This window comes from Anabrus simplex, chromosome 2, assembly GCF_040414725.1.
Source record: "Anabrus simplex isolate iqAnaSimp1 chromosome 2, ASM4041472v1, whole genome shotgun sequence".
Classification (NCBI taxonomy): Eukaryota; Metazoa; Arthropoda; class Insecta; order Orthoptera; family Tettigoniidae; genus Anabrus; species Anabrus simplex.
In genome coordinates, this window is record NC_090266.1 from 327,894,989 (window position 1) to 328,754,404 (window position 859,416).

Genomic DNA, 859,416 nt, shown 5'->3' on the forward strand with positions numbered 1-859,416 from the left:
ATAATGGGGATTCAGATGAATTATGGTATATTTAAATATACTATGCCATAAACACTCACACAGCTTCTTAAAGAATTATTTTCTTCTGTACAGTTTTCCAAACAACTAAGAATTCCTTAACTGTGAAGACCACAGGCCCATACTAAATTCAGAGTTCTGTGCAAAGCCATAAAGTAACTTGGCAACAGCAAAAATGTTTCTTTATTGATTCAAATTTAAAAATCCATTTAAACAATTTATAATAGATGAGGGATGGGGCAGGAGGGGGGGAGGGAGGGTTTAAAAGATCATGGTGCTTCTCTAATGCACATATCGTTCACTCCTCACTCACGACACTCACTAACCACATTGATCATTAATTCATTAGATAGCCAGTAGGTCACTAGTATATGGAGAGCGTTGCTTAATGAGCAACTGTGACAGTCTCTAGCTGCAATCCACTTGTTTCATTTGCATTTTAAATACTATCTAGTAGTAAGAAACATTACCATGGGACATCTGTAGTAGGTGTTGGGATGCTAAAATCGGCATTCAAAGTTTATCCTAATTACTGGTGAATGTGTTGTCCTTTGACCCACACACAACTTAATATCTAGTTGACAGAGTTACGAGTTCAAAACAGCAGCACAAATAAAACTGTACTTGAATCTGTACGAGATGGTTCCTTCATCGCTGCGCGGCCATGCTTTATCAATCCAAACAGAAGAATTTAAACTGAAAAGTAATCTGGTGAACTCCTCTTCTAGATTGCCAATTTGCTTTAAATCACAATTGCAAACTTATGTTCTTATATATAAAATAAATTGAGTGTGTGAATAAATAACATGTTCTATTTTTCTGGTTCATTTTCTACAAACAGTGTCAAATGGAAATACAGCTCTGGTCCCCTGTACGTGCAGAAAATACATTTGCCTTTTCAGAAAAACATGGCTTTAGCAAGGCATACATAATGGTTCAAATATCAACTATATCAATAACATATTTTTTAATGTCCTATGTTGTAATCAACATGTATGGTACCAGCCAGGGACAAGACTTGAGCAGCCACAAAGTGAGTTACTGAGAGACTGCTGTATGATATTCCTCTGCAATGTCTCACACTCTGTATTGAATATCACAATGTCTCTCTAAAGCAGGTAGTACACTACATGAGTGAATCATGCATATAGCTCAAAGTGTGTATTACATATTAACTGGGAATGCTCTTGTATAAAATTCCTCCCTAAAAGTGAGTCATATCCAAGAATGACCACCATCATCTGATGGAATGGAAATTTTGTAGTTAAAACTCTTATAAAAACATATCTCACAATAAAGACTGATCAAATTTGAATAAATGATCTTTGTACAGTTTCACTAAGGAACATCAAATCAAGGGAAATTAATGGCAAGCATTGCATCAAAAAAGGAATAAAAGCTAGCCTTTACCTTGTAACGCATGGAATATCCATATTTTTTAATATGTAGATAATACCATCACAGCCCTATAGTATTTGTTTCTGATACCAGCTTTCTGTAGTATTTTGAGATAGTTTTGTGAAGTATTGCTCCTAGTTGTGTTCCCTACATCTCTTAAATTAAATTTAGGGAAATTAATGGCAAGCACTGCATCAAGAAACAAATGAAAGCTGGCCCTTACATTGTAAGGCAAGGAATATCCATATTTTTGAATATTTATATAATACCATCACAGCCCTATGGTATTTGTTTCTGATACCAGCTTTCTGTAGTATTTTGAGATAGTTTTGTGAAGTATTGCTCCTAGTTGTGTTCCCTACATCTCTTAAATTAAATTTAGGGAAATTAATGGCAAGCACTGCATCAAGAAACAAATGAAAGCTGGCCCTTACCTTGTAAGACAAGGAATATCCATATTTTTTAATATCTAGATAATACCTGTGGTATTTGTTTCCGAAACCAGCTTTCTGTAGTATTTTGAGATAGTTTTGTGAAGTATGGCTCCTAGTTGTGTTCCCTACATCTTTACCTCACATTTCACCAACTAACTGCAGTGTTTCAACTATTTTCTTTTACTTAGAAACAAAAACTTCTGGAGTTGAAAATGATCTTCTGCCTATGCAGTGTAGTAATTTCCAACATGATCTGAAGTTGGAGGTTGTTTTATTAAGCTAAGAATAGATAATTTTATAAATTAACAGTGATTGGTACAAAATGATGTGAAATAATTGGGAGTCATTTAAGTAAAAGCTTATCAACAACAGATTGATATAACATCATTAATTCATTATATATTAATATCATTCATGAAGATTAACAGTAGACACTTCATTCCTTTAATACTATTTCCTTGTCAGCTTGCATTTGGGAGATAGTGGGTTCGAACCCCACTCCTGGCAGTGCTGAAGATCCTTCTTGGTCATTTTTCAGAAATGTAAGGTTATTCATTTCTTACTTTGAACTTTTGATATTATTAGAGATGTTTTAAATTTGCAACACTGCAGCATTTCAGAGACTCTCATTACAGTTGTCCCAAAATAGGATCTAAAGTATCTCTTGGAAAGGCAAGCAAGAGTTGAAGTTAAATTGATAGCATAGGTAATATGAGACACAATGTGAGCTTTAATTCAAATAACTTACAACAATGCTAATTTTAGGCTTTGGATTCTTTCTTTTGGACAAGTTGAACAAAAAATGTTTTCTTTTCAATATTTGATACAAAGAAAAGTATATCAGGCTACAGAATAGAAGAAATTAAAAGTTAACTTAGAATTAAGCTAATTGAAATGTCATTTGTTTATTTTCTCAATGCAAAATCTATTGGAGATGCATTATTTTATATGAATATTATGGAAATATTTACTTTATACTGTTAAAACAAAGATATTCCTTCCTAAGAAAATGATCCTTTGTAGGCTACAGCAGGCTATGTTAAATTTTTCTGTAGGGGCACATGGTCACGATACCAGATCAATGACGCCTTTGTATCAATGACGCCTTTGTATGTGCCTTACGCCTGTGTACAGTAAAAGACTACTGATGAAGTTTGTACACACACTTACCTATTCTGTATAGTGTATTGACTTATATCAATGAAAATTACTTTCTAAACGTTCCGAGTAACTTAGCCCTGATTACAATTCTTATTCACAATATCACCCATATAGGCTGTATTTATCAGTACACATATTTGAATATAAAGCTTACTTGCATGATTCCCTTTTAGTCAGTGAAGTTGTTACCATACTCAGTTTTTGCTTCGGCAGTGAATTAATTTGGGGGGAGGAGGGGGAGCGGGAAAGAAAACTGGGAAGATTTTTATTAAACAGCAATACAGAAAATTACCAGCTATTTTAGAGCAGGAATGAAAATTACCAGTCCCTCTAAACTCACATTGAGTTCAAGGTCTTTTTTTGACTAATTTATTGTTAGTGAATTGAACATTTGTTATTCGATTAAGGCAGAGACTGTCACTGCTGAATCATCCTGCAGTTGTCTTCATATTTGTAAGTGAAAGAAGAAAACTCTCGCGAAAGAGATTTGTTGTATAATATTTATTGTTCTCTTGTTCTATTCTACTCAAAGTTGAATTGAATTCAACAGTTGCATGTTATTTTTACCAAGATATAAAAATTTTAAATATTCGTTCTGTATATATCTGTTTTGATGTGTAATTCATTTTCCTTGTACATAAACTCAATATGTTTACTGATTCATGTAATGAAACATGTACATATTCAATTATATCCATTGTTCTTTTTTTGTCAAAGTTTTAATTAGGTTTTATTTAAATCATTGATATTTTGAGTGTGTGTACATATGTATGAATTTCCTATTACAAAGATTTGTTACAATTCAATTCACATGTATGGCTGTTCTCGAGTGTCTGAGTCTGAATGAAACCTAAGGAACATTCTATATTTTTAATGCTGAATTTCATGAATTCTTATGTTTTCTGTAAGTATTATGAGTATTGCATAATATATGTTTTAGGAATGAGTAAGCACTCGGCATACATTGTCTGATTACCTGTGATTCAATCATATAAATATAATGTTTCTAGTGAAGAGGCAAGTGTGCTGTAATGGAGTCATTAAGTAGTTATGTTATTCCACATAGATTTAAAGGGTGGTGTATGCATTAGAAGAACAAAACTAGGCAATTAGGATAGTGCATTATATTAATACAATTTCAGTTTTATTATTGTTACTGAAGTTAACATTTATCTGGAGTAATTTATTGTTATAATCTGTCAAGAGTTAGACTTGATATGATAAGTATATTTGAGGTATAACGGTTATTGTGGATAGAATAAGGCCAAGATCAATTTAATTTGTATATGATTCCTGGAGCTGTAACAATCACATTTCATGTAAATTTAAAAGAGTTATGGCAGGTCAATCCTTATTTCATTATTAGTGATATCCAATAACTTGAACACTGGTTGTTAAATATATTAATTATATTATTAGGGGGAATAACAAATTGATTACTTAACACAGTCTGGCTTCTTATGACATATTAAAGCAATGACCCCAAAATTTAGAAATGTTTTGAACAGAAATTTTAAAATCTGTTATCATCTGATGTATAATACTGTGTTAACATGTCACAATATTTTATTTCTGGGTAGTATTCAGACAATAATTGACATTAGATGCTCCAGATTAATTTCACATTTTTGTCTTCGGTTTGTTCCATTATTTTCCAAATTAAGAAATAGAACCTCGCAATTCTGTTACTTGAAGAGTACTAAACATCACATTTAGCTCCCTAATTCCTAGCTTGAATGACTGTGATCTGATCTGAAGATAATCTTCAGTGCATATAGAATAGTGATGATTTTCACTTTCATGAGAAAGAGTGCTCAGTTATGTATTTGAAATTGCAAGCCGATAAAAAATGTTACTAACGTGAATCGGATTTGTGAACTGTTTATTTGTTTCTAATTCACAAGCTTGATGCACTTTAAGTCCAGTTATATTTTACTATACTGGCAAAATATAAAGTTCTGTAATGCCTCAATACCTCTTTCAGAAAATATGGTATAACTTGATTGATTGTTACATAAAAACATGACTCTATGGCATAGGAGTCCCTGAATGAAGAAATAGAATGAGTTAGTTGATTGAAGTATGTATTAAAGTAAACTAAATCCTGTTCAAGATTTAACTCGTATTACCGAAGTTCATATTCACTCCACAGTTGTTCATATACTTGAGGAGTATCTGTTAGTATTGTAACAGTTGTACTTACTCCTTCAGAAGTCTTTATAAGTGAAGTTCTTGAAAAATGGCTGAAATATGAAAAAAATGTTCATTTAAAAGAAGTAATATGTGCATCGCTTGTAGCATACCCATGTAGGGCTACATAGGTATTTGGAACTATTCCTCACATCCAGAACATTTGATCCCTTTACACTAGTATAATTTTTTCATGCGAATGATTTTGACTATTAATGATGCCTTCAGTGAATTTGCTCACATTTTATTGCAATTTTAGCTCCATGTCTCACTGTATTTTCTACCAGAGACATTCTCAGATTATCATGACTTTCAATCTGTATTGCATCCTTTCCTATCACCTAGACATAGCAGGTCTAAACAACGAATCTTAACCATTTTTCCATTTTTCAAATTTTATATGCATGAATATTTTTAATCCAATATCGAGTGGAATATTTCAATAACATTGCTGCCATTGACACAGACATGTATATTTGTATTTGGAAAGAAAGGCACAGTTGAAACCTATAGGATGTCATTGAATTGGGTTATATAATAATATTAAAAACACTAATAATTCACGCTTCAGTAGTGAATCGCTTAAAATATCTGCTCTACTCACAAGTAACAGTTACCAATCACATTGCTATCCTCACATGAGTTTCCAATAGACTACAGTATTCTCTTGCAGGCCTCGAAATTACAAATTCCTGGACTTGATAATTAGACTCACATTGGCAATAAAACATGTTACAAAATGTGCTCTAAAATAAATATCAGAAGATAGACTTGGTTAAAATATACATATAATATTCTGGTATTGATTTTTACATTATAGATAAAGATCACTAATTATATAATATTATTCTACAAGGGGCCGTAAATTCAAAATTCCATCTGTGGCTTAATTGAAAATTCATTAAGGCTCAATTTCAGTTCGTTATTCTTAATTTTGTCTTATTAATACTATTTTCCTGCTTCAAAGTAAGAACTTCTTTCATGATCTTGGATCGTAGCTATTACCATTACTCTTCTCTCTCTCTCTCTCTCTCTCTCTCTCTCTCTCTCTCTTTCTCTCTCTCTTATTGATATCTTGGGCTAAATCATTAGAGCAATCCATGCTTTTCATCACTGAGGATGGTAATACACAAATGTTAACTCCCTCAAATACAAAAAAGCAATAATCTTATACACTCCTGATCACAAATAATTCTCCCATCCATTGAAGGGTACTGGTCATGATATTTAGAGGCAAATCTACAAGATTATCAGTGTACACATAGGTGGATTTTGATTACTTTGATTAATGAATCCTTTATGAACATGACCATTTTATTAAACTTTCAGTTCTGGCATAATTGTCTCAATTTACATATTGGATAACTGCACCTACTCAAAGTTGAATTGAATTCAACAGTTACATGCATTTTCATGAAATTATAAAACACTGTTGAAAATGTTATGTTTTGATTACATCATAGGCCACTGACTCAAATCCCCAAAGATAAGTACCAGTATTGTAGATAGTAATTCTGTATGCATTTCCAGTGTTCAGAATGTTGGCAGGAGCTTCACAACAGATAAAGTGAATATTTCACACTTGTAGTACCTATCTCATTTATGACATGTTTTATTTCTTGTTGTGTATTTTTCCAAATATCATATCGTTCAAATGGCATACGCTTGAAAATGAGAAATTTCTTCTGAAATATTTACCTGTGTCAGGGAAAGTATCAAACAGTAACATATACATTATGACAAATATATTTATATTTCATCTAATTGAGGAACACTCTAGTGATAGGCACTGAATCAAATGACATGATATTCATTCCTCAAAGATATATTTATCAAAAGAATTGGGTTTATACTCATGCATTACCTCATTATTACTTTTTCTAATGGTTAAAATATAATTTCCTGGCATGTGCCAGTTTTGTAAAAGGCACAGATATATTGTTATGATAAAGACATAAAGTCCAGTAGACCAATATTTCTAAGCATTTTTCTTCTTTTAATCTACTGATCTGTACTTCACTTTGTACACAAGGCCATAAATCTCACATCGCATTCTCTGAACCAATTCTTTGCACTCAAATAATTTGAAGTGTTGACTGTAGTGGAGTTACTCAATGCAAGTTATATCATTGCAGTATTTGGTCTATACGGGTACCAATAATTTGAACTTTGTTAGTTGTTTATGATGAGAAAATTGCACATGCTGTGTGATGTTGCATTGTTGACTGCCTTCATGTATACTTCAACAAATAAAAAATAAACACAGTATCATGAATGTAAGGATATTAGTGAAGAAATTTCTTTTACTGAAGTAGAACACATGAACAATGGTGGAAATAATTGAAATATCTCAGCTCTTCACAACCAAACAAAGATTTCTTGTGTGTGATTGAATACATACTCCTTAATCTTGATGATACCAGTTTGCATGTGTGTAGGCATGAATGTATGTATGTGTATATAAATGTATGATTCTAGGAGTGTGAGGATTATGATGGTATTTAATAGTGATAAGTGATTACAAAATGAAAGGAATCTTTTTAGGAATCAATGATCATAAACTAATCGAATTTCGAATTTATTGGGATGGCCCAAATCAGAATAGTAGTGTTATTACTGTAAATAAATTTATAAGAATTATGTGATGTATTAAAGAAATGGTCTTGATTTCATTTTTATGATGGTGCTTGCATTACTTAAAGAAATGAAATTTTATAGAAAAATTGTAACTGAAGCACAATTGCATCTAGTGTAATAGGAACTGCAATTATAATTCTAGTATTATTTTAATGAGCTCTTAAAGACTATTGTTTGAGCTTAGCATTGATAAGACAAGAGAGAATGTGGTTAATGTTATACATTCAACTATATCTGAAATCATGATCCATTTTAACAGTCCCTCTCTACAAATTTTAAGAAAATATTTAGGGAATATAGCATTTTCAGTGGGATTATTATGGTATACAAAATTAATAAATTGGTCTGCCATGATCAAAGTGACCAAAATTACTTGGCCATTTCTGGTATAAAGCTTGACAGAACCTACTTATTTTCAAAATTACTTCCAATTTGAAAAGAAGATTTACAAGGGTTATAAGAATGAAAAACTTAGGCATCTAAAAATAATGGCATGCTCCAATGCCTCTCGGCAAGTACTGTGTATGAGCAATGTTTTTTCATATGTATATTGAATTGAAAATGCACATTTTGCATAAGCATGTCTATTTTGCATATGCTTAATATTGCATACGGCTACTTGCATAGTTAAGAAATTTCCAGTAGAACAAGTTATAATTAATTTTCAAATTTAATTTTTTCTCTGTATCCATATATCACATTAGCAATATTGCAGGTCAATATGTTAATGAATATATGTTACAGTTCCCCAACCATAGTAGTTTGTCCTCATGTTGGTACATCACGTTTACATTTTTAAAGATGATGAAATATGTTTACGTCCCTCTTATATATATAGTATTTAAAGTGAGTTTCTCTTTCATGTGACTCTAGAAAGGTCGTCTCTTAAAAGTTTGCTGCACCACCATACTTGAGAAATAAAACTCCAATTGTGTCCTACCAAAATGCTTTTGACTAAATAGAATTGAAAGAAACTGTAGATAAGTAGCTTCTTAGTTAATTATTATAAAATGCATACCAATTTCAAAGGGCAACAACTTTCTTCATAAACTACACGATGCATTATGAAAATAGCATATTAATTGCATGTATGAAGTTTATAAATATATAGAGAAAGAGCACAATAGTTAATAGCAAGCTGACAAATGAGGTCATGTCAAGACTCACCGAATAGATGATATATAGCTTTTGGGACTGATTGAAATAATGTTTCACAAAATGATAGTGAATGAGCTGTTTGTACTGATATCATATGACCTATAATGAAACTTCAATATAATATTCATGCAAATAATGTTCATTCTAATATACATTTCCACTTAACTGAATATAAATTTATGCTATAATTAGTATCAGTAGAGATCCCTTCCTATATTTCATTCAAGCTCTAACTGGAGATTCCCATTCTGAATTGATATTTCTCTGAGAAGAGAAAATAATAGTAGAAATATTTTTATGTAAAATCAGTAGTACATATATTTGAATTCCCTTCAGTCCTGTTTAACTTCATTTATCCATTCATGTCATCCCTTATAAGATTTTTTAGGGTGATATAAAAATTGAAACCTGTAGTACATTAAATGGAAAAGTAAAGCAATGTGACGACAGGTATTAAAATGGATTTGTTAGAGAAATTATTTTGCTATGAATTTCTCAAAAGAAAGACTTAAAATTAAAATTATTTTTAAGAAATGTGTAATTTATAAGTGAAGAAGCATTTGAAATTCCAAAATGTTATATGGAAGTTTCAGTATACATCATTTCCGTAGGGAATAAAATATGAGTGTTGGTATATTGAGTAAAATAATAATAAATGAGTATTTCATACTTTTTGCTATGTATACAGTGATATTATATTATCCAAGTAAGGTGTGACATGTAAATATTCAATTTTTTTCACCTTGAGGAATATTTTGCACTGTTTCAATCATGGGATTTATTTTTGTTTACATGATGATGTTTTGTGCTTTTTGCAATTGCTATCATTAAAAATATTGACTATATATAATTCATTGTATTGAATAACATCTCTACCTTCCTTCATATAATCATCATCATCATTTACAATGTCTTCATTGGTTTTCCTGAAGGTCAGATGAAAAGTTACACACCACAGAATGCATGCTTTTACAAAATATCAAAGTTGTAAAAGGAAACACAGAAGAGGTTTACAAATTATAGGATAATTGAAAATTCAGCCTTTCTGCAATTCAACCACTGTTAGAGAAAAGGCCACTGTCAGCTCCGATTTGAAAAATGTTCATCTTTATATAATGCCGTAATGCTTTTCAACTTAATTGCCTCTATCTAAATTAGAATCACAAGCTATAAAGTCATAAGCATTAGAGTCTGAGTTGGTTGCATCGAAGATGAAAATGCTATCTTCCTAAGGACTCAAAGTCAAATCTTCTGTTCTCTGGATGGGTTCAAGAACTATTTACACTAGGATGGTGCTCTTCAATATCACATCACACTACCAGCAGAAATTTCTTTTTAGTTGTACCCATCATCACAATAACCAAAACCAATCAATGTGGCTGATGATGTCACCATACTGACCATGTGACCAAGAACGATTGAAGGCAAAGGCCAACCAGGCCATTGCCTATTACGCCGTGCTTTTAAGAGCTTTGCACTCATAATGATTCCGGGTGAAGAAATGTGAAGATTCTTTTAGGTTTCATTAAAATATTCTTCAGTGTAGTTATAATTATTATCCTACCTGTCTGAGGTGCATGTTGTGAAAGAAGCTGCAATCATGACTGTATTGTTACTTGAAGTAGCAACACTGTTTAAAAGTTATGCTAATTGGCTATCGTTGCCTGATTGTACAGTCTGAGCGCTGGGCAGCTGGAGACAAAGCAGATAGCACTAGAGCATGAGTTGGTTGAATCGAAGATTAAAATGCAATCATCCTAAGGACTCAAACTCAAATCTTCTGTTCTCTGGATGGGTTCATGCAGTAATACTGCAATTGAGTCTGGTTAATGATAAGTATACCTGTTCTGTGCTATGCAGTGTAGCGCAGTGCAGTGTATAACTTGCTATAACCATGGAGTTACAGCAATTCTTCTCACATTGAACAGGTAAATTATATTTTTCTTATAAACTTGTTGCTATTTGGGTACTTGAAATACTGTAATACACAATTGTGGTAATTTAAATTTATTATGCTTTGAAGTATACAATGTAGGCAATGTATATTCCAAGCCACAACAGGAAATCAAAAAATTATACTGTTTCTCATTCTAGCAATGAGAGGGCATGAATGAAATTTTAGCTGTATGTATGCTGATCATTACAAGAAAGAAAAAAACCAGTGTAGAAATGAAGAAAGCATATTTAAAAAATTATGATATTTTGTATCACAATATGATGGACAATTCTTTTCAATAGCAGAAACAGAACCATTGTCTAGATAAACAAACTACAAAAGAACTCCCATACTAGATTATCAGATTGAAGATATCCACCAGCAAGGTAGTGCACAAACTGTAAAGAGGGAATGCACAAGACTGATAATAACCAAAAATGATCTAAGTGTAGCTGTGGGATTTATATTGAAAAACATTCAAATTCAACATCTACTTACCTCATGGATTCAGTTTTGTGGTTTAATGCAATAGAAAATTTACATGCTTACTTCTGAAAATAGGCTGGAATGAGACCTAAATAAACTCAATTTTTAAAGTTCTGCTAACAGGTGTGAAGATAGAAGATACTGGTATTTAACTTGTTTATACTGAGGTGTATAGTTGCTTTTTACTGGAAAACTATGGAAATGCAATACACCCACTGAAACCACTCAACAGTGTTCTTCAAACTTATAGGAGAACTGTAATTCAGCTCTGGAGGGAAGTTTTCCAGCCAAACTGATATACGAAGGCATGTCAGAAAATAACCGGAATGATTTTTTTGCGTTTCAATAATCCCGTGCTCTAGTTTGCAGGTGGTAGTACTGGAAAGGTCTGACCTTGAATGATATAGTGCGAAGCACATCACTTACCTCAGGCTTTTCAGTTGCAGGGGAACAGCTGAGGAAGGAGGCTGTGTTCGCTGTACCCAGTGCGCTTCAATTAGATTTTTTTGTTTTCCTGGACAAACCTCCAACACAAACAGTGGAAATGTTGCAGCAAGCTTACAGAGAGGAAGCCATGGAAAAGACATAAGTTTTTGACTGGCACAAATGGTTTAAAGATGGTAAAACTGAACTTGAGGATGTTCCACACCCCAGAAGACCCTCAACTTCGAAAACCAACGCAATGTGAATACAATTGATGTTGCGGGAAGACTGCCGTTAATCATTGAACAGATTGCTGGAATGATAAACATCTCCTATGGATCAGCCAAAGGCATTATAAGTAGTGTTCTAGGGCATAGAAAAGTTTCAGCAAAGTGGGTGCCACATGTGATGAATGATGAACAGAAGGCTCACCATGTGATGGCATGTCAAGAGTGGAAAGGGAGACTTCGGTGGGAACCAGATTTTCTGGACAGGGTTATAACATGTGATGAGTCCTAGTTCCATCATTATGACCCAGAGAAAAAACAGCAAAGTGCCCAATGGAAATATCCTTCCAGTCCAAGACCCTAAAAGGCCAAAGTTCATGCGAGTGCAGGGTAAGTTATGCACCTTGTCTTTTTTGATAAGAAGGGTCTTGTGTACGATTATGTAGTGAGAAAAGAATGTACTATTATCACTGATTACTATTGTGAAGTGTTAAAGGGGCCTTTGAAGGGAAAAATAGCAGAAAATGGACCAAACTTCGCTCAAACGGGATGGAACTTGCACCAGAACAAGGTACCTGCGGATCGGGCAATCAAGACACAAAAGACAATAACTGAATTGGGCATTGAGGTGATGATACATCCACCTTATTCAGTGGACCTAGCACCATGTGAATTCTACCTATTTCCTGCAGTAAAAAAGGGTCATCATTTTCAAAGTGATAAGAAGTAAACAATGCAATTTCGGGTATACTCAACGGACTATCAAGAAAGGGCTTCGGGGAGTATTTTGAACAGTGGACTGAATGCTGGAACCATTGCATTATGTCTGAGGGAGAATACTTTGAAGGTCTGTAAGTGAATTTGAATAAAGTTGGTATTTTGCTGTAAAAAAATCATTCAGGTTATTTTTGACACCCCCTTGTATATTTTTTAGCTATGCAGTTAGCATAAACAAAAATGTGTCATCACCTCATAAATTGATGAGACACATTAGAAAATCTGCTATTGGAGAAATGTTTTCAAATGTAGATATTAGTCCACAGTTGTATCTAATGCTGCCAGTCATAAATATATGTTCCTTTTCTGTTCTGAAGCAGATAAAATGTAGGTTGTAGTCTAACATACGACAATAGATACACAATGACTTGTTTCCGCTTGTTGCCATTTCTTGATGGATGCAATACTTTTGCATCTGTCTCTTGGCACAGGCCAGAGCAAAATGTAACTTCCACCGAAGTCCCAGTCTCATCCATGGCTGTGACAATATGGAAGCTGCTGGGGTATGAGTGGTGCCGAGTAATGGCATTCAAAGCACTACTTGTGTGTCTGATTGTTATGAAAAGCATTGCTCGTAGGATCAGTTGTATTGCAATAGCACTGCCTGACCCATTGAGGAAAGCAATGGCAAACTACCTCTCACCTATAACCACATAACCTTTGGTGGTGCTGTTTGAGGATCCAACCAGCCTCTGGGCTGATGAGCTAACAGACATGACTTGTTCATTTTAAGCATTCAGTAGCTAAACCATGGAAAAATGCTATGCATATTAAATTACAAATCTTAGTAATGTGTTTTTCAATCCGTTTTTTCAATTTCAGTCATCATTGATCTGCATTTAGGGCTGTCGGCCAGGTGGAAGATTCCCTATCAGTTGTTTACCTAGTCCTTTTTTAAGCTCTTTCAAAGAACTTGGGAATTTATCGAACATTTCCCATGGTAAATTATTCCAATCCATAATCCTCTTCCTATAAATGAATATTTCCCCCAATTTGTCCTCTTGAATTCCAACATTATCTTCATACGGTGATCTTTCCTACCTTTAAAGTCTCCACTCAAGCTTATTCACCTACTAATGTTCCTATCTACTGTATCATTGCTTCTAATGCACTATTATTCCTTACTTGCAAATGTCAAGTTTCAATAAAATATTAGCCAATAAAATGTACAAGATAATAGAGCAAACTAAATTATTTGGTACTTAGGGGCCCCATTCTGATGACTGGCCTAGTGCCCCACTGTGTCTTAACTCAATTGTCCATGTGGCACTCCAACATATGCAGGTCATCTGTCTTGGCAGCAGTCATCTTGGTAGGACGAGGTCCTTGATGGAGTGTCGCAGGTTATTGTTTTCTCTTTTTGGACCAAAAATATTGTATTAAACTTCTCTGAGGCTGAAAACTGAACTTTTTTCATTTAAATGAAAAACTTACACTTAACTACTGTTCTGTCTGTTTAAGCATACCATTGACATCAGCTGGATAGCTCTCCGGACCACAAGTATTGCATCTTCTTTTCATATCAATACACAAAAAAACACCTTGCCCACTCTTCTTCACTCACTCAGTGAATGCACTGAGCTTTTAAACTGTGCAGTCTAATAGTCCTGTTTGTCTCCATAGTGCCACTTTTAGGTTTACAGAACTTATTTCCACCTGGGCTAATAGATATAGCAAACTCAAGCAGCCCGGTGTTTTGGAGTCTAAATTGTTTTAATGTGTATCTGTTTGGGTATGTTTATTTGTATAAACTGGGACCAAATTTGAGCAGAAAACAACACCAGCTTTGGGAAAATACCTTACCGGGAGTTAATATGTGGGGTAACATGTAAATTCAAGGATAACCAATGATAGATTAGAACCTACCACTATCCCAAGTTCATGTACTAACCAGTACTAGGTAGTTACTGCAGTTGGTGCAAGAAGACTTCATGTTCAGTATACTCATTACACCACCTAGCTACCTCCAAGGAGTAGAGAACTTCATCAGCAAGGTATTCACTATACTGTCAAGCTACCTTTGTACTTCATGTTCAAGGTAGTCACCACACTGGCTAGTTACCATTATAGTTCCAGAGGACTTCATGGCAAGGTACTCACCAGGCCGGCTAGGTGCCATCACGATTCAGAAGGACTTCAAGAGGAAGATACTTGCCACACTGACTAGCTACCATTATGGTCCAGGAGGACTTCATGAGCAAGATACCACACTGGCTAGCTACCCTGGTTGATGTAGGGAGACTTCTGTCCAAGACACTCAACACACTAGCTAGCTATCCTGGTTGATGTAGGTAGCCTCCGTGCCCAAGGGAGTCACCACACCATTGTAGAACAGTGGTGGCTTGTGGTGAATTATGTTACCTGCACTGTGACACTCAGTCCAATGCAGTAAGTGTAACAGACAAATCTAAATTCGTATTGCAAACAGGAAATGCCAGTCGAGTTAATGGGCATCCATACTCCAACCCTGCGGAAATACTTAATGTGGCCTTCTCTCTCCCTGTCCTATCAATCTTGAAGTTCCTGAAAATTTACAGAAAATATACAACTCAATTTATAAGACTTCCTGGTTTTGAGTTACTTTGACAATATAAACAACTGACTTATACAAATGAAACAATGGTTAAAAAGTTATACATATTAAAGCACCCCCTTACTGATATTGAAAATAATTTTGATCCAGTATTGATACACTCATATTTACAGAACTTCCAAGACCTGTATATAACTTTTGGAGCTGGCTTTCTTAATAGAGGAGCAAATCATCATCTGATGATATTAACATTCCTATTTTCATTTCCATGACTACCTAACGTCAGAGAATTCACACTTATCTGTACAATTGTGGAGAAACATGTTCATGATTACTCGTAGAATATTCATTCAGGTATGAATGTAACTTGTATGGCTTGTTTCATCTTGCCAGCTGTTTTACAAAGAGTGAAAGACTACCCACTAAAAGCTTTGTCAAAAGATTGTTAGTTTAAACACTTGAAATACGGTAATTCTTTGCCACAGTAGAATCCAATAGTAAGATGCCAACCCAGAGCAATGATATTTCAATACAAATCGTTGAGCCTGGTCTAAAAGCTTTTCTTTTCTTTCACATCCTGCAAGACAAGGTCATCCCAAAGAGGATGATTGTCCAGGAGAGGAGAAGCACTTGGAAACTGACACATGAAATTACAATCTGTAATGTCTAATGTACACAAATAGGCCAGCTATACTGCAAGCTGAGCAGATCATACAATTACAGTGTTCTAGTAGTGCTGTGACAAAACCTAATGGGAATTCTAAAATACAACTTCCCCAATAAGTGAGTAAATATGTTCCGATGCTTTCATCGTAGTGTGCTGTCATTCACAGATCCAAGCAAGATATCCAGCTCACCAGTAATTGAATGGCTCAGTAACGACACATAATATGAAGGATGGGATTACTCATTGCTTTATATAATATCTTTCATTGTGGTGGCTCTGCAGATTATACAGTATTATGTAGCTGTGTCTGGTGTAAGAACACTTGCAAGTTACTCATCATATTGGCAAGTTACTCTGGTTGTTGCAGCAGAATCTGAAATGAGTGCTTGGTAGAGAGTAAAAGCAAAAGACATAGCATCATACTGGTATGTGTAAGACTCTTGCTTGAAAATTTTCAAATAAATGTTTTAAAAACGTATCAGAGAAAATATTCAAAGGAAATTCAAAAAAGAAACTGTAAAGATAGGTGTACACACCGTGGGTTCCATAAATGACCACTGACAAAAATTATAATTAAAGTGAATGAAAAAGAGAGAAGAAGTAAATGATAAAGATAATTAAAATGAAAGGACAAATAGAAGAGACTAGCAGTTTTAGTATTGTTGTATGTAGTAGATGCAGTTGTGACACAATTTAATATTGTATTCTGCTTTCTTGCCTGTTTACTGTACATTGATCTCTTCCACTCCTTTCATCTTTCTCATAGGCATTGACCATAATATCAGGCTTGCCAGTCATCCATTGGTTCTCCTTTACTAGATACAGTAGTTAATTTGATTCATCATCACCATCATCATCTCCAGTTTCCAGCTGTTGGCTGGGTCTGCTTAGTTAATTTGATTACAGTTCTGAATCTTGAGTTCTAACAAAGTTCTTGTAATTATTGTGGGTGATAGCCCAAAAGTGAAACAAATTCCTGCAAGTAGAATAACTGAAAGAAAATATCAGCAGAGAAAGTGAAATAATTTCAGGAAATAAAAACAAGCAAGCTGGCAGCTTTATGGGGTTGTTGATATCAGGATCATACCCATGGGACCTTTAGTTTTACATAGAATCTGAATCACAAGGATGTGCCTTCTCATTAAAAATCTGATGTTCGTTGGCCGGGATTTGGTGAGAAGACAACGACAATGTCACTCAGTTATCATACCCTGTTCAGAAGGTAATTAATGCATGTGAATGCAAATCTTATAAAAATATGCCAGAAATATGTAGGTGCAGGAGGTCATTGCCAGCATTTCCTGTGAAATGGTAAGTGCTTATTTTTATTTTAACCTACTTGAAAAAAGTCCTTCAATTTTTGTGCCAAAATGAAATGAAACTTTTTTCCAAATTTATATTTGAATGCTAAGTTATCAGGAAAACATGAAATGAAAATTATTTAACAGTGGATTTACAAAGAAATGTTAAAATAATGGTTTAATATTATTTAATTTACAAAAATTTGTTTTCAATGCAACATTTTTTATAATGAATTTTTGGGCTTCCAAAGGGCTTATAAGTCCCTGGTATGACCCCAACTGGAATATGATTCCAGTTCATGGGACCCTCACCAGGATTACATGATTCAAGAGCTGGAAAAAATCCAAAGAGAAGCAGCTTGATATCAATCAATCTATCAATACTGATCTGCATTCAGGGCAGTCGCCCAGGTGGCAGATTCCCTATCTGTTGCTTTCCTAGCCTTTTCCTAAATGATTTCAAAGAAATTGGAAATTTATTGAACGTCTCCCTTGGTAAGTTATTCCAATCCCTAACTCCCCTTCCTATAAATGAATATTTGCTCCAGTTTGTCCTCTTGAATTCCAACTTAATCTTCATATTGTGATCTTTCCTACTTTTATAAACGCCACTCAAACTTATTCATCTACTAATGTCATTCCACGCCATCTCTCCGCTGACAGCTCGGAACATACCACTTACAAGTTATAAATCTCATTTTACAACCGTATTAGATTTCAGAGTAATAAAATATTATATTTAAAAAACCACCTTTCCAATACACAAAATCCTTATATTTAGGATGAAAACATTTAATTACAAATTGGACATGTTTCCCTCAATCTTAGTTAGCATCATCAGCCATAGATATCATAAATCATTGCTGGGTCAGGGCCCTGATCCTGGTGTATATCACAAAAGAATGTCTAATATACATTGATAAAAATATATGAATTTAACACTTTAAAAATAATCAATAAGATTACATGTGCCTATTAAAACAAAAATTGATCATTGAAATTGCTTAAAATGTAAAATGGAATGGATGACTTAAAATGTTAAAACAGTATGTAGTGATTAGGTGTTCTTAAAAATCGTTGTCCATTATATCTACGTTCGATTGCATTAGACTGTTTATGATAAAAACAGTTTTTCATATCAGGGTGAGCTCTTATTATAAACTATGATGCTGTTTTTTAAGAATAATCATGATGAGGAATGCTGAAATCATATATGATGGTTGAAACACAACGCGAGGAATCCCATAAAGGCTATTCAGACGAAGTTTTATCATCAGTGAACTTCGTTTTTCAACCATCATATGTGATTTCAGCATTCCTCATCATGATTATTCTTAAAAAACAGCATCATACTTTATAATACGAGCTCACCCTGATATGAAAAACTGTTTTTATCATAAACAGTCTAATGCAAACGAGCGTAGATATAATGGACAACGATTTTTAAGAACATCTAATCACTACATACTGTTTTAACATTTTAAGTCATCCATTCCATTTTACATTTTAAGCAATTTCAATGATCAATTTTTGTTTTAATAGACACATATAATCTTATGGATTATTTTTAAAGTGTTAAATTCATATATTTTTATCAATGTATATTAGACATTATTTTGTGATATACACCAGGATCAGGGCCCTGACCCACCAATGATTTATGTTATCTATGACTGATGATGCTCACTAAGATTGAGCGAAACATGTCCAATTTGTAATTAAATGTTTTCATCCTAAATATAAGGATTTTGTGTATTGGAAAGATGTTTTTTTAAATATAATAATTTATTACTCTGAAATTCAATACGGTTGTAAAATGAGATTTATAACTTGTAATGTTACAGCCAACCAGGCAAACTCGAAGAATAGATTTCTTAATCTCAAGGTGAAGGTCAATAAAATATCTAGGGACATTACATTTCTAAAAGAATGTTTAAAGAATAATCTAATTCCAAAATTCTTAAGAAGCTCACAAAGGATAAATAATTTTTCTTCCAGTTTGCTGAATACTCAGAAGAAAGTAAATGACATTTGGTAGAAAAACGAAATCAAATTACACTATAAGAAAAAGGCATTTTTGAATGTACAGCTTTATAATGTGCATTTAGAGATTTCTTCGAGCATGCCTCCATTAGAATGGGACTCCTATTCTAAATTCGTTAATGAGAAAGTATCAGCTGCAATGAGCAATAAGCAATTAGTTTTGGAGAAAAAACTAAAATTTCTCAAGGATTCGCAAATAAAATCCGTCAACTCTCACAGAATGAATAATTCACATACGCCCCAGTTAAACAACATTCCCTCCACTGTCAATCTATCTAATACCACACTCTCTAGCAGTGAAATGGACCTCTTGAATAAAGGCATGAAATTCAACTGGCCCAACCCCAATAAATCTGACGACGTCATTACCATTATTGCCGAGACTGAATCTAATATTTTAAAACTCCCGATCGAATATCGAAATGACGTGAAATACGAAGTAAAGAAGAACCTCCCCTCTTTAGTTAAAGAATTGAATTCCAAGTCAATATCAAACTTTAACAAACAGATAACCGGACTTAAGTGTAAAATCAATAACAACAATATCATAGTCGCAAAAGCGGACAAAGGTCCCACAACGGTACTAATGAATAAAGAAGAATACATTAGCAAAACCGAAGATTTCTTTTCCGCTGAAACCTATAATATAGTGGAAAAAGACCCAACATTAAAAATCCAACGAGACCTTAAGAACCTGTTAAAGAAATCTTCTTTTCTTTTACAAGAGTACGAACAACAAAAACTTACCATAATGAACCCTAAGTTACCCACAGCCAGAGCTTTACCAAAAATACATAAACAAGGAATTCCAATGCTCCCCATTATAAATTGTAGAAATAGTCCCACATATAACGTTTCAAAATGTTTGCATCGTTTCCTGTACAAGCATTATAAATTCAATAATAAAGCCTACATAAAGAATTCTGTCGATTTCTGCAACAAATTGTCCACATTCAAGCTAACAGATAATCACGTTATGGTATATTACGATATCACTAACATGTATTCGAACATACCCGTATTTGACACAATTAACATTGTAAAATCTAACCTTATGAAACATAACAATCTAAGCAGATACGAAATAGACGATTTTATTAATTAATGGAAATTTGTACTTAACAATAACTATTTCACATTCAATAATAAAATATATCATCAAAAAGGATTAGCAATGGGCGACCCAATTTCCGGCATTCTTGCCAATATCTTTATGGATGATATGGAAACCAAATTAATAATTAATAAAATTCACGGCGTAAATCTCTGGCTGAGATTTGTGGATGATACGTTCGTAATCATAGATAAACAATTGAATAATAGCGACTACGTACTCAGACTTCTTAACAACCTTAACCCTAGTAGCCTATTCAGTTTACTAAAGAGGACGAGATCAACAACTCCTTAAACTTTTTAGATTTAACTTTGACTAGAGATAAAGATAAGTTCACTTACCAAATTTACAGGAAACCATCTGCCGCTCCTATAACAATAAAAAGCGAATCCTTGCACCCTCACTCCCATAAGCAAGCTACATTTTACAGCTTGATTCACAGGGCCATGAACATTCCTCTTTCTAAAGCTAATCGAGAAAAAGAACTACGTTTCATCAAAGAACTAGCCATGGCGAATGGTTTTAAACCTGATATGATAACCAGAATCATAGGTAAAATTAGATTAAAGAGTTCAAATGCACTAGTTCCCGAAAAAAACAAAAAAACAAATTTCGCCATTTTTACTTTCACCAATGTCACAATGTCACAATTCCCAATGTCACTAAACCATTAAATAAGCACAATATTAACATTGCATACCGAACCCGTAACACCAACCGTAATATCTTTTTCAATTCCAACTCCGTCAATACAATTTACGACAAATTCTCAAACTCGGGAATATATAGACTCAAATGCACACAGTGCAATTTTTCTTATATAGGGCAAACTGGCCGCAGTTTTAGAATAAGGTATTTAGAACATTATAATGCCCTGAAACACAAAAAGCATTCCGCCATGAGTATTCATATGAGGGACACAGGACACAATTTCAGTACTATCGATCAAGATATGTAAATACTCAAATACGTAAATAAAAGCAATGGCCGGGTATGAAAATGCTTACATTTTTTGGACCAATACTTTAATAAAAATAGTAATTTAAATGATGTCTCGGACATTAACAGCCCCATAATTGAGCAAATCCTCAAAACTAATTGCTAAATTCGGAATTTTAGTGCTAATAATTTCATGAAGATTTTCCATTATAAACATGCTTTCAATCCTCCCGTAGTAACAGCAGCAACAGTAGCCACACCCACAACGCCCCCTACCACTGCATGGTCCCCATTGGCCGATAACTCGCGTAATGTCCCGCCTCCCTTCCCCTCACCGCTACCTTACCCGCCTCCACGACCGCATTCGTACAACACACGCAGCAGTAAGTCAGTTACCATCAAACCTCAGTAAGCAACCAAGGGACCAATTCACACAGGGGTAAGCGTTTTCAGTTATCATCTCCTTACAGTCATACATTCTTTAAATTTCCAATAGCTGACACACATATTATTCCCCCATTTTTCTTCTTTTACAGGACACACCCGATTTAAATTTCACCTACTAGATCAGTAATTCTCCGTTAGGAGACCAATGTCAACACATTACTGCACAAAATAATGTCTGAAACACAACGCGAGGAATCCCATAAAGGCTATTTAGACGACGTTTTATCATCAGTGAACTTCGTTTTTCAACCATTATATGTGATTTCAGCATTCCTCATCATGATTATTCTTAAAAAACAGCATCGTACTTTATAATAAGAGCTCACCCTGATATGTAAAACTGTTTTTATCATAAACAGTCTAATGCAATCGAGCGTAGATATAATGGACAACGATTTTTAAGAACATCTAATCACTACATACTGTTTTAACATTTTAAGTCATCCATTCCATTTTACATTTTAAGCAATTTCAATGATCGATTTTTGTTTTAATAGACACATATAATCTTATTGATTACTTTTAAAGTGTTAAATTCATCTATTTTTATCAATGTATATTAGACATTATTTTGTGATATACACCAGGATCAGGGCCCTGACCCACCAATGATTTATGTTATCTATGGCTGATGATGCTCAATAAGATTGAGCGAAACATGTCCAATTTGTAATTAAATGTTTTCATCCTAAATATAAGGATTTTGTGTATTGGAAAGGTGGTTTTTTAAATATAATCATTTATTACATACCACTTAGTCGAGCAACTCTTCTTCTTTCTCTCAATTCTTCCCAACCCAAACTTTGCAACATTTTTGTAACGCTACTCTTTTGTCGGAGATCACACAGAACAAATCGAGCTGCTTTTCTTTGGATTTTTTCCAGTTCTTGAATCAGGTAATCATGGTTAGGGTCCCATACACTGGAACCATACTCTAGTTGGGGTCTTACAAGAGACTTATATGCCCTCTCCTTTACATCCTTACTACAACCCCTAAACACCCTCACAACCATGTGCAGAGATCTGTACCCTTTATTTACAATCCCATTTATGTGATTACCCCAATGAAGATCTTTCCTTATATTAACACCTAGATACTTACAATGATCCCCAAAAGGAACTTTCACCCCATCAACGCAGTAATTCAAACTGAGAGGACTTTTCCTATTTGTGAAACTCACAACCTGACATTTAACCCCGTTTATCAACATATCATTGCCTGCTGTCCATCTCACAACATTTTTGAGGTCACGTTGCAGTTGCTCACAATCTTGTAACTTATTTATCACTATATAGAGAATAACATCATCCGCAAAAAGCCTTACCTCCGATTCCACTCCTTTACTCGTATCATTTATATATATAAGAAAATATAAAGGTCCGATAATACTGCCTTGAGGAATTTCCCTCTTAATTATTACAGCGTCAGATAAAGCTTCACCTACTCTAATTCTCTGAGATCTATTTTCTAGAAATATAGCAACTTTGTCTAGTTCAATTGCACTCATTTTTTCCAGTAGTCTCCCATGATCCACCCTATCAAATGCTTTAGACAGGTCAATCGCAATACAGTCCATTTGACCTCCAGAATCCAAGATATCTGCTATATCTTGCTTGAATCCTACAAGTTGAGCTTCAGTGGAATAACCTTTCCTAAAACCGAATTGCCTTCTATCGAACCAGTTATTAATTTCACAAACATGTCTAATATAATCAGAAAGAATGCCTTCCCAAAGCTTACATACAATGCATGTCAAACTTACTGGCCTGTAATTTTCAGCTTTATGTCTATCACCCTTTCCTTTATACACAGGGGCTACAATAGCAACTCTCCATTCATCTGGTATAGCTCCTCCGACCAAACAATAATGAAATAAGTACTTCAGATATGGTACTATATCCCAACCCATTGTCTTTTATATATCCCCAGAAATCTGATCAATTCCAGCCGCTTTTCTAGTTTTCAACTTTTGTATCTTATTGTAAATGTCATTGTTATCATATGTAAATTTTATTACTTCTTTGGCCTTAGTATCCTCCTCTATCTCGACATTATCCTTGTAACCAACAATCTTTACATACTGCTGACTGAATACTTCTGCCTTTTGAAGATCCTCACATACACACTCCCCTTGTTCATTAATTATTCGTGGAATGTCCTTCTTGGAACCTGTTTCTGCCTTAAAATACCTATACATACCCTTCCATTTTTCACTAAAATTTGTATGACTGCCAATTATGCTTGCCATTATGTTATCCTTACCTGCCTTCTTTGCTAGATTCAATTTTCTAGTAAGTTCCTTCAATTTCTCCTTACTTCCACAGCCATTTCTAACTCTATTTCTTTCCAGTCTGCACCTCCTTCTTAGTCTCTTTATTTCTCTATTATAATAAGGTGGGTCTTTACCATTCCTTACCACCCTTAAAGGTACAAACCTGTTTTCGCATTCCTCAACAATTTCTTTAAACCCATCCCAGAGTCTGTTTACATTTTTATTTACCAATTTCCACCGATCATAGTTACTTTTTAGAAACTGCCTCATGCCTGCTTTATCAGCCATATGGTACTGCCTAATAGTCCAACTTTTAAGACCTTCCTTTCTATCACATTTATTTTTAACTACCACAAAAGCAGCTTCATGAACACTAATACCATCTATTACTTCAGTTTCCCTATAGAGCTACAGTTAAAATTAAGAAACAATGTTAGGTTTATGGTCCTCCTAATCAATACACATCACTTTACAAGTGATTCAGGAATCTATAAACTTAAGTGCGATCAATGTTTTGTCACATACGTGGGGCAAACAGGTAGGAGTTTTCAAACTAGGTATCTCAAACACGTGAATGCCAACAGGCACAAGAAGTATTCTGCAATGAATGTTCATATGGGAGATACTGGTAACCAATATACTGACATGAACAGAGACCTGACCATTTTAAAAAAGTCAGCGAAGTGAACCTGATGACCAATTACAAAAATAATAACACAAACAGAAATTTGAATGATGTACAAGAGAAAAAACTGTTATATGAACAGATACCATCACTTTTACCATCACGAAAAATTAATCATTTGAAGTCACCTCCTCTAAAACAAACATCCCACCCTCCCGCTCCAACTACAGGCCAAGTTATTTCCCATTCCCCCACTAATAGCACTGTTCCCCCTAACCCCCAACCCCGTAGCCAAGTTCCACTGGACGAAAGAAAACATAATTATAACACGCGCAAGTAGCGTGGCGAGAAGCAAGTCAGAGCGAGGCTCAGTCATGAACCAGCTATAGGGAGTTTCACCAAATTTGATGGAAATCTTTTATATCACGCATTCCTGACAGAATCTCTTTTCCTAAATTTCCAAGGGTTTTAAACACATTAATTTTTATATCTGTTTCTTTCCAGACTTTGTCTCTATAAGAAAGGAATATTCATAAGGTTTAAGCCATGAATGTGGTGGTCATGCAGCACTGATCTTTGCCACATGACAGGCTGTCTCAAAAGGCTTCAGATTTCTTTTACCAGAATAGCTTAATTTTGAAAGAACTTTCCGTACGAGTTAAAGTTTTTAAATGTTCCGATGTGGATTTGGTCCCAATCCTATTCCAAGGCCAGAATTTCAATCTCCCTCAGTCAACACACTGAAACTACCAGATATCAACACTGCTTCTTACATTTTCAAGTAAGGTCGTTCAAATTTAACATTGAAAAAAATATTGTTTAAAATACCAAAATAGCTGGTCCATTATTGGTCATTATAAATTTTCCAGCTAACTCATTTCTGGTTGCCATCATTTCACCCCAGTGTGCTAAGTTGGGCTCATCAGTTGATAAATAGCACACCTGCCAAGACGCATGGCTAGTGCGTAATATTTATCCTGAATGAGTAAATTTATAAATATTTCAGTTTCCCTGTGGGAATTAACATCTATATCATCGAAAGGTTGTTTGCTAGAAGTGATAAACTCCTTTATTAAGTAATGTGTATATTTTGTCTTCATTGTTTTCTCAACAGTTCATAAAGGACATAGATTCTTCCGTTTTAAATTACTAGACAGCAACAATGAACAGTGTATTGCATTAGAGACATTATGGCTGGCATGTCATATTTCAAGTTATATTTCAAATTTTAACATTGAAGATAACAAAATTTTTTGCAGGAAGTCAGGACAATTTTGTGTACATAATGTGTATATTTTGTCTTTAGTGTATTCTCAAATAGTTCTTCCATATTTTCCAATTTCGGAACAATGAGTTTTGTAATCTACAATGTGATTTTATGGCTGAAGAAGTCTCAAATAGAGATGAAACATGTCCTAAAATATGTTTAATATGTTTTTATATCAAATAGTTTTCACATGTAAAGTGATGTGTATTGATTGGGTGGATCATAAACCTAACATTGTTTCTTAATAATGAGTGGTATGTTCTGAGCTGTCAGTGGAGAGATGGCGTGGAATGACATTAGTAGACGAATAAGCTTAAGTTGTATCTTTAAAAGTAGGAAAGATCACAGTATGAAGATAAAGTTTATGGGAAGATGAGTTAGGGATTGGAATAATTTACCAAGTGACATGTTCAATAAAATTCCAGTTTCTTTGCAATCAATTAAGAAAAGGCTAGGAAAACAACAGATAGAGAATCTGTCACTTGGTCGATTGCCCTAAATGCAGATCAGTAATGATTGATTGATTGATTGATTGATTGATTGATTGATTGATTGATTGATTGATTATCATTTCTCAGCCATGATTCAACTCATTACAATATCTGGTAAGTATATATAGGCATATCTATTAAACTACCTGATTCTATTCCTTTCTTTACAATACTTCTACAGTTCAACACTGACATTTTTATGTCATCCGTACTTGACTTTCAGATCCCTGTACCCTTATCAACTTCTGTCTTTCATAAATGCAGTTATTCTTTCACTTTCTTCCTTTTCAACACACTCTGTCAATAATCGTATCCTTTCCTCTTCAGCAGGATTCATATTGAGACATACATGCACACGAAACTAAAAGAATCTAGTAAAACACACCCGGGCGCGTACTGGTCACAATGACCGAGCCACAAGTTACACTAGCGGGCGCACCGGTGTAAAAGACCGCAAACTGTCTCGACCATCTACCTCGCTGTCTACAGGGCGACTGAGGAGGGGCCACCCTATCAGGTGGCTAGATGATCCCTTGGGGGAGATAGTCTGGAGGAGGGGGCCCATAGCTGACCTTCAGACGGATTCCTTGTCCAAAACTTTTAGAGGTCGGTCGTTTAGACCGCTACGCGCCCGATTGAGGGTTAAATATTTAGTATAATGGAATTTATTGTTTTGTAAAATATTTTGGAATTAATTAATGTAAGACATGGGGGGAAAACCTAGGTAAGTTATATTGTTATTTTTTTGTTTTGCTAGGGGCTTTACGTCGCACCGACACAGATAGGTCTTATGGCGACGATGGGATAGGAAAGGCCTAGGAGTTGGAAGGAAGCGGCCGTGGCCTTAATTACGGTACAGCCCCAGCATTTGCCTGGTGTGAAAATGGGAAACCACGGAAAACCATCTTCAGGGCTGCCGACAGTGGGATTCGAACCTACTATCTCCCGGATGCAAGCTCACAGCCGCACGCCTCTACGCGCACGGCCAACTCGCCCGGTAAGTTATATTGTAAAGTGGTTGGTGATGTTGCTGAGTGCTCCGCCGTTCAGCGCTTACACCTGCCTGCACTCTTCCTTCCCCTGAGAGACCCACATCGTCCTTCCAGTCTCCTCCCGCATCCCGCACACTTGCTAACTCGAGGGACCTACTGAGGGCTCTGCCCAACGAGCTAGAATAACATAGAGGGGCTGTATACCTGACATTAGCGCTCCCTGCTTGAAGCAAGTTGATAAGGGGCAGCCATGTTAACGGTTGTCAAAACAAAGCGAATTGGCGCGAGAGCATATGTTGAGGTGACAGGGATATCGTGCATGCCAATTTAATTCCCTAAGTTTTAAGAAGGAAAAGATAGATTCTCGCTTTCAAGAATGCCAGCCATAAGCTCAGCGTATAGTTGTACTAATCGGAGTAATAAAACCAAGGATATATCGTACTTTAAAGTAAGTATTACTGAATTATAGCCGAGATTCCTTTTTGTAATTTCTGTTTGTAATTAAATCCATTTTATTGTTTACTTAGCGAAAGTACGGATAGCCACGGTAATTATTTGTCGAATTTTGTTTCAGATTTCGTTCAAAGAACAGGGAATTAACGGAACAATGCGTTGTGAGGGCGAAAAGAGATAAATGGTATCCCACTCAATTCAGTTACTTATGCTCTGTACATTTCCAGCCCTATTTAATTTTCATTCACATTTACAAATAAAGGAAATGGAACACTCACCACCAAGAAAACATAACCACAAAAAATCACTTATTTCGTTCAAACGTACACCAAGTATGATAAATACAGCATTTTAGAGCTATTTTTGAAATGTATACAGCCTTTATTGTAGATGTCTGTTGCCTTGGTTTTTAAAACTAAGCCACACTTCATAATGGACAACTTTCATGCTAGTAATCCCAGTATGATATGATAATGGGAGAAACATGATATCCCCCCTATATTATAATAAATGATTACACTAAACGATTATTGTGGTAAAGTATTCATGGGCCGCCTCTGTGGTGCACTGGTTAGCGTGAGCAGCTGCCACCCCTGGAAGCCCGTGTTCGATTCTCAGCTCCGCCACGAAATTTTAAAAGAGGCACGAGGGCTGTAACGGAATTCTATCAGCCTGGGGAGGTCAACTGAGTAGAAGTAGGTTCGACTCCCACCTCAGCCATCCTCGAAGTGATTTTCCGTGGTTTCCCACTTCTCCTCCAGGCAAATGCCGGAATGGTACCTAACTTAAGGCCACGGCCGCTTCCTTTCCCCCCCCCCCACAAGGCCCCTGTTCAGCATAGCAGGTGCAGCCCTCCTTCGCAGTTGTATCCCCCGACCCAATGTCTCACGCTCCAGAACACTGTCCTTGAGGTGGTAGAGGTGGGATCCGTCGCTGAGTCCGTGGGAAAAACCAACCCGGGAGTGTAAACAGATTAAGAAAGGAACACAGTACTCATGAGGATCCAATAATTTTAAAAATATTAACAGAATGAGGTTGTAACCTATTATAGGTCCCTATGATTTTAAGGTTTCCTGTCATTAATATTTATGTCCATCGTTTTTATTCTAATTTACGCTTAACCACAACCGCCAAGCAGGGTAACGCTCTTGTTCCGATTTCGAGGCCTATTCGTATGTCACTGTGCGATGATTTCGAACTACCCTACAATCAACTGATCGTAATATTGGCCTCGTGCTGCAATATGATGAATTGGCGGTATTCGCTTTCATGCTTCAAGCTTTCGGCAACTGAATTTAGTTCTCCCCCAGCGATTCTAAAATGCGCATTTTCTACACTTTTCGTCATTTAAAGGCCATGCTCCCTTGCTTGTGTGACAACAGGAAACATGGCGGACGTTCGTTCTATTAGGTTCACCCAGGCAGCGCTTCCGCCTCTCTATGTTATTCTAGCTCGTTGGCTCTGCCGGACAGACTATACACCCTCCTGCACTCTTCCTTCCCCCGGCAAGCCAACATCGTCCTTCCAGGCTACTCCCGCACCCCGCACACTTGCTAAGTCTGGGGACTTACTCAGGGCTCCCCTGCCACAGTCCGAGAGCCTCAAGACTAAAGAGAAAACATCATGCTTGCTGGACAGCCGCCACGGTCTGAAAGCCTTTGTCATTTCCTTGAAAATAGAAAAGAAATATGTTTACAGCCGAAATAATAAAGATAAGATTGTATAACTGAATAGCACACCGCGTAAGCTCGACTTCGCTACATTTGTCCATCTCTTTATGTAATCAATTATAGAGTAAAACAACGTTAAATGGTTTTGAAAAGGCGGCGGGGCGGCACCGTGGTGTAGGGGTAGCGTGCCTGCCTCTTACCCGGAGGTCCCGGGTTCGATTCCCGGCCAGGTCAGGGACTTTTACCTTCACCTGCGGGCTGGCTCGAGGTCCACTCAGCCTACGTGATTAGAATTGAGGAGCTATCTGACGGTGAGATAGTGGCCCCGGTCTAGAAAGCCAAGAATAACGGCCGAGAGGATTCGTCGTGCTGACCACACGGCACCTCGTAATCTGTAGGCCTTCGGGCTGAGCAGCGGTCACTTGGTAGGCCAAGGCTCTTCAAGGGCTGTAGTGCCATGAGGTTTGGTTTTGGTTTTGATTTGGCTGGCGGCAGACAAAAGCCCTTCATGCACGAACCACCACTGAAAAATGAGGAACCGTTCCCGGACAAGATCGCTGAGAATCTCGTCACGCTCATCACATGATCTTCTGGTATCTGCTACTTCTGTGCATGATCCCAGAAGGTAGGTTAATTATCTTCAAAGCGTACTCTAGTATGAAGATAGCCAGAATAGTCGTGATATATTGCGTCCGTCTTCGTGGTCCAGCTTTCCGCCCAGTTCTGGAATCTGTTCCTAGTGATGATATTAATTGAAGACTGGTTTCTGTGGAGGGATAACTACGGCGTTAATTTAAGACTGGCTTCTGAGGGGAATGAAGGAGTCAAATGCCTATAGATATGACCGTTCCATTCCTCACCGTGATGTTAATTAGTTACATACAGTGACTCACATAATTATTCGGACACGTTAGTAATTATAGTCTTTGCTACACACTGGCCCTATATTTCAGAGAAAATATCGTACACGCAAACTAGTTTCTGACAGAACCCAGTTTGACAGATTCAACACGACGTTCAAATGTGTACTTTTAGAAAACAGAAGAGAACCAGCGACCACGGAACCTCAGAACGCAGTTAACGTGCTTCAACAAAATTATTCGGACAAAAGTCAGTTGCCGTGCAGAGGTCGTATGTAAAAGAGCCACGGACAGTGTGAACGTAAACATTCAGTGTGTTAGAGAGCTGTGTACAACGTAGGTGAAAATGGGCCGCAGAGGAAGAGAGAGCACAATCGAACAGCGGCAGCACCGAGCTCGATAGCTGCAGTCGCTTAAGTGCGGGCAGTATCCAGTAATCGGGAGATAGTGGGTTCGAGCCCCACTGTCGGCAGCCCTGAAGATGGTTTTCCGTGGTTTCCCATTTTCACACCAGGCAAATGCCGGGGCTGTACCTTAATTAAGGCCACGGCCGCTTCCTTCCACTTCCTAGGCCTTTCCTATCCCATCGTCGCCAAAGACCTATCTGTGTCGGTGCGACGTAAAACAAATAGCAAAAAAAAAAAAAAAGCAGCGGCAGCTAGTAGTTTTTCACCATGCTAAAGGTAAAAGTTGTCGTAAAATTGCTGAAATGTTACAAATGAAGAAAAGTACAGTCTCTGATATTATCACAAGATTCCGGGAGGAAGATAGGATTGACATCTATCGCATACGGGACGTCCAAGAACTTTTTTCTGTGAGGGAAGAGTGTTATATCATCAGAAAAATGAAAAAGGCACCCAAGTTAAGTACTCCAAAACTCGCTACGGAGATTGCCGCAGATACCAGAAAGAAAGTTCATCCCTAAACAATACGGAGAGTGCTCAGAAGAGGTAACTTTCACGGCCATATTGCAAGAAGGAAGCCCTTCATTAATCAAGTAAATCGAAGAAAGAGAATGCTGATTGCGAAAGAGCATGTTAAAGAAGACAATGAGTGGTGGAATGACGTTATAGTTGCTGATGAGAGTAAATTTAACATATTTCAATCTGATGGGAGGATAACAGTTTGGCGGCGTCCTAATACTGAGCTTCAAGAGAAATATCTGAAAGCAACTGTGAAGCATGGTGGTGGACATGTAATGGTGTGGGGGTTTATGTCGGCGAATGGAGTTGGTGAATTGGTTTTTATTTAGGGTAAAATGGACCACTTTCAATACCTTAAAATACTGAGGGACAATATGAAAAAGAGTGCCGAAAAGATGGGGATTGGTGAACATATTAAGTTTTATCAAGATAACGACCCAAAGCATATGGCCTGGAATGTAAGGATGTGGTTATTGTTTAATTGCGCAAAGGTGCTTCATCCTCCCCCTCAATCACCAGACTTGAATGGGATTGAGAATCTTTGGGACAAACTGGATAAAGAAATAAGGAAAACAACAATCACATCTAGAGAATAACTGAAAAATTGACTTGGAGAAGATTGGCAGAAGATATCTCCCGATTACATCCGGAAATTAGTGGAGAGCATGCCAAGTCGACTCAGGGAAGTAATTATAATGAAAGGAAAGCCCACCAGAAACTGAACCTTTAGGACCATAAGTAAAACGACAAGTGTCCGAATAATTTTGTGCAATATTGGTTTTGATTTTGATTTTGTTTTTAATGATTGTATTTTCATTGAACGTGTTCATTAGAATAATGATGGATGTTTAGTTTTATATTCCATACAGAAACTTGTATCTAATTTATATGAGTGCTTTATTATTACTGAAACCACTAATACAAAGGAAACTATAATAAATCATCTCTGTCCGAATAATTATGCGAGTCACTGTATATATTAATCAAAAAACAAAAACCAATTCCCATACCGCAACAGCCTCGGAAGGCCATGGCCTACCAAGCGACCGCTGCTCAGCCCGAAGGCCTGCAGATTATAAGGTGTCGTGTGGTCATCATCAAGAATCCTCTCGGCCGTTTCTTGGCTACCTAGATCGAGGACACCATCCCACCGTCAGATAGGTCCTCAATTATAAATGAGGCCAGGAATCGAACCCGGGGCCTTCGGGTAAGAGGCAGGCACGTTACACCTACACCGTGGTACTGGCCATATATGCATCATGTCTATATATTTATTATCAAACTGTCCCAAATATAAAGGGTAGTTGTCCACATAAAGAAACATGAACATCAAGTATGTCCACTTATTCGGCTGGTCCCAAAAGCAACACATCGCACTCGACAGCCACGCACCTTTGATCCATTTATCTTCTTTGGTTTCTTTTACCAAACAGTATCAAAACGTTCCATTTAGGATGCAAAATAAAGAGGTCTTGGCCGTCTGACCTTGTTATCTCGTTGTCTTGCTTCACGACGTATTGCGTGTAGCTCAGAGTTCTTCCTGCAGACCTATGAGTAGGGTCCCATCAGTGGTAAGTACTTACTAGAATTATTATCAGTAAGTAAGCAGTAGAATTAATACGTTTCGGACGCTGGAGTATTCAGCAATATATTCCTCGGTATTCTCCCATCACTTACTTACAGAAAATAGTGACCCATCGAGTCATACACGCATTTTTGAAACTTCCAGTTCATTTAATAACTGACCGGGCTCCATAGCTGCAGTCGCTTAAGTGCGGCCAGTATCCAGTATTCGGGAGAGAGTAGGTTCGAACCCCACTGTCGGTAGCCCTGAAAATGACTTTCCGTAGTTTCCCATTTTCACACCAGGAAAATGCTGGGGCTGTACCTTAATTAAGGCCACGGCCGCTTCCTTCCCACTCCTAGCCCTTTGCTGTCCCATCGTCGCCATAAGACCTATCTGTGTCGGTGCGACGTAAAGCAACTAGCAAAAAAAAAAAATAATAATAATAATAAATTTATAACTGAAGGGGATAGTTCATAAGGGCTAAAGGGCACAATCTTCATTTTTAACAATCCATCATATTTACATTCTGTTTTCACCTATTGAGCCTCCAAAGTGGTGTAATAGATTCGCAAGATATCGAGACCCTGTAATGATAAAAGCGACTGAAAATTTAGTGGAAGCCATTTATACAACTATTGTTATAGATTAATTAATTTAAAAATATTCTACTGCGGTAGCAATTTCTACTAATTTATTACACCTATTTGTTTTAAAAGATCACAACATTATTTAACCTGTAAATTTGCAAAATACTCATTTAAAACGTGACCTCTTTGGTGGGAATCGAACCCCCTCTACTCAGTTGACCTCCCGAGGCATAGTGGACCCCGTTCCAGCCCTCGTACCACTTTTCAAATTTCGTGGTAGAGCCGGGGTGACAGCTAATCACACTAACCACTACACCACAGAGGTGGATTTACGTTTCATTACCCTAATTTTTTTTCAGGATGACCCAACATACACAATCCCATTGAACCATGAATGACCACACTTACTCATTAGCATAGATCCAATCACATTCACGATAACTGATTCAATCGCGGACTCCTCTTCAGTCGAGCTACTCACTGGACACTACAAGCACTGTGTCGCCAGCACAGCACACTGACGAGGGGATCCCGCCAAGTGTAACAACCCGATTTGCCAGAAACTTCGCTCAGGGAAAGAGGGCTCGAACACACGCCCGCAAACATTCGTCTGTTTCCACCGTGCTTTACGTGCCTCTTAGCACGTAGTAAACTCAACAAACACGTTAGCGCAGACGCAACCTAATACTTTGCGCCCTGTGTTCAAATCCCGATTATTTTTTTATTTATGTTTTGTTTGTTTTATTTATTTACACGAATGTTTTGTGCAATGTATTTTGAAATCGTCATTTTCCGTCTATTAATATTCTGTCTGGTAAATTAATTTTAAGTGGCGGTCTGGTGTGGTGTGGTGGTTATTGTGCTACGAAATTTGAAAAGTAGTACGAAGGCTGGAACGGGGTCCAATCACCCTCGGGAGGGGGGTTCGATTCCCACCTCAGCCATCTTCGAAGTGGTTTTCCGTGGTTTCCCACTTCTCTTCCAGGCAAATGCCAGGATGATACGTACCTTAAGGCCACGGCCGCTTCCTTCCCTCTTCCTTGTTTGTCCTTTCCAATCTTCCTTGTCTGTCTCTTCCAAACTTCCCATCCCCCAACAAGGCGCTTGTTCAGCATAGCAGGTGAGGCAACCTGGGCGATTTACTGTTCTTCCTTCTTAGTTGTATTCCCCGAGCCAAAGTCACACGCTCCAGGACATTGCCTTTAAGGCGGTAGAGGTGGGAACTCTCGCTGAGTCCAAGGGAAAAACCAACCCTGGAGAATAAATGGATTAAGAAAGAAAGAAAGAAAGAAAGAAAGAAAGAAAGAAAGAAAGAAATAATAATAATAATAATCATCATCATCATCATCTGTTTACCCTCCAGGTTCGGTTTTTCCCTCGGACTCAGCGAGGGATACCACCTCTACCGCCTCAAGGGCAGTGTCCTGGAGCTTCAGACTCTTGGTCGGAGGATACAACTGGGGAGAATGACCAGTACCTCGCCCAGGCGGCCTCACCTGCTATGCTGAATAGGGGCCTTGCGGGGGATGGGGAAGATTGGAAGGGATAGACAAGGAAGAGGGAAGGAGGCGGTCATGGCCTTAAGTTAGGTACCATCCCGGCATTTTCCTGGAAGAGAAGTGGGAAACCACGGAAAACCACTTCCAGGATGGCTGAGGAGGGAATCGAACCCACCTCTACTCAGCTGACCTCCCGAGGCTGAGTGGACCCTGTTCCAGCCCTCGTACCACTTTTCAAATTTCGTGGCAGAGCCGGGAATCGAACCCGGACCTCCGGGGGTGGCAGCTAATCACGCTAACCACTACATCACAGAGGGGGACTATGATCGAATTAACAAATAAAAATTACGATTACCATGTAATTGTAACTGCCATTAACAAATATGTCCCTATATTTGTATTTGTGGCATGTTCAATTACAATTACAGAATTGAAAAAGTAACTGTACGAAAGTCCGCCTCTGTGGTTTAGTGGTTAGTGTGATAAGCTGCCACACCCAGACGCCCGGGTTCGATTCCCACCTCTGCGACGAAATTCGGAAAGTGGTACGAGAACTGGAATAACGGGGTCCACTCAGCCTCGTGAGGTCAATTGAGTAAAGGGGGGTTCGATTCCATCCTCAGCCATCCGCGAAGCGGTTTTCCGTGGTTTCCCACTTCTCCTCCGGGCAAATGCCGGGATGGTACCTAACTTACGGCCACAGCTGCTTCCTTCCCTCTTCCTTGTCTATCCCTTCCAATCTTCCCGTCCCACACAAGGCCCCTGTTCAGCATAACAAGAGAGGCCGCCTGGGCGATTTACTGGCCCTACTCCCCAGTTGTATCCCCCGACCCAGAGTCTCACACTCCAGGACACTGCCCTTGAGGCTGTAGAGGTAGGATCCCTCGCTGAGACCTTGGGAAAAGCCAACCCTGGAGGGTAAACAGATTAAGAAAGAAGAAGAACTGGCCAAAAAATTACGGTTATGTAATTGTGACCGTAATTGTGTATGCCAATTACAGTTACTTACTGGTAATGTTCTGAACACAACACAATAAAGAAACAAATGACAATTTACTTATTAAGGTCACAAATGCACTCGTTTTACGATACGGTGTACGTCCCACCGACACAGGTAGGTTTTATGGCGTCGATGGGATAGGAAAGGGCTCGGAGTGGAAAGGAAGTGGCCGTACCTTAATTAAGGTATATTCCCAGCATTTGTCTGGTGTTAAAATGGGAAACCACTGAATACCATCTACACGGCCGCCGACAGTGACGTTTGAACCCACTATCTCTCGGATGCAAGCTCACAGCTGCGCGCCCCTAACCATACGGCCAGCTTACCCGGAAAATGCACCTGTAACCGTTTACACATACAGTGTATACACGCTTATTTTTGAGTGTCTATCATATACAGGTATATTCTTGTATGTCCATAACTCTTGCCAGCTTGCTCGTCATTTTAGTTTGATCCTCCGAGTCGTGTTTCATAGTTCACATTTGCTTTTAAAATTATGCGTTTCAAGAACATATCATCGGAAAGGCGGTTTGCTTTTGGCCAGTTAGTAATTGTACAGTAGTACTTGAGAACAGTCTTTCGACTGAAGAGGACGAAAGGAGTGGATTACTGTGTTGTAGAAAAACTTGCTTGATTTCTGGGTTGTTTGTTAACAGTGGGCCGGCCCCGTGGTGTAGGGATAGCGTGCCTGCCTTTTACCCGGAGGCCCAGGGTTCGATTGCCGGCCAGGTCAGGGATTTTTGCCTGGATCTGAGGGCTGGTTCGAGGTCCAATCAGCCTAAGTGATTAGAATTGAGGAGCTATCTGATGGTGAGATAGCGGCCCCGGTCTAGAAAGTGAAGAATAACGGCCGAGAGGATCCGTCATGCTGACCACACGACACCTCGTAATCTGCAGGCCTTTTGGCTAAGCAGCGGTCACTTGGTAGTCCAATGACCTTCAGTGCTCTAGTGCCATGGGGTTAGGATATTTTAACAATGCCAAAGTGTGCTATTACGAGTTCAGACTTTGTTCCGGGTTGACTGTATTGAAGTTCACTGTCAGTCCGTCTCTGTAGTGTAGACTAGTGGTTAGTGTGATTAGCTGCCACCCCCGGAGGCCCGGGTTCGATTCTGCCACGAAATTTGAAGAGTGGTACGAGGGCTGGAACGGGGTCCACTCAGCTTCGAAAGGTCAACTGAGTAGAGGTGGATTCGATTCCCACCTCAACCATCCTGGAAGTTGTTTTCCGTGGTTTCCCACTTCTCCTCCAGGCAAATGCCGGGATGGTACCTAACATAAGGCCACGGCCGCATCTTTCCCTCTTCCTTGTCCATCCCATCCAATCTTCCCATCCCCCCGCAAGGCTCCTGTTCAGCATAGGAAGTGAGGCCGTCTGGGCGAGGTACTGGTCATCCTCCCGAGTTGTATCCCCCGACCCAGATTCTGAAGCTCAAGGACACTGCCCTCGAGGCGGTAGAGGTGGGACCCCTCGCTGAGTTCGAGGGAAAAACCGACCCTGGAGGGTAAAATGATAAAGAAGAAGGAGAGACAATATAGAATAAATTATAACTCACATTGTTTCAGCTGTTCGAACGTGTTTCTTCGTTAGGTTTATTAGAAACACTGTCACTTGTATTTGCTTCAGGAATGACTTACTTAGACACTGCAGTTAGAAATAGCCGTTTGAGCTTTACATATCGTAGTTGCGCCTGCGGAAACCGCTATGAGATAATATTTTTGGAGAGATACTAACCCGCAGCACATATATATGATATCGGAATTACACCGACAAAAATCGGGGATGCTCTTCGTGTTTTATAAGGAACGATGGCGCAATCGAATTGGTGGAGAAAACTTTTCTTTTCGAGAAAATACCTAAGGATATTTTGTTACATCCGGATGCGCGATTTAAATTGACGAACTCACCGTATTTGCTGTGGTGTATGGTTAGCGTGACAAGCTGTCATCAGGGCTGACCCGGCTCTGCCACGAAATCTGAAAAGTGGTACGAGGACTGGAGAGGGATCTACTAAGCCTCGGTGGGTCAACTGAGTAGAGAGGGGTTCAATTCCCACCTCAGCCATCCTCGAAGGGATTATCCATGGTTTTCCAATTCCCCTTGAGGCAAATGCCGGGATGGTATCTAACTTAAGGCCACAGCCGCTTCCTTCCCTCTTCCTTGTCTATCCCTTTCAATCCCCCGGCAAGGCCCCTGTTCTGCATAGCAGGTGATGCCGCCTGACTGAGGTAATGATCCTCCTCCCCAGTTTAATCCTCGATTAGAGGGAAATGTGAGCTTGCAGCAGAACGTGGTAAAGAACAGAGGAGTCCGCGTGGCAGGACGTTCAACCCTGCACTTCTAGCGCGCCTGTGGACTGGGAGTCGACAGGCTCAAGTGGATGCCCATTGGGCAGCCGAGCTGCAGCAATAATCCGACCTACGAGTTCTTCGTTTCGGTCAGAAAGACGTATTACACCATAAGCCTTCGGCACAGTCCCTCCGTTTCTTCTTTTTGCCAAGGCAATTTCTATACACTTTCTTCCAGGTTGCTGTTGAAGGAAGATCAATCAATCAATCAATCAATCAATCAATCAATCAATCAATCAATCAATCAATACTGATCTGCATTTAGGGCAGTCGCCCACGTGGCAGATTCCCTATCTGTTGCTTTCCTAGCCTTTTCCTAAATGATTTCAAAGAAACTGGAAATTTATTGAACATCTCCCTTGGTAAGTTATTCCAATCCCTAACTCCCCTTCCTATAAATGAATATTTGCCCCAGTTTGTCCTCTTGAATTCCAACTTTATCTTCATATTGTGATCTTTCCTACTTTTATAAACGCCATTCAAACTTATTCGTCTACTAATGTCATTCCACGCCACCTCCCCGCTGACAGCTCGGAACATACCACTTAGTCGAGCAGCTCTTCTTCTCTCTCTCAGTTCTTCCCAACCCAAACATTGCAATATTTTTGTAACGCTACTCTTTTGTCGGAAATCACCCAGAACAAATCGAGCTGCTTTTCTTTGGATTTTTTCCAGTTCTTGAATCAGGTAATCCTGGTGAGGGTCCCATACACTGGAACCATACTCTAGTTGGGGTATTACCAGAGACTTATATGCACTCTCCTTTACATCCTTACTACAACCCCTAAACACCCTCATAACCATGTGCAGAGATCTGTACCCTTTATTTACAATCCCATTTATGTGATTACCCCAATGAAGATCTTTCCTTATATTAACACCTAGATACTTACAATGATCCCCAAAAGGAACTTTCACCCCATCAACGCAGTAATTAAAACTGAGAGGACTTTTCCTATTTGTGAAACTCACAACCTGACTTTTAACCCCGTTTATCAACATATCATTGCCTGCTGTCCATCTCACAACATTTTCGAGGTCACGCTGCAGTTGCTCACAATCTTGTAACTTATTTATCACTCTATAGAGAATAACATCATCCGCAAAAAGCCTTACCTCCGATTCCACTCCTTTACTCATATCATTTATATATATAAGAAAACATAAAGGTCCGATAATACTGCCTTGAGGAATTCCCCTCTTAATTATTACAGGGTCAGATAAAGCTTCACCTAGTCGAATTCTCTGAGATCTATTTTCTAGAAATATAGCAACCCACTCAGTCACTCTTTTGTCTAATCCAATTGCACTCATTTTTGCCAGTAGTCTACCATGATCCACCCAATCAAATGCTTTAGACAGGTCAATCGCGATACAGTCCACATGGATATCGACTATCTTTTCTATGAAGTAAAGATTCTACGTTCTTTTTAATTGTATTAAATAGTTTAATATAAATCTATAGAATACAAAATGTAATAAACATTATGTCTTTCCAGGAACATCGTTATGCAGAATTTTGTGACCAAGAATTTCCCCCGGAAAAGGATATGGCTTTGCGTTAGACTGAAACACGTAAGTAAAACAAAATTAAGTTTATACTCCAACTCCACAGTTATTTAGATTTTTCTGCATAATCTTAATTCAGGAGAGTACTTTAAAACACTCTATACTTCATGTCTTCGTGAATGGCATTGAATCTAGGTTTATGCAACTTAAATTAAATAAAACACACTACGTAATCTAGTGCTTTGCCAAGTGCTCCATTTAACCTACACTGGCTGAAAAAAATATCCAAACACCATGAAATAAGCAATGTAGAATACGGGAATTTCGGCAATATATTTGTCGATGTAACATATTTAATTGATAAAAGGTACAAGACTGCAGGATAATATCCACGCGAGAAAAGCCATCGCAAATATGCCATGCTGGTTCATTAATAACCGGTGTAATCGCCTGACTGTTGAACGCAGGCAAGCAAACGTGCATGCATTGTGTCGTACAGGTGCCGGATGTCAGCTTGTGGGACGGAGTTCCATGCCTACGGAGACGAGGCGTTTTCATTCCCCGCCCGAAGGGCAGGGTGGGCCTCTCTTAGGGTGACACCCTCTCTCAGGCCGGGAGATTTGAAGAAAAGAGTGAGGTGTGGTGGAGGAGAAAGATGGGAAAAAGTAAGTAACGAATTCATGAAGGAGGAATGGTGGGGTACGGGTGTGTGGGTTGAGGAGTTGTAGGGCTGCGGCGATGTGACATAGTGACGTTGTAAGGAGTCTGCAGAGATCTGTATGTGGAGGTGGGTGGAAGAAGGAACGTGTTCGGGTAAGGGGTGGACGTACGTAGTGACGAGTTATATAGGGAGGATGAGCTAGCCGGGTGCGATGACGTGTAGCGGCGGATGGATGTCTGGGCAATGGTTGAGGAGGGAAGCGAGATGGTTCCACTTTATGATGGCGTCGGTAGATGTGAGCTCCACTGGAGATTAGGCGATTGACTGCGTCTTCTGTCGGTAGATAGAGGCGTACTAATGAGGTCGCCCCAGAGGAGATCATAATGCGGAACGATCGCCGTGCTGGGACGCCTGTTGCGTGAAGTTCATGTAGGACTTCTGGTTCAGTGATGGTGGTGGCAACTAAACATTGCGGGTTGAGATGGTGGTGACGATGTTGGCGGTGCGGTGGCTGCTGTAGTTGAGGCAGGTGCATCGTTGATTTGCTGGTGATGGAAGTAGCGGAGTGGGGTACGTAGAAGCCTAGAGCGTTCAGGGGTGGGTTGAATGGGAAGGGATTTGAATTTGAATTTATTGATCATGATTTACATGCCACTGAGGCTGAAAAGCCCCTTTATGTAGCATCTTCTTATAATACAATACAGGTTTATGAACACAGTAACTAAATTTTTATAATATTAAAGTATTAAACTAAACATGAAACTTAAAAAAATGAAAATACAGATACCAAATCCAGTAAGGTTAAGACATACATTATATAATAAGTAAGAAAGTAAATCATAAAGCCCTTCTGTTATTTTGGACTACATGGATTTAAAGAATATAAAGCTAAAGCAGAGAAACAATTTTCTTCGAAATATACATATTTCAGATTGTTCGACACAAGAATGCCTGATCTCAGCCTCTTGCGTACTCCTCCAGAAAGATAGATGTTAAGAACTGCTTTAGTTGTGTACAGTTAGTGTTATTTGCGAAACGGTGAAGATTAAAGACGTTAAAGATACGTGATGCAGTGCAAACAAAGGATTTGTTAAATTTAGTGGTACGATGAAGGGGAATTTGAAGGGTAGATGTTGTAAACCTATTATCCCTGTTATGTACCGACTCCATAGTTTTAAATGCATTATAAAGGTAGGATGGTGTCTTCAGTTTGAGAATTTTCTGCTACTGGTGAAGGATGGGAGTAAGTTGAAGTTATAGTAGAAATGTATCGAAGGGTGAAGGCGGAGGTCGTTTTAGTCGTGGTGGTGGTGGTAGTGGTAGCGGACATAATGGTAGGAGCGAAGTGTAGTCTGGGATGGCAAACTTGCAGTGCGGAGTTCGGCCGCTTGTTTGGTTGAGTTCGGCAGGGAGCTGAGGTAGAGTTGACCAGCAACCCGGCCGAGCAAAAACAGAAGGAAATGCTGTGGAGTTCAGCGACGTCCAGTAGCAGAGAGGTCGATAAAAGACATTCCATGCCTATTGCACTTTGTCGGTCAATACAGAGACGGTTAATGCCGGTTGTGGATGGCGCTGCAGATGTCGTCCACTGATATCCCGTACGTGCTCGATTAGGGACGGATCGGTTATCGAGCAGGCCAAGCAACATATCGACAGTCTGTAGAGCACGTTGGGTTACAACAGTGGCATGGAGGCGTGCATTACTCTATTGGAAAACACCCCCGGGAGTGCTGTTCATGGATGGCAGCCCAACAGGTCGAATCACCAGACGGACGTACACATCTGCAGACAGGGTGCGTGGGATATCAACGAGAGTGTTCCTGCTGCCATAGGAAATTGCTCCTCAGACCAAAACTCTCGGTGTAGGTCCAGTGTGTCGATGCCGCAGACAGGTGGAATGCAGGCGCTCACCTGGCCTCCTTCTAAACAACCCACGGCCATCCCTGGCACCAAGGCAGAGCCGGATTTCATCGGAAAACACAATGGACCTCCACTCAATCCTACAATGAGCTCTCGCTTGACACCACTGAAGTCGTTTGGAGTAATTGGAATGAACGCCGCAGGACGTCTGGCTCGCAGCTGTCCTTCAAGTAACCGATTTCGAACAGTTCGTTGCGTCTCTGTGGTGCCAACTGCCGCTTGAATTTCTGCTGCAGACGCAGCCCACTGCTCCACAGCCATACGCCATACGCCATGCGCGGTCCTCCCTCTCGGCGGTACCACGGGGACGTTCGGAGCCTGGTCTTCCTTCGAGCGAACCTTCTCGTGACCACTGCTGCTAGCTCGCATACACAGTGGAGACATTCCTGCCAAGTCGTTCTGCAATAGCACGGAAGGAAAATCCGCCTTCACGTAGCCCTAGTACACGGCCTCGTACAACCGCAGTGACCTGTTGATACTGGCCTCTTCGTCGTCGTAAAGGCATTCTTGTTCCACTAACAGTCACTCCGTCCAATCTCTCAGGTAACTAACTCTCGCACGGTACAGCCCGTATTTAAAGCAAACCTGATGTGCAACGTCATGGGGCAGCTACCAGGGCCACGCTAATGCGATCTGCGTGAAATTTGAATCAATGCAATCTTTCAAATGTATAAGCACGCCTAACAACGTTCGTTAATCCAGCACGAGCCCTTCTTCGTGTTCGGATGGTTTTTCCGCCAGTGTATTTACTGACTCTAAATCCTTTAAAGTTATTTGTGTCACCTATCTACGTATTGAATTAGATAAGTGGAATGCCATTAAAACATTATTATATTTAGGAAAACTAGTTTAATAACCACGAAGCCTCTGCTTTGCTACGTAAAATACGGAGACTATTTTTCATTGTTATGTGTAAATAATGCCTTGGCTACACAGGCACCTACTTATGAGCTGTAAGGATATAACCCTTTTCAAGGCCGTACCCAGAGTGTTAGTTATGGGTGTTCAACGTTCAACCCATCCCCCCGCCCCCGAAATAAAAAAGTGACTTGACAAATTCAAACAGCATATACGGGTTTTCAAAAATTCAAGCCATTAAAACAAAAGTATTATGAAATCAAGAATTTGGAAAACAATTGAATTTAACTTATAAAACTGAGCCGTCTTTAAATGCTTTACTATGAATGTACTGTAGTTAACAAATTTACTGAAAAAATTAATACATTTTAGGTAGATTATATTTGCTTCCTTTTCATATTTTTAACACGTTTTGCACCATCATTCCATTATTTTACACCGCAGACCAAGTTATTCTTGTCTAAAATGTTTTGTGTGGGGCTTATTTTTTAGAATCGTACAAATACAGTAAACGAAAAACAAAGTATATTGTCTTAATACCTATACATCTGGCACATTCGTGATTAGTTCATGTTGATCATGTATCACATGTACTTAAATGATTCTTCTACTTTCCTGGCCATTTTCCCAGTTATCTTGGATCGGCACTAATGTGGATTAAGCCCTGTTTTTAGGATGTCAGATGCCCTTCCTGAAACCAAAAATATGAGAGAAGGATTTATTCACTATTGCGCGTTTCTGTACTGGTCAGAAATATGATATTTTGTGTATAGAGGAAAGAGACAATCAATCAATCAATCAATCAATCAATCAATCAATCAATCAATCAATCAATCAATCAATCAATCAATCAATCAATCAATCAATCAATCAATCAATCAATCAATCAGTCAATACTGATCTGCATTTAGGGCAGTCGTCCAGGTGGCAGATTCCCTATCTGTTGTTTTCATAGCCTTTTCTTAAATGATTTCAATGACATTGGAAATTTATTGAACATCTCCCTTGGTAAGTTATTCTAATCCCTAACTCCCCTTCCTACAAATGAATATTTGCCCCAATTTGTCCTCTTGAATTCCAACATTATCTTCACATTGTGATCTTTCCTACTTTTAAAGACGCCACTCAAACTTATTCGTCTACTAATATCATTCAACGCCATTTCTCTGCTGACAGCTCAGAACATACCACTTAGTCGAGCAGCTCGTCTTCTTTCTCCCAGTTCTTCCCAGCCCAAACTTCGCAACATTTTTGTAACGCTACTCTTTTGTCGGAAATCAACAAGAACAAATCGAGCTGCTTTTCTTTGGATTTTTTCCAGTTCTTGAATCAAGTAATCCTGGTGAGGGTCCCATACACTGGAACCATACTCCAGTTGGGCTCTTACTAGAAACTTATATTCCCTCTCCTTTACATCCTTACTACAACCCCCAAACACCCTCATAATCATGTGCAGAGATCTGTATCCTTTATTTACAATCCCATTTATGTGATTACCCCAATGAAGATCTTTCCTTATATTAAGACCTAAGTACTTACAATGATCCCCAAAAGGAACTTTCACCCCATCAACACAGTAATTAAAAGTGAGAGGACTTTTCCTATTTGTGAAACTCACAACCTGACTTTTAACCCCGTTTATCATCATGCCATTGCCTACTGTCCATCTCAGAACATTATCGAGGTCATTTTGCAGTTGCTCACAATCTTGTAACTTATCTACTACCTCTGATTCCACTCCTTTACTTATATCATTTATATATATAAGAAAATATGAAAGTCCAATAATACTGCCTTGAAGAATTCCCCTCTTAAGTATTACAGGGTCAGCCCATTCAGTCACTCTTTTGTCCAGTCCAATTGCACTCATTTTTGCCGGTAGTCTCCCATGATCCACCTTATTGATTGATTGATGATTAAACTTTTCAACATTTTTTATTTAATAATAATGATAATAGTGCATGCCATCTGCATAGTCTTGGTAGTGGCCTAATGAGGATAAAATAATGGCAAAAGTGTCATAAACACCCATTCCCCAACCCAGGGTAATTAACAGTATGAGGGGGTTGATTTGCAAAATTAAACCGCTGCCATCGGACCAAAGGCAAGCATTCTATACATTTAGCCCAAAGCCGGTGTCCGAGCTAGAAGAATTAACCAAACGTGGTTAATATCCTTGGCCCGTCCTTGAAATTAACCGGGACCCTATATCAATACGCTGACAGTGCATTCTGTTAGCCGGATTCCCAAATATACTGAAGAGACTGAAATACACATTCTTATTGTAACAGGAAATGCCCGTACTTTATGCTTGAAGAGCATGAGATGATACGCTGGGCGTGTACGGCACATTAAATTGGAGTAGTACAGAGAGTGAGAGGATTTGCTTTGAATGAAGTTCTAATTTTTTTAACTGTTTAGTTCATTGTGAAAAATCAAGTTCATATCATCTCAGTACAGTAGATGATGGATTGGGAATGACCTTTCTCCGTCATGTGGCTGGCGATGTCCCGCGCAGTTCTGCTACTGCTCTCGTCCTCACCATGGATCAGCACTCGGCACCATGGAACCACGTCCACTCCAACGAGGGAAGCTCTAGAAGTTCTTGAAGTTCTAGAAATTCTTGAAGTTCTTGAAGATCTTGGAGGTCTGGGTGTTCGGTTTGCCAAGATCACTCACTCCGAAGGATAGCCCGAACACACGCATTTAAGCCCTTGTACATATTGGACATATTAGTCTGAGGTGTAATTTCTGAATTCACTTTAATCATTTCCATGAAAGGATAAGAAAATAAATGCAAAGATGTCGTATCGAATGTCACTGAAATAGACACAAATGTTTATGGCAAATAAACTGGTCACTTGAGAAAATAAAGAAATTAACTTTCATGCCGCCGAATGTCAATGGAATCGAACCCGCATTCTTTTTAACGTACGTGATACTTGGCACAAATTTTGATATTGTTCACAAATAGTTCAGTTAAGCTTTTAACGTTCGAAGAATATAACAATTATTTGTGGAGTTCTGCTGCTTTATGATTGCTTTGCATGTATTTACAAAGTTTACTTAGCCCTGTGATGGCGCTATGAATGGCAATTACTTCACTTTCGTAGAAGAAGTTAAACACTTTACATGTGAAATTAGTTCCGTTGACACTCACTGTTATAATATGACAAGAATTAGCACTATTAGACTATTAATGCAGGAGTGAAATTATTCCCGTTCACTCACACTGTCCTGTTTATGTTCAAACATGAATAATAACACTGGTAAGGCTTTATAATATTTGGCAGTGAAAATTAGTTTCGTTCACTAATGGTCCTGAGTTCATCTAAAGATACCGTAAAATTACAAGCTTATTCACACGCGGAGTTTTGATGTTTTCCTAACATTCAGATTTCACTTCAAAAATACAAGTCCTAATGTACTGTTCAATGTTCTAAGTTCGTTATCTGCAGAAATATTTCAATCACTCGGAGATATTTACTACCGGAGAAAATACAAGTACTAATGCACTGTTCGAGATTCTAAGTTCGCAAGACTGTTGAAATGTTTCAATCACTTCGTATAGTTGGCTGTAGATTCCGATTCCTTACTGTCACATCGCGGCACGAACTTCCTTCAGCCAACCGCCCTGGTTCGACTGTGGGACAAAACTGTGTCGTGTTGAATTATCGCTCCTCTTTTATACCAAAGTCGCGGAGATTGCAGCTGTTTCATTTTTTCAATATCTTCCTAAATCCGAAGTGGATTTTAACGAAACTTCGTAGTATTGGAGATATTAAAATGATGTATACGGGGATGTTATTATTATATTCGTATAGTAATTGCTATACGAGTTATTAATGATAGAATGTTTGGAAGGTTCTATGGATGATGCAACTTAGCCTTGGCGAGCCGGAGCTGGCTCCTACGTCACTCGCAACATGCTTGCTGTCGCCAGCTACTCTGTTGGCGCGCGGCGCGTATTTTAAGTTTGAAATACTTAAACTCTAATGCTGGACCAGCGTTCCTGGTACATAATGTTTATAGCAAAGAATTCAAATAACGGATTTATTTTTCTTAATAAAATATTCTGTTTTCAGTCTCAAATTTTTCAGTGTCCTACTAGATTTCTTCCAGAATAGTTGTCGCCTATTCAAGCTTGCAAATAAAAATTAATTACTTTTAAACTGTTCCTGGCGGTCACTAAACAAATTCATCACTTTCAATTTTCATTAGAACAATTGCATTTTGTAAAACTCTAGCATGTGTCAGCCTATTAACGAAAGGTCAATCCCTGACTCGGAAGCAGGAAGATAAATGATCGCAAAGGAAATATCTAGCCTGAATAAAACCGAGCAGATTTAGTACAGAAACAGAGCTACAGAAATTGGAAGAAAAACCCAACAGATGTGGGACACCTTTTTCCTAGCATAGTTTTCTTTCTTGTTCCCCCCGCCACCTCCCCAAGTAAATAAATAGAGAAATGGTGCGAAGTTATTTTAAATTCGTATACAGACACCACAAGTCTTACCATCGTATCGTTCTGACTGCCATTTAACTTGTTGATTGTTATTAGTTAGAGTTTGATCGTGATCTTGCGAGTTCTTTATTCTAACATTGTAACACACCCGCAATTTTTATGGTAACATATTATAAACTACTGTATATAAATTACTATAATAAACGTTATTATCATTTTATTATTTGCGTTAATTGTTATAATTTATTGGAGTGTGAAGATTGACTGATTTTCAACTGATTTTATGCGATATGCAAATAGATGTAATGAAATATTTAAATTTGCTGCATACTAATATTTATACATTGTGTACACGATTGATGAAATATTAACCTTTTCTTGACTAACTGTCTTCTATACCAACATAATGTATAATCTTTCCCATTTAAAAAAGTACGTATCAGTGAATGTATTTATTCAAAAATCACACAGCTAATTTGAACAAAATATTGCTTACAACATTATGTCAAAAGATAACATTTCATACTCACGAAAAAAAATTCTCATCTTCACATTTTCTGAAATGAAATGGCGTATGGCTTTTAGTGCCGGGAGTGTCCGAGGACAAGTTCGGCTCGCCAGATGCAGGTCTTCCAATTTGACTCCCATAGGCGACCTACGCGTCGTGATAAGGATGAAATGATGATGAAGACGACACATACACCCAGCCCCCGTGTCAGCGAAATTAACCAATTATGGTTAAAATTCCAGACCCTGCCGGGAATCGAACCCGGGACCCCTGTGACCAAAGGCCAGCACGCTAACCATTTAGACATGGAGCCGGACACATTTTCTGAAAAAAATTCGTTACAGAAAGACTTGAAGAATGGAGCTAAAATTATAATATATATTTTGGCTTCAGGTAACCTTGTAAATTCAAAATATTTTAACAGTGGTAAAAAATACATTGTATGCAGTGTTTTTAAAAATTCGTCCACCTCTGTGGTTAGTGTGATTAGCTGCCACCCCCGGAGGCTCCCCGACCAAATGTTTCACGCTCTAGGACACTGCCCTTGATGTGGTAGAGGTGGGATCCCTCGCTGTGTACGAGGGAAATAGCAATCCCGGACGGTATATTGATTAAACAAGAAAGAAAGAAAGAAAGAAAGAAAGAAAGAAAGAAAGAAAGAAAGAGAAAAGTTAGAAAGAGCGGCGGGATGATTAAAACTAAATCGCAAGGTGCTGGTGAACCACCCGATATGCTGTAGATACTTCACCATATCATAGTAGCTTATTTTTCTGTATTTATCATTCAATGTAATGAGTGTATACTTGTTTAGGTATTTATATAGTTATAAATATTTATCGATTGATTTACATATGGAAGAAGAATTAATGAGTCATGATTACATTTTATGAAGGAATATTACTCTTTGTTTAACAATAGCTAATATTAAATATATCACAGGCAAAAATACTTTGTACGTAGAGAATAGTAGAATACTTGGTTTTGATTCTTTGAAACAATGATGTAATAACTTTGTAGTAATCCCCACTCCTTTCCTGCCTGGCCGGTCATGCAGTAGTAAGCAGTACAAGCAGTGAAAATGAACATACTTGATCCTCATACCACTGCTGGCACCCAACGTGCTCTACAGAATGTCGACCAGTTGCCTTGGCCTGCGAGATCACCACAGCTTTCACCCATCGAGCACGTATGGGACATTATGGGATGACAAATCCAGCGTCATCCGTTACCAGTATTAGCCGTTTCTAATTTAACTGATCAAGTGGAACAGGCGTGGAACTCCATCCTACAAAATTATACGTTTGCATGCTTGTATTCAAAATCGTGGTGACTACAGCGGTTATTAGTGTACCAGCACGTCACATGTCTTTTCGCGCATTCTGGAACCTGTAAACTGGAAACATTAATTATACGTAAATAAATATGTTAACTAGACAATTGCTTAGCCTAGATTATATAACTGTAAAATAATGTCTTCTTGGTGTCGGGATTTAATTTTCCGTCAGTGTAATATTGGGCAACCAGCCTCTATTAACACTAATAAGAGAGAATGTGGAAGATGCCCGACCTTCGAAGAATGAAGGCATCGACAAAAGAAAGAGAGGAGAAGTAAGTGGAAGCAATGTCAGACTCAGCTAGGGAACCGTGGTTGCCAACCCACACTCCCAAATTGAGAGCCCCCAGTCCCACTTTAGTCACCTTTAACGGCAGGTGGAGAATGCCTTGGGTGTATTCTACCACGCCCATCCACAGGGTTTCTAATTGCTCCCATAGCTTTTGTTTTTGGAAGCCTGCCCGAACATATCCCACCCCCACCCTCCTCATCGAAGAAAATCCTGGGCACGGCCTTGACCTTTCCATCTGAAAACTTCAATGAGTAAGTTTTTCCATTATCAGACACAAAAGAAAGATAAGGATAAAACATTTTACTTGGATCGTAACAAATTGTTTGGGAATGATTAACAAATAAGGACAAAAATTATACTGATGACGATTTTAACATAATTGGAGCAATTCATACGAAAACGATTCAGTGAGCTGTCTTATTTAATCTGTTTTTAGCAGGTCGTTTTTCAACATTACATACATGTGTGGAACGTTCTAAGATCAAGCATCTGGCCGTGTGGTTAGGGTCACGTAGCTGTGAGCTTGCATTTAGGATATAGTGGGTTCGAACCCTACTGTCGGCAGCTCTGAAGATGGTTTTCCGTGGTTTCCCATTTTCACACCGCACAAATGATGGGGCTGTACTTTAATTAAGGCCACGGCCGCTACCTTCTCACACCTAGCCCTTTCCTATCCCATCGTCGCCATAAGACCTAACTGTGTCGGTGCAACGTAAAGCAAATTGTAAAAGGAACATTCTAAAACATATATTTTCCCTGGAGGAGCACAGATACATATCATACTTTCTACAGTGACTTTTGGTTCTACTTTTCCATCGACAAATTTTAGCTTTGACAGCTGCTAGCAACAGAAGCAATAGAAGTACACTCTGTGTCACCCACACAATCGTTGCAATTCGGGTTGACATGACATTAATATTTTATTTAGATAGATAATATTTATTTTCCTCCAGATCTACAGTACATGACCTTAGTGATCTATAACGGAGAACAATAACAATGTCTAACCTTATCAGGATATGATCAATCAACTTGCATTTGCTGAAAATAAACAAACCAGCAGACAAACCAAAATAAATTTCTATGAAATCATCGACAGACACTGTCAAAAAGGCCTACGGTCATCTCCTTTTCGGAGATCCGTTATCCGTGGGAGTACGACAACTGTGTGAACACGAAACAAAATGGCATACATGGCATAAAATAAGGTAAAATAAAATAAAATACACAGCAGAACGGCACAGGGCGCTTGGCCATCCATATGGAAGGATAAATCCTCCCATTCCTTTCCTGACTGACGCAGCACAGCAAGTCATTACACAATCCACTCCTACATGTCAACACGCGAACCATTACAACTTGTTGAGCCAGACCAACGTTGAAACATCCGCTGAGTCAGTGTCCTCTATTTCTCTCATGTATCTTCCTAGTACATTGTTCTACTTCCATTACTCATTATGACATCATTATCTAAGTACTTACCATTTAAATATTTGCAGGCTAAATCCACTAATACAATCTAATATTACACTCTTTACCAACCGTTGTAATCACCATCACTCTTAATCATACTGAAACTTATATTCTAATTGTAAACAAACGTATCACGCCAAACTCCACATTAACATATACTCCACTACTTTCATTTCCGTCTCATAACAAGCCAAACTCTATCAAGCCAATACCTCTACATAATTTCCATCCATAAACCATCACGCACAAATCTCTCCTCTCATCTTATACCACCACTTACAATTCAATACAATTCAATTATGAAACCTGACCACCTTGCGTTATCATCTACCAACTTAACTTAAGTAGGAACACACTCTATTAAAATAACCATTCCTCAATTCACAATTCAGTCCACTCACCTTCCAACTTAATCCTTCTCTCCTTCGTCAGACCAGACTCCACGTATCTACCACGTATAAACATCTTGCCATTCAAACACATACAACCATAATCACATATTGATTTCAACCTTTCTATTCACTCACTATATACCACCAATTCAACCTCTTATTCAACATCTTTCTGACCATCGTTTTCTCCTCATAAACACGTATTACTTCCTCCCACCACTCCAATTACATCCACCCACTACTTTCTACAACATACATTAAATTATTTAACCATCTTTGGCCACACTCACTCTTAGCAACAATCATTCAAAATACCGACACATGCCACCAAATCACTCTCTTATACCAATAACAACCCCACTCCGTCACCTTCGAACTTATTCTTGATTAACAAACACTTCCACTTATAATTCAAATCTACTTAAGTAAAGTCAGACCTCAAAATCATACTTAATCATTAAATTCACTATACATTTCCAAAAACCATTAACAAGCATACTCCACCACCTACCAATTTCTACATACTCTTTACAAACCAGACCATCTTTCATAATTTACAATCACTCCAAATATCACTCCAGATAACACCCGGCCAACTCCACTCTCCTTGCAGCTTAATCCTTAAATCTGCTTAGCTATAATCACACATAACAAAATCACACTTAATAACTAAATTCATTATACAATTTAAATCCAATTCACTCTACATATCTTATCCTCACAGTCACTACAACTTACTCCTTCTTAACCAACCGAACCATCTTACCTTATATTACCACAAAATCTTCGTCCTCTATTCCCTTACTTATTTACTTACTTACTTACTTACTTACTTACTTACTTACTTACTTACTTACTTACTTACTTACTTACTTACTTACTTACTTACTACCTTTACTTGACTTTTTATTTCTTGTTACTATGCCCTCATCATTCTTTTTCATTCCCCACAGATCCCTTAAGCTCCTGTTCCTCCCTTTTTTCATAAACAGTTCTATTCTCTCCCTGTCAGACCTTTCCTTTTCACTCTGCCTAACCATTTCTTCACTGTGTTCACCTCTCTGCCTTTCCTCTTCCCTGGCTATGTTCATAGCTGCTTCTCTGAACATTTGTATTCTCACACTGTTGTCCTCTGCTCTTTCCTTATCACTATGCACGACCACTCTTTCACTATGTTCTTCTCCCTGCATTTCCTCACTCGACTTCCTGTTTTCCATTGCTCTTTCCTTGTCACCATGTCCGTCTTCTCCGACCTTGCTTTCTAAAACTTGCTTTTCATCCACGCTCTTCTCCATCACTTCTTCTTGCTTCAAATTCTCTTCTAATTCTCGCAATTTCGTCACTGTCGAAAATCTGGTCCATTGGCCATTGGTTACCACTAATTCCTGACCCCTAATGTGAGCTCTTAATCCTTGAAGTCTGGCCTTACTAAATGTTTCTTAAGGGTTTTTACATTCTACATCCCTTCTATTCCCATATCCCTCTTAATCGAAATTTTTGTACTCTGTAGATTACCCGTGTTTCTTATCACTATTTCCGCCATCAGGAAGGATAACAACTTCACTTTTATTGGCCTGTTACCCTGTGCTTTACCCATCCTTTCCATATCGTCTATGTCCACTTCACTGAAATTAATTTTCATTCCGTTTTGGATGACTTTCACAACTTTGTAAATTGTCATCACTTTGTCCTCTCTTTTTTCTTCCGGCACACCATATATAAATAAGCATTTCTTCCTGCCTTTCTGGATGTTGTCTTCTATTTCTGCCTTCAGCTTCATCACCTCTTCTTAAATATTCCTTATTTTCTCTTTGAGTGATACAATTTCTCTCTCGTTGTTTCCCAGTTTGGTCGTTATTTCGTCTGTTTTTTCCCTGTATCGATTGCCTCATATTTTCAAACTCTTTCACTTGTTCCTGAATCATATTTGTTATCTGTTCAAATTGGCATACTTCTTTCACAACCTCCTTTACTGCCCTCCTTATGACCTCCACATCTTCCCAGCTCATGTTGACACTGGGAGACGGATCCGGATTTACTTGCACGCCCCCTATAACTAGCAGTACCATAATCACGGCTACCGCCAATATCATCTCACCCTTCATACTTATTTCCACTTTGTCTCCTTCTCTTTTGGCTGTGCCATTCTTCCTTCTCCCCTGTCATCTTCCAATAACTACCCGACACTGCTCCACACCGATCATGTTCCTCTTCACTCTTGTCTTCTCCCTTTCACTTACTGCTCACACTCCACTCCCGCTCTACCGGCACACTCGACTCAGCACTTCTGCACACTAGGCTAGACTTGTGACATTAATATGACTCATTAGTGGGCCAGATTTTTTAAACTAACCCACGCGACCGTGTGGATCAGGTGAGAAAGGGATAAGGGTCACAGTTCCACCTCAGTTCAGACGACAACCAATCTGGCGAAGTGTCAGGCGTAAGAAATAGCAGGCTCAATACGGAAGCAGTTGGCGCTGTACTGTCGGATGCATGTCGATTCCTTGCTAGTATATCTAGGAAAGTGGCCCAGTGAACAAACTAGGTCTCAAGGATGCTGTACAGAAGAAACGAGTGTTCTCCTGTATGGAGAATCATACGTTTGATACATATTTGGATCGCCAGTATGAGGTAGAGACTCTCATTGCACCGATCAGTAATTTGTTGAAATGAAGTAGGAGGGTAATGATGGGAAACGTAGTGTCATTTCAGGCAAATTTTCTTCAGACAAGATACTGGTGATTGTTGTTTATAAGCCAAAACCACGCAACTATTACTACCGTACCCTAGTGTATGGGTTGCTACACACTGTCTCCTTCTACGTGGTGGAATGACAAGTTTTGTGTTCGCTAGTTTCTAGAATTTTACGTTTATCACTTTCCTTGGTTATAAAGGAATGATATTGGGGAGTTCACTATAAAATCCACATTAAGTTGGGAAACAGGCTACCTCCAACTAGCCTATGAACTATAGCGGAACATGAGTGATCAAACCAATATCTAGAAACAAAATATCATGTTCAGAAGTGAGGTGTTCTGTATTCAGTTTGGGTTTAGGGTCATTGGTTATCACTTCTGTGTGACACATTGCAATCTTGTGCTATCGATATACCTCTCACAGTTTAATAAATAAACATTAGATTAACTTCTGATGATTACCGTTTCTTAGGCAGCTAATGTCTAGGTCATCGGCCCAAATGTTAGATGGAATATTATATGAACGTGCGTTCCAGATAGGTAAGCTTGTTCAAGTTCTGTTCGCGATAGTCACAATTCACAGATTCGGAACGTGGATGAGGGGCTTATAACAGTAAAGTAGGCTAAACTTTGAGGACACGTTTCTTACATGTAGTAAATAGCCGGGCTGAGTGGCCTTCTGTCCCCAACATGGCAGGTTCGATCCTGGCTCAGTTCGGTGGTATTTGAAGGTGCTCAAATACGTCAGTCTCATGTCGGTTGATTTAATGGCACGTAAAAGAACTCCTGCGGGACAAAATTCCGGCTCCTCTGCATCTCCGAAAACCGTAGAGGAGTAGTTAGTGAGACGTAAAGCAAATAACATTCTTATAAATATTACACGTAGAAGAAGGAAATATGGTATATGGTCAAGGATCCATGTTAGAACTCATTTTCTACAACTCTACATAGCACATTAATAATGGGAAACACAGGAAGAGAACGTACCGGCGTACCACATGAAACTTTTTCTTAGCGGGATGAACGGCTCAGACGGTTGAGGCGCTGGCCTTCTGTTCCCAACATGGCAGGTTCGAACCTGGCTCGGTCCGGTGGTATTTGAAGATGCTCAAATACGTCAGCGTCGTTCCGGTAGATTTACTGGCACGTAAAAGAACTCCCGCGGAACTAAATTCTGACACCTCGTCATCTCCGAAAACCGCAAAAATGTACTTAGTGAGACGTAGAGCCAATAACATTCTTATTTTGAATCTCTTCCTTATATGAACCGTTGAAAATAGCCTCCGTTAGCACAGATACATGCGTGCGGAATACTCCAGGGATACAAGAGGGCGACAAGAATTCAACGCAACGGTGGGTTCATGCATTTGGAACATTTCATGTAAAATGGAGTTTTATGTGATATGATGGTACGTTCTCTAATGTGCTATGTACTGTAGGGATGTGGAAAATGAGTTCCAACATGAAGAAAAGCGTTTCAGGACCCTTGTCCATAAAACATATTTTCTTTTTAAAGTTTGGCGTACCTTAGTGTCACATCCTGTATCTAAGGCAGGTCTTCGCTAGCAGATTCACTGAAGATGGCACAATCCACGGCATTATCTCGAAATTGCGTTAGTTATGACAATGGCTCTGTAGCTTATCTGATATGGGATAGGATGCCTGCAATCCCTGTATTTGCATCACATACTGAAGACAATGACCATGTAGTCGTGGTGATAATTACTCGTATTGTTTCAAGAGGAAGTATAACTTAATACAACTGTGTGAAAGAGACCGTATACCATATCCTCCTAATCGCAGCCTCAATCAAGTGAGTAGATATGCGCTAGTATTGATATCACATCTATGTAAGGATAATTGTGTCCGGCTCCATGAATAAATGGTTAACGTGCTGGCCTTTGAACGCAGGAGTCCCGGGTTCGATTCCCGGCAGATTCGGGAATTTTAACCGTTATTGATTAATTTCGCTGGCACGGGGGCTGGGTGTATGTGTCGTCTTCATCATCATTTCATCCTCATCATGAAGCGCAGGTTGCCTATGGGAGTCAAATCAAAAGACCTGCACCTGGCGAGCGGAACATGTCCTCGGACACTCCCGGCGCTAAAAGCCATACGCCGTTTCATTTCATTTTCATTTCAAGGATAATTATAATTTTGTCTGTATACTTACCCGAGCGAGTTGGTCAAGCGGTTTGCGTCATGTAGTTGTGAGCTTGCATTCGGGTGATGGTGGGTCGAACCTCACTGTCGGCAGTCCTGAATATGGTTTTCCGTGGTTTCCCATCTTCACAGTAGGCAAATTGCTGCCTTATACTTCGCTTAAACTCGGGCTAGGTATACAGAAGTCGAATGTAGATTCAGTTCAACATTTTTGTCTGTCTGCTTTTTACGAAATTACGGGTAAACGGCTAAACGGAGTTTCTAGACAGTCGATATTTAAGTTCAATTATGGCCGAGTTGTGCACTAGGCTGTTTGATTAGTAGAGCTGGAATGTTTATGTAGTATCAAGTGGTATGATATGTAACAAAAATCACCAAAACATTAGTGTAATATGTAGAATGGGTAAAATACGTATGTGATATCACATATTACCAATCTCTCGGTTGTAACACACAAAACATGCTTTATATGAAATTTTGTAGCACAGTGAACACTAATGTATTATTTAATGTTCTCCGGAAGTCATATCATATCAGTATATCAGACAGGTACGCAATACAAACTTAGTTCTTAATTACAACTTTCATAGAGATTAAACATTACATTTTGTGGCACAGAAAACACACTGAAAGACGTTTCTCACTCAGGATGTTCTTATATGCAGAGAAAGGTCCTTCAACGCCACATGATGTAACTGGGGCAGGTTTTAGGGGAGGAAGTTATTTACAAAACTTTTTTCAATTTACTCAATATGCTTGCAGCATTTTCCCCATGCGCAGCGTTTAGTTTTCCAATAGCATCCTCTATTACAGCAATAGAATCTTTGCAGTGGCAGTCGTGATGTTTCTAGACGTTTGATGCTTTCTGATAGCCAGCTGAAGTTGCCACTGATGGAAGCAATTGAGGAGACCGCTTTGAAGTCACTGAAGGCAGTTTGTGATTCTCAAATAGATACAGCACTTTCAGGATCAAAAGTATCTACACCAGTCTTTATAGCATCCAGATGCTCGTTATAGAAGTTAACTGCTTCTGTCCATGTTTCCCCCTCGTTAACACTGGTTCCGGGGGCAGTGCTGTCTGTGGCAACTGCTGTTTATAAGATAGCACTCGTTGTGGGACTTTTAGAAAAAATGTTGCTGACATTAATCTATTCACTTGTGGAAACTTAGCTCTAATATCTTCAGCAACTCGTTGCAGTCCACGAGCCAAGCACGTAAAATGGAACACATTGGGATAAATCACTTTCAGAGCAGTTGCAGATTTAAGCATATAAGCTGCAGCATCAAAAGACACCACCAATACATTTTCGTCTCGCATCTCAGTCGTCCATAGGGCTCACAAATCTTCAATAGTTGAGTGATTTGTATAGTCTAGCTCAGGGCCTCTCAGGGTGCATGCGCGTGGTGCATGCACTGTGCACGGTGCAAAAGACGACTTCGCTTGGTTGACCAGAGTGCAGACCCCCCACTCCTCTCTCCCTACACCTGTCTCCCCGTTCGGCCTGTCTCCGCGTTCCTCACCTTCACTGCTGTTTCTCCCCCACTGCGAAATGTTTACGTGTGGTGAGCGGAAACGCACAGTTGTATGGGACAAGGTTACCAGTGTTATTAACAAAATTAAAAAAGTGAATTATAAATACACATACATGTTTGAGAGGAATGTAAACATAATTTTAAAAAAATGCAGAACCCGTAACCAAAATGAAAATGCTACAGTACTGGAACAAAACTCATTTGTGGATATAGAATGCTCTTCTTCAAGCTGTTTCAACTTCCTTAATTCTTTCTCTCTGACGTCTCCTATAATTTCACAATAATTTTCCGAATGTAGTCTGTTGTAGTGTCTTTCAATAGATGATTTTCTTACGCACGTAATTATCGTCCCACAGATTAAGCATTTGGCGTTATCGTCACGACAAACAAACAAAAAAAAATACGAAAGTTCCCAGTTCGATTGAAATGGACTTTCGGAAGTCTTTGCTTTCTTCGAAACAGGTTGCTCCATTATTATGTTGTTGTCGTGCGCTTGTCTATTTCACTGATAAACACGTCGTCTACCACCAAACGCTTCGTCGCTCTCAGCACACTACACCATCCGAGTCAAGCCGAGTTGAGGCGAAGCGTACCGATGCACAGTGCACAGAGCCTATGCACCTCGCTCTGCACGCGTGAGAGTTTGGAGGTTTGAGAGGCCCTGGTCTAGCTCATTACAGTAGATCAAACATGACTATGAGGCGCTGTCAGGCTCTAGCTTCCCCACCACAAGATTTGCAATAAATTTACCCTTAGCATTCGTTGTTTCATCAACAGCAACACATCTGAAATCATTTCCTACATACTGTCTTATTGCTTCATTTTAGCAGACTTGAAGATAATTCTTGCGTGATTTTGATTGGTGAGGAACATGTTGCCTGCAGTATTTTTCCAGAAAAGATATTAATTCAGGTACTTCAAGATTATACCATAGAATATTGGCTGCAATCTTCGTACTGCGTAAGTCTTTTTAAAAAGTGTTACTTGAAGCTGAAGGCTTTATCTTTGTTAAAATATTTGTTTCTTCTCTAGACCTGATTGTTGTCCTTTCTTTCTATGCTGTTTTCTTGTATGCTGTTCAAGCTGGGATTTCATGGAACATCCCATGTGTTTGTTGCATGCTTGATGAAACACTACTTTGCCATCAGTTGTAAAGAACTCGTCAAATGCAATCCATGATTTTAACTTTGAAGCCAGCGAGGACGTAACTGGTGCCATATTTACTCTAGAGAAAACTGATGTTCATGAGCTATGTTCTTCAATTGTTTAAAATAAAATAAACCCTAGTTGAGACATTTCAAAAGAATAAAGCTTTAAGAATAGATTCGGAAATTCGGAAATTCCTAGTTGAAAAAGGGGTCACAGAAACGTGTTTACAGAAATATTTCTGTAATTTTTAATATGCAAGTGGCTAGTTAATAATAATGTTATTTGCTTTACGTACCACTAACTACTTTTACGGCTTTGCGGAGACGCCGAGGTGCCGGAATTTAGTCCCGATAGAGTTCTTTTACGTGCCGGTAAATCTGCCAACGCGAGGCTGATGTATTTGAGCACTTTCAAATATCACCGGACTGAGCCAGGATCGAACCTGCCAAGTTGGGGTGAGAAGGCCACTCAGCCCGGCAAGAGGCCAGGGATGAACGATCTAAAGACCGGTCATATTGCATAGTGTTTCCGGTAGCTATTTGGAACCTTCGGAAAAACCGATTTCATACGTGTCTTTACTTGCACTTGCCATTCTTTCAAATGCCCGTCACACATAATTCTTAATTCCCCACTGATGTGACAACTGATAACAGCCCCACATTAAGTGTGATATTTCAAGACAGCAATTGATATAACATGAAAAAACTAAAACGCTAACATACGTAATTGTATGTGATATCATTAGGAATATGTAGAATACAAACAAATATAAAAAATATATAAAATGAAATTCAGTTATAATAACTCTAACATAGTGATTTACCGGGCAAGTTGGCCGTGCGGTTAGGGTCGCGCAGCTGTGAGCTTGCATCCGGGAGACAGTGGGTTTGAACCCCACTGTCGGCAACCTGAAGATGCTTTTCCGTGGTATCCCATTTTCACACCAGTCAAATGCTGGGGCTGTACCTTAATCAAAGCCACGGTCGTTTCCTTCCTACTCTTAGGCCTTCCCCGTCACATCGTCTCCGTAAGACCTATCTGTGTCAGTGCGACGTAAAACAAATTTAAAAAACATAGTGATTTGTGAATATATAGCTTTTCCCTGCATCTAAACTGCAAGAATAAAATATGTAATTGCAAAGAAATCTCAGCTCTACTGATTAGTTACTTAAAAAGTGGCGTGGTAACATAAGGAGACCAAAATAAGAAATTCCAAATTTCTCCCTTCATCAAAGAAATGTACATCATAAAAGTTATGCAAAATATAATTTCCGATCTCAAATATTTGATACATTTCTACCGTACAAGGGTACATTAGTGATTATTAAACTTTACACATTACACAACTTCCAGTTATATCCGGAAATATTAGCTCTATATGAATTGTATAAATTACAAAACAATATAGATAATAATAACATACATACATACATACATACATACATACATACATACATACATATATTATCATTATAGACTGTTATGCCTTTCAGCGTTCAGTCTGCAAGCCTCTGTGAATTTACTAAACGTCGCCACAATCCTCGATTTGCAACTAGTGTTGTGGCCTCATTTAGTTCTATACCTCTTATCCTTAAATCGTTAGAAACCGAGTCTAACGATCGTCGTCTTGGTCTACCTCTACTTCTCTTACCCTCCATAGCAGAGTCCATTATTCTCCTAGGTAACCTATCCTCCTCCATTCGCCTCACATGACCCCACCACCGAAGCCGGTTTATGCGTACAGCTTCATCCATCGAGTTCATTCCTAAATTACCCTTTATCTCCTCATTCCGAGTACCATCCTGCATTGTTCCCACCCGTTTGTACCAGCAATCATTCTTGCTACTTTCATGTCTGTTACTTCTAACTTATGAATAAGATATCCTGAGTCCACCCAGCTTTCGCTCCCGTAAAGCAAAGTTGGTCTGAAAACAGCCCGATGTAACGATAGTTTCGTCTGGGAGCTGACTTCCTTCTTACAGAATACTGTTGATCGCAACTGCGAGCTCACTGCATTAGCTTTACTACACCTTGATTCAATCTCACTTACTATATTACCATCCTGGGAGAACACACAACCTAAATACTTGAAATTATCGACCTGTTCTAGCTTTGTATCACCAATCTGACATTCAATTCTGTTGAATTTCTTACATACTGACATCAATTTAGTCTTCGAGAGGCTAATTTTCATACCATACTCATTGCACCTATTTTCAAGTTCCAAGATATTAGACTGCAGGCTTTCGGCACAATCTGCCATTAAGACCAAGTCGTCAGCATTGGCCAAACTGCTTACTACATTTCCACCTGCCATTTTATACCTTTCAGCAGATGATCCATGTAAACTACGAACAGCAAAGGTGAAAGATTACAGCCTTGTCTAACCCCTGTAAGTACCCTGAACCAAGAACTCATTCTACCATCAATTCGCACAGAAGCCCAATTGTCAACATAAATACCTTTGATTGATTTTAATAATCTACCTTTAATTCCATAGTCCCCCAGTATAGCGAACATCTTCTCCCTCGGTACCCTGTCGTATGCTTTCTCTAGATCTACGAAACATAAACACAACTGCCTATTCCTCTCGTAGCATTTTTCAGTTACGTGGCGCATACTGAAAATCTGATCCTGACAGCCTCTCTGTGGTCTGAAACCACACTGGGTTTCATACAACTTCCTCTCAACGACTGATCGCACCCTCCCTTCCAAGATGCCAGTGAATACTTTGCCTGGTATCAATGAGATACCTCGATAGTTGTTGCAATCCTTCCTGTTCCCTTGCTTATAGATAGGTGCAATTACTGCTTTTGTCCAATCTGAAGGTACCTTACCAACAATCCATGCTAATTTTACTACTCTATGAAGCCATTTCATCCCTGCCTTCCCACTATACTTCACCATTTCAGGTCTAATTTCATCTATTCCTGCTGCTTTATGACAATAGAGTTTATTGACCATCCTTTCCACTTCCTCTAGCATAATTTCACCAACATTATTTTCCTCCTCCTCATGAGCTTGGCTGTTCGCAACAGCACCAGGATGATTTCCTTTTACATTGAAAAGATGTTCAAAATATTCCCTCCACCTCTCCAGTGAATCCCTGGGATCTATTATGAGTTCACCTGAATTACTCAAAACACTGTTCATATCCGTTTTCCCTCCCTTCCTAAGATTCTTTATTACTGTCCAGAAAGGTTTCCCTGCTGCTTGACCTAGCCTTTCCAGGTTGTTACCAAAATCTTCCCATGACTTCTTTTTGGATTCAACAACTATTTGTTTCGCTCTGTTTCTTTCATCTACGTACAAATCCCTGTCTGCCTCGGCCCTTGTTTGGAACCATTTCTGATAAGCCTTCTTTTTACGTTTACAAGCTGCTCTCACTTCATCATTCCACCAAGATGTTAGCCTTTTCCCATCTTTACACACAGTTGTTCCTAGGCATTCCCTTGTTGTTTTAACTATAGCATCCCTGTATGCCACCCATTCACTTTCTATATCCTGAACCTGCTTACTGTCTACTGTTCGAAACTTCTCACTAATCATATCCATGTACTTCTGTCTAATTTCCTCGTCCTGGAGATTTTCTACCCTTATTCGTTTGCAGACAGATTTCACTTTCTCTACCCTAGGCCTAGAGATACTTAGTTCACTACAGATCAGATAGTGGTCTGTATCATCGAAAAATCCGCGGAAAACTCGTACATTCCTAACAGATTTCCTGAATTCGAAGTCTGTTAAGATATAGTCTATTATGGATCTGGTACCCCTAGCCTCCCATGTGTAGCGGTGAATAGCCTTATGCTTGAAGAATGTATTCGTAACAGCTAAACCCATACTAGCACAGAAGTCTAGCAAACGCTTCCCATTCCCATTAGCTTCCATACCTTCCCCACATTTACCAATCACCCTTTCGTATCCTTCAGTTCTATTCCCAACTCTCGCATTGAAATCGCCCATTGGCACTATTCTATCCTTGCTGTTGACCCTGACCACGATGTCACTCAATGCTTCATAAAACTTGTCAACTTCATCCTCATCTGCACCCTCACATGGTGAATACACGGACACAATTCTAGTCCTAATTCCTGTAACTGACAAATCTACCCACATCATTCACTCATTTACGTGCCTAACAGAAACTATGTTGCGTGCAATGGTATTCCTGATAAAGAGCCCTACCCCAGACTCTGCCCTTACCTTTCTAACACCCGTCAAGTACACTTTATAATCTCCTATCTCTTCCTCGTTATCTCCCCTTACCCGAATATCACTTACTCCTAGCACATCCAAATGCATCCTCTTTGCTGACTCAGCCAGTTCTACTTTCTTTCTTCCATAAGCCCCATTAATATTGATAGCTCCCCATCGAATTCCATTTCGTTCGCCAAGTTGTTTCCAAGGAGTCCCTCGCTTGTCAAATGGGAGTGGGACTCCGATACTCCCATAGGTCCGAGGCTTGCTTAAAGTGTTCTGAGCTCGGTAAATTCATGAAACAGGATGCTACCCTACTTGCACATAGTCCAAGTGAGGATCTCTCCTCTAACGGGTTATGGACCACCGGTGAATTGTATAGTCCTAGCCGCCTGAACACAAGGAGGGCCACGACTCAGAATAAGTCCGAGGTGCCCACTCCCATTCCATAGCAACTGGTATCCCGACTCTTAGGGCCACTTACTAGGCCACTCAGCCGTTGCCCATGGTTCACGAGCAAGGACGTGACTACAGTAATCCACAAACATGAACCATAATAATAATAATAATAATAATAATAATAATAATAATAATAATAATAATAATAATAATAATAATAATGTTATTTGTTTTATGTCCCACTAACTACTTTTACGGTCTTCGGAGACGCCGAGGTGCCGGAATTTAGTCCCGCAGGAGTTCTTTTACGTGCCAGTAAATCTACCGACACGAGGCTGTCGTATTTGAGCACCTTCAAATACCACTGGACTGAGCCAGGATCGAACCTGCCAAGTTGGGGTTAGAAGGCCAGCGCCTTAACCGTCTGAGTCACTCAGCCCGGTAAAAAAAAATAGAATGTCCAATTTTGCAGCCTTTATATCCGATTTTTTTTTGCCGTATGGGTTATAATAATGGAGATATTTACGAGTTTAGATTTTTATTGCTATGTCCATCGACGATGAGTATCCCTCACGCCGAAATAGTATTCAGTCGTGTTGGTAACGATATAAGTGACGATAGTAATTGTGATTGTTTCATGAGCTGTGAAGTCGTGTGGTCAGTACCCTCTACTGATCAGGGGGATAATGAAGACGATTATCGAAATGAGAAAAAACACGCGAATGAGTGATCACCCGAAGAATGAGAGAAAGACGAATCATGAATGTGGGGGAGAAGGTTGAAAAGCTAGGTCTCGAATGCTCTAACATCGCCCAAGCCAGAAGAAAACAAAATATGATAGCCTGTAATGTCCTAAGCTCCGACGAGTACATGCATACATGAGAGCACGGATCTTATGACTAAAATATTCCGTCACGGACTCAGTTCAGTGGTTGTACAGTATTTTATTACTCTCCAGTTGGGCTGAGTGGCTCAGACGGTTGAGGCGCTTGTCTTCTGACCGCGACTGGGCAGGTTCGATTCTTGCTCAGTCCGGTGGTATTTGAAAGTGCTCAAATACGTTAGCTTCGTGTTGGTAGATATACTGGCACGTAAAAGAACTCCTGCGGGACTAAATTCCAGCACCTCGGCGTCTCCAAAACCTGTAAAACTAGTTAGTGAGACGTAAAGTCAATAAAAGTATTATTATTTTTTCTATTATTAATATGTTATTATTATTATTATTATTAATATTATTATTCATCATCATCATCATCTGTTTACCCTCCAGGTTCGGGTTTTCCCTCGGACTTAGCGAGGGATCCCACCTCTACCGCCTCAAGGGCAGTGTTCTGGAGTTTCAGACCCTTGGTCGGGGGATACAACTGGGGAGTATGACCAGTACCTCGCCCAGGCGGCCTCACCTGCTATGCTGAACAGGGGCCTTGTGGAGGGATGGGAAGATTGGAAGGGATAGGCAAGGAAGAGGGAAGGAAGCGGCCGTGGCCTTAAGTTAGGTACCATCCCGGCATTCGCCTGGAGGAGAAGTGGGAAACCACGGAAAACCACTTCCAGGATGGCTGAGGTGGGAATCGAACCCACCTCTACTCAGTTGACCTCCCGAGGCTGAGTGGACCCCGGTCCAGCCCCCGTACCACTTTTCAAATTTCGTGGCAGAGCCGGGAATCGAACCCGGGCCTCTGGGGGTGGCAGCTAATCACGCTAACCACTACACCACAGAGGCGGACACAACACAATATCTATGAGATCTTCCAAATTATCAGGTTCTGAATAAGTTACTCTGGTTTTGAGTAATTTGAAGGTACTGTGTGTACAGTGCAGCATATTCTGTAGTTATTTCAAATACCGGACTGTTGTTATTTTGGGGTATGAATGCTAAAAATTGTGCGTAAGGACGCAGAAATGTTAAATCCGGCAGTGGATCATCAAGAACAGTAAAATTGTGACTCATTCTCGTATGCTCTACGTGTTGCTTTCACATCTGCCTAAGCGTCCGACTCGTTGGCTGAACGGTCAGCGTACTGCCCTTCGGTTCAGAGGGCCCCGGTTCCATTCCCGGCAGGGTCGGGAATTTTAACCTTAATTGGTTAATTTCGCTGGCACGGGGCTGGGTGTATGTGTCTTCTTCTTCATCATCATTTCATCTTCATCACGACGCGCAGGTCGCCTACGGGAGCCAAATCAAAAGACCTGCACCTGGCGAGCCGAACTTGTCCTCGGACACTCCCGGCACTAAAAGCCATACGCCATTTCACTTTTCCTTAATGGACAGTTATCACTCCAATTTAGAAGATGCGCTGTTGTAGAGTTTGAGGTTATGATCAGTTATTTGCTATATTTAGGTGATTTCTTTGCCTTACTGTAACTTTGATCATAAATTTTATTATCTGAATACTGTATTCTTGATAGACAATACAAACAATCTACATTGACCTTCAGAGTTTATCGTAGCCATTCTCTGATAATAATGGAGCCATCTGGAAATAAGAATGCGTTGATAAATGAACGGCTATTGCTTCACTTCCCCATTTCTGATTACTTCATCGAATTAAATAATGAAAATGCTGGTAAAAAGCCACAGAATCGACATAAATTATTCATTGTGGAATAGTTTATTTTTCAACCAGTTTATATCCACCGACAAAAGTAATGTTCTCTTGAGTCTAATTTTGTAAGGATGTCAATGAAGTTCTTTGGAGATATCAGTTTCTTTCTATTACAGCAAAGCAAAGCCAATTCGTCATCATACAGGCTGTGAAGGCCCTGGGAGGAGTGGAAGATAAAGGTTTCCACTCTCCGTAACCTTGGCACTTGGTGGGGGAGAGTGGTCAGCTGCGATGGTCCCCAGGAATTAACCTGGCCATGTGCACTTCCAGAAGTGGATATCTCGTTTCTTAAATTTTTCGGATCCTTGAAGGAGAACCGAGCCCGTATCCTTCCGGGTGAACCGAGCACGCTTTTACCGCCTCAGCCAGGCAGCTCCTCTCCTTTCTGTTAATTTAAATATTTGTTGGCCTTAACTCTACATATAGACATGTGGGAGTATTAATATTTTGTTCGTCATGCACTTTTTGTGAACTTATGTTGTAAACCTCTTTCTTTTAGTAAGTTTTGTCTTTGGTAGCCCGCCTCTCACTCTCTAAGCGAGATTTCTTCACCATGCTAATAGCTATTTATAATTCATTTAGCTGATAAATGTCTTTATCTGAAAACTTTCCTCCATACAAAATCAGTCTACTTTATTTACCTCAGTGCTTTGTTTATTCCACAAATGTTCCTTTCGCTGTAATTACTACATGAACTGTTTCGAATAAATGCTTAGAGTTATGGAGTGATGTTTTCAGTCTCATGTATTCATTGATATATTCAATTCTATGTGGTTGTTCAATATTTCTCCAGAATTCTGTACGCGGCAAAGTGATCGGCATTCGCCGAGAGGATCAGTCAGTATGGGAAAGACGAGCTCCCCTGGCACCGACCAACGTACGACGGCTTACCCGCGCGGGGGTGAAAGTGCTCGTGCAGCCGTCCAACCGCAGAGCGTATCCAATGCAGGTAAAGTATTAGACAAAAAATGAAAAGTTAGGTAAGTAGAGTATAAATGTGAAGACTGTTAGTGATAATTGCCCACTGTTGGTGGCCCTGAAGATGGTTTTCCGTGGTTTCCCATTTTCACACCAGGCAAATGCTGGGGCTGTACGTTAATTGAGGCCAAGGCCTCTTCCTCCCCACTCCTAGCCCTTTCCTCTCCCGTCGTCGCCATAAGACCTATCTGTGTCGGTGCGACGTAAAGCAACTTGCAAAAAAGTGATAATTGCAAAACTTTGTATGTGGAAAACAAATGAACTCAGAGAAAGGGCCGATGACCTACATGGTGGGCCCCTTTAAATAACGATTATCATCGAAGCCAGAGAAACTCAAAAGAGGTTGCTGGTCAGTTTTATCACATTTTTGGACTAAAATTGTTCCCATTTGTGATTTAAACATGGAAACAAATGGTTTTAGAACTGTAGTACATGGAATGTCTTTGAATTATGGCACCTCATGTACTGAAGTATGCTCCCTTTGTGGCCTTTTACTTCTTTGAAAGTGGTTTTACGTTGCATTATCCGAGACAGTTTTTCTTTTATATAGGACGGGGCTAAGGCTTTGAAGGAAGTGACTGTGATCTTATTTAAGGTACCGCTACTCGGCAGTCAACTCACTCAGTGCTGGTGGTAGGAGTAGTAATGGAAGAAATATATGCATATCTATGTATATAAAATAACATGTCCTGACTGACTGACTGACTGACTGACTGACTGACTGACTGACTGACTGACTGACTGACTGACTGACTGACTGACTGACTGACTGACTGACTGATTTTCATCATCGCCGAGCGAAGGCTACTGAACAGAAGAATTGAAATTTTGGGGATACACTTATATTACAGTGTAGGTGCTCACTAAGATAGGAATTTTTTATATACTGTTGCTAAAGGGGTGAAAAGGTGGGTGAGTTGTTTAAATGAGTATGTCTACATCTCAAAAAGTGGACAGTTTAGATACATACAAATTGGTATTTGGAATCTCCCTTAAAAATAAAGGAACGTGTATTTTTTTCTGAGAATCCTCTTAAGGGGGTTTAAAAGAGGTGAAAAACGGGTTCAATTATTTTTATGAGGATACTTATACATCAAAAACTGAAGATATTACAGACATGAATATTGGTATATTTAATCTGCTTTAAAAATAAAGAAACAAGTATCCTTTTGTTTTCGGAAAATCCACTCAAGGGAAGTAAAAGGATTGAAAAAGGAGGTGAATTTTTAAAATGAGTAAATATACAGTATATCTAAAAACGCCTGAAGATGTTACTGACGTGAAAGTTGGTATTTAGAATCTCCTTCAAAAATAAAAAAGTAAACTCGTGTCCTCATCCCGAGGTGGTGCAGCTCTTATCTGGCACACCCCTATGGACGTGAGCTGCATGTACCATTTTAACCACATACCAGCCCTCCTGCCAATCTTAAATTTCTGGCAGTACCTGGAATCGAACCCGGGCCCCCGAGAACGGCAGCTAATAACATTAACCGTTACGCTACGGAGGTGGACTCCTTCACAAATAAAGAAACATGTGTGTTTTTGTTTTCGGGAAAACCCCTTAAGGGGCTTAAGGAGGGGAGGTGTGAAATAGATTAAATTATGTTTAATGAGGATACTTACATCTCAAAAACTGAAGACGTTACATACATAAAAATTGGTATTCGCAATCTCCCTTAAAAGTAAAGAAACATATTATTTTGTTCTCTGAAAATCCACTCTGGGGGAAGGGAGGGTTTGAGAGAAGTGAAGAGGGAATTGAATTCATTATATGAGGATACTTATATCTCTAAAACTGAAGACGTTACAGACATGAAAATTGGTATATATCTATACTAGCAAGATACCCGTGCTTCGCTTCGGTTTGAAATTGAAGATTTTTACTTTTTCATTTTGGAGAATCTACTGTCGACTGAGCCCGTAAAATACAGCCTCAGTTTCGTACGTCAAATTGTTTTGGGGGGAATGATTTTTAATTTTCTTATCTAATACGCATTTGAACCCTGTACAGAAGAATTGTAATGTTTTAAACCCTATCTTATTTAACATCTAGGATGCAAAAGCGATCAGCCTGTGAAATTTGGATGTACGTCGCACAGTAACGGAGGAATGAATGTTTTTTTAGGTGTTGAATGTTTTAAAAATATTTCTTAACATATAGGTCGTAGAATACCACTCTTCATGTAAGATTTTAGGATCGTGCCCGAAACGGTTTCGGAAGAAAGGATATAGTGTTTTCTGAGAGTCAACCACCATCTAAATAGTGAGAGATATTTTGAAGTATTTGATATCTTACATCTAGGACATAAACGAATAACCTTCTCGTCAAATTGCAAATTTGTACGTCTGACGGTTTTGGGGGAATGAATCATTTTGTTTGCAGAGATAACCCCATTTAACACATTAGGGGTGGGATGTTTAAAAATATTTCATAATACATACTGAACCTTCTACCCTTCAAGCCTTTGAAATGTGGCACCGGCATAAGACTATCACAGGGTCGCTGACTGGGTACTACCCACAGAGACATCTTCAAATGATACAAACTAACCTTAAATTACTAAGCAAGAAGGATAAGACAGAAGAAACATTTTAAATAAGAAGATCTGAATGAGAACCTTTTTGTAAACACAGATTTATTATACGAAATGCTAACCTTTGGCAAAGTAACGCTCCTATACAAATTAACAACAACAACAAAATTCGGACCATGTATTGATACATCACTCACTATATCATTTGGTTCATTTGAATTCTGTTCAATTTACATAATTTTTTTTATGAGGCACTCCTCACGCCATCATCTGTTAGGAATTCACCAACCTAAATTACCAAATTAATATTTCTAATTTGTCAACTCTGACTCTGAGATATCAACAACCTGATTCATGAATTCAAAATCTCCTCCAAACACATCACTTAATTTTATTCCTATTACATCTCATTTTCATTTTGCCAACATTACTTTACTCCACTACTTCCATTTTTATAAATCAATTCGGTTTCCATCATATCTAGTTAACACCACATTTCAAAAATAATAATAATAAAATATTAATGGAATTGACCATCATTACATCCATTAGTTCGTCAGAGTGACCTACGAAATCCAAAATATAAGACCAAAAAAACTACATCCATTTACTCCTGAATCAATTAATCTGTATTCACTTTCCATACTTCCAAATTATTCAGATATTAAGTTATGAACCTTGTAATTATAATTCTTAAATCATTTACTTTATTACAATATTCCATCATGAAATTATGAAGCTGTATGGAATCATTAAATCCAACATTCGTTGTATAATTCGTCAACTCCTCGTTTTATTAAATTAAATTTATTAAATTAATATTATTCATTAAATTTGAGGTTATCACATCATTAAAGTCGTTACCTCTGAAATCGTTAAAAATTATTCAATTATATTTGTAAAATCCAATAATTACTAAATCCACAGATTTGTTAAAATCATATAATTATTTGTTTTCAATAAATTATGAAATCATTCCTAATATTATTTAAGTCCGAAATCTATCTAACTCATTCTTTCCTATAACATCCTCCACTCCTATATATGCAAATAATACGGAACGTGACCGAATCGATAGTAACCCCTGACACGAATAAATTAACTTACTACTCTGATTCATTATTAAACAAAAATATCTCGCACATACATAATCAGCTGTTTCCGTAGTACGTAAAATATACTCTAACTCTGTAACAAAGAGCCTATACTAATATTATAAACCACAAACTTATTCTACACGGACTCTATGACAATAGGACAGAACCACATTGTCGCAATAGATCAACCATAAGTGAATTGAATTCACACATCGACAAGAAATTATGCAACTGCAAACCAGAATTTGCCTTGCCCAACACATGGTAAAACATATAATACAATGAAGCAAATACAACATCAGTCAAATAAATAATCACAGGGAAAAATCATGATAATTGACCTGGCCGGGCATCAAACTCCGACCCTCAGCTCCTCATCATTACAGTGACCTATCATTCTCTACATCACAATGAACTGTCTCGAAGTACATTTATCATTTTAATCTCAATGTGCTGTCCTAAATTCCTCAAGCCGAACTATATTATGAATGACATTAATTCTTTTATTTTAAGACCCTAACAACGCTGTCTGGACTCCTCTAATACACATATCCAGCCGGCACGGGCGACTGTCTTATCTCGTGAGCCTCTCATATGTTTATTTTACCAACACGGCCATCTACTTCTCAACACCAAGTTAATATCTCTCTCACTCTCCACTTTAATGAACTCATATGTTTTCTCAAATCATCTTTCGTATTACTGCTTCTCTGAGCGAACAATAACCACCATTTATAAGCATTCAACACTTTCAATACACATCATTTGCTCCATTTATCACGTGTTTAATTCCACATTCCTCGCAACTTCCAACATATTAAGAAACACGTATATCGCTTGGCCGGTACTGATTCCCATATTACTGCACCTCATTGGTTCGTTCCCTGCTACTGGCATTTGTGTCTTAAAGGTTCTACTTCGAAACTAGACTCACTAAATCTCGGATAAACTCTATATGAAGACTATCTATTCCCTACAGCACATTCCGTCTACTAGTTAAAACACATGTTACTTACTGATGAAATAAGCTCTAAAATTTCACTGTAATGTGCATGGATAGCCAAGGTTCGTATCTTCTCGGTCAATGAAATTTCTCTCGATGATCTTGATATCATGCAACATGCTATACTGATCTATTTAATTCCCATGACTACAAAATTATACTGATTGCCTCCTATATCACTTCAAATATTCACACACACGCTGATATCTTTATCAGAGGATCGCGCACTAAAGAAAAACCATATTTCACACACGTATTTTATCACCATAGAAGATCATATTTATACACCTATTATCTTATTATTTAAGATCATATTCAACACACGCCTATTATTTTATTATTTAAGAAGATCATATTCAACACACGCCTATTATTTACATATTCACTCCCCAGGCATCAGTATGAAAATTACGCCCTATAACTCTAACTATCCTGGCTACAGTGAAAATAAAAAAATAAAATGAACATCATGCATGAAATTATTTATAGGCATAAGCCAGTTATAGTGAATCAGGGGTACTTATCGAATTCGGCGATGTCCCATACTCAGCTCCACGGCCTCATGGTTTCAGGTCGGCCCTATGATGAGAATTAGACCATCATGTTGGCGGCCTTAGCATGCGAACCAATGCCTTTCTCGATACCTACGTTCTTCATTCTTGCAGGTTTTAATGTTTCACACGGCTTCACATATTATCACACTAAAATGCACAAACACATGTATAAATAACTTATAATAACACATTAAACACTTGTTTACACCAATATTATATACTTTGTCTCTGCTATTTTTGCGATTTTCACCACGCGGTACTGCGAAGCGTCTGTATATCAATATCGTTCCGGTCTTTCCTGCTTTATCAAAGTTAATATCATAACATTGTCTTCCCAAATTCTACAAGATTTCTCACCATTATCTAGTAAAAATGAAATCTATCGGATCCCGTTATATCCTATCGACAGATATAGTTATCAGACTGAGAAATGCTCAAGATCGTTAGTCTGCATCGGACACCATGCGCCTTTCGTCCGGTCCATTCAAAATCACGCAGCAGAGTGAGTTCTTCTAAGCTAGAGATGGGCGGTATTTAACATAACAGTTAAGATAACAGTGTTCCAGGCTGGTAACATGTTACCAGAATAACATGTTACTCAGTTAACCCTGTTATATTTGTAACAGGTAGCTGTTCTTCCTCAACCCTTCATTATTTCATTAGTCATTCCGTCATTCTACATTACTTGATAATTACTGAAGTTATTTTAGTTCATTACAACTTAGCATGGTTCTTGATTGAATCCCGTGAACTTGGAACACTGTTCCACCGTAACAAGTTTTCTGCTGAGGTAAAAACCGAAGCGCGCGTCCTAATACGTTTCGTTGTTATTCTATGGAACATTGTTCCATTGCAATGAGAGTTCTGTTCAGGTAACAGTCTGAGCTCTGTGGAACACTGTTCCATTGCAATGAATGTTCTCTCGAGGTAACAGCCTAAGCTCTATGGAACACTGTTCCATCGCAATGAATGTTCTGTCAAGGCAACAGCCTAAGCTCTGTGCAACACTGTTCCACCACAACCGAGTATTACGTCCAGGTAACAGCCACAGTATTATAATTTCTGAAGCGTATCATTATTCTGTAAAGTCGTAACGTTTAAAAAGAACTCGGCTGAGGTTTATTATGAATAAAAGGTCGAACACTGGTTAGCGTACATAAAGGCATATTTCTCAGTGAGTGGCAATGTCAATATGATATACGTGATCAAGGCTGTTTTAAGTCTGCCGGGCTGAGTGGCTCAGACAATTGAGGTGCTAACTTGGCAGGTTCGATCCTGGCAGTCCGGTGGTATTTGAAGGTGCTCAAATACGTCAGCCTTGTGTCGACAGATTTACTGGCAGGTAACAGAACTCCTGCGGGACTAAATTCCGGCACCATGGCGTCTCCAAAAACCGTGAAATTAGTTAGTGGGGCATAAAGCTAATAACATTATTGTATTTAAGTCTACAGTCACTTGTTTCAAAATTCCCAATCTAAATCTGGGAGCCCATTCAAACTCAGCCTCTTCAATTTCTACTGGTACTCACAATGTAACGATGACTCTGCATCAGTTAGGGCCTGCTATTCCGTCAGTTTTTAATGGAAATGTTGGAACAGTCATTGGCATTATACCCACCGCATTCACAGGCGAAACCCCCAGTCATCTCAATCACCACCAAAACCTGTCACAGGGAAACAGACATCCGTTATTTTTAAAACATTCATCCTAATAAATTTGTTCCTAAAATGGGTGGTCTTGTTCCAGTGTGTGATATTTTGTATTGCATTCTTCTTGATTTACTGATCGCCAAATGTGATCTTAAAGTATGATTGTCAATTGAAGAATTTGATTACGCATATTGTGCGGTTTGTTAATTGTTTCAACTTATTTTTGTGTGCTATTTCGAGACCTGATTTTCACAATAAAAGGCATTTATAACCATTTCTAATCTATGCCATATTCACTTTATGTTCACTGATTTTACGTGTGATTATTGCTTTTTTAAACAGGCTTTATGTTGCACCGACGCAGATAAGTATTTTGGCGAAGATCAGAGAGGAAAGGGCTAGGAGTGGGAAGGAATTGGCCATGGCCTTAAATAAGGTACAGGCCAAGCATTTGCCTGGCGTGAAAATGGGAAACCACGGAAAGCCATATTCAGGGCTGCTGATCGACTATCCAGTATCCACTACCCACTATCTCCCGGATGCAAGCTCAAAGCCACGCGCACGCCTAACCGCACGGCCAACTCTCCCGGTGGTCTAGTGAAAAGGGCGAGCCCAGTGTACAAATAAAATGCTTCCTAGATTCAGTTTTGTCCTATTTCTGTATCATATATTTTTATCGGCAGCAATCAATCGAAACCGTCATGTCGCGGCTATCAGTGGAGGCGTTTCCAGGCATTTTAACACCCAATTCATACAGCTGTTGGTTTAGTATACTATGCTACACGTGGCTGTGTGGTCAGAGACTGCCCCTTCCACTGACAGCGCTGTATCACTCACCCATCAAGATATCTGGCGCCTACTAATAACAACTTCGTTAAGTAACATTATGCTTTGCTAGTTTTGGAACATGTTATTTCTATAACTTGTTTCTGGAACATGTTATCTCAGTGAAACTGGAATGTTGGAACATGTTATTGGAAAATAACAGTTTAGCCCACCTCTATTCTAAGCGGCACGCGGCTTCTCCCTGCACAGTAGCTTCCGGGTACGGAGTTCGGGGAACCCCATCATTAGTGGTGCAATATCCTGTCATGTATGACTGCATTTATTGGTTACGATAGATCATTAGGAATATGTCGCCTTTAATTCTCGTCCACGGGAGAGCTTAAATTTGATTCCACACTGTCCCTCGGTAGATTTAGTTAATTTTGGAGGGCATTCAGACGGGCGTCCATATTTAATTTTCCCCCATCACTTCGAACTTGCTGTGCTCCTATTCGCTACTCAGAAATGCTGCCAACTTATAATCTGAGTACCTCGATCACACACCTCTCTCACGATAGCGTGGAATATTCCATTACTTCCATATTACGTCATCAAATGACCCTGACACGTGGATCTTAGCTCCAAGCTTGGGCAAGCGAAATTGCACCATATATCCGGCCTCTAATGTAACTGTAATCCATTTCCCTGTACCTTTCTATAATTAACAATATTCTAAGACAATGATATGGACCATTTGGGTTCAATACCTACGATTTAAAATGTATACCACTATTTGGAATCTTGTCTTCTTACGTTAAGTGGTTTCCGAGGAAGGAATGAATATATCTGGTTTCGGATCTTAACCCACATTTAACTCTCTGAGGGGTTAAATTTGTTTTAAGCTTTCTGTTATTTAACGCCTAGGATACGGTTTGAAATTTTAACTTCGTAATTCAAACGGTTTCATAGAAGTAAATATTTTTGTCACCATTCCTCATTCCCCGGTCAAAACTCCTTAGGGGAGTATTGTTTGAAGACCACTTCTTATTTAAAATCTGAGACATAGAATTTAGTGTTATAGAGCGTAGCACCGATCTCTGATAAAAATCGACATGAACCTGTCTTTACTATTTAGGCGTATTATATGTATTATGCTTGTGGAAAGTGATCAGTAATTTGAGAGGTTTAAATCTTCAAATATGAGATAATCAACGTCCGCAAGTATTCGTAGGTACCACTAATGGTATACAGTCTCAAAACTGTGTTACTTCAGTAGTGTATCAAGTTCAAGATTAATTCAGTTAAACCCCTGAGTTTTACAAATCATATTTTCTGTAAATAAAGAAAAGGATTCGGAAATTCGGTTGAGTACCTTGGCTATTGTGGAGTCTTAGTTCTACAACTCCAACAACTTATACATAATTGCAATCCTTATACGTGAACTATTTTGAATTATATGATATTTGACAGCTACAACATCCAAAGTTATTGTAAAATTTCAAATTCATACGTCAAACGGTTTGGAGAGTGAATAATTTTGTCATAAGTCGTCACTATCCAGCCGAAACGACTTAGAGGTGGATTGTTTTAAGACCTCTCCTTTTTTAAAATCTAAAATATATAGGAGCGAGAAACATGTGAAATTTTAACCTCGTATGAGAGACGGTCTATGCGAAATGAATATCATGTCACCAGATATCCCCCCAGTCAAAACCCCTTAAGGGTGTGTTGGTTTAAGACCACTTCTTAGTTAAAATGTACTGCACATAGGAGCAATCATCTTGTGAAGTTTCAACCTCGTATGTCAAACAGTTTCAGAGAAATAAATATGTCCATTTTCATAGCGGGCAAATGCTGAGGATGTACATTAATTAAGGCCATCCTGTACCATCGTCCCTGTGTTGGTGCCATGTAAAGCCAATTGCAAAAAAAAAAGGAAATGTATTGTTACACTCTGCATATCATACATTTTTACCTTGCGATGAATAATAACGGAGATATACTTGATTATTCAATTTTTCACAAACATCCAAGTAAATTCGCAAATAATAGTTCTATCAAATAACAGAAGTTGTGGAAAATGTAATTTCCTACCTTTGAAATCTCATCAATTTTTACCATTAGAGCTATGTTAACAAATTTAGATTTGTATTGCGAAGTCCAGGAACGGCGAGTATCGCTGACCTCGAAATATTGTCCAGTAGTCCTCACGGTAGCGACTTATGAGGCGATGATTGTGGTTACTGCTAAGGTCTCATAAGCACTAATAATACGGAAGAAAGCAAAACTTCACCAAGGAAGGTCGATAGGAAAGATGACAGGCGAAAGCAGAAGCCGAGGCAAGCCTTTCTGCGTCCTACACTACACTGACTGAATCCTGTTAAATCAGGTGTACTTCATCCCTCCTGCTGCCTCTCGTCACTGCTGTAATTGTACAGAAACTAATCCGCCAACAATGGGTACTACAGCCAGTAAGGCTTGTAATGAAGGGAATTTTACTCGCCTAATCATGTGGAGCTTTGAAGTTGCGTGAATTGACTGGCAGCAACTTCACATACAAACTTCAAAAAAAAAAAAAAAAAAAATGTGCATTGAAGAACACTTGGAGATATGCAGTAATTCAATATCTACATTTAGAACTCAGGAAATGTGTGTTTTATTCTGAATCAAAAACCGTCAGATATTTCTTCCCGACGCTAGAGAGCGTGTATCAAAACTCAACGGCAAAATTTCATGAACAGATTCCTCATATACAGAGCAGAAAGATGTATGTGACAACTTGGGTAGGAAGTGCATAATTGCAGAGTTATCTAACCATCGCTTGGCCACTACGCTCTCCTGGACTTGTACCTTTAGTGACACGTTACTGTAAGTCTGTCATGTATTCGTGCTCTTGATGATTAACCAATTCAGTCAATCAATCAATACTGATCTGCATTTAGGGCAGTCGCCCAGGTGGCAGATTCCCTATCTGTTGCTTTCCTAGCCTTTTCCTAAATGATTTCAAAGAAATTGGAAATTTATTGAACATCTCCCTTGGTAAGTTATTCCAATCCCTAACTCCCCTTCCTATAAATGAATATTTGCCCCAGTTTGTCCTCTTGAATTCCAACTTTATCTTCGTGCATCATGGCAGCCTGTCAGACAGTACGCATTAAATCAGACATTTTTAATCGTATTCGGCACTCAGTGCAAAGACGTCCCGAGGCCTGTGTTCAAGCAGGAAGAGGTCACTTTGAAAATTTCATCAGATACGTGAATACAGTGTTCCAGCTGTGTTACAGACGTATTCAGCATAACAGTGCAACAATGTTGAAAGTATCGGATTGCATTAACGTCACGAAAGTTTGGATAATTCTGTAATTATGCATTTCCGGATCCGTGATATCATGCCCCACCTCCCCCTACCCTATATGAGGAATCCATTCCTGGAGTTTTTCCGTTCAGTTCTGATGCAACCTATATATCAGAGTCAAAATGTATTTAATTTTCATCTTCTCCATGGCGGGTGTTCGAAACACATAATACCTAGTAGAATAATAGTACCTCACACTACCCAGTACGGGACCACTACCTCAGTCTTCCATGTAGAGTGCTAGTGCCACATACTATCTAGTAGAATACCGCTACTACACGCTACCACGTCGAATATCAAACAAATACGCTCCTATGAACCATCGTTTAATGGATCAGGTAACTTACGAATTAATGACCATCAAAGTAGCCTAGTACTGAAGCAGGGCGGAAAGGACATACAGGATGCTGAACAATCTCCAGAGACGATACATCGCAGGGCAAGAGAAACAAAAAGTATTCTGACGAAAGTCGTGATCTTATTGAGTCAAGGGCCCGCAGTAGCTGTTCTTGTATCCACGTTCTAGATTTGAGTAGTGATGATTTTACCACAGCTAGTGGTTTAACGTCGCACTAACACATTTAACGTTCTCGGCGACGCAAGGATGGGAAAGGGCTACGAATGGGAAGGAAGCGACTGTGGCCTAGCTCCAGCATTTCCCTGGTGTGAAAACGGGAAACCACGGAAAACCATCTTCAGGGCTGCCGATAGTGGGGTTCGAACCCACTCTCTCCCGAATCAGCTGAATGAATAACAGATATGAATGAATACTGATTTCAATTACCTCCAAGAAAGTAATGTTTTGATCCCATGGGTAAGATATAGGACTCCTTTGTTTCATGTCATATCTTAAATTACTTAGTTCGGCTCCATGGGTAAATGGCCAGCGTGCTGGGCTTTGGTCATAGGGGTCCCGGGTTCGATTCTCGGCACGGTCGGGAATTATAACCATCATTGGTTAATTTCCCTGGCACGGAGGCTATATGTATGTGTTGTCTTCATCATCATTTCATCCTCATCACGACGCGCAGGTCGCCTACGGGTGCCAAATCAAAAGATCTGCACCTGGTGAGTCGAACCCATCCTGGGATCTCTCGGCACTAAAAGCCATACGCCATTTCATTTCATTTTAATTACTGAGAAGAAAATTAACTTCATCTATTTCATTTATAGGCATATTTGTCTGCTGGAGCAGTTGTCCAAGAAGACTTGTCGGAAGCGTCTGTGATATTTGGAGTAAAGCAGGTTCCGGTCGATCAGCTTCTACCAAACAAAACTTACTGTTTATTTTCTCACACCATAAAGGCTCAAGAAGCAAACATGCCACTCTTAGATGCTATTCTAGAAAAGGTGAGTACAATTAATCTCCTAAATAGAATTGAGCCGAAAATGATGGACAAGAAAAAATTGTTAGCGTAAATTGCATAATATTGTATTTTGGTAAAATTTTCTTCTCCTGTTAATTTAATATTTAGTGCTTGACAATAATGTATTTTAGTGTACCATTTGCCACCGAGGTAGACACCTCATTTGCAAATAAAGAGATTTTGATTTGATTTGATTTGATTTGATTTGATTTGATTTGATTTGATTTGATTTGATTTGATTTGATTTGATTTGATTTTTATTTGATTTTTATTTGATTTGATTTGATTTGATTTGATTTGATTTGATTTGATTTGATTTGATTTGATTTGATTTGATTTGATTTGATTTGATTTGATTTGATTTGATTTGATTTGATTTGATTTGATTTGATTTGATTTGATTTGATTTGATTTGAAGAGCTCAACTGTGTTCGCAGAAATGATCCTACAGATTTAGTAAGTACGTAGTCAAAGAGTGCTAGTGAAATCCAAACAACTCGTGATAGCTTGTACTGCTTCCAGGTAGTGGCTTTTTCTTAGCTTGACATAAATCATGTGTTAGTCGTTTAAGTGAACTGGCCATCACTTCCGTTTAGAAAGAAGTCCCGAGTGTTTTCACCATTTTCGGCTCTTCTCCCCAATATTACCTATAATTTCTAATACATTTCAGTAGACAATTATTCTAAACATTTTCTAGGTCACAAGACATACTATTGTTATTATTCACGTATGTTGTAGAACATCCGTCTGATCGATTACGAGAAACTGATGGACGAATCTGGACAACGGGTGGTGGCATTTGGGAAGTACGCTGGAGTTGCAGGAATGGTCAACATTCTTCATGGCCTTGGACTGAGACTGTTGGCACTTGGGCATCATACACCCTTCATGGTAACTTTTATGTAATATCTTGATCGTCACATAACACAGCATTACTGGCAGCTCTTGGAGGCGCCCAACTCTAGTCAGTGTGAAATGTATAGCACATGTAGATTTAGCCCATTTTTAAGGCAAGGTGCCCTTCTTCCCTTTTTCTTTTTTTAAAATTTGCTTTACGTCACGCCGACACAGATAGGTCTTACGGCGACGAGGGATAGGAAAGGGCTCGTAATGGCAGGGAAGCGACCGTAGCCTTAATTAAGGCACAGCCCCGCATTTGCCTGGTGTGAAAATGGAAAACCACGGAAAACTATCTACAGAGCTGCCGACAGTGGGGTTCGAATGCAAGCTGATAGATGTCCTTCCTGACGCCAACCCTAGTGAAGGGATGAGTATGTTTGATGCATTCTTTTAGCTAATGTTTACTAACGTATACAAAAGAAAGGCATGAAAGTAGATCTACGGCTTTGAGGGAGAATCGCACTTGTAAACAATATCCTCCAATATTAATCGTAGAATACCCTGTTTTAAAGACTACTTTTGACGTCGTGTTCAAAAGTACAAGAACATAATATCTCAGGAATAATCAAAATTAAACAGAATTATTCTGAATATATTCTAGGTCACATCATTATTTATGTCCGACTTGTTGACTGAATGGTCAGCGTACTGGCCTTCGGTTCAGAGGGTCCCGCGTTCGAATCCCGCCCGGGTCGGGGATTTTAACCTTCATTTTCTAATTCCAATGACCCGCGGGCTGGGTGTTTGTGCTGTCCCCAACATCCCTGCAACTCACACACCACACTATCCTCCACCACAACAAGACGCAGTTACCTGCACATGACAGATGCCGCCCACCCTCATCGGAGGGTCTGCCTTACAAGGGCGGCACTCAGCTAGAAATAGCCACACGAAATTAATTAATCATTATTTATGCATGTTCTAGAACATCAGTATGACCGATGGAATCGTCAAACCGTCTCCATCGCGTCCGCACGCCGTAAGGTGCTTAGATTACGGCCACACTTGCATGTTTTCCCGCAGCGGGACAGGGGGAAATCCCGCGCTAAAAATGCGCAGCACTGTGTGTAGACGCTGGGAAACTGGTAGCGAGAACATTGCATTGGCGTAAAGGAGCACATTACACTGGCGTAGGGGTGTGGCATCACAGTCCACTGTATGACTACAGGTTGCACTAGACGTTTATTTTCACGTTATAATGGAAGCGATTTTTGTTCAGTTTCGAATTAGTTGATTCATAACTAAGGAGTGTCTGCTCAAAAGGTGCTATTTCCAATTCAATTCTTTTTCCGTCCACATACATTGCAGTAGTTGATAGCTATCGAATGTCATGAGGAGTCCAGATCAGAAAGATGTAATTCTTCATCATGGGTACGTTTCCTTGCGTTTTCCCTCAACTGTATTAGGGTAGAAATAGTGCCTTTTGAACAGACATTCTTCAACTGTGAGGTTCTTCAGCCTATCGAAACCGATTCAGTATAATACACTCACTGACAGAGCAGGTTACGTGAACGCTACTGATCCACGAAATATCACTGTAATATTTGTCACATATGAAAGGTAATCATTGATTTACTCAAATAAAGTCTAAAATCCCAGGTAGATTAAGAAATAATGGAAATATTTAATTTTACAGAATACATACTTTACTGCCTTACAGCAATATACAATTTTTTCTGCGTCGCAGGGCTTCCGTGTTTTGTTTGTGTGTAACACAACACTTTCGTGTGTCATGTCTTTGCTCACGGTAATGCTTTGGTGTCGTGTCACTTCAACTGTCAATTGTCTAATAGTGCTGTTCCTTTAATAAAGTAATATATCTATTGGTCCAAGGATCATGCTATTTTCCGGTTGCTTCGGCACGAGATTTAGGTCTTGTAATTTCCTTATTACATGGTGATTTTCGTCGTCAAAAAAAGCGATAACATCCTTAGTGTTGTTCAGCTCCATTTTGCTTTTTGAACTGTCCGCGCTAGACAAATGCACAAAGATAATAAGAATTCACAGACATGGCACTCCCATTCATCGGTGCCAGCCCTGGACCTCAAGAAACAAACAAAAGACGGCGCGAGCAGCGGAATGCAACATGATGGACTCCTGTTTACAGCTCATAAGTACGTATTCATATTTCTTGCTAGTAACGACGGTATTTCTTAATCTACCTGGGATTCGAGACTTTCTTTGAGTAAATCAATGATTATCTTTCACATGTGACAAATATTACAGTGATATTTCGTGGATCAGTAGCGTTCATATAACCGACAGAGCAAATGCAACACCAAGAAGGAGTGGTTCGAAAGGGATGAAAGTTGGGGAAAAAACAGAGACGGCACGGACGAATAATTGATGTTTATTTCAAACCGATATGCAGGTTACACAATGCGCACGGCATCGACTCAGTAGGATGTAGGACCACCGCGAGCGGCGATGCACGCAGAAACACGTCGAGGTACAGAGTCAATAAGAGTGCGGATGGTGTCCTGAGGGATGGTTCTCCATTCTCTGTCAACCACTTGCCACAGTTGGTCGTCCGTACGAGGCTGGGGCAGAGTTTGCAAACGGCGTCCAATGAGATCCCACACGTGTTCGATTGGTGAGAGATCCGGAGAGTACGCTGGCCACGGAAGCATCTGTACACCTCGTAGAGCCTGTTGGGAGATGCGAGCAGTGTGTGGGCGGGCATTATCCTGCTGAAACAGAGCATTGGGCAGCCCCTGAAGGTACGGGAGTGCCACCGGCCGCAGCACATGCTGCACGTAGCGGTGGGCATTTAACGTGCCTTGAATACGCACTAGAGGTGACGTGGAATCATACGCAATAGCGCCCCAAACCATGATGCCGCGTTGTCTAGCGGTAGGGCGCTCCACAGTTACTGCCGGATTTGACCTTTCTCCACGCCGACGCCACACTCGTCTGCGGTGACTATCACTGACAGAACAGAAGCGTGACTCATCGGAGAACACGACGTTCCGCCATTCCCTCATCCAAGTCGCTCTAGCCCGGCACCATGCCAAGCGTGCACGTCTATGCTGTGGAGTCAATGGTAGTCTTCTAAGCGGACGCCGGGAGTGCAGGCCTCCTTCAACCAATCGACGGGAAATTGTTCTGGTCGATATTGTAACAGCCAGGGTGTCTTGCACATGCTGAAGAATGGCGGTTGACGTGGCGTGCGGGGCTGCCACCGCTTGGCGGCGGATGCGCCGATCCTCGCGTGCTGACGTCACTCGCGCTGCGCCTGGACCCCTCGCACGTGCCACATGTCCCTGCGCCAACCGTCTTCGCCACAGGCGCTGCACCGTGGACACATCCCTATGGGTATCGGCTGCGATTTGACGAAGCGACCAACCTGCCCTTCTCAGCCCGATCACCATACCCCTCGTAAAGTCGTCTGTCTGCTGGAAATGCCTCCGTTGACGGCGGCCTGGCATTCTTAGCTATACACGTGTCCTGTGGCACACAACAACACGTTCTACAATGACTGTCGGCTGAGAAATCACGGTACGAAGTGGGCCATTCGCCAACGCCGTGTCCCATTTATCGTTCGCTACGTGCGCAGCACAGCGGCGCATTTCACATCATGAGCATACCTCAGTGACGTCAGTCTACCCTGCAATTGGCATAAAGTTCTGACCACTCCTTCTTGGTGTTGCATTTGCTCTGTCAGTCAGTGTATAAATTTCGAAAATACTTGATAAAGAAAAACACTTATTAACAGATTATACCTGAAGAAGTAGCTATGAATTAAAACAGAACGACCTTTCGTTCTTTAATAAACATCATCAGATTCTATCAATGCACATTTTAAATTTTTAAATGTATTTTGAATTGGTGAATATTATTAAGAACTGTAAAAAAATGTTTAAAATCTGATTATACCCTTTTAATATTTGAAACTTAGAACTTATCTTAATGAGGTGCTCCAGCACTGCTCCCTCTCTCTTTACTAGTCCTGCAAAGAGTGCAGGGTGGCGAAATGTTCTGTTATTGGCGTGAGGCCAGCTGACTGGTTTGTCGATAATTTTCCGTTACGTCATGCTCCGATGACGTCATATGTTTATATGGAAATGTACTTGTATTATTATCAACATTACCCTATTCTTTTTCTACCGCTTTTCCCCACACCTGTGGATTTGGCCCTGTTTTATGGTCAGATGCCCTTCCTGACGCCAACCCTAATGGAGGGATGTTATCACTATAGCGTATTTCTGTGGTGGTTGGTAGTGTAGTGTGTTGTCTGAATATGAAGAGGAAAGTGTTTGGACAAACACAAATACCCAGTCCCCAGACCAGAAAAATTAATCAAAGGCGATGAAAATCCCCGACCAGCCCGGGAATCGAATCCCGAAGACCTCTGAACTGAAGGCCTCAACGCCGAACATTCAGCCATGGAGTCGGATATTATTATTATTATTATTATTATTGCTATTATTATTATTATTATTATTATTATTATTATTATTATTATTATTATTATATCAAGAACGAAACGTCACTCTGTTTTTAATTAATAGTATGCTTCTCGAATATAATTTAGGTACTTTCTAAATTGATGTCGTACCGAATAAGATTCTACAGTCTGAAGAACCTAACAGTTATACGTAGTACAGTCATTAAGTTCTGAGACTTGACGCCTGGAGGACAGGCACCCACACGATCCTGTGTGTTGCACACGATACCGCATTACACGGCGTACAGTTACACAGAACCACATCCACCCTCAAAATAGTCACCGTTGGCCTCTTATGCACCTATACAAAAAGTAATTCATGTGCATTATATATAATTTCCCTTTTGCCAAGTTTTTCCTTACGTATTGAGTATAACAACCACACGACACCTCGTAATCTACAGGCCTTCGGGCTGAGCAGCGGTCGCTTTGTAGGCCAAGGCCCTTCAAGGGCTGTAGTGCCATGGGGTTTGGTTTGGTTTATTGAGTATAATATCTGGTTTAAAATGCGTGGAAATTTTATATGCGACTGCGGATTGATAGGGAAGTTAACAAATTTAAAAGGTAAGTAATATATTTTCTTGTATAAGATCAAACTGATAGTATTATTATTACAGATAACAATTTCATTTATTGTAGTGGTAGAACAATAGACTGGAAAACAACGCTTGAAAGGGAAACCTTCGATGAGCGTATGCGTTGTTATTGCCAGCGTACTGGTGGTGGCTGTTCTAGCGAGCCAAGCCTGAACATATCTACGGAACGTGTAGTGATGGATAACTCGTGTTCCAGCGCGATCGAGCCGACCCGATACGCGCTGAGGTTCGAGCCTGTTCGAAGCAAGCTCGAGCAATCACGTGACCGAAGGCGGAGTCTGACACGGACTACGGTGCGAACTAGAGCTGGGGACGGAGCGGAGCAGTTGTTGTGACGTCATCACCCGGTAGTACCGAGTGAACTACCGAGTAAATGTCCTGACGCGGGACGTTTAAACACGTTATAGGTATGCACTGCGAAGGTATTGCATCCCTCTATTAATACCCTTCTCTCACAACGTAACAACTGTAAATAACTGCATATATATTCACTATAATTGTTATATACGTAACTGCTAGGGAGTAGGAGGTAGTATGTGGAATAAATGTTAGTTACTCGTATAGTTAACTCATTCGAATAGTGAAACAAAGTATGGCGCATACCTACCGAAAGGGTTTGTATACACGGGGATTGGAAGTTAACAGAAATGTAATGTATTAACCATTATTTCGTAAGTTCATGTGATACGGTACACTGTTAATGAGAAGAATAACCTGAATATAAAGAATATTATCAGAATATAATGAAAACACTGACATAATTTCATCTACAGGATGACAAAAGTAATTACGTAAATGAACGTTGACTGGAATGTCCTTCTTTGCAAATGTGATTACAAAACATATCTGACAACATACTACTACACGTCCCAATGCCAAACAGCTATCAGTAGAATGCTTCTATAAATACAGTTATTATATTATATTATATTATATTATATTATATTATATTATATTATATTATATTATATTATATTATATTATATTATATTATATTATATTATATTATATTATATTATATTATATTATATTTGATGTGCCACCACCCGTCGCGTATGTGCGGCGACAAAATTTGCATTTTGCGTGTTTCCTATTGTCAGTGATGTCAAAAAACTGCCAGGCATCCGACGGTTTTCGTGGCCATTGTGGAACAACTTTCTGTAAACATTTCTTTAAATTCCTTTAAATGTTCTAAAAATATAACTACTATCTACGTATATGTTTAAATATCACACTAACACCACAAATATAATCTAACAGACTTTACATTATCTACAAAACATAACAAGCGTAGGAAATATATACGTACATTCGAAACAACACAGATTGAATACAGGTACTTTCGTACGTGTGTTGTGCGCTACACTGTACTCAGGTCCTCCGCGAGTACTCGCAGTTGTAAGCGGAGGGGATCGGTGGTGCGCTCCACCGCTACAACCGGATTACTCATCGGTATTACTCGCTCCGTCCCCACCTCTAGTGCGAACGTGCACATAAGCAAAGAGCATATGAAGTGAAGTCAAGATGGTCACGTACGGACCTCACACCCATCTGGCTAACGCTGGGCTTCTGGCAAACACCAGGCTCCTTGTGATTAACATCACTCTCGGAGTACCTCCTACTCCTCCTCTTCGTCGTCGTGACCTAAGTCACCACGTTCAGCCGGCAGTTATCACTGCTATTCTTCTCCCTCTAATTGGTGATCTACATCACCTTGCGGCAGTCGAACGACTTACCCATCAATACCGACTGAGAGCACGCCATCCGCGACGGAGGGTAGGAGGTAACACGCACGCTGACACACGCCGAGAGTAAGTAGACATTTTAGTTAACCTTTTACTGGTATTTTGTTACACTGTTGTTTTTATCTGTATTTTTTCCAAATAGATAGGTTGCGGAGCGCACAAAAGGAGAAGTATTCGTTTCGATGACTGTGCGGGCAATGGCCTCATATACTAGGTGCGTGTGAGATGTATCTTTACTACTACTACTGCTAAATTGTTTTCATTTGGTTTAATTCAAAGGAAGTGACAGTAACTTCACGTTCAACAACAATATTAAGTTTAGTTCTTCCACTATGCGACTAGAAATGAAACTAAACTGGCTGCTGGCGTCAAGAGGTTGGCGTTTCACTTTACTGAAGCCTGTTGGTCCCATTACTCGAACACGGGCTGTCTGCAAGTGTTATTTCTAAAGACTTTTGATTCTCCATACCGTAACCCAAGTTTCAGAGATATCAAACACAAGACACATACGTAAGGCGACAACAATGCACATAAACTATAAATTAAACTTAAGATTAAGCCCAGAAATTCATAGTATCATAAGGCTAAATTAAAGCAACCAGAACGGACTTAAAATGCGTTTCCAGCTCTACTCCGTCTGATTTCTCCTCAGAGGAGATATCCTAATCGAGCACGCCTCTGCTACCATTTGTGCCACAGCTTCCTGACCCCTGAATTACCCCTAGACATATTAGTAATCCATACAACATCGACATTAACACGTTCGTAGGGAATAATTCGAGGCGCGGGATCTTCGATTAGGAAAGGCTGAAATACCGCCCCAAGCTGGAAACAACCCCTTGTAATTGGTGAACAAGGGGCAAGACTACGACTACTAGCAATAAAAGAAAAATAACTTAGAACTAGGGTTTATTAATAAAATTCAAATGAAACATTAAGACATAAAACAGAACTCATAAGTGAAGTCTAAAGAAGGGTAAAGATAGTAAACATGGACGTACCTTGCATTAATAAACATCTCTGAAGCATGGCGTGAGCTCACGACTAACTCCCATTTGAATACATTTGAAAATGCTCAGCGCCTGTCAAGCACACCTTCATTATATCATTTGCAGTGTAATTACCGTATTCACATCTTAATAAGGTCGCCCGTTTACGATAAAATGCCATTGATTCACGACACTGCTTTACTACACCATCTACAATCAACAATATGAATAGCTCTCACAACAATCCGCCCATCACGGAGAACAAAGGACAGATAAGAAGAATGGAGATATCGGCGCGAGGCTAAAACCAGCCTCCAGAATGATAAACCCAAAGAATACTACAGGCACGCCCAATGCATAAATACGCAGCCAACATGGCGGCTACTTGAGCGAGTATCAGCCACGGATAAAAATAAATTAACAGGTCTGTCCAGAGAACAAAAAGGGCACACATACAAACAAACAAACAATAAAGGCAGGTCGACCAACATACCACCTTGTTAACTCTTCCACTCACCAACACATACGCATCCAGCATTCGCACGCACACATGAGGGTATCGGGGAATAAAAGGCGAACGGCCGTTCAAATAACACAGTCAAATGCAAATTTTAAATTGTCCCACACGGTCATCACCAACAGGCAGTGGCGGCTCGTTTGGGAGGCGCTAAGGCGCGCGCCCCCCACGGGGTTCCATTAAATTCGGGAATTTTAATCTTAAATGTTAACAAGGGAAATATTTTATATTTTACTATAAGATTCTAATCAAGGGCGCGAGTTGTACTGTACTACGGCCCGATACGCTGCTGGCCCTGCGCAGGAGGGCGCTTTCTCATAGCGGACCAAATACTCCGAGTCTCGCTTGACTGGCCTTGAGGGAGCCAATCAGAGCCAGAGTGGAGATGTGCTGTTCTAGCGGAGATTCCGGCGCGTTTCTGCCGCGGCCTGTCGTTGTAACCAACCTACCCGAAACATTGGTGATTTTATTTCTATTTAACAGGGGTCAGTTTGTGCCATTTCTCTCCTAAAAATAGGAACTACTTTACTCAGGCACTTACGTGAGTTAAATGTGTCGGTATATGTTTAAAATAGCCTTGTAATTTTTAGGACTATTAACTAACGAAACGAGTAAGGAGCGTAACTAGTCTCCTCGCACTTGACTCATGTTGGCCATACTCACTGGAGAGCGCGATGTTTAGCTTTGTGTTGATGAATGATCTCGTGAAGTGACTGTGAAAAGGAAGGTTGTGATATATATGTAGGCGTAGTGTTTGCACTTCGTACGGTATGATTACCGTCGAACATATTAAAGAACTAACGTTTTCTTCTCTTTCTATCGAGTAGAAAGTCGAACTGAAGGAGTGTGGTAGACTTCTTGTTGAAAAAATCGGAGACCAAGAAAAATGACACTGAAAATAGGGCTTTCCACAGACAAATTAATTCTCGTGACTATATAACAAACCGACCTCGATAGCTGCAGTCGCTTAAGTGCGGCCAGTATCCAGTATTCGGGAGATAGTAGGTTCGAACCCCACTGTCGGCAGCCCTGAAAATGGTCTTCCGTGGTTTCCCATTTTCACACCAGGCAGGTAATTAACAGGCAGATAATAATAATGATAATAATAATAATAATAATAATCAAAACAATTGCATATGCATTGCGCCGTATAGTGTTCGAAGTGTGTATCTTGATATAACATGGTTTGAAGAACTTGAGATATTTGTGGAATTATGAAAGTAAGGCGCGCCCCCCACTGCTGATTTCCACGAGCCGCCACTGCCAACAGGTCTCACATATTTCTAGTATCAGCGTGCATCGTGCAATTATATTATTAGGTCGGGGTGAACCATCGTTTTATTCACATCCATCAACATGGCGCGTCTCGTGCGACCTGGATGTAGTTCCTTGGTCGAGACGAGAGGCATATATATATTTAGGGATTACGAAGTATGGAAGCATGCAGTGCACGAAAAGTAGCCACACAGAGACCCTTTGGCCGTCATCACAAGATCACAGCCACACCCACACGAAACATATCATACGACGGAGCGGAAAAGATGCATGCCAATCAACCGTCACAGTTGGGAATGAATCATCACCAAAAACAAATATTAGAAAAAGTACCTACATACCTGCAGTTATCAATAGTTAAAATAAGAAAAGATAAGCGTAAATAATCCAATCTTGAAGACGTTAAATGAATACGTATGACACAAAAACGCCACCTCAACCATCGTGGCTTGCATTGTAGTTATCTGCCACATACGCACAGAGAAGATGAGCTTCAAAGAGAAAAAGATCACCGCTCTCGTAAAACGAACGACCTCGCAGTTTAAATACAGAAGGTGCTGCTCTCTACTGGACATTACTAGACATGCATAAGTAAATATGGGAAAATGAGGATGATAGAAGCCATTAGCATAAAAGTGTCAAATAAATGAACATGCTACAAGCATGGTTCAGAGTACGTTTGAGGTTATTAAGTTGTTTGGTTACGTCGTCATGGTTTGGTTAAACTGTTATTGGCAGATATGAGCTACTTCGAGTTATAACAATAAAATAATGTAATTAAGCTGCCGTTAAACACTAACACAATGATTCTAATATCGGCAAGTAAAGTCGTAAAATACTCGTAAGTTACATACGTATACGTAAATACTGCGTTTCTTTTCACACGTCCGATGTAGCTTAAAGGCTTTTTAGTCTGCCAAACACACAATTTCAATGTGGTAATATATAACACTAACACATACCTATAAAAATACACAGTGTTTAAAAGAAGAATGACGTGTCACAATGTCACACTAACAACAGTTAATGTATTTCTGTATTACTTCCAGCATATAGGTCCTGCTCACAACTACCGCAGCTCCTCGATGGCGCGGCAAGCAATCCGGGATGCTGGCTATGAGATAGCACTTGGCATGATGCCGCAGTCCATCGGTCCTCTCACATTCGTTTTCACTGGAAGTGGAAATGTTTCACAAGGTGGTCAAGAAGTTTTCCAGGAACTCCCTCACGAATACGTACCACCAGAAATGTTGCAGAAGGTCGCTGAACACGGAGGTAAGAACACAGAATATTCTCTTTGTCATTATTATTAAAGTATGGGTTCCAGATACCGTATAAAACGCACTCAATATATTCCAAAAGATTATTATCTTATCTCTGTAAACAGGCCATATGTCCAATTAAATGTCCAGGCACTGTATCATTAGTACTTAAAGTTCACTTTAAAGTTACCGTAGTTGTGCTCTGGGTCTTCGTAGCAAGTTACCATTCGAAGGTTAATTAGACATCTTTCAGTCATTCTTCAAATTATTTCTCCAACAGGTGGCCTAGAGAATAAGTTATTGAATACTTATAATTCCATTGATGAATAGCGAAGAAATTATCTTCCGGTCTTCTGACTTTCGGGACGAGCAGAGCCCTTGAGAATGGCGGACGTAGTTCCAGTGAAACGTAAGGAGGTATCAGCCCAATTCTACACCGCCTACAAGCCCGGAAAATAATCGCTTATTTATTAGTCGTGACGCCATTCGTGAAAGCCTAAGCTGTTATAATTCCATGCTTTTCACGACCTCACCCATCCTCTTAATACTCAACTACAGAGTGTGATACCGAAGGCAAGAGATCTTCGGTAATCGAGCGACTTGGTAATTAATTAATGGCGTATGGCCTCCGGAGAGGCCTGGTGCAGATATATTTTGATTTGACTCCCGTAGGCGACCTGCGCGTCGTGATGAGAATGAAATGATGATGAAGACGGCATATATACCCAGTCCCCGTGTCAGGGGAATTAACCAATTATGGTTAAAATTCCCGACCCTGCCGGGAATTGAAACTGGGACCCCTGTCGCCAAAGGCCAGCACGCTAACCGTTTAACCATGGGAGTGACTTGGTGACGCGGTGTGTGGTTCGTATAGCATTCGGGAGATGCTGAGTTCGAAATCTATCACCGGTAGTCATGAATGCGGCTTTCTGTGGCTTGGCATGCCGGAGTTGTATTTTAAGGCACGACCACTACCTTCCCACTCCTAGGCTTTTTCAGTCCAGCGTCGCTAAAATCCTGTTTTCTTGTTACACTAAACAGCTACTAAAATTTAATCTATAAAGTATCTGCTTATATTAAGAGATACTACGTCAGGCTCCGTGGATAACTAGTTAGCATGCTGGCCTTAACTTCAAGCGGTCCCAGGTTTGATTCTCGACCTTTCATTGATTAATTCCTCTGGCTCGAGAACTGGGTGTTTGTGGCATCTTCATCATTAGATTTCATCCTAGATGGCGCTCCATCATTGCAAACGTGCAGGACGTCGAAGGGCGCCAACTCGAAAGTCCTGCTCGAGGGCCCTCCGAAGGCCAAACACCATGAGTATACCTAGTATGTTACACGGAAATAACGTATAACCGTTAAATATATCGGTATTCTGTTTTCATATTCGTAAATGATACCCTGGGGCTTGTAAAATAATGTGCTACTTATTCTCATGGGGTGATTAATAACCGAGATGTTGATACTAACTCAATATTTTTAAATAGAACGGCACGAATACATACATCTGGCCTAAAATTGAACTGCGTATAAGTTCAAATGCATAAGTATTTTTAAAATCGGAGAGTTACCTTTTGAGATATTAATAAAAACCGCATTTGGGCTTTTGCGTACCGCATCAGACAGCGAGCGGTCGGCCAAGGACGTACTAGCACGCAAGCTGTTTCCTGGCATTGATTCCAACCAGAGAACGGGTACCAGCCATGTGCTGTAAACTATCGTACACATAATGTGATGTACCGTAACATACCCTGGGTGTGCAACCACTGACAAATACAACGGGGATGGGAGATTAACTTTTTTTTTGCTTTGTTTTGTTTTGAAATCCATGTGTAATAGGTTGCGTTCAGTTTGGCGTCTTTCCCCACAGATGGGATAGGGAAGTATTTGAAAAGGACGTCGGCCGTACCAATCCGGCATTTACGGTGTTAAGCATGGGAAACCATGAAAATCACTTTCATGAGTTCGCCTGTGATACACACTTTGCAAATCCATCACATGTTTACAATATGCTTCCATGCCTGGTATCCGTTCTGTGTCTGGAATCACACCCAGGAAACTGCTTGCGTGTCAATATGTCCTTGCCCGACTGCACGCTGTCTGATGCGACATGGAGAACCGCGCATGCTATTCTTATTGATATCTCAAGAAGTAACTATCCGATTTTGAAAATACTTACATGTATGAACTTGTATTCCATTGAAATTTTAGGCCAGGTCTACGAATGTGTGCCGTTCCATTAAAAATATGGAGTTAGTATCAATATCTCGGTTATTAATCACCCCATGAGAATACATAGCACATTATTTTACAAGCCCCTGGGTATCATTTACGAATACGAAAACAGAAAACCGATATCTTTAATGGTTCAGACGTTATATCCGGGTAACATATTTGGTGAATCACCCGGTATATTAGATACTACGAACGTACTAAAGGGATAACGATAAGTTTACAGAAGATTGAGCGAAGAAGACGACATTTACTTTTAAACACGAGGCACAGGATTACATTTTCATTAACCTAAAAGCCTAAAGGAATGGTTATTGAGAGTTACGAGAAACTTTCTTTTACGCATAACGTAAGTCTGTGGTAACATTGTACTCTAAAGTAACCGTAAGTGCGATAAGAGGCCGGCTTCATATTTATTGACTTTGTTCCCTGAATGGTTTTCCTCCTGTTTCCCGTTAACATTTGGCCTACTTGAATCAATCAATCAATCAATCAATCAATGATCTGCATTTAGGCTGTCGCCCAGGTGGCACATTCCCTATCGTTTATTTAACTGGCCATTTGTTAAATGTTTCCAAAGAAGTGGGAATTTTATGAAACATTTCCTTCGATAAATTATTCCAATCCCTAATTCTTCGTGCTATAAATGGATATTTGCCCCAGTTTGTCCTCTTGAATTCCAATTCGTTTACTAAGGCCATTCCAAGTCATCTTTCCACTCACAGCTCGCAACATACCGCTTAGTCAAGCAGCTCGTCTCCTTACTCTGAAGTCTTCCCAGCCCAAAGCTTGCAATATTTTCGTAACACTACTCCTTTGTCAGAAATCACACAGAACATTTCGTTCTGCTTTCCAGTTGATTTTTTCTCGTTCTCGCAGCAAGTAATCCTGGTGCGGGTTCAATGCACTGAAACCATATTCTAATTGGGGTCTTACCAGAGACTTATTCCCTCTGTCCTTTACATCCTTACTACAACCCCTAGGCATACTCATAATCATGTGAAGATCTTTTACTTACAACACCGTTTTAATGTGATGACCCCTGTGATGATCATTCCTTATATCAATACCTAGGTACTTACAGTGATCCCTATGAGGTACTTACACCCCCATTAACACAGTACTGGTAATTAAAAATGAGAGGATTTTTCCTCTTGGTGAAACTTACAACCCGACTTTTCATCCCGTATACCATCATTCAAAATGTATAATGAATGCTGCTTTCCTGTAAGTTACTTCAAAGGTCTCAGTTAATAGGAAACCGAAGGTTCTGATATAAATAGATAAGTTGTAGTTCACATTATATTTCTTATTTCAGCTACTACGAAAATATATGGATGCGAGGTGCGGCGGCGTCATCACTTGGAAAGGAAAGAAGACGGAGGATTTGATTCTGAAGAATACAACCAATATCCATCAAGATACATCTCCACATTTAGTAAAAAGGTGAGATAACCATGGAACGTTAAGCCACTCCAACGCCATGGTCTAGGCATTAGTATAGTAACTTTCCATCCGATTGATATGGGTTCGATTCTAAGCTTTGGTGGGAAGTCTAGTTTGGGGGGTACAATCAACCTCAGAGGCAACTGAGAAGGAAGAATAGATTGAAATCTCACACTGGACCACCCTAGAAGTGGTTTGCGATTTTTTCCATTTTGACTCCAATCCCTCCTCTATCACGCATAAAACTCGTCGGGAGTATTGGCCTGACAAGACGACTGCTGCCAGTCTGTAGGTATTGGAGTTCCATTTGGTCATCTTCAGTCGTATTGCTTGATGGACAGTACCTCAGTTCAGCTCTCACCTGAGTGAAACTTCTCTTAGCCCACAGACCAGGATTAAAATCCTTGGACGAGTCGAGAATCGAACCTGGGGACTCTGGGCAATAAGCAGACACGCTACCCCTACACCTGTCTGTTAGGTCATCAACCCAGAGGCTGGTTGGATCCTCAAACAGCACCACCAATGGTTATGCGGTTATAAGGAAACCGCAAAACCCAATGAGAGCACCAAAATGAGGCGTACTAGGCAAGATGAGGAGTGAGGTAGTTTGCCATTGTTTTCCCCACTGGGCCAGAAAGTGCTACTGCAGTATGACTAACCCTATGAGCAACACCTTGCATAACACTCAAATGCACTAGTTGTGCCCCGGATGTCATTACTTAGCACCACCCATACCCCAGCAGCTTTCATATAGACACAGCCATGGATGAGACTGGGACTTCGGTGGAAGCTACATTTTACTCTGGCCTGTGCCAACCCCTACACCACACAGTTCATTTACAAACAGTGGCGGCTGTTCGCTGTCAGACTGGGAGGGCTGCAAACTTGGTGTTGCAGCTACATACATCGGCTGAGGCTTCGTAACAGTATACCGTAAGCACCTGCAAAAATCTCTATGAGAAATAATTCAGCTTGAAACTTAGGCCGGTAAGGCTCTGTCATCTAAGTCAAATCAATTAAATCAATCACTACTGATCTGCATTTAGGGCAGTCGCCCAGGAGGCAGATTCCCTATCTCTTGTTTTCCTAGCCTTTTCTTAAATGATTGTAAAGAAATTGGAAATTTATTGAATATCTCCCTTGGTAAGTTCCCTAACTCCTCTTCCTATAAACGAATATTTGCCCCAATATTTCCTCTTGAATTCCAACTTTATCTTCATCTTTATCTTCAAATTGTGATCTTTCCTACTTTTAAAGACACCACTCAAACTTATTCGTCTACTGATGTCATTCCACGCCATCTCTCCACTGACAGTTTGGAACATATTGTGCAAAATATTCAAACCGTTCTCGTTCTTGATGCTATATGTGCTGCGGGTCAGTATTTCTCCGAAAGTATTATCACATAGTGGTTTTTACAGGCGCAACGACGATATCTTGGTATTGTACGAGACGGTTTGTGCATGTTCTCAGTAGTGTAGCATCGTAAACATCTGCGTGCAGCTCTCCCAGCCGCATTTGGACCGGCTGCCGCTGTTAACAAACATCTGGCAACATAACCGAACTGACGTCTTAACATACGGCAACATGTCCAGTTCTTTAACATCCCCGAAGCCAAAGACATGGAGTTATTCCTTTAAGTAAGACAAGTAACTTAGTTTGTTCTTTCAGAGACCAATGTTAATCTGTTAATTTGTTTCTCTCCAGATTGCCCCTTACGCTTCAGTGATTGTAAACGGTATTTACTGGGCTGTGGAATCTCCGAAACTTCTCACAATCCCGGATGCTAAGTATTTGTTGCGACCTGCACATACACCATGGCTCCCTTCCTCCGAGGGTGCGCCAGCCCTACCTCATCGAATGTTGGCTATCTGTGACATAAGCGCAGACCCTGGGGGCTCAATTGAGTTCATGAATGAGTGTACAACAATAGATACTCCATTCTGCTTGTATGACGCTGACAGAAACAAAGACACTAAAAGGTAAGGTGACATTCTAAATTTCTAGGTTTCTACACTTTTCTTAAGACATAGGCTTATGTTGGATTGTTCTGAATATTTTTGATAACTCTATATTTGGTTCTTTGAAAACGTAATAAAACCCATGAAAATTCGAATTAATTAACACACGCTGTGTGTTATTATTATTATTATTATTATTATTATTATTATTATTATTATTATTATTATTATTATTATTATTATTATTATTATTATTATTATTATTATTATTATTATTATTATTATTTGAAAAACCCATGTTTATTTGTATTCTGGTTGGGTTCATCCCCAGGAAATTCGGATCATTTTACTTCTAACGGTACGGAGGATCTAACTCTTAAAATGTCTTACCTCTACGATACTATCTCACCTTATTTCTCCTCTAATATACGGAGTGTATAATCGAAATGCCTGTCATTACCAGAGCGAAGGTAAGATGTAATATAACACCCCCCTGACTAGCAAATCAGCAAGCCTAATCCAAGTTGGACCTTTATTTCCTTCATACGATGAGTCAATCTTCTCTATAGCTGTTATGCCGAGGTTATGAAAAGTGGAGCTGGGCTGAGTGGCTCAGGTGGTTGAGTGCTGGCCTTGTGTACGTATATTTACTGGCACGTAAAAGAACTCCGGCGTGACAAAATTCCAACAACTCGCAGTTTCAGAAAACCGTGAAAGTAATTAGTCGAACATAAAAACTAAATATTATTATTAACGTCCGCCTCTGTGGTGTAGTGGTTAGCATGATTAGATGCCACCCCCCGAGGCCCGGGGTCGTTTCCCGGCTCTGCCACAGAATTTGAAAAGTAGTGCGAGGGTTGGAATGGGGTCCACTCAGCCTCGGGAGGTCAACTGAGTAGAGGGGGGTTCGATTCCCACCTCAGCCATCCTGGAAGTGGTTTTTCATAGTTTCCAACTTTGCCTCCAAGCAAATGCCGGGATGGCACCTAACTCAAGGCCATGGCCGCTTCCTTTCTTCTTCCTTGTTTATCCCTTCCAATCTTCCGATCCCCACAAGTTCTCTGTTCAGCATTGCAGGCGCAACCGCCTGGGCAAGGTACTGGTCCTCCTCCTAAGTTGTATCCTCCGACCCAAAGTCTCACGCTCCACGACACTGCCTTTGAGGTGGTAGAGGTGGGAATCCCTCGCTGAGTCCAAGGGAAAACCAACCTTGGAGCATAAACATATTAGGAAAGAAATAAGAAGAAGAAGAAGAAGAATTATATAATTATATTATTATTATTGTTATTATAATTATATTATTATTATTATTATTATTATTATTATTATTATTATTATTATTATTATTATTATTATTATTATTATTATTATTATTATTATTATACCTTCCACTCCATGAGCTTTAATGGCCTGTATGGAGATGACTGCTTTTTTGTAACTTTCGCTTTTATGTTATATAAAAAGAAGAGGAGGAGTGGTCACAGCCGTGTAGAACCACTTCTGAAGTGTATGCAAGTGAATGCTGTTAGTAAAACTACATTTGTACGATGGTTTGCGAAATTCGAATCCGGAGATTTCAGTTTAGGAAACAAAGACATAAGTCACTCTGGAAGATCTTCAACACTGAATGAATATCCCATATAGGTATACAGTGAGGACTGTCCAAAATTTACAATTTGCAAGTTAGCAGATAGTCCGACGGTAAACAAAAGTTGTCATTCATTAGAAAGTTCATTAGAAGAGCTTCTTCTGATATTTCTTCCTCACACAGTCTGTCAAAATAAAATGCATTGTTGAGTTTTCCATGCTTGAATTCAGTTAATATTCCATCGTCACCATAAGACCTATCTGTGTCGGTGCGACGTAAAGCAGAATGAAAAAAAAAAAAAACCAAACCAAACATGTTGCCGTGTTGTTTTGGGCTGGAAACGTTTAAACAAATGTGGTATGCTAATTGCTGAAATCCATTCTACATAGAAAATTGTCATTAAATAAGTACGAAAAGATTAAGACCTGCTGTACTTCGTGAAATATTGAGGGTTCTTTTTTGCTAGTGGTTCAACAGTGCACTAACACAACGAAGGTTTTCAACAACGCAAGGATTGGAAAGGGCTAGGATTGGAAAGGCAGCGGCCGTGGCCTTAATTAAGCTACAGCCCCAGTATTTACCTGGTGTGCAAATAGGAAACCACAGAAAACCATCTTCATGGCTGCCAACAGTAGGGTTCGAACTCACTCTGTCCCGAATGCAAGTTCACAGCTGCGCGATCCTAACCACATGACCAATTCGCTCGGTATGTTTTGTGGTGAAGAGTGTCCAGGTGAGGAACTGCACCAATCAAACGTATCAGATAATAATAGCCACGGTATATGAATAGGGTTATTCCTCTAGTTTCATTGGCTCATTCCTAGAAAATGTTTTTTTCACTCAGTCACTACTGATCTGCATTTAAGGCAGTCGCACAGGTGGCAGATTCCCTATCTGCTGTCTTCCTAACATTTTCTTGAATGATTTCAAAGAAAGTGGAAATTTATTGAACATCTCCCTTGGTAAGTTATTCCAATCCCTGTCTCTCCTTCCTATAAACGAATGTTTGCCCCAATTTGTCCTCTTGAATTCCAGCTTTATCTTCATATTGCGATATTTCCTACTTTTAAAGACACCACTCAAACTTATTCCTGGTGAGGGTCCCGTACACTGGAACCATACTCTAGTTGGGCTCTTACCAGAAACTTATATGCCCACTCCTTTAAATCCTTAATGCCTCTGTGGATCAGTGGTAGAGTGTCGACCTCCGGATCCCAAGATAGCGGGTTCAAACCCGGAAGAGGTAGTCGGATTTTTGAAGTGCGGAAAAAAGTCCATTCGACACTCCATGTCGTACGATGTCGGCATGTAAAAGATCTCTGGTGACACATTTGGTGTTTACCCGACAAAATTCATTAAATCTCAGCCATAGACGCCCAAGAGAGTTTCGATTTACTCGGTCTGCCATCTAGTGGGCCTAGAGTAAAACGGAACGTCAAAATTGACGAGCAGACAGCCAGGTGGGGTCAAATTGAAATGTCTGCACACGGTAGCTGAGGCCATACGATTATTATTATTATTATTATTATTATTATTATTATTATTATTATTATTATTATTATTATTATTATTATTTAGATCCTTACTTTTCTTTCTTTCTTAATCTGTTTACCCTCCAAGGTAGTCGCATAGGTGGCAGATTCCCTATCTGCTCTCTTCCTAGCATTTTCTTGAATGATTTCAAAGAAAGTGGGTATTTATTGAACATCTTCCTTGGTAAGTTATTCCAATCTCTGACACCCCGTCAACCCAGTAATTAAAACTGAGAGGACTTTTCCTATTTGTGAAACTCACAACCTGACTTTTTACCCCATCTATCACCATACCATTGTCCGCCTCTGTAGCGTAACGGTTAGCAATATTAGCTGCCGTCCTCGGTGACCCGGGGTGGATTCCCGCTACTGCCACAAATTTAAGGATGGCGGGAGGGCTGGTATGTGGTTGATATGGTATATGCAGCTCACCTCCATTGGGGGTGTTCCTGAAAAGAGCTGCACCACCTCGGGATGAGGACATGAGTTTACTATTTTAACATACCATTGCCTACTGTCCATCTCACAATATTATCGAGGTCATTTTGCACTTGACCACAAACTTTTAACATATTTATTACTGTATACAGAATAACGTGATCCGCAAAGTGCCATCTCTCTGATTCGACTTCTTTACTCATATCAATTATATATATTGTACCCATCCCGGGCATATCAGGGCAACAATTACAAAGTTCGGCTTCACATACAAATATATAAATGGAATTCCTGGACGAGAACCTTCGGAAATCACTTCCCGAGGCTCAAAGTCCCATCCTCCCTACTTTCACTGCGTCAACGGTTAAAGCTCAGAAGCATACGGGTAATGGAATGTTCGTAAAAGAAAAATGGGTACTACATTCAATATAAGGAAAGTAGGGTCCTCTACAATGTACGAGGAATACATTAATATTATTAAATGAGAAGAGTTTTGTTCCCAATATTTACTAAACATTTCATTAAACTGATTAAACCACACGATAAATACTCCCGCGGGACTAAATTCCGGCACCTCGGCGTCTCCGAAGACCAAAAAGTAGTTAGTGGGACGTAAAACAAATAACATTATTTTATTATTTGACCACATCAGTTATATATTATACTGAACACATACATGTATCCTGGGTTTACCTCACCCTGTTATATTCAAAGCGAATCAACACAACGTTGGTATCCTACCCATCACCCTAAACACTTGAGAGCAACGGAAATACATAAATACACAGAGAAATATTAAACACATAGCAAACAATACATCTTGAAGATATGGCCTAGTCAAGCCATATGGTATCAGGTTAAATCCATCGTTCTGACGCGGGTCAAACCCACGTTCTCCAGCTTCCAAGGTACAAAATCTGAAACTCCTATCAGCAGAAGAGCAGAAGAAGAGATGCCAGGTGAATAAAGTTTCCCAGCCAAGAAGATGAATAAGTAACATGCCACTCATCTTGGCGTTATCTTTGTGGATCCAAAGTACGGTAACTATTCACCAGTGTTGGACTTCTTCTGTTATCTTAATCGACGATCAGGTTTTTGTTTTTATACTATAATGGGGAGTTTTTCTAGATACCACAAGGTAGTCAAATAAAGTTCTTGTATAATGGAAGTTATGGTAACTTCACATTGTGACCTACAAAATAGAACATACGGTAAGTGTTGAGCACCAGGAACATAAACTTCCGAATAAATATTACCTACACTCTAAAATAAAATTAAATACGTCACGATCTCTTGTCACAATTCCTACGGTAGGTCTTACATCCATCCCGCACTTTTAAGGAGAAGTAAACTGGTTACTAAACAAATAAAGACGCTGAAAACATCTGATTTTCATAAATGAAATTAACTGAAGTACAATATCCACTGAATAAGTTGAGCTAATATACCACGAGGGTACTTGGCTTCATAATAACGTTTACAAAATATTTATAGTAAATTAAATAGTTATATTAATGCAGTCCCCTCATTCCCGCACTAACAGGAAATCTCCCTTTGAATTCACGAAGAGTTCCAATTGAAGTGTAGACTGATTCATAGTTTGACTGTGGTTCACTTTCCACTTCACGATTTTGTTGCGTTCTCTAGAAGACGATGAATGATACGTTCTGTATGTGAACCACTTGAAAATGTTTGAAATTGTGTCCTTTAATACTAACATGTGATAAATTAAAATAAACTAAAAACTGAATACTTCCACGTACTTCAAATAAGCACAGAACTGATCGTTCCCTCTACAGAAAATCTGGGTGACCCACTTGTTAAGATTTTTTTCTAAATCCTGATTTAAACTAAGTTGCAGGATTGTGTCCAGTCAAGTAACTATCTCGAAGTTCTTCAGTATGCCCTCGCGTGGCATCTTAACTATGTGATTTGGGTCGAGCGTAATCATTGCAGTCTGGATCGATTACAACCACTACTACACGTTTTCTATCTTGAGAGAGGCACCACACAAGTTCCAAACACAAGCCCATGCCATTTTAATAGAATCCATTTCTTCGGAAGGGAGAATATTTGCACGTTTCAATTTCACTCGTTATTTCTAACGCTAGTATGCTTTTAAAACGAGAGTTTACATTTATCCTTTTTTGTGCTGGTCTTTTGCTACATAACAGGTTACTGAACACCATTATCTCACATTTTTTTTGTTATTGGTTTTACGTCGCACCGACACAGATAGGTCTTATGGCGACGATGGGACAGGAAAGGGCTAGGAATGGGAAGGAAGTGGCCGTGGCCTTAATTGAGGCATTGCCTGGTGTGAAAATGGGAAACCACGGAAAACAATCTTCAGGGCTGCCGACAGTGGGATTCGAGCCCACTACCTCCCGGATGCAAGCTCACAGCCGCGTGCTACTAACCGCACGGCCAACTCGGCCGGGTTTTGTTTCCTTATGCACACTCTGGCGTTAATTATTAAGAATGTAAGCCAATGGTTGTTGGGGTTATAATATCATAACTAATATTGGCGGGCAAGAAAATGCATCTACTTGAAGAGTTTTGATGCTGTCATTCATTTATTAGGTGGAAGTTTTTTTTTTTCAATTTGCTTTACGTCGCACCAACACAGATATGTCTTATGGCGACGATTGGATAGGAAAGGCCTAGGAATTGGAAGGAAGCGGCCGTGGCCTTAATTAAGGTACAGCCCCGGCATTTGCCTGGTGTGTAAATGGGAAACTACGGAAAACCATCTTCAGGGCTGCCGACAGTGGGGCTCGAACCCACTATCTCCCGATTACTGGATACTGGCCGCACTTAAGCGACTGCAGCTATCGAGCTCGGTAGGTGGAAGTTTGCTGTACTTCGTATTTGAATATTATTATTTCATTTTTAAACATGGCATATAATAAAGTAAATTCAAATTAATTACATTTTTAAAAAAAAACATGTTTGAGATGGTAGCCAATAAGAGCACTTTTAAAACCGAGATCCAAATTCTAGCCAATGAGAGCAAGAAGGGACGTTGGTAAGTCTGTCTACTGGGCGGAGAAATCTCGCTGTAGGAAAGTCATAGTTCCACAGTCAGCACCTACAGACAGCGTTAGTGTTGCTCTATCTGAAAGCTTTGAAAATCAAAGGGAACATACACAGAATGGACAGCGTCTCTTTCGCCTACGTGCTTCGTGTAACTGACGCCAGCCCTAGCATTGCCGAAGCGAGGTGAAAATAAGTAAAGCGGGGAATACAATAATGTCACGAATATGGAAATAATTAATGTTCTAAAAATATATTGAATTAAGTAGACAATATTTCGTTCACAAAATGTTAAGGATACACGCTGTTTACACTGTCTCCCCTGACGCTTCGCCCCTGATCTCTCCGTGATTGATAGACAGTAAATTGTGATGACACGGTGCCTTGGTAACACGATCTCTGAAATGGCGCGGCTTGTGGGCTGCTCTCGTGCCGCTGTTTTGAGCACGTAACGAAAATGGTGCAATGTTGCATTGTTCAGTCGCGTGCCAACGGCGGCTCATTGATGCCAAAGGCCAGTGGAGGCTTTCGTGCACGGTTCGGAGAGATCATGGGGCACAGTTCGAAAAAATTGCCAACAGGTACACACATGCACAGGAATGGTGTCCCGATATAAACAAAGCATGGCCTCCCCCACCTCCTCGCTTAACGCAATGCTGCAGTTAGACAGCCCGCTACAAGACTGTTGTGACAAAAATCGGCACAGTGGTGGGTGTATAGCAATACACACACTATGCCTTCAGCACTACCTGTTCACTCCCTTCCCCTCCTTTACGGCACTGGAGCAGCCTTCAACACTACCCCTTCACTCCCTTCCTTCCTCTTCAGTACTGGAGAGGGGCAGTGTTGATTGTTTATGTCGGGACACCATTTCTGTGCATGTGTGTACAAGGGTGGTGACCAGGCCAATATTTCCCAGAACGCGGCTCATCGAACACTGTTGCACATGGGACTGCGGAGTGGATGACTCAGTTGCACAATTCATCGCAGCCACTGGCTGTGTGTAGAACGGCGTTACTAACATCACTTTCACATCGTCAAAGTCAATGATGAGAATGAGAGAGGTCAATGAAAGTGACAAATTTGTTCTAGCCCGTAACAGAAAAAACAGTGCACTGTAAAACACAATTTCTCACCAGAAATGTATCTAATAGTTACTTTGACAAAGTATGAGCTATGGTATGGAGATGATCAATCCACCGTGCCAGGGCTCCCTCCCTCTTCCCCCTCTTTATCCATCATACCAATCACGACTGAGTGCATACCGACAAAAAAAAACCGCCGTGTGAAACATTTCAGCTTAGTACTATGACCGGGTAGGTTCTGTTATCTAAGATTCAATACTGTACGATTATATCAAGGAATTCTTGCTCTCTCTAGGACATACAGCATGTGCTGCAGGTCAGTATGTCTCCGACAACCTCATCACTCAGCGACTGAGCAGACAGTTAAAAGTGTCACACCCTCGATCTTTCAGTATTTATGAGCGGTTAGCTAATAATAATCAAGTTCCTATATTCCAATAATTGCAATTAAAGTCCCTGGCGTAGTTTTTGACAGAAGTATTTTTGAGAAATTATTGTAAACAACCTCATATTTTTCAGCATTTAAGGACACTTTTTTCTCCGTCCCACGGAGTAGGGAAAATAATAGTAATCCATCATCTGTAATAATCGCATAACCACATTTCAGTTGAGAATTGTAGTGAAGATACGGTGTATTAGATAGTATCTTGCCTGTTATATTCGTGTGTTTATTTGTGTACGGTAACCCTTTCGATACTTTAGCATTTAACCAAACGGCAGGTTTCATTTCTATTACAGCATAGTAGGATAAAGTAGTACTAATATTAATATGTCTACGCGTTAAACTTTGTTGGTAATCCTTGAGTAGTTCTTGCGAATTTTCATGTTTAGGCCTAATTGGAATTTTCACTTCTATTTGTGTTTAGTTTATTTTTGTTATTTGCTTTACGTCGCACCGACACAGATAGGTCTTATGGTGACGATAAGATAGGAAAAGCCTAGGAGTGGGAAGGAAGTGGCCGTGGCCTTAATTCAGATGCAGCCCCAGCATTTGCCTGGTGTGAAAATGGGAAACCATGGAAAACCATCTTGAGAGCTGCCGACAGTGGGGTTCGAACCCACTATCTTCCGGATGCAAGCTCACAGCTGCACGACCCTAACCGCACGGTCAACTCGCCCGGTATATTTGTGCTTAGTAATAACCTATTGTAATTAGGATACGTCTGAATGTAGTTTAAAATTATTGCAGTGTATTGTAGTTATTTATTAGAAATTAGAGTGTTTATTCTATTATTTTTAGTAGTCTTGCGAATTTCAAACTTTAATTCTAATTTCCATTTCTGTCTGTGCTTAGCAATAACCTGTTGTAATTAGAATACATCTGATGGTGGTTTAAAATTGTTGTAGTGCATTGTAGTATCTGATCGTAGTCTGAGCGTAGTTTAAAATTATTGTAGTGTATTATAGTATCTTTTTAGAAATTAGTGTGTTTATTCTATTACTGTGAAATATTTGTGTAGTATAGTATCTGTCGTATCTTTGGTATCTGTAGTAACTCTCTTACTAGAATTCTGTTGTAGTAATTAGGGTAGACGTAACTGCAGTTTAAAATTGTGTAATTATCGTGTATTTTTTTACTGTTTTCAGTAATTAACAGCAATTTTCACCCTGTTAGTGTGTTGTAGGGAAAAAGCGTATAACTAAGTAGTATATTAGTGTAGTAGTAAAAGCAAAGCAAATTCACCTCCATACAGGCCATGAAGACCCTTGGAGGAGGGGAAGGTAAAGGCTTCCACCACTGTTAACCTTGGCACGAGATTGGGTAGAGTGGTTAGCTGTGCGCCCGGCCGCCTTTGCCCCCAGGAATTAATCTGGTACTCATTTTTTGTGTAGGCTGAGTGAACCTCAGGGCCATATGCACCTCCGGAAATGGAAATCTAGTTTCTTAAATTTTACGCCTTCCTGGTGGGAATTCGAACCCACGTCCTTCCGGGCGAATCGAGAACACCTGTACCGCTTCGGCCAGGCAGTCCCTATTAGTGTCGTAGTAGGATATATTAATTACCTTATTGTTGTGTGATCTTTGTGAACTATCCTAGACAATATTTCTTTCCTTCCATTTTTATTTTGCACAGAATAAGTTATCTTATTTTCCCTTTTCTTTTCACTATTCAGTAAAGAATGGCTAAGGAGTGCAAGTGTAGGAACTGTGGGTGTGGCCAGGCATTAAGGAGTACGAGGGAGGAGTTGGAGAGTTTGAGGGAGATAATTAGGATTCTCTCAGAGAACAGGAAGGAATGTAGGCCTCCCTCAAACAATGTACAGGATACAATAGGTGTAAATGGGGGATGGGAAGCATAGGGGGGATTTGCAGAAGACAGGTGGTCTAATCTTTTAAGGGGAAGGAGATTGCAGGCTAAGGGCACCATTCAGGATCAGAATTCAGGACAGGTGTCTGTGAGAAATCGTTACTAGTCACTGCAGGTAGAACAACTGACGAAAGATGAGAAACAGGGAACTTTTGCTGAGAAGTGTGGAAGTACGAGGAAGGGGAAAGGTAGAAAAGGGAAATGTGGAGTACTGGATAGGAAAAGACTGGTGGAACAGAGTCATGGGATGGAGAAAAGGGAGGAAGGCAGTAGCTTCTGCAGCTGCCAGGAAAGAGAAGGCTGACCAGGAGGGGAGGGCATCAAATGAGGTGGGTAGGTTTGAGGGTATCTCATGGAGGATTCCATTGTTAGACATGTGGGGAATGTGTGTGGAGGAAAGGGAACCAGGGTAGAGTGTCATCCGGGAATTAATTTAAGGCAGATGTTGAGGGAAAGTAGTAGAGAAGGACGGAAAGGAGAAGGTGGTAGTATTTCACGTTGGTACTAACAACGTAAGACAAGCAGGTGTAAGTACCAACATAGTTGGTGATGTGTGGGATCTGGTAAATGCAGAACGGGTGTAGTTTAAGGAAGTGGAGGTTGTTATCAGTGGAATACTGTGTAGGAGGGATACTGACTGGAAGGTGATTGGGGATTTAAATGAGACTACGGAGTAGGTATGTGGGAAATTAGGAGTGAGATTTCTAGATCCTAATGGGTGAGTAGGAGATAGGGATCTGAGCTCAGATGAACTTCACTTAAACAGCAGCGGTACATATAAGTTAGAAAATTTGTTTATAAGGGATATAGGGAGGTATATTCAGGGAAACATGGTGGCCTAGGGAGCGGTGATAAGGGAACAAGGAACTGTAAGTCAAGTAGTGATGACATAAACATGTTAGTGATCAACTGTAGAACTAATTTAAAGAAAGGAATAGAATTATGTAATTTAATAGATATATACTTACCAGATATTGTAATAGGAGTTGAATCATGGCTGAGAAATTATATAAAGATTGCAGAAATTTTCTCAAGGAACTGGAGTTTGTATCGTAGAGACAGGATAGGAATGGTAGGAGGGGGAGTATTCATTCTGGTGAAGGAAGAATTTGTAAACTACGAAAAAATTTAAGATGACAAACATGAATTTCTAGGTGTAAGGCTCATCTCTAAAGATAATAGGCAACTTGAGGTCTTTGGAGTGTACAGACCGTGAAAGGGTAGCGCTGACGCTGATTCAGAATTATTTGATAAGATAATCATCTATGTGGGAAACGATAAAGAAAGGAACGTGTTTGTAGCAGAATATCTCAGTTTACTAAATATCAGTTGGGAAGGTAATGCGAACGACAGGAAGCTAGTTCTTTTGCTAGTTGCTTTACATCGCACCGACACAGATAGGTCTTATGGCGACAATGGAAGAAGAAAGGCCTAGGAATGGGAAGGAAGCGGCCGTGGCCTTAATTAAGGTACAGCCCCAGAATTTGCCTGGTGTGAAAATGGAAAACCACGGAAAACAATCTTCAGGGCTGCCGGCAGTGGGGTTCGAATCCACTATCTCTCAGATGCGAGCTCACAGCTGCGTGCTCCTAACCGCACGGCCAACTCGCCTGGTACGACAGGAAGCATGACCAACAAATGGCAAATTATTTAATATGAGAAGGGCATCTGATTCAGAAAGTGATGGGACCAACTAGAGGGAAGAATATGCTTGATGTGGCACTGGTCGTGAGGAACCATCTACATGCGACGTATCCTGATAAATGGACAGGGAATGCAGGACCTATCCCCTGGCCCGTCAGATCGCCCGATCTTACGCCCCTGGATTTTTTGGTGGGAGCATGTAAAACAAGTGGTGTATGCGCAAGAGCCGAGCAGTCATGTTCATCTTAAACAGTTCATCACCGAGGCATGTCAATTCGTTACACTGGAGATGTTGCAACGTGACAGACGGTCCTTACAACATCGCGGGCAGCTGAGTATGGACCACGGAGATCGCCAGTTCGAGCAGGTGCTGCTTCAAAAGATATAGGTGCCTGAAATCCTGTCACACTTTTCCTAGTCTCTTCCAGCCCTGCTCCATACCATATGCCACCATAATAATGGCCCTTTTCAAGGCCAAATAAACAAATCCGTCTGTGGAAGCTATCAAGTATGCAACCTTGTCATATCCCAGTGAACTGGTTGCGTTATTGCGTAAGGCTTTTAGTGTCGGGAGTGTCCGAGGAAAAGTTCGGCTTGCCAGATGCAGGTCTTTTGATTTGACTCCCGTAGGCGACCTGCGCGTCGTGAACTGGTTGTGTTTAAAATGTTACTTGCATGGGATACGAAACTTCGAGCAAGGTGCCCTGCCAAATGTGATATTGCGAGGCTTGAGATGCAGCGCTCAGTTTCCAGCCTATAAGATACAATACCTGTTCCTGGTCTGTGTGTGCACCTCCAGTTGCGCTCGTTTTATGGGTTCGTTCGGGGTACTCACAATGAATTAACAGTGGCGCTCATGATTACTGCTGGTTTTTAGCCTATAGTCACTCATCTCGTTATATCAGCACGGTTTAGGGAGAGGGACTGATCTATTTCAGACTAAATCCCAAGGGGCTGGCGAGCCACCCGTATAAGAATTACTTTATGTAAGGATAACTCTAGTTTGCATCATTTTGCATAATTTCATGTAATGAAATTGTAAATATAAATAGTGAGGCAGCCGTCCACCTCTCCCTCAAGAATTTTCATTGTAAAAAAAACTGTACAAAACGTAATTCATATAGGGACTTATATCAAATAGACTACTTTCTCCCTTGCCCAGTTTTCCTTGCGTTTTGAGTACATTATCTGGCTTAAAATACTTGTAATTAGTGTATACGGCTGCCCCGAATTAGAAAAAAAAGAAATTAAAAACGTCGGGCTGAGTGGCTCAGACGGTTAAGACAACGGCTTTCTGTGCCCTATGTGACAGATTCGATCCTGACTCAGTCCGATGGTATCTGAAGGTGCATATATACGTCATCGCCGTGTCAGTAGATTTACCGGCACGTAATGTACTCCCATGGAACAAATTTTCGGCACCTCGGCGTCTGTGAAAACCGTAAAAGTAATTAGTAGGACGTAAAAACAATAACATTATTCATTAAAATTTAAAACGTAAGTAATATATGTTCTAGTATAAGATGGAACTGTCAACATTATTATTTCAGATAACAATAATTTATGGTAGTGGTAGAACAATAGATTGGAAAACAAACATTGAAAGGAAAACCTTCCGCCAGCGTGCTGGACTTGGCTGCTTGTGGGCTGTCCTAGAGAGCAAAGCCTGCATTTGCCTGTACTAGCACACTGCCTTGCAGACTATACCTGATAAACCTGTTCCAATCTGCCACCCCTTTAGCGAAGAACTGCCCTGTGGGTTGCATGCTAGAATAAAAATCAGCGCCTGCAGAACTGTGTCCACCACGAGATCTCACGTCTTTTGACGGAGATTACGGAATCTAATCTCCACGCAGTCAGTCGGAAGTTTAGGAAATTTCGACATTCTAGTGACTCTGAAAATGGTTTCCTGTGGCTTCCCATTTTCACTTCCATGCGAATGCGGGGACACCTCCTATTCATAGGCCACAACCAATTTCTTCCACCTCCTTATCAAATTTAATTACAATCATTCATTTCATCTTCATTACTTCATTAGTTACGTAAAACATGCCTTACCTTTCATCTCACCATATCTCCGAACCCAAGATGCGGGACTAAATGGTAGATATACATATGTGAAGTGAATGCTTTACTTTATAAACACAGATTTATAAATATAAAGGTACACTTTTCTCAAGTTCCCAAACATAGTTCTACATCAAAGTGTGAAAGCCAATGAGTAGCTCCATCGGTCACACTGTTCATGTCTTACATCTGGCCTCTGAACTCACAGAGAGGACATTCAAAGCCAGTATGAACCAATACCGGTTTTTCTTCTCGGCAGTCACTCCGAGATGAGTCCCTCCATTTCCACTTGAAGAGAGTCGTACCACATCTGGCCTGTGCATTCCTCACTCCACTGCCGTCTGGGTGGATTGAATCCAGCCAGCCGCTTACAATGTGATGGTGGGGTAGCAGGGATTGTTATTGCCACTGTCGTGAAAGGACAATAGCGCGGTCTACTGCAAGGGACATAACTATGTACTTTATTCACCAACAGATCATCACTGCCGACAGCACGGTCTAGGAATAGAGAGCCAATCTCTTACCAGAGGGCCCCGGGTTCGATTCACGTTCAGGTCAGATACTTTTGCTGGTATCTGAGGGCTGGTTCGAGGTCCACTCAGCCTACGAGTGAGGGTGAGATAGCGGCCGCGAGGACTCTTAGCTCTGAGCAGAGGTCACTTCGTAATCTGCAAGCCTTCGGAGTGATCAGCGGCCCCTTACTACTACTACTAAAATATTTTCATTCCTCCCCTGAAGGGGGAAGCGGGCCTCTTAGACGGTGAATGAAGATATGCGGAGAAGGTGAGAGAGTTGGCGGCCGTGGCCTATACTACGAACTGTCCCGGGATTCGCCTTAGTGCAGGAGAATGGAAAACCACCAAAAACCATTCTCAGGACAGTCGACGTTGGGGACCAGCCCCTCTCCGTCTCCCGAATGCAGAGGCGTAGAGCCACGGGAGAGCCGTGACCACCCCTCCTCTGCTCGCTTGGTCGGTCGGTGTGCAGAGCCGTTGTACCAGCCGAAGCCCGCTCTGCAACCGCCGATTGCGGCCGCTTGATAGGCGAAATGATGTAGCGGAACGAGGTTTATTTTCTTCATACAGGTCATTACAGTAGTCACTATACGTAGGGTTCATACTTTCGTAATCAGGCATAGATAATACACAGCAATGCCCGGTGCAACAATATGCTTCCCCGTCAGGCCAGGTGCGCTACGTGCCCATTTCCCCTGCGAGAGTGACTCAACCTCCTTCTGGTGTAGCCTACTGCTCAAACTAACATTCGAGCTAGAGCCAAGACCTGAGTCTGGAACCGGAGTCAGCAGTTCGCGACCTGGCGAGTTGGTCGTGCATTTAGGGGCGCGCAGCTGTCGACTTGCATCCGGGTGTTAGTGGGTTTGAACCCCACTATCGGCAGCCCTGAAGATAGTGTTCCGTGGTTTTCAATTTTACACCAGGCAAATGCTGGGGGCTGTACCTTAATTAAGGCCACGGCCATTTCCTTCCCACTCCTAGGCCTTCCGAACCCATCGTCGCCATAAGACCTATCAATGTCGGTGCGATGTAGAGCAAAACTGTAAAAAAAAAAAAAAAATGCAGTTAGCGATGCTAACTACTAGAACATTTTAACCAACCAGTATCGTATCGTGAGCTTTGAAAATGCGACGAATGGTTTACCAGCCCAGTTGGTTACAAAGTCTCGATCTGAAATCACATTCCTTATTATTACAATCTCTCCAAAAAAACAAGGTAATTGAGTACATTTTAACCGAGCGAGTTGCCCGTGCGATTAGGGGCGCGCAGCTGTGAGCTTGCATTCGGGAGATAGTGTGTTCGAACCTCACTGTCGGCAGCCCTGAAGATGGTTTTCCGTGGTTTCCTATTTTCACACCATGCAGCTGTACCTTAATTAAGGCCACGGCCGCTTCCTTCCCACTCCTAGGCCTTCCGATCCCATCGTCGCTTTAAGACCTATCTGTGTCAGTGCAACGAAGTACATTTTAATCCATTGCGTTAATGGCTTACCTCAATGATTCCTCAGTACAAGGTTTTCTGCTTTTTGTTGTATGTTTCATGTTTGCTTTACCAGCAAATATCAAACACAGCACCATTTCCTTACAATACTTCGTCTCTCTCCCCATCATCAGACTTCCAAAAATATTTTTCCAAATGAAGTGAATTTCCTATACATTGTGACATATGTAGTTAGCTATCTCTTTATTAACTTTTGATAAGCAGTCGTCTTACATTTTAACCAGGAGAATAATCGATCAATCAATCAATCAATCAATCAATCAATCAATCAATCAATCAATCAATCAATACTGATCTGCATTTAGGGCAGTCGCCCAGGTGGCAGATTCCCTATCTGTTGCTTTCCTAGCCTTTTCCTAAATGATTTCAAAGAAATTGGAAATTTATTGAACATCTCCCTTGGTAAGTTATTCCAGTCCCTAACTCCCCTTCCTATAAATGAATATTTGCCCCAGTTTGTCCTCTTGAATTCCAACATTAATCGCAATGCATTGACTATATCAAGGCAATATTTGTAAGAAATATTTTCTCAGTACCATGAAAATTCTTCCTTAGACTGCAGTTGACTGATAAATGCATGCCACCCAGGTGACACTAACTAAAGACTTCAACATTTGTTTTATTTCCTGTAAACTACTCTGATATTTTTCACCAATTTGAAGATATTAAGGAGCATGTTCATTTAGGGGTGCGTATTTAGTTTCAAGGGCCCGGGTGTTCTGGTGTGTTCAATAGACAACATGCCGACTCAACTTCCAAGAGAATCAACAGACTTCTTCGGAGATCTGTTATATCCGTACGTGTTTGATATTCTACAGTCGGATGCCACCCTGCCGATGAATCAGCACTCATTTACTCCTGCTGTCAATGGGGTAAGTGTACTTTCAACTTATTCAATTGTTTATTGTAGATTCTTCAGGTAGTCATAATAGTTGGAATATTCGTTGTGACAGTTATCCCATTGTGCACCTTTCCCAACTGCAATTTTTGTTTGTTGATTTTTTCCTTAAAAATACATTTTGGTATGGGTACAGGATGTGGAAAAGAGAAAAAGTACTAAAAGAATTATTCGACGGTCTGAGTGACTCAGAGTGTTAAGGCGCTGGCTTTCTGAGCCCAACATGGCAGGTTCAATCCTGGGTCAGTCCCGTGGTATTTGAAGGTGCTCAAATACGTCAGCCCCGTGTCGATATATTTATCGGCACGTAAAAGAACTTCCACGGGACACTATTCCGGCATACCGAGGTCTCCGAATACCGTAAAAAGCCAATAACATTATTATTGCTGATATTATTATTATTATTATTATTATTATGATTATTATTATTATTATTATTCCTTCTACACGTATTCTGAACAGATAGCAGCACAATGATGCTGGTTATATGTCTTCACATTAGTTGACACAAAAGTGTGATGAAAGTAAAACATTTTAAATAGCTCGTAACTATATTTTGGGAATCGAACACCAAATGATGACAAAAATTATACTGCGGATAATTTTTAATGTAATTCGAGCGGTTTATATGGAAAAAGATTCGGTCCGACATTTCACTTAATCTGTTTCTGTCACTTCTCGATATTACACACGTGTGTAGCGACTCGTTAACGTGCCGGATTTTGTTAAATAACCCAAGTGGGAAAGGGAAATATAATTTATTCTATAATTTTTGACACATTGTTGGTATATTTTATCAACATTCAGAGTTCTCACAGATCTTTCCTAACACAGATCAATATTGTCCACCGCAGTACATCGATATTTATATATTTCGTAAAAACCAACAAAGGGTTATTCCTGCACTGTTGAACTTTAAATTGTGTTGTTTTAGGATGGTTTCTTTTTTTCTAGTGTGTTGTTTCGATATGCCTTATGAATCTGTGATACATAAGTTGGTGTTAGTTATGTTGACTTACGTCAAACGATGGTACAGTAGTGTGTGAGGTATCACGGTGTATTTAATTTTCTTCACACATTACTGTTCCTTAAGCATGTATAAATGTCAGGTTTACGATTTGTATGATTAGGGGGAGAGATTTATTAAAGAAATAAATCATCCGTCCTCCAATGAGGGTGACCATTTGGATCCGGAATACATTTTCAATTTCAATGGTTTAAAAATATCAAAAGATGAACATTTAAACGTTAATGCTGTTATCTTCTTTTTTTCCACGGTTAGTGGGGGAGGAATGTAACTCACGTTCTCAGGTATAGGTGGAAATGAATGATTTGCAGCGAGTCCCTCAGTATCTGTATTACTATTTTTTCTAACTCGCAGAATGGAACTTTCAAATTTTGTAGGAAGTTCGATGTCTGACTAGGGAGGGTGCCTCTTGCTCCGAAAAGCAGGCCTGTGACAATCCACCGATCAATAGGTATTTTATACTTAGATGAAAGGTAGGGCAAGCACGGAACATAAATAGCTTGCTTTTCTAGGTCCACATCCCGAGCCTGATTAAGGTCTCTTTCAAAGCGAATGGTGGGATCTAAGACCATCGCTTTCATGTCCTCTCTGTTGATGGCTACGATGTCCGCCCTCCGATTAGAGTCATCAGTAGAGATGCAGTGAACCTCCTCGTGCACCTCCCATCCACGCTGTCTCAAGCCTCGAGCAATCGACGTTCTTACACGATGGTGGCGATGGTTGCGCATTAGCTCAGTACTCTGGCAGAATCCCAACACATGTCCAAGGGTTTCTGTCTCGTTGCAGCCATTTTGGCGGCAACGGGTTGTGTTGAATGACCTACCAGGAACCGACCTGACTGCGGTGAGGTTGCATGTCATCTTCACTGCGTTTATGTATTCAGAAGAGGACAGAGGTGATTTACGAGTCATCCAGGAGTTTGCTTTCGGGCAGTCTGAATATAACACTACTCCTTTTCCTTTATGTGGTAGCTGGCACCACGACTGAAAGGATCGATTTCTCATAATTTCACGTAGTTTTCTTCCGTCAGTCTTTGAAGGAAGACTTTCTTTTTTTATGTCAAGTCTGTGGAGTGCCATATCTTGTTCTTCAGGTAACTTCCTTACGTATGGTAGATGTACGTCCTGAACATGGAGTAAGCGATTACATGTACGGACATGACATCTTTCTTCTTATTGTTGTTTATAGGCGTAGGCATGTATTTGCATTTAGTCTGTTGTAAACATCAAGCTCAGGTAATATCTATGAGGGCCGTCACGAAGAATGTGATACTATGGGACGGGGACAGATCTTTTGAACTGTGACGGGGGAACTGGGAATTGCAGTACAATTGGTTATCATTGTAAATATGTACAGTATATTGGCAAATTTCGTAACGAAGTGGGTTGTTAAATATTACAAGAGAACATGGTAAATACAACTGTTCTACTTTAACGTCTATGGATGCTTTACCCAAAACCTCGATGTGATGCTTAGATGTTCATAGCTAAACATATCTCAACATGAAAATAAAGGCGTCAATTTACCGTATGCTTCCCAAAAGTGTTTGGCTCTGGAAATGAGTTGTCCGGAATTAAGGAATGTGGTGGTGATGGTGACTGTTGCATTACGGGACATATTGTCATTCCCAATCGAGAAGTGTTTTTGTTGGAAACTACCACAGTGCGTTCGTGAAGAACAAGAGCTAGGAATGTAACACAGACATAGTGCGGCGACACATCCCAAAAGAGCAATGTCCTCATGTATATTGCAACCTATAAGTGCGGTATGCTATTGTACAAACTTGCCCGGGGAAGATTGCAAGTCGCATTTACGTTAGTTCAGTTCACGTGAATGAAGATTATGATGAAAACAGATCTCTCTCGTTCTTATTCAACCTCACATTTCTGTTGACATGGTTAGGCGTCTCTCCGGAGAACGAGCTCAAGGAACTGACGCACATGGAGCACCGTACAAGCAGGAACTGCCGGAGCAAGAAAGTGACATATAATATACAGGGTGACCAGAAACAGCACGGACCGGGTATATGAGCGTTAGGGGGGTTAGTCATGCTGACAAATAACTGGAAATAATTTATTTGATATCTCACACCGTTGCTGAAGTTAGCCAATCAGATCGCTTGGCGGGCGAATTCGCACGGTCTTTGCGCGGCAGTGTTGCTAAACCTGCACGTGACTGAAGAACGGCTTGTGAGCCATGCAGAGAAATCAGCATCAAACACAACGTTGCTTTCAGCCAGTGTTTTTTTTTTTTTTTTTTTTTTGCTATTTTGCTTAACGTCGCACCGACACAGATATGTCTTATGGCAACGATGGGATAGGAAAGTTCTAGGAAGTGGAAGGAAGCGGCCGTGGCCTTAATTAAGGTACAACCCCGGCATTTGCCTGATGTGAAAATGGGAAACCACGGAAAACCATCTTTAGGGCTGCCGACAGTAGGGCTCGAACCCACTGTCTCCCGATTACTGGATACTGGCCGCACTTATGCGACTGCAGTTATCGAGCTCGGTTCAGGCACTGTCACCATAGCGTAAGTCCAACGCGTTGGCTGAACGGTCAGCGTACTGGCCTGCGGTTCAGAGGGTCCCGGGTTCGATTCCCGGCCGGGTCGGAGATTTTAACCTTAATTGGTTAATTCCAATGGCACGGGGGCTGGGTGTATGTGTTGTCGTCAACATCATTTCATCCTCATCACTACGCGCAGGTCACCTACGGGAGTCAAATAGAAAGCCCTGCACCTGGCGAGCCGAACCCGTCCTGTGATATCCCGGCAATAAAAAGCCATACGACATTTCATTACCATAGCGTACTTGCTTTGACGCGATCTTCTCAGCTCGGAGATATGTATTCAAACCGCTCCTCTGGCGAAGTTATATTCTTCGACTGTTGCTATCATGCCGGTCTTAATCCACGTACCGGTACAGGTTTAGTAACACCGCCTTGCAAAGCCCATTTCAGTTCTCCCTGAAGTGATCTGACTGGCTAAATTCAGCAGCTGATTTAATGACAACGGTACGAGGTATCGGGTAGAAAGTTCGAGATACAACGAGATGGAACAATGGCAGATAGGAAGTAGCGTCATGCCGTGACGTCAGACACAGCGACAAGTTGAGAGCGCAAGCCACATGGATACATCCGGTCGCGGCTCCATGGCTAAATGGTTAGCGTGCTGGCCTTTGGTCACAGGGGTCCCGGGTTCGATTCCCGGCAGGGTCAGGAATTTTAACCTTAATTGGTTAATTTCGCTGGCATGAGGGCTGGGTGTATGTGTCGTCTTCATCATCATTTCATCCTCATCACGACGCGCAGGTCGCCTACGGGTGTCAAATCAAAAGACCTGCATCTGGCGAGCCGAACATGTCCTTGGACACTCCCGGCACTAAAAGCCATACGCAATTCCATACATCCGGTCGCGAATGTGACCGGAGCTGAAAATCAGAGCTTTTTCTTTTGAAACCAAAGAAATATCATACGTCAGTACATACAGGCAGGGGTTACTAGTATCAGTGGTGATTGTGGTGTTGACAGCTGTGATGTGGTACAGTAGAACTCCAACAGTATGACAAATAACATAGTAATGATTTAAGTAAACTGTGTCCAAGGAGGGAAAGCTATGTTTTCGACTTTTGTGTGAATCATTGGAGATCAATAAACGAAACTAAGCAGGTTATCAGACTTAATACACTTTAACGACGATCTTCTCTCAAGAACTCAGCATTGTAAGTAAATGCATCTCCGGGTGTACTTTATGTCCTTACACTTCGTCGAAAGGTCGACGAGGTACGAACTACTTGAAATAAAAGAAGATAATTTTATTGACTCATATTTATCAAAATTCAAAATAAAAATGAGAGAGAAATCATAACACTTAATGAAGTTAAGTTACGCGAAGGCACAGAAAAATAATCAGTGTATGAATCCTCAGAAAAGAATTATCCTAATACATTGATTTCTGAGGTTACCTTGTATTACCACTACTGTTAAAAGGAAACCGAGCTCGATAGGTGCAGTCGCTTAAGTGCGGCCAGTATCCAGTAATCGGGAGATAGTGGGTTCGAGCCCCACTGTCGGCAGTCCTGAAGATGGTTATCCGTGGTTTCCCATTTTCACACCAGGCAAATGCCGGGGCTGTACCTTAATTAAGGCCACGGCCGCTTCCTTCTAATTCCTAGGCCTTTCCTATCCCATCGTCGCCATAAGACCTATCTGTGTCGGTGCGACGTAAAGAAAATAACAACAAAAATAATTAAAAGGAAGGAACCTGAAAATTAAAATTTGATTTCGAGTTAGGCTGTAGGTTAAGTTGTTTGCGCGTAGAAGTTTGGTTTCTCGGAATCGATCTCCAAATTTTCTTTCAATATAAAGTGGTCCACTGATTAAGTTACTACCCAGGTTATCAGACAAGCACCGAAGTGATCCTTACTTGAGGCGGCACAATCTCCAATTTAACTTGGACGGATCGTTAACTACAAGCCAACATTTGATAACGTCGAATGTGCTCTCATCATTGAAGAACAACGCTCCGAAATTCAGTTTAAAATAACTGGAGAACAAAATGCTGATTGCATCACTTGAGTACAACCGACACCATGACCATGTCAAACTAAAACTGCTTAAAATAAGCATAAGAAAATCCATGTTCCAAATGAACACGTAAATGATACAGAAACAGTAAACTACTCTTTATTTACGTTTAAATTACTGAATATAATAATTAACTTTCAGGTTGGTGGCGCGAATAATTAACCAAAAGTGTGCTTGAATATCCACTCAGTTTATTTTTTAATTGCTGTACGTCGCACCGACACAGATAGGTCTTATGACGACGATGGGAATAGGAAAGGGCTTGGAGTGGGTAGGAAGCGGTCGTAGCCGTGAAAGTGGAAAATCACGGAAAACCATCTTCAGGGCTGCCGACTGTGGAGTTCGAACCCACTATCTCCCAAATGCAAGCTCACAGCTGCGCGACCCTAAGCGTACTGCCAACTTGCTCGGTTTATTATTTTTTTAAATAATAATGAAACAAGCGCGTGGTTCATTTGTTTAACAAAATACAATTGTTAACTCCTTGGTCTGAAAAGAAAAGCATTCATATTTGTTGATTTATTGCCATAACGGTCCGTCAAACATAATTCAATATTACCTGAAATAATCACAGGTGGACTTCTACCAAAATAATCAGCTTCACTGTTGGTGAGTCCAACCGCATTCAGAAACATACAACATGCGAAACAACGGATATTTGCAATCCTAACCAGCAATAAACATTAAGTACGAAATCGTCAAGACTGACTATAACCAGCAGTTAAACATCACATGAAATACGACGAGCAGTCAAATAACCATATATATTTGTGGTCATAGCTATTCACTGTTGGCTGGGGTTTCGTGTGTTAGATACTGTATATTTACATCTAGCCAGATTATGCAACACTAAATCGGAATGCGTATCCCAGGTGAATCGGTTAATCACAACTAGCGTGTCCTATATGTATGGATGTTTGTATGTATGTATGTATGTATGTATGTATGTATGTATGTATGTATGAATGTATGTATGTATGTATGTATGAACGTTGAGTGCTCAGCCCAGAGGCTGGTTTGGAACTCAACAGATCCACCATCAGCCGTCATAAGTGGTCCAGGAGTCAGTGAAGAGGCATACTAGGGAATTGAGAGTTTCCCGTTGCTTTCCTCCATGAGCCAGAAGTTGCTATTACATCTCAGCCTGCCAAGCCCATTGAAATGCCTGCACCAACCGACCGTATGAGTGACATTTTCACACCATTCATAGAATGGACTGGCTGCATATGGAGTGGCATTACTAGCATCACTCATACCTCGGGTTACTTTCACGTTATCAAAGCCAAGGATGAGACTGAGACAGGACAATGAAAGTAACAAATTTGTTCTAGCCCACACCAGAAGACATAGTGCACTGTAAACACTAGGTCTTGCCAGCAAATGTATACATAGCATTTATTGCAATCCAGTTTTGTACATGCATTTGATTTTCGTTCATAGATTTCTTTTTAAAAAATCTATTACTGTATTAAATTACACTTAAACCGAATAGTGCTTATTGCCTCTACTAATAATTATTACATTTTCGCGTTCGCCTTAGATGTTAAACAATATCATACTCGTATATTCTTGGACAAGTAGGTATCCTACATTTCATTCATAAAGTTAGATCTAGTTTAGCTTTTTGTAACTTTATTTTGTAACATGTTCTTTAAAATATACAATACAATTGCTGTTCTTCCCCGTGCAATCCACTCTGTTTAATAATTTTACAAACGTATGAACTTATTTCGACTTCGATTTTATAATCGTTATCCAGATAATTAACCCTAGTGAACAAGTCTCCCTACATGCTCTCAATAGACCAGCCTCTTGCATTGATTCCCCACATAATAAACAACGATTTTCGTCATGTTTCTCTCAACCACCACACCATACTCCTTGTTTCTCTGTTCGGAAGCTTTTTTCTTTATTGACAAATTTAGGATAATTTCGCATTATTTTAATAATGTTTTCCTGGTCTTACTTTCTGCCATGACCATCTGCTTCTCTTTCATTTTTGCTCGTCTAATTTGTTCATTCCACTTACTGTTAGATGCTAGTATAATTTTTAAATATTTTATTGACTACTTCTAATTCCATACCATCCAACCAGCACTTTCTTTTAATTTAATTTATTTCCCTTCTTACACACCATGACTTTTGTTTTATTAATGTTAATTTTTAAACTCCATTTTTTGCAATATTCAGCATTTCTTATGATGCTGCTTTGCATACCAGTTGATGTTAGAAAGAGCAGAAAGATGTCTGCGAAAACCAGATCAGGAATTAAAACAATCTTTCCTTCCATTAAGTATTCACTGTTTGTATGTATGTATGTATGTATGTATGTATGTATGTATGTATGAACGTTGAGTGCTCAGCCCAGAGGCTGGTTTGGAACTCAACAGATCCACCATCAGCCGTCATAAGTGGTCCAGGAGTCAGAGTCAGGAGTCAGGTGTTCAAATACGTCAGTCTCGTATAGGTAGATTTACAGACACATACAGAGAACTCCTGCGGGACAAAATTTCGGCACTTAGGTGTCTCCAAAAACCGAAAAGGTAGTTAGTGTGAAGTAAAAAAAATAACATGATTAAGTCGTCCTTTACATTAATCGTGCATTTTACCTCTGAATACAGTTCTTCTACGTCATTCATCATTTACAACACTGCATTAGGCGCGTCGTAAAAGTTGCATCAGTGCTAGCGTTGTATATGAGAGTACATAAATTCAATCCATCTACACAACCTCTATATAAATTGTGGAAGATAGAAACCAACATAAAATGCAATTTAAGGTTTATTTACAACATACAGTATATATTGAAATATTGAGAACGGACACTGGCATAGTTGAAGCTATGAAACTAATTATCTGATCGTTCTTTTCACTGTCTTCAGGTTCCTGAGAGCGTAATGTTACCGATTAGTCAAACAACTCAATGAACACAATACAGTTTTACGAATCATCTTCATCTTCATTTCCGGTTTCAAAAGATCTCAAACTGCAAGCACTAGGACAAACAATAACGAGCTATTCCCAGCAAATCAAACGCACTAGAGATAAACATGAATACTTAACAAATTTACTCGCGTCGTATCTGCGATACAAAACTGGCAGCATCTTGTGATGACATTTGTATTGCATAAAGGCCCCAATACTACTGGATGTCACCACTTCCGATACAGGAAGCTAGGAGGGGAGATGGGCTTCTAGCCTCAAGCAAGCTCAAGTTACAGCAAATAATCACCACCGTGTATCTCTCAGATAGCACTCGACTAATGCAGTGTTAACGACCGCATCGACCGCCCTTCTGGTGACAGAATCAAAAGCTTTCTGTAGATCTATAGCTGCAACATAATTTACCACCCGTTCTCTTTAGGTATTTGTCCATTAACGTTTTAATTACAAATACATTGTCTGATGTTCTCATTCCTTTCTTGAAACTGGACCGGTACACTGAGAGTATAGAGTAATCCTTCGCCCATTTTTTGAGTATTCTTGCTAATATCTCAGTATAAATTTTACTAAGTGTATCCAACAGAGGAAGGCCCCTACAATTATTTGTATTGAATATCTCTCCCTTCCTTTTGTGTACGGGACATATTAGTCCTTTCTTGGAGTTTTACCACCATCAACAATTTTGTTGAATATTCTTGTTATTGCTCCGAGCATACGATTATTTTCCCCCTTTCCTTTGTCTATAACTCTAGTACTTCATCCGTAGTTATTGGACCATTTAATGCGAGCAGAGTGTTCTCCATCTGTCTAATTATATCAGTGTCATTTTTATTATCTTCCCATTTATGGCGACCCCCTAGTAATCCCTTAAAATACTTTCTCCACTCCCCGTTGCTTATGTTTGCTTCCTTACTACACCATTTCCTTCACAAATTTTGTTTATTCTGTTCCATACATTCTTGGTTTCATTATCTTTACAACATCCATTTAATAATTGCACATCCTTGGCTTGGCAATTCTTTCTACCTTTGCTCACTAAATTTTTTTACTCTTTCATAATTCTACAACATTATATCCGTAACTCCTGGGATCCTTCACTTCTGTATGCTTTAAGTGCCTTTGTCACTGCAGATTTCTTTTTCTTACATGCATCTTTATACCAAAAGTTTTGTTTATTTTCCTTTCTTTTTCCTACAGCAATTTTGCTGCCGGCTATTGTTACAGATTTTTCAACCACTCGTATTGTTTCATTATTCTCTATCATATTGTCAATACCTAACTTCAAGATTTCAGGAATCCCCCCTCCCTCTGTAATAATCCCTAAATTCATCTGTATGTCCCTCTCTCCATTATACCTTACAAACTGTTTCTGTAAATTCATCTCTATATCCCTTTCTCCATTCATACCTTACCAACTGTTTCTGTAAATTAGTAATCTGTTGTTTATCCTTTGATTTTATTTCATTTCTTTGTAACGGAATAACGACTGGGAAATGATGAGATGCTGTCCAGTTCTTTACCCTTAACCTATGTCGTTAATGTAGTTCCCCTACTGGTAGCCATGTTTCAACCATTCCCGTAATTTCATTTTCAAACATTAATTTCCTTGTCTCATCATTTCTCAGCTTACTCAAAAACTTATGCGCCTGACTAGTTATTTACTCGTCTGAATATCTGCTATACTCACAGTGCGACTACGAGTAATTCGTGGTTTTTCTCTAACTGTAAAACTGCTTCCACTTTGAGAGCTAATTATTTCCTCTTCCATACCTCTGTCTTCCTTCGTACTCCTCACCCCTTTTTTTAGCCCAAATGTCTTTGAAATGGAAACTTAACATTGTTCTCTTTTCACTGTGACGTCCTCCCTAATGAAAACGTCGCCCTCATTGCGAACATCTGGTCAATGGTGTAGAAGTTCCGAAGTCTTTGGCGAGCATTCTCTCCTTCGATTTCCACTTTTCTTGTCGATAATTGCTAAGTCAGCGCTATGTTGTTCGCCTGCTGTGACACTTAACTCTCGCTTCTGCTTCTCCTTCCGTTTTCAGTCACTGTTTCCAGCACACCGGCTGCCACGGGATTAATAATCCCTCATCACCACAACCTTGCTGCCAGCTTTAACAAGCCTTCTGATGACCATGCGTATTAAGAAAATGATTATAATTAATTCCGAACTTTGACATAATTTAACCAAGTACCGTATCACATTCAGACATTTATTTCAGAATCCACATCTTCGTTATTGCGCTTTAACACTTTATAAAAAATGTAGACATAAAACTTATCACTCCACTCCACTAAACTGTCGTAAGACAATCGTCCCTTTCTGCGCTTGAAAACACGTTGAGTGTCGCAGAGACAGTGTGCGTGATCCGAAATTAACGACGATGGCTTTATTCTGGTCCCATATTTTACAGAAACTCCGGCTCCCACCAAATCTTGTGAAATCTTGCGATGCTAACCCAGCACTTTTTTGCTGCAAGGTTTTACAGTTGGAATTATCTTCACTTGGTCCCAAAAATTCGTACCATCACTCTGATACTAATGACCTAATTTTCACTACACTACTAATGGGTGAAATTCTCAAAGCGTCATAGGCACGTATTTAATCCTAAATTCTTAAACTCTTAAGGGGAAGCGCCTCTCTCACTGACCGCTGCAACCACCTGTTCGACGATCGACTCTGAATTAAACTTTTCACAGGTCTTCTTCTAAGACAATATTTTCTCATGAAAAATGTTGCATAACACCAGCATGCTATATTTCTAAATAGGGCATTAAACATGCCTCAGTTACGGCAAATTTCCTGAAAGAATTCCAGAACGTAGCGAAAAAATGACTTCCCATTGGTCGTGTCGAACCGTTCGAACTCACAGAATAATATCGTGGAGCAATCATCCATCCAAGGAGATCAGAAAAATCATGCTTTCTCTCCCGCACAGAACGGTAAACAGAAGCTACCCGGAAAAGTATCGATCGATTGCTGTCTTGTCGCGGAAAAAAACATGCAGAAAGGCTGTTGCGTCCACAGACTTTAGATATGGGTTCAGTGTGTATGAATCATGTAGCATTTTTTTCAGACAAACCAGTTAGTGAGAGAATATCGTATATTCTTAAATTTAAGCAAGCAAGTTACAGGCAGCATTCATGAAAGTATGTATGTATTTTGTACAACCCTTAAACCCGTTTTCTGATGCGGGGTCGGGGTCGAGGTAAAATGAAATGAAATGGCGTATGGCTTTTAGTGCCGGGAGTGTCCGGGGACAAGTTCAGCTCGCCAGATGCAGGTCTTTCGATTTGACACCCGTTAGGCGACCTGCTCGTCGTGATGAGGATGAAATGATGATGAAGACGACACACGCACCCAGCCCCCAGGCCAGCGGAATTGACCAATTATGGTTGAAATCCTCGACCTTGCCGGGAATCGAACTCGGGATCCCTGTGACCAAAGGCCAGCACGCTAACCATTGAGCCATGCAGCCGGACGGGGATGAGGCGAGGTGAAATGAAATTATATGACATGTTTGTACGGCTGGATATCTTTCCTGACGCCAACGTCAATTGAGGAGTTATGAAAATTAACTCTATTAAATGCTGAATAAAATGTTGGATGAACTGTTTACGTAGAACGAAGACTAGTCTGTTTATCAAAATTACTACTCTTTCAAATGAGCCATGTACCTTAGAATACCAAATCAGAAATGGGATATGAGTAAAACACATCCAAAGCGAGTAAATCATTGCAAGAATATTTATTTATCTTAGATCCTGTGCTTGCGTTAGTTTCCCAAGAAAATGTACCATTTTGCGTCCATCACTACAGTTAAATGTTATAGATAAACCAGTTTTCGAGAGAATATCGTCTATTCTCAAATTTAAGCAAGCAAGCAAGTAAGAAGGTTACAGACAACACTCATGAAATATCAAATAAATTGGAAACAGGGGAGACTGAGATCTCCTTTCTGCCCTAATGCTTCGAAGATTTCCGTCGACACAAGGATGAGAATGTGCTAGGATTGAGAGTGTAGCGGCCGTATTCTTAATTCAGTTACAGCCTCAGGATTTTCATGGGAAATAACGGAAAAAATCCTCAGGTCTACGGACGGTGGGATTCGAACCCACCATCTCCCGAACGCAAGCTCATAGTTACACGACCCCAACCGCACGGTGTACTTTCAAGAGGTTACTATGAAAGAATGTGCTGAAATAGATTGTTGTTGACTGCCACGATTCTCCTGCAACCTATGGCGTCTTGTAGAGGCAACATTTGGAGATTGGAGAGTGTTTAGGGCACTCCATAATGAACGTAATAGAATGAGGGAAAGCAACGGAATTTAAACAAGCAAATATGAATATTGCAGATTAAAATCAGGAAACATGATAGAATTTGAAAATGAGGGGTATTGAAATTTAAATTAAAGCCTTCTGTGTCCTTTCCGTCCAGTTCCAGAACTTTCAAAGCAATGCGTAGTACTTTTTTGTTTCCTAATACCATAGCATCTTTTGATACTTGTATTTTTATAGATCATAAGAACTAATTGCTTCTTTATTTACGACATCTTTCCAGATGTAAACATTCAACATTTGTTAACTCTCTTGGTTTATATTTTCTCTCTCAGGCAATAATCGCAAGCAATGGGAAACTGACTCCAAATTTCGAGTACATACAGGAGTTGAGAGCCTTAAACACGTGAGTCATTCACTTTTGATAATACTACTGGTCTGTAATTTGTAACTATGGTTTACTTGTTAGTTTTGTGTTAGCTGTAAAATAAAAGTATCGATAACGGTCTATGTAATCTAATTTTAAGTAGTTTCTCTTCAATGTACTTAAAGTTGGGTATCATGTGTTTTATGTTATGATAGAAGACTATCTGATACTTTATACTCTTCTGGCGTAAAGTATGCTTTTTGTCCTTACGTGGTACTGGGTCTTAAGAGACGATATGGCTAGTGTCCATAGGCATTTGCTGTTCGTAACTCGTAACTGTAAAATTAATGCTATAAGTGGGGAGATCTAGTTTTGTTCTAAACGATTTAAATAACTTATTGCATATTTTGTATTCTCACTGTATTCTCATTGTGTTGAAAATGAAAACCTACAACCTGTTTTGCAGTCAATGACCGGGTCAGGGATGGGATGAATGAAGCCTCCAACTTGCTGCGAGGATAGGAATTGTGTCGCACTCCTCTGGGGCAACGATTAATGACTGACAGATGAAATGAAATGATAGTGGAGAGTGTTGCTGGAATGAAAGATGACAGGGAAAACCGGAGTACCCGGAGGAAAACCTGTCCCGCCTCCGCTTTATCCAGCACAAATCTCAAATGGAGTGACCTGGATTTGAACCACGATATCCAGCGGTGAGAGGCCGACGCGCTGCCGCCTGTGCCACGGAGACTTCTTCGCATTAAGTTAACAGTCATATTTATACTTTGGATCCATTAATAACTGGCGTATAATAATTGAAACACAAATATTTTCCCACTGATAAGGGCAACTAAAGCAGAAAAACCACCATGACGTACGACTAATTAGTAGTAGTAGTGTTGGTGGTGGTGGTGGTGGTGGTGGTGGTGGTGGTATCCTACGGCAAACACGGAAAAATAGAAATGACACATTTTGCTTTGACAGGAAGAACCGATGATAAACTCGGCTGGATAATTCATGCTCTGTTTGCTATATACATACCGCTTAACAGAAACGTTTTGTGGTTTGCTGATAATGCCTGTCGTCAGAATATATAATTTGATCTGTGGTCACCATAACTGATCATGCATACCTCTAGTATCCTGCAATGTGGATACCATGTATAGTTTGCTGGGTTTCTGGACCATGCGTGAACACTGATAGGCAGACTGTGGTCCATAAGATATTATTTGTTCTCGAGGAAATTTTTCCAATCCTGGAGTGCAGCTTTAGTCAGCTGCCAGATGTTAATTCGATGACTTTTTCTGTTTGAAATGTGCTCCCAAGTTGTATCCAGGTATATTAAATGCAGTGTATATCCGTATGGTACGTGAGCTACGCCACAGTCTGCATGCTGTGTTTGACAATTTTGGTTCGACTAGATTATCATCCACTGGATCAAAGCCCTCCTCACTCAGTGTCAGCAAAATTTGCAACCATAAATAGGATAATACTTTACTTCAGTATTGTCTTAGATGGGAATCGGAGATGTGCATAAACCAAACCTCAAAATTTTACCCCAAAATTGTACAGAATCCCCTTGTTGCTGATGCTGCTCCAGGCTGGGGGACTCGTTCCGCCCATCACAGTATGTACTCCTAACCAAATTTTTGTTGTAGTTTTTCAAATTTATACAGACCTCTTCAGGATAGAGAATATGACCTCAATGATCTTGGAGTCATTCCCAGTGATCTGCTAACCTCCCATGTGTGCTGCCCTTTTAAGTAGTTTGTATGGAGACTTCATTACTGACATCTTCGAAATCTGTGTTCAATATTCACAAGATTCATGTCAGTTGATTTACTGTTACTTTGAAAAATTCTACCTAAGGCTTAATAGGGGCTGTCTAGCCAAGGCGGTAAAGGCATGCTCGGTTCAACCGGAAGGATTTGGGTTTGATTCCCCTTAAGGAAGTCGAGAGTTCAAGAAAAAGAAATTTCCACTTTTGGAGCAGCACATAGCCATGAGATTCACTCAACCTACTCCAAAAATGCGTAGCAGGTTTATTCGCGAGGGCAAACGCCGCCAGACATAGAGCTACCCACTCTACCACGCATAGTGCCGAAGTTACTGACAGTGGAAGCCATTACCTTCCACTCCTCCAAGGGTTTTAGTTTATTGTATGGAGATGGCTCTGGCTTTGCTTTATTTCCAGGGCATAATTCCGGCACAATGGCTTCTCCGAAGAGCATAAGTAGCTAAATGGTAGAGTGATGAATGGCACAACATATGTAGAGGTCTAACTTTGTCTAAAGAACTACATTCAGAATTTCTCGAACGCCAATACCGGTATTTAAATTCAGAAATAGGTGAATTGTACATTATTTGATTTGCATATAGTTCTGTAGCAATAAGGTCACTGGACAACAAATTAGTCACCCTAGTGCACACGCACAAATGGATTATTAAGTCTGTGTACATGGCGCAGTGAACGAGGCCCGTGCTCAACCGCACGCACACTGCCTCTACATGAGCATAAGGCAGTAGCGATCAGTGAGACCTTGATGTTCCAGGTGGACAGAGTACGACAACATGGGTGTGATAGAGTGGCAAAAGTGGGCAGTCGTGTTTGGCCGTGCCCATGGCCATACGGAGCGTGAAGTTGCTGGATTTGTTGGTGTTTCGCAGCGGACTGTTCTACGTGTCTATAAGCAGTTATGTACTACACGTGGCCACAAAACATGACGTCATAATGGTGGTCGAAAAAGACCCTGACTGAGAATGACCGGAGACGCGTTTCAGGGCTTGTGAAGCAAAATAGCTCCTCAACTCGACGGGAATTGCTGCAGTCAGTGAATGAAGGTCCATCCCAACCTGTTAATGAGAGAACATTGCGACGAGAACTGCTTGCAATGACACCTCGCAAGAGGCCATTGCTCAGACAGGCACATGAAGCTACGCGTCTTCAATGGGCTAGAAATCATCGAACGTGGACAATAGCGGGCTGGCGGAACGTAATGTGGCCTGACGAGTCACGTTTCTGTCTGTATTCCGACGACGCACGTTGTCGAGTGCACCGAAGGCCAAATGAAGCATTTCATCCTGGATGTGTACAAGGTGAGGTTCAAGCCGGAGATGGGTTTGTGATATTTAGGGGGTGTCTTTTTTTATAATAGATTGAGCCCGTTCACTGAGGTGAGCCAGCCTGTTTATTTAAACATTCTGGAAAGTCAGGTGTTGCCTTTCAGTCAACATCAGCTTGATGAGTATACTATTGAAATCCCGATTTTTCAAGACGACAACAGCGAAGTTCATCGTGATGGATGCATAAGTGACCTGTTTTATGAACACTCCCCCACCCTATTACATCTCGACTGGCCTGCAATATCACCTGACTTGAACCCCATTGAAAATCTGTGGAACATGATGGAACAGCGGGTAAAAGTCCATCATCAGCATCCCCAAAATTTGCTGGAATTGCGCGATCAAATCGTCAGCGAGTGGCTTAACCTGGATGCGACGTACCTACACATTCTTGGGGACTCACTTCCTAACCGAATCCAGGCGGTTATGAAGTCCAGAAGGGGAGTTACACGGTATTAAATGATCGTTGTAATTATTTTTCCAGGGGTGACTAATTTTTTTCAGTTAGGCCTACCTTACTTAGGGGCCGAAATATGAAATGCCAAGTTTCTCCTTTACTATTTTATCCGTATTGGAAAACTGTAGTTTCGTAAGATATAATTTCCGATAATTTATGTTTGATGCGGTTTTACCGTACAAGGCATAATAACGGAGGTACGCAGTGATGTTTATTAACAAAACGTTACCGGACTGAATATGGTTAGTTGAGATGTTCTCTGACACATTTGGTGGAACTCGCTTTCCCTACATGGCATTACTACAGAAAGGATTTTATAGACATATTTTTTTTGAAATTCTACAATTAACTCATCAAAGACAGGTACAACAGCTCCACGTGAATAAATATAGACTAACTGTTGTTTGTCAGAGTCATTGTTACCATCAGACTAAAGAGCGTGAAACTGGACGCTTCGAATTTCATTATTCATTTCATAAATCCCTTTTCGCCTCCGTGTTCTGTGGGCAGATCGTAACTCCCCCGCCTCCTTCTCCATACCACATGACTACACTGCGCTATCAGTAGTCCCGTGGTTCTAATGTCTTGGGAACAGTTGACTGGTTATAGAAATTAAGTTCTGTAGAAAAATCGCTCTTTTCATCCCCACGAATCTGCAGAAGATCAGATCGTCTTCTCTTACCAGATTTTTAAGTTGTTTTATCATGACTGAATGGTACTAATTGTTTTCAGCCGCAGCCGACATAAAACTGGACATGACATGGAAATTCAGTCCAAACGGGTCGTTGTGCTTGGCGCTGGATACGTGTGTGCTCCAGTCGTGGAATACCTCCACAGAGAGAAGTCTATTCAAGTTACAGTTGGTAAGAATCCACTTTTGAAACTATTAGTAGCTTAATTGGAATTACTTGTACAACATAAGGTCTCCTGCTCTTTTAACCTTTTACCTCAAGAACTTCCGGCGACTCTCCCACTCCTGGTATTACTACAGTATTTCAGAAGGTACATTATGATGATATACTACACAGAAATAATTTATACACCGATGATCAAGTGAATTAGAGGTACCTGGTTGGCAGTGTTTAGGACCACCTGGGCGGCGATGCAGATTGGCATGGTCGCGACAGGACACTTGACGCGTTAGGAATCCATCGTGATCCACGAACACTTCACAGTCCCCCATAACGCACGGAGATTTGTCGGGACAAAATCCTTCCCGACGGCATGCCAGATGTAATCAACAGGATTGCGGTCGTTTGATTTTGAGGGTTAGGCAAGCATTTGCATGCATATGGATTGTTAATCGAAGCAATCGGCCACAATTCGGGTGCAGCGTGTTAATAATCTTGCTGTAGATGTAAGACTCCCCCAGGGTGCTGCAGGCGAAAAACATGGGCAGAGTGCACGAACATATAACCATCACCAGCCTGAACTGTACTTTGCTGGCAAGGGAGATCCATTGCCATATGTTCTTAGTGACATACTCGACATTGCCATCGGTGTGTACCAACTGGTACCTCTATTTAACTGTCCAGGTGATGTTTTATCTTGCTTTGAGAGTTCAATGGCCATGTTCCTTAGCCCGTGTCAGTCTTTATGCCTTATGACGCGCCGTGAGGAGAGGTTCACTAGTGAGACGGTGGCTTCTGTACCGCATTGCGTGGAGACTGTTCTGGATGGTACGGCTGTTCACATCTCGTTGTTATCCAGCAGTGAATTCGCGGGGAATCTGTATCTGTGTGACCCGTCTATCTCACCATCCAAGCTAGCCGACGGTGACCCCTATCACAACACGTTGTACACTACGGCAGTTGAACCTGGTAGAGTAGTTCGTGGTGAGAAGCCGGACAGACAGGTTATAACATAACTCAACTTCGCTATAGCTAGTGACACTTGCCAGTGCGGCAGTGAAACCATCTTCGGACATAAACAATTAATTAGTGAATTAATCACTGTTTATAGTTGAATACAGTAAATTGTGGGCACGTTTAGTATCAGTTAGTTAATAATATACAATGGCTGACCCCCTAGATACGGGGCAGTACATAAAATTGGCATTAGAGACATGTTATATGAAAGACTCGCTACCTCAATTAGACTCAGTGAACTATACTCTTCCGAACGGAACATCGCAACTTCAACCAGCACCTGCAAGTTATGGTCACCAACAGTTAACATGCTATTCTCAACAGCAACACCAACATAAACATCAAACACAGCAGCAGTAGAAGCACCAGCATCACGGATTTCTGAAAACAGGCACTAACACCCCCTCACTACAAGAGAGACTCACATCTGAAGGAAACAACGTTTAATTTTCTCCCCACCACGAAAATGTCCGACTCGTTGGCTGAACCCTACCTTATATGCGGCGACCTCAACGCACACAGCACCACCTGGGGTGGTGCCTCCACCGACCGATAGGGTTGCAATATTTTAGAGACAGTCGACACTTACAATCTATTCACATTGAATGACGGCTCACCAACACTGGTTCTGTCCTTATAGCACCGTCCATCGGCAGTTGATATAACAATGTTTTTTCCGTCATTGCCAAAATCACTCACTGGAATGCACTAAAAGTCCCACTTGGTTCAAATCACTATCCAATACTTATAAACATTGATATTTCTCCTACGAGTAACCCCTCACCACATCCATCAAGCAAGAGGAATACCAATGGTGCAGACTGGACACGTTTCACGGATAGAATACTTGATAAAACACACTGTTTCCGGACCAAGACATCTGCAGTGGACGATTATATTACCTTTGTAGAGATGATGGAACGTGCTACTCATATATATATGTCCCCCTGAGAAAACCTCCGGGTCAGAAGAAGAACACTCCAACAGTATGGTGGAACGCTGATTCTTCCCGAGCCATTGCTTCCGTCGGAAGGCATCCGGGAATTCCGAACACACCCTACCCGAAAACATACCTACATTATCAGCAGATTTCTGCTCGTACTGAGCGATTTCTCAAGAAAACTAAGAAACGGAGTTGGCAAAAATACTGCTCCACATTGAATAAGGAAACACCAGTAAGAGATGTATGGCATCGCATACGACATTTGTGCAACAGAAATTATAGTACTCGGGATTTATCACCTGATACCTCTCGGTTAGAAGATTTTGCTGATTGAATTACGCCACCATCACCTAGTTATCCATCTCGTACATTTCATGAAGAGCAATCTGAACACTTTCTCCGTTCGCCATTTACAATCATCGAGCTTAGAGTGGCCATTAAGAATTCCGCTCATACAGCACCGGGCATAGATGAGATCCGATACGGCATGTTACGACACCTTCCTGACGAAACATTGCAGATTTTTCTCAGGTTTGTGAATGAACTTTGGTTTCAAAAATGCATACCTGGGTAACGGAAGACACAAATTGTAGTACCAATCCTCAAGCCAGAAAAAGAACCAGGAGATCCAGAAGGATATCGAGCTATTGCCCTTTCTTCCTGCATTGGAAAAACAGTGGAAAGATTGATTAAAATCGCTTAGAACTGCAGCTAGAATCACAATCTCTGCTACCTTCTACTCAAAATGGATTCCGCAAGGGTCGTGGCACGTATGATAAGCATGCCATACTAACCACAGCGATTCATACAGCTTTTCTAAATAAACGCTACTCGATAGGTGCAGTCGCTTAAGCGCGGCCAGTATCCAGTAATCGGGAGATGGTGGGTTCGAACCCCACTGTCGGCAGCCCTGAAGATGGTTTTCCGTGATTTGCCATTTTCACACCAGGCAAATGCTGGGGCTGTACATTAATTAAGGCCACGGCCGCTTCCAACCCATTCCTAGGCCTATCGTATCCCATCGTCGCCATAAGACCTATCTGTGTCGGTGCGACGTAAAACAAATAGCAAAAAAACGCAATCTTTCTGCTCTCTTTTTAGACATATCAGCTGCATATGATAATGTACGAATACCAATACTAATGGAGAAAGTGACTGATCTTAGATTGTTTTCAACCTTTGTGTCGGGTATATATAAAATTACACATGTTATTTGGCTTTATTTTCGCCATAACCACAGACTTCTCGAAGCACAATGATCGACCCAAGGACTCCCTCAAAGTGCAGCACTTAGACCCCTACTATATACCATTTATACCCGAGATTTGGAAAATAATCCACATCCTAGGATTGGCATTCTTCAGTATGCTGACCATATATACACTTTTACTTCAGCTACGAAAATGCCTGCTGACAAGTGTCGTCTTTCAGACGCTATGCAGCATAAAAATCAGTGGCTACACGGGTTAGGCCTCTCTGCAAGTAAATCTTCGGCAGTAATACTCACAAGAAGAAGAATTCAACACCAATTTACAACTTCACGCTGGGATGACACATCATCTTGGTGTAACCACAAACCAAATTTCTCAGACTGGTTTATGATTCCCGACTCACGTCGACTGCTCATACGCAACACATTATTCCAAAATTGGAACAAGGGATCAATATCCTACGCGCATTAACTCGAACTTGGTGGGGAGCACATCCATCTATACTATTACTAATATATCACACGTTAATTCGCTCGAAGCTGGAATATGGAAGCATGTTTTATATCAGTGGCAATAAACGTCTACTAAATAAATTTCAGTGCATTCGCATTTGCCTTGGAGCTATGAAAACAACGCCAACTAATTCTCTTCCATTAGAAACCGCAGAAAAGCCCTTGTATATCTGTGCGCAGTTTCTTTCGGATAAGTTCATATTAAAGCAAACTAACACTAAAAATTCAACAATTCTAACATCCCTTCGAAGGTTAAAACACTTAGCAGACGATCAAGATCGGCTTTCTGTGAATCAAAGATATCTCCTGCTGCAAAGTGTCACGTATATATACTCACAACTGACCCAACACTGTAAAAAGAGTACAGCAAATATATATGATATTCCATTTGAACACTGCATATGCCCTATGGAAGTGAATAGATCACTAACATATCTACAAAAAGATCACCGATTAGCGCAGTTATGTCAAGATGATTTGTCTCTACGGTATCCTCCGTCTGTTAAGATTTAAATACCAATAAGAGGCGTAGGGTGTGCATTCTATTGTCCTGGACAACATGAAGCTCAAGGTTTTCGTTTGCCAGAACATATTTCTATCCATGCAGCAGAAGCTATTTTCGTTATAGAAGCCCTCAAATATGCTAGACGTAACTACCGTAAAAGTTTCACTATCCTTACCGATTCACTGAGCGTCCTTTCCACACTATCTACACCGCTTATCCTCCAGAAATCCATTATCTACCACATCAGTATTATTAAAAACACAATCATATGAACTCCAAAGACGCGGTTCCAGAGTAAACTTCGTATGGGTCCCAGCCCACATCGGGATACCACATAATGAATACGTAGATGCCTTAGAGAAGGAAGCATGTGTCAGTGGGCAGGTCATGAATACTACCAGCAACTTCATGGATTATACAGTGATTATATACAAAAGAGCCTATAGTCAGTGGACAAAGAATTGAGAGGAAACAAAGAGCCACAAAGGTAAACATTACTCAATGATCGAACAGAATCCTCCGCGACGTCGTTGGTTCGCACAATGGAACACTCAACGACGATTCATCTCGACAATCACTCGAATACGATTCAGTCACGGAAGTTTTAGAAGTCACCTTTATCTCATCAACGTAGTGGACACACCAAACTGTTCATGTGATGGCTAGTCGATTCAGGACCTAAACCATCTCTTTTTTGAATAAGTTCATTAACACCAACAGCAAAATGTTTTGCATACATCTCTGATTCACGCTATGCAACAGTTACCAACCTGTGTTAGTACACTACTGGCGACTAAAGATAAAAAATGTATACTGTTATTAGAAACTATGTAGCAGAAACTTGCCTACAAATTTGACTGACTATATATGGTTATTTATGTGATTACAATGCGGTGATGTGCAATATATATGTCTTTTATATATATATTGAACCTTTGAACTTATCGTTCCAACGTTGGTCGTCTGCCTCAGCTGCTTCGGTAGAACAATATCGTACTCTCCGATCTTAGGGTCGTTATTTTTTTGCTAGGGGCTTTACGTCGCACCGACACAGATAGGTCTTATGGCGACGATAGGGTCGTTATGAGTTATTTTCTGTCACTTCATCGACCAAACGATAGGGTTCAGAGGAAAGCGTAACTACTTCAAATGAGGAGCAAAAATGTGATTACTAAAATATTTTAGGGGCCGATGACCTTCGATGTTAGGCCCCTTAAAACAACAAGCATCATCATCATCATCATCATCACTAAAATATTTATCCAATGTAAATCACGATAATTTATTTATAAAATGGGCAAGAAAGTCGATTAAATTTGTCATAACATTTTATAACGCAGTCACGATGCATAACGTGAATGGTAAATATATTTTAAATGTTTATAATTGTCTTCCAAAGAATGAACACGTAGTGTAAAATTTGTGGACAGCAAAAACCAGAAAAAGAAGAGAAAACCTGAAGATCGGGCATCATTGATCCAAACGATAACTGAGAGTTAACCCACACGATCCGTGGAAAATCTGATCTTCAACAAGTAGCATTCCAGATTTACCTTTAATTAAGGTTATCCACCAGTCGACTATCCTATCGGATATTGGAACATCCCCCGAAAGGATCCTTAGTCGAACCAAATCAACTATCAGTTGCTTTGGATAGGTTGCGAAATATTACGTGAAAGCATGGTGTTCATTACAAGTTAACAGCAATTGTCACAATCAAAAATAAAATTCCACCATGTATTGTCATCTCATGACAGCCTAAGTTACAGAGGAATCCCGATGCTGAAACATGCATCACCCCAAAGATATGTTAAGAAGGAACCAACAACACTTGATCCGATGGGATCTTACGTTACGCCATTCTGAAGGAACAAAACTGCGAAATGCAGGAAAACATTAATTCATTATGCATTGAGAAGAAACGCCAAACATTGAAGTTAAAGAAAAGTAATTAATCATTTGAAAATGTTCGTACTAAACCAACTTTCAGGTTATGAAACTGTTATGTCGTTAAATTCGTTAAAATACAAGTCCACAATATAAAACAAACAACAGGAAATCTTTCCAGTTTTCTATAACTACGACTACAATTACAAATCTATCTGCCTACACTCACCATGTAAAAAATGAAATGGCGTATGGAGTTTTGTGCCCGGAGTGCCCGAGGATTCGGCTCACCAGGTTCAGATATTTCCATTTGACGCCAGGGCGACCTGCGTGTCGTGATGAGGATGAAATGATGGTGAAGACAACACATACACCCAGCCCCCGTGCCAGCGAAATTAGCCAATGGGGGTAAAATACCCCACCCTGCCGGGAATCGAACCCGGGACCCCTGTCACCAAAGGCCAGCAGGCTAATCACTTAGCCATACGTGTCCCATTAAACCAAACTACGAGTGACCAGTAGATCAACGTCTCACATAAATAATGTGAATAACGAAAAAGAAAAGAAAATATATTAATCAGCTGACGAATCGAAACCGCATTCGTAGTGTAAATCCTACAAAAATCAACGAAGTTTAAATACACGGCACTATCATAATATACCGGACACCCGAACAATAAATCTTAAAGTCAAGAAAAATTAAATAGACAACGAAAGTTCATCGAACTTGTACTCACGCGGCTAAGCAATAGTGATCTATCTCTATTAGCCAGGTTTCCACGTGGGACAACCCGTACATTCATGCCGGTACTGATGCAACGCTATTATGGGAGCTCCTTCCGTCTAGTAAGAAATATGCCCAAAACATGGCCTAAATAGTACCTAATAATATCTTTCACATTCGTATCCACTACTGCAAACACTAACATAGTTCAATTCGATTCGCAAAAGTTACCTAACTTACGACTTGGCTATGTACAGACGACGCTCTAATCCTGTCGTTGAGCCGATGTTACAGTGTGTACTCATCCTTAACTTATATAATACACGCGGCATCCTAAATCTATCGTTGAGCCAACGTTATGGCATTTACACATCATTTATAATGCCAAGCGAAATCGAAACTTTAACACACTGTCCTGATATTTAAATCTGATCTTCATTGAAACTCTAACGCATGAAGTGAAATTCAATACAAAAATGAACACGAACCTGGAAATATGTCTGTCTCTATTTCGTACAAGAAAGCGTGAAATCAAAGTTAAACATGTTCGAATAGTTTAATCTGTTACTCGTTACAATTAAACACATGCGGTGAAGTTCGCTAAATAAAAATAAACTCAACTCTCGTTTGATGCTACGTAATATCACTGAAAACAATAATGACTACCATCACGATATTCACGGCAAAGCTCGAGTGTGAGGCTCCAACTGGCCTACCATGTCAACACTCCATATATGAATCATCGCTAACTGTCCAGTGAAGAAACTTCTCATCAACCTAAGCAGGTTAAACTATCATTCTAATAAAATTCATTTTTCACACCCACAATGTTTCCAGTCAGCGATATTTTCGTCTCGTAAAGATACTGAATAGAATTCAATTTACTATAATTAAGTATTTTCTTGACCGTGTGTCAGAATACGTTTTGTTTGTGAGGTCGGCTATCACAAAATGCACTTCGCTGGTATCAAATAGAACCGTCACCTAGACTTAACTGCCGTTACCTACGGTCTTACGTAAAATAGTAACCATGGGAGAACATTAACTTGTACTTAAAATAGGCGTTACAACGCGTTCACTTGGATTTGACAACCCTTACATTATTCAATCGGATTGCTAAAGGACATCGTTCCTCTTATACAGCTTGTCTCAGAAATATTACACCTCAACCTAAACACCATGTCACAATAATTCCTCTCTGTCGAAATACAGAGACTCTTACTCTTGGCTTCCCGCTTATTCTACATCACTCATAAAATACAGGCTTACTCTGCCTTTAATAACATTGTAACTGTTCCCTCTCGTCATAATACTTGGAGAGATGAAAGTTATTATCTTGGGACACATGCATATTAAATAAACTATTTGTGGCCCGCAAATTGCCACGCAAATAGAAACAATTAACATTCCATGGTTCCCCATTTCTCTATGTAATGTTTGGGCGCCATGTTACAGTTTTAAGCAAAACTGTAAACCAAAATTTATATTTACTAGCATAGAGACTTATACTTAAATCACAGGGGTAGGATTTTAAATAATTAACCATTAAGTATCGCTTAAGAAAGAAAATTAACGCAATATAAAATACAAATGAATTTATTATACAAAGAAAATGAGATGAATCGGAAAAGTTTCCTTAAAGCGTGGAGGAATTTATAATTTACTGAATTTACTATTGCTTGCTTTATCTAATTGAAGCTCACCAATTGCAGCTTTCGTTGAAGTCATCTGGTTTCCGTGGTTACTCGTTCTCTTCTTCTCGATGTAGACTTTGCTCCATGGACATCCTTCCTTCCTTCTCTGATATGGTACGGGCTATCTGGACTAGCACTCCCTGCTTGCCTAGTCTTTAAATTAGACATTGGCCCTATACTTGTAAAAATTGATCAGCGTTGATCGTATGAGGAGAAAATTCAGAGATATGAATTTTTCCATATTAGTAGAAACCTCAATCCAACTTAGCTATACTATTTATACGGTACAGACTTGTACCAAAATTCCATGGACTTGAACTAAACATAGTTCTTCGTCCAGAATATTTACTGAAAATAACACAAGCCGTAAGCTTGTTTCGTCTCACGCAGATCCGATAACATTACCGCACCTAAGTACTGTATTGAAGCGATAATACATTGTACAAAAATAACTATGTCGCGGAGCGACCACACACTGTTTCAAAAATCAAATCACGTCGTTCAAAGTAGATGTTCACAGTAGAAGTAGTAGTGATGGAGTACACGTAGTTAGGTTGTAAGGTCGTAAGGTCGTACGGTCCCGTTCTCGTGTTGAGAATCAGTATATATCCGGGCTCACCCCCACTCTTGGTAACAGTTCAATCTCAAAACTCATATACAACGAAGTATCTGATTCGATAGATCGAAGCATCAACTCCCCTTCCCTTCTTCCTCGACAAGTCCAGAAGGCGTGGCGATGATATAGCTGACCAGCTTGCAAGCCTCGCGCACGGGTCACTGTTTACTAGCCTTGGTCATAAAATAAACCCATGACTCACGCAAAATCCCAAGCTTCAAGAATAACCCTCCGTATACACAAACATGAGATGAAATGAAAACAACTATGTCTCAACATATTGACCGTATTTACAACATAATGATTTCTTATCCTACATAATATAATAATTTAAATAATAAAACGATGTTATCATATATACAATATGATTCGAAAAAGCCTTGATTACAAATGATTGACGTTGAATAAATATGTTATTACAAATAATTGCCGATGGCGGATAAACTTGATATCAAATGATATCGCGTAAAATAATATTATATTAAATTAGTAGGGCTGGAGAAGCCTGGACGGTTACAACATCTTGCTAGTTATTCTCATAATATTTCATTTCCATTACAAACCATTTTCTTCTTGCTTGAAACTTTTCTAAATACAAGTGATCCCATGAGCAAACAACTTTATAATGCTCTCATAATTAACTTCTCGAATTTTTTTCCGGACCTCAGGAGCAAAATAGCATACCGTGATTTTCTGTATCACAAATACACGATGTTACAAAATTTAAGTTTCCCAGAAATGCCAACTTTATCATACTTCACTTGATTTCGATATAACCGCAAATCTCACTTACCTAACTGCTGAACGGATAATTATCATCATCTCTAATTTTATCCTGACGTGAATATCATTATTTTTTGATACATCGTTATTTGACTTTATCACACTCATAACGGTTATTTTATCGTTATCATTATTGTAATTTTTACCGGCCCAAACATTATTTCATAGATTTTCATTGCGATATTAAACTTCACTTTTATTTTATAAAAGAATTTCAAACACAGTTTAAAGTCTCGCGTGCTGACATAAGTAACAGACAATTCGCCTCCACACTGGAATAATGACAAGACACATCATCGTCGTCGCAACTCTTAAATTTACACACGCCACATATACAACGAGATGTTATGATTAATTAATTAATTAATTTAAGGGGACAAGCATTTACATTTCTAACTACAAAACATGATATTTAAATTAGACAGAACTGTAAGTGCGCCGTTGGCGTGGCGTTATTTTGGCTTCATCTTACGCCAGCCACCTCGGGACTTAGCCCCTCATAATTGCAGGGCACATTCTTCGCTTAAATACTACCTTATAAATACACTGATTCTGCAACACACATTGATTTTCTGAAAGTTAATAATAAATTTTATTCTGTACACATATACAACAGTTAAACCAACCCGCCTGGTGTCGAGAATTCAACTAACACAGTTTGCGGAAATCTCCCAACTCCTTCCCCTTCGCGTGTTTCACAGGTGTGACTGACCGTGCGACATAAGCTTATCTCTATGAATGTGCCGTCTCCATACGCGGAAGTTCAGATATCCTACAATTATTTAACTTACGATTTTCTTCCCCGACCGGGATGGATATCGTGAATACAATGTTTCAATATCTAATTTGTCTCCGTACACCATTTAGCACTTGGTAATATATTCATCCCTCATGCCTACTGGCTATACAGATTCTACAAGTCTATTTCGCACTCTTTAATTCCTCTTGTTAATATTGCTCGACGTAGGTTAATCCGCTCGGACAACTGAATGATGACTGACGCTCTTGGTTGAGGAGGGGGTATTTATGCCTTCTCTAGGAAAGCTCTGCTTGGCATTATGTACTGTTGTGCAATCATTACATTTGATGTCCACTGGACCGATTTCTTCGAGAATCCCCTCAGAGATTCCACCTAATTTTCAGTCACGATGGTGTCGTTTGCTGATTCTTCCCGTTTCTTCAACGGGCATAATTAATTAATTTCGTGCACGAGTGTTCCCGCGCATTTTGACAGTATGCCCTTGCCACGTGTGTTCCTTTCGACCAGTATGGATGCCAACTTCTCTCCGGGCTTAATTAAATACATTTCCGCCCTGTGGACTTTAGCTTCATCAGATATTTCCCAAATTCTTAATTACTTATTTCTTTGTTAATGACCGTGCCGAAATCTCTCGCTATGAGGGTTATTATCTAGAATTTAATTATTAATTAATTACCCGAGGTCTTCCGAAATGTTCCGACCTCGTCCGATGTTTGGTGGCTCGCCTCCCCCTGTGAGTTGTCACGCCACGGAACGCGAGATGAGCTTGCAATAAAAATATGGATGCATTGCATCTTGTAGTTGACATTTCAGCAAGGTAGAATTATGGGATCAATATATATATATTTATATATTCCAAAATGTGACAATGACTTGCAATGAATTGTGAAGTTCAAACCAGCATGTTGTAATATCCAGATGGCTGTTTGGTATGATACTGATGAATAAAAAATTTAAAAAACCTGGTGGAGGTTTTTCCCGAATCCAGGCACTCGTGGTGTCCTCTTGACACGGAGGCCAGAACTCGGAAGAAGGAATGGCTCTACTTCTAGAGCCGACAATCTGGCCGCCATCGAGCATGCTGAGATTTTGTGTCTTACCCATTCTACGCTTAACTAGTAGTCGGACGGCCAGTGCGAGGTTGAAGACATCAGAGTTATGTGCCACGCTGCACTATTATATTCGCCGGGCGAATACAGCGCCAGTTCGTCAAAACGGTAACTATCTCTAATTTAATTCCTCATCCTAATTATGTGCTTAAGTCTTCAGAAATATGTATTATTTTTGTGCTTAAAAATTGAAAATATATGATTAAGTTTCCGAAATATATTCCTAAATTTTTACTATAATTATATTCCCCAGTTACTCGAAAATATAGTAAAAACTTCCAGCTGTGGAATAACCCACTCGCCTGACGAGTTGGGCATGTAATTAGGGGCGCGCAGCTGTGAGCTTGCATTCTGGAGATACGCCCGAAAATTACAAAGTAACTTATTTTTCTCGAAAAGAAAAAAATTTCTCCGCCAATCCGATCGTTCTTAACATAAGACGTCGAGTATTTACAGTGCACCGTGTTTGCTGGTATGGGCTAGAACAATTTTGTTACTTTCATTGATCTGTCAGAGTCTTATCCTTGGCTTTGACAATATGAAAGTGACCGAGGTATGAGCGATGCTAGTAATGTCATTCCTTATGCAGCCAGTTCCTGCTGTAAATGGTGTAAAAATGTTGCTTATAGGGTTGGTTGGTGCGTGCATTTCAGTGGGCTTGGCAGACCGATATGTAATAGCAACTTCTGGCTCGGTGAGGAAAGCAACGGGAAACTACACCACTCATAATTTCCCTTGTACGCCTCTTCAGTGATGCCTAGGCCATCTATGGCAATTAATGGTGGTGCTGTTGAGGATCCAATCAGCTTTCGGGCTGAGGACTGTACAAAAAATAGTTAAGTTATGATACACCCTGTATAAAGACGCTGGTACGATCAAACAGGGGATACGCTTGTTCAGTTCACCGGGAAGGATGTAGGTTCAATTCGCCAGCAGAAAGTCGAAACATTTAAGAATCGAGGTTTCTACTTGTGGACATGAACATGGCCCTGAAGTTCACTCAGCTTACACCAAAATGTATAGCAGTTTAATTCCTGGAGAGCAAAGGTATCCAAGAATATGGCTAACTACAGTACTCTGTCCACTTAGTGCCGAGCCGTTAACCTTCCGCTCCTCCAAGGGCCTTCGCCTTCTGTATGGAGATGCATTTTCTTTGCTATCGCTGCCAAACAGTCCATTAATGCTTAGATATTTTGTTCGATTCATTTCCGCTTAGAGGCAACAGTCGAATGGAAATATCAATTGTTTTATTCAATTTCACCTAGTGGAAGTAGATGCAAACAATGACAGTCATTTGTTTATTCTGTAGGAGTATATGGTTGATGAAGAAACTATAATTTTCTCATTTTTGTTTCAGCCTCTGCTCTGAAAGACGAGGCTGATGCTGTAGCAAATCAGTACTCGAGTGTAACGCCTGTATTACTGGATGTCTTGGAGCGACCTGATACCTTACAAGAACTAGTTTCTTCAGCTGATGTGGTCGTCTCCCTGCTGCCTCATAGCCTACACCACATCGTTGCCGAATGCTGCATAGACAGAGGAGTGAACATGGTCACAGCGTCGTACTGCACCCCTCGTATGCGCGAACTGAGTCAGAGGTGAGTGTTAGACATTGGTCGGTAAACAATGGGAACTGTACTCCATTATAAATGCATTAATATTTTAATACTAAAATAGCTGGGCTGAGCAGCTTAGGTGGTAGAGCGTTAACCTTCCGAGCCTAAATTCTTTGATTATTGTACTTATTTTATTATTGTTTGCATGAAGGAGCTATACCAAATGAATGGAGAGTTGCTATAGTAGCCCACCTGTATAAAGGAAAGGGTGATACACATAAAGCTGAAAATTAATGGCCAGTGACTTTGGACATACTTTGCTTGTAAGCTTTGGGAAAACATTCTTTCTGGTTATATTAGGCACGTTTGTGAAATTAATAACTGAATCGCTAAAAGGCAGTTCGGGTTTAGAAAAAATTATTCGACTGAAGCTCAACTTGTAGCATTCCAGAAATATATAGCAGATATCTTGGAATCAAGAAATCAAATGGACTGTATCGTGATTGACCTATCTAATGCATTCGCTAGGGTAGATCGTGGAAGACTACTGGCAAAAATGAGTGCAACTGGACTAGATAAATGAGTGACTGTATGGGTGGCTATATTTCTAGAAAACAGAACTCAGAGAAATAGAGTAGATGATGCTCTATCTCATCCTGTTATTATTAAGAGGGGAATTCCTCAAGGCATATTATTGGACCTTTATGTTAATGATATGAGAAAAGAACTGGAATCATAGATAAGGCTTTTTCAGAAGACCTATCTTGTATAGAATATATATATATAATAAGAGCTTTGTTTGTACATTGCTCAGAATTTTAAAAATGATGGTATTTATGTATCGGTCGTGTCCATAGTAGCAAGGAGATGCCTTTTTTAATTTTCCGTAATGTCTGTCTGTCTGTCTGTCTGTCTGTCTGTCTGTCTGTCTGTCTGTCTGTCTGTCTGTCTGTCTGTCTGTCTGTCTGTCTGTCTGTCTGTCTGTCTGTACACGCATCACGAGAAAACGGCTGAAGAGAATTTAATGAAAATCGGTATGCAAAGTCGGGAAATAAGTTGCTACAATCTAGGTTATAAATAATCATATTCACGCTGAAAGAAATGGTAGTTTAGGGGAAGGCCTAAATTTAAAATCTCAACTTTTTATGTTATTAGTGGTCCTATCTTAATGAAAATCAGTATGCAAAGTCAGGAAATAAGTCGCTATAATCTACGCCATAAATAAATTTCTTCATGCTGAGTGGAATGGTAGTTTAGGAGAAGGCCTAAAATTTAACTCAAATATTTGTGTTATTAGTGGTCCTATCTACAAATACTACATTACTAAAGTTATGTAGTACTAAATTTCCGGTCATTTATCTCTTATATATTTTTACCGTACGGCTATGATAACGGAGATATTCATGAATTTGGATTTTTTGCTAAGTCCATATCAGCGCCAAGTCACGAGAAAATGGGTAAACAGAATTTAATGAAAATCGTTATGTAAAGTCGGTGAATAAGGAACTACAGTCTACGCTATAAATAATTTCGTAAGACGCCCTAATATCACAGAGTCGAAAGAAAACTAAATGTGAAGACCTACAATACAGAAAGCTCATAACATTGAACAACAATAACATTACATTGACCATTGTTTGTTGTGATGTGCTTTGTGTCTTCTGTTGCCAGTCATGTCAGATATATGGGATTACTGCTGTATACCAAGTATCTTTTTAAAATGTGCTTTACGTCGCACCGACACAGTTATTATGGCGACGATGGGATAGGAAAAGGCTAGGAGTAGAAAGGAAGCGGCCCTGGCGTTAATTACGGTACAGCCCCAGCATTTGCCTGGTGTGAAAATGGGAGACCACGGTAAACCATCTTCAGGGCTGTCGACAGTGGTTTTCGAACCCACTACCTCCCGGATGCAAACTCACAACTACGTGCCCCTAACTGTACGGCCATCTCGCCTGGTCGTACCGAGCATAACAGCCTGCCTGAATATTGGCGGGAAGTAGCTGGCGAGTTAGATTACTTTCTTCTTAACCATGCCATTCCTCTGGTTCATAAATTTCCTGATACTACTGGTACGTAACAAACTGGTTCGTCATAGCATTCGAGCTATTCAATCCCTACTTTGAGGCACTGATTGGAATGAGCAGTGTGTATATTTAACGGAACAGTGATAGAGGAGTGTTCACGGCTCTCTGCGGCTTGGTCATTACAGCACTGGAACTTTGGACTGTTAGATCGGCATCGTAGTACTGTTCGTTAAAAGTGAGAAAATGTGCGGTTTTTCATTTGAGCGAGTACTTTATATGATAACATTGCGTTCAATCCCTACATTCCTACTGACGTATTTGTAATGGCCTATGTTAATTGTATTTAGGAAAATGACAAAGACAGTCTTTGTGAGAATCCCGTAGCGAAGCACGGGTACATCAGCATCCAGGGTTAAGAAAAGACTACAGGTCTTATGGGCTTTTACTTCTATTGGTGTTACCCACTTTAGTTCTAAATATATATAATAATTATAATGAATTCCTATCAAAATTTATAATTTTTCTTATGAAACAAACATTGGTTGTGCCATACAATTCTGAAGAAGCCGTAAAATCAATTTGATATCTTTGAGTTTATCGTTTTAAATATTATATATGCAGTTCATTACTCGGAATAGCCGGCCATGCTTGACGTATCGCGCGCCACATTTCAGCGTGTAGTGCGTATTGTGTACAGTAGTCAACACGTGTAATAACTCAGCTTAACTACTGCGAATCATCATTGGTGAGGTCAGCGCGGCATGTTTCTCATTTTGCGTGTGTCACTCATTACAGTAATTGCCTATGTAAGGGAGATATTCGGCAGATTGAGATTGAAGTGATCGTCCTTCAGGGTGCATAGTGCATAGTGTTTCGTTATAGGCCCTAAATATATTGTGTTTCGATTTTGGTGTATTGCATTGCTTTTGGTTGTGTATGTCGTGTATTGTTTGTGTCTGTTTAGTATTTTATATAATCAATCAGCCAGTAATATTTTTTTAAGTTATGGCTGAACATGTGAAAAAGAGAAGTGGTGAAGTTCTCAGGAGAAAGGAGCGGCAAATGGTGCTTAATACATTTTCATATTTGAAAATAAAGCATCCAGGACAAAGTGTAAGCTGGCTAGTAGATAAAACCGCAAAGGCTTTAGGAATTTCGAGGTCTTCCGTCTTCAAAATAAGGAAGGAAGCCAGCGAAGGACCACTCCAGAGTCCCAGCAAGAAGCGGCAAAGGAAAAAGTTAATTCGCAGTAATTCCAGACTCATTAAATACGACGATTTTGTCAGAAGCGGAATACGGCGCACTGTTCACGAATTCTATTTTAGAAATGAACCGCCAACTCTGAACACAATCCTCACTTCCGTAAACATTAACCCCGAACTACCGAAGGGAAATGAACTTCGTGTACGAGAGAAGGGGAAGTAGAGCAATGTTAATATAAATGGAAGATATTGTGTCTTGGCGTCATAAGAACCTCCGACAAATTAAGAAGTACAGAGAAGAAGGCCGGAACATTGTTTATACAGACGAAAGTTGGGCTAACACTGGAATAACTGTTGCAAAGAGTGGAAAGATAAAACAATTACAACGCCAAGACAAGCTTTTCTTGCAGGGCTTTCAATTGGGTTGAGAAGTCCTACCGCTCGTGGGCCGCGATTTGCTATCGTTAACGCAGATAACGAAAACGGGTTCGTGCCTAACGCTGAATATATCTTTTTGTGTAAAAAAAAATACTGCCGACGCACACGATGAGATGGACGGAGTGTGTTACGAAATATACATTTTAGAAAAGCTCTTGCCAAACTTGCTTCCAAATTCTGTTATTGTTATTGATAATGCTTCTTATCACAGCAGAAAGAAGGGGCCTATACCGACAAGAAGCTGGAAAAATGCGCTATGCAAGAATGGATGAGGGAACATTATATTCAGTACGAAGATGAAATGTTGAAAAAAGACTTAATGGACATTATTGCTTTGGAAAAGGGAAAATACGATAAATATAAGATAGATGAATTTGCTTTAGAAAGAGGACACACAGTACTTCAGCTGCCCCCATACCACTGCGAACTCGTATGGGCTCAGGTGAAACATTATGTGAGCTTACATAATACGGACTTCAAAGTGAAAGAAATGCAAAAATTAATTGAGGAAGGTTTAGCGTGTGTCACACCTGATAACTGGAGGAATTATGTGAATCACGTTAAGAAAACTGAAGACGATATGTGGAAGGCTGATGAAATTCAGGACGACATCGAACCCATTATCGTCCACCTCGGTGACTCGTCAGACGAAGATTCCTCAAGCAGTATGTACTATCTGCGCACGTTTTAGCGATAGATTTGTGTACGGGTTTGAGGAGTAAGGAGGGAGCACTTCCGGTTCCATTAGCACTGCCAACTGAATGGAAATGAAATCTGAATTGAATCGATGATATGATCGATCGATATGAATTTTCTGAACCTTTGTTATTTTAAGCCAACAACTGTCACACACACACATTATATAACATTTCTCGATGCGAATCTTATTCTTAGAGCGAATTCCATAGTTTGGCTTTGCTGTGTAAATAACAACAGTACTAGTACGTAAAGTGTACGCCAGATGTCGCACAGCGATTCATAGTTTGTGTTTCAAAGATTGCCAGTACGAATCTCGAAGATTGCCGAGGTCGACCGCTTCAGCAGTAGGGTGTAAATCTATCGCTAAAAAGTGCGCAGATAGTAAATGGAAGAGATGAACATTCCACCTCTGCCTTGAAATCTGTACATTGCTGACAAGGTAAGAACAGTAGATGGATTTATTTTTAAATTATATTTTTATTTTACTGTATTTTTCTATCTGTGCTTGTGTGTTTTCGCGTTCTCATACGAATAGGTCATTCGGCATTCTGTGTTGTATGTTGCAGAAGAATATTTAAGTTATCGTATTTTGTGATAAAGACGAAGCCTTTGCGTCTGTTGTCAGTTACGAGTAAATTTATCTGAAATGAGCTGTGGGATACATCACCAAGATAGAGATATCTCGCCGCCATCAATCCTCAACGGAGCTTCCTGTGTTGTAACCACACAGTATTTGCCTTGCCTTAACAGTGAAATGATTCTGGGGGCTAATAAACACAGCACTGCCCTCCCTTGAAGCAAAACAACGATCATGAAACTTTCTCAGATAAAGAAACAAGACAATCATTTCCGGTTCTGGGCACGCATGTTATTATTAATGTTACCGGCATTATTATTTAGTCTGGCCGAGGCGGTAAAGGCGTGCTCGGCTCGCCCGGAAGGACGTGGGTTCGAATCCCCGTCAGGAAGTCATAAACATTTAAGACACGAGATTTCCACTTCCGCAGGTGCACATGGCGTTGAGGTTCACTTAGCGTATACCAAAATTGAGTACCAGGTTAATTCCTGGGGACAAAGGCGGCCGGGCGTAGAGCTAACCACTCCATCCCATCAGGTGCCGAGGTTGCAGATAGTGGAAGCCTTTACCTTCGACCCCTCCAAGGGTTATCACGACCTGTACGGAGATGACTTTGCTTCTTTTATTATTTAGTTCGCATCCCTACATGTTCAAACTCTTAGGCTACTCTATTTCGAATGATACAGTCAGTGGGTTGATATCCTGTAATTTCATTAACAGAGATAATGGAGATTGAGATAATAGGGCATTTATATTATTATTATTATTATTATTATTATTATTATTATTATTATTATTATTATTATTATTATTATTATTATTATTATTATATCTACTACACAGTCTTGAAACAGCTGAATCAAGCGATGTATAATTTTATGTCATCTCTGTACATCACAAGCAGTGACCGAGCCGCGGTGAGTGAGCGAATATGGCAACAGTGGAAGACAGCAAGCCCATAAGGCCTGTAGTCTTTTCTTAACTGCGGATGCTCTTATAGTAATAAATAAGTTACCAGATTGTAAGCAACTGCAAATGTTGTAAGATGGACAGCAAACTACGGTATGATGATAAATGGGATTAAAAGTCAGGTTGTGAGTTTCACAAACAGGAAACGTCCTCTTAGTTTTAATTACAGCGTTGATGGAGTGAAAGTTCCTTATGGGGATGACTGTAAGTACTTACGTGTTAATATAAGGAAAGACCTTTATTGGGGTAATCACATAAATGGGAATGTAAATAAGGGCACATATCTCTGCATATGGTTTTGAGGGTATTTAGGGGTTGTAGTAAGGATGTAAGGAGAGGGCATATAAGTCTCTGGTAAAACCCCTAACAAGAGTATGGTTCTAGTGTACCAGGCGAGTTGGTCGTGCGGTTAGAGGCGCGCGTCTGTTAGCTCGCATCCGGGAGATAGTGGGTTCGAATCCCACTGTCGGCAGCCCTGAAGATGGTTTTCCGTGGTTTCCCATTTTCACACCAGGCAAATGCTGGGGCTGTACCTTAATTAAGGCCACGGCCGCTTCCTTCTAACTCCTAGACCTTTCCTATCCCATCGTCGCCATAAGACCTGTCTGTGTTGGTGCGACGCAAAACGACTAGCAAAAAGGTTCTAGTGTATGGGATTACCTGATTCTACAACTAGAAAATATCCAAACAAAATCACCTCGATTTTTCTGGGTGTTTTCCGACAAAAGAGTAGCGTTAAAAAAATGGTGCAAAGTTAGGCTGAGAAGACTTGAGAGAAAGGAGACGAGCTGCTCCACTAAGTGGTATGTTCCGAGCTGTCAGTGGAGAGATGGCGTGGAATTACACTAGTACGAGTAGAAGAATAATTTTAAGTGGTGTTTTTAAAAGTAGGAAAGATCACAATATGAAGATAAACTTGGAATGCATGAGGTAAAATTGGGGCGAATATTCGTTTATAGGAAGGGGAGTTAGGGATTGGCATAATTTACTAACGGAGATGTTCAATACATTTCCAAATTCTTTGCAATCATTTAAGAATCCTGGGATATCCCGGCACTAAAAGCCATACGACATTTCATTTTTTCATTTAAGAAAAGACTAGGAAAACAACACATAGGGAATCTGCCACCTGGACGACTGTCCTAAATGCAGATCAGTGGTTATTGATTGATTGATTGATTGATTGATTGATTGATTGATTGATTGATTGATTGATTGATTGATTGATTGATTGATTGATTGATTGATTGATTGATTGATTGATTGATTGATCCTGGCTCAGTCCGTTGGTATTTGAAGTTGCTCACATGTGTCAACCTCGTATCGGTAGATTAATGGACACGTAAAAGAACTGCTGCTGGACAAAATTTCAGCACATCGGCGTAGAGCATAGGATAGATCATGGGAGACTACTGGCAAAAATGAGTGCAATTTACTAGACAAGAGAGTGACTGAATGGGTTGCTATATTTCTAGAAACTAGTTTTAAACTTTTAAAAATGTAACTTAGTGGAAAGTAAAACCAATAACATTATTATTAAAATATAACGTTGGCATTCTTTGAGAGGATCACAAGAAAAGGCAAAATGCAGTATAATGAAAAGGTTATATGTCAGAAGTTTATTTGTTTCTTTTGTGTTGTTGCGGGTTATCATGGTCCTTAAAACGAAAATAAATTGCCACAGAGAGAGGTAGCGTGTTTCACTTTCAACTAAACTTATTAAACTACTGAAATGAAATGTCGTATGGCTTTTAGTGCTGGGATATCCCAGGACGGGTTCGGCTCGCCAGGTGCAGGTCTTTCTATTTGACTCCCGTAGGCGACCTGTGCGTCGTGATGAGGATGAAATGATGATGAAGACAACACATACACCCAGCCCCCGTGCCATTGGAATTAACCAGTTAAGGTTAAGATCCCCGACCCGGCCGGGAATCGAACCCGAGGCCCTCTAAACCGAAGGCCAGTACGCTGACCGTTCAGCCAACGAGTCGGACATTGAACTACTATTTACAGTTTATTTAGAATTGCGTTAGAGTTTTTCACGCGACGAAGTTTTACTCAAGGTCATGACACACACGAGCACCAGTGCGTCGAATGTTTATTCTCCACAAGGCTTCTCACAGCGCAGTGCTCTTCCAGAACACTTCGTGACTACCAAGTTTCGTTGAACTCCGCGTAACCGACTGGCCGACTCAATCCCGATGAATGACTCGGTACGGACTGGCGTCCATCTGTTTACCTTCACTCGTAATTGACTCACACAAGACTGAGTCGCTCGAGACGGACTGGTGTGTGCCAGTTGTGCTGCCTATAAAGATCAGTATAACACTCCAGCAACTCTCACTTCTAGATCATTCCAGGCACCTGGTCCCTGCCAATCATATTCCAGGTTCTTCGACTAGCCTTTACCCGCGGTCTCGACAATTCGCTGGCGCCAGTGTTCCGCTCGCCGTAAATCACGTCCTAGCTGTCTGTAACAGCGCCGTAATTAAATCACCTTCATTAGTGCCAGCCGCCCCACATTCGACCTTGATTGTCACGGAATTAGTGGTGGGGACGGAGTAGGTCGGATCGAAGCATGCTCTATGACGTCATACTCGGTCAATCCGAGCAATAGAACCGAGTACAAATTTGTAACTGTGTAGCTAAAAGTGTATGTTAATTATCGGCGCTAGAGTGAACGTTAAGAAATAAAACTATTACATATTAGTACTGAATATGGAAACAAGTATTCCATAAATAATATGATAGTAATTATTAAAATTAAAACTCATCATTTGAAACAAATCTATATATATAAAATAAGAGTTTTGTCTGTACATTGCTCAGAATTTGAAAAGAATGTTATTTTTGTATCGGTCATGTTCACAGTAACAAGAAAATGCATTTTTTACATTTCCGTAATTTCTGTCTGTCTGTCTGTCTGTCTGTCTGTCTGTATGTATGTACACGCATCACGAGAAAACGGCTGAAGAGAATTTAATGAAAATCGGAATGTAAAGTCGGGTGCTGAACCGCTACAATCTAGGCTATAAATTATTTTAATCACGCTGAGTGAAATGGTAGTTTAGGGGAAGCCTGAAATTTCATTCTCAAATATTGATGTTCTTAGTGGTCGTGTCTGAATGAAAATCGGTAGACAAACATGTGAAATAAGTCTCTACAATATAGGCTATACACGCTGAGAAAAATGGTAGTTTAGGGGAAGGCCTAAAATTTAATTGTCAAATATTTATTGTATTATTGGTCGTATCTTCACGAAAATTGGTGTGCGAAGTCGGGGAATAGGTCGCTATAATCTAGGCTATCAATAATGTTATTCACATTGAGTGAAATGGTAGTTTAGGGGAAGGCCTGAAATGTAATCTATATATAAAATAAGAGTTTGACTGTACATTGCTCAGAATTTGAAAAGAATGGTGTTTCTGTATCGTTCATGTTCACAGTAACAAGAAAATGCATTTTTTACTTTTCCGTAATTTCTGTCTGTCTGTCTGTCTGTCTGTCTGTCTGTCTGTCTGTCTGTCTTTCTGTCTGTCTGTCTGTACACGCATCACGAGAAAACGGCCGAAGAGAATTTAATGAAAATCGGAATGTACAGTCGGGTGTTAAACCGCTACTATCTACGCTATAAATTATTTTAATCGCGCTGAGCGAAATAGTAGTTTAGGGAAGGCCTGAAATTTAATTCTCAAATATTTATGTTATTAGTGGTCGTGTCTTAATGAAAATCGGTAGACAAAGATGGGAAAAAGTCGCCACAATATAGGCTATACACGCTGAGAATAATGGTAGTTTAGGGGAAGGCCAAAAATTTAATTGTCAAATATTTATTGTATTAGTGGTTGTATCTTCACACGAAAATTAGTATGCAAAGTCGGGGAATAGGTCTCTATAATCTAGGCTATCAATTATGTTATTCACACTGAGTGAAATGGTAGTTTAGGGGAAGCATGAAATGTAATCTATATACAGAGTGAAGCGAAATTCGCGCACTCGGGCGTCGCAGTGCGACTCCCTACATGCCAGCAATAACAAATGTCTTTCACAAAAGTTCGTCCTGCGAGTATATCAGGCAGAGAAAGGACGTTGAATAGTGGCAATCTGGCAACACTGTAACCACATGTACTGTAAGTACCTCTGTCAACAACATGTATTCGCGCTGAGCAGTGGGTGCATTGGATAGGTTTTTTGGGTTGGCATGCAGGTGGTAGAGGGTTCGATCCTGGGTAGAGGCGCAATTTTTCGTTTACTAATTTCCATCGGACATTACATAATGTAATACAGTAAGACGCCGTACCTTAGGTCTCATGTATCCTACATTTACAACATTTTGTAACGCTGAACACAACAAATACCTTGCTAGGCCTACTGGTAACGTAAGCCCTTACGAAATACAATGGACTTGAACGAGGCAAGAATAACAGTTGCTACTAATCTATGAGATCATTGGAGGAGGGTAGAAAGAAAACAGGTTTCGCATTTAGTATATGAATTCGTGCGAATAAATTCACGCCCACGACGTGGAAAGGACGTCTTTCAAAGCTGACCAAGGGAAACGATTGTTCGTCCATTTGTAGGATCGTAGTATGTAAGTGCAAAGGGTTTCTAGAGGACCCGCTGCAATGGCTGTTGACGATTAAGTTGCCAGATACCATACCACCTGGACTACATTTATGAAATAAAAATAATACGCTTCAACCCAGGATCGACCCCTCGACCTCCTGAATGCTAACCCAAAACTGTTACCACTGCACCAACTGTACAGCACAAAGAATACGTGCTGACAGAGGTAGTTACCCTACATGTGGTTACAGTGTTGCCAGATTGCCACTCTTCAACGCCCTTTTTCTGCCGGATATACTCGAAGGACGAACTTTTGTGAGAGACATTTTTTTATTGCTGGCATGTGAGCAGTCGCGCTGCGACGCCTGAGTGCGCGAATTTCGCTTCACCATGTATATAAAATAAGAGTTTTGTCTGTACATTGCTTATAATTTGAAAATAATGGTATTTCTGTATCGGTCATGTTCACAGTAGCAAGAAAATGCATTTTTTACTTTTCCGTAATTTCTGTCTGTCTGTCTGTCTGTACACGCATCACGAGAAAACGGCTGAAGAGAATTTAATGAAAATCGGAATGTAAAGTCGGGTGATTAACCGCTACAATCTAGGTTATAAATTATTTTGATCACGCTGAGTGAAATGATAGTTCAGGGGAAGGCCTGAAATTTAATTCTCAAATATTTATGTTATTAGTGGTCGTGCCTTAATGAAAATCAGTAGACAAACATTGGAATTAAGTCGCTACAAAATAGGCTATACACGCTGAGAAAAATGGTAGTTTAGGGGAAGGCCTAAAATTTAATTGTCAAACATTTATTGTATTAGTGGTCGTATCTTCTCGAAAATTGGTATGCAAAGTCTGGGAATAGGTCACTATAATCTAGGCTATCAATAATGTAATTCACACTGAGTGAAATGGTAGTTTAGGGGAATGCCTGAAATGTAATCTATATATAAAATAAGTGTTTTGCTGTACATTGCTCAGAATTTGAAATGAATGGTATTTCTGTATCTGTCATGTCTACAGTAACAAGGAAATGCATTTTTTTACTTTCCCGTAATTTCTGTCTGTCCGTCTATATGTATGTATGTACACGCATCAAGAGGAAACGGCTGAAGAGAATTTAATGAAAATCGTCATGTAATGTCGGGTGATGATCCACTACAATCTAGGCTATAAATTATTTTATTCACGCTGAGTGAAATGGTAGTTTAGGGGAAGGCCTGAAATGTAATTCTCAAATAAGTTATTTATGTCATTTGTGATCGTATAGATAAATCTATATATATCAATCTCACAGCTGTGCGCCCCTAACCACACGGCCAACTCGCCTGGTCGTACCGACTGAAACAGCCTGCCTGTATATTGGCGGGAAGTAGCATGCCATTCCTCTGGTTCATACATTTTCTGATATATCTGGTTCGTAACACATTGGTTCATCATAGTATTCGAGCTATTCAATCCCTACTCGGAGGCACTGATTGGAATGAGTAGTGGGCATGTTTAACGGAATAATGAAAGAGGAGTGTTCACGGCAGTCTGCGACCTGGTTATTCCAGCTCTGGAACTTCGGACTCTTAGATCGGCACCGTAGTACTGTTCGTTGAAAGTGAGAAAGTTTGCGGTGTTTCATTTGATCGAGTATTTTATATGATAACATTGCTTTCAATCGCTACATTCCTACTGACGTTTTTGTAATGACCTATGTTGGATTAAGTTAGGAAAACCACCAAGTCAGTCTTTCTGAGAATCCCGTAGCGAAGCACGGGTACATCAGCTAGTCTAACCTCATATAAAGTCAAACACTTCACTGATAGTTAAGAGGTTGTGACTTCCCCTCTCGGAGAACAATCATCGAACGAGAAATGCAACCATTCAAGCTAAGGGCGCCAATCTTTAAGTTGAGGACTTAAAGATAAAAATTTATAATCAAGCTTGGACGGACTCTTATCACAGGGGTGGGGTGATAGTGCACTAATCAATAAGCAGGAGAATTAGAAATCAAAAGGCTAATTAAGGCAGATTGATTAAAGTGAACTAGAAAAATACTATTTATTATATTGAATATAAATGACGACGGTTTAACGAGAACTGAATTTAAAATAGAAAATGAATTTAACAAAAATTGAATGACTCTACTTCGCGAAAACTTGCAATATCTTTAACTCGCTTGCTCACCATGTAGTCTTGTTCTGCTGGTCCTTGGAAAGCTTCCATCCTTGTAGCTGGAACATCACCGGTCGTCTTTGAGATCTCTTCATCTGCAGCTAAGTACCATTCCTACCTTGCAAATTGCACCTCCCACTAATTGGAAGATGACTTCAAAACTAACACTCCCTATTATGCTCTATCCCATATATTGGAGATAAGCCCTAAGTCATAGTTAGAAGATCCACCTTGGGTTTTATGGAGAGGATACTCAATTAAGAATCCTTCCAACTTTACTGAAAATGTGCTCTGAAGTTTCATTTCTATCTAGATTAATACTACCTATTGACCAGTGGCGGTGGGCCCTTAGGGGCACAGGGGCACGTGCCCTGTCAAGTTTTTGCACTCAGAATTTCAGGAAATAATTTATAATTTAGTTGGGCTACAGCCGAACAACAGAATTATTTCTACAAATATTATCACGACAAAATGTTATATTCTTAACTGGATTACGGATTTTGGTAGGTATTCAAAACAACCATGTCTTTAAGCAAGGAAGAGAGGATACCTTTTGTACTCGTATTTAAAGAGACAAGCTGTTGCTGTCAGTGCGACAATAATGACTGCAGGAGTCTTGCGAAGCGAGTGGCAGGCGAAATGTGCAGCTCTGGGCACTAGACCGTCTTGTGCCCAAACGACGCGCCTGCGCATTAGAACACAGTATTTGAAGATGGTGAAAGTCCATGACAGCTGTGGGCTTGTGTGGGTGAGCGGGCGACGGGGAGTACTTCTAGTTGGGCACTCAGATCCTTGAGGCCTTCTGCAGCGCATGCGCATAGAGCAAATAACAGATCACGAGAAATATCCGCGCTTTACAAACATCAGTGTAGCCAATTCACCAATTCTGTAACTACAGTAAATCCAATAATATTTTAGTCTTGTTTATTTAAAAATGCGTTCATATCGCTCATGCAGGGATTTAGTTGCTTTCAGATGTTTTCATTATTAAAATAAGTTATCTTAAATGAGGTTACCGTGTTTCTAATAGGCCATTTAGCAGCTGCCAACCTTATTCGGGTATCAAGTTTTGGAGAATTTTGTACTCTCTTTCCGGAAAAAATTCCGCGTCAACCGTAAACAAGTACCCGAAAGTGAACAAAGCCAGGCTCAGGACCGAACTTGAAGTGTTATATTCCAGGGTAGACGGTGCTGCGGCGCTTTTGCAACTTTTCCTGCGCAACAATATGCAAGACACTTTCAATGAATGCGTTAGGTTACTGAGCATCATTGTTACAAACCCGATGTCGACAGTGGAAAGTAAAAAGTTTTTCTCTACTCTCAATCGAATAAAGACCTTCTTGAGGAATACGATGAGCCAAGACAGACTAACGGCCCTGGCGATGCTTTCAATTGAAAGTAAAATGGTAGCCTACGTTCGATTCTCGACTTCAACCAGCGAGTTATCGAAATATTTGCTCAAGCAAAGGATCGAAGAATAAGACTTCATCTAAAAATGAGAAGGTTAGTATATTCATTATTACTTGACTTGTAGGGGAACAGGTTATAAACGAAATGTGGATCAGCTTATCCCCTGCCATTTAGCTCAGTGAAATAACACTTGACCGGAAATGGAGAGGTCACGGGTTCGTTTCCTTTGACCCCACCTTTCACTGTCTTTTTCCTTGGTGTTAATATCTAACTGGCACCAACTGTAAACAGAATAAGCTGATTTACAAGTCAGTTGTTAGTGTATTTATTCACATGCGCATTATTGTTATATTTTGCAACCGATACCTTAAATATCTACTTGACTGTCCATATTATTTTATAAGTTGTGCCCCGCCGGATAATTTGGCCACGGGCCGCCACTGCTATTGACTTAGACTGGTTCAAACCGGTCTTGTAGCCGAGCTGTACGTACTTCCTGATGAGAGTGGCTATACACCCCTCATTCAGAATTTCTAAGTACCACGTCGTGGTAAATGAAGTAATTAATGTAGAATACGAATGCAGAATCAAACGAAGAATCCGAAGAATCAAGTAGAAGAATCAAGTAGAAGATCAAGTAGAAGATTGTAGAAATTCAATAAGAATCACGTAGAAGATGAAGCCAAGAGCTCCAACACGCCCTTTTATAACCTTCTCTGGCGCTAATTACAGGTCGCTACACGTGGTCCAATCAGATGACACGTCTCTCCCCACTCCAGATATTAGAGTTGACGGGTCTTAACCCTGATATCAACTGTTCTTCTATTAGTCCTTTCACTCAGTATCCATGGCAACATGACGCTCCTTTGAAAATATAGGCGGTGATCAGTTTGAATAATTCTGGTCGAAATACGGTAGCTTACGTTAGAACGCTTGAACACGTGCTCGCTTTTCCCAGAACTTGGTGTCTAAATTTGTCCTTCCTTCTTCCTCGGTGATGTGGCAAGATAGAGGAAATCTACTGCAAGTTAATTTTAAACGAATGTCTCAAGAATCTAAGTGAATATTAGGATATTCAGCCCTCGTTTACAAGTCGTAGTTACAAAGTAATGAAATGATAGTGAGCAAATGATTAAACATGAATTATAATACAATTACATACCAAAATAAATATCATGACGTTAAATTCCTGAATGAATTACACATAATAAAATTAACATAATTACACTGTAACGTCTGGAACGTTACATACGCCCCCATGAGTTCTTAACAAATATCACATGAGTTGAGAACTCACACACTTACTCCCACATTGACTTGAAATACCTCTATTACCTGCCCATAACGAGCGACATTATTTTCATACAATTAATTATATCTCACTGTTTCCATATCTCTCTTAGACTGCTTACCATTGCGAATGTCTGTTATTTCAGTTCATCTTGAGGTTTAGATACTAAATTATGCCCAACACAAGCAACTTTCCATTTTTGTAAAAAACAAGATTATCCTAGAGAATATAACATAATATATATACAATTCAGATTACAGACTCTGCCGAGTGTCTATTTGTCCTTTTACTCCCCATCTCTCCGACATTCTTTGCTAGATAGCAGTAACACGTTCTCTTCCAATCTTTTACATTAGAACCATGGAAAACAAATGATACAAACAATTTACACTTTTATCACTCTTTCGAATGTTTCAACCTTATCTTGAAGCAGGATGCAATACACTTCACACGAATACACACGTGATTTAAGCTCACGGTAAAATTATTGCAAGTTAGAAATGCACATACGGGAAAATTAATTATTTGCCGTCGTCAGCTTTAATTAGCCTTCTGTAACATCTCAGAAAACAAATATATAAAATTTCATGGCCTCACATACGGAAAACAGATGATCTATCGTCAATGAACGAGCGTAAATCTACCGCCACACAAACACCTCCCTTGTTTACAAACACAACTAGGAAATACCACCACAATTGAGACGTAAACTCATTCCGCTCGTAGTCTGACATAACAAGTAGCAACTTCCCCGAGTTACTGACCTATATCTCACAATCCGGTTCAGCCACCTCACACGACAGGTATCTCCGTAAACTACTAATGTTATATGAACCATTCATTACGCTCTCGCCATCCGCTAACTTGTTAGCACAGGGTCCTAGTTTTCTATGTACTTTATAAGGGCCTTGATATAAAAGAAAAAATTTCTTTGTTACCTTATCCTCACTATTTGACAACATTGGAACTCTCACCAAAACCATATCACCTACCTCAAAGTTATCCAGTACCTTACGTTTCTGCTGCCTTTTACGTTTATCTCCAGATTTAATCAGGTTCTCCCGTGCCAGTCGGACGTAAAATTCAGCATTACGAGGTGGTTCCTCAGGCAAACCTAACACTCTCACTACGCTCTCGCATTCAATACACAAACGTATTGATCCATCAGACTTAGGCACGACAATTAGGGGATTAACATATTGACTGTTTGATAATTCAATCACATCGTCTGCTAACATAGCTTGAATTTGATCCTCTACGGCTTTGGCATATTTGTGTGGTATCGGATACCGCGGTCCGCTGAATGGAGTCTTATCCAGCACAGAAAAAGAATGTTCATACAGATGGGTAACACCAGGTTTCTCGGAGAAAATCTCCACGTGTTCACATAACACTTCATATAACTTGTCCTTCTGGATTTCATTCAACTGATTTCTACTTACGGCTTCTTTCAAGCCACATATTTTATCCTCATTAATCCACAACTGGCACAACTTCAGGCCCTCACTAGCCTCTTCATTTACTTTAGAAACCTCTCTCATTCTCCACACTGTACTAACTTCCGTTTTCCTCTGAATTTCCTCCTCAAACTTGACCTTGATATCCTCATTATTCCACCTCAAATTTAGCACTAGATCATTGTAATTTAACTGAGCCAATTTTAACGTTAACCAGTCAGATCCCAAGATAAGATCAAATATTAAATGCGGAATTACCAAACATATCTGAACGCTAATAGAATTATTAATGCAGATCGGGACAGCTACTTGTTTACAAATTTGCTTAGACCTCTTTCCAACAGCCGTAATGATGAAAGTAGACTTAACAGGCATTTCCTCCAACTGAATACCCTGTTTCACTAATGACTCATACCACTGAGAACTAATACATGATATTTGGCTACCAGAATCAATCAAAACTTTAACCCACGCCCCCCAGACTTTCAATTTAACAACGGGATTGACTACTTTATTACTTGAATCTCCATTATTCTGCTCGGGTTCATACAACAAATCGTCTCTAACATCTAGGTCATATGGTAACACTTTCATGGCAAGACACTTCGCTACCTTCGTACTAGGCTGGAATTCTGACCTAACATTACAGCCTCTAGTTAGTTTAAAGGTTCCCTTTGTGTATTGACGTTGGACTCATTAGTACATTGCTCTGGCCTCCGTTGGGAATTTCCTGTCCTATATTCAGGTGCTCCGCTCCTGCTGTTCTGCTGAGGTCTGAACTGATTGCGAGCTTCGTGATTCTGTATTCTACCGTTATGTCTCATTCCGTTGTGATGACTAAAGTTCTGAATATTCTCCGTTCTACTCCTAAGGTTACCTAACGCATCAAAACTGCCTAGTAGGTTCTCCATCTCCTGAATAGTTCCAACTTTTTGCATGCAGGCCGCTTCTCTCACCCTGTCCGGAAAATGTCTCAAAAGTAGTCTTACTACATCAGACCCCTCGGTTATACCATCTAAGTTCTGACAAATCATGACATGTGCCAGGAAGTACTCGGTCATAGTAACTCATTCATGCTGTTTGTACCTCCCAAATACCACCCTTTCTCTCTCCCGAGCTTGTATCGCTTCATTCCAGAATTTCTCTCTAAACTTATTTCTGAATTCTTTCAGGTTCGTCATCGTCTGCCTATATACCATGAACCAAGACCGAGTTTCTCCTACAAAAGCATGGTCAATATTTTCCATAACGTCTTCCCAGTCCATAGACCCTTCCTCTAGACGCTTTTCAAATCGTTTTTCTATCATCTTAAGGAAATCTAGCGGGTTCGTTTGTTTCCCATTAAATTTAGGTAGTTCAATTTCCCTAATGTAGCTATTTCCTAGACATTGCCTTCCCGTGAAAACCTGTTTATCCTTTGCCACCTGTTTTAACTTATTTTCTGCTTTCTCCATCCGGCATTCTACATCTCTGTCTCTCCTATCAGTTTCTCTCTCCAAATTAACCTGCTTCTCTTTCAATGTCCTAATTTCAATCTTATTCTCTTCAGCTATCGCAAACCTTTCTTCACTTGCCCGGGTCTCATCTTCTATTCTAAGCTTTACCGTGTCAATCTCTTGTTGGACGTGGTCTTTGAATATCCGTATTTCCCCTCTTTGAGTCTCAACTCTCTTATCAATACTAGTGACCTGCCTCATTACTTCCTCCCTAGTAGAGTTGTTTTCCTTCCCCATTAATTCCAGGAATTCACTTCTCTGCTCCGCAAACTTTTCTTCTACCTCTTTCCCTTGCCGTACATATTCATTTTTCTGGTCCTCTAATCGCTTATTAAAATGTTCATTTTTTACCACCAGATCGCGTAACTGCCTACTGTGTTCGTCCATTCTCCGATTCGCTTCCTCCTAATTTTCCCTCATCTCCCTGCTTAATTCAGCTTTAGTTTGTTCTAACTGTTCTTTCAGTTCAGATTTAGTTTGTTCTAATTCACCTTTAAGCTCAGATTAAGTTTGTTCTACATCTGTTTTAATTTGTTCCAATTCACTTTTTATTTCAGTTTTACTGTCCTCTATCTTACTTAACATTAACTGCATCATTCCCATTAACTGATCATTATTATTACTTTCATTGTTAGTGTTTACTTCCGCTTCGCCCCCCATCCTACTATCATCTGACTCCATACTGACTTCTTTCTGCTTGCCTTCACTCTCCATACTACTTACACTTCTATCTTCAATTTCCTCTACTAGACTACACAACTCTTCCTCTGAACTCAATACATTATTGCCTTTTATCGCCCGTCCACTGCGCAACATCCTCTCCTCTTTCGTCTGATCAGCCATGACCCTTCCCACAATCAAACACTCCTAATGCAACGTGGATATCCAAATTTTGCCCATAATACGAATTCCGATATCGTTACTGTCATTAACTGCTCCGTACTTAATGATTTTCTCGCCCCACGTTGGGCGCCATTTATGTGACTTCCCCTCTCGGAGAACAATCATCGAACGAGAAATGCAACCATTCAAGCTAAGGGCGCCAATCTTTAAGTTGAGGACTTAAAGATAAAAATTTATAATCAAGCTTGGACGGACTCTTATCACAGGGGTGGGGTGATAGTGCACTAATCAATAAGCAGGAGAATTAGAAATCAAAAGGCTAATTAAGGCAGATTGATTAAAGTGAACTAGAAAAATACTATTTATTATATTGAATATAAATGACGACGGTTTAACGAGAACTGAATTTAAAATAGAAAATGAATTTAACAAAAATTGAATGACTCTACTTCGCGAAAACTTGCAATATCTTTAACTCGCTTGCTCACCATGTAGTCTTGTTCTGCTGGTCCTTGGAAAGCTTCCATCCTTGTAGCTGGAACATCACCGGTCGTCTTTGAGATCTCTTCATCTGCAGCTAAGTACCATTCCTACCTTGCAAATTGCACCTCCCACTAATTGGAAGATGACTTCAAAACTAACACTCCCTATTATGCTCTATCCCATATATTGGAGATAAGCCCTAAGTCATAGTTAGAAGATCCACCTTGGGTTTTATGGAGAGGATACTCAATTAAGAATCCTTCCAACTTTACTGAAAATGTGCTCTGAAGTTTCATTTCTATCTAGATTAATACTACCTATTGACTTAGACTGGTTCAAACCGGTCTTGTAGCCGAGCTGTACGTACTTCCTGATGAGAGTGGCTATACACCCCTCATTCAGAATTTCTAAGTACCACGTCGTGGTAAATGAAGTAATTAATGTAGAATACGAATGCAGAATCAAACGAAGAATCCGAAGAATCAAGTAGAAGAATCAAGTAGAAGATCAAGTAGAAGATTGTAGAAACTCAATAAGAATCACGTAGAAGATGAAGCCAAGAGCTCCAACACGCCCTTTTATAACCTTCTCTGGCGCTAATTACAGGTCGCTACACGTGGTCCAATCAGATGACACGTCTCTCCCCACTCCAGATATTAGAGTTGACGGGTCTTAACCCTGATATCAACTGTTCTTCTATTAGTCCTTTCACTCAGTATCCATGGCAACATGACGCTCCTTTGAAAATATAGGCGGTGATCAGTTTGAATAATTCTGGTCGAAATACGGTAGCTTACGTTAGAACGCTTGAACACGTGCTCGCTTTTCCCAGAACTTGGTGTCTAAATTTGTCCTTCCTTCTTCCTCGGTGATGTGGCAAGATAGAGGAAATCTACTGCAAGTTAATTTTAAACGAATGTCGCAAGAATCTAAGTGAATATTAGGATATTCAGCCCTCGTTTACAAGTCGTAGTTACAAAGTAATGAAATGATAGTGAGCAAATGATTAAACATGAATTATAATACAATTACATACCAAAATAAATATCATGACGTTAAATTCCTGAATGAATTACACATAATAAAATTAACATAATTACACTGTAACGTCTGGAACGTTACAAGGTGAAGAAGTAAATAAGTGATACAAGCGAATTTATATAACATGTATTATCGGAACGAAGAACACAAAATAACTCAGTTCTCTGTATTTAGGTATATAATAACATAGGTACCATAATCAGACGCAATGCCTGGTGTACAGATACAGTTACTGCGATACGTTACATGCAACAGGTCTTAAACAGGATTAATTTCTGTGGAGAAATATCAAGGTTTCACCTCGTCTTGCAGAAAAGAATGACTTTCAGCCTGAAATAATTTGTCTGACAGAATAAAGCCTTTCCTTCGCTGACGCAGATGTAGCAAGTAGGCTAATGTAGAAGAGAGCAAGTTCATTGAAGGGCTTTAAATGATTCCTGGACTAATCGTGAACCTAACCCGCGCACCTGGGAGCGAATTTATTTCTAGAATGCCTCATTATGATCACATTATCTGATCGCACCGTCAAAATTTGCTTTATTTCTGCCACCTTTAGTACAATGTACTCTCGGAGGCTATTTAGCTCCTTCCAACTTTAAAAACAGTGTTAATATACTGGGACCATCTTCTTGCGACTTTGTCGCTCACTGCTTCAGAATACTTCTAAACTCATTCTCCTCGTGTTAGTGTACTTTTTCATCCTTTTCAGCAACTCAAATCCAGCTACTTTACAGTGTGGTCTAGAGACGTAGCATCCCTTGTTAATGAGCGGTTTTTGTAAGAGAGTAGCCTCTTGGAAATGTCGTCCCAAATGAGCCTTGGGGACATCAAACGCACTTCGATGTGCAACTTCTCCCAGGCCTGAAGACATTCGGCCGATTACTAACTAAATGGCTTGGGAGGAAATCACATACCTATTCATAACCAGAACAAGTCATACTCCTCAAGGAGTTCAGTCTTTCTTGGCATACTGCTCTCTGAGTACATGGAACACTTTTGGAAACCTGAGCACTGTAGCGTTCGTGTCTTCCTTCTCTGAGTAATGGAAGAATATACTGCATCTTGCCCTTGTTATTTAAATAGAACACTTGAGAGAACTGGAAGATGGGAACTAATCGGGAGATAGACAGTACACCCCAAAACAACGCAAACATTTCCCGAAGAACTTTTGCCCTACGGTCAATCATTTACGAGCTCAGCCTCTTTTAGTCATTAGCTATGATGCGGGGGATAGTTCTTATTTAGGATTAAGTCTGGAGCCCGACTTGCCATTATGGGCATTGCAGTACTTTACCAGCATATAGAATAAGGTTGACATCGAGTAGACCTACGTGAAATGCCTGGAGTGGCGGGCGTGTTCAGACGTGCATTCAGGTGCATGGTGGACATTTCGAGCACTTCTTGTATTAGAAAGCAGTATCCCTGCTGGTACACCATCACTATGGCTACTCGAAATGGGATGTGCCAGGTACGGCTATTACCAATACTTCCCGTACAAAGTTGGGAAGTCTAATTCGTAAACGGTCGACCGTAGGGCATACGTTGATAGGGACTCTTTCTGTTGTTTTGTGCTGTACATTCCAACCCCCAATTACTGCCCTCAAGTTTGGGAACACCCAGTATATAAAATGTCATGGGGATTTACGTCCATTTCCATGTCACTGCACAGTAATTTTACACATTAAATAGCCGACTTCAGTAGTATTATTTGTTACTGCGCGGATGACATAAGTTCACACCATCCACATAAAACTTGAACTCCTTCGAAGGGGTAAACCGTTCATGTTGATCAGAATGCATCTTGAATCACCGTGCTATGAACATATGACCGTTCAGTACGGTGCTGCTTTCTTCGTTCGATTCTTCTCATCGTTCAGGTTAAAGGCTTGCTTCGAATATTGTGTGAACACTTACGATGACCACCTGTCTCCTGCAGATCATCTTCGTATTCATAGGAGATATTTTTGTACCATCCATTGTCCTTCTGTGGGCAAGTATTTAATAATGCACATATGAAACAGACGTTGTGTTGTGATTTCAACAGTATCAAATATGTTGTGCTTTCTAGACCTCAAAGTGGGACAGATTCCTGTTAGACTGAAAATACTGTATTTGAAAGTCAGTATTAGTTTCTAACGCAGGAATTCCTACTCTTGTTAAAGACTTTAATTCAGATATACTGATTTAGGCGACAAATTTGCTTTTTCAGAGCGGTGGATGCCAATGTCACAATCGTCAACGAAGTCGGGCTAGATCCAGGAATTGATCATTTGTTGGCGATGGAATGCATTGATGAGGTGCACCAGGGAGGAGGCAAAGTGGAATCGTTCGTTTCATACTGTGGAGGTATGATATTATTATTATTATTATTATTATTAGTAGTAGTAGTAGTAGACCCTAGTAGTAGTAGTACTTGTCAGTGCATTTATGTCCAATTTCTTGCTCGGAACAGGACTTTTTCAGCATTTAAGGACACTTTTATTCTCCGTCCCGCGTAGTAGGGAAAATAACAGTAATCCACCAAAACCAAACCCCATGGCACTACAGCCCTTGAAGGGCCTTGGCCTACCAAGCGGCCGCTGCTCAGCCCAAAGGCCTGCAGATTACGAGGTGTCGTGTGGTCAGCACGAAGAATCCTCTCGGCCGTTATTCTTGACTTTCTAGATCGGGGCCGCTATCTCACGGTCAGATAGCTCCTCAATTCTAATCACGTAGGCTGAGTGGACCCTTGAACCAGCCCTCAGGTCCAGGTAGAAATCCCTGACCTGCCCGGAAATCGAACCCGGGGCCTCCGAGTGAGAGGCATGCACGCTGCCTCTACACCACGGGGCCGGCACATAGTAATCCACCAGGGGTAAAAATTCATATAACCGAATTTCAGCTGAGAATTGTAGTGTAGATTCGGTATATTTAGGTAGTACAGTATCTTGCCTGCTATATTCGTGTGTATCTTTCGTGTGTATCTATTAGAGCATAGTACTAATAATAATCTGTCTGAGCATTTAGCTTTGTTGGAAATCTTTGAGTACAGTACTTCTTGCAAATTTCAAACTTGCAATTTTCATTTCTGTTTGTGCTTAGTAGAGACATACAGTACCGGTATTGTAATTAGGATACGTCTGAAAGTAGTTTTAAATTATTGTAGTGTACTGAACAGTAGTATACGAGTAATATATTATTAGAATTTAGCGTGCTTATTTTATTGTTGTAAAATATTTGTGTAGTATAGTAGAGCTATCCGTAGAAACACTCTTACTAAAATTCTGTTGTTGTAATTAGGATATGCTTAATTGCAGTTAAGAATTGTGTAATTCTTGTGTATTCCTTTCGGTATTCAGTAATTAACATGCAGTTTTTATCCTGTTATGGTGTTGTAGGATGAAAATAGAGTACTACTAAGTAGCCTAGTAAAGTAGTGTAGTCGTATATTAATTACCTTATTGTCGTGTGATATTTGAGTACTATCCCAGACAATATATACCTCCGTTCAATTGTTTTGCACATGCGTTATTTTATTTTAGTTTTAATTTCATTTGTTTCCGTAAAGAATGGCTAAGGAGTGCAAGTGTAGAAATTGTGGGTATGGCGAGGCATTGAGGGGTATGAGGAGGAGTTGGAGAGTTTGAGGGAGATAATTAGGATTCTCATAGAAGACAGGAAGGAAGATAGGCATCCCTCAAAAAATGTACAGGTTACAGTAGGTGTACAAGAGGGAGAGGAAGGAAAGGGGGTAGTTGTAGAAGACAGGTGGTCTAATGTTCTAAGGGGTAGGAGATTGCAGGCTAAGGGCTCTATTCAGGATCAGAATTCAGGACAGGTGTCTGTGAAAAATCGGTACGAGTCACTCCAGGTAGAACAACAGAGGGAAGATAAGGGACAGGGAACTGTTGCTGAGATGTGTGTAAGTAGGAGGAAGGGAAAAGGTAGGAAAGACAAATGCAGAGTAGAGGATAGGAAAATACAGGTGAAACAGGGTCATGGGAAGGAGAAAAGAGAGGAGGAAGTAGCTTCTGCAGCTATCAGGAAAGATAGGGCTGACCAGGAGGGGAGGGGATCAAATGAGGTGGGTAGGGTTGAGGCAATGGTCATGGGGGATTCCATCGTTAGACATGTGGGGAAAGTGTGTGGAGGAAAGGGATCCAGGGTAGAGTGTTATCCAGGAATTAGGTTGAGGCAGATATTGAGGAAAGTAGAAGAGAAAGAAGGGGGAAGGAAAAGGTGGTAGTGTTTCACGTTGGTACCAACAACGTAAGGCAAGCTGATAAAAGTACCAACATAGTTGGAGATGTGTGGGATCTGGTAAATGCAGCACGGGTGAAGTTTAAGAAAGCGGAGATTGTTATTAGTGGAATACTGTGTAGGAGGGATACTGACTGGAGGGTGATAGTTGATTTAAATGAGACTATGGAGTGGGTATGTGGGAAACTGGGAGTGAAATATCTAGATCCTAATGCGTGTGTAGGAGATAGGGATCTGCGCTCAGATGGCCTTCACTTAAACCGCAGTGGTACGTATAAGTTAGGAAATTTGTTTGTAAGGGTAATAGGAAGGTACATTCAGGGAAACGAGGTGGCCTAGTGAGCGGTGATAGGGAACAGGGAACTGGAAATCAAGTAGGGATGACATAAAAATGTTGGTGTTGAACTGTAGAAGTATTGTAAAGAAAGGAATTAAATTAAGTAATTTAATAGATATATATTTATCAGGTATTGTAAGAGGAGTTGAATCATGGCTGAGAAAATATAATGGATGCAGAAATTTTCTCACGGAACTGGAGTGAATATCGTAAAGATAGGATGGGAATGGTGGGAGGGGGAATATTCATTCTGGTGAAAGAAGAATTTGTAAGCTACGAAAAAGTTAAAGTTGACAAACATGAAATTCTGGGTGTAAGGCTCATTTCTAAAGATAATAGGCAACTTGATATCTTTGGAGTGCACTGGCAGGAGGGCCGCCCACCCAAATGTTTTCTGAAACTAGAGCGAGGATCAACCGTTCTTTTACGTACGGTACAAACAACTGAAATTTTACGCCGAAATGTTAAATTAACGTTGCGACAAAGAATCTACTAGCAAGGCTCAATAGTGTCATACATAATTCTCCATATTTGTGCTGCTTGAATGAAAGGAAAACACTTAGGATTTTAATGCGTGGGGACATTTCCCTGTAGAGGCCTCAGTATTGGGAATGTAACCGTGTGTTGACAAATGTCAAGACATGAGGAAAGGGGCAATTAGCAATGGATTACTCAGTACGGGGCCAGAACGTGATCACCGAGATAACGGGGGCCACGGCCATAAATAGTTGCAAGCTTACATCGTGTCAGCTTTTGCAGATCGGTTCCCGGAAACAACAATGTCCTAGGGATCCTCGGTTTGTGCCGTGGTTGAGAGATGTGCTGTGTTTAAGTTGCAGCGTTGGAAAGACTGTGACAGGATTGTGAGCTGCACTTATTTCCTCATTTTGTGCCATATAAGCAACTTTTTTTGGAGAGGGACCGTTTTGTCTCTGAGAAGCCAGAACTATGTGCATCCATGGTAAGTTATGAAAAAGTTTTTTTTAAATTCTAACAGTAGCAAGACAATCGCGGATGCGTGCCTAAGTTCGATAGGTAGGCCTATATATTTTGTCAAATGCCCGGGAACGGATTGGAACCTCAAATGGCACCATCAAAAGTGCGGGTAAGTATTTTGTGATTGGCGGGCGTGATAACTCAGTTCCAATGCTTCTATCTTCTCATCAGGACGGCCCAGGCTTGAATCGCAGTCGATAGGCCCTACATGAAACATTTTCTAAATGGGAAGTCACGTTCTATTGATACGGATTAAAACACTAGATCCCATCCCTTACCTTTCTTTATACTTTTGAGCCATAATCGCGTCATTTATTGTGGTGTATTTTGAGTATCCAACCATTCTTTGGCTTACCTTGTACCTTAAATGGTGAGCGGATGCAGTGGCGTACCCAAAAATAATTTCAGTGGCGGGGGGTGTAAGTCCAGGCCAGTAGCATGGATACAACTTTTCCTTGGAAGGGGTTGTGAACAGATTTTTTTAATTTTATTTAGAATTTGCTTTACGTCACACTGTAGGTCTTATGGCGGCGATGGGAAAGGAAAGGGCTAAGAGTGGAAAGGAAGCGGCCATGGCCTTAGTTAAGGTACAGCCCCAGCATTTGCCTGATGTGAAAATGGGAAATCACGGAAAACCATCTTTAGGGCTGCCGACAGTGGGGTTTGAACCCACTATCTCGCGGATGCAAGCACAGAGCTGTGAGCCCCTAATCGCACGGCCAACTCGCCCGGTGGATATGAAAAGAAAGCCAGTCCTACCGAGTGCGGTGACGGATCTTCAGTAGATATTGATGGTTTTGATTGTTACCATGTACAATCGTAGCTTCTGTACTCTTAACACAAACCGGCTGCATTACTGAAACTGTTCTTAAATGGGTAACATCGTTCTTCGTTTGTGAGGAAGTAGAATCTTCATTTAATTGGTCTTATAAAAAGGAGCCACTTTGGTACATCACCCCGTGAAGGTGACTACCTTCCAGGTCGTAGGTATTTCGATTACGGGAGACTCAAGGCCAACTCTAATGCACCCGAAAACAAGACTGTATCTTCCCCATCCCATGCCTTTCTTAACTCTGTCAGTGCCGGGAATCGAGTGCAGGATGCCTTAAGTCAAATTCTAAAATAAGGAGACCTAAAAGCAACCAGCCGGCCCCGCGGTGTAGGGGTAGCGTGCCTGCCTCTTACCGGAGGCCCCGGGTTCGATTCCCGGGCAGGTCAGGGATTTTTACCTGGATCTGAAGGTTGGTTCGAGGAACACGCAGCCCACGTGTTTGTAATTGGGGAGCTAACTGACGGTGAGATGGCGGCCCCGGTCTAGAAAGCCAAGAATTACTGCGGAGAGGATTCGTCGTGCTGACCACACGGCACCTCGTAGTCTGCAGGCCTCCGGGCTGAACAGCGGTCGCTTGCTAGACGATGGCCCTTCAGGGCTGTTACGACATGGAGTTTGGTTTGAAAAAGTGAACAGAGAAGGAAGCGACAGCCCGTCAAGGAATTTTAGCTTCCAGCTAGTTCTTCTGTCCGGCCTCGTGCATTTAGGACAGTTGGAAAACGTACGCCTTAATAAATGCTCCTTATAAAACCTTTGTAAAAATACTAACTGCATCTATTTATAACAATACCGTAATCACAAACGCCTCCTTTTCATGTGGCTCAGTTGCTTGAGTCTCTGTCCTTCTGAGTCCGAGTTTGCAGGTTCAAATCCCGGCTTGGATCGGTGGCCCCTAAAACGGCGTTGAAATGGCAACAGCTTCACGTCGTTGGTTTCTGGCACGTTAATAAAAATTACGGATACGAATATTAGCGTCATAAAACTGTAACTTCATACTACGGTACTATATTCTGTATCGCAGGCTTGCGAGGGAAAGTAATTAACAATTTGCTTTACGTCGCACCGACACAGATAGGTCTTATGGCGACTGTGGGATAGGAAAGGCCTAGGAGTGGGAAGGAAGCGGTCGTGGCCTTAATAATTGAGGTACAGCCCCAGCATTTTCTTGGCGTGAAAATGGGAAACCACGGGAAACCATTTTCATTTCTGCCGACAGTGGGGTTCGAATCCACTATCTCCCGGATGCAAGCTCACAGCTGTGTGGCCCTAACTGCCAGGGAAACTAATAGGACAAGTTAAACCCTACCTAGCATATGCTGAGACGTGTATTTTTCTTTACAAACTAACAAAATACGTATCTATACCCATACGCTTTGCATTCTATATTTATTTATTTATTTATTTATTTATTTATTTATTTATTTATTTATTTATTTATTTATTTATTTATTTATTTATTTATGTATTTATTTATTTATTTATTTATTAGTGCCTTCTGTACAATGGCGAAGTTAGGGCTCCAGGCCCCCTCGTACACTTAACCACATACTAATCAGAATCTTAAATAAAATACTGAGATACTTAAAATAGTTAAAACTACATGAATTATTAGAATTGAAAATGAGTTTAAATAAATTACTAACTAAATTAATATTAAAAGTAATTAATATTAAAAACTGTTAAAAATGACTAATCCTCAGGCACGCACACATTCATGCTTCAACAATTCTCTCAGCTGTCCTCAGCAGGTAGTCTTGGCAGGTGACCTGAAATCGTGATTTTTAAAAAAGCTGGTTACTCTGACCTGAGCTGGCGGGGTATTCCATAATCTGGCGACAGTCACCACAAATGATCTATTAATTTTATTTGTGCGGTGCAGTGGAATAGAAGGAATGAATCTATAACGTGTATTTAAGTTGTGAAATGATGATAAAAAGATGAATTTAGATGAAATATGCAGTGGCTGACTTTCAGCTACCACTCTAAACATAATCGTTAAAGTGTGTAGCTGCCGACGTTTATCAGACATCAGCCATGAGGCAGCCTGGTAGTATGGGGTGATATGAACTTCGTACCCGATATTGTAAATAAATCGCAGGCGGGAATTCAGTGCTCGTTGAAGTTTAGGTGTTTATTCTATCGTCATGTCAACTAAGACAACGTCACAATAATCAAGAATAGGGAGAATGAGTGTCTGTAATAGTTTGGCCTGTAGCTCAAATGGAAATACATCCCTCTGCCGTTTAAGAGGGTAAAGAACTCCAAAAATCTTTTTACGTATTTATTTCGTGTAATCAGACCAATCAACTGTTTCATTCATCATTACGCCGAGATTTGTAACCGTTTTACTGTAGGGAATAATGTTACCATTAAGTAGGATAGGCGGGATTGCGACATTGTTTGAGCAGCTCAGTAATTTTCGTGATCCAATTATGATTGCCTGAGATTTTTTGCATTTTGGTGTAAGAGAGTTTCGTTGTGTATATACACTGAGTCGTCGGAGGTATTGTTAATATCTTGTCTTGCAGTGTGGATATATTTGAAGATCGTCAGCATAAAGGTGGTGTGTGTTATTTCCTGTCACAGATGGTATGTCATTGACATAAATACAGAAAATTAGGGGCCCTGGAATACTGCCCTGTGGGGCAACACTAAGTTTCATTTTCCATTTAGAGGCTTTGTCGTTTACTGTTACAAGCTGTTGACGGTTACTCAAATAAGAACCAAAAACCTTAAGCGCAGCCAGGTCGAAATTTAGCAGTTCCATTTTCTTTATCATAGTCGGAATTACTATAGTGTCAAAGGTGCTACTGAAGTCAAGAAGGATAAGTATAGTGAGCAGTCGTTTGTACATAGCGTTTCTAATGTCTTCAGTATCCTTCAAAAGTGCTGTCGCGGTACTGTGACCCTTCTTAAATACAGTTTGCAAAGGATCCAAAAGAGCATTTTTGGTTAGGTTTTCCAGAACTTCCTCGTATACTAAACGTTCAAGGGCTTCAGAAAGCGCAGGAAGTATGGACATAGGACGATAGTCAGAGGGTGATTGTGGGTCTAAACTCTTAGGTACCGGTATAATATTGGTTGTTTTCCAGACAGAAGGGATGGTTCCGTTTAGTAAACAGTAGTTCAGTATGTGCGTCAGTAGTATAGGCAGGACAACACACATAATGTTATGTATAAAAGTAATAGGAATATCATCTACACCTGTACTCTTTGATTTAATGGAATACAAAGCCTTTTTAACCTGAATGGTGGATTGGCTGGAGGGGAGGGCGGTGAGTCGGTGCAGCTAACTGGGGTAGATTGAATATTTATTCTACTAAAGTAATCGTTCAGTTCGTCAAGTGGAATGTCAGGAGTTGTCTGTCTCCGTTGATGTTTTCCTATTCCCAGAGCTCTAAGTTGGGCCCATGCGCGATTAAAATTTAATTTGTTAGCTAAATTCCGGAAATATATAATTTTTTAAATTTCTGATTAACTGCTTTGTGCGATTTCTTAAGATGCGGTAAGATTCGAAGTCTGTCATATCTAGGGTTTGTTTATAATGTCGAAATAACGAGTCACGGTGGGCCATCATTCTCTTGGCTTCATCATCTAGCCATGGACAAGGGCGAGAAACCTATATTCGACGTGTGTGTGTCCTATTTCTTTGCCGCATTATTTGTATAAAATGCCACTTCTTTATTGCTTATCACATGGCCATTATTATATTAACATTACCGTATTTATTCTAAACTAGAATATTGCATCTTTACTCAAACTGTTTATTCTTGCATTCATTTCACTTGTACTCGGAATATATGAAATGCTGCTGTTATGTTGGAATGGAAACAGAGGTACGCGGGGGGGGGGGGGTTGTCGTCGAGTCCAGACACCCCAGGAGTTTCATAATAATAATAATAATAATGTTATTTGTTTTACGTACCACTAACCACTCTTTTACGGTTTTCGGAGACGCCGAGGTGCCGGAATTTAGTCCCGCAGGAGTTCTTTTACGTGCCAGTAAATCTACCGACACGAGGCTGACATATTTGAGCACCTTCAAATACCACCGGACTGAGCCAGGATCGAAGCTGCCGAGTTGGGGTCAGAAGGCCAGGGTCCTCAACCGTCTGAGCCACTCAGCCGGGCCCAGGAGTTTTAACGAATGCACTTTTATGAAGCATTTTATATATAATGTATATTAATATTAGCTTCCGGAGTCCGTCTCATTGGCTGAATGATCAGTGTTGAGGCCTTCGGTTCAGAGGGTCCCGGGGTCGATTCCCGGCCCGGTCGGGGATTTTAATAGCGTCTGACGAATTCTTCTGGCTCGATGACTTGGTGTTTGTCCCAACACTTTCCTCTTCATATACAGACAACATACTACACTACCAACCACCAAGGAAAGACACAACAGTGATTACATCCACCCATATAGGGTTGGCGTCGGGAAGGACATCCGGCCGTAAAACATGGCCATATCCACATGTGGGGCACAGTTCGCACCCGCGACCCCACAGGTGTGGGAAAAGCGGGGAAGAAGAAGAAGATTACTATTAGCTTCCGGAATCCGCACGAATCCGCCACTCTTACTGGATCCAAGAACACTCATTTCCTTTTTAGGTATTCTACACCACCTAAACTCTGGAAGTTTGGACACCTATCAAAATAAAATTCTGAATGAATGAAGATTTCTGGGGATATACTAAAGACAATGTTTTGGGATATAGTACCATATCTGAAGTACTTATCTGATTATTGTTTGGTTGAAGGAGCTATACCAAATGAATGGAGAGTTGCTATAGTAGCCCCTGTGTATAAAGGAAAGGATGATAGACACAAAGCTGAAAATTACCAGTAAGTTTGACATGAGTTGCATGTAAGCTTAGGGAAGGCATTCTTTCTGATTATATTAGAAATGTTTGCAAAACTAATAACTGGTTCGATAGAAGGCAGTTAGGTTTTAGGAAAGGTTATTCCACTGAAGCCCAACTTGTAGGATTCCAGATATCTTGGATTCAGGAGGTCAAATGGACTGTATCGCGATTCACCTGTCTAAAGCATTCGATAGCGTGGATCATGGGAGACTACTGGCAAAAATGAGTGCAATTGGACTAGACAAAAGAGTGACTGAATGGGTGACTATATTTCTAGAAAATAGATCTCAGAGAATTAGAGTAAGCAAAGCTTTATCTGACCATGTAATAATTAAGAGGGGAATTCATCAAGGCAGTATTATTGGACCTTTATGTTTTTTATATATATATAAATGATACGAGTAAAGAAGTGGAATCAGAGGCAAGGCTTTTTGCGGATGATGTTATTCTGTATAGAGTAATAAATAAGTTATAAGACTGTGAGCAACTGCAACGTGACCTCGATAATGTTGTGAGATGGACAGTAGGCAATGTTATGTTGATGAACGGGGTTAAAAGTCAGGTTGTGAGTTTTACAAATAGGAAAAGTCCTCTCAGTTTTAATTACTGCGTTGATGGGGTGAAAGTTCCTTTTGAGGATAATTGTAAGTATCTAGGTGTTAATATAAGGAAGGATCTTCATTGGGATAATCACATAAATGGGATTGTGAATAAAGGGTACAGATCTCTGCACATGGTTATGACGGTGTTTAGGGGTTGTAGTAAGGATGTAAAGGAGAGGGCTTATAAGTCTTTGGTAAGACCCCAACTAGAGTACGGTTGCAGTGTATGGGACCCTCATCAGGATTACCTGATTCATGAACTGGAAAAAATCCAAAGAATTGCAGCTCGATTTGTTCTGAGTGATTTCCGACAAAAGAGTAGCGTTACAAAAATGTTGCAAATTTTGGCCTGGGAAGAATTGGGAGAAAGAAGACGAGCTGCTCGACTAAGTGGTATGTTCCGGGCTGTCAGCGGAGAGATGGCGTGAAATGACATTAGTAGACAAATAAGTATGGGTGGTATCTTTAAAAGTAGGAAAGATCACAACATGGAGATAAAGTTGGAATTGAAGAGGACAAATTGGGGCAAATATTCATTAATAGGAAGGGGAGTTAGGGATTGGAATAACTTACCAAGGGAGAAGTTCAATAAATTTCCAATTTATTTGAAATCATTTAAGAAAATACTAGGAAAACAACGGATAGGGAATCTGCCACTTGGGCGACTGCCCTAAATGCAGATCAGTGTTGATTGATCGGTTACTATTTGCCAATGGTAAAGCCATAAGTGTGGCATAGTTTTCGACAAAAAAGTATCTGATGTGCAAATTTGGTCATTGTGATGTAGTTCTGTATTCCCCAACATTGTAGTTTTCATATTTCTGCATATACCGGATGTATCAAAATTAAATATTCGAACTTCTAAGGATGATAGAAGAGACCGAATCAAATATTTTTTGGCAAACTTTGTTAAGCATGCTAAGAGGCAGGAATGCAATTTCTGTGCTATGACAAAACAGAGCGAGAGAGATAATGAGACTCCGAGGAAGAGCACGTCGCTCAGCTGCGTACTCTCTACAGCACATGTCTGGGGTCTCCGCACGTTTATGATGGGCAATGGTACGTCATTACAGAGCGTGTATTGAAGTAGGAGGACGCACTTTTCAACAGTTTTTGTGAAAGATTACAATTAAATTGACATGTAATAGTTGTATTCTCAACCACTCAAAATGTATTCAACTAGTGATTTCAAGCCTTTGGTTATTTAATTTTAAAAAATCTTTTTTTTTTTTGGTAGTTGCTTTACGTCGCACCGACACAAATAGGTCTTCTGTCGACCATGGGATAGGAAAGGCCTAGGAGTTGGAAGGAAGCGGCCGTGGCCTTAATTAAGGTACAGCCCCAGCATTTGCCTGGTGTGAAAATGGGAAACCACGGAAAACCATCTTCAGGGCTGCCGAGAGTGGGATTCGAACCCACTATCTCCCGGATGCAAGCTCACAGCCGCGCGCCTGTAACCGCACGGCCAACTCGCCCGGTTTAAAAAAATCTTTTTTCACTCTTCTATCACCCCTAGTACCTACTGTATGTTGCTACATTCTGTATAATGTAGTAGGTTCCTAATACAAATGAATTATTATTATTATTATTATTATTATTATTATTATTATTATTATTATTGTCGTAGCCTCCGTGGCTCAGACGGCAGCGCACCGGCCTCTCACCGCTGGGTTCCGTGGTTCATATCCCGGTCACTCCATGTGAGATTTGTGCTGGACAAAGCGGAGGCAGGACAGGTTTTTCTCCGGGTACTCCGATTTTCCCTGTCATAGTTCATTCCAGCAACATTCTCCAATATCATTTCATTTCATCTGTCATTCATTAATCATTGCCCCAGAGGAGTGCGACAGGCTTCGGCGCCGGCACAATTCCTATCCTCGCCGCTAGATGGGGGCTTCATTCATTCCATTTCTGACCCGGTCGAATGACTGGATACATGCTGTGGATTTTCATTATTATTATTATTATTATTATTATTATTATTATTATTATTATTATTATTATTATTATTATTATTATTATTATTCAAAATACACCTTGGAAAACTGGCTACTTGGTACAAATCATTACTATGACGTAATATCACACGCAGATGAGCACAGATGCAACTCTTGTTGTTATAAGTAGTCCATGTACTGGTTACATGCACCGCTCTATTTTACCGTATCAAATGTTAAATTTTTAGCTCTGCATAGCTACAATATTGTATCCTGAGGTGTTAGCATTCTTATTTCTCACACTTCACTCCTCAACTAGTCCGACTCTCTGGCTGAATGGTCAGCGTATTGGCCTTCGGTTCAGAGGTTCCCGGGTTCAATTCCCGGTCGGGTCGGGGATTTTAACCTTCTTTGGTTAATTCCATTGATTCGGGGGCTGGGTGTTTGTGCTGTCCCCAACACCACACATAACACTATCCTCCACTACAATAACACGCAGTTACCTACACATGGCAGATGCCGCCCACCCTCATCGGAGGGTCTGCCTTACAACGGCTGCACCCGGCTAGAAATAGCCACGCGAAATTAAAACTGCTCAACTTAACTGAATAAAGAAGTCTCGAATGTCTCAAGAAGGATCTCGCCAGTTTATCTCTTATTTTGGCCAAACATTTCAAAATATTATTCTTTAACCACTTTAATTAAATACTTTTACATATGTGAACTGATCCAAATTTTTTATCTTTAACATTCTTATCACTGCATTTTCAACGCTTCTACTTTCTTCTGCACAAATCACCGACCATATTATTATTATCATTATTATTATTATTATTATTATTATTATTATTATTATTATTATTATTATTATTTACTTATTTATTTACCAAAAATCAATCAGATTTCATGGATGGTCTAGTGAGAAAGGGCAAGCCCCATGTATATTAGCTGCCTTACAGTCCCACTAAGCTAATATTTACAATAATTACATTATTCACATACACTGCTGTGCAAAACCTAAGGACGAAAGTAACTTTCGCATGTCGTGTCTCTGCCAAGTAACCATAGCTCGATGAAACTTGAACCATACGCAGGAAGAACTGCTACAGTACGGTAGGGTAGGCAACTGAGAGGAATATGCGATGAGAGGAACAGAAATGACACTTTTATACATAGACAGTAAATTGCATGTAAGTCACTGCGACTCATGATGGTCTTCTGGGAGATCACAAAAGAAGGGACATGGTACTTAAGAGGGTGTGTAGTCACCACGGACAGCGGTGCATGCTCCGCAAAGTGTTCCCATGCTAGCCACAAGATTGGTAAGGAGTTCTTGTGGTAGGACGTTCCATCCCTCCACCAGCGCGGTTGACAACTCCTCGATGGTCGTTAGTGCATGTGGACGTGCTGCAATACGTCTGCCCAACATGTCCCACACGTACTCGATGGGATTTAAGGCCGGAGAATGTGGCAGGCCAGTCCATTCGCCGAATATACTCTCATTCCAAGAGCTCCTCCACATGCGCTGTTCGATGCGGTCGTGCATTATAATCCATAAAAATGAAGTCAGGGCCGAATGCACCCCTGAACAGACGCACATGGGAAAGGAGTACGCTATCACAATAACGTTGACCGGTGAATGTACCCCGTTCAAAAATTTGGAGGTCGGTACGCTCATGCAACCGTATGCCTCCCCACACCATAAAACTTGGACCACGAAAATGATCATGTTCGAGATGTTCCTGGGTGCATTACGTGTTCCCACCTCTCGCCAGTTGAGGGTACGTCCAGAATCACTACTCAGACTGAATCTGCTCTCATCTGAGAAGAGCATGCGACTCCACTCCTCGTCGGTCCAGATCTGATGCTCTTGGTACCACCGCATGCGGTGCCACCGATGTGCGGGTGTCAACGCTACACAACGTAACGGTCGTCGGGCAAACAGACCACCCCCATGCAGTCGCTGTGCCACTGTGGAGCAAGAGATTTGGTGCCTTGCAGTCCTGTTAAATGCGGTTGCAATTGCATCCGCTGTTTGACGTGAGTCTCTTCTTGCCAGTTGCAAAATGTAGCGGTCATCTGCTGTTGTAGTTGACGGTGGTCCATGCACGTGAAACAATGCTGTGAGCAATACCAAACTCTGGGGCTACACTCGTCATACTTCGTCCTTCTTCCATTTTCCCCATGATTCTTTCCCGTGTGAAGTCATCCAAATGTTGTGTCCGGGCCATGTTGTAATGAATAACACCACCACCGTGCACCGTACAAAGCTTGGTGATTGACTCATACTGTCTTGTCCCGTTCCTTCAGCTGTTCTCCTCCGTAGTGTAACGGTGAGTGTTACTAGCTGCCGTCCTCGGGGGCCCGGGTTCGATTCCCGGTACTGCCGGAAATTTAAGAATGGCAGGAGGCTTGGTATGTGGTTGAAATGGCACATGCAGCTCACCTCCAATGGGGGTGTGCCTGAAGAGAGCTGCACCACCTCAGGAAGAGGGCACGAGTTTACTTTAACTGCCTGGTTTTGTGGGGCCAGACCCATTTGGCGCTATAGTCCCGCTGACCTCACGCCAAGTTACTATGCACGTGTGGGAGACCTCTGGCACTTTCATCCATTTCCACCGAGTAGTTGATATGTTATGTTCCTTTATCTATCTCATCCTTAAGTTACAACACTTCCACTCCCTTCCACTCCCGTTCATGCATTACTGCTATACATTGCAATGCTCTTCACAAAACTCCTCTAGAAAGAATAGACTCTACTAAAATCCATATCAGTGTTTGAAGCGAGCTAATTTCACTTCCCCAGTAAAGCTTTCCTTACTCTTGCTACTGTATGTTTTATGGTAGTCCCTCTTCTTTTGTAACTGGTTATTTTACTCCTCAAGTAGGTAAATATCTAAAGTCTAACACTTTCTGCACTAATTGATGTCATTCATCTACATTCCATTCCTTTTTTAAAAAATTTGCTAATTTGTTTTCATCTTCTACTCCTTCCCTTGTTGTTGGATGGTATGTATCATAGAAACTCTGCCACGAAATTTGAAACATAGTACGAGAACTGGAACGGGGCCCACTCAACCTAGGGAGGCCAAATGAGTAGAGGGTATTCGATTCCGACCTCATCCATCCTCGAAGTGGTTTTCCATGGTTTTCCAATTCTCCTCCAAGCAAATGCCGGAATAATACCTAATCTGAGGCCACGGACGCTTCCTTCCCTTCCTATCCCTTCCAATCTCCCCCCCCCACCAAAAGGCTCTGTTCAGCATAGCAGCTGAGGCCAACTGGGCAGGGTACTGGTCGTTCTTTCCAGTTGTATCCCCGACCCAAAGTCTCACGCTCCAGGACACTGCCCTTGAGGCAGTAGATGTGGGATGCCTCGCTGAGTCCGAGGGAAAAATCAACTCTGGAGGGTAAAAGGATTAAGAAAGGAAGAAATAAAGAAAAAAGAGTACAACGGAGGGAGCTTTTTGCCAAAGAGCTGAAATTTCAACATCCTTCGCTCTCTACAGTGATTCTCTCGCAGACGGTGGCGCCGCTGCTACCTCTAGTGTAGACTATTCTTTACTAACTCTGTGGTTTTTACTCGCTACCTGCGTTTTGGAGGGAGACAGCGGAGTTACAGTCACATACACCAAGGTAAATATATTTCCTAACCGTTGAGGTACAAATGTGTACTCCATGTTGTTGTTTTTTTTTTCGTTTGCTTGGGATTCAAATGTTTAATTTCGGTACGGTATTTCCTTTAAAGGGCACTAGGCCTCAGGATGATAATAAGACCCTAGTTGAGCCAATAACAACAAGACAGAAAAATCTTAGAGGGTCGATGACCTAGATGTTAGCCTCCTTAAAAGAACAATCATCATCATCACCATCATCATATTTATCATCAGAAAACCTTAAGGGAGACAGTCACTACTGAGGAGTAACTCAGAAATCGCAATAGCGCTACCGACTTTCTTGTTCTTTTACCTGAAAAATGAAGTATCACACATTTTATACCGAAACCTATCTTGAAATTCCAGGTGAGTGACAGAAGCGATGTACCATAAGAAGGCCATATCAAAATAATAGCAACCTGTTTAAACTGCAAGGTCCCAAAATCTAGGGCCTAACCATCCAGTGAAATTACAAGCAAATGGCACTCCAACTTATTGGACTGGACAGCCCTGTCTGCGTGGGGAATGACCGGGAGGAAGGATGTGAGCTAGCTGTGTTGACATAAAGATTAGCTGCTCCTTGACATTCGATTTACTTTTAGCGAAATGATTAATACCGATTGTGAGGGTAGTTTGGAAATAGACTGAACAAAGACAATGGATTCCACTGATTGTGGGCGGGAGGTTAATATCGTTGAGTTTGTGTTATTTCCGCGAAAGAGGTTTTCCTTCCAAGGGAAATATAATAACGAAAGAGAAGGACCGAGTGAGATGAGCGCGTGGGACGCTGTGAGCTTGCATTATGGAGTTGGTGTGTTCGAATGCCACCATCGGCAGCCCCGAAGATGGCTTTCCGTGATTACCTATTTTCACCCCAGGCAAATGCTGGGGCTGTACCTTAATTAAGGCCACGGCCACTGCCTTTCCATCCTAGACTTATTCCATCCTTCCGTCGCCAAAATCTTCGATGTGTTAATGCGACGTTGAACTGCTAGCAAAAAAAGGAGGGGGGGGGGGTTATAAGGAAATCGGCTAATAGGTGATAGAACTGATTTAATAAAATTATACCTAGCGAGGGGCTGCGCGGTTTGGATCACGTAGCTGGCACCATCAATACAGGAGATAGCGGGTTCGAACCCCACTGTCGGCAGCCCTGAAGATGGTTTTCCGTGGTTTCCCACTTTCACACCACATACATGCTGGGACTGTACCTTAATTAAGGCAACGGCCGCTTCCTTTCCACTCCTACCCCTTTCCTATCTCATCGTCGCCACAAGACCCATCTGTGTCGGTGCAACGTAAAGCAAATTGTAAAAAAATAAGAAGAAGAATATAATTATACTAGTGTTGACCGAGCTCGATAGCTGCAGTCGCTTAAGTGCGGCCAGTATCCAGTATTCGGGAAATAGTGGGTTCGAACCCCACTGTCGGCAGCCCTGAAGATGATTTCCCGTGATTTCCTATTTTCACACCAGGCAAATGTTGGGGCTGTACCTTAATTACGGCCACGGCCACTTCCTTCCCACTCCTGTCCCATCGTCCCCATAAGACCTATCTGTGTCCGTGCGACGTAAAGCAACTTGCAAAAACAATACAAGTGTTGACTGAACTGAGGAGGCAGTTCTCGGGGCATAGGCTTATGAAGAAGACAATGAAGATGAGTCCAGTGACACCCTACACAAAGCCAATGCTGCGACTCCTGGCGCTGTGCGGTTTCGAATGCGAGTGTCAAACGATAGCTGGAATGCCCAGAATCCAGCGACACAAGTCAGCCACCCTTCAAATTCCCTAGATATATTTATGTTGCAAGTCGGTGAAAAAAATGAAATGGCGTAAGGCTTTTAGTGCCGGGAGTGTCCAAGGACAAGTTCGGCTCGCCAGATGCAGGTCTTTCGATTTGACTCCAGTAGGCGACCTGCGCGTCGTGATGAGGATGAAATGATGATGAAGACGACACATACACTCAGCCCCCGTGTCAGCGAAATTAAGCAATTATGGTTAAAATTCCCGACCCTGCCGGGAAACGAACCCGGGACCCCTGTGGCCAAAGGCCAGTGCGCTAACCATTTAGGCATGGAGCCGGACGCAAGTCGGTGAAAAGTACTAATATGAACGTCAATAATGCATTCAAGAAGAAAGCTGCCAATTTCCGATTGAATGAAAGGGGGCAAAAAGTGACGTTCGTTTTAACATGTCCGCAGAAGTTTTCACATGGTGACAGGTTTCTGTTACGACGCTCAATCTCCTAGAAGACGTGTCCAACACGCGGCCCACGCGCTGCAAGTGATCGTCGACAACTTTGTATGTGTCCTGTACCCGAATTTTTGAATTAAATGTTATTTTAATAAAGCAAATCGTATTGAAATAGAACGAAACTACAACACTGATACGTGTTAATATTAATTTCATTCCATTACATCTGTTTTCCATCATCATCATTATCATCATCTGTTTACCCTCCAGGTTCGGTTTTTCCCTCGGACTGAGCGAGGGATCCCACCTCAAGGGCAGTGTCCTGGAGCTTCAGACTCTTGGTCGGGGGATACAACTGGGGAGTATGACGAGTACCTTGCCCAGGCGGCCTCACCTGCTATGCTGGACAGGGGCCTTGTGGAGGAATGGGAAGATTGGAAGGGATAGGCAAGGAAGAGGGAAGGAAGCGGCCGTGGCCTTAAGTTAGGTACCATCCCGGCATTCGCCTGGAGGAAAAGTGGGAAACCACGGAAAACCACTTCCAGGATGGCTGAGGTGGGAATCGAACGCACCTCTACTCAGTTGACCTCCCGAGGCTGAGTGGACCCCGTTCCAGCCCTCGTACCACTTTTCAAATTTCGTGGCAGAGCCGGGAATCGAACCCGGGCCTCCGGGGGTGGCAGCTAATCACGCTAACCACTACACCACTGAGGCGGACTCTGTTTTCCATCTCAGGAAAAACGTCCAGATGTTTCGAGAGTTTATGTTATTACCGTATTTTATTCGTATATTATTATTCACTGGTTTCCAGCAAAACAACAAACCGCTCACAGCACTTTGAAGTCTCCGTCCAGTGTTGAAAGCCGGTACTCGGGACCATTGAAAGTGTCGTATTACTGTTTCATATTTTAGTAAAAGCATAATAATGTAGCTCCGAGCTCTCACATTCTCAGTTTTTAACAAGTCAGTGTTTAAGTAGCAGTGTTGGTGAGAAAAGTAGTTTCATTGCTTATTAAATCTGTGCTCATAGTGTCTGCTCATTTCAATTATTATTATTATTACAGTACAGGCCATAAGTACTTTGACATTCATATTTTCGACCATATATAGAGTAAATGATACCCATGGTGCAAAACAAACAGAAGACTTTACCTGCTTGTGTCCTTGTAGAGAGTTCTGTGTTCTTTATCTTTCGAACCTAGCAGATAATTGGGGACAACAGTTTATGGGGAGACCGTAAATATTTTGACTTATGATATTTTACTTATAATAATGATTTACTTACGTCTGATTTCAAATTATTTCTTTCGCCCAAACAGACATTACAATGGCGAAAAGGAAAGAGTATTTATTAGATCTTAGGCAAACAGTGATTGCGGTTTTCAAGAGAGGCAATAGCCAAGCAAGAGTTACAAGAGACTTTGGCCTTTCTAGACAAATTGTAAATGTTTGGAACAGAGTCTACAACAACCGCGGAACAATTTTAAATAAGTGTAGATCTGGTCGCCGTAGAAGTGTAACCCTGCTGTAGAGAGACTCATTAGTAGGCAATGTGTTGTTGATCCTCGTACGACGGCAGTAGCTGTACGGAATAATTTAGAAGACAATTATAAAATCGAACTTGTCTTAGCTACTATCACACGGTACCTCAAACACCAAGGTTTAATGGGCCGGCGACCAAGCAAGGAGACCTTGATTTCAGCAAAGAAGAGTAAAGTCGGATTTGCCTTCACTAAGAAAAATGGTGCCTGGACGAACAATGATTTGAGTCAAGTACTGCGGAGCGATGAGAGTAAATTCAATATGTCCACCTCGGATGGAATCTCTTCTGTTAGACGTCCAGTTAACATACCCCATGATATACGATACCAAAAACCCACAGTAACACATGGTGGTCATGTAATGGCTTGGGGCTGCTTTGCTGGAACTGGGGATGGACCACTGGTAAAAACTGAAGGCACCATGGGTCAATTCGTACAGTCTATGGCAGGATAATTGAGCAACATATGGTACCGTATGCTAAACAAAACATGCCTCGTTGGTGGTTGTATCAGTATGACAATGATCCGTAACATACCTCCAAGTTTGTCAATACATCTCTCAGCAAGAAAGGAGTCAGGGTTATTGATTGGCCAATTCAAAGCCCTGATCTAAACCCAATTGAACATCTATGGGAGGAACACAAAAGGCGTATTGAACACAAAACATACACAAACAAGGAAGCATATTTTGAAGCTTTAAATGAAGAATGGTCCAAAATTCCTGATTCATGCCTTGAGAAATTCGTGGACTCAATACGAACTCAATGTGCAGCAGTTGTACAAGCAAATGGCTACCCAACTAAATACTAAATGGCACGAAGTACCCACATATTAACTTTTGGAAAGTTTTTCCCCTTTAGTTATATGTATCAAAATATTTATGGTCTCCATGTATTACTATAGTGTAGTTACTTGTGTTATACGTCCGACTCGTTGGCTGAATGATCAGCGTACTGACCTTCGGCTCAGAGGGTCCCGGGTTCGATTCCCGGCCGGGTAGGGAATTTTAATCGCTTCTGATTAATTCTTCTGGTTCGGGGACTGGGGAGTTGTGTCCATCCCAACACTCCTCTTCACATTCACACAACACAACACAACACAGTACATTACCAACCACCACATTGACACGCAATAGTGATTACATCCCTCCATGGGCCGATGACCTTCGACGTTAGGCCCCTTAAAACAACAAGCAAGCAACATCCCTCCAGATAGGGTTGACGTCAGGAAGGGTATCCGGCCGTAAAACAGGGCCAAATCCACATGTGCTACGCAATTCACACTCGCGACCCCACAGGCGTGGGAAAAAGCTGTAGAAAAAGAAGAAGAAGATGATTGTGTTATTAATTTACGGTTGTATGAATGTGATGGTTTGGTTGGGTGTAGAAATGTTCAAATTATTTGTATTGTACAAGTGCACGCATTATAATAATACAGCGAGACCAGAGAAATTTTATCGCTTGTCAAAATGCTTATAGCCGATACTGTAGTCATGAGAGGCGATTAAGGCTTCAATACCTAGTAGAAAAAAAGAGAAAAGTTTCGGATGAAGGCAGATCATTTCGTGTCAGGTGGACAGATCAGTACTTTTTCACCAATATTACACTCATGTTCATAAAAAACAGAACACCTTGAAAGACTAGAGATAGGAAGTTCATATTCACAGGACATGTTCATAAGTCTGTTCTGCAGAAACGATTAGCATTTCAGTTACCTAGGTTCAGCATGTGTCCTGTCACCTAGTAGGCACTGTGTCCTCCATGGGCACTGATAATTTGTTCCATGCGTGATGGCATCGACGCGTATAAGGCGCGAATGGCGTCCTGGGATATATCCATCCATGCTGCATTCACATGGTTCCACAGTTCATCTTTGGTGGTCGGCATTGGGTCACAGCGCCGCACCCACCGTTTCACCATATCCCACATATTTTCGATTGGTGACAAGTCCGGTGATCGGGCGGGCCAGGGCAACAGTCAAACATCCTGGGACAACAAGAAGGCACGTGTTCGTGCAGCAACATGTGGTCGCGCATTGTCCTGCTGAAATATGGCGTCTGGGGGTGTCGTGCAGAAAGGGTATGGCTACGGGTCGCAGGATGTCATTCACGTAGGTCAAACTGGTCACAATGCCCTGGATACGCACCAACTGTAATTAGTGGCTTTACCCAATGGCACCCCACACCGTAAGGCCTTGAGTTGGCGCTGTATGTCTTGTGCGAATGCAGTCAATCTGATGCCCCTCCCACTATCTGTGTCGAATGAAAATGTGGCCATCATTTTCAAACAAACAGAACCTGGATTCGTCCGAAAGCACTATCTGCTGCCATTCCTGTCCCCAGTGACGTCATACCATACACCATTGCAGTCTAGCATGTTTATGCAGATTAGTCAAAGGTAGGCGGGGAAGTGGACGACGCGCCCGTAACCCAGACCGTAATAAACGGCGACGGACTGCCACACCTGATAGTGTACAATATGTTACACTGTTCCACTGTTGCGCCAGAGCCGAGGAAGACGCAGATCTGCCCTGCAATGCCATTCGGATGAGGTGTCGATCTTCTCGGGGGTTGGTGGTGCTACCAGACCCATCTCGTCGTGCTCTACGGCCTTCTGTGAACCATTATGTACACACCCGTTGCACTGCCGACACACTTCGTCCCACACGAGCATCAATTTCCCGGATGCATGCATCTCGTTCTCTCATGCCAATAATGCGCCCTCTTTCAAACTCACCCATTTGACGGTACGGTTCTCGCAAATGTCTGTGAGGCATCCTGCACGTCTGTTCAAGTCACACTGATCCATTAACTTCGCTTTATAGCGCCAACGAGAGCCACAGGCACATTTTACCAGTCGGTGGTGGTGCGCCGGGATATCGATATGGACCTTGAACCTGATGGTCGACATAGTTCAAATGCTAATCATTTCTTCAGAACATTCTAATGATCATGTCCTGTGAATATAAACTTCCTATCTCTAGTGTTTCAAAGTGTTCTGGTTTTTGTTAACATGAGTGTAAAAACAAATCAGTGTGTTATACCAGGTGGCCCAACGGCGCCATACTTTCTACTTATAAAGTGTACTGCATGCACTAGTGGTGAATGAGATATCTAATAACTGACTTTCACAGGAGTACTACTGGCTGCAGGAAGGTTACGCCAGAATGCGAAGAGGTAACGACCGGACGCCCGCTCGTTGCATCTTCCTCAGCGCTACCCGTCTAATGCGCCTCCTTGCGTTAGTAAGGCTCGTTTCCCTACGCATAGCAGTAGGATGTTGTTTGGTACAGCAGCACCATAGTTGCTGTCAACAAATCGACAATGGCTGGTGTGTTCAACAACGACGAATACACAAACATAATTTTAATCGGATATGATCGGAATACAGCCAAAGCTCGCAGACAGTATGCGCAGGGGTTTCCAAGTAGCCGCCATCCTTCTATATACATATTTCGCCGAACAGAGTCGCAATTAATATTTAATGGATTTTTCAAGGCACGTACCACATACTATACAAACAACTCCTTGGCAGAATCGAATATCTGTACGTGTATAAATTAATGAGTTATTATACTGAACTTTCTGCATCTTTTGCTTACTTACAAATGCACCCTGCTACAGAATGTGTGTAGTAAAATGACTGCTATTTTTTCCACATTCGAAATATAGCACGTTGTAACTCTCTTTTGTAAATTAGCGATCAGACATCCTACTCATCATTAGTGCATGCGGGGCATTTTGAAGTAGAAAGTACTGAGCAGGAGGGACATTTGCTATAATGAACCTGTTTCACTTTTTAAAGGATACAATCGTAAGCGACGTTACGACTCCAAACATACTTCTTCATATGATAAATCTTAGGGTCAGTTTCGTGAAGACAAAGTAACTGGACTTAAATATATGTTCTCGGGACAACAATTGTGTTTTAAGAAAATGTCCACTCAATCTGAGTCGCTTGTTAAGCCGAGCTAGGTAGTAGCGGAAATTATTGTCAAGAAATCAAATTCATTTTCAGACGGCGAGTTTGTTAAAGAACGCCTCGAATGTGTTGCTTAAAAAATATGCCCTGACATGAAACTGCAGTTCTCTAAATTAAGCATATCGCGACAGACTGAAGCTCAACGTACAGATAAGTTAGCTACTAGTGTAGAGAGCACTTTAAAATGTTTAACCAAAATGTCGAATGATAATCACTGGCACTCGATGACAGTTGCGATGCTAACGATACTGCCCAGTTAGAAATCTTTGTAGGGGAACCAAAGAATTAGCTGCTAAAAGCCATTGAATTAGTGGGGGTGGGGTGGGGGTGGGGGTGTAACTAATATTTCGAACGGCTCGAACTGTGAAATTCACCAATCTTTCAGGTATAACAATTGATGATACTACTGCATTATTAGGAAGGTGAGAAGGCTTAGTTAAATTTCTCCAAGTCGAAGTAGTTAATGCGGAAAGTACTGTAATACAATATCACTGTTTACTACACCTAGAAACTCGTTGTGCCAAATCACTAAATTCACATGTCTTAAAAGTTGTCGTTAAAAAGTTGTGGATTTTATTGTTCACAAGGTCTGCGACACAGGTGATTTCAGGATTTCTTGAAGGGTCTCGATTCAGAAGTGTAACACATTGATTTTTATGTTTAAGTCAGGTGGCCCAGGGCCCAGGCGAGGTAAAAAATTGTGGATGGAAAGGGAAAACGTCTTATCGAATTAAATGATCCATCGTGGATACACGATTTTTCCTTCCTGGTTGATATTACAACACATTCGAACTAACTAAATTTACGTTTCACAGGTAAAGATCAGATGCTCACTTCTATGTTTGATCACGTAAAGCTCTTCGAAACAAAATTACGATTTTGGGAGTTGCAACTGAAAGCAAACAACTTCGCGCATTTTGCCTGAAAAAGTATTATGTCAAAAAACGTAGGAATTTTGTCAAAATTATGTAATGAATTCAACAACAGTAGATTTCAAGACTTCCAATATAATCTTATTAGTTTCAATCTGTTTTCTTCTCCGTTCTCCGTAAGTATGGAAGAGATCCATAAGAATTTTCAGTGCTCATCAGATTTTAATATATTTTTAAAAGTAACCCTTTATTATAATTATGTCACAAATATGACCCCAGGTAAAAATATCCTGGTATTTATAGACTATGCAGTTCGACTCTCATCACGTTTTGGCAACACATGTAATATATGTGAACAAGTGTTCTCCAGAATGAATCATGTGAAGTGTGTAAAGAGATCGCGCGAATCACCGACAGCCCTCTGGAAAGTTATCTTCGAATATTGCTTCCTACATATACCTCTGGAGCCTTGTTCGTGAGGAGTAGTGCCAATTCTCGAGTTGAAAGGTAAAACTTAAATGCACACACCTAGAAAATTTATTGTTAGGGCAGCATAATTATATTAACTGTTTTGCGCCATCTTATAAGAATACACATAATATTAAATAGATTTAATTTTTTCAGTTTTGTTTAGTTTATGACCATTAATTATATTACAATCATATAATGTAAAAATCCAATACTAACTTAATGTACGCAATATAATGTTAAATTTACATTAAACCCACAATAACATTAGTGGCTCCTTGTTAAAAGAATGTTGGATGCCCCCGAGGTAGAATATAAACATTTAATTTATGAATAACTGGATTGTCGCTTTTAGAACGCTGGAAGTGCGAAACGAAGAGTGAGCGATGAAGATTTGTGATTGAGCCTGGGCAATTTCACGAGAACCCAATGCAGAAAATACATATTTGCTTTACGTCGCACCGACACAGAGAGGTCTTATGGCGACGATGGTATAGGATAGGCCTAGGAATGGGGAGGAAGCGGCCGGTGGCTTTCACTAAGGTACTGCCTCAACATTTGCCTGGTGTGAAAATGGGAAAACCATCTTCAGGGCTGCCGACAGTGGGGTTCAAGCCAACTATCCCCCGGATGCAAGCTCACAGCTGCGTGCCCCTAACCGCGCGGCAATACATATTTCTGTGCATCATATGCTTGAATCCGTTGATTCAAGAAAAAACACAAAACCAAGACCAGAGAATTACGTAATTTGTATCCCGCTTCCATACTCACAATGAAGAAGAAAACGATTAATCTGCAGAGGAATGTCTTGAAGTCTGAAAAGTGAAACAACACAGACCAAAGTAGATTTGACCACGAAATGCGATCAAAATGGACAAAATGGGGAAAACACAGTTAATAATCAGTTAATAATAATAATAATAATAATAATAATAATAATAATAATAATAATAATAATAATAATAATAATAATAATAATAATGATAGGTTTACATCCCACTAACTACTTTTACGGATTTTGGAGACCCCAATCAGTTAGTGCACTGACACATTCGTACGATATAATGCCCACAGTCAGCATGGACAACTATTTATTGTGTTTCAGGAACTGACAGGAACGTTTGGTCCAATGTTCTCTAAAATATTATTTAAAGTTGAAACGTTATTGTTATTGCCACCAAATCAGAAAAAAATGTTTTTCTAACAACTGTCTGCACATTAAAACAGCATGCTCCCCACCACAAATTATACAAATTATAGCCTACGTTTTTCGCCTTACAATTCTTTACCACATGTCCCGACTTCAGACACATATAACAGCACCCCTTTTCCCTTAACAGTTTCTGTTTACTTTCCATCCTTGCGTTGATTTGATGTTAATAACCCCATAGCTGTAGGAATGTTGTCGTCTCAATCCTTCCCCTTGTGCCTCAGTTTTTCTTTTGTCCCTTCACACTTTAAGTCAAACCCAGATGTAGCAAGGTTTATTCTCTGTTCACGCTCCACCTCCGACTTCAGGAATTTCATTAACCCCTCCAGACGGTCTTTCGCATTTGTAGCAGAGGTAAATGGAATACTGCGTTGCCAAATTATTAACAAGCCTTCGGGGAGGCATGATTCAACAAGGGGAAATAACATAGACGCACACTTGTCCTTGTGACACCAAGTGATTCTAGTGATCTCAACTGTGTTTACAACTAATCATAAAGTTGAGGCAATGTAATTCTGGATTTGGATTGCAAGGTCTTGTGTAAAACTAACCTCAACAGCTCACGTACATAAACTTCCACAAGAATATCTTCTTGCCCAAAACGAGATTTTAAGCTTTCAAATGCTTTGTTGTAATTTATTCGTGTTGGGGGGGAAGCTCTCAGCTACCTGCCTAGCACGTGATCCTTTTACTGTTGCCTGTATTAAATACTGAAATTTATCCTCCAGAGCTATTTCAGGATCTTCATCTATTTTTGAGGTCTGACTCCAGAATGGTAACGACTCCTTTAAATCCCCTTCAAAAGTGCGCAATTCTAACTTCGGCCACTTGAATTTCTTTGTTTGTTGGTTGCTAGACCTACTACCAACACTACCCGCTTCATATTCGGTTTGTTGAAACTGTATTCCCGAAATGCGCAATTTAAGGTCCAGATACTTTTCCTGATACTCATCAGCCCCTTCTATTTCCTTTCCAATATCAGCCTCGTCATCATATAATAACAAATGAAGCACTTTCGAATCCAGTTCGTTCAAAATCGCTATCTTACCTTCTAATAAGGTGAATAATGATTGAAGTTCCCTAATATTAACATTTTCCTCTTCACTCAAATCATTAACCTGTTTAATAATTTTCCTAAACGAGGTCCTTGTCGCTCTCCTTTGCTTCAGTATTTTATCGAGGCTTTCGCGCTCCATATTCCACGTGGGTACGATGATTCTTCCTTCTTTTTCCTGTCGCGGTTGTCACTAAAAGTTCTGTAATACCATTACACGGAGGAACATATTTTAAGGAAGTCTTACAATTGGTCTGCACTGAATTTAGTGTTAAAACACTTCTTTTACAGCTTACATCACTTCATACCTTCGCTTCATGCTTTACAAAAACTTGGCAGCAATTACTACATTCAATTGGTTTATTTCTTAAGTGTCCAGCAGATGGAACTGTCGGCAAGGCAAATGGCCGACAGTGTCGGCAGCGAAGTATGACATAACACCCCTAGTTCGTATGGCATAGCATGTTACTCAGAGTATAACCTCAACCATAACTTCTCGCCACAAAGTAACTTTACCTTGAAATGAATGATTGACGCATTGAAACTAAGCTGTTAGTATGAAAAATAATACAACCCTTCAAAAGCAAGACAGCAGAGTGCAACATACGCAAGATATGGGTATTACGTCACTATCCATGTATGTACCATATGAAAATAAAAATAACAGAATTAAATGCACTGAGACAAAAAATATATAGGAATACATTAATAAAACAATTCAGCTTCCGGCCCCTGAGGTGTGCTCAAACAGGAAATACAGGATTTCTGGAGGACTGGTGAAGATATACACTGACTGACAGTGACAATGCAACACCAAGGAGGAGTGGTTCGAAAGGGATGAAAGTTGGGGAAGAAACAGAGACGGCACGGATGAATAATTGATGTTTATTTCAAACCGATATGCAGGTTACACAATGCGCACGGCATCGACTCAGTAGGATGTAGGACCACCGCGAGCGGCGATGCACGCAGAAACACGTCGAGGTACAGAGTCAATAAGAGTGCGGATGGTGTCCTGAGGGATGGTTCTCCATTCTCTGTCAACCATTTGCCACAGTTGGTCGTCCGTACGAGGCTGGGGCAGAGTTTGCAAACGGCGTCCAATGAGATCCCACACGTGTTCGATTGGTGAGAGATCCGGAGAGTACGCTGGCCACGGAAGCATCTGTACACCTCGTAGAGCCTGTTGGGAGATGCGAGCAGTGTGTGGGCGGGCATTATCCTGCTGAAACAGAGCATTGGGCAGCCCCTGAAGGTACGGGAGTGCCACCGGCCGCAGCACATGCTGCACGTAGCGGTGGGCATTTAACGTGCCTTGAATACGCACTAGAGGTGACGTGGAATTATACGCAATAGCGCCCCAAACCATGATGCCGCGTTGTCTAGCGGTAGGGCGCTCCACAGTTACTGCCGGATTTGACCTTTCTCCACGCCGACGCCACACTCGTCTGCGGTGACTATCACTGACAGAACAGAAGCGTGACTCATCGGAGAACACGACGTTCCGCCATTCCCTCATCCAAGTCGCTCTAGCCCGGCACCATGCCAGGCGTGCACGTCTATGCTGTGGAGTCAATGGTAGTCTTCTGAGCGGACGCCGGGAGTGCAGGCCTCCTTCAACCAATCGACGGGAAATTGTTCTGGTCGATATTGGAACAGCCAGGGTGTCTTGCACATGCTGAAGAATGGCGGTTGACGTGGCGTGCGGGGCTGCCACCGCTTGGCGGCGGATGCGCCGATCCTCGCGTGCTGACGTCACTCGGGCTGCGCCTGGACCCCTCGCACGTGCCACATGTCCCTGCGCCAACCATCTTCGCCACAGGCGCTGCACCGTGGACACATCCCTATGGGTATCGGCTGCGATTTGACGAAGCGACCAACCTGCCCTTCTCAGCCCGATCACCATACCCCTCGTAAAGTCGTCTGTCTGCTGGAAATGCCTCCGTTGACGGCGGCCTGGCATTCTTAGCTATACACGTGTCCTGTGGCACATGACAACACGTTCTACAATGACTGTCGGCTGAGAAATCACGGTACGAAGTGGGCCATTCGCCAACGCCGTGTCCCATTTATCGTTCGCTACGTGCGCAGCACAGCGGCGCATTTCACATCATGAGCATACCTCAGTGACGTCAGTCTACCCTGCAATTGGCATAAAGTTCTGACCACTCCTTCTTGGTGTTGCATTTGCTCTGTCAGTCAGTGTAATTCTAATAAACAAGCACAAGGAATAATGATATTCAGCACAGGCACATGTGCACTTGGAATTCAAACAAAACAAATAGCATCATGGAGACTATCGCTTAAAATCGATATGAGTGAGATCGAACATTTGGTAAAGTCGGATTCAATTTCTAGCAATATTATCTCCACAATACTTGACGTTATATGACTAATTATTTATCAGAAGGGCCCACTGACTCAGGTTAGACTTTGAAATACTTCATCTTGAGTCAACATCCTCCAATTATTCAAATCCCTCATTTCATGCCTACTTGCATGCCATCTACAGAACCTGCTTACAACTATCTACAACTATCTTCACGCTGTGAATGACCTAGAGCGCAATCTAAAAATGTTACTGGATACCACACGTCATAACGATCCTTCCTAAGTAAGGCCGGCCATACACGTTGCGGCGTACCGGAGAGGTTTACCTGTACAGTTGACCTGCGCAGGTAAACCGGAGCGTCAGTGGCACCTACGTTCAATGAACCTGCACAGGTGGCCAGACCTGTACAGGCGAGCCAGGAAGAATCGAAAAACAATTCCGTTACCTGTGCAGTTGAACATAACTGCACGTCTGTGTGATTCACCCAAGACCTGCACAAGTTTCAGCTCAGTTGAAGCAGGACAAGCGCAGGAAGAGGGTCTTGCGTTCTGTTTATTTGTTTTTACAAAACCACTCGGTTTGTTTTGTTTTGTAATTTCTTTTTGTTTACCGGTGATTTTTTTGTTTTGTTTTGATAGAATACTATACGAAACGTGTCAAACCATAAGCGAATTCAAGTTTTAGAGGAGTTTATCGAGTTGTACAAATCTGAACCTTGTCTGTGGCGTGTGAAGAGCAAGGAGTGTCATAATCGTGCACTGAGAGATGCCGCTTATACAAAATTATTGACAAAGTTGAAGGAATCTGAGACTGAAGCTGTTAAGGATACAGTTATTAAGAAGATTAATAATCTGAGGAGCAATTTTCGCAAAGAGGAGAAAAAATTCGAGGCGTCAAAGAAGTCTGGAGCAGGAACAGACGACTTGTACAAGCGAATTTTAGATATCAAAAGTTTTACTATGCATTCATGCTTTATTTATAGATTTATAATACTACAGATAATCCTATGATAAATAAATACGAGTAATTTTAATGTCATATTTCACTGTACATATATAGGTACCTGAAGAAAATCTTTTCGCAGAACTTTGTATATGCAATCACACGTCTCTGGAATTATGTGACCAAGAGATTGCGGTGATATTAGAGTTGAATAGTTGAGGCATTCGTATGGTCGCCCTGTAGCAAGGAATCTTAAGGTAGCTGTTAGCCTTTCGTGCGGAGAAATCGCAGTTCTCATAACTGTATCGCTCTTTTGGATTGAAGGCGGCAGCAATGAAAGCAATTTTTGGTACACTGGTTCACTCACCCTCAAGTAATTACGGTAGTCTTCTTCTTCTACACTCATTTTTTAAAATAAATTAACGTGAGTGTAGCGATTTCTTCTCAACAACCAGTCTTTATACCATGAGTTACGGGGTTTCCTTTGCTTTTATAAATTAGTTGCTAACAATAAACCAACCACTGCGATCGCGTCATCATCTCGTCGTGTCGATGCCGCAAGGTCACCTAATGGGTGTATGAGGTCGTCGCCTGTACAGGTTTACTGCGCAGGTCAACTCTACAGGTAAACCTCTCCGGTACGCCGCAACGTGTATGGCTGGCCTAAGTCATAACAGAACAATTATCGGATTAGAGGCATTTGTCATCTTTCAGAAGCTGTTTCGCAATCGCGCTGCCTAGAATAGCACAGGTCGAGTAGCAGTAACAGATATAACCTTACCACATTAGAGGCCACGACTACCCACCGAGGACCTCTCAATTTATCGGCGTGCTATATCCCTCCAGGCGTCGCGTTCGACCACGCTGCTCTGGACCGTATTACCGATAGGGCTGTGCCGACTGTCCTATTGTCCTATTTTTACGCTAAAAACCTCCGCTGGAATAACCGCACAACCACAACTAGAGGGAAATAGTTTGCCCGCCACTGTGACAGGAATAACCTCACTACACACGACTCTCACAATCCGAACGTGAGGCCGGACACACTGGACGTTGAAATTTCTGGCAGGCTAAACAAATACCTAGAACTTCGAACCCAAGACCTCTTCGACTCCGACTATATGCCCGTCCTTATGACAGTAGACTCCTCCCCTGATTTCACCCCTACCCACAACCCATCTACAACCGCAAAATCAATTGGACCTCTTCCCGAACCACACTTTCCTCTGAAATTAATGGCAATCCCAGTGTAAAAAGCCCGTTCGAGATTGATAGCCTAGCGGAGCAGATTTCATCTGCTATCGTTAGAGCTGCAGAATCTTCCGCCGTGGGACCGGACGTTATCCAACGTAGGTACGTCCATAGTGCACCGCTTCCCGCTTCTCGCTTTGTCGCGTAAACCGCGCCAGTTGCAAGCAGCGAGGTGAACCCGCACGATTCTAGCTGGTGGTGGTTATAGTGCACCGCTCGCGGAAGGCCGGAAGCATCTGTCAGTAGGCAAGATAGAGGTGTCACGCGAGGATCTAATGAGTATGTTGTTGACAACAGATAATATTTATCATACAATTAAACAAGAAAGAATTACACACGTCCACGAAATGAACATTTTTTTGCTAGTGGCTTCACATTACACCGACACAAATAGGTCTTATTGCGACGATAGGATAGGAAAGGCCTAGGAGTTGGAAGGAAGCGGCCGTGGCCTTAATTAAGGCACAGTCCCAGCATCTGCCTGATGTGAAAATGGGAAACCATGGAAAACCATCCTCAGGGCTGCCAACAGTGGGATTCGAACACACTATCTCCCGAATGCAAGCTCACAGCCGCGCGCCCCCTAACCGCACGGCCAGCTCGCCCGGTACGAAGTGAACAGAACTCGCCTTAAAGTAGGGGAATACCATACTTTGTTACCTCAACTGAAAGCTCACCCCGAGAAATTTTACGAGTATTTCCGAATGGATGAACAGACTACATCTTGAACAAAATCGAATACCGGATAAGAAAAGGATGGTGTAACTTTCATCGACAGACAATTCTTCCAGAAGAACGTATTATGGTAATTTTGAGGAAAGTAGTTTTGAATTATTAGTTTTGATGGTTTTATTTATACAAAAGAGAAAATGAGATGGTGTGGTAATTTTGAACAGGATTTTATAACAATAGTTGGGCTATAAACATTTAATTACCGAGCTCGGTAGCTGCAGTCGCTTAAATGCGGCCAGTATCCAGTATTCGGGAGATAGTGGGTTCGAACCCCACTGTCGGCAGCCCTGAAGATGGTTTTCCGTAGTTTCCCATTTTCACACCAGGCAAATGCTGGGCTGTACCTTAATTAAGGCCACGGCCGCTTCCTTCCTACTCCTAGACCTTTCCTGTCCCATCGTCACCATAAGACCTATCTGTGCCGGTGCGACGTAAATCGTCTTATAAAACAAAAAACATTTAATTTCACCGATAAATTAATGGTGGAAGCGTTAAAAGTACACTTTTTCAAAACTAATTTTATTAGAGAATGAATACGAAGTAGGCCTAAATATGAATGAAAATGTTTAGCATTACACTTTTTAACGTAACACAAATTCACCTAACAGTTTCGTTTGACGCAGTGCGCAATGTCTCAAATGCATCACCATGAAGTGCGGTCTAAACGGTCTGTTCATTTGAGTATGAAGTACCACCATGACTGGAATTAGGGCTGGGAATGTGTGGAATATCCTGGGAATTTGGGTAAACGAACTCGTCAACTAATTGCTGAACTCTATTTCTGAGGCGCAGTTTCAAATGTTGCGGTATTTTGCTTACATAAGCCAAAAGGCTTCGAAAGAACAATGCATCATCATTTGTCGTCACATCGGTCACATCTGCGTTCTTGTATGACGCGTTCCAACAAAGAAGCCTTTTTTTTCCTCAATCAGTATCATGTTCTGGTTATACTTTGAACTTGGTTCGTCTCGCTTCCTTTTTCTTGGGAAGCCTATGGTTTCATCCGGCTGTGTTTCCTGAGCTGTGTGATGTTTTTCCACTTCCTGAAGACCCTCCGTAAGGTCAATTCCACACCCAGCAGCAGTGTGAGCAACCATTTCAGAATGCTCATTTTCCTGATGAGCTGGAGTTTTACTGTTTTTCAAGTTGCTCGATGTAGTTCTTGGGTTGACGATGACCACTAAAAACATCAGTGATTTGGAATATGGCCATTTGGATTCTGGATGACCGCCAGCATCATCTGAACGACAGGGAGGGAACTTTCCCATTTCTATGGCGAATTGGTCTCTCAGATACTTCCATTTTTTTCGCAGAACCCCATCTGAGAAAACAAACAGAATTATTAGTTTATCGATTGATTATTTACTTAGTTTTATACTTTTAATAACTCGCTGATCATCTGAAGTCCCGTTCAAAACTATTCCACCATTAGGAAAAATCTGAAAACACATTACTGGGAAATGCAGTAATGTTTAGTAACTACTAATGTAGTTGTTAGATATAATAATGACGACTTAATTTGTGTTGATAATAATAATAATAATAATAATAATAATAATAATAATAACTTAATAATAAAAAGTACTGTCTATATCTCACTTACCGTCTTCAACACCCATTTCAGCAGCTATTTCCTTCCATGCTTCGTCAACAACGTTGGCATGGCCTTGCAACCATTTGTCCCAAATTACACTTCTCATAAATACTTTGGGGATTAAAATGTCTTTATCCGCTTCCATTTTACTGTATAAACGCAAGAGTGAGAACAACGCGCGCAGTCGGAAGATAAACAGCAGACTGGCCGGGCGTGTTGGACGGTAAGCGGTTCAAGCGGGGAAAAGAAATAATATTTATTTCCTGTTAAAGCGGGTAGAAGTGGTTTGAGCTGGTTAAGGGTACGGTCATAGTGCACCGCTTCCCGCTTCCTGCTTTATCGCGGCGGGCAACGGGAAAGAAAAGATAGTGAAAACTGATTGGGGCGGCCATAGTGCACCCGCCTACCTGCGTTAACCAGCTCAAACCGCTTCTACCCGCTTTAACAGGAAATAATTTTTATTTCTTTTCCCCGCTTGAACAGCTTTACCGCCCAACACGCCCGGTCAGTCTGCTGTTTATCTTCCGACTGCGCACGTTGTTCTCACTCTTGCTTTTATAAAATAGAAGCTGATAAAGACATTTTAATCCCCAAAGTATTTATGAGAAGTGTAATTTGGGACAAAAGGTTGCAAGCCCATGCCAACGTTGTTGACAAAGCATGGAAGGGAAGAGCTGCTGAAATGGGTGTTGAAGACGGTACGTGAGAAATAGACAGTACTTTTATTATTATTATTATTATTATTATTATTATTATTATTATTATTATTATTATTATTATTATTATTATTAACAAAAATTAAATCGTCATTATTATATCAAACAACTACATTAGTAGTCACTAAACATTACTGCATTTCCCAGTAATGTGTTTTCAGATATTTCCTAATAGTTGAATAGTTTTGAACGGGACTTCAGATGATCAGCGAGTTATTAACAGTGTAAAACTAAGTAAATAATCAATCGATAAACTAATAATTCTGTTTGTTTTCTCAGATGGGCTTCTGCGGAAAAAGTGGAAGTATCTGAGAGAACAATTCGCCATAGAAATGGGAAAGTTCCCTCTCTGTCGTTCAGGTGATGCTGGCGGTCATCCAGAATCCAAATGGCCATATTCTAAATCACTGACTTTTTTAGTGGGCACCAAGAACTACATCGAGCAACTTAAAAAACAATAAAACTCCAGCTCATCAGGAAAATGAGCATTCTGAAATGGTTGCTCACTCTGCAGCTGGGTGTGGAGAGTATTCAGGAAATAAAAAAACCGCACAGCTCAGGAAACACAGCAGGATGAAACCATAGGCTTGTCAAGAAAAAGGAAGCGAGACGAACTAAGTTAAAAGTATAACCAGAAAATGATACTGATTGAGAAAAAAAGACTTCTTTGTTGGAACGCGTCATACAAGAACGCAGATGTGACCGATGTGACGACAATGATGATGCATTGTTCTTTCGAAGTGTTTTGGCTTATGTAAGCAAAATACCGCACCATTAGAAACTGCAACTCAGAAATAGAGTTCAGCAATTAGTTGACGAGTTCGGTTATCCGAATTTCCAGGATATTCCAGACATTCCCAGCCCTAATTCCAGTCATGGTGGTACTTCATACTCAAATGAACAGACCGTTCAGACCGCACTTCATGGTGATGCATTTGAGACATTGTGCAACTGTTAGGTGAATTTGTGTTACGTTAAAAAGTGTAATGCTAAACATTTTCATTAATATTTACTTCGTATTCATTCTCTAATAAAATTAGTTTTGAAAAAGTGTATTTTTAACGCTTCCGCCATTAATTTATCGTTGAAATTAAATGTTTTTTGTTTTATAAGACGATTTACGTCGCACCGACACAGATAGGTCTTATGGCGACAATGGGACAGGAAAGGTCTAGGAGTGGGAAGGAAGCGGCCGTGGCCTTAATTAAGCTACAGCTCCAGCATTTGCCTGATGTAAAAAGGGGTAACCACGGAAAACCATCTTCAGGGCTGCCGACAGTGGGGTTCGAACCCACTATCTCCCGAATACTGGACACTGGTCGCACTTAAGCAACTGCAGCTATCGAGCTCGGTAATTAAATGTTTATAGCCCAACTATTGTTATAAAATCCTGTTCAAAATTACCACATCATCTCATTTTCCCTTTTGTATAAATAAAACAATCAAAACTAATAATTCAAAACTACTTTCCTCAAAGTTACCGTAAGACGTTCTTCTGGAAGAATTTTCTGTTGGTGAAAGTTACACCATCCTTTTCTTATCCGGTATTCGATTTTGTTCAAGATGTAGTCTGTTCATCCATTCGGAAATATTCGTAAAATTTCTCGGGGTGAGCTTTCAGTTGAGGTAACAAAGTACGTTATTCCCCTACTTCAAGGCGAGTTCTGCTCATTTCGTACCGCGCGAGTTGGCCGTGCGGTTAGGGGCGCGCGGCTGTGAGCTTGCATCCTTAATTAAGGCTACGGCCGCTTCCTTCCAACTCCTAGGCCTTTCCTATCCCATCGTCGCCATAAGACCTATTTGTGTCGGTGTAACGTAAAGCCACTAGCAAAAAAATGTTCATTTCGTGGACGTTTTTAATTCTTTCTTGTTTAATTTTATGATAAATAATATCTGTTGTCAACAACATGCACATTAGATCCTCGCGTGACACCTCTATCTTGCCTACTGACAGATGCTTCCGGCCTTCCGCGAGCGGTGCACTATAACCACCACCAGCTAGAATCGCGCGGGTTCACCTCGCTGCTTGCAACTGGCGCGGTTTACGCGACAAAGCGAGAAGCGGGAAGCGGTGCACTATGGACGTACTTCTGAAATCATAACACAGATAAAAATTAAGAACTGAGTTCATAGGCTGTGGCGTGGAACCAGGGACCCGTACTTAAGGCGTAAGTGGAACAGGTGCAAGCGAAACCTTCAAATTATGATCAGAAATTACAGGCAAGCTGCCTGGCGGTCAAGGTTAGCGGGCCTGAGCGTGGCTGATAACTCCCTCCACAGGCTGGCTCGGAAATTTCCTAACAATAGGACTGGCATACCCACCCTCCACGGTAGGAATGGAATGGTATTTTCAGACAAAGAACAGGCCCACGTCCTGGCGGAAACATTCGAGAGTGCGTGTACCCCCAACGACGAGCCTCGCGACGAAGTATTCGTAGAAATCGTCGAAGACGAACTCGACGAGACTGACGAGACTAACCCCCCCCCCCTGACTTTAGATTTATTACGCCGTCCGAACTGTTTGCCGCTATTAAGAGACTCAAGAATAGGAAATCGACTGGCCTTGACAGCGTGTCAGCGGCCTTTCTCAAAAACCTTCCGAGAAAGGCCTTGACATACCCGACTAAACTTTTTAATGCAATTTTCCGGTTTGGCCACTTCCCGGCTTGCTGGAAAATTGTTAATGTAATCATGATCCCCAAACCCTTAAAAGACAAAACTTCTCCCCCCCCCCCCCCCCCAGAACTTCCGCCCGATATCCCTTCTTAGTATCATTTCCAAGCTTTTTGAGACCCTATTCCTTACCAGACTTAATGTAATTATGATGACCACAACTTAATGAAAGACGAACTGTTCGGATTTAGGCGAGGTCATTCCACCTGCCACCAATTGATCCGCCTCACTGAGGCAATTACTAAGAACTACAATGACCGTAGATACGCAGGAGACTGTTTACTGGATATTGCGCGTGCGTTCGATAAGGTTGGTCACCAAGGACTGATTTTTAAATTAAGGACCTTAGGTTTGCCCACCTACGTACTACAGTTACTGACGAGCTACCTAGCTGACAGAACATTTCAGGTGCATTGTGGCACCGCTCTGTCGGACCCGCGACCTATAGAGGCTGGGGTACCAAAGGGCGGTGTGATCTCGCCGACAATTTTCAACCTCTTTATGTCAGACATGCCAAAACCGACGCATGCGCAATTACATTTATACGCGGATGACACGGCGATATCCTCTGTCTCATGGCAGGTACCTAAGTTGAAAGACAACCTCTAGGACGCGCTCTCCACTCTCGAGCCCTGGCTGGAGAAGTGGAGAGTTAAAATTAATGCTGACAAGAGTAGCGCCACTCTATTCACTAAACGCCCCCCCCCCCTGCCCACAACCCTGAGCTCCTGATGTTTTCCGGCCAACCAATCAGGTGGACTAAGGAAACTAAATATCTAGGTGTCACCTTAGACCAGAGCCTCTCAGGGTGCGTCTGGTGCATGCACTGTGCACGGTGCAAGAGACGACTTCGCTTGGTTGACCAGACTGCAGACCCCCACGCCTCGGTTTGGAGCAATAGCGCTGTGTCTCTCTTTCCCCCAAGGTAGTTAGAGTAAGAGGTAGGGATCACGCGCAGGTCTCCCCACCACGCTTGGCCGCCGATGACGTCAACATGAACCCTCATCGCCTTGTCTTCTGTATGAGGTAGGCTAATACACAGCTGTAAGCTATTCTGTTTTAGCCACAAGTTAGAGATAAGAGAACTTCATTGATATTTTAACATCACCTCATAAAAGGCATTGCACTTCACTATTACAGTAGAGTAATTATAGGAGATCAAATACAGTGTGAATCCAGCAGCGTTTCTGAAGTATTTCGATCTGTATAAAAGGTTGTAACAATGCTAAGACTGTGATCGCAGTGGAATGGCCTTTCCATATGTTCATGTTCTCAACATCTATGATAACAATAACAAGAGGCTCTAATTGTTACAGACTCGAATATTAAAGCTTGATGCTTGATGACTGCAAGAAATATGTCCGTTGTTCCAAGCAATATTGGGAAACTATATACACTGTCAACAACACAAACAGCAAACGTTAGGAAACTGTCCACAAAACAAACAGTACAATAAATGTTCTCCTCCAGGTGCCAGGAACTGACAAATTCCACGTTAACATTAGATAGATCATATAAATTAATGAGCCTGTATATTGACATTGTTAGCACTGGTTTCATATACAACATAACAAATTGCCTTTCATAAAAAAACAGGTATGTTATAAACAAAGAATAATGCTGATATTAAAAAAAGAATATCAAACACACTTATCCATAGCATCAGTGGAATTTCTTTGCTTTTGTTCTTTCTTTATCAGTATTGTATTAACTGAAACCCGGTCTCTTGAATGTCTTATTTTTTGTTTAAAGCGTCCATTCGAATAAAAGAACGGCTTCTCACAATGCAACTTGCAAGCTCATAAATTTCGGGGAATTTCTTCTTCAGGATATCCGTAAGGTTTGTGATGATGTTAGAACCCTCATTCAGTTCTTTCCCGTGGTAAAATTGAAACTACCGAGCTCGATAGCTGCAGTCGTTTAAGTGCGGCCAATATCCAGTATTCGGGAGATAGTGGGTTCGAATCCCACTGTCGGCAGCCCTGAAGATGGTTTTCCGTGGTTTACCATTTTCACACCAAGCAAATGCTGGGGCTGTACCTTAATTAAGGTCACGGACGCTTCCTTCCCACTCCTAGCCCTCTCCTGTCCCATCGTCGCCATAAGACCTATCTGTGACGGTGCGACGTAAAGCAACTTGGCTAAAAAAAAAAAGGAACTCTTTTTGAAATCTAATTTCCACCCCTTGTAGTCTGACCTGTTTTCTCTCTGTAATTTTATTGCTTTCTATATCGAGGTTCTTCTTCTTTACCCTAACAGCTACACGATCCTTGGTTTCGCGACTGTCCTCGAGCTGTTTTACTTGCTCTTCAAGGGCTTTAACGAACCCTAGCTCATCCTCCAGTAAAGAATAGGATGTTGTGGGCTAAACGCTGGCCTTGGCACACGATATCCGAGTTTTGATCGAGTTCATCAGTAGCATGTAACATAATTGGGCGTAATGTTTCATAATCTTCCGGAGAACAGATGGAATTTCTTATCGCCTCGGAAGCATTGAGGCTGAGAAGCAATGATCTCACCTTTCGCGTCACAGCTGTCGGAAGAGGATGGTCATAAAGCCTTCCGAACCCTCGAAGCTGAGAAAGATAGCTTTCGATAATGACTTGATTACTTCTGTCACCATTTATTTAGGCCAGTGGCTTTAGGGAATACGTGAAAGTGTATGTTTCGTTCCTTCGCATGCCTGCTATGATTTATGCAACCTGCAATGGCATGACAAAGCATACTGAAAAGTGTACATTTATTACTGCTTTTTACGTTTTATCACATAAAATAACACACACGGTTTCTTATAGACCACAGATGTAACTATCGTGTATTATTAGCACCTAGCTTCTGCGTGTACAGCGATTCTTATTCGAACTACCTCTACCTCATTCAGAGCAGATTCAACGCGAGGGTCCTGCGTGACGTCACAACTCTGCTTTGCTACTGCGCACCTCTCTCGTGATCCCTACCTTGTATTCTACGTACCTTGTCTTTCCCCATGCCTGTCTCTCTCGCTCCCCCTGCCTCCCTCTTCCCCACTTGCTCCGTAGCGCTCCAAATCCGAGCTGAGTTGAGCTGACTTGAGCCGAGCTTAGCCGAGTAGCCCAGAGACGAAGCGTTGGTCCGAGCCAAGCCGAGCCGAGCCGAGCGGGACCTGCACTGTGCACAGGAACTCTGCACCGCTGTTTGCACGCGTGAGATTTTGGGCGTTTTAGAGGCCCTGCCCTAGACAGAGGATTAACGTACGGCGATCATATTTCTAGCATTACTGCGCAGGCAAATGTACGCCTCTTTAAATTATTCCCGATGATTAGAGCCGACAATGGGCTAACCATATCAAACCGACTCCTGCTCTACAAATCAACTATACGACCGATACTCGAGTATATCAGCCCTATTTGGGGCTCTGCAGCCAAGTCGCACCTGTTAAAAGTGCAGTGCATACAGAACCGTGCGCTGCGCCGTTTGACGGGTGCACGATGGTACGAAACCAATGACGACCTGCATGAACAGTACCAGGTCCCCACCATTCATAGCAGGATACGTAGTAGGCCTACAGCTGTGAAGTTTTACGACGCGCTCACTGAGAGTAAAAATCCGCTGATCAGAAACATAGGAAACTATGATACCGTAGGTCTTCAGTACAGAAGGCCTAAGGAACTGATACTCTAACCCCATCCCACTAAGGAGTGCAGACCACATTCTGGTTAGCGCGATTCAAATTTCACAGTTCCACAAACTACCAAACAGAAATGCAGTACTAGATAGAAATATTTTGAAAAAGCACTCAAGGCCCAAATTGGATCGACGGGCTAAAATTCCTCAATGGTCTCGTGATTCACGGCACAGCTGAGAATTGTGGCTGCAGTAACAGATAACTGTTACGAGGAGAATAACATAGTGGTATTGTTTTCTTTTCCTTGATAACCCACAACACACATTCAATTTTATTTCACTTTGTTGAGTGGCTCAGACGGTTGAGGTGCTGGCCCTCTGATCCCAGTTTGGCAGGTTCGATCCTGGGTCAGTCCGGTGGTACTTGAAGGTGCTCAAATACGTCAGCCTCGTGTAGGTAGATTTACTGGCACGTAAAATAACTCGCCCTCTACTCAGGTGATCTCCCGAAGCCGAGTGTCCCCCATTCCAGCCCCCGTACCACTTTTGAAATTTCGTGGCAGAGCCGGGAATTGAACCCAGGCCTCCGGAAGTTGCAGCTGATCGCTAATTTTACTTGTCATGAAATAGAAGTTCAGTGTAAAACTGGGCATTAAACCTTTAATATAGCACTATGAATCTTCATTATCATGTTACTGAATTGTAACACTTCAAACTATCGAAATGTCAATGGTCAGACTTTAGAAAATTTATATTCTCTTCACCCCCTCACTCACTAGTGTGTGTGTGTGTGTGTGTGTGTGTGTGGAGGGGAAGGGTGTAATTGCACACGAGTGAGAGACATCGAGTACGTTTACATGGAGATTGAGATCGATTTGAGTACACTTACCGTATTGAATACGATCCCCGTTTACATGTAGTAGACTATTTGAGGGTATCGTATTGAATCCGCCAGGCAACATTGACGTATACGAACGATGCAGAATTGTAGTAAAATCGATATCCCCTCTTAGAATTTAAAAACGCCAAATACAGTAGATCGATAACTTTCAGTTTTGAAAGTATGTGTGGTATTTCAAATGTAATTGGTGCAATAGATGGAACGCACATTCCAATTTTACCCCCAATAGAAGGTTATCGTAATCTTGTTAATCGCAAGGGCTGGCCGTCTTATAATATGATTGCAGTTGCTGATCATTTATACAGGTAAATATATTTACTGGCTTATTATATTTATTATTTCGACAGAACATTGATGATGATGATTTCATCAGAACAAACATGGAGTGTGTGCGCAGTCGTTTTCAATACGATCTCAGTACGATCGGCGTTTACATGGAACTCAATTCGAACCGAGTACGATACGATCCCAGAATTTACCGTATCGACCTTGAGACTCAATCCGAACTGAGTCCCCGTTTACATGGCGTTTCCAATACGGGAAGTGTACTCGGATCGATCTGAACCCTGCATGTAAACGTACTGATCGTCACCGATCTCCTCAAGATGGCCGCTGTTCGAATTTAAGCCAGTATTCAAGCATAGTGCCCTGTGATTCGAATTCCCCGTGAATCTCGAAGTCCTCTGACTATAACCACGATTTCAACGGACAGGTAAAACTATCCTACTTTACAATTGGCTTTACGTTGCACCTACACAGGTGGGTCTTAAGGCGACGATGGGACAGGAAAGGGCTAGGAGTGGGAAGGAAATGACCATGTTATTTGCCTTGTGTGAAAATGGGAAACCACGGAAAACCATCTTCAGGTCTGCCGACAATTAAAATTGCAAATTTACATTTCATTCGAGGATTTCCTTGCCGATGCGGTAAAACGTCCTCAGTTCTCCACAAAGGACGTGGGCTTGACTCCTAGTCAGGAAGTCCAAAATCTTAGAAACGAGACTTCCACTTTTACAGAGACTCTTGGCCCTGTAGGTCATTCCGCCTACACCAGGACTGAGTACCTGGTTAATCCCAGGGGTGCGGGTAAAGAAGGCCGGGCACTGAGCTAATCACTCCATCCCACTTATTGGGGAGGTTACAGCTAGCTGTGGCCTTTACCTTCGATTCCTCCAAGGGCCTCCATGGCCTGTACGAAGATGACTTTGCTTTCTACTTTCAAATCAAAGACTGTCTGAGGATGGATTTTGTCTTCATTACTACATCATCTGTAATTGGAGTAGTATTAACACTGTTTTTGATTAACAAATCAAATCCCAGTTATCGATGAGAAACGTTCACAAAGTGTCCATCATATGGGAAGTTCAGGTCTAAACAGTTTGTAATGTACTAATATTTACTGTTCATAGCGGCAATTACACTGACGGAAAAACAATACCAACACCACGAAGGAGTTGTGTTAGTTAAACGAAATTCGGGAGGCATGTTTGCACATCTCAAAGATGACGCCTATTGAAATTTGCGCGCTAGTCGACTAAGAGTGGTGTTCGTAGCGCCACCGTGATTTTGTAAAGCAAATTTGCTTTAAATACACACGGTACACTTCGTGAAAGTTACGGTAGTAATCGTCCGGTGTTGGCGTTGTGAGGTAGGTGTGAGTTAAACATGAATTCAAGGAGACCAAGAAGGCAGCATCAGCAGCTTACTGAGGTTGAACGATGCCGTGTAGTAGGGCTATGAGAAGATGGATGTCCTTTCCGTGATATTGCAGAAAGGCTTGGCAGGTATGTATCCACAGTACGTCGGTGTTGGCAACAATGGTCAGGGGAAGGCACTATCTCAAGGAGATCGAAGTCCGGCCGCACACGAGCCACTACGGAGAGAGAGGAGCGCCGTATTCGCTGCATGGCTGTGGTGGATCGTGCTGAATCGTCGACAGCCATTAGAGCTTCAGTTGGCACAAGAGTGAAACAGTGAACTGTAACAAATCGATTACTTGAGGAACAGCACCCAATCAGACGCCATGTAGCTTTCATGCACCTAACTCCGAATCACTGCCATCTGCGACTTCCGTGGTGTCAAGCTAGAGCTCATCGGAAGGTGGAGTGGAGACCTGTTATGCTCTTAGATGAAAGCCGTTTCTGTCTTGGTGCCAGTGATGGCCGAAGTTCAGTAAGAAGGAGGCCTGGTGGGCGCTTGTAACCAATCAATCCGAGGCGTCGATACATTGGACCTACACTAGAAGTTATGTTCTGAGGAGCGATTTCCTTTGATTGCAGCAGCACTCTCGTTATCTCAAGAACCTTCGCAGTGGGTTTGTACGTCAGACTGGTTATTTAACCAGTTGTGCCGCCGTTCATTCGCAGCATGCATGGGGCTATTTTCCTAAAGGATGACGCTCGTCCTCATACCGCTGCTGTCACGCAATGTGCTGTACAGAGTTATGACCAGTTTCCATGGCCTGTGAGGTCAGCAGACCTTTCGCCCATTGAGCACTCACACGACATTATGGGACGACAGCGTCATCCAATACCAACATTAACCCTTGCTTATTTGATTGACCAAGTGCAACAGGCGTTGAACTCCATCCCACAAAATGACATGTGGCACCTGTATGACAGCAATCATGCACGTTTACATGCTTGCATTGAAAATCGTTGCGACTACAGCGGTTATTGATGTACCATATTGTCACATGTCTTCTCGCGCTTACGTGAACCTGTGACCTGGAAACTTTAATTAAATAAGTGTGTTAACTAGACAATTGCTAAGCCAAAATTGCATTCCTCTAAACTAATCCCTTCTGTGTGTGTGGATTCTATTTTCCGCCAGTGTTTATGTTTGTGAGTCTTGATAAGGAAATGCTGAATGCATAAATGAACACGACAATAAGAGCACTGGATGAATTATCAAATTATGGAATTGAGAGTTGAGTAACTCTTCAAGAAATTATTGACAAGATCATCAAGGACATCACATTCAACTGCGGAAGTATCGCTGTCTTCCACGTGTGCTTAGCCATGTTAGTGAATATTGGAGCGCTAATCTGACTATGGATAAGAACTTGAAGATTGATGGTAGTATTATGGCCTTGGAGGTGGTGTCCAGTACTCATCACGAACATGCTTGACAAAGTTTCTCCGTTGAAAGAAAAGTATTCGTCTAAGGTTTGAACTAAGGAATATCCATTGATGTAATACTAGTTATCTCTATGTATTTATCTGAATTGCAAACAGATTTTGATGAATGGGTAAAAATGGATCAAGAATCTTTTTTTTTTTTTTTTTTGCTAGTTGCTTTACGTCGCACCGACACAGATAGGTCTTATGGCGACTATGGGATAGGAAAGGCCTAGGAGTGGGAAGGAAGCGGCCGTGGCCTTAATTAAGGTACGGCCCCAGCATTTGCCTGGTGTGAAAATGGGAAACCACGGAAAACCATTTTCAGGGCTGCCGATAGTGGGGTTCGAACCTACTATCTCCCGAATACTGGATACTGGCCGCACTTAAGCGACTGCAGCTATCGAGCTCGGTGGATCAAGAATCAGACAGCTTTTCGTTTCAATATTGAGGGAAGGTTCGTATCCAGTTTGCTAGATACTGAGCACACAATAGTGACTGTACGTTCAGGTTCTGTTGCACAAGTGTACCAACTGCACCGTAAATATAAATTATTGTGCTCGTCCCGGTATGGTGCAGCTCTCTTCAGGCACATATCTCTTGGGGGTAATATGCACGTACATTTTCAATTACATACCAGCCATCCTGCCAATCTTAAATTTCTGAAAGTACAGGGAATCGAACACGGGCTTACGAGGACGGCAGCTAATACACTATGGCGATGGACACGGACTGCACCACTTTGATCACGTAACTCTTAAGTTAATAAGAGATCGTTGACACAGGTTGTGGAGTTTTTACACTAGTTCGAAGTACCTCTAGCATGATAATCACCAATATATAAACCCATTCAGATCCTACAGCTTTACAGCCCTGATTGGCCTACCAAGCGATGCTGCTCAGTCTGAAAATATGTACTTTGTGAGGTAACGTGTGGTCAGCGCAATGAATTCTCTGGGTCATTATTCTTGGCTTTCTAGACCGGAGCCGCTATCTTACCGTCAGATAGTTCCTCACTTTTCTCAGGTATGCTGTGAAGACCTCAAACCAGCCCTCATATCCAGGTAAAAATTCCTGACCTGGCCGAGAATCTGACTCGGGACCTCCGAGTAAGGGGCAGGGTTGATTCCCCTAGACCGCACAGCAGGCATATTCACGTTATGGGCAGCTGATATTAGTACAACGGACATTCTTTAGACTACAACTAAATTTTTCATCGTATTGAATATTATCTTTAGGGCTGCAAGAAGTACAGTTTCACCTGGAACAATGCGGTTTTTTTCTCATATTGTTTTGCGTGAGGTGCACTGATTAAGTCGTACGCTGAATGTTCCGTTTTTTTTTCAGAAAACAGTCGTTGTCTAGTAGTGCGCTTTTTTTATCACAGTGTGCAAAATATTCTGTATTCTTTGCTTTCGACCAAAGATCACACTTCACTGCCGGTTCCAATCACATCCGTTGAGAGTACCGTCTCTGGCAGCGTCCTAACGTGCACCTCATTTTAATTGTTGTTTGGATTGCTTTGTGAGTAGACTTGAGTAACAAGTTTCATAGTATGTGGTGTAAGTGGCGTCTGCGATGACCTCATGATAAAACATACGTTTCTAAATAAACGAAAATAAAGAATATGTTTAATAATGGCGATAAAAAAGAAGAATGAAAGAGACAGAAATTGTGTAGATTTAACAAAAAATGAATTGGTTGTGACTTTCAGTTAGGTGTGTTGTTATTTGGGTCATCTATCCATAGACTGGTTTGACGCAACTCTCGATGCTACCATATCATGTGCTAACCTTTCCATTTCATGACGAGAATTGTAAGAACTACTTAAACGGAATCCAAATGAGAAGTAAATAAAGTAAACTCGTGTCCTCATTCCGAGGTGGTGCAGCTCTTTTCAGTTGCAACCCCCAATGGAGGTGAGCTGCATGTACCATTTTAACCACATACGAACCCTCCTGCCTTTCTTACATTTCTGGCTGTGCCGAGAATCAAACCCGAGCCAAACACGACGGCAGCAATTAGTGCTAAACGTTACGCCATGAAGGTGGTCAAATGAGAAGTGAAATGTAAATTTATACTGGAAATCTGGCAGCCCTATTACATTAACCCTTCTAGGACCAGTTGACGATATATCACCAACGCCCACCCTTGCGAAGAAAAATCCGACTCTCTATTTCACCGATGTAATAAACCTAAAGTGTGCTATAAAACTGTCCTCTTCATTATAACAATAACCATTTGTTTTTCGTTTTTGGTTTTCTTCTTGCGAAGAAAAATGTGAGATTTTTCTAAACATTTTGGCAGAAAATCATTTCGATATCTTTGTTACAAACCACGTAATGGATTGATGAAAGAAAAACGTAAAAATACAGCTGGTCTTTTTAGACACACTCTTCTTAAACAAGTTCGGTCCTCTAGCACATTCTTTGTTAGATTAGTTATCTGTCTACAGAGAGACCTAATTGCCACTAGAAGTTAAGATAAGTGTTTATTGTACTATTAAGTCCTCCTCGATATGAGAAAAGGCGGGAAGAGTGGAAACATTTCAACAGGCTGTTTTTGTTGCAGGCCTTCCCGCCCCGGAGTACTCAGACAATGCTCTGCGTTACAAATTTAGCTGGAGTCCCAGAGCCGTCCTTCTCAACACTCTGAGTTCCGCACGATATGTATCTGATGGTCAGGTAGAGTATATTAATATAGCACGATATGTATCTGATGGTCAGGTAGAGTATATTAATATAGCACGATATGTATCTGATGGTCAGGTAGAGTATATTAATATAGCACGATATGTATCTGATGGTCAGGTAGAGTATATTAATATAGCACGATATGTATCTGATGGTCAGGTAGAGTATATATATTTTTTTTTTGCTAGGGGCTTTACGTCGCGCCGACACAGATAGGTCTTATGGCGACTATGGGATAGGAAAGGCCTAGGAGTTGGAAGGAAGCGGCCGTGGCCTTAATTAAGGTACAGCCCCAGCATTTGCCTGGTATGAAAATGGGAAACCACGGAAAACCATTTTCAGGGCTGCCGATAGTGGGATTCGAACCTACTATCTCCCGGATGCAAGCTCACAGCCGCGCGCCTCTACACGCACGGCCAACTCGCCCGGTAGTAGAGTATATTAATATAGCACGATATGTATCTGATGGTCAGGTAGAGTATATTAATATAGCACGATATGTATCTGATGGTCAGGTAGAATATATTAATATAGCACGATATGTATCTGATGGTCAGGTAGAGTATATTAATATAGCACGATATGTATCTGATGGTCAGGTAGAGTATATTAATATAGATAAGGTAGCAGGATTCAAGTAATATGCAGCCATTTTAAAATAAAATAGATTTAGAATTTGGAAATTTGGTCTGGGAATGGAAAATACACTATTCAAAGAACTGAAGTCGAAATGCTTGTTCTGAAATCTGGTTTCGTAAGTGAGGTTTTCCCCTCAGATTTTCCACATTCTCTCTATAAAAATTACCGGGCGAGTTGGCCATGCGGTTAACGTTGAGCAGCTGTGAGCTTGCATCCGGGGGATAATGGGTTCGAACCCCACTATCGATAACCCTGAAGATGGTTTTCCGTGGTTTCCCACTTTCACACCAGGCAAATGGTGAGGCTGTACCTTAATTAAGGCCACGGCCGCTTCCTTCCCACTCCTAGACCTTTCCTGTCCCATCGTCGCCATAAGACCTACCTGTGTTGGTGCGACGTAAATCAAATTGTTGTATAGGAAAATGTTGTGGCCTAATAATTCCTTCATTTCAAGTTCCAAATGAAATAGCACGAAAGTTCAATGACATATTCAGTTGCGATTGGCCTTGAATCCCAGCTAATGCATCACGGACCGTTTAAAAAACAAGAAGGTCAGGTCCCTGTGGTTCGCATTCCATGTAAAACAGTGGGTCTCGAGGCTTATGATCACAAGATTAACAGCTGCGTGAAACTCCATGCTTCCTCAAACCCAGATTATTAAAGTTCTTCATGTAAGTATAGATTGTATATTGGGTAAGTAGAGTCCCTTAGATACACAAGTGTGTAGAACTGGTGATAATAGATATCCCATACCCTTCTATTATTTTAAAACAACAAACTAATTTTTCTTATCTGAACTTAATTATGCCCGAAATCTATATTTACTTTTACCGCTAAGTATGGCGGCCTACCAACGTCATCAAAATATCCCCTCCTTTAACATGACCCATGCCAATCTAAGTAACATTGACCTTGTGACCGCAAATTGGCAGATTCGAATCACTCACACCGGTGGTATTTGAAAGTGCTGAAATATTTGAGCCTGATGTCGGTAGACTCACCGACATGTTAAGAACTCATTCGAGAAAAAATTCGGCACCTCGGCGCCTCCAAAAACAGAAAACTGTAGTTAGGAGGACGTAAAAACCAATATCATTATAATATGAACCATACAAGCAGCATATGTTTTGTGCAACAAGTTATAATTTCCTCTTACTTTCCACGGTAATCTTCGAATGTTTTTATAAATTTACCAAACTAGATTTCTTATAAGTACTACTATGGGTTCTAGATCTTATTGGCATATTCAAAATATTATGTACGAGAAGTAAAGGTCAACCAGACGAATTATGCAAAGAAATTTGAAGTTAACAGTTTTCATTATTCACTGTTTATTTCTTTGAAAAATAACCCTAATCCCATCGATTCGTCTTATATTTATTTTATGTTATTTCATTTATCTTATTTTATATTTTTCATTATGCACTAGTTTACCATACTAAGTTTACATTTTTTAAAACCGATTTTTCATCTTCAGTTTCAAGGTACCAAGTCTGACATGTTGTAGAGCTTGCAATTTTCCTCTAACTTATAAAGATGTTTTCAAACCATGGGCACTCACGAGAATATCGATGTCAGTGCAGCTAAGAGGACAAACATTTCAATTTAATTTCTTCACTTTGTTTACTTTTCATTTTGTTTTGTTTTCTTTTTAATTCATTTTACAATTTACATTAATTAAATTAAATATAAATGTATTGTGAGGTGTATTGATTTCTTTTTTTGTACAATCTAATTCGGTAGTTGTGTCTTACAAATACCAAATACCGAATATTGTGCGCTCGTTTTATTCGTGATCCTATTTAGTAGGCCTACACTTGTATAGTTTCACCACTTCCAAGTTCCTACGTGAACTTATTTAAAATGGTCCTCTTTTCCTTTAATACTTCCGGCTCATAATGTAGGCTATATTTTAACTTCCACAACAAGAAATAATGTTCGATATATATGTGTCATGGGAGGTTAAAGGCTGGTATGAGATGCTGACAGTGATGATGAACCAGTACCGGCCAGTAACCGACGGCGTTCATCCGTAAATACTTCCTGTAGTGTACCAAGGGGACAGACACTGCCCACACGTCTGTTAAGCAGGTCGCTGTGGTGTCTTGTCTAGTATTGTGTGAATAGCGGCCAAATGCAATGGCGCGTCAACTGGACGTTCACTCCAAATATGAGGTGCGTGCGACAATCCGATTCCTATGGGCCAAAAGGAAGAATTGCACGGACATTTATCGTGAAATTAGTGCTGTGTATGGGGAGCTGGCCATTTCCCGGCAAGGTATCGTAAAGTGGTGTCAGCAATTCAAAGCCGGACGCACGGATATCACGGAGAACCATAGCGAAGGCAGGCCCACAACGCCCAGGACCCGTGCACAGGTCAACAGTGTGAATGCGATCATTAGACAGAACAGGCGCATTAAACTGAGAGAAATCGCGACGCAGCTGAACATGTCGTATGGCAGTGTGTTCGCCATTGTTCACGAGGACCTTGGATATCGTAAGCTGTGTCAAAGATGGGTTCCACGTCTTCACACCGATGAGCACAAGGGACAACGTTTCCAATCCTCCCTGGCATTTATGCAACGCTATGCTGCAGACGGCAACGGGTTTCTGCGGCGAATCGTCACAGGCGACGAAACGTGGGTCCATCACTTCACCCCCAAAAGGAAGCCAACATCAATGGAATGGGTGCACCCCTCATCACCACAACGAAAGAAGGCCAAGGTTCAACCTTCAGCCGGTGTGGTTATAGCGACAGTGTTCCTTGACATGGAGGGTTTGCTTCACGTGGAATTCATGCCGAAAGGAACGACGATCAACGCGGCGTCGTATTGTCAAACGTTGCACCGGTTGCGTAAAGCGATTAAAGAGAAGTGCCGGGGGAAATTGAGCGCTGGTGTGATTTTGTTGCACGATAACACAACACCTCACAAGGCCCGCCAAACGAGAGAACTGCTGCAGCGTTTCAAGTGGGAGGTCTGGCAACATCCACCCTACAGTCCCGACCTAGCGCCATGTGACTGTCATCTGTTCGGTAAGCTCAAAACGGAGCTCGGTGGTCGACGTTTCCAGACCGATGAGGAGGTGAAAGCCGCTGTCTCCGAGTGGTTGCAGAACGCTGGAGGAAATTTCTATGCGTCCGGCATCGACAAGTTGGCTGCGCGTTCGCAGAAATATTTCGAGTCTCTTGGAAACTATGTGGAAAAGTGACGTTACAGTGTATGTCATTATAGTCGTGTTGCTGTTGTATAGGTGGTATAATAAATGGCCATAACTGGGAAGTGCAACTTATTTTTTGATCTGCCCGCGCATTTATGGGCCAATTGCTATGCCTTAGACTTCAACTTCGGTCAAAAGAATATTTAATGCTGGATTTAATCGAAAAAGACTTTCATTTTAAGTAATTTCGAACGAATAACTTCAAACGTGTTACTTATTGCATTTCAGAAGCAATTAAAGGAAACGCTACAGTAGAAAACGTTCTCCCTTAATAAGGACGAAAAATGGCGTGCTGCACGTTTCGAAAGGCTGATTCTACAATGAGTCCAGATTTTTGGGGTATATAAATTTTATCTGATACCTTCCGCAGCAGGAACAGTATTCTCCGTCTTCCTAATACACTATATTCTGACCGCAAAACTGCATGAAATACTAAAACAGTTCAAGAACAACAGACATAAACCTTTAGGTTAGTTTTAAGACCGGTTGTGTTCTGTAGGGTAAGGTGTGGGGCGGAAGTTTGGGGGTTGGATGAAAAGAGAGTGGAATTAAGACAAATTATTAGTAATTTTCGTAAGTCGGTGATGGGGCTCCCTCAGCGCACAGCGAATGCGGGGGTTGAATTAAGGTGTGCGGAAGATACGGAAGTAGAGTGTGCGAAAGGAGTAGTTAAATATTGGATGATTTTGAAAGGGGAAGAAAGCGGGATGGTGTTGCAAGCCGCGTACAAGCAACAATTGAAGAGCATGTATAAGGGATGCTGGCTAGAAGAAATTAAAGGATACTTGGAGAAGATAGGCTTGGGGAACATTTGGGCGGAGGTTTGGACGAAGACAGAAGCCAGAGGGCTGAGGGTGCTTTCCAGGAGGATTAGAGATAGGCAAAGGCAGAAATTATTAGAAGAAAGTAAGGCTAAGAAGTTCCCTCTAAGAGCTTCTCACCATAGCTGTTTATGGTTTTATCCTCACATCTTCTACTTTTCAACATTTGCCTCCCTTCTTCCCTGCTATATACTGGGCTCTGTTCCCCTATTATCGCGTTCTAATCTCCTAATAGCAACATGTCTTCTTCTTCTTCTGCAAACTTCTCTCTTATCACACTAATATCCACCAATAGCTCTTCAAAAAGATGCTTATTTGTATATAAGGAACTTCTAGGATGGCAATATACGAAAGCTACACTTATATTCTTCATCTTCCCTCTACCCACCCCCATATTAAATCTCATCCAGATTGCTTCTTGTATGTCTGTCTCAATATCCTCTGATAATTCACTAATTTCTTCCTTGATTAGAACTACAATTCCTCTTGGTGGGCGACCCTTATTCATCTCCTTTCTTCTCTATTTATATTTAATCACAAACCCGTCCCATGATATCTCTTTCCCTATTTCGAGCCACGTCTCCAAAAGTGCCACAACATCAAAACTTTCTACTACTTCCTTAGCCTTTTTATTTCCTATTTTGCTTAATAGCCCTTCAGTGTTCACACATCCTATTTTCTAATATAGTTATAACTTATCCTCCCTTCCAAATTTCCTCTCCTATTCTTACTCCTTGTTACTCTTGCCCCCTCACTCTCTGTTTCCATTTCTCTTTTTTTAGCATTCTTTGTCGTTCTCTGCCCTCAGTATCCTCCAGACCCTTGCACACTCTACGCCACAAGTCTTCCTCTGTTCATAACACCTTTACCTTTCTGTTGATCACTCTTTTCAACTCCTTTCTTGTCCTCTAACAACTGCACTCTGCTCCCAACGGTTCTTGCGGCTCTCCCTCACTCACCACTTCACTGCTCAGCACTTCTGTATCCATACTGCATTGTTCGCTTCCACCTGAGTTGGTCTCCACACTTTCCTCCACTCCATCCCCAGTTGTTTCTGCTTCCTTCCTTCCATCTTGTACTGCCATCACTCCCACCTCGGTACTGACGTGTTCGTCCATTTCTTTCAGTTTCGACACTGAGTGCTCTCTAACCCATCTTCCATTCGTCACCACTAGTCTTTGTCCTCTTATGCGGGCTTTTAGCCCTTGCTATCTCGCTCTCCAAAGATGCCTGTTCAAAATATTCGTATTTTCACCCCCTTCTTTTCCCATGTCTCTTTACACCCATAATATCTGACCCTGTAAATTGTTGCCGTTTCTTAACACAACTTCTGCCATTATGGTAGAGAAAAACTTTACCCTAATTCGTCTCCGTCCTTCAGCATTGCCCACTCTTTCCAAATCGTCTATGTTAGTTCACCGAAATTTATCTTCATCTTATTCTGAATGACATCTACAACCTTATAGACTATGTCAACCTTGCCTTCCTTCTCACCTTCTTCCACACCATATATAAATATATCTTTCTTCATTCTCTCCTGACTGTGCCCTTCTGCTTCCTTCTTCATCTTCTAGATGTTTTACCATCCCTCTTAATAACTCTATTTCTTTCTCATTGTTGCACGTTCTGTTATTCAATTCTTCTGTCTTTGTTTCTATCCATTTCTTCATATTATCTCTCTCCTTTCTCTGCTCTTCCATCGTGTTCTTTATTTCTAGCACCTTATCCCAAAGACAATTTTCTTGTATAACTTCCCTCACTCACACCTTAAGTGCTGCCAAATCTTCCAAGCTGAATTTGCCACTGGTATTTGGGCCTGGGTTTAAAACCAGACCCCCAATAACCTGTAACACAGCTAACACTATTGCTACCAGCACCGCTTCACCCATTTTTACCACCTCTTCTCTTTTTACCACTCCATTCTTGAACTCCTTCCTCTGCTTCCACTGCCACCTCCCAATCGCGGCCCGATACTGGTCAATACCGACCATGTTCACGGCACGCACTGCACAACGCGACCACGCTCCTCGCTTGCTCAAGCTAGACTGCTGAACAAAAATCATCACGTGATGAGACCAATATAAACATCCACAAACAACATCTACAAGCTATGCACCACAACTGTACCAAGTTCTTATGCATGATATCTTACGGATAAGACGACTGTCCATCTTAACACCAATAAAATCATCACCGTGGAAACTAATTTTCTCTGGTTATTACTGTAAGTGAAACAAACCCAGTCACCTCACTACACTCTGTTAATCAAAAAACATCACCACGTAAAGAAATATTCTGTGGACTAGATGCAAGACAAAAGCCATGTTCAATCAATAAAAAACCCAACAACAAAGCGCTGAACACTTGGCCTATAATTTCCTCTAGCTATAGTCAGTTCTGTGCCCAACAACACATATCTCCAGATTACCTACCAAACACTACCCACAGTGTGCATTTACTCGGAGAGGAATAATCCAGAGTCTTACTTAAAAAAGAACACTATGCAGCATCTTCCACCAACTGCTCACCGGGAACGTGAATTAGCGAGTAATGCACACGTCATTACTCCGTAATGGTACAGTAATTCACCCGTAGAGAACTCGTACAGCAAAGATTTCGTAGTGGTAATCGTCATCAACAGCAACTGCAATGGTCATGAACAGAAGTAGTAAACACCTCGTTGCATAATCTTCACTGCTAGGCCATGTGCACAGACTATTACCCAGACAGAAATGTATACAAAATACATATAATGTTGCACATATGCAATATTCCCTAACTACACATTCTTCTTACAATATTATGTTCTTAGATCTTAATTTAACAAACTCATATGATATCCACTACCGGTACTTTATATTACAATTTATTTTACAAAACTTTCGTAACCTAAAATCGGAGATCGTACTCTTGTACAGTTACAAACTAACCGTAATACAGATACATCGAGTTTTATGTTTTAGGGGCCCCTCTGAAGCACCCTAATCCCCATAATTTTTGAACAACTTATAGCTAAAATCCCACTTGCCCTTATCCTAATCTCAAATGCCATGTTTTGTGAAAATTCCTCGACCAGTTTTTCCGTGATGCTGTGACAGACGGACAAAAATTAAACTAAACTCGACACGGGCTAATATTTGTCCCGTCCAGTATAAAAAGTATCAGGTTAATATTAAAAAAGTACGGACAGAACGACGATTTGATATATATATAAAGTAGCTTGTCCTGACTGACTGACTGACTGACTGACTGACTGATTCATCATCGCCGAGCCAAAACTACTGGACATAAAGAAATGAAATTTTGGGGATATATTCATATTAAGATGTAGGTGCTCGCTAAGAGAGGATTTTTGGATATTCCGTCGCTAAGGGGGTGAAAAGGGGGTGAAATTTTAAAATGAGTGTGTCTATATCTCAAAACTTTAAAAGTTTACAGATGTGAAAATTGGTATTTAGAATCTTCCTTAAAAATAAGGAAACACGTATTTTTTTGTTTTCAGAAAATACCAATAGGAGGGGTGAAAAAGGGTGAAAAAGTGGTTGAATGCATTTAATCAGGATACCGGTACTTATATCTCAGAAACTGAAGATATTACAGACCTCAAAATTGGTACTTTTGATCTCTTTCAAAAATAAAGAAACACATTTTTTTTGTTTTTGGAAAATCCAATTAATGTGAGGGTGAAAAGGGGGTGAATTTTTAAAATGAGTGCATCTATATCTCAAAAGTTTTAAAGTTTAGAGATGTAAAAATTGGTATTTAGAATCTTCATTAATCATAAAGGAACACGTATTTTTTGTTTTCGGAAAATCCCAATAAGAGGGGAGAAAAGGGGTGAAAAATGGGTAGAATGCCTTTAAAGAGAATACTTATATCTTAGAAACTGAAGATATTACAGACCTGAAAATTGGTGTTTGGGATCTCCTTTAAAAATAAAGAAACGCGTATTTTTTTGTTTTTAGAAAATCCAATTAATGGTGGGGGTATAAGGGGGATGATTTTTTAATATGAGTGTATCTATACCTCAAAACTTTTAAAGTTTATAGATGTAAACATTGGTATTTTGAATGTCCTTTAAAAATAAAGAAACACGTATTTTTTGTTTTTGGAAAATCCAATTAATCGGAGGGTGAAAAGGGGGTGAATTTTTAAAATGAGTGTATCTATATCTCCAAACTTTTAAAGTTTGCAGATGTAAAAATTGTTATTTAGAATCTTCATTAAAAATAAAGAAACACGTATTTTTTGTTTTCGGAAATTCGCAATAGGAGGAGTGAAAAGGGGTGAAAAAGCGGTTGAATGCCTTTAATGAGGCTACTTATATCTCAGAAACTGAAGATATTACAGACCTGAAAATTGGTATTTGGGATCTCTTTTAAAAATAAAGAAACACGTATTTTTGGTTTTGGAAAATCCAATTAATGGGGGGTGAAAAGGGGGTTACTTTTAAAATGAGTGTATCTATATCTCAAAACTTTATAGTTTATAGATGTAAAAATTGGTATTTAGAATCTCCTTTAAAAATAAAGAAACACGTATTCTTTTGTTTTCGGAAAATCCCAATAGGAAGGGTGTAAAAGGGTGAGTAATGGGTTGAATGCCTTTAATGAGGCTACTTATATTTCAGAACCTGAAGATATTACAGACCTGAAAATTTGTATTTGGGATCTACTTTAAAAGTAAAGAAGCATGTATTTTTTCGTTTTTGGAAAATCCAAATATTGGCGGGTGAAAAGGGGGGTGAATTTTTTAAAATGAGTGTGTCTACATCCTAAAACTTTAAAATTTACAAATGTAAAATTGGTACTTAGAATCTTCTCTAAAAATAAAGGAACACGTATTTTTTTTTTTGTTTCCTTAAATCCCAATAGGAGGGGTTTAAAAGGGTGAAAAATGGGTGAATGCCTTTAATAAGGATACATATATCTCAGAAACGAAAGATATTACAGAACTGAAAATTTGTATATGGGATCTCCTTTAAAAATAAAGAAACACGTATTTTTTAGTTTTTGGAAAATCCAATTAATGGCGGTTAAACAGGAGTGACAAAATGGGGTGAATTTTTTGAAAGACTATATCTACAGAATATCTTGGAAACGTAAAATGTTACAGACGTAAAAAGTGGGTGTTTGGAATCTCCTGTAAATGTAAAGAAACATAGGTGTTTTGCTTTGGGAAACTCCACTTAAGGGGAACTCAAAAGGGGTGAAATTTTAAAATGAGAATTTTTACAGTATATCTCAAGAAACTTAACATGTTACAGAAGTGAAAAATGGTATTTTTTTATCTCTATTAAACATAAAGAAAGGTGTATTTTTAGTTTTCGGAAATACCACTTGGGTGGAGCGGGGGGGGGGGGGTAAAAGTGACTGAAAATGGTGTTGAATTCTTTTAATTAGGCTACTGATATCTCAAATATGAAGATGTTACAGACGTGAAATTTGATATTTGGAATCTGCTTTAAAAGTAAAGAAACACTTATTGTCGAAAAATCCAATGAAGGGGGGGGGGGGGTGAAAGAATTGGAAAATTAATTGAAATTCACTTGGGGAGGAGGGGAGTAGTATGAAATGAAGTGCAAAAAGTAAATTATTTTTATGGGGATACTTATATCTCAAAGCTGAAGGTAATAGACGTGAACATTGGTGTTTGGAATCTCCCTTAAACATAAAGAAACAAGCCTTCTTTTAATTTTTCTTGGGGTGGGGGAGGTGGCGGTAAATAAACTTAACGGCGGTGGGGTGTAGAAGGAGGTGAGACCAATTGATTTTACTGCTATTAATGTACTTATAAGGATCCTCCGTTGCTCAGGCGCAAGCGTGCCGGCCTCTCACAGCTGGGTTCCGTGGTTCAAATCCCGTTCACTCCATGTGTCATTTGTGCTGGACAAAACGGAGGCGGGACAGGTTTTTCTCCGAATACTCCGGTTTTCCCTGTCATCAGCCATTCCAGCAACACATAATAATAATAATAATAATAATAATAATAATAATAATAATGTTCCGGACCATCGTCAAATGTGCGGACCACGCTGGAAACTGCTCCTGGACGGGTAATGACTAAGAATGCAGCCCGGCCGCGGGTTCAGTGCCGCCAAGGCACCCAATATGACACCACGCTGGATCTCCTAAAGGATTTTATCCATATTAAAAATGATTATAGGAAAAGATGGCACAGATTTACGGACCCAGCTGACCGGGAGGAATACCTGAGCCTAACACGGGAAGTACGAAATCGATTGCTGAAAAGGAAGATTGAAAAATGGGAGGAAACGTGCCGTAAAATAATAGAAAACGAGTCAGATCGGGAATTATGGTGGATTCTCGCAGAAATCGAGTCAGATCGCGAATTTCGGAGGATTATATATCTAAAACAATAAGCATTCAATTATAAATTTCAGTATAATACCGTAGCGAAGCACGGGTATCTTGCTAGTATATATATATATATACAGAATACAAGTAAATTATGTCTAATAGCATATTGTTTTCGCTGTGGAAGGTACATTAATATTGCTCCCCATTTGGAGCTCATGACAGAAGATAGTTATTCAAAAAGTGTAGGGTACTTTATGTTATTACTAGATGCTTCAAGAAACTTAGGAAACAGTTTAAATTGCAGGAGAAATTGGCAGTTAATGAGTTAAGTAAACGGAGTATATGCGTTACTTATGTATTTTCACAATAAGTCATTAATGAGAGGTATTGTGTATATAAAGCTATTCAACGTATCAATTTTTTCTCACATTGTCGACAGTATGAGGAGTTACCAATCTCACTTCCTGCTCTACTTCTTCCTACGAGGGATACTGTTCATTTTCATATAGTAATCTAAGTTCGTACTAATTTGTTCATAGCAATGCTTGAAGTCGCCCGAAAGAGACAGAATTCATATTCATAACATTGACACACCAGAATGTTGTATTTTGAGAACTTAAATTCACCATACTCTTAAAGGAATGAATCGCCACGCATAATCCCACACCAAGCACGCAACGTAACATTGGTAATTAGTGATATACTAATACTAATTTCATGATAGGGAACTTCTAGCAATATTATAGCTTTATCTTACCAGGCGCTAGTTGTAAGAGTGAATACTGTGAAAGAAGACATAATGTCCCGGAACTTGGAACATAACTGACCTTTTCCGAAATATAGTATAGTTGCAAACACACATGTCGCGAGCACCGATTCGCAACACGTCCTTCCGTGGGAAATTATGGGGCGAGCGCATCGAACGAGATTCGATACGTGACCTCCCAGTCAGAAATCCCTAATAATCATGAGTGGTTTAAGCGTAATATATATAAAGGGAAGATACAGCAAAAACAGTGGAAATGAATGATTAAGTGTAATAGAATATCAGTGCAGTGAATAAGTGCAGAATTACAATTATAATTAAAAGCATTTCTTAAAGCTAGTCTCAACTTGGAACATTTCAGTGAGCTGAGAATGAGGCAAACTTGTGCAATCAGAATATTGGTCAGAGAAGCAAGTAAACAGACTAGAAGGTCATTGTTAGAAGCTTTTAGTGGGTGGGCCAGGAAAAACAAACCTGTTGTTAGTCACGTAGCAAGGTGCCCTGTAAAAATAAGAACGCATGCTGTGGTGCAATAATTATTTGCAGATGGATTCTCGTGAAGGTCACCAGTTACATGCAGTAGCGTAGCCAGGATTTCAGTTTGGGGGGGGGGCATTCATCCAGAATTTTATTTTGATAGGTGTCGAAACTTCCATAGTTTAGGTGGTGTAGAATACCGAAAAAGGAAATGAGTGTCCTTGGATCCAAGTAAGAGTGGTGGATTCGTGCGGATTCCGGAAGCTAATAGTAATTTCCTTCTTCTTCTTCTTCCCCACTTATCCACATCTGTGGGGTCGCGGGGTGCGAAATGTGTCGCACGTGTGGATTTGGCCCTGTTTTACTTCCGGATGTCCTTCCCGACGCCAACCCTATATAGAGGGATGTAATCAGTGTTGTATGTTTATTTGGTGGTTGGTAATGTAGTATGTTGTCTGAATATGAATATGTTAGGACAAACACCCAGTCCCAAGCCAGAAGAATTATTCAGACGCGATTGAAATCCCAGACCCAGCCGGGAATCGAACCCGGAACCGTCTGAACCGAAGGCCTCAACACTGATCATTCAGCCAATGAGTCGGACTCCGGAAGCTAATATTAATTCACATTATATATAAAATGCTCAATAAAAGAACTTTCGTTAAAACTCCTGGGGTGTCTGGACTCCTTGGACGACAACCCCCCGGTACCCCGGCTACCTCTGTTACTCCCATCCCAACATAACTGCAGCATTTCATATATTCCGCGTAGAAGTGAAATGAATGCAAGAATAAACACTTTGAGTAAGGATGCAATACTCTGGTTTAGAACAAATACGGTAATGTAATAATAATAATGGTCATGTGAGAAGCAATAAAGAAGTGACATTTTATACAAATAATGCGGCAAAGATACACACACAAACACACACGCGCGCTCTTGCGAATACAGGTTTCTCGTCCTTCTTGTCCATGGCTAGATGATGAAGGCAAGAGAATGATGGCCCACCGTGATTCGTTATTTCGACATTATAAACAAACCCGAGATGACACAGACTTCGAATCTAACCGCATCTTAAGAAATCGCACAAAGCAGTTAATCAGAAATTTAAAAAATGCATATATTTTCGGATTTTAGCTAACAACTCAAATTCTAATCGCGCATGGGACCAACTTAGAGCTCTGGGAATAGGAAAACATCAACAGAGACAGAAAACTCCTGATATTCCACTTGACGAACTGAACGATTACTTTAGTAGAATAAATATTCAACCTACCCAAATTAACTGCACCGACTCACCGCCCTCCCCTCCAGCCAATCCGCCATTCACATTTCACAGTGTCACAGAAAATCAGGTGAAAAGGCTTTGTACTCGATTAAATCAAAGACTACAGGTGTATATGATATTCCTATTACTTTTATACATAACATTATGGGTGCTATCTCGCCTATACTGACGCACATACTGAACTACTGTTTACTAAGCGGAACTTTCCCTACTGTATGGAAAACAGTCAATATTATATCGGTACCTGAGAGTTTAGACCCACAATCACCCTCTGACTATCATCCTATGTCCGTACTCCCTGCGCTTTCTAAAGACTTGGAACGTTTAGTATACGAGGAAGTTCTGGAATACCTAAATAAAAATGCTCTTTTGGACCCTTTGCAATCTGGATTTGAGAAGGGTCACAGTACCGCGACAGCACTTATGAAGGTTACCGAAGACATTAGAAACGCTATGGACAAACGACTGCTCGCTATACGTATCCTTCTTGACTTCAGTAGCGCCTTTGACACTGTACTAATTCCGACTATGATACAGAAAATGTAACTGCTAAATTTCGACCTGGCTGCGCTTACGGTTTTTAGTTCTTATTTGAGTAACCGTCAACAGCGTGTAACAGTAAACGACAAGGCCTCTAAATGGAAAATGAAACTTAGTGTTGCCCCACAGGGCAGTATTCTACGGCCCCTAAGTTTCTGTATTTATATCAATGACATACCATCTGTGACAGGAAATAACACACATGACCTCTGTGCTGACGATCTTTAAATAGGCTATATCGACACTGCAAGACAAGATATTAACAGGGACCTCCGACGACTCAGTGTACATGCACAACGAAGCTCTCTTATACTAAACTGCAAAAAAAAAAAAAAAACTCAGACAATTATAATTGGATCACGAAAATTACTGAGCTTCTCAAACAATGTCGCAATCCCGCCTATCCTACTGAATGGTAACATTATTCCCTACAGTAAAACGGTTAAAAATCCCGGCGTAATGATGAATGTAACAGTTGATTGGTCTGATCAAACGAAAGAAATACGTAAAAAGATTTTTGGAATACTTCACCCTCTTAAACGACAGAGGAATGTATTTCCATTTGAGCTACATGCCAAACTAATACAGACACTCATTCTCCCTATTCTTGATTATTGTGACGTTGTTTTAGTTGACATGACGAGAGAAGAAACACTTAAACTTCAACGAGCACTGAATTCCTGCCTGCGATTTATTTACAATATCGGGTACGATGTTCATATCACCCCATACTATCAGGCTGTCTCATGGCTGATGTCTGATAAACGTCGGCAGCTACACACTTTAACGATGGTGATCCGAGTGGTAGCTGAATGTCAGCCAATGTATATTTCTACTAAATTCATCTTTTTATCATCATTTCACAACATTAATAAACGTTCTAGATCCATTCTTTCTATTCCACTGCACCGCACAAATAAAATTATTAGATCATTTGTGGTGACTGTCACCAGATTATGGAATTCCCTGCCATTTCAGGTCAGAGAAACTAGCTTTTTTAAATCACGATTTAAAGTCACCTGCCGCGACTACCTGCTGAGGACAGCTGACTGAATGGTTGAAGTATGAATGTGTGCGTTCCTGTGGTTTAGCCATGTTTAAGAGTTTTTAATATTAATTAGTTCTAATATTAATTTAGTAAATAATTTATTTAAATTTATTTTAAATTCTATTAATTTAAGTAGTTTTAACTATTTTAAGAATCTCAGTATTTTATTTAAGATTTTGATTAGCATGTGGTTAAGTGTACGAGAGGGCCTGGAGCCCTAACTTCGCCACTGTACTGAAGGCACTAATAAACAGACAAATAAATAAATAAATAAATAAATAAATAAATAAATAAATAAATAAATAAATAAATAAATAAATAAATAAATAAATAATGTAAAGCGTATGGGTATAGATATTTTGTTAGTTGGTAAAGAAAAATACACGTTACAACAAATGCTATGTAGGGTTTACCTTGTCCTGTTAGTTTCCAACGCGGCTAGGGCCACGCAGCTGTGAGCTTGCATCCGGGAGATAGTGGATTCGAACCCCACTGTCGGCGGCCCTGAAAATGTTTTCCCGTGGTTTCCCATTTTCACACCAAGTAAATGCTGGGGCCGTACCTTAATTAAGGCCACGGCCGCTTCCTTCCCACTCCTAGGCATTTCCTATCCCGACGTCGCCATAAGACCTATCTGTGTCGGTGTGACGTAAAGTAAATTGTTAATTACTTTTCCACGCAAGTCTGGGATACAGAATATAGTAGTATGAAGTTAGAGTTTCGTGACGCTAATATTCGTATCTATAATTTTTATTAACGTGCCAGAAATCAACGACACTGAGCTGTTGCCATTTCAACACCGTTTTAAGGGTTCGATCCAATCCGGGATTTGAACCTGCGAACTCAGACTCAGAAGGACAGCGACTCAACCAACTGAGCCACATGAAAAGGAGGCGTTTGTGATTATTGTTATAAATAGATGCAGCTAGTATTTTTACAAAGGTTTAATGAGGAGCATTTATTAAGGCGTACGTTTTCTTACTGTCCAAAACGCACGAGGCCGGACAGAAGAACTAGCTGGAAGCTAAGGAGCCTTGCAGGGGTGTCGCTCCCTTCTCTGTTCACTTTTCCAAATTAAACTCCATGACATAACAGCCCCGAAGCGCCATCGCCTACCAAGCGACGGCTGTTCAGCCCGGAGGCCTGCAGATTACGAGGTGTCGTGTGATCAGCACGACGAATCCTCTCCGCTGTTATTCCTGGCTTTCTAGACCGGGGCCGTCATCTCACCGTCAGATAGCTCCTTAATTATAAACACGTGGGCTGAGTGTACCTCGAACCAGCCCCCAGATCCAGGTAAAAGTCCCTGACCTGGCCGGGAATAGAACCCGGGGCCTCCGGTAAGAGGCAGGCACGCTACCCGTACACTGTGGAGCTGGCTGGTACTTTTAGGTCTCCTTATTTTTGAATGTGACTTAAGACATCCTGCATTCGATTCCCGGCACTGACAGAGTTAAGAAAGGCATGGAATGGGGAGGATACAGCCTTGTTTTTGGGTGCAGTAGAGTTTCCCTTGAGTCTCTCGTAATCGAAATATATACGGCCTGGAAGGTAGTCACCTTCACGGGGTGTAGTACCAAAGTGGTTCCTTTTTTTTAAGAAGACAAAAAATGATTCTACTTCCTCACAAACGAAGAACGATATTATCAATTTTACGAACAGTTTCAATAATGCAGCCGGTTTATGTTAAGAGTACAAAAGCTCTGATTGTACATGGTAACAATCAAAACCAACAATATCTACTGAAGATCCGTCACTGCACTCGGTAGGAATGGCTTTCTTTTCATATTCACCGGGCGAGTTGGCCGTGCAGTTAGGGGCGCACAGCTGTGTGCTTGCATCCGCGAGATAGTGGGTTCAAACACCTCTGTCGGCAGCCCTAAATATGGTTTTCAGTGGTTTCCCATTTTCACACCAGGCAAATGCTGGGGCTGTGCCTTAATTAAGGCCACGGTCGCTTCTTCCCACTCTCAGCCCTTTCCTTTCCCATCGTCGCCATTGAAGACCTACTGTGCGACGTAAAGCAAATTCTAAATAAAAAATAAAAAATCTTTTCACAAGTCCTTCCAAGGAAAAGTTGTATCCACACTACTGGCCTAGACTTACACCCCACCCACTGAAATTATTTTGTGGGTACGCCACTGCATCCACTCATCATTTAAGGTACAAGATAAACCCGAAGAATGGTTGAATGCTCAAAATACACCACCATAAATGATGCGATTATGGCTCAAAAGTATAAAGAAAGGTAAGGGACGGGATCTAGTGTTTTAAGTAGAATCCGTATCAATAGAACGTGACTTCCCATTTTAAAAATGTTTCATGTATCGACTGCGATTCAAGCCTGGGCCGTCCTGATGATAAGATAGAAGCATTGGAACTGAGTTATCACGCCCGCCAATTACAAAGTATTTACCCGCACTTTTGATGGTGCCATTTGAGGTTCCAATCAGTCCCCGGGCATTTGACAAAATATATAGGCCTACCTATCGAACTTAGGCACGCATCCGCGATTGTCTTGGCACTGTAAGAATTAAAAAAACAAACTTTTTCATAACTTACCGAGGATGCACATAGTGTTGGCTTTTTAGTGACAAAACGGTCCCTCTTCAAAAAATGTTACTTATATGGCACAAAATGAGGAACTAACGTGCAGATCACAATCCTGTCACAGTCTTCCCAACGCTGCAACTCAAACACAGCACATCTCTCAACCACGGTGCAACCCGAGGATGCCTAGGATATTGTTGTTTCCTGGAACAGATCTGCAAAAGCTGACACGATGTTGTAAGCTTGCAGCTGTTTCTGGACGTGGCCCACGCTATCCCGGTGGTCACGTTCCGGCCCCCTACTGAGTAATCCCCTGCTAATTGGCCCTTTCTTCATGTCTTGACATTTGTCAATACACGGTTTCAATCCCAATACTGGGGCCTCTACAGGGAAATATCCTCGCGCATCACAATCCTAAGTGTCTTTCTTTCATTCAAGCAGTACAAATATGGAGAATTATGTATGTCCCTATTGAGCCCTACTAATAGATTCTTGTCGCTACGTTAATTTAACATTTTGGCGTACGTTTTTAAGTTGTTCGTACCGTACGTAAAACAAAGGCTAATCCTCGCTCTAGTTTCAGGAAATATTTTGGGGGGGGCCCGGCCCCCCTGGGCCCCCCCCCCCTGGCTACGCCAGTGGTTACATGTACATCCATGAGACGGGTGGGACCACACTTGAAGTAACCAATAGGAAGTTAACAGATCAGTGATGTGAGGGAACATAGTAGTAGGGGATGAGTTGTTCCAGAAGCTCAGAGAAGTGATACAGGGGAGTGACAAGGGAGCCTCTTGGTCATTCTGTCATTCTTGGCCATTCTGTGTGATTCTGTGGTCATTCTGTTAGTCGTAATTCTGGTGTCATTCAGGCAGTTAACATTAACATTAGAACATTAGAAAGGAACATTCTCTTGGGAAGGGACGGACACTAGATCACTTGGCAGAGAACAGACTCTGTAGAATAAAGTCAGTGAAGGTAGAAGTATATGGAGTCAGTCATATCAGGCAGTAGTTGAGCCTGCCATCAGTCAGTGAAGACAGCAGTATAAGAAGTTATTTAAATTAGGCAGCAATTAAGACTGTCAAGCAGTAGAACTGGTTAGCAGTGTCCCACAGGGCAAAGTACAGAGACAGTACATAGAGAACACACTGAGTGTTCGAAGGAGACTGTAGCTTCAGTTAGCATTCAGTGTTTGAGTCCTGAAGCCGTCAAGGAAGATTCAGAGGAACACCACAACAAGGATTCAAGAGAGAAGCAAGAAGAAAGAAGCTTCAAAACCCGAGATAAGTATCAACTAGTTAAGAGACTTTAAAGACTGAAGGGAATTTATAAATGTTGTATAGTTTGTTTAAATAAATTAGAGTAAGAATTTAATGGTGTCAGAAAGTGTTTTATATCAAGGTCAATCTGATACTCGAACCCAAGTCCTCAGCCTGTCCTGTTCATAGAATACGACACACACTGCCTGACCCAAAAGTTAAACACCTAGAAGGAGTAGTCCAGTATTATCCTATTTCGGTATACACGAATACCATTGATGTGTGAGTAAATGATAAGGCTTCGGCCACAGTGCAGGCGGCGAGCGGAGCGTTGCGTTCTGTGGCGGCAAAGATGAGACTCAAACCTGCGTTAGCAAATGCATGTGGCCATAGTGCCAGCGGCGCGTCATTTTGGAGGGGAAGTTGGCTCAAGGACAACGCTGCCTGCCGCCAGCCGCTCACTCCTGTTTGAGATTTCAGCTGCGCCGCCCGCAATGACTGTTCGTGAGTTAACAGGAGAGGAGATGTAAGTGCTAATTTCTGAAGTTCAAACCTGAACTTTCCTATGGAACGACTGAGAGAAGAACGTCGAAAACCTAATAGTGAGAAGGGAAGCCCGGAAAGAGATTGGAACGATCTTAAAAATACCAGATAAATACAGTTAAAAATCAATCACGGTTATGGACATAAACATTATTGTCTTTAATGCATCATATTATTATTATTATTATTATTATTATTATTATTATTATTATTATACGCCCTATTTTTATTGTTTAATTAATATCATTATCCTTTGTAATATATTGGCGATATGAAAACTTGTGTTCGTCATTACATCTGACTTTTATGAGTCTCTGGAAGTTGGTGACTTGCTTCTCCAGTCGCGCCTTAAGTTTTAGAAAAAAGTCAAAAGTTTGAATGGACATAAAGTATATTTGAAAAATCTTAGCAGGAAATCAATTCAGTTCTCCATATAAATTGTGAAACTCCCCATGCATTTCACGTTATTTATTTACTGGATGATTACGAAATTCTCTCCTAGTCCTGCGTCGAATTCTTCAGTTTAGATAAAAAAAATCTAAAACCAGAAATAAACGAGAAACCTTTGAAACTGCCATTATCTAATCACTGTGTGCAGGGGAGACACCGCGCCGCTTACTGACTCTCGCTAGATGTCCACACAGGCGCTCTCTCCTCCCCACTCTTCAACTTTTTGATAGTGGCAACGCTCCGCTCGCCGCCTGCACTGTGGCCGAAGCCTAAGACTTACAAGGATCTGGAATGTGTAGAACGCCCACCATAGTGCATTCGTGATGGCACCGTCCTGTTGTTGATAAGTTATTGCCAGTCAACTGCTGTGAGTCAGACAGTTAACCAAGACGTGCAGAGAGGACTACGTACAGTACAAAGCACCCATGATGCCTCGCAGACGTGTTAGACAGCCTATCCACCAATTTACAACATTTGACAGAGGCCGCATTATGGGACTGCATGAGGCTGGTTGGTCATATTGTACAATTGCCAGGCATGTGGGCCATTCAGATGTCACAGTGGCCCGATGTTGGACTGAATGGGTGCATGAGGGCACTCAATCACGTCGCGCAGGTTCGGGTCGACCAAGAAACACCCCACTGAGGGTGGGCCGTCGTATCGTGCGCCAAGCATTGCGAGATCCCATAACTTCGGCACCCACCATACGCGAACGTGTACTGGAGACATCCTGAGTTCCCGCACAGTGTCTCGAAGACTCGCATCCGCCGGATTGTGGTCCTACTGCCCCATGCGTCGGTTGCTGTTAACACCAGAACTCCAACGTCTGCGTTTGGAGTGGTGCATTGCCCGGGAGGCATGGACAGAGGGCGAATGGCGTCGCATCATGTTCAGTGATGAGTCCTACTTCTCCATAACCTCCGATGACCAACGTGTACGGGTTTGGTGGCGTCGAGGGAAGAGGGTAGGTCCTGCCCATATTGTGGAAAGACACACAGGAGTAATACCTGCCATCATGGTGTGAGGTGCCATAGGATATGCGTTCTGCTCACCTCTAATAGTGCTTCGGCAGACTTTGAAGGCACGGCGATATGTCACAGATATTCTGCGTCCGCACGTCCTATCCCTTATGGAACAGTACCCTAGGACAGTGTTCCAACAAGATAATGCACGTCCGCACACACAGCGAGTGTGTCTATGGACTGCCTAGATCATGCTGAGGTCCTCCCGTGGCCAGCAAGATCCCCGGACCTCTCCGTCATTGAACACGTGTGAGATGACATTGGAAGGGGACTCCGTCCCAGTACTAACCTGCAGGATCTGGAGGGACAGCTGCAACAAATGTGGACGAACTTGCCTCAGGAGAGTATCCAAAGCCTGTTTGACACCATTCCGAACAGCATAAGGGCATGCACTGCGGCCAGGAGCAGGGGGTGTTGCGACACCCTACTGACCTGGTGTCAACATTCCACCTGTAACCGCCAGGGGCCTTGTCTCATTCACAGATATTGTAATCAGCAATAAAGAACATGGTCTTTCAGCACCTGTAGTTTCACTGATGATGATGATGCTTGTTGTTTAAAGGGGCCTAACATCGAGGTCATCAGCCCATATGTAGTTTCATTCAATTTCAACCATTCCTTCTGGGTGCTTAACTTCTTTTTGTCAGGCACTGTAGTTAGTAAGTGCCTAAATTACATGGAGAAACATGTGATTGTGCATTTTGAAGTTTTCTAAAATGGATCTATGTATAGCTTTCTGGATGTCATTTCTTTCAAAAACGAACATTCCAAATTTGGTGATGGTGTCCTTCGTACGTGATAAATGACGACTACTGAGCACTTGGTTATTACCATTTTCCACCTTCTTTCGAGCCACCTTAAGATGTCATTATTTTAATATGGTAATAAAACGACAATACGCTTTTGGCGCTAATGTTTTGATGATATATTATTACGTTCCTATCTGTTTCTGTCTCTCTCTCGAAAGATACTTTTTTATGCCCAATATTATTTCGCATGGTAAAAGATGATGTGAAGATAATTATTACGTAATCTCACGAGTAGCACTACTGTCAGGCATTTGTGGGTGCTATCAGTACTCAGCCCGTGAAAGCTGCAACACGAACTTAAGCAGTTACATGAAATATTGATGTCCCTGTTGGAAATAATAATTTGAAACAAGAGAATTATTCCAAAATATGCAAACGTGTCCGTCATAAAATATTTTGCTAATCTTAAAATCAAATGTCCATAAATGAGATTAAATAAGAAATATTGTTGAGAAATTATCCTTCTTTCACAGGAAAATAAAGTGGTATCTGTTGCAACAACGAGTGTTTTAAGAATTCAATGAATATTCTATACATATGACTGGAACATTATTTACAGATTGTTGAAATCGCTGAAGGTGGAGAACTGATGTCTGAGGTCAATAGGCTGAACTTCCTTCCTGGATTTTCACTCGAGGGATTTCCAAACAGAGACTCTAGTATTTATGCCCGACTGTATGGAATCACTGAAGCTCGCACTATCCTACGAGGAACTCTGAGATTCCAAGGTGAGTGGGGATCGTTCTTGTCATTAAACAGTTTACTTTGGCTTTGAATGTGTTTCACTTAAGAACATTAAGTTTGAATGTGGTAATGAAACTAAGTAGCAATCTGGGACGTATTGTATGCTAGGGAGCTAAGAGCGAAAGGATAGAGCTCTGGCAACGATCTACTTCCGTAATCAATCAATCAATCAATCAATCAATCAATCAATCAATCAATAATGTGCATTTACGGCTCCAGTCCAGGTGGCAGATTCTCTATCAATTGTTTACCTATTCTTTGCTTGAACGATTTTCGAAGAAATTGGAAATGTATCGAACATTTCTCTTCATCAAATCAAATCAAAAATCTCTTTATTTGCAAATGAGGTGTCTTCCTCGGTGGCAGATGGTACACTAAAATACATTATTGTCAAGCACTAAATATTAAATTAACATAAAGAAAATTTTCCTATAATACAATATTATACAATTTACGCTAACAATGTTTTCTATTAAACACACAGTTTGCTTAAAGTGTTCATCCTTAATAAATGTACACTGACTGACAGAGCAAATGCAACACCAAGAAGGAGTGGTTCGAAAGGGATGAAAGTTGGGAAAAAAACAGAGACGGCACGGACGAATAATTGATGTTTAATTCAAACCGATATGCAGGTTACACAATGCGCACGGCATCGACTCAGTAGGATGTAGGGCCACCGCGAGCGGCGATGCACGCAGAAATACGTCGAGGTACAGAGTCAATAAGAGTGCGGATGGTGTCCTGAGGGATGGTTCTCCATTCTCTGTCAACCATTTGCCACAGTTGGTCGTCCGTACGAGGCTGGGGCAGAGTTTGCAAACGGCGTCCAATGAGATCCCACACGTGTTCGATTGGTGAGAGATCCGGAGAGTACGCTGGCCACGGAAGCATCTGTACACTTCGTAGAGCCTGTTGGGAGATGCGAGCAGTGTGTGGGCGAGCATTATCCTGCTGAAACAGAGCATTGGGCAGCCCCTGAAGGTACGGGAGTGCCACCGGCCGCAGCACATGCTGCACGTAGCGGTGGGTATTTAACGTGCCTTGAATACGCACTAGAGGTGACGTGGAATCATACGCAATAGCGCCCCAAACCATGATGCCGCGTTGTCTAGCGGTAGGGCGCTCCACAGTTACTGCCGGGTTTGACCTTTCTCCACGCAAACGCCACACTCGTCTGCGGTGACTATCACTGACAGAACAGAAGCGTGACTCATCGGAGAACACGACGTTCCGCCATTCCCTCATCCAAGTCGCTCTAGCCCGGCACCATGCCAGGCGTGCACATCTATGCTGTGGAGTCAATGGTAGTCTTCTGAGCGGACGCCGGGAGTGCAGGCCTCCTTCAACCAATCGACGGGAAATTGTTCTGGTCGATATTGGAACAGCCAGGGTGTCTTGCACATGCTGAAGAATGGCGGTTGACGTGGCGTGCGGGGCTGCCACCGCTTGGCGGCGGATGCGCCGATCCTCGCGTGCTGACGTCACTCGGGCTGCGCCTGGACCTCTCGCACGTGCCACATGTCCCTGCGCCAACCATCTTCGCCACAGGCGCTGCACCGTGGACACATCCCTATGGGTATCGGCTGCGATTTGACGAAGCGACCAACCTGCCCTTCTCAGCCCGATCACCATACCCCTCGTAAAGTCGTCTGTCTGCTGGAAATGCCTCCGTTGACGGCGGCCTGGCATTCTTAGCTATACACGTGTCCTGTGGCACACGACAACACGTTCTACAATGACTGTCGGCTGAGAAATCACGGTACGAAGTGGGCCATTCGCCAACGCCGTGTCCCATTTATCGTTCGCTACGTGCGCAGCACAGCGGCGCATTTCACATCATGAGCATACCTCAGTGACGTCAGTCTACCCTGCAATTGGCATAAAGTTCTGACCACTCCTTCTTGGTGTTGCATTTGCTTTGTCAGTCAGTGTATATTGTTTACAAAATTCTACTTATAATATCTCCAGTACTACTTACAAATATAGTCAACTGATATACAGTATGTGGAATTACTTCAAATGATACTAGGCCTATACAACTGGTATAAGATTAAAATTTACATTGCATTTATTTACTTATTATTATTATTTTTACCCATTCTGTAACCTCAGTAGCATAACGACCTGCTGCGTCTTAACCAGAGCCCCTTTTGCCACCACTTTTCAGAGTTCCTGAATGGCCTTCGCAGCTACTGTAGCGGTTCCAGGGCCCTCGAAGTCCCCACTGTACTTCACCCCTACAGGCAGTCCCCTACTTTGGCTGTCCAAACTCCTTAGAGCAGGGGATGGAATTAATTTATTCACACACATTTTTATTTACATTAACTGCACTGGTCGAATGCCCTCTAACATTTCATTTATTTTCTCTGTTCCTGTTTATTCTCTTCTTGAATATCTGTACAGATTTTGGAAAAGGATCAAACACTACCCCTGGTAAACTGTTCCACTCCTTCACACCCTTCCCAATGAATGAAAATTCACCCCAATCGCTTCTGCTAAAATTCCTTCTAATTTTATATTTGTGGTCAGTCCTGCCGATATAATTATTTTCCAACTGAAGCCTCTCATGGATATCTCCCCATGCTTCTTCTCCTGTAAAGACTCTATATAATCCTATAAGTCTAGTTTTCTCCCTTCTCTTACTTAAAGTTTCCCACCCAAGATCCTTTAACATTTTTGATACACTACTCTTTCTCCTGAAATCCCTTTTTACAAATCTTGCTGCTTTCCTCTGTACACTATCTATTTCTTTTATTAGGTACTCTTGGTGAGGATCCCAAACACTGTTTGTATATTCCAATAATGGACGAACCATACTTAAGTAACTTTTCTCTTTTAATTCTTTGTTGCATCCTTTAAGTAGCCTCATTATGACATGTAACGATCTGTATGATTTCCCAACAATGTCATCCACATGACCCTTCCAGTGCAAATTACTTTCAAATCTCACACCTAAGTATTTGCACTTGCCATCTTTTGGGATAGCTACCCCATTCAAAGTATGTTCAAATTCACTTTTAAAGCTCCTGTTTGTAAATGTTGTAACAGTTGATTTGCCTCCATTAACCTTCATAAATAATTCCATTCCCTAATTCTTTTTCCTATAAATGAATATTTGTCCCAATTTGACTCCGTTGTTATTATTGTTCCTTAATGTAATTAATAGTTAAATTATGAGTACATATGACTTGTTTTAGGTTGCAATAGACGGAATGTTCCTTCCTCAACTGCTGGAGTTCCGTAGTTGTGGGTTGAGAGCATTAATTCGTTCATTCATTCTTTCATTGATTCAATAACGAATGCTCTTTCCCCAGTTGGTGTTTATCCATGAATGGGAGAGGGGAAAGTTTTATTCGTGCATACAATAATTTACTCCATTAACTCATTCATGCATTAATTCATGCATAATGAAATGTACTCTCAACAGCTACTGTGGTTCCGTAGCTGTAGGCTGAGAACATTCATTAATGAATGCTCTCTCCCCGGTTGGTGGTTATCCCTGATCGGGGGAGAAGAGTTTTCATTCACTCATGATTTGAGACGTCCTGACCAGCGCAGCGCACACTGCCCCAGTGAATGTTGTCATGGTGTGGAGTGCCATTTCCTACGAATCCCACTCCCCACTGGTGATGATTAATGGCGTGGTGATACGTCCAGAAAATTGTGCAACCATGTGTTCTTCCCGCCCTGGTTTTTTTCGATAGTGATTTAACGTCGAACTAAAACATCGAAGGTTTTCGGTGACACAAGGATGGGAAACGGCTAGGATGGGGAAAGAAGCGGCCGTGACCTAGCTCCAGCATTTGCCTTGTGTGAAACTAGGAAACCGCCAAGAAGCATCTTCAGGGCTGCCGACGGTGGGATTTGAACCTGCCATCTCCCGAAAGCAAGCCCACAGCTACGTGGCCCTAACCGCGTGGTCTTCTCCTTCTGCTGCAGATCGACAAACGCGTTTTCTAGCAGGATAATACCCGACCTCAGACAGCACGCATAGCTCTGGCCTTGCCCTCGTGATGTCAACATGCTACCTTGGCCATCATGGTCTCTAGACCTCTAGCCAATTGAAATCGATGGGAACCAGACTGGACGGAAACATCGGGAAGCGGCAACTACGGCAGATTTGGAGTGCCAGTTGCACCAGCTGTGGCAGGCTGAATGCCCGACCGTATCGGCGCTTGTATCCGTGCTGTGGGTATTCTAAGACAGGACAAAGTGCATACTGCAATAAATGCTTGGTGAGGTGAAATATTACCATGTACTACCATGTCCTGTGCCTGTATTCATGTGCCCTGCGACGGTTCCTTCATAGTGCGCAACTGTTTTTGAAAATAGGTGTAATAAGAGGTGCTCTCGTGTTTCGGGGTCGCCAAAGCTGTTTTTCGTCCTGTAGGCCTGGATTATAGTCGTAACTTAGACTGGCTTGAGGAGCTGCGATGGGTTGTAGGCCTACTTAGCATTAGGAATACAGGTGAGACAGTCTATTGACATCCATTCTGGGAGTGGATTTTCTTGGTCGTTCACTTCAGCTCCTGGTGAATTCCGAGATTGTACCAGGCATATAGACCATGGATATTTCTTTCTCAATTCTAACCCCAGTAATCAACACATACATACGCAAATACAGGCACCAACATCACAAAGGAACCAGTAAGTAAGAACAATTTTTTTTTTTTTTAATATATTTGCTTTACGTCGCGCCGACACAGATAGGTCTTATGGCGACAATGGGACAGGAAGGGGCTAGGAGTGGGAAGGAAACGGCCGTGGCCTTAATTAAGATACAGCCCCAGCATTTGCCTGGTGTGAAAATGGGAAACCACGGAAAATCATTTTCAGGGCTGCCGACAGTGGGGTTCGAACCTACTATCTCCCGAATGCTGGATACTGGCCGCAATTAAGCGACTGCAGCTATCGAGCTCGGTGAGAACAAATATTTACCAGATAGATGAGTCATCTTTCACGAAGTAATTACAATTATAAAGACAACCATGATCAACAGAAAAAGGCTTTAACCTCATACATACATACATACATGTATAATGCCAAATCGAAGGTTCATCGTTTTAATTTTCCGATCTCCTCTGCACTATCGTTGAATAAGTGATTTTCTATTCACATGACAGAGCATTCAATACCAGCTGTTATTTTTATATTTGAGGGGATTAAATTAAACATCTCCGGTTGTTGCCTTCCAGGACCTTTAAGAGCTCTTTTGGGATACAATGCCGATACTCCTGCATCTTTTAAAACTTTATAGTCATTGAAGAGAAGCTTAACATAAATATAACGCCCTTGATCATTTTGTTTTCACGTGGTGAGTTGATCATATGACAGCCGTTCGGAAAATAGCAAAGAAAATTTTCCAAACAGGTCAGGTCTGTTACCAGCAGACCTTAAAATTGACTAGGGAAGGATATTTCCAATACCACTTTTCACTAACAATGACTTCGAGGTGACTCAATTGGAAATACAACTGCGGAATATAAACTGGCGGCCTCACCAGTTATAAACTGTTGGGATCTTATAAGGGAATCTTCCGAAATAAGTAATCGAGTTGTCATGGAATTCACATCATATCTGTCTATATACGAAATGTTAGCTGATGACCGAAAAAATGAACCCTGACTACTGTTAGAAGTAGGAGAACCGTGAGCATTGTTCATATTTAGTTAAGGAGGAACGATTGTTTAGAAGTATACTGCAGGAAAAACATGCAACATCCTCAAGGACTGTGTTCAGTGACACCAGGGTATAATATGTGCATACTGAGGGGCTGTTGTGTTAGTGATTCATTTATTACGAACATCGGCGATCAGATTGCGCTCAGGAGGCCTGTCCATGCGCACTCTGTTTTGACTCTGCAAGCAGTAACTGTAGCGAGATTAGAGATGAAGAGTGTTTGCAACATTAATTCAAGGGTGCAACAATACCTAGCCGACGAGTACGAGCTCCTGTTGAACAACTGCAGCCGTTTGAACGGGGTCGCATTATGGGCCTGCGGGAAGCTGGATGGACGTAACGACGGATTACTGCACGTGTTGGGCACAATGTGACTCTTTCAATTGGAAATACAACTGAGGAAGATAATCTGGCGGCCTCACCAGTTACAAATTGTTGGGATCTTATAAGGGTATCTTCTGAAATAAATAATCGAGTTGCCATGGAATTCTCATCACATCTGTCTATATACGAAATGTTAGCTGATGACCTTATGAAGAACCCTGACTAACACAACAACCCCTCAGTATACACATATTATACCCACGTACCACTGAACACAGTCCTTGAGGATGTTGCATGCCTTTTTCCGGCAGTGTACTTCTAAATAATCGTTCCTCCTTAACAAAATATAAACAATGCTCACGGTACTCCAACTGCTTTCAGCAGTGGTCTGTGGAACATTCCCACACCCGTAGACCAGGCTCCGAACGTCCACCTAGTACAGACGCATGCCAAGATCGACGCATTATGCGAGCAGCGGTGGCCCACCGCACATCATCCAGGAATGAAATCCGGTCACATGTTGCACCTGCTTAGTCACAAAGGACCATTGGGAACCATCTGCTTGCTGCAGGATTACGACCACGGATGCTTCTGGCCGGGCTACCACTGACACCACGACACCGCCAACCATGGCTGCCCTGGTGTCATGAAAGCTTCGACTGGAGAGGGGATCGGCGCTATAATGTCTTCAGTGACGAGAGTAGGTTCTGTCTGTATGTTACTGATGGACATACACGTGTTCGGCGTAGACCTGGTGAGCGGCCTATTCCAGAGTGTATTCGCTCACGACACCCAGGTTCCACCCCAGATTTCATGGTGTAGCGGGACCATCAGTTACAATTCGCGGTCATAGTTTGTGTTTATGCAGGGTAACGTAATCAGTGCCCGCTAAACTGCACAGGTTGTTATCCCCGTGCTACTGCCATTTCTTCGACAGGAAGGTGACATGCTTTTTCACCAGGCCATTGTACGTCCACATACAGCTGCTGCGACGCAAGGCGCTCTACGTGGTGTACAACAACTGCCCTGGCCAGCAAGATTTCTTGGATTTCTCGTCAATTGAACACGTATTGGACATGACGAAGCGGGAACTTCCGCATTCTCCAGAGCCTTCAAGAACCATTGCCGAATTGCATCTAAAGGTGCAAGGTGCTTGGGACAAACTATCGCAGGATGCCATTCAGCACCTTTATGATCGTTTGCATGCACGCGTTGCCACCAGACGGGGGTACAGTATGTAATGATGCGACTGTTTGGGCACCCTCTACTGTGAAATGTGCGTTTCATTGGGTCTGAAATTGTAATCATGGGTAACGGTTGAGTGCCCTAGTAAGTGGTCCTGAGAGTTGGGTTACCAGTTGCTACGGAATGGGAGTGAGCATCTCGCACATATTCTGAGTCAGTGGCCCTCCTTGTGCTCAGGCGGATAGAACTGTACAATCCATCGGTGGACTCTAACCCGTTAGAAGAGAGATCCTCACCTGGATTATGTGAAAGTAGGGTAGCATCCTGCTTCACGAATTTATCTAACTCAGGACATTTTAAGCAAGCCTCGGACCTAAGGGAGTAACAGATTCCCACTCCAATTTGACAGGCGAGGGACTCCTTGGAAACAACTTGGCGAACGAAATGGAATTCGATGGCGAGCTATCAGTATCAATGCGACTTATGGAAGAAAGAAAGTAGAACTGGCTGAGTCAGCAAAGTGGATATATCTGAATGTTCTAGGAGTAAATTATATTCGTGTAAGGGGAGATAATGAGGAAGAGATAGGAGATTATAACTTGACGGGTGTTAGGAAGGGAAGGGCAGAGTGTGTGTTGGGGCTTTTCGTCAGGAATAATATTGCACGCAACACAGTTTCTGTTAAGCACGTAAATGAGAGAATGATGTGAGTAGATTTAGCAGTTGGAAGAATTAGGACGAGAATTGTCTCAGCATATTCACCATGTGAGGGTGCGGATGAGGATGAAGTTGACAAGTTTTATGAAGCATTGAGTGACATCGTAGTCAGCGTCAACAACAAGGATGGGATAGTGCTTATGGGCAATTTCAATGCGAGAATTGGAAATAGAACTGAAGGATACGAAAGGGTGATTGGTAAATGTGGGGAAGATATGGAAGCTAATAAGAACGGGAAGCGTTTGCTGGACTTCTGTGCTGGTATGGGTTTAGCAGTTACGAATACATTCTTCAAGCATAATGCTATTCACCGCCACACATGGGAGGGTAGGGGTAGCAGATCCATAGTAGATTATATCGTCGCTTCACCGGTAAAACGTTGTATCCCACAATACTCTTCCTATCCATTATTCTCCTTAAGACTGGTCACGCCTCCCGGCCACATATGGATACGTACTCCATCAGAACAATGTCCGTTGTGTTCGTTTTCCGATGTCGATGATTAACGAAAATGAACCTTGCATGCATTGTACACTAGGAGTGCGTAAATACGTAATGCAAACGTACATTCCTACAGTACGGTACTGTAAGGTTCATTTTCCTTTACACATGGGCATAGGAACATGAACACAACAAAATTTGTTCTGATGGACTGCATATCCATACGTGGCTGGGAGGCGTGACCAGTCTTAAGGATAATAATTGATAGGAAGAGCTTTGTGGAATACAACCTTTTACCGGTCGAGCGACGAGATCTTAACCGACTTCGAAATCAGGAAGTCTGTTAGGAATGTACGGGGTTAGACAAAGCTGTAATCTTTCACCTTTCTTGTTCGTAGTTTACATGGATCATCTGATGAAAGGTATAAAGTGGCAGGGGGGGATTCAGTAAGGTGAAAATGTAGTAAGCAGTCTGGCCTATGCTGACGATTTTGTCTTAATGGCAGATTGTGCCGAAAGCCTGCAGTCTAATATCTTGGAACTTGAAAATAGGTGCAATGACCATGGTATGAAAATTAACCTTTCGAAGACTAAATTGATGGCAGTATGTAAGAAATCCAAGAAAACTGAATGTCAGATTGGTGATACAAAGACGGAATAGGTAGATAATTTCAAGTATTTAGGATGTGTGTTCTCCCAGAATGGTAATATATTAAGTGAGATTGAATCAATGTGCAGTAAAGCTAATGCAGTGAGTTAGCAGTTGCAATCACCAGTATTCTGTAAGAAGGAAGTCAGCTCCCGGGCGAGACTATTAGTACGTTCAGATGGGGATTGAGATCGATTTGAGTACACTTACCGTATTGAATACGATCCCCGTTTACATGTAGTATTTGAGTATCGTACTGAATCCGCCACGCAACATCGACGTATACAGACGATGCAGAATTGTAGTAAAATCGATATCACCTCTTAGAATTTAAAAACGCCAAATGAAGTAGAAGCCCAGGAGATAACTTTCAGTTTTGAAATTACGTGTGGTATTCCAAATGTAATTGGGGCAATAGATGGAACGCACATTCCAATTTTACCCCCAACAGAAGATTATCGTGATTTTCTTAATCGCCAGGGCTGGCCGTCTTATAATATGATTGCAGTTGCTAATCATTTATACAGGTAAATATATTTACTGACTTATTATATTTGTTATTTCGACAGAACATTAATGATGATGAATTTGTCAGAACAAACATGGAGTGTGTGCGCAGTCATTTTCAATACGATCTCAGTACGATCCGCGTTTACATGGAACTCAATTCGAACCGAGTACGATACGATCCCAGATTTTACCGTATCGACCTTGAGACTCAATCCGAACTCAGTCCCCGATTACATGGCGTTTTTAATACGGGAAGTGTACTCAAATCGATCTGAATCCTGCATGTAAACGTACTATATCTTTACATCGGTCTGTTTTCAGACCAACTTAGCTTTACGGGAGTGAAAGCTGGGTGGACTCAGGATATCTTATTCATAAGTTAGAAGTAACAGACATGAAAGTTGTGAGAGTGATTGCTGGTACAAACAGGTGGGAGCAATGGTAGGTGGGTACTCCGAGTGAGGAGACAGAGGCTAAATTAGGATTGAACTCGATGGATGAAGCTGTACACATAAACCGGCTTTTTTGGTGGGGTCATGTGAGGCAAATGAAGGAGGATAGGCTACCTAGGAAAATAATGGACTCTGTAATAATAATAAAGCCGGCCCCTCGGTGTAGGGGTAGCGTGCCTGCCTCTTACCCGGAGGCCCTGGGTTCGATTCCCGGACAGGTCAGGGATTGTTACCTGGACCTGAGGGCTGGTTCGAGGTCCAATCAGCCTACGTGATTAGAATTGAGGAGCTATCTGACGGTGAGACAGCGGACCTAGTCTAGAAAGCCTAGAATAGCGTCCGAGAGGATTCGTCGAGCTGACCACATGACACCTCGTAATCTGCAGGCTTTCGAGCTGAGCAGCGGTCGCTTGGTAGGCCAAGGCCCTTCAAGGGTTGTCGTGCCATGGAGTTTGGGGTAATAATATTAATGTTATTTGCTTTACGTCTCACTAACTACTTTTACGGTTTTCGGAGACGCCGAGGTGCTGAAATTTAGTCCCGCAGGAGTTCTTATACGTGCCAGTAAGCCTACCGATACAAGGCTGACGTATTTGAGCACCTTCAAGTACCACCGGACTGAGCCAGGATCGAACCCGCCAAGTTGGGGTCAGAAGGCTAGCGCCTCAACCGTTCGAGCCATTCCGCCCGGCAATGGACTCTGTTATGGAGGGTAAGAGAAGTAGAGGGAGACCAAGACGACGATGGTTAGACTCAATTTCTCACTATTTAAAGATAAGTGGTATAGAACTAAATGTGGCCACAGCACTAGTTGCAAATGGAGGATTGTGGCGACGTTTAGTAAATTAACAGAGGCTTGCAGACTGAACGCTGAAAGTCATACCGGTCTATCATGGTGATGTATGTTTGTATGTATGTATGCATGTATGTACACTCCTGCAATGATGAATTACCTGTCACATCGCTTGTGAATAAATTGACCTTGTCCTTGAGGATGCTGCACTTTTATTCCGGCTGTGTATACATATTGTATGTGATTAGGGCATATTAATTAGCAAATTACGGCATGCAAGAACCACATATAAATGTATGAAATACAGTTACGACTAGACTTGTTGATCAAATAGCGATGGAAGTAGAAAGTTTGCTCATAACGCACGCAAATTGAGAGAACTGACATTATCTAGTATCTAGGTGTCAATATAAGGAAAGATCTTCATTGGGGTAATCACATAAATGGGATTGTAAATAAAGGGTACAGATCTCTGTACATGGTTATGAATGTGTTTAGGGGTTGTAGTAAGGATTTAAAGGAGAGGGCATATAAGTCTCTGGTAAGACCCCAAGTAGAGTATCGTTCCAGTGTATGGGACCATCACCAGGATTACTTGATTCAAGAACTGGAAAAAATCCGAAGAAAAGCCTCAATTTGTTCTGGGCGATTTTCGACAAAAGAGTAGCGTTACAAAAATGTTGCAAAGTTTGGGCTGGAAAGAATTGGGAGAAAGGAGACGAGCTGCTCGACTAAGTGGTGTGTTCCGAGCTGTCAGTGGAGAGATGGCGTGGGAGGACATTAGTGGACGAATAAGTTTGAGTGGCGTCTTTAAAAGTAGGAAAGGTCACAATCTATCTTCTATATACACTGACTGACAGAACAAATGCAACACCAAGAAGGAGTGGTTCGAAAGGGATGAAAGTTGGGGAAAAAACAGAGACGGCACGGACGAATAATTGATGTTTATTTCAAACCGATATGCAGGTTACACAATGCGCACGGCATCGACTCAGTAGGATGTAGGACCACCGCGAGCGGCGATGCACGCAGAAACACGTCGAGGTACAGAATCAATAAGAGTGCGGATGGTGTCCTGAGGGATGGTTCTCCATTCTCTGTCAACCATTTGCCACAGTTGGTCGTCCGTACGAGGCTGGGGCAGAGTTTGCAAACGGCGTCCAATGAGATCCCACACGTGTTCGATTGGTGAGAGATCCTGAGAGTACGCTGGCCACGGAAGCATCTCTACACCTCGTAGAGCCTGTTGGGAGATGCGAGCAGTGTGTGGGCGAGCATTATCCTGCTGAAACAGAGCATTGGGCAGCCCCTGAAGGTACGGGAGTGCCACCGGCCGCAGCACATGCTGCACGTAGCGGTGGGCATTTAACGTGCCTTGATTACGCACTAGAGGTGACGTGAAATCATACGCAATAGCGCCCCAAACCATGATGCCGCGTTGTCTAGCGGTAGGGCGCTCCACAGTTACTGCCGGATTTGACCTTTCTCCACGCCGACGCCACACTCGTCTGCGGTGACTATCACTGACAGAACAGAAACGTGACTCATCGGAGAACACGACGTTCCGCCATTCCCTCATCCAAGTCGCTCTAGCCCGGCACCATGCCAGGCGTGCACGTCTATGCTGTGGAGTCAATGGTAGTCTTCTGAGTGGACGCCGGGAGTGCAGGCCTCCTTCAACCAATCGACAGGAAATTGTTCTGGTCGATATTGGAACAGCCAGGGTGTCTTGCACATGCTGAAGAATGGCGGTTGACGTGGCGTGCGGGGCTGCCACCGCTTGGCGGCGGATGCGCCGATCCTCGCGTGCTGACGTCACTCGGGCTGCGCCTGGACCCCTCGCACGTGCCACATGTCCCTGCGCCAACCATCTTCGCCACAGGCGCTGCACCGTGGACACATCCCTATGGGTATCGGCTGCGATTTGACGAAGCGACCAACCTGCCCTTCTCAGCCCGATCACCATACCCCTCGTAAAGTCATCTGTCTGCTGGAAATACCTCCGTTGACGGCGGCCTGGCATTCTTAGCTATACACGTGTCCTGTGGCACACGACAATACGTTCTACAATGACTGTCGGCTGAGAAATCACGGTACGAAGTGGGCCATTCGCCAACGCCGTGTCCCATTTATCGTTCGCTACGTGCGCAGCACAGCGGCGCATTTCACATCATGAGCATACCTCAGTGACGTCAGTCTACCCTGCAATTGGCATAAAGTTCTGACCACTCCTTCTTGGTGTTGCATTTGCTCTGTCAGTCAGTGTATATATAAAATAAGAGTTTTGTCTGTACATTGCTCAGAATTTGAAAATACTGTATTCTGTATTCTCTATCTGTATCGGTCGTGTCCACAGTAACAAGGAAATGCACTTTTTACTTTTCCGTAAATTCTGTCTGTCTGTCTGTCTGTCTGTCTGTCTGTCTGTCTGTCTGTCTGTCTGTCTGTCTGTCTGTCTGTCTGTCTGTCTGTCTGTCTGTCTGTCTGTACACGCATCACTAGAAAACGGCTAAAGAGAATGTAATGAAAATCGGTATGCAAAATCGGAGAATAAGTCGCTACAATCTAAGCCATAAATAATTTTATCCACGCTGATAGAAATGGTAGTTACCGAGCTCGATAGCTGCAGTCGCTTAAGTGCGGCCAGTATCCAGTACTAGGGAGATAGTAGGTTCGAACCTCACTCTCGGCAGCCCTGAAGATGGTTTTCCGTGGTTTCCCATTTTAACACCAGGCAAATGCTGGGGCGTACCTTAAGTAAGGCCACGGCCGCTTCCTTCCCACTCCTAGCCCTGCCCTGTCCCATCGTCGCCATAAGACCTATCTGTGTCGGTGCGACGTAAAGCAACTAGCAAAAAAAAAAAAAAAAAAAAAAAGAAATGGTTGTTTAGGGGAAGGCCTAATATTTAATTTTCAAATATTTATGTTATATTAGTGGTCCTATCTGAATAAAACTTGGTACGCAAAGTCGGGAAATAAGTCGCTACGATCTAGGATATAAATACTTTTATTCACGCCGTGTAAAATGGTAGTATAGGAGAAGGCCTATAAATTAATTCTTAAATATTTACGTCATTAGTAGTCCTATCTCATTGAAAACTGGTATACAAAGTCAGAGAATGAGTCGCTGCAATCTAGCCTATAAATCATTTTATTCACGCTGAATGAAATGGTAGTTTAGGGGAAGGCCTAAAACTGTTTTCTCAAATATTTATATTATTAGTGGTCGTATCGATGAATACTACATAACCAAAGTTATATAAAATTACATTTCCGACCATTTATCTCTTATACGTTTTAATCGTACCGGCTATGATAACACAGATATTCATGAATTTGTATTTTTGTTGCTAAGTCCATATCGACGCTAATTCCATACAGCCACGAGAAAATGGGTCAACAGAATTTTATGAAAATCGGTATATAGAGTCGGGGAATAAGAAACTACAGTCTAAGCTATAAAAAAATTTATTCACCCTGGATGAAATTGCAGTTTATGGGAAGAGCCTAAAATTTAATTTTTAAATACCTGTCCTATCGAAAAGTAATGCATAACGAATGTTACAGAGAATACAATTTCCGATCATTTATGTTTTCTTAAATTTTACCGTACCGACAATGATGAGTGGTATTTTAGAGTCGGAAGAAAACTAAATGTGAAGGCCTACAATATCGAAAGCGCATAACATTGATCAACAATAAAATTACATTGACCTTTGTTTGTTGTGATGTTATTTGTCTCTTATGCTGCCTCTCAACTCCGATAGATGGAATTACTGCTGCGTACCGGGTATAATAGCCTGACTGAATATTGGCGGGAAATAACCGGGGAATATTTTCTTCTTTAGCATGCCATTCCTCTGGTTCATACATTTTCTGATACAGGTGGTACGTAACACACTGGTTCTTCATATCTGAAGCGCTGTTTTGAATGAGCAGTGTGCATACTTAAGGCAGAGGCTGACTTAGTAGTAGTAGTAGTAGTAGTAGTAGTAGTAGTAGTATGGCCTGGTCTAGAATAACAATTTAGGCCTGTTCCAAATAATAGCACCACAATTCACTAAATAACTCAAAATTAATTCCTGAAAAGAGCCGTTTCTTAAGAAAAGCGTCTTCCTCTTCACTTTTATTAATTTCTACATTCATTTTATTCCAAATTAGTAGTGAAGAGGGGGTTTCCCTTCGGCTTGGAGGAAAAATTTGCCTCCAAGTCAGATAGATTTTTCCGCCGCCAGTGTAGTGAATTGATATATTCTGACTCATCGGGTACTCCTAGGAAACAAATTAGTAAAAGGGCATAGTTTTTGCACTATTCGACTCCCTCCCCCACCCCCGCCGCCGTAAAAAGACGAAGAATGTTCACGAATCACGGCTGTCTGCGGCTTGGTCATTCCAGCTCTGGAGCTTTGGACTGTTAGATCGGCAGTGTAGTCCTGTTCGTTAAAAGTGAGAAAATGTGTGGTGTTTCATTTGATCGAGTATTCCATATGAAAGCACTGCTTTTAATCGCGCCATTTCTACTGACGTCATTGTAATGTATGTTCATTCCAGTTGGGAAAACCACTAAGGCAATCTTTCTGAGGATGTAAAAAGGCAGGTGGAGAGTGAGTGTCTACCATTATAATGAAAACTCACCAACTTGATTGTGACTGTTGGTATGCAAGCGGGTCTACCATTACAGTGAAAATTGCCTAACTCCGTCTTCATATGAGGAAATATGTTTCGTGACTTCCCCGTCGTGTTTCTAGGGTAACGTTAAGAGCTATGCAATTTAACACAATCTTGCTCACGTGTACACTAGAATTCCGTAGCGAAACACGGGTACATCAGCTAGTATGAAGATAAAGTTGGAATTTAAGAGGACAAATTGGGGCAAATATTCATTTATAGGAAAGGGAGTTAGGGATTGGAACAACTTACCAAGGGAGATATTCAATAAATGTCCAATTTCTTTGAAATCATTTAAGAAAAGGCTATGAAAACAACAGATAGGGAATCTGCCACCTGGGCGACTGCCCTAAATGCAGATTGATTGATTGATTGATTGATTGATTGATTGATAGATTGATTGATTGATTGATTGATTGATTGATTGATTGATTGATTGATTGATTGATTGATTGATTGATTGATTGATTGATTGATTGATTGATTGATTGATTGATTGATTGATATTACATTGATTCTCTATTGATATCTATCCCTCAAATTCACTTCCTGATACAGGATCGGGCATGATATGAAATTAAATTGTACGGCATATTTTTACGGCCGGATGTACTTCCTGTTACCAACCCCAGCTGAGGAGCTAATAAAAATGAAATGAATGATGATGAATGACATTGGGTAAGGAAGTGGAAGGAACCAGCTGGGGGCTATGAATAGGTACTGTTCCAGCATTTGCCTGGAAGTGAACATGGGAAAACACAGAAAACCATTCCCAGGACAGCCGACTGTGGGGTTCGAAACTATTCGTCTCCCGAATTCAGAGCTTGGCTCCATAGACGTAGCGCGTTAATACGCGCAGCCACTCCGATCGGAACATTTAATCTCTTGATAGTGTGTGGAATATTCAGAATCTAAACAATATAACACAGGAGTTTAAAACTACGTGAATGAAGTTCTAAATTTCTAGATATGAGAGAAATATGTTTAATAAAGTTAGTGAAGCAAGAATTATTGAGTTCAGTCAATCACAACGGATTTCCATTTAGGGCTATCTCCCAGATGGCAGATTCCCTATCAGTTGGTTACTTAGTAATTCCTTAAATGGTAACCAGGAAGTTGCAAATTTATCGAATTATTAGTGAATTATTCCAATCTATAATTCCTCCTCCTCTAAACGGATATTTGCTTCATCTTGTCCTCTTGAATTCCAATTTTGTCTTCATATTATGATTTTTCCTACTTTTAAGGACCCCGTTCGAGCTTATTCATTTACTGATGTCATTCCACGCTACCTCTCCTATAATAGCTCGGAATTTACCATTTAGTCGAGCAGCTCGTCTTCTCACTCCCAAGTCCTATCAACCCAAAATTTGCAACATTTTCGTAACTATATTCTTTTGTCGGAAATCACCGGGAAAAAATCTTGCTGCTTTACTTTGGATATTTTTTTTTCAGTTCTTGAATCAAGTAATTCCACTGAGGGTCCTTTATACCGGAGGCACACTTTAATTGGGGTCTTACCAGTGACTTATACGCCCTCTCAATTACAGCCGTACTGCAACCTCTAAATACACGCATAATCCTGTGAAGAGTTCTGTGACTTTCATCTACATCCTCGTTAATGGGAATTAGTCCACAGAGAACCTTTCCTTATACACACCATCAACACAGTAATTAAAACTGGCGAAACTTACAAGCTGACTTTTCACGCCGTTGTCCGCTGTCCATCTCACAACTTCGATGAGGTCTTTTTCCCAGTCGCTCACAATTCTTCAACTTATTTATCACTGAACATCAAGTTAAAACATGCAAGACGACGTCAACATGTAACTAACTGCTTCGGCACATCATGATTACAAATTGAAATTTTCTTTTCTGTCCCCTTCAGACAGGTTATCGTCTTCGATTCCGCACGTGAGGGTGAATATACCTGTGACTGTAACCTGCCGCTGTTTGGTGATGGACGGAGGAACTGTAGTACAGCCAGATGATGCATGCTTCTGTTCGAAATGTAGCGTGTATACCGAGTTTAAGGAATGTTCTGCAGCCGTACGACGTTGTAGGAAAGAACTCTCACTGTGTAAACGTCCGACTCGTTGGCTCAATGTTGAGCGTACTGGCCTTCGGTTCAGATGGTCTCAGGTTCGATTCCCGGCCGGGTCGAGAATTGTAACCTTCATTGGTTAATTCCAATGGCCCGGGCTGGGTGTTTGTGCTGTCCCCAACATCCCTGCAACTCACACACCACACATAACACTATCCTCCACCACAATAACACGCAGTTACCTACACATGGCAGGTGCCGCCCACCCTCATCAGAAGGTGTGCCTTACAAGGGTTGCACTCGGCTAGAAATAGCCACACGAAAAAAAAACGTGTAAACTTTAGAGGTAACTGAAGCAACGATTTTACTCAAGGACGACAGGAAACCTAAGCTCTGAAACAAGGTAAAATAGCACTCATGAATTCAATTCAAAATTGGCATTTGAAACTAATCTAAATGCTATTTTAGTATTAGTGAAGCAGTGCTTCATTTGGCTCGGCCACTGGTATATTTTGTCGTAATTCGGAAAATGCTGAAAGAATTTTCCGGTCAGATGTCCTATCGAGGAACATTCCCGAATTGCGAGAGAAGATACAATTATTCTTTGTGTCCTCGCGGTAATTTGTGTTCATGAACGTGTTCGATCCTGGCTCAGTCAGGTGGTATTTGAAGATGCTGAAATATGTCAGCCTCGTGTCTGTAGATTTACTGGCACTTGAAATAACTTCTGCGAGGCTAAATTCTGGCAACACGGCGTCTCCAAACACCGTAAAAGTAGTTAGTGGAAGTAAAGCCATAACATTATTTTTGACTTTAATGCTTAAGCAATACATCTTTAAACGTGCAAGTATTAAAATTTGATGCAATATAGATATTTTTTACATTATTTTTCACCAGTTCTATAAAAAATTAATCCATATTTCCACATTTTGACATTTATTAGGCCATATGTATGTACATTTTTAGCCATTCCTAACACATATAACACATAATTCGAAGCTTGTGTCTTGTATTTCTATGAAATGTGGGAAGAAAGCTCTACTCTATGTATAGTAATTTAGGGATATCTCGACACGCTAAGCAAAAACCTGTAATTTTGATCATGCCTTATTTGTAAAATATTTCAATTATTTCCCAGGTGATTTTGTACACAGTTAGTTTACATTTTCTATCATTTATGGCAAGAAGTAACATTTCATAACATGTTTAATTATCAAATAAATAAAGGATTCAATAATGTCCACTTCTCCCGCACTTAGGGAGAACCTGACACTAGGTAGGACCTCCGAATAGTTACACAACTATTGTACACAATGAGTACATATAAACTGCTCATCGTTTCCATTTTCCACACACATCTCGTGGACCATTTCCTGCATTCCCCACTACATTGGACCCATGCCTCATTACGGTTGTCGTCACATACTGCGCAGTAATTCTCAGAGCAAAGAAGACTTCTTGAGAAACTAGCTTCCCCGTTGCGCACGCCGAGTTCTCGTTGTTGTCCTTCGATTTGAAGGATTCTTTTCATTTTCGCGTTTCCTATTCTTTAAATTTTCCCGATAATCCTGTGAAGTCACCGTGGCGGATGGAAGGGGGGGGGGAGCGGAAGCAACACATCACTATTCATAAAGCTGATGCCTTATCAAGCACATCCGGATCTTTGCAGTGCCTTGAGTGTCCGTCGATTATAAACCGAATACTGCCCCGAGGTTTGTAACGGTTTAGGTGATCAGGGAATAATGAAAATACCTCAGTGGTCATATTTTCTGATTCGGACATTTCAACAACTGATCTACTGGGCATTCCTTTTGAGTGTATCTTTGCCTTACCCCTTTCATTATAACAAAAGGTGGGATAGCATATCCAATAGTATTACTACACACCATTACTGTTACCGTAGATCCCTTTTCTACCGTGCTGCTGCGAAACACGTTTTTCTTTCCTTTTTCAATGATAATCTTCCCTGCTTTAAATATGAGCTGAACACCAGTTTCATTGGCATTGACAATATTACCAGACTCTTGGAAAACCCAGTCATATCCAACCATTGCCTTTTGTTTTTAAAATATGCTTCTTAACACCATTCCTCTGAGTGAACCTAAATGCCAGTTCTCTTAAGTCAGTCACTATTCGCCCAAACCCCTTAGAATCGAGATGAAAAATATGGTTGACTAAATGGTCTTACATAGCTTTGTCAATTGTTGCTCCTTTTTCCAGTTTTCTATTGATAGATGTACCAGATAGTATTCTGGATCTGAGTGTATTCCTTGGAATACTGAAATACTTCGCAGCTGTTGCTAAAGTAGTTCCATTTTCTTTCACGTCCTTAATAGCAGCAGCCATATCTTCTGCATTCCATCGTCCAAGCAGACCTTTGTACACATATTTCCGTGGCATCCTCCACCTGTAACCATTTTGATGCAAACCTATTAATGCGAAACTTTTACTTTATCATCAGTCTCCAACCTTCGTTATTTGAGTTTAACTTAACACTACAAACATTATTATAAAAATATCACATTGCAAAAATATTATAAATATCCTAATACACTACATTGTCATCATTTATTACTCCTACTAAACTGTAGTATTAACGCACCATTCTGTCCCCAAAAATGTATCCCGGTTTAGAGATTCAGGGAGATCTCGACAGTGTCGAGCTTGCCGTGTCTAGATCTCCCCGAGTTTCATTGGTAGGCAAGAGGTCGCAACACTTACCAAGCTGAAGGTTTGGCGATTTGGGAATGATATGACCACTTCTCCGAAACTTGTTTTGTGCGCCTAACCTAAAACATTATCTTAAAATTATCGCATATCTACCTATTTCGTTACACAATCTACACATCATACTATGGCAAGTTACTTTTTAATCAAATTTCACTTACTTACTCACCTTCAACTATTCATATGCCTTGTATTTATAGTGATAATCTTCAGCTAACAGGATGACCATGAGCACAAAACCATACGGCTCCAGTAAATGTAGTTGCAAGTTTGACCTGTGCAGTACTGTGGTTGCCAGAGGCGCTAAGCTTAAAAGTCTCGAGTTCTCCCTCATGTCGGGATCTCCCGAAGTTACCTTATGTGTTTCTCTTTCTAGCTAGTTTTGGCCTTGTCACTCAACAAACTGTGACCCATATCCAAAAGGTTAAACTTACGAGATGGTAATTGATCATTTACACACATTTCAGTGAAATCTGTCTGGTTTAACCGAAGTACTTCCCTTGTAAGTGTATGTTAGGCAAAAGGTAATTGATTATGACTTTTTCAAAATTATTACTACATTATTGAATGTAAATATAGAGAAAGAAAATGTAATGCTATAGTTTTCACAATAATGATGGTATGCAACAGCGCAATGAGAACACTGACTTGTCTAATCTATTTGAACGAGTCGGCCAAAGAACATTCGAAGAACAGACCAGAAAGTAATTTCAGCGAAAGACATTGCTAGTGATTTAACGCCGCACTAATTAAGAAGAACGTATATTCTTGAGCTCAGTTAATAACATAATTTTTAAAATGATGTACCAATCAACACGTTTGCAAAAATATAATGAACTGTCTTGATTTGTCGCGATTTACTCAGTCGTAAATAGGTCCGGAACAGCGCAGTAGCTTTCGGTTCAGAGGCTGTAGGTTCTATTCCATGCTGAGCTGGAGATGTTAACCACGTCTGGTTAATTCCTCTGGCTTGGTGGTTGGGTGTATGTGTTCGTTTTCATACACATCTACCTTTACATTCAACACATCGAGCTGCTAACGAAATACGCTATAATGCATTCCTCCACACAGTTTTGGCGTCAGAAAAGTCATCCGGCTGGAAAAATAGGCTTAATTTACCTACAGTACCACCCAAATAGGAGATGAAAGACTATGAAGAAGAAGTGGCAGTCGTAAACACCTGATAAATTAACTCTGAAAGTGCTAATAAAGTGGGTTGCCATACTAAAAAGATTTCCTCAAGCATTCAGGTAAAATTCCCACGTCTTGGACCGTAATAGTCTTTCCATTCCTCAACCGACCGTACAAAAATGTGAGACTCCGAAATTAAAGTGTGTGTGACCAAACATTCTGGCAATACATTCATACACCCATTTTACACCAGGTAAATGATGCATGACGTCAGTATGGCCCTAAGAAACTAATGTAGAAATTGTCTCTCTAGGATTTTCGGATACGATAAAAGGTATGCTGAGATTAGGACTGATCGACCCTGATCCTCACCCAATTCTGCATCCCCGAGGTCCCGAGATAACTTGGGTAAGTAACTGTCAAACATGGAGCATGCTTACGTTCGTCTTGAACAAAGTAGTATATATGAGCGCTCTCCTCCTTTCTCTATGTGTGTTCTTAAAAGAACATCATCAGATCCTACAAAATCACACTCAAATATTCAAAAAAGTATAAACATTTGTATTTATTTCTGTTTAGATGGTACTCAGTTGTATACATTTGGGCATGTGCTCTTTTGTCACTATTTACGCTTAGTAGGAGATGGTAAGGAGTGATGGGCAAGGGAGAGAAGGACATGCCCGTAAGAGGACGGGGTAGGACGGGCCTACCCCAAATATGTAAAAGAAGGGAGACATGTGAGAGGCGGGATATGGGAGGAAAGCGGCTCCAACTTCACGTGGCTGGCCGCAATGGAATGGTGAGAGAACCGCACTGTCATCTGGTAAGGTTGTTGGGGTCTTCTTTAGGGCCCTACGGATAGGGCCGGTCGTGTCATCATCGGGAGAGCAGGTTTTCTTCTCAACAGGGGTGATAACACGGCCGGACAGTAGCAGTAGATTGTCATTAATATTATTTCTTGCTTCTATTTTATTATCTCTTATTTTTCATTTTATTTTGTTTCTTAATATTAAGTGGAGACGATGGACGTGGCATGTAAGGACTGAGGATGACTGTTATGGTGACCCTCCCATGGGAGTGTCACGTTTCCGGGGTATCCATTGGACCTCATGGCATGCCCAAGGAATCCTGTATTTCTCTTATTTTCTTTTGTTGTTAGTTGTCATGCATGGAAAGGGGCCTTATGAACATGTATCGGGGATAATCGCCTGTTATGTTCAATAAATACTAATACTAACACTAACTATTTCTGTTTAGAAAGGGAAGAATATTTATTTTTGTTGAAATACTTATGAACTTGAGAATCTAGGAACTCATCTTAATGAAGCCATGTTTTCTTTCCACTCCAACATAGAAATATATCACTCAAAATTAGTTTCGACAAACTGAAGAACCTAACAGTTATAAATTAACTCTGAGTTGAAACTGAAAAGAAATGACTTCATAAATCACAAATTATTCAGCCAGACAGAGTGGAGAGAAATCAGGTCTTGATTAAAGTTAAGTTCCATATTTTCAAGTTCATAAGTATTTAAAGAGAAATAAACATACACGTTTATGCTTTCCTAAACATAAATAAACAGAAATGTTTATGCTTTTCCGAATATTTTAGTGGTATTTGGTATAATCTCATGATGTACTTTTAAGAACGAATTCTATCATTCTATTTTAATTAAGATGTTTCTTTTTCAAATATAATACTGTTACCATATGTTTTCTTTTTCAGGTAGTTTATAAATTTAATACTCAAAATGAGTTTCGGCGGGCTGAAGAACCTAACAGTTATAAATTTACTTAATCGTAGCTGGAAAGAGATGGCTTCATATATTACAAATAATAATAATAATACCATTAAGCTTACATATCGAATATGCTCACCTACTCATCAACGTACTGGGAAAAGTAGTATCCTATTGCTCTCGGTGGGAATTTTCCTAAGGAATCATTAGTAAACAATCAGGAAGACGATTATTACTTAAGTACTGTACATGAGAAAAAAATTCCCATCAAACCCAGATTTTGAGAACTCATTATGTGACACGAAGGAGCAATTAGCCTCTGTTGTATTGTAATTATGTATATCTTAAGGGTGCGTTGAATTTAATTACTACCGAGCTCGATAGTTGCAGTCGCTTAAGTGCGGCCAGTATCCAGTAATCGGGAGATAGTGGATTCGAGCCCCACTGTCGGCAGCCCTGAAGATGGTTTTCCATGGTTTCCCATTTTCACACCAGGCAAATGCCGGGGCTGTACCCTAATTAAGGCCACGGCCGCTTCCTTCCAATTCCTCGGCCTTTCCTATCCCATCGTCGCCGTAAGACATATCTGTGTCGGGGAGACGTAAAGCAAATAGCAAAAAACGAATTTCACTACTTGTCGCCATAAAACCTTTCTGTGTCGGTGCGACATAAAGCCAATTGTAAGAAATAAAAAATCAAAGAATTTAATTACTCCATTTCCAGTGGAATGCAAATGTTTTGCTTCTGCAATATTAATATACGCAGTGGAGGATCTAAGAGTAATTCCAAAAACAAGCTCAAGGAACCTACTAGACAGCTTAACAGCTCTATTTTTATTTGTTTCAAGTTAATGTAGTAAATCTTCCCCTCAGTTACACCGGATGGTGTTCATAGCATGACTATGTATTGTACCCTTTGAGTCCTCTTCTCTGGTAATAGTCAACGATGTCTTAGGTTCTGAGTTCCACCTCGGCGCTGCTCGAATACTTACCGTTCCCTTCTCTTACCTCAAGGTCGCAGACCATCCGTTGATTCATCTTCTTTAGAGTACATAAGATATCCTATTCTACATGCTAAGCATCTCAAATAATGAAATCCAGACTGATTTGAATTAATTCATTTATTAATATAAAAGAAACGAAATGAATTTAAATTGAGAAAAATGAAATATCAAGACCAGTAGCGTGCGGTGAACATAGGCCTATTCGTTACCCCAGCAGCAAAAATGCTTTTAAATATAAGCAATCGTAGCCCACTACACTCTCTAAAGTCAACATTACCATTTTATGAACTCACTTGATAACTAAATGGAAATATAACAAGCAAACAGGCCAAACAATAAATAAATAAATAAATAAATAAATAAATAAATAAATAAATAAATAAATAAATAAATAAATAAATAAATAAATAAATAAATAAATAAATAAATAAATAAATAAATAAATAAATAAATAAATAAATAAATAAATATATTTTAGGTATTAAAGAACTTTTGAAATTATAACTCACGTGAATGATTGGAGGTGAACTCTTCTGCGTATTTGCCCAGTAGCTGGTACTCTGCAGTCGAGAAGGGGGGTTCAAATCCAGTCGTGATTTGTAATGTGAAAGAGAGTTTGGTGCACCTTGAAGGATTCCTCCGAGATGATATTTTGCCATTCTGCCAACCGTTTTGGCCACTAAAGTAGTGAGCAGTAAATAACGAGATTATTAATTTCATGTTGCTTAGTGACAGAGTGGTCTGTCCTGAACATGTCAACAACGTTGATATCATTTAAAGGTGAACTCCATTCTTCCCTCCTGCGTAGCAACGTAGCGAACAGTTCTTCCAAAAATGAATCTTTCTGGCGAACGTCTTCCAGTAATGCTGCTTCAATGGAAAACAGTGCCAATCTTGAAAGTCTTTTTTCTCCCGTTCTGTTCTTTGAGTAGGTTTTTATTCTTTTCAAAACTGAGAAGGTCCTTTCCACCGACGCAGTACACACTGGAATGGTACAAATGTTCGCAATTAACTTAGAAAGTTGTGGGAAACAACAAATTAATGATCGTTCTGAAAAGAGGCTCATTAATTCAAATGGACTCTTTTTATTAAACTTCTCGCTACTGTAGAACACCGTTAATTCGTTTCTCAACCTAAGTTCATCGAAATGGGCAGGGTATGAATTTAGAACATATAAATTATACACAGGAGAGTTTTCCACCTATTCAATACTAAGTTGTAAATATAAATAACATTGTAAATATAAATAACACTGTAAATACAACTTAGTATTGAATAGGTGGAAAACTCTCCTGTGTATAATTTATATGTTATCTCAGTTCAATACGGACCAACAACACGAAGTTCATAACCCTTGATGAATTTAGAAGACTAGAAATTTCAGCTTGAGGGATATTTTTCTGATAAATTTCATACTTTGCTTTCTCCGCAGAGATTAGCCCGAAGAATTTCAATTTCTCATAATCCTAAAAACGCACTTCGAGGTGACTGTCAACATTATCAAATATTTCACAGTAAATTTGTTTGTAATTAGGACTGTTCCTTTTTGTTGGCTCACCTATTTCTTGTGCTGTTTCTGCATAGATGGACTCAAATTCGCCCCTTAACCAACAAATGGGCTTCCGAATGGTGGTAGAGCAACCGACGCGAAATCGGGAGGTTGTTGGTTCGGATCCCACTGGTGTCCGGCTGGCCATTTTTGTTCTGTACTTAACATCTCTTCAACACGTACTACATGTACGTAACACGACCTAATACGTTGAAAGTGTGGTTCGATTACAATGCGGTCGTAAAAATTCAATATTCAGAATACCGATATCCTTAATGGTTTAGACGTTATTTCCGTGTAACATCTTAGGTGAATAACCCTGTATGTTGAACCTGTTATCCTTCCAAAAATTAGGGGAATTTCCTTCTCACAATCTGTTACTTGGAACATCACTCCTTTAACATTTTCTGCCTCATGAAATCCCCTCTATCGGAGTAGAATTTTCACTATTTTCGTTTATTGTGGCTCCACTCTGTTTGTAACCAACTTTCTAGTACAATGCGGAATCCAAATACTGGCAAACAGAGTCGCCACGAAAGAAAACAGCACCAAAATTACCATTAATGAATCAGATATAGGAATTTTTGTGAAACACATTTTTTGTAGACATCGTAGTTTGCAAATACTTCCAATATTCGGCACCTTCTAAGAGACTCCAAAAGTCAGGAAGGTAGCAAGCACGGCTAGGTAGATAGATTAAAAAACATTTTCACAAAAGTTATAGTTATCCTCTTTTGAAAGATCTCTTCTCAAATATATTATAATTTATGCAATTTGATCTCTCCTAACAGCGCCAAGTAATCTGCAGCTTTCTTGGAATAACAGACTCCACAATCTTCTATGAAAATCTGAAGAGTAAATTGAGAGATCGCATCGGTGGAAATGGAAATGAAAGGGTGGATGCTCTGGAATCACTGGGACTCTTAAAGGAAGATCCTGTTCTCAAGCTTAATACCCCACTGGACACCCTCAGTCACTTTCTGTCAAAGAAACTTGCTTTAGGTATGAGACATATACTGCAGATCATATTTAAATTAGACAAAAAATTTATTGTAGATGTGATCAAACTGACATTGGTGAAAAATGAAATAAGTGTATATTCGGTCAAGGTAATCAGTATGCACCTAGTAATTTATCAGAGGATAAACGGATATACTAATGCTAGCTATGAAAAGTTATGCGATGTTTATGTTGTTATATTTGTCATATCAGTGGCTATGGATTGAAGGAAAATTATTACCATCTGAACGCCTTCATGATATTAAGATTACTTAAAAATGTATTCATCTATTCCTCGTCATCTTTATAGGCAATTCCCAGTTATCGAATGCATTAATTTTTGACATTATATAAATGATCCCAGGATATATAACTTAAACATAAATAGTCTATTCTTTCTACATTCTATTTATCACGGTTCTACGTATTTTCACTGGAAAACTGTGATCATGCTGATCATTCATTATTCAGAACAAATTAGCCCTTCTTGATAACAGATAACATGTACAAAATACGTTCTCGCTAATATCTTCGATTCATTTCCTTTTTCTAGAGAGAACAGAACGTGATCTTGTCATTCTGAGGCATGACGTGGGTATTTTGTGGCCAGATGGACGCCGAGAAAAGCGAGGAATCAATCTTGTGATGTATGGAGACCCAGGAGGTCACTCTGCAATGTCTCAAGCAGTGGGCTTTCCAACAGCCATCGCTACAAAAATGATCCTTGATGGTATGACTCATCAAATGTATTCCACATTTCTATTAAATAGCCATGTTATTTTGTGTACCATTTTACTCATACACCCATTTTCTTCCAGGTGAAATACAACAGAAAGGAATGGTCTTGCCCTTCACGCCAGATATATATCGCCCAATGCTCTCACGGCTGAGAGCAGAAGGATTAAAAGCAGTCGAGAGTTCTACATTTCTATAAAAGAAATCTGAATATGCACCATTCAATAATGGAAACGAATAACTGCTAACCAGCAAGTCACTAGTTTAGCTAGTTATATAAGCAAGATTAACTAAACCTGAAACATTTTTTATGTTAATCATATTGTTTAAGGTGTCATAATTCATTATATTTACTGTAAATATTACTGTTAAAATGTGATGCCATTTCTACTCTTTATATATTATATTTAAAATATTTCTACATATTACTCTCCACTTCAATAACTACCATCTTGTGATCCATTTTTAACTTCATATACCATCATTTTCTTTATCTCAGTTAGCGTCAGAGGCCTTCACTGGTTGAATTATTACATAACTGATATTACGTTGCACAACTGAAATTACTACAAAATTGGGAGTTTTGTGAGAAATGCGCCACTAGTATTTTGCATTGTATGAAGGAAGACAGTATCTCGCTTTATAAGAGAACCTGTAATGTGAGAAATCCCAACTCGAAGCAATAAATCACATGTGAGTACAGTGAAACGGTCGACTAACGTGTAAAACATTAAAAGGCACTCAGATATTCCCAGCTATACAGTTTTCAACAATTTAAGGCCTTTCATAACGGATTAACGGTAGTTGTTAATTGCCGATTCTGAAGAACTATAACATATTTTGATATAGTGTGTACCTGCCATTACTAGGATACAACATTTTTTTTCGTTCATCTCCTCACAGATACTACATGATGAAAACTAGCTTTGTTGAGAGTTATAGTATATACCAGCATCTACAAAGCAAATGCTGCATCTATGCATATGAGATGTTATGCTCCGCAGTATACAGAGTGGTTAAAATATATGGTCGTCTAATTATCTCTTGACCGGATGGTCGCAGGAACTGGACCGACTGATAAGCCTTCACCAACGGCTATCCGCACTTCACAGGAGACGGTGGTAGCAACACTGAAACTACGGTCTAAAGAGTTCTAGTACCTATGTGCCCACTCACATCGGGCAAAGGAGATCATGGAACTACTTGCTTTCGCTTTTCTACACATTCCTTGACACGTTTTAATTATAATTAATTAATAATTATTTGAGAGAGTTAAATGATCTGTTATTGGATGCTATCATTCAGTTTGTCCAAAGTGTGCGGATTTTTCTTGTAAACTATAAAGTATATATAGCCCATAGATATATAAATCACATGGGGATAAACTGAGAGACCGTGTGGATCATATGTTGTTGCTCTGTCATTAAACACTTGGCAAAATGCCTGTCATGTAGTAGTTTCAGTTTTGTTTTAGGGGTAAATACATAAAGGCAAACATTCCCTTAAAATCACTGGGTGAATGAATGAATGAATGAATTAATTAATTAATCCCAGTCACGGATGATCACCAACTGGGAGAGAGTATGCATTTATCATAATTATAATTAATACACGCAGTTTTTTACAATATACAATATAAATGGTAACCCAATAAAGAAATATATTGTAAAATTATTTCAATATACACTATTTCCCGTAAATACTACTTGGACATATCTTTAATTAATAATTATATAAACTTAGCATTTGAGGTACCGTACTTCCTAGACCTTAACTACGTCATAGAATCTAGGATACCTCCACATCTTAATATTTACTAATAGCTAGGAAAACATGAATCTTCTCCATTTTCATACTCTTTTAATTTCTTTTCCCACATTTCCCTCATAATATTACGTAGTATTTTTGTTCTCCCTGGTGTTTTCCATGCTCTGTTTAATAACTTACGAATAGTGTAAATTTCACATTCATTTTCAATTTTACCTGTCTCCTTACCATCTATCTATTTCCCTCTGATCTTTCTTCTTTCCTTACAGTCCACGCCGATTTCTTCAAGTATCTTATTGAATATTTTCACCATGCTTCCAGGGATAACGTTATTTTTACCTTCTTCCTTCCGAAATTCATTATTGATACCTGAAATCGCTCCTGCTTTCCCTTTTCACCCTTTCTCTATTGAACCTTTTCTTTACTAACTGAATTATCCTCTTCTAATTAGGCAGGGTGCACTCAAATATCCTCGAAATCTCAGGTTTCCAACTAGCCTCCCCATCTAACAGCCGTCTGAAACGTTTTGTCAAATCACTATGACTTATATTCGCTTGTGTTGGACCTTTTATTTGTTAATAGATTTGGTATGTTATGCAGATTTGGTATGCTGTATTCCACCCTTCCTAACTGTCTTTTCTTTTAGAACCTCTGTATATATTTTCAGTTTGCTTTTTCTGCCATGAGTATTTGGACTTTCATTAATAGTTCCCTATTCTCGTTTTGTTTCCTACAGAATGCAATTCTCGTTTCAAGACAACCTATCATCCTGTATGATTTTAATGCTTTCGTTACTTCCGCCCGTTTATTTCTGCATTCTTCATTGTACCACACAGTATTTCTTAGCAGCCGTGCCCCTGTTCTCGTATCTTCTGCCCTGCTATCAATACATAATTTTTTATGAGCTGTATATCGTGGCATCTATTTCGTTATTTTCAAATGTGTTTTCAATACCTGTCTTCATAATTTCAAAACTTCTCCCTTTAAAATAATCCTCAAATTCTTTGTCGAATTCTTCCCTCTACCTATATCTGCGCACTGATTTGTTTTTAATATTTCCTTGATAACAAGTCACGCTATGCTCTTCCATACTTGTCAGATAAATAATTAGTGGTAAGTGGTGAGATACTGACCAGCTTTTAAATGTTATCATTTTGACTAGTGGTAATACCTCCCTTAAATATAATACTAGGTATGTAACACTTCCTCCGTTTCTCTTGTACACGCCAACTAGACCCATTTTATTTCCTGGGCACCACCCATTCAAAATAAACCATTCTTCTCTATCAATAGTTCTAGTAATGTATTACCGTATTCGTCATAGAATTTCGGTAAGCCGGGCTGAGTGGTTCAGACGGTTAAGGTGCTGGCCTTCTAACCCCAACTTGGCAGGTTCGATCCTGGCTCAGTGCGGTAGTATTTGAAGGTGCTCAAATACGACAGCCTCGTGTCGGTAGATTTACTGGCACGTAAAAGAACTCCTGCGGGACTAAATTCCGGCACCTCAGCGTCTCCGAAGACCGTAAAAGTAGTTAGTGGGACGTAAAGCAAATAGCGTTATTATTATAATTTTTAATTGCGGTAACGGAAGACAACGAGGAAGAGATTATACAGTTTACTAGACGGGTGTAAGGAAAGAAGGGCAGAGTGAGGTATAAGGCTATTCACCGCTGCACATGGGAGGGTTCAGGTACCAGGTCCGTAATAGACTATATCTTAACCATGGGCAACGGCTGAGTGGCCTAGCAAGTGGTCCTGAAAGTCGGGATATCAGTTTGCCAAGGAATGGGAGTGAGCATATCGGACATATTCTAAGTCATGGCTCTCCTTGTGCTTAGGCGGCTAGGACTAACTCGTCAGGGGAGAGGTCCTCACTTGGACTCAGAACATTTTCAGTAAGCTTCGGACCTATGGGAGTAATGGAGTCCCACTCCCATTTGACAGGCGAGGCACTCCTTGGAAACGAAATGGAATTCAATAAGGAGGAATATTAATGGGGCGTATGGCAGAAAGAAAGTAGAACTGGCGGCGTCAGCAAAAAGGATGAATCTGGATGTGCTAGGATTAAATGATATTCGGAGGAGATTATAAAGTGTATTTGACGGGTTTTAAAAAGATAAGGACAGAGTGTGGCGTAGGGCTGTTCATCAGGAATACTATTGCAAGTTTCTGTTAGGCACATAAATGAGTGAATGATGTGGGAAGATTTGGCATTTGGAGGAATTAAATCGAGAATTGTTTCAGTGTATTCATCATGTGAGAGTGCAGGTGAGGATGAAGTTGACAAGTTTTATGAAGCATTGAGTGACATCGTAGTCAGAATCAACAAATGGATGGTGCTAATGGGCGATTACAATGCGAAATTTGGAAATAGAACTGAAGGATACGAGGGGGAGTTTGGAAAATGTGGGGAAGATATGGAAGCTAATAAGAGTGAGAAGCGTTTGCTGGACTTCTCTGCTAGTATGGGTTTAGCAGTTACGAATAGATTCTTCAAGCATAAGGCTATTCACCTCTACACATGGGAGGGTAAGGGTACCAGATTCATAATAGATTATATCTTAACCGACTTCGAATTCAGGAAATCTGTTAGGAATGTACGGGCTTTTCGGTGATTTTTCGATGATACAGACCACTATTTGATCTGTAGTGAACTAAGTATCTCTAGGTCTAGGGTAGAGAAGGTGAAAATCTGTCTCCAAACGAATAAGGAAGGAATATCTTCAGGACGAGGAAATACATGGATATGGTTAGTGAGAAGTTCCAAACAGTGGACAGTAAGCAGGTTCAGGATATAAAAAGAGAATGGGTGGCATACAAGGATACCGTAGTGTAAACAGCAAGGGAATGTCTAGGAACAACTGTGTGTAAAGATGAGGAAAAAGCGAACATCTTGGTGGAATGATGAAGTGAGAGTAGCTTGTAAACGTAAAAGGAAGGCTTATCAGAAACGATTCCAAACAAGGGCTGATGCGGACAGGGATTTGTACGTAGATGAAAGAAAGAGAGCGAAACAAATAGTTGTTGAATCAAAAAAGAAGTTGTGGGAAGATTTTGGTAATAACCTGGAAAGGCTAGGTCAAATAGCAAGGGAAACGTTCTGGACAGTTTGGTTAACTCATTAATTAAAAAATGAAACTGAATTAAAATATTCATGAAATAAAATACTCAATCGTCGGACTTAGTCACTTAGTACTTACCTGATTACTTACACATACAATTGTCGATGGGCGCCAGCTACAAATAAACATAACGATAATAGAATGAGAATCTTGAATATCTCTAGAGTGTGAGGTAATAAGCTTACTTTGACACCATAACATATAGGTTCTGGGAAAAGGACTTTGTCGTTTGGTTTCCCAATTAAAATTTGAGGTTATCTGATCTACCATTGAAATAAAACAATCGACTAATTCTGTTTGATACTAAAGAAAATATATTCTCTAAATTTACAATTTAAATGGCGAGGTTTGCTGCGATAATATAGATGATAATATAAAATTCTGAAATTACAACTGAAAGAAACTCTAGGCATTAAATTTGAAATCCTCTTGACCGGACATTTAAAAGTTGTACAAGAAATAAATCCCTCACTGTTTCACTTGACTGTACCTTGAACACTTTGAGTGTTATTACGACGTATTCCTTTAAATTGGTATCAGCTGTAGGTATCTCAAACCTAATTTGGTGATGTATCCTTTTAGTTTCACAAACGAGATATAGCATGGCTTGAAATTATATTCACACTTCACAATCAACTTTAAAACTAATTCACTGATAACTATTAGTCTGCATTACGACTACTCAGCATTCGTTTGTCACCGAACTGACACAAGAACTCGACCGAACAGATACAAGAAACACACTCCGAACATTTAATCCATTTGCTCACTGACGACTACATATCCATGTCACTGTACTATCTTCAACTGACTGACTGACCAACTGTGTCCTCACACTCCAAATGACTATCCATCGACAAAGGTTTCATCCAATTGACTGTTCACCATCCGTCTCACTACCGACTCACTGAGAGTCCACTTCCATCTGACTACAAAACTCCATGGCAAAGCTCTCCTACCAACTCTCTCCCCGCTATAGGACACTGCAGCTTATATAGACATTAGTTGTCACACGGTATAACGGCCATGCCATAGGTAAAACAGCCATAATGTCACTCCCACCCAGCTCTCAAGTGTTACAGACTGTGATGAAATAGCCTCAGGCAAAGTAGGAACTCCCTAAATTATCTCATGCTGCTAAATGCATACAATGGCAGAACGATGACTCGACAGTTACTGTAGCAGTATTGCACCATATGTTGCAATGTTTTAAAAGTAGTTTCACAAATAATATATCCATATCCGATATTAGGCAGCAAGTCTCACTCTACATTATTTCAATGCTAACATACACACACACATATAACATAACAAATTAAATACAATGAAGCAAGCGATAATTAATTAATACATAGCGAAATCAGATAATAGAATTGAATCAAATAATAATAATAATAATAATAATAATAATAATAATACAGACCCAATAATAAGAACACAGATAAAATAATAATACAAATAAAGTAATATTAATAATAATACAGATGAATGCTTGTAAGGGGATTTGAACCGTTACAACAGTAACAAAGAATCTTAAAAAGGGAGGGAAAATGAAAATGAACAGTGATTTGGGTCATTCAGGTGAACTCATAACAGATTCCAGGGAATCACTGGACAGGTGGAGGGAATATTTTGAAAATCCTCTCACCGTAAAAGGAAATATTCCTGGTGCTGTCGCGAACAACCGACCTCATGGTGAGGAAGGAAATGACGTTGGTGAAATTACGCTTGTGGAAGTGGAAAAGGTGGTAAATAAATTCCACTGTCATAAAGCAACAGGAATAGATGAAATTAGACTTGAAATGATGAAATATAGTGGAAAGGCAGGGGTGACATGGATTCATAAAGTAATAAGTTTAACATGGAGTGTTGGTATGGTACCTTCAGATTGGACAAAAGCAGTAATTGCACCTATCCATAATCTAGAGAACAGGAATGATTGCAACAACTACCGACGTATCACATTGATCACTATACCAGTCAAATTATTCACTGGCATCTTGGAAGGGAGGATGCGATCAGTGGTTGAGAGGAAGTTGGATGAAAACCAGAATGGTTTCAGACCACAGAGGGGCTGTTACGATCAGATTTTCAGTACGCGCCAGGTAATAGAAAAATGCTACACAAGGAATAGACAGTTTTATTTATATTTCGCAGATCTAAAGAAAGCATATGACAGGGTACTGAGGGAAAAGATGTTCGCAATACTGGGGGATTGTATGATTAAGTGTAGATTATTAAAATCAATCAAAGTCATTTATGTTGTCAGTTGGGCTGCAGTGAGAATTGATGGCAGAATGAGGTCTTGGTTCAGGGTACTTACAGGGGTTAGACAAGGCCATAATATTTCATCTTTGGTGTTCGTAGTTCACATGGATCATCTGCTGAAAGGTATAAAGTGGCAGGGAGGGATCCAGTGAGGTGGAAATGTAGTAAGCAGTCTGGCCTACGCTGACGACTTGGTCTTAGTGGCAGATTGTGCCGAAAGCCTGCAGTCTAATATCTTGGAACTTGAAAATAGGTGCAATGAGTATGGATTGAAAATTAGCCTTTCGAAGACTAAATTGATCTCAGTAGGTAAGAAATTCAAGAGAACTGAATGTCAGTTTGGTGATACAAAGTTGGAACAGGTTGATAATTTCAAGTATTTAGGATGGGTGTTCCCCCATGATTGTAATATAGTGAGATTGAATCAAGCTAATGCAGTGAGCTCGCAGTTGCAATCAACAGTATTCTATGAGAATGAAGTCAGCTCCCGGACGAAACTATCTTTACATCGGTCTGTTTACAGACCAACTTTGCTTTACAGGAGCGAAAGCTGTGTGAAATGAAAATATCTTATTCATGAAAGACATGAAAGTAGCGAGAATGATTGCTGGTAAAAATAGGTGGGAACAATGACAGGAGGGTACTCGGAATGAGGAGATAATGGCTATGTTAGGAATGAATTCTATGGTTGAAGCTGTACGCATAAACTGGCTTCGGTGGTGAGGTCATGTGAGGCGAATTGAAGAGGATAGGTTATCTAGGAGAATAATGGACTCTGTTATGTAGGGTAAGAGAAATAGAGAGTGGCAAAGACGACGATGGTTAGACTCCGTTTCTAACCGTTTAAAAATAAGAGGTATAGAACTAAATAAGGCCACAGCACTAGTTGCAAATAGAGGATTGTGGCAACGTTTAGAAAATTCAATGAAGCTTGCAGACTGAATGCTGAAAGGCATAACGGTCCATAATGATGATGTATGTATGTCAGTTTGGTAGTCTTAATTCTTGTTATCGTTGCTTTCTCTACTTCTAAGACACTGCCTTCTGGTGAACTAATGATTTCTTTGTCCATAGTGTCTTTATGAGACTTACCCATTTTGGACCCTAACTCCTTTAAAGTTAAACTTTTGACTGGCCACTGTTTCTCTCCTCCTGTCTTCTGACCCTCTGCCTGACCGCGGACGTGGCTCGAACTATCAGTAAGCTAGTCCGATGACCACAACTTCTGCAGGTGCAGCTGCCTATTCACTTCCTTTCACCGACCTTGCAGTGCACTGTACCCCTCTACAATCTGTATTTTCACAAGTTGCTGCACAAGCACTATCATTACTCGTAGCAACCTTGCCCACCCCTTCATCTCTCGAACGCACCACACTTTGCTGTTGCTGCTGCTTCTCATTTATTTCCTTTAGATTCACTGGTGCCCCAGCTACTACTACTACTAAAATGTTTTCATTTCTCCCCTGAAGGAGGGAGGCAGGCCTCTTACACGGTGGCGCCGTCTCTCAGTCCATGTCCAAGCTCGCCGCCAATTACTGTCACCAACCATCAAGCGCTGTCCTCTTATGCACGCCTTGAGTCTTGAATTCCTTGCTCTTCCTAAAGGTAAACCCAGAATTCTCTGCCCCGTGACGGTATCATTCTCCATATTCACTTTCACCCCTATATTTCCCCCTTTAAATTCCTAGCGTTCCTTAATACTTTATTTGCTATCAAAGCCGGTAATTGGTCTCTTTCTCTTCATTTTCCCCTCCCCGCGCACGTCATCTAGGTCTGCTTACTGCAGTTTACCTTCATTCGGTTTTTGCGCAGCGTCCAACACTTTATTCACTGTATCGTTTAAATTTTCGTTTTCTCAGGTACATCGTAGATAAAAATAGTTTTCCTCCTGGCTTCCTGATTGACCTTAATTTCTGGCCGATTTACATGTTTTATCTCCTCCTCAAAACCCATTTATTTGGCTTTCTGTATTTCTAATTCACCAGTATTCTGCACAACCTTCTCTATTGTTATGCTCAATTACTGATTTACACACTCTTTTATCTCCTTCAATTCGTTATACCGTTCCCGAATAAGGTCTCTAGTTTGTTTCAAGTGACAAGCATCTATGAATATTTCTTTAATCTCCTGGATCCCTTCCCAGCCAATTGATCCCGCTGGTCGGGTATCAGGATCCATCTCGACACTTCCTATTACAAGTAGTACTGCCACAACTGCTCCAGCTGTCAGAGATCCCTGCAAGCCGTGTTGTTGCCAGTTACTCTTCGCACATTCCGCATTTCACACGACCGTGCCATCGACCAGTGGTTCCCCGATACTGTTGAACACGAAATCCCATACTCCTCGCTCAGCACTCACACATAGTACAGCCTCTGGTTTCGCTAGCTCGATTACAACTGATTGGGTGTATGAGCGCTTGCAGAGTCCTGCTGAAGAAACGTGAAAATGTGTTCTCTCTCCGATTACAAAGGCCTGGTGTAATAGAATAGTAACTGTACGTGTACGGCATGCCTGTAGAGTTTCATGTGTTCCAATTTTGAACATTTTGCTTGTTATTGTTGGCTCTCATAACGTTCATCATCCACTGATAATATCCTTTGAGATATGTGCAACAGTTCCAATAACTTGACCATTACATACATATAATTATGGTTTGTCGAACAGAAATATTGTTTTGTGTGTTGAAATTCACTTGCGACAGATTTACTTCAACACCCACACTTACTTTTGCAAGTCGATAAGTTCGATGCAAGATGTAGATACATGATTTTATTTCTTGCGTAAATAAATTAGACAAATCTCGCAAACATTTAAGAAATGTAATAACCCTCTTCATGGGTTGCTATTTGCTAAATGATTCGAACTATAGTGGGGTGAAATAACAACAAAAGTACTGAATGGCCTTGTCGGAGAATTAATGTACATGTTGTACGTGACGTGACATGACGGAACGATGGAGCTTCCATTTTGTTAACAGTGGTCAATTGAATATTTCTTTAAACAAACACCAGGTTATGAATGGTTACAATATCTATATCCAATGGACAAACCTGCATTTAATGAGGATTAAGGTGAATGCAGTGACTTTACAACGCTTGGTACACGAAAGTAGTTTCAATTCAAAGGAGAAAATATACACAAATATTTACTGTGGGTAAGTAAACTTTTACTACACTGAACTGCCTTCATCAGAAATAGAACATAACGCAAAGGATTTTTATTTTCGAATCTAGTAAATTTGAAATAAAATCGTTTTCAAACTCTCATTATTCATGTACCGGTACTGTATTCCATTTCTTCCATTAATCGACACCATTGATTCTTAGGTACACGGACGAGAAAATAAATGCTATAAACTTAAAAAAACATTGTTAGTTCAGTTCTTATTACAAGAAGTAGTGCACATCGTGATTCACTTTCCTCGGCTACCACCCATCACGTGATGTTGAACTATTCTCACCGATAACCTATCGGCCCCTTATTTCCTGTCAGTGACACCTGATTTGGTACTCTCAGTGTACAACAATCAATCAATCAATCAATCAATCAATCAATCAATCAATCAATCAATCAATCAATCAATCAATCAATCAATCAATCAATCAATCAATCAATCAATCAATCAATAATCTGCATTAGGTCTGTCACCCAGGTTGCAGCTTTCCTATCAATTGTTTAACTGGCCCTTTCTTAAATATTTTCAAAGAACGTGGAAATTTATCAAAGATCGCCCTTCGTAATTTATTCCAATCCCTTACTCCTCGTCCTACAAATTAATATCTGCCCCAATTTGTCCTCTTGAATTCCAACTTTAATTCCATATTATTATCTTTCCTGCTTTTAAAGCTCCGCTCAAGCTTATTCGTCTACTAATGTCATTCCAAGCCATCTCTCCACTGACAGCTGGGAATATAACACTTAGTCGAGCATCTCGTCTCCTTACTCCCAAGTCTTCCCATCCCAACGTTTCCAACATTTTCGTAACGTTACTCCTGTGTCGGAAATCACCCAGAACAAATCGTGCTGGTTTACTTAGGATCGTTCCATTTCTCGTATTCTGGTGTGAGGTCCATACACTAGGACCATACTCTATATGTGGTATTACCAGAACACGCCCTCTCTTTGATATCCTTATTACAACCCCTAAATACCTTCACAGCTATGTGAAGAGATCTTGAACCTTTAGTTACCACCTGGTTTATGTGATTACCCCAATAAAGATCATTCCTTATATTAACACCCAGGTACTTACAGTGATCCCCATGACGTATTGTCACCCCATTCACAGAACAATTAAAAGTGAGAGGACTATTCGTAATATTACAGACATACTTTAAGAGGACATTTTTCGTTACACTGTTTAATTTAGCTCAATGAAACCAAATGATCGTAGAAAATTTTTATAGGCTACCTGTACAATGTTGGTAGAAACAATTTCTATTATTGTTCAGTTTTACCTTCCGTGATCATTCTAATAAAAATGTCGTTAAGAAGTTCCGAAAAATGCTGACGGATGGCGGTGAACGCCATGCATTGCGGGCTATGGCTCTACGTGACTCTATCGATGATCAAAGCTGCAGAGGTCCTCCTGTAGTTATATTTACTGGCTGTTCGGTTTTGCTGCATACTTCAGTAGCCTATTTGTAATAGATACATGGGAAGCAAACTTTCTACTGTATTTAGTTTCTTAGGTTTAATATGGCCTCTATTGTGCAGAGCTGCCACGAAACGTGGTCCAATCAGCCTCGGGAGGTCATCTGAGTAGAGGTGTTCAATTCTCGCCTCAGCCATCCTCGAAGTGGTTTTCTAGGTTTATCACTGCTCATCCAGGCAAATGCCGGAATGGCACTTAACTGAAGGCCATGGTCGCTTCCCTCCCTCTTCCTTACCTATCCTTTCAAATCTGCCTGTGGCCCACAAGGCCTCTGTTCAGCATAGCAAGTGAGGCTGCCTGGGCGAGGTATTGGTCTCCCTCCCTAGTTGTATCAGCAACCAAATGTCTCACGCTACGGGTGGTAGAGGTGGGATCCATTGCTATGTCCGGAGATAAAACACCCTAGGATGTAAACGGATTTCTTAAGGTTTATTATGTGACAGTTTACACTAATGTTTATTTACAATATTTTAAGTCAAAATTTTATCCTTATGTACGGACTTTTCAGACTTGACTAACACTATTAATTTTACTTGTAAATAAATAGCTATTTAATAATTGTTAGATAACTTTGAAGTCACTCTGTCAAATATACAAGAAATTTCACGAACTGATTCTGCCAGCGGTAGACAAGCTAATGCTCTGTTAAAAAGCATTGAGGATTTCAACTTTTTATTTGATTTGCTTTTACTCAGAGGAATTCTAACGAAATGTGTCCCATTATGAAAGGCCCTACAGCTGCTGCTGCTGGTGGTTTTTATTGATTTAAGAGGAAGTACAGCTCAGCAATCATCTTCTATGAAAGATCCTAGAGTCCAGCAGTGTAGGTACTGTACGAAGTTGTAAAATCAGTGAAGAACAAGACACTTGAAGTTTTACGATATTTTAAATGTGAATAATTTTTATTCAATAGTTTTCAGTCACTGAACGGACGTAGCAGAGTTGCCAAGAAAAGGCAACAATCCGGCGAAAATTGGCCGGGGGAGTAAAGCTCAATTTGAGACAGTCCAACAGTACTACAAAGCCACAATGTTGTTTTCTGTTATTGACATACTTGAGCAATAGAGAGAGGGAGAGAGAGAGAGAGACAAGGCTTCAAAAAATTGAGTTATCTAACAATTATTAAATAACTATTTATTTACAAGTAAAATAACCATTTAAGCCCATTTCTAAATGGAAGCGAAGTAGGAGGAGTAGACGTGGTCAGTGTAAAATATGTTAGTACGGTTTACACCTTGGACAAGAAACTTTTTCTGTACTATGAGCTGCAGTGTTTTCTAAAGTACTAAATGGAAGAATAAACAAAACAAATATATCCAAAAAGAGCCGCCTTTTTTCTAAAGGAGTATTTGAAAACTGTATTCTCTCTCGCTTTGAAATTTTTCCATATGTGCTTTTCAGACCCAATGAATTCAGAAACCTGTGAGGGGGAATTTTTCATGTTTCCCGGTGATTAAAAACATACTGCCGGAACACGATCGCCCAAGAGAGGTTATCCTCCTAGGACTTTTAGCTACCAAAGTAGTACTGATGTTGCCATTTCAAAAGTATTTAATGACTTTAATTCAAATCGAAAGGGAAGACTTCATTTTGTTTAAAAATACGATGTGAACAGATTAATTAAAATTAAGAAAAAGTGTTTTGGTCCATATTGTCTGTTTGATTTTTACTTTTACGGATAAAAACAAGTAACAAATATATTTGAATTAGGCCAACTTTTTAATTCTGTGTGAATGTTCTTCACTTTTTAGAGGTTTGGTTATTAAATTAAAGTGATTAACATAAAATATTAGCAATAATTATGTGGTCTCAAATTGTTCTCAAAAGGGATCCCCGCCACCCCGACCCGAATAAAAATTTCAAATTACACCCATGTGGATGGCCACATTGTGCAGAATCTATTCAAGATCGACATATTGTTAGTGCAGTAGTGGCAAACAGCACGGCCTCCACAGAACATGTCAGAACCATCCTGACATTAGAAGCGTCAATATAGACCACTGGAAATAATTTTTATCCTTTAAATCAAAATTACTCCTGTCAGACTTCCACTTACACCAAAACACCTTGCGTACATCTCCAGGGGTACCACATGGGAGAAGTGTATGGGGAACAGAACGGTACAACGTTGTGATTTGTGAAGAGATCAATTATTCTCTTCATGCTACAGATGTCGTATTGGTATGCCACATCGAACTGGGAAATGGCATTGTCTAGAATGTAGTCATCCACTGCGCAGAGGTGTAATCTGTCGAGAGAACGATTCTGGTGCTGCAAGTTAAAGATCTTGCGCACCTTATGTGTCTATGGATGGAAAACCGACTTGCATTAGGTAAATACAAAGTATTTTTCAACTTCCTCTACAATCATTTCTGCAATAGGAAGGCAACATACCAATCTTGCGAGGTTGTTTCAACCCCCATCCTTCTGATGAAACTCAACATACTCTGCAAGATGTTGAACGCCCCTGGTCGGTATGATTTCCGGATCTCTATACCACTTAACATGTATAAGACAACGCATGATGCATTCTCTTAGAACCTAGAATGTCTTGAAGAAATTAGTCAAGAGTTATACAGAGGACGATGACCTAGATAAAAGACCTATTAAAACAATAATAATGATCATCAACAACTACAAATTCACATGTTCCAAAATCATGCCACAATCACAGTTATCTGCTGTGAAAAGAGCAAATATTTATGTCCATGAAGGCTAATAGGATATTAATATGGTATCCGATGAACCCTACTCTATACTTCAAAACCTGTGAGTGTATTGAACGGTATGTGAAGCTTAATTACTGAATCTCGCCTGTATTACCTTGAATAAAGTGAACCCGGCACTCAAGTGATGTGGTGTTTTCGTGTTATCCTCCGTAATATACACTGGTAGAAAATTAAATCCGTACACCAAGAAGACATTAGTTTAGATAAATGCAATTTAGGCTTACGAAGCAATTTATTTATTTGATTAACGTTTCCAATTCACAGGTTCAAGTATGCGCGAGAACACATATGACATGCTGATACCGGTACATTAATAACTGCTGTAGTCACCACGATTTTTAATGCAAGCATCCAAACGTGCACGCATTGTGTCGTGTAGGGGCTGTGTGTCATTTTGTGGGATGGATTTCACACCCGTTGCACGTAGTCAGTCCAATAAATAACGGTTAATGCTGGTATTGGATGATGCTGGATTTGTCGTCCCGTAACGTCCTATACATCCTCAATGGGCGTAAAGTCTGGTGGTCTCACAGGTCAAGACAACTGGTCGACACTCTATAGAGCATGTTGGGTGACAGAAGCGGTTTGAGGGCGGGAGTATGAATGGCACCACAACCTGTTGGGTCACCAGTCTGAAGTATAAATCCACTGTCATGGTTCTTGGGATAACAATAATAGTGCTCCAGCTGACAAAGGAAATCACAGCCCAGATCATAACTGCTGGTGTAGGTCCAGTATGTAGAGGCCGCAGACAGCTTGGTTCCATGCGCTCAACAGGATTCCTTCTTACCAACGTACAGCCATTACTCTCACCAAGACAGAAACGGCTTTCACCTGAGAACACAACTGATCTCCACTCCGCCCTCCAATGAGCTCTAGCTTGACACAACGAAAGTCGGATATGGCAGTGATTCAGAGAAAGTGGAAAGACCCGAAGAGGGCATCTGGCTCGGAGCTGTTACAGTTCGCTGTATCATTCCGCGTGCTAAATGAAGCTATAATGGCAGCTGGAGATGCAGTACGGTCCACTCCAGCCATACGGCGAATATAGCGCTCTTTCCTCTCCATAGTGAACCGTGTGTGGTCGCATCTTGGTCTTCTTGAGACAGTGCCTTCCCGTGATCATTGCTGCCAACACCGACTGATGCACTGCCGATAGATCCCTGCCAAGTCTTTCTGCAATATTGCGGAAACTGCTCATACTGCCTTCTTCGTCTCCTTAAAGGTTCGTTTTACTCACACCTACCTCAAGACATCAACACCGGACGATGACTAATGCTCACCAAATATAGAGCGCGTATTTATAATAAACTTGCTTCGCAAGGTCATAGTGGCGCTACTAACACCACTTTTCGTCAATTAGCGTGCAAATTTGAATAGGCGGAAAATTTCAGATGCGCAAACACTTCTCCCGATTTTCGTTCAACTAGCACAACTCGTCCTTGCTGTTGGCATTTCATTTTATTGTTTTTTGTTTTACAAGTTGCGTTTTTTTAAAAATTGTCTTTACGTCGCACCGACACAGATAGGTCTTATAGCGACGATGGGAGAGGAAAAGCCTAGGAACGGGAAGGAAGCGGCCGTGGCCTTAATAAAAGTACAGCCCCAGCATTTGCCTGGTGTGCAAATGGGAAACCACGGAAAGCCATCTTCAGGTCTGCCGACAGTGGGGCTCGAACCCACTATCTCCCGGATGCAAGCTCACAGCTCCGCACTCCTAACCTCACGATCAACTCGCCCGGTACAAGTTGCTTTATGTCGCGTGGACACAGAGATGTCTTATGGCGATGATCGGATAGGAAAGGGCTAGGAGTGTGAAGGAAGCAGCCGTGGCCTTAATTAAGGTACAGCCCCAGCATTTGCCTGTTGTGAAAATTGGAAACCGCAGAAAACCATTTTCAGGGCTGCCGACAGTGGGGTTCGAACCAACTATCTCCCTAATACTGGGCGCTGGCAGCACTTAAGCGACTGCAACTATCGAGCTCGGTAAGGGATTTCATTTCCAACCAGCGTATTTAATATTCATTAGTATTTGAAAACAGCTGCAATTTCTGGATTCAGATTATTGTCGGTCCACTTTACTCACTATATGGATGCATTCGTTTTATAACCAACTCTGAAAAAAGTGCTACACTTTCAATGGTTCTAACATCTACTTCATAAACGCTCTCAGCACAATGACAAAGAAACGAGCTGTAGTTATGTATACATTCACCAGTATATATGGGTATGAAACCACGAGACTCAGACTTCATTATAACAAATGCAAAAGGAACTTGTGGTACCCCATCTTGACTGGTATTCAATTTTTATTATTTTTTTTATTTGATTGATAAATAGGGTTCCAGAGAGCAAGAGCTCTGTCAAGAGGAACAATGCATAGATAATCACAACAATGGCGGATTAACGCATAAGGTCTAAAAGTGAAAGAGTAATAATATTGGTTTTACATATACTTTAAGTATCACAATTTACCTAATGGATAGGATTATATTACGTGGATTATCATCAGAGTAACAATACAGGAGGAACAACTTTTTGACTTTTAAGATTTGGAAATGAAAATATCAGAGAAATAACTGTTACACATTTATAGTGCCTAACAGGTACTTCTTAAGCTTATTACGAAATGGCACAGTTTTAGAGATGATTGCTATGTTGTCAGGAATGCTGTTATATTCAGATATTAGTAAGTGTTGCACTCCCTTAGTGCCAAACCTTGTTGTATAATTTTGATGAACATGTAATTTATTTTTTTGCCTTGTCTTATATGAATGGATGTCAGTGACTTTAGGAAATTCAGAGTTGGTGAACATTTTGTTATGCAAGACTTTATGAATAAGAAGTGATGCGTTTAATGAGATTAATTTCTTAAGAGGTAATATATTTGTTTCAGAGTACATTTTATTTCGAGAATATAGTTGATGAAATCCATACATAAATCTAATAACCCTGTTTTGTAAGACCTCCAAAGTATTTAAGTTATTTTGGGTTGCTTTGCCCCAAATGAAACACAAGTAAGAAAGTCGAGATTGTATCATTGTGAAATAAATTAGACGAAGAGTGTCAATTGTTAGTAGGTTCTTAATCTGGCCAATGATACTAACCAAGACAGAGATTTTATTTTTTACGTTTAATATATGAGGTGTCCAGGAGAGGGCACTATCAATTATTAGTCCAAGATATTTAACTTCTTTAACCCATTTCAACTTCGTAGTGCCAAATCATATATTTGTAGTTGCATTTAGGTCATTTTGTGATTTATCGAACATCATACAGACAGTTTTTGAGTAATTGGCTGTTAGAAAATTTTTTCTCAGCCATTCATCTAAGATATAACAGTCATGCTGGATATCTGCAACTATTTCATCTTCAGAATTTGATGAATAGAACAGTGAAGTATCATCTGCCAACAGTGATATTTTACCCGTAAAAGAACACAGGGCTATGTCATTAATATATATAAGAAACAAAATTGGACCCAATATGGAACCTTGTGGTACACCAAAGCAGATCTTTTGTAGCTCACTTTTATTCATGCCAATCTGAACATATTGTTGTCGATTTGATAAGAAATCCTTAAACCAGAGCAGCGAGGGACCTCTCACACCTGCCTTTTCCAGTTTGTATATCATAAGTTCATGGCTAACAGTATCAAAAGCCTTTTTTTAAATCAATAAACAGCCCAGCAGTCTTGTAACCTTTATCAATATAATTTTGAAGCTCAGTTATAATGTCCATTAAGGCAGGATTCACCCCAGCCTTTTCTCTGAAGCCATATTGAAATCTGGAAAAATAATTGCATTTTTCGAGGTAACTAATAAGCCTAACTTTGACAACAGTTTCTAAGATTTTAGATAATTCAGGTGGTATTGAGATGGGTCGGTAGTTTCCAGGGTCGGATCTATCATTCTGTTTGTGTATAGGAACCACTTCATTAAAACGTGACTGATGGCTCTGTGTAACATTCTCTCCGGTAGAATAGATAATAATAGACGATAATACAAAAATACATCTTAACCCTAGAACCACAACGTGGAGTCGTGGGGGACCCGCCTGACAACTAAACTGATTCTGCCCATGCGCCTCTATGATCAAGGAAGCTATGCTTCCAGTACCTTCAGTGCTTGACACGTTCTTGAAACGAGTGGTTGCATTATTTTCTCCCGCTATTTATATTCAAAGTTATAGGCTCATGGGTCACATATGACCCCACGTTGTGAGTTGTGTAAAGTATTCGTCTGTGGTGAACTGTTTGTAGTGGAGTGTTTCATTGGTAAAGTTATCAAACAATGGCACTGTACAAAGACTTTTTTTGCTATTTGTTTTACGTCGCACCGACACATATAGGTGTTATGACAACGATGGGACAGGAAAGGCCTAGGAATGGGAAGGAAGCGGCCGTGGCCTTAATTAAGGTTCAGCCCCAGCATTTGCCTGGTGTGAAAATGGGAAATCACGGAAAACCATCTGCAGAGCTGCCGACAGTGGGGTTCGAACTCACTATCTTCCGGAAAAAGCTCACAGCTGCGCGCTCCTAACCGCACGGCCAACTCGCCCAGTGGTATAAAGACTGGTAAAAGACGGAAAATGATCAAACGCTCAGATTTCCTGAAAAATCTTGCCCTAGGACTATATGAAGAGCATATGAAGACTAGAATGGTAAACAAGAGGCTTCCAAGGCAACTCAGAAATGACATTCACAAAGTACTTGGTTATGAGGAGGAGCACAGTGACGTTAGTGCGCCAATTGGGTGACGACCTGGACGATGTGCTTTCTGTCCTGGAACCAGGGACAGAAAAGGTGTAGCAACTTGCTGTTCCTGCTCTAAAAGCCTATGTGCAGAACTTAGGAATAATGTCTGTGAATAATGCAAGCCGTAAGATAGTGATTACTCACCGTGGAAAATGTCGAACATCAAAACCAAGGAAAGGAACACACTTTTGATAACAAAGATACGTACATCATATTGTGTGGTAATAAAGTTAATTACTTTCTTATCTGATCTTAACTTGCAGAAATATAAGTGATTTGTTTATTTTAAGATAAATATTGCGAAGATAGAAACAATAAGACACTAAATATTCACGTAGACAAGTGCTTAATATTCAGACCAACAAAAAAAGGCACTTTTAATCAAATTGTTCTGTAAACAATATTACTTGACATTTTGGTAAATTTCTTTATGTTTTGAACTTTATATACTCAAATGTAAGTAATTTCCTTATTTCAAGTAGAATACATGTTATTCAATGCCTAAATAATCTGTTCAAATATAGGGTCGTGGATGACCCCACGTTGTGATTCTAGTTCCAAGAAATGAACGTTGTGGTACTAGGGTTAAATGGTTTTGGGAGATTCGCAAATGTGAATAAATTTATACTAGAAAAATCGTAGTATTCCAGAGTTTTTAATAGTTACCTTAAAATGGGGCACCCTGACTTAATTCTACAAGGTTACAATTTCTTATTTTAAATTCAAATTAAGTATGAAACTCAAAACAAAAAAAGCAAGGAGAAAGGCACAATTCGTCCCTTGTGAGCGGTTATAAGGGTACAGGGATCTGGATGTCAAGTGGGGATGACATAGAAATGCTAGCTTTGAACTAGAGAATTTTTGTAAAGAAATGGATATAAGTAAGTGATTTAATAGATAGATAGACTTATCAGATATTGTAATTGGATTTGAGTCATGGCTGAGAAATGTATTTATTTATTTATTTATTTATTTATTTATTTATTTATTTATTTATTTATTTATTTATTTATTTATTTATTTATTTATTTACAAAGCACAACGTAAAGCTACACAGAGCGCATTTCACTTGTACTGTACACAGACTAATTAACAAATGTAAACTTCCATAACAAAATATAACAAGCATCAGAAAAGATAACAAGATCAGGTACACAGCCTACTAATAACAACTATCCAAATGGAAAACCATGACAATGACCACGTTCATAGCCAAGTCGTCGTGGGTCAATGATATAACGGATGCAAAGATTTTCCCACTGAACTGAAGTATTTATCGTAGAGACAGGAGAGGAACTGTAGTAGGGGAATATTCATTCTGGTGAAAGAAGTATTTGTAAGCTACGAAAAAGTTAAAGATGACAAACATGAAATTCTAAGCGAAAGGCTCATCTCTAAAGATAATAGGCGACTTCGTGTTTTTGGATGCACAGACCTGGAAAGGGTAGCACAGACGCTGATTCTGAATTATTTGATAAAGCATCAGCTATGTGGGAAAGGATACGGAAAGGAACGTGATTGCAGTAGGTGAACTCAATTTACCAAGTGTCATTTGAGAAGGTAATGAGAACGACCGGAAGTATGACCAACAAAAGGCAAATAAGTTAATCTGGGAAGGGCAAGTGGATCAGAAAGTGATGGAACCAAGTAGAGGGAAAAATGTCCTGAACGTGGTGCTGGTAAAACCAGACGAGCTCTATAGAGAAACCGGAGTAATAGATGGTATTAGTGATCATGAAGCTGTTTTATAGTAGTTAAAAGTAAATATCATACCATACGGCTGTTAAGACAAGCATGAGGAAGTTTAAAAATAATTATTATCATCGGTGGGAAACGGTAAATAAAAATGCAAACAACCTGTGGGATGGGTTTAAAGCAATTGGTGAGGAATGTGGAAAGAGGTATGTACCTTTAAAGGACTGGTATAGACACGCTATATTATAACAGAGAAGTAACGAGACTAAGGGGGAGGTGCATTTTGGAAAAAATAGAGTTAGAAATGGTTCTGGAAGTAAGGAGAATAATTGAAGGAACTTACTAGGAAATTGAATCTAGCAAAGAAGTCTGCTAATGATAACATGATGGCGAGCATAATCGGCAGTCATACAAGTTTGAGTAAAAAATGCAATGGTGTGTATACGTAGTTTAATGCAGAAACATGTTCCAAGAAGGACATTCCAAGAATCTTTAATGAACAAGGGGAGAGTGTATGCGAGGATCTACTGAAGGCAGAAGTATTCAGTCAGCAGTATATCAAGATTGTTGGTTATAACGACAATGTCCTGATGGAGGAGATGACTTATGCTAACGAAGTATTGAAATTTACCTACTATAAAAAAGATACAATAACATACAAAATTTGAAAACTAGAAAAGAAGATGGAATTGCTGAGATTTCTGGGGATATGCTAAAGGCAATGAATTTGGATATAGTACCATATCTGAAGTATTTATATGATTACTCTTTGCATGAAGGTGCTATACCAAATGAATGGCGAGATGGTGTAGTAGCCCTTCTATATAAAGGAAAGGTTGATAGACATACAACCGAAAATTACAGGCCAGTCAGTTTGAAATGTGTTGCATGTAAGCTTTGGGAAAGCATTCTTTCTGATTATATTAGACATGTTCGTGAAATAAATAACTAGTTCGATAAAAGGCAGTTCAGGTTTAGAAAAGGTTATTCCACCGAAGCTTAGCTTGTAGGATTTCAGCAAGATATAGCATATATCTTGGATTCAGGAGATCAAATGGACTGTACGGCGATTGACCTATCTAGGGCATTTGATAGGCTGGACCATGCTAGATTATTGGCAAAAATGAGTGCAAATGGACTAGACAAAAGAGTGGGTGAGTGTTTGGATATATTTCTAAAATAGAATTCATATTACTAGAGTAGCTGAAACTTTATCTGATCTTGTAATCATTAAGAGGGAAATTCGTCAAGGCAGTATAATTGGACCTTCATGTTTTCTAATATATATAAATGATAGGAATAAAGCACTGGAATCAGAGATAAAGCTTTCTGCGGATGATTTTATACTGTATAGAGTAAAAAAAATAAATTACAAGATTGTGAGCAACTGCAAAAAAGACCTCGACAATGTTGTGAGATGTATGGAAGTCAAAACAATTAATTAACAATTTGCTTTATGTCGCAGTGACACAGATGGGTCATATGGCGCAGGTCTTATGGGGCAGGAAATGGCTAGGAGTAGGAAGGAAGCGTCAGTGGCCTTAATTAATGTACAGCCCCAGCATTTGTCTGGTGTGAAAATGGTAAACCACGGAAAACCATCTTCAGGATTGCCAACAGTGGGGTTCGAACTCACTATATCTCGGATACAAGCTCACAGTTGCGCGTCCTTAACCGCACGGCTAACTCGCCCGGTAATATAGCAGTCCATGGTATGATGATAAACAGTTCAAAACTCAGGATGTGTGTTTCACTAACAGGAAAATCGTCTCAGTTTTTAATTACTGAGTTGATGGAGTGAAAGTTTTTATGGGGATCGCTGTAAGTACCTATGTTTTAATATAAGGAAAGATCTTGATTGGGGTAATCGCATAATCTGCATATAGTTATGAGGGTATTTAGAGGTTGTAGTAAGGATGCAAAGGAGAGATATAAGACTCTGGCAAGACCCCAACTAAGATTACAGTGTATGGGACTCTCACCAAGATTACTTGATTTCAGAAGCGGAGAAAAATTTAAGAAAAGCAGCTCGATTTATTCTGGGTGATTTCCGACAAAATAGAAGCGTTACAAGAATGTTGCGAAGTTTGAGCTGGGAAGACTTGAGAGAAAGTAGACGAGCTGCTCGACTAACTTGCATGTTCCGAGCTGTCAGTGGAGGGATGACGTGGAATGACTTTAGAAGACGAATAAGTTTGAGTGGTATTTTTAAAAGTTGGAAACATTATAATATGAAGAAAAATTTGGAATTCAGGAGGACAAATTGTGGCAAATATTCGTTTATACGAAAATGAATTAGGTATTGGAATATAATTTACTAAAAGAGATGTTCAATAAATTTCCAAATTCTTTGCAGTTATATAAGAAAAGCCTAGGAAGACAAGAGATAGGGAATCTTCCACTACGGCGAATGTCCTAAATGCAGATTATTGGCGATTGATTGATTGATTGATTGATTGATTGATTGATTGATTGATTGATTGATTGATTGATTGATTGATTGATTGATTGATTGATTGATTGATTGATTGATTGATTGATTGATTGATTGAAAGGCAAACTTTGGTAGTAGGCATTTTGTAAGACCCTCTACTAGTTCGTTCTCTTACGATATAAACCCGGCCGTCTGTCCCAGAATGAGTTTCTTCAATTATTCTACAAGGGCACATCATTGGCGGGATGTTATCCTCCATCTGGATCACAAACCAGAAGATTGGGCTTATTGAGGGGCCTCTTGGATCGCTATTGAAGCTGGCCCGAGTAGTCTGGCGTTCACCGTTCCCAGATTAGTTGACGACACCGCTGTAACTGTTGCCATCTTGACAGGCGTGATAATGGACCTAAGAGATAATCTGTTTTGCGAATGAAATCAAAGTCTCTACATTTAAGAAGTGACCAGGGTTAAGGAATACATACTCATCAGGACTGTTGGATTTGGGAATAATGTGCCTCGAGTTCATATATCCCCAATTTGAGTGAGCAGTGTAATCATCTCTTAAAGGGGTAGAAGAGTACAACAAGTCATCTTTCTCTGGTGGCTCTTCATGGACTCGATGCCGGCTTCCCATAGCACGCCGAAGTGAGAGGAGTGAGAAGGAATGCGGTTCCACTCGATTCCTTCCTGCGTCGTGAAATCTGATATAGCAAATATGCGATCCTTGGAAAAGTGATGGCGTGACATTTCACTTACTTTCTTCTTCGCCCGAGTGAAGTACCGGTATGTTCCATTATCGCTGTAGATGTGATTGCAGCGACCATGTCTCGATAGGAATGTACTTAAATTAGCAATGAAGGCCTTGGTAGTTAGGTCACTCACGTGCACAATTTGAACTGTTTCGGTCGATATATATACAAACAAAGCAACATCACACTTTTCTGTATTTCACTGCGGGGGTACTGTATTTTATTTGCAAACGCCCTGCATAGTTTACACCACAGTGACATAACGGCTGGCTAGGTGTGATTCGAGGTACTTGTAACTGTCCCCTGAGCTGAAAAGTAGTCTTCGCCATTCTCTTAAAGCATGTGATGCATTTGCTTGTCGCCTGTCTATTAACTGACCGACCATTAGGAATCCAAAATCGTTGAAACAGTGAGCAAAACGAAGTTAGCACCGAGCATGCAACAACCGTACATTTTCTTTCCAGATAAGCAGTTTGGTTACGTGATGCTTAGCTGGTATTATCGGGGGTGTTTCTTGTCAAATAGTACACCAGTTTTCTTCAACCTAAAGCCCACCCTCATCAGATTGTCCAGATCCAGGAATGGATTTAACGCGAGTTTACTTTCCATGCTGCAAGGCTTGTACCTCCTGAGCATGAAGTGTATGCTGTATAATATGTACGATAACTGTTAAGACTTTCACAGTTCGAGAGTAGTCAGCGATCCATTCCGCTTTGATGCTGATACCTGCCTAACATTGTGATGAAATATGAGAACATAAACAATGACTCGATTCAGTCTTGACCAAGTAGAAATCGTGAGAGTTTATACATCTCCGCATGTGTAGCAATAAAGCATATTTCATTCGTCGTCACTCCGGAAATTCACAACGTGTTGTTTTGAAGATGTTGTGGTTTCCGTGGTTTGTCAAGTGACCCAACATATCTCCAAGCTTTCCCAGTGGTTAGTCGCTGGATCTCCGAAATCCTACTGCCCAAAATGGGTTTTTTCAAAGATGAAGAACGTGCAGCAATCCAAGCCAGAACGATGGTGGAATCTGTACAGTAATATCGCAGGCTGATTTGGAGATTGAGTGCCCTGTAAATCTTGTCCAACAATTGACTTAAAAGGAGAGCATCATTCAACTCAAGTCTTGGGAGTGATATTTGCCTGAAAGGAGCAACCTTCTATTTGGCAGACAGCACTGAGCTGTTTCCACTCAAGCCTGTGGAATGAAGATAAACACAGCCATAGGGTCTTTCTGAGTATCAGAGTATCCGCGCAGTTCTACGCTGGCACTCACACAATCTGCTGCTATGCTCCGTGATATACGAATTTTGGTCAGTTCAGGGAGTTGCTTGTGCATCTTCGTCCATCGTGCCTGAAGTTCTTGAGGAATGGCTCATCAAAATTTAAGCGTAGTTGCCAAAGGCCTTGGATGAATGATTTACAGCACACAATCACCTGCCCTATGAGCCCTAATTGATCGTAGATGGAGACTACACTAGCCAGCGCCATCTTTTTTGTACATAATTAAGATGACGGGATTGATGGAGCTCTATTTCCAGTCCTTAGTAATGACGTGATATTATACAGTTGGATGGCGCTGTCAGCACTGTCTGTACCTATCAGTAGGTCGTCTACGCAGAAGTCTTGCTTAACAACTTCAGGTACCGAAAGACATTTGTGTAGACCGTTAAGTGCCACCTGAAGTAATGCTGCGTTTACACTATACTAGTTGATGAGGCAATTTTCAGAAGACAGTTTACTGGCTAACACCTTATTGACTATGTGTGAACATTCATTCCATTTGCTCAGGCAATCGGTTGTCTGTAGGAGTAGACTGAGGACAAACATCTGAGCCCAGCTACGCCTCCCGCCACTCGGAACGGCATACATTTTGTACCAGTTAGCTTGTGTCAACATAGAGGAGCAGCCGCCTGCGAGGTATAGATAATTTAAATAATTTAATATTTAAATTATTTGTAAGCTGTTCGCGTAATTATGGCTTCTAAGTGGGTGACGATACTAACGTAAAATCCGTTGACCTTTATAGGAAACGATGATGTCTGTGGAATCAGTACAATGACCTGGACAAAGACAAAATGATCGTCAAGTGCCACTTTCTGAGATTACCGTTAAAATTAATATTCACCTATTCGGTTTGACTGAGCTCAAAGCTTTGCATGACTCAGTAATGAATTCCTGGCACATATCAATACAAAATAAATTTTATTATCAGAGACACAGCGCACCCAACGATTTCTCGTTATCTACTGCCGTGGCAATAGCTTCCTCGTGTGAGCGGGTTCTCGTTCAACCGGACCGGCCAGTGACTGTCCCACAATAATTAGAGGAAAATTGTCGCCAACAATTGTCTCATCAACTGGGATCGTGTAAACGTGGCATAAGCATCGAGTAGCTCAGTATGGAGCTGTTGCAGTGTCATAGGTTACAGTGATCAAAGGATAAATTTTTAAATGTTGATTAGGAAAAAAGTGACACGCTATCATTTGGATATCTCTGACAGACTCGTTCTTTTATCAATGCACGTTTGTTATTGTTTTCCATATTGGCCCAGTCATCATGGAAATAAAGACGGGGAAAACCAGAGTGTACTCACCGGCTATCCAGGATTGTCGCAGATCTGCTTCGACACTGTTTATCTCTCCACCACGATCTATGATTTTCATCTCGGAAATCTAGAAGTCAAGTAGATATGACATTAAAATGTTAGTGTTGAACTGTAGAAGTATTGTAAAGAAAGGAATAGAATTAAGTAATTTAATAGATATATATGCTTACCAGATATTGTAATAGGAGTTGAATCATGGTTGAGAAATGATATAATGGTTGCAGAAATTTTCTCACGGTACTGGAGTGTGTATCATAGATATAAGATAAGAATGGTGGGAGGGGAGTATTCATTCTGGTGAAGAAAGACTTTTTAAGCTACGAAAAAGTTAAGGATGACAAACATGAAATTCCAGGTGAAAGGCTCATTCCTAAAGACAACAGGCAACTTGATGTCTTAGGAGTGTACAGAAAGGGAAAGGGCAGCGCTGACGCTGATGCAGAATTATTTGATAAGATAACACCGACCTGCGAAGATTTTCTGGCAAAAGTAATTGCATGTAATATACGTTACATTTAGTGTTCTTATGTAAAAATAATAATACCAGTCGTTTCGTATCACGTACAGATTTGTCACAAGTCCGTCTCATATTTATTCTAATGGAGCTTCGTTGTTGTAAATGAGGTTTGGATTAGTTGTATGGAATGTAGGTATGGACGTGTTTGAGAGAAAATATTGTATGTGCTCTGTTTTGGAGGGGAGTAATTAATCATACAGGAAGACCGGATGAACAATTAGAACAGTTGCAGTTCGCGCATGTGCAATGTCAGAGAAGGTCAAAACGCCAAGATCGCGTTTCTCGGTAATCTGAGAGGATAATCTGGGTGTGTCTCGCCTTTGTCTACAAGTTACAACGTGCACTTGAAGTCGATTGAATGAATAAGTGAGCTAGTTTGTGTTAAAACGGCAAGTGGCAGTGATGTTTGGAGGCGAAAATGTATGAACAATCCCAACTCTTTCTCTTATATATATGGCCAGTATACAATTAAAGGCCAGAAGCGAAATATTACGCCATTTACAAAAAGCCTGTACTTCGCATAATTTAACATGAAATTAGGCGATCAAGACAAGAATTTCGCATCCCATATTGTGTGTAAAACGTGTGCAGGAAACCTGCGGCAATGGTACAATGGGTTGTTGCCGTCAATGCCAGTAGAAGGGCAAAGTATGTTCTAAAACGATGGGTGCTGAGTCAGCATTTTCCCACGAGGTCATTGAACACTAGTTGAGTAGGAAGGCTATGTAGATACGCGAATGAGGTCATTGACCCCTAGTTGAGGAGTAAGGCGATGTAGGTTCTAGACCATTGAACGCGGAATAACGTCATAACCTTGCGTACGAGATCAAGCCCAACTTCACAGACTCCATTGGTCGGGAAATGATCTGGGTGGCTTTTGACCCCTAGGTGAGGTTATGGCGTACGAGGGGTGTGCTAACCTCGCGGACACCTTTGGAGGAGCCGAATCGATTGGGCGCCCATGGAGGAGCCACAAATCGGTTAGGTGACCTGCAGACGAGGTTAAGACGTCATTATGACGTGTTAACCTAACCTTGCGTACGAACGCCAACGTAACCTCACACGGGATATTTATCGGCACACCTTGGAGGAGTCCAATCGGTTAGGTGACTGGTGATTGAGGTTACGACGCCATGATGACGTGTTAACCTAACCTCTCTACCAGGAACGCCAACCTAACCTCAGACACGCTATTTACTGGCCCAACTGGTGAGGTGACTTTTAGGGGTGATTAAAACGTATGTTAACTTAACCTTGGGCACGGACGGTAACCTAATCTCACACACACACGGGCCCTTTGCCCGTCTCCCCTTGCAGGAGTGACGGAGCTGTGAGGTAGTAAGTGCGGGCGATTTAAAATGCATGCTTATTTTTACATAACCGATCGCGCAGGCCTTTTCCTGACAGAGGTGTGACGCCACAGCTTGGGTGATTTGAAATGCGGGCTGCTGGCTAAGGGTGCTTGACGTTATAAATCTAACGTGTCCCTATTTTCTACGGTGTCGGGTTTGTGGTGAGATGAATCTGTCAAGATCGATTTTATAACCGGATGCCCTTCATGACGTCAACCTCATCAAGGCAGGTAATAAAATGAAATAAATGACATGATATATGATAGTATGAAGGGAGAGGGTAAATCCCGGTTATGGCACATAGCCTTCTCCTGTCGAATAGCATCGAGAGGTCTGCTCAACGCTTTACGTCTCTATCCGACGGGCAAATAACCATCAACACTCCTCCTCCTCCAGTTCCTCCTCCTATTAAAATGTATCTCTACTTAGTTTAGCACCTGTGCCAGATTGACTCCGTTCAGGCCTTGTACCACTTTTCAAATTTCGTAACAGAGCTGCGAAGCAAACACATTGTGCATACTTTATATGCAGTGATCACGTCGACATGGTTATGCATGTTTAGACTTGTTTGTTATTAAGGTCACACTCTAGTATACTCAAGCCTTTATATACATGCTGTAAGTGAGAATATTGTATTTAGAAGAAACTGTGATAGAGAGTAGGGAGCTTTAATCCATCATGGCAAGAACATTAAAGTTGATGTATAAGGATTTAAATTGAACGGCAACAAATTTGTGTTCAAAGAGGTGGCTGTGTAGGATTGCACTGTGTTGTGGGTGCAAAACCTCGTCAGTTTAGTATTTAGCCAATCTATTCCTTACTGTTAACAAGGAGATGAAGACAAAAAGCAGACACAATGGATAGACAAGAAAGTAGGTCTGCCATGGGGTGGAAAAAGATTACCTTATCGCTTTCTGGCTATGATCATGGACGCTCATTTGTCAAGAGCAGATCTTGTTTCTTAAAGGGTTGTGAAAAGAATGAAGGTTGCGTGAATATCTACCTTCAGCATGTGAAATTACCGACATGAAAGAAATAGAATATCCATCATTTAAAACGCTTCTCAAGGAGCATAGTAGAGGAAAAATTGAACTGTTTCCGAGCCATGCGTGCATGCTTTTTGATTGGTTGTGTCGCAGTGCATGCCGGAAGGTGAACAACATATGTGAATTGCAGTGTCGAAATGACAACAATGTAAAAGAAACATTTGTAGAGAAAAGACATCATGTCATTTCTATCTGATACTAAGTCTAACGTACTTGAAAAGGCAAAGTTTTATGCTTGCATAAAGAAACTAAATACTTTTACTGAAGAAGAGTTGAATGCATTACGAAAGGCATTTTTGCTCATGGTAGCTGCGAATGCATTAAAGAATATTTGGGATATGGTGCCTCTTGAGTGGTCTCAAGATCCTGTTTTTTCAGAGCTTCAAACGTGTAGCTTACATCATGAACAAGTGAGTTTAGCTAAGAGACCTTCAGCGAGAATGCCGTACATATCAACTCATTAAAATGTATCCCGGACCTAAAACGAACGAGTAGTCTTCGCTTGTAAACACTTATCATGGCTGCGACAAGCTGTCTCAGAAAAAGGCGAAAGCTTGCTGGGAGAAAGGTGAGGAAGCATGCTAGGCATGGACTCATCAATAATGTGACTGATCTTCTTCCTTTTGAGTTTCACTTTCCTAGTTACCAGTACTGTGGTCCTGGAACTTGAAATGACGTCCGCTTGGAATGTGGTGATCCTGCTATTGATACGTTAGATGCTGCCTGCAAAGAGCACGACATTGCTTATCGTCAAAATAAACCTGAACTAAGGCGTGTAGCTGTTGAAAATCTGTATCGTTAAGCTATGCAGCGTGTGACGTCACCTAATGCTTCAGTTGCTGGGTAGATAGCAGCACTTGTCGTTGCCGGTGCAATGAAAGGAAAACTGTTATTGGGTGGTGGCATTAAAAAGCGAAGACGATAGAAATAATTTATGTAAGAAAGGGCAGAACCGATTTACTTGAAGAAAGAAAAATGTATGTATTGTACCGGGAACACTGGTACGGAAGTAAGTCCCCGCATTTCGAACTCAAACTTTGGGTTGCGCGCCGACTCAACAGCATGCGACAGCCAGGTACAGCAAGCAGCTCGTGTGTATGACGTGGAGAGGGTGACGTCACAGCCTGCCTCCTCGTGCCGGAAAGACTATGTCAGCGTGGAACATTCGAAATGTTCTTCATTTAATAACTTTCTCTCAGTAATGTTTGGATTAAATCATCGAGTAGCCACATATTTTACCTTCATTTCTACAAAGTTTGGTAGAAATCCATCGAGAGCCAACGGAGTTATCAAACAAAATGTAATGACAGATGTTTGCTCGATTTGAGTATAAATGGAGGGCCATTTCCCTAGGCAAATCAGTTGGTGTATGTCCGTAAGCGGGCGGGAGTGCGTGTCTTCAGTACCACAGTCGAACCCCGTCCTTCGGCTCGTGGGGACCGCGACGTTACGCCGAATGATATCCTTTTCGCCAAGTTGTAGACTTTAACTCTGCAGTATCGAGTTCTAACTTGTAAACATTTCTTTAACTCGTAAGTGATAGTCTCATTACATTAAGTTCAGACTTTAATTCTGCAACATTGAGTGTGGAATCAAATTTTTTCTACGATTCGTGAGTGATAGAATTTTGCTGTAATTCGCCATATATTTCCAAGTGACTTATTATTTGAACAAGAGTTTCAAACTTGCATTTATTTCCAAGTACTCCTAACTTAAGGTTAACGAATTGACTCGAACAGTAATAGATTTTGAACTGTGTTTTACCTGGCCGAGTGATTGAAATACGGTACTTTCGAGAAATTTTAGGCTTTCAAACTTAGAATTTCGCAGACTTTGACAAGTGATTGGTTACTGATTTAACTTCAATTCGTGACTACGTCACCGGACTTAAAAATTCGTGTGCTTTTCAAAATATCTTGTAAATATTCCCTTAAACATTGAACTGTGCGTTTATGACAGACAATGAACTACGTATTTGAACTGTGGCTTTGTGGTAGACATTGGACTGTGTACTTAAACTGTGCATTTATGACAGACAGTGAACTACGTATTTGAACTGTGCATTTGTGGTAGACATTGTACTGTGTATTTAAACTGTGCATTTATGATAGAAAGCGAACTGTGTATTTAGATTGTGCATTTATGATAAGCAGTGGACTGTGCATTTGAACTGTGCGCTTACGATAGAGAGTGTACCTTTCGTATGATCGAACTACGGACTGTTGATGAACAGAACCCATTCCAATTCATTTCAAGCTAACAGTTATGAGCCAGATTGGTTTTACGAATGAAAGGTTTTCATTTTTCCAAGTGATTAAGTTTGAATATCACAGAAACTTAAAATATTTCGTGTGTAATATTTGTTCCAAGTGTCACATTTTCCAAACTTATTTAGTCAACTTTATTGACATTCGACGACACCAAATTAGAAGTGATTCTTTAGTTTATGAGTTCGATTCCATTAACATTCAGCACTGTTGATTTATCTCCAAAGTGTTAAAATCGTACGCCATGTCTCATAGAACTCAGTTCAAGTGATTAACGAGAAAACACGGGATAGATTTTAGTGAACATTCTACCGTGTGATGATTCTTCAGTTATGCATTTTATGTGTTTAAAACCTTAGTTGAACCCATTACTAAACCTCATTTTCGTCTGTGCAGAATCTGCCTTCCGTGTTAGCACGTCCCAGGTTTAAGTGTGTACAGTCATGAGTCACTTTTCCTGCTACCATGTCTCGACGCCCATGCCCCTACGCCGTCTAGACCTTCCAGACGTCGTATAGATATTCGAGAACCTCTAGAATTTCCATAGTGAGAGGAATCGTTGTTCCATGGTGCAGAAAGGAGTCTGATGGTAGTATGAGGAGAGAAGCAGGATTTCGAGTACATCACCAGCCCAGGACGAGGAAAGAACGTTTACTAGTGTATCTGCTATACTGAGGTGATAGAATTTTGAACTTTGTTAATAAACTCAAAATTTCAATGATCTTAAGACTCATTTCAAGAAAACCTCTCTCCATCTGTAAGCACTCCATTCTGAAACCGTACACGCCCTGCGTCTTGTCTTATGCTCGCCACAAAGTACGACATTTACTATTACAACATACTAAAATAAATACGATTTGTGAAACATAATGCAGGTGTTGTTTGATTTTTAATATTAATCCTACCCTACACCATGTCCAAAATAAACTAGTAGTAATAATGTTGACTTGCAAGTTTAAACTTGTCGTATGCAGTAGAAGACAGGAGGGGTAGAGGTTCAAGAATAAAAAACTCAAGTTTTAAAGTACATCCACTTTATTAATCCATGAATTGAAGTTGTTAATAAAACCCAGCCATTTGACATACGGTTTATTTCCACAATGACTAATAACACTTTCGATCAAATAGTGAACAGGGTATTTTGTTTCTGCAGTTCTTCGATGTAGAATCCTCCTTCAATATGCTGTCCTGTAGGATCAGGAAGTAAATACGTAACTGGATTAGTAAGCTTACACCCCTGATTTTAAAATGTCTGTGCGCCAGTCAGGAATGTATCCTTTTCAATGATACACTTGTGCTTGCTGATGCGAACGAAATCACCTTTCTTAAAGCGATGGCGCTGAGGATCAGCCATTTTGATTACAAGATGAATAGCATCTAAGCGTGGTGTATTCTTAGTAACAAGATGTGGCTTTGTGCTGACAGTGCGATGAGGTGCATCGTTGTAGGTAGGCACGAGTCTAGGTAACAGTTCAATCCAACGATAAGAACCTTGAGCTGTAAATTCTCGCCACATCATTGTCTTGAGTGTACACTTGCCTTGCGATTGCTGTACATAGAGTAGTGATTAATGTCAAATAACTTGAGGTAAGAAAAAATCATTGTTGTAAAACTCTTTACCTTGATCGTTTTGAAGAAGCCTTGGGCAGCGTTTCCATTGTTCAACAATATGTTCAAATGCGTCTTTAGCTTGAGCTGCTGTCTTAGAACGCACAGGCTGTGCAAAAGCAAAATTATAGTACACACCGATGACAGTATTTAGATACTTATATCACTTATTGCTAGAGGCATATAGAATCATTTCTACAAAGTCTACTTGCCAGAGATCACCTTTTCCGCGTGTAATAACGCGTCTACTATAGTAGGTGTGACGAGCTGGTTTATGTAACTCGTGTGCGATGCTTATCTTTACGGGTGATGTCTTATCTTGACGAGCCATTACTGAATAATACTCGCATGACGTAATTCTCTCTCTATTTCTAGAATTTCTGATTCGTGACCTGTGCGACAGCACCTTGCGAAGCTCTTAGAAGTTGTAATAGTTCTACGAGTAAGTTAGCGTTATTCCAGTATCTTACGTCTACATACGGCAACAAAGGTTTGTAGATAATATTAAGACCACGTGAAGTCGGTTGATGTGACGGAAACAACTTACAAATAAAATCCCGATACTTGCGACTCTTATTTGTATTTACAGCTTCTGTCCACTTGTAATTACGTCGTGTTGAGTCAGTATCAGAAAGCATTGCTTTATTTTTTAAGACCATCTTGTGAAATTATATCCTTGTCAGGTATACATGAGAAAAGTAGTTCTAAGAGACCTTTTGTAGTATTGAAGGTAACACCCTTTATGATGAGACTGTTGCCATTAATCTTAACATTTGCATTACCTATCCAGAAACAGTCATCTTTATAGCGAATACCGTAGGTTGTGTCAGTTTGTCCTGTAAAGAGTTTTTCTATATAAGGAGCAAAGAGAGATCCATAGGTATTATGAATAAAAGTCTTAAACAGATTACGATACTCTTGTGTGATCATAACCTCAGCCAAAGAAGGTAGATCTTATATTGATGTAGTAGGTGTTTCAGCAATAACATCTGTAGTTAAAAACTTAACTCGCTTAGATGGTGAAGTATCGTTAAATTCTTCTTCCTCATCCTCTTCTTTATCCCTATCCTGCTTCTCCCCTTTTTTGTTCTTGCTTCTTTTTATCATGAATCAATCAATCAATCAATCACTACTGATCTGCATTTAGGGCAGTCGCCCAGGTGGCAGATGAGATATTTGCATAGAAACAGAACTTGTAGTAGACTTGGGCAATGAAGTAGAATTAAAAATTTCTTTCAGTGGTGTACCTAGTAGCCTTTTCAAAAATAAATCAGTGTCTGCTAGAATACGTTTAAGCTCTTTAAATTTTCGTCAAATATTCCTTCAAGCACGGATTATATATTGTGTAATCTCTTTGCTGGATGTTGTTATGATGGCGGTTTTTTTATCAAGTGGAGTCTGTAACTCCGCGTTGATGCGCATAAAATGATCAAAACCCATGCGATGCCGTCCAAAATGAACATCACTTTCTTTATCGATAACTAAAAAGCCGTAATGATGTGATGACCAGCACGTAGCACACATAAGTTTAAAGTCATTGAATGTCATATCTGTGTTAACATGATCATCATACACATGTCGCATGTTGCGCTCATCTTGCCAAAAAAGCAAAATAATATTTGTGTTGTCGCATATCAACCGCTTATTCACACGAGAATAGGTTTGACATAAATAGATGCAATCTACATATTTATGTCGTCCCATACTAAAGTACGACCTAATAACGTTTTGCTGTTTTGTAGCAACATCGACAAAGATCATAAGAGAATTGGGAAGCACATCATCCGGTACTTGCTCATGAGCATTGAACTGAAAATATTTCAAACCATCTTTAACCAGATCGTGCATTACAATTTGTAGAATAGTAAATAGTGGTTGATAGAGTGACTTTGAGAAAACGTAAATATTCTCGAAGCGTATACCATTTAAAGAGTCAATGAGTGTAAGTAAAAGGTTTGTCTTCCCGCATCCCGATGGGCCAGTCACTGGCGTAGCCAAGATGGGACCCAGGGGGGCCGGGTCCCCTCCAAAATATTTCCTGAAACTAGAGCGAGGATCAACCGTTGTTTTAGGTACGGTACGAACAACTTTAAAACTTACGCCGAATTATTAAATTAACGTAGCGACAAAGAATCTACTAGCAAGGCTCAATAGGGCCATACATAATTCTCCATATTTGTACTGCTTGAATGAAAGGAAAACACTTAGGATTGTGATGCGCGTGGATATTTCCCTGTAGAGGCCTCAGTATTGGGAATGTAACCATGTGTTGACAAATGTCAAGACATGAGGAAAAGGACAATTAGCAAGGGATTACTCAGTAGGGGGCCGGAACGTGGCCACTGAGATAACGGGGGTCACGACCAGAAACAGTTGCAAGCTTACAACATCGTGTCAGCATTTGCACACCGGTTCCAGGAAACAACAATGTCCTAGGTATCCTCAGGTTGTACCATGGTTAAGAGGTTTAAGTTGCAGCGTTGGAAAGACTGTGACAGGATTGTGAGCTGCACGTTTGTTCCTCATTTTGTGCCATTTAAGTACCTTTTTTGAAGAGGGACCGTTTTGTCACTGTGAAGCCACATCTATGTACATCCTCGGTAAGTTATGAAAATGTATATTTTTTAATTCTAACAGGAGCAAGACAATCGCGGATGCGTGCCTAAGTTCGTTAGGTGGGGCTATATATTTTGTCAAATGCCCGGGGACTGATTGGAACCTCAAATGGCACCAACAAAAGTGCGAGTAACTATTTTGTAATTGGCGGGCGTGATAACTCAGTTCCAAGTGTCCTATCTTCTCATCAGGACGACCCAGGCTTGAATCGCAGTCGGTAGTGAAATATTTTTAAAATGGGAAGTCACGTCCTATTGGTACGGATTCTACTTAAAACACTAGGTCCCGTCCCTTACCTTTCTTGAGTACTTTTGAGCCATTACCGCATCATTCATGGTGGTGTATTTTGAGTATCCAACCATTCTTCGGGCTTACATTTTACTTTAAATGGTGAGTGGATGCAGTGGCGTACCCACAAAATAATTTCAGTCCATGCCAGTAGCATGGATACAAATTTTCCTTAGAAGGGGTTGTGAAAAGTTTTATTTTGATTTTGCTTTACGTCGCACCGTTGTTCTTATGGCGACGATGGGAAAGGAAAGAGCTAAGAGTGGGAAGGAAGAGGCCCGGTGTGAAAATGGGAATCCACAGAAAACCATCTTTACGGCTGCCGACAGCGGGGTTTGAACCCACTATTTCCCGGTTGCAAGCACACAGCTGCGCACCCCTAACCGCACGGCCAACTTGCCTTTTGCGCATGCGTGCCTAATTTTTCCGATGTGCTGTTGAAACAACGGCCAAGAAATCATTTCACAGCGATTTGTTCGACCGCAGAGAGGCAGAACTGGTCACACTTGCACTTCGACCGAAATGAGAATGTGGCACCCTCTTGACTCAGCGGTAGTATTTAAGAGGGGATCGCTCAAAGCAAATGGAAAAACAAAATACTCTAGAGGAAGCCATCGGCTGTTCCCGCCAGGTCCTTTAATATTCCAAACTTGCCCATTCCACAGCCACATATGTAAATCGAAGAACTATACAATTTGTACTTTTTACGTTGTCAAAGTAAGGGCATGATATAGGGATTTCCTTTAATTACAAAATGTCTAGTTTATAAATTTCATTATAATAACATAACACGTGATTTTACATTACGATGTTGCTGGTTTTATCTAAATGATTTTGGTAACATTGGGAACTATTTTTGCGCGCTCACACCAAATGTTTGAGTTTGTGAATGTTTTGTCATTGCAGGTGTTATTGTGTGCTTAATTAGTTTTGCATGAGGAATGTGTATATGTGCCGGCCCCGTAGAGTAGGGGTAGCGTGCCCTGCCTCTTACCGCAGGCCCCGGGTTCGATTCCCGGCCAGGTCAGGGATTTTTACCTGGACCTGAGGGTGTTTCGGGGTCCACTCAGCCTACGTGATTAGATTTGAGGAGCTAACCGACGGTGAGATAGCGGCCCCGGTCTAGACAGCCAAGAATATCGGCCGAGAGGATTCGTCGTGCTGACCAAACGACACCTCGTAATCTGCAAGACTTCGGGCTGAGCAGCTGTCACTTGGTAGGGCAAGGCACTTCAAGGGCTGTAGTGCCATGGGGTAAAGTAATCGTTCAGTTTCTGATTAACTGCTTTGTACGATTTCTTAAGATGCGGTAAGAATCGAAGTCTGTGTCATCTAGGGTTTGTTTATCATGTCGAAATAACGAGTCGCGGTGGGCCATGGGCAAGAAGGGCGAGAATCCTGTATTCGACGTGTTTCTTTGCCGCATTATTTGTATAAAATTCCCCTCTCTTATTGATTATCCCATGACCATTATTTTATTAACATTACCGTGTTTATTCTAAACCAGAATATTGAATCTTTACTCAAAATGTTTATTATAGCATTCATTTAACTTGTTCTCTGAATATATGAAATGCTGCAGTTATGTTGGGATGGGAGTAACAGAGGTAACCGGGGGGGAGGGGCGAGGATGTTGTCCTGCAAGGAGTCCAGACACCCCAGGAGTTTTAACGAATGTACTTTTATTAAGCATTTTATATATAATGTATATTACTAATAGCTTCCGGAGTTCGACTCACTGACTGAATGATCAGTGTTGAGGACTTCAGTTCAGAGGGTCTCGGGTTTCGATTCACGGCCGGGTCGGGGATTTTAATCGCGTCTGATTAATTCTTCTGACTCGGGGACTGAGTGATTGTCCCAACACTTTCCTCTTCATATTCAGACAACATACTACGCTGCCAAGCACCAAAGAAACACACAAAAGTGATTACATCCCTCCATATAGGGTTGGCGTCGGAAAAGGCATCCGGCTGTAAAACAGGGCCAAATCCACATGCGCGGCACAGTTCGCACCCGCGGCCCCGCATATGTGGGAAAAGCGGGGAAGAAGTAGCGGAAGAATATTACTATAGCTTCCGGTATCGGCACGAATCCACCACTCTTACTTGGATCCAAGGACACTCATTTCCTTTTAAGGTATTCAACACTACCTAAACTGATTACATCACAGCTCCGTCATTTCTCCAAGGGGAGACGGGCAAAGAGCCCATGTGTGTGAGGTTAGGTTAGCGTTCGTACGCAAGGTTAGATTAACACGTTATAATGACGTCTTAACCTCACCTGCCGGTCACCTAACCAATTTGTGGCTCATCCATGGGCGTCCGATCGATTCGGCTCCTCCAAAGTGGTCCGTGACCTTTCCGGCTCAGCTCCTCCAAGGGAGCCCGTCCGATTCGGCTACTCCAAAGTGGGCCGTGAGGTTAACATTGCCCTTGTGCGTAAGCGTATGACGTCAAAATCTCACCTAGTGGTTAAACACACTCCAGGTTTACCAGTGAGGTTAGCTTTGCTCTCGTACGTATGAGTATGACGTCATAACCTCACCTAGGGTTCAGAAGCAGCCCAGATTATTCCCTGACCCATTAGGCCCCTCCAATAGAGTCTGTGAGGTTGCGCTTGCTCACGCACACAATATTATGACGTTATTCCGCGTTCAATGGTCTAAAATCTAGATAGCCTTACTACGCAACCAGGGGTCAATGACCTTGTTCTCGTATGTACATAGCCTTGCTACTCAACTAGGGGTCAATGACCTCGTGGAAAAGTGCTGACTCAGCACCCATTCTTTTAAAACATACTTTGCCCTTCTACTAATGCAATTCGGAATCCCAATGGCTTGGCGTCAACAAAGAAATCATTTTGACGAATGTTATTTTTGTGTATTCAAAACGTCCGAGTTCAATACGAAAAACAAAAAAGCACATTGTGTACCCCTGCCTTCTTTCTGTCATAACCCACATAATACATGGACCCTATATTCCTGTAACAGAACCACCAATACAGTTACCAGAGAGAGTGTCTTCGTCATCTTCAAGTGCGGAGGATGGTGATGATGATACCTTTGTACCGGATGTTGAGGATAGAACTCCACGTCTTTATAATCAGTGCGACTTAAATGATTTGGTGCGTGACCTAGGCCTCACTAAAGAAAAGAGTGAACTTTTAGGATCAAGATTAAGAGAGAGAAATGGTTTGCTTCCTGGTACATATTCATATTGTTACAGAAATCAGGAGGAAGAATTCCAGCAGTTTTTTTGTTCACGAAGACGAACTTGTGTTTTGCTGTGATATCCCTGGCTTGATTCGTCGTCTTGGAACTATTTACCAAGCAAAGGACTGGCGTCTATTTATTGATATCAGTACAAGAAGTCTCAAAGGTGTTCTTCTGCGCAATTGAAATAAACTTGCTTCAGTGCCAGTCGCCTATTCAACATCTCTTCGTGAAAACTATCACAATTTATCTATGGTGTTGCAGAAACTGAACTACAACGAACACAAATGGTTACTGTGCTGTGATTTAAAAGTGTGCGTTATCATATTACGGCAGCAAGGAGGATATACAAAGTTTCCTTTTTTCTGTGTTAGTGGAACTCTCGGGACAGGGATCGTCACTGGTTAGTGTCTGAGTGGCCTGAAAGGAAACTGTTTGTGTCTGGATAAAAGACATTGTAAATCGTCCATTAATTGATCCTCAAAGTGTGTTATTGCCCCCTTTACATATTAAATTGGGAATTATGAAGCAGTACGTGAAGAGTATGGATAGAGGCAGTCCCTGCTTGCGGTACCTCTGTCAGAAAGTTCCAGGATTGCCGGATGCCAAAATTAAGGAAGGTATTTTTGACCGCCCCCAAATTCGGAAGCTTATGATGGATCCGACATTCAGTAAGAAAATGAACGAAACACAGCTTCAGGCATGGGATCATTCAAGGATGTTAGTAACAAATTCCTGGATGATATTAAAGATGTCAATTACCAACAGATTTTGGAAACCATGCTGTGCAACTTCCAAATTGGGTTGCGCATGAGCTTAAAATTACATTTCCTGCACAGCCATCTGGATTACTTTCCTGCAAATTTAGGAGCATTCAGCGAGGAACATGGCGAGCGGTTCCATCAGGATCTAAAGAAATGGAACGAAGGTTTCAGGGGCGATGGAACGTTCTTCTTTCACCAGAAGGAATACTCCCCCTCCTACCATTCCTATCTTATCTCTACGATACACACTCCAGTTCCGTGAGAAAATTTCTGCATCCATTATATCATTTCTCAGCCATGATTCAACTCTTAGTAGTCAGAGGTACGACGTGTAGCAGGAGACAGTTTTATAGGTTGGCTGGAAACATGAAATATTATGGAGGGAGGATATGATAAGAGATTCTCATACATATAAACTATAATAAGTTGACAAAATAATATTTTGGAGATTTTATGTTGATTGAGGTTAGATATGGAGTTATAAACCCGTCAAAGCCCAATGTCCCCTACACACCTAATATTAATATTAATAACATTTCCTGCTCATCAGGCTGCTTGAACTTTTCTGCCTGTTGAAAGTATTTAAAGAAAAGTCTTATAATTTGAAATGGACCAGTTTTGAACTCGTAGTCTGCACTGATCAGTCAGCTCTCGCTCAGATAAAAGAGGAAACGGACTGGATTGAAGTGGTGAAGCAACCGCAAGTTATTGTGGCATGAAAAGCGTGTGATAAAAGGTAATTTGATTTTGCATTTTATGCATGTATATTGCTTAAAGGTTTAATAATGAAAGTGATACATTCTTAAGCATAATATTATAATTTCAGCATATGTTATTGCCATGAAAATGCTTGGTGTCCCCTGTAGGTGACATTGGTCACATCAAGTAGGCCTTTTTGTCCAGTTTCAATTATGAATAGTATCTGATATTCACTTCATGTTTTTTCTCTCTCTTCAATCTGATACTGGATGAGCTACTACAAATGTTGATTGTCGAAGGAACCGCAGGAACCGGTATCTAATAGGGCATATAGTATGCGCGATCCACAATAAATCTTAGCCCAGGCTGTAGATGAGGGTAGACCCAAATCCTTTTATTAACACCTAAATCTGGCGCCAACGACGGGCCATCACGATGGCGTGGATTTAGTTTCCCTGCTGAGAGTTGCACCGAGGACACACGTGCTGAGTGCCCTAGTTTCCCGCAATTCCAGCACTTTCTAGCAGCAGTGTCGCTTAGCATGGTCGTGTTAGAAGATTGGACGGCATTAATGCAGCACTGCCAAAGGGGCGAGATGGAGAAGGGGTTGCACCAAAAGAGACCGATTTCACGGGCGCACGGCAGGCAACGTCGGGAAACGAACAATCAGATGAAGTAGGAGGCGGACGGTACAACTTATTCTGACTGACTGTCGACTCGAATTCGCGAAATAAATTAATATCACCAACGCATCCAACCTGAGATCTTTTTATATACAATTTATAATCAGGGGCTAGGTTTCTGTAAAACTGGTCGAAAATGTCAGATTCCGGCACCTTGACACACAAACGGTTGAACAAGGTCAAAATACCGGTGGCGTAGCCATCAATCCCTTCCCCTACTCCCTGGGTTCTTCTAAAAAATTCTTGTTTAAGACAGTAGTCCATGTCGGACAACACAAAACGCTGTTTGATACGAATAGCAAAGTCGTCCCAGGATCGAATGTTAGCTTTGATTAGCCTGAACCATTTCAACGCTGGCCCTTCTAGCATCCCAGGGATGACAGGAATGAATAGGTGAAGGGATAGGGGGCTGCATTCGGCGATATCTTCCACGTTTTCAAAGAATTCAATGACACTGGAGCTACAGTATTTCCTTCCCCAGAAAAAATTAATGTCCATTTCCTTACGATATCAAAAACAGGGTTAATGTTTGGGGTACGGTCACTAGCGGGTCTAGAATTGGGGGCAATGGGGTCCACACAGTTTTCAGAAGGGCAAAATTCCTACAGGCAATAGCATTCCTACCGTCAGGGCATTTACCACTATCGCTACCAAATACGAGCGACACATTAACATCATCAAGACCTCCTCTTTTCATTTTCGAGGTTGGAGATTTCCCCGGTAAAAACTTCGCTTTCGTTACTCATGTCTAAAGCTTTCTGACTTTCCATATTCAAGACAAAATTTCAACGGCAGCAACACGACACACATGCAAATGGTCAAAAAAATACACATAAATCACCAATAACACTGAGGATTAAACATAGAACATAATGGTTTCACCAAACTAAATCGAGGGACAATCAGGACATACTTAATATACCCAAAATAAGTCATCATTTCCAGTCCTACCTCGTCCGACCCTTTTTTGGAGGAGATAACCTAGTCGAACCTCGCATCTGCTACTATTTGAACCACACCCCCTCCCTTACCAAACGCTAACCTAACACAAACGAATGTATCGGGAGATCTCAGGCGTAAATCGCGACTAGGAAAGGCCAAAGTACACAGCCATGAACTGGAAAAGACCCTCATTACCAATGAAGAATGCTAAGAGACTCTTACTACAAGGAAAAAATTCAAGTAAACTTAAATGAGGTTTTATTGATATCGTAAAATAAAAACAAAAGTAAGGAATAAAAGCAATCAATCAAAGATACGTAGAAAAGGTTCATACATGAGTAGATTTTGTTCAGTCGATGCCGTAGCATTATTGCGTGAGCATGGCATTATCACACTCCAGGTAAAATTAAACTTACGACGAGCTCACTCACTTAAATTGAGTTTCATAATTCAATATGCCACTTCCAATATATGAGACACATGTCAATTAGGTCGTTCTTTCCACGAGTTCAATAAAATCTTTTACATACTCATTTCAACTCCATCATCTCATCAACAATCAACAATGCCCGTCCATGCCTCACGGAGAAAAAAGAAACCCAGAGAAGGAAAGATAAAATATATAAGATATCACTATGGCACAAACAGAAACATCTCTGGACCAAAGAAACGATGTCAGTAACCCGAAAGAGAAACACAGGCATGCACATAGCCTAAATAGAAAAAGAACATGGGGCCTGGGTAAGCGAGCGTCCAGAATAGGTGCGAAGGCAGACTAAACAGCACCGTACGAAAAGCAAACATGAGACACAAAAAACAAGAATTAAAATGGAAATTTAACCGACCGATACGTCATCCTTTCACTCCCCTCTCTTACCAACATACGTCCACGCCATTCAGACAAAGCCGGTATCGGTAACCAATATGAGCACCAGTTCCAGTTAAATAACGAACTAATTTTCATGTAGTATGACTCCCATGTCAATAAACAAGGTCTCGTTAACACCAGACGTAGCGTACACAGCTCAAATGAATCAGCTGCGGGATCAGAGAAATTCCGTTCTCATGCACAAACCTATCAGTGTTTGTGCCTCGTGCGAAGCGAGTGGAAGCTCGCAGCGACACGAATGGCAAACAGTTATTTGATGGCCAAATGCAGAGCACATAAACGAAGTAATATGAGACCCAATTATCACAACAACATAATTCCAATAACCACAACCAAACACGCAGCCCATTCATGCTGTGGAGCGAAAGGACGCGTAGGAATCAGCTATGAATACTAGTGCAGATATCACAAAAGGACAGTAGAACCAATAATATTATGAAATAATTTCCATACCTGTAATATTAACCATCAAGGTAAGAAGAAGGATGGCAGTATAGGCTAAGTTTGAATCTAATAAATACCCATCTATAGCTCAGAAAAGCCATTCCGTTCTGCGTAGGGTCCATTTTATATCCCTCTCTCTAAACCACAACAAACATTCGAGTCAAAGAGATAAAATTACAATCTTACCGGAGAGAATGATCCTCCGTGTTCGCAACTGAGGGTGCTGCCCTCTCTAGGACAATCTTGGAAATAGTTAAGTCAATTAATGATAAGTCGGAACAGGCCATTAGCAATAACAGAAAGGTAACTTTTATGAAACTGCCATTCAAACATGTCTCAGCCTATATTGTGGAGTAGTCTGTACCTTAGGCCTTAATTGGTAAAAAGAGAAAGAAAATATGCACACAATATTGCTAAATTACGTGCACATCAACTGAGCTCCAATATTGTAATTGCGGTTAGAAAGCTTAGTACTGTCCATTGTGTAGAGTTCTTTGTAATTCGTACAACTTCACGCCGAGTTTATGTTGTGCGTCATTTTGCAATATTCCGGAACAAGTATAACGTAGGTTATATACATACAGGTTTTCGGATGATATGTGGCGTTCTCGGGGAGTAGCAGATGCAGCTTGCAGTTGCCGGGTGCGGTCTGAAAGCGGTGAGTGTCACCGACGATCGTTAGGTTTGTGGCGACGGTTCCTGTCGATTGTCCTGTTGGTTTCATACTCCGAAAACTTGTGGTAGTCAAGATGTAGTAAACAGTCAAATGCCTCTTTGAAACAATGTATGGTAACATACCGTAATCTGTTGCGAAGCACGTGGTCGAAGATAGGTTATGGTATGCACGTGTGCTCTATACACGGAGTTACCGTTTATATAGTCTTGGTTGTAGGTGGATCCACATCGTTACCATAAATAAATCAGTCCTCGTGGATAACGGACTTTTTTACACATAGTCAACACATACAATTTCAGTACACTTAGCGTATAAAATACATTGGTTACACCAAACAAGTCACAAAAAGACCTGATGCTCAAACACACTCGACACAGCCGATTGACACTCGTTCCAGAGGCTATACAAGCTGATGCAATGTTGCACCGTGCACGAGGGTGCGTTCTGTATGTGGGGTGAATTAATTCCTTCGGATGCTACCACAAACTGTTAATAATGCACGTGTAACATTTGAAATTAACACGGGGTCTATGTATAACAGAATTTCTAAAAAAAATTATTTAACATATTTTTCAGGATCAGGTACCAATTAACGATTGTAGAAACGTATTGGCAGACTATATTGTTCATATTATTAAGCCGACAGGGAAAATAACGTCTGGTGTAAGAGACAATTTTGTTTATGCTATGGCATTTTTAATTGTTGAGATTAAAGGTCTCCGGCTCATTGGTAGGTTATGGTATCAACTGTCCAATCATAGTTTATCTAGTAATAATGTACTTATGGACCAAACAAAAAAAGTTTTGATAAAATATATTGTCTGGATTCTTCTTTTTATGGTACCATATCCTCATTGGATGTCGGCTGCCATCAGCGCAATCTGGTTCTTGTCCTCAGCAACTCAAAAAGAATAAAGGTACAACAATGGCCTCCTGTTTTCCTTCCAGTGCTTCAGAAAATACCCTTTCAGAGTAAATATTTATGAGGAGCGGAGATAGAAAACAGCTTTGCCTCACTCCTTGCTTCATTTCAATAGTACAGGTGTTTGTGCTATCAACAAAGCGGCTTGGACAGGACGGTTGCGATCGCAGCGACATCCTGGGGTGAATTTTTTTGTCTTCTGCTTTGTAATGGTGGAAAGGGGCGTGTCTTTGATCAGCTGTTTCTAGTTGTGTACTTATAAAACTCACTGTGATAAAGACGTGTAATCACATACTTCCTTATTTTATACACCAAAATTGTTCTTAATTATGTACGGTAATCAAATTTTATAAAAATCGTGTTCGGAAAACTTGATTGTACAAATCATATTGTTTATATCTTCTTTTCAATTACTGCACATATATTGTGTGAGGGGAGGAAATTAGGATAAATGGGATATAACTAATGCCACTTTCCTTTTACCAGTAGAGTATTTATTAACAATCATTGAAATCGGCATACTGTGCAGAAAAACATCAATGTAGGCTACATATACAGTACCGGTATTTAATAACATTCATTAAAATAACAACACTGTACAGAAACATGTCCATCTGAGCTAGATGTACAGTATTTCATAATGCAACTCATTGAAATAAATAAATAAATAAATAAATAAATAAATAAATAAATAAATAAATAAATAAATAAATAAATAAATAAATAAATAAATAAATAAATAAATAAATAAATAAATAAATAAATAAATAAATAAATAAATAAATGCTGTGTGGCCTCCAGAGGGGCCTGGTGCAGGTCTTTCTGAAGACGGCACACACACCAGATCCCGAACCATCGGAATTAACCAATGAAGGTTCAAGTCCCCAACCCGGCCGGGAATCGAACCCGGGACTCACTGTTTCAAACGCCAGCACGCTAACTATTAAACCACAGAGCCGTATCTGACCGCCCTTGGTCAACTCTTGTTCATTTCCAACCCGGACTTTATTGCACCATTTCCTGTCTTTCGATCCGACTAACTCAGCGGGGTTGGTAAAGCGTCCGGTGATGTCCGAAAATGGGCGAAACGAAATTATAACTGAGCTTATACTGTGAGTATATTGACAGGATAAATGGAGGCATATCTTGAAATGAGAAAATGAACTCTCCTTCTTTCTCTCAATTCTGTCCAGCCCAAACTTTGCAACATTTTTGTAACGCTACTCTCTTGTCGGAAATCACTCAGAAAAAATTGAGCTGCTTTTGTTTGGTTTTTTCCAGTTCTTGAATCAGGTAATCCTGGGAGGGTCCCATACACTGGAACCATACTCTAGTTGGGGTCTTACCAGAGACCTATATGCCCTCTCCTTTACATCCTTACTACAACCCCTAAACACCCTCATAACCATGTGCAGAGATCTGTACCCTTTATTTACAATCCCATTTATGTGATTAACCCAATGAAGATATTTCCTTATATTAACACCTAGATACTTACAATGATCCCCAAAAGGAACTTTCACCCCATCAACACAGTAATTAAAACAGAGAGGACTTTTCCTATTTGTGAAACTCACAACCTGACTTTTAACCCCGTTTATCAACATACCATTGCCTGCTGTCCGTCTCACAACACTATCGAGGTCACGTTGCAGTTGCTCACAATCTTGTAACTCATTTATTACTCTATACACAATAACATCATCTGCAAAAAGCCTTACCTCTGATTCCACTTCTTTACTCATATTATTTATATATAAGAAAACATAAAAGGTCCATTAATACTGCCCTGAAGAATTCCCCTCTTAATTATTACAGGGTCAGGTAATGCTTTGCCTACTCTAATTCTGTGAGATCTATTTTCTAGAAATATAGCAACCCATTCAGTCACTCTTTTGTCTAGTCTTATTGCACTCATTTTTGCCAGTAGTCTCCCATGATCCACCCTATCAAATGCTTTAGAGAAGTCAATCGCGATACAGACCATTTGACATCCAGAATCCAAGATATCTGCTATATCTTGCTGGAATCCTACAAGTTGAGCTTCAGTGGAATAACCTTTCCTAAAACCGAATTGCCTTCTATCGAACCAGTTATTAATTTCACAAACATGTCTAATATAATCAGAAAGAATGCCTTCCCAAAGCTTACATACAATGCATGTCAAACTTACTGGCCTGTAATTTTCAGCTTTATGTCTATCACCCTTTCCTTTATACACAGGGGCTACTATAGCAACTCTCCATTCATCTAGTATAGCTCCTCCGACCAAGCAATAATCAAATAAGTACTTCAGATATGGTACTGTATCTCAACCCATTGTCTTTATTATATCCCCAGAAATCTTATCAATTCCAGCCGCTTTTCTAGTTTTCAACTTTTGTATCTTATTGTAAATGTCATTGTTATCATATGCAAATTTTAATAATTCTTTAGCTTTAGTCTCTTCCTCTATCTGGACATTATCCTTGTAACCAACAATCTTAACATACTGCTGACTGTATACTTCTGCCTTTTGAAGGTCCTCACCTACACACTCCCCTTGTTCTTTAATTATTCCTGGAATGTCCTTCTTGGAACCTGTTTCTGCCTTAAAATACCTATACATACCCTTCCATTTTTCACTAAAATTTGTATGACTGCCAATTATACTTGCCATCATGTTATCCTTAGCTGCCTTCTTTGCTAGATTCAATTTTCTAGTAAGTTCCTTCAATTTCTCCCTACTTCCACAGCCATTTCTAACTCTATTTCTTTCCAGTCTGCACCTCCTTCTTAGTCTCTTTATTTCTCTACCCCCCTTAAAGGTACAAACCTGTTTTCACGTTCCTCAACAATTTCTTTAAACCCATCCCAGAGTCTGTTTACATTTTTATTTACCGTTTTCCACCGATCACTGTTACTTTTTAGAGACTCCCTCATGCCTGCTTTATCAGCTATATGGTACTGCCGTATAGTCCTACTTTTAAGACCTTCCTTTCTATCACATTTATTTTTAATACGACAAAGACAGCTTCACGGTCACTAATACCATCTATTACTTCTGTTTCTCTATAGAGCTCATCTGGTTTTATCAGCACTACATCCAGGGTATTTTTCCCTCTGGTTGGTTCCATCACTTTCTGAATCAGCTGTCCTTCCCATATTAACTTATTCGCCATTTGTTGGTTGTGCTTCCTCTCGTTCACATTTCCTTCCCAATTGACATCTGGTAAATTCAGATCTCCCGCTACAATCACATTTCTTTCCCTGTCGTTTCCTGCATAGCTGATTATCTCATCAAATAATTCCGAATCCATGTCAGTGCTACCCTTTCCCGTTCTGTTCACTACAAATATATCAAGTTGCCTATTATCTTTAGAAATGAGCCTTACACCTAGAATTTCATGTGTCTCATCTTTAACTATTTCGTAGCTTACAAATTCTTCTTTCACCAGAATGAATACTCCCCTCCCACAATTCCTATCCTATCTCTACGATACACACTCCAGTTCCGTGAAAAAATTTCTGCATCCATTATATCATTTCTCAGCCTTGATTCAACTCCTATTACAATATCTGGTGTATATATATCTATTAGATTACTCAATTCTATTCCTTTCTTTACAATACTTCTACAGTTCAACACTAACAATTTTATGTTATCCTACTTGATTTCCAGTTCCCTGTTCTCTTATCACCGCTCCCTAGGCCACCCCGTTTCCTTGAATGTACCTCACTATTACCCTTCCAAACAAATTTCCCAACTTATACGTACCACTGCGGTTTAAGTGAAGGCCATCTGTGCGCAGATCCCTATCTCCTACCCACCCATTAGGATCTAGAAATTTCACTCCCAGTTTCCCACACACCCACTCCATAGTCTCATTTCAATCCCCAATCACCCTCCAGTCAGTGTCCCTCCTACACAGTATTCCTTTAATAACAATCTCCGCTTTCTTAAACTTCACCCGTGCTGCATTTACCAGATCCCACACATCTGCAACTATGTTGGTACTTATATCAGCTTGCCTTACATTGTTGGTACCAACGGGAAACACTACCATCTTCTCCTTCCCCTCCTCCCTCTCTTCTACTTTCGTCAAGATCTGCCTCACTGTACTTTCTGGATAACATTCCACCCCGGTTCCCTTTCCTCCACACACGTTCCCCACGTGTCTAACGATGGAATCCCTCATGACCAGAGCCTCAACCCAACCTACTTCATTTGATCCCCTCCCCTCCTGGTCAGCCCTATCTTTCCTGATAGCTGCAGAAGCGACCTCCTCCTCTCTTTTCACCTGCCCATGACCCTGTTCCACCTGTCTTTTCCTATCCTCTACTCTACATATCCCTCTCCTACCTTTTCCCTTCCTCCAACTTCCACACATCTCAGCAACAGTTAACCGTCCCTCATCTTCCCTTTTTTGTTCTACCTGGAGTGACTCGTACCGATTTCGCACAGACACCTGTCCTGAATTCTGATCCTGAATAGAGCCCTTAGCCTGCAATCTCCTTCCCTTTAGAACATTAGACCACCTGTCTTTTACAACTCCCCCCTTTCCTTCCCCTCCCTCTTGTACACCTACTGTAACCTGTACATTGTTTGAGGGAGTCCTATCTTCCTTCCTGTCTACTATGAGAATCCTAATTATCTCCCTCAAACTGTCCAACTCCTCCCTATACCCCTCAATGCCTCGCCACACCCACAGTTCGTACACTCGTGCTCCTTAGCCATTCTTTACGGAAAAAATGAAAATAACAATAAAATAACTTATTTGCAAAAAATAAATGAACGGTGGGATACATTGTTTAGGATAGTACTCAAAGATCACACAACAATAAGTTAATTAATATACGACTACACTAAAACACTACTCTATTTTTTTATCCTACAACCCCTAACAGGATCAAAACTGTTGTTAATATTACTGAATATCTAAAGGAATACACAAGAACTACACAATTTCAAACTGCAATTAAGCCTATCGTAATTACAACAACAGAATGTTAGTAAGAGTTTCTACCGATATCGCTACTACATCTCCCTTGGTAAGTTATTCCAATCCCTAACTCCCCTTTCTATAAATGAATATTTGCCCCAGTTTGTCCTCTTGAATTCCAACTTTATCTTCATATTGTGATCTTTCCTACTTTTATAGACGCCATTCAAACCTATTCGTCTACTAATGTCATTCCACGCCATCTCTCCGCTGACAGCTCGGAACATACCACTTAGTCGAGCAGCTCTTCTTCTTTCTCTCAGTTCTTCCCAACCCAAACATTGCAACATTTTTGTAACGCTACTCTTTTGTCGGAAATCACCCAGAACAAATCGAGCTGCTTTTCTTTGGATTTTTTTCCAGTTCTTGAATCAGGTAATCCTGGTGAGGGTCCCATACACTGGAACCATACTCTAGTTGGGGTCTTACCAGAGACTTATATGCACTCTCCTTTACATCCTTACTACAACCCCTAAACACCCTCATAACCATGTGCAGAGATCGGTACCCTTTATTTACAATCCCATTTATGTGATTACCCCAATGAAGATATTTCCTTATATTAACACCTAGATACTTACAATGATCCCCAAAAGGAACTTTCACCCCATCAACGCAGTAATTAAAACAGAGAGGACTTTTCCTATTTGTGAAACTCACAACCTGACTTTTAGCCCCGTTTATCAACATACCATTGCCTGCTGTCCATCTCACAATATTTTCGAGGTCACGTTGCAGTTGCTCACAATCTTGTAACTTATTTATCACTCTACAGAGAATAACATCATCCGCAAAAAGCCTTACCTCCGATTCCACTCCTTTACTCATATCATTTATATATATAAGAAAACATAAAGGTCCGATAACACTGCCCTGAGGAACTCCCCTCTCAACTATTACAGGGTCAGATAAAGCTTCACCTACTCTAACTCTCTAAGATCTATTTTCTAGAAATATAGCAACCCATTCAGTCACTCTTTTTGTCTAGTCTTATTGCACTCATTTTTGCCAGTAGTCTCCCATGATCCACCCTATCAAATGCTTTAGACATGTCAATCGCGATACAGTCCATTTGACCTCCAGAATCCAAGATATCTGCTATACCTTGCTGGAATCCTAGAAGTTGAGGTTCAGTGGAATAACCTTTCCTAAAACCGAATTGCCTTCTATCGAACCAGTTATTAATTTCACAAACATGTCTAATATAATCAGAAAGAATGCCTTCCCAAAGCTTACATACAATGCATGTCAAACTTACTGGCCTGTAATTTTCAGCTTTATGTCTATCACCCTTTCCTTTATACACAGGGGCTACTATAGCAACTCTCCATTCATCTGGTATAGCTCCTTCGGCCAAACAATAATCAAATAAGTACTTCAGATATGGTACTATATCCCAACCCATTGTCTTTAGTATATCCCCAGAAATCTGATCAATTCTAGCCGCTTTTCTAGTTTTCAACTTTTGTATCTTATTGTAAATGTCATTGTTATCATACGTAAATTTTATAAATCAATAGTAGCCAAATCCATACTGTTAGTTAGTTGAGTGCTACTGAGAGCATTAGTAGACGTTAAATCAGGTTTTTTAGGGTTAGAATTAACTGTCTTTTCTTTCCGCTTCACCACAAGTTTAGGTGGACGTAGTGTCCCACCACCTCCACTTTCAGCATCCATTGCCTAAAACTCGTCACACACGCCGACTGTCACACAAACAACCACCGATGCACGACCGACACACGTACACGCCAAGACCAGGAACAGTCCAGAAAACTCGAAGTCCTTCAAAAGTACGAGCGTGATACGAGGACATGCGATGTTTTCCCTTTCAGAATGTGTTTTATTACAGTGTGAGGTCAAAGAACATCAGCAAACTGTTAGTGATATTATCCTAACCAAGTTCCTAAGACCTCTATTAACTGATATTGCGTTGGCAAGAACACAAAAAGTACTGTACCACTCCAAGCCTTCGTCCAGGAAAATCTTTAAATTGTGCATGAAGAGGCCAACAGCGACTTTATACAGGTAATATTGCCGGTATATAATATTACTGATGTAATTTACGAGCTTCAGTGAACATATGACCATACTGCATAGTGTTTTGAAGACTGTCGTCATTATAATAAGTTTGGAACATTGTGCGTCTATGCCTGCCATCTAGGGGAGAAATCTTGTCGCTGCCAAGTCGGAAAAAGCTTCGCATAAAGCTGGTAGTATAGAAGATCGAGACGGCGGTGAGTGCTAGTGAGTGGATAGGTATGTCAGTGGATTACGTTACTCTGTGATTTTGATAGCACTCTGTAAATTCTATGAGTTTGAGGCCGTCTGTTTGGTTGCCCTGTATGTTTTGATGTCGGAGGTGTATCAGTCTGATTTGAACGTCGTTTATGAAATAGTTGTTTCTTATGGGTTAGAACTTTTACACAGTTGAGTGTCAGAATAGTCGTACTTCTGTTTAGTTGGTAGACCTAATGACGTTAAAATGAGTGAAGAAAATAAAGGTAAGTTCCTTGCATATTTGCACAATGGTTATGCTGTTATCTCGTGAGATAGCGTCTACGGTAGTATTACGAGTATTTTGTGTATACTTGATTTTGTACGTTCACCCGGTAACTGTTTCGTGTCATATTTTATTTTATCGTTATAGTTCTCCTCGTTGATTTCTTTTTGCGAAGTTGCCTGCCATTTTTGTAATTAGGCTGTTGAAGGACCTTAAAAGTTCCCGTCTATGGATTTGAACCAACTCGAAGATGTGATGAACCCCATAATTAATGTCATGTCGTGATATTTGAAAATTTACTCCACTGTATCGCAGAGTAGGAAATGGTAATATATCGGAGGGTACCTGCGTGAATATTTGTATCAAGTGGTTGAGTATATCGAGAACTGGCGAATGTTCTCAAGCCGTCCACCGATCTTGTCTCCAATTATTTATTATTATTATTATTATTATTATTGTTACATTCTTATAGTTTTAATATTCTCCACACCCTTATTTCCTATTGCGAGTATAACTCATTTTAGTTCTGAAAGTGCGATGTGAGCAGCAACCTTTTTCCTGGTAAGTTCGCTGGTACCGGTGATTCATATATTGAATTTGGTGCGTACTATTGTGGGTTAAAGACACGTTTTGTTTAGAAATTACATTTTGTAATGAACATGATCTAATAGTTTGAACTGAAGGTATTTTCAGGCGGAGGTCAATGCGACGTAAAAATATAAGAAACTGTTTCAAGATAATATTTGTGAACGTTACACTATTATTGAAAAACAGGTTGTTTAGTATCCTTTATACACTTGTTTTGAGATGGGACAAGATGCTGAAAAATAGGACAATTCCATCCCAAATGGAACGTCTGGTCATCCTTACTAAAGGGCAAGAATGTTTATTATAATATTTAACTCTTTTGGAGTCAGTTGGCATGTGTATTGGCTTTGTTATGGAGTCACAGTTGCATACTAGTCTAATAACATTAGAAGGAAGTTCAAATGATGCAAATGTTAAGTGAAATTGCTTTTAGAGGTGAGGTGTTCCATTACGGTAGGCAGGGCCTCACCAGCTCACCCTGAGGAGTACTTTTACTTTAACTTAATTAAATGTAGCATGCGCCATTGTCCATTAGTTGAGCAGCTACTATAATCGACATTGGCTGATATATAATTAGAAATGACATCATTCCCAGAGATCAACAAAAGTACATTGTTACCAACCTGTGCAGAATAAAAACATAAGTAATTTGTTTTTACAGGGTAAATAAATACGAAATTGTAAATGTTTGTAATACAGCCTCTGCACAAAGCCATATCAATAACCATCAGAACTAATGAAAAAAACAGTTGACAGGCATTCGGCAGGTACTTCATACATGAAATGCATTGCGGTCTCTGTCTCTGCAAGAAGTAAACAAACGATGGTCGTACTGCGCCTAGAAGCCTGCGCTACAAGTGGTGACTCCTGGTACTAATAGCAAAACTGTGCCTATATCTTCATTAATTCCATGCGTCTGCTGATTCTTCCAGCTTCTGGACATGATGGCTGTAACCCAGCCACCTGTCTTATGTTGCCACCTTGATACCTTCTTCGGGTAACTCTTAAAGGCACTTCAAACACAAGGTCACCGAGATTGTAAGCATCATGGAATGTAGGCCTACTGTTTCACTTAAGCCTGTACAAGTTCTATTAGACTGAGGTTACAGTTATGTTACTGTTAGCCTAAGTACAGTGTTGTCGTGACCAGCTAGAAGTTGAAACAGTTTAAAATAATTTTTCTGCTAGTTCCCGTCTGTTAATCAAGTCCCATTGCTGTACTCTTTGCATTTTACCGTCACATGGTGGCCGTTGTTGTGGCCAAGATATCTTGTCTCCTTTCACCGAACACTTTGTTGGCACCTTGCCAAATTGTATGCTGTGGTATGACATTATCTAGCACCACTACTGAGTTGGCAGGCATATGTGCCTGGAGGCTCTCTCATATCCACTTCTCAAAATTTGCGTGGTTCATTTGGCCATTGTAGTCTCAGCTTGTTAGTCTTGTAGATTAATTCAGAACCATGCAGGAAGCTGATCATAATTGAACATGGACCATTATTAGCCTGTTACCTGCATTTTCATCAGGAGTTACCCCTGTCATATTTTACTTCGCCAGCATTTCTTGTCTGTCAGGTTGCTAACAACCCAGCCGTCATCGAGCTAAAATATATGTTTGACTTCATTACGGTATATTCCTATTGTCTGCAGATAGTACGCCTCCAGTTAACTATGATCGGCCTTTCAATGAATATTGTTGGCCTACTGGACATACGTTTCCACCATCTAAGAATTCCATCTTGAGTAAGAGTCTCTGTAATGAATGCAGACCTCATGGAAAGTCTATTTTTTCTTCAAGAACAGGCAACAATTTGGGACATGCCAGCACTTCATTTTGCACCACATACAACTAGTGCACCATTCAACGTACTATGACCATATCAAGTTAATTTATATTGACATTCCTTTCTCATCAATCAATCAATCTCTTGCTGCAGATCGTTGCTTTCCACATGTTAAGGTGATGGCGATTCCATATTCTCTTTCCTTTGCCTAAAGCCTTATTCTTTTAATGCTGGCTGTTCCCACTCCTGCGTACATCGCCGATCTTTCTGTAGCTTTGGCTATAGAACACACCAGCTGATTGATAGCAGCTTCTTCATCACACACATTTATTATGGAGACTATAATACCCTTCACCTTGCTATGGGTAGTTTTTACCACATCTGTGATCATTTGTCGTAATCGACAAAGTGCACGAAAAAGTTCTTACAGTAATTCAATTATTAGCAATAATCTTCAGCGGTGGGAACAATGACAGAATTTGCTGGCACAGCTATGACGACATACTTACAGGACCTCCTGGATAGGAGGGGTTTTGGGTGGGGAGAACTTAAAACATACTGAAGAACTTTCAACTTGTATTTCCTCTCCCGTCACTTTCTTTCAGCCCCCGCCTGTACTTCACCGGCATCCACTTGACCTATTTTATATGTAGTTATTCCACTTATATATTCGCATAGTAATCTAATTTTACTTACCTGTTATAAATTCCTGGTGACAGGCCTTCTTGAACCAGCATAGTCCATAGTCCGTAGTCCATCAGCTTATCCACTCAGCTAACATGTTACTTGATAATTTGAGGTGTAAACAATGTATATATAGATACATATAATACATTACCAGTAATAGAGATGGCATTGCAATGTAATTAATATTTACCCCAAAAGATGACACCGTCGCCAACTTATCTTTTACGAGGAACAAAAATACATCAAAATCAAATCACGAGTTTCATTACCAGCAGTGTGATTATTATTTAAAAAGGGAGTACAACTAGACGAAAACAAAGCAGTCGTGTGTCCAGCTATGTTATAGTCTTGATTGCTATCTTAAGAGGAAGTAGGCCTACAACTAGACGATAACAATCGAGTTGTGTGTCCAGCTCTGTCATAGTCGTGATTGTTTTAAGAGGAAGAGAAACAGTCGAGTCGTGTGTCCAGCTCTGTGATAGTCGTGATGATTGTTTTAAGATGAAATACAACTAGCCAAAACAATTAAAACTCCTGTTCAGTGCTGCATCCATACTAGTAATTATTATTTTAAGAGGGAGTACATCTACACACACACAGTCCACTCCTGTGTCAACTTATGGTGAGTAACCATAAATTCATACCCTGTATCAGTGATTGCATTATACTCCTATGTATAGTGTTGCTTTCCCATTCGTGATGTCATCATAAAAAGTGTACTTCCAACAACAGTCGCTCAATTAGCAATGCTGTCGAACCTAACCTAACATGTCACTACCAGTGGTTTTCGGTGAATCACAACCTAACCTGTCACTATCAGTAGTTTTTGGTGGTTCACAACCTAACCTGTCACTAGCAGTGGTTTTCGGTGGATCGCAACCTAACCTTTCACTATCAGTGGTTTGCGGTGGATCGCAACCTAACCTGTCACTATCAGTGGTTTTCGGTGGATCACAACTTAACCTGTCGCTATCAGTGGTTTTCTGTGGATCACTCCATTAAATTAGTAATGCTGTTGCACCGAACCAAACCTAACCTAACATGTCACTACCAGTGGTTTTCCGTGGATCACAACCTAACCTGTCACTATTAGTGGTTTTCGGTGGATCACAAACTAACCTGACACCATCAGTGGTTTTCGGTGGATCACCCTGCTAAATTAGTAATGCTGTCGCACCTAACCTAACGTGTCACTACCAGTGGGTTTCTGTGGATCACAACCTAACCTGTCACTATCAGGGGTTTTCGGTGGATCGCAACCTAACCTGTCACTGTCAGGGGTTTTCAGTGGATCACAACCTAACCTGTCACTATCAGTGGTTTTCGGACCGGGCGAGTTGGCCGTGCGGTTAGGAGCACACAGCTGTGAGCTCGCATCTGGGAGATAGTGGGTTCGAACCCCACTGTCGGCAGCCCTGAAGTTGGTTTTCCGTGGTTTCCCATTTTCACACCAGGCAAATGCTGGGGCTGTACCTTAATTAAGGCCACAGCCACTTCCTTCCCATTCCTAGGCCTTTCCTGTCCCACCTACCTGTGTCGATGCGACGTAAAGCAACTAGCAAATAAGTGGTTTTCGGTGAATCACAATTGCTTTCGTAAGGGATGATAGAGGCTGTTGGCCGCTTCGCGGCCCTAACCTGGGGGCTTACACCCCCAGACCCACTTTTGCTTCTCTCCAGACCAATGGTTTTGCCACTAGCCGGACCTAACCAAACCAGATCAGTGCTTTTCCTACTTGCCGGACATACTTTATATTTGTAAAGTTTTCGTGAAATCAAGTCAGCCCCATTATATAGCGCCGTTAATATTTATTTCACTATCCAACTAGTTGAGTTTTAACCCAATCTAGTGCCAATCTAGTGGCTGTGAATTGTGTTACTCTGTCCCAAACAGCTAAATATACCAGACCATTAAATCATACATTTAGCAGCTGCTGCGCGTTCCTTCGAATTATCCGCCATGTTTGCAAACATCAATTCGCTAAACATGTCATACTTGACGTCATATAGGCGCACGGGCAACAGCCGTGGAGCCCGTGCCGGCGGATCCTGGACTTATACCCAGCGGTGGTTAAATGGTATTTTATTTTACGATACTATGCACATGTGGTTGCTTACTGACACAATACTGATTTCACACAGAACATTGAAATAAAATGGTGTACATAACACGGATTGCAGTATTTAGCAAACACTGAGCTTATACCACTCGGTGTTTTTGTCAATTGAGATAGCCAATAGCAGGTTGACCGAGCTCGATAGCTGTAGTCGCTTAAGTGCGGCCAGTATCCAGTAATCGGGAGATAGTGGGTTTGATCCCCACTGTCGGCAGCCCTGAAGATGGTTTTCCGTGGTTTCCTATTTTCACACCAGGCAAATGCTGGGGCTGTACGTTAATTAAGGCCACGGCGCTTCCTTCCTATTCCTAGGTCTTTCCCATCCTATCGTCGCCATAAGACCTATCTGTGTTGGTGCAACATGAAGCAAATAGCAATAGCAGGTTGACTGCCCACTTGCAGCTCCTCAACACTTTCCATTTTCCCCAATATGACACTGCACTTTCAGGGATCATCTCCTCAGCTCAGTACAGTAGATGGATTCTTCTACATTCATTTTCTGTCAGTCCCCAATGAACATGGTTCTGCTTCCATGCTTTATCAGAGGGGCAAGCTTCATTACTCACTGAAGGGATATCTTGACAGATCTTCAAACACATTCCATCCCCCCCTTCCTCCCACTGCACGTTTAGGGATCATCTCTTAGTTTTGTACAGTAGACTCTCTCATCAAACTCATTTCTTCAAGCCCTGCATCCATTTGCTGTTGGTCCCTAACAAGCATGGTTCTGCTTCCCAGCTTCATCAGGAGGGTAAGCTTCAACACTCATTGAGGGTACATCTTGACAAATCTCCAGTCTGGATGTGGGAAATGTAAGAATAGAAGAAAGGCAGATAAAGGGAAGGGGCATAAAGAACAAAGTAAAGACACTCTTTTACTACCGGTCTTCATGTATATTTTACCTCATCTACTCTTTTCCAACAATTGTAAAGATACAAACTGGCACAGGAACAGCTTTCCTGAAATCTGCATAATCGGGCTCTGTAGCTTAATAATATCAGCGCGTTGAAGGCGGTTAATGAACAGTGCTGTGGCCCATCTGTATATTCCAGGATCATGACCAATTTCTACTGATGGTTGTTGCGGTCAGGTGTTATTGGCATCAAGTTAACTTAAAATGAATGTAAATAACACAAAGCACATTCAAGGTGGCGATTATTGTTTAAAGAGGAGGTTCAACTGGGCAACCGTCCTCTATTAATGTTAATCAGAGAGAGAAAATGGAAGGGATCCGGCACTTTGAAAAATGATGTTGGCCAAAGAAAGGGAAGGACCATGAAGGGTGTGAAAATGAGACTCCCTAGGCCTCGGATGCCCTGATACTGTCGGTGTTTGAATAGAACAAGAGTTGACCTGAGGAGGTCGGATAGGATAAATGAAAGTTAGGAGCCCGGCACAAATGGAAGCAATGCTAAGACTCAGCTACTGGTCTCATGGTCGCCAATTCACATTACCAAATTAAGAATCACTGGGGCCCCCGTTAGTCGCCTCTTACATTAGGCTGGGGATACCGTGGGTATTATTCTACCACCCTCGCCCACAGGGGTTGCACATTCAAGGGTCCTCTCTCATGTTCAACTCAAAATGAACTAAAATACAAACTTGAACGTCATGAAAAAACCTGAACACAGCTTTTACTTCGTTGATGTGTGTGTATTATTGGTCATTTATTAGTGGTGATAGAATTGTTGTGAATAAAGAGAGCATCAACATTGTTTGGGTGCAGAAGAGACCACCTTGCATGGAAAATGAAGCCTGCTGAACTGAAATTTCTTAGTGAAGTTGAACTTGATGCTTGCATACATAGTACTTTCTTGAGGATCTGGTGAAGTTTCAGATCGCTTTGTCCATTTTCCTCCAATAGGATGTTATATATTTTTCTATTGCACAGTTTTGGTTTAAATATCTTCTCAGCCTTCAACGTCATCCTGCGAAGCAGAATTCATTCATTACTTTGGCAGATTATATGGCATATTCGTGGAGTTTGATGATCGGGGAAGATTGGTATGTTTGTCATTTATACACGCCTTGTTCAGACCATTCAGTACCGGTACACAGAATGAACGTCTTCCCCATAACTGTCAACTACAGGCTTGAATATCGACCAAGTACGACTTTTGATGTTCAGATCTAGTTCAGAAGTCTTGTATTGTCCGGTCTCTAGTTTTTTTCCTTTACTTAACGTTACCTTACCAAGGTTCCTTTTCTTTTGAAGCCACAGTCCGCATTCATTCCTGAAAACAGGATAGACGGGGACGTCAAATAGAAAACCAGAGCAAACACGATCGTCTTCACTCGACCGTAATGCTATGCACTCCCTTGACACACAGTACAGCAGTCGGCCCATAGCGCTACCATTTTGCTGTCCTTGACTCACCGCATACATACGACATAGCTCTGCCCAGCCCGACCCATGCGATGAGGTCACAGGCTTCTTACGTTCAAGCCTTTAAAGCCCATTGCGGTCTATTGCCGAAGCAGCTCAAGGGCTGGGCCACTGTGCAGGACTCTGGGTGTTCTAGCTTCTTGTCCGCACCTAGGTCCGTTTCCAGTACTGGCAAGTAATTTAGCCAAGCCAGGAATTCTGGAATAGTGTTGACAATAAAGAGGCTATTGAAATTCACATCACAAAAAATGGCCAGTCAAACCAACCTCAACGATCACACATTGAAAAAAATATTCACTCCACTTTGCCCTACTAAATTAATTCCTGAGTACATTTTTGCTTAATGAATGTTTCATGAATCCCACAGGAGGAAATCTCAGACTTAAATGTCTGGATTGTGGGTTAGGATATTCTTATTAGTAGTAAATTATCTGAATTTATGCTGCATCTTTGCCAATAGTGATGTATTTAGTAGGTTATTAGTTATCACTAAAAATAATGTCTTACAAGTTACATTAATTCAATTCTGTACTTTATTTCAGCAAAATCATTAACATAAGTTTAATGTGTTTTGCACATGAGTACATTATAGACAAAGAATCAACACTTTGAATGAATTCAATCTTGGATGAACAGAGTTAGCAGCCACAACATTTTCCTTGCTCCCCACTTTCCCTCACTAAAATGGGGAACAAGGTATAAATATATATATTTTCTCATTTTGTATTAGCGTTTGATGCATCCCACAGGAGGAAATCTCTGACTTAAATGTCAGTTAATGTGGGTTAAGATATTCTTATCTGTAGTAAATTCTCTGAATTGGCACAGCATCTTCGCCAATCGAGATGTTTTTAGTAGGTTATTATTTATCACCAAAAATAAGGTCTTGCATGTTACATTTCATTTATAACTCAATTTATAGTTCAATTCCATACTTTATTTGATCAAAATCGTTAACGTGCATTTACTGCCTAATACACAGAACAAGGTAAGTACCTGCTGGAAAATTTCCATAATTTATTAAAGTAGCAGTAGAGGACTAATGCATTCATTGTTAGTAGGCCCTACATATTTTTTAATAACCATCAATTCATAATCATTGACTGGTTTATGCAATGTAAACAATATTGTACATATATGCACATAGATTAAAGTGATTTGGTAGAACCTGTGGATGTTCTTTTAGAACGAAGCATGTCCTTTGTTAATACATATTGTGTATTTTTTTATAGGTACATTATAGTGTTACATATTATGTTTGAACTTGTGTGTTTGACAGACTGAAAAGCTTTTAAGTTACATTTAACTAAGTCGATACTGGAAAGTATGGCTGTCTTCTTAACAAAAAGAACTTACGTAATTGGCATAATAGTTCTCTATTAATCCCTAGAACAGCCCGTGGTGCCTTTTTATGGTGCCTTTCACAATTAATTTCAATATTAAATTTTAATTAATATTTGAATTTTTTTTTTTTTTTTTTTTGATTTGAATAAAGATTCTTACTTTTCATTGTAAAAGCGCCATCCTCAAGCTCAGGAAATTTGTTACTTCCTTGCCTCCAAATCTAAAGAGCTTTGAGTTTATAAAGCCATAAATCTGATCTAGGCCTGACTGGTGCCCACAGTTGTGAAAGAATGGAACAAAGGCTCAGAATGAGAACCACTTGACATGTCTGTAGTTGCGACAAGATAAAATCCTAATAATAATGTAAGAAATTTATTTAAAATTCAACCTATTCAATACAGTGGAAGATGTTAATGTGTTAGCTAAACATCATTAAAATAGTTGAGACATGTTTCGCCCCTTTTATGGGGCATCGTCAGTCATATCAATACCTCAAAGTTCTACCAGACATCTGGTTGGAAAATTGTAAAACTTGTTGCATGAGTGAATACATTAAAAAACTTTACAATATCTTACTAATAACAAAATATCAAATTGATTAAAAATATGTTGCACTGGTGAACATGCTTGTGAATTTTCACTTAAACAATGGCTGTCATATAGGTTGACTTACGACGAAAAGCAACGTGTTTCACATGAGCTGGTCAAAAACCATACACAAACTTTCCACATCTTGATGCTAATTCCATTAGACCGCATCATGAATGTAATATTAAGATCAAATTTAAGTGAAATTAGCAAAAATTTGGAATGCTTTTCCACATCATTTCACATGTAAAATACATGCACATTATTTGTATTTGTATTGTATTCTGCATTCATTCTCAATATTTGTATATAAATTTTTAACTGCCTTCGAACTTCGGCATCGCATAAGATTTTAGACTATCACTATTGTCATTTATTACACATATGACGGCCATTTTCAGTGAGCATGCAATGCCAAATTTCACATTAATTGTGTGAGTAAATAGAATTTTATATATTTGTTAATTCTAGATTTTTAATCATAATTTGTCTTTGTACCGTTAACAGTAGTGTTGAAGTAGTGCAATCGTAACCTGGTGCCTGCATACCGTTAGTTGTCTCGTTATTGTGTCCGAGTACAAATGAACGTTGGACAGTCCTGCCCCAGAATATCAAATAGGTGCACAGGAAATGTCATGAGTAGACCTCAGATATTAGGCAAAAACCCATTTTGTTCCTTAGGAAATAACTTAAAAGGAAGTTTTATTTACATGTTTCGTGTATTTATAAGGTTAGAAACAGTGGTCCTATAGTACCTAAAAATGCTTAAAATTGGCATTACAACCTATTTTTGCCTATATTCCTATAATTGTTATATTTTATCCCTAAATTGATTAGAAGCGCTTTTAATTTAGTCGGGGAAACTTAAATATTTGCCGACTCGTTTTCAGTATCTTGAATAGTACTTTTTTGAAATTCTTTTCAGACAAAATCTGAAAGTGTAAACCAATTACCACTCCCTGGAAGTCCTTAAGAACCTCCCGCTGTGAATACTTCCTTTATCCCTTACTCTGTGTGTCACGATTTGGGGGACAGTGTCCATTGACCTGCTGGAAACTAAACTCTTCATTCCATTCTGTGAAAAACTTTCAGTGTGTGCATTATGCCGAAAGTGGCAGCTTCCAAGACATCTGTAATTAAACAGTGGTTGCAGTAGTTTCCCTATTTCACGTCGGATGGAAAAATTATATTCTGCGACATTTGCAGAAAGAGGTAAGTGAATTTGTTTTATATTTCACTCTGAAGTACGCACGTTGGTGCGAGAGTTGTGCATAATATGTAGGAGTTCTATCTCTCTGATGCATTATGTTTTATACATTTTATACATCAATTCAGCGTACATGCAGTAAACGAAGTATAACAGTAAATATGAATTGAGGATTGTAGCGCATCCTGATCCCTGGATTTTTTGTTTATAGAATCATTAAAAACTGGCCATGTTTGTGTGGTACTGTAAGGTCTATTCATTTTGGAGAAAGGCAAATTTTCAAGCATGTTTTAGAAGAGGAATAATAGTACAAACGTATTGAAGAATGAAAATATGTTGCCTTCAGGAACCTAAAAATACTAGGTGGAAATTTTAAGAAAATTAGATAGGCACTTTTATCAATTGTAGGAAGTGTATGACAGATTATACACATTGTTAATACAGTATATACAGGAAACCTGCCTTAACGGACACCTCTCACCAGCGAACACATACGGACACCCTTTTTACTGACACGGACACACCCTAGCCACGAGAAACTCCAATTAAACCTCTCCTAATGGATACTTTCTTTTTCAAAAAACACTGTATTTGTGACCTGTTAGAAAAGCATAGGGAGAAGGGCGAAGACTTAACACTAGTGTTTTTGGATCTTTAAAAAGCATTTGATAGTGTTCCAAGGAAGACTGTATGGGAATGTTTAAGAAAGAAAAATGTACCCAAAGGTCTTATCCAGAAAGTTAAAATGCTTTATGAAGACTGCTGCAGTTGCGTACAGATAGGAAACGGTAATTCTGATTGGTTCCAAACCACTAAAGGAGTGCACCCTTACTTTTTATCACTGTCATGGATGAAGTCATGAAAGAAATTAAGCAGAAGAACAATATGGACATCAATGCATTTGCAGATGATGTAGTAATTTGTTTTAAGAATATGGACATTACGAAGTTTGGCATTGAATGGAAAGCTAATAGGAAAGCATGGATGACCAGAGAAATGACAACAGAGTGGCTAAGACAATTGGACAGAAAAATGATACGCCAGGAGCGAAAAGTGTTATTATTCCTCGACAATGCAGCATCGCATCCGGATACAATTAAGGTGCAAAATGTGAAGATAGTCTTTTTCCCACCAAATGTAACATCAGTTTCTCAGCTGCTTGACCAAGGAGTGATCCAGAACTTCAAGGTTATGTACAGACAGTTAGTGATGAAGCACATAGTATCAGAACTTAACGGGAATGAAGTAACCTTTCAGACACTGACAAAGGGACTGAATGTTCTCCAAGCAATTTCGTGGATAACCAATGCATGGAAAAACGTTACAGCCTCAACAATTCGTAACTGCTTTCTGAAAGCTGGGTTTCCCGTTATTGGTGGACATCCCGAAATAGAATCGGATACCCTTCCCGACAGCATGGAAACCACACAACAGTTGATTAATGCAGCAGGTTACAGTGTACAAGTGGACACCTATATTGAAATTGATTCAGATATTCCAACAGAGTGTGAGAGTGGAGACACGAAAACGATTCTTCAGTCAATCCAAGGGAAGAAGGACAAAAATGAAGATTCTGACAAAAATGAAGATTCTGACAAAAGCGGGAGTGAAGGTTATGCTAATGACGACTTTGAAGAAAATACGGAAATTAATGTGCTGCCAATAACCTTGTACAGTGAGGCTCTCGGCTTTGTCAAGCGACTGAAAGAATTCTATCATAAATAAGACTACGAGAAAGGTGTAAATTTGACCCAGGATTTAATTGCACGTAGTGAAAACATCATTGCTAAATCAAAATGGACAAAACAAACGAACATTAAGGATTTTTTCAAGTGCTACTGTTTTACTGTAGTGTGCTAGAGATTGCTACATCTACATACTGATTTAAAGTTTCAAAAACTCATATGTTCTTCTTAATTTTAACATGGTGAACGTTAATAGTGTACAGTGTGCTCAATAGAGGTTTCTATAGAAGTGTTTTTGTCTCTTTAATTCAGTACATCGCAGCTGCATCAGCCCATCTACAGCTTTCTCATGTGAGTCCAGTGTTGTATATTGTACAATACTGTATACAGTAGGCTTATACAATTGAAGGTACATTTGCGAGAATTGTTAACACATACTATACATGGATTATTGTGTTCCAACTTATGTTAAATGATACCGGTTTCATAACCTCTCTCGGGCGGACACCTATTCATAACGGACATTTTTTTCCGTCCCGAAGGTGTCCGTTATAGAGAGGTTTTACTGTACATCAATGATTCTTTTTTTTATAAGCGTATTGTAAATGTAGGGAGGAAAAAACACTGAATTCAGTCATGCGTGGGCATCAGTACCAGTAGTAACAAAAATCTTGCCCAACATAATGTAGCCGAACATAACAAAACAGGAAAAGAAATTAATTAAATTCACCTCTACTGTGTTCGGCTCCTTGGTTGAAATGTCAGCATAGTCTCCTTCGGTTCAGAGGGCCTCGGGTTCGATTCCCGGGTGGATCGGAGATTTAGACCTTACATGGTTATTTCCCCTGGCTCGGGGACTGTGCATTTGTACTGTCCAAAGCATTCCTGAAAGTCACACACAATACTATCGTCCACTACAAAAGCACTCAGTTTCTTGTACACGGCAGATGCCGCCCAGTCTCGTTGCATGGTCTGTCTTACAAAGGCTGGACCAGGATAGGAATAGTCACATGGAATTATTACCTCTACTGCGTCACTTAAATGTCCAGGGTGCATGTCTATTGGAGGGATCGGGAAGCGCTACAAGGCCCTATGAATTTGAATAGTCGCCTGTGCATATTTTCATCTGGCCTATATACTTGCGCAGTTTACACAATATTTGTGATTATTTATAGCTGTCATTGTTTCTACGTGTCCAGTGAAAGGCGATCGCATCTTAGTCAACATGTCCAGGGGATTAAACATCAGGAAAATCTGCATTGAAAATCAAATCCTAAACAAGGATTATTAACAACGGAATTGCTAAATAAGGGAAGCAAAGGGGGCCGATGACCTTCAGTGTTAGGCCCCTTAAAACAAGCATCATCATCATCAGGGAAGCAAAGGCAAATTCCATGTGGACTTATGTAGAGCTCTTGCACCGGCAAATATTCCTTTAACTCACTTAAAAATCCTTCCTTCAAAAGTTTTTTACAGAAATATTGTCATGGGAACATTCCAACCAAATCATCTTTAAGGAAAAACTACCTGGACACTCTTTATGAAGACACAGTCAGGTGGATGAGGGAAGATATAGGAGACCCCTTACATCTGGATCTCTGTCAATGAGACTACTGACACTGTAGGTCTTTGTATTTCCCACTTGATAGTTGGAAAATTAGATCCCGACACACCGTGTTCGTCATATTTGATCTTCAGCAGACAGTTAACTAAAACCAATCAGGAGACAGTTGCTCAGTTTGTAAATAAAGGTCTCCAGGTGCTTTTCCCCAATAACATGGACAAAAATATGGTGCTTCTTATATTTACTGATGCAGCCGCTTACATGATTGCTGATGTTAAGTTGCTGAAAGTATTTTACCCAGCTTCGATTCGCGTCTCTTGTCTTGCTCGTGCTATGAATCGCGTGGCTAAGCAGATGTGTGTCGAATTTCGAGTCAACAAGATGATCTCCTATACTAAGAACATTTTTGTAAAGGCTCCCTCACGAATTCAGTTGTTCTGCAATGAATTACCTGATCTTCCACTGCCACCAGAACCCATCCTGATGCGCTGGGGGACTTAGCTTCAAGCCATTGTGTACTACAGCGAACATTTTGATGCAATCAGAAGTTTTGCTCTCGTCTTAAATGAAGATGCCATGTGCATTACTTCGGCTAGAAATGTTCTAAAGGATGTAACCATTTCTCAAGAAATTGCCTACATCAAGTCCCATTATACTTTTTTGGTCCCTGTTATTTCTGCACTTCAGTCTTCTGGAAAACCTGTTTACGAACAATTGGATTTGTTAGAAGAGGTGAGAGAAAAAATTAGCTTAGCTCCAGGCCCAGCTGGGGATAGAATTCTGGACAAGCTTAATAAATTACTACGGAAGAACCCAGGACTGTCAACGCTTCGTGCTGTGGCTGATGTTTTGATTGGCAGAACTAACGTTGAATGTGACATCTCCCCACGACTTGTACCAAAATTCAAATATAGCCCTGTAACCTCTGTTGACGTTGAGCGTATTTTCTCACCCTACTAAACACAAGCGGTTTAGTTGTACAACAGAAAATCTAGAAATAGTGCTAGTGATTTATTGTGCATCAAATTATGGGCAGTAACGTGCTTGTAATTCAATGTTTTAATTATTTAGAGATAGAAACTAAAAAATGTGGTGAACCATCGTGTATGTGAAATATTGTATTAACATGTTATTGCCTTATTACTTGTATGCATTTAGAGTTATCAGTTTAGACAAATAAAAATGTTACTTTAATTTATAAGTGCTTATTAAAATACGTAAAATTGAAGCTGCCTAAAACATATTTTTAGAACCTATTTTTTACATATTTGAGAGCCTATTTTAAGCACCAGAAATACAAATTTTAGTGCCTAAAATCCGAGGTCTAGTCATGAGATGTTAACAGTAATGGAATTTTATACGAATGTAGTACATTCCTATGTGCTCTTATCTAAACATTATTTAGGTCTCGTTGCCTATAACAGTCGCAGATTTAATTTAAAAATGGGGGTTACTTTGAAGATTATTGCACATATCTTGTACTTGTAATAAATAATAATGTTGTTGGTTTTAGGTCCCACTAACTACTTTTACGCTTTTCAGAATCTTGTCATTTTAACAACACATTTCATAGTATGACCAATCACAAGGATGTATTAATTAGCCAGTAGCATACATTCTTATTGTGACCCATTACAATCACTTATGAATATAAATTAGCGAATAACTTGCAAGCTTATTATGGCCAGTCACAGTAAATGAATAGGCAACTCATAGAAATTCTTGTTTCTTCATTCATAAGCAAATAATTGACCACAAGTGAAGTATTGCTGCTGGGGCTGTACCTTAATGAAGACGACGGTCGCTTCTTTTCCCAATCCTAGCCTTTTCTTATCCTATCGCCGTCATACAGCCTATCTGGGTTGGTACGATGGGAAGCAAAATTGTAACAAAGAAAGAAATTTGCTATGTGTATGCTGAGTAGTCTGACTAAAATGCTTTGGTAGTCATCAAATATCTATTGTCTACGTTCGTACAGAATCCTGTCTAACTCATTCATGGAGAGCATCAAATTGTATTCATTGTGCAGTAGTTATTATTCCCTGTGCTCATATTTTAATATCTGTATTCCTTGTTACAGATGAAGTGAATATCCTTGCTGAAATTCTGGACAATTCTCCAGATGTCTTTGAATACTTGGCTAAGGAGGATGATGAACATATGGGTGAGTTGAGAAACAAATACTGTTCTCCAGTGGAATGAATATGTGAAGAAATGGCAAATCTGTAATGGTTGCAGTTCAAATTGTGTGCTACTTGCTGTCTCCAAAATGCAATGCCCATAATCAGTAACATTTTACAATCATAACCGAAGTGGTTTAATGTACTAAATCCTTGAGACATTTTGCTTTTAGTCTCTACATGCTGTTTTATTTTTATATTCTAAATATATTACTGTTTACACAATTAAAAATAGGAAAGAATTTCCACCAATCAATACTTGTTTATTGCTTATATTAAGCTACAGGACCGGTTTCGACCCCATATACAAGGTCATCTTCAGCTGAACCATGAATACATATTTATATGATGAAGCTTTGATTAAATTGCATTGTCAAAGGAGTGTCATATGATGATGTGCATTTAGTCACATACAAATGGGGCATGTCTTAACGTAAATTGGCATATATGTCAGTATGTAAAATATTGCAACTGTATGTCTAAAATATTATGTTGAAGTCCTAAAATTAGTGTATAAAACATATCTTCACTTAAACTAACTTATATATATATATGTACAGGATAAAATACAATATATAAAAAAATTTCGTGCACATGAACATTCGTATCTTGCTTGTTGGTCAATTCATCAACTCTCGTATTTAAGTCCCATTTACAGTTGTACACTCAGCTGCTGTTCTTGGAGTTTAAAAGATATGGTTGTAAAATTGCATGAGTAAAAGATTTAGTCTTCATCTATATATATAAAGTAGCTTGTCCTGACTGACTGACTGACTGACTGACTGACTGATTCATCATCGCCGAGCCAAAACTACTGGACATAAAGAAATGAAATTTTGGAGATATATTCATATTAAGATGTAGGTGCTCGCTAAGAGAGGATCTTTGGATATTCCGTTGCTAAGGGGGTGAAAAGGGGGGGTGAAATTTTAAAATGAGTGTGTCTATATCTCAAAACTTTAAAAGTTTACAGATGTGAAAATTGGTATTTAGAATCTTCTTTAAAAATAACGAAACACGTATTTTTTTGTTTTGAGACAATCCCAATAGGAGGGGCACAAAAGGGTGAAAAATGGGTTGAATGCCTTTAATCGGGATACCGGAACATATATCTCAGAAACTGAAGATATTACAGACATGAAAATTGGTACTTTTGATCTCTTTTAAAAATAAAGAAACACGTATTTTTTTGTTTGGGGGAAATCCAATTAATGGGAGGGTGAAAAGGGGGTGAATTTTTAAAATGGGTGCATCTATATCTCAAAACTCTTAAAGTGTACAGATGTAAAAATTGGTACTTAGAATCTTCATTAAAAGCAAAGAAACACGTATTTTTTTGTTTTCGGAAAATCCCAATAGGAGGGGTAAAAAGGGGTGAAAACGTGGTTGAATGACTTTCATGAGCATACTTATATCTCAGAAACTGAAGATATTACAGACCTGAAAATTGGTGTTTAGGATCTCCTTTAAAAATAAAGAAATACATATTTTTTGTTTTTGGAAAATCCAATTAATGGGGGGTGTGAAAAGGGGGTGAATTTTTAAAATGAGTCTATCTATATCTCAAAACTTTTAAAGTTTAAAGATGTAAAAATTGGCATTTAGAATCTCCTTTAAAAATAAAGAAACACGTATTTTTTTGTTTTCGGAAAATCCCAATTAGAAGGGTGGAAAAGGGTGAAAAAGCGGTTGAATGCCTTTAATGAGGCTACTTATATTTCAGAACCTGAAGATATTACAGACCTGAAAATTGGTATTTGGGATTTACTTTAAAAATAAAGAAACAGGTATTTTTTTGATTTTGGAAAATCCAAATAATGGAGGGTGAAAAGGGGGGTGAATTTTTAAAATGAGTGTGTCTACATCTTAAAACTTTAAAAGTTTACAGATGTAAAAAAATGGTATTTAGAATCTTCTTTAAAAATACAAGAACACGTATTTTTTGCTTTCTTTAAATCCCAATAGGAGGGGTGTAAATGGGTGAATAATGGGATGAATGCCTTTAATGAGGATACATATATCTCAGAAACTGAAAATATTACGGAACTGAAAATTTGTATATGGGAGCTCCTTTAAAAATAAGGAAACACGTATTTTTTTGTTTTTGGAAAATCCAATTAATGGGGGTTAAACAGGAGTGACAAACTGGGGTGAATTTTTTGAAAGACTATATCTACAGAATATCTGAGAAACGTAAAATGTTATAGACGTAAAAAGTGGGTATTTGGAATCTCCTGTAAATGTAAAGAAAGATAGGTGATTTGTTTTCGGAAACTCCACGTAAGGGGAAATAAAAAGGGGTGAAATTTTAAAAAGCGAATTTCTACAGTATATCTCAAAAACTTAACATGTTACAGAAGTGAAAAATGGTATTTTTATCTCTATTAAAAATAATGAAACGTGTATTTTTAGCTTTCGGAAATACCACTTGGGTGGAAGGGGGGGGTAAAAGTGACTGAAAATGGTGTTGAATTCTTTTAATTAGGCTACTGGTATCTCAAAAATGAAGATATTACAGACGTGAAATCTGCTTTGGAATCTGCTTTAAAAGTAAAGAAACACGTATTCTCGGAAAATCCAATGAAGGGGGGAGGGGGGGTGAAAGAATTGAAAAATTAATTGAATTAATTGTATGTGAATACATACATCTAATAGAAACTAAAGTTGTTACGGACGTGAAAATTGGTATTTGAATCTCCTTAAACAAAGAAAAACGCGTTTGGGGGGCGGGAGTGAAAAGGAGTTGAATTCCTTTCATGAAGACACATAAATCAAAAACTGAAGAAGTTAGAGTCGTGATAATTACTATTTAGAAGATCCTTTACTATTAAGGAAACAAGTATATTTTGCCGGAAAATTCACTTACGGGGTGGGGGGGAGGGGAGTGTGAAAGTAAGTGAAAATAAAGTGAATTATTTTTATGGGGATACTTATATCTCAAAACTGAATGTAACAGATGTGAACATTGGTGTTTGGAATATCTTTTAAACATAAAGAAACACGTCTTCTATTTTTTGGGGCGGGGGTGTAAATAAACCTTACGGCGGTGGGGTGTAAAAGGAGGTGAGATCAATTGATTTTACTGTTCATAATGTACTTAAGGAGCCTCCGTTGCTCAGGCGGCAGCGCGCCGGCCTCTCGCAGCTGGGTTCCGTGGTTCAAATCCCGGTCACTCCATGTGACATTCGTGCTGGACAAAACGGAGGCGGGACAGGTTTTTCTCCGGATACTTCGATTTTCTCTCTCATCATTCATTCCAGCAACACTGTCCAATATTTCATTTCATTTGTCATTCAACGATCATTGCCCCAGAGGTGTGCTTCGGCAGCCGGCACAATTCCTATTGTCGCTGCTAGATGGGGCTTTATTCATTCCATTCCTGACCCTGTCGAATGACTGGAAACAGGCTATATAGTTTCGATGTACTTATTCTGATCATAAACCGATCATTTTTAATCTTTCCTGGGCTGGTTTTCAACAGCCATCTTTTCCTTCGGAGAACGTTCTTAGATTACAGTAGATCCTCCTGGCATGTAAATAAAAATTTAAACACATTTGAAATAAACGATAGGAATGAGATGGACCGTCAAATTGTTCACCTCTATAATAAGGTCAACAATGCACGGAAGTATGTCATTGGTATCGCCAGAAATCCCGCACACTTGCCTACGCGCGACGATGGTGCTGGTCACATTGTAACAATGACACTGGCAGCAGATGTAATTTACCGCCAAGTAGCGATCTTGCAGCTTGCTGTGGGGTTCAGAACATCTTTTAATAATAATAATAATAATAATAATAATGTTCTGGACCGTTGTCAAATGTGCGGACCCCCCTGGAAAATGGTCCTGGACGGGTAATGACTAAGAATGCAGTTCGGCCGCGGGTTCAGTACCGCCAAGGCACCTAAGACGACACCACGGCGGATCTCCTGAAGGATTTGATCCATATTAAAAACGCTTATAGGAAAAGATGGCAAAGATTTAGGGACCCAACTGACGGGGCGGAATATCTGGACCTAGCCCGGGAAGTACGAAATCGATTGCTGGAAAGAAAGATTGAAAAATGTGAGGAAACATACCGTAATCTATTAGAAAACGAGTCAGATCGCGAATTTTGGCGGTGTAAAAGGGTGAATAATGGGTTGAATGCCTTTAATGAGGCTACTTATATTTCAGAACCTGAAGATATTACAGACCTGAAAATTGGTATTTGGCATCCACTTTAAAAGTAAAGAAACACACGTATTTTTTCGTTTTTGGAAAATTCAAATATTGGGGGGTGAAAAAGGGGTGTGAATTTTTTTAAATGAGTGTATCTACATCTTAAAACTTTAAAATTTACAGATGTAAAAATTGGTAGTTAGAATCTCCTCTAAAAATAAAGGAACACGTAAATTTTTGTTTCCTGTAAATCCCAATAGGAGGGGTGTAAAAGGGTAAAAAATGGGTTGAATGCCTTTAATGAGGATACTTATATTTCAGAACCTGAAGATATTACAGAACTGAAAATTTGTAGATGGGACCTCCTTTAAAAATAAAGAAACATGTATTTTTTAGTTTTTGGAAAATCCAATTAATGGCGGTTAAACAGGAGCGACAAATTGGGGTGAATTTTTTGGAAGGCTATATCTACAGAATATCTTGGAAACGTAAAATGTTACAGACGTAAAAAGTGGGTGTTTGGAATCTCCTGTAAATGTAAAGAAACATAGGTGATTTGTTTTTGGAAACTCCACTTAAGGGGAACCCAAAAGGGGTGAAATTTTAAAATGAGAATTTTTACAGTATATCTAAAAAAACTTAACATGTTACAGAAGTGAAAAATGGTATTTTTTATCTCTATTAAACATAACGAATCGTGTATTTTTAGTTTTCGGAAATACCACTTGGGTGGTGGGGGGTGGGTAAAAGTGACTGAAAATGATGTTGAATTCTTTTAATTAGGCTACTGATATCTCAAAAATGAAGATGTTACAGACGTGAAATTTGATATTTGCAATCTGCATTAAAAGTAAAGAAAGACGTATTCTCGGTAAATCCAATGAAGGGGGAGGGGTGAAGGAATTGAAAATTTAATTGACTTAATTGTATGAGAATGCATACATCTAATAAAAACTAAAGTTGTTACAGACGTGAAAATTCGTATTTAGATCTCCTTTAAAAACAAAGAAAAACGCGTTTTGGTGGGGAAACCATCTTGGAGGGTAGGAGTGTAAAGGAGTTGAATTCCTTTCATGGGGACACATAAATCAAAAGAAGTTAGAGTCGTGATAATTGGTATTTAGAAGATCTTTTACTATTAAAGAAACAAGTATTTTTTGCGGGAAAATTCACTTAGTAGTGTGAAATGAAGTGAAAAAAGTAAATTATTTTTATGGGGATACTTATATCTCCAAACTGAAGGCAATAGACGTGAACATTGGTGTTTGGAATCTCCTTTAAACCTAACGAATCAAGCCTTCTTTTAATTTTTTTTGGAGGGGGGGCGGGGATGGCGGTAAATAAATTTAACGGCGGTGGGGTGTAGAAGGAGGTGAGACCAATTGATTTTACTGTTCTTAATGTAATTATAAGTATCCTCCGTTGCTCAGGCGGCAGCGCGCCGGCCTCTCACAGCTGGGTTCCGTGGTTCAAATCCCCGTCACTCCATGTGACATTCGTGCTGGAAAAAACGGAGGCGGGACAGGTTTTTCTCCCGATACTCCGGTTTTCCCTGTCATCAGCCATTCCAGCAACACATAATAGTAATAACAGTAATAATAATAATGTTCCGGACCGTCGTCAAATGTGCGGACCGCGCTGGAAACGGCTCCTGGATGGGTAATGACTAAGAATGCAGTCCGGCCGCGGGTTCAGTGCCGCCAAAGCACCCAAGATTACACCAAGCCGGATCTCCTGAAGGATTTTATACATATTAAAATGATTATAGGAAAAGATGGCAAAGATTTACGGACCCAACTGACCGGGAGGAATACCTTAGCCTAGCCCGGGAAGTACGAAATCGATTGCTGGAAAGGAAGGTTGAAAAATGGGAGGAAACGTGCCGGAATCTAATAGAAAACGAGTCAGATCGGGAATTTTGGTGGATTCTCGCAGAAAACGAGTCAGATCGCGAATTTCGGCGGATTATATATCTAAAACAATAAGCATTCAATTATAAATTTCAGTATAATACCGTAGCGAAGCACGGGTATCTTGCTAGTATGGGATAAAACACTTTCCAATTACAAAAAAAAGAAAAAGTTGCCAGATGTATGGATAAAATTCGGCTAAAATATGTTCAGCTCTGCTATGTATGTAGTAATGTATTAAGAAGAACACGAAGTAGTACACTACAAGCTCGCACGTCAAATGCAACTCGGCTACACCAACAATAATAAACATAACACCATTGCACAGCTACAAATGGGAAAGGAGCCATTACTTTGAACCCAATTTTACGGACTCCACAGGACAACAAGATTTGATTCTAACATAAGGCAACATACATAGCAGAGCTGAACATATTTTAGCCGAATTTTATCCATACATCTGGCAACTTTTTTTTTTTTTTTTAATTGGAAAGTGTTTTATCCCACATGAAGACTAAATCTTTTACTCATGCAATTTTACAACCATATCTTTTAAACTCCAAGAACAGCAGCTGAGTGTACAACTGTAAATGGGACTTAAATACGAGAGTTGATGAATTGACCAACAAGCAAGATACGAATGTTCATGTGCACGAAATGTTTTTTATATATTGTATTTTATCCTGTACGTATATATATGTTAAAGTGAAGATATGTTTTATACACTAATTTTAGGACCTCAACATAATATTTTAGACATACAGTTGCAATATTGTACATACTGACATATATGCCACTTCACGTTAAGACATGCCCCATTTGTATGTGACTAAATGCACATCATCATATGACATTCCTTTGACAATGCAATTTAATCAAAGCTTCATCTTATAAATATGTATTCATGGTTCAGCTGAAGATGACCTTGTATATGGGGTCGAAACCGGTCCTGTAGCTTAATATAAGCAATAAACGAGTATTGATTGGTGGAAATTCTTTCCTATTTTTAATTGTGTAATTCGTCAATACGGAAATGAAGATTATAGATTACGATATTACTGTTTATCGCAGTTCTCTGGGAGAATTGGCAGTACAGTACATACGAGATGATGAAGCCATTGGTGTCAATGCAAACGTTAATCTTACACATAATGCATCGGACATGTTATGCCATGGTTCTTTATATCTTAAAGCAGTTCATAATTGGTATTGAGAATCTGGTCGTGGTGGAATATAACCCCACAGCCCTGATTTAAGAGTTTTGTGCTGTTCCACTTTTACCAGTATATTGCCAAAGTGGTCGCACTTGAGTAAATCTGTTGTCTGAGTAACTGACTGTGTTTTCAGCAATAAATTACCATCGCACATTTTTCTTTTTTTTAAAAAAATTTTTCCAGCCCTCCTTGCATGTTTATATCTAGGGCTGGGATGTTTAAGACCTAAAAATAGCCCAAATAATCAAGCAAATGTGACCTCAAAAGTAACGAAATATGACTAAATATGACCTGAAAATGATTAATCAATATATGGGCATTTTAAAATAAATTATAAATCGGAACGGTAATTCCTCTGATACATATTTGTTAACTAAATTCTTTATTCTTACTTTAATATTAGTTTTCTGAATATACATGTGCAGCAATTATTCAGTCTGTTATCCTTGATTCACTTATCAAACTTTTGTGAACTAAGTTTGCTAAGATTATCAGATCACACAACATTGTAAAAGTCCATGTTTGCACCCTGCATTGGTGGTTTGAAATAGGGCCGATGACCTTCGATGTTAGGCCCCTTAAAACAACAAGCATCATCATCAACTGGTTTGAAATACGAGAAAACTAGAAATCAATCTATTTAAAAAATATATTTTGGAACGTTTAAGCTCAGATTTCATTAACATTATTCAAATGCATTAAAGTTTAAACTGAGCACCAAGAAATGAATTAAATGGATGTCTTTCAGTACATTATGGTAGGGCGTCAGAGCCTATAATACAAACTCGCGTACCTTTTTCATTCTTCTCTGCGGATGGAATTGAAATGTATGACGAGATTCATCTTCAAAGCATCAGGTGCGAAAGACCTCCGATTATCACTTAACACATTCATGTAAGAGGAGGAGCTAATTTCTACATCACAAGACGTTATTGCTGCATATTTAATTAATTAATGTTAAATCACTGCTGTCGAGTATGCACTCGTCTTGAAGTGTACTGGTACCTTTTCCTCAAAGAACATCATTTATCTTGCACACACACGGTGAAACCAGTCATTTCGATTAAGCACATTTTGAAGTTTCCGTTTTACACTGTCACCAACTATTCCACGTGATTGTTGTACTGAAAGTTCAACACTTCTCACAATGTCAATACTTGCATGAATTTCGAAGCCAGCAGATTCTAAACGAGTAATTGCACTCGATATAATTCCTAAGTTTGACTTAATATATGCCAAACTATCTGACAAACTGTTGGAAAACAATTCCTGGGCAATCTTGATAGAAGAGGCATTATCTTTGTTGAAGCCGTTAACAATGTTTTTGATAGTGGAGTAGTTTACGCAATGATACGCAGCAGCATCGAGCCACGTCCCCCACCCAGTAAGAACTGGCTGTGGGGGGGAATGGCATCGAAGGAGCTACCTCCTTGAAAGTCGCAACCCGCAGTGGTGCTTTCAAAAAAATTTTTTTAGACGTTAGATATTAATTTATCGACTTCAGGAAAATGTCCACGAATTTCTTCTGCCACCCTATGCAGAGCAAGGCAAGTGACGTGAATCATTCTTGGATAAAACAGCTTGAGGCCTTCAGCAGCTTTCACCCTGTACGGAGCAGCATCGGTAACAAAGAGAAGGTTTTCCCACTTAATTTTGTCCTTCCACAAAATTTTTAGTGCATTATCAAAAAGAATTGCAATCGTTGAATGATTTGCTCTCTCTAAAACTTCCGAGGTTTGTAGAAAAATATCCCCTGGGCGATCAGCACGGAGTGTTCCAATAATTACATTCTATATATATCTCCCTGCAGTGTCCGTCGTCTCATCAATAGATATCCAAATCTTATGTCTGCTACACTGTGTCGTATTCGATTTAGAGTATCTTCATAGCAACCCGATAAATAGGTTTTTCGCAGTTTTGATTCTGTAGGAACAGATTTTTAAATGTATTTCTCCAGAAAATTCTTGAAATGGGTATTGTTCACCTTGTTTAGAGGAATGTTTGCAGACGCCATCATCTCACAAAGTTCCTTTGAAAAATCCGAACATCTGTCTATCGCTGAAGATGTAACAGCCTTATCGAATATCAATTGCTGCCTCTTCTTATCGACATGTTGTCGTTTGACATTGTTGCTGTGTTTCGCCGTGTTACAATGTTGTTGCACATTAAAACGTTTTTCAGCCACGACTTTCACTTCACACAACTTGCAAAATAGAACTAAACCGTCTGTACAGAAATATTCTTCTCCGAATTCCTTAACAAATCTTTGTAACTTAACACTAGAAGAAGACTTTTCCTTAGGCATACTGGAATGTGTGCTGGGATACGATTTACTGTAAACTGATGCTTGTGTAAGTGAAAGGATATTGAGGTTCTAATTTCTGAACAAAGACAAGTGAGCGATTACCAGAAGTAATTAGCTCACTACTGGGACGGGATTTACCGGATTATTTCTGTCTCTACCTGGGAGACCGGGTTGCCGAGTACAGCGGGTTGGTTATTCGAGTATTCGACTTGTCAACAGCGTGATACCGAGAAACAGTTTTGTAAACACTAGTTCGCATTTGATAAGTTAAAGATGATTTCGCACACCTACAGCTGTCGTCAAACCGCCGAAATATGGTGTTTCTACTAAAATATCTCAAAATATGACCTTATGGCAAAAAAAAAGCCAAAGTATGCATTTATATCACAAATTAAAATCACTTGTGACGATAATCACCTGATTTGCATCAAAATCCAATCAGACAAGAAAATAGAGACAAATAAAAAAATATGACTTTTCCTAAACATCCGAGCCCTACTTATATCCTATATGCATCCTACACGGAATGGATTTCACCAGCTTAAAGTCACTCCATGGATTCTTGTAGTAACCAGGAACCAGGAACTTGAGGAAGAAAGTATTCATCCTTTTAGTTACCTCCCATACCAGGCAGCAGTTACCTGTGGATGTATTCTCACCCTCCGACCCACATCGGGTTTAGTTAACAAATCTCTAGTGTGTGAAAAAGGAGATGTCAATTTTTTTTACAAAAACGGGATTGTGTGAGATTCTGCATAACTTTGTTCTGTTTGTCGGTATAAGGGTTTAAATGATTAGTTGCGTGTCCGTCCAGGAAGATATGACTTATCCCCTTATGCAATCTGTGGAAATGAATACTGTGATTGAAAAACGACTTACCATAAGTCCATTTGTCCCGTTACACTCTCCTATCTCAAGAGTATTTTGTGATTGAATATAGACGCATCTCAACTTTGTTTTCATAGTAGCTGGTTCATTTCTATCCCCTTAATCCATTTGAGGGAAGAGGGAAATGTCATAAAAATATCATGGGGTGCGCGGATTGAATTGCATTATTCGCGTTTAAAGGATATGGTTCAGGTAGCCATTTTCCATACATGTACGAGGTTGGTCGAGCTGGATATCGGTTTCACAGTAACCAATACGTAAGAAGTAGCGCTACTGGCTAGGTAGGAACGCTACAATCAACGAATGAATGTTATGGTTTCACATCTCTAGCTTTAGTACTGCAGTTCGTTTATTCACGTCTCATGACGTGTTCGTTGTTTATCTTTCATTCGTGAAGCAACGTGCGTATTAGTGTGCCAGTTAACTCTTTCGTCAATATGGTTCAGAAGAAGCGAAAGCAGTTGTCTTTAAAAGAAAAATGTGAAATACTTCAGGATGTGGAGAAAGGAGGAATAGCGAAGAAGTATGGCATCAGCCCTTCAACACTACTTTTCTATAAGAGAAAAGTATGATAGAGCAGAATATTGATGCTCATGCCCTTGGCCCACAACGAAAGAAGATGAGGACAACAGACAGTGAGGATGTGGACAAAGCAGTTTATACGTGGTTTGTCGAAATGCTGACCAGAAACATTCTTGTCGATGGCACACTGTTGTGCGAGTGTGCACGATCCTTTGATGTTCCCTTGGATTTCTGGAATTCATGGAGAGTACTGGTTGGCTTGATAGGTTCCGGCATTTCCCGCAAGGTTGTAAATGGTGAAGCAAACAGTGTCGCAAAGAAAGTTGCACCTTCATGGCAGTACTAGTCCCTAAAGTTATACAGTGCCTCATAAACTGTAATTGAACTCTTCCAGAATTTGCTCCATACTACATTTGGATACGTATTTGATTCTGGACTACTTCTCATACAGTGTTCTCTAACACTTGTCTTATTAACGTTCTTGATCCATGACTTCTTCATGATTGACATGCAGTACTGATCCTTAAAAGTATACAGTGCCTTAAAAGCTGCAACTGATAAATACGTATTTGATTTTAGACTTTTTCCATAACATTGTGTTACAGTTCTTCATCAACTGCATCTGACACTATCATCTAAGCTTCATATTTTTACCTGTGCATCTTATTTGTGATTGACTATATTTCAATGCACAGTACTCCCTAAAGATTTTAGTGCTTCAATAACAGCCACCTACAGAATTTTTTATACTTAGCAATTTATTTATCTGTGCATTGTTTTACACTTATTTGTGATCGGCTGACGATGACCAAAAGTCGCATACATATCCTATATCATACCTGGCAACTCTCCCGATTTAGGCGGGGGACCCCCAATTTTCGACAGTTTCTTCCACCTCCCGATTATTCTATTATTTTTTCCGATTTTGGCTTATTTGTTTGGTGTATTTCAAACATTTGCTTGCAAATCCTGCTATTTCAGCTATGTACGCCAGTGGCCAGAAGTCCTTCGCTCATTGTCCGCTTTGAAATGAAATATCGACCTTTATTAAGAAATGCACGCGAATGTGCAATGTTTATTGAAACCTGTGTATCGCGGCGCGTATATCGATTGTCAATCTCTCGTTCCCGCGTACTTTGTTCATGTTCATTCACATTCGCTAGATTTGGAGTCTTTTTTTAGTAATTTAGTGACAGAATTCCAAAGACAGTGATTGGTGACTTCTTAAAAAAGATTTTAGGAGCCATTTGGAGACAGTTCTGGCGAATTTTAATTTATTGCATAATCACGCGGGCACATGATGCAGTATATTAATCTATGCATTTTCTAGGTAATGGCATCTAAGTGCATGCATGATTGATTCACACGTGTGGAGCATGAGCTCATACTAGTTTTGGAAGGCTTATCAAAGGCCGATCATCTCATTCACATACTTCCTGTGAGGGAATTGAGATGTGTAATTTGTAGCCTTGTATCCTCGCATAGCAATATTTGGATTTTGAGATAATAAGTGTGATAAACCATAGTGCTCCTGTATTGGGCAAGACATTTAGAATAAACAGTTTTGACCAATTTTATCTCCTGATTTTTCCTTATTTCCATATCAAAATCTCCTGATTTTTTGTTTTGTAAAGTTGGCTTCCTACCGGTACCAATTTTAATTAGATAGGAATGTAAACTTACATTTCTTATTTTGATAGTATTGAATGGTTGAACCATTTTATACTTTATTTTAACTTGTTAGTCAACATGATAATACAAATTACATGTTTCATGGTACATAACCTCTGATTTTGATTCACTCCTCTCATTTGAGGTTAAACAGTGGTCTCGACAGTGTTTAAACGTGGCCGGTTGAACATCGGTTTTAGACAGTGTCTAAGTGATACATAACGTCTCTGCAATGCGGCAGCCGCACTTAGGCACTGTTTAACCATAGACATCGTCTAAACACCATTTCTGCAATCGGCCCTAATTGGTCCTTTCAACAACGAAGTCAACAGAGCCTTTTAAGCCTAGTAAATATTTTGCTATTGCAGTATAACAGAATCCAGGCTGACGTTTTATGCTCACAGGCTGAAGATTATATTGCAAGTATCACTCTCCAGACACGTACCTACATAACACCTAAATAATATTTAACCCGTATACTGGGGAGTGCAACTTAAGTCGCTCGAGGAAATAACCAGCCAGGTGGGGAGAGCGACTTCAGTCGTACGCTGCTGTTTTATTTTTCTCCTCGACTCTCAGCCTAGCCGGAGTTATGAAATTCAGTCCTCGTTATCTGCATGCCCCTATCATCAAGTGGTATTTTTAGTAAGTACTTCTGCTTAACAGAAACAGAGCACAGAGAGCTGTATATAATTCAACATAATTCGTTTCCGTGCAAAAGTGCGCTATGTGTTTGCTCGCGCGCGAACTAGGCTAATCAGCTGCGTTCTTGCTTACTCAAATGCTTTAGTGTTTTATGAGACTGGGAACTGTATGGTATATCAGTGTGAAAAGGCGTACTGTAATTACGGGGAGGAGTGATTTGAACTTAGAGATGCGTTGCACTTCTGATGTTTCATGTGAGTACTTTACAGTCATAATTATGTATTCTAAACGACATCGAGTTGAAGAATTACGTGATTACAGCTTGCGTTCATTGTACATGAAATGTTGGAGTTTAGCGACAAGGACGATGACTTCAGTGACTTCCATTCAGATAGTGAAGATGATTCGTTCTCTGGAGGAGGCGGCACAGGACAGCATTCTGGTGCTATCACAGCGAATGGTTGCGGGTTCGAAAGTGACACCTCGGGTGAAGACATTGACGATGGAGTGATACAGGCAAATTCAAACTGCAGTGATATGTCAGGACCTATTACGTGGGTAGAAGATGGACATAAAAGGAGTAGATTTCCAGCAAAATTCATTCCTGGGGTAAAAGGACAGTTCTTGGATGTAAAGAATCCAGAGGGTGTTTACGAACTGTTTGTGGACGATGCTACCTGTCAATATATTGCTGAACAAACTAATATTTATGCTCAAGAGAAAATTCGTGGGAAAACACTGGTGCACAAAATGAAATCGAGGAGTAGGGAAAAGACTGGATTCCTACAAATAAGGATGAAATAAAACTTTTTTTTTTTTTTTACTCTTGCTTCTTCAAGGGATTATCCACAAACCTACAATGGGGCATTATTTTTCTCGTAACAAGTTACTGGCCATGCCCATATTTTACAAGATCATGACAGGAAAGATGTTTTTCCTTCTCTTGAAATTTCTCCATTTTTCTGACAATGAGGCATACGATGGGCAGATGTCTCCTAAACTATACAAGGTGAAGCCAGTCTTCGATCACTTTGTGAAAATGTTTCAACAGGCTTATATCCTGGATGACCAGCTATCCATAGACGAGAACCTTCTTCTGTGGAAAGGTCGCCTTGGTTGGAAGGTATACATTCCAAAGAAAAGGTCCTGGTTCGGAGTGGAATCTTACAAAATTTGCGAAGCAAAAACGGGCTATGTGTGGAATATTTTGTGGTACACTGGAAAATCAACAGAACTCAACAGTGAAGTCCATGGCATTGATCTATCGCAGTCTTCCAAGCCTACGAGAATTGTGTGTATTCTGGCAAGTAATCTACTGAAACAAGGATACCTGGTAGGAATGGACAACTATTATAGCAGCCCTGAATATAAGACCTGCTAAATGACCTCGATACTGACACAGTGGGTACAGTAAGAACCAACTGGAAAATTTTTCCTAAGGAACTTATGACTAAAAAGCTGAAGAAAGGAGAGGTAACAGCTGCATATCGAAAGAAACTCATGGTTCTAAAATGGAAGGGCAAGAGAGATGTTTGCATGCTCACTGGTATCCACGATGCTGAAATGCGAACTGTCCCTATCAGAGGAAAGGATGAAACCAAAGAGAAACCTGTAGTATGCATTGACTAGAATGATTCTATGGGGGGTTGATTTTTCCGATCAGTACCTCATTACTTACTCCATAGCAAGGAAGTGAATGAAGAAATATTACCAGAAAATTTTCCGGCATCTTCTGGGCCTCGTGGTATTCAATTCATTCATCATTTTCCGACAACATGGAGGAAAATTCAATCACCTGCAGTTCAGAATTCACCTCATCGATAAAATCCTCGAAAAGTACACTGGTTCAACCGTTGCTGAAGCAATGCATGTACTTTCAGTTAGACCACTTCCCGCTGCTCTCACAGAAAGATTCAGCGGTAGGCATTTTCCTGATGTGAATCCACCATCACGAAAAAGGCAGCATGATGTGAAGAGGTGTATGCTGTGTCTGGCGAAAAGAGAGACACGTGAAACAATCTACAGGTGCAGCAACTGCGATGTCGCTCTCTGTGCAGCTCCGTGTTTCTGTGCTTATCACATGCAAGATGTGTAAAAACAGTGCGTGAGATGTAAACTGTGTGAATAGTATAAATGATATTAGTGAAATCAGTCCTGATGTGTAAATTCATTGCCATAACGAAGTAATTATTGTGAGAAGACGATTAGAACCAGGCTACCATTGTAAGTACTTACTCTCAACTTATTACTGCGATTGCAAACCCTGCATGAAATGTATTTTTCTCAACTGCGGTATTTATTTCAGAAACTGTAGATTAGTTAATGATAAAGTGTATTTGCAGTGTATACGTTCTTAATTTTCCTGAAATTAATATGAAAATATAGATATTCCGAAAATTAATTTATATTTGTAATATACAGAAGTTAGTACGAGACTTAGGTAGTTTTTTCTCCAAAACTAAAACACCCACAAATATTAACAAATAGGCAAAAGAATCACTTTATCAGAATTAGGATATACGTAGCATTTTATTATCAAGTATTTCAAAACCTGGAAGATTTCTTGAATTTTTTGCCAATTGCTTTACGTCGCACTGATACAGATAGGTCTTATGGCGACGATGGGACAGGGAAGGGCTAGGATGGGGAAGGAAGCGGCCGTGGCCTTAATTAAGGTACAGCCCCAGCATTTGCCTGGTGTGAAAATGGGAAACCACGGAAAACCATTTTCAGGGCTGCCGACAGTGGGGTTCGAACCTACTATCTCCCGAATACTGGATACTGGCCGCACTTAAGCGACTGCAGCTATCGAGCTTGGTTTTCTTGAATTTATTTGATTATTTTTCGATTTACGAAAATTCGTCCTCACCAGAACAGAGTTACAATATCGCGCGCTCCCCAGTTAACGGGTTAACTCTTAGAATACCAGAGAGCGCAAAAGCGTTCCTCAGAGAGCGAGCGAAAATTAATGGGAACGCAATAGTGCCCCTTACGCAAGCATTTTTATATTTGCTTGTAGTTCTCAGTTTTTGGACAGATAGCAGCACAATACAGGTGATCTAGACTTTTCGGAACCTGAAGTTTCTAAATCTAACACAACTATCCCGCCAATTGCTTTATTTACGGAGATATGATTTTTTCAAGCGACCTATATTCTGTACACCGTAGAAGTTTGTGAGTGGGAAAATGGCCTCTGACGCGTGCTGTGTGTTCCAGAACGATGACGATTTAGCTTAATATATTAAGAGTCTGTGCTGATGACGACTATATGTAGTCTGATGAAGATGTAGCTATATCAGGGTCATGTAATAATGATGATGATGTTATTTCAGAGACAGGAAGTGAGTGTAGCGATGACATTCCACAGTACAATAAACCTCGTGGATTCTCATTAGTGAAAGTGACAGTGATGCTGATTCGGAAAGTGACGGAAATGAAGACAGTGTAGGCCATGGTGCAGGCTGTAATGACAACAATGTCTGTATGCATAATGCAGAGCCTGTGCAGTATTTGACCTGTTCTTCACTGTATATTTTTTGAATTTAATTGTGAAGGAAACGAACAGGTACGCAAATCAGATCCTCTCTTCTCTAAAGCCACTGTCGCCCCATTCAACAGCTTGACAATGGAGACCTGTTACTGTCACAGAAATAAAAGCCTTTGTGGCAGTATTATTGGAAATGGATATTACAAGAAGGCCAACTGTACTTTCATACTGGTCGACTAATTCAAGGCAGAGTCCTTGGTACGGTAGCATGTTTTCCTGCAATAGATTTCAGTTAATTCTGAAATTTTTCCTCCTTATTGACAATAGTATCATCTTTCTACCTGGCCACCGTAAATATGATCCATGTGCAAGATTTCAGCCAATAGCTGACCATGCCAATAGACTGTTCTGGTTTCACTACACACCTCATCAGCAATTAAGTGTAGGGGAATCGTTAGTGGGCACGAAATGCCATTCATCTGTGATGCAGTACCTCTCAAATAAGAAGCATCATAGGTGGGGCATTAAGTTTTGGATGATTTGTGACATCAATTACTGCCTGGGGTTTTATTGCTACAGGGGCGAAGAGTGATGTAGACGAAGAGAAAATTAAGAAGTTTGGCTTGGGACATGTAGTAGTTCATTCATTACTGACTATGGGATACTGTTTGAAGAAAGGCTATCATGTTTTCACTAACAATTTTTTTTACCAGCATTCCTTTGGCCAAGTTCCTATTTGAAAATGGTACTTACCTAACAGGCACTCTGACACAACAAAAAAGATATTTCGCAGGGGCTGAAAGGAAAATTTGGTGTAAGACGAGAGAAGTATTTTCGGAGTAATGAGATTCTTGTTGCTGGGTACCGGGAAAAAAATCACAGAAAAATCCATTGCTGCTTTTGGCTACATCCTGCACAGCACACACTAAAACAACAGTCAAGAGGTGTCGAGGACAGCAGGTTGAAGTAAGAAATCCAGCTGTAGTCCTCGAATATAACAATTCAATGGGTGGAGTTGGCGCACCTCACATGATGCTGTACACATACTTTGGCGAGCGCCGAACACTAAAATATTGGAAGAAGGTGGTATTTTGTATCTTTGTGCGAATGGTGCTGAATTCGTTTTTGATTTATAAACAGAATACTTCTAGTGAAGTTATAATGCGGCTCAAGTTCACTTCCCCCATAATAGAATCTATAGAAAAGGAATGGATCCAGGAGAATAACCTAATAAACAATGCCTTACCCAAGCTAAATCCACCTGGAGAAGGTGAACTTTTGGTGAAATTAAATGGCAGGTTATTGAACAGATGCGTTGTGTGCAGCAAAAAAGATGGAGGGCCATTAAAAAGATCACGGAACTGCCTGTTCCAAGTGTATGAAGGGTCTTCATGGCATCTGCGTAGGATATCACAAGTTTTAAAAGTGAACCAGCATGAAATATGTACCGTAAAATGGGGTGAATAGAAACAATTTTAACTTCTGAAATTGTCTGGACAAAGCTTTACGAAAGATACATGAATTATTTTTGTGGCAATATATGGGTGTAGGTCAAATTATTAACTGGTCAAATTATCCTGGTCTTAGCAGTTGCCATTCACAAAATATTTTTATAAAACATGTCTGTTTCTATTCGCCCGCCAGTGGGGTGAATGGCAACAGGCATACATATTACCATAATGTTGCTATTGTACCTTCATTTGAGGGATTGGAAACAGTCTATATCTGATATTAATGCTATAAGTGGGGCAGAATAATAACATGAACATCCTTTCTCAAATTTTGTGTGTATTTGTCAATAAATTGAGTACAAAATGAGTAACTTAGGTCAAATTGAATAAAAGTTTACAATATTCAGATATATTTCTAAAATTTACACATTTACAGTGCCAAATGGTATTTTTGTGGATAAAATGCCTACTAAAACATATATGCCTGTCTTGTATAAAGAGCTAAATTTGAAAACAAATGAAGTCCCGGCTAGGCATATTGTCTCTGAACTTCTTTACGATCTTCCCACGAGAATTAAGATATTGTTTTACAATAATCCTCGCATCATATGGGTCCATTGGGTAATCCCACTCAGCACATACACTTTATCTTCAAGCAATTCTTCTTCTTCTGCCTTTAATACTGTATGTCCACCTTTTTTCTTTATGGTACCCTTTCAAGTCAAATGATGGGTACAATACAGAATAGTTTATTTTATGTTTCTTGCTTGCGTCCCTATAGCTGAGGCCATTGTTTGTGATATCATCCACTGTTGCCTGGATTGCTTCTTCGACTGTGTTTGTGATAGCACTTGCTCCTAGGATCGTGTTCATAAGTTCGGGGCTTGATGAAACTCTTTGTTTCTATTCACCCCGCAAATCGACAATTTGTGCTGAAAAATAAATTGAGGTTAGGTATACAAACACATGTAAAAATATAATAATGCCATATTTATGATATTGTTTATTAAACATCAGACTAAGTATTTCATAAAATAAGATTAGCCTATGCCAACATTTTACCTGCTGTCTGAGTGAAGTTTTCCCGCGCCAATTTCCTCGTGATTTGGCTCCACGTTACTTGACAAAGGCTTCCACAAAACAGTGTGGATACACCTTTGAAACATGAATTTCTCTCCAGTATATGTTCTTTCACAAATATATCCAACAAATTTTAAATTGTAACAATTACAGTATTATTTACAGTAAATTACTAAACTTTCCTGGTTTTTGTTTCTATTCACCCCGCTGTTTCTATTCACCCCGTTTTACGGTACATTTGTATAGTGAAATAAAATATTTTTTAAATTAGTAACTTTAGTGCCTAGGATATTGAAATTTTGCAAATAGTGAACCAAGAGCATGTATTTGCAGACAGTAATATTTTTCAGTGCATAATTTTAATTTTGATTTGTGTTTCTTTATCTCAATTTTGACTTTTCAATTTTCATTTTGATAATTATTAAACTAATAATTTTTTATATTTTATAGCATTAATATAGCATAGCTTGTGAATTTAACAACATCTGAAGCAACTCCCTTTCTATGATAAGTAAAAATTTTGAAGGCAAATCTTCAATAATAATCAAGTTTTTACGGAAACATTGCAATTTCTTAAAAATAAGCCTGGTATTCTCGTGTAGACCCCCTATAAGCGACTGGTACTAAAAGGGTTAAATATCATATTTTAGTATGTAATGGATCAGGATGGACAAATACCTGCAGCAAAAATTGGTTCAGAATTCCAGTAAATCTCAATTGTCAGTTTCTAGAATATAGAGAATTTCAGAGGTGAGTTCGAACTTTTTGACGCTAGTGTAGGCACATGTAGTTATCCCTCCCTGGACGTTTTGACTTATGATCATTTTTGTGATCATACAAAAAAGTTGAAGTTATATTGTGATGATATCGCCATAGCTACCCCGTATTGCACCCATATCCCTTGATAGAGCTGGCATAATTGATAATCCAATGTAGTTGATATAAGAATTGGCCAGTACAAAGCAATTTCTCTCTTAGTTTGTCAGAGCAGAACTTGACAGCCCACACAGTAAGGAAGCTAAGCCGGTGAAGTTCTTAAAGGGGATGGTATATTTTGACCGTAAAATAATTGTTGTAAAGTGTGCACTCACCGGAAACAACAAACCCTATATGGGAAGGTTTTTCATGCCGCACTGAAAGGCTTCCAGTCACTTCGAAAAGCCGTGAAGTAGAAAGAGATAGAATGTGAATCAGAAAAAAAGATAGCGACAACCCAACCTCCCTCAAGTGAGAATGGTTTCATCTAGACAAAAATGGCACAGCCACTCAGAGTATTCCAGTTTTAAACACCACAAACCCCCTCCAAGAAATATTTAGTTCAGCCCTGATATTTGAAGATAATTGCATGTAAATTTGAGTGCTATGGGCAGTAATAATTTCTCTTAATTGTGAACTTTTTTCAAGTAACTAAGCCTAGTGATTATTAAGTGTGTTATCGGATGTGAGGTATAGGCATGATGACATTACTGCACACAATTTTATAAACTGAGGACACCAGAAAAGACAGTGCTAAGGTTTATATTATAGAAACGGGCAGTTCTGCATAGCCCCTACCTAGCCGGCATAGGGAAAGTTCTCCCGAGACTTTAAAACTAGATCCAAAAACAATGCCACACACACTCGACACAGTTCATTCATGGTACACGGTGTATTCAGTCCGCTCAGGAAGTGCGTGCCGATTTTTGTTATGTCTGGTCGACAAATGTCAATGCGAAGCAACTGGACCCGTATGGAATTTAAGCATGTGAACCAAGTGTGAACTTATAAAGTATTAATTATCACTTTCGTTGTTGGATACCGACAAGAACTGATTAAATTAAGTGATGAATGTTAGATACACACAAAACTGTCCCAAGCACGTTTATAATTTGTGGGTAAATATGAGAGCCTGTCTAGGAATATCATGTAGCTAACAAGTGTAGACTGCGTGAGCCTGTGCAGGTTGTAGTAAGGAGGAGGCAAATACAAATATTACACATAACAAGTTGTCAGTGTCTTGTGCAGCTCAGGAGAACAGGTAGAAACCCTACCTCAAGCTCATTAGCCAGTACGACTAGTTGGAAAGGAAAAAGGACAGTCAACCGGGTTATTTACAAACATTAGAACTGACCATGGGGTAATGACGGTGGCCAGGGCCTATATTTAAAAGGGGGTTGCATTCCTTTCTTGTAACTGACAGGCTGAGATGCTCACGTAATTTAGGGAGAGTTTCACTTCAGCCCCGCGGAAGACATCAGGGCAGTGGATGAAACAAGTTTGTGTTAGTAAGTTAAAAACTAAGTCGTAATATCAAGAGCTATTGTAATATGGCAGATGCTGAAAATAACTCGTGTGCTCCAAATGTATCGTATTGTGCCTAAAATGGATTACGCGCATATGTCATCAAGTGTTGACACCTTCAATAATGTAAGTAGAATACGAAGTGTTGCTTTAATTTCGTAAATATTGTACAATTTAATTATGTCTTCCGTAACATAATGATGTAATAAGGTCGATACCGTGTCTTGAGAAGTGCAGCTAAGATCACCTTGATAATAATAATCCCACTTCACGTATAATAAATTTACCGTGATAAAATAATTGGAATTTTCTAAAGTATATGAGAATAATGTCATAAAATGTTGATGTAGCACAAAGACGCAATTGTCGATGTACTGATGGGTTGCAAGAATAACAGTGAGGTCTAAATAAGTGATAAAAAGATGAGCACTAATTAAGATTGTTCCGAGAGATAAATGATAATTTCCCTACAAGAGGAGAATAATTTTTTTCTCTGTACCAGTGAAGAATACTGGATAATGGAGATCAAGAGGAATGAACTATGTATATTGCTTCTTGATTGGAAAACTGATAATTTAGAGGATTCTAGGAGGAAATAATAAATCAGTGAAGTACACGAAATAAAAGGAAGACTAATAAGAAATCTACAAATGATAATGTTGAAATTTAGGAACAGTAACATAGGATCATGATGAAATAATAGTACTGTGTTAAATACTCAGATAAATGATGAAAGGACTGTCGTAATTGTTCGTCATGAAGTAAATAATTAGCATATTTAGAAATTTAAATGTGATTAATGTTACCAGGCAAAGCTATTATATGTCTAATTATGCTCATATGTTTGAACTGTGTGGGAAAATTTAATACTGACAATTTCAGAATGTTTGATGATGTTAATATTTTGTTTTGTGAGTGGAACTGACATTTATGATATTTTATGTGCAACGATGGAAACACAGATACGAGTGATAACAAATTGTTATGGTGACCAGAAAAGGAAATCTGAGTCATGGTCAGCAGTTTTGTTTCAGTGAGAGAAAATTAATAGTCACTGCAACAGGGAAGCCGCATTTGTAAAAATGTTAGAGGCTGTCAATAAGACGGTTATCCTATCATAATATTTTATGGTGTGTCAGATACGTGGAGATATTTTATTTGTGAATAGACAGGATAGAATAGGATGTCATTTTATTTCAGGAGTGTAATTGTCATAGAGATAGGATCGATGGTGCTTAGCTGACACTTCGCTTGTTATCTTTTTTAATCAAGGTGGGAGAATCGTCCACATTTCATTTTATTTTCATGACTGGAGGACAAATTGGTTATCTTTTAAAAGCAACATTTCTGTTATAGTATGATGGCAAGGCACATGCAACTAAATTAATCGCTGAACAGGCCTGTGTAGAATTGTAAATAGCAGTGTTAGGTCATAAGTGTATAGTTTACCAGTTGTTTTAGGTAATAAAGGAGCAAAACTGAAAAATCACAGATCCATAGGATTGACATGGAATGTTACAGCGAAACATGTACAGTAATAATCTGTAACATGTCGGGAAGGTCTGTTCAGGCGGTCGATATAAAGAATAGTAGACATAATTGACCTCCAATGATCCATGTGTATCACTGTGCTCATATTCATTTATTTGAACCTTAAGCTGCAAGTGTAAACTTGTGTAATTTTTCTTGTGGACCAAATTATTGATGACCAATGATAAGGCCATTCATGGCCAGGTAAAATGTCATAAATAATGAGCAGTGGCTTCCCCATCCAATGTGTGTTTGAAGGTTAGATGTGTTTTATTTGGGAGCAGTTTTACTTTATGATTCTTTCATTTTTATTTGCAACAGTTATTAAGTATCTTTCAGGATAAAATAATGAACTGCTCAGTGTATAACAAATCCATTCGTAAGCTCACTTAACAATGCAGAGTTTAGATTAATTTAGTTATTGATTGATTATAAAAATGTGAATTATTTACTTATCACAATTAATGATAAATGAATTCGAACTTGGTATAGGAATCATTTGAGACATTTGCTCTTATAGTTTAGTGTGAATTTGTGTTTGGGAATTATTGGAATAAAATTTGATTTTGACTTTTATTCATTGAATTATTCTCCATTGCTTCAGTTTTAATTATTTCTGTTTTTATTCAATAAATTAATTCTTTTATACTAGTCTGGCCAACCTTATTTCGATTAGTTGGAGTGTAGAGTAGTTACCCATGTACCCTTGAAACAAGAAGACAACAAACTGATCGTGCCTGGGAAGAGAGTCTCCAGGCGGTAAGTATTGTAGGTTGCCGAGGCAGGACCCATCACCAGTCATAGCTAGCAGTTGCAACATACATCCCTCCTACATAATACAGGAAGACCATAAAACAACACTCTAGCAGGTTTAAGACCAGTGTTTAGGTAGGGACGTATTTCAGTCTTTTGTTGCATACGACCCTCTGTAAATTATCGGAACATCATGATAAGAGTGGTGGTGAACCATATTGGGTTTGTGACCAATGATTATAGGACCTTTTTTCCTTACTTTGTTGTGCACTGCCGTCTTTGTAAATACTGGAACCGTTTCCAAGGACACTGTATACATATTAGGATAATATTTCTGAAGACTTGTTTGGAGCACGGTACTAGATAATAATGGCTGCAGAATAAGAGGAGAAGTCTTTGAAAAGTAGAGTTGCATAAGAATGTTGAAGGTGAGATTAGCAGATCAGGTCATCAAATGATACCAAATCAAGTTTGTGAGAGGACGACAACAGGCAAAATTTGAGCACAAAAAGTAAGACACTGATAGGACACATCGAGGCACCCAGGACCATTCAGTTAGATTTTGGGTGAAGTTTAGCGGGTAGTAATAGTAGAGATAGACAAAGGAATGAACATTACAAACAGCTGAAAGTAGATAAAAAATGAAACGGTTACCAAGAGGTGAAGAGTTCAGCACAGGATTGGGCAGAATAAAGGCCTCTACACACGACCCAATCTCCTGGGCCCAATCTGCAGGGTAGTTGGCACAATAAATCGGGTACTGATCTCCACACGGCACAATCTGCTGGGCCCGATCTGCAGTACGCTGGCTTGCTCTGGCCTGGTAACACGCGTGATCATGGCTCCTTCATTTTCTAAATTTCAAAAATTGCATTGACTTTGTCATTGAAGTCGATACGAACGAGAAAATATTGGGCTAAAAAGTGGTTATTACAGAGCAAGGAATTGTCATACAAATATTATGAAAGAACTAGAACCATTCAATTCCAGAAACTTTCTACAAATGGATATCGACACTTTCAATGAACTGCTCTACCTGGTGGCGCTTTTAATAAAGAAACAAGACACTGTAATGAGGGAAAGTGTGAGTGTTCAAGAGCGATTAATCGTGACTTAAGATTTTTAGCTACCGGAGCGAGTTACAGTTTTGCTATTTAGTGCCGCTGTGTCCCACAGCTTTTGTCTAAAATCATTCCAGAAACATGTTGGGCTATTTACAATAGTCTGAATGGACGCATAACGGTAATTGATTAAAATATATATTTCTTTAATGTAAGAGTATTTATTTCTGAAATTATGAGTAGAAAATATGAGAAAAACTAACCTAAAATTATAATCTAAATTCAGCTAAACTATATTATTGTCTATTGTCTTTTCCTTGAGTTCATACACTATCTTAGCTAGAACTGGTGACTGACAGTGTAAGGATTGACTGGTAGTACACATTTTGTTGGGGTGCAGGTGATGTAGTAGGACCTGAAAATGATTCCTCTGACATAGGAGAAGATGACATGAGATATGGAGATGGAAGTGAATGTGTGGGCGTATTAGAACAATTAGACAAATTTCTGGACGTTAAGGAGATGGAGGAATCTTTAGATAATTTTCCTAATGTAGCATAGAATATTGCGTCCAAAATTAAATTTCTGTGCTATGGCTCGCTGTCTTTTATCAAGGTTTTTCAGCTGGAACCCTTTAGATTTCCCTGTACCTTCCCACTCTTCTTCTGTAACATTCATTAATTTATTTGCCGTCTCACACAATTTCTCTTGTTGTTTAAGCAAACTGGTCCGCCTTTTCTTAGTTGGTGGAGGCTGCGGTGTGCATGATGTTGATGGTTGCGTGACTCCTGAAAAAAAAAATCAACATTATTGTTTATTTCATATGCCTGCAACAGAAGCTGAGCTTTAGGCAACAGCAAGGAAATTTGAAAAGAGGTGGAATTTTAGTCACTGCATTGGTGCTATAGATGGGAAGCACGTAGCAATAAGAGAAACCAACCGGGAGTGCCTCATCATACTATAATTACAAATATTTTTTCAGTACAGTCTTATTTGCAGTTGTAAAAGCTAACTATGAATTTATGTACGTTCATACTGGAACAAACGGGAGTGTGTCAGATGGAGCTATTTTACAACGTACAAAATTGTATAACAAATTAATTACAGACGAACTAAACTTGCTACAACCGTGCTGTCAGCCAGCCACTGATATTTCTGCACTGTGTGTTCCTTTAGGAGACAGTGCATTTGCAATAAACAAGAACCTCATGAAACCATATATATTTAAAAATATCTCTCATGAGAAAAGAATATTTAATTATAGACTATCACATGTAGGACGAGTCGTCGAAAATGTTTTTGGCATATTAGCAGCACGGTTTTGAGTTTTTCGACGAACTATGTGTGCATTTTGATAATGTTGATCCTATAGTGTTGGCTTGCTGTGCGTTACATAATTTTTTGAGGAACAAATCATCTACGTACATAATAGATACTTGTGTCAATTATGAAGACATTGGTAATTTAACTTTTCGGCAAGGTGACTGGCGTCAAATAGATGATTTAGTACAGCTTGAACAATTAACTGTAAGGCAACGAAACGAAGAAGGAAATAATGTATGAAATATTTTTACTAATTATTGCAACGGACAGGGAAGAGTGGCATTACAGGAGAATATGATGCAAGTGGTACCATAATAATTTAAGTTAAATCTTCACTAAATAATGCCTTTGGTTTTTTGTATTGTTACTCACCTCATCCAAGCTGTCCAAAGCGTCTATACCCTTACGGCTCTGTTCATTCTTTTTTTCGAGGAAAGTTAATGAGTCATATTACCAGAGTGTAGCTACATAAATGTCATCAGTACCAGCACCAGTTTTCTGTGAAGTATTGACTTGAAATTACGAACAGTATACAGAAGTTAGAAAGCCCTTAGTCACAAGTAAATACTGTACTTTAATTATACACCTATTAATGAAAACGAATAATCACCATGATTTTAATTTATGATAGTTATGAATAATTTTACCGTATTATTAGTATGGACAATTACAATATCATCACCCATATGTATGCACCTACATAAATTAACACTATGCCTTTGCTGGCAAGATGTGTTTACAGTGCACTATGTCTTTTGGTATGGGCTATATCAAATTTGTTACTTTCATTGACCTGTCTCAGTCTCATCCTTGACTTTGACAATATGAAAGTGACTGAGGTACGAGTATTGCTAGTAATACCATTCTTTATTCAGCCAGTCCCTGTTATGAATGGTGTGAAAATATCGCTCATAGGGTCAGTTGGTGCATGCATTTCAGTGGACTTGGCAGACTGACATGTAATAGCAACGGCTGGCTTGGTGAGGAAAGCAACGGGAAACTACCTTACTCATTTCCCTAGTACGCTTCTTCAGTGATGCCTGGGCTATTTATGACAGCTGTTGGCGGAGCTGCAGAGGATCAAACTAGCCTTTGGGCTGAATACCCAACATACAAATTAACACTGTTTAACATGGAACAATAAAAATTTGGTTTTGACAACTTACCTTTTTCAATTCCCTTTTGTATGACGTTCACATATTTTTCCATTTTCCTTTTTAAAATAGAGGTGGTTGCGTCCTCGTCCACCAGTTTATACTTATCTAATAAAATATTTAATGCATATCTCTATTGAGATAATTAGAACTTGAAATATCCCATAGACAGGGCATATCTCTATATAGTTCCAAAATCTCCTTCCAAACCTCTTTCTCCTTTTCCAACATCATCGATTGTAATGAACTACTAATCTAATTGAATCTGCTCACTGCACTCTAAAATACGTAACACATCATCGATTTATTTAGTATTAAAAACTTCATTTTTTGTCCGTATTGACTCAAGATTTTACAATGCTTAGTAAAGCTAAAGGTTCCACCTATTCAATACGTTATCGTAATGGTCTATTTAGAACATCACATATTTATTTAACTTATCCCAAAGATGTATTTTATGATAAGTTAAATAAATATGTGATGTTCTAAATAGACCATTACGATAACGTATCATCGATTGTAATGAACTACTGCCGGGCTGAGTGGCTCAGACGGTTGAGGCACTGGCCTTCTGACCCCAGCTTGGCAGGTTCGATCCTGGCTCAGTCCTGTGGTATTTGAAGGTGTTCAAATACGTCAGCCTCGTATCGATAGATTTACTGGCACGAGGAAGAACTCCTGCCGGACAAAATTTCGGCAGCTCGGCGTCTCCGAAAACCGTAAAAGTAGTTGGTGGGACGTAAAGCAAATAACATTATTATTGTTATTATTAATGAACTAATCTAACTGAATCTGCTCACTGCACTCTAAAACACGTAACACGTGCTAGGTGGCAACGAGGCAACTGATAGCTTATTGGCCAACTTCTGGAGTGTAAGTTGGGAGATTGTGTGGTCACCCCGACCAACCACCCGACAAGACTTTTGTCGGCCTATCTGGTCCCAACAAACCTACACACCACCCAATCTGCAGGGACCCTGCAAATCGGGCCCAGCAGATTGGGTCGTGTGTAGCGGCCTTAACCATCACTACTAACATTCAACGTGGTTTGAGAGCCATACTTTGGTACTCTGCATTTAATTTAGGTGAAATATTGATGAGTTAAATAAATTATTTAAGGAATTCCTATAAATTTAAAGTAAGCATAGAACTACATGTAATATACAAAGTTTATTCCACCTACTCAATACTGTACAGTAATTGCAATGTTTATAAATACATTACAATATTATGAAGGTACTACTTTCAACCCTGTATGGGTCATCATCAGCCTAACTAAGATACACTTATAAATTTGCCGAAGTCCTAAGCCAGAATTACATTGTGGAAATAAGATTTAAAAGAATGAACTGTGTATGTGATGCGATAATGTACATATAAGATGGTGGAATGATGAACTGTTATAGATAAAATAATGTTGTACTGATCAACGACAAATTTTTTAGGATTTACGTCAATTACAATTAGACTGTGAGAATAGTTATCATACAATTATTACAATAATGAATAAAATATGCCCTTATTAGTGTATACTCTAAAATTGCACGTTAAAAAACGTAATATGCCGGTTGAATGCAAAGTCCAGATGCTTCTATCGAGTTCTAGAATTCAGAGTGTATCTTCAGGTGGAGAATTGAAAGCTGAACATTGGCGCAGAGAGTATCTGTCTTGCTTGAGGTCCAATATTTCTGATACAGAAGTTAAATGTAGATAAAGCCATGCGATATTCTTATAAAATAATGAATTCTTGCTGTAGTGTGAGGAATATTCCAAATCCAAGTTGGAACCAATAGAATCTTGGATTGGGAATTGCCTTAGTTGCACTCCTCCGGTCAGTTTGTTACATTGCACGTAATCACAGACCTTTCTGATACCAGAAGCCACGACAGGAGGCATCACCAGCCTTCTACAAGGTGAGGTATTCAGCCGCTACGGTTACCTACGGTGCATTCTGTCAGACAACAGGAGTCTGTTCATGTCAAGAAAGTGGCAGCAAATGATGACAGAGTGGGGTGTGGAGCACTGGACCACCCCATCTACAATCCAAGGGCCAATCCGTCAGAAGCAGGAGCTAAAAAGGATGCTACGGGTCCACCTAATAGACAAAGAACATCGACTGTGGGACCGTCGGATACCGCAGTCACTCTTTGCCCTGCGACGGCACATCTACTGTGTCACTGGCTATTCCCCAACAGAGGTGATCCTTGGTTGACAGCTATACGGCACCAGGGTTTGCGAGATTCGTCCACCATCCACTTCTGGTCAGGAAGATGCAGCTGTTTCCCTAGAGTGGCAGCAGCAGCAGGATATCACGGAGAAGCAAGCTTTGGTCGAGAAGAGATCCCTTACCCAGGTCAAAGCTCAAGATGTCAAAGAGACCCAGATCGTCCTACCAGGCCAACAAGTACTGCAATGTAACCACCCAGTCAGTAATAAGATTGGAGGGTTTCACGCAGGTCCCACACCTAAGTGGGTTGGTCCCGTCGAGGTGGATAAGCAGCTGGGCCGTGGGGTCTACTTATTAAAGACCAACCCTCCTGTCAAGTTCCATGCATTGGAGTTGCGGCGTGTCACCCAACCTATGCGCATACAGAGTAAGCCTGGTACTGCCACAGGTCCATCTGGAGGACAGGCAAATAATGACACAACACAATCTAGTCATAAGGAGAATGCGTCGACTATCATCGAGGAAGCGGCTGGCAGCGAGGCAACCCCGACACGGTACAACCCGGTCAAGAGGAGGGGAGTACATCCAGCAACGTCGAGGAAGAGAGAAGATACAATCTAAGCCCAAGGCAAAGTTGATGAGTGTGATAGACTGTGGAAATTGTTTAAATTTATAGGGGGGATATTGACGCAAGTATAATAGACTGATATAACTTGAAAACAATATTCTTTAACCCATGGGTACATAATGACATTATCGAGCTCGAGAGGAGTTATTGGTTAGCTGGAGTTGTTTTTGTGGACACGTGTTGTGTTCAGGCCGACATGTTAATGTAAGCAGTCAGTAGTCAACTGTTTCAAGGTTGCAATCTCCATGTGCTTCGTGATAGGCAATTGTTAAAAATGGTTTGTTGATGTGTGTGGTTTGTTTGTGACAGCAGTTGGTTAGGTTATGCGTGATTAATGTGTAAATAATTGTAAATAAAAATTGCTGTGCGCAAGTTGACAGCATTTTGTGTGCATATTTGTCACTCTTCTACTGTGTTATGAAAAAGTGCAGCAGTTTACAGTCTGCAAAGGACACTTGAATGTCCTGTGGTGCTTCCAAATTTTGGGATTGCAGACATCGCAGGAGGAGGACTGTCGTCCCAAAAGGACAATATCTGGTTAGCGTAGTGCAGACCCTTCATATAGTAATCGCTGCGTAAGGAAATACCCCAGAAAGTAAATACCGCCGCCCGATGCTCATCTTTTCTCTTTTTTGTAATGGCTGATCACTGCTGCCAACCTACCTGGTTACATATTAAAATCACCAGACATAACCATAAAAACTAACCTCAATGTAAACACCGATAATGAATGTGTCCCTACCCTAGTAAATGCTAAAAGTTAAGATGAAATAAATCAAGATATTCATAATTAAGTTGGTTTCCACGCTCAATGAGGAATTAAGGAAATAAACACACTTTCTCACTCAAATTAATGTTACATGTATCTGTCTTTATTTTGATATACAGTAGGCATACTAACCATATTCTTGAAAAGAGGGGCGTGTTAAACGATACAATTTATTTAATAAATCTTTGCAGTGTGATTTTCGAAAGTTCCAGACATCCAATGACTTCCCTTTCTTTTGCGCGAACATTTCCTTCTCTCTTCAATACCGGTAACCAGTAAGGAGAGAGATTACTGGGCATATTTTCAGCCTGCAGGCTGGTTATATCTTCAAGCTTACCAGGAAACATATAGGAATACTAATGTGCCAAGCTCCGTGAACGGAAATTAGGTCAGCTTTCAAGTTCACTGCGGATTTGAAAATAATAATGTAATAAGTTCTACTGCCAAAAAATTTCGTCCCGCAAGAGTTATTTCATGTACCGGTAAATCTAGACATGACACTGGCGTATTTGAGCACTTTCAAATACCGCCGGACTCGAACCCACCATATAAGAACACTAATGTGCCAAGCTACGTGAACGGAAATTAGGTCAGCTTTCAAGCTCACTGCAGAATTGAATATTACTTCTACTACCTACTTCTATCGTTTTCATATACGCCGAGGTGCCAGTATTTCGTCCCGCAAGAGTTCTTTATGTACCGGTAAATCTAGACATGAGGCTGGCGTATTTGAGCACTTTCAAATACCGCCTAACTCGAATCCGCCAACCTGAGCTAGTCATACATTCTCTCCTTCACTTGCTTAAATTAATTTTTAAAAATCCTGCCTTTATTCTGATGTACGCGTTACTATAACTGCATTCTTAAAGGAAGGGGGGTCGTCGCCATAAGACCTATCTGTGTCGGAGCGACGTAAAGCAACTAGCAAAAAAAAAAAAGGAAGGGGGGAGGGAATATAGATTGTATAATTCATTGCGATTTCTGCAAGTTCAAGGACTTACCACATAAGACATATCTGTCCTTCCTTTTAATAATAATGCTAACAGCTTTACATCCCACTAAGTACTTTTACGGCATTTGACATTTGAAAAATATTTTCAGCTTACAAGTTGGTGTATCTCAAGCTTACAACATTACAGAAACCAATGTACAGGAGCACTATGAGTCAAACAACATTACCAGATTTTTACATATACATTGCCTTAAATCACATGAAGACAGGTTGTGAGGCAAGAATGGGATAGGAAAGAGGGCTAAGATTTCAAACGTTTAAAATGTACATAAGCGTACAGACACAGCACTAGCCTGAAATGAAAATGACGGGCGAAAAAAAAACTTCAGACCTGCCGAGTGTGGGGTTCAAATCCATCACCATCTCCTGATACCAAGCTCACAGCAATGTGATCAAACTGCACAGCCAGTTCACTCAGTTTCCTATGACGCGTAATAGGCCTACCACATGGGCGACCCACTTACCTGTATATGGATCTTCAGTTCTTCAATTATACATGTATGCAAAAACATTATGCACCTTAGTAAAAGGTACTTCCCTAGTTGGTTCTCTGATTGGTGCACGTATAACAAATATGTTTGGGAAGAAATACTTTTATTTTATATTTATTTATATCATAAAGAAGTAATGTTGTCATAGCAAAAAGAATATGCAACGAAAAAATGAATCCAAAGAGATAAACATTATTTACTGTATTAAATATTAGTTTATTTACATGTTAAGCGATATGTAGCAGTAATAATAATAACAACAAACATGTGCAATATGGAAAAAGGAAATAAATACAAGTAAATAAAAATATAATTTACAACATTTAGAGCCACTGGTCACTGAATTACAAAGCAGGGGTATGAATAAACAAACATAATAAACATGAATACTAATATTTAAGAAGCAAAAAGCAAAGTCATCTCCGTACAAACCATGAAAGCCATTGGAAGGGTGGAAGGTGAAGGCTTCCACTATCCATAACGTTGGCACTTGGTGGAGTGGAGTGGTTAGCTCTATGCATGCCGCCCTTGCCCCCCCAATAGTTAACCTGGTACTCGTTTCTCATACGCAAAACATTCCTTCCAAATTACGTTAAACCCCTGTCACTCATTATTATTATTATTAAATTGCAAATGCGAAATATCCCGGTGGCAACGGTCACTTACAGTAATGTAATAATAAAGTAAAGTTTTTTAATTACCCAACAACAACAAACAAAAAAACAAACAAACAAGCAAAGAACAAGAGTACAAGAAGCAGATATATGGAAGGAAAATATTACAAGCATTACTGCTAGTTTAATATTCTAAATCGAGCAACATCATATACAAATTCTCACACAACTTAAGTATTTATAGTGCTTAACAATATGGCTTACAATATTATAGGTTGACCTTACTACTAGCTTACCATTATAAGTGATAATAAAGCGAAGTTAAACCGTAATTACCCTACAACAACATTACAACAAGGAAGAAATACTAGTAATTTAACTTTCTAAATCCAGTGTCATTATATACATATTCGCACACAAGTATTTCCAGTACTTAACACTACAAATTACAATACTACAGACTGAACTTGCTACTAGCTTAACACTACAAGTGATGATAAAGTTAAAACCTACTACCCAACAACTACAACAACTCAAGTATCGGTACAAAAAGGAATTCCATAAAAAATATTACAAGAAATACTACTAGTCGTTTTAAATCCAGCATCATGTACAGTTTCACACACCCAACAACTCAAGTATCGGTACAAAAAGGAATTCCATAAAAAATATTACAAGAAATACTACTAGTCGTTTTAAATCCAGCATCATGTACAGTTTCACACACAATTTAATTATTTCCAATACTTGACACTATGGCTTACAAAATTATACATTGAGCTTACTACTAGCTTAACGTTACAAGTGATAAAAAATAAAGTTAAAAACATTGTTAATTAACCATGAACAACAACAATTACAAAAAACATGAGTACAGCAAGCAATTTCCTGGAAAGAGAATACCACAAGTAAAAACCTCCCAGTTCCACAAACGAATCCAAGCAGAAAATCACAAATTCAGTGCCCATAATTTACAACTTTTACTTTTCACTTTACACAAACACTAATGGTCTTCTTAAATGACTTGATACCAGAAGGGAATCTATCAAAGACTGCTGCAGGTAATTTATTCCAATCCCTTACGATCCTTTTGACGAAGGAAAACTTGCCCACATCCGTATGCTGGTTTTTATGCTTATGATAATTTCTCGATAAGTATGAGGGAGGTTCCAAATTATTCCTAATACAACTCCAAGCAGCCCTTTCCGTATAGCTCTTATAAAGACCACACAGGCGAGCTCTAGTTCTTCTAGATTCAAGACTTTCCCAATTAATGGTATTCCTCCTATTCCCAGTTACGAAACGCATCGCTCTTCTTTGAACTTTCTCTAGGGAATTTATTAAACCCATCCTGTACGCATCCCACCATGCAGATTCATATTCGAGAATGGGCCTTACGAAGCATTTATAAGGTTTATTTAAACCTACTAGGGTGGTGAACACATAAATAAGAATTCCAATGAAAGTATTTTCCTTCTGGACCTTCATGTCAGACAGATTTTTTTAATGATATAGATGTTGATTCCCATAGGGAATCTGAAATATTTGTCTGAATGAGTAAATTTATAATACCAATATAAATGGTCCGTTATTGGACATTATAAATTTTCCAGCTAACTCATTCTTGGTTGCCAGCGTTTCGCCCTCGTGTGCTAGGGTGGGCTCATCAGTTGGTACCTAGCACACCTACCCTATGGGAATCAACAGCTATATCATTTGATGGCCAAGCAGGCATCAATTTTTGATAATGAGACAGTCTCTTAGTGCATTGGCACTGCCGGTGGCTCCAGTTGGCCTACGCGGTGACCTCCACGGTATGCACTAGCCAGCGTATTGGTAGGTGTGCTAGGTACCAACTGATGAGCCCACCCTAGCACACGAGGGCGATACGCTGGCAACCAAGAATGAGTTAGCTGGAAAATTTATAATGTCCAATAACGGACCATTTATATTGGTATTATAGATTTTTTTTAAACAAATTTTTTTCACTATAATATGATTTATCTATAGAGCGAAACCGCTATGCAGTGTGCGTCTCATAGCTATCGAGATGGAATTGGTAATGTACTATGTATCTGTAGAGCCTATATACAAGACTTTTTACAATTACCTCTAAAGTGACATTTCAGCTGTGTGACAACGCTAAAAAGACTATGGACTTTGAGATTGGCATTCCTGAGGAGGGTTTTCTGCACTTTCCCATTTTCACACATTGATTCAAGAGTCTGTATTGGCTTGTGACAAAACCACAGTATTCTTCCGAAAACCACTGATAGGGACAGGTTTGGTTGTGATCCACCGAAAATAAATTATAATGACCGGTTAGGTTGTGATCCACCGAAAACCACTGATTGTCACAGGGTTAGGTTAGGTTCGACAGGAATTGTACTCGAGCGACTGTTGTCATTGAAAGCACTGCCGTGACGACTGAAGGCAATAAACATAAAACTGAATCCATTGATCTACAAAGTTTTCATTCAGTAGATACGCTAGGAACTGGCGAACCAACACCGTACCGGTACATACAAAGTTTACAGGAATCAACAAAACAGGATATTAATTCGTGGTACTCACTGTTCTTTAAAGAGAAGAAATATCCAGTCAATAATAGCTGCAGTGAACGTGGTTTTTCACTATTATTGTCCGGCCCCATGGCTAAATGGTTAGCGTGCTGGCCTTTGGTCACAGGATGCGGGTTTGATTCCCGACAGGGTCACAAATTTGAACCACCGTTGATTAATATCTCTGGCACGGGGGCTGGGTGTATGTCGTCTTCATCAACATTTCACTATTATTGTGTAAAATAGAAACTTACTAGTTTTGACAAGTACAGTATGTTCAACAGCGACTCATGAATGATGACGGGGAGGATGTCCAACCTCACTAATCTATGTTGACGATGTATTTCATGGTAAAGACAGCTGCCTCTGTGGATCAGTGGTAGAGTGACGGCCTCCGGATCCCAAGATAGCGGGTTCAAACCCGGCAGAGGTAGTCGGATTTTTGAAGGGCGGAAAAAAGTCCATTCGATACTCCATGCCGTACGATATCGGCATGTAAAAGATCTCTGGCGACACATTTGGTGTTTACCTGACAAAATTAATTAAATCTCAGCCAGAGACGCCCAAGAGAGTTTCGGTATACTCGGTCTGCCATCTAGTGGGCCTAGAATAAAACGGAACGTCAAAATTGACGAGCAGACAGCCAGATGGTGTCAACTTGAAATTTCTACACACGGTAACTGAGGCCATACGATTATTATTATTATTATTATTATTATTATTATGGTAAAGACGAATTACTTTGCAATGCTATCTGTCTTAATGGTAATGTACTATGTACCTGTACTAATGTTGGCTACTGAGTGCATGATTCGAAGCAGTGTATCGATTCATTCAAGTGTCGGAGTGAATCGATTCACAGGAACGGCAAGCTCACGGCACACAAATCGTGCACAATCACGGCTCAGTGAGCCACATGACACACACGGCTCCTTATCGGCACAATGGACACTGGCGGGGAGCCGAGCTTCCGTTGCAGCGAGACACAGTGAATCATGGCACACTGAAAGAATCGTACGTAGTCACGGATCAGTGAGACACAGCACACACACGGCTCATTATCGGTACACTGGACATTGGCGGGGAGCCAAACTTCCTCTGAAGCAATACATACAGAGTCATGGTACACTGGAAAAATCATATGCTACAATGGACTCTCGAGCTCAGCTCATTTGAAAATAATACCCACTCGCATTCACTGTCCTCTTCTTACAGGGAGTTTTAAATAATAGATGGATTTATTTGCAGTGTTAAAAAGATAGTCAGAACATAATTCCAAAGTACCTAGCTTGTAAGTAGGTAGGCAATTAGGTTATTCTAATTACCGTATTAGTTTAATCAATCAGTATTTTTATAACTAGTTGACGTTCGACAATTACTTAAACTCAGCTCTCTAGCCTCCACGCCTGTCTGAATGGCTCAGACGGATGAGGCGCTGGCCTTCTGAACCCAACTTGGCAGGGCCGAGCTCAGTGCGATGGCATTTGAAGGTGTTCAGCCTCGTGTCAGTAGATTTACTGGCACATAAAAGAGCTCCTGCAGGACTAAATTCCAGCACGTCGACATCTCAAAAAAACCATAAAAGTTGTTAGTGGGACATAAAGCCAATAACATTATTATTTAGCCTACCCTATGACTATGAGTTATGCTCATGACCACTCGAAATTGTCTGTTTGTATGTCGCATCATTGCACAATGCTTCAATAATCTAATCACCAGGTTACCGGTATACGTGGACAGTGAGTATGTAAGTAGACTGATGCAATAGCTTAAATAAATGATGTTTAATCAGAAAACCAGTGGGCTACTGTCCATCTCGCGTAGCCTATACAAAATACGACGATTTAGAAAAAGCCTCTGCTGATAGAAAAAGACATTTTCAAAGATGACCCAGTTAGTTGGCCGACTCGACAATCTTCTTCTCAGTGTGTTTCACTTCATTTCTCCACATCTCTGCTGTCACCTGTAGGATATATTGAAGTATCACAACCTGACAAGTATATTATAAACTCCACTTGCCTATATCCAATAAATAACATTTCCACTTGGCCTACCTGATCAAGAGATTCTTTCCACACAGCTGTAGCTCTGGCCAATCCATGACCAGGTCTTGAAGCCACTGTTTTGTTATAATACTGTTTTGCCACAGACCATGCAAATTCGATGGCATTGAAAAATGAGTGGTATGGAGGAAATCGTAGGACACTATGGCCTTCACTGTGCAGCATCTCGTCAACAATGTACCTGGTTTTAAAGACACAGAGAAATATTGTTATGCATACATGAAAGTCAACAACATGAATGTAAACAACATTATCTAAACTTATGTTTAGGTGCTTCTGTACCTCTTTAAGTGACTTCGATTCATATTACACAACCTTTGCAGCTCATCTTTTGTAGCATAATCTTGATTTCTCTTCAAGTTTGTAGCATCAAATCAGCACCTGTAAGAATTTTAAGTTTTAGTATGAAGTTATTTCTTCTAAAAAAAAGTTATTCCCTAAAAATATGAGATCACCCCTCTTCAGGGATAGGCCTATTAATTGATAAAAAATGTGATTTCTGTTGAATGATACAAAAAGATGTCTGATTTTAAGTGAAACCAACTACTGTGTAGCAAAGTCACCTGATGATGAAGTCAATGAATTACTACTTACACTACTTTATCCTAACATCTCTCATGAATGTATTTCCATTAGTAGGCCTATATCTGGATTAGAAGTCCACGATCACTTGCATTAAAGATATAAGTATAAACACCCATTTCAATACCTTAGAACAAATGTAATTGCTGCGAACACTGAACCTATATCAGGCAGTAAGAAATAAGAAGCTTGGAAGGTGTTCAACAGTCAGGTATCAAGCACCGATTCAGGTGGAGATTGTCGAATGCAGAATAAACATAATAAATAAGCCTGCAATACAAGTAATTTACTGATACAAATATCCAGTAATATTATATGAAAATACACTGGGGAAGTTTTGATTGAAGTACCTCTCTAAGGTTATTCATTGGCCTAAAGTGAATACCTGCAAGTCTTTTTAATAACCAAGAGATCCCTTGACAGTAGAGAAGTCAAAATCAAAAACCACGTACAGAACCCAATGAGCGGTAAGTTATAATGCCACTACCGATCTCGTGCCAGTCAATGTCAATCAATCGGGCACCACTGATCTGCACTTAGATCAGTCGCCCAGGTGGAAGATGTAGTTTCAGGGATAGGCCTAGTCTTTTCTTCAATAATTGCAAAGAATTTGGAAATTTATTGAAATCTCCCTTGGTAAATTACTCCAATCCCTAACTCCCTTCTTAAAAAAAAAAAACAAAAAACAAATATTTGCCCCACTTTTCATCCTCATCTTTATAATTGTACTGTGATCTTACCTACTTTTAAAATACCACTGAAACGTATTCGTCTACCAATGTCATTCCACACCACCTCTCCACCGACAGCTCGGAACACACCACTTAGTCCAGCCACTCGTCTCCTTTCACCCAAGTCTTCCCAGCCCAAACTCGACAAAATTTTTGTAACGCTACTCTTTTGTCAGAAATCACCCACAACAAATCGTGCTTCTTTCTTTTGAACTTTTCCAGTTCTCAAATCAAGTAATCCTAGTGAGGGTCTCATACACAGGAACTGTACTCAAGTTGGGGTTTTATCAGAGACTTACGTGCCCTCCCCCTTTACATCCGTACTACAAACCCTAAATACCCTCATAACTATGAAAAGAGAGATCACCTCACTATAATAAAATGAAGTAAAAAGTAAGAACATACCAGGTACAAAGCCATCTTTCTTTCCAGCATGAACAATAACCAGTCTTCCTCCCTCAGACACAGGTCGACGAATTACTCCTTGAACATCATGTCCAGATTTGTGTGGTTTATTCCAGGAGTATGTGGGCGACCCTGAAAGAGAAATGCACATTTGAAACCAAAGACACCTGATGAAGATAAATTATTCTAAGATTTTTAAATATAATATATAACATATATATTCACCACTACCCTGTAAGAATACACACACAGAAATATATTACATACACATACACCGTACGTCAACAGGAATACACAAAGGTTAAGTCTACAAACCGTATCGAAGTCGACACAAGACATGGTATAGGCCTACATGATTAGGTTAGGTTAGGTTCAGAATGAAATACTGCTCCATTTTAACTGATTGTCATTATGTCAGAAACTTATCATAGAAACAAGATAAAAACGGACACTTACCCCAGTTAATAATGAAACTCTTGCCATTAGCTTCGTATCACTGCGACTGATACCTTCTTCGTCGTAGTTCGTGTTTCAATTGCTCGTAGCAATGTATAAGCATTTCTTGACCTGATGTTTGTAAAGGACGTAACCTTGCTTTCCTTTTCGGAGGAGTTCTTGCAGATTTTTCTTCCTTCTTAGACATCCCAATCGAATTCTGTTCGTATAAGTATGGGACGAAATAGGAACGTAATTAATAAAATGTTGTGCTCATCATTTCACACAAACTATGTTATTAAATGCATTATCCGAACATGCCACAATTCTGCTTACCTGGTATTAGCCAAATAGATTTACAATCCCACAGAAAAAGAAAATATTCTTTAAATATTCTCGCAAATGTATCATTAGTGACTTTAATACCAATGCGGTGGCAACACGCAATTCACGCTAGAACAGTGATTGAACGTTGCCAACGTGCCAGATTAACGGTAAATGTAAGACGACGTATCGGCAAGTAGGGTCCCTAAACTGTATGGTTACCGACACTGAAAAAGACCCAACAGCAACAAAAGTTACTATAAATCAATACTTTAATATTACAGGGGAGAAATGGTAAGGTTGCACCCTTAGGGTACGTCCTTACACGGGGACAACTATAGAGGTGGTTATCCTGTTTGTCACTAGATGGTTTGCAGGGAAACGGGTGGAACTTGATGGTACAGAACTTGACTACACCTACATAAATGGTGTTTATGGCCAGACTAGGTAATTAAGCGCTTATCTTCCATTGTCTCCAGGTCTTGGCTTTGTGTACAGCTGCTTTTAGTTGTGTATGAACTAAGTATTAGATAGGAATAGTTTATGATCAGTGCAGCATTTTACCACCCTGTTTCCTCTTTTATTCCCTTGTATTGTTAATGTTTTTGTTTTTATATCCTACTACTTTTTTATGGATTTTGGAGATGCTGACGTGACAGAATATTTGTCCTACAGTAGTCCTGTTACACACCAGTAAATCCTACAGACATGAGGTTGACATATTTGAACCCCTTTAAATACCATTGAACCCACCAACTTGAGCTTAGATGGCCAGCACTCTACCATCTGAGCTACTCAACATGACTCATTCCTTTGTCCTGTGCCCCTGTACATATTCTCCTGCTATATTTTTTCTTCTTTCTTTAGTTCAGTCCTTATGAGTTCCGACTTGTCATTTGAGCGCTGCTTCTTGGCAGAGGCTAAGTGAATTAATAAACAGCCAATCATAGGCAGCCGATTGCTCTGACAGAGCGCGTTAGACTCTAGTTTTGGTAATCAGTGTTGTCTATTTGTTTTCTGTAACCATGTGCTATCAGCTGTGTATTGTGTTGTACTCAATTTCTTCCACGGTCTTTGTCGGTTCACTCGGTCATTCTTGGCAAACACCACACTGGCGGCTAGAAATAATGAGTTAAGCGGTTGAAGGAGCATGATATTTTGGATCGTGATAACATAAGGAAGGGGGGATAGATAGATAGATAAGAAATGGGTGAGCCCTGACTTCGCAGGGCTCCACACGTAGGTCTGTGAAGACCCTTTTTGTCCCTTAAATGGGTTTGCCTAGTCCAGCCCTAGTGCTCCTATAAAGGATACCAGTGTCCGGATGTTGGCATTCCTAATGTCTTCCAGACTCTCAAAATGTGAGCCAAGATATCTATGTCTAGTGCTTGCAAGAGTCTGGCACTGACACAACACATGTGCAGAGGTCTCTTCCTCCATACCGCGTCTTCTATACATCTGATCCTGACTGATTTTCATGATGTGCAGGTGTCTCTGTAAGGTATTGTTGCCTGTCAACAGTCCAACTACCATTCGCGTTCTGGTCCTATTCAAATTTATCAGGACCTTTTTATAACTTTGGCTAGGCCCTTTGATAAGTTCACGTGCCTGCCTTGCTATGGTTAACCTCTTCCAAATGTCTAAGTGAGACTGGTTTGTCCACTGGGATATTAACAGTTTCACACTTCGGAGTGTCGTATGAAAGGACCTTTTGAGCCTTGTTTCGCTAGTTTGTCAGCTTCTTCATTTCCACTGATTCCTGTATACCCAGGGACCCATAATAGGGTAAGTGGGCTAAGTTCACACAGTTGATCTAACATCCTTTGGCACTCCCATACCATTTTCGATGTTCTAACTGCGCATAGTGCTTTTAACGCTGCCTGGCTATCACTGCAAATGGTGATGCATCTTCTATGTCCAGGCATGTTCCATACATATACAGCACAGGCCGGTATTGCATATACTTCGGCCTGGTAAACAGTGGCATATTTACCCATGGGAAGGGAGAGCCTTGTCTTGGGCCCCCAGACCCCGGCGCCTGTGCCCGTCTGTCCGCGAGCCATCTGTGTACCATGTACAGCCCTCAGACCTAAGACGGGCCCCAGCATCTGCGGCCCACTCCTCCCTTGTGGATATCACCACTGTTAACTTATAATTCAGATTAAAACTAGGCTTCATCAGGTCCCTGATCATCATTGTCATAGGGCAGGTCTGTCGAAGGCTTGTAAGAATAGAAGCATGACCTCTATTTGGATTCTTGAAGCACCATCATCCGAGTGACCAGACACGGTAAGCACTCATTCCCGCTATTTCCTTAACCCATTCGCCTCACATTTAAATACTATAGGTGTTCACTAAGAAATCACATTTAATAAATACCACTCTACGGCCGTAGTCATCACACTATTATTTAGAAAATCATACAAAACCAACCAGTAAATATTCCTTTCTGAAAATTTGCATGCATGATAACGAAGTAATAAACTTACCAATGCCACTATTTTAGTACGTCTGCTGGGTGTGGTACACCTCAAAACATTCTTCTAAGTGAAGAGCTACGCCACACTTTTTGCACTGCCAGCAACTTTTGCTTCTTTTACCCCTGCTGTAGCACACAACACACCTTCTTGTGACTTTTGATTTCTTCTCTGTAGGGGGAATACGCATGGGAAAGTGAGCCCATGATTTAATCTGGTTGGGGTGGTGCTCGCTGAAGGTCGACCTCGAAAAGAGTATTCCGGTAACTGAACAGTCTCTAGTAGCTGCTGTGCAATGCTAGTTTGGAAGTCCGTGTAGCTCGTCTTTCTGCTAGCAGCGATCTTGTGATACACAGTAAAGGAATTGAAAATGCACGTATCTAGGAGGTAAAAGAATATTTTCCTATACCCTTTCGCTGTGCGTCGCATGACAGGAAACAGAGCTGTAACCTGATCCTGAAGGCCACGAACCTACTACGATGGCGTAGCAGGGGGAGAGGTGATACTCCCACGTGGCGCGTCCCAGGTGGCGGATAGGGGGGTCCTAACCGGCTTGCCGGCGGACTTGAGGGAAATAAAATACCTCTCGCGGACCAAACACACTACCCCCTGCGGGTGGGGGACACACATGCAGAGTACACCCGCGGTATCCCCTGCCTGTCGTAAGAGGCGACAAAAAGGGGCGATCTTGGCGCGGACATGGATTGCGGTTTGGTATAATGTGATGGACCTCCTGTGGATGGGAGAGGCTGAATACATCCATAGGTAATCCCTGCCTGTCGTAGAAGGCGACTTAAAGGGTCATGTGGCCATGGTCCCCTCTTTATTTTTTATTATTTTTCCGAGGGTCAGATGTAGACCATTCAAAATTTGATGTGCGTGCTGCCCGGCGATGGAGCTCCTATGTGTGCGACTACGCTCGAAAGCCCGTGCCAGCAACCACCCAGGACGCGGCGGGTGGGAGTGTCATGTACCCGGGCAGTGGTATCCGCCTGACAACGCAGGTCCCCGCACAGCCGAATGCCAGAAGGACATATTATTATTAATTATTTTTATTTATTTTTATTTATTTTTCCTATTGTTAGTGCTCTGTACACGCTATGGGGTACATGCTATTGCGTGTGACTGGAGGAAGGGAGTCTTAGTGCTCATTGCCTCAGTCATCCTGCATTAGGCATCGTTCAACATCGGACCCCGGGCAATACCTGCTACGACCAGGTGGGTATTGCCTTGGCTGCTTGGTTCGGCTACAGAGACCCCTGATCGGAGTGGGTGGCATTCGGGGAGGATGATTTCGGGCATGGCGTCGAAACAACTTCGGCCTGCCACCTCGGGTAGTTCGCTACCCAAGTCTTTAACTTTTGATTCTCTAAGGGGGGCAACCCCTTGGGAACACGCGCAGCGACTTAGTCTGGGTTCCAGCTTCCCTAGGTTCCTGGTTGCTACCAGGACCGATGGGCAAGACTTCAAGCTGGTGAAATCGATTCTGTTTAGTCGCCACATTGAAGGTGTCTACGGTGAACTGGAGGACCTGAAAAAAATGCGCAATGGTGGTTTGCTTTTAAAGACGAGCACTGCGCTCCAAGCAGATCGTTTGCTTAAGTGCGACCACTTTGGCAACATCCCCGTCAAAGTGGAAGAGCACAAAACCTTGAATCTGGTTCGTGGAGTGATTTTCCACCGTGATCTCGTCCTGAACACTGACGATGAATTGATGGAAGACATGAAGCACCGCGGCGTGACCCACGTCCGGCGTATCACACGCAAAGTCAACGGTGAAGACGTTGCCACGGGTGCGTTTATAGTCTCCTTCAAATTGTCAGTGTTGCCAGAGAAAGTCAAGGTGACAACCTATCGTTGCGATGTGAGGCCGTACATCCCGCCTCCTATGCGGTGCTATCAATGCCAGAGATTCAGATACATGGTATCTCGTTGTTCGAATCAGTCAGTGTGTGGTACATGTGGGAAAGTAGCTCACGGCGCGGAGGAATGCACACCTCCGTACAAGTGCACTAACTGCTCTGGTGTTCATTCTCCTCGGGATCGGACCTGTCCGACCTATCTGAGTGAGAAGAAGATCCAGGAGATCAAGACCCTGGATGGTCTTTCCTACCAGGAAGCGCGCCGTAAGTTTAATTCCCTGAATGCACCGGCCAAGACACTAGACTTCAGCTTGATAGCTCAGTCCCTGCCAGGTTCCTCATTTTCATCTGCAACACCTGTCCAGAAGTTCGCTGCGCCCAAGGCGGCGGTTGCTCCTGCGAGCAACGCCGCAAAGAGAACAAGCTCGAAGGCTGGTCCATCCCTGCCTTCGACCACCAATTTGCCTGTGCCGGCTATTGGTGGAAAAGAATCTAATTCCCTCCATGGGAACTTAGAATTTCCATTAAGAAACCTACGCCGGCACAGAAGGGGAAGAAGACAACGTCTCCTTCCCCTACAAGGTCGGCGAAAGCCGCACCTGAGCCGGCGGAGGCGGCATCGTCGACCAGGGCTGGGAAATCCCCTCCCAGCCCGTCTAAACAAGAATCGACGGCGGGGAAGAAGAGCGCCCTTAATAGGCGCTCTTCCAAATCTCCTACAAATGGGTTGTCACGCCCTCCACCTGGAGGGCCTGATTCTGCGTCAGCAGGTCTTCCTTCGGGGAAACCTGCGCGCTCCCCTCGTGGGCAGAAACCCCGCACCCGGACTACGTCGAAGAAGTTGAAGGCCTGCATCACCTCGTCTGATGACGAGGAGCTGCACATGGAGCACGAATCTCCATCTTCGGATGGGGATGTGAGTGTAGGTTAGGTTAGGTAGCATTCCGTTGCTCCTATCCTAATCCTCAGAAGTCCACACTTACAATATGGCACTGTTACAATGGAATTGTAACGGTTATGATAGGCATCTTGCTGAGTTGCGCCAGCTCATTAGCGAGTATTCGGCGAGTATAGTCTGTATTCAGGAAACAAACTTCCGACCAGATCATCATACGGTATTGCGAAATTTTCGACTATACTCGACAGAACGACATTATGCTCACCAGGCGTCCGGTGGCGTTGGCATTTTTGTCCGTTCTGATACCTACAGCGAGGAGGTTTCACTAAGGACCCCGCTGGAGGCTGTAGCTGTTCGCGTTCCGCTGCCTGTCATAACAACAGTGTGTAATGTCTATTTTCCGCCAGGGCTACCTCTTAATATTAATGATGTCACTGATCTTCTAGATCAGCTTCCACCTCCCTTCCTCTTGTTGGGAGATTTTAACGCCCATCACCCCATATGGGGCTCTGAGACGCCTTGCCCCCCGGGGAAGAGAGCTGGAAACATTGGTAACAGACCTGGATTTATGTATTTTGAACACAGGGGAACCAACACACTTCAGTGTACGTTACGGCACATATTCTCGCATAGACGTAAGTCTATGCAGCCGAACGTTGGTTCCGCTGTTTCGGTGGAACACACACGACGATCTTTGTGACAGTGACCATTTTCCCATCATTCTTACTTTGATGAACCAAAAATCCGTCGAGGCTCCCCCTCGATGGATTCTTAAACATGCTGATTGGCCAAAGTACACATCACTAGCTGTCTTTAACGATGATATCAGGCGGACCGTCGGTGAGGAAATAACTTATGTCACCCGAGTTATTCTTGCTGCTGCTGAGGAGTCCATTCCGTTCTTCTCGGGGACTCCTCGCCGAAAACTCGTTCCTTGGTGGAACGAGGAAATAGCAGCAGCTATCAAAGAATGCCGTCGTGCTCATAAACGTTACCGTAGACAGCCTACTACGGCCAACTTGGTAACATTTAAGAAATTCCGCGCTAAGGCGCGGGTTCTTATTCGCCAAAGTAAGAAGGCTTCATGGGAGAGATATGTGTCGTCTATGACGTCACACACTCCATCATCTCATGTGTGGACTAAACTTCGGCGTCTTTCGGGTATTCATGGATCATCTTCGGTACCGGGAATTTCCATTGCAGGCAATATCGTCACTGAACCACTCTCGATTGCTAACCATCTTGCTCGCCATTTCGCGGACGTGTCTGGCTCCGGGAATTACCATCGTGACTTCCTACTTCTGAAGCGGGAGGCAGAACGTCGTCATCTCAGTTTTGCCACTCAGGCTTCAGAGGACTATAACGTGCCCTTTACGGAGTGGGAACTCCGTAGCGCATTAGCGCTTTGCAAGGACACGTCTCCTGGACCAGACAATATCCATAACCAGATGTTGAAACACCTTAGTGAGGACAGTCTTCTCTATCTCCTTCGTGTGTTCAACCGAATCTGGATGGAGGGTGACTATCCGTCTCAGTGGCGAGAGGGCATCGTCATTCCTGTCCTCAAGCCTGACAAAGATCCTAAATATGCAGGGAGTTATAGACCTATTTGTCTTACCAGCTGCCTGTGTAAGCTGTTTGAGAGGATGGTAAATCGCCGCCTTGTGTGGTGTCTGGAGAAACAAGGACTCTTGTCCGAGTACCAGTGTGGTTTCCGAGCCGCTCGATCCACCACTGACCACTTGGTACGCCTGGAGAGTTCTATCCAGGATGCGTTTCTCCGCAAACAGCATTTGGTAGCTGTTTTCTTTGACTTAGAAAAGGCCTACGACACCACATGGCGATATGATATCCTTTCAGTCCTGCATCAATGGAAATTCCGAGGTAGCTTGCCGGTTTTCATTTCGAATTTTTTGTCCCTCCGTCTATTCCGTGTCCGAGTAGGGAGGACATATTCGCAATACCACGTTCAAGAAAATGGAGTCCCACAGGGATCGGTTCTTAGTGTCACTCTGTTCGCGATTGCCATAAACGGTATTGTTGCTGCTGCTGGTCCAGCAGTAATACCGTCGCTATATGTGGACGATTTTGCTCTTCACTATAGCTCGCACAGTATGGCAGTCGCAGAGCGACAATTACAGCAAGCTATCCGGAAGGTGGAGCAGTGGACCTTTGAACATGGTTTTCGGTTTTCTATTGCAAAGACCTCCGTTGTCCACTTTTGCCGTCAACGTACTCTACATCCAAATCCTGAACTTTATCTAGGAAATGTCGCTCTTCCCGTGGTTGACACTTACCGATTTCTTGGGCTCCTTTTCGACAGTAAATTATCGTGGGAGCCACACATGCGGGAGCTAAAAGTGCAATGCACCAAGAGGCTAAATCTCTTGAAATTCCTTAGCAGCACTAATTGGGGAGCTGACCGTGCGGTGCTCCTACGATTCTACAGGGCACACGTTTTATCTAGGTTAGACTACGGCAGTGCAGCATCTGGCTCCGCAAGACCAAGCGTTCTTGCGAAGCTGAACAGCATCCACCACGCCGGGGTTAGGTTGGCGACGGGAGCTTTTCGTACAAGCCCCATCGCTAGCCTGCTCGCTGAGTCTGGTGTGCCGCCTTTACACCTGAGGCGCCAGCAAATGCTTCTTTCGTATGCTGCTCATTTGCGACAAATGCCACTTCATCCCAGCTATCCTTGCGTATTCAACAATGGCAACCATTTTCTGTACGCTGCTCGTCCTCGAGCTACGCGGCCGGTTGGAATACGCTTGGAGAGCAGTTACAGGTTGTTTAACGTACCTTCGGTTCCATGCCTTGTCAGACAACCGAGTGGGGCACCTCCGTGGGTAGTTCGACGTCCTGAAATAATCCTGGACCTACACACTGGCCCGAAGGAAAACACGGACCCTTCGATTTATCGGAGGCTCTTCATGTCCGTTGTTGGCCGCTATCCAGGTTCAGTCGTCGTCTACACGGATGGTTCAAGGACAGATACGAAGGTGGGCTGTGCGTTCGTTGTCGACAATGATCGTTTTCTTTTTGCTCTCCCGGAAACCTGTAGTGTGTACACATGCTTACGGAGTGTACGGACCTGGTTGATTTTCGCCGTAGTCTTAACCTCCTGGATACCATCTCCCTTATCCTGCGTGATGACGTGCAGTCAGCAGACCTCGTCATCCGCTTTATGAGGGATAGTGGTCTGTTTTATCGTATGTAATGATGTCCTTTGTGCTTGTATCTTTGTGTCAATTACGCTCTCATCCTATTGACTTCATTTTAGTTTGTGTTGCGTATTTTAATGTGTTCTTTTCACGTCTAATGTAAAGTATGTATATATATCTGTACTAGCAGGCAATGCCTTATTCCATTATCTCCTGTAATTTTTCTTATTTTATTCCAAAATAAGGCATTGCGAATTAGATCCACTGATTGTTTTAATTTCATGCTCATTTTTCATCGCATTTTTTAAAACTCTAATCAGTGGCTCCGTTTTAAATTTTAACTATCATATGTCATTTCGTCCATCTCGTTCCATTAGGGGCCGATGACCTTCGATGTTAGGCCCCTTTAAACAACAAGCATCATCATCATCATGATCCTGAAGGTCAACAGCACCCATACCCCTTCTGGTATTCAAGGCCACACTTGGGCTTTATCACTTCTTCCCTCGGGGTTTGTCCTCTCTTTTGTCTGAGTTTGCCTGTCCCTGTCATGTCAGCTGATTTGTTATCTTTCCACTTCACACACAACATACTGTTGGCAGCCCACGTCTCATACTCTCCACGTTTTAGTTTCGTCTTACTGATATCGCGAGGCATGTCTTTTCGGTTCTGTCGAACAGTTCCAATTACATTCATCTGCTTGTCATGTAGCCTTTTGAATAAATCTGGGGAAGAATACCAGTTATCTAAAAACAATGTATGTCCTCGGCCTAACAAGGGTTCACACATGTTGAGAACAACGTTTGTACTTGCTGGCAGACTTGGATCCGTTCCATCATCACCTACATCAGTTTTGAAAGACAGACAGTAGCCAGAACTTGATTCACAAATTTTGTAAATTTTTATTCCAAACCTAGAACGTTTAGACCTATTACACTGGACATATGAAAGGCGGCCTCTGAATTTCATTAGACTTTCATCTAGAGCAATGTCTTGTGAAGGTAAATATAATTCTGAAAATTTGCAGCAGAAATGTTGTATTATAGGCCTAATCTTTCTTAGTTTGTCACTGCTATCGACTTGTTCATCGTCAACAAAATGTAAAAATCGTGAAATTATACTAAATCCTCCCCTGCTCATGTTTTCATGAAAAATAGGAGTGTTTATACACCTGTTTTTACTCCAGTATAACTGTATTCTTGACTCGCACTTGTGACATTAGTATAACTAACGCAATATATGCCCTAATTTCGTCGGGTGTAGTCTCAAACCATTTGTCATCGTCTTTCAACTTTTTTCTGTCAGGATTGCTCAACTGTTTCGCTGCAACAGATAGTGGCTGTGTATCAAACTTTTTCAATAAGTTTTCACAAACCCCACTGTATTCACTTAACTTATGTACAACAGGTTTATTGTCACTTTTTGTCCAGTTCCAGTCAGTCAAGTTGGTCTGTGCCGAGGTACGAGCTCGTTTCAAAAGACTCGGCACACCGTCGTTATTTGCATCACTTTCCGTGTCATCAGAACTATTATACACATCGCTAGTACTCGAACTAAGGACTTCAGGGTCTATTTCGTCGTCACAAACATCACTGCCTTCAGTATCACTCTCTAAGACACTATTAGCTTCCGTATTCCTTCTTCATCAACACCAGCACATCTGCTTGACGCCATGATGGCATCTGACAAGAGCGAATTTATATTGAAAAAGATTCTCTTATCTCATGTTCCGGAAGTGTGTGAGAACCCGGTGAAAGGGAAAAAAACCGAAGCCACATATGTAAACTTCAGCTCAGAATGCATACAAGTGGTGTCTATGGGTTAGTGACTGAACTACATGGATTGATGTACAGCTGTGCATCGCCGTGAGCAGAGCTCGTCATTTGATTCATATGCCACGAATAATTATGATGAGCTAGGGTCGTCAAATGATGCGATTGGGTTAACATATAAATGTATGGGGGGAAGACATAGGATGGCCTCCATTGCACATAATGGTGTAGTATCCAGTGCCCCTGTCATTCCTAAACACGCAAGTCTTTGGACACTGTTTAACTTGGTGGTCGCATTTTTACTCTCCGAACCTGGCCCCCAGACTAAAGATGCAAAGGTGATTGTGGGCCGCATAATAGAAATATAGAGCCACTGGACAACCCTAGGTCCTAGGCCCCAAGTCTTTCAGACGGCCCTGCGACAGGCCCACATAATCTTGCGAGCCTTATCCGCCTTATCCACCTTATGGTCTATATATTTCTTCCAACTCAGTCTTGCTTCAAGGATTACCCCTAGGTACTTAACTGAGGTTGTCTTAACTAATTTTTTCCCAAATAGGAAAGGCTTTGACAGTCCATCTAGCCTCTTCCTCCTGGTAAATGCCACGAGCTCCGTCTTGTCGGGATTAACCGACAAGTCCGTGTCATGGCACCATCTTTCCACCCTACGTAGGGAGCTCTGTACGAGCTCTGAAACCGTACTGGGGAAATTTCCTACCGCCACCAGGTTAATGTCATCTGCATAGCCTTGGGCATAAATTCCTCCAACATTTGACCTGGTAAGTAGTTCATCCACTACCACACACCATAATGTTGGTGATAATACTCCTCCCTGTGGACACCCCCTGTCTATATTAGCTCTCAACATTACTGCGTTGAGGGTAAACAGAACTTGACGGTCCTGCAGTGAGGCTATAATCCATTTAGTGAGCATCCTGCTCACTCCTCTTCTCTCTAGACTAAGTTCTATGGAGCCCAAAGATGTGTTGTTAAAGGCCCCTTCTATATCTAGGAATACCACCATAGCAAGTTGTTGCTGATCCAATGCGCTCTCCAGCTTAGACACAAGCTGGTATAGTGCCGTCTCTTAATACTTTCTCCCTGATATGTCTATCCACCAGTCTTTCCAAAGTCTTAAAAAGAAAAGACGTAAGACTAATGTGTCTATAATCCTTAGGTCTAGTATATTAAGACCTTCCGGGTTTAGGTATATACACTACCTTCGCCTGACGCCACAAGGAGTACACGTACCCCATAGTGAGACAGGCTCTAAAAATTCTGACCAGGTATGGTATAAGGACCGCACCTGCTTCTTGAAGAAGTGTTGGGAAGATCCTATCCATTCCTGGGCTTTTATAAGGGGCAAAAGATTCTAATGCCCACTTCACCCTTCTTGGGGTAACAATCTCTGCGGCTTCCTTCCAACCACTTCTATCGGGTCTGAACGATCCGCTCGATTCTACTTCACTATTCGTGACTACTGAACCTGGAAAGTGGGCATCGAGCAATAAGCTCAGGGTCGCCCCCTCTGTGGATGTATATCCACCCGAAGGTGATTCCAATGAGCCCAGCCTTGCCCTTCCATCCAAGGTTAGAATTTTATGAAGCCTTGGTGCTTCATGTTTACTCTTAATGGAGTCACAAAACTGTCTCCAAGATTTCTTAGAAGCCTTTTTGACTTCTGACTTGTACTTTCTTTGTGATTCTTTGTAAGAATCTAGACTTTCTTGATCTTTAAGTTCCCTGTATTTATTCCAGAGCCTTCGTGTGTTTCTCCTCAGGTGTTCAAGATAACTGTTCCACTTGAAGCTTCCTGTTATTCTTTTTGCCTTAACAACTGGGCAGTTTAATTCATAAGAGGTAACTAGTGTCTGTGTGAGAAAGCTCACACTGAGCTCCAGCTCCTCCTTGTTCTTGATTATATTTGAGGGTCCTCCTTTCAGTCCCCTCCTCAAGTTCTCCCTAAAAGACGTCCAATTGGTTCGTCTAGGATTTCTGTAAGATGGGATCTCGAAGGAGCCCGCTATATGAAATACAATGTGTGTATGATCTGACAAGGAAGGCTCCAAAGAAACTTTCCAGTCTTTAAATTCCTGTATGATTCCCATGGAACCCAGGGTAAGATCTATTATCCTATTATTGATGAAGGTAGGGGTATCACCTATGTTCATGATCTCAAGATCAGTTCTACATAGAAATTCTATGAAATTCTCTCCCCTTCGGTTTGTGTATTTACTTCCCCAAATTGCTGTGATGAGCATTGGTGTCACATCCTGTTATGAGGTTAAGTCCTTGCTTCCTACAGTATATCACCAGTCTCTTGAACTCCTCCGGCAGGGGTAGAGATTCAGAGTCTCCTGGGAAATATGCAGAACAGACAACCAGGTCTCTTGGCTGTCTGCCCTCTTCGTATCTCACTAGGACTGCTACAAGTTCTCTAGTAATGAAGCCCGGTATAGTCCAAGCGTTATGATCCTTAACTAGTATATATGCTCTAGGCTTCTCCTCTGTTACTCCACTGAATAGAGTGAAGCCTGCACATTTTAGTCCCATGATATGCCCCTGTCTAAGCCAGGGTTTTTGTATCAGGGTGACCTACCTTTCTGGATACTTCTTATAAGTACCCTAGAGGCTGCTATACAATGTTGTATGTTTGCTTGTATGAAAGTAATCATTCCTTACCTTCATGCAATGCTTAACCTTATACAGTCTCCAGAACATGCAGCTCCATCTCCCGTGATGATTCTTGAGACTTGGCTGGCCCCGGCTCCTGTCCAGGCTCCCGCTCTTCGCCCCTGCTAGTCTCAGTGTTGTCTGTGGTGGGGTTGGTCCTCTGCTTGTCACGTTTGCCCTCCACCAGGGTGAAGGTAGCAACATGCAACCCACAGAAGATCTTCCCCACCACTTTTTCCACATCTCTGGGGTCCATGCTGACCGCAAGGCGGACACCTCTCTTCTTCTCCTTGTGGCCGTAGATTTTCCAGCTGTTGGGTTTAGGCCATGGTTCTGGCGTGCCATTCTTCCCAAAAGGATGTTGTTGTCCTTTGATTGTCCTGGTATCCAGACCATGACTCTTTATAGGAAAAGAGTTTATCCATGCCCACAATTGTGAGCCTGGCTCCTTCCAGCGGTTGCACATCTGTAACATGACTAGAAAGCCATGCTACAGTTTCGTCATTCTCTGCGATAATAATGGCTGCACCTCTCGACAGATAGCAGTCCAGGAACTGAGGCTTAATGGGCCCCTGCTCCGAAAGCTCATCTATCAGATTGGTGATAGCCTCCTCCACAGACTCCACCTTTTTTTTCAGTTAGCTGCTGGTCAGGTTATCCTACATGCACTATGGCCATCCTGATCCCAGCTTTAGCTATCCTGGCATACTCCACCTTGGGTCTTTTGTGGGCTTGCCGATCTTCTTCTGGGGTTGCCCCCGACAGTAGTCTTTTTCCCACTGGCGTCTTGGTGGGTGGAGTCCTCTGTGCCTTAGAAGCAGAGCCCTTTTCAGGGTCCTGCCTCTTGTGCCCATTGGATCCCCCCGCAGTCGTCGCTGTCTTGGCAGTAGAAAGCCTCTCAGTTCCAGGAGTTAGGCCCTCTTTGGCCTGCTCCCGGGCCTTTAAAGCCGTCTTGTACCTCCTCTTTGCAGCGCTGGAGGGCTGTTTCTTCTTCTTCTGGACTAGATTGTCCACTTGTAGAGTGAGCTCTCTTACTATCCGAGGGTATCTCCGAATAGTCCCCATTTGTTGTTGTCGAGCTGGTGTTTCTCTCGGAGGCCCCAGAGGAGCTTTCCGTTTTTTGGGTGGCTACGGTACTCGTGTAGGTCCCACGAGTAGCTAGGGAGATATAATGGTACCCAATAGGGCTCCATTCGGCATCGCAAGAAAGGAGCTACTAGTCCCCCTCACCACGCTGAGGATCATCAATTGAAGAGGGTAACCGAGGTTAATCCCCTAGAATTGTAGAAGCACACACGGGGGGGTAGGAAGGGGAACTTGTGCACCTTTTAAAACAAAAAAACCCTAGTACCCAGTTTACATGGTGGATGAAATAGCCAGGAGAGTGAAACCTCAACAGACGACAACAATGTTCATAGCGACTCAGAAATTAGTGCTGTAGTCCCTTTGTAGGATTTTTCCGTTCGTTAGAAGAAATTCAATCTATCAGCAACTCAAGCTCTTCTAAATGATGAGTAGAAATTTCTTTTCATTTTCTCGCGTTTTATCTTTTCGAGCATTTACCTTTTTTTAAAAGTCTTATAGCCTTATCCTAAAAATGTTGTGTGTTATTGTTCATCTTATGCAAGTTATGCGTTTTGCTACAAATAATAATTGATTCTGGACTTAATCGAGTGTACATATTTCCGTTAGTGTTGTATTTTGGGAATCAGCTGATTGTACTCGTAACAATTTGGCACCAATGTCTGACTTCCTGTTAACGTTCAAGTCGATACTCATAGAAACAGAACTATACTTTCCCGTTTCCCATCACAGTTAGGCCGATCCTTTTTTATGCTGTATTAAATCTTCTAATATTTTATGTATTTTGATTTCTTGTGGGTTACTGTAGTCACGTCCTAGTTCGTGAACCATGGGCAGTGGCTGAGTGGCCTAGTAAGTGGTCCTGAGAGTCGGGATACCAGTTGCTATGGAATGGGAGTGGGCATCTCGGACATATTCCGAGTCGTGGCCCTCCTTGTGCTCAGGCGGCTAGGACTATACAATTCACCGGTGGTCCATAACCCGTTAGAGGAGAGATCCTCACTTGGACTATGAGCAAGTAGGGCAGCATCCTGCTTCATGAATTTACCGAGCTCAGAACATTTTAAGCAAGCCTCGGACCTATGGGAGTAACGGAGTCCCACTCCCATTTGACAGGCGAGGGACTCCTTGGAAACAACTTGGCGAACGAAATGGAATTCGATGGGGAGCTATCAATATTAATGGGGCTTATGGAAGAAAGAAGGTAGAACAGGCTGAGTCGGCAAAGAGGATGCATCTGGATGTGCTAGGAGTAAATAATATTCGGGTAAGGGGAGATAATGAGGAAGAGATAGGAGATTATAAAGTGTACTTGACGGGTGTTAGGAAGGGAAGGGCAGAGTCTGGGGTAGGGCTCTTTATCAGGAATACCATTGCACGCAACATAGATTCTGTTAGGCACGTAAATGAGCGAATGATGTGGGTAGATTTGTCAGTGGGAGGAATTAGTACAAGAATTGTGTCCGTGTATTCACCATGTGAGGGTGCAGATGAGGATGAAGTTGACAAGTTTTATGAAGCATTAAGTGACATCATGGTCAGGGTCAACAGCAAGGATAGAATAGTGCTAATAGGAGATTTCAATGCGAGAGTTGGGAATAGAACTGAAGGATACGAAAGGGTGATTGGTAAATGTGGGGAAGATATGGAAGCTAATGGGAATGGGAAGCGTTTGCTGGACTTGTGTGCTAGTATGGGTTTATCTGTTACAAATACATTCTTCAAGCATAAGGCTATTCACCGCTACACATGGGAGGCTAGGGGTACCAGATCCATAATAGACTATATCTTACCAGACTTTGAATTCAGGAAATCTGTTAGGAATGTACGAGTTTTTCGCGGATATTTCGATGATACAGACCACTATCTGATCTGTAGTGAACTAAGTATCTCTAGGCCTAGGGTAGAGAAAGTGAAATCTGTCTGCAAACGAATAAGGGTAGAAAATGTCCAGGACGAGGAAATTAGAAGTACATGGATATGATTAGTGAGAAGTTTTGAACAGTAGACAGTAAGCAGGTTCAGGATATAGAAAGTGAATGGCTGGCATACAGGGATGCTGTAGTAGAAACAGCAAGGGAATGCCTAGGAACAACTGTGTGTAAAGATGGGAAAAGGCGAACGTCTTGGTGGAATGATGAAGTGAAAGCAGCCTGTAAACGTAAAAAGAAGGCTTATCAGAAATGGCTCCAAACAAGGGTCGAGGCAGACAGGGATTGGTACGTAGATGAAAGAAACAGCGCGAAACAAATAGTTGTTGAATCCAAAAAGAAGTCATGGGAAGATTTTGGTAACAACCTGGAAAGGCTAGGTCAAGCAGCAGGGAAACCTTTCTGGACAGTAATAAATAATTAGGAAGGGAGGGAAAAAGGAAATGAACAGTGTTTTGAGTAATTCAGGTGAACTAATAATAGATCCCAGGGAATCACTGGAGAGGTGGAGGGAATATTTTGAACATCTTCTCAATGTAAAAGGAAATCATCATCGTGGTGTTTGCAAACAGCCAAGCTCATGGGGAGGAGGAAAATGATGGTGGTGAAATTATGCTTGAGGAAGTGGAAAGGATAGTAAATAAACTCCATTGTCATAAGGCAGCAGGAATAGATGAAATTAGACCTGAAATGGTGAAGTATAGTGGGAAGGCAGGGATGAAATGGCTTCATAGAGTAGTAAAATTAGCGTGGAGTGTTGGTAAGGTACCTTCAGATTGGACAAAAGCAGTAATTGCACCTATCTATAAGCAAGGGAACAGGAAATATTGCAACAACTATCGAGGTATCTCATTGATTAGTATACCAGGCAAAGTATTCACTGGCATCTTGGAAGGGAGGGTGCGATCAGTCGTTGAGAGGAATTTGGATGAAAACCAGTGTGGTTTCAGACCACAGAGAGGCTGTCAGGATCAGATTTTCAGTATGCGCCAGGTAATTGAAAAATGCTACGAGAGGAATACGCAGTTGTGTTTGTTTCGTAGATCTAGAGAAAGCATATGACAGGGTACCGAAGGAAAAGATGTTCGCCATACTGGGGGACTATGGAATTAAAGGTAGATTATTTAAATCAATCAAAGGCATTTATGTTGACAATTGGGCTTCAGTGAGAATTGATGGTAGAATGAGTTCTTGGTTCAGGGTACTTACAGGAGTTAGACAAGGCTGTAATCTTTCACCTTTCCTGTTCGAAGTTTACATGGATCATCTACTGAAAGGTATAATGGCAGGGAGGGATTCAGTTAGGTGGAAATGTAGTAAGCAGTTTGGCCTATGCTGACGACTTGGTCTTAATGGCAGACTGTGCCGAAAGCCTGCAGTCTAATATCTTGGAACTTGAAAATAGGTGCAATGAGTATGGTATAAAAATTAGCCTCTCGAAGACTAAATTGATGTCAGTAGGTAAGAAATTCAATAGAATTGAATGTCAGATTGGTGATACAAAGCTAGAACAGGTCGATAATTTCAAGTATTTAGGTTGTGTGTTCTCCCAGGGTGGTAATATAGTAAGTGAGATTGAATCAAGGTGTAGTAAAGCTAATGCAGTGAGCTCTCAGTTGCGATCAGCAATATTCTGTAAGAAGGAAGTCAGCTCCCAGACGAAACTATCTTTACAGCGGTCTGTTTTCAGACCAACTTTGCTTTACGGGAGCGAAAGCTGGGTGGACTCAGGATATCTTATTCATAAGTTAGAAGTAGCAGACATGAAAGTAGCAAGAATAATTGTTGGTACAAACAGGTGGGAACAATGGCAGGAGGGTACTCAGAATGAGGAGATAAAGGCTATTTTAGGAATGAACTCGATGGATGAAGCTGTACGCATAAACCGGCTTCAGTGGTGGGGTCATGTGAGGTGAATGGAGGAGGATAAGGGTACCTAGGAGAATAATGGACTGTGTTATGGAGGGTATGAGAAGTAGAGGGAGACCAAGACGACGATGGTTAGACTCTGTTTCTAACGATTTAAAGATAAGAGGTATAGAATTAAATGAGGCCGCAACACTAGTTGCAAATCGAGGATTGTGGCGACGTTTAGTAAACTCTCAGAGGCTTGCAGACTGAACGCTGAAAGGCATAAGTCTATAATGGTAATGTATGTATGATTTCTTTATCTGCTGAATTGAGATTCATGTAGACTTGTAAGGTGTGTTGGACAATGGCTTGGCATCTAATTTGAATATGACAGTCATTTTTTTTGCTACTTGCTTAACGTCGCACCGACACAGATAGGTCTTATGCCGACGATGGGACAGGGAAGGGCTAGGAGTGGGAAGGAAGCGTCTATGGCCTTAATTAAGGTACAGCCCCAGCATTTGCCTGGTGTGAAAATGGGAAACCACGGAAAACCATTTTCAGGGCTGCCGACAGTGGGGTTCGAACCTACTATCTCCCGATTACTGGATACTGGCCGCACTTACGCGACTGCAGCTATCGAGCTCGGTGACAGTCATTTCATTATGCTGCTTGCTCTGATTTTATATTATGAAATCAACTTCTATCTTTCCCCCTACCTTTTTTTTATGTTAAAAAAAAAATTAATTCTGTAGTTGGGTTCCCTGGTATCCTGGTCTTCTTGCCATTATTCCACACTTATACTACCTACATCTAAATTTGTCTGTCCGTTTCTCTTGTGAGATTTCTGCTTCGCTCACCAAAAGTCATTTTTGATTTTACTGATGGTTGCTCTCCCCTTCCCTTTTCTTATAGTTCCCACCTGGTGACTGCAAAACTTGGAGTGTCTGTGTTCGTGGCTTTCATCATGTTGGAGAAGCCTCTGCAGAATTCAAAAGCTTGGCATGTTGAAGTTTCAGTGGGATTCATTTATTGAGCACTTCAATGTGGTTAATCGTCAGCCGCTACTCATTTCCGAGAATGTTTTTCTCCTATAATTCTTCTGAATATCTGTTGACTCTGTGGAAATGTCGCTGATGACTGATCACGCCAATCTTCGCATGAAACATGCGGTCACACAGGACGCATCTAAACGTGGGTTGAGGATGCGGTTGTATCTGACGTTTCTGCCTTTCATGGGTTTCAATTTCTTGTCTGCGACGTGCCTGCTCAAACAGTTAGACACCTTCTGCAGTAGCTTTGCGCCAAAGAGCACTGTTTCGTGCAGTTGTTGCCCAGGTGTTAGCATTTATATTGGTGCTATTTATAGTCTCCTTAAGTTGATCTTTATAACGTTGGAAGGAGCACCTTGAAGCCTTTTTCCATGTTTAGGCATACTGCTATCATTCATACGCTTGGTGTGATCAACCCATCTAAGCCAATGAGTGAAGATAAAGGCTGTTATCCTGTTCATATTGCATTGTCAGGAACTGCCACGTTGCTTCTGTAGTCATCCCATTTGATGTTTATGATGGATCTAAGTTTCTGCTGATGGAAGCGTTCCAGTTTCTTTACGTCACAACGATAAAGTATCCAGGTTTCACATCCATATGGGTAATGTTAAGACTACAGCTCAGTACACCATTGGTTTGGTATATATTTTGAGATCCTTATTGAAAAAAAATGTCGTGGAAGAGGCAGCCATAAGCTGCATGAGAGAGAGTATTCTATTTACCACATCCTGTTCTGAGTTGCAGCGTTTAGTTAGAATACTACCAAGGTAGATGAATTGGTCTACTTGTTCAAGAGGTGTTCCTGCTATGGTGACATTCAGTTCAGGGACAGTACCACCTGGTGCCAGCTGCGCAAGTACTTTAGTCTTACGGGTGTTGATAGTCAGAACAAATTGTTCATAAGTTTCCTTAAAACAGTTGATGGATGTTTGAAGCTCCATTATGCAAGTATTATGAGTCAGTCTCTGAGAACGGAACCTGGATTAGATGTGATTAATATATTGGAGAAGTCAAAAGTGTGTATGGGCCTTGTATTGTAGATGTTGTGAAAGAAAGTGTGTTTCAGTAGCTAGAATGCCACTCAAGAATCTCCACTGATTAGTAGCAAACCTATCAGGCGGTAACTCAGAAATGATGAATTTAAGTAGTGGTTCACTCTACCTAAAAAGGGCAAAAGGCACAATATCATCTAACTTAAAGAATGGTGTGCTGAAATATCTGAACTTTCAGCATCTGAATCAACTGAAAGTATGGCAGATGTAGCTTCAATACAAAGTTTTTCAGCAGGAGTCGGAGAGACAATTACTCCAGGCATGTGTTTTGTGGGATTGAATCATTGAGACATGTCCATGGTCACTGCCCGTTCGACTCATTAATCAGACATTATCGCCATGAGCATCGAGGCACTCAACCCACCGATACCCCGTGTGGTAAAACCCTGTGTCCTGCTGCGGGAAGTCTGTAACCGCCTGTTGCACATCCTTGTCTGACTGGAAGCACCGACCCTTCAAGCTGTCAAAGCTGATGTCGAGATCCATTGCTAGTGCACTAATTGTTATGCGCCGGTCCGTCCTAATCGCCTCATCCACCGCCCGCTTGTTGTTTTCCGTAATGGATGAGGCTGGCCTTCCAGATCGACTGGCATTTTGTGTCGAAACGCGACCCACATGGAACTTGGTGCACCATTCTACAAAGATTCTCAAATGTATGTCCACCAATGCTTGTCCTTTGGCAGCCAAGAACAGAATAACAGAATGTTGGTCCTGTTTGGATGCATTTGGTCATGATGTTGCCATTTTTCACATGGCCGTATTTAACGCATGCACCTTGGCATGACACGACTGCCGCACTAATCACTTTGCCTACATATCCGTGCTTATATACCTGCATCGGAGTCTAGCTATGTTGCATGTCCACTTCAGCAATGCCGTCAAACAAACTTTTTGATCATGCTGTATATTTAACTGTGCTGTGTCTTATGGCAAGCCAGTTGAGGGTCAGTTACTGTAATAATTATACATGGTGGCCCACTTAAACCTTTCCCTGCAGATATATCTGGAACAACAAAAGATATTGAAAAATGGCTTTCACAGGCATGAAGGCAGGGAAGGGGTTAATTAAAGTAAATACTATGAGCCAGTCAAAAACGTAGGAAAATAGTATTTTCAACATCACCTTACAGTTTTTAAATGGACAACCTGTATTATTTTGTGTGCAATCGTTAACATGAAAAATCACATGCGTAATTGCGTTTGTTTCATCACAATAGGTCAATTACATCCCGAGATATTGCAATGTGAAGTTGACGCTTGAGATAAACGAAACGCTCAGCAGTTGCACATCCCGAGAGTCAAGCGCGAAACTCACGGTCCTCTTACTCACGATATGATTGCCGTACTACGATGCAACAGGCACTGTACTTAATGCTATTTGCATTGTTATCAAGAGGGATGAAAATGAGGCAAGGGTTTCCTGCCTCAGCAAAAGGATATGTAAATAACGGTTTCTCTCTTGCGTGTTTTATTTACCTACACAGTACATTGCAGTACTCTGTACTGTACTACTTCAGAATGTACATATAATTCGTACAGCAAAGTTACGAAATTCTCTTATTTTCATCCCTCTTGAAAGCAGTGCAAATAACATTAAGTATAGCGCCTATCGCATTGTAGTACGGCCATCATATCGCGAGTAAGAGGACCGTAAGATTCGTGCTGGAATCTCGGGATGTGTAACTGCTGCGCGTTTAGTTTATCTCAAGCGTTAAATTCACGTTGCAATATCTCGGGATGTAATTGACCTATTGGGGTGAAACAAATGCCATTACTTATGTGATTTTTTCTTATTAACAATTGCTTTCGAAATAATACAGGGTGTCCATTTAAAAAAACGTAAGTTGATGTTGAAAGTACTATTTTGCTACGTTTTAGACTGGCTCATAGTATTTACTTTAATTAGCCCCTTCCCTGCCTTCATGCCCGTGAAAGTTATTTTTCAATATCTCTTGTTATTCCAGATATATCTGCGGTGAAACATTTAAGTGGGCCACCCTGTGTATGTATATAGGGACTAATTTAATGTTTATACTTTTTCTTTTAAGGTGGTAAATCTGAACCAGAGAAATCGGGGAACCCAGAAAAATCCGTCGGAGTTGGTGCTAAGAAAGGAAGGGTGACAAAGCGGTCGAAGAAATCAGGTGCCAAAGGGGTAAGAACTACAACTTATAACTTAATGTTTTCTTTAATTTAATTTTACTCAGCATTACAAATAGCATGGCTTTTTTTAAAAACATTTTGTTTGCATTGAATCAAAGAAAGCAGTAAATATTTTTAGGTAAGATTCTCCCCACGCTATTGAGATCTCAGTAAAAGTAAATTTATTGGAGAAAGTATGTAATTGGGGTTCTCTACATGGGAATTTCACTGTATGTACTTCATTGCCTATTTGTTTTACTGCTTTATAGATCTTGATTATTAAGTTTTTGGGCAGAAATTATTTCTAACAAGATTCTCCAGTCAGCTTATGGTGCTGCTAGAACTCATACTCTATACAGCGACAGGCATCTTTGTTAGAAAATCTATAACTGCTTGCCCTTTTTTTCCCTAGTGAGCAAAGAGATTGGGAGGAAGTGAGACAGAGTGAAAATGTTTAGGGTGGAAAACTTGCCAGAGATATATTCAATTAGGCTGCATGATCCTCGAGAAACATTTGGTTTGTTCACCATTGTCTTCATACATCAAGGAAAAATTTCAGGTGAAATCAGTCACGACTTACGGGTATAGAATGAGTTCAAGATTCTGAGATCAGTAGCTTCTATGGATGTGTGTGGCTTCGGCTATACAGTAGAACCTCGATTATACGTTCCCGGAAACTACGTTTTCCTGTATTATTCGTTCAAATTACGTGGTCCCCCCGAGCATTCCAATTAAATCACGCTGTAAAAATCCCACTTTATCCGTTCCTCGAAGAAATGGAAAAAGCTGTATTCATATATCAGGAATCAAAAAGGAAAAGGAATCCAAATTCCTACAATGGTGGGAGAAGGGGGTGAACACTATTTAACAGATACTGAGAAAGCAAACCTATTTAGTAGGGAATTTAGAGATTCAGTAGATGATTGTCAAGAGTTGGAAACCGAAACAGAAGATAGAGAGGGAGAGACAGAGGGAAACAAGAAGCTTCTCATTCACAAATGAAGATATTTTCAGAGAAATCCAAGTGCTTCAGCAAGGAAAAGCAGCAGGAAGTGATCAAATTACTGGGGAGATATTAAAGACAATGGGGTGGTACATAGTGCCTTATTTAAAATTTCTCTTTGACTATGTCATAAATAATAGTGTAATACCAAAGGAATGGAAGGTATCAATAATAATACCAATTTATAAAGGAAAGGGTGATAAAAGGAAACCAGAGAACTACAGACCAATCAGCCTGACCGGTATAGTTTGTAAAATACTGGAGAGTTTAATATCAAAGTACATCAGAGGGATATGTGATGATAAAAATTGGTTCATGAGGAGCCAGTATGAATTTAGAAAGAAATTTTCTTGTGAGGCACATCTGGTGGGATTTCAGCAGGACACATCAGATCAGTTGGATTCAGGAGGTCAGTTAGATTGCATAGCCATAGATCTTTCCAAAGCCTTTGATAGAATGGAACATGGAATATTATTAAAGAAATTGGAGGGAATAGGATTGGACGTAAGGGTTACACGTTGGATAAAAACATTTCTAAATTCAAGGGTTCAGAAAGTCAAAGTAGGAAATAATGTATCTCAGGAAGAGAAAGTTTGGAAGGGAATTGCACAGGGTAGTATAATCGGTCCGTTACTTTTCTTAATATACGCAAATGATTTAGGGAACAATATAACATCAAAAATAAGATTGTATGCAGATGACATAATTGTTTATAGGGAAATAAACAACATTGAGGATTGTTCAGAATTACAAAGGGACCTTGAAAGTATCCATAATGGGAGCTTTTACAAACAGGAGCTTTAAAACTGAATTTGATTATTCTTTGGATGAGGTTGTTATCCCAAAAGATGGCAAGTGCAAATACTTAGGTGTGAGATTTGAAAGTAATTTGCACTGGAAGGGTCATGTTGATGACATTGTTGGGAAAGCATACAGATTGTTACATGTCATAATGAGGCTACTTAAAGGATGCAACAAAGAATTAAAAGAAAAAAGTTACTTGAGTATGGTTCGTCCATTATTGGAATATGCAAACAGTGTTTGGGACCCTCACCAAGAATACCTAATAAAAGAAATAGATAGTGTACAGAGGAAAGCAGCAAGATTTGTAACAGGGGAGTTCAGGAGAAAAAGTAGTGTATCAGAAATGTTAAAGGAACTTGGGTGGGAAACTTTAAGTAAGAGAAGGGAGAAAACTAGACTTATAGGATTATATAGAGCCTATACAAGAGAAGAAGCCTGGGGAGATATCCGTGAGAGGCTTCAGTTGGAAAATAATTATATCGGCAGGACTGACCACAAATATAAAATTAGAAGGAATTTTAGCAGAAGCGATTGGGGTACATTTTCATTCATTGGGAAGGGTGTGAAGGAGTGGAACAGTTTACCAGGGGTAGTGTTTGATCCTTTTCCAAAATCTGTACAGATATTCAAGAAGAGAATAAACAGCAACAGAGAAAATAAATGAAGTGTTAGAGGGCATTCGACCAGTGCAGGTTATTGTAAATTAAAAAAAAAAGTCTTAAAAAATTAATTCCATCCCCTGGTCTAAGGAGTTTGGACAGCCAAAGTAGGGGACTGCCTGTAGGGGTGAAGTACAGTCGGGACTTCGAGGGCCCTGGGACCGCTACGGTAGCTGTGAAGGTCCTTCAGGGACTCTGAAAAGTGGTGGCAAAAGGGGCTCTGGTTAAGATGCAGCAGGTCGTTATGCTACTTAGGTTCCAGAACGGGTAAAAAAAAAAAAAAAAGTAAATAAGTAAATAAATGCAATGTAAATATTAATCTTATACCAGTTGTATAGTACCATTGAAGTAATTCCACATACTGTATATCAGTTGACTATATTTGTAAGTAGTACAGGAGATATTATAAGTAGAATTTTGTAAACGATATAAATTTATTAAGGATGAGCTGTGTGTTTAATAGAAAACATTGTTAGTGTAAATTGTAAATTATTGTATTATAGGAAAATTTTCTTGTTAATTTAATATTTAGTGCTTGAAAATAATGTATTTTAGTGTACCATTTGCCACCGAGGTAGACACCTCATTTGCAAATAGAGATTTTGATTTGATTTGAAATGTTTTCCCGGATCAACTCTCCAGAAATTTCAGTCCTATCAATGCAAAATCCTCGATCACACGTTTTTCAAGAAACTGTATCTCACAAAGGGACGGCTACGGCATACTTACGGATCATGATGTTAACGTTCCATCATTGTGGTAATTTGAGGAAGTAGCCTACTGTACTGGAAAAGCGATCTGCGGTGAACTTGCATTAATGACCATCTTAGCATTGCATTCGGATGGTATTGTTTAAAGAATCCTCGGAAATTATAAAGCAGAATGTGTCCACAAAAATTGGAAGGAGAGAGCGCATTTCGGCAGCTGAACTAGAAGTCGGAACGAATTTCTTCAAATATTCGTACTTGCAAAACGTCTATATTATGTCCAGGGTTAGATGATTAATTTTTTACTTGTTTTGAGTGTATCGCCGAACAGACTTTCGGCACTTCCCTCAGGGCACTGTATAGTCGCTGGGCTTTCAGGCAGGAATCAAAACTACTCCTTCTTAAGCAACACAAATTTATTAGTACAATATTATCGTATACGATTGTTTAGTTTACAAAAGGAGTATATTTATTACACCACCTATTCAGTCCAATTAATACCACGTTATGTAGTTAAATAAACCTAGAAATTCTAAATTTTATGGGGGCATGTTTCGCCCTTCTTTTGTTGGGCATCATCAGCCTTATTAATTTTATCTTAAAACAAACATTGTTTAGAGGACATTGACATTTATAATTTGTAAAAATTGAACTGTGATTTCTTATGGTATTAACACTAAGGAATAGTAGTTATAAAATATGATGTTGGGACGTGACATATACAACACATGTTAAAATCATTGTAAACAAATTTAAAATCTTGTCCAAAAGAAACTTTGTCATATAAAATTCTAAAGACGGCACATCTCTGGTACTCAAGTGGATCCTCTTCGTAAGGAAATTCAGCATATATTAGCATAAAAACAGAATAAAATTACATAGGAAAACTTGCCAAAATTAATGGTTATAAGATTGAAATGGTAAACCGCTTACTTCACAAGATTAAAAACAAGTTATCCACAAATCTTACACCAGACAAACCTAAAAGAACTGAGTATGCCACTTTCACATACAGTAACCCAGTTGTCCACCAAATTGCTAACACTTTCAACAAATATAATATGAACATAGCCTTTATAACAACCAACACAACACAAAATGTATTTTTCAATTGTAATAAAATCAATAATAATAACAATAAATGTTCAGGCTCAGGGGTCTATGGGTTAATATCTTCCCAGTGTGGAATTTCGTATGTTGGACAGACTGGACGAAGCATCTTTATAAGATACGTGGAACACTTCAATGCGGAAAAGCACAATAAATATTCGGCAATGAGCACGCACATGAAGGAAACTGGTCACCGTTTTGCTTCAATAGAAAAGGATCTCTCAGTAATCAGGAATACAAACAAAGGTAAACTTCTAAATGAATTAGAGAATATATATATTTTTCTGGACAGAACGTTTAATAAAGATTGAAACTTTAACGTTGATATGGAAGTCAAGAGTCCCTTATATACGTTAACGCCTAAGCTATTCAAACAGTGAATCCAAATCAGAACAGAGTCCCACAAATATTTAAATCCTTTGAATCAAAAACTCCCCTTATCACACCGAATACTAAGCCTCCACTTGCCGCTCCAAACAATCCCCCCCCTTCCGTATTAACATTGACATGTAATGCTCCGCTTCCCCTCAGCATTCCCTTCCTCTTCTATTCAATCGATACAACACGAGGAGTAGGAACTCCAGACAGACCAACGCTGCTAACACAGTAAGATAGACATAATTACGGCGAATGAGTAAGTACCCGCTTTACATAATACATAATTCTTGGACATTAACATACGATTTAAACACACACACGTCAGACTCTTCTTTTTGTTCCTTTACAGTATAACCACATTCTTTTCCTCGGTGTTCTACATTCTAGAAGGACTACATTTCATGTGACAATCAAACATACCTGTCAAATACTTGGATATACTCGTCTCAAAAGCGGCTTCAACCAGCACATCGTCTTTTTGCATTGTTTATATCACGATAATTTTTTGGATCAGTGAACTTAATGAAGATAATTTTATAACATTCACCTTTTCTCATGGCCAATACTTTTTAGCGCTGGAACGCAAAAAAATAAACCAAATTCACCCTCAATATTTCAACCATTCTAGTCTGTTGAAAACCTGTGTTGACAACTGCCCCTAGCAAGTATATGCTGAATTTTCTTACGAAGAGGATTCACTTCAGTACAAGATTTTAAATTTGTTTACAATTTGTTTAACATGTGTTGTATATGTCATGTCCCAACATCATATTTTATAACTACTATTCCTTAGTGTTAATACCATAAGAAATCACAGTTCAATTTTTACAAATTATAAGTGTCAATGTCCTAAACAATGTTTGTTTTAAGATTATATTAATAAGGCTGATGATGACCATGTCCCCATAAAATTTAGAATTTCTATGTTTTTTTAACCACATAATGTGGTATTAATTGTATTGAACAGGTGGTGTAATAAATATACTCCTTTTATAAACTAAGTGAGATCGCTGTTTTCAATACGGAACAAAAATGGGTGTGATGGTTTGTAGTACGATTATGTTATCGAGACCAGAACAGATGTTGCACCTTACATATATAAAGCCAAGGGAGGTTTTGGGATTGCATATGGCTGTTTTGGTCCTAATATTAGACTGGGAATTTCACACGTTTGTGTTAGAATGTTACAAAAACTGCTGTCGCTTTATTTGTGCACGTTGTATTTAAGAACTTTGTATCATTTCACATTCGTACAGACTTATGCAGCGAGCGCGCTTTCCAGCTGAGCTCAAGGTTGCGAATAACCGTAATTTCGGAAGTGTTCACGATATTTTTTCTCTTTCCAATTTGATTGTGATTAGTGACGGGCAGAGTTGACTATAATGCATTCCAGAACTTGAGAATTGATACTTACATTCGAAACCATATTCTCGAGTTCAACATAACCTTTAAAAGTCGATGTAGGCCTAATTTACGCGGTACAAGATTTCCATAAACTGACTACGAACTGTATACCAGTGACTAAATTACAATGAAAGATTAAAAAAATTAAAAAATGGTTTCGCCATCATGTTGGGCGCTTTTGTATCTAATGTGCTTTATTTTATTAGATAACAGAATTAAAGACTACTTGTTGTCGATTGTTGTTTGGCTTGGCGTTACGGCTATTAGATTTTTCGAAGTTTGTCTGATCAAAGTTGCTGAACTGAAGGAGGGTTTCAGAGGAAACTGACGAAGTTTCCCTGGTAAAACTGAATGTTGAGATTTTTTTAGTCGCGTACCGGTAATTAATGTTTGAAGCCGGCCCTGAGGTCTAACTTGCTTGCCTCTCACCCGGAGGGCCCGGGTTCAATTCCCAGCCAGGTCAGGCATTTTTACCTGGATATGAGGCCTGGTTCCAGGTTCACTCATTCTACGATTACCTTTAACCTTTAATTGAGGAGCTATTTAATGTTGAGATGGTGACCCCGGTCTAGAGAGCCAGGAATAACGGCTGAGAGGATTCGTCACACTGACCATGCGTCACCTCGTAATCTACAGGCCTTCGGACTGAGCAGCAGTCGCTTGGTAGGCCGAAGGCCCATTGGGGCTGTAGTTTGGTTTGGTTTAGGGGTGTTTGTAAGATTTTAAGTATACATATTTAATTTTTGTGATGTTTAGCCAAATTGTTGATGGATCATCCGTACCCCAATTCTCCGTTTTCCCGTGTTGTATGTTTTTTTTTCCATGGTCCCTCCAAAAACGGAGAATCGAGGTTCCACTGTATTAATTTATTGAATCAAAGTACTTATAAGATGAGATTCAGGTGGGTAGATATCTTGAAGCATTAAGCGAGAGTGGGTGACAGCCAAGTGACATTGTCTCTTAACTTCTTGCCAAGGTGGCTACAGTTTGAATGCTCAATGCATGTGTACTTTTTTAACTGAAATATTGCATCCCTGTGGTTTAGAATCTACAAAAAACAAGAGAGATTGAGGCTATGGTCAAATAACTTGCTTGTTTTACAGTTCTTTCATTTCAATGATAACGGTTCCCTACCATGAAATGACAAAATTGGTCCAAAAAGAGAACAAGAGAACCATACATTAGTGCAAAGACTGTAACAACATGCTGTGTCCACTACCATATATTGTGAAATACCACACAAAAAACATTATTAATCATGAAGATTGTTTAATTTTGTGATTTTTCACTTTTTTTCACTTATGACATGGACAGTTTCTTAAATATAATGCATTATGTTCCTCTACAGTAATTTATAATGGGTGTATGTCAATGTTTCGAAAACTCTACTCTCAAAGGGTGAAATGATTTTCTCATTACCCTGGAAAAGTAATCAGCAATTGAAATAAATGATACTTTGTAATATAGAAATGCTTCATTAAACAGTCATTTTCACATTACTCATATAAATTTTAAAGGATGTGACAGAAACACATTTTGTGGTAGAATGTTGCTGTCAGAGCTGGTTGTGTGTATAGGGAGCTTGCACGGCAGGTCCTAGCACCTCCAGTGGAAGAAATCGCAAGTTCTTGGTGATCTAGTCTTGAGAGGTCAGTCCTGGTGGTTGTAACTCTGGGAATGAAATTAGGTATTGTAGTAGTAGTAGTGGTGGTGGTGGTGGTGGTGGTGGTAGTAGTAGTAGTAGTACGAGGACGAATCAAAAAGTTACACTTCCAACTTATGGCCATTTATGAAACCACCTACACATAGGCAGCACGGCTATGACCACATACAATGTAAGTTCACTTTTTCACAGTCCCCAAGAGACTGTAAACATTTCTCGGAATTCAATTCCAGATGCATAGAAATCGCCTCCAGCGCTATGTAACCACCTGCAGACAGGTGCTTTCCGGGCGAGTTGGCCGTGCGCGTAGAGGCGCGCGGCTGTGAGCTTGCATCCGGGAGATAGTAGGTTCGAATCCCACTATCGGCAGCCCTGAAAATGGTTTTCCGTGGTTTCCCATTTTCACACCAGGCAAATGCTGGGGCTGTACCTTAATTAAGGCCGCGGCCGCTTCCTTCCAACTCCTAGGCCTTTCCCATCCCATCGTCGCCATAAGACCTATCTGTGTCGGTGCGACGTAAAGCCCCTAGCAAAAAAAAACAGGTGCTTTCACCTCCTCATCGTTTCGGAATAGTCGTCCACCGAGATCCTTTTTCAGCTTACCGAACACATTATAATCGCATGGCGCCAAGTCTGTACTATATGGAGGATTTTGCCATACCTTCCACGTGAATCGCTGCAGCAGTTCGGACGTTTGGCAGGCGTACGAGGTGTTGTATTATCGTGCAACAGAATCACGCCGGCGCTCAATTTTCCCTGCCGTTTTTCCTTACAAAGCCAGTTCAATGTTTGACAATACAAAGCTGAGTTGATTGTCGTGCCTTTCGGCATGAATTCCATTTGCACCACACCCTCCATATCAAAGAACACTGTCTCCATTACCTTTCCTACTGCAGGTTGAACCTTGGCTTCCTTTCGTGGTGGTGACGTTGTGTGCACCCATTCCAACGACGTTCTCTTCATTTCGGGCGGTGAAGTTGTGGACCCATGTTTCATCCCATGTGATGATTCGCCACCGAAATTCGTTGCCCTCCACAGAATACCGTTGCAAAAATGCCAGTGATGTTTGGAAACATTCTCCCTTGTGAACATCGGTGAGCAGACGTAGGACCCATCTTTGATACAGTTTACGAAATCCAAGGTGCTGCTGAACAATGGAGAACTCATTGCCATACGAAATGTTCAGTGTGCAACAGTACGGTGCATTGTGGGCCTGCCTTTGCGATATTCCTCCGTGAGATCTGTGCGTCCGGCATCAAATTGCTTACATCACTTTACAATACCTTGGTGAGAAATTGCACATTCACCATATACAGCAGTTATTTCACGATGTTCATGCAATTGAGCCTTTTACCCATAGAAATATGATCATTGCACGCATCTCGATTTTGGAGTGAACATCCAGTTGACACGCCATTGTGCCTAGCCCACTCTGCTCTCACGACATGACAGGATATCACAGCAACTTACGTATTGGACGTGTCAGCAGTTACTGTAGCTTGCTCCGCATTGGCCACAGTCACTACACACAGCATGCTCTTACGGCAAGCTAGTGTAACTTTTTGATTCGCCCTCGTAGTAGTAGTAATGTATAAATCTGCCTAAATTAAATTGAAACTGTTGTGCAGGGAACTGCCACAACACACAAAGAACATGCATGGGAAAGGAATTACATTTTATAGATTTCCTGATTGTCCTTGGGAATCTGACAGACTCGGGAAGTGGATTTTAGCTGTGGGAAGAATAAAGTATAGTAGTCTATTTAATTTGCGATGTATATTATTTATTATTGCCAAATCATTATCAGACACCTCTCAAATCACACATTTCAAAGGCACAAGGTATGCAGAGTCAGGAACACGATCATTTAAGTGTGTTTTGTAATAGTACATCTCATTTAAAATATTCATTGCATCATTTTTGTGTATCTATTTAAATTCACTTCCTTCCATGTGCACGTTTATTGACTTCGTAGAAGATTTACAGTAATAAAATAAATAGTAACTAGCTGAAACCCGTCAAGACATGACTGTCAATGTGGTAAATATTTATTGAAGGATTTCCTTATATACAACGTTCCTCATACTTTATATTTTTGTAGTTTTCTTTACGTCATACTGACACATAAGTCTTATGGTGATGATGGAATAGAAAATGGCTGGAAGGGGAAGGAAGTGACCATGGCATTAATTAAGGTACAGCCCCAGTATTTTCCTTGTGCAAAAATGGGGCACTACAAAAAACCATCTTCCGGACTGCCGACAGTGGGGTTCGAACCCACTATGTCCTGAATGTAAGCTGATAGCTACGTGACCCAAACCAAGCAGCCTCTTGCTTGATGCATACCTTGTACCTTCGGCATTGTTGCAACTTTAAAATATTGCTTTCTTGACATTGCAACGTTTAACTGACCATGGCTGAAAACTGGCGGAGGTAATCAGAGACCTTCATGTCCCTTGAGGTTTATTGATCGTGATACAAAATGCCAAGTGAATTGGTAATTGATGCCTCTTTAAAGAAAATTGAAGTGTTTTATTGGATATTGTTCAGTCAATTTTAGGGATCAGAGCTCTGTGTCCAGCTTTATCTTCACTTACGATTTCCAATTCTCAATTTTTCTACATACTTCTTAGAATTAGGCCTAATCTGGTTTTGTCTATGAGCCGTTAGGTAACTTTCAGATTTTGAAGGAACATAACTATGGCTCCAATTTCGAGAAGAGGAATATGTGGAGGCAGACTTATTAATTCCAAGGAATTCAAGAATTACATAAGATTGAAGTAGCTGGCTTTCATCTTCAGTATTAATTTGTTGACGCTAGTGAATGGTTTTCAATTGCCGGGTAGTCTATAAGCCCAATGACTTTCAAATTAATTAAGAATGGAAACTTTCGAGAGAAAAAAAATATCTGATTGGAATAGTAACAACAAGTTCATTTATTAATTTGACCACCTAACCAATACAATAAGTCTTGTCTTTGTTGATTTACATTGACATGTTAACTAAAATGGTACATGTTTCGCCTTGTATATAGGCATCATCAGCCATTGCCTTAACCTTGAAATAAAATCAGGCACCTGATTTGCATATAAATAAGATAAAACTAATTTTTAAAAAGCCCTTGGAGAGACTTTATCTAAAATTAACATATAGTAAAAGACTTGTACAATGTTGGTTTTAAAGGTATTGCAATGAGTGAGGAGTTTACAATTGGTGAAATATTTGCAATATTGACATTAGAAGGCTACTATTATAATTAAAGTGAATAAAGCAAAAGTCTTTTAAAAACAAGTGGTAAGATTGCTGTAAAATTATGTTGACCGACCAGCGGTTACAATTAGACAAAGACGAAAATGATGCTTAAAATCGTATTATTCAAAAAATAATGTTGAATAAAATAATGTCGAAGGATAGTCAAGTGACCTGTAATTATTTGTTTACATGAGATAAAAGTCGACCAGCATTTTAACAAAGATAAGAACTTAAACCATATTATTGATAAAAGAAAGCCCCTTGTAGGAACAGATTTTGTTTCTATTACAAGAATCAATTCCCCTCACCAATATATTCTTAAAAAGTTTCAGCCTCAAATCAATAAGCACTCCCACGTCCTCTACAACTAATACACTCCCCTCCCTTCCCGTCACCGCCAGTACCTCTAATTCATATGCAACCACTAGACCCATAGCCACACCCACTCTAATATCGCTCCCTCCAACAGCATCTCACCGTTACAATGCGCGCAGCAATACACTTTCCTCTTTCTCTCCCACCAATGGCAGCTCCCCTCTAAGTACTACAAACAAGCCCATAGTCACGCTTTTACAAACAGATCCCCCTCCAACACAAACCTACAGCTATAACACTCGTAGTAAGAAGTCAACAGTCATCAATAACTTTTAGCTCAAACGTAACAAGTTACCATTGTCAAATGGTAAGTGTACACGATTTCCACCTAAACATTTTATTACAATTTTTTCACACAATTAACACCATGCTTCTGGTTTCCTTTTACAGATTCAACTGTCACATAGCCTTTTGACTAGAATGTCAATAAACCCATATTCTTAACGTTTTAGCATCGCATCAAATTGAGAGGGTCCATCGAGGTCCAATTTAAACATTGTTCATCAACCTTCAACTATAACTTCGTATTTTTTCATCAAAGTGAACCACTACTTCACCCTATGCCATTGACTTTTATCTCATGTAAATAATTACAGGTCACTTGACTATCCTTCGACATTATTTTATTCAACATTATTTTTTGAATAATACGATTTTAATAGTCATTTTTGTCTTTGTCTAATTGTAACCGCTGGTCGGTCAACATAATTTTATAGCAATCTTACCACTTGTTTTTAACAGACTGTTGCTTTGTTCATTTTAATTATAATAGTAGCCTTCTAATGTCAATATTGCAAATACTTTCACCAATTGTAAACTCCTCACTCATTGCAATACCTTTAAAACCAACATTGTACAAGTCTTTTACTATATGTTAATTTTAGTTCAAGTCTCACCAAGGGCTTTTAAAAAATTAGTTTTATCTTATTTATATGTAAATCAGGTGCCTGATTTTATTTCAAGGTTAAGGCAATGGCTGATGATGCCTGTATACAAGGCGAAACATGTACCATTTTAGTTCACATGTCAGTGGAAATCAACAAAGACAAGACTTACTTGTATTGATTAGGTGGTCAAATTAATAAATTAACTTATTGTTATTATTCCAATCAAATATCATCAATATGGATCTAAAATGATATTTATCACATGTAATAAAAAAAATCTTTCGCAGAAGTGAACGTTTTGCTATAAATTTCAATTACGATATCACGTGCTAAAATTCTGGGTAGTTATTTCAGTAACATTTTATTCATCACCTTCTACAGAGCGGCAGTAACCGTTACGGATTTCTTGCAGAAAAACTCAGGGAATTCAATTTTTTTTTGTGGTTTGGCCACGTATTTTATGTAAGTGGCATATTTTGAAAAAGGTTCAAAGAGGACATTATTTAATACAATTGGTAATAAGCATGTGGCGGAACGGACAAAACCTTTATGAAATCTCTCCCAAGAACAATAATAGCCTCACCAGAAGGAAAGGAAAGTCGTTACCTATGTTATATTTTAGAACATGATTCACACATATTAATGACTATCATTGGGGCTTTATCCCATATTGAGCCATGTTAATCGAATATCACCAGCTGCTTTGAATTTTAATTTTAAAACAGACACCGAATTCTCATTGCAATTTAGAGGAATTTTGAATGTAATAAGCACCGTTCAACAACTGTGCAACAAAACAGCCTCTATTCCTATCCACTAAGTGCAGTAGTAGAGCTGACCAGTAAGACTCTGACTGCGCATGGTGCCTACTCTGCTTCGACCTCCCATATCGTGCCTGTTGTTCAGCGCTCTCACGGTTCAAGTGAGGTTAAAGTACTGGTAAGGGGCACTAGCCAAACAGAATGCTACATTTTTCTTTAATAATTAAAAAATATACAGCAAGACATTTTATGCTTTTAAGGACTTTGCAAATCTACAGGCTGAGAGCTTTCGTTAGAATGCTTTATGAAGTCAATCAGTTCAGCCGTTTTCTCAAAATTGATGTAACAAAAATCAGCCTAATGTTTTAAATATCTAGATAGTAATTTTTGTTTTATTTTGTTTTACTTTACAATTTTACCCCCTGTGGGTGGGGGACGCAGATTAATAATACACCTACGGTATCCCCTGCCTGTCATAAGAGGTGACTAAAAGTGGCCCAAGAGACTCTCAATTTTGGAGTGTGGATTGGCGACCACGGGGCTCTTAGCTGAGTCTTGGCATTGCTTCCACTTACTTATGCCAGGCTCCTCACTTTCGTCTATCCTGTTCGACCTCCCTTGGTCAACTCTTGTTCTTTTCCCACCCCGGCGGTATTGGAGCATTCGAGGCCTAGGGAGACTTTAATTTTCTTGCCCTTCATGGCCCTTGCCTTTCTTTGTCCGTTAATTCATTTTTCGAAGTGACGGATCCCTTCTTTCTTCTTTTTTCTCTCTCTACCCTCTGTGGGTGGGGGATGCAGACAAAAATACACCCATGGTATCCCCTGCCTGTCATGAGAGGCAACTAAAAGGGGCGACCAAGGGATGATTGTCTTAGAACCATGAAACTACTTTTGATTAGTACCATCACGCGGGGAACACCATGGCTCGCCTTTACTTGTGAGTAGTACCACTATATTAGGTACGAAATAGGTTTGTGATTAGTAGCAGCAGAGAATGGTTCCCCTGTGGGTTTCCAGTACCCGTGAGTCGTACCCATGTGAGCAACGACATGTAGCGTAAATTGTAGTGGGTCTGGGTGTTGCCTGTGAGTTGTACCACTATATGAGCGACACAGTGGGTCTGCATTGCCTGTGATTAGTACCCACTGTGTGAGGAACACCACAGGAATACCGGCGCCCGTGACTAGTACACCTGGGTGAGGAACCTCATCAGTTTGCGTTGGCTGTGAGTGGCGCCATTGTGTGAGAAACACCATAGGTCTGCGTTACCTTACGACGTACAATATTTGTGAGTAGTGCCATAATGTTTGGAACACCGTGAGTTTACGCTACCTTTGATTAGTACCGCAACTTGAGAAATACCATGGTTCTCCTTTACTAGCGATAAGTGCCATTATGCGGGATTGTTGACATAGATATTGACCCATCTAGACAATCATCATCCATTCAGGATTGGGCTTTGGAAGCAGTCCCTTGGTCAGTGATATTGGTTTTGGGAATGTGAGGCATTGCGCATCTTATCCACTGATTGTTTTAAATGCATATTCATCAATTCATTCCTCATCACGTTTTGATTTCTGGTCAGTGGATGAATTTTGTGCTTTTAAATTGTAATTACATTTCGTCTCATTTCGTACCATAGGGGCCGCTGACCTAGATATTAGGCCCCTCTAAACAACAATCATCATCATCATCATCATTTTACACTTTGCAATACAGTATGTCACACTAGCACAGATAGGTCTTATGGCGATGATGGAATAGGATAGGCCTAGGAGTGGGAGGAAGTGGCCATGGCCTTAATTAAGGTACAGCCTCAGCATTTGCCAGGTGTGAAAATGGGAAACCATGGAAAACCATCTTCAGGACTGCTGACACTGGGGTTTGAACCCACTATCTCCCGAATGCATGCTGATAGCTGCGTGACCCAAACCAGGCAGCCCCTTGCTCGGTGCATACCTTGTGTCAATGATTCTATCGTAGGTAATATTAATGAAGCTGCTGTCAAGAATTTGCAGATGGAATTTAAGTGACTTACACTGCCTGCTTGATATGCACCCGATGGCTGCTTATACTCGCTGCTCATTCCATACTCAGACATGTAACACAACTTGCACAGAATCCGCCGCTAGATGGCAGCACCATACAGCCCTACTTATCGCAGAAATACAGGTAGATAAGCATATAAATGAAGTTGAAACTCTGAAAATAAAGTAGAAGGAAAGAGTTTTACTTATAGTGCTCTGGAGATTTGTAGCTTCAGGACATCTCGAGAAGGAGGTTTCAACATTAGAAAACTTGGAAACTTCATCTGTATTATAATTCCCTACATTACTAAGCGAAGGTTTCATAATTTTGGGCATCACAGTTTGTGTTGAAAGTTCCTGGTGATTACGGTTACCGTTTCATTAGATTGCTTTACAAAGTCGATCAGTTCAGCCGTTTTCTCAAAATCTGTTGTAGAGCTGAAGAGTTCTTGCAGTTCGGTAGAGCAACCTCAAATTCATATAGCCCCATAATTAGGCCAGTAAATCATGGCTGGGGATACCGCAGGTGTATCCGAGTAACTGATAAAGTTCATCAATAGGGATGCATTAACTGAAGTGTGAACATTATTCAAGCACGTACTGCATTCAGTTTCTTCTAGGATTACACACACCAAATACCGTATTTACTCGCGTATTAGAGCCCTTTTTTCCCACGTTTACAGACAAAAATAGTAAAGGGGGTCCAATATGCGATAACCTCAAAATTTTGTGCAGTGAACACATGACTTCTAGGCTATAAAGAGCTATAAATTGTACGTGTAAACATTTTATACTATTATTTAACAAACTTAGAATGTATTTAAGTTATACTGGCTATTTTCGTCAGAAGGCAGTATTTCTAAACGTAAAAGGACAATAAAGAGTGAACACGACTTTTAGGCTTACGGTACATATAAAAGTCTATTTTAGTTACTCGTATCACATCATTCGTTACATCTCATTAATTCCTCTGGTAAGGCTGACGTCAGGAAGGGCATACGGCCGTAAAAACTCACTACGAAAATTCGTCTCATTTCATACTCGACCCCGTAGAAAAAAGGGATAAGGGTATCGTGTTATCATCTAATTAAATATTGATACAAAAGAACTTAATGGCCAGTAATTTGTCTCTGTCAGTTCAGCAGTAGGCCTACCGCACAGTAAACCTGATCACTGCTTTCATTTGAATATTATCGCCTTGCACCGTCAACACCCTACCCTGATACCTGCGTGTTGGCATTTCAAGTGACGTCCTCTTCACTGCCATCTCGTCAGTCGCGTCAGCTATGCTTCACTCTTTTCTAGCCATGCACTGCAATTGAAAGCATACGAGGTCCCGTCCTTTTGAACCTTTTAAAAATACTTTTGTTCCCGACTAAACCGTGTGAGTCTATTCCCAAATGGTTTCTGGAGATGATATGTGATATTCCCAATTGGTGTATATGTAGCAGAAGCCACTCCTGAATAAAGCCATGCTGTAGACGGCATGCCAAACCATCAGCTGATAACTAGCGTATGTTACAAGTTGTACTTCCGAATGTAATACACAGTAACTGGAAACATTCTTTTGGTAACTGCACTGTTGAAACGCAGACCCTTATTTTTAAGTACATTTCATGCTTGTTCTCTACATTTATCACATCAGTATTTACGTAAACAGCTGACCATGAGATAAGACAGACTGCATTGTTCAGGTTAGGTATATTATCGCCTTGAGAATGCCAAAAGTTCCTCGACTGAAAGAGTAAAATAAAGGAACAGGAAAATATACTGCATTTATGGATATCTACAGGTGTGGCAGTAATGCGTTTTATTATCATAATGTTTAATTTTATACGTTTGTTCTCTCTTTTTTTTATTAATGCATACCGGTACCCTAGTATGTTTTGTTTGGCGTCTCCGAAAATCTTTTAAAATAGGCCTACATGGGGACATAAAATTATTATTATTATTTGTTAAGTACCGGTACGTTGGCGAGTAAACCAATCTTTTTCATTGGATAGCTTTTATCACATTTCAAACTTGCTTCTCTCCAAATATAGGTATACTTAAATTGACCCGAGTTAAGAGATATTAAACGACCACTTTGTTAATGGTCTCGCCTGGTGTATAAATAGCAATAACCATGAATATTTCTCAACTAAAGTAAACTTGTTTCCTCATCCCGAGGTGATACAGCTCTTTTTAGACACATCCCCAGTCGAGGGGAGTTTCATGTACCGCTTTTACCGCTTATCAACCTTCCTGCCATTCGTAAATGTCTGGCAGTATGGTACCGGGAATCGAAGTCAGACTCCTGAGAACAGCAACTAATTATGCTAACCATTACGCTGGCGGATTATTATTAACTACAAAACACAGACATATAGCATGACAGATGCATGCCTGCAGTGTGCAGGTCGGACACGAAGCTAGGCCTGTTCTCCTACAGTATTTGTGCAACGTCATCAGAGCTGCAGTAGACCTACGCTATGGAGGAAGACATTTCTTAACTGCGAAACACAGATGTAGGTGCCGCATGGATTCAGCGCGTTTTCATTGTGTAGGGCGAATGTACGAAACTATTTACAGATTTGTGCGATGTCATCAGAGCTGCAATAAGACTTGTACCCACTTTGAAGCGGAATCATTGTTCTTCTCTGACTAATTACGTTGGGGGGTCTTGTATGCGAGATTAATATTTTCATTTTCTGTGTCTTGAAAAGCCAGGTGGGGTCTAATACACTAATAAATACGGTAACCACACACTATTGCATGTGAAGCTGTTACCTAAGTGGCACACACTGATTCAGGGGGCTCACGAACATCTTCCAGCAACATCAAATACCACTGATCCTGTTTAGGTAAATCTGGAAGAAGATATTGCGGCAGAAAATTGTGAATTTTGCTTGTGGATAACACTAGCACCATCGGTGGACATTAAAATACTGGATTTCAGAATTATCTTTCACGGAATTATAATCAGCCCGTGAGTCAATCATGTCACTGCTCCTTCTTCCATTCTTATAGCCCTAAACATGGTTTCAAATGGATCTCCTGAAAGGCCTGTGTCAGCACATAAAAAAATTCATTGTGTAGAAGATGAACATTGAAAGAGGAAGTAGATAATCTTCTTCCACTGCTTTTCCCACACTTGTGGGGTCGCAAGTGCCAACTGTGTCTTTCATATGTAGATTTATTACTGTTTTACGGCCGAATGTCTTTCCTAATGCCAACCCTATGTGGAGGGATGTAATTACTATTGCGTGTTTCTGTGGTGTTGTGTTTTGTCTGTATTTGAAGAGAAGAGTCTTGAGACAGACACAAACACCCAGTCTCCGAGCCAGGAGAATTAAAGAGATATGATTAAAATCCCAACCCAGGCGGTAACCAAACCCACGACCCTCTGAACCAAAGGCTTCAACGCCGACCATTTAGGCAAGGAGTTGGACAGTGATAAGAATAGCTTGATGTGTTTCCTTGGCAAGTCTTTTTTTTTAATTGGTAGCTTTGGGCCCTCCTTGTATCTCTTCAACATATTGGCAGAAACTGTTGCATGGAGTTGCTTGGATGAACCACATACGACTTAATTCTGTCACCAATTTTTTTTAACATGGGAGTATTTGTTCTATGTTTGTTTGTCACAAGATGAATAACATAGAATGCAGCCTTCGAAACCTGCTGAACCAGGAGGAAAATTCATTTCCTTGTAATGCCTTCACCATGAAGTAGGCAGGTGGAATTGTAAATTTCTTCGTCAGTCCACGAATTACAAAGCACAGCAGTTTGTTGGTGAAATGAGGGTTTATTCCAGTTTCTTCTTTATAGACTCCCTCTGCTTCGACAAGTCCATAGAAACTCTCTTCTTTATTACAGAGCAGCCGCTCTTTAACTGCCATTTTGTCGCAAATAAGAGAGCAACGCTTCTTCAGATTATTCAAATTATTGGCTTTTGCTTGCAATCTTTCCTTTATTAGCGGTGAAATACGTGCTCAACACTTCATTGCTCCTGGATACCTACCTAATGTACTACGTGATGGTGAATCTATTAATTTTGATCACCGCCCATACTCTTAACCTTTCGGAGAAGCAATTTGCCAACAAATACAGTGCCGTATAGTACACCATTTACACTGAAAAGAAGTACAGTACTAGCCTATTTTCTGCTATTTCATTCCAACTGACTGGGGCTGTTTGGTGCTGCCACCTACCGAGGATATTTGAAAACGCAGTGTTTCATTTAGTGCCATGTTAAAATGTTGTATTGAGCAGTCAGTATAAGCAGCCATTGGATGCAGATCGAGCAGGCAGTGGTGATTTGATAAGTATTACGAATATTCAGAGGTGTAGACCAAAAACAGGTGAAGGCCAGAACTGTGCTTGTGCATGTCACTATAAGGTTAAGCTGGGTGATTTTGAAACAACTATTTCCAAGAATTTTTTTTGTTCATTTCACGGAATCGGCAAAGCTACAGTCAAACAAGTAGTGAAATGTTTGGAGGAAAAAGTCCTTTTCCAAAATATCATTGGGGAAAACATGAAGATAGGCCAACAAATATCTCTCAGTGTGTTTTTGACACAATTCATGAACATTAAAAGAGTTTCCTGAGTTAAAAAATCACATTACATTATTGCTAAAAATGTTGTTCGCTAGCTGTCGTCTGATTTAAATGTAAATTTTAAATAAATGCATTGGTTGTATTTACACAAATATAAGTCTGACATGTTTGCACAACTGGAAAAGGGTTAAAATATGTCCCACTTATCGTACTACTTTTATCAGCATTTTATGACACGATACTCTTTTTGTACAGCAAGATCAGATCATGCCAGCAATGCAGTCAGCTAGAAAATCTATTTATAATAGACTGAAATAAAGTATAAAACTTTTGTACATTTCATTAGAAGAGAACATTCTTATAAGGATTTGAGTTCAAAATTAAAAGAAGCTAAAGAAAACTAAAGTGGAAGTTTGATCATTTAATTTTAAACAAAACATACCATCACGTTTGATCATTTAATTTTAAACAAAACATACCATCACCTGCTATACCAAGTGCTGATGTCTTGTATAGAAGACAGCTTTGGAGATATAACTTTACAAAATGCTCTGAAACAAGAAAAATCATTCTGCTACATTTTTTATGAATGTTGTTGCTTTGGCAGCCCATTGCTATTGTCTTCAAATTTTGACAGTAGTATCTAAAAAGGTAAATTAACACTAGGAGGTGTTTCATGGACACAAACTTCACCCATACAAGTTCTTCAGGCACGGACTTACCCCTTCAAATCACCTAATACTGGAGAGCGACACTCACTCACATCGGCATCAAGTGACATCACAACATCAAACAAGATCCAGGGTACAGGGTCTCATTGGCAGACTACTCTGAATCTCCCAAATTTCAAAGTCCTGCCAGTTGAGTAAATTTTGTTTTTTTGCTTCCTTTGATGGCAAATTTGTTATAAGACCTTGATGAATGGCTTTTGTACAGTGTGCTTGGATAAAACCTTCAGAAGAAATGAATGTTCAACAGGGTCAAAAGCTATTGTATAGTAGATGAAAGTTACAAAGAGTTCTTTACTGTGTACCTGATATTACTTAATGACTTGATTAATAATATAGTAGTGGTCAGTTGAGGTAAACCAAAATTCTGCCTGCTAAGGTGGCTACTACCGGGCGAGTTGGCCGTGCGGTTAGAGGCACGCGGCTGTTAGCTTGCATCTGGGAGATAGTGGGTTCGAATCCCACTGTCGGCAGCCCTGAGAAGTTTTTCTGTGGTTTCCCATTTTCACACCAGGCAAATGCTGGGGCTGAACCTTAATTAAGGCCAGAGCCGCTTCCTTCCAACCCCTAGGTCTTTCCTGTCCCATCGTCGCCATAAGATTAAAGAAAAGGTGGCCACTATGCCCAGGGTACGTAATTCTTCTCAACAAAGCCTTAATAAAATATTTATAAATGCAAGATATAGAACTAATTGATCAGTTTATTTGATCCTTTGGGTCTTTCTTTAGGAGGAAAACTGAATCGAGTCTTCAGATATTTTACAGGACTCGAGAATTTCATAGAATAATTTTGTTACTGGATCAGAATACACAGTTCAAAAAAATTAGAACATGTTTTTGTACGTATGCCATGCTCCACAGAACAATACCTCACACTCAGGTGTATTACCAACCAAATCTTTATTCTTCACTGTTGAAGTATACAAAAGAACATCGATGGATTCGCATTCATTTTCAGAACACAAATGGAAATGTCCAGGATGCCCACAAACACTTCTGTCAAGCCTATCCCACACATGCTCTATGGGATTAAGGTCGGGACTCACTACTGGCCATTCCATCTCTTGAATGTCCAGTTCTCGCAAGACAGCTTTGGTGATGTGTGCTACATGAGCCCTTGCATTGTTGTGCATAAGTACGAATTCAGGGCTAGCACTGTATGCAGCAACCAACATATGCTGTAGCAGTATCTGCTCGATGTACCTCGCAGCGGTAAGATTACCACGGACGACAACAAGATCCATACGGCCATCAATACTGATGCCACAGCACACCATCGCGGAACCTTGTCTGAATCGGTTGCCTTCCTGGACCATGTTTGGCATGTACTGCTCACCATGGCGTCTCCATACATGTTGACGTCCATCATGCTGCGTCAGGGGAAATCTGGACTCGTCTGTGAACAACACAGGTCTCCATTTGCAAAGTTGCCAGTTGACGTGGGTACGGGCAAACAGAAGGTGAGCTGCGCAATGTTGCTGCGTTAAGCAGGCACTCAAACAGGACGTCTGGGTTGTAAGGACACTTCTCTTAACCTTTTCCTTACTGTCTGGTCAGGCACCGTGACTCCAGTGTCCCTCCTGAGGTCTTGTTGCAGTTCTCTGGCAGTCGCTGAACAACGCAGCAACGCACAGATGGTCAGATATCGGTCATCCTCTGGGGTTGTCATGCGTCCACAACCTTCTCCAACCCTCCATGTGAACTGGCCTGTCTCATTGCAGTGATTCCACAAGCGGTGAATGAAGGAGAGACATTGAGATCCACAGCAACACGACGAAAAGTCCATCCTGCCTGGATCAAAGTCGCAGCCCTTGCGACTTGAACCTCATTAAGATCAAAAATCTAGAATCTTTATTTGCCATAGACCATATACAATGAAATAAGCTTCCGTCAACTGATATTAATCTAGTACTTAATATTACTAAGGCTAAATGAACATACACTTTTTATTAAAACTTAGTATTAACATTATGCATTTCTAAGAATTCAGAGGTATTATAAAATGGATTTTCAATTAACCAATCATACATTTTTCTTTTAAAATTACTTAAAGGAGTGGACCGTGCAGAATGTGGTAATTTATTAAATAATCTTAAACAACTGATTTTATGTGAGTGAGCAGTTTTTGACAGCCTGTGAATTGCCCCGAGTATCATGAAGGTGAATGTTTTCCCTAGTACTGAATTCATTTATGTTGTTTTTAACATATGTCAAAGATATCTAAATATACAAATTTATAACCGTCAGTATTTTAAGCTTAATGAAGAGAGGTCGACAACGGTCAATTATACCAGCCCTACACATTGTTCGGACAACCTTTTTCTGTATTAGAAGAATATTATTTACATAAGAAGAATGCCCCCATAATAACAGTCGATAAGTAATGTGTGACTGGAAGAGACCAAAAAATGCCATCCTTAGGTAGTCACTGCTAACTAAATCGCTCAATTTCCATATCAAATAGGCCACTGTTGATATTTTTTACAAACATGATCAATGTGTGTTTCCCTGTTCAATTTGGCATCTATATGAAAACTCAAAAGTTTGACTGACTGACTTTCAATATCTTTGGATAATCCTAGTGTGAGAAATTGAGTTTATCCTCATTGCACAACAGCCTATTGTATGAAAACCAATGCATTGCAGTTGCAAGAACTTCTTGTGTCATCTAATGCAAACCTGAGATACTCTGGTGTTTTGTAATTAACGTAGTATCATCCGCATACAATATAAGAGCATGACATTTTACAGTTTGCTGTAAATCACTGACTGCCAGAATGAATAAAAATGGACCTAGGACAGAGCCCTGTGGCACACCAGTTGTAACTTTCTTCAAAGTGGAGTACCTATTTTTAATTGAGACAAACTGATATCTGTTATTTAAGTATGACTTACGTTCAGTGAGGGATACTAGACACCATACATCTCATGCTTTGAAAGTAAGATTTCATGATTAATACAATCAAAAGCTTTACTTAGATCACTTAACACCAAAGAGATCGCCTGCTTGTTTTCAGAAGCTGTTAATATCTGATTAACAATTTCAAGAACAGCAGTAGTAGTACATTTACCTTGCCGATACCCAAACTGACAGTCGGATAGGAGATTGTAAGTTTCAAAATAATTGCTAAGTTGATTGTACAAAAGTGATTCAAATATTTTAGAAATTATTGGAACAATTGAGACTGCACGATAGTTCTGAAGAAATTCTTTGTCCCCACTTTTAAATACTGGAATAACTTTAGAAATTTTAAGTAGATCAGGAAAAACTCCAAACTCTAAACACTTGTTAAAAATAAAAGCTAGAGGTTCAGAAATCAGATGTATTATTCTTTTGATGATGTAATTATATAACCAATAACAATCCATGCTCTTAAGAGTTTGATAATTTTAAGCTAACTTTAATTACTTCATCAGATGTGATTTCAACCCAATGGAAAGTGTTTCGGCAGGGGGGTTGATTGTGAAGAAAGTCACTTGCAGCTGTACCTGTTGCCTTAATTTGATCTATTTCTTTTACAGAGTTCAAGAAATAATTTTTCTTACAGATCAAGAAATGTCTTGTTTGAGTAGAGATGTTTTCTTGTACTATAACATCCCATGCCGCCATGCATTTGTTGGGTGCATTCTCAATATATTTTTCACAAGCTAAAGTTTTGGCATGGATAAGTTTTCTTTCATATAACTTTTCACAATTAGGATAAGCTTTGTACACGCCATTCTACTCGGTTCCTCCTTGACAAAAGTTTTTATAAATTCTATACAGCAAAAGCATTCTTTCTCTGTACTGCGTCAATTCCTCAGTATATCAGTTCAACTTTTTGCTTTTTAAGTTTACCATTGACTAATTTTTACCAGTGGTGAACATAAATGCCACAATTCAACCAATTTATCTAAAAAGTTTCCAAATACAGTTTCAATATCATTTTCTCCCATTTGAAATTCAAATACAAAGCCCCAGTTAATTTGTTTCAGATTTTCAATAAATATGTTAATATAATCATCACCCTGACTTTTTACCCACATTAGAACAGGTTCGTCATTGTAAATTATGTCAGGCTGGTTAACATATAATGATATAAGTCATGATCTGCAAAACCCCCACCAACAAGTCTAAGTTTATACAAATCTCTTGAAAAATTTACAGTAGTATTATCCAAGCATGCATTATTACATGTAGGTAGCTTGTTTATGCAAGTTAAATTTAGAGTTCTTAGTAAATTCAGAAAATTTCTAGAAATTGGCCCATCTGAGTATGCCATCCCTATGTTAAAATCCCCCACAAACCGCAACTTTGGCCTTAAACTTCAACATTTTTTCCTTTACTAATTCAAAATTCTTAGGAAATACATAAGCATCGGCATTTGGAGATATATACACACTACCAATTATCAAATTCTGATCAACCAGCTTCACACAACTAAGTTCTCCCTCTAATTCCACACAATATTGACTTAAATCAATTTTTACAAATTTAAAACACACTCTAACTAAGGCCGCTATTAGCCGTGGGCGTCTAGTGGCGCAACTAGTTGCTCTGGCGAGTCACGGACCATTGGATCAAATGGAGCCTATTAGCCGCGGGCGACTAGTGGCGCAACTGAGCAACTAGTTGCCGGCCCTCATCTGAGCCGGCAACTGCTCTGGCGACTTTTAGTTGCTCAACTGCGTGACGGGGCATTGCAGTAAATGTAGCCTATTAGCCGTGGGCGACTAGTGGCGCAACTAGTCGCCGGATGTACCTCTCCGCGCATACGGAAACGTCACTCAAGTTCGTGTTCTCACACCAGCTTGACGTAATGCGGACGATGGAACGCAATTGAATCAGCGATCCACCTAACCATTATCTTTTTCTTCATTAATTTGTTTGGTCTCATGCTGTGGCAGAGTGAATATTTTACTTATTGTGAGAGTTTATTTATTGAACATGGAGACATCAAATAAACTACAACAGCAAATGAAGGAGATGGCAAAATAATTTGAAATAAATAATGAAGGCCCTTTTTGACTTACAATGAAAACCGGTTACTTGGGATCCCAGAACTGAAGCTTAGGCCTACACTGACAAAATAAAAACACTGAATTCTTGGAACAGCATTTTAAAGAACTTTAGGTGAGTATTATATATTTTTTTGCTAGTGGCTTTACGTCGCACCGACACAGATAGGTCTTATGGGGACGAGGGGATAGGAAAGGGTCAAGAGTTGGAAGGAAGCGGCCGTGGCCTTTTAAGGTATAGTCCCAGAATTTGCCTGGTGTGAAAATGGGAAACCACGGAAAACCATCTACAGGGCTGCAGACTGTGGGATTCGAACCCACTATCTCCCGGATGCAAGCTCACAGCTGCGCGCTCCTAACCGCACAGCAAACTCGCCCGGTGTGTGAGTATTATAAAACGTTTACTACTCTTATATGGAAATGCAGTACGTAATGCCCATATAATTTCTATAATCGTTTACATTTACAAGTACCATTGATCCATTATATGTCTCTATTAGTGAATTACAGCTCAACTGGGAAACACTTGTTTAGTCCTATGTCGTTTCCCGTTATTTCTTCTTTTATGTGGCCAAGCAGTTCGCAAAATGACGACTTTGACATCCGCAGGTAATTGAAAAATTTACTAACATCCTTATTTAGATCGTCAAACAATGTATAATATAATCCTCTAGTCAGCCGAAAAACAAATATAGGATGTTTCCGCACTTTCCTAACCCTTCGGTTTTTCCATTATAATAGAAGAGCAAGAAGAAGAAGTTCTTCGTAGGACGCCATTCTCTCAACTGACTACTCCCCGGTATGAACCGAGCCAGTATTCACAAGTTGCGCCACTGATCGCCCGGTACTTAAATCCACTAGTCGCCCACGGCTAATAGCGGCCTAAGATTCCAACTGCCCCGTTTTTCTTTTTACTCCTACAAAACATATCTGCAACAATATATCCATGGGGCACAAAATATTCTACTTGATTTTCAGACAGCCAATGCTCTGATACACAATTCACATAATTTTCTTGGTTTGGCAAAAGTGTTCTAACAACTTATTTCTAATGCACTGGATATTCTCTTGCAATAAATTGATAGATTTACCCTTCCTGTCCTTCTTTTGGATGCCATTTACCTCTCGGCAACTACTTTTTGTGCCGTGCAGTTAGGAGCGTGCAGCTGTGAGCTCGCATCCAGGAGATAGTGGGTTCGAATCCCACTGTTGGCAGCCCTGAAGGTGGTTTTCCGTGGTTTCCCATTTTCTCACCAGGCAAATGCTGGGGCTGTACCATAATTAAGGCTACGGCCGCTTCCTTCCCATTCCTAGGCCTTTCCTGTCCCATCGTTGCCATAAGATCTATCTGTGTCAGTGCGACGTTAAGCAGAATAGAACAAAAAAAACCCTACTTTTTGTATCACTCATTCTTGGTGGAGATTTCTGACCTGATGTTTCATGTACTGGTATTTTATGATTAGGAGAATAACATACCTGAGTTTGGCTACTTAATCAACTATCTTTGATAATGGTTTGATTTGGTGACCGATTTGATTCGGTCACAAATGCTAGTTTTGGTTTACATGGCCTCTTAAAATTCATAACATTTTCTAGTTGACTGAGCCAGCTTGAAGAACAGCTGGCTCTTTCTACTAGTTTTTCTGGTGGGTATTATAACATAAGCGAGTTGCATTTTTCAAAGTACATATCTTATGATTAATAAAATCGTGAACAATATTAGCAATATTTCGTTTACCTGAACTGTTAGATGGAGTCCATGTTTTGTATAACAATATCTCTCGAAACTGCTGCATTCAATAACCTGAGTATTCCGAAAATGTTTACAAATTTTAACAATATCTGTATTGACTTGTCCAGTTCAATGTTCACACACGAGTCTCTACTCAAGTCATGCCTGTGGGGCACGTTGACTACAAAGACGTTAGTGTGAGTCATCTTCCCTAGTGTGTATTTAAGTTGTGACCTTACATTCTTGGCGCCATCGTGAGCTACGTCGTTCGTCCCACCGATAAGCACTGCATCGCCGCTCCCGAAGTTCCTAGTTGCTTCTTCTACGATTTCCAGGACATTGCTGATAGAAGCTCCTGGATGTATTTCTGCCCTTGCTGCTATATTCTCATCGTTGATCACTCCTGCGATTCCCCTTCCTTAGCTATCACCAAACACTGCTACCTTTGCTGATTTAGGCCTAGCCGGGCCTTGATTCTGAAATCTAGGCCTTATTTTTAACCTCAGCACAGCAACGGCAACGGTTCGCGATGATTTGGTTTCACGCACGCGATCACTTTCTTCCAGAATTAAATTATTTAGGGCAGGAAACCTATTTCTGATGTTTATTACACCACGTGCTCGAGTTTGTTACTGGTACCGGTATACCACTCGAAGAATGGTCAGTCCCGAATTCTAGAGATCGCAGTCTTTCTTTTAATTTTCGATTTTCTACTTTAAGAGCCTCATTGTCCTTTTGTAGAACGTTTATAATTTCTAATGCACTTTTGTATTCCACATCGTTCATTTTCGGTGCTTCGTCAACGCCGTCACCAACTACAACATTCCGAACATACTGCTCACATCCAGTCAACATATCCATTAGTTTTTACGTCTCTAGGGCAATTTCCGCACTTATAATGCCACCGGCGATCACATGAATCACACAACATTCTATTTTTCACTAATCTTCGACATTTTCCACACTTTTCATCACATTTTAAGATTCATTTACTCGGAGGATAAAACACTACATCGTCACTACCGGGTGCCATTTTGGAAAACATGTCTCGTGGGATGTACTTGTTGACGTACAACGTGCTCAAATGACCGCAGTAGTCTGTGTACATCACAATGACATACAAACGCACTGCTATTCACTTTGTTTTGAGGGGTCACCTGACAGTTTAATTAATGGCTACCCCTACAGATGGAGTATCACTTCGATTTGACATACCCTGAGTAGCTAAGGTCTCAAGGTATACTGTACGATCATTGGATCCCCATCTACCAAATTAATGTTCACGTACCAGACGTTACAAAACATGTTCCCCTAATTTTTTTGAACTGTGTAGTTCAGTAGATATTTATCAGAAGTAACTCATCTGAGATCCACTCTCTCCAGTGTTAGTTCATTCTGTTCACTTCTACTGATGAAATTATCTAAAGTAGTATAGTTAACTTGATTAGTGTAGAGATTTTGACAGAAGCATAAATCAGGTTATAGTACAAACAGCAGAAAAATGGCAAAATTAATGATTTTCATATCATTCGTGATTAAATTCCATCATAGATGTAATAATCCGTGTAAATATTTCTAGGGGGAAATTAGAAAGGTCACTATCAGAATGACAATGGAAAATCAACGTTTTTTCAAACTAGAATCTGAAATGTGATTCATAGCAGTATAACAATTTATGTCAAAAGTGAAATGAATAGCCTAAAATGAATATACAGGAGGAAGAGTAGTGTACAGTTGATGATAATGTAGGCCTACCTATCTGGTGACTGGAGAATCATAATTACAGATCAGAGGAAATTGAGGTTAAAAACAGCAATGAAATTTGAACAGATCACCTGTCACAAACATAAGACTGCTTCAACAGGAGAGGTAATGCTGAAATACTTCTGAAAAACTCACTCAACAGTAAAAGGTGATTCAAAGCTTGATAAAAGGGTTTGAAAGTCCTCAATTCATTTACTGTGCAAGGGACTCATTGACTTGTATATGTGGAAACACTCAGAAAAATTCTTTATGAGCAAATAAAAAGACTGTATGGTTACAAGAAGTAACCTGAAGTTTCTAGGAAAATACCTAGACACATTTTTAAATAATCATGACATTTTATGAATTAAAAAAAAAGTACTTTACCAAAATCACTTTAAAACAAGTTATTATTTCACTGTTTATTAACTCACTGCAAAGGTACTAAGAAATCATTAAAATCTGCTTCATTATCTTCTGCATCCAAAGTAACTCTAGCATTAAATGTGTTGTAAAGTCATGCAGTGTGGAGGTATGTTGGCTACCTTTTTTCTTTTCTTTTTGTTACAAGTTCACTAACGTCTTTCAGCTTGGTTGTCCTTGATCCTAAAGTTGGGCTGATGACCTAGCGGTTAGGCCCCTTTAAACAATCATCATCAATCCTATAATCTGTTGATACAACTTTTTGTCTGCTTCAGGGAATGGCCTTTTTTCCTCCCAAGAATAAGAGATTCTTAACAGTGATGCTCATGGATATCCACAAGCTAATTTACTACAGTTGTAATCAGTATGTCCATATTTTCATATTACGAAGTTAGCAACGTTACTGATTTTACACCTCACTAACTACTTTTACTGTGTTTGGAGATCCAGAGGTGCTGGAATTTTATTCTGCAGGAGTTCTTTAATGTGCTAGTAAATGTACCGACATGGGGCTAATGTATTTGAACACCTTCAAATACCATCGAACTAAGCTCAGAACGACAGTGCTCTACTGCCAGAGTTACTCAGACTGGCTAATATTCCAAATTTAACACCCTTGGAAACTTGTCATTTACTCTTTTTTGAAGGCCCGATACTTTGGCCTGACTGATCTCTGGCTTCATCAATCGTAGCATACACTTCAGCAGTGGACATGAAATGTAGAATAAAAGGTGTAGAGTAATCCAAAACATTACTGTAATTACAACAAACTTTTTAGAGGTACTTTTAATCATTCCCTGATTATCTTTAGGTACATACAACCTTTCCCTCTTTCTTCTTTCCTGTTCATTATAACCAAATGTTTGGTCACAATGAAGGTAACTATGTCCAGGTTCTGGGTTTGATGAATGATTTTACCAAGTCTTTATAATCCTTTGGCAAGTGTGTTAAAGTAATGAATTAATGCATAGTTTTCATTTTGTGCCAAATAGATGTTTGAGAGTATGTACAAGGTTTTCACACCTCCAGTTATTTCATTTTGTACAAAATGATTATCCATACTTATAACCTCATTTTGCCCCTTCTGCAGGCCCGTTGTAATCTTCCCGAACTGTAAGTTATGGTCAGATTTTCTCTCTCTCCTTTCTTAAGGACTATTATTGTACCTGTGGGGATCACTACACTTACTGACTTGCCAGCTACAGTGAACACAACATTAAATAGAACTGCATTTTTATTCTGCACGGAAATTTATATTTTTTCTACAATACTGTCCATAGATAGCATTACACAGAAAGGCACTTGAAGTATTTGTTTACCATCTTTTTCCTAAGCGTCAGCCATCTTTTTAATTATGCTGCCATGGAAATCATAAAGAAGATGGGCAGTCTACATGTTTTCACCGGCGTTGCTTAGTGTGGTGAGGTCCAGCTGCTCCCCTCTAGGTTCCTGTTTTGGAGGGATGACGTGTTTTCGCCACACCAGCCCCCCATGGAGTCAAGGTAGTCATGGGTGAAAGTAGTCCGGGAATCTAACTCTTTGGCCGCAGTGAGTTGTAGGTGCCAGGTCGCGGGATAGTGGAGCACTTTTAGGTGCCGGTGATGCTGCGGCTGTGTCATTGTGGAGAGTATTCTCTGGGCTGATGTGATGATCCTGAGTGGTATTTTGTCCAGGTAAGGGTGTGTTATCAGCCATGAGGAAAGCAGGTTTTATCCGATCAATGCTGACGCAAACAGGCTTGCCTCTTATCTGCACAGCCAGTGTCCTATCATTTCGATCTAACGCTTGATGTTGGCCAGTGTATGACGGATGTAGGGCGCTGCGGATCATGTCATCACATAGGTAGACATGAGTACAAGTGTTCAGGTACCTGAAGATGGTGGAGTATTGATCACGTCGTGATGCTGGCAAAGGACGCAGTCGACTCATTTGTTGGCGGAGTCTGGCTACGAAGTTTGAAATGTCGTCGAGGCGGTTGTCTGTCGTGGCACAGAGCATTTCTACTGGAAGTCGAATTGGTTCTCCGTAGTCTAGATCTGCTGAGAAAGTGCCAAGATGTTCTTTATGCGCACTTCGGATACCAAGTAAGACAATTGGTACGGCTTACAGCCAAGACTTATCAGGATGGCACATGATGGCTGCCTTGAGTTGACGGTGGAAATGCTCTACCATGCCATTGGCGCAAGGATGCCAGCTGGTTGTTCGGGAGCGTGAGTTTCCGGTGAGAATCCCCAGGTTTCGGAACAACTGAGATTCGAACTATCTGCCTTGGTTGGTCATGATACAGTGTGGTGATCCAAAGTGAGAGATCCAGCGTGCTACAAAAGCTTCAGTGACGTTTTCGGCTGTGATGCGTTCCAGTGGCCAGACTTAGACCGTAAAGAGAGTCAAAAACTATCTGCGAAAAGGTGCAGTGATAAATGGTCTGGGTCGACGCGTTGAAGTGTCACAGAACAAAGTTATGGTGGTTCCTGGTATCTGGACTTGCTGCAATCGAACTGCTGATTTGCGGTTCAACAGATCTAGGAGTTCTGCATCCCCTTCCTGTGATCGTGTCAAAGGGCAAAAGTGCAAGGTGCTACTGGCAGTTCCGTTGTCGTGAGGCAGTGCATCTGTATCTACGTTGGAGGAGCCTTCAGTGTTCTGAATGTCTGCTGTGAACTGAGCAATGAACGATAACTGGTTCCGCTCCACGGGTGGAAGTTTGTCGTGACGTTGCTGGAAGGCGTAAGTCGGGCTTGTGGCCTTTATAGATTTTAAATTGCTGGGCTTCCAAAATGTATCTGAAGTGCTGTACTGCATCATAAACTGCATGCAACTCCCGATAGTAGGCTGGCCATTCGGTTTGCTTCGGAGATAGTATCCTAGGGAAGAAGGCTAGAGGCAGCCAGGCATCGTCCACGTATTGCTGAAGGCTAGCTCCAATAGCGTTGTTGAGCTTGAGCGAGGCTTTTTTTACAGGTGGCAAAGATGAATTCCATTTCTGGTGTCCAGGGTACCAGTTGAGAGCCACGTAAACGGGATACAGCTGCGTGGAGTGGAGCCTGGTACTGCAATGCCGAGGGATGAAACCGGCGATGGAAATTGATCATTCCCAGGAAACGTCTGAGATCACGTGCAGTTTTTGAGAGAGGAAAATTCTGCAGAGCTGTGATGCGTTCCGCAAAATTTTACTTGAAAAAGACCTGTTAGAGGATTGATATCAGAATTACAGACAGTTGAATAAAGCAATGCCAGGTAGAAAGATTTCAAAATCTTAAGTCAAACTCTTCAATAATTACACTTCAGTATCAATGAATTCTAAGGATTTAATTTAATCTTATAGTGCATAGTTGAAGCTATTCATAGAAATTATCAATAAGGTTGATTTAGGCTCAATTTGTGTTCGCTAACTTGCAAATAAGGCACAGCTAAGTTTCTGTAGAATTCTAAGCTGACGAGATGACCGAGTGAAAAATAAGATGGCTTTCATATTAAGTCTTCATGCATTCTTTTGTTCTTAGGCGTCGTAGTAAGTAGGTGCTTTAAGGGAATAAATTGAAATTATTAGCACATTTTTATTAAATAGGTGTGCAATCTTGATCTTAAGAAGCAAAATATACCAATTCAGTCCCGAAATTTTCAGTGTTAAATCTACTACTATACCTATTTACCTTTCTCCCTTTATTTGTTACTTTGCTGTGTTTCTTCGTATACTTCATTGACGTATATGGGCTTGGAACTGAAATTACACTTCAAGTCGTGCACATTACTTGTCAGATCACACTTCTTATTGGCTGAAATTTTCCTTTGTTTTCATGCATGATAAAAAATGAATTAGGTACATGGTCTGACAGCAATGCACTAAGTTCCTAAAATGACCCAATGAAGTAACTTTTTTTTTTCCCCGTCAAGAAATGGTTTGTTCTGTTTATTAACTACACTCGTCTAAAAGATCTTGCATTCCAAGAAGTCATTCCATTCTCATTCTGCCTCTCTGTGTCCTTAATAAATTGCATTTAGTACTATCAAGGGTATTTTATGAATCTATTTTCAGCCAAGCAGCCTCCGTGGCTCAGGCGGTAGCGCGCCGACCACTCACCAATGGGTTCCGTGCTTCAAATCCCAGTCACTCCATGTGAGATTTGTGCTGGACAAAGCGGAGGCAGGGCAGGCTTTTCTCCGGGTACTCCGGTTTTTCCTTGTCATGTCTTTCCAGCAACACACTCTAATACCATTTCATCTGCCATTCATTAACCACTGCCCCAGAGGAGTGAGACATGCTTCAGTAGCCGGCACAATTCCTATCCACGCTGCTAGATGGGGGCTTCATTCATTTCATTCCTGGCCCGGACAAATGACTGGAAACAGGCTGTGAATTTTCATTTTCAGCCAGTGGATGTGGGAAAATTGAAGAGCTACTGTAATCATAGGTCTGAGGTTGGAATCGCTGTCTGAATGCAGACATCCTGTGTGGTAGTGACATTGTTGTCATTCCTATTTTTATTGAGCACTACTGTTAGTCTTTCATTCTTTCTGCCATGACTTTGCAATCATAAATATATTCCTTGCACACAAATTGTGTAATCTCTTTTCCTCAGCACTGATGATTTTTGAAAACCTTTAATTTAAATGGGTTCATGATCTTGTCAAGTGTCATGTCTCCCATTTTGTATTCAAGCAATCATGACTGATACATTTGTTTTAACAATATCAGAGTTGTGATCTTGTAACAGTATTGAATAAATCTTCAATCTGGAAAACTAATCTGAATTTGAGAGTCTCTACTCTAACATACTTTGAAAAAAATGATTGCGTGAATGCTAACGGAGGGCCATCCTTCATTTATCTCATACAATAAATATATACTGATCCATTATTTGTGTGGGTTAAAATTTCAAGTTTGCTTCATTACAAAGACAATTTTGTAATTGTAGAGAAAGAGTAAGAAGCCCAAGTCAAGCTCTAAGAGTGTAGTGTCCAAATTGAAGAAGGTCAAAGCTACAATGCAGACATCTGGCAAGGAGAGTAACAACTCTAGCCAACAGGTAATTACTTGTATATTTCTCATCGTTCTCTCTGCCTGCTGCAATGCTAGTATAGCTTTTGTTGAAGTATGTGACCTTGAAATTAAGCCCCTTCATGCAAAATGCCTAAAAGTTAGTACCTTTTTTAATACAAGCTTTAATAAACCTTCTTTTGCCATTAATTTTTGACATACATACATACATACATACATACATACATACATTACCATTATAGACTGCTATGCCTTTCAGCGTTCAGTCTGCAAGCCTCTGTGAATTTACTAAACGTCGCCACAATCCTCGATTTGCAGCTAGTGTTGTGGCCTCGTTTAGTTCTATACCTATTATCTTTAAATCGTTAGAAACAGAGTCTAACAATCGTCGTCTTGGTCTACCTCTACTTCTCTTACCCTCCGTAGCAGAGTCCATTATTCTCCTAGGTAACCTATCCTCCTCCATTCACCTCACATGACCCCACCACCGAAGCAGGTTTATGCGTACAGCTTCATCCATTGAATTCATTCCTAAATTAGCCTTTATCTCCTCATTCCAAGTGCCCTCCTACCATTGTTCCCACCTGTTTGTACCACCAATCATTCTTGCTACTTTTATGTCTGTTACTTCTAATTTATGAATTTGATATCCTGAGTCCACCCAGCTTTCGCTCCTGTAAAGCAAAGTTGGTCTTAAAACAGACCGATGTAAAGATAGTTTCGTCTGGGAGCTGACTTCCTTCTTACAGAATACTGTTGATCGCAACTGCGAGCTCACTGCATTAGCTTTACGACACCTTTATTCAATCTCACTTACCATATTACCATCCTGGGAGAACACACAACCTAAATACTTGAAATTATCGTCCTGTTCTAGCTTTGTATCACCAATCTGACATTCAGTTCTCTTGAATTTCTTACCTACTGACATCAATTTAGTCTTCGAGAGGCTAATTTTCATACCATACTCATTGCACCTATTTTCAAGTTCCAAGATATTAGACTGCAGGCTTTCGGCACAGTCTGCCATTAAGACCAAGTCGTCAGCATAGGCCAGACTGCTTACTACATTTCCACCTAGCTGAATCCCTCCCTGCCATTTTATACCTTTCAGCAGATGATCCATGTAAACTACGAACAGCAAAGGTGAAAGATTACAGCCTTGTCTAACCCCTCAAAGTACCCTGAACCAAGAACTCATTCTACCATCAATTCTCACTGAAGCCCAATTGTCAACAAAAATGCCTTTGATTGATTTTAATAATCTACCTTTAATTCCATAGTCCCCCAGTATGGCAAACATCTTTTCCCTCGGTACCCTATCATATGCTTTCTCTAGATCAACGAAACAAAAACACAACTGCCTATTCCTCTCATAGCATTTTTCAATTACCTGGCGCATACTGAAAATCTGATCCTGACAGCCTCTCTGTGGTCTGAAACCACACTGGTTTTCATCCAACTTCCTCTCAACGACTGATCGCACCCTCCCTTCCAAAAAGCCAGTGAATACTTTGCCTGGTATACTTCTTCTTTTTATTTTTTTTTCCTACTTGCTTTACGTCGCACCGACACAGATGGGTCTTATGGCGACGATGGAACAGGAAAGGCCTAGGAGTGGGGGAAGGAAGCGGCTGTGGCCTTAATTAAGGTACAGCCCCAGCATTTGCCTGGTGTGAAAATGGGAAACCACGGAAAACCATTTTCAGGGCTGCCGACAGTGGGGTTCGAACCTACTATCTCCCGAATACTGGATACTGGCCTGGTATACTAATCAATGAGATACCTCGATAGTTGTTGCAATCCTTCCTGTTTCCTTGCTTATAGATAGGTGTAATTACTGCTTTTGTTCAATCTGAAGGTACCTTACCAACACTCCATGCTAATTTTACTACTCTATGAAGCCATTTCATCCCTGCCTTCCCACTATACTTCACCATTTCAGGTCTAATTTCATCTATTCCTGCTGCCTTATGACAATGGAGTTTATTTACCATCCTTTCCACTTCCTCAAGCATAGTTTCACAAACACCATTTTCCTCCTCCCCATGAGATTGGCTGTTCACAACACCACCAGGGTGATTTCCTTTATCATTGAGATGATGTTCAAAATATTCCCTCCACCTCTCCAGTGATTCTCTAGGATCTATTATGAGTTCACCTGAATTACTCAAAACACTGTTCATTTCTTTTTCCCTCCCTTCCTAAGATTCTTTATTACTGTCCAGAAAGGTTTCCCTGCTCCTTGACCTAGCCTTTCCAGGTTATTACCAAAATCTTCCCATGACTTCTTTTTGGATTCAACAACTATTTATTTCGCTCTATTTCTTTCATCTATGTACAAATCCCTGTCTGCCTCTGCCCTTGTTTGGAGCCATTTCTGATAAGTCTTCCTTTTACGTGTACAAGCTGCTCTCACTTCATCATTCCACCATGATGTTCGCCTTTTCCCATCTTTACACACAGTTGTTCCTAGGCATTCCCTTGCTGTTTCTACTACAGCATCCCTGTATGCCACCCATTGACTTTCTATATCCTGAACCTGCTTACTGTCCACTGTTTGAAACTTCTCACTAATCATATCCATGTACTTCTGTCTAATTTCCTTGTCCTGGAGATTTTCTACCCTTATTCATTTGCAGACAGATTTCACTTTCTCTACCATAGGCCTAGAGATACTTAGTTCACTACAGATCAGTTAGTGGTCTGTGTCATCGAAAAATGCGCGGAAAACTCGTACATTCCTAACAGACTTCCTGAATTCGAAGTCTGTTAAGATATAGTCTATTATGGATCTGGAACCCCTAGCCTCCCATGTGTAGCGGTGAATAGCCTTATGCTTGAAGAATGTATTTGTAACAGATAAACCCATACTAGCACACAAGTCCAGCAAACGCTTCCCATTCCCATTAGCTTCCATATCTTCCCCACATTTACCAATCACCCTTTCGTATCCTTCAATTCTATTCCCAACTCTCGCATTGAAATCGCCCATTAGCACTATTCTATCCTTGCTGTTGACCCTGACCACGATGTCACTCAATGCTTCATAAAACTTGTCGACTTCATCCTCATCTGCACCCTCACATGATGAATATACAGACACAATTCTAGTCCTTATTCCTCCAACTGACAAATCTACCCACATCTTTCGCTCATTTACGTGCCTAACAGAAACTATGTTGCGTGCAGTGGAATTCCTGATAAAGAGCCCTGACAGTCTGAATTTATCTTCCTGCAGTTTCTTTTAAAATCAGGAGTATTAATTATACTAATTACAGTATATGCATATGAATACATATATCTTGGGCGAAACTATCTTTACATCAGTCTGTTTTCAGAGCTATTTTGCTGTGCGTGTGTCAGAGTTGGATGAACTGAGGTTACCTTATGCACAACTTCGAGGTAACAGACATGTAAATAGTGATAATGACTGCAGGTACATACAGATGGGAATAATGGCAGGGGATACTCGGAATGAGGAGATAAAGGCTAAGTTAGGAACAAACTCAGTGATTGAAGCTGTACGTGTAAACTGGCTTCAGTGGTGGGTCATGTGAAGTGAACGGAGGAGGAAATGTTACGTAGGGGAATAATGGACTTGGTCATTGATGGTAAGAGAAGTAGAGGGAGACCACATTGATGAAGGTTAGACTCTGTTTTTAATGTTTTAGTGATAAGAGGTGTGGCCGCATAGCTAGCTGCATGCACAGAATTGTGGAGGCCCTTGGTCTCAGACGCTTGCGGACTGAACGCCAAAAGGCATAACAGTTTATAATGAAGATGTAGTTACATAATGAGCTTTACAATGTTTACATTAATGAAAGCCTATCATTCAAGTAAACAATAAGAGAGTTCTAAAAAATTGGGGAATTACTCCAGCTCTTCATGTACTTTGTTTTTGAAATCAGTAGAATAGGATTTAAGGAATCTTAAATATAAGGAAGATTTTGGTCATGGAATGACTTGGAGTCTCCTGCTGTACAGTGATGCTCATTGACCATGAAAATGTTATTAGAAAATGTTATTTGTTCAATTTAAGTTGGTGTGTCTTGAGGAATTCTTTCCCCACATTGTTTGTAAATGTGCAGTATTGAACGAAGTGCTAAAATTCTTATTACTTGCCCTTGTACTATGTATGAAAATGGGTGGCATTGCTCCAGGCTTGCCATGATTATCATAACACTGCTAGGCCAGTGGGGGGCTCATTCAGTTACAGGTTTCTATGGAATTCAGATGTTAGGCCCCTTTAAACGACAAGTGTCATCATCATCGATATGGTGTTTACCTGCTTTATGTTTCTCAGTTTGCTTGAATATTGTCTGCTTAGTCTTATGTAGAGAGAATGTCAAGATGCAGTCAGCATTATCTTAGGGGTTGGAAGAATGTTCCATATCCTTACTTCATTCCAGCTACGATTGCTGAGAAGAATTGATTGCCAACTTTCCGATCCTTGCCTGTCCTATATTTGGCTTCTCTGCTTGTTTTGGTATGTATGTCATGAAGTCCCCATTTCCTTTCAGTAGACTTCCCATTTCCTGTAGTTTTCAGGTTTTTCATCAACCTAGTTAATTATCTGTAGTGTTTCCTTGCCTTTCATACTGTGGTTTTGTAACTGGTAGGTTGAAACTAAAACTGAGAAGTAAGATCTGTTTAATCAATCACTTATGCTACTTCTTATATGTTTTATAATGTTGTTCATCTTGTTAGGAAGCATGGATATGTTTTATTTCGTTTAGTTTCAAATATATTTTGACAGCCATTTGATTGTCCCTTTCCTGACTAGGAGATACCTTCTAGTGGTTGCACGCAATGACTACAAATCTAACAGTATTTTTTTTTCTTTTTTTTCCTCTTGCTTACTATTTTCATATTGCAATATAAAAGGGCTTTTGCTCCCACGCTGGTCTCTGGTATGTGATTATTTCTCAGTGAAAACTGTGGAATGTTGCTGGAAACTTGATAATTTTCTTTCAAATGGCAAGACAAAGTAATTTTTGTAGTGATGCTTGGACTGCATGTATAGTAATTAGGCACAGTTATTATTTTACATTGTTTGATGAAGATCTTAGTATAAAATGTACGTTTGTCCCTTCAATGCAGTTTTGAGAAGTGGCCTATCTGGGGTTTTTAGTTTGTGGTATACTGTAAACATTATAGTCACTTCAGTTTATTATGCAGAAGCTGTATGGTCAGTAGAGGTAATTTAAGGTACTTGCTAAGTATAAGGGTCTGTCAAATGAATACCGAACACCAGCCATAACACACATTATATGCAAAAGGTGGCAACACTGTTGTTATGTATTGATATTATCATCGCTGTGATAGGAGAACTGCATCGTGAAAATTCACTGGTGCACACAGTTGTGGGGTTATATCTTTGTTTGTGCGCGGACTGCTCTAGTTTGTTCGTCCAGCTGTAGAAATGTACGTAAACAAAGAAGAGCAAAGAAGTGTGGTTCGTTTACTGGTGGTTGAGGATGCTGGGGTACAAGAAACTCACCAGCGCATGTCTGCTGTGTATGGTGAACACTGCATGTCTATGGCGAGTGTGCATGAATGGCATAGAAGATTCAGAGAAGAGCGCACATCACTGCAAGACGATGCTCGCCCAGGACAGGCCCATCAAGCCATTGCTCCTGATATGATAGGGCAGATTGATGGCCTTATCCGGGAAAACTGAATTATGTAGGAGGAAATTAATGTTCAGATTGGTATTAGCTATAGCTCCGTGCATGCCATTATCCAAAGTTCACTTGCATTTCCGAAAAATGTGCGTGCATGGGGTTCCACATCAACAGACGGAGGGACAAAAGATTGACAGAATGGCGTCATGTCTGAGTCATCTGCAGTAGTACCACGGGAGAGAGTATGAGTTTCTGTCCCATATCGTCACAGGGAACGGAACGTGGTGCCACCATTTCGAAGGTTAGGTTCAGCGATTTGGTTGGGAAACACTTCATTAATCTCTGTACAGCCCAGATTTTTCAACTTGTGTTTTTCACATTTTTTTTTTGACCTGAAGAAAGACATTTGTGGACGTCGGTTGCATTCGGACGAGAAAGTGCACGAGTAGGTGCAGTTGTGGATCTGACAGCGACCTACCTTTTCTTACAAAACTGGAACTTATCATTTTGTCTCGCAGTGGGATAAATATATTAACACTTCAGGTAATTACTTTTGAATAAAACCATTCAGTGGTCACGTTGTAGCGGGTGTTTGGTTTTCATTTGACTGCCCCTTATATATTATGGATAAACATTTGTCACCAGGCCAGTATACCACACACAGAAGAATAATTGTCATGTATAGAAAGATAGGAACATTGAAAGGAACACATAATAGGGAAAACACCATGAGAGGTCAGTGTGGAAAGAGGGGAGAAAGTGGAAAGAAAACAAAAATAGACTAGGACAATATGTTTTCAAATAGATTGACTCTCTCCTCATCAATCCCAGCTCCTCCACATCCACTTCATATCTCCCAATGAGCTCATGTTCATTAGGAGGGCAGTCTTCAACAGTCATTGAGGGGCCATCTTGACTGAACTTCACTCTTAGTGTGTGGAAAGTGGGGATGGATTGCAAATGGAGTCATGAAGAGTTGAGGCTGCTGTCTCTGGAACTGACACACTCGACTTCACTGATGCATTGACACAATTATCGACTGTTTCTGGAACTGCTTGCATTTGTAGTTTTGCGTCCTCTTGATAACCCCCTGATCATTTAAGGTAATACAAATACCAGGACAAGGAGAACATTATTAGCCAGCAAACATTAAATATTGTTCAAGTTATCGTTATTGTTAATGTAGGATTATGACAAAGATGGAGATTCGGCGGTAAACTTCTAAATCACCAATATGAACTTCAGTGACATAAAGCAAATTACAGTAAATACTTTACCAGTCTTCCTTCATTAGGGAACGAAAATATGAAATTCCGAAGACTGGAAAGAAAGTTACATTTAATTTAAAAGCAAGAAAAACCTACATTGTAATTGAAGAAAAAAAGTGGGCTGCAAAGCAGTTGCATACTAATGGGGAATGTAGAAATCTTCCATAGCTTCACACGCAGTTGTTTCACATAAAATTTCTGCCATTAACCTTGTTTACAGACACCACATGATGCCAGAACCCCCACCTCTTTATCTAACTTCGGAATATTAAAAATAAAATAATAGGATGTAGATAGGTGGCCCAACATCTCATCGACTAGTAATTGCTTTGAACCCAGGAAAGCACTAGAAAATAATGTCATACATCTAGTCCTCAAAGGAAAAACTTCTAGGATTTCACATAGTTCTCAGTTCTTATAGTTGGAGACAAATCATAACGACCTCGACTCACACCACTATTTTCCAGCGGGAGCTCGGCGTCTATTAGCGACTTATAAGATTTACTACCTCTACTGCAGCCAGAGTTGCCAAATCGGCTACTGCACTCTACGCGAAGAAAGGGTAAATACTACAGAGAGTGAGGAAGAAAGTGGTTTGGCAGCCTCTCCAAAACAAACAAGGGTCACTTACAACTATTTAACTCAGCAGGGTGCAGGGTGTGATTGACTACTGGCTTCCAGCTCGTTTCTAGGAACTGAGGCCGTCATGTTTTGTCCCCAACTATATTAAGGATGGATGCACAATAGTCGAAGGGCACTATATTGAATTGATGGAGACGCCTTGCTCACAGTACAGTAGTAATAATAATAATAATAATAATAATAATAATAATAATAATAATAATAATCATATTATAACAATACTTTTAAACACCACAGGCCATCGGGGTGAGCAGTGGTCAACGCTGTCACACCATGTTTCTTTTTGCATAGTAATAATAATATAATCTGACCGAATAATCTTAAAAAATTGCCAATGTGAATTTTAACTACATAAAACAACCAGCGAGTGCATAGAGTAGGATTAAGACACATTTTTTACCAATTATTGTTTATATTATTCTGCCAGGCTGAGTGGCTCAGACGGTTAAGGCGCTGGCCTTCTAACCCCAACTTGGCAGGTTCAATCCTGGCTCAGTCCGGTGGTATTTGAAGGTGCTCAAATACGACAGCCTCGTGTCAGTAGATTTACTGGCACGTAAAAGAACTCCTGTGGGACTAAATTCCTGCACCTCGGCGTCTCCGAAGACCGTAAAAGTAGTTAGTGGGACGTAAAGCAAGTAACATTATTATTATTATTATTATTATTATTATTATTATTAATATTATTCTGACAGAATAATATTAAATAGTTGCCAATTTGGACTTAAATTACATATTTATGACAAACATATAACCAATTCTGTAGAATGTGTCTCAAGGTGACAACAGCATTTGCTGCAAAAGTTAATACTCTACATATAATACACAGTCTGCACCTGTGACCCCAACAGCATGTGGAAAAAAGCAGTGGAGAAAGAAGCTGGTGTCATTCATAGCCTGGCCGTGCTTTACTGTCCCATGTGGAGCAAGCACGAATTATAATTCGGGTGTCATTTGTATGGCTCATTCATGTAACTTTATTTATAGGATGAAATTCATGGTTTAAGTCAGTAATGTTATTGGTTTTATGTTTCTCTAACGTCTTATGCTATTTGGAGGTGCCAGAGTTTTGTCCAGCGGGAGTTCTTTTTCGTACCGGTGTATCTTCCGATGCGGGGCTGACGTATTTGAGCACCTTCGCATACCGCTGCACTGAACCAGGATCAAACCTGCCAGCTTGGGCTTAGAATGCTACTGCTTTAACCGCCTGAGCCACCTTACATTTTCTTATCTATATTACATGAGCCACTCAGCCCGGCGCGGTTTAATTTATTGGACACTGTATAGCTACCATCATGTATGTGAGTTAACACTGGTGGGTTTGGTTAAAGCTTCATTTGCTACGTTTATTTTAATGGTTTTATCTATGTTGGAATTTTGTTTATTTTTCATGGCCTTACCCGTGTTAGATTTGTTTTTATCTTCCATGGTTTTAGCCAGGGTCTGTTATGTCAGTATTTTCTGGCTTAACATTCTGTATTTAAACTATTATCGTTATGCTCGTAATCTTCGTTAACGATAATTCATTCTATAACACTCAAAATCCTACAGGGAAATGAGTATAAACATGCATAGTATTATTTGTGTTATTGCTTCGCCATGCGCGTGGCTGTGCAAATATCGTCAGGTTAGCTACGATTTACAAGGCTTCTCGGTGTTCAAAGTTGATGGGAGCCAACACTCAGTTCCATGCTTTAGTCATGCGCATCCCTGGTGGGAAGTGTAGGGTAAGAAGAAAGAAAGGTAACACACTGAAAAATGGAGCAGACAAAAAGATAGGGTGAATACAGGTGGTAAAAGACTAGGAACACAGAGCAAACACAAGAGGAGAAATACAATCCAATGGGTCAATAATATTTAACCCTTAATCGGGCGCGTAGCGGTCAGGGAATCCATCTGAAGGTCAGCTATGCCCCCCTCCTCCAGACTATCCCCCCAAGGGATCATCTAGCCACCTGATAGGGTGGTCCCTTCTCAGACACCCTGTAAACAGGAAGGTAGATGTTCCAGTCAGTCTGCGGTCTTTTACACCGTTGCGCCCGCTAGTTTAACTTGTGTCTTTGTCATTGTGACCAGTACGCGCCTGGCTGTGTTTTACTAGATTCGTTAGTTTCGTGTGTGTATACATCCCAACATGGATCCTGCCGAAGAGAAAAGGATCCGATCATTGATAGAGAGTGTTGAAAAGGAAGAAAGTGAAAGAATAACTGAATTTGTGAAAGACAGAGACAAAGCAGTAGGATGCCTATTGGAAGAAGTTGATGAGGCAGCAGAAGATACTTCCAGACAGCAGCCACAAAGTGATGATGGCGAAACTTACAATCTTCAGGTTACTGACCATGATACAAATAGTGAGCTATCTGGTGATGATGGAAGCGGTGCTGGTGTTTCCGAAGTGAATTTGACAATCAAGGACGGTAAGACAGAATGGCGTGCGCACCCAACATTCGCAAGGACTGTTCGTGGGCCAGGTCATAATATTGTAACACGCCTTACAGGGCCTAAAGGTTTAGCCAGTAATGTTAAAACTCCAATTGAAACTTTGGAGCTATTTTTTCCAGACGATATTGTACAAAACATTGTCGACTATACCAATATTTGGTTAAAACAATGACAATAATACTTCAGTGTGTTCACATAAAGAAAATAGTGCAAAATTGAACTTGAATATGAACTCAAATATACAGAAAATATTGTATAATTCTCTCATATACATGTTTTTCACAAAGGTGGTTGTTAGGCTGTAAAATTAGAAGCTTTTATCATTTGAAGTACAAATATTTCTGAAAAAACGGTGTTTTAATTTATGATTACTTATGCCAGAAATATTACAGTGACAATGGATGAAGGGGAGGATAAAAATATATCTAGTTCAAACAGCTTCCATTTTATAAACCAGAAAAAATAAATAGAATGGAAAGTTATTTTTCAAAGCTTTCAAAATTTATTTGTAAATCAACTCAATTTTCAACAAGTTTTTATTTTTCTAATGCGGTCATTGAGTACGTAAAAATGTTTTAAATATTATCTAAATAAAAGTAAACTTACTTGCAACAGTATTAAACTTCAACATTTTTATTAGATTCCAAGGCTGTACAATAATTTATGAAAATAATCGCTGCGGTCTAAAAGACCGCGCCCGCCCGGGAGTGTTTGTCGGAAGAGCGCGCCCGATTGAGGGTTAAAATAATGGGAAAAGTTTTATTTCATGAAATAATAGCCCATAGTAGGCCTACGCACAAAGTAGGAGCTTTCTTTTGCAATTGATGAGATTTTGATCAATTGTTATTTCATTCTCCAAATTAGTCTTTTTTAACTTTTCAACTGTAACAACCGTTACTATGGAATGCCTGTCATAGAATGGTACAAACAAGTGCAAATCAAGTCATATATAGAAAAATAAGAAAAGAGAAAGTAACACGTAATATTGAGAAAACTCTCCAGCAATAACAGGTTAGTGTGGGAGGGGGGGAAAACAGAATGAAAACACCTTTTTTTTTTTTTTTTTTTTTTTTTTCAAATCTGTTTTTAGTCACACCGACACAGATAGGTCTTATGGTGGCGATGGGATGAGGGAGGCCTAGGAGTGGAAAGGAAGTGGCCGTGGCCTTAATTAAGGTACAGTCCCAGCATTTGCCTGGTGTGAAAATGGGAAACCACAGGAACCCATCTTCAGGGCTGCCGACAGTGGGGTTCGAACCCACTATCTCCTGGATGCAAGCTCACAGCTGCGCGCCCCTAACTGCACGGCCAACTCACCTGGTAATGAAAACACAAAAGGACAAGTACAATCTTTGTACACTTCATACTTCATTAAGTGACATACTGTTCTCCAAATAAGTGTTGTGGTCGGGTGGTAATGACAATTTCTTGAAAGAGTTGCTATCATTCTGTTAATATTTAAGGAATGAATATTACAGTTAATGTTGGCATTATAGTATCTTGTTTTACCTCAAAACTAGGCTAAGGGAATACATGTATCATTCATAGCTTACCTGTCAGAGCTCAAGGTGTGTTTATTAGATTTGTATGCGCAAGTAAAAGTTTGACTTCCACTAAATGTCTCGCCATTGCAAGTGTGCTGTTATGTCTGATTACTACATATTGTATCTGACAAAATTTTGGATTTAGCGGCAGCTTCTTGAAAACTTTCTAGTTTTTAATGAGCGATATTGCACTACCCGTGATAAGTAAAATACTTTGAGCATATGTTGAAACATGCATGTTACATATTGTGGAAATCATGTACATATTTGTTTTTGTTCCACTAAAAGGTGATTTTTGCCTCACATGCGATGTCCCAGGTGGAGAATGTCCTCATTGGTGCTGCCTTTTTTTTTCAGCAATAACAGTAACTCTCAATCTCTGTATGGTTTACCCTTTTTACTATTACTGGATTTAGTTAAGCAGAAATCTTGTTGGCAGTTTTCTCTCAGCACATCACATGAAACAAGCAGATACCAAATTTTTATTCTTTACAAATTGAACTGTCTCTGTAAGGTAAGGATCTTGCCTATTCGTTATATCCATGTATCAGTGGAAGAGATTTTTACCCTTGTCAATTCTGTGTACAGCACCTCTTTTTACTTTGTTGCATGTTTGTTCTAAAATTTCTTAAGAAACTAAAATTGAGATAAGTTACAAAATTCATAATCCATTTCATCAATACAAAATTATTTAATATTAAATACATTAGCTAGCATGTGTCAATTTGGGAGAATTATTACGCGCCCATTGCTATCATAAAATGGCGATTACATACTGTGACGTACACTTCCGTCGTGGTGCATGGAATATTTATAAGTTCATTATCGCGGGTGGCTGGTTCCAGCCTACCTGATTGATGTCAGATGATACCTGAAGGTATTTTCTCGGTGTAAATAGTAAATCTGAGCTAAAATACGGAAAATAAAAAGCACCTCGGTTTGCCGCTCGTTGTAAACAATCATGGCGGCATCCAAGCACGGCATGGATGAGGTTATTATTACATGTTATAAACTTCATTTTAGGTCCGTATTGAAAAATTTAACAGTTCAACAATGATAAAGGTGTTTTAATTTATTCCACCTATTCAATACTTATATTATCACGTATAGTTGTTACATAATTAAATTCTTAGTTACATGGGACATGTTTCGCCCTCAATTAAGGGCATCTTCAGCCTAAATACAATAATCAAAAATACAACTAAATTAAAAGTGGACGTTAAATACAATCATCAAAAATACAACTAAAATAAAAAGTGGAAGTTAAAAGTTTAGTTTGTTCTTAAAATTCAGAACAATAAAATTGTGAAAAATGATAAAATAAAAAGATGCTAATGGAAAACTGTCTTATGATTAAACTATAATCTTGTCAGAGACTAAAACTTCTATTAAAATTCAAATTAAAACACCAATGTCAATAACCGACTATGATCAAGGGTCAACACAAAGAGAATGAACATGTGTACTTGAAAGTGTATTTGTGGTTTGATTGATTGTTCTCTTCTGTGCTCTTTGGCCAGTGAAAGATATTCCACACATTCAATGATTTATCCCTTTGGCCCATGTCCCATGTAACTAAGAATTTAATTATGTAACAACTATACGTGATAATATAAGTATTGAATAGGTGGAATAAATTAAAACACCTTTATCATTGTTGAACTGTTAAATTTTTCAATACGGACCTAAAATGAAGTTTATAACATGTAATAATAACCTCATCCATGCCGTGCTTGGATGAGGTTATTCGTAACTGGCTTGAAAATAGTGATGTTGAAAGTGGAAATGATTCTGTGGAGAGTGAAAATACTACTTCAGCTGATAGTGATGAAAGTGATTCCGATTTCAGCTCCGAGATGATAGTGCCAATTGAAACTACGTGACAAAACCAAAATGCAACAAGAGCGGGTTAGAAATCTAGTAAAATGATACTTGGAATTATGATCTTGTTGACAATAAGCCTGTTTCTGTAACATTCAAATCAGGGAAATAATGTGAAAGAAATGGACGTAGGGAATGAATTTCTAACCCCACAGTTCTGGAATCACATTACTAAGGAAACCAATGCCTATGCTCTATATTTCTTGCTAATTTATCTGCTTCCCTTGAAACCAGTAGTACTTATGAACAAAAACATTGGTTTCCTGTTACTATGGACAAGCTAAAAGCTCACTTTGCTCTGTGTATTCTTATGTATGTGATTAGTCAAATTTATGTAAAAGTGACAAAAAAATAAATGGTATGTAAGGGAATATTTCCTATCACAAGTAATAGTAGGCCAAAGGGTTAAATCATTGAATGTGTGGAATATCTTTCACTGGCCAAAGAGCACAGAAGAGAACAATCAATCAAACCACAAATACACTTTCAAGTACACATGTTCATTCTCTTTGTGTTGACCCTTGATCATAGTCGGTTATTGACATTGGTGTTGAGTAGTAGTACTGTTTTAAAATTTGGTAGCAATTTATTTTATTGTCTGGTAGTCATGGGTAGAAGCAAAGTGACGATCAAACAGCATGCCGAGAGTCACATATCGGGACATTTTTATGTAAGTGATACACATAAGCCTATATTGATACGCCGACTTTGCAATCAAAGACTTGAAGAAGAAAATGTTTTGCAGTCCTTCCTTTGCCTCGGCAACACTGCTGTGCATTTGGGCCTCCACGAACATTGTCGATGCAGAGCTTTTTAGTAAGTTCAACATAATTGTAACTGATAGGCGGTCTCGAATGAAGGTGGACCCTGTTTAAAACAATTGGCATGTTGTATGTCAATCATCATTGAAATTCCTCTTGTAGGTGTTGTACTGTGAAAAAATACGTTCAGAATAGTATTTTCCACTTTGACATTGTGTTTGTAAATTTGTAAATAGGCATATTCATGTGTGTGCGTTAATACTTCTTGCAGTCTTATGTTGATGTTTGTCTTATTTTCCATAGTGAATTCAAAACTGCATGACGAGCAATGTGTGATTAAACAGTATGATTTTACTCCCAACTGTTGTGTGTGCAATTTAGCAAATTATGCCTATTTTTAACAATTTGCTACAAAAAGCTAAATTTGAGAAGTTTAGATGCGACAAAATGCTAAATTTGGAAATCAAAATGCTAAATCTGAGTTTTAAATGCTATAAGTCATGAACTCTACTCATAAGTGGTTTTTTCTCTCTCTTTTTTTTTTCAGTGGTCAGTTTCCAAAACTGCTATACTTCTGATTTTAGTTTTGACTTAATACTGTAGTTACCTTTATAATTTTCCCACTTTTATAACCTTTAAAAAGGGGGAGGAAAAATGATGCAAATTCAGATTTTAATATAATGTAAAAATGCAAATCTAGATCTTCCTAAAGTAGTTACTTATTTTAAAATATTCACTGAAATTAGTTCAAATAACTATGATACACAAAACATAAATTAATAGTAGTAACAGACGGAAGTGGGCCAGCGTGTCGCTGCATGCTGCTCGCTTACCACATAAGCAGACCCATTTAAAAGTAGGAGCCTGATGAGGGAAATGGAAAATTGATACAGTCAAATAAATGCATATTGGGGTTTGCATACCATCAACAGATTTTAAATTTTGAAGATGTCTACTTACCTTATCACTCGTCGCCTTCATGAGAAGTTGCCTGCAATGATTCATCACTGTCTCATTCCTCCCCCAGATGGAGTTGTCTTCCATGCCATCCATCTTGTTCGCAATTCCAGTTTTCTTGAAACTGTTGCCAATGATCTTCTGTGAAATGAGCCGCCATACCCACACAATCCATTCACTGATCAATTAAAGACGAGGCCTCTTCATTTTTCCAGGTGACGTCAGCAGATGAGATTCTGCATCCATCCATTCTGCGTAAATCAACAGCACACTGTCATTAAATGGCGTCAAGTGGCTGCAGAATTGATATGCCGCCACCTTCGATATTTCTTGTCATTTGTTAGCAAGATTGCCATGGAAGCTATCCAAAACCAGGAGAGACTTACTAAAATTTAACCAATGACCTGGACGTCTCCTCCATGCAACTTTGCTTTTATTCTCCCCTAAGTCTTTCATTAGGGCGAATGCTATACATCCTTTCCCTTGAGCATCAACATGCAGCCTGGGCAGCAACTCCCATTTTGGAATGGTTTTCCTGTTAAATATAACATATGGAGGGAGTTTCCACTTGGCTGTAGTAACGGCTACCATAACTGTGCTGCAAAGTTTCTCTGCACCTGCTGTTCCCATTATGACCCTGAATGAACCTTTCTCATTGGGTATGATGTTTCTCAGCACATCAAAGAGAATTTGCATTTTGTTAGCACCATTTTTTATGACATATCCACGTAGTTCCACAGTTTTTGTGTTATTGTCAGTCTTCCTCCACGTCCCTCTCCATTAATCTACTCGGCCACCTTTTGCTTACTCTATACTATAAGATTCCTGTATTTTTCTTTGCAGTCTCCTTCGGCTTTCACTGTAGCATTTCATATGAAACTGAATAGCTGTTGTTTTTATAGCGTTACATATTTTTAACTGTTCTTTATTATTTTCTGGATACTGGCATTATTTTGTCCCCGAGATAAGGTTGTCTCATGACACACTGCAACTGTTTTTTTTAATACCCTGGTAGCATATAGTACATGTGATGGCTGTACACAAAAATCACGTGCATTATCACAATTGCTGCTATTTTCTGCGAATGTGATCTTTGTTACTTTAAAGTGTGCGCTGTAACTCCAGTTTTTCTTACCCATTGCCAACCAGTATTTGCTTACATTCCTAGAAATAATTAACACAGAGACCAGTGTTTGTTAATAAACAAATTGTGTGTCACCCACGTGGTTACTACAAGCATACTTGTGATGCTCATGCGTAGCTTGCGAAGTGGTCCTGTTTCTGCAGTGTTATCACTTGTAGTTTCAGTTGCCGTGAGCAAGATGACCAGCAGTTGAAACAGTGGATGTTTTCATGACTACACACTTTGCAAAATAAATAGTTCATGACTGCACATTTTGCAAAATAAATAGTAAACATATTGATGATGGAAAACTTTAAGATAATCACAATGAGAAAATTATGCAAATTTGTATTTTTCTCTTAATTTCCATTTCTTTTCTTAAGAAAGGCCTTCCGTGCTTGTGCTAGCCTGCTTTTTATGTCCTCCTTACTTCTACCATCGTTAGTTATTTTCCTACCCAAGTACTGATATTCATCCTCATCCACTTCCTTCAAGACTTCATTTCCTAATCTAATATTTCCTGCATCACCTGACTTTGTACGACTGCACTCCATTACTTTTGTGTTGGACTTACTTTCATCTTGTACTCCTCACTCAAGACTCCATCCATACAATTCAGCAACTTCTCCAGATCTTCTGCAGTCTCAGATAAAATAAAACAGTATCATTGGCAAATCTCAGGGTTTTGATTTCCTCTCCTTGGATTGTGATTCTTTTTCCAAATTTTTCTTTCATTTCCTTTACTGCCTGTTCTATATAAACATTGAAAACGAGGGGGGGACAAACTGCAGCCTTGCCTCACCCCTTTCTGGATTGCTACTTCTTTTTCATAGCCCTCGATTCTTATCACTGCAAACTGATTCTTGTATGGATTGTAGAAAATTCTTCTTTCTCGGTACGTGATCCCGATCACCTTCAGAATGTCAAATAGCTTGGTCCAATCAACATTATCAAATGCCTTTTCTAGATCTATGAACGCCACGTATGTGGGCTTGCCCTTCTTAATTCGATCCTCTAAGACAAGACGTACTGTCAGGATTGTTTCATGTGTTCCTACATTTGTTCTGAGGCCAAATTGATCTTCTCCCATAACAAACACCAATTTTGCTGTCTCTGGTTGTGTAGTGATGATAATTATGAAAAAGATCGAACACGATATATTGTTCAATGCTTTAGTGACTTCCACGAAGAACTGTAGTAGAACAGGGAATGGACAAGTTTTTAAGGAGACAAGCTGCCAGAGAAGGTATGCAGCAATTCTGGTCTGCAGAAAAAAAAAAGGGAAAAAAGGAGCCATGAAAAACATGTCTGTCCTTGACTGCAATCGGATTTCACAAAAAAGAAATATTTAACAGGAGGGCAAACACAATTTTGTGTACTTTGTTTCCTGTAAATTATCATTTCTATTATTATGATTCCTTTCAGTTTTTAATAAGTTTTGTTTTGTAGATGGAAATAGTTAAATCACATCTCGAACATATACTGCTTTTTAAACAGATATGTTTTTGTATTGTAGGTTTTATATTTATATTTAGTGTTTGACAGACTTTAAGCTTTAGAGTTACATTACTTCCAGAAAAGTACAAGTTGCTTAGCGTGGTTTCCAATGAACATGAACTAATTAAAATATATATGTAATAAAGAATAAACAAGGAATTACAAGTAATTACTTGAGAGAGATTTATGTTAAGTGTGAAAATGAAGTTCATAACAAGATATTTTATTGATCATACAACTTTTGAATTATTGTTACATAGATGATAAGATAAAATATGTAAAAAGTGCATTGATGTTTTTGGTGGAAAGAAAGGCATATAAAGGCATGGGTCAATGGATTAAGTGTGAATCTCCAAGCATTGACTTCAAAAGAGTTGCTTCCTCTTTGTCGTTCCCTCAGATTTGCCTCTGAACAAACCTGTGCTATGTCAGTAGTTCTGGTGATCTGGAGTGAGCACCGACTCATGCACTCCATTTCATTAAGTTGAGAATTGCCCATTGTAACTAGCAGTACTGGTATCCTGAATCCAGTCCTTGATTGCAGTATGATTTTGTGAGAAAGAAATATTGAACAGGAAGGGAGACACAATTTTATTACTTTGTTTCTTGTAATTAAATGATCATTTCTGTTATAATTATGATTTCTCTCATTAAAAAGAATTATTTTGTGGTTTAGTTGGAAATAGTTAAATCACATCTCGAACATATAGTAACGGGGCCCATGGGAGTAATATACATATATTATGTATAATAGTGCTAAGGGAAAATCTAAGAATAGTTTCCCTCAAGTAGTAAGATTTATGCAATGAAGTAACTATCAAATTAAGAATGGAGGCCGTGGTCTTAGAAATCTCCAACAATCATTGCTGAGTAACAAGATATTGGGCAAAGGAAAGGATGCTACATAACCTGGAAAGTTAAAGAAAAATGTAAGGAGGAATAAGGGACATGATAAGTGAAAATAGATCAGAAACCAATATAAAATTTAGAAATATATATATATATATATATATATATATATATATTGAAATAATAAATCAAACCTCTGACAATTTACATGAAAGGAGGACTATACAAATATAAAATTTTCCCAACCACTTACACGGATTACAAATTCATTATATAAAAAAAGAGATAAGATATCCAAGAGAAAGAAAGGAAAAAGAGAAAATGCCGCAGGAAAGGAAAGGGACAAACAAGGAAAGGATGAATACTGCAATAAAAAGAGAAACCCAGAACGACAAGAAAGGGAAGATGTTCAGTTAGCAAATTCAAGTATACCAGCTGAAAAATTATCTGAGCAAAATGCAAATACTATATGCAGGTCACCACTTCCGTTATCACACAGATTAACACTAGGTAACGTAGTTCTACAGCCGAATAATCACAATGTAGTTCCATTAAACCAGTTTCACAATATCCCGAAGCACTGAACGAATAGAAGTGTGTGTACAGTAGAAGTCGCACAGTTGCCAATACACCACACACACACTTCAAAAGAAAGTTGTTACGAAGGTCGTCAGTGAAAAGTTTTAAATACAAAAGGGGCAAGTGAAATTTCGGCCTGGAGATGCCATGCTCCCAGTTTAATTTTGCAGGGAAAGTCTGTCCCAATGCAATTAAAAATATTTACTGTAAAGAAATCAGTTTGTCATACCTCATCATGAAGCAAATTGAACTGCCCGCAAATGAAGACTTCTGGGCACATGTAATTAAGAACGAAGTTGACGTAGGATGTTGCTCCCTCCACACAGGCCTAAGTCCATCTCAATATTTCCAGAGGAGGCCAGGTATTTATAGTGTGGAGTAGAATGAGAAATATATCTGGAAGATTCCAGAGATTAGTGAAGCATGCGCGAATAAACCAGGCGGTCACGTGACGTCAGCCGGCAAAAAGGAAGTTAGTTTATCGAAGATGGTGAAGATGAATAGAGTAGAGTTCATGCAAAGTATGAAGTATGCAAGTTCACAGAAGTATGCAAGTTCCAGTTGGAGAAAAAATGCAGTTTATATGATGATGAGGGTAAGTCCATACTAATCGTAGAAAAGAGGTTATGTGCGTGGCGAATTTCATAACAGTAGTTGCCGATGAAGTGAAGAGTCCGTTACAGTACCTATAGTTCCTTGAAATAATTTAGTTCTTTAACTTTAAATCCATTTTTCTTTCCTTTTCTTGTCTGTACCGAGCTCGATAGCTGCAGTCGCTTAAGTGCGGCCAGTATCCAGTATTCGGGAGATAGTAGGTTCGAACCCCACTGTCGGCAGCCCTGAAAATGGTTTTCCGTGGTTTCCCATTTTTACACCAGGCAAATGCTGGGACTGTACCTTAATTAAGGCCACGGCCGCTTCCTTCCCACTCCTAGCCCTTCTCTGTCCCATCGTCGCCATAAGACCTATCTGTGTCGGTGCGACGTAAAGCAACTAGCAAAAAAAAAAAAAAAAAAAAAAAAAATTTTCTTGTCTGTAAATTATTGTGTTGAATAAGATAGTCCTAGACATCTTCCAGTGTTTCTTTAAACTTAATACCTTCAGAACTTCATTTCCGGTTATTTATTAAATTTTTACAGTCTGTTCTTCAATATTTAGTCCATTGCATATGTATGATATTTTTTCTAATATCAGTTTTTCTCCGTATTGTGAAGTCACTCCTACAGATCACCATAACATGCATTTTTTTGTGATGCGGTACAGGATCTTTCTTGAATTGTACAGTAGTAGCGGACTACATTGAATGATGTTTGAGAGTACTTGAGAGTGCTTGTTGTACAGTTGAGATAGGAAATTAATCGTTTTTTATTGTATATAAAATCTTACATTTTTCTGATTAATATCAAATCAGCCAGTCACCACTGATCTGCATTTACAAATGCTGTTGTGTGTACCCGTTATTTTGGAGACAACTGTGCAATTGTCCATTTTTCTTCAAATATGCCTTAGCACATTTGTGGTGATGTTTAAAAAGACAGCTTTATAAGCCCCTCAGATCCAGAATAGGTGCAGTTATACGAGGAACTCTGCAAAAATAGAAATGCACGTTTCTAAGTGTGGTGAGCGAGGTGTCCAAGACAGGTACAGTATAATAATCAGTCTTGCATCCAGTCCAATGCTGCAGTAAGTGCTGGATTTGAAATCTCTGACCTCTTCATAAAAAGCGGTGGAGTGACTTTGGTGGCAATATGAAATCATCCCTCTCCTCATTCAGGTGTGGTAGTAGCCATTCCAGATGAATAAATTCTATTTGTATCCTATTTGTCACCTTGGGAAAGAAACATGTATACACTTTCAGTGTGGAAACAACACTGCATACATTCATTTGAAGAGAGTCATGCTCATATTCAACATAAAATGGTGATTTTCTTTTACACAAGGATATTATGACCGTTTCCACTTTGAAAGATTACAGTAAATCATCGTTTTAACGTAATTTGTCACGGGAAAAGTGTACTTCCATTTGTTGAAGTATGATTTTAAAATGTTATTGGGTGTTAAAATTTGGTACAGTCTTTGGCAATAAGGCTTCCTTCTTTGCTGCTTTCATAACATTTGCCAAATTATGTGATTTGTGATATGCTCGCTTTCCTGCTGCCTATTAATCAGTTTGCGTGGGTTATGTCAGAAAAATTTCTGTGACTTGGTACCTTCGCTTCTAACATACATAAAAGCAGTCGCCATCAGTCTGCATTTAGGGTTGTCGCCCAAGTGGCAGATTCGCTGTCACTACTTTAACTAGTCTTTTCTTTAATGATTTCAAAGAAGTTGGAAATTTATTGAACTTCTCCATTGGTAAATTTTTCCAATCCCTAATTCCTCCAATTCCTCTTTATACAAACACATACTTGCCCCAATTTGTCCTCTGGAATTCCACCTTTATCTTCATATGAGCTCTCCTACCTTGGAAAACTCCACTCAAGCTTATTTGTCCACTAAGGTCATTCCAAGTCATCTCTCCATTGACAGCTCAAAACACACTGCTTTGCCCGAAGTTTATGAAATTTTTGTAAGACTATTCTTCTGCCAGAAATTATAAATTGAGCTGTTTCCTTTGGATCATTCCAGTTCTATAATTAAGTAATCCTGTTGCGGGTCCCATACACTGAAACCATACTCCGTGGTCTTACCAGTGACTAATACACCCTTTCTTTTACATCCATACTACAACCTCTAAATACCCCCATAACCATATGATAAGATCTGCAACCTTTATTTACAACTTCATTATTGTGATTACTCCAGTGAAGATCTTTCCTTATATTAACACCTAGCTACTTTCACCCCATGAACACAGTAATTAAAACTGAGAGGATTTTTGCACTGGGTGAAACTTGCAACATGACTTTTCAACCCGTTTACCATCATTCCATTGTCTGCTGTCTCACAATATTGTTGAGGTCTTTTTATTAACTACTTCCTACTGTACACAAGCACTTTTCCCCACAAATCCTGCGTGCTTTTTGTGGAATCGTCAGAGGGCTAGTCATTTCTGATTTCATGCAAAAGTGGTACTAGACAGTGGTAGTGGACTAATTTAATGATGCGAGGTATTTTAAGGCAGAAACAGGTTCCAAGAAGGACATTCCAGGAATAATTAATGAACAAGGGGAGTGTGTATGTGAGGATCTCCAAAAGGCAGAAGTATTCAGTCAGCAGTATGTAAAGATTGTTGGTTACAAGGATAATGTCGAGATAGAGGAAGAGACTAAGGCCAAAGAAGTAATACAATTTACATATGATAACAATGACATTTACAATAAGATACAAAAGCTGAAAACTAGAAAAGCGGCTGGAATTGATCAGATTTCTGGGGATATACTAAAGACAATGGGTTGGAATGTAGTACCATATCTGAAGTACTTATTTGATTATTGTTTGGTCGAAGGAGCTATACCAGATGAATGGAGAGTTGCTATAGTAGCCCCTGTGTATAAAGGAAAGGGTGATAGACATAAAGCTGAAAATTACAGGCCAGTAAGTTTGACATGCATTGTATGTAAGCTTTGGGAAGGCATTCTTTCTGATTATATTAGACATGTTTGTGAAATTAATAACTGGTTCGATAGAAGGCAATTCGGTTTTAGGAAAGGTTATTCCACTGAAGCTCAACTTGTAGGATTCCAGCAAGATATAGCAGATATCTTGGATTCTGGAGGTCAAATGGACTGTATCGCGATTGACATGTCTAAAGCATTTGATAGGGTGGATCATGGGAGACTACTGGCAAAAATGAGTGCAATTGGACTAGACAAAAGAGTGACTGAATGGGTTGCTATATTTCTAGAAAATAGATCTCAGAGAGTTAGAGTAGGTGAAGCTTTGTCTGACCCTGTAATAGTTGAGAGGGGAGTTCCTCAGGGCGGTGTTATCGGACCTTTATGTTTTCTTATATATATAAATGATATGAGTAAAGGAGTGGAATCGGAGGTAAGGCTTTTTGCGGATGATGTTATTCTCTATAGAGTGATAAATAAGTTACAAGATTGTGAGCAACTGCAACGTGACCTCGAAAATGTTGTGAGATGGACAGCAGGCAATGGTATGTTGATAAACGGGGCTAAAAGTCAGGTTGTGAGTTTCACAAATAGGAAAAGTTCTCTCAGTTTTAATTACTGCGTTGATGGGGTGAAAGTTCCTTTTGGGGATCATTGTAAGTATCTAGGTGTTAATATAAGGAAGGATCTTCACTGGGGTAATCACATAAATGGGATTGTAAATAAAGGGTACCGATCTCTACACATGGTTATGAGGGTGTTTAGGGGTTGTAGTAAGGATGTAAAGGAGAGTGCATATAAGTCTCTGGTAAGACCCCAACTAGAGTATGGTTCGAGTGTATGGGACCCTCACCAGGATTACCTGATTCAAGAACTGGAAAAAATCCAAAGAAAAGCAGCTCGATTTGTTCTGGGTGATTTCCGACAAAAGAGTAGCGTCACAAAAATGTTGCAATGTTTGGGTTGGGAAGAATTGAGAGAAAGAAGAAGAGCTGCTCGACTAAGTGGTATGTTCCGAGCTGTCAGCGGACAGATGGCGTGGAATGACATTAGTAGACGAATAGGTTTGAATGGCATTTATAAAAGTAGGAAAGATCACGATATAAAGATAAAGTTGGAATTCAAGAGGACAAACTGGGGCAAATATTCATTTATAGGAAGGGGAGTTAGGGATTGGAATAACTTACCAAGGGAGATGTTCAATAAATTTCCAATTTCTTTGAAATCATTTCGGAAAAGGCTAGGAAAGCAACAGATAGGGAATCTGCCACCTGGGCGACTGCCCTAAATGCAGATCAGTATTGATTGATTGATTGATTGATTGATTGATTGATTGATTGAAATGCCTTCTCCATACTGCTAACTGCCATGTTGCCAAAACTGAATTCATTTTTCGTATCTTGTGACGTTCCAGCATTTAAAAGTATGTTTGGTCAATATTTCTCTCTGCTTGTACACACATGCACAGAAATAGTGTCCTGACATAAACAATCAACATTGCCCCACTCCAGTACTGAAAAGTAGGGGAGAGAAGGGATAGTGTTGAAAGCCACTTTAGTGTCAAAAAGGAGGGGAAGGGAGTGAACGGGTGGTGCTGAAGGCACAGCGTGTGTATTGCTATACATCCACCACTGTGCCCATTTCAGTCACAGTAGTCTTGTAGCGGACTGTCTTCCTGCAGGTTGGGAGGTGGGGAGGGGGTGCATACTTTGTTTATATCGGGACACCATTTCTGTGCATGCATGTACAATGTTGATGACTCTTTTCGGTGACCCACTTTGCTGCTTGTGTGTATGTTTAAATGTTTGTAAAGTCATTTTTTAAAATGTCATCTAAACCTAGGTAGTTTGTTTTCACAGCAACATTTTATTTACCTCAGAACTTTGAATTTCTTCTTGCATTCCCGTTCATCCTATATAATCCTCAGAAGTTAAAACATGCATGATGCTGGAGAGTGATGCATGATTTGTTCCTCATCTTATTTCCAGGCTTATTCATGATTACTTAAAAACCCTTTATTTGTTCATAAGAAGTATGTTTATTTTTCAGGTTTCCCATAGCAAACCATCAAAACTGGATAAGAAATGTCCTCCCAAATCAACTGCAAAAGAAGTTTCAAAGAATGGCTATGATGACAACACAAATGGTATGTTATTCTTTAGTTTCTGTGATCTTTGTGTTGTGTAATAAAATATTTTGAGCTATTATTTTAACATTTGCATGAGTGGTTAAAATATTCAGTTTAATGAATAACCCACTTGTAGACTGTTGTGCAGTAGATTTCCTCATATCCGGCATTCAAATATCCGGCAATTCTGAAACCATGGCACATTAGCTTGAAAAGTAAAAAAGGAGCTCTTGGGAATTACGAGAAACTCTGGTGCTTATTAAATTAACAGGGCTTTATTATTTCTGCCTTGTCAATACAAATACGATATAAATAAATATACATTGGTTTTTTACATGTTTCAAGAATAATATCTGTTCTCTTCATCAGCAGTCATTAATGATTTCCAAAATCCCTAAGAGAAGACTTAATGTTATAACACATCATAATTTACATTTAAAAAGTCCATATTAAAAAAAATTAATTAAAAATTGCAAGCAGTGGAACTCTGTTATGGTCAAAAACATGCATCTTATTCTTAAAAGAAAAGAGAACTGTTCATGTTCTCTTTCATTAAAATCTTGTTTATCAAAGCTGTTAACAATTGACATACCATCCATGGTATTATGAAATGTTTTTAAACATAATTAGAGTTAGTTTCTGAAGTGTCAGATTTAAACCATTATTAATATACCGGGTGGTACAGCTGCCCCTATTCACGCAGTTTTATGCAACCCGCAGATTATAGTCGAACCTAAAAATATTGACGTTGACTACTCACTACAATGTCTGATCTTACAACGCTTTCCATAATTCGTTTCTTCGTGTCAAGCAAATCAGCATTAATGATAAAATACCGATGATGGTAAAGAATCGTGAAAATTATGTGTCGCAGAAACGTCCTGTACAGAGAAGATTATTGGTGAATGACTAGAAGTAGCAGCAACACAACAGTGCTAAACAGCAACCCGTGATAGCCGAGCTTGCTAAAAGTTAGAGGAGAGTACCGGTGTTCGTTAGTAGGCGGTTCGAGTCCTGTGTACGACGAATATTTTTATTGCGTTGTTGATGTTGGCGAGAGTCGTGTTGTTGACGACAAATCTAAATCATGATCAGTTCTCATATTGCAGGTACTCAGCTATGTTTGTTTTTTTAAGGAGCTGTTAAAAGAGCTATTTGCAATAAAGTGAGATTGTACCGACAGCGGTGCGATGGGCTTATGCATGGCCATTCGATTAATGAAGCAAATGTTCAAAATGACCACCTGCTTCGTTAATGCACATCTGAGCACGGTGGAGGAGAGACATTCTTGCTTGCTGCGACATATGTGGTGGAATCTGCCTGCAGGCTTCCGTGATGAGCCGCCGTAAATGATTCGGGCTCTCAGGCTCCTGCTCATAGACTCTTTCCTTTAAATAACCCCAGAGGAAAAAGTAGAGTGGAGTAAGGTCAGGTGATCTAGCCGGCCATGTGACCGGACCCCCTCATCCAATCCATCGTCCAGGATATGTCCTATGCAAGTGGTTCCGTACTGCCAACGACCAGTGTGGGGGAACTCCATCCTGCTGGAACCACATCCGTAACGGTGTCATAAGGGGCACATCCTCCAATAAGAGTGGGAGGTACTCACGAAGAAACTCTAGATAGCGTCGTCCCGTGAGGTTTCCTTCGCAGAAATATGGTCCAATTATCTTGTCACCTAGTATCCCGCACCACACGTTGACGCCCCATTGTACCTGAAATTGAGCTCCCCTGATCCAGTGAGGATTTTCAACGCTCCAGTAATGGAAGTTGTGACGATTAACAGTTCCGTTTTTGTGAAATCTGGATTCATCACTAAAGAGAATGTCCATTCAGAAATTCGCATCAGCTTCAACTCTTTGTAATATCCATTGCGAAAATTCTATCCGTTTTGGAAAGTCATCTCCGTGAAGTTCCTGGTGCAGCTGTTGATGGAAAGGGTGGAATTTATGGCGGTGCAATATTCGCAGTACAGATACATGACTGATGTTCAGTTCATTTCCTATGGCCCGTGAGCTTGTGTGCGGGTTGTATGCAATTGCATTTTGAACAGCTTCGTCGTTATTTCCAGACGTCACTGGAGCATCCCGAACGGGGGGTAATGTATGAAATGACCCTGTTGCACGCAACCATCTTTCAACACGTCGAAATGTATCTGCAGTTGGCAGCCTTCGTCCAGGAAATCATTCTTAATACAAGCGTCTGGCTTCCCGTGCATTTTGCCTTGCTTCTCCATAAAGTAGTACCATATTCGCATAATCATCCCGTGAATACATAATGTTTGCATTCGTGCTAACCGTACAGTACGTGCTCACACGTTGCTGGTAGGATTACGATATGCTGTTTCATGTGCCCTACGTATGAAGTGTAGACCGCTGCTAGTTGGTCTTCGAGTCAAACGTGCGCAGTTGCTTGGTTGAATGGGTGGGTCAGAATGTTGACAACACGTGCACTGCGCTTCATTCCCTGTAGTCGTTTGCCATATGGAAGTCTCGTGTTATTATTTCTTTCGTATGTATGCTTTCTTTGTAAAGGTGGCAAATTACTTTTGAGACTTAAGAACGTTAAATATTTATTTCGAATGACCTTACAAGTATAATATAAAAATAAAATTGAAAAGCTCGTAACTAGATTCGAACTCTAAATGCCTGCTAACATATCGTATGCTCGCTGTGATTGGTGCCATGTAGCCACTGCAGGCGACAAAGAATTGGTCTCGTAGCTCTGTACTGATGGAATTACCTACGCTATCGCTTCGATACTGATTGTTGATGTTAAAAGTTCTGAACTCGAATGTGCAAACACCACAGTGAAATAAAGAATTGCGTCTCTCTTACGCCCAGATAGTTGCAACCATTTTCTACGCGTTACTTGGTTGAATGAGTCCAGCGTTATGTTTCAGGTGGTATTCACAATCGGTGCGTATGTGGCGATATTTATGATACCTGTTTATTATAACTTCCGTAGAAGAATATCGGAGACTTCAAAAAGGTCTTCGTAAACGATGCCTAGGCGAATACGAAATGACATTAAAAAATGCATGACTCAAGAATGGTTGGAACCCTTCCTGCTTCAATTAACCTATCGAGGTACTTCTTCCATACGTAATTCCGCGCAGCTATTTGCAACGTACAAGCGCCATCCTTGTAACTCTGTATTCACGAGGAGAGCGGAAGTTCCCGCTTTGACAAGTTACTGATGAGTTACAGCCTTTTGGTCCCATTTTATGCCCTTTTTGATCGCTCTAACGGTAGTAATTACATGGCGTAAGCTATCACATCTGCTGTACGGCATTTGCGTGCCACAGATTATAAACTACAGTGCAAAACACGTTTCTATCAATTTCGATGTGATGAGACTGTACAAAATGGTGGTGCGTTGACATGTCTGTAATTGGTCTTACCCTATCATGTTTTCTATGATACCACGACCGCCCTTTCTATCAAAAGAAAATGGCCTCTTGGACCAATCAGGTGCGCAATTCTCTACCGACAGCTATAGGCGTGTTTATGGTTTGTACAGTATAGTAACATTTTGTAAAAATTAGTAGAGTATTGAACACCGCTCTACATAAAATGGTACAGTGTTTTTGAGATGGACCTTACTTACTGCCTCTTGTACCATTTTTCCATTGTGCGGAGAAGTCTACATCGGGTTAACTGCACATAACATTGCTGTAAGGTGTTGCGCAAGATGGGACTAAGAGGCATTTACGTCCTAGCTGGTTGCATATATTCGGGAAAAAATAGGGGCAGCTGTACCACCCGGTATATTTCTTTAATCCACAAAGGTAAAAATTGCCTATATTTTGTGTATGACAATGCTGAGCCCTTCTCATTAGAGTATGGTAAAGTATGTTATATGAATTTTCTGTGCTCTAGCCCTCAAGTCAGTCTTTGTAAATCTGTAATGAAAACCCATAACTGTTACATTACTATTTATGGACAAAAGTAATTTTAAGCCTGTGTGGGCACAGACTTTGATTAATGACATTTTTGTTCAGCTGTGTGCCTACTGTTCATCTTGCGGGCTGTACAGACACTGAATGATGCACTGCCCGTCCAAACCGCTGTAGCTTAAACATGAAACAGATTGGCGCGGAAGGGAGGTGTTACTTTGACCTGTGTTAGTGCTCAACACTAAGGATTTACTATTCTTTTATCTTCTTTATTTTTCATTCTGTCCTTTTTTATTCTCATTATATCAAGCTGCTAATTTAAATAATGGTTTCACCTCTGAAAGGTTTTCATTGAGATTAACCTTTCAAGTGCTGAGTTACCACATGACTGTTTGGTACCTCAGTGCTGAGTTTTTCCATTCGCATGTAAAAAAATTTGTAGAAGCCTCAAATTTTAACTTATCAGTGGGAGGATTAGCTTAAAATGTTTATAAATGTTCGTTGTTTATGAATCTAAATGCAAATGGAAAATCCTACACTTATGTTCAATATTATTTTGAGAGAAAACAAAATTACACTTATGTGCCCATGCGTGCATTACCTTTATACAAAGTAAAGAGCCAAAATAATATTATTTCCTAAAATCTGTAGGCAAGTAATACATGTAACTCCTTAGAAGTATATAAGTTGATATTTTAAAATACTTTCCAAACCTGGATTGTGGTGATAGTTAAATGTTTTCTACTGGTTGTTTGTAATGCAGATTTGTTCAACTGTCTGCACCAACTCCACTGGTATAAAAGTTTTAAAAAAATCAATGATTTTCGGGTTGTCATTAAACACTACTTGGCCCTCAGACCTGTCAGTTACCTGAAACTCTGGTGAAGAAAAGTAATCCATCCGCCACAAAATTAGTGATGAAATAGCTTTTGTACTCAATGTGTTATTTCTTCTTTCGCTTAGGAGGCTCTGTTTCTCTCTCACATACAATATTTTCGGCACTCTCTGTATCACTGTCACTTTCAAAATCACTTAACAATTCCTTAAAATGATAATCTCCATCACTTTCCGCTGTGGTTAATAACTGAAAGATTCTGTGATCCAAAATAACATCACTGCAAGAGCAAATAAATTGTTGTTCCGCCATGTTTATTTACATCACAGATGAACTCTACAGACGTCTACAAAAAGCTCTGTAAGTTACTTCCCGAAGCAGTAATCTCTGATCAGTTAGTTCTACATAATGCCCAACAGATGGTACTGTAGAACATGTCAGAGTTCAAATTCGCACTCGAAAATGAACCGGGAAACTAAAAAAAAAAAATTAAAATTCTCGCGCACCGTCTATAGACGGGGCGTAGCACTGGTGGACCGGCTGCGTCAGCCCGTCTATAGGCGGGCGTAGCACTCATCGGGTTAAATTCACTGTTGTTCCTTTATGCCAAATAAATTTCTAAACTCTCACGAATATTCATGAATCTACCTTTTTGGGTCAAATTTACAATATAAGTGTCATATCATGCTCTAAATCTATGACGGTTGTCTTTCATGTGTTCACCCATTGCTGAATACATTCTATGTTTAACTGTGTTGACATGTTCTTTGTACTGGACCACAATCCTCCGTGACTGTTTAATATATTGCTATTTACGTGTTTGGCATGTCAGTTTATATATTACCAGTTGGCTCTGTTTAGTGTTTCACTATATGCTATTTGAATTATGTGGGTCCTGTATGCAGTCTCAATCCGGTTTTACATTTTAAAAAAAAACTATTGATATGACTGCTTATTTCTAAAGGTTGAAACATCGTATATCTTTTTCTCTTTTCAGTCGTCGGTTACAGTTTTTCCTGGTTTATTTTTAATTTTATTGCTCTATTAACAACATTTTTGCAGAATCCATTTTTGCAAGCGATTTGATAGATTATGCTTATTTCTCTATTATATGTTTCCTTGAGGTTCTCGTCCACAATGCAGTTAAAATGGCATGCACCTTTGATTTACACAAGAAAAGTTGCGTGGCTTCGTGTAAACAGTCTTGGAATGCAAATTGTTGCACGTGGCACTTGATTCTAGCACAACTTCCTAGTTTCGTGGAATGTCAAAAGTGGCATCATGTAAAAAGCGGGCGAAAGGAAGTTGCGCCAACTGAAAGTGGCGTGATACATTAAGATCATTTTTGTGGCGCAACTTGCTCACGTGGTCATCTGCTGTGGCATTCGAGAAGTTATACTCTGAAATTTATAAATAAATTAAGGCAAGTACGTTCTTGTATATACTGAGAGAGAGAGAGAGAGAGAGAGAGAGGGGGGGGGGGTGCGTGGTTTGGGTCGTGTAGTGATCCTCACTGTTGGCAGGCCTTGAAGGTGGTTTTTTGTTGTTTACCGTTCACACCAGGCAAATTCTGGGGCAGTACCTTAATGAACACCATGGTTGATTCCTTCCCACTCCTAGCCCTTTCCTGTCTCATTGTCACCACATACGTGCCAACCCTTCCGATTTACCTGATTTATTTTTACTTCCGATTTTTGACTGATATAACCTCTAGTACGGTCAGTACTCTTTCCCTAGGATAAAGGATAAATTCTTATGTGCTTGTGTAATTTACGAAACTTCATTTTCATGCGTATTTAGTTGATACTTTATTTCGTTAGTGTTTTGTCCGTCGCCTTCGTGTATCTTATTTCCCGCTCACCACAGCAGTGTGTGCGCTTGATACAGCTGGGGATTCGGAGCGGCGATTGTCCTGCAAGCAAGAGGCTAGCGCGCGCTAACTACTCAGTTAATCGGGACGAAAGAATGAGTTTGTTATTGTGTTGTTTGCGTGCTGTTAACATCGTTTCTGTGCGTAGTTTCGTTGGAGTTGTAGGCCACGTGTTTCTTCTTGCATTTCTATTCTTTCCCCCTCTGTCAAAGTTGTATGTTAATAATGTATGTGACATATTGAATTGTTTTGTAGGTGGTAGTTTCGCGTATTTAAGTGCATAATTTTAATGAGTTGAATGTTTTTAAGGGGGTTGTGTCAGTGACAGTTTCTGGCATTTTCTTTTCTTAAGGCCAAAAAATATGACAAATGCTATCTCCAGGTGTTCAGAGATACCTATAAATTTCCGTTCATTTTACCGTCTGATAAAGGAAACTACCGTATTTTCTCGCGTAATTAACGCCCTTGCATAATTTACGCATCCCCGTATTTTGGGGTCCAAAGTGGAGAAAGATAATGTTCACGTATTTGATGCACCCACAACTTCGAACATCCATCACTCAGCTCTGGATGCTTTTTGAAATAAAGATGTCAACTACTCAAGTAGCAGGCCTCCTATTGCAAAAGCGGCCATTCCAAACACAGGGCAACGTGCTGTTATTAGCTTTCAGGAAATCCCACTGCACTAGTTTTACGAGTGTTTTGGGTATGGGACATTCTGTGATCTCAAAATTGTCAGTCCACAGTATTGGAGTAATACTGCATCATACAGACTCGCGGTGATCAGTTACGCCAAGACATATGGGAATAGAGCAGCGGGCAGCAAGTATTCAGTGTCCCTCCTTCGATGCCCAGCCCTTCTCGTGTTGGACAGTTGGAAAGAATATTTTCTAGTGTCGGTACTTCAAACCCACGTGTCTAACTTACCGTACCTGATGTACCCTATTTGACTTTTCAGAAAAATCTCATGCCAGAATTTTACACCAAATGACGATAACCGCAAATGAGTTGAACCAGTTGTGTTTATATTATATTTGATGTATCTTTTAAATGTAAATGAATTGTACATAATTTGTAAATATTTGAATTCCTTGAATAATTTTTCGCAACCAAAGTTTTCGCCTATATTTTTTGTAAAAAAAAGTGCATTAATTACGTGAGAAAATACGGTATTATGCAATTTGTTGTGTGTATCGGTGTGACATAAATATTATTCGTATGTGTCATAAATGTGAGTGATTAGGTACATTTTCTTATATTTTTGTTTTCTTAGTTGAAGATTTTAAATTTAATGGCCAGTTCGCATTTTAACTGTAGATATGTATGCCTTTTATCCTGTCCTTTTTTCACGTAGACTCTGGTGAAATATATGTGATGAAATCCAAGAATTAAAAATCTTATTTTTGGTTTCTAAAAGTTGGCAGGTATGTCACCATAAGACCTATCTCTGTTGATGTGAAGTAAAGCAAAATTGTAAAATATGTACAGTAGAGCCTCGATTATCCGACCTAAACGGGACCCAGAGTATGTCGGATCAGCAAAAATGTCGGATAATACAGAATTACTTTGAAAATTAACTAAAACAAACAGGAAGGCCATAATGTATTACTAAAACAATAACATGTTTTACAGCACTCTGTTTATTGAATTATCAATTCAATTGTACAGTGCATGCAGTATTGAACGAAAATATTCCAAATATCTTACGAAAAGAAACTTGCCAACAATCATGGATGAAAGGAGTTTCCGCCGATATTTCCTCTTCAGTTTTTCCATCACACCTTGGTCCACTGGCTGGCATAATGACGTCACGTTAGGAGGGAGGAAAATTAATTTGATGTCACCACTTCTAAGTTGCTGTTCATTTGGGTGTGACGGAGCGTTGTCTAGTTGAAGAAGAGGTTTTCTAGGGAGATTGTTTGAAGCTAGAAATTTTTCTACATCTGGAACAAACTGTGTAACAAAACAGTCTTTAAAGATGTCAGCAGACATCCAGGCAGCCTTCTGATTCGTATAATGGACTGGAAGAGCATTAACAGAAATATTTTTAAATGCCCTAGGCTTCTTTGCTTTACCAATCATAAGCAATTTTCCTTTTAAGTACCCAGTAACATTACTACAGGCAAGAACAGTAAATCTTTCCTTACTACGCTTGTAACCAGGTGCAGACGTCTCGGCTTGGGCTGCGAGAGATTTTGATGGCAGCCCAGTCTCATCACAGTTAAAATTCTGACAACCGGTTAATCCTTCAGCAAGTATTATTACTTGACATTACTTTTTAAAATTTCACAACCTCATCGGATTTAGCTGACAGTTTTTCTCCACAGATATTAAGCTGCCTAATGCCGTACCGTTTTCTCCACCGATGAAGCCACCCTGCACTGGCAGTAACTTTAGGGCCCCCTTCATTAAACTCTTTCTGGAAATACACCGCCTTTTCTTGCAGAATGGGGCCAGATATTGGCAGGCCCTTTAGTCTCCACCAAAAGTTCAAAATTAAGTCTACCAGTGTCGGATAACACGGAATGTCGGATAAGCGAAGGTCGGTTGAGCGAGACTCTACTGTACCTGTATATTATTTCTCGTTAATGAAATATAACATTCATCAACATAGATACACATCATACTATTATAATTGCATAATTTATGTAACGTCATTTATAGGTTACAGTATCTCAGAACATGAAATGGACATGGTAGGTGAGGAGAAAGATGATTGATTTAGTTGGACCACAAGAATGTTTATGGAAGGTTGAAGCAGCAGACTATACAAATAAAAAAATTAGGAGTGCTTTCATCGAAATCGGATAAGTGTTCAACATGTCATCGCCATTATAAAATTACAGGTCAGATGTAAGGCTTTTCAGGGGTTTGCTCTATCAACCAGCGTTTTGTCTTAGGTCTGACACTAGACTCATCAGACTTGCAGTTATTAGACTGTGCCTCTTATAATGGGCTTCTGATAAGTTCGCCTGCATACACCCTAGCGTCAGTGGGTAGGGTCTGACACATCCCACTCTGATGAGTCTAGTGTCAGACCTAAGACGAAACACTGGTTGATAGAGCAAACGCCTGAAAAGCCTTGCATCTGATCTGTTTTTGACATGCTCTATTGGTGAAAAATATCTAATTCCCTCCATGGGAACTTAGAATTTTCCATTATAAAATTAAATGAGCCACTGATTACACCTCTTTAGAACCACAAGAAATAAATTTCATAATTAATCCGTTTTGTCAGTCTCAACAAGATAGAAAATCTTAATAATTGAGCAACTCGACCTTTACAATACTGTACAATGTTATTCCTTTCTATGCTTATTAGGAGCCATACTTTTTTGTAATAGCGATACACACACATTTTCTTCATATCCTCTTTCTTGCCCATATATGACCTAGGTACTTAATAGTACCGTATTTTACAAAAATGAACTCGCGAAATATCGTGAAATTGATTTATTGCGCAAATAATCGTGCCATACACCCCACTTGATATGAAAAATGCAAAATAGTATCGGAAAAGCTCTCCAATAAACGTTCAAATGCTTCTGAGGACGTGACTATTGTAGTTTCCTTCTCATTTGCTTGATAGTGCTATGTATTCTCTACACAAATGCACACAAAGAAATGCGCACTGTGTATCGGAAATGTGTATTCAGTTCGACGATCTCTAAGGCAATCGATAAAAATCTACAGTATGTTATCGATTACAGAAAATGGTGTCGTGGTCGTAAGAAGACCGGTCGTAGATACACAGTGCGCATTATACTCTGTTGCAGTGAGAGTTCGCTGCTTATGAACCTTTATGGGCAAATGTCGCATTTATAAAAATGCTGAAAATTAAAGTCACATCAGTTTTTTTTCCGAGGGATGAGGAATGAAACACGTGCGATAAACACTGTAGGGAATCGGAAACACAATGAACATAATCCTAAGCAGCAAATAACAATCGGCGGTACTCGACACATCGCAAAGTAGTTGAAGAGTGATAGACAGCAATTTGTAATAGACACATTCATTCATTCATTCATTCATTCATGCAAGCTAACATTCCTCTTGAGAAATTGGATAGTCTTGGCATGAGGAAGCGGATGTATAGGCCTATAAAAGGAAAGATAAATAATACTGTCTTTATTGTGAAATATGACTGTATTAGTAGGCCTATTGAAAATAAATCGCCTGGTTGAGTAGTAATGATGTTACTATTTTTACGTCTCTCCCTCTACTTTTACGGTTTTCGGAGACGCTGAGATGCCGTAATGTTGTCCCGCAGTAGTTCTTTTACGTGCCAGTAAAACAAGTGACATAGGGCTGACGTACTTGAGCACCTTTAAATATCACCGGACTGAGCCGGGATCGAATCTGCCAACTTGGGCTCAGGAAGCTAGTGCCTTAACCATCTGAGCTACTCATCCCAGACCAGGGAGTACCAGCGTATCCATGAACATCTTCCAGGGCTATATGGCCTTGAGAAACGTAGTGAAAGCACGTCTGGTTGAGGAGAAGAAAGACAAAATAGTTACCGATGTTTCAGTAGGTTGAGACAAGTGATTCAACGTATAAAAAACAGTGTAGGCAACGTATAAATTCATATTACAGGCCAGATCACCGAACTTCATTTCGAGGGATCAGTGATTTATACATTTATTTCTATAACAATTTGTATATTTGGTTTTTCTAAGATCTAATAATGAGGATACATTATAAGAGTTCACTTTAAAACATAAGTAGTGTGGTGTAAACTCTGGTGCAACATTTCTTTGGACGCACATGTTCTTGAGTTGCGCAATAAGAAAAAAAAAAAGCAGACTTGTGTATGTGTGTAAATGGTGCATGCAATTTTTCTTGTGCAACACAAAAGGGGCATGCAAGTTTTGGTGCATCCTTTAAATAAAGGAATTTTCATGGCCCTATTAATCAGACTAAAACATTTTCTTTTGTTGACCTGGATGGTTTGAAGTTTTTCTAATTATTGTGTCCATTTGAGTAGATTTTCTGTATATACGCTATTGGAAATGGTTATTACATCTCATGACTGTTAAATCCAAATAATTTGAAGTTTTATCTAGTGTGTTACCTGTTTCAGTAGTTCGTCAGGTTTTATTTCCTGTACATTGATGATCAGTGATCACAAATATATCATCGATGTTTCTACCCATTGTAACCGGAAAGGCATGCTATCTATATTGGAAATATGTTACAGTCGAAGAAACTTCAGTATGCTGAGAGAGAAATTGGTAAATGATTGGATATTGACAGCTCTGCTACATCTTACTTTCCTCAGTCAGTTGCCACTGATCAACATTTTGGGCTTTCGTCCATGTGGCAGCTCAAAAATGCGTTCTAATACATGACATAACACATGAAAGTTCTCGATGATGGTCAATGATCATCCCCGTAAATCGAGCTGGGAAGAGGAGAAAGTGGAAGAATACATCTGTCAGCTGACGGCAAGAGTATCATGGAAAGAAGCAGAAGCAGGACCTACAGTATTTATTTGTTGGCTTACGATTTATAATACAGTTATGCTGTATTCAAAGCATATCTAAAACATCTGAGGGAGGCATGCATGCAGGTAGATAGACAAAGAAGTTCAAACCTTCGCTGACTGTGCCACAGTCTGGATGCTCATAATTAGAGTGAAAGAACATTGCTGTACCACCCTATTTTCTTGCAAGACTTTTAATGATGTTACTGGGTATGTTGGCTGTTCTGCAGAGTAGGTTTTCTGTATATTTGATACTGGAAATGGTAATTACATCTCATGACTGTTAAATCCAAATAATTTGAAGTTTTATCTAGCTTGTTTACCTGCTCCAGTAGTTCGTCAGGTTTTATTTCCTGTTCAATCACAAATATATTATTGATGTATCTATCCATTGCACCCGGAAAGGCATGCTATATCCAAAATAATCAGTGTGTTACAATCGTAGAAACTTAAGTCTGCTGAGAGAGAAATTGGCAGATGATTGGATAATGACAGCTCTGCTGCTGTCTTACTCTCTTCAGTCAATTTCTTCACCTAATTTGTTCCATAAGATTGGTGGTAAATAGCTTCTGGTAACTTGTATCCAGGGATGATTCCTCTCGAATGTAGCTGGGATTGATCAGAGGCACGAGTTTCCTGAATGCACATCACATCAACATAAGTTTGCAATGCCAGCTTGGAAATGTAGTCACTTTTAGATCTACTGATTACTGATTTGGATGCTAATCTGATAGAACTTTAAATGCAGACCTGGATGTTGTGTGCAAATACTTCAAAATGTGGTGCTTGAAACTGAGCCCTAGTAAAACTGAAGCTTGCTTCTTCCATCTAAATAACCGGCAAGCAGATATCACCTTGAATGTGGCACTTAATATAAGTCTTCTCCCTCACAATACTAACCTGAGAAACCGGGGAGTTACTCTCAACTGAACGCTATTGTACAGGAAACATCTTCCCAACCTAGTAGTCAAATTAAGGAGACGCAGTACCATCCTCCACAAACTTGCTGGCTCCACATGGGAAGCTTGTGCATATACTTTGCGTACTTCAGCTGTGGTGTTGGTGCATTCCACAGCCGAGTACTGTTCTACAGTTTGGGTAAACGGCCCTCGTGAAACCATGCCTGTTATTCGTGCCACAATAAAATCTACTCCTCATTTCTGGTTGCCTGTGCTCAGCAAAATAGAACCACCTAGAATTAGAAGACTGAATAACTTGGTTAGAGAATACATGATGTTATTGGCCAATCCTGATCTCCCCATCTATGAAGATGTGAACATCAGATTCAGATGCCTCAAATCAAGATCTCCTCCTATTCAAACAGCACATGAACTTGTTAGGAGGAATTACAATCCAAAAACTGATAGGCAACTTGGCAGCAAGTGTGGCAGACATTATTCCGCAAGACATGGGAAACCCTGAACAGAGTCCGTATTAACCATGGGAGATGCAAAACAACGATGTTTGAGTGGGGTAAGAGATCTTCCCCAGCCTGACTGTAGTACAGTTAAGCAGACTGTTAACCATATTGTCACTGAATGTGTCGGCAGGTCATTTGTTGGATCAACACAGGACTTCGAGATGGCTTCTACTGAGGCCATACAATGGCTAGAAAATTTAGATCTAAATCTTTGAACACCCTTTTGCTTGCATGATTGTTTCAGCTTTTATAATGTGTATATTTTGTACTTAAAATGTATACATGTATGTTAGTGCTTAGTGTTTATGTATGTTGTTTTGTGTACTGTACCATACGCTGGCAGTAATAATAATAATAATAATAATAATAATAATAATAATAATAATAAACCTAATTTGAATATACTGTAATCCTTGGATGCATACAGGAAGAATTTTAAAAGATGTTTTACAACGTGCGTTCCATACGTAATGCGACCAATTTTTTTCTGACGCAACTGTATACCGCAGCGTGTTCTAACCTGCTGGGCTAGGTGGAGGGGGGTGTTAGCTTCAAACGCTCTTTGTCTCATTTGGCAGCGAGCTGCCGGAGAGTCAGGACGTGCGTTTCCGTCAAGCCCGTTTTGAGTTCATGTAACACGGCACAATGGATCGTTCTGTAGAGCAACGGTACGCTATCAAATTTTTCGTTAAACTTGGGAAGTCCGCCACCGAAACGTTTCCATTACTTCAGCAGGCCTTTTGGGACTGATTGCTTGCCCAAATCACAAGTTTTCCGATAGCACAAGTCGTTCATGAAGGGCCGAGAGGAGATCACAGACGAACCTCGCAGTGGACGGCCATCAACCTCACGAGTCGACGAAAATGTGATGCGTGTGCGCGATTGTTTGAACTCTGACAGACGGCTGAGCCTTCAGTTGATAGTACAAACTCTAAACATGGCAAAAACAACCGTTTTCCGCATTGTGACTGAAAAGGAGGGTCTCGCGCTGCCGGAGGGACATCAAGGACACGTGGAAAGTTCATCATGACAACGCACCTAGTCACAGCGCCTTCATTGTCAACGACTTCCTGGCCAGGACCAACACCCCATTGGTTCCCCAGCCTCCCTACAGTCCTGACCTGGGTCCCGCTGACTTTTTTTGGTTTCCTCGGTTAAAAGGAGTCGTGAAAGGAAAACATTGGGACACGATTGAAAGAATCCAGGCGCATGTTACATCGGCTCTAAAGAACATTCCGGAAAAGGCCTTTCAGGCATGGAAACACCGCCTCCAGAAGTGTATCGATGCAAGAGGGTGCTATTGTGAAGATTTTTGATTATTTGTACGAATATATTCAATAAATGATTTTTTATGAATTTGGTCGCATTATTTATGGAACACACCTTGTAGATATGTCTGTGTGTTTAATTTTTGCTGTAATTGTCTTTGTACTGTGTTAAATTATGCTTTTTGGGGAACACCATAAGAATCTATTTTTATCTTTTTAGATCCAAGCTGAAGTGTTTTATAAGATGCTTTAAATGTATCTCTGTACAGTGTTCTCTTCAGAAATTTTAGTCAGCCATGTGGCAGGAATGAGTAGCCGTTAAAAAAAAATGTATGTGATAAAATTTCAGTTCATTCCCCTCAGGACATTAACAGTATTATCAGACAGGTAATCATTAACTGCAAAATTGAACTATTTTAGTGTTATCACGAAAAAGACATAAGAGTATTTTGAATTTCTAGTGTTCTGCTCGTTTATAACCGTGTAACACCGGGGCTTACCACTCGGTTCCTGTGGTGTGCCATAAGTGTTTGTGACGTCCTGCGGAATCGATTGCTCGCAGGTAATTCCACGCTAATCCAGGCACCGCTTGCCCACAACAGTACGTGATAGTTAAGCTAAACATTTATACTCAGATGTAATTAATGCAATTATGCTGACAATAATAAAGATTTACCATTCAAATAAACAGTTTTACAGTATTTATATTTTAATTTGCAGCACCCAATGATTCAAATATGTATTAATATTATATAACTGGCACATATCTAGATTACGTTAGCCAGGCAGTCTGTAAAAACGGCAGGGCGGTGCACCCATTAAAAAGTTCCTCGGGAGAACACTGTGTGTTACATATTTTCGATTTTAATGTCTTTTTACTGTTTTAATTTTAACTTGTATCTTTGATGTTAGCTGAAGATGGTCCATACAAGGATCAGCACATGTCCTAATTTTTTAAATTGACCATTATTATAACTGAATAGTTATACAGGCATACATCATCTTCCCCAGCTAGAAAGTCTGGGAGAGCCTGATGCCCAGGGTCATTGGCAAGGAACTAGTAACAATAGAAAAAACAATGTATGATAACTGTTTCAGATGTGTGAAGGCAACGGTGGGTAGAACAGAATGGTTTGGAATAGACAATAGGCTAAAACAAGGGAGTGTGTTGTCGCCTTTACTGTTCATAATGGTGATGGATGACGGCGTAAAGGCAGCAAGGGAAGATTATAGAGGGGAAAGAATGAATGTAATGATGTTGACAGGTGATGTGATCTGGGGAGATGATGAGGCAGAGCTGAATTTACTGAATATAAGGATTGAAAAATGGGCACTGAAGATTAATGTGGAAAACGGTAAGACAGTGGTGATGAGTAGAGGAAGTAAAGAACAAAATGGTGCTATCCGAATTGGAAACAAGGAACTGGAAATAGTAGAACACTTGAAATATACTTGGGAAGTGAACTGACAGAAAATGGAAGACTGGATATAGAAATTAGTAGGATATAACTGGGGAGTGCCTTTTTACCACCAGATATGGAGATTTATATGGAATAAAAGTGTACCAATGAAGACTAAAGTAGTACACTTGTTCTTTGCATTGATTCGTTCGATAATAACATTTACCGTCCTGTATAAAAAATTGTTTGTTCTTTACCACGAATTACAAAGCATAGATTGTGTTGTAATTACGGGAAAGAAATGTGAATTATGTTCGTCGCTTAATTTGCTTCATATTTATTGCCACGTATTGTGAAGCTGAGGATATGTGGTTGTGGAGTAATGTGAATTGTGTTCGTTGCTTATTTTGTCTCATGATAGTAGTTTATCTGCAATAATGGGTAAATCGACAAAAAGGAACATTATCATTGTTTAGGAAAACCTATTCTTTGACTTTCTCATGTATACCGAAATTGAGAAATGTAAAAAATTTGTTTTGTACTGTATGCTCTTGTGATATTAACCCAGTGACGGGTACAGCCGTCAAGAGTTCTACATTCATTAACATGCAGTGACGGGTACAACCGTCCCAGTGTACTCAAGTCAGAAATACGTCTGACTACCGATTTCTTTTGATTGTGATGTTGTACTTTAGAATTACATTCCTAGATAGTTCTAGCGTGTTTACATGCCAATGTTATTATCCGAAGGCTATGTTGTCAATGTTTATTTTGCTTCTAGAATTCATCATCTTGTTCATGAAATGAATGCTACCACGGAGCAATATGTCGTGTAAACATCGCGAGGAGGAAGAGGAAAGAATTTTGCAATTTCTGCTTGACAGTGGTGATGAAGATATCACAGAATTATCCCATAGTAGTTTTAGCAGTGATAGTGCGTCTGAGAATTGTGACTTTGCTCAGTGAAAGTGATAGTGAGGATGAAGATAACTTCGTACATAACCTCACCGCATCGAACAATTGAAAATGGAGTTTGACCAGTAACATTCCGAAAGGGAATGCGTGTGCAGGTGTTCAGCAGCTAAGTACTGTAGTCAGGAGGCTCTGGGTGATAATGCTACAGAATATGACGTGAGTCAGTTCCTTACTGACACTTCTTTGGGGGGGGGATTTGCAAGGAAACGAATGCATATGCAAACAAAATTCTGGAAGATGTCACCCTTCCTGATTCGCCACTATAGGGGGCCCATCTCAAAGTAACACACGAATGAGACTACAGGGTAGGCACTGGGGTCATTTTCCTGAAACGATTGCTCTTACAGCAAGTAAATCAACCACATCAAGGAGATGTAAAGTCTGTTTTGAGCGTGGAATCCGGAAGGAGTCTTGCTTCGAGTGCAACAAGTGCAAAGTTGCCCTCCACGTAGATGGATGGTTCAAGGTGTACCATACCTTAAAAGACTTCAGTTAATTGTAGTAAGTTTAACCCAAAATGTTGTTAGTTTGATGCAGTATGCTATTATAACCATTTTAGCATCCATAACATAAAATGTAGAAAAATAATCGCATTCCAAGGTACATTCCTCAAGGAAAATATATGCATGGCAATGGGTTAACATAGCACAAGGGGGCAAAAACGACCTGACTAATCATGTAAAGTGTGTTAAACATCTTGGTAACTTGAAATCTAAGGAAGAAAATCAGAAAATAAACAGTTTTTTGCCAAAGCTGGAGATAATGTTTACCATCTAATAAAGGCCTAGTGTTTGTTTTGTTGTTTTATCAAGCTCGATAGCTGCAGTCGCTTAAGTGCAGCCAGTATCCAGTAATCAGGAGATAGTGGGTTCGAGCCCCACTGTCGGCAGCCCTGAAGATGGTTTTCCGTGGTTTCCCATTTTCACACCAGGCAAATGCCGGGGCTGTACCTTAATTAAGGCCACGGCCACTTCCTTCCACTTCCTAGGCCTTTCCTATCCCATCGTCGCCATAAGACATACCTGTGTCGGTGCGACGTGAAGCAAATAGCACAAAAAAAAAGTGTTTACTTCTCTTTTAGTGGAACACAACATTCCATTGAGTGCAGCTGATCATGCAGGAGCTTTGTTCGGAAAGGTGTTTCCTATGTCAGAAATCACAAAAGTATGGTTGTGGTCGCACAAAAACAATGTATGCCCTAAACACACTGGCGCGAACTGCAACACATGGCATTTTTACTTGTATACAGAATAGTCCATTTTCATTATCGACAGATGGAAGCAATGGTACCGATTCCAAGTTGTATCCCATAGTGGTTACTTTTTATGATGCTGTGTGAGAAAGTATTATAATTACTGTTTTATCAGTACCAGCATTGATAGGGTATTTAACAGGGCGCAACAAAGGAAAGCTACTATTTTCGCAGTTGTAATTAAATAAAGTGTCAATTAAAAACTGTCTGGCATTTTGTTCTGACAATGCACCTGTTATGATTGGTCAAAAAAATGGAGTTCTAGTAGTTTTGAAAGAAGCTTACCAGGATATATTTGGTATTGGTTGCAGCTGCCATTTAATTAGCTGCTGAAAAAGCTGCTGCAGTTTTACCAGTTATATTGATGAGATTCTTGTTGATATTTTCTATTACTTGCAGAACAGTGCCAAAAGAAAAGAACATCTTCAGAAATTTCAAAGTATGCATGGAAAAGAAATGAAGTTGTTGAAGCATGTGCGCACAAGATGGTTATCCCTAGGCAGGTGTTTAGACAGATTGTTAGATCGGTGGGATCCACTTCTTTAATTCTTTAAAGATTAGGTGGTAGTGTGTGCTCCAAATATTCCTGCCAATTTATCTTCTTTTTTTTTTACTATTCCCAAAGGACACAGTAGATCTGATGACACCGGGCGAGTTGGCTGTGCGGTTAGGAGCGTGCAGCTGTGAACTTGCATCCGTGAGACAGTGGGTTCGAATCCCACTGTCGGCAGCCCGGAAGATGGTTTTCCGTGGTTTCCCATTTTCACACCAGGCTAATGCTGGGGCTGTACCTTAATTAAGGCCATGGCCGCTTCCTTCCCATTCCTAGGCCTTTCCTATCCCATCGTCGCCATAAAGACCTATCTGTGTCGGTGCGACGTAAAGCAAAATAGCAAAAATAGATCTGATGACACTGGACGAGTTGGCCGTGCGGTCAGGGGCACGCGGCTGTGAGCTTTCATCCAGGAGATAGTGGGTTCGAATCTCACTGCCGGCAGCCCTGAAGATGGTTTTCCGTGGTTTCCCATTTTCACACCAGGCAAATGCTGGGGCTGTACCTTAATTAAGGCTATGGCCGCTTCCTTCCAACTCCTAGGTCTTTCCTATCCCATCGTCGCCATAAGACCTATCTGTGTCGGTGCGACGTAAAGCCGCTAGCAAAAAAAAGATGGTTTTCCATGGTTTCCAATTTTCACACCAGGCAAATACTGGGGCTGTATCTTAATTAAGGCCACGGCCGTTTCCTTCCAACTCATAGGCCTTTCCTATCCCATCGTCGCCATAAAACCTATCTGCGTCAGTGACATAAAGCCACTAGCAAAAAATAATTTGATGACAAACAAATGAAGAGTGTGTGTGATTATCCCTCCTTTTCCTCCTCCTCTTCTGCCAAAAGAATGGCATGTTCTTTCAAACGTGACTCACCTGTTGTCAGAAACGTGAAACCCGCTACATCTCGTGAATAAAAGCTGTTTGTTTTTTTCCTCCAACCTTAACAGGGCATTTTGTACTTTTTTTTGCATGTGACTATCCCATCATTTGATAAGATGAATGCTGTCCTTCAGAGTGCTTCCCCAAATATCCATGTACTATTTGAATTAATGATGGATCTTTTGAAACAGTTGCTCACCAAGTTTGTCAAGCCAAGTGTAGTTAACACGTTCACAGCCGCTCGGATATCGGCAACCCTTACCGTGGTACCGTAATACTTTTTTTTTTTGTTTAAAGGAGTTCGTTTCTGTGTCCTTATGCATTTTAGATTATTATTTTAATTATTTCAATATTATTTATGTGCATACGAGCCATGACGCACACGCTGCGTCAGCGGCACTACCGATGAGCTTTTTGCCTTCGGTGCCATTTGACGCAAAGTTTTGTTCTATTGTAGAACTTCTTTACAACAGAAAAGTAAGTTTTTGAACATTTCACACAAAAATACTGTGCAGTAGAATCTTATTGCTGTGTGAACAATGTATACTTACATAACTTACATTACTGCATAAGCTGTACAATGTAACTAGTCAATACAGTGTGCTACAACAAACACAGGGAGACATGCCATTGTTTGTGGTCAATTATTTCTGCCTCTTGTGGAATTCCACGAAACATTTCTCAAGGTACAAGCCTGGCTGTCCTGGACACTCGCTGCAGTAGAACATGCTGTCCCTGCGCATCCCCTCTTCGTAACACTGTTTGCACAGTTTCCTCAGTCTACGTCCATTCTCCTTAGCCGCACATTTACTGACAAAATGAGTCCCTGTAGGCGGTGTGAGAGATTTTCGGAGCCTACGAAACGGTGGCCTGTAGTCAGCTGGTAATAACTCTTCAATTATCGCCAGTCGAAAGTCTTAGTGATACCTTCTTTACAGAGAACTTGTTATACAGCATGTAGGAGTTGTGTAATATCATTTCAACCACATGAATTCCTAGTTTTCGATACCACTTCGTTGTTTTTCTTGTGAAAGGATAGTAGGAAATCATTTGGTCGTGGCGATCTGTGCCTGACATATGTCTATTATACTCCACTATTGCTTTAGGCTTCAGTTTTTTGGCCCCTCTCTTGTTGCTGACCTCCACCATGTCAAGCTCATATTCTGTGGAAATAAATTGTACCTCGCGCTTATCCCGGCACTTTCCCACGGCTGTGCCGTTAGCATAAGAGCAGACAATTTTGCCAACTTTTAGTTTGCTCTCAACTACGCTGGCTGGTGTTTCCTTCCTGCCATCACTGAGTGTACTTGTAGAATGTGTCCCATTACTGAGAAGAGCAGCAGATAAAGAATAGCTATTATAGAAATTGTCCATATAGAGTGCATGTCCTAAATTTAGCTGGCCTTGCATATGATGGAGCACTGCATTTGCCGCATGGCCTTTCCCATCTAAGTCGTCTGTTATCCCTGTGTAGACAGTAAAATTTATAACCATTCCATCCAGCTCCGTGAGCGTATAGAGCTTGATGCCATATTTATGTCTTATCTATTATGTATGACGAAGCATCAGCCTACCACGCCACATCATGGATTCGTCCATACAGGTTCATAAACCTCTTTCATTTTATCGTTGAACTACTTGATCATTGGTCGTAATTTATTCAAATGGTCTGTTGGTTTTGGATCTCCCTCAGCTGGGTTTCTTGCAAAATGGGAGCACTTCAGTAGAAGTAGAAATCTATTTCTATTCTTGTAGTTCCTAAAACGTGGAATGTTGAATAACCTGTGCGTTTTCCAGTGATCCCTAATAAGAGACACTTGCGCAACACCCATGTGAAACATAAGTCCTAAAAATACATGGAACTCGTCCACAGTGACATAGTACCAGTCTGTAATCCTTGACTTTTCAGTGACATTTTCTCACAAAAATAACTCTTCTGCAAATGCGTTACATTCATTGACAGTGTTATTCAGCAAGTTGTCGTCTGCAAGCAACAAAAATAATCAATAGGTTTTGCGTCACTTGGCAGTGGAACCTTCATTCCCGGCCAACCAATAAAGTTTATTTGTTTTATTGGGGACGAATCTGAACTCCAAGAAATAACCCCTGAAATATTGCCCATGTTATTTGGCGGGAGGTTTGGAGACAAGATATTACTTACGTCTTCCTCATCTTCTGTAATGTGAGAATTGGGAGTACACGCTCGACACACACATCCGTGATTAAAATTCTCACTCAGGCGGTTACAGTCACTTTTCACACTGTCATCATTGTCGTCACTAATTATGTGCAGCAACTGTCATTAGCGTTCAGGAGAGCTTCCAGACTATCATAATTAATTGCAAATCGCCTGTTTATCCCACTAAGACGGGGTTTCTTCCGGTGAGAAAGTTCTGAAACTTCACTGCTCTCTCTATACAGAAATGCATGCCGACTTGTAATGGCTACAGAGATTGTAACTAACAATTGATCTGATGCCCGGATGGCGCATATGTTTAATAAAACCTTAACAATGCACGGATAATAGGTCTGTTTGTTTACATACATATTGGCAGAAATACGAGCTTTAATATTTAGCGCAGACTGTGACGCACGTGTCGTCATCCGCACTGAGTGAAAGTGGAGTCATGACACGTGTCATCGGCCGTGAACATGTTAAATGGTCTGCATTGCTTGATGTCCAGTATCACCCAATTTTAGAACAAACATGCAACAAGGTAAAAGAGGTGCTGTACACAGAATTGACAAGGGTAAAAATCTCTTCCACTGATACATGGATATAACGAATAGGCAAGATCCTTACCTTACAGAGACAGCTCAATTTGTAAAGAATAAAAATTTGGTATCTGCTTGTTTCATGTGATGTGTGCTGAGAGAAAACTGCCAACAAGATTTCTGTTTAACTAAATCCAGTAATAGTAAAAAGGGTAAATCATACAGAGATTGAGAGTTGCTGTTATTGCTATTGCTGCAAAAAAACAAAAAAAAAAAACATGGCAGCACCAATGAGGAAATTCTGCACCTTGGACATCGCATGTGTGGCAAAAATCACCTTTTAGTGGAACAAAAACAAATAAATATGTACATAATTTCCAATATATTTAACATGCATTTGTAGTACATGGAAATCCGGGCTCTAGTTATCACTAAGAGGGTGTATAGATAGGATTTTGCTGCAGTGGGACCCTTCAGTTGCTTTATTCAGGAGCTAAATTTTGAGTAAGGATTCTGAGATGGGAACTTTGAAGACTTACATAATTCCTAAGCTCAGTCTAACAAGAGAACATCGGCAATGGGTAAGTCGCCGATCGCGATGAAACTTGGAAAACACATTAAGGTACACGTAAAAATGATGTCGGCATCAATTTTGGGTGCCAATATTCATTAAGGCGTTGACCATGGGGCCTAAAAGTTGCGACTTCGAATTCCGCGCGATCAGCAATGAATACCTGCTGGCCAATGCTAAGCTCGCACACTGCGTATCTGGAGACACGCCTCTGCACCTCCTCCCCCCCCCCCCCCCCCCCGCTCCAATTGGTTCGCCACCGCACGTTCCCCTTCTCCCCGCGCTTGCTGGCTGCTTAGCTATTCAACGGGACAGACTGCTTCTTTTCGTACTGTAATAATATTGAAATCCTTTAAATTACGTTCCGTTTCACACACAATGATAATAAATAACCTACACTAATATACCCATATTTTATTCAAATGTTATATTTTCATTCCTGCTAATTCCGGTGAGTTGTCACATTCGTGGGTACAACTCCGAGTTAAGTACCACGGAAACGTGGGATGGGGTACCACGTCCTACCTATGCTTAAATTATTATTTACTTCTAAAACGCCTTAAAGCTGTCGATAGTGTCCTTTAGAGTGGACATACATATGGAATTAATTAAATTAAATCACCCACCACTAAATAAATCTCCCACCTGTAAACAACGTTAAATACCTTTTCATATAAAGAGATTACGTGCCTGAGTAGAGGATCTCGATGAATGTAATGAGATTCGGTACCTCGGGATATCAAAACCTGGTTATAGGTCCAGATCTTCTTTTTATGACCCCTTCCCCCCACCCATTTTGTGTACGCTACCAGTTGTGTCATAACGAAACGACATCGCGGACGACGACGACAACAACAACAATTATAAACTCCGAGTTTGAAACTACTGGTATTTTCCGTATTGCATACTCTGGTATAAGGAATAAGCCTATAGGTAGAATGTTTTTATTTGTGCTTGTACTGAACGATTTATTTATGTTTTGCAGTGACAGGCACAACACATTTCAACTGCAGCAATGGTTGTCGAATATAAAGTAATTTAATGCATAGGCAACTTCGATATGAGTATGACATGGAATGTAGTAAAGTTTGACGTAATAAGAAAAGCCTTGAAACATAAAGATGATGTGCATTTATATATGCAATAGAAATACAGTAATCACAGGCAGACCTGTAGTCTTACTGTACCGGTACTTTTGCGTTATAGCTGATGAAGGTCTATGTATTCAACAAGTACCGATATTAAAGTATCACACTATAGTCTTCTGGGTATAATGGCAGTTACATACGCAAAAAGTTAAATGGATATTGTACGAACTAGTACAACAAAAAAACAATTACAAGGCAACACAATAAACGACTCTGTAAGAATTACATCGGGCAAACTCCCCGTCAGTAACTGATAGTAAACAAAAACAATCTTTGGTCTATTCAAAGCATTAAAAAATAGTGAAAAGAAAACAGAAACAAATCACAATTAACAACAGGCACCGTACATTTTTTTGCTTGTTACCTCTACTACAGTGGTAACACAAAACAAGGCACAAACAGAGTAAAAGGGGAAGGTAAGAGTAAACTTCACTATATAAGAAATCACTACACACTCGGAAAAACAGTAGCTGGCATTACGCGGATCTCCAACAAAACATGTAGGTAAATATCAGTAGGGCCAACTAGTGAACAACAAACCGGGAAGATGAAAAGGCTGGGAACCTACCAAAGGCATGGACATGGCTTAGATAGCGGCTTCCGAAATAAATCGCCGTGATCCTTGGATTTGAAAAATATTATTTACAAAATAATTTTATAAATACATTACAAATACAATTCCAAGTTACGAGCTATAAGTTCAGTGATATACATAGCTTATTTTGTAGCAGTGTAAATTCAAGTTTCAAATCAACTATACATTTAGTTACCAATGCAGTTCTACAATGCAATTTACAGTGATGTGAAAAGGGTTATCCAAAATCTAACGTACCTAAAGTGATACAGAACTACTGGAGGCAAACCGCAAGGGAAATATTAAACTACAATTTACATATTTTAGTGAAACAAGAAATGGAATGCCTCGGAAACGAACAGGTAAGCCCAGCTGAAAAACTAAGGCGTCATAAGTAACTAATTTGGTGAATCTAGGCGAGGTTAGGGCAGACTCCTGTATGAAAAGCAAATCGGAACATAACGGAAATTTTAGCAGGAACGGAATTCAAGAGTGCTTACCCGAGGAGAGTGCCATCCCGGAAACCAGGAGACGTCAACCAGATAGGCTGCTCGCAGACAGATAGACCAAGACCGACAGAATTCAGGATGATATAGATGTTGATTCCCACAGGGAATCTGAAATATTTGTCCTGAATGAGTAAATTTATAATACCAATATAAATGGTCCGTTATTGGACATTATAAATTTTCCAGCTAACTCATTCTTGGTTGCCAGCGTTTCGCCCTCGTGTGCTAGGGTGGGCTCATCAGTTGGTACCTAGCACACCTACCAATACGCTGGCTAGTGCATACCGTGGAGGCCACTGCGTAGGCTAACTGGAGCCACCGGCAGTGCCAATGCACTAAGAGACTTTGTCTCATCAGCAAAAATTGATGCCTGCTTGGCCATCAGATGATATAGATGTTGATTCCCACAGGGAATCTGAAATATTTGGCACTGCCGGTGGCTCCAGTTAGCCTACGCAGTGGCCTCCACGGTATGCACTAGCCAGCGTATTGGTAGGTGTGCTAGGTACCAACTGATGAGCCCACCCTAGCACACGAGGGCGAAACGCTGGCAACCAAGAATGAGTTAGCTGGAAAATTTATAATGTCCAATAACGGACCATTTATATTGGTATTATAAATTTACTCATTCAGGACAAATATTTCAGATTCCCTGTGGGAATCAACATCTATATCATCTGATGGCCAAGCAGGCATCAATTTTTGCTGATGAGACAAAGTCTCTTAGTGCATTGGCACTGCCGGTGGCTCCAGTTAGCCTACGCAGTGGCCTCCATGGTATGCACTAGCCAGCGTATTGGTAGGTGTGCTAGGTACCAACTGATGAGCCCACCCTAGCACACGAGGGCGAAACGCTGGCAACCAAGAATGAGTTAGCTGGAAAATTTATAATGTCCAATAACGGACCATTTATATTGGTATTAAGAATTCAGGATACCGAAATTAATTCGAACACTGCCTCGCTCACTATATATAGGAATTTCCGGCCTTGGAGGCAGCCAATCGGCGTTCACGAGTTCCCTATCGCCACCTAGACTCACCAATCACAACCTTACTTTCGATCGCGAACTTTGACTATCATTCTAGAATACGCCTGATCGCGAATGTCGTATTTCCAGAACGGTCAGAAATATTTTCTAGAATACACTACAAACAACGTAACACACCCTGTACAAAAGTTATGAAACTTTCTGGATCTTTCCAGGAACTATAGCACAGAATTCTACTATTTACAAATGCCTATGTTACAATATTATACAGTACAGGTTAGGTCATTAAAAATAAAACATCATATCGTATTTTACAAATAAGGTCTTAAAAAAAAACACTTTCCACTTGCACTACATAGTTCACTTGTGCCATTGCTAATTGCTTTACGTCGCACAGACACAGATAGGTCTTATGGCGACTATGGGATAGGAAAGGCCTAGGAGTTGGAAGGAAGCGGCCGTGGCCTTAATTAAGGTACAACCCCAGCATTTGCCTGGTGTGAAAATGGGAAACCACGGAAAACCATCTTCACGGCTGCCGACAATGGGATTCGAACCCACTCTCCCCCGGATACAAGCTCACAGCCGCGCGCCTCTAACCGCAAGGCCAACTCTCCCGGTGCAAATGTTTTCATAAACATTTCAGAAAACGTAAACTGACTAATACAACGTGGAAATTACAAAGGAGAGATATGAGGAAGGCTGATGGAGTACGCAAAGTGTAGCACCGGTTCTCTTCGACAGCTAAGCGGCCGGCAAGTGCAGGGAGAAGGGGAACGTGCGGTGGCGAACCAATTGGAGCGGGGAGGGGAGGAGGTGCAGAGGCATGTCTCCAGATACGCAGTGTGGCAGCTTAGCATTGGCCAGCAGGTATTCATCACTGGTCGCGCGGAATTTGAAATGTTGCAACTTTTAGGCCCCGTAGTTAACGCCCTAATGAATGTTGGCACCCAAAATTGATGCCGACATCATTTTTACGTGTACCTCAATGTGTTTTCCAAGTTTCATCGCGATCGGTGATTTACCCATTGCCGATGTTTCCTTGTAAGTGCGGATGTATCTTATCTGAAAAGGTGACGCATTGTTATAACATTTCACCACACTCCTCAGTTAAAAGGAAAACCCAGGCATCAGTTTCTTCCCAAAAGAAATGAAACTACTGATGACACTAAGGGCCATGCTTTGTCACATGAAGGAAGACTGTTCACGTTCCTTCATCAAATTTGCATAATTCTTTTTTCTTTTTTCTCTCAAGTTTTGTGGATATCTTTGAGAATCCAAACGTAGCTCTTCAGTCAAGTATGCCGCACATCCACATATTGAAGTAGATTTTGAAGGAACTATTGAGAATGTGGTGGAAAGATTTGTGGAGCCACATGTTATGAAAAGCTCCTCCTCTCCCCTTGATGTAATTATCATACTCCAGCAAATCGAAAGGATGATTGTGATCTGATGATAGGGTGAACACTTTGAAGTCTGAGGAGAAGTGCATATTCTTTAAGTTTGTTAATGAAGGGTTTCTCTTCATCATACGACTACATGGTACACAAATTTCTGTTGAGATGTTTTAATTAATGCAGAAGTTGCAAATATTTCTGCTATAAACAAGGTATCATTTTCCAGCATTAATTTTTCATTGACAATTTTAGGAACATTGTGACTAGTGAAACGGAACGTTTAGATTAAAAAACTGATATTCTGCACTCCCAGTTCTGTAACTTTCAGCTCAAAGAAACAGACCACGGGGCGAGTTGGCCATGCGCGCAGAGGCGCGCGGCTGTGAGCTTGCATCCGGGAGATAGTAGGTTCGAATCTCACTATCGGCAGCCCTGAAAATGGTTTCCCGTGATTTCCCATTTTCACATCAGGCAAATGCTGGGGCTGTACCTTAATTAAGGTCACGGCCGCTTCCTTCCAACTCCTAGGCCTTTCCTATCCCATCGTCGCCGTAAGACCTATTTGTGTCGGCGCGGCGTAAAGCCCCTGGCAAAAAAAAACCCAGACCTGGCAAAAAGAAGAATTGATGTTCAGTGGGCATTGGCAGGTCAGACTCTGTAAGGTATTGCTTGCTATTTTATCAATTCCACATAGCAATGCAGAATGTGAAAGGATTTTTAGCAGAATCACAAAGACAAAAACACAGTTCACATCCTTGCTGTCTGAAGAAACTTTGGAGAAGCGTTTAACCTTAAAATCAGTTAAGCAAGGTGCAAGTGCTTTGAGCAAAAATTCAGTTCTGATTTTCTGAAGGGGGCTAAGTCGGCTACTGGCGTGTTGAACAACAATTAGTCGTAATGTGTTCAGCATGTTGAAGGATGAGAAGTCACATATACCTGAAGTTCAGGTATGTCCCGTATTTAGTATTCACGTATGAAAAAAATGAAATATATATATGTAGGCCAAATAGAGTTGTTTATGTATTGAATTATAATGAATTAGTACATGTTCTGCCATCAGTGATGTGATAATACGTCGTGATTCGCCACCAAATTTCTCCTGATTTTTTACTTTGAATGTTGGCATGTCTATCAGCCGTTAGGCGAGCATTGAACTCTAAGGAATGTACTGCATTACCACATTTTGTTGAGTGAAGCTACAAACTTTGATTCTACAACCGAATTCAGATTTAAATATTCAAGTCATATTATTTGTATGAACTCGTGGACTATTTATAGGTTTGCATGTTTATTTTCGTAATCACATGTGTTATTTATAGGTCTGTATCTTTATTACAAGATGTGTAGATGTGCCAGACATCTGCTGGAGTTCATAATTTGTAGCAGGCCATGTAGATTGTACAGTTTGAACACAAATTTTTACTACTGTTGACATTGCTTGCAACTTACCTAAAAAGGAATAAGAAACTCCTGATATAAAAATATAATACCTGAAATATTGACTTAATAAGTCAGTAGGTAGAGGAATGTTTCACAATCACTGTAGTTTCAATTTCATAAAAAATGTTTTCCAAATAATGTTCAGAGTGAAGTCGCAAGTTATATTGGACAATGTGCTAGTGCCAGCTATAGATTTAAATGGCCAACGGTGAGTGGGTTAAGGACCCTGATCATCTGCTACAATGCGTTAAAACATGCATAGAGATTTATTTTAATTGCAACTTTGATCATGTAAGATGTTACTAAATGTTACATGTTTGTAATAATGCAACGGATGGTCCTTTTGAAACTGGCATTTATAGGTTACCTGAAAGAGAAAAAAAAGATCTGCCAAACAGTTAATCCATAATACAAAAGTGACTGAAGTATGAGCGATGCTAGTAATGCCATTTCTTATGCAGGCAGTCCCTGCTATGAGTGGTGTGAAAATGTTGCTCATAGGATTGCTTGGTGCATGAATTTTAGTGAGCTTGGCAGACTGATATGTAATAGCAAATTCTGGCTCAGTGAGGAGAGCAGCAGGGAACTATATCACTCCTTTTTTCCTTAGCATGCCTTTTCAGTGGTGCCTGGGCCATCTGTGACAGCTAATGGTGGATCTGTTGAGGATCCAACTAGCCTTTGGGTTGAGGGCTGTACATACATACATACATACATACATACATACATACATACCTCTGCATTATGTACATTGAACAAAATGGCATAGGGTCACTCCATACTTATGGGGCAGTTCAGTTGGAACCAAAGCATTATCATTCCTATAATTTTTAAACATAAACATCACCTCTTTTCTTGCATTTCCTTGCAGTTTTGACAGGGTAATATGTTATTAATATATCTTATACGTAGACTGCATATAATCAAAGGAGCAATTGTTCAACCAGTCTGGCCAATTTCTTTACATTCTTTGTATGATACAGTGTATCAGAAGAACGGTGCAACTGAACTCACCGTTACATGAAAATCAGTTTGCATATAGACCTGGCAGATCCACTGAAGTAGCACTTCACCAGTTGGTTTGTACTCTAGAGGAAAGCCTAGAATATAAAGAAATTGCACTGGCAGAATTTCTAGATATAGAAGGAGCCTTCAGCTATACAACCTATAACTCCATGGTCAAAGCATTGGAAAGAGCAAGATGAGTAAAACGGTCATCAAATGGATTAAATGCATGTTAGTCGGAAGGAAGATAAAAGCAACCCTGTTTGAGGAAACGCTGACGATTAGGGCCACCCGAGGCTGTGTTCAGGGAGTTCTTTTGCCTCTGCTGTGGAACCTCGTGGTGAACAAAATCATAGCTATGCTCAACGAACAGGGTTTCTGTACACAAGGATGCGCAGATGACCTAGTGATTGTGGTACGAGGTAAGGTGATGAGTGTTACCCAGGACCTCATGCAAAGTTCACTCAACCTTGTGTGGAGAACTGATGTCGGGAAGAACAACTATCAGTCAACCCGAACAAGATTGCATGTACATACCTGCCAACTTTTCCGATTTAGGCGGGAGACACCCGATTTCCAACAGTTTTTCTCGCCTCCCGATTTTCCTATTATTTTCCCCGATTTTTAGCTTATTGTTTTGTGAACTTCGAACATTTGTTTTCAAATCCCGTCATTTCAGCTTTGTATGCAAGTGGCGGGAGTCCTTCGCCCATTGGCCACTTTCAAATGAAATATCGACATTTATTAATTCTAGAAATGCACGGGAATGTGCGATGATTATTGAAACCTGTATATCGCCATGCATGTATCGATTGTCAATCTCTCCTTCTCGCGTGCTATGTTCGTGTTCGTTCACATCAGTCTAGTCAATTCTAAAGATTAGCAGCTAGATTTGGAGTCTTTTTTAGTAACTTAGTGACAGAATTTCAAAGATAGCGACTAGTGACTTTTCTAGAGATTTTAGGAGCCATTTGGAGACAATTTGTGGCGAGTTTAAATTTATTACTTGATAAAATTAACATTGTGCTCGCATAATCGTGTCAGCACGTGATGCAGTGTATTAATCTATGCATTTGCTAAGTAATGGCATCTAAGTGCATGGCTGATTCACACGTGTGGAGCATGAGTTCATACTATTTTCGGAAGGCTTATCAGAGAGCGATCATCTCACTTACATACTTCCTATGAGGGGAATAGAGATGTGTAATTTGTAATGTGTAGGAAATCCATTGAAGCAGAGGAATCAGCTGAACACATACTTTTCGAATGTGAGGTGCTGGGTAGAATCAGACTCTCCACTCTAGGACTACAAGGTGAACAGAGAGCAAAAATCCAAGAAGACCCAATAAGAACAACCTGCAACTTTGTGAAGAGAGCAGGTATATCTAGGTGGGAATGAAGGAAAAACATGGTAGCAAAAGATCTTAGGGGTCGACACTAATTAGGAACTAATATCTAGAGGCCCCTTGAAGAAAAAAAGATGATGCAGTGTTATGTTCCATTGTTTTGACACTTCCCTCAGTATTTGACCATGACCTTCAGTGAATCTTTTGCATGCCACCTTCAGTATTTTTAACAACTACATGCACTTACTGTGGCACTTGCACTGGATTATATGTTGCTGGTGATGGCAATGTAACACCATCACCATTAACTCAGCTTTCAAGTATTTGGTGCTCAACCAGTCATTTATTTACTTGCCTTGAATGTAGCATTTCACACTATCATAAAGTGCTTATATACACATTACTGACTCAATTCATTTATCAGCAGTTTAAATAAAAATTCGAAACCAAAAGAAATAAACTAAACTAGATGTAAATAAATTAACAAAGAAAAGAAGTTGAAACAATGAAAAGGCATCCTCACAGGAGACTGAAGGACTCTTCACTACTTGAGATGAAGAAAATGAAAAAAAATAAATCTTGCGTACAAGACCCCCCCCCCAACGTAATTTGCCTTACTGCAGCTCTGATTGTATCACAAATTTGTGAATAGTTTCATCCGTACGACCCACGCAATGGAAACGCGTTGAAGTCATGTGGTACACCTGTGTTTTGTAGTTAAGAAACGTCCTCCGTAGCGTAGGTCTACTGCAGCTTTGATGACGTTGCACAGATAGATTAAAAGTTTCGTGTCTGACCTGCGCATTGCAAGCATGCATCAGTCGTGGTATATGTCTCTGTTTTGTAATTATGAATGTCTGCTAGCGTAATGGTAACACAATTAGCTGCCGTTCTCGGGAGCCTGAGTTCGATTCCCGATACCGTACTGCCAGAGATTTACAAATGGCATGAAGGTTGATATGTGGTAAAAATGGTAGGCCTACATGTAACTCCCCTCCACTCGGGGCCTGTCTAAAAAAGAGCTGCACCACCTCGAGATGAGGTAATGAGTTTACTTTAGTTGAGAAATATTCACAGTTGTTATTCATATAGCAGGTGAGATCATTAACAAGGTGATTGGTTAATATCTCGTAACTTGGGCCAATATAGATGTTTTTGGAGGAGAAGTAAGTTTATAACGTTATAAAAACAATCCAATCATAACGATTGTTTTACTCGCCAACATACCTAACAAATAATATTGTTTTTACGTCCCCACTTTTAACGATTTTCGGAGACTCCAAACAAAACATGGGGGGTACCCAAAAAAATCGAATTTTTTAAAAGCTATATCTTTTCAAATTTTTTACAAAACAACCTTATTCCCTCAAAATACTCTCCATCACAACTAATACATTTGTCCCAGTGATGCTTCCACTGTTTGAAACATTTTTTGTAGTCATATTTAGAAATGGCTGACAGCTCCTCTCTAGTTTTTTTCTTGACCTCTTCAATGTTGTCAAATCGGTGTTCTTTCATGCCTCTTTTCATGCGTGGAAATAAGAAAAAGTCGCACGGATCCAGGACAGGCCAGTAAGGTGCGTGGGGCAGTGGAACCATGCCATCTTTAGCCAGAAACTGTCTAACAGAGATGGCTGTGTGTGCAGGCGCGTTGTCGTGGTGGAAGAACCAGCCTTTTGTCTGCCACAGATAGTCTTTTTTGACGAGCACTGTGGCGCAATCTTCTTGAAACTTCCAAATAAAAGATTTGATTGACGGTCTGACCTGGGGGAACAAACTCTGAATGAACTACGCCCTTGGCATCAAAAAAGCAAATCAGCATCGTTTTGGTGTTTGTTTTGACTTGACAACATTTTTTTGGACGGGGTGACAATGATGTCATCCATTGGCTTGATTGTTGTTTTGTTTCTGGGTTGTAACCATAGCACCATGACTCATCACCAGTAATGGCCTTTGACATAAAATCTGGATCAGTTTCGAGCTGCTGTTTCAAAATACGACATGTTTCAACTCCACATTCTTCTTGATCGTCAGTCAGAACCCGAGGAACGAACTTGGCAGCATTCCTTTTCATTCCCAATTCTTCCGTTAACATTCACTTAACCGAACTGCAAGATAACCCACTAATCTGTCAGTTGATCAATTGTCTGTCTACAGTCTGTGAGCACAAGCTCTCGAATTTTTCCAACATTTTCGTCGATTTGGGCAGTTGATGGACGTCCAGAACGTGGTTTGCCATCAGTCATCATGTCGCCATTTTTAAACCGAGGAAACCACTCATACACTTGAGTTTTCCCCATAGCGTCATCTTTGTAAGCTGTTTTCAATATTAAAACAGTTTTAGCAGTATTTTTACAGAGTAGAATACAAAATTTCACAGCTGCACATTGTTCACTTAAACTTTCCATCATAAAAAAGGAAACAAGAACAATACAGCGCTAGCAAAAACAATCGCTGCAGATGAACCGAACAAGCCAGGTCGACAACACAGGCAGCACTGAACTGGCAATGAGTTGTGCTATACCTGCGTAGCGACAGAAATGCATACTGCACAAGCTTTGCCCATGGCAATGTTATTCCGGTTATTTTTGGGTACCCCTTTGTACTATGCGTTAATAAAAGATTGAGACAATGATCGCATGAAATTAAACATTGATAGCAAAATACCGCCACACCTGCAGATATCCATAAGTGTGGAAAACTTTCTTGTTATCTATTTTTATTCTTTATATCGTAGAACTTTGACACTATCCAGTCACTTGATAGCATACTTAACCTAAACAATACGTTCTCTCTTATCTCATTTACAGCTGTTTAGGTAAATCCTGATGTGATAAATGTAGAGAAGAAGCATGAAATATACTTATAAATAAGGGTCTGGCCATCAACATCCGCAGTTATCCAAATAATGCTTCCAGTCGCTATGTATTACATTCGGAAGTACAACTCGTAACATATGCTAGTTGTTAGCTGGTGGTTTGGTACGCTTTCTGCAGCACGGCTTTATTTGGTATGAGTGGCTTCTGCTACACCAACTGGAAATATCAGAGACCGTCTCCAGAAAACATTTTGGGAATAGGTTCTCACTGTTTGGACTCTATAGTCGGGAACAAAACTATTTCTAAAAGGTTCCAATGGACGGGACCTCGAATGTTCTTGATTGCAGTGCATGGCTGACACAGGGCCAACTATAATACCAGTACCTACTTGTAATTGTAGTTGTCTTGGCTGATGAGATGGCAGTGAAGATGTCATTTGGAATGACACGCCAGTAGCTGGGAAGTAGGCGGCATAAAACTTTGATTCAAATGAAAACAGTGATCAGGTTTTACTCGGGTGTACTGTGTAGTGCCACATCGGCGACTATCCTAAATGCAGATCAGTATTGATTGATTGATTGATTGATTGATTGATTGATTGATTGATTGATTGATTGATTGATTGATTGATTGATACTGCTCAACTGATGGAGACAAATGATGGGCCATAAAGTTATTATGTATCAATATTGCATGATAATACGATATCCATGTCCCTTTTCTCTACGGGGTCGAGTATGAAGCGAGACGAATCTTCGTAGAGTGTTTCGACGACCGTATGCCCTTCCTGACGTCAACCTCCATCGGAGGAATTAATGAAATGTAACAAATGACGTGATATGAGTAACTAAAACTGACTATATTTACTTTATATGTAGGCCTAAACGTCGTGTTCAACATTTATTGTCTTTTACATTTAGAAATACTGCCTTCCAATGAAAATAGCCAGTATAACTCAAAGTTTGTTAAAGAATAGTGTAGAATGTTTACATGCACATTTTATAGCTCTTTATAGCCTAGAAGTCATGTGTTCAATGCAAAATTTTTGAGGTTATCACATATTGGACCCCTGTTTACTATTTCTGGCTGTAAAAGTGTGTGTGTGTTGGGGGGGGAGGGCATTTAATATGCAGGTAAATACGGTATTTTAAAAATACCTCAGTTTTCCTTTGACTAGTTCAATCCAGTAATAGTTAACTCGTGGACTTTGTTTCTAACTTTACTTGTGGTTTTTTTTTTTTTCTAGTTCAGACTGAATTAGTCGATCAGAAGACTGTTAGAAATGGTTCACCTACCAAATGTTCCACAAAAGAAAACAGTACAATGAAAAGTTCATGTTCTCGAGAAGTAGATAAATTGGATGATCAAGGTAAGTCATTTCTCATCTCCATTTTTAGTAGGTAGCTTGTGTGAATTTTTAAAAATGTATTGCCAAAAGACACCTTGTTGAAATATGAACTTGCAATCTTCAGATCAGTCAAAACAAATTGTAGATTTGTGAAGATCTTAAATGACAGCCAAAATTTGATTTGCTTGCTTGGTTGGTGTCCAGAACTGTTCATAAGCTTTGGATAGAACATGTCCTTGACCTGATAGGGGTTGCTTGGAAACTTAACATGAAACATAAGATCATTTGCCAATCATCCGATTATTAACCCTTTCCACTCGTTTGTCGACCTGAGGTCGTTATAGGTCATGTGTCGACACTGAGTCAACGCAATGTTTTGCCGCTCGTTGCTAGGTTACCTGGCATGCCAGGGCTTTTGTACTTCGTTTGGTAAGTGCTGGTCCCTTCCGGAAACCGAAAGAAACCAAATGAGGTGCCTAGTATCAAACATGGACAAAAGCCATTGTGATAATTTTTCAGTAGAGCCACATTTTCGTTTCTCTATGTTAAACCCCTGTTATATGTGTGAAACTTTTTTTGTGTCATATTTCCAGCCCTATGAACAAGAAAATCATGGTTGACACTTAGGAATTTCAGTCTAAGTCACTGTAAAACACGTTCAAATATGACAATGTCCATTTCTGAAACCGAGATTGGCTTTTGTCCATTTTTGATACAAACATCCATGTAATTGTCCACTTTTGAAACGAACTATCCCAATATTTGGAAAAAAGTTGCAGTATGATACGGAAGTAAACTTCCATTTTAAAAGAAATATAATTAAAATATGAAAGAAATAAGGCTATTCTTATACTTTGTTGACATTTTTAACATTCATTTCAGTTCTTGCTTCACTGTATTTCTGGGCAAATAACCTCTGGTTCATCACAAGGGTCTTCAAAACAATCACATTCATAAATAATCAATAACAGTTTGTTCATTTTCACTACAAATGTTCTTATTGATGACTTCAATATACCACTTAAGAGAGGCATTCATTTCAAGTCTTTACCGAAGTGCTTTCCTAGTAATATGTCAACATCTTTAAGTTTCTGTGGGTTTACATTTATGCCAATATCAAAAGTAAAGGATTCATTAACATTAGACTAACCTGTTATGCTTTCGTGATCTTATGCTTAATGCCTGTTTCCAAATAGTCCAAATAGTAGCCTAGCTCACCTTTAACTACAACATTGCCTCTTTTCGTGCTCCTGAGTATAATTCTTTTACACTGTGAAATTTTGAAATGAAGTTGACTAGCAGATTTCAGATAAATCTGTGCTTGTTCTTTCCAATTCAGTGGTTCCAAGGTTTGTCCAATCACTTTCACTGTGCCGTACATTTTGAACACCTCAAGATATTCATCAGGACTTACTATGGTCGTCATCTTATTAAGGTCTTTCTCAATGAGTCCAAAAATCCTATCTGGAGGCAAATATGAGTGTGCAGTAACTGGAAATACCCGTTTTAATTTGTCAACAGAGGATGGTGCATACGTTGTAAGCCACTTTGCACACATCGCCAAGATATTACTGTTCTTATTTTGGCCGGCGCAGCCATCAGCAATCAACTTGACTGAAGTGAAGCCTTGTAAATCATTAGATCGTGACTCATTGACAACAGCTGATGCTATTTCGTTTGATGATTTCTTTCCCTCATTCTCCAGCCACGTATAAACAAACACATTATCAGGGCGCAGTTTTCTTTGAGATGTGCCTATTACAACAGACAGATTGTAACAGTAGAGTTGCCTGGAATAATAAGCCAACTGATCACTTAATTTTGGCAAAACGAGGTTCTTTTGACAATCATAGGTCATTAAAAAACAATCCTCCTCTTTTTTCCTTAAGATGTCGATAAAAATTCTCTGGTCGCCATGACAGTTTGATGTCACTTGTAGCAATATGATTGGCTGAAACGTTCATGTCAGTTTTTGATACAAACTACGTCTGGAGGTGTCTGATTATGAAAGAAACTGCATATTTCTATGTTAAAAATTGGGTACAAATATTTGTTTATGAAAGACATGGACCACTAATTCAGAAAGAGCATTAAAAATGCTATAAGGATCAATCCTCAACTCAATTTTGATATAGGTGGCGCATGTCCATGTTTGATATTAGGCACCTCAAATAGGTTTTAGTTTCTCTTTGCTTAACAAAATTGTTCCATTTTGTTGACACTGGAAAGCAGTAGCGGTGAAGCAGCATGGCAGCGCACAGTCTGACCAAATCTAAGATTCTTCAGTCTATTTGGGCTGATTTTGATGATGACCATGAAAGTAATGAAAATTTTGAATCTGGTGATGAAAGTGATATATCCGCAAGTGATTCAAGTGACAATATTGATATCAGCATCACAAGAAATCATGGAGGAGGCTATAATATTATGACTCGTCCTGGTCCCAGTCATATAGTGCTGACTTCAAACATACCTTGGAGATCGTGGAGAACGGGTGATGCAGGATTACCCAAATTTCCTTAACACGTTAGTCACTGGATTCATAGGTTGTGGCATTAGACCTAAAATACGAAGGCCATCCGGAAAGTGGTACCCGTTTGCGCAATAAAGACACAGGAGTAAATATTAACAAATATACACATTTTTATTGGAAAGAGTATACTTTACACTACTTCTCCACATAATCTCCAAGCAAATTTAGGCATTTGTCATAACGTGGGGCGAGTTTTTGCATTCCAGTGTCATAGTCCTCCGCCGCCAGCGTATTGAGATACGTAGTCACGGCTCGTTTAAGTTCTTCATCGCTGTCAAATCTTTTTCCTGCCAGAAAGTCTTTAAGCTTCATAAAGAGATGAAAATCCGAAGGGGCCATGTGTGGGCTATACGGGGGATGGTCGAAGGTTTCCCACATGAATTGCTGCAAAAGTTGTTGTGTTATCACAGTTGCATGAGGCCTTGCATTGTCATGAAGGAGAATGACACCTGTAGACAATAGACCTTGCCGTCGATTTTGTATTGCCCGCCGTAATTTCTTTAATGTTTCACAATACACATTAGCATTAATTGTGTCTCCACAGGCCATAAAATCAACGAGCAGTACACCTCGGCGATCCCAGAAAACAGTTGCCATGAGTTTCCTGGTGGACAGAACTGTCTTGAATTTTTTTTGGTTTGGTTGATGAATGAGCATGATGCCACTCCGTTGACTGTCGTTTACTCTCAGGTGATGCATTACAAACCCATGTTTCGTCCCCAGTAATGATGCGAGTCAGGAAAGAGTCTCCTTCATCGGAATAACTTCCCAGAAACGTCAGTGCTGCAGCCATACACTTGGTTTTGTGCTCCTCTAAGCGTGCGAGGGACCCACCTTGCACAGATTTTTGAATAATGCAGATGGTCTTTGACAATTTCATGAACAATTGTTCGAGACACATTGGGAAAAATGTTCAGAGTTCATCAGTTGTGACACGCCGATCGTTCCTCGCGCATTCGTCTACTGCACTCAGCAGTTGGTCTGTAATGACAGATGGTGTCCCGGAACGCTCCTCGTCTTTTGTATTCCCCCTCCCTAGGTTGAAGTTGTGACACCAGCGCCGAACAGACGACTCGTCCATCACACTGTCTCCATACACCTCCGTTAATTGGAGATGAATATCACAAGGTCGAACGTTTCGTGCATTAAGAAATTTAATCACAGCCCTCACTTCACAACCGGCGGGGTTCTCAATTTGTTTAAACATTTTAAATGATCACAGACACAACACAGGCAATGCTAGTGTCACGCAACCTTGCACAGAGCAGGCAGACAAGCCACTGACGCGGTCTGACCTTGCCCAGCGGCTACCTGAGTCGTCAGCGCTTCATGCGACGCTAACGGGTACTACATTCCGGATGGCCCTAGTAGAATTAGAGTACTGGCAGCTATTTTTTAGTGATCAGTTGTTAACCTCTATTGTCCATGAGACAAACAAATTTGCTGAAATGAAAATACAGCAAAATACTCCACTAGAGAAGAGATCGATCTGGTTTTCTTGGAAAGCTGTGACTTTAGAAGAGCTGAAGGCATTTTTTGGTGTAATTATCAACATGGGAAGGAACAGTAAGCCAGAAATACAGGATTAATTTAGTGAAGACTGGTTGGATAAGCAGATGTTCTACAAAGATGTGTTTTCTAGAGAGAGATTTCTACACATATTCTAGAATCACCATCTTTCTTCCTGTGATACTGATAAGGCAGGCCCACAGTCTATAGGTTCAAAGGTCAGAAATATAGTGTTGTATCTGGACATGAAATTCAGGGAACACTTCATTCCAGGAAAGAACCTGAGCCTTGATGAAAGCATAGTAGGCTTCAAGGGTCGCGTTGTGTTCAAGAGTGTTAAAATAAGCAGAAACCAATAAAGTGGGGACTCCGTATTTATGTACTATCAGACCTGAATACTGGTGACGTATGTGCGATTGAACCATCTTATGGTTCAATAACCACACAATTACTTGTTAGGCCTGATTTACCCTTCACTTGCAGGATAGTTATTCATTTGGCTACAAAAGGTTTGCGAGCCACCTACTAAACTGGGTTTCATGTCTTTATGGACCAGTTCTATTCTAGTTACGACCTTGTAGCTGAGCTACTGAAACTAAAGGTCCATATTACAGGCACTGTAAGGGTAAATAGGAGAGGTCTACAATTACGAGCGAGAAAAGCCGCAACAAAGAGAATGAAACAACATGGACATTATTGCACTCCGAACAGATAACACTTCATGCTTGGTTTGAAAGGATTATTGCTATGCTCTCCAGTTTCTATGACAGTTCCACTCAGCCTGTGCAAAGAATAAGACGTCAAGTTGCCGAGGAAATTTTAGAGAAACCTACAGCTGTATGTGCTTATAATCAATACATGGGGGGTGTTGATCTTTCTAACCACTATGCTAGCTCATACCTATTCACATGTAAGTCAGTGAAGTGTGGAGAAAAATGTTCTTCTGGCTTATGGAGATCACAATAGTGAATGCCTTCGTACTCTTCAAAGAAGGTAACAATGGAATGACCCATCTGAAGTACAGGAAAAGCTTGTAGGAACTGTACGGAATACACAGAACAGGAAAAAGGGGAAGACCTTCCTCAATAGATGAAGAAGTGAGGCTGAATGGCAAGCTGCACCTGCTGTATCCCCATCCCAAAGGCAAAACTAAGAATTGCAAGGTTTGCAGTGACAGGAAAGTTGTTGGAGGGAGGCAAGAGGCAGTCCAATTCTGCAAAACCTGTGAAAAGCAACCAGGGCTCCATCCAGACATTTGCTTTGAATGCTTCCACACACTCAAGGCATACTGTTAAGTGGAAAAACATTATTTTGTGTCACACAAATACCATGCATTCATTACTTTTGTAGTTCCTTCCTGTACAGATTGTTATAACCAGTACTTAATACCAGGCTTTAAAATATGAAGAATGCTGACAGAAATAAAAAAGAGTTGGAGAAATCAGGACTTACAAATAATTTGAGTGGAAAGGGTTAGCAAAAAAAAATTTGAAATATTCTTACATAATTCTAGTTTTTGAGCCTCTGTGGCTCAGGCAGCAGCGCGTTGGCCTCTCACCGCTGGATACCGTGGTTCAAATCCTGGTCACTCCATGTGAAATTTGTGCTGGACAAAGCGGAGGCAGGACAGGTTTTTCTCCGGGTACTCCGGTTTTCCCTGTCATCTTTAATTCCAGCAACACTCTCCATTCTCATTTCATAGCATCTACGAGTCATTAATAAATCACTTTAGGAGTGGTGGCCCTATAGTACTAATATCCTATATATGATTCATTTATTACATCCCTGACCCAGTCAATGACTGGAAAACAGGTTGTAGGTTTTCAATTACAGTTTTCATAAAGTGTGGAATACTCATTGAAATGATTATATAGCTATGAAATTACAGTTTTACTGTGGGTCTTAATCATACCAAACAGTGAGTGAGTGTTGTCTGGAGAAATTCTTGTGGTACAGGAAGAAAAGGTTAAAATTTGACTTGCAGACTGTTTTGTGATTAGTAGGATCTCAATTGTATTAAAGCTGCACCCAGGATAGAGTTTGTGTTTCGGAGAAGGTAGGATGGTGCTGGTGAGATACCCACTACTAGCATAAGAAAATATTATAATACACAATTCAGCTTAATTTATTTTGCTCCTGCAAATGTTTTACAGCAATAATTAATTGGTACCAGTCCAGATAGGAGAATTAGTAGGATAAAATTCTGATCATTCCTACGTGCAAATTATTTTGCCAATTGTCCCTTTGTTTGGCTCAGGAAGCTAACTGCTTTCCGAATACCACAGTAATACGGCAAATCTTCATAGACCACTCGCCATTGTCCTTCCTGGTATCTAAAAAATAAAAAGCAAAGAAAGCAACGGATTCTTGATATTGATTTTGGATTTAAATAAAAAATATTGCTGATATTTCATTTTATATTATGATTGAAATATATATTTCTGTGTGCATTGTGTGTATTTATGTGTATATAATATTTGTGTGCGCATATGTCACACAAAAATAGAGAAAGGAAAAGCAGTTAATGTTCAAAATCAAGCCTCCAACTGAGCTGATGCAAAGGCTAGAATGAAGTAAATGTATAATGTGACACTCATGTTTGCCCTCGCTGATATAAAGCGAGATGTTTGAATGTGTTTATTGATGTTTGTTTTCCCATTTTTATGTGTTGTACCTTATCCTTGCCTTCATAAGGCATTCTTCCTGTTCTGTGTTCATATTTGTTGCTTAGTCATACTGCCTTTACTTGGCTTGGGATTTTATGTACTTACACCAACTCCTGTGTTACATGCTATTGATTTGGCATTGTCCTGCATTTAACATGAAGTTGTTCAGTTGCTGGAAATTATTCTGTTGTATTGGTGTATTTCCTCTACTTTTGATTGTATGAAATTCAGGTTAGCAATAACTCCATATATAGCATGTGAGATTTTAAGATCATTTTAGATTAAAATAAACGGGCTATAAGAAGCTGTTAGTTTTTAATACTTTCCGGTTTGAATTGGCAGTCAATAAACCATACCAAGTTTAGTTTTGTTTTTCAGATTAGATTATCTCCGTCAAATTTCCAAGAGAAATGTGCTGTCACCTATGCATAAAATGGGGTTATCATTTTCTCAGTTAAATTGAAATCACATCAGTTTCAACAAGACATAATCATTTAAATGAATGAGATGTCAGGAGTGGTTGTAGGTTATGCATTTATTCTTTCATTTTGAGATATATTTTAACTTAGATGGTTATTACATCGTGAAAATTTTAAACTGTTCTGTTCTTCAGTTTGCATTGACTTGACTCGAGCAATAGTGTATTTTGACAGTACCCTTTGATAACAACCAATCCCAGAGTAACTCATGTTTTTATCAAGCAAACTTACATAAGACTGTCATGCCTTCCAACGTTCAGTCTGCAAGCCTCTGTGAATTTACTAACTGCTGCCACAATCCTCTATTTGTAAATAGTTCTCTGGCCTCGTTTAGTTCTATACCTCTTATCCTTAAATCATTAGAAACTGAGTCTAACCATCATCATCTTGGTCTCCCTCTACTTCTTACCCTCCATAACATAGTCCATTATTCTTCTACGTAACCTGTCTTCCTTCATTCGCCTCACACGACCCCACCACCAAAGCTGGTTTATGCATACAGCTTTATCCACAGAGTCCATTCCTAATTTAGCCTTTATCTCCTCATTCAGAGTATCCTCCTGCCATTGTTCCCACCTGCTTGTACCAGCAACCCTTCCCTACTTTCATGTCTCTTCTAACTTATGAATAAGATATCCTGAGTCCACCCAGCTTTCACTCCTGTAAAGCAAAGTTGGTCTGAAAACAGACTGATGTAGAGATAGTTACGTCCAGGAGCTGACTATCTTCTTTCAGAATACTGTTGAATGCAACTGCGAGCTTGCTGCATTAGCCTTACTGCACCTTGATTCAATCTTTCTTACTGTACTACCATCCTGGGAGAACACACATCATAAATACTTCAAATTATCTACCTGTTCCAGCTTTGAATCCCCAGTCAGGGATTCATTTCTCTTGGATTTCTTACTAAATGCGAAATGCTAACTTTTTCATACTCTATTCTTTGCACCTATTATAAAGTTCCAAGACACTAGATTGCAGGCTTTTGCCATTAAGACAAAGTCGTTAGCATAGTCCAAACTGCTTACTACCTTTTTACTTAACTGAACACATCCCTGCCATTTAATACCTTTCAGTAGATGATCCATGTAAAGTATGAACAACAAAGGTGACAGATGGTAGCCTTGTCTAAGCGCTGTAAATACCTTGAACCAAGAACTCTTTCTACCATCAGTCTCACTGCAGCCAAATTGTCCATATAAATGCCTTTGATTGATTTTAATTATCTAGCCTTAATCCCACAGATCTCTAATAGGGCAAACTTATTTTCCCCTCTGTACTCTCTCTGTCATGTACATTCTCTAGAACTATGAAACATTTCCTTCATTCAAAGTCGGTTAAGATATAGTCTATTATGGATCTGGTGCCCCTACTGTCCCATGTCCACTGGTGAATATAGTTATGCTTGAAGAATTTATTCGTAATTTATTCATTATTTATTCATACTAGCAGGGAAGTTCAGCAAATTCTTCCCGTTCCTATTGGCTTTCATATTTTATTCACATTTATCAATAACCGGTACCCTTTCATATCTTTCAGTTCTATTTCCAACCCTTGCTTTGAAATCGCCCATTAGCATTATCCTATCCTTGCTGTTGACCCTAACTATGATGTCACACAGTGCGTCATAAAACTTGTCAATTTCATCCTCGTCTGCACCCTCACATGGTGAATACACTGAGTCAGTTCTTGTCCTAATTCCTCCGAATGCCAAATCTACGTACATCATTTGCTAGTTTACGTGCCTAACGGAAGCTGTGTTGTGTGCAACAGTATTCCTGATGAACAATTCTACCCTGCACTTTGCCCTTGCCTTTTTAACACCCGTCAAGTACACTGTTTATTGTCCTATCTGTTCCTAGTTATGTCCCATTACCTGAATATCATTAACGACTAACACATCTAGATGCAGCCTCTTCGCTGATTCAGCCAGCTCCACTTTCTTTCTTTCTTTCTTTCTTTCTTTCTTTCTTTCTTTCTTCCTTCCTTCCTTTCTTCCATAATCCCTCATAATATTGATAGCTCCCCATCAAATTCCATGTTGTTCGCCAAGTTGTTCCAAGGAGTACCTCATCTGTCAAATGGGAGTGGAACAGTGTTACTCCCTTAGGTGCGAAGCTTGCTTAAAACTTTCTGAATGTGCTCGATGAAAAATCTGTGAAGCAGGATGCTACCCTTACTTACACATTGTCCAAGTGAGGCTCCATTCTCTAACGGGTTAGGGACCACTGGTGGATTGTATAGTCCTAGCCGCCTGAGGACAAGGAGGGCCATGGCTCGGAATATGTCCAAGATAATAGTTACAAATTCTTGTTTTTATATCCACCTCATTCAATACATAAAAATGTTCATTGCCCCTAAAAGGACATCTACCACAATACAAACATTAAATGGGACATGTTTCGCTCGTTTTGTCGAGCATCTTCAGCCATTTTGTACAATGAACATGAAATTGGTCTTGCGCAGTATGTCCGAGATACCCACTCCCATTCCATAACAACTGGTATCCCAGCTCTCAGGACCACATACTGGGCCACTCAGGCGTTGCCTATGGTTCACAAACTATGATGTTACTGCAGTAGGCCACACTATTAACCATACTGGTAAATTTTTGATAACATCTCGAGTCATCAAATTCAGATTTCATAGGCACTCGCAGATCAGTAATATGTTACATATTTTGTTTCAATTATTACTGTTGAAGCAGCTATTTTTGACGGGATATAGGAGTGCAGATGCTATAGAGTTTCTCTGAAGAAAGCTGAAAGCTCTTTCTGTAGAGATTCTGTGAGATATTTTTGTTGTGTGGGGCAGTTAAATTTTCTGTGGTGTACAGTTCATTGTTGTAGGCTTTGTCTAGACAGAAATAATATCCAGACAGTCCATTCGTCTTTAAACTGATCAGTAAAGTGTGGAAGCCATGAGGAAAGTTCTGAGCATGTGCTGGTCACTTGTATGTATGTAGGGTATTCAGCCCGAAGGCTGGTTTGATCCTCTGCAGCTCCGCCAACAGCTGTCATAAATAGCCTAGGGATCACTGAAGAGGCGTGCTAGGGAAATGAGTAGTGAGTAGTTTCCCGTTGCTTTCCTCACCGAGCCAGCCACTGCTATTACATATCAGTCTGCCAAGCCCACTGAAATGCATGCACCAACCGACCCTATGAGCGATATCTTCACACCATTCATAACAGGGACTGGCTGCATAAGCAATGGTATTACTAGCATCACTCATACCTCAGTCACTTTCATATTGTCAAAGCCAAGGATGGGACTGAGACAGGTCAATGAAAGTAACAAATTTGATATAGCCCATACCATAAGACATAGTGCACTGTAAACACTACATCTCGCCAGCAAAGGCATGCTGGTCACTCATCTTGCAAAATGCCTTCAGTCTGCTTAAACAGAGGTAGTTGAGAGAGGTTTGTGTGACTTGTGAGTTCTGTTCCCTAAATGTCTAAAATAAAATATTGTAAAGTATTAAGTCATTGAAGTCTGTTTTGTTAGTCGTGTTTCATTGTGGCATGTGATTAATTTAAATGAAGTACAAATTTATTTTTGTTCCTTGCTGCTCTTACTGGAAGATGCAGTTTAAAGGGGATCATTATTAAAGTGAGGTAAGATTCAAGCTTTATATATGTAACACTAAACAAGTACCGGAAAATATAGACCAGGGATTCCATTGCTATCACATGTGCGCTATCAGATTGAATATGCTCACAAAGTATGGGAAGCACACTGGTAGCATTAACAAATATTAAATGTAGTGCTGTTTTCTTTGAGGCCAGGAAAGAGACATGCAGCCATTGACATTCCTTTTCCCTTTGATCTTCTTAGTTTCCCATATGATGAGATGGACTCCGTATGATATGAATAAAGAATAACAACACGTTGAAACAATGCCATGAAGAAGAATATCATCTGGGGGTATTCTGTCTAACTTGTCAATGGAATTAGGGAACAGTATTAGACCCCTCACCCCCACCCCTGGCTTTTCAAAGCGAAAAAATGAAAAAACAACTCGCATACAGGACCCCCTCCCACAACGTAATTTGTCAGAGTCAACGACGACTCTGCTTCGAAGCGGGTACAAGCCTTACTGCAGCTCTGATGACATCGCACAAATTTGTGAATAGATTCGTCTGTACAATCCACGCAATGAAAAAAACTCGTCAGTCATGCGGTATATCTGTGTTTCGTATTTAAGAAATGTCCGCCTCTGTAGCGTAGGCCTACTGCAGCTCTGCTGGCATCGCAGAAATAGGTGAATAGTTTCGTGTCCGACCCGCGCACTGCAAGCACGCATCATTCATGAATGCGTGTCTGTGTTTTGTAGTTAAGAATGTCCGCCAGCGTAATGGTTAGCACAGTTAGCTGCCGTTCTCGAGAGCCTGAGTTTGATTTCTGATACTGTATTGCCAGAGATTTACGAATGGCAGGAGATTGATATGCGGTAAAAATGTTACATGCAACTACCTTACACTGGAGGCCTGTCTAAATAGAGCTGCACCACCGCGGGATGAGGAAACTAGTTTACTTCAGTTAAGAAATATTCATGGTTGTTGCTATTAATATAGCAGGCGAGATCATTAACATAGTGATCGTTCAATATCTCGTAACTCAGGCCAAGACAGGTTTCTTTGGTTAGAAGTAGGTTTAAAACTTGATAAAAACAATCCAATCATAACATGTTTTATTCGCCAATGTACCTCTCAAAAAATAATCATAATAATTTATGTCCCCACTTAACGATTTTTGGAGACGCCAAACAAAACATACTAGGAGTTAATAAAAAAATGGATACAACAATCGTACGAAATTAAACATTATCATAATAAAATGCATTACTGCCACACCTGAAGATATCCATAAATGCGGTAAACTTTCCTGTCATTTATTTTTAATCTTCCCGTCGTGGAACTTCTGGCGCTATACGGGCACTTGATAACATACATAACCTAAACAATCTGATCTCTCTCATATCATTTACAGCTGTTAAGGTAAATCCTGATGTGATAAATTTGAAAAACAAGCATGAAATATACTTAAAAATAAGAGTTTGGCTTTCAATGGCTACAGTTATGCAAAGAACGCTTCCAGTCACTATGTATTACATTCGGAAGTACAACTCGTAACATACTCTAGTTATCAGTTGGTGGTTTGGGATGCTTTCTGCAGCACGTCTTTATTAGGAAAGAGTGGCTTCTGCTACGTAGACGCAAACTCTCCAGAAACCATTAGGAAATAGATTCTCACTGTTTGGAATCTATAGTCAGGAACAAAACTATTTGTAAAAGTTCCAAAAATACGGGCCTTCAAATTCTCTTGATGCATGGCTGACGAGATTGTAGTGAAGATGACGTCATTCGGAATGACGACATGCCAGTAACAGGGAAGTTGGCGACACAAGACGATAATTAAAATGAAAGCAGTGATTAGATTTACTCGGTTTACTGTGCAGTAGGCCTACTGCTCAGCTGACAGACAAAATTGACTGCCCATTAAGTTATTTTCCATCAGTGTTGGATAATGTGATAATATGATACGCTTATCCCTTTTCTCTACAGGGTCGAGTATGAAGCGAGACGAATTTTCGTAGCGATTTTTTTTCAATCGTATGGCCTTTCTGACATCAACCTAATCAGAAGAATTAATGAGATTAAATGAATATGGTGATATTATGAGTAACTAAAACTATTTACTTTATATGTAGGGCTAAAAGTTGTGTTCACCATTTCTTGTTTTTTTACATTTAGAAATACTGCCTTACAACGAAAATAGGCAGTATAACTGAAATACATTCATAAGTTTGAAAAGTAGTGTGGAATGTTTTCATGTATAATGTATAGCTCCTTATAGCCTAGAAGCCATGTGTTGACTGCACAAAATTTGAGGTTATCCCATGTACTGGGTCCCACCCCCTTACTTTTTTGGCTGTAAAAGTGGAAAAAGAGGGTCTAATACTTGAGTAAATGTGGTATTTGATACTTGATAACAAAAGTAACAAACAGATTTCATGTAGGCCCAATGACAAAATTTATATCAATATAGAGGGTGGTTGGAAACAATGTAAACTGGGTATATGAACGTTAGACGGTTGGTCATATTCGTAAATATTTTGAAAAAATAATTAAATATCTCTCACCGTTGTAGTTTTATTAGCTGCTGAAGTTAACCAATCATAGTTTTGCGGGCGAATTCGAATGAGCTTTGTGAGTCAGTGTTGCTAAATCTGCATGTGGCTTAAGACTGGGTTGAGAGCCATTCTGAGAAATGAGCATCAGACATGAACACACAGTGTGTTTCAGCTGGTGCCACCATAGCATAATTACTATGACGTGATCTAATACCTCTCCTGGCAAAGTTTTCTTTTTTCGTTTGGTGCTCTCAAGCTAGTCTCCAGCCACGTACAGGTTTAGCAACACCGCCTCGCAAACCCATTTGAATCTGCCATTTGTATTCCTTCATATATCGAACGGTCTGTGTTATATATCGATCAGTGAGGTCTTATTTATCGAACATGATTTTTATATATCGAATGGCAAGGTTTTAAATACCGAACAGAAATATTTATTATAAATCACTTTACTTTAGGCATTACATGATTGTAATCGCATGAGCAAAATAGAATGATTCTTAAATATAAATCACAAAAGTAGAGGAGGCAATGTTAATACACATTAAAATATCCTGAGAAACACACAAAAAACAGTTTCTTATCTCTACCGTTCCACAGAGAGCAGAGCATGTCTTTAGTCTTCCTTATTTCTTTCTCTTCAATTCTTCCCGGTACTCCTTTGAAGATATCATGTATGTTTTCCTTTATCTAAACTGATGAGGTTTTTGTGATACTTGAGGAACTTTGAGAAAATCTTTGAAAGAATCTTCGCTTTTACTTGGTGGGTGAGCAAGGAAGTTCTGAAGCCATTTCATGCTCATTCAATATTTTCGGCTTGTGAACTTTTACTCCACTTTTCAAAATGACGGCACCAGGAATATCTTTCTTGGGAGAAGGTACGTACACCTCTTAAACGTTCATCATTCCACATGAAATCATCTCTTCCCTGCTCACCATCATCTTCTGATGAACTGCCTATCAGTGTTTCATTCTGATTAGTCGATATTATTTCACGTGTTGCATTGTACCGAGTTGTAACATTTTTCCAATAAGCATACAAATCTGTTTCACCATCATTCGTTTTTCTCCATCACGTCTTAGTTTGTCATTGAACTTATCGAGAATGCGAGGAGGCAAGAATTCTTCCAGGTCATCAAGCACAAACTTTAACTTCTGGTTGGAAGTGGAAAGGGATGATGGGCTGCCTTAGTCTCTCTCTTGCTGTTGCCTTCCCAGTGGGGATTTCAAATTATCCGCAACACATTTTGTGTAATCCACAGCGTTGGGAACTAGTGGATAGAGACCAAACTTACAAAAGGCACTTTTCACAATATCTGGCCTAACAGCATCATCCCAAACTTTTTTTGACATGGGTGCAAAATTTACCTTGGTTACTGATGCACCGAGAGTTTGTATTTTCTCATCTTGAAGAGCATTTTCCCATGCTCTCTTTAGAGGTGCAAATACCCCCACATCTGCGGGTTGCAGAAGGTGGGTGGCGTAAGGGTAAAGGCAGTACAATATTATTGCATGATCATGACAATATTCATTGACTTGAAGGGATAAGTGACTCCTGTGTCCATCAAGAAAAAAAAGAACAGAAAGTGTAATTTTCTCTACCTCTAACCATGACCTAAAGTGTTAAAGGTAGTTCAGAAATGTTGGGGCCTTCATCCAGCCACTTTCAGTTTTCTCGTAGATCCAGGGCTTAGGTACACTATCTTCGATAAGTTGCTGAAGTCTTATGTTGTAGACGATCATTGTTGGGGCACAACGCCCATCGACAGAGAAATTTCCGAGCACTGTTATGCCTTCGTTCTCTTTAGAGGTTACCGTAATTTGAAGCTGTTCCCCTCTGATCCAAGGTACTTTCCTGAAACCTTATGGAACAGAAAATTTGTCTCGTCTGCATTGAAGATCCTGCTTGGGTCTTCCATAATTGATCTTACATCCTCAGATTCAAGGTAGCACGACTCCAGCAAACCAACCACGTATTCTCTCTTCCGAGACAGCAGTCCTGCCCTTGCTAATGGTTTCAGCCTTCTTCTGAGACAGGGAAGGATGCCTTCCCATAAAACATTTGAACCAGGTTTTACCAGGTCTTCCATACTTAAACGGTGTGCTCCTCCCTGATGACTGCACAGTTTGCTGAACAGTGTCAAGTAAATTCTTTTTCTTCAGTGGAAATCCTCTCTTAGCCATGTTGATTACCCATTCACTAATCCCCTCTTCTTCTCGTGGACTCAGGAACGGCTTCTGCCCAAGGGTAGTCTGAATTTTCTGACGTCCAGATAGTTTGTCGTTTAACGTTGTTAAAAGGACCTGGTATGTTTTAGATGCCTGCCTTTGCGACATCAGACCGGACTTAACCTGTTGAACAGCTTCAGTCAAGGCAGATAATGAATACCGACACCGTTTTATTTTTTCAGCAGGTTTAACTTTGGGTTTTGGGACAATTCCCCGGTTGGGCATCTTAATTTTGACCATAGTCAAGCTCTGAGCACTAAGTTAAGAAAATAAGCAAGAACTGCAAGAACAATTATTTTCGGCTTTGTAGTTTTAAATGGCTAAAATGTAATAAAATTGTTGGTTTTTTCTTCCAAAGAGTGCGAGGTAACTTCCCCCACACACACCCTCTTGTCGACGCCACTTTATTTGCCGACGACGAGAAACCTTGGATAGTGACAGGATTGTTAAATAAAATGATTAGAACAACGTACAGCATCAGACAGACACAAGACATCGTAAAGGAAATCTAACATTACCCGATGAGGTTCAAATTCAGACCCTCTCAAGTTACTGATACAGACGCCTCAGCAGTCACGACCACAGAAATCCGGACTTCGGCACCAAATAAAACAATACCACAAATTAAAATCATAAACAGCCCATTAATTTTCAGTAGTGTTCGATATTAAAGGTTGTTTTTGTATTAAATGCACCTCGTTTATCGAACGTCTTTTCGATATTATAAAATGGGAGTCAAATATCGAACAGTATTTTGCTTTAGAAATAAATATGAAGATAGGTGAAAGCTCACAATACAAGAAATTAATAAACATGTATGTATGTTAATACAACCTATTATTTAAAGGATACCTTCCAAAGACACTATTTTACCGGCAAAAACAGGTAATCACAGGGGCACTGCACCTTAGTAACAGTACAACAATCTGATCAAAATCCCGCCAGCTCCAAAGTTCTGAGACTTTCCCGCGCTCGCCAACACGGTAACGATTTCGACCTATCGATTGACATAAAGCTAAGTTTAGAAGAGTGAATTTAGAAATCTTAGATGTTATGTAAACTTTTCGATATCCTTATTTTGCAACGAGATGTGTGAACTGTTCGATATTTAAAGGGCGTTTGATATGTAGTGCCATTACCCTATCTTAGAAGCTCTGCGGTACGCTCTGTCCAATGAACGACACTTCTTGCTGTATACATAATCATTTAGTTCGCTACAATCTATTGATGCATGTTTCCCGTAGCACCCTCTGGTGCAGGGGATCCAGGACTTGCTGGATGTAGCAGAAAGCGAGTTAGCCAGTAGGGCTGTCAAGCAGATGGTTGCATTGCCCCTGTTGCCTCACAGGGTTCCAGCCTGTAATATTCGTTCTCAGTTGAGACATTTGGTAATGTCCAATTGGGAGTTGGAGTGGAAAGCCACCCCTCTTACAAATGAGCTGAGAACAATCTGAGAACAATCAAAGGAACTACAAAGGCGTGGGAGAAATCCCTTCGGGTTTCTCAGAGACAAGCACTGGTATTAAGTAGTCTTCGGATCGGCCATGGACGCACTCCTAGCTCGATAGCTGCAGTTGCTTAAGTGCGGTCAGTATCCCGGTATTTGGGAGATAGTGGGTTCAAACCCCACTGTTGGCAGTCCTGAAGATGGTTTTCCGTGGTTTCCCATTTTTACACCAGGCAAATGCTGGGGCTGTACCTTAAGACTACAACCACTTCCTTCCCACTCCTAGTCCTTCCTGTCCCATTGTCGCCATAAGACCTACCTGTGTCGGTGCGACATAAAGCAACTTGCAAAAAAAAAAGTTATTCAGTTCAGGAGCCCTGTGATTTGTACTTGCGGTGGTCATTTGAACGGAGTACACATCCTTACGGCGTGCATGGGCCTGGCCGATCAATGCCGTGGAGTAAAACTTCCGAGTACCATCTCCCTAATTCTGCAAGATAAACACTCAGCAAACATCATCCATTTTATGAGGGATAGTGGCCTGTTTTATCGTTTTGAACGTGATGTTTCTATTTGTCTTTTATTTTGTTAAAATTATTTAATTCTGTTAACTCTGTTTTTATCCATCATTGTATACTTTTAATGGAAACTTTACTTTGAATAAAATTTACTTTTTCGTTTCAAAGGCAATGCCTTATTCCATTTTAATTCATTTTAGTTTATTTTTAAATTATTTTATAACAAAATAAGATGTTGGGAATTAGATCCTGATTATTTTAAATTCATAATCACAATATTTTTAATTCTAGATTGTGCGTAAATTGTAAATTTTAATTATTATTACATTTAATTCCATCTCATACCATTAGGGGCCGATGACCTAGATTAGGCCCCTATAAACAACAATCCTGGAGGCCCGGGCTCGATTCCTGGCTCTGCCATGAAATTTGAAAAGTGGTAGGAGGACTGGGATGGGGGGGGGGGTGTGTCCACTCAGCCTAGGGAGGTCAACTGAGTAGGGGGGGATTGGATTCCCACCTCAGCCATCCTAGAAGTGGTTTTCCGTGGTTTCCCGCTTCTCCATGTAAATGCCAGGATGGTACCTAACTGAAGGCCATGGGCCATGGTCACTTCCTTCCCTTTCCTATTCAATTGTCACCATAAGACCTATCTGTCAGTGCGATGTAAAAAAAAAAAAAGAAAACTTAAGAAATCGTCAAGAATACTAGGTTGTAAAAGGCTTTTTGGTCTCTTCCATTTATTCTGATAGTAAGTTAAACAGAAGACTCAAACTTGACACGCTGGAATTCTGTGTGTATCCGACAGTATTCTATAAAAGACAAATGTGGTCACCAACAATCGGACAAATGATTGCGCTGCAAGTATGTCGAAGGAAGAAGGAGCACAAGGTATTACGAATAACAAGAAGAGATAGAATTTCCAATGAGCTACTGTCACAAATATCAGCAGCAACAGAAATAATAGAAAGAATTATGAGACAGAAATGGAACTGGGGAGGTCATATCGCAAGGATACAAGACGACAGATGGACATACAAGCCACCATGTGGGACACATGCTTTGGGGAAAAGTCACAGAGGCAGACCAAGATGAAGGTGGGCAGACTTCTACATATCACAAGCAGTCTGCAGAGGTACAGAATGACAAGAAACATAAGTACATGGAATGAAGTCTTCTTCAGAATGAATTAAAATATTAACAGACAACATTATGTGATCAGTTTAGTGAGGTCAGGTACATCCTGCTACCGTATGCGACAGACGGTACTACCTGCGCCTGTCTGGCCAAGGGTTGGGCGGCTGTTACCAAACCTGACAAACTGAGAGAGAACTAATGGCTATGGGTAGAAGAGTTCACCCTTAGGGGGCTTGTTGAAGCCATTGTGTAGGGAATAGCACATAAATTCAACTGGAAGCTGCTGCCTTGAGATGTGGCAGGGGACTGCTAAAGGCTAATGGAGATAACCCTAACAGAAAATTTCCTCTAACGTTGGGCCTAGCAAGTCAGTTGGAGAGTAACTGCAATCGCTTTCAACACTTATACGAGCCTCGGATGCAAACAAAGAACTCGGAGTAGACAACAGCACCTGCAGACCCATGCCAGGTATAATGGCTTACAGCCTGATGACATGCGAAGCTTTGTGATTGTGCAAGAACTGTGGAAAAGACAACACACTTGAATAGGAACAATCAATGTACTGAGTATGACTGGGAAATGTGAAGAGTTAGTAGACATCATGGTAGAAGGAAAATATCAATCCTAGGGCTGAGTGAAACCAAATGGAAAGGTAAAGGAAAAAAAGAGTTGAGGAAAAACTACACCCGCTACTGGAATGGTAACAACAGAGAGTTGAGAAATGGATTAGGATTGATATTGTCTAAAGAGTTAGATGGTATTACAGAGATTTAGTACATCAATGAGAGGATAATAAAGGCAGCAGTTCACTTTGGGAAAGAGAAGCTGACACTGGTGCAAGTGTACGCCCCTCAGACTGGTTGCATCAAGACGAAAGGAACAAGTTTCTCGAAGACCTAAAAGAGACCATCGGTGAAGAGAGGGTAATCATCATCGGGGACCTCAACGCACAGCTCGGGACAGACAGGAATGGCCATGAGAAGGTGATGGGACCACATGCCTGTGGGAAAAGAATTCAGAAGGGGAACATCTCCTAGACTTCTGCATAAGAAACTGTTTGGTAGTAAAAAACGGTTGGTTCAACAAAAGAGTCAGTCCCAAGATTACCTGTTACAGCTGGGATGGAAAGAGCAAGATGGTCATTGACTATGTCATTACAGATAAAGAAAGAAGTAGACTTGTGACTGATGTCAAGGTGATTGCAAGTGAGAACCTCAATAGCGACCACCTATTATTATTAGCAGATCTGAAAGACATTAATGTACCAAAGATAACAACCAGGAAATTACCTAAGATTAAGGTGTGGGAACTACAATAGATTAGAAAAAGAGCAGACTATCAGGACTGTATAAGATGACAACTGCCTACAGAAGAAGTGGAGAGTGGTGAGGTATAGTGGGCAAGATTTAAAAACACCTTGATAAAAGAAGCAATAGAGCTTTGCGGGAAGACAAGTGCAAGAATAAGGAAAAAAGAAACACTCTGGTGGAATGAAATAGTAAGATCCTCAAAAAAGGGAAGGAACATAGCACAAAAAGAACGAGATAGAGAAATCCAAGCCAGAACTGGTAAGTGACGAGGGGAAGATCAGAGACCTCGAGCAAGTTTACCAGGACAAGAAATTGAGAGTTAAGAGTAGTGGAAGAGGAGAAGATAAAGTGCTGGGAGAAATTTACTCAAAAACTTAAGGAAGACAGCAGAGGCAATATGAAATTATTGTTCAGAGTGATCAAAAACAAAAGGAATTCAGTTGAAACCATCAATGCAATTGAGGATCCTAATGGAAACCTGGCCAGGAAAGAAGAGGACATCAGAGAAGTTCTGAGGAATCATTTTGATCACTTATTAAACAGGACAGAAGCAGATCAGAGAACAAAAGAACCAGCTGTAGATCTGTTCATCGTTTGCCTTGACATTGAGAAGGCATATGACAGCATTGTCAGGGAGAAGATATGGGAATGCCTGAGAAAAAGGAATGTGCCAGAGGGATTGGTGAGGAAAGTTCAGATGCTGTATGAGAACTGTATTAGCTGTCTGCGATTGGGTGACATACATTCATCCTGGTTCAAGACCGAAAGTCGAGTCCAGCAAGGCAGTGCATTATCCCTATTGCTGTTTATCACCACCATGGATGACATAATGAAGTACATCAAGGAAACCTCTGGTGAACTAAATGCAATGGCCTTCGCTGATGATGTCATGATCTGGGGAGAAACTGTGAGGAAGAAATAAAGTCGAAACTCAATGAATGGAAGGTTAAGTTCCAGGAATCAATCTCAAGATAAGCAAACTCAAAACAGTAGTGATGGCAATAAACGGAGAGGGATGACCAGCAAACATCATGCTAGGAAACCATTCACTAGAAAGTATGAAAAGCTTTACTTACCTCGGCAGTGTAATATCTCGAGATACACTAGCCACAAAGGAGGTAGCAAATAGAGTGCAGAAGTGCTCTCACTCTTACCAGCAAGTATGAACACTCTTCTGGGATCCCAGAGTACCAACAAAATCAAAGCTGGTGATGTTCATTTAGTACTTCATACCAATCTTAACCTATGGTATTGAAACATGCACCCTCACTAAGAAAGACGTATCAAGGTTGCAGGCATCTGAGATGAAGTTCCTTAGGTCCACAATTCAAAAAACCAAACTGGACAAGTTAAGGAATGATGTGGCTAGGAAGGAAGCTAGGATTGTTACATTATTGTTGGATCGGGTCAGCATGTCCAGACTGAGGTGATTTGGACTTGTAATGAGGATTGAGCCAACAAGGACAGCATATGTTAACTTGGAGAGACATGTGGTGGGAAGACCAGGAACCCACTGGATGGATATTTTGAAGTTGGACATCGCAGATCGGGGAAGGACACTGGAGGACGCCATTAACAGCAGAATGTATCTCAATAAGACAGAATGGAAGAGGCTCACCAACAGTACCTGGGAAACTGGAACTGTAAAATGATGATGATAGTGTGATCAAACAAAATTCAGAAAGAAGAGCCTTAAAGTGTAATAGAATTAACGTTTAACATTGTTAGTTAATTAGTGAAATTAGGCATGTATATAGATAATATTTATTATTTACAAGCAGTACAATCACATCAGGTCTTCCAATGGGTTCACCGGCCTCGGGGATCCTAACTGATATATAGATCATTTACAGTATTCTTACATCATTGGAAAAATCAGTGGTATAAAATTCTGGATGTATTATGTTGATACCTTCTTTATCCTAGATCTACACACAACTAACAGTGAAGCAGTACTCGAAGAACTTAATAATATTGATGAAATGAAAATCCACAGCCTATTTCCAGTCATTCGACCGGGTCAGGGATGGAATGAAGCCCCCATCTAAGGGTGAGGGTAGGCATTGTGCCAGCTGCCAAAGCCTGTTGCTCTCCTCTGGGGCAATCATTAATGAATGAAAGATGAAATGGAATAATATTCGAGAGTGTTGCTGGAATGAAATATGACAGGGAAAACCGTTGTATCCTGAGAAAAACCTGTCCCGCCTCTGCTTTGTCCAGCACAAATCTCACACGGAGTGACCGGGATTTGAGCCACGGAGGCTCCCACTTAATAATATTGATCTACATGTAAAATTTACCAAAATTAGAAAATAATTCCCTTAATTTTCTCGATATAAGCCTTACACATAGCTACAACAATACATTATCCTTCAATATATACAGGAAACCAACCCACACAATAAATACTATCCAACAAACTTCTTTACAGCCAGGTGCTCATAAAAAAGCAGCGTATATCAGCATGATAGATAGTGCAATAAAAATGGCATTATCTCGGAATGACTTAAGAATGAAATAAATACCATCTACACCATAGCAGAAAATAATGGATTGAACGAAGCCTTTATATATAGAATCATCAACAAACATAAGAACAAACCTAAAACTACACTAACAAAGGATTCCACACTAAAGGAGAACTTATGAATACCTGCCGGCAAAAACGTTGTAACCCTCAAAATGCAAATTTCTTAGGAGAGAAGAAAAACAAACAAGCTAATTGTTTGTGAATGCTTATTCTGCCATCGACAATTAGTTTAAATGAGTTCACTAGTTGTTAATGCATAATCATTTTGACAATGTGCAACTTTAAAATCAAGATATAAGAGACGGTCATTGGACGTCCGTGCAAAAAGGTTGTAACTCTAACGGAAGTAGCATATCTTTGGGGGTTACAACGTTTATACTACTGAAAATATTTATAGCTTTTAATATCATTTATTGCTTTTATTCTGTATAAAAATACTGAAACAGAAACCACACGTCTAATTTGCATTACCCATTGTTAGAGCTTCCCATTGTTTAACAGAATTTACTGAACATCAGCAATATTGTTGCGAGAATGTTTTGCAATGATGAATAAATATTACATTGTCACTTCACTTCGTCTTTAGGTTTTCATAAAAACCTTGATACTTTTCAGGAATGTATCGACACACATCTAGCAGATTAGCTTTCTTTTCCACAGATACAGGCAATGGGTCTTTATACAGTCTGGGTAGTCTGTGAAAAAAATGAAATGGCGTATGGCTTTTAATGCCGGGAGTGTCCGAGGACAAGTTTGGCTCGCCAGATGCAGGTCTTTTGATTTGACACCCATAGGCGACCTGCGCGTCGTGGCGATGAAATGATGACGACGACACATACACCCACCCCCCGTGTCAGCGAAATTAACCAATTATGGTTGAAATTCCTTACCCCGCCGGGAATCGAACCCAGGACTCCTGTGGCCAAAGGCCAGCACACTAACAATTAGCCATGGAACCGGACTGGGTAGTCTATCCAAGCTTATTATAACAGGCGGAACTGAGGTGTTGGTTTTTACCTCTAGAAAGTAACGCTAAGTTTGCGTAGTACCAAGGTTGTAGGTAGTTACGGCTCTTGCGACATTGAAGTACTGTTGGAGAGTGTGAGGATATCTTCATCCAAACGTAGTCCGTTATTTTGCAATTTGGATCTTTGCAGATTTGTTTTTCAATAGCGCTCGGATCAATGAAATCGTCTTGCTGCATGTAGCAAACCAAAAACAAGTTGCTTGATCTTACAGTTGCTATTACCTGAACCCATTCAAACGGTTCATACACAAGGTGCTTCTTCTTGTTTCTCTCGAATACTGCAAAATCTCGATCACAAGGCAGAAAGCTGTGGTCTGTGATTATAAATTTTTGCTCCACAGATGTGAAGTACTTCGAGTTCAGCGGATACCAATACAAAACAATAGTTTTCCAGTTATTATTCTGCCGTGTACATCGATCTGACAACACCACTCAAGTTCCTTCTTCACTCGATTTTAGTACTGAAAATTCAGAGGTTATATACTTCATTAGGCAAGAGGTTATTTATGCTGATCCATGTCTGGCTACATTTTCAGGCCATAGACACATCCATACCTTGTTGTCTCCAACATTATGTATTGCTTGATTGTAAGTTGACGTTGATAGAATACTGCAGAATGGTTAAGGGTAGGACAGTACAGTACGTGCTGGAGGTCTGTGCATATGACAATGTAGGTTTTGTTCGTTGTAGCCTTTTCAGCATCCTTCTGCAGCATTTAATAAGCTGGTGCAGTTTACTCTCTTCTTCTATTTTCTTTCTTTCGGTTTCATTTTCACCGTTAAGTCTGAAGGAACTGTCTATCACAATACCCACACGAGTCTGAATGTGGTACTCCAAAGCGTAAATTATATTCTCCCCTGAAAATATCTCTGTACGCTCTTTCACTGCATTGTACTGTAGGATTCTCTTCTTTAAAGAGTTTGTAAAGCTTAGTAACATTCAAATTGGAACTCAGGCAGAGCTTTTCATTCTTATGACTCGCATAGTGGCTTTCTTGTCTTGGTAGCTTCTCAATGTTTTTTCTTACCAAATGTTTCACATTGTTCTGAAGTTTGTTTGGACGATTCTTATGCGTACCTCTTTTGTCTTTAAAGGGAATGCCACATTTTATCTTCTCTTGGAACATTTGCAGACGTCTAGCAGTAATTCTATATATCATGCATAAGGTTTTTTGGCATACCTGAATTTGTTCTGCATTTTTTTCTTAAAAAGTACTTAAATGTGCAGTGCCTGCGCGAAATGGCCTCATTGGTCTCCCTGCGTTTGATATCTGCAATTTCGTCGCCATAAGACCTATCTGAGTCAGTGCGACGTGAAGCAACTAGCAAAAAAAAAAAAAAATGTGCAGTTTCAATGCATGACGAAGCTAAATGTCGTGTTTGTGCATTGTAGTCTAAATTGTAGAATTCTTCAAACAGCATTCTGTTGTCCTCCAAACTCAGTGTTGTACGTTGGTATTTACATATACAGCTAGCCATCTGTAAAGAGAGCAAGACATATTTATATGCATATACGGTATATATAATACATATAATACATTATACATCTATATAATACAGTCGATAATAAAAGCTCTGATTATGCATTAAAGTATAAGACTTATGAATCTCCCATTAAACACGTTGACTTTCTTCCATTGGCTTACAACGTTTTTGCACCCACCTGTTCAGCAGGGATTTTCCCAGGCACTGATTTGTTATTGTGAGCCAAGTATGATTGTCCCGAATTCCGCTTGTATTTCTTTTCATTCCTCTTCCATTTACCATATTTAATTTTGTGTTTTCGTCCCCTATTGATATCGTTGCACACACTAGGACTTCGTGACACGACGTTCCTCCTCCATTGATACATTTCTGCACCCGCACGACCCGTGACAGAATTTAAACAAAAGAAAATAGGTGGTTAACGTACATGTTTGCCAACATAACTTCCTACATGCCTCACCCTGACTGTATACATTGATTATGCACGGAAACCCAGCATTCTAGAAAAGTGAGTGTTATGTTTTTGCCGGCAGGTATTCATACATCAAATCACCAATGTTTTTAAAATACTAAGGTGAAAATAGCCTACACTACCACCCCACACCAATTCCAGATTAATTTTCAATTCCCATACCTCCAATAACAATAATAAATACACTAATTCAGATGTTTACAAATTGGAATGCTATTCATGTGATTCTTCCTATGTGGGACAAATGGGCCAAAGTTTTATAATAAAATATATGGAACATCATAATGCACCAAAACATAATCACTTTTCAGCTATGAGTGAACACCACAAAGATTCCAATCATGAATATATGACAATCGATCAAAGTCTGAAGATTCTACAATATGGACAGAAAGGCCCCTTACTTGATATTTTAGACAACATTTACATCAGTACTGACCAATACAGGAACCCGTCTACCAACGTAAACAAAATTAACTACAGAAAGAACATACTACTTGAAACCTTCACCCCATTCATATGTAAACAACTCCGTAATAAGAATAAGCCCTGCCTCCAACATACTAAAAGACAATACTAACTCCCCTCTCTTCCCCAACATGCTCCGCTCCTCCCCTCAACACCGCTCCCCCAGTAATCACACCAGTGTCACTTCGCTAGTTGGAAACACGTCCAATGAGAGCAAGACTTCCAGACAAACAAGGGCAGCAAAGAAACAAGTAAGTCATACATCTATAATTAATTATCTGGTTTATGGACCTCACATACTTATCCAATGCATACATTTATTTATTTCTTTCTTTCCATTACAGACCATATGAAAGTCAAAAAGACAAACAGGTTATGGCTTCGCTCATTCGAGTCAACAAACTAGTACAATATTGATATTCTGTCACAATATTATGCCCTATTCCTACCAGCACATGTAGTCAACATGCCAACCGTTCACATTTTGAAGATGAACATTCCATGTTTATATTAGACACTAAGATGTTTTAGAATTCATAGACAAGAGGCCCGATAACCTCACTACATTTATATGTTTCAACAACTACATCAACCACGACAACATAAAAGTAGTCTGTTTTAGAAACTTGTATTGCATTTAATTATGGTATTTTAAGTGTGTACAAATTTAGCAATATGTCTTTGTAATTTTATTAATAACCCACTAAAGATGGCTCAAAATGAGCTGAAACATATTAGGGTAAATTAATTAATTCGTAATAGATGGTAATATGTATTGAATAGGAGAATTGTTATTAAAGTAATTTTTTTTTTTGTAAGAGTTTAGGTGTCAGTATGGAGTGAAATTCGTAACCTGTAATAATAAGTGATTGTGGGGTAGTCCCTCTCCATGTTTCTAAGGTTTTTGGGTTCACGCTAATAAATCTATACGCTAAATAATGCTTGTTCATAAATCTCTCAATCCAATCATTGAAAGGTTGAGAATCCCACCTACTATTGTTAAATGAACTGCATAAGCTTGAACCCTGGTTCCATCAAGCAGGATATTAGATGCACTGGCTTATTTAATCACCTCAATGTGCTTTCCAGCTCGGGAAACTGACCCAGCAGAGTATCCACATGCTTCATGTAAGGATTGCGGTCCACTTCTTAAACAAATGTCAGTTTCACGATTGTTCATTTGTCAAATTTCCTTTTTGTCTATACAGTAAATAAAAATGCTCTTTGTAAACTTTGTTACTAAGACACTGAATGAACTAAACGAACACAACACATGCCAACTGAAACTATTGCAAGTGCCTCTCTGTTATGCATGATAATGCAGGAGACAGCGCGATAGAAAGTGAAGGCACCGGGCGAGTTTGCCGTGCGATTAGAGGCACGCGGCTGTGAGCTTGCATCCAGGAAATAGTGGGTTCGAATCCTACTGTCGGCAGCCCTGAGGTTGGTTTTCCGTGGTTTCCCATTTTCTCATCAGGCAAATGCTGGGGCTGTACCTTAAGGCCACGGCTGTTTCCTTCTAACGCCTAGGCCTCTCCCATGCCATTGTCGCCATAAGACCTATCTGTGTGGGTTCGACGCAAAGCCAGTCAAAAAAAAAAAGAAAAAAAAAGAAAGTGAAGACAATACTATCACTTCTCAGTCAAAGACAGAGCCTGGGCTGTCAAAAAATATGGAAGAATTTTACACAATACATAGGACTATTATATTAAAATGGTCAAAATCTGGGACCTGTATTAAAAATATAGTCTTAAGGGGAACAGTGTGAAAAACATATATTTTTAAGAACAAAAATGTGAAAAACGTGTACAGATGTCAGCCGTTGGCTGTGCACTTTGCATTGGAAGCGCAGCGGTGGGAGAGGGGTGATCGGTGCGGGGACTGTGTCGAATGCGTGCCTTTCTGATAACATTGACATGCGTGTCAGTAAGTCCCTGGACACAGGCCAGTGCCGCTTAGCTTGGCAAATGTTTTACACTGAAGTATTATACAGGAGGAATGGGATGGGGAAGTGCACAGCTGGCTGCTGCTTACTGTAAATGGAACTGGTGTGTATATGGTGTCCGACATAATATAAATAACTTTTTTCTTCAGTGTTCAAATAATAACAATAATAATAATAATAATAATAATAATAATAATAATAATAATAATAATAATAATAATAATAATAATAATAATTGTAGAACATATTGCTAGGAAACACATTATGTTGGTTAGAGTGAAGAGAGGCTGGATTTTCCTTTGCCACTTTGGTTTCTGCAATAGAATTACTTGCTAGAACTATGGATCTCATAATGTACTTTTTGTCCCTTAGAACCTTGTGGCAAAATAGCACACACAATAACGTTGAAAAATGAATTTTAAGTGTTACACCATTTTACTTGTGCCATTGTCTTGCTTATTCCTTTTGTCGCTCCTAATTGAATTCACAAGAGAAAAAAAAACCACTTTCAGCCAAAACAGTCCTGGGGAGACAGAACAAATTCAACTACAGTCAGAAAAAGCTTACATGCATACATTGTTGTAAGCAACTGTTCTGAAAATGTGTACCCTCCTATCTTAAGATTGTCAAATTATCATTCCCAGCTGAGAAAATTTTGACATACAGCCATTCATACAACAGACGTGCACAAATGATTGGTCATTATTTAACGTCCTGCTACATGAAGCAAAAATGAAAAGGCATTGGTTTTCAATTTTGGTGAAATTCAGGGCATTTTTATGTCTTGCCAGAACAGATTACTGTAATTTAGTACTGCCCCAGAAAATCCAGGATGTATAGCAACCCTAACTGTACAAAGTGCAAATACTAAATTTTGAACTTTTATCATCGATCATGTGAAAAATAAATCCTGGGACCTGTATTAAAAATATAGTCTTAAGAGGAACAGTGTGAAAAACAATATATTTTTAAGAACAAAGGCAGAACAAATTCAACTACAGTAAAAAAAAAAGACATGCCTACATTGTTTTAAGCAACTGTTCTAAAAATTTGTACCCTCGTATCCTAAGACTGTGGCATATAGCTATAAAAATAGTGCTAAAAAATTTGATAATCTTAACCCATTAGTGCTTCTTGGCAACTTAAGTTGACAGTTGTTATTTCATTGCCATCGTGATAGGAAAAATTTGGTAGCATAGTATTTTATCGTAACATAACAGTGGGGCCCTTACTACCTCAGTTCGAAACTTGGTTGTTGATCCAGTACACATTGTGTCCTCGGTGAGCAATTACGCAATACTTGCCAGCAATTGCAGGAACTAAAGTGTGCAAGTTATTTTCGTACACATGGTTTGTACTAAACGTATTGTTATTTGTGTATTTAGAAGTCCATGGACCGGGCGAGTTGGCCGTGCGCGTAGAGGCGCGCGGCTGTGAGCTTGTATCCGGGAGATAGTAGGTTCGAATCCCACTATCGGCAGCCCTGAAGATGGTTTTCCGTGGTTTCCCATTTTCACACCAGGCAAATGCTGGGGCTGTACCTTAATTAAGGCCACGGCCGCTTCCTTCCAACTCCTAGCCGTTTCCTATCCCATCGTCGCCATAAGACCTATCTGTGTCGGTGCGACGTAAAGCCCCTAGAAAAAAAAAAAAAAAAAAAAAAAGAAGTCCATGGAAGTGAACTAATTGATAATGTAATATAGTTATGGAATATTTTGTTGTACAAAAGCACTTCTAGATGGTTGCAAATTAAGTTACCATGGAGCACGTTGAATATCAAAATCCATAAGCTGAGGGTGATGAGGATTCTGATAAATCAGGTACTGAAACTGTCACTAATAGTAGTGGCTGATGCCCAAGATATTTAAGAGTAAGTTAATTAAGGAAATATCAGTTATGTGTATAGTAATATGGTAAAGAAGTGTTCATTCATATGTTGAGAAGTGGGCAATTCTGTATCTAAGAGTAGGTGTTGTTACAATGTGACTCACCAGATTAATTTAACTATGTGTAATAGAGTTGGGCTAGGCATGACACCTTCTTTTTTATGCTTAAAAGATGGCCTGAGTTCTTCATTCCACCAAGAAGTTAAATTTTTTCCAGCTTTACACACAGTTATTCCTAAGTGTTCCTTTGCTGTTTGTACTGCACCACCTGTGCATACCAGTTTTTCGTTTTCTATGTCCTGAACATGCTCACTGTGCATGCTTTCAAAACTTTCCCTAATCTTACTCATATATTTCTAATTTCATTATCCTGGAGATTTTCTACAATAACCATCTGAAGATAAACTTCATATTTCTTTAGCTTAGCTCTTGATACTTAGTTCACTGCAGATCAGATAGTGGACTGTATCATTGAAGAATCTCCAGAATATCTTGACTTACCTAATAGATACTGTGAATTCAGAGGGTCTGTTATGATACAGTCTATTATGCATCTGGTGCAGCTACCCTTGAATATGTATTGTTGAATAGCCTTACAGTTAAAAAGTGAATTTACAACTTGTAATCCTCTACTGGCATATAAGTAAAAAAAAAAAAAAAAAATCTCCCATTTCTATTAGCTTCTATATCTTCCACACATTTACAAATCACTTTCTCATATCCTTCAGTTCTCTTTCCAATTCTCGCAAGGAAATTGCCCGTTAACACTATGGCATCCTTGCTGTTGACACTCACTTGGTGCTTCATAAAACTTGTCTGCTTCATCCTCATTTGCTCCCTCGTATAGTGTATACCCTAAGATGATTCTTCCCCTAATTCTTGCAAACACTAAATTTATCCACGTCATTTGTTCATGCATGTGCCTAACAGAAACTTCATTGCTTTTAAGTTTTTCCGACGAACAGCCCATCTCCACGCTTTGCCCTTCCCCCTTTTACACCAGAACACCTTATAACCTACCTCTCCCTCACCACCTCACCGTACTTCAGCGTTATTAAAATGTAACACATCCAGATGCATCCTCTTTGCTGAATCTGCTAGCTCTTCCTTCTTTTACTTCCCTCCTTCCTTCCTTCCTTCCTTCCCTCCTTCCTTCCTTCCTTCCTTCCTTCCTTCCTTCCTCCCCCCTTAAGGACCCATTAATATTGATAGCGTCCCATCTGTTTATTTACGTTCGCAAAGTTGTTTCCAAGGCGTCCCTGATCTGTTAAATGGAGGCCGTACTGCTTTATTCCTGTAGGTCCGATGTTTCCTTTAAACATTCTGAGAGTGCTTGGTAGTAATTTCTCTGAAGTGGCTTGCTAGCCTTACTTGCACCTAGTCCCAGTAAGAATTTCTGCTTTTAACAATTTAGGGACCACTGGTGAATTGGACAGTCCTAGCTGCCTTAGCACAAGGAGCTCGGAATATGACTGAGATGTCCACTTCTCTTCCTTTACAAATGGTATCCTGACTTTCAGGACCACATACCAGGCCATTCAGCCATTGTCCATCATTAATGAACTAGGGCGTGATACCGGGAACCCACAGTAGTTTTTTTTCTTTCTTTCTCTTATTTAAGAATACAGTATGATATCCTTGCGACTCCGTCACTAGCTTCTCACAAAGGCGACTGTGGTTCAATTACCAGTCAGTGCAAGTTGGATTTAAAAAATGAAAAGTCACATCCTTTGGTTAGGATACCATGTAAAACTGGAGGTCCTTTAGCTGTGATGATATGAACCATCATGTAAAATTACAAGCTTGCTTGATTTTAATTATATATATCTGTTAGGTCATCAGCCCAGAGGCTGGTTGGATCCTCAAATAGCACCACCAAAGGTTATGCAGTTATAAGGAAACCCCAAAAACCAATGGCAGCACAAAAATGAGGCGTACTAGGCAAGATGAGGAGTGAGGTAGTTTGCCATTGCTTTCCTCACTAGGTCAGAAAGTACTATTGCAGCACGACTGACCCTCTGAGCAGCACCTTTCATAACACTCAGATGCACTAGTCATGCTCTGAATGTCATTACTCAGCACTACCCATACCCCAGCAACTTCCATATTGTCACAGCCATGGATGTTGACTGGGACTTCGGTGGAAGCTTCACTTTACTCTTGCCTGTGCCAAGAGATGGATGCAAAAGTACTGTATCCATCAAGAAATGACAGCAGATATATATATATAATCACACCTTGGGAAGAAGAGGGCCATAAATGCAAAAATGATACTTCTGATAAAATTGCAACGAATGAAAAACATATAAAATACAGCAAATATATATCAAAATATATTAAACTGAATTTACTAGACCTTTTTCAATCTTACATTGCAATTATCTCAAAGTATCATTTTGCACCTGTGGTCCTCTTCTTTCCAAGGTGCGATATTTCATGCTCTCTCAGACTAGTTCAGTTAGCGAGGCTGATTGGCAGATGGTTTTCTGAGCCCAAATTGGGAGGTTTGATCCTGGCTCCGTCCAGTGGTATTTGAAGGTGCTCAAATACATCAGCCTCATGTCGTTGGATTTACCGGCAAGTTAAAAACTCCCATGGGGCAAAATTCCGGCACCTCTGTGTCTCCGAAATCTGTAAAAGTGGTTGGTGGGATGAAAAAGTATTATAATTATTATTATTATTATTATTATTATTATTATTATTATTATTATTATTATTATTATTATTATTATTTCATTTAAAGAATGACAGACAGATGTAGCAACCAAACTTTTGAAATCAATTTCATTAGTTGTATATTCACTTTTTATCAGGCAAAGTTTGTTCCTGTAAAATCTGCCTTCTTTCATTGTAAAGCTATTTAAATTCAGCAGTCCCGAAAGGCCGCCTCTGTAGTGTATTGTTTAGTGTGATTAGCTGCCATCCCCTGAGGCCTGGGTTTGATTCCTGGCTCTGCCACGAAATTTGAAAAGTGGTATGTGGGCTGGAATGGGATCCACTCGGCCTCGGATGGTCAGATGAGTAGACGGGGTTTCGATTCCCACCTCAGCCATTCTCGATGGTTTCCATGGTTTCCCCCACTCCTCTAGGCAAATGCTGGGATGGTACCTAACTAGGGATATGGCCAATTCCTCTCCTCTTCCTTGCCTATCTCTTCCAATCTTCCCATTAAGGCAGTAGGGATGGAATCCCTTGCTGAGTCTGAGGTGGGGGGAAAACCAACCCTCAACGGTGAATGTACTAAGAAAGAAAGAAAGAAAGAAAGAAAGAACCAAACGGTTAAATGAAATCTAATAAATTGAGTTATGAAGGTGGAAATTGTGCTGTTTAATACTTTGTAACATCTTTTGGGTTTATGTGATTGTCTCCAGAAATGAACTATTCATGAGCTTTAATTGGGAGATAGTCCCTTCTTAGTTAGGTCCAGTTCTCAAGACTATGAAAACAATGGTGAAAGAAATATCTTTTATGGCAAAAGATCTACAGAGGTCGACGCCACGAACAAGTATTTTAAGGGAAAAAAAAATCCTTTGGTCAGTATTTTATTATTTGTATAATGGTTAAAATACAGTAAAACCTCATTAAGACGGTTCTGCAGGGGACAACAAAAATGAACGTGTTAAGCGAGAAAACATACTACTGAATACAGTGGAACCTTAGATTGCGAACATAATTCGTTCCGGCAACATGCTTGTAATCCAAAGCACTCGTATATCAAAGCAAGTTTCCCCATAAGAAACAATTGAAACGCGGATGATTCGTCCAGAACAAAAAATATTTATTCGCATACCATTTCTAAAACAAAATATACCGTAACGTAAAAAAAATTAAAGTGCACTTTACCTTACCATAGAATCATTGTGGGTGTGAGGGTGACGAGAGATGACATGCGAAGAGTTACTGTGTAGCACGAATTTCACGAACGGAATCACTGCTATCTGTTGGCTCACTGGAATTTTTCTTTTCGTGCAACTTGTAGGAGGAACCTGTCCAATGGCTGTTGCTTTTGCATTGTCATTGAACTGATTCATCACTCGCACTGCTACAGCCTTATTCGGGCGGTGTTTCTCTACAAAATTTTGCACCGTAACCCACATTTTGTACTTCACCTTAATCTCAGTTGAAGTGAGAGATTCCATTGACTTTTCCTCCTCCCTTTCCCCGGACGATATCTCCTCCATAAACTACTCCTGTTGTTCGCGATGCAGGTCCATCAGTTCGTTGGTGGTCAGTTCCTGGCTATGTTCTTCCACCAGCTCTTGAATGTCCACGTCTTTCACCTCCAGCCCCATAGTCTTCCCTAAGGACACAATTTCATCAACAATCGGCGGCTCTTTGTCACCAACAATCCCCTCAAAGTCACGTCCAAGAACACAGACAGGCCACAGCTTTCCCCAAGCGGAAGTGAGAGTTCTGTTGGTGACTCCATTCCTGGCTTTATCGATCTTCAGGCAGTTCACGATGGGGAAATTATTTCTCCCAAACTCATGGAGAGTAAGGTTTCTTCCTTCGGTCACTTCAAAGCATCGCTGAAATAGTGCTTTGGTGTATAGCTTCTTGAAGTTTGAAATGACTTGCTGATCCATAGGCTCGAATAGTTTTGAGAGGAAGGAACTTACCCTTAACGAACTTGAATTCCTCCAGTAAGTCTGCCTCAAGACCTGGAGGATGAGCAGGAGCATTGTCAATAACCAGCAAGACTTCGAGCGGCAGATTATTTTCTGAAAGGTATTTCTTCACTACGGGACCAAAGACCACATTCATCCATTTAACAAAGGCACAGGAGAGGGGAAAAAGTAGGCACACTTGATGCTCTTATTGTGGAACCTCACTAGCTTATCAAGTTACAATTTATTTAAAATGTTTGCTCGTCTTGCAAAACGCTCGTAGACCAAGTTACTCGCATTTCGAGGTTTCACTGTATATGAATAAAAACTATCCAACAGGGATATGGAAACATCAGATACGATTTTTTCCGACATGAAGGCATTTTACGTAGTGTATCCGCGGGTACAGTGAAGACTATATCTACCGTTTCTCAAGATGAGAGGAAAGGATTAAAAGGTGTGAAGAACACGAGTGAACAATTATGAAAACCTCTTCTGCTGGGGTTTATAAAGGAACAAGTGCATTGAACGATGTGAAAAACACCAAACAACAAATATGAAAACATATGTGCAGGGCCAGTAAAAACATCGAAGTATTATTGCAGATCACACACTTTCTAAAACAAATGTCAATAGAAACTGTTTATTTCGGAGCAGTATGTTATAAAACATCATTTTCTGGTCACACTCTGAGACAATTAACTGGAGGCTATATTCGGCCATGTGCGACTGCACCAGAACGGAATATCTTTGGCCACCATTTTGAAAAATTTTGACCAAGTCAAATCAATATGCTTACAATATTGTGATTTTTTTTATTCCACCTTTTCAATACAATTGGTTTTATGTTAGAAAATCATAATGCTACAACACTATGTTATAGGGCCATGTTTCGCTTGATTTCAAGCATCCTCAGCCTATGTAATAATCATCTCAAGGTTAAGACCTGTCATGTTTTATTAATTATGTGCTTAATTATAATTCTAAAATTAAGTAATAAAATACATAAACATAGGAATTTGTGAACACATTAATAGTTTAACAATATGAATGACTACACTAAAATTGGAATATCCGTTAATTCTAAAGACATTGACGTCCAATACACAGTATCTTCAAAATGTTGAAAATTCGGCTAAAATTGTTTTTCCAAAGTTCTAGTTTATTAAAAACAATTGTAATTTGACTTCCATATTAAAATTTGAGTCGTAATTTTTGTTAAAACTTATTGGTGTCTGAAGATTAAAATCTTCTTCAGGTATTAATTTTGAGGCTTGCTACTGTAATTTATTAGTTTTGAACAGTAAAATGCTGAGTTAGTTTCATCGAACTAGTCTTGTTTTATAATACCAATATAAATGGTCCGTTATTGGACATTATAAATTTTCCAGCTAGCTCATTCTTGGTTGCCAGTGTTTCGCCCTCGTGTGCTAGGGTGGGCTCATCAGTTGGTACCTAGCACACCTACCAATACGCTGGCTAGTGCATACCGTGGAGGCCACTGCGTAGGCTAACTGGAGCCACCGGCAGTGCCAATGCACTAAGAGACTTTGTCTCATCACTAAAAATTGATGCCTGCTTGGCCATCAGATGATATAGATGTTGATTCCCATAGGGAATCTGAAATATTTGTCCTGAATGAGCAAATTTATAATACCAATATAAATGGTCCGTTATTGGAATTATAAATTTTCCAGCTAGTTCATTCTTGGTTGCCAGCGTTTCGCCCTCGTGTGCTAGGGTGGGCTCATCAGTTGGTACCTAGCACACCTACCAATACGCTGGCTAGTGCATACCGTGGAGGCCACTGCGTAGGCTAACTGGAGCCACCGGCAGTGCCAATGCACTAAGAGACTTTGTCTCATCACTAAAAATTGATGCCTGCTTGGCCATCAGATGATATAGATGTTGATTCCCATAGGGAATCTGAAATATTTGTCCTGAATGAGCAAATTTATAATACCAATATAAATGGTCCGTTATTGGACATTATAAATTTTCCAGCTAGCTCATTCTTGGTTGCCAGCGTTTCGCCCTCGTGTGCTAGGGTGGGCTCATCAGTTGGTACCTAGCACACCTACCAATACGCTGGCTAGTGCATACCGTGGAGGCCACTGCGTAGGCTAACTGGAGCCACCGGCAGTGCCAATGCACTAAGAGACTTTGTCTCATCACTAAAAATTGATGCTTGCTTGGCCATCAGATGATATAGATGTTGATTCCCATAGGGAATCTGAAATATTTGTCCTGAATGAGCAAATTTATAATACCAATATAATGGTCCGTTATTGGACATTATAAATTTTCCAGCTAGCTCATTCTTGGTTGCCAGCGTTTCGCCCTCGTGTGCTAGGGTGGGCTCATCAGTTGGTACCTAGCACACCTACCAATACGCTGGCTAGTGCATACCGTGGAGGCCACTGCGTAGGCTAACTGGAGCCACCGGCAGTGCCAATGCACTAAGAGACTTCGTCTCATCACTAAAAATTGATGCCTGCTTGGCCATCAGATTATATAGATGTTGATTCCCATAGGGAATCTGAAATATTTGTCCTGAATGAGCAAATTTATAATACCAATATAAATGGTCCGTTATTGGACATTATGAATTTTCCAGCTAACTCATTCTTGGTTGCCAGCGTTTCGCTCTCGTGTGCTAGGGTGGGCTCATCAGTTGGTACCTAGCACACCTACCAATACGCTGGCTAGTGCATACCGTGGAGGCCACTGCGTAGGCTAACTGGAGCCACCGGCAGTGCCAATGCACTACGAGACTTTGTCTCATCACTAAAAATTGATGCTGGCTTGGCCATCAGATGATATAGATGTTGATTCCCATAGGGAATCTGAAATATTTGTCCTGAATGAGCAAATTTATAATACCAATATAAATGGTCCGTTATTGGACATTATAAATTTTCCAGCTAGCTCATTCTTGGTTGCCAGCGTTTCGCCCTCGTGTGCTAGGGTGGGCTCATCAGTTGGTACCTAGCACACCTACCAATACGCTGGCTAGTGCATACCGTGGAGGCCACTGCGTAGGCTAACTGGAGCCACCGGCAGTGAGACAAAGTCTCTTAGTGCATTGGCACTGCCGGTGGCTCCAGTTAGCCTACGCAGTGGCCTCCACGGTATGCACTAGCCAGCGTATTGGTAGGTGTGCTAGGTACCAACTGATGAGCCCACCCTAGCACACGAGGGCGAAACGCTGGCAACCAAGAATGAGCTAGCTGGAAAATTTATAATGTCCAATAACGGACCATTTATATTGGTATTATAAATTTGCTCATTCAGGACAAATATTTCAGATTCCCTATGGGAATCAACATCTATATCATAGTCTTGTTTTGACGATCAGATTTTCCTTTGGTAGTAGTTTTTATTTACGAGGTTTCAGTCAAAAGGGACGTCAATCCAAAATCTTGAGGTGTTTGTTTCTTTCGCAATATTTGAATGATGGTGCATCCCTTTGACTGTTACTACAAAACCTCGTGGTATTTGTTACATTACGGTGACTGTTATGTGTTATCTGTTCTACTAGAACCAAATTTTCAGGACTAGGGAGAAAGTGATCCTACTAAGCTGTAACAGCAAAAGTTCGTGACGCAATAAGTGAGGTATTTTTATGTAGATTTAATATGATGAAAATCGGGACTTCGAATTTACGACGTGCTAAGCGGGAAAATGTATTAATGAGGAATGCACTAACGAGGTTTCACTGTAATAAGTTATCTTACTTCTTAATCCTTGGCATATATTTTGCAGTTTTCAGCCTTCACTAACCTAGAGCAAGTTGTCTTTGATTGATACATGTGGAGTGAGACTCTTTATGTGGAGCAGATGCTTTACCTTGAGGTAGAAGTCAGTTCTGTGAAATGGGAACAAAATCAGATCAGGGCAGATTTCATTAATGCATTTATGAATTCCTTATGTCGGAAAACAATATGGAATGTCTGATAACTAGAGCCCGGATTATATGTAATTACATATTCTGTTCCCATATATGCAGCTACTAGAAAAGCTAAAATGTCGGTGAATCACACTAAAAGGACCATTATTCCTGGGCTTTGGAGTTACATATTTTTACATATTTCGAGGCATAATAAATATTTTTTTAAATATTACATATTTTAAATATTTTGAACAATATAGCGCATTTGAAAGAAAACAATTCTTTTTTCAATAATTTCACATTGATTTAAGTTTTTTAGTTATAGACTTAAAAATAGTTCAAAAAGCCTGTACGGCTCTAACATCTAAAAATAATTGAATAATTTAAAGTAAGGTATTCTGTCAAATAAGCGCATCCCTTTAGTTATGTTGATGATGCAAGTCTTGGGTGTGTCTAGCTGTCTATCAATCTTCCCTTGTACAAACTTCGTCACATTCTTTTCTCAGATTTAGTGAGTCTTCCTTTGTGATCCCTTCGCCAGTCCTCAGTTTAAATGCTCAGTTTAAATGTCATATGTCAAGAGCTTTCTTTCTTTCTTTCTTACTTTGTTTCTTTCTTTTTCTTTCTTCTCTGGTTATTGCCCAGCTTCACTTCCATAAAGGGCTACACTCCATACAAAAGTCTTCAGAAACATTTTTGTAAGAAGCATATTTGTGTTTGAGATCAAATTTATTCTCTCTTAATAATGACCTTCCTTGCTTGAGCAAGTCTACAATAAAATATTTCTTTGTCGGGCAATTTGAAATACACGCCAGTGACTTCATGTGAAGTCAAAAGGCCTTTTTCTATATATAAGAACATCTTAACAGACAGAAGACATTCGATGACCACAGAAAATTTGGAAAACTATTTAGTTATTAATTGTGCTCGCAGATAAAAATTAGAGTTTGCATAACATCTGCACTTTTAACTTCTCTTGGTTTTGTTCCCTTCTCTGTATACAAGAATACATCAAATGAAGCTTAAATATTAACTTACATATTTTGTATTTATTACATATTTTGTCAATTTTAGCTACATATTTATGTACATATTTCTCATTTTTATATTACATATAATCCGAGCTCTACTGATAACATATGCAGAATAATTTTGACATTGTAATTGTTCATTTTGTTAGTGATTAAATTGATACAACTTAACACTGTCTGTGCTTAACTGTTAAGTGCATTGTTCTACATTAGGTTTTTCATATGTTACAGAAGGGAAAGCAGCTATCAATTCAGAAGACCTGCATCTTCAAATCAATGAGGAAAATGCAATGAGTGATGATTTGAAAGAAGTTGATGAACCACAGGAGTATGACACACGAAGTGAAGCTACTTCTTCTTCGTCAGAAAGTGAAACTAGTATAAATAGTATGAGTGGCTCCTCTTCAGAATCAGAAGAACCAGGTTAGTCTTGTTTTCTTTTCTTCCCCTGAGAGGTTCCTGGGAGCTAATTAATATTTTGGGAGAGCCTCTGATCTCTTTGTTGGAAGCCCCAGGCTTCAGTGTGGGATAGCAGATGTCAAAACTTCCGTCTGATTCCGATATTGGCCAAGCTCTCTCTGGGGAATGGTTGAACCTCTCACTCCACCCATGCTTGAGTCATACAAAGGTTGGTGCCCTCCATCCTATTGTCTGTTATTCCACCTAGAGATATGTCACTGATAGTAATGATTAGAGATGGGATTAGAAACTATCCATGTAAGCGCGAAGTATTTTTGGTTTTAAAACGTGAAGAAAATATGCAAATACAGTTTGATAAGAAAATTTGCTTGCAACAATGTCTTTCCTTTCAAGAATGACAGTTTGACCATTTGACATCTAAAAGCTGATATCATTGCTATTGTATTGTTTAGTGGTCAACATTTTTATTAAGTTACTGTATATTGACATTTGTTAGAGGTGTAGTCGACGATTCGACCAGAGTATTGCTCAAGGTAATTACTGAATGGTCTGTTGTCCCCCTTAAGGAATCGTTTGTTGATCGTCTTACTCTGCGGATATAATCTTCATTATGATTGAAGCTATCCCTTGTACAAACTGTGTGTATCATTCAGGCTAGCATCCTGACCCAAATAATAAAAGCAGTAAAACAATATAAATCAGGCCTAGTACATTTACATTTGAATGTATATGTTGTCTCTTGCTTCAAGACTGTGTACACACGTTTTAAAATAAGCAATGTTGAGTTAGCACTGGTACTCATTTATCTTGCTCGTATTTTCTCCTGGTTTTTTAGCCTGAAGGAAGAGAGAGAGAGAGAAAAAAAGGATGTTGACTTGTGATAGCTTAGTGATATTGTTCCTATCTTCTTATCAGGACAGCTGCAGTTCAAATCCTAGTCAGTCCACGAACCTACTACGCTGGAGTAGCAGGGGGACAGGTGATACTCCCAGGTGGCGGATAGGGGGTTCCTGAGTGGCTTGCCGGCGGACTTGAGGGAAATAAAATACCTCTCGCAGACCAAACACACTACCCCCTGCAGGTGGGGGACGCACATGCAGAATACACCCGCGGTATCCCCTGCCTGTCGTATGAGTTGACTAAAAGGGGCGACCTAGGCGCGGATATGAAATGCGGTTTGGTATAATACGTTTGACCTGTGGATGGGAGGGGTTGAATACATTCACAGGTAATCCCTGCCTGTCGTAGAAGGCGACTTAAAGGGTCATGTGGCCATGGTCCCCTCTTTATTTTTATTATTTTTCCGAGGGTCAGATGTAAACCATTTTAAAATTTTGATGTGCGTGCTGCCTGGAGATGGGCCTCTTACGTGTGCGTTTGTGCCCAAAAGCCCGCAGTTGCCCACCCAGGAATATTGCGGGCGGGAGCGCCATGTACCTTGGCAGTAGTTACCGCCTGACAACACGGATCCCCGCATGGCCGAATGCCAGAAGGACATATTATTATTATTTTTTTTCTCTATATTTAGTGCTCTGTACACGCTATGGGATACATGCTATTGCGGGTGACCGGAGGAAGGGATTCCTAGTGCTCATTGCCTCAGTCATCCCGTATTAGGCATCGTCCAACATTGGACCCCGGGCCGTACCTGCTATGATCAGGTGGGTATTGCCTTGGCTGCTTGGTTCGGCTACAGAGACCCCTGATCGGAGTGGGTGGCATTCGGGGAGGAGGTTTTCGGGCATGGCTTCCAAACAAAGTCGCCCCTCTCAAGGTGGTCCCCCACCGAAGTTTTTAACTTTTGCTTCCCTAGGTTTCGGGTCGCTACCAGAAACGATGGGCATGATTGTAAGTTGGTAAAGTCGATCTTTTTTAGTAGACACATTGAAGGCATCTACGGCGAACTTGAGGACCTCGAGAAAATGTGCAACGGTAGTTTGTTTATGAAGACTCGTACAGCACTGCAAGCTGATCAGTTGCTTAAGTGCGACCACTTTGGCGAAATCTCCGTCAAAGTGGAGGAGCATAAGTCCTTGAATCTCGTTCGCGGAGTCTTCTTTCACCGCGACCTTATTTTGAACACTGACGACGAGTTGATGGAAGACATGAAGAACCGTAGCGTGACACATGTCCGGCGCATTACGCGCAAGGTCAACGGTGAAGACGTTGCCACTGGTGCCTTCATTGTCTCTTTCGAGTTGTCAGTATTACCAGAGAAAATCAAGGTAACAACTTATCGTTGCGATGTGAGGCTGTACATCCCACCTCCTATGCGATGCTATCAATGCCAGCGATTTGGACATATGGTATCTCGCTGTTCGAATCAGTCTGTATGTGGTACATGTGGACGAGTAGCTCACGGCGTGGAGGAATGCACAACTCCGTACAAATGCACTAACTGCTCCGGTTTTCATTCTCCTCGGGATTGGGACTGTCCGACATATCTGAGTGAGAAGAAGATCCAGGAGATCAAGACCCTGGATGGTCTTTCCTACCCCGAAGCGCGCCGTAAGTTTAATTCTACGAATACACCTGCCCGTACACTCGACTATAGCATGATAGCTCTGAGTCTTCCGGGGTTCGTCATTTACAACATCATCACCTGTGCTGATCGCTGCGCCGAAGGCGACTGTTGCTGCTCCCAGCAACGTCGCAAAGAGTAAAAGCTCGAAGGGGGGGACCACCCTACCTTCGACCAACCAGAAGTCTGTGCCGGCTGGCAGTTTCCAGAAAAGAAGAAGGCGGCGAAGAAGAGCGTCCTTGCTGAGTGCTCTCGCACTTCCCCTGCGAAGGAGAAGTCATGCCCCCCATCTGGGGGCTATGAGTCTGCACCAGGAGGTACTCCTGCTCCCAAACCTGCGCGCTCTCCTCGTACGGGACCTGCTCGCCCCCGAAAAGCGTCTAAGTTCTGGGCGGCATCCCCGCCGTCTGTTGATGACGGGATGGATGTCGCGCTAGAGGTTGATAGTGTTTGGGCTTGCGAGTATTTTGTCGCTCATAACCTAACACTCCTTTTATAGTCCACACTATGGCACTGTGACAGTGGAATTGTAACGGATATGACAGGCATCTTGCTGAGTTACATCAGCTCATTAGTGAGTACGCAGCAAGTATAGTCTGTATTCAGCAGACCAACTTCAGACCTGGTCATCATACGGTCTTGAGAAATTTCAGACTATACTTGACAGAACGATATTATGCCCACCGGGCGTCTGGTGGTGTGGGCATTTTTGTCCGTTCTGATACTCATAGTGAAGAGGTTCCTCTAAGGACCCCACTGGAAGCAATTGCGGTGCAGGTACCTCTGCCTGTCATAGCAACAGTGTGTAATGTTTATTTTCCACCAGGCCAGCCTCTTAACATAAATGATGTCACTGATGTGTAGATCAGCTTCTACCTTCCTTCCTCTGGGGCTCTGAGATGCCTTGCCCCCGGGGAAGAGAGCTGGAAACATTAGTAACAGAGCTGGATTTATGTATTTTGAACACAGGGGAACCAACTCACTTTAGTGTATGTTACGGCACATATTCTCGCATAGACTTACGTCTGGTCCAGGAGACGTGTCCTTGGAAAGGGCCAAGGCGCTGCGGAGTTCCCGCTCCGTAAAAGGCACGTTGTAGTCCTCAGAAACTTGAGTGGCAAAACTAAAAGTTATTACGTTCTGCCTCCCGCTTCAGAGCGAGGAAATCACGATGGTAATTCCCGGAGCCAGATACATCCGCGAAAAGACTAGCTAGATAGTTAGCAGTTGAGTGTGTGTCAGTGATAATATTGCCTACAATGGAGATTCCCGGTACAGAAGATGATCCTACAGCTATAACACTCGTAGTAAGAAGCCGACAGTTGACAAAAATGTTCAGTTAATAACGTAACAAATTACCCTCACCATCGTCTAATGGTAAGTGTACACAATTTCCACTTAAACATTTCATTACGATTTTTTCACTCAATTAACACCACGTTTCTGGTTTCATTTTACAGATTCAACTGTCACACTTCCGTTTCGACTAGAATGTCAATCAGCCCACATTCTTAACAACATTGTAGCATCGCATCAATTGAGATGGTCCATAAAGGTCCAATGTAAACATCGTTTCTTCAACCTTCAACTACAACTTCGTATTTTTTGATCAAAGTGAACCACATCACCATATGCCATTGGTTTTTGACTCTTATCTCTTGTAAACAAATAATTGCTGTTCACTTGACCATCTTTCATCATTATTTTATTCTACATTATTTTTTATTAAATACGATTTTTATCGTCATTTTCGTTGTAACTACTGGTCGGCCAACTTAATTTTTAGCAATCCTATCACTTGTTCATAACAGACTCTTGCTTTGTTCTATTTTAATTATAATAGAAGCCTTCTAATGTCAATATTACTACTACTTTCACCAATTGTATATTTCCTCACTCATTGTAATATCTTTAAAACCAACTTCATTACAAGTCTTTTACCATATGTTAATTTTAGCTCAAGTCTCTCCAAGGTTTTTAAAAAATTTGTTTTATTTCATGTATATGTAAATCAGGTGCCTGATTCTATTTTAAGGTTAAGATAATGGCTGATGATGCCTAAATACAAGGCGAAACATGTACCATTTTAGTTAACATGCCAAAGTAAATCAACTAAGACAAGACTTATTTTATTGGTTAGGTGGTGAAATTAATAAACCAAAATAAAACAGAATAATATACTAATAACAAAAGCTGACAAAGGCAACACTATGGTCATTATGGATAAGAATGAATACATAACAAAGACTAAAGAATGTTTCCAAGACAACACTTTTTCAATTAAATGCCGAGATCCAACCAATAACATACAGAGGAACTTAAAGATCTACTCAAGAATACACACTTTCTTCTCACCAAAACGGAATCTGCCAAACTTATAACAATGAACCCCCAATTACCATCCGCAAAAGACTACCCTAAAATTCACAAAGATAATGTACCCATGAGACCGATTATAAACTATAGAGCCAGTCCAACCTATAAACTATCACAATTCAATCAAAATTTTTTGAAAATTCATTATTCATTTTTAGCAAACAAAACAAAATAGGTATTTGCAACAGAACCAAAGAACTAAAGATCGAACAACACCATACCCTTGCTTCATTTGACATAACAAACATGTACCCTAACATTCCTGTTAAACAAACAATCAAAATAATATAATCTAATTTTTAAAAAACACAGCAACTTGAGCACTTTAGAAATAGATGAATTCATGAATCTACTTGAATTTGCCATAAACAATAACTACTTCAGATTTCATGATACCATACATCAGCAGCAAGCCCTACCTATGGGTTTTCCCGCCTCCGGAATATTAGCAGAAATATATATATATAGACTACCTAGAACACACGTCAATCAATAAAATACGTAGGTGGTTTGAAAAGTTCTCGGAATGTACTAGAATTAAGTATCTTACCTCGGTGGAACTGCTTTTATTTTTCAACATAGTCTCCCTGTAGACTAATGCATTTGGTACAGCGATGTTCCAATGCCTTGATCCCATCTCGAAAATGAGATTCCTCCAGGCCTGCAAAGTACCTTTCCAATTCGGCTGTCAGTTCTTCCCTTGTAGAAAATCTCCGTCCACCGAGGAAAATTTTCAGCTTGGGGAATAGATGAAAGTCTGATGGTGCCAAATCGGGTGAATAAGGTGGATGTGGCAACAATTCGTACCCCATTTCATGAAGTTTAGCCATGGCAATAACACTTGTGTGCGGCAGAGCGTTGTCCTGATGAAAGATGACCTTTTTCCTTGCCAAACCAGGCCTTGTTTCGCATATCTTTTCCTCTAGTTGGTCTAGGAGGTTTGCATAGTATTGCCCCGTAATTGTTTGGCTAGTAGGAAGGTAATCTATCAGCGGAATGCCTTTTGCATCCCAGAAAACTGAGGCCATGACCTTTCCGGCCGAACGCACTGCCTTTGCTTTCTTTGGTGGTGGTGAATCACCATGTTTCCACTGCTTTGACTGCTGTTTTGTCTCTGGGGTATGGTAGTGCACCCAAATTTCATCTGTAGTGCCAAACCGGCGCAAGAAATCTTGTTGGTTGCACTGAAAACAGGCCAGACTTTGTTCGGACATTTCCAATCTGGTGCGTTTATTGTCCAATGTCAAGAGCCTCGGCACCCATCTTGCGGATAATTTTTTCATACCCAATTCTTAGGTTAAAATATAATATACCCGCTCAGAAGACATCCCTACAGCTTCAGCAATCTCCTGCATTTTCAGCTGATGATCCTCCATGACCATTTTATGCACTTTTGCGATAAATTCTGGGGTTGTAACACTTTTTGGCCATCCACTACGCGGATCATCATCATCATCCAAGCTCTCCCGACCAATTTTAAACTCGCTGGTCCACTTGGCAACAGTTGAAAATGAAGGAGCAGAGTCCCCCAGTGTGTTCTGAAAGTCGGCATGAATTTCCTTTGCTTTCATACCTTTCTTTACAAAGTATTTAATCACTGCTCAAATCTCAGTTTTTTCCATTGTCACAAATCACTACGCGGGAACAACAACAAAGAGTCATCACTACCACACTCCTGCAGCTAGAGCATTGACACGCCACGTGTTCACTCACAAAGGATGTGTGGTTATTGCGCGGGAACCTCGTTGCTCTAGCACCGACATCTAGCGGTGATTCCGAGAACTTTTCAGACCGTCCTCGTAGATAATATATATTTTTGGTGCAGATTTGTTGACGACATCTTTGTAATTATAGATAATAGATCCACTGATGCAGATACTATACTGCACAAACTTAACACTTTAGACCCCCAAATTAAATTTACTAAAGAAACCGAAAATAACCGTACCTTAAATTACTTAGACTTGACAATAACCAGACACAACAACCACTTATCTTACAAGATCTACAGGAAACCCACACACACCTTAAATACCATAAAAAGTGACTCTATTCATCCTAACACACACAAAACAGCAGCCTATTATAGCATGATATATAGAGTTATTAATATCCCAATGACAATAGATCAAAATAATGAATTTAAATTAATCCACGACATAGCCAAACATAATGGATATAGCAAAGAAATGGTCAACAAAATCATTCACAAAATAAAATCCCAACCTAAAACCAAATTAACTAAAACAGCCAAACCCAAAAAAGATTATGCCCTATATTCACCTTCAACAACACCCATATATATATATATATATATATATATATATATATATATATACCATAACTAATATTTTCAAGAAGCACAACCTGAAAATAGCATTCAAAACCACACACACCAGCACCAACACTATACACAACACGAAAACAGTCAACAATAACAATAAATATAACCAATCAGGTGCTTACCGTATCAAATGTAACAACTGTGACACAAGTTATATTGGACGTACAGGCAGAAACTTCACCACCCGTTACAATGAACATATAAATGCAGTAAAACACAACTGTTTTTCATCAATAGGCAAACATATAGAAGAATCTAAGCATAGTTTCACAGACATCAATAAAGATATGACAATATTAAACATAAACTCTAAGCGCCCCCTGCTCAACATAACCGAAGATTTCTATATTTCTCTGGACCAATACGCTAATTCCAATCTTAACATTAACGACATTACAGAGAAAACCATCATCATCTCTGATAAAGCCATTCCTGCATTAAAAAATGACTATCTCAAAATAGAACACCCTAATAAATCGACGAATCACAAGCCTAACCCCACCCCTACCTCTACAATAGCCACTCCTCCACCTATATCCCTCTCCACAGCTAACATAAGCCCCAGACACACTCGTAGTAAAACACAGAAAGTCTCCAAACACATCAGTACACGACCTCCACAACAACAGTACTAAGTACAGTAAAACAGGGTAACTTCGGCCACTTTCTCGTATATTTCTTAAATTAAAATGTGAAATATTCCCTCTAATTTTCTGAAAAATATAGTATAAGTTCTGCCATGTTTGTTCTCCATTTCTAAATATGAACATAATTCTAATTGTTATTCAGTAATGAATTATGATTATCGAAAGAGTGCCCGGAGTTACCCCATGTTTTGGGGTAACTTCGGCCGCCATAAAAATATCTCTTTAAACGAAGTTTTCTTCGATGTAGTGTTACTTCGGCCACTGTGAATGTTTTTTAAAAGCCTGCAAAAAGCCCAGTATCAACAATCGCAAACAAATTAAAATGATTTGTGGTGAAACAGAAGTATAGTGATCAAATTCACATTTTTCACAAAGAAGAAACTATTTTATTTAGCCTAAGCGTACAAGCATTGTAAGATATTACAAATTACGTGTTGCATTGCGTAATTATTCGTAATGGTACAAAAGATAATAAATAAAAAGACCGGGCGAGTTGGCCGTGCGCGTAGAGGCGCGCGGCTGTGAGCTTGCATCCGGGAGATAGTAGGTTCGAATCCCACTATCGGCAGCCCTGAAGATGGTTTTCCGTGGTTTCCCATTTTCACACCAGGCAAATGCTGGGGCTGTACCTTAATTAAGGCCACGGCCGCTTCCTTCCAACTCCTAGGCCTTTCCTATCCCATCGTCGCCATAAGACCTATCTGTGTCGGTGCGACGTAAAGCCCCTAGCAAGAAGAAAGAATAAATAAAAAGTGCGAAAATCATAAAGACCAATAGTATGGAGGGAAAAGGAGATCGAAAAAGAAGCAATCTTGTAGACTGTTCTCATAATACACTGTCTTCTAAATTAGAAAATATCTGGGCCGTCAATCAAGTTCTTAATTGCGCCTCGTCCATGTCAACTGATTTCCGTCTATTTATCATTGAAAATAGGAACCGTCTTTCTCCTCCCTTTCGGGATAAACTTCCCCATTTATTGTTATTGTGGCTTTATTAATCTCTTCTAAAGCATTCTTGAAGTAAACAGGCTCGTAATTACTATACCCGCGGCCGCGTAATGTTTTCCTGTACGTTCTTGGCATGGCCGAAGTTACCCCGGAAGTGGACAACTTTCATCACAAAACTATTCCCTGAAGAACCTATTTGAATAAAATGCATCAAATTAGGTTGATCAGTTACCAGACGTACTTGCATTTTGACCCCATAAACCACTGGAACGGACAATCGAATGCTGGGGCTAGAGAACAGTTTGTTTTCTGCTGTTACCAGGCAAGACAATAGTTGGGGGTGCGAAAAAAATGGATTGACTAAAAAATGAGACCGTCAATGTTCTTTGGACTGCCGAGTTTTGATGGAGCATTCTATTGTACGTGCATTTCAGTTGTTGCAAATGGTTTATCTTTTTCAGTTTAGGAGGCAGGAGACAATAAGTATTGATATTCGTCAGTGGCCGAAGTTACCCTGTATGGCCGAAGTTACCCCACTTTACGGTACTCTTTCATTTCCATACATATACCGGGCATTCCTTCATACGCACACTATACTTATATTGGCTTATCTCTACAGATAACAACCACAACACGAACATAGACGAGAGAGGTGTCTCCACCAACAGCTCCTAATTAAAATTTAAACTCAAGTCTTACAGTTTATCATAAAAAACTTACTGAAGTACTCAAAAAAATTTTTCATGACAAGGTTTCTTACCACATATCAATATGACACATATCAGCCATAGAACAATCTTGAAGATTGCCTCATATAACTAAAATCAGCATGATACAGAAGCACAGGAACCACAAGGAAGATTGAAGAATGAAATCCACGCAACACAAACTCAAATTTTAATAAGGGTTTTAACATATGTATACCATATTTTAGTGTGTTTAACTTTTAAGTGTTTTATACTGTGGCCTATGTATTTTAATATGTTTAATGTACTCATGTCTAATGTACACTCAATAGGTTTTAGTTTAATGTAACCTTTACCACCACATTTGATCATAGTTATTTTAACTTCACACTACTGCAATATATTTTATTTCCATACCCATTAGACATCCGGATGATCTAACAGAACAACATCTTTGTGATTTTGTCTAATGGCTGTAATGTTATAATTATATTTTAGCCAAAACCAGTACTAATGCAAATCCATTTACAATAAATAAGTATTGATCAGTGGAACACATTTCTTATCTATATGTTGAATCCAATCAATACGGAAAATAAAATTTATAAATAATTATACCAATGTGGTTTTCGAGCCACTCGCTCGACCATTGACGCCTTGGTACGCCTGGAGAGCTCTATCCAGGATGCGTTTCTCCACAAACAGCATTTGGTAGCTGTTTTCTTTGACTTGGAGAAGGCCTACGACACCACATGGCGATATGGTATCCTTTCAGTCCTGCATCAATGGAGTTTCCGAGCTAACTTGCTGGTATTCATTGCGAATTTTTTGTCTCTCCCTCTATTCTGTGTCCGAGTAGAGAGGACATATTCTCAATACCACGTTCAAGAAAGAGTCCCACAGGGATCGGTCCTTAGTGTCATGCTGTTTGCGATTGCCATAAACGGTATTGTTGCTTCTGCTGGTATAGCAGTCATACCGTCGCTGTATGTGGACGACTTTGCGATGTACTATAGCTCGCGTAATATGGCAGTTGCAGAGCGACAATTACAGCAAGCTATTAGGGGAGTGGATCAGTGGACCTTCGAACATGGCTTTCGTTTTTCCTCCACAAAGATCTGTGTTGTCCACTTTTGTCGCCAACATTCTCTTCAGCCTCCTCCTGAACTTTATTTAGGAAATGTAGCTATTCCTGTAGTTGACACCGATTTCTTGGGCTCCTTTTCGATAACAAATTATCGTGGGAGCCACATGTGCGGCAGTTAAAAGTGCAATGCACTAAGAAGCTGAATATCATGAAGTTTCTTAGCAGCACTTCTTGGGGGACTGACCGCACGGTGCTCCTACAATTCTATAGGGCACATATTTTATCTCGGCTAGACTACGGCAGTGCAGCATATGGCTCAGCAAGACCAAGCGTCCTTGCGATGCTGAACAGCATCCACCATGGCGGGGTTAGGTTGCCGACGGGAGCTTTTCGTACAAGCCCCATTGCCAGCCTGCTCGCTGAGACTGGTGTGCCGCCGTTACACCTGAGGCGCCAGCAACTCCTACTTACGTATGCTGAAAATTTGCGACAGATGCCACTTCATCCAAGCTATTCTTGTGTGTTCAACAATGGCAACCATTTGCTGTACGCTGCTTGTCCTCGAGCGACGCGGCCGGTTGGGATACACTTGGATAGCAGTTACGAATTGTTTGACGTACCTTCGGTTCCTTGCCTTGTCAGACAACCAAGTGGGGTACCTCTGTGGGTAGTATCACGACATGAAATAATCCTGGATTTGCACACTGGCCCGAAAGGAAACACGGACCCTTCGATTTATCGGAGGCTCTTCCTATCCTTTGTTGGCCGCTATCCAGTTTCAGTCGTTGTCTACACGGATGGTTCAAGCACAGAAACGAAGGCTGTGCATTCGTTGTTGACAATGAGAGGTTTCTTTTTGCTCTCCCGGAAACCTGTAGTATGTACACAGCAGAGCTCTATGCTATCTGTGAAGCTCTGCAGTACGCACTATCCTATGGACGTCGACACTTTCTTCTGTGTACTGACTCTCCTTGAGCTCGCTACAGTTTATTGATACTTGTTTCCCTCAACACCCTCTGGTGCAGCGGGTCCAGGACCTGCTTGCCAGGTGTTCGGATGCCAGCACCAGAATCACTTTTATGTGGCTCCCAAGCCACATGGGTGTAGAGGGAAATGTATTAGCAGATAAGGCTGCCAAGGAGGCAGTTACACTGCCCCCGTTGCCTTTCAAGGTTCCAGCAAGTGATATTTGCTCTCAGCTGAGACATCTGGTTATGTCCCATTGGGAGATGGAGTGGCAGGCCACTCCTCTTGCAAATAAGCTGAGAGCGATAAAAGGTGCAACGAAGGTATGGAGGACTTCCCTTCGGGCTTCGTGGAGGGAAACTGTGGTATTATGTCGTCTTCGGATCGGCCACGGTATCCTGACTCACTCCCATCTATTGAAAGGAGAACCCCCTCCGGTGTGTACCTGCGGCAATCATCTTACCGTGGTACACATCCTTATGGAGCGTGTGGACCTGGTCGATCTTCTCCGTAGTCTTAACCTCCCGAGTACAATCTCCCTTATCCTGCGTGATGACCAGTGGTCAGCAGACCTCGTCATCCGCTTTATGAGGGATATTGGTCTGTTTTATTGTGTGTAATGATGTTTTTTGTACTAGTGTATTTGTGTCAATTGTGCTTTTATCCTGTTGATTTCATTTCAGTTTGTGTTGCGCATTTTAATATGTCATTTTAACGTCTAACATAAATTATATATATATATATATACACACATTTGTACTACCAGGCAATGCCTTATTCCTTTGTCTCCTATATTTTCTCTTATTTTATTAGAAAATAAGGCATTGCGAATTAGATCCACTGATTTTTTAAATCTCATACTCATTTTTCTTCATCACAATTTTTTTTAACTCTAGTCAGTGGATACGTTTTAAAATTTTAACTTCATATCTCATGTCGTCCATCTCGTTCCATTAGGGGCCGCTGACCTTCAATGTTAGGGCCCTTAAAACAACAAGCATTATCAGCATCATCATCAATCCTAGTCAGTGTTAATAAGATTCATGAAATGGAAGTTACATCCATGAGGTTTGGGTTCTGCATTTTACTGTTGGTCCTATGACTTAAAATCGCAAAATTTATAATAGTGTAAAACGACAAACATGGTGTCTTTGTTATTATATTGAGTAATCAAAAGAAGACCTTTTTTTTACTTTTTTATTTTGCTGTATGGACTTTAGGTTGCCTAATATTTTGAGAAGTTTAATGTAACCTATCAACATTGTTTATGATGCACTTTTTATCTGTATGCAAATTAAATTTTATTGCAACAAACAAAATTATCTGTAGCTTATTCATAGCGTCACACTTTCGAACTAGTGTTATCATCTCAGGGAATCTTAAGATATTCAGCACCAGCTTCTCAGGAGGGTATTTTAAATGCCTTGACCAGCCATTTTCATACCTCTCCTGCCTTGTGTAAAATACTTTATAAAATATAGTATTGCTCCTAAACTATAATGGTTGGAAATATGAAATTTTTCATATACCTCTTGTAGACTTCGTGGATGTGATAGCTAGTAGCGGTACAGACTGCCATCACTAAAGTGATGCAGTGAAGAAAGTGTGAAAATATAAGAATTTATAAAACTGGTTCTTCAGTTCATACATTTTTATGTCAGGCATTCCAACTATTTCTGTTACGAACATTAATCCTAGAAACTTCGTCTAATCTGGGACACCATTTGTGTTCCAGGTTTGCATTACTGGACTTTTGTAAAAGGCTTGTGGCACAACACTTACCACTTCACTTGTATACGGGTCTGTCCTTTTTTTTTTCTCTCTCTCTAATTCCATTTAATTTTCTACCTCAACATTTAGAAATGAACTTAGTGTAGATGGTGGAGTAGTTTGAAATTAACTAGGATGATGTGTATCTGATGTTTCACTGTGTTCTACTGGCCTATCTGTTTTGGGAATCAGCATTTTACTGTCACTGTTACTGTGGTGTGAATCCAATTCAGGAATGCTTCGTTACAAGGATCATTGTACAGTGTAGCTAATATTTCTATGTCTGGTAGAAACCGTGTTCTATAAGCCATGTTTATGAACTTGCAACACTGCACATGTTAAGCTTGGTGGGCACTGGAATCTCCCTCGAGTACATGCCCTTGATGCACTTAATATTGCCGAGATGTTCATTCAAAAAACTTATAAAACGCAGACCTGCACAACTTGAACATGATTTCTAGTAAACGAAGTGTTTGGTCAATTTCCATCGGTGAGTAGTAACTGTAACTACTGTATTTCCTCGTGCATTAGACTCACTCTGGCTTCTAGAGACAAAGATAATGAGGAAAAAAAAAAAAAAGATTGCATATAACATCCCCCAACTTAATTCCTCAGAGAAGGATTCCGCTTTGAAGTGGGTACAGGCTGTACTGCTGCTCCGATGACATCACAAAAATTTGTGAATAGTTTCATCCGGTCAACCCGCGCAATGAAAACCCGCATCAAAGTCATGCGGTACGTCTATGTTTTGTAGTTAAGAAATGTCTACCTCCGTAGCATTCTGCATCTCCAATGACTTCGCTCAAATAGGTGAACAGTCTCATATTTTTATTCTTTTTCGTTGAAGTTCTGGCACTATCCAGGCATTTAACAATATACCTAACCGAAACAATGCGGTCTGTCTCGTCTCAAGTACAGCTGTGATAAATGTAGAGAACAAGCGTGAAATGTACTTGAAAATAAAGGTCTGGCTTTCAAGGACTAAGTGGGAAGGCTGAAGGAAACACAATAGAGGAAGAATGGACAGTCGGGAAGAATGAGGTCTCTAGGGCTGCTGAAGAAATGCTGGGAAGAAAGGAAAGATCAACTAAGAATCACTGGATAACTCGGGATATACTGGACCTGATAGATGAACGACGAGAGTACAAGAATGCAAAAAATGAATAGGGCAGAAAAGAATACAGGCGATTAAAGAATGAGGTGGATAGAAAGTGCAGGACAGCTAAGGATGAATGGCTGGAAGAGAAGTGCAAGGATGTTGAAGGTTGTATGGTCGTAGGAAAGGTAGATGCTGCATACAGGAAAAGCGCAGATGGGAAACCACTTCTAGGGAAAGAAGACAAAGCAGAAAGATGGCAGGAACGTGTCCAACAGTTGTATCAAGGTAATGACGTAGATGATGTGGCTCTGGAACAAGAAGAGGCTGTTGATGCTGATGAAATGGAAGACCCAATTTTGAGGCCAGAATTCAACAGAGCATAGGGACCTAAATAGGAACAAGGTACCTGGAATTAATAACATTCCCTCTGAATTACTGACTGCTTTGGGAGAAACCAACATTCCAAGTAATAAATCTCATTGTAGACCGTATTGGACATCAGATTATGGACATTAAAATAAGAATAATAGTTTACACCACCTTTCCAATACTTATCTTTCCTTATATTTAGGATATAAACATTACAACAGGCGTTGTACGATGGGACGTGTTTCGCCGAACTGTCGTAAGCATCATCAACCGAAATAAATCTTAGCCTAAAGTTAGGTCAAGGCCCCAAACCTAGTGTCCTTTAAATATATGGTACCCTAAGAATCAACATTCACATTTAGAAAATCAAATAGGCTTAAAAATAGTGTGAATAAAACATAGAATATTCATCATGGCTAAGAGAAAAACACACAATCATGTTGAACAGATGTTAAAAACAAAAAGTACAGTACCTCTGTTCAACATGATTGTGTGTTTTTCTCTTAGCCATGATGAACATTCTGTGTTTTTTTCACACTATTTTTAAGCCTATTTGATTTTCTCAATGTGCCTTCCAGCATTCAGTCTGCAAACCTCTGTGAATTTACTAAATGTTGCCACAATCCTCTATTTGCAACTAGTGCTGTGGCCTCATTTAGTTCTATACCTCTTATCTCTAAATTGTTAGTAACTGAGTCTAATCATTGTTGTCTTGGTCTCCCTCTACTTCTCTTACCCTCCATAGAGTCCATTATTCTCCTAGGTACCTATCCTCCTCCGTTCGCCTCATATGACCCCACAACCGAAGCCGGTTTATGCATACAGCTTCATCCATAGAGTTTATTCGTAACTTAGCCTTTATCTCCTCATTCCGAGTACTCTCCTGCCATTCTCCCCACCTGTTTGTACCAGCAATCATTCTCGCTACTTTCATATCTCTTACTTCTAACATATGAATAAGATATCCCGGGTCAACCCAGCTTTCACTCCCGCAAAGCAAAGTTGGTCTGAAAACAGGCTGATATATAGTTTCGTCCGGGAGCTGACTTCCTTCTTACAGATTACTGTTGATCGCAACTGCGAGCTCGCTGCATTAGCTTTACTACACCTTGATTCAATCTCACAATGTTACCATCCTGGGAGAGCACACAACTTAAATACATGGAAGTATCTACCTGTTTCAGCTTTGTATTGCCAATCTGACATTCATTTCTGTTGAATTTCTTACCTACTGACATCAATTTAGTCTTTGAAAGGCTAGTTTTCATACCATACTCATTGCACCTACTTTCAAGTTCCAAGATATTAGACTGCAGGCCTTCGGTCCAATCTGCTGTTAAGACCAAGTCGTCAGCATAGGCCAGACTGCTTACTGCATTTCCACCTAACTGAATCCTTCCCTGCCACTTTATACCTTTCCCCAGATGATCCATGTAAACTACCAGCAACCTTGCCTAACCCCTGTAAATACCCTGAACCAGGAACTCTTTCTACCATCAATTCTCACTGAAGCCAAATTGTCAACATAAATGCCTCTGATTGATTTTAATAATCTACCTTTAATTCCATAGTCCCCCAATATGGCGAAGATCTTTTCCCTTGGTACCCCGTCATATGCTTTCTCTAGATCTACTAAACATAAGCACAGCTATCTATTTCTCTCGTAGCATTTTTCACTTACCTGGCGCATACTGAAAATCTGCAAGCCTTTGTGAATTTACTAAACGTTTCCACAATCCTCTATTTGCACACTGGTTTTCATCCAACTTCCTCTCAACCACTGATCGCACCCTCCCTTGCATGATGCCAGTGAATACTTTGCTGGGTATACTAATCAATGAGATACCTCGATAGTTGTTTCAATCCTTCCTGTTCCCTTGCTTATAGATAGGTGCAATTACTTCTTTTGTTCAGTCTGAAGGTACCTTACCAAGACTCCATGCTAATGTTACTACTGTATGAAGCCATTTCATCCCTGCCTTCCCACTATACTTCACCATTTCAGGTTTAATTTCATCTATTCCTGCTTCTTTATGACAGTGGTGTTTATTTACCATCATTTCCACTTCCTCAAGCGTAATTTCACCAACATCATTTTCCTCCTCCCCATGAGCTTGGCTGTTCGCAACACCACCAGGAATATTTCCTTTTACGTTGACAAAATGTTCAAAATATTCCCTCCACCTCTCCAGTGATTCCCTGGGATCTGTTATGAGTTCACCTGAATTACGCAAAACACTGTTCATTTCCTTTTTCCCCTCCCTTCCTAAGATTCTTTCTTACTGTCCAGAATGGTTTCCCTGCTGCTTGACCTAGCCTTTGCAAGTTATTACCAGAATCTTGCCATGACTTCTTTTTGGATTCAACAACTATTAGTGTCGCTCCCTTTCTTTCATCTACGTAAAATTCCCTGTCTGCATTGGCCCTTGTTTGGAGCCATTTCTGATAAGCCTTCTTTTTACGTTTACAAGCTGCTCTCACTTCATCATTCCACCAAGATGTTCGCTTTTTGCCATCTTTACGCACAGTTGTTCCTAGGCATTCCCTTGCTGTTTCTACTACAGCATCCCTGTATGCCACCCATTCTCTTTCCATATTCTGAACCTGTTTACTGTCTACTGTTTGAAACTTCCCACTAATTATATCCATGTTCTTCTAATTTCCTCATCTAGGAGATTTTTTTACCCTTATTTGTTTGCAGACAGATTTCACTTTCTCTATCCTAGGCCTAGAGGTACTTAGTTCAAGTTCACTACAGATCAGATAGCGGTCTGTATCATCGAAAACTCCCTGGAAAACTCATACATTCCTAACAGACTTCCTGGATTTGAAGTCGGTTAAGATATAGTCCATTATGGATCTCGTACCCCTAGCCTCCCATGTGTAGCGCTTCCCATTCCATATCCTTCCCACATTTACCAATCACCCTTTCGTATCCATCAGTTCTATTTCCAAATCTTGCATTTAAATCGCCCATTATCACTATCCTATCTTGACTACTATGTCACTCAATGCTTCATAAAACTTGTTAACTTTATCCACATCTACACCCTCACATGGTGAATACACTTTTTTCTTTCTTTTTTTTTTCTCTCTTTTTTTTCTATGGGCTTTACATCGCACCGACACAGATAGGTCTTATGGCGACGATGGGATAGGAAAGGCCCAGGAGTTGGAAGGAAGCGGCCGTGGCCTTAATTAAGGTAGAGCCCCAGCATTTGCCTGGTGTGAAAATGGGAAACCACAGAAAAACCATTTTCAGGGCTGCCGATAGTGGGATTCGAACCTACTATCTCCCGGATGCAAGCTCACAGCCGCGCGCCTCTACGCGCACGGCCAACTCGCCCGGTAGGTGGTGAATACACTGAGACAATTCTCATCCTAATTCCTCCAACTGCCAAATCTGGACATCATTCGCTCATTTACGTGCCTAACAGAAACTATGTTGCGTGCAGTGGAATTCTTGATAAAGAGCCCTACCCCTTACTCTGCCCTTCCCTTTCTAACACCCGTCAAGTACACTTTATAATCTCCTGTCTCTTCGTTGTTATCACCCTTCACCCAAATATCACTTACTCCTAGGACATCCAGATGCATCCTCTTTGCTGACTCAGCTAGTTCTACTTTCTTTCTTCCATAAGCCGCATTAATATTGATAGCTCCCCATCGAATTCCATTTAGTTTGCCAAGTTGTTTCCAAGGAGTCCCTCGCCTGTCAATTGGGAGCGGGTCTCTGGTACTCCCATAGGTCCGAGGCTTGCTTAAAATGTTCTGACCGGGCGAGTTGGCCGTGCGCGTAGAGGCGCGCGGCTGTGAGCTTGCATCCGGGAGATAGTAGGTTCGAATCCCACTATCGGCAGCCCTGAAAATGGTTTTCCGTGGTTTCCCATTTTCACACCAGGCAAATGCTGGGGCTGTACCTTAATTAAGGCCACGGCCGCTTCCTTCCAACTCCTTGTTCTTTCCTATCCCATCGTCGCCATAAGACCTATCTGTGTCGGTGCGACGTAAAGCCCCTAGCAAAAAAAAAAAAAAAAAATGTTCTGAGCTCGGGAGTCCTAACTTCGCCACTATTAAAGACAGATAAATAAATAAATAAATAAATAAATAAATAAATAAATAAATAAATATAGTCCTAGCCGTCTGAGCATAAAGAGGGCGATGACATAGAATATGTCGGGAGATGCCCACTCCCATTCCATAGCAACTGGTATCGCGACTCTCAGTAACACTTACTACGCCACTCAGCCGTTGCCCATGGTTCACGAAGTAGGGCGTGACTACAGTAACCCACACCATGAACCATCTAAGTCAAATGATGTGTGAAATATCAGATTAGGAAATGGATTCTTAACGGAAGTAGATGAATATTGTTACTTGGTTAGTTCAATAACTAATGATGGCAGATTAAGGAAGACATAAAATGCAGATTAGCACAAGCAAGGAAGACCTTTCTTAAGGAAAGAAATTTGCTCACTTCAAACAAATTAGACTTAGATGTTTCTGAATACTTTCACCTGGAACATGGTATTGTACAGAAGCGAAACGTGGATAATAACTAGCTCAGAAAGAAAGAGAAGCTTTCGAAATAAGGTGTTACAGAAGAATGTTGAAGGTGAGGGTGGTAGATCAAATCACAAATGAAGAGATACTAAATCAATTTGGCAAAATTTGACCAGGAGGAAAGAGAGAAAAGACATACGTTAACACAGCCAGGACTTGTTCAGTTAGTTTTTGAGGGAAGTATACATGGTAAGAATGGTAAGGGTGGAAATGGAATGAATATGACAAACAGTTTAGAATAATGTGGTATGTACCATGTGGGCAAAATGAAACTGGCCCAAAAAAATATTTATAAGACTGACGTGGTGGAATCAACCCATGTTAATGAAGAGGAGAATTGCCCATCATAGGAAATGCTGGAAACTGTAATTTTGATGCACCACTAGATCACTGTCACATCTGGTGTGTGCGCATCTACCGCATTCTCTGTCCTGAGTATGTCGCTGTTGTATTACATGTGAGTGAGTGAGAGGAGCAGACGTGTTCGTTGACCAGTTGAATTCAACACAAAGTGATGCTAACGATAAAACAATCACGTGTTTGTTGCCGAGTGTTATCCGAAGGATGATTTGTAGGAAAGCTGTGCGGAACTGTTTGTGCAACGGTTTGGGACTGGACGTGTTTTGGCAAAACCTCTAGCAAAGCCTGCAATGCAAAATGCAGTGGCAAAATGGTGTGAAACGGGCTCTTTAGCGAATAAAAACCATTACTATCCAAAAAGATTTTGAACACCAGAAAGCCTGGAATGAAGTCAGACGAAATCTCAACGCCATTTATCTCTGCAAGTGGGATTTAAGAAATTGTATCAGAAAAGGCCTGCATCCTTACAAATTTACTGTTGTGCATGCGTTAAAGCATCCGGACAAACCTTTGCATGTTGAGTTCTGCTGGTGGTTTCTGAGTGAAGTGGAGTCAGGACTTCTGGATCCTCAGTTTCTCATTTCTTCAGACTAGGCCATTTCCAGCATCTTCTGTGATATTTATTAATGAGGGTCAATCATACTGTAAATATTTTCCTGGCCAGTTTTATTTTGCCCACCCTGCAGTAGTTGCATACAAATGAAAAGTTAGTATAGGAGAGGGTAGCATGGAGGGGCCACATCAAACCAAATGTACCAATCATTTTTACAGTTTTTATTTGTTAATTCTCAATAGTTGGAAGTTATTTCAGTATTTGGAGGGTTAAAAATCTACACACCACCACCTCTATTCATAAATGTACTGGAAATATATTATAATGATTTTAAGTGTTATTTCTTCACTAATAGGGCATTAGAATTTCCATGGGTCTCGGACTGATTACTTGACAATCAAAACATGCAACTCCTCTTCCAGGGTGTTTTATGTCTTATTTTAGTTTCTTGTCGGTTATGTAAATAGTCATCATTATTAATCTTGTTTAGCTTTTAACAACCATACATTTTAAAATTGATCACCCACTCATAATTAATTTGAAATTTGTTACATGTTAATTGACTGAAAAACAGGAAATGTGCGGTAAGGGGTCGCAGCTCTGAACTTGCATCTGGGAGATAGTGGGCTCGAACCCCATTGTTTGAAGATGGTTTTCTGTGGTTTCCTATTTTTACCCCAGGCAAATGCTGGGGCTGTACCTTAAGTAAGGCCACGACCACTTCCTTCCCAGTCCTAGGCCTTTCCTCTACCATTGTTGCTATAAGACCTACTATAGTCAGTGCAACGTAAAGCAAGTTGTTAAAAAAAAAAAAGAAACAGAAAAAGAAACGAATTGACTGAAAACCTAAATTATTTTATTAATTCTGACTAGACAGCAGCAAAAGTTCTGGTTTCCAAATGAACCTTCTCACTCTCACCCATTTTAGGATTGATTTCCATTGCTTTCCACTCATTACCCTTTTTTCAATGGTTTTTGGAGGCGCCAAGGTGCCACAGTGTTGTCCCGCGGGAGTTTTTTTATTTGCCAGTAAATCTACCAACACAATGCTGATGTATTTGACCAGCTTCAGATACCACCGCACTGAAATAAGATTGAACCTGTCAGGATGTGCTAAGAAGGCCAGCGCTCGACCATCTGAGCTCCTCAGCCCGCCACATGAAGTACTGGGATCTGATAATGTCTCTCATCTGAAGGACCACCAGTCCATGACACCCATTCCATTTATGAGTTATGGAACCTCTTTGCTATCTATTCTTTGGTGCTCCTTTCCTATCACATACTCTTGGGAGCAAACACCGATGAGTCCTTGGGCATAGCAACTGTTTACGTAGCAACTTCACAGAGAGGGGTGAGATTAGAGTCCCTTTATATTGCAAATTACCGTATTTTTGAGACCATAAGACGCTGCGGATAATAAGATACTCCCCGAGGTTCTGAAGAAAATTTAAGGAAAAATATAATTTCACTGTATTTTCAAACAAAATTTTACAGAAATAATTAATTTGTATATAAACACACATTATCAGTAGGTAGTGCAGTAGGCCTACTGTCACTTTTACAAATCACCTGTACTTACAGTGATTTGATTCTCACTCCCATTCTTCACTCATAACACTGTTTTCCACAATTTTATTTTCATTTTCTGAATCTTCAAACGGTATATCGTCTTCAGTACCATTACTTACCGCATTTCTTAAATGACATGATGACGATATCCTCTTTCACGGACTCCCATTATGTCTTCAGCCATTCAAAGACTAGTCTACATGATGGTCTCTTCATTCATCCTGCTGGCGTTAGATCGTGATGAGGTCCATCCATCCATTTTGTCCATACTTCATGCACAGAAACCTTGAATGGTTTGTTTATTGAGACATCCAGTGGCTGCAACAGTCTTGTGAGGCCCCCTGATATGTCTGCAGATTGAGTGTTCAAGTCCTTCATTCTCCGCTTTGGTGTATCCGTTGTGTGGGATTTGAACTGGTCGAACACAAGAAGGGATATCTCTTTCAGGAAACCATCGGGACATTTAGCCCACACCATTCCATTTTCGTCCATCCATCCCTTCTCTTGAGTATAAACCTTGTGAAATTTTATCTCTGGGTACAGTTTTTCTCTTAAAAATTATCTTTGGAGCCAGTTTTGTACCATCTGCACAGCACGACAACGTTGTTGTTGTTTGAGTCATCCGCCCATAGACTGGTTTGATGCAGCCCTCCATGCCACCCTATCCTGTGCTAACCTTTTCATTTCTACGTAACTATTGCATCCTACATCTGCTCAACATGACAGTGTAATGTGAATTTTCAAGGCCAGCTGTTTACATTGTGATGGTCTTAGCTCCTGTTCTGTCAACAGGTCTGTTTGATGGAACATCAAAGTTTGGAGGTAATTCGTCCATATTACCAACTTCACTGAATTCGAACAAAGTTCATTTTCTGCATCGATTACAAATTTGTTAAGTTCCACCATTTTGGATTCACATTCTCCTGGCATCTTTTGCAAAATCCTAGTGCGAGTGCACATTGATAGTCCGTCTCTTCATAAACTGGTAAAACCAAGCTGGTGTTCCTGCACAATCCACAATGTTGTGTGCGTCTGCTCGTCTCCTCGGTTCACAGAAGATCATTTTGGTGGATACAGATGTGGTTTATTACCCATTCCTTCATTTCTGACTTGAGGCCATTTTTCTGCATGCATGCTAAAAGTGTGTTCATTTTTCCTGGATTTAACCTGTGATTTTCTTATTTTTGCCATTCACATACCATTTTCTCAATTGGTGGAGATCCAAATTGTCCCTTTGCTGTCCTATTACCATGTAATTTTGTGTATTCCACAACCTCTTCTCTGCAACCGACATTGTGTACGGTAAATTGTCAAATCCGGAACTTGCCACTACTGGAACTTGCTACTGATTAGAATGAAAGATTTTCTTTCTACCCTTCCTGGAAGGTTATCTATAGTGGTAGTCAAGGTTGCAGCTTTGTGTGTGTGCCTGGTACGATAAGGAGGTGGGTGGGGAATGGGTTGCGAGCAGTCTTGTGAGGAATTCCCGACAACTCTCATTCTTGTCAAATGAAGGCATACCATGGCTGCTGTTTCTTAACTGCAGTAATAAAAGGGGTCAACTGTTAACAGTATTGTAAGGAATTTTTTGAGCGTTGATGTAGCAAATCACGTATACTCCGTGTCTAAATGTGATAGACCTTTGGACCATAAGAGGCATATTTTAGGCTGAATTTTTTCTAACAAAAAGTGTGTCTGATGATCCTAAAAATGCGGTATTTCTTTATTTACCCCCTTAACGTATTTGAGAATTAGCAGATGTGAAATAAACAGTGTTTAAATTTCTCTTAAGGGTCTTGGGTACTTGAGGTCAGATTATTTTGTGCATTAGTCATTTAATCTCTAACAATACATTCTCAGTGGGGTTGAAATTGTGCATGGAATTAGGTCTGCCAAAAATAACAACATTGGTCGCTCTGCGCCCCTGTACTATCGCTGAATTGTTTATGGAAAATTGATCCTGCTGTAAAAGTATAATTTCTTCAGAATACCCTTGTTGAGGAATCGTACTGTATCAACTATATTGTGCCTTATCTAGTCGATGCTGTATCTTGTGAGGCCTTCCTTTTCGATGGAAAGGCATCGAAATACAGTAACAAACTGTACGAGAAAACCCTTCCAATATTCTTGGATTCAGAAGAGGCACCTGACCATCATTCACCAAGGGAAATATAATCAGGGAGTGTACCATTTACTGTACTCGGTTACAAACTGTATTTTTCTCTGCACGGTTACAAACTGTATTTTTCTCTACAAATATGAATTGCATCAGTTGAAATAAAGCAAGGAGTGCAGCAGGATTGTGTTCTACCTCCACTTCTCTTCAGTATTTGCTCTGAAAAGGTATTGTCTGAAGCACTGGAAGGAAAACAGGAGGGCATTGTTGTTAATGGGATCACAAACAGTCTGTGATATGGAGACGATACTGTTGTGCTTGCAACAAGTGGTGAAGATCTGCAGACATCTAAACTGTGTGATCGAACACAGTGCTGCAATAGGTCTGCGTTTAAAACACACAAAAAGTCAAAAGTAATGCTCATGAGCAAACATTTCATTCAACCTGTTAACTTGACAGTGAAATGAAATGGCGTATGGCTTTTAGTGCCGGGAGTGTCCGAAGACATGTTCGGCTCGCCAGGTGCAGGTCTTTCGAGTTGACACCCGTAGGCGACCTGTGCGTCATGATGAGGATGAAATGATGATGAAGACAACACATACACCCAGTCCCCGTGCCATTGGAATTAACCAATTAAGGTTAAAATCCCCGATCCGGCCGGGAATCGAACCCGGGACCCTCTGAACCAAAGGCCAGTACGCTGACCGTTCAGCCGACGAGTCGGACAACTTGACAGTAACTGGCACATCACTGGAGCAAATCCAACATGTTGACTACCAGCTCCACAGTGGGTGATTTAAACCTCCATCCCAGCCTTTTTAAATCCCCTCATTCCTATAGTGCACTATTTTACATTAAATGATTCTGTACGAAAACTGGTCGTTGAGACTTTCGAGAATCAGCCTAAATTTGTATAGCCTATAAAAATTTCCCTCATGATGATTGCTGTCGTTAAATTGCTAGAATGACAATATGTTTTTGAACCGGGTTCGTGCCATGGTTTTTGGAAAAATCGGGGAGCCGAAATTAATGTCCTCTTTCCAGTACATTTTCAGATCTGGTTTTTGAATTATTCCGGTTACAAACATTAGTCCTTAAAACTTTTTCATCTCATTTACGTTGAGCAGTTTCCATGTTTGAAAAATAGAATAGGCCTATTCATGAATGAACGCGGTGTTGCACTAATGACTTCTTCCGCGTGAAGTTTTGTCTGATGGCATACTTATTCAAGGAAATCGTCATTCACAAATAAATTGACGAAACACATCATTTTGTTGCTATATACAATGTCAACATTTAATCCTACCCGGCCAGTGAACTTGATTGCAGGCGGGCAATAAGATGGATATGTATCGGTTATTTGAATGTGCTGAATTTCACTTTGCCCAGAGTCTGGTATATCATCGGAATTGCTTTCGCTGTCACTGAAATCAGGGATGAGTTCATCACCAGAATCATCGTTCAGTAGTATGTCTTCAATTTCCTCACTTCGTATACCGTGTTTGTAACTCATCATATTATTGCAACACAGTAACTCGCTTCATACACACCCTCACAAGAATACCATTACAGGTCCTGTTTACTCAAAGAAAAAAAAAAAAAGAAAGAAAGCATAGGAATGTACCCCCTGTTCAGGTAGTCAGGGTGAGGGACTGTTCATTTATATGTAGAGCCTTGCACGGATGTGGATATCCGCGGATTTATCCACTGATATCCGCTGAGTTAGTGTCTTGGCGGATGCAAACTGTATGGCAGTGCGGTAATTTCTAAATAATGAAGTTTATTGATTTTCACTCAGATATGCTCTTATTTTTGCTTGTGGTTAGCAGCCCTTGACATTGGTTTGGGAGAATGGGGATACATAAGGAGCCTTCACACCATAAAGCCATAAATCTGACCGAAGCCTAACTGGCTTCTGCCCACAGTTAATGGAAAGAAGGAACAAAGGTCAATATGTCGGTAGTTGTCGGAAGAGGAAATCCTTCATAAACCTGTGGCTGTAGCGGGTCTGGTGCCAGGTACGAGGCCTATTGTATTATATTAACAGATCTACCTATTTCAATACCTTGGGTGTATGTAATGTATTGTAGTTAAATTTTTACAATATCCGCGGATAGCCATTCACGGATGTGGGTGCGGATAAAGGAAGTGGGGGTGTGGATAATATTTTGTATATCCGCGCAGGGCTCTGTATATGCTGTCCATTGTTTTAAACACGAAGTACAACTTCATATGAATTTAACGCTATATCCAAAACAACGTTTACATCACACGACCTTTAACGCTTTAACTCGGATACGGTCCCACACATAGGCTGCTCTTAAACTCCTTAAAGGCATCTACAGGAGTGAATGTGTTAAGTATCTTCGTAGCATACTTGATCACAGCTGGAACAATGCTGTTGAAATTCAATTCTGGATTGAACAGACATGGTCTGCATTCAAGAGAATGAGAAAACTTCTCTGTAACAGGGTCTTTAAGATCAATCTCTGCCTCCGTTTACTTTGGTGTTAGGTATTTTCTGTCTTAAATTTATGGTGCTGAGACTTGGACCCTAACAGAGAACACCACCAAAAAACTTTTATCCTTTGAGAGGTGGTGCTCAATAACCCTTTTCAGAAGATCATGGGTTGGTAGAATATGTAATACCAAAGTATTCCAGTGCCTGAACAAAGAGGTAGGTCATTTAGGGGTTGTAGTAAGGATGTAAAGGGGAAGGCATATAAGTCTGTGGTAAGACCCCCAACTGGAGTATGGTTCCAGTGTATCCGACCCTTGCCAGGAATACTTGATTCAAGAACTGGAAAAAAATCCAAAGAAAAGCAGCTCAATTTGTTGTGGGTGATTTCCGACAAAAGAGTCGCGTTACAAAAATGTTGCAAAGTTTGGGCTGGGAAGACTTGGGAGAAAGGAGACAAGCTGCTCAACTAAGTGGTATGTTATAGTTGTTGATTGCCTTAGGAAACCTGAAATATTTGTACCCAATGAGTAAATTTATAATACCAATATAAATGGTCCGTTATTGGACATTATGGGTCGATGACTAGTTTTAAGCCTTAGACAACGTCTACCTAAACGACGTCTAAAACGAGCATGGTCTTCCATTGCATAAACAATGTTCAGTCGACGTTTAACTAGACATCACTCCATGTTTCAATATTGGTTCGAAAATAAAGATAGAAGTATCTTTCATGCAACTCTTTGCATGTCACAACCAATGAAATTCGTCTGTGCGCGCGCCGAACGCCAGTCACCTGTACAGTCGTCCTACACATTACTCAAATATGGTTAAGCGTGAGAATGACTTGCCCACAGATAAGAGTATCACTTTCGGCGGAAATTAAATCTCATACTATTATCGACACTAAAGTGACACGCCACCGTACGGGGAAGTGTAGCTTTGATTATAATGTTGTTGCAGTGAGTGTAATCTAGTCATAAATACGGTAGCTTGGACGAAGAGAGGATGAAGCAATAGTATTGTGTAACCGAGTGTGTTGTACGGGACGTATAGATGTAACTTGCATTCTGGAGATCGTAGGCTCGAAACGCATTATCGGCAGCCCTGGAGATCGTTTTCCGTATTTCCCTATTTTTACACCAGGCAAATACTACGGCTGTTATTATGAACACGGCTCTCCTTCCCCAGTCGTCTTTAAACAATAATCACCACCACTTGCCTTTTCCTATCTGATAGTTGCCGAGAACTTATATGATTATATACAAACCCATACAACCTACTTTTTAGTTTTCATTATTATGTGTGTTTACTTTCAGTAAATATAAGTGAGTCCCTCCCGGTTGATGTATGTGACAGCCCTCTGACGATCGGGACACGTAATTCTGATATGTATGTAGTCCAAGTGACCTATAATTCCATGGAAATTACCCCATGTATATAATAAAATATATCGGTTGCCAAGATTTGTATTCAATTTGAAAATTACTGGACTGTCCCGTTGTCATTCTCAAGAAACAAGTCTCTCGTAAAGCGAAACCTTATTTTAAGATCTATCTCCCCGTATTTGTCAAAGGAATTGCTACGATTTAGCAGCGGGCGACCCACAGAGAGGCCGTCGGACTAACCTTTCTTCCCGGAATCGTCTCAACATAATACAAATTATATGTTTCATGGTACATAACCTCTGATTGTGATTCAGTCCTCTCATTTGAGGTTAAACAGTGGTCTCGGTAGTGTTTAACATGACCGGTTGAACATCGGTTTTAGACAGTGTGTAAGTGATAAATAACGTCTCTGCAATGCGGCAGCCATACTTAGGCATTGTTTAACCGTAGACATCGTCTAAATACCGTTTCTGCAATCGGCCCTATAAATTTTTCAGCTAAATGAGCCCAACTTAGCACACTGGGGTGAAACGCTGGCAACCGGGAATGAGTTAGCTGGAAAATTTCTAGTGTCCAATAATGTACCATTTATATTGGTATTAAGTGGTATGTTCCAAGCTGTCATTGGACAGATGGCGTGGAATGACATTAGTAGATGAATAAGTTTGAGTAAAAGTAGGAAAGATCACAATATGAAGATAAAGTTGGAATTCAAGAGAGGACAAATTGGGGCAAATATTCATTTGTGGGAAGGGGAGTTAGGGATTGGAATAACTTACCAAGGACCGAGCTCTATAGCTGCAGTCGCTTAAGTGCAGCTAGTATCCAGTATTCAGGAGATAGTGGGTTCGAACCCCACTGTCGGCAGCCTTGAAGATGGTTTTCCGTGGTTTCCCATTTTCACACCAGGCAAATGCTGGGGCTGCACCTTAATTAAGGCCACGGACGCTTCCTTCCCACTCCTAGCCTTTTCCTATCCCATTGTCATCATAAGACCTGTGTGTGTTGGTGCGACATAAAGCAAAAAAAAAATCCCTTACCAAGGAGATGTTCGATGTTCAGTAAATATTTCCAATTTCTTTGCAATCATTTAAGAAAAGGCTAGGAAAACAACAGATAGGGAATCTTGCCACATGGGCAACTGTCCTAAATGCATATCAGTAGTGATTGATTGTCGTGCAAATCATTAAAAGGAAGAAACTAGAGTACTATTGCCATATCATTCAAAATTATATAGACTCCTCCAGCTTATCTTACAAGGTAAAATTGAAGGAAGGAGGAGGAGGGGAAGAAGAAAAATATCTTGGCTATGGTATCTATGAGAATGTTATGGGATCAGTACCCCCATTCTTTTCCGATTTGCTGAGAGCAAGAACCAGATCACCCTGATGACAGCTGACATCCAGTGAGGATATGGTGGTAGTCAACGTTTATCATATAACTTCTTCTGAGTGCTGCACTCTTCATCATACCTTACCATCCTGAAGATGTCATTGAACTGTGTGACTGAAATTACAAACTACCATAATGTATCACAACTACACTGGGCTTTGAATGAGGTTTTTTCATGATTAATTCACCAGCTCATTATATTAGGCTGATGTTAATGCATGCCAAAGACCCGTTCCTAAATGCCTACTGGTTTCTTCAGTTTCACAATAGTATCGAGTTCACCATTGAACAGCATGCTCAAGAATGGCATATCATGACCCTGCCTCATAAGCTGTCTTATCGCCCTTCTTCCATAAGAACAGTAATGTGGCCACACATAGCTTGATATTATGAGGCTAGGCACGAGAATAAGTTGTGGAGACACCCTGTGTTGCAGAGTCTGACTTTGAACTATGTTTTGGCTACAGACAAAACTATGCAGTTTCCACTGTTTCTCAGATACACTAAAATAACCTATGTGATATGTAAACCACAGGCAAATAACTGCCCCACGGCACTACAGCCCTTGAAGGGCCTTGGCCTACCAAGCGACCGCTGCTCAGCCCGAAGGCCTACAGATTACGAGGTGTTGTGTGGTCAGCACGACGAATCCTCTCGGCCGTTATTCTTGGCTTTCTAGACCGGGGCCGCTATCTCACCGTCGGATAGCTCCTCGATTCTAATCATGTAGGCTGAGTGGACCTTGAACCAGCCCTCAGGTCCAGGTAAAAATCCCTGACCTGGCCGGGAATCGAACCCCAGGGCCTCCGGGTAAGAGGCAGGCACGCTACCCCTACACCATGGGACAGGCAAATAAAGAAATCATAATAAAATACATCGTGGGGGAGGGACTGAAGATTAAGACATGTTAAAAACTAAAATTCAACAATTATTGGACCCAAACTTCATCTTTTTGATTAATAACCTCACAATATTAAGTGTGTATGCAGCTTGGTGCTTCCCTCTGTGTTCTTTCACTTTGGCAACTGATAATTTTTGTATGAAATTGTAACACGCTGTAGTTATGGACATCAGATTTATTCTTTGTTATGGAATGTTCTGCCTGCTGTCATTTCTTGATGGATACAGTACTTTTGCATCTATCTGCCCCAGGCAGAGCAAAATGTAGCTTCCACCAAAGTCCCAGTCTCATCCATGGCTGTGACAAAATGGAAGCTGCTGGGGAATGGGTGGTGCAGAGTAATGACATTCAGAGCACAGCCAATGTGTCAGAGTATTATGTTCGGTGTTGCTCATAGGTATTAAATAACACTTGTAAGTTTTATTATTCATCCACCTATTATGAATTTTATCACATGTAATAGTTGCTCATAGGGTCGGCCATGCTGCAAGAGCACTGTTTGACCCAGCGAGGAAAGCAATGGCAAACTACCTCACTCATCTTGCCTACTACGCCTTATTTTGGTGCTGCCATTCGTTTTTATGTATGGTTTTCCTATAACTGCACAGCCTTTGGTGGTGCTATTTGAGGATCCAACCAGTCTGTGCTGATGACCTGACAGAGAGATATGGAATGTAAAAAAAGTCATCTGTACTTAACATTGAAATATATTTACTCTTCTGGTCATGGGCAGGTATGGTTGAGTAACTAAAATGTTGCTACAATGATTTCATATAAGTACTCTGCAGGATTTTTTTAAAACTTGGCAGTTTTTGTAGAGCTTCAATTTTCTTAGTCTGAAGCATTTCCATCCTGCCTGCCTGCAGTTTTTCTTTCTTGAATTTTAAGAATTGTAACACATTATTGTGATATGGTGAGGTTTATACAAACACTGGCAGAGCACAAAACACATTAGCATTTCTCTTTTAAAACTAAGCTTAGTTCCTCTAAATACCTGCTCATATGTTACAGATCGTGATTCAAAATCAATTGTGGTATTGTCTTTACCAATCTTGTTCATGCCCTGTGGTCGTGCACCTTTTAATAATCTGTTCTATATAATATTCCAACTTCGAAATGGACATTTGCACTACACTGTCTTTTCTACTGACTTTCACTACTACATCACTGAGTGCCAGGGGTAGAACTTAATGTCTTCCTCATCTACTCCTCTGCATGCATAAACATCCTTGCTCAAATGTCTGCATATGCCAAGCTCATTCATTGATGAGCTGTGGTTGTCTGGATGAAAAAATTCTCCAATATGCCAGCCTCTGGGCTGATGACCTGACAGACAGACATAGTGTTAAAGAGGTCATCTGTAATTAACATTGAAATATGTTTACTCTTCTGGTCGTGGGCAGGTATGGTTGGGTAACTAAAATGCTGCTACAATGATTTCATATTAGTACTCTACAGGATTTTTTTTTTAACTTGGCAGTTTGGTAGCTTATTTTTGTAAGCTTTATTGAATACCACTTCAAAGCTTTGTCTCTTGAAGAGTCAACCGAGGTCAAGAGACAAGTCACTGCCATAGGTCTGAGGTTTAACGAAAGCTGTGTTAAGTTTCATCAATATGAAGCAGTTTACTAGCCTTTTTACACAGTCTACTTGTGATTTTGACTGACAATTTGGGTATAAGTTTCACATTGCTTTTCACGATTACTGCTTTTCTTAGCCGCAGAATCACTAGGTAATCCAGCCATTATCTTTGTAACAATATAGTATATGACTTGCCTTCTTTCTTCCCAAGTCTAGTATTCAACCTTTAGAAATGTAATCATTCTTTTATCTGTAACTTGGCAGACTTTACATGTGACTTCGGTATTTTTCAGTAATAGTTATGCGCCACAGCAGTGCACTGTGTGTAGCAAACGTGGGCACAGCGGAGAAAGGGACAGACACTGCCCACACGTCTGTTACGCAGGTCGCTGTGGTGTCTCGGTCTAGTATTGTGTGAATAGCGGCCAAATGCAATGGCTCGTCAACTGGACGTTCACTCCAAATATGAGTTGCGTGCGACAATCCGATTCCTGTGGGCCAAAAGGAAGAATTGCACGGACATTTGTGAAATTAGTGCTGTGTCTGGGGAGCAGGCCATTTCCCGGCAATGTATCGTAAAGTGGTGTCAGCAATTCGAAGCCGGATGCACGGATATCACGGACAACCATCGCGAAGGCAGGCCTGCAACGTCCAGGACCCGTGCATAGGTCAACAGTGTGAATGCAATCATTAGACAGAACCGGTGCATTAAACTGAGAGAAATCGCGATGCAGCTGAACATGTCGTATGGCAGTGTGTTCGCCATTGTTCACCAAGACCTTGGATATCGTAAGCTGTGTCAAAGATGGGTCCCACATCTTCTCACCGATGAGCACAAGGGACAACGTTTCCAATCCTCCCTGGCATTTATGCAACGCTATGCCGCAGACGGCAACGGGTTTCTGCGGTGAATCGTCGCAGGCGACGAAACGTGGGTCCACCACTTCATCCCCGAAACGTGGGTCCACCACTTCACCCCCGAAACGAAGCGAACATCAATGGAATGGGTGCACTCCTCATCACCACAACGAAAGAGGGCCGAGGTTCAACCTTCAGCCGGTAAGGTTATGGCGACAGTGTTCTTTGACATGGAGGGTTTGCTGCACGTGGAATTCATACCGAAAGGAACGATGATCAACGCGGCGTCGTATTGTCAAACATTGCACCAGTTGTGTAAAGCGATTAAAGAGAAGCGCCGGGGGAAATTGAGCGCCGGTGTGATTTTGTTGCACGATAACACAACACCTCACAAGGCCCACCAAACGAGAGAACTGCTGCAGCGGTTCAATTGGGAGGTCTGGCAACATCCACCCTAAAGTCCCGACCTAGCGCCATGTGACTTTCGTCTGTTCAGTAAGCTCAAAACGGAGCTCGGTGGTCGACGTTTCCAGACCGATGAGGAGGTGAACGCTGCTGTCTCAGAGTGGTTTCAGAATGCTGGAGGAAATTTCTGTGCATCCAGCATCGACATGTTGGTTGTGCGTTCGCAGAAATGATTGGAGTCTCTTGGAAACTATGTGGAAAAGTGACGTTACAGTGTATGTCGTTGCAGTTGTGTTGCTGTTGTATAGGTGGTGTAATAAATGTCAATAACTGGGAAGTGCAACTTATTTTCTGATCTGCCCTCGTAATTTGATGACATCGTTTAATTAGGTTATCCGTTTCATTTCTTCCAAAATATTTGTGATTAATGTCCAAAGGTGTCTCTATCCCCTAATTGAAAATGACAGTAGTGATTAGTAAGGTTTATATTTTATAGTGGTCATCATCATCATCATCGATTCTCCACTCCAGCAGGCCAGGTGTGTTGAAAGCAATCCCTCTTTTCCTCTTCTGCTGACACGGTCAAGGATTTTTCTGTCTGGGTGAACTCTCTGAGCCTTTAGTAGTCTTCTACTTCATCTACTAGGCAGCAGATTGAGTACTGTAATGCCTCATCTATCAGCTGCACTGTTCTAATGGTCTCCTTCTCTTCTGAGGCGGCCATTAAGGACTTCAACATAACCCTGGCATGGCGCTCATACAAGGTGCTATCAGTAGGCCCAGCTGAACCAAGGTTTTTGAAAGAGGTATCACTCTTATCACTCGCCCTTTGCTGTGGCTTGTGACAAGGCAAGCCTGGCTTCCCGTAAGGCCCAGATTGGTTGGTGGTTTGCTGTGTTTGTACAGAATATTATTCAAATGCATTTCTTGTTTGCTGGACTGAGTGGTTCAGATGGTAAAAGCACTAGTCTTCTAAGCACAACTTGGTTGGTTCAATCCCGGCTTAGTCTGGTGGTAGTTGAAGGTACTCAAGTAGACCGACCTCATGTCCTGCGGGACAAAATTCTTGCACCTGACATCTCCGGAAACCATAAAGGTAGAGTTAGTCTAACATAACACTGCTAACATTATTATTAATTAGTTTCTTCCATAAAACTGCTGACAGAACACACTATGGTGAGAAAATTATCTTTCTACATAAACTTCTTTATATTTTTAGTGGTGATGAAATGAAGTACTATATCCTTGTAGCCGTCCATGTGACAGTCAGCTGTAAAATTTAAATTGTAAGAAGATGTAGTGTTCTAAAATAAAATGTGATCTCTAGTGTATTTTATTTCCTCCTATTGAAAGCTCACCAGAGAATCAGCAAAGAAATGTAGGTTCGGTCGTAAGCAACTTCTGTGTCAGCCTATGCAGAATGTGGCTCTCTTGCTTGATAACAATGGGCAGTGTGCTTGCTCTCTCCCATGCAACCTTGCTAGTAATTGCAGCATTTCACAGCTCACCATAATGATCATCACCGAGCTCGATAGCTGCAGTCCCTTACGTGTGGCTAGTATCCAGCATTCGGGAGATAGTAGGTTCGAACCCCTCTGTCGGCAGCCCTGAAGATGGTTTTCCATGGTTTCCCATTTTCACACCAGGCAAATGCTGGGGGCTGTACCTTAATTAAGGCCATGGCTGCTTCCTTCCCAGTCCTAGCCCTTTCCTGTCCCATCGTCGCCATAAGACATATCTGTGTCGGTGCGACGAAAAGCAAATAGCATAATGATCATCATGCACTAAGGTATCCTGAACTGACAGGCGTACAAAACTGAAATCCTATTAGTAAAACTCCTCCAACTTTTGGGTTAGTACAATGCATCTGTTTTGTGAAGCATATCAGTAAACACAGTACATTCTGTGCGTGTCAAAGCTCACCACACTGCAGAATAATGAATGAAGTGATATACCCACGTAACATCATCACTCACCGCTCCGCAGCATAGAAACAAGGACAGCACTTTACTAACTTTATCCATGCATGGCATGAGATAACAATTAAAATTAAGAAAATAAGCTCGTACCTTATGAAAGGAGATGTTGGAAATGTTCTCCTGCATCCACACATTTCTGGCATCGTCTTAGGAAACTCGGATTCACACGCCTAAGTTCGTTTTCCATAATTGAGGCTCCTTCTCTCCGTATATGTTTATTTATTTATTTATTTATGCCGTTTTTACAGTGGTGAAGTTAGGGCTCAAGGCCCTCTCTCCCACTTATATTCAATTTTAACATTTTCGTATCCCGCCATGCTGAGCTCTTCGAAACCCTGCATTCTTGTCTGTCATCTTAGGGTTTTTGTAGACATATGTTCTAATCTTTTTGCGATTTCATTTACTGTTTCCTCGTTAAGTAAGGCATACACATTTTTTAACACTTCGCTTCTTATCAAGTAAACAAGTTCCTCTCAATTTTTTTTTGAATTTTTTTTTTGAATTTACCGAGCTCAGAACATTCTAAGCAAGCCTCGGACCTATGGGAGTAACGGAGTCCCACTCCCATTTGACAGGCGAGGGACTCCTTGGAAACAACTTGGCGAACGGAATGGAATTCGATGGGGAGCTATCAATATTAATGGGACTTATGGAAGAAAGGAAGTAGAACTAGCTGAATCAGCAAAGAGGATGCATCTGGATGTGCTAGGAGTAAGTGATATTCGGGTAAGGGGAGATAACGAGGAAGAGATAGATTATAAAGTGTACTTAACGGGTGTTAGAAAGGGAAGGGCAGAGTCTGGGGTAGGGCTCTTTATCAGGAATACCATTGCACACAACAAAGTTTCCGTTAGGCACATAAATGAGCGAATGATGTGGGTAGATTTGTCAGTTGGAGGAATTAGGAATAGAATTGTGTCCGTGTATTCACCACGTGAGGTGCAGATGAGGATGAAGTTGACAAGTTTTATGAAGCATTGAGTGACATCGTGGTCAGGATCAATAGCAAGGATAGAATAGTGCTAATGGGCGATTTCAATGCAAGAGTTGGGAATAGAACTGAAGGATATGAAAGGGTGATTGGTAAATGTGGGGAAGATATGGAAGCTAATGGGAATGGGAAGCATTTGCTGGACTTCCGTGCTAGTATGGGTTTAGCTGTTACGAATACATTCTTCAAGCATAAGGCTATTCACTGCTACACGTGGGAGGCTAGGGGTACCAGATCCATAATGGACTATATATTAACAGACTTCGAATTCAGGAAATCTGTTAGGAATGTACGAGTTTTCCGGGGATTTTTTGATGATACAGACCACTATCTGATCTGTAGTGAACTAAGTATCTCTAGGCCTAGGGTAGAGAAAGTGAAATCTGTCTGCAAACGAATAAGGGTGGAAAATCTCCAGGATGAGGAAATTAGAAGTACATGGATATGATTAGGGAGAAGTTTCGAACTGTAGACAGTAAGCAGGTTCAGGATATAGGAAGTGAATGGGTGGCATACAGGGATGCTGTAGTAGAAACAGCAAGGGAATGCCTAGGAACAACTGTGTGTAAAGATGGGAAAAGGCTAACATCTTGGTGGAATGATGAAGTGAGAGCAGCTTGTAAACGTAAAAAGAAGGCTTATCAGAAATGCCTCCAAACAAGGGCTGAGGCAGACAGATGTAGATGTAGATGAAAGAAACAGACCGAAACAAATAGTTGTAGAATCCAAAAAGTAGTCATGGGAAGATTTTGGTAACAACCTGGAAAGGGTAGGTCAGGCAGCAGGGAAACCTTTTTGGACAGTAATAAAGAATCTTAGGAAGGGAGGGAAAAAGGAAATGAACAGTGTTTTGAGTAATTCAGGTGAACTCATAATAGATCCCAGGGAATCACTGGACATGTGGAGGGAATATTTTGAACATCTTCTCAGTGTAAAAAGAAATCATCCTGGTGGTGTTGTGAACAGCCAAGGTCATGGGAAGGAGGAAAATGATGTTGGTGAAATTATGCTTGAGGAAGTGGAAAGGATGGTAAATAAACTCCATTGTCATAAGGCAGCAGGAATAGATGAGATTAGACCTGAAATGGTGAAGTATAGTGGGAAGGCAGGGATGAAATGGCTTCATAGAGTAGTAGCAAAATTAGCATGGAGTGTTGGTAAGGTACCTTCAGATTGGGCAAAGGCAGTAATTGCACCTATCCATAAGCAAGGAAACAGGAAATATTGCAACAGCTATCGAGGTATCTCGTTGATTAGTATACCAGGCAAAGCAATCACTGGCATCTTGGAAGGGAGGGTGCGATCAGTGGTTGAGAGGAAGTTGGATGAAAACCAGTGTGGTTTCAGACCACAGAGAAACTGTCGGGATCAGATTTTCAGTATGCGCCAGGTAATTGAAAAATGCAACGAGAGGAATAGGCAGTTGTGTTTATGTTTCGTAGATCTAGAGAAAGCATATGACAGGGTACTGAGGGAAGAGATGTTCACCATACTGGGGGACTATGGAATTAAAGGTAGATTATTAAAAGCAATCAAAGGCATTTATGTTCACAACTGGGCTTCAGTGAGAATTGATGGTAGAATGAGTTCTTGGTTCAGGGTACTTACAGGGGTTAGACAAGGCTGTAATCTTTCACCTTTGCTGTTTGTAGTTTACATGGATCATCTGCTGAAAGGTATAAAATGGCAGGGAGGGATTCAGTTAGGTGGAAATGTAGTAAGCAGTCTGGCCTATGCTGACGACTTGGTCTTAATGGCAGATTGTGCCGAAAGCCTGCAGTCTAATATCTTGGAACTTGAAAATATGTGCAATGAGTATGGTATGAAAATTAGCTTCTTGAAGACTAAATTGATGTCAGTAGTTAAGAAGTTCAACAGAATTGAATGTCAGATTGGTGATACAAAGCTAGAACAGGTCGATAATTTCAAGTATTAAGGTTGTGTGTTCTCCCCGGATGGTAATATAGTGAGATTGAATCAAGGTGTCGTAAAGCGAATGCAGTGAGCTCGTAGTTGTGATCAACAGTATTCTGCAAGAAGGAAGTCAGCTCCTAGACAAAACTATCTTTACATCGGTCTGTTTTCAGACCAACTTTGCTTTACGGGAGGGAAAGCTGGGTGGACTCAGGATATCTTATTCATAAGTTAGAAGTAACAGACATGAAAGTAGCAAGAATGATTGCTGGTACAAACAGGTGGGAACAATGGCTGGAAGGTACTCGGAATGAGGAGATGAAGGCTAATTTAGGAATGAACTCGATGGATGAAGCTGTACGCACAAACCGGCTTCGGTGGTGGGTCATGTGAGGCGAATGGAGGAGGATAGGTTACCTAGTAGAATAATGGACTCTGTTATGGAGGGTAAGAGAAGTAGAGGTAGACCAAGACGACGATGGTTAGACTCAGTTTCTAATGATTTAAAGATAAGAGGTATAGAACTAAATGAGGCCACAACACTAGTTGCAAATCGAGGGTTGTGGCGACGTTTAGTAAATTCACAGAGGCTTGCAGACTGAACGCTGAAATACATAAGTCTATAATGATAATATATGCATTTTTTTTTTTTAAGTTGCTTTACGTCGCACCTACACAGATAGGTCTTATGGTGACGATGGGATTAGAAAGGGCTAGAAATGGGAAGGTTGCGGCCGTGGCCTTATTTAAGGTACAGCCCCCAGCATTTGCCTGGTGTGGAAATGGGAAACCACGGAAAACCATATTCAGGGCTGCCGACAGTGGGGTTCGAGCCCACTATCTCCCGAATACCGGATGCTGGCCGCAAAAGCGACCAGCTATTGAGCTCCATCTGAATTTATTTTGAGTTTCCGCACGGTCTCTTTATGTGGAGGGCGTACACCTGGAAATTGTGTTACAAATCCCCTAACAACTTTCCTGCAAGACTCTGTTTTCACATAATTATCGTACATAAGTACCCTTTTCTCTACCGTGTACACATGTGGATGCATTATGAGAATTATACCCCGAAGTAACACTTTAGAGCTCGTGAAAATTTGGAGCGACAGATCAACACTTAATACATCTTCTAACCATGGATCTGAACTGTGAAATGCGAGCATTCCCGTGCTGTCGCTGCACTGTATAAAGGGAAGTGTTGAGTCAACGGGACGCAGATAAGCTGGGCGCGCCTGCCAGCCAACCGGTGAGAGAAACTCACTGTGTATACGGGGCCTAAAAAAACTTTTTAAAATTCAGCCTTTCCTGGAAATTATACATGAAAGACTGCCTTCATTTCCAATGAAAATATTTCTTGCTTATTTTGCAAATATGCCTGAAATAAATAGGTTCCAAATGTGAGACATCCAAATTATATATATTTGCAAATATTGCAGTTGGATATGGACAATCTGAATTGCTGTTATTGAATATATGTTAATATTATGTTGTTGGCTTTACGTCACACTAACTACTTTTACGGTTTTTGGATATCACGTATATTATTGAAGAAAAAAAACATTGATCATGATCTTGGGAAGTACAGTCGTCCTAAAATTTATTTTTCATTATGTTATGTATATTTAACATGATGAACTTTTTAATGTGATGGTGTCTAAACCTCTGTTGAGCTTCAATTTAAATACCGCCTGGGAAGTGAGCAGCTTAGGATTAAATTACTGGCTTGGGTTAATATGGGCAAAGATTAGTAGCAAAAATGTGCTTTCTGCTGAAACCTCAAAAGTTAAGATAAACCCTCATGTTGTATTGAAATTATATTTCCTTGTACTTAACAAGTGACTGTGTAGTTTTAATCACATGCCTATCAGCTTCCATTTAGGAGGTAGTGGGTTTGATCCCCACTGTCAGCAGCCCTGAAGATGGTTTTCCATGGTTTCCCATTTTCACACCAGGCAGATGCTGAGGCTATACCTTAAGGCCACGGTCACTTCCTTCCCACCCCTAGTCTTTTCCTATCCCATTGTTGCCGTAAGACCTGTCTGTATCGGTGCAACAAAAAGCAGATTGTAAAAAAATAAAAATTGTTGTGTTACCGAAGTTCCTCTCTTAGGAGTTAAATATATGATTGTTCAGATGTCTCCTGAGGTAGAATGTACTGGTTTGCATGGGAATGACTCAGACCACTGTTATTGTGATGAACGATATGTTTTCATGCTGTTCAGAGCATTAGAGGTCAAGAGTATTTCTTGTCAGAAGTTTTAGCTGAAGAAAAGAATGTCATTTAAAAGCTTTTCAGTCTGTCAAACTTACTGTGTTAAACAAGGAATAATAGTGTGTATTTTTATTCCTTGTTTAATAGCATTTTTTTAACAGATATATAATAGTGTAATATTTATATTGAAGTTGTGTGTTCGACAGACAAGCTTTTAAGTTACATTTAATTGAGTTGACACAGGAACAAATGAAGAAAAGAAAGCAGCAGTTCATCAGATCTTCAAAATGTAATAAGTGAGCAAGTCTTGTGTTGATATTATCACTGCTACTCATGTCATGACCTTTGAAACCTGTTTAAGACCAAGATTTTTTATTCATACAGTGTTGTATGGCAGATTTTCCTACGTTTATGTTTTTATGACATTTTCTTCCATGGGTGACATAAGAGATGGAAGATCCCTCACCTGTAAAGAAGTTATGAAAATCATCTGGTTGATTTTCGAGAGGAGTTGAGGAGTTTCTGAACTTAACTGTTCTGGATAATGAGTGAAAAAACCTACTGTCTCAATGAAAGATACATTCATGTGGTTTGTCTGTCTTCCTTAGTAAAACTGAGGTGAATTTCACCCATACCTGTACAGTCCTGAAATTGAACCGAATTTCATCTTGGCAGGACTGGTTGCTTTGGAGAAACAAAACAACTTTGATTTTAATGGAGTAAATAGTATTTTGGTTATGCATAGTGTAATGGTTCAAATCCCGTTACAAGATCATATCTGTATTATTATTATTATTATTATTATTATTATTATTATTATTATTATTATTATTATTATTATTTTATTCAATTCTGTAATCTAATTTTGCTATGTAGTCATTGATTATCGCTTGCGTGATTGTAATTAATTTGTTATGTATATATGTGAGTGTGTAGATTAACATTAAAGACATGTAAAGTGAGGCTTGCTACCTAATATCATATATGGATATGCTTTGTGAAACCTTTTGACATTTCAACACATGGTGCAATACTGCTACCATAACTGTCGAGTCATCGCTCTGTCGTATGCATTTACGAGGGTGATTCAATAAGTCGCAAACATGTATGTGCCTTATACCATTTGAAGTTACGCGCGCAAGTTTTGCCAGCAGATGGCAGCATATGTATGCTTGTCGTATGACATCTCGCAGGCACTTGGTCAGTCAGAGGCTGTTAGTGCACGATGGCACATATGTTGCATGACTGTACACGAGAAGAACAGCTTGCAGTTGTGCATTTTTTGTGGGCCAAAGGACTGTTCACAGAAGAAGTGCATCGCGAAATGCATCCTGTCTATGGGGAAAAATGTTTCTCACGGAAAGCTGTGTTCAATTGGATCCAGAAGTTTAACCATGGAAGGAAAAGCATCAGAGATGGGGAGCGCTTGGAACATCCACTGTACAGTCCTGATTTAGCCCCCAGTGATTTTCGGCTGTTTGGGCCCCTTAAAAATCATTTGGGTGGCCGTCATTTTGATACAGATGATGCCGTAATCTGAGGTTACACGTTGACTGCGACAGCAACCAAACGACTTCTTTACCGCTGGCTTTCAAGGACTTGTAAAGAGATGGGACATGTTCCTGAATATACAGGGCGAATATGTGGAAAAGTGAAATAAATGTCAGAAAGTTACTTTGATTATTTTTGCCTCAATTCAGTTTTGTGACTTATTTATTGACTCACCCTCATAGATATGACATCATATTTAGGAAACACCTAGAGTTCTTTAGGCTATTTCACCATAGTATGGGTGGGCATGACATCATTGCTATTTTTGGAGATTGCGTAGGTGTGTCAGCTGATGGCTATATATACTAGGATCAGTGTCTTATTGAGTCAGTCAAATGGATGCAGCCTTGGTTGGTAGTCAGTCATTTGGAGAGAGAGGCCACAGATGGTCAGTGAAGGAGATGAATGGACTTGTCGTGAAGTCAATTGGAAGGAGACTAACAAGGAGCAGTGATATGGATACGTAATCGTCAGTGACCAAATGGATTATATGTTCGGAGTGTGTTACGTATATCTGTTCGGTTGATTTCTTGTGTCAGTTCGATGCCAGCCGAATATTGAATCGTCGGCATTCAGACTAACAGTTACCGGCCAAGTTGGCTGTGCGGTTAGGAGCGCGCAGCCGTGAGCTCGCATCCGGGAGATAGTTGGTTCGATCCCCACTGTCGGCAGCCCTGAAGATGTTTTTCTGTGGTTTCACCATTTTCACACCAGGCAAATGGTGCTGTACCTTAATTAAGGCCACGGACGCTTCCTTCCCATTCCTAGGCCTTTCCTGTCCCATCGTCGCTATAAGACCTATCTGTGTCAGTGCGAGGTAAAGCAACTAGGAAAAAAAAACAAAACAAAAAAACACTAACAGTTATCAGTGAATTTCTTGTAAAGTTGAATGTCAAGTGTGAATCTAATTTCAAGCCATGCTATATCTCGTCCGTGAAACGAAAAGGATGCATCACCAAATTAGACTTGATATACCTACAGCAGACACCAACTCAAAGGAATACATTGTAATTACACTCAAAGTGTTGGAGGTACAGTCAAGTGAACAGTGAGGGATAAATATCTTGTATCACTTTTATATGTCCAGTCAAGAGGAATTCAAATTTAATGCCTAGTTTCTTGCAGTTGTTATGTCATAATTTTGTATTCTCATCCGTTTTATCGCAGCAAGTCTTGCCATTTTTAGACATAATTTAAATATATTTTGTTCAATATCAAATTAATTTATGGTTTTATTTCAATGGTAGAATTAGATAAACTCAAATTTAATGGGAAACAAAACGACAATTTCCTTCTCCTAGAACCTAATTTCATCCGTTCCTCTACAGTCCTGAAATTGAACCAAATTTTATCTTGGCAGGACTGGTTGCTTTGGAGAAACAAAACAACTTTGATTTTTTTTAATGGAGTAAAGAGTATTTTGGTTATGGATGGTAAAAGTCCAATCTCAGTTATTTACTTTGATGACTGTTAAAATCTAACTATGAGAGTGAATTGAGTTGCTGCATTATAATATTTTAAAAATAACAATGCTTTGATTGCAGTTATTTTGAATCCATTTGTTGCCTTGAGACTTCATTATTATTATTATTATTATTATTATTATTATTATTATTATTATTATTATTATTATTATTATTGTTGTTCTGGGCATTTCCCCATTTTGTTGGGGTCAGCACTTGATGTAAATTTAGCCCAGTTTTATGGCTGGATGCTGTTCCTGACGCCATCCCTATGTTTCTCTGGTGGTTGGGTGTGTGGTGTGTTATGTAGAGCTAAAGGGAAGTGTATTAAGACAAACACAAACATCCATTCCCTGAGCCAGAGGAATTAGCCACACAGAGTTAAAATCCTCGGCCCAATCAGAAATCAAATCTGAGATTCCGAGCCAATGAGATGGCCATTCAGCCAAAGAATGGGACGTGTTCCTCTCACTGCATTGAAAATCTACAAGCAACTTGCATTCTACTACCGCTATTTATTAAATAAGTTTGTTTATTAGGATGCTGTACTGAAATATGACCGCAGTTTTTATTGTACTACTTTTTATTTTCTGTTGCTGATGTTAAATGAAACAGCAGCATTACTACATGATATAGATTGTGTTGCTGGAGGCTGACATTCAAAAGATGGTGGGTTTGAACCTCGCCATTGGTAGGCATGAAGACAGATTTCTCCTTTTACACCAGGCAAATAACAGAGCTGTATAATAATTAAGACTACTGCAGCTGATTTCCTAACTCACTCCTACTCTATCAACACTGAAAATCTACCTTGCAAGTGCAACATTTAACAGGTAGCATAAAAGGAAAGAAGTTTGAAAGTAAGACTACTTGTCAACATATCTGTGTTGCCACTGCTAATAATGTTAATTTCACTGCCTCTGCTATAATGCTTGTGAGGATGTTGTTAGCGAGTTCTAGGACTCGATATGTGAGGTTTTATTTTTCCGTTCCTTAACAACCCATCATAAATGCAAAAGGAAGGGAAATAATGTCTGTGTGACCAGCTCCACTAGGGGAAATAAAAGTGTATTTGGTGTTTGTTCAGCTATTCCAATTTCTTCCTCGCATACTGTGCTAATTGCTTTTATAGATTCAAATTTTTTGTGGACACAAGGCTTCTGCGTTATTTTGAATATTTAAAACTAGGAAGTTTTGATGTAGAAGGTTTTGAAATGAGAGGTCCCTGTATATTGAGAATTAGAACTGTATTTTCAAAAATCTCTTCTAGTTATCGATAATCACTGAGCATTTATTTTTTTTGTTCTCTTGTTTACATGTGGATGCTTGTAGATTTGGATGTCAGTCAAAACTCCTGTTTAACTGTCCAGTTTCTTGATTGCTTCCCTTCTAAATGTTCTGTTGTATGTATAAATGCATCTGTATGTTTTCTACTTTACATTTTTTTAATTGTATAATGAAAATGAGGACAGAATTTTAAAGTTCTTTAGTACTTATGCATTTATAATCTATTGCTCTTCATTATTGTCATGATTGTGTTGGGAAAGAAATTCTGCAATACTGCATGGAAGCCAAAGTTGTTCAGTTCATTTACAGGACATAGTGCCTTTCAGTAACCAACCTGTGTGTATTCCCATTACTGAACTTATTCCTGGTGAATGCTGGAATAGTACTTGATTTCACACACAGTACGTGTTTCTCACATGTAGTAAGATTGTAATATAAACACCACAGTAAATAATTGGCTATAGATTGTTCATGCTAAGTTCTCAGCACTTGTTACTTATAAACAGATGTGGAATCCTGTTCATAGCAGTACTTTAATTGGTCATATATGTTTTCTCTCTTGGCTTCTTCAGTCTTCTTGTGATTGAATGTTTCTAGAGTTCGTTGCTTCTGTCCTTCAGGCTTGCTGATAAAACAAACATTTTCTAAAAACCTCATATTAAAACTGCCCTTAAAAAGTATAACTTAAGGCATCATTAAAAAGGAAAATTTAGCACTGCAATGTCCAGTTATACAATCAAAGAGAAAACCATTTCTGCTAAGGGTACTGCATCAGTATCATTGTGTTAGTTCTAGGTTTATTAGTAATGGTATGTATCTGTCTTAAACTTTTAAATTGCAGTGCAACCTTGATACTCCATTTTTGGAGGGACCAAAAAAAAAAAAAAAAACCACCACAAAGTACAATGCAGTAAAACTGAAAATTCGGGAAGGAATTAAAACCATTAAAAAATTGGTTAAACACCACAATAATACATATACTGTAACTATAATCTTACCCAAACTCCTAAATAAATTACAGTAATTAAAAATATCGATGCTATAAATTAAGTTTTTCCGTGGAAACTTCATCACTTTCCCGTGAAAATTTCTTTCAGGCCACAAGCTTGAGTGGAGCTTTTAAAAGTAGGAAAGATCATAATATGAGGAGAAAGTTGGAATTCAAGAGGATAAATTGGGATAAATATTTATTTATAGGATGCTGAGATTAGTAAGAGGATTCAAGCTGGAAGTTTTTTCTATCATAGTGTAAGAACTTGTTAAGGGACAAAGATGTGCCAATGGAAGCAAAGGAAACCATGCACAAGATGTATTACATACCCATAACAACTTACGGAGCAGAAACTTGGACAATGACAAAGAAGGATGAGAGTCTAATACAGGCAGCCAAAATGAAGTTCTTGAGGAGTATGATACAGAAGAGTAGAAGAGACAAAATAGGGAATGAGAAAATCCGGGAAGAAATTGGAGTGGAAAAAATGAATGATAGAATAGAGAAGAGCCGACTAAGATGATTTGGGCACACAAAGCGAATGAGTGATGAAAGAATGTCAAAAAAGGTGATGGAAATGCAAATCCAAGGAAGGAGAGGCCTAGGACGACCGCGATTGAGATGGAAGGATACAATCCAACGCAGTATTATAGAAAGAAATCTGGACTGGGACACAGTGTTGGAGGAGTGGTGGAAAGACCCAAGAAAGTGGAGAGGAACCATATTTGCCCCTACCCGGCTATAGCTGGATAAAGGGAAATGATAATGATGATTAATTTATAGGACAAGGAGTAAGGGATTGGAATAATTTATCAAGGGAAATGTTCGATAAATTTCCCAGTTCTTTGAAAACATTTAAGGAAAGGACAGGTAGACAATTTTTGGGGATCTGCCACCTGGGTAACAGTCCTAAATGCAGATTGATTGATTGATTGATTGATTGATTGATTGATTGATTCAGACTTTGATCAGCCAAGTTAATTGGAAAATATGCTAAATAATGCCAAGTTGAGCAACAATCAATCGCAAGTAGTTTTTTAGTTCTCTTCTCTACAGTAATTAAACCACAGCAATCGAGAATGAAACAATACTGGGAGGGGAAGAAAAGACGAACCAGTAAACAGTTGTGTCCGTGGTCTGAAGTGGCCAAAATTGGATGATAATAATAATAATAATAATAATAATAATAATAATAATAATAATAATAATAATAATAATAATAATGATGAAGAAGAAGAAAGCACATCCTGTACAAAAGTGCACAGTATGATAGCGAAATCTCCCCCTTTTCTTGTATTTTTTTATCATCCCTTGTTATTTGGTCACCATTATATGTAGTAAGTTTTTGTATGGTAAGTCTTGTACTGCATAAATTTTCATTGGGCCTACTTGAATTTAAAGGTTATGTTGTACTTTCCGTTGCAAGTACCATTCTCAAAAGTTCTCGATTGCATTATATTTCATTCTACCCATTACTAATCACAAGCCGCAAAATTATTTTTTGAATTCTAAAAACTCAAAAAATTTCAGTTTATGACCTTGAGCTCAACTGCAAAGCACATTGAGATGCTCACTGCACAAGCCTGTAGGCTAGAGGTAGGAAATTGTACAAACTTTGTAAATGTTAGGATATTTGGGCCAATACGTAATATCCCAAGATGACCTGTGGCGGCTTTAAGTATCTAAGGTGCAGAATCTGTTCAGATCACAAAAACAGTCATATAAAATGCCTGATGTGGCAGAACATTGAATGTATCATTAAGAACTGTAGCAACTGTGCAAGTTTCACCTTAGGTAACATGTCAAAGTGTGTAAAACTGCTGAGAAACTACATTTTCTATTCCTGTTTGAAAGCCCAGTAAGTAGTTCCCTCGGAAAAGTGCCAAAAACCTGCTCAGTGATACCATCGCTTATAATCTATCAAAAATAAACATCTAACCCTGGGCATTCACATTTTATACAAATGTGAATATTTGACGTAACTTGTTTGGTCTTCAAGCACAGCTGTCAAAATGTGCTCTGTCTCCTTAAAAAAAACTTCTGCGACCACTCTGCTTAATGCTTCCATGATTTCATTAAACTATACCAGGCAGATGCGTTGATGATCCTATAAGCAAGTTCACTACCGATCACTTTTCCAGTACTTGCTCTAGTTACCGCAATGATGGGACATTAACACGAAGATCCATAGGCGTGATGTTGTAGTCCTTTCTTTGTTGTTATTTGGTCCCTGGTATATGTAGCAAGTATGTTTTTGTAAGTCTTGTACTGCATAAATTACCAATAGGCCTACTTAACTTTCAAAGGTTATGTTATTGTACTTGAGAATATTGTAAGAGTGCAAGTATGGATTCTCAAACATTCTGAAATGCATTATATTTGATTCTGCCCATCTTACAAAATGCTTGATCGATGATTTAGCATTGATGGGTTAGAAATTTCTGCACGGTTGATGTGGGAAATAGTTTCTTCGAGGAACCGGAACCGTGTAATTTGAACAAATAATCCAGCAAATCTTTTCTGGAAATGGATAATTGATGTTCCACTGTCCCTATATGAATTAGCACAGCTTAAGGCATGCTCCATTTTGCAATTGGTGGTAATTATGCAAGCTATAAAGCATCGCATCCAGTTTTCTAATTACGACATAGCGTAGACCATTTCAACCAACTGTCCTACGTTCACATATTTTCCTGCAAGAATGAGGGGTGAGATTGCAGAGTGGCATTGTTAGTTGCTTCCTACCAAGACTATTGTGGTTTGGATTTAACGTAAATGTTGGTATCACAATATCAACCATCACGTGTAAATCCTAGTTACCTAGCTAGCTTGTTTTACAAGAATATGGCAGCCTTCCACTCTACAGTAATGTTAAGAGGAGGATTCAGTACTAAAAAAGTAGTAAAATTAGAAACCATAGAACAGCTCCTGAAAATACTCTGCTTATCTGGAGGGGTGTAATGTTGAAAATACACATTTTTACTTCAAAATTGCCTATATTTTTTAACATTTAAACTGCATTATTAATACTTCAAATACTTTCTTAGATTAATCTTTTCTACACAGTTCTAGGTAAAGCATTTGTTGAATTGTGTGCTCAAAATGTACTAAAGTGCATGATAAGATTAAGATTACAATGGCCTTTAATACAAATTATTCATGTGCTTTGAGTGTTTATAGCAGAATATGTAATTTAGGAGCAGAATTTGATATTCCCATCCCACCGTCACCATGCGACCTATCTGTGTCTGTGTACTGTAAAACAAATTGTGAATTTGATATTTCTTCATAATGGGAGTCTTGCTGTTACAGAGATAATTAAAAAGATTTTTGTTCATACATAGTACTGTGCAAATTAATTGGAACAGAACAATGACATACACAATTTTTTGTTGTTGCAGTTATTCACCTAATACATAATGTATTTACTCGAATATTAGCCACATCCCTAATTATTGACTGGAATATTTGTGTAAATTATTGTGCCGATTAAGAGCCACACATCCACTTCAGGGGCTTGCCACAGAATGTGTGTCTGCAGTAACAAATGAAAATGGCCACTGCCGTGCACAGTGTGAATTTGATCATCATGTATCTTGTAAGTAAGTATTTGTCATGGGAAAAGTTAAGTTACACAGCTTATTTCAAGCTAAAAGTTGTGAAATTTGTAGAACAGAGCAGTGAACCAAGAGGTTTCTGTTCACAAAAAGCAAGCGAGTAATTGGAGAGAGCGACAAGTGGAATTCAAAAACATTGGTTCCTTCAGGCTTGCATTTTATGTCCCAAAAAGGGCAAGTTCCCAGGTGTTGAGGAAGCATTACTGGAAAGAGTGAGAGAGATTCAGAACAACTGTTGCAGTGTTTCCCTCAAAATGTTACAACTAAAAGCACAGGGAAATTCCATGATCTCACAATATTCCAGGAAACTTATTCGAGGCAAGTCGCGGTTAGGAAACTCAGTTTATGCAGTGTAATAACCTGTCATTACATTGGAAAACTTCTTTGTACCAAAAATTGCCTAATGACGGCACCGATAAAGTTAGTTTCACAAGCATTCTTATTATCTCCTTTTGCAGATCAGCTATCCTGACCAGGCCTCTGTATTTTGACATGCCAAGGGACACTACTGTTTCTGAGAAGGGAATAACAAGTGTTCTAATTAAAACTGCCAGCAGTGAAAAATGGCATTGTACAGTGAATTTGGCCATTACTGCTGATGGTCATAAACTTTCTCCGTGCGGTATATTTAAACACAAGACATTACCGAAGAATGTCACAGTCCCAAGATGCTTCCATGTACGTGCTCTAGCAAAAGATTGGATGGATGAGAAAATGATGTGCAACTGGAACCTTCCATGCGCCAGTGAAAACCGGCGGTAAGCTGAAGCATCTGTCAATCCAGCTGCTCTGTTGATATAGCATTCAGGCTTGGGTAGCATATCAGAAGTGATAGTCTCCATGAACTTCATGAGAATTGGGGTTTCCTATGCACTTAACAATGCAAATGATGCTATATGGACTGATAGAAACGGAAATGATTTAGAAAGTGACATTGACATAGACAAAAGTGAAACTATTCACTCTGCTAGCGATTGTGTGTAAACATTCATAAGCAGTGTTTTTCTTTTTAAATTAACATGGTACTGTATGATTATGTGGGGAGGAGGGTGAGTCCATGTTTTTAAAATGTAAACAATCTAGGCCCCTGCAAGTGACATGCCTACAGGGTTGATATATTACAAAGAGAATATATACTAATTAATAGCCTCCTTGTTCAGTTTCTATCTTTGTGTTTCATGAGATTGTAAATAAGTGAACCATCTTTCAAGTGTGTCAGGTAAAATATTTAGTAAGATAAGTTTGATAAGACATGCAATGTTACTCATTTCATTCAGTATGCAATTACCATTTTAAATTTAAGTATTGATTACTTTTGTTCTTTATCGATAGAGCCATAGTAGTAATATGTGTTGATCGTAAATGCGTGGCACACTGCCAGATCAGTACAGGGATGCAATTAAGCTCATAGAGGCCTTCATGACAAGGTGCAGCGAAGTGAAGGGTGAATTTGCAGACCAGGCACATACAAACCAGCTGATGCAGAAGCACAGCATGTACATCTCTTAGAAGTTCCTCAGGCTGATAACAAATATGATGTCACATTTGTAGTTTAGAAAAAGAAATCTATGATCATAATTAATTACACTCTCCTTTTGTCATGATGATATACAAGTAAGCTGATCAAAATACTTCTTCCTTTGGGTATGATCTCCAAGTAACGTTTTAAGTTTTAACTACTATCTTGGCATATAGTGCAGTTATTGTTTCAAAGGCACATGGTACCCTATTTCAAATAATTGGACTGATCACATACACGCTAGATAGAATATTTAAAAATTGCAGTTAATATATCTGCAGCATGTGATGTAAAAAGCAACAGCATCACCATGTGCTCCCAGTCTGACATCATACATAATGATTCACCATTAATTCCATCACGTCTTCAGTGAAGTTATATTGAAATCACTGCTTGATTAACCGTTTTCGTGCAATATTTACCACACTTAATTTCGCAGCCAATGTACCATCCTCGGCCCCTGATATGTTATACTAGTTAAAAGGTGTACTGGCACAGTATCTCTTTCGTATTATGTAAATACCTCTCTGATAATGGTTTCAGCGGCTTGTGTCTAGGTCTTCTAAAAATTTTGTTGGAAGATTTTTTGCATATGTTGGGACCATAAAATTTGCATAAACAGTGCAGCCAATATGCACATAAATGCAGTACCTTTAATCTTTGCTGATAGCTAATACATCCTCCTTTTTGTTTTATAAGTTGCTTTACAAATTTGGCATAGATTTCGCAAGTATTGAGCGCATATTTTTAAGTTCATCATCATGAAATCACACTGTATCTAGAAACTTTTTATCATGCGTATGTTTGTGGAACAGTGAAGTTTTGAGTCTCCTTTTGCAGATGGCCCACATGCTTCCTATTGTATTAATGTCAGGGGAGTTCTCTGGCCACTCTAAGACACAGATATTGTTCTCACTGAGGAATTTCTCCACCTTCTCTGAAGTATGGCAAGGAGCAAAATCTTGCTGAAAAAATTCTGCTAACATCTGGAAACCTCTTCTGCAAATCACCAACTCCTCTCCTTTGCAGTATTTGGGTGTACTGGTCAGATATCATCCCATCGGGTGGTACTAAAGGTCCCAATCCTTCATGGATGAAACATCCCAAAAACATATTCGCAGTGTGTTATATGGTCTGCTGCAAATGTACTGAAGTTGTTTGCTCATTCTTCACTTGGTGCACATATTGAACCGTCTGCTCCTGCGCTTCATGGTAACTCTCATAAAAGAACTTTCTTCGAGTATTCCATTGTCCAATCCTGGTGATTTTGTGGCTACAAAATGTGTTTTTTAGCACATCTCCCCTGTTAGAAGATGTTTCTTAACTGGTTTGGCTGCCAGAAGTCTATTATGAATGTTAGCCAAGTCCACAGCAGTGAGCCTAAGATGAAAACTTTCGTCAGTTGGTGTCATTTTCATTTTCCTCCCAAAGTTTCCTCTTTTCATCAATGAAAATGAACCAGTCTGCTGAATAATTCTATGAGGATTGGGGCATAAGTCATGGCTACTACTTTTTTCCCCGCACATTTTCACGGTGCTACCATGCAAATGTCATATGTCCTGGAAAGCATGACGCTCATAGTATACAGACACAGCATGAGACGGCAGTGTGCTGGACAGGTGCTGTGCACAGAGCAATGGGACTGCACTAGAGCATCATGCTCCATACAGGTTGGATCTGATGAGGCAAGAACAACGTGCGTACATCAAACTGGTCATTCGCTGAGTTTGCACTGTCAAAGAATCTAATAGAGAGATTGTGGAAGCTGTGGGGTAAAATGCCCTTCCGTACTGAACCGTTGCTAAATGGGCAGCAGCATTTCAGCACAGACGTGAAACAAGCACTAATGTGCAACGGTCCGGAAGACCTGTTAGTATATGGACTAATGTGTCGCGTACAGTAATTACCCAGTACATTGATGTGGACAGAAGATGGACACTACATGAGTTACAAGCCGAAACTGGCATTGAAAAATGAACCATCCACAGAATTTTACAGGAAAATTTTCATTTGCATAAAAATGCATCATGGTGGGTGCCACATACACTCGCTGACATGTAAAAGTGCACACGGTGTGCCATATGCTCTGACTACTAGGTACACTACTGGCATGAAGGCAAGAAAACGCTGGAGAGAAGTGTGACCATGGAAGAGTTTTGTGCCAGGGCATAGGAAGCAGAGCTCAAATGCCAGTCTGCAGAATGACTGCAAGCAGGATCACTATGAAGACAAAATTTTTGGCAAAATTCTTGTCCTATGAAGCTGATGGTTGCTGTGACTTACATCAAAAGCATGATTGCTAGTCGCTCATTCGAAATGGCTCAACGGGGATAGCAGTGTACTACAGAACCTTCCTGCAGAGACAGTTATGTCTTGCCATAAGGGACAAACATCCAGATCTTCTCAACATCATCCTTCTCTGTGATGCCGGACTGTATGCAGCAGAGGCTGTATGGAGGCAACTTCAGCGTTGGGGGTGGGAGAAACTGGAACTCCCACCGTACTCACCAGGTCTGTCTCCATGTGATTTTCACCTCATCCCCATGTGAAAGAACCACTGCTTGGTAGACTGTTAGGGACACGAGAGAACATTGCATTCACACATGGTGAGCTGACTGGTATCTGACACCTCCCACATCATTGCCAATGCATTGTGGACAGTACAGGGACTGCTTTGAGGGTTTACCATACAGGTTATTGTACTCTTTGAGAATAGACATTACATACGACATGGATTTCATGGCTGACAGTTTCCTCACTTTATATCCTGCGCTTGGTAAACTTACTCGGCATTATTCATACATTCCAGAGCACCTTATTTATGCTCCTTATATTTCCATTTGTCTGGTTGATCTGACATTAGTGCAAAAAAAGGTTACGATGAGTTATGCCCCAACTCATATTGATAGTGCCTACCTCAACACCTAGTTTAGTAGCTAACTCTCTTTGTTTTATGGAAGAATTCTGAGATAATGCTACAATCACACTACACTTCCTGGCATTTTTATCCATTGGAAATGTAGGTATTACTAATTGCACTAGCAAACCTCAAAATTCCAAAAGTGACGATCAAGTTAAATGCACTCTTAACCTAAAACAATTATCACATAATTACCAATGAATAACAGTGCAAAAATTCCATAGAGTGTGCAGGATCTAAGAATAAGCCATGTGTAGCACACTGTTCCAACCACCGGAGAAATTACGAGAGAAAATCCTGTTCCGATTAATTTGCGTGGTACTATAGTTTCATAAAACACAACTGCAGGGAGGATTCATGACGAAAATACGTAACTTGTATATTTGCATGAACTTCAGTACTGGTGATTAGAGTAACTAAAATAAAATGTGTTTTCTGCATTTAGAAGATGATGTAATAACTTGGAGCAGTGTAGTGATGTTTTAGGATTCTGTACCTAATATTCCAAGGAAATTTGAACAAGTTTTGATTATTATATAAGAGTCGTAATGATTACTGTGAAACCTTGATAATTCGAAGTGATTGGGACCAAAAAAATTGGACTTCGAATTATGTAACTTCGAATTAAACAAATTTCTGTGTCACAAAAAAAAAAAAAAAAAAAAAAAAAAAATTTGTAAGTTAATGTTGTATTCGCGAGTCGAACTCGGCTACCTCCGATCCTCAAGACGAATATAGCAGAAATTATAAGAAAATAATTCTCATCTTTTGTCTAGAATACAACAAGAATGAAAGGAAGTAGCAAAAATTGGGTATAAGGTACAGAGACTTACTTAATAATGAACACGTCCAGGGTTCATCAGTCTTCAAATTTCTGTACTTAAGTAGAATGGCCTGCTCTTATTGAATATTTAGAACACTCCTATCCATTATTTTGATTACTTTTTGGGTCACTTTTACTTGCGCGTAGTACCACAATGTTAGCAACAGTGTGTGCTCAGGATGCATTTTACAGTACCTGTGATTCGTACCACTATATGAGCGACACCATGGTTCTGCCTTGCCTATGATTAGTACCCTCTATGTGAGGAACACCATGGGATAGTGCGAGCTCCTATGGTTAGTCCACTTATGTGAAGAACACCTTAGGTTTGCGTTGCCTGTAAATAGCGACAAAATGTGCGAAACACCATAGGTCTGTGTTACATGTGCGCATTATGTTACCTGTGAGTAGTACCATAATGTGTGGAGTACCGCAAGTCTACGCAACACGACAAATACCATGGTTCTACTTTCCTAGCAATCAGTACCATTATGAGGCTCCGATGACCTGGATTTTGGACCCGTTTAGACTACAAGCATCATCGATTCAGTATTGTGCTTTAGAAGCAGTCCGTTGGTCAGTAATACTATTGTTTAACTCTAGTTTCTGGGAATGTGGGGCATTGCGGGTCGGATCTATTGATTGTTTTAACTTCATATCCATCCATTCATTCTTTGTCCTTGCACTTTGAATTCTGGTCAATGGAGGATTATGGATTTTTAATTGTCCTTGCATTTCATCTCATTTCGTGCCATTAGGGGCCGATGACCTCGATGTTAGGCCCATTTAAACAACAAACATCATCGGTATGTAGTTGAAATGATACATGCAGCTCACCTCCATTGGGGGTGTGCCTAAAAAGAGCTGCACCACCTCGGGATGAGGACACGAGCTTACTGTAACTGAACAACGAAAATCTTGTCAATCACCTGCTATCGGAAGAAAGGATCTGCGATTGTAGCAAATTCCTTTAGACAGTTGGAAACAAGTCACAGGCAATGTCTACAATCATGAAAATAATACAGTAATAAAATGGAGACGCAGCAAGAACTTTCAAATTGACGAGTTATGCACGGTTTACAGGCAAGAAATTGGGTTAAATGCGCCACCAAATCGTTTCTGGTCTGTGGTGCTGTATATCCGATATTTACGAAGAAAAATAAACCCTGCAGTTATATATGATATGAAGTTCTCGCATAACTATTGCTCCTCGACTTTGCCTCCGTTGATCAATCTTCTTAACTTTAATCGCCTGTTGTTCAATCTTTTCTCGATTGTTTTAAGAACGTCGAAAGTGTTGAGAGCGGTATTCCGTATGTTTTGGCTATTTCATGGTCAGATTTTTTCTTCTCATCATCTTCCTTGATGATCCGCAATTTCTCTGGTATCATCTTGCTGGCGGGACCTAGTGTTTACAGTGCACTATGTCTTCTGGTATGAGCTAGAGCAATTTTGTTACTTTCATTGACCTGTCTCAGCTTTATCCTTTGCTTTGACAAAATGAAAGTGACTGAGGTATGAGTGATGCTAGTAATGCCATTCCATCTGCAGCCAGTCCCTGCTATGAATGGTGTGAAAATATTGCTCAAAGGGTCTGTTGGTGCATGCATTTCAGTGGGCTTGTCAGACTGATATGTAATCACTCAATCAATACTGATCTGCATTTAGGGCAGTCGCCCAGGTGGCACATTCCCTATCTGTTGTTTTCCTAGCCTTTTCCTAAATGATTTCAAAGAAATTGGAAATTTATTGAACGTCTCCCTTGGTAAGTTATTCCAATCCCTAACTCCCCTTCCTATAAATGAATATTTGCCCCATGTGTCCTCTTGAATTCCAACTTTATCTTCATATTGTGATCTTTCCTACTTTTATAAACGCCACTCAAACTTATTTGTCTACTAATGTCATTCCACGCCTTCTCTCCGCTGACAGCTGGGAACATACCACTTAGTCGAGCAGCTCTTCTTCTTTCCCTCAATTCCTCCCAACCCAAACTTTGCAACAGTTTTGTAATGCTACTCTTTTGTCGGAAATCACCCAGAACAAATAGCAACTTCTGGCTCGGTGAGGAAAGCAACGGGAAACTACCTCACACCTCATTTCCCTAGTGCGCCTCTTCAGTGAAGCCTAGGCCATCTATGACAGCTGATGGCGGAGCTGTTGAGGATCCAACCAGCCCCCGGGCTGAGGACTAAACATACATATCATCTTAGAAGATTGCAACTTCTTTTTTGCTATTATAACAAATTTAGACTCTACAAAACTTGAAGAAAGAAAAACAACTTAGTGACCGTACCGTGCGTATGCTTCACGACAATAATAAGGCTCGTTGACAATGCGATAAAAAAGGTAACAAAGAAGCAGCAATATAAGCTTTAATTCCTGAAAAGCTGAAGTATAGTAGACCTACTATTCTGGTGCGTACGTGGCAATGAAGGATACGAGACAGTCTCTCGTTGTCGTTAATTGTTGTCTACAATGACTTTATTTCTTAGCTGCTCTGCAGCAACCTGATTGCAGTACTGACTTATATATTTACATAATTTAGGGACCTGATTAGGACTTCAAATTCCATATTAACGGTATTTTGAATTAACCAATCAAAATAACACACGAAGGCCTATAGAGTAGAACCCCGTTTATCCGAAATCAAGGAGGCGGAGCCACTTCGGTTGACGCGTGTTTTCAGATGACACATGGTAAATATTTTTGGAAGTTAAATGTCGAAATAAAAATGCATAAACTTTGTTAAGCTAAGGTGCATACTGTATATTAACATTAAAATGTTTACATAATGTCGCTCATTGATTTTCTTTTGAATTTTTTTGGTGCAGCGCTGTCGTGCAGCTATGTCGCGCTACCGTTTAATCAACAATACATCAGCTGGTGTAGGTTCATCGCTTTGTTCAACAAGCAATCTGAAATAACCAAACATTTTTTACTGAACTAAATACTGTATACAGTAATTTTATTACAGTACTGTAATTAAAGCGTGGGGTACTGTATTTTAATAAAAATTCAAAATCAGTCGTACCTCCAATGCATTAAGTCCATCGTTCAATTAATGTAACTCGATTCTCAAAACTGCTATTGTCAAGATCGGAGTTGTCTGCATAATCTTCGTGGCAAATAATAATAATAATAATAATAATAATAATAATAATAATAATAATAATAATAATAATAATAATTGCTGCTTGTTCAAGAAAAAATATATCATGGAACAAACTAGAGGGTAAGGAACTGTTTTGTTTTATGTTACACGTGCATTCTGGCATGTCATAATATAAAAATACGGTTCGCCTAGTAGCTCTCAGCACATATAGCGAGGGAATTAATAATATCGACGGCTAAGAACGAGAGGGTATAAACAAAATATTAACATACAATTTTGTGTGAACATTTCGGTTAAGCCGGGTTTTGGTTAAGCGAGTTCTACTGTATTTGAATTCGGGGAATGACATTTACTTCGAAATATGCGTATTTCAAATTAAGCGACTTCAAATTAAAGAGTTTACTGTACTTGATTAGATTTTTAAAAGCTTTTAAGAAGTTATTCTAATATAATGTTTATAGCATAACTTTATTTTTTTAACACAGCCTCAGTATAGTAGATCAGTTTTATTGTAATATGGAGGAAATCCTAGAGAAAATGATATTATAAATTGTAAATTCTTAAGAATTGAAAAGCTGTAAAATTTTATCCTTGTTTTTATTGTTGAGCATTGTCGTAAAGTGCTTTTTTCCTGCCATTCCAGTTGTAATCAGAATGTCAGGGAAACATGTCTCGGCACTTGCTTCCCCTTTGTGTTATATGATGTCCATGTAATCTGAAAGTTGCATGCAAGTTTGGCTTCTCAGTTTTGAAAATAGTATTATTTCTGTATACTAACTGCAGTAAGAAAATTTAACCTCTTTTGCCTACAGTCGGAGAACCAGTTCCGAAAGTAAGGGGTGTGAAGAGAAAAATGAAGCCGCATAGAGAACGTAGGAGCCCAATCCACAGTAAGTAAACCTCATTTCATTCTCTGCTTTGCAGTGATGAGTTAATCAAAGAATATGGCAATTAAATGTACAGTGCATTGATAATCAAGTTCATTTTCATTCTACAGGACAGGTAGCTTGCTCACTGAAGGTTGAGATTGATCATCAATATTTGTATATTTGCAATGTTCATAATATTTCCCATGCTAGACTGCATTCAATAAATTACTGTGGCTGTAAAGTATAAAATTTTGTTTGTATAGTGAAATTAATGATTGTGATGTTCTAACTCCTAAATGAAACCAGAAGAACGACCTTATTACTGTATTGTCCTGAATGTAAGACAATGCTTTCTCCTTAAAATTTCAATTTGAAAACCATACACATTTTATATGCACAGCCTGAAATGACTATCTGTGAGCCTCTTTGTATGGTGTGGTACAGTAATGCTCCTGGTTTTTTTTTAGATCATGAACTTCTGTAGGACAAATTCTGGTATTGCAGCATTAGCTTACTTAAATAGCTTCCAGGGGTTCCAACGTTACTCATTATCTGTACTTTTCATGCATACCCCCCACCATGATGCTATTATGGTTGAAGGGAAAAGGGCTGCGGAAGAGCTAAATTATTGCGGCAAAATAAACCGTAAAGAGAAAAATGTTGGTTTTCTATCTATATCGCTTGCCAAATAAGCTAACGATATAGTCCCTTCCCTCTAGTATTCAAACTAGCATAGGACAAGTGGATTTGGGATAGTATTAGAGACTCTGGTGGCAAAACCTAAAACTTCTTAGTCATTGTAACTTTTTCTTTCTTTTTTACCTTTATGCTCTGGCTTTCTTATTTTACATGCTGAACTTTGCCTTCTTTCTTCATTATATGTTCTTCAAATCTGTTATTTAGCTTAGTTATCTTCGATTTTACAATAGAATAGTACATGTCTTTTATATAAGTATTATCTTGTAATTTATGTGGTTAAGTGTAAGAGAGGGCCATGAGTGTTAACATTGCCACTGCTAAAGTCAGATAAATAAGTAAACTATTAGCGAATTTACATTTCCTGTTTAGCATTCATGGCTGTGATTTCAAGCATTTTAATTTCAATTGATTGGTTTCATAAAGTGAAGCATGTTGGTTTTCATATTGCATCCATTAGCGAAAAAACAGCTGTGTTACAAAAATATTGAGACAGTTTCACAAATGAATGGTAATTTTTTGTTGTTTCATGTGTTAAAGAAAACCACATGTTCTGCAGGGTGTGCTCATGATTTTTCAGTAGCTCATGGTGGCCAAGATAATTGTAGAACACAATTGATTCAAGGAAGCCTCAAACATATGCAGCCTGTTGCGTGGAAAGGGACCCAAAGTAGGATTTTGCACTTTTGAGATTTTTGTGGTTCTGAAATTGGCATAAGATACTAACTATTTAAAAAGAGATTTATGCTTTCAGGTGCAAAACTTTAGAAGATATTAAAAACATTTAAGCTCTGCAGACCTTTTCAGCATTTTGCCCCACTTTAGCATTGGGCTCATCAATTGGATTGCTACACCTTTCCAAGGCACCGGCGGTTAGCGCGGCGTTTAGAACCACTACAAGCCTTCTGTGTAGGACATTGCAGTAACGGTGCATTAGGGGAATTGTGTGCCTCCACTTGTATAAATGCCTGCCTCTGGCCTTTATATCAAAAGTTAAGTTCCGAGAAAAAAACGTAATTTCATTTCATTGATTGCAAATGTTAACATTTAATTATTGACTGTTTCTATTAAGAAAACTGTATTTTGAGAAAAATACCATTACAGCTTTCACTAATTTTCTAACCAATTGTACAAAGTTTTCATGACATTGAGTGGTGAAGACTGGAACTGCTGCGAACTTAGTTTGTTAAGAAGACCCATAGGTAGCACAAGAAGTCAAAACTTAGAAATAAAATTTTTATACCCCAGGTACTTTTGTTCAGTGCTGCTGTAAAATTTCCATTGCCGACATTAGGTCCTTTTCCACACAGTGGGTCACATGTGGTGAACTGAAATCAGAATACAAGTCTCTTTCATCATTCCTTGTTAATAATTGGAAAACAAAAGTCAAAAATGCTGACCTGTTGTTTACATGATTTCTATTAAAGCACAATATGCCATTATCTGCTTCTACTGTGCAGGAAGTTTATTTAGAGCAATGTTTCCTGACTCCAACGTAGCACAGAAATATTGTTATACAAGAACTTCTATCTTTGTTCAATGTATTGCAGGTGAGATGAAGAAAGAAATAGTTGATGTTTTGGTAAATATGCCATTTTCCTAGGCAACTGATGGTAGTACTGATGCAAATTCATTAAAACTTTCTCTGCCGGGCTGAGTGGTTCAGATGGTTGAGGCGCTGGTCTTCGGACCCCAACTTGGCAGGTTCGATCCTAGCTTAGTCTGGTGGTATTTGAAGGTGCTCAAATACATCAGCCTCGTGCCGGTAGATTTGCTGGCACGTAAAAACTCCTGCGTGACTAAATTCTGGCACATCGGCGTCTCCGGAAACCATAGTAGTAGATAGTGGGACTAAATCCAACAATCTTCTTCTTCAATGCACTCTCAAATAAATATCCAATTTTCTTTAATCATTGCTAGAGGGTAATGACAATACAGGAGAGAGAATTTTCTCTGTTTTTGATAAATCATTCTCTTCCATGGGTGTACCTTGGAAAAATTGCACCTGTTTTTCTTCTGTCAGTGCCTATATAATGTTTAGTGCAATAAAAGGTGTTCCGAGTGACTTGGCCATGTGGTTAGGGTTGGGAGATAGCGGGTTTGACACCGAGAGCCCTGACAATAGTTTTTGGTAGTTTTCCATTTTCACACCATGCAAATACTGGGGCTGTACCTTATTTACAGCCATGGTTGCTACCTTCTCAGTCCCCACAGTTTCCCATTCTTCCGTCACCAAAAACATCTGACGTGTTACTGCGACGTTAAACAAGTAGCAAAATAAAAGGTGTTCTCAAATTTGTGAAGAAGACACATTCATCTGTCAATATTTTGGGTTGTCCATATTATCTTAAACACAATGCTGCTCAAAAAGCAGCTCTGCAGTTGTCGGTAAATGTAAAAAACTTGGCTTTAATTATTTTATTATCTTGAGAAAAAAGTTGTTATAGACAAACTATATCAAAACAGCACGTATGGCACAGAGGCTCACAAAATTTGAAAGTTTGTTGGTATCCATTTGCTTTCTCTTCTTGAATCAGTTGATAGAATTCTTGAATGTTGGGAAGCTTTGGCACTTTCATTTTAGAGGGATCCCCAACAGAAAAATGATACTTCTGAGCAGTTTAAAACCGTTAAGGCTGACGTACTGTATCCGCACACAAAGTTGTATTGCTGTATCCTTCAGGGTACGCTTCCTGTTTTAACTCTGTTAATTTTTTCTGCAACAAGATACTCTGTTGGTCAGATTTGTTAAGCCAGCTTCTCTTCGGTCCAATTCTACTTTGCCTTCCAGTCTCAGATTCACAGAAAATACCAGGAAGCTGATAGGACTTGGTAATTACAATAGAAGTCCGCTGTAACGAGTATGGCATATAGCGAGAACTCCGTTGTAACAGCATATTTTTAATGTCCCTTAAAATTCCTACATTAAACTGTGTATTATCCTTTGGTTACAGCGAGAACCCTATGCATCCGTTACTACGAGCGATTGAACGTGAATTATTATTTCCATAGTCGATATTTATGGACTACAGCGACTAGTATGAATGCAAACTATCACTTTCGGTGTAGTTTTTTCACTATGTGCACTAGCGACCTCTTTTGCCGACATTTGAACTCGAACGGAATGTTAGAGTCGATTAGTAATACTCGTTGGCTGTTGTTTTGTAAACACAAATCGAAAATGAAAGAGAACATGTTCCCGTAATAGATGCGTAAATAACCGGGCCGACAGTAATTAGAAATAAAGGTTGAAGTAAACAATTGATTAATTTAATGTTGTGTACTGAAATTAAGTAAGAATGTGTTACATCTCCAAATATGGCAGGTTGGGCTGAGTGGCTCAGACTGTCGAGGCACTGGCCTTCTAACCTCAACCTGGCAAGTTGGATCCTGGCTTAGTCCGGTGGTATTTGTAGGTGCTAAAAAACGTCAGCCTCGTGTCGGTAGATTTACTGGCACGTGAAAGAACTCCTGCGGGAATAACTTCTGGCCCATCAGCATCTCTGGAAACCGCAAAAGCAGTTATTGGGACGTAAAGTTAATAACATTATTTTGAAAAATATGGCGCAGAAAGGATGACCGATTTTCGAGGTTATTTTATGATGTAGATGTTGATTCCCATAGGGAACCTAAAATATTTGTCCTGAATGAGTAAATTTATAATACCAATATAATGGTCCGTTATTGGACATTATAAATTTTCCAGCTAACTCATTCTTGGTTGCCTGCGTTTCGCCCTCATGTGGTAAGTTAGGCTTGTCAGTTTGGGACTTGGCACACCACCCAAGATGCAAGGCTAGTGCATACCGTGGAGGCCACTGCATAGGCTGTTTGAAGCCACCAGCAGTGCCAATGCACTATGAGAGCTATGTCTCATTTCCCAAAATAGATGCCTGCCTGGCCATCAAATGATGTAGATGTTGATTCCCATCGGGAAGGAGGTTATTTTATTCAGGAAAACCTCGTTTGGACGTTTCTGCAGGGGACAAGGAAGGATAATGAGTTGAGCAAGAAAACATACTATTGAATACACGAATCGGAACTATCCAACAGAGGAAACTTTTTTTTTCCGACGTGAGTACATTTTACGTCGTGTACGTAGGGCCTACGGGTAGAGTGAAAGAAATGGGCTATCTACTGTTTCTAATGATGCGAGTATTAAAAGGCGTGAGAAGAACAAGAGAACATATACAAAAAGCTTTTCCACTGGGGCGTATTAAATAATAATGGTGTGTAAGGTGTGTAAAACATCAGACAACAAATTGCACTGGGGTCCATGAAAGTATGAGCACATTATTTGCATATCACACACTTTCTAAAACAAATGTCAGCTGAAGTCGTATATTTTGGACCACAAGGTTATTGAACATTATTTTCCGGTCACACTCTTCGACCATGAATTATTTGGTGGTTAAACTTGGCCATATGCGAGAGGATTACTTTGAGTGTCACCTCGAATGTGACAACACTTCGATTGACTCCGGAATATTTTACCTGGGAGGAAGCCATCATCAGTACATCATTCATACAGAGAGAGCTGCATGTCCTCGGGAGTTAGTTACGGCTGTAGTTTCCCATTGCTTTCAGCCGTGTAGCAGTATCAACACAGCTAAGCCATGTTGAGTATTATTACAAGGCCGTATCAGTCAATCATCTAGACTGCCGCCCTTGCAACTACCAGCAGAGGCAAAATAACTCCTCCCTGAGCACAGCCTCTGGTGGCCCTAACCGTCAGCGTTTCTTCAAACAGGGTTTTTATAAACAAGGATACGCAGATGACATAGTGATTGTGGTACGAGGTAAGGTGATGAGTGTTATCCAGGACTGCTTTTATCTTCCTTCGTCTAACATGGATTTAATCCACGACTTTTGCGTCCAGGTTACATTCTCAGTCTTTTCATTTTCTATAACAGTTTCAGTTTCGTTATACAGTTAATTAATTTTAACGTTTCTTCGTATGTGTGTATTTCAGTCCTAATTCTGTTTTTGACCTGGACTTCCACATGATAGCTTAATAAGAGTCTGATATTGGATTCTAGTAATAAAATTTCAGAAGGAATAGAGCTAAACAAACGAAAACACCAGGGAACAGGTACACCACCGTGCTAAATTTCACTATATTTTCAGTAACCTTATTACCAACCCAATAAAAATGTTACATCTTCCGCGTTACAATACCGTCGTTAAAATCCGTTGGTAGTACGCAAGAAAATATTTAACTTCTAGTTTGCAAAACTGCAGCCTACGTATCTGGCTGTTTATCTGACAGTCGTAGTACAGGCCCTAAGTGATCTTTGCATGAGGTATAAATAGTGCTTTAGTTTCAGACCATGATTTCGGCATGTACCCTAAAGAGGACTAGCTCTGAAAAGTCTGTCAGGGCATTGACGAGTATCTCCCGTGCTTCCTGTAGGAGTATCGGAAGTATCTGATCTGGCCCTTGAGCCTTTATAGGATGAAATGTGCCTATTGCCCATTTTACATGGTTATGTTTTATTATTCTGTTGGGGGACAGTTCCAGTCTGCTCTTCGAGCTCCGGTCTCTGTTCCTACCGTTTCTTCTGTCATTTCCTCAGCCCCAGGAAAGTGACGCGCCATTAGTATCTCCAGCGTGTCGTCGTGTCGTCCCCCCCCCCCCCCCCCCGAATAAATGACCCATCTGGTTTCTCCAGTGTCCCCACTTGATTTATATGGGTTGCTTTCAGAACTTCAGAACCTTCTGGAGCCTTGCTGTTCAGTGTTTTATTCCACTTTCTTACAGAACAGTCTCCAAGATTTTCTTTTTTTCTTTCCGTATCTCTAGGTTATACTCTGTGAGTTTCCTATGATATACGTCCCACATACCATTTCTAGATGATATTCTATACAACATCCTAATCTCTTTTTTCATTTTGGCTAGTTTGTTGTTCCACCACCTTACTTTTTTGGTGTTTTTCTTTTCTTTGAGAGGAGAGTTGTCATGGAATGAGCCTATAATGGCCTCTTCTAATAGTTCCACTGCCTCATCCAATTTTTTCTGTCCTCTCACATTAGTTGGAATTTTTTGTACAGCCTTCCCTAGAACTTCTCTGTAGTTAGTTCTTGTTAGGTCTCTGTACATCTCAATCCCATATAGTCTCACATCTATTGCAAATTGGATGTGCTAGTGGTCTGCCAGTGATGGTTCCTCCAGCACCTTCCAGCCTTTAATAAAGTTTGCAATATTCGTAGTGCTTAGTGTAATGTCTATTACCTCCCTACGATTTTTATTTATAAATGTAGACTTGTTTCCTAGGTTTAGTATCGTCAGCTCAGTTCCAATAATAAACTCTAGTAAAGATTCACCTCTTGCATTGCAGTTCGTGCTGCCCCATGTCGTATGGTGTGAATTTGCATCTGCTCCAAGGACTAGGTGTATGCCTTTCCTCTTTGCATTGCAAATTAGGTTCTCAACTTCTTCTGATGCGTCCAGATTAGTTGAGTCATATGGGAGGTATGCAGAGCCTATGTTTATTTCTCTGGGTCCCTCCCAATTTCCAAATTTAATCTTGGCCACGGTTAAGTCCCGTGAACAGTGTTCCTACAACATGACATTTTGGTTTCCTGTTCACAAGAAGACATGTTCTGGGTATTTCCGATGTATCATACAACAGCTTACCTCCAGATTTCGCCAGTCCTGCTACTCTGCCCTTGACTACCCAAGGCTCTTGAATAATGGCCACGTCAATAGCCCCGGACTTGAACTTCCTGGCGAAATTGGCCACAGCTGCTTTTTTAATGCTGAAGATTGGCCTGAAGGACATTCAGCACCATCTTTATCAACATTGGGTTTCATTTCTCCCTTGATGACCTGAAACTTGATCTGCCAAAGTCAAGGAGGTGGGAACTTGATGACTTTGGTCGTATTCAGCACCTTTTTTGCGTCTCCCCCACTAGGGTCTCAACTTTCCATGGGTTACAATTTGATGCTGTCTGTTCCAGCCAACTTTTCATTTCTGGATTTGCACAGATCAGTACCATAGCTCCACTTTCCAGCCTTGATGACTCAAGGAAGCCTGACAGCGGCTTCATTTGTGCTGTCAGAGCAGATGACAATTGTCACGTCTTCCTCCTTGAGTTTTCCATCTGGAAAGGTCTTAGGTATTATTGTGACCTTAACTGAGGATAGTCTTTCCAAAAAGGACATGACTTTCTTCCTTCTGTTTCTTGGAGGGTGGATTTCCAGCCAAACTTGATGACGTGCTTTCCTCCAACCTTGGCCTTTTGGATGTAGTCTTTGGCATAGCGTCTCGCCGATCCTTATTTCTTGGCTTTTTCTCCACCCAAGTCCCAGCTGCTATCTTGGCTTCTTTCCTCGCCTTCTTCTTTTCCTTGTAGTAGGCACTTGTGCGAGGTGGTCTATCTATATGCATCCTATTTATTTTCGACGCCGATATCTTCAGGTCTTTTTCAGTGAAATCTCCTGTTTCCTTTTGTCCAGAAGTCTGCTTTCCTGTTGCTTCTTCTGTGTCTTCTTTAGATTTGGATTCAGCCTGCCCTACTGGAACTTCTGTCTCCATATTCTCCTCTTGGGACTGCCGCTGGACCTGCTCTTCTGGAGGTTCCTTAGCTTCCCTTGGTATTTGTTTAGGTGGTTCATTTGGAATGTCCAGGGTTCCATATGACGTAGGGTTTTTGCACCTTCTAGGGTCCTGAGCGGTGTTCTCACCATCCATGATGAGGTATTCCGCCAGACATTGTCCTCCCGTAACTCAGGCTCTCCGTAGCAGGCCCACACCCCTCGGCCGTCCATCCAGCAGTCCGCCCCTGGCCCGAACCCGACCAGGTTTGTTCCACCTTAAATAGACCTACTGATACGGTTCCCACTTGGCATTCCCATGGCTGAGTTCACAGCCATGGGTTCCTCCTAGGTTGGGTTTGTCCCGTCCCCAACCCGTGGCTCGTTCAGGCTACGTAGGGCAAAGTGATGTGTTGGTTCCAGCTCACTGCAGTGAGCTTTCACCTCAATCACCAGCACCCACTTCACCTGAACCACCGTATCACCCATGCGGAGGTAACATGGAAGCGTCTCTAGCATGTGTGGGCGAAGTTTCCACTTCCACTATTAACAATCACACTGCCTCAGGACATTTTCTGGCAATACCTGATTTTGGTCCACGAGAGGGTATTTTATTTCCCTCAGACACTCCAGACAAGTCCGGAGGGATCCCCTATCCGCCACCTGGGACATGCTCAATAGGGGAACAGGCAAGAAAACCCACACTGGTGGTTTATGCTTACAGCTCCATCAGTCGAGTTCATTCCTAATTTCGCCTTAATTTCCTCAATATGAGTACCCTCCTGCCATTGTTCCCACCTGGTTCTACCAGCGATTATTCTTGCTACTTTCAAATCTGTCACTTCTAACTTACGAATAACACATCCTGATTCCACCCAGCTTTCACTCCTGTAAAGTTTGTCTGAAAACAGACTGGTGTAAAGATAGTTTCGTCCGGGTGTGGACATCTTTCTTGCAGAATACTGTTAATGGCAACTGCCAGCTCACTGCATTAGCTCTACCGAAGCTCGATTCAATCTCACTTACAATACTCCCATCGTGGTAGAATACACATCCTAAATAATTGAAATAGCCAGGCTGAGTGGTTCAGATGGTTGAGGTGCTCGCCTTCTGACCCCAACTTGGCAGGTTCATTTCTGGCTCAGTCTGGTGGTACTTGAAGGTGCTCCAATTTGTCAACCGTGTGTCGGTAGGTTTACTGGCAAGTAAAAGAACTCCTGCGAAACAAAATTCCGGTACCTTAGCATCTCCAAAACCCGTCAAAATAGTTAGTGGGACATGCAATCAATCACGTTGTCATTTATTATTAATACTTGAAACTGTCTATTTGTTCCAGCTTTGTATTCCCGATTTGTCATTTACTTCTCTTGGGTTTGTTCCCTACAGGCATCACTTTTCTCTAGGAAAGGCTAATTTTCATATCGTACTCATTGAACCTACTACATTTTCATGTGCTATTAGCACAATCTGCTATTAAGACTGTCATTCGCATACGCCAAACTGGTTACTACATTTCAACCTAATAAAATCTCTTGCTGCCACATCATACCTTTCAGCAGATGATCCATGTAAATTTTGAATGACAAAAGTGAAAGATTACATTCTTGCCTAACATGTGAGGACCTTGAACCACAAACTCATTCTACCATCAATTCTCACTGCAGCCCAATTGTCAACATAAATGCTTTTGATTTCTTTTAATATTCTACCCTTAGTTCCATAATCCCACAGTACATCCAACATCTTTTCCCTCAGTACTCTTGTCATGCCTTCTCCAGATCTACGAAACAAACATAAGTGTCTATTCACTGAGCAAGTGGCTTATTCACTGAGCAAGTGGCTGTATGGTTCAGTCACGTAGCTATCAGCCTGCATTCGGGAGATAGTAGGTTCAGACACCACTGTCAGCAACCCTGAAGATGGTAATCTGTAGTTTCCCATTTTCACTCCAGGCAAATCCTTGGGCTGTACCTTCATTGAGCCCACAGCCACTTCCTTCCCACTCCTGGCCCTGGTCTCGATAACATACCAGTAATCGTATACCGGTACGATAATATTAAAATACTAGATTTGTGTTAAGAAGGAGCCGTTTCAGTTCCTAAGATAGGTCTTACGGCGACGATCGGATAGGAAAGGCCTAGGAGTGGGAAGGAATCTACTGTGGCCTTAATTGAGGTACAGCCCAAGCATTTGCCTGGCATGAAAATGGGAAACCACGCAAAACCATCTTCAGGACTGCTGACGGTGGGGTTCGAACCCACTATCTGTCGAATACTGGATACTGGCCGCACTTTAGCGACAGCAGCTATCAAGCTCGGTCAGTTCCTGCCTGAAAGCCCAGTGACTATACAGTGTCATGAGGGAAGTTCGAAAACCTGTTCGGCGATACAATCGAGAAAAGTATAAATATAAACATCTATAACCCTGGACATAACATGGACGTTTTACTAGTACGAACATTTGAAGAAACTCGTTCCGTCTTCAAGTAGAGCCATCGACATGCGCTCTGTCTCCTTCCAGTTGTTGTGGCCACTCTCTGCGTTGCCACAAAATGTGACTGATAATCTTCGGTACCGCATCGCTTCCTCGCTATGTGCACTATCAAGACCGACCCCAATCCTCAGACAGTAATATCAAAACAACATGGCGGCCGAAGTAGCCGGATTGTTGGGATTGGCTAACGCAAAAATATCACGTAAATTGGTGGTAATTTAATGTGACAAATGTAATTTCATAGGGAAAATCACTTGCTTTTACGTATGGAAATGCTTCGCCAACAAGTACGCACCACATATAATAGACTAGAATCACATATATTCTACTAGAGAAGAGAAGAAGCTGATTATTTAGAAATTTAATTTAGTCAAATATCGTTTTCTCTTAAATTTCACTTCGCTGGATAGAGGAAAATGCATAATAATACTGCTAAAATGATATAACATTTTGAATGTTTCAAAATAAATTAAGCCGCGAAATTTCTCGCTTCATTCGCTCTCGTGAGAACTAGGCAACATAATTTGCTGCCTTACTCTTGAAGTGGTGGACAATTTCTTACGTTCAGCACCCAGTGAAAGGGAAGTACACCCGAAATAATAATGTTATTGGAGTACGTCCCACTAACTACTTTTTTACGGCTTTCGGAGACACGGAATTGCCAGAATTTATTCCTACAGTAGTAAATCTACCAACACGAGGGTGACGTATTTGAGCACCTTCAAATACCACCGGACTGAGTCAGGATCGAACCTGCCAACTTGGGGTCAGAAGGCTAGCTCCTCAATCGTCTGAGCCACTCAGCCCAAGTACACCCAAAATTATCGTTAACCCAGTAAACGGCTCTGGTAATTCTAACATAATATTGACATATGGCATAGCAGCAATTCACACAATGATGGTAGCCTTAGTAATGAAATATTCAAACACTTAAAGATATAACAGGTTTCTACCCATTAAAGAACATACATACATACATACATACATTATCATTATAGACTGTTATGCCTTTCGGCGTTCAGTCTGCAATCCTGTGTGAATTTACTAAACATTGCCACAATCCTCTATTTGCAACTAGTGCTGTGGCCTCATTTAGTTCTATACCTCTTATCTTTAAATCTTTAGAAACTGAGTCTAACCATTTTCGTCTTGGTCTACCTCTACTTCTCTTACCCTCCATGACAAAGTCCATTATTCTTCTAGGTAATCTGTCCTCCTCCATTCGCCTCAAATGACCCCACCACCGAAGCAGGTTTATGCGTACAGTTTCGTCCATCGAGTTCATTCCTAAATTAGCTTTTATCTCCTCATTCTGAGTACCCTCCTGCCATTGTTCTCACCTGTTTATACCAGCAATCATTCTTGCTACTTTCATGTCTGTTACTTCTAATTTGTGAATAAGATATCCTGAGTCCACCGTGCTTTCACTCCCGTAAAGCAAAGTTGGTCTGAAAACAGACCGATGTAAAGATAGTTTCATCTGGGAGCTGACTTCCTTCGTACAGAATACTGTCGATCGCAACTGCGAGCTCACTGCATTAGCTTTACTACACCTTGATTCAATCTCACTTAGTGTATTACCATCCTGGGAGAACACACATCCTAAATACTTGAAATTATCGACCTGTTCTAGGTTCGTATCACCAATCTGACATTCAGTTATGTTGAATTTCTTACCTACTGACATCAATTTAGTCTTTGAAAGGCTAATTTTCATACCATACTCAGTGCACCTATTTTCATGTTCCAAGATATTAGACTGCAGGCGTTCGGCACAATCTGCCATTAAGACCAAGTTGTCAGCTTAGGTCAGACTGCTGACTACATTTCCACCTAACTGAATCCCTCCCTGTCATTTTATACCTTTCAGCAGATGATCCATGTAAACTACAAACAGCAAAGGTGAAAGATTACAGCATTGTCTTATCCCTGTAAGTACCCTGAACCAAGAACTCATTCTACCATCAATTCTCACTGAAGCCAAATTGTCAACATAAATGCCTTTGATTGTTTTTAATAATCTACCTTTAATTCCATAGTCCCCCAGTATGGCGAACATCTTTTCCCTCAGTACCCTGTCTTATGCTTTCTCTTGATCAACGAAACAAAAACATAACTGCCTATTCCTCGCGTAGCATTTTTCAATTACCTGGTGCATACTGAAAATCTGATCCTGACAGCCTCTCTGTGTTCTGAAACCACACTGGTTTTCATCCAACTTCCTCTCAACCACTGATCGCACCTTCCAATCCAAGATGCCAGTGAATACTAATACCTAGGCCTAGAGATACTTAAGTTGATACAGATCAGATAGTGGTCTGTATCATCAAAAAATCCCCGGAGAACTCGTACATTCCTAACAGATTTCCTGAATTCTAAGTCGGTTAAGATATAATCTATTATGGATCTGGTACCCCTAGCCTCCCATGTGTATCGGTGAATAGCCTTATGCTTGAAGAATGTATTCGTAACTGCTAAACCCATACTAGCACAGAAGTCCAGCAAACGCTTCCCATTCCCATTAGCTTCCATATCTTCCCCACATTTACCAATCTCCCCTTCGTATTTTTCAGTTCTCTTTCCAACTCTCGTATTGAAATCGCCCATTAGGACTATTCTATCCGTGCTGTTGACCCTGACCACCCATGAGTGGAAAATCTCTGCTGACTCTAAATGTTGATATTTAACCACATGGACGAGTTTCAGTTCGGTGTAGTCTGCTTGATAACGGATAACCACAGCATGAATTGGAAGGTGTTGGTAGTGTTAAATCCTGCGTTACAAACCCAGCTAATCCCTCCAAGTCTGTATTTCTTCTGTGTGACAGTATACAGATTGCTCCATCTGTTACACTTATAAGTTTTGCTATACTCCAAGTTCTCGTCAAACATTTCTGCAGGCAAGCACAGATTATTGTAAAATACACTTGCATCTAAATCACTCGACACCGTAAAGCACATGGACACTGACTGAATATCACACTATCAATTATATTCTACCTACATTATGTTTTTTGAGGAACACGAATAGGTTCACCGTTTCGAATTAGAGAAAAGTCCTCCCTAAGCTCAGACTTATTCTCAAAATGATGTATGCACACTACAGTTTTGTCATCGACTTCAAAATAATCACGATGAATATTCCTAACCCATGTCTCTCTTAATGTAGAAAAATTAAGAATTGTTGTATGAGAGGCATTGCTATAGTTAGTCTTAACCTGGTTCACAACATGATGAGAACAAACACATTCTCACATACTGCATATAATTGCAGATTCTAAGTGTCCATAGACTCATATAAATATACTCGCACACTTATATTCTACAAATAAACTAACATCTATCGTCAAATTTCATAAAATTACACAGACTACATACGATAACAAGAAACCAAAACAAACCCACATTTCCAACATGTCCGACTACTCGATTCACCATCTTCGAACGATCGAGTGTAGCATTAAGGTCTGAGGATTGGAGTATGTACAATTGCAAGCTCTCTCGTCGACATTCGAAGGCGGTGTCAGATTCGATTAGTAATACCAGTCAATTGCTGTTCTTTAAAAAGAAAATTCAAAATGAGAGGGTTGCACGTTTTCCTAATAAATGCATAAATAATGTGGCCGATAGTAATAGTTAACTCGTTAGAAATAAAGGCTGAAGTAAATGATTGCTTAACTTAATGTTATATACTGTAATTAAGTAAAAATGTGACACACCTCGAGATATGGCAGAGTACATCGCTGATTTTAGAGGATGTTTATATTTTGTCGTGTCTAGTTAAATTCAGGAAAGGCTGTTCGCATGTAAATTTGTAGCGAGGAGGTTATCATTTCTCTACGTGAACTTGAATTACGTTTTCATGATACATATACAGTTAGGTTAACTGATGCTGTTCGAAGAAGAAAATTTAAACGTTTGCCACAGAGGCCTCTGGAGTGCTGCTACAATTTTTTCAGAATTAAATTAAACATACACTTTTATATAGTATCGGATTTCAAAAAATAGAACAAACGAGTAAGCCGTAGTGTGGATATGATCCGTGAGAACACAAGTTTTGAACAAACTGCTTGCCGTTTCATACCAATTTTAATGTGTATGAGGTTTCTCCTGATTTTTACGAAAAATCGGATATAACGACAATCCGCTATAGCAAGTACATTTTTTGCCGTTCCAAATTTTTGCTATAACGGACTGTACCTGGAATAATTCGATAAATATTTTTCTTTCTTCGCTGCCTATGGCATATCACACTTCAAAACTTATGTATGGTTATAAACAGTTTCCCATAGGCTTTTGAACCTGTTCGATTGGTCGCTGCTGTTTCCAATAGCCGCTTCTGTTGTCTGAAATAAGGTTTTCGGGTAACTTCTCTCTGTTTTAACTGATTTCATTGAGGTGCTGTTCCTAGGTTGCACTTCTTGCTACAGTTTTCTTTCTCATACGTGGTGTTTGTATTGCTGTGATATTTGAGATTTTTCTGTTTAAAGCAAAATTTTTATTGATACAATGTGAAAGAATAATCCTATAATTTAGTACTATTACAATTATGCATTTTGTCACTAATCTGTTATGGTTTCTTCCTCGATGCTATTACATGCTGTATGAAATGGTCATTTAAACTAAGCATGAATTTGAAACAGTGATAAGAACAAAGTTACAAGTTGTATTGCCAGTGCATTCCAACTCCAATTTGGCAGGTTTGATGCCAGCTCAGTCTGATGGTATTTGAAGGTACGAAGATATGTCGTCCTCATGTCGATTGATTTACCAGCGTGTGAAAACTCCTGCACGACAAAATTCCAGCACCTTGGTATCTTCCAAAAACCACAAATCTAGTTACCATTAGTTACATCATTAATTTCATGGAATTTAAGCTACAATAATAGTCTATTGCATCTTGATAATGTCTGGCAAATCAAAATCAAAATCTTATCTGCAAAATGTATGTTAACATATACACAGCTTATTAGAGCGCGTGCGCACTGTGCACATACGCATATTTAAACACAAGCAATTTTAACGAGTTATGAATAGCCACACTACTAATTACCAGTCTATTTACAACAAATTCCTGTACCTTATGGCGTAGCAAGGGTCCAGCCCGTTCCTTTACCTGGGACGTTAATCTTTTCTTTCACTTTCCCACAAGTCCAGTTACCTCCTGCAGCTACTCTGCGTAGACAGCTGTATTTGAACACTGGCTATACAACACACGATGACTGTTCATTGGTTCGACTCCAGTTATGGTCCACTTCTTCACATAGTCCCATGCAGTGAACAACTAAACAGCCCAACAGTATTCAACAGCAGGATGATACTCACAACAGCAAACAATAACAGATCCATTTATCCTCGCACTCACGATAGATAGATAGATAGATAGATAGATAGATAGATAGATAGATAGATAGATAGATAGATACAGAATGGGTGAACCCTGCCTTCGCAGGGCTCCACACGTAGGTCTGTGAAGACCCTTTGTGTCCCTTAAATGGGTTTGCCTAGTCCAGCCCTAGTGCTCCTATAAAGGATACCAGTGTCCGGATGTTGGCATTCCTGATGTCTTCCAGGCTCACGAAATGTGAGCCAAGGTATCGATGTCTAGTGCTTGCAAGAGCCTCGCACTGACATAACACATGCGCGGAGGTCTCCTCCTCCCTACCGCCTCTTCTACACATCGGATCCTGACTGATTTTCATGATGTGTAGGTGTCTCTGTAAGGTATTGTGGCCTGTCAACAGTCCAACTACCATTCGCATTCTGGTCCTATTCAAATTTATCAGGACCTTTTTATAACTTTGGCTAGGCCCTTTAATAAGTTCACGTGCCTGCCTTGCTATAGTTAACCTCTTCCAAATGTTTAAGTGAGACTGGTTTGTCCACTGGGATATTACCAGTTTCACGCTTCGGAGTGACACTCCCAGGAAGGACTCTGGTCCTATGAACGGACCTTTTGAGCTTTGTTTCGCTAGTTTGTCAGCTTCTTCATTTCCACTGATACCTGTGTGCCCAGGGACCCATAATAGGGTAACTGAGCTAAGTTCACACAGCTGATCTAACATCCTTTGGCATTCCCATACCATTTTTGATGTTGTTTTAACTGCACATAGTGCTTTTAATGCTGCCTGGCTATCGCTGCAAATGGTGATGCATCTTCTGTGTCCAGGCATGTTCCATATATATACAGCACAGGCCAGTATTGCGTATACTTCGGCCTGGAAAACAGTAGCGTATTTACCCATAGGTAGGGAGAGCCTTGTCTTAGGCCCCCAGACCCCAGCGCCTGTGCCCGTCTCTGTCCGCGAGCCATCTGTGTACCATGTACAGCCCCCAGACCTAAGACCGTCCCCAGCACCCGCGGCCCACTCCTCCCTTGTGGGTATCACCACTGTGAACTTATAATTCAAATTAAAACTAGGCTTCATCATCGTCGTAGGGCAGGTCTGGTGAAGCCTTGTAAGAATTAGAGGCATGACCTCTATTCGGATTCTTGAAGGACCATCCTCCGAGTGACCAGAGGCGGTAGGCACTCATTCCCGCTATTTCCTTAACATATAAATGTAAGGGGGGAAGACCTAGGATGGCCTCCATTGCACATAATGGTGTAGTATCCAGTGCCCCTGTTATTCCTAGACACGCAAGTCTTTGGACACTGTTTAACTTGGTGGTAACAGTTTTACTCTCCGAACCTGGCCACCAGACTAAAGATGCGTAGGTGATCGTGAGCCGTACAATAGAAATATAGAGCCACTGGACCACCTTAGGTCCTAGGCCCCTAGTCTTTCAGACGGCCCTCCGACAGGCCCACATAATATTGCGAGCCTTATCCACCTTATGGTCTATATGTTTCTTCCAACTCCGTCTTGCCTTAAGGATTACCCCTAGGTACTTAACTGAGGTTGTCTTAACTAATTTTTTCCCAAATAGGAAAGGCTCCGACAGTCCGTCTAGCCTCCTCCTGCTGGTAAATACCACGAGCTCCGTCTCGTCGGGATTAACTGACAAGTCCGTGTCGTGGCACCATCTTTCCACCCTACATAGGGAGCTCTGTACGAGCTGTGAAACCGTACTGGGGAAATTTCCCATCGCCATCAGGCTAATGTCATCTGCATAGCCTTGGGCGTAAATTCCTCCAACATTTAACCTGGTAAGTAGTTCATCCACTACCAGACACCATAATGTTGGTGATAATACTCCGCCCTGTGGACAACCCCTGTCTATATTAGCTCTCAACATTACTGCGTTGAGGGTAAACAGAACTTGACGGCCCTGCAGTGAGGCCATAATCCATTTTATGAGCATCCTCTTCTCTCTAGACTAAGTTCTATGGAGTCCAAAGGTGTGTAGTTAAAGGCCCCTTCTATATCTAGGAATACAACCATTGCAAGTTATTGCTGATCCAAGGCACTCTCCAGCCTAGAAACTAGTTGGTGTAGTGCCGTCTCAACCGACTTCCCTGGTTGAAATGCATGTTGATGAGGATGCAGGGGTCAGTCTCTTAATACTTTCTCCCTGATATGTCTATCCACCAGTCTTTCCAAGGTCTTAAGAAGAAAAGATGTTAGACTGATGGGTCTATAATCCTTAGGTCTAGTATGTGAAGACCTTCCGGGTGTGGGTATATACACTACCTTCGCCTGACGCCGCAAGGAGTACACGTACCCCATAGTGAGACAGGCTCTAAAAATTCTGACCAGGTATGGTATAAGGACCCCACCCGCTTCCTGAAGAAGCGCCAGGAAGATCCCATCCATTCCTGGGCTTTTGTAGGGGGCAGAACATTCTAATGCCCACTTCACCCTTGTTGGGGTAACAATCTCTGCGGCTTCCTTTCAGCCACTTCTATCAGGTCTGAAGGATCCACTCGATTCTACTTCACTATTCGTGACTGCTGAACCTGGAAAGTGGGCATCAAGCAGTAAGTTCAGGGTCTCCCTCTCTGTGGATGTATATCCACCCGAAGGTGACTCCAGTGAGCCCAGCCTTGCCCTTCCATCCAAGGTTAGAATTTTATGAAGCCTTACCGCTTCGTGTTGACTTTCAGTGGAGTCACAAAACTGTCTCCAAGATTTCCTAGAAGCCTTTTTGACTTCTGACTTGTACCTTCTTTGTGATTCTTTATAAGAATCTAGGCTTTCTTGATCCTGAAGTTCCCAGTATTTACAGTAGAACCTCGATAATTCGAAATCGGTTAATTCAAAATCCCGCCTAATTCGAAGAAGCTCTCGTTCCCGGAAACATGAGATACAGTTTTCCATGTTATTTCAATACGGAAATACGGATAATTCGTAATTCGAAGTACAATGTCGGCCCCATTACCGAAATTCAGACTTTTAATTCGAAACTGCCTTTACATTTTAAAACAATAGTATGTTACAGTGTTACAGAGTAATTTCAACTCGGTATTTTTCCGTTCCGCGTCATAATAGAACGCGCGTTCCGGAACGTGGAGGGGTAGCTTTCCGCACTTACACTCACTTCGGTGGGTCTACAGTGCGCTTCATGATTGCTAAGTTGAATGAAATCGGAATTCTTTTGTATTCAACCTTTTAAGGAACGCCGTAATATCACGCAACAGGCAGTGTGCGGGAAACTAGAATCCGCGAACACTGGCGATGCCGACAGTACACGAAAAACGTAGCTCATATAATAAATTCGTAGGCACCGAACAATATTGTCATTGCCGGTGAAACTGCATTGCTTTATTTTAATTCGAGCCCAAACGGTCTTGTGGTTTTAAAGGAGAAATTGTCAGCCGGGAAATCGTACAAGGGTGAGGGATGGGGGTCATAGTAGTGCGTTGCAATGCACATGGAAGCGAGATACTTTATCCCCTCGTCATAGGAAAGTTCGATAAGCTACAATGTTTTAAGGGCGTCGGGCACTTTCCATGCCAGTAGGCCTACAAAGCATCTAAAAATGCAAACAGTACAGAAATCCAATAAATAATGCATTTGCACAGGGGAACCGGCATAATTTATCCTCGTCTTTGAATTGTGCGAATTTTTTCTTTCGTTGCGTGAGGTTATGTTTGTCAGTGATTTATCCAAGTGCATTATTTGAACATTGTAAATGCACCTTGTTGGATACATTTCGGAAATAGCTTTTTCCATGGCATTTGAAAGGTTTGAACTGTGAATCGAGGTGATTGCATGTATTAATGGGTCTTAATACTTTGTGACGCGGCAAGTGTTTACATTTCTGAAGTACGAGAGAAGTGCCATGGCAGGAAATCGTACAAGGACAGAGTCATAGGAAAGTTCGATTTTAAGGGCATCGGGTACTTTCTGTGTAAATACAAGGCATCTAAAATGCATACAGTATAGAAATCCAATTAATAAAGCACTTGCACATGGGAGCCAGCATAGATATCTCCTCGTCTTTGAATCGTGCTTTTTTTTTCTTTCTTTAGCTGTGTGAGGTTATGTTTACCAGTGAGATATCCGAGTGCATTATTTGAATACTGTAAATGCACCTTCTTGGATACATTTCGGAAATAGTTCTTTTTTCATGGCATTTGAAAGGTATAAACTGTGAATCAAGGTTAACTGCATGCAGTAACGGGCCTTATAATATTTTGTAACACGGCAAGGGTTGGTACTTCTCAATTGCGAATTGGCGGTTAATTCGAAATCACGTAATTCGAAGTCCGATTTTTGAGTCCCAACGACTTCGAATTAACGAGGTTTTACTGTATTCCAGAGCCTTCATGTGTTTCTCCTCAGGTGTTCAAGATAACTATTCCACTTGAAGCTTCCTGTTACTCTTTTTGCCTTAACGACTGGGCAGTTTAATTCATAAGAGGTAACTAGTGTCTGTGTGAGAAAGCTCACACTGAGCTCCAGCTCCTCTTTTTTCTTAATTATATTTGGGGGTCCTCCTTTCAGTCCCCTCCTCACGTCCTCCCTGAAAGACATCCAATTGGTTCGTCTAGGGTTTCTATAAGGTGGGATCTTGAAGGAGCCCTCTATATGAAACACAATATGTCTATGGTCTGACAAGGAAGGCTCCAAAGAAACTTTCCAGTCTTTAAATTCCTGTATGATTCCCATGGAACCCAGGGTAAGATCTATGATCCCCTCACTCCTGTTATTGATGAAGGTAGAGGTATCACCTATGTTCATGATCTCAAGATCAGTTGTACATAGAAATTCTATGAAATGCTCTCCCCTTTGGTTTGTGTGTTTACTTCCCCAAATGCTGTGATGAGCATTGGCGTTACATCCTACTATGAGGTTTAGTCCTTGTTTCCTACAGTATATCACCAGTCTCTTGAACTCCTCCGGCGGGGGTGGAGGTTCCGAATCTCCTGGGAAATATGCAGAACAGACAACCAGGTCTCTTGGCTGTCCACCCTCTTCATATCTCGCTAGAACTGCTACAAGGTCTCTATTAATGAAGCCTGGTATAGCCCAAGTGTTATGATCCTTAACTAGTATACATGCTGTAGGCTTTTCCTCTGCTACTTCACTGAATAGAGTGAAGCCTGCACATTTTAGTCCCATGATATGCCCCTGTCTAAGCCAGGGTTCTTGTATCAGGGTGACCGAAAACATGCCTTTCTGGATACTTCTGATAAGTACCTAGAGGCCGCTATACAATGTTATATGTTTGCCTGTATGAAAGTAATCATTCCTTACTTTCATGCAATACGTTACCTTATGCGGTCTCCGGAACGTGCAGCTCCGTCTCCCGCGATGAATCTTGAGGCTTGGCTGGCCCTGGTTCCTGTCCGGGCTCCCGCTCTTCGCCCCTGCTGGTCTCAGTGTTGTCTGTGGTGGGGTTGGTCCTCTGCTTGTCGCGCTTGCCCTCCACCAAGGTGAAGGTCCATGCTGACCACAAGTCGGACACCTCTCTTCTCCTCCTTGCGGTTGTAGACCCTCCAGCTGTTGGGATTTAAGCCATGGTTCTGGCGTGCCATTCTTCCCAAAAGGAAGTTATTGTCCTTTGGTTATCCTGGTATCCAGACCATGACTCTCTTATAGGAAAGGAGTTTATCCATGCCCACAATTGTGAGCCTGGCTCCTTCCCATGGTTGTATACCTGTAACAAGACTAGAAAGCCATGCTACAGTCTCATCATTCTCTGCGATAATGACAGACGCACCTCTCGACAGATAGCCGTCCAGGAACTGAGGCTTAATGGGGCCCCTGCTCCGGAAGCTCGTCTGTCAGATTGGTGATAGCCTCCGCCACAGATTCCACCTGTTTCTTGGTTAGCTGCTGGTCAGGATATCCTACAGGTACTATGGCCATCCTGATCCCAGCTTTAGCTATCCTAGCATACTCCACCTTGGGTTTTTTGTGAGTCTGCCGATCTTCTTCTGGGGTTGCACCCGACAGAAATAGTTTCCCCACTAGCATCTTGGTGGGTGGAGTCTCTGTGCCCTAGAAGCAGAGCCCTTTTCAGGGTCCCGCCTCTTGTGCCCATTGAATATCCCCGCAGTCGTCGCTGTCGTGGCAGTAGAAGGCCTCTCAGCTCCAGGAGTTAGGCCCTCTTTGGCCTGTTCCCGGGCCTTTAAAGCCTTCTTATACCTCCTCTTCTCAGCGCTGGAGCACTGTTTCTTCTTTTTCTTCTGGATTAGTAGATTGCTCACCTCTAGAGTAAGCTCTCTTACTGTCGAGGTCGTGCTGTCCGAGGGTATCTCCGAAGAGTCCCCATCGGTTGTTGCTGAACTGGTGTTCCTCTCGGAGGCCCCAGAAGAGCTTTCCGGTTTATGGGTAGCTACGGTACTCATTTAGGTCCCACGAGTAGCTAGGGAAATATATGTCCGCCCAGGCAGAGCCCCGCATACCCGGGTAAGGCTACTTACTTCGAGAGGGCGCCAAGTATCTCGAAGGCTCCGTTCAGGACACATCTCCCATGTGCCATGCACCCCATCGGCACGGGTCGCGTTACACCTTAGGGTTGGGTGGCGCTTTATTTTCCTCCCCCTTGTATACCGAATGGTTACCCAGTAGGGATCCATTCGGCATCGCAAGAAAGGAGCTACTAGTCCCCCTCACCACTCAGAGGATCTTCAATTGAAGAGGGTAACCAAGGTTAACCCCTACAATTGTAGAAGCACACACGAGGGGGACTCGCAATAGCGCATTTCCTCGCTGGCTCATGGTAATCCTCAGTACACAAAGTTACACGAACACACAGTACAGTCTTTCATTCTGTCGCCTGCACCTACACACTGGTCTCTCCGACACCACAACAACCAGATCAAAAATTGGATGTATGGCTTTTCAGGCGTTTGCTCTATTAACCAGAATTTCGTCTTAGGTCTGACACTAGACTCGTCAGAGTGGGATGTGTCAGACCCTACCCACTGATGCTGGGGTGTATGCAGGTGAACTTATCAGAAGCCTCTTATGTGGCACAGTCTGATAACTGCATACGGGAGATAAAACTCCACAATGGAATTAATGCCCGCCTAGCAATTCCAAATGGTAATACTAAATTCCCATGAAGGGAATTAGATATTTTTCCACCAATAGAGCATATCAAAAATCAGATCAAAAATTGGATGTATGGCTTTTCAGGCGTTTGCTCTATTAACGGCCACGACTAGGCTCCCTTTTTATAGCTCGCGTGGTATGATCCAGGAATTGGACGATGTCACTACAGGCAGAACATTCCCGTTGAATCTCCAAGGAACTCGCAGGTAAGCAGGCTGCCGAGAACAATACACGGAAAGGCTGACCCCACCCCACAAGTCGGCTGGGAGATTCCAGGTCGTCTGTCGCCAGCCCCTTCCTGGAAGTACCGAAAGGGGCTACCACGGGGCTGGCATGTAACAGTAATATAGAGGAGTTAAGAAAGGAATGAAGCCCATGAAATGGGACTGCTTTCAAAATTTTTAACACACTTCAGGAGGGAGATAATTTATATATACATTTCTTTGACATAAATATTGCAAATTCTTTGTTTTCTTTGTGTACTTGAGTACTAATTGCGCTGTTTTATATTTATAGGTCATAGTTCAAAACGTTCTAAGTCAGGCCGGAAGGTAAAGTCTTATGGTAAGTACTGATTTTTCAACAATCAATCATCAGTTTGCATTTAGGGTTGGCACTCAGGTGGTAGATTCCCTATATTTTGTTTACCTGGTCTTTTCTTATATATTTTCTAAGAGTATGGAAATTAATTGAACATTTCCTTTGGTAAAGTATTCTGTTCCCTAATTTATCTTCCTATGAATGAATATTTACCCCAATTTGTCCCCTTGAATTCCAACATTATATTCATGTTATGATCCTTCCGACCTTTAAAAGCTCCACTCAAGCTTATTCTTCTGCTAATGTCATTGCATGCCATCTCTCCATTGACAGCTCAGAGAACATAATGCTTAGCCGAGCAGCTTATCTCCTTACTTCCAAGTCTTCTCAGCCCAAAGTTTACAAAATTTTTGTAACACTATTTCTTTATCAGAAACCGCTGGTTCAAAGCATTTCTATCGTAATTAGCATGTTTCAGATTTTACGTTAAAGCAAATTTGAAGTTTGTATATGCCAGAAATCACCGTGGAGTCTTAAGGTTGTCAGCGTTCTGGGCAATACCAACAGCCGTAAGTCTCCATGGTGATATCTGGCATAGATGGAAACTATTAATTTAAGAAGGAAGCCATATTTTCCAATATTTATTATTATTATTATTATTATTATTATTATTATTATTATTATTATTATTATTATTATTATTATTATTATTATTATTATTATTATTATTATTAACAAATACATTGCAAATGGGTAATATCCCAGTGGCAGTGGTCACCTACAGTAGTGTAATAATAAAGTAAACATAATTACACAACAACAAACAAACAAACAAACAACAAGAGTACAACAAGCAATTCCATGGAAAGAAAATATTACAAGAAATACTACTACTTTAACATTCTAAATCCAGCATCATCATATAAAATTTCATACACTACTTAAGTATTTCCAGTGCTTAACACTACGGCTTACAGTACTATAGATTGAGCTTACTACTAGCTTAACATTACAAGTGATGATAAAGTTAAAAACATAGGTAATTACCCAACAACAACAACAACAGCAACAATAACTACGACATAAGTACAACAAGCAATTCCCTAGAAAGAGAATACCACAAGAAAAACTACTAGTTTCACATTCTAAACAAAGTAGAAAATCACAAATTCACTTTTCGTAATTTACAACTTTTACTTTTCACTTTATACTAGCACTGAATGACTTGAATGACTTGATACAGAAAGGGAATCTATCAAAGACTGCTGCAGGTAATATATTCCAATCCCTTATACAGTGAAACCTCGATTCTCCGTTTTTGGCGGGGCCGCGGAGGAAAAAACGTACATAGGAAAACGGAAAATCCAGGAATGATTGAACCATCAACGGTTTGGCTGAACATCACAAAATTGAATTATGTATACAGTACTCATAATCCTACAAACACCGCTAAACCAAACTAAACTATAGCCCCAACGGGCCTTCCGCTTACCAAGCGACCGCCCTTGGTCCGAAGGCCTGCAGATTACGAGGTGACGCATGATCAATGTGACGAATCCTCTTGGCCGTCACTCCTATCGCTCAAGAGCGGGGTCGCCATCTTACAGTTAAATAGCTCTTCAATTAAAGGTAATCGTTGAATGAGTGAACCTGGAAAGAGCCCTCATATCCAGGTAAAAATGCCTGACCTGGCCGGTAATCGAACCCGGGCCCTCCGGGTGAGAGGCAGGCAAGTTAGACCGCAGGGCCAACTTCAAACATTAATTACCGGTACGCGACTTAAAAAAATCTCGAAACTTTACATTAATTTTTACCGGGGAAACTTCATCAGTTTCCTCTGAAAACTTCTTTCAGTTCAGCAACTATGATCAGCCAAACTCTTTGAAAAATCTAATACCCGTAATGCCAAGTCAAACAACAATTGACCAAAAGTAGTTTTTAATTCCCTAATCTAATGAAATAAAGCACATTAGATACAAAAGCGCCCGACATGATGGCGAAATCCTTTTTGTTTTCTTCATCTTCCATTGTAATTTGGTCACCAGTGTACCGTACTGTTCGTAGTCAGTTTATGGAAATCTTGTACCGCTTAAATTAGGTCCACGTCGACTTTTAAAGGTTATGTTAGACTCGATAATATGGTTTTGAATGTAAGTATCGATCCTCAAGTTCTCAAATGCATTATATTCAATTCTGCCCGTCAGTAACTACAATCAAATTGGAATGAGAAAAAATATCATTAACACATCCGAAATTACGATTGTTCGCGACCTTGAGCCGGAAAGCATGCTCGCTGTAGAAGTATATACGAGTGCAAAATTGTACAAAGTTTTTAAATGTAACATGCGCAAATAAAACGCCTGCGGTTTTTATAACATTTTAACACAAAAACGTGAAACTCCCAGTCTTATATTAGGACGAAAACAGTAATAGGCAATCCCAAAACCTCCCATGGCATTATGTATGTAAGTTACAACATGTGTTTTGGTCTCGATAACATAATCGTATACGATAATATTTAAATACTAAATTTGTGTTACTTAAGAAGGAGCAATTTCGATTCCTGTCTGAAAGCCCAGTGACTATTCAGTGCCCTGAGGGAAATGCCGGAAACCTGTTCGGTGATACACTCGAAAAAAGTAAAAAAATAAACATCTAACCCTGGACATAAGGTTTTGGAGGTACGAACATTGATGAAACTTGTTCAGCTGTCAAAATGCGCTCTGTCTCCTTCCTATTCTTGTGGACACTCTCTGCTTTAGGATTTCCAAGGATTCTCTAAGCAATACCACCCGAATGCGATGCTAAGACGGTCCCTTATCCAAGTTCACTGCCGATCGCTCTTCCAGTACAGTACTTTCTCAAATTAACGCAATGACTGGACGTTAACATCAAGATCTGTAAGTATACCGTAGCCGTCCTTTCGTGAGATACAGTTTATTGAAAAACGCATGATCGAGGATTTAGCATTGATGGGACTAAAATTTCTGGACGGTTGATCCGGGAAATTATTTCTTCGAGGAACGGATAATGCAGGATTTTTACAACGTGATTTAATTAGGATTCTCCCGGGACCAGGTAATTTGAACGAATGATATGGGAAAACGTAGTCTCTGGGAATGTATAATCGAGGTTCACCTGTAGTCCTGTTTATGAAGGAAAACTTGCCCGTGTCCATATGCTGGTTTCTGGCCCTAATTTTATGCTTATGATCACTTTTCGATAAGTATGAGGTAGGTTCCAACATTTTCCTAAGACTATTCCAGGCAGCCCTTCCTGTTTAGTCTAAATACCACACAGGCAAGCTCTAGTTCTTCTAGATTCAAGACTTTCCCAATTACTAGTATTCTTCCTATTCCCAGTTACAAAACGCATTTATTTAAAAAAAAAAATCATGCAGATCCCAGTACGCAGATCCGTATTCGAGAATCGATCTTGCAAAGCATTTATTAGCTTTTGGCATCAGAATTAGCTTTCTTGAGATTCTGCATAATAAGATGTAACAATCTCCAGGATTTCTTAACTACACTTTCCACTTGTTCTGACCAATTGAAGCCTTTTCTAATAGTAACACCTAAGTACTTACAACTATCAACTTCAACAACACTTTCCCTCCAATTTGTCAACTTAACGTAACTTTAAGGTTTTTCAGTCAGTGAAATACACTGATTAACTTATAACACACCTAACATACCTGTAAGAAAAAATACACACTATTAAACAAAGAATGACATGTTTTCTTCTACAAGTTCATCTTCAGATTCTATCAAAGCGCTTCAAATCATGTGTATGTGTTTACAATATTGTTTTCGTTGCATAAACTTGTCAGTGATTGAGAGTTGGTGATATTATGAACAAGTAACAACAAATTATGATTGTAGTAGTACTGTATTAAAAAGTCTCCTTATTAACTTATAGAAATGTTTTTGTACTTACAGTGTCTAAGCAGTTATGGAGTATTCTGTTGCTTCCAAACACTGCTTCCGTAGTGGAATGGAAAGTTTGTGTCGGCATTGTACTCAGTTCTGCAGAGAGGGCAAGGGACGAAGGGGATTGTTGTTGATCCTGCCTTATCTCCATTGGAGAGGGTTGCTTCTTCATGTTATGATATATTTTATGAATTAGGGAGTAAATGAAATTTAATTGTTTTGTTTATATAAAGCATACCGGGCGAGTTGGCCGTGTGCGTAGAGGTGCGCGGCTGTGAGCTTGCATCCGGGAAATAGTAGGTTCGAATCCCACTATCGGCAGCCCTGAAAATGGTTTTCCGTGGTTTCCCATTTTCACACCAGGCAAATGCTGGGGCTGTACCTTAATTAAGGCCACGGCCGCTTCCTTCCAACTCCTAGGCCTTTCCTATCCCATCATCGCCATAAGACCTATCTGTGTCGGTGCGATGTAAAGCCCCTAACAAAAAAAATTATATAAATCATGGAATTGAATTAGAAAGTATTTTGTAAGATGTTAGGTTTAGTGATAAATAATATCCAAAAAGACCGTCTCAAGTGGGGAAAGACATGTAAATTCAAAGAATTTACTATAGGTAAGAATATCCCAACAAACATTCCAGATATTTAATGGCTGGTTTCCGGTACACCACAGTTACCTGTGCGTTACCTAAATGTGCTTGTAACTTTTACTGTGCTGGTAACTTTAATGAGTTTCCGGAAACTTAAATCCAGATTCATAAGCCCTGGCAATAAACAGTACAGATTTTGTCGTGTATAGAATCCTTGTTCTCCAATAGATGTCTCTACATAAATATTTTTAGTGGGTTTTTTTTGGGTAGGGTGGGGTAATATCTAGTTACTTTTACTAGGAGAAGTTTTCTGTAATTAAAATTGGTTGGCAAATCTACAATGTCATCTCAATCGTAATGCTGTTATATGTAGTCAATAAATGATAGCTATTTGGTGTGGCACAATACAGTAATGTCATATATTCTAAACACGCAAAAAGTTCAGTCCTTTCGAGAGGAACTTGTCAATAGGCCATGTTCTTCAAAGAAAAGAAGTGATTGAGAATATGAAGAAAAAGAAGAAAAAAAAAAGTCTTGGGAGGACTTCAATGCATCCAGCCAAACAGGAGGATAGACTCCAAAACAGTTAAAAGAACTGTATTTCGTTACGAAAACGAAAGCAAAAAAGCACAATAACAAAGACAAGGATAAGCACTGATGTATACTTTAACTGATAATGTGCAGAATTCGGAACATAACTGGTGACGAGGTCTCTGAGACCTCAATAAGAAACATTTGACATTTTATACAAGTACTATCATTATTTTATTGGATTCATCATGTAATAATCACTTGCAATATGAATTTTTGTAGGATCTAATAATGCAAAAATTAAATATATTTTGCCGTCTTTTTCACTGATAGTACGTAGACATCCTCTTATATTTCACCTTGATTGTTGTCATCACTAAAAATTTTCAAATTTACCAAACAGATCACTTTTCACTGATCCAGAGCAAAACAAGTGCATTAAAATATAATCATATAAATGAAAACATGCAGCAAACTTTGGAACCTACCATTCTGGCACTGAAGTTCTGTACTGATGATGTGACGCTCATTCGTCCTCGATGCAACTGGTGCAAATTTTTTTAGTAGATTACAAACTGACAACTCACACTTAAAACACACATATGTTTTTCTCTTCAACGTTGCTGGATATGTACAGCAAGATTCCAATTTCTCCAGTTTTTCTTCCATATCTCAGCACCACAATAATAATAATAATAATAATAATAATAATCATCGTATGGCCTCAGCACAGTCTTGTGTGCAAAATGTTGCTTATTCCTGCTCGTATTTCACTGGGAACTTGCTCATTTATCATTTTCTTTCATATGTACATACCTGCCATTTTCCTGATTTAGGCGGGAGACTCCCGCTTTTCGACATTTTTTCCCGCCTCCCGATTTTTCTATTATTTCTCCAGATTTTAGCTTTTTTTTTTGGTGAACTTCAAACATATGCTCTAAAATCCCACCGTGTTAAGCGAGAAAACGTACTACTGAATATACGAATAAAAACTCCAACAGGGATATGGAAAAACTAGATGCAATTTTTTCCGACATGAGGGCATTTGACATTGTGTATCTGTGGATATAGTGAAAACTATATCTAACATTTCTAAAGATGAGGGGGAAGTATTAAAAGGTATGAAAAACATAAGAGAACAAATGTGAAAACCTTTTCTGCTGGGACTAAAAAAATAACAAGTGCACTCAAAGGTGTGAAAGAACCGAACAACAAATATGAAAACATATGCATGGGGGCCACTAAAAATATCCAAGTATTATTGCAGATTACACTCCTTCTAAAACAAATGTTAGTAGAAGTCTTTTATTTCGAGCAGCGGGTTACTAAACTCTATTTTCTGGTCACACTCTTATCCAATGAATTGGAGGTTACACTCAACCATATGTGACCGGGAGGAATCAGGAGGAATGACTTTGACCACCATTTTGAAACACTTCGACGAAGTTGAATGATGGAGTCGAAACTCAAAAGTGCTAGTTCAAAATTCGCAACCTCTGGGTGCTTAAAGATGCGGATGGCAATCCACTTTCTGAAAGATTGTAATTTTGACTTCATTATAGTTGGGTCCGCGAGAGTTGGAGTCTGACGTTTAGAGTCACCGGCGAGAAAAATTTGACTCAAATTTCTGTAGAACACTTTTTCGCCCTGTCAGTACTTTACATATTTTATTATACTTAATTACCGTACATGTTTCAAGAGCTAACTACTTTCTTCTTCAGCGGTGCCAAAAGATCAATTAATCTTTGGACTTGGTACATTGGTACAAATATACTTGTCAACAGAACAATTATATATAAATCTTGAAATTGTTAAAATATTTCTTTGTGTTTCATCTTTTACTTACTTAGAGATCGGGCCAGCTAAGAAGATGTCTGGGAGCGCATGCGCACTTTGGACTATCCCGCGTAGCGCATCCCCTCCTAACAGAGCTCCCGCTACAAGGACAGTTCAGTGCATAAGCTTACACTCAGCTGTCGCGCGCTGCTTTCTAATTTCTTGTTGTGTAGAAACTGTGGTTACTGGTGGTGTACGTTAGGCCTATCTGTGACAGTATGGAAGGCGTTAAAAGCAGCCTGCATTGTAAGGTGCCAAAGAGTCAGACTCGTGCAGCAATCTTGAACGTTACAGACTTTATGGAAATGGAGGTATGGAAGAAAAGTTCGTGATAGGTTGTAAGAAAGTGCAGGAAAGAGTAGCAGCAGCTGTTGGAGTGTCAGAAAGTTCTGAGGCACGAATTAAGAGCGAGAAACGAAAAGCGAAAGAATTAGGAAAACCTATGGATAGTCTGAAACACCAATCAAAAACGGAATGCGCACAAAAAATATTACTGCACTGGAACACTTTGACGAAGATGCTGTACGTCGTATTCTTAACAATTTTTATTTAGATGAAAAATGTTTACCTACAGTTTCAAAAATTCGTGCAAAGTTAGATAAAGACTTAAAGTTCAAAGGATCCAATACTAGTGTCAAGCGAATCCTTCGATCATTAGAATATCATTGGAATATAACTAACAGTAACAAGCGCGTACTTACGGAAAAATGACATAAAATACAAAAGATTTGTTTATTTAAAAAATGCCCAGTATCGGGCGGAGGATAGGCCTATAGTGTATATGGATGAAACCTATATGCATACGTCCCAATATCCAGCAAAGACTGGTCTGATAATTCAATATCCGGTTCATCAGCGCCCATGTCAAAAGGAAAAAGGCTTATAGTTGTACATGTTTGCGGGGAAATGGGTTTCATCGAGAACTGTCTGCTAATCTGGAAGTCTGGCAGCAAGTGTGGCGACTATCACGATGACATGAATAGTGAAACTTTTTTTTTAAGTGGGTGAAAGATATGCTTATTCCTAATCTTCCGCCTCGCAGTGTTCTCATGATTGACAACGTGTCATATCACAAGAAAGAAGTAGATCTTGCTCCAAACTCCAGCTCGGGTAATAAAGTGACGATCTCCTGGCTAGTGAATAGGTACATTCCACACCGTGAGGCAATGTACAAACACGAGCTTTATGAGCTTATCAAATTGCACAAGCCGGCACACACAACCTACGTCCTAGATGAATTCGTGGAACAGTATGGACACTCGGTCCTTCGACTGCCCCCATAAAAAATGTGGGCAAAAGTGAAGAACTGGGTAGCTTCTCACTACGTCACCTTCACTATTGATGACGTAGAGAAAGTCGCTAAACAGAAATTCGCGTCAATATCCGCCGAAGACTGGAAGTGTAAATGTGAACGCACAAAGTAGGTGGAGAAAGACTTTATGAGGGATGAGGAACCTCTTGAAGATGTTATGGAGTCCTTTGCAATCCAGCTGGGAGCCGACGACACGTCATCTGGTGAGGACGACAGAAGTTATGACGGAGGACTCAGTGGAATTGAAGAGCTGTAGTGGACATTATAAAATTAGTATATGCTCATTTTGTGAATATAGTGTCATGATTTTATTATTTATTATTTCAAGTGCCATTTAAATTATCTTTGTATACATACATTGTTGCCTTTTACTCAGCATATGTAGACCCTTTATGGTGTTTCGTTTTATGAATTATATTTTGTTTCTGTACCTGAGAACAATTATATAATTATGTGTGTCATATCGTTAAGTCACAATTCTTATTTTACAAGCGAGCAACAAAATATTGGCATTAAGGATTTAGGGACAAACGATCGTATAGTCTTAACACTGCTTTCTCGCCTTATACCAAAAGTAATTATTATTATTATTATTATTATTATTATTATTATTACTACTATTATTATTATTATTATTATTTCGTTTCACCCTCTGTGGGGTATGTTGAATCAGTTCTTTCTCTGTGTGTTGTTCTTTTCTTAGTGCCCAGTATTTCATAAATCTTTCTGATCTTCGTTTCCTTTCGTCTTCCGTGATAATAGATTTGGCTTTTAATGTAGATTTGTTTTGGAACCTTATATTTCCTCTTTAGATATTACTTTAGCTGTTCGACCGAATAGTTAATTTTATGTAAATTTTAATTCTGCCAGGTCCTTTTCAGTTTATTTTTTGCTAGTTGCTTTACGTCGCACCGACGCAGATAGGTCTTACGGTGACGATGGGACAGGAAAGGGCTAGGAGTTGGAAGGAAGCGGCCGTGGCCCCAGCCATTTGCCTGGTGTGAAAATGGGAAACCACGGAAAACCATTTTCAGGGTTGCCAGCAGTGGGGTTCGAACCTACTATCTCCCGAATACTGGATACTGGCCGCACTTAAGCGACTGCAGCTATCGAGCTCTGTTCTGTTTATTTAAAACAGTTAAGTTTTGTTTTGGGTTACGGAAGAAGTCAACGATTTGTTTGGTTAATCTATTAGATTTCATTCTGAGGAGGAGATGACCGTAAAAAATTATCCTCCTCCTTCGCATCGTATCTGAGAGTGTTTCAATTTTCTTGTAGTGTGTTGATGTATATTATATTATTATTAGTATTATTATTATTATTATTATTATTATTATTATTATTATTATTAATACTATTATTATCGAGTTATTTTACATGACGTGGCTCAGGTTATGAAGCCTGGTGTTATAGCAAACCATATTCAACACTGTACATCTACAGCATTGTAAAGTTAATTTTACATCAAATTATAATTTAAAATAAGGACTACGCAAATTGGTACTGTAATAAGAGGTTAAATTATGTTCTAACTCTTTAAATCTATCATCTGTAACACTTTTAAATAAATTAATTTTGGCCAGGTATGTCTGTAATTTACAGCTAGAAGGTAATTCCGCTAACTGAAAATCTGCCGAGTGTTACATGTCAGTTATAACAAATATTTTGGGTCAACTGTACGTTGCCACAACACTGAGCGAGAACGGGAAGTCAGCGTTCTCGCTCCCACGGCTCTGCTTTCTCACTCGCACACTTCCCCTCACCGGGTGTCTTCCTAGCTGGCCCGATCTCTACTATGTCATTTATTACAGAGTTTAAATTAGAAATTTTCAAATCATAAATAAATAAAATCTATTAAATTAGACACTGTATGCTAATTTTTTTAAAAAAATCCAAAATGCTCTTGGAACTTCCGTCCTTATTTTCATCTAAAAAAGAAATAAAATGTTTCTTTGTGTCTAAATTTACCTTTACTCATTTAGTAAAACACTTTAAAATAGAATAATTTTCAATTCGTGAAGTAAATAACACCTATTAAGTCGGTCACTATGTTGAACTTATATTTTCTGCTCTCTTCTTCGAAATTTCTCCTTTCCTTAAGTCCTGAAAACTCCATCACCTTTTTTATTCAAATAATTGTCACTTAACTTACTGCTATATTTCTGAGACTTTCATAAATTGGAATTTCATCCACTTAATTCCGTCCGACCATGCTAGTCATTTTAACTATCCAATTCCTTTAAAATAAACAGCCAACAAACCAACAAACCAACTTTAGAGACATTTTTGTGATAAAGACAACAACTCAGATGACCGGGGAATTTTATTCTACTTACCTGTACTTCAGTTTCAAATTTATCCACAAATTAAAGTGACATAACACTCTTATGCCTTTCAGCATTCAGTCTGCAAGCCTCTGTGAATGTACTAAACATCGCAACAATCCTCTATTCGCAACTAGTGCTGTGACCTCATTTAGTTCTATATCTCTTATCTTTAAATAGTTAGAAACTGAGTCTAACCATTGTCGTCTTGGTCTACCTCTACTTCTCTTACTCTCCATAACAGAGTCCCTTATTTTCCTAGGTAATCTATCCTCCTCAATTCGCCTCACATGACCCCACCACCGAAGCCGGTTTATGCGTACAGCTTCATCCATCGAGTTCATTCCTAAATTAGCCTTTACCTCCTCATTCCGAGTACCCTCCTGCCATTGTTCCCACCTGTTTGTACCAGCAATCATTCTTGCTTCTTTCATATCTGTTACTTCTAACTTATGAAAAAGATATCCTGATTCCACCCAGCTTTCGCTCCCGTAAAGCAAAGTTGGTCCGAAAACAGATCGATGTAAAGATAGTTTCATCTGGGAGCTGACTTCCTTCTTACAGAATACTGTCGATCGCAACTGCGAGCTCACTGCATTAGCTTTACTACACCTTGATTCAATCTCACTTAGTGTATTACCATCCTGGGAGAACACACAACCTAAATACTTGAAATTATCGACCTGTTCTAGGTTCGTATCACCAATCTGACATTCAGTTCTGTTGAATTTCTTACCTACTGACATCAATTTAGTCTTTGAAAGGCTAATTTTCATACCATACTCATTGCACATATTTTCAAGTTCCAAGATATTAGACTGCAGACTTTCGGCACAATCTGCCATTAAGACCAAGTCGTCAGCATAGGCCAGACTGCTTACTACATTTCCACCTAATTAAATCCCTCCCTGCCATTTTATACCTTTCAGCAGATGATCCATGTAAACTACGAACACCAAAGGTGAAAGATAACAGCCTTGTCTAACCCCTGTAAGTACCCTGAACCAAGAACTCATTCTGCCATCAATTCTCACTGAAGCCCAATTGTCAAAATAAATGCCTTTGATTGATTTTAATAATCTACCTTTAATTCCATAGACCCCCAGTATGCGAACATCTTTTTCCTTGGTACCCTCTCATATGCTTTCTCTAGATCTACGAAACATGAAGACAACTGCCTATTCCTCCCGCAGCATTTTTCAGTTACTTGGTGCATACTGAAAATCTGATCCTGACAGACTCTCTGTGGTCTGAAACCACACTGCTTTACATCAGACTTCCTCCCAACGACTGATCGCACCTTCCCTTCCAAGATGCCAGTGAATACTTTGCCTGGTATACTAATCAACGAGATACCTCGATAGTTGTTGCAATCCTTCCTGTTCCGTGCAATTACTGCTTTTGTCCAATCTGAAGAAACCTTACCAACACTCCATGCTAATCTTACTACTCTGTGAAGCCATTTCATCCCTGTTTTCCCACTATACTTTACCATTTCAGGTCTAATTTCATCTCTTCCTGCTGCTTTATGACAATGGAGTTTATTTACCATCCTTTTCACTTCCTCAAGCGTAATTTCACCATCATTTTCCTCCTCCCCATGAGCTTAGCTGTTCGCAACACCACCACGAAGATCACCTTTTACGTTGAGAAGATATTTTAAATATTCCCTCCACCTCTCCAGTGATACCCTGGGATCTATTATGAGTTCACCTGAATTACTCAAAACACTGTTCATTTCCTTTTACCCTCCCTTCCTAAGATATTACTGTCCAGAAAGGTTTTGCGGCTGCTTGACCTAGCCTTTTCAGGTTATTACCAATATCTTTCCAGGACTTCTTTTTGGATTCAACAACTATTTATTTCGCTCTGTTTCACCTACGTACAAATCTCTGTCTGCCTCAGCCCTTGTTTGGAGCCATTTCTGATAAGCCTTCTTTTTACGTTTACAAGCTGCTCTCACTTCATCATTCCACCAAGATGTTCGCCTTTTCCCATCTTTATACACAGTTGTTCCCAGGCATTCCCTTGCTGTTTCTACTACAGCATCCCCGTATGCCACCCATACTGTTTCTATATCCTGAACCTCCTTACTGTCTATTGTTCGAAAATTCTTACTAATTAACTCAATGAACTTTGCCTAATTTCCTCGTCCTGGAGATCTTCTACCCTTATTCGTTTGTAGACAGATTTCACTTTCTCAACCCTAGGCCTAGAGATACTTAGTTCACTACAGATCAGGTAGTGGTCTGTATCATCGAAAAATCCCCAGAAAACTCGTACATTCCTAACAGATTTCCTGAATTTGAATTCGGTTAAGCTATAGTCTATTTTGGATCTGTACCCCTATTCTCCCATGTATAGCGGTGAATAGCTTTATGCTTGAAGAATGTATTTGTAACTGCTAAACCCATACCAGCACAGAAGTCCAGCAAACGCTTCCCATTCCCATTAGCTTCCATATCTTCCCCACATTTACCACAGCACCATGTCACTCAATGCTTCGTAAAACTTGTCAACTTCATCATCATCTGCACCCTCACACGGTGAATACACTGTGATAATTCTCGTCCTAAAGCTGCGTTTACACTAGCGGAACTCCCTCGTGAAAGTCGCTCGGGTGAAACTTACTCGCTTCGAGTGAAATTTCGCACTACCCAAAACAGAGCGCAATTCAGAGCGAAAAATAGCGCGAGTGGGGCGAGCCACCTTCGACAAGCATGAACGCTTCTCTTCTTGTATTGCAGCCAACATGGAAACTTGTTTTGTCCCTCCAGCCGCTGCAGCTGCGTTTTCCATCATATCAGTGTCATTTTTGATCAAGAAATGGACGGAGAAAAATCGGCGCCCTCGACGATGGTGGAGCAAACAATTATTCCTTGGAAGAAGCCAATATGGAAACGGCCGTATGAGAGAAATGGTACAGGAACCCATTGATGATACAATTAAGAACTTCATCCGCATGAGTACCCAAGATTTTGAACAACTCATTTCACTGATCAGTCAAAAAGTTGAAAAACAAAACACATTTAGAGAAGCAGTAACAGTGAGTGAAAAAAGGTTGGCTGTCACACTGTGTTTCTTAGCAACTGGTGATTCGTACACAAGTTTGCAGTATTTATTTAAAACATCGAAGTACACAATATCAAAAATCGTCCCAAAAGTTCGTGATGCGTTGATTGAAACACTTCAGGATTATATGAAGGTAAGGATAATAATTAATCGCATTTAAAACAGTAAATCAACTCGGTATTATATATGTATTTAAAAAAAAGTCAAATGAACAAATAGTCGGAATGCTAATAATTAAAAATCGCACAATATTAATTCAATTTAGAAATACATTTAGTAACCAAACCGCACCCATTTAAAAAATAACGTTTGATATATCTGTTAATTGTTGTGGATCAATATAAAAATGGGGAAAATTTAAAATAAAGATACAATTTGAAGAAAAAATAAATCAAAAACAAAGTAAAATTAGTCACAAGCGCAATAGCCCATCTAAATATGACGAATCCAAATGTTCAGGGCTTGTGCCTTCTGAATGTGGTGTTGTCTGCCCACTAGTGGAAGTTCTTCACAATGACCCAAGAATGCTTCAAAATAGGTACCGGTAGGTAAAAAAAGTAATGGAATGGCACAATTTTGCATTATTAACCAATAGTAATATCTTACCTGATCCAGTGACTCTGCTCTTATTTTCTTTCGATCTTTCACTTCGATATGATCCGAGTAGCGCTTTCATCGTCGCTTTCACTGTAGAGATAGGAAATTTTAGTTGAGAACTAATTTCCTTCCACACATCTTCTCTTTTATTACGATTGAAATAGTTTTTGTTTTTCGGATTCCACATAAAATCTCTATTTTTGTACAGCTCGTTGAGCTGCAAGCACTGTTCTTGATTCATCCCTTGCGCAACTACGGGGACCACGTTTACACTGAGAGAAATTCGATGAGCGAAACCCTTTGATGCGCGGTCAAAAACCGACTGATCTCTGGCTCGCAGCGAGGGCCCTCACTCCGCAATTACTCAGGGGTGAGGGAGCGTCTACACTAGGCACAATTCCCTCGTGAAATTATTTTGCGAGGAAATTGCGCTTAGTGTAAACGCAGCTTTATTCTTCCAACTGACAAATCTACCCACATCATTCGCTCATTTACGTGCCTAACAGAACCTACAGTATGTTGCGTGCAATGGTATTCCTGATAAACAGCCCTACCCCATACTCTGCCCTTCCCCTTCTAACACCTGTCAAGTACACTTTATAATCTCCTATCTCTTCCTCGTTATCCCTTACCCGCATCTCACTTACTCCTAGCACATCCAGGTGCATCCTCTTAGCTGACTCGACCAGTTCTACTTTCTTTCTTCTATAAGCCCCATTAATATTGATAGCTCCCAATCGAATTCCATTTCGTTCGCCAAGTTGTTTCCAAGGAGTCTCTCGCCTGTCAAATGGCAGTGGGACTCCGTTACTCCCATAGGTCCGAGGCTTGCTTAAAATGTTCTGAGCTCGGTAAATTCATGAAACAGGATGCTACCCTATTTGCACATAGTCCAAGTGAGGATCTCTCCTCTAACTGGTTACGGACCACCGATGGATTGTATACTCCTAGCTGCCTGAGCACAAGGAGGGCCATGACTCGGAATATGCCCGAGATGCCCGGTCCCATTCCATAGCAACTGGTATCCCGACTCTCAGGACCACTTACTCGGCCACTCAGCTGTTGCCCATGGTTCACGAACTAGGACATGACTACAGTAACCCACACCATGAACAGTTATTGGAATAAATAAGGTAATGGAATTACAGATTAGAAATTTAAATATGTTTTTCAGTACTGGAGAAAAGGAGAAATTTTCAAGAAGAGAGCAGAAAATATTTTAAGTTGAACATAGTGACTAACTTAATATGTGTTATTTATTTATTTTACAAATTGAAAATTATTCTATTTTAAAGTGATATACTAAATGACAAAGTAAAGGTAAATTTAGACACCAAGGCACATTTTATTTCTTTTTTAGATGTATATAAGGACGTAAGTTCCAAGAGCAGAGCAGATTTTTAGAAAAAATGATCATATAGTGACTAATTTAAAAGATTTTATTCATTTATGATTTGAAAATTTCTAATGTCTGTAATAAATGACATACTAAGTAAAAGTTAAACACAAAGAAATATTTTAACAATTGTTCTGTTCACAAGTATATTTGTACCAATGTACCAAGTCCAAAGATTAATTGATGGTTTGGCACTGCTGGAGAAGAGAGTAGTTAGCTCTCGAAACGTACGGTAACTAAGTATAGTAAAATATGTGAAGTATTGACAAGGCGGAAAGTGTTCTATAGAAATTTGAATATAAGTCAGTATGGACAGGATTAACCAACAAGGTGAAAATAATCAAAAATTGGACTAATGCTGGTCGAAAATGGTGTGTTGCTATGGCAACAATAACAGAATTTTGACATTTAAGAAAGCTATCGCCACATGGGTTGGCTTGCTCTCGGTTGTTTTTGTGATATTATTTTGAGTGGTGTTGTGTTAGCTGTGTTAGTTGTTGCTGGTTTATGTAATTATTTACTTGTTTGTTTCCTGGATATTATTTTTGTTGTTTGTTTATTTTTTGGTAAGTTAATCAGTGGCTAGTTGTAGAGTTCTATTCTCTATGTAATATGTGCGTTTTTTGAGATATAGTCATTATGACATCTCATATTTATCGGCAATGACGTGTTCTGTCTTAAATGCTGGAATTATTACCACGAGCTTAGGAACGGGTCAAAGTTTATTGAATTGCATTATTGCTACATATTTGGTTAAATATTCAGCCTTTATGAAAGAGTGATTTGCCGCAGGTAGAGGTAACTATGACTACGCGGCGTAATTTGCAGTACGGTATTGCTTTTGCCTCTCAGATGTCAGTCTCCAACTCTTGTGAGCCCAACTACAGAAAGGAATTTTTCACAACTTTTTTTCCATATCGATAACTAGGCTATCAGAAGACAAATATGCACCACGCTAGTCAGTTTCACATGATTATGTTCCTAATCCAGATACAGGTTACTGTATCACACGACAAAACTTCACTGTACCACTCAACACAAAATAAATTTGTAACTTCTGAATGGATTGCGAAATACGAACACAAAGAGGCTCACTTTTTCCGTAATCACACAACTATGGCAACGGCTCTTACCTGAGTTGTAAATCACGTTTCTTTCACAAGGACTGACAACTTCAGAACGAGCTTGATAGCTGTAGTGGCTTATGTATGGCCAGTATCCAGTATTCGGGAGATAGTGGGTTTGAACCCCACTATCGGCAGCCCTGAAGATGGTTTTCCGTGGTTTCCCATTTTCACACCAGGCATGGCAAGGCCATGGCCGCTTCCTTCCCACTCCTTGCCCTTTCTTATCCTATCGTCGCCATAAGAACTATCTGTGCCTGTGCGACATAAAAAAAAAAAAAAAAAAAAAAACACTTTCCCAGCTAGATTCTCCTTCTTATTGTTAACATCAGAAAACACCACTAGACAATTATAGGAAGATTTTAGTTACAAACCACTTAATTCGGATAAGAATTGCCACCAAAATGTATTAATAGGAAAAGAGCAGATGTAGGTAGAAGAAGCAATTAGGAACTTCGGGAGCGGCGAAGCAGTGCTTATCATCGGTGGGACAAATGACGTGGCTCACGACGACGCCAAGAATGTAAGATCACAACTTAAACATACACTAGGGAAGCTGACCCACACTAATGCCTTTGTAGTGAACGTGCCCCACAGGCATGATTTGAGTAGAGACTCGTGTGTGAACATTGAAGTGGACAAGGTCAATACAGATATTGTTAAAATTTTTAAACATTTTCGGAATACTCAGGTTATTGAATGCAGCAGTTTTGAGAGATACTGTTATACAAAACATGGCCTCCATCTAAACAATTCAGGTAAACGAAAGATAGCAAATATTGTTCTAGATTTTATTAATCTTAATATATGTACTGTAAAACAGGCAACTCCCTTCAGTTATAATACTGACCAGGAAAACTAGTAGAAAGAGCCAGCTGTACTTCAAGCTGGCTCAGTCAACTAGAAAATGAAACTCAGGAAAGTAAGGAATTTCAAGTTACCCAATTGCAGCAGTCAAGTTTTAGGGAGGAAGGGGGTCTGAGATTGCTCTTTTTAAACTGTCAGAGTGTAGTAAATAAACAATTAAAATTTGGTACATTGATGGAATCTTATGAGACTGATGTGGTGATAGGAGTAGAATCATGGTTGAGAGAAGGGGTGGGTAATAGAGAAGTATTTCCAGAAGGGTACAGAGTCTATCGTAGGGACCGAGGAGATAAAAAGCGAGGGGGGTTGTTTATTCTGGTGAAGGAAACTTATTGTTCACATGAATGGTTTACCGATGAAAGGGATGAAATATTAGGGATAAAATTAGTTTGTGATAATATGAAGGAGGTGGGAATTATAGGAACATACAAGCCTGGAAGAGAGGAAAGAGACATGGAAATATTTGAGAAAATAATAGATTATACTCATAAAAACAATAATAATGATATGGTAATAATTGGGGGAGATCTAAATTTGCCTGCAGTTGAATGGAATGGAGCTGCAAGTGAAGCCCATGAACAGAAACTGGCAAATAAGTTAATTTGGGAGGGAGGATTTACACAAGTAGTACAAGAACCGACTCGTCTCAATAACTTACTAGATGTATTCTTGTTTAAACCATGGGAAATTGTTGATAAAACTGAGGTAATTGAAGGAATAGGAGACCATAAGGCTGTAATAATGGATGTAGGACTCGTACCAAAAAGGCTTAATAAGAGGGTTACACAAGACAAGAAATTGTACAGAAAAACTAAAGTTGATGAATTTGGGACTTACGTTAAATCACAATTCAGTTGTTGGATAAGTGAAGGGAGTAATGTGGATACACTTTGGGCTAAATTTAAAGGAATCATTTGGGAAGGAGAGAAGAGATTTGTACCTGTTAAGAAGGATAAAATGACCTCAGACCCTGTTTATTATACAAGGGAAATAAGAAAATTAAAAAGAAAATGTAGAATAGTAATCAGGAAAATCAAAGAAGGTAGGGGCAGTAGAGAAACTAGAAAACAGCTAATGAGGAAACTGAATAGAGTGAAAAAGGAAGCAAAAGAGAATTATATGAATGGCATACTTCAAGAGGGTAATGACCACAAAGGGAAATGGAAAAAGCTGTAATAATATATATCAGGAATCAAAAAGGAAAAGGAATTCAAATTCCTACAATGGTGGGAGAAGGGGGTGAACACTATTTAACAGATACTGAAAAAGCAAACCTATTTAGTAGGGAATTCAGAGATTCAGTAGATGATTGTCAGGAGTTGGAAACCGAAACAGAAGATAGAGAGGGAGAGACACAGGGGGAAACAAGAAGCTTCTCATTCACAAATGAAGATATTTTCAGAGAAATCCAACTGCTTCAGCAAGGAAACGCAGCAGGAAGTGATCAGATTACTGGGGAGGTATTAAAGACAATGGGGTGGTACATAGTGCCTTATTTAAAATTTCTCTATGTCATAAATAATAGTGTAATACCAAAGGAATGGAAGGAATCTATAATAATACCAATTTATAAAGGAAAGGGTAATAAAAGGAAACCAGAGAACTACAGACCAATCAGCTTGACCAGTATAGTTTGTAAAATACTGGAGTGTTTAATATCAAAGTACATCAGAGGGATATGTGATGATAAAAATTGGTTCATGAGGAGCCAGTATGGATTTAGAAAGAAATTTTCTTGTGAGGCACAACTGGTGGGATTTCAGCAGGACATATCAGATCAATTGGATTCAGGAGGTCGGTTAGACTGCGTAGCCATAGATCTTTCCAAAGCCTTTGATAGAGTGGAACATGGAATATTATTAAAGAAATTCGAGGGAATCGGATTGGACGTAAGGGTTACACGTTGGATAAAAACATTTCTAAATTCAAGGGTTCTGAAAGTCAAAGTAGGAAATAATGTATCGCAGGAAGAGAAAGTTTGGAAGGGAATTGCACAGGGTAGTATAATCGGTCCGTTACTTTTCTTAATATACACAAATAATTTAGGGAACAATATAACATCAAAAATAAGATTGTATGCAGATGACATAATTGTTTATAGGGAAATAAATAACATTGAGGATTGTTCAGAATTACAAAGGGACCTTGAAAGTATCCAACAATGCGTTGAAAAAAATAATATGAAGGTTAATGGAGGCAAATCAACTGTTACAACTTTTACAAACAGGAGCTTTAAAACTGAATTTAAATATACTTCGGATGACGTAGTTATCCCCAAAACCGAGCTCGATAGCTGCAGTCGCTTAAATGCGGCCAGTATCCAGTATTGCAAGCTGTCCACTTCATGGCCGTATCGATGAGTAGGGGACTGCCTGTAGGGGTGAAGTACAGTGGGGACTTCGAGGGCCCTGGGACCGCTACAGTAGCTGTGAAGGCCCTTCAGGAACTCTGAAAATTGGTGGCAAAAGGGGCTCTGGTTAAGACGCAGCAGGTCGTTATGCTACGTAGGTTCCAGAATGTATTTTAAAAAAAAAAAGTAAATAAATGCAATGTAAAGTTTAATCTTATACCAGTTGTATAGTATCATTTGAAGTAATTCCACATACTGTATATCAGTTGACTATATTTGTAAGTAGTACAGGAGATATTATAAGTTGAATTTTGTAAATAATATAAATTTATTAAGGATGAGCTGTGTGTTTAATAGAAAAAATTGTTAACGTAAATTGTGTAATATTGTATTGTAGGAGGATTTTCTTCTGTTAATTTAATATTTAGTGCTTGACAATAATGTATTTTAGTGTACCATTTGCCACCGAGGTAGACACCTCATTTGCAAATAGAGATTTTGATTTGATTTGAAATGAAATGAAATGAAATTAAAAGGTTAGTACAGGATATCCTGGCATGGAGAACTGCATCAAACCATTCTATGGACTAATGACTACAACAACAACAACAACAACAACAACAACAGGACAAAGACGTTAACATAATTTCGTTAAAACTTTAAAAAAAATTTCCACGATATTTTAAAACTTTTCCATTGTCTTTTTTGGGTATAAATTATCTTTATGGCTGAAAAGTGGTTGTATAGTAAATGTATTGACAAGGTGGGAAATAAATTACATTGAATATGATTCGATAGCAGGTTGCTGTCTTGTTTTTCAGTGACTGATGTACACATGAATTCTAATATATTACAATTCTGTATTATTTCTCATTTTTGTCAGTGTGACATAAAGCAAATTGTAAAAATATATATTGCCCCCTATTTCTCGGGTAGGCTCAGCCGGTGAACGAGAGTCCCAGAGGTGGACCATTCGTTAACTGGCGTCGCTTATTTTCAGGGGCAGTTAATAGGACAAGGACTGACGACAATGGAAAAAACAAACAATTTTAAAATAAGGTTTGACATTCAAATAGCACTCCTTTAAACAAAAACTAAACACAATTTTACAAACAAAATCTTGCGTAGTTTTGCATTGCTTCTCATAAGACTGTTTTATAAAATTCTGACTCTCTGGTCTTTCCACATCGAGGCCTGAATTACACTGAAATGTAAATAAAAAACCAAATTAGCCTTCATCTGGCTTGAGGAAAAGATATAAATTGCTGAAGGTGAACCCCATCTTAACTTCTTTGAACCATGAAGTTAACAGAAATTGGCTATCGTGATAGCACGTTCACAACTTAAGAAAAATTGAAATTTTATCTTAATTAAATTTTTTAAAATGATAATAGCGGTCAGGTCAGAACCACATTTCAATAAATAACGAGGGAAATATTTCTAACTACTGCATTCATTCCTCATTCACACATATGATACGCACATTTTATTTATACTATTTACAGACGAATCCTAGAATTTAATTTTAGATTCTGATTTTTATCATAATACCCTAAGAATGGAATAGACAGATGACAGTATCTGGTAAATCATTACGTTCGATAATCAGTGACACATGGTTGAATATTGGCAATCACTTTTAAAGAAAATAGCAGGGGTACTACAATGTCGATCAAATAGAAATTCAGCAGTTTGATGCCCAGAAGAACGGGTCAACATTTATCACACACATCAGTAAGGTTAAACGTCAATGTCATTGGACACGTTGTCAATTGAGTCACGATAAATTATTATTATCCCTAAATCTCATAAATATAACTTAACACATGCTCAAAATTTGCAGAACGCATAGTAACCCAAGACACATGCATCTCCAAAATAATCCACAAATTTATCTTACAGGATCACCATATTCTAGGCTCATAATTCATTAACAAGAGCACACATTAAATATCTCACAAGAACAGTGAATATTATTTATCACTTATGACTGTTAATCTTTTGTTTAACCTGGCCTTGAAATTTAGTGGTGATTTTTAGTTCTACCATAAATCTGAATTTAACTCGATGACACTATCCTGCATAAATCCACAGAAATGCATAAGATGAAATGCACACTGAAATTTATCATATCAGACACAACTGCAAATTCTGTCCCACACGACTTCCTAAATCTAGAGTTATTTCAGTTAAATTATGTTTTATCCGAGAGGTTCATTACGTTTAAATATTAAGTTTAAGCATTGCATGGAAATTAGAAATAATCTTGGAAGACATTCTAGAACAAACTACACTAATAGAATCCAAATAACATTCACACGTAATATACCAACACTACCATGACACCAGAAGAATAAAGTATGAAAATATTGCTAAGTTGCACTGATCTAATAGAAATATTAATGCAAATGAAGAGGTTCCTACTACTACTACTACTACTACTACTACTACTACTACTACTACTACATAGATGAACAGTAATAATATTACAAAAGTGTACTTAAATTTGCTATGAGACTCAATCTCTTCCCAGGTGGTTGAATCTGCTCACGTGTTGCGGGTCTTCTGGGTCGCTTTCTCCGTCATGTTAGAATGTGCCTACATTTAACACTGCATGATGACAGCAAAGTCTATTTCCATAGGTGAATTATTTACTCCTCTTGAAGATAGGCGAAGCATCCTTGTGTAGATGATTTTCCTGAATTGTAGAGGTCCTCTTCTTTCTTGAGTTTCAATGCAGGTTGAAACTAACGCAAACAGCTTTAGAAATTTATCAAGTACAACCACGTTGAATAAATATCTTGACGAAGATACTTAAGCTGAAGCTCACGAAAATCTGCAGCAATACAGAATAAGAGTTAGAGATGGGCTTATTCATTTCGTTCCCAAATTTATATGTCTTCAGCTGTGGCAGTTTCCTAACACATAATTGGTTGTCATGATCTGTGATAGGCTGTAATCCTTCTAAAAATTACTGGGCTCCAAGCGAGCTTCGACATGCACAGCGTACAGCCGGAAGCAACTTTGAAAGTTTCCTGGTTGGTCACGTGACTAGCACGCGTTATCGATCGCCAGGCTGAAATAATCAATAGCCTGCACTCGCCCCAAAACCGGTAAAACCACTTTCCTGACCGAGAACACAGCTATTTAATAAGTAAAACTTTACACTGCACTCGTAATGAAAAAATGTTATTAGCCATTAAGAACACATAATAAAATGCTTATTATGATCCAAATTTGAAGGGGACAATATATAATGCTGGTAGATCACCGTAGATTTCATTGTGGAGTAGGGGACCTGGTATCCATCAAACAACTGTCTAAAAATGTTGAGGTTACTCATGATACTGCATCATGCCTAAAGCTGTAGCATGGGTTAAATTTCCTCAAACTGATTCAAAATTTGATGTTGCAAAGCAAGAGCGGCAGAAAAAAGTATAAATTTTCAGCAGAAGTAGCTACTTTTATCTTCACTCAATGTTAAACCTACATAATAGGGTGGTGAGTACATAAATAAGAAAGCCAATGAAAGTATTCTCCTTCTGGATCTTCATTGTCACCTGGAATGCTGGACAGATGTTATGTTAATATAATAGAGTTTGAGGTATGTTCCACCATTCAACACATTGTAAAGTATTAGAAATTTATTAAGTGAACACCAGTTTCGACTCCCTTGGAGTCATCATCTGTTCTTGTAGATAATTAAATCAATGGGAATCTGATAATAATCATCATGGAGATTGCCTACATACATCTCCAAAGGTTGACAAAAAATCATGACAAAATTATACACACAGTGGCAATTGCCTAAATACTTATCAGTAGGTTGTCCTAAAACATGAATATTTGGTAACTATGGTTTGTATAGCATCAATAGACATACGTAGCTCAAGTTTATGTAACTAATGAAACATTTCATTATAAATGTGTTTTATGGAAAGTAAACAGCAAATTACATCAAGACAAAAATAACCGTAGTCTGCCTAACACGTTATTGAAGCAGTTATTCCTATGCAAGCAACGTCTTCAAAATCAGAGGAAACTGGATTAGCTTAAAGTAGTTTTACCTCATATTCTCTGTCTTTCATTCTCCATTGTTTTGTAAATATGCCATATGCCTTAAAACGAAAGTCGCGTTGCTGATCAAGCAATGTCACTATTTTACATCTATGTAAACAGCAAGTAACAATAAATTTGAACACATTATTTTTCACAGCAGTTTTATCCATGCACCGCAACTGCCACTAGTTGATTCTTTCTCCATTTCATTGTCGGTTGATGCTCTGCAAGCTTAGTGATATGCTGCTGCATTATCTTTCACAACGACAGAAGGTCCTATATTTTATAATGCTCCAATTAATTGTGTTTCCACCCACATCTGAAATTTTTAACTAAATAATAATAATAATAATAATAATGATTTTTGTGTGGCTATTTCAAGCTGGGTGTAGCCCTTCTAAGGCAGACCCTCCAATGAGGGTGGGCGGCATCTGCCACGTGTATGTAATTGCGTGTTATTGTGGTAGAGGATAGTGTTGTGTGTGGTGTGTGAGTTGCAGGGTTGTTGGTGACAGCACAAACACCCAGTCCCTGAGCCACTGGAATTAACGAATAAAAGTTAAAATCCCCGACCCAGCAGGGAATCAAACGCGGGACAGTCTGAACTGAAGGCCAGTATGCTGACCATTCAGCCAACAAGTCAGACTTTAACTACTTATAGAACCATGTTAGTCCTCATTTCTCCTCAAATTTGTTGAAAATATTAAATCAGCACCTGCAAGAACTTGAATTTCAACATGAAGCTATTTAATAATCGCAAATAAAAAGATTGGAACTTTCCACTTAATCAGTACATTTATTCCGTATAAGGTACTTAAAACATTCTAATATGACAGTACCGGTTCCGACCCTATTTGTGGGTCACCTTCAGCTGCTGTAGAACCTATCGTCTTAATAATAACATACAATACTAAAACATTACGTATTTTAATTTTGAATAACTAATACTAAATTACAATGATGTGTTGTGATAAAATATGCTTAAGAGTAGTTTTGAAAGTCTAAAATGTTCACCAGTTCATTATGATACTGTTGTTCACACATATGCTTATTTATTCAAACTAGTGTTGCAATGTTGACACACTTATTTTAATTTTAAAACATCCTAATGTTTGAGTTAATAAAACATTACTTATACTAATTGCGAATGACTAATGCTAAAATACAATGATGTGTTGTGATAATAAAATGTGCTTGAAAGAGTAGCTTTGAAAGTCTAGGATGTTCACCAGCTCTTTAAGACACTTCTTGATGTTCACACACATACTCGTTCATTCAATCCATTATTATAATGGTGACATACTTATTTTAGATTAAAAATATAGTTATATGGTACTGTATTTTATGAAATCCGCATCAGTAGGAGATTTGGTAATGAATATTCATTGTTAAAAGCACGCAACTCGCGCCTATCTTATCGCACAAGAGTATCAACATACATCATTATTCATTACCAACATAGTTGGGGATGTGTGGGATCTGGTAAATGCAGCACGGGTAAAGTTTACGGAAGCGGTTATTGTTATCAGTGGAATACTGTGTAGGAGGGGTACTGACTGGAAGGTGATTGGGAATTTAAATGAGACGATGGAGTGGGTATGTGGGGAAACTCGGAGTGCGATTTCTAAATCCTAATGGGTGCGTAGGAGATAGGGATCTGTGCTCAGATGGCCTTCACTTAAACCTCGGTGGTACGTATAAGTTACGAAATTTGTTTAGCAGGTTTATAGGAAGGTACATTGAGGCAAACAGAAAGGAATAGAATGAAGTAATTTAATAGATACGTACTAACCAGATATTGTAATAGGAGTTGAATCATGGCTGAGAATGATATACTGGATGCAGAAATTTTCTCATGCAACTGGAGTGTGTATCATAGAGATAGGAATGATAGGAGGAGCATTATTTATTCCAGTGAAAGAATTTGTAAGCTATGAAAAAATTAAAGATGACATACATGAAATTCTAGGTGTAAGGCTCATTTCTAAAGATAATAGGCAACTTGATGTCTTTGGAGTGTACAGACCGGGAAAGGGTAGCGCTGACACTGGTTCAGAATTATTTGATAATGTAATCAGCAATATGGGAAGTGATATGGAAACTAATGTTATTGTAGCGGAAGATCTCAATTTACGAAATGTCAATTGGGAACGTAATTCGAATGAAAGAAGGCATGACCAATAAATGGCAAGAAAGTTAATGTGGGAAGGACAGCTCATTCAGAAAGTGATGGAACCAACAATAGGGAAGAATATTCAGACTTGGTGCTGGTAAAACCAGAAGAGCTCCACAGAAAAATCAAAGTAATAGATGATATTAGTGATCATGAAGCTATTTTTGTCTTGGTTAAAAATAAATGTGATGGAAAGGAAGGTCCTAGAAGTTGGACTATTAGGCAGTACCATATGGCTGATAAAACAGGTATAAGGGAGTTTTTATAAAAAGTGATTATGATCGGTGGAAAACTGAAAATAAATATGTAAACATACTCTGGGATGGGTTTAAAGCAATTGTTGAGGAATGTGAAAACAGGTTTGTACCTTTATAGGTGGTAAGGAATGGTAAAGAGACTAAGGAGGAGGTGCAGATTGGAAAGAGAGTTAGAAGGATAAATTGAAGGAACTTACAGGGAAATTGAATCTAGCAAAGAAGTTGATTAAGGATAAATAATGATAGCAAGCATAACTGAACCATGTTATGCATAAAGGAACAAAGTGCCATCATGGTGGAACTGAGATATTGAAGCTCCAAGTTAACCTTTGATATTTAATTCTTGTTACACTGTAGACCATTTAATTTAAGGGACACTGGGACTGAGTTTTAGGCATATTTTATCAAATATTTCAATTTTTCGATTTTCACATAATGCTCTACCCCTGACCATTGTGGATAAATTCGCGATAAAATTTTCCACGTTCCGCCATTTTTAAAGGCACAGCGGGACATTTAAGTGCCTGCTGCACAGCCATTTAAACGCTCCTTCCTCTTCGATTCTCACCGAACATTATCCTGCACACACATTTATGCATTTTTCATCACATAATTTTGAAATGTGGTGTATGGCACCAACACAGTACTGAAGGAGTGTGTAAACCACACTGCTAAGAGAAGGGGAAAAGGTTTGAGACAGATGCTACAAACTTGGAAAGTGAAGGGTGTGCAGTTAGGTGGCCGTTCAGTTGGTCTTACTAATGCTACAATTACCAAGCTTACCTGCTATTATAGGAGTTATATTGTACAAATCACACTTAATGTTGCAAACATGAAAAATGCTATCTCTGCCACACTCTGCTATTACATATCCACCAACAGTAAGCCCCAAGATAAGAAATGCCCCCAAGGCTTAGATGATTGGTGCTTCTATAACAAAAGCATAGCAGAAGGTGTGGTACTTCAGAGTCATGATAAAATGTCGGTGGAACTTCCTGAGCCAATAGTGTGTAAGATTATGCCTGTGTATCAGAGGCTGGCCTCTGATGAAGTACTATCCCGATGTGTCCGTAGTGCCACGCAGAATCAGAACGAAAGTCTACATTCTAGCATCTGGAGAAAGTGTCCAAAGGAAATTTTGTATCAAGAAAGAGACTTGAAATTGGTGTATGCAGTGCTGTGGCAGAGTTCAATAAGGGGTGCAGTGCAACAATAGACTTGAAGTTGGATATCAAAAGAACTTCAGTGTCTCATGTGACAGAAAAATCAGTCCTTAGGCTGCTGATCACAGAAAGTATGAAATACAGCGATCGTCCTCTGAGAAGAAAAAATCAACTCGACGAAAGGCGAAGGTCACAAAAATGAAGAGACTGAAAAACGGAAGACGGAGAGTATGACTTATGCTGCAGGATGGTTCTAATGAGTAAGTCAACTGACAATCTTAAAAAAATATGCATGACTTTAGAAAAATGCTATTTTCTCAGTTTCACATTTTCAGATGTATAAAATGTCATACACATTACAGATATGATGCTATTACCTTGAAAATTCACATGAATGTTCCTTAGTACATTATCCATAAATGTGTGCATTACTTTTATGATGGAAAATCTGGTTTGCCTGTAAAAAAATTTCAAAACTTAAATTTTCAATAATTTTACAAAAAATAAACTTCAACAGGGGAAAAAGTCGTATCTCCATTAGTAAATAGTACAATCTCAAAAATGATGCACAGTTTCATTTATATAAGAATAAGGTACTAGATCATTACTTAAAAAATGTGCTATCTGGATCGCTTTGATACGCTTAACATTTAGAATATTTTAATAATTTGCATATAAATATTGGAAAATAATATCTATGAAACTAGTAAAGCTACACTGATCAAATTTAGTACAGATATTCATAATAGTACATTCCTTGATCCAAACGAATATTAAGGTTTTATCTTAATTTTTACAGGAATTAGAAATTTCAGTCCCAGTGTCCCTTAATGTTATCACATACAGTGGGATATATTTTACTTTATTAAAAATCATTTTTGAACATGGGATTACTGTTTACTTTAATACACCCAAAATTGGTGCTGGGATCCTTTATACATTATGGATTATTTGCTGTACCGAATATGTTAAATGGAACCTGGCAATTGATTCCATTATGCATTTTTACTTATACAGTATAGCTGATATTTAAGAGGCTGATACCGTATTAATATTGTATTTGTTATATGAACATCATACATACTTACAGAAAAATACAAATACAAAATCAACTTCTTCTTATAAATTAACAACGGAAGATACACAGTTCATTTATTTTCAGCTTCCACTTCTGAGACAGTACTAGCATTAAATCCCCCTATGCCATCAACTACATTTTCATTGCTAAAGAAATTCCTGTAAGAGGGTTTTGTGTCACTTGTAATTAAATGCATGATGGATTTTATATCCTTCATTTTGGGCTGTGATAAGTTTATTTTGGGGCCACAGAAAAGGTGGCTCCATTGCGAAAGGTGCAGTAGATATTCCTCCAGGAGTGTTGTTTCTCTGACCGTCAAAACTGTTCTTTACAAAAATATAATAACGTGAGGCTTCTTTGTGCACTTCACCTTCACAGAAGTGTAGGCAGTTGACTCTTTGATAGCTGGTATCTTCATATTCATAATACCTTAACTGGAAGAAAAAAAGTCTTCAGATTGCATTTGTGAATGGGTTCTGCCAACTACAAGTTCTCGTAACATTAATGTAACCTTTTTCCACATAGTCTTTGTTGAGTCTTTAAGGCACCTTCTACATCTCCAAATTCAGAATCATTAGCAAGAATAAACACCCTGCTATAAAAAATTGAAGGGCAATTTTTTCAAGGAGGTATGGATGTCTAAAATGTGCTTTTTGTCTGACTGACAAGCAGTCTTCAGGTCCTATTTAAGCTTCACCCTTGCATTTTCTGCTGTTTCCAGGTGTAAATTGTCACATCAGACCTTCCTTTAGACTGAGTAATTCTACCATTGTTATCGTAACTACAGTACTTGTATCACCAATTTGAAGCATTTCACTAACATGTTACATATTCAGATAAGCTGCCAGTTCCTTGAATAGCCTAGGAAAGATACCAACGCAGGTTAACTTGTTATAACTTCAATTTTTGTATTGGACATCTTAATGAACATCATGCTTTGCACTAACCTGTTGATTTTAATAATAATAATAGTTATTTGCTTTACGTCCCACTAACTACTTTTACTGTTTTCGGAGACGCCGAAGTGCCAGAATTTAGTCCCGCAGGAGTTCTTTTACATGCCAGTTAATCTACTGATACCAGGCTGTCGAATTTGAGCACCTTCAAATACCACCGGACTGAGCCAGGATCGAACCTGCCAAGTTCGGGTCAGAAGGCCAGTGCCTCAACTGTCTGAGCCACTCAGCCCGGCCCTGTTGATTTTGTGTTACCTCCTTGCTTGTTTTGACCAATTTCTTATTTCATTAACTATTATAAGTTTAGCCCAATTTTAAAAACTATAGCTTATTGCAGAATAATTACAATGTAATTAATATCTTGTAAAAACCATAATAAAACATCTGGCACAATGCACTTGGTTCCTTTATGCAGAATACCCAAGCACATATTTTACCCCACCATAAAGATTCCTTGGCACTTGGTTCCGTTATGCGTTTCCCCGAATGTGCAATACAAAACTAGCAGTTTTTCAATCTTAGAGTTTAAAATGACTATTCCATGCCCAAAGAGCATATTTGCAACATATGTAGTTCAACTTTTTTTCTACAAGATGGTGCTAATAATTTTAGCAAAATTGGCACTTCCAGTAGTTCATTTATGTATAACATGGTGCAATTGGCATTCATACAAATTTTAGTGAAAAATGGAAGGGTATGTATAGGTACTTTAAGACAGAAGGTTCCAAGAAGGACATTCCAGGAATCATTAATGAACAAGGGGAGTGTGTATGTGAGGATCTTCAAAAGGCAGAAGTATTCAATCAGCAGTATGTAAAGCAATACAAGGATAATGTCCAGATAGAGGAGGTGACCAATACTTAAATAAGCATTAAAATTTACCTATGATAACGACATTTACAATAAGATACAAAAGTTGAAAACTAGAAAAGCAGCTGGAATTGAAAAGATTTCAGGTGATATACCAAAGACAATAGGTTAGGATATAGTACAAGTAAGTAAGTAAGTAAGTAAACTCGTGTCCTCATCCTGAGGTGGTGCAGCTCTTTTCAGGCACACCCCCAATGGAGATGAGCTGCATGTACCTTTTCAACCACATACCAGCCCTCCTGCCATTCTGAAATTTCAGGCAGTACCGGGAATCGAACTTGGGCCCCCAAAGGCGGCAGTTAATAATGCTATTACGCTACGGAGGCGGACAGGATACAGTGCCATACCTGAAGTACTTATTTGATTATAGTTTGCATGAAGGAGCTATATCAAGTGAATGGAGTGTTGTTATAGTAGCCCCTGTGTGTAAAGAAAAGGGTGATAGACATAAAGCTGAAAATTACAGGTCAGTCAGTTTGATGTGCATGGCATGTAAGCTTTGGGAAAGCATTCTTTCTGATTATATTAGACATGTTTGCAAAATTAATACGGTAACTATTTTGATAGAAGGCAGTTTAGGTTTAGGAAAGGTTACTCCACTGAAGCTCAACTTGTAGGATTCCAGCAAAATATAGCAGATATCTTGGATTCAGGATGTCAAATGGACTTTATCGCGATTGACCTATTTAAGGCATTTGATAGGGTGGATCATGGGAGACTACTCGCAGAAATGAGTGCAGTTGGACTAGACAAGAGTGACTGAATGGGTGGATATATTTCTAGAAAATAGATCTCAGAATAAGAATAGGTGAAGCTTTATCTGACCCTGTAATAATTAAGAGGGGAATTCTTCAAGGCAGTATTGTTGGACCTTTATGTTTATATATATGATACAAATAAAGAAGGGGAATCAGATGATGTTATTCTGTATAGACTAATGAATAAGTTACAGTATTTTGAGCAACTGCAAAATGACTTCGATAATATTGTGAGATGGACAGTAGGCAATGGTATGATGATAAACGGGGTTGAAAGTCAGGTTGTGAGTTTCACAAATAGGAAAAGTCCACTCAATTTTAATTACTGCATTGATGCGGTGAAAGTTCCTTGTGAGAATCATTGGAGTAATGACATAAATGGGATTGTAAATAAAGGGTACAGATCTCTGCATGTGGTTATGAGGGTGTTTAGGGGTTTGTAGTAAGGATGTAAAGGAGAGGGCGTACAAGTCCCTGGTAAGACCCTGAATAGAGTATGGTTCCAGTGTATGGGACCCTTACCAGGATTACTTGATTCAAGATCTGAAAAAAATCCAAAGAAAAGCAGCTAGATTTTTTCTGGGTGATTTCCGACAAAAGAGTAGCATTGCAAATATGTTGCAAAGTTTGGGCTGGGTAGACTTGGGAGAAAGGAGACGAGCTTTTCAACTAAAGTGGTATGCTCCAAGCTTTCAGTAGAGGTGGCGTGGAATGACATTAGTATACTAATAAGTTTGGGTGCTGTCTTTAAAAGTAGGAAAGATCTCAATATGAAGATAAAGTTGGACTTCAAGAGGACAAATTGGGGCAAATATTTGTTTATAGGAAGGGGAGTTAGGGATTGGAATAACTTACCAATGGAGTTGTTCAATAAATTTCCAATTTCTTTGAAATCATTTAAGATAAAGCTAGGAAGACAACAGGTAGGGAATCTGCCACCTGGCAACTGCCCTAAATGCGGATCACTAGTGATTGATTTTTTGTTTCCGTACCCTCCCCTAAAATTTGTCATTTATGTACTTCAGTTAATATATCCATATCGAAGACCATGATCACTTGTATTAATGAGACAATTGTAAACTCTTATTTCAGTACCTTAAAACAAAATATACTTCCTACAAACCACTGTGCAAAGGATTCCTTACTAAAACATTATACAACCTTAAGGAAGTGAACTGATATCAGGTACTAAGAAAGTAATTGTATGACAGGCAGCAATCATACACTGACTCAGTTTGAGATTGTTAAATACAGCACAAATCCTTTAAATGGGCCTACAAGTAATTTACTGCTGTCAATATCCACTAATATTACATAAAAATACACTGGAGAAGCTTTAAGTACCTCTCTAAAGTTAATCTTTGGCCTAAAGTGAATACTTACAGGTCTTTGGAGTGACTGAGACCTGTTAACAGTGGAGAAGGCATAGTGAAGAACCACTGATAGAACCCAGTAAAACGCTAAGTTCTAATGACACTTCCTATAACGTGCCAGTCAATTTCAGCTCAGAATAAGAAAATGAAGTTAAATAAAGTAAAATCATACCAGTTACAAAGCCATCTTTCATTCTAGCATGAACAATGACTAATCTTCCTCACTCAGGAATTTGTCGACAAATTACTCCTTGAACATTATGTCCAGATGCCTGTGGTTTATTCCAGGAGTATGTGCGGGGCGCTGAAAGAGAAATGTACATTTGAAACCAAAGGCACCTAATGAAGCTAAATTGTTCTGACTTTCATATAAAATCTCATAACATATAACTTACATGCATTCACCATTCATAGAAATCAGTCTCGTCCACGAAAATGACAGGTTTGGGTTCTCTCTGTCCTTATTTTTCATGTATTCCCTTTGAGACAGGATCTCTTAAAACAAATGTCATAATTTTTTCTAACATATGCGAAGGGATACCGTTTACTCCATACAAATCCCATCATCATCATTTAATAGTTCAAGTTTTGCGGGTACTGTTGGTAAGCCTCTTCCATTCTGTCTTATTGAGATACATTCTGTTGTTAATAACATCCTTCAGTGTCGTTCCCCGATCTGCAATGTCCATCTTTACGATGTCCATCCAGTGGTTTGTTCTTCTTCCCACCATCCGTTTTCCTGCCACATGTCTCCCCAAGTAAACATAAGCTGTCCTTGTTGGCTCTATCCTTATTACAGGCCCAAACCAGCTCAATCTGGACACAACCCGATCTAACAATGTCTCAACCACAGCTTCCTTTCTAACCTTGTCATTCCTTAACTTGTCCAGTTTGGTTTTGTGAATTGTGGACCTAAGGAACATCATCTTGGATGCCTGTAACCTTGATGAGTTCTTAGTGAGGGTGCAGGTTTCGAAACCATAGGTTAAGATAGGTATGAAGTACTGATTGAATACCACCAGCTTTGATTTTTTTTCTGTATTTTGGGATCCCTGAGGCGTGTTCATAACTGGTAAATGTGTGAGCTCTTCTGCACTCTATTTGCCACCTCCTTTGTGGCATGTAAAGTTTTGGTGGTATGTAAAGTTTTTTTACATTTTCTAGTGGATGGTTTCCTAGCCTGGTGTTTGCTGGTCTTCCCTCTCTGTTTATTGCCTCCACTACTGTTTTGGGCTAGCTTATCTCAAGGTTGAATTCCTGGAACTAAACCTTCCATTCATTGAGTCTCAACTGTATTTGTTCCTCAGTTTCTTTCCAGATCATAATGTCATCGGCAAAAGCCATTTCATTTAGTTCACCAGAGGTTTTCTTGATGTTCTTCATTATGCCATCCATGATCGTGTTAAAGAACAATAGGGATACGGCACTGCCTTTCTGGACTCCACTTTTGGTCAGGAACCAAGATTTGTCAGTCACCCAATCACACACAGCTGGTACATTGCTTATACAGCATCTGAACTTTCCTCACCAGTCCCTCTGGCACATTTCTTTCTCTCAGGCATTCCCATATCTTCTCTCTTGCAATGCTGCCATATGCCTTCTCAGTATGAAGGAAAACCATAAACAGTTCTTTGCCTTTTTCCCAACATTTCACCGTTAACATACGGACACTCAAAATTAGGTCTGTTGTGGACTTCTTAGGCCTGAAGCCATACTGTTCGTCTTCGAACTCTGGCTCCAAGATTACTCGCAATCTGCATTCTAACATTTTCTCAAGAATCTTAAGCCCATGAGAAAGGTGTGTTACATCCTGGTACTTGGAGCATTTTTGGCAATTTCCAATTTTTTTTTTGCTAGTTGCTTTACGTCGCACAGACACAGATAGGTCTTATGGCGACGATGGGACAGGAAACTGCTAGGAGTGGGAAGGAAGCGGCCGTGGCCTTAATTAAGGTACAGCCCCAGCATTTGCCTGGTGTGAAAATGGAAAACCATAAAAAACAATTTTCAGGGCTGCCGACAGTGGGGTTCGAACCTACTATCTCCCGAATACTGGATGCTGGCCGCACTTAAGCGACTGCAGCTATCGAGCTCGGTATTTCCATTCTTAAATGGGGATAATGACATCCTCACTCCAATCAGTAGGTATCTTGTCGCCTTTCCAAACTGTATTGAGCACCCGGTATAGCCAATGTAAACCCTGGGCTCCTGCTGCATTAATCATGTGTCTTCTGATTTCATTAATTCCTGGAGATGTGTTTTGCATCTTCTTAAGGACTGCTTCTGTTTTTGCCCAGGTAATGGGAGGTTACTCTGTGTAGGTTTCAACAGCTGGTTTGTTTGTTCTCTGATTTGATTCTGTGCTTTCAGTAGGTGATCAAAATGATTCCTCAGAACCTCTCTGATGTCCTCTTCTTTTCTGGTCAGGTTTCTGTTGGGATCCTTAATTGCTTTGATGGTTTCAACATAATTCCCTTTGGTTTTTTGATCATTCTGAAGAATAGTTCCATTTTGCGTCTGCTGTCTTCCTCCAGTTTTTTAGAAAATTTCTCCCAGCACCTTATCTTCTCTTCTACTACTCTTTGAACTAGGAGTTTCTTGTCCTGGTAAACTTGCTTGAGGTCTCTGAACTTCCCCTTGCCCCTTACCTGTTCTGGCTTGCATTTCTCTCTATCTCATCCTTTTTATACTATGTTCCTTTCCTTTATTGAGAATCATACTTTTTCATTCCACCTGGGTGTGCTTTTTTTTTTTTTTCTCCACCTTACTCTTGCACTTGTCTCTCTGCAAACCTCTGTTTCTTCTTTTATCAAGGTGTTTTTAAATATTGTCCACTGTATCTCACCACTCTCCACTTCTTCTGTTGGCAGTTGTCCTCTTACATGTTCCTGATAGTCGTTTCTCTTTACAATCTATTGTAGTTCCCTAACCTTAATCTTAGGTAATTTCCTGGTTGTTAACTTTGGTACATTAATATCTTTCAGATCTGCTACTAATAACCGGTTCAGTCTGGGGGTATTTGAAGGGGCTCAGGTACATCAGCCTCATGTCGGTAGACTTACTAGCATGAAAAAGGGACTCTTGCGGGACTAAATCCTGCCACCTCGGCATCTCCAAAAACCATTAAAAAAGCATAGTGGGACGTAAAATCAAATAACATTATTCAATCAATCGATCAATACTGATCTGCATTTAGGGCAGTCGCCCAGGTGGCGGATTCCCTATCTGTTGTTTTCCTAGCCTTTTCTTAAATGATTCCAAAGAAATTGGAAATTTATTAAATATCTCCCATGGTAAGTTATTCCAATCCCTAACTCCCCTTCCTATAAATTAATATTTGCCCCAATTTGTCCTCTTGAATTCCAACTTTATCTTCATGTTGTGATCTTTCCTACTTTCAAAGACGCCACTCAAACTTATTCGTCTACTAATGTCCTTCCACGCCATCTCTCTGCTGACAGCTCGGACTGACACATCCCACTCTGACGAGTCTAGTGTCAGACCAAAGACGAAACACTGGTTAATAGAGCAAACGCCGGAAAAACCCTACATCTAATTTTTGATCCGATTTTTTATATGCTCTATTGGTGGATATATATATCTAGTTCCCTCTATGGGAACTTAGAATTTCCGCATACCACTTAGTCGAGCAGCTTGTCTTCTTTCTCCCAATTCTTCCCAGCCCAAACTTTGCAACATTTTTGCAACACTACTCTTTTGTCGGAAATCACCCAGAACAAATCGAGCTGTTTTTCTTTGGATTTATTCCAGTTCTTGAATTGTTGTTGTTGTTATTATTATTATTATTATTGTACCGGGCGGTACACCTCTACGCCGCAATTTTAAATTTTCCGCCAATAAAGTACTTTTCTACCGGAGAAACTCTGAACTTTAACAACTGAATTAATTCAACAGTTCCTCAGGAGATGCCACTGTGTGTATTTCGATTTGTTTTTGTTCTTTTGGTGGATCAAGAAGTGTGGACATTCTCTCATAGATGTCACTGCCTAGCAAAAAACTAGGATCATGCACCCTGATGCCAAGGAATGAACTTTCTCCAAGAAATTTTGTATTCAAAAGTTTTTGTCTTTACTAAATTTTGTTCTTTCATTTGTGGGTTGGCAATATTAAGCTTTCTTTCCGCCAATTTTGAATTTAGCCAATCAGTAATTGCTGTAATTAATTTTCCTCCTATCATAGCTTTCTTCTTCGAATTTCCATGTGTAACTCTTCGCTACCCAATAAAGTTGAATGGGTGTCTCTTTATTATTCATGAAAGGTCTCGAATCTTCCACGAGGGTTTAAAACTGCTGATTTTCTCGGCCCTTCGCCACTCGAACAACATCTAGCTCTGTGTGTGAATATGTAGCAGGGGGTGGGAAGCGCCCTTTCTTCTGGCAGCAGTTCTTCAACTAGGTAATGGCCGTTTAACATCTTTATTTCTTGCAAGCTCAGCGGTTTATCTCTCGGGGCAGGTCCGAAAACTTTAATGTGTAAACTATCCTTTGAAACATCTAAATCTTTCCGATCTTTTCATATAACTTTAACTGTAAATAGGGGATAGAGAGTGCCTTACCCTCTCGAGCTCTCCTTCATCTTGAATTTGAGGTGACTACGTTTTTGTAACCGTTCTTCTATTCCTTCTTAATGTGCTAAATTTATTCTGTGTTCGTGTCACCTCCATAGTATGGGAATAGCCCCCGCTTATCGGCCTAGTGCCACTTAGGTTTTAACAAGCTTCATGTAGGAGTGCAAGGTTACGCCTCCACTCATCTTGGTATTGTGGGGCCATTTAATTAATCTGTTCTTTTCCACGAAGGCCCAGTGAATTGGGTACGAGATACTCCTGTTTATATTTGTAAGTTGTGCAGCTCTTTTCTCTTATGGTAAACGTGCCTCAGAGAGGCTTGAGATTTAAAGGTGGGAGCAAACGCTCCATTGTATTGAGGGAATTTCTGCCCTTCGGTAAGATGTCGATGGTGAGCTGAGTGCTCAGGAATTGTAAAAATTAGGACTTTGTGGCCCTGATTGTCAAAGTCTATCTAAATCTTGGCTTTCTTGATCTTGTACCTGATTTAACTTGTTGTTATTTGTTGTTTGTTCACAGTCTGTATCAATCTGTTAAGTTTGGCTGTTCTGAAAATATAACCTTTATTTAAATTTTAATTCATCTTTCGAACTTGTAGTTAGACCCATTCCAGCCCGCACCTTCTTTTCACCTCTGCTGATCCACCAAAACCTCGGAACAATTATTATTATTATGATTATTATTATTATTATTATTATTATTATTATTATTATTATTATTATTATTATTATGTGACCTTGCCACGGTGGGGAGGCTTGCGTGTATCAATCAATAAATCAATCAATCAATCAATCAATACTGATCTGCATTTAGGGCAGTCGCCCAGGTGGCAGATTCCCTATCTGTTGCTTTCCTAGCCTTTTCCGAAATGATTTCAAAGAAATTGGAAATTTATTGAACATCTCCCTTGGTAAGTTATTCCAATCCCTAACTCCCCTTCCTATAAATGAATATTTGCCCCAGTTTGTCCTCTTGAATTCCAACTTTATCTTCATATTGTGATCTTTCCTACTTTTATAAACGCCATTCAAACTTATTCGTCTACTAATGTCATTCCACGCCATCTCTCCGCTGACAGCTCGGAACATACCACTTAGTCGAGCAGCTCTTCTTCTTTCTCTCAATTCTTCCCAACCCAAGCATTGCAACATTTTTGTAACGCTACTCTTTTGTCGGAAATCACTCAGAACAAATCGAGCTGCCTTTCTTTGGATTTTTTCCAGTTCTTGAATCGGGTAATCCTGGTGAGGGTCCCATACACTGGAACCATACTCTAGTTGGGGTCTTACCAGAGACTTATATGCCCTTTCCTTTACATCCTTACTACAACCCCTAAACACCCTCATAACCATGTGCAGAGATCGGTACCCTTTATTTACAATCCCATTTATGTGATTACCCCAATGAAGATCTTTCCCTGTATTAACACCTAGATACTTACAATGATCCCCAAAAGGAACTTTCACCCCATCAACGCAGTAATTAAAACTGAGAGGACTTTTCCTATTTGTGAAATTCACAACCTGACTTTTAACCCCGTTTATCAACATACCATTGCCTGCTGTCCATCTCACAACATTTTCGAGGTCACGTTGCAGTTGCTCACAATCTTGTAACTTATTTATCACTCTGTAGAGAATAACATCATCCGCAAAAAGCCTTACCTCCGATTCCACTCCTTTACTCATATCATTTATATATATAAGAAAACATAAAGGTCCGATAACACTGCCCTGAGGAACTCCCCTCTCAACTATTACAGCGTCAGACAAAACTTCACCTACTCCAACTCTCTGAGATCTATTTTCTAGAAATATAGCAACCCATTCAGTCACTCTTTTGTCTAGTCCAATTGCACTCATTTTTGCCAGTAGTCTCCCATGATCCACCCTATCAAATGCTTTAGACAGGTCAATCGCGATACAGTCCATTTGACCTCCAGAATCCAAGATATCTGCTATATCTTGCTGGAATCCTACAAGTTGAGCTTCAGTGGAATAATCTTTCCTAAAACCGAATTGCCTTTTATCGAACCAGTTATTAATTTCACAAACATGTCTAATATAATCAGAAAGAATGCCTTCCCAAAGCTTACATACAATGCATGTCAAACTTACTGGCCTGTAATTTTCAGCTTTATGTCTATCACCCTTTCCTTTATACACAGGGGCTACAATAGCAACTCTCCATTCATCTGGTATAGCTCCTCCGACCAAACAATAATCAAATAAGTACTTCAGATATGGTACTATATCCCAACCCATTGTCTTTAGTATATCCCCAGACATCTGATCAATTCCAGCCGCTTTTCTAGTTTTCAACTTTTGTATCTTATTGTAAATGTCATTGTTATCATATGTAAATTTTATTACTTCTTTGGCCTTAGTCTCCTCCTCTATCTCGACATTATCCTTGAAACCAACAATCTTTACATACTGCTGACTGAATACTTCTGCCTTTTGAAGATCTTCACATACACACTCCCCTTGTTCATTAATTATTCCTGGAATGTCCTTCTTGGAACCTGTTTCTGCCTTAAAATACCTATACGTACCCTTCCATTTTTCACTAAAATTTGTATGACTGCCAATTATGCTTGCCATCAAGTTATCCTTAGCTGCCTTCTTTGCTAGATTCAATTTTCTAGTAAGTTCCTTCAATTTCTCCTTACTTCCACAGCCATTTCTAACTATTTCTTTCCAGTCTGCACCTCCTTCTTAGTCTCTTTATTTCTCTATTATAATAAGGTGGGTCCTTACCATTCCTTACCACCCTTAAAGGTACAAACCTGTTTTCGCATTCCTCAACAATTTCTTTAAACCCATCCCAGAGTCTGTTTACATTTGTATTTACCGTTTTCCACCGATCGTAGTTACTTTTTAGAAACTGCCTCATGCCTGCTTTATCAGCCATATGGTACTGCCTAATAGTCCTACTTTTAAGACCTTCCTTTCTATCACATTTATTTTTAACTACGACAAAAACAGCTTCATGATCACTAATACCATCTATTACTTCAGTTTCCCTATAGAGCTCATCTGGTTTTATCAGCACCACATCCAGGATATTTTCCCCTCTGGTTGGTTCCATCACTTTCTGAATCAGCTGTCCTTCCCATATTAACTTATTTGCCATTTGTTGGTCATGCTTCCTGTCGTTTGCATTTCCTTCCCAATTTACATCTGGCAAATTCAGATCTCCCGCTACAATCACACTTCTTTCCATGTCGTTTCCCACATAGCTGACTATCCTATCAAATAATTCCGAATCCGCGTCAGTGCTACCCTTTCCCGTTCTGTACACTCCAAATATATCAAGTTGTCTATTATCTTTAGAAATGTCCCAATGATGCAGATAGCCGAGCTGCAGGTGCAACCATATCGGATGGGTATCTGTTGAGAGACCAGACTAACGAATGGTTCATCGAAAGGGGGAGTAGCAGCCTTTCGGTAGTTGCAAGGGCGGCAGTCTACATGATTGACTGATACAGCCTTGTAATAATACTCAACATGGCTTAGCTGTGTTGATACTGCTACACGGCTGAAAGCAACGGCAAACTACAGTCGTAACTAACTCCCAAGGACATGCAGCTCTCTCTGTATGAATGATGTACTGATGATGGCTTCCTCCCGGGTATAATATTCCGGAGGTAAACTAGTCCCCCATTCGGATCTCCGGGTGGGGATTACACGAGAGGGGGTGATCATCAGGCAGATGGATACTGACATTCTGCGAGTCGGAGCGTGGAATGGTACAAGTTTGAATCGTTGTGGTGGGTTAGAGAATCTGAAAAGGTAGATGGATAGGCTGAAGTTAGATGTAGTTGGTATAAGTGAAGTACGTTGGCAGGAAGAACAAGATTTTTGGTCAGGCAACTACCGAATTATCAACACAAAATCAAGCAGGGGGAATGCAGGAGTTGGTTTAATAATGGATAAGAAAATAGGGCAGCGGGTAAGCTACTACAACCAGCATTTTGAAAGAATTATTGTCGTCAAGATAGACACCAAACCAATGCCCACCACAATAGTGCAGGTCTATATGCCTACTAGTTCAGCGGATGATGAAGAAATCAAAAGAATATACGAGGAGATAGAAGATTTAATACAATATGTAAAAGGTGACGAGAATCTAATTGTGATGGGAGACTGGAATGCAGTGGTAGACCAAGGAAGAGATGGTAGTACAGTAGAAGAATTTGGATTGGGACAAAGGAACAAAAGAGGAAGTCGGCTGGTTGAATCCTACACTGATTATAATTTAGTCCTTGCCAATACTTGGTTCAAACACCACAAACGACGGCTGTATACGTGGACGAGACCTGGAGACACTGGAAGGTATCAAATAGACTTCATTATGATTAGGCAGAGATTCAGAAACCAGGTGTTGGATTGCAAAACTTTCCCAGAAGCAGGCATGGATTCTGACCACAACTAGTTGGGCATGAAATGCCATCTGAAGTTGAAGAAATTGAAGAAAGGAAAGAATGCAAAAAGATGTGATCTAGACAAGTTGAAAGAAAAGAGTGTGAGGGATTGTTTCAAGGAACATGTTGCACTAGGACTAAATGAAAAGGCTGAAGGAAACACTATAGAGGAAGAGTGGAGAGTCATGAAAAATGAAGTCAGTAGGGCTGCTGAAGAAATGTTAGGAAGGAAGAAAATATCAACTAAGAATCAGTGGATAACTCAGGAGATACTAGACCTGATTGATAAACGACGAAAATACAAGAATGCTAGAAATGAAGAGGGCAGAAAAGAATACAGGCGATTAAAGAATGAAGTGGATAGAAAGTGCAAGGTAGCTAAGGAAGAATGGCTGAAGAAGTGCAAGGATGTCGAAGGCTGTATGGTCCTGGGAAAGGTAGATGCTGCATACAGGAAAATCAAGGAAACCTTTGGAGAAAGGAAATCTAGGTGCATGAATATAAAAAGCTCAGATGGAAAGCCACTTCTAGGGAAAGAAGACAAAGCAGAAAGATGGCAGGAGCATATCGAACAGTTGTATCAAGGTAAAGATGTAGATAATTCGGTTCTGGAACATGAAGAGGCTGTTGATGCTGATGAAATAGGAGACCCAATTTTGAGGTCAGAGTTTGACAGAGCTGTGAGTGACCTCAATAGGAAGAAGGCACCTGGAATTGATGACATTCCCTCTGAATTACTGAATGCCTTAGGAGAAACCAGCATGGCAAGGTTATTTCATTTAGTGTGCAAGATGTATGAGACAGAAGTCCCATCCAATTTTCGGAAGAATGTTGTTATACCTATTCCCAAGAAAGCCGGTGCTGACAGGTGTGAAAACTACTGCACCATTAGTTTAGTATCTCATGCCTGCAAAATTTTAACACGTATTATTTACAGAAGAATGGAATAACAAGTTGAAGCTGAGTTTTGAGAAGATCAGTTTGGCTTCAGAAGAAATGTAGGAACACGTGAAGCAATACTGACTTTACGTCTGATCTTAGAGGATCGAATCAAGGACAAGCCCACGTACATGGCATTCGTAGATTTAGAAAAGGCATTTGATAATGTTGATTGGACCAAGCTATTTATGATTCTGAAGATGATAGGGATCAGATACCAAGAACGAAGAATTATCTACAGTCTGTATAAAAATCAGTCTGCAGTGATAAGAATCGAGGGCTTTGAAGAAGCAGCAATCCAGAAAGGAGTGAGGCAAGGCTGCAGTTTGTCCCCTCTCCTTTTCAATGTTTACATAGAACAGGCAGTAAAGGAAATCAAAGAGAAATTTGGAAAGGGAATCACAGTCCAAGGAGAGGAAATCAAAACCTTGAGATTTGCCGATGATATTGTTATTTTATATGAGACTGCAGAAGATCTTGAGAAGTTGCTGAATGGTATGGATGAAGTCTTGGGTAAGGAGTACAAGATGAAAATAAATAAGTCCAAAACAAAAGTAATGGAGTGCAGTCGAACGAAGGCAGGTGATGTAGGAAATATTAGATTAGGAAATGAAGTCTTAAAGGAAGTAGATGAAGATTGTTACTTGGGTAGTAAAATAACTTAACGATGGCAGAAGTAAGGAGGACATAAAATGCAGACTAGCACAAGCAAGGAAGAGCTTCCTTAAGAAAAGAAAATTGCTCACTTCAAACATTGATATCGGAATTATAAAGATGTTTTTGAAGACTTTCCTGTGGAGCGTGGCATTGTATGGAAGTGAAACATGGACGATAACTAGCTCAGAAAGAAAGAGAATAGAAGCTTTTGAAATGTGATGTTACAGAAGAATGCTGAAGGTGAGATGGATAGATCGAATCACTAATGAAGAGATACTGAATCGAATTGGTGAGAGGAGATAGATTTGGCTAAATTTGATGAGAAGAAGAGATAGAATGATAGGACACATCTTAAGACACCCAGGACTTGTTCAGTTGGTTTTTGAAGGAAGTGTAGCTGGTAAGAATGGTTGGGGTAGACCAAGGTATGAATATGACAAGCAGATTAGAGCAGATGTAGAATGCAATAGTTACGTAGAAATGAAAAGGTTAGCACAGGATATGGTGGCATGGACAGCTGCATCAAACCAGTCTATGGACTGATGACTCAAACAACTATTATTATTATTATTATTATTATTTACTAATAGCCGGTGGTCACTATTGAGATTCTCACTTGGAATCACCTTGAAATCATTCACAAGTCTATTTTTATCTGTAATGACATAGTCAGTGACAGTCTTACTCTCTCCATCCCAGCTGTTACGGGTAATCTTGTGACTGACTCTCTTGTTGAACCAACTGTTTTTTACCACCAAACAGTTTCTTATGCAGAAGTCTAGGAAATCTTTCCCTTCTGAACTCCTTCTCCCATGGCCACGTAGTCCCATCACCTTCTCATAGCCATTCCTGTCTGTTCCGAGCTGTGCGTTGGAAGTCCCTAATAACGATTGCCCTTTCTTCACTGATGGCCTCTTCTTGGTCTTGGGGGATCGTTTCCTTTTCATCTTGACTGCAACCCATCTTAGAGGCATACATTTGCACCAGTGTCAGCTTCTCTTTCCATAGGTGAACTTTTGCCTTTTTAATTCTCTCAGTGATGTACTGGATCTCTGTCATACAATCTAACTCTTTTGTCAAAATCAATCCTACTCCATTCCTCATCTCCCTGTCGTTACCAGTCCAGTAAGGGGTATAGATCTTCCTCAACTCTTTCTTCCCTTTACATTTCCATTTAGTTTCACTCAGTCCTTGGATTGATATTTTCCTTCTCTCTATGATGTCCGCTAACTCTTCACATTTTCCAGCCAAGCTCAGTACACTGATTGTTCCTATTCGAGTGCGTCTTCTCCGGGGTTGTTGCACAGTCGCAAAGCCTGGGCTATCATCAGGCTGTAAGCCCTCGTACCTCGCGTGGGTCTGCAGGTACTGTTGTCTACTCAGAGTTCTTTGTTTGCATCCGAGGCTCGTATAAGTGTTGAAAGCGATTGCAATTACTCTCCACCTGACTTGCTAGACCTAACGTTAGGGAAGATTTTCTGTTAGGATTATCTCCCTTAGCCTTTAGCAGTCCCCTGCCACATCTACAAGGCAGCAGCTTCCTGTTTAATTTGTCATTTCTTATACAAAGTCTTCAACAAGCCCTGTAAGGGTGAACTCCTCTGCCCATAGCCATTGGTTCTCCCTTAGTTTATCAGGTTTGTTAATGGCTGCCTAACCCTCTGCCAGATAGTCGCAGGTAGTACTCTCTACTGTCGCATACAGTAGCAGGATTTACCTGACCTGACCTTCCCATGTCCTTCAAAATTTTTTGTAATGGCGTTTCTGATCCTTTGTACAAGTACATTAATTTGCATTCGTGTGATCCAAAACCTTTCTTATTACCGGGCGAGTTGGCCGTGCGCGTAGAGGCGCGCGGCTGTGAGCTTGCATCCGGGAGATAGTAGGTTCGAATCCCACTATCGGCAGCCCTGAAGATGGTTTTCCGTGGTTTCCCATTTTCACACCAGGCAAATGCTGGGGCTGTACCTTAATTAAGGCCACGGCCGCTTCCTTCCAACTCCTAGGCCTTTCCTATCCCATCGTCGCCATAAGACCTATCTGTGTCGGTGCGACGTGAAGCCCCTAGCAAAAAAAAAAAAAACTTTCTTACAGTTATAACTTCTCTTCTGGGGAGAAAGGTCACTGTTATAAGAGGATCAAAAGAGCTGCATATCGATATATGTACAAAACATTTCTGGGGGGGGGGGTGTGTTATCTCACCTGTGTGCCATTTTCCATAAGTAATGTTACAGTACATTCCTTGTAAGGTTACCTTTATGTAGGTTATCGTAAATAAACCTTGCTAGCACTTCTTTAGAAAAACTGTCGAAAAAGTCACGGAATGCTCACATTTCCAGTGTTTACTTGGTGTAAATAAATAAACTCCCTTCTTGAAATTTGCTATTACTTGCCAGACTGAGGAGAAACCATGCTGTAATAATACATACAAGCAAATATATTACGTACACACGTCATAATTCAATAGGAATATACAAAGGCTATGTCTGCAAACCGTATCAAATTGGAGACAAAATTTCCTTCCTTTTCAACTATTTTTATTATGTCAGAAACTTATCATAGAAACAAGTTTATTTTAAACTCTTACCCCTGTTAATATTGCAACTCTTATCGTAAGTTCCAAATTACCACGAGTGATATTCTCTTCGTTACCTTCGCTTTTCAATACTTTGTGGCAATTTATGAAAGCCTTCTGAATTGCTCTTTGCTTTGCTAGAGGAGGTAATATTGGTCTCTGTTCTGGAGAAGTTCTTGCAGATTTTTCTTGGTTCTTAGACATCATAATTGAATTCTATACATAAGAATTGGGCTAAATAAGAATGTATTAAAAATGCTGTGTTCGTCATTTCACAATAACCACGTTATTAAATGCATTATTCAAGTATGCCAGAATTCTACTTACCTAGTATTATCCTAATAGACTTACAGTCCTACAGGAAAAGGAAATATTCTTTACTGATATTTGCAAAAGTAACAGTATTGATTTTCACAACACGGCAGTGGCAGTACATATAAATAATCTTGCGAGTCACGAAAAAAAAAAATACTGCATAGTGCCAACGTGTGATGAATGGTAACTTTAAGATGTCATATTGGCAAGTAACGTCTCTTAACTGTATGGCTAGCGACACTGAATCAATCCCAGCAGTTAGAAAATAACTATAAATCACTACATTCAGTATTAATGGGGTGAAAGAGTAAGGTTGTTCCTATAGTGTTTTCACATGCATGCTGAGCTTAAGCTTGAACTTGGCTTAATTGCGTTAAGTTTCCCACATGCTTGTATCTTCCTCCTCTGTGTACACGCAAGTGAAAATAGCATTATTGATTTCATGCTTAAGCTACCCTTGTTCCATATCCACTTGTACCAAATGGTAGAAACTGTACTGGGCGAGTTGGCCATTCAGTTAGGGTCGCGCAACTGTGAGCTTGCATCCGGGAGATAGTGGGGTCGAATCCCACTGTCGGCAGCCCTGGTTTCCCATTTTCACCCCAGGCTGTACCTTAATTAAGGCCACGGCCGGTTCCTTCCTATTCCTAATCCTTTCCTAGCCCATCGTTGCCATAAGACCTATCTTTGTCAGTGTGACGTAAAGCAAATAGTAAAAAGAAAAGTAGAAACTGTTCTTGCTCTTTCATATATGCTTTCAAAGATGGAGAAAAATTGCATGCTATTTCAGTATTGTGCACCAGTCATTGTACAAAAATACTGAATATTGCTGAATTAATAGTAAATTGTAGGTTTAAGCATGTTTTGAAAAACACCGCCAGGCTTGTAATTTTTGTATGTTTGAGTTCTAGACTCTGTGTTCAACCTACAAGTTTATGTGAATAGGTGATATGCTGCTCCTTTATTAGCAAATAGCTCTAAGCTATCTTCCTCTTACATGTCATATGATATCTTCATTTGCAGAACCTTGGTTTATGTTTGAGCACTCAAGTGGACTTCATTGTGCTATTCATTCTTATGCTGATTGCATGTTTTCTGGGAATGTGGGTTGAGTCACAGGGAAGGAGTGTAATCATTCATTTGGGTGTCATGCCACCTCCCCACCAATGTCTTAATATGATTGAATCCAATGAGTGCATTAATTGAGAGTGCAAATGATTATACTAGATCCTGTGTTTTGAACATAAGTCAAATATATCTGGTCAACAGTGATTGGGCCTTGCTGGAATTTTTACTTGATTGTTACACCTCTTGAATGTGGGGAAAATTCTCAGTTTGAATTAAAGTTCTTTTCCACTCAAAGTGATTTCATAATTTACTGTGTAGAAAAGCTAATATTTTCTGGGTATTGAAGAGATAAGAAAAACGCGGAGTGGGTAGAAAGTATAAAGTCTTGGAAATTTTTCCCTTGACTTGTCATACGTTTAGGATAAATGACAAAATACCTAAAGTAATATCATGAAATTTTCCAGGAGAAAACAAGTCTTGAAATAAATTGGATATTTTTGATAATTTGGATAAAGCATTTTTGGAGCAATGTAATTTTTCAAATTTTTCATGCACAGTGTCGCAGTTCTAATGAAGATTTTTTAAGGCAAATTAAAAACAAAATGAAAATCTCTGTTTAGGTTGTAATTGATGCACAATAATTATCCAGCAGTTGGGTTATTCCATTACATACTGATATTTCACTGTGATTGAGCCCCAAAAGTAGGTTGCAGTGCATGCTGGAGAATGGGATACATGAGTAAATATTGTGTATTGTTTGGTTCATTCATTCATTTATATGGACTAATGCCCTTCTCTTTGCACTCTTGCCAAAGATCCTTAAGTCTTTCGCTTCTCCTTTCTCTTTCTTCTGCCGAGATGTTCCTTGGCTTGGCTAGTGGCTTTTTGGTTGCATCCCTCTCCCCTGCAACCTTTTTCTTAAATGTTGTTCTGTCTTGTATCTCTTCCTCCTTGACACCCATTTCTGCTAGGTCTTTGTGCACTTGTGTAAGCCACCCAGGCTGTTTTTTCCACTTTTCTTGTAGGAGTGTTTTGTTGGCCGACCTCTCTTGATTCATCCTTTTAATGTGTAGTCTTGTCAAACTGAAACTTTAAACCATATTTTACATTTGTAGCTCACTAAACTGTTTGTGCCAATATTGTTCATTTTCAGTTAAGTCTCATTTTTATTTATTGTACTGTTTTTCAGATTATATGACGAAGTTGAACTACTTGTTTCGTGATGCCCGCTTCTTTGTGATCAAGAGTAATAATGCAGAGAACGTAACATTGTCTAAGGCAAAAGGTGTATGGTCTACTCCTCCACAAAATGAAGCAAAGTTAAATCAAGCCTTCAGAGAATCTAGGAATGTTCTTCTGGTCTACTCTGTTAAAGAAAGTGGAAAATTTGCAGGTAATCATAAATCTTGGAATGATTCCCCCAGTGACGTAATTCAATATTACAATTTATTTATGTTAATGGCATACTCTTACCACTTCCTCATGGCTTTCATAGAAGTGATGGCTACAAGTAGAAAGTAATTAACATAGTTGATTAGTAGGCTATGTTTGAAGTACTTTTTTATGAAATTATTTCTGAATTGCTTACTAGACGTATTTTTAATTGTGGAAAGTTATATATAGCTTTATTATATGACTAATAAGCTTCAACTCGGCTCATTACAAATTCTAGAACATACAGAAATTGTTACTGTCTGTTTATACACTAGTTATATCTTTCTTCCTTTGGTGTGTCCGGTCTTGCGACGTAGTTTTATCATACATTTTCTATATAGTCCTTAATGCTTGAATTGTAAGTTGATCTATAAATATAAATTTTGATCACTCATGTAGCTCCCATAATTTAGTAGCTCCTAGGGTGTACTATTGTTAATAGACCTTCTTCCCAATGTGGAGCACCCCCTGTGGGTTGGGGACACAGATGATGTTTACACCCACGGTATCCCCTGCCTGTCGTAAGAGGCAACTAAAAGGGGCCCCAGGGGCTCTCGGCTTGGAAGCATGGGTTGGCGACCATGGGGCCCTTAGCTGAGTCCTGGCATTGCTTCCACTTACTTGTGCCAGGCTCCTCACTGTCATCTATCCTGTCCGACCTCCCTTGGTCAACTCTTGTTCTTTTCTGACCCCGATGATATTAGAGCATTCGAGGTCTAGGGAGTCTTTCATTTTCACGCCCTTCGTGGCCCTCATCTTTCTTTGTCCGTTGCTTCATTTTTCGAAGTGATGGATCCCTACTTCTTTCGTCCTTTTTCTCTTTGTCTTCTCCCTCTGGGCGGGGGACGCAGGCGAAGAATTCACCCACGGTATCCTCTGCCTGTCGTAAGATACGACTAAAAGGGGCGACCAAGGGATGATCAAATTAGAACCATGAAACTACTTGTGATTAGTACCACCACGCGGGGACCACCATGGGTCGCTTTTACTTGCGCATAGTACCACTATGTTGGGTACCAAATAGGTTTGTGATTAGTAGCAAACGAGGGCTCAACGACTTTTACATTACCTGTGATTAGTAGCACTATATGAGCGACACCATGGGATGAAGGAACCCATGGTGCTGGCTGCCTATGATTAGTACCCACTACATGAGGAACACCACGGGGGATAGTACGAGTCCCTGTGGTTAGTACACTTAGGTGATGAACAGCATAGGTTTGCGTTGCCTGTCAAGGGCGCCGCAATGTGCGAAACACATTAGGTCTGTAATTTCATTGCCTGTGAGTAGTACCATTATGTGTGGAATACCCGTTAGTTACACTACTTTTGATTAGTACCGCAACGTGACAAATACCATGGTTCTATTTTTCTGGCGATAAGTACCATTACGAGGGGCCAAAGACTTGGATTTTCGACTCCTTTCGAATATAAGCATCATTGTTTCAGTATAGTGCTGCAGAGGCAGTCCCTTGTTCAGTTATACTATTGTTCTACGCCAGCTTCTGTGCATGTGAGGCACTGTGGGTCAGTTCCACTCATCGTTTTAAATTAATATCTATCCATTCATTCTTCGTCCTCACGTTTTAAATTGTGGTCATTGGAAGATTTTGGGTTTTTAATTTGTTGTTTCATTTCGTCTCATTTCGTATCATTAGGGGCCGATGACCTAGATGTTAGGCCCCTTTTAACAACAAGCATCAATCAGTCAATCAATGTGGAGCAGTAAGTAAGTAAATTCTGTATATTCTAGAGATCTAATGATTATAAATTTTAGTTAAAAATTACTTGTAGGTTGCAAAATATTTTTTGCTAATTTTCCTCTTTTCCTCTTGTAAGACTATTTTATATTTGCACATTTTGATAGCATCATTTTACTTCTGGTGCTGTTTTAGGTTAGGTGGGTAATGGATCTTGTGTTACAAGTATGTATGCATGGAAAATTACTTGTGAGGTGCAAAATATTTTTTGCTAATTTTCCTTGCATTAGAATATTGTAGGTTTCCACATTTTTGCCATTAATACAGTAACAGGGTTCCCACAGACTTGGAAAGTTAGGGCAAGTCAGGGAAATCGGTAAGTGGAAGTCAGAGGAGACTTAAAAATTGGGTAGATAGTCAGGCATATTAATAAAAAATGATCAAAAATCAGAGAAAATGTATGTACCAGTATATTTCACAAATGAAGATGTAAAGTTGAATGTTACTGTTTGTATGTGGAAAACAGAAAAGAAGTTCAGAAACTGAAAATCTAATGATGCTCAAGGTACCTTATTTTCTCACATAATTAATGCACTTTCTTGACGAAAAGTGCAGGCAGTATATTTGAGTGCGTAAATTATCCTCACATAATTTAAAATTGTATCAAATATACTATATACCACATCGGTTCAGCTCATTTGCAGTTATCGTCGTTCGGCAAATACTTCAAACATACATTATGTATGTATTTTGTATGTTTTAAGATTACCTAACATTATTTGTAAAAAATTGTATACTTTTAAAAAAATTATATACCGGGCGAGTTGGCCGTGCGTGTAGAGGCACGCGGCTGTGAGCTTGCATCCGGGAGATAGTAGGTTCGAATCCCACTATCGGCAGCCCTGAAAATGGTTTTCCGTGGTTTCCCATTTTCACACGAGGCAAATGCTGGGGCTGTACCATAATTAAGGCCACGGCCGCTTCCTTCCAACTCCTAGGCCTTTCCTATCCCATCGTCACCATAAGACCTATCTGTGTCGGTGCGACGTGAAGCCCCTAGCAAAAAAAAAAAATTGTATAGAGTCATAAGCGTTCATTGCAACACACTTCCTCATTATATTATTAGGATTAAAAATTAAAAAATACTAATATTGCCAATTAACTTTAAATGAAATATTGTTCTCACATTTAGTGTGAAATTTGTTGCTGAATCTTAGTAGGCATGTCATTTATGTTAGGTTCATAACTTCCTGTTTACCAATTCGATAGCTGCAGTCACTTAAGTGCGGCCAGTACCCAGTATTCGGGAGATAGTAGGTTCGAACCCCACTGTCGGTAGCCCTGAAAATGGTTTTCCGTGGTTTCCCCTTTTCACACCAGGCAAATGCTGGGGCTGTACCTTAACTAAGGCCATGGCCGCTTCCTTCCCACTCCTAGCCCTTCCTTGTCCCATCGTCGCCATAAAACCTATCTGTGTCGGTGCAACGTGAAGCAACTAGCAACAAAAAAACAAAAACAAAAAATCTTCTTTTAAATAACACACACCATGCTCTTAGGTCTGAACCAAGACGGTTTCTAACAGTTGACTTCACAAAGTTCATTGTAGAAAATAGCTGCTCGCAGGCGTATGATGACCCAAACAAATTAAGTAGCGCTATAGAAAGTTTCTTCATGGCCGAAAACTTTTGTGAGAGGTGTTCCACTGTTCAAGTATCAAGTTCTCTGGCTTCTGGAGAGAGTATTCACCATCAACAGCACACTCGATTTTCTTCATTGCTCATCAAGTTGTACGAATTTGTTCACCCATGTACTGCTTTGTTGAAATACAATCAACTTCAATTTTGAATGGTCCATAAGTTATATCATTGGTCAAATATATGACCTTAATATCACTCACTTGTGCACTATGTGGTTTTGAAATAAAGTGCTAAGTTTTCTCCAGATCTCAAAATTGGGAAAATCTGTTGGAAAAGATTTGTTTTGAATTCTGTAGGGCGCCCTCATACTTCTCGCAAATGGACTACTTCTTGTGTCTTCAAAAGTTAATTGATCTGTGCAATTTGACAACAATTCAAGTTTCACTTTAAGCGAAATTTTTGACAACAGGGTAATTAGTAAACCATTGTGGCCCACAAGATCCCCAGTTCTTACGGCTTGTGATTTTTATTTATGGGGATAATTGAAAAATAAGTTTTATGCAACAAATCCTCACACTCTAGATGAACTCAAAATATCACGAGAGAAATTGATGCTATCTCGGTAGTTGAGCTAATGCGTATGAATGACAATTTCGTTGGATGAAGCCAGAAATGTGTAGATGCTGGTGGAGGACATTTTCAGCATCTTCGGTGACAAGGTGAGAAATTATTTTACTTTGATTATGCATTATTATGTGTGCGTGTTTTTTACGTGTGATTCATGTGGGCACTCTGCCGGCCCCAAGCTCGGCGAGTTACCCTGCGCTCGCCCATCTGTCCGCTGTGCCACACCACGCAGGCTGTCCTGCTTCGAGTGAAAGACCCTGTACTATTATTGTGTTAAAGTTCGTAATTTAGACATAATGGAATCACTAAAACTTTATAAAACAACTGAAAATAAAAATTATAAACAAAGAATCCTTTAATTATATTTTCTTGCTTAATATTGCAAGGACACTCGAAACAAACTCAACTCATTTCTGCATTTGTATTGAGCCCTGACAGCAATCTCTGTGACCATTTTGCACAATTTCAATTCTGTATCTCAGTGTTGGGTTTCGCCGCGGCAAAGCAAAGCAGTCGGAGATCAATGAAGCCTCCACTCTAGGGACGTGCAAGTCCGACGAGTCGGGTCACAGGTTTGTATAGTGGACTGTTATCAGTGTATTTTAAACGTAGAAAGTAATCATCATTTTCTGCCCAAAATTACGTGAATATTCCACAACAAAATGCTAAGAGATCTAGGATATTGGCATATTCATCAAGATACATTGACCATCATTTCATTTTATCCTAAATTAAATAACTATCCTAGTATTCCTATGCTACATCAAATGAGAACTCTGTGAAATGTTTCATTTATGGAAGGATTTTCCGTTTAATGACTTCAAATAACTTCGAATGTCAGTTACATAATGAGCAAATTATTAGCAACACAAACGGATATAGAAAGGGAAAAAAAATAACTGTTACGTTAAAATTGAAATAAACACCTAACTTCATGCTCTTGTTACAAAGAAATTATAACATCGTCAATCAAGAGAAAATTGAAAACAAAAGAGACAAAGTGTCCCACTGCTGAAGGCTTACAGTGAAAGATCTATTATCCATCACGCATTTCAAAATAAATAACTGGGAATTATTGAATCGTCCATTTCAGAATGCTGTTCCTACTCAAATATCTCATAATATTCCGTCATTCTAATTTAAATCATCGCATTATTTATCGGTAAACTGTCTACCTAGCAACTTGAAAACACCGTTATTCTAACTTCATAAATCATCATAAATGCAAGAGAAATGTTTGAAAGACAGGATCGTAACATAATATGTCATCCACCAAAATCATGCATTTAAAAGACAGACTCGATCCTCTCGAACATTCATCGAAGACTGCACCTAGATAAAGGACATCAATAGACATTGCAACATCTACAATAACCTTCTCTAACTACGTTGATTCTGCGCCTCCGGATTCCACTGCGAAGTTTGGTCTGAAATAACTACATCAGCACTAGGCATCAACTCAAATGATATACAAAATATCCAACTAGCAAAGAAATGATTTACTTACCATAGGAGATCATATTCCCTTTGCGACATGACCGAATATCTATATGTTATCGTTTATTTTGTGAAGATCCTAAACATCCCTTTAATACCGTGTGCTCTGGTCAATCTTGTATTTAAATAGGATAAATGTGACGACCATCTATAAGTGTTCGTGAGTGCAAAATCCTACAACACTATTCTTAAATACGGCCTCGTGCCTAAATAAATCATTCATCACAACAACATCAAAATTCACGCATGACCAACACAATTCCTAACGCCAATGCCATCATCAGGACCTTCATATTACATCATCATAAAATACGCACTCCTAATGACACGTCTATAACCATCCACATTTCATTATCCACATACATATTTTCAAAGATCCTACCGTATCAAACACCTTATCACGTCGCACAAATCGTCATGCACAGCGAATTCACAATAGCTAGGAATAATCTATTCAGGCAATTACGTCAAAGACTACTAAATATGTTGCCGCATTAACACCATATCACCACAATAATATCACACTTCCATTATTAAACACCGTATTTCTGCACAAGCACATAATATTTGAAGACCATAGAATCACACGTCGCAAATACAGAGCTCCTCCGAGGTATTTTGAGCCACGAGTTAAGTTAACATTCATCACAATAACATCATTACGGTACCAATATCATCGATGCCGAAAAATCATTCCGTAAAACCTTGCTAGAAGACATTAAAAGAAAACTCACACGACCTATCGCATATTACCACAACATAGATTGACTCACTGCACTAGACGCAACGAACATAAGTAATACAACGCAATGATTATCAAATAACGGTCGCCTTCAAGTTGAAATTATACATGTTAAATCGACATTAAAATGAATACTACTCTACATCTAAAATAAGCAACTACATGGCGGAATATATAGATGATATTCAAGTACTCATCCTGGGTTGTTGCTCCACGACGGTGTCACCTTCCGTGTTCAGCTCTCAATTATAAATATTATCCATTAGTGTCCATCACATTCCTGGCCAGATCCTTCGAGGTCCCTCTATTTTAGTTGTTCATGTTAATACGTGCAGTCATCTCATGTATAACCAATAACTGACGGTTCCATGTTACCTGAAACTCAGAGATATCAATTAGGACAGGGTCATACACCTTGATACAATTTTTACAGTTCAATTGACACACTTGCCTTCGTGTTTTTCAATAACAAGATATCTTGTTTTACAATATAATATGTGTTTATAATATGCCGATATCACGCTAATATATCTCTTCAACACAATCTTTCTCCCACGAATTTTTCGCTTCCGATCCTTCTAAGATACAGATTGAGAGTCAACTTCCTCAGAGACAAAAACAATTCTACAACAACATAATAATCGCAGACGGTTTGCTTTTAGAATTCTTCTCTGCTTCCAGCTCCCATATGTTCTTGACAATTGGAAACATTTGACACATAATGCGTAATGATCTCGTATAAATCAGCTGCACTAGCAAAGGAACTTATTTAATAATTGCCGCCTCGTATTTAGGTTAGTAATCGACAGTTTCATTTCTTCATCTCAATCGTCGAATCGTGCGAGACTAGATGTACAAGGTATGGCCCTCTCATATAAACTTATTTTTCACACATTTCATGGCCCTCAGTAACATTCTGTCATTGATATACTCTGCCGTTTCATACGCCTTTCAGTAACTATACTTGAGGAATGTGGTCATTTAATCCTGCCCTATCTTCCACAATGTTTAATTGTCTACCAATATTTCCAAGGCACCACGGGGTTTAGAGCTTGTTATCAATCCGCCGATATCTTCAATTCACCGATGCCGTTCACATAATTAGACAAGTCAACTGAACTCAAATTCACCTGGAGATGTGATAACCGAACATAAGATTTCATTGACATTATTTCTCAACATAAACTTCCAATGTGTTCACCAATCTCATCCTGACATACATTGGAAGGTTATAGTATGTATGCTGTTCCTTGAAACTGGTAGATATACCGTATAATCTCGAGTACCACCCGCACTGCTTTTTTCAAAAATATTGCTTCCAAAACTGGGTGCGGGTCTTATTTAAAATTTTGGGAAATTTATCTTTCCGAATGCGCGCAAATCGGGCATCACCGCCGGTGCGGCTTGGCAACAATGCTCTCTCCGCTCTCAGTATACGCTACTTCCATGCTTGGCGTCAGTCTCACGCACATTCTCGAGAGTATCAGCGTGAATTCCACAAAGCGTTTGCAATCTTTTACTGTGAGTGAGAAACTGAAAGTAGTTTGGGAAGCCGAAATTATTGGAAATCGTGCCACCGGCAGGAAATACGATATTGACGAGTCGTGTATTCGCGATTGGAGAAAGAAGAAAAATGTGCCATTAACATGTAGTGGTGATCGTAGAGCTTTCTGTGGACTAAGTGTACAGTTTCCAGAAATTGAAAAAAAAAAAATTATAAATTTGTGACAGAAAGGTGGGGATTGGGATATGGTGTGTCAGCTGAAATGTCGGCTAAAGGCATTAGAGATCGCAAAGGAACTTTCAACAGAAGTGTTTAAGGCAAGCCGAGGATGGGTTTGTAATTTTTATAAAAGAAATGGGTTGAGCGTATGAAGGCATACCTCAATTTCACAGCGTCTTGCTGGTGCCTACGATGAGAAGTTATTGTCGTTTCAGCGCCACATACGGTAATTTGGTTGCGGAAGGAAAATGCATATTTGCTTTCCCAAATTGGCAATACAGATCAGACGCCAGTCTACTTTGAAATGCCATGGATAGGACTGTGAATGTTAAGGGTGCGAAAAGTGTTACCATTAGAACAGGTGGTAATGAAAAACAACGGTGTACGGTAATGTTGTGTATTCTTGCCGACAGAAGCTAATTGCTGCCGTACATTGTTCTCAAGCAAAAGATGCTTCCTAAAAATCTACCTGCTGATGTTATCGTCAGATCTCAGAACTCCGGCTGGATGGACAGTTCACTTGTGGAAGACTGGGTAAAGTGTGTCTGTCAACGTTGCCCTTTTGCATTATTGGGACAACAGAGCTTGCTTGTTCTTGACAGTTACCGCGGCCATGACAGACGCTGTGAAGAAACATATCAAAGATGGGAAAACCGACCTAGCAGTCATTCCGGGCGGGATTATGTTTATGCTACAGCCGCTGGATATCTGCGTGAACAGTCCATTTAAAGCAGCCTTGAAATAGCTCTATACAGAATGGATGGCAGCTGATAATCACACACTGATGCCAACTGGTCGCATTCAGCCCCCGGAAGTTCAGCTGCTGTGTTTGTGGATTTTGACGGCATGGAATCGTATTCCTGGAGACCTCATACGGAAGAGCTTCAGGAAATGTAGCATTTGTAATGCTATGGATGGCAGTGATGTCGACATTTTGAGGGAAGGTGATGGTGATGAAAGTTCCGAAGTTGGTAATGATGATGATGATGATGATGATGATGATGATGAATGAACTCGTTGGATATCGTTCTGGAAATGTTTGTTTACTTGTATTTGTGTGTTCTAATCATTTGATGTGTGTTATTAAAGATTGTAAATAATTTTGACTTCACATTTTTTTTTTTAAATTCGCCATACATTGTTCTCAAGCGAAAGACTCTTCCTAAAAATCTACCCGCTGGTGTTATCCTCAGATCTCAGAACTCGGGCTGGATGGACAGTTCACCTGTGGAAGAGTGCGTGAAGTGTGTCTGGCAACGTTGCCCTGGTGCATTATTGGGACAAAAGAGCTTGCTTGTTCTCGATGGTTACCGCGGGCACACAACAGACGCTGTGAAGAAATACATCAAGGATGGATTCAGGGCACTTGTAGCAGAAACAAAAAATGAAATGCATAACTGTGTGAAACTTCATTGTAATGTTCGAAGTGAGCCAATTTCTTTTCTTAACAAAGGCATTTCTTACTTCTTCTAGTCTGTATTGTAAGTCGTCCTTTCTAATGTCTGCCATCATTATTTTACTACCCAAGTAACAATATTCGTCTACTTCCTTCAAGACTTCATTTCCTAATCTAATATTTCCTGCATCACCTGACATAAAGTCTCTATTATTGTAATCATCATCGTGAGAGTAATTAATAGCTTTTTTTTTTTTAATACTTCGGTATGATTCTCCTGATGCGTTTCTGGTTTATCGTGGTTTCTGCAATTCTTTCCAATATTCTTAGTATTCTTGTAAATAAGCAGATCACTGTTCTCTCTTGAAATTCATCGCAAAATTTGAAGTGCGTAGTCTCTATCCCTTTACTTCAATGTTACATTTGGTGCACTTTGCGACAATTTTGTCTCTACTATTTTAAATAATTCACCTTTCATTTCATATACTACTATTGGGGTATTTACAGTACATACAGATTCTGTGATACCGGATACTGATCAAGTTTGGCCACCACTCAATCGAAAAGTACTACAATCGGTTGCACAATACTAATGTTGTCCATCTTCAGTACAGTGTAATGCAGACTTGGATTCCACATCCCTCAGTACCTAAGCAGTTATTTCAGGTATATTGTCTTGTTATATGTATTTTTTTAAACGATGAACTTTGCCAGTTTCAATGGTTTTTTATATTACTTTCAAAAAAAAAAAAACTGACATGATACAGAAAATCTGAACACAGGATTCAGGGCACTTGTAGCAGAAACAAAAAATGAAATGCATAACTGTATAATTGTAATAGTGGTGTCTTAATCGGTGGCGGGTGGTATTCAAGATTATACGGTAAGTCTTAATTGTGTATTCATTTAGTGTGACATATACCCAGCACAGTAAATAAATAGTGTTCAGAAAATATGTGTTCATTTGTTTATTTAAAACTGGAATTAAAAAAAAAATAGTGAAGCAAAAAATTAAAGCTGATGTATTTAATGGACCAGAGATACGCGACCTAATGAGACATCCAAATTTTCAGCCATCAGTGAATGAAACAGAAAAATCTGCATGGCATTCATTCAAAAGCTTGACAGAAAACTTCCTAGATAGCAGGAAAACTGAAAATTACAAGGAAATTGCTGAGGAAATTTTAGCTAACTTAAAATCTTGACGTATCGTGAGTGTGAACCTTCATTTTCTACACAACCATCTTAGTGCAATGAGCAAGGAGTAGGGTGCAAGATTTCATCAAGATATTAAAACAAGATACCAGGGCAAGTGGAATGAAGCAATGTTCGATGCTTAAAGAGGAGTACATATCGAAGTCACAGCAGGGGATCAAAAAGGTGCAACATTCTGACCAGCAAATTGAACATTTCAGTGGCTGCAAGTACTTCTTTATAAATATAATTCATTGTTTTATAGTTGATTTTATACACTAATTTTATATTACGGTTTTAAAACACGTTTAAAAAATTAATGTACCTAATTAGACATTATTGAAATTATTGCTCAGATTTTGAAGTTTTTTAATTCTTATTTTTAAAATGAAAAATGGGGCACGGTAGAGAAAATCTGAATACAGACTTGGATTCTACATCCCTCAATACCTAAGCAGTTATTTCAGGTATATTATCTTGTTATATGTATATTTTTAAATGATGAACTTTGCCTGTTTTGATGGGTTTTTTTATTACTTTCAAAATTTCAAAAAAGTAAAAACTGACATGATAACAGAAAATCTGAACACTGATATGGATTCGGGGCACTTGTAGCAGAAACAAAAAATGAAATGCATAACTGTGTAATTATAGTAATGGTGTTGAGTCATCAGTCGAGACACTGGTTTCATGCAGCCTTCCATACCACACTATCATGTGCTAATCTTTTCATACCGGGCGAGTTGGTTGTGCACGTAGAGGCGCGCGGCTGTGAGCTTGCATCCGGGAGATCATGGGTTCGATCCCACTGTCGGCAGCGCTGAAGATGGTTTTCCGTGGTTTCCCATTTTCACACCAGGCAAATGCTGGGGCTGTACCTTAATTGAGGACACGGCCGCTTCCTTCCAACTCCTAGGTCTTTCCTATCCCATCGTCACCATAAGACCTATCTGTGTCGGTGCGGCATAAAGCCCCTAGCAATAAAAAAAAAAAATCTTTTCATTTCTGTATAACTACTACATCCTACAGCTGCTTTAATCTGCCGGTCATATTCATACCTCAGTCTATTCATACCATTCTTAACCCCTACACTTGCCTTAAAATCCAACTGAACAAGTCCAGGTTGTGTAAAGATGTGTCTCTTCTTCTCATTAAATTTAGCCAAATCATTCTCTCACTAATTCGATTATCTCTTCATTCGTGATTCCATCTACCCATCTCACTTCCAGCGTTCTTCTGTAACAAAACATTTCAAAACCTTCTGTTCTCTCTCTTACTGAGCTAGTTATCGTCCATGATTCACTTCAATACAGTGCCATGCTCCAGAAGAAAGTCTTCAAGAACATCTTTCTAATATCCATATTAATATTCAAAGTGAGCAAATTTCTTTTTTTAACAAAGGCCTTTCTTACTCCTAGTCTGCATTGTAAGTCGTCCTTTCTAATTTCTGCCATCATTATTTTACTACCCAAGTAACAATATTAATCTACTTCCTTTAAGACTTCATTTCCTAATCTAATATTTCCTGCATCACCTGACATAAAGTCTTTATTATTGTAATCATCATCGTGAGAGTAATAGCTTTTTTTTAATACTTCGGCATGATTCTCCTGATGTGTTTCTGGTTTATTGTGGTTTCTGCAATTCTTTCCAATATTCTTAGTATTCTTGTAAATAAGCAGGTCACTGTTCTCTCTTGAAATTCATCACCAAATTTGTAGTGCGTCTTCTCTATCTCTTTACTTCAATGTTACATTTGGTGCACTTTGCGACAATTTTGTCTCTACTATTTTAAATAATCACCTTTCATTTAATATACTACTATTGGGGTATTTACAGTACATACAGATTCTGTGATACCAGATATTGATCTAGTTTGGCCACCACTCAATCGAAAAGTACTACAATCGGTTGCACAATACTAATGTTGTCCGTCTTCAGTATGGTACCTCATCTATGTCCACTGTGTGTGTTCCTATTGTCAAAAATGATCCCTAAACTATAATCTTAATCACATAATATCACTATTGAAATCTAGGCTAAAAATATTAAGTTTATTTCCCGATCAGCATCCCTCCTGCTAAATACATATACAGTAAAACCTCGTTAATTCGAAGTCGTTGGGACTTAAAAATTGGACTTCGAATTACGTGATTTCGAATTAACCGCCAATTCGCAATTCAAAAGTACCAACCCTTGCCGCGTTACGAAATATTCTAAGGCCCGTTACTGCGTGCAGTTAACCTTGATTCACAGTTTATACCTTTCAAATGCCATGAGAAAAGAAATATTTCCAAAATTTATCCAAAAATGTGCATTTACAGTATTCAAATAATGCACTTGCATATCTCACTGGCAAATATAACCTCACGCAATGAAAGAAAGAAAAAAAAAAGCACGATTCAAAGACGAGGAGAAATCTATGCTGGCTCCCATGTGCAAGTTCATTGGAGTACTATACTGTATGCATTTTAGATGCCTTGTATTTACACAGAAAGTACCCGATGCCCTTAAAATCAAACTTTCCTATGACTCTATCCTTGTACAATTTCCCGCCATGGCACTTCTCTCGTACTTCAGAAATGTAAACACTTGCCGCATCACAAAGTATTCTAAGACCCATTAATACATGCAATCACCTCGATCCACAGTTTAAACCTTTCCAATGCCATGGAAAAACTATTTCCGAAATGTATCCAACAAGGTGCATTTACAATATTCAAATAATGCACTTGGATAAATCACTGACAAACATAATCTCACCCAACGAAAGAAAGAAAAAATCACACAATTCAAAGACGAGGATAAATTATGCTGGTTCCCCTGTGCAAATGCATTATTTTTTGGATATCTGTACTGTTTGCATTTTTAGATGCTTTGTACTGGGATGGAAAGTGCCAGACGCGCTTAAAACATTGTAGCTTATCGAACTTTTCTATGACGAGGGGATAAAGTTTTACGATTCCTCGGCTGGCACTTTCTCCTTTAAAACCATAAGACCGTTTGGGCTCACATTAAAATAAAGCAATGCAGTGTCATCGGCAATGACAGTATTGTTCGGTGCCTACGAATTTATTATATGAGCCACGCTTTTTCGTCAACTGTCGGCATTGCCAGTGCTCGCGCATTCTGTTTTCCCGCACACTGCCTGTTGCGTGATATTACGGCGTTCCTTAAAAGGTTGAATACAAAAGAATTCCGATTTCATTCAACTTGGCAATCATGAAGCGCACTGTAGACCCACCGAAGTGAGTGTAAGTGCGGAAAGCTACCCCTCCACGTTCCGGTACACGCGTTCTATTATGACGCGGATAAATTTCGAGTTGAAATTACTCTGTAGCATACTATTGTTTTAAAATGTGAAGGCTGTTTCGAATTGAAAGTCTGAATCTCGGTAATGGGGCCGACAATGTACTTCGAATTACGAATTATCCGTATTAATTAAACAATTTAAATAACTTGCAAAACTGTATCTCATGTTTCCGGGAACGAGAGCTTCTTCGAATTACGTGGGATTTTGAATTGACCGATTTCGAATTATCGAGGTTCTACCGAAATAGCTTAAATTTCATTAAGTATAATTGGAATCCCACTATTCATCCATTCTACATGCTGACTAGGGAGGGTCAGAGCAGACTAATTTTTGTTTCAGGACATTAGCTAAGTCTCTTGGAAAGTTTTTAACCATGTGGATTTTGCATTGCTGAGGAAGAAAGGTGTGACTGTTGCCAGGTGTTCTCTTATGTGTCCCTGTAGCTGTTGCAGAGGGGAGAACAAGATTACCTATTTCATTTGTGGGTACTGTTAACGACTAGTTGTAGCAATGTTTTAGCTGCTGCAGTGAGAGTGAAAGTGTAGCTTTACATCATTGTATTTGCTTTTCTCCAATGTTATTACACCTAACATATTTTGCCTATTGCTTGGGAGGTGCATTAACCCTTGGTAACTCAACCTACCATTCCACCTGCCAGAACCTGTGCACGGTCTTTTTGTCCCCACAGATTTTATGAGCGATATTAATACTAAAATTATTGTTCAAGCATACTATAAACTGAAATATTGGACCATGGATTTTATTATACAAATGCATGTCTAGCCAGTTATAAGAGTACCCTACTTCACATATCAAAAAGAAATATTCGGCTCATTAGTTTATGAAGAATGTTCAGCAATCAGAACTACTTGTTAAGAATATCATTTATTAGGGAATACAAATCTAGTTGAAATTGAGTTTTAGGAAGATAAAATGAAAACATAAGTAAAATATTATGGAATGGAAACCCATTCAGGACATGCCCAAATACACTAGTCATTAGTTCTCTTCATCCAATTCAGAAAAGTCTTGATAGAAGCTTGTTCTGGGAAGATAATACTCAAAATATGACAAATACAATAAGGAATGAAAACTATTTTGCAACATATCTGAACTCGCCAAGGCAGTAGTATTTAGTCATCATTATCCTTCTTTACCATTTCAATATATTCTACTGTGCATTGGATACATGATGGTGGTGTCTGTTCTTGGCAGATGAAACATGAACATGAAGCGCGCCTAGTTTTCATTTTACAATTCTTTTTTATGTCACAAAAAGCACAGTGTGCAGTGTTTATTTGGCTTATAGATAGCTGACATCGGTTTTCTTCAAGACCCAAAATGCTGCCCATATGGACCTCTATATAAGAAGCATTACATTCCACTGATACACGATGAACCCTGTAGTCCCTGCGCAACATCATTGAGAGCTCATTAAATTAGTTCTGGCGAGTTAGGCCCCTTCAATTTTGTTTGTCTCTAAAAATAATGAAACTGTTGATTGCTCCAATGTTCAAAAGCATTTAGAACAATGTAAGGTGCAGTGATTACTGGTTCTAGAAACAGAGTATTCAGATCTCATCTTGTCAGCAACGTCGATATCCCATTTTTAAGTTTATAAAAAGTAAGCACTTCTGGTTTGTAGGCTTCTCTTGAATCTGGGTTGGTCTTATCTTCATGCACAGTATGAAGGAGAAGTACATTTCTGTTCTTCTTAAGAACATATTTGAGAAGTATTTGTTCCCCTCGGTATGCAAACAGGCTATTATTTTCTTTGAGACTTGGTTTGAACAAAGACTAGGGGAATCTGAGGTTTATTTTTCTTCATTGCCCCGACCATTGTAAGTTTGTGATTTATTGAGTACGGATTCGGTTAGTGGTACTGAGGTATACCAATTGTCCACAGTAATATTGCGACCGGATCCAGAAACTGGCTGAACTAGCTGCTCAACTTTGCTTTTGCCACTCTTATCAAACTAATAAGGCTCTTCAGGTTGTTTACGTATGTATACTTCCATCTTATAAGTGTAAAATGTTCTGGCATCTACCAAGGAAAATAATTTGATACTGTAGTTTTCTGGCTTATTTGCATTGTATTGTGAGATATTCACTAAGTGAATAATAATTCATGCATCTTGATACAAAGTCCTCAAAAATCTTCCTGTTCTGTGTTAGCTTATCAACTTTAATGTTATCACTTTTATCATTTATGTTATCAAATCTGAGTGCACATAAGTTAAACTGAAATCTTGTTCTGGACATAGCAAGGTGAAAAGCTCCAACACCACTCCCAACTGTGTAGCCCACAGGTCCCTCAGGTTCAGATGTCTCAATTTGTGTACACGTACCAAATACAGGAGACCTGTCACAGCCTCTATTTCTACAATGGTTGTGCTAGCAGCATCATGTGGTTGGTCATAATTAGGCCGCTTTTCTTCGATCCATAAATTGGTGTAGGTTACAATTTCCTCGAGTACCTTGTTAGGGAAATACAGCTGCCAGGCTTCTAAAGAAGACTGGACATGGTTTGCCTCTCTTATAGCAACTGATAAATGAGATGGTTTTACTACATTCCATTTTCTTGTACTATCTGCTTTATATATTACCTGATCATCCCACCTTGTTTTTATTGTCCTTAGTACCAATCAGATATGATGCTGGATTAGACGCTGTGGAGGGAATGGCTGTTTCATGTTCAGATTCACCAATACTCCTCGGTTTCTGTATTATGTGCACTTTCATTCACTGAATCATTCCCTGATGGATGCTAATCATCAGAAGTTTGGGTATCATCAAATGGCATACAATCAGAATCGTTGTCGTCAAACAAAGAGCATCTCGCAGTAGTCTGTTCCCATTGAAAAGCACGGTTCACCAATTCTTCTTTTTTCTACACTCCATAGAAGTTGATCAGTTCTTTCTTGTTCTTTAGGATCCATGTCTTCTATAAGGGGGTAGGGCTGAGTGGCTGAGACAGTTGAGGTGCTGGCCTTCTGACTTCAACTTGGCAGGTTCGATCCTGTCTCAGCCCGGTGATATTTGAAGGTGCTCAAATACGTCAGCCTCGTGTTGGTAGATTTATTGGCATGTAAAAACTCCTTCGGGACTAAATTCTGGCACCTCGGCATCTCTGAAAACCATAAGTAGTAGTTAGTATGATGTAAAAACAATAACATTAATATCATAAGTAATAAAATTTCATTATGGTCCATATTGACGATTGATAACTATCGAAAGGGGTATAGGAAGGTCCACCTATTCAATTCCAGTTAGATTGATGTTATTATCTTTATAAAAAAATAATATTGCAACTAGTTTTGACCCTATTATATTCGGTCTTCAGCCATAATAAAAAAATGGAAAAAAATGAACATGCACATACAATCACCAATAAAATATTACAGTTGGTATGTCTTGAACTTGTTGACATAACATATTTAGAAACACATTATGTGTCTTAATTAAGTTGATGTTCTTTTCACATGCATCCAGAATTTAATGAGATAACTTGACCTCATTCAAAACTAGTCTTAATATAAAACAGTATAGAAGAATGTAAACACTGCAAATCAAAAATGGAGTTAAAATAATGCATGGGGCCAATTACCTAGATGTTAGGCACCTTCAAACATCAAACATCGTCACCAAAATAATGCATTAAAAAAGTGTATTCTCATATTGTGTAATTATTACGATGTCCTTTGAAATGTTTTCTAAGTCCTGAATTTATCTTGGTGTTGGATAGTTAACATGTATGTAGTGGACGTATTTGATCCACGTACCATCCCACCTTGTTTTATTGTCATTATTATTATTATTATTATTATTATTATTATTATTATTATTATTATTATTATTATTATTATTATTTCTGGACAGTCATTCACTTCACACCAAATTTTCTGATGGATCACTTCATCTGATCAGAAGTCCACTTATTCATGTTGTGAGTTGGCCCCTTGAGTGCTACAGAAAATTGTTAGCTTGTATACTTCATTAAGGCACAACTTGTGGATCAAATATGTCCACCACGTACAGTACATTTTACCTAACACAAGGATAAATTCAAGACTTAAAAAAAGAAAACATTTCGAAGGATATCATGATAATTACACAGTATCGGAATAAACGGTTTTTAATGTGTTATTTTGACTCCATTTTTAATTATGTAGTATGAAATGTCGTATGGCTTCTGGTGCCGGGATATCCCAGGACGGGTTCGGCTCGCCAGGTGCAGTTCTTTCTATTTGACTCCCGTAGGCGACCTGCGCATCGTGATGAGGATGAAATTATGATGAAGACAACATGTACACCCAGCCCCCGTGCCGTAGGAATTAACCAGTTATGGTTAAAATCCCCGACCCGGCCGGGAATCGAACCCCGGACCCTCTGAACCGAAGGCCAGTACGCTGACCGTTCAGCCAACGAGTGATTACATTCTTCTATACAGTTTTATGTCAAGACTAGCTTCCAATGAAGTCAAGTTATCCCATTAAATTCTGGATGCATATGTAAAATATAAACTAAATTAAGACTCCTGTGTTTCTAAACATGTGATGTCAATAAGTTCAAGACATGCCAACTGTACTATTTTATTAGCGATTGTATTTGCATTTTAATTTTTTTTCTAATTTTTTTATTATGTCTGAAGATGACCCAATGTAATAGGTCAAAACTAGTTCCAATATTCAATAAAGAAAATATCAATCTAATTGGTATTGAATAGGTGGACCTTCCTATACCCCTTTTGATGATAATATTATTATTATTATTATTATTATTATTATTATTATTATTATTATTATTATTATTATTATTATTATTATATAAGAATAAATAACAATCTGCAGAAGTAAACATTCAGACTCATGTGCACACAGCACAAACAATATAACAAAGCAAAACACATTTACTGGCGCACGGAAGAAAAGAGTGCAACTTTTGTAAAGTTCAGTTTTCCTCGTCAAGACAACAGTGGACAGTAAATTTAAATTAAATGTTGCTGCACAAGTGTTGCCAACAGTCCAACAAAAGATAAAAGGAGCAAGAGCATGCCCAGATTTCAACTTGTTTGGTCAATCACTACTGATATGCATTTAGGCCAGTCGCCCAGGTGGTAGATTCCCTATCTGTGTTGTTTTCTTAAATGATTTCAAAGAAAATCAGAATTTATTGTACATCCCCCTTGGTAAGTTATGCCAATCCCTAATTCCTCTTTCTATGAACGAATATTTGCCCCAATTTGTCCTCTTTAATTCCTATTTTGTGATCTTTTCTACTTTTAAAGACACCACTCAAACTTATTTGTCTGCTAATGTCATTGCATGCCATCTCTCCACTGACAGCTCGGAACATACCGCTTAATACCAATATCAATGGTTCGTTATTGGACATTATAAATTTTCCAGCTAACTCATTTCTGGTTGCCAGCATTTCACCCTCGTGTGCTAGGTTGGGCTCAACATCCACAACATACCGCTTAGTCGAGCAGCTCATCTTCCCAGCCCAAACTTTGCAACATTTAAGTAACACTACTCTTTTGTTGGAAATCGCCCAGAACAAATCGAGCTGCTTTTCCTTGGATTTTTTCTAGTTCTTGAATCAAGTAATCGTGGTGAGGGTCCCATACCCTGAAACCATACTCTATTTGGGGTTTTACCAGAGATTTGTATGCCCTCTCCTTTACATCCCCTAAACACTCTAATAACCATGTGCAGAGATTTGTACCCTTTATTTACAATCCCATTTATGTGATTACCCCAATGAAGATCTTTCCTTAAATTAACACCTAGGTACTTGCAGTGATCACTATCAGGAACTTTCACCCCATCAGCGCAGTAATTAAGATTGGGAGGACTTTTTCTATTTGTGAAACTCGCAAACAACCTGACTTTTAACCCATTCATCATCATACCATTGCCTGCTATCCATCTCATAACATTGAGACCGAGCTCGATAGCTGCGGTCGCTTAAGTGCGGCCAGTATCCAGTATTCGGGAGATAGTGGGTTCGAACCCCACTGTCGGCAGCCTTGAAGATGGTTTTCCGTGGTTTCCCATTTTTACACCAGGCAAATGCTGGGGCTGTGCCCTAATTAAGGCCACGGGTGCTTCCTTCCCATTCCTTGCCCTTTCCTATCCCATCGTCACCATAAGACCTATCTGTGTCCAAGCGACGTAAAGCAACTTGCAAAAACAAAAAAAAAAAACATTATCGAGGTCAGTTTCCAGTTGCTCACAATGTTGTAACTTATTTATTACTGTATACAGAATAACATCATTGATAGAAAGCCTCACCTCTGATTCCACTTCTTTACTCATATCATTTATATATATAAGAAAACATCATCATCAATGTCCCACTCCAGTCGCCTGGGTATGGTTATAACATAACGAATAGAAGAGAAAGTGTGAGCTCTCTTAAGTTGTTCTCTGTTGGCTAGTATAGGGACTGTGATGAATCATCCGCTAGGGGCAGCACCGTTGCTATGTGAGGGTTGATATCTGTAGTTGTAATATGGCTATGTTCGGTAGTGTTGTTCTGTGAAGACAAAAACTTAATTGTCGTGCATTATTATTAAGTGAAAGTGAAGAGCGTGTAATTTGGTGATGGTATTCTTTTATTTAGTGTAAATATAGTGCTGAGTTTATAAAATTTACAAAAATACCAACGAGGAAAAATGCCTACTTGCTTCATTCCAGGATGTAAGTATGGCTACAAAACTACAAAAGATAAACACTTCTTTAAACCACCTAAAAATGAAGCAGAATTTTCAAAATGGGAAAAGGCGATTCCCAGAAAGGACAAAAAGCTTTCAGATAAGTGTTATGTATGCGATTCACATTTTTCTGATGAATTTGTTAAATCAGATTCATTTGTAATACAAGGCGAACCGGTAGAAATTCCAAGAGATAGATTGAAATTGAAAACTAGCGCTGTCTCTCATATATTCCCCAATTTGCCACAATATCTCACGAAACAATTAAACAAACGAAAATCACCCCATAAAAGACAGCCTCCGAAGACGGAGGAAGGTTCAAGAAACAAATCACACAGGCCTCACCGTGAATTGAATTTCGATGCTTTTTCTGAGAGTGCTAAAAGAAATGAAACAGATTCATGCACAGCTAGAAAGACAATAAGTTCACTTAGAAACAAACTGAAGAGACAGGGGCGTAATGTAATGACTATCTGTAATACATTGAAAATAGCTAATGCTAAGATTTTGTTGCTATTGTCTTGGAGGATTTAATAGTACGCAATGTATCCAAGATCACAAAATGTCATAAATGTGTCAGCCTGCTTCACGGAAAGCCTACAGAAGAAATACTTGCTGCAGCCCTCACATTTATTAGGGACTATAGCAATAAATACAGCACTGACAGCACTTTCCTCAACCATCCTTCAAGAGCAGTTTATAATGTGTTCGTGCAAATTGAAAGTGTAGTGGAACAAAAACTCTCCTGTGAACATAGTGTATGGGGTGATATATTTTACGAGTGTTTGGACAGTTTGCACAGTATCCCTATTAATTCGAAAGTATTAGGATGCTGCGATGACCATGTTGCGGACATTATCCCTAAACTTATGAAAAATCGATTTTATTTTGTAACCAAACAGGTGATAAAGGAACTTAAATCTTCTAAGACCACAAAGTCTACCCGGAAGCTATCTAAGCTATCTGACAACTGACTTCTGGAATGGCAAGCAAATACATAGCATTTTGCATTCAATAATTGTCGTTTATTCGTATGCTCACTTGAAGCTCAATACTGCTGGGAGAGCGGCCTAGCGGAGGAACCGATGAACTAGAGGAGTGATCACACTTCTTCCTTCTACTCGCTATGGTTATAAGAAAACATATAGGTCCAGTAATACTACCTTGAGGAATTCCCCTCTTAATTATTATAAGGTTAGATAAAGCTTCACCTACTCTAATTCTCTGAGATCTATTTACTAGAAATATAGCAATCCATTCAGTCACTCTTTTGTCTGGTCCAGTTACACTAATTTTTGCCAGTAGCCTCCCATGATCCATTTGACCTCCTGAATCCAAGATATCTGCTATATCTTGCTGGAATCCTACAAGTTGAGCATTAGTGGAATAACCTTTCCTAAACCTGAACTGCCTTCTATTGAACCAGTTATTAATTTTGCAAACATGTCTAATATAATCTGTCATGATCTGGAAATCAGGACAGGTTAGGGACTTGGAAGTGTATAATCAGATTAGCAAAGATAAATTCACTTATACTCTAAGACCCTTGAATATACACAAATGTATACAGTTACATGTACATTTCTGACACAATTTAACTCTTAAATCTCTCTTCAAACTTCAGATCTTTCTGTAATCTTTCATATCTTTATATTATACTAGAATATATATGTTCGCTGGATGAATACTTAACTACAGGATGTAGTTGATCTCCCTGCAGTGGAGGTCTTCTTTCTTCTGTGCTAGTGTCCCTGGAACCTGTTACTTTGGCGGCGAGGATGTACTTCCCCAATTAAGAATAATAGCTGGTTTATAGTGATTAGATTCCAACACCCAATTGACTACTGGTGTGGAAAACCCTGTGACTGTCCAGTGACGAGTCACACTTAGTCTGATAGCCTAATATTACTCTGACTTGCTAATGCTGTAGCTAATACACTTGCGGCTCTGTCAAACTCTACCAGCACCTATAATAGGTCTCACTGACCGTCATACTATCATTTCGCGTCTGGACAGGGCCTTCGGCCGACGCACAGAAGGAGTTGAGAGTCAAAAAGCCTCGTTGTTTATGAGATGTCAGTTTATATATCTTCTCCTATTTCTTTCCAGAACAATCCACTGAGCAACAGAACACCACCACTGGACCTCGTACACGTCACAGTATCAACTGTTCTTTGATTGGTTCCTTCGCATGGGACCTCCCTGTCACATTGCAGTTACACATGATATTCTAGAAAAGTTTGGAAGCTCTCCCTGTGTGTCTTGCACGTAACATCGTACATTGATTATTGCGCACTCACACAATTATCTGTCTTTCGTAAGATTGAGTCGCCATCTAAACTTGCTTACAAGTTTCAACTCAACATCAAATGTCCTGATTCTTTCTTTAAAATATTCTCTCATCCCTATTATTATTATTATTATTGTTATTATTTGATGAATTGTACAGACTCTCCTGTAATTTCCCTTTGTATTTACATGTGTCCATATACCTACTACTCCTATCACAGGCTTTTTATACCCTGGAGGTCGCGGATTACAATCCCGTTTGAGTCCGTTCGCACACTCCTTGAGGCGCGTCGCGAACCCCATTCATGACAAATCAGAAAGAATGCTTTCCCAAAGCTTGCATGCAATGCATGTCAAACTGATTGGCCTGTAATTTTCAGCTTTATGTCTGTCAGCCCTTCCTTTATACACAGGCGCTACTATATTAACTCTCCTTTCATTTGGTATAGCCTCTTCATGCAAACAATAATCAAATAAGTACTTCAAATATGGTACTAAATTCCAACCCATTGTCTAGTATATCCCCAGAAATCTTATCAATTCCAGAAGATTTTCTAGTTTTCAACTTTTGTATCTTATTGTAAATGGCATTGTTATCATAGGTAAATTTTAATACTTCTTTAGCATTAGTCACCTCCTCTATCTGGACATTATCCTTGTAACCAACAATCTTTACATAACTGCTGACTGAATACTTCTGCCTTTTGAAGATCTTCGCATACACATTCCCCTTCTTCATTAATGATCCCCGGAATGTCCTTCTTAGAACTTGTTTCTGCCTTTAAGTACTTATATATACCCTTCGATTTTTCACCAAAAATTTGTATGACTGCAATTATGCTTGCCATCATGTTATCCTTAGCTGACTTCTTTGCTAGATTCAATTTTGTTCCTTCAATTTCTCCTTACTTCCACAGTCATTTCTAACTCTATTTCTTTCCAATCTGCACCTCCTCCTTAATCTCCTTACTTCTCTGTTATAATGTAGTGGGTCTTTACCATTCCTTACCACCTTTTAAAGGTACGAACCTGTTTTCACATTCATCAACAATTGTTTTAAACTCATCCCACAGTCTACTTTTTTATTTACCATTTTCCACTGATCATAGTTTTTAAAAACTCTCTCATGCCTGCTTTATCAGTCATGTGGTATTGCCTAATGGTCTTACTTTTAAGACCTTCCTTTCTATCACATTTATTTTTAACTACGACAATAACAGCTTTGTGATCACTAATACCATCTGTTACTTCAGTTTCTGTATAGAGCTCTTCTGATTTTACCAGCACCACATCCAGAATATTCGTCCCTCTAGTTGGTTCCATCACTCTGAATCAGCTGTCCTCCTCATATTAACTTATTTGCCATTTGTTGGTCGTTCTTCCTGTCATTCGCATTTCCTTCCTAATTGACATTTTGTAAATTGAGATCGCCCGCTACAGTCACATTCCTTTCCATGTCATTTCCCACATGGCTGATTATAGTATCAAATAATTTGGAATCCACGTCAACGCTACCCTTTCCTGGTCTGTACACTCCAAATACATCAAGTTGCCTATTATCTTTAGAGATGAGCCTTACACCTAGAATTTCATCTTTGTCATCTTTAACTTTTTCCTAGCTCACAAATTCTTCTTTCACCAGAATAAATACTCCCCCTCCTATCATTCCTATCCTATCTCTACGATACACACTCGAGTTGTGTGAGAAAATTTCTGCATCAATTATATCATTTCTCAGCCATGATTCAACTCCTGTTACAATAACTGGTAAGCATATTTCTATTAAATTACTTAATTCTATTCCTTTCTTTACAATACTTCTACAGGTCAACACTAACATTTCTATGTCATCTCTACTTGACTTCCAGATCCCTGTACCCTTATACTCTTATCACTGCTTCCGAGACCACCCTGTTTTCCTGAATGCACCTCCCTGTAACCCTTCTAAACAAATTTCCTAACTTATAAGTATCCCTGTGGTTTATGTGAAGGCCATCTGAGCGCAGATCCCTATCTCCTACCCACCCATTAGGATCTAGAAATCTCACTTGCTCCCAGTTTCCCACAAGTTGCAAGTTCTGGAGAAAAAAGTAAATCTGCAGTCGAAAAGACCACACAGCGAGTCCTTGAACAGAAGGGCATATCTGAGAAAATTGGAGCCATTCTCCCTTGATTAAATGTGCATACCATGAGAAATGTATAAACATCGATTCTCTTCTGACATGCTGGCTTTGTGTGTTGTGTAGTGGATAATCCTTCTGAAATAATCTCTTTTTGTAATACAATTCTTTGTTCCTTTTGTGTTCCTTGCATTTCCATGTTAACTTTGATGACCTCTCCTGGTATTGTAGTCCATAGCAGCTAACTGCTTTTGGTGAGTATAATTTTATTTCTCCCATCAAATGTACAACCTGTGTATCTAATTGTGGCGGTAACAAATAGGGGACCTTCCCTTGTGAGTAAATTTTAAAGACTTATAGCAAGTTTCAGATTGCTTTGAAAAAAATGACCAAAGCTGTGAAAAGAATAATATACTGTGACTGCTGCTATTAAAAGGAAAAGCAGAGGATTGTCCCAGTGTGCTACCTTTTCTGAGCTATTTTCATTGAAATGTGAATTCTTCCATCTGTTTCCTATCCTTAATATAAACTAGTGATTTTTATGTTCTGAATTAACTGAACAATGCCTTACAGGTTTTGCAAGACTGGAATGTGAGTCTCGAAGAGATGTTCCTCCAATATCCTGGGTGTTGCCTCCTGGTCTGTCAGCAAATGCTCTGGGAGGAGTTTTCAAAGTGGACTGGGTCTGCAGGTTAGTATAAACATAAATTCTGCCATTTGCAAATTGTTTCATCATTCTTGTAGAGTTTACTGAAATGTAAAATCAGAATAAAATTCCAGGTATGAATATCAGTGTGCATAATGCTGTGCTGATGTAGGCTTTCATTGTCAGCTAAGCAATCTTTAGAGCACACTTTTGTGTTGTTAGGTCATATTCAAGTTTTAATGTTTACTGACATTTCTCCAGCAAGTGTGACTGGCATCTTTGGATAAGTGATCCAGTTTTTCTGAGTGGATGATTGGTTGTAGATTCATTGAGCGAGTTTAGTGAGAAAATCCTAGAATAGACGAGAATTGCGGTGTTGGCTGGAACTTTCTGGTATTCAGTCATTGTTTTACTCAGAGGTTGGTCAGTAGTGTTTCTGTTGCTGCCCTGTTGTTGTCTCAGGCTTGCCTTGTGTTCTCATATGGGGGGGGGGGGGGATCGTCAAATGATCTTCGATAGTGTGACAGTAGCGCTTATGCCCACGAATATTGTGGAGAACTAATTGCCAAATATTCGTGAAGTAAAGTTCCTCCCTCTCCATTTTTGTTGAAATTAGCTACGTGTCTGTGAATTTGAATGACTCCCTTATATAGTCTGTCTCAAAGGCTCATCGTCCTGACCAGTACCTCAATACAAGGGTGAGTGAATAAATAAGTTGCAAACGTGTGTGTCTTATACCATCTGAAATTACGCACCCAGGTTTTGCCAGCAGATGGCAGAATATGTATGCTTGTCGTACGACATCTTGTAGGCAGTGCAAGCTGTCCACTTCATGACCGTATCGATGAGTACAATCAGCAAATTAATTTAAAAACCACCTAATCGACACTTTATTTTTTGCCATAGGAAAAATTAAAAATACATTAGCACACACAGAACATGTTTCGGCTTCAGCTGTATATAAATAGCTTAGATGAAAACATTTGGATAGTAAGCACATTAAACCTTAAAACTATGTCCCATGGGATCCTAAAAATTACTGCTCTAGGTGCTCTAAATGAAAGGACTTTTTTATTCATGCCACCTAGTGTTATTACAAAAAGGTGTATCACCATAGCCGCTTTTAAATATTTTAAATATGCATATTTGTAAATAAGTTTTTAAACACAATTGTAGACGTGAATCGTAATTTAAGCATCATTCACACATATTACCTCACCCCCCCTCCTTTCATTTAGAGCACCTAGAGCAATAGTTTTTATGATCCCATGGGACATAGTTTTGAGGTTTAATGTGCTTAATATCCAAGTGTTTTCATCTAAGCTATTTATATACAGCTGAAGATGACCACTAAGTGGTCGAAACATGTTCTGCGTATGCTCATGTATTTTTAACTTTGCGAAAGGCAAAGAATAAAGTATCGATTAGGTGGTTTTTAAATTAATTTGTTGAGCTTGCAGGCACTCAGTCAGTCAGAGGCTGTTAGTGCCCAATGGCACATGTGTTGCACGACTGTACACGAGAAGAACAGCGTACAGTTGTGCCTTTTTTGTGGGCCAAAGGACTGTCCACAGAAGAAGTGCATCGCGAAATGCATCCCGTCTTGTGAAAACTGTTACTCACGAAAGCTGTGTTCAGTTACGTAGGTGGATCAAAAGGTTAGTTGCACTAACGCGCCGCAGCAGCGTGCTGTGTATCGCAAACGTGGGCACAGTGGAGAAAGGGACAGACACTGCCCACACATCTGTTAGGCAGGTCGCTGTGGTGTCTCGTCTAGTATTGTGTGAATAGTGGCCAAATGCATTCGCACGTCATCTGGACGTTCTCTCCAAATATGAGGTGCGTGCGATAATGCGATTCGTATGGGCCAAAAGGAAGAATTGCACGGACATTCATCGTGAAATTAGTGCTGTGTATGGGGGGCGGGCCATTTCCCGGCAAGGTATCGTCAAGTGGTGTCAGCAATTCAAAGCCGGATGCACGGATATCACGGACAACCATTGCAAAAGCAAGCCCGCAACGTCCAGGACCCGTGCAAGTGTGAATGCGATCATTAGACAGAACCGGCGCATTAAACTGAGAGAAATCGTGACGCAGCTGAACACGTCGTATGGCAGTGTGTTCGCCATTGTTCATGAGGACCTTGGATATCATAATCTGTGTCAAACATGGGTCCCACGTCTTCTCATCGATGAGCACAAGGGCATTTCTAATCCTCCCTGGGATTTTTGCAACGCTATGCCGCAGGCGGCAACGGGTTTCTGCGGCGAATCGTCACAGGCGACGAAACGTGGCTCCACCACTTCACCCCCAAAATGAAGCAAACGTCAATGGAATGGGTGCACCCCTCATCACCACAACAAAAGAAGGCCAAGGTTCAACCTTCAGCCGGTGTGGTTATAGCGACAGTGTTCCTTGACATGGAGGGTTTGCTTCACGTGGAATTCATGCCGAAAGGAACGACGATCAACGCGGCATCGTATTGTCAAACGTTGCACCGGTTGCGGAAAGTGATTAAAGAGAAGCGCCGGGGCAAATTGAGCGCCGGTGTGATTTTGTTGCATGATAACTCAACGCCTCGCAAGGCCCGCCAAACGAGAGAACTGCTGCAGCGTTTCAAGTGGGAGGTCTGGCAACATCCACCCTACAGTCCCGACCTAGCGCCATATGACTTTTATCTGTTCGGTAAGCTCAAAACAGAGCTCGGTGGTCAACGTTTCCAGACCGATGAGGAGGTGAAGGCCGCTGCCTCCGAGTGGTTGCAGAACGCTGGAGGAAATTTCTATGCATCCGTCTTCGACAAGTTGGTTGTGAGTTCGCAGAAATGTTTGGAGTCTCTTGGAAACTATGTGGAAAAGTGACGTTACAGTGTATGTCGTTATAGTAGTGTTGCTGTTGTATAGGTGGTGTAATAAGTGGCTATAACTGGGAAGTGCAACTTATTTTCTGATCTGTCCTCGTAGATCCAGAAGTTTAACCATGGAAGGAAAGGCATCAGGGATGGGGAGCATCCTGGTCATCCTGTGGAGGTGTCAACTGCAACCACATTGCAGCGTTTGGATCAACTCATCCGTAATGACCGGTGTGTGACAATTGATTTTCACCTGTTTGGGCCCCTAAAAATCACTTGGGTGGCTGTCATTTTGATACAGATGATGCTGTAATCCATGAGGTTACATGTTGGCTGCAACAGCAACCAAAGGACTTCTTTGCTGCTGGCTTTCAAGGACTTGTAAAGAGATGGGATAAGTGCCTGAATGTACAGGGTGAATATGTGGAAAAGTGAAATAAATGCCAGAAAGTTACTTTGATTATTTTTGCCTCAATTCAGTTTTGCGACTTATTTATTGACTCACCCTCGAATCTTTACTGTAGTATGTCGTTTGTATTCCAAAATCAGCAGTAGCTGAAGATAGACAGGGTATTCTTTTAGGTTTATGCCATTTAACTCAAGACAAAATCTAGGGAAACTTGACATGTCATAGGGACTTTGCTTTGCTCCCTTTGAAGTGAACAACTGTTCTAATAAAGAAAAATCTTATCTATTATTGTGGTCCATGAAAACACCAATTTAAACAGACAATACAGTTTCAGATATTAAGGTACTGTCCCGGATGTTAAATTGTCATGCCAGAGTAATTAGGGAAGCCATAGGAATACACAAATACCCAGTTCATTTCAACAGGGAAGGAGAGGAAACCTTTAGTATTTGGCATTCAGCCCTCCACAACACTCCTTGGTTTCAGCCGACCATGCCTTCCTACCAACAGACCCAAGAAAGCATTAGCCCAGGGCCGGGCTAATAGCACGAGTGTGAGTAATAATGAAAATAAGCTTAACCTCTTCAGTGGCGCGCCCAATATATTCTTGGATGGCACGCACTTGCCTATAACATGACCGCTTGAGAAATTCTCATTTAGCTGCAGTGTTCATTTGGGGGTCGCCCAGTTTTCTATTTGGTATTTTAATCTCTTCATAAAATGCTTTCAGGTGCTCTTAACAGATGGCAGAAGGGTTTCCAGCTGCATTTATGATGTCCTTGGCCTAAAATGTGCTTAATCTTCTCTCTTTTACATGCAATCCCTTAAAAGCTGACAAGATAAACAGGAATGGGGAGCGCAAAACGGAAGATATATTTGAAGACAAAATATGGGACTACATCGGAGATGAGTCTCTGATATTAGTTTCTAATAGTAGTGATAATGATTTGATTGATTCTTTGGATGATGACCTTGTTGGTATTTCTAGTGAACGTGAAAAAAGAAAAAAATTACGTTGGAAACAGCGGTGATGGTAGGCAATGTATACATACATACATTCATGTGGAAAAAAATATAAACCTGGAATTACTGCATGTTCTAATATTGCAGTTAAGGGATGTGCTGTTGTAAGGGTTGTATTATTATCAGAGGTGAGTGCAGTTGACTGTCCTGAACTATTTCTAATGGATGGTGCAGAAGTAAGTGCATTGAAAAACTTGTAAATAAATCTCCACATACAAGGGCATGATTTTGAAAAGAACCCAACTCTTGCAATATTCAGCAATTTATTGAATTAGTTTTGTTGAAAAGAAAAAATTCAAAAGCCAGAGATAAAATGTGTTGGTTACAAGACAGTATTCTCAAACCACCAACAAAACACCAAATGAAAGGTGTAGATAGGGGCTATTATAAAAATTGTAAATGCATTGTAATGTAAGTTTTTAATAACCATTGAAGATTGTATGAACCTGTTAGCATTATTTCCTCTTAATAACTGCCACTAATTCTTTGCTTCCTACAAATGTATAATCCTTGATGAAACCTCATCTTTCTGGCACAAGAACTCCATGAGAACACACCAGTAAAGGGGATCATAACATTAATGTATACTAAAATACAGCAGCACGATTATTTATTTACTGTATTTTAGTCAATGGAAATATGGAAGGTCTTGTGAGAGGAGATAAACTTAACTTCCTAAGAATGCATGTACCATTCCTCATGTTTAATTGGTGCATTTTTACCATATTAGAATTCAGTTTATCATATTTACTTTTTATCTATTCTTACGCTCTTATGGTAATTATGGTACCATGCTCTCATAATTATCTGGATATTCAGGCACATTTCACTTCTCTCTCTCTCTCTTTATTTATTTATTTATTTATTTATTTATTTATTTATTTATTTATTTTTTTTTTTTTTTTTTTGCATAATAACTTTTGTTTCTTGAAGAGTTTTTTTTTTTTTTTCCCAGAAGCCATAAGAGCATGTTGTTGTAAGAGATCCCTTGGGTATAACGGCTTTGTTTCACAGCCCATTGTCCAATTTTTCAGTGCTTTTTTCCCCTCCCCCATGTCCTTTTTGTGCTGTATACTTTCTCACCAATTTCCTCTCCTGTCACGTGTGAGTTCTCTTCCATATCAAGGTTTGTGAGCTTGTCCCCTGTGACTTGTAATTATACAGGTCGACATATGTTCTGGGGTTTGGAAAGCAAGTGGTGTTCTTTACTAATTTGGCACCCCTGAACATGAAAATATCATTTTTTTTTTTTCCATCACCCTCAGTTTGTCTGCACAGCTGTACTGCGTGCTATTTACTGTTGGCTGCAAAATCTATATTATGTAATGTAATTTATGTAAATGTGCTAAAATTGCTTGTTTGTAAGATGGTGAAGTTGAGGAGGAGAATGACCTTCAAAGCTGACATTCCATTACTGCTGCAGAAATCAACAGTTGAGTGAGTATGAGAGCTAGAACAAGATGCTTACACACATTGTTATGAGCAGTGTTATTTCATCAAGGCTGTGTTCAAAATGTCAGGAAGGCAGTGTGCGAATATCCAGGATATGTTCTGTTATGTATGTGGAACTTGCTTGACAAGTACAAGACGCCGATACACAACAGAATTTGTTTGAAAAGCATGTTTTGCTTAGTTTGGTATCAAGCTTGGAGAACAGTATCAGTTATTTGTTCCACGCATTGTGTGTTATACATTCGTCGAGCAGTCAAGAAAATGGATTGAAGGTAAATTTAAATATTGAACTTCACTATTCCTATGGTATTGCGTGAACAGAAGAATCACATTGACGATTGTTACCTCTGTATGACGAAAGTAGCAGGATACAACAAAAGAAACATGAACATAATCTTGCATCCGAACTTGGCTTCAGCGGTTAGACCTGTCCATCATTATCCAGGGCTGCTGATCCCCTCTCCACCAACATCAATGAATACATTTGGAATTCTCTGAACCAGAGGTAAGTCATGGAATTAGTGAATCTGACTATTCTGAGTGTGGTATCGACATTAACCCAAAACCTCTTACTCAAGCAGAACTTAATAATTTGGTGAAAGTCTTGGGACTCTAAAAAGACGCAGCACAACTTCTGTGATCATGTCTCAGTGATACAAATAATTTACTATGTTACATCATACCCATTGTACAGAAATCGTGATAAAGACTTAAGAGACTCCTTGTAGGTGGGGACACAGACGAAGAATACGCCCGCGGTATCCCCTGCCCGCCGTAAGAGATGACTAGAAGGGGTTACACCCCCTGTGAGTGGGGAATGCAGATGAAGAATACATCCACGGTATTCCCTGCCTGTCATAAAAGGTGACCAAGGGATGATGGACTTACAGCCATGAGCTACTCGAGATCAGTAACATTACGTTAGTAACACCATGGGTTGATGTTACTTGTGATTATTACCACCCTGTGAGGAACACCATAGGTCTACGTTACCCAGGAGCAATACTATTATGTCCGGAACTCTACGGATCTGGGCATTGCCTGTGATTACTACCATCGTGTGCATTCCACCGTGCCGGGGAGTGGGTGCTTGGCTGCATAGATGGGTGTTTTGTGGGAATAGGTACTAAGTGCTGTGCTTGAATGAGTTGGTTCCATTGTGTTTAGAATGGGTCTGTGTTTCCTGTTAGTAGCAGCACTATATGTGGAACACCATGGGTCTATGTTGCCTGTGATTAGTACCACTAATTGAAGAACACCCCGGGTTTGTGCATTGCCCGTGATTAGTACCATTATATGTGAAACACCGTGGGTCTGTGTTTCCTGTGAATTGTGCTATTATATGTGACATCCCATAGGTCTGCATTACCTGTGATTAGTACCGCTATAGGAGGAACACCATAGTTTTGCTTTACCAGTTTTTAGTACCATAATGAGGGGCCAGTGACCTGGACTTTGGACCTATTTATACAACAAGCATCATCTCAGAAAATAAGGGTTTGTTTTGGATTGTTTTGGATTCACAATCATTTTTTCATCATCATTTGTTTAAGATTCTAGTCATTGGATACATTTTGAAGTTTTAATTATCGTTTCATTTTGTGACACCTCGTATCCTTAGCGGCTGATGACCTAGCTGTTCGGCCCCTTTAAACAACAAACATCATCCACAGACTGAAAGGAATTTTTTGTTGAAGAGGGTTTTATGGTGTTGTGCAAAGATATCACCGGATTAGTGACGAAAATGGCAGCTCAAAAGTATTGACTGTAAGCAGTGGATGTTATTTATAGATTCTTGAAAGTGAAGTTTGAAAGCAGTATTACTACATATTGGAAATGAGCTAGCATCAATTCCAATTGCATATTCAATGCACTTATGAGACGTACAGTACCATGAAACTATGTCTTCAAAATGAGAAGTATGAGGAACTTTAAAGTGATTGGCATCCTTCTTGGCCAGCAAACAGTGTACACCAAGATGCCTTGCTATATATGTGTGATTGGGACAGAGCATTGGAGTAGGAGAGAGTGGCTTAATAGGGAAACCTGATTGCAGGATCAAAAAAAATTGTGAATGAGCCATTTGGTTAATCCAGATCACATTTTATTGCCTCCACTGCACATCAAATTTTAACTGATGAAGCAGTATGTGGAAGCATTGGACTGTTTCCAGTACCTGTGTAGCCAATTCCCAAATCTATTAGATGCAGAGTTGAAAGAAGGACTATTTTTTGGATCTGATATATGTAAGTTGATGTCTGATGAGCACTTTGAAAGTACAATGACTGAAATAGAACAGCAAGCTTGGAGAAGTTTAAACAATGTTGTACATAGTTTTCTTGGCCAGAATAAGCAAAGAAATAGTGAAAGATATGCTACAGTCATTTAAACAGTTAGGATGCAACGTCTCCCTAAAACTACATTTTCTAATGTCACATTTAGACAATTTTCAGGACATTTTGGCTGACGCAACAGAGGAACATGGTGAACGGTTCCATCGGGAACTCGAACCTCTGGAACATCGTTATCAACGTCACTGGTGATTAAACACGATGTCTGACTACTGCTGGTGTATCTCGCATGAAGAAGTGACACAACAAGCGTTCATTCAAAGGCAAACATAAACGGAAGTAATACCTCCACCCTGTAAGTGTCCAAATCACCATATTTGTCTCACGTTTAAAAAAAAACATTTTATTGTTCCATTTCACCTCCACCTTCCTGCAATTGCTTTCCGATTTCATTGGGTACAAATTTCATTGATGATGCAAAAACCTGACGTGCTGTAGAGAAGCAGACTTCAGATTCGTGATAAGCACAATTGATTTTGTCAGAAACTTATTTTCATGCAAACCCCAGACAAAATGTCAAAATTTGTCGACCTGTGTACAACTGTTTGTTCATAATTTTTGGGTGCCTTTTGTGAATTTCTGAAAGCTGATACCACTAATAGAATGTTACTATTCTGCATTGTTTCCTTTATTTTCTCTGAATTGAGGGTGATTTTTCAGGAAGGAATTGGCCTTTTCCAAGACACAGCATCTTTACAACCCATGGAATGAAGGCAAACCAGTCAAAATCGGAAGAGATGGACAGGTAATATGTGAAAGATTTCGGTCAAATATTTTCTTGGATGGTGTTTTGTAACAAGAATGAGTACTCGGGCGTGTCTTCAAACCTAAAGTCGACGGCAATCCTACAAGCAATTTGACGTTTAAAAAATTGAAACTCATGACCCGTTAACTCTTTCGCTCCGGCATAGTGAGTATGGTAGCGTGACCTTTTGGACGTGAGCAGTGGGTGGTTCTCCGAGCCCGCTGTACGGGATACTTGTCTCGCTCTGCTCTCCCGTCTGCTGTCGGCTTGCAACATGAGGAGACGACAGGCAGATCTTAAAGAATTTTATTTTATTTTTAATGCATATTCGGTCAAATGCTTAGGATTATATTTTTAGCACTTTTCATTCAGGCAAAGCTTCCCATCCTCCGTTTAGATCCGTGGCGTTGGACACAGCACTGGCGGAGTTAAAAGCTTGTTTTGTTTCTTATTGCATATTTTATCTTTAGTTCCCTTTATTTCAATTTTATTAATTACATATTATATTTTTAGATAAATTTTAACTTTAAATAACTTTATTTTTACCTAATTACAATTTTTTTACCTACATTAATTTGCATACATCAATTAACATTTTTTTTAGAAATTATGGCAGAGTTAAATTGTGTTATTTTTTTATTATAAATGTTATCTTCAGTTACCTGTATTTCAGTTTTATTAATTACATATTATAATTTTACATAAACATTAATTTCAGATTACAAATTGCATAAGTAAACAAATGTTTTTAAAAGTTATTCTGCGTGTGATCTTCATCCTCACTATCTTCATCTTCAGTAGAATTAAGCCGACCTTTCATATGACGAAGTTGTAACTGGAGTAGAAAACGTGCCTGAAGTAGAAGGCATGATTGAAATTGTTTGTCACCAGAATCGGATGATAAATCACTATCATATTCTTCAAAGTTACTACAGAGTATGAGGGCAAGAGCTTCTTCCGCAGGCCTTCGGCAATATCAAAGCGATTGAAAGCTAAGTCGAGAAGCACAAGCACTTCAGCACAGGGGAGCGACCAGGTGCAAAGTATGTTGCATACCGGACATGTTGCTTTCGTCTTCAAACTGGTTACTCCTATTATCTGGTGATCATAGCTGTTAATATAAACTCCCAAGACAGTCACGAGAGAGACCTCCAAGGCCGAACTTCCCGAGCAGTCTATTGTAGTGAAACGAAAAACAGCCAAAAGACACGCGACTTCTACAGCAGTCGACCGGCTATGAGGCACGGCTCCAGCAGTCTACCAGATAGGCGACACAGCTCCCTCTCAGCTGCTACAGCTGTCAAGTGGAGTAAAAATGTTAAGCGCCTACCAAAATGACTGCTGCCCTGCCAGATGGCTAGGGTACCACATGGTGAGTGTGATGACATCCTTAGCCATATTGCTTAGCTTTCATGACCATGTTTGTTGCTTCTCAAATCATAGAGCTCATTAGTTTGCACGAGGCTGAATGATCTGTTTCATCCTTCGTTATGGAATTTACTATCATCATAATCATCAAACAGAGTCATTACTCTGGGTGGAAGGAAACTTCCATGAAAGACAAGGCAATACTGAGGATAAAGATAAGTGGTAGTCTTCAGGTTTTTTTGCTGTGTTCTTTATAGAGAATTAGTGAGTCTGATAAACAATGACTTGGTTGGTAGTTTCTCATCGAGCCAGTCATAGTGTGTCCCAGTCAATGCAAATGATATTTTCAAAATGTCTCCCTGGTTCAGATTCCACATAAAACTCTACATTAGTAAGTTTTATTTTATGCTCTTGCCCACATACAGTAAAGCCTCGATGCATCACTTTTCAAGGGGGAGCAGGGAAAATGATGAAGGATACAGGAAAGCTATAAATGCAGGTAACATAAAAAATAGGGGGAAAGAAAGCAAAATAATAAGATATGGGTACTGTATTTGGAAATTTTTCTTTATGTAAATGTAATAATAATAATAATAATATTAATAATAATAATATTGTGTGTCCTCTGGAGAAGCCTGGTGCAAGTCTTTCAAGTTGACGCGTGATAGGCGACCAGCGCATCTATGAAATTGAGGCCCTAACTATGATGAATTCTAATGTTGAGACGGCGCGCGCACACACAGAGGCCCCAAACCTTCTGAGTTAACCAAGGAAGGTAAAAATCCCCAGCCTGATCAGGGCCCCTTGGGCAAGTAAGAGCTAACATTGCTTTAAATTGAAAAAAGAAAATGTTTGTGTGTTTTTTCTTACAAACAATCGATCAATGCAAGAAGATAGCAGCAGAAGGCAACTTTTTTTATGATCGATGCAGTAAAAGATAGTTCGAGGAACGATAGGTGCGAGGAAATTTAACATCTGTTTATATGGAACATTTTTGGGACCGAATAAATTGAACAATGAATATGGGAAAATGACAGTTCCAGGAACGATGTATGGAGGTTCTACTGTAGACAAGATTTTATCATGATACCCTGTGAAGTACATAGTTTTGATTCAGTACTTCATATCTGTGATATTTAGGAAAATATACAGAATAATTTTTTTAATTTCAAAAAGCATTCTAAAGTTTTTGTTTTTCTGTTTCTGTGTATTTATTGCCTGTAATGTATTGCACCCTTGTCGCGTGACAAGGGTCCTAAAATTTTTATTTTTGCTATTTAATTTTGTCTCCCCAATTTATTACAATCTTGAAGCCACTCACAAGGGAAAGCTGCATACCGGGGAATCACCAATCTTACGTCAATTTTGCACGCGTTAAATGAGCCAAGAATAACTCAATGGTCAAAATACTTCTTTCGGAAATTAACTTGTGCAACCTACAGAAAGCATTAAATTTCATATGTTTGAATTAGCGCACTCAACTACGCAGGTTGCTACTCCACATACAACCCACAACTCTCACTGTCCAACAGCTGATTTGAGGCCATGCTGACATACACTTACAGTAGTTGTATGGGACAAGTAGTTGTTTGTATAATGGTAATCAATATAGGCAAAGTTATGTTTGTATTGTAAGAAAAATATAGAACATGTGATCTTAAGCCCTTATCCTTGCTTCATTAAGTGAGGTTGGTGTAGAACCGATATGTGCTTACTACATTTTTGCCACAAGCCATCATTGTTGCAAAAACCTATAAGGAGTAACTTGCTTTCGTGTGGAACGTCCCTTGTTATACTGATTAACCTTTATTTTCCCTATAACATTCTTATTCTATTGCCTTTATTGACCCACAATCAGTGCAAGAATTAAATTATTTCTCTTAATGCTGCTACATCATCTTCACGATGTGCTTCGCAATTATTAATGGAATAGAAAAGATCAGTGGCGCATTCCCTCGGCAAGTCAAGCCAACACACAATGCTTTCTGTATGTCGCATGAATTAATTTCCGAAAGAAATGTTTTGGCTGTTGTGTTATTCTTGGCTCATTTAACATGTGTGCAAAATTTACATAAGATCCGGGATTCGAGCCAGGCTGAGTGACTCAGATGGTTGAGGCGCTGACCCCAACTTGGCAGGTTCGATCCTGGCTCAGTCCGGTGGTATTTGAAGGTGCTCAAATACGTCGGGCTCATGTCGGTAGATTTACTGGCACTTAAAATAACTCACGACGTGCCAGCTTTCCCGATTTATGCGGGGGACTCCCGATATTTCACCGTTCCGCCCGATCGCCAGGACTGATCCCCGATTTTCAGAGTAATTTTCGTATTATTTTAAACTCCCGCACATTTCCTCGTTCTCTCAATATATGGCTGAGTATGGCTGGTTGATAGTAGTTCTGATAATCGCAACCAGATGGTAGTACGGGGCCCAGTGGCCAACTATGTGCTCCTCTTTGGTCTATAATACAGTCAAATATGCAAATAGCTTAATAATAGGAAGTGGAAGTCGCAAACGAGTAACCTAACCTCAGAAGTAGCACGCCTTAGACGTCTACCTGGGGCAGGACCTGCATCAGTGCTCGTGTTACGACACGTAGTGGTGCTTGTAGGTCTTAATATTTGTTTTGGCCAAAATGTCAAAAAATAAATATGATGCAGTGTTTCAAAGCGCTTATAGGGAAGAGTTTCCGTGTTTCAGTGAATCCAGGAAGGGACCAACGTTCACATTCTGTACTATATGTAGGTGTGATTTTCCACTTGTGCATGGCTGGAAGTGCGATGTTCTCAAACGTGTGGAAACGAAAAAACATAAAGAGAGTGTCCAGTATGTAGAAAGAAACCAGAAACTGAACTTTTCATATAAAAACTAAGAGGTAAATCCTGTGACGAATGCCGAGGCTTTATTTGCGTCATTTACCACAGAACATAACCTTCCTGTAAATTGTGCCGACCACGCAGGGCCTTTGTTTTGCAAAATATATCCTGATTCGGGAATCACTAAACGGTATGGGTGTGCTAGAACGAAAACAGTGGCTATCATTACAGAAATGCGTATGGAAGAAAGGGCGAAAATTGTATCACATTTGCAGGTGATTCTGTTGTTACTGATGGTAGCAATAAAGGCGGCTTGAAAATACAATGGTTATAGAATTATCTAAGATGCAATATTTTGTCTGTATGAAGTATTTTAATTGCTACTATTGTACCTGTATTTACAACATTAACACAAATTTATTCCAGATGGATGACTACACATTCACTGCTTCCTACAAAAATAGTCCAGAATCGATCTCTGTTTACACTTCTTACTTCGTATGACCTCTGTTTTTCATGCTCATGAAGGTTATGAAAATTATTTTAACCCCCCTCCACAGATGACAGATACCTGCATAAAACATCCACTGCTGCACTTGCATCAGAACTGGTAGGCATCACTTCACTGTCTTCCTCTGCTTCATCACTGTCACTGGTGGGAGACTCGGCTGCTGTTTGCTCAGCAACCAACTCCTCCACACTTCTTTCCTCTGCAGTGATCACAGAATCATCTACCCGAAGAAAATCTTCAGTAGCGCAGTCTGACTGAAACATTCTCCATACATCAGGTAGCAGGCCTTCTTCTTCTACTTCTTCGTCTTCTTCTTCTGGCAGCTGAGATTCGGCATGATTCTTGAAAAATCCTGCTTTCAAGAAACAATTTGAGACGGTTCACGGCCTTCCAAGACTTTGCAATGAAGTGAAGCGCATCCAGGATTGAAACTTTAAATGATGGATCCTTTCCAGCATCCATAAGGAATAAAATTCGCTGCACAAGGTTCTTTCTATAAAGTGACTTAAAGGAGTTAATATCCCCTAAATCCATAGGTGGGCCGATGACCTGCGATGTTAGGCCCCTTAAAACAACAAGCATAATCATAATCATCATCATCATCAAATCCATAGGTTGTAGCTTGCTTGTGCAGTTAGCAGGCAGAAATTCTAACTGCACATTCCTCAAATTAACATCCACGGGATGTGCAGGACAATGGTCGATGAAAAGAAGGATCTTCTTATTTTGCGCACCGATTTTTGAATCCAGAGCAATTAATTGCTGTTGGAAAAGATCTGAGGTCATCCAAGCTTTATGGTTGGCATCATAGGCAGTAGGTAATGATCGCACATTCTTGAAGCAATGAGGCTTTGTAAATTTCCCTATCATATAGGGGTGGAACTTCTCAGAGCCATCAGCATTGGCTCCCAACATCACTGTGAGCCTCATCTTGCTGTGTTTCCCACCATGGCATTTATCTCCTAGAATGCCTAAGTCTTGCTGGGCAACACACTGCAAAAGAGTCCAGTTTCATCTAGGTTAAAAATGTTCCTGGGTTCGTAATCCTTGGTCAGCTCCTGCAATCGTCTATCGATCCATTCTTCCACAGTTTCATCACTAACTGCATGAGATTCCCCACAAACAGTTTTATAGGTTAGGTTATACCTTTTCCTAAATAGGTCGATCCAGCCATTGGACGTGCTGAAATTTTCAATGCCAAGAATGTTTGCCACTTTAAGCGCCTTTTCCCTAAAGAGCACACCATCAATTGGAATGTCTGCGGCTCTTGAAGTTTCAAACCAACTTTTTACAATTTTTTCCATTTTCTCGTATTTGCAGTATGACTCATACTTTCTTTTCTTGGAGTTTGGTCTGCATTCTGAAGCACTTGATGTAATGCTTCCTCTGTTTTTTCACAGTTGTATTCAGTGTGGATGCAGGAAGCTGCAATTCGCATGCCAATGAAACACGTGTTCCGCGGTACGAATCAACCTTTTCTAATACTCGAACCTTCTCATCCGTAGTGAAAGTTTTTCTTTCCTTCTTTTTTCCATTATTAGCAGGAAAACAGTGAAGCAATAACAAAGAAGGATTAACAAATACACACGACGGGAAATGAAGATCGCGGCAATTCACTCGGACCACTCGACTCGCATAACTAGAACAAAAAAAAAGTAACAAAAACACAGTAAATGTGATGAGTCAGCAACAGTAACTTTAACAACTCCAACAACAAATGCAAGTGTAAAACAATAACCGTGAAATAACGAACTCGGGCAAGACAAACACTGAATCACTTGATCACGTCTCCTTCTTGTGGCATATACTGTACTTCGCAATAGAGCAGACATCTGATTTCTTCTTCTCCTCCTCCTCCTCCTCCTTTGCGGTTTTGTTCAGTCAACTCGTCGGATTTCTTCTTCTTCTTCTTCTTCTTCGTCTTCTTCTTCTTGAAAGATTAATGGGCATTTTATCATTGTCGGATTTGAAGATAATGTTTAGGACGTTTTGAAAAATACCTGATATCAAAGAATGCGCTGCGTTGGTTATATGGAAGTTCAATACTGAGAGTTATTATAGACCATGGTTGTTTGATTTGGTCATCATGCCATGGTTACTCAAAGCATTTTAGGTTAGTTACGACGCCATTTTACCTCAAATTTTAATACATTGTGAGCATAGGAAATCTCAGGGGTCCAACAAAAAATGTTGTAAAAGACGGGAAAACGTAAAAGCCGGGAACATAAATGCGGGGTAATACTGTATATCCTGTTGTAATTTTTTTAAAGCCTAAACTCAGTGAAATTCAGAGTTGTCTACTCTGTGCCTAATTTAGAAGGGGATGCTACTGGAGCTAACTTTGCCTATCTTTTGCTCTCAACTTTTCAGGAATTATGCATTCCATTAAAAAACTGCCTACCGAGCTCGATAGCTGCAGTCGCTTAAGTGCGGCCAGTATCCAGTATTCGGGAGATAGTAGGTTCGAACCCCACTGTCGGCAGCCCTGAAAATGGTTTTCCGTGGTTTCCCATTTTCACACCAGGCAAATGCTGGGGCTGTACCTTAATTAAGGCCACGGCCGCTTCCTTCCCACTCCTAGCCCTTCCCTGTCCCATCGTCGCCATAAGACCTATCTGTGTCGGTGCGACGTAAAGCAACTAGCAAAAAAAAAAAAAAAACTGCCTAGCTCTTGGTGCTGATAATGCTTCAGTAATGGTAGGATTAAAGAATGGTGTGGCAGGATGTTTGAAGCGGGAAAATTGTAACATTGTCATCGTAGGCTGCTTTTGTCATCTACTTAGCCTTGCTGCAGGGAAGGGTGCGGTGTGCTTGCCTGTGGCGGAACTAACATCAGACCTTAATGCTGGGCAGAGTACAAGTATGTCTGAACATACAGTGCATTGAACACTCTAAGGATGAAACTCTGCAGCCGATGACCCATGCATGTGCCAATGTTAACACCACATCGGCAACTACAACTGAAATGGGCACGTGACCATCGTCACTAGACATTGGCACAGTAGCAGAGTGTTGCATGGTCTGATAAATCCTGATACCTTCTTCATCATGTCAATGCGAGGGTGCGAATCCGTCTTCTTCCAGGGAAACAGCTCCTTGACTCCTATACTGCGGTACGGAGACGAGCTGGCGGCAGCTCAATTATGCTTTGGTGGACATTCACATGGGCATCCATGGGTCCAGTGGAGCTTTTGCAATGCACCATGGCGGCTGAGAAGTATCATACACTGGTTGCAGACTACATACACCCCTTCATAACGATCATGTATCCCAACGGCAGTGACATTTTTCAGCAAGATATTGCGCCATATCACAAGGCCAGAGTGTGGTGGAATTATTCAAGGAACACGGTGGCGAGTTGCAATTGATGTGTTGGCCCTCAACTCTCCATATCTTAACCTGGGATGTGATAGAAAGTGGTGTCAGAGCTCATCGCTCCCCTCTGCAGAATTTACGGGAATTAGGTGACTTGTGTGTGCTGATGTGGTGCCAACTCTGTACAGCGTCCTACCAAGGCCTCCTTGCTTCCATGTCGAGATGAGTCACCGCTGTTATCCGTGCCAAAGGTGGACATACTGGCTACAAGGTAGGTTGTCATAATGTTCTGGCTGATCAGTATATATAAGATGTAACGATATAGCACCCATCCTACAAATAGGATATGTTACACTTCACCTATAAGGAGGCCATATATTTCCTTTTTCAATTAAGAGCATAATAGGAATAACTCAGAATAACACCCATCTGAAGAAATAATTATGTTGTCGTAAAGGATAGTTACATGAGTTGAAATGTAATACGCCACTAATAAAAGCCAAGATTAGGAGCCATGACACTAAATCAGTCTGGGGCTGATGACCTAGATGTTAGGCTCCTTTAAATAACAAGCATCATCATAAACTAAATCAGTCCAGTAAAGCCAACTATGTAGATAAAAATTCAGTTCATGAACTCCATAGTTCACAGAATAAAGAGAAATACCAATACAGTTGTTCTGTTATTGGACATCATAAATTTTCCAGCTAACTTATTCCTGGTTGCCAGTGTTTTGCCCCAGTGTGCTAATTTGGGCTCATCAGTTGGTAAATAGCACACCTCCCAAGGCGCATGGCTAGTGCATACCGTCGAGGCCACTGCGTAGACTACTTCGAGCCTAAATTTACTCATTCGGGTTCCCTATGGGAATCAACGTCTATAGCACACTAAAGTGAAACATACTGAAATTTCATATATTCTTTGAAAGAATTGACCACTCGCTAAATCGAGCACAATACGTACCTATTAAAAAAAAAAATTTTTTTTAAACAATCCAAGATGAAGAGCAGAAGAAAAACAGAGGAAGGAAGATGACATTTGAATATTGCATGGATCAGGCTCAGAACATATGTTTCTCCAGTGTACAGTGGAACCAAAACCTCACCATAGTGAAGCCACATAGCTAAAATCTAAAATACTTTGAAGGTCCAGCTGCACAAGATTAATATAAAATTGAGAGAAGTCTCCCCTACCTGATAGTAATCCATTCAACACCCGTTGTCATGGTGTGAATGGCAGGCATCGCCAACAGTCTTGGGCAAGAAATATATGCCCTCTCTTGAACGAGCACCGTATCATGGACACAGGACAGAAAGAGTTCCGAGAATTTATACCCTTTTCCAAAGGGAAATGTGATCTATTGGTAGGGGCAAGAGGAGAGAGAGAACATTCCAGAATGAAATAGATGGTGGTGATGCATTAGCGTACATTACAGGAAGTAAGCAAGTACAGGAATTTGGGCTGATTGGAAGTTGTAAATTAGGAACATGGTGGTGGAAGATAAGAATAACATTACAAAACTCATCACAGAAACAAGTTTAACGTAATGTTGCAACTCTTGTTATCATTGATGTATCACTGTGGTATATGTCTGTGTTTGTTATGTCTTCCTTTTTCAGTTTCTCATAGGTAATCAGCCTTCTGAAAAGAGCTTTGTAAAAATGATGACGTAGGTTCCCTTTTTGGAGAAGTTCGTGCAGATTTTCCTTGCTTCTTAAACATCATAATTAAATTCTACGTAGGAAGTGGACAAAATAAGACCATTATTAATGAATTCGTACATTCATCCTGTAACACCAACTACGTTATTAAATGCATTATTCAAACATGCCACAGTTCTACTTACTGTAACTGTTATTATCCAAATATTATCCTGTATCACAGCATTTAGAATTTAATTATATGGATCTGTGCTTCAGTTGTGTCCCCAATTGTAAGGTTAGTTCTTGTCGTATGTGTAAGAGGAAACACCATGCTGTTAATGGTGAAGTTAAGGAAGGTCAAACACAACTGCATTGCGATTCTGCAAATGAAATTGTTGGCCATCAGAATTGAGAACTGGAAGTTATTGCTCGTTTAAGAACCAAGGAAATGTTTGTGTATTGTTGGCAACAGCCATTATGTTCTTTATTCAAGAGGCATAATGCATATGGCATGATGTCTTCTTGATTCATGTAGCAAGTCCAATTATATTATCGAACGATCGGTTCAGAGGTTGAATTTAAGAACAAGAAATCTCATCCTCGTTGAAGGAATAAGCGGAATTAACTCTCTTGGTGCCAGGCGGTAGTGCAAGCATCCGTCCTTTAAATTGCCAGAGCCGATGCTGGTCGGCCTCTAACAATCCAGTCGGAAGTTGCCAGAGCCGATTACATCGGCCAGCTTAAAATTCTGTGATATACATAATTTTTAGGCAACCTATAGTGACGCACATACTTTTGTTACAACCTGTAGTAAAGGGGCTACACGTTATTGTGTGCCTGGCCTTGCTTTGGCAGTTCTAAGAGGGTGTTATACCTTTCACAAGAGTCGTTTCCTGTGTTTACAAATACCGCTAACCGGTCAGTAAGAGATTGCTCCTTGCAGTGAGTGGATTTGTGACAGGAAAATGGCATGTTGTTCATGTGATATTTTTCCACCAGGTATTGATGACAATAAATCATTGCAGTATTTGGAACAGTGCGAAGTTAACGCGGATGATTTATCGGATAGCGATAGGGAATTTAGTTCAGGGAGCAGCGACGAAATTATACTGGACACGTCCGCGGAATTACCGCAGCTAAAGAAGAGACGTTTAATTGTGTGTAACAGCACTACTCTGAATATAGTGGTAGATGAAACTAGTGATAACAAATATGATAATGTCTCTGGAGAACATTTTGTGGAAATTTGTCCCAATGAACCCGACAACATTCCTCAACCTCCTGTCTCCTTCAAGGCAGTTCTTGGACCTAAACATGTCCTATAGTCTGATTCTCCGCCCATATCATACTTCAATTTACTTTTCACTTACTCTCTGCTAAACCTTATAGTCACATATAGGCCTAGTCCTCCATCATTACCTAAATGCCGGTCTCCGCGGGCCAAGTGTAGCGTGCCTGCCTCTCACCCGGAGGTCATGGGTTCAATTCCCGCCCAGGTCAAGAATTTTCGCCTGGTCCTGAGGGTTGGTTCGAGGTTCACTCAATCTAAGTGACCCTAAGTGATTGCAATTGAGGAGATATCTGAGGGTGAGAGGGCGACCCCGGTCTGGAAAACCAAGAATAATTACTGAGAGGATCCGTCCACTGACCATGATTCACCTCGTAAACTGCAGGTACCGAACTGAGCAGCGGTCGCTTCGTAGGTCAAAGCAAATCACGGCTTTAGTGCCATACCTTTCTTAATTTCGTAAATTCTGTTGTATTGTAAAATTATTTTTCTAATATATACTACAACCGAGAACGAGGAACATTTTTTCTGAAAACAAAAAACTGTAATATCAGATACGGTACTATTTTTTACTTATTTAATAATTCAGAATTATTTTAATACTGTGTTGTCTGCACGTAGAAAATTTGTTGTCAGTATTTGCCAAACATCGATACATACACGCGAATTTTATCGGTGAGTAAAATTACCTTGTTTTTACTAGTGACGTATGTTTGAATTTTTATTTTTTACGTTTTTATTTTTCTCGTTAAAATTAGTTATTCTATAGAATTGTATTTAGAAATACATTATACATAATTACGTATATTCTTTTGTATCGTAAATTATTTTTTTCAAAGTAGATATTGAGAGAGAAAGTGCGAAAATATTCTACTCTTCCTAAAAATAAACGTTATCGAAAACTATAAATCAACAATAAAACGTCTTTGACTTTTTATATCTCTCCAGACCAGTTTCTCATTCTACGTGGTCGATATGTAGAAAATTTCATGCCGGTATTTGCTATACACCGGCAGATATACGCGAATTTTAAAATACATGTATTTCCACAGTAAACAGTAGTAGAGTGGAGGTGGAGCTCTGGTCTCTTCCAGCTGATGGGGCGCGGCCGACCAGATCGGCTCTTGGCTCCAAGAGGGTTAACCATCATTCAAAGTACTGCATGACGTCAATTAAGTCAGGGATATCTAAGTTTGATGCTGATATTCATTGTTTGATATTAAGTAAAACAACCAATTGTTTGCCTGCAAAGGAAATAGATGCATCAGAAATCTTCCTGAGGGCATTTAGCTGGCTGACATTGATTTTTATATTCCAGGAAATGTTAATATCTTTTTAGGGACACAAGTGTTCTATGAAATCGTGAAGAATGATCATAGGTCCAGGCAGTTCTACAGGAAACACATTTGCATTACATCGCTGGTAGATATCAGTCATTCCCTTCACATTTGCATGAATCGTCTCAAATGTTCTTCCTGCATAATGAAGGTGAACTTGATTGTCAGTTAACAAGATTCTGGGAGCTGGAGTATATACCCAATGATGATATGAGCATGACATTTGTGAGAGGCTTTTCCAGGAAACCACGTAATGCAGATGGACGATTTGTTGTCAGTCTTCCCTTTAACCCTCAAATGGTTAAACAATGATGCATCGCCCTTTTTGTACACGTCGTTGTGATCGACGATACATCAACTGTTTTGCAGCCGTTCATTAGACACGCTCTCATTATGCGTAGTAACACACAAATGTGCTCTATGTAGTATCATTTTAAACAGCAGATTACAGTGTCTCTTTTTACTCTAGTTGCTAGACTGTAGACTGCCATTTAAATGAACTACGCAGTCTTAAAATTCAGTCATTAGGCTCGCTACCTTAACTGCGCAGTACAATATGGTGCCTTGCCGCATCACGATGTCGTTCTGTTGTACGCTCTGTTTTTATAAGTGTTTTGCGGAAATGGCGAGTAATTTAGGTTCAAGTCCCAAGTAATTTACTGATATGAGTGATAATGACAGTGACATTGACAAACTTCCTGGAAACGTTTATGCATAATCTGTGGACCAACAAAAAAAGGGGAAGAACCTGGTATTTGTGTCCTGGTTGTAACTGTGCAGTTCACAAGGGGTGTCACCACAATTTACAGCACTTTTCGAGGCCTGAAAGGAGAGGAAGAAAAAGGAGAGATCAATCTGGTTCTGGTAGCTCCTCAGAGTGACTTTGCAAAGGCGTTCTAGTGCTTGTGTATATATGTATATATATCTTTATTTGTGTATATAACATCTAAAGTGTTCGTATTTTTTTGAAGTGCAAAAATTTGTGAACAACATTGTGATTTGACTTTCTCGGGTAAGTCGAGTATTTTAGTGTCTGGTATGGGCGCAAACATTTTGATATCATTTTGGAAATTTTTTTTTTTTTGGAAACCCAGGATGGCTGTAAAGATATAATGAAAGGTACAAAACAAAAATTTATTTATTTCAATAGCCTATGACATTATGATTTAATAAAATGTATTACACTGCATGGTTTCCTTTTAAAACCTATTTTTAAGAAATTTTACTGGAATTATACAAAAATCCTGAAAATCGTGTGACTGTAACAGTCGTTTAAATAGACCATTTGAGGGTTAAACAGGATCTGAGTAACCTAGCAGAGTCATTCCAGGTTGCACCCAGTCGCTTTTATTGAGAAGCATTCGGCAGGGCAATCAGTTCTTGCTGAAGCACATATGGAATTTGACAGAGTATGTATTTTCCCTGACGTGCTTCCTGTGCCAAGGGCTCTTACCTGTTCTAGAAGTCTCATTCCATTCACATGGGATGACAAATTTTCACAGTTGGGAAAAAGTTATTTTACTAAGTGTTTATATCGAAAATTCGTCACATGATGTATTTTTATATAGGTTTAAATACGATGGGAATTAGGACTTTAGTGAGAAAACATTTTAATGGAGGATTGCACTAATGAGGTTTCACTGTTTATCAATACCACAATTTTGAAAGCTGGTTTCTTTCAGGAAGCCATACTAAGGAAATAACTGGTGGCAGAAACAGAAAGGAGAATATAATGTCATTAAGTCTTCAAATTGGTTGTTCGAAAGAATTTCTTACCAAGAGGGATGGTCTCTAAATATGAGGTGTGGCAGCGGGTTCATGCGCGTATCGATGCCAACGGAGGGCATTTTCAACATTACATGTAAGAAAGAGTTCCCTGTGATATGCTGGTACTTTCTGTTCCTGTGTGTTTCCCATGATTAATGTACTATGTAGAGTTGTAGAAAATGATTTCTAATATGGAAATAAAGAGTGTCTGGACCCATGTTGATATATAACATTTTCTATGTGCGAGAAATGTTCTGAAAGTTTGGCCGTACCTTATTGTTACTCCCTTTATACCCTACAGATGCTAAATATATATGGGATTGCTTATCAGACTAATCCATGCATAGAGGTAAATTTTCAAACACTTTTGTTAACAACTTGAGAAGTGGATAATTTTAAACTGTCAGAAGACTAATTTGATGAGTAGTGAAATGAACTTCTTTGTTTTGCAGGAGATTGAACCACGAGTTGCTGAGGAACTGTGCAGACTTTTTCCCATGGATGAGGGCATCGATATGACACCCATCTTGCGTAAATCGAAGGAAGCAGCAAGAATACTGAGACCCCGCTCTCATGGCTCTCACAGTCGCCCACTCCACAGATCATTTGGTGGCCCTGGGCGTGGCCACAGCCACAATACTGGGAGGTACACAGGACTCTGTAGTAGTTGTTTGGGACTGAGCGACACAGAGGTTCTGCCTCTGTTCACTCTTGGACAGTTAATGAGTGACGCAGTGATGGTGCTAATGAAATACGTCCGTCTAGTCTGAATTTAGCTTTTACGTCCATTATCTGGCCTCTTTTTGGTCATGGTCTACACGTTTCCTAGTTTTGGAAAGCAAGAGAAGTGAGAAGATGACCAGTGTTCGGTGTCTTTTCCTCCTCCTTTTCGGAACTCTCCCCCATAAAGACCTCTCTTTTATCTCTTCTCGTTAGAACTTCACAGAGGTGCTTCAGTTTTGGGGCCGGGATTTTCTGGGGTCAGTGAGTGCAAAATCCTAAAGTGAGTGGCCCCTCTTGTTCTTATTCTTTGTCCACCCTTTAAAATACAGCAGAACTGGAAATTAATATTTTCTTCTTCTTAAAAATGGATTGTTTCCTTATAACTTCTCTGCCACTCACTAAGGGTTCGTTCCATAAATTGAGGAGAAGTGTTACACGAATGTACCACAGTGAACCGTCTACTGAATTGGAAGATTCTATTTTATCTGTGTTTTCCCAGAACTGGTTTTGTTAATGGTGGCCTCACAACTGGTACGTTACTAGCATTACTATTTGTTAATGCTTACGTTGACCTTCTCTCTGCCAGCTGTAAGATTAAGTGGATACATTTTAGCATGAAGCCTCTTTGTACATGGTTTCCATACTGAGGTCATTGTAGATTTACAGTAAAACCTTCTTAAGAAGTTCTCAAGAAATTTTGGGATTATAATTTCTCTTTTAAGTTCTTGAATTTGTCATTTCATATGCTCAGTGCTTTGAGAGTGCATTAAATTCAAGTGTTCAGTCATATAGAGTATCACTGTAAAAGAAGCCTGGTTTCAGTGCATGGTGTAAATCTTGATATTAAAGTTAATGGTATGTAATCACTTTGTCAAGGATTTGTGGATGGTCCAGATCAGATGCATACATTTGAGGGTAATGTTGGAAGTTAAAGCTAAGGGTATTTGGAAATCAAAGATTTGTGAGCGAGATTACAAAATCAAAAACTGGATAGCAAATGGTAGGAGAAATCATTTATTTGATACAAGGATGCAAACCAGGTTTCTGTAGCTTTGGTTTACTATTTTGTGTACTTGTTGCTGAGGATTTTCCAGTTGGTTTCATTGTCACTTTCATGTACTTTAAATGTGGACAATTTCGTAATATACTATGGTAAGTCATCATTAAGATGCTGGTCATGCCTGAGCATAAGTTAGAAAAGGAAGAAAAATCTTAATTTTTTATCAGTCTGGTAAGGTAAAACATAGAAGATGAGTGACCTACATAGGCAGGAATAAAAATGCTATTAGACAAACACATAGACATCAGTCTTTATTATTGACTGTTACGCATTTGCATGTTGATCTGCAGTGTCCTGTGAATAAATTTGAGCCTCCATAATCCTGTGTTTGCAGCTAGCATTGTGATCTCATCTGCTTCCATACGTGTTGCCGTGAAATTATTTAAAAAATTTGTCTCTTGGGTCTTCCTCTACTTATCCATTCATCTCACATGACACAATTAGAGGTTGCTACCGTGCGAGTGGCTGCACGGTTTGGGTCATGTAGTTGTCGGCTTGCATTTGGGAAATAGTGGGTTCGAACCCCACTGTCTACAGCCCTGAAGATGGTTTTCTGGGGATTCCCATTATAACACGAGGCAGACGCTGGGGCTGTACCGTAATGATGGCCACGCTCAGTTCCTTCCCGCTCCTAGTCTTTTCGTGTCTCATTGTTGCCACAAGACCTATCTGTGTCTGTGATACCTAAAGTGGGCCGATGACCTGCGATGTTAGGCCCCTTAAAACAACAAGCGATACCTAAAGTAAAATTACAAATTCAAAGGTAGGTAAACGGACAGCTTTAACCACTGTGTCCATACCCGTGACAAGTTTTTAGGGCTCGTGGACCATGGTCCAATTGAGTTTGAAGCTCACAGTGTTTTACTGCATCGCATAAGGTAAACGGAATCCATCTATCTTTCACTCTCATACAGTAGTCAGTCTGAATACCTTCCTTCCTACAAAATACTATTCATAACAACTGGGAGCTTAACTGCATCATGATTCTGTTTCACTATTCTGCCATCCGATGAGAATACATATTTGTAATCCTTAAAATGTTCCACCTACTCATACCTTGAAATTACCACCTAGCATTCAATCTACTCAATTTTTTCCCAGTCAGCATTACTTTATTTTTGCAGATACTGCTTTTTAAATATTATACTGAATTTCTTTTCCTGTTTGGGCCGAGATTGTTGGCCGTGTGGTTGGGGTCACATAATTGTAAGCTTGCATTCGGGAGATGGTGGGTTCAAATCCCACCGTCGGCAGCCTTAAAGACGGCTTCCCGTGGTTTGCCCATTTTCAAACCAGGCAAATGCTGGGGCTGTACCTTAAGGCAATGGCCAATACTTTCCCGATCTTAACCCTTTCCCATTCTTGCGTCGCCGAAAACATTTGTTGCATTAGTGTGATGTTAAACCACGGTTAAAAATAGTTCCTGTCCGGCTCCTTGGCTAAATGGTCAGCATATTAGCCTTGGGTTCATAGGGCCCCGGATGTGATTCCCGCCAGGGTCGGGGATTTTAACAATGTTCGGTTAATTCCTCTAACTCAGCGACTGGGTCTTTAATGATTGTCTTAATACACATCATTATTCACGTACAACACATCACACTACCATCCACCAGATAAACTTGTATTAGTGAATACAACTCTCCACATGCCGATAGGGTTGACATCAGGAAAAGCATCTGGCTGTAAAACTGGGCTTAATCCAAATAATTGCTGACCCCAAATAACTGGGGGAAAAGACCAGGCAAAAGGAGTATTGCATTTATTTTCTTATTCCACAATATTCAGTTGCAAACTTTTCATCCAACTGAACCCATCTTGACAGTTTCTTTCAGTCATTGAACAGTATAGACTAGGAACAACAAAGATGAAACTACCTGTAACTACTTTGCACTAAAAGTTAATGGAATAATGAATTCAGTCTTTTCATCAATATAAGTTCTTTTGATTGCTTTTAATACGTGTGCTTGATCTCTCAATCTTGCTTATTCTAGGTGTGCAGAACATACCATATTTAATTGCCTATAATAACCACACACCTGGAACACCCCCCTTAGTTTTAGACCGTTATTAGGTGAAGAATTTAATCTGGAATGAAAAAAATTGAATTTTTAAAATTGCAAGGTATCTTTCAAGCGACCAGGCAGCAATTGCAACATTTCACTTAACGATAAAGCCCACGCTTCTACGCCACCTGTGCATTGGCTTTAGACTTTGCTACTCTCCCCACCCTGTATTTCTCAATGCCCTTGCAGCTTCCAAGCTCCGTGTCTCATGCTGCCATGTGTAGTTTGTAATCTGGAAACATCCAGTACACAAGCAGGAGTGAAAGTGAACAAGAGAACAAGTTTTATGGCATCCTCCAAGTTGAATGTATTAGAATATGCTGTAGAAAATGGAGTGAAAGAGTGCAGCCATGAATAGTTATTGGCATAACCACGGACACAAATTTTAGGGAGCAAAGAATACATCTAATTTCTTCCGCTGTGTGAAGAAAGGGAAATATGGAAATGTGGACATAAAAGTTCTGGATTGGGTTAGAGAAGCAAGAGAGAAAAACAGAGCTGTAAATTGCACATTGTGGTCTAATTATAAATCAAGATCACCTGTTCTGATCCTGTTGGATTTCTGTGTGTAGGGCTACATTAAATATAAAGTGTTCCTTCCTCCTCTTCCTGGAAGTTTAAATGAACTGCAAGTTTGGATAAAACAAGCAGCAAGCAACCATTGACCATGATTAATGATGATTCATAAGACTTCAGACAAAATTAGATAGAGATTTAGATACGTATATACTCTCGTATTAGACCCGTCCTGGCTTTTTGGGACAAAGAAAATAAAAAAAATGAATCTCGCACACAAGACTCCTCAATGTAATTCGTCAGAGAAGAACAGCGATTCCGCTTCGTAGCGGGTACAAACCTTACTGCAGCTCCAGTGACGTCACACAAATTTGTGACTAGTTTTGTCCGTACAACCTGCGCAATGAAAACACACATCAGTGTTATGTGGTGCAAATGTGTTTCGTACTTTTAAAATGTCGCCTCTGTAGCGTAGGCCTACTGCAGCTCTGATGATGGCGTACAAATAGGTGAATAGTTTCGTGTCCAACCTACGCATTAAAGCATGCATAAGTCATGCTATATGTCTGTTTTTTTTAGTTAAGAATGTCCGCCAGCATAATGGTTAGCACAGTTAGCTGCTGTTCTCAGGGGCCTGAGTTTGATTCCCGGTACCGTATTGCCAGAGATTTATGAATGGCAGCATACCTGCCAGCTTTCCCGATTTAGGTGGGAGATTCCAGATTTTCGACGGTTTTTCCCGTCTCCCGATTTTAGCTTATTTTAGTGATCTTTAAACATTTGTTTTCAAATCCCATCATTTCAGCTTTGTACGCAAGTGGCTGAAAGTCCTTTGCTCATTGGCCTCTTTGAAATGAAAAATATCGACGTTTATTAATACGAGAAATGCGCACGAATGTCCGATGTTTGTTGAAACCTGTGTATCGCGACGCGTATATCGACTGTCAATCTCTCGTTCTCGCGTGCTATGTTCCTGTTCGTTCGCATCAATCTAGTCGATTCTAGAGACTAGTTGCTGGATTTGGAGTCTGTTTTAGTAATTTAGTGACAGAATTTCAAAGAAAGCAACTAATGATTTTAGGAGAAAATTCTGGCGAGTTTTAATTTATTACTTGATAAAAGTAATATTGCGCTTCTCATAATCTTGCGGGCGCGAGATGCAGTATATTAATCTATGCATTTTCTAAGTAATGGCATCTAAGCGCATGACTGATTCACACGTCTGGAGCATGAGTTCATATTATTTTCGGTAGGCTTATCAGAGACCGATTATCTCGCTCACATACTTCCTGTGAGCCTCACATAAAAAGTCGTGTTTTGAGACAATAAGTGTTATAATATACGGTACCATAGGACTCCTGTATTGCACAAGATATGTAGAATAAGCAGTTTTGAGCAATTGTATCTCCTGATTCCCCCGATTTTTCCTGATTTTCATGTCTAAATCTCCTGATTTTTGGTTTTGTAAAGTTGGCAGGTATGTGGCAGGAAAGTTGACATGCGGTAAAAATAGTTCATGCAGCTCCCCTCCATTGGGGGCTGTACCACCTCTGGATGAGGAAACTAGTTTACTTTAGTTAAGAAATATTCACAGTTGTTGCTATTAATATAGCAGGCGAGATCATTAATGAAGTGATCGTTTAATATCTTGTAAGTCAGTCCAATATAGGCTATGTAATCTTTGGAGAGAAGTAGGTTTAAAACGTGATAAAAACAATCCAATCATTACGATTCTTTTACTCTCTAACGTACCTAAATAATAATAATAATAATAATAATAATAATGGCATTGATTTTACGTCCCCACTGACTGCTTTTATGATTTTCGGAGACGTCAAACAGAACATACTATGCATTAATAAAAAAAATATATGGAGGCAACGAACTTGCAAAATTAAATGTTATGATAATAAAACGCATTACCGCCACACCTGTACATATCCAAAAATGCGAGGAGCTTTCCTGCTATTTATTTTTATTCTTCCCATCGTGGAACTTCGACACTAGCCGGGCACTTAGTAGGATACGTAACGTAAACAATGCGGTCTCTCTTATCTCAATTACAGCTCTTTAGTTAAATCCTGATGTGATAAATGTAGAGAACAAGCTTGAAATGTACTTGGTAATAAAGGTCTGGCTTTAAATAGCCACAGTTATCCAAAGAATGCTTCCAGTCAATATGTATTACATTCGGAAGTACAACTCGTAACATACGCTAGTTATCAGCTGGTGGGTTGTCACGCTTTTTACAGCACGGCTTTATTCAGAAGGATTGGTTTCTGCTACACATACACCAACTGGGAATAACAAGACTATCTCCAGAAACAATTTGCGAATAGATTCTCACTGTTTGGACTCTTAAGTTGCATAAATATGGGACCTCGAATACTTAAGATGAAGATGAAGTTATTTGGAATGACGACACGCCGGTAGCAGGGAAGTTGGCAGCACACGACGGCGATAATTCAAACGAAAGCAATGATCATGTTTACTACTGTGGTAGACGTACTGCTTAACTGACAGACACAAATGACTACCATCACCGTTTTTTTGTATTAATATTGCATAATACAATACCCTTATCCCTTTTCTCTACAAGGTCGAGTATGAAGTGAGATGAACCTTTGTAGCAAGTTTTTATGACCGCATGCTCTTCCTGGCATCAACCTCATCAGAGGAGTTAATGAGATGAAATGAATGACGTAAGTGTAAAAAAAATGACTATATTTACTTCATATGTAGACCTAAAAGTCATTGTGTTCACCATTTCTTTTTAAATTTAGAAATACTGCCTCCAAAAAAATAGCCGGTAAAACTGAAATGCATTTGTAAGTTTGTTAAAGAATAATGTCGAATGTTAACATGTATAATTTATAGTTCTTTCTAGCCTAGAAGTCATGTGTTCACTGCAGAAAGTTCCAGGTTATCCCATATTGGATATTTCTTGGCTGTAGATATGTTGGTTGGGGGGGGTTCTAATACACAAGTAAATACAGTATATGTTCCATTACAAAAGGAAGCCATATTGGACATCTGTAATACTTGTATACGAAACTTGAAATTTTACTGTTTCTTTTGCTTTTATTCAGTTAAATCCGATTCATACTTCCTTCACAATTCAAATTCCTTTTTGTATAAGTAATTTAGGGCTACCCCGTATGGAGTGTACAGACCGGGAAAGGGTAGCACTGACACGGATTCAGAATTATTTGATAAGATAATCAGCTATGTAGGAAACGACATGGAAAGAAATGTGATTGTAGCGGGAGATCTGAATTTACCAGATGTCAATTGGAAAGGAAATGCGAACGACAGGAAGTATGACCAACAAATGGCAAATACGTTAATATGGGAATGAGAGCTGATTCAGAAAGTGATGGAACCAACCCGAGGAAAGAATATCCTGGATGTGGTGCTGATAAAACCAGATGAGCTCTATAGGGAAATTGAAGTAATAGATGGTATTAGCGATCATGAAGCTGTTTTTGTCGTAGTTAAAAATAAATGTGATAGGAAGGAAGGTCTTAAAAGTAGGACTATTAGGCAGTACCATATGGCTGATAAAGCAGGCATGAGGCAGTTTCTAAAAAGTAACTATGATCGGTGGAAAACGGTAAATAAAAATGTAAACAGACTCTGGGATGGGATTAAAGAAATTGTTGAGGAATGCGAAAACAGGTTTGTACCTTTAAGGTTGGTAAGGAATGGTAAAGACCCACCTTATTATAATAGAGAAATAAAGAGACTAAGAAGGAGGTGCAGACTGGAAAGAAATAGTTAGAAATGGCTGTGGAAGTAAGGAGAAATTGAAGGAACTTACTAGAAAATTGAATCTAGCAAAGAAGGCAGCTAAGGATAACATGATGACAAGCATATTTGGCAGTCATACAAATTTTAGTGAAAAATGGAAGGGTATGTATAGGTATTTTAAGGCAGAAACAGGTTCCAAGAAGGACATTCCAGGAATAATTAATGAACAAGGGGAGTGTGTATGCGAGTATCTTCAAAAGGCAGAAGTATTCAGTCAGCAGTATGTAAAGATTGTTGGTTACAAGGATAATGTCGAGATAGAGGAGGAGACTAAGGCTAAAGAAGTATTAAAATTTACATATGATAACAATGACATCTACAATAAGATACAAAAGTTGAAAACTAGAAACGCGGCTGGAATTGATATGATTTCTGGGGATGTAATAAAGACAATGGGTTGGGACATAGTACCATATCTGAAGTACTTATTTGATTGTTTGCTCGGAAGAGCTATACCAGATGAATGGAGAGTTGCTATAGTAGCCCCTGTGTATAAAGGAAAGGCTGATAGACATAAAGCTGAAAATTACAGGCCAGTAAGTTTGACATGCATTGTATGTAATCTTTAGGAAGGCATTCTTTCTGATTATATTAGACATGTTTGTGAAATTAATAACTAGTTCGATAGAAGCCAGTTCGGTTTTAGGAAAGGTTATTCCACCGAAGCTCAACTTGTAGGATTCCAGCAAGATATAGCAGATATCCTGGATTAAGGAGGTCAAATGGACTGTATCGCGATTGACCTGTCTAAAGCATTTGATAGGGTGGATGATGGGAGACTATTGGCAAAAATGAGTGCAATTGGACTAGACAAAAGAGTGACTGAATGGGTTGCTATATTTCTAGAAAATAGATCCCAGAGAATTAGAGTAGGTGAAGCTTTATTTGACGCTGTAATAATTAAGAGGTGAATTCCTCAAGGCAGTATTATCGGACCTTTATATTTTCTTATATATATATAAATGATATGAGTAAAAGAGTGGAATCAGAGGTAAGGCTTTTTGCAGATGATATTATCTATAGAGTAATAAATAAGTTACAAGATTGTGAGCAACTGCAAAGTGACCTCGAAAATATTGTGAGATGGACAGCAGGCAATGGTATGTTGATAAACGGGGTTAAAAGTCATGTTGTGAGTTTCACAAATAGGAAAAGTCCTCTCAGTTTTAATTACTGCATTGATGGGGGGAAAGTTCCTTTTGGGAATCATTGTAATTATCTAGGTGTTAATATTAGGAAAGACCTTCATTGGGGTAATCACATAAATGGGATTGTAAATAAAGGATACAGATCTCTGCGCATGTATGAGGGCATTTAGGGGTTGTAGTAAGGATGTGAAGGAGAGGGCATATAAGTCTCTGGTAAGACCCCAACTAGAGTATGGTTCCAGTGTATGGGACCCTCACCAGGATTACCTGATTCGAGAACTGGAAAAAATCCAATGAAAAGCAGCTTGATTTGTTCTGGGTGATTTCCGACAAAAGAGTAGCGTTACAAAAATGTTGCAAAGTTTGGGCTGGGAAGAATTGAGAGAAAGAAGGAGAGCTGCTCGAATAAGTGGTATTTTCCGAGCTGTCAGCGGAGAGATGGCGTGGAATGACATTGGTAGACGAATAAGTTTGAGTGGCGTTTATAAAAGTAGGAAAGATCACAATGTGAAGATAAAGTTGGAATTCAAGAGGACAAACTGGGGCAAATATTCATTTATAGGAAGGGGAGTTAGGGATTGGAATAACTTACCAAGGGAGATGTTCAATAAGTTTCCAATTTCTTTGAAATCATTTAGGAAAAGGCTAGGAAAACAACAGATAGGGAATCTGCCACCTGGGCAACTTGATTGATTGATTGATTGATTGATTGATTGATTGATTGATTGATTGATTGATTGAACTGTCCATTCCTTTCTTTACAATATTACTACAGTAGTATAGGAAAAGTCCTCTCAGTTTTAATTACTGTGTTGATGGGGTGAAAGTTCCTTTTGGGGATCATTGTAAGTACCTAAGTGTTAATATAAGGAAAGATCATTGGGGTAATCACATAAATGGGATTGTAAATAAAGGGTACATATCTCTGCACATAATTATGAGGTTAGTTAGGGGTTGTAGTAAGGATTTAAAGGCGAGGGCATATAAGTCTCTGAGAGATGTGAAGTTCCCGTGCCAATCTGGCAATCCTCTTCCATCCTTTTCGATCCTGAGCCCACTCTTCCCAGTTATCAGTTTGGAGGGTCCGGCATACCTTGTTGATCTTCCAGGTGCTTTGTGGTCCCTCTGAAGGTCTTTTCCCTTTAAGACATCATTTGTATAGATCTACTGGTGCTCTGTTATCCTGCATCCTCAGTACATGTCCAGCCCAGTGCAGTCTGTTGGATTCTATAGCACCCATTGTGGTGTGTTGTTGAGAGAGGGTGTAAATCTCATAATTAGATTTTTCCTGCCAGCTTTGGGAGATAGGATCGAACTATGAGCCAAATATTTTTTTCTATAAACTTTATTCTCCAAGATTTGCAACTGCTGCTGCTCTTTCTTAGTTATACTCCATGTCTCGGAACCATACAGAAGTACTGTTCGAATTATTGTATTGTAGGTAATCATTTTTGCATTCTTTGTTAAAAACTTGGAACTTAATATAGGGCTCAGAGTAAAATGCCTTATTTGCACCCCTAATTTTAGCTTCGTGTTCCTGTTGCCTTCAATCTTCATCATCGATTGATTCAGGAACTGAAAAAAACAAAACAAAGAAAAGCAGCTCAATTTGTTCTGGGTGATTTCTGACAAAAGAGTAGTGTTACAAAAATGCTACAAGGTTTGGGCTAGGAAGGCTAGGGAGACACGAGAAAAGCTGCTCGACTAAGTGGTATGTGATATAGATGTAGATTCCCATAGGGAATCTGATGGCCAGGCAGGCATCAGTTTTTGGTAATGAGTAGGGCCCGGATTCATATGCACTAAAACTCCAAAAATACGCATGCACATATGCACTAAAAACGTTTTAAGAAGTGTGTTAAATTAAGCTAATGTTTCTTCAAGACTATTTTATTTTTAAGTTGTTGTTTTAAATCCACGTTAGTTTATTAGTGAGCAAACCGGTTTACATATGTTTTCATCAATTTAAGTTTTAAGACTCGCAAGTCTCGGACTTGTAGAAAATATGAACTTTGAAACAGTATAATTGTAACACAGTTTTAGGTTGTTAATATGGTTTTAAATTGTGTTCAATTTGACGTAGGTAAACTTATGTGATTGCCAATTTTTCCAAGAACCTATATCAGCTTATGACGCAAAAAGGGCGTCGAAACTAGTTCTGATTGAAATATATGTTGTAATTTCATCTAAACAACAGTTTTTACGTATTGAATAAGGTGGATCCAACTTATAATAAAAGTTGTAATCTTGGTTCAATATGGACAAACAATGAAATTTATTAATTTAACTGTAGGTTCTGTTGTCGAACAGAATTAATTTATATGCTGAAAATGATCGTTTTACTTCGAATGATGTACCTGGGCATTACTTGTATGCTGGCACTGACTGCTTATAACATTCTTCTGTAAATGACCAGATAGAATGTAATAGCTGTTGAGTAAAGGGCCATTATCCGCCTGTGACAGTGAAAGCGCTTTCCCTGATCAGGGAAGGCTTCTCATGTTGCCAAGGGTTGCACAAAATAAATGGAGTTCATTAGATTTTTCATTTCGTTCATAAATCTTAGATAATTGATCACACATAAGAGAGAAATATATCTGTGTTATGCAATAACGTTCAGAATATGCATTTGCATATGCATTTTTTTTTAAATCCGGGCCCTAGTAATGAGACAAAGTCTCTCATTGTGCATTGGCACTGCCGGTGGTTCCATGTAGCCTGCGCAGTGACCTTTCTGGTACACATTAGCCATGCGTCTTGGTGGGTGTGCTATTTACCAACTGATGAGCCCAACTTAGCACACTGGGGTGAAACGCAGGCAACCAGGAATGAGTTAGCAGGAAAATTTATAATGTCCATTAATGGACCATTTACCGTATAATCTTGAGTACCACCCGCACTGTTGTTTTCTAAAATATCGCTTCCAAAATTGGGTGCGGGTCTTATTTATAATTTTGAGAAATTTATCTTTCCGAACGAGCGTAAATCGGGCATCACCGCCAGCGCGGCTTGGCAACAATGCACTTTCCGCTCTCAGGGTACGCTACTTCCGCGCTTTGCGTCAGTCTCACGCACGTTCTCGAGGTATCAACATGAATTCCTCAAAGAGTTTGCAATCTTTTGCTGCGAGTGAGAAACTGAAAGTAGTAAGGGAAGCCGAAATTACTGGAAATCGTGCCACCAGTAGGAAATACAGTACGATATTGACAAGTCATGTATTCGCAATTGTAGAAAGAAAAAAAATGTGCTATTAACATGTACTGGTGATCGTAGAGCTTTTTATGGACTGAGTGTACAGTTTCCAGAAATTGAAAAAACTTTATAAATATGTGACAGAAAGGCAGGAATTGGGATATGGTGTGTCAGCTGAAATATGTCAGCTAAGGGCATTATAGATTGCAAAGGAACTTTCAATGGAAGGGTTGAACGCAAGCCGAGTATGGGTTTGTAATTTTTATAAAAGAAATGGGTTGAGCATACGAAGGCGTACCTAAATTTCACAGAGTATTCCTGGTGCCTGTGATGAGAACTTATTGTCGTTTCAGCATCACGTGGTAATTCGTTTGTGGAAGGAAAATGCATATTTTCTTTCCCAAATTGGCAATGCAGATCAGGTGTCAGTCTACTTTGAAATGCCAGTGGATAGGACTGTGAATGTTAAGGGTGCGGAATGTGTTACCCTTAGAACAGGTGGTAATGAAAAACAATGGTGTACGGTAATATTGTGTATTCTCGCCGACGGAACCAAATTGCCGGCGTACATTGTTCTCAAGCGAAAGACGCTTCCTAAAAGTCTACCCACTGGTGTTATCGTCAGATCTCAGTACTCCAGCTGGATGGACAGTTCACTTATGGAAGTCTGGGTGAAGTGTGTCTGGCAACGTCGCCCTGGTGCATTATTGGGACAAAAGAGCTTGCTTTTTCTCGATGGTTACCGCGGCCACACAACAGGCACTGTGAAGAAACATATCAAGGATGGGAAAACCGACCTAGCAGTCATTCCGGGCGGGATGACGTCTCTGCTACAGCCGCTGGATGTGTGCGTAAACCGTCCATTTAAAGCAGCCTTGAAATAGCTCTACACAGAATGGATGGCGGCTGATAATCACACACTGACGCCAACTGGTCGCATTCAGCACCCGGAAGTTCAGCTGCTGTGTTCGTGGATTTTGGCGGCATGGAATTGTATCCCTGGAGACCGCATACGGAAGAGCTTCAGGAAATGTAGCATTTCTAATGCTGTGGATGGCAGCGATGACGACATTTTGAGGGAAGGTGATGGTGATGAAAGTTCTGAAGTTGGTACTAATGATGATGATGAATGAACTCATTGGATATCGTTCTGGAAATGTTTGTTTACTTTTATTTGTATTTTCTAATCATTTGATGTGTGTTCGTAAAGATTGTAAATAATTTTGACTTCACTTTTTTTTTTTAAATTTTGTTCTTTCAAAATAAGGGTGCGGGTCTTTTTCAGTGGTGGGTGGTATTCGAGATTATATGGTATATTGGTATTATATATGGTAAGTTCCGAGATGTTGGTGCAGAGATGGCATGGAATGACATTAGAAGACGAATAAGTTTGAGTGGTGTCATTAACAGTAGGAAAGATCACAATATAAAGTTGGAATTCAAGAGGATAAATTGGGGCAAATATTCATTTATAGGAAGGGGAGTTAGGGATTGGAATAACCAAACGAGATGTTCAATAAATTTCCAATTTCTTTGCTATCATTTATGAAAAGGCTAGGAAAACAATAGATAGGGAATCTGCCATCTGGGTGACTGGCCTAAATGCAGGTCAGTAATTATTGATATAGATTGACTCTGTCATCCTCATTTGACTTCTAGTTCCTTCTCTCCTTTTCCTCAAACATGATTTCAGTACACTGATATTCATTGAGATGAATGAGGATGTTTAAATAGATTCAGTCTGAAATAACATATGTTCTGTTTGTCTCTTGTATGTCTTAACTTCTTTGGCTTGTGTTTTGTATTTATTTTTGGTTTTATAATATCTATTCTGCCTTCATTTTTAAATTTTTTTTAAAAAGAGATATTCAAATCCTGAGTCTTCTGGATTTCTAATCATCATCATCATCATCATCATCATCAATGTACCACTCCAGTCGCCCGGGTGTGGTTTAGATTTCTAGTCATTTCTTTTATTATTTGGCGTAATTTTCCCCTTGTCTCTTTCATCATGAAAATTTTATTATTTCTTCCCTTCGTTTAAAGGACTGATGTGTTCTCATGTGAGGTGGTTTATCCTTTTGAAGGCCTGTTCCTGGTTAATTGTTGTGAATGTTTTGACTTTAGAGTTTGTTGTGCAATGAAACTGATTAAATCCTTTGGCAGCAAGGACTAAACAGCAAATGTATTTTAATAAAGCTATAACATATGCATCCTTTCGCTAGAATATTCCCTATTTTTATTATACAGTTTCTTTCACATTAGGTAGTAATATAATTATTGTTGTAGGCTAACTGGGCTTTCTTCATTCTATTTAAGAACTTAACTGTCAAGGATGGATGAATGGATTGATTGATTGATTGATTGATAGATAATAATTTGGAGACGTACGGTAATGTAGTGAAGGGAGTTCTATAAGTGGATAGGCTAATACGATGTACATTTCATGATGAAACTTTGAAAATAAACATAGAGAATCAACTAATGCCTGAGAACCCTTCAAGCCAGCAGACTGATGAAAGTATTGAAACATAAAAAAGTCAACAAATTCATTTCAGTTATTTATGAATTATGTGAATTTAATGCTCCAGCATTTGTTTAATTCACTAGGTTCTAAATTATTCTGAAGCAAGTGTCACCAATGTTTAGGACTAAATTTTTGAACAAATGTGTGCAAATATCTTCTTGGAAGTTAATGTGATACTTGAAATTCTTAGATTGAAGGGAGTAGTGTTAGCTTGTGGTATCTCGCCCATTTTGATATATTTCCTTGAAAAGAGTATTGTCTTAAGTTGGTTTTACAGTATAAGCTGTTTTTTGATTGAAGGTTTCATTTTCCTTGATGTGGTTGTGAAGCCTGAGGAACTATTATTGTTGTTCCTCCTCAAGAGTTTGCCAAACAGAGTGAAACAATATTTTGTGTCTGGTTTTTGAAGTGTTCAATGCCAGCATTACTGGTAAGTATTAACCAAACATATTTTAGAAATGTTCAATTTGTTTCCTTTCTAATATCAATTTCATGTGCAGGATTAATTGTTTCAATCAGCTTTAGAGTTTTACGGAGTAAAACTGCCTGGCACTCTGCAACATATTTTGTGTGTGGCGGGTTTTTTCTCTTCTTATTTCTTTCAGTTCTGTGATATTATTATTTATATTATTCATATTAATAGGAATAGTGCAGTAAACTTCCTCAAGAAGTATGTGTAAAAGCAATCTGGACATACATTGTGCTATTTTTAGTTATTGAACAATATACAGGTTTATTGATGACCTTTGATATGTTTTCAATAGCATTTCTAATTAATACTGGATGTATACCATGTAGCCCATATACAGTAAAACCTCGTTAAGGCATTTCTGCAGGGGACAACAAAAATGAACGTATTAAGCGTGAAAACATACTACTGAATATACAAATAAAAACTATCCAACAGGGATATGGAAACGCTAGATACGATTTTCTCTGGCATGAAGGCATTTTAAGTGGTGTGTCTGCGGGTACAGTGAAAACTGTGTCTACCATTTCTCAAGATGAGAGGAAAGGATTAAAAGGTGTGAAAAACTTGATAGAACAAATATGAAAACCTATTCTGCTGGGGCTTATAAAATAACAAGTGCACTGAACAGTGTGAAAAACACCAAACAGGAAATATGAAAACATATGCGCAGGGCCAGTAAAAACATCGAAGTATTATTGCAGATCACACTCTTTCTAAAACAAATGTTAGTAGAAACCTTTTATTTTGGAGCAGTGGGTTATAAAACATTATTTTCTAGTCACACTCTTAGTCAGTGAATTGGAGGTTATATTCGGCCATGTGCTACTGCGACAGAACGGAATGACTTTGGCCGCTATTTGGAAAACTTCGACCAAGTCGAATCGATTGAGTCAAAACTCGAAGGTGCAATTTCAACATTCCCGACCTCTGCACGCTTGAAGATGCGGATGCCAGTCCACTTTCTGAAAGATTTTAATGTTGTCTTCATTAGATGGAATTTCACTTCTTCCATATCTATACCTAGGCTATCACAAGACAAGTATGCACCATGCTAGTCAATTTCACATGATTAAGTTCCTAAGCCAGGTACAGGCTACAGTATCATGCAAAAGAAACTTCACTGTACCACTCAACACAAAATAAATTTCTAACTTCTGAATGGAATACAAGCACAAATTAGGCTCACTTTTTCCGTAATCACGCAACTGTGGTGACGGCTCTTACCCGAGTTGTAAATCACGTTTCTTTCACAAGGGATGACAAATAACATTTTCAGGGCTAGGAGAAATGTGATCGTACTCGTAAGTGGTAATAGCGAAAATTCGAGACGTGGTATGTATGTTTATAATGTTCCTAGTCCTGACATAGGCTACCATATCACGGACAAACATTTGCTACACTTCACTGTATCGTAATCTATGAGCTTCATATACGTATTGATAATTTACACAAATACACTTCACTGTACCACTCATCAAAAAATAAATTTCTGAATCTGAATGGAATGCGAAATAAAAGCACAAATAGACTGTGTTATTCAGCAATCTTGCTGCTAACCGGCAAGCAAAACTGAACTTGCCTGAGGCTAAAGGCTTGCTCTCTGAACATGCAACTGTGGCGACAGATCTTACCCGAGTATGAAATCGCGTTTGTTTCACAAGGGATGACAAATTTTCAGGGCTAGGAAAAATGTGTTCGTACTAAGCGGCAATGTATAGATAAGAAATGTGTTTTTCCACCATTCAATACACAATTTATTTTAATATATTAAGCTAGTACCGGTTTCGGCCCTTTAACGGCCATCATCAGCTAGTACATGTTTTGTTTAGCCATTAGACAATACACAAGTTGTTATATTAGGCATCCGGATGTCTAATGGGGGATGGAAATGTATATAATAACATATAATTAAAATATCAGTGGTTAGGGTAAAAAGTTACAAATAGAGTATGAGTATGTAAAACATATTAAAAAACACACAGGCCACAATATACAACATTTAAAAAAGTTTCAACACATTAAAATGGTGCGTATGGGTAGACACTTGTTAAAATCTTCAGATCATGATGATGGCCGTTAAAGGGCCGAAACCGGTACTAGCTTAATATATTAAAATAAATTGTGTATTGAATGGTGGAAAAACACATTTCTTATCTATACTTTGAGTCTGTCAATACGGAAAATGAAATTTATAAATAATAATACTAAGCGGCAATAGCGAAAATTCATGACGTGATAGATATTTTTATATAGATATAGTATGATAAGAATTGGGATTTTGAATTTACGACATGATAAGCGGGAAAATGTGTTAATGAGGAACGTACTAACGAGGCTTCACTGTATTTCCTGTTATAACAGTAGTGGATTTTCAGCGGTTGCAATGTCGAGTCTTGTAGTACAAAGGTGCAAATTTCTTCACTTCATGCTGAACTCTTGTTGGTCCCCAAATGAAGTGTATATAGTCGGTTTCTAGTTTCTCTGAGATTCAGCATTTTAGACACAATGTAAAAGAATAAGTTTGTAAACAAATTCCTGTAAACTGGATTTTATTTCCAAATGAAAATAAGCATAAAATGAAAGTTGTAGGGACGAAACTACCAGTGTCTTCTTTTGTTACTTTTGGTAATTCAAAATCTTTATATTCAACATAAGTATTTTAGTAGTAGCTTTGTGTAGATCCCCAAGTAATAAAACTAGGCTTTACTATCATTGTTGAAGGATTTTAAAGATGAAATGTACTTCTATACTTCTAAATTCCTCCAATATTCCTTCTTACATACACGCATACATCTTCATTGTAGAATGTTAATGCCTTTCTGTGTTCAGTCTGCAAGCCTCTGTGATTTAACTATGCACATCCTCAATCCTATGTTTGCTACTAGCTCTGTGGCCTCATTTAATTCCACATCTCTTTCATCTTTTACCCTTTATGGGATAGGGGTTTATAGAGCAGCCCCCTACCGTAAGTGACAAATATTGGTTTGTCCACCAGTCCCTTGTGTCTAGTTCTATGCATCCCGCCGCTTCTACTACAAATCGGTCCCTCTTCCTAAACCGGGGTAATATATCGAGATGCATACCTGCCAAGTATTCCGGTTTTTCCGTAAAATGTACGGATTTTGAGTGTGTTTTATAGTTGTACGGATGAACAATGTTATTGTACGGATTTTGAATATCTGTGCTTGTTTTCGCTTTCTGCAGTCAAATCGGATTTGTTTGCCTTTCGATAGTAGCTGGTAATGTGAGATGCAGTGTTTGAAATTTGACCGGTAAATGTATCGATAATCACATCGATTATCACCGTGCTTTTGTCACCTGTTCAACCTCAGCTGCTACTTCATTCACTGAGATGTTCCCAGACAAGTAGCAGGCTGTGATTTTGAAGAAAAGAAATCAGTGAAAAGTAGCAGGCTGTGAATTTATATATAACAACTTAAGTAACTGCGTGGTGCTTCATAGCAGCTGAAAGGCTTTGTTGTGTGTGGGTGTGAGTAACATTGGCGGTAGTTCTGAAACTCGTGGAATTGTGTGACAAATTTGTAAGCGATGTAGTATTTTTAGTGGTGTTTGTAATGAGTTCAGCTAAGAAACTATATTATCAATCTTTTAGGGAGGCATATTCTGCTGAATTTCCTTGTTTTGTACGATCACAGAAAGGTGAAACATTCACATTCTGACCATATGCTCGTGTGATGTAAACGTTTCTCACGGAGGAAGAACAGAAGTAGTAAATCACATTAAATCTGTTAAACACTTCTCGAATACAAAATTTAAGGATTGCAGTCAGAAAATTAATTTGTTTCTTTATCTCTTCTGGAGCCAACCTTGATATAGTAAGAGCAGAATGCTTGTTCACTTCGTTTTTAATTGAACATAATATCCCGTTAGCTGCTGCCAATTATGCTGGTGCTCTGTTTAGGAAAATGTTTCCAGGTTCTGGAAATGCAAAAAAAAAAAAAAAAAAAAAAAAAATGGACGTGGTCGTACAAAAGCCACACGCATTTTGAAAGAAATGGCTACAGATTCAAGAAGTGAACTAGTTGGTTACATGCAACGTGAACCATTTTCTTTAGCTACGGATGGGAGCAATAATAGTAATGCTAAGCTTTACCCTATTGTCGTCACCTGTTTTGTGGCAGAGCAGGAAAAGGTAGTTAGCTCAGTATAGTCTCTCCCAGCCTTGGTGGGTGATTGAACGTGAGGTAATATTAGTAATTTGGTAATATCACAGTTAGAGTGCTACAAAATACCAATTCAATGCTCTAGTCATGATTGGAAAGGAGAATTGAGTTGCTGCTGTTTTAAGGGAAGCACAGTCATCTGTCTTTGTAGTGGGTTGCTCATGCCATTTGATTAACTTGGCTGTTGAGAAAGGTGCAAGCAGTTTGCCTATTCAAGTTGATGAACTATTAGTCGACATCTTCTATTATTTGGAAGACAGTTGCAAGAGGAAGGAGTGGCTTAAGACATTCCAAGAGCTTCACAAAAAGGAAACGAAGAAAATACTGAAACATGTTTGCACAAGATGGCTATTGTTAGGATGGTGTCTGCAGAGGCTGTTAGAGCAATGGGATCCACTACTTCGTTTCTTTACAGATGAGGTGCTTGTTAATGCTCAGTGAGCATCAACTACTAGCTTATCATTTACGATCTCAAAAGCCGAGCCTGGTAGTTCCAAAAACCATGAAAAGAGGAAAGCTACTGGCTCGTAAGAATTGGTCGCTTCCAAAAGATTTGCATGTATCTCAAAATCTGACATTCCTGTGCTAAAGAATAAGAACTTTATTCGAAATTGTAAAGCTCTATTTTATGGTTCTGTCATCAGGCTTAAATAAAGCATACTGTGCCTTCCTGTATGCTGTCATTCCTTTATTTGAGAATCTCAATTATACACTTCAGAGTGCTTCCCCTCACATTCATAAACTACTAGAACTAATGATGAACCTGTTAAAGCAGCTGCTTTCCAGATTTTTAAAACTAAAAGTGTCAAAATTTCCCTTTTATTAGAAGTTCTATACCATTCTGTTGAGAATCAGAGAGACAATGAATTTGGTGAAGAAAATGATAGAGATAAATGGGCTCGCTTGATGAACATTCGTGGTGCTGTGTTGTTCCTAAGTATGATAGGATATCCAGGCTAGTGCTTTCCGTTCTGACTCTACCGCACAGCAATGCTGAGTGTGAACGTGTGTTCACTAACCCCACCCCATGGCACTACAGCTCTGAAGGGCCTTGGCCTACCAAGCAACCGCTGCTCAACCCGAAGGCCTGCAGATTACGAGGTGTCGTGCGGTAAGCACGACAAATCCTCTCGGCCGTTATTCTTACCCTTCTAGACCGGGGCCGCTATCTCGCCATCAGATAGCTCCTCAATTCTAATCACATAGGCTGAGTAAAGCTGAGATCCACATAAAATCCCTGACCTGGCCGGGAATCGAACCCGGGGCCTCATCCCGAGATGGTGCAGCTTTTTACAGGTACACCCCCATTGGAGGTGAGCTGCATGTACTATTTCAACCACATATCAGCCCTCCTGCCATTCTTAAATTTCTGTCAGTACCGGGAATCGAACCCGGGCCCCCGAGGACGGCAGCTAATAACACTAACCGGTACTCTATGGAGGCAGACGAGCGTGTGTTCAGTGTAGTGAAAAAGGAACCAAAATCAGTTTAGGTCCTCAATGTCAAATAAAATTCTGGATTCTATTTCTGTTTTGAAAACCAGAAATACTGGTCCATGTTACTCCAGTAGTTTTCCTCCAGAATGTCTGAAGAAAGCAAAGAAAACAACTCATCCCCATCTGTCCGCTCCAACCTGTGATGGATAATAGCCTGCATACTGTGAACTTGACAGAATTTTATAAATAAGTGTAGTTTAATTTTGTCGGTGACATTCATATTGTGACCCGCAAGTTTAAAGTGCAAAAAAACACTGTGTACTGTGTGAACTGTTCCCAGTGTTAGGTGAAAACAGATGAGCACTCGTCAAGATGTAACTTTGAGTAAGTATTTAATTTCAGGGGTGATAATAATATGTGTTTGACTTATATTAGTATTATTTGTAATCTTACCCCTTGCCGTCCTTTTCACTATGTCTCAATACCTGCGACGCATGTATGTGTTGTTAAAATTTTTCTGCTTTAGGATCTTCTGGATTTCTCGCTTTGAAAGTTGGCAGGTATGGAAATGTCTGGTTATGGGCTAGAAGACAGCAGGAATCGTGAGCACCACTATTAATTCATCATCGATACCTATGCAAAGAACACGTACCTTACAACGGGAGGTGTACACACAGATCAGGAGCAGGTCTTGCATAGCTTGGGAACTGCATGCTGAATGTCACGCCTTGCAGTAGCTCACATGGCAAGGGCGCGGTGGGAGATGTTATAGTGGACAGTGCTCGAAGGTTCTAATCCATGCAGGGTTTTTGTTTTCCTTTTTTTACTGTCAGTTGCCTGGAATGTGGTAAGGTTACATACTTGATAGCATCCACATATTGATTTGTTTTTCACCCTTGTAAAGGGCCATATGTATCGTGGCCAAGGGCGTGGAGCTGGGTTGGATGGAGATGAGGAGGTGATCATTTGTGGTTGGGACACAGGAAATCAGTTAGCTACATCATACATGTTCCAAGCTTCATAGATCACAGGTAGGGCAAAGCGTGTTCCCATTGGAACGATGACAGTTTACGTTGCTGCAAGAACGCCTTTCGTTCGAGGCAAGTCGCACCACAACACAAAGCTTTTTCACTGTGTCGTGGTATATTCCAGTGACAAGTACGTGGATATGTTACGTGTCTATGGAGAAGCTAAACAGAATGCATACCAGGCACAACGCCTGTATCAACAATGCTATCTGGATAGACGGCGACCACCAGGCATGACTTTTCAGAGTGTGGAAAGATGTCTGCAGGCTACTGCATCCCTGAGAAGGGTACGGCTTTTTAAAGATCATCCCGCAACATCTGTTCTCAATGAAGAGGTTATGTTGGATGCTATCCTGCATAACCCTCACACTAGCATATAGGCAATGCACAGGAGACGAACATCAGCCGGGTGTCTGTTGTGCGGATATTGCATACTCAGCTGTTTCACTCACACCATCTACACTTGAACCAAGAGCTCCATGGTCATCATTTCTAAGCCCAGGTGGCATTTCGTCAATGGACACTACAGCATTTGGACTCCCTGCTGTATTTACTAATCAATCGCAGTTCAACAACAATGGAACCATTAATCGCAATAATATGCATTACTGGAGTGTGTATAATCCCTATGGGTACAAACGACCAGCAGTCTTTTAGGTATAGTGGGGTGTGAACATACAGTTTGATATCGTGGGTGATCGCCTCATTGGTCCCGATTTATTTCTAAACCCTCTTAGTATGAGAACTCTGCAGTCTCTCCAAATATGAATTACCACCATTCTTGGAATGTGTACCACTCCTTGACCACTGCAGGATGTGGTTTCAACATGACGGAGCTCCACCACACGTGTGGTGGTCATCCAGACCCACCTTCTTGAAACATATCCTGATAAATGGTTAGGCTGGGGAGGACCTGTCCCCTGGCCCACAAACTCGCCTGATCGTATGTCCCTGAATTTTTTTGTATCGGGCAATGTAAAAACAACCATTGTATGCACAGGAGTCGGCCAACCCTGGAAACCTTTGATAATCGCCGAGACGTGTCGATCCGTTATGCCAGAGATGTTGCAACGTGCCAAATTGTCCTTATAATATAGAGTGCAGCTTTGTATCGATTGCGGAGGTCGTCAGCTTGAGCAGCTGCAGCCTCAAACAACGTAGGTAACAGAAATCGTGTTGCATGTTTCGTAGCCTCTTCCAAACCAGCTTCATACCATATGCCACTATTCCTATAGCCCTTTTTGTGACCAAATAAACAAGTCGATATGTGGAAGCTATTAAGTACGCATCCTTGCCACATCCCAGGCAACTGGCTGTTTAAAAAAAAGAAAATGCATGTGCTTTGAACCCTCGAGCACTGTTCATTTTCAGAACTACAACAGTGCCTCCGCCAAGTGAGCTATTGTGAGGCTTGATATGCAGCGGGTAGTTCCCAGTCTGTGTGTACACCTCCTGTTTTAAGGTACATATTCTTCGTATCTATGCTCTTTTTACTGGTTCATTCAGGGTACTCGTAATGAATTAATAGTGGCACTCATGATTTCTGCTGTTTTCAAGCCCATTTCCACACATCTTGTTATATTCTCCTGGCTTAGTGGGAGGTACGGATGTATTTGAGAATTGTAGTAAGCACGGCGGGTTGAGTAAAAGTAGATTGGTATATGCTTTATAGTCGAGCTGCGTGCTGTCCGGCCCTGACAAATTGTGATGTAAAGAAAAGAGAGAGGAGAGAACAGTATTGCCTTCCTGGGCCTATTTGAAACTGTAGAGACTACCTTAAAAACACTAGTATGAATTACATTATGCCTCATGATTTTAACAACCTTAGCCAAGCATTACACGTCTTTATCCGGAACCCGTCTACTCCCACGCGAGCGATAAACATGTTTATCCGGAATTTTGAGTTACGCGGTTTTGCGACCGTATGTTTTCTCTTAGGGTTGAAATATTAGCCGATAGACGCCAGGAGCGTATAGACAGGGCCTTTATTTAGGCTAAACACAGAGATTTGGAACTTTTAAAAAGAAGGTGTTTGTTCTGAAGCGCGGTTTCCATGCTGGTGTACTTTATACAAGTTTGTGGACATTGTGGAAGTTCGTGTTTTGCCTTTTCTAGACGTTATGTCGTGGAAATATATTCAAAACGAGATTTGAAATAGAGTCCCAATTATTAAATGGTGATGATGAATACCCGGAAATGAATGATAATGAGTGGGAAAGCGACGAAAGTGAAATCGTTGCAAGTGATTGCGAAAATAACCTAACTGACAGAGCAGACACAGACGAAAATAGGGTTCTGTGACCTGTGTTACCTGTAAGGCCCGAAAAGTAAGAAAAGAGACTATTTATTATTGTAAAATTTTCACAGCAAAGCCATTCTTACACCCTGATAGATGCTTTGAAATGTATGACACAAGTGAAAGTTTCTAAACTGTCATGTGTATAAAATTGTATCATAAATACTAGTTAGATTGTCATTGTACATGTTTATTAGTGAATTTGCCAGTTCAATATTTATAACAGTAGTCGCAATAAATTATGAAGTAGGATAGAAAGTGAATTACAGCTCAGTTGTTTAGTGATCTGTATCGAGACTACTTTGTGTTGTGCCCTGTGCCATTTTTGCACTATAACCAGCAGTGAAAGATTTATTTTTTCAAGATTATATGGATACCTACAAGCTGACCTCCTGAAATCAGGTATGAATGACTTAATAAACCTTAGAGTACTTACATATTTTCATTTTCATGTGTGTTGAGAATAAAAAATATTTTTACAAAATATTATTACGCACGCATAAGCAAAAAACTTATCCGCTTGGCGAGGGTTAATATTAAATCACTGAAACAAACACCCGTTGTCGATTTGATATTGTTTTAATAAAGTTATTTTACTGCCAAAAACTAGTTTTGCTAGGGGCAGAAGAATTGTCACTGTTTGCAGGTTCTGGTGTGACTGGCGCGCCAGATGTAACATTTAACAGCAAGCACCAATCACCGTTCATGTCACCAAGGATCCTGTCTACTGTTGGTACAGTAAAGCCACTAGTTTGAAAAGAAACACTTGGCCTTAGTTGCTGTCTGGCCTATATGAAGTGTACAAAGGCGTGCCCAAAAATAACCGGAATACCATTGCCGTGGGTGAAGCTTTTGTCTTGCACATTTCTGCTGCTAGGCATGTATAGTGCAACTCATTGGCAGTTCGGTGCCGCCTGTGTTGTCGACCTGGCTTGTTCTGTTCATCTACAGTGATTATTTTTGCTAATTCATTTTGTTCCTGTTTCATTTTTTTATGATGGCAGGTTTAAGTGAACAATGTGTAGCTGTGAAATTTTGTTTTCTACTTAGTAAAAGTGCTGCTGAAACTGTTTTAATGTTGAAAACAGCTTACAAAGATGACGTTATGCAAAAAACTCAAGTGTACGAGTCGTTTGCTCAGTTTAACAATGGCGACATGTCGATTGATGACAAACCTCGTTCTAGACGTCCATCAACTGCCCAAATCGACGAAAATGTTGGAAAAAAAATTGAGAGCTTGGTGCTCACAGACCACCAACAGACAATTGATCAACTGTCAGAGATTAGTGGGTTATCTTTGAGCTCGGTTCAGTGAATTTTAATGGAAGATTTGGGAATGAAAAGGGTTGCTGACAGGTTTGTTCCTGAGGTTCTGACTGAGAATCAAAATGAACGTAGAGTTGAAACAAGATATAGATGTTGATTCCCATAGGGAACATGAAATATTTGTCCTGAATGAGTAAATTTATAATACCAATATAATGGTCCGTTATTGGACATTATAAATTTTCCAGCTAACTCATTTTTGGTTGCCTGCGTTTTGCCCCCCATGTGCTAAGTTGGGCTCATCAGTAGGTACTTAGCACACCCACCAAGGCACATGGTTAGTACATAGTGTGGAGGCCACTGCATAGGCTACTTGCAGCCACCAGCGGTGCCAATGCACTATGAGAGACTTCGTCTCATTTCCAAAAATTGATGCCTGCCTGGCCATCAGATGAGTTAGCCGGAAAAAAGAGTTGAAACATGTCGTGTTTTGAAACAACAGCTTGAAACTAATCCAGATTTTCTGTCAAAGGTCCTATGGTTATGACCCAGAAACAAAGCAACAATCAAACCAGTGGAGGAAGTCATTGTCACCCCGTCCAAAATAATTTCATTAAGTCAAACATCAAAACAAAGCTGATTTGCTTTTTTGATGCCAAGGCCGTAGTTCATTCAGAGTTTGTTCCCCCAGGTCAGACCATTAATCAAACCTCTTATTTGGAAGTTTTAAGAAGATTGCGCAACAGTGTTCGTCCAAAAAAAATCCCGATTTGTGGCAGACAGGAGACTAGTTCGCCTGACCTGGCTTCGTGCGACTTTTTCTTATTTACGATATAGATGTTAATTCCCTTAGGGAACCTGAAATATTTGTCCCGAATAGTAAATTTATAATACCAATATATAAGGTCCATTATTGGACATTATAAATTTTCCAGCTAACTCATTCCTGGCTGCCAGCATTTCGCCCTCCGTGTGCTATAGTTGGGCTCATCAGTTGATATTTAGCACACCCACCAAGACGCATGGCTAGTGCATACCGTGGAGGCCACTCTGTAGGCTACTTGGAGCCACCAGCAGTGCCAATGCACTATGAGAGACATTGTCTCCTTACCAAAAATTGGTGCCTGCTTGGCCATCAGATGATATAGATGTTGATTCCCGTTGGGAACCTGAAATATTTGTCCCAAATGAGTAAATTGATAATACCAATATATATGGTCCATTATTGGACATAAATTTTCCAGCTAACTCATTCCCAGCTGCCAGCGTTTTGCCCCTGTGTGCTAAGTTGGGCTCATCAGTTGGTACTTAGCACACCCACCAAGATGCATGGTTAGTGCATGCCGTGATGGCCACTGGTTAGGCTACTTGGAGCCACCAGCATTGCCAATGCACTATGAGAGACTTCTCATTGCCAAAAATTGATTTTCTTCACGCATGAAAGGGCACCAATTTGACAACATTGAAGAGGTCGTTAAAAAAAATGAGGAAGGAGCTGTCAGTCATTTCTAAAGATGACTACAAAAAAATGTATCGAATAGTGGAAGCACCGGAGGGACAAATGTATTAGTTGAAATGGAAAGTATTTTGAAGGGGATAAGGTTGTTTTGTAAACAATTTGAAAATATATAGCTTTTAAAAAATAATTCCTTTTTTTTTTTTTTGTATCCCCTTGTATGTAATAATGGTGTGTGTGAGCCATTTTCTTGTTGTGCCAAGGCTAGTGACTCATCAGAAATGATTAAAGAAAAAGCAGTTGTTACATGAGGCAAAGCCACGATTTTATATACCTACTACGTATATATTTGGAGAAATAGCGCAATAACGGTGGGCCACTTCTTGCTGTTACAGAAGTGGTGGATCAATTTCGTGACTCTTTAGAAGTAGGTAAGATGACTGTTAAAAGTGTAGCAAAAGAAAAGTGTCCACTGGATCTTAATACATTTTCTGAAGTGCAGCATACTTCTGTAAAACATACACCAAGGCATTACCTTTGCTTTCATTGGAAGAAATTTTCAGGGAGGAAAGATGTGATGGATAGAAGTGAAATTGTAGCTTGGTGAGGTACATTTTTGAGGGAAATTCTGAAGAGAAATCCTGATAGAGTGGTGTAGTTAGATGAAACGTGGGTAAATGTTGGACTTTCTAAAATGGTGACCTGGACAGTTGAAACTGCTGCAGGGACTTTCAAAGCACCTATGGGGAATGGAAGTGGGCTTATTTTGCTTCATGCAGGTGGCATTAATGGATTTGTTCCAGGAGCTATGGTTCCTTTCAGAACACTCATGATTATCGCAAAGAAGTGAATGGAATTACTTTCACACTGTTGATTAAAAAGACCTTGCTACCAAACATAAGTCTTAATTCTGTAATTGCCGGGCTGAGTGGCTCAGACAGTTGAGGTGCTGGCCTTCTGGTCGCAACTTGGAAGGTTCGATCCTGGCTCAGTCCGGGAGTATTTGAAGGTGCTCACATGTGTCAGTCTCGTGGCAGTAGATTTACTGGCATGTAAAATAACTCCTGCGGGACTAAATACTGGCACTTTGGCGTCTCCAAAAGCTGTAAAAAAGTAGTTAGTGCGATGTAAAGTAAATAATATTATTCATGAATTCCGGGTTTGTTATGAACTATGTTCCCTACCGCTCTGTACAACTAAACATAGTACTGACAATGGAAGACGAAAATGATAATCTTCAGTAGTTGGTACGAAATAATGTACCTGGGATATCCACAGATATTACAAAGGCGGAGCTGCTACAAAAAGTAAATCTCCATACGCCTAGATTTTTCACCCCCATTGCTACAACTCGCAGTCCTAGGGTAACTAGGCTTCCTCCTTGCCACTGCCACTTGAATTCAATCGAGCTAATTTGGGCGCAAGTGAAAGGATATGTTCCCGAAAATAACAAATCTTTCCATCTCACTGATGTTGAAAGTATACTGGTGATAATAGCGATGACAAAGGTACCAATATTTATGAGGAGTGTAGCGTGTTCCTTTTGGATTAGTTAATGTGAGTACATAATTTGTTTCAATTTATTGAAATATTTTGTTATTTTGGTGCTACTATTCTGTGAGCATTTTAAAGTTTTTTTTTTTTTTTTGTACCAGCAATGGTTTTATTACCACAGTGATACTGTTCTTGGGGTTTAAGCTTTATTCTGATTTATTTTAATTATGGTGATACTATATACTGAATTCAGGATTTAATATTATTTTATTATTACATTTGTACTACTATTTTGTTATTACGGTTATTCTGTTCTCCGACTGCTTAATTTTTACTGGAATGGTTTGTTATATATATGCTATTCATGAAATGTGGTTAATTTTGACAGGAATGTTTTGTTGTTATATTAACACTATTCTCAGAGTGCGATTCATTTTTATTGTAAAAATGTTAATATTATGGTTACACTATTCATTGTTTTCAATGTATTAAAGGTAATTAGCATGTATTACGGTGCGCATTTTCATCGCATTAACACAGAATCTGATCTCCGTATGCGTGAAATAATTTAAGAGTTCAGATTTGTTTGATGATATAGATGTTGATTCACATAGAGAACCTGAAATATTTGTCCCGAATGAGTAAATTTATATTGCACGATTCAAAATTGGAAACACTGCCTGAGAAAAGTAATGGCGGTCAGCGAGCGATTTTGCTGTATAGTTAATGTGAGATGACCGTTACAGGCATATTAGAATGTATTGGGATGGGTTGTGGTCGTATACACAGTCACCCCTGCATGATATATTTGATAGTGGTGTTTTAGTACAAAGGTGGCTCTCACAAGTATCACCATCCACTACAGAGTTGATCTTTGTAAAATCTACAATAGTACTGTATTTACTCCATCAGCTGCCATCGCATATTAGGTGTACCCCTACCTTTTTTATTTATTTGAATATTTGCATACATTTTTGCACCAATTAAAAGAGCCACACATTCAGTTTGTGGGCTTGTTGAAAGAATGTATGTGTGCTGTAACAAACGGAAACTCAACCATGTGGGGCTTATTCTCATCATCATCATTTCCCTTTATCCAGCTGTAGCCGGGTAGGGGCAAATATGGTTCCTCTCCACTTTCTTCGGTCTTTCCACCACTCCTCCTCCAACACTGTGTCCCAGTCCAGGTTTCTTTCTATAATGCTGCGTTGGATGGTATCCTTCCATCTCAATCGTGGTCGTCCACGGCCTCTCCTTCCTTGGATTTGCACTTCCATCACCTTTTTTGGCATTCTTTCGTCGCTCATTCGCTTTATGTGCCCAAACCATCTTAGTCGGCTCTTCTCTATTCTATCATTCATTTTTTCCACTCCAATTTCTTCCCGGATTTTCTCATTCCTTATTTTGTCTCTTCTACTCTTCTGTATCATACTCCTCAAGAATTTCATTTCGGCTGCCTGTATTCGACTCTCATCCTTCTTTGTCATTGTCCAAGTTTCTGCTCCGTAAGTTGTTATGGGTACGTAATACATCTTGTACATAGTATCCTTTGCTTCCATTGGCACATCTTTGTCCCATAACATGTTTCTTACACTATGACAGAAACAACTTCCAGCGTGAATCCTTTTACTAATCTCAGCATCCAGTCGAGCATTCTCCATTAATTCACTCCCCAGGTATTTAAACGTTTCCACTACTTCCAGGGGCTTGTCTGCAAGTCTAATCAGACCTTTCCCTTCTTTCTCCCCTCTAGTCATAACAAGAGTTTTACTCTTTTCTACACTTATTTTCAATCCACATTCTTCGATCTTCCCATTCACCACATTCAACTGTTCTTGAACCTTCCTGTCGTCTTTTCCCCAAATCACAATATCATCTGCAAATAACATCATGTTCATTTCTCTCCCTCCATATGCTGCTTTTGCTGTTCTCATGATGTCATCCATTACTATTGTAAACAGGATTGGTGATAGAACACTTCCCTGTCTCAGCCCACTAGTTATTTTGAACCAACTTGTCCTGCCAACTTGTGTTTGCACACAACTACAACATTCCTTATACAATGCCATGATCATTTTTATTAACCCCTGTCCAATTCCTTTTTGCACCAGACTGTCCCAAACTTTCGTCCTAGGGACACTGTCATATGCCTTTTCAGTATCAATGAATGTCATCACCATATCATTCCCATACTCCCAATGCTTTTCCATTAGTTGTCTCATAATGAAAATTGGCTCTATTGTTGACCTTCCACTTCTGAAACCAAACTGATTTTCGTGTATCTGATTCTCAACCTTATTCTACTTTCCAGTATCCTTTTCATTATCTTAGCAACATGGGATATTAGAGTAATTCCCCTGTAGTTCTTCAAAACTTTCTTATCACCTTTCTTGAAAATTGGGATGATTATTCGGGGCTTATTCTATGTATATAAAATAAGAGTTTTGTCTGTACATTGCTTAGAATTTGAAAAAAATGGTATTTTTGTATCGGTCATGTCCACAATAACAAGGAAATGCACTTTTTACTTTTCCGTAATTTCTGTCTCTGTCCGTCTATGTATGTATGTATGTATGTATGTATGTATGTATGTACCTGCATCACTAGAAAACGGCTAAAGAGAATTTAATGAAAATCAGTATGCAGAGTCGGGGAATAAGTCGCTACAATCTAGGCCATAAATAATTTTATTCACGCTGAGTAAAATGGTAGTTTAGGGGAACGCATAAAATTTAATTTTCTAATATTTATGTTATTAGTGGTCATATTTTAATAAAAATTGGTATAAAAAGTCAGGGAATAGGTCGCTTTAATCTAGGCTATAAATAATTTTATTTACGCTGAGTGAAATGGTAGTTTAGTGGAAAGCCTAACATTTAATTCTCTAATATTCATATTACTAGTGGTCATATGGATAAATACTACATAACCATAGTTATATAGAATTAAGTTTCCGACCATTTATGTCTTATTCTTTTTTACCATGCCAGCTGTGATACACAGATATTCATGAATTAGCATTAGCAATAAAGTCCATATCAGCGCCGAGCTACGAGAAAATGTGTTAACAGAATTTAATGAAAATCGGACTATAGAGTCGGGGAATAAGAAACTACAGTCTAAGTTATAAACAATTTTATTCACCCTGGATGAAATTGTAGTTTAGGGGAAGGCACCTAAAATGTAATTTTTAAATACCCATGTTATTGGTCCTATCGAAAAATACTACAAAAGTAATAGAGAATTCAATTTCCGATCATTTATGCTTTATTCAGTCTTAACGAACCGACTATGATAAGAGTGGTATTTTAGAGTCGGAAGAAAACTAAATGTGAAGGCCTACAATATCGAAAGCGCATAACATTGATCAACAATAACATTACATTGACCATTGTTTGTTGTGATGTTCTTTGTCTCTTATGCTGCCTCTCAACTCGGATAGATGGGATTATTGCTTTGTACCAAGTATAATAGCCTGACTGAATTTTGGCGGGAAATAGAACACTTTCTTCTTTAGCATTCCTCTGGTTCATACATTTCCTGATACTGCTGGTACGTAACATAATGGTTCTGCATAGTATTCCAGCTATTCAATTCCTACTCTGACACGCTGTTTTGAATGAGCAGTGGGCATACTTAAGGCAGAGGCTCACTTAGTAGTAGTAGTAGTAGTAGTAGTAGTATGGCTTGGCCTAGAATAACAATTTACGTCTATTCCAAATATAGCACCACAATTCATTAAATTACTCAAAATTCAACCCAAAAAAAAAAAAAAAAGCTGTTTCTTAAGAAAAGCTTCTTCCTCTTCACTTTTATTAAATTCTACATTCATTTTATTCCAAATTAGCAGTGAGGAGGGGGGTTTCTCCTCTGGCTTGGAGGAAAAATTTGCCTCCACATCAGATAGATTTTTTCCACCACCAGTGTAGTGAATTGATATTTTTCGACTCATCGGGTACTCCTACGAAACAGATTAATAAAAGGGCATAGTTTTTACCCTTGGGAGTCGCTACTATCGGCCACCCCACCAAAAAGGGACGAAGAGAGTTCACAGCTCACGGCAGTCTGCGGCTTGGTCATTCCTGCTCTGGAAGTTTGGACTGTTAGATCGGCAGCTTAGTCCTGTTCGTTAACAGTGAGAAAATGTGTGGTTTTTCATTTGATTATTTCATATGAAAGTATTGCTTCTGATCGTGCCATTCCGCTGACGTCAATGTAATGTGTGTTCATTTCAGTTGGGAAAACCATTAAGTCCTTCTGAGGATGTAAAAAGGCAGGGAGAGAGTGAGTGTCTTATCATTATAATGAAAGCTCCCCAACCTGTGTGACTGATGGTATGCAAGCGGGTCTACCATTACAGTGAAAATTCCCTTCAGATGAGAAAAGATGTTTGGTGACTTCCCCGTATCGTTTCTAGGGTAACGTTAAGAGCTGTGCAATTTCATACAATCTTACAACGTGTACACTACCCAACCTAGAATTCTGTATACAAGGTAGAATTCCGTAGCGAAGCATGGGTACATCAGCTAGTAGTAAATATGTTTCATGGGGAATGCTAAGTTACACAGCTTAATTCAAGCTAAGAGTGTTGAAATTCATACGGTAGAAAATGATAACAGATCATCAGGTAATGAGTTTTCTGTTCACAGAAACCAAGTGAGAAATTGGAAAAAGCACCGAGAGGCATTTCATGGCCCAAAACAAGGCAAGTTCCCGGGTGTTCAGGAAGCATTACTGGAATGAGTGAGAGCGATGTGGAACAGCAGTTGCAGTGTTTCTTGCAAAATGTTACAACTAAAAGCCCAGGAAATAGCAGGATCCCACGATATTCTGGGAAATTTATTCAAGTCAGGTCGCTTGTGGATTACTCGGTTTATGTGGTGTAATAACCTGTTATTGAGGTGGAAAATATCTTTGTGCCAAAAAATGCCTAACAACTTCTCCGATAAAGTTAGTTTCACAAGCATGTGATCAGGTTAAAGCAGCAGAACTCTTATCTCCTCTCACAGATTGGCAATGCTGATCAAATGCCTGTTTTTCTGACATGCCAAGGAACATTATAGTTTCTTAGAAGGGAGCGGCAAGTGTTCTAATTAAAACTAAAAGTTGCATTGTACGGTGATGTTGGCTATTATTGCTGACAGCCGTAAACTACCTCCATGCGCTATATGTAAACGCAGAACATTTCCGAAGAACATTGCATTCCCGACTGGTATCCACAATATGAAAGTGAAACTAGCCACACTGCTGAAAGGCATAATGGTCTATAATGAAGATATATATGTATGTATGTATGTATGTATGTATGTATGTATGTATGTATGAGTGTTGAAGTTAATTACACTTGCCTTTTGTTTTGATGGTGTGCAAGTAAGCTGATCAAAACATCATCCTTTGAGCATGTTTCCTAAGTAATGTTTTTTAAGTCTTGAGTGTTATCTTGGCATTTAGTACAGTTATTGTTTTAAAGGCACGTGGTAACTTGTTTCAAGCAATTGGCTTGAACATAACGGGCTGGATTTTATAAAATTGCAATTAATATTTTCACACCATGTGATGCAGAAAAAGACATCATTGCAGTCTGCTCTCAGTCTGGCGTCTTCATGCGTAACCATAGACCAGGGCCTCTCAAACGCCCAAAATCTCACGCATGCAAATCGAGGCGCAAGAGCTCCGTGCACTGTGGGGCTCGGCTTGTCTCGGACCAACGCTTCGTCTCTGGGTTACTCGGCTAAGCTCGGCTCTACTCGGCGCAACTCAGCTGGGATTTGGAGCGCTACGGGGCAAGTGTGGAAGAGGGAGACAGGGGGAGCGAGCAAGACAGGCGTGAGGAAAGCAAGAGTAAGCGCTATTGCTCCAAACTCCAAATCGAGGAGTGGGGGTTCTGCACTCTGGTCAACCAAGCGAAGTCGTCTTATGCACCGTGCACAGTGCATGCACCAAGCACATGCACCCTGAGAGGCCCTGCCATAGACAGTTAAATTCCATTGAGGCCTTCAGTGAAGTTGTGTTGAATTCGTTGCTCCTTTTAACGATGTTTTTGCGCATTATTTGTATGTATGTTGGGTATTCAGCCCGAAGGCTGGTTTGATCCCCTGCAGCTCCACCAACAGCTGTCATAAATAGCCTAGGCATCACTTAAGAGGCGTACTAGGGAAATGAGGAGTGAGTTTCCCGTTGCTTTCCTCACCGAGCCAGCCATTGCTATTACATATCAGTCTGCCAAGCCCACTGAAATGCATGCACCAACCGACCCTATGAGCGATATTTTCACACCATTCATAGCAGGGACTGGCTGCATAAGGAATGGTATTACTAGCATCACTCATACCTCAGTCACTTTCATATTGTCAAAGCCAAGGATGAGACTGAGACAGGTCAGTGAAAGTAACAAATTTGATATAGCCCATACCAGAAGACATAGTGCACTGTAAACACTACATCTCACCAGCAAATGCTTAATTTGATAGTGGATGTACTGGTCTCAGGCCCTGTTATGATGATGTACTAGTCAAAGGCCATTCTGGCAATTGCGCACCATCACTTTGTTATTATATAAATACCTTTCTAATAATTGTTTCAGTCACTAGAATATGTCTCCAATCTTTTAAAAAATGTCTTGAAATTTTAAGCATAGTAACTTCACGCCCTTATCTTGGGACCTTAAAATTGGCATAAAACGTCTGGCTGATATGCGAGTAAATAATGTATAACAATTTTTTCTGTTGAAAAATAACTGGGCAGCCAGAACACTTTGTTGATGGTGATGTAGAAAGACCATGTATATGCTCTCTATATTGAAAGTGAGACATTTTCAACACACAGAGAATTTCTTGCCCTACAAACATATTTTTACTAACATGTATAGTAAGTTATATGAATGTATTAAAATATTAGGGCTTAATTGTATTGCATCATTTATAATGGAAGCTAAAATATTATGTAGTTCGAAATCTGGCTCATCTGTTATAAACATGCACAATATTAAAATGATCTTGTATTGGTGCAAACTAGGAAGTTGCTGAATTCCTGTTCGTAATTGCTCAATTTGTCATGGTGCGGACAGCCTACGTAACAGCAGCAATTAGCTGATGTCTTGGTTGGTCATCACAGTAAATTCCTTTACGTTCGATGCTTTCGATATCCACATTCTGTTTATAAGGGACAGTCAAATGAAAACCGAACACCCTCCATAACACACATTCCATGCGAAGAATGGCAACACTGTTGTTGCATTTTGATACTGCCTGTGCTGTGGTACGAGAACTGCATAGTGGCAACTCGCAGGTGCATGCAGTTGTTCGGTTATGTCTTTGTTGGTGCGCGGACTGGTCTAGTGTGTTCATCTAGCTGTAGAAATGGGAGCGAGCAGAGAAGTGTGGTTCATTTTTCTTGTAGCTGAGGGTGCCGGAGTACTTGAAACTCGGTCGCATGTCTGCTGTGTATTTCTTTTATTAAAGTCAAAAATTCCATGTTTGGTCTGTATTGAATAGAGATTACAAAACAATAAGTTAAATTTAAGTTTAATTTAAATGAATAAATGAGGTGGTAATTTTAACCAGCAACACATCTTTTATTGAAAAGGTGGATCTTGTACAATTTAACTTATTGTTCTGCTGTGTATGGCGAACCCTGCATGTCCATGATGAGTGGCATAGAAGATTCCGAGAAGTGCACACATCACTGCAAGACAATGCATGCCCAGGACCAGCCCATCGAGCCATTACTCCTGATGAATCACGGAGGAAGAAATTCGTGTTGAGGTTGGCATTAGCCATGGCTCCATGCATGCCATTATCAAAGATCACTTGCATTTCTGCAAAATTTGCGCACAGTGGTTTCTGCATCAACTGACGCAGGGATGAAAGATTGACGGAATTACATCGTGTCTGAGTCATCTGCAACAGTATCACGAGGAAGAGTATGCGTTTCTGTCCCACATCTTCACAGGGGATGAAACGTGGTGCCACCATTTCGAGCCCAAGAGCAAACGGCAAAGCCAACAGTGGAAACATCGCAGTTCTCTCCCGCCAAAGGAATCTAAACCTGTTCACGCAAGTTCTGGTAAAGTCATGATGACCTCTTTTTTTTGATAAAGTCATAACGCCCTGGAATGCTGTTGGACGGAGTCATCCTGTTGCATGACAATGTTCGCCCCCATACTTCCAATCTGGCAAGGGCTGAGCTTCAGTGATGTGCTTGGGAAACACTTCAACATCCTCTGTACAGCCTGGATATTTTACTTTTTGTTTTGTCCATTTTTGGAGACCTGAGGAAAGTCATTCGTGGACTTTGTTTTCATTCGGACAAGGAAGTGCAAAAGTTGGTGCGGTTATGGATCCGTCGGCGACCTACTGCTTTCTACAAAACTGGAATTGATCGTCTCGTCTCCCAGAGGGATAAATGTGTTAACGTTTTTGGTAATTACTTTTGAGTAAAACCATTCAATGGTCATGTGGTGGCGGGTGTTCGGTTTTAATTTGAATGCCCCTTAAAAAATTACAATTTTTGAGCTACTTGATTATTATTTTATAGAAAAATTACTATTACCAATAATTTCATGATGTCAATTGATCATCAAGTACTTTGAATGATCCACATGTTCCACTTTTGTATTCCCGACCTGACATTGTCCTCTAAGGTTTCTTCCCAACTGACATTACTTGTCTTTGAAACAATTTTCATATCATGTTTGCTGCTCCTCTTTTCAAGCTCCAAGATATAGGATTGCAAACTTCAAAAACAGTCTGCAATTAAGACCAAAGTGTCAGCTAACTACACTTCCACCCAGCAGATCCCGCCCCCCACTACCATTTTTCACCTTTCAGTAAATGATCTGCTGAAATTATAAACAATTATGGTGTCAGATTGCAGCTATGTCTAATACTTTAACTACATTGAATCAAGAGCTATTTTTCCCATATATTCTCACTGCAGCCCGATTGTCAACGTAAATGTATTTGCTTCTCTGTAATATCCTCCTCATAATCCCTCTGTACAGCCAACATCATTTACCTCGGTACTGTTGTCATACTTAGTATAAAAGTATGGAATTTAAAAGATAAAATGATACAGGGGCTTTTTCAGAAGATCCTGGATCATAACTTTTTTAGACACAGAATTGGGAAATGTGGAACAAGTTTAAAAGGGCATTTGTAAGTTGGGCAGAGAACATCTGCAAGAGTGAAAGAAAAGGAGAGACTGTGCTGGAATGAGAAGGTGAAGGAAGCAGTGGTTGAAGAAAGCATGACAAGAACGGAATAGAGACAAAAATGAAAGCAAAGGAAATTAAAAGGAGATGTAAAAAATTGGTAACAGAAGAGAAGTTGGGAAGAACTCTCACAATGGCTGGAAGAGGTTGTTGATGGTGGTAAAAGGATTCTGTAAGAGGAAAGGAAGACTATACACCAAGCTGGTGAAAGAGGAGAGCCAGGCACCGAGCTCGATAGCTGCAGTCGCTTAAATGCGGCCAGTATCCAGTATTCGGGAGATAGTAGGTTCGAACCCCACTGTCGGCAGCCCTGAAAATGGTTTTCCGTGGTTTCCCATTTTCACACCAGGCAAATGCTGGGGCTGTGCCTTAATTAGGGCCACGGCCGCTTCCTTCCCACTCCTAGCCCTTTCCTGTCCCATCGTCGCTGTAAGACCTATCTGTGTCGGTGCGACGTAAAACAACTAGCCAAAAAAAAAAAAAAAAAAAAGAACCAGAAGATATAGGTAAAAAATGAAAAAGAGTATGTTTACAAAGTATTAAGTATGGCAAATTGTGCTGAAAGGATGCCAGAAATACAGGGTGAGGACTTAGAAGATGAGGAAAACATTACAATGTTAGATGCAGAACTAGCAGTTAGAAGAATGTAAATGGGAAAAGTGGCTGGGATAGATGAAATAAGTGTGGGAGATGGTAGAAGGCAGCTGGATCTGTTGGGTCTACAATGGCTGTATAGATTGGTATAATGATATGGATACAGAAATGTGTGCCAGAAGATAATATTAATAATGAAGACACTTCAGACTTGCAGTAAGAGAGCACTACGATCGGGAGATATCGGATACTACCAGACATTTGTAAGACGAAAAGTCTTATTTACATCAGAAACGCTGAGCTTGAGAAATTAAACCTCAAAACGAGAACTGGAGAATCTAGAATGAAGGATAGGAAGAAAGATCTTAGTACCTATCAAGAAGGAAGGAACATGGAAGCTCAGAAAAATTTAAGAAGTGCATAACAAGGGGTGCAAAGTAACAACATCATCAGAAAAAGTAGGTTGACTTTCTTCGATCATATATTTCATATGTCTGATAACAGGCTGACAAAACAGATCCTTTTCTTTTTTTAATAGGGGCTTTACGTCACACTGACACAGATAGGTCTTATGGCGACGATGGGATAGGAAAGGCCTAGGAGTTGGAAGGAAGCGGCCGTGGCCTTAATTAAGGTACAGCCCCAGCATTTGCCTGGTGTGAAAATGGGAAACCACGGAAAACCATTTTCAGGGCTGCCGATAATGGGATTCGAACCTACTATCTCCCGGATGCAAGCTCACAGCCGCGCACCTCTACGCGCACGGCCAACTCGCCTGGTAAAACAGATCCTACCACAGATTTAGAATCTTATAGGCAACCCTAAATGACACTAAGAAGTGGCTGACGATTTGAGGCTGGGTGGGATAACTGAACAAGATGTCTTACACATCTTTAAACAAAAAATCCAGGATTGGAGGGTACCTGAAGATGAGATCAAACCAGTGAAATGACTTCCCTGGTCAGAGGGCAGAAGTAATGCTTGCATTAAAGACATGAAAGACATGTGGACAAGGATACGTAGACATGGTTGGAAACCTAAATAAACATGGTCCAATGAGACCGTAACGATGCTTTAAAAAAGAAAATTAAGAAGGGGGATTTGGGATTTGAAAGTACAGTAAAACCTCCCTATAACGGACACCTTCGGGACCGAAAAAAATGTCCGTTATGAAAGGGTGTTCGCCCGCAAGAGGTTATGAAACCGGTACCATTAAACATAAGTTGGAACACACTAACCCATGTATAGTATGTGTTAACAATTCTCGCAAATGTACCTTTAATTGTATACTGTATACAGTATTGTACAATATACTACACTGTACTCACATGAGAAAGTTGTAGATGGGCTGCTGCAGCTGCGATGCACTGTATTAAAGAGACAAAAACACTTCTATGGAAACATCTATTGAGCACACTGTACACTATTACCGTTTACCATGTTAAAATTAAAAAGAACGTATGAGTTTTTGAAACGTCAAATCAGTATGTAGATGTAGCAATATCTAGCACAGTACAGTAAAACATTAGCACTTGAAAAAATCCTTAATGTTCGTTTGTTTTGTCCATTTCGGTTTAGCAATGATGTTTTCACTATGTGCAATTAAATCCTGGGTCAAATTTACACCTTTTTCATCGTTTTGTTTACAATAAAATTCTTTCACTCGCTTAACAATGCCGAGAGCCTCACTGTACGAGGTTATTGGCAGCACATTCATTTCTGTATTTTCTTCAAAGTCGTCATTAGCATCATCTTCACTCCCGCTTTCGTCAGAATCTTCATTTTTGTCCCTCTTCCCTTGGATTGACTGAAGAATCGTTTTCATGTCTCCACTCTCACACTCTGTTGGAATATCTGAATCAATTTCGATATAGGTGTTCACTTGTACACTGTAACCTGCTGCATTAATCAAATCTTGTGTTGTTTCCATGCTGTCAGGAAGGGTATCCGATTCTATTTCGGGATGTCCACCACTAGCGGGAAACCCAGCTTTCAGAAAGCAGTTACGAATTGTTGAGGCCGTGACGTTTTTCCATGCATTGGTTATCCATGAAATTGCTTGGAGAACATTCAGCCCCTTTGTCAGTGTTTGAAGGGTTACTTCATTCCCGTTAAGTTCTGATACTATGTGCTTCATCACTAACTGTCTGTACATAACCTTGAAGTTCTGGATCACTCCTTGGTCAAGCAGCTGAGAAACTGATGTTACATTTGGTGGGAGAAAGACGATCTTCACATTTTGCAACTTAATTGTATACGAATGCGATGCTGCATTATCGAGGAATAATAACACTTTTCGCCCCTGGCGTATCATTTTTCTGTCCAATTGTCCTAGCCACTCTGTCATTATTTCTCTGGTCATCCATGCTTTCCTATTCGCTTTCCATTCAATGTCAAACTTCGTAACGTCCATATTTTTAAAACACCTTGGTTTTCCAGCTTTTCCTATCACAAGGGGCTCCTCCCGTTCTCCACTCATACTTGCACATAACAAGACAGTAAGACATTCTTCCGCAACTTTTCCACCAGTACAACGATTTCCTCTTGTCGGGTAAAGCACGGAAAAATAATCCAGTTTCATCGGCATTCAAAATATTTTCCGGAGCATACCCGTCTATGATTGAAGGTATTTTTTCTTGCCAGTTGTCAACAATCTCCATATTAACACTGGATGATTCTCCGCAAATCACTCTGAAGTTGATACCATGTCGCTTTTTGAATCTTTCTAGCCAGCCATTCGAGGCTTTGAAATCTCCAATACCTAATTCTGTCGCAAATTCTAATGCTTTTGCTTGTATCATTGGTCCTGAGACAGGGACATTCTGACTTCTTATTTTAGCGAACCACTCTAGCGTTGCCTTGTCAATGAGAGCTCCACTACCACTTTGAAACAGTTTAATGCGCTGTTCGTTGCCATTTAAATGCCATTCTTTCACTAGTTCCTCTTGCTTTTTCACAATTTCAGCTGCCTGTGTCTTTCCAATCTTAAACACTTCGGACAGTTTACGCACACCACACTTCTCACGTTTATGATAGTCTATTATGCCTACCTTTTCTTTTAAAGTTAAAAACTTCCTCGGAGCCATGTTCACACCAACTTACTAACGTAAAACTGAACACATCAAAAGCGCACGAGTCAATGAAAAGTAACCTGACAGTGAAGGTACGAATTCCAGGGCTGTCGAGCATGTCAGATCACACAACTTCCGGAAGTGATAGCGTAGCTTAGTGTTGACTTCCAAGAATGTGTACAGCCAGAATCAAAAGTTACGGTGTCTGTGATTCTTGGCTGTGCAAAAAGTAAGCGAATACATACTGTACAGGACACAAATACAGAATTTTTTTAAAAAGAAAGTGTCCGTTAGGAGAGGTTTAATTGGAGTTTCTCGTGGCTATATTGTGTCCGTGTCCGTAATAAAGGGTGTCCGTATAAGAGGGGTAAATTACTCATACACAACATGGCATTTAATTACGGACCTAGAAAATCGTCCGCCAATGAGGGGTGTCCGCCGATGAGAGGTGTCCGTTAAGACATGTTTTACTGTATATGATAACTACCAAGGAATCGCACTCTAGAAGTATCACAGGTTGCAAAAATAATTTAAAGGATGACAAAAAGGAGAGCGAGAGGAAATGTGGAAGGACAATTAGAAGAGGAGTAATATGGCTTTTGAAATGGCAGAGCAACAGTGGACTCCATATTCAATATGGAAAAAGATTGGGGGTTTGGCACATTTCTAGTGATAGCATTTCTTGATATGGTAAAGGCATATGGCAGTGTGCCCAGGGAAAAAGTATGGGAAGATAGGGAGTTAGCAAACAAACTGTGGACATTTTGCACATGATATATGGCAAATATTTTGCTGTCTCCAGATCAAAGATGGTAGGATGGAAGTGTGTGTGTGGTGGGGTGGGGGGTATGTATGAGAACAGGATCCAAAAATCTAATGAGTGTTCTTGCCTTATGATCTGCTTATAATGTACTGAAAATATGTTGCAAAATATTAAGAACTGCTAGGACCTAACTTAATGTAGTGTATTACAGGGAAGAAGGGAAGGAAAGACAGCAGCTGTAAATGAACAGATGCATCCTGTTTATGAATTATTTTTAATTCATGGTTTAGGGAGGAATAAACTGTGTACGAATTACACAATTACTAAAAATATCCAATTAACATTTGCCTGAAAATTTTGAAAGTAAATATTCTGTTGTTATTCATTATGCTGATACCAGAATTTTACAAATGAACTAATGTTCAGGTAACAGTTGTTGCAATCATTTTGGTTTGGTAAGATCATCATCATTTCACAATGTTGGAACCCTTTTTAGTCATTGAAGTCATTACCTTCTCTTTGTCTCACACCTCCCACCTCTCACTTAGAGTGCATTTTATTCAGAAACTGAACAAACAAGAGTGAGTAGTGTGTATTATACTTCGGTTACAGCGAGAGCCCTATCACTGATGCATCCGTTATTGCGAGCGATGTAGTGTGCACGATATTTTTTTTCCCCGTTAGCGATATTTATGCACCAAACCATTATATTGCATGCGGTCGTTCATCTTCGGCTTCGTTTCCTCGCTATGTCCACTAGCAAGCTCTCTCGTCAACATTAGAACGCGATGTTGAAGTCTATCAGTAATACTTGTCGACAGCTGTTCCATAAAGGAAAATGGAAAAGGAGAAAATTTTTTCCTAATAAATGCTTAAATAACTTGTCCAATAGCAGTTGTTAACTCATAAAAAGTAAAGGCTGAAGTAAATGGTGACTTAATTTTAATGCTAAATACTGCAATTAACTAAGAATGGGATACGCCTCAAGATATGGCACAGTCCATCATTGTTTTCAGAGGTTAGTTTATATTTTCTTGCATCTGGTTAAATTTTGGAAAGGCTATTATCATGTAAATTTATAGCGAGGGAGAACATGTATTCGTAACTAATACGTAGATAACGTGGTCGATAGCGGTTGTTAACTCGTTAAAAATAAAGGCTAAGTAAACAACCACTTAAGTTTAATAATATACACTGAAATTAAGTAGAAATTTGATACATCTCAAGATATGCAGAGTGCATCACTGATTTCAGAAGTTAGTTAAATTTTCTCGCGTCAGGTTAAATTTCGGAGAGGGTATTCCCATTAAAATTTATAGCGAAAATGTTATCATTTCTCTACTGGCGCTTGGAATATGTTTTCGTGCAACATATAGTATGGTTAAGTTAGGTTAGGCGATGCTGTTAGAATAAGAAAAGTGAATCATTTGCGACAAATGCGATCTATCATCGAACCATATCGTTTTCTCGCTATGTACACTTGCGAACTCTCTCGCCGACATTCGAAAGCAATGCTGGAGTCGATTAGTAATACCCGTCGACTGCTGGCTGTTCTCTAAAAGAAAATCAAAATGAAGGAGGATAACATGTTTTTGTAATAAATGCTTACATGGTTTGGCCGGTGGCAGTTGTTAACTCATTAAAATGGGGAAAATGGGAAACCTCAGAAAACCATTCTCAGGACAACCAATGGTGGGTTCATACCCGCTTATCTCCTGAATGCAGAGCTTCGCTCCTTAGCTTTTATGCGTTAACACATGCGGCCACTCTGCTCGGTATGGTCATTATTTTTTAAATTAGCAAAATAACCTGTGCAAGCCATGTTCATTCAAATTCATATAGAGTCATTCCAATCAAGGAAAATAGTATGGCACTCTCAACTTGACAAAATGAGGCAAGTTGAAGACACTAGCCCTGTGTTAATTATTGAGGTGTTGATTGCTGGGGGACATTATGCTTGGTACACTTGTGATTACCAACGCTGATTCATGTCTGCACATAAATGTCGTGTGTGTTTTCAGTACAAAGTTTACAACAAATACAGTTGAGACATTGTTAGGTAATGTGCTTTGTTGTGTTCAAAAAAAGTGGAATGGCTTAATAGATGAAGTGTTCTGATCTACATAAGTGTTAGTTTATGTATGCCGGGCTGAGTAGCTCAGACAGTATAGCACTGGCCTTCTGTGCCCAATTTGGCACGTTCAGTCCTGGCTCAGTCTGGTGGTATTTTGAAGATGCTCAAACAAGTCGACCTTGTATCTGTAGATTTACTGGCACGCTAAAGAACTTCTGCGGGACAAAGTTCTGGCACCTTTGCGTCTCCAAAAACCATAAAAGTAGTTAGTGGGATGTAAAATCAATAACATTTTTAACATTATTGTGTTTATGTTTGTTCTAAGAGAGTCAGTTCATGAAGTTAAGACTATAACAGATAATTCTTGTTACATACATTGCAAACTGAAGGACAAATTTTGAGAGATAGTTTGTGTTAAATACAAGAAATATGATATAAACATTAGAATGCTTAGATGACAGTGTTTATCATTAAGAGTGATCCTTATGATGTCTTTTGCAAGTAACGGGAATTTTGAATTGTTTTTACAGTATATGTATAACTACTAATGATAAACCCGTGTTAAATCTCTTGCTTTAGAACAAGGCTGGTTCCAACTTCATGGTTATGTTAACTCACTTAACCAGCCTTGGACATGGAGTTTTCTTTTGTGTGTATTGTATCTTCACATGCATACTTGGTAAGTTGCTGCTACCCATCTGTTTCGTATAAATCGGTGTTAATCTACATGACACATCTTGCAAATCTTCACTTCAGGCAACTGTTTTAGGACCAAATGTTATCATACACAATATGGTATGTAATTTTTTGCATGTTTGAGCAATTTTAAATTTTTTTCTCTTCACGGCTATCATCTCCTCTCACATCCCAGTTGTCATCAATACTTTTATACTTAGCCAGACCGATATTTTATTTTGTGAATGCAGAATTATTGACTTTACAGCTTTTCTTACACTGATATAAAATAAAATTTTATAAGTTTATATAGATAATCTAGTTACGTATTTGTGAGCATATTCCATTACCTCATAGTAAACTTCCTCTTGTATGTTAGAAATACATGCATGAATCTTGTAAAACGTAGTTCATGTTATCCTTTGTCACCTTTTTTATGGAGAATGCTGTGGTGGTTAATAAATAGTACATTAAAAGCCACTTATTTACAATCAACTCTGAATTCAGAGGTATAGTATCACAAGGTCTGTTCTTAGATTTGGCATGTTTCAATGAAGAAAGTGTAGTTTTGCAGATGTTGGTCATAGAAAAATGTAATAAATGTTCAATACTCAGGTTTACAACAATAGGTAATAATCTGTGGCAGTTTCCAGAATTAATCTCCAGGAGCCTAAAATGGAGTATTGTAAATTTGCATAGTTTAATTTTAAACAAACCTGCTTGAAATGTATCACAGTTGAAGAAGAGACTGTAATTTTACTCAGTTACTACTGGTTTCTGGTAAAGTGGGTTCTGTCGGTGTTTCCCTAAAGAATCTATATGAATTTTTTTAAATATATTTATTCACAATACTACTAGCTTGTGGACCCCCTAGGTTTGCTGGGTTTAACACCACATGACTGTTCTCTCTTGAGAAATTTAGATAAAATATTACGATGAAATTGAAGTACGTTATTGAGAGTTGAAAAGAATATCCATGATAAAGACACCTTTGTATCTGTAAAACAGCATTTCTCAACCTGTGATCTACAGCAAAGGGATAGTCTGCAGATACGAATTCCCAAATTCCTTCAATGTTTTGTGTATTACTACAGGACTGCCATGTCCTCGAGTCAGTTATTTACAAGCTAGAAAACGGGGAGCGACTATTGTGATAGCTAGAGAGCAGATTTTTTGTGCTAAAAAGTGAAATATATTCATTTTTGTGTGCTAAAAAACTAAAAATATTTGATAAAAATTTTAAAATATTCAGCTTTAAATATCACATAACCACTCATGTTCAAGAGGTAAATATGGTGCTACCAAATGTGTTCCTTACGGCAAATGGATGTCTGTATATGGAAAGGTACTGTACAGTATATTAATTTTTGATGTTCCTGACTAGATATTATGGTATTTACAAAAACGGTAATGTTTTGTTAAACTGTAGCAAAAATAACTTTAGAAAACATTGTACCAGTTCATAAGCACCAATCATACACTGGAATATTAGTTGTTAGAAGTGGTCTCAGAATTGCAGAGAACATCAAAGGTCATCTTCAATTTGTCAATCACAAATGCATGTCGATAACTTCTGAAGAACGCCTTATACTGCAAAAATGATCGCTCCATACCACAGGACGTCAGACGTACAAAGTTAAAGACAGGAATGTCACCAACACTAAGGCCTTCAATTTCACCAACAGGAGCACCCTCCAGTACTTGAGCAACTTCGCACATTTTTTAAACCCTCTATTTTTACAGAATAAATTTTATTTGACCATTAACAGTCCCTGTACCTGCAAAGCTGAGAGAGAATCTTTTTCAACATCATGCACTTCCTTCAATGTTTCGGACAAGAGGGTAGTGGATTTTTTTAAGCATATCTGAGAAGCTTATTTCCAAAAGGTATCAAATCCAAAAAGTAATATTTTACAGGATAGAGGAAAAACGCTCAGAGTGTAAAATTTCAACTGAAAAATCATTTGAGCACTTTTATTATGTTCAGATAGAATAAATGCATTGTTGTACAAATTATTTCTGTTGAAGCTTTTGCAGATTAGGAAATATTCAAAGAAAACGATGTATTTGGTACTTTTTGGCACAAACTCTAAATATCTTCACCTGAAAGACATAAATTTCACTGCAGTCATCAGAATTTTTGATAAAACTGACTGTATTTAGTTATAAAATAGTCAGATTTAAGGTATTTACAGTGAAGACATAGATTATTTAAATAATATTAAATAAAATTGAACAAAACAATGAAAATAATGCAAAGTAACAGTACTGAACTAAAGGAATTCTCTTTCTTCTCCTTAGCAGCATTCTCAATTTTCCTTCAACTGACATTCAGGAGGCTTAAAAATGTATCCCTACACACACTGACAACACCACTATCACTTCTAGCTTTATATTTAATCGTAATTTTCTTCGAAACACGCGTACATTGTGTCTTTTGATTAGGCCTGTGCCTTTCTGGTGATACATCAATATACGAAGCAATAATTTTTTTTTGAGGAACAGCATCTTTATTTTCCCAGAGGGCACCATGAAACACTACTATTTCTCGTTCCGTTAAATCACGGGCTCTACAAAACTCACCGACATTGTGGAAACAAGCAATTTTTGCTTTAACACTCGCTTTACTCTCTTATTTTTGCACTTTAGCACGCGTCTTCTTCCATTTATCTGGAGCTAATACCCTCTTCCTTGCTTTATTTACTTCTTCAGGAATATCACGGTACTCATCTGAGATATCTGATTCCATACTTTTGAAAAACAAATAGCACACAGTAACAAAACCAACTTCGTAAGAAAACTGTCACTTCACATCATGTAAGCATAGCGTGGCCATCTTGCTGCTGTTCACGTGACGCAGAAATGGCCTCTCATTGGCTGCATGGATACGGTACATATTGGCACATTCAGGCCACAGGACTTGGTACTTATTGGCATCAAACAAGATTTTTAATGCCCTGTTTGATACGGATTTAGGTCATTTTGGCTATTTTTCTTTCATACGATGGAGCTACCTACCAACGTACGTTTTCCATCATAATCTCAATTTTGATTTTTTTGGAGTTGGTACCTTTTGGAAATAAGCTTCACATCTATGGTGTTACACAAAGAGCTTACATTGGCAGATATAAATGCCAAATCACTTTTCAAAGAGCTGTCTTTCGGTAAATCTTGAAGAATCTCATTTGAAAACGAGTCTTTTTATCTACTGCATTCACAACGGGTGCGAAACTTTCAAAATTGTCTGTGTGGTATAACGCTCCGCTAAGCCAGGTACCCCACCGTGTGACAATAGGCAGAGGAAGAAGCGGAAGATCTAGGTTTTTGTCTTTAAACAGATCGATTCTTGGGGGTTCATTTACAAAGACTTTTTTGCCATTAGACAGTCATATTTCCACTTTAGGATACTGAGCCCTTACAGTTTCACTTAACCTGTGTTGAGCATGAACTATGCAAGTTATGAGTATCATTTTCGACTGCTTTTCTTTATATAAGCTGCACTATCAGGAAGTAGAAGCAATGCATTGTCGTGTTTTACACCTTTTGGCCAAAGTAAGTGCATGGCTATATTAAACAACCTAGCTACAGTGACATGGTTTGCAGCAAGCATTTCTTTACACGCTAGGAAATAAGAAATAAGAATGTTCACAATCAGTTTTGTCATTCTTCAACACACCAACTACAACATTTCCTACTTTTCTGCCACCTGAATCAGTGGTTTCGTCAGTGATCCCCCACAGTTTTTCACGATCACATACTGCCCGAATTCTGCGTAAAGTTTCTTCGTAACATTTCAGAAGATAGATTTTCCGTAATGTGGATTTGTCTGGATGCTCAAAATTACCGGTAATGTATTTTGTTAGGAAATTTCTCAGTCTCGGATTACTTATTTTGCCAAGAGTAATGTTGGCGCAAACAAGTGCTCTGCGTAAATCTAGATAATACTGGGAGTATTTGGATGGGCCTACATTTGAAGCAGCTGGTTCACCTATTAGTAATTATCACAAACGCACATACGAACCAGCCAAATGTGCTTATCTCCATTTACTGTTTTACCACATGGTTGGAAAAACAATACTTTTCCATCGGTAGTGAAAGAGTTTTTAAATTCCTCTACGCATTGTTGAAGACTCTATCTTGTACTAGACTTCACTTTCGGCATTGTTTTGCAGGTTACGCACGAATTTAAGATGAATCACTGTTTCAGTAGAAAATAATAGCAGCAGACACTGAAAACACACACTACAGGGAAATTTGATTGATCCACCGTTTTTCAATACATAATATTTTGTTAATATGATCACAATCTTTTTATTCAGTACTGGTTTCAGTGTCTATGGACACCGTCAGCCGAAACAGGTCGTATGAACAAAGATAACCCTTTCAGACCTGAAAGAAAACTGGCGGTGAGAATTTTTGTTTGTATGTCAAAAACTGACTAAAATGCTCTTAAATACATATTTTTTTATTCTACAAAATAAAAATTAACATCTGAAAAAAAGCACCCGCACAATTGTGCGTGTCAGGACTTAATTCACTACTTACAAGAAAGTTTTTTTTGCTAGGGGCTTTTACGTCGCACCGACACAGGTGGGTCTTATGGCGACGATGGGATAGGAAAGGCGTAGGAGTTGGAAGGAAGCGGCCGTGGCCTTAATTAAGGTACAGCCCCAGCATTTGCCTGGTGTGAAAATGGGAAACCACGGAAAACCATCTTCAGGGCTGCCGATAGTGGGATTCGAACCTACTATCTCCCGGATGCAAGCTCACAGCCGCGCGCCTCTACACGCACGGCCAACTCGCCCGGTGAAAGAAAAATTACCTCAGTGCATGTGAATATACATATGTACATGATCAAATGTTCTATTTTACAGTGGGGAATAATTTAAAACAATTAAATCTTCGTTCAAACACAAGTAAACATTACATTTTCTACATTGAGGAAGAGTTTTGCTTTTACTGCCCTTTTGGCAGCAGCAACTTGTCGTCAGGCCTGAAAGAAATCTGGAGGTGTCAGAACGTCAAAAACTTACTAAAATGCTCTCAAATACATGTTTTTACAGTTTATTTTACAAAATAAGAACTATCGGCTGAAAAACAGAACCCACACAATTGTGCATGTTAGGACTCCATTCACTACTTGCAAAAAATAAAAAATTAAAAAATTCAACTCAGTACATGTGAATATGCACATGAACATGATCAAATGTTCTATTTTACAGTGTGGAACGATTTTAAACAATTAAAATCTTATACATTACATTTCTCATGTAGAGTACGAGTTTTGCTTTCACAGTCCTTTTTGTGACAGCACCCAGCACTCCTGCATGCATTGCCTGTAAGGAAACCTAGCCCGCACATGTGTGTGTATCAACATTCAAAACCTCATGGTATTACGTACGATGTTGTAAGTTCACAATTTAAGTTTGCTACACAATTTACACACTTCATTGATTATATTCTGATATTCAGTAAAGCCTTCTAGATTAATATGAATGCAATAAATAAATAAATACTTTAGGCATTACTGCTTCCCGCCATCTTGCTAATGAACTGTATTTTTAAACTCTTCTTCCTGCCCCCTGGTGGTCAAGTATTAAAAAAAACAGCTGAAGTTCATGCTACGTGTCCTGCACAAGCACTGCAGTCTGGTCTAGCGCCAAGAAAACATCAAATAAGCTCAGACATAAATAAAATACGAACCCGCACAATTGTGCATACACGGTCTGAAAGGGATATAACAGTATGTAGTACATATAATAGACCCTTGGTAACAAGTGACATTCATAGGAAAAATACAATGCTTAAAAGAATATTAACAAGTTATGTGCTTGTTGGTCAAAGTATAACATGAAAGTGAAGATATTAACAAATGTTTAAGACTTGATCACTTTGGAATGGTTAAAAAGTCTCAAGTGTAGCGCTGCTAAACACTAGGTGAAAATAAAACATGGACATGCAAAAAGAGACGTAGTATGCAGTCTTTCCACAGAATATTGATAATAATGTAACGTAAGCAACATCAAAAGCTGGTTCTATAACGTAAGCAAGTTTGATGGTGGCTTGTGATGTCAACTCATAAAAAGAAGCCATTAATTATGAGGTACTCAAGGAAGTGGATAATGTTACAGGCAAAGAGAAAGTAGATATATGGCCAGAAAGTTCTCAATCCAATACAGAACCTCAAGCGGCCTGATGTATGCGTGGAGAGTGGCAAGGAGCGAGTGCTAGAGTTGAACTCCAGCATTTCTTTAAACGCTAGGAAATAAGAATGTTCACAAGCAGTTTTGTCATTCTTCAACACACCAACTACAACATTTCCTACTTTTCTGCCACCTGAATCAGTGGTTTTGTCAATGATCACCCACAGTTTTTCACGATCACATACTGCCCGAATTCTGTGTAAAGTTTCTTCGTAACATTTTGGAAGATGGATTTTCCTTAATGTGGATTCGTCTGGAGACTCAAAATTACCGGTAATGTATTTTGTTAGGAAATTTCTCAGTCAGATTATTTATTTTGCCAAGAGGAATGTTTGCGCAAACAAATACTTTGCGTAAATCTAGATAATACTGGGAGTATGTTCACAAGCAGTTTTGTCATTCTTCAACACACCAACTACAACATATCCTACTTTTCTGCCCAGTCCTTATACCTTTTATGGTTTGTATCGAAACAATTAGTAATATTATTCGCCCAGAAACATTAGCTGTTCGCTTAGCCGCCAATATAATTGCAGGTCACCTTCTCTTAACTTTATTAGGAAACACTGTGCCTTCTTTGGTACTCTCAACACTTTCTATTCTATTTATTGCTCAGATACTCTTAATAACATTAGATTCAGCAGTAGCAATTATTCAATCCTACATCTTTGCTATTTTAGCTATCCTTTATTCCAGAGAAGTAAACTATGATAACACATTCCAATCATCCATATCATCTAGTTAATCAAAGACCCTGACCTTTAATGAATGAATATTTTAGTACAAAAGGACCAAATATTCAAAATAATTTTTAATTTAGAGTGATAAATATTAATACTACTGTGGCAGAGAAGTGCATTGAATTTAGAATTCAAAAATGTAAGAGTATTACAGGTAGTATTGTTAATAGAGAATTTTATAAGTCCATAAATAGCCACAACGTTCAGAAATATGATGTAAGATGAACTGTTAAAAGCAAGACTGCAATTGTAAAATGAGAATATGAGCATCATTCTATAACACAGTAGCATTTTATTTAGTAACAAATGTTGACGATTTATGTGCTTATTATGGATTTTCTTAAAATATGTATTTACATTTTTTTTAAATTGAAAATATATGTTTTTATGTGAAATAAGATTAAGTTTTAATGCTTGGGGATACACAATAGGAATAATAAATGTAAATTGTGTTAAAACATGCGCAAAAAAAATGTAATTACATAAAAATCTGCTCCCTAGTGATAGCAATAATAGATAGGTAAAAAGTAATGGAGAGAACTCCCATGACAATAAGAAGTTCTGTTTAAGAAGTGATAAGAGTGATGAAGTGCCCAACCAAAAGTTATATTATACTCACTTTAGTTTTAGTTTGTTTTGGAGTGAGTTATCCAGATTTTAACTACAGTGTATTCCCGATAATTTGTGTGTGGGTAATTTGCTTCAGAAGAAGTCCTCCTATTTGATAATTTGATAACTTCAATTATTTCTTTATATTATTTTACATGGATACTGGTACATGTTTCTGCTTTTTTGATCCATCATCAGCCACTAAATCTTCACAGTTGGTGAAGATATAACATAAAAATACACAATTCATACATAACCTGTGTTAATTCATGGGTCTTGAGGAGCAATTTATAAGTAGGTAGTTATTCTTGCAGGAACTATTCATCACACATTGTAAAATATTCTGCATTGTTTAACTTCCCCGCAGCAGAAGTCGACTTTTGTCGACTTACTTTCGTATAGCATTTGCTGCGGTAATTGACTTTTGTCAACTTGGTACTTTCCCGCTACAGTTTCCACATGCTTCTTTAACCCTGCAGTACTAACATCCAGTCTCAGACCGACCGCCCAATTATTCTCCTATAACTTTAATGTGCATGCTTCGCTTACGCTTTGCACATTGGTACCTTCAAATCGGTCAGTTTACTTATTGTTGCGTGAATTTTAAGTTCCTGGCTCAAGTTCTTAGCAAGATCTCCTTTATTTTGGTCTCTCAGACCGAAGTTAGTACTCGTGCTAATTTCTGCTGGAAATGAAACGAAATGAATTACGAACGTGAACAAGCTTACGTGCTGAAATTACTATTGGAATCTGAAGAAAATGACGTGGCTGCAGAAGATTTTGAAGATTTTGTGGAAGAAGATCACCTTGAATGTCGTGAAGAAGAGTCGGAACAGGACGTGGAGGAGATACAGGATGACCAAGATATTGATAATGGGACTTCTACACAGCAAAAACGACAACTTAATGTTATGCACTTCATTGGAAAACACGGTGTCGCGAAATGGAAAATGCATATTCCTCATCAAAATGTGAGAACTCGCTCAGTGAATCTCGTAACTCTTGTGCCTGGGGTGAAAGGACCGGCAAAAAATTTGACTTCTATTGTAGATAGGATTGAACTGCTTTTTGGATGCCAGAATTCTAAACATTTTGGTCGATTGTACAAATCTTTCTATAACCCGTTAACCTTATGACCAAGAATATCGAATTGCAAGACTTACTGACTTATTGGAAATGAAGGCTTTGCTAGGTCTCTTGTACCTTTCTGGTGTATGTAAGACAAATCATTGGAACCCAACAGACTTACGTAAAACTAACGGTACATCAATCAAGATGTTTCAGCTCACTATGTTGCTGGATAGCTTTAGGTTTCTGCTGAGGCATATTAGATTTCACAACAAAGAAACTAGATTGCACCAACAAGAAACAGATAAATTGGCTGCAATTCGGGATGTATTTGACGTTTTGGTGGCAAATTGTCAAGCGAACTACACCCCATCGGAGTTGGCGAAAAAACTTGAGGCTTTCAGGTGAAGATGTGGCTTCCATCTGACAATGGTGATTTTATTTCTTTTCCTCTTTATTGTTAATAATAACAATGCAAGGCTTAGTAATCAGTTTTTGTAGTGTGGTTTCTCTTTAGTGTTTTACTTGCTATAAAATGTAAGAAATATGCATGTTTACTACTTTGGACTCGCAGACCGATGTTAGCACTCGTGCTAGGATTTGTCATGTTAGTACTGGAGGGTTAATAAAGAGACATTTAATAATACAAACACCTTTAGTAGTGTATTGACTCTGTACTAAGCATTGTTTGAAAACTTTGCCATCAGTACTGGGCCATTATTTATTTGTAATCTTTTGCCCACCAACATTCCTGTCAGCAGCTATGAACGCACGGGACAACATTAAGTAATGAAGTGAAGACATCTTCTATCTTTAATTGCCGATTCTAATTCAGGCTGTTCAGTAAATTTGGACCTCGAAACAAGTGTAGAAAGTGATGATGTGCATTGTGATTGTTCGGAAGAAAGTGGCAACAAGGTAGTCGTTTTTTATCAGACTGGCAGGATATTAATGACAGCATAAGAATTTAAAAAATTAAATTATGTGACAGGGCTAATTTTGATATAACAGTGAGAAGCGAGGTTTTGAATGTTGATGACCCATATAAGGCATTTCTTCTATTTATGCTGCAATCTGTGTTTGAGTATACAGTAATGCAAACAGAGATTCTGAGCAGTGTGTAGATAAAACATTTTATTTTCCTCTGCTTTTGAGGTATAATCAGTGGATTCAATGCACAGGGCAATGGTAGCTATTGATATTGGGTCGGGATTATGCTGTAAATCAACATTACAGACTTACTTTTCTGAACAATGTTGGCTTACGGCTATGCCTAATTTTGGCCAAGTGATGTCACTAGACAAGTACTGCCTTCTTCGAAGCACATACATTTCAATAACAGTGAAAACCACATTCCTAAGGGATCACCAGGTTATGATCCGTTATTCAAGATAAGACCTGTTATTTCTATTGTGGAAAAATACGTACCTGGAGCATGTTCGACCTGGAAAAGGCTTATCAGTTGATGAATCTGTGCTTAAGTTTACAGGAAGGCTGTGGTGTAAGCAATACTTTCCTTCAAAGCCATTGACAAAATGGGGTAGAAAATTATGGTTACTGTGACAGTAAAAGCGATTTCCTTTGCAAGTTTCAGACTTACGTAGGAAAGGACAGTGATGTGTCAGTCCCCAGGGAAACTTTAGGAGAGAAGGTGGTAAGAAGCCTGACATGGTTTTGAGAATACTGGCAAAAATGTGTATGGGGACTTTTTTTCCAGCACTTTTTACCCATCTGTATGAGAAGAATACAGTTGCCTGCAGGACAGTGAGATGTAACCGCAAAAGACTACCTCAAGCGATGAAAACCCTGAAAATGAAGAAAAGGCAAAGAAACCTAAGTTCTGGCATCTTCGATCCAAAGAAATGCTAGCATGCACGTGGCAAGATAGTGGCAGTGTAAACATGCTATTGGCCATTCACACATCTGAGATTGTGAAGATTCAGAAGGGGTTAAAAAAAAAGGTTGAAAGTGGCTGCTACAAAGATGCCAGCTATGAGGGGGGGGTCAAATATAAACGGAACTTTACTTTTTATTTAAATTCATTTATTAAAAACACAAGGCAATTACAATATATTTTTCCACCTAGTTTCCTGCTTTGGAAATGCATTTGTCCCAGCGTATGGGCAGCTTTTTGATGCCCTCATTGTAAGAAGAACAGGTTTGTGTCACCAGCCAGTTGCGCACGATGTCTTCCACACTCTCATCATCTTCAAATCATTGCCGTCCTAGAGCTTCTTTAAATGGTCCTAACAAATGGAAATCGCAGGGCGATAAGTCCGGCCTGTAAGTAGGATGATCAAGTGTAGTCTAGTGCATTTCCTGTAGCCTGGAGACAGAGCCGCAGAATGGGGCCGCGTATGTCATGGAGGAGGATGATCTGTTGAATCGGTTGGTCTCATGTTTTGCAGCAATATGCAACCCTCATCTTGTTCAGCAGCTCAAGCAGTAAGCAGTATTGATTGTGCGTCGCTCATGCAAAACTCAGTCAGCAAAATGCCTCGCCGATCAAAAAAAGAAACGGTTGCAAGAACCTTGCCAGCTGACAGTCAAGTCTTGGCATTCCCTGGTGCTGCCTCTCCTCTCCTCTCCTCAGTCCCTCCTTACTGGCTTATTTGGTTTCGGAGTGTAGTGATGGACCCATGTTTCATCGCAGGCGACGATCCTACTAAAAAATGAATTGCCTTCTTCCGCAGACCTGACTGCAAGCCTCTGACAGACCTCCAAACGTCTCAACTTCAGATTTTTGGTCAAAAGGTGAAGGACCCACCTGGAACGCACTTTATGGAACTGTAGGTCGTTTGTGATGATTGCTTGACAGCTCCCATAACTAATTCAGACTTGGTCTGCAATTTCTGATACTCTCGCCCTTCGATCAACATCAATAATATCTTTAACTGCACTAATGTTTTCATTGTAATGCTGGTCCGAGGACGGCGATCGTGTTGCTGATTTTCCACACATTCTCATCCTTCCTTGGAACTTTTTATGCCAGGCAAACACACGCGTCCCTGACAATGTTTGATCACCAAACTGTCTGGCAAATTTCCGCCGCTGTAACTCCTTCACAAGCAAGAAATTTTATAATTATGCGTTGCACAGTGTAGGGGTGCACCTGTTGCTCCAACATTGTGAGAGTCACTGACGAAACGGCAGGAAATATCTAACAGGACGCTCTCTCCACTCCTAACGGTCCTGCCTAAGCACAGCAGAAGTGCGTGGCCAGTCCTACCAACTGTTGATGTTCAGGAACAAAAATCCTGTTTATATTTGATCGACCTTCGTATTACAGATTATCTGTAATGATTACGGATTTCACTTTGCAATTACGGCATTACAGGCAAAGGGGAAATTATTACGGAAAAGCAACATTATTACAATAGATTAATTTCTACTAAAAAGGGGAAGAAGTAAAAAATGCTCAATCCCTTAGAGCATTACTGGTCAACCCTCCTCGTTTCAGCGTTTGTAGGTTGGCAACTAAACATATTTGGCAGTTTTTGGTCGTCATTTCCTTTCGTTTCCTGCGAGCATTGTGAAATCACAGCCAGCTACATAGGTACACGCTGCTCTCTTAGCTAGAATGACGCATGAAGTCGGCCGTGAAGTAGGCTCTGCTCCTTGCTCTGCTGTTCTCCAGTGCACGCGTTCGGCTCTCTTTGTTGTGTGCGTAGACATGAGTAGTATATTTAACGTGTTTCACTTCTAATTATCCTAGTCGTTGATTTGAAAAGAAGTGATTTGTTTTGTAAAATGAAGCAAAGCAATTGTCAAATTGTATCTTCTTCTAAGAAGTCCAGTGTTACAGAAATATTGAGATGGTTACACAAACGAATGGCCATGCCTTCTTGCTTCATGTGATTTCTCTGTGGCTCACGGTGTGCGAGATGATTGCAGATCCAATAAACATCACACATACCGTTAATCAAAATTACGACACCAGTCTGTTTCATCGTGCTTTGTAAAAATGAATGAAACTGCGGTGACAAATGCCGAATTGCTGTTCACATCATTTCTTTCAGAGCATAATATTCCGTTATCATTTTCAGACCATGCTGGAAATTTATTTAGATCAATGTTCCCCGACTATCTCAGAAATATGGTTGTGCAAGAGCTAAAACCTCTGCTTTAGTTCAATACTCGGCATCTGAGGCAAAAGAAGCAATTAAATGAACTTTTGCAAGTAATGCCTTTTTCTTTGGCTACTGATGGTAGTACGGATTCAAATTTACCCTATAATTGTCTCTTTCTTTAATGCTCAGAGAGGCCAAATATCAACTCTTCTATTGTCATTGTTAGAGGGTACTGACAACATAGGTGATAGAATTTTATTTGTTATTAACAGTGAATTGTCTTCTTTAGCCATTCCATGGGAAAATTGCATTTCATTTTCATCTGACAATGCATGCACAATGATAGGGGCAAATAAAGGTGTTACCAAATTTGTGGATGACAGGCATTCTTCTATTTATGTCCCAGGTTGTTCATGTCATCTCATACACATCTATGCACAAAAAGCAGCAGCCCAATTACCAGTCAGTGTAGAGAACTTTTTGGTTCAGTTATATTACTACCTTGATATGAGTTCTAAAACGCAAAACACGTTGAAAGTATATCAAGAGGTGGAAATACTAGAAAGTAAAGATCCAAATTTTTCTTGAATATGGACTTTGGTCTGAATGAGGAAGAGCTGCCTGTAAAGTATTGCTCTTATGGTGCTCTCCTCCTTTGTTCAAAGTAATGGCATTGAATCTTGGTGCAGTCTGTTAACATTTAAATACGCTAAAATGTTAAATATCCCTGGTTTGATGTGGCATGTTAAGATTCCCATTAAAGAGGAAATTTACAGGACTCTGTTCTCTCTTATGATTGATTGTGATGACACTGATTGAATTCAGCATTATCTGGTGGTGAGTGATGACTACCCTGAATTGTCCATAGATCTACTGAAAATCATTATGCTTTTCTTTTTTTACAACTTATCTTTGTGGGAAAAAATGTTTGTTGCTTATTGGAATTAAAAAATACACAAATCATTTTGGTGAACTTATTTCATCAATATGTGAAGGCCAGTCATACAACCAGCAATCTGTGAACAGCAAGCTCATCCTTTACATTTAATGTAAGTTGTTATATTCAATTTAATTATTTTTATTATTCAATTATTTGTTTTGTTCCTTACAGTTCACTTAACAATGTTGGTAGCTTTTTCTATGTTAAAACGGTTTCTTTAGGAACATTATACTGTTGGTTGCATAAATAAATTTCTTTTTAAATAGTGTGGCTTTAATTTGTGGTCCTCAAAATTGTTTTTAGGCTTTAAACTGTTGCTTGTACTAAAAGGGTTGGAAAACTCTACTCTGACCACAGCTGATTTAATAATGTACTAAGCAGGACTTTCAGGGGATGCAGTTTCAACTTTATCTTAGTAGATACTTGTGAATAACTCTAGTTAACTTTCCTTTATTGAACACAAGCAGTATTGTGTTGATGATGGATGATGATGGATATCTTTTGATCAGGTTCCAGCAAAGGAGAGGTGTATAATTTTGTAATGTTTGTTGTTAAGTTGCCTCATCAAATACAATCTCCTCACTGAAATTAATTCCAAGGTATTTAATACATTCTTCATTAGACGTCAATGAAGGTATACTGGTTCCATCTATAGTGAGGATTTCAGGAAAAGATACTATTCCACTTCTAATAAAAATTAATTTTCTTTTAACTGGATTGGCGCAAAATGGGATTTTCATTATACAGTACATTTTGATGAAGTCTTCCAAGATGTTTGTGCAAGTGGAATCGATTTAATTTATTTCATTACTGAGTATAATTAGTCATATTTATATAAGGGACTGCTTCATTAAATCAATAACCCACTCAGAATATGATGTTCAAAAAACTGCCTGCAGCAGGGCCCCTCCACTTAATCAGTATGACGAAAAGAATCTAGCGAGAATTATTTTGTCTGGTTCCATAACTTGGTCTGATGTCCGGCTCCATGGCTAAATGGTTAGCGTGCTGGCCTTTGGTCTCAGGGGTCCCGGGTTCAATTCCCGGCAGGGTCGGGAATTTTAACAATAATTGGTTAATTTCGCTGACACGGGGGATGGGTGTATGTGTCGTCTTCGTCATCATTTCATCCTCATAACGACGCACAGGTCGCCTACGGGCGTCAGATCAAAATATCTGCATCTGGCGAGCCGAACTTGTCCTTGGACACTCCCGGCACTAAAAGCCATACGCCATTTCATTTTTATTTACTTGGTCTGATAAGGATTAACCTTCTCAGTGCCGTGCATATTTGTTAGGTACTAGCCAAGAGTGCCACCCTTTTTTTGTCCGATTTGCAACTCTCTAGAAAAAATTAATCACACTCTCAATTTATACCCATTCTCAGTGAGACTTTTCTATTATATAAAAGGAATGTTCCCTTGAATTAATGGCACTTTATACCTAAAATAATTTATAGTTAAAATTAAAATAAATCATGAATTGAAAAATTAAATATACAGTGAATGAAAATCATCATTTTTAGGCAATTATGCAGTTCTAAAAATCTGTATGACACACTAACTGATGGTATTTCTTGCAGCACAGACTCTTGACTGTCGTTTTGGATAAGATTATTTTATTTGGAGTGATAATATGTCTTTAAAAATATATATATAAGGTATAGGTTCAGCATCAAGAGTAGGGGCATGTTCGGTCCAGGTAACTCAAGGAAAGGGTGAGGTGGTCGGTATGGTAAATCACTATCATGGGTAACTTTACTGAATAATGTCAATGTGTGATATTGTTAATACCAATATTACCATGGAAATCTTTGTTACGTTCTGAATTATCTCTAACATTGGCGATTGGCGGTGTTCCACGTACAAAATCGTTTTCAGAATCACTCTCGCTAACTATAACTTCACTAGAAGTGTTTTCAACACTATTAAGAAGTCCAGTTCACTTTCTGACTCGACACGATCGTCCCGTAAGTCCATCTTCACTGTTGATGTGCACAATTTGTGGGGACACGGCCTTCATATTTTTAAATGTTCGTCACACGAAAACAAATAATTTTATGCGGCTCCTGGTGGTAAATTTGGAGCCTACACACCTTCCTTGATGAGAATATACTGATATGTACTACCATCAAATGGAAAAGGAAGAACTACGACGGTTTCTAAACTAGTCTGCATGAGGAATGAAAAATCATCCCTTGGTGCTCAGAGAGTTAAATATCCAACAGGCCATATATATCAATAAATCTGCCTTATTGCATTCTCTTGTATCAAACTACCGTACGTACATAATATAACCTATGGTACATCTCTGAAATTTGCTTTGGAGAAAAGTTAAAATAATGTACCCATAAATTTCAGTTCATATAATAATTACTGTACATAAACTGGCAATGAAGAAGTGTACAATCACCTCTTTTTTTTGTAATTATGCTCTCACAAACTTCACCAGAATTATACTGTGAGCATTTGTTGCCCATTAGAAAGTATCTACTGCAGAAAATAAACTACACAGTAAACAAGTTATATATATATAACTTGAGTATATATTGCCCAGTCTTATATACCCTCTTCAGTGCACTCCACTAACTAAAATAAAAAATAGCTTTCTAGTAGATGTACATTTTTTCTTGTAATTTTGTAAGTCTTCAGTGTTTCTATAGTTCAAGGTAGTCTTGGTCCCATCCACCTCGAATTACCGAGACTCTACTGTTTATTAAAGGTAATTGTGACACACAGTAGTGGACTTGGTAATCAAGTGGGTTTCCATTACTTATCCTGGAATTTTCAACTTGCCTCCAAGGGTAATAAAAGAATGATACTTTTGTCAGGGCCATACCTCCATCTTCCTAACCCTAACCAAATTAATCAGTCATAAGTTCACACTCCTGAGCAGGCTTCACAAGTAACATTGACCACAGTGTTTCAGACACTCAAAAGAAGCTGCTCTTGCCCTCCAGTAAGTATTGTGGCATTTGTCAGTTGTAAGTTTGGTGCTTAGATGCAGAGTTGAATTTACTCTTCTGTGCTCCACTCCTGAATTCAGTGAGTCTGAACTAGCAGTACTACCATTAATTGAACTCTGGGACTTTCTGGCAGTGGACGGTCATCTTTTGGAAATGCTCTGGCTTATTGTCATGATAAATAGCTATTAAAAGTTGGTGTTTTGTTTGTACCAAGCAAGTGGTTGTGCAGTTTGCGTCACATAGCTATCAGCTTGCATTCGGGGGATGGTGGGTTCGAACCCCACTGTCGGCAGCCCTGAAGATGGTTTTCAATGGTTTCCCATTTTTACACCAGGCAAATGCTGGGGTTGTACCTTAATTACAATCGCTTCCTTCCCACTCCTAGTCTTTTCCAATACCATCTTCGCCATAAGACCTATCTCTCGGTGCGATGTAAAGCAGATTATAAAAAAATTGGTTTTTCTTTTTATCCATTTAAGGCAATCAGTATTGGTGTTTTAGTGTTTATAGGAATCAGAGTTAGTGTTATTTATGTATATTTTACATTGAGTAGTTACGTTGTTCGGTTGATTGCATATTGTTGGTTACGTAGATTAGGTTTACATTGTTTCGTATGTAGGTTGGGGGGAAATAGAAAATTATATTAAATTTTTTTGTTTAAATATCTATAGAGTTGTTGTTAGGATCATTTGTTAAGACCGGCCATTATGCAGATTTGTACCTGCATCACTTTCTACAGTTACATTCGTATAAGTATTAGACACGATATTTCATATTGCAACCATACCACCCACACCACTGCCCCATAGAACTACATGACAGCATCATTGTCCCCAAATTTCGGGCTACCGCCATATAACACCATACGCCAAGGCATTCGATGGTATGGGACGTTTTTAGTCTAGAGTCAAATGGCACCTCATTTAGGAAACGAAGAAAAATAAACTTCAAAGTGATGGGTAAGCAAAAGCTCTTTCGACCGTGCAAAGATCAACTGCACTCCTCCGTTCCAAAGAAATAAACCAACGGCCTCCCAGGGCCATGGTGCGTTCTCAACAAAAGATCATAAAATATCAACTAACTTAAAGGCATAAATAAACGGAGGGAAATTTAGGATGCAACATTTATTCGGCAAAATGACAAGCAAAGAGAAGTTTAAAAACCCGTTTATTATTCCTTGATAAAATCACGATTAATTGAAATTAACCCTGAATAATTCTACTATAATGAAAATAAAATATACAATGTCGGATGGACTAAATACAAATTTGGAGATGTCACTCCTTTCATTGATAAATTATAATAATTCATATTTTGTTAATATTTATTGATTAAATGTCGAAATTGTTTGTTCCATTCCCTTTTTTATATGACAGTAAGTATTACATTAAATAATCGGTACAAAATCCATTTTTAAGAACAGAAATATCCTTATAAATGCGACGGTTCTCATTACAATCCTTCTTCACTATTAGAAGAAACAATTATTCATGCGAAAAATTGGAGACAACTTGGAGTGGTCGCCTAACTAAATAATTATACTACTAAATAAGTAAACAAAAGAATAAGCAAACACTACTGGATAAAATCATAATCATCAAAATAAAATTTGACTGATGTTGGGTCCAGAAATCAAACCCACATCACAATGAATCCGATGACAAATAACGAGACAGAACCCGTTTTTGGAATCCAAACAAAAAAAATTAAACAAAACTCAAGGAGCATATTCAAAAAAAATATGTACACATATTTTAAAACAAACTATAAACAAATATATGCATGCAACTGACTGTATAATGTAAAAGAAATATTGTGTGACAAAGGAAATTCATGGTCTGCCTTGGAGTCGTCGACAAACGGGTCTCTAAAAACTCCCTATCTCAATTATTCATAAGGTCAACAAATCAATAATAATACTGGCGTTCCAGTTATTTTATTTCTTTATAGAAATAAACATGAACGAGTTAAAAGAATCTTTTAAATGTAATCGGGTTTATGTGAAACCCCAAACATTCAGTCTTAGTGGACAGGTTTGAACAATACACTTGGCAGTTTCCTTCCTAACAAGGGATTGCTAGTGCTCCCTCTTTCTAAAATCATAAATCATACAACGCAGAACTGCACCTAATAATGGGTGGCCACAGATCACTTCTTGTCAACAAACTCAAGGCGAGACAAACAGTCTCCCTGAAAATACATCTTGGTAAAAAACAGCATTTCAACTAATATCCTCTTATCATATTCCAAAGATCCACTGGCTTATTAATTCACTGCCCTGTTACAATTCTTTAATTCAATATCAAGCCACTGTTCATCTTTTCAATTTCACATCCATAGACTAAGAATGTTCAGATTCACATCCATCCGACTACATAGAATATAATCATTATAAGTTAAAAACTTCATTTTCCCCTATTGAACTGAGATTCACAATTAAAATATCAAGGATATTTTAATTGTGCATAGAATATCTCAGCCTATGTTTTCCTACAGTTTGAACTCAGACAAAAATCAAATATGGATTTAAACGTATCCATAATGTTATTCTGGGAGGGCGTTTGTTCGTTGTCCAGGCTTGTCACAAGTTGCGCATATAATTAATACAGCCATGTACATATTCTTATCAAGCAAAATTACATTAAAACAAGAGTGCCTTCCTATCTTCATGATTATTATGCCGATAGTGCATTTTGAAGACACTGTCACCATGCATTACCAAAATAGGCTTGAATACTCCTTAAAATAAAATATACATATCACGGTTTGAAATCATCAATAATACAAATCTACATTTTTCCCACCTAATCTAAAGCACTCTCAGACTTACTGATATTTTTCCATTAAATCAGGTACATGCATTACATTAAAATGATATTTTTCAGGCCCAGAATTTTAGCCCATATAATAGAATTTCAATTCCCTTGTAAATGAATATATAAACAATATGAAGACCACTCACAAGTTGTCTCTCTCTGATTCAAGAATACATGGAATTTATTTATGTGATCTACATATTACATAACCGTGCATTTATTTAGATAAAAATTTATATTTTCTGTATTTACCATCATGTCGTGAAATCCATGGTTCGGGCCCAGGAAAAGGCCCTTATCGTCGCTTAGCCTCTCATGGCGCTGACGTGGATCATAGGTTCGAATCCACTTCTATTCCTGCTGAGCACGTTCATAATCCCAGGGTCGTCTTCTTCACTGTAACAACTCTAATGACGTTGAAATAACTTGCGTCACTCAAAACACAATTTTTCAAAACTGTAATACAGTTCTCGCGGTAACGTTACTTAAATATTTTCAGTACTATCATTTGGACAAGGTTTCTTCCACCGCGTATTTGCAAAATGTATATTATCACTCCCAAATACAGGTAAGGTCAGAACATCAGCGGACCGTGGGTCTGCCTTCAATCTTTCTAGGCCACGGCCGCTTCATTCCCACTCCTAGCCCTTCCCTGTCTCATCGTCGCCATAAGACCTATCTGTGTCGGTGCAAAAAAAAAAAAAAACTTTCGCGTCAAGTGGATCTTGTGACATCATGGCTGCCCCTTTTATAACATTACCCGTACACAAACAATAGATGGCGGTCAGTCCCCACCACATTTCTTTTTTAAATTAGTGGTTCTACGTGTTGTATGACATCGGTAATGTGCTCAAATGAGTGACTCAGACTCTTAAGTACTCTTGTTATGAGTGGAACACGCATCGATCGGCGGTTTATTTAAAATACATTATCAAAATGATGCCTTTACGAGGATCCCCCATGGGGAGTCTGCGTACTTAGTTAGCGTGGGTACGCTACTAGTGGTTATATAATCAGATGGTAGCGTATTTTTCCACATGTTAACATTTTATAAACTCGAATTTTGGCAGAGGTCTATTATGAAAACATTTGATATGCCGAGGTTTCCCTTACTAATTGTTATGCATATCTCAATCTTACCATACAAATCAAGCTTGCACGTTGGCATTGCAGTGTTTCGGCCATTTTTAGTGGGTGGAGTTATTAGTATTAATTTGTTTTTGTTTGGATGTGTTTACCAAGTTAGAGGTGTTGTGCAAACAGATGCAACCTAATGCAACGTTCTGTAATATGTACAAGGGAGCTTAACAAAAGTTTTCACCGCCTAAAATCATTATTAAATAAATATGTACATGACCGATACGGTCACAATATAGCACTTCCGTTGCACCTATCGCAAAGGAAACAGTTTCTATAATTATTATCAATAGAATTAAAGAAAATCTTAAAAATGTCAAGAGAATATAATGTATTTCACTGACAAGATAGTTAAACGGCCTTTCTTGGTTAGTGATTATTGCTACTTGTTGAATTCAAACATTCTGCTGTTGACATACCGTCCAGTAACTCAGCTGATTTGTATAGTTCAAATTTTGTTGTCGAAGAGAGTAGCATGACTTGACTGACTTATTTCCTTCAATTCCTAGATGGAAGATAGGGCCTCGATGACATTTCTCCATGTTGTCGTGTTGGTGGTTCTACAGAGATGTCTGTATCCTCCGAAATGGTTTGAACTTCTTCAGTTCTTGTTTCATGACCAAGATTATTGAGTACTTCCATGAAGTACTGTCTCCATCTTCCCATCTTGTTCTAACTCGGTTGGGTTTTTACAAATTGTCAAATTGTGTTTAATTATCCTCCTAGTCAATACATAATATACATCTACTGTAGTTAAGATGAAGTTGCAGTTAGCTCTCGATTGAGCTCGATTGAAAGATCGTCTTAACTAGATGTGTATTATGTATTGACTAGGAGGATAATTAAACACAATTTGTAAGAAGTTCAACCATCAGTACGGATCAAACATGAGATTTATAGTCTGTAACTCTGTTGGCGCATAGCACTACACGATGGTTGCACGTCTAACTTTGGTTCTTGTTTGTACAGTAATTATCCTGTGTGATGCAGGAGTCCATTCCATTATGCTAATTTTTGCTCTCTTTGTGAGCAGGACACCCACTCCACTTGAATGCTGATCATTTGCTTCTCTTCCAGATTAAATGAAGATACCGCCCTCGTCTGTCCTCACCTCTCCTAAGCCTCTCCCTCTTGTTTCACTCAACCCAAGTATCTCCAGTTTATACCGTTTCATTTCTGCCGTTACTTCTCTGTCTGCCATTTTCATACATAGTTTTTACATTCCAGAATCCAATTCATGTTCTGTATTTCAATGCAAAAGTCGTCTCCATAAAATCTGGCCATCATAAATTTTGTCTGGTTTCTGTAATGAGTTTGATTCAGATGTGAGAGTTATTAGCCCACAGCACACCAAGTCCAATGGTGGGGCTGCCTCCTTTCTGCGCTAGACTGCAGATTTTTTCTGTAGGGTTTATCTATCTCCCTTAGCCTTTAAATATCCCTCTTTACCATAAGGCTGCGGTTCCTTCTTTGTTTATCCCCAAGAAGAAGGGCTGCCTCCTCCACCAGCTTCGCTGTACCAAAGAACTCCCTCCTCCGCCGCTGCTGCTGTTGTGGTCTTGACCGCCCAGTTTGCAGTCACTTTTCAGGGTTCCTCTTGGGCCTTCACAGCTACCCTAGCAGTCATGGGGGTATACATATTGCCTGCTGTACATCACCCCTACAGACAGTCCCCTACTTCATGCCGTTGCCCACCTCCCACGACATGGACGAGGGGTTGGCCATGTGGGAGGCGATGTCTCTAGCATAGTTTCGAGAAAAGTTATATAGTCATTGTCTTTGACATCTTCCCTTCTATTTTCAATATTTCAGCAATAATTTGTTTTAATTTCTGTGAGCACTTAGGTAGAAAAAGGAATCAGAGTTTTATCTTCAGTTGTATTGTTTCAGTTAACCTGTTATTAGGGTATGCCTATGTGCTGCTTAGAATTGTAGTGTAGTTATTTTGTTAGAAAGTATCTTGCTTGCTATATTTGTGTGTACTGTAATCCTTATGTAATCCTTTCGATAATTTAGCATTTAACTTAAAAGCAGTTTTCATTTCTATTAGAGCTTAGTAGAGTAAAATAATAATCATCTGTCTACATATTTAGTTTTTTGTGTAATCCTTCCACAGTCCTTGTGATAATTCAACATTTAATGGCAGTTTTCATTTCCGTTTGTGCGTAGAAATAATCTATGCATTTGCATATTTAGAGTAACTGCATTTCCTTAGCTTCAAGTAGACTCTTATTCCTATTATTTTAAAATTATGACATGTCTATGTAGAATAATCTTGTGTAGTTATTTTAGCAGTATCTTGCTTGTTCTATTGATGTTAAATCTTTGTGCAGTATGCTGTATTTCCTTCCTTAGGCATATATTTTTATTCATAGAATACACTATTTTATTTCTGTTCATATTTCCATGTTAGTTCATATTTCTTTGAAGAAGATAAAAGAATGGCTGATGGACGCAGGTGTAGGGACTGTGGATGTGAGTGGGAATTATGGAATATGAGGGAAGAGGTAGAAAATTTGAGGCAGAATATTAGACTTTTAATGGACAGGAACGAAGGTAGGTCTCCCTCAAATAATTTACATGATACGGTAGGTAGGCAAGAGGGACGGGAAGGAAGGGGAGAAGTTGTGGAAGAACAGATGGGCTAATGTTATAAATGGGAACTAAGGGTTCTCTTCAGGAAATGAGTTCAGGTGAGGTATTGTTGAGGAATCGGTACAAATTATTGCAGATAGAGAGAAGATGGGGAACAGAGAAGTGATACCAAGGAGGTGCGAGGAAAAGGAAACTAGAATTGAGGATAGGAAGAGAGAGGTGGAACAGGGTCGAGGGTGGCAGAGAAGGGAGGAGGAAGTAGGTTCTGCAGTTGTCAAAAAAGTTAAGGGATACATGGAGAGGAGGATATCTAATTAGGTGGGTGGGGTTGAGGCTTTGGTCATGGATAACTATTGTTTGGTATCTGGGGAAAGTATGTGAATAAAAGGGGACCAGGATAGAGTGTTATTCAGGAATTAGGTTAAGACAAATGTTGAAAAAAGTAGAAGGGAAAGAGGAGGGGAAGGAAGAGGAGGTAATTTTCCACGTTAATAAAAACAACATAAGGCAAGCAGGAATAGGTACTAACTTAGTTGGGGATGCATGGATATGGTTACGACAGCATGGAGAAGTTTAAGGGGGGAAGAGGTTATCACTGGTATACTGTGTTGGAGCAATACTCACTTAAATTATACTATTAAGTGGGTATGTGGGATTTTGGGAGTGAGATTTGTTGGTCCTAATGGGTGAGTAGGAGATTATGATCTACACTCAGATGACCTTCACTTGTACCACAATGGTACATGTAAGTTAGGGTTAGAGGGTTTGTTTAGAAGAGTTAAAGGAGGTATATTCATCGAAACAGGCTGGACTAGGGAGTGGTGATTATAGTATAAGGTGCTGGAAGCCAAGCAAGGATGACATAAATTTGTTGCTATTGTTAAACTGTAGAAGTATTGTAAAGAAAGGAATAGAATTAAGTAATTTAAGAGTATATTTACCAGATATTATAGTAGGAGTTGAATCATGCCTGAGAACTGATATTATGGATGCGGACATTTTCTCACGCAACTGGAGTGTTTATTGTAGAGACAGGATTGGAATGGTAAGAAGGGGAAGAATTTGTTAGCTGTGAAAATGTTACGGTGAGAAACATGAAATTCTAGGTGTGTGTGGCTCAAACTGGGAGGGTACTGTGAATGATAGAAAGTGACTGAACCAACTGTAGGGAAAAATATTATAGATGTGGCGCTGATAAAACTCAATGAGCTCTATAGGGAAACTGAAGTGATGGATGCTGAAAGTGATCACAAACCTGTTAACTGGGGAGCGTGCAAAAGAATAACTCCACTTTGGGGGGAATTAATTTTTAAAACTGGAAAAAATCAATTCAAGTTTTAAAACCTTCCAAATTTTTAAGTACCTCATTAACAAATGCTACATATATCCTAATTTTGATACATACAATAACCTAGATGTTAGGCCACCTTAAACAACAATCATCATAATCATGAATTGTGATGCATGCCATTAACCTGAAGCAACTTTTATCTTGACGCATCAGAGCATACCGGTACTGCATATTTCTAAACCTATAGAGCCCAATTAGAGTCTTCTGATTCCCAGGTGTTTGGTGTCTTACTATTAATAGGGATACGGTAGTGAATCTTTTACTCCCATATCTCATAGTCGGTAGAGGGTACTGCACAGTTTTAGGTAGGTAGGGGGTGTGCACGTGCGTGTAGTGGGGGGGTACCTCTTGTGTTCAATATGGTTATGAATTGAGCCTGTGTTGCTACTCATATTCCACAGACACCCTTGATAATGATCATTACGCAACTGTGGTCAGCCCTTCTGCTGCCCACAGATCATAATGCCTTCAGTGATGTGTTCCTGAAATATGCATGGTACTTTAAAATGGCCGGGCTGAGTGGCTCAGACGCTTGAGGCACCGGTCTTCTGACTCCATCTTGGGAGATTCTTTCCTGGCTCAGTCTGGTAGTATTTGGAGGTGCTCAAATATGTCAGCCTCGTGTCCATGTCGGTAGATTTACCGACACATAAAAGAACTTCTGCGGTACAAAATTCTGGCACACCGGTGTTTCCAAAAACTGTTAAGAAAATTAGTTAGTGGGGCGTAAAGCACAATAACGTTATTATTATTATTATTATTATTATTATTATTATTATACTTTAAAACAAAGAATATTGAATATCTCCCTTAACTTTCCACTGAGGATTCTCTTTCAGTTATTGAGCTCCGTGAAGCTTCTTGCATCTGATATTTTGGACTCAGATTTTCATTAGGCTCTGGAAGAATGTCTTGTGAAAATCCTAAATTAGTCGACCAAAATATCGTGCTCCTGAGTTCCGAGACATTTTATGAAATATCCAATAGGTGTACTGAAAATCCAATAACCCCATCATTTTCCTTGTTTCATTTCACATTAGGTCGTTATAGGTTGGTAATTTTTAAATTAGGTTTTAATATTCATCATCACAGGTGGAATGCAAAAGGTGCCATTTTTTAAAAAGGTTTCAGCCCTGCACCAAATTTAAGAAGTTGTTTCTCAAAAACCTGTTGTCTGATTGAATTCAAATTTTAACACAATATACATTGGAATATTTTATACATTGTTAATAAGTTTCAAAAATTTATAATTCCAAGTAGAAAGTTGTTACAAATTTTGTATATTAACTTTTCCTTTGTTTGGGATGGTTGGAAAATTGCTTTCTTGGTCGCATTGTAATCTTTACTGCATGACTATGAAATACATAAATTAATTCCAATGAATTCAATTTTTTTTAGCTTATATCAGTTTGCATGTTTATTGGATAGAATGACCGGGAGAGTTGGCCGTGCGGTTAGGGGCGCGCGGCTGTGAGCTTGCATCCGGGAGATATTGGGTTTGAATCCCACTGTCAGCAGCCCTGAAGATGGTTTTCCGTGGTTTCTCATTTTCACACCAGACAACTGTTGGGGCTGTACCTTAATTAAGGCCATGGCTGCTTCCAACTCCTAGGCCTTTCCTATCCCATCGTCACCATAAGACCTATCTGTGTCGGTGCGACGTAAAGCCACTAGCAATGTATAGAATGATGTTAACATGCAACATTTAGATGAAATCCACAAACTACCTCCTGTAAATTAAATGTTCTGTTAAGTACAGTTACGATTTTTGAAGAGATGTAAAACTGTTGAGAGTTTCTGGCAACCACAAAGTTAGTGAAAAAAGTATAGTCCCAAATTTTGAATTTTTCTTTATGTAGTCTTTCCTTCAGTCTTAAAATTCACATACTGAGAGAGAATGACTTAACCTTTATTTTCGCAAGGCCCACACATCGCACAAGATTGAAGAGAGTGACAGTTATTCTCCAGTAACACACGACATACCACCATAGCCTTGTCTGTTGATTGAAGCCTCTCATGAACAACTTCTCTTGTGATTCTTCCCATATTTACCTGCAATTCCTCATTTTTTTAATTACTCTATCTCCTCCTTTTAACTCTTCTCTAATAGCATTTAGTCTCACACCAGGCAAATGCTGGGCCTATACCTTAATTAAGGCCACGGCTGATACCTTCCCAGTTTAGTCCTTTCACCTCCTTGCGTTGCTGAAAACCTTTGATGTGTTATTGTGATGTTAAAAAATGCTTGTGTTCATTAAATGTATATTTCCTTTTCACATTTATTTATTTATTTATTTATTTATTTATTTATTTATTTATTTATTTATTTATTTATTTATTTATTTATTGTGAACATAACAGGTCATTAGTCCCAATTACAATGTTCACGACAATTGTTACTTACATGTTAAGAATACATATTAAGAACAAAAACCACTACCTAGTTAGAGTAATCCTAAAACTAATTACTCTGACACACAAGTCACATTACTAAAATTAAAAAAAAATTAAAAAGAATAATTATGGTTAATATAACTAATAATACAACTATATAACTAATAATAATACTAATACATTCTAATTAAAATCAGTATAATATTTAAAACAATTATTTTAACAGGATTTCCACTTGGAATGTAATACATTTAAAAAACAAGGTTTACAACATTTATACTTGTTTATACTATTTTCCTTTTTTTAATCTTCATAATCTATTAAATTATGTTCAGAACTACAGTGTTACATGTCGAAATGAATGTAGCTTCAGCCATACTAAAAATATCAACATAAGGATGAATATTGTTGTAGAGCCTCATTGCTCTGTTAATTGGGGAGTTCTTATGTATTTCGGTCTTAGCCTTTGATAGAAAGAATATATTTCTAGGACGACTTGGTTTATGTGGCACATAAAATGTTATTGATTTCAATATGTTTGAGTCATCAATTACAGAATTAATTATTTTATACAGGAAAGTCAAATCTTTGCAACTTCGTCTGTGGCGCAAGCTATTCACACCATGTTCCTTCAGCATACCTGAGTAATTTATGAAGGTTGGGTAATTTCCTGTGATTTTATAAGTCATGAATTTTAAAAGCTTGTTTTGAGTACTCTCGATAAGATTGATATTTTTTGTGGTCACTGGGTTCCAAACAACTGAGCCATACTCAAGTCTGGACCTTACAAATGAATTAAATAAGGTTAATAGTGTCTTTGGACGAAATGATAATGAATTCTGTATAATGAAGCCTAACATTTTAAGAGCATTATTGGTAATTTTTTGAATATGGTCGTTGAATCTTAAATCTTCATTGAATGTTATTCCTAAATCCATTTTTGTCTTGACACGAGTTAATATGTCAGTATCCATTGCATAGTTATATTTAATTTTCTGTTTCATCCGAGTAAATGTCATGGCTACACATTTATCTATATTAAAATTTAACTTATTCTGTTTACTCCAGTCTACAAGAGAATCTAAATCGTTTTGAAGTAGTTGACAATCAGATACTGTTTTAATATATTTGTATATTTTAATATCATCAGCAAAAATAAGAATTTCAGAAGATGTTATAGTTTCCGGTATGTCATTAACAAAGATTAGAAATAGCAAAGGCCCCAAGTTAGAACCTTGTGGAACTCCCGAATTTACATCAAATTTGGAAGATATATGACCTTTGTAACTTACAACCTGAGTTCTATCCTTTAAATACGATATCAGTAAGTTTTGTAATGTAGTAGAAAATCCAAAGGAAGAAAATTTATTTATTAAGCAATCATGATTAACCTTATCGAAAGCTTTTTGAAAATCCGTGTAAATTACATCACCTTGAGCATAATCATCTAAACTAGCGGATATATATTCAGTAAAGTTGCAAAGATTTGTTTCAGTGGATCTTCTCGCCATGAATCCATGTTGTCTCGGTGAGATACTATTTCTAACATGATCATAAATTTGTTTGTACAATATAATTTCAAAAATTTTGGCTGGGGCACAAACAATAGTAACAGGTCTATAATTACTGAACAATTTGATATCTCCAGTTTTATATACAGGAGTAACCTTGGTATGTTTCCACAAGTCAGGGAATGTCTCTGTTTTTACAATTAGGTTGAAGAGAATGGTTAAAGGATATACTAACACTTCTCTACAACCTTTCAAAATATATGGGGGAATATCATCAGGTCCTACTGATTTCTTCGGTTTTAGGTGGTCAATTGCTTTAAGCACTTCTTCTATAGTTATATGCTGTATATTAAGTACACCTATTTCATTTGGTTGATCATTATTCCTAAATTCCAAATTATATTTAGACTTTTCCTGAGAGTATATAGTTTTGAAATAGTCTGCAAATCCATTAGCTATGTCATCTGGTGATTGTAACAGACAACCTTGAAATTCAAACTGTGGGTTATTTTTTAAGCATCTCCTCTTATTATTAATAAAGTTCCAGAATACCTTAGTCATTTCTCAAGTTATTTTCAATCTTCTCGACATATTGGTTGTATGCAATACTTATATCTCTTTTTATTTTTGCTCTGAGAGTTTTAAATATATGCATGTAATACTCAGAATTTTTCTTCTTTCTAATTTTTTCTTTTAATTTAATATTACTTATAATATCCTTTGTAAACCAGATGGGATATTTTTTCTTGTAGTTTTTCGTTTTCGGAACACACTAATCCAATACAGCATACATTTTATCATAGAAAAGTTGTGTGGCTAAGTTAACATCTCTGCATTCTTTAATATTAATCCAATCCGTTTCCTTCAACAGACTGTAAAGTTTCTCAAAATCTGCCTTTGTGAAATTATACCTTCTATGATGATTATTTTCTTTTCTCCTATTTCGGTTAACTTTAAGTATTATCTGAAGAGGAGGATGATACCCGTCTTTTGGAATGATTGGATCAATTTCCTCAACAATACGTATGCCTAATAAATTTGTTAACACAAGATCAAGTGTCTTATTATTACTATTCTGTACATTGTTAACAGAGTGGAGATTCGAAAAATGTACTTCTCTGCTTCTATTCTAGACTTTGTTAGAAATGTGTTCTAAGTTTTCTTTGTTTTATATGCAAGTAGTGCTGAATTCTTAGACCCATTGTGATATGCGGGGTGTCTGAAAAAAGTTTACCAAAATGTTGGAGGACATAGTGTTCTGAAACAAAAATCGATCTCCAGTGTATTTTATTTCCTCCTCAGTGAAAGCTCACCAGAAAATCGACAAAGAAATGTAAGTTCAGTCATGAACAACTTCTGTGTCAGACAATGCAGCGTGTAGCTGGCCTAGCTCTCTTGCTTGATAACCTTGGGTGGTGCGGTATTGTTGCACACTGATGTGTTGCTCACTCATATGAAACCTTGCTAGTAATGGCGGCATATCACAGAGCAGTTGGTCATCATGCTTGGATAATGTTGCACCTTTATACCGATCGTCATATGCTAAGATATGCTGAACCGACTGTCGTAGAAACCTTCAATCTTACTGGTAAACCTCTTCCTGGTTTCAGTTGAATGCAATGCATTTGTCTTTATGAAGCATATCGGTAAACACAGTACATTTCATGCATATCAAAGTTTGCCCCGCTGCAAAAATAATTACTGAAATGACATATCCAGAGAACATAAGTTTAAACTTTACAAGCACATCCTGTGGTATTGACAAGTATTAAAGGCTAAGTTTAGAACACAGTGTCCTAGGATATAGGCTAATAAAACAAAGACCAACCTAGTTCCGTACATTATTATTGTGTTTTGATAGGTGTTAATCAGAAATGTACACCACTATTAATGCCTATCATCTTCTTTACATTATTTAGATTTCCTGAATGAACAGGCCGGGCCTTTACAGCTCAACATTAGAATCCTTAGGCCATTGAGGTGATATGTTTAGTGATAATTGATTTCTGTTAATTGCTTATATATCGTACATACTGTGAACATTAATATTTTTATTTCATTTTTGTAGTGTGTTTCACCTGGCATGGGGCACAAGTGCAAAAACTTAAGGTAATAATGCTTTAAATTTCTACATTTCGAAGCCCAGTTTGTCTGCTCCCTCCCTTACATGTGTTGAACCAAGCAGTACATTCTATGGTATTGCTTGGCAAGTGCACAGCGTATGTAAACAGCCGATACCATGTGGTCCTCAGTCGCACACTCATGTCTGCACTCCATTCACTAGTAAAGGTTCTGATAATTTCTGCATACCCCTTGAATTTTCCTTGGGTATTTTTAATGCTAATATTAACACACTTCACCGCTAATGTTCTGTTGCAAATTCAGTGTACAACGTCGCAGGACATAAGAGATATGAACCGGTCAGCCCTGGCAATTATCAAAACTGTTCAGAAAAGAAGTGGATGATTGATAGGGGTGTGATTTTTTAATGTTTATTTTACCTCAATTTTGTGCTTTTTTTTTTTTTTTCAGCAATTTTGGTGCTTATTTAAAGATTTTGGTGCTTATTTTGTGGAAATGCCTGTTACGACACAAATTATACTGTGCAAAGCAATTATCACAGTAACAAAACATGTTTACTATTACCCTGCAACTAACAAAAGAACCTGCGCAAAGCTCACTTCCCCACGCATTCTCACCGAGTGGATGTCTGACATCATAGGGAGTAGTGGAGGGGATCACATGCTGTCTGGCCACCGTACTGTGCACACTGTGAAGCGCGGTTACACAAGAGTTTCGCTGTCTCTTCTGTATCCGTTTTAGCGCTCTTGTTGTTTTGTCAGTTTTATTCACATTTCTTTCTTTAGTTGTAGTAAGTGTAGTCCTATAATTCCTTCGCGTGTAGCGTGTACTGTATTGGTAAATGGTTTTTATGTATATAGTGTTGAACAGTGTTACCTAGCGACCTTCATGGGTCATTACTCATTACGGAGCACATTAATCAGGTGAATAAACTAAATTCTTGACTGTGTAAAAAAACAGAATTAGAAGTATCGGCAGTTGCGCAACTGGTATGCCAACACACACATCTAAAGCCGCTCAGCAGCGAGATAATTGACGGCAGCCCAGTCTTTCAGCTATATAGTGTTGTGTACCATGTTATTCTAGTGAGAGTGTCGTTTGAATGTACAGTAGTTATGGCTGCTACTTCGAAGTCTGGTAGCAAATCTGGACGGCCTATAAGGGGACAAACCAGAGAAATAGTATATAACGTAGCTGCTCACGAAAACAGAAAACAGTTCATAAACTGAATTATAATGTAGTGGCTTCAACAAGTGAAGCAACAGGGGTTTCAAAGTCACTGGTGAAACGTATTTTAGCAGAAGGGAAGACGTCTATGGCCAAGGGTCGTGTTCATTTTTCTACACCTGATGGCAAGAAAACAGTCCATAAGAAAAGGATCGAAACAGACGACTTCATAAAAGATGTGATACGTCGGAAAATAAGCAAATTTTACGTAATGAAAAAACTGCACCTACACTGGACAAATTGAAGCGTGTGTTAAAATCGGAAAAGATACCTGACTGTAGTAGAGAGTATCTTCGAGGTTATTTTCTGTTGTTCATATATGTCCTTTGTGTGTACGCTTATTGGAACAGTATATTTTTATATTTATAAATATGGTTTACAGCTTGGGTATTGTAAGTAGTTCCATTTTAATTGCATTGCGTTTCCGGCTTTAATGAAAGAATAACCTCAATCGAAGAGCCTGACTGCAGCTACTACTTGCAGTACGTGTTAACACAAGCTTGACAGCCGGCATGTTTGTCAGCCAGCTGCACGTGTGCTTGTCCTTGATTCGTCGGGTAACATCGGGATGAACTGAAACAAGCTGCGCGAACCGAAGTAGCCGAGGGTTCTTTTGTTTGTTGTCGGTTAATAACCTTTATTATTGCATCTTGACACGTTAGCGTCAACGTGTACATTTGCTTTTTTTGTGGTAAACTGCGGAAATGCGATATACATATTTCAGGTTGTGGGCTACGGATGTTCGTAATTTCATTTGTAGATGTTAATCAAAGACATAATTTATGTTCCAAGTTACTATTTTTTTGTGTCCCCCTATTGGGGTGACATATGGTTACCCAATGCAACAGAGAAATCGTGCGTCACTCCTACAGGGGTAACTGCCTTTTTACCTTTGTTGTTTGTGGAACACTGTGCTCTGTGTTGTGAGCTTTTGGTTTATGCGCCTTCCAATGAGTTCCTTGTAATTTACAGTTTCGTGACAAGAATTTAATTCATGTTATATGTGTTTTTGTGTCGAGTAAGCCATGATTACCGATAGAGAGATAGAACAACAACTTGAAAAGGGTTCGAGTGCTGAATTAAGTGATGTTGACATGTTGGATTTGCAGTGTGATGCCACCTTTTCCGAGTCGGAATTGGGCAGTAGTTTGTGTAGTGAGGACACTAGCAAAGATTGTGGTGCTGCATCGGGGATGATTCAACCAAATCACCAGAGTGACAATTACAGGGTAACATTCTCAGGTTTGCAAATATTTTTTTATTCACACGTAGCTCCGGTTTACAATTTCATCTGAGTGCTAAATCTCAACCAGTATGAAAGAATAAAGCAATAATATACTCCAATCCACATTATTTTCCGTGCTATTAATAATTGAATTCTGATGGTTGCGTATGTCACGGGGTGACAAATGTCAGAGAAATTCCACTGTCTGTTGCACAATGCGCAGCATGCTGAGAAAGGAATGGGCACCACGCTGCACTCTATGAACACCTTACGTGAACAAGCAGTGCAACGCAACAGCGAATGGTAGCGCTAGTTTCATGCAACAGCCTAAAGTTGAGAGGCCTGGACACACTACTGTGTCACCCCATGAGGGGTGACATACTATATTTTGTATGAGCGTCTGTCACCCCACAAGGGGTGACATAGTCTTCAACGTGTTAAATACACGTTTATAGGCACAGAGAAAAAGAAACTGGAGTACTTTGAACATTTCCTAGTCTTCATGACACCGAATGTGAGACTTAAAAACTCTTTCCATGTTTGCACACGACAAGCTAACTCATCTATCAGATGAAATATGTTTATACACTGAAAACATAGTGGAGCAGCAAGCAAAACAGCGAACAGAGCAAAGTAGTGAAATCAAACTCATGTTCGCACGTAGGAGCTTGAATAGTGCAGCAGAGAGCACAGTGTCTCTTTTATTACGAGGGGAGAGCAAAGGATAGTGTTCTTAATAATTTGATTTCGCTGCTCTTATGCCTTGCATTGATCAGTTGGTATTTTTTTCATTCGTAAAGCTCTGTGGGACCAAGAGGATGCACAGCACCACACTCGCTGTGATTTAGATAAGCTTTGTTTTGAAGTTGCTGCAGAAATGGAAATAAATGTGTAGAGATACAAAAGTTCTGTGGTATTTCTTCTATGATTTTGCATGTGCCATGAATTTGAGGTACATTAATACAATAATAAAAGGCAAATCCATCCAATTCCAATATAATAAGCTTTAATTGTCCTTCTATATGAGTTGAATATCTGTAATGTTTCAAATCGTGCGACAATAAGTGGTAGTTGTATATTTATAAAAGCGGAGTCATTAAAGTCGCCAAATGCATCTCATATAATTCCATCACATATTTTGTGTAGAATACAAAATTGATTACACTACACAGCAACAACAGTGTTTTTTATTATTATTATTATTATTATTATTATTATTATTATTATTATTATTATTATCATAAAATTTTTAACAGGCATTGAAATCGCTTACACACACTTGCTGGATGAGCCATTTTAAATTGTGCTTGTTTACTAAACTGTGTGTATTTTCATTGTTTATTGCTAAACCAGGATGAAACTAAAATAGTTTTAAAGGTAATAAAGCAGTACGTACAACAGTGTTATTACAGTAGTTAAGAAAATTCGTGTCCTCATCCCAAAGTGATACAGCTCTTTTAAAGTACACCCTCAATGGAGGTGAGCTGCATGTACCATTTTAACCACATATCAGCCCTCTTTCCAATCTTAAATTTCTGGCTTTTCGAAAATTGAACCTGAGCTCTTGAGGACGGCAACTAATAGTACCAACCGTTACACTGTGGGTGTTGACATTACTGTAGTAAATGCTTAATAATATTAGAATAACATTTAAAATATATGTAACCTATGTTTGCTTTTTGTTCAGTAATCATTAGGTATTGAGACACTGCAAGTGCGGAGATACATTCAGGGTTCTTGTTTAATCTTTCTTGCCCAGATAGAAATCTATTTCATAAATTCATATTCGACTTGCACTAAAACAACCCAAGACTTTGAAATCAAATAAGTATCCCCTTCAGTTCATTCCTAGAATAGCTGGGACAGCTAATCTAATATTTCTCACCAGGCTCTTTTGTCACTGGCAGATACACTTAGGGAAGATGGAGATTAAAGTTTGTCTGCTTCTTAAGTAGTCTTTGTTGTGTCTGCGTTTTGCAGCAATTGCAGGCTTTTCCACTAACAACTCATCCATCATTCACTACCTGGCTGTAAAATCTATGGTATGGTGCACACTGCTCGCTGATTTGCTCTCCACTCCACTATGAACCCAATGTCTTTCGTTGACGCATTGATAATTAAATGTTTTGCTTGTTGCTCTGCTCCCCACTCTACTATGTTTTTAGCCTTAGAGTCAAAACTATTGTGATCCACAAGCATGCCTGTTAAAATACTGTTTACCAAATCGCATTTACCCTTTCCTCCTGCTGATTCTTTTGCTAGGTTTTGTAGAACCTGGTAACCCCTTAAGAAATCTGATTTTGAGACACCATCTAGTGTGGCAATGTTTTTCACTTTATCTAGAAGGTTTGCTGAGAAGAAACGGAAGATGAGAGTTCTGCAGTAGCTTTGAGAAAACTTTTCTGCAGGATTATTTTTTCAGTTGTTCTTGCAACTTAGCAATAGTTTTCTTTGCCATTTGCTTCATCCTATTGCTAGCTGTTTCTCACGTAGTGTGGCAAGGACATTAGTAACTTTCTCATGAAATATATCTAAATAACAATTAATAATCATTGCCCCCCTGTTGGTTGCCATATGAAATATGATTAAATATAATAAAATATGAATAAAAAATTGTCATTTATAATATATAAATAAGACATCTGGATAAATAAAATGAATAACTGAACAAGTAACTGAAATAAAATAAATTAATCAAAATATCCGTAATGTGGGCGCCAGAGTTCACCTGAATGGATCCCTCAAATTTTAATAATTTTAATAATACTCCTTCTCAGAGCGTGTACATAATGCTGTGTACTGGTACATCTGTTTCAGACCTTACCTAACTTTCTGAAAAAGACTCAAAATGTAGGAACTGCACCTAGGTTCTTCAGTAACCACTGATTCTAAAATAATTAACTATATTATGAATAATATCCGTGCATGAGCACCTCATCAACACACCAAAATATACATAGAATACACTCACAAAATACTACTGGAAGACTTCATATTTGCATAATTATCCAACAGCAACAACAGAAAAAGCAGTGGGAAACCAAAAGCAAGGACCAAGCTACCATTTGTAATTAGCCTGATGAGCACTAATTACAAGACACACACATTATATATATGGATAGATACCCTTCACACTCTCTGTGTATCAACGCAACTTGCAGATTCTCACTATCGGTACTTGTTATATAACATTGATACTGTACCTTTATAATTCTGTGTTCACTGATTCTAATACTTGGTTTAAAGATACCTTCACTTGAGCAACAAACGCTTGTTATTCCAGACCATATATTATGGAAAGTCTGAAATACAGTACCATATAGCTTTCATCATCCTATAAGACAAGTGATATAATACCAAGTACCAAAGCACTTCACAGTTTGTAGGCCAGTACCACACTTCACATTCCATAAACATTTTAAGGCAACAACATCCCACAAAAGTTTTTTAGTCAAGTACTCCGCTGTCTTCTCACACCTATATAGACCTCAGCTTCCCCCTACTCTCACATGGTATGTCTAGGTTGGTCCCAATTGCTATCCAATCACGAGTGGAAGATCCTCTTGCCATTCAAAGACCACACCACGCCCTGGAACTTCTTCCGAGTCCCAAGACAATAACAACAAGGCCACATCATCGAACTCTGGGCTGTCCGCATGACACTCGCAGAAACGTTCGGAGTTGTAAATAGCACTGTTTTCCCATCCGCTTGTACAAAACAAATTCCTCGTATCACATATGGAGACCTTCCAGCTTAAAATATTTAGAATAAATATACAAATTAAATAATAATACTCATGTGAATAATGACAACAATAATAGTATCTTGTAGTTGTGATTACAGTGCGAGGGTGTTATATGTACTATCACAATCACTTAATGTGGACTTTTTTGATAAGATGCCACTCGCTTAATAGCTCGTGAAGCTTGGGATGTAATTTGTGAGTGAATGGGTAGGTTGCTCCCTCCAATGTAGCAATCAGCTTTACGACAGAACTGTAGTGTTCTTTCACAAATGTAGCTTCACACTTTATAGCCTTAATGCCGGGCTGAGTGGCTCAGACAGTTAAGGCGCTGGCCTTCTAACCCCAACTTGGCAGGTTCGATCCTGGCTCAGTACGGTGGTATTTGAAGGTGCTCAAATACGACAGCCCCGTGTTGGTAGATTTACTGGCACGTAAAAGAACTCCTGCAGGACTAAATTCCAGCACCTCGGCGTCTCAGACCATAAAAGTAGTCAGTGGGACGTAAAGCAAATAGCATTATTATTATTATTATTATTATTATTATTATTATTATTATTATTATTATTATAGCCTTAATATTTAATATTTCCAGGAGTAAAGTCATTAACATATGCAAGTACAACTGAATTGTTTTTCATTCCGTTGATATAGCCAGTAATATCTTCCAGATAGACGTCAGAACCCCAGCGAGTTACAACCAGGGAGGGAATCAAATTGGCTAATTTGTTACCTTCTGGATACTTATTCCTTAGGTACCTAATATAACCATGCTTACGTTTATGTGTGTTCAGGAAAGTTTTTTTTGTTGCAGTGACACATTCATTTATGTTTGTTCTTTTTATGTTTATGTTTTTAAGTCACTTATCCATCTAATTTATCTAATTGGACATGGATGAGAGTTTCTGATAAAGACCCTTAAGTGTACGAACACAATTCATCATATGCATAGCTCCGTCCCTTACTATCTCCATAATGTTCTTATATTCCTCTGATAATGTTGTGAAAACTTCTATTAATGCCTGGCAGAATGCAACCACATTCACATTTTCGAGAGTCTTGACTCTGCTACAAGAAGTGTCGAAGAGCTACCATTCTCCTGAGAAACTCAGAAGAGGATAATGATCACTGCCTTACCCTTTCTGTTCGTTGCCTCGTCACAGTGCACAATTATTTTCCTTCATTAAGGCCATGGCCGCTTCCTACTCCTAGCCCTTTCCTGTCCCATCGTCGCTATAAGACCTATCTGTGTCAGGGCAATGTAAAGACAATATTGTAAAAAAAAATCAAAAATTTAAAATTGCAGATCAGCAGTGATTGATTGAAGTGCTTAAATTGATAGCATTATGAGAGAAATTTAATCAGTGCAAAGTGAAGTTAAAATCATAGTTATGATGAACAGTATTCTGTGTGAAGGATGTTTTGCAAATCAGTTATATTTAAACGATTATTTTAAGCTGTCTAAGCTGTAGAAGCGGAAGGACTGGGGATACCTTATTCATAAACTGCATGCAAGACGTGAAATTAGAAAGCTGGATTGCTCATAGCTGCAATGAGAACAGTAGCAGAAGATTATTTTAATGAAGAGGAAAAATACTTGTTGCAAATAAACACATTTGATGAAATTAGGCTTATTGAAATGTGTAAGTTGTGGGATGAAGTAGGGCAAATGGAGGAGCATGGGAGTATATAGGGGATAGTGGTTATACTCTGTACTTGATGTTGCAGTCAAAATATTAGCTACCAGTAGATTATTATGGGGGATACGTTTTTCAGCTTGCTACCTTGCAGACTGTTAATAGTATGATGAAAATGTATGTATAATTATTTTGTTCTAGTGTAGTTAAATATCCCTTTTTTTTTTCTACTATTAAAATTATGATTATTTGATGAGATGTTAAAAATATATCTTTTTAAAAATTTAAATAAAAGCCTAACCCGGCATTCTCCTGAACTGAAAGTGAGGGGCAAATTTCAGGTAAAGTCATTCACCATTATGGTTCAAAATTGCCTTGATCTTGTTTTTAGCACTTCAACAAGTTTTACTTCAGTCCTGCTAAGATGGTGGGGTTGAAACATGACTGTGGAAATTTCTTTAAGAAAAAGCAGAATTGTTTCATGGGAATTATTTATAAATATGAATCCCAGTTTATTTTTAGTATCTTAAACTTTAATATAAAAAACTTGACGATACTAGTTTTATTTTCTATTGGAAACGTTATCTTTTAGTTATTACTTACTCATGGCTGAGATTACAAAATATCACACATTTCTGCAGCTGTGTATTCAAGAGAGACATCAGGTTTTTATTTTGTAGTCTATACAAGGCAAGTCTCTCTGCAGCCTTCATCTGATAACACTAGAGCAACTATCAGTCCTCAGTAACTCACTTAACATATGCAGTTTAAGCGTAAATGTGAATAATGGGTGTATACGAGATCCTATCATACTGCAATTTGCGGCTAGACTTGATGAGTGTCTCTCTTGTAACTGGGTCCGCACTGTGCCAGGTGAGAAAAGATATCACAGCACTTGCTTGCTCAAAGTGACTTTTGTCAACACACTAGAGGTGAAGCAGCACAGTGCGCATTTTCCAACTTCGATAAACTGTCATTAACAAACTGTAGTATTGTATTCGACCGTACTACTTGGCTTATCGTCATCATCATCATCATCATCGTTATCATCACCCCAGTCACCACCCTGCATTTTGCCATCAAGGAAACTCGCGAAGCGAGTTGGCCATGCAGTTAGGGTTGGGTAGCTGTGACCTTGCATTCGGGAGATGATGGGTTTGAATACCACCGTCGGCATCCCTGAAGATTTTTTTCCTGTGGTTTCCCATTTTCACACCAAGCAAATCCTGGGGCTGTACCTAAATGAGGGCCACAGTCGCTACCTTCCCAATACTAGATCTTTCACATTCTTCCGTTGCCCAAAACTTTCAATGTGTACAATGTTAAACCAAAAGTTTAAACAAAATAATAAATAAAAAATTCATTGGACCTGTTATTGGTTTAGAAAATTATGTGCTACCCAGTCTCCCAAGTCTGAGTATGAAGAGGAGTTATGTTGGGCTGTGCATTTAGGATAACTTAAAGTGTCGATCACAAGGGTTTAATTAGTGATTCAGCCAATATTTCTTCCTTAAATTTGCACTATGATCATTGCTAATGAAAGGCAGGCTGTGTAGTATGTTAGTCATTCACCTAATATGCTCTTGGCAGCAGGTTTGAATCATACTACATTTGGTTTGTAATTAAGAGTGGTTAAATGTGAGAGAGATGCATTGGTAAATTTACTGGCACTATTAAGAACCCCTTTTCTGGGTAAAATTCTGGCACTCCAACATTCTCAAGACCGACAGTAGTTTAATCCATCAGCGCGGTGGATTTAAATGCCCGGTCATCTCTGTGCTGCAGGAGGAGTGCTGAGCACTGTGTTTAAACTTTCCCAGATTCGTGCAAGGCTTTATTCAATGCAACACAACTTTGGTACTGTTTTACGGGTTTCAATAAAACTTTCACATGCATGTTTATAAAACTCTATTCTTTTGGAAAATATGATGCTATCTTACGTTAGTAGTTGAGTTTGGTGTGGAACGTCTTGAAGCATCCCTCAACGCAGAGACCCGCTTTGCAGTCTAGACACCGAAACGCTGTCTCTCTCCAAATTTTCTGTTTGTAGCACACGGCATAATCGGATAAATTTTGAAAAGTTTGGAGGGTCCGTGATATGTATCAAGTGCCGCGTTGTTGAAATGCATAAAATTACTAATTGATTCAGTTACATCCATTGAAATAACTGACCCAAAAATTGGCGTATACAGAATAGAGCTTTTAGAAAAATAGCTCCGTAGCATAGGCTTTTGTATTATGGCCTATTATAACCATTAGCATATAAAGAGCAATGACAACGTACATCTCGTATTTTGTGACTGGTTTCCAATCCCGCATTCTGGAATGAAGTGGTAATAAGCCCCCAGATCGGATTCTTTGCTCAGCATATAAATTTGTTTCACAAACTGTTAATTCCACTAACTCGCCTGTAAAGAATGTCTTAAAAACCGTCACACCATCACATTCCCCAACTGCTTCATTCTGAGCTCCTGGGTTCCCTATAAACTGTTGTTTTAGATCCACGTAATTAGACATGTTTTCCCACCAAAATGTATTAGCCGTGACGTGCAGATTGCCATTCTGCACAGTATCAATTTTGTCTGATTCCGAACCAAGGACTTCCCATACAGCGATATCAACCACATCACTCAAATCACCATCTGAATCTAACAAACTTTCGTCAGAACCACTCAACTGTTCTAAAACATCCTCTATTTCCAAGCTCGATAACCTGCACTTGTCTATAAAATCCATCTCCACTCAAGACCGACGGAATGCAAGACATCGTGTGATAAGAAGAAAGGAAGGGGGAAAATAAGTCTCGAGAGCCCTGAATGGATAAAATTTATGATTCTGTTGACAGCCGTGTTTTTCCCTGACAGGAAATGAAGGTAAAATGCAAGAAGTGTGCATAGTAGTTGCGAGATAAGCAGACAAAAACAGTGCTTGCCCCTGGTGGCAGAGATAAACATTCCTTGAAATATCACTCGAATTTCAGTGACAAAGCACTATCGAAATAGGGATCAAGGTATATCGTTCGAAAGCTCAAACCTTCTGCTTCAAGCAAAAATGAGCTGAAACACAAACAGCTTCGATCGTAACTGCTAGATCGCACGTGTACCCTGCGAGCAGTGCTCATCACTCCACCGCGCACGATGCTTATTGCATGACGAGCAGTGCTCGGCACTCCACACTAACAGGTTAAGTATAATGCATATGCTCCAATAATTATGACATAAAATTGGGATTTTTTTAAACAGTGTCACTTTGTTTCATGTGGCTAGATTCATGAAATTTTGACTGGGAAAATCTTCAAATTATAAATTTCATGGTATGGTTCTGTATTGGTGTTAAACTCAACTTCGATTTTAAGAGATGATTTCCACCTTCCAATACTTTTTAATGACTAATCCATTATTACATAAACTTAGCTAATCATCTTGTCATTAACACTGAATTTAAGTAAAACAGCACTAATGTTACATATACATAGTCAACCAACCATAAATATTCATCAAATTATAATGCAGTGCTAATGACAATAAGAAATTTCTCCTAGAAAAGGAAGAAAAGAAGACAACACTCAGCAAAAGTTTTCATTAGTTACATTATTCTTCATATATTGGAATGTTACCATGCTTTCTTAAGTGTCACCAGACATTTTTACCAGTGTTGAACATATTTTAATCAATTTTAAACTGCCTAATGTTTTATTGTCTCTATTGCTCACAATTTAGCTGAAGATTTCCCTCAAATCAGGATAAAACTTACTAATTAGACGTTAAGCTAAGTCCAAAATAGATGATAAGCTAAGTTTATGTAATCATAGATTAGCCATTAAAAAGTATTGGAAGGTGGAAATCATCTCTTAAAACCAAAGTTGAAAAAGAATGTTCAAGTTCATTATTGTCCTTTTTATTTACAGTATATCTGTCGTGTAGCTGGTTATGCAGTCATTGCATGTGCATAAAGGTGTGTGATTCTGTAACTTGATTGTTATTGTTCACATTTTTCATGACGGTGAGTGTGCGGTTTTCAAGAGGAAATGCTGCATCTCTGGTTCAAATTCCTCGTAAAATAGGAAATTCTGTGGCTATGATCACAACAGTAGCATAAATAGCCTTGTTTGCTGTTGCACAAACTACACATTTCCTTTCTTCATAGTTATCCATTTCTCTTTCCATACACTTTTAAGCAGTTTGTTTGTCTGCTGTACCAATGGTTCAGCTGGATTTTAAAATTTCTACTGCAACTCAGCATAGTCCTACGTCTTCGTTTTTGTGACTGCCGGTTCCATTTCTTCCTATAGCAGTATATGTTTCTACTTCCATAATTGATTACAGGTATGTTCAGACCTTGTGTCTGTAGTGTTTTCAAAATATTGTTTTATTATTTTGTTGTGGCTATACGAAGCCTCTGGATTGTTCTGTGGAAGCCGTGTAACAAAATATCCATTATGATGAATCATATGTATATCATGACACTTGTGTACAAATACCTTGTAAGTGCAAAGTAAATTATATAAAAGAACCCTTTTTGTACTAAACAAAATGATTTCATCAAATTTAATTTGTGGCACAATGTTTTTTCCCCATTTTCAACCATTAGGACAGTTTTGTCGCTCTCCTCTAAAATCAAATTTTTTGTTGCGTAGGCTACAAAGTCTCCATTCCTGAGTGATGATATAGTACTTTCTTTCCTCTTAAATATTATTTATTTTCTTGTTTGAACTATCCCCATATGTTCTTCAACCAGCTTTTTTCAGTATGTTATTTCCCCCCCTTTTTTTTTCTCTCTCATTTGTTTCTTTCCTTGTGTTATAATAACCAGCCATATTGAGCAGTGGCACTGACTACTATGGTCAAGAATTGTCATGGCATAGCAGTAATTAAAGGTAATAGTTTGTGGTGCCACCATACTGTAACATCTGGAAGTGCGCAGACCTGCATCAGGTGTGATCCGCCATCTTGAGACTGAGTGTAAACACAGTCGTTGCTAGTTGTGGCAAGGCGGCGTGAATGGTTGTCATTCCAAGGGGACGTGGTAGTGGGCGCCAGATGATTGGAACATTCCACCGTCGAAGTTGTGTGGACATTTAACATTCCTTGATTGACGGTGCACATGTGTATTGGTAATACCTCATGGAAAGGATTACTACCCTAAGTGAACAGCGCAGTGTCCGACCACAAATGCTTAATTATCGCGATTAGGGGCGTGTGGCTAGAATTGTCTGTCGTAACAGCCAAGCCACACTGGCTCACATCACATCCACATTCAATATTTGAGGTACCAGACTCATATCTAGCAGGTCAGTCATTCTTTAATGTCAGTAGGATATGGGGGCAGAAGATATACCACGACACTGAGCACAGCATCCCAGCATCTCACCTGGGCATGTGCTATTCCTAATTGGACCCTGGAGGTCTGGCAACATGAAACTTGGTCCGGTGAGTCACTGTTCCAGTTGTTTTGGGCTGATGGTAAGGTTTGGATATGGTGGAAGTGCCATGAAGCCTTGAACACCAGTTGTCAACAAGGCAACATGTAAGCTGGTGGTAGCCCCATAATGATGTGGGATGTGTTCACGTATGCACTGGATCTGCTGATCCACCTGAACAGGTCATTAACCAGTGACTGCTAGGTTGAACTCTGCGGTGACACCTTGCAGCCCTTCATGGACTTCACATAACCCTACAATGCTGAGATATTCCATCAATGCACCGACTCATTGGGGCCAAGTTGTCCAAAATTGGTTTGAGGAGCGTTCTTGAGGGTTTCACTGACTGCTGTAGCCTTCTCCTTTGCCTGATAAGGACCCTGTCATTTATGGGACATGGTAGTAATGTCTACTCATACCCAAGACTCTGCACCTTAAATAGCAGTAGGCTGTGGCTAGCTGTCCAAATGGCATGTGTCAGAATCTTTTCAGAGGTGTTTCTTCCAGTTGTGGAATTGATGCCACAACAAATTGCTGCACTTGGCTGAGATAGAGGAGGGCCTAGACGGAGGGCGGGCACATTTCTGCTCACTGAGCTGCTCTCCAGCTCAGGCAGGTAAAGGAGCAGAGTATGTGTTCTGACAAAAGGTACGGCTTGCACAGCTTTCAGTTGGAACTAGTGAAGGGGGGCATATGTAAACAGATTTAAACTTTTAACGGTTTCAGTGTGCCTAATGTCTCACTATTCAGTGCATTGGATTATGGTAAGGAAACAAAATAAGTTATGTTATATAGAAATGCCCTGTGCTAAATAAATTTTAATTATATTCATTTCATTAGGTTATTTATAGGAAACAAAATTATTTTGATGTGATAACTAAAACATACCAAGCAAGTTGGCCGTATGGTTAGGGGCACACAGCTGTGGGGTTGCATTTGGGAGTTAGTAGGTTTGAATCCCACAGTCTACAGTCCTGAAAATGATTTCCCATTTTCACACCATCTAAATGCTGGGGCTGTACCTTAATTAAGGTCATGGCCACTACCTTCCTAATCCTAGCCCTTTCCCATCCTTCCGTTGCCGGAAACCTTCGATGTGTTAGTGCAGCGTAAACAAGTAGCAACTAAAAAAACTAAATACTCCTTCAACTACTGCCAGTGCTCACAGGAATACAGGATAAACAATGAAGGACTAACTGTACGATTATATTGCGTAAACATAATATGTGACCCATTGCACGGAAAGGGACCTTAAGTTGGATTTTTAATTTTTGAGAGTTTTTTGATTCTAAAATTGGTATGAAATACTGACCATTTTAAAAACTGAGTTCATGCCTCTAGGTGCAGTACGAGGAGATATTAATTATTGACTGTCTACCCCATGACTTTTGGTATGTCAGCGTACATATAATCTTACTATTATTTCGTCTTGTTTTAATCTAATTTTGTGTGTGTGATTTTTTCCTTCATCGTACCAACACAGATTGATCTTATGGCGATGATGGAATAGGAAGGGCTAGGAGTGGGAAGGAAGCGACCATGGCCTTAATTAAGGTACAGCCCCTGCAATTGCCCGGTGTGAAAATTTGAAACCACGGAAAACCATCTTCAGGGCTGCCGCCGGTGGGATACAAACCCACTATCTCCCAAATGCAATCTGATAACTACGTGATGCAACCCGAGCGGTCACTTGCTGGATGTTTTTTTTTTTCTTTTCTTTTTTCTGACATCATTAAGAAACTTCTGGTAACAAGACACCTCAGAGTATGAGTCACCATTGATGCAAACCACTTGTTTTTTCATGTCATTGATAAATTGCCTCAGTGAAAATGCTGGTTGCTAAGTAACATTCTGAGATGCATTAAGATATGAAAATAACTTAACACCAAGTCTTGGCCCAAGTTGTTCCCAACAAAATATATCAATGAGCTCAGGTGTTGTAGGAGTAGTGTACAGTCAGGCATGATCCCAAATATACAGCATTGAAAATTAACAGCTTTTATTCTTCACTACATCGTGTAGGCTCTTGAGTATTTCACAATAGACACATTTGTTGAGCCCGTGTGAATGAATTTAGTAGCTAAATGACTAAACCTGTGCACAAAATCTTACTTTGTGAAGTTTGTTGGCAATGATGAAATGTCTCCACTTGTTACAGGAGTCATGTCAAATTATGTACAATGTTGTGCTCTAGAACTTACCACCTTGCTTTCTGCATCACGTAAAAAGAAATTGATATTCTGGCAAGTCACTCGTGTTTATTTTCCTTGGTTAGTATCATCCAGGTGTCTCTCCTCACAATTAAAATTAAAGTTACAACATGGTTAGACTTGTTTCATGACTGACCATCCCTTCTAGCAGAGGTTCTGAATTGACAGAAGTTCCCCCAACTTGGATCTCTACTTGGTACTGACAGCAAAATCTACAAGACTACTTTTGTATGCTTTTGTTAGCAAATGTTTATTTTTCTCCATGTTATGGTAAGCACTGTTATCTTTCTTAAGGGAATAATATGATAAAATATTCTCATCAGCTTCAAATTTGATGTACTTATACAGGGACTTTTCTGCCAATAGGGTTGGTCACAACTTGCTTTCCCCCCCCTTTTTCCCCCCCTTTTTTTTCTTGTCAAACTTTGTGCATTTTTGTGTGTGATTTGCTGTAATTTCAAACATAATACTGTTATTATTTGTATGAACTGATTGTGAATAAAACAAAAAATGTAGAGTGCCAGTGTCAGAAGTCTTGTTCTATCTCTTGTTTTCATGGTTCATTTTCTGATTTTGAAGTCCATGTCAGTAATCCATTTGTCATTTTGGTTTGGCAAACTCTTTTTGTTTTTCAGATATGCTTGTTTTATTTTTACAGTTAAGCTTTTATTGTACTATATTTGTAGTAAAAAAAATTGTCTAATGTCATTTTTGATTGGATCAGCAGGGGAAGACGCAGCCGCCACTTGGAGGAGAGCTATGAGCCGCGTCCAAAGAGAAGCAGAGGTATGGTTGTTTTACTTTAATGAGTCTTTTAAAAAGTGTGTTTTCACTTTCTTTTATAAATAGAGAGGAAAAATTCCCAACATTTCCTAAAGGGTACTGCAACATTTCCATGAATGTTTGTTAAAATATACATCAGATTACATGCTGGTGCGATATTTAACCCAGTAAAGACATTGAGATAGTTTGGTTAAAAACAAAACTCTATTTTAGAGTTCATGTCTGTTATTATGGGAACATAAAAGGGTAGCCTTTCTTCAGTTATAATAAGGTAAACTGGTGACATATCTCTACACTTAAAATTATAAGCGAAGTTTACTCATGGCCTGTAATGAAGTGTTTTGCACATTCCTCTAAATAGATGCATTGTTTTCTGTGATTGCCTTATGCGACTGCTGTACTGCTAGAAAAAGTGTCGAGATATTTAGATGCAAGTGTATTTTACTAGAATCTGTGCTTGCCTGGATCTTGGAGTGTAACAAAACCTATAAGTGTAACAGATGGAGGAATCTGGAGGATTTGGTTAATGGTCTTGCCAATTATAGTGGTTTGTTTGTTTGTTTGTTTGTTTGTTTGTTTGTTTGTTTGTTTGTTTGTTTATTCATTTTCATTCATACATATCACTTTTGCCGTTGTGGACAGTGTTTGAAATCGAACATCTCATGATATAATTTTCACTTATTTCCCTTCTTCCTCTTCTCTTCTCAAAATCTCTTCATCCTTTGGCTATGCTCCTGTTTCCTTTGTTCTGTCCACAATGTTCCTGTCTTCTTCTCATTTACTATAAATTTTGTATTCCTAATTTTGTTTCTGAATTCTTTTGTGTCTCCTTATCATTTGCCGTTAGTGGTATTTGATTACAAATATTTCCTATGAACCGAATATCCTGGGAATCCTTTATATTATGAATTAATGAACCAGCACATGTAAATAAAAGGGCCTTAAATAATGCATGTGTTAAAAGATGGAGAAAAGCTAACTTAGGAAAGCCCATAGCTAAAATTCTTATTATCAAACCCAACTGTCTTAAAGTTGATAAAGCAATAATCTTTTTTAAATAAATTCAAAATTAGCTCCTAGACCCGCTATAAACATAGTAAGACCAGCCATAAGTAGTAAAAACTTAGACAATCAAGTATCCACAATTTGTTACAGGTATGTTGTTGCATTCGATTAAAACATTCTAATTCACTTTCAAGACTTTTGAAAACTTCTAAAGTATAGCAAGCGATTTGAAAACTAGACTTGTGAAGTCTTGAATTTGACAAAATTTTATCTTGTACAACAGGCTTTGGACATGTTGATCTCAGAAATAGTTTTCTGCCATTTTGCTTTCTTTTACATGTGAGCTCATTGAGCTCGTTGGATATGCTGGTAACCTCTTCACCTAAAGGTTTTGTGCAGTAGGTAGCATGAATACCTGAAGCAGTGATTCTTCCTCCTCAGTCCTGGTATATGCATTCTTCGTGTGCCCCTTGGAGTTGGCTTTTTTTTTCTTTTCTTTTTTTCTTTTCTTTTTTTTTTCTTTTTTCAGATCTCTCTTGTATAGCAGTAAAGTGTTTTTATCCTTCTGAGTTTATGGGATACTTTCAACAGTTCATAAAACAATAAACATGTTATATGTAACATTGCATAATGTATCATTTTTCACATTTTTATATCCCGAATCTTAATAACTGGCTAAACTTTTAGCTTCCATGTTTAATATTAGATATACTCCTGAAGATTGTTTTTAGGCTGAAGATGCCCTAAATTGAGGGCGAAACATGTCCCATTTAACTGATAGTCTGTTTATGTAACCACTATAAGTGAAAGTAAAAGTATTGAATAGGTAGATTATAAAACACCTTAATTGTTTTATGAACTGTAAATTTTCAATACGGACCAAAATGAGATTTATAACATGTAATACTTTCAACAGTCGAGTCCAGCTGTAGTTTGAACTTCTCCCAATCAGCCTTACTGAAAATGAAACGGGGTTGGCTTGATGAATACATGGGATGAATGCCAGGTGTGAAACTAAATATTACACTGCCCAACAATGAAAATGTTTCAGGCTGAAAAATAGCCGATTCTTACATATCTCCACGTGGTGAATTCAAAAATCACAATGAAAATGGAAAATGACCAATTAGCTCTTGCTTTGGAGATGCAGTGACGTAGCCTTTTTTTTTAGAATCTAAATTTTGAGTTTCGGGGAAAACAATTGACAAAACTCAACCTTCTACTGCTGTTTGTAGGTTATAAACAAAAATACTGTTGTTGTGACTGTGAGTTTCTGTTGTAGTAATTAATGCAGAATTTCTGGTGTTGGAGTGCTTTTAAAGTGGAAAATGTGTAAATTCTGTGAATAATTTTTGTTACATTAGTGGTGAAATAACATTTTCTTCACAGAAATGTAACCTGATACCTCTTGTGAAGTCTGCCTTTCGTCATTATTTTGGTATCAAGGTAGGGGACCAGGATAAGTCATAGGCTCCACATATGAAGGTCGATCAAATATAAACGGGATTTTTGTTCCTGAACATCAACAGTTGCTAGGACTGGCCCCACGTTTCTGCTGTGCTTAGACGGGACCGTTAGGAGTGGAGAGAGCGTGCTGTTAGATATTTCCCGTCGTTTCATCAGTAACGCTCACGATGTTGGAGCATAATTGTGCAATGCATAATTATAAAATTCTTGCTCGTGAAGGAAATACAGTGGCAGAAATTTGCCAGAGATTGACTGCACCCAGTTCGGTGTTCAAACATTGTCAAGGACGCGCGTTTGCCTGGCATAAAAAGTTCAAGGAAAGATGAGAACATGTGGAAAATCAGCAGCACGATTGCCATCCTCAGACCAGCATTACAGATGAAAACATTTCTGCGGTTAAAGACATTGACGACGATCAACGGGCGCCAGTATCAGAAAATGCAGAACAAGTCGGAATCAGTTGTGGGAACAGTCAAGCAATCATCACAAATGACCTACAGTTCTGTAAAGTGTGTTCCAGTTGGGTCCATCGCCTTTTGACCGAAAATCTGAATTTGAGACGTTATGGAGGTCTGTCAGAGGCTTACGGCAAGGTTTGCGGAAGAAGGTGATGCATTTTTGAGTCGGATCGACACCTGCGACGAAACATGGGTCCACCAATACACTCCCGAATCCAAGCAAGCTAGTAAGGAGTGGCAGAGGAAAGGGGAGGCAGCATCAGTGAAAGCCAAGACTCGACTGTCAGCTGGCAAAGTTCTTGCAACCCTTTTTTTTTTTTTTTTTTTTGATTGGTGAGGCATTTTGCTGATTGATTTTTTGCATGAGTGACACACAATCGATGCTGCTTACTAGTCACCCATTGAACAAGGCGCGTGTTACATATCACCGCAAAAGACGAGACCAACCGATTTGACAGATCATCCTCCTCCACGACATGCGCAGCTCCATACTGCAGCTCTTAACTGTCTCCAAGCTACAGGAAATGCACTGGACTACACTTAATCATCCTCCTTACAGCCCGGACTTATCGCCCTGCGATTTCCATTTGTTAGGATCTCTTAAAGAAGCTCTAGGAGGGCAACGATTTGAAGATGACGAGTGTGGAAGACTTTGTGCGCAACTGGATGGTGACACAACCCTATTCTTTTTACGATGATGGCATCAAAAAGCTGCCCATACGCTGGGACAAATGCATTTCCAAAGCAGGAAACTATGTGGAAAAATAAATTGCAATTGCCTTGTGTTTTTCAATAAATGAATTTAAATAAAAAATAAAATCATGTTTATATTTGATCCCCCCCTCTTATATTGCAACTCGTGTTCAGTTATACTGTAAGAATGGATGAAAAATAAGACGATCTCTGGGTTTTGCTGTGCCTGTGGTCTGGCGGGAGCCTTCAAACCATACAGATGACTGCTATTTCTGCTTGACTTCACAAATAAAGGCAGGATTGTCAATGAAGAAAAGAGGAACCATTGATTATCGAATCTTCGATCTGCTATTCGACCTGTTCCACATTCAGATAGTTTACCAGTTTCTACTCCACCTAAAAATTATCAGTAATAATAATAATGTTATTTGCTTTACGTCCCACTAACTACTTTTACGGTCTTCAGAGATGCCAAGGTGCTGGAATTTAGTCCCACAGGAGTTCTTTTACGTGCCAGTAAATGTACCGACACGGGGCTGTCGTATTTGAGCACCTTCAAATACCACCGGACTGAGCCAGGATCGAACCTGCCAAGTTGGGGTTAGAAGGCCAGCGCCTTAACCGTCTGAGCCACTCAGCCCAGCTAAAAAAAAAAAAAAAATTATCAGTTGAAAATAGAATAAAGAAGACAGGGTGGAAGAAGAAGAACAACCCAACTAGCCTTAAACATCCCACGACACTGATTTTGAGGAAAAGGGTGATAAACCGCGCAGAGTGAGTCAAGCGGAATTGAGTTATCTCTTTCGAGACCTTCACTTGTCATAGGAGAAGACAGAACTTCCAGGGTCAAGACTGCAGCAGTGGAATCTTCTCGAACGTGATGTGAGGGACTTACAGTACAGACAACATCAGAGGGAACTGATTCCTTTGTTTTTCTTTCTGTGATGTTAATGGTTTGATGAAAAGTTTGAATTTGAAGCATGGTCCCACTGAATGGGGGCTATTCATAGACACTTCAAAGCTTAGAGTGATAGCTGTATTACTTCACAATGGCAACTGCCTTCCATCTATTCCTGTTGCTCATGCAGTTCATATAAAGGAGACTTATGCAAAGACGACAGCCCACCTTGGCGCAATCAAATATGCTGAATACAAGTGGAAAATCAATGGCGATCTAGAAGTTATAGCTGTACTCTTAGGTATGAAACTGGGGTACACTAAATACTGCTGCATTTTATGTATGTGAGACAGTAGGGATAGAAAATCACATTATACTAAAGCAGACTGGCCTGCAAGAAAACTCCAGCGAGAAAAATGTTGTTAATACCAATATAAATGGTCCGTTATTGGACATTATAAATTTTCCAGCTAACTCATTCTAGGTTGCCAGCGTTTCGCCCTCGTGTGCTAGGGTGGGCTCATCAGTTGGTACCTAGCACACCTACCAATACGCTGGCTAGTGCATACCGTGGAGGCCACTGCGTAGGCTAACTAGAGCCACCGGCAGTGCCAATGCACTAAGAGACTTTGTCTCATTATCAAAAATTGATGCCTGCTTGGCCATCAGATGATATAGATGTTGATTCCCATAGGGAATCTGAAATATTTGTCCTGAATGAGTAAATTTATAATACCAATATAAATGGTCCGTTATTGGACATTATAAATTTTCCAGCTAACTCATTCTAGGTTGCCAGCGTTTCGCCCTCGTGTGCTAGGGTGGGCTCATCAGTTGGTACCTAGCACACCTACCAATACGCTGGCTAGTGCATACCGTGGAGGCCACTGCGTAGGCTAACTAGAGCCACCGGCAGTGCCAATGCACTAAGAGACTTTGTCTCATTATCAAAAATTGATGCCTGCTTGGCCATCAGATGATATAGATGTTGATTCCCATAGGGAATCTGAAATATTTGTCCTGAATGAGTAAATTTATAATACCAATATAAATGGTCCGTTATTGGACGGTAAGCAGAAAGGCGTTAATAGAAAAACTAGGGAGGTTGGGAGTCTCTAGGAAAATGATACATGCGATAGAGGCGCTGTATCAAAGAGTATGTAGTAGTGTCAAACTAGAGAACAATTTAATAAGCAAACCAATAGAATGCAAGCAGAGCCTCAAACAAGGGTGTAAATTATCGCCTATATTATTTATACTATTTATAAATGATATATTGGATGAGCCTGGAGGGGCTAGGTGGGCTGTACTGGCAGTGGGTAACATGGAGATCCCAGGACTGATTTTCGCAGATGACGTTCTGTTAACGACGCTGACTAGGGGTGGACTGAAGAAAAGTCTGGATAAACTAGTAGATTATGCAAATAAGTGGTCGCTGAAAATTAACTATAATAAAACAAAGGTGATGATTGTAAGTAGAAAAAGGGGGGTAAAAAAAAGCAAGAGAATGGTGGATACAAGGGGCAAGAATAGAGGAAGTAGATAGATTAGAATATTTAGGAATGACAATGAACAGAAAAGGAGGCTGGTACGACCACATAAAGAAATGTAAGCTAAGGGGGGTTGCAGCATTTGCAGCAATAAAAATTATAGTCGCCAAATACCCAGGAGCAAGCTATAAAGTACTTAGGATACTACTAAAATCGCTGGTCCTAAGCAGAGCTTTATATGGGGTTGAATTGTGGGGATTACAAAAAGGACAGCCTGAATCAAATAATATACAAGTTCAGCAAAGCTATTATGAGGCTACCGCAATGCGCAGCTAATGTAGGGGCGCTAATCTTATGCAGGGTGTTCATTGAGTTGGACTCTGTCAAAAGGGTGTTAAATTATTGGACTAGACTACGACGAGGAAGTGGTGGCATTCTACTGCAGGAATTATATAGATATGAACTGGAAGGAATGTATGATGAGGGTTGGCTAGCAAAAATCAAGTTATGTTGAGGAACTGGGTATGGGATATATTTGGCAAGAGGGATGGAAGGGGAGCAACAGCAGAATGCAGCGGGCCCTAACAATGAGAATTAAGGACATATAGACTTAGAAATGTTTGGAAGAATGTAGGGAAAGGCCTTCGCTCAGCTTATTCTACAAAGTATACCAGTTCTCAAAATTAGGTATAAGATTTGGGGGACGGAAGATTTAAGGGTGGGTTACTATGGTGGTTGATGGGGTTGCATAGAAACAAAGGGTGGAACAGGCTCGGGAAGAACTCTCAGTGTATACTATGTGAGGCCGAACAAGGTGACTTACATTTTCTTTGTGACTGTATAGGAACAGAGAAATTAAGGACAAAACTCCTAAATGTTTAGCAGCAAAAAACGTGCAGACAAAGAGATTAACAAAATTTTACTGTACGGATTGCAAATCAGTAGAGAAATGATCGTGGCCTGAATAAGTTTTTATGTGCAGTGAGAAAACAATATCTCAGGGAAATACAAGGTAGTATATGATGTAATGGCATGGAATGTAAATAGTGAAGTAGCCAGCATAATCAGGTCAGCAAGAGATTGGCATTCAGTATTTTAGAGGCTAGGACGTCAGCATGTAGTAATATTTCCATTAGACATGCTGACAGGGGAGGAGGTAGAAGTAGGTTTACAAGGTTGCAACATCTTGCTTCTTATTACCGTTGCCTTAACTTTACGTTAATTATTTTATCTAGCATGCCATTTTAATTTGTTAATTGCCATTGTTAGCTCACATGCTGTTTGCGGAAATGCCATGGCCACTGGACCTCCGAGAAAGAGTTATCCAAAGCCCTAATGGGCATACATACATACATACATACATACATACATACATACATACATACATACATTATCATTATAGACTGTTATGCCTTTCAGCGTTCATTCTGCAAGCCTCTGTGAATTTACTAAACGTCGCCACAATCCTCGATTTACAACTAGTGTTGTGGCCTCATTTAGTTCTATACCTCTTCTCTTTAAATCATTAGAAACCGAGTATAACCATCGTCGTCTTGGTCTACCTCTACTTCTTTTACCCTCCACAGCGGAGTCCATTATTCTCCTAGGTAACCTATCCTCCATTCGTCTCACATGACCCCACCACCGAAGCCGGTTTATGCGTACAGCTTCATCCATCGAGTTCATTCCCAAATTAGCCTTTATCTCCTCATTCCAAGTACCCTCCTGCCATTGTTCCCACCTGTTTGTACCAGCAATCATTCTTGCTACTTTCATGTCTGTTACTTCTAACTTATGAATAAGATATCCTAAGTCCACCCAGATTTCGCTCCCGTAAAGCAAAGTTGGTCTGAAAACAGACCGATGTGAAGATAGTTTCATCTGGGAGCTGACTTCCTTCTTACAGAGTACTGTTGATCGCAACTGCGAGCTCACTGCATTAGCTTTACGACACCTTGATTCAATCTCACTTACTAGATTACCATCCTGGGAGAACACACAACCTAAATACTTTAAATTATCGACCTGTTCTAGCTTTGTATCACCAATCTGACATTCAGTTCTGTTGAATTTCTTACCTACTGACATCAATTTAGTCTTCGAGAGGCTAATTTTCATACCATACTCATTACACCTCTTTTCAAGTTCCAAGATATTAGACTGCAGGCTTTCGGCACAATCTGCCATTAAGACCAAGTCGTCAGCATAGGCCAGACTGCTTACTACATTTCCACCTAACTGAATCCCTCCCTGCCATTTTATACCTTTCAGCAGATGATCCATGTAAACTACGAACAGCAAAGGTGAAATATTACAGCCTTGTCTAACCCCTGTAAGTACCGTGAACCAAGAACTCATTCTACCATCAATTCTCACTCAAGCCCAATTTTCAACATAAATACCTTTGATTGCTTTTAATAATCTACCTTTAATTCCGTAGTCCCCCAGTATGGCGAAACATCTTTTCCTTCGGTACCCTGTCATATGCTTTCTCTAGATCTACGAAACATAAACACAACTGCCTATTCCTCTCGTAGCATTTTTCAATTACTTGGCGCATACTGAAAATCTGGTCCTGACAGCCTCTCTGTGGTCTGAAACCACACTGGTTTTCATCCAACTTCCTCTCAACAACTGATCGCACCCTCCCTTCTAAGATGCCAGCGAATACTTTGCCTGGTATACTAATCAATGTGATACCTCGATAGTTGTTGCAATCCTTCCTGTTCCCTTGCTTATAGATGGGTGCAATTACTGCTTTTGCCCAATCTGAAGGTACCTTACCAACACTCCATGCTAATTTTACTACTCTATGAAGCCATTTCGTCCCTGCCTTCCCACTATACTTCACCATTTCAGGGCTAATTTAATCTATTCCTGCTGCCTTATGACAATGGAGTTTATTTACCATCCTTTCCACTTCCTCAAGCATAATTTCACCAACATCATTTTCCTCCTCCCCATGAGCTTGGCTGTTCACAACACCACCAGGATGATTTCCTTTTACATTGAGAAGATTTTCAAAATATTCCCTCCACCTCTTCAGTGATTCCCGGGGATCTATTATGAGTTCACCTGAATTACTCAAAACACTGTTCATTTCCTTTTTCCCTCCCTTCCTAAGTTTCTTTATTACTGTCCAGAAAGGTTTCCTTGCTGCTTGACCTAGCCTTTCCAGGTTATTACCAAAATCTTCCCATGACTTCTTTTTGGATTCAACAACTATTTGTTTCGCTCTGTTTCTTTCATCTACATACAAATTCCTGTCTGCCTCGGCCCTTGTTTGGAGCCATTTCTGATAAGCCTTCTTTTTACATTTACAAGCTGCTCTCGCTTCATCATTTCACAAAGCTGTTCGCATTTTCCTATCTTTACACACAGTTGTTCCTAGGCATTCCCTTGCTGTTTCTACTACAGCATCCCTGTATGCCACCCATTCCCTTTCTATATCCTGAACCTGCTTACTGTCCCGAAACTTCTCACTAATCATATCCATGTACTTCTGTCTAATTTCCTCGTCCTGGAAATTTTCTACCCTTATTCGTTTGCAGACAGATTTAACTTTCTCTACCCTAGGCCTAGAGATACTTAGTTCACTACAGATCAGATAGTGGTCTGTGTCATCGAAAAATCCCTGGAACACTCGTACATTCCTAACAGATGTCCTGAATTCGAAGTCTGTTAAGTTATAGTCTATTATGGATCTGGTACCCCTAGCCTCCCACGTGTAGCGGTGAATAGCCTTATGCTTGAAGAATGTATTCGTAACAGCTAAACCCATACTAGCACCGAAGTCCAGCAAACGCTTCCCATTCCCATTAGCTTCCATATCTTACCAATCACCCTTTTGTATCCTTCAGTTCTATTCCCAACTCTCGCTTTGAAATCGCCCATTAGCACTATTCTATCCTTGCTGTTGACCCTGACCACGATGTCACTCAATGCTTCATAAAACTTGTCAACTTCATCCTCATCTGCACCCTCACATGGTGAATACACAGACACAATTCTAGTCCTAATTCCTCCAACTGACAAATCTACCCACATCATTCGCTCATTTACGTGCCTAACAGGAACTATGTTGCATGCAATGGTATTCCTGATAAAGAGCCCTACCCCAGACTCTGCCCTTCCCTTTCTAACACCCGTCAAGTACACTTTATAATCTCCTATCTCTTCCTCGTTATCTCCCCTTACGCGAATATCACTTACTCCTTGCACATCCAGATGCATCCTCTTTGCTGACTCAGCCAGTTCTACTTTCTTTCTTCCATAAGCCCCATTAATATTGATAGATCCCCATCAAATTCCATTTCGTTCGCCAAGTTGTTTCCAAGGAGTCCCTCGCCTGTCAAATGGGAGTGGGACTCCGTTACTCCCATAGGTCCGAGGCTTGCTTAAAATGTTCTGAGCTCGGTAAATTCATGAAGCAGGATGCTACCCTACTTGCACATAGTCCAAGTGAGGATCTCTCCTCTAACGGGTTATGGACTACCGGTGAATTGTATAGTCCTAGCCGCCTGAGCACAAGGAGGGCCACGCCTCAGAATATGTCCGAGATGCCCACTCCCATTCTATAGCAACTGGTATCCCGACTCTCAGGACCACTTACTAGGCCACTCAGCCGTTGCCCATGGTTCACAAACTAGGACGTGACTACAGTAACCCACAAACATGAACCATGCCTTATGGATATAGAATTTAATTTATTGTACTTACTTATTTTATTTATTTTATTTTAATTTATAATTCGATGTGAATAAGAACATGTATTGGGCGGAAGCCTGTTTGTTCAACAATAAATACTGTAAATACTCTTAATGTAATCACAGTTCAATATGGACCAATTAACATGAAGTTTATATCACTTAATACATTAAGTAATGCAAGAGTTAAGCAAGGTATTTTAGTTGGGCCAGAAATTCATCAACTTATAAAGGATCCTGCTTTTGAACAAGCTTTTTAGGGGAAAGGAAAGGAAGCTTGGGAAGCCTTTAAGGGAGTTACTCATGGATTTTTAGGCAACACAAGAGATAACTACACTCATTTGGTAACAACGGTACTTATGCAAAAATCTCATCAATTTGGGTGCAACGTGTCTCTTAAAATCCATTTTGTCCACTCCCATCTAGTTGCGGAGCTGTCTGTGATGAACACGGAGAAAGGTTCAATCAGGATATTTCTGTAATGGAACAGAGATATCAGTGCTGCTGGAATGAAGCAATGCTTGCGGGTTACTGCTGGTTTCTGTGTAGGGATGCTCCGGAACTAGCTTATAAGAGACAAGCAAAAAAGACACCGAACTCACGAGGCCACCATATGCTTCTCTTCAGACCCAACCACCCGCTAGGTATTCGTCCATCAGTTTACAACTCTTAGAATGTTACTGTAATTTAAAAAATTTCAAATAGACTTCAATGTTGTTGGCATACGTAATTAAAATGTATAGCTTTCTCTCAATCCATTAAAATACTTCCACTTATTATCACAGAAACTACAGCTCATAAAAAAATTTCTGTGTGATATTCATTTTTCTCAACCCTAAATTAGTAGGAATTCATTCACGAAGTGAAGGTAACATTCAATTTTTTTTTTTTGTTCAGTGTTATGGCTGTATGGGAAGCAGTAGTCCACAGTTTTGATACATCAAATTCTTATGCTATTGTTGATAAAGGTGCCTTCTGGATTAGTGCAACTTGATTGTGAATATCATTGTGTGTTTGGAGTTTTGTATGATACTTGGATCATATGCTTCTGCCAATCGTTGAACAGTTTCTTAATTTTCATCTGTTTTACTATATCCCCAGCTTGTACTTTGACTGTTGCAGACTTTGCACACTTGCTAATGAGGTTTGCTCTTTCTGTAAAAGCAAACTGGTTTGAAGGTGGTTTGTAGAATGGTGTTATAGTGATACTTTTGATTTATACAGTATTTTGGTATTTTTGTTCTCACTGATATCTGTGGACAAGATGTCAGTCCAGGTAAGAAGAAAACAGCGCTCCCATACAGTATCAGCAGCACAGTATGTCTTCTAGATATAGAGAATATGGCACTTTTTGAGCACAAGTTAGCCAATACTTCTGGAGAAACCTTCAACATTCAGTGACATCATTATGAGATCTGATTCATTTTGCCCTGAAAAGGGAAGAGTTTTTGAAAAGCTACTCATTTTAAGAGCATTAAGAGATTTGAGGATGCTCAGTATTGAGAAAGTTAGCTTCTCCATTACAGAACATTGCCGATGATATACCACAAAGAGGTCTTTCTCATGTACTTGCGTTATATTGGATAATATTTCTTGGTCTCTGCAGTCAGTTGTCCAGACTACTAATCTTGCAACAGGGAAAGGTTCATATTTCATGCTTTATTCCAAAAGATCAAGTTCTGGCTGCAATATTTTCTATATATTTTTCTCTGCTTTTGTAAGATCTGGTTTAGCATACTGGAGTTACATACACTTTTCATCAGCTCAAATTTCCCTTCACTTTTAACAGACTGGATTACTTCTGTAGTATTGGGGGGGGCCTTCTTTTCCTCTCCATATCCAGTCACAAATATTTGGTACTAATGATCGGTTGTTTGCATATATGTGTTATTTCCACGAGTAACTTATTTGGTAAATGAGTTGAAACTCTTTCGTGAAGGAATAAGAATGTTGAATCTAACAAAAACACTCAAATGTTAATTCCTTTTTCTTGTTAAAGCCTCTTTGATATGATAAGCAATATTAATACAATTAATTTCAGTAAAAATGTAGAACATAACATTATTTTCTTTCTGCTCCATTGTAGTATTAAATTAACTCTTTAAAGGTTCACTGCATTCCTTTCAGGTCCATCAATGTACTTGCAGCCTTATTTCAAGGACCATCGTCGTGAACGATCTCCTGGGAGGTATTCAGTTCCACAACGTGATAGGTATAATGGGGTGAGTGTTGAACTTTTTTATTTTTCTAATTAACTGCATTGCACCTACAGTAAAACCTTGGTAAAATGCCCTTCAAGGCATTGCATATCAAGTAAAATACAATCAACTATATGTACATTATAACCGATATACAAACTGTTGTTGAGTTCCGGGACTGGTGAAACTATTCATCTAAAATCTCCAAATCCTCATGTTTCCAGCATTTATTGTTCTCCTGTGTATCTGACCAATGACTCAATTGTAGTAATTTAATCATGATTCTTTATTGGCAGTGGCATGCCTAGCGATTAATAACGGTGTTTCATAATGCTTCCTTACAATTTCTAATTTTTCTTTTAAGGCTAGTGTTTTTCATGTAACACTCATTTTAATCACACATACAGTTTAATACACAAGGATGGCATGAAACTGGCAAGCAGAATTTTCCAGGCCTAAGGTATGTGAGCGTGAAAGAGAACAAGTTACAAAACAGCAGTTGTAGTACAGTTCTGTACAAGGTTGTAGGATTAAAGAACACGGATAACAGGATGAATACTTTGCAAAGCCAACAAGTGAATGATGGAATACAGATTGAGTGAGTTGACTGTACAGTTGTAGCCTTTAGTTTGGATTTGGGAGACGGTAGGTTCAAACCCCACTGTCGGCAGCCCTGAACATATTTTTCCATGGTTTCCCACTTTCATACCTTAATTAAAGCCATGGTCACTCCCTTCCCTGTCCTATCCCCTTGTTGCCATAAGACCTGTCTAAGTCAGTGCAACATAAAACGAATAGCAAAAAAATACAAATTAGTGGCTCTAATGAGAACAGATGAAAAAATTTTACCTTTTATTGCAAGGTTTGACTTACTTAATTCCTTAAACTCCTGTTGTGGATAGGGCTGAGACGACAAGGTTTTGCCTCTTGTTTCTGTGATGTGCCATGTATTTCAGCTTGTTCCAAAATCCAATTCGAGTATACATTTTTATAGCAATTGTCATATTTTGAATCAGTCCAGCTATTTCTTGTTTCGCTTTCTTTGATGATGTTTGTTCGGGTTAGCATGAGTTATTGGCCCTAGCCTGGTGGGGGGGGGGGGGGCAGCCCCTTTCTGCTTCCAGTCATGCGGGAGTTTTCTGTTGGGGTTCTCTCCCTTAGCCTTTAGGGGTCCCTCCCCTTCCCCACAAGGCAGTGGTTGCTAATCCTGTTTACCCTGGAAAGCTGGGTTGCCTCTTCTGCCAGTTCCACCCTTCCAAGAACTCTTCTTTCCGCCTTCACTGCTGTTGAGGACTTCACCAGAGTTTGCCAGAGCCCCGTTAGCCATTGCTTTTCAGGGTTCTTGCAGGGCCTTCACAGCTACCATGGCGATGCCGGGACACACAAAGTCCCCACTGTACTTCGCCCCTGCAGGCCATCCCCTACTTCACGCCGTTGCCAGTCTCCCACCACGAGGAGGAGGGGTTTGACTTATGGGAGATTTGCAAGGATTGCTAAAAATGAATTGAAAAAAAAAATCCACAAATCAAACAAAGTAGGCAGGATTGGAACACAATATACAGAGTGTAATATTAAGGCTTTAAATGTGGATTGTACAGGGACGTGAGAACAAACGTGTATTATGCAGGATTGTGTGTTATTGTTTTTTTTTTTTTTTTTTTTTTTTTCGTATGGCTTATACAGACAATATCGGTAATATATATATAAATTTACAGATGAGAAACGAAGTCATTTTTGCTTCACAATTGAGTATCTAGTTCAGGGCTGGCCACAACGAGGCTCGCGAGCCACATGCGGCTCTTGAGTCAGTATTGTGCGGCTCTTGACACCAACCTTAGAGTAAAACTAAATGATACACAGTAATTAATGGAATCTAACGACATCTTGCTCCTGGCGGCAGTCGGTAGTAGTGATGTGCGGCTTAATGTTATTAGCGCTGTAGGTCAGTTGTAAGACATGGAAGGTGAAGATAGTTCCGGCGCCTTCCATTTGATAGTGCTTTGAGCGGGATAGTGTGTCGTGAGGTGATGCCAGTCGCATTCACGTATAGGCACACTGACACACTCTCCCGCTCAAAGCAATATCTTCCTTGTAAAGATATTTCTGAATTGGCCCAGACTGTATTTAGCTTTCATAGTAAGTTGAAGCTTTTTTGGAAAGACCTTCAGACTAGAACATTTTCTCACTTCAAATGTTTGAAGAAAATTACTGAAAGCCTTCTTGACGTTCAGGTGGAAACTGAAGATTACATGAGTAAAATGTCTGGCCTTGCTGAAGAAATCATTGGCAGATTTCATGATTTGAGATCACTTAAACCTTCATTTTCATTCCTGGAAAATCCTTTTTCTGTTGATGTTGTGGGCGATGGCAGTCCTATTTCACCACCAATAACAAAGGATACAGCAGCTGTAGAGTTGGAGCTACAAGAACTGCAAGAGGACGAAAGGACTAAAAGGACTCAAACGAAGTGGCATTTCTACCATAGAATTTTGGAAGAATGTTCCAGAAGAAAAATAGACACAAACAAAACAGTGTGCCAAAAGACTATTCTCAATATTTGGGACTACTTATGTGTGTGAATCACTCTACTCAACAATTAAATTAATTAAATCTACATATCGATCTGAACGAACTGATGAACATTTAATTGATCTTGTGCGAACTGTGCTTACCAATAATTATTATCAGCCAGACTTAAGCAAAAATGAACACTCAAAAAAAGCACTTCTCAAAAGTAAAATCTCATTCCTTGATATGTACCTGAAAAATTATGTACTATGTAGTGTAGAAAATTAATGTCCCTTCATTTGTTATAAAATGAAAAACATGTCATCATATTATATACCATTTTCTAAACATGCTCCCAATTTTTGTCTCCTAAATTTGCGGCTCCCAGAAGTAAGGTTAGTGGCCACCCCTGATCTATTTCTTCAATCCGGCGTACAGCATCTGGAGTTACCAGCAGGAAGTCAACTTCATCACTGTGATTCTTGCATTCCCCGACGATATGATGAATAGTCTAGTGTGGAGCTCCGCAGTCACAGTCTGGATTAGGTAGCTTTTTCCACTTATGGAGAGCGGCTCTGCACCGGTCGTGTCCTGTTCTGTTCTGATTCTATTCAGGGCAGTTGAGGTCTTGCGTGGTAGGTGGTTTCCGCTTGGAAGTCTGGGACCTGAGAAGAAGGTATGCAGGCACATATCTGTTGCTACTTCCCATCAACCTTTCCACTCATCAAGAGATTTAAAATCCTTAGCATCCATGTCGGCAGCATCACGCAGAGTTGGATGGCGTGATTTTAGTCTATTAAGATTCAAAAGTGGCAGGTCACTATGCATGGGTAGATAAGGATTTCTAGAGATCTTGTGGAATTCCTTCATAAGGGCATTAGATCAGCATAGATCAGGTGGCATTATACTAGTTAGCAGTGCAAGCCAATGAATTGGGTGTCAACAAGCCTTGTCTGATGACTGTTCAACCAAACAGGTGCACAATACTCAGCAATTGACTACACCAAACCCAAGGTTGAAGATCACAAGTTTGTTGCTGAAGATCCCCAGGTAGTTCCACCCAGTTTATGGAGGATGTTGTTTCGAGACTTCAACTTTTATGCTAAATTCAGGACGTGTTGTTTGAAGGATAGTGTACGATCCAAGATGATGCCAAGGTCTTTTGCGTTCCAATTATGATAAGAATTCTGCCTCTGAAACTAACATTCAGTTTCATGTTTGCCAAACGATTATTTAAATGGAAGCAAGAAATTTCTGTTTTACTCACACCAGGTTGAAGTCTCCAGATTTTGAAGTAGTTTTCCAGTAAAGACAGGTCTTTGGTCAGATTCACTTCAGTCGTCTCCATTACCTGATCTTGTACCTCTAGAGCAATGCCACATTACATGTTATAAATCTCATTTTTGGTCCGTTTTGAAAATTTATAATTCAAAAACAATAAAGACGATCTTTAATCCACCTATTCAATACATTAATTTCCACTTATGGTGGTTATATAAACATACTATCAGTTAAATGGGACATGTTTTGCCCTCATTTCAGTGCATCCTCAGCCTAAAAACAATCTTCAAGACTACACCTTATATTAATATTGAAGCTAAAAGTTTAGCCAGTTACGAAAATGTGAGAAATGATACATTATAAAAACATGTTGATGGAAACACTGTCAATGATTAAACCATAAAAATATTTTGTCAGAGACTGAAACTTATTCTGTTACAAAATTTCTAATTAAAACGGTTCATTAAAAAAAAATTTAGTGGAAAAACAGTGTGACAATGATATATGTCAACGACATGAGGGCATGAAAAATAAGCACTAAAATGAATGTCATAAAAACAATATCTTCAAGGCCGCTGATGAAATCATGAGCATAATGTGAAACTGTAGCATCAGTTAAATTATTCTAGGAGGGGCCTTTAGCACCAGTAGGCAATAAAATTGACTGAGACCATATCAGGAAGTGTCAGTAGATATTGGAAAACGTTCTCTGCAAGAGAAGGAAAGGAAAGATTAAGAAGTTGAACGCAAGGCGAGAATTCTGTTTACGATGTTAGGAACAAATGAGGACTTACATGTTTGTTGAAAGCTGTTATTTGCCATCTACTGTTGCGTTGGTAGCTGCCCTTCTTTTGGCTCTGAGTCTCGTGTTATAACTGTGCTGCAGAGGCAGTAGCGAACTCGGAGGGGAAGGAATAGGGGAGCATGGAAGGGAGGAGAGGATGGGTGGAGTCAGCTGTGATGAGGCTGACAAAGGAGCGGAGTTATCTGTTTTGCTGGAAGTAGGCCTAATATCCGTAGGTATGGGTGGAGCACTAGAGTATGTAGAATTAAATACACTTAAGAAAATGGAAATTGCAACACCATGAAGGCATTGGTCGTTTGTGTTGATTTTCAAGATATGGAACGATGCCATGTAGGTATCTAAACGATCAAAGTTTCAGACCCATTGGATTGGTGCTACAGGTGATTGGTCGCGGAGGAATCGACTCCAGTATACGGACTCTGGTGTAGCGAAGTTGACTTGCAGTCTGTGCAGTGAAGTGTTCCCCGTCAAACATGCATCGACGACAGAGAAGAGCACGCTATCAACAGCTGTCGCCGTTTGAGAGGGCTCGGATAATTGGGCTGTGTGAGGCTGGATTATCGCTCAGGACTGTCGCTGCACGTGTTGGCCGACAGGCATCTACGTACAACCTGTATGGCAGCAGTGCTCAAATGAAGGTACCCACACTCGTAGACCTGGCACAGGCCCAGCGCGACAGACAACTGTGAGGGAGGATCGCCGCATCATTCGGATGGCCCGGATGGAACCCCATGCAACAGCAGCACAAATTCGAGCAGCTGTGGCACCCCACGTTACTCAACAAACAGTTGGTAATCGCCTGCGTGCAGCTGGCTTACGAACCCGTGTCCCTGCAGAAGGTGTTCCATTGACCTCACAACAGCGACATGTAAGGCTGACCTGGTGTCGAAAGATCAACGTGGGTCGACGAATGGCATAGGGTCGTCTTTAGTGATGAATCGCGCTTCTGTCTTGCCCGCCGGAATCGTGTGCGCCGACGAACCGGTGAGAGGGGCCGCCCAGATCTTATTGTCGAGAGGCACACAGGGCCAACCCCAAGCATTATGGTCTGGGGATCTGTTGGCTTTAATGTGAAATCACAATTAGTGCTTGTTGACGGCACTATGACTGTTCGACAGTACGTTGATAGGGTACTCAATCCAGTTGTTGTCCCTATGATGGCGAACATTGCTAATGGGATGTTTCAGCAGGACAATGCCCAGGTTCACACTGCACGAATCTCCAGAGCAGCTCTCCACATCACAACCTTAGAATGGCCCGCCAGATCCCCAGACCTTAGTCCTATTGAGTATGTGTGGGACATGATGGGTCGACAGCTGGTCAACCGTCCTCAGCCACCCACAACTCTGGTACAACTGACCCGTGCAGTGCAGCAAGCATGGGCCACAATTCCTCAGGAAGCGATCCAGACCCTTATTGACTCCATGTCTCGACGAATTCATCAGTGTATTGCAGCTCGTGGTGGGCACATCCTGTATTGATTGTTGTCAAAACGTGCGGTCAAAGAGACCTGAAAGTGTAATAATCGAAGCACAACCGAACACTCGTCCTGCATGTTCATTTGCAGCAATGTAGCACCACTCCTTCTGGGTGTTGCAATTTCCATTTTTCTTCAGTGTATATTAGGTATCCTAAATTTATTTGAACCAACTGTCTTTATTAATTTCAGCGTTAATTCATGTAACATGCTTTTTCTGTCCGTGATGTCATTAAGATTCTGTTCCTTATTATATGTCTTTCAAGCCATCTCACCTGGAATTGCAACTTTGAGTGTAAAAGCATCCAACAAAATTTATTCCATCATAAATGCCCATGCCCCTACTAATGAAAAGAATTTTCTAACAAAGACTAGGAAAGAAGTGGAAAAGTTTTGGGATCTCCTTGACCAAACTGTAAACCAAATAAATATTAACAACGTTAAGATCCTGTTAGGGGACTTCAGTGCCCAACTCGGAAGAGAAAAGAAATACCGAGATATCATTGGGAAATGGGCTCCACCTAAACATACAAATAAGAATGGTCAAAGACTTGTTGAACTCTGCAGAGAACACAAACTAATCTCAAAGTCCACCTACTTCAAAAGGAGGCCCAACAAACTTAAAACTTGGAAACATCCTGATTGGAGAAAAGGGGAATGGCAGCTGGATCATGTATTTATGGACAAAACCTTCCACAGAGAAATCTACAATGTTAAAGTATTAAGAGGAGTAGATACGGGTTCAGATCATTACATAGTCAAAATCAAAATTAAGTTCACACCACTAAAAAAGAAACCAAAATGCAATAAACGAAAGAGGAACTTCGATCCACACTAGTTAATTAGGTATGATAAATATAGAGAAGTCACACAGAACATAAAACTGACAGATAACTTTGAAGAACTGGTTCCAATTCTCAGGCAACAAGCTGAAAATTTAGCCCCATTGAACACACGTAAAAGACATGCCTGGTAGACCTCAGAATATGACAAAATTCATGAAGAAAGACATCAGTCATGGCTAAAATTTCAAACACACAAAACAGAAGAAAGTGCAACCAACCTCAAAAATATCAAGAAAAAATTCAAACAAATTATCAGGTAAACCAAGAGACAATAATCACAGAAAGATCTAATCAACTCAATAGAAGAAAACTACCAAAAAACCAATTCCAGAGACTTTTACAAAATGTTTGGAAGACAAGTACAAAAATTTGCCCCTCTCACATTAATGCTGAAATATGACGATGGAAAAATGACACATAATGAGAAGGAAAATGCCGAAATCACAGCAAAAGCATTCATTAAACTCTTGAATTGTGAAGAACCCCAGGAACTTTTAGCAATTAATATAGACACGCCCATCAAAACCCCGCCTGAACTCATAAATCCTCCAACAATCCAAGAGGTGGAAACAGCACTCAGAGTTGAAAAATTATAAGGCATGAGGAGAAGACCAAGTTTTCTCAGAAATGTGGAAATATGCCAGTGATACAGTTCGAACATCCTTACACATGGCCCTAACAAAAATCTGGATAACAGAAAAGTTCCCCGAACATTGGACCACAGCCATAATCCACCCACTCCACATAAAAGGAGATAAAAGTAATCCAGATAATTACAGAGGTATCTCTCTCTTAGACTGCACATACAAGATTTTCTCCAGAATCTTATACAGGAGGATCAGAGAGCAACTACAGGAAGAATTAGGTGAATACCAAGGAGGCTTCAGACCTTGGAGAAGCTGTGCAGAACAAATCATCACTTTAAAATTAGCCATAGCATATTACAAGAAGCAAAACAAACCTCTTGCAATAACCTTCGTGGACTTTAAAAGAGCTTACGACTGTATCCATAAGCCTTCAATGTTGAAAATATTAAGAAATTTCGGGCTCCATCCAAAATTAATCAAATTGATTGAACTCACCTTAACCAACACTAAATCAAAAGTCAAGTTCAGAGGAGAATTCTCCGAGCCATTCATCATAAAAACAGGCTTAAGACAAGGAGATTGCTTGTCACCACTGCTGTTCAATTGTGCCTTGGAATATATAATGAGGGAATGGTACAAGAGTAACCCAAAGAACATCCAAATTGGAAGACCCAAAGACAACATAAGTTTAAATTGCCTAGGTTTTGCCGATAACCTTGCTCTCTTGTCCAACAATATTCAGGAAACCGGACAAGAAGTTATATCACTACAGGAAATAGCGCAGAAAATTGGTCTTGGAATATCTTTTGAAAAGACAGTAATCATGTTTACTGACCCACCACTCATAAACAAAATTGCCATAGGAAACCAAGAAATTAAAATTGTAGATAAATTTAAATATCTGGGAGAAATCATAACATATAACCTCAATGAAAAGGCAGCATGGCATAACAGATTAAATACACTGACCAGAGGCCAATATGTCACCAAGAATACCTACAACAAAAAAGGCCCACCAATAGCAACAAAATTAAAACATTACAAAACAGTCATTCAACCAGAAATAACACACGCAAGCGAAACCATCTTCAAAACAACTAACACTGCACAAATAGAAAAAATACTCAAGATAGAGAAAAGAATCATTAGAACATGCATCAACAAATCATACCAAAAAGATGGACACTGGAGAGTAGCTTCTAATGAAACAGTCTACAAGGAAATAGAACCAGTAATGAGCTCGATCAGGAAGAAACGCATTTCATTTTTTGGACATCTAATCAGGACACCAGAGAACAGGATCATCAGGAGAATAATAGAAATATTATGGAATAGTAATTGCAACATTAAGTGGATTACAGAAATCAAGGAAGGTATGGGTGAACTACAAATTACAGTGGAAGACCTAAAAAACAAAATCAAGAAACTCACAGACAAACCAGACTGCAAATCAGAATCAACAGACAATAGGAAGGGTGATTTCCGATGAAGAAAGAAGGATAAGATCAGAGAGAATGAAGAAGTACTGGGCTGACAGGAAACTAAAAAATTCTTGTATAAAGTTGGCTAGAGTGGTCCAATGAAGGTCATAAAATGTAAATAATAATAATAATAATATGTCTGGTCTAAATAGACATATAAACTTTCTAATTCGTTCAACCTTCTACCTTTTTCTATGTTTCTAATTATCGCTAGGTCTTTCTCTATGGATTTGAATCGGTGACCAGTTTCCCTCCTATGCAACCTCATCGCTGAGTATTTTCGATGTTTTTCCGTGTTAACATGTTCCATGTATCTTGTTGTAAAACTTCTGCCAGCCTGTCCAACATATGAAAAATTACTGTGTACACTTGAATCTGTATACTCCTGATCCCAAATAACGATTCCTGTCATGATTAACATTTTTATGATTAAAGAATATGGATTTGTTAGTATTTTTTTTTTTTTTTTTTTTTTTTTTTTGCTACGGGCTTTACGTCGCACCGACACAGATAGGTCTTATGGCGACGATGGGATAGGAAAGGCCTAGGAGTTGGAAGGAAGCGGCCGTGGCCTTAATTAAGGTACAGCCCCAGCATTTGCCTGGTGTGAAAATGGGAAACCACGAAAACCATCTTCAGGGCTGCCGATAGTGGGATTCGAACCTACTATCTCCCGGTTGCAAGCTCACAGTCGGTTAGTATTAGTAGTTCTAAAAGCTATATTAAAATTTGTTTCTTGAATACGTTAGTAATCTGGTGTATAGCTGGATTATTAAAAGTAAATTTAGCATACTCAGTTTTTTTTTGTTTTTTTCTGGCATCAGATTCGTGGATAACTTGATCTTAATTTTATTGATCAATTTATTGATCATTTCTATTTTGAAACCATTCTGTTTAGCCAGGTGCCTAATATAATTCAATTCTTTCTTCAAATTCTTGGGAGATAGAGGGATTCTAAATGCTCTGTAAATTAGACTTTGAAAAGATGCTTGTTTATGTGAATTCGGGTGTAATGAAAAATTGTTTATAGTTGTAGATGATTGTATCAGTTTTCTAAATATTTGGAAATCAAAAGTGTTATCCTTACGTGTAACAGTTACATCTTGAAAATTCGATGAGTTATCAACTTCGTCCTCTTTTGTGAATTTCAAATTAGGTTCGATTTCATTTAACTTGTTTAAGATTTCTTGACTGTTAGCGACATCTTTGTTTATAATTACGAATGTATCATCTACAAATCTCAACCATAAAACAATTCCTTTAATTTTTGCTAGTACAGTAGAGTCCCGTTAATCCGAACCCCGTTAATCCGAAAGTCCGGTTAATCCGAACTGAAATATTCCTTTTTTTTTTTAAGTTGTCCTTATTGAAATGAAAGACCATATTATAGAATGAAGATTTACTTGCACTTTGTCATATTTTACTAGAATAACTTAATGTAAACATAATTACACATCATAAACCATCAATCACTGGGCGTTCATCTTTATAAAGTCTGTTAGTTTCTTTTGCCGTAGTGATTGGAACCTACTCGAAGATGCAGTGTTAAACCAGAATCTCATAAACATCACATCAATGGGCGTAGTAGCGGAGTGTTGCTCGACGTAGCGTACGGCAAGTTCTAGGCGGTCGCGGCATCTGAATATGAGACTAGTGTAAGCCGTTACCGTATTTTAGCAGTTTTAGGAGACAAGTTTTAACCTAGTTTTAGTCGTTTTCTCCTCTACGTGTTCTTAAATACCCTACTGTAATTTTATACAGTTTTTTTTATTAATGTAACTGCTAAATAATGAACTTTTCAAATTACAGTATATACTGTACTGTATTATAGAATATTTTCCTCAGGCGGTTGAGGCGCTGGCCTTCTGACCCCAACTTGGCAGGTTCAATCCTGGCTCAGTCTGGTGGTATTTGAAGGTGCTCAAATACGTCAGCCTCGTGTAAGTAGATTTACTGGCACGTAAAAGAACACCTTCGGGAGAAAATCCCGGCACCTAGGCATCTCCGGAAACCGTAGGAGTAGTTAGTGGGACGTAAAAACAATAACATCATTATTGGAAAATATTTTCCGGTTAAACCGAAAATTTTGTAATCCCAATTAGTTCGGATTAACGAGACTCTACTGTATTTCATTGTGTTCAATTGAATCCATGAATATGTCAGCAAGGATGCCCGATATTGGGTCACCCATTGCTAATCCATTGTTTATAAATTTTATTGTTAAATAAGAAGTAATTATTGTCTAATATGAAATTTAATAATCTAGTGAATTCTTCTTCTTCCATTTTACTAAGATTACTGTGTTCACAAATGTTATCATGAATAATATTAACAGTTTTTTCTGTCGGAATATTCGGGAACATATTCATTACATCATACGAGCACATCGTCTGGTTTGGACGCACGCCAAATTTAATCAATATGTCGCATAAGTCAATGGAATTTCTTAATGGTTGTTTATTATTAAATGTGTAATGTTTTTTTCAAAAAGTGATGAATGTATTTCGAGACCTTATACGTGGGAGATTTTCGAAATTGATTATCGGACGAATAGGAACATCTTTTTTATGTATTTTGGGCAAAGCTCTAGTTTCTGGGAGCCTAGGATTCATGTTGACAAGTTTTAGTTGTTCTTGTTCAGTAAAAGATATTTGGATCTTTTAAGTAAGGCCATTAAGTTGCGTTGAACTTTAGTTAACGGATCTTTAGTCACTACTGTGTATTTGTTATTATCAAAAAAATCTTCAGTTTTTTTTTTTAAAATATATGTATCCTTATCCATCAAAACGATTACACCGAGCTCGATAGCTGCAGTCGCTTAAGTGCGGCCAGTATCCAGTAATCGGGAGATTGTGGGTTCGAGCCCCACTGTCGCCAGCCCTGAAGATGGTTTTCCGTGGTTTCCCATTTTCACACTAGGCAAATGCCGGGGCTGTACCTTAATTAAGGCCACGGCCGCTTCCTTCCACTTCCTAGGCCTTTCCTATCCCATCGTCGCCATAAGATGTATCTGTGTCGGCGCGACATAAAGCCCCTAGCAAAAAAACAAAAACAAAACGATTACGCCCCCTTTGTCAGCCTTGGTTACTATAATATTGTTATCTTCAATTTTCAATTTCATGTTTTTTTATTGTTTTCTGTTGTTTAGGATCAAAATTGGTATAAGTTTCTTTAGCTAATTTGGGTAATCTTATCTTCAATTCCAATCTTACTTCGTCTTGTACATCGTGTGGGAGTTTTGATATGTTCGCTTCCGCTTCTGCTACAGTGTTAATGATGTCTATTTCTCTATCTTTATTAGGCCAGTTGTGTTTTGGACCCCTTTTAAGTAGTTCATTCTCTCCTTCCGTAAATTGTACCTTGGTAAAGTTAACTACAGTGGAAGTAACAGTGTCCGATTGCCCTTAAATTTGTTCTTGCATAGTTTGTTTACTGTGATGTATTTGTGTCCCTATCAGATGATTGAATTTCTTATTCAATGTATCTTGTTTCTTACCAAGTGCGAACGTTAGTTTGATTTCCATGTGTCGATAAAATGACTGCCATTCTAATGGGGCTAAATCCTGTGTCACCGCTAAGTGAACATTATATAATTGCAAGTTCAATTTGGATTTCTTCCTGTAATATGCCTTGATTTCATTTTTAAGCCATAATTCATTTACCTTACTTTGGGTTACATTATAGCTTGGGCTGCTTATGTTCTTACGTTGTGTTGATTTAAGAAAACGAGGTACTAGTTTTAGTCCCAGACATTGTTTAAGAAAGGCTATATCCTTTACTAACTTACAAATCTTCATTTTCAGATTGAGAAACTTATTTAATCTACATCTTGCCTGGTTGGCTGTCATATTACTTGTTATAAATCTCATTTTTGATCCGTATTGAAAATTTATAGTTCAAAAACAATAAAGGTGATCTTTAATCCATCTCTTCAGTATATTAATTTCCACTTATAGTGGTTATATAAACATACTATCAGTTAAATGGCACATGTTTCACCCTTAATTCTGCGCATCCTCAGCCTAAAAGCAATCTTCAAGAGTACACCTTATATTAATATTGAAGCTAAAAGTTTAGCCAGTTACTAAAATTCAGTATATAAAAATGTGAGAAATGATACATTATACAAACATGTTGATGGAAACACTGTCAGTGATTAAACCATAAAAATATTCTGTCAGAGACTAAAACTTATTCTGTTACAAAATTTATAATTTCTAATTATGTGACATTTTGATTAAATTTGGCGTGTGTTCAAACCAGACGATGTGCTCGTATGATGTAATGAATATGTTCCCGAATATTCCGACAGAAAAAACTATTAATATTATTCATGATAACATTTGTGAACACAGTAATCTTAGTAAAATGGAAGTAGAAGAATTCACTAGATTATTAAATTTCGTAATAGACAATAATTACTCCTCATTTAACAATAAAATTTATAAACAGAATGGATTAGCAATGGGTGACCCAATATCGGGCATCCTTGCCGACATATTCATGGATTCAATTGAACACAATGAAATATTAGCAAAAATTAAAGGAATTGATTTATGGTTGAGATATGTAGATGATACATTCGTAATTATAAACAAAGATGTCACTAATAGTCACGAAATCTTAAACAAGTTAAATGAAATCGAACCTAATTTGAAATTTACAAAAGAGGACGAAGTTGATAACTCATTGAATTTTCTAGATGTAACTGTTACACGTAAGGATAACACTTTTGATTTCCAAATATTTAGAAAACTGATACAATCATCTACAACTATAAACAATATTTCATTACACCCGAATTCACATAAACAAGCATCATTTCAAAGTCTAATTTACAGAGCACTTAGAATCCCTCTATCTCCCAAGAATTTGAAGAAAGAATTGAATTATATTAGGCACCTGGCTAAACAGAATGGTTTCAAAATAGAAATGATCAATAAATTGATCAATAAAATTAAGATCAAGTTATCCACGAATCTGATGCCAGAAAAAAAAAAAAAAAACTGAGTATGCTAAATTTACTTTTAATAATCCAGCTATACACAAGATTACTAACGTATTCAAGAAAAATAATTTTAATATAGCTTTTAGAACTACTAATACTAACCAATCCATATTCTTTAATCATAAAAATGTTAATCATGACAGAAATCGTTATTTGGGATCAGGAGTATACAGATTCAAGTGTACACAGTGTAATTTTTCTTATGTTGGACAGGCTGGCAGAAGTTTTACGACAAGATACATGGAACATGTTAACACGGAAAAACAGCTAAAATACTCAGCGATGAGCTTGCTTATGAGGGAAACTGGTCACCGATTCGAATCCATAGAGAAAGACCTAGCGGTAATTAGAAACATAGAAAAAGGTAGAATGTTGAACGAATTAGAAAGTTTATGTATGTATTTAGACCAGACATATAATAAGGAACAGAATCTTAATGACATCACGTACAGAAAAAGCATGTTCCATGAATTAACGCCGAAATTAATAAGGACAGTTAATTCAAATAAATTTAGGATACCTAATATATTTAATTCTACATACTCTAGTGCTCCACCCACACCTACGGATATTAGGCCTACTTCCAGCAAAACAAATAACTCCACCCCTTTGTCAGCTTCATCACAGTTGACTCCACCCATCCTCTCCTCCCTTCCATGCTCCCCTATTCCTTCCCCTCCGAGTTCGCTACCGCCTCTGCAGCACAGTTATAACACGTGACTCAGAGCCAACAAAAGGGCAGCTACCAACGCAACAGTAGATGGCAAATAACAGCTTTCAACAAACATATAAGTCCTCATCTGTTTCTAACATCGTAAACAGAATTCTCGCCTTGCATTCAACTTCTTAATCTTTCCTTTCTTTCTCTTACAGAGAACATTTTCCAATATCTACTGACACTCCTAACATGGTCTCAGTCAATTTTATTGCCTACTGGTGCTAAAGGCCCCTTCTGGAATAATTCAACTGATGCTACAGTTTCACATTATGCTCATGATTTCATCAGCGGCCTTGAAGATGTTGTTTTTATGACATTCATTTTAGTGCCTGTTTTTCATGCCCTCATGTCGTTGACATTATATCATTGTCACACTGTTTTTCCACTAAATTTTTTTTAATGAACCGTTTTAATTAGAAATTTTGTAACAGAATAAGTTTCAGTCTCTGACAAAATATTTTTATGGTTTAATCATTGACAGTGTTTCCATCAACATGTTTGTATAACGTATCATTTCTCACATTTTTATATACTGAATTTTTGCAACTGGCTAAACTTTTAGCTTCGATATTAATATAAGATGTACTCTTGAAGATTGTTTTTAGGCTGAGGATGCCCTGAATTGAGGGCAAAACATGTCCCATTTATATATGTTTATATAACCACTATAAGTGGAAATTAATGTATTGAATAGGTGGATTAAAGATTGCCTTTATTGTTTTTGAACTAGAGCGATGTCGTTGGCATAGGAGAATTTTCTGGATGAAGTGTCAGGAAGGTCAGAGAGATATAAGTTGAACAATAATGGTGAGAGTACTGACCCTTGGGGCAATCTGTTGTTTAGCTTCCTCTCGTTGCTTATCTTGCTTCCAGTGATTACTTGGAACTTCCGATCACTTAACCTGTTGTTAACTAGTTGGGTCATCGTTCTGCATGGTATGATACGAAGGAATTTGTAGGAAAGGCCTTCCCTCCATACAGTGTCAAAGGCAGCAGTAAGATCAACAAATGCCACAGATGTTTTCAGCTTCATTTGATATCCTGCCTCTATGAAGGATGTAAGATCCAATACTTGGTCGCAGCAGCTACGCCCTGGTCTTAATCCTGCCCGTTCAACTGGAATATGCTCTAGGATTGCGCTACTCATTCTGTTATATATCAACCTTTCAAAAAGTCTGTAGCAGCAGCTAAGAAGGGTGATGGGTCAATAGCTTTCTACCTCGTTGCTGAGTTTGCCAAGTTTCAGAATAGAAATTATTTTTGCCTTCTTGAACTCCAGTGGAAGTTGACCAGTCAGCAGGATGGCAGTGAAGAACTCTGTCAACCATTTCTTAGCATATCCTCCCAAACGAATCAGGAATTCTGGTTGGATGCCATCAAAACCAGGTAACTTAAAAGGTTTGAAGTCCTTCAGTCCCATGTCAATGTTTAAAACTGTGAAGGGACATGCATATTCAGTTGAGGGAGATGTCGTCTTTTTCAGATTACGAAGCTGTCTAATATGTTTGGTATGTTGCTTGTCGGGAGGCACTCTTGATGTGGTAATTATGTGGGAAGCAATTTGGTCAGGTGTTACTCCTGAAGGTTTTCTGCATGTAGATCTTCTTCCTCCCAATCTTCTCAGGAGGGTCCATGCTTCCCTGCTTGAGTGGGTAAAATCCATACTTTCAACTGTATCTGTCCATTTCTGCCTTCGAGATAAGTCTAAGCTGGTAAAAAATTCTGTAGCTACTGTATCTCTTGGTCACTACTTTGCTGGAAGTGTTGGTACAGTGTTTCACTTTCATCGCTCCATCTTGGGATATATTCGTTTTGATATCCTCTTGGCATCCTTGATACCCTTTTTAGCTGTTGCTGTTACTGCACTGATGAAGCAATGGTAATTCTTATGAGATGGAGGGATCCAGCGAATGCACTTATCCAGTTTCCTTGAAAACTTCACCCAGTCAGCTTTCTGGAAGTTCCATCGAGCGTGTGGAGTTGATCGTATGACAGGGATTGTGCAACCAATTTCTATTATTACAGGTCTGTGCTGGCTGTGGGGGAAGGCATCTATCACTTTTCTTTTGGCATTGATCGGGAAGCCTCTTTCATTGCAGGTAACAAAACATAAGTCAGGATTTGAATCCTTGCCCCAAGCAGTTGACCTGAAAGTACCTTGATCTTTGGCATCAAACACTAGCTGAAGATTGTCCACTTCAGCCCATTCTGCAAGCATGCTTCCATTTTCATCATTGTCAGAGTATTTCCAAAATTTATGGTGACCATTGAAGTCCCCTACATAAATTGCAGGATGTTCTGCAATTTGTAAGACAAAATTGGGCCAGGGTGTCTTGGGTGGCTTATAAGCATTTGTGATAGTGATATCATGCATTTGTATGACAACCATGTGTATATCTTCCTTCACATTAACAGAAATTTGTGAAGCCTCATTAAAGTTGCTCCGAACATACATATTCCATATACCTCGTGATAAGTTGCACCAAGAGCAGTATATCCAGGAATTCGACCTCTACTCTGGAATGTTTCTTCACTGGAAATATGAGTTTCCTGAATGGCGACAATATCTATGTTATTGTCCAGCAAGAATTTCGACAGATAGTCACACTTGGCCTTGCTAATGCTTTCGACATTCAGTTGTAGGATTCTGATAGATGGACCAATGTTTCTCGTAAATGAGTTCTGAGAAGAACTGCTTCTATTATTTCATCGATATGTCATTGCCAGGAGATCCTGTGGATAGTCAGGCTGCCTGTTTTCGCTGTTGCTCAGTTAGCACCACCCAGAAGGCACGTGTAGCAATTAGAGGTTAAACCTACGGATGTGAGCAACTCTACCTCCCGTTATTGGGGTTTCATTTATTTATAAAATTTCAAATTTCATAATAGATTATCCACTGTATGGTAAACACTTGGTCATACTGTGTGTTTGACTCTCCAACGTATAACCCATAGCACCGCTGAAATGTATGCTTATAAATCAAATGAATAATATTGTAGATCCTAATAAAATATTTTTACACAACTTAAATTTCAAAATTGAAAGCTGTTAACACATTCACGCCCATCATCTGAGCAGCTATTTAAGGGACTGGCCCAGCTATTCCAGCTGTTAGTGGTAGAGCAAACAACAACGAATTCTTTTAACAATAAGTTCTAAACGGAACAAGATATGGAAACAAAATGTTCCACATACCTTAATCAGGTTCTCTAGTATCTCTGTAGGATGTGGTAGGTAATGCCACACTTTCCTGGATGAATGGGAACACTAAACATTCCAGAAAATAGCGTGTTTCACTAATAATTTTATTTTTGAAGCACACCTCTCACCTTCCTCAGGGGAACTTCTCTATATTTGATGGTGGAAACTTTAACAGAATATACTCTTTTCTCTTCGCATCTAACCTAAATGATGGATCCTTGGCCGGTGCCCTTTTTGGCGGCAAAATTGCAGGACGTTGACTTGGAGCTGATGACGTAGATAGAGCTGAGATTTCGGAGAGAGGTGACTGTACTTGTATGTCGGGTTCACTTTTTACCCCGTTTGAGAATTGACTGGTGTTCCTTTACATCCTTTGGTACACCCCTATTTGACCGTATTGTTCCACAAATGGCAGTGTTCTGTTCCTGTAATTGTTTCGCGAGTCAAACGCTATTTGTAATAATTGTCCATATAGAATGTATACCCCTGGCCAAGATAATTTTCAAGCAGCTGAAAAACTGTGCTTTGTAAATTCGCATCACTTGCATCATTTATATTGTCCCTACATGCCATGGTTATACTTCAGAACGCGACTATACACACGCTTGTGCAATCACAAACCAACTACGCAGCTAGTTGTGCGAGCGCTAGGCTACCTTCAGAAACAAAACAAAGAAAGTGCATTGGGAGGGAAAATCGCCATGGCCATGTGGTTTTCGGTGAGTAGAAACATTCATAAGGGTATTACTTTCATCTCTCTCGCACATATTTGTGACCAAAATAGATCCCAGCTGCGTAGGAACAGCTCGAGTTCAAGGTTGCGCTTATCCGGGCTAACTCGGATACAGTCCACAGCATGGTGACGCGCTATAGGCAATAACTCGGATACGGGTGTGAATGTGTTAAGACAAAAAATACAATCCAAATGTTCTTCAGAGTTCACATTAATTGGAAGTGCTAATAAAATTCAGTTGTTCGTACTTACACATGCACATGAATATATTTCAAAAAATTATGCAAAAGACTGAAGGCAAGACCAGCAGATGAATCTGGGAAGGACAGCTGAAAAAGAAAATGAGGGAACCCGCTAGAGGAAAAAAGTATTGTAGACATGGTGCTGGCAAAAGCAGATGAGCCCTATAGAGAAAATGAAGTGATAGGATGTGTAAGTGATCATGAAGCTGTTTTAGTCATAGTTAAAAACAAATGTGATGGAAGGAAACCATGTAAAAGTAGGACTTTTAAGTAGTACCATATGGCTGATAAGAGAGACAGGGGGAATTTCAAGGAATGTAATTATGATCGGTGGAAAATGATAAATAAAAATGTAAACAGCCTATGGGTTGATTTTAAAGCAATGGTTCAGGAGCAACAGGCATGTACCTCTAAAGGTGGTAAGGAATGGTGAAGACCCACTATATTATAACAGAGAAATAAGGAGATTAAAAAGGAGGTGCACGTTAGATATAGAAATGGTTGTAGGAGTAGAGAGAGATTGAAAGGACTAGCTAGAATATTCAATTCCAGCAAAAAAAAAACTGCTAAGAAGAACATAATGGGAAGCATGATTTGCAGTGGTTGGGGTTTTGAAAGCAACATTCATTTACCTCGATGTAGTTGGCTTGCTAATCGTAACCCTGCAGACGGTTTTTTGTCAGAGTAATCTCCCTTAGTCTTTCTCAGTTTTCTGCCACGTCTACAAAGCAACAGCACTTTGATGAATTTGTGTGTCATTTCCTAAGGAACAACTCCGCTGTCTTTAGCCATTGGTTCTCCCTTACTTTGTCAGGTTCGGTACTGGCAGCCTGACCCGTGGCCAGACAGCTGCAGGTAGTACCATCTGCTGTCACATATAGTAGCAGAATTGCTCCTAACCTGCCTGAAAATATCATTGGACCTCATGGCTTTGGGAACAGAAATTCCAAAGGAGAAAACTTGATCAATCTCTGCATGCTAAAACAACCTTGCTCAAAGAAACTCTTGTAAAAGAAGCTGAGGAAATCTGAGAAAATTCATGCACCTTGTTCAAAGAAACTCTTATAAAGGAACCCGTAGAAATCTGAGGAAACATGTGCGACACAGATAGAGAAGGAAACTCCTTGGTTGAATGATGAATGACTGGGTGAAGACAGCAGTGAAAGAAATAAAGATGCTGAAAAGAAAATTATTTTGTGTAAAACAAAACGTGTGATAGAAGAAATGAGGTAGAAATTGAAGAGCGAGACAGGAATATCGGAACAAGAAGTTTGGTGTAGAAACGACTAATCCAAGAAGAAGAAAAAATTCTCAGATGACTTACCAGGATAGAGGAAGACTTTGCAAGTAATAAACTTCATGGTTGGTCCGTATTGAAAATTGTATTTTGATTTGAAACAATTAAGTTTATTGTACTCTCTGTCTTATGAAACAATGTTTAACATTTAAAGAATACATTAACACTTGATATAAAATAAACACCACGTTAAGACACTGTACCACACCTACCTTTTTCCATTTCTCATATATGATTTAGAGGTATGTACTCTACTAAACATTGACTATAGCATAATTCAGGCAACAAAAATGAGATTACCATATTTACTTGTGTATTAGACCCCCCTTGGCTTTTCAAGACAAAGAAACTGAAAAAAATAAATTTTGGCATACAACCCCCCCCAGCGTAATTCGTCAGAGAACAACAACGGTTCTGCTTCAAAGCGGGTACAAGCCTTGTGTAGCTCTGATGACATCACACAAATTTGTGAATAGTTTCATCCGTACCACCCATGCATTGAAAACAAGCGTCGAAGTCATGCGGTACATCTGTGTTTTGTAGCTGAGAAATGTCTGCCTCCTTAGCGTAGGCCTACTGCAGCTCTGATGATGTCCAACAAATAGGATAGTTTTGTGTCCGACCCGCACATTGCAATCGTGCATTAGTCATGCTATATGTCTGTGTTTTGTAGTTAAGAATGTCCGCCAGTGTAATGGTTAGCACAATTAGCTGCCGTTCTTGGGAGCCTGAGTTCAATTCCCGGTACTGTATTGCCAGAGATTTACGAATGGCAGGAAGGTTAATTTGCGGTAAAAATGGTACGACGAACTCCCTTCCGCTGGAGGCCTGTCTGAAACAGGAGCTGCACCCCCTCGGAATGAGGAAACATGTTTACTTTAGTTAAGAAATATTCACGGTTGTTGCTAGGCCTATTAATATAGGCAGAGGAGATCATTAACAAAGTGATCATTTAAGATCTCGTAACTTGGGCCAATATAGGGTTTCTTTTGGGAGAGAAGTGGTTTAAAACTTGATAAAAGCAATCCAATCACAATTGTTTTACTTGCCAACGTACCTAAAAAGTAATAATATTGAATTTTTTAATGCCCCCACTTACTTTCAATGATTTTCGGAGACTCCAAACAAAACATACTAGGGTATGCATTAATAAAAAATCAGAGACAACGAACGTACGAAATTAAACATTATGTTAATAAAACGCATTACCGCCACACCTGTAGATATTCATAAATGCAGCAAACTTTCCTGTTATTTATTTTTATTCTTTCTCGTGGAATTTTTCCCTCTATCCTGACGATAGCATACCTAACCTAAACAATGTGGTCTCTCTTATCCCATTTGCAGCTGTTTTGGTGAATTCTGATGTGATAAATGTAGAGATCATGCATGAAATATACTTAAAAATAAGGGTCTGGCTTTCAACAACCACAGTTATGAAAAGAATGCTTCCAGTCAATGTATTACCGGTACATTCATAAATACAACTCAACATGCGCTAGTTATCAGCTGGTGGTTTGGCACGCTTTCAACAACACAGCTTTATTCAGAAGGGAATATCAGAGCTGGGAATATCAGAGGCCACCTCCAGAAACCATCTGGGAATAGCTTCACAGAGTTTCGACTCTATAGTTGGGAACGAAACTATTTTTAAAAGGTTCAAAAAGACAGGACCTCGAATGCTCTCGGTCTCGATTGCAGTGCATGGCTGACAAGATGGCAGTGAAGATGACGTCACTTGGAATGACAACACTCTGGTAGCTGGGAAGTTAGCTGCGCAAGACAATTAAAATGAAAACAGTGATCAGGTTTACTGTTTGGTAGGGCTACTGCTCAACTGGCAGAGACAAATGACTGGCCATTGAGTTATTTTGTATCAATATTGCATAATATGATAATACAATACCCTAATGCCTTTTCTGTACGGGGTCGAGTATGAAGTGAGATGAATTTTCGTAGAGAGTTTTTATGACTGTATGCCCTTCCTGACATCATCCTCATCAAAGGAATTAATGAGATGAAATGAATGACGTGATATTATGAGTAACTAAAGCAGATTATATTTACTTTATATGTAGGCCTAAAAGTAGTGTTCACCATTTATTGACTTTTTGCATTTAGAAATACTGCCTTCCACCAAAAATAGCCAGTATAACTCAAATACATTCATAAGTTTGTTAAAGAACAGTGTATAATGTACAATTTATAGCTCTTTATAGTCTAGAAGTCTTGTTCACTGCACAAAGTTTGAAGTTATTGCATATTGGACTCCCCTTTACATTTTTGGGCTTTAAAAGTGGGGGGAAAAGGGGGTGTAATACGTGAGTAAGTATGGTAATTAGAACTACGAATGAAACTACCTGGAAGGACAAAATCAGGAATGAAGTCGATAGGAAGGTAGCTGGCATTGAGGTCCCTCTACCATTGTAATAAAGAAGCCCAGACTTCAGTAGCTGATGATGATGCTTTTTTTTTTTTAACCTTTTCACTCCCACGCCCGAGTTAACTCGGACATCCGAGTGTCTTCCGCTGTCCCAACCACGAGTTAACTCGTATTTCAAATGCCCCGCTCTCTCCCGGTGCCGAATTTAGTCGTATGTTCCAGTTCTGTCGCTGAACGTGAGATGGCATCTGACAATGCTCAGAGAAGGACACAGCTGTCTCGATACATCGCAATCATTAGTCTAGACCCTTACACTCTTCTTCGACAGCTGTCTTGAGTCGCCCAACATTGTTGCATCCACAAGCACTAGTAAACAAAGTTTGACAGAAAGTGATATTTTAGTTGTTTTAGGTAATGATGACGAGTCTATTACGAGGATAGTGACGATGATATATTAGTGAATGATTCTGTGGAAAATGATGGGAGTGATTCATCTGAAGGTGGGGAGGAGGAGGAATTAGAAATCGAACCTGATCACATAGTGCAGAAACGACTGAGGTTAGTGCCATCACATACAGTTTCTCGTAGAACCTGGATAAATGACGCTAATTTTACACCAATAAAACATGATTTTGATCCAACCCAGTTTGGCATTAGGGACAAACTTAACCTCAACAAACATTCTACCGAGTACGAAATATTCATTACGTTATTCTCAAAGGACAAATAAGACAAGCCATAAGAGGAAAGAAACTAGATATGAATGTGTCAAGTTTAGTGCTTCACTTTGTGTACACCTCCTGCATGGAAATTTACCACACAGTAGTGAAGTTTCGATGAAAATGTGAAGGAATAATGTTTTAATTTCATTTTTGGTCATAAAACTTTGTAAATAGTTGTAAATATAAAATAAATGTTAGCTTATTTCAGTTAGTGTGAAATTATCCAAAATGACTTGGGATGGGGCATGCATAAGCAGGAAAAATACTAGGGAGTGAAAAGGTTAAAGGGGCCTTACATCTAAGGTAATCTAAGTAGCATGAGCACATTAGAATGAACAGTGAAAGACCTACCAGAAAATATTTCGACTGTACTGTCGAAGGAAAAATGCCAAGAGGTGGGCGAAGGAAACACTGGACGGAGACAGTAAAATCACACTAGGAGGGGAGAGGTCTCAGATGGGAAGTTGTCGTAGAACAGAAGATGTATTAAGACGGGAAGAGATGGTAAGTAAAAAATAAAAGAAATGTAAATGTGTGGATTTACAGAAGGCAGAAGTATTGAGTCAGCAGTATGTAAAGATAGTTGGACATACAGATAATGTGCGGGTAGAGGTGACTAAAACTAGCAATGTACTGAAATTTACGTATGATGATATTTATAGGATGATACAAATATTTGAAAGCTAAAAAGGCAGCTGGAATGTATAAGATTTCTGGGAATGTACTAAAGGCAATGAGTTGGGATATTGTACCATATCTCGAATACTTATTTGATTGCTGTTTGCATAAAGGAACTATACCAAATTAATGGAGAGTTGCAATAATAGCCCCAGTGTACATGTACATAAAGCCAGGCATAGACATAGGCCAGTCAGCTTGACATGTGTTATGTAAATTCTAGGAAAGCATTCTTTCTGAATTTATTACACATGTTTGCAAAATTACTAACTGGTTTGATAGAAGGAAAGGTGCAGTAAATATTTTAGATTAGGTCAAGTGGACTCTTATCACTGTCAACCTATAAGGTGGATCATGGGATACTTTCCACATAAATGAGGGCTATTGGACTAAACGAAAGTGTGATTGAATGGGTGGCTCAGTATCTGCCAAACAGGACTCGAAGAATTGGAGTGCGTCAAGCATTATCTGGTCCTATGAGGATTAAGGCAGTGTTATTGGACCTCGGTTTTATATACCGGTGGCCCTTCAGCCCCGTACTTTCTACTTATGAGTGTGCCGTATGCACTGATGATGAATGGGATGCCTAATTGCTGGTTTACAAAGGAGCGCTACAATGTGCTGTATATTTCGGATGTGAAATAAATAGCAGTCATTTTACTACTTACGTTCTGCAACAGGGTGCAGAAAGATACAGAAAATAAAGTTTAATAACCTATTAATTTGTACACATACAGAAATTCCATTCTATCAAAGAGTTGCTTGTATGTACCTGGAAAGATCAGCTAGATCTCCGCTGCAACTCTGTTCTGCGAAATATGTGTATAGAAGGCAGGCGGCTGTTGGGAAGCTCCTGTGCATACCATCTGCGAGCTTCGGCTGTATTCCAACAAGATTCTCCATACAATAAAATTATATGTACTCATCGTTGCTGAACACACCAACCATTGTTGATTTGTTAACAACTGTAGTGCTGCTACACCAAATACCAGCCTACTTATATGCGTTCAAAAACTAGGCTTACTAACACAAGGGGCGCATTAGACAGGTAGTGCTGAGGAACATGCAGTGAGCGGCCATCCGGTTGTTAGCTCTTTGTATTCTGACGTAACCTACCTGGTGGCAGTAGTACTCCTGTGAAATCAGTTATTAGACATCCCATCCCTCATTAGTGCGTGCAGGACACTTACAAGTTGAGTACGGCACTAGCGAGCCACCTGTTTTTATTTATTTTTATATATCAGTAAAGAACTGGAATCGGAGGTGAGGCTTTTTGGAGATGATATACTGTAAAGAGTATTATGGTTGTGACTGCAAAAAGAACTCTACAAAGTTGTGAGATGGACAGCAGAAAATGGTATAATGGTAAACAGGATGAAAAGTCATGTTGTAAGTTTCACCCTGGAGAAAGGTCTCCTGCATTTTAATTAACTATATTGATGGAGTGAGAGTACCTCATGGGTGTTACCTGACTTGAGGAGATCTTGAATAAATTTCCAACTACTTTGGAATCATTTAAGAAGAGGCTAGGTAAACAATTGATAGGGAGTCTACCACCTGGGCAACAGCCCTTAATGCAGACCAACAATTGATTGATTGATTGATTGATTGATTGATTGATTGATTGATTGATTGATTGATTGATTGATTGATTGATTGATTGATTGATTGATTGATTGATTATTCCATGCACACACAAAAACATATCATGCTTAGTACATTAAATATTGACCATAATAAGCTCTGTCTATGAATTTCGAAGCCTCATCTCATAATTAGCTGTCATAATGAAGAACTCTGATTCTAACAGACCTACATCCTTTTATCCTCACAATAATATTATGAAAGTCATCCTCCCACCTACAATTTAATGCTTAAGATGGTGATGGTTCTGGTGATTGTTGTTTCAGGGTGCGATCCCATTTTCTTACTATACTTCGCTCTGTAGTTGGTAAATGATGCTTGAAGTATGTGTTCACTGATCACTTCTACTGTAAGGTTTTTTTTTTTAATTTTTTAAGTCTTGCATGGTATGTATGTGTACAGTCGCTCAAAGAGAGAATAACACATGGTATTGTATAAGTTCCTTGCTGGTACACTTTTCTCAGAAACAATTTAATCTATAGATATATTGTTATTGCATGTATCCGCAGGGTTTGTTTCCAAATAGGAGGGGATTTATATTTTAATAAATATTAAGTCTGATAAAATATTAACCCATTCAACTCGCAATAAATGGCCACATTGTTGACTGAGAAACCAGGTGTAATTGCCTGCCAGTAGTTTGAGTGTACCTGTCACACATAAACATGCTTAAAATTCTAAATAGTGAAGATAATTCACTCAAGTGTTGCATTCATGTCATTGTAAGTTAGGACTTACCTATACTTTGTTCCTTGAATGACAGCTGGATGTGATACATTTATTTCATTTGAAATAATTTCAAAGGGCAGATCAGTGTATCATACTCCAAAACGATCGCGAGTTTGGATTATGGATCAGACTCAAACTGTTTTGCAAGCATTTCTGTAACACCACTGTATCTATGAAATTAATATATATCAGGATTATTGTCTATTGTCACATTTCCAGTCACTACGGTTCTTTTCCTCATGGGCCATGCGTATATGAAAGGACCTGGCACGGCACTCGCACTCACTCTCGCTCTCTTCAATGCTCTCTACACACAAGTAACTTCCACTGTTGCTATCACTACCCTCGAACTGGGACTCATTTTCAGAAAGGTCATTACTACCAAAATAACTATCTAAAACACTGTAGAAGTGCTTTCAAACTCTCGTCCTTACCGCGATACCAGTTGAACTGCATGATGAATACTGAATAGTGATTATAAACTGTTGTTCGACAGTCCCAATGTCATACAGAAATACAGACTGCATTGTTTACCATCCGTCTCCAGTTCCTAACAATGTGTATTGTGACAACAAGTATAGCAAATGGAATCCAATATGGGAAGATGAGTATCTCTGCATCATTGCAGGCAGAGCTTGTCATGTGATTCATGCACCTAAACACTGCGCGTGACCACAACTCATCAAAGGATGAAAATGGGTTAAATGTGAGACGTGAGGAACAAACATGCACCGATCGATTGGGTGGTGGGTGTTTTTTTTTTTTTAAACAACTATATATACTGTGGTACAGCTCAGGAAGTGAGGAATATAGGTGAAACTGTAGTTTTCTCAAGGTATTGTTAAGGAATTAAGAAGTAATAGTGAACTGGCTATTACATGATGGTCGAAGATTGGTCATATATTTTGTCAGTCCAAGAATTGGTTCTCATGTACTGTAAATCTATGAGTTTTACTCGGTTAATGAAAAGGTTGCTGGAAATGTTCAAGGCAAGCAGACTTCCATGACTCTAGAAAAATTAGTTCAATTATTTGAAAATAGTTTGTCTTGAAAAGTTAATTTTATGTTTAAATACACCATAAATTTTCTTGTTTTATTTCCAGAATTTACCTTTTTTTTTTTTTTTTTTGGTAACTTGCTTCACTTGCTATTTTAGCCATGCAAATGTCAGTTATGTGTGAATTTCTGTTTGTCCTAGCCTCCATTTGTCGACTCCATGCCACCTCCTCCGCGGTATTATGAAGGCCCTCCTTTACCAGAGTACCCTTCCACTGTGAGATCAAGTCGCTCCGAAAAGCGATCGGTGAGTACTACTTGTTATCTGTCACTGAACGGTACTGAATATTGGAGAACTGCATGGCCTTCTTTCAAAACAGCAGTCATAATCCCAGCTTGTGGGCAGAACTTGGACTGAAATTCATGTGTGTTTACTGAGCTCATGCCATGAGAGAAACAAATATTCATATTTATATTCATATTTATTTACCTTGAACATGTATGAGTCAGCAAAGAGGATGCATCTGGATGTGCTGGGAGTAAGTGATATTCAGGTAAGGGGAGATAGCGAGGAAGAGAGAGGAGATTATAAAGTTTACTTGACGGGTGTTAGAAAGGGAAGGGCAGATTCAGGGGTAGGGCTGTTTATCAGGAATACCATTGCACGCAACATAGTTTCTGTTAGGCACGTAAATGAGCGAATGATGTGGGTAGATTTGTCAGTTAGAGGAATTAGGACTAGAATTGTCTCTGTGTATTCACCATGTGAGGGTGCAGATGAGGATGAAGTTGACAAGTTTTATGAAGCATTGAGTGACATAGTGGTCAGGATCAGCAGCAAGGATAGAGTAGTGCTAATGGGCGATTTCAATGCGAGAGTTGGGAATAGAACTGAAGGATATGAAAGGGTGATTGGTAAATGTGAGGAAGATATGGAAGCTAATGGGAATGGGAAGCGTTTGCTGGACTTCTGTGCTAGAATGGGTTTAGCAGTTACGAATACATTCTTCAAGCATAAGGCTATTCACCGCTACACATGGGAGGCTAGAGGTACCAGATCCATAATAGACTATATCTTAACCGACTTTGAATTCAGGAAATCCGTTAGGAATGTACGAGTTTTCCGGGGATTTTTCGATGATACAGACCACTATCTGACTGTAGTGAACTAAGTATCTCTAGGCCTAGGGTAGAGAAAGTGAAATCTGTCTGTAAACGAATAAGGGTAGAAAATCTCCAAGACGAGGAAATTAGAAGTACATGGATATGATTAGTGAGAAATTTTCGAACAGTCGACAGTAAGCAGGTTCAGGATATAGAAAGTGAATGGGTAGCATACAGGGATGCTGTGGTAGAAACAGCAAGGGAATGCCTAGGAACAACTGTGTGTAAAGATGGGAAAAGGCAAACATCTTGGTGGAATGATGAGTCAAAGAGGGTGGGGAGAATAGAGAAACTAGAAAAGAGCTAATGAGAGAACTAAATACAGTGAAAAAGGAAGCAAAAGAGAATTGTATGAATGGCATACTTCAAGAGGGTAACGACCACAAAGGGAAATGGAAAAAGCTGTATTCATATATTAGGAATCAAGAAGGAAAAGGAATCCAAATTCCCACAATGGTGGGAGAAGGGGGTGAACACTATTTAACAGATACTGAGAAAGCAAACCTCTTTAGTAGGGAATTCAGAGATTCAGTAGATGATTGTCAGGAGCTGGAAACTGAAACAGAAGATAGAGAGGAAGAGACACAGAGGGAAACAAGAAGCTTCTCATTCACAAATGAAGATATTTTCAGAGAAATCCAACTGCTTCAACAAGCAAAAGCAGCAGGAAGTGATCAAATTACTGGGGAGGTGTTAAAGACAATAGGGTAGTACATAGTGCCTTATTTAAAATTTATCTTTGACTGTGTCATAAATAATAGTGTAATACCAAAGGAATGGAAGGAATCTACAATAATACCAATTTATAAAGGAAAAGGTGATAAAAGGAAACCAGAGAACTACAGACCAATCAGCCTGACCAGTATAGTTGGTAAAATACTGGAGAGTTTCGTAGCAAAGTACCTCAGAGGGATATGTGATGTTAAAAATTGGTTCATGAGGAGCCAGTATGGATTTAGAAAGAAATTTTCTTGTGAAGCACAACTGGTGGGATTTTATCAGAACATATCAGAGCAGTTGGATTCAGGAGGCCAGTTAGATTGCATAGCCATAGATCTTTCCAAAGCCTTTGATAGAGTGGAACATGGAATATTATTAAAGGAATTGGAGGGAATAGGATTGGACGTAAGGATTATACGTTGGATAAGAACATTTCTAAATTCAAGGGTTCAGAAAGTCAAAGTAGGAAATAATACATCACAGGAAGAGAAAGTTTGGAAGGGAAGTGCACAGGGTAGTATAATCGGTCCACTACTTTTCTTAATATACACAAATGATTTAGGGAACAATATAACATCGAAAATAAGATTGAATGCAGATGACATAATTGTTTATAGGGAAATAAATAACATTGAGGATTGTTCAGAATTACAAAGGGACCTTGAGAGTATCCAAGAATGGGTTGAAGAAAATAATATGAAGGTTAATGGAGGCAAATCAACTGTTACAACATTTACAAACAGGAGCTTTAAAACTGAATTTGAATATACTTTGGATGAGGTAGTTATCCCAAAAAATGGCAAGTGCAAATACTTAGGTATGAGATTTGAAAGTAATTTGCACTTGAAGGGTCATGTTGATGACATTGTTGGGAAAGCATACAGATCGTTACATGTCATAATGAGGCTACTTAAAGGATGCAACAAAGAATTAAAAGAAAAAAGTTACTTAAGTATGGTTCGTCCATTATTGGAATATGCAAACAGTGTTTGGGATCCTCACCAAGAATACCTAATAAAATAACTAGATGGTGTGCAGAGGAAAGCAACAAGATTTGTAACAGAGGATTTCAGAAGAAAGAGTATTGTATCAGAAATGTTAAAGGAACTTGGGTGAGAAACTTTAAGTAAGAGAAGGGAGAAAACTAGACTTATAGGATTATATAGAGCCTATACAGCAGAAGAAGCATGGAGAGAAATCCGTGAGAGGCTTCAGTTGGAAAATAATTATATTGGCAGAACTGACCACAAGTACAAAATTAGAAGGAATTTTAGATAAATTTTCATTCATCGGGAAGGGCGTGAAGGAGTGGAACAGTTTACCAGGGGTAGTGTTTGATCCTTTTCCGAAATCTGTACAGATATTCAAGAACAGAATAAACAGCAACAGAGAAAATAATTGAAATGTTAGAGGGCATTCGACCCGTGCAGGATATTGTAAATAAAAAAATGTGTGTGATTAAATTAATTCCATCCCCTGGTCCATGGAGTTTGGACAGCCCAAGTAGGGGACTGCCTGTAGGGGTGAAGTACAGTGGGGATTTCGATGGCCCTAGGACCGCTACAGTAGCTGTGAAGGCCCTTCAGGAACTCTTGAAAAGTGGTGGCAAAAGGGGCTTTGGTTAAGACGCAGCAGGTCGTTATGCTCCTTAGGTTCCAAAATGGGTAAAATATAAATATGTAAATAAATACAATGTTAATTTTAATCTTATACCTGTTCTATAGTATTATTTGAAGTAATTTCACATACTGTAAATGAGTTGACTATGTTTGTAAGTACAGGAGATATTATAAGTAGAATTTTGTAAACAATATAAATTTATTAAGGATGATGTGTGTGTTTAAATAGAAAAAATTATTAGCTTAAATTGTACAATGTATTCTAGGAAAATTTTCTTCGTCTCTTGTTAATTTAAAATTTAGTGCTTGACAGTAATGTCCTTTAATGTACCATTTGCCACCGAGGTAGACACCTCATTTGCAAATAAAGAGATTTTGAAGTGAGAGCAGCTTGTAAACGTAAAAAGAAGGCTTGTCAGAAATGGCTCCAAACAAGGGCTGAGGCAGACAGGGATTTGTACGTAGATAAAAGAAACAGAGCGAAACAAACAGTTGTTGAATCCAAAAAGAAATCGTGGGAAGATTTTGGTAATAACCTGGAAAGGCTAGGTCAAGCAGCAGGGAAACCTTTCTGGACAGTAATGAAGAATCTTGGGAAGGGAGGGAAAAAGAAAATGAACAGTGTTTTGAGTAATTCGCGTGAACTAATAATAGATCCCAAGGAATCACTGGAGAGGTGGAGGGAATATTTTGAACATCTTCTCAACATAAAAGGAAATCTTCCTGGTGTTGTTACAAACAGCCAAGCTCATGGGGAGGAGGAATATGATGATGCTGAAATTACGCTTCAGAAAGTTGAAAGGATGGTGAATAAACTCCATTGTCATAAAGCAGCAGGAATAGATAAAATTAGACATGAAATGGTGAAGTATAGTGGGAAGGCAAGGATGAAATGGCTTCATAGAGTAGTAAAATTAGCATGGAGTGTTGGGAAGGTACCTTCAGATTGGACAAAAGCAGTAATTGCACCTATCTCTAAGCAAGGGAACAGGAAGGATTGCAACAACTATCGAGGTATCACATTGATTAGTATACCAGGCAAAGTATTCACTGGTGTCTTGGAAGGAAGGGTGCGATCTGTCGTTGAGAGGAAGTTGGATGAAAACCAGTGTGGTTTCAGACCACAGAGAGGCTGTCAGGATCGGATTTTCAGTATGCGCCAGGTAATTGAAAAATGCTACGAGAGGAATAGGCAATTGTGTTTGTTTCGTAGATCTAGAGAAAGCAATTGACAGGGTACCGAGGGAAAAGATGTTCGCTATATTGGGGGACTATGGAATTAAAGGTAGATTATTAAAAGCAATCAAAGGTAATTATGTTGAAAATTGGGCTTCAGTGAGAATTGATGGTAGAATGAGTTCTTGGTTCAGGGTACTTACAGGGGTTAGACAAGGCTGCAATCTTTCACCTCTGCTGTTCGTAGTTTACATGGACCATCTGCTGAAAGATATAAAATGGCAGGGAGGGATTCAGTTAGGTGTAAATGTAGTAAGCAGTCTGGCCTATGCTGACGACTTGGTCTTAATGGCAGATTGTGCCGAAAGCCTGCAGTCTAATATCTTGGAACTTGAAAAGAGGTGTAATGAGTATGGTATGAAAATTAGCCTCTCGAAGACTAAATTGATGTCAGTAAGTAAGAAATTGAACAGAATTGAATGTCAGATTGGTGATACAAAGCTAGAACAGGTCAATAATTTAAAGTATTTAGGTTGTGTGTTCTCCCAGGATGGTAATATAGTGAGATTGAATCAAGGTGTCGTAAAGCTAATGCAGTGAGCTCGCAGTTGCGATCAACAGTACTCTGTAAGAAGGAAGTCAGCTCCCAGATGAAACTATCTTCACATCGGTCTGTTTTCAGACCAACTTTGCTTTACGGGAGCGAAATCTGGGTGGACTCAGGATATCGTATTCATAAGTTTGAAGTAACAGACATGAAAGTAGCAAGAATGATTGCTGGTACAAACAGGTGGGAACAATGGCAGGAATGTACTCAGAATGAGGAGATAAAGGCTAATTTAGGAATGAACTCGATGGATGAAGCTGTGCGCATAAACCAGCTTTGGTGGTGGAGTCATGTGAGGCGAATGGAGGAGGATAGGTTACCTAGGAGAATAATGGACTCTGTTGTGGAGAGTAAGAGAAGTAGAGGTAGACCAAGATGACGATGGTTAGACTCGGTTTCTAGCGATTTAAAGATAAGAGGCCACAACACTAGTTGCAAATCGAGGATTGTGGTGACGTTTAGTAAATTCACAGAGGCTTGCAGACTGAACTCTGAAAGGCATAACAGTCTATAATGATTATGTATGTATGTATGTATGAATGTTTGTTTTGATATGATGTGCATTACTATTTATTATTGTATATAAATACATTTTTCATTGAAATGAATTATGTCTATATTTACCTTTTGCATTTGTATTCTGTAATGATGTGCATTAGTATTTATTATTAAGTTGTTTAAAAATAAGAACATGAAAAAAAATACTTAATATGGCAAACACAATTGTGGACTAGCGTAGTGAAAGGGAACAGTAGAAAGTGAAGACAAGGGAAAACTAGAAAACAAAGCACGAGAAAAATCCCACACCTTCATACACTTTGAATAGATAGGCTCTCTCCTCATCAATCCCTGTTCTTCTGCATCCATCTCCTCTCAGTCCCTGACAAGCTCGTTTCTGCTTCCCATTTAGGGGCTGTCTTCACCGATCTTTAGTTGTGACGTGGAAAGTTACGAATCAGAAACTAGGATACCACAATGGAAGCCAGTTCACCTTGCGCAGTTTAAGACATGCTTGTTCCTACCCTACTGGCCCCAGTGTAGTGACAAGGACCCTGCCTGTTACCTGGAGGCCCTGGGTTTGATTTCTGGCCAGATCAGGAATTTTGACTTGGATCTGAGGGCTCGTTTGATGTCCACTCAGCCTACGTGAGAATAATTGGGCAGCTGTTCGACAGTGAAGTGGCAGCTCCATGCTAGAAAGCCAAGAATGACGGCCAAGAGAATTTGTCTCGCTGACATCACCTCATAATCTGCAGGCTTTCAGGTTGAACAGTGCTCACCTTGTAGACCTAGACCCATCAGGGCTTTAGTGCTGTAAGGTTTCCCCAACCCATCCCCTCCTCCCCCACCCCCCTTGCTATTTTCATTGTGAATACCCTCCCTTCATTGTTTCTAAGGCTAGAATAAATTTGTTACTTTCACTGAATTGTCTCGGTCTCTTCCTTGGCTTTGACAATATGAAAGTGACTGACGTATGAGCGTTGCTAGTAATACCATTCCTTATGCAGCCAGTCCCTGTTATGAATAGTGTGAAAATATCGCTCATAGGGTCGGTTTGTGCATGCAGTTCAGTGGGCTTTGCAGACTGATATGTAATAGCAACTTCTGGCCCAGTGAGGAAAGCAACGGGAAACTACCTCGCTCCTCATTTTGCTGGTATGCCTCTGAAGTGACACCTAGGCTACCTGTGGCAGCTGTTGGCGGAGCTTTGGAGGATCAAACCGGCCTTTGGTCTGAATACCCAATATACCTACTCCATATCTACAATCATTCCCACTATTTTTTCATTTCTTTTACTCCTAATGGTTTGTGATGTGGGTTACAGTAATTATGTCCTAGTTTGTGAACCCTGGGCAGTAGCTGAGTGGCTTAGTAAGTCGTCCTGTGAGTCGGGATACCAGTTCCTATGGAATAGGAGTGAGCATCTGGGACGTATTCTTAGCCATGACCCTCCTTTTGTTCAGGTGGCTAGGACTATACGATCCACAAGTGGTCCCTAACTTGTTCGAGGAGAGATTCTAACTGGAACTGTGTGTAAATAGCGTAGCATCCTGCTTCACACAATGTTCACAGAGCACTCTAACAGCATTTTAAGCAAGCCTTGGACCTAATGGGAGTAATGGAGTCCCACTTTCATTTGACAGGCGAGGGATTCAATGGAAACAACATGGCGAACGAAATAAAATGAGATGGGGAGCTATTTATATTAATGGGGCTTATGGGAAAAAAAAGAAAATAGAACTGGCTGAGTCAGGAAAAATGGTGCATCTGGATATGTTCCCTTGTGCACTGGAGCTGCAATAGCAACTTTCCATTGTTTTGGTATAGCTCTTTCACGCCGACAGTGGATAGGAAATTATGAAGGAAAGCAAAATGGAGTAGAAGTGGTAGTAAGAAATGGATTGAAAGAGGAAGTAAAGAGGATAAGTGACAGAAATCTTATCAATCCTGACTGCTCTTCTAGATTTTAACTTTTGTATCTTTTTTCTAAATACAGTATCTTTGTTATCATAGGTACATATCAGTACTTCACCAGTACTTGTAACCTCCTCTACCTCTACATTATCCTTGTATCCAACTCTCTTTACAAACTGCTGACTGAATACTTCTGCCTTCTGTAAGTCCTCACGTATACACTTTCCTTGTTCATTAATGACTCCTGGAATTTCTTTTCTGTAACCTCTTTGTGCCTGTAAGTATTTACACATACCCTTCCACTTTTCCCCAAAATTAATATGACTGCCAATTATGTTTGGCATAAAGGTATTCTTAGCTGACTTTTTTGCTAAATTCAATTCCCTGGTAAGTTCCTTCAGTCTCTCTTTTCTTCCACAACCATTCCTATCTCTTTTTTTTCTCCTTATTTCTCTGTTTTACACCCACAAGTTCAACCCCTTGTCACGTCATGGGAGATGGGCAATGATATAAAGATAAAGTAGGGAATAGCCCATAGGGGTGAAGTACAATCCAGTAGAAACTGCTTGTGCCCCAAGACTGCAGCGGTAGCTGTGAAGGCCCTGCAGGAATCCTGAAAATGATGGTGGCTATCAGGGCTCTGGTGAAGTCATGACAGGCCTAGCAAGTCGGTGATGGATATTAACTTGCCAGATGGATGTAACAAATGACTACCTTGATGAGGAATAGGATTATGAATTGGTGGACTGAACATACAAACATTGACTGGAAAAATAGAAGAGGTTGTAGACATGATGGAAAGAAGAAAACTGGATGTATTAGGGCTGGCAGAGACTAAATGGAGGGGGGAAGGTAGAGACAAACTCAGAATGGTTTTTGTTTGTACTGGATAGGAAATGAAGGAAAGCAAAATGGAGTAGGAGTGGTAATGAGATATGGATTGAAAGAGGATTTAAAGCGAATAAATGACAGGTTGATGAAAATCAAAATAACAGTTAAAGGAAAAAGGTAGGAAATAGTACAATTATGTGCTCCACAAGTAGGCTGCATGCAACAGGATAAAGATGACTGAGGAAAAAATGAAATGGCATATGCCGGGAGTGTCCAAGGACATGTTCGGCTCACCAGGTGCAGGTCTTTTGATTTGATGCCCGTAGGTGACCCGCACGTCGTGATGAGAATGAAATGATGATGAAGACGACACATACGCCCAACCCCCGTGCCAGCGAAATAAAATAATCCAATTATGATTAAAATTCCCGACCCTGATGGGAATTGAACCTGGGACCCCTGTGATTAAAGGACAGCACACTAACCATTTAGCCATGGAGCCACTTTGAGGAAGAATTGGAGAGACAGTTGAATGCCCATGTAGACGTAAAAAAGAAGGCACGTGAGAAGGTACTTGGAGCAGAAGGATAGGGAAATAGCTATTGGATTTGTGCAAAAGAAATGGGATGATTGTAGGGAACTTACGGTTCAAGAAGAGAGAAAACTATAAGATAACCTCATACAGCAGTGACTGGTCTAGGAAATCCATTGTAGATTACATGCTCTGCAACTGTGAAATGAAAAGGAATGTTACAGATTTAAGTGTAATATCATCAGAGACCCTAGATAGTGACCACAGACTAGTGGTAATGAAACTGAGGACAATGAAGGAAAGGAAGAGGGCAGAGAAGAAGGTGGATCAAAATATGGAAACTGAAGAAAACCGATTAAGAATACCAGGAAAAAATAAGATGGAACTTACCAACAGATGATACAAAAGCTGCAGAGGAAGTTTGTGGGAGAACTAGTACTAGGAAAACATGCAAGGAAACCCCATGGTGCAACAACAGAGTCAAAGCGGCTGTTGGGTAGAAGAAGTAAGCTTTTAGAGTGTGGTTTAATAGGACAATGGAGACAAGACAAGAATATAAGACAAAATAGAAGGAAGCCCAGAAAGTTGTAGCAGAGGAGAAGAAAAAATAGATGGAAAAGTGGACAAACGTGATGGAAGAAAGTATCAAAGGAAATAAAGTACTGTATGGAATTGTCAAAAGTAAGAGGAAAGGCATGAGGAAAGATGTCATGATAGATAAAAATGGAAGTGAAATGCAGAGAAGTGAAACTCCAAGGAATGTGGAAGGAATATTCTTAAGATTCACTCAACCCAGAAGGATGCATTGAGGCATAAAGTATAGCCTAAACCTGGAGGAAGGAAGAAACATGAAAAGGGATGAAAGGAGGGGAAGCCCTAGTTTTAGATGATGCGAGTATTGAGATTGTGAAGACAACAGGAGAGGTACGGAAATAGTGGCTTTATCGTGTGTTGAAAGTAGTATGGAAGGAGAAAAGACCCCAGAAGACTGGAAGAAGGGGATAATCATACCCATCTTCAAGAAGGGGAATAGGGAAGATTTTAAAAACTAAGGGGTGTCACATTAAAGGTGTTTGAGAAGATTCTGAAGAACAGAATTAGAAAGAAGGTAGAAAAAAAGCTAAGTCAAGAGCATTATGGCTTCAGATCAGGAAAGTGTACGGTAGACCTTAAATTTGCTGTAAGACAACTGCAAGAGCATCATTATGAGTGGGGTAAAGATTTACTGATGCCTTCTTGGACTTTGAGAAAGCATTTGATCGTGTGTCCTGAAACAAGGTACGGGAAGCCGTACAGAAAAAAGGTGTCTAGAAGCAGACAGCAGAAAGAGTGAGGGAGATGTACCATGGGAGTGTCAGTTGTGTGAGAGTAGGAGGAGAGTGAATAGACTGGTTTGAGCCTTTGCTCTTCACCTTCATTGTAGTAATGGATGAGTTAATGACAAAAGTTGCAAGGAAAATGAGGGAAGAAAAAATGAATGTGATGTTTACAGATGACTTGTTAATCTGGAGACAAAAGGAAGAGGATGTCCAGAAACAGTTAAATGCATGGGAAGATGAGGTGGAACAATATGGAATGAAATTTAATGCCAAAAAGAGCAAGATCGTGATCACAACTGGGAAGAAGAGACCTATGAGAGGAATAATGCTTTGAGGTGAACAGCTTAGTAAGGTAGCGAGTTTCAAGTACCTGGGAAGTATCATAGACGAAAGTGGAAAAAATAAGGAAATAATCGAGCTTGGAAGAAAAGCAGGAGCATTTCTGAAAAGAGTCAGATGCCTGGTTTGGAGCAAGGATGTTCCTCAAGGAAGTAAAAAAAGTTATTACAGGGCGTACTGTGTACCTATTCTGATGTATGCAGCAGAAACTTTGGTGATGAGGCAGAGAGCTGTGACTGGGATACAGGCAAATGAAATGAAATTTATTTTTTTTGCAGTTGGCTTTACGTCGCACCGACACAGATAGGTCTTATGGTGATGAAGAATTGAAAAGGCCTAGGATTGGGAAGGAAGTGGCCGTGGCCTTAATTAAGGTACAGCCCCAGCGTTTGCCTGGTGTGAAAAATGGGGAAACCACAGAAAACAATCTTCAGGGCTGCCGACAATGGGGTTCGAACCCACTATCTCCTGGATGCAAGCTCAAAACTACGTGGTCCTAACCGCATGGCCAACTCGCCCGGTAATGAAATTTCTTAGAAGCAGGATAGGAGTGACAAGAATGGATGAGAAATGAAAAGGTTAAAGGAGCAACTACAGAACATGATAGAGGCATCTAGACTTAAATGGTGGACACATGAAGAGAATGACAGGGGAAAGGATACCCAGGAGGATGCACAAAATGGAGATAACAGGAAAACGACCAGGTGGAATACCAAGAGACAAGTGGATTAAAGGAGTGGAAGAGTGTGTGCAGAGAAGAGGAAAGGACTGCTGGGCAACAGTGAAGAGGGAGAAATGGTGGGAAGATAAGAGAAAACCGAGAGGCTTATGTTCCAAGTAGACTGGCCAACAGCTAGAATTGCATATGATGATGATGATGATGATGATGATGACATAGTGAAGACCTGGGCAGTGACAAGAAGGGAGGAGAGTAAAATTCAAGCCAGTGAAATTGAATTCCTAAGAAGTGTGATAGAAGTCAGAGTGAAGTATGAAAGAAATTGTAGTAACGAAGCTGAATGACAGAATTGATAAGAATACCCTTGATAGTTTGGACATGTAAAGAGAATGGAGGAAGGAGGGATACAGAAACAGATGACGGAAGCTAAGTTTTAGGGAAAGGGAGCAGCCTAGAAGAAGGTCGATGGACTTGATCAAGACCAGTGTAAGAAGAAGGAACATGGGATGGAAGATAATTACTGAAGAAGAATGGTAGAATGAGAGAGGAATGTGTAGAAGTACCGCATTTGCTCCAGCCTAGTTGGTGCTGGGTGAGGGAAAATGGTGATGAATGTTTCCTATACAGTGGAACCTCGATTCTCCGTTTTTGGAGGGGCCACAGAAAAACCGTTCAACACGGGAAAACAGAAAATTTGGCTAAACATCATAGAAATGAAATATTGTACCAGTAAAAGAGCCCGACTTTAAGGTTTATTTTCAATGAAAGCATGGAATAGTTCTCGGGGCTAAACTGGATGAATATTAGCTAGGGCTTGGTACGGGAGGCAGGGTCCTATCTACAAGAAAAGTTTAAATCTGATTTGATGTAATGCATATTAAATTGCACATCACCTCATGGTAGATAGGGGTTGTCTTCCACATTGTCCTTTGAATGGCCCGGGTCTCCAGCTCACCAGGCTGCACCGGCTGGAACACGTTCCAGAAGATGCCCAAGTCCTCCGTCAAGATACGGACGGACCATCCAGGTTGGTTGCATGGAATATGTCTCAAATTCCCGATGCTCGTGATGACCTCCGCTGGTTCCTGACGATGTTGAGGGTAATCACATTACCCAAGTACAATGAGGTTGATGCCCACAAAACTCCGAAAATGTGTTCTTCGTCACTCGCAGAATTGATAAGTCAAAGTTCATGAAAACCTTAAATAATTAGTTTTCACACCATTAGTAAAATCACTAGTCAGTGTTTATAAAGACTTTCAAGAATGCACTCTTTAACACTCATGGAAATGACAAATCCGTGTTCATGAAGACTTTCAAAGATGTTATAGTTCATCAATGGCAAAATTTACAAGTCTTTAAGTAATCACTGGCAAGAATCACAAGTTTATGCTCATGGAAACTTCGAACAAATTTAGAGTTCATCACTCGTGAATATTCCAAGTCCTTGAATAATCACTGGCAAAAAGTTAGAGTCCAACACTGGTAAATATTACAAGTCTTTGAATAATTACTGGCGAAAATTTAAAGTCCATCACTGGTAAATATTACAAGTCTTATTTATAAAGACTTAGAAGAATTCAGAGTTCCTCAACACTCGTAAATATTACAAGTCCCATTTATAAAGACTTAGAAAAATTTGTTCCTCAACACTCGTAAATAAAGACTTCGAGGAAATTCAGAGTTCCCCAGTGAGACTATAACCACACGGAGATAGCTTCCGACGATTATGGCAGTGAGTAGAGCCACGCTGACTACTCGATTGTCACTGACTGACTGAGATATCAGGCTATATTGAGCCCTCCTTATATTTGGTTTGGGGACATCTATGTCACATATGCCGTGAAGCTGGTTATCTCCTAAATCCCTTGACGGATTTTCTTGAAATTCAAGCATTGCGACGTTTATGCAATTCCCTTTACAATGACATGTTGATCAAGTCGCTACCACAATTATTATAGGAGTTTTAAATTTTTTCTCCATCGAATGTTCCGGAAGGTGTGACGCTTGAATCTGGAACATACGAGTTCAGGCTAGCTGCACGTGGCATGACAGGCGGGTGATCTAACTAGCCCCTGCGGCTACGTCACGCATACAGCTGTTCTCAGCTTGCTCGCTCGTCCTGCTGAATGTAAACAAACCAGGCTTGCACGGAGTAATACGCGTGGTGATAAAATACGATCAACTCTCAAAAAAAATATGCATGTACAGGTCGTAACCGGTACAATATGTATAATTATAATCTTACAAACACTCCTAAGCCAAACCAAACTACAGCCTCAATGGACTGAGCTCGATAGCTGCAGTCGCTTAAGTGCGGCCAGTATCCAGTAATCGGGAGATAGTGGGTTTGAACCCCACTGTCAGCAGCCCTAGAAATGGTTTTCCATAGTTTCCCATTTTCACCCCAGACAAATGCTGGGGTTATACCACAATTAAGGCCACGGCCGCTTCCTTCCCATTCCTAGGCCTTTCCTATCCCATTGTCGCCATAAGACATATCTGTGTCGGTGCGACGTGAAGCAAATAGCAGCCTCAATGGGCCTTCGCCTACCAAGTGACCGCTGCTCAGCCCGAAGACCTGCAGACTATGAGGTGACGCATGGTCAGTATGACAAATCCTGTCTGCCATTATTCCTGGCGCTCTAGTAGACCGGGGTCGCCATCTCACCATTCCATAGCTCCTTAATTAAAGGTAATCGTAGCCTAAGTGGACCTGGAACCATCCCTCATATCCAGGTACAAATGCCTGACCTGGCCAGGAATTGAACCCGAGCCCTCCGGGTGAGAGGCAGGCAAATTAGAACGCGGGGCCAGTTTCAAACATTAATTACCTCTACGCGAGTTAAAAATCTCTATACTTTACATTCAGTTTTACCGGGGATCGTCAGTTTCCCGTGAAAACTTCATTCAGTTCAGCTACTATCAGCCGAACTCTTCGGAAAATCTAATAATGCCGAGCCAAACAACAGTCGACCACAAGTAGTTTTTAATTCTCTAATGTAATAAAATAAAGCACATTAGGTACAAAAGCGCCCAACATGATGGCGAAATCCCTTTTTTCATCTTCCATTGTAATTTGGTCACCGGTATACTGTTCATAGTCAGTCTCTGGAAATCGTGTACTGCATAAATTAGGCCTACATCGACTTGTAAAGGTTATGTTGAACACGAGAATATGTTTTTAAACGTAAGTATCGATTCTCAAAAGTTTTTGAATGCATTATACTGGTATTCAATTCTGCCCGTCACTAATCACAATAAAATTGGAAAGAGAATAAATATCATCAAAACTTCACAAATTACGGTTATTCGTGACCTCGAGCTCAGGTGGAAAGTGTGCTCGCTGTACAAGTCAGTACAAGTGTGAAATGATACAAACTTTTTAAATTTTATGTGCGCAGATAAAAGGGCTGCAGTTTTTATAACAGTTTAACACAAAAACGTAAAATTCCTAGTCTTATATATATTGGGTCCAAAACGGTAATAGGCAATCCCAAAACCTCCTATGGCTTTATGTATGTAAGGTGCAACGTCTGTTCTGGTCTTGATAACATAATCGTATACGATAATATTAAAACACTAAATTTGTGTTAAGAAGGAGCAGTTTCGATTTCTGCCTGAAAGCCCAGTGACTATACAGTGCCCTGAGGGAAGTGCCGAAAACTTGTTCAGCAATACAATCGAAAAAAATAAAATAATAATAAACACCTAACCCTGGACATAATGTAGACGTTTTACAAGTACGAACATTTGACAGAACTCATTCCGTCCTCAAGTAGAACTGTTGAAATGCGCTCTGTCTCCTTCCAATTGTTGTGGCCACTCTCTGCTTTATGATTTCCGAGGATTCTCGAAACAATACCACCCGAATGCGATGCTAAGATGATCCCTTATGCAAGTTCACTGCCTGTCGCTTTTCCAGTACAGTACTTGCTCTAATTATCGCAATGACGGGACGTTAACACCAAGATCCATGCGTATGCTGTAGCCGTCCTTTTGTGAGATACAGTTTCTTGAAAAACACTTGATTGAGGATTTACTGCTGAAGGGACTGAAATTTCTGGACGCCTGATCCGGGAAGTCATTTCTTCTAGGAATGGATAATGCGGGATTTTTACAATGTGATTTAATTAGGATGCTCGCTGGACCACGTAATTTGAATGAATAATCCGGGAAAACTTTGTTTCCACGAACGTATAATCGAGGTTCTACTGTATACACTATTCCATGTTATTTTGGAATATCTTTTTTACTCTTAAATGGTGGCCAGCTACATTATTCCACCAAGTTGTAGACTTTTTCCAATTTAAGCACTGTCCTTCAAAGACATTCACTTGCTGTTTTGTGTTCAATGTCCATGATGGATGATGTTGAAATTCAGTGTGGAGAAGAGCAAGACAATGGTGATAACAAGAGGTCAGGACCTTGAAATTGCAGACAGCTTCAATTACCTAGCTAGTGAACTAATGCAAAATGCAAGGCTGGATGTAGAATGTTGTCCATTCCATTTCAATATCCAGTATCCCTCCCTTCCTAAGTTTAGTTGTAAACAGTATGTTCGAAGTAAGAATTTGCTATGAAAGTCCAGAAATCCAGTTTTCTTTTCTAATTCCTATTGGCTTCCTCATCTTTCTCATTATGTATTCACACCTTCTCATATCTTTTTGTTCTAGTTCCAAACCTTAGATTGAAATCTTTGATTAGCTCCATGCTATCTTTGATGTTGACTATTATTCTTAAATCACTTACTGTCTCAAAAAACAAATCTACACTCACCCTTATCTCCTGCTTCACATAAATATCCTGAGATAGTCCTAATTTTATGTACTGAAACCACCAAAAGTCCCTTGCCTGCCAGATGGAAGTGGGACTTACTCAAACTAGGTTCTAAGAGAGTATCCTAAACAAATGGCACCTTAAGGCCACGGACGCTTCCTTCCCACTCCTAGCTTTTTCCTATCCCATTGTCGCCATAAGACCTATCTGTGTCGGTGCGATGTAAAGCAGCTTGCAACAAATGGTCTAACCTTGCTTACCCTAGTTTCAGTGAGATATTAACGCTACTTATTATTACTATTTGAAATTCATATTGCTCAAAACTCTAATTTGCTGCATAATTTTGTTGGTAAATTTTATATTCTTTGGGCTTGGCACTTGTGATCAATTATGAACTGATATCTGGTTTAGTTCCTGTTTGCCTTTGAATTTCAGCACATGCTAGGCATGCATGTACTGTGTATTGCATGAATAATTGAACATGGAAAGATTTCATCTTCAAGAACATAATTAATAGGCAAACATTTCAATACTCAAGTTGCATGTGATGTTGATTATTTCAGTATGACCGTTCGGTGGAGGAATTTTTACGGAGGACTACAGAGCGTCGTGACCGAGACCGAGATCGTGATCGAGAACGTCGATATAGAGAGAGACGATGAAGGTGATTCCATTGTCAATTTGGATTTACGCATCAAGGAATAACAAGAGGCCAGGCTGGAAAGTACTGTATTGAAAGATCTAGCTTGTATACAGTTTACAGTTATCTTTAATTACTTGACTTGGATATCTTTCAAATAACCAGTTTGGATCATGCATGGAAAATAGCAACTCAAACGGAGCCATAGTACGGATCATGTGGTAACTAAAACATACATGTTATATATACTGTATGTGGTAAATGTCATATTCCAAAATGTTACTCAAAACCCCAACAAGAATTAGTTGCATATATAACATGTCCATACACTTCATCACTTATTGGGGTATGTTTTAAAAGACTCTCTAGCTGGAAAAGGATAAAAATAGAACTGAAAACAGACATGCTGTAGCTTTGAGTAGATTAATGCAAGAAACAGATGTTACCCATTAAGTTTCCATTAATGTTAAATTGCTCTTTTCTGACCTTGTTTTATTTTTCTTGAAATTGAATTACAGATAAATCTAAAAAGATATTTTCTCTATTGTATAATTACATCAGTGTTATTTTACTTTTAACTTTTTGTCAACGGTTTCCCAGCAGATATTACAATTAACAGCTTATTGTATATTGCTTTCCCGATCAAAACTTCTGTAAAAATATCAGTCTGTGGAAACAATACTAATGTCTGCAAACATGAATGACAATAATATAAAGAAACATGTGAAGCACGAGTGACGATGTTAAAGGCTACTTCCATAATGATCTTGTACTGCCTTGACAACAATGCATCAAGGTTTTACTGTATTTGAATACTTAACGTTCAATATCATCTCTGGTTGTAAGTTAGTCTTCCTTTTTATCCCCATTTCAGCTGGACACAATTTGAATATCCATTA

The 859,416-nt window shown here is 39.7% G+C and overlaps 2 protein-coding genes across 5 annotated transcripts; both read left to right on the top strand.

Moving 5' to 3' along the window:
- The first annotated feature begins 32,972 nt into the window (after nt 1-32,972).
- On the top strand, nt 32,973-265,102 carry LKRSDH (lysine ketoglutarate reductase/saccharopine dehydrogenase). Its single transcript, XM_067140684.2, has 19 exons — nt 32,973-33,014; nt 39,945-40,020; nt 67,396-67,551; nt 79,711-79,887; nt 80,643-80,795; nt 91,423-91,648; nt 95,189-95,316; nt 97,024-97,298; nt 113,692-113,863; nt 127,059-127,129; nt 131,403-131,533; nt 144,640-144,880; nt 167,714-167,850; nt 214,715-214,827; nt 237,147-237,315; nt 258,968-259,062; nt 263,737-263,947; nt 264,498-264,674; nt 264,763-265,102. Exons 2-19 carry the CDS (start codon nt 39,955-39,957, stop codon nt 264,876-264,878), a joined length of 2,814 nt encoding a protein of 937 aa, XP_066996785.2. The 5' UTR covers nt 32,973-33,014; nt 39,945-39,954; the 3' UTR covers nt 264,879-265,102.
- A 52,613-nt stretch (nt 265,103-317,715) lies between these two features.
- Nucleotides 317,716-859,109, top strand: LOC136864111 (YTH domain-containing protein 1). 4 transcript variants are annotated; one of them, XM_067140687.2, is made up of 17 exons: nt 317,716-317,877; nt 333,906-333,989; nt 396,085-396,191; nt 430,288-430,398; nt 455,147-455,243; nt 490,819-490,941; nt 530,459-530,650; nt 588,798-588,875; nt 612,545-612,592; nt 660,941-661,144; nt 686,715-686,832; nt 695,534-695,618; nt 710,116-710,309; nt 801,389-801,450; nt 814,292-814,386; nt 841,900-842,004; nt 858,441-859,109. In XM_067140687.2, exons 1-17 carry the CDS (start codon nt 317,859-317,861, stop codon nt 858,537-858,539), a joined length of 1,821 nt encoding a protein of 606 aa, XP_066996788.2. In that variant the 5' UTR covers nt 317,716-317,858; the 3' UTR covers nt 858,540-859,109. The 4 variants fall into 4 exon arrangements, 2 of the variants coding, with proteins under 2 accessions (XP_066996788.2, XP_066996787.2); XR_010859272.2 differs by lacking the exons at nt 814,292-814,386; nt 841,900-842,004; nt 858,441-859,109 and having other exon boundaries at nt 710,116-710,917; nt 801,389-801,452; XR_010859271.2 differs by lacking the exons at nt 814,292-814,386; nt 841,900-842,004; nt 858,441-859,109 and having other exon boundaries at nt 710,116-710,917; nt 801,392-801,433.
- The last annotated feature ends 307 nt before the right edge of the window (nt 859,110-859,416 follow it).

Coding starts and splice junctions, on each gene's coding strand:
- LKRSDH (XM_067140684.2), top strand. CDS start 39,955: ATGCAGAATTTTGTGACCAAGAATTTCCCCCGGAAAAGGATATGGCTT. Junction 79,888..80,642: donor TAGATGCTATTCTAGAAAAG/GTGAGTACAATT, acceptor CGTATGTTGTAG/AACATCCGTCTGATCGATTA. Junction 263,948..264,497: donor GTCAAAGAAACTTGCTTTAG/GTATGAGACATA, acceptor TCCTTTTTCTAG/AGAGAACAGAACGTGATCTT.
- LOC136864111 (XM_067140687.2), top strand. Junction 430,399..455,146: donor GTAACAACTCTAGCCAACAG/GTAATTACTTGT, acceptor TTTATTTTTCAG/GTTTCCCATAGCAAACCATC. Junction 710,310..801,388: donor CACAGCCACAATACTGGGAG/GTACACAGGACT, acceptor TGATTGGATCAG/CAGGGGAAGACGCAGCCGCC.